We start from the raw sequence: 1,153,433 nt of genomic DNA, 5'->3' as shown, positions 1-1,153,433 counted from the left end.
TGAGTGGCAAATAGGTCTAACCGAGGAAACCCCCGCATCCGAAAAATGTGAAGGACCACCTCTGGATGGAGACACCATTCATGATTAGCCGAGTACTGCTGACTGAGTCTGTCCACACACATTCAGCTATCCGGCCAGATGATTTGCGATTATGCAAATCTGATGGTCCTGAGCCCAGGAACAGAGTAGCAGAGCCTCTCTGCAAAGAAGATACAATCCTAATCCCTGCTTGTTGATGTACCACATCGCAGTAGTGTTATCCATTAGGACCTGAACAACCTGGCCCCAAAGGGAGGGAAGAAAGGCCTTGAGAGCCAAACGTATCACTCGCAATTCTAGGAGATTGATGTGCAACAACCTCTTCTCTGGAGAACCAAACACTTTGGGCCTCCAGATCCCCCAGATAAGCTCCCCACTCTATAGTGGTGGCATCCGTCACCAATGTGGCCACCGGAGAAGGAGGTTGAAACGGCTTCCCTTGAGAGAGGATGCCTGGAACACTCTACCATAACTCCAATGCAGTGTCTCTGGAGATTCTGATCACCTCTTTGAGATCTTCGTTGTGTTGAAACCACTGCCTGCGGGTGCACCACTGGAGGGCCCTCATATGCCAGCCTGCATGATTGACCAACAGTATGCAGGAAGCGAACAGGCCCAGTAGTCACAAAACCTTCAAGACAGGAACAGCAGCTCCATTCTGAAAAAGTGGGATCATAGTCTGGACGTCTTGAATCCTCTGTGAAGGTGGGAAGGCAAGACTTACAGTAGTGTCCAGTACTGCCCCTATGAACAGGTTGCGCTGAGAGGGCACCAGGTAAGATTTGGGTACAGTTATTGAAACCCCCAAATTCAACAACAGCTGTGTTGTTACCTGCAAATGATGCAGCACCATCTCTGGCGACTTCGCTTTGAGCAGCCAGTCGTACAGATAAGGGAAAATATGAACCATCGATCTTCTGAGATGTGCTGCTACCATCGCCATCACCTTTGTGAAGACCAGAGGTGCGGAAGTAAGACCTAACAGTAGGACCGCAAACTGGTAGTGCTGAGACCCAACCATAAAACGAAGATATTTCTGATATGATTTCAGGATGGGAATGTGAAAATACGCATCTTGCAAATCGATCGACACCATCAGTCTTTCTTCTGTAGCGCAAGAAGAACCTGAGCCAGAGTCAACATCTTGAATTTCTCCAATATGAGGTAAAAATTCAAGATCCTATGGTCTAAGATTGGCCTTAAGCAACCGTCCTTTTTGGGAATCGGGAAGTACCAGGAGTAGCATCCCTGACCCCTATCCTGCTCCGGAACCACCTCGATCGCACTGTTTTGCAGTAAAGACAGAACCTCCTGCTGTAAAAGCAGAAGGTACTCTTCCGAGCACAAACCCTGACAGGGAGGATAAGGAGGTGGAAACTTCTGGAAGAGTAGGAAGTACCCATTCTCTACGATGTTCAACACCCAGAGATCTGTACTAACAGACCTCCAACGTTGTAGAAAATGGGACACCCATCCTCCCACGGGACCAGCATGCTCTAGGATGACGGAGCTAAAGCTTCTTCCCTTCTGCACCAGTTGGAGGGGCAGAAGCGGAGGAGGAAACTTGCTGCACCCTGCAAACGACCTCTGCTCTTTTCCTGTAAGATCTGTGCAGGGGATTTGCCAGCTGTTGCGGCTGCTGTCTGGCACGAAAGGATAGGGTCATGTCAAACCCACGAAACTTGCAAAATTCAAAGCCCCTGGACTGAGACTAGAGACCCAAAGACTTTGCTGTGGCTCTACTGTCTTTAAAGCACTGCAGCGCAGAGTCCGCTTTGGCCCCAAATAGATGAGATCCGTCGAAAGGCAGGTCTAACAGAGTAGCTTGGACATCAGGGGAGAACCCCGTAACCAAACGGGTCTCCTGGTTGCCACAGACGAACCCATCTCTCTAGCAACCAAGTCAGCAGTATCTAGCCCAGATTGAATGATCTGGTGGGCCACAGCATGAGCATCTGAAAGAACCACTGAAAAATGGCCCTGAACGTTCTCCGCTAGCTTCGGGAGGACTACCCTTGCTGAGTCCATAAGCGCATGGATATACCACCCGAAGAGAACAGCTTCTTCGCTGATTGCTTCATGCATTTGGACTCTGTCTGCCGGTTGCCGGTGTAGATAAGAACGACCCTTTAGACTGCTTCGAGGAGCATGAAACCTGGACGACCAAACTTTACGGGGAAGAATGAGTGGAGAGGAAAGCGGAATACCCTGGAGCCACCTTATACCTCTTCGCCACAGACCTGGACACCGCAGGAGCAGTCATCTGCTTCTGCCACACATCAAAGATGGCCTCAGTCTAAGCCTCGTTGAAAGAGAGAAAAGGCTCCGATATAGAGGAAGGGAAATGGAGCACCTCAGTCAAAATATTGGACTTTAGTTCTGCTGTGAGCAGAGTCAACTCCAGTAGATCCGCTGCCTTCCTGATGACAGTGATAAGAGGTCACCTCCTGTGTCGGAAGGCCTCTTGGAGACGAGAGTTCCCATTCAGGCGATGTATCCTGGCCACTAGCTGCCTGCAGACCTTCAAAACTCTGATGAGGGTCAATCTGCCCTTCTTCAGCCTCCTCATGTTGTTCCTGGGTCTACTCCTCCTCCATTAACCTCTGTGCTTCTGTCGTAAACCTTATCCTTGGAACTGGCGTCTGAGGCGGCAGACACTGCACCGTTGACTTCGGGATCAGGGTCGAAGGAAGGTCTACCGAGACAGTCGACGCCAGTAGAGACCGCGCCAGTTCGGACCAGAGGGCACCGGGGAAGATCCGTCTAAGGGTAATCGTCCCTCCAGAGATTGTACCGGCATCGAGAATCTTAGCATCGGGAGAGGCCAACTCCCTGGAGCCATTGGCTCCTTAAAAGGAATGAGAGGTGCCTGAGGGAAATCCGGTGGCAAATGGGGCCAACCGGCGCACCAGTAGAGTTTGCCGTTCTGGCGAACATCGCATTCAGGGAATGCGACGGACCTGTACCCGGAGTCGGGAAGGCAGGATACCCTGATTCCGGTGCAGCAAGTCTTGAGATTGCTCGAGGAGGTGGCACATTCGGTTCTGGTTGAGGCACCAGAGACGGTGGAGCCAGAGGTGAAGTGGACGGCAACAGCAGAGGTGTTGCTTCTCTTGGCACCGGTGGAGTCACCATTCTCGGAGTTGGAGCCACCTCAGGAGAAGGAGACAGACTACGTTCTTCTGGTGGTGCCGGGGAGCCGGAGTCAACGGCTTTGGCGTCTCATCTTTCGACGAACACCGCCAGGACCCATGGCGCCTCTTTGTCTTATGTTACCCTGACTACTTCGAGGTATGCAGTCGGTGACTTGGATAGGGACCTCGACATTTTTACACCCCTCTTTTGTTTCTTGGCCTTTCCCATGAACAATTTGGCCTCCCTCTCCATCAATGCCTTGTGGTTCATGTGCCTGCATGACTAGCACTCCGACGTCTTGGTCCGACGAGAGACACCACAAACAATCATGAGGGTCATTAATAGACGTCTAACCCCCATATTCCCGGCCTGGCTTGAATCCGGATTTCCTCTGCGTAGCCATGGTCACTGCTACAAAGATCCGAAGACTTGCAATAAAGAAACTCCTAGAAATGGAGAGCCTTGGAAAAAGCCCCAGTACGCATCGATGGCGCGGAAAAAAGGGACCCGACATCAGTACACCGACGAGGTGGTCTTATGGCTCCGATGAAGTCACACGGAATCCTGTGCGGAGCTGTTCCATTGTGACGTCCTTGTTGACGTGGGAGAGCTGGAGAAAAGTTTCTGTGGAATGCTGCGCATGGGGTAATTCAAAAGGTGACAAATCCATAGGCAGATGTATCCATCAGAAGGAATATGCTACTTACCAGTATGCATCTGTTCTTGGGCATGTAGAGCTGCAGATATACACACTTGTGCATAGATCGTCATCTGGTGTTGGGCCCGGATGTTGGCAGTTTGTTTTTCCTCTTGGAAAGTCTTTGGAAGTCACGAGGTCAGTGACGACTCCTTTGGATCGTATTGCGCATGGGCTTCGGCTCCATCCTCAGTAGTAAGAACAGTGAAGATGCCCATGTGTGTGTTATCTAAATGAGATAAACTGGAACAGATACAGGTAGCCGGGGAGGCGGGTGGGCGTGTGTAGATATGCAGCTCTACATGCCAAGAACAGATGCATACTGGTAAGTAGCATATTCCGTTCGAGGCATATGAGCTGCAGATTACACACTTGTGCATAGATTATATAGCAGTACCCACCGTTAGCGGTGACCACCTGTCTCTGTTGCAGTGGTTTGAAATAATGTTTTGAGTACAGCCTGGCCCACACTAGCTTGTTGTGAAGTTTGCACATCTACACAATAGTGTTTGGTGAAAGTGTGCGGTGTTGACCATGAAGCTGCTTTGCAGATATCATCTAATGGGATGTTTCCTAGAAAAGCCATTGAAGCCCCTATTTTACGTGCAGAATGGGCTTTAGGGGGAACAGATAGCGTTTGTTTTGCTTTGTGGTAGCAAAATGCATTTGACAATCCACCTAGCTATACCCGACTTGGAGATGGGGTTGCCCTTGTGTGGTGGAGAGAAAGAGAAACAGTTGTTTGGTGTTACGGAAAGATTGTGTTCTCTCGATGTAGTAGAGTAAGGCTCGTTTGACATCTAGTGTGTGTAGAGCTCTTTCTGCAACCGTTTGTGGTTGCGAGAAGAATACTGGTAGTTCTACAGATTGGTTTAGGTGAAAAGGAGAAATGACTTTAGGGAGGAATTTTGGGTTGGTACGGAGAACAATTTTGTTATGGTGCATTTGCAGAAACGGTTCTTGAATGGTAAATGCCTGTATCACACTGACCCTTCTGAGGGAAGTGATGGCTACGAGAAAGGCGGTTTTCCAGGTTAAGAATTGGAGTTCACATTTGTGCAATGGTTCGAAGGGAGGCCCCATTAGTCTGGTGAGAACGATATTTAAGTTCCACACAGGTGAGGGTGGCACTCTGGGGGGAATTATTCTTTTAAGGCCTTCCATGAAGACTTTAATGGCAGGTACTCTAAAGAGTGATAGATGTTGCCTGTTTTGTAGATAAGCTGCTATAGCTGCGAGGTGTAGTCGAATGGACGTATAGGCTAGATTACACCTTTGTAGGTGTAGTAAATAGCCTATGATGTGTTGGATGGAGACGTCTAGGGGATTGATGGTGGTGGTGTGACAATAGACAACAAAACGTTTCCACTTGGCGGCGTAGCACGCTTTAGTGGTGGGTCGTCTAGCTTCCTTGATGACGTTCATACAGTCAGGGGGAAGATTCAGATAACCGAATTCTAGGACTTCAGGAGCCAGATCGCAAGGTTGAGCTGAGCTGGGTCCGGGTGTCTGATCTCTCCATGGTTCTGGGTTAAGAGGTGTGGAGAGAGGCGTAATTTTTGGTGCGGTACAACAGATAGTTCCAGCAGTGTGGTGTACCACGGTTGTCTGGCCCAAGTTGGAGCTACTAGGATTAGTGTGAGGGAGTGTTGCTGTAGTTTGCGCACCACTAGTGGAATGAATGGGAGAGGCGGAAAAGCGTATGCAAATCTGCCTGACCAGTTCATCCATATCGCATTCCCTTTGGACAATGGGTGTGGATATCTGGCGGCGAAGCTTGGGCATTTGGTGTTTTCGTGGGTGGCGAAGAGGTCTATCTGTGGATGCCCTCACATCTGAAAGTACGGGTTTAGAACTTGTGGGTGGAGTTCCCACTCGTGGATTTGTTGAGTTGGTCTGCTGAGCAGATCTGCCATAGTGTTTGACTCCTGGGACATGCTGAGCTAGGAGAAAGATTTTCTGGGGTATGGCCGATCTCCATATGCTCAGTGCTAGCTGAGAGAGCTGTGGAGAGTGTGTGCCGCCTTGTTTTTGAATATAGTACATGGTTGTCATGTTGTCTGTGCGGATTTGGACTGCCTTGCCTGAAATCTGTGTTTGAAAAGATTTTAGGGCTAAGAAGATTGCTAGTAACTCCAGATGGTTGATGTGGAGTAACTTTTGTTGAGGTGTCCATGTGCCCTGCACGGTGAGATCAGCTCCCCAGCCGGAGAGCAATGCGTCTGTGGTTAGTACTATCTGGGGAACCGGGTCCAGGAACGGTCGACCTGAGGAAAGGTTTGTGGTGGTCCACCACTGCAGAGAGCGATGGGTGCGACCGTCTACCAACACCAGATCTGTTAATTGACCCTGGGCCTGGTTCCATTGGCGCGCTAAGCACTGTTGGAGAGGACGCATCTGGAGTCTTGCGTGAGGTACTAAGAAGATGCAAGAGGCCATCATCCCTATTAGTTGCATAAACACCCGAGATGTAAGGGAGTGTTGTGCTATGAATTTTGCGCGTAGAGCCTGAATGCTTGCAATCCTGGCAGGATTGGGGTAGGTGAGCGCTTTTGAGGTGTCTATAGTGGCACCTAGATATTGTTTTATGTGGGATGGTTGTAGATGGGACTTTTCGTGGTTTACCGTGAAGCCTAGCTGGTGAAGTAGCTGGATCGTGGTGTGTGTGTGTGTTGTATGAACTGGCTTTTATCAGCCAGTCGTCTAGGTATGGGAAGACATGAATGTGCTGTCTACGCGGATGTGCTGCCACCACTGCGAGGCACTTGGTGAATACTCGTGGTGCGGTTGTGACTCCGAATGGGAGTACTTTGAATTGGTAGTGTTGGCCGTCCACTACAAATCCGAGGTACTTCCTGTGAGCGTTGTGCACTGGGATGTGGAAATAAGTGTCTTTGAGGTCTAAAGTTGTGAGGAAGTAATTTTGGGAAAGTAGCGGAAGTACCTGCTGAAGCGTCACCATATGAAAATGGTCTGAGTATGTATTTGTTTAGGGGCCGAAGGTCTAGGATGGGCCGTAGAGTCTCGTCCCTTTTTGGAATGAGAAAATATAGGGAGTAGACCCCCATATTTTGTTGGTTGGTAGGAACGTATTCTATTGCCTTTTTGTGTAGGAGGGAGATTACCTCCTGCTTGAGTAGCAGTAAATGTTCTGGTGACATTGGGCGTTGTCTGGGTGGAATGTTTGGGGGTGTAGATATTAGTTCTAGGCAGTAGCCTGACCGAATTATTTGTGTTACCCATTTGTCCGAGGTGATGGTAGTCCAGACCGGAAGGAAATGTTGGGAGTCTGCCCCCGACTGGAGTGTGATGGTCTGGGGGAAGTGGAGCGAAGTCATTGGGGAGGCGCGGTGGCAGAGCGGGAGGGGTTTGTTTTGCCTCTGCCTTTGTTATTGTTGCCCCTGTAGCCGCCCCTTTGGTAACCCCTTGTGAAGGTGGACTGAGTAGGGGATTTTTATGAAGTGGAAGCGGTGTCTGAGGAGTAGCCTCTGGATGTGCTCCGAAATGAAGAGCGGCGAAAGGAGCGTCTGGGAGGATGAGATTGTAAGGCTCCCATGGATTTTGCCGTGTCAGTGTCCTTTTTCATTTTCTCTAGGGCGTCATCCACTTTGGGGCCAAACAAATGTTCCTGGTCAAAGGGATAGTTGAGAATGGAGGCTTGTACCTCCGGTTTAAAACCGGATATCCTTAGCCAGGCATGGCGACGGAGGAGGACACTAGTATTGATGGCCCTAGAGGCTGTGTCTGCTGCATCTAAGGCACAACGTATGGAGGTGTTAGTAATTGTTTTGCCCTCCTGAATTAGCTCACTGGCCCTAGCTTTGTATTTATCAGGGAGATGGTGCATTATGGCTTCTAGCTCGTCATAATGGGCCCTGTCATACCTCGCTAGTAGTGCTTGTGTATTGGCCGCTTGAGATGCAGTACGCTTGCCTGATGCGTCCAAGAGTTTAGACTCCTTGTCCGATGGTGGTGCGTCACGCGACGCCTGGGAGTTGGCCCTTTTCTGTGCTGTGGATACTACTAGGGAATCTAGTGGCGCTGGCCCTGTGATGTAGGAGGGATCTGTTGGGGCGGCTATATACTTCTTTTCAATGCGCGGGTTAATGACCCTGGCCCTAACTGGGTCCTTGAAGATCTCCGGCGCATGTTTTAGAACACCTTTTAGCATAGGCAATATGGAGGTGGTCCTATGTGTGGTATCGAATGTATCTAGAAGGAAATCCTCCTCCATAGGGTCGGTATGTAAATCTACCCCGTGGTAGTGTGCCGCCCTTTGCAGTAAATGGTTAAACCCCAAGGAGTCTTCTGGTGGAGAAGGTCGGGAAGGGTAAAGATCGTGTTGTGGGACGTTAGGGATTTCAGGGACATTATAATCGTCCCATGGGTCGGGGGATCGTGTGGGAGTGGGGTCCCCTGTAGGTATATCTTGGGGCACATCCCCTATGTCATCGTATGGATCCCCTTGATGATCATCATCCGGGGATGGGGTCGGGGAATGATGAGGTGGGGGTAGAGGAGGGGAAGGTGGAGGAGGTGGGGGAAGGTATTCTGAAAGGGGAGGTAGCAGAGTCCTTCCTTTTTGGAGGTGGAGGCGGAGCAGGTTTTTCTGTCTCTTTTTGATAGAGAGCATCAAATGTCCAGTTTTGGGATCCTTAGTTAATATTTTTTGTAAAGGATCCGGTGTGAATAGTTCTGGAGAGGTTGGTGGGTCCGTCGGCGCCGAAGGCGTCAGGGCCGTTGGTTTCTTAGGTTTGTCGGTGCTGGTTCATTGTTTGGAACCATGCTTGGAAAGCTCCGATTGTTTAGTAGGTGCCGAGATGGATTTCGGCTTGGAAGTGTCGGTGCCGGTGGCCTTGTGGGCTTTTGTCGGTACCGAAGATGGGGTCGGTGCCAAAGAGCTGGGGCTCGGTGTCGAGATAGAGGCCGGTTTCTTTTTTGGTGCCGAAGAGTGTTTATCGGCTCCGACGGTGGGCTGGCTCGAGCCCGAGCCGCCCGAAGGCTTAATTAGCTTCTTTACCGGCCCCAAAGGTGCGGTGTGGGAAGCCGTGTCTTTGGTCTTGCTTAGGTCCGAAGGCGTGACCGAAGCCTTTTTCGGTGCCGTGGAGGGTGTGTGTGTGTGTGTGGGGGGGGGGGGGGTAGAGTAGTACTCACGACCCTCTGTGCCGGAGTGATGTCCTCCACTTCTGAGTCGTCTGCTTCGGAGGCGCTGACGAGTCCCTCGTCGGTGTGTTGTTCTGGAGCGTCGACGCCTTCCCTGAAGAGGTCATCCGGGATCGCAGAAGAGTGTGCCATGGTTCTTCTGGCTCTTCGGTCCCGAATCGTTTTCTTGGACCGGAGCGCGAAGATTACATCCGAGCCCGATGGCGGAAAAAAACAATCTGAGGATGGAGCCGAAGCCCATGCGCAATACGATCCAAAGGAGGAGTCACCAGCCTCGTGATTTCCAATGACTTTCCAAGAGGAAAAACAAACTGCAAACATCCGGGCCCAACACCAGATGGCGATCTATGCACAAGTGTGTAATCTGCAGCTCATATGCCTCGAACCTACAGTATTCATGAGGGAATACCTATTATGACAAGATTTATACTATTGAACATTCCTTCCTGGCTTGAAGATAAAAACTATCAAGCCATGCCACACCATTACCTCTTTACTTTGATTTGGGCCATAAGAAGATCTTGGAAATCATGCACCTAAGACCAGATTTGTTCTGGGCCAGCAATCATACAAAGGTTGCAGGAAGGAATGCTTGCAAATAGTCCAACCATTGGCCATCCCTTGGGGTAGCATTCAACCCCACATTTTTTCACAAACTATAGACTAGGCTCACTTCATGCAAATTAGCACAGACCCAAACTGCCAGGCGAGGTCCCTTCCAGAACAGAACACAAGTCATCGCTGGATCAGTTTCGGCCTTGTTGGCCTAATCAGAGAGGCACAGCTTGAATCCTATGGCACAGTGAGCAAGGGATCCATATCTGGTATACCCTTGGCCACTTAGGGAGTTACATCAATCACCAAAGGGGGCATGAAGGAATGTGCGCAAAAAGCTCCAAGTGTATGTCCAGATGTGGATCCCTTGCTCACTGTGCCACTGGAACCAAGCTATATACAACTGAAGAGTCTCTAATCACTCCAAAGCCAGTCTTGGGTTGCTTGTATTCTGGTCAGACAGGACAAGAGTTGGCAATTTGGGATGAACTGTTCCTATTGGAGCAAGACGAAGACTGATTTGAACATGGTTGGATCTAATCTAAGGTGGAATGGTCGACAAAAGAAAGATGGTTTGGAACTACCCCGCGCAATTGCCAGCGGTTAGACTTATTGCAAGCACTCATCCCATCACCTTTTGTATGTTTGTTTTGGGCTAGAGTGTCGTTACCAGACCCAGTGGAGCAGAGAGCTGGGCTCTTGAATGTCCTTGTATATTAGAACTATGAGTATGATCACTGGTTCAAACATATTCCCCTAAATACTGAGAAACTAAGATACCCAGAATTTTGATCAGTAACAAAACCCGCCTGTAAAGAGCACATGACAACATTAAAGATGACAAATTATTAATTATATAAAAGGTGAACCATGTAATACTTAATACTGAAAGCAGGTTGAGGGTAGGAAATCTATTGGGAGCGGGTAGACGCAATGAATATCAATGTTCAATTTTCTGGATTTTATTTCTGGATCCTCCACCTAGTTGGTTTTATGAGAATATGGGAAAGGGACAGTGGTACTTAACGTAGCTGCAATTTTTGTGAAACGGTTAAAAAAAAAAAGAAGAAATTTATATCCTACTGCTTACAGCACATTGGGGATTTAGAATTTCTTTTAGGATAGTCTGCTTAGACTGAATCTACAGCTTTATTAACAGTTAAACAGATTACCCCATTCACTACTATTTGCAAGTATCAGGTTATGCTTCCCATTCACAGAAGGTGTATGATAAATATCTGAAATGCCAGATTTCTCTTAGCAGAACTACCTCTTCTTAATTGTAAATTATTGAAGCGCAGGACAATTTTAGGTTTTGCCTGCATGTGCAGTCACTTGCAGGGTCAGTATTTGTACCAACACCCCACCAGACTATCACCACCACGGCCCTTCCACCACCACCACCCCTTAACACCATCCTACGACACTACCCTACCAACACCACTATTCTATTACCATCCTAACCACCACCAACCCAACAACCACCACAACCACCACCATCATAACCCCATCCTAACCAACACCACAACCACACTACCCTAACCACAACACTTCCCTAACCACAACAAACACCCTAACCACAACACCCTAACCACCACTTTGCCAAAACCACCAGCATACTATCACTATCCTAAACACCACCAGCCTACTCTAACCATCACCAACACCATCACTTTCACCCTAATCACCACAAACACCCTTATCCCCACCCAAAAAGCACACTAACCACCATCCTACTACAACCACCCTAAATATTACCAGCGCTCTAACCACCAACACCCTACCACCACCACAAACGCCACCACCAACACATAAACCAATCACCACCATACCACAACCACCACATTACCCTAACCACCACCTCAATACCCTTACCACCACCTTACTTTAACCACCACAACAATCGCCCTATCCTAACCACCACAACCCAAAAGAGCCTACCTCAACAACCACTACCACCCTAGGCAGCCTACCACCACCATAACCACTACAACCCTACCACCACCACTGAACCCTCACCAAGACCCTACTATAACCACTAACCCCACCCTAAACCCGCACCCCCATAACCACCAGCCTCACATCAGCAACACCACCCCCTTCCAGCATCAGCATGTGTAGCACTCTACCACCACTCCCACTCTTTCACCCCCTACCAAAATCACCCTAATACTACCACCCTGGATACCACAACCCCGCCACCATCCCCACCATCAATCTACCACTGCCCCATAACCAACACCACCACACTATACTAACTACCAACCTAACCACTAGCACCGTACCCTAAACACCACCTTCCTAGACAACCACCACCCTAACTACCACCACTATCCTAACCACCACTACTCTACCACCACCTTAATCTTCCTACCCAACTAACACCACCCTTTCTCCAAGCATGGCTCTCAATTCCTGTGGAAGCTCTTCACTGTTTAGCAACTATTCACTACTTGATTGTTGTTTTAAATCAAAAGATGTAGCCTTCATTTGTGTTTGTTTACCCTCAAGTAACTTGTTCTCATCTGAACCTATGCATCTAGGTAGCCAGTAAAGCAAGCCATATCAAACATTATGAAACATTTACATAGTGTCTAGAGCTATCTATCGACATGTCTGCCTTAGCTATAGATATTATGTGAACGGTGAGAAGGAACTCTATGTTAGGATGTTGCTGTGAACCTTAGGGCGAGTGCTAGCTAAGCAGTTTCACGTTTATATAAACTGCATATTGGAATGACCTGTACATTTTAATTGCTGTACAATGGGAATAAAACATGTACTGTTAATCGCATTACGTGGCATGCTTTTAATAAAGCAACCTACCTACACAGTCAATACTTCTTCCAAAAATGGTTGTGTGGGTTTTCCCTCCCCTGGTGCATGGCTTCATTATTTGTCTCTTCTCACTGCTTACTTCTTAGACACTCTTTCTTTTTGGTTAGGTGCTCAACAACAAACTGGACAGGATTGCACAAGTCAATGCCGTAACTGCATCCTGCTTACACAACCTGATGTCGCTGAGGAAGATCTTCAAATAGCTCCCAAGCAACACTAGAAAACGGTCACCCACGCCATACCCACCAGCAAGTTGAACTATAGGACCACCTTCTACATCGGTATCACCAAACAACTCACTCGAAGACTATAAATCATCCAGAACCCGGCAGCCAGACTCATTCTCAAACTCCCACATGGATCTCACATCGCACCACACTTCATGGAACTACACTGGCTCCCGATACACAAATGCACTCAATTCAAACTCCTGACACACACACACACACACATTCAAGGCATTATACAACTCAGACCCCATCTACTTGAACAGTTGCTGCTTCTTCCAGCAACCACCCATAAACATTTGCTCCGCAGGACTCCTACTCGCACACATCACATGAAAACACAGACTGGATCAGGAGGATGGGCATTACCCTTCTTCTCTACTAAAGCATGGAACAACCTCCGGCAGCACATCAGAGTCTCCTCCTCTCTTTTTGAATTCTGCAAGAAGCTGAAGACCTGGCTTTCCAATTATCAACCCACCATAGGCAGGGCTAGGAGTGCACTCACACACTTGCTTAGTGCCAGGATACCTGCGGTTGATAGTGTGCTTCACAAATACATTTGAGTACATGTGTTTTCCAGCTGTCTCCCTCATGTACTTCTTTTCCCCCGCGCCACACTCCATGATGCAGTTGCCAGTGTGCATCTCCCTCACCCCTTCATGTTGTGCTTGCACTTGTGATTCTCCACCAGCATCTCGCCTGTGTGCTTCTTCTCATTCCACATTGCTCACTTTCACCGGAGTACTTCTGCTCCCCCGTGCTGATGCTGATGTTGCTGTCTTGGACATGGTGTGTACTTCTCCCACCGCCCTCTGTTTTACTTACGACCTGTCCTCTGGGATCGTTCCCCAGCGCTCACCATTATTCTTCCACTCCTCCTCTCAAGCCTCTTTTTCTTTTTAAATACATTTTTTTTAAAAAGACCACCACCTTTGACACTAACTTTTTTCTTAATTTCCCAATCCAGTAAGTAATTAAAAAGAAATTGTCCCGATCCAGTGCATTTTGTAGGTGTGTGCATGCGTAGTGCAGACACAAACAAAATGACACAGCCACTGCGGCTCATAGCACCTTTATTTTAATTTCCTCTTTAGCTATGCTGCACGGCGTTGCTAAAAACGATTTGCAAAGCCAATAGTTTCCAAAGCCACAACATATTGCCTTTGCCAATGCTTATTCACAACGAATATGATTAATGAGGAGTTTGTTATCCAGTGACTTTTATTACGTTAACCCCTTGTGTGCCCATGACGAGCTGGACTCGTCATGGAGCACAGTCGCGCTGTGCCCATGACGAGTCCAGCTCGTCATGAGGCATTCCCTGGGGAATACCTCTGGTGCGGGCACCAGAGGGATTCCCATTTAGTGAAAATAGCCTCGGGAGCTGGGGAAGAGCTTCCCCAGCTCCCGAGGCCACCCCCCCTGCTTTCAGTGTAATGACGATCGGCGCGCACGTCGCGCCGACGTCATTACACTGAAAGTGAAACTGAAATGAGCCAAGAGGCTCATTTCTGTTTCTCTTTCTACGTGCTCAGGGAGCTATCTCAGCCCCCTGAGCACGTAGAAAGACGGGAGAGGTATCGTTGGAAAGGGGATAATCTCCCCTTTCCAATGGTACCCCTCCCCAGTGGATCCCTGCTTGGGGATCGCCACAGGAGGGCGATCCCCAAGCAGGGGGCCACCCACTAGACACCAGGGAGGGGGGGAGCGACCCCTTGGGCAAGGGCCTTTGCTCCCCCCAAATAATTTTGGCCACATTTAGTCTTTTTGCCCCCCCTGGGGGTAAGAAGCCCCCAATCTGCCCCCTCGGGGGGGCAAAAAGCCCACTAGACACCAGGTAATTAAAAAAAAATATATATATAGGGGCGGGGGCTGACCAAAACGGGCAGGCCCATGCCCCCACCCCACCCCCCAATTATCACAGTCTTTCTGCCCCTCCGGGGGGCAGATGGGGCATTGGCCCCTAATCTGCCCCTTCGGGGGGGGGGGGGGGGCAGAAGGCCCACTAAACACCAGGGATTTTTTTTGCGCATTTGTTTTTACGGTGGGGGCTGCCCGAAACGGGCACGCCAATGCCCCCACCCTCCCCCCCACAAAACTGACAGTCTTTCTGCCCCCCAGGAGGCAGATGGCAGCTGTAGCCCCCAATCTGGCCCCCCCTGGGGGCGCAGAATGCCCAATAGAAACCATGGATTTTTTTGTTTTATTAGTGTAGGGGCACCCCAAAATGGGCATGACAATACCCCACCCCACCCCCAGAGAAATTCCAGTCTTTCTGCCCCCCCCCCCCCCCCGGAGGGCAGATAGTGGCAGTGGCCCCTGATCTGCCCTCTGGGGGGGCAGAAAGCCCACTAGGCGCCAGCGAGTACGCAGGCTTTTTTTTATGCGTAGGGGTGGGGGCTGCACAAAACGGTCATACCAATGCCCACACACCCACAAAAAATAGCCACAGTCTTTCTGCCCCTTTAGGGGCATATCAGGATGAAACCCCCTTCCCCGATTCCCCTCCAGGGCGGCAGAAAGCCCACTGGGCTCCGAATTTTTTTTAGCAATGTGCATTCCTGTGGATTTTGGGCCCTAGCGCAGTTTGCACGTAGGCAAACCTAGCAAATCTGTACATTTTTTTAAACTAGACACCGAGGGGAATCCTGGATGGGGTGACTTCACTGGCTCTCACCAGGTTCTGTTACCCAGAATCCATTGCAAACCTAAAAATGCATCCAAAATAACACATTTTCCTCACATTTCTGTGGTGGAAAGTTCTGGAATCTGCGTGGGTCCACAAAATTCCACCCACCCTGCGTTCCCCAAAGTCTTCAGAAAAAAATGGTACCTCACTTGCGTGGGTAGGCCTAGTGCCCGCGTGAAGCAAGGGCCCAAAACCTATTGAGGAGACATCAAAATTACCTATCACAAAACAACCTGGTTTTGCAAAGGGGGTCCCATTAGTTTTTGGCCCCGGGCTTGGCGGCCATCTAGGGAAACCTACCAAACCCACACATTTCTGAAAACTAGACACCCGGGGGACTCCAGGGAGGTGTGGCTTGCGTGGATCCCCCAACGTTTCCTTACCCAGAATGCCCTGCAAACCTCAAATTTAGCTGTAAAAAAATCACCTTTTTCACACATTTTTGTGTGGGAAAGTTGTGGCATCACCGGGCTGACACAAATTTCCTACCACCCAGCAGTCCACCGGGTCTCCCGATAAAAACGGTGCCTCACTCGTGTGGGAGGCCCAAGTACACGCGACAGGCAAGGGCCCAAAAGGGGCAGATTAGGGGCCAATGTATAGGTTTGCTAGGTTTCCCTAGGTGCCGGCAGAGCTATGGTTCAAAAACTACAGCTAGGCACTTTGCCAAAAAAGGGTCATTTTTCACAGCGAAATTGAGGTGTCCCCACGTTGCGTTTTGCGCAGTTTCCTGTCGTGGGCACTAGGACGACCCACACAAGTGAGGTCCATTTTTCTCGGAAGACTTTGGGGAACGCGGGTGGGTGGAAATTTGTGGATCCACGCAGATTCCAGAACTTTCCACCAGAGAAATGTGGGGAAAAGGTGTTTTTTTTGGCAATTTTTTAGGTTTGCAAGGGGTTCTGGGTAACAGAATCTGGTGGGAGGCAGTCAAGTCACCCCATCCTGGATTCCCCTGGGTGTCTAGTTTTCAAAAATGTATAGGTTTGCTAGGTTTCCCTAGGTGCCGGCAGAGCTAGGGTTAAAAAACTACAGCTAGGCACTTTGCTAAAAAAGGGTAATTTTGCATTGTGAAAACGTGGTGTGTTCACGTTGGGTTTTGAGCCATTTCCTGTCGTGGGCACTATGCCTACCCCTTACAAGTGAGGTACCATTTTTATCGGGAGACTTAGGGTAATTCAGATTTGTAAAGGAACTGTTATTACCTATTGACTTTCGATGCATTTCTGCCTTCCAAATGAAAGACATTGTGTCAAAAAAGAAGTCATTCTAAAAAATTACTGATAATTCTCATGCTAGTATGAGTATCCCAATTTCGGAAATGTGCAAATATCTTCTGTTTCTAAACTCTATATTTTGTTCCCATTTCAGAAATACATAGGTGTCTTTCATACCGATTTTTCCATGTACAAATTTTAACAGAATAATTACTATATACCCGGTACATAATAAAAAGCCATTGCAAGTTGCTGCTCAGTTTTTGGCTCTGGGTTCGTCGGGTTCTTGGTGAACCTACAAGTCCTATATATCCCCACAACCAGTAATGTCCAGCGGATGTAACGGTATATTGCTTTCAAAGAGCTGTCAAAATTAGAAGTTACAGGTGAAAACGTTGACACAAAAGGCTGTTTTTTTTCAACAAATTTTCAATTTATCCTATATTTAACTGTTAGTTTCTATAAAGAAACCTTGATGGATCTACACAAATGACCCCTTGCTCAATTCAGAATTTTATCTACTTCTCTAAAATGTATAGCTTTCTAGGATCCATTATTGCTTTTGTACCCATTTCTACCATTAATTGGAAGGAGGTTGAAAGCACAAAAAATAGCAAAAATAGGCTATGTCCCAGAAAAATGCCAAAACTGTGCAAAACATTTTGGGTTTCTGACAAAAGTCTGGTATCCCCTAAAAGCTGGGAAAATGGTGATTTCAGCCCCACACATCCTTTTTTGATAACATTTGCAGGGAAAAACCCAGATGCTTTCATTTGCAGCCCGTTTTCCCCATTTCCCCCCAAAAAAACTAAAATTTGCTGTATTTTGGCTCATTTCTGTGACCCCTCCAGGGGAATCCACAAACCCTGAGTACCTTCAGAATCCCCATGATGTTGGAAGAAAAGGACGCAAATTTGACGTGGATACCTTATGTGGTCAAAAAGTTACAGGGGCCTCAGCGCGCACTACCCAAATAGCCAAAAAAGGGCGTGGCACAGGAGGGGGAAAAGGCCTGGCAGCGAAGGGGTTAATCACAAAACATTCTCTGGCTTTACCTGATTTTTTACATAAACAGCTGACAAGGTTGTGGACACACAACATGGAGCAAAAGAAAAAACATTGAAAATAAGTAAAAACCTATGAGTCCAAACAACCCCCAGATGCTGCGATGAGGCATTCACGACCATAACACGTTCCAAGTTTGAACCGCACTATACTCTTCGGACAAGATGTCCCTAGAGCCAGGAGACCGACATTAGGAGTAATGTAGGCTCCCCATTTTCGCGCCTGAAACACCCGCAATGAGCAGGAATGTGGACCAAAATAATTGAACATTCAGAATTGCCACGTACAAAGCTTGTTCAAAGCATTAAAGGCACCCTTCAGATAACAAGGTACTGTTTCAATACCTCTACAAATAAAATGTGTAAATACTGAAGGTAAATAAAAGTAGTATCTAACACCTGAGGCAAAGTCATTTTTTGGGGTTACCTCTGTAAGAAAATTCCGTTTTCTTTCACCTGGGGTAGGCCGGCCACGATCTGCAAGCACGGCAGGTTTTCGTCGCTTGGTTATGAATTTCTGCTGAGGGGTGCCATTGATAAATGATCTGTAAAAGGAGACCGCAGTAAGGTCAAAGCGTGTTTTCATATAGTTCACCAAATAGCACTTATGCTGTTTCTAAGCGCTATAAGTAGCAGATGTCTTTAATACCTATTCACTGTACTCAATTTATCGATCTTCTGGAGGATGACCGGCTGAGTCTGACTCACCAGTATTCAAACGCGTGACCCAAAGAAACTGCTCTGTTGCAATAGAGGACAGTCAGCTCGTGAACTATCTCTCCAGCTGCAACATAAAAACAAGCACTGGCCATCCCAAATGTATTAATGAAAAAACGCCTTGTGTATTGATGGGTTTAGGAACTCAGTCACTCATCTTTGATGAATGGATGCATAAGTGCAATATACTGACTCATTCTTGCATTCACCCTCCGACAACCACAATAACATAAATAAACTCAACTTATGCGAATTTAGTTTAAACAAAGCAGGAAAAAAAAAGAAAACAAAGCTGTTCTAAGCACATTGGGCATAGGCTTGCAATAACAAAACTAAACTAAACAGAGCAACAGGTTTACGCCTTGCAAAGGTATTATAAATTGTCTATGCCGTTTTATGATCAAGCATGGCCGCCACACTTAGAACCAACGTTTTTACTGTCTTGGAATCGTAAAACAATGATACAGTCAAAACAGCCTACCATAATCTCCTTGTTTAGATAAAGTGGCCATGTAAGATGTGGTGCACTGCAGTTGAAATGAGTGGCATGTAAGCAGTTAGGACTGCCTTACATGCCACTCACAAAAGTAGTATTTGCGTAAGAAACTTTAATATAAAAGGAGGACAAGCATGGAAATGAAAGGGGAATTATAATAGGGAGAAAACTAAAAACTAAATGAATGGCCAACCAGCCCTGACACTAAAGCACACTAATTTTCAGGTGGATGTACACAGGTGATCATAAAAGGCATCTATTCACAGGGTAAGAGTCAAACTGATGTGGACTGAACCATTACCACATGCAATTCGCTGTCATAGATGGAAATGCCTATAAATGACACCGACAGACCATGGCAAAACAGAGCCAACCCAAAGGCCCTCTATGTATCTATATGGCTATATATTTATTTATATGGATGGATGCATTACTTGTTATTTTTTTTAGTACAAGATCTTGGCAGACCGCTAAGAAGAGATTTTAGCAATACTAATTACAGGGCAAATCTTAACCTTAGGGCAGAGGTTTTCAAACTTTTTCAAGCTGAGCTCCCTGGGAAAAAGGTCTGGGAATTGGTACTCTGCATCAACAGCCAGCCACACCCCCAGAGTCCAGGTCACATATAGCAAATAATAAGAGCTACAACGTGGGCGTCAGGGGAGACTCCGAGGGGAAGAGGCTATGGAAGACCACAGAATGCAAACTACAGGTCCCACAATGCACTGGGAGATAGAATGCCTCTCTAGATAACCCGACAAAAAGAAGTCTTTGCTCTGGCATGTGCTATAATATTTGTATGAGCCAGTCACTGCCTCCGTGTAGTGTGCGCAGAGGGAGGGTGTGAGGGAGGGCGATGCACCCCTCTGACCCCCTCCCGCCTTTGCACCCCAGCACGACCAGGACTCATGGGCGCACAGAGCCAGGGCAGGTTATCACCGGGCGGGAAAAAGGATGACTTCACTGACATCAGTTTCTTCAGTGACTATTTTCTACACCAAAAACGCAGAGCTACTTATAGAAACTGCTTATGGAAACAGTGTGCCCGAAAAATCATCTTTTTATCAAAACAATTACTCAGACCTGATGAACGTATGAATTATTTTCTTTCATTCTGTTTCTGGCAAAGAATCGCCATTGTGAGGATAAAAAATACTTGCCTTTTCTAATTAGTTGTGAGCAAATTGTCGACCTTTTGAAGAGGCCGCTGTCTTTCTTCGTAGGCAGATTATGATTTTTCTATCTCCATGTTTTCAAGTGACTCGTTTTTCCTTCTAAAGGTCGGTATCTTGCGCAACAACTCAGTGTTGCATTTTTTGCATTCACATTTTGTGGGTTTTTTTCACTAGCGAGACAATCAAGCCATGTAAAAAAAGTAAATACATGTTGTGTACATTTTGGAGTGCTCCATCCTGTTAGTATATTTGTAAATTTACCCTATTGTTTTGACCTAAAAATACCCTCTGTCCACTTGCCCACTACACCCTGATGAAAAGCCTAAATATTAAAGAGTGTTGCAGCCTTTAACTTAAATACCAGCTTAACTTTCTTGTATTGAAACCTCTAGAAAAAAGATTAAAACAGGCTCACCAATTAATCCTTTAGACCGAGTAAAAGCTTTTAAAAATTCACAAATAGGAAGCAATAAAAAGTACTTTTAAATATAGCAAACACTTGCTTCCCTGTAACGATTCACTGTAAATTAAAGCAGGTAAACTGCACTAGAAATAATTTCACATGAGTAATGAAGGCAGAGGGAGGACAGAAGTAATTCTCCACTAATTGCACAACAGACCAGTTGCCTTATTTAAGAGTAGAACAGACAAAATAGCACCAATTACTACACATCAAAGTGACATCCTCTTAACAGCTTAGGACAAACTGGGAATAGATTTAACTGCAACTCAAGAGGTAACGGTGTCAACTCTGACTTTGACAGGACTTCCGGTACAGTGCATTGGCAATACATGCTCCAGTGCAAGCCCAGCATTTCCAGCTTCTACATGCCCAGATCTAGTTTGGCCAAATTGCTCACTGGAGTCCTCCACTGCTAAAAGCTCACAGTATACACTATACACTATCTTCATATTCAACGGTCTCTCCAGTAGAGTCTGAACATTGGTGGAATTCTCCTCCAACAGGGTCCCACTATTTGGAGGAGTCCTTAGAGGGAGCCTACCATTCAGACAGCACATCCTCAGGCACACAAACTAAACCCACATATCACTCCGACAACACAGCAGAACAAACAGACTCCCAGTAGTCCATCTCACCAGGCACAAGGGGTCAGCCACAAGGAGAGGAACACTCATTCATCCCAGAGTTAGACTACACCTACCCAGAAAGCCTAACTATCTCACCTCGCGCCCACTAACATCGCCTGTAGAGCAGAATGCAGTGCACGACATACAAAGGGCTCTACAACATCTGAGAGACTAGAGAATGAACGTGATATCAGCAGAATTTTGTAGTACAACAGATTGTTGTGTACCTCATCAACGACCACGTCATGGGTCTCTCAGAAGGTGACCCTTCCTCATTCATCCCAGCAACACCTTTAACTAGTGCTGTCCTCCTGACAGTGTTCCTGATTCTAGGCATTGATATCAGACAGGAACAGCACATTAGGCTAACAATAGTTCCTGCTTACGTCTCCCAGATACATACAAGAACAGCCCGATAAATAAAGGTCACTATAGGTACTCCACTTCAACATGTGCTCAAGAGCTTCACAGGGCAAGAGCAGCAAATAATGAATCACTGCAGGGAGCTACTCAAGCACACTAAGAATCTTACACACCCTGGCCACTTGAAGGCACCTTTGACTGTGCTACACTAGACCATGATACAATTTCCCTAGAGGCTAAAAATTTAGGCAGCAAGCTTCAAAAGCGCAAAGACACCTTAGCATGTGGCGTATCTTCAAAGAATACACCAAGTCAATACCCATACCTACGGCTCCACCTGCGTATCATGTAAGCAGCATGTACCCTAACCTTATCACTTCCTCTGACTTAGCTCCAACTACAAATGATCTGACAGCCGCTGGTTTCTATGAAATACCAGACGACTTACCCACTCCCTCCACCACCTCCTCTAATGGACAATGACATACAGACAAAACACACTCACTGCAAATTGTTAGCAGCTCCAGGCCAGTGGTAGAAGTTGTAGTTCAAGGAATACCAGGTCAAATAGATGCACAGTTCACATTGAAGCTTACACCAGTACAAAATAATGTTATGCAACAACAACAAGAAGACTGTGACACCGACTCCCATATAACACATACAACACACAGTTCACACTCTGGTTCCGACGCTAACCTTCACTGGCTAACAGCAACACCTCCCAAGCCAGCGCCGCTACTCCCATGAGCAGTTGCCACTAAGCAGTGCCATGTCCCAGCATGAGGACAGGACAGCCATCCTGGACTGCCCGGATAAACCTCAGCGACTTAGGACCAATGAATAATAATTTCTAGGCCTCTTTGCCATCTCAGACCCAGGCAATGCGGAGAGACAGCTAATTTAAGTAAGCGCACAGACAGCATAACACAATAAGACTTTGACCATGACTTGCTACAAAAGGTGCATTCACCCAGCCCCAAGGACATCACCTCTGTCCGACGTCGGTCAATGAAAATAGAAAAGATACAGGATACACTTAGTGAAATGCTCAATAAAGTAGACATCCCATCAAGTAGGAATGATGCAAGCACGGACACCCCTCTACGCGTACCATCACCACGCTCTTCCATTACAAGAGATGATGGGGGAATATCACCAATTTATGAGGCCAATATTTCAGGTATGTCCCTTGCAGCCACCACAACCATTCACAACACCATCTCTGCTCAAGCCCCACCAGCACCTTCCCAAACATCACCCTCAACTATGACACACGTTATGGGCCTACCACGTGGGCCCACATGTGGTTTCATACATGCCACCCCAGAGAGGTTTCACCCAGAGCAGGATAAACAAAGAATTACGAGACAGGGGTGTATGTCATTACATCGCATACTAATACCACACGTGCCATTACAAGGCGGGTATTACTACACGATGTCAATGACAACGAAATGCCATTACATCGCAAACTTTTACCACGAGTATGCTTTTACCACGCATGCCATTACAACGCAAAGGCATGCGTGGTAAAGCTATACTCGTGGTTAAAGTCTGCAAGGTAAGTGACTCTACACTACCCCTGCACAACCCTCCCCAGACCCACAGTCCTCTCCCTACAATTACACTACACTACCCTGCTCAACCCCCAACACTACCCTAAAACACTACACACATACTACAACACTACCCTAACCCTAAAACACTACACTACACAAACACTACAACGCTACCCTAAACCCTAAAACACTACACAATCACTACAACACTACCCTCAACCCTAAAACACTACACAATCACTACAACACTACCCTAAACCCTAACACACTACCCTAAATCCTAAAACACTACACAAACACTACCCTAAACCCTAAAATACTACACTACACAAACACCACAACACTACCCTAAACCCTAAAACACTAAACAAACACTACAACACTACCCTAAACCCTAAAACACTACACAAACACTACAACACTACCCTAAACCCTAAAACACTACAACACTACCCTAAACACTAAAACACTACACACACTACAGCACTACACTAAACCCTAAACCACTACACTACACAAACACTACCCCTAGCACGACCCCCTACACTACCCAAACACCACTACACTACCCTAAACCCTAAAACACTACGACACTACAGCATTACCCTAAACAACTACCCACACTACTCCCACCCCAAGCACAATCACCCTTACCTCTCTTCCATTGTGGTTCCTCTCCAGCGTCGCCGTCTCTGCTCCTGGTTCCTGCTTCATGTCTTAGGGCAGTTCACGTCGTTGTGAGGAAACGGAAGAGCCTCTGTTTCCTCACAACGAGGTGGATCGCCATTACATTGCATGCGTTGTAACAGCGCATGCGATGTAAAAACACGCGTAGTAATGGCTACGTGTTGTTACATCGCATGCGTTGTTACGCTTGCGATGTAATGGCATTGTGGGGAACAGCCGTGTTAGAATGGCTGTTTCCCACAAGACAGAGGAGCACTGATATAGAACGACTAACAGTGTTAGGAACTCACGGGCGACCCGAAGACATGTCCTTATTCGTCTCAGGAACAGCCCTAATGTGTTCCACTAGGCAGAAAAATTACAGAAACATGATGCTCAGTAAACAAACTACATTACAGAGCAACGACCTAACACCCAATGAAATAGTTACCCACAGGGAGGGTTCAGACTTATGTTAACCCTTTCACTGATGATTTGGCGGGTTGGCAGAAACTCTTGCACCACAAATTATTCTGTGGCCATGAGATGGATCCTTTGATCCACAGAATATGGCAACAGCAGAAGACTATCTTACTTGGGATGGGGGATGAAGATTGGGACTATCCTTACATGAGGGCAAGTTTAAAGGTCTGTCAGAAATATGCGCATAAATTTGACCCCACACGACTGACAGCAACAAATACCACAATGACATACAAGATGCCTCTACTGTTCAAAAACACAAATGACCCCCCCTCTATATGTACCATGGCCCCAAATGGCCAATTTGAAAAAACAACAACTCCTGCCACTAACCGAGGGTGCCAGATAAATGCATAGCAGCCTTGGAAAAACATACAGCGGACGTAGGTGACATCAATAGTCTGCTCACCTCCCTGATTGGAGAAGAAGCAGAAGACATACTAAAAGTAGGGATAAAACAAATGACGCTCACTGAACCAAAATATGATGGCATCCAATTTAACGTAATACGTGCCTGCGTATTGTCCCAGTTGTGCCGCAAATTCCCCGACATCCCAGACAGGGTTCCTCATGTCACAGATGATGCAACAAAATGAAGACCCAGCACAATACATGTTGCGACTGAAGGAAAAATGGCATCAGGAATTGGGAGAGAAATGGAATGTAACGGGAGGGAACAGTACGTTTTTCTATCACACTGTAAACAAGCATTAAAAATGCAATAGGCCTCGCCTTTAATTAAGTTAAAGCCATTTGCTTTGCTAAACAATATCATTAGCAAAGCAAATGGCTTTAACTTAACCTAAGGGGAGACCTATTGCATTTTTAATGCTTGTTTTGGGTAGCTGATGTAGCTCAACTTAGTTCCCTGAGTGATGCCAGAGAACATTTTATTACAGCACGAACATCTGTATGGAAGCAGAGTACCGTAACGAGGAGCAGAGGGGATGTATATATAGATAACGGAGAGTGGCGGGAGCGGCAGATTGCCAGGGCGTTTAGAGGGATTTATTTTGAATGAGGTTGAGAATGTAAATTCAATGTAACTAACATGGGAACCAAGTAAATTCACTGTACTTCAGAATTTACATGAATTATATTTACATGATGTACTATGGTTCGATTTCCATAGCTAATAGGTCTTGCCCTTGGGACTTTAAGTGTTCAGCCAAGCAGCACAGTCACCTGACATCAAAGTTTATGGTAAATTATTTATGATATACCGGCCCTATTACTTTCAGCCATTAATTAAAGTCCATTGACAGTGTTGGCATGAGTAGTATATGGCACTGGTCTCCTGCCACTTATTAAAGTCATTAAAGACCCCAAACTGACTAGAATACCCAGTTTAAGGTAAAATATACGTTTTCTATCAGTCATTAACGCCCTTTTACAGTTTTGGCATTTGCAATGAATAGCATGAGTGGCCTTCATATGGCCATGCCCATTACAATGCGAGCCACGTAGCCTCTATGGCACAGATGTGCTAATGCTGCACGTTATTTGATGCCCGCAGACTGCCCAGTATATGGCAGCTAAGGTGCAGAGCGCCCATTAATTACCACGGACGGTGATGCCCTTGACACAGAACTACAGTTGCTAATCCCAGCTCTGTTGACGAAGGTGGGGGAGCTGAAAATGCAGCACCCATCCTCCCACTCGCTGCCTCAGCCGAGCACAGCCCAGTGTTCAAAGACTGTATGTGCACGGCAGGTAGAGAAAGCACGAAGAGCAGGGTGTGTGCAGGCGTATTCAAAGAGAGGGGGGGAGTCCTGCACTACTCAGGGCCAGATTGTGGCAGATCGATAGTTAAAGTGATAGAGGTAAAAAGAGGAAGAGGGCTAGACAGAGACAGGTCAATAGAGGCAGGCACACAGACCGATATGGGTACTACAGAAGTTGAGTAGTAAAGGTGGGGATTCATAAACACACATTTATAAGACTGAAAGGCACCAATAACATCCAGACGTATATACTTATATTATGAATGGGAGGGACACAGAAACAGATGGAATAGAGGTACAGTCACAAACAGAGCTAGGAAGAGAGGGGAGGTTCAGAAATGAGTGTAGCCAGCAAGGGGTGTGAGAGGTGGAGCGTAGGAGGCAGAGAGCTCAATAAACACATGGATAACTAGAGACACAGATAGGCATAAAAATATAGGCAGTCAGATAGCGACAAGGGGATTCTTGCACCACAGGGCGCCCATTCCTCTCCTCAGCCGTGCACCACGCCCAGTGCCCATATAAAACTTAACAGCTTCCTTTACTGCCACCCTAATGCACTTTTACTGTCTTCCCTGTGCCTTTCATCAGGATGCAGTTATTTAGCTCCCAGATCAGTTCCTTCTGGCCTCTTCTCTCGGGCACTTTATTATTGTGGTTTCTGCCTCCCTCTCTTTAATGACATTTTCTGAGAGTGGAAATCGAGAGGTCTCAGTGTCAAGACAAGTTCGTCTCAGAGGGACGGTAAGGCTAGCATGAAGTGTGTCTCGTGTTAACCAGGGCATGCGGTGTACAGAATGAACAGTGTGTCAGAGACAGGCAGTCCCACCCAAACATGAAATGGAATCGGGCATATCTTTTAGTGGCTGAACGTCAGTGTATCAAGGCGCTTTGAACATACGTGAAGCCGAATCACGGGCCCAAAAGGTAAAAGGAACGTGTCCTTAGTTTGGAAATATCACGAATTTAGGTCTGTATTTATTTTATTTTTCCCTTATGCCTTAAGTCACCATAAAGCTGTTTGAAAGCACGGTACATGGTTCCTGCGACAATGTGTTTACAAGTTGGCTGTACATTTAGATGTAGGAAAGTAACGTTTTGACAGTTAAGCACTGTCACCTTTAAAACAGGAGGACACTGGCAGCTGCACATTACCCCCAGGTCCCTCCGTCCTCGACACCGTCATGGACAAGTGAGATCTACTATCTCACTGACAGAAAAAAGAACGAAGGAATGCTGGACCTACCCTCCCCCTCCCACTGGGAGTACTTAAGGAGTACCGTCCCAGCATTCCTCCTGTTCTTTTTTCTGTCATCCTGACAGTGTGAGGACGCGGCAGGAGCGTGGGCGCTCCTGCCTTCTTTCTGGATGTGGCGTTGTGGCTGCTGGGTCTTACCTGGTGCCGGCGGCCCTTCGCTGTTTGCCTCTCCCTCCCTGCTGGGCTTGGGGGGAGTGGCGCGGGCCTCTTCATTTCCGGACCTCGCGGCGGTGTAATACCGCGTTGGTTCTCTCCTGGCCCGATGGCCGCCTCTCCCGGCCTGCTGGGCTTGCTGGGGGGCGCGGCCGCGCTGCTCCTCTGATTGGATGGCGCTGATTCCCCGGCCGGATGTGGTCATGCCTGACTTCCGGTTTTTGAGCGTGGGGACGGAAGTCAGGCGCCTCGTGATTGCCGGCTTTGGGGAAACTCGTTTAAAAACGAGCGTTTGGGGTGAGTACCGCATAGCGGTTATTATCTCTGGTAATATTGCTGTTGTTGGGGTGTTTTTGTGATGGGAAAACATTCCAGGAAACGTCATCACCGGGAGAGGTCGTCCTCTTCCTCTAGTGCTTCCAGGTCTCCCTCTCCTGCCAGGTCCAGGCGCCGTGATACTGGTGCTGATGCGCATATTAAGCGCTTGATCAGGGAGACTTTGTCTGAGATGGGTGATGCTGGATCCCGTCGCAGGTGTCCTGCTCCTGTTTCTTCGGACTCTAGTGGCGATGAGTCTGCGGGTTTGGGAGAGGAGGAGTTGAAAGGCAAATATGTGGACAAGGAGACTATGTCCGCAATTGTGCAGCATGTTAAAGAGAACATGGGGTTCCCTGACGGAGACGCGCCTAGTACCTCTAGGGGCCCTTTGTTGCGACAATTTCAGAGTGCTGCCACTGTCGATGTCCCTGTCCATCCCTTCATCCGAGATGTTTTGAAGCGCGAGTGGGCTGATCCGGATCGCATCCTGATTCCGCGCTTCATGACTAAACTCTATCCTTTGCAGGATATGGCTACTGAACTGCCTGATTCAATTTCTATTGACTCGTTTGTGGCTAGTTTGGTGGGGCGTACTTCCCTTGCTGAGGATGCTGTACTGAAGGATCCGGTTGACAAGAAGGCGGATGTGGCGCTCCGTAAAGTGTATTCTGGTTCCCACCTGGCCTTACGAGCAGGCATCTACGGGACTTATGTGTCGCAGTCACTGTTGTCTGACCTGAAGTCCCTCTATCAGTCTATGGATAATGCCACGGACTGTTCTGGTTTGCTGGAGCAGATTGAGCGTCAGGTGGAACTCCTATCTGATGTCTCCTTTGACGTTGTGCGGGCTTCGGCTCTTTCCGGGGGAGCTTGTGTGGCTGCACGGCGCAGTCTTGTCCTTAAGGACTGGAAGACTGACTCTGCGCAGAAAGCATGCGCTTTGAGGTTGCCCTTTCAGGGTACTATGTTGTTTGGGGGGGAGTTGGAGGCGAAGTTACACAAATTGTTTAAGGAAAAGAAGCATTCCTCTTCCTTTAAAATCTCTACTACTGCTCCTGTCCCTTCTAAACCCAAATCTTTCTTTCGCCCTGCTTCTCGTAGACAGTTTGTGAGAGGCCAGGGTAGGTTTGCTTCTGGCCGTGGTCGGGACCGTAAGGCTAAATCCCCTCCACCTGCCAAGCCACGTTCCTGACTCTTTGGCGGTGGTTCCCGGGTTGTTGGTTGGAGGGCGGCTGCGCTTCTTCCTGGCTGCCTGGGTTCAGTCTTGTTCCGACGTCTAGGTGTTGGACATCATTCGCCAGGGTTATGTTCTGGAGTTTACGACTCAGCCTCCGGACTCGGGTGTTCGGCCGACTCCTTGGCCTTCGAGTCGCGTAAAGCGGTCTCGTCTTTCTCTCGGGCTTCTGGACCTTCTTCGAAAAGGTGCCATTCAGGAGGTTCCCCCGCTGGAGACGGGGTTGGGTTTCTATTCCCTGGTCTTTCTGGTTCCAAAGAACACGGGGGGTTTCCGCTTAATTTTGGATCTGCGGGTTATGAACAAATGGGTGGCCAGAATTCCTTTCCGCATGGAGACTTTACAAAGGATAATTCCGTTGGTACTGCCGGGGCACTTCATGTGTACCCTCGACCTTCAGGATGCGTACTACCATGTACCGGTCCATCCTCGGTCCCGCAGGTTTCTGAGGTTTTGTGTTCAGGGACGTCATTTCCAGTTCATGGTCTTGCCGTTCGGTCTCCGGTCGGCGCCACGGGTGTTTACGAAGGTGGTGGCGCCTTTGGTCGCATGGCTTCATCTCCAAGGGGTGATGGTATACCCCTATTTAGACGACTGGTTGATCCATGCTCCATCTCGGGTCCTGTTGCTGGAGGCCAGGGAGGTGGTGTGCTCGGCGTTGCGGGCCCATGGTTTCCTGATCAACTTGCCCAAGTGTCAACTGACTCCGTCTCAGGACATGGTTTTTATTGGGGCCCGATTCCGTTCGGATCTGAACCGTGTGTTCCTCCCCGAACCTCGGGTGACGACGTTGGTGTCCCTTGCTCATCGTTTCTGGTTGGGGGGTGCCTTTCCAGTGCGCCTTTGGTTGCGTCTTATGGGTCTGATGGCGGCGACTGTTTTTACAGTAGCATGGGCACGGTTTCATCTGCGCCCCCTTTGGGTGTACCTTCTGTCTCTTTGGGATCCCCGGTCCCTCGCTTTGGAGATTCTCATTCCTGTGTCTCCAGTGGTCCTCCCGGTTCTTCTTTGGTGGTCGGTGAGGGATCATCTGTCTTTAGGTCTGCCCCTGCAGTCTTCTCCTTCTCTGGTCTTGACTTCGGATGCCAGCGCCTTGGGTTGGGGGGCGACCTTGGGGTCTCGCTCCCTTCAAGGTCGTTGGTCCCTCCTGGAGAGCCGCCGGTCATCCAACTGGAGAGAGCTCATGGCGGTGTCCCGGGCTGTGATGGGTTTCCGCGCTCTGTTGCTCGATCGGAACGTGTTGGTGCGGTCCGACAATATGGTGACGGTGGCCTATCTGAATCATCAAGGGGGGATTCGTTCGGCGTCTTTGAATGCGGTGGTGGTGCCCCTATTTTGTTGGGCGGAGGGTCATCTGCTGTCTCTGACGGCGGTTCATCTTCAGGGAGTGGACAACTTTGTGGCGGATGCCCTGAGTCGGTGCTTTCCGGATTCTCTGGAGTTGTCTCTCACCCCGGTTGCGTTTCGGCTTGTGTGCGGGAAGTTTGGGCGTCCCTTTCTGGACCTCTTTGCCTCCCGGCACAATGCTCAGCTCCCTCGTTTTTGCTCCCGGTTTCTGCAGGAGGGTTGCTGGGGGGTGGACGCTCTGTCTCTCCCGTGGCCGTCGCGTCTCCTCTATGCCTTCCCCCCCCTGGCGCTGGTTCCCAGGTTTCTGGCCCGGTTGTGTCAGGAGGATCGGGAGGTGGTGGCGGTGCTACCGTTTTGGCCTCGGAGGTCTTGGTTTCCGACGGTGCGGCTTTTGGCGGTGCAGGGTCCTTGGTTTCTTCCCCTGTCTCCGTCTCCTCTGCGGTCTTCCCCGTGCCTGTCTCTTCTCCGGTTGCGGTTGTCGGTGTGGAGGTTGAAAGGCAGGGTTGGCGACGACGCGGTTTTCCGGAACATTTAGCGATGGCTCTTCAGCGTTCCCGACGACCTTCTACCCTTAAGGCTTATGATCGTCATTGGGGTAATTTTAATCACTGGTGTTCTGCGTTGGGTGTCTCCCCTTTGTTCTGTTCCGTGCCGGTTGTCCTTCAATTTTTGTGGGAAGGTTTCGAGAAGGGTTTGGCTGTTTCTACGCTGCGTGCCCAGTGGGCCGCTGTTCGGGCTTTTCGTTCCCCGTGGGGGAATCTTTCGGATGTTGAAGAATTGGTTTCTCGTCTTCTTCGCAGTTTTACTGTTTCCCGGCCTGTGCCTCGCCCTTCCTTTCCCCTGTGGGACTTGCCTTTGGTCCTGCGGGTTTTGGTCGGTCCTCCTTTTGAGCCCTTGGAGACGGTGGAGTTAAAGTTTCTCACCCTCAAGGTGGTTTTCCTGGTGGCTGTCACCTCTGCTCGACGTCTTGGGGAATTGGGGGCCTTGATGGCTCGTGCTCCCTTTCTGTCTTTCACGGAGGGTGGGGTTGTCCTCCGCCTGGATTCTTCCTTTATGCCGAAGGTTTCTTCGCAATTTCACAGGTGCCAGGAGTTGGTGTTGCCCTCCCTGGGCTCTGTCTTGGATTCTCCCGGTGGTCCCCGGTGGTCTTTGTTGGATGTGTGCAGGGCTCTGCGCATTTATCTTGACCGAACTGCGGAATTTCGCAAGTCGGACTCCCCTTTTGTCTCCTTTGGTGCGGCTTCTCTGGGGTGTGAGGCTTCTTCTGTGTCCATCGGCCGTTGGCTGAAGCAAGCCATTTCCTTGGCCTACTCTCTGTCTGGTTCTCCTCCTCCTTTGGGGGTTCAGGGTCGTTCTACGAGAGGGGTGGCTGCTTCTTGGGCGGAGGTTCGGGGTGTTCCTCTCTCTGAGATTTGCAGGGCTGCCACGTGGGCCTCTTCTAATACCTTCATCAGGCATTATCGTCTCCTCAATCTTTTGGGGGATGATGGAGGTTTTGCATTGGGGGTGTTGAGCTCTGTTCGCTCCTAAATGTTTTTTTTCTGCTTATTTCCAATAAATCTCTGGGTTTGTTTGCTATCCTGGTGGTTTGTTGTGTTTTCTGGTATGAATGCCGGTGTTTGCTTTGGTATTTCTCACTTGTCCATGACGGTGTCGAGGACGGAGGGACCTGGGGGTAATGTCCTATTACTTACCGGTAATCTTCATTACTCCGGGTCCCGTAGTCCTCGACACCGTCATGACTTCCCTCCCTCCCTCCCTGTCTGCCGGCCTTCATTGGTGCTTGGTATTTCAGGAGGAATGCTGGGACGGTACTCCTTAAGTACTCCCAGTGGGAGGGGGAGGGTAGGTCCAGCATTCCTTCGTTCTTTTTTCTGTCAGTGAGATAGTAGATCTCACTTGTCCATGACGGTGTCGAGGACTACGGGACCCGGAGTAATGAAGATTACCGGTAAGTAATAGGACATTAATAATCTCACATCAGGATACAAAATGCTCTACTAAGTCCAGTTTGGACTCCACACTGTGTGATCTTGGGCAACCCTTTGCTGCGCTGAACTGAACACTGGTCTCACAGATTAGATGTAGTATGGACGCAGGACGAGGATCTCTTAAAAATACATTATTCACGTTAAAATGTTTCCAAAAACTAAAACCTTACATTTTGATACAGAAAAGGTACGATGTGAAGAGAATGTTGTTTGTCTGTAAGTAACAGGGATGGAGCCCTCATTTCAAACAGGACTGGAGAAATTAAAAAAGCTATCTTTATTTATTGAGTGGTTTTGTCACGAAGATAACAAGCCTTGCTACAGTGTGACCCGATCGTGGACGAAGAGAAGAGGGCGGTCCCAGAATCACCTCGGCCCTGTGTGGCATCTGCAGAGTCTGACCTGTGCACCGACTTGTAGTGTTACCATTGCAGCCAGACACGTGCAACCTCTACGTGTCTTATCACGTGAAATAAGGGTATCTGTATAGCGCACACATGCTAAAAACGTTTCTAGGCGCTAGTCTTGAAATATGCTCTATGAGTGAGAACCTAGAAAAGAAACTTCTTACACGTGATCTTAAATGCACTGAAGTCCCCTCCCCTCCTCGTGAGGCGTAATGAAGGGGGGCTGCACAGCTCGCACCCCTCCCACCCCCAAATGCCGGAAGTGGCGCGAGGGGCTATGCCGGAAGTGTCACGAGGGGTAATGAAGGGGCTGCACAGCATGTTCCCCTCCCTCTACCCAAGAGCCGGAAGTGTCACGAAGGGTAATGAGGGGGCTGCACAAATCGTAACCCCCCTCCCACACACCCCAAGAGCCGGAAGTGTCACGGAGGGTAGTGAGGGGACTGCACAGCTTGCACCACCACCCCCCTCCCCAAGAGCCCTTAAGTGTCACAGGGGTTAATGAGGGGGCTGCACAGATCGTCTACCCACGAGCCGGAAGTGGGACCCCAGAATAACGTTAGCGTAGAGTGGCCTCCAGCACGAGTGATCACCCCGGGGGTCCGGCGTTGACATCTGGTGATAGCAATGGGTGCAGGCAGTATGGGGACTGTTCTTTAAAAGAAAAGAGACACTCGGTATAGCGCCTAGAAGTCACAAGGTGAGGAATCCACTGGCAGATGTATCCATCAGAAGTCTAATACATTTAATGCAAAAATAGCTTGCATGCATCAAAATAGGTAACGGCAAAATGCCAAACCACCAGGCCCGAGCTTACCCCGTCAGCTGGAGTAATGTAGCACTAAAATCTATATATTTCCATGCTACTTGTATGAACTTTCTGTCAGTGTGAGTAAATGGAAGCATCACGCTGAGCAGGCGGGAATCCACAGGTAGGCACTAGTGAGCGGGTGCCGGGCTCCCCTCTGGGAAGAAAGCAAGACGACCTTGGACAGATTTGATGTTTCTCGAGTTACGGGCTGTCTCTACTACTTCCTGTGATCCTCGCCAACTCCAGAACAGGGCTACGCCCCCCAGGTCGGTGAAGTCAAAATGTGCAACGTAAAACACAGCATAAGAGCACAGCAGCGTATTTAAAATGTGTGTAAATGTGCAATATTGCCACGGCTTTAATGTGCTTCAAGCTGGTATAAAAATGAAACCAGTGATTGATAAAGAATGTATGTATTTATCCATTTTTATACAGCGCGAACTTTACCTGAAGGTGTCAGAACGCTTTACATTATAACCAATTCCATTACACAAGTACTTCAGAGGACATGGATTACATAACAGATACGACACAGATAAACTCTAAATTCGCATAAGAATGGCAGCTGCCCGCGATAACAAAAGCATGCGATGGCTTAAAAAAAAAAAAAAAAAAAAAATCAAGTTAATATTAAGCCTACTGTGTCACGCCGCCAGTAAGAGATCCAATCCAGCTGGGCAGGGCTAAAAGGGGACAGGGTGGCAACCAGGAGGGATTGAAATGCCTCCAGTGCAATCATTGCACTGCCTTTTGCATAATTTGTGATGCCAAACGACGCGCACAAATGAAAACTGAAGACGGAGCTGAGATACGGCTTCGGAATCCGTATTGATTCCAAGAAGCCCTCGCATGGCGAGAGCAGCGCATGCGCTGCTTTCGCCAGGCTGAGACCTAAACAGGGGTTGCCCATAGACATGTAGGAACAATTTGATGGAATAGTGGCCATGGAATGCAAACCGTGGCCTGAAATACAAGACCACATCATTCACTTCCGTAAAAAGAAGCAAGAGCAGGACAGGAACAGGAAGTTAACAATTGAAAATGCAGCATCCAAACTAGTTCAGCAGAAACTTAATAAGAAAAAAGACGCACTAGGTAAAGTCATGCATGCAGCACCAGTTAACCAGATGACTGCTGTTGCAGGATTTTCCCTGAAAGCATTAGCAGGCAACACGCAGAGTCGCGTCCAACATGAAGACACAACACCCCTCACCCCACAACTATCAGCCACAACAGCCATACTATGAAGACCAGCAAAACGGGGCTAGAAACACAGGAAGGGAGGGCAGGGGAAGAGGGCTTGGACACCAAAGGACCAGAGAGCAATCGGGGCTCCCAGTAAGCTATTATTGTCGTAAACATGGCCACTTTCAAAGAGACTGTCACACCAAGAGGCAGAATGAGTTAAGGCCTTCAGTTACAGGACCCCCGCAGTAGACTAATGCTCAGCCCCCAGAGCCCTAAACAATTCAGCCCAAAATAATGTACTCCTATTTTCCTCCCAATACAACAACAGCCCATGCAGCAACAAGTGCCACACCTCCAGGCACCAGCAGTAACCCAACTGCAGGCACCCATTCAACAGGTGCAGACACCGGTGCAACAGACACCAGTGTACCAGATGATGCCCCAAGAACCAACATTCCAGGTGACATCACAGCAACTTGCCCCTCAAGGGGGCACAGTGATTCCTTCCAAGAACATGTTTGCACAAGGCATGATCCAGCAATACCAGACAGGAGGGTTGAATTGTTAGGACAGCCCACAGACAACTCTTTTGTGGCCAGTTTTGTCGTGTACGACCAGTGTTGAGGAGGACCCCATTGCCTTTGTCATGATAAACATCAAAACACACAGCTTTCTCATTGACACAGGTGCTACTTACTCCTGTATCAGAGGAGGAACACTGCTCATTTCAGATCAGATAGCGGACACACAGGGATTCTCTGGGGTAATAGATAGGGTCCCTTTCACCGAGCCAGGACCAATAGAGATAGGAGGTCACTATGTAGAGCAAAGTCTGCTCTACTCCTCACGTTCTCCAGTGAATCTCCTGGGACGTGACCTCATGGCAAAACTCAAAATGACAATCCACTTTGATGAAGACAATACCATGACCTGCTCCATTCCAGGGACACCATGGGCCAGAATGATGGCAGCGACTGTGGACTCCTCCTTGAGCGATCAGCTCAGGGCTCGCCCAGTGGATAAACAAGCGTTCTATGCTGCGGTGCACATCATTGTTGCCACAACACCAGAGCTAAAAGGCCGTAATGTGCAACTACTAAAAAAGTTCTTCTTTCAGCAACAGTCAAAGGATTTCTAAATGCCCGACAAACAAATTATCTTAGACATACTAAGTCTCTAAATAACACCCACATACGGAGCCCTCCAAGCATTTGATGACAGCGCCCGCACCTGGGCCTGCATCATTTTCATTGAACAAGGAAGGTCAGTGACGGACATTCTGGATGACCCACTGTTTGGGCCTCTTGAAAATTATTCAAAAAGCGAGATTGTCTATGAAAATGAAACTCCCCTCTCAGTGACAGTAGAAATAAGATGATCAACTACAGGTAAACCATTTGACCTCATACGTGACACCGATATGGCTCAAGTACCTGCCAACATTTAGACCACTGGCCCAAATAATGTAGGCCTCATTCACTCTGCTGTCCCATTCAGAATAAAACTCAGGGTGCCATACTGCCCAGAATGCACCAATACCCCTTGTCTAAGGAAGCAGAGGAGGGTATTGCCCCCATCATAAGATCGTTACTGGATCAGGGAGTTATATACCTCTGCCCATCCCCCTGCAACACCGGTCTGTTTCTTGTGCGCAAGGCAAAGACTAATCAATGGCGTTTGTTTCATGACCTGGGTTCCCTTAATAACAGCGGGATGCCAGAATTCCCAATTGTCCCAGACCCATCAGTGATTCTCACGAATATTCCCTCAGATACAGACTACTTCACATTCTTTTACTTAAAGAATGCCTTCTTCAGTGTCCCACTGCATCCAAACAGCCATTATCTGACAATTTTCAGTTTTATCGGCACCCAAATGTGTTACTCGAAGTTACCACAGGGGTATTGTGAGTCCCCTAGTGTCTTTAACAGAACTGCGAAGGCTGATTTGTCCAATTTTCAATGTGACAGCACCTTGCTGCAATATGTCGATGATATTCTGATTTGCAGCCCCACAGAACAACAATGCAGAAAATACACTATTGTCCTATTGACCACTTTAGCACAGAGAAGATACAAAGTGGACAAAGGGAAGCTTCAGTACTGTCAGAAAGAAGTACACTACCTTGGCCAACTGCTCTCAGAATCAGGTAGACGAGTCACCCCAGATAGAGTTGAGACAATCAAATGCACCTCTGAACCGCAGACATAGAAAGAAATGCAGAAATCTTGGTTTAGTTAACTATGTCCGTCAGTGAGTCTTTGATTTCTCCACCATCACTGCCCCACTGCTGAAAGCTGTGAAAATGGCCAAGGGCAGATATGATAAGCTAGAGTAGACCCCTGAAACGAGGACAACCTTTACGCAGCTAAAAAATGAAATTAAAAACACACTAGTATTCGGGTCCCCTGACTACACTAAATAATTTTACCTGTTCACTCACTGCAACAGCCAAGTCATGACAGTAGTCCTCACCCAAAAATACCCCATGGGCCACAAGCTGATTGCTTACTTCAGTGGAATGCTAGATTCTGTAATGAAAGGACACTACACTTGCAAGCAAGCCCTGGCCACTGCAACATTTGCTGTTGAGTAAAGCACCCCCTTAGTCATGGGTTCTCCTCTAACACTATACACTGAGCATGCTAAGTTTACAATAATACAAAAGGCTAAGACCACTCTTCCCACACAAATTATCAGACTACGAAGTCATACTATCATTGCCATCACTGAAGGTTGTTAAATGCCATACGGTAAACCCAGCAACATTCTTTGGCCACCCCATTGCCACCACAGATGACGATTCTCATGATTCTCCCACATTCACCAGATGAGTCAGTAACAGCTAAAAGAGGACCCATTGCCAGATAGTAGAGTATACTTTGTTGACGGGTTGCCTACCATTGATCAAGAAACAGGGATCAGGTAAACAGGAGCTGCAGTAGAAAGAGCACTACAAAATGACTCCTCTGATTCCCTAGACATTGTACACAGATTACATTAACTTCACACTACTCAGCACAACAGCAGAATTAGTGGCATTGATTGCCGCCTCAAAAAACGGGGCGGATGAACACATCTTTGTTTACTCAGACCCTGTATTTGTACAACCACAACACATTCCATAATCCTACGCTGGAAAAGGCGTGGCTTCCTCAAATTAGATGGCACACATGTCATGCACAGACACTTATTTGTGGAACTAATAGATGCACTGACCCTACCAGTTGAGTTATCTGTAGTCAAATATGCAGCCCATACACATGGCCAAGACTTTGTCTCCAGAGGTTATGCTACGGCAGACTGGGCAGCGAAAGCTCCTGCCAGGGGGCCACTGCCTGCGGTACCACCAGAATGTCAGCACACTCCCATCCTGCTTGCTCAGAACGTACCACAAGAGAGCAACCGAGTGAATAATGTGAAGAAAAAGACATGCCTGATTTCTCCCTTCCACATACAATTGATGACACATAGCCATACGATCACACTGCACGCTTACACCTTAGAGAAATACAGGAACGTGCATCAGATTTTATTTCTAATTTTATTTTAGAAGTTTAATATAGCGCTGGCTGGACCAGGAGGTCACAGTATAGATCAAATCAACAGCATGAACAACTAACATATTCAAAAACTAAAAACAGCTTAAGTTCTCATACATCACAAAATACATATAGAGAGAACGAGGGCAATATACATCATTAAAACCAGGAAGTGAGAGATCAGATTTCGAATGGTGGTATGTAGTTGATCCCAGCTTGTTTAAGAATGAGGGTGAGGGGTTCCATGAAAGGCTTAAAGAGAGAGGGAGAGAGAATAGATCCTTGGGGAACTCCAAGGGAGACCGGAGTGGGGTTTGATGGGCAGTTGTGAATTTTAATTTGCTGTGATCGGTATCGGAGTTAGGAGACAAACCATTTATGTGTCATGCCATTGAGGCCGAAACTATCTCTGAGAACATTAAGCCGAGCCGAATGGTTGACCGTATCGAATGCAGCGGAGAGATCAAGGAGGATTAGTAGGCCGGTCTCACCATTGTCGAGGGAGTGGTGTATGTCGTTGACAATGTTAAGCATAGCAGTTTCGGTGCTGCAGCCTTTCCTAAAGTCAGATTGTAGGGGGTCCAGTAAATTGAATATTTCACTGTGTTTATCTAATTAGAGTAGGACACATTTTTCAAGGGCTTTGGAAAGAAGGGGGAGGTTAGAGATGGGGCGGAGATTGTTAAGGTCATTGGAGTCGGCTGTAGGGTTTTTAAGAATGGGGGTGAATTGTCCAAGTTAGAGGGAGGTGGGGACACATCCCAAGGCAAGGGAGGTATTGATGATCGAGGTCCAAAATAGGGTAATGATATGTTTTAGGTCTTGGACTAGGTTGGAGGGGAGGGGGGTCTTTGGTGTGGGAGGACGGTTTAAGTTTAGAAATGATGTTAAAAACATCACGTTCAGTTACAGGGTGGAAATGATGCCAAGAGTCATTGTTTTGTAGTTGTGAATTAGGGTGATTGGTTTCAAGAGGAGTGATTATGGCTAAGTGCGGGAAGAGATTATGGGGGGGTATTATAGAGAGTGTGTGCAAGGAAAGGTGAAGGTGGGGAAAAGTAGCAAGCTGGGAAGAAGCATGATTAGTGTGATCAGGGGGTGTGGAGAATGTGTAGAGAGTTATAGCGGTGATGTCAGGAGTGATTTGGGGAGTGGTAGGGATCAGAGTTGAGAGGAGGGATTGTTCCAGCTTCGCGATTTTATCCAAGAAGAAGTGAGCAATTTCTTCACATCTGGACGTCGAAGCCAACGGTATAGGCGGTGCGGAAAAAGTTTGGTTACAAACAATGTTGAACAATTCTCTGGGTCTATTTTTTGCCCGATCGAGTTGAGATCGGAAGAAGGATGCCTTTTCGTTAAAAATGGGTTTCTTGTAGGATGATCTAGCTAGTCTGAGGAGAGCCAGAGTGATGCTGTCTCCAAAGTTGTTTCCGTCAGTCTAAGTGTAGGTCTTTCTTTGTTAAGCTCGGAGTTAAACCATGATTTGGACGGGATATTTCTTTGATTTTTTAGTTTCAGCGGGGCCAATTGGTCAAGGGTATCTGTGACTGCTTTATTAAAGTGTTCAGTAAGCTCATTTGCGTTTGTGAGGGAGGGATGAGAAGTTGAGCATGGAGTTTGGACTCTAGTACTGTAGGGCAGATAAGGTTTAGATTTCTGGTCAATTTCATAGGTTTTATGATTTTGGTGGGGGGGGGGGGGGGGGGGGGGGGAGAGGTGTCGTGGCAGTTATGGTAAACAGTAAGAGATGATGGTCAGACCAGTCGATGGGGATGATATTGGACAAGAAAGCCAGGTCCTTATTGGTAATGATAGCATCTAGGAAGGCTCCTTTGGTGTGGGTTGGGAACTGACATAGTTGTATGAGGTCATTGATCTCGAGAAGATTGGTGGGGAGGGTGATAGTGGGATAGTCGGTATCGTTCCAATGGAGGTTAAGATCTCCAAGGAAGAGATTTTTAAAGTTAGATATTGAGGATTGTGTCAGAAGGTTGGATAACTCATCAACGAAGGGTAGAGGATCGCCAGGAGGGTGGCAGATATTATGTAGGCGAATTGGGTGGTAACCTTGAAGTTTAAGTTCAGCTTCGAGGTATTCGAAGGTGGAGTGTTCGGAATTGTTAACAAGTGAGATCTGAATTTAGTCTTTGAAGATGATGGCTAAACCACCACCTATTCTGTCATGTCTGTCTTTTCTAAGAATAGAATATCCTGGAGGGGAGAGTAGGTCAAGAATTCTCGTAGAATGGTCATTAAGCCAAATTTCCGTTAAGAGTGCAATGTCAATGGATTCACTAAGGATAGTATCCGAAATTTCGGTGGCATGTCGGACAGCGGAACGACAATTCACCAGCATGCAGGCGAGAGGTTTGGGATTACATTTGGGGGAGGGCAAGAGTGGATGTTGGTGAGTTGAGGAGGGGGGTCTGGGAGAGATGGGAGAGAGGGGAATTCTGTTTGTCCCCAGTATAACGGGGATGTTGGAGTTGGGGGTGGAGGATTATTGATTGGTGAGTTGGGGCAGTAGGAGTTGAATAGGTCAGTGATGTCAGCCAGGGAGAGATGGCAGGAGGTACGGAGAGGTCTATGCATATGGCAGTGGAGAGGAGGCGTTCTCCAAGGTATGTAGTTGGTGGTGTTATTTTGGCCGGTCCAAGGAGCATTAACTCGATAAGGGAGGGTTCTGGTTCTATGGGCATTGAAATCTATTCCAAGACGAGAGAGAACTCTAGACAATGTGGAGATGTCGAACTCAATGTTGTGTAGAGATTGGGTTAGAAGAGTAAGGGGGGACATTATCGGAAGGGAGGAGGGGGATTGGGGGTGTTCAGTATTGACTGGATCAAGAGAAAGAGCTATGGAAGAAGAGGGGAGTACAACTAGATCCCTCATACCGTATCTATAGACAAATTGGGACAGGAAAACGTTACATGCCACACGCCCTACTGCAAGTGGCATTAGATCAGTTACATCTTCCCACACGTTTCACGAGATGTGTCTACCACCATACAGACTGACTGGTTTGTCCCAAATGCCCACAAATTAATAAAACATTTTGATAACAAATGCCTCATGTTCCACCAATACTGGCCAAACCCAACTATGAAAACAGTTGCCTGACATTTCAGAACCCGAAAGGCACTTTTAAGGAACTCCACATCGACTTTGTCGACATGATTGACAGATGTAAAAATTACTGATACCTCATTGCAGTGGTCTATCCATTCTCACGTTGCATCGAAGCTGGACCATGTGTCCACTGTGATGCGAAGGCAACAGCCAATTCCCTGCTACGAGAGTCATTTCACACTGTGGCTTGCCAGAAGCGATTCGGTCAGACAATGGCAGTCATTTTTCTAACTTAATTTTTTCCTTTCTAACCACCATGTTAGGGATCAAAGGGGGGGCGCTAGAGGGCGCACTGCGGAATGGCTGGCTGAAAAGGCAGCTCCGCCGGGCGGAAGACAATTCGCGGACTTTCGGCCTCATAATCCACCCAAACGACAACGAAAACGGCGAGTATGGCTGTGGGACGCCTTGGGGCATAAGGCAATGAGGTTGCGGGACTGCCTCGGCGGCGCGGCAGGGCTTTTTCAACGAAAAAACGGACGGGGACCGGAGAGCCGATCCAAGATGGCCGCGCCCGCTGCCGGGGACTGCCGCCGCCTCTGAGCGACCGACCACCGGCCCGCAGCTACCAGGATCTGCTGAGGTATACAAAGCGAAATGCCGACATCGAAGCGCTGATGACATTTGTAGTTGAGCCCTAAGAAGCAGAAACGGCGCGGACACACAGGACCAGAGAGCCGATCCAGGAGGGCCGCGCCTGCTCCCGGGGACTGCCGCCGCCTCGGAACGACCGACAACCGGCCCGCAGCTACCAGGGTCTGCCGAGGTATACAAAGCGAAATGCCGACACAGCAGCGCTGGTGAAAATAGTAGGTGAGCCCTAGGAAGCAGAAACGGCGCGAACACACAGGACCAGAGAGCCGATTCAAGATGGCCGCGCCCGCTGCCGGAGACTGCCGCCACCTCTGAACGACCGACAAATGGCCCTCAGCTACAAGGATCTGACGAGGTATGCACAGCGAAATGCCGACATCGAAGCGCTGGTGCCCATGATCGGTGAGCCCTAGGGAGCAGAAACGGTACGGACACACAGCGTATTTGCTGGCGGCCACAAAATGGCGGAGAGGTTTACTTACATGCCCGTGACACAGTGAGTACGGGAGCCGGATGGTCTTCGATCTATCGGGCTTAACAGCTGCACGACGGATGACCAATGGCGGAATAAGATACAGGCAGTACCCGGAGGCACGCACACCAACACGGTGATACGGCGGTTTCGGGAGTGAGGGGGGGACAGGAGTGATAACGACGTGGCAGGAAAGCAGAAGCTGGCTGGAGAGAAGTGTGCGACCTGTCCCTCCTGGTGCGGCATCTCATGGCGCCACATAGCTGGTTGTTGCCGCGCTGACCTAGATCTGGAGTGTTCCACCACTGGCCTACACACCCCCGTGTGTCAGAGAAGTCGGGACAAATTGGTAGCGGTGGCCGAAGTTAACGCGACTGGAGGAGGTGTCGCACCTATCGATAACCGCCGGCGGGCTGTTACATAAACTGGCTGCCCCGTCCGCCCGCCTGCCGTGCCACAATCGTAAAAATAGCCACGTACCACGCTGATCCATAGACCCGCACCACCAGTACACTGGCGACTGCCATGGGTAAACCGGACAGGCACCAATCCAAGCTGCAATTCGAGACTCGCAAACAAGGCAAAAATAACGCTACTGCCCCAGAAGCTGAGGGAGATCGTGACGCGTCTGAAGGCTCAGAAATGGAGGCCGTCCTGAAGGCGATCCAGCAGAGCCTGCAAGAAATGAACAACAAGCTGGACACCGTGATGCTGAGGGTAGACACCATGGCGACGAAGCTTGAGAAGCACGATGGACGGCTGACGGAAGCGGAGCACAGGATCTCAAAGGTGGAGGACGACTCCATGGCTATGTTGAAAATGTGTAGTGGTCACGACAAAGCGATTGAGACCCTGCGAGCGAAGGTGGAGGATCAGGAAGCTAGATCCAGGAGGAACAACATACGCATTTCCGGCCTCCCGGAGTCCACAAACACTGGGAAGATGGAGACCTATGTGGAGACACTACTAAAAGAACTCTTTGGGGCCGATAAATTCTCACCTGTCTTCCTTGTTGAGCGGGCCCATCGGTCGCTGGCACCGATACCTAAACCGGGAGCTGCCCCGCGCATGATAATAGCGAGGATGTTGAATTACAGAGACAGGGACACAGCACTCAGGATGGCCAGGGAAATGGGCAAAATCACGCATCAAGGTAATACCCTGGAATTTTACCCAGACCACACTGTGGCGGTACAGATGGCCCGCAAGGAATTTACCCCCGTAAAGAAAAAATTGCGAGACCTGGGACTAGAGTATGCGATGCTATACCCAGCAAAACTGAAGATCATGTCAGCGGGTAAGCCGATAATACTTCCAACAGTGCAGGCGGCGCAAGAATATATCAAGAAGCTGGGAAAGAGGATGGAATCGCGGGGAGGGACCGATCGCACCAGCGACGTTGAATGAACACTGGACACACTGGACCACGTGCAATGACGAATGAAAGATCTACACTACACTCGGTTGTGGGACTATGCTGACTGTTGAGCGCCACGGGGCAAACTGCGATTGATGTGGTGCTGGGCGCCCAGTATGAGGTCGGGCGGCCCGGCTCACCCACAGAGTGTGGGAGTACGGACTGACGGCGCACTCCCAGCCTGGATCAGTTGGTCGGTAGCACTGGAGATGTCCCCTATCGCAGTGAGTACAGTAAGAGCATTGGGAATGAGGAGATTGGCGGACATAGACTTACGGTTATGATGGGGCACAAGATGCACAGGCACAAGTGGTGTGCTGGCGCAACGATGCTAGCCACTGGGTGGCTCTAGTCTCTTGGGACGTGACGACCCACCGCTAACAGGGTGATACAAACTGGCGGGTAGAGTCGGCGGTAAAGCGAATTCACAGGTGTGCACCGGGAGGATAGACAATTGGGACATAGCGCACTTCTGCATAGACGGCCGGGCCGGAGGTCATGCTTGCGACAGTCTAAGGGGTGGGGAAGGGGACGAAAGGTAACATGCAGATTAATTGCTATTCATACTTCCAACTTCTGCCCACATCCACTATGTGGATGGCGATGTGTGAACCTGGCGACACCCCCCGGAGGGTGCGCCCCACTTCCAAGTTAATTACACTACAGTTACAGTTACAGTTACTCTTGGGATGGCTTTGGCAAAGTTCGGGGGCTAAAGTGGGTGGGGGGAGGGTGGGGAAACTGGACTCTAACCAACTACAACCTCTGTGTCTGAGAGGCATGGCGAACTCCTTGGCAAGGTACTCTCACATGTATAATGATTGCACTCAGAATATGCCGCTGTCACATTCACCTAACATGGGGTATACACTAGTGCACTCACGATATGGAACCCAGACTGAACATCTAGCGTGGATCATCCATCACCCTCTACTAACACATGTCACGTAGAGACTCGCTAAACTTACTCACTTGGAACGTGAGAGGGCTGGGCAACCCCAGGAAAATTAGACAACTGTTTGCTTACTTTGATAGGTTGCGAATTAACATTGTTTTCTTGCAGGAAACACATTTGGATCGAAACGGCACTTCCACACTGGGGGTAAAATGGGCTGAATCAGTCACTCACTCTAACTACTCCTCTTACTCCAGAGGTGTGAGCATACTGATCAGAAAGGGTACGGGCTTTGACATTACTGATGTTCATAGGGACGCGGCAGGGCGGTGCGTGGTGATAGCTGGTAAGATTCGAAGGCAACAGATCTTACTCGTTAACACTTATGGCCCTAATATTGATGATCCGGGGTTTTTTAGACAAGTGTGGGAAACCATCACGAGCATGCAGGCACCTAAAGTCATTTGGGGGGGGGATTTCAATGTCACGTTGCAGGATGCGCTAGATAGAGCGGCACACACTGCGGAACAGCATGGGAATGCCAGAATAATGTTACGGGATGCAATGGAAGACCTACATATGGTAGATCTGTGGAGGGCGCGTAACGCGGGAGTAACGACAGCAACACACATAAACGCGGCAAATGACAGTTGGTCCAGGATAGATTATTGGCTGGGCACGCAAGACATACTCACATGGGTGCTTGATGTTGTTCACTTGCCCCGCACATTATCGGACCACAACCCGGTGCTGTTGGTGGTGGAGGTCCCACACTATGACCCACCGCCTTTCACTTGGCGTTTTAACGCAGCAGCGCTAAGAGACCCTGTCTACGTTCATACAATACAGGAGGCAATAGGTGACTATTTTGACCTTAACGGCCCAACAACGGAAGACCCGGGTTTGTTATGGGAGGCCTTTAAGGCTACAATCAGGGGAGTCTGCCTCAGTACAGCCTCAGGCATCCTCAAAGTCTTACGACGGCAACTGCAGACACGCGAACAAGCCATTCGCACACTGGAACAATCATACACCCAGACGGGAGACACCAAAATCTTGGGGGAAATCCAGGTACTACTGACAGAACATGCTAAACTTGCTACTGAAGAGCTGCATTATGTGTCTAAACGAGCTACAGCGAGAAGATATGGGGAAGGAGGTAGGCCTGGCAGGGAACTGGCCTCAAAGATATGCGCAGGCAAAACACCACAAAATATCACGTCCATAACTACTGACGCCGGGGAGGTGATTTCTGACACCAAGGGTATTATGCAGGAATTTATGAACACATATGGCACACTATACAAGGCGCACCCCTCACCGTCACAAGCTGAATTGTTGAAATACATGGAGGACATAGAAATGGCATGGCTGGCTGATGGACATAGGAAGTACTTGGAACGCCCTGTAACTGTAGAAGAAGTCACAGACACCATTAGACGCTTACCTAATAATAAAGCACCAGGACCAGATGGCTTTGTAGCAGAATTCTATAAGGCATACGCTGACCTACTCGCCCCACATTTAGTGAACCTGTACGGGGCGGCACATGAAGCCCAAACACTGCCAGCATCAATGAGGGAAGCCTTACTCATTGCATTGCTGAAACCGGGCAAAGAAATAGATAAATGTGACTCATACCGTCCTCTATCACTGTTAAATGTAGATACAAAAATCATAGCTAGTCTGCTGGCAGACAGACTTAAACCGCTTATGCCGCTATTGATCAGACCTGACCAGTCGGGTTTTATTCCGGATAGGGCCACCACACACAACACACGCACACTGTTCGCTTTAGCACACTATTTGGATCCGGAAACAAAAGCTGTGGCAGTGCTCCTAGACGCTGCTAAAGCGTTCAACACTATTGGTTGGCCATTTATCCACGCAGTGCTGGTCCGCATGGGCTTCCCGTGGATCTTTCAGAGATGGATAGCTATGCTGTACACAAACTTGACAGCACGCATCAGAGTAAACCGATACGTCTCAGACCCCATACAAATCTGCAGAGGTACTCGGCAAGGGTGTCCGCTCTCACCGATGCTTTTCGCTTTAGTGTTGGAGCCCCTAGCCTGCAAAATCCGGCAACACCACCACCACTCGGCGATTCAAATGCCCTCTCGACCCATCCACATTTCACTTTACGCGGATGACATGGTGTTATATGTCAAGCACCCTGACCAGCACCTGAATCCGCTTCTGAGAGAGTATATAAAGTTTGGTCACCAGGCAGGTTTGCAGATAAACTGGACTAAGTCCCTTGTATTGGCGCTAACCGACAGCACACAACCGACCGCATTAGATTATCCTTTAGAGTGGCATGAGGACCCCACCAAATATCTGGGCATATGGTTCCATAGAGACCCCGAATTGGTAATCAGGACGAACTACGGGCGGGCGATTGCGGCCCTGGAAGACAAAATTAAAAAATGGAACAGGCTTCCGCTGTCCTTGGCGGACAGGGCAGCGATTGTGAAAATGGTACTGCTGCCGAAATTCCTGTATTTGTTTAACAATATCCCTATAAAACCTCCCGCTGCTGTCTTCCGCAACATCAGGGCGCTAGTCCTTAGTTTGTTATGGGCAGGTAAACAGGCGAGGATGGAATTACGCACCATGACACTGCCATACGCGAGGGGGGGGTTCAAGGTTCCGGACTTCTACCTGTATTACCTATGCGCTCAGGCGCAATACGCACACTTCTGGTACCACGAAGTGCCCTTCCTGACACATGTGGCGGTGGAGGCAGGGGACGCCGACCCGGTCCCCTTGCCCAGTATGCTCATGCATAAGCGCACCAGGCTACACGATCGGGATATTAACCCAGTTAACACGACCACAGAAGCATGGAGACTTCTGGGTAGGGAAGCAGGCTGCTTACCGCTATATGCACCCACGCTCCCGCTAGCACATCACCCAGCCCTCTCGGTAACACAAGAAAGGGTCGGCATGGATCTGTTCCGGCGGGCTGGAATAGACACGTTGGGGGACCTGTACACAAATGGCGAATTCCAGACACTTGATAAATTGCAATACATCAGCAATCCAACTCCGCTGTTCAGTTTTAACTTCTATAGACTGCAGAGAGCACTACGGGAACACTATCCGACACATCCGGAGGAACCACCTATCCTGGAACCTCTACAACTACTCCTGACTACACCCAAGGCATCTCACCTGGTCTCCAAATTATATGCGAGCATACAAGGGGCGGTAGGGTCCAACACACACAAGGCCAGGGACAGATGGAGCGCGGGACTAACAGAACCCCTGACGGATGTAGAGTGGGATTCTGCTTGCATGCTCACGGGAATGCTAACTCCCAACGGGAACTTGAAAATTATACATTACAAGTATTTGCATCAAGTGTACCGCACGCCTCAGAAGCTTTACAAGCATGGCTTACGAGAAGATTCAAAATGTTGTAGATGCAGTCAGGAGGATGCGGATTTCATGCATCTAGCATGGCACTGTCGTAGAGTGGCGGGATATTGGGAACGGGTTGTGGAAGTTTTGAGTGAGATGCTGGGGGTTGGCGTGAAGTGCGAGGCGAAGATCTGTCTACTGGGTATTACTCCACAGCTGAAAGCTTTGAGGCGTAGATTCTGTGCTGTGGCGCTACTTCTGGCTAAAAGAAGGGTGTCACTTCACTGGCATAGTAAAAGAGCGCCAGAAGTAAAACGATGGATTGAAGATATGGTGTACTGCCGTGATACGCTCGTCACATACGAAGAGGAGTTGCCGGGCGGCTCTAAACCCAAAGACTACTGGGGGTACTTACGAGCCTATCTGCTTGAACATGACAAGTCAGACACAGACACGGAAATTGCGTAAGCTGGAAAACCTGCAAATGACAACACAGGGTGATCAGTTATGCAGTACCGACGCTTGGGAGGGAGGATGCCGTGATGCAGAGGGGAGGTTGCAGGGGGAGACCTATAAGTTGGGGAATGTAATGTTAAGATAAGTTTAAGTTACAAAACGAAATGTGCATACAATACATCAAAAACTGTTCAAATGTAAGATTACAGATGTACCAGACAGCGAGCAGAGCACTGACACACACCTGCCTGTTGTCGGATAACACGCCGCCGGTCCGCTGGATGTCGGCTGATGGGCTGTGTACAACTCGCATTGTAGCGCAAAAAAACTGTACTTGCATGTAGCCGGCCCGAGGAGGATGTAGGCGAGTGCAGTATAAATGATTCGCGACATGTCGGATGTGTGTTAACAAAGTGCAATAAAATTCTTACAATTAAAAAAAAAAAAAAATGTTAGGGATCAAACATAACTTAACATCAGCGTACCACCCACAAAGCAATGGCCTCTGAACGCCTTAATGGCCTGCTCAAAAATAAAATAAGCAAGATAAGTGCCACAATTGTAAAAAATGGCTTTATTGGCTACCAATTGCTCTGTTTTCAATCCGAAATTCACCAAGTTCCGACCACAACCTAAAGCCCCATCAGCTTGTCACCGGGTGATCAATAAATATATCAATCCCAAGCTGAAATGTATGAGTATCTGTGTGAATTAACACGCACTGCACGGTTTCTTTCTACTCAGATATCCAAGCAGAAGAGGAAAGGCTCCATCTATCCTGAGCGCCAACCTATCCGTCCCGGAACACAAATCTTTGCCCGGAAGGCAGTCCATTGGTGGAAGAACTTAAAGTTTGAAGGACCTTTTAAAGTCACAGACTCCTCACCCACAGCTGTCCACATTGCCGAGAGGAAGGCATGGATACTTCTGTGCAACATCAAGGGTCGACCCTGCACCACCTCAACACTGAATAATGAACAAGAGGAGGGCATCTTGTTCACATTGACTATCGGAGAAGAAGACGGTGATCGTTTTGTAGTCTACGGATACAGTTACAACACCAGAAGCAAATCCATAACAAGATATGTTGCTATGTTTTATGTAATAATCTTATTGTTGGAATCGCACTAGCAATATTTATTTGATTCGCATTTCTTTCTCATTACCTGGATAAAAAGACTTGCATCCCTCAATCTGTTGAAGCTGCCCGCACCACCATGTACTCCATATCTTTTTCCCCTTTCCCTGATGACACCTGCACTGAGGGTAATGGCATCCTTAGTAACACAACATATTCCAATGCCCCTATTTCCTGTAACAGCTCCACTAACGCCACAATATGTCCCCCTAAGTCGTCCACTCATCGAAGGGATGCCACAGTAGACCGGCAACATAGTGCCCATGACTCTCTCCAAGACCACATGTGGTATAGTGAGATGGCCACAGTAGACTAATGAATCCTGTTGTATGCTCAAACATTCCCCATGCAGCAAGCACAGATAGACTGTTTTTTCCCAGGAAAGAACCACCACACACTGCAAAGTGTCTCCTATGACTGTTCCTCTGCCGAATACGTGGGAAAGTTCAGATCATTAAGGCCGTCATCGCTATAGTGTTCGTAAATGCCACAGCATGGAACCACACCCCAATAACATATGAAGTTATCACTAACAGTACAAGGGTAGGGAAGGAGATAACACAAATGCGTAAGGTAGGAGTACTTCGAATAGAGACTAGGGCAGCCTTCGTTGGAAAAAAGTGGGTTTATGGTATTAAGTTAATCCACAGTAGACTGTGATGACTGTACCCCACAGTCTACAGTGCCCATGCCAAAAAAGAACTGCTCTACGTCTAATTGCACATATTTGTGTCCATGACAAATGGAGTGCCCCAGGCTATATGCATTGTAGAGCAGCGTCCCTAGGGCCATCTTGGCTAGACTCAGATTTCGAAGATGGGATTGTTTTGGAAGCTGAGGATGAGTGTCACCAAATATGGTCTCAGGAGGGTGGAAAGTACACTTGGTGTGGGGAGAAAATGTCCAAACCTAAAAGAGCTTTCAAACTAAAGTCACCTCTTATCTGTTTTCTAGGAAATGGCATGGTACTTGTTGGGCAAAAGTCTGGCTGCAACAGCACCATCGTTAATTTGGACATGCAATATGGCACCTCCAGCCTAATGGATTTCTACTGGGCTTGCAAGAACGTTTCTATCTCCAACTGCCTCCTCGATGGAATGGACTGTGTACCCTGGTGACCATGCACAAAGTTACCCTGGTCGGTCCTGCAGCTAATATTTTCCAAATACATGCCCATCTAATGACTGGCTCTGTTACCTTGCTCCACTGACATCGACGGTATGCGGAGTATTTTGGGTGGACAGCCTTCAAAGTCATACCCCCGGCTATTCAATGACGCCCAGCTCTTCTTCGGGAACATCATTCCAATGTTCCAGATCAAGGCTAATGCACCCTGGCTCCAGGTGACCCGCTAGAAGTTCATGTGGGCCATCAACAATACCAAAGGTGGGCTGAACGCTATAAGGAAGGAACTGCATCCTTTGAGACTTATGGTCATGCAGCACCGGTACATCCTGGACATGCGAACAGCCACGAAGGGTGGAGTTAGTCACAAGATTGGGAGCTACTGCTGCACATTCGTGCCTGCAAACGATGACCAGAACGGGTCCATCACAAAGGCCATCGAGGACTTAAGCAATATAGGAGAGAAATGATTGCTAAAGGAGGTACCAGGGCAGACATAGCCACAGCTGCTTGGACTTTAGCTGGATGCCTTCATGGCAGTCTGCCTTTCTAAAAATTCTATTACCAGTTTTCGGTGTGCTGTTGCTCCTCTGTTGTGCCATTAAGGTGTTCTGTCATTGTGCAAAAAAATACTAGAAATAAATTAGAAGGTATGAATTACGTAGGAACAGGAAACTTCAGAAGTCCTATACACAACAAGAAGGGTAGAACAAGGAATGGGAATAATTTAGCACGCTTAGAAGTTGTAGAGTTCCCAATGCCTGGACCTCACTCACTGTGCCTTGACGCCTTTGGGCAATTGTTCGCGCTTTACAAGTTGGTCATTCAATGCAGCCTGCTACCATTACCCAGTGCCAGGTCAATAGCCCCCAACTCACCACTAGTAGATACCAATTGAGAAGTTTTAAATGTAGATACACTATCCTCTACACAGACACCCTATACATCCCTCATTGACATACCTGAAGGAGAGTATATAGAGTTAAGGAAGCCGCAAGAGAACCAATGTTGCTATGTGAATGACACCCCAACTGGGAGGAAGGCCTGCAAGGAAAATGCTACTTACCCAGTATGCATCTGTTCTTGCCATGTAGAGCTGTAGATTCACATGCTTTGCATAGCCTGCCATCCGGATGTTTGCACTTTGTTTTTCTTCAAAGAAGTATTTTCCATTCACAAGGTAGGCCACTCCTCCTTTCGGTGATTTTGCGCATGGGCATCGATTCCATTGTTAGATTGTTTTCCAGCACACAGTGATAATGGAGTTAGTGAGAGTAGTAGAAAGAGATGTCCATGTATACAAGTATCCAATTAAGATGTCACTGCAACAAGTATATGTACCCGGGGAGGTGGGTGGGCGCATGTGAATCTACAGCCTAAATGCCAAGAACAGATATATACTGGGTAAGTAGCATTTTCCATTCGAGGCATGTGAGCTGTAGATCACATGCTTTGCATAGACTATATAGCAGCTATCTCCCAAAGCGGTGGCTAACCTGTAGCTGTTGCAGTCTGATATAGTGTACGGAAAACTGCTTGGGCCACACTATCTTGCTGTCTTGCTAACACATCTACACAATAGTGTTTTGTGAATGTGTGAGGTGTAGACCATGTTGCAGCTTTACAGATGTCATCTATGGATATATCCTGAGAATTCCATAGAAGCCCCTAGTTTGCGTGTGGAGTGCGCTCTAGGGGAAATTGTCAATGTTCGCTTTGCTGTTGCAAAGCATGTTTGAATGCACTTGACTATCCACCGTGCAATACCTGATTTTGCTATGCCATTGCCTTTATGTGGTGGAGCAAAAGCTACAAATAGTTCTTTCTTATGGAAAGGTTTTGTCCTTTCTACGTAGTAGAGTAATGCTCTTTTCACATCTAATGGGTGTAAAGCACGTTCTGCCACAGAATCTGGTTGAGGGAAAACACAGGAAACTCAACAGATTGATTGATATGAAAAGCAGAAATGACCTTGGGCAGGAATTTAGGGTTGTCCAAAGAATCACTTTGTTTTGTTGTACTTGTAAAAATGGTTCTTCTATGGTTAGTGCCTGAAGCTCACCCACTCTCCTCAGTGATGTGATAGCTATGAGGAAAGCTACCTTCCAAGTGAGAAATTGAAGCTCACACCTGTGCAATGGCTCAAAAGGTGGACCCATCAGTCTGGTGAGGACAATGTTGAGATTCCATACTGGAGCAGGTGGAAGTCTTGGGGGAATGATTCAAGTGCCTCCATAAATGTTTTAATGACAGGCACTCTGAAGAAAAAACTCGTTGTCTGTTCTGGAGGTATGCAGCTATTACAGCAAGATGTAAGCATATGGATGTGTACGCTAAATTTGAACGCTGCACGTGGAATAAATAGCATACAATGTTTTGAACTGAAGCATCAAGCGGGTTGATTTGATTGTTATTACAGTATATCACAAACTGCTTCTACTTTGCTGCATAGCAGGCTCTTGAGGTAGGATGTCTAGCCTCTTTAATGATGTTCATGCAGTCTGGCGGGAGATTGAGGAAGCCAAACTAAGATTTCAGGTGCCAAATCGCAAGGTTGAGATGACTGGGATCTGGATGTCTTATCTCTCCACAGCTCTGTGTGAGGAGATTAGGTGTGAGATGTAGTTTTTGGTGAGGAACTACTGAGAGCTTCAACAGGGTTGTGAACCAGGGTTGATGGGTCCATGTGGGAGCAACTAGGATTTGAGTCAGGGACGCCTGTCTGAGTTTCCGAACCACTAATGGAATAAATGGGAGAGGCGGTAAAAGCGTAGGCAAATATCCCTGACCAATTCACCCATAGTGTATTGCCTACGGGCAATGGGTGTGGATAGTTGGATGCCAAGCTTGGGTATTTTGCGGTTAGGTTTGTGGCGAACAGATCTATGTCTGGAAAGCCCCACATCTGAAAGAATGGGAGGGTGGAGTTCCCATTCGCGGAACTGTTGTCTTTGACGACTGAGCAGATCTGCAATCTGATTGTTTACTCCTGGAAGGTGTTCTCCGAGGAGATACATTTTGTGACGTATGGCCAATCTCAAGACATCTCCAGATGGTCTGTGCTAATTGTGACAGCTGGAGAGAATATGCCCCCCCCCCCCCCATATTTTTATATGTAGTAAATTGCTGTCATGTCTGTACGACCCAAGACAGCTTTGCCTACTAGATGAACTTAAAATGCTTTGAGCGCTAGAAAATTTGCTAGCAGCTCTAGATGATTTACGTGAAGCTGTTTTTGCTGCAAGCTCCACATGCCCTGAATTGTGTGCCAGTCAGAGATGCGTCTGCTGTTAGCACTATCTGTGGAACCGGGTCGAGGAAGGCCCGCCCTTTTGAAAGATTTTGTGTATTCCACCACTACAGAGAGCGATGGAAGGCGTCAGTCTACCAACACTAGATCTGATAACAGACCCTGAGCCTGGTTCTACTGGCGTGCTAAGCATTCCCTCAGGGGACACATTTGAAGTCTTGCGTAAGGGACTATTAGGATGCAAGATGCCATCATCCCTAGTAACTGCATGAACACTCGAGCTGGCAATGAGTGTTGAGGCTAAAACATTGAGTAGAGACTGCACATTCCAGACTCTGGCCGGATTGGGGTAGGCCAAAGCCTTTTGTGCATCTATAGTGGCTCCCGAACACATTTGTGTGTTGGATGGTTGGAGATGGGACTCGGACAGATTTACTATGAATCCAAGATCGTGGACCAACTGCACTGTTTTGTGAGTGTGACGTAGACAGCTTTGTTGCGAGCTGGCTTATGTGCCAGTCGTCTAAGTATGGGAAGACGTGAATGTGTTGTCTTCATAGATGAGCTGTGACTACTGCCAGGCATTTGGTGAAAACCCTGGATGCGGTAGTTATTCCGAATGGGAGCACCTTGATTTGATAATGCTGTCCTGCTACCACGAGCCTGAGATATTTGCGGTAAGCATGGTGTATTGCGATATGGAAATAGGCGTCCTTTAAGTCCAGAGTGGACAGAAAATTGCGTTGCTAAAGGAGTGGGAGCACTTGCTGGAGTGTCACCATATGAAAGTAGTCCAAATGAATGTATAGATTTAGTCCTCTGAGATCTAGTATAGGCCTGAGAGACCAGTCCTTTTTGGGAATTAAGAAGTACAGAGAATATACACCAACCCCTTGATATTGTAACAGGACTGGTTCCATAGCTTCTTTCTCTAACGGAGAGAGGACTTCTTGCTTGAGAAGGGTGTGATGTTCTTGTGTCATTGCGTGTGATCTTGGAGGAACATTTGGGGGAGTGTCTGTAAGTTCCAGGCAGTAACCATACTGGATAGTTTGTAGAACCCATTTTGGCTGAGGTGATTGTATTTCAGACAGGTAGAAATTGGAAGAGACGCCCCCTAGCAGGAGTGGAACGATCGGGGGTAGCGGAAGGAAGGCACTGCTTGTTGTTTGCGGGGGAAGTGTGTGTTGAGTTGCCTCTGCCTCTTCCCTTACCATGGTTTCCTTTAAACCCACCTCTAAAATAGCCTCTTGATGAGGGTGATAGGTTGTTGCCCTTGTAAGAGGAGGAGGGATTCTCTGTTGATATATTCTTGAAGCCACCCCTGTAAAAGTGGCGACAAAAGGATCCCCCATTTGAAGGTAACTGCAAAGCCCCAATGGACTTGGCAACCTCAGTGTCTTCTTTCATTCTTTCCAGCGAAGTGTCAACTGCGGAGCCGAAGAGGTGTTCCTTGTCAAATGGTTGGTTGAGGATAGAGGCTTGCACCTCAGGTTTGAATCCTGAAATTCTCAACCAATCATGCCTGCGTAGCAGTACGCTGGTGTTTACTGCATGGGCTGTTCTGTCTGCGCGTCTAAGGCACATCTGCTGGAGGTATTTGTAATTAATTGACCCTCCTGAATAAGGTCATTAGCCTTTGATTTATGCCCATCAGGCAGAAATTGCATCAGCTTCTCTAACAACGTAATGAGCCCTGTCATAGCCTTCTAACAAAGCTTGAGCATTAGCAACGCGCCAATGATTGGCTGCTTGCGACGCTACCCTTTTGCCCGAGGCATCAATTAATTTCGACTCCTTAGCAAGAGGAGGGGCCTCACCTGTGGTCTGTGAGTTAGCTCTCTTGCAAGCGTTGAAAACCACAAGAGAGAGTCTAAAGGCAGCTGACCCTTGATGTAGGCGGGGTCAGTAGGTGCAGGTTTATATTTTTTTACCACCCTGGGTGTATCGATTCTTTCCCTCACAGGATCTTTAAAGATCTCATCTGTATGCTTACGCATCCCTTTAAGCATTGGCAGTGTATGAGTAACTTTCTGAGAGGAACTTAGGGTTTTAAATAAGAAATACTATTCTAGAGCCTCCTTATGCAGCTCCACCCCATGAAACTGAGCAGCTCTGTTAAGCAGCTCAACGTATCCTATGTTTTTGTCTGGTGGTGAGGGTCTGGACGGATACAAGTCAGGGTCATTATCCGTGTTTGGGTCAGTGTCATAATCTTCCCATGGGTCAGCTTCCTGTGGCCTATGCTCAACCCAACCCCCAACCCTTTCATACTGTGGGTCAGGTGATAGTGGCGATGGTGAATTTGTTGGTGTGATGAGTAAATTGTATCAGTGGGTGAAGCAGTGGTAATGTAAGGTGGAGCAGGGTTAGTACCAACATTTTTTCTCTTTAGGGGAATGTGGTAATCCTCCTGCAGGCCTATTTTCCTTTTCTCAGGCAATTTGGGGTGAATATGCCCAGTGTCTGGATTTATTGCCCGTTCTTTCTTTTTTGGATCCGAAGGTGGAACGTCGAATCAAGGCTCTTTTGGTGGAGTCTTTTTGTCTCAGGTCGCCGTTTTCGACGTCTGAATTTTTGGCTCCGAACCCTTCGGCTCTGAATATTTACTCTATGATAACGGTGGAATTGTGACCACAATATGCTTCGGTTTTGACGCCAAAGTATTCGACACGACACCGGCATGGGGCGACTTGTGCCCGAGCCAGAAGGTTTTTACTTGCGTTTCGGCACCTGGCCTGAGACAGGGGCACCTGAAACTTTTTCCTGGTGCAGACTTTGGCCCGAAGGCAGAGGAAGGACCGGAGCCTTTTCGGTCTTGTGTTGCTGGGATAAGGAGGTTTCTGTACTTCTGTGAAAGAGCTCTCCAACCCCAACGCCGGAAACAACGACATCACCCCGTCACAAGACCTCTGCAACTCCCTCGCCTCCTACTTCCACAACAAGATCGCTGACATACACAACAGCTTCAGCCCACAAACAACGCTCCCCACGACCGCACCAACGCCCCCCACCACCACCATCAGCGCCTGGACCCAGATCAACACAGAAGACACCATCTGCACGATGAACTCTATCCACTCCGGATCTCCGACCGACCCCTGCCCCCACCACGTCTTCAACAAGGCAGACGCTGTCATCGCACCCCACCTGCGGGACATCATCAACACCTCCTTCGACACCGCCACCTTCCCTGAGAGCTGGAAGCAAGCCGAACTCAGCGCTCTACTAAAGAAACCAACAGCGGACCCCACCGAACTCAAGAATTACCGCCCCATCTCGCTCCTCCCGTTTCCAGCCAAAGTCATAGAGAAGACCGTCAACAAGCAGCTGGCCGCCTTCGTCGAGACGAATGGATCCCTCGACCCCTCACAGTCCGGCTTCCGAGCCAACCACAGCACCGAGACCGCCCTCATCGCTGCCACCGATGACATCCGAGCCCTGCTGGACAACGGTGAAACAGCGGCCCTCATCCTCCTAGACCTCTCCGCAGTGTTCGACACTGTTTGCCACCGCACCCTAGTGCAGCGCCTCAGCAACATCGGAATCCAGGAGAAGGCACTGGAGTGGATCATCTCCTTCCTCGCTGGAAGGACACAGAGAGTCCGCCTACCACCGTTCAGATCTGCAGCCACGGAAGTCATCTGCGGCGTCCCCCAGGGCTCCTCGCTCAGCCCCACCCTCTTCAACGTCTACATGAGCCCCCTTGCGGCCATCGCACGCCAACACAACCTCAACATCATCTCCTACGCCGACGACACCCAGCTGATCCTCTCCCTGACCAACGACCCCGCCGCCGCCAGAACCAACCTCCACGAAGGGATGAAAGACGTAGCCGAGTGGATGACGACCAGCCGCCTGAAACTGAACTCAGACAAGACGGAAGTCCTCATCCTGGGCTCCTCGCCCTCCGCCTGGGACGACTCCTGGTGGCCCCCCGCCCTGGGCACCGCACCGAAACCGACAGACCACGCACGCAACCTGGGCTTCATCCTGGACTCCTCCCTCTCCATGACCAGACAAGTCAACGCTGTCTCCGCGTCCTGTTTCAACATCCTGCGCATGCTACGGAAGATCTTCCGGTGGATCCCCACCGAGACCAGGAAGACGGTCACCCAGGCACTCGTCACCAGCCGACTGGACTACGGCAACGCCCTCTAGGCTGGAACCACCGCCAAGCTCCAGAAGAGACTCCAGCGGATCCAGAACGCCTCAGCCAGACTCATCCTCGACATCCCCCGACGCATCCACATCTCCGGACATCTGAGAGACCTGCACTGGCTCCCCGTCAACAAGAGAATCACCTTCCGTCTCCTCACCCACGCACACAAAGCCCTACACGACCAAGGCCCGAGCTACCTCAACAACCGCCTCAACTTCTACGCTCCCAAACGCCACCTCCGATCGACCAACCATGCCCTCGCCGCCGTCCCCCGCATCCGAAGAGCAACAACTGGAGGAAGGTCCTTCTCCTACCTGGCCGCCAAGACCTGGAACACCCTCCCTCCCGACCTTCGTCTGACCCAAGACCACCTCTCCTTCAGGAAGAAGCTCAAGACCTGGCTGTTCGAGCAGTAGCGGCACCCCCCCCCCCAAGCGCCTTGAGACCCTCCGGGTGAGTAGTGCGCTGTATAAATGCCTTGATTGATTGATTACTCACAGTACGCTGACCTGGTGTAACTTGCCCCTCTTCTTCCATGTTGGAATCGGCCTCGGACACGGACATATGTCTGCTTCTTCAGCTCCTTGAGCATGTAGTTCTTCTCTGTCGGATTCTTCGGCGAAGAGGTTCGGTGCAGAGCCGCCCTGATGTTGCATTTCGTGATGTTGAGCCCGGCAGTCAAGGAGTGTCTGCTTCGGTCGAAACGATCGGCACACGTCACAGTGTTTTAGTCTTGATCAGGGGATGGACAGAGGTTGCACATTTCATGCAAGTAGGTGCGTGAGAACTTCACAAGACCCTCGAGACAGAGCTCAAATGGAGTCTGTTCCATTGACTGCTAGCGAGCCCGGCGCGGGTAGGCCAAATGGCCCTCCACGAGTTTTCCAATCAGGGGTGTGGAATTTAATAAAATATCTACTCGTCCATGGGGCAGGTTGCTTCATAAATCTACTTGTCCTGTAACAAAATCCAGTTGCTTCATAAATCTACTTGTCCTGTAACAAAATCCACTTGTCCCTTTGGCGCCGAAAAATTGTGGCTGAAATCTCATTATATAAGAGCTCTGATATAGCCTCTGATTATGCCAGGGCTCATACCATACTAGTGTTTGAATACTTGCAATCCCCGTATGTTGCAATGTTTCTGCAGATCTACATACTGGGGCTGAAGGCAGTGGTAAGCAATAGTTCCAGGGTTAGAATGCCCTTTCGAGTCTGTGCAAACCTACTAACATGTATGTTTTAAGGGTTTTCAACAACTCTTCTCTAATCTTTTCCCATACTGAGAAATTTACTCATGATAATAGCAGATGTAAACCTTCTTCCAGAGTTGGGAAAAAGTGGTTGGAGGGAAAGTGAACTTGCAAACACTCAGGTTTTCGCATGAGCAAATCTACACATTCACATTTGCTCATGCTAAAATGTAGTTCACAAATATTTTCTAAGAGTACTATTTCTTGTCCTACTTCTGTAAATTCTTGGAAATTCACAAAAGCCATATAGCTGCACTTAATGCAAGGACATGTACCCTGGGTGCTCTTTTGAGACTTTCTTTAACAATTGGGCCCCTAATTCGGTCTAGTGTTGACGATGACCTTTTGCGTTCATTAAAATTCTGTCTCTTTCTCCGTATCGGCTGACTTCACTATGAGTGACAGCATTCTGCTCTTTCACAAGGAGCATATCAGCACACAAAGTAGTTTTCTTCAGTGCCCGTAACTACTGTGGCAGTGTGTGCTTTTTGAGACCCAAATGTTTTTTCTTTTGCCAATGTTTGTTATATTGGTGAGACCCCGGCAGCTCCCACATCAATAAGGTTTTACAAAAACCATGCCAAAACAAGTCACACATTGACAAAACTAAACAGCCAATTTCAGACATATTGGCTTTGCCAATGCTTGTTTATTTTTGTTTCCCATAATCTTATTGAAAATGGTTACACTGATTTTTCATTATGAATATTTTGGGCAAATACTAGCATGGATCAACACATGTTACTAAATGATGCTGCAAAGAAATGGTACCTGAAATTTACAGTAGTTTAGCGGAAAAAAATAATTCTGCTTGCATTTTTTTAATGAACATTTTATTTTGAAAGCAAAGAATCATCAATCATGCTTTCAAGCTTCTGCAAATATTTGCATCAAATCAGAGAGCATTCTGGGAGCATTATGCATAGCCTCAAATTGCTAAACTTTGAAAACATGTATACACAATTTTATACTGGAACCACTGTCAGTAGTGCAGTCAGAGCTTACAACACTTACTTTGAGCACTCACCCTAATAATAAAGGCTTTCAATTAATGAACCATAAATAAAAGTTTGAACAGTATTAAGATATGGACAAAAATATTATCTCAACTGCAAACAGTGCCCTTCCCCGATACATAATGTGGTACTGCAAACTGGCAGCCAAAGGGTTTGTGCTGCAGGGGGTTCGACCTACTTGTCCCAAGGACAAAATACATATGAAAACTTGTTGCCCTTGACCCCAAACAATATGTCCCGGGCGTCGGGCTATAGGAATTCCACATCCCTGTTTCCAATCAAAGGTTTTTGAGTCGAAACGCGGAGAATGGGAAACGAGATTGCAAAACCATACCGTCGAGGGAAGTGGATTGTGCATCGAAGGGAACCCGATAAACGGTGCTGAACCGGGGCGCAGCAATTCACATCTGAACCCGATGGCGAAAAAAACAATCTAACAATGGGGTTGATGCCCATGCGCACTATCACTGAAAGGAGGAGTCACCTACATCGTGACTAAAAAAGACTTCTTCGAAGAAAAACAAAGTGCAAACATCCAGACCCAACACTAGATGGTAGGCTATGCAAAGCATGTGATCTACAGCTCACAAGCCTCGAACAGTAGGCTGTAAGGGTCCTTTTGGGAATTCCAACAGAGGTAGACATCTCGAGGCGCAAACTTCTTTTAGCCAATCTGGGGCTGGTGGTGGCCATGCGGGATATAGTTAAATACTGGGGGGTTCCACAAATACCTACTGTCGACGAATGGCAGGAAGGCCTGGACTTATACATGGTTGCGGAAGAAGTGACATAAGGCCCTGGGCTGTCCTAAAAAGTTGCGGAAAATTTGGGCCCCGTGGATTAAATACTATGGTTTAGAGGTGGGGGAGGAAGAGGGGGATGGGATTCTGCCATCCGAAGGACCCGGGGTAGAGCAAGGACCGATATACTGCTTGTGTCAATTATGTGTAACTTGTACTACTGCCTCTGGCCTGTCTTTGTGCTCGGTCCGTTCGTAATTATGTGTAGATTTGAACAACATAGATGCTCTGTTCCCCGCTTACCCTGCGCGGCCAATGTGGACTGCTACGCAATGTGGTTTGAGTATTCATGCCTTGTTTTATGTTTTGAAACATTTGAAAAATGCAATAAAAAAAGTTTAAAAGAATGAACAAGAGGAGGGAAATGAAGTAGGTTTTACCATATAATGCCTCAGCTATTGTTTCCACATCCGAAGCATGAGTCCTGAATGTCCCCGTCAGTCAATAGGTAAGGGTGAGCTAAATTGTCCATATTGCCTAAAGCATTCCCAGAGACAGTAGGCCTCATGCCCGTTTACAAATTTAGATTCATCTATCCTGTGGAAGCCACAATCCTCAGTTCACTGCTTTTTTGAAAAACAAGTGTTCCCAGCTAGCTCTTTTATTGATTGAACATTTGACAAGTTTATACTGCCTTACTGTGCTTTGATATTCAATTTCTCTCTAACTATCTCTTTGAATTGCCGTGATTTTAAACGTACTAGACTGCATGTTTTTACTCTTGATTAGCAAATTGCTGAATGGCTTAAAGCTATTGATGCGCTCAACAGGAACCTCACCCTGGCTGACTGTCAAATCACTAGGTATCACGCTAGACCCGAAACTGGACATAACCTTACACATCAAGAACTCAGCTAAGAGGGCCTTCCTGAACTTAAAGCTACTGAACAAAAAAAACCCTTTCATTCCGCCCAATGATCTCAAACAGGCCACCCAAGCATTGATGCTGCCAAGACTAGACTATGGGAATGCAGTCCTCTCAGGAATAGCAAAATCACATCTTGCTCCCCTCAAAACAACGCTCAACACGGCAGCCAGATTTGTCACCGGAATCAAGAAATTTGATCACATTTCTCCTGCACTCAGAGAACTTAAGTGGCTCCCAGTCGAAATGCGGGCTAGTTTCAAACAGCCTACCTCTCACACACAGCCTTGCACACCGGCAAACCCAAATATTTGGCTGCCAGACTCAAAAAAGCCGGTCAGACCAGGACCCTCAGAAGTTTGAACTCTCTTCTACTCATCCCACTGAAAACACAAAAACAAAAAACTGCGGCCCGATCCTTCGTCGGGAACGTGCCCAAAATCTGGAACTCTATTCCCCCTCACATCAGAACTATTCCCTCTTTTGTAAAATTCAGAAGTCAGCTCAAAGTCCTGTTCCTCGACCGTTCCCTAGGGAATCGATAGGTTCATTTGGAGCGCGGAAGCAGACTCCTCACCACTTCAACTATGTCCGCAAGGCTTCGAATCAGAACTCGCGCCAATGACCTCCTACACTATTATTGTATTATGTGACTCTGCACTGTATCTGATGTAAAGCGCTCCGATACCCTCGGGGTAGGCCAGCGCTATATAAAACTCCTTAAATAAAAAAAAATTGTCTTAGACACTTGTTACTTTCTAGATTGTATGGTGTTATTTTTGATTAACAATGTGTCTGACACTTAAAATTTACTTGTTTAAATGAAGCCATTCCTGACTGGATTCCTACATTTTCAGACATGTGTCATGTTATTTCAGATAGCACCTTTCCATGTCAGTTTTGTGGTAAAAACCACCCTCTAACAGTGGTTGAAAGATGTGTAAAGATCACAGCAGGTGAGAAAACCCAGCTAGGAAAAAATAAGACCACCATCTGGATCAGGAAAAAGATTTAGTAGACACAAAAGCCAATACATGGAAGACCTAGACAGATAATCCATCTCAAGTCCAAGAAAAGAGCTATCAGATCGAGCAGGAGCTGTCTGAAGTAACGGATAAAAGAAAGTTCATAGCCGTGTACGGACCAATCCCCTACAAAAGGGGCAGCCCGAAAACAAATTACCAGTATGAAAAGAACTGAAGTCACAAATGTAATTTGTTAGAAGGCGACCTCAGAGGGGCCCGGAAGGGGGCCCTGACTGCCCTGAGACCCACCCTCGAGGTATCGTAGCCGGGCACTGGCGGGAGACTCCTCAGGGGAGGAACCTCGTATCTAGGTTCGCACACTCGGCACCACACGACAGAGAGACACCACACGAGGAGTTCTTAAGAGCAAATCTTTATCAGATCGGAGTGGTAGGATCTTTATGATCAGCAAGGCAAAATATATACAAGTAGAGCGCGGGCTCGCAAAGTCTTGGAGAGGGGTTAGGAGGTAGCGGGACAGTCTTTGGGGATAGGGATCCAAATGCAGGAGCGTACCCGGCACACAGCTCACAATCCTCGAGCTGGGGGGATACGCTTGTCGTCGTGGGGTCCGGCGGGACCAAGAGAGTCTGTGGGAGCCGCGAGTCACTCAGCAGGCTCGAGTAGAAGTTCGGAGGTCTTACGATCTTGAGGGAGCCGCGAGTCACTCAGCAGGGCTCAAGCACAAGTTCGGAGGTCTTACGATCTTCAGGGAGCCGCGAGTCACTCAGCAGGGCTCAAGCACAGGTTCGGAGGTCTTACGATCTTCAGGAGAGCCGCGAGTCACTCAGCAGGGCTCAAGCACAGGTTCGGAGGTCTTACGATCTTCAGGGGAGCCGCGAGTCACTCAGCAGGGCTCAGGTGTTCCAAGGCGAATCTGCCGGACAGTCCCAGAGCACCCCTTGTTATAGGGCGACTCCTCTTTGATGTCCGGAGTCTGTGCAGGCAGGGGTCTTGTCACCTGGGGGTCGCTTGCTGGGGGTTTCCTGCCATTGTCCTTTGATCCTTTCAGGGCCGGGTCGGGAGGAGTCCCAGACACCCAGCAGGCGTGGAGCCAGCCCTCGGGGAGGCCGGCGGGTCGATCGAAACCCACCTTCCCAGGGAAGCGCAGAGGTGTGATGGAAACTGCTCCTCCCTCTCCCATCCCAAGGGGAGCGCGATGTCCTCCAGCCGGAGTGGCGCCTATAGGCTAGGGTCGCGCTGGGGCCGGGCGGCCATCTTGGTGCATGAAGTGGGGAAGTGGGCACGCGGGCCCGGAATGGCCGAAGGGGGAAGGCCATGGACGGGGGAAGTCCGGGTCGGGTGTGTGTGTTCTGGTGGGAAGGATCGGCTAGGCCGTGGGCTCGGGGCTGGTGTGAGGTGCAGGGGTCAGGTCTGACTACGTCACGAGGGCCGGGTCTAACACGTGTCCCCCCCAGCTGAAAGCCGGAGAGAACTACCCATCTTCTTGGGGGTTCTCTTCGCTGAGGCGGAAGAATCGGGAGAGGCCATCGGCGTTGGCGTGGTCCGTACCAGGGCGATGTTCCACGGTGAAATCCATCCCCTGGAGGGAGATTGACCACCGCAGAAGCTTGGGGTTTTCTCCTCGCATCTGCATGAGCCATCGCAAGGGGCGATGGTCGGTTTGGACCCTAAAATGGGTGCCGAACAGGTAAGGGCGTAGTTTCTTGAGGGCCCAGACTACGGCGAACGCCTCGCGCTCGATGGTACTCCATCTCTGTTCCCGGGGCAACAGCCTTCGGCTGAGGAAGGCCAAAGGCTGGTCTAGACCCTGGTCATTTACCTGGGAGAGGACTGCCCCGATGCCATGCTCGGAGGCATCAGTTTGTACCACAAACTCTTTGGAGTAGTCGGGGGCCTGGAGGACGGGGGCCGTACACATGGCCGTTTTCAGGGCATTGAACGCCTCTTGGCAGGCAGGGGACCACTGTACCTTCTTGCACTGCTTCTTGGACGTGAGTCCCGTGAGGGGACCGACCAGGCTGCCGTAATTCCGGATGAATCTCCGGTAGTAGCCCGTGAGGCCCAGAAAGGCTCGGACCTCTGTTTGGGTAGTGGGGGGTTCCCAGGCTAGGATGGCGTCGATTTTGGGCTGCAGAGGGGCGACCTGCCCGCTTCCGACCTGGTGCCCCAGGTAGGTTACCGAACCTTGCCCAATCTGGCATTTGCTGGCTTTCACGGTGAGACCCGCCTGGCGTAGGGCGGTTAGCACCCTCCGGAGGTGCTGGAGGTGCTCACTCCATTCGGAACTAAAAACTGCGATATCGTTGAGATATGCAGCGCTGAATTTTTCCAGCCAGGACTCTATTTACCAGTCGCTGGAAGGTGGCCGGGGCATTTTTCATCCCGAAGGGCATCACGCGAAAGCGATAGTGCCCATCCGGGGTGGAGAAGGCGGACCGCTCCTTGGCTCCCTCTGTGAGCGCAATTTGCCAGTAGCCGCAGGTGAGATCGAAGGTGCTAAGGAACCGAGCAGCCCCGAGCCGGTCAATGAGCTCGTCGGCTCGGGGAATGGGGTGGGCATCGGCTCGGGTGACTTCATTGAGTCCCCGGTAGTCCACGCAGAAGCGGAGTTCCGGGGCGACCCCTGGGGCAGCTGCTTTTGGGATCAGGACCACGGGGCTGGCCCAGGGGCTGTCTGAGGGTTCTATCACGCCTAGGGTCAACATTTTCGAGACTTCGGCTTGGATACAGGACCGGACCCGATCAGGGACTCGGTAGGCTCGGTGTCTCACTGGCGGGCTGTCCCCGGTATCCACATCATGGACACACCAGTCGGTGACTTTGGGGACCAGAGAGAAAAAGTCCGGAAACTGCCCTAGGAGCTGGCGGCAATCCTCACGTTGCTGGGGAGTGAGAGACGGGGAGAGGTTCACTCCCTCTACGGAGCCGTCCTTCTCCTTGGTGCACAGAAGATCAGGGAGCGGATCTGACTCTTCTTCGGACCCGTCGTCAGTGGCCAGTAGGAGGCTCAGCTCCGTCCGCACAAAGTGGGGCTTGAGGCGGTTCACGTGGAGGACCCGGAGGGGGTCCCGGGGTGACTGGACGTCTACCACGTACGTGACCGGGCTCTTCCGCTCAACTACTTTGAAGGGCCCGGTCCATTTATCCTGGAGAGCGCAGGGTTTCACGGGGGCCATGACCCACACCAGCTGGCCCGGCTGAAACTCGACTAGCGCGGCGTTCTGGTCATACCAGCGCTTCATCTCCTCCTGACTCGCCTCCAGGTTGGCCTCTGCCATCTCCCGGAACCTCCTAGTCTGATTTCGGAGGGTCAGGACGTAACGGAACACGTCTCGGGGGGGGCCTCGGGGCACCGCCTCCCACTCTTCCTTGACCAGGCTGAGGGGCCCCCTTACGGGGTGCCCGTAGAGTAACTCAAAGGGGCTGAAACCCAAGGATTTCTGGGGAACTTCTCGGTATGCGAATAGGAGGCAGGGGAGCAGGAGGTCCCACTTACGCCGGAGGGGCTCTTCCAGGCCCGCGATCATCCCTTTCAGAGTCCGGTTAAACCGTTCTACCAGGCCGTTTCCTTGGGGGTGGTACGGGGTGGTGAACTTGTAGGACACCCCGCACTGTTGCCATAAGGACTTCATGTATTGGGAGATAAAGTTGGTACCGCGATCGCTCACGACCTCGCGGGGAAAACCCATGCGGGAGAAGATCCCCATCAGCGCCCGGCCCACCACGGGGGCCATGGCGGTGCGCAGGGGGATGGCCTCAGGGTAACGGGTGGCATGGTCCACCAGGACGAGGATGAACCGGTGCCCCTGGGAAGTTGGGGGGTCCAGAGGTCCTACAATGTCGATTCCGACCCGCTCAAAAGGGGTACTGACGACAGGGAAGGGTTGGAGGGGAGCCTTGCGCTTCCCTCCACTCTTCCCACTGGCCTGGCACGTGGGACAGGACTTGCAGTGGGCTTCCACATCCGCTTTCATTCTGGGCCAGTAGAAGTGAGTCACGAGGCGACTGTAGGTTTTGTCCTGACCCAAGTGACCTGCGAGGGGAACGTCGTGGGCCAAGCCCAGGAGGAGGTTTCGGAAGCGTAGGGGTACCACCAGCACCCGGCCGGACCCTAGCTCCACCGCCTTCTGTTTGCTGTACAAAAGGTCATTCTCCCAATACACCCGGTGCGTCCCCGTCTGGTCGCCAGCGGCCTGTGCCTCTGCCTGTTGCCGGGGCCCGACCAGGGAGGGACAGGTAGCCTGCTCTCGGCAGAACTCCTCTCGGGAGGGGCCCCCCTCGTGGCGCCACTGGGCTAATTCGGGCAGATCGCCTAACTCGGTGTCTGGGGTGGAGTCGGAAGGCGGGGATTCGCCACTGGCGATCGACTCTTCTGGGGGGGGGGGGGGGATTGGGGGGGGGGATTCGGGGGGGGGGATTCGGGGGGGGGGAACGTGGGGGCCCTCGGCCGGGGCTATCCCATCTTCAGGGGTCGGGGCGTCGTCGACGTCCCTCAGGGGGGTCAGTCGAGCCGCCATGGATCGAGTGGTGGCGCACACCCACTCAGGGAGGCCCAGCATCCCTAGGTGGGTCTTGCGCTCAACTTGTCCCCAGGGGGAACTTTCCAGGTCGTTCCCCAGGAGACAGTTGACGGGCTGGGAGGTTCTCACTGCGACCTTCAGTTTACTGACCACCCCTCCCCACTCGAAGGGCACCAGGGCTACCTTACATAGGCTTTCTGTGTTGTCCGCTGAAATGACAGGGCAAAATACGTTGGGGAGGACCTGGTCTTCGTGGACTAAATGACTGAGGACACCGGTGATGCTGGCCCCCGTGTCACGGAGGGCTTCTACCTGGTGGCCATTGATCGTTACGAGTTGCCCATATTTCTTTGTGTTAGAGGGCAGGAGGCTCCCAGAGACCATCTCTCTATCCCCTAAGGACACTAGGGCCATAGCGGCGGGTTCCCACTCCTAGTCTTCCTCAACCTCCTCCCCCAGGGCTACATTGGCTATCTGTCTAGCGGGGGGTGCTGCCTGGGTGGTGCGTGGGGCCATGGGGCATTCAGGGTCGTTGGCGTAATGCCCGGGCTTCTGGCAACGAAAACAAGTGATGGTTACCCGGTGCGCTCGTCTCGGGGGGGGGGGCCGGATACAGCTGGTGGGGGTGCCGGGAAAGGTGGAGGTTGGGACTTTGGGGGACTAGCCTGGGACTCTCTCTGACCTCCCTGGTTCCCCCCCCCTCTCTGGCGGGGTGGTCCCTGACTGGCTCGGGGGTACTCTCCTACAGGGCCCCGGGAGACCCGGGTGTTGGTCCAGCGATCCGCCTCGACAGCCAGCTTCCTCGGGTCCGTGAGCTTGCTGTCGAGCAGATGCTGGCGTAGTTCCACAAAGCAGTTGGCAGCCAGGTGTTCCCACAACATAAGGTCGGTTAGTTCTTCCAGGGTGGTTACCTTGCTGCCCTTGATCCACCCATCGAAGGCGCGGCTGAAGAAATTCACATATTCCACCCAGGTGGTACCCGGGATCTTCCTGCAGTCCCGGAACCGCTGGCGGTACATCTCCGGGGTGAGGCCGTACCTTATGAGGAGGGCCGTTTTCATGTGTTCATAGGAGGTCTGCATGGAGGTGGGTAGGTCGAGCAGGGTGTCTCTCCCTTCGCTCAGGAATCGTCCCCATAACCCCGCCCCCCAATCCTTCTGCGGGACCCGGTGGGAGGTCATGGCGACCTCGTAGGCCCGGAACCACTGCTGAATGTCATCATTTTTGTAATATTCTTTGACCACATCCTTGGGGATGTGGACCTTCTGCTCCGTCGGGGCGGCCGCCTCCCGGTTCCCCGGGGGCCGCGCTTCTTCGCTTCTTGCTTTCAGTTCTATTTCCTTCAAGCTGCGTTCATGTTCCAGTTGAAGTCTCCTTCCCTCGTGTTCTCTTTGGAGTTTTTTCTCTTCTAGTTCTCCTTGTACTCGCAACTGTTCTACTGCTAGCTTTTTCTCGGCTAATTTCAACTCGCCCTCAATTTTGAGTTTGGCTAATTCGAGCTTGTGATGGCGACTTTTTTCTCTGTCTGCGAGTTCCTCCGGGGATAGGCCCCCGTCTGGTACGAAGCCTCGCACCTGGTTGCTGCTGCGTTCTCCTTGGGAGGGTCCAGCTTCGTTGTGGGGCTCCCCCGCTCCTTCTGGGCGGGAGGCTCCAGAATCCACCCAAGCTTTCAGTGCCTTTTGCATATCTTCTTTGGTGTTGAGACCAGTGGTAGCGATTCTGAGTTCCTTACAAAATTGCTTTAGTTCTTTGTGAGTGTACTCTTCCAGTTGTTCCACCTGGAACACGGTACTGGCGTCGTCTTCTACGAGAACCACGGTGTTTCCTTCTGCCATCTTTGTCGGTAGTGCGTCAGCCGTTCACGGTACGATCTCTAGATTATGGGCCCGAATCCCGTCGCTTGCCACCAATGTTAGAAGGCGACCTCAGAGGGGCCCAGAAGGGGGCCCTGACTGCCCTGAGACCCACCCTCGAGGTATCGTAGCCGGGCACTGGCGGGAGACTCCTCAGGGGAGGAACCTCGTATCTAGGTTCGCACACTCGGCACCACACGACAGAGAGACACCACACGAGGAGTTCTTAAGAGCAAATCTTTATCAGATCGGAGTGGTAGGATCTTTATGATCAGCAAGGCAAAATATATACAAGTAGAGCGCGGGCTCGCAAAGTCTTGGAGAGGGGTTAGGAGGTAGCGGGACAGTCTTTGGGGATAGGGATCCAAATGCAGGAGCGTACCCGGCACACAGCTCACAATCCTCGAGCTGGGGGGATACGCTTGTCGTCGTGGGGTCCGGCGGGACCAAGAGAGTCTGTGGGAGCCGCGAGTCACTCAGCAGGCTCGAGTAGAAGTTCGGAGGTCTTACGATCTTCAGGGAGCCGCGAGTCACTCAGCAGGGCTCAAGCACAAGTTCGGAGGTCTTACGATCTTCAGGGAGCCGCGAGTCACTCAGCAGGGCTCAAGCACAAGTTCGGAGGTCTTACGATCTTCAGGGGAGCCGCGAGTCACTCAGCAGGGCTCAAGCACAGGTTTGGAGGTCTTACGATCTTCAGGGGAGCCGCGAGTCACTCAGCAGGGCTCAGGTGTTCCAAGGCGAATCTGCCGGACAGTCCCAGAGCACCCCTTGTTATAGGGCGACTCCTCTTTGATGTCCGGAGTCTGTGCAGGCAGGGGTCTTGTCACCTGGGGGTCGCTTGCTGGGGGTTTCCTGCCATTGTCCTTTGATCCTTTCAGGGCCGGGTCGGGAGGAGTCCCAGACACCCAGCAGGCGTGGAGCCAGCCCTCGGAGAGGCCGGCGGGTCGATCGAAACCCACCTTCCCAGGGAAGCGCAGAGGTGTGATGGAAACTGCTCCTCCCTCTCCCATCCCAAGGGGAGCGCGATGTCCTCCAGCCGGAGTGGCGCCTATAGGCTAGGGTCGCGCTGGGGCCGGGCGGCCATCTTGGTGCATGAAGTGGGCACGCGGGCCCGGAATGGCCGAAGGGGGAAGGCCATGGACGGGGGAAGTCCGGGTCGGGTGTGTGTGTTCTGGTGGGAAGGATCGGCTAGGCCGTGGGCTCGGGGCTGGTGTGAGGTGCAGGGGTCAGGTCTGACTACGTTACGAGGGCCGGGTCTAACATAATTACAGTGCATACAAGCACAACAAAGAATAAGAGCATAGCAAAAACCCTCCATTATACCACAATTATAGAAGAGAGGAGACCCCACATATTCCAAAAAAAAAAGGAGAGAAAGAATCCTTCAGGAAGAAACAATGAGCAAAATAAAGAAGAAGAGAATAACTAACCCCTGAGGGTAAGAAAACTTTCACATCCTGTGAGGGGTGAAACCAACCCTCAGGAACGAATACAAAAGGAGGAACAAGCTCACCTGCGAACCAATTCCAAGAAAGATTGAACCATATTGTTCAAGGGACACATGATCTAGAAGGAAACTTAATATGAGAAACAGCCACAAACAGAAAAAAGGGTGAGATGGCGACACTTGAACAACTAGCACGGAAATCAAATGCAGTGGAAGTAATCTGAACTGTCACAGAAATGCTGCCTGTGGGAACAAAGGTACAAGGCAACTGCCCCCAAGCGAAAAGTAATAGCAGCTTCTCGCAAGGAGGAAGTAGAGTAAGACAGCAAGGGTGGTGGCACAATTCCCACCATAGCCAAAATACGAATTAGAGATCGCAAACAGGAATCCTGAGAGATCCATGACAGCAGTCCTTCATGCCAAAGCATAGTGAGAGCAGTACAAAAAGAAGTGCGGATGCACTGATAAAGGGCCTAAGAGGGGACACTGCCAAGGCCAGGAGCGGACAATATACCGTAGGCCAAGGACTATGCCACCGGTCTCAATGCTTTTAAGGTTAAGCAAAACATGTGTAATGTGAACAGGAGTTTATTGAAAACTGACCTAATCCTCTGTTAATGGTGAGAAGGGTAGGGGGTTTGGTTGGCGCTCAGTTTTCCTAGATGGTCATGTGTCAATGGTGCTAAAGAACTTGTTTTTATCATTTTTGCACTGCTCATGTCTTCCCTTTTGCAACAGTACAGCATGGGAGCTCAGTATTCAATGAGTTTGTCTATTTCCACAGACATTGCTGCAATTTTTTTAGTTACTGCCACCAAACCTCTGGTTAGATTCCAATTTATTTATTTTATTTCGAAAGTTTTATATAGCGCAAACATGACCACCGAGGGTATCAGAGCGCTTTACAGATTATACGTAACGTTGGTTATAAGCAAACAAAACAGAAAAAGCAAGGCAACAAAATCAAAGTCTAAAATTGACACAACAGAATCGACAGCACGACAAGATCACAGTCTAGAATTATCCAAGAAACTTGTGAACCAGGTGGAAGGGCCAGAGTCAACGGGTATAGACCCAGAACCAGATGAAGGAGCCAGGCCAAGGAAGAAATGTCTTCATCAAGAGTCCTTTGACTTCTTTTTTGAAGAAGACAGTGGAGGGGTTCACCCTGACTTCGGGTGGAAGGGAGTTCCAGATCCTTGGAGCCATCCTTGAGAAGGTTCGGTTATAGGTTTTTTTTAATTCTAGAATTTTTGTGGTTTTAGCAAAAGGGTGCTGCCACTTCTGGAGGCTCTAGAACCGCAGGAGAGCTCCAGTTTCCAAGCGGGGTCTTGAAGTGGATGGTCTTGTGAGCCATGCATGCAATTTTTAACTGTATCCGACCTTCATATGGAAGCCAATTCAGGTCCCGCAAGTCCGGAGAGATGTGGTGGTATTTTTTTTGTGCCAGTTAAGAGACTAGCAGCGGAATTGAGGGAAGCCCGAAGAGGAGCCGTCCTCACTCTAGGCAGGCCGCAAAGTGTTGCGCTACCATAGTCCAGCTTTGAGATCACTAATGCGTGTACTTCAACCTTTAGGTCATGAACAGGAGAAAGGGTTTGAGTTTCCTGAGTAGGAAGTTTGCTCCTTTGGTGAGGGAACTGATGTGCTTCAGCATGTTCCGGCTTTTGTCCAGAATGCTACCCAGAGAAGATGCAGAGTCCACGAGGTGCGGTCTACAGTTAAGAGCAGTCAGCTGTTTCAGCCATTTTTACATGATAGGGGATTGGTTGTGGGGTGAGATCAGTAAGATTTCCGTTTTAAGAGCATTTAGCTTCAGGTGATTACTTGTCAACCAGCTTTGTGTTTCCAGCAGGACTGAGTTGAGGGACTGAATGTCTTCGGGGGAGGCGAACTTCAGGTATAGTTGGGTATCATCCGCGTACATATGATAATGAATGCTGGATAATTTTAGAATTTCTGTCAGAGGCTCCATGAACAGGTTAAAGAGCGTGGGGGACAGTGCTGAGCCTTGGGGAACCCCCAAGGTGACCGGTGCAGGATGTGACAAGGAGTGGTTCACCTTGAAGCTTTGGGATCGGTTGTGAAGGAACAAAGAGAACCAGTTTAAAACCAGCCCAGACAGCCCCATCCTATGTTCCAGGAGGTCAATTAGGTGATCGTGTTTGACAGTATCAAATGCTGACGAGAGGTCAGGAAGGATCAATAGGCACGATTCATTGTGATCCAGCATTCTAAGCGCATAATCCACAATGTGGGTTAGAGCCGACTCCGTACTAAGACCTGGGCGAAAACCAGATTGGCATTGGTCCAGGAGCTGGAAGTGGTCGGTGTGATGACAGAGTTGGGCGAGCACACATTTCTCCAGGAGTTTTGCTAAGGTGGGGATGTTGGTGATTGGGCGAAAGTTAAAAAGGTCCTAAAGATCAGCATTTGGTTTCTTTATGATCAGGGTAACTTGACCTGATTTAAGGCAATCCGGAATAGCACCTTGCATAAGAGAAGCATTGAAGATCGTCGCCCAGAGTGTTCGAAAGGAGGATCTCACTTCTGGAAACAGGTTCAATGGCAAAGGGTCATTGTAGTGATTGGAAGGTTTCAACGTCAACAGCATTTTGCGTATAGTGGGTTCATCCAAGGTTTGGAACAGACTCCAAAATGCATTGTTTTTGGGAAGGAAGGGCTGTGAAGGGTCAGTGCTAGTCGACTGTGAAGGGCGTAGAGTGTTCAGCGGACCACTCGGGAGGTGATCATGGGCCAAGCTTAATTCCATCTCAATCTTAGTAGACTTATCAGTGAAGAAAACAGCGAATTTCTTCGCATTTCCAGAGTGTCCCTTGACCCGGAGATGAGAGGTTAGGATGATTGTTACCTTGGAACTTGATGGGTTTGAACTGTTTTTTTGGACAGTTTTTTGTTTGATCTAGTTGAGTTCTGAAGAAGGTGGCCTTCGAGCATCTGACGCGTTTATTGTATGTGCTTAGTAAGGATCTCAAGTGACAAAGATATTCAAGGGAGGGATGCGATCGCCATTTCCTTTCTGCAAGTCTTAAATTTCTTTTTTCGGCATTAGGACTCTCATTGAACCATGGTTTGGAGCATTTAGAGGATTGTTGTTTAAGCTGAAGTGGTGCTACTGAGTCAAGTACATTAAGCATTGCGTGGTTATAGTGGGCCGTCAGGTCATGGACATCCAACATGTTCAAAGGAGGTGGCAAGATGCTATCACAGAGCGCCGTAAGGTCTTGCTAGTTGATGTTCCGTAAATATCTTTTCAAGTGTGTTGGGTTTTTAGGTTGGGATCTGCTTGCTCTTAATGATTCAAGGACGAGGAAGGTGATGCAGTAGTGATCCGTCAAGTCAGATGGAAGGATCGACTCCAGGAGGAAAGAATTGGGCTTACCAATTACCAGATCTAGCGTGGCGTCTTTGTTATGCGTAGGGCTGTCACATAATTGGGTAAGGTTAAGGTCAAGTAGGAAGGATTTGAGGCTGTTGACAATGACATTGTTTATATCATTCCAGTGGAGGCTGAACTCTCCCAGGAAGATCTGAGTGCCCTGGAAAGCCACGTTAGATGAAATAATGTCCATGGTCTGTTCTGTGAAGGGAAGGTTGTCGCGAGGGGGGTGGTAGAACGTATGCAGTTTTCATGTGTGATTGTTGCCCCCAGTCACATGACTTTCACTATTAGATTACTACGATGTAGGCATGCAATGCCTCCCCCTTGACCACTAGTTCTATCCAACCTAATGATATCAAAGTTGTGAGGCATTAAAAGGTCCAATATAGGAGCGGCTGAGTTTCAGTCAGCATTAAAATGTCAAGATCTTGGACAAGGATGAGATCAGCAATATCCGCAGCATGTTTAACAGTCGATCTGCAGTTTAAGAGCGCGCATTTGAGACTAACGGGGGTGTCCGTTGATGGGGATAGCGTGGCGGTGACTATCGTGAGGTTGTTCACATTTAAAGTTCTAGTATTTGGCTTAGGTTCCCTGAAGGGATCAGTGAGGATTGATTCAATTAGATGCGAGTTTGATGGGGTGGAGGGAAGTGCCAGATCATAAGACAGTAGAAGAGATTGAATATCACTCTCAGACAGGTAGGATCTACATCTGGGGTGGGGGGGGGCGAGAGGGGTCAGTAGGGTGCGGAGCGGAGGCCCAACTATGGGGTGTGTGGGTGGAGTGGGATGTGGTTCGCCAAGGATAAGGGGGGGGAAGGGCGCCAGGTACAACCGCAGTCAGGGAGCAAGCGTAGATGGAGATTAGTCATAAGGGAGCGGCTTAATCTGGAACTAACTGATAGATCCTCAGTGATGTGTGATAGGCTACGAATATCAGCCTTAAGTTGTTGTAGGCAGAGTGCAATCTCGTTAAGTCTGTCTTCCAATGAGGTGTGTGAATGGGGATGTGAGGCTAGGTCCCGGGGACCCTGCGGCTGAGGATAGCTAGTGGGGGAAGGGACAAGAAGGACCGGCGGCGAGTGAATGGGCCCCGGGGCAAGGGATTCTGGGAAATGGAACTGCGTGCTTGGAGGGATGTGTGGGATGGGGAGGAGGGGACAGACAGCAGGTGACCCTTGCCAGCATGTGGGGCCAGGTCGGGATTGCGGGTAGAGCTGGGGGAAGGGTTCATGGGGAGAATTCGGTCAGCGTTGTGAGCAGTGGAACTAGGGGAGTTAGAGCCAGCTAACCATTGGGGGGGGGGGGGGGGTGGATGTAGACTCTTGTGATGGCTGTGAATTTGCGGCTCGTTAACAACGGGCAGTGCGGTGGAATTGTTATTCTGAATAGAGGTAGCTAGAGGGGGGCCCTTCGGAACAGATGTCAGGTTGGCAGCTGGTGGTGAAGAGAAGGGAGATAGAATTAGCACGGACTAGGGAACCCTTGCGGGGCGAGCTCCTCTACGGGGAGCGAGACTGAAGTTATCGACTGTCTTCATAATGATGGGAAAAAGTTGTCAAACAACATTAGATTGCGGTCAGAGGCTTGGATAAGGATGGTTCCGTTCTTGTAAAGTGAGATGGTGGCCTCCGTTCTAAAGGCAGAGGAGGGCGCAACTGTCACTCTGAGACTGTGAGGAGTTTAAAGGGAAGAGGAGCTCTTGAGAAGAGAGTAAATGGCCTTCCGCCATTGAGCGTGTCGTTTAGTGTAGAAGATGAGATAATTTCTGGTGATACCCTTGTTAATGGAGAAGAAGGGGTCTAAAATAATAGTTTCCGGATGGGTTTTAAGTAGTCTATGTTTGAAGTTTTTTCCAGCATTTTTTGAAAGGTTCGGGGAATATAGGATTCGGAAAGTGTTCTGGCCAGCCGGCTCTAGGTTGGGAGAGATGAGCTTCGGAGGATTCGGCTCCAAAACCCGACCCCACCATGTTTCCTCACCCAGGAAGACTAGATACGCAAATAAACTGGGCAGAGGTGTGCGCCGACCATAGGAGGCATGGGGAGACCAAGAGTTTGGTCAAGGTCAGGAACGTATCCAGGGGTTAGATGTGTACTCAGAGGGAGAATGTTCAGGATTAGGTAAGCTGGTATTTACTAACCGCGCACCCACGCATTTATTCCCGTGTAATAGCACCAACGAGAGCCAGATTAACCAGGGCTAGAGGAAAGGAGGCAAGTGTGCCATTGAGTCCCACTTTCTCACTACGCAATAGAAACACACTTGGTAGCTACGTACCCTCAGGTACCGTTTTGTACAATGACTATGAGATGTCAGATTGTCCAAGCAAAAAGGTACTAGACTGGACCATACGAACAAGGAGGAAGTCCAGGACTTTACCTCTTCAGAAGGCAGGCAGTTCAGGCAGGCAGTTTCATACATGCCCATAGAGGAGATAACCATCTCCTCCTATACGGTGATAGGGCAAACTAAGCAGTCCCATGTGTGGGATATATGCGGAAGAACATACTCCAAGGAGGCAATCCTGTACTTTACATCTTCAGGTAGGCAGTTCAGGCAGGAAGTTTCATACAAGGCCACAGAGGAAATATCCTTCACCAACTATGCGGAGAAGGGGCTAACTAAGCAGGCCCATGTGTGTGAGATGTGAGGAAGAACACACTCCAAGATGGCCGCCAATGCTGGGAAAGGAACACGCCTATTTCACTTTTCATGTCTGGCCGTACACAACAAGCCCATTTCTCTTTCCATGGAGGGGGCGCCCATCTTCAGCTCCCGTGGGAGGAGGCCAAAATGGACACGAAACCTCAACCAAACACACTATTAGAGGCTAACAAAATGGGTGCCCCTTATCTGAACAACTAATCACATGGGTCACCAAGTGAGTCAGGACAGGACAACAGGAAACATCAGACCAAGTCTGGCTCGCATGTTAAAACAAATCTGCAATAATGGATGGATCTGTAGCCCATATGCCAGTTTTTCCCCTTACTTGTTACTAGCAAGACGAAGGGGCAGCCGGGAGGTGTCAAACGGAACCGCAGGAGATCAGTACCAATGTACGCATCATGCCCAACCTTCACCTGAAATCGACGGGATAGCACCTTTCCATCCAGCGCCACGCTCGGATCCACAAGACTCTCTGGGATCGCAGCGAGCACGGGACAGTTTCACCGCACCTCCAGCGGGACTTCTTCGAATCAACTAGCCGCTCGGGACCATCGAGCACCACTCCAGAGGCGCAGGTGTTAGTGCACAATAGAGTGGCTGTCGATAACACCCAACCAGCGGTTCCATCAACTCAGCCGAACCTGCCAGAACTGCGCTCGGTGCCTCTACCAAGGCTCATCAGCAGTCCCACTGGCGCCTGGCATAAGACACCAGCCGTGAGGCAGAATCGCTGGTCTTAACAGAACAACGAGCATCAAGACACGTGCGGCGCTACGAACTCTACGCCTGTAGTATTCTTTCCGGGAGCACCTCAGGCGTCAGCACAAGAGTCACGGGCCAAAACTACTGGTGCGAAGGACGGCATTAACATCCTCAGCAGCAGGGCGGATCGGAGAGATTGGACCCTCGGGCACAAGGCATCTCCGGGATCTCTGCCGCGGTAAGGGGGTGGTGTGATGGGCCCCTTACTTCGCCCTGATGAAATTCCCTCAGCCCTTTGGAGCTCAGATACTCGGGAGGCAGAATCCGCGTCAACAGCTCTTAACGCATTCCCACAGGGCACGGGGCTTAGCTCCAGTAGAGCTATGGGACGAAGCGAGCCGCAGGGCAGATCGGACCATCGGAGCAACGGCCACTACAGGATCGCGACAGCCGGGATGGGGGAGGGGGATGAGCTCCTTACTTAGTCCAAAAGATCCTCACCACAACACTAGGAGCTTCGGATTCAGTGCGTAACAGGCACGAGACTCCAGCAGGAGAGATACTCCAGCAGGAAAGAGAGCATTAGCTTCCACCAAAACACGGAAGGCTCCGCTCCTCACTCCGGTCAGAGGCAGTCCCAGGCAGCATCATTGTCGCGGCGGACAGTACTTCAGGTAGGACAGATGCCACATTTTCTTCATTACAGGGGTTTAAGGCATATTGTTACTTTACAGGCAGGTTACTCGGTAAGCTGATGTCATATAGCAGGGTGGATGGAGGGCATAACCAGGGATATTCGTAAAAGAGTGATCCCAAGCCCTGGAGCTTCCTTGGGGCGCTCCAGCTCGGCGGCCATCTTGAATGAGATGCCAATGAATTCTGAACGCAGCTGTCTGGATGATTTTGGAAAAAATTGACTAATCTATGATAGACTCAGTTCTACATAATTTGCATGGGGACCTGGCCTTTGCTTATGGGCCTGTGCCACATTATGGAATTCAAGGGCCAAAAACCACTTGGCATGTTCACAGTACCAGCATGGCTACAGTGCATTTTCAGGGCCCATCCATGCTACTTTTTGTTTAACACAAACTTTAATGAGTTTTTCCAGTGTACATTCAGCCAATTTTACCCCCGCCAGTACATGTGTATACCCATATGGTACACAGTCATCCACCCCATAAAACGCATTTTGGTAAATTTATGCCAAATCTACATAACAGTGCACATGGTTATTTAATATCAACATGTTACATAACATGAACTCTCTTTTGGTCTGCAATAGATTCAGGAACTTAAGCTCACCATTATATTTTTAAGCAAACACTTGATAACCACCGTGGATCCCTCCCACCACCCCTCTCCGCAGTTAGCTAACTGGGAAACACCATTGATAGTCACTCAATCATTCAGAGTAGCACATTTACAATCCGCAATTTGGTATGTAAGAAAACCAGAACTGGAGCCCACCACAGTATACCACAGCATAAGCCATTATGTCATATGAACAGTATCCGCCTCCTTCACACAGTTGTCCTCTCCATCAGGGAGGTTCGCCCAGTGGTATACCTCAGAGGAGTTATGGACCTAAGACCGTGTCTAAAGAGATCCCTGCAAGTATCATACCTCCACTACCTATGGTGGCTCTTCCCAGCTTTTGAATGCTGTACATAGCATATCCCACACCATTGCTATGGCTATTTTCCTCTTCCCCCCCTTTGCTCTTCCCTACGTAGCGCAGCGCTTTCAGCGAGGCTCCACTTTAACACTTCCTCCTTCCAAGCCTCTAGATTAGGCGACCTTGCTGCTTTCCATTGACTGGTGATGTGTCTATTCGCTAGTATCAACGCCAGATTAGCAAAGCGTGCCTGCACCTTATATCCCTTGGGTTGGGGGCGGGGGGGGGGGGGGAACAACCCCACTAGACAGCTCTTTACTGTGTTCTAGGTGTTACCGCCCAATACATCTGTCAAACCTTGTACTATCTGCGGCCAATAGCGTGCCAAAGCAGGGCATGCCCACAGCATATGTACTAACCCTGCACCAGCCTCTACACATCTCGGGCAGTTCGGTGGCAATGTAGAGAACATCTTGTGGAGTTTATGTGGCATTAGGTATGCCCTCTGGACTATCAGATATTGTATACATTTAAATCGCGCATTACGGGACACTATCTTTGGGTATGCTAGCATTCATAACCATTCTTTGTCCGACAGTCCTGTTACCACATCTGCCTCCAATTTAGGCAGCAAAGCCCCCAGGGGTGATACCAGTGTCCCTCTTATACCTGTGTATAGCCACTTTGTTAGATGCCCACCGTTACCCATTAAATGTAGCATATGAACTAACTCATTTGTGGACGGCTCTCGCCCATCTAGGGCCCAGATTTGTTTCACGCAGTGAGATAATCCCGCGTGTAAGAGGAATAAAGTGTCCGGCATACAATTGGTATTCGCGAAGTTGGCATGTGACATCAGAATGCCCTCCTGAAACATCCCACTGTTGTATTCCCCCCTTCCTCCCATTCGGTCATCTGTCTTCGCGTGACTACACCGGTTGGTATGGACAGTCCCATTAAACGGTTATTCGGTGCATAGGCTATAAGTGGCCGTGTGTATTTGATAGCATATTTCAAGTACTTCAGAGCTATTTGCAATAGTGGAGAGTCTGTGTTATTGATTGGGTGTTTGTTATATAATTTCGCATGTAATCTGCCCAAATTGTAAGCCTATGATCGGGCTGAAGGTCACAGATTAAACACTTCTCTTCGAGATAGCACATTCGCTGCCTAGCCAAGGCCTATAGGAATCTGATATGACGTTCCCTTGAATTGATAAGGACTCTAGTCTTTACCAATATCTTAACACTATAAACAACCCAGGCCTACTGAAGTGTGGATAAACTGGCAACCCTCAATAATACATTTATAAAATTACAAATATGTACAAAATTACAGATGTCTATACAATATACAACCCCACTCAATAGGTCCTATCATCAAAGTGAAATTCTACAGTTGTTATCTATGAGGTTACATGTAACCAATTGCCTTTCATTGGCCAGTAACAATGTGATAACAATTCATCATCAAAATACTTTATTCGGCATTTTACAATCATAAAAAGTACACAACAAATAAGACACATACATACAACACAGTTTAAGAGAAAATAGCAACCTAAAACCTTATAAAACATCAAAAATATAGGGCAAAGAACGGCTTATAAAAAGAGTAAAAGTCCATTACTTGTGAATACTTAATAAAGGAGACCTATTCAAAAAGGAATAGTCACAAAAAGCAGCTCATTATCATCTGTAAAAGAGAATCCTGTTAAAAGGTAGAATTATGACCAAAGCCAATAAAGAGAAAAGGGTTTTAAAAAGGCAAGCAGGGTTCCTCATATTATCAGATTAAAAACTGGCCACTATACTATCCAAAAGTTCAGACCAACGCTTCCATTCTAAGGCAGCAACGCCAGTGTAGGTATTTAGACACTGCACAGACAATCACCTGACTGGAATCGGTGTGCAGCAGCTGTAGAGCATCCTGGTACTGCCAACAACCAGGATTACAAAAAGGAATAATCCAGGATTTTCTAGGGTGCACATATGATAGGCAGAAGAATACAAAATGTGCTAGAGATTCCTCTGCCTGCTGGCATGATGGACATGTAGATATCACTGTGCAACCTAGGTTCCATTTTGCTCGGAGCAGCTGTAGTGGGAGTGCGTCATATCGGAATTTAAGGTATGTGCTCTTGGCAGCTATCGGGGTTATGTAATCTAAAAAAGGCTCAAAGGCCATATCAATTTTAAAATATAGAAATGTATCCCCAGGATATCCCTCTGAGACAAGCTTAAGTTCTTCAGACCACATGTACTCCCAAAAAGCCTTTTTAAGGGATACCTTTGGTGAAGCTTTGAGGCACGGCAAGAACTCACCAAAGCCTATCTTATCCAGCATATTTTTAACAAGGGAGAGCCATTAATGTTGAAAGCCCGGTTGTGAGAAGCTACATCCTGAAAGGATGATAATAACCCTGCAAAACGTCGCCAAAACAACAATGGCCTGAGTTGAGCTTTATGACAAATCAGCTTTAGGCCCAGGTCACGTCTGAGGGGTATCAATGTGGTAGTTTTTGGCAGATGCTCTTATAAAGGTATTCTCCGCCACCTCCAACGTGGTCAGATCAAGATTGCCCCACACGTCTACCTCATACAATGCACTGCTGCATGCTAGGTGAGGTTCAAACTGCTTCTCTGGACTTGTGACACCCAAGACATTAATTTAGTGTGACTGATCCCCAAGTAAGTAAACTCTATCTAGAGGTCTACCCTCCAAAAAAATAGAACTTCTAACACTCAAATAGGCTGATGGTGTCAAACTTAGTCTTCGTATGATTGATCACCAGTCCGCGTTCACTACAAGAGGCAGCATATTTGTCCACTAGACATTGCAGACCACTCAGAGTTTTCTATATTAATAGTGTGTCATCCGCAAATAACAAAAGAGGAATCTTGTGGCCTGCTAATCTGGGCTCATCATTCATGTCATCTTCAAGATAAGAGAGCGACATCTTTTAAGTAGAGAGAAAATAAGGTCGGGCAAGGACACATCCCTGACAAACTACATTATAGATGGGTATCTGATCTGTAAATTCCCCACCCCTTCCCCATCTAACTTGGGCATATGTATTTTCGTGAAGTCGAACCAGAACCTTTAAAAGATCATGGGAAACCCCATTATTTTTTAGGCTCCCAGAGCTTCCCACGTAGGACAAGGGCAAATGCTGACTTTAGGTCTTCGAAGACCAGGTAAAGATGTGCTTTTCGGAGAAGAACAGTCTTCCAGTATATCAATAGAAATCTAAAAACTGATCAGTTGTACTAACACCTTTGTGAACATCGGCCTGCAGGGGGAGAGAGGGCCTGATGTTCTTCTATCCAATCTTCCAAAGGTCCTAGAATTTGCCTAGTAAACTTTTTGGCCACATCAACAAGGCTGATCTGCCTTTAGTTAGAAGGAGAGTCTTGTGTACCTTTCTAATGAATAGGGACAATTTCAGCTGCCTTCCAACTACAAGGAATCTTAGCCCCTTGAAGAATACCATTGAACCATTTATTAAAATATGCGGCCCAACCATCAACATCTATTAGAGAAGGGTCGCATGGGATACCATTGGGCCCTGGTGTCTTGCCCTCACAATGTTCTTGATTGCAGAGACTGTCTCACTGACCTCGAATTTAAGGAGGCCTGAAGGAACTAAGTCATTTATACTAAAAGTCAGAACGCCTACCATTGATTGGGTCCTTTTTATAAAGATCGTGAAAATGGGAATACCATACGTCAGAGGGAATACAGTTAGCCAAACTATTGAGTGATTGGCAGTTGCCATAGACTGCTAACTTCCAAAACAAACTACTGTCCTTATGGGCAGTAGCCTCATAAATTTGCCCATAATTGTGAGTCCCACTCCCTGTGTGCTTTAATCTGTACTTTGATTCATGTTAAACGTTTAGAATACAAACAAATTCAATCACCCTTGATCAGGGCAAGGCTTAGCTAATTTTTCTTGTTCTGCACGCTTTATTGTACCAGCTACATGCCTTTAGTGAAGGACGACTAGGTCTAGCAGAGCTTATAAAGCAATTACTAAGCAGCTTAAAAAGGCCCTCATTTATCTTTGAGATCTCAAGCTGCCAGAAATCATCACTAAGCTCCGCAAAGACCACTTCTTTTAAGCCTAATACAGCATCTCCTAGGGACATAGCCATAAGGGCTCTAGAATCTGCGTTAGTTGCTACTTTATCCCATTTTAATCTTCACTTATTAATAGATGGAACTGCATCAATGCTTAGCAAGGTCGGGACTTTCACCCTGAAGATTCAGATATCTCTTAAGGTGCAGTGGAGAGCACTTTGGTCACTACCCCCCTGTTTAATACCTTAAAGCAACCAAGTTACCCCAAAGCACCAACGAAATCAGGCAATATTCTATTCTACTTGTACAGCCCTCAAATCATAAGATAAAGTGAATGACATGAGCTGGTAGGCTGCACTTGTCCAACATCTGACTGGTTTAGTATGGAGTATAGTGATTACCCAAACCTCATTCTCTTCACTGCCACATCCTAAATCCATTGGCTCAAAGTTACATTAAAATCGCCTTCAATAATCCAACAGTCCTGTAGGTCGAGGAGGGCTCTAAGAGAAATCAAATCGTGCACTGTGTGCAACTCCCCTCCTCCTGCTGGAACCTGGTTATAAACATTATATACATAATAAGTGCGAAAGTCTGCTCTGGATATGCCCAGTATGTCACGTGAAACGAATGACAACACTGATATCTAGGACCAATTTTACCCAAATGTGAAGGCCCAACGATGGCCGTCCCCTTTGTGCTGGAATCCCAGGTAAATAATGTGAGACATAGCCTATTCTATGCAGTGGCTCGCACAACCAGGTTCCTGGAGGAGGCACAGGTCGAACTCCTCTACAAAGCTTCCCCAGCTTGGTTCAAACAATTTAGACCTGATCCCTGCCAAATTAGAATATTTGTGAGGGGCATGATGGGGTTAGGACATATAGTCAGACCCCCCCCCCCCAGGATATTGCAGCATAGATTTGCAAATTTAGCAGCACAAAAATGGAAATTTTGCGGCATTATTGCAGCACTTTATTTTACTCGTGATCATTCCTTTCCAGCCTTAAATCAAAGGAAACTGTTTTAGCAGAGAATGAAAAATTTCCTAGCTAACGTAACGGAAAGTTTCAATTCTATTAAGGACTCGGAGGCGAGGATTATGCTCTATCTTTCTTTAATTCAATAGCAGCACTTCAAAGTTAAACAAAACCACCGTTCCCATGAACCATAGGGAACATAGTACAAAACAATAGAGTGTGTCCGTGGGTAGATAGTCTATCATCCATGCACCAATCACAGGGCTCCTGGGGGTATGTAGTCCTCTGTCCTTATCTATTCCTCCTCTTTCGATGCTGTAGGCCAGCCAGTCCCAGATCCTCATGAATCTTGTTTGCCAGAATCGCCTGTAGAAGCAAAGGACAGCGTAAGCGAGAACTTTGGCTAAGGTTTAGCCCTGCAAGGAAAGAATGTCGGCACATTTAACAGGTACAAGCAAAATACAAATCCAGAAGAAGACCTGTTACTTACCCCAGTACGAGGGTGGGAAGGTATCTCCAGCACCGATACCCTGGGTGGGATAATCCTCGCCTCCGAGTCCTTAATAGAATTGAAACTTTCCGTTACGTTAGCTAGGAAATTTTTCATTCTATGGCAGGACCGGAGGCGAGGATTATGCTCGTTTAAAGCTTGCTCACCACCAAATGTGCCATATCCAGCACTGGTTTGAAATAAAACCGTTTAAAGGTGGAGTCCGAAGACCAATCTGCCGCATTGAGAATGTCTTCTAGACGAGCTCCCAGGGTAAACGCTTTAGAAGCCATGGCCCCTCTAGTAGAATGGGCCCCAAAAAGACGGAGGTCAATGCCTGCTTCTTGCATTACCCAACGAACCCAACGGGCTATCGTGGGGGAGGAGACTGCCCTGTGCGGTTTCCTCAGTGCGATAAGCAACTGACGCTCTCCGGGAGGACGGTAGTCTTCCGACATTTCTTCGTAAGCCTTGAGGCAGGATACGACGCACAGTTTCGGAGAGTCCGGAAAAGCCGGATAGGAAATGGAGGTGGTACCGCATTTCGTTCGCCTTCGGATAGTGAAAGTAACCCCAAAGGGGGTAAAAATCCTTCCTGAGACATCCAAGGCCCGAACATCCGACACACGTCGACAAGATACGAGGCAAAGAAGCATAGCCAATTTGGCTGAAAGCTCCTTCCGAGATAAGTAACGGTTCGGTTGCCAAGACAAGAAAAGATTCAGGACCTGGTTCACGTCCCACAGCTGGGAATAACGAGGCTCCGGAGGCACTGAAAGACGGATGCCCCGGAGAAGGCGACAAACCCAAGGGTGCTCTCCCACCGGGGAGCCGTCCACTAAGGAGTGTCCGGCCGAAATGGCCGAACGAAAGGTATTGATGGTCCTATAAGCCAGCCCGTCTTCAGCTAAAGCGGCTAAGAAATTTACGATTGAGGTCACATCAGCCGCCACGGGATCGAGATTCCGTCGCACACACCAACGCACCCAACGTCTCCAAGTGGATCGATAGCGTTTGACCGTACCATCGGCCCAAGCCCTGGACATGAGCTTCTCAGCTGTTCCCGAAAGGCCCGGGATCGCCCATCGTCCCCGGTAATCCGCCAGGCCATCAGGGCAAGGGAGCCCTTCGCTATGAGCGGGTGAGGAAGTCCGTCGGGATCGAGGAGAAGAGTCGGGAAGCGGGGTAGTAGGATTGGAAAATCCCAGGAAAGTTCCAGAAGAACTGGAAACCAAACCTGAGATCTCCAAATCGGGGAAATCAGCACAATGTCCGCCCCCTGGCGACGCACCTGCGCTGAAACTCTCGTTAGCATGGCAAACGGGGGGAAGGCATAACCCGTCTCCTGACTCCAATCCTGGAGAAATGCGTCCGTGCTTGTCGCCAGAGGATCCGGGCGCCAACTGAAGAAGCGGGGCAGTTGATGATCCAACCGGGATGCGAAAAGATCCACCGAAAACGGGCCCCAGAAGCTCTGGAGGTCCGCAAACACCCCCGGATGAAGTTTCCACAGACTCACGTCTTGAACATGCCGAGAGTGGAAATCCGCCACTTGGTTGCTGTGGCCCGGAAGGTATTCCGCTGTGACAGAAACGTGATGGTCGAGGCAGTACTGCCAAAAATTCGCCGCCAGGTCGGATAGCGCTCGAGAGCGGGTACCCCCCAGGTGGTTGATGTAACGCACCGCGGATACGTTGTCCATCCTGAGAAGGACGCAAGAACGGACTGAGTCCTTGGTCCAGCATTTGATCGCAAAGGACCCTGCCAACAGTTCTAGGCAATTGATGTGAAGCCGCTGCTCTTGCGGAGACCACACACCTCCGGTAGCATACTCGCCACATCGTGCGCCCCATCCGGACCTGCTGGCGTCGGATTCGATGACGATATCGGGCGCGGAACCAAAGATCGCTCGCCCATTCCAGGCTTCCATATTGGCAAGCCACCATTGCAATTCCTCCCTGGCCTCGTCCGAAAGGAGGACTTTCCGGGAGTACGAGAGGCCCCTGCGAAGGTGCCGTGCTTTCAGGCGCTGTAGAGCCCTGTAGTGCAATGGGCCCGGAAAAATCGCTTGGATGGAAGCTGAGAGAAGACCGACTATGCGGGCCAGTTGGCGGAGAGAGAGGCGCGACTGAGCGAGGGACCTTCTGATTTCGTGACGTATTTTGGTCATTTTGCGAGAGGGCAAGCTGAGGGTGGCTGCCACCGAGTCGATCACGAATCCTAGGAACGTCACTTGTTGGGCCGGAAGTAGGACGGATTTCGCTTCGTTGATAATGAAGCCCAAACTCTGAAGAAGATTCACCGCCAACTGAAGGTGTTCCGATAAAACCCGAGGACATTGAGCCATAATCAAAATGTCGTCCAGATAGACGATCATGCGCAAACCGGACGCCCTCAAACGTTCGATCGCGGGCCGAAGAACCTTGGTGAAACACCAAGGGGCGGAGGACAGACCGAACGGGAGGGTGGTGAACTCGTACACCGTGTCCCGCCACTGGAATTGCAAAAAACCTCCTGTGAGGAGGGTGAATCGGAATCGCTAGGTAAGCGTCCTTGAGGTCCAGACGCGCCATCCAATCGCCGGGCCGGAGGAGATCGCGCAAAAGATGAATGCCCTCCATCTTGAAGTGGCGGTAAACCAGCCACTCGTTGAACTCCCGCAGATTGATAACTGGGCGCTGAGTCCCGTCGGCCTTGTCGACCAGGAAAATATTGCTGAGGAAGCCTCTGGAGTGAGGCTGCGCCTCGACGATAGCGTGTTTGTCCAATAAGGCGGAGACCTCTAGGTCGACCAACGCCATGTCGGCGGCCGAAAAAGAAAGAGGGCGAGGGGGAGCCGACTGGAAAGGTTCCCCATGGAATTCTATGTGGAACCCTCGGACCGTTTGCAGGACCCACGCGTCCCCCGTGACAGAAGTCCAGGCCTGGAAAAAATGCGCCAGACGGCCCCCCACTCTTAGAAGGGAAGAAGGGAGAACACTCACCGGATGAGTTGGAGGCTCCACCGCCTCGACCGCCTCTGCCTTTTCCTCTGCGACCTCTTGTCGGGTAGAAGTTTCCGAATCTGGCTTGATCCTGGTAGTTGCCATTACCGGAGCCTTGCCCTCTGCCTTGATTAGGACGGCCGGACGAGCGGCCCCTGCCTCGTCCGGCCCCCCGGAAAACACGGGGACGGAAAACTTTCCTAATTGTGGAATGGGCTCTGTCTAGTGAGGTGAAGGTATTGACAAATTTCCCCAATTCCTTAATAAAGGGTTCTCCGAAAAGGCCTCCCTGGGCCACGGAGCCCGCCTCAGAGTCAGCGAGGTCGCCAAGCTTGGGGTCCACCTTGATGAGTAAGCTACGGCGTCTCTCCGTAGAGAGCGCGCAGTTAGCGTTCCCTAGGAACACCACAACGCGCTGAGCCCAAGCAGAGAGGGTGTCTGGAGAAATGAGAGAACCTGATACTTTGGCGTCTTCGGCCATATCAAGAATTTTGGTGGCAGGCCCAAGAACATCAAGGAGTTTATCCTGGCAAGCTCGCCAGGACCTGTCAATACCCCTCTTAGGGTCCTTGACAAATTTTTGCAAGAAAGTCGCCATGCGAGGATCAATCTCAGGTGTAGCAGCAACCTTGCCCTCCAGAGAAGGGCGGGGGCATTCCGCCCTAAGACAGCTCCTGGCTGTGGCCTCTAACGGCCGACGGATTCTGCTGGCGACATACTGGGCGACCTTTTCTGAAGGCGCCCAGTCCGAGGAGCGGGGATGCAAAATATCATCCGGGTCTAGCATATCGGCGCAAAGATTTTGCGCCTCGGTAGCCGGTTCTGGACGGGACGGCCGCCAGGGCCGGGATGGGCCAGCCTCGTCGTCAGCAGTGTCTACGACCTCTCTCGAAGGTGCGGGAGTTGCCGGTGTGGGGTTACTCGCTAGGAACGCCTGCTTAAGGCGAGCGAAAGCGTCCACATCCACTCCAGCCTCTTTAGGCCGTTTGGCAGGAGGAGGCTGGGTATCCCCAAGAGTACCATCGGGGACGGAGGAGGGCAGAGGAATATTCTGCGCCCTAGCTAACGCCTGCTCTATCCTACGGGAAAGGCGATCCTCCAATGGCCCCATGGCCTGCTCAACCGCCCTGTGGATAGATTCATCCACCGTGTCATAATAGTCCTCCTCCCATTGCAGGTCAGCTAAGGGATCCTCCTCCCACTGACCGTCCTGCTGAAAAGGCTCCTCGTCGTAAGACTCCATGGCTGAGAGCGTCAAGCAGGTAAGTGGGGCAAAGAGGGTAACCTCAAATGTAGGGACTGGGTGTCAGCCTCAATAAGGTGCGGGCAGCGCTCGCGTTTAAGAAGGGAACAAGCCCTGGGACCCACAGCCCTGGTGCGATATAAACTTAGGGCACCCTGCCAATAATATGGGTCCAAATACAGGCTCTGCAGAGCGTTATTATGAAGAGGAAATAATACAGACCCCCCCCTAAGGCGATTGAAATCGCCAAGAGACTTGCTGCCAAATGGCAGTTTAATAGTTACTGCCTAATGGCAGATACAGACTCGTTAAACGAGCGTTCCACAGGCTCTGGGGGGAGCGTTTGGTTTAACACTGCCTCAAGGCAGGAAACTGACCACACAGGTGTAAGGCAGGGCAGGCTCGTCGGTGGAACGTCTCTGTCAGGAGAAAAACGCGCGAGGAATGCGCAGAAAGCCAGACGTTTCCACCGATGAGGCGCGCGCCAGGCGCCCTCTAGCGGTAGGAGGGCACCGCGAGCCTGAGCACCCAACAATCAGCCGTTAGGGAGGAACAACGCTCCCACGGCCGTGCGAGCGAGGGAAACCGACTAGCGGCTCCCTCGCACAGCTGCTGAAAGGGAAACAAACAATCCAATACTATCGATGAAATCTACACAATAAACGAAGTTGTGTGGAAAACGCGCTACAAATGAACGCGTCAGTCAAATCAGCCGATCTTTTTACAAGTAAACTATTTTACATAAACAAACAACGCGCGTGAAGCGCGAGTGAAGTCAATTGTCACCATTAAACTCGATATTTCCCACACTCAAACAAGGAAAGGGAAACAACACTTATCTCAGGCTGCCAGCATTAAAGAAAGAGGAGGAATAGATAAGGACAGAGGACTACATACCCCCAGGAGCCCTGTGATTGGTGCATGGATGATAGACTATCTACCCACGGACACACTCTATTGTTTTGTACTATGTTCCCTATGGTTCATGGGAACGGTGGTTTTGTTTAACTTTGAAGTGCTGCTATTGAATTAAAGAAAGATAGAGCATAATCCTCGCCTCCGGTCCTGCCATAGAATTTCACTTTGAAATAGGCATGATTAAAGTGTCTGGGAGTGTTTTTTTTGCTATATTCTCCTTTGTAGTAACATTCTGGAGCAAAGGTTAAAACCAGCACAGTAGCACAGGGAGACATTGGAGACACTACTGACAATGGAGAAACCCCAGATCATGCAGATGTGGATCGGTTTCGATGAAGCCAGCAGATGCTGCGTAAACTTTAAGCACCAATGTCACGAACAACAGACATCGGCTTAACTCCGTATGCGTGTGATGTACCAGAGACATTCAACAAGTAGACCTCTATTCCATCAATTAATGAGTGACACAGTGAGACATCAAGATGCAATTTTCACTAACCCGATCTGCAGAGAATGCAAGGTTCTGACATGCATGTGCCTCCACACACAAACCCCTGGAGTGGCCAATAATGCAGCAACCAGACCCTGAAGTATCCCATGTGCCAATGTCAGTACAACACTCTTAACTCACCAGCGCCACTCAAGCTACAGACATTGCTCATTCCACTGACACTATCTGACTCACACACACCTTTCAACCAGCAAACATGGCTGCCACCAACACTACATCAGCGGCGCCTTCTAGGTTATGTGCCTCCCTTTAGGCAAGCATTCGAGGGGTAAGTATAATAAACCACAAATGCAATAACGACGATAAAGGGAGATCCCCACTGCTCGATGCACTTTCTGCCTGTCCAACTACCAGAACATTGTTTCGGTGGTTTCGCTCTTTGGAATCCTCTGTTCTTCATTCTAATATGATGACTCTGTCCAGGCTTGTCCGTAATTGCTTTTTGACATTCTTGGAGCCTGGCTGGAGCTCTCCCATCATCTCCACCCCTCCCACCCTCTCCTCAAGCTTCTGTCGGTCTGCCAATTTTAGGGCATTATTTAATGACCCTTTTGGGAGTCCTAACCTGTTTTTCCAGATGCTCATTTCCACTCTCTCGAACGGATGCATTACCGTCATCATTCTCTCACACCCCAAGACCTGCTGTGTACAAAGCCTGTTAGAGACGGCAGTAGGTGCACAGAGGTTACTGGGCCAAACCTATTGTCCCGAACTTTGGCCGAGATTTTCATGTTGTATTTTGTAGGGAAATGGGACTGTAGCTAGCACAAACCAGGGGATATTTACCCGGTGTTGTAATCAGAGTGAATATTGCATTATTAAATTTCGGGTGCAGTTTTCCTGTCTGCATTGCCTCCGTAAATGAGGTACACAGTAGCTAAGAGATTCTTATCTTAATGACTTTAGTATATTCTATGGCAAGCCCCTATTAACCGTGGGCCTGGACAGTTCACCTCTTTTGAACAGTCCTTATTATTTCTTTCTCCATAGTGCTACCCTCTAGATAGTCGGGAAACACCTGGGAGAATGTTAAGTCATAAAAAGGCATATTACACTTGGGACGTAAAAGGAAAATTAGACTGAAGTTTGCTCTTGTCAGCTGCTGCAACAGCCTGTTTTGTTTGAAAACTCACATTTTTCCCCACATAGTTATCATGAATTTACGGTGTACAGCCACAAGATGTCCCTGTTTCCCAAAAAGATGGGACTTGAGAGTCAACAATATCTGTAACATATGCATTCACGACCCTTTTTCAGCCACGTCAAATAAAAAAATATATCAGATCACATTTTCTCCAAATTACACGGGCGGTTTTGTAAATAGCACGGGTTTGTTTTTTAACAAAACTGCTGATTTCGCAATTTTTTTAACAAATCACGAAATCCTGGAGGGTCAGTTATAGCATGTAAAGGTGGACGTATAGGATCACTAGTCTATCCCAATCTCTCATCTACTAACTGTGGTCCTCTTGTCATGTAGTTCATACAAATCTGAAGGATCTGCGCATTGTTTGGACAACATAAACTAAGGGATTGGTGTATAGTCTGATTCCGGACAACCCAGCAGGATATGTCGGCCTATACACCAGCTAGCTCACAGTGCCACTATAAGCCCACGACCCTTACCAAGGAGCAAATCATTTCTGGCAACCACTGAACAGAAGTCTCGAATCACTCAGGGATAGTGGAAACAGTGCAGAAATTTTCTCTCAGTCATTCGTGCTTACTCAGTCTCAGAGAGATATACAGAATAAACATGGAGATGTTTTCAATAAGCATTTATTGAAACAGCGGTATTCCAGTATAAAACATGTTTGCTGCGACAATCAGTAGACAGAAACAAATGTAAAAGATTACAAGCCCCAACAGAGTAAATAAAAGGTAGAGTTCTACCATGGTGCTAAAACAGTGAATATATGCAGGCATATAAACATGACAGTAACCAAGTGTGCTCCTAAAATGCTAACCCCAGCTAAGTGTACCTTAGTATACCTAGCATGCAAGTGCGTGTAAAGCCAAGAATCCCCTAGGAAAAAGCCAACCCCATTGCCTGATGGGAGAGAATGAAAGAACTTGTCTTGGTCTCGAGTTGGACACCCCACAAGGGATGTCAACCCCTGTGTCTGGAGCTTCTGCGTGCTGGACCTCAGCGTCTTGTGTCAGCGTGGAGGCTTTCTCCTCTGTCTATCTAGTGTTGGTATGGTTCTTTTATACCATAAAGATAGCCTCAGGGTTCCTTACACAATCGATATGTTGGGAGTTTGATTATGTAAATGAACCTTAATTAATACCTGCAATTATGCAAAATAGTTCTTTCGCCCTACGATGAAGATGACCAGGACCTCTATACAGGGTATGTTAATTATGTTATGTACGTCATGTCCAGGGAATTTTCTAAGAATCCTCATACATAATAAATGAGGCTAGTTTCAAAGAAACTGATAGAAATTTATTCAGCACATAACTGGGTAAAAGGTCAGTCCTAGAACAGTTAAGCAGAGAAAGGTAGGACACATTTAGGTAAAAGGTTGTGTAGCTACCTAGGCCTAAATTGGGGTACATTGGGGCACATAACACCCACTCCTCATCCGAAGGTCGAGAAGGTCAACTAATGCTAAAATATGCCTGTTTAAAAACCATTACATTTTCATGAAACCAGTATCTAAAAACATGGTATATAGAAAAACTATGCTATTAAAATTCAAAAAGGCTCTACAGGTCTACTAAAAAGAGTCAATATATGATCAAACTGACTGAGCACGCTGAAAGCCATAGTACTCAGTGAGAGCAGAGACAGAAAAGTAAAAGAAATGATGTTGCCGCATTCCAATTTGGCTTGTTTTGGAAAAAGGACGAATTGTTCCCATCACACGGAGAGCCAAATGTTTGTGTCCTGTGTGGGAGTTGTAACATCACTGTCGCTTGCATGCGCAGACGACGGGCCCTGTAACACCTCTTGTATCAGGTCAATGGCGCAAAGGTGATCATCTTCAGTCCCCACAGCAGCCGCTGAGGAAACACCAGATACCTGTGAGCCTGTTGTAGCGCGGTTGTCCGATCCGAGCTAAAGCATCCCGTTTGGGCTCTGAGAACACGGTCATCAACATGGGAATACGTTGAGGACACTGCTACGTGGGCCTTTAAGGGGTCCAGAAGTAAGTCTATGTCCGGTAGCGTAACCGATGAACAAGGCAGACATTTGTCCAACACGCATTTGTATCCGCAGAAGAGTCAGTGGAGCATAGGCAAGATGCAGTCAACCCAGACTGGTCTGAACGATCAGAGCCAATGCTCTCTTGGCTCCCGAAGCTGTACCCAGATGACGTACCATGCGTTCACGGCAACGTCATATCAGGAGTGCCTTTTCCATCTCTTGAGGAACTGGGCCGTACATTGCTTAGCAGGAAAATTAAAACCAGGATACTCACTGCAACTAGTAGGACCAGTGAAAGCCCTACAAAAACACTTCCCAAAATGGAGTATATAACGGCTGGAATAACTCAGAAGACTGTCTGAAAGGTGCTTAGGGGTCCAGAACCCCTTTTTTTAAATAGGTGCACGGTCCTGTCGCATCAGACATCTTAAAGATACAATGAACCATTTCCCCGAAATGGAGTTGGAAGTTCGTACGCACTAGTGCTTGTATCTGAGACGAAGACTTTCAACCTGGAGATCAAAAGTCTCTCGGGCTGAGGTTAAGGCCACATCCTTCTGAAAAAGCATCGTTTTCAGTCTGCTCAGAGAATCAAACCGCATAAGGAAACATTAAATGAAGGCCATAGCATTGCCTCTCTAACTGTGTGGGTAGGTGTAACGATATTTGCATACAACAAGTAACCCCGGAACGGACTGTGACTAGATATGCGATGCCTGGTACCATCCCACAACAATCTTGATCATTCAGCATTAAATAGCTCCCATTCGAAAGTAATTTGAACACCGGATGAATCACAGCAGCTGGGGATCCCTTCAAATAACATGACAAGTTAGCAAACGAAGCATTACAAGCTCCGTGAAGTGAAATGTCTTTGCAAACTAGAGACCCACTTAAAGCACTTTCAGTGTGAACTGCTGAGAAAAATTTCAGTGTCCCGTTCCTGTATCTATATCTGTATGGTAATTACCAGTACTCCCATATGTATCCATCTCCCAGCGCTTCATATCTGCCTACCTGGTGATACTGTAGACAGTATTAATATTGGAAGGTCGGACTGGCAGTGTAATACAGCCATGGATTACCCATTCTGTGGAAGGTGACTCAGCTACGGTGAAAGGTAATTGGTCCAATTTTTCAATGTACAGCATTGTATATTTTGCATTTCTTCATGTCATTGCCAGCTGTCTTTCCAAAAGATTGTATGTGGAAAAGAGTCGTACTGTTAATGTAACACCGGGGCACCAGCCAGAACGCAATGATTGTAGCGTCCTGCTCAATATTAGAATGGATGGCAATTGCGATTGTCCAGGTTGAAGAACAGACAAATCCTGTTCCATTATTTCTATTGCAGAAGACGCAATGTTGCCCAGATATTAAATACTAGATGTTAGTGTGGTCAAACCATTGTCGACCACTGCCAAAGCCTTTGAGGTTAACCCAATCTATTTAACGTAATCTCTCAGCAGCCTCCTGTTGAGAGTTTCCATATCCATTTGTAAACCTGATATAAAAAGCCAGGGGTGTGGAATTTAATAAAATATCTACTCGTCCATGGGGCAGGTTGCTTCATAAATCTACTTATCCTGTAACAAAATCCACTTGTCCCTTTGTTGCCATGTAGTGCGGCAAAAAATTGTGGCTGAAATCTCATAAGAGCTCTGATATGGCCTCTCTGATTATGCCAGGGCTCATACCATAGTAGTGTTTGAATACTTGCAATCCCCGTATGTTGAAATGTTTCTGCAGATCTACATACTGGGGCTGAAGGCGGTGGTAAGCAATAGTTCCAGGGTTAGAATGCCCTTTCGAGTCTGTGCAAACCTACTAACATGTATGTTTTAAGGGTTTTCAACAACTCTTCTCTAATCTTTTCCCATACTGAGACATGTTGGAAATTTACTCATGACAATGGCAGATGTAAACCTTCTTCCAGAATTGGGAAAAAGTGGTTGGAGGGAAAGTGAACTTGCAAACACTCAGATTTTCGCATGAGCACATCTACACATTCACATTTGCTCATGCTAAAATGCAGTTCACAAATATTTTCTCAGAATACTATTTCTTGTCCTACTTCTGCATCGCCATCTGCAGAGCCTCCCTGGCTGGACAGACATTTTGGAAAGTGTTAGTATGGGAAAGAGATAAGGTTATGCACAATGTGGGGAACTATAATCTTTCAAGCTTGAATAAACCTACAGCCAATAGAGCAAGACCACTGACTCAGTCAGTGAAATTGCTCTCCCACCCTCGCAGCTCGACCATTAAGTGAGGCCCTCCTGAGCGCCTGCGCTCTCGAGTGTTTCTTTTTGAGGCCCTCCTCCACCCGCAGGTTATACCTGCGCCTCATCCCTGGTGGTCCAGTGGACCCCTGACTCCTCTCGCTCCGCATTTCCTCTCCTTTTCTGCACCGTTTTTACTCATTTTTCACCCTCATTTTTATTTCACCCTTTCACTCTCTATCTCTTTCCTTCACTTTTTCCTTTTTCCCACTGGTCGCACCCATTTTCACCGCTGCTGCTGCCCCCTCCCTCTCAGCACGACCGGCCCAAAACAGTTCCCCCTCCCCGCTCTGCCTCCCAGCTGTCCAGCCCTCCCCGACCCCTACTTAATGGTGGCCGCTGTGCCTCTGCGCAGCTAAAGGCAAGCCCATCTGCGCTCCGCACCTCCAACGCTACAACGCAGGGGCACTCCACGCACTTAACTCAGGTCGCAAAAACAACTGCAAGCTAGCATCACCAGCTGACATCCACGGACCCTTCAGCTGTCACCGCTGCAGGCACACCTACAGCACTGCCAGGAACACAGACCCAGCACAACCCGTCCGCAAGAACACAACCGACCCGAAGACACTCCAATGCATCCTCCTCAACGTCCGATCACTCCACAAACACACCACCAAAATCTGGGACCTCCTAGACAGCACCACCCCGGACGTAGCATTCTTCACCGAAACCTGGACCAACACCACCTCGGGACCGGACATCGCCATTCCCCAAGGATACACAATCTCCCGGGAGGACCGCCCGGGAGGAGGAATCGCCATCGTCCACAAATCCACCCTCCGCCTGAGCACACTTCCCGACGAGCCCACAGTCCTGATGGAACACCACACTTCAAGATACTGGCCAGCCAACCACCACCCTCCGGGGAACCCTCATCTACCGACCCCCTGGACCCCGCAGACCATTCACCAACTCCATCACGGACATCATCTCCCCGCAAGCCATCACATCCACCAACTACACCATGCTGGGAGACCTCAACTTCTACCTCGTCAACCAACCAGACCCCAACCTCACATCCCTCCTGGACAACCTCCACAACATTGGACTCCACCAGATCGTGTCCGAACCCACGCACTCAGCAGGACACACTCTCAGCCCCCTCTTCACAACAGGAAACTATCACTTTCGGCCACACCACCGAACTCCCATGGACAGACTATCGATGCATCTACTTCACCTTCAGAACACCCACCATCCACAGACATCATCACCTACTCCCATGGAGAAACTGGACCAAAATCACCCACGACCAGCTCACCTCCTCACTCGGCAACTCTACCCCAACCATTGCGGAAGACGACGACCCTAACACCGCAGCCCAAATTCTGCACAGATGGATCACTGACAACGCCAACACCGTAGCCCACATCAAGAAGAACACACATGCCAAGAAAGCCAGATGGTTTACCACCGAACTTAGAGAGTCCAGGTGCACCTGCCGCCACCTCGAGAAGGCATGGAGGAACTCCAAATCCACAGAAGCCCACAACAACTTCAAAGCCGCCACCAACGCTCACCACCAACTCATGAGAAACACGAGGAAACAGCGATCAAAGACAGAATCTCCAAACACGCACACAACAGCAAAGAACTCTTCATCATCATCAAGGAGTTCGCCCAACTCACCAGCAAGTCTACTGACATCCCCCCCTCACAAGTCCTCTGCGACAAACTCAGCACCTTCTTCCACCACAAAATCAAGAACATCTACGACAACTTCGACAAAGACAACAAACACACTGAACCCTCACCAGCTACCCCCGACACTCTGAAGCCAACGATTGACAGCTGGACAGCCCTCACCACCGAAGACACACTGAAGACGAGACGATGAAGTCAATCCACTCCAGGGCCCCCACGGACCCCTGCCCCCACCACATCTTCAACAGAGCTACGGACACAATCGCACCCATGCTCCGCCACACCATCAACCGCTCCCTGGTGAACGCTTCCTTCCCCAACGACTGGAAACAAGCCGAGATCAACCCCCTCCTGAAGAAACCCTAGGCAGACTCCACCGACCTCAAAAATTACAGACCCATCTCCCTGCTCCCGTTCCCAGTGAAAGTCATCGATTAAGCCATCAACAGCCAACTTGCCACCTTCATCGAAGAGCACAACATCTTCGACTCATCCCAATCCGGCTTCAGTAAAAACCACAGCACAGAAACCGCCCTCCTCGCGGCGACAGACGACATCCGCTCCCTACTGGACAAAGGAGAAACAGTAGCCCTCATCCTCCTCAACCTCTCACCGGCCTCGATAACACGCAGACTCCACGACGCAGGGATCCAGGACAAGGCCATTGACTAGATCCACTCTTTTCTCTCCAGCAGAACGCAACGGGTCAAACTCCTTCCTTTCCTCTCGGACCCTACACCAATCACCTGCGGAGTGCCCCAGGGGTCCTCCCTCAGCCCAACGCTCTTCATCGTCTACATGGCTCCGCTCGCCCCCATTGTCAGAACCTACGGACTCAACATTGTTTCATACGCAGACGACACCCAACTCATTCTCTCCCTATCCAACGAACCTAACGCAGCCAAATACAACTTTCAAGAAGGCATGGAAGCTGTCGCCAAAATGGATGAAAAACAGCTGCCTACAACTCAACACCGACAAAACAGAAGTACTCATCATGGGCCCACACCCCGATGCCTGGAACGACACCTGGTGGCCCCCCGCCCTCGGAAGCCCGCCCACCCCCACGGACCACGCACGCAAACTTGGAATAATCCTGGGCTCCGAGCTCAAAATGGACCGCCAGATCAACTCCGCCGCATCCTCCTGCTTCCACACCCTCCGCCTCCTAAGACTGACCTTCAAATGGATCCCCCTAGAGCACAGGAAAACAGTCACTCACGCCCTCGTCACCAGCAGACTACTACAGCAACACACTCTACGCCGGAATAAACAAAAACCTCACCCACAAGCTACAAAACATTCAGAACGCCGCTGCAAGACTGGTCCTCAACCTGCCAAAACATTGCCACATCTCCCAGCACCTGCGCACACTCCTCTGGCTCCCCATCGAGACTAGAATCACCTTCAAGATCCTCACCCACGCACACAAAGCCCTCCACAACACCGGACCAGCATACCTGAACAGCCGACTAAATTTCCACGCACCCCAAAGAACCCTACGATCAGCTCAGCTCTCCTATTTCGTGGTTCACCACGCCAGAAAGACCAGATCGGGAGGTCGCTCTCTCTCCTTCCTCGTGGCCAGAGCCTGGAACGCCCTACTACTCCAACTCAGACAGACATCACTCCCCATCTTCACGAGAAACCTCAAAACTTGGCTCTTCGACAGACCCCCTCCTTGATGGACTGGAACCTGCACCTCCCCCCTACTCCCCAGCGCCTTGAGACCCTTACCGGTGATTAGCCGCGCTTAACAAATACGTGATTGATTGATACATAGGCTATACCTACTCAGCTGTGACAGACTTCCCTTCCCACTCCAGACGTCTCGGATTAAATATGAGTAGGGGTCTCTGAGAAAGCACGGCTGAACTACTCAGATTTGACCGTTAAATAAGAACCACACCAACGTTGGCGGCACCATCCCGTATAGTTCCTACAAATCTGCATGATCTGTGCATTGTTTGGACAACATAAACTAAGAGATTGGTGTCTAGACTGATTCCGGACACCCTCGCAGGATATGTGGGCCTATAGACCAGCTAGCTCACAGTGCCACTAAAAGCCCACAACACTTACCAAGGAGCGAATAGTTTATGGCAACCACTGAATATGACAACTCTCGAACCCTTCAGGGAGCATAGAAACAGTACAGTACTTTTCGCTCAGTCACTCGTGCTTACTTAGTCTCAGAAAGATAATCAGAATAAATGTTGGGGACATTTTCAATAAGCATCTATTGAACCAGCGTCATTCCAGTATAGAAACATGTTTGCTGCGACAATCCATAGACAGAAACAAATGTAAAAGATTACAAGCACCAACAGAGTAAATAAAAGGTAGAGTTCTACCATGGTGCTAAACAGTGAATATTTGCAGGCATAAATATGACCGTAATGAAGCATACTACCAAGATGCTAACCCTACCCAAGTGTACCTAGCATGTATGTGGGTGTAAAGCCAAGAATCTCCTAGGAAAGAGCCAACCCCATTACCTGATGGGAGAGAATGAAGGGCCCCGTCTTGGTCTCAAGTCGGACACTCCACAAGGGATGTCAGAACACTGCGTGCTGGAGCTTTTGCGTTCAGGACCTCAGGGTCTTGTCAGTGTGGAAGCTTTCTCCTCTGTCTATCTAGTGTTGGTATGGTTCTTTTATACCATAAAGATAGCCTCAGGGTTCCTTGCACAATCGATATGTTGTGAGTACAATTCTGTAAATGAGCCTAAATCAATACCTGTAATTATGCAAAGTAATTCTTTCACCCTAGGATGAAGATGACCATGACTTTTATATAGAGTTTGTTTATCTTGTTATGCACATAACTGGGTAAAAGGTCAACGCTATAACCGTTATGCAGAGCAAGGTAGGACAAATGTAGGTAAATGGTTGTGTAGCTATCTACGCCTAGATTGGGGTACATTGGGGCACAGAACAGTCTGTCATGTTCTTCAGGGGACTATGAAGATAGAGCAAGTCAATCCACCATAGCTGTGCCCAGAGTTTCTAGATGTTGGTTAGAAGTCAGCGCCTCAGCTTCCAAAACACAAATGGGTACGCATAGGACACCCCCCCTCCCCAGCACGCTGCTAAGCTGAGTAAGCCATCTACAAAGAAATTTGTCTTTAGTTTCAAACTAATATAATCAAACCTCTGCAGATTAGGATAGGTCTGGAAACCGTTTAGCCTGTAGAAATCTGAGCGAACAACAGAGCAGCAGTCATAAACGGACTGAATATGATATATACATTTGTTCAAAAGAACCTCTTCATCTTCAAAAGCTCCCCTCAATAGTGGGGAAACTTTTCCCATATACAATAAGGTGAATTATTTGGTGGCGATCAACATGATGGATTGGAAGCACCCTCAACTCGCTCCCCTAGAACATCAGTACCATTTTGAGCCATGCTAATCCGTTTTTGTTGGCTGTACGGCAGCAGGCATACAGGGCCTTTAGAAATCTGGGGCAGATGCCTCCAGAGACTAGATCTTTTGCTGAGGGAGTTAAAAAGAATGTGGAAAGGGGTGGACATCCTTTAATGATGCTCTTATTTTTTTCCCCATTTATTGTGCTCAATTAACGTAGTGTAAACACTGCTATCAACAACTTGAAGTGTTTTAACTGCAGGAGACTGTTTAACTAGAGTTTTGAGCTCTCCAATTTCTGAGAGCAAAGAGCCCAAATTATAGTCTGCCTTGTCAGCAGAAACAGTTGGTTTCAAATGAGATCCATGCGAAGTAGCAAAAAAAGGGACCTTTGGATAATCTTGCTGGTCCTTCTGATGAGATCCAAACCTCCATAGGACTTGTTAAGGGAACAAAAAACTATTTACATAGATTATTGAAGGTGAAAGGGGAACATGTGCATTCATACTATCTCCAGATACAGTTTGATGCATAGTGAGCATTGGAACAGCATCATCCCCAGCAACTTGCACTGCAACAGTTTCCAAAAGAGGATTTGAGACGGAGGGGCCCTGCAGTAGTTGATTTGCATAATAGTTTTCCTTTTCATTTAAAAAAAGGCAAGAAGGCACTTTCTTCAATGGTTTGGTTGATTGAAAGCTAGAATCATTGACACCTCCCAAGAGACGTTCTACTTCTCAATGAATATACGAGGTAGTGGTGGACAAAACAGTAGCACATCAGTCCTATAGCAATTCTCTTTTATGAAAATGTTGACAATATTAAATCCACAGTCAAGGTGCCCCTCAAGGTAACAAATAAAACACCCCACTACCCAGGATGTCACCTGACAGAAGTTCAGCCGAACTCCCATATTAGGCTGATTATTACAAATGATTGTACCTCGGCACTCTTCAAGTTCAAATTAACATTAATTCACAGCTGTAAGCCTAAAGGATACATAGGAAACTCAATGTGATAACTCACAGGAAACACTAGTCAGGAAGCATGAATTAAAAAAAGGATCAGGTTTAATATTAAGTAACCTTAGATAAGCCGTGTTCCACTAGAAATCTACAGTCATACCTAGGACACCAACCTCTAAAACAGTGATACAAAAACGGCTAATACAGTCCTGCTGATTCTTGCGACACAGCAGAAAAATAGTTGATGTTTGGAGGTCCCGTTCTTAAAGCCTCCTAGTTGGTGGCAGATGATGGCAGCCGACATGTGTTTCGTTACTTTCAGTAACTTTCTCAAGGCTGCAATTGAAGTAAAGTAAAATCGGCGGCGGATGTGAGTGGAGGTGACTATGGTCTCCCACATCCGAGGTCGTGAACATGTTTCAGCTAGGCCTCATATTGATCTGGCTTTCATCAGGACCTCTATATGAAAAGATGATTAAAAGTGGTCTATAAAGTTTATGCGACCAGATATGTGACGCACTCACTAAGGTGCGATATGGTTAAGAGGAGAATTCCTCTGGCAGTTTGTACTCCTAAACATTAAGACAAAAACCTCATGAGTTCCGGGAGAGGAGTTCCTATGCAGACCAAGTAGGTTACCATACGGATCCTGAGCTTTGATGAATGTGTGACTACAAGCCGGACCACCTTGGATGTGGGAGACCATAGTCACCTCCACTCACATCCACCGCCTTGCTTTTAATACTGCCAAAGGCCCACCTAATAAATAACCCCTGTTGGTAGTGGGACCCAAGGACAGTTTTTAAATTAAACGCACACCCCACCACTGCACACTCACTCACCAATACCCGCTCCGCTGTAACCAGGCGTTGAAGCACACACGGGGTACGCTCTGTGCCATCGGGTGGGGCCCGATGATGAATCATGCCACCAACTAGGTTGGTGGGTGAGGGCCTGTTTTCTTTTTCTCAGACACACATACTTTTGAGCAACCTAGAAGGGCTAGTTTTTCTTGATTATTAATAAGAACATCACAGATTACCATAACTGGGCCTTGATGAAGAGGCAAACTAAGAGATCGCAAAACACATCTTGGCTTAAGTGGTCTTCTGTTATACTTCTTTTCAGTGCAAACTTTCGAAACCTATCCATATTTGTATTATGCCCTGCATGTACCCAGGGCCCTGTCATCCGCAGTGGGTCCCTGGGCCCAATCATCTCCAGCCGGTCCTCTAAGCAAAACTCTGGGTCCAGTCATTCAATCATAAGTTTACCTTTGCTCAGAGTGCTGGAGCTAAATCATACAGCCATGACTAATGGAAGTTGTAAGAATGGTTACATGGGGTTATGAAAAAGGTTGAATACAGTTGGAAGCGGACTCATCTGCCTGTGTGAGCTGTGCTGGTCAGCTCTTCTCATCTAATCTCATCTGTGTCAGGGTGTTCACTACAATCGCTTTAGGACTTATTAAACCTCTCTGTTGTCCAAACGCTATCAGTCGCTTCTATTGGTCTCCCGAGGTATGTCATACTACTGATAGACTTCAGGGGCAAATCTTCTACTTCCCTTCTGGGCATGGTGCAGAGCCCAGTGGTCGCTTAGAACTTGTGTGTCAGTCACCCCCTTCTAGTTTCATCAGAGTGCCCATCACTCAGTGGTTTTGCAGATATGGTAATCGTGTTTGCCTTTGTTCAGTCAGCTCTCACTAGTGTTCTGTGGTTTCATTTAACCTCATTGGTATTACAACGGTTCAGACACATCCCTCCCTGGTCTCAAAGTCCCAATAAACCTGCGAAGATGACCGGTTAGAACTTACCTGGTCTTACAGAACAGGCCTACACACTGCCATTCCAGAGCTCTGTAACCTGAGAACCCCCAGAGCCCCATTATCCTGGGTTTGTCTTCTATTAGCTAGGGTACCACTTAAGGATAACCAGGCAACAAACTTTCAAATGAAGATTGTCCATCACTTATTTTTTAGGTCTCACTTTCAGACACCGACCTGCCTAATGCTGAAGGATGTCTTGTAGATCATTACACAACTAACATTGGCCTTTGAGCCAGCCTATTACTTACCACTGGTTTGTTTTTTTATCATTCATATGCCTGCTTCTCATTCAATGGCTCTCCTCCCTCTTACAGTGTTTTCCCTACCCTAGAGCACAGCTTCTTTACCATCCTTTTGACTAGATGACTTGTATTCGTCCACTGCTCAACTTGAGGAAACTTTCCTTTTTCTTTCAGTATTCTATGACCAAGCCTGGTTTCTTGCTCTCTCCATCGTGTGTTGATTCCCCATCAAATACACCCCCTCATTAAGCTCCATGTGGTTCCCCCACCTACCTAGTTCGCCCACAGATTTTTACTTCCTCATGCCCACCATCAAGCTTCTCCATTGCTCCCTCACCCCCTTTTCATTGCTCCTCACTATGCTGACTTCTCTCTCCCAACTCAACCAATACTACGCCAATGAAAAATTGTTTTTCAAAGTATTTATTTATAGAGTGCCCAGTAGCTGCCATTTGATGGTGACCCCCTCAATTTTCCAAAAGGGCTTTCATGCACTAATTAAGTCAGTTTTTAGGTCGAGCTTAGCGGCAGCGCACATGCACTGCTCGCTCTGCGAAGCCTGCTGTACGGGAATATGCACTGGAAGCCCCGCCCACTATGCGCCCATATTTGTTATTGGCTTGTGTCATTGCCATTCGTAAAATCTAGCGTCAGATTCGTACATAGGCTTGTAAGTCCCTCCATTGTACCGCCAGGTCTGCATTTGTTACTGCCCATAACTACTGGACCTTTTATTTGGCTTGTTACACGGTCTGCGTTATTTAGTGGGTGAGCACTATTTTCTTTAATGGTCTTTCCCAATTCCACCCACACAACATTGCAGCCCGCTTTTACATTGTTGTTTCGTTTTTTTGTAATTTGCAGCGTGGTCCGCTTTAGCGGACGTGCTGCTTTATGTATTTAATTGGCAGCGCAGCAGCCCGATTTTACATTTTTACGTATTTTTTTTGTAATTTGCAGCACGGTCCACTTTCACTCAAGTGGCCGTGCGGCTTTATTTAACTTACACCGCGATCCGCTTTCACTTAGGCGGCTAAGCTTCTTTATTTAATTAATTTGCAGCTGGTCTGCTTTTACTTTAGGGACCGCTCTACAGAAACTTGCTGTTTTGTGTATAATCCGGACCAGTGCAGGATCTGCCACTGACTAGAAAGTAGGGACAGAGGATTCCCTTCCTGTCTGTTATGTTTTTATTACTGTTTACTTTCAGCCTCAAGCCTGGATACCGTCATTTTCTGGTCCAGTCTTGTAATTGAAAACATACATGGGAACTTAAAGCTTGCTGGCTTTCAGCACACAGATCCTCAGCTCATGTATTTTAAAACCCTCCCATATGTGCAAAGGAAGTCATTCGCACATATGAGGGAGTCTTGAAAGATGTTAGCTCAGAACGGGCATTATATAACTACTGTAAGCTGTGCTGCATGTCTGCTGTTTCGCAAAGGGGTATCCACTGATTAAATACCAAAAATAAACTGTATTTTTAACATATATTGCTTTTAATACAAAATGCGTGAAAAATATACTGTGGAGAATTTCTCACATTGTTCGTGCCAGTCACTAGTCAAACACACAGAACTCCAGTCTCCATGTTTATTTATGTCCTACCAATATCAGAGGCATGGTTGCATTCCTTGAATGGTGTAGGCACACCTGGTTTGGGCTTTTCAATTTTCAAAAAGGGCTTTCATGCACTAATTAAGTAATTTGTAGGTCAAGCTTAGCGGCAGCGCTCATGGGCAGCTTGCTCTGTGAGGCATGCTGTATTAGAATATGCACTGGAAGCCCCACCCACTCTCCGCCCTGATTTGTACGTAGGCTTGTTAGTCCCTTTTGGTATCGCCTTGTCTGCATGTTACTGCCCATAACGACTGGACCTTTTACTTGGCTCGTTACACGGTCTGCGTTATCTAGTGGATGACCACTATTTTCTTCAATGGTCTTTCCCGATTCCATGCACATAACGCCACAGCCCGCGTTTACATTGTGGTTACGTTTTTGTTTGTAATTTACAGCACGGTCCTCTTTAGCGGGCGCACTGTTTTATTTATTTATTATTGTAATACAGGGTAACGTCCAATATTGATGGCCAGATAGAACGTGGGAAACGTTTTTACAAGAAAGAAGATCTGACCACCTTATTTTTATTCCTGCTATTTATTTCAGCAGATTATGGAACAAAGGAAACAATTTTTCTTGGTCCTGGCTATTTCTTTGCCATTACTTAAACACCTTTTACATGTATTTCATTACTTTTGAATGCTTGCCTGAACATAAAGCGATACACTTAATGGTCATAACAGGAGAAGAGTATGCCAGGAACCAACAGTCCCCTATCACATCTGCAGGATAACGCTTCGGTCACAAACCGAAGCAACTCAGCTCCTCACAACTCGGTAACAACAAGCACTTGCAATGCAATAGGTCTCGCATTTGTGAAATCTTTAGCTATTGGCATTGTAAATGACAATGCCTTTTAATTATGTGTTTTGCAAACCTGCAAGCAGCATATAGAAGTACAAAATGCACATCAATAAAAGGCATTGTCATTTACAATGCCAATAGGTCAAAGTTTCAAAAATGGAGACCTATTGCATTGCAAATGCTTGTTTATTTACTGCTTAAAGTGCAAACATCTTGAAAAAGTAAATAAAAAAATAGAATGACAACCACACCATGTTGTATATTCATGCATGGTGATACGTAAATTTGCATAATCCATCATGCTTGACCACGACAGACGTAATATTTAGGCACCAGGATCTTAATATGGCAATTTTTCTTTTGTGTCAATGCTGTATAGCCTTGTCAAAAAGTATTTCTCTTTGCCAATGCTGCACAGCCCTGGGCAGGAAAACAGTGGCAAATCAATAGGTAGTAGGGTGAAAACTATTGGCTTGGTCACCTTTTTTTACCTTCATTTCACAATCAACCCTTCCTCTCATGGTGATGCAGTCAACCGTTGTGGGTAATCTGGACACAGTTCATATATTGCTGTCCTTCTAATTTCCAGTGATTCCTTTCTGGTTCAGTTTGGGGCAATGGCTTGCGGCTGCTCTTTCTAAATTCAACAAACATTTTTGGTTGTCTTTGGTCCAATCATCCTATTGCCGGACTTTTTAAACCAAGTTGTCCTCCTGCGGTGTACTGGAACCAAGGCATCACTTGTTTCACCATCTTGAACAACATCAGATGCACAAGTTACTTACCTTCGGTAATGATATATCTGTAAGAAACATTAGGAGTGATATATCCCTTACCTTAGAATAGATACCCAAGTTTTTCCCCTGCGCGTCGGTAGGTGTCGTCGTGCAGTTCTGCGTGCATCGTTGGCGCCGGGATGACGTCTCTGAAGCTACTTAGACGCACCCACGCGCGCTGACGTAGTTCTGTACACGACTTTCCGCACCAGGAACGCAGAGCCATGCAAGAAACTGTCCACTGGTGCCATGAAACTAGGGCTCTGAAAGAGATGACCTTAACCCTAGAAATCAGTTTGCAGAACGAGGAGGGTAGGTGGGGCAGTAAGGAATCTATCACCACTAATGTTTCTTACAGATATATCGTTACCAAAGGTAAGTAACTTGTGCATCTGAAAGAAACATGTAGTGATAGATTCCTTACTTTAGAATAGATACCCCAGCAATACCAACCCCAGTGGTGGGTCTGCGAACCAAGATAACACCAGATAGTCCTGAAGAACAGAACGGCCAAAGAAACAGTCTCTCTGGACTTGGCTGTCCAGGCAGTAATGCTTGGTAAACGTGTGCGGCGAGTCTCACATAGCTGCCTGACCTATGCGATGTAAGGGAACTCCCGCTCCAAAGCAGTAGTGGCTGCCGTCGCCCTGGTAGAATGGGTATGCAGCCACACCGGAGACTCCTTTTTAGCCAAAGAGTAACCAGCCTTTATGCACAGAGCGACCCACCGAGAGATGGTCCGCTTGTGCACGGCCCGACCTTTCCTGGCGCCCACATAGCCAACAAAGAGCTGGTCATTCACCCGGAACTGTTGTGTGCTGTTCAGGTAGAATGAGAGCGCACGTTTTGGGTCCAGACGGTGGAGCCTCTCTTCCTCTTTAGAGGGATGCGGAGGCGGAAAGAAGGTGGGCAAAGTGATGGTCTGCCCGATATGAAAGGCGGTGACAACCTTTGGCAGGAAAGTTGGACGAGTCCTTAGAACCACTTTGTCCGGATGGACAGAGCGAAAAGGAGGTTTAGAAAAAGAGCCTGGAGCTCACTCACTCTTCTGGCAGAAATGATGGCCACCAGGAAAGCTGTCTTTAAAGTGAGAAGACGAAAAGGACAGTTGTGAAGCGGCTCAAAGGGAGCACACATCAGATATGTTGGAACCAGATTTAAGTCCCACTGAGGCATTATGAACGGAACAGGAGGGAAACGATGAGTAATGCCTTTCAAGAATCTATTTAAAACCGGGGACTTGAAAAGGGAAGGTTGATCTGGAAGCCGTAAAAAGGCTGAAATGGCCAAATAGCCCTTGATAGTGCCCAGAGCAGAGTCCTTCTGGGCCAAAGAAAGTAGGAATAGAGAACCTCTGAAAGAGGAGCAGAAAGGGGATCCACAGCCTTTGCTGTGCACAATGCCACAAACTTATTCCACCTGCAGGGGTAAACCGTCTTAGTGGAGGGACGCCTGGCTGCCAAGATTACATCACAAACTTCGGAAGGCAGGTCAATAGACTTCAACTGCCGCCACTTAATCTCCCCGCAAGGAGGTGGAGGCTGGACAGGTTCGGGTGGAGGACCGTCCCCTGGTGCTGCGACAGACGATCCTCCCAAAGAGGCAGTCGGATCGGGGGAACGCTAGCCATGCTAAATAGCTCGGGATACCATACTCTTCAAGCCCAGTCCGGAGCCACAAGAATAACTTAGGCCTGGTCGCGCTTCATCTTCTTCAGCACTCTGGGTAGAAGTGGTATAGGCCGAAAGGCGTATAGTAGACCACATCTCCACTCACGACGAAAAGCATCGCGTAGCGAGTGCCGCCCTGGAAATTTCAACGCGCAGAACTGATGACATTGCGCGTTCTCTTCGGTGGCGAATAGATCTAACCAAGGCTCTCCCCCACTGCTGAAAGAGACCTTGCGCCACGTCAGAGTTCAGAGGCCATTCCTGATCCATCATGCACCAACGGCTGAGTTTGTCTGCCCTGGCATTCAGAGAACCTGCCAGGTGTTGAACCACCAGGGAAATACCCTGGTGTTCCAGCCATGTCCAGAGACGCAGAGCCTCCTGACATAGGGTCCACGACCCCACCTGCCATGTTTGTTGCAGTACCACATGGCGGTGGTGTTGTCTGTGAACACCTGCACTACTCTCCCCTTGACAGAGGGAAGGAATGCCTTCAGTGCAGTCAGATCGCCCGAAGCTCCAGAAGGTTGATATGGAGCCGGGACTCCGCCGGAGTCCAGAGTCCTCTGATCTGCGCCTCTCCCAGGTGGCCGCCCCATCCCAGAAGGGACGCGTCCGTCACAACTGTGTGTTCCGGTTGGGAAAGGGAGAGGGAGCTGCCATTGTCCCAATTGCGATTCGTGAGCCACCACTGCAATTGTCGTGCAGTGCCCTCCGAGATCTGGACGTAATCGGACAGGTTGCCCTGATGATGTGCCCACTGGAACTTCAGGTCCTACTGCAGAGCAAGCATATGCCATCTGGCATGATCCACTAACCGGATGCCATGAGGCCCAGTAACCAGACTGAAACCCGGAATAAGGGCTGAAAGATCGGAATCACCACCTGAATATCCCGGACTCGCTGCTTGGGAGGATAAACCCGAAACTGCGCTGAGTTAGAACAGCTCTGATGAAGAGGAGCTTCTGAGAGGGAATCGGGTGCGACTTCGGCACGTTGATGGAGAACCCCAGCAAAAGCAGAAGGTCGGCCGTAGTCTGGAGGTGGGAGACGACTGCCTGGGGCGAGCCCGCTTTCAACAACCAGTCGTCGAGATAGGGAAAGACTGACACCCCTGATCTGCGCAGATGAGCTGCGACCACCACCATCACTTTTGAGAACACCCGAAGGGCGCTGGTAAGGCCAAAGGGGAGCACGTTGAACTGAAAGTGCATCGTGGCCTACCGTGAACCGCAGGTAACGCCGGTGGGCCGGCAGGACGGGGATATGTAAGTAAGCGTCCTTCAAGTCCAACGTTACCATCCAGTCTTGCGGGTCTAGGGCCGACAAGACCTGAGCAAGAGTGAGCATCTTGAACTTCTCCTTCCGGAGGAAGCAATTGACATTGCGAAGGTCTAAGATAGGACGCAGGCCCTTGTCCTTCTTTGGGACCAGAAAGTAGTGGGAATAGCAACCACTACCTACTTCTGGCATCAGAATACACTTGATGGCTCCTTGGCCAAGAGGGCCGTGACTTCCTGTTGAAGCGCAAGATGGTCCCCCGACATGTGGTGGTACTGAGGTGGCATGGCTGGAGGGGAAGTCTCGAAGGGGAGGGAATAGCCCCTTCGGACAATTTAGAGAATCCACTTGTCCGAAATGATGTTGCGCCAGTGGGGGAGATGATGGCGAATTCTGCCGCCCACTGGCGTTTGATGGGCCTGAAAGGTCGGACTAGGAAGGCTTTGCAGTGGATGCTGCGGGGGTGGAAGTGGACTGACCCACCCGCTGGCCCCCAGAACCGCCTCGACAGTTCCCGCGGCCGTGCTGAGGATGTTGCTGTGCGGGCCTGTGGCTCTGGAACGAATATGTTGGGGCACCCCTTCCGTGGCCACAAAAGGAGCGGAAGGCGGAGGACAAGTGGCCGACAGGCCCATGGACTTGGCCGTAGCCCTTGAGTCCTTAAAACGCTCCAACGCTTTATCCGCCTTATTGCCAAAAAGGTGAATGCCACCAAAGGGCATGTCCATCAAGGTGTTCTGGACAACCCCAGGAAAGCCAGTTGTCCTCAGCCAGGTGTGGTGCCGAAGTGCCACCGTCGTGGAAATCGCCCTGCCCAGCGAGTCGGCGGTATCCAGCCCACAAAGAATAGTGAACTTTGGTGCGTCTCTGCCAGCTGCTATAGCTTGGAAGAGTACAGTCTGTGCCTCCTCTGGACAGTTGGGCAGCACCTGCGCAGAGAGTGGGAATAACGGCCCAAGAGGCATGCGGTGTTCACCGACCGCAGCCCTAAGATGGCAGATGAAAACAACTTCTTGCCAAGCTGCTCCAGCTTCTTGGATACCCTATCCGGAGGTGCAGAAGGGAACGCGCTCTGGGTAGCAGAGGCTTGGACAACCAAGCTCTCTGGAATGGGGTGTTGGGAGAGAAAGAGGGAGTCGCTCGGAGCCGGGCGATGGCGGCGGGCCACGTTCCTGTCCACAGGAGCCCCTGTGTTTGGACTGGACCAAGTGCCAAAAGGATGTCAGAAAGTGCATCATTAAAAAGCAGCAAGGTCTCCGAAGAGGTTGCTGCTGGCTGAAGCACTTCTGTCAGGAGGTTAGTCCTGATGGCCACCATAGGGAGTTCGAGGCAGAGGGCCTCGGCTGCCCTACGTACTACAACTGCGTAACTGGCTCCCTCCTCCGTAGCCAAGGTAGGAGGAGACAGCATGCCAAGGTCAGGTGAGGTGTCCAGACCACTGGCATCCCCCAAATCATCTGCCCAGTTCGAGTCATAATCACACTATTGTGTGAGAGAGTCCTCAGACCCCTCCCAGTCCTCCCCTTCCGCCGAAGTCTGTGAAACGGGCTGAAAATAAGGAGGACGGACATAGGGAAAAAAGTGCCCCATCGGCGTCGGAATCGAGTGACGCCGATCCGGCACAATGTCTGGTTCAGGGCTGAAAATGGGGACGACGACATCCCGAGGAGCGGGCGACATCGGAGGTGGTGCCGGTAGAGGTGTTAAAAGGTCAACCGGTGTCCGATCCCGAAAGGTCCTGTGGCACCGGGACCGCAGCCGCCGGCGATGGAAGGGCAGGACCTCCAGTCGGGCCTGCAGGCGCACCGGCGGTGCCAGACGGCCCAAAGAGTCGGGCCATGGCAGCAAGAAACTCTTGCACCTGAGCAGGCGTCGCGGACGGACCTGGAAATGGTGGGTAGGCCGGCGGCGACCTCGCAGGCTCCGCCGGAGCCGCAGGGGTGGCACCACCTGCACCCTCAGCCGCGACAGGAGGTCGAGGAGTGACGACGCTTCTTCGACTTCTTTTTGGAATGCTTCGACTTACCTGACCCCGAGTGCGAAGACTTGGATCCAGATGAAAGATGTTGACAGCTCCTCGACCTCCCACGGGACCGGGACCTTGAGTGGCGCGGAGCCGACTGCCGGACTTCCAGCAACTTTTGAGAACGCTCCTGCAAAGTCTTCGGCACCATGGCCCGACAGTCGGGGCACGACTTGGAGTCGTGGTCGCGCCCCAGGCAGTAGAGACACACGTGGTGTGGGTCCATCACCGACATCATGCGGTGACAGTCCCAACAGTTCTTAAAGCTGGGCATACCTACGAAACCAGGAGTCGGTCGACTCGAAGAAATTGAGACAAAAGGTCTCGAAAAAACTCAGTCAAAAAGTGACTGGGGGTACTTGCTCTTCCCGGATCTGCACTTGCTGGCGTGGGCGCATCTAAGTAGCTCCAGCGACGTCATCCCGGCGCCAAAGACGCACGCGGAGCAACACGACGACACCTACTGACGCGCAGGGGTACTGCTGACGAAAACTTTCCAGATCCAGTCTGACGCCTGGGGGTAATTCTAAGGGGTATCTATTCTAAGGTATTGAATCTATCACTATGTGTTTCTTTCAGATCATCTTCCTGGTGACTGTAATATAGGGCTGGGATTCAAGACTGTGAACCATCATTTATCTCACAGGCACACTTACTTTTCCTTAGCTCCCAGGCACAGACTACACTTGTTGGGACCCCAAAGTCAATCAACAGCCGCTGGTCAATAAGACAAGTGACCATTTGCAGGCTTTGCTTGCTTGCCCAAAAAGTCTAATCAACTAACTTCTGAACCCAGTCATCATTTACCAGCAGACTGTCCCACACTGGATTTATAGGGTTCAATCATCTTGTGCTGATAATACAAGCAGAGTCCGTCAGGATTCAGGGGGGCTAGCCATCCTTCTTCTGCCGGTCTCATTCAAATCCTATTTGTCTTGCTGTTAATCAGTGCTGTTCTACAAGTCCAGACATTTGTCACCAGCCACCCTAATCTATGGCGATGATGCCAAGTCTGAACTCAGCCTTCTCTTCAGTACAAACTCAAGATCTAGGTAATCTGTGTTGGAGTGCTGACTGTCCCCTCATGAAATAGCAATATGTGGTTAAAGCCAGACAACAGCCTTACCATTCTTTGTGGTTCCTGATAGTGCCATATTTCAGACTGTGTGATTTTACCTTTTAAACCCAGAGATGCTATTTTCTTTTCCTTCTTCAAATATATCCTCCATGTTTTCGTTATTCATCATCTCCTGCTCTGAAATGGTAGATTCTTTTCTTACTGCTCTGGTCAGAGGTCGAAACCCATACTTAATCTTTTTCTTAAACTTCAAGGCTTTTCTGCCCACTTTTGATTTCGCCACACTTCGATTTGCAGATATTGGATCAGCGACACTCCGCTTTCTGAGCCTCCTACAATGAATACAGAAAAAGTGAAATAGACATTTTTAGAGGTGCAGCCATTGATCACGAATGTAACACACTTATTAGCATTAACAAAGCTACCATTGTTAAATGTGCTTTTACTCATAAGCCAATCCTAGTATTCAATTTGATAACATCCCATGACTTTAGTGGTGAAACTGACAAATGCTTTAGTGGATAACATACAATTCTTTCCATAGATAAGTTTGAGGATATCTTCCACAAGCCAAGGCAGCACAACTATACATTAGAATTCATACATAACTGGCTACTGGCATGATGGATGGGAAAGTTGTGGTTAGAGAAGAAAGTTTGGTAGTACTCTAGTAAAAAAAATTAAACATTTTTTTAAAAAAGTAAACACTTGTATCATGACTATTGTTCCAAATTACCATGTCAAAAACAACATGTACTGAAAAAGCCAAAAGGTATTGCCTATGCAGCTCTATTGGCTTTGCGTATTTCTTTTTTTAGACTTGTTGCACAGCAGCAAGGGCTGCAGTAAAACAGGGCTTAAAGTAAAGAAAACAATCATTATGACTTGGCCAGCGTTGGCCACGTCATGACATTTTTTCTTTATTTTAATCCACGTTGAATAGCACTGGATAACATTCATGTAGATCCTCTTTTACTCTGTGTGGAAGGTCACTGTGATGATTCTGATAGAGTGGACTTCACAGCCAATCGAGGCTCCGTTGGCATCACTGCTACTCCTTGAGTATGTTTGGCAATCTCTTCTTCGTGTCCAGAATACAGCACCATTCTTCCTGGAGCAGGTCTTTTCTGTCTGGTCTCTCTGATGCCAAGTGGGGCAAGCTTGTATTTTTTCATCTTCATTGCCACTTGGGCTGTCTTGCGCGCCTCGTACATGGTTCTCATGTTCCATGCCCCTTTGGTGCTGGTCGTGGTTGAAAGAAGATGGATAGGCTTTGTAGCTTCCAGGGAAATCTGGCTTTCACCACAAGGCCTCATAGCACTCCGTGAAGGAAATTCCTCTCTCCCCAAGGCCAGGATGCCTTTTGGTAGACATTTCTGTAGTTACCTTGTTTTTTTTTTTACATGGTGGGGTAGCTAGCCCCACGCATAACCCTCCTCCTTTCTCAGCTGGGCTAGGACCGGTAATGTTATCCAGTGCTATGAACCTACAAATGACAGTAGAGGAAAAACTGTTTTGCAACAGACTCCAGTCCATCCTGGAGAAATGCCTTGAGAAAGACATCATCATACTGATGGCAAGATCGGAAGCAACAAAATTATGTACGAAGAACCATGGCCTCTGTAATAAGAAAGGTGAAAGGATTGCAGAAATGTTCCCTGAACAGTCTGGTAATAGGTTGTAGTGTGTTCCCACACAAAAGAATACACAAAGTGATGTGGGTCGCACCAGACCATTCAACAGAGAATCAGATTGGCCATGTCTGCATTGCCAAGAAGTTCTGGAGGTCCTTAAAGGATGTGAGAGAATTGAGTACAGCGGACACAGGATTAGACCATCACCTTGTTGTGGCCAGGTTAGAGCTAAAGCTGAAGAAAGCATCAATGGAACAGATAAACCAACGCCAGTGATGTAACACCACCCCCTCCTCAAAGATGCACAGAAACTGAATGAATACTCAGTCATCCTCGATAATAAGGTCCAAGTCCTGCAAGAACTACAGGACAACAGACTCAGTAGAAAGTCAGTGGAAGAACATCAAAGAAATAGTGACCCCAACCTGCCAAGAGGTACTGGGTCGCATGAAACATCAGCACAAAGAATGGATCTTCACTGAGACTCTGCAAAATAAAAGCGAGAAAGCTGCAGTTACACCAGCCGAACGAGAGCAGAAAAAGCAAAAGCTCAAGGAAGTACGCCAAAACCAACAAGGTAGCAAATAGAAGCTTAAGAGTAGACAAGCGAACATTCATTGATGGTCATGCCTCAGGAACCTAGGAAGCAGTAAGCCATGGAAATTTGAAAGAACTCCACGACCACTCTGAGGGATCGCCCAAAAGTAGATGGTCCACTGCATTGTGGGGAAAGTAGCACTGACCTCCTGCAAGTTTCAGGGAGCTACCGTTTTACCCAAGACCTCCAGATGTTAAAATATCTTCAAGCTGACCTTACACCTTACCGCTGCCAAGGCTTCTTGGTGACCAGTCAGATTATCAACATTTTTGTTTGCCGCTGTAACTTAAGGGAACTTCACAGCACCTTTAACTGACCACTGCAGTGGCCCAGTTGTTGATCTTTTGCACCGGTTTCCTCACCAGCACCATCTAAGCGGTAACGCCTGCTTTCCCGCAGGTCCTGTTTCAGAACCCAGACAGCCAGGACAACTCTGCGTCAGGACTTATCAGACCTAGTAAAATTGAACTGACTGTTATGGCTTGGTCCTGAGACCCGTATCACCTGAACCTCCTGCAGGTTCCATGCAACTCGACCTGCAAGTTGCCAATCGTCACTAGTGCTTTTTACCATTAAACACAATGTTAAAGTTCTGCAGTATTAAATTCCAGCGATTTATTTTTTTCTTCTAAAATCGATAACTCCGGTTATACTCATCTGATTGTGTTTGTTTTGGAGTCTAAATTATTGTAAAAATCTGCTTTATTTTTTATAAATTGGTGTCGTATTCTTTCAAGTTATGTCAATTACTTATCATCCATGTCAGTACTCTGAAATGCTTAACACATGTTACTCTAGTAAAGCCTGACTGCTCTTTGCCACACTACCTGAACGGAGCTGAGGATTTATTATTGTAACTAGTCTCACTACATAATACTCCACTTTCCTACAAGACAATCATGGGTAACGAATGCAAACAATGAAGATGGGTGGAGACCTTTGGAGAACTGCTGAACTAGCTTGTGCCACAGTCTCCACCAGCCATACAGCCAGCTGACAAGGACTTGCCAATCTACTGCAGAAGACCAACCAAAGAAGAAATACAGCAAGCCAGCAAACATCAGAGAAATGGAAAAGCAGCAGGACCTGACAACATTCCTGCAGAGGCACTGAAGGCAGACATTGAAACATCAGTAGACATGCTCTACCCCATTTTCGGAAGGATCTGGGAAGAGGTAAATGTGCCATTAAACTGGAAGGAGGGATAGCTAGTCAAGATCCCCAAGAAAGGTGACCTGAGTAACTGTGCAAACTACAGCGGGATAACTATCAACCCCAGGTAAAGCGTTCAACGTAGTCATCCTGAATAGAATGAAGGAGTAAGTCGACTCTCCGTTGAGAGACCACTAAGCTGGCTTCCGCAAAGATAGATTCTGCACAGACCAGACTGCAACACTGCGCATCATCATTGAGCAGTCAATGGAATGGAACTGCCCCTCTGTGACGACTTCATCGACTTTGAGAAAGCATTTGACTGAGTAGACAGAGACCCTTTGGAAACTCCTCCACTGCTACTGTGTCAAGAATCATCAGGAACTCTTATGAGGGAATGACCCGCAAGCTAGTCCATAGAAGACAACTCACGGAAGCATTCGAAGTGAGGACTGGAGTCTGCTATGGTTGTTTGCTCTGAATCTTTTCTCTTACTGCTGGCCATAGACTAGATAATGATGACATCCACAGCAAGGAGAAGAAATGGGATCCAGTGGACACAGCTCAACTACCTGGCCCTATTCTCACATACCCATCTGTAGATGCAAGAGAAGACCGACAAAGTTGCAGCCTGATCACCACAATGTGGCATCAACATCCACAGGGAAAAAAGCAAGATTCTGCAGTTACTCTTGCAGGCAATGCACTGAAAGAGGTTGAGGCCTTCACCTACCTGGGCAGTGTCAGACAAGCAGGGCGGAACAGAAGCGGACAAAGGCAAATAGGCTAGAAAATCAAGGGATGCCTTCATTCAGCTAAAACAATTTGGGGTGCAAAGACAATGATGCAAACCAAGATCAGGCTTTCGAACACCAACGTAAAATTGGTCCTTCTGTATGGAGGAGCAGAAACTTGGACGACAACAGTGACCACCACCAACCAAGTCCAGACCTTTATCAACACAGGACTGAGGAAAATCTTCCAAATCTGCTAGCCAAACTCCATTAGCACCAACTACCTATGGCAACACTTTCCAACTCCCTGCTCATGAAGAAATCATGAAAAGACGCTAGGGCTGGATAGGTCACACCCTCCGCAAGCCTGCATCAAACTCCACGAGGCAAGCCTTCACCTGAAATCCTCCAGGGAAAATGAAAATAGGATGACCAAGAAACATACGGTGTCGAGCCAGACTCCAAGGAGATGGGTTACACCTAGAGTCAGACTGAAAGAAAAGTTCAGGACAGAGATGGCTTGAGAGTCCTGGTTGATGGCCTATATTCAGGGCCACTGGAATTAAGCCATTTGGCATAATTATGGATTTGCCATATTATCCAGCATAAGCTGCAAATACAAAAAAAAAATGTTTCTAGCTCAAATGGTTTAAAAGTTATTAAAAATGCAGCAACACGTGCTACCTACAGTGGAAGACCCTTTGTAAACATTTACTGGTCATCTTTCTGTTGCTTATTGCTGTATTTGGATTTTAAACAAGTACTAATGAGGTGCAACCAATGCCCAGACAGGGTTAACAAGTGTAACAAGCATTGGCAAAGCCAATAGGTCTCAGCAATCCGAGAGCTACAGGCGTTGGAAATGTTAATGCATTTGTGTACAGCGCTGGGGATGGTCTCAGCAGAAGAACGGTTCCATAGCTGGTGTTGCCAGTTATATCATCACCGAGCGTCACATAGTGTTTGTCAGTGTTATTGGTATAAAGTCAGCACTCTAGTTTTCACAACCCTGCCTTAAAATCTTTCTTCCATGTGCACGACCCAGCTAATTTTACAATCAACATGAAGCTGTTCACTTTTGCGTTGCAGGAATTGTTCTACTGCATCCACTGCAGGAACATCTCCACCACTGCAAGAGTTTGTTGTGAAGTAGGCATAGCAAATGTCACACGAGTCGCACCCTAGTGACCACACGCTAATCCAGCGTTCATCCCGCCATTTCAAATCAATTTGCATTCTCTTGGTTTACTGTTTTGTGTAGTTGAAAGGCTTAGAAAAGAGATCAGTTTAAATGTTCCTAAAGGTTAGTCATTTTGGTGTACAGCTTTCCGTATGTGGCGCGCTTCCTTCACAAAACCATTTCTGTGAAGTAAATCAGAGATGGGGGAGAGGGGGGTCAAACTGTGAATCGGGGTGATGAGCAAACAACACCATAATGCACAGCAATGTGAGGAGACCAGAACAAGAAATACAGGCCTGTTTAGAAAATCGTTCAGAGCAAATGTTAACACAGTGTTTGTGAAATGCGCTGTTAACCAATGATAAAAGCAGTCCCGAACCCATTTCCTAAAATGGCCACAGTGTATGGATAATAGTAGTTGGTCCCTGCTCTTGGGGAGGGATAAACACAGGAAGAGGCTTGACATATGCATGTCATGGAAAAATGGTGACAAAGAATAGAAGAGTGATGATGGAGACAGCAAATGGGAAGCCTATGGACGCGCTGAGTCCACAAATTGGATACAACAAGTTTCTTTTGAGACAGCGCATGGGCTGTCTAGTGCCGAGAACTAATGACAAAATAATGAAGTAATACAGTTATAAAATGTGCCGCATTATGCTACATAATTTGTTTTTTCTTGCCGCATAATTTAGCCCTCCCCTGCCACATAATTCCAGTGGACCTGCCTATACCTCAGGAGGAGTAGTAGGCACAAGTAATCCATGTTGCACAGCAGCCAGCACTACCATACATTAGGTCTAAGTAAGCATTGACACAGCCAAGTAACTCTCGTATATATGTGAGTGCTATTGGACTTTGTTTTTTGTGGCGGATGGGTGGGGTGGGTAAGAGGAACCGGGGTCGGAGGAGCAGCATCACAACGGTCAGCGGAAGGAGGGCAGGGTAAGTGCAAGCAACATGGGGGAGGTTAGGGCGTGAAGAGGGATGGTGGGAGGAAGGAGGGAGCAGCAATAACAGACGGCGGGGGCAAGGAACACGAGGCAGGGGTGGGAGGGGAGGTAGGGCAAGAGCACAGACAGCAGGAGGAGAGTAAGAGCTGAAAAATCAAGAAAAGCGGCCAGAGGAAGGATGAACTGCAGATACATGCATTCTTATAGCGTGCATGAAGTAATAAATAAATAAAAGTACCTGCAGAAGCGTGCAGGCAGTTGAAGGACACTGCAGGTGGCATCGACCAATAAGAAGCAAGGAAACGAGTGAAGCCAACCAACGGTAAGTAATGGGCAGGCTCTAAGCAATTTTACATTAAAAAAAAAAGTTATTGAAAATAATTAGCTGAAAACGTATGCACGGTCTCAGATGAAACTTCAAAAAGTCTAAACCCGGGAGGAGATGATTACCTACCATTTCAATGATAAGAAAATAAAAACAGTTCACAAATATAAAAAAAGACAAAAGATTTCATTTAAGGTACAGAGGTTCTAAGAGGACAGTTTATGTTCATGAGGAAAGAAACTTAATTGCACAAGGACAAGTATGGCGTTTATGAGTGGAAAAGAAATTATATGCAAGCACTCTTGCAAGAGACCAAAGGTCCACTGAGAAAAATCGTGAGGAGCCTGGTTACAATGTAAACTTCGGTACTATGAACATAAAATTGACTCTGCTTAATAGAACCAACAAAATGCTGATCGATAAACTAGTTCCAGATGATATATTAATAACCACACTAAATCACTTCACAGTGAGGAAGAACATGATTTCACCTTCAGGCCTGATGCAACCTGGCAAGGCCGGCATAGAAGAGGGAAAGGGGGAGGGAAAGGCATGCTGTCTAACGAGAATTGCGATTCTCCTATTAATATGACTAGAGAATCTGGATTTCATTAACGACTCGGACGCTAACATTATGCATATAACTTTTAATGCGTCTCCAAGCAGCCGCATACATCATAAAGATAAGTATTCCAGAATAGAATATTCAAAACAAATAAAAAGGCATGAGCTCATAAGAAACAGCCTCTTTTGAATGTGGCTTAAAACAGGAAAGGTCTTGTAAAGATGAAGTAGTCTTATAAAGATGAACAGAGTCCAAACAGTCAAATCATCAGCAAACAAAGAATATGAAGATCGGAGAGAACGATCAAGGACGGCAGCAGATCATTAGAGATTATTTGAAAAAAAGGAAAAAAGTAAGTAAATACATTCTCTCAAAGAGGAAGGCGGGAAGTAAAAGGTAATTTGAGATAAACAGTGTAATTTAGGGAAGATGTTCCTGTAAGGAGAGAACAAATAGGTGAGTTAGGTACAATGATAAAAGCAACACAGTCAAAAAGCAAGAATGAATAACCTTAAAATATGATGAGAAACAAATTCAATAATGGAAATAAGGATAACATTTGAGTGAACTGTAAGTATTTAATAAACCCTGAGGGGAAAGGGTGGGAGGGATAATGTTAGCCTTCGAGTCTTTAATGAAATCCAGATTCTCTAGTCATGTTAATAGGAGAATCGCAATTTCATTACAAGATCGGAGGCTCCCATTATGCATGTGGTAGCCATGTAACACAACATCGGACATATGACCAATTGGTTTACAGTAATGCTGAGTAAAATTACTAACATTAGACCAGTTGGCGGCCTTTAGAATATCATCCAACTTACCGCCAGACCAAAAGGATTTGCTGGCCATAGCGCCTCTGATTGAATGAGCTTAGAACACCTTCAAGCCAATGCCAGCTTGGTTCATTACTATTTTGACCCATCTAGAGATAGAAGTAGAGGTAATGGCTTTGTGTGGTTTAACAAAGGAGATAAGTAATTGGTTAACACCTGGAGGTCGAAGAGGATTCATTCTTCAGTCATATTCTTTCATACAGTCAACTACGCAAAGTTTTTTGCATAAATCGAAGCGTGGATAGAAAATGGAATCGGACATAGTCTTAGTTCTTTTAAAAAGCTCGAATTTGACTCCAAACATGTTATAGGACCTAAATGAAATTTCGAGGGCTTTAACGTCAGAAAATCTGCGACAGGAAATTAGGCAAAGCAGTGTGGCCAGCTTGATAGAGAGGTTTTTCCTATTAAGGTGAATGTTATCGGGCCACCTAGAAAAGAGATCAAGAATTAGATTAACGTTCCAGAGAGACTGGTATCTGGGTTTACGAGGTCTCCTGAGTCTGATACTTTTGAGGACTCTACAGATGATAGCGTTCTTACCAACCGTCTTACCATTGACGAGAGCATGACCTGCAGAGATAGCAGACCTGTAACAGTTAATAGATCTATAGCTGAGGCCTCGATCGAATTGTTCGACAAGAAAGATAACTATGTCAATGATAGGTGCTTCCACAGGATCCAGGTTCCATTCCATTCCATGCACCGACGTGACCATGATTTCCAAATGCTGTTATATCTGTAATGTGTACCGGGGCCCAAGATTCTCCGAGGAGAGTTGCAGCAGATGACGAAAGTTTTGAGAGTAGGTTGGATCTCCTGACACTCTCCAGGCAAGAAGGCTCAAAGTCCCGGTCTAAACTACGGTGTGAATTAGACAGTGTGCAAGAAGGTCCGGTAGGGAAGGAATTAGGAAGGGAAGGTCGTAAGTCAGTTCCATGGCAGTGGTAACCATGCTTGAGACGGCCAGAAGGTTGTAATTATGACTATGGAGCATTGTTGAGGTCTCACCTTCTGAAGAACTCTCTGGATCATTGAGAAGGGGGGAAAAGCGTCTGCGTTGCTCTCCTTCCAACACTGAAGGAAGGCGTTCACCTCTAGAGCACCGGGGTCGGGCATCCAGCTGAAGTAGTTCTTCAATTGGAAAGTTAGCCTGCTTGCAAAGAGATCTATATGAAAAGGGCCCCAAATATTGTTGAGGGAATTGAATACGGAGACATTTAGTTTCCAGTCGCTGCGGTCTAAGAGGAACCTCGAATTCCAATCTGCACAAATATTGGTTTTCCCTGGAAGATATTCGGTTTTGAGGGTGATCTTGTGTTCTAGGCAGAACATCCAAATCTTTTTGGCTAAATTTGAAAGATCCGCAGATTTCGTGCCTCCCAGACGAATTATATAAGCAACCGCGGACATATTGTCCATCTTTAGAATGACTGATCTGCCCTGAAGAGAATGTTTGAAGCTCATCAGAGCATAGAGACCGGCAGTGAGTTCTAGGTAATTTATATGGAGAAAGGATTCTTCTTGAGACCAAACTCCGCCAGTGTTCTGGTCTAGGAGACATGCTCCCCAACCATGAAGGCTCGTGTCTGATTCCAGAATAAATTCTGGTGCAGAACCAAAGATTGCCCTGCCATTCCAGGCGTCCAGGTTTTCTACCCACTAGGTGAGTTCCAATCTGGCTTCCCAGTCGAGAGAAATGAGATCTCCGTCCCAAAGCCCTGATCTTAAAGCTTTCGCTTTAACTCTTTGTAGGCCTTGGTAATTCAGAGAGCACGGAAAGATAGCTTGAATAGAAGAGGAAAGGAGACCGAGAAGTCTGGCGAGCTCTCTTAGGGATAAGCTGTCTTGTTTCAGGACGTGTCTTATGTCTTTCCTGATCTTGGAAATTTTCTTCGGTGGGAGGAGGAGAAGACCGTTTGTGGTATCTATGGTGAAGCCTAGGAACTCCAGGGATCTTGAGGGAGATAAAATCGATTTCTCTCCGTTTATAATGAAGCCTAAGTTCTCAAGAAGGTCTATTACAAATTTCAAGTCCCGAATGAGCTGAGAGTGGTCCTGGGAAAGGATGAGGATGTCGTCCAGGTATATAATTAAACAAATGCCCCTTTCCCTTAGGGAGGAAGCGATTGATCGCATCACCTTGGTGAAACACCATGGGGCTGAGGAGGGACCGAAAGGGAGTGCTTGGAACTGGAAAAGATGGTTCTTCCACATAAATTGGATAAAGGGTTGGTGATCTTTGGCCATAGGGATGGTGAAGTAAGAGTCTTTTAGGTCTAACTTGAAGGTCTCTCAGAAGATGGATGCCTTCCATCTCGAAATATCTGTAGACAAGGAACTTGTTGAGTTCCCTTAAATTTATAACAGGTCTCCAACCCTTGTCCTTTTTCTTGACGAGGAAAGAGTGCTTAAAAAGGTTAGCATTTCCATAGGAACTTCTAAAATTGCGCCCTTCTTAAGCATCGAGTGCATCTCTTCTACTATTATTTTCTCCTGGTCTAGGGAGAGGGGAATGTCTCTGCGGAAAGACGATTGAATCGATGTCTGAATAAAACCTATTGTAAACCCTTTCACAGTATTTAGGACCCAAGGGTCTCGAGTAATCAGTTCTCAGTTCTGATAGAGAAATTTTAGTCTGCTCCCGACCTTCGGGTAAAGGGAAAGTGGGGGAAAAAGTAAAGTTGTACTCACTCTGGGAGTTGTTGTCGTTGGAGACAACTCTTGCTCTAAATCCTCTGGAGCGTGCGCTTCTTCCTCTTTGAGGGTAGAATTGAGGGGTATTGGAGGGTTGGTAGCCTCTGCCAAATCCTCTAGATCTTGGATAGGGCCTATGGTTGAAGCGGCCGGAAGAGAGGCCCCTTCTTACGGCCCTGCCAAAAAGGTTATTGTTGAAGACCCTTCTCATGTTTTGGTGTGCCTTGTCCAAGGCTGTAAAGGTCATGACGTACTTGCCAAGCCTCTCCGAAAAGCAACCCTTTGGGATTGACAGAGGGTTCTTTGTCAGCGGGGTCTCCCAATTTTGGACTGATCTTAGTAAGGACGACTCTTCTTCTCTAAGAGTTCAGGCTTGCGCTTGCGTTTCTCAAGAGGATGAAGGCCCTCTGTGACCAACCTCTAATTGCTTCGGTGTCTAGGGGTGTGCCGTTGATATGGCTGTCTTCTGCTGAGTCAATGATCCTTGCCAGGGGACCCAGAATATCGAGCACGAGGTCCTGACAACCTTTAAGGGACCTTTCCATTCCTTTTCTCGGATCCCTCCAGAGTTTGAAAATGTATTTAATAAGCTCTGGATCGAGATTGGGAGTCTGACATACTTTATCGTCTATACAGAGTCTAGAGCATTCTGCTCTGAGTAGGTTACGGGTATCTCTCTCCAATTTGTTTCTAATCCATTTCTTAATGAATTGGCTGACATGCTCTTGTGGGTACCATTCAGAGCTACGAGGGTGTTTTATATTGAGGGGAGAGAACATCTCTTCCCCTGAGGGATCTAGAATAACGTCTTTGGATGTAGATGGAAGATCTTCATCTAAGGAATGATCGTAAAAGTCTTCGTCATCATTGTCTAAGTCCAAGACGTATTCGTCAAAAGGCTCAGAGCCATCATTGTGTAGTGAGTCATCATCATCTTGTAAAAATTTATGTTGAGCACTAGGATAGTTTGTGCCTCTATGGACACCCATAAATTGTGTGCTGCTGAGGACACCTTTATAAGTTGTGCCGCTAAGGACACCCGATGTAACTGAGGTGCGGTGACCTCCCGTTAAATTAGAGGAGTTTTGAACTCCTGAAGTGCTCTTGGGGGTAGTATAATCAGTATTCTTATTCTTTTTGTGTCTTTTCCCCCTTATTTCAATGAGATCGTCAGAAAGGTTAGTTGGGATCTCGATGGACTCATCCACCAAGATAGGGAGTGGTCTTTTGGGTGGCATAACCTTAGATAAGTTTTCCAGCATGCAAGATCTCATCTCATTATGGATGATGCTCTTAGAGGCCTGGTTATCCATACTGGGGATAGGTGCAGTGGCGTCATCAGAGTCTATGTCAGACATATCTGTGCTTTAAGTAAAGGAATAAGAAGCAACGTTACTTTTTTTTTTTTAAGGTAAGTAAAAGAATGGCACCCCAATCTTCTCTTTTTTTATTTTTGTTTATTTTTGGAGTGATGGCCCAAGATTTCCCTTTTTTTTGGTGGAGAGAGAGAATTCAGTATGAAATGTTTTTTTTTTTTATATATAATTTTTGTCTAGAGAGATATAATACAAATCGCCAGAAATATGTAGCTAGAAGTTAGAGAGGCGGTAATTGGGGTGTTCCTGATGGCTTTCTAAAGAATTACCTGCTGATCGAAGGATGCGAGCAACCGACACAGGGCTCGAGCGTCGGATCAGCTGGTAGTAGGGGAAGCAGAACAGAGTTTGAGGAAAGGTCCCTGGCAACGCTTTTGCACGCGTTGCCAGGGTATCTTCCTATAATGCCGGTGAGCTGTCTCCGAGGACGGAGACACGCACGCGAGAGATGAAGCGGTTCGGGGGGGGGGGGGGGGGGGGGGGGAGAGGAGTCCAGCGCCGGTCTCCGTAAATTGGAGAGTGGGGAGACAGAGGCGAAGGGGAAAGCGGAACGCGAGCGCCGCAAGCAATAGATGGCCATGGTCAGGCATCGAAGAAGGTAGGAATCTTAATAAGAAGGCATGACAAACAATATCAGCAATTCGGCAAATAAACAACCACATCAGTGAGTCGGCAAATAAACAGTGAATAATCAAATGGGCAGAAATAACCATTCTCAGTAGTAAACATTAACAAATGAGATATAGCATCAAAAGGAGAAGTAAGGCAATGAAATTATCTGCTTGGAGCCGCATTCAAAAGAGGCTGTTTCTTATGAGCTCACGCCTTTTATTTGTTTTGAATATTCTATTCTGGAATACTTATCTTTATGATGTATGCGGCTGCTTGGAGACGCATTAAAAGTTATATGCAAAATGGTAGCTTCCGATCTTGTAATGAAATCAAAGGCAGCACTACACAAAGCCAATCAAACCACATACTGATCAATAAGTAGTGCACCTGAGGGGGAGTAGTAGTAAATAACGTGTCTACCGTTTTCTCTCAATCTTTTAACAAGGAAGGAGCAACACTTTCTGCATCATTACCACTAAGCCAGCCTGGATTGCCACCAGAGTGGGAACTTTACAAAACCTGCCAAATAACTAATTGGAAACCCAACTGTCATTAGTTCATTGTTCATTGAAAAAAGGATTAAAAAAACTAACAAAGTAACTTGACTTTGTTTTTAAAAAGCCACGCTGACTTGCTTATTTAATCACAGTTCTGGCTAGGCAACCACCCAAAACCACAGCTTCTCAAATTCTTAAAAGTAAAATACATAATAAATAAAACTGGTAAAAACATGAAATTGGAGAGTGCTTTAGAAATCAGACTGTCATTAGGTTGAGCATAGGCAGCGCGCATGCGATGTCTTTGAGACATGTGGTATTCACTCTATGTACTTACAAGACACCCAGCGCTTTCCATTGGTTCTTTCGTCTGCATTTACAAATTCCATTGTTTTTATTGATAAATAACATACAGGTGTCCCACCTTCGGGCTGTTTTGTTCTACCTTGGAGACTGCCCTGCTACATGGATCCTTTCACTATCGGCTATACGTTTTGCTTCACTGCACTACTTTGTCTTTCCACTTTCTCCTCACCACTCGCAGGTGCATGGCACTGCTTCCAGTTCACTTAATCTCCCAATGCCTTTCCCACAACAACATCTCCCGCCCCTTGCAGCTTGTTATTTACAGTGTGTGTCACTGTTCTGTGATCGCCTCACATCCTGACCGTCTCTGCTTGTACGGGGCTGCCCATAACAGATCCATGGAGGCTAGGTCGGTACTCCCGACCTGCCGTTCCCTGGCATGCTCCCGAGCTTCACAGTGACTTCACTTCTACTCTGTTCATGCATCCACCCCATGTGAAGTCTAAGGGCGGCGTGAGTCCAAACTGCCTCCTTTACAACACGTACAATTGTAGCACCTGCCTCCCCGGTAGTCATGGTCATGTGCACAGTGCAGCTAGGTGGCCGTCGTCGCCTCTGGATCCTGCTTGAAAGCTTTCCTGCACCGCAGTGCTTGTGAACCTAGATTTGACACTCACAACAGTGCATTAAACACCCCCACAGAGCGAGCCCAAGAGTGACCCGGTCTCGGCGCTCTACCATCATTCTCCACAAGGCCAGTGGAAGCAGTAAGCTGCTGATGTCAGTTAGCTCCAAGAAGTCGTCCTCGTCTGAAAGGTAGGGCAATCCCTGGCATGGCTGCCCACTGTCCCTGGACAGTGGCTGCCGCCAATGCTTGTCGCATTCATCATGTGCCACTGCATGCACACTTAGCAGGAAACCGCACAGCACAAGCATCCCACAGAATGCTTGCTGCATGCCAAGCACAGCGTCTCATCGTTTTTGCCACATAAGTAAATGTTCTATTTAATTTACCCACATGCAAGATCCTGGTGCTGTAAAAGAATTCAGCAGTACAGTTGCCCTCTCACTAATATTCATGACATTGGCCTGTATGGACAAAGCTCAGTTAATAGATGCATTACAACACAGATTTGTTTACGGGGTATATTGCTGCAAAGCCAGTTTGCTTTGGGAGCCTAGCTTCTGCCAGTAAGGAATAACTTTATGTCTAAGTGTCCCCACTGACGCCACATTTTACTGTCCTGAAACCACTAATCAACACGTTAAGTTCACTCACTGTCATTGTAATGAGGAAGTTGTCCAACAATGCTTGCTTCAAAGTTGTCATTGACTGCTCCGAGTACTTAGCAGCTGGACAGATCTTAGCAACTCTGACTTGTGTCTAATTCGTCTGTATGAAAATTGCAGAACTGTTATAGTGAGAGGGTAACACTTTTTTTGTTATTTCAACCTATAAATTACATAAATAAAAGCCATTTTCTGTGGAAGAGTCTATTATCATATTTTCAGGCAAATGGATGCAGTGGTACCCTCCTTCCGGAAGTAGTTTCAAACCCATTGATATGTTTTTGAAGACTTGCTTCTCTCAACTCTATCTGTTGGTGACCATGTTAGCCAACCAAGAAGTTTTAGTTTCCTTCTGACAAGAGGCCTTCTTGTTCTTTTTATTTTTGAGACCGAGGGGTACTTAAAAATGATAAATACGTGCTTCATAATTGACTGGGTGCTAACATGCTCCTCAAGCAATATTTCTATGATGACAAGGCATAGAGCGATGATGATCATCATCAGTCAGCCTTTCTCATGAAATGTAATGTCAGGGGCTGTCAAATATATGCATCACTGTTCTGCTTCCTGATCATAAGCGGGCCCATCCGTTATAATGCAACAGTGCTCATGCACGATGAGCCTTTTTTATTTATTTAATCTACCTCGGATTCGATCTAAAACCATGGCGAATAGAAAAGCAGCAGGGGTTTTGGAATAAATGTGAAAAAAAAAATTTTTGATTAAAGTTATTTTTAACAATGTTCAGGAATGTCTATGCGAGCAGAGGTTTTTAGGTCTCGGCTAGCGCAGGCTGCGCTTGCGCAGTCTCGCTCGCGAGATTTAACGACTTGGAGAAGAGGGGCTTGAACCCGCCTCTCTTCTCTCCTCTTCTCCATTGGCTGGCCTCTTAAATGCTGGTCAGCCATTGGAGAAGATGTTCGTCTCTCCAAACAAGCCCTGTCTTTTTGCAATTCGGGGGCGTGTTTTTTGTCGATTTTTCTCTGGGCGTGTTTTTTTGAATACACACCCACAAGACAGCATGTCTTGCTCACGCTGCCTACACGCGCCAGTCGGCTCTCTGATTGGTTGGCAACTACCAAATAAGCGCTGTGATTGGTGGACCTTGTCAATGCGCTGAGGAAGGAAAGCGCCGTGCCCCAGAAATCACCACCGCCGCCCGGGACATGAGCGGGAATTGAGAGGTGAGATTATGGCCGCGAACAGCAAAGATACAATTTCGACAGATACAAAAGTTCTCCCCGAACTTTTCATGTGTTGCATAAAATGAACTGAAAAAAGGTAGTAGCGATCATGGAGAGAGGTGGTTCTTTCTTTTCTATTCTTGCCCCAGTTGTAAATTATCAAGCGCCTTTTCCTATAAGTACTGGCTTTAACATGGGATCATTAGGTACGCTCGAACAATACGATAATACTACGTAGCCCTTGGCTATATTCTTGTGCAATGCTTCGGATGTAATTTGTAAACCCAAAGCGCACTGGATCAAAGGCGCGGTGTGTTATCTATACCATGTGGGTATGTTGTCACATCATTGCTACTGTCGCGACATGTCACTATGTCATGCATGCGATGCATTTGCAGGGAACTTACTGCATGCCCAGGGGAGATTCATTCGTGTCTCGAGAGAACGTGCTTTTTACTACCCATTGACATTTCGTTATTTACATTAAATTAATTTAAATTGATGTAAATGTGGTGGCTTAATTGTTCAGAAATACTATAAAGGTATGGATTGAATATATGTAGTGACCCTCCTTATATTTGATGCAATTATATATCATAATTTAATGTTCTATATGTCTACGGTGTTCTGAAATTCTATTTCGTAAATTAAATGAAAGACGGATGTGCACTAAGGTGCTGTGAGACTAGTGGAGGTCTGCGGTTTCCTCAACTTTCTTTTTTATAGAACGTTCGACCTCTTTTAGTGTCAGTTTTTGGAACTTTGAGATTCTGGCCGCATTTAAACATCACATTTATAGAGCTCCGGTTATTTAAAGTGCATTCCATTCTTTGTCCCCTCTTCGGTTCAAACCTGCATTTGCCCCTCACCTCGAGGTAACATCCGAGTTCAACACTTTTAGTCCAGAACAAATGTTTTCTGACCTGTCACGGTTGAGGTGAGAAATGTTGCCATGACATTATAATGGAGTGTGGACCCTCACGTGAAATACCCGAGCCCTGGATAGTCGAGGCCTGTCACAGCTGCGACCTCTTGACTGCACAGTTTGTCACGACCCTGGCCGAGTATGTCGCCGACATGTTTCTAAATTAGGCCAGCACAGAATGTTTTTCCTTCCTCTAGTCTAAGACATAGACAAATACGTCTCCAGCCACCCGAGAGGTGTGGGTGACGGCCTCTGTGATTTGTCACATTTGTTTTGCACGTGGGGCCGGCTGCTGGCCACAAACCTGTTTATTTAGGCCCAGGATATCAGCAGAAAAATAGCACTGATGGCTCAGATAATTTTATAAGCAAAATGTGGTAGGAAGGGGACTTGTTGCTTGGGTAGCCGCCGGCTGCTTGTCCTTTTACCATATAAACTGTCTGGTGCATATTGTGCTTGTATATGTGTGAGGAAAGCTTCATGTACTAGGAATGTCTGGATGTTTTACTAACTCCAAAAGATGCACTTTGACCCGAAAGCATATGAACGTTCCTAAAAGCTGAATGCAGGCCTTCGACATACTAGGATCGCTGCGCACTGCTAGCCTTTAATGTGCACAAACATTTGCAAGGCCCAAAGATGTACTTGTAAGCGCAGTCTGTCCTCACACAGTGCACACACTGCCTCCCTCCGTCCTCACCCAGTGCACACGCTGCTGCTGCAGTCCGTCCTTACACAGTGCACACACTGCCTCTCTCCGTCCTCACACAGTGCACACACTGCTGCAGTCCATCCTCACACAGTGCACACACTGCTGCAGTCCGTCGTCACACAGTGCACACACTGCCTCACTCTGTCCTCACACAGTGCACACGCTGCTGCAGTCCGTCCTCACACAGTGCACACACTGCTGCAGTCAGTCCTCAAGCTATTGACATTGTAAATAACAATGCAGTTTCTTAAAATATTTTAAAAACAAAAAACAATGTCAGGAGCAATGCCAATAGCTCTAACTTTAACAATGCCGAGACCATTGCATTGTAAATGCTTGTTGAATTCTTTATTGTGACTTCCGTAAAAAAGGAGCGAGATAGCAAAGATTTGGCTAGGAGTAACAGGAAGGAAGAAGTTGCCAGCACGGCAAGGTCAAAAAAAAACTAGAGGACCTTTTTATGTTCATTTTTTTTTTTTTAAATATGGTCGTTCAGTTGTACATAATGTATTTTTGGTTATATATAAAGGTAAAAAAATGCTTATAACACTTTTTTATTATAACTTTCAACATGCTGCACAGCAGCCACACTGATCTATAACATTGCTTAAAAACATTGGCAAAGCCAATAGCTCTAGCTAAAAACGTGTAAGATCCCAGAGGCAAGACCTATTGGCTATACCAATACTTGTTTTAGAGGACTGTCTAGGACGGACATCCTATCAACAGAAAACAAGTTGAAGACACACTGTTTCACGCACCAGTGGCTCCAACATTTTCAATTTATATGCAAAAGTGACACATAGGCGGCGTCCAATTATTGGGGTTTTCACAAGAGATGTTCAAGAAGGAAAATAATCTTAATTCATACACCACTGAACCGTCACACCATGCACCATTTGCTAACATTTTGCGAAATTACTGCGTCGAGCATAACTCTGTGTTGCAGCTTTGTGCAAAATTCACGGATGGGAATGATGACGAATGGTGGATCAAGTTATTCCAAGTCATCACAACAACGAGAGCTCTCAAGCAATTCAAAGACAGGCTAAAATGAAGCAGCAATCAGGGCACAGACTTTAGTTGAACAGTGGCTAATGTAAGGCAAATAAAACATTCAAAAATATTTCTCATAAAATAAAACACAGGGGGATATTCACAAGGATCTATCGTCGAGTTAACGGCTCTTTATCGCAGCCAAAGTAGCGATAAACTTATCGCCCCAATGACAAGCTGGTGTAAACAGCCCACAGCACCAGTTTACCCGCGATAGCAGCCGCTAAAAACATTGCCACAGATGACCCCCGCCACTATTGCTAATGAGATGCAGATTAGGCGTTCCCATGCCAAATGCCGCCACAACACCACTCCAAAAGATTCACAACAACCAGCCAGAACTGCGATAAGAACACAAAACGTTAGCAGCAGGAAAATGACACCTGCTCTGACCTGGTGCAAAGTCGGACCACAGCCTGCACCACAAAAGGGTGCACAGCCCACAGCCACATCAGAAGGGCAACAGATGCACCCGGGCAACTAAACATGCAGCCCAGAGGGCCGAAAGGGCAACAACACCCGCTGCCACCACCGCCAGGACCCCACCCCCCGGCACCCCCCCCCCCGACCAAAGACATGCCACATCAGCTACACCTCAACACGTACAAAATAATCCGCTTGATGTCGCACAATCACAACTGGTGACATGCATGTGTCATCACAAAAATGAGCATCACACATTCACTTTCGAAGCAACAAATAAAACTTTATTAACATGAACACTGACATGAAATGAAGACATGGCGGCTCCCCTCGGGACAATCCGTAGATCACAACCTGCAAGACAGAAATCATGATGAGAAGGTGTCTCCTGCGCACATCAAAGGACAGAGAGAGATAGAGATAAGAAGAGAGGGAGAGAGAGATAAGAAGAGAGGGAGAGAGGGGAGGGAGGGAGAGAGAGGAGAGGGGGGAGAGGGCGAGAGAGGGGGAGAGAGAGAGAGAGGGGGAGAGAGAGAGGGGGAGAGAGAGAGGGTGAGAGAGAGGGTAAGAGAGAGGGGGAGAGAGTGTGGGAGAGAGAGGGAGAGGGAGAGGGAGGGAGAGAGAGAGAGGGAGAGAGAGAGAGGGAGAGGGAGAGAAAGAGAGAGGAGCCACCCCTGCGCACCCAGGCCACACTGCTCACCTGCTGCCACCGGTGTGTCTCCAACCACTTGCCGGTATGTATAGCTGTACACCAGGTCACACATCTGAGACAGACCCGTCATCTGAAACAGAGTCCAGATACATGATCGACACAGTACACACAATTGCACAAGACAACATTGCCAGCCGCCCATGCACACCCAGGCAGAGGCACCCCAGCCCCTCCCGCCGCCCATCAGAGCATGCCCGCCCATGCACACCCAGGCCTCACTGTTCACCTTCCGCCACCGGCATGTAGACAGGAGGTCCCACCATGTGCCGCTGCAAGCCACAAGCCCGGTCCTGCAGTCATGGCACCCTTCACACTATAGCCCCACTCCGCAGGCCACCAGGTCGCACGTTTGGTCCTGGGTCTTGATTACTCCATGGCATCGGACATACCAGTGCACCTAGCATCATCGCAGGCTGCACACCCGCTCAGCCCAATGGGTGCTACTAACTCTGGGATCCCGGAAGTGATGCCACGTGGCGGTAGGCCTGCGCTGCCCGCTGGCTCTGGCCTACACTGCGGTTCAGCAGGGCACACAAAACTTGAGCTGTCCGGACCGCCGGGACGGGGCTTCATCGCAGGCTGCACACCCGCTCAGCAGCTTAAGGTGCCACTGACTCAGTGCACCCAAAGTCACCGTCCCGTGGCGGGGTGCCTGTGCCGGCTGCAATGAGCCGGGTGCCACTAACAGTGTGCAAAGCCAGTCAGCACCATGTGGTGGTAGGCCGGTGACGGCCGCAAGGCCTCGGGTGCCACCAACCCTGTGCGCAACAACTCATGTGCCCTTTATGATTGAGAACCATGGAGCATCCGTCATCCAGTCACCATCGGCAGAGGGGAATGTGACGTCGTCGGCCCCTTATGTTGGCGGAGTCACATGGCCTGTGACGCCTGTGCCGGATGGGTGTGGTGTGCAAATCTGCCCTCAGGGAGTGGCTGTGACATGCAGACAACTAGACCAGTGACCTGCACACCACCAGCGAGTACGCCTGCGACGGGTAGCAATGAGGCCCCCCTCCTCGGGAGTGTAAGCAGAGTGGTCTGGCCTGCCATTTGTCGGACCAGCGCAGGGCCTGCAAAAATGACTTGTGGGTTCTGGGCGTGGTTCAGTCCATGTCCGGACATGGAAGTGACTGATGCGTGTGTCCCTGTTGTAGTGTTCACAGGACCCGGTACACAATATGCAATGTAGCACCCTCTGACTGGCATCCCACAGGATGAGCAACATTGACGCAAGGGAAATCACTGTCCCTACATTCATCCACACATTCATACATGAATGATGAGACATGACAGCAGTGCGTCACTGGATGTTTATTTCACATCCAGTGCAGTTCTGCAGCTGGAGCGGTACAGGGCAATGCCGCGCACACTACACAATATGGGCCCATGGAGGGCTAGCCAGAGTCCATCCTGGGATGACAAGTACTGCGGAAGAGGAAGGGTACAGTCCGCAGTCTGGTCGCCGTGTCATTGGTCATAAAACAGGATATGGCAGTTCATGTCGCTGTCCAAGGTGAGTGCATCAGGGGTCAGTGGACGGTCATGAGGCCATGTGCGGCACTAAGTAGAAACAGGCCAGGTGGCGAAAATGAATGCTAATGCCTCCTGATCACAAACCCATCCACGTCCCCGGATTTGTGCTCTGCCCCGCATGTGGGTGTTGAAGTACCGGCTGAGGCACTGTGTGCCACTTACACATCAGGTGCCGGAGTGGATACGTCTGCTGCACTGTGAGGCAATGGCACGCCAGGGGGCGGAGATGTGGATGGTGTGGGGGCAGCAGCATTCATCTGCGCCACGCCTTGTGGCAGCAATGCCATGATGATCTGCAGGGCATGGTAGATCCCAGCTACATTTCGCTGATGTACAGCGTGGCCGCCATCCTTTCCGCTTCCATCCGCACCATGTCCGCCATGAGCCTCCGCATGTGTGCCAACTCACAGCTGGTATCGCTGGCGCCCCTCTGAGCGGACAGGCGTTGTTCTCTGCGCGTCAGGACTCCACCGATGTCAGGGCTCGTTGGAGACCATGGAGCGGGCCTAGACACCCATGGATGGCGTTCAGTTTGATGGCCATGAGGTTGAACCCCACCCGCACCTGCTCAGCAGTCTCCCTCTGGGCGTCCAGCACACGGCATTGGAAGGCTGTGTGTTGTTCCTGGGGGTCTTGGGAGACTGCTGGGGCCGTGGGTGCCTCCTGCTGGGTGGTTTGGGTGGTGTCTCTTCGATGCAGCTGGTCAGCCCTGATCCTGGAGGTGAGTCGCGGATGAGGTCAATGATGTCTAGGAGGGCTTGTGCGTCGATGCTGGGGTTGTCCTCCTCATCATCAGTGAAGAGTGGCTGGGACTGCTCTGCAGGGGAGTTGACGGTGGCCCTGCAATGTGAAGGGGAGATGGTGTATTGCAATGTGTCCACATGTATGTAGCTGCATGGTACATGTTGACATTCAGACAGCATGGCATTGTACATTGTGACAGTCTATAGATCTGGGCGATGACCCAGAGTCATTGAGGGTGTGCACTGTGCTCTGCATGTGTGCCATTGTGGCCATCTCCACCCGTCCCCCCAGTACCTGGTGGTCACTCACCCTGTTGCGGTTGTGTTGTGTCCTGTCGAGCAGTGTCAAGTCAAGAATGTATTTATTGCAGTTACTTAAAACCATTTGCAATATAGCAAAGTAAGAAAAAGGGCGAATTAAATTATGGCATTTTTCTTTCCGTAAAAACATAATACAATATGAGCATTATATAAAAGGTAAAAATTAGTTGCATTTAAAATGACATTAATCGGGGGTCGTGGCCAGCAGCCGATCTAAATGGCCACCGCTTAGAGGAGCTCCGACGGCGGAGTAGTTTTCCCCCAAATATCCGGTGAATAATCCGCTCAATTATCCTGGCCTGGAGGCGGTCGTGCCTTTTGAGTTGCTGGGGCTCTGTTCGCACGTTCTTCCGCGACCGCACTTTCAGCAGCGCGCTCGGCAGAGCGCACGAAGCATAGCGGCCTACGCAAGCGTTGAAGACCGGGGACTGCCCTAGATTTGGGACCCGTGGGAGAGGCTCGCGGCAGGAGTGCTGAGGACGATCGGGTGGTCCTCGGCGCGACTTCAATACCGGAGGGGGGAGAGGCGCCTCCGGACCTGTGGCTGCTCAGCGCTCGATGGACCCCCACCCCTCCTGATGCACGGTGACTCGGTCGTGCTGAGAGGGAGCGAGTGGAGGAGACACCAGCCCAGATCGGAGTGCCTTGCGGGAGAAGCCAAGCAGAGAAGCTGAACATGGGATCACATACTGCCAGGTGTGTCGCAGCAACCCTGTAAAACGGCAAACAGGCATGGAATGGAGTGCACAGGAGTAGCGGGCAACCTGCCCAGTCGGCGGGAACCAGGGTCCCACAGGGAGAAGTGACCCACTTGGGGGTGTGCAAAATCTTAGCAGTGGTGGACCATATCTCGTGTATACCAGTGCTGCAGCGGGAGGCTGAGCTCAAACGTCGGCCACTGGTGAACTGGCAGCAGGGGACAGATTCGGAGCCCCGGGGGAATAACTTAGGGCGATGGCTCCCTACACAGCAGTGATTTGGATACCAACCCCCACTGAAAGAAGCCCAGGTGGGGATTGTGGGCATAAGGACGGCTGTCGACCGGCTGCTTATAAAACTGTGGAGGCTGGGGCACGTCTGGTGGCTTGTCAAGTCTCGGTAAATACCCCCTACCTGCCCAAATACTCGGACAAGACGGGAAAGCCGACTGGCCGCGCAGATCGGGAGGTCTTGTGGCAGGCGACGGTGACTACCGCTCAACACAGCCTAGGCAGATTCGAAATGGGGGGTAAAGGACAGCGCACGAACTCGCAGCATAAGTTTGCCAATGCCTATGCCTATGCCAAAGAATCTTCTGTGCAGCCAAATCGTACAGCGGACACAGAAACAGCCTCGGTGAGGGACGGAGCAAGCAAAGTGTTATTGGAGGATAATATGGATGCGCTCACTAAAGTACAATCAACGGTGGGTTCTATCTCTACTGATGTCTCGCTCCTAAGAGCTGACTTCCAAAAATGACTGCTAGGGTCACCGAGGTGGAACAGGTGACAAAATCTTTATCTACAGACTCGGCCATGCTAATCCGTAAGGTCAAACAACTGGAAGCGGAAAATAAAATGGTGACGAAGCTGGACGACCAAGAAGGGCACTCGCGCCGCAATAATGTTAGAATCACGGGTATTCCTGAAAGTGAAGGGAGTCCAGCCATGGACCTATACATTGAAGATCTTATTAAAACCAAACTTCAGCCCAGGGGTCTCTCGACCTTCTTTTCTGTTGAAAGGGCGCATAGGGTGCCGGGAGGAAGACCCAAACCTGGTGCGCCCCCTAGACCAGTACTGGCCCGTATTTTTAATTACCGGGACAGGGACGCCATCCTGCAAACAGCGCAAGTGGCCCCGCCACTTCGCATTAACAATTCCACGATACCCTTCTTTCCAGACTTTACGGCGGCGGTCAAAAAACGTCGCAGAAGCTTTCTTGAAATAAAGCAGGAACTTAGACGGCGGGAGCTGTCTTACCCCATGCTGTTTCCTGCGAGGCTACGGGTGGTGGCAGATGGCAAGACCTGGTTTTTCGATACGCCAGAGGAGGCCCACGAATGGCTCGAGGGATGGCGGTGAGTGGATGGATCCAGGCGATCGGAGAAACAACAACAGTGAAGGGAAGAGGCGGACATAGGAGAACGCAGTTCTACGCAGGAGAAAGATGCTTCATGGAGACCGGAGGCCGAGGAATAAGGTCAAGTGGACTTCTGTACTTGGATGTCACCGAACGCGGATGCAGAGTAGTTCACTTGGGCGAGGTAATACAAAGAGCCTTAAACGCGGAAAGGTCAACGGTGCCCAGATGGCCCCCCCTTCTGCCTGGGGGAGGGCGGCAGCATGCGGCAGGTGATAACGTCAAGCAGCTCTGGTGACTCTTTGGGGTGCGATCGCCTCAGGGGCGGGGAAGGACTGTGGACAGCCTAGGCATCCCACCCTCACACGCAAGTAATGTTCAGGGGTTTGGGGAATAAGCACTCTGCATGGTTGGGGTGGCGGGTAGTTTAGAATCCGTCGAGCAGGGAGGCAGGGGGGGGGACGGGGTATGGTTAGATGGTTCACTTTATGTTTTCTTGTTGAGTTTGCAGGGACACACAGTCGAGACATCCCTGAACTTTGGTCAATGGAGGCATCAAGCCATTGAAACAACATTATCTCCTATACAATCCCACGTGTATGGCAGACCTAGACTCTTTAGGTAATGATCAGGGGTCCAGTCGTGTGACTCAGGTGGCTCCCTTGACCCTTATAGCATGGAATGTGCGTTGCGTGGGGGACAAAATAAAGAGAGGCTTAGTTTTACAATGCCTACAACGTAGCTCCCCGATGGTGGCCTTGTTGCAGGAGACGCACATTACAGGTGCCTCTTGTAGGGCGCTGGACAGGTGGGGGTTTAAGATGGTAGCGCACTCGGAATTTTCTTCAGGCTCTAGAGGGGTGGGTATCCTGGTCAGACAACAGTCCCCACTAATAATACATAAAATAAAGACAGATGGATACGGATGGTTTGCGGCCATTGCTGGACAATGGGAAGGGCGAGCTATTAACAGTGTCGGTGTATGCTCCCCCGGCCCTACATGCTGTCACACTTCCGGCTCCGAGTGTTTTTTTGCTTGACCTTCCAGAGGGAGAGTTGATTATCGGAGGGGACTTTAATGCAATTATAGATGGGGGCATGGACCGATACCCTGTGACAACGCACCACACGAGTAGATCGCACTTGGGGGGCTTTCTGGAGGCACTGGGACTCACTGATGTATGGAGAAGTCACCACCCGACAACACGGCAGTTCACCTTTCACTCTGGGGTCCATGGCAGTCTATCTAGAATAGATTATTTCTTAGCCACCATGGGCAGTTTGAAAAATGTTGAAAAAGTGGAGATTAGACCCAGGGGTATCTCTGATCATTCCCCAATGTTATTAACATATAAATATCGTCACAGGGTGCGGCAGCGTGTCTACCCCATCTTTCCGGGTTAGTTACAGGTCCCAAAGATCCGAAAAGCTAGCATTGCGGTGACGCAACACTACTTCCAAGACAACATGCACTCGGTCCGCTCTCCGACCACCCTGTGGGAGGCTTATAAGGCAGTTTTCAGGGGACATGCCATGGCATCCATCGTAGGGCATAAACGGGAAAAACAACAGGAACTGAATGACAGAGCTAGAATTACATAATGCTGAGGCCCGACACACTGCCAACCCAAAACCGGCTACTTCCCAACGCTTGCGTTTAATGCAAAAACAATATAGGGAGTATCTTAGGGAAACAACTAAGCTAAGAATGATGGCCACACAACACAGGGTTTACGAATCAGGTGATAAAGCCGGTAAGCTTTTGGCTTGGCTTGACAAAAGGGAGCAGGGGAGAAAATGGATAGGGAAACTCCAAACGTTTGACGGGACAGAAACGGCTGACCCAGAAAAGATAGCACACACAACCTGGCGCGACACTTTCAACAGGTGTATGAGTCTTCATCAGCGATGTCCGCGGATGAAGCCTTATCCTATATTAAAGATATTGGTATGCCCAAGCTCACACCGGAGGCAGCCTCGGCTCTGGAGCCTGATCTCACAGTGGAAGAATTGTTAGTGGCAATTAGCTCGCTTCAGTCCGGGGAAGCGATGGGACCAAATGGCATACCAATAGAGCTGTATAAGATGGTGGCTGGGACCGTTGCCCCGCACCTGTAACATATGTATAATGACAGTTTGCAGGTGGGCGAACTCCCGCTGGGCCAGCGAACGGCCACTATAATAGTAATCCCGAAACCTGGAAAGCCCCCTGAGGAGTGTGCCTCATATCGCCCGATATCCTTAATCAATGCAGAGGCCAAAATTCTTGCGAAACTTCTTGTGCTCAGACTGACGCTACACCTGACGACACTAATACATCCAGATCAATCCGGTTTCATGCCAGGCAGAAACACGTCTCTAAACCTAAGACACCTGCACGGGGTGATGGCCCATATCCCATACATTCAAGAGCCTGCGGTCATACTATCGCTAGATGCACGAATGGCTTTTGATATGGTTGAGTGGACTTATCTATTCACAGTGCTTCAACATTTGGGCTTTGGCCCTAAATTCTGCGCTTGGGTCCGTCTGCTATACACCAAACCGGTGGCACATGTTACGGCCAATGGCCATATTTCTGGGAGCTTTCCGTTGGCACAGGGCACACGTCAGGGATGCCCTCTGTCACCACTACTATTTGCCCTAGTATTGGAGCCATTGGCAGCATGGATTAGGTGGGAGCCGATGATCCGGGGAATCAGGTGGGCGGATGGATGGGAGGATCGTAGCTCCCTATATGCAGACGATGTGTTACTGTATATGACCTCACCCAGGCGCGCAATACTGGTACTCCTAAATATTTGTGACCTATTTGGGAAGGCTTCAGGGTACACTATAAATTGGTCTAAATCGGTCCTGTTCGTTCTACATGGTCCACCACCGCGTCTCCCAGATGGGTGCCCATTACAGATCGCAGAGGACACGTTTAAATATTTAGGTATATATATAACACCTAGCCCGGATAACTTCTTTAAACGGAATCTCATGCCGCCCCTGGTTCGTTTGAAAAGGGATGCGGTGCATTGGGGAACACTACCACTGACACTACTAGGCAGGACTGCCCTTTTTAAAATAATGGCGCTCCCTCGCTTCCTATACGCACTGGAGAATACGCCGTTTCCAGTGCCACACAGCTACTTTAAAACGATTGGAGCGCAAGTCGCCACTCTAATGTGGGTAACCAATCCTGCACGCATTGCTTAGGACAAGTTGGTTAAGGGCTGGTATGACGGAGGGATAGCACTCCCAAACATACAGTTATATTACTGGCCGGCCCAATTGAAAGTCATTAATCAGTGGATTCACGCCCCTCAGTCGGATCCGGCCTTTCAGGCGGAAAGGTCGGGACTGGGAACAGACGGTATGCTGTCAGCCCTTTATAACAAAAAGCAGTCCCCCTCATTGATAGGGCCCACAAAGCATACAGTTACAAAATCGCATAAAGCACACGCCAAACTGGGATGGCAGGGGATCATAACACAACTTACCCTGCTATGGGATACGCAACGGTTGGGAAACCTCCGAAATTGCAAGGGATTAGCGAGGTGGGACGCAATTGGAATATCCACAGTGGGGGACATGTGGCACAAAGGGAAAGTACAATGTAGAAAACCACGCACACCTTAAGTTGAACCAATGATTTAAAAAGTTTATGTAGATCTGGGCGTGCTAAGAGGAGTCGTCCTCTAAACCAAGACGTGGAAATACGAGCATCAGTTGCACCAATCCCAAATGGGTGGTGTCCCTCTTATAGCACAGCCCCTGTGTGCAACGAAGTTGCAATAATGTAAATCATGAAGTTAAAACTGTAGTTTGAAAGTAATGATTTATTGATGATAATCCATCAAAATGATAATCTTCATTATAATCATGAGATTTTCAGTTTCCAAAATTCAAATTGTTTAAAGCAACCGGAAAATAATCCTCAATGCATTTCGGGTATACAATTACCCTTCATCAAGAGGAATCCTGAAAGAATGTGAAAAAATGGGAGTAAATTGAAACGACCTGTTCAATAGTGTTAATGTTAGTTGTGAGGTATCAAAGTAACCAAAAAGGCTGTGATCGTGTTAGCGTCGAAGGAAAAATCCGATGCGTGTTAAAAGTGGTTCAAAAGATTGAAAGGAATGGAAAAGAAAACCGGTGAACGGCTAAATAATATAGTGTATCAACATTACGAAGAAAAAAAATAATAACTTGAAAAGTTATAGAGGTAACACCGGTGAATAGCGGAATAACGTGGTGTATCCACGTTGAAACGCTAATACCGTGTGCCGAAAAAATAACACTCATACCCCCGTGATTGGGTGTCACTATAAACAGAAGGAATTCAGTGCTAGATAATCTGTGAAGAAAGAAGACATACCTCGGTGAAGTTGACAAAAAGAATTCAACATGCTCCGTGAAAAATACACATGGCAGCCGTGGACCGCTATGGTAATGAGCAGTGAGAAGAGACAGGTTAAATGTAGACGGTTGGCGTGGCGGCCATATTGGATAGGGAAGACCACGTCCTTTGGTAAACTGTTAGACGGAGAGGGATAATGATTTTTAATATTTTTTTTATCAATGTTATGTGTGTTTTTTATTAATATTTTTTCATTAGTGGAGAGGTGTGGCTCACTGGTTAGAGGCGGCAGACCCGTAAGCAGAGGACGGCCCGGGACCAGGGTTCGATTCCCGACGCGGCAGGGTCGTGGACCAGGGTCAGCGGGCTCGATAATTCTCGCCTCGGTGCCTACTCCAGTCAGGGACCACACTCGGCAACTCTGGGCATTAGCTTGCCTCATCTTCACAACGGCCCCCCCCAGACCGCCGGGGATGCTTGGTCGCACCTTAGAGATACCCATTAGGGACCATCTCTCAGGGTGAGCCAGGACGGGTTCCCCAGCGGTCGAAGCGCGGAGATACTCCTCCGGGAGTCGATTCTAGCGCTATATAAACCCACAATTAAATTATTCTTCATCTTCTGTCATCACTCACCCTCTAGCACTTGCTTCATTCTATTTTCTTCCTTATTTTAGTATTGATTCTTGTCTCTCTCACACCTTCACATCTTTACTTTCCATTCTCAACCTTACATTCGCCCTTTTTAACGTCTCCTAGTCATCAGTCTCAAACATGTTTCTCATCCCTTGTGAACATTCATTCTTCATTACAATCATGTATCTCTGTAACTTGATTCATTTCACTTTCCTTCATTTTGATCACTTTTTTAGCATTATATTGTTTTACAATCATTATCCCTCTCCGTCTAACAGTTTACCAAAGGACGTTTTTTATTTCCATGTTCTTGTTCGTTTATGATTACCTTAGTCTCACAAACTTGTTTCCTTTATGGTTTTTTACATTTTATTAACGACTGAATTAAGCATTCATTTGTTATTTCTAATTCAGCTCACAGCGCATTTTACTTTGCCCTCTTGCTTTAACTCTTACTCTTCATTCTTTCTCTTGTAACTTTATTAACATGGTCTTCCCTATCCAATATGGCCGCCACGCCAACCGTCTACATTTAACCTGTCTCTTCTCACTGCTCATTACCATAGCGGTCCACGGCTGCCATGTGTATTTTTCACGGAGCATGTTGAATTATTTTCGGCAACTTCACCGAGGTATGTCTTCTTTCTTCACAGATTATCTAGCACTGAATTCCTTCTGTTTATAGTGATACCCAATCACGGGGGTATGAGTGTTATTTTTTCGGCACACTGTATTAGCGTTTCAACGTGGATACACCACGTTATTCCGCTATTCACTGGTGTTACCTCTATAACTTTAAGTTATTATTTTTTTTCTTCTTAATGTTGATACACTATATTATTTAGCCGTTCACCGGTTTTCTTTTCCATTCCTTTCAATCTTTTGAACCACTTTTAACACGCATCGGATTTTTCCTTCGACGCTAACACGATCACAGCCTTTTTGGTTACTTTGATACCTCACAACTAACATTAACACTATTGAACAGGTCGTTTCAATTTACTCCCATTTTTTCACATTCTTTCAGGATTCCTCTTGATGAAGGGTAATTGTATACCCGAAATGCATTGAGGATTATTTTCCGGTTGCTTTAAACAATTTGAATTTTGGAAACTGAAAATCTCATGATTATAATGAAGATTATCATTTTGATGGATTATCATCAATAAATCATTTACTTTCAAACTACAGTTTTAACTTCATGATTTACATTATTGCAACTTCGTTGCACACAGGGGCTGTGCTATAAGATGGACACCACCTATTTGGGATTGGTGCAACTGACAAAGGGAAAGTAATCACATTCGAGCGTCTTCAACAGCAATATGAGTTGGCACCCTCCGAAGCGTTCCGGTATATGCAGGTGAAACACGCACTTCGGCCAGCCTTGTAGCCGGGCGATGAGGTCCCGGAAGCATCTCCGCTGGAGGACCGACTGTTGACAGATGCCATGCACAAACGGGCAACCTCTGTCACATATCGGAAATTGGTTAATAACCTGCCTGATCCCACCAAGAAACTTCGGGAAAAGTGGGCCCGGGAGGTGGGAGAATTCGACAACAATGAATGGCAGGAGGCACTGGCTTCACGAAGGGAGGTGGGAACTTCTTCAAAACTAAGGTTGGTGCAGCTTAAAATAATGCACCGCACCTACTACACGAGGCTCACTTTATACAAAATTGGTACAGCACTGAACCCGTATTGTCTTCGGAGATGTGGGGAGGAGGGCACATTTTATCATACCATGTGGCAATGTCCGAAGGTCTCAGAGTACTGGGTTAAGGTGATGAGAACAATATCGCAGGCGGAGGAGGTATCACTAATACCGGAGCCCAGGAGATGCTTATTAAATATTTGGGAACCGAATGATCTTACTCGTACAGCGCAGACCTGGGCCACATTGGGGATAATGTTTGCTAAACGCAATATAGCGCAAAAGTGGGGAGCAGCAGACGTACCAACACTCAGAGACTGGTGCAGAGATATGGACTTCGCTATGGTGGGCGAGAAAACTGTATATGTCAGTCGTGGCTGTCCGCAAAAGTGGAACAAGGTATGGGGAAACTGGAATAAATTCAGGGGTTACGTATGTGAGCCGCCGAAAGTAAGGGAGGAGGAGGACATTGATGATGGCGGAACAGAAATTGGAATGGTGGTCTGAATGTGAGGGTGCCGATAATAACTATGATAAGAGGAATGGTAGGGTATCAATGTTTCAGGAATGTCACGTATTGAGATGTAACACTTGTGTAAGTTGGGTTCAAAACGTGTGTCTTGGTGTTAAGCATTATAATAAAAAGATATTTAAAAAAAAGAAAAATGACATTATCACCATAGTATCAAATTCCTTTGTGCCCCTCGAGACTATTTTTCTAGGATTATCCGAGTCGATTGTCTTGGTCAAGTCTGGCACGAACGTCCTGCATGTATCTCCCGATTCTGGCCAGATCCATTGTTACTGTACAAGAAAATATGGCTATGACTGCTTCTTTTGTTGTTCGAACACATTTTCGCAGCCATATTGGCTTCAGTAACTTCCGGCGGGATTCTGAAAACCCCGAACAGCAGCGTATCAGATGTAACAATGATTCTGTTTTGAAGTTACATATCCTGCTGCCAATTTTATTTTCCAAGGTTTTCCAGTCGGGATTTAATTATTTTATTGGGAGAGGTACAAGTCTTGCCCATTGGATGTTTTTTAGGGCCTTTCTCCCCAGTGCTTGATCAAGATAAGGCTGGGATTTGTGGTCCTTGTAAGTTGTTATCACCCCAGATTTACCTCTTCCTTTTTCAAGATTTATTAAATCAATTTCTCTTGACAGTCGATAACATGGTTTGTTTATTGCTATTTTAATAATCGAGTAGGTTATACTTTCCTGGCTCCAGTTTTGTGTTGCCAAGGCCAAAACTTCTACTGCTTCCTGCAGATATGCCTGCCATGGGTTGGATAAGCCATCATAGATGGATTTCAGCATGGACTTCAAACTCCTGTTCGGCGCCTTAAGTACTGAATGGTAGTATTTTGCATGCGTACCTAAGCACTCTTTGCTCTGGTGCACCAGGCCGAATTCCAGGCGAATCCCGGTGTTACTGGTATATTTCGGTAGTTTGAATATGCGTTTGTATGCCCGACACTGCGCTTTATCCTTCATTGTGCTCATTTTTCCGGGGAAAGCCTGCTAGGCGTATCCCACGACTGCCCTTATTTTTTATTGTAGCACCTTTCTAATTGGGATGGTGGTGGGGCTCTGCATTTTCTCTTGTAGCTTGCACGGAGCGTATATTGTGGACTCTACCTTGGATTTCATTTTATGTAAGTGCATAGTAGCTTTTCCTGTGTCACTCAGCCAGCACCCAAGGTAATTATAAAACTTTGAGACGGTTATTGTCTCTTTTCCCACGTGCCATTTTAGGAGTGGTGTTTTATACATTTCCCAAGGATCAAAACTTTGGTCTTTTCCGGATTTATCCTTAATTCATTATTCAGGTTATAATCATTTAGAGCATTAAGGGCCCTTTGTAAGCCTGTTTTTGTGTGGTCCATCACCACTAAGTCATCCGCATATTGTAAAATTTGAATTTTGTTCGCACCTATTTTTGGAACTGCTAGGTTAGCATTTTGGATCGACTTGCCCAAGTCAGCTGTATAAAGATTAAAAAGTATTGGGGCAAGTACGCATCCCTGTTTTAACCTCTTCAGTGCCCCGCCCTTTCCACGCCCTGTGCCGGGCGTTTCATTAGCGGGCGGGGTTCATGACGAGATAGTCTCGTCATGGGCACAGCGCAACCGCGCTCCATGACGAGACTATCTCGTCATGGGCACTGAAGGGGTTAAGCCCCGGTTTGTAAAACACTTTTTTGTTGTAATATTTTTTACCAGTTTGACTCTGATCCTGGTATTGCTATATAGCGAAATAATGGCATTAAGGAGGCCAGATGGAATTTGCCACTTACACAGTTTGGGCCAAAGCTTGCAACGTGGCACTCCATCAAACGCTGCTGAATAGTCTATAAAACAGGCATAAACTGGTTTATTTTCCCTGCTATTGGCTTGGTGACCTAGATAAGATATTGCCGTGATGTTGTCAATTGTCGAGCAGCCTTTGCGGAAACCTGTTTGATAGAAGGGGAGAATTTCGTTTTCTTCAACCCATCTGGTTAATTCTGTTAGCAGGGTGTTTGCATATGCTTTCCCCTCAATATCCAGATTGGTAAAATTGACCCGCGCCACGAATCAGGCACCTTGCCCTGTAATCGGCATTCAGTGAATAAGGAGGATAATACTCTCCCCCCAATAAGTTGGGTCTTCCCTGAACATCGCAGCTGGCAGGCCGTTAGGTCCTGGAGCCCCATCTTTCCTTATCTTTTTGATCACTTTTTCAACGGCTCTTACGTCCTGGTCTTTGAGGATGGGTTCCACGTCGTTATTCATGCTCTCTATATATACACCATAGAGCTTCCGGATTTAGTGACATCTTCCTTATCCATGTATATTGCGTCCACATGTCTCACCCATGCATCGGCGTGTACGGCATTAGTCCGGACTACTTTGTTGCTATCCAATTCTGCTATGTGGTTCCAGAGTTGTCGCTGTTTGTGAGGTTTTGTTAATTCGTGGATTTTAATCCACTCTTCAAGCGTGTTTTGCTTGATTGTCCAGAGCAGTTGTTTCTGTTCTTTATGCAATACATTGTACTTTTCCCGTGTATTTTTTCGAGCCTACGTTCTTGTATGCTCTTTTTGCCCTTTTTAAGTTACGAGTTATATCAATCAATTTTTTATTATTATCCGTAAATTGTGTAATGATCATCTCCTTAGAGTTGGGCTCAGCTGACTTCAAGCATGTTTTCAGGTCATTTGTCCACTCTGTCCAATTTTCCCTATTAGGCGCTACACCAGAATTAGCCTGTGTGTGTTCTTTCCAATGTTTTAGAGCCGTCACCTGATTAATATTCCATTTTCTTCTTCTTACCAGGGCATGTTCTTCAGAGCCTGTTATGATTTTTTCTTGTTTTTTGGTAGTGACATTGAGTTCTACCTGGAGTAGTGCGTGATCACTTGTGTCGTCTGTTTTAATTTCAAACTTTTCAATTTTGCTAGCAAGCTGATTGCATAGGAAAATATAATCAATTGTGGAGCAGTTCTTAAATGTGGGTCTCTCTTGATTGTTTGGATCTGAGTTTTTCTGTAGATGCTCAGCTGAATTAGGTTCATAGTCTAGTAAGAAATTATTGAAAAGTCTTTCGGCGCAAGTTAGGTAAGTTCTTTCTTGCTGTTTTGTTCCTAAGTGATGTAAATTAAAATCACCCACGAGCATTTTCGCCGATGACCGGTATTTGCATAGAATTTCCTGTAATGTTGTAATCATAGATCTTATGACTTTTAATTTCCATTGAGCCGATTTATTTAAATATACATTAATTACAAGCAACGAGGCGATGTTTTCCATGTCGCTTTTTCCTTCTATTAGCAATACTTGTAGCATGTTTGAGTTGATGTTTATGTTCCTAACAGTTAGTTGTTTTGCGTGTTTGACATAAGTCGTGATCCCGCCTTATGGTCTTCCATAATAGTTATGTAATCTGCTACCAAACATAACTATTATGGAAGAACATCAGGCGGGATCAATGTATTTAATTCCTCTTTGTTATCGATAAACTGGGGGCTTACCATCATGTTAGGCTTATTGTCGTTGATTACCCTGGTCTTTAAATCCTCAATGAGGGTAGTTAGAACTTCCGGAATTGTTGCCAGTTTATCTATTGTTGGGCAACAAGCACATTCCGTATTTATTGTGGTCGCGTATGCCTGTGCTCGCCTGATTAGAGAATTGAGATCAGCCAATTTTTGATCAATCCCTGTGATTGCATTTGCCATGATGTTTAGCAAGTCTACTTGTACGTCCATCTTGTTTGAATGGTAATTTAATGCCTCCAGGGTGAGTTGTGATGTTTTGAGGAAGATGTCCCATATTGTCCCTGAATCAGCTGCTGACGCTGTTTTAGTCGTTGATGGTGGAGCTTGGATCGCAAGGCTTTGACTCAAATTTGCTCCTTTAGGCGTTTTCTTTAATGGTGATGGTAATGTTACAGGTTGTTTCTAGTACTTTAATGTACTGATCTGCTTCCTCGTGATATGCTTGCATTGATGTTTGATTGAGAATTTTTACCTGGACCTCTATAGGTTGTTGGGCCTCCGCGCTAATAAATGATTCCTGAGTTTTGTTCCAGAATGGGCTATCCGATTCCTCTAGTAGACATTCTGTGGCCAGCAGAGATTGTTCTCTAGGTCTAATTAACTCCAAATCTGTTATGGGTCCCCATGGATTTTCTTGTTGTTCCATTGGATCTTGTTGTAGCATACCCTCAGTTGGACCCATGGCTATACTTGGGTCATTTACATTGTCGAGGGCATTTATGTCGAGTATTGCATTTATGTCCTTTACTTGTATTTCCCGAGTTTTCTTATTTATTGGTGTTATTGGTGAGGGTAATTGATTTCCTCCCTCTTGTTTAGTGAGCACTGTCCCTGCTGGATCTTTTAAAAAATCAGTCTTGCATTGAACTTTGTTTGTTTTTGTAAATATATGAAAGATTGGTGATATTAATGTTTGCGCCTCCCCCTCCGTTTTTACTTTATTATTGTTGTTGGCCGGCATTCCTTGCGCTTTTCTTTTCCTTTTTGTTGCAGGGCAAGGAGCTCTGTCTCTTCCTGACCTTATATTTTGTTATGTTTAATTTTCTTTGTTTAATTATTGTGTTTATTATGTTTGTCGTTCGATTACTGTGTTTGTTCAACTCCCCCAAGGCTACAGACTCCAAGCAAATCTCTGGGCACTGGGGCAGCAAGGAGGCACTAAGGGGTACAAAGGGTGAGGGACGATTGTTTAACTGCAGTCCGGGAATGGCTCAGGCTGTTACTGACCAAAAGCTCTCTACATCACCTTACCGCCTCGCTCAACGCTCCACCTTGGATTGCTACTCCAGACAAACCAATTCTGCGTAAGCACAGCGCCTCCCACCGAGACAACAGAGTTGCAGTCTGCACCCTTGCTTCGATTGGTCTGCTTGGTCTACTCGGCTACTGCAACACCCTCTCCGGGCTAGACCAATGCCTTAAAGCCTGATCTAATCCAAGCTATGCGGGAGGGCACCGGAAACCAAGAATCGGAACACGTACAGCAATTTCAGTAATTCAGTCAAGTGTAATTACAAATATGGTGCCCTTCCTCACGCCGCTTCAGCTGACTGTGGAAAATAGGGGGCAAGTTTTTTAACTGCTGTGGCCATCTCACTACGGCCTCTATCCCCCCCACCCCCCCCGCTTTCCACGTCTGCAGCACCGCACTGTCCTGTGGCCACGCTACCCCTCAAAGCAGGCGATGGCAGATGCTGGGCTCAGCGGCTGCCCGCAGAACGGGGGGGGGGGGGGTTGGGTCAAAGATGGTTCACCATGCAAACAGCGCTGGCATCTTTCCGTAGGGGTCCTAGTGGCACTAGTAGGCAATGGAGGCAGTAAAGGCTGACTCCCAGCTCACCACGTTGAAAGCAAAGACAAACTTCCTACCGTAACATCCCAGCACTGCACAGCACGGCAAAGCAAAGCGAAGGAGAGAAGGAGCAGCTCTCTGCGTTGGCGTGGCTCTCTGCCGCTTCTCGTTCTTCCGGCGGGGGCCCTTCTTGTTCCACCGGCGGAGGCCCTTCAACAACTGCGTCTGCCCAGCCGCCCGTAACGCAGCACGGCGAATTCTGAGGGGGTGGCTGCGTAGGCTGCCTAGCTCCTACGTCGTTGCAAAAGCGGAGGCAGCAGGTGTAGGGCTATTGGATGCAAGCCGGATCTCTGACCTTAATTAAGACCTTGATTTCACTGTCTTCAGACTGCGGTTGGTCCGGAGCCCCCTGGGCGTCCTCAGGCAGCGACAATGTCAACTGCTGCTCGCTCGCTCCTCCCAATCCTGCACCGCCACCTCGCGTTCGACGAGACTCTGCAGCCTTCTCAGATTCCAGACTGTCGAGCAGTGTCCGGTCCCCCGACTCCGGCCACAGTATCCACACTGATGACTATCGACACCAGCTCCTCCATGTCATCCAGCACGAGCTATGGCTCTGGGCCCCCACCTCCTGTCTGCATTGCTGCCTTCTGGTTGGCTGTGAGTTTCTCCTTGGTCTTTCTCTTGATGTCATTCCATCGCCTCTTGACCTTGCCCATTGTCATCTTGTGCTCTCCGACGGCATTCACCTTGTCCATGATGTCCCGCCATATTCCAGTTTTGGTGCCCAATGACACGTTGGAGGTGACGAACAGTTGTTGGTGTTCCATCGCCTGCGGACTGAACTTAGTCTTCCTCTTCTTCTTGTCCTTGCCTTCCCTGTCCCTGTGGTCCCGGGCTGGTCGTCCGGGGTGCTTGTGGGGCTGCGCTCGTCCTCTGCACCTGCTCCCTCCATGGTGTTAGGGTGTTAGTCAGTTTGTGTTTGGGTGTTTTTTCTACTTTTATGGTGATTTTTCCTGCCTGCCAGGTGTGTGTGTGTGTGTTGCAGCCCTGGCGCTGCTTATTGCTGATTTCCTCATCGCGCTTTGGCCCATCTCAGGTTTTTTTGTGTTGTGGCTTGTGTTTTTATCTCCATCGAGGTGGTTGTTTCGCGGACATTTTGCGCGGTCTGGGCAGACTATCGCATGGTACCAATTTGTTGTGAATTCCACGTTGTCACGGTGTTATTTTCCCGCGATGGGCTGCGATGTTGAGAGTTGCGTTAAGCTACTCTTGCGGTAGTTATCACACTTTCTTGTGAATTAACCCCTCAGTGTTAAAAGCAGGGCATAAGTCGAGGGTACACGTGGGTAGATTGCCTGCGTGTTATCGCTTCACAGGTGCTTAAGAGGGGCATGCTTTTGACTTTATATGTAAGAGATGCATGCACTGTATGAATGTCTGATGTGTTGGTCTGTCCCAGTATTTACACAAATAATTAAAAAAGCACTATTTTGTTTTATTTCTTGTATAATGCATTAGCACTCACCCCCAATTCAGGGTGTCAAGCGCTTTACATCACACGTAAACATTTTACATTGACAATAAATTGTGTGCGTGTAAATCAATGTACAAGATGTGTTACATAAGACAGTGAGGGTTACAAGGTGTAGGAGCCACATGTCCTTCATAGCTCACTGAGCTATATCAGAAGGATTACAATCCATGAACTGCAAGTAACAAAAGGATCTCTGTTAAAAGCAGTAACCCACTTACCTATTTACATTAAATAGAAATGTGTGTTACATAATGTGCTTTACAGACGACACATTAACCCTCTATGCTGCTTTCATTCAAAACTAGGACTAGACCAACCACAGATCTTACCAGCAAATACGTCATCCTCCAGAGTTATCTTACCATAATTATTATTCCTTGAGATTTTGCTGGAAAACACAAATCTCTGCAGAAGGTGCCTTAACCCCATAAGATATTTTGAAATACAAACTGCAAGCAATTGAGAAGAGATTTAGTTTCATGTTTATCTTTGTTGGCAATTTCTTTGTGGCAGTGTTTTACAAAATAAATGTATACGTTGCGGCCCAGATTTTGCGTTGGGGTTCCGTCAATTTGCTGGGCACAACCCCAATGCAAAATTTCATTTGTTAAATATTGTAATGTGCTCAAATATACTCGTAATAGACCTGCTAAACATATGTGAAGTCTTAAGATCTGACGTCACTTCCTGTGAGGTCATGGGTTGTGATGCCACGTGCGATGTCATGCGCCATGATGGCACGTACTGTGATGTCACGCGCCGTGATGCCGCTTGCATACTGCCAAACGTTGTTAGACCCCCTTCAATTTATTATTTTTTTTTTTTTAAAAGACTTGTGCCATTCAGTTTTACAAAGCGCGAGCTTGACAGATAGTGGAGCACTTTACTTGAGCACCAGATACATTACACAAAGTCGCATTCATATTCAGGGATGAGTCTGCAAGCCCATGCACTCGCTAGCTACATTATTGTGGTCAGTAAAGGACTTGCAGCCCACCCACTGCTTACTATTTGTTGGCTACGGTTTCAGTCTTTTTTGCTGTCTCCTAACTGGTCAGCGCAGCCCAAACGTCAGTACCGTTTGACTCAGGAGCAGGGACCAAGCACAGATTAATCAAACTTAATCAGTGCTTGTTCGCTGCTCCCAGCGTGACTGAGGTACCATTTCTCCACCTGACACTGGAGAGGACAACCCGCTTCTCTACTGAGAGCTGAGTACCGTCGCAGCTATCATGATTCCATAGGAACTTTTTTTTCGTCAGCCGTGTGGCCTCAGGGACGTCGTGTTGGTGACTCCTTATACAGCACGCTCGTTGATGTCCCAGTCTCCTCGGAGAGGGAGTACTTTCACGCAGATAGACTTTCTCTTTGGTGCAGGTGCACGTTTCCCACGGGGGTTCCTCACTTTTTTTTGTCTGGGACCTCTGCCAGCACATTTTCAGACCCCAGGGTGCTGATTCTTTAGGAAACTCCTCCGCCCTTCTTAGTTCCCTTGCATGCACAGGTGCGCTTCGAAATATGTCTGCAGCTAATAACAGGATGCCTGTCTCAGATGACCACTTTTGAAAATTGGGTTTGTTTCAGTTTAAAAAGGGCCGTGCCTTCACCCTTTTGATACGTGCATTTTAGCCGTGCCCTTTAAGAGTAATTTACATTTTCTTCTTGTTTTAAGAAAACTGTTGACAGATTGCTGGCCCTCCAGGATCTGTTTGTTTGCTCGATACCGTTATGTCGTTAAAAAGGTGAGAACCTATGAGCAAGGCATGTTTTCAGCAATATTCTGGATGTTTTGTAGTCTCCAGGTGCACAGCAAACCAATAATCGGCTGTCACGAACGAAACGTGATATTTAATGTTGATTTTTTTAAAATTAACTATGTGGATCGAATAAATACTATCCCATTGTTTTTTGGAGGTTGCGACACAATCCAGATCTTTTAATATATTTTTTTTGTCCAACTGTGCGCTTAAGTCAGCGAGACGGAGCAGGCCCAAGAAAGACTCTTCCCTCAGTAGGACAGAAGGCTCCTTTGTACCACATATGCTTTATTGTTGTGACCACGATGTAAATGACACTGCACCAGAGCAATTAAAGTAAGCTCTTATCAACTCACATTGTTTTGTTTGTTTACACTGTCCCTAGCCTGTGTGCTGGCCTCCCTGGCTGAGGTGCTTTGGGCTCAGTTGTAAATCGTGGTTTTTGAAGGATGCACCATACTACCGAGTGACAGGCTATACCATACAACACTATAAAATGAAAGACCATTGCATACCACAACACAATACACAGCTAAAAAAAAGCATTGACAAAATCAATAGATCCCACACAGGAGAGACCTATTGGCTTTGCCAATGCTTGTGATTGTTAGGCACGGGATATTAAGTGTTTGGCCCGGAATCACAGGATGTTGAGCAGACGCAGAGACTCAGCCTTGGTTTCCAAGTTTCAAAGTCGACAGCCCTAGCTGTAGTAACTCCCCACCCTTCTACAAGCGCCTTGAGACCCTCTGGGTATGTAGCGCGCTATACAAATCTTTTGACTTGACTTGACTACCCTACATCTTTCTCTAGAAGCAATTTGCCTTTCTGAATTCGAGAGAAGCTGTGGTATCTGGAGTGCGTGAATGGAACGAGAGCAATTGCGTCTAAATACACAAGTGAGCATACACATAAGATTCAGACTGAGTGCGAGAGGAAGGAGGGTGGGAAGCTGCAGACTACGAGTCTTGTTTAGTTTTCGCCTTTAATCTGCCAAATTCATGAGGAGATGTGAATTCTGTGTGCCAACCCGATCAGTTAATTCTAAAATGCAGGAGAGGACATACTAACCTGTGTTGGACTCCTTGTGGCGCAATTGGCTTTTACTGTACTAACCACTGGCAAGAGTGAGCGATAACTCTGTACCGCGTGCAAAAGAAAATCCGACATTCTCGCATCAAGCCAATACCCGAGCGTCTCATATGGTTATCTCATCAGTGACAGACTTTGGTCAGACTCTTACTTGTGTTTCTGCGGCAACAGTATGCAAAATGAGAGGTCGCAACTTCTCCTTCCCACCCACTGTGCCCAACAAGGTCAAAGCAACAACGGTGAGTAAGGGGAAGAGGGGAAAACAAGGACAAGAAAGACAAATATCCCACGACGTCTCCCACTCAAAGGTAAGGCACTTCGGAGTATTTCCTATATGAGACAGAAAAAACATAATGTATGAATATATACGAAGGAGGAAGAATTACTTGTAATGATGGTGCTGGCATGTATGTAGTGTATAAATCTCAACTACCTGCATAATACCCCTCTTCCACTATGAAGCCTTTTTACTGTTTAAGTGGGAAATGTGGTTTTATCTATAAACAAGAAACAGGAAAACATAAATGCCTTTTTTAGTGATACAGGATGTAGTACATAAAAGTATTAAAGGAATATTTAGAATAGCCCCCACCTACATGAGGAAAAAAAGGAATAGCTCACAATAACAGGAGGATGAAGCTCAATCAAGGATTTAGCTACTTGCTAGAAAAATCATAAATGAAATCACTGTACTTGAGCTTCTGTATAATGCCTCCTCACGAAGCGTTTATAAAGTTGTTCTTGTTTTGCAGGCAGCAGATTGACTTTGCAATACAAAAAGGGGATCTCAAAGGATGAGAGACCTATAATCAGATACGTATTTCTTCTATACTAGAGTTAGATGGAAACTATCAGCGCAAAAGGCGCTGTTACCGCAATTCCAGATTCACTGGCTGTGTCCTCTTTCTTTATTCCAGGAAAAAGTGTCTTACGCCAGAAACGGAGCCACGAGAGACTGCAGCAGAGAATTTGAAGCCACAAAGAAACCCGACAAGGAACACAGAGATACCGCCGTGAGATGAACCGGAAGGACTCAGTTAAGTGACCCGGCAGGCCAGGGCTAAGTGGGATGAAAAAACTAGGGGGTCCCTCGAAGGGGCGTGGCCAATGTGAATTAAGGGCGTGGCTTAACATGTAAACTAAAAATCTGTACTTAGCATAGTGTGCCGCCTGACTTGTATTTTGCAGTTTCTGTCATTGCATCCAGATATATAATACAAGTAACATCATACCTCCAACAATTCAGGACTATTGGCTTTGTCAAGTTGCATAAGGTAAATAAGCAGCAACTATGGCTTGTATATAATATTGAAAAAGCTTCCACTTAAAGCCCTGGTGACACCACGACAAAATTGCTGCTCCTGAGTTTCAAAAAGAGAAGGGAAATCCATAGAGAAAATTACTCTCTTTAAAGGATTTCACTTCCCCTACAACGCTCACCTGGCATGACGTCATGCCATAACGTATCCACGCTGCTGTCACTCCAGTCTGGGAGGAGGGGGGCGGACCGCCTGTGCCAGGGCACAAAACAGAGCCCGATAGAGACCCTTTTGGAGGCCCCCTTTAAAAAACTGCCGGTGCTCTGCACCGGTGAGACCCACTTAAAGCCCTGCCGGCAGCAAAAACATCCCAAACGCTAGAAAGTGAAGCGTTCTGCTACGGGCTCACGGATGTTTCTAAAGCTCCTGCTGTGACCCGCACTGAAGATGGCGCAGGCACGTCAATCAGTGGTCGTGTACTTCCCTTGCTCGTCTTGCAGCCAGAATATGGCTCTGAAAAGCCGTAACCAGGCTCAAAGTACTTGGGAAGTGGCACAGTTGGGGGCTAATGCTTTCCCAGACAGTAGCCGACTTATCCATAAGGACCCTGCACCCACCCTCTTTCCATACTCTTATTGGGTTTGCCTCCTTTTTCTCATTTAGCACAAGCTGTCTGAGTTTGGCTGTTATTCATAAGCCCATATTTTATATTCAGAAGTAACAGAACAGGAACATCGGTCTTAAAAAAAAGGCCAGGGACTGCGGATACAGAAGGTAATTAGAAGGTCAAAGTAAATACTGTATTAAATGTAGTTCAGAACTGGCATTATTAGTGATTGAGGTGAAAAAAATCCATGAATGCATTCTGTTATGCCCACTAACACAATGAGTAAATCAGCAACTTATGAAAATAAATCGCTATGACGTGATGTGTAATTTGAGTCAAAAGGCTTTTTTATTCTTAAAGTCGTGTTGCACAGCAGGCTGCGCAGCTCTAAAAATGTAAAAACAAAATAGAATCTGCACAAGACTGCGGCTAGTGGAAGGACACTGCCACAGACAGGAACCTCTACTTTGTCCATGCTCAACAGAAGGCCCACACTGAAAGCCATGGAAGGAAGTAAGAGGCGCTAACCAATAACAAGCATTGGCATAGCCAATAGGTCTCGCCGTTGGGACCTTATAAAAGTGTTTAGCCATGCAACACTTGATGTTGTTGCACCAAGGATATTGTGCTGGGTAACTAAACACTTCTAAGGTCCCAAAGGCGAGACCTATTGGCTATGCCAATGCTTGTTCTTTATTGCTGGTGAATGGGAGGGCGGGGCAGAGTCAACATGGATAGTGTGGCAAAAAAGCGCCATAATGCGACCAGCACTGGCGTTTCACACTGTACTTAATGCTGCTTAATATGTTCAAATAAAGTGAAAGAGAAAATGCTGACGGCTGCAGATCAGCCTCAGCTGCATTTTTTTTCTCCACTTCACATAGGGACGACCGATGATTAAGAAGTTTTGTAATTAGCTGTTTCAGATAGTGAACGAGATTACAAAGCTATCATTGAAGACAGAGCTACTAATAGCACTCCGTGGATACGTGAAATTAGTTCCGAAAAGTAGTAGAACATTTGCACGTTAATGGGAAAGTGTAGGGTGGACATGTCATGGGGCAGAGGAGTAGCCCCCCAAAACGAATACGTGGCAGAAATCGACAGCCTCATGCAAAACGCGCTCTGCATCTATAGTACATTGTTGAAGGAGACATCCCGCCCATAAGGCATTTGGAAATCCCTGGAGGCGATAGCTTGAAGAGAAGGAACCTGACTGATGGATCACCGAAAAGAGTTGAAGATACCAAGACTGCTTATTATTAAGAAAATTAGCTAAAAGTTGTTTTAACATGTCACAATAGAGATGGATCTATTTGGGCTTTGAAAGGTCGAATGATTGTTTATCTATGGCTATTGTACTGGTTCAGAAGAATAATACCTACATATAGATGCTATGGCTACGATGTTCTGGCAAAACGTTTAATACAATGTGAAACAAAAAAGGATCTCTGAAAAAACAAGCAATGACCACTAAGCTAGCAAAATAAATAACTTACTCACCAAAGGAAACCGCTACTGGCGCCCGCAGCCTCCCCGTATCCCAGGAGGGACTGACCGCCTGAGTTCCGCGTCAACAGCTTGCAGCACCCGCTTCGCGGGTGCTGCTGCGCGGCGCTCAGGTGTGGGGTTGAGGCAGCAGGTGTAAACTTAGCATCCAGCACCCGGGAGGAAGAAACCATCGTGCAAGGCAATTGGGGCGAGTGAAGCAGGGACCACAGAGACCAGGAGCCCCTGCGCCGCACAGGTGTGTACGGCCGCACCCCCAGCAAGCCACGCCCCCGGCCGTCCAAGCGCTGTAGAAAAGCGAACCCTCCCAGAGCTCAGTGGGACTTACTCACCAAAGGAAACCGCTACTGGCGCCCGCAGCCTCCCCGTATCCCAGGAGGGACTGACCGCCTGAGTTCCGCGTCAACAGCTTGCAGCACCCGCTTCGCGGGTGCTGCTGCGCGGCGCTCAGGTGTGGGGTTGAGGCAGCAGGTGTAAACTTAGCATCCAGCACCCGGGAGGAAGAAACCATCATGCAAGGCAATTGGGGCGAGTGAAGCAGGGACCACAGAGACCAGGAGCCCCTGCGCCGCACAGGTGTGTACGGCCGCACCCCCAGCAAGCCACGCCCCCGGCCGCAACACCCCCTACAAACAAAGCGCGGTAACGCTTAGCGGGACGCCGAGCGAAGCCCGGGCAAAGGGCGGGCCCTCTGTGGCCCTCAGGGGCCAGAAGAGGCTGGGCTGGGCCAGCCCCCTAAAACTGCCCCCCCATTAATAATATACTGCTATTAGTTCCTCGACAGCCAGTTGGATCACTGGCCATTCCCTTGACACAATTTATATCTGCCCGTTACCATCTAATATAGCACTCGTCGTAATGAGGAAACCTACCAAGAAAACAAGGATGCCTACCCTAAGGTCGAGCTCAAAAACCAAATCGGTTCATTCATCTCCACTACCGACTTTTACTGCTATTGATAAGATGCTCAAACGGACTATAGGGGCGGTTTCCGATGCCATAGCCAACACCGAGAGAAGAATGTCCTTACCCCCGGTAACTATCATTCAAGACACCCAGGATTCATTGATTAACCTGTCAGAAGCTTCCAAAGACTTGGTAGAGGAGATGGATACTAGCCGGCCCATTACCCCACCATCTTTTGTTGACCTTCCTTGCGCCCAGCCACCCGCCGAAATCAGTAGGGCTAGACATGGTGCACAAACAAGCACTCAAATAAATACTCATGATAACGACATATCCCTCGCGGAAACAATGTTGAATAAGGAAGTCCACAAACAAGTGAGGAAAAAAGGTCACGTCAAACCCAGTAACCACAACTTGATCACGCCCATAAACCCATCCACACCGGGAATACCATGCTGGATAACCAACATGGTGGCGGATCTTAAATTAGACCTGGAGCACTCTATCTCGGTGCTGTTAAAACCCCTCATATCAAAAATTGATAGACTGACCTCATTGGTCAATAATAAGGGGATCAGCCCGAAAACCTATCCTGTGCAGGAACGGGATTTGACAAATCGAAAGGACCCTACATTAAGTAGCCCACTAAGAGATAAGGCCTCTCTAGTAATCAATGGGGGGGACAAACTAAATAACACCAGTGTCCCGCAGAAAGGAGCCCAGGAAAAACAAAAGGTTGTCTCTACCCCGCAAGCAGGCAAAAATAAAAATCAAATACCCATGGGCAATAACAAACCTCCATCCGCATCTTTACAAACGATGGAAAAGAACAAGGCCCTAATCCATAAGGCGGTTCCTAAGTCTCCACGGCGTGCTATAGCGTCAACCTCTGACGATAAGAACACTGCAACATGCTTCAAGACTATCAATCTTCCGCCTGAGGCTCTGCCCCTTGTAGTCGTCCTAACAGGAATTCCCCCTTTAAAGGAGGGCCAACGGGAATCACAGACTGAATTAAAAAATAAATGCATACAGTGGCTGCAAACACATCGACCCTTGCCCCCTAACATCCACGGGGAAATCCTTGCAGTGAGAAGGGGTGAGTGGATTGGCAAAGGTATTAAGACCATCGCAGGGGATATCATTACAGTCAACTTTAGAGACAGGGCGGCCGTGAACTTCATCTGTAACGCCCCCCCGAGTCACATAAGTTCACAAATCCACCCGGTTCGCCTATCCTACTTTTACCCCTTCACACCCCAAAGGCCCAGGCCGAATATTGGCCCTGACAGAATATCGCACTTGGGTTCTCAACCCGGCCTACTGCAATGGCAAAGGCCAAATTCTGTATTCTCAATTTATGATTCCCCCATTACACAGTACGCTCACTGGAATAGGTTCAGTACACTTGAAGGGGTGGACTGACTGAGACTGGACCGCTCATTTTCAAAAATTAAACATAGGAAGGAGCCCACCCTACCATCTACAGGGATAAAAGATGGAGGCGACCAGGGCCAAATTGACGTTCCGGATCCTGTGCAATCCATAGGAGGCAGCAACACACCATTGATCACTAACCGGGGTAGAGGGGAGTGGATAAATCCCTCATTAGACAATTCCCATCTCACCCACAGAAGAATCGCTACCCCCTACAGGCCGCAACTAAGCCGGGTTGTTGCACCCGCAACGGATAGCCTATCAAAGCTTCTGCCAGGCAAGGGAAAAAGAACACCCAAGGTCACGATTCATGATAACCTATTAATAGCTACCTGGAATATTGCAGGGCTAGCGGCCAAGTTCGCATCTCAGGACTGGCGCAGCTATATAAGTAAATTTCACATCTTGTGCCTGCAAGAGACCTGGGCCACTGAATCGCATGCTTACAGCCTGGAAGGCTACAAAGGCTTTTTTGTCCCTGCAAAAAAAGCCATCTCGGGGAGAGCAAGTGGGGGGCTCGCGATCTATGTCAATTTAGACATCAAGGGCACCTGGTCCAACACCAAATGGGTCACAGCCAACCTCCAAGTATTAAGTTTCACTTCACCAAGTCTAACATTTCTGCTTATGAACTGGTACAATGCACCGGCTATAACGGAGAAGGGAATAGCCATAAATGAATTAGAAAACTGTTTGAGCTTTTTAACCATGACACCAAACATCACGGATATAATACTAATGGGAGATTTTAATTGTCACCTCTGTGAGAAACTAATGCCATTTAATAACGACTGGTCTAGATGTACGATCTTGAAAGGCCCTCACTTCACCCATTCAACTGAGGGCTGGGGTTTGGAAAGACTTATGAAAAGGTACAACCTAATACAAATCCTAGATCTCGCCACATTCAACGACAAAGGAGAGTTAACTCCAACATTTAAAGGAAGAGGTTGTCACTCTTACATTGATTTCGCACTAGTCTCTCCCAATCTAAAAAGAAGTATTAGTACAATCATTATAGAGGCCAGTAGTTTCAGTGATCACAACCCGGTAATCATCAAAATGGAGGGTTTCGTTTTTCCATCTCAAAAGAAACCTGCCATTACAGAAAGAGTAGTCGACCAGGGCAGAAGAATTAAATGGGCCAAAATTGATGCGGACAGTTTTTATAAAAAACTATTTTCCGAAGCCCCAGCAGCAATTGATAAATGTCTCGACCTCTGCGTAACTGGAGCTGAGGTGGTGAAGGCATTTGAATAAATCGCACAGGCTGTAAGTAACTCCTTACATACCCCAGGAACTAAAAACAAAATGCCCCTAAACCCCCGTTGGTTTGATTAAAATTGTACAAAGGCGCTGAAAAACCTGAAGGATAGTCTTCATGCCCAACCAAGGGATAAAATGAAGGTGGCACGGAACAGAGCTGAATATAAAAAAGCTCTGAAGGCTCGCAAGCAAAGCATACAAAATCAAGCCTGGGAAGACTTAAGGGACGCCGCAGAAAGAAAAGATTCTATCGCCTTTTGGAAAGTGATTAATGCCCCCCTCTTTCAGGATCAAGGGGCTCCCAAAATCATGAATACCATTCTGCCGGAACAATGGCAGAAACACTTCCAGGGCTTATACAACCATTCAAACAAGGAACCCCAGGAGGAGTCAGCGGAGGCCCACCGGCCTGTAAAGCTAAAGTTCACCTTGAAGGAGGTCGAATTAGGAATCACCGGGCTCAGCAAAAACAAAGCCGCGGGCCCGGACGGAATTCCACCAGATCTATTCCTAAGTAGACCTGAACTATGGGCTCCGTTACTGATGAGGGTGTTAAATGAGGCAGGGGAGGTAGGCCTCCCCCAGTCCTGGTCAACGGCGACCATAGTCCCTATTTACAAAAAAGGCAACCGTGATGACCCCCAATGCTATCGACCCATTTCCCTCATTGATGTGTCAGCTAAGGTCTTGGGGCGAGTCATCCTATCGAGATTGCAAGATTGGGCAGAGGAGCAACAAATCCTCTCAGAAATTCAATACGGCTTCAGGAAAGGCAGATCTACCACCGATCAATGCCTAAATCTATACCTCCTGATTGCAAAATATACCATTGCCGGGAGGGGGTCAATACAAATGGGGTTTATGGACCTTTCTGCGGCCTTTGACCGCGTAAACAGGAGAAAGCTCTGGGCCATGCTAAAGGAGCTAGGTGTGGACCAATCCCTAGTCGACACTCTACAAAACCTACATCGGAACACCTCTGCAAGTGTAAGGTACAGTCAGGAAGGCAATAAGACCGATCCCTTTACCTGTAATAGTGGAGTCAGACAGGGATGCATCCTTGCGCCCTTACTTTTCTCTATTTATATCAACGCTTTGGAAAAGGATCTCCTCAAGCTCAAAGTTGACTCACCCCAAATTGGTCATCGAGCAGTGCCCGTACTACTCTACGCCGATGACGCGGTCCTGCTCTCTAGAACACCATTGGGACTGCAAAAATTAATTGACGGGTTTGTCAATTTTATGGAGAAACTGGACCTGGCCACAAATCTAGAAAAGTCCTACATTATGTCATCGGGGAAATCCATAAAAGGAACATTTACCTACAACATTGGGTCACACAAAATAGATCAGGTCAAGTCTTTTACATACTTGGGGGTGCTATTTGATTACGCCTTATCGTTCAAACCCCTGATTGAGAAGCACTCTACCAAACTGGCAAGTGCAGTTGGGGCAATCATGGGGTATGGGCAAAGATTAGGGAAATGGTCCCCCGAACAAATTATGACCTTATACAGATCCATCTGTTGTGCGAAAGTAAGCTACGGGGCAGAAGTGTGGGGCTTTCTGGACAAAAAAGTACAGCCGCTCCAGACTGAAGAAAATAAATTCTTACGAAGAATATTAAAAGTCCCACAGAGCGTTTCGGCCCACATCATACATGAAGAGGTAGGAGAACCATTTTTAGAGGATAAAATTAAATCCAAACCCCTCCTGGCATGGGTGAAAGCATGGACCAACCCTGAGGCGGCCCTTACGAGACAGATTATCGAGGACTGCCTCAAAAGAGATAAAGGACACGAAATCCCTTGGCTGAAATTTGTTAAGAAGTCGTTAACAGAGATTGGCTGCCCACAATACTTTTTAGCCCCACACTCTCTGTCCCGGGAGAGTAAGACCCTGGTGAAAAAACTTTTTCTTACACATCTGAAAACGTCAAGGGCCGAAAAGGAGAAGCACAAAGCCACTAATCACTTGTACAACGACCTCACTGCGAAGCAAGGGATGGAACCCTATCTGAGGGTCATGTACAACGCGCAGGATCGCTACCTCATGACCCGCTTCAGATTTAACATGTTACACCATATCCTTGCAGTGCCATCTGGGTTCACTCATACAATAGAGGAGAAGGGTACCTGCGGCTGCGATCTTAGATCTCCGCAGGATACCCTTCATTTTGTTTTACTGTGTCCTTTTTATACAATGCCAAGACGCAAGTTCCTGGTGGGAATCCTGAAAGAGCTAAAATTCAAACATGCAAAATTGGCTCTGAGATTCTTACAGGAAGCGGAGGACGCTTACACCCTGTTTTGCACGATAAACTTTATTCGAATTGCAACCAGATTGAGGAATACCAGAGATATTGGTCCCCAAACGTGATCTGAACATTCAAAATTTTATAAATCCCCTGGCCCTCTACTTGAGTACAGAAATTTTAAATATTTATATTTTTGTTTTTTTTTAACTTGATTATCATTTGCTGTGTTTTTTAACTTGCGTATATTTATATTGTATTTGTGCTTTTATGGTGTCTTTTTAAGAACCGAATAAAGATTATAAATTGAAAATTGAATTGAAATAAAAAATCTGTAACCTGCATGTTACACACTATGCTGGGCAGCAGGTACATTAACACGGGGTGCTATGTTACAAGGAGTCAGAGTTCGATAACTATACTGCACAGAGATCGCTCCAGCAATGCATAGCCACCAGAGTTACCTTACAGTTATTATAGCATGGAACTTGCTGGGTACACAAAGATCTCTGCTGGAGGTGCCTTAACCCCGAAAAGTATTTTAAAATGCAACCTGTTATCAAGTAAGCTAGAAAAGTCTAAGCGTCACATTTGTCCTCGTTGACAATTTCTCATGCCCAAGGTATTTACAAAATACAGTAACAGATGGAGAGAAAAACTAAATGACAGATCAAGGGGGTATAGGGTGAAATGAAGCAGTGAGTGACAGCTCCAGAAGGTTATGATGGCAGTTCTGCGGAACCAACTTAACACCCAAAACTAATAAGAATGACTGATGGCTCCAAAGCAGGACACACTTGTCAGTTTGTGGGGTTGCACACTGACAGGTCCGATAGTGGACCTTATTTGAGGGTTTGAACACGTGACCTGTAGGTCACCACGTTCCCAGCGGCGAGTATTTTACTCGCTGAGCCAAACAGCTGGTACCCTTATTCAGAAACCAAGTAAGCAAACGAGTTACAATATATCTTGGAAATTTCTTAGAAAAGAAGGACCTCTCCTATTTCCTGAATTAAATGTTTATAGTGTGTAGGTTGGCAAACATCTGGTTTAGAGACCCTTGGTGACAGAACCATGGCAAAAGGGAGGGCCGAGGCAAACTATTCCAAGGCCCCTTTTACACTCTCCCCTATCCTGTCAAGCGCTTAGATGCAGATGGAACAAAGCATTACAAATACCCAGAACAAAAAATAAAAAAATCCCACACAAATTTTACACTGTCCATTATGGAAAGGAAAGACCACCATCAGGTAAATACGTGGATAATTGCACACTCATCGCACGGCGCCTGGCAGCATTGTGAAAGCTGAACACAGCTGTCCCTTTTTCGCCCACAAGCACTGAATACACACAATTTTTAAAAGTAACCATTTCATTAAGAGACGTCCCTCAAGCTTTCCCCCTCCCCCACCCGGACGCATGGAGGGTCCGGGGGAGGGGGCGTGGGCCTGGCATCAAAGAAGATATTTTATCTTTGTGAGTGTATATATATTGTTGGGGGAATTGGAGGCTGCTTTTTCTTTTCCCGTGTACGCTAGCGCCAAGATACTCCTCACGGAGTGATAGCTGCGCTTTATAAATAAATCTTCAAATTCAAATTAAGAACCTGAAGCTCATTACACCCTGGAGACAATAAGGACAGGAAGTGAGTACAGGCTGACTCACGTGTGAGTACTCAGAAACTTGAATGCATGAGCACAAGTCACCGACATACGAGCTACGAGTCTGTGAGTAACCGGCCCTGAAAACCAAGATGCTTCCTAATTCCCGTGCGATCAGGAGTGAACTCTGTGTGAAGCAGCGCTGCGATACAAAAGGCTTACTGAAAACGGAGTGCCCAGGCTTTAGGAGGGCAAATGCGAATGGAATTTTATTCATGGTCCAATTTATAATTTAAGTTACATCTTTGTGGTTGCAGTATTTATGCACTCAACCACTTTGCATATCACTACAAGAAAGGTAGAGAAAACAAATACAGTGTAGACACAGAGCCCCCCCCCGCCCCAGTTCCGGAATGAACTAAAAGTTGAACGTCCGTTTTAGGTCGGGTTTTGACAGTACCATCAACAGACCTACTGTTAACAATAGTCATAGAATGCCATTAAGTGTACAATAGGTGCAATATTGTTTGCCCTGGAAACAGACAAAACACACACAAGTGTGTCTACAAACCTTAAAGCAATATTACTTAAAACAATTATACACGGTAGACTATATGGTGAGGGCACACTTACGAAGTTAACAAACGCAAGGTAGGGGGCACATCGGTTAGAACTGGGGGGAGGGGCGAAGGGTTTGTACAGGAGACCAAAAGATAGATATCACGCACACCAATTGTTTATCAAAGTCTCGTTGAATCTTTTACAGGTAATTGCGTGCTGCTAGAGGAGCGACCCCTGAACCTAGGTCGGTAGATAATGTTAGTTGCACTGCCCCATCCGGGGTGGTGTCCCTCTATGCGCACAGCGCTGTGGGGTAACGAAGTTACCAGTCTTCACAAGCGTAAATTGAGTCAAAAGTTCATTTATTCATGATGAAAAATATGTTTGCCATATTGTAAACTTCATATGTTGAATCACAACGATATCAATGGATATCCTCTATGCATTTCGGGTAAAAACCCTTCGTCAGGAGGAATCCTATAACAGAAATAGGAGATCATGTTGCTCAGGGCACAAGTCCTAAAAAAAGAAGTGGGGGGACGCTGTCACCGGAAGTGACGTCACAACAGGAATCTCATGAAAAGAAGTGGGGGGACGCTGTCACCGGAAGTGACGTCACAACAGGAATCTCATGAGTATTCATATGCCTTTAGATGACGGGGCATTTCACAGCACTGCTACCCCTGGTCTGTTCCTCGATGTCCTTTGCAACCCCCCCTCCCCCCCCACTCCCCCGAGGGGGTGCCCCAGTTGCACAACGAAGTGCTCAAAAGTGCACAAGATACAGAAGGACACACATTCCAAGCGTTAACCGCCAACGCCTGCTCGCTCCGCCTCCCAATCACTCCAGCCTGCACACACCACCGGTGCCTCTTAAAGTCTCCAATTACAAATATTAGCATATCTTTGGTAATTTACGGGAAACTTCCCTCCCACCCGGGCTCTCTGCTCACACAATGCTGTCCAGCTTTTGGGCAGGGGGGACGGCGTCCACCCGGAAAAACCTGGTAAAATAAGTGGGGGGACGCCGTCCACCCGCGTGGTACCCCGACTCGAGCCCTGATGTTGCTAGCCCCCTTGAAGATTAAATGATTAAACAAACCATGCAAATGAGTGTGTGACATATCCCTTCCAAGAGATCAAAATTGAAATGTGGAAACACACAATTATATGGAGTCACTCAAAAGAGTATCCTAAAAGGTAACAGTGCTAAGATAGATAATAAGGCGAGGTGAAGCATAGTGATGGTGAACTTGAAAAATAGTGCGCGAGTGAAATTTGATGGTAAAAAACACCGCGTGTGAAATTATATAATGCTACAATGGGTTCAACATATAAAAGAAGTGCTCAGGCGTTGTGCAGGTAATACGGAATGAACCGGGATCAAAATACTAGTGCACGAGTGAAGTGATGATAGTAAAAAATACGCGTGTGAAGTTGTGCGTATATAAGGCTAAGATGGGTTCAGCACGTAAAGAAAGTGCTCGAGCGCTGTAATCAAGCTAGTAAACAAAACAAGATCAAAAGAACCAAAGTTAGAGAGGAAAGTTACCTCGATTCGCTGGTTAAACGCGCATGGTGAAAGTGTGCCGATCCGGAAGACCGTGGGTTACAAAGGTCGCCATGTTAAATAGGAAAGTGAGTGATTGACAGAAAAAGAGGACTCAAATTGCAGCGGCCATCTTAGAGACGCGAAATGTGTTAGTTGTTGTGATAGTGTTTAATAACGAATGTGAACGAATATGTAGCCGGTAAAAAAACGAATCAAAGTAAAAAACGAGTGATTAATTGATAACGGAGGATTAGTAAGGGTGTTTCGAAGCAGCTTGAGGATGTCAAATGTCAGATGTTGAATGGAAGGCATGTCAAAGACAATAAGGTTGGAAAAATAAGGTTGGAAAAATAAAGTTGGAAAAAATAATAATAAAGTTGGAAAAAATAATAAAGTTGGAAAAAAGTTAAAAAAGAGTTGGAAAAAAGGTTGGAAAAGAAGGTTGGAAAATGAAGATTAAGGAGGGTTAAAAGCAACTATGCACTAAGAATCTTGAGTAGGAGATAAAATAACAAGAACAAATGAGTTAAAAAAACAATTGAGTTAAAGAGACAATAATATTGAAAAGATCAAAGTATTATGGAATTAAACGTTAATGAATGAATTTTCACATAGGCATCAATACAAAGTCAAATGAAGCAACTGAGTTCGAGGCGGTCATTCAGACCATGAAGTGTTTCTTTGGACAGAAGATTTTGGGACGGTGGAGTCTGGGGGGAGGGGGTGCGGAGGACACAGAATTGGGGTATTCTTCTCCATACATGAGACCAGCAGAGGCAGGAGCCTTCAGAGAAGTTGACAATGCTCCAGGTGGAACCACAATTCTTCCTAAATAAGAGTGGGGGGAGGTTGGCAGGCTTCTATCACAGGTGGTGGGGGGGGGGCAGACAAGGACGTCTGCGTATTGCAGACTGTAAAAGGTTTTCGGGTAGAGTTCTATTGGACTCAGATTTAGAGGAGGAGACCCATTAGTTTGATGTTTTTGCAGCCGGAACGGACACCGATAAATCAGAAAATACAAGAGCTCTTATACAAAGGGGATATTAGAGAGTGAGATTACATGAGAAGTTTTGTGAGCAGCCTATTCCTTAGCCATAGAAAAAGGACAAAGGTTACAGACCAGTATTCAATTTCAAGGAATTCAGCCCCTGATTGTTATACAGCCATTTCCAAATGGAAGGGATGCATGTTCTAAGAGATATGTTGTTACCAAACGATTGGAAGTTAAGGTTTGACTTCGAGGATGAATATTTTACAATCCTAATCTTCGTCCCTCAGAGAAGATTCTTTAAAATTCTGTGGAAAGGACAGGCCTTCAAGTTCATCGCATTACCCTTCAGGCTATTGTCGGCCAAGGTGCTCCGACCAGTTATGAAACTTCTTAGATCCAAAGGCATGTGGTTCATCATCTATTTAGAGGATATCTTATTCATGAACCACAATCCAGTCAGATTAAAGGTAAAGCTAGACTTAATGGTGACCTTAGTACATGGTCTAGGGTTCATCATCAATGACCGAAAGTCATCGCTCGAATCTAATCATGTGATAATGCAAACAGGTTACTTGTCTTTCGTAACACCTTATCTGCTCTAGACTATCTCGCAGCAGATTAATTACCTTAGAATTATTCCCAGGCATTAAGACTGGATCCGAAAGTTTTTCCATGAGCAGTACCCATGTGCGCCGGTATGTGGAATTGATCAGCTCCATGTGGCGTCGTCTGCGTCGTCCACGCCGGTAGTGATGTGCCAGGTGCCCTTAAAGGCGCCACCCCGGCAACTTTCAACCCCAGGAGCGCAGAGCCATGAAGAACTGGCGTGGAAAACTAGTTCCTGAAAGGAGAACAACCCGATCCCTAGAAATTCATTCTCAGAGCGGGGAGGACAGTGGGTCGGTAGGGAATGCGTGGCTAGATAGTCTTTTTCGGATAAGGCGTTACCCAAGGTAAGTAACTTGTTTATCTGATAGAGATTTTTAGCTGCAGATTCCTTAATTTAGAATACCTTCCAGAGGTGGGCCTGTGGACACATTTCAAAAGAGGAAGTACTGGAGGACAAAACGGGCAAAGTGCCCATCCCGATAAACCTGACTGCACAGGCAGAATTTTTTTCGTGAACGTGTTCAAGGAACCCCATGTTGTTGCCTGTCGGATATCCAGGACTGGAACTCGCATACTAACGCAGTGGTGGCCGCTTTAGCTCTGGTAGAATGAGCAGGCAAACCCTCAGGAGGGTGCGTTTTGGCCAATACTTAGCAGATTTTGATACAGAGCAAGATCTATCGGGACATGGTCTGTTTCTGCACGGCTCGCCCTTTCTTTGCTCCGAAATACTACACAAAGAGTTGGCCATCCACCCAGAACTCTCGTGTGCAGTCAAGATAGAACGACATAGCTTGTTTTGAGTCCAAACGGTGAAGTCGCTCTACATCTTTGGAAGCATGTGGCAGAGAGTAAAACGAGGTAAAGTGATGAATTAGCCTACATGAAAAAGGGACTGACCACTTTCGGTAGAATGTGGGCTCTCGTACAAAGCACCAGTTTGTCTGGGTAGATGTTTAAATATGGAGGGTTGGATGACAAGGCCTGAAGCTCACTGGCCCTCAGGGCAGATGTTATAGCCACGAGAAAGGCAGTCTTGATGGGAAGAAGCCTGAGAGGACAATTTTGCAAAGGCTCAAAAGAAGCATATATGAAAATAGGGAGGACAAGGTTTGGGTCCCACTGAGGCATAATGAAATGAGAAAGTGGAAACAAATATTGCAAACCTTTCAAAAAACTCTTTACAATAGATGATTTGAAGAGGGATGGAAGGTCAGACAACCACAGAAAAGCTAAAATAACAGAAAGATAGTCTTTGAGAGTGCCCAGAGCAGTGCCCTGCTGAGGAAGAGAAAGAATAAAGAGAAGAACCTGAGAAAGGGGGGGCAGAAATGGCATTTATCTGTTTCTGTACACCATGCCACAACCTTTCTCCAATAGCAAGTGTGTACCATCTTAGTGGAGGGACACCTGGTTACCAAGATAATGTTGCAGACTTCGGGAGAAAGGTCGGGAGCTGTCAACAACTGTCACCGCTCAATCTCTACGCAAGAAGACAGCCTGATCAGAGGATTGATGGCCATGCTCAACAGCTCGTGATACCACACCAGACGCCTCCGTGCCCGGTCCAGAGCCACGAGGATGACTTCCACCCAGTCGTTCCTGAACTCTGGGCAGAAGTGGTATTGGCATGCAGGAGGCCTGAGCTCCACTAGACACAAAAAGCATCTCCGAGGCTCGCTTTGGAAACACCAGCATGCAGACCTGCCGACACTCCACATCCTCAGCGGTGGTAAACAGATTAAACCAAGGCTCTCCCCACTGCTGAAAGACACTGCACCACCTCCGGAAGAAGACACCATTTGTGATCCGCTAGGCAACATCGGCTGAGTTTGCATGCCCTGGTGTTCCCAAAGCCCAGAAAATTTTGAGTCGCCAGGGATATGCCCTGCTTTTCCAGCTATATCCAGAGGAACAAGGCCTCCAGACCAAGGGTCCACGACACCACCCCACCCTGTTTGTTGCAGTACCGCATGGCGGTGTTGTTTTCAGTAAACACTAGCCTTCCCTTGATGGAGTGAAGAAAGGCTTTTAATGCCAGCCGGATCGCACAGAGCTCCAACAGGTTGATGCAGAGTCCCAATTCCGCCGGAGACCACTGTCATGTAGTTCCTAGTAATCCCCAGGACCTACGCGTTTTTGATGACCTAAACTGATGGCTTGGTGTCCCAACCGCTTCGGGACACCCCCACAGGATATGTCAGCCGTTAGACCCGCTAGCTAGCTTTACAATGCCACTACCACCCCGCTGTATCTTACAATGGTGTAGGTAGTCTCTGGCAACCACTTTACAGGACAACCCTGATTCCTCAGGGATCGCGGAAAACAGTACAGTATTTTTCGATCAGACACTCGTGCTCACTTATTCTCAGAAAATACACAGGATGGCGATTAGGACGTTTCAAGAAGTATTTATTGGTCCAGCGTCAGTCTTGCGTAAAACATATTTGCTGAAACAATCAGGAGACAGAAGCATATGAAAGAGATTGCAAGTACCAATATAGTAAATAGTAGATACATTTCTACCATAGTGCTAAGAAGATGAACATAAGCAGTTCAGATATCAACAGTAGCACTTGAATAGTCCGAAAATGTGCACCCTAAGTAATTTGCCAAAATCTACCTATCCTAGATCTGTATGTGTAGTATGTATATGCATACAAGTAGCCAAGAAACCCCAGGTTGATATCATATCATATCAACCTGGTGGAGGAACAGATCTTTAGTAGCTACACAAAGTTGAACAACATTAGCAAACATCACATTTTAACAGCACATTATGTCATGTTTCAAAACAAAGAAATACAAAGTAGATTCGTCGAAGGGCTGTAAAATTAACATCCAAAAGCAACCAATCATGCGCCCTGCTGCAAATATTTTCCAAGGTAAGCAAAGAAAAAACAAAAAGAGGATGCTACTACCTATGTGTATCAACCTCACAGCTACATCAACGATGTCCGGATCATAGATGGTGCATCGACGGCCAGGAACGGGACAAGGCACAGAAAACCCGATCCCAAACTACATTTCCCGCTGGGCATTGCGAGAGGCGCGCTGCGTGACTCACGCCGCGCCCCTCGTTGAGCGTCAAAAGTTCGACTCACGCGGAGCCGATAATTCTGGGTCCAGGAGACGAGCTGTGGTAACGCTGTGTTGCCGAGGATAGTTCGAAGACAGTGACGCCCAGGTAGCGGCCCGTATTTCCCGAAGACTTCAAGGCTGAGGTAGGAGTGTTGTGGCAAGATTCCTACGCGGCGCCCCGCCCGGTAGACCATATTCTGAGGCAAGGTCTCCGGGGACTCAATTCATCAGAGTAAATCCGTGACCCATTGTACGCCCCTCTGTTGGAGAGACCGGTCGGTCTCATGCAGGGGAGCGAACGTGTTTGTAGTTGCATGATTAGCCCAACAGGGCAGAGGTCACTGTCGATCTTAGGTATTGAGACAGCCCCTGCAACTCAGAAAACACTGCACAGGGCAGAACTCGTGCGGGAGTGGCTATACTTGTTAAGGTAGAAGTGCATGACGCAAAACCACAGGAATGCACCAGGCTTCAAGGAAGTTCTGCAATAAGTGCTTCAGATTTACTGGCAGAAGCTAGCAGGGTGAAAAAGCATCACGCTGTAGCCAGTCTTCATCTTTGTTTTCTTATGTTCCTTTCCGTAGACATATGAGAGAGTCATAACAAGAAGGGGTGGTCCCAACGCTGTTGGCTTGGACCTTGAGGGGCATTGACAAGTGGGTATGGAGCAACAACTGTGCGACATGGTGTGTGTTCGTGTGCACGTTGATAACTGTTAGTCTCATACTTGTGATTTGTCTTGTCATTTGTATTAGAAGTGCCTGCGACCACTGACCACTGCCTATAAGCTCTCCCCCATATGTCTTGGCGTACCTTATTTCCTTTACAAATGAGGGGGCAAGCTAGTTTAGAACGCTCTGCAGTTAAAGGTACAACCTGTGGTTCACGCTGTAAGCGGGGAACAAAACGTCTCATACTGTGTCTTGTTGTCTTCACAGATCTCCCTCCCTGCAGTCCCCACCCTTTCCTTCCCCCGCTCGATCACCCCAAAAGTCCGTGGTTTCACAAGCCGGACTTGGGGTCATCCAGAGGTGGGCCCCCTTAGAGCATCAACACAGCCCCGGGGACATCGGAACGAGGAACCTGACAGAATTATCGGCCCAAGAATTCTCTTATCCCCCTGGTTGTGTTGAAAGCTTACCATGGCTACCTTAGACGACTTGATGGCAACGTTAGCACAGATGCAGATAGAATTAGCTGCCTCACGACAGGAAACCGCGTCATTACATTCTCGTGTCGACTTTCTGCAAAGAAACCCGTTTAGTGTGGGTAGCCCGCCTTCCCCTACGTCTTTAGTGGTAGAAGTCCCGGCCGCCATTCCCTTGGCCCCCCCAGAGAGGTTACACGGTGATCGGAAAAAAGTCCAAGTTTTTATGACTCAGGTATTACTCCATTTTACTTGCAAGCCCAAGATGTTTGTAACAAACCAAGCAAGGGTCGCATTTTTTATATCTTACTTGGGGGGCCAAGCAGCCCAGTGGGCCGTCCCTATCGTGAGGAACGACGACCCTCTGCTCTACGACTGGGACACATTCCGAACAGCCTTTGAGAAGACCTTTGATCGCCGAGGCGAGACGTTCTCGGCGGATAAAGACCTATTGGAGTTGAAGCAAGGCTCACTGGATCTGGTAAGCTACCTGAACAACTTTCGACGATTGGTAGCCGAAACCGATTGGCCGGAAGCCAAACAGTCCGTCCTGTTTTACCATGGCCTCACCGTAGAGTTGAAGGACGTCCTGGCGCAAATCGAGCCTCAACCCAGTACCTGTACTGCCCTTATCGATTTGACGCTGCGGTTAGACCATCGCTTGAGAGAGCGGAAAGGAGAGCATACCCGCAAAGAGAGGGTCAATCCGTGGAGTGACCGAGCCGGACCCCCTGAGAAACCCCCTGCCAAACCCGAACCCATGGAAATCGGAGCGGTGAGGGCTTCGCTAACCTTGAGTGAAAGAGACCATCGTCGCAAACAAGGGTTGTGCCTATATTGTGGCAAGAAAGGCCACTTCATCAGGGAATGCCCTGTGAAACCTGCATATGGAAGGTCACGTCTCGGCTAGATGGCGACAGTGACAACGGATAAAGGGGAGGAAAACTGCCGCACCTGAGACCGGATGAAGGGAAGGTTTCAGGGACACGTACTATCCCTTCAGTGGATTATACTTCCTTTCGGGAAAAAGAACATTTTTTTATAACCATGCAGATAGACATCAACCACGTACTCCTCCCGGTCCGAGCCATGGTTGATTCTGGGGCTACGGGCTGTTTTATGGATAAACAGGAGGCCGCCAAACTTGGAGTACAACTCCTTCTCAAAGACACCCCCGAGTTGGTCTACGCCGTGGATGAAAAAGAATTGGAGTCAGGCCCCATACGATATCACACGGCGGAGTACGAACTCACGTATGAAGGGTATCATCGAGAATGGGCAACGTTCAATGTTATCCACGCCCCTCAATACGGAATCATTCTTGGACTCCCGTGGCTACAGAAACATGAACCCCGGATTCACTGGGCCACGAAAACTCTACAGTTGAGGTCCTCGTATTGTCAAACGCATTGCAACCGGGAATCGGTTCGTCCGTCGGAAGTGTTAGCCACCTGGCATGGGATAGCAACCGCTGCTGAGAAAGAGACGACGTTACCAGACTGATACCGCTCCTTCAAGGAGGTCTTCTGCGACAGTAAAGCCGAAGAGCTCCCTCCACATTGGGAATTCGACTGCTGGATTGATTTGGTTCCGGGAGCGGTGATACCCGGTGGGCGAATATACGCCCTAACCATACCAGAAAACCTGCATCTACGTACCTACCTAGACAAATACCTGGAACTTGGATTCATTCGTCCCTCGCGATCACCGGCAGCTTCACCGCTTTTTTTTATTCCGAAAGCCAATGGGGAATTAAGGTGCTGTATCGACTTTAGAGCATTAAACGCTATCACGGTAAAAAAACGGTATCCTCTCCCGTTGATTCCAGTTCTCTTGGAGCAGGTGAGAGCTGCGAACATCTACACCAAACTGGATTTAAGAGGGGCATACCACCTTGTGCGTATGCGAGAAGGTGACGAATGGAAGACGGCATTCAAGACGCGGTATGGGCTGTTTGAGTACCTTGTTATGCCCTTTGGGCTCTGTAATGCCCCCGCCGCCTTTCAATTCTTCCTCAATGAGGTGTTGCGTGAATTCCTGGACATCTTCGTAGTCGTATACATCGACGACATTCTCATCTATTCCATCACTGAAGAAGAACACATAAACCATGTGCAACAAGTATTACAGGCCTTGTACAATAACCATTTGTTCTGTAAACTCACAAAATGTGAGTTTCATGTTACCACCGTTGAATTCCTCGGGGTCATGCTTACCCCTTCCGGACAAGTGATGGCAGAGAGGAAGGTGAAGGCGGTGGTGGACTGGCCCCGTCCACACAACGTGAAAGATATACAAAGCCTACTGGGATTTGCGAATTTCTACAGGAGATTTATACAGCACTTCTCCAACACTGTCGCACCCCTGACCAAATTGACCCGAGTGAAGGTTCCCTTCATATGGACATCAGAAGCCCAGGAGGCGTTCGAGCGTTTGAAACAAGCGTTTACCTCCGCCCCTGTTCTGGTGCATGCCAAACCGGAGTTGCCCTTTTTCGTTGAAGCAGACGCCTCGGAAATCGCAGTGGGAGCGGTACTGTCACAGAGACATGAGACCACAGGGTACCTTCACCCCATTGCCTTTATGTCACGGAAGCTGAACTCAGCGGAGCAAAACTATACAATAGCGGAAAAGGAGCTCCTAGCGATCAAAGATGCCTTTTTGGAATGGAGGCATTGGTTGATGGGGGCAGCACATCAAATCACGGTCTATACCGACCACCGAAATCTACCATTTTTAAGAGCAGCACGACACCTTACACCGTGGCAGCTTCGATGGACGTTGTTTTTCGCTGAGTTCAACTTCATAGTGACCTTTCGCCCTGGAGTGAATAATCGGAAGGCCGACGCACTCACACGACAGGAAAACACCCCGCAGAAGGAACTAGGGAAGGAAACGGCTATCATAGAACCGAGTCGAGTGGTGGGTGCCGTGGCCACAGACGACTTCTTGAACAGTATCCGGAGAGGGATACGTACCGCTGCATGGAGAACATGGATTCGGTTCCGCCCAGAATGGAGAATCCATCAGGGTCTCCCCCTGAAAGGGAGGCAGTTGCTTGTTCCCACCAAGACCCAGAGGAAGACGGTTTTCGGGTGGTGCCACGCTCTTCCGTGTGCCGGTCATACCGGGTGCACCAAGACTCTAGAAAAAGTGCTCAGACCATTCTGGTGGCCCTCGGTTCGGCTTGACGTTCAGCAATGGGTACAAGACTGTTCCATCTGCGCCCAGATGAAATCTGATCACCGAACCGCACCTGGCTTGTTGCAACCCCATGCCCACGCCGGAGCGACCATGGGAAAGGATCTCAGTGGACTTTATCGTCGGTCTTCCTCGGGATCAAGGAATGACAGCCATCATGGTGGTGGTCGACTATTACACCAAGATGGGTCACTTTGTAGCCTGCAAACAGGCACCCACGGCGGGACAATTGGCCATACTCCTGCTTACACACATCGTTCGCCTTCATGGACTTCCGCAGGTCACTGTATCTGATAGAGGGGCCCAATTTACATCGGGTTTTTGGAAGACTTGGTGTTCCAAACTCCAGGTCACCTCTTCCCTATCAACGAGCTTCCACCCTCAGACGGATGGCCAAACGGAGAGACTAAATCAGACTCTAAAGCAGTACCTTAGATGTTATGTGAGCTCAGCTACAGATGCGTGGGTGGAGTGGTTATGGGCAGATGGAAATAGCGTACAACAGCGCCACACACTCATCCACGAAATTCACTCCGTTCTTTAGCACTTACGGGTTCCATCCCAGATTCACTCCCTTGCTTATGCCCAACACCGACACGCGACGCCCAGAACTGCGCGAAAGGTTAGGGTTTATGCGAAAGGTACTTGCGCTAGCTAGAGGAAATCTGCTGAAGGCAAAGGAGCAGTACAAAAGGCAGGCGGACAAGCATCGGAGACCAGGGCCCGTGTACAATCGAGGGGATTGGGTGTGGTTGTCAACACGGAATATCCGATTCAGGAGATATAGTGTATTCAACCCGCGATACATAGGCCCATATCGGGTCCTGGGACATGTTAACCCGGTGGCGGTGAAGGTGAGCTTACCTTCACACTTTCGCATCCATCCGGTGTTTCATGTCTCCCTTCTGAAACCTGCCAGGCAGCCCCGGTCCTGTCATCCAGCCCCGGTCCTCGTGCATCAGGAGCAGGAGTACGAGGTGAAAGCAATACTGGACGCAAAGACAGTGAGGGGCAAGTTGTGGTATTTGATCTCATGGAAGGGGTATGGGCCGGAAGACGACTCCTGGGAACCCGCATCAGCGGTCCATGCGCCCAAGCTGATTGCACGGTTCCATAGGTGGTACCCGTACCAACCTTGCGGCCGTCGGTGATCCTCGGAAGGGGGATGTGCTGTCAGGATCATAGACGGTACATCAACGGCCAGGAACGGGACAAGGCACAGAAAACCCGATCCCGAACTACATTTCCCGCTGGGCATTGCGAGAGGCGCGCTGCGTGACTCACGCCGCGCCCCTCGTTGAGCGTCAAAAGGCGAAAGGTCGACTCACGAGGAGCCGATAATTCTGGGTCCAGGAGACGAGCCGTGGTAACGCTGTGTTGCCGAGGATAGTTCGAAGACAGTGACGCCCAGGTAACGGCCCGTATTTCCCGAAGACTTCAAGGCTGAGGTAGGAGTGTTGTGGCAAGATTCCTACGCGGCGCCCCGCCCGGTAGACCATATTCGGAGGCAAGGTCTCCGGGGACTCAATTCATCAGAGTAAATCCGTGACCCATTGTACGCCCCTCTGTTGGAGAGACCGGTCAGTCTCATGCAGGGGAGCGAACGTGTTTGTAGTTGCATGATTAGCCCAACAGGGCAGAGGTCACTGTCGATCTTAGGTATTGAGACAGCCCCTGCAACTCAGAAAACACTGCACAGGGCAGAACTCGTGCGGGAGTGGCTGTACTTGTTATGGTAGAAGTGCATGACGCAAAACCACAGGAATGCACCAGGCTTCAAGGAAGTTCTGCAATAAGTGCTTCAGATTTACTGGCAGAAGCTAGCAGGGTGAAAAAGCATCACGCTGTAGCCAGTCTTCATCTTTGTTTTCTTATGTTCCTTTCCGTAGACATATGAGAGAGTCATAACAAGAAGGGGTGGTCCCAACGCTGGTGGCTTGGACCTTGAGGGGCATTGACAAGTGGGTATGGAGCAACAACTGTGCGACATGGTGTGTGTTCGTGTGCACGTTGATCACTGTTAGTCTCATACTTGTGATTTGTCTTGTCATTTGTATTAGAAGTGCCTGCGACCACTGACCACTGCCTATAAGCTCTCCCCCATATGTCCTGGCGTACCTTATTTCCTTTACAGGTGAGGGGGCAAGCTAGTTTAGAACGCTCTGCAGTTAAAGGTACAACCTGTGGTTCACGCTGTAAGCGGGGAACAAAACGTCTCATACTGTGTCTTGTTGTCTTTTGCCTTCACAGATCTCCCTCCCTGCAGTCCCCACCCTTTCCTTCCCCCGCTCAATCACCCCAAAAGTCTGTGGTTTCACAAGCCGGACTTGGGGTCATCCAGAGGTGGGCCCCCTTAGAGCATCAATACAGCCCCGGGGACATCGGAACGAGGAACCTGACAAACGAAATGACAACATACATGTGCAAAAGCAAAACTTTTGATCACAGCCTTAGTTTATGGGTATTGGCAAAAAAGGCTATGGAAGTGCGCAGCAGCTTGTTTTGCTGTTTTGTTGATTTCCGAGCCGCATTTGATTTGGTAGATCGTAGTACAGTATGGAGTATGCTGGCAAAGCTCAGAATCAACAAGGCAGTTCTTTCACAAATTCAGGAAATGCATTCAAGGTATTGGGCTAGGGTAATCTCGGACAATCTTGGAACATTATCTAAGAAAATTAAGATAATGAATGGCCTGAGGCAGGGCTGTGTTTTAGCCCCTTTGTTATTTTCTCTTTTTAGCCGACCTGCCAATTACACTGAGCAAAGCAGGAGGTCTAAGCCCTAAGATGAGGGGAACCCATATATCATGTTTGCTATCTGCGGATGATTTAGTGATAACAGACATGACAGTTAGGCTTACAAAAAAAACTGGATACCTTTTATGAATACTGTAAAAAGAAAAGCCTCACGGTTAATTTGGAAAAGACCAAAATAATGGTACTGGGGAAAAGAAAGAGCTCCTTCTACTGGAAACGGGGGGATGTTAGAATTGAAGAAGTGGATAAATGTAAATATTTGGGCATGTGGTTCGATAGTAAGTTAAATTGGAAGGACCACATACAGTCATTAAAAGCGAAGGCCCTTACTGCAGTATGGGGCCTTGAACAATTTAAACAGAAGTATGGAGGCCCCTCGCTGCGACCAATACTATCAGCTTTTAATGCATTGTTTCGGCCACAATTTCAGTATGGTGTTGAGGTTTTATTCATGGGGGGCAAATTGGATAGGAACTTAGAGGCGGGGAAACGCGTGAAGCAGCTTCTTGCTCTCCCATCGACAACTATGTTACAGGCTGTGCGAGCAGAATGTCACCTTACAGCCTGAAACTATCTGGGAATGCAAGCGACATTTAACTTCTGGAAAAGAATTAATGGAGAAGGCCCTCTAAAATTGGCATACCTTTGAAAGAAAGAAATAGAGACCAGTGATCTTAACTGGGCAGTCCAAGCAAGGAATAAACTAGACAAGTTATGTGCTAAACTTACTCTAGAGCGAAATCAATGGAAATCAGGGCAGCAGATCCCTAAGCGGGAGTTATGGGCCATTAATATGAAGGCCCGAGAAGAAGATTTATATTACTTGGAGAGCAAATCGTCTGCCCGGTTTCTGATAAATGGGTGGGCCAATGATCATATCTTCCCCTATATAGAAGCTATGCCAAACCCAAAGCTAAGAAATGTAATATTGAAATTTAGAGTTGGCCTGAACCCATGTAACATCAATTGTTAGATAAAATCCTTCATGTCGAATGACCAAGGTCTGTGCTCCTGTGGCCTACAAGTAAAATGTAGTCTTGATGGATTGTTTGTGGTTTTTAGAAGAACGGAAAAAAAATTAAAACCTATTTTTATTATCTATAAAACTTTCAGGAGGGACCAAGCACTTAGCTTACTGATAGATACGAGATTTTTAAAGGTGGCATGTGCAATAGGAAGATTTTTAATTGTAATACAGGAATCATTGAAGGAAACGGTAATATAGTTTGAAATGAACACATGGGAGAAATTCGATCTTACCCATGATCTGTGGATTATCCTTGATTCTGTATAAATGTATAGCTAATGTATAAGCGACGCCTTGCTTCTTTGGTGATGAATTAAGAGTTTTATATAGGTGGGTTTCAAAGGTAACCTTTAGTAGGTTTTTACTGTTTATTAGATTGTTTTATGGTCAAATTCTTGGGACCAATCATATTTTAATTGTTTGTAATGTGCTACTTTTTATGGCTAGTTTAGCCCCAAAAAAATATAACCAACAAGAAAAGCAAAACTTCATACATCAAGAAATATACGTACAATCAACCAGTCGCTGATCAATGAAATCCAACAAATGACTGGTGGGCCTATAACCACCTCCATTCGAGTGCATGAGCATCAACTTAGCACTGAATTTAGTTTGGGACAACACCGAAAGCAGGCTTTAAGAAGCGTGTTAAATAAAATAAAAAAAAATTTAAAAAGTAAGCGAAAGAGAGACGTTATGAAGTAACAATTTAAAAGTGCCTTAACTTTTAATGATCTAATCACACTACCTTGGAGCATGTCTTATAAAGTGTAAAGTTGTATTTCATAGCACAAATATTATACCACCGATGTGCTGTGAAATGTCAACTATGAAATGTATTTTCTTCTTGGTAGTTAATTCTAAAGATCTTTCATGAATCCGTGTTAGATACTTAGATACCCCTTTTAGATGTCTTTTTGCATGTAATAAACTCACTTGGTTGCAGGTTGAAAGTCAGGATCAGTGGAATCCTGTTGTTCAAAGCAAGATGATGAGGAAGAGCTGCTGGAGAAGATATGCTGCTGGCGAATGGGTGGAGAGAGCCAGGTCTGAAGCTGGATTTTACTCTGAGGTTGACGGCGAGCGTAAGTCCGCATGGTGTGCCCTGGGGGTCTCCGAGCCTGGCGGCTGTCCATGGGCCAAGGACGAATACACTGGTCAGACAAAGATAACAGGAACAATGCTTATTTAAAATACAAACTTTAATGATGGCATTTTAGTACATAGTAGTCAAGCAACACTTGCAGTGAAAATCATTGAAATGAAGACAAAATCATACTCCTCTAACTTCTATTGCTTGTCTGTAATGTATATTCAAGTGAGTTTGAAGAGAGCAAATGGGGCAACAAAGTGCAGACTAATATTTTGCACTTTTAGTACTTGCAGCGTATGTGTGCTATTTTAGTAACCACTGCAAAACACATTCATTTCTACACGCCAATATCAGCAAACACCAAACGTATAACTAACCATACAAACAAAAGAACCCAGCATTGGAATTGCAATAGGACTCGCATTTGTTGGAGTTATTGGCATTGTAAATGGCAAACCTTTTTACTTATGTAATAGGTCTTGTATTTGCTGGAGCTATTTGCTTTGTAAATGGCAATGTTTTCTACTTGTGTTATGGAGTGTATGTATGTTGTGGAATTATTTGGGTTGGATTGGATTAGTTAGTTGTGTAATTGTGTGGCGTTTAATTGTGTGGTGTGGATTTGTGTACTGAAATTATGTGGCATGGTGTGCTGCGGAATTATGTGAATGGTAGTTATGTGGTATTGAGTATACTGGAATTATGTGGAGTGGGATTGTGTGTTTAGGAGTGTAATTATGTGGAATGGCATGTTGTGGTGTGGAGATTAATGATGTGATGTGCTGCTGAGGGCTGCCTTCCATGGCACAAAAAGCCTAGAAATAATACTTATAAAATTACATAATACATGATGTAAACGGCCAAACATTAATGCACTTGGTAAGGATATGCCTTCCCCACCTTAAAAAAAGACTAAGAACTCTGTAGTATGTTTTTTCTGTAGAAATTTGTACAGGATGCTCATTACTTAGCGAGTCAAGGTGTACAGCTGCAATGGTCATATACCAATTAGATGGACTATGTTAATGTTAACGGTAACAATGCACTTTATGTTTTTTACTTCCCTTCTCCCCGTCTTGTTTTCTTCACAAGAAATACATTTTTTAGGGCTCTGCCAGCGTACTTCAACCATGACCTGTAACACACACTATTCCTGTGCTGGGAATTTTACACAGCTCTGCCAATGCACCTCATAATTCTGGAGAACTGGCACCTCAAACACCCTCAGCTATTCAGGACATGAACATCACAGAACTGCCAGTGAGGTACGGGCGTGGTCATCAGCATTCCTTGCCATTTCAACCCTGGGGCAAGACGTCACGCAACTCCGTCCTGAAAAACCGAGGGTGTTTGAGGTGCTCGTTTAGATTGTGATTAGTGGTCTGAACTTGTCATTTCTTACCACGGGAAAGGAGGCACCCAAAAGGCAAAATAGAATTTTGTCCACTCTGAATACGCTTAAACTATGACTTCTGTAATATTATTTTAGGGGAGAGTCATTTGGGTGTCAAGGTGGAGGCGCTTGGGAGATATCCAATGAATTTGTGAAAAAGCTTAGGGAAAGAGGTAGAGGTAAACGTAAGAGAAAGAAAGAGACGGGGAGAAAGAGTACTCAATGTAAGGTAATGTAAAGGGATGTAAGTTGTAAGGGGAGCTCACAGGTGCACCTGATCTGGAGCGCCGTAGCAGGCACCCGCCGGGACCCTGAGTGGTGTAGGAGGCTCCCGGAGGTCATGAAACTACGTAGACAGCGCGAAGCCTGAGCCTCGTGAACGGAGGCCAAGGTTGCCAGATTGGGCTATTTCCCGCACAATTGGGCTACTTTTTCCCCAGTTGTGCGGGAAAAACCCATGCCTGGCGGGGGGCTACTTTTAGGGCTGGTTTTGGAACGTTGTGCGGAAAATACTGGCCTTGGGCGGGCGCCCACACCCCACTACCACTATCACATGCCTCTCTGTCTCTGCCCTTGCCTAAACTGCGCGCCGCGCGGCGCGGTCAATCAAAGTTTCAAAGTTGTTTCCAGGCCAGCAGTCAGCAAGCATTAGCCCATCCCCCTAGGCCCCTACCCTGAGAGAGGCAACGTCACGTCAGTCTTCTGGGCAGCAAGCCAGGCAGGTTCCAGGTCGCATAGCAACTCAGAACTTGCCAACAACGAACCAAGCCAGGCAACGCAACAGTCATTGGTCAATGTTGCAGTTGCCATTGCCATTGGCTAAGTAGTTGACTTGACTACTACACTACTAGTTGATACATTGTTGCTGGTGCTACCTGCGACTGCCGGGCCTGCCTCACGTCACGTGTGCCACTGCCACCCACACCAAGTCTGAGTCTTCTTGTGTTAGCAGCAGCACAGTGCATACACACTCTACGGGCGTGACGTTACACACGGAGAGAAGAGCCCCTGACAACGCACCACCTAACTTTTACCATACCCCACGTGTGGCCGTGGCAATTATTAGCCAATGTGGGGGGTCTCCAGGGCCGTCATGGTGTAACGCGCGAAAACGCTACCAATGACGGCCCTGGGAATGAATTTTAGGTCAGCCCCCACGGTTCCCATAAATGTGGGGGTGACGTGAGCATGCCGCTTTTCGGCGGCGGCGATGGCGATCTACTACTTGACTGAGACTCTCTGTGACAGTCTTGAGTCAGAGTCTGTCGTCTCTCCTCTGCTGAGTGAGTGCTGAGTTGCTGACGGTCGACGACGAGAGTGACTGTCTGTGCGGGACTGCGGACTCGGAGTCAGTGAGTCACAGTGTCAGTGCGGGTGCAGCGTGCAGCATGCAGCATGCATGCACAGGCAGGCAGCAGTCACGAGTCACCTCACAGTACTGTGCAGTGCAGTAGCGGCGTTCGCGCCGCGCAGGCAGGCACCAGGCAGTGAAGACGTGTCAGACTCACTGAGGAGAGAGAGACAGAGTCACGAGTAACGACGAGTCGACGACACGAGTCCGCAGGCCCAGGCCCACCTCGCTCCAGCCCCAGACAGACGAGCGGCTCCAGCCCCAGCCCCCAGTCACTCCAGCCCCCACCAGATCAGCCCCAGTCACTCGGAGTCCAGCCCCCAGGCCCGCCAGCGGCCAGGCCCAGCCACTGCCACCATGCCTGCTGCCAGCCTGCAGTGCCAGGCAGCGTTAGTGTCCAGTCTGCCAGCCACCCACCACCGGTGAACGTGTGACTCGCCAGCTACCAGGTAAGTGACAGTGAGACATGATACAATCGTGTTTTAGCGGCGCGCTAGTGCGAAAGTCTTTTCTGGCGCCTCACCAATGACCTCTTTTTCAGCAGATACCATTACTACCAACCTCCAACAGTGCCTTCATGTCTGTGTTTTGCCCCCTATCACATGCATTTCATTTGTTGTATAGCGCTATTCATATCAGTGTAGGGTGTCACACACACAATATACAGAGACAATGAATCATACAAGTATGTCATTCAGTCTATAGGGAATGTCACATAAGTCAATGAGGATTACAAGGTGTAGGAATTAAATGTCATCCATACTGTTGGGCAGTATATTTTAAGAGGGTTTGGGCTGGGAAAGCACAAACTCGGGATTTAAAGCATACCCAGTGGTTGGGGGTTGGCTTTACTAATAAAAATGTATATCGGCCCAAACTCATTTGAGCAACATTAAAATAATGAAAGACTGGGGAATTTCTAACTATATAGTAACACAAAAAAATGTCTAACTGTACCATTCCATGTTTGTATGCAGCTCTTTGATGACAGTTCATAGGTCACTGTCCTATGTTAGGATTGTAATTTCTGAACTGCAAGTAACACCAGAATCTCTGTGACAAAGGCAGTAACCCACTGAGCTATCCAAATAAAATACAGCCTATCTGCATCTCAAAACTACAAACGGGCAAAGGGCTGCTCTCCAGCAGGATCATTACTCACCAGTTCGCTGGACATTTTTTATTGTTGCCTTGCATCCATGTTAATGATAAAAACAATTTAAATGAAGCATATGCAAAGTATGTGCCTTGCTGCTAACACCCTCTCACCATCTGTATATTGAATAGAATGTATATTTGTCATTAGAATTGGTTCTGATGTCGATTTGCGCTTAATTGGACACTTGCTAATTTGGGCTGGTTTTTGGGCTGGAACTGGTCTGATTGGGCTTGTTTTGGGCTTGTATTTCATCTGCATTGGGCTTGGGACGGGTCTAAAAATCTGGCAACACTGACGGAGGCTTGGGCAAGAAGTAATGTCCCCCGGACGGGCAGGATAGCTGGCAGAGGAGCGCAGAAAGATTCCGGACGGAGGAGCATCTGGAGTTCCCTTCGCACGTGAGTCGGAGGTCTACCTGCCGTGGCTCAACCCCAAAGTGGTGATCTGAGGTCCTGGCCCATGCGGAGCTGCGGCAGGGAACGGCTGCACCTCGGCGTTACCCGAGCCGAGTGAAGTCTGCATAATCAGCGGCGAGACCCGGGAAAGGAGCGAGGACAGCCACCGGGATATCTGCCCTAGGACTCGAGGTGGGTGCGGTGGCCTGTGCTCCCCCTCCCCCTGCGTAATAACCCCGTTGCCAGGAGGAACCAGTGACTGCACAGGTACGCCCCCCCAGTGGTATGAGCCTGGTACCACTGCCAGATTGGGGAAGAACTGTGGCTGTCTGTGTGAGGGCCTGGGAGCAGTTGGGGGAGAAGAGCCCTGCTCCTGACACAACAGGCCTGGAGTGAGAGACATAGACATTGCATTGTTAGGGCAATACCCCATACAAGGACGCGGAAAAGGCAGGCTCTGAGTCGGGGCTGCAGCAAGGGGGCATCTCCTCTCCAGGCATTGTTCACCGCCGTGAGGGCAACGGCAGCGGCGGGAGCCACAGTAAACTACAGCTACCGGCCGTGAGGGGAACGGACCACCGGGCGCACTGGAAACTACACGCCCCAGCATTCCCTGCACTTCCTGATGTTGCGCAGCGCGCCTGGAGGCGCGATATCTTCACCGCTAGTCTCCCGCAGCACGGGACGCGCGCGCGGGTCCGTCCTTGCCCGTCATTGCCAGGAAGAGGCAGGGCAGGGCCACACCTCTTACTTCTTCAGGCGTCCAATTTCTCGTGCTCCATCAGTGTCGGCTGAGAGGTACTGTGTGTTTCTTTTTATTCTCCCTCTTTTGCTACTATTGACTGGAAAAAAACTCTTACGAACTCGTTGTTAACATTACGTGCCCTGAGCAAGCACCCTGGGACTTGTCTTACATCTGAACAGTGACGCTGTAACACGTATTTAAATGACTGTAAATCCACATATGTTTTTATTTTGTTGTTAAATCTACCCCAAGCAATTGATATTTTTCCTTTTTGGCACAATGTCTTTCTTGTTTTAGTAGCATCTGCACTTTGGTTCACGTTTACAAGCTTTCCTTGCTGCCAATTGTACTGCGCACGCTGCACTTTTGTCCTTTGGGCTAGTGTATTTTTAGCCTGAATAACTTGTACACCCTGGCTTGTGTTTACATACCCTCTTTGCTGCTAATTGTATTACGCACGTTGCACTTTTTGATCCACCTGGGCTAAGGCTTTTGCTTGTATTCCCATCTGCTGCTCTATTCCTAAACTTGTATTACATCTTCTACTGGGATTAGGCTTTGTATTGGATTGAGTCCATTCTTTTTTATTTCCAGCAGATATGGGGAAGCGTGGCTGTGTACCTAAAAAAAAGCCTTTCTGAATTTATTCCGACCGCACTCCCCCAAACGTCTATTGATAGGATGCTCCAGAGAACCACCGGGGTAGTATCAACAGAAATTGCGTTAACTGAAAGGCGGCTTTCCTTGACTCCCGATCTTTTCCCCAAACCCACAGAAATATCTTCCTCAGCACAAACTAGCATAGAACTGACTCCTAGTGCCCCAACAGCTTTATCTGGCCATAGCAGGTCTATGCTATCACCCCCACAAATTTCCCCAGTGAAATCAAAAACTCGTAAAGGAAGAACAAATATTAGCATACCCAAAGTTGTGAGACAAAAAACGGGAAAAGGGAAAGGCCCAATTAAGAAACCCAGCCCAGAAATAAGCACTGATGAGGGCGATCCAGTTAGTCCGGGATGTATAGTCGAATTCCGCTCCAACCCCTATAAAACCTCCGATTGCCCCTTGTGGGTGAGGAGTCTGATGGTGGAATTAGGGGCACAGATGAAAGCCATTATGAAAGAAGAACTAGCACTCCATCTAGGGAATCGAACTAGTGGTCAGATATCTGCCCTGTGTGCACCAAACAATCCTTTGGCTAATACATTGTTGGCCCCAGCTGAGAAAAAAGATAGTAGTACACAGACGGATAGTATAGAGCAAATTTTATTACCTAAAGGTGTATTCCCTCCTAGCTCATCACATCCATCTTCTATCAGTGCTGATAACACCGGGGCCTGTAACACCAACATTAGCACCAATTATTATACTGTGAGCTCCCACTCTGACCTGAACCAGGGAGGTCTATCCAGAGATGTACCTGCACACACTGTCCAGACGGCAGACAGGGCAGTGCCCACATTAGCACCGGGTGAGGGCCCTGGCCGGGACTCTTCGGGCTTGCCAATAATTAATTTACCACCTGCCTCACACCCTTATGTTATAGTTTTGACTGGTGTACACGAATTAAAATCAGGGCGGGAAGAGACACAGTTGGAACTAAAGACCAAGTGCCTTTTTTGGCTCACCAAACATGGCCAATTCCCCTATGATAGGGCGGGCGATATATTACTGGTCTGAAGAGTGAGTTGGGTTGGTAAGAACTCTAAGACAATCAATGGCTATTGCATAGTCATCAACTTTAGTAATCCTCGGACAGTTCAATATTCGGCTCACCAGATTCCCAGTTTCCCTGCACCACCTACAATGATACAATTACACACACTGGACTATTTTTATCCTTGCAAATATCCACCATCATGGACCCCAGGCACAAGAGTTTCATCCCACTGGCTTCATCCCCAACTTACATCTTTTCAATTTCCTCGCACCCAGTATAATGTTGCAGTAGCTAATAGGTATGGGGCTCTTGAAGAAGTGGAATGACTTTCGATCTCATTTGACAACTCTTCTAAACTGGGACTAGGGGACCCCCATAGAGAGGCCAATCCGAATATTAGTAGGCTACTGCCCACAGATATTTCTGGTGTGACCCATGATACAACTAAGGCATCTCACTATGAACCTCAACTGGGAGCACAAGGTCCCGTTGATACACTTTCAACTACATTAAATAAACAAATCCCCTATATTATTGACTTTAAAACTGCACCCAGGGTCATGAATAGTTCCTTACTACAAGTGGAAATCTCCAACGCTCGGAACGAGCAAGAGCCCATGTTAGTCCCAAATACTGCAGGTTCCATCGTGCAAGACGCCACCACTAGTTTGGACCTCCAGCTGAGGGTGATGTCATGGAATATTGCCGGAATTAAAAACAAACTTCATAATCCTGACTGGATACAATTCGTACAAAATTATGATTTGTGCATGTTTCAGGAGACCTGGGCCAGAGATGTCATCGACATGAGGGGCTTTACAACATTTGATGTGTTAGCTACTTTGGGGGGGCAGAGGTAGACCATCGGGAGGGTTAGGCACGTGGGTTGCTACTCACCTGGATTGTACTGTTGAAATGCTGACCACCTCCTCGGAGGATATCCAGTGTACTCTCCTTACCTTTAGCGCCTTAATATGTTGTTCGGGAATGTTGTTCCACAGCCTTTATGGGGATCCATCCGTAATACGGATCATGCTGCAGAGCTAGGGGGTACATGGGCTAGTATCGTTGCTGCAGACGCTAGACAAGTTGGTGGTGCAAAACCTGAGCCTTTGGTAGCAGAGCTCCCTGGTCGAATTATTACCTACATGAAAACTATAATGCCTGCGATGCGCGTAAATTGGGATAAACTATCCGCATGTAAGCAGAAGAAAGATGAGACAGTGTCTGATTTCTTTACTAGGTTTGAAGAAACGTTTATCGACCACAGTGGTCAAGACATGAGCACTGAACGTGGCCAACGCTTACTTGTTGATAAATTTGTGCAGAATCTACTTCCCGAGTTGTGTAAAAAATTAAAAGACTCAGAAAGTTCTTGGGCTGTTTCCTCTTCAGCGCAAATACTGGCTACTGCACAGTATTATGAGAATAGAGACAAAGATGAGAAGGATAGAACAGATAAGAAAACGAAAGAACTTAAAACAAAGGTCCTTTTACAGCAGGCCTATCCGCCACTTGGAGGACAGAATAATTATAGGCAAACACAAGGTATCTATCAGCAACCCCAACAGTTTCAGAGTAATCAGCAAATGAACGGGTATTATCAACCACGAATCCCTGTAGGTCCCAACCAATGTTCATATTGCAAAGAGGAAGGTCATTTTAAATATAGTTGCCCTAAATTAATGCAGCGTAACAGTAATGCGTATGGCCCAAGAGGTAGAGGTGGTCAGCAAGCTCCTAGGGGTAGAGGGCGTGGATATATTCCCCAGAATGCGCGTCCTCTTCCGCCTCAAAATACCATAAATAGCTTTGATCAGCAAGCCAACGCGACTGGTAATACAGCTCAGTACTACAATACTGATTATTATGCAGAAGATGACAATGTAGAAGATGATGATTACTAGGACAGCCGTAGACAGAGAGAGGGAGTTGTTTCAGTGCCAGTGGATCAGAGTGGACCCTATGTTAAAGTAACTACAGCAAATGTAACGGAGCCCTTTCTGCTGGACACTGGTGCTGCAAAGAGTTCAATCATGCATTCAAAACTCCCTGGCGCGCCTTTGTCTGGCGAAATGAATGTTTCAGTAGGTTTTTCTGGCGCCCCAGTTAGGAACCCGATTTCTAGTCCTATGTCTCTTTCTGTTGGATCTTGCGAGCTAAAAGCACCTCTCATCCTAACAACAGGTTGTGGTGAGAATTTGTTAGGATTAGATTTGCTAAAAAGATTGCATGCCACGCTGTATTGTTCTCCCTCAGGAGTACAACTTACATTAGGTAAGAAAGTGATTTCCCCAATGTATTTGTCTAAAAATGCAATGCCACCTGAATTGTCATCCCTTCCGGATGTCCTTTGGGCTACTGGTCCCAATGATGTGGGTCTCTTGGAAATACCGCCATATGTGGTCACTTTAAAAGCCAATGTCAGATTGCCACGCATTCCCCAGTACAAGATCTCCAATGAAGGTCAGAAAGCATTATTAGCAATTGTCAGTGATTTGATTAAAAGGGGTGTAATTGAAGAGACAAGAGGCAACGTTTGCAATAGTCCTGTTTTACCGGTCTTAAAACGAACGGACCCTTCACAGCCACCTGTTTACAGATTTGTGATTGACCTTAGAGAGGTTAATAAGATTGTTGTACCACAGTTTCCAGTTGTCCCTGATATAACTGCCTTGTTAACCATGATTCCAGCCTCCGCTGCATGGTTCTCAGTGATCGATTTAAAGAATGCTTTCTTTAGCATCCCAATTGCAGAGGAGAGCAGAGACATTTTTGGCTTTAGTTTAGGAGGTCGCAGCTTCCGCTTTAAACGCGCTCCCCAGGGCTACTGTGAGAGTCCATCAATATACAGCCAAGCTTTAAAAGCGCAGCTTGATGCACTTGTTTTACCCAGTGGCGCTATCCTCATTCAGTATGTTGACGATTTACTAATCGCCGCGGATACTGAAAAGATTTGCAAAAACGCTACCTTGTCATTGTTGCGTCATTTGTCTGCCTTCCATCACAAAGTGTCTCTCTCAAAATTGCAATATTGTCGACAAGAAGTGACCTACTTAGGTCATCTCTTATCGAAGGAGGGAAGGAAACTGACCCCAGAAAGAATTCAAGCCATTGCACAGTTGAGTGTGCCAAGAACACAGAGAGAAGTGCGTGCTTTCTTGGGCATTACTTCATACTGTAGGCATTGGATTCCTAATTTTTCCTTGTTGGCAAAACCTTTGTTAGCATTAACATGCAAAGACACGCCGAATCCTTTCCCATGGTCTGAAGAGTGTCAGAAAAGTTTTTGGGAATTGCGCAACGCATTGTGTTCAGCTCCTGTGTTGGGTACCCCTGACTACAGCAAGCCTTTTACATTGTATGTTCATGAGAAAGATGGTTGCGCATTATCAGTGTTAACACAGCCTTTTGGCGACAGACCGCGTCCATGCGCATACTTTTCATCAACCTTGGACCCTGTAGCGAGGGCATTGCCAAGTTGTCTGAGAGCCACAGCCGCCGCAGCTATGTCTATTCGACAGTCTGCTGGACTAGTAATGGATAATACATTGATTGTTATGGTTCCACATGCTGTGGACACATTGTTAAACAGGACCAAGACGCAGCACTTAACTAGTGCGCGATTATCTGGATATGAGCTGACACTGTTAGCAAATCACATACACATAAAGAGATGCAACACGTTGAATCCAGCTACATTATTGCCAATTCCAGCAGATCTAGATGAGATTGAGCAACAGGATTGTCTGTTCAGAACAGAAGAAGAAACGAAAGGGAGAGTAGATCTTAAAGATACTCCCCTGACTGAGTGTGATGGTACCTTATGGGTGAATGGTTCGTGTTTTAAGCTTCCAAATGGTGATACGACTGCTGCATATGCTAATCACGACTTTGCACACGATTGTAGAAACTGCGCGTGTGCCACAGAATTCGGCTCAAGCAGCAGAATTGATTGCCCTTACGAGAGCATGCGTGTTGTCTGAAGGAATGAAAGTGAACATATATACGGATAGCCAATACGCCTTTGGCGTGGCTCATAGTTTTGGGCGATTGTGGAAAGAACGTGGGTTCCTGACTTCGCATGGAGCTAAGATTCAGAATGGCAAGTTGGTGAATGATCTCCTTGAGTCGCTGACCCTACCATCACAAGTTGCGATTATGAAATGCAGTGCGCACAAGCAAATCACTGATGATGTTGGTCGTGGTAATGCGTTTGCTGATGAAGTCGCGAAAGAAACAGCAAAAGATGTGAAGACTCGAATGTATGTTGCAGGCCCTGCCAGATGGGTTGGTGATGTTGGAATGTGTGAAAACACAATAGAGAGTGTAAAGTCCCTTCAAGCTGAAGCCACAGAGAAAGAGTTAAGCAAGTGGAGAGAAAGTATGGGTAAGTTGGATGAGAATGGTTGTTGGATTGATTTGTCAGAACATAGGCGATGGTTGTTACCTGATGCATATGTGCTTCCAGTGGTTACTATGGCACATGGAATGGCACATATCAGTACGAAAGGAATCTGTAAGTTGTTGGCTCCAGTATGGCAGAATGCTGGAATTCCTAAGTGTGCAGAGAATGTGGTCAAGAATTGTATGGTATGCTTGAAGTACAACCCTGGTAGGGGAACCCCAACTCCAGCTGGTCATTTTGCGCCTCCATCATATCCATTTGAAGTTTTGCAGCTAGATTTTATCCACATGGAAAGGTGCAACAACCTGAAATATGTATTGGTGGTTGTTTGCACTTTCTCAAAATGGATAGAGGCCTATCCTCTAAAAGAGAACACTGCTCTGTCCACAGCCAAAGCCCTTGTGAAGGAATTTTTCCCTAGGTTTGGAATGCCAAGAATGGTGTGGAGTGATAATGGGAGTGAGTTTGTGGGCCAAGTGATGAAGAATGTGTGTGAGGGACTAGGTATAAGGCAGAAATTTCACGCTGCAAATCACCCCCAATCAGCTGGATTAGTGGAGCGCTACAATGGCGCTCTAAAACTCAAACTGGCCAAAATCCAAGCGAGCTCAGGTCTTAAATGGCCTGACGCTCTGCCTCTAGCACTCCTGTCCACTAGAATGACCGTGCATTCACGGGTGGGACTTAGCCCCTACGAGGTCGTTTTTGGCCGCCCGGCCAATGTATGGGGTGTGCCAAGACCGACGAAATTCAGTGAAATCGAACATCCAGTACTGCTTGATTACTTGTATGATTTGACGGTTAAACTGCGTGTTTTACACCAACAGGTGCACGATACTCTCCCCCCGGCCTCTGAGGCTCCAGGACACCCCATTGACCATGGCACGTGGGTGCTCATCAAAAACTTCCAGCGGAAAACCAACGATGAGCCCCGCTGGATTGGCCGTCACCTCGTGCTACTGTCTACAAGATCAGCTGTTCGAGAAAAGGGGAAAAGGAACTGGATCCACGGCACCCACGTGAAGAGGATCCCTTTGCCTCTGCCGTATGACCAGTGGGTCCAGGAGGGTATCGCTGACTCTGAAACAGACACTGTACCTCATTTTGTGCCGTTCAGTGATGCACGCATAAAAGGCACAACTTCAGCGCAGGAAAGTGACGATATTTTGCAAGAAGCTGTGCCACCGTCAATTCGATTGGACACTACAGAGCCTGAACTTTTGTTCCAAGATCAAACAGTACCTGCCCGTCTCCATTACAATCTAAGACCAAGGCCCATGGACAAATAAATATTCTTTTTCTTTTACCTTTTTATTTTTTTAATAACCAGAGCTCTCCCACCTGAAGGACTTTCTTGATTTTTGTTTTTCGAACCACCATCTGGGTTCAGTCGCAGGGTCGCGGTGCCAAGACTTTGGGGTACAGGCCGAAGACGTTAGGTCGACGGTTCTGGTTGGTCTAGGGCGTTCCCTGGACTGACAGGCGTACTCCTTAGCAGAAGATACTCACCCGCCGCGAGCGGCACGATTAGAGGATGGAGTTTTGTAAGATGGAGAGACTCACTGAGGAAATGAACTTTAAAGCAAGAATATGTAAAATAATGAGGTGCACACGTTTTGTATTTTTATGCCTATTCGTATTATGTAGTATGGTAGTGTTTACTGTAGGATTTGTATTCTTCTCCTCTCAAGAGCCCATTGCCCCCACTGTACAGCCTATACCTCCTCCTACTATCTCCTCACACTCTTTTCACCCTCTGCCTGAACATGAACAAGTTAGACGATCAGAGTCTGTGAATAACTTGTTTATTCAGCTCCTGCACCAGCTAGTCATGAATACAACAAATTGTTGGGTGTGCGGTTTAATGCCACATACCATTAATATGGGTATTCCCTATCTGGTGCTGCCGTATAGTTACAATGGATCGTCATGGGCATTCCAGACCATGTTTCTCTATGCACTAGATGCGTACTCCCCGCGACAACCGCGTTCCATCAGACCTAGCACCAATAATAAAGCTTTAATGAAAGGAGTTGCCGATATGAGTAGAGATATCGATGCATACTCATCCATTCCCAAAGAAGAATTGAGAGCTTATGTAGGGTGGAACGCGACTGGGTATAGTATTAGTCTAGGTGAAAGACAACGGAAAATCTCGACCCCAATCTGGGTCGTACCCCACATAGGTCGGTTCTGTTTGCAAGGTAATGATCAGAATCCTAGAGCTCAACTGGGAAGAAGTGACTGTACTGAAACGTACACTTTTCCGTCACAGTTTTCCCCTGCGTTTTTGGCTGCCAAGGGTACATATTTTATCTGCAATGACCGAGCATATACATGGTTGCCCCCTGATTTCTCGGGCCCATGTTATATTGCAAATCTGCTACCGCCAACATTTACTACCGCCTCTGACTATCACAAGACCAGAGTTGTGAGAGGCGTGATTAGTAAGGAGGATACTGCCGGTCAGGAAGCGGGAGATTTCTTTTTGGGTTTCCTGCCGTTTTGGGGACCTATGGTTAATAGTAGGAACCTGAGACAGCTGACTCGTGTGGTTGAATCCACTGTTAATGTTACAGCTGGTGCCCTTGGTAATTTGACAGCTGAGCTCCAAGCGGATCACCTCATGACTTTGCAGAACCGCATGGTTCTAGACGTCATACTTGCAGACCGTGGTGGGGTATGTAAGGTTATCCAATCCAGTTGTTGCATTTTCATACCGGACAACGCTCCAACAGTTTATCAAGCCATCTCCAAACTGCATAAAATATCTGAGTCCATACACGTGGATAAAGGAGATTGGTCACTGGTGGGGTGGTTCTGGGAACTGATATCTGCCTGGGGTTGGAAAGTTCTGATGGTCATTGGAATGATCTTAGCCATCCTTTTCCTGTTCTGTCTGTGCATACAGTGTGCTCCTGCGATATGTGGCCTCTGTGCTACATTATGTGTAAGGAAACCTGTATCGAGGGACGAGCTAAGTAATAGGATGATGCTACAGCAACATCTCCATGACTTCGTGAATATTAACCTAGACTCGGATTGAAATGAGCATAGTTATTGCCTATGTAAGGGCAAAAGGAGTGTCTGTCGTACTTTGCAATTTGGGACCACGTAGGAGGCAGGGCCCTACCCCTGTCTATCCCGGTATTAGTGAACCGCGAATGGTTAATGCGGTATGTACAAGTGCTTTGTGTAACGTTTTAGCTATGAATGCACTGTGTATACGCTATTATACATCACTACGTGTGTTCCATTTTGTATTGGTGGCCATCTTATGGTTGCCCTCACATAGGCTATGTAGCATGAAGCGAATACGGGCCTTTTAAAGCACATGTGGCTTTCTTTGACTTTTCTGTGACCTGGGCAGCTTGGCTCCGCTGCCCCAGGTCAAACTGGTCCCACGAGTTCCCCGTCCTCTGGCCACCTGTGATTAGCATCAGGGTTTGACACACCATAAAGTTTTTTCATCCTACACAAGCCTCCAGCTAATCTCTTTCTCACCTGACTGTTCCTGCTTTATGGCTTGTTTCCCAAAACAGGAGATGCTCATGTTTATTGGGGCCTATCGATATCTGATGTGGGATCTGAGCCTTGCTGTGTAAATAATTGCGGGCTGGCTTAACTGGAATGTGGGATGGTCATCATGACTCTGCCTTTTCGTTTGTAATGTATACTTTAAATGACCATGCCATAAACCTAGGAATGTATGCCTGAAGCAGGAAACTCTGTATTTAAGGAGAAGCCCGTTTCTGTGATTTTCAGCAGTCTCCTGAGAACATACACGCTGTTGTACTTCTAGGATACCTGTAATTGGTCTGCAGCCAATAAACTGATCTTTGACTTCACCCAGAAGACTCTGTTTCTGTAGGTCTGAAACAGGAAGAACCCCGAAGTCATAGGGTGTGTTCCCCTGCACCGCTGGGCTTAAAATACCGAGTACTTCAAGATTGTATTTATCAATATCTATTCCCGTCCTGTCACTATTGCCCAGGAATCTAAGAACATAAGTATGCTTTCCACGTTTATTGACTTGGTTCCCCCAAACACCAGGATGGTAATAGGCGGCAATTTCAACTGCCAATTTGATACACTAACTGTTCCTACTGATTCTCTGGTAACCGCAGAGGATTCTCTTTGGCTAATACCTCCTCCAATTATTCCTTCAGTAAGAGCATGGACTCCTCTGGTCCTACAGATAAATGCAGTAACATTATCTCATGCACTGAGGGCTTGTAATGATCGTACTAAGTCAGACCAACCAGGAAGGCATACCTTTAACAGACCAGGTCAAACATCTTTACTTGATTATATTCTAGTGGAGGCAAGCATCTGGCATTGGGTGATTGAATTCGCTGTCCTACAAAGGCACGTCAGCGACCACAATGCCTTGGTGCTTGAACTTCATCACCCAGATCTTCATGGTCTTCCCATTCCAGGCCCCTTTTCTGATTCCAGTCTGTCTCTAGACAATAATAGAAGGAGAATCAGATGGGATAATCTGAGGAAGTCACCAGATAAGGTAGCTACACTTTATTCCTTAATTATCCCCCCTTTGCTGATGATGGAAACGGCAGTGCAAACTCTTAGTGCTCCTGACACCACCACCCGAATTATGGCTGTACACTCGGATCTCACCATCAGTCTAACTAATATCTTTAATCCTCTGATGCATACTAAGGGCACAGGGTCTTCGAAATCCACCTGGCATAAAACGTCTGCCGAATGGCAAAGAGTGCCCTTATTGACGCCATAAAAACCAAAGATAGATTCTTGATAAAAACTAGGAGGGCTCTCTATAGGAATAGTATAAAGTCCGCTAAAGATGAGTGGGAGTCCGAAAGATGGGACGCGATTAAACAGGCACTTACTAATAGAGATATGAGGGAGTTTTGGTCCCTGGTTAGAACTGCGAGCTCCTCCGGGAGTTCGCCTATTGAGCCGAATATATCTGCGGAAGCATGGAAACTTCATTTCCAATCATTGTACTCCATCCAGGATGTTAAGGACCCCACAGAGGGCTCCCAGCTAATTGGCGCAGAGATACCCCCTGAAGATGAGACTTGGTTCTCTCTGATTGAAGTGTTGAGTGCTATTGGGAACCTGCCTCTTGGAAAGGCCCCTGGACTGGATAAGATCCCCCCGGAATTTATATCGGGAATAACCCAATGTCTGGGGCACATATTTATGTGTAATATTTAATGCCATATTAAGCGGTATGGAAATCCCGGATACCTGGCTAGGGGCCGAAATTTTTCCAGTATATAAAGGGATCTCCTCTTATGCCCATAAATTATAGGCCAATAAACCAGATTGATGTAACGCAAAAGTTGTTCGCCAGGATCATTTTAGATCGTCTCCAGACCTGGATGGAAGAGCATTAAACACTGAGTGCATACCAGGCAGGCTTCCGAAAAAACATTTCCACCATTGACCAAATCTTAAGGCTGCAATTACTATACTGGAAGACGGTGACGATAGAGGGTGGGAGCCTCTATCTGATCTTTGTTGACCTCAGATCAGCGTTCGATTTGATACCTCGCCATAAACTTTGGGTAGTTTTGGAGGAACTGGGCATTCCATCTTATTTGCTCACCCTGATCAAGTGATTACATACTGGAAATTTCGCACAGGTTAGATATGGGAAACACAGGGAATGGACTTCACGCTTCCCAGTGAATAGGGGTGTAAGGCAGGGGTGTGTTTTGGCCCCCACACTGTTTTGTCTTTATATAAACGCTTTGGTGGATCAACTGAACCAAATAGCCAATATTGATGCCCCAAAGCTTGCCCGTAACAAGGTACCAGCAATGATGTTTGCTGACTATACCTTGTTACTTTCTAAATCACCTATGGGCCTCCAAAGGATTCTTGACACCTTTTTTATATTTTGCAAAGACAGGGGGCTAGAGATTAACTCAGCAAAAACCAAGTATATGGTATTTAATCCTAGCAGAACTTCTCGTCCCAACCCCACCCTAAATGGCACCCAGCTGGAGAGAGTGGCAGTCTTTGACTACCTGGGTATCACGTTAACGGAAAACTTTGGGTGGGGCCCTCACCAAGAAAAGGCAGGCCTGAGGCTAGCTCAGATGACTGGGGGCCTAGCAAAATTATATAGGAACATAACATCAAGACAACTGGGCCCGTTAACAGAGATATACAAAGTTCAAATTAGGAGCGCAATCATGTATGGGGCTGAACTTTGGGGACATCGCCCTGTTGGTGCACTGCTCAGAACTGAGAATAAGTTTATGAGACAACTCTTGGGCCTACCGCCAAGTACTCCTCTCATCCCCTTACGCATGGACCTTGGCCTTAGACCCATAAATGAGGAAATTGAGTTGCGACCCTTGACCTTTTGGCGCCGACTATAGGCGACACCCGAATTACTAGTTTACCAGTCGGAACTCAAGGCAATCCTGGGGCTTCCAGGGGTGGGAAAAATATCTTGGCTGGCACATATCAAAGACCTGTGCTTTGGACTGGGCTGGCCAAACTTATGGACCCACCCGGAGGAAGCGTCTATTTCACGCCTCAAGCTAGTTAAAGCTTACAGACTTTTTAGGTTGGGTGAACTCTATAGGAATGCTAAAAATGGTTGTTTAACTGCAGATTTTTTTGATTTTAAAGACCAATATTTATTTGAGACTTTTCTCGAGGACGTCTATCCACTTGTGGCAATGAAACTTTATGTCCAGTTTAGATGGGGCTGTCTGCCAGTTCATGCATTTACAAACAAATGGACCAAAGCCTCCCCATCTGCCTGTCCGGCCTGAGAGAATCAGGAAGAGTCCCTTACACATGTTTTCTTTTTTTGCCCAGGTTATAAGGCAACTAGAAGGTACTGGCTCCTACCAATATGCAGGAACTTGGGGTTCAGACAGACACGAGAGGCTCTTAGAGTCCTGCGAACTGGAACGCACCCCCGATTGTTTTGGAGTGTCCTGCTTCCTCAACTCCATGTGGCTTAGGCGCCGCAAGTTTTTAAATTCCACTAGTGCAGTCTTAACGTACCTTTTCCGTCTTCCACAGCTTTGAACTTATTAAATATGAACTCATTGTTTTAAAATCTTTTTAAAATTTTAATAACTTTTTAACTTGTCATTAAGGTTGTATAATGAACTGTTAGCGGTTATATCCTGTGATGCTTAACATTTTTATTTTTTTATGTATTATATGTTTTTTTAGCTTCTGCTTTTATGGTCTGTTATGATCGAAATAAAGCTTGGAAATTGGAATTGGTAATGTAAAATAAATGGCAAGTTCAGACCACTTGTCACAATCTGTCAACCTCTTGCCATGTGCTGTGCACCATAAGGCTGCTGCCTGCAATGGACTTACTGCATCATCGACACTGCCCCAGTGGCACGTAGCTGACAAACGGGCCCACGCATCCACTGCACCTCAATTCCTAAAAACTACTCAATTTATGCCCATCAAATATCAACTACATAATTCCGGTCATTATCTTTCTGTACTTTCACCAGAAAATGCAGCAAATCCGGACCTGGAATAATCTATATATTTTAGTACTTGGACCCACACACACTGCGTTCTCTCTCGACAAGCAATACATTTTTTAGGGCTCTGCCAGTGCACCGGTCTAACACATACAACGCTTACAACCAAACATAAAATACACGAAATAGTAACTGTGCCCATACTCCTGAAAACTCTACTCGAAAGAAACAGAAAACAGACTCCAGTCTTTTACAGAATGCTTGAGACCAGGGAGCTGCAAAGCCTTACTAATAGCAATACAGCGCCATAGAAAACAATGATAACATAACATGGGTAATGCAGAAAAGGTTGGACAAGTTCTGCCGTGTTGGGGCAATTGTTACTACAAACAAGGATAAAGGTGGCGCTGCTACAGCTGTGTGTGGGGGGAGGGGAGGACAAGAGGAGGAGGGCACTACAGAACTGATGCACCCCAGAGAACGCCAACTGTGATTGACTGCCCCAGCCCCCCTTCTCCCAGCTCCTCCTTCTCAAGCCCTTGTGATCGGTCACACTCCCCATTTGAGCAGCGTCCGCAGAGCACAGAGGGAAAGCAAAGCGCCTCTGTGGCAGGCTGACACGTTGGTGTTAGGTGGAAAGAAAATGTCGGACTTGAGGTGGCAGAAGCCGCAGCAGCAGCACGTTCAACAAGCACACAGTGGCGCAAAGAATAGGCATAAGCAACAGGTTGCCAGTGAGCAGTCTTGGGCACCCACCAGCAGCATCGGCATAATGAGATACAATCCTTATGCTCAGATGTCCCACCCACAAGTTACCTTGACATGGGATCCGTGCAGTGAAGAGGGGTCATCACACGCTCTAAAAGAAAGAAGCCTTTGAACGGGGTGGATGGCCGATCACAGGCAGACAGTGAGGAAGTGGCTGAGCCCAGGAAGTTTGAGGGTCGGCCGCAATGTGGGAATAATGAAAACAAGATAAAGGTACGCAAGCAGCGTGCGCGCTGCTGCCCGCTCCCGAAAAACAAATACAATTTCTGTAGAGGAAAAAATCATTATTAATTTAATTTTCCCTCGTATTCGTCTGTCGAAATCCCACCTCCACCAGGCCCCACCGCTCTTACCTGCACCGGCCGCAGCTGCTAATACTATCACAAATGTGCTGCATTATGCCACATAATTTACATTTCTGGCCGCACATTTTAGTAGACTATGCTGCATAATTTGTTCCTCTCTTGCCACATAATTCCAAGTGATCTGCTTAGAAGAGAACCAACCTGGCTGCTGTTTAAACGCCTCAAAACAGATCAGTGTAAACAGTCAAACTTGAAGTTTTGAGCCAGGCTAGACTTTAAGAATGTCAGGCAGGGTGACTGGCTCACCCAAGAACTCTGCCTGTAAATCTTGCCTGCAAACCTATGAATTTGATGTCCTTCTGGTGAACACTATGCAAGTCGTCTTACAGCAAAATGGGATACTGTACAAAAAATCTAAATAAATAGATGAGGGTAGAGCAACTTGTGGGAACAGCATTATGTCGAAATTAAGTTTTCAACTTGAGGCCACTGGTGACCAGTGTATGGCGTTCCCATCTGGTTTAAAATAAATGATCATGTTTCTTGCCAGTAACCTCCAAAGTCAAAATCTGTATTGAAAGTTACAGCAAACTTTGGGAATCTACATTTTCCTCGAGAAACCTATAGTCCGGGCAACTGGAATTATGCAGCAAGAGATGGCCAATTATGTGGGAGGGTTCAGTAAATTATACGCCTAGAAAAGCCAAATTAAGTTGCATAATGTCGCACATTTTGTATTCGTATCACTGCAATATTTCATCATTAGGTCAAGCCTAGCATTGCAGCGCATGCGCTGCTCGCTATGCTGTAGTAGGGTGTGTTTTAGAAGTGGTGTGGAAGCCCCGCCCATATTTTTCACCGGGATTTGATCTTTTACTTGCGGCAGGAGACAATGTCTCCTAATTGGCTACTAGCCACTTTTTACCCTGTCCGCTTTTCTGACAGCCCCTACGGACACAATGGCCTTAACTAACTTTCTTATAGGTGGAGTAGTGTTTTATTACTTTGTTTACTACTCTGGCCAGGCACGGAGTTCACAAGCGCAGGGGGATCCTGGCAGACTCTAGTCTTAAGAGAAGCGGAATTCTCTCCCTCCCCTCGCTGCTCTACCTCCACCCCACTAGCGCTGCAGTGCAACAGAGGCAGCATTTTGAAGGCATTCCTAAAGCTTGCCCCAGTCGGACCCTAAATACAGTTTTATTGGTAACAGTCCGTGTTCGAGATGTCCATGCTACAATAAACATTTTCTATGTCGAGGAAGCAAAGAGGCATAGTACATAGCTCTCGTGAGGGTCTTGTCCTTCCAAGATAAACAGTGCAATTAAGTAGCAAGTTCAACTCAGGTTTAGTAGTTCAATGGCAGAACCATCGGCGGCGTTGACTAGACATCAACAGGCAAAGGCACACATCCCTTTTATGACTAATTAGTTTAGTTACGCTTATTACTTTAGTTACGGATATGCAGGAAAACAACGTCCACCGGGAGCAGTGATGTTAATACAACCCCATCAAAAAAGTTTAAAACCCACTCGGACGTTAAGTGGCAGGGAAAACTGATAGCAGACAAAACACTCCACAGCAGCAGGTCCAACAGAAATCGAGCCAGAACACAGGGCGGTGTGTGTGTGTGGGGGGGTGTATAGAAGAAACTGCACGGACAGCTGGCCTGCATTTCTTTTTAAACAATTGCAAATGAAACCTCTAGTTCACAACGTGAGCTTTCAGTAACATGCATTCAGATGAGATAGCTGTAGGTACAGCACTTCGCGTGGCTAAGATAAAAATAACACTTGATAGAGCACCCACACAACCTATTCATAGAATAAGGGAGTTCTGTCTTTGACTTATTACATTTCAAATAATGAGTTATATAAATAATAAAAGGAGAATCATATTCCTTATACGACATTATATTGTCCCTTAGAAGCACGCCAAGGTAGACACGCAAAGCAAACCAGCCACCCGATTTCCCAGCAGCTTCACAGTGACAAAGGAGGCTGGTTGGTACCTTTCCAGCCCAGTAAATAAAATAACATTTACTAGAGTTTGCGCTATTGGCAGCAAGGTTTTATTAATGTGTTGGTTTTTTAAACAAATAAATAAAATGCATTGTCATTTACATAAACTCTCGCAAATGCGAAACCTATTGCATTGTAAATGATTGTTTTTTTGTATTACCGCGTTTGCCTTCAACAATAGCGGACGTGCTTTACATTTCTCTGTTCTCGGCGCTTTTGCAGTTTTAAGTAAAATGTGTCTCAAGATTTCTTCATTTGTTAATTTTTTTTTTTTTTTTTTTTTTTTTTTAAAGACGTTTACTAACAATAAGGGTCAGTGTCCTTTTATGTGCAACTTGAAGGCGCTATGTTGTGCAGTTTCAAGTTGTGCAGTTTCAGGTTATTTGCAGCCCTGGTTCGGCTACACCCCCAAGAAGCAGCAGCTGGCCCCTTTCTCTACTGTTTGCAGTCTTTCAGCCCTACCTCCCTCCCGGGAAGGAGGGTTTGTTTGTTGTTTTTATTTCCTGGGGGGCGAGCACAGTTTTAGAGCTCGCTCCGTCCCCCTTTCCTCTTTTTGACAGGATTTAAAGCTTACCAGACACAGAACACTACCCACCAGACACAGGTCACTGCTCACCAGGTACGGGACTTGACTCACCTGACACAGGTCACTGCTCACCAGACAAAGGAGCCCACTCACTAGACAAAGAACATCCCTCAACAGACTGGAGACTCTTCTCACCAGGCACAGGACACCACTCTCTACTACTCGCTCTATACTACTCTACTACACTCTCTACTACTCTACTCCTCACTCTCTACTCCTCACTCTCTACTCCTCACTCTCTACTCCTCACTCTCTATAAATACACATATGCATTTATATATATGTATGTGTATATACATACATAAACATATATACATCTGCATATCTATATAAATACAAATATAAATAAATGCATAAATATACATATATGCAAGGACTGTTACAGACGGAGTGACATGATAACTGTTAAAACATCTTGGAATTCTTTTTATTCAAATTTACTGGCATGGAAAAGTACGGGTCTCTTGACAAGTGATGAATTTCGCTATCTCAAGAATGACCACCCAGTCATGCCGGTAGTGTATTTCATACCCAAAATACACAAGGACGAACATGTACCACCCGGTAGGCCAATAATATCGGCTCGTAACAGCATTATGGAGAATGCCAGCAAATATCTTGATTTCTTCCTACAGGAGTTTGTGGGGACATTGCCCTCTTTTGTACTTGACACAGGGGATCTATTATGTAAATTGGATGATGATGTTTGGTAAGATGATTATTTGCTCATATCTTTGGATGTCTCGTCTTTCTACACAAGCATCCATCATAGAGATGGACTCAAGGCAGTTGAGTACTTTTTAAATACACGACCCATTTGTTTCTATGAGAACAACAAAATGCTAATGGCCATCATATCTATGTGTCTGGAAAACAATTTTTTCCTGTTTCAAAGACAAGTCTACCAGCAGGTCAGGGGCGTGGCTATGGGGGCCTGTTTCTCCCCAAGTTATGCCTGTTTGCATATGGGGCTTTGGGAGGAACAGATCCTCAAGCCAGCCTTTGAGGAAATCATGACCAATCATATAATACGGTGGTACAGGTACAAAGACGACCTGCTCATAATTTGGAAGGGCTCGGAGATTGGGGCCCTACAATTTATTGAGCATATCAATTAGAACAATCTGAATTTTAAGTTTACAGGCCAGATCAGTCGAGAGGCAATCTGCTTTCTAGATGTTGAAATCCTGATAAACAACACACAATTGCACACGAGACTGCACAGGAACGCGACCGCTGGCAACTTGCTGCTACATGCAGCGTGTCATCACCCAGTGCATCTGATCCACAGCAACCCCTTGGGGAGATGTTGCGGATCAGAAGAATTTATACTACTGATACCGAGTGTATTAGAGCTCAGACGGAATGCCGAGCCAGATTTCTCACACGAGGTTACACCTCTAGTGTAGTGGATAAAGCCATGTTTATAGCTAATGAGCGGGGCAGATCACAGGCATTGGCCATTAAATCACCCAAAGAGAACAAAAATATATTGGAGACATTACAGCCCTCTAGATTAATTCTGACTTATAGTAATCAACACCAAACTATAAGAAGAATTATCAACAAGAACTTGGCGTTGGTAAGAAATGATCCTGTGTTGGGTGGTACCCTAACTCGGTCCCCCAACTTAACATTTAGGAAAGCCTGCTCAATGAGCAATTCCTTAGTCACAAGTAGTCCTGAAGTGATTCAAAATACAATGTGGCTCACGGCTAGCAAAGGCTTCATCAAATGTGCAATTTGTAAAGCATGTAAACATGGAGTGAGCAAAACTGAATATACAACACCACTTAGAAGCAGGGCAACTAAAATTGACAAAAATCTTATCTGCAGGACAGAATTTGCCCTTTATGTGCTGGAGTGTCCGTGTGGCCTGTGCTACGTGGGCAGTACGAGGCTTCAGGTTCACAATCGGATACTCCAGCACATAAGAGCGATCAACAATGGTGATACAGCGTATCCTGTTGCTCCCCACTTTGAAGAATTACATGCAAAAAATGTGTGTGAGTTGCGATACTTTGTGGTGGACTCGGTTCTACCATTAAGGAGAGGTGGAAATCGAGATGCTTTGTTGAGAAAACTGGAAACAAAATATATACTAGAAATGGTCACCAAAACACCGAATGGGTTAAACTCCAGTGAGGACTTTTTTACCCATCTTTAATATGTTAGTTCCTCACTGGTCTATTTCAATTTACCCATTTATGCAAGCTGCTGTCTCTTTAATTACTGTTTTTATATTAACTTTTTCATACAGTGGCACATTTTGCACATTAGGTAATAAGGGATTTATATGTGACACTGTATATGCACTGACACTTTGAACCAAGACTTGGAATGTTTGGATTTTAGCCCACTCGGGCTTCATTGTCTTTACTCCCAGTAGGGCAATAAGGGTTACATTCTCAAACTGTGCTAAAGGATATCCAGTACTGAGAGAACAAATGCTGCTACGTCTATTATGATGAAATAAGTTTACATTTGTACCCTTTTTTTTTTTTTAGGTTTTTTGCATTTTTAACAACTGTAAACATATTTAAATGTATTTATATATATTATAGTGGTTGCAAAACTCTTAACCGGCATCCTTTTTATGACGGTTTTTAAAGGTCTGGTTTTTACCAAGTATTTATTTACAGGTTAAACAGGGAACCTTTATGATATGTATATCATTATTTTGCGTCATTTTGCACAATTGCAGTATGAATATCTGTAATGGAGAAAACTATATTGAGAAAATTTGGCTTTCTTCCATGTCTATGATGACGAGTAGTTTATTTTGAGCACTGTCACTTTAAATTCTGGAGATCGAACCATGTAACGTATCATATGATCAAGGCCCCATGAGGGCTGAAACGCGTAATGGCGGCGGTGCTGGGCACAGAATAAAGTAAAAGGAGCACTGAAACTTGGGTGCGCTTCGTCTTTTCTGCCACAAGAAGTTTGAGACGATATATATGCATGTTATGTACATGAAAGTTTGAAAAACACTAATAAAAGCAAAGCTAAAAAGCCACCTAATTACAAACAGAATTGCTTTAACATAAACGTGGGCGAGACCTATTGCATTTTCAATGCTTGTTTTCATTCGGCTTTGGCGACAGCTTGCTTATTTTTGCATCGCGCTTTTACTTTAACAATAGCTGCCGCCCCACCCTGAGAGTACTGTGTGGGGCGGCAGCTATTGTAAAGTGAAAGCGCAATGCAAATATAAACAAGCGGCTGACTTTGCGCAATGGTGGCAGCTTGTTATGAATTGCTTCTGGACCCGCACGCCTTGCTGCAGCTACAATGGAGTCCCATTCCATTGCTTAAGCTAATTAACTTTGCTTCAATTTTCGCACGGAAACACTCTCTGTGATAATTGCTTTAACATTTATTCCAGGTCAAGTGGTTAGCTATAAATAATGATGTGTCAAAAATGTACAGTAATGCTGTCAATAGAGCAATTAGCATTTGTCTGGGAGATTATTGTGACACAAGACCATACTTACTGGGCAGTACAGCACAACAACAAAGAAACAGGAGCAAAGGGGCTGATTGGTTGCAACCTGGGAGCGCCGCGCGCGGGTCTGACAGATATTAATTGCGCTGGAAGCCGGGATAACAGCTTCACGCCGCGGCTTCCACCAGCTGATATTATAGTTGAGTTTTCCATCACGAAGGGGAGGAAATAATATTTACATACCCGCCACCTTAAGCAGGCAGAATGTTAGTTTTCATCTCTTCTGTCTGCCTTTGCAACAATGCTAACAACCACGAGGAAGTTTATTCAGATTTTAGAGAAGCGCTGCATAAATCATGGCTTATACTAATCTGTGATGATAACTCTTTCGTTTATTGTCAATATTGTGGCAGAGGAGCTGGTAAAAGTCGAGGCTTCTATAATGACTTTTCATAGAAGGGAATATGTTGGAAATGTTTTTCCCTGCATACGCTGAATAGAAAGAAGCGGATGAAGGCCGGTGATTTGCAAGAAGCGCTTTCTTTGGTGTTCCAGGAACAATGCGTCTGGCGCGTGTACAACAGCTTAGCATTCTAAAACACATACCTGATGAGTTGTCTGAATAATTTGTAATTAGATGCATTTTATTAATGATCTCTTTACTAAAGGCACCAAGGCAAAGAGAGGCCACAGGTAAATTAGGCTCATCAATAGCGATCAAAGGCCCAGGCTCATACATCTTAGACGCACATGTACACATATTCGGAACACGGAGTACAAGAATGCCTATGAAGTTTATTATACACAGCCGTTCTACATATATACATATTTGTGAATGCTTACACTCCACTAGGCTCCTCAATTGTATTGCCATAATTAATATGCTTTTGTTTATTTAATTAAGGGGTTCACTAGCAGTGGAGGGAGGCTTAAAGTACTGTAGACCTGTACTTCTTTAAATCTGTATCGAGTTCTGCACTAAACTAACCATGAAAATAGCACCAAACGTTGGGTGGTACACATTTAAACACAGAGGCCCTTTGAGATTCAGGAATATTCATTAGTATAACAGTCATAACAATATAGTAATTTAGTATTTTGCTATAACTAAACACAGTCTAAATGACAAATTTAGGCTTAAACCGACGTAGCTGTGGAACAAACAAGCAGGCTATTCTGCAGAGAAATTAGTGTAAAGTATATAAGCAACACTAAACAACATTAAAGTGTAGAAACAAAACTATACAATGGCATAATCGGTTAACTCCTTTGCTTCTAGGCCTTTTACCCCCGTGTGCTAAGCCTTTTTTTGGCTATTTGAGGTACTGCGCGCTTAGGCCCCTGTAACTTTTTGACCACATAAGGAAGGCACGCCAAATGTGCGTCCTTTTCTTCCAACATCATGGGGATTCTAAAGATACCCAGGGTTTGTGGATTCCTCTGGAGGGGTCCAAGAAATTAGCCAAAATACAGCTAAATTTTGGATTTTTTGGGAAAAATGAGAAAAAAGGGCTGCAAATGAAAGCGTCTGGGTTTTTCCCTGCAAATGGTATCAAAAAAGGGTTTAATCACCATTTTCCCAGTTTTTAGGGAATGACAGACTTTTGTCAGAAAACCAACATTTTTTTACACAGTTTTGGCATTTTTCTGGGACATAGCCTATTTCTGCTATGTTTTGTGCTTTCAACCTCCTTCCAGTTAATGGTAGAAATGGGTATGAAAGCTATAATGGATCCTGGACAGCTATACATTTTAGAAAAGCAGACAACATTTTGAATTCAGCAAGGGGTCATTTGTGTAGATCCTTCAAGGTTTCTTTATAGAAACTAACAGTTAAATATAGGAAAAATTGAAAATTAGTTGAAAAAAATAGCCTTCTGTGTCAACGTTTTCACCTGTAACTCCTTCTAATTATGACAGCTCTTTGAAAGCAATATACGGTTACATCCACTGGGCCTTTCTGGTTGTGGGGATATAGAGGACTTGTAGGCTCACCAAGAACCCGACAAACCCAGAATCAAAAACTGAGCAGCAATTTGCAATGGCTTTTTATTATGTACCGGGTATATAGCAATTATTGTGGGAAAATGTATACATGGAAAAATCAGTATGAAAGACACCTATGTATTTCTAAAATGGGAACAAATTCTAGAGTTTAAAAACAGATATTTGCACATTTTCGAAATTGGGAATACTCCTACTAGCTTGAGAATTATCGGTCATTTTTCAAAATGACTTCTTTTTTTTTACACAATGTCTTTCATTTGGAAGGCAAAAATGCATCGAAAGTCAATAGGTAATAACAGTTGCTTTACAAATCTGAATTACCATAAGTCTCCCGATAAAAATGGTACCTCACTTGTGTGGGTAGGCATAGTGCCCACGACAGGAAATGGCTCAAAACCCAACGTGAGCACACATTTTAACAATTAAAAATTACCTTTTTTTTTTCAAAGTGCCTAGCTGTATTTTTTTTAACCCTAGCTCTGCCGGCACCTAGGGAAACCTAGCACACCTATACATTTTTGAAAGCTAGACACCCAGGGGAATTCAGGATGGGGTGCCTTGACTGCCTCCCACCAGGGTCTGTTACCCAGAATCCCTTGCAAACCTACAAAATTGTCCAAAAAAACACATTTGCCCCACATTTCTGTGGTGGAACGTTCTGGAATCTGCGTGGATCCACAAATTTCCACCCACCCCGCGTTCCCTAAAGTCTTCCGAGAAAAATGGAACCTCACTTGTGTGGGTTGGCCTAGTGCCCGGGACAGGATACAGAGCAAAAGGCAACTTGGACACACCTCAGTTTCGCAGTGAAAAATGACCCTTTTTGGGCGAAGTGCCTAGCTATAGTTTTTGAACCATAGCTCTGCCGGCACCTAGGAAAGCCTAGCAAACCTATACATTTTTGAAAACTAGACACCCAGGGGATTCCAGGGAGGTATGGCTTGCGTGGTTTCCCCAACGTTTCCTTACCCAGAATCCCCTGCAAACCTTAATTTTAGCTGAAAAATCCACTTTTTTCACACATGTGTGTGGGAAAGTTGTGGCATCACTGGGCTGACACAAATTTCCTACCACCTAGCGTTCCCCCGGGTCTCCTGATAAAAACGGTGCCTCACTCATGTGGGAGGCCCAAGTACCCGCGACAGGCAAGGGCACAAAACGTAGTGAGGCAACATCAAAATTGCCAATCACAAAATGTTTTGGGCTGTTGCCTGTCGCGGGCACTTTGGCCTCCCACACGAATGAGGCACCATTTTTGGGCTAATGCCCCCATCTGCCACCCAGGGGGGGGGGCTGAAAGTCCACTAGGGTTTTTCTGGGGGGCAAATTGGAATGACCCCACCCTAATTAAAATTTGCCCAAAAAATCCCTGGCGTCTACTGGGAAACGTAATAAAAACAAGATTTTGCAATGCAATAGTTCTCGCATTTACGCAAGTTTGAGCTATTGGCATTGTAAATGACAATGCCTTTTATTTATGTTTTGTTTTTTAAAACAAATAAAAGGTATTGTCATATACAATGGCAATAGCTTAAACTTGCGTAAATGCAAAACCTATTGCATTGCAAATGCTTGTTTGGTCTCGCCTAGGCAGCGCATGCGCTGTCTCGTCAAGAGATGCTGTATACAGTATAGCGGGGGAAGCTCCGCCCACTTTCAGGCCATATTTTTTGATTGGCTTCAATCTTAAATCCTGTAATGTGATTGGTGTTTAGCTTGTTACTCCCCCTCCTCACGGCTAGGTCGTGATTTATTTCCATCCAAGGCTATCGGCGCCTTTACTTAAAAAACTGTTTTGTTCCCCTGCCTCTCCCCGTTCCCTCCCGTAGTCCGTGACTTCTTGGACCGTCCACCACCCCCCCAACCCCCTACCGTTCGTGCCATATTTCACGTCCACACTTACGTTGAAAATGCAATAGGTCTCGCATAAAAATGAGTCCTATTGCATTTTCAATGCTTGTTTGCGGTTTCATGGTGGGTGATTTTGCACTCTGTCTCGCATGCGCGCGATACCTTACATCGTACGCATGCGCAACAAAACAGTAGTTGTGCATTCTTTTCTGTCGTCCTAGGAAACAGGAAGTGGACCAGTTTCTGCGGCCGAACCTCGGTTGCAAGGCTAGCAGTTTCAACAGCAGCCTGTGTCTTGTGAGAAAAGGTGACAAAGTGGGTGACGCTGGGTTGTATATATCGGCCGAATGTCATTATTTTTTGATTCAGCATCGTAATGAATCACGTATTGCCTAGTGGTTAAGGAATTTTAAGCAGAGCTGCTTTGTTAGTGTTAAATATACACATTGTTGCTAAAGTCACTATTCTAACCTGGTTATGGTAAAGGGAAAAATGCAACTTGCCATACTCCTTTTAAGCGTCCAGCTGGGGTCCAAAGCAGTGACTGCGGCATGCGACTATCGTCCCAGCCCTACGTAAACCTTACCAAATCGGGTCACAGTTCCAGCTCAACAGATCTTTCAAAGACAGCAACCTGACGTGAAAGGCCATCCCGTCACCTTTGGTCAGTCAGAGATCCTTACATATACACGGCAGACGCTGCCCTGGCCTCAACGGTTTTAAGTAACACTTCTCTCATTTGATAGAATATGCTGCTGCACTGCTGGGCCCTTAAAGACACAAGTCTAACGTGGGGCTGACTCTGCCCAAGCCGTTTTAGTCTTGCAGGTGCAGAGACCTATAAGATGATTGACTGTAGTCCGGCCCCGCATGACTTTCAGGAGATACTGCCTGCCATGGGATTGACGTTGAATGCAAGCAGCCGTGTTCTGTAACAAGCTGCGGAGTCTGCAGAAACGCACCCGTCCATATGCTCAATTCCTGGGCCAGGAGATCTTGGGGAGGGGATTAGAGGGATATAACCGACTGCTGAGAATGCAAACCAGTTACCCTTGAGTGAGTTTGGGAGCTGCAGTATTAGGGTGGCCTTTACAGATGACATTAGAATTAGTGCTTACATTTGAAATGGTTCTCTCCATACAGAAGTGATGTACGCGATATCAGCGCGATGGTTTGAGTGAGGCTACCTGAACTCGGACGTTACTTTATTTCATATATCACATGTTTACATGTTGGAATATAGTATGTGGGCACATGTAAAACTCCAGTTGTCTACATACAAGCCTTTTGAATAGGTTATTTCCCTGCTGCAACGTTAAGGAGAATATATCGGGCAGCCGAAGATGTTGCGCTCTAGTGATAAAGCGGAGCGCTGTTATAATGCTCTGGTTGTCATGTGGCAAATATGTTGTTTATTGTAGCCTAGCTCAGTGCCCACCAGTCCTGCGCGGTAGATGGAAGAGCGATAACAAGTCTGTGTTTTTATAAAGATGCTCGAGCCTCTCTTTACTGTGTGGAGCACTGAGCCTGTGACAGTCATTGCTTCGTTGAAGTTGCTTATGTCACGCCTGAACGTTGCGAAGGCAGCCTTTCTTTTGCTGTAGATGCCTGTGCTGCGGTGTTTTGCTGGGGATAAAACATTGTGATGTTTAATACACGGAGTGTGCTTTGCTAGAGAGTGCTGACTGTCTCACAGCCTAGGTTTTGATGCAACAGAAGACACTGTCTGATGGGCAGCTTGGGTTTCACTATAGAACCGCTCTACCTAGTTTAAAGACCTCTTCTGTACAGTCAGTTGTTCCTACCACCCAGTGTTCCCCCAGGTCTCCAGATAAAAATGGTACCTCACTTGTGTGGGTACGCAAAGTGGATGTAACAGGAAATGACCCAAATCGTACTGTTCAGACTTCAAAATGGGGGGGGGGGGGTCAAGGGCACCTGGGGTTTTGGCCCTGGGCTCGCCGCCATCCAAGGAAACCTACCAAACCCACACATTTCTGGAAACTAGACACCCTGGGGAGTCCAAAGAGGTATGGCTTACGTGGATCCCTCAACGTTTCCCTACCCAGAATTCCCTGCAAACCTCAAATTTAGCTAAAAAAACCAAACTTTCCACATATTTGTGTGGAATCACCATGGCGGCACAAATGTCCTACACCACAGCATTCTCCTTAGTGTCCCGAGTAAAATGATACCTCACTCGCGTGGGTGTCAAATGCAGAATTGGCTAAAAACGTATTTTTTTAAAAAAGGTAAATCCCTCTGCTGTCTGCAGCAGAGGGATTTCCTGAGCATCTGCTCATGACGGAGTGGAACTTGTGCTTATGACGGAACTATTCCGTCATGAGCACTGAAGGGGTTAAAACACGTTATATGTTTACACCCTATTGTTTTCAGAGGCACAGACCGGTAACGGCATTTGCCCAAGATCACACACAACATAGAGAGGCTGCGATTACACTCCTGAATTTGTAGATTAAGGATTCCCTCGATTTTAGGTTAATCCTAAGAACGCTTGCTGCTGTTATAAAATGAACAAAAGGAGTGCAGGAAGAGAACACAAACTATTTGGTGTAAGGTAAACTAAACAAGCAATAAAAACAACAAGCGGTCGAGAGTATCCCGGCAGCTTTGAAAGTGAAAGCGCCCACAGCGCACTGAATGTAAACAAAGCACGTGGTCCTGCCCGAAGTAGGACAAACTCAATAAAGAAAACAGTGCTTACAACAAACACTAAAAATAACACGTAGGGTGTAAGAACCGAAGTGAAGGGGCCAGTAGCCACGGAAATGACGACATGGCCCTACTAAGGCGGGACTAACAAGCCTCATAATGAATAAGAAGACAGCATTTACAAAGGAAAAACACACAAGCCAATGAAAAATAAGGGGGAGTGGGCGAAGCTTCTTTCTGTACTGAACTACAACAGATCTTCGCAGAGCAGTGCTTGCTCACGCTCAATCTAGAAAAGGAATGCAGTGCTGTACCATTATAAATGTCACAAAACAAAAATGCATAGTAAATGTCTCCTAATACCTAAATGTAAAGAAGTAAAGTAGACAGTGTGACACCAACGCAGGGATATGTGTCAACATTACTCTCAGAGCAGGGACCAAACTGGCCACAGAGAATCACCCTGGTGGCCCTTTTATCATGAACTAATTTTACTAAAGATGGTGCTTGTAGTAAATCACTTAACTCATAATCACCCTTCATTAATGCTTTATTATCCTCCAGCCACAAGTGTGAGGCTCCCTTGCCTGCTCATGCCCAACTGTCGCTCCAAGCCCTCCGGAATCTCCACTAACCAAGATTACATGAAACACCATGGCTACCTCTTGCGCATGCGACCCACAGACAAGTAATTACAACATATCTCCTTTCTTTACAGACACAAATAACTAACATTATATGACAATGTGGGATCTGTCTATGTGCATGGTGATACAAACCATACAAAACGATATGTTTACACTACAACTAAAACTACGGGATTTTAAAATCCACCTATAACTGAATGTTCTGCCACTATCACAACTATAATTAACATTTTCTTGCATCTCCTTAAAACGAACACATTTATTTCATTACATAATCATAGAATTTAACCAGCATGGGATGTGGTCTGCTCAGTTGCTTGATTGCGCTATAAACACCTTCAACGCCTTCATCCTCTCGTCTCTACCTTGATGGCTCTCTATTATGTTTGCTTTCACAACACCCAAGAGTGGAGCTCAAATCAGTTCTTCTTTTGTTTGTGTACGGTTACTGTACGGCTATAATTCTATGTCAGGACCGGAGGCGTCAGATTATGCTGATCTCTTCCATTTTATTGCTCAGCAGTCTTAGTAACAACAAACAGTAAAGACTACATATCCCATGAGTCTTTAAATAAACAAACAAACGATCATAGAGGCAGTCCCATATAAACAGAGTCCAGGAAAAGCACTTACTCTTTCTTCGCTGCTCAGCAGCCAGATAAGTGCTTTTCCTTTGTCTCTGTTTATGCGCTAAGAGTTTTAAGAATGTGTGACTGTTTTAATTGTATCGGGACTTACTTGCTTTTGAGTGCTTGCCAAAGTTAATTTAGTCCCAATTCGAGCGTTCCGGCCCTCCGCAGGCCCCTCAACGAACACGCGACTCCCTGGCATTGTGGGAGGTAGTTTTTCGAGGCCGTTCTCCCCCGCGAGACATAGCGGATGGGCTGCGTTCCGTACCCACCCCAGGGGGGCTTCTCTCCTCGTGTCTTCCCTTCTCCGGCGCGGTGCATCGCTCTACACCGTTAGGGGGCGTGACGTGTGCGCGCTTAACGTCAAGGAGAATGCGACCCTTCTCATCTTGACAGACTGTCCTCGGTGCGCGATGGAGGCTTCCTGCTGTGTAGCGGAGACCGCTCATCGTGCCAGTGTCTGCTTCAACGTCTCCTTGCCTCCCGCAGTGCTTGGTTATACTGGCTTGCCTCTATTTATCGTCCGCAGTTTTTCAATACCACTAATATGCCCCTGCTGTGTGCTTTACCCTGCGGTGCCCGAGGCTTCATTTCTACTCCGTTTTTCTCACTTGCCCTTCTCGCATCAGCTTTACTCCAACAGTGCGGTTTCTCCCGCGGAGCTTGGTAACCTTTCAGCGTGCTCAACAAGCAGTGGCACAACCAATCGTTGATTCAACTCTTTCTTCCCCATTGGCCAGTTTAAATTCAATTTTGTCATGGCAGGTGCATTTAATGCGTAGGACCAAGAGGAGGACGACCAGTCATTATTCCCAGTTCATCTGGGGTTAGTGGATGCGATAGATGCATCACTTGAACGGGCAGTCTCCTCGGCCCTTGAACCCTTAAGCCACCGTATCATTTAACTCACAGTCCGGCGCAGGGTGGTCTCCTCTACTGAGGGTGACTGGTCAGAGGCCGTTCCTCCCCCTTTGGGGGTGCCATCTAAGGTTAAGGGCAAGGCTAAAGCCCGGTGTCAGCCTACCAAGGGCCTCACCTCCCCCAACGCCTTTGAGAGGCTGCAGCAGGCCTTCCTAAAGAGACGCCTGGATACCGCGGAACGGGCCGCGGATTCCCAACCGGAGAATACCCCTGATGATGATGATGATGATGATTTCTGCCACCCTGAGGGGGCAGATGGAGATACCGGGGACGATTCAGAGGCTCCAAACGAGGAGTCAGATGAGGAACCGGGTTCAAGCAGACCCAGGCACCCGGAAGGGGAGCTAAGGAAGCCCGGTTGGAGGTACCTCAGGACTCGGTTGACATTTCGGGGTTACTAAACCCGGAGTATATCTATCACCCCCGCTCTGCGGAATGGATTCCTGCACCCTTGGTGGCGTCTTAGGTGGCCAGCCGGATTCAGAAGCCCATGGATCAGGAGATCCGAGGCCGTTTAAGGGGCAAATGCCCTCGGCCGTCCCTCCCATGTAAGGTGGCGTGCACCCCCAAAATAGATGCCAAGATGGCCACCTTTCTTGGCAAGTTTGTTACAGACCCCAAAAAGAGTCTGGACCACTCCTGGCGCTCATGCCAGCATAAGGTCCTAGACATCCTGGACCCACGTACTAAAATCATGGATATGGCGGAGGATGCCAAGGAAACGGACCACATGATAGATCCCGAGATCCTATCGGGCTGGGCACAGAGAGCCCTTTGTTTTCTTGGCAACGCCAACTGCGTTATTCACCAAGCGGAGGCGCTCCTTGCTCATTACAATCGAACCACGATTGTGTGAGCTGGCTTCTACTGAAGCTGGAGCAGTGGCCAATGGGGGTCTCTATGGGGATCCCTTTATCAAAGAACTGTCCCGTTTTGTGAACACCTTTTATTCGCTGGACAAAGCCCAGCAATCTATTAAAAAGGTCTTCAGCCAGCAGATTTTTGGTGAGGCCGGAAGAGGTAGGGGGCGCTCCTCCGGCCCTCAGTTCTCCTACAACCCCCACAAGTTCCAGACCAAATGTTCCATGCAGTGGCAGGACCAGAAGAAGTTTGGAGGCTTCTACCCCTCAACAGGACATGGCTAGGGCCGTGGTAGCAAAAGACAACCCAGTGGAGCAAATAACGCACCTGGTGGACCCACCGGTAAGACCGATCCCTTTTTTCCAACCAGAGGTAGGGGGAAGGTTGCAATGGTTTCGTCACAACTTGGCGGCGATTACAGGGGATGCTTGGGTGTTGCATACGGTTGGGGTTTCCATATCAAGTGTCATGGGGTTCCCTGACAACTCTCCCGCCCCAAGCCTCTGTACTTCTCGCGCGAACATACCCTACTAATAGACGCAGAGGTGCACGAGCTCCTAGGCGAAAAGGCCATCATTCAAACATCGCTCCAACCCCCACGTGTTACTGAGCAATATCTTCCTAGTCGAAAAGAAGATCAAAGCTTTTCATCCGGTGATCAACCTGCGGGATTTCAATCAATGGGTGGTGTACCGCCACTTTAAGATGGAGGGCATCCATCTGCTCAGAGACGGTCTGCTACCCAATGACTGGCTCGTTTGGCTCGATCTAAAGGACACTTATCTCACCGTCCCCATCTTTCCCCCCCACAGGCGGTTTCTACAATCCCAGTGGGGCGGTCGCATATACGAGTTCACTTGTCTACCTTTCGGACTTTCCTCAGCTCCTTGGTGTTTCACCAAGGTATTACGTCCGGCCATGGAGTGGCTCCGCACACAGAGTTCGCCTCATCATGTACCTGGAGTTCGCCTCATCATGTACCTGGACGACATCCTTCTGATGCACAAGGACAAGCACACCCTGATCTCACACCTTACCATGGCTCAGAAGCTTCTGCGGAACTTGGGTTTCTTCTTGAACGATTTAAAGTCGGTCTTTGTCCCGGCCCAGCAGTTGATCTTTTTGGGCTTCGAGGTAGATACGGTCCGGCAATGCCTCAGTTTGCCCCAGCAGAAAATGCGTTTGATTCGCAGAGAGCTGCGGCTGACGTTGGAGAAAGAGATTCTCCTTGCGTCATCTCACCCGCATTGTGGGGCTATTTTCCTCTTCGATCCAGGCAATCTTTCCTGGCCCATTGCATTACCAGGCCTTGCAGTGTCTGAAGATGCAACACCTACATCGCGGTCTCTCTTATTCGCAGGAGATCTCCCTCTCTCAAGAGGCCCACACGGAGCTCCATTGGTGGCTCGAACACATGCAAGCGTGGAATGGGAGAGCCATCTTTGGATCGTCCCCGGACCTGGTGATCGAATCAGACACCAGTCGCCTGGGTTGGGGCGCCCGCTGTGGAGACATTATTAACGGCGGGCATTAGTTCAGAGCACGAGCAATCGTTTCACATAAATTGTTTAGAGCTCCTGGCCGGATCCTTTGCGATTCGCAGCCTGGCGGCGGACAAGGTCTTGTGCACCATTCTTCTGAAGATGGACAATATCTCAGGGGTGAGATGTATCAATCGCCTGGGAGGCACTCGGTCCAAGCTCTTGCCGGATTTAGCAAAGGAATTCTGGGAGCATTGTCTAACCCGCATCTGTCGGTCACCGCGGAGTATCTTCTGGGTTCCCTGAATCAGACGGCGGACTGGTTCTCCAGGCACCTGCAAGACTACAGTGCTTGGAAACTGGACCTGGCGGTCTTCCGCAGTTTGATGTCTCGGTGGGGACCTTGTCACGTGGATCTCTTTGCGTCCCGGCTGAATTTTCAGATCCCTCGCTTCTCCAGCTGGTGCACAGACCCTCTGGCGGAAGCGACGGATGCCTTCTTACAACACTGGACTCTGTTCCGCAGGTAGGCCTTCCCACAGTTCTCAATGATTCCTAGACTTAGGGCTCTGATAAGGAGGCAGAAGTAGTTCTAGTGACGCCGCATTGGAGATCTCAAGTCTGGTATCCAGTTCTTCTGGAACTTTCAATAGATTCTCCAATCCTACTTCCCCAGACCCCTCGTCTCCTGACGGATGCTCAGGGCAACTTGCACCCTCTAGTTCAAGAGGGCAACCTCCACCTCATGGGCTGGAGGATTACAGGGGACGTTGGGAGGTCCTGGGCCTTTCGGCAAGAGCTTCCTCCCTGATCAGAAAGGCATTGGCAGAATCTACGGTCAAGCGCTACCGTTCCTCCTGGCGGAAGTGGCTCCGCTGGAATGTGCGACGGGGTTTGGATCCCGTGAGGGCAGATGTGATTCATGTGGTGAACTCTCTATTGGAATTGGTGGATCAGGGTTTAGCCTACCGATCGATCAATGCGAGTAGATCAGCCATTTCGGCGGGACATCGGCCCATTCACAATGTTCCAGTAGGGGAACACCCTCTAGTTTGCAGACCGCTGAGAGGTATACGTCTTTCCTTTCCCCCTCACCCCAAGTACTCTTCTTTGTGGGACGTTAACACGGTCCTCCATTTCTTCTAATCCTGGCAGGACAATCAGTATCTTTCCTGGAAGGAACTCTCAGGCAAGCTGGCTATGTTGCTCTGTCTGATTTCCTGCAAGCGGGTCTGAGATGTATGCGCGTTGGAGTTGTCAGCGCGGCTTTTCACACCGGATGGTGTGTCGTTCACCTATGCGCAGCGTACTAAATCCAACACCAGAGTGGTGCACTAGCCGGCTTTCCCAGGCCACCCCAAGTTATGTGTTGTCCGATGTCTAAGGGCATACGAGATGACGACTGAGGAATACTGACCTCCTGGAATATCTCAACTTTTTATTTCCCTTAAGAAACCTTTCAAAGTTGTGACAGCCGCCACAATTGCCCGTTGGGTACGATGGGTTCTCTAAGAAGCGGGGGTTGATACCTCGGCCTTTGGGGCCCACTCGACAAGAGGAGCCATGGCATCTAAAGCCTTTGCCCTTGGAGGGCACCTGGATGACACCCTTAGAGCGGCGGATTGGTCCTCGGACTCCACCTTCCAAACTTTCTATTTTAAACCAATCTTGGGCATGGCTTCTATAGTTGTCGATCAGCTTTGAACCAGCATAACCCGAAGCCTCCGGTCCCGACACAGAATGCAAAATTTCCTAGCTATCGTGAAGGAAAGTTCTATTCTATTAAATTCTATTAAGGACGCGGAGGAGAGGATTATCCAACCCAGTGTATGGTCTTACTCTTACCCTCCCACGACTGAACTTGAAGTTGGATAAGTATCTTCCTTCCGGGGTATGGTGGTTTTGCTGGTGGAAATTTTGTTTTGTGACTTGGTTATTCAGCTTGTTTGGCTTGTCTAACGTTTTTGATGGTAGGGATGCCGTCGGTTTTTCCATGACCTGACCTGTTCTTTCATTCCAGGATCCGATCAGAAACAAGAGTACCAAGGCACGTGGAATCATGTGGTTCGCCCAAAGTAAGAGGAAGTGCTTTTCCTGAACTCTGTTTATAAGGGACTGCTTCTATGATCGTTTGTTTAAAGACTCATGGGATATGTAGTCTTTACTGTTTGTTGTTACGAAGGCTGCTGAGCAATAAAATGGAAGACATAAGCATAATCCTCGCCTCCGCATCCTTAATAGAATTGAAACTTTCCTTCACGATAGCTAGGAAATTTTGCATTCCTCCTCTGTCTACAGCTAAAGCTCCTCCTTGTCGAGCTCATGTTCACTTCTGTTTGCTTCCCAATCTCCACAGGAAGATTGCTTCACAGACGTCAAAGTTCACCAATCTCCGTAAGTGATTGATACAATGCCGGCTCCACGCTGCAAATTTTAATAATACCCCATCACTGTTTCTTTGCCAGATCGCGCAGGTTTACAAGAAGGTTCACGCGCTGGATGATCCGAAGCTTACTTCGATGCTGGCTTGGCTTGCACGTGCACACAATTTGGCTTGCGCTGATGCGATCACTACCTGAGCGCCAATACCTCACTGCTTCTGTTGATGTCATCTAACAGTGCTGAGCAAACGGCGTTCCCAACGGGTAAAACTGTTCTGGTCTCCTCAAATACAGTTACACAAAGGCTTTCAGGGGGCCTCGAAACGGGTCCCTATCGGGCTCTGTTTTGTGCTCTGGCACAGGAGGTCCGTTGTTTCCAGACTGCAGTGACAGCAGACACATCCACGTGCGCGTGTTCACTTCTCATTTGTGGAGAAGTTACGGCATGACGTCAGGCCAGGTGAACATTGTAGAACTTTTTTGAAATGCAAATACCTCTGACACCATAAATCACAATTTCTACTTTTCTCAGCAAGCCTGTTTATTGACTGCGAGTTGTATTTCATTTATGACAATCTAAATTACTTTGAAACAGGGAGAACACTTCTTCATTGTGACAAATACATGTCCTTTACATTTAACATTAAACAGACTTTACTTTTTTTCACAGTAACTTAATGACAACTCGACGAACATAAACAAAATACTTCAAACAGACAGTACTTTAAACAAACAGTAAAATTGTTACACTTCAGTACTCAGATATCCTATTTTATAGAGTGTGGGGATTCAAACTCATTGTTGCCTCCACGTTAAATGATTGTTATGATCCTATGCAGAGTAAGAGAAAAATATTTCATAGTAGTCGTGGAGAGCGTTGACTAAGTATGTTGTTTTCGCTCTTCTGGGGACGCTATTGTGTAATTTTTATCCCAAACGTATCTCGTTCTCTGCTAGCCTACGCGTTTCGACCTGTGATATTGTGGACCTATATTTTATTCATAAGGTCTTCGTCAGGGCTCATGTATGGTTCCAAATGGACATCTTTTTCCTGAAAAGATAATATATCTACTCTTAATATACGTTTTAAAACTAGGTTCTTTTTTTGTTTGTGTAAAAACCTTGTTAATAGAGAAACTTACGTACTAGCGGGTGTGGGGTGCGGTCATCTTCTTTTACCTGTGGCATACAAAGGAGAACAGATCTATAAGATAGATGGTTCTCTCGTGGTTTTTGTCTTTTGTTGGCATGTTTCAAAAAAGGGTTGTATATGATTGGTCTTTACATACCCGTTTTGTTCGCCCGTGGGGAAGGGGACTGACATATATTTCTGGTCCAATCACGCTTTGGGCAGCTGGAAACTCTGTAAATGCAAAAGGAGCGTAACGCTGTAGTGAGGGAAGAACGGCGACCGCTAGTTGTCTACATGTGCGGCTGGTTTTACCTTGTGAATTTAATAAACTTAGTACGGCTCCTGTATCACGTAAAATGGCGGTGTACAAAAAAATAAACGTGAGGGGAGCTTTGTGTGTTTGTTATGCAGGGGTGCTCGTTATCATTACTGATAGTTGTAATTGTGGAACAGCCCTTTGGAACACCTCGGTTTCGTGCGTTAGTCACACTTGTTAAGTGGTGATCTTTCGTTCCTCATTGCCCGTAATGTCTGGGGGAATAGACTAGAGCTACCTCTTATGTTCCGTGAATCCATACGGAAGAAAGGGCAAGCGTTATGCATATTGATTTGGGAAATCATGGCATTACTGGAGTGCTCATTGTCCGTGGCGGCTATTGTTAGTATCGAGTGCTCATGCATGCAGTCTCGTTGTCGCGTGAGGATGATTTTCATACCTTGTTATTCGGTAGAATGTAGGTGCCGCCTTGTATCTTGTGCGGTGTTGCCTTCGTCTCCGTCCTCAGCTGTTTGAAAACGCCCCGTTTCAGAGGAGTGTGTTGGTTGGCCAGTTTATATTTCCGGCGTGGCTACGTTCGATGTTGTTCCCGTTGCGTTGTTATGGCAACGTTCGGTATGTTTGCGGCTGATAGCTTCCTTCATCACCTTGAATTCAATTATCGTATCACGGGTGTATACCTTCATCTTGGGGACTCGTGAGTTCGTGTTCTGTGTAGCGTGCTCCTTTCAGTATTTTGCTGCCGTGATATTATGATACCCCAGTATTCTTGGGAGGAATCCTTTCGCTTGTTTTACTGGTCTATGGTGTGTTGTTGAGCGGGCAGCTTATGGCTGTCAATAAAGTTTCTTGATGTTCAAGTGTTTTTTTCATTGTGTTGTTTTCACAAACGACTTGGTCCTTATGGTGGGAAAGATATATATGACCTCATGTAGACCTCCAAATCTATGTCTCAAGGGAAGAGGACAAATAGAACCCTTCTTTTATACAATGTGTGTTAGTTCTGTCATTTCGTTCAGCCCATTTTCAATGGTTCCAAGGAACATTATAGTTTTTGCTTCACATTTTGATAGTAAGGCATCGATATTTTTACCTTGGATGTGGCGTAGAACAGTCCATTTTAAATCGTTTGGGCCATGGTTTTTTTCAACACAGTGAGAAACCATGGGAGCATTCAGTGTTTTGCATTTAATCCTAGAACGATGTTGGGAAATGTGTTTTTTTATGGGCTGGGTGGTTTTCCCAATGTAAGCCAATGGACAAGGGCAGACAACGCAATATATTACGTTGTGGGTATTGCAGTTTGTGAAGTCTTCATGGTTTATGTATTTGGGGCCGTACGTGAATCTGGTTCCTTCTATAGTGCTGGCACACGATACACAAGTGCCACATTTTCTATGTCCTTTGATAGGTGGTAGTGACAACATGGACCTCAAAGTTGTTTCTGGTTGTCTGATAGTTGTGTTGGCTCGTACAAGTTTCTCTCTGATGCTTGTGTTTTTTTTCAGTGCGAAAATTGGAATTTGTGTGAAAACTGGTATGCTTCTTATTGTATTCCAATTTTTTCGGATGATTTTTTGCATCTCTGTTGTGCGTCCTGAAAAAGTAGTGACGCATACCAATGGTGTGCTTTTTTTCTCTGTCCTTGGGGTAAGGAGAGAGTCACGTGGGGTATACCATGCTCGTTTCAGAGCCTTAAGTAGTTTTTTGGGATAGTTTCTCATAACCAATTTCTCTAGTAGTACAGTCGCGTTATTGAAATAGTCTTCTTTCTTTGAGCAGTTCCGCCTTATCCTCAGGAACTGGCTGAATGGTAGATTCTCGCGCAGATTTCTTTGGTGGAAACTTAAAAAGAGCAGGAATGTATTTCTGTCCGTTTTTTTGGTATAGAGTGTAATATTTATGTGACCCTCTTCATGTTTAATTAAGAGGTCTAAGAAGTTCATTTCTGAATTGCTGTAGTTGACCGTAAATTGAATATTCGGATTCCTGTTATTGAGCCAGACCACGAAAGTTTCAAGTTGTTGTACATCGCCTCTCCACAGAAGGAACACATCGTCGATATATCGACGCCAGATTTTGATGTGTCCATCGTAGGGGTTGTTGTTGTATATCCATTTTTCCTCGTAAAGGGCTATAAACATTAGGTTTGACATTTAAATATGTATTATATATATACCAATCTGTATTGAAGATTGAGTGGATATATAACTGTCTGGATGGAGGATTTAGTAGCTGTCTGACTGTCTTTTTAAGTGAGTAATTAAAAGTGTATCACTTAATACATGGATTAGTAACTAAACTATGTGAATGTGTGCAGCACTGTCTCTGTTGTTGTATAACATGCTGCATCAGTTGGTCACTAACTACATGAGTGTGTATATTAGTTAGTGATTAGTTGGGTGAGTATTTGTATGGGACACTGAGTTTGTGTGTGGTTGGATGGGGTGTGTGTAACTATGCATAGATGTGTGAATGGTTGATTGACTACTAGGTGTATGGGTTTAAGAGTGCATGTGGAAACAGTTGTTTGGGTGACTGAGTGTATTTATTTGTGTGTTGGTGAGCGAATATATGTTTTAGTTGTACATCTTCAACAAAGTAAAAAAATAAAAAGGCATTGTATGTGAGAGTTGGTGTATATAAATAAGTATGTGTAAGAGTCAGTGATTGTGAGAGTAACTATATGAATGAGTGCATAATTGTAAAGGTGCTTTTTTAACATATTAACGAAGTTACTATGTGTTTGAATAAATGAGGTGTTGTTGGATAATTGTACAAGTGAGTAAATTGAAGTGCGATACATTTTTTTCAAGAGTGAGTAGGATGACTGCATAACCGACTAAGATGACTGCTGATGTGTCAATGTCTATATATGTGTATAATTGCATTTGATAGTGTTCTATTAATTAATGACTGCATGTATAGATGATTCTGTTGTTGAATGGGTAGTTGTGTGTGTAGACCTAGGAATTAGTGAGTGGGTATGTAGTAACTGGTATTGGTGTGTCAATGGTTTCAAATATGGCACTCTGTATTTTACAGTGAGTGACGAAAGGTTATACTAGTGTATGATGAGGTGTATCAGATCGTCAAGTGGATGATGTCATCAGTGATGTCACTTGAGATGTCATCAGTGATGTCACTGACCATGTCATGAATGATGCAATATGTGACATCATCAGCAGTGCATTGCGGGCGCGTGAGTTATAGTTAGCAGAACTAACTATAACGGAGGAATTTCTATGGTTTTGTATGAGTGAAATGGGCAGCTAACTATAACACCCCTGAAACCTATGGTTTTTTTCTGTGTATTTCTAAGGTTTTTTAAATGCTAATTTCTAACTATAACGTCTCTGAAACCTATGTTTGTTTTCAGTGAATTTCAAAGGTTTTTTAAATGCTAACTTTTAAGTGTGATAGTAGTTATATCTATTTTTTGCACTGATTTTCTACAGTTTTTTTAACTTTATTTATAAATATTTTATTCATTAAATAACATTTTTCTGAAAATTGCAAAAAAAATATTTTTTTTAATTAAAACTGAAATATTGATTAATTTTCTTGTTTTCATTTTTAATTTTAATATATTTATATTATTTTCTTTTAAAAAAAATTCCATCACGGTGGGTGCGCGCATTCTAGCCGCAATTTTAGAAAAGTCATGAAGGATCCGCGTATGGTGTGCGTCGGGTGCGTGTTTTTCAGTTACATCATATACATTTAATATCACGTGATATGCGTGATTGGTATGCGACCAGTCTGCGACTCCTGCTCCCGCGCATTCGCGACACATGCGCATTACGGTACAAAATGTTTGCGCGGTTGCGGGTCCCGCGTGACATCATATACGTGCTGGGGCGCGCTACTCCCGCAAAAAAAATTTGTTCCAAAATGATATGTAGGTGTCTTTAATATACATATTAAGGCAAGAGATTATGTAAGATATTCATCAAAATTATATATTTGTACTTATAATAAACGTATATTATTTTTAAATATATTTTCGCGAAGTCGGGTGCGTGCATCGTGAGTGCAGAAAACCAGGTCAGCAGAGGTGTGTAGAGCTAGAGAACCAGGTCAACAGAGATGCTCTAGAGCCTAAGAACTAGGTCAGCAGAGGTGCTCTAGAGCCACAGAATCAGGTCAGCAGAGCTGCTGTAGAGCCAGAGAAACCAGGTCAGAAAGCTGCTTTAGAGGGAGAGAACCAGGTCAGCAGAGCTGCTTTAGAGCCAGAGAACCAGGTCAGCAGAGCTACTCTAGAGCCAGAGAACCAGGTCAGCAGAGCTGCTTTAGAGCCATAGAACCAGGTCAGCAGAGCTGCTTTGGAGCCTGAGAAGCAGGTCTACAGAGCTGCTCTAGAACCTGAGAACCATGTCAACAGAGCTGCTCTAGAACCTGAGAACCATGTCAACAGCGCTGCTCTAGAGCCAGAGAACCAGGTCTGCAGAGCCAGAGAACCCAGGTCAGTAGAGCTGCTTTAGAGGGAGAGAACCAGGTCAGCAGAGCTGCTCTAGAGCCAGAGAATCATGTCAGCAGAACTGCTTCAGAGCCATAGAACTGGGTCAGCAGAACTGCTTCAGAGCCATAGAACTGGGTCAGCAGAACTGCTTCAGAGCCATAGAACTGGGTCAGCAGAACTGCTTCAGAGCCAGAGAACTAGATCAGCAGAGCTGCTCTGTAGCATAAGAACCAGGTCAGCAAAGCTGCTCTAGAGCCAGAGAACCAGGTCAGCAGACCTGCTGTAGAGCCAGAGAAACCAGGTCAGCAGAGCTGCTTTAGAGAGAGAGAACCAGGTCAGCAGAGATGCTTTAGAGCCAGAGAACCAGGTCAGCAGAGATGCTTTAGAGCCAGAGAACCAGGTCAGCAGAGATGCTTTAGAGCCAGAGAACCAGGTCAGCAGAGATGCTTTAGAGCCAGAGAACCAGGTCAGCAGAGATGCTTTAGAGACAGAGAACCAGGTCAGCAGAGATGCTTTAGAGACAGAGAACCAGGTCAGCAGAGCTGCTCTAGCGGACACTGACTGACTGACACTGACTGACTGACACTGACTGACTGACACTGACTGACTGACACTGACTGACTGACACTGACTGACTGACACTGACTGACTGACTGACACTGACTGACACTGACTGACACTGACAGACACTGACTGACTGACACTGACAGACACTGACTGACTGACACTGACAGACACTGACTGACTGACACTGACAGACTGACACTGACAGACTGACTGACACTGACAGACTGACTGACACTGACTCTGACTGACTGACACTGACTCTGACTGACTGACACTGACTCTGACTGACTGACACTGACTCTGACTGACTGACACTGACTGACTGACTGACTGACACTGACTGACTGACTGACTGACACTGACTCACTGACTGACACTGACTGACACTGACTGACACTGACTGACACTGACTGACACTGACTGACACTGACTGACTGACACTGACTGACTCACTCACTGACACTGACTCACACTGACTCACTGACTGACACTGACTCACTGACTGACTGACACTGACTGACACTGACTCACTGACTGACACTGACTGACACTGACTCACTGACTGACTGACACTGACAGACTGACTGACACTGAGACTGACTGACACTGACTGACTGACACTGACTCTGACTGACTGACACTGACACTGACACTGACACTGACTGACTGACTCACTGACACTGACTGACTGACACTGACTCACTGACTGACACGGACTCACTGACTGACACGGACTCACTGACTGACACTGACTCACTAACTGACTGACTAACTAACTGACTGACACTGTCTGACTGACACTGTCTGACTGACACGTCTCTACTACTGTACTACTCACTCTACTACTCACTCTCAACTACTCTACTACTCACTCTACTACTCACTCTCAACTACTCTACTACTCACTCTACTACTCACTCTCAACTACTCTACTACTCACTCTACTACTCACTCTCAACTACTCTACTACTCACTCTACTACTCACTCTCAACTACTCTACTACTCACTCTACTACTCACTCTCAACTACTCTACTACTCACTCTCAACTACTCTACTACTCACTCTCAACTACTCTACTACTCATTCTCAACTACTCTACTATTCTCTCTACTACTCACTCTCAACTTCTCTACTACTCACTCTCTACTATTCTCTCTACTACTCACTCTCAACTTCTCTACTACTCACTCTCTACTACTCACTCTACTACTCACTCTCTACTACTCACTCTACTACTCACTCTCTACTACTTTCTACCACTCACTCTCTAATACTCCTCACTCTCTACTACTCCTTTCTCGCTACTACTCTCTCGCTACTACTCTCTCGCTACTACTCTCTCGCTACTACTCTCTCGCTACTACTCTCTCGCTACTGCTCTCTCGCTACTGCTCTCTCGCTACTACTCTCTCGCTACTGCTCTCTCTCTACTACTCTCTCTACTACTCTCTCTACTACTCTCTCTCTGCTACTCTCTCTCCGCTACTCACCCTCCGCTACTCACCCTCCGCTACTCACCCTCCGCTACTCACCCTCCGCTACTCACCCTCCGCTACTCACCCTCCGCTACTCACCCTCCGCTACTCACCCTCCGCTACTCACCCTCCGCTACTCACCCTCCGCTACTCACCCTCCGCTACTCACCCTCCGCTACTCACCCTCCGCTACTCACCCTCCGCTACTCACCCTCCGCTACTCACTCTCCGCTACTCACTCTCCGCTACTCACTCTCCGCTACTCACTCTCCGCTACTCACTCTCTGCTACTCACTCTCCGCTACTCACTCTCCGCTGCTCTCTACTACTCACTCTCTATTACTCGCTCGCTACTCTCTACCTCTCTCTCTACTACTCTCTACCTCTACACCTCTCTGTGTATATATATATATATATATATATATATATATATATATATATGAACATATAAATATAATCTGCATATCTATATAAATATAAATGCATGCAAACATATACATATATGCATACATATGCATGGTATGTACATGAAAGTTTGAAAAACTAATACAAGCAAATTACAAACAGAATTGCTTTAACTTAAACGAGGGCGAGACCTATTGCATTTTCAATTCTTGTTTACTTTGATTCCATCAAGAAGGCATTCAGATGTGTCACACATTTTCCATAAATTCTGAATGGTAGCACTCTAGTTGCTCATTAGATCACTGTAGTAAAGCTACTGCTCACCAGGTTAGTCTGCTGCTGGTATTGAAAGTGCATGTTTCAGTCTGCATGTCAGAATTTTTTAATGAAATGGAAGAGGATTTGAGAAGTCAAAATGTGCCCAATCTTTCTTTCTGCAGCACTAATCATAATTTCTATGGCAAAATGAACCCCCTCATGTTGTTCCTTTGCAAATTAAAATGTTTTAAGTCTTACCACTTTATTCCAATCAAGATGGCATCAGGTGTGCCGTACTTTTGTCATAAGTAAGACTGTTAGCGCTCTAGTTGTTCTTTAAAACACTCTGGGATTTCTGTCATTGGGCTATACTTGGGCTACATCTCGGTGATATTTTTGCTACATTTGGGCTCTTGTCTCTGGAGGCCATCTTGGGAGACTTATTTGTTTTGAAGTTTCCTAATTTCCTCATTTACAACAGTCTCCTCAGTAGGAAATACTTTCAGTTTTTGTACTTAAATTCCATCAAGAAGGCATTCAGATGTGTCACACATTTGCCATGAAAATTCGGAATGTTAGCACTCTAGTTGCTTATTAGATCACTGTAGTAAAGCTACTGCTCACCAGGGAAGTCTGCTGCTGGTATTGAAAGTGCATGTTTCAGTCTGCATGTCAGAATTTTTTAATGAAATAGAAGAGGATTTGAGAAGTCACTCAAAATGTGCCCTAATTTTCTTTTTTCCACACTAATCATAATTTCTATGGCAAAATGAACCTCCTCATTGTGTTCCTTTTAAATAAACTACTCACTCTCTACCACCTACTCGCACTCTGCTCCTCGCGCACTCTGCTCCTCGCGCACTCTGCTCCTCGCGCACTCTGCTCCTCGCGCACTCTGCTCCTCGCGCACTCTGCTCCTCGCGCACTCTGCTCCTCGCGCACTCTGCTCCTCGCGCACTCTGCTCCTCGCGCACTCTGCTCCTCGCGCACTCTGCTCCTCGCGCACTCTGCTCCTCGCGCACTCTGCTCCTCGCGCACTCTGCTCCTCGCGCACTCTGCTCCTCGCGCACTCTGCTCCTCGCGCACTCTGCTCCTCGCGCACTCTGCTCCTCGCGCACTCTGCTCCTCGCGCACTCTGCTCCTCGCGCACTCTGCTCCTCGCGCACTCTGCTCCTCGCGCACTCTGCTCCTCGCGCACTCTGCTCCTCGCGCACTCTGCTCCTCGCGCACTCTGCTCCTCGCGCACTCTGCTCCTCGCGCACTCTGCTCCTCGCGCACTCTGCTCCTCGCGCACTCTGCTCCTCGCGCACTCTGCTCCTCGCGCACTCTGCTCCTCGCGCACTCTGCTCCTCGCGCACTCTGCTCCTCGCGCACTCTGCTCCTCGCGCACTCTGCTCCTCGCGCACTCTGCTCCTCGCGCACTCTGCTCCTCGCGCACTCTGCTCCTCGCGCACTCTGCTCCTCGCGCACTCTGCTCCTCGCGCACTCTGCTCCTCGCGCACTCTGCTCCTCGCGCACTCTGCTCCTCGCGCACTCTGCTCCTCGCGCACTCTGCTCCTCGCGCACTCTGCTCCTCGCGCACTCTGCTCCTCGCGCACTCTGCTCCTCGCGCACTGCTCCTCGCGCACTCTGCTCCTCGCGCTCTCTGCTCCTCGCGCTCTCTGCTCCTCGCGCTCTCTGCTCCTCGCGCTCTCTGCTCCTCGCGCTCTCTGCTCCTCGCGCTCTCTGCTCCTCGCACTCTCTGCTCCTCGCACTCTCTGCTCCTCGCACTCTCTGCTCCTCGCACTCTCTGCTCCTCGCACTCTCTGCTCCTCGCACTCTCTGCTCCTCGCACTCTCTGCTCCTCGCACTCTCTGCTCCTCACACTCTCTGCTCCTCACACTCTCTGCTCCTCACACTCTCTGCTCCTCACACTCTCTGCTCCTCACACTCTCTGCTCCTCACACTCTCTGCTCCTCACACTCTCTGCTCCTCACACTCTCTGCTCCTCACACTCTCTACTCCTCACACTCTCTACTCCTCACACTCTCTGCTCCTCCTCACACTCTCTGCTGCTCCTCTCACTCTCTGCTGCTCCTCTCACTCTCTGCTGCTCCTCTCACTCTCTGCTGCTCCTCTCACTCTCTGCTGCTCCTCTCACTCTCTGCTGCTCCTCTCACTCTCTGCTGCTCCTCTCACTCTCTGCTGCTCCTCTCACTCTCTGCTGCTCCTCTCACTCTCTGCTGCTCCTCTCACTCTCTGCTCCTCTCACTCTCTGCTCCTCTCACTCTCTGCTCCTCTCACTCTCTGCTCCTCTCACTCTCTGCTCCTCTCACTCTCTGCTCCTCTCACTCTCTGCTCCTCTCACTCTCTGCTCCTCTCACTCTCTGCTCCTCTCACTCTCTGCTCCTCTCACTCTCTGCTCCTCTCACTCTCTGCTCCTCTCACTCTCTACTACACTCTCTACTACACTCTCTACTACTCACTCTCTACTACTCACTCTCTACTACACTCTCTACTACACTCTCTACTACACTCTCTACTACTCACTCTCTACTACTCACTCTCTACTACTCACTCTCTACTACACTACTACTACACTACTACTCACTTTCTACTACACTACTACTACACTACTACTCACTCTCTACTACTCACTCTACTACTCACTCTCTGCTACTCTCTATTACTCATCCTCTACTCTCTACCTCTCTCTACTACTGTCTACCTCTACCTCTCTATACACACACATATGCACATATATGCATATGCATTTATATATATGTATATATATACATACATAAACATATATATAATCTTCATATCTATATAAATACAAATATAAATGCATGCATACATATACATATATGCATGTTATGTACATGAAATTTTGAAAAACACTAATAAAAGCAAAGCTAAAAAGCCACCTAATTACAAATAGAATTGCTTTAACTTAAACGAGGGCGAGACCTATTGCATTTTCAATGCTTGTTTCTTTGGTTCCATCAAGAAGGCATTCAGATGTGACACATTTGCCATAAGTTCTGAATGGTAGCACTCTAGTTCCTCATTAGATCACTGTAGTAAAGCTACTACTCACCAGGGAAGTCTGCTGCTGGTATTCAAAGTGCATGTTTCAGTCTGCATGTCAGAACTTTTTAATGAAATAGAAGAGGATTTTAGAAGTCAAAATGTGCCCTAATTTTTCTTTCTGCAGCACTAATCATAATTTCTATGGCAAAATGAACCCCCTCATGTTGTTCCTTTGCAAATTAAATGTTTTAAGTGTTACCACTTTATTCCAATCAAGATGGCTTCAGGTGTGCCATACTTTTGTCATAAGTAAGGCTGTTAGCGCTCTAGTTGTTCTTTAAAACACTCTGGGATTTCTGTCATTGGGCTATACTTGGGCTACATCTCGGTGATATTTGTGCTACATTTGGGCTCTTTTGTCTCTGGTGGCCATCTTGGGAGACTTGTCATGAAGTTTCCTAATTTCCTCATTTACTACAGTCTCCTCAATAGGCATACTGTCAGTTTTTTACTTTGATTCAATGAAGAAGGCATTCAGATGTGTTACACATTTGCCATAAATTCAGAATGTTAGCACTCTAGTTGCTAATTAGATCACTGTAGTAAAGCTACTGCTCACCAGGGAAGTCTGCTGCTGGTATTGAAAGTGCATGTTTCAGTCTGCATGTCAGAATTCTTTAATGAAATAGAAGAGGATTTGAGAAGTCACTCAAAATGTGCCCAATTTTTCTTTCTGCAGCACTAATCATACATTCTATGGCAAAATGAACCCCCTCATTTTGTTCCTTTTTAAATTAAATGTTTTAAGAGTTACCACTTTATTCCAATCAAGATGGCTTCAGGTGTGCCATACGTTTATCATAAGCAGGAGTGTTAGCGCTCTAGTTGCTCTTTGGAACACTCTGGGAAGCTGCAGTAAAGGAATCAACTGACAGGCTCTGCCCTGGTTTGATGTACATGTTTTACTGAGAATGTCAGACTTCATTCTCACATGACTGAGAAAGATAATGTGAATTTACAGAAAATATGCTCTCAGTTTAGCTTATAGATCACCTTCCAAACCTCTGTGGGAAAAGCATGTGAAAATAGTTTTCTCTCAAACATGATTCATGATATCCCAGCAGAAGGCTTTTTCACATGGTAAAATCACCTTAGAACACACCACAATTCCTAAAATGAGTATGGTACCATCAACAAATGATTTATAATGTAACTAACCTTCTATTAACTGCAATGCTTTTTAATGAGGTGCTATCATGTATATTGGTCCCAAGATGGCTGCCAACACTTCTTGGATGAAGTGCTGACAGCCAATCAGATCTCACGATGAGATGTGTGGTTAGGCTCAGGAACTACTGAACGGATTTACACCATTTAAGCAAAAGGCACGACTCTGAACCAAGGTCTACCTTTCTGCCAAATTTGGTGTAATTCCGTTCAGCAATTCGCGCTGTAGCTGCGTCAACAGGTCTTATGGGAAATTGCATGGGGAAAACGCGTTTTGGGATCCCCCTTTTTTCTCAGCGCCCGCTTGACGAATCACCACGAAACTTTCAGGATAGGAGCGGACCGGATCTGGCCAAAAGTTTGGAAAAGTTTGCGAAGATTCGTCAACCGGCGCCAGACTTATTGGGAATAGAATGTTGCGGATTTCCTATGGAAAATAGGTCACAACTATAACTACCTACTGGCGACCGCCAGTAGGTAATATATATATTCCTACCAAGTTGTCCTATGCTTGAAAGCGCGACACCACAGAGGATTGTTTCAACAGAAACTTTACTGTGAAACCGGCAAGGCTGCCCCAAATTTACAACCCTGGCGCGTTTCGGAGCTACCTGCTCCTTCTTCATAGGGTAATGTTCTGTTAGTCCACGGCAAGCACTACGATGCATTTCTATTCAGCAGGTTTATTTATTGGTTCTCTGGTGAGCTTTCACAGGTGAGTAATTAACAGCTGCCTTCTGGGAATCGTAGTGCACACGCTTTTTCCCCTCCGGTGGGGGCCGCTTCATTTCAGTCCATTATTCGTTCAAATGCCCTCCAGTGGGCTTTAGGGCAGACAAGCTGATTTGATTACCAAGGTATGCATATTACACGCCAAGTTGTATGGAATACAAATATTGCTCCTATCCTATGCTGTACTCATTATGACTTGAAAACATGGGCCTCTCTACCCCTTGGGCATCATGAAGCTAACCACACTTTATAAAAATGCTGATCCTCCCCGCTTTTTACATGTACTTCAAAACGATACTTACATACTCCCTACCTATTTCCAAGAAATACAGATGCAAGTCTCCAAATTTCTTTGGTTATGTAAGCCCCCCACGGGCTCATATACCAAGTGTACCCTACTCGCATATGATAGCGGTTTAGTCACCCCAGACTTCCAACCTTACTACTGGGCATCACAGCTGGTCTCAATAAAGAGTGGCCCTTAGGAGACCACAGTGACTTTTTTCTGACGATGGAACTGAAAACGCACGAGAAATCAGGGAACAATTGGCCTACTCTATGGAGGATGCCCCATCCTCCCTCTCACAGGTCCCACGGTAGCCATTTTCGTGCTAACAGGCAGCACCATCCCATATACAGTGGATTAACAAGCTTACAGCTTTCACTCTACTCTTGACAAGCACAAAGATGAAACAAGTAGCACAGCTAAAAGGCTTCTGTGCCTTGGATTTGTTATGCGTGGCTAGTTTGGGTGATATTTGGAATCCGGACCACATTGTAACATCTTAACACTTGGCCGAAAAATTTCAACTACATAAATTGCAGTTCTTTAAATACCTTCAACTCCTGCATGCACTGAATTCATTTACAGAGGCCCAGGCCAGAAAACAACCCACTTGAGTCTAATTGAAAACTGGGCCCACTGGCACAGAAAGTCACATCTAGGCTGTAGCAATCCTTTTTCAGGTCTCGCCTGACCCAGCGCATGCGCTGGTCTGTCGAGACTTATTGAGAGGGCTCCAAAAAGTGCTACCAGGCCTGCCTAGAGCTACAGTTACCGCGATTACTTTCACTTGCACGGCCGCTTTGATGTTTGATCGCGATCGCGATTAGTTTCACTTTTGCGGCCGCAGGCCCGCTTTGCATAGCCAACAGGTCTCGCTTTTGGGACCTTATAAGTATTTAGTTACGCAACTGTTGCATGGCTAAACACTTATAAGGTCCCAAATGCGAGACCTGTTGGCTATGCCAATGCTTGTCTTTAATGGCCATAACTCATTACAGTGCTCAAGATAGGCTCGTCAACAAGACATGGGTGAGCTGGATGATGACAACTGGCATGAGGCAACAAGCATTGGCATAGCCAATTCTCGCCTTTGGGACCTTATAAGTGTCACAGAGAACATCAAAGCGGCCGCGAAAGTGAAAGTAATCACGGTAAAGTGCGACGCGCGCGCCCGCGCACATGCACTGTAGGTTGGCCTGGTAGCACTTTTTGGAGCCCTCACAAAATGTCTCGCCAGACCAGCGCATGCGCTGGGTCAGGCGAGACCTAAAAATGGCTTCATGAACACTTTCTATCCCAGCTAATTCAGTTGAATCATTTTCATAGTACATACTATAGCTCAGATAGACTCTTCAAACTGGGGAGGGCCAGGTCACCTGAATTCTCTCACTGTGGCAACAATGGAGGGCCATTTTCTCATGTGGTGTGGTCATGCCCCAGGACTGTTGGATATTGCCAAGAGATGCACAATATTTTTTAGCAGCCATCCCACAGACCCACTGCGACTTTTAGATCTTAAGGAGGCACTTCTAGGCATTAATGGAATGATGAACAGACTCCTGGACTGAGAGAATGCTGGCCGGACTAGGCTTCCGGGTGTGTATAAAACTGATAGAATGTATCTTCAAACTTCATAGAGGGTACTCAAATGGAACAATTACAGTCAAACTGGAAGGAGACATTCAATTATTTGTGCCTTCACTGTAATGATTATATACACTTTTTTTCACAATTACAGTTGATAATCTTTCAAGGAAAAAAAGTGTGCAAGTCGACGTTTCGGTCTTTATAGACTTTCGCTGCTAAGACCATCTTCAGGACTAGAATATTAAAAAGTTGACCCCTGAGTTCTGTTGTTTAGCAAGTTCCAACAGATTTGTGGACAACTGCCGTCTTTACTTAAGCGGTTGTTTAGGACCTTCAATAGTCAATCTTGGTATTAGAAACATAGACGTATGGAAACTCGTTTGGTGAACTCCGGTTATTTAATAAAAAATCCGGGCGATTTAGCGTCTTAATTTATGGGCAAGGAAGCATATGGACGTATAGTTTTCAATCTGTAATCTCTTTCATCAATGCTCGGTCACGCTCGTCGGCATACCTCACTCACACTTTTTGCTCTTCATATGTGGGTTTAGAACACCCTTTTACACTCCGAAAACATCCCAGAGCTCCTCCCTCTCAGAGAAGGGGTTGTAGCCTCAAAGGAACTAGGGGTTTCCTTTGGGAGGAGAATCCCTATGATGAAACATGTCACCTCTGGTGAGTGAGGGATATCGTCCTGTTAAGGGATCTGCCCACGGTTAGCTCTGTGAGCATTAGTCAAGGGATCTATGGCTGCTCAGTATATCCTTCAATCAATATGTTGGCGTGCTATTCACGTTCTAATTCATAAACATTTTGTTAGTTTAGACCCTAGGATTTCACACTGTTTTGTATTAAGTCAATTGGGGATACAATCCTATGTGGTCTCTAAATTTTTCCGTAAGACCCTCCATTTCGAACTGTGTTGTTTATTACGGGTATTTAAATGAACCAAGCTGAGTCAGAGCTGTCTGCTGAACGGGGGAAGGTGATCCATGATTAAGAGGCAGGAAGCCTCGAAACGCGTCGAATAAAAAGAAGAAAGAACTTACGTGAATGCTGCAGTTTGTTTTTCCAATGAATAAATCGGAAGATTTCTTCTGAAGTGAGTGCGTTCTCAATTGTTTTGGGCACTTTTGTATTATATACATCATTATTTTTTGGTTCTTTGGCAATATTGCCACTATAATTTCTTGCAGTATCGTCCTACTTACGCAGACAGTGAAGTCCCCTTCTGAACAGACCTAGATTTGGAGACTTCGGTTTTCTCTTGAATTCATACTATGATCGGGACTTGGGTCCTTTTTCTCACATAGGGAGAGACTGCTGGAACAGCGTAAGTGAACTTCTCCTGTAGTTGCTATACCATGGGGTTAGAGGTTTGTGACTCCTGTTCTTTTCTATTTATTTTGTTTAAAAACGTGTCGAGAGGAGAACCCGACAGAGATGTCCGCTTTTCCCTCTCTTTTCCCTTGCAATCGAACCTTTGACGTGTCGCATCCGGATGGATGGCCATATACAGGGGTGGCGCTGGCAGGGTTCCCACGAGGAATGAATCATTTTATATGCAGACGACGTCCTACTCTATTTGGCTGACCCGGCCCGTTCCATACCAAGATCTCTTCAGATCCTCCATTCGCTCGCAAGGAGGCATCGGGCTTACGTCTCAACCTGGCCAAATTAACTGTCGTGTCCCCGCATACCTCTAAAAAATGTGTGGATTGGCAAGCAACCATCCCTTTGCGACGGCTCTCATTCAAATATCTTGGGATCTGGGTGGCGCTCCTTCTCGAGCTGACCTGGTCGCTTAATCTCACCCCACTCCTCAAAACGTACAAAAGACGACCTCCGTCGCTGGCAAACTCTTCCACTCAACCCCCTTGGTAGAGTTGCACTCTTCAAGATGATGGTTCTCCCAAGTCTCTTGTACACCATTCAAATTCTTCTGCTCCACCTCCTTTGCAGCTGGTTTCGCGACCTGGACGGGGTAATCACAACCTTCATCTGGGGTGGCTCGAGGTCACGTCTGGCCCTCACAACTTGTTAGCGAGCCACATATGGGGTATGGGGATGACAAACCCCTTTCTGTACTTCAGATCCACACGCCGTTTAGTGATCCACGATTGATTTAAAGGCAGATGGTCGAATCCAACTTATCGGCTGGAAATGGAGAGCCCAGGATTCTCTCAAGTCCAGGCCATGCTCTATGGGGGCCCAATTCCTCACACTCTAACAATAGTTACCCGCACAGTTCTACTGGCATGGCACGCCACGCCACGCTGCGGCACATCAAACGGGACACTAAACTCTCACTGCAAACACCACTGTGGCACGGCACTTGGTTGCGAGAGATTGCAACACTAACAGGTTTCCAGAAATGGGATTGGATTGCCATAACTTGCCTGGGGGACATATGGAAGGGGGCGCACCTGTCCTTTCGGGACACAGAACAGGCATACTCCTTACACTCCACCCAATTCTTCCAATATCTTCAGCTGCGCCACGCCCTGGCCCTCCACATCCCTGATCACACAGCAATCCCCAAATTTAGCCCACTAGAGGCCATGCTTCTCATGGGGAATTTAGGAAAGGGGGGGGGACATCCCAAATTTATCGATGCCTGATTAACAATACCCCATCCACACTAGAACCTCTAGGAGCCCACTGGGATGGCTGGCTTGGTCCTCTAGAGGAGAAAAACTGGAGGGATGCACTGATGGCCCCTAGGACACACACTATATCAGCCATGCTCCGCCCCATTCAGATCTACTACCCTCATCGCGCACATCTTACCCTGGTGCGGTTCCACAAAGCAGGTTTCCTCCCAACCCCACAATGTCCACGCTGTAAAGCAGAACCAGCCGACTTCTACCACATGGTTTGGTCCTGTGCCATCCCTGTCCTGCGGAGCCTCCTCCCGGGGGGGCCCTGCTCCTGGGCGACAGACATTGGAACCCTAACTTCTGCTATTAATGTGGTGCTGTGGAGTTTTTCTTTGTTGGGTTGGTGAATACGCTGATGAATACTCGTTGGGGGCGGTGGGGGGGGCGGTGGGGGGGATGGGGGAGTCTCAACGTGGGCTGGTTCCCCGCCATCTTGTGCTGGTAGGGGACGTGCCCGGAAGAAATAGGCTGTAAGATGGGGATCCATTGGCTGGGGTGGCCCTCGTCCCCCTGTTGGGATTAAGAGCTAACCCTGCCGCGACAGATACTTCAGTGTTCTTGAGGTATGGGGTGGGGGGTTTGTTGAGGGGGGGTTGTTTAAGGCTACGAGTCGCACTTCCGCTATGGGTCCGCTATTTTACACAAACACACCTCCACGGCCTTCCGTCTGTTATATGGCAATGTTCGCTCCCCTATGGCTAGCCTGCCCGATAGAGGTCAGGTAGCCCCGGGTACTCTCCGCATTATCAGCTGGAATGTGCGCCGGGCCCTGGACAAAATTAAACTCGGGGCTATACTTCATCAGGCAAAAATGGGCTAGAGCCGATATCCTCCTGCTGCAGGAAACTCACCTTATGGGTACGAAGGCCCTGTGCTTGTAGCGCTATGGGTTTCAACAGGTCTTCCATGCCGGGTTTACGAGGGGCTCGAGGGTGAGTGGCGATCCTGGTGCACCGCAAGGTCCCATACGTACATGCACAACAGTGGACCGACACGCAGGGGCGTTATTTATTTATCCGGGGCACGATTGGGAGGACCCCCTGGTACTGGTTTGTGTGTATGCCCCCCCCCTTACAGTAAACACTGGTGGAGAGGTTACTTACCATATGGGCAGACATCCCGATGTGTTATCCGTGGTGGGCGGGGACTGGAACGATGTTATGGATGTGGTTAAGGACAGGAGTAGGGCTGGGGGTGGCCCAGGATATGGCCATCCCACGAAATTACACTCATTGGTGACAGGCCTTGACTGGGTTGATGTGTGGTGGTGCGTTCATGGTGATAGACGGGAGTTCACATACCTCTCGGCGGTCCACAAGTCCTTCTCCAGGCTCCACTACATTTTCGTTCCCCGGGTGGTGGCTGGTAGGGTGGCGTCGGCTGAGATTCGCCACCACGGTCTTTCGGATCATTCCCCGCTGTCTCTTGAACTCCATATAGGCAGGGGGCGACAACCATTCAGTTGGCGACTCTGTGTGGCATCTACAGAACGATGCGTACGGGACGCATATGAGCGAGGCTATCGCGCAATATCTAACCTCCAATGAGGGGTCTGTCTCTAGTGCCGGGATTTTATGGGAGGCACTGAAGCCTACCCTGCGGGGAGTAGACATATCCTGGTGCGCGGTGGCCTGTAGGAAGCGCAGGGAGGAGTTGACACGAGCAGAGGCAGACATAGAGGCACTTGAGCGCCAGAGTCGGCAGGCAGGGGGGGCAGTTTGTGAGACAGCTGCTCCTAGCTCAACAGTCCTGCGCTGCTCTCCTGATGGACGAGGTCCGACAAGTTTGGCTGGCGACACGTAGCAGGATATGCCGATGGGGGGGGGGACAAGTCCGGCAAGATGCTGCATCGGCTTTTGCCAGGGCACTTTCCACTCCCAGGCCCTTCCGGGTATTCTGGACAAGGCTGGGTCACTGATTACAGACCCTGTTGCTATAGCTTCGCTACATACTATGCGGATCTATATGCCCCCCAAGAGTGTTTGCCGGAGTCCACCGTAGACAAATTCATAGCTGATCTGCCGCCCAAAGCGGTATCGGATGAGGTGCGTGATCAGTTGGAGCTACCCCTGACGGACGAGGAGCTGGGCACGGCACTAGGTGAGCTCAACCCCGGGAAGGCGCCTGGACCCAATGGGTTCCCAAGCAAATTTTTTAGACGCTACAATTTACAGCTGGCCCCTTATTATCGGGCAGTGGTGGAGGAGGCCAGGGAAGACGGCCTGCTCCCCCCGGACTGGAGACATGCGGAGGTGGTGGTGTTCCATAAGCCCGGCCGGCCCCCGGAGCAACATGCCTCATATCGCCCCATTTCTCTCTTGAACGTGGAGGCCAAAATCTGCCTCCTACCTCACATCTCGACGCTTATACACCCTGATCAGGCTGGGTTCATGCCCCGGAGGGCGACCAGGCATAACATAAGGCGGGCACATGTGGCGGTGGCGGCCATTCGACAGACGGGGGAATCAGCGACACTCCTTTTTGCTGATATGGACAGGGCGTTTGATTCACTAAGTTGGGTGTATCTATTTGCATTACTGCGCAGACTTAATCTTTGCCCACGCTTCCTTTCGTACTTAATGCTCCTGTACACGGATCTGACGGCGTTGGTACGGGTGGCGGGAGCGGTCTCTTCCACCTCCTCTATTGGACGGGGCACACGTCAGGGATGCCCCCTGTCACCGTATTTATTCGCCTTGGCTATGGAGCCGTTGGCGGCGTGGGTGCGCATCGATGCGACAGGATCGCACTGTACGCAGACGATGTCCTCTTCTTCCTCAAAGCTTTGGACAGGACCGGGCCACGGCTCCTGCGGATCATGCAGATATTTGGGGCGACGTCGGGGTTATACCTGAACCCCCGCAAATCTACGCTGTGGGTTCTGGGGGAAATCAGGCGAGAGTGGGCACATAGGCGTACACGCTTCAGGTGGCAGTGGGTGGTCTGAAATACTTAGGGGTGTTCCTTTCGGACATGCCGGCCATCTGCTGGGAGCGCAACCTGGCTCCAGTATGGGAGCGAGTCCGTGCGGATCTTAAATCCTGGTCGCGCATGCCTTTGACATTGTACGGCAGATCAGCAATATTCAAGATGGTGGCGGTTCCTCGGCTGCTATACCAGCTACAGAATCACCCGTATCCGATCTCACCCAGATGGTTCCGGCTGGTGAATTCTGTGCTTGGGCAGTTCCTGTGGGAGGGGGAGGGGAGGGGGGGGGGGGAAACAGTGCGTGTAGCTCTGCGTACGTGCTTTATATCCACCTACTGTGGAGGACTCGCGACCTCGGACATTCTCTCGTACTACCGGGCCTCGCATCTATTGGTCCTTAATGAGTGGTGGTATGGCGAAAGGGAAGACCCGGCATATGCGCTGGAACGTCGACTCATGGGGCCCCTCACGCTACATACAAATCTCTACTCTACGCCGTTGTGGGGCGCGATGCAGTCGGCCACGCGGGTAGTATTCCAGATTTGGAGGCAGGCGTTGCAGCGCATGGGTTGGTGGAACACCCTGACTCGAGAGACCCCTCTTTGGAATAATGGGCGCCTGCACCGTTTGGCAGCCCTGCAGGGCTTCCGGGGATGGGATGATATAGGTATTTCAACCCTGGGTGATGTTATGAGGAGCACGACACTAAAGTCCTTTCAGGACTTGCAGAAGGAATTCTTTATGCCCCAGTCCCAGTTCCATCGGTACCTTCAATTTCGCCATGCTCTGTCCCCTAGCCTGGAAGGCCTGGAATCTCTCCCTGAATTCAGCCCGTTGGAGATGAAGGTCTTCATGGGGGATCTGAAGACAAAGAAGATCTCTCGGATATATCAATCCCTGGTTACTCATTGCTCCCCCACACTTCAGAGGCTTCGGGGGGACTGGGAGGAGGACGTGGGCACGCTGGAGGAGGATGATTGGAGGGAGGCCTTGGCGGCCCCACGGGGAGCGGCCATAGCGATGCGCCTTCACCTCATCCAGTTTAAATACTTGCACAGGGTCTATTTTACCTGGGTTCGACTGTGGCGGGCGGGATTGATTGCCTCCCCGGAGTGTCTTCGATGTGGTCAGGAGGAGGGCACATTTATACATACGGTCTGGCAGGGTCTATCCCTGGACCGATTTTGGAGAGGGGTTTTTTCCTGCCTCTCGGAGGTCTTGGGGTGGAAACTCCCGCGTACGCCACGGCTAGCCCTGCTCCACGCCATGGAGGGAATAGGGGGTAATGTCTACAAACTACATCTCATGTAACTGGGACATCACATTGGCGAAACGCAATATCACCAAGGAGTGGAAGGCTCCGCGGGCCCCCTCGACCGCTTGGAAGAATGGTTTGGACTTTTGTATGGGGCTAGAACAGCCCATTCTTGTAGCTAGGGGATGCCCACGCAAGCCTTACAAAATATGGAAACGATGGGTGGATTACCGGTGTCTGTGGCTGGAGCCACCAGTTGTTGTGGAGGTTCATCCATTGGGGTAATTTCTGGGGCATATGGGGGTGTGTGTGTAATCATGCTACGACTCTTCTGTTCTATATAAAGGTTGTGGACAGGACTCTGCAGACGCTGTGCAACTTCAGGGGGGGCGAGGGAGGGGGTTGTTGGGGGGGGTTTAGTATCATTTTGTATACTCTTGTTATGCATTTTGTTCTCACTTATAAAAGTCGATTGCTCCTGTGGTAATGTATGGTTTGATTCTGCAGTTGTCTCTGGGGTGCAGAGCCCTGCAATGTATGCGCAATTTGACAAAATAGGTTTAAAAAAAAAAAAGAAAAAATGTGGTCTCTCTTTCTCTGTGTCAGCTGGGTTCACTGCGAGTGACCGCATTCTGCTCTTTCGCAAGGAGCATATTGGCACACAAGGTAGTTTTGTTCAGTGCCAGGAACTACTGTGGCAAAGAGTGCTTTTTGAGACCAAAAACAATGTTCTGCTTTTGCCAAGGTTTGTAATAATGGTGAGGGCCTGGCAGCTTCCACACCAATAGGGTTTTACAAAAACCATGCCAAAACAATTCACCCATGGACAAAACTAAAAGCTGACCACCAATTTCAGACCTACTGGCTTTGCCAAAGCTTGTTTATTTTTGTTTCCCATACTCTTATTGAAACTAGTTACACTTATTTTCAATCATGAATATTTTTGGGGAACTACTAACATACATCAACACATTTTACTAAATGGTACCTAACATTTTACAGTAGTTTAGCAAAATGTTTCTCTACTTTCATTTTTTTGAGAACATTTTATTTTGAAAGCAAATAATCATCAATCTTGCTTTCAAGTTTCTGCAAATATTTGCATCTAACCAGAGAGCATTATACATAGCCTCACATTGCTAAGCTTTGAAAGCGGGGGTTTGGGTCTACTTGTCCTCCAGGACAAAATGGACATGAAAACTTGTTGCCCTTGACCCTAAACAATATGTCCTGAGCGTCGGGCTATAGGAACTCCACATCCCTGCAAAAAATAACTATTCTTACTGTGCTACTAATGAGTGATACTATTTCTAACATGTTAAAAATATACAAGTGGCTGTGTAACTGTTTTATCAGTGTGTGAGTGGCTCTTCCACTGGCTGTGCGAGTGGCTTTCTGGGTGTGGGAGTGTTTTTTTGGGCTTGGGAGTAGCTATGGGAGTGGCTGTGGGAGTGGTTTGTAGCTGTCCGAGTGGTTTCTGGGTGTGCGAGTGGTTTTGTAGTTGTGCGAGTCATCAAAGCAGCGTAACATGGTATTTAGAATAATGAGTATATGTATCAAACTGGTGGCTTGGACAGGGGAAACTGCAGGTTTTTGCCAGCACAGGATGATACGAACTGTGGACTTTTGGGAAGTGTGCCCATGCAGGGGCATAATATTTATGTGTGTCATGCAGACGAGAATACAAAGATTCTGTGCTCCCAAAAAGTTACCATTGGACTTTATAATCCCTGTATGAGCTGGATGTGAAAGGACATTTGTCCGAGATTTAACAGTCCACTTTCTCCCTTTACAGGCTGCATCCAATGAAATCACTTTACCTGTTTTAAAGACTGCCACAATAGTGTTGTTATATTCATATGCTAAACGCCGAAACGTGTTCTTCCTAATAATTATTTTGGAAGAAGCCCCGTGAGTGCAGCTAAATCCGCAACATTTTATTTGGAATAACTTTGGCACCCGTTGACAAATCTTTGCGAAATATTCAAAACTTTTGGCCAGGTCCGGTCCGCTCCCATCCTGAAAGTCTCGGGATGATTCGTGTAGCGGGGGCTGAAAAAAAAAGGGGGTCCCAAAACATGTTTTCCCCATGCAATTTCCCCTAGGATCTTTAGCCGCAGCTACAGACCGAACTGCTGAACGGAATTACACCAAATTTGGCAGCAAGGTAGACCTTAGTTCAGAGTCGTGCCTTTTGCTTAAATGGTGTAAATCCGTTCAGTAGTTCCTGAGAAAATCAAAAGTAAAATCACATATCTGGGCGGAGCCTAACCACACATCTCATCGTGAGATCTGATTGGCTGTCAGCACTTCTTCCGAGAAGTGTTGACAGCCATCTTTGGACCAATATACATGATAGCACCTCATTAAAAAGCATTGCAGTTAATAGAAGGCTTTAAGACTTTAGTAAATCAGTTGATGATGGTACCATACTCATTTTAGGAATTGTGGTATGTTCTAAGGTGATTTTACCATGTGAAAAAGCCTTCTGCTGGGATATCATGAATCATGTTTGAGAGAAAACTATTTTCTCAAGCTTTTCCCACAAAGGTTTGGAAGGTGATCTATAAGCTAAACCGACCGCATATTTTCTGTAAATTCACATTATCTTTCTCAGTCATGTGAGAATGAAGTCTGACATTCTCAGTAAACCATGTACATCCAACAAGGGCAGAGACTGACAGTTGATTCCTTTGTGTTCTACTGCAGCTTCCCAGAGTATTCCAAAGAACAACCAGAGCGTTAACAGTCCTACTTATGATAAACGTATGGCAAACCTGAAGCCATCTTGATTGGAATAAAGTGGCAACTCTTAAAACATTTAATTTAAAAAGGAACAAAATGAGGGGGTTCATTTTGCCATAGAAAGTATGACTAGTGCTGCAGAAAGAAAAATTAGGGCACATTTTGACTTCTCTAATCCTCTTCTATTTCATAAAAAAATTCTGACATGCAAACTGAAACATGCACTTTGAATACCAGCAGCAGACTTCCCTGGTGAGCAGTAGCTTTACTACAGTGACCTAATGAGCAACTAGAGTGCTAACATTCAGAATTTATGGCAAATGTGAGACACATCTGAATGCCTTCTTGATGGAACCAAAGTAAAAAACTGAAAGTATTTCCTACTCAGGAGACTGCAGAAAATGAGGAAATTAGGAAACTTCATAACAAATAAATCTCCCAAGATAGCCACCAGAGACAAAAGAGCCCAAATGTAGCCCAAATATCACCCAGATGTAGCCCAAGTATAGCCCAATGACAGAATGTCCCAGAGTGTTCTAATGAACAACTAGAGCGCTAACATATTAGGGCACATTTTGACTTCTCAAATCCTCTTCTATTTCATATAAAAATTCTGACATGCAGACTGAAACATGCACTTTGAATACCAGCAGCAGACTTCCCTGGTGAGCAGTAGCTTTACTACAGTGATCTAATGAGCAACTAGAGTGCTAACATTCAGAATTTATGGCAAATGTGTGACATATCTGAATACCTTCTTGATAGAATCAAAGTAAAAAACTGAAAGCATTTCCTACTGAGGAGACTGCAGTAAATGAGGAAATTAGTAAAACTTCATAACAAATAAATCTCCCAAGATGGCCACCAGAGACAAAAGAGCCCAAATGCAGCACAAATATCACCCACATGTAGCCCAATGACAGAAGTGTGCAAAACACTTATTTTTTGTGTATTTGCAGTTTTATATAGTGCAGACTTGTCAGGTATTGGAGTGCTTTACATGAGCATTGGTTACATTACACAAGATCAAATTCATTATGGTTGTAGACAGGGGAGATTAAGGGATTTGACCAGAATCACAGAAGGTTGACCTGAAGCAGAAACTCCAACCTGGTTCCCCAGTTGCAAAGTCTGCAGCTCTGGAAGTAACACCACATCCTCTCCCCTAGGTGCAACATTTAATCAAGTGGTCAACTGGATAAAAAAACATAACGATTACAAATAATTTAAAAGTTCTTTGTCGCTATTTGAAAACTGAGAAAATATGTCCTCATTTTAGTTTTTTAGAGCACTAACCATAATTTTGATGCTAATAAGACCCTCTCATATATGTAATTTCTAAAGGAAATACTCTAGGTATTACAGTTTTGGTTACATCAAGATGACGTCAGGCGTTCCACACTTTTGTAATAAATATAGAATGTTAGCAATCTAGTTGTTCATTGGGATACTGTTGAGAGGCAGAGGCCAGGGGCACGGACTCTGAAAATTGAAGACAGGTAGGAGAGTGCAGATGCAACAATTTGACCACACTGGGCAGGCAGGAAGGGCAGTGGCAGCACAACAGACTATGGAGGGCAGTGGAAAGGGGGGCAGGGGCAACAAACCAACAATACAGGACTGGCAATAGAGGCTGTGGCGATATAATAGGCCATTGTGGGCAGAAGGAAGAGGCAGTGGTAGTACAACCATACATGCCAACAGACCCGTTTCAGCCAGGAAATGTCCAATGTTTTTAAGCTCAAATGGGCTTTATTCGATCTGTCTCCTATCTACACTCTCCTCTTTTTCAATGTAACTCAAAGGGGAAAATCAATACCCCAGTCTTTTTCAAAATCTCCCTCTTACCAAGTTCAAAATTTCAAAATGTTCGCAAGTATGGTACATTGGATCATGGTAGGCAGGAGGAATTGGGGTAGGGACATGGACTCGGATAACAGAGGACAGGAGGGACATGGAGAGGTGCACCAAACTGACCCTACACGGCAGGCATCAGGGTTTGCAGCAGCACAATACACCACACAGCGCATGCGGGACGGGAGTACAGCACAACAATCCATAGAAAGCAATAGGGAGCGGACAGGACCATGCACATGCACAACAGAGAACAGAGGGGAAGAGGCAATGGTAGCTAGCTGACCATAATGGACAGACAGGAGAGAAAGCTGCAGCATAACAGACCATAAAGGGCAGGAGGGACGGATCAGGGGCATTACAATGGAACAGACAAGCCAGGAGGGAGGGAATAGGGGTCTGCACATGGAAACAGAGGGCTGGGGGCAAGGGGGCAGGGCAGGAGCAGCAAGATGACCATGGAGGTCAGACAGGATGGGTACTAGAAACAAGACACACCATGGAGAGCAACAATTAGACTATGATGGCATACACACAGACCATGGAGGTAAGGTGGGAGGGGGTCAGGGGCAGCTAGCTGACCACACAGGGAAGGTGGGAGGGGCCATGGCAGCACAGAAGACCATGCATGGCAAGCGGGAGGGTTAGTGGCAGCACAATGGCTATGATAGGCAAGAAGGAGGGTGCAGGGGCATGCACAAGGGACCATGGAGGATAGAAGGGAGGGTCAGGACCTGGGCACAGACAAGAGAGTTCAGGGGAAGGGGCCTCACAACAGACCGCGCGGGGAAGGCAGGAGGAGCAATTGCAGCACAACAGACCAGGGACGGCAGAAGGGTGTGGCAGTAAAATGGACCGTGGAGGACAGGAGGAAGGGGATAGGGGCATGGCATGTGGACAGGCAGGGTGGCAGGGACAGGTTACAGTCATCTGACAATGCTAGGCAGGTGGGAGGGGAGTGGCAGCTCAACAGAACACTCAGAGTAGATAGGAGTGGCAGGTCCATGGAACATGGTGGGCAAAAAGGATGGAGCAGGGGCATGCACAAAGACATCGGAGGGCAGGGGGAAGGAGAATAGGGGCAGCAAGCTAAGCACAGAGGCTAAGCAGGAGGTCAATGATGGGCCATAGAATTGGGCAATGGAGGGCAGGAGGAGTGGACTGGTACATCATGCTAAATGGAGGGCAGTGGCAGCACATCAGACCATGCATGGCAGGAGGGAGGAGGCTAGTCCATGGATTCAGACAACAGAGGATAAGGAGGAGGTGGATGGGGCAGCAAGCTAACTGTTCAGAGAAGGTGGGTATTAGGAACTTTATTTTTTTTTAAATGTGTGTGTGCGAACTACTTAAAATATGAACAAGTATGCAGCATAATCTCATTTTTATTCAGGAAGAAGAGGACGTTTGTGACACTGACTCCGGGCTCACTTGGCAGAAACATTCCCTGACCCTCTACCCACCCCATCGCAAAATGTAATGCCCGTGAAAAGGGTAGGTGGACGCAGTGTTATATAGAACATAGTCCTGAGAGCACGATTGAAAATGAAAACTAGATATAGTATATGGTATAAACTATGCACCAAAAAGTGTGATATAAGATGAACCGGGGCGTGAAATATAATATGCAATACATTGTGCGCAATGACAGATTCATTGGAGAGCGCGAGATAGCACAGGCACTAGCGCATGTTATGCAATATGCGCCTTGGGGTGTAATATGCACAGGGCAGTGTTGTGTAACCTAACTAGTCTCTAAAGTTGTAATATAAAATATGTGCTGGGGAGTGTAATGGTGCATACGCACTGTGACAAAGATATGGATCCCAGATTGTAATATGTATGGCATAGCGCTGTGCGTTATAACATAGGCATCGAGGAAGGCACGTTAGATGGGGCAATATAACCCGTGCGAAGGCAAGTGTGGCATGATATATTCACGGGGTGGTGTTACAGTGCACATGGGCTAGAGAGTGTCATAGCATACGTGCTAGCTGGTGGAATAAAACACAGAGGTGTGAGGCACTCGGCGGGCACTGGTGGGCGTAACACAGCATTGGGCTCAGCCAGGAGCACGCTGTGACTCAAGTGAGGTTCGTCTCCTTTCCAGCGAGTAAAATAAAAAAAGTATTACACATCCGGCGGTGGACGTGTGTTTTATTAACCGTGAGGGGGGTTTCTTGCATAGTTTTGTCGAATCCCCTTTGAATGGCTTGGTGTGCGTGTCTATTAAATGTGCCCGTCAATAGCTACCCATGTTTGTATAAATAAACGACAAGGGTGTCTACTTGGAGAGTACCCACCGGCGGGGGCGCCGGGATTAGGCACGGTAGGGCGTCAGACACGTCAGAGCTTCACTAGCGGTGTAAATACATTCCATGTGGATTCATTCTATGCATAGTCGTCTTTTAATGAATATCACGCAAATCGTCATGGTGATAGGTACATACAGTTTGTCCAGCATGTCCTAGGTTTTTCTATAAATATATTTAAAAAATAAAAAACAAAGGCCGGCCCCAGGGGATGGGGACCCCGGGGCCATAAGTGGCCTGAGGAGGGGGGCAACGCAGCCCCCTCCTAAAGAATAAAAAAAAGAAAAAAAAAAAAAAGGCCATGACCCGGGGGTTGGGGTCCCTGGGGCCGATTAAGGCCTTGGGAGGGCCAAATTAATTTTTTTCAACAAAAAAAATTAGGGTGCAGGCCCTGGGGGATGGGGTCCCCAGGGCCAGTAAATTAGTAAAAGAAGGGGGGCCACACAGCCCTCCTCCTTAAAAAAATAAAATAAATAAAAGACCGGCATCGCGCCGGAGGCCACGCCCCCTGGCCAGTTGTAAGTTGGGGAATTAATTCCCCTTCAATACTGAGGGTCCCTGAGGGCCAACTAGCCCAACAGGTATCTCCAGTATGCACCAGGGAGCTGCATTGCAGACAGGTGTTCTGAGGCCACGCCCCTTTTTACACCTCTATGCAACGCAGCTCTGTGGCGCTTACTGGAGGTACCTAGTGGGCTAGTTTGACCCTAGGGACCCTTAGGATTCAAGGGGACTTAATATCTCAACTTAGAACGGCCACAGGGCGCGTTTACACAGTGGTGAAGGGAGGGGACGGGGCCTGAGGTGACGTGTGCAAACACGCCCTGTGGCGCGTTTTAAGTTGGTGAAATAATTCCCTTTCAATCCTGAGGGACCCTGGGGGCCAACTAGCCCACCAGGTGCTTCCAGTAAGCGCCACTGCTCTGCAGAGAGGTGGTGCAGGCCGTGCCCCTTTTTACACCTCTCTGCAATGGCGCTTACTGGACATACCTAGTGGGCTATTTTGCCTCTAGGGATCCTCAGGATTCAAGGGGACTTAATCTCCTAACTCAAAACGGCCACAGGGCGTGTTTACACAGTGGGGAAGTGAGGGGACAGGGCCTGAGGTGACGTGTGCAAACACACCCTGTGGCACCTTTTTAAGAGGTAGTTTTAATCCCCTGCCCTATTATATACTAGGGGCTTACAGAAGAGGTCAAGCTGATCACAGGGGGACCCCAACGCATAGTGTTCCCTAGTGTATGTAGGTGTTTTCACTGTATTCAGAGTGTCTTTTAACATAGCACTGGCTCTATGACTGGTTAGTCAGACTCAGTTACCACCAGTATCCGTCTGAAAAAGATGAGGGTACAGGATGATTTTGCAACAAGGCTTCTTTCTGCTCTTCTGTTTGTTCTTTCTGCACGTTATCCTTCTTCCGGGACTTTTCTTCGTCTTTTAGGACTTCTGTTGCTTTTTTCTGCATTTCTTTTTTTCTTTCTGTGCGTTTTTTCTTCTTTCTTCACATGTCCTATCTCTGTAGGCATAGTTAGAAATTAGCATTTAAAAAACCTTTGAAATTCACTGAAAAAAACCATAGGTTTCAGGCACGTTATAGTTAGTGTAGGAAGGTGGAATCTGACTAATGGTTGCCCCCAACTTTTTGCCTGGTATTTGAGTGGTTTTTGACTAGTCTGGCTGGGATCCTGCTATCCAGGACCCCAGCCTATCTGCTTTCTCCCTAAAACTAATGTGAAGTACCTTAGGTACAAACTAATTGGATGCTGAGGATGCCCTGACAGTCCCTTGTAGATGGTACCCTAGGTACCCAGGGCATGGGTCCCTCAGTAGGCCTACCAGGGCTGCAGCACTTATTGTGCCACCCTGGGACAGCCATACAAACTGACACCACCAGACCACTACTGTAGTCTGGGTAAGGTGGTGCTAGCACCCCTTACAGGGATATAGGTATCCTATATCCCACCCCATTACAACACATATACTCTCATAGGTCACCCCTGTAGCAGGCCTTGGTAATCCTACAAGGCAGGGTGCTGAGGTATGTGTGAGGGGGGACCCCTACATGAGTAGGGCATCTCTGCAACCTTCGTAAAATCATTACTGGGTTGTTTGTAGTGTAGCCATACCATATACTATTAACCGCATTATAAGTCTATCGCGATAGCGTGATAACTTGAGAATGGCTACACAGAACCATATCGCGTTTGATGTCAAACATGTAGGAATCATACCCCCAGTCCAGCCATGGGCATGAGGGTACGATTCCCCCCTGCTAGAGGGGCGATATGGGAAAAGCGGCAGAATTTAGACACCAATTTAAAAGTGCACAAGCAGTACAAAATGGCTACTACCCGCCACCTACACGACCCTGGCTGGCTGTTGCTGGGGAAAACCCCAGCCTCGCCAGCTGGACAATAGGGCTCCTGTGGCAGGGAGGTGCTAGCATCTCCCCAGACAGGATAATGTGGATTGGAACAGGGTGGGTGCACCAAAAGTCCTTTCAGAGTTGCACCTAGGCAGCTGCAGAAGCCTCATTCTGCATACACCGCTTGGAACCGGTTCAGGGGCATCCTGCCCCTCGCCCAGGCAGGAAACACACAAAGGGGAGAGGGTGTAGCCACCCTTTCCCGCCTCACCAGCCATTGGTGGACACTACTCTGGACACTCCCCTAATCTTGGGGATAAAGGTGAATAACGTGGCCCCAGAGCCTCAGATTAATCTTGAACTTTACAGTCTTGACCTTCGACTTGCTGCTGCCCAGCTGACGGAAGAAATCTCCCTTGGGATAAAGGAGTTATCCCCCTGCTTGGCAGGCACCTGAAACACTGCAAGTGACCCGGTTGGAACTTCACTGCTCTCACGAACTTCGACGACTTCCAGAAACCTTGAGGTGGGTTTCCAGCGCATCCCAGAGGCCAGTGAGTGTGCTCAACGAGTTTGGGCACCGTGGACCGCGTAGGTGCCGAGATCCCCAATACCCCGAGACACCGGCCACCTCTTGCATAGCACACAACTCTGACCAGTGGGGAAGTTGTGCTTTGGCCCGTTTGAGCCAACCACTTTACAGCAATTGTGCCAAAGACCAGCGCCCTAGCCCCCTCCGGTGGCCCGTGGGTGCCCTTTAACGCACGCCAAATTGCCGCCTCCCGCGGTCCCTTGTCTCTCGACTTGTGGGCCCTAGCGGAGGTCTACCTTTACAATCAAGAGTTCCCCTGGTTGCTCCAGGCCTGCTCTACAGTCTCCTCGAAGGAGACCTCTCCCAGACCTCGTGGGTCTGCACTGTAGCAGATTTTTATTCTTCGTGGGTTGCGGTTGCCAGGGCTTAGTGGATCCAATCCGGACACTAACACCGCAGCGACCCTCATCCGACGTGGGACAGTCGCCCTCCTGAAGCTGGCCTTCCTTGAAGCCTCCCGGAGCCCGTGGCTGCAGATCCAAGCTACACCACTTTCCACCTGAAGCACCCGACATCGAAGGGCTCTTTGCTTTGAGCCTCCTGGTCACTTTGCCGTGACCCAGACTCTGTCCCCTCTGCTTTCAGGTTCTTCTCTACAATCTTCACATCTTTGATCTTCACGGCATCATCGACGCTTTTGGCTAGCAGAACTTTTGACTATTTTCCCATTGGAAATCAGCCCGCGACCCGACAGCAGAAACGACCTATGCACCCGGCTTCCCTGGGGTAGGTAACAGTGGTACCTCGGTACTCTCGTGGTAGTGGGCTCTTCAGAAAGCTTAAGTCTGAAGTTTTAACTTTGTACTCCTGCTAGAAGTATTTTTAAACTTTTTGTTTCCAACCGCGACATTCTCTAGAGGCTGTAATAGAGATCCTGATAGCAGCTACTTGCACTGCACGCGCCTCCCGTGGGTCCCCTTCCTCATAACCTGGGGTGGATTCTTAAGGGGCCAGCGATCCTGAATGCCCTAGGCATTGCCTGTAGAATTGTCGTGGTTCTTATACCACTTTTTTAGTATATGGTTTGGTCCCCCCCTGGGGCCCAATGTTAATAGTGCTATTTATTGTGTCTATCCATGCTTGTTTGATATTGTAACTTTGCCACCGCTTCATAAAGAGACTGTGGGATTCTATCTAGAATAAATACATATATTTTATTTATATACCTGTGTGGGTTACTCTTTCATTTGGTTATTCAAGAGGTTATTATGGTAAAACAATAAGCTTAACACTCCTTCAAGACTTAGCCTGAAGGCTGCTCTCCACAGCTACCACTAGGATAGCTTTCTTTAAAGGTTGTCTTAAACCTATCATCAATAAGAGTCGAATTGGACTGGTGCAAGGTGTCCCTATAACTAGGAGACAGCATATGCCAGGCCAACATCTCACAGTTAGGAATTAGCATTTAAAAAACCTTAGAAATCCACTGAAAAAACCATAAGTTTCAGGGGCGTTATAGTTAGCTGGACCTTTCACTCGTACAAAACCATTGAAATTCCCTTGTTATAGTTAGTTCAGCTAACTATAACTCGCGCGCCCGCAATGCCCTGCTGATGACGTCACATATTACATCACTCATGACATGGTCAGTGACATCACTCATGACATCACTGATGATATCTCAAATGACATCACTGATGACATCATCCTTGTGATAGAGTGGCAGACCTCCTCTCCCCCTAATATAACCTTTGATACACACATTCAAAAATAGAAACTAAAATTTTCAAAACAATGGACATACCAATATCAGTTACAACAACCTATTCAGTAATTCTAAGATCCACATACACATCTACTCATTCACCAACAGTCCTATACAGTCACTCATACATGTACTCTATCATATGTACTCATACACCTATACATCCTGTTACACAACGCCACTAATCCATAGAGTTATTCACACACATAGTCACTCATGCTAATAAAGAATCAAACATCCATTTACTTGCATATACAGTTATACACACACCACCACACTTACTTCTACAGAAACTTACACATACTGAGTCTTTTAAACAATCACTTATAGAAACACATACTTATTCATACAGGAACTCTTTCAATATCTCACTCTCAGATATACTCACTTATATACACCAATAGTCACATATACTAGTTTAAAACATATGTAGTTACTCATAAAGACACTATTGAGACAGTCATTCACCCACTAACACACCCATGCACACACTCATCCACCCATACAGTCCTGCACACATGCTGTCTTCAACACATAAAAACAGTGAGTCACTCGTTCATGCACCTATGCACTACATAATACCCCCCACAGAACCATACAGACACTCAGGCACTCATACTGATACTCAAAAAATCAACTAATAACCTATATAGACACTCATGTAGCTACTCACCAACCCATGCAGCCACTTATACACAAAGTGAGACTGATACAGATATTTACATATTTAAACATTACTCACTTAGCCATGTATTCACTAAGATACACTTAATCAGTCCGTTATACAATCAATTTTTCAAAAACAAATCATCCATTTAGACACTTATAAACCCATGTATTCTTCCATTGACCTTGAGATATACATATATAAAACATATGTATTTTTCAGAAAAACACACATTCACTGGATGATGTCATGAGTGATGTCATGAGTGATGTCACTGACCATGTCATGAGTGATGTAATATGTGACGTCATCAGCCGTGCATTGCGGGCACGCAAGTTATAGTTAGCTGAACTAACTATAACGGCGGAAGTTCAATGGTTTTGTACAAGTGAAAAGTCCAGCTAACTATAACGCCCCTGAAACCTATGGTTTTTTCAGTGAATTTCTGAGGTTTTTTAAATGCTAATTCCTAACTATAACGTGCCTGAAACCTATGTTTTTCCAGTGAATATATATATATATATATATATGTGCATATGTGTGCGTGTAGAGGTGAGGAGGTGTGTGGAGGTGTGTGGAGGTGTGTGGAGGTGTGTAGAGGTGTGTGGAGGTGTGTAGAGGTGTGTAGAGGTGTGTAGAGGTGTGTAGAGGTGTGTAGAGGTGTGTAGAGGTGTGTAGAGGTGTGTAGAGGTGTGTAGAGGTGTGTAGAGGTGTGTAGAGGTGTGTAGAGGTGTGTAGAGGTGTGTAGAGGAAGAGGTGTGTAGAGGAAGAGGTGTGTAGAGGAAGAGGTGTGTAGAGGAAGAGGTGTGTAGAGGAAGAGGTGTGTAGAGGAAGAGGTGTGTAGAGGAAGAGGTGTGTAGAGGAAGAGGTGTGTAGAGGAAGAGGTGTGTAGAGGAAGAGGTGTGTAGAGGAAGAGGTGTGTAGAGGAAGAGGTGTGTAGAGGAAGAGGTGTGTAGAGGAAGAGGTGTGTAGAGGAAGAGGTGTGTAGAGGAAGAGGTGTGTAGAGGAAGAGGTGTGTAGAGGAAGAGGTGTGTAGAGGAAGAGGTGTGTAGAGGAAGAGGTGTGTAGAGGAAGAGGTGTGTAGAGGAAGAGGTGTGTAGAGGAAGAGGTGTGTAGAGGAAGAGGTGTGTAGAGGAAGAGGTGTGTAGAGGAAGAGGTGTGTAGAGGAAGAGGTGTGTAGAGGAAGAGGTGTGTAGAGGAAGAGGTGTGTAGAGGAAGAGGTGTGTAGAGGAAGAGGTGTGTAGAGGAAGAGGTGTGTAGAGGAAGAGGTGTGTAGAGGAAGAGGTGTGTGTAGTAGAGAGTGAGTAGTAGAGAGTGAGTAGTAGAGAGTGAGTAGTAGAGAGTGAATTGTAGAGAGTGAATTGTAGAGAGTGAATTGTAGAGAGTGAATTGTAGAGAGTGAATTGTAGAGAGTGAATTGTAGAGAGTGAATTGTAGAGAGTGAATTGTAGAGAGTGAATTGTAGAGAGTGAATTGTAGAGAGTGAATTGTGTAGTAGAGTGTGTAGTAGAGTGTGTAGTAGAGTGTGTAGTAGAGTGTGTAGTAGAGTGTGTAGTAGAGTGTGTAGTAGAGTGTGTAGTAGAGTGTGTAGTAGAGTGTGTAGTAGAGTGTGCAGTAGAGAGTGAGCAGTAGAGAGTGAGCAGTAGAGAGTGAGCAGTAGAGAGTGAGCAGTAGAGAGTGAGTAGTAGAGATTAGTAGCGAGTGAGTAGTAGAGATTAGTAGGGAGTGAGTAGTAGAGATTAGTAGGGAGTGAGTAGTAGAGTAGTAGAGAGTGAGTAGAGAGTAGTAGAGAGAGTAGTAGTAGCGAGTGAGTAGTAGAGAGTGAGTAGTAGAGAGTGAGTAGTAGAGAGTAGTCAGTCAGTGTCAGCTAGAGCAGCTCTGCTGACCTGGTTTTTTGGCTCTACAGCAGCTCTGCTGACCTGGTTTCTCCGGCTCTAAAGCAGCTCTGCTGACCTGGTTCTCTGGCTCTAGAGCAGCTCTGCTGGCCTAGTTCTTAGGCTACAGAGCAGCTCTGCTGATCTGTTTCTCTGGCTCTACAACAGCTCTGCTGACCTGGTTCTCTGGCTCTAAAGCAGCTCTGCTGACCCTGTTCTATGGCTCTAAAGCAGTTCTGCTGACATGGTTCTCTGGCTCTAGAGCAGCTCTGCTGACATGGTTCTCTGGCTCTAGAGCAGCTCTGCTGACATGGTTCTCTCCCTCTAAAGCAGCTCTGCTGACCTGGTTCTCTGGCTCTACAGCAGCTCTGCTGACCTGGTTCTCTGGCTCTAGAGCAGCTCTGCTGACCTGGTTCTTAGGCTCTAAAGCAGCTCTGCTGACCTGGTTCTCTGGCTCCAAAGCAGCTCTGCTAACTTCGTTCTCTGGCTCTAAAGCAGCTCTACTCACCTGGTTCTCTGGCTCTAAAGCAGCTCTGCTGACAAGGTTCTCTGGCTCTAAAGCAGCTCTGCTGACCTGATTCTCTCCCTCTAAAGCAGCTCTGCTAACTTCGTTCTCTGGCTCTAAAGCAGCTCTACTCACCTGGTTCTCTGGCTCTAAAGCAGCTCTGCTAACCTGGTTCTCTGGCTCTAAAGCAGCTCTGCTGACCTGATTCTCTCCCTCTAAAGCAGCTCTGCTGACCTGGTTTCTCTACATAGAGGTAGAAAGGTAGAGAGCAGTAGAGAGAGAGGTAGAGAGTAGTAGAGAGAGAGGTAGAGAGTAGAGAGCGAGTAATCGAGATTAGAGAGTGAGTAGTAGAGAGAGTAGCAGAGAATGAGTAGTAGAGAGTAGTGGAGTGAGTAGTAGAGAGTGAGTAGAGTAGTAGAGAGTGAGTAGAGTAGTAGAGAGTGAGTAGTGTAGTAGAGAGTGAGTAGTGTAGTAGAGAGTGAGTAGTAGAGTGAGTGGTAGAGAGAGACTAGTAGAGAGACTAGTAGAGAGACTAGTAGAGAGACTAGTAGAGAGACTAGTAGAGAGAGTACTAGTAGAGAGAGTAGTAGAGTGAGTAGTAGAGAGAGTACTAGTAGAGAGAGTAGTAGAGAGAGTAGTAGAGAGAGTAGTAGAGAGAGTAGTAGAGAGAGTAGTAGAGAGAGTAGTAGAGAGTAGTAGAGAGTAGTATCAAGTGAGTAGTAGAGAGTAGTATCGAGTGAGTAGTAGAGCCAGTAGTTAAGATTAGTAGCTAGTGAGTAGTAGAGACTAGTAGCGAGTGAGCAGTAGCGAGCGAGCAGTAGAGAGCGAGCAGTAGAGAGCGAGCAGTAGAGAGCGAGCAGTAGAGAGCGAGCAGTAGAGAGCGAGCAGTAGAGAGCGAGCAGTAGAGAGTAGTATAGAGAGTAGTAGAGTGAGTAGTAGAGTGAGTAGTAGAGTGTGAGTAGTAGAGTGTGAGTAGTAGAGAGTGAGTAGGAGTGTGAGTAGTAGAGAGTGAGTAGTAGAGAGAGAAGTAGAGTGAGTAGTGTAGTAGAGAGTGAGTAGTGTAGTAGAGAGTGAGTAGTGTAGTAGAGAGTGAGTAGTGTAGTAGAGAGTGAGTAGTGTAGTAGAGAGTGAGTAGTGTAGTAGAGAGTGAGTAGTAGAGTGAGTGGTAGAGAGAGACTAGTAGAGAGACTAGTAGAGAGACTAGTAGAGAGAGTACTAGAGAGACTAGTAGAGAGAGTACTAGAGAGACTAGTAGAGAGAGTACTAGTAGAGAGAGTAGTAGAGTGAGTAGTAGAGAGTGAGTAGTAGAGAGAGAGTAGCGGTGAGTGAGTAGTAGAGAGTAGTAGAGAGTGAGTAGTAGAGAGGGAGTAGGAGAGAGAGAGAGTAGTAGAGTAGTAGTAGAGAGTACTAGTAGAGTAGTAGAGTTAGTAGAGAGTAGTAGCGAGTGAGTAGTAGAGTGAGTAGTAGAGAGTAGTAGAGAGTAGTAGAGAGTAGTAGAGAGTAGTAGAGAGTAGTAGAGAGTAGTAGAGAGTAGTAGAGAGTAGTAGAGAGTAGTAGAGAGTAGTAGAGAGTAGTAGAGAGTAGTAGAGAGTAGTAGAGAGTAGTAGAGAGTGAGTAGTAGAGTCAGTAGTTGAGATTAGTAGCTAGTGAGTAGTAGAGACTAGTAGCGAGTGAGCAGTAGCGAGTGAGCAGTAGAGAGCGAGCAGTAGAGAGCGAGCAGTAGAGAGCGAGCAGTAGAGAGCGAGCAGTAGAGAGCGAGCAGTAGAGAGCGAGCAGTAGAGAGCGAGCAGTAGAGAGTGAGCAGTAGAGAGTAGTATAGAGAGTAGCAGAGAGTGAGTAGTAGAGTGAGTAGTAGAGTGTGTAGGAGTGTGAGTAGTAGAGAGTGAGTAGTAGAGAGAGAAGTAGAGAGTGAGTAGAGTAGTAGAGAGTGAGTAGTGTAGTAGAGAGTGAGTAGTGTAGTAGAGAGTGAGTAGTAGAGTGAGTGGTAGAGAGAGACTAGTAGAGAGACTAGTAGAGAGACTAGTAGAGAGACTAGTAGAGAGAGTACTAGTAGAGAGAGTACTAGTAGAGAGAGTACTAGTAGAGAGAGTACTAGTAGAGAGAGTAGTAGAGTGAGTAGTAGAGTGAGTAGTAGAGAGAGTAGTAGAGAGAGTAGTAGAGAGAGTAGCGGTGAGTGAGTAGTAGAGAGTAGTAGAGAGTGAGTAGTAGAGAGGGAGTAGGAGAGAGAGAGAGTAGTAGAGTAGTAGTAGAGAGTACTAGTAGAGTAGTAGAGTTAGTAGAGAGTAGTAGCGAGTGAGTAGTAGAGTGAGTAGTTTAATTTAAAAGGAACACAATGAGGGGGTTCATTCTGCCATAGAAATTATGATTAGTGCGGTAAAAAGAAAAATGAGGGCACATTTTCAGTGACTTCTCAAATCCTCTTCTATTTCATTAAAAGATTCTGACATGTAGACTGAAACATGCACTTTCAATACCAGCAGCAGACTTCCCTGGTGAACAGCAGCTTTACTACAGTGATCTAATAAGCAACTAGAGTGCTAACATTCCGAATTTATGGCAAATGTTTGACACATCTGAATGCCTTCTTGATGGAACCAAAGTAAACAAGCATTGAAAATGCAATAGGTCTCGCCCTCGTTTAAGTTAAAGCAATTCTGTTTATAATTAGGTGGCTTTTTAGCTTTGCTTGTATTAGTGTTCTTCAAACTTTCATGTACATAACATGCATATATATTTATATAGATATGCATGCATTTATATTTATATAGATATGCATATATATATATATACACACACACACACACACACACACACACACACACACACACACACAAATGCATATAACATATATACATGTGCATATGTGTGCATGTAGAGAGAGGTGGGTAGAGGGGTAGAGGGGTAGAGGTAGAGAGGTAGAGCGAGAGGTAGAGAGAGAGGTAGAGAGGTAGAGAGCGAGTAATAGAGAGTAGAGAGTGAGTCGTAGAGAGTAGCAGAGAGTGAGTAGTAGAGAGAGTAGTAGAGAGAGAGTAGTAGAGAGAGAGTAGTAGAGAGAGAGTAGTAGAGAGAGAGTAGTAGAGAGAGAGTAGGAGAGAGAGAGTAGGAGAGAGAGAGTAGGAGAGAGAGAGTAGGAGAGAGAGAGTAGGAGAGAGTGAGTAGGAGAGAGTGAGTAGGAGAGAGTGAGTAGGAGAGAGTGAGTAGGAGAGAGTGAGTAGGAGAGAGTGAGTAGGAGAGAGTGAGTAGGAGAGAGTGAGTAGGAGAGAGTGAGTAGGAGAGAGTGAGTAGGAGAGAGTGAGTAGGAGAGAGTGAGTAGGAGAGAGTGAGTAGGAGAGAGTGAGTAGGAGAGAGTGAGTAGGAGAGAGTGAGTAGGAGAGAGTGAGTAGGAGAGAGTGAGTAGGAGAGTGAGTAGGAGAGTGAGTAGGAGAGTGAGTAGGAGAGTGAGTAGGAGAGTGAGTAGGAGAGTGAGTAGGAGAGTGAGTAGGAGAGTGAGTAGGAGAGTGAGTAGGAGAGTGAGTAGGAGAGTGAGTAGGAGAGTGAGTAGGAGAGTGAGTAGGAGAGTGAGTAGGAGAGTGAGTAGGAGAGTGAGTAGGAGAGTGAGTAGGAGAGTGAGTAGGAGAGTGAGTAGGAGAGTGAGTAGGAGAGTGAGTAGGAGAGTAGCAGAGAGTGATAGAGGGTAGTAGAGAGTGAGTAGTAGAGTAATAGAGATAGTAGAGCGTGAGTAATAGAGATAGTAGAGCGTGAGTAGTAGAGATAGTAGCAGAGTCAGTAGTTGAGATTAGTAGCGAGTCAGTAGTTGAGATTAGTAGCGAGTCAGTAGTTGAGATTAGTAGCGAGTCAGTAGTTGAGATTAGTAGCGAGTCAGTAGTTGAGATTAGTAGCGAGTCAGTAGTTGAGATTAGTAGCGAGTCAGTAGTTGAGATTAGTAGCGAGTCAGTAGTTGAGATTAGTAGCGAGTCAGTAGTTGAGATTAGTAGCGAGTCAGTAGTTGAGATTAGTAGCGAGTCAGTAGTTGAGATTAGTAGCGAGTCAGTAGTTGAGATTAGTAGCGAGTCAGTAGTTGAGATTAGTAGCGAGTCAGTAGTAGAGACTAGTAGCGAGTGAGCAGTAGCGAGTGAGCAGTAGCGAGTGAGCAGTAGCGAGTGAGCAGTAGAGAGTGAGCAGTAGAGAGTGAGCAGTAGAGAGTGAGCAGTAGAGAGTGAGCAGTAGAGAGTGAGCAGTAGAGAGTGAGCAGTAGAGAGTGAGCAGTAGAGAGTGAGCAGTAGAGAGTGAGCAGTAGAGAGTGAGCAGTAGAGAGTGAGCAGTAGAGAGTGAGCAGTAGAGAGTGAGCAGTAGAGAGTGAGCAGTAGCGCGTGAGCAGTAGAGAGTGAGCAGTAGAGAGTGAGCAGTAGAGAGTGAGCAGTAGAGAGTGAGCAGTAGAGAGTGAGCAGTAGAGAGTGAGCAGTAGAGAGTAGTAGAGAGAGTAGTAGAGAGAGTAGTAGAGAGAGTAGTAGAGAGAGTAGTAGAGAGAGTAGTAGAGAGAGTAGTAGAGAGTAGTATTAGAGAGTGAGTATTAGAGAGTAGCAGAGAGAGAGAAGTAGAGAGTGAGTAGTAGGGAGTTAGTAGAGAGTAGTAGTAGAGAGTAGTAGAAAGAAGTAGAGAGTGAGCAGTAGAGAGTAGTAGAGAGAGTAGTAGAGAGTGAGTAGTAGAGAGTGAGTAGTAGAGAGAGAAGTAGAGAGTGAGTAGTGGAGAGTGAGTAGTGGAGAGTAATAGAGAGAGTAGTAGAGAGTTAGTAGAGAGAGTAGTAGAGAGAGAGTAGTAGAGAGAGTAGTAGTAGAGAGTAGAGATTAGTAGAGATTAGTAGAGAGTGAGTAGTAGAGTAGTAGAGAGTGAGTGGTAGAGAGTGAGTGGTAGAGAGAAGTAGAGAGTGATTAGTAGAGAGTGAGTAGTGCGTAGTAGAGAGAGAGTAGTAGTAGTAGAGAGTAGTAGTAGCGAGTGAGTAGTAGCAAGTGAGTAGTAGCGAGTGAGTAGTAGAGAGTGAGTAGTAGAGAGTGAGTAGTAGAGAGTGAGTAGTAGAGAGTGAGTAGTAGAGAGTGAGTAGTAGAGAGTAGTAGAGAGAGAAGTAGAGAGTGAGTAGTGGAGAGCGAGTAGTGGAGAGCGAGTAGTAGAGAGTAAGAGAGAGAGTAGTAGAGAGTTAGTAGAGAGAGTGGTAGAGAGTAGTATCGAGTAGTAGAGATTAGTAGCGAGTGAGTAGTAGAGAGAGTAGTAGAGAGAGTAGTAGAGAGAGTAGTAGAGAGTAGTAGATAGTGAGTAGTAGATTAGTAGAGAGTGAGTGGTAGAGAGTGAGTAGTAGAGAGAAGTAGAGAGTGAGTAGTAGAGAGTGAATAGAGCATAGTAGAGAGTAGTAGCGAGTGAGTAGTAGCGAGTGAGTAGTAGCGAGTGAGTAGTAGCGAGTGAGTAGTAGCGAGTGAGTAGTAGCGAGTGAGTAGTAGCGAGTGAGTAGTAGCGAGTGAGTAGTAGCGAGTGAGTAGTAGCGAGTGAGTAGTAGCGAGTGAGTAGTAGCGAGTGAGTAGTAGCGAGTGAGTAGTAGCGAGTGAGTGAGTAGTAGAGAGAGTAGTAGAAAGTGAGCAGTAGAGAGTAGTAGAGAGTGAGTAGTAGAGAGTGAGTAGTAGAGAGAGTGGTAGAGAGTAGTAGAGAGTGAGTAGTAGAGAGTAGTCAGTCAGTGTCTGTCAGTCAGTGTCAGTCAGTCAGTGTCAGTCAATCAGTGTCAGTCAGTCAGTGTCAGTCAGTCAGTGTCAGTCAATCAGTGTCAGTCAATCAGTGTCAGTCAATCAGTGTCAGTCAATCAGTGTCAGTCAATCAGTGTCAGTCAATCAGTCAGTGTCAGCTAGAGCAGATCTGCTGACCTGGTTCTCTCTCTCTAAAGCAGCTCTGCTGACCTGGTTTCTCTGGCTCTAAAGCAGCTCTGCTGACCTGGTTCTGTGGCTCTAAAGCAGCTCTGCTGACTTGGTTCTCTGGCTCTAGAGCAGCTCTGCTGACTTGGTTCTCTGGCTCTAGAGCAGCTCTGCTGACTTGGTTCTCTGGCTCTAGAGCAGCTCTGCTGTCCTGGTTCTCTAGCTCTAAAGCAGCTCTGCTGACCTGGTTCTCTCTCTCTAAAGCAGCTGGCTGACCTGGTTTCTCTGGCTCTAAAGCAGGTCTGCTGACCTGGTTTCTCTGGCTCTACAGCAGGTCTGCTGACCTGGTTTCTCTGGCTCTACAGCAGGTCTGCTGACCTGGTTTCTCTGGCTCTACAGCAGGTCTGCTGACCTGGTTTCTCTGGCTCTACAGCAGGTCTGCTGATCTGGTTCTCTGGCTCTACAGCAGCTCTGCTGACATGGTTCTATGGCTCTAAAGCAATTCTGCTGACATGGTTCTCTGGCTCTAGAGCAGCTATGCTGACCTAGTTCTTAGGCTACAGAGCAGCTCTGCTGACCTGGTTCTATGGCTCTAAAGCAGCTCTGCTGACTTGGCTCTCTGGTTCTAGAGCAGCTCTGCTGACCTGGTTCTCTGGCTCTAAAGCAGTTCTGCTGACCTGGTTCTCTGGCTCTAAAGCAGCTCTGCTGGCCTGGTTCTCTCCCTCTAAAGCAGCTCTGCTGGCTTGGTTCTCTGGCTCTAAAGCAGCTCTGCTGGCCTGGTTTCTCTACCTAGAGAGAGAGGTAGAGAGAGAGTAGTAGATAGGAGAGATTAGTAGAGAGTGAGTAGTAGAGTAGTAGATAGGAGAGATTAGTAGAGAGTGAGTAGTAGAGTAGTAGAGAGTGAGTGGTAGAGAGTGAGTAGTAGAGAGAAGTAGAGTGAGTGGTAGAGAGTGAGTAGTAGAGAGAAGTAGAGTGATTAGTAGAGAGTGAGTAGTAGAGAGAAGTAGAGTGATTAGTAGAGAGTGAGTAGTAGAGAGAAGTAGAGTGATTAGTAGAGAGTGAGTAGTAGAGAGTGAGTAGAGCGTAGTAGAGAGAGTAGTAGTAGTAGAGAGTAGTAGTAGCGAGTGAGTAGTAGCGAGTGGGTTGTAGAGAGTGGGTTGTAGAGAGTGGGTCGTAGAGAGTGGGTCTTAGAGAGTGGGTCTTAGAGAGTGGGTCGTAGAGAGTGGGTCGTAGAGAGTGGGTCGTAGAGAGTGGGTCGTAGAGAGTGGGTCGTAGAGAGTGGGTCGTAGAGAGTGGGTCGTAGAGAGTGGGTCGTAGAGAGTGGGTCGTAGAGAGTGGGTCGTAGAGAGTGGGTCGTAGAGAGTGGGTCGTAGAGAGTGGGTCGTAGAGAGTGGGTCGTAGAGAGTGGGTCGTAGAGAGTGGGTCGTAGAGAGTAGTAGTAGAGTAGTAGAGAGAGAAGTAGAGAGTGAGTAGTAGAGAGTTAGAGAGAGTGGTAGAGAGTAGTATCGAGTGAGTAGTAGAGATTAGTAGCGAGTGAGTAGTAGAGTGAGTAGTAGAGAGAGTAGTAGAGCAGTAGAGAGAGTAGTAGAGAGTAGTAGATAGTCGAGATTAGTAGAGAGTGAGTAGTAGATTAGTACAGAGTGAGTGGTAGAGAGTGAGTAGTAGAGAGAAGTAGAGAGTGAGTAGTAGAGAGTGAGTAGTAGAGAGTGAATAGAGCGTAGTAGAGAGAGAGTAGTAGTAGTAGAGAGTAGTAGTAGAGAGTGAGTAGTAGCGAGTGAGTAGTAGCGAGTGAGTAGTAGCGAGTGAGTAGTAGCGAGTGAGTAGTAGCGAGTGAGTAGTAGCGAGTGAGTAGTAGCGAGTGAGTAGTAGCGAGTGAGTAGTAGCGAGTGAGTAGTAGCGAGTGAGTAGTAGCGAGTGAGTAGTAGAGAGAGTAGTAGAAAGTGAGCAGTAGAGAGTAGTAGAGTAGTAGAGAGTGAGTAGTAGAGAGAGTGGTAGAGAGTAGTAGAGAGTAGTCAGTCAGTGTCTGTCAGTCCGTGTCAGTCAATCAGTGTCAGTGAGTCAGTGTCAGCTAGAGCAGCTCTGCTGACCTGGTTCTCTGGCTCTAAAGCTGCTCTGCTGACCTGGTTCTCTCTCTTTAAAGCAGCTCTGCTGACCTGGTTTCTCTGGCTCTAAAGCTGCTCTGCTGACCTGGTTCTCTCTCTTTAAAGCAGCTCTGCTGACCTGGTTTCTCTGGCTCTAAAGCAGCTCTGCTGACCTGGTTTCTTTGGCTCTACAGCAGGTCTGCTGACCTGGTTTCTCTGGCTCTACAGCAGGTCTGCTGACCTGGTTCTATGGCTCTACAGCAGGTCTGCTGACCTGGTTCTATGGCTCTACAGCAGGTCTGCTGACCTGGTTCTCTGGCTCTAGAGCAGCTATGCTGACCTAGTTCTTAGGCTACAGAGCAGCTCTGCTGACCTGGTTCTATGGCTCTAAAGCAGCTCTGCTGACTTGGTTCTCTGGTTCTAGAGCAGCTCTGCTGACCTGGTTCTCTGGCTCTAAAGCAGTTCTGCTGACCTGGTTCTCTGGCTCTAAAGCAGCTCTGCTGGCCTGGTTCTCTGGCTCTAAAGCAGCTCTGCTGGCCTGGTTCTCTCCCTCTAAAGCAGCTCTGCTGGCCTGGTTCTCTCCCTCTAAAGCAGCTCTGCTGGCCTGGTTCTCTCCCTCTAAAGCAGCTCTGCTGGCCTGGTTCTCTCACTCTAAAGCAGCTCTGCTGACCTGGTTTCTCTACCTAGAGGTAGAGAGTAGTAGAGAGAGAGGTAGAGAGTGAGTAATAGATAGTAGAGAGTGAGTAGTAGAGAGTGAGTAGTAGAGAGCGAGTAGTAGAGAGCGAGTAGTAGAGAGCGAGTAGTAGAGAGCGAGTAGTAGAGAGCGAGTAGTAGAGAGCGAGTAGTAGAGAGCGAGTAGTAGAGAGCGAGTAGTAGAGAGCGAGTAGTAGAGAGCGAGTAGTAGAGAGCGAGTAGTAGGGTAGTAGAGAGTAGTCAGTCAGTCGGTGTCAGTCAGTCACAGTCAATCAGTGTCAGTCAATCAGTCACAGTCAATCAGTGTCAGTCAATCAGTGTCAGTCAATCAGTGTCAGTCAATCAGTGTCAGTCAATCAGTGTCAGTCAATCAGTGTCAGTCAATCAGTGTCAGTCAATCAGTGTCAGTCAATCAGTGTCAGTCAATCAGTGTCAGTCAATCAGTGTCAGTCAATCAGTGTCAGTCAATCAGTGTCAGTCAATCAGTGTCAGTCAGTGTCAGCTAGAGCAGCTCTGCTGGCCTGGTTCTCTCTCTCTAAAGCAGCTCTGCTGACCTGGTTTCTCTGGCTCTACAGCAGGTCTGCTGACCTGGTTCTCTGGCTCTGGAGCAGCTCTGCTGACCTAGTTCTTAGGCTACAGAGCAGCTCTGCTGACCTGGTTCTCTCCTTCTAGAGCATCTCTGCTGACCTGGTTCTCTCCCTCTAAAGCAGCTCTGCTGACCCGGTTTCTCTGGCTCTACAGCAGCTCTGCTGACCTGGTTCTTAGGCTCTAGAACAGCTCTGCTGACCTGGTTCTTAGGCTCTAGAACAGCTCTGCTGACCTGGATCTTAGGCTCTAGAGCAGCTCTGCTGACCTGGTTCTTAGGCTCTAGAGCAGCTCTGCTGACCTGGTTCTTAGGCTCTAGAGCAGCTCTGCTGACCTGGTTCTTAGGCTCTAGAGCAGCTCTGCTGACCTGGTTCTTAGGCTCTAGAGCAGCTCTGCTGACCTGGTTCTCTGGCTCTAAAGCAGCTCTGCTGACCTGGTTCTTAGGCTACAGAGCAGCTCTGCTGACCTGGTTCTCTCCTTGTAGAGCATCTCTGCTGACCTGGTTCTCTCCTTGTAGAGCATCTCTGCTGACTTGGTTCTCTCCCTCTAAAGCAGCTCTACTGACCCGGTTTCTCTGGCTCTACAGCAGCTCTGCTGACCTGGTTCTTAGGCTCTAGAGCAACTCTGCTGACCTGGTTCTTAGGCTCTAGAACAGCTCTGCTGACCTGGACCTTAGGCTCTAGAACAGCTCTGCTGACCTGGTTCTTAGGCTCTAGAGCAGCTCTGCTGACCTGGTTCTTAGGCTCTAGAGCAGCTCTGCTGACCTGGTTCTTAGGCTCTAGAGCAGCTCTGCTGACCTGGTTCTTAGGCTCTAGAGCAGCTCTGCTGACCTGGTTCTTGGGCTCTAGAGCAGCTCTGCTGACCTGGTTCTTAGGCTCTAGAGCAGCTCTGCTGACCTGGTTCTTAGGCTCTAGAGCAGCTCTGCTGACCTGGTTCTTAGGCTCTAGAGCAGCTCTGCTGACCTGGTTCTTAGGCTCTAGAGCAGCTCTGCTGACCTGGTTCTTAGGCTCTAGAGCAGCTCTGCTGACCTGGTTCTCTGGCTCTAAAGCAGCTCTGCTGACCTGGTTCTCTGGCTCTAAAGCAGCTCTGCTGACCTGGTTCTCTGGCTCTAAAGCAGCTCTGCTGACCTGGTTCTATGGCTCTAAAGCAGCTCTGCTGACCTGGTTCTGTGGCCCTAAAGCAGCTCTGCTGACTTGGTTCTCTGGCTCTAGAGCAGCTCTGCTGTCCTGGTTCTCTAGCTCTAAAGCAGCTCTGCTGACCTGGTTTCTCTGGCTCTACAGCAGGTCTGCTGACCTGGTTCTCTGGCTCTAGAGCAGCTCTGCTGTCCTGGTTCTCTAGCTCTAAAGCGGCTCTGCTGACCTGGTTTCTCTGGCTCTACAGCAGGTCTGCTGACCTGGTTTCTCTGGCTCTACAGCAGGTCTGCTGACCTGGTTCTCTGGCTCTAGAGCAGCTCTGCTGTCCTGGTTCTCTAGCTCTAAAGCGGCTCTGCTGACCTGGTTTCTCTGGCTCTACAGCAGGTCTGCTGACCTGGTTTCTCTGGCTCTACAGCAGGTCTGCTGACCTGGTTTCTCTGGCTCTACAGCAGGTCTGCTGACCTGGTTTCTCTGGCTCTACAGCAGGTCTGCTGACCTGGTTTCTCTGGCTCTACAGCAGGTCTGCTGACCTGGTTTCTCTGGCTCTACAGCAGGTCTGCTGACCTGGTTTCTCTGGCTCTACAGCAGGTCTGCTGACCTGGTTTCTCTGGCTCTACAGCAGGTCTGCTGACCTGGTTCTCTGGCTCTACAGCAGGTCTGCTGACCTGGTTCTCTGGCTCTACAGCAGGTCTGCTGACCTGGTTTTTAGGCTCTAAAGCAGCTCTGCTGACCTGGTTCTCTGGCTCCAAAGCAGCTCTGCTAACTTCGTTCTCTGGCTCTAAAGCAGCTCTACTCACCTGGTTCTCTGGCTCTAAAGCAGCTCTGCTGACCTGGTTCTCTGGCTCTAAAGCAGCTCTGCTGACCTGATTCTCTCCCTCTAAAGCAGCTCTGCTGACCTGGTTTCTCTACATAGAGGTAGAGAGGTAGAGAGTAGTAGAGAGAGAGAGGTAGAGAGTAGTAGAGAGAGAGGTAGAGAGTAGTAGAGAGAGAGGTAGAGAGTAGAGAGCGAGTAATCGAGATTAGAGAGTGAGTAGTAGAGAGAGTAGCAGAGAATGAGTAGTAGAGAGTAGTAGAGAGTGAGTAGTAGAGAGTAGTAGAGAGTGAGTAGTAGAGAGTAGTAGAGAGTGAGTAGAGAGTAGTAGAGAGTGAGTAGAGAGTGAGTAGAGAGTGAGTAGAGAGTGAGTAGAGAGTGAGTAGAGAGTGAGTAGAGAGTGAGTAGAGAGTGAGTAGTAGAGAGTAGTAGAGAGTAGTAGTAGAGAGAGTAGTAGAGAGAGTAGTAGAGAGAGTAGTAGAGAGAGTAGTAGAGAGTAGTAGAGAGTAGTAGAGAGTAGTATCAAGTGAGTAGTAGAGAGTAGTATCGAGTGAGTAGTAGAGTCAGTAGTTGAGATTAGTAGCTAGTGAGTAGTAGAGACTAGTAGCGAGTGAGCAGTAGCGAGCAGTAGAGAGCGAGCAGTAGAGAGCGAGCAGTAGAGAGCGAGCAGTAGAGAGTCGTATAGAGAGTAGCAGAGAGTGAGTAGTAGAGTGAGTAGTAGAGTGAGTAGTAGAGAGTGAGTAGGAGTGTGAGTAGTAGAGAGAGAAGTAGAGAGTGAGTAGAGTAGTAGAGAGTGAGTAGTGTAGTAGAGAGTGAGTAGTGTAGTAGAGAGTGAGTAGTAGAGTGAGTGGTAGAGAGAGACTAGTAGAGAGACTAGTAGAGAGACTAGTAGAGAGACTAGTAGAGAGACTAGTAGAGAGAGTACTAGTAGAGAGAGTAGTAGAGTGAGTAGTAGAGAGAGAGTAGCGGTGAGTGAGTAGTAGAGAGTAGTAGAGAGTGAGTAGTAGAGAGGGAGTAGGAGAGAGAGAGAGAGTAGTAGAGTAGTAGTAGAGAGTACTAGTAGAGTAGTAGAGTTAGTAGAGTAGTAGCGAGTGAGTAGTAGAGTGAGTAGTAGAGAGTAATAGAGAGTAGTAGAGAGTAGTAGAGAGTAGTAGAGAGTAGTAGAGAGTAGTATCAAGTGAGTAGTAGAGAGTAGTATCGAGTGAGTAGTAGAGTCAGTAGTTGAGATTAGTAGCAAGTGAGTAGTAGAGACTAGTAGCGAGTGAGTAGTAGCGAGTGAGCAGTAGAGAGCGAGCAGTAGAGAGCGAGCAGAAGAGAGCGAGCAGTAGAGAGCGAGCAGTAGAGAGTGAGTAGTAGAGTAGTATAGAGAGTAGCAGAGAGTGAGTAGTAGAGTGAGTAGTAGAGAGTGTGTAGGAGTGTGAGTAGTAGAGAGTGAGTAGTAGAGAGAGAAGTAGAGAGTGAGTAGAGTAGTAGAGAGTGAGTAGTGTAGTAAAGAGTGAGTAGTGTAGTAGAGAGTGAGTAGTAGAGTGAGTGGTAGAGAGAGACTAGTAGAGAGACTAGTAGAGAGACTAGTAGAGAGAGTACTAGAGAGACTAGTAGAGAGAGTACTAGTAGAGTGAGTAGTAGAGTGAGTAGTAGAGTGAGTAGTAGAGTGAGTAGCGGTGAGTGAGTAGTAGATAGTAGTAGAGAGTGAGTAGTAGAGAGGGAGTAGGAGAGAGAGTAGTAGTAGAGAGTACTAGTAGAGTAGTAGAGAGTAGTAGCGAGTGAGTAGTAGAGTGAGTAGTTTAATTTTAAAGGAACACAATGAGGGGGTTCATTCTGCCATAGAAATTATGATTAGTGCGGTAAAAAGAAAAATGAGGGCACATTTTCAGTGACTTCTCAAATCCTCTTCTATTTCATTAAAAGATTCTGACATGTAGACTGAAACATGCACTTTCAATACCAGCAGCAGACTTCCCTGGTGAACAGCAGCTTTACTACAGTGATCTAATAAGCAACTAGAGTGCTAACATTCCGAATTTATGGCAAATGTTTGACACATCTGAATGCCTTCTTGATGGAACCAAAGTAAACAAGCATTGAAAATGCAATAGGTCTCGCCCTCGTTTAAGTTAAAGCAATTCTGTTTATAATTAGGTGGCTTTTTAGCTTTGCTTGTATTAGTGTTCTTCAAACTTTCATGTACATAACATGCATATATATTTATATAGATATGCATGCATTTATATAGATATGCATATATATATATATATATATATATATATATATATATATATATATATATATATATATATATATACACACACACACACACAAATGCATATAACATATATACATGTGCATATGTGTGCATGTAGAGAGAGGTAGAGAGGGGTAGAGGGGTAGAGGTCGAGAGGTAGAGAGAGAGGTAGAGAGAGAGTAGTATAGCGAGTAGTAGAGAGAGTGAGTAGGAGAGTGAGTAGGAGAGTGAGTAGGAGAGTGAGTAGGAGAGTGAGTAGGAGAGTGAGTAGGAGAGTGAGTAGGAGAGTGAGTAGGAGAGTGAGTAGGAGAGTGAGTAGGAGAGTGAGTAGGAGAGTGAGTAGGAGAGTGAGTAGGAGAGTGAGTAGGAGAGTGAGTAGGAGAGTGAGTAGGAGAGTGAGTAGGAGAGTGAGTAGGAGAGTGAGTAGGAGAGTAGCAGAGAGTGATAGAGGGTAGTAGAGAGTAATAGAGATAGTAGAGCGTGAGTAATAGAGATAGTAGTAGAGTAGTATCGAGTGAGTAGTAGAGTCAGTAGTTGAGATTAGTAGCGAGTCAGTAGTTGAGATTAGTAGCGAGTCAGTAGTTGAGATTAGTAGCGAGTCAGTAGTTGAGATTAGTAGCGAGTCAGTAGTTGAGATTAGTAGCGAGTCAGTAGTTGAGATTAGTAGCGAGTCAGTAGTTGAGATTAGTAGCGAGTCAGTAGTTGAGATTAGTAGCGAGTCAGTAGTTGAGATTAGTAGCGAGTCAGTAGTTGAGATTAGTAGCGAGTCAGTAGTTGAGATTAGTAGCGAGTCAGTAGTTGAGATTAGTAGCGAGTCAGTAGTTGAGATTAGTAGCGAGTGAGCAGTAGCGAGTGAGCAGTAGCGAGTGAGCAGTAGAGAGTGAGCAGTAGAGAGTGAGCAGTAGAGAGTGAGCAGTAGAGAGTGAGCAGTAGAGAGTGAGCAGTAGAGAGTGAGCAGTAGAGAGTGAGCAGTAGAGAGTGAGCAGTAGAGAGTGAGCAGTAGAGAGTGAGCAGTAGAGAGTGAGCAGTAGAGAGTGAGCAGTAGAGAGTGAGCAGTAGAGAGTGAGCAGTAGAGAGTGAGCAGTAGAGAGTGAGCAGTAGAGAGAGAGCAGTAGAGAGAGCAGTAGAGAGAGCAGTAGAGAGAGTAGTAGAGAGAGTAGTAGAGAGTAGTATTAGAGAGTAGTATTAGAGAGTGAGTATTAGAGAGTAGCAGAGAGAGAGAAGTAGAGAGTGAGTAGAGAGTTGTAGTAGAGAGTAGTAGAAAGAAGTAGAGTGAGCAGTAGAGAGTAGTAGAGAGAGTAGTAGAGAGTGAGTAGTAGAGAGTGAGTAGTAGAGAGTAGTAGAGAGAGAAGTAGAGAGTGAGTAGCGGAGAGTGAGTAGTGGAGAGTAATAGAGAGAGTAGTAGAGAGTTAGTAGAGAGAGTAGTAGAGAGTAGTATCGAGTGAGTAGCAGAGATTAGTAGCGAGTGAGTAGTAGAGAGAGTAGTAGAGAGAGTAGTAGAGAGAGTAGTAGAGAGAGTAGTAGAGAGAGTAGTAGAGAGAGTAGTAGAGAGAGTAGTAGAGAGAGAGTAGTAGAGAGAGAGTAGTAGTAGAGAGTAGAGATTAGTAGAGAGTGAGTAGTAGAGTAGTAGAGAGTGAGTGGTAGAGAGTGAGTGGTAGAGAGTGAGTAGTAGAGAGAAGTAGAGAGTGATTAGTAGAGAGTGAGTAGTGCGTAGTAGAGAGAGAGTAGTAGTAGTAGCGAGTGAGTAGTAGAGAGTGAGTAGTAGAGAGTGAGTAGTAGAGAGTGAGTAGTAGAGAGTGAGTAGTAGAGAGTGAGTAGTAGAGAGTAGTAGTAGAGAGAGAAGTAGAGAGAGAAGTAGAGAGAGAAGTAGAGAGTGAGTAGTGGAGAGCGAGTAGTGGAGAGCGAGTAGTAGAGAGTAATAGAGAGAGTAGTAGAGAGTTAGTAGAGAGAGTGGTAGAGAGTAGTATTGAGTGAGTAGTAGAGATTAGTAGCGAGTGAGTAGTAGAGAGAGTAGTAGAGAGTAGTAGAGAGTAGAGATTAGTAGAGAGTGAGTAGTAGATTAGTAGAGAGTGAGTGGTAGAGAGTGAGTAGTAGAGAGAAGTAGAGAGTGAGTAGTAGAGAGTGAATAGAGCATAGTAGAGAGAGTAGTAGCGAGTGAGTAGTAGCGAGTGAGTAGTAGCGAGTGAGTAGTAGCGAGTGAGTAGTAGCGAGTGAGTAGTAGCGAGAGTGGTAGAGAGTAGTAGAGAGTAGTAGAGAGTGAGTAGTAGAGAGTAGTCAGTCAGTGTCTGTCAGTCAGTGTCAGTCAGTCAGTGTCAGTCAGTCAGTGTCAGTCAGTCAGTGTCAGTCAGTCAGTGTCAGTCAATCAGTGTCAGTCAATCAGTGTCAGTCAATCAGTGTCAGTCAATCAGTGTCAGTCAATCAGTGTCAGTCAATCAGTGTCAGTCAATCAGTCAGTGTCAGCTAGAGCAGCTCTGCTGACCTGGTTCTCTCTCTCTAAAGCAGCTCTGCTGACCTGGTTTCTCTGGCTCTAAAGCAGCTCTGCTGACCTGGTTCTGTGGCTCTAAAGCAGCTCTGCTGACTTGGTTCTCTGGCTCTAGAGCAGCTCTGCTGACTTGGTTCTCTGGCTCTAGAGCAGCTCTGCTGACTTGGTTCTCTGGCTCTAGAGCAGCTCTGCTGTCCTGGTTCTCTAGCTCTAAAGCAGCTCTGCTGACCTGGTTCTCTCTCTCTAAAGCAGCTGGCTGACCTGGTTTCTCTGGCTCTAAAGCAGGTCTGCTGACCTGGTTTCTCTGGCTCTACAGCAGGTCTGCTGACCTGGTTTCTCTGGCTCTACAGCAGGTCTGCTGATCTGGTTCTCTGGCTCTACAGCAGCTCTGCTGACATGGTTCTATGGCTCTAAAGCAATTCTGCTGACATGGTTCTCTGGCTCTAGAGCAGCTATGCTGACCAAGTTCTTAGGCTACAGAGCAGCTCTGCTGACCTGGTTCTCTGGCTCCAAAGCAGTTCTGCTGACCTGGTTCTCTGGCTCTAAAGCAGCTCTGCTGGACTGGTTCTCTCCCTCTAAAGCAGCTCTGCTGGCTTGGTTCTCTGGCTCTAAAGCAGCTCTGATGGCCTGGTTTCTCTACCTAGAGAGAGAGGTAGAGAGTAGTAGAGAGAGTAGTAGATAGGAGAGATTAGTAGAGAGTGAGTAGTAGAGTAGTAGATAGGAGAGATTAGTAGAGAGTGAGTAGTAGAGTAGTAGATAGTAGAGAGTGAGTAGTAGAGTAGTAGATAGGAGAGATTAGTAGAGAGTGAGTAGTAGAGTAGTAGAGAGTGAGTGGTAGAGAGTGAGTAGTAGAGAGAAGTAGAGTGATTAGTAGAGAGTGAGTAGTAGAGAGAAGTAGAGTGATTAGTAGAGAGTGAGTAGTAGAGAGAAGTAGAGTGATTAGTAGAGAGTGAGTAGTAGAGAGAAGTAGAGTGATTAGTAGAGAGTGAGTAGTAGAGAGTGAGTAGAGCGTAGTAGAGAGAGTAGTAGTAGAGAGTGGGTCGTAGAGAGTGGGTCGTAGAGAGTGGGTCGTAGAGAGTGGGTCGTAGAGAGTGGGTCGTAGAGAGTGGGTCGTAGAGAGTGGGTCGTAGAGAGTGGGTCGTAGAGAGTGGGTCGTAGAGAGTGGGTCGTAGAGAGTGGGTCGTAGAGAGTGGGTCGTAGAGAGTGGGTCGTAGAGAGTGGGTCGTAGAGAGTGGGTCGTAGAGAGTAGTAGTAGAGTAGTAGAGTGGGTCGTAGAGAGTAGTAGTAGAGTAGTAGAGAGAGAAGTAGAGAGTGAGTAGTAGAGAGTAATAGAGAGAGTAGTAGAGAGTTAGAGAGAGTGGTAGAGAGTAGTATCGAGTGAGTAGTAGAGATTAGTAGCGAGTGAGTAGTAGAGAGAGTAGTAGAGCAGTAGAGAGAGTAGTAGAGAGTAGTAGATAGTCGAGATTAGTAGAGAGTGAGTAGTAGATTAGTACAGAGTGAGTGGTAGAGAGTGAGTAGTAGAGAGAAGTAGAGAGTGAGTAGTAGAGAGTGAGTAGTAGAGAGTGAATAGAGCGTAGTAGAGAGAGAGTAGTAGTAGTAGTAGAGAGTAGTAGTAGAGAGTGAGTAGTAGCGAGTGAGTAGTAGCGAGTGAGTAGTAGAGAGAGTAGTAGAAAGTGAGCAGTAGAGAGTAGTAGAGTAGTAGAGAGTGAGTAGTAGAGAGAGTGGTAGAGAGTAGTAGAGAGTAGTCAGTCAGTGTCTGTCAGTCCGTGTCAGTCAATCAGTGTCAGTCAGTCAGTGTCAGCTAGAGCAGCTCTGCTGACCTGGTTCTCTGGCTCTAAAGCTGCTCTGCTGACCTGGTTCTCTCTCTTTAAAGCAGCTCTGCTGACCTGGTTTCTCTGGCTCTAAAGCTGCTCTGCTGACCTGGTTCTCTCTCTTTAAAGCAGCTCTGCTGACCTGGTTTCTCTGGCTCTAAAGCAGCTCTGCTGACCTGGTTTCTCTGGCTCTACAGCAGGTCTGCTGACCTGGTTCTCTGGCTCTACAGCAGGTCTGCTGACCTGGTTCTATGGCTCTAAAGCAGTTCTGCTGACATGGTTCTCTGGCTCTAGAGCAGCTATGCTGACCTAGTTCTTAGGCTACAGAGCAGCTCTGCTGACCAGGTTCTATGGCTCTAAAGCAGCTCTGCTGACTTGGTTCTCTGGTTCTAGAGCAACTCTGCTGACCTGGTTCTCTGGCTCTAAAGCAGTTCTGCTTACCTGGTTCTCTGGCTCTAAAGCAGCTCTGCTGGCCTGGTTCTCTGGCTCTAAAGCAGCTCTGCTGGCCTGGTTCTCTGGCTCTAAAGCAGCTCTGCTGGCCTGGTTCTCTGGCTCTAAAGCAGCTCTGCTGGCCTGGTTCTCTCCCTCTAAAGCAGCTCTGCTGGCCTGGTTCTCTCCCTCTAAAGCAGCTCTGCTGACCTGGTTTCTCTACCTAGAGGTAGAGAGTAGTAGAGAGAGAGGTAGAGAGTGAGTAATAGATAGTAGAGAGCGAGTAGTAGAGAGCGAGTAGTAGAGAGCGAGTAGTAGAGAGCGAGTAGTAGAGAGCGAGTAGTAGGGTAGTAGAGAGTAGTCAGTCAGTCGGGGCCAGTCAGTCACAGTCAATCAGTGTCAATCAGTGTCAGTCAGTGTCAGCTAGAGCAGCTCTGCTGACCTGGTTCTCTCTAAAGCAGCTCTGCTGACCTGGTTTCTCTGGCTCTACAGCAGGTCTGCTGACCTGGTTCTCTGGCTCTGGAGCAGCTCTGCTGACCTAGTTCTTAGGCTACAGAGCAGCTCTGCTGACCTGGTTCTCTCCTTCTAGAGCATCTCTGCTGACCTGGTTCTCTCCCTCTAAAGCAGCTCTACTGACCCGGTTTCTCTGGCTCTACAGCAGCTCTGCTGACCTGGTTCTTAGGCTCTAGAACAGCTCTGCTGACCTGGTTCTTAGGCTCTAGAACAGCTCTGCTGACCTGGTTCTCTGGCTCTAAAGCAGCTCTGCTGACCTGGTTCTTAGGCTACAGAGCAGCTCTGCTGACCTGGTTCTCTCCTTGTAGAGCATCTCTGCTGACTTGGTTCTCTCCCTCTAAAGCAGCTCTACTGACCCGGTTTCTCTGGCTCTACAGCAGCTCTGCTGACCTGGTTCTTAGGCTCTAGAGCAGCTCTGCTGACCTGGTTCTTAGGCTCTAGAACAGCTCTGCTGACCTGGATCTTAGGCTCTAGAGCAGCTCTGCTGACCTGGTTCTTAGGCTCTAGAGCAGCTCTGCTGACCTGGTTCTTAGGCTCTAGAGCAGCTCTGCTGACCTGGTTCTCTGGCTCTAAAGCAGCTCTGCTGACCTGGTTCTCTGGCTCTAAAGCAGCTCTGCTGACCTGGTTCTATGGCTCTAAAGCAGCTCTGCTGACCTGGTTCTATGGCTCTAAAGCAGCTCTGCTGACCTGGTTCTATGGCTCTAAAGCAGCTCTGCTGACCTGGTTCTGTGGCTCTAAAGCAGCTCTGCTGACTTGGTTCTCTGGCTCTAGAGCAGCTCTGCTGACCTGGTTCTCTCTCTCTAAAGCAGCTCTGCTGACCTGGTTCTCTCTCTCTAAAGCAGCTGGCTGACCTGGTTTCTATGGCTCTACAGCAGGTCTGCTGACCTGGTTCTCTGGCTCTAGAGCAGCTCTGCTGTCCTGGTTCTCTAGCTCTAAAGCGGCTCTGCTGACCTGGTTTCTCTGGCTCTACAGCAGGTCTGCTGACCTGGTTTCTCTGGCTCTACAGCAGGTCTGCTGACCTGGTTTCTCTGGCTCTACAGCAGGTCTGCTGACCTGGTTTCTCTGGCTCTACAGCAGGTCTGCTGACCTGGTTTCTCTGGCTCTACAGCAGGTCTGCTGACCTGGTTTCTCTGGCTCTACAGCAGGTCTGCTGACCTGGTTTCTCTGGCTCTACAGCAGGTCTGCTGACCTGGTTTCTCTGGCTCTACAGCAGGTCTGCTGATCTGGTTCTCTGGCTCTACAGCAGCTCTGCTGACCCGGTTCTATGGCTCTAAAGCAGTTCTGCTGACATGGTTCTCTGGCTATAGAGCAGCTATGCTGACCTAGTTCTTAGGCTACAGAGCAGCTCTGCTGACCTGGTTCTATGGCTCTAAAGCAGCTCTGCTGACTTGGCTCTCTGGTTCTAGAGCAGCTCTGCTAACCTGGTTCTCTGGCTCTAAAGCAGTTCTGCTGACCTGGTTCTCTGGCTCTAAAGCAGTTCTGCTGGCCTGGTTCTCTGGCGCTAAAGCAGCTCTGCTGGCCTGGTTCTCTGGCGCTAAAGCAGCTCTGCTGGCTTGGTTCTCTGGCGCTAAAGCAGCTCTGCTGGCTTGGTTCTCTGGCTCTAAAGCAGCTCTGCTGGCCTGGTTCTCTCACTGTAAAGCAGCTCTGCTGACCTGGTTTCTCTACCTAGAGAGAGGTAGAGAGTAGTAGAGAGAGTAGTAGAGAGTAGTAGATAGGAGAGATTAGTAGAGAGTGAGTAGTAGAGAGTGAGTGGTAGAGAGTGAGTGGTACAGAGTGAGTAGTAGAGAGTGAGTGGTAGAGAGTGAGTGGTACAGAGTGAGTGGTACAGAGTGAGTGGTACAGAGTGAGTGGTACAGAGTGAGTGGTACAGAGTGAGTGGTACAGAGTGAGTGGTACAGAGTGAGTGGTACAGAGTGAGTGGTACAGAGTGAGTGGTACAGAGTGAGTGGTACAGAGTGAGTGGTACAGAGTGAGTGGTACAGAGTGAGTGGTACAGAGTGAGTGGTACAGAGTGAGTAGTAGAGAGTGAGTAGTAGAGAGTGAGTAGTAGAGAGTGAGTAGTAGAGAGTGAGTAGTAGAGAGTGAGTAGTAGAGAGTGAGTAGTAGAGAGTGAGTAGTAGAGAGTGAGTAGTAGAGAGTGAGTAGTAGAGAGAAGTAGAGTGATTAGTAGCGAGTGAGTAGTAGCGAGTGAGTAGTAGCGAGTGAGTAGTAGCGAGTGAGTAGTAGCAAGTGAGTAGTAGCGAGTGAGTAGTAGCGAGTGAGTAGTAGAGTAGTAGAGAGAGAAGTAGAGAGTGAGTAGTGGAGAGTGAGTAGTAGAGAGTAAGAGTAGTAGAGAGTTAGTAGAGAGAGTGGTAGAGAGTAGTATCGAGTGAGTAGTAGAGAGAGTAGTAGAGAGAGTAGTAGAGAGAGTAGTAGAGAGAGTAGTAGAGAGAGTAGTAGAGAGAGTAGTAGAGAGTCGAGATTAGTAGAGAGTGAGTAGTAGAGTGAGTAGTAGAGAGTGAATAGAGCGTAGTAGAGAGAGAGTAGTAGTAGTAGTAGTAGTAGAGAGTAGTAGTAGAGAGTGAGTAGTAGAGAGTGAGTAGTAGCGAGTGAGTAGTAGCGAGTGAGTAGTAGCGAGAGTAGTAGAAAGTGAGCAGTAGAGTAGTAGAGTAGTAGAGAGTGAGTAGTAGAGAGAGTGGTAGAGAGTAGTAGAGAGTAGTCAGTCAGTGTCTGTCAGTCCGTGTCAGTCAATCAGTGTCAGTGAGTCAGTGTCAGCTAGAGCAGCTCTGCTGACCTGGTTCTCTGGCTCTAAAGCTGCTCTGCTGACCTGGTTCTCTCTCTTTAAAGCAGCTCTGCTGACCTGGTTTCTCTGGCTCTAAAGCTGCTCTGCTGACCTGGTTCTCTCTCTTTAAAGCAGCTCTGCTGACCTGGTTTCTCTGGCTCTAAAGCAGCTCTGTTGACCTGGTTTCTCTGGCTCAACAGCAGGTCTGCTGACCTGGTTCTCTGGCTCTACAGCAGGTCTGCTGACCTGGTTCTATGGCTCTAAAGCAGTTCTGCTGACATGGTTCTCTGGCTCTAGAGCAGCTATGATGACCTAGTTCTTAGGCTACAGAGCAGCTCTGCTGACCTGGTTCTTAGGCTCTAGAGCAGCTCTGCTGACCTGGTTCTCTGGCTCTAAAGCAGCTCTGCTGACCTGGTTCTCTGGCTCTAAAGCAGCTCTGCTGATTTGGTTCTCTGGCTCTAAAGCAGCTCTGCTGACCTGGTTCTTAGGCTACAGAGCAGCTCTGCTGACCTGGTTCTCTCCTTGTAGAGCATCTCTGCTGACTTGGTTCTCTCCCTCTAAAGCAGCTCTACTGACCCGGTTTCTCTGGCTCTACAGCAGCTCTGCTGACCTGGTTCTTAGGCTCTAGAGCAGCTCTGCTGACCTGGTTCTTAGGCTCTAGAACAGCTCTGCTGACCTGGTTCTTAGGCTCTAGAACAGCTCTGCTGACCTGGTTCTTAGGCTCTAGAACAGCTCTGCTGACCTGGTTCTTAGGCTCTAGAACAGCTCTGCTGACCTGGATCTTAGGCTCTAGAACAGCTCTGCTGACCTGGATCTTAGGCTCTAGAACAGCTCTGCTGACCTGGATCTTAGGTTCTAGAGCAGCTCTGCTGACCTGGATCTTAGGTTCTAGAGCAGCTCTACTGACCTGGTTCTCAGGCTCTAAAGCAGCTCTGCTGATTTGGTTCTCTGGCTCTAAAGCAGCTCTGCTGATTTGGTTCTTAGGCTACAGAGCAGCTCTGCTGACCTAGTTCTCTCCTTGTAGAGCAGCTCTGCTGACCTGGTTCTTAGGCTCTAGAGCAGCTCTACTGACCTGGTTCTTAGGCTCTAGAGCAGCTCTGCTGACCTGGTTCTTAGGCTCTAGAGCAGCTCTGCTGACCTGGTTCTTAGGCTCTAGAGCAGCTCTGCTGACCTGGTTCTCAGGCTCTAGAGCAGCTCTGCTGACCTGGTTCTCTGGCTCTAAAGCAGCTCTGCTGACCTGGTTCTATGGCTCTAAAGCAGCTCTGCTGACCTGGTTCTATGGCTCTAAAGCAGCTCTGCTGACCTGGTTCTGTGGCTCTAGAGCAGCTCTGCTGACCTGGTTCTCTCTCTCTAAAGCAGCTCTGCTGACCTGGTTCTCTCTCTCTAAAGCAGCTGGCTGACCTGGTTTCTCTGGCTCTACAGCAGGTCTGCTGACCTGGTTCTCTGGCTCTAGAGCAGCTCTGCTGTCCTGGTTCTCTAGCTATAAAGCGGCTCTGCTGACCTGGTTTCTCTGGCTCTACAGCAGGTCTGCTGACCTGGTTTCTCTGGCTCTACAGCAGGTCTGCTGACCTGGTTTCTCTGGCTCTACAGCAGGTCTGCTGACCTGGTTTCTCTGGCTCTACAGCAGGTCTGCTGACCTGGTTTCTCTGGCTCTACAGCAGGTCTGCTGACCTGGTTTCTCTGGCTCTACAGCAGGTCTGCTGACCTGGTTTCTCTGGCTCTACAGCAGGTCTGCTGACCTGGTTCTCTGGCTCTACAGCAGGTCTGCTGACCTGGTTCTCTGGCTCTACAGCAGGTCTGCTGACCCGGTTCTATGGCTCTAGAGCAGCTATGCTGACCTAGTTCTTAGGCTACAGAGCAGCTCTGCTGACCTGGTTCTATGGCTCTAAAGCAGCTCTGCTGACTTGGCTCTCTGGTTCTAGAGCAGCTCTGCTAACCTGGTTCTCTGGCTCTAAAGCAGTTCTGCTGACCTGGTTCTCTGGCTCTAAAGCAGCTCTGCTGGCCTGGTTCTCTGGCGCTAAAGCAGCTCTGCTGGCCTGGTTCTCTTCCTCTAAAGCAGCTCTGCTGGCTTGGTTCTCTGGCTCTAAAGCATCTCTGCTGGCCTGATTCTCTCACTCTAAAGCAGCTCTGCTGGCCTGATTCTCTCACTCTAAAGCAGCTCTGCTGGCCTGATTCTCACTCTAAAGCAGCTCTGCTGACCTGGTTTCTCTACCTAGAGAGAGAGGTAGAGAGTAGTAGAGAGAGTAGTAGAGAGTAGTAGATAGGAGAGATTAGTAGAGAGTGAGTAGTAGAGAGTGAGTAGTAGAGAGTGAGTGGTACAGAGTGAGTAGTAGAGAGAAGTAGAGTGATTAGTAGAGAGTGAGTAGTAGAGAGAAGTAGAGTGATTAGTAGAGAGTGAGTAGTAGAGAGTGAGTAGAGCATAGTAGAGAGAGTAGTAGTAGTAGTAGCGAGTGAGTAGTAGCGAGTGAGTAGTAGCGAGTGAGTAGTAGCGAGTGAGTAGTAGCGAGTGAGTAGTAGCGAGTGAGTAGTAGCGAGTGAGTAGTAGCGAGTGAGTAGTAGCGAGTGAGTAGTAGCGAGTGAGTAGTAGCGAGTGAGTAGTAGTGAGTAGTAGCGAGTGAGTAGTAGCGAGTGAGTAGTAGAGTAGTAGAGAGAGAAGTAGAGAGTGAGTAGTAGAGAGTGAGTAGTAGATTAGTACAGAGTGAGTGGTAGAGAGTGAGTAGTAGAGAGTTAGTACAGAGAGTGGTAGAGAGTAGTATCGAGTGAGTAGTAGAGATTAGTAGCGAGTGAGTAGTAGAGAGAGTAGTAGAGAGAGTAGTAGAGAGAGTAGTAGAGAGAGTAGTAGAGAGAGTAGTAGAGAGAGTAGTAGAGAGTAGTAGAGAGTAGTAGAGAGTCGAGATTAGTAGAGAGTGAGTAGTAGATTAGTACAGAGTGAGTGGTAGAGAGTGAGTAGTAGAGAGTGAGTAGTAGAGAGTGAGTAGTAGAGAGTGAATAGAGCGTAGTAGAGAGAGAGTAGTAGTAGTAGTAGAGAGTGAGTAGTAGAGAGTGAGTAGTAGAGAGTGAATAGAGCGTAGTAGAGAGAGAGTAGTAGTAGTAGTAGAGAGTGAGTAGTAGCGAGTGAGTAGTAGCGAGTGAGTAGTAGCGAGTGAGTAGTAGCGAGTGAGTAGTAGCGAGTGAGTAGTAGCGAGTGAGTAGTAGCGAGAGTGGTAGAGAGTAGTCAATCAGAGTCAGTCAGTCAGTCAGTCAGTGTCAGCTAGAGCAGCTCTGCTGACCTGGTTCTCTGGCTCTAAAGCTGCTCTGCTGACCTGGTTCTCTCTCTCTAAAGCAGCTCTGCTGACCTGGTTTCTCTGGCTCTAGAGCAGCTCTGCTGTCCTGGTTCTCTAGCTCTAAAGCGGCTCTGCTGACCTGGTTTCTCTGGCTCTACAGCAGGTCTGCTGACCTGGTTTCTCTGGCTCTACAGCAGGTCTGCTGACCTGGTTTCTCTGGCTCTACAGCTGGTCTGCTGTCCTGGTTTCTCTGGCTCTACAGCAGGTCTGCTGACCTGGTTCTCTGGCTCTACAGCAGGTCTGCTGACCCGGTTCTATGGCTCTAAAGCAGTTCTGCTGACATGGTTCTCTGGCTCTAGAGCAGCTATGCTGACCTAGTTCTTAGGCTACAGAGCAGCTCTGCTGACCTGGTTCTATGGCTCTAAAGCAGCTCTGCTGACTTGGCTCTCTGGTTCTAGAGCAGCTCTGCTAACCTGGTTCTCTGGCTCTAAAGCAGTTCTGCTGACCTGGTTCTCTGGCTCTAAAGCAGCTCTGCTGGCCTGGTTCTCTGGCGCTAAAGCAGCTCTGCTGGCCTGGTTCTCTTCCGCTAAAGCAGCTCTGCTGGCTTGGTTCTCTGGCTCTAAAGCAGCTCTGCTGGCCTGATTCTCTCACTCTAAAGCAGCTCTGCTGGCCTGATTCTCTCACTCTAAAGCAGCTCTGCTGGCCTGATTCTCTCACTCTAAAGCAGCTCTGCTGACCTGGTTTCTCTACCTAGAGAGAGAGGTAGAGAGTAGTAGAGAGAGTAGTAGAGAGTAGTAGCTAGGAGAGATTAGTAGAGAGTGAGTAGTAGAGAGTGAGTGGTACAGAGTGAGTAGTAGAGAGAAGTAGAGTGATTAGTAGAGAGTGAGTAGTAGAGAGAAGTAGAGTGATTAGTAGAGAGTGAGTAGTAGAGTGAGTAGAGCGTAGTAGAGAGAGTAGTAGTAGTAGAGAGTGAGTAGTAGCGAGTGAGTAGTAGCGAGTGAGTAGTAGCGAGTGAGTAGTAGCGAGTGAGTAGTAGCGAGTGAGTAGTAGCGAGTGAGTAGTAGCGAGTGAGTAGTAGCGAGTGAGTAGTAGCGAGTGAGTAGTAGCGAGTGAGTAGTAGCGAGTGAGTAGTAGCGAGTGAGTAGTAGAGTAGTAGAGAGAGAAGTAGAGAGTGAGTAGTGGAGAGTGAGTAGTAGAGAGTAATAGAGAGAGTAGTAGAGAGTTAGTAGAGAGTAGTAGATAGTCGAGATTAGTAGAGAGTGAGTAGTAGATTAGTACAGAGTGAGTGGTAGAGAGTGAGTAGTAGAGAGAAGTAGAGAGTGAGTAGTAGAGAGTGAATAGAGCGTAGTAGAGAGAGAGAGTAGTAGTAGTAGTAGAGAGTAGTAGTAGCGAGTGAGTAGTAGAGAGTGAGTAGTAGAGAGTGAATAGAGCGTAGTAGAGAGAGAGTAGTAGTAGTAGCGAGTGAGTAGTAGCGAGTGAGTAGTAGCGAGTGAGTAGTAGCGAGTGAGTAGTAGCGAGTGAGTAGCAGCGAGTGAGTAGCAGCGAGTGAGTAGCAGCGAGTGAGTAGTAGAGAGTAGTCAATCAGTGTCAGTCAGTCAGTGTCAGCTAGAGCAGCTCTGCTGACCTGGTTCTCTGGCTCTAAAGCTGCTCTGCTGACCTGGTTCTCTCTCTCTAAAGCAGCTCTGCTGACCTGGTTTCTCTGGCTCTAAAGCAGCTCTACTGACCTGGGTTCTCTGGCTCTACAGCAGGTCTGCTGACCTGGTTCTCTGGCTCTACAGCAGGTCTGCTGACCTGGTTCTCTGGCTCTACAGCAGGTCTGCTGACCTGGTTCTCTGGCTCTACAGCAGGTCTGCTGACCCGGTTCTATGGCTCTAAAGCAGTTCTGCTGACATGGTTCTCTGGCTCTAGAGCAGCTATGCTGACCTAGTTCTTAGGCTACAGAGCAGCTCTGCTGACCCGGTTCTATGGCTCTAAAGCAGCTCTGCTGACTTGGTTCTCTGGTTCTAGAGCAGCTCTGCTGACCTGGTTCTCTGGCTCTAAAGCAGTTCTGCTGACCTGGTTCTCTGGCTCTAAAGCAGCTATGCTGGCCTGGTTCTCTGGCTCTAAAGCAGCTCTGCTGGCCTGGTTCTCTCCCTCTAAAGCAGCTCTGCTGGCCTGGTTCTCTGGCTCTAAAGCAGCTCTGCTGGCCTGGTTCTCTCACTCTAAAGCAGCTCTACTGACCTGGTTTCTCTACCTAGAGGTAGAGAGTAGTAAAGAGAGAGGTAGAGAGTGAGTAATAGAGAGTAGAGAGTGAGTAGTAGAGAGTAGTAGAGAGCGAGTAGTAGAGAACGAGTAGTAGAGAACGAGTAGTAGAGAACGAGTAGTAGAGAACGAGTAGTAGAGAACGAGTAGTAGAGAACGAGTAGTAGAGAGCGAGTAGTGAGTAGTAGAGAGTGAGTAGTAGGGTAGTAGAGAGTAGTCAGTCAGTCGGTGTCAGTCAGTCACAGTCAATCAGTGTCAATCAGTGTCAGTCAGTCACAGTCAATCAGTGTCAGTCAGTCAGTGTCAGTCAATCAGTGTCAGTCAATCAGTGTCAGTCAATCAGTGTCAGTCAATCAGTGTCAGTCAATCAGTGTCAGTCAGTGTCAGCTAGAGCAGCTCTGCTGACCTGGTTCTCTCTCTCTAAAGCAGCTCTGCTGACCTGGTTTCTCTGGCTCTACAGCAGGTCTGCTGACCTGGTTCTCTGGCTCTGGAGCAGCTCTGCTGACCTAGTTCTTAGGCTACAGAGCAGCTCTGCTGACCTGGTTCTCTGGCTCTAAAGCAGTTCTGCTGACCTGGTTCTCTGGCTCTAAAGCAGCTATGCTGGCCTGGTTCTCTGGCTCTAAAGCAGCTCTGCTGGCCTGGTTCTCTGGCTCTAAAGCAGCTCTGCTGGCCTGGTTCTCTCCCTCTAAAGCAGCTCTGCTGGCCTGGTTCTCTGGCTCTAAAGCAGCTCTGCTGGCCTGGTTCTCTCACTCTAAAGCAGCTCGGCTGACCTGGTTTCTCTACCTAGAGGTAGAGAGTAGTAAAGAGAGAGGTAGAGAGTGAGTAATAGAGAGTAGAGAGTGAGTAGTAGAGAGTAGTAGAGAGTAGTAGAGAGCGAGTAGTAGAGAACGAGTAGTAGAGAACGAGTAGTAGAGAACGAGTAGTAGAGAACGAGTAGTGAGTAGTAGAGAGTGAGTAGTAGGGTAGTAGAGAGTAGTCAGTCAGTCGGTGTCAGTCAGTCACAGTCAATCAGTGTCAGTCAGTCACAGTCAATCAGTGTCAGTCAGTCACAGTCAATCAGTGTCAATCAGTGTCAATCAGTGTCAGTCAATCAGTCAATCAGTGTCAGTCAATCAGTGTCAGTCAATCAGTGTCAGTCAATCAGTGTCAGTCAATCAGTGTCAGTCAATCAGTGTCAGTCAATCAGTGTCAGTCAATCAGTGTCAGTCAGTGTCAGCTAGAGCAGCTCTGCTGACCTGGTTCTCTCTCTCTAAAGCAGCTCTGCTGACCTGGTTTCTCTGGCTCTACAGCAGGTCTGCTGACCTGGTTCTCTGGCTCTGGAGCAGCTCTGCTGACCTAGTTCTTAGGCTCTAGAGCAGCTCTGCTGACCTGGATCTTAGGCTCTAGAGCAGCTCTGCTGACCTGGATCTTAGGCTCTAGAGCAGCTCTGCTGACCTGGTTCTTAGGCTCTAGAGCAGCTCTGCTGACCTGGTTCTTAGGCTCTAGAGCAGCTCTGCTGACCTGGTTCTTAGGCTCTAGAGCAGCTCTGCTGACCTGGTTCTTAGGCTCTAGAGCAGCTCTGCTGACCTGGTTCTCTGGCTCTAAAGCAGCTCTGCTGATTTGGTTCTCTGGCTCTAAAGCAGCTCTGCTGACCTGGTTCTTAGGCTACAGAGCAGCTCTGCTGACCTGGTTCTCTCCTTGTAGAGCATCTCTGCTGACTTGGTTCTCTCCCTCTAAAGCAGCTCTACTGACCCGGTTTCTCTGGCTCTACAGCAGCTCTGCTGACCTGGTTCTTAGGCTCTTGAGCAGCTCTGCTGACCTGGTTCTTAGGCTCTAGAACAGCTCTGCTGACCTGGTTCTTAGGCTCTAGAACAGCTCTGCTGACCTGGTTCTTAGGCTCTAGAACAGCTCTGCTGACCTGGATCTTAGGCTCTAGAGCAGCTCTGCTGACCTGGATCTTAGGTTCTAGAGCAGCTCTGCTGACCTGGATCTTAGGTTCTAGAGCAGCTCTGCTGACCTGGTTCTCAGGCTCTAAGGCAGCTCTGCTGATTTGGTTCTCTGGCTCTAAAGCAGCTCTGCTGACCTGGTTCTTAGGCTACAGAGCAGCTCTGCTGACCTAGTTCTCTCCTTGTAGAGCAGCTCTGCTGACCTGGTTCTTAGGCTCTAGAGCAGCTCTGCTGACCTGGTTCTTAGGCTCTAGAGCAGCTCTGCTGACCTGGTTCTTAGGCTCTAGAGCAGCTCTGCTGACCTGGTTCTTAGGCTCTAGAGCAGCTCTGCTGACCTGGTTCTCTGGCTATAAAGCAGCTCTGCTGACCTGGTTCTATGGCTCTAAAGCAGCTCTGCTGACCTGGTTCTATGGCTCTAAAGCAGCTCTGCTGACCTGGTTCTATGGCTCTAAAGCAGCTCTGCTGACCTGGTTCTGTGGCTCTAAAGCAGCTCTGCTGACCTGGTTCTGTGGCTCTAGAGCAGCTCTGCTGACCTGGTTCTCTCTCTCTAAAGCAGCTCTGCTGACCTGGTTCTCTCTCTCTAAAGCAGCTGGCTGACCTGGTTTCTCTGGCTCTACAGCAGGTCTGCTGACCTGGTTCTCTGGCTCTAGAGCAGCTCTGCTGTCCTGGTTCTCTAGCTCTAAAGCGGCTCTGCTGACCTGGTTTCTCTGGCTCTACAGCAGGTCTGCTGACCTGGTTTCTCTGGCTCTACAGCAGGTCTGCTGACCTGGTTTCTCTGGCTCTACAGCAGGTCTGCTGACCTGGTTTCTCTGGCTCTACAGCAGGTCTGCTGACCTGGTTTCTCTGGCTCTACAGCAGGTCTGCTGACCTGGTTTCTCTGGCTCTACAGCAGGTCTGCTGACCTGGTTTCTCTGGCTCTACAGCAGGTCTGCTGACCTGGTTCTCTGGCTCTACAGCAGGTCTGCTGACCTGGTTCTCTGGCTCTACAGCAGGTCTGCTGACCCGGTTCTATGGCTCTAAAGCAGCTCTGCTGACATGGTTCTCTGGCTCTAGAGCAGCTATGCTGACCTAGTTCTTAGGCTACAGAGCAGCTCTGCTGACCTGGTTCTATGGCTCTAAAGCAGCTCTGCTGGCCTGATTCTCACTCTAAAGCAGCTCTGCTGACCTGGTTTCTCTACCTAGAGAGAGAGGTAGAGAGTAGTAGAGAGAGTAGTAGAGAGTAGTAGATAGGAGAGATTAGTAGAGAGTGAGTGGTACAGAGTGAGTGGTACAGAGTGAGTAGTAGAGAGTGAGTGGTACAGAGTGAGTAGTAGAGAGTGAGTAGTAGAGAGAAGTAGAGTGATTAGTAGAGAGTGAGTAGTAGAGAGAAGTAGAGTGATTAGTAGAGTGAGTAGTAGAGAGTGAGTAGAGCATAGTAGAGAGAGTAGTAGTAGTAGTAGAGAGTGAGTAGTAGCGAGTGAGTAGTAGCGAGTGAGTAGTAGCGAGTGAGTAGTAGCGAGTGAGTAGTAGCGAGTGAGTAGTAGCGAGTGAGTAGTAGCGAGTGAGTAGTAGCGAGTGAGTAGTAGCGAGTGAGTAGTAGCGAGTGAGTAGTAGCGAGTGAGTAGTAGCGAGTGAGTAGTAGCGAGTGAGTAGTAGAGTAGTAGAGAGAGAAGTAGAGAGTGAGTAGTGGAGAGTGAGTAGTAGAGAGTGAATAGAGCGTAGTAGAGAGAGAGTAGTAGTAGTAGAGAGTGAGTAGTAGAGAGTGAGTAGTAGATTAGTACAGAGTGAGTGGTAGAGAGTGAGTAGTAGAGAGTGAGTGGTAGAGAGTGAGTGGTAGAGAGTGAGTGGTAGAGAGTGAGTAGTAGAGAGTGAGTGGTACAGAGTGAGTAGTAGAGAGAAGTAGAGTGATTAGTAGAGAGTGAGTAGTAGAGAGAAGTAGAGTGATTAGTAGAGTGAGTAGTAGAGAGTGAGTAGAGCATAGTAGAGAGAGTAGTAGTAGTAGTAGAGAGTGAGTAGTAGCGAGTGAGTAGTAGCGAGTGAGTAGTAGCGAGTGAGTAGTAGCGAGTGAGTAGTAGCGAGAGTAGTAGAGAGAGTAGTAGAGAGATTAGTAGAGAGAGTAGTAGAGAGAGTAGTAGAGAGTAGTAGAGAGAGTAGTAGAGAGTAGTAGAGAGTAGTAGAGAGTAGTAGAGAGTAGTAGAGAGTCGAGATTAGTAGAGAGTGAGTAGTAGATTAGTACAGAGTGAGTGGTAGAGAGTGAGTAGTAGAGAGAAGTAGAGAGTGAGTAGTAGAGTGAGTAGTAGAGAGTGAATAGAGCGTAGTAGAGAGAGAGTAGTAGTAGTAGAGAGTGAGTAGTAGAGAGTGAGTAGTAGAGAGTGAATAGAGCGTAGTAGAGAGAGTAGTAGTAGTAGAGAGTAGTAGTAGCGAGTGAGTAGTAGCGAGTGAGTAGTAGCGAGTGAGTAGTAGCGAGTGAGTAGTAGCGAGTGAGTAGTAGCGAGTGAGTAGTAGCGAGTGAGTAGTAGCGAGTGAGTAGTAGCGAGTGAGTAGTAGCGAGAGTGGTAGAGAGTAGTCAATCAGTGTCAGTCAGTCAGTCAGTCAGTGTCAGCTAGAGCAGCTCTGCTGACCTGGTTCTCAGGCTCTAAGGCAGCTCTGCTGATTTGGTTCTCTGGCTCTAAAGCAGCTCTGCTGACCTGGTTCTTAGGCTACAGAGCAGCTCTGCTGACCTAGTTCTCTCCTTGTAGAGCAGCTCTGCTGACCTGGTTCTTAGGCTCTAGAGCAGCTCTGCTGACCTGGTTCTTAGGCTCTAGAGCAGCTCTGCTGACCTGGTTCTTAGGCTCTAGAGCAGCTCTGCTGACCTGGTTCTTAGGCTCTAGAGCAGCTCTGCTGACCTGGTTCTATGGCTCTAAAGCAGCTCTGCTGACCTGGTTCTATGGCTCTAAAGCAGCTCTGCTGACCTGGTTCTATGGCTCTAAAGCAGCTCTGCTGACCTGGTTCTATGGCTCTAAAGCAGCTCAGCTGACCTGGTTCTGTGGCTCTAGAGCAGCTCTGCTGACCTGGTTCTCTCTCTCTAAAGCAGCTCTGCTGACCTGGTTCTCTCTCTCTAAAGCAGCTGGCTGACCTGGTTTTTCTGGCTCTACAGCAGGTCTGCTGACCTGGTTCTCTGGCTCTAGAGCAGCTCTGCTGTCCTGGTTCTCTAGCTCTAAAGCGGCTCTGCTGACCTGGTTTCTCTGGCTCTACAGCAGGTCTGCTGACCTGGTTTCTCTGGCTCTACAGCAGGTCTGCTGACCTGGTTTCTCTGGCTCTACAGCAGGTCTGCTGACCTGGTTTCTCTGGCTCTACAGCAGGTCTGCTGACCTGGTTTCTCTGGCTCTACAGCAGGTCTGCTGACCTGGTTTCTCTGGCTCTACAGCAGGTCTGCTGACCTGGTTCTCTGGCTCTACAGCAGGTCTGCTGACCTGGTTCTCTGGCTCTACAGCAGGTCTGCTGACCCGGTTCTATGGCTCTAAAGCAGTTCTGCTGACATGGTTCTCTGGCTCTAGAGCAGCTATGCTGACCTAGTTCTTAGGCTACAGAGCAGCTCTGCTGACCTGGTTCTATGGCTCTAAAGCAGCTCTGCTGGCCTGATTCTCACTCTAAAGCAGCTCTGCTGACCTGGTTTCTCTACCTAGAGAGAGAGGTAGAGAGTAGTAGAGAGAGTAGTAGAGAGTAGTAGATAGGAGAGATTAGTAGAGAGTGAGTAGTAGAGAGTGAGTGGTACAGAGTGAGTAGTAGAGAGTGAGTGGTACAGAGTGAGTAGTAGAGAGTGAGTGGTACAGAGTGAGTAGTAGAGAGTGAGTAGTAGAGAGAAGTAGAGTGATTAGTAGAGAGTGAGTAGTAGAGAGAAGTAGAGTGATTAGTAGAGTGAGTAGTAGAGAGTGAGTAGAGCATAGTAGAGAGAGTAGTAGTAGTAGAGAGTGAGTAGTAGCGAGTGAGTAGTAGCGAGTGAGTAGTAGCGAGTGAGTAGTAGCGAGTGAGTAGTAGCGAGTGAGTAGTAGCGAGTGAGTAGTAGCGAGTGAGTAGTAGAGTAGTAGAGAGAGAAGTAGAGAGTGAGTAGTGGAGAGTGAGTAGTAGAGAGTGAATAGAGCGTAGTAGAGAGAGAGTAGTAGTAGTAGAGAGTGAGTAGTAGAGAGTGAGTAGTAGATTAGTACAGAGTGAGTGGTAGAGAGTGAGTAGTAGAGAGTGAGTGGTAGAGAGTGAGTGGTAGAGAGTGAGTGGTAGAGAGTGAGTGGTACAGAGTGAGTAGTAGAGAGTGAGTAGTAGAGAGTGAGTGGTACAGAGTGAGTAGTAGAGAGAAGTAGAGTGATTAGTAGAGAGTGAGTAGTAGAGAGAAGTAGAGTGATTAGTAGAGTGAGTAGTAGAGAGTGAGTAGAGCATAGTAGAGAGAGTAGTAGTAGTAGTAGAGAGTGAGTAGTAGCGAGTGAGTAGTAGCGAGTGAGTAGTAGCGAGTGAGTAGTAGCGAGTGAGTAGTAGAGAGAGTAGTAGAGAGAGTAGTAGAGAGAGTAGTAGAGAGATTAGTAGAGAGATTAGTAGAGAGATTAGTAGAGAGAGTAGTAGAGAGAGTAGTAGAGAGTAGTAGAGAGAGTAGTAGAGAGTAGTAGAGAGTAGTAGAGAGTCGAGATTAGTAGAGAGTGAGTAGTAGATTAGTACAGAGTGAGTGGTAGAGAGTGAGTAGTAGAGAGAAGTAGAGAGTGAGTAGTAGAGTGAGTAGTAGAGAGTGAATAGAGCGTAGTAGAGAGAGAGTAGTAGTAGTAGAGAGTGAGTAGTAGAGAGTGAGTAGTAGAGAGTGAATAGAGCGTAGTAGAGAGAGTAGTAGTAGTAGAGTGTAGTAGTAGCGAGTGAGTAGTAGCGAGTGAGTAGTAGCGAGTGAGTAGTAGCGAGTGAGTAGTAGCGAGTGAGTAGTAGCGAGTGAGTAGTAGCGAGTGAGTAGTAGCGAGAGTGGTAGAGAGTAGTCAATCAGTGTCAGTCAGTCAGTCAGTCAGTGTCAGCTAGAGCAGCTCTGCTGACCTGGTTCTCTGGCTCTAAAGCTGCTCTGCTGACCTGGTTCTCTCTCTCTAAAGCAGCTCTGCTGACCTGGTTTCTCTGGCTCTAGAGCAGCTCTGCTGTCCTGGTTCTCTAGCTCTAAAGCGGCTCTGCTGACCTGGTTTCTCTGGCTCTACAGCAGGTCTGCTGACCTGGTTTCTCTGGCTCTACAGCAGGTCTGCTGACCTGGTTCTCTGGCTCTACAGCAGGTCTGCTGACCTGGTTCTCTGGCTCTACAGCAGGTCTGCTGACCCGGTTCTATGGCTCTAAAGCAGTTCTGCTGACATGGTTCTCTGGCTCTAGAGCAGCTATGCTGACCTAGTTCTTAGGCTACAGAGCAGCTCTGCTGACCTGGTTCTATGGCTCTAAAGCAGCTCTGCTGACTTGGCTCTCTGGTTCTAGAGCAGCTCTGCTAACCTGGTTCTCTGGCTCTAAAGCAGTTCTGCTGACCTGGTTCTCTGGCTCTAAAGCAGCTCTGCTGGCCTGGTTCTCTGGCGCTAAAGCAGCTCTGCTGGCCTGGCTCTCTTCCGCTAAAGCAGCTCTGCTGGCTTGGTTCTCTGGCTCTAAAGCAGCTCTGCTGGCCTGATTCTCTCACTCTAAAGCAGCTCTGCTGGCCTGATTCTCTCACTCTAAAGCAGCTCTGCTGGCCTGATTCTCTCGCTCTAAAGCAGCTCTGCTGACCTGGTTTCTCTACCTAGAGAGAGAGGTAGAGAGTAGTAGAGAGAGTAGTAGAGAGTAGTAGATAGGAGAGATTAGTAGAGAGTGAGTAGTAGAGAGTGAGTGGTACAGAGTGAGTAGTAGAGAGAAGTAGAGTGATTAGTAGAGAGTGAGTAGTAGAGAGAAGTAGAGTGATTAGTAGAGAGTGAGTAGTAGAGAGTGAGTAGAGCGTAGTAGAGAGAGTAGTAGTAGTAGCGAGTGAGTAGTAGCGAGTGAGTAGTAGCGAGTGAGTAGTAGCGAGTGAGTAGTAGCGAGTGAGTAGTAGCGAGTGAGTAGTAGCGAGTGAGTAGTAGCGAGTGAGTAGTAGCGAGTGAGTAGTAGAGAGAGAAGTAGAGAGTGAGTAGTGGAGAGTGAGTAGTAGAGAGTAATAGAGAGAGTAGTAGAGAGTTAGTAGAGAGAGTGGTAGAGAGTAGTATCGAGTGAGTAGTAGAGAGTAGTAGAGAGTAGTAGATAGTCGAGATTAGTAGAGAGTGAGTAGTAGATTAGTACAGAGTGAGTGGTAGAGAGTGAGTAGTAGAGAGAAGTAGAGAGTGAGTAGTAGAGAGTGAGTAGTAGAGAGTGAATAGAGCGTAGTAGAGAGAGAGTAGTAGTAGTAGTAGAGAGTAGTAGTAGCGAGTGAGTAGTAGAGAGTGAGTAGTAGAGAGTGAATAGAGCGTAGTAGAGAGAGAGTAGTAGTAGTGAGTGAGTAGTAGCGAGTGAGTAGTAGCGAGTGAGTAGTAGCGAGTGAGTAGTAGCGAGTGAGTAGTAGCGAGTGAGTAGTAGAGAGAGTGGTAGAGAGAGTGGTAGAGAGTAGTAGAGAGTAGTCAATCAGTGTCAGTCAGTCAGTGTCAGCTAGAGCAGCTCTGCTGACCTGGTTCTCTGGCTCTAAAGCTGCTCTGCTGACCTGGTTCTCTCTCTCTAAAGCAGCTCTGCTGACCTGGTTTCTCTGGCTCTAAAGCAGCTCTACTGACCTGGTTTCTCTGGCTCTACAGCAGGTCTGCTGACCTGGTTCTCTGGCTCTACAGCAGGTCTGCTGACCTGGTTCTCTGGCTCTACAGCAGGTCTGCTGACCTGGTTCTCTGGCTCTACAGCAGGTCTGCTGACCTGGTTCTCTGGCTCTACAGCAGGTCTGCTGACCCGGTTCTATGGCTCTAAAGCAGTTCTGCTGATATGGTTCTCTGGCTCTAGAGCAGCTATGCTAACCTAGTTCTTAGGCTACAGAGCAGCTCTGCTGACCTGGTTCTCAGGCTCTAAAGCAGCTCTGCTGACTTGGTTCTCTGGTTCTAGAGCAGCTCTGCTGACCTGGTTCTCTGGCTCTAAAGCAGTTCTGCTGACCTGGTTCTCTGGCTCTAAAGCAGCTATGCTGGCCTGGTTCTCTGGCTCTAAAGCAGCTATGCTGGCCTGGTTCTCTGGCTCTAAAGCAGCTCTGCTGGCCTGGTTCTCTGGCTCTAAAGCAGCTCTGCTGGCCTGGTTCTCTCACTCTAAAGCAGCTCTGCTGACCTGGTTTCTCTACCTAGAGGTAGAGAGTAGTAAAGAGAGAGGTAGAGAGTGAGTAATAGAGAGTAGAGAGTGAGTAGTAGAGAGTAGTAGAGAGTAGTAGAGAGCGAGTAGTAGAGAACGAGTAGTAGAGAACGAGTAGTAGAGAACGAGTAGTAGAGAGCGAGTAGTGAGTAGTAGAGAGTGCGTAGTAGGGTAGTAGAGAGTAGTCAGTCAGTCGGTGTCAGTCAGTCACAGTCAATCAGTGTCAATCAGTGTCAGTCAGTCACAGTCAATCAGTGTCAGTCAATCAGTGTCAGTCAATCAGTGTCAGTCAATCAGTGTCAGTCAATCAGTGTCAGTCAATCAGTGTCAGTCAATCAGTGTCAGTCAATCAGTGTCAGTCAATCAGTGTCAGTCAATCAGTGTCAGTCAATCAGTGTCAGTCAATCAGTGTCAGTCAGTGTCAGCTAGAGCAGCTCTGCTGACCTGGTTCTCTCTCTCTAAAGCAGCTCTGCTGACCTGGTTTCTCTGGCTCTACAGCAGGTCTGCTGACCTGGTTCTCTGGCTCTGGAGCAGCTCTGCTGACCTAGTTCTTAGGCTACAGAGCAGCTCTGCTGACCTGGTTCTCTCCTTCTAGAACATCTCTGCTGACCTGGTTCTCTCCCTCTAAAGCAGCTCTACTGACCCAGTTTCTCTGGCTCTACAGCAGCTCTGCTGACCTGGTTCTTAGGCTCTAGAACAGCTCTGCTGACCTGGTTCTTAGGCTCTAGAACAGCTCTGCTGACCTGGTTCTTAGGCTCTAGAACAGCTCTGCTGACCTGGTTCTTAGGCTCTAGAACAGCTCTGCTGACCTGGTTCTTAGGCTCTAGAACAGCTCTGCTGACCTGGTTCTTAGGCTCTAGAACAGCTCTGCTGACCTGGTTCTTAGGCTCTAGAGCAGCTCTGCTGACCTGGTTCTTAGGCTCTAGAGCAGCTCTGCTGACCTGGTTCTTAGGCTCTAGAGCAGCTCTGCTGACCTGGTTCTATGGCTCTAAAGCAGCTCTGCTGACCTGGTTCTATGGCTCTAAAGCAGGTCTGCTGACCTGGTTCTGTGGCTCTAAAGCAGCTCTGCTGACTTGGTTCTCTGGCTCTAGAGCAGCTCTGCTGTCCTGGTTCGCTAGCTCTAAAGCAGCTCTGCTGGCCTGGTTCTCTGGCTCTAAAGCAGCTCTGCTGGCCTGGTTCTCTGGCTCTAAAGCAGCTCTGCTGACCTGGTTTCTCTGGCTCTACAGCAGCTCTGCTGACCTGGTTTCTCTGGCTCTAGAGAAGCTTTGCTGACCTGGTTTTCTGCACTCACGATGCACCCGACTTCGCGAAAATATATTTAAAAATAATATAAGTTTATAATAAGTACAAATATATTATTTTTATGAATATCTTACATAATCTTTTGCCCTAATATGTATATCATTTTGGAACATAAATGTTTTTTGCGGGAGTCGCGCACCCAGTGCGCCCCAGCACGTATATGACGTCACGCAGGACCTGCAACCGCGCAAACATCTCATACTGTAATGCGCATGTGTCACGAATGCGCAGGAGCAGGAGTCGCAGACTGGTCACATACCAATCGCGCACATCACGTGATATTAAATGTATATGATGTAACTGAAAAATACGCAGCCGTCGCACACCATACGCGGATCCTTCATGACTTTTCTAAAATGGCGGGTAGAATCGGCGCACCCACCGTGATGTGTATGCTTTGAGTGCGCGGCTCCAAAAAAAAAAAAGTGATTTTTTTTTTTTAAAGAAAATAATATAAATATATTAAAATAAAAAATGAAAACAAGAAAATTAATCAATATTTCAGTTTAAAAGTAGTAATTTTTTTGTGCAATTTTTTGAAAAATATATAATGTTATTTAATGAATAAAATATTTATAAATAGTTAAAAAAATTGTAGAAAATCAGTACAAAAAAATAGGTATAACTACTATCACACTTAAAAATTTGCGTTTAAAAAACCTTTGAAATTCTCTGAAAAACAACATAGGTTTCAGAGAAGTTATAGTTAGAAATTAGCATTGAAAAAACCATAGGTTTCAGGGGTGTTATAGTTAGCTGGCCATTTCACTCGTATAAAACCATAGAAATTCCTCCGTTATAGTTGGTTCTGCTAACTATAACTCGCGCGCCCGCAATGCACTGCTGAGGATGTCACATATTGCATCATTCACGACATGGTCAGTGACATCACGGATGACATCATCCACGGGACAATCCGTTACACCTCATCATACACTAGTATAACCTTTCATCACTCACTGTAAAATACAGAGTACCATATTTGAAACCATTGACACCAATACCAGTTCCTACATACCCACTCACTGATTCCTAAGTCTACACACACAACTACCCATTCAACAACAGAATCATTTATACATGCAGTCACTAATTAATAGAACACTATCAAATGCACTTATACACATATATAGCCATTGACACATCAGCAGTCATCTTAGTCGGTTATGCAGTCATCCTACTCAGTCATGAAAAAAATTAATCGCACTTACTTTTTCTCACTTACACAATTATCCAACACCACCTCATTTATTCAAACACATAGTAACTCATAGTTAATATGTTAAAAATGCACCATTACAATTATACACTCATTCATATAGTTACTCTCACAATCACTGACTCTTACACATATTTATGTATATACACCAACTCATATACAATGCCTTTTATTTTTTTACTTTGTAGATGTACAACTAAAACATATATTCGCTCACCAACACACAAATAAATACACTCAGTCACCTAACCAACTGTTTCCACATGCACTCTTAAACCTATACACCTAGTCAATCAACCATTCACACATCTATGCATAGAGTTACACAAACCCCATCCAACCACACACAAACTCAGTGTCCCATACAAATACTCACCCAACTAATCAATAACTAATATACACACTCATGTAGTTAGTGACCAACTGATGCAGCATGTTATACAACAGAGACAGTGCTGCACACATTTTCATAGTTTAGTTACTAATCCATGTATTAAGTGATTGATTGATTGATTGATTGATTGATTGATAGGGAATTTGTAATGCGCTACTTTGCCCGAAGGCGTCAAGGCGCAAGTGATGGGAAACAATCAGCCAAAACCAAAAGAAGAAGGACTTTAGGGGTAAGCTTCAGAGAAAAGGAAGGTTTTGAGGGCTCGGCGGAACAGGAAAAAAGATTCCGGATTCCTGAGATCAGGGGGAAGCTCATTCCAGAGTCTAGGGGCAAGGGCAAAGAAGGCCCTACCTCCCCACCTTGCTTTCGCAAAGCGGGGGACAGTTGGCAACTTCAGACTGGCGGATCGCAGGGCCCTACCTGGGGTGTAGTACGACACCAGAAACCTAATGCCCTCCGCCCCTGCGTCATGAAGAGCCCGGTAGATGATTATCAAGGTTTTGAATTTTATCCTGGCATGGACCGGGAGCCAGTGAAGATGTTTCCTAATGGCAGTTCCAGAGGAGCGTCTAGGGCCGTTAAGGACAAACCTTGCTGCCGCGTTCTGAACAACTTGCAGCCGATGGACCAGATTGTTGCTCATCCCAAGATAGAGGGCATTACAATAGTCCAAGCGCGAGGATAGAAGGGCAACCGAGACTTGTTTCCGAGCATCAGGGGTAAGGTAGTCGGTGAGCTTTCTCAACACCCTTAGAACCCCACAGCAGGTGGAGACGGTCCTATTCACTTGCTTGTCAAAGGCAAGTGAAGTATCAAATAGGACTCCCAAGTTACGGGCAACAGAGGAAGGCTGTGGGCATACTCCCAGAGCCGATGGCCACCAGTCGGCTGACCAGACCTCTTTGTTTCCCCCAAACACAAGGATCTCAGTCTTCTCCCCGTTCAACTTTAAGAAGTTTGACGTCATCCAACCTGCCACGGCCCCCATGCAGTTCCTAAAATTAAGGGCCGTAGACCCAACAGATTGTGACAGGGAGACCATGATTTGGGTGTCGTCGGCATACGAGAGCACTTCCAATCCAAAAGATCTGACAAGCCTGGCAAGTGGAGCCACATAAACATTGAAAAGAGTGGGGCTCAAAGAAGAGCCCTGAGGGACCCCACACTGCAAAGGCTTGGCGGTGGAGAGGAAGTCACCCAATTTAACCCTTTGCTCCCTATTATTGAGAAAGGAGGTGAGGAGCCTGAGAGCCGGCCCCATCTCGCTAAGTCGGGAGGCCAAGATGGTAGGGGACAGGGTGTCGAATGCGGCTGTAAGGTCGAGCAGGATCAGAAGCGTAGTCTGCTCCCTGTCGACCTTAGCGCGGATGTTATTGACCACCACTGTAAGGGCTGACTCAGTGCTATGCTCCTTTCTGAATCCGTGCTGAGATGGATCAAGCAGGCAGGTTTTGTCAAGAAAGGAGCTGAGATGGAAATTCAAATGAGCCTCCAACATCTTGGCCGGGGCAGGAAGGATCGAGATGGGACGAAAGTTCTTTAGAGTCCCAGGGTCCAAAGTGACCTTTTTTAGAAGGGGCTTCACAATAGCAGTTTTCCAAGAGGCTGGGAAAATCCCATTGGATATAGCCCTATTCATAACCACCAACATGGGGGGAATTAGAGTAGCCCTGCAGTTTTTTAAGATTTTGAGCGGACAGGGGTCAAGAGGAGAGCCGGACCTAAGGGAGTCCAACAGTCTCTCAAGGTCAAAGGCCGTGAGAAGAGGAAAGCTGGGGAAAGTTTCGATAGGGGGAGTCATATTCACCAAGTCAGAAGAGAAAGGACGAGTGAGATTATCCGCTTGGAGGGCTGTGTAAATATTTAATATTTTAGTGTGGAAAAAGGAAGAGATCTGATCACAAAGATCTTGTGAGGGGACTATGGGATCAGGGTGATGGATGAGGGATAGGGTATCCACAATTTTGAAAAAGTCACCGGAGGAAGTAAGGGAAGAAGTAAGATTGGAGAAGTATGTTTGTTTTTCAGCCAGCACCGCCGCTTTGTAGTTCTTAAGGAGGGTTTTGTGCTTCGTCCGGCCTTCGACATCGGGCTGAGTTCTCCAAAGCCTTTCTTGCCTCCTACATACCTGCCTCTGAGTTCTCAGGGAGTCAGAGTACCAAGGTGCTGAGGGACGTTTCCTGGCACTGTATACAGATTTAAGGGGAGCCAGGGTGTCCACTGCCTTTGCGATAGTGCTCGCAAGCTCCCGTGCTGAGAAGTCAATATCCTGTGAGGGGAGAGGCTTGAAATTAGCGATAAAGGGGCCCAAAGATTGGTCAGTCAGGCCCCGGAAATTCCTCTTCTGCACCCAACAGTTTATATCTTCTCTGGGGACTGGAGAGGCACAGGGAGTAAATTCCATGGAAACCGCATGGTGATCAGACCAGGAAAGGGGAAAAAGTGGACCCAACTCTAACCTGAGATCATTCGTAGACTCCATCTAGCGTGTGACCAGCAATATGGGTGGAAGATGAGACCTTTTGAAATAGATTGAGGGAGGCCAGTGAATCCACAAGGGATAGCGTATCGCTGGAGTTGCTATTTTCCAAGTGGAAATTAAAGTCCCCAAGAATAGTAAGGGAAGGCCTGTTTAAGAAAGGCTCTAGAACGTCCAAAAGGTCAGGGCCAAACGAAGATCTGGGGCCTGGGGGTCTGTAAACAAGAACACCGGAAAAGTTTTCTGAGGGAGAGGAACTAAGAGAGAAAAACATGGCCTGAAAAGAGTTATTGGGAGAGGGAAGAGACTCCATACGGCAGGTAAAGGCGATCTTAAATATTATACCAATTCCGCCCCCTTTACGGCCCTCTCTATCCTGTCTTACCATAGTATAGCCATCAGGGAGAGCGTTGAGCAAGTCAGGACCTGTGGAGTCAGAGCCCCATGTTTCTGTTACAAAGACCCAAGAGGGTTGGTTTCCTTTGGGACACAAAGTCTCTGAAGGCTAAATTGTTTTTAACCAGGGAGCGGGCGTTGAGGAAGCCTAAATCTTTCAAGGGGGGTGGGGGCTCTTGAGTCCCTTTTTTCATACGGAAGTTAGTGACAGGTCCCGGAAGGGCTGTCCTCGACCCCTTCAGACATCTACAGTTCAGACTACGGCGCAGCTGCCCGTGAGAGAATGTGTGTTGACAATCTAACTGGGGGGGTCTGAGAGATTTAAGGGTACTCCGAGGATACAGCCGGGTGCAAGCTGAAGAACATAAGAACCGGGCAGCATCCCTGGTACCTTGCGCCTCCTTAGCGCTGACGGGCGCAGACGGGCAGGACTCTGGCAGGACTCCGGCCTGAGTCCGGCCTGAGTCCGGCCTGAGTCCGGCCCGTCCGCAAAGCGCGTCCGCTGCGCGGAGGAGACGTCATCCCCTTATATAGGAAACTAGAGCGCGTCCTCGCGCTACAATCCCCCCAATATGGCCGCCAAAGCCAGGTTCGCCTCTCCGTGAGCAAGCTCTCAGCGTCGATGCTCAGCTGAGAGCTGCCCGAGAGCGACTGGTCGAGGAAGCACCTAGGAAAGTAAGGCACACAAGTTGCGGTCTCTGGGGGAGATTTTACACACCAGGCACCAAAGCTACCACAAACGTGCAAATCAAACAGTGAAATAAAAAGCTTGTTCGATCAGGCAAGTCAAAAAGTATAAGTTAAAATACACGAGGCAAGGGTGCAAGGAAGAACCTCACGGCTTATCGCCTCAGGAGGGGAAAGTGCGGCTGGCTAACGCGATCCCCGGATCAGGGACCCCTTATGTAGGAAACTAGAGCACGTCCTCGCGCTACAATCCCCCCAATATGGCAGCCAAAGCCAGGTTCGCCTCTCCGTGAGCAAGCTCTCAGCGTCGATGCTCAGCTGAGAGCTGCCCGAGAGCGACTAGTCGAGGAAGCACCTAGGAAAGTAAGGCACACAAGTTGCGGTCTCTGGGGGAGATTTTACACACCAGGCACCAAAGCTACCACAAACGTCCAAATCAAACAGTGAAATAAAAAGCTTGTTCGATCAGGCAAGTCAAAAAGTACAAGTTAAAATACACGAGGCAAGGGTGCAAGGAAGAACCTCCCGGCTTATCGCCTCAGGAGGGGAAAGTGAGACACTTTTAATTACTCACTTAAACAGACAGTCAGACAGCTACTAAATCCTCCATCCAGACAGTTATATATCCACTCAATCTTCAATACAGATTGGCATATATATATATATAATACATATTTCAATTTCAAACTAAACCACATTCACTGGATGATGTCAGTGATATCATCAGTGATGTCATTTGAGAGGTCATCAGTGATGTCACTGACCATGTCATGAATAATGCAATATGTGACATCATCAGCAGTGCATTGCGGGTGCCCGAGTTATAGTTAGCAGAACTAACTATAACGGAGGAATTTCTATGGTTTTGTACGAGTGAAATGGCCATCTAACTATAACACCCCTGAAACCTATGGTTTCTTTCTGTGAATATATATATAAATATAAATAATCTACTGGCGGTCGCCAGTTGATAGTTATAGTTAGGACCGAATTTCTATAGGAAATCTGAAAATTCTATTTTGAATAACTTTGGCGCCGGTTGACGAATCCTCGCGAAATTTTTAAAACTAATGGGGCGCTCCGCTCAGCTCCTACCCTGAAAGTCTCGGGGTTATTCGTCAAGCGGGGGCTGAGAAAAAAGGGGGGTCCCAAAACGCGTTTTCCCCATGCATTTTCCCATAGGACCTTTAGTCAAAGGTACAGCCCGAACGGCTGAACAGAATTACTTGAAATTTGGCAAAGAGGTAGTCCTCAGGTCAGGGATGTGCCTTTTGCATATATGGAGTCAATCTGTTCAGTAGTTCTTGAGAAAATTGCAGTTAAAAGTACATAAATATCTATAGGCGCGCACCGTGCGCGCACCTTAGCGTAATTCTGATTGGTGGTTACATGTCAGTCAACGTTCGAATCGGTCGAAATCAGGAAGTGTCGGCCGCCATTTTGTGTGTGACAGTGAAAAAGAAAGGTGGAGAACGTGAAAAGGGGGCAGGGTAGAGAGTTCCTGACCCCCTAGTCTTTGTCAGGGGGTCAAAAAATCGCGGGGTGCGCGCACGGTGCGAGACCTTTAAAAAATATATATATATAAATAAAACAAATATAAGAAAACATACATAACTTGGCATTTAAAAAACCTTACAAATTCACTTAAAAAACCATAGGTTTCACACACGTTATAGTTAGGAATTAGCATTTAAAAAACCATAGGTTTCACACATGTTATAGTTAGCTGGACATTTCACTCGTAAAAAACCATTGAAATTCCCCCGTTATAGTTAGTTCAGATAACTATAACTCCCGCGACCGCCACTCTATCACAAGGATGATGTCATGAGTGATGCCACTAACCATGTCATGAGTGATGTAATATGTGACGTCATGAGCAGTGGATTGCGGGCGCGCGAGTTATAGTTATCTGAACTAACTATAACGGGGGAATTTCAATGGTTTTTTACGAGTGAAATGTCCAGCTAACTATAACATGGGTGAAACCTATGGTTTTTTGAATCAATTTGCAAGGTTTTTTAGGATTAAATCTGTTTTTTATTAAAGGAAACAAAGTATCGAATCTACATCAACAGCTGGCGCCTACAACCCTGCGGGCCGGCGGATCACAGCCCCTGTAAGTCAACCCCCCCAGGATCCCCGTTCGAACCCCCCAGGCCGATCCCCTTTATACACAGCATGTCGCCTACAACCCCTTGGGGCCGGCCGCGTCTAAAATGCAACAGTCAAGCGGGTCTCCAAATTCTCCTCAGGGTGTGGCAATTGCCCCCTTCGGGGCTGACCAATGGGGCCCACCCCTGGGGAACCCCCCCCATGGGCGTGGCTGGAACAGATATTCCCCTGTGAAGGCTAAGAGTCCATACTGGTTATGAGGCTACCCGCCCCAGTCCTGCCTTAAGGGGCAACTCCGGCTTCGATACATCCGGAACCAAAACAACAAACCAAAACCGTAGAACATCCCCCCAGAGTCCCCCCCACTCCCACTCCCCTGCCCCTCCCCGCCCCTTCCCTCCACCCTCCCTCGTCGTCCAGTGCGTGTCGTCAAGCCTACTAGGAGGTCGCCCTCCGTTCCTCGCAAGTGGCCCCTGTCGGTAGTCCTCAGGAGGCGTCCTCCGCCTGCACGGTGAGCCCTAGAAGCCGAAGATAGCGTGGGCAGGTCAGCTCTCTAAATTCCGTGACCAGTAACGACTGGAACGGCTGCCATAGGTCCGTGAACCGATCTGCCTCGCCCGCTGCCGCCAGCGACATCTTTTCCATACCCAATACGTGCCACAGTCTGTGGAGCCAGCCCGTGACCGAGGGGGGCGTGGGCGTGCGCCAGTGTGACAGAATATTCTGAACCGCCGACCCCAGTGCGATGGCGATTTGCCTCCCTCTACGGGATTTCAGTGGGTACATCAGTGGGTTCGGGAGGCCTAGCAGAACATAGACCGGCAGGCGTGGCAGCTCAACATCAAGTGGGAGTCTACGTCATCCAGCACTTCTTGCCAATAGGTGCCCAAGAGAGGGCTATCCCATAGGAGATATGCAAGTGTCCCCACCTGCCCACATCCCCGCCAGCACTTATCCTCTTTACTGTGGTCCATAGCGTGGATGCGTTCAGGGGTGTAATACCAATAGATTGAAATTTTGGTGAAGGTTTCTGTGAGGCCCGTATGGTACGCCGAGTGCCGGGCCCTGTAGGCTATCCCTCCCCATTCTTCGTGACTCATGGTTCTGCCTAATTCTTTTTCCCACCTTTCCCTCCCTGGGTTGTAAAAATGTGACGGGGGCATTTGGAGAAACTGGTAGAGGTCGCTTATAAGTTTAGTATCTGAGGTCCGCGACAGGAGCCAGCGTTCATAGGGAAGGAGTCGTCTGTCCGCCGACTCTCGGACCTGGGGCTGCAGCGCCCAGTGTCGCGCCTGCAAGTAGCGCATCCTCTCCGGCTCTGGGAATGCATATGTCTGTCGGAAATCCTGAAAGGGAAGCACCCCTTCCATGTCATACAGATGACATAAAGCCCTGCAGCCCGCCGCGCGCCAGTGAGCGAACGCGCCTCTCTCCATCCCTGGGGTAAAGTCAGGGTTATCTACCAGGAGCGTCAGCGGCGAGGGGAAGGTCGTGAGGGCGTGTGTGACGTTGGTGGCGTCCCACACCCGCAGTGGTACTCGAGTAATGAAGGAGGCGTACAGGTTAGCGGGGCGGTGCTCTCTACGCAGAAACGGCACCTCCTGCAGGGGCCTGCCCGCGACCGCCTAATCCTGGAAGAGCCAGTGTTTGTCAGACTCCCACTTGCTCCATTCTACTAAATAGCGCAGTTGCGTCGCCTGAAAATATTTGCGGAGGTCCGGAATCCCCAGTCCGCCCGCCTCCGGCGCCAGCATCGAGAGCACTCTCCTCATCCGGGGTTTCTTGCCTTGCCAGATAAAGCGACCGAGGTCGGCTTGCGTCTTCCGGAGCCATCTGGCCGGGGGCTGAAGCGGCAGCGCTCGGAATAGATACAAAACCTGGGGTAAGATCATCATCTTGACCGCCGCCACCCTGCCCAGCAATGAGAGGGTATTGCGGTCCCAGCGGGTTAGTTCCCCCTGTATTTTCTTGCCGAGCGCGGTGTAGTTCACCGCCACCATAGCGGGCAACGTGGGAGTCAGCTTAATTCCCAGATAGGGGACGGTATCCGACGACCAGATGATCGGCACCTGACGCTGCAGAAGAGTTTTGGTTGCCCGTGAGAGGGAGAGGTCTAGGGCTACCGATTTCCCCATGTTCATTTTGAACCCCGCGACCGTCGCAAAGGCATTGAGCTCCGTTATGCACGCCGGTAAGGCCTGTAGTGGGTCGTCGAGGGACAGTATGACATCGTCGGCGTATAGGCTGACTGTGTGGCAAAAACCGCCAAACTGCATTCCCCTCACTGCCGCGTTATCCCGAATTCGTTGAGCAAAGGGCTCCATGTAGAGAGCGAAAAGCAAGGGTGACAGCGGGCATCCCTGCCTCGTGCCTCTCTCAATGGCAAAGCACTTGGAACTCTGCCCATTCACTCGTACCACGGCCGATGGGGATTGGTAGCAATTGAGTACCATGCGGCGAAACTTCTCCCCCATCCCTATTTTCACCAGTACCTGTTCTAGATACGGCCAGTGGACGCGGTCGAACGCCTTCTCCGCGTCCACCGCTAGCAGCATTCTCTCCCCTGGGATCCGCGACGCTTTTTCAATGAGGTGGGTAATCCTCTTGGTATTGTCCACCGTCTGCCTTCCGGGAACGAAACCCGCCTGATCCGGATCGAGGATGCCCGGTAGATGCGGGGCCAGTCTCGCCGCTAATATACCAGTGTACAGCTTGAGGTCAATATTTAAAAGAGAAATCGGCCTATATGACCCGCACTGCATTCTGTCCTTCCCTGGTTTGGGGAGGACCACCAGGGCCGCCGGCAGCAAATCCGACGGGATGGCCGCCGGGTCCGCGAAGGTGTTAAAAAGACGTGTAAGGACCGGTGCCAGTGTTGTACAAAACGTTTTGTAAAACAGGGACGAGTAGCCGTCCGGGCCCGGCGACTTACCGTGCTTAAGCCGGGCGATGGCCGAAACCACCTCCTCTATCCTAATGTCCTTATCTAGGGCCTCCGCCTGGGAGGCCGTCAGGGACGACAAGGAAACCGAGTCGAGGTATTCGTGCGTCGCGTGAGCGTTTGGGGACTCCCCGGCGTAGAGGTCGGCGTAGTACCGGCGAAAGAGATCTGCCATGGCAGCATCCTCCGTGACTGGCATGCCCGTCGGGCTAATGAGCTCCTTCACCCTCTGCCGCTGTCGCACCTCCCGGAGCTTACTCGCCAGTAGTTTGCCGCATTTGTCTCCCCCCACGTAGTAGGCATGCCGTAAGCGCAGCGCCGCATACTCCGCGCGGTCCATGTCTAGCGCCGTCAGCGTTTCTCGCCTCCTTGAGCTGCCGCCAAACCCGGGGGGCCCCCGTCCGGCAGTGCATCTGCTCCAGCTCATGGACCCTCTGGGTGAGTTCCTCCCGCTTCTGCTGCCTGGCCTTGTTATCTGCCGCGGAGATCGCAATAAATTCCCCTCTCAGGACTGCTTTTAAAGCCGCCCATTGGGTTGCTCTGGAGGTGCCGGAGTCCTCGTTATGTGCGAGGTAATCCCGGATCGCCGCCGTGACCTGTGTGACTACCTCCTTCCTGTACAGCAGAGCGTCTCGGAGCCGCCAGGTCCGTGGGGTGTTGACCACCGGTGGCACAGTAAACGTCGCCATAACCGGGGCATGGTCTGACATGGAGATCACCCCTATTTCCGCCGAGGTGGCCAAAGAGTACATTGGTCCCGTTACCAGAAAATGATCTAGCCGAGCGTACGTTTTGTGCGCATGCGAGTAATAGGAGTAATCCCTAGCGGTGGGATGCAGGCGGCGCCATAGGTCATGTAGGTCCAGTTCTGCCAGCTGGGCCTTGCAGCCAGCGGAGAACTCCCCTACCTGCGGGGAGCGGTGAGCCGATCTGTCTAGGGCCGTGTCAAAGACCATGTTGTAGTCTCCCCCGACAATAATATGCCTGTCCGGCGTTGCCATAATCTCCCCTATGGCAGATCTAAGGAAGGGTTCCTGCCGGTCATTTGGGCTGTAAAGGGACCCTATCGTAACTGAGAGGCCTGCTATTCTGAACCTGTATGCCAATAGCCTGCCTTTTTGTTCCGCCTGTTTATTGAGGACCTCCCCTCTAAAGCGGCGGGCCACCAGAATCGCTACCCCCGCCGTTTTCGTGCTGTTAGATGAGAAGAATTGCGAAGGGAACGCGCGGGAGCGGAGCCGGAGGCAGTCTCGGGGTACTAAGTGTGTCTCCTGGAGCAGACAGATATCAGCCTGAGTGTTCTCCAATAGAGACAGAACTGCCCGCCGTTTGACTGGGTTATTGAGACCCCTGACGTTAAGCGACACAATGTTAAGAGTCGTGGCCATCCTTGGAGGAGATAGCTGCCGCCCTGTAGCCATGCCTCCCTTCTGCCGCCCGCTGACTCGGGCCCCAGGCTCCGCCACCATAATCGGGACTTTGGACACGCACTGGACCCCCCCCCCCTCCCACCCTGTCCCCCCTCTCTCCCGCCCCTGGAGCCCCTCATCCCCCCTCCCTCCCCCCCTCCACTCCCCCCCCACCCCAACTACCACCCCGCCTGTCCCCCAACCCCTCCCCCTGGCAACGTGCCATTAACTTAGGGCTGCGACTCCCCTTTCCCTTCCCCCATCCCCAGAACTTCATAGTCCAAGTCCAGTCCCCCTGGCAACCAGACTGTGGTAGGATAATCAAGTGGACGTCTAGCCACCCGCCCTCCCCTGCCCGCCTCCCCCCCCCCAGGCCCCAAACCTGCAAGTTGAAGATGGCAAAATCGTTCTCCCCCCGGAGTGATTCATGCAGTGAGCGCCACAACGTGGGCGCCGGTGTTTTCCGCCACTTCCATCACCGCACTGTCCATGCCAGCTCTGATGGTGGGCGAGTCCGGTCTCTCTGAGCGCCCCCGGGACCGTCTCCTGGAGACTCGCTGCCAGCCATTCCCCCCGGAGCGCCCTCTTCGCTGTAGTGTCGCTTCGTCCTCTTCTGATGCGGTGATGCCCAGGACTCCGCACGTTTCCTGCAGGGACCTGAGGTGATGCACAGTTCCGTTCCACCTAAAAATGAGCCGGAAGGGGTGTCCCCATGCATACGGCGTTCCATGCTCTCTGAGAAAGTCCGTGGCGATTTTAAATGATTTCCGCTTTTGCAATGTGATAACTGATAAGTCCTGGTAGAGGGCCACCGGGTGTCCCCTGAAGGTCAGTGATGGCCGCTTCCGTGCCTCTGCTAGGATGCGTTCCTTAAGCGTGAAGTCCGGCAGAAAGGCGAGGATGGCCGGGGGCGGCGCCGATGTTCTCCGAGGGGGGCCCACCCTATGCACCCTGTCTATGCGGATGGGAAAGTCCTCTCCTTCGCCCAGAACCTCTCGAAACAGATCGCGTATATATCCCGCCACATCCGCTCCTTCCTCCTTGGACGGCACACCTCGGACCCGGACGTTATTCCTCCGTGACCTGTTTTCGAGATCCTCCGCGTGCGCTTGGAGGTCAATTTGCTGGTCCCGGAGGCGCAGCACCTCCTGCTGTAGGGATTCAAATTCTTCGTCTCGTCTCTGGCCGGTATCTTCCACCGTGGCCACTCTTTCTCCTAGGCCATCCATCTCCCGGCGTAGCTCTCGTACTTCCCCCGCCACTTCCGTTTTCAGGGTTTGAAAGTCCTCCCGGAGAGAGCTAAATAGGGACTCCATAAAGGACCTGGTGACCGGGGGCTCTCCGTCAGCCGCCCCCCCCGAGCCTCCGGCGGACCCAGGCGAGGGCAGCCCCCTGTCGGTTCTGTGTTGAGTCCTGCCGAGGAGCTCGGGGAGTGTGCGCTCCCCCTTACGGCCACCTTTGCTGCCCGCCATGTCGAGGAGGAGACCAGGCTAGGCCCCCCGTTGGCCGGACCCCTTTCCTGTCCGCGGGGCCCGCGGTCTTCTGCGGCTCTGCAAGGAACCCTCCGTCCAAACCACTCCTGACCTCTCAACGGCTACCGCGCCTCCCTCCGAAGGCCGGGAATGCTGAGTCCCTCAAGTCCACCGTGCCAGGCCCCTGCCCTGTCCGCCGTCCAGGGCTCTGCGTGCCGCTTCAATCTTGCCCGGGAGCGTGTGGGTTCCTTCCGCTGTCTGCTGCTGCGTAGCGGCTGGTTCAGACCTCCCCGAAGGGCAGAGATACGACCCCGGTGCCCCCGGAGCCGCGCGTGCGCCACGGCCTGATCCCGTTGAGGGCTGTGGGGCTGGGTGGAGGCCTCTGTCCCTCGGTCACCCTCCTCCGCTCCTAGGCGGCCGCTCTTTCCGCTCCGTCGCGTCTCATTCAGGCCCCCAAGTTATGGCCGGGCCCCCTTCTGCGAAGCCACACCTCACCTCCTGGCCCAGCTGGGCTCTTGGCCGCCGCGCTCTTCTCCCCCCGATGGCTACCGCTCCCCGATCAGTGGGCCCAGGCTGGCTGCCTCCTCCAGCCCCGGGATACTCTGGTCTCTTCCATGTACGTTCTCCCTCTGATCGCCGCCTGCAGGGTGCTATGCGCTGTGCCCACGTGTCGGAGCTTGTCTGCGGCGCCCCTGGATTCACGCGTCGACTCGCTTGGTGCTCTATGGAGCCAGCCACCCCGCTGTGGGGCTGACCCCCTGCCTCCACTGCTGCTCCGGTCCCCCGCACCTGAGCCGCCGCTCTCTGTCTCTCCGCCACTCTGGGCCAGTCCGAAGCGGGGCGCGTACCTTCGGGGCCTCAGGCACCCCCTCGTCTGCTGCTGGCGCCGTGCCTCACTCGGGTCCCTCGATCGTGCGTCCGACCGCCTCCGCTCCGGGCAGCAGGGGTCGAGGTCGAGCAGCCGGGCCCGCTTCCTCCGCGCCTCACGGGGCCTCCTCCCACGCAGTCCGGTGAGTGCCGACAGTGCACGTTAGGTCCTGGCACCCCTCCCTGGCGCACAGTTGTCGCTACGTCTCCGTCTCTCCCTCGGTCGCGGGAGCCCCGCTCCGCTAACCGCCGCCGGGTCTCAGCGTGGGCCTCCCCGTAGGCCCTCCCGTTCCACCGCCGCTCCTAGTGTCTTCTGATGCGGGGGGGGCTCTCCGGCCCTCGGCGATCGGTGGCCCTTCTTCCGGTTTGTCCCGTACACGGGGCTGCTCCTTCTCCGAGCTCCACTGCGTTCTGCGAGACCCCGCTCGCAAGACCGGGCTCTCGCGTTGAGTCTCGGCCGGGGCCGCTCTTGCCCGGCTGGCTCTATGCTCCGCCCCGTCCCTGCGTCTCCTCTCCGACGGCGAGTCACCTCCTGTCCAGGCTTCCCAAAGGCTCCCGGCGGGATCACCGCCTCCGCCTGTGCTCCGGTATCGCTGCCGCCACTGCTCAACGCTGTTTGGGGGGAGAAACAGCAATTATACCGGGATCTGGGGCCCAGTAGAGCGGGAGCCGGCAGGGAAAGCGTCCGTTCACGCCGCCATCTTGGCCACGCCCCCCTTGCAAGGTTTTTTAAATGCTAATTCGTAACTATAACGTGTGTGAAACCTATGGTTTTTTTAAGTGAATATATATATATATATATATTCACTGAAAAAACCATGGGTTTCACACACGTTATAGTTAGGAATTAGCATTTAAAAAACCTTAGAAATTCAATGAAAAAACCAAAGGTTTCACACATGTTATAGTTAGCTGGACATTTCACTCGTAAAAAACCATTGAAATTCCCCCGTTATAGTTAGTTCAGCTAACTATAACTCGCGCGCCCGCAATGCACTACTGATGACGTCACATATTACATCACTCATGACATGGTCACTGACATCACTCATGACATCACTGATGACATCTCAAATGACATCACTGATGACATCACTGATGACATCATCCTTGTGATAGAGTGGCAGACCTCCTCTCCCCCTAATATAACCATTGAAACACACATTCAAAAATAGAAACTAAAATGTTCAAAATAATGAACATATCAATATCAGTTACAACAACCTATTCAGTAATTCTAAGAACCACATACACATACAGTAATTCACCAACAGTCCTCTACAGTCACTCATACATGTACTCACTCATCATATGTACTCATACACCTGTACATCCCGTTACACAATGCCACTCATCCATAGAGTAACTCACACACATTGTCACTCATGCTAATAAAGAATCAATCATCCATTTACTTGCATATACAGTTATACACACACCACCACACTTACTTCTACAGAAACTTACATATACTTACTCTTTTAAACAATCACTTATAGAAACACATACTTATTCATACAGGAACTCTTCCAATCTCTCACTATCACATATACTCACTTATATACACCAATAGTCACATATACTAGTTTAAAACATATGTAGTTACTCATAAAGACACTATTGAGACAGTCATTCACTCACTAACACACCCATGCACACACTCATCCACCCATACAGTCCTGCACACATGCTGTATTCAACACATACAAACAGTGAGTCACTCATTCATGCACCTATGCACTAAGTAATACCCCCCACCGAACCATACAGAAACTCAGACACTCATAGTGATAAAAAACCAACTAATAACCTATATAGACACTCATGTAGCTACTCACCAACCCATGCAGCCACTTATACACAAAGTAAGAAACTGATACAGATATTTAAATATTTAAAGATTACTCAGTAAGCCATGTATTCACTATGATACACTTAAACAGTCAGTTACACAAAACAAATTCCAAAAAAAAGTATCCATTTAGACACTTATATACCCATTTATTCTTCCTTTGACCTTGAGATATACATAAATATAAAAAATATATAATTTTCATAAAAACACACAATCACTGGATGATGTCATCAGTGATGTCATCAGTGATGTCATTTGAGATGTCATCAGTGATGTCATGAGTGATGTCAGTGACCATGTCATGAGTGATGTAATATGTGACGTCATCAGTAGTGCATTGCGGGCGCGCGAGTTATAGTTAGCTGAACTAACTATAACGGGGGAATTTCAATGGTTTTTTACGAGTGAAATGTCCAGCTAACTATAACATGTGTGAAACCTTTGGTTTTTTCATTGAATTTCTAAGGTTTTTTAAATGCTAATTCCTAACTATAACGTGTGTGAAACCCATGGTTTTTTCAGTGAATTTCAAAGGTTTTTTAAATGCTAATTTCTAACTATGCCTACAGAGATAGGACATGTGAAGAAAGAAGAAAAAATGCACAGAAAGAAACAAAAGAAGTGCAGAAAGAAGCAACAGAAGTCCTCAAATACGAAGATAAGTGCAGGAAGAAGGATAACGTGCAGAAAGAACAAAAAGAAGAGCAGAAAGAAGCCTTGTTGCAAAATCATCCTGTACCCTCAACTTTTTCAGACGGATACTGGTGGTAACTGAGTCTGACTAACCAGTCCTAGAGCCAGTGCTATGTTAAAAGACACTTAGAATACAGTGAAAACACCTACATACACTAGGGAACATTATGCGTTGGGGTCCCCCTGTGATTAGCATGACCTCCTCTGTAAGCCCCTAGTGTATAATAGGGCATGGGGATTAAAACTACCTCTTAAAACAGGCCACAGGGCGTTTTTGCACACATTAACTCAGGCCCCGTCCCCTCCCTTCACCACTGTGTAAACACGCCCTGTGTCCATTTTTAGTTGGGAGATTAAGTTCATTTGAATCCTGAGGGTCCCTAGGGTCCAACTAGCCCACTAGGTACCTCCAGTAAGTGCCACAGAGCTGCGTTGCAGAGAGGTGTAAAAAGTGGCACGGCCTGGACCACCTCTCTGCAATGCAGCTCAGTGGCGCTTACTGGAAGCACTTGGTGGGCTAGTTAGCCCCCAGGGGCCCTCAGTATTGAAGGGAAATTATATCCCCAATTTAAAACATGCCATAGTGCGTGTTTGCACACGTCACCTCAGGCCCCGTCCCCTCCCTTCACCACTGTGTAAACGCGCCCTGTGGCTGTTCTAAGTTGAGAGTCCCCCTGAATCCTAAGGGTCCCTAGGGTCAAACTAGACCACTAGGTACCTCCAGTAAGCGCCACAGAGCTGCGTTGCAGAGAGGTGTAAAAAGGGGCTTGGCCTCAGAACACCTGGCTGCAGCGCAGCTCCCTGGCGCATACTGGAGATGCCTGTTGGGGGCGCGTTTGCAGAGTGCTCCACGGAGGGGGCATGGCCTCCGGCACGATGCCAGTCTTTTATTTATTTTAGTTTTTTAAGAAGGGGGGCTGTTTGGTTCCCCTTCTTATTCTAATTTATTGGCCCTGATGACCCCATCCCCCAGGGCCAGTCTCCTAATTATATTTTTTTGACCCCAATCCCCAGGGCCGGCCACTGTTTTTTATTATTTTTAAAAAATATATATTTATAGACACACCTAGGACATGCTGGACAAACCGTACGTACCTATCACCATGACGATTTGCGTGATATTCATTAAAAGGCGACTATGCATGCAATGAATCCACGTGGAATGTATTTACACCACTAGTGAAGCTCTGACATGTCTGATGCCCTACCGTGCCTAATCCTGGTAGACACCCTTGTCGTTTATTTATACAAACATGGGTAGCTATTGACGGGCACATTTAATACACATGCACACCAAGCCATTCAAAGGGGATTCGACAAAAATTCGACCAAAACTATGCAAGAAACCCCCCTCACGGTTAATAAAACACACATCCACTGCCGGATGTGTAATACTTTTTATTTTACTCTCTGGAAAGGGGACGAACATCACTTGGAAGTCACAGCGTGCTCCTGACAGAGCCCAATGCTGTGTTACACCCACCATTGCCTGCCGAGTGCCACACACCTCTGTGTTGTATTCCACTAGCTAGTGCATATGCTATGACACTCTCTAGCCCATGTGCACTGTAACACCACCCCGTGAATATGTCATGCCACACTTGTCTTCGCACGGGTTATATTGCCCCATCTAACGTGCCTTTCTCGATGCCTATGTTATAACGCACAGTGCTATGCCATACATATTACAATCTGGGATCCATATATTTGTCACAGTGCATATGCAACGTTACACTCCCCAGCACATATTTTATATTACAACTTTAGAGACTAGTTAGGTTACACAACACTGCCCTGTGCATATTACACTCCAAGGCGCATATCGCATAGCACGCGCTAGTGCCTGTGCTATTTCGCGCTCTCCAATGAATCTGTCATTGCGCACAATGTATTGCAAATTATATTTCACGCCCGGTTCATCTTATATCACACTTTTTGGTGCATAGTTTATACCATACACTATATCTAGTTTTCATTTTCAATCGTGCTCTCAGGACTATGTTCTATATAACACTGTGTTCACCTACCCTTTTCACGGGCATTACATTTTGCGATAGGGGGTGGAGGGTCAGGGGGTGTTTCTGCCAAGTGAGCCCGGAGTCACAGTCACAAACGTCCTCTTCTTCCTGAATAAAAGTGAGATTATGCTGCATACTTGTTCATATTTTAAGTAGTTCGCACAGACACAATGTTTTAAAAACAATAAAGTTCCTAATACTCGCCTTCTCTGAACAGTTAGCTTGCTGCCCCATCCCCTTCCTCCCTATCCTCTGTTGTGTGAATCCATGGACTAGCCTCCTCCCTCCTGCCATGCATGGTCTGATGTGCTGCCACTGCCCTCAATTTAGTATGATGTACCAGTCCAGTCCTCCTGCCCTCCATTGCCCAATTCTATGCCCCATCATTGACCTCCTGCTTAAACTCTGTGCTTAGCTTGCTGCCCCTATTCTCCTTCCCCCTGCCCTCCGATGTCTTTGTGCATGCCCCTGCTCCATCCTTTTTGCCCACCATGTCCCATGGACCTGCCACTCCTATCTACTCTGAGTGTTCTGTTGAGCTGCCACTCCCCTCCCACCTGCCTAGCATTGTCAGATGACTGTAACCTGTCCCTGCCACCTCCACCCTGCCTGTCCACATGCCATGCCCCTATCCTCTTCCTCCTGTCCTACATGGTCCATTGTACTGCCACACCCTTCTGCCCTCCCTGGTCTGTTGTGCTGCAACTGCTCCTCCTGCCTGCCCCGTGTGGTCTGTTGTGAGGTCCCTTCCCCTGAACGTTCTTGTCTGTGCACAGGTCCTGACCCTCCCTTCTATCCTCCATTGTCCTTTGTGCATGCCCCTCCACCCTCCTTCTTGCCCATCATAGCCATTGTGCTGCCACTAACCCTCCCACTTGCCATGCATGGTCTTCTGTGCTGCCATGGCCCCTCCCACCTTCCCTGTGTGGTCAGTTAGCTGCCCCTGACCCCCTCCCACCTTCCCTCCATGGTCTGTGTGTATGCCATCACAGTCTCACTGTTGCTCTTCATGGTGTGTCTTGCTTCTAGTGCCCATCCTGCCTGACCTCCATGGCTATCTTGCTGCTCCTGCCCTGCCCCCTTGCCCCCAGCCCTACTCCCTCCCTCCTGGCTTGTCTGTTCCATTGTAATGCCCCTGATCCGTCCCTCCTGCCCTTTATGGTCTGTTATGCTGCAGCTTTCTCTCCTGTCTGTCCATTATGGTCAGCTAGCTACCATTGCCTCTTGCCCCTCTGTTCTCTGTTGTCCATGTGCATGGTCCTGTCCCCTCCCTCTTGCTTTCTATGGATTGTTGTGCTGCACTCCCGTCCTGCATGCCCTGTGTGGTGTATTGTGCTGCTGCAAACCCTGATGCCTGCCCTGCAGGGTCAGTTTGGTGCACCTCTCCATGTCCCTCCTGTCCTCTGTTATCCAAGTCCATGTCCCTATCCCATTTCCTTCCATGATCCAATGTACCATACTTGCGAACATTTTGAACTTGGTAAGAGGGAGATTTTGAAAAAAAACTGGGGTATTGATTTTCCCCTTTGAGTTACATTGAAAAAGAGGATATTGTAGACAGGAGACAGATCAAATAAAGCCCATTTGAGCTTAAAAACATTGGACGTTTCCTGGCTGAATCGGGTCTGTTGGCATGTATGGTTGTACTACCATTGCCTCTTCCTTCTGCCCACAATGGTCTATTACATTGCCACAGCCTTGAAGGAGGGTAGATTTTGTATCACAGGGGGCCCCTGGCCCGTTCTGTCCACACCTGAAGTATGAGACCCTTGTCCTTGCCCTGCCAGCTGCATTTGTAGGCCGTATTAAATTGACCAGCGGGTCCTGTATTGCTATATAATTATCCTGAGACATCCTTACCACTCAGCCAGCATAAAACCCCTGTGTAGGCCCTTCTGTTCAATATGTAGGCCTCTTTGTTAAATTGACCATAGCTCTGCAATTTTAGTGTATAGCAGTCTGAAGGCAGGTCTGCGAGGCCTTCTGATCCAAACTAGTAGCCCCCACCCTACCCGAGTGCTCCGTGCTCGGTATCAAAGTTCAACATCCCCCTGAAGCTGTCGACATACAGTAGGCTGCATCCTGGACTGGTACTTGCTTCCTGGGCAGGTTTCCCGCTTTTAAGGAAGTGGCAACCGCAGAGCGTCAAGTTAGGAGAACTGAGGAGATTTTATACATGAATATATTGAATTCCCGTACAATACCCATTATTTTCTGCTTGCTCTATGGAACTTACAATAAGCGATTGGCCTGAGAGACTGACCTTTTCACCCAGTCCATTGTCAGCATTAAGTGGGTAAATGACGAAATGTCTGGTAAAATCTGCAGTCGAAGCTTTTGGGTAGCATACGTAGGTAGATGTAGCGTGCAAAGGAGCCCACAAAATGATATAAAAAGGGAGCACCCACAGATATCGACGGACTACCTCGCCGTCTGTATGTAGGTTAACAGGCAGTGCAGGTTTTCCCCAAGAGCTGGGAGCTCTTGTCTTCCTTTGCTTAAAATGTCTTGCTCTGCTTTGCTTGAAGTATCTTATTCTATTTTACCTATATGAAATGTCATGTTATGTTTAACCATTGTTCTCTTTACTTTTGCATTTAAAAGATTTTGTATTGTAATTGCAGGAATGCTTGCTCTAAGAGTAAACGTGAGTGTTCCTAGGTAACATTTTCCTTGGTGTAACTTGTTTCTCATGATGCATTTATAGATGTGTTTTCTCTCTCTCTCTGTCAGTACATTAATTGAGATACAGAGAATATTATGACAGCTGTATGATTATCTGGATTCTGTTTTTTGTACTTTATGTCTCTATTCTGCGGTTTCTTTGAAGTTGCATCTTCTCATTAAACTGCCATTGTATTCTGCCTCCAATTCCATGTCTCATATGTCTGTTTTCTTCATTTTTGGAGCAAGCGTTCCTAGGCACCCCGGCTCAAATTAAGGTGCCCCTTTTGTCCCTGACTCACTCTCCTGCTCAGTTCTGTGGTGGCTCCCGGGGATCTGGGGACCGCCCCTAGCTTCCTTGACCCGTAATTGATCTTCCCTCCAACAGCCTCTCTTGCAAGTCCTGTATTGTTGGTTTGTTGCCCCCTGCCCCCCTTTCCACTGCCCTCCATAGTCTGTTGTGCTTCCACGGCCCTTCCTGCCTGCTCAGTGTGGTTAAATTGTTGCCTTTGCACCCTCCTACCTGCCTTCAATTTTCAGAGTCCGTGCCCCTGGCCTCTGCCTCTCAACAGTATCCTAATGAACAACTAGATTGCTAACATTCTATATTTATTACAAAAGTGTGGAACGCCTGACATCATCTTGATGTAATCAAAACTGTAATACCTAGAGCATTTCCTTTAGAAATTACATATATGAGAGGGTCTTATTGGCATCAAAATTATGGTTAGTGCTCTAAAAGACTAAAATAAGGACATATTTTCTGAGTTTTCAAATAGCGACAAAGCACTTTTAAATTATTTGTTATCTTTAAGTTTTTTTATCCAGTTGACCACTTGATTAAATGTTGCACTTAGGGGAGAGGATGTGGTGTTACTTCCAGAACTGCAGACTTTGCAACTGGGGAACCAGGTTGAAGTTTCTGCTTCAGCTCGACATTCTGTGATTCTGGTCAAATCACTTAGTCTCCCCATGTCTACAACCAAAATGAATTTGTTTTTGTGTGATGTAACCAATGCTCATGTAAAGCACTCCAATACCTGACAAGTCTGCACTATATAACACTGCAAAAACACAAAATAATAAGTGTTTTGCACACTTCTGTCATTGGGCTATATTTGGGCTACATCTGGTTGATTTTGGGCTACATTTGGGGTCTTTTGTCTCCGGTGGCCATCTTGGGAGATTTATTTGTTATGAAGTTTCCTAATTTCCTCATGTACTGCAGTCTCCTCAGTAGGAAATGCTTTCAGTTTTTTACTTTGATTCCATCATGAAGGTATTCAGATATGTCACACATTTGCCATAAATTCTGAATGTTAGCACTCTAGTTGCTCATTAGATCACTGTAGTAAAACTACTCCACCATGGAAGTCTGCTCCTGGTATTAAAAGTGCATGTTTCAGTCTGCATGTCAGAATTTTTTAATGAAATAGAAGAGGATTTGTGAAGTCACTCAAAATGTGCCCTCATTTTCTTTCTTCAGTATTAATCATAATTTCTATGGCAAAATGAACCTCCTCATTGTGTTCCTTTTTAAATTAAATGTTTTAAGTGTTACCAGTTTATTCCAATCAAGATGGCTTCAGGTGTGCCATACTTTTGTCATAATGAAGACAGTAAGCGCTCTAGTTGTTTTTAAGAACATTCTGGGACATTCTGTCATTGGGCTATACTTGGGCTACATCTGGGTGATATTTGGGCTACATTTGGGCTCTTTTGTCTCTGGTGGCCATCTTGGGAGACTTATTTGTTATGAAGTTTCCTAATTTCCTCATTTACTGCAGTCTCCTCAGTAGGAAATACTTTCAGTTTTTTACTTTGATTCCATCAAGAAGGCATTCAGATGTGTCACACATTTGCCATAAATTCAGAATGTTAGCACTCTTTTTGCTCATTAGATCACTGTAGTAAAGCTACTGCTCACCAGGGAAAACTGCTGCTGGTATTGAAAGGGCATGTTTCAGTCTGCATGTCAGAATTTTTTAATGAAATAGAAGAGGATTTGAGAAGTCACTCAAAATGTGCCCTAATTTTTCTTTCTGCAGCACTAATCATACTTTTTATGGAAAAATGAACCCCCTCATTTTGTTCCTTTTTAAATTAAATGTTTTAAGAGTTACCACTTTAATCCAAGCAAGATGGCTTCAGGTGTGCCATACGTTTATCATAAGTAGGACTGTTAGCGCTCTAGTAGTTCTTTGGAACACTCTGGGAAGCTGCAGTAGAACACAAAGGAATCAACTGACAGTCTCTGCCCTTGTTGGATGTACATGTTTTACTGAGAATATCAGACTTCATTCTCACATGACTGAGAAAGATAATGTGAATTTACAGAAAATAAGCTCTCAGTTTAGCCTATAGATCACCTTCCAAACCTCTGTGGTAAAAGCATGAGAAAATATTTTTCTCTCAATCATGATATCCCAGCAGAAGGCTTTTTTACATGGTGAAATCACCTTAGAACATACCACAATTCCTAAAATGAGTATGGTACCATCAACAAATGATTTATAATGTAACTAAAGTCTTAAAACCTTCTATTAACTGCAATGCTTTTTAATGAGGTGCTATCATGTATATTTGTCCCAAGATGGCTGCCAACACTTCTTGGATGAAGTGCTGACAGCCAATCAGATCTCAGGATGAGATGTGTGGTTAGGCTCCGCCCACATATATATATGCTTTTAAATGCTATTTACTCAGGAAATACTGAACAGATTTACACCAGACCTGCAAAAGGCACTTCCTTGACCTTATGGCTACCTCTCTGCCAAATTTCTAGTAATTCTGTTCAGCCGTTCGGGCTGTAGCTCGTTCTAAAGGTCCTATGGAAAAATGCATGGGAAAAACGCGTTTTGGGACCCCCCTTTTATCTCAGCCCCCGCTTGACGAATCCCCCCGAGACTTTCAGGGTAGGAGCGGAGCGTAGCGCCCCACCTATTTTGAGAAATTCGCGAGGATTCATCGACCGGCGCCAAAGTTATTCAAAATAGAATGTTGAGGATTTCCTATGGAAAAGGGGTCCTAACTATAACTACCTACTGGCGACCGCCAGTAGGTAATATATATATATATATATATATATATATATATACACACACACACACACACATAATATGTGTATGTGTATATAAATTACCTACTGACAGTCGCCTGTAGTTAGTTCTATTTAGGATCCAATTCCCACAGACAAAGCATTTTTTGTTTTTTCAATAAATAGCTGTAAAATCTTATTGCAAATTGATTGGAGTGGTCAGGGTAGAGGTACCTTGACCCTATGGATGTGTTAGAGGGGTTGTAGACTGTCCCATGAAGGTCAAGACATGATCTTAAAACTGATTCTTTTTTCTACATGCGGGGATTCGCGGCACTGTTGCGGTGCTCAGCGCGGGCCCCCAATTTTATGTTGCGACGGATCCGCGAATCCTGCCATAGTTTGTGTTTTAAACAAATAAAACCTTTACTCACAGACCACCAGTATACTCGCACACCCACTCACAGACCTACACAGGCACACACCCCACTCATACACCTACTAAGACACTCACAGACCCAATTTCAGACCCATACAATTCACAGAGTTTAGGTGTGTAGTGTTATATAGCATTGCTTATCACCCATGGGCATAGGGAAATAAAGTGATTTGCTCTGAATCACAGGATGTTGTGCTGGCGCAGAGTCTCAGAACCCGGATCCTCAGCTCCAGTCAGCAGCGTAGGTTGCTGCACCACATCCTCTCCCCTCAGACTCACACCCACTCACAGACCCTCACACCCACTCAGAGACACATCCACTCACAGACCCAGACACACCCACTCAGACCCACAAAGACACATCCACTCACAGACCCACTCAGACTTACACCCACTCAGACCCACAAAGACACATCCACTCACAGACCCACTCAGACTTACACCCACTCAGACCCACAAAGACACATCCACTCACAGACCCACTCAGACTTACACCCCCTCAGACCTACAAAAACACATCCACTCACAGACCTATTCATAGACACATCCATTCACAGACCCATAAAGGTATTCAGTGACACACTTGAACTCAGACCCCCCACAGACACTCGCACACACACTCACTGACTCAGACAGTCAGACACACACACACACACACACCCCCCTCCAGGCCAAGACAATCACATACTCAATGACAAACCCAAACAGATACTCCCACACCCACCGACGGGCCCATAGAGACACTCATACAGTCACACACCCATACAAGCAATGACACCTAGTGACACATACACAGACCCAGAAAATCTGTAATTCATCCACTTACTGACTCAGAGCCATGCACATGCCCACTGTATTTTATGTGTTGTTTTTGGATGGGAAAGGAGCCACGGATCCATCTCGATTACTAAATGTGCTGGTTTGTATTCAATGTGAGCTTTTGGTTTGTGGATTTGCAACAGATTCGCGGAGCAGAGAACAATCTTTTTTTTTTTTTAAAGTATTTAAAAAAAATGAAGCAGTGTTTGGGTAAAGGGTTGGTTCTGAAGAGCTTTTGTGTTAATTGTATATAGAGCATAACTATAGATAAAACAGGATGCAGACTTTCAAGTGTTGAGGAACACCCGGTCGCCTTTCTCTGTGAAATGAACACCATTTCGATACATAACGTCAATATCAAAGCATATATTGGTGTTGTATATAGAGCCCATGTTGTGGCTTCTGAGGAATGCAGTAACAGTTTTATTGACATGTTTTCTGGAATTGTCCATCTGTGGGCAGAATTTGCTTGAACACTTACACCTCTGCCTTTGGCAAATGTTTGAGAACACCAAGGCAGTATGAGGGAAAAGTGCCATTAATTTTCCAAAGGTATCCTTCATTAGGATTTCCAGTCCTGCCCTAGTAAGTGTGCCTAGGTCATAGTCACGACAGCACACAATCTTGAGGTCTGGATGTTGGCAATCTACAATGCTTTTAACCAATGGCAGCAATAGATGCCACTTTAATCCTTTCTGGCTAAATAATGTATACATTAGGTAAACCCAAATCACTGCCAATGCCACTCTTTCTAACACTCTCGCTAGCCCAAAACACAAAACTATGGCCCACAATACACACACTAACCATTTTGGAGGCAAACTGGAATAGCACACAGGAGAAGACTAGACTGCAGCTGAATAAGAGTTTTTAAAAACGAAGGCAGCTGAAATGAAGGACAGCACCTAAATTTTTTTAAAAAACAGTTGATTGGATGGTGTTAATATGCAAGTAGCTAAAAGTAGGTAGCGATTGAGAAAAAAGTAACTACTTTTGCAATTGGCTTTGGAAAAATAAAAAAAAGTTATGCGGTTAGGGATATGCTTATACATCCAAACAGTCAAACACACATGCTATAGTTCAAAGTCAAAATATTCTTTATTCGGTTAGTCATAACCATCAAACATACAATTAAATTGCAGTTAGGAACAATAGTTGTCACATGGTATGATTGAAACAGACAAAGACTTATTTTTGCTACAGTTCAATATGAAGGTAGTATGCTGCTCACAGAAAGGGTTGTGAACTTTTTACCTAGTACTAGCAGGGAGTGTTCCTAAAAAGGTTACTATAGAAATGAGCTCAAATTGAAAAACAGAGTGGACCCGCCGAGCGCCTTGCAGATTCGCAAATCCGTCCAAAACCACTACCAAATTTAGTTTCTTAATAGGAGTCTTAAAAAGGGTTGAAAACGGGGACCATTCAGAAGTGGTGTAACAAAAGTAAAATAGGAAAAGGAAGGTTGCAATTTGCTTACTATATCAATATCGCAGAAAGCACAGTGGGAAGGGTTGCCATTAATGGTTCCTTTGTACTGAGAGTGGTATACCATTCCTGTACTTTCCACTTTAGATGGTCACCGACAAGAGATTCTAACTGATCGAGATAAAAATTGTAGCATAGCAAAGAAATTTCAAAAGGTATGTCAATTGGGGTGTACTTTTAAAAAGGCATATGTATATAAAAAGTTATTATATAAGGTGAAAATAAATACGTAGATTATACACTATGGTAAAAGGGAAAATAAAAGTGAGGTTGATTATTATATTAAGGAAAAACAGTGAGCAGCAAATGAGGAATAAAGATTTCTGAAAAAAATAGTTATTTTATTAGCTGCAATGACTGAATGTGTGTTGGAGGTAGATGTGGGTGATTGATTACACTATATAAAATCACTCAGTGAAACAGGCAATTATATACTCAGTTAGTGCTAACACAGCAATTATGTACACACCACCGATATTGCTTGATAGAAAATGACACAGAGCGACAGTAATAAAACCATTTACACACCCATTTATTTACCTATGCATCCACTTACATAATCATTCTCACAGGTTTGCCGGCACTTTCATGTCCTCTCAGACACATGCATTGCTTTTCACGTACTCAGTACTCACTCAGTTAGATGTACACAGCCATACATCCAGTTATATATGCAATCACCCCCCCCACAGCCACTCATACACCTGTTTACAATACAATAGTCATTCACACACTCCAAGAGTGACCGGGGGACTAAGACATCCACTAACACACCAAGACAGGAATTCTGTACTGAAAACCTTTTTTTTCTCTCTTTTTTTTTTAGGTCAAGCCAGAGTCCGTGCGCATGCGCTGCGAGACTTGTTGTGGTGGAGTATGTTAGAGAAGCCCAGCCCACTCTCCGCCCATATTTTTCATTGAAGTGTGTCATTGTCCTTCGTAAACGCTGGCTTGCGAGTGGTTGTTAGTCCCTCCTTGATACCACCTTGTCTGCATTTGTAAACACCCATGGCGACTGGACCCTTTACTTCGGAAGCGACACGGCATGTCTTATTAAGTTTGTAAGCACTCTTTTCTTTAATGTTTTTCTCCTACTGCTGGCACGACATGCATCCCTCGCCATGCCCGCTTTCACTTTCGAGCAGCCCCGGACAATGGCAGCCGCTTCTCTGTAGTGAAATAGGTCTCGCATTTACAAGAGTTTTAGCTATTACCACTGTAAATGACAATAGCTTAAACTCTCGTAAATGCGAGATCTATTGTATTGCAAATGCTTGTTTTAACATACAAGTAGGCCGTAGGTAGCTCATAGGGCAGGGTCCTACGCGCTTAAAAAATTAGACGTACTTTGAAGATTCAGTGAGTTACACGCGCACTTACAGACCAATATGCCCAGTCATTCATCCAGTCTCCCACCTATACTGCGACTTACATACCTATTTATAAAAGCATACAACCACTCTCACACCCAGTCAGACAGCGACAGACACTTACACATTCACACACATTCTCTCACACACACTCAGCACTTACGTATCCAGCAGTAACAGAGCCAGATGCGCACACATATACATTATTATATATTAGAATACCCGTTCGTTGGTTAAACACCAGATGGATATCTTTTTGTTGCTGAAATTCGAGCAGCCTGACCTTCTCCTGCTTACTGAAACCTGGTTATCCCAGGAATCATCCCCTGACATCCTTGCGTCATTACCCTCCGATTATCACATTATCCAGGCCAACCGTCCCCAGGGGAAAGCGGGCGGAGGAGTAGCTGTCATAACGCGCCATGATTGTAACTTCACGGCCTTAACCCTGCTAGACTTACCCTCAGTGGATAACCTGGTGATCAAATTTGAATTCAAATCTGACACTGCCCCCTTGGTTTGCATCCTGCTTTACAGACCTCCTCAAAGGATGCCTCTCTTCCCTCACTCCCTGGGCGAACAGATAGCTAATTTGGTAACCAATTACGGGAAGGTTCTGCTGATTGGTGACTTCAACTATCGGGACGATGACATTCTTGGCAGCCCCCAATCGGCTGAACTGACTGAGCTTCTCTCAGGACTAAACCTAAGTCAATAGGTATCCACGGCCACACATATTAAGGGACACATTCTTGATCAGGTCTGGACTGTTCATCTCACTATGTCTCCCGTCTCAGTCTTACCATGCACATGGTCCGATCACCATATTATTAAATTCACTGTTCAAGATAATTTCGTGAACAATAACCCCAGTCTCGCTGGGTGCACTTGCAGAAACTGGAATAATATTGAGAAACCTTTATTCCTTGATTCTCACGTCAGTTCGACTCCTCCGGGCAACTCCTCAATTAACCTAGCTGATGCACAGCTAACCAGCTGGTTACTGGCTGCCAGTGACAAGTTTGCTCCTCTCAGAAAGATCCATGCCCCCCACCGCCATGATGCCCAGAAATGGTTTTCCAGTTGAAACACCAAAAACTAGCCTTAAGGCAAATGGAAAGAAAGTGGCAAGGTAACTACAAACCAGAAGACAAACAGTTGTATTTAAACTCTTTGAAAACTTATAAAAAAATCTATTTAAACTGCCAAAGCGACGCATTTTTCATCTAAAATTTTGTCGGCAACTAACCGCTCAAAGGAGATCTTTCATATTGTGAATGAGTTATCTAACCCCGACAGAATTTCGTGTAAGCACCCCCCCCCCCCCCCATCACAAACCTTTTGCAATGCACTGAATCTTTTTTTTTTATTGACAAAATCAAGAAAATCAAGTCTAGTATCCTGGTGTGTTAAAATCTGGACTTTAGCCCTCAACCTATTCTAAACCATAGCACTTTCACGCATTTCCCTGCAATATGTGAGCACACTTTCATAAGTCTTCTTTCAAAAGTCAAATCGGGTTCTCCCTCGGACCGTTGCCCTCCCAGTATTTTAAAGGAAATCTTTACTACCCTTCCTAGTCCTGCTCTTAATCTCTTACATGAGTGTCTGTCCCAAGGCACTGTTCCTGCAACCTTTAAAGAGGCAATTGGTGTCCCCCTTTTAAAGAAGGTGGGATCGGATCCGCTATCATTGACAAACTACCACCCAATTTCCTTTTTCCCTTATTTAGCTAAGATCTTGGAAGCCTATGTCACAGGTTGTCTCACAGACTTCTTGGAGGAATCTGAATACCTTGATTCCCATCAAGCGGGCTTCCGCCCAGCGCACTCTACCAAGGCGGTAATCCTCACAGTATTGGATACTCTTTGCAGTGAGATGGATAGTGGCTCCCCACAGGCCCTTGTTCTGCTTGACCTTTCCGAGGCCTTTGACATGATCGACCATTCCCTCCTGGTCAACCGTGTAAGGGACACAAGAATCTGGGGCCCTGCCTTAAGCTGGATCAGCTCCTTTCTGGAAAACCGCTCCCAGGCAGTTTGTACTGCCCAGTTTACTGCCCCTAGAGTTAAAATTTCTTGTTGAGTCCCTCAGGGCTCATCCCTCTCTCCCCTGTTGTTTAATCTCTACCTCCTCCCTCTTGTCCGAGCCTTGAAGGAGCGCAAAGTCTGCACCTTCAATAATGCAGACAATTTCCAACTCATCTTCTCCGTCAGTAACTACCCGGAGTCGGTTCATGCCTTTCAATCCACCATGCTGTTCATCAGTCAATGGATGAACAAGAATCATTTAAAACTTAATCCGGACAAGACGGAGCTAGTCTTAACAGGTAGCACCGCTAAGAGCCCATGGGGACCCCACTTTTGGCCTAGGGAGCTGGTCAGCCCCCCCCATCCCTTCTAGCTCGGCTAAAAGCCTTGGAGTGGTTATCAGTCAGGTCCTTACTCTGAAGCCTCAGATCAACTCGGATATCTCCACTTGCTTTTTTCAACTCCGCAAAATAAAAAAGATCTGTAGATTCCTCGCTCATGACGCTCTGATTCAGGTGATCATCGCCATGGTCATGTCCCATGTCGATTATGCCAACTAATTATACTTTGGCGTCCCTCTCTATCTTTCCAGACGTCTACAGATAATACAAAACCAGGCTACGTGTCTGATTGTTCACCATCCTAGGCATCAGCACATCACTCCTCTCTTGGAGGAATTACACTGACTTCCGGTTGTTCAGCGGTGTGCTTTCAAGATTAGATGTCTTATTTTTAAGTCACTTAACGAAAGGAGCCCGAAATTTGTCAACAATATGATTAACAAATATGCTCCTACACAAAATCTTCGTTCAGTTCACAAAAATCTATTACTTACCCCTCATTTTAGACTAAGGCGCACCGGGGGTGCCAGGTTTTCTACCCTGGCCCCCACACTCTGGAATTCTGTTCCCTCCGAAATCCGCTTCTGCACCAATCTTCTTGGCTTCAGAAGTCTTTTAAAAACTTGGCTCTTCCGACAGGCCTTCTGAATCATTCTCTAGGACTTGGATCTCAACCGAATTAGCGCCATGAAACCTCCCCGGTGTACATGCCCTCTATAAATTCAGTTTTAACATAACATAACTTAACACAGGTACACACCCAAATACTAACTAATCCAGCCAGTAAGTAAGTAATCCATACAGCCACTTCCATACACACATACAGACCCAGAGATACTAACAGAGCCAGTCATATGCTGAAATAGTTTCATACATATCCAATGACACGCCCATAGAGGGACTTGTACACTCATTCAGATGTGTACTCAAGAACTGACAATAGTCACCCATCCAGACAAATAGTCCTTAAACATGTCTTGGGTCTACTACTGCAGAGACTGTGTGCAGTTTTACTGAGAGGTCGACTTGACTTTTACAACCCCTTGCCAAGTCCTAAACTCCCCTTTATCTACATACAAGTCATACCTAAGGTAGGCTGTAGATGGCCCATAGCTACTGGTGCGATGTGCTTAAAAGGTAAAACATGCGCTTTTAAGTTTCACTGAGTTACAAGCACACTTACAGACCCATAAGCCCAGTTACACATCCAGTTTCCCACTCACACCGCAACTAACATGCCTATTGACATAAGAATAGAGCCACTCATAAACCCAGTCAGACAGCAACACCGGAACTTACACATTCACTCACACGCCTACACAGCACCTATGCATCCAGCGGTAACTGGGCCAGTTGCACACAATTACATACCCCAACAGTCACTAACGGAAAGTAAGTGATCCATACAGCCACTTACATACACATTTACAGACCTATAGAGTTAAGGAAGCCAGTCACAGCGACATAGTTACAAATTCAGTGACACTCCCACAGAGGGACAGATCCACTCACTCAGTGTGCTCAAGTACTGACACAACCAAGTCACCTATCCAGACACATAAATATATAGTTCAAGGTGAAGGACAAAGTATAAAAACACAAATAGGAATAAAACCAGTGACAGATAATCGAATCTTTATAATCAATACACAAAAGAGGGCAACATTACAGGCATAGCCATTCATACAGTTTGCTGATAATAAAAGCCACTCTTATAAAATGTTAAACAGCATAACAAATCTCTATCGAACCAAAGCACTGCAAGAACACAAGCCCCCTCACCATGCGGTCTCAAAATTGTATTTAGCAAGATAGGGACCAAAAAGGAGGACTGAGGAGCTGAGTAAAAGGTGCAAAACGGGACAAAGTGACTTGTGCTTTGATTTGAGACATTGTCACATCAACAAGGGAGTAAATCATGGGGGGCGCTAGAGGGCGCCAGACCGACATGGCCGCACTCATGTGAGGCTCTCGCCAGCCGGGCAATTCAAGCATCCGCCATACCCATCCTGTACCCTGGACACTGGCAGAAACGACGCTCGAGGAATCCTAAGAGGTAGCTGCACATCTGAGGCGAGTTTGGCGAAAACCGATGCGGTGACGGCGACGTAATCCGCCCTAACAGGTCCCGCGGGAGGCACCGCTGTCCGCCGGCGCAGGAGAGACGGCGAGCACGTAACGCGACTCCGGTGCTCACACGTGGTCACTAGGCCCGGACCTGCCGGGGGAACCAAGCATCGCTGGACTGCCGGAGTTAGAGCTGGGGAGCCTGAAGCCGCGAAGAGGCAAAGGAGATAGAGAGGCACGAAGGCGAAGTGAGTTGCGGATGACAGCCGCCTGACGATCCTGCCGCCCGAGAGCTCCGGAGGGGAACTTTGCCACAGCGCGCAACCCCGGCGAGCCCCGCACATCTAGGGGACGGCATCTCATGCGCCCTATCTGCGGAACGAACGAGGCGCACTCAGACGCCAGGGAGTCCGCCCAGAAGAGAGGCGCCTACTGTAGGAGCGCCTCGCATGCTTATACTGCCCTGCCAAACCCCGCCACAAGCCTGAGGTGAGGAACGCTGCTGCTTGGCTGGAGAGGGTACATCGGGAGGTGGCGGAGGGCTCCCCATTGACATTTCGCCTCACGCACATCGCACAGGAAGTCCATGAATCCGCCAAACTAGCGGGAAGAGACTTGTACGCAAGGCGGTGAGGGGTGCCCATCGTTACCCAACCACTGACCGGGCGGCATATGCACGGATTGACTAGATGCCGCGATTCCGCTCCTGACCTTGGGGACCGTCTCTAACGCCAGAGTGCTACACCGCGAGGGAAATAGAGAGACTGTGGCGGAAAACGGACCGGCGGTATTGCGGCACAACATATCCTATACCTGCCAAGGACTGAGCTGTTCAGAGGGCCCCGCTCTGGTGCTTTGGAGTGGGGGAAGACGCTGCCTGTCCCGCCAGCGTCATGGGGAAGACAGATCATAAACAATCTAAGCTCCCCTTCGAGACCCAAAAGAAGAAAACCCGCACCCCACTGGCGGGAGACGGGGACTCGGAGAGGACAGAGGCGGAGGAAGTGGACTGGAAGGCGCTCCTTCTCAACATGCAGATGAGTCTCTCTTCCATTGACTCAAAGATCGATAACATGTCCAGAAGATTGGACTCTGTGGTGCACCGACTGGACCAACAGGAGGAACGGGTCAAGGAGACGGAGCAGCGCATTTCGGGGCTTTAGGATGGCGCTGTAGCGAATGCCAACACAGTCTCGCAGATGGAACGGTTACTGAAAGTGATAGCCGATAAGAATGAGGACTTGGAAGCGCGCTCGCGCCGAAACAACGTGCGCCTTGTGGGACTGGCAGAATCAACAGCAGTGGGGAAAATGGAAATATTCATAGAGAAGTTACTATCCGAACTATTTGGCACGGAGGCCTTTTCCCCATGTTTGGTGGTGGAGCGGGCCCATCGCTCCCTGGGCCCTCGTCCCATTCCCGGAGCGCCCCCGAGACCAATCCTTATCCGATTCCTAAATTACAGAGACCGCGATACGTTACTACGCCTGGCACGAGAGAAACAGCCGGTTCAGTATGGAAACACTACGCTCTCATTTTTCCCTGACTTCACGCAGGCTGTACAGGAGGCACGCCGGAAATTTGGAGCAGTCAAGAAGCGTCTACTTCAAAGTGATATTCGATACTCCATGCTCTACCCGGCGCGCCTGCGAGTGGTCGTCCATGGCAAGACGCACATATTTCAGAACCCGTCCCAGGTGGAACTGTTCCTAAAAGATCATAAGCGTGCTCACGATCCTGCCCGAACATCTCCTGGGAGAGAGGGTTCCCGCTCTCCCACATCAGCGCTGGACTGACTAGAAGGGTATGTTGGATATGCTTACTCCCCATTACACTGACACTGCATAGAACTATTTAGCCTATACCGCCCAGGTAACCTCACTACTGGTTGTTTCCCTTGCTGGACACTATGGGCTCGGATTGATGATAAGTATAATGATGCCCCGATTGCTTCCAGGGTACGACTGTAGCTATATAACTTGTTCTTGCCATGGCACACCCTTCCCCCTCCCGCATAGCTTGCCGCTGCTAACCCCAGCGGACGGCGGGTGCAAAATCGGGGGAGTTGGGGTGGCGGATCTGGAACCCTGGCGTTTCCCACTTGGGTATTCCCCAACGGACTATGGTTTGGGTTGTTGCATTGTTGTGGGTGGGGGTAGATGCTCGGCATGATTGGGATGTCGCTGTGGGTGGGGGAGGGAATGTTTACGGGATAGTTGTTATTTTGTTTGAACACAGCATGCATACCGTCACATTGCACATGTCATACTCACCTTTTGAATCATCCGTGGGGACAGGGCTCAGGAGTAAGAGGGAGCTCGTCCACACCGGTAACTCCTGATTACCTAGACGTAGATATGAGCCGGGGGGCGCAGATGGATAGCGGGGAGGGGGGACTGCTGTCAGTCATCTCCTGGAATGTTAGAGGACTAGGCGACCCGAGAAAGAGGCGACAGATATTAGGTGCGATAGACAGACTCAACGTTAATGTAGCACTCCTGCAGGAAACCCATATGGACCCACTCCGTAGAGGCGGCTTTGCTGCCCGTTGGGCGGCACACTCGGTCTTCGCAGCATACTCATCTTATGCTCGAGGTACCGCAATACTGATAAAAAGGAGTGTCCCCTATGCTCCACTGGGGGATGCATCGGACAAAGAGGGACGTTACTGCATCACCTGGGGAAGGATGGGTGCAGATACCATCACCATTGCATGCTCCTATGGCCCGAACTGCGATGACCCGAGTAGTTTCATTGCCCTCTGGAACAAGATCAGGGAGGTAGGCTCGACACATCTCATATGGGGAGGAGACTTCAATGCGGTCCTTGATCCCACTCTTGACAGGTCTAACCCTTCCACGCACCACTACACCAACACACATAGATACCTACGTGACATCTGTGATAATCAGGAGATGGTAGATACATGGCGACACTTACACCCGATCGATAGGGAAGGTACACATTGGAACATGGCTCATGCCACCTGGGCCCGCCTGGACTACATATTGGTGTCTCGGGGGCTGGCCCCTTCCATGGCTGCCGCACAACATGTAAGCCGCACGTTTTCCGACCACTCACCGGTGCTGTCTAGATTCCGACTGCCGGACATACTGGGAGGGCCCCCTTCCTGGCGTCTTCCCCCCAACGTACTGCTGGATGACCTATTCCGCCTTGAAATACGTCAAGATATCGAAGAGTTTATATCCCATAACAAGGGATCTGTAGAGCGGGTAGCCACACTGTGGGAGGCGTTGAAAGTTACGATCCGCGGCAGTTGCATATCCAAGGGCTCGAGCGTCTTGCGGGTTCTACGCAACACGTTACACACATTGGAAAACACACTCCGCACACTAGAAACCCAGCCGGACTTTCCCACGGACTCCGTTGCTCAGGCGCGATATCGAGAAGCGTTGTCAGAATATACTACCACCGGAGACAGGGAGGTAAATTTTCGGGGAAAACATTCCAGGGCTAGAGCTTATGGAGAAGGGGGAACGCCCCGGGAGTTTCCTGGCGGGAGTCATTCGTCCCCGACGTGGCTCCAATTTCGTCCTGGAGTTGGAGGGAGACGGACAGCAGCCATTAAGAGATACACACTCAATTTTAGGCGCCTTTGTCAACCACTACTCCGCACTATATGCTACTACCAGAACGGGGATCCTAGAAATGGATGACAATCTGAGGGAGCTCACTCTAGGGTGGCTTCCGGACAGGCATAGAGAATTCCTGGCAGAACCCATAAGTCAAGACGAAATAAGGGATGCTATTAACCAGATGGCACCTGGGAAGGCCCCTGGACTAGACGGGTTGCCTATGGACTTCTATAAGGCTTACGCAGATATCCTGATACCGGTGCTCCGTGAGGTGTACCTGGAGGCCCACGAGTCGGGAATCCTTCCCCCATCCATGCAGGAAGCCCTAATCATTTCCCTGCTGAAGCCCGGTAAACCGCCCGGGAGTTGTGACTCATACCGGCCTCTGTCCCTAATCAACTGCGATGCTAAAATCCTATCCAAGGTCCTGGCCAATCGCCTGCAGCTGCTGATGGGGGGGTTGGTGCTGTCGGACCAGGCTGGTTTCATCCCGGGCAGAGCCACCTCATACAATCTGCGCACGCTCTTCTCCATATTACAAAATGTAGACCCCGGTTTGCCAATGGTGGCGGTGTTTTTAGACGCCACTAAAGCCTTCGATTCATTAGAATGGGACTACCTCCTATGCATACTACGGAACATGGGAATGCCGATAGGCTTCACACAGTGGATAAGCACACTTTACCATCAACCAGTTGCCCGGGTTGGAGTAAATGGTCGGATATCGGACGCATTTGCAATATCCAGGGGCACACGTCAGGGGTGCCCCTTATCTCCATTACTGTTCGCCTTAGCGATAGAACCGCTGGCGGCCAGACTCCGACAGCACCACAGGGAGAAGGCCCTGCGCTGCCTACAGCGAGAGGTTCTCGTTTCCCTATACGCAGACGACATCACGCTATATGTACGTGATCCCAGCGCTAATCTAAACCCCCTGCTGCGAGAGTTCATCCGGTTCGCCGGAATGTCGGGTATTCATATCAATTGGGGAAAATCCACTATCTTCCCGCTTACGACAGCGGCCCAGCCATTCACCCTCGATTATCCTCTGAAATGGTGCGCAGAAGAGGTCCGATATTTGGGCATAGATCTCACTAGAGACCGGGACGAACTAATGCGGATGAACTATGGCCGTGCACTTGACCATATCCAAAGCTGCGTGACCAGATGGATCACATTGCCACTCTCGTTCGCCGGACGCGCGTCCCTCATCAAGATGGTGATCCTGCCTAAACTCCTATATCTCTTTCTCAACATTCCATACCACCCAGGTAGGCCCTTTTTCAAAATGCTGCGTTCTGAACTCATCCGATTGGTCTGGGGGGGAAAACAATCAAGATTGCGCTGGGAGGTCTTGACTCGCCCATTCGCGCAAGGCGGCTTTGACCTACCGGAGTTCGAACTGTACTACTACAGTGCCCAAGCACACTATATACACTATTGGATCCGCCCCACGCCCTTTCTGCCTCAGGTAGCAGTGGAGCATTGGTTGGCAGACCCTATTCCGCTGGAAGGTGCCTTATTTAGTGCACCCGTGACCCAGATTGCGGACGCTACAACGGTCTCTAGCACAGTCATGGCATGGCGTCGCATCGCGGAAAAAACTAATACAGCCTTACCATACTCTCCGCTACTTCCATTGACGTACCATCCCGCTATACCACTTCTGCAGGAACGAATATTAAAAATCTTCCTGAACAAACTCAACATCAAAACGTGGGGAGACCTATACCATGATGGTCGGTTTAGATCGCAGGCACACATGTTCGCTGACCTTACACCCACACCTATGGATACATTTATATATATACGACTTCGGAGCGGGATTAGAGCGCTAACGGAGGAGTATCCGGCCGAGCCGCCCACACTGGCTCCTCTGCAGCAGCTGCTCAAAGCTACTACCCCTGCGCATGCGGTTTCGCACCTCTATCATTTAACACACGCTAGGCCGGAATCGGAACATTGCAGAGCGCGCAGTGGCTGGGAGGGAGAACTGGGAGACCCCATTGCAGACGACATCTGGGAGTTCTGCTGCACACAAACCGAACAAATATCTTCTAGCTGCAGGTTTAGGGTCATTCACTACAAGTTTCTGCATAGACTCTATCAGACACCAGCCCGCATGCATAGGTTCGGCCTTCGGGAGGATGACCGTTGCTGGCGCTGTCATGCACCCGCAGCAGATTCCTTACATGTGGCGTGGGGGTGCCGGGAGGTGGCCGAATACTGGGGCCTGGTATATTCGGGCATCTCGGAGATGATAAATACACCATTGTCACCATCTCCGATGCAGGCGTTACTGGGCTACACAAAAACTATTAGAAAGTCTGAGCGCAGCTTCGCCACAATCGCATTTCTTATGGCAAAGAGACTGGTAGCTTGCAGATGGGGCAAGGGAAGGGCCCCGAAATTCAAAGACTGGATCAGGAACATGGTGAAATGTCAGGAGACGTTGCTCCTATACGCGGAGCTGCTGCCCGCGGCCTCTCGCCCGTTGGACATATGGAGCCCTCTCACGACATACCTGCTATCACACCCCATAACATAACACATCATTCAAGGTTCTACTGAACAGATCATGAGACACCGAACCCAATGGGTCCACCCTGTATAAACGATAGCCTTAGAAGACGGGATCGGGCAGATACAGCGGCACCAATACTTACATTTAAGGAAGCCTCCAGCTGTGACGGCTGAGAGATGCAGCTTCCGCACTTCGGGGACTCGGGCAGGGGGAATGCCAGAAGGAAGAGACGGGAGGGGTTTCCTCATTGAGTCCATTAGCCACTGGTGAATACGCACCGAAAGGGGAGATAATACGATACTGGGACAAGTGACGGGATGGGGATGCCACCAATATTTGTTGCCCGGTATGGTCTGACCAAGACAGAGATTAAGAAGCCGGACGGCCTTCATTCGATTAATCACTCTACGTTTTGTTAAACACATTGACGCGGCCGGCCCCTTGCGGGTTGTGGATAAACCGCTGTGTACACCATTACATTTCATTCTCCTGCCACGCTGCCGGCCCCCGAGGTTGTAGGCATAAGCTGTGTACTGTGACTAAATGTTGAATAAAGATTGTTTAAAACCAAAAAAAAAAAAAAAAAACACAAGGGAGTAAATCATGTTTCCAATGCCCTGGGAGGAAGAAGGCAAACTTAAAGTGCAGTATACATAATTTAACAGAGTAAGATAAAAACGATGGGTAGGGTTCGCGATCCAGTCTAGGTAAGGTTCCAAACTCCTTGTTGTTAATACTAGTGAGTATTTTACAATTGTCTCCATACACTGGACCCTCTCCAGATGCTGTTTGACTACATTTGTATGTTTGAGCATGATCATATGTGGATGTCTATATAATTCTGGCAGGCCTATAATCTCAAAAGCTTTCCTCACATAGGACATCTAAGGATTCTGGTCTACCCTATCAAGAGACAGTCAATCAGAAATACAGGTTCTAACAAGGGCCGCCTCCGGGATTCCTCACATCTTTAGCCACAGTAATAAGGGGACGAGCCCAATCAAATCCTCTTCATGACATATAAAAGTGGAGGTGCCACAAGCACCTGACAATAGTCTACAGATAAAGTGATTTTCAACATGCTGAAGGATCCCGCGCTACAATGACCCCATATCCCTGTGTCATATACTCCTACTAAGAAACATTTGCTTTTATAGACTTAACATCTCTTTGATTGGCTTATGTCCTAATCTATATGAAAATGGCCTCAGTATTCCTGCTAAAATGTTGGGATCTTACAGTTATAAAGGTGTCCACCTACAAGATGAGCTAAAAAGAACTCCCAAATAATTGAAAGATTTAGGGCCAGATGTACAACCCTTACAATTTGCAACTCGCAAATTGCATTGCTTTGCGACTCGCAAAATGCAATTTACAACAGTGTCTCAGACACTGTTAGCGATTCCTAATGGGGTCGCAAATTGCCTGCCTCATTCATATTCATGAGGTAGGTGCTATTTGTGACCCCATTAGTAACGGCCAGCACTCACAGGGATGGTGGCTTGCAGGGGTCAGCAGACCACCATGTCTGTGACTGCTTTTTTAATAAAGATATTTTTTTAATGCAGCCGGTTTTCCTTACAGGAAAACAGGAGGCATTTAAAAAAGAAAAATTTCTGTTTCATTATTTAAGAGCTTGGGACCACTGCCTGCTCTTAAAAAATAAATTCGCACATACTGACAAAGAGGAAGGGGTCCCCTGGAGACCCCTTCCCGTTTGCGAGTGGCTTACCACCTACTTGAAGTAAGTGGTAAACTGCAAGTCTTTTGCTACCGCAGATGTGGTCGTAAAACAATTGTACAGTGAAGTGTGAGTCACTATCAGGAAGGGACGCCCCTTCCTAATAGCGAGTCGCAAACCCTATTTTGCAAGTCGGTAATGGCTTACCAACTCGCAAAATAGGGTTTGTACATGGGGCTGACCAAATTTGCGATCGCAAACGGGCCGATTTCCCATTTGTGACAGCAAAAAACGATTGTACATCTGGCCCCATATCTTTCCTAAATTGTTCCCCCCCCCATAACATAGTGCTTGGGCGGACCTAGGTCATAATACAAGACTCAGAATGGTTTACCTGTAAATCCAGGTCTTCCATATACAAAAAAATAATAACCTAGTAAGACCTGTAGGCTATTTGCTGTACGGACAAGAAGCACTGCATCATCCACATATAATAAGCTGGGTAATGGTTGGGAGGCGTGCCTTTGCCTTTATCCACTAGGTATTTATTGATCCGATTTATAGAATGAAGAGAAAGTGTGCCAAGATGCATCCCTGTCTAATGCCCCTCGTGGAAGTAATATGAGTTGAACATTTCCCAGAGGAGCCAAATAGGACCCTAACCATAAGGTCCCGATTTAAGCGCCTTATAAGGACAAGGAGTTCTTTTTCGATGCCCCATCGTTTCCATTTGATCCCCTAACTTTGATAAGTTCACTAAATCAAATGCACTTGAAAGGTCAATAAAGGCGAGAAGTAGTGAACCACCCCTTTGACCCTAACATATTTACTTGCTATGATGTGAAGGATACCTGGTCTAAACCAATATATTTGATTTCTGTTAAGATATTTTTTTTTCAACAGCCCAGCTCTTCATATGGGACAAAAGGATGCAGTCCAGAATCGTAATGCTGGAGTCCAATAAGGAAATTGGCCTATAGCAGGATAGCATTGATCTGTCTCCTTTTTATTAAAATAGGATGAACTACAGCTATCATCCAGGAGTCTGGAGTAGTACCTGTGACGGCAGATCTAAAAACATTAGTTTGCAGGGGTTCCACAGGTCTATATTTGATTTTAAAACATCCACTGGGATGCCGTCTTGGCCAGTTCCTTCCCGGGGGCACATTCCCAATGGCTAGAATCACATCCTGGGTGTCAATGGGAATCGGGAGGCTTTGTGGGTTTTGGGGAATCAAGAGATGGTTCCTTCCTATATTGCTGGACTTATTTCCTGATTGAAAACGTGTGGAAAAATAGGAGACCCAAACATCAACTGGAATTAGAGATTCCACTTTTGAGGCCTCCAGCTCTGAAAAGTTGGATTACCACATGCGAAAAATGTGTATTATCCCTGGTGCTCTCCGCCACTGCTACATCTTCCCATGCTTTATTTCTTATTTCAATTTTCCTTCCCTCTAAAGTGGATTTATATAACCTTCTAATTTCCTTAACTTCCTATATTGAACAGGGACTAGAATGAAGAGCTGCTATCAACTGTTTATGTATATATATTTTCAAACAACAAGGGAATCCAAATAGACAAGAAGGGACCTCGGGTACACATTGTTATATAGGAACAGTGGTCCCTTACAACATAAATTAGAAGCAGTAATAAATACAAAAATATAATGCTTTTATGTTTTAAGCATCCCAATCAGGAATTGGGATTTATTTACATAAAAAAGATAAGTAAACCATAAAAAGTGAGACAGCATTCTGGGAAAAAGGGGGGTTATTTAGAACTCAGGTAAAATAAGATATGGCTGGGAAACAAATCAACGTTTATGCCATAAACATATGAGTGGCACCATTGCACATATTCCCAATAACGGCATAGGCAATTTAGTGTCAAGGTGCAATATTACTCCCTGAATGGTTACCAAAGAAATTTAGAATGCAAGAATTATTTTCATGGAATATGTCACCAGCAAAGACTAAACTATACTTCAAAATAAGAGTATTTAATGCCTCGCCATTGATGCAGCACAAGCGTGGTAAACATTTATTTTACGCTTACTCTTTCCACTACTCTAACCATACTGGACCCTTTCTTATTAGAAAATCTGCAGAGGCATTGATACTCTGATGAATCTTTCTCTGCCTATAGGAGGGATGGAAATTAGGGTAACCAAACACCACGTTAGCTGTCCAATGAGGACCATTAATTGACAGTCAACTCACAAATTTGAGATCGGATTTAGGAACATCACTTTCAATACCATGCTGTAGAAATGTTCTGTCAAAGCTTGCTGATTCTCTCTAATACACATTTAAATCATTGGTAAAATAGCATAGCATCAATGGAAGAATCAACAAGGCACAATACTAGACTCAGATGAATTGTAAATTAATTTGGTTATTGTATTAAAGATTCAAAATTCATTCCAACAAGTAATCTTTTAAGTAAAGCAGTTAAGAATATCACAGCTTGCATCAGAATGCTAACCAATTAGGCTAAGCATAAAGGATGGGTTTTCCCAGCATATAAACAGTTGCAGAGTTACAGAGTCTCACTACCAGTAAAGGAAGAAGGATACTTTGGTCATCTAACAGCTCAAAATCCTAAAGTAAAATGGAAAAGGATAAAGGTTTAGAGTCCATTAGGGACTGGTCCATTAGCATAGGGCAAAGAAATATAAAAAATGAATTGGGTCGGCAAAGAAGGTTAGTCCATCTTCTACAGACTGTAGCGTTCAGCAAGGCAGTCCAATTAAAAGGATCAAAAATCGATCAGCATAGCGTCCTCTCACCAGGGGAAAAGAAAAAAGAACGGTGTTCAGTGGATTGGCAAAAATCAAAGGTGTTGCCCCTCCTTTAGGATTTCTTCTTTTAGAAAGTCTCTAGCAATTTCTCAGTGATGTGGCATCACACCACCATCAAAAGACAGTCATGTGTTTCGATTCACATATTGTCATTTAAGACACTTGAAACAGTGAGATGTTTTCTCATGCTAGCCATAAGAAACAAAAGATTTGAATGCCCACATGGGAGCTAACATCGTCCAAAGGAAATACAAAGTAACAATCTATAGCGACAGCTGAACTGTTCCCACACAGGGCTCGACAAATCCACTCGCCCGCTGGCATTTGCGAAGGAGAATTGATGAGGACGAGCTATTTTTAGGTCCTACTCGCCCTTTCTGGCGAGTAGGAAGACAAACTAACTTTTGTTCTCTGTCTTTAAAAACGGAGCAAAAGTGACAAGTTAACAAGATTTAAAGGCATTTTTATTGCTCACAAAGGTAATGAGCAATAAAGATGCCTTTAAATCTTATTATCTTGTCACTTTTGCTCCGTTTTCAGAGACGGAGGTCAAGTAGGTTGCAGTGAGGTCGAGGGGATTTTCCAAGGGGCTAGACCTGCAGGACTAGTACCATTTTTCGGATTTTTCGAGCCCTGCCACAGGAATAATTGACTGTGAACATCGAAGAAACATTCAGGAATGCCAAGATTGGGACATGTACAGGACAATTAAGCAACATTTCACTATTTGTAAATGGGGTATTGTATTAAGTCAGAGGAAAGGTCAGAATTGAAAGAAAGCATTTTCATTAATGAGCCTTTAAGTTGGCATTACACATTTTTAATGAAATAACAATGAATTCAATTAAATCGCAAAAATATATTGAACTTTCAGCAAACATTATTACATGGAAATAGCTAACGTTAGAAATACCCTACTTAATTTTTTCTCTATATTCATATAAGAGCGTAATTTTCATTCTACAAAATTTGTTTCACACTTTTCATAAACTATAGAATCTCTAGTATCATTATGCAACGTTTCAAGCTTGTACTTCAGTTCAACACGTTTTTGCACCAACTTTTCCACATGGTGCACTCTATCAAAAAAGCCATTAGAAAAACGAAGCCAATTTATCAATAATATGGATTCATTTACTATTGTTGAGACTCTATGCCTGTAGTTGTTATGATCCTGATTCAGATTTTAAGGGTGCCCATCTTTTCTACAAAACAGGTTGTGCAAACCCTTTTGACCCCCTGGTCTCTGTTGAAAATCTGCACCACCTAATGGGCAATCATTCGTGGTGGCAGTAGCCCGATCATCAAGACACTTTTTATTATTCTCATCTGTGTTCCGGGTAGCCTTTTTAGTTGCCATCTGTGCTGGCGGAGAACAGACACTCACTCCTTCGTGCCTACCAGTGGCTTGTTCTCTTTGAGCCAGGGGCCTAAGTGCTAGCTCTAGCTGAGGTTTCACCAACTATTCAAGCTTAATATTAAAACCTTTCATTAGTGCTTCCATTTTGAATTGAAATGGATTTAAAATGTCTGTCCAAGCCGGGATGGCTTTCTTCACAACTGTACTCCATGCAGTATGTACTAAGGTTTGGGCCCCCATAACTTACATGGTCCGCATTGCCACTGCTGGGGAAGTTCAAGAAGTGGGCGGATCTTTAGTCACCGCACCAGTGACCAGTGTTTGGCTTGCCTAGGTTACTTTAATAGAGTTTGTGTTATGCGTAGTTCACAGTCCCCACTTAAACCTCCTGATATTTGCAGGGTTGGGACTACATGTGTCATGTACCTTAGTTGGAGGGTTAATAGCCTCAGTGAGGATAGAAATGCAAGTGTTAAGATTACATGGCATATCCAACAAAGGTCTTGAAACAATATCCATGGTGTACTCAGAGAGAAACATTGGAGCTCTGCACATTTTTTATGAGAGCCTTTTCTCAGTCAGCGCTGTCTCTGTACTAGTAACCCCATGGCTCTCTCCAACTTTCAGGGAATGAAATTGCATTTTGCTGGGGTAGAGGAGGCAAAATTACTCCCAATGTGTTTTCTATTACCCATCTGGAGACGGATGAATAAACAAACTCGTCCAATAAAGAAACAGCACCAGCTGGAAAAATCAATCAAATGCTCATGAATGTTTTAGTATTAATGAAGAAAGAGCTAGACAGTACCTTCGCTGTGTGGGTCCTCCGACTTCCCACGGTGATCAACAGTAGGGGACCGTAGCATACCATGGACCCCCCCCCCCACGGTACAAATTGATTCCCTCCAGAAAGCACTCCGCAGGTCACCTTACCAAGCTGATAGGGGCATTGCCGGCTGAGGTGTCCCCTCTCTGCCCCAGCCCATGAGGCCCAGCAGCCGGGTACTGACTTTGTCTCAAAGGAGGTCTCGGAAACAGGTGGTGTGTCCCCTAGCCCCTCCAGCACTGAGCCACAGACCCGAGGTGAAACTTCTATTAGATGGATGGACAATAGCCTGATTAAAAGAGCTTAAAGCCAGGAGACTTGCTTTAGGTGTGCGTCATGTTTGCTGCGTAGGCCACACTCCACGACATGAACATCGCTGTAATCACATGCAATCTTTATGAGGACTTTAACTTCACTATACCAATACACTAATCTGTGTGGGTACTTGATCATGATTTGCTTCACACACTGTATCAGAGGGAACTTGAGCATTCCTATCATTACACACAAATCTGTTTGGACTTGAGCATCATTATCTTCACAATCTCTGTGTGGGGATTTAAGCAATGTTTTTACACACTATTTCAGTGGGGACATGAACACAATCATCTTCACACACTATCCGTGTGGATCTTGCTCATCATTATAATAACACTATCTTGTGGGAACTTGCACATCTCTATAAAAACATACCACCTCTGTGGGCGCTCAAGCCTGCCCATAACTACATACAACCTCTGCTTGGACTTCAGTAGTTTAACACTCCCTGGGAACTTTAAGCTTTATCTTTACACACTATTTAAGTGAAGACTTAAATACAATCATCTTCCCCCACTATCTCTGTGGGGACTTGAACATCAAAATGATAGCACACTCTCTTTGGAGACTTGAACATCATTATAATAACAGTATTGTTGTGGGGACTTGAACATCTTTATAATAATACACTATCTCTGTGGGGACATAAACATCACTATAATACCATACTATCTCTGTATGAACTTTTTTATTGGAATAGTTCATTTTCATAATCCATAAATACACAGTTACATAGCAGCATAAAAACATCACAAAAAAGGCAGGATCAGGTTTTAATACTATACTACCTACTTTTCTAATTTTACATAATAATTCTAACACATGATTCTTATACACAATCCACCAAACACATAAAAAAATATATATATAATACGTAGGATCAGGGCCAGCTTTAACACTGGTGGTGCCCTGTGCGACACTGTTTGTTGGTGCCCCCCCCCCCCCCCCCAATGGCCACCTCTGCCACGGATTCCCTCACTTGCACTGTTTAACAGTGCCCCTCAAGTCTCCATAACCACTGCCTATCAGATTGATTTAGTTTTATAGCACCACTCATATCAGAGTAAGGTGTCAGAGCGCTTTAGACCACACACACATTGCACAGAGACAATCATATGTGTGAAAATCAGTGTATAGGAAATATTAAATCAGACAGGACTACAAGGTGTAGTGTAGGAGTGACATGTCATCGATACTGGTAGGCAATATAGTGTGAGTCCTTATTCTAGAAAAGAACAAATTCAGAATTTCAAACCTAACTCCATTGTTAGGGGCTCTCTTAAATAATAAGAATTGTTTTCTACTCAAATTAATCCTTTAGGGAAGATTAGGATAATGAAAGACTGTGCAAAAAAACATAAATCTTACATATACCTTGCAGTTTGCATGTAGCTCTTTGATGACAGTTAATGTTCCATATTAGAATTTTGACTTATAAACTGCAAGTGACAAAAAGAGCTCTTTTACAGAAGCAGTAACCCACTGACCTATTTAGATTATATGCACATTGTGATCTGCATGGGACACGTTCTTAGCAGCAGGCATGTTAACCCTATGCCCTACCTTAGGATGAGTCAAAACTTCGGCTAGACAAACCTCCGTCTCTTTTCAGAAAGATGAATAATCACCAGAGTTATCTTGACATTTTAATTGATGCCTGAAAATTGCTGGAGGCCAGGAAAGGAGCAGCCAGTGCTTTTCAAATTTTAATATATGTGCAAAAATGACGCCCCCACCTCAAGTCAGTGCCCGGTGCCTTGGCACCGATCGCACCACCCTGTATATGATTCCATATCAAGAGAAAGCTCTTAATCCAAAATTTCCCATCATTTCACAAATCTCCTTAATCCTATCAAGTTTACACTGTAGATGTTGAAAGGTCGGAATTTCATCAGACCGCCACCTTTGCAGTATTAAGGATCAAGCTGTTAAAACCACAATGTATATTAATTTTTTTTGCAAAAGGTCAGCTCTTAAGTCAGGTGAGTATCCTAAAACTGTAGTCTGAGCATCCACCATCTGCTGAGCATTCAGTTTATCAGTGCAATACTGATTAATTTAATCCCAAAACCTGTACAGCCTTAGAAAGCCACTCCTTCCTGCTGATTTATTTTCTGAAGAAAATCAGGGGATATTACCTACTGGCGGTCGCCAGTAGGTAGTTATAGTTAGGACCACGTTTCCATAGGAAATCCGCAACATTCTATTTTGAATAACTTTGGCGCCGGTTGACGAATCCTCGCGAATGTTTCAAAATAGGTGGGGTGCTACGCTACGCTCCTACCCTGAAAGTCTCGGGGGGATTCGTCAAGCGGGGGCTGAGATAAAAGGGGGGTCCCAAAACGCGTTTTTCCCATGCATTTTTCCATAGGACCTTTAGACACAGCTACAGCCCGAACGGCTGAACAGAATTACTTGAAATGTGGCAGAGAGGTAGTCCTCAGGTCAAGGAAGTGCCTTTTGTAGGTTTGGTGTAAATCTGTTCAGTAGATTCTGAGAAAATAGCCTTTAAATCAATATATATATCTGAGCCAGCGTACGGTGCGCTTACGGTGCGCTTACCGTACGCGTACGGTGGCGTGCGCGATTCTGATTGGCCCTTAGATCTTAGTAAACATTCGAATCGGTCGAAACCAGGAAGCGGCGGCCGCCATTTTCTCTCTCGCACTCTGACAGGGGGTTGAAAAACAAAGTGCAAATCATGTAAAGGGGCTGTTTACACAGCTCCCAAGCACCTAGCCATGTCGAGGGAGTCCCCAACGATCCCCCAAGTGAAAAAAGGCAATTTTAATTTTTTCGAAAATTTCGCCGATTACGCTTACCGTACGCGTACGGTAAGAAATAATAAATAAAAAATAAAAATATCCACATTCTCCCCACCCCGTGTCAAAAGGTGCCCGAAGGGCACCTTTTGTGCATGGCTCATCAAAGATAAACAAAACCTATATTTTACCTGTCACAACGATGCTCATCATATGACCTCCATGTGCGCACGGTGCGCGAAGCGCATCGTGCGTTCATGGCCCATCTAGCGTAACGTGGGCACGCGGTGCGCAAAGCGCACCGCGTGCTCACTGTGCGCGCACGGTGCGCGAAGCGCACCGTGCGCGCACGGAACGAACTGCATTAAGTGGGCGCGCACGCCACAAATGGCGTAAAGTAACTTAGCATTTAAAAAAACTTACAAATTCACTGAAAAAACCATAGGTTTCACACACGTTATAGTTAGGAATTAGCATTTAAAAAACCTTGCAAATTCACTGAAAAAACCATAGGTTTCACACATGTTATAGTTAGCTGGACATTTTACTGATAAAAAACCAGTGAGATTCCCCCGTTATAGTTACTGTAGGCAACTATAACTCACGCAACCGTAATCCTCTGCTGATGACATATGTGTCTTTAGGAAAAAAAAATATTTGTAATATATGTATAGCTAAAATTTAATGGAAGAAGACATGGGCAAATAAGTGTCTAAATACAGTATTAGCATCAGCAGAGGATTACGGTCGCGTGAGTTATAGTTGCCTACAGTAACTATAACGGGGGAATTTCATTGGTTTTTTATCAGTAAAATGTCCAGCTAACTATAACATGTGTGAAACCTATGGTTTTTTTCAGTGAATATATATATATATATATATATATATATATATATATATATATATATATATATATATATATATATATATTACCTACTAGCGGTCGCCAGTAGGTAGTTATAGTTAGGACCCTGTTTCCATAGGAAAACCGCAACATTCTATTTTGAATAACTTTGGCGCCGGTCGACGAATCCTCGCGAAATTTTCAAAACTAATGGGGCGCTACGCTCCGCTCCTACCCTGAAAGTCTCGGGGGGGATTCGTCAAGCGGGGGCTGAGATAAAAGGGGGGTGCCAAAACACGTTTTTCCCATGCATTTTTCCATAGGACCTTTAGACACAGCTACAGCCCGAACGGCTGAACAGAGTTCCTTGAAATTTGGCAGAGAGGTAGTCTACAGGTCAAGGAAGTGCCTTTTGTAGGTTTGGTGTAAATCTGTTCAGTAGATTCTGAAAAAATAGCCTTTAAATCAATATATATATCTGAGCCAGCTTACGGTGCGCTTACGGTAAGCTTACCGTACGCGTACGGTGACGTGCGCGATTCTGATTGGCTGTTAGATCTTAGTAAACATTCGAATCCTTCGAAACCAGGAAGCGGCCGCCGCCATTTTCTCTCTTGCACTCTTAAGGGATGAAGAAAAACAAAGGCAAAAAACATGTAACGGGACTGTTTAGACAGCTCCTTACCACCTAGCCTTGATTAATGGGTCCCCACAGTTCCCCCATGGGCAAAAATCCATTTTTTTTTGTAAAATCCCCGATTACGCTTACCGTACGCTTACGGTAAAAAATATAAAAAATAAAAAAAATATTATCCCCACTCTTCCCTCCCCGTGTGCAAATGTTGCCCGCAGGGCACCAATTGTGCATGGCATATAACATTCGTTGGAAATGTAAAAGCTTACCTTTCACAGCGAAGCGCATAATATGTCCTCCATGTGCGCACGGTGCGAGAAGCGCATCGTGCGTACATGGCCCATCCACGGCACTAACTGCGTAAAGTGGGCGCGCGGTGCGCAAAGCGCACCGCGTGCTCACTGTGCGCGCACGGTGCGCGCACGGAACGAACTGCGTTAAGTGGGCGCGCACACCACGAATGGCGTAAAGTAACTTAGCATTTAAAAAACCGTACAAATTCACTGAAAAAACCATAGGTTTCACACACGTTATAGTTAGGAATTAGCATTTAAAAAACCTTGCAAATTCAGTGAAAAAACCATAGGTTTCACACATGTTATAGTTAGCTGGACATTTCACTCGTAAAAAACCAATGAAATTCCCCCGTTATAGTTAGTGCAGGCAACTATAACTCACGTGACCGCTATCCTCTGCTGATGCTAATACTGTATTTAGACAATTATTTGCCCATGTCTTCATTAAATTTTAGCTATACATATATTGCAAATATATTTTTTTCATAAAGACACACATGTCATCAGCAGAGGATTGCGGTCACGTGAGTTATAGTTGCCTGCACTAACTATAACGGGGGAATTTCATTGGTTTCTTACGAGTGAAATGTCCAGCTAACTATAACATGTGTGAAACCTATGGTTTTTTCAGTGAATATATATATATATATATATATATATATATATTCACTGAAAAAACCATAGGTTTCACACGTTATAGTTAGCTGGACATTTCACTCGTAAAAAACCAATGAAATTCCCACGTTATAGTTAGTGCAGGCAACTATAACTCACGCGACTGCAATCCTCTGCTGATGACGTCAGATATTACATCACTGTATTTAGACACTTATTTACCCATGTCTTCTTCCATTAATCTTTAGCTTTACATATATTACAAATATTTATTTTTCATAAAGACACATATGTCATCAGTGATGTAATATCTGATGTCATCAGCAGAGGATTGCGGTCGCGTGAGTTATAGTTGCCTGCACTAACTATAACAGGGGAATTTCATTGGTTTTTTACGAGTGAAATGTCCAGCTAACTATAACATGTGTGAAACCTATGGTTTTTTAACTGAATTTGCAAGGTTTTTTAAATGCTAATTCGTAACTATAACGTGTGTGAAACCTATGGTTTTTTCAGTGAATTTGTACGTTTTTTTAAATGCTAAGTTATGTATTTATTATTTTTTTTTTTCAGGTTTTTCCAGCGTGCGCGCACCGTGAACATTTTTTTTTTAAATCGCGAGGTGCGCGCACCGTGCGCGCTGTGGGCGCACGGTGCACTTAGCGCACAGTGCGCGCGCTGTGGGCGCACGGTGCACTAAGTGCACCGAGCGCCCACCGTTCGCAGTGCAAGCCGTGCGCGCGTGGTGCGCGCACCTCGCGATTTAAAAAAAAAATTTTTTGTCTCCCTTGGGGGTCCTTCTGTGACCCCCTGACCAAGGCTAGGGGGTCAGGAACTGTCCACTCTGCCCCCTTTTCACGTTCTCCACCTTTTTTTTTCACCCCCTCAGACTGCGAGAGACAAAATGGCAGCCGACAATTCCTGGTTTCGACCGATTCGAATGTTTAACGACATCTAACAAGCAATCAGAATTGCGCTCGCGCACGGTGCGCGCGTAGATATTGATATGCTTTTAAATGCTATTTTCTCAGGAAATACTGAACAGATTTACACCAGACCTGCAAAAGGCACTTTCTTGACCTTATGGCTACCTCTCTGCCAAATTTCACGTACTTCTGTTCAGCCGTTCGGGCTGTAGCTGCGACTAAAGGTCCTATGGAAAAATGCATGGGGAAAACGCGTTTTGGGACCCCCCTTTTTCTCGGTCCCCGCTTGACGAATCACCCCGAGAATTTCAGGGTAGGAGCTCAGCGGAGCGCCCCATTAGTTTTGAAAATTTCGGGAGGATTCATCAACCGGCGCCAACGTTATTCAAAATAGAATTTTGAGATTTCCTATGGAAACTAGGTTGTAACCATAACTATCTACTGGCAACTGCCAGTAGAAAATATATATATGCTGTTTCGTATAAAATGTAAAATGGCATGTCTTAAATTGGCCCCTTTCAATAATGAGAAACTAAAGTCATCGATCTGATCCCAAGACGCAATGGATATCTGGAGGCCTTCTCCTGACAGCCAATTTTTTGGGGCTTTCCCATAAAGTTTATCCTCCCCCTGACTGTGTAGTAGAGAAGCCAAGTTACAGATTGTTTGGCAGGTTTTAGATTATCTCAACTGCTCAGCGAGCTCCCTAGTTTCCGTTATGTGTAAGGGATTCAATTCCCGTAGGAAATGCTTAATCCTAATATAATACCATTGCAACATGGTTTTACAATATTTAATTCACGGCTCTATTTCATTCCAGTTTTTCCAGATCCCCTCCAAAAAGTCCCATATTTTTCTATAACCGCTGCTCATCCATTTAGACATTACATTCTTATCAAAAGATCCTCCCCTATGTACACATCTGAGAGCACTGTTGCTCCATTAATAATGGGAATCTCATAGTGCCGATACAGTTGTTGCTTATGTTTGATGTTTCACTGCAGCGTCTAATATCTAACTATTTTGGGGGTTTTCATTAAACGCATCAAGTCAATAATGTCATATTCTTGATAGATTAAATCTAAGAAGAAATTATCGAATCTATTGATGTTTAAACACATGGTTGATCTATAGGTAATGTGTGCCAAATTCACAAAATAATATTCTTTCAAATCAGGTAGGCCTAGACCTCCTTCATTTACTGGTCTATAGAGCTAATCTTGATGTTTTATTTACCCATGAAAAAAGTGGAAAACATGCCTTGCACCTCTTTAAAAAATTTCATTTGGGGGAGGTGGGGTTATTTTATTTTTGTTTGGTATTTTGTATAAAAGTGGTATCTTCGCTAGGTGCCTTGCGATTTCACTGAGGTTTTAACTCACCGCGAGCTCGTCCCCTGTGATGTAGACCTGAACGCTGTGTAATGCCCCTTACTCTTCGCTCTGCCGGCGCCTTGATGTAGGCAGCTAAGCTGTGCAATTGTGATCTTGCTACCACACAATAAAAATGATTGATTCTAAAAAATGTCATTTGTATTGCATTAGGAATGGCTAAAAATGAAAAATTGCATAAAGGTAAAATCGACATACGAATCAGTGCAGCCCGTCCCAGTATTGATGGGGGCAAATTATTCAATTTTGCAAGCAGCCCCTTTAGCTTATTAATTAAAGCGACATAATTTAAACATACATGTCATTTACATTTCCGGAGACATATATACCAAGATACCTCTTAGGTCTAGTGATGACCAGTAGGCCCAATTCTGTTAATAAAGTGTCAGATACAGTATTACAAAGCAAAATCTCTGTCTTGGACTTTTTTTATTTTATACCCTCCAATTAGATGCTATTCTTGGAAGATACTAAATATTTTTTGGGGCACTTCTAAGTTGGGTCTAAGAAACAAAGCTATATCAACAGCATAAAGCGTTACGTTTGTCATTCCTGGAATCAGAGATGTCAAGCTGCTATTTGAGCGAACAGCTATAGCCAGAGGCTCTATAAAAAAAAGCAAAAAGTAATGGCGACAGAGGACAAACTTGTTGTGTTCCTCTGTTAACTTTACAAATGCCAATCTTATTTGAATTGATAATTATTTGTACAGAAGCCCCATTATAAAACTTAAAGGTCATGCTGATAAATTCAACAGGGAATCCAAACTCAGTTAGAATACAGACACGGCTCTCCCAACAAACCAAGTCGAAAGCCTTCTCGGCATCTAGTAGCATAATCTGGGACGGGATTTTATTTTAACTAAAAAAAATCTATAGCTTCGACCAAAAAACTGGCGTTAAAATATAATTGTCTCCCTGCAACAAATCCACACTGATCTAAATGTATAATTGACCCCACACCCTTATTCATTCTGTTTGCCAGTAATTTGGCTATAATTTTATAATCAGTGTTTAAAAGGCATGTAAGAATTAACTTCCTCCTTGTCTTTGTTTTTTTTCAAAAAGCGAACTACTGCTGCTGCACGGAATGAGGAAGGTATTGCACCTCCCTTCAGAATATAGTTGGCCAGCGTTACTAATTCAGGATTTATTATTGAACTAAATTTCTTATATAAAATTCAGCAGGCAATCCATCTTCTCCACATGCTTTGAAGCTAGCCAGAGATTGCACAACATCTTCAATTTCTTTTAATGTGACATCTGCCACCATGTTCTTAATTTGACTTGCCTGTAGTTTTGGAATGTGGAGTTTATTAAGAAAATCCTTTAGTTTTAACATATCTACCTCTTGTCTAACTAAGTAGATTGTTTCATAATGTTTTAAAAACTTCCCCTGTATTTGTACTTTATTAGTGATGCAAATGTTCATATCTTTATCGACCAAGGCAGTAATTCCATTATGTGCCTATCTCTCTCTTATTTACCAATCTAAAAATTTGCCCGAAAACTCACTTTCCTCATACACCTTTTGGAGAAATGCGAAATTGGCTAAATACCCTTTGAGTAGTAATAATCTTGCTTAGTCTTTCATGCTTGCACTATTATTGATTTGTTTTTAATAGTTTTATCCCTTATATATTATTCATTTGCACATCTGACTTCTTGTTCTAATTTTGCTCTATGTGCATTTCGAGGGAGTCTAGCTGCTATATCGTTGGTAGTTATATAATCACAAATAGTAGCTTTAAAAGCCTCCCAAACACTTTCTACACTAGCTGTATTCCTATTCAGTTGAAAGAAGCTTTCCATTTCATTCTGGGTTTCCATACATCAGTCTTCGTCCTCGAGATGGATTTTATCAAACTACCATTTAGATGATTGCTTACGTACCCCAAAATCCTGATACTGCCAACTTTACGAAAGCATGATCGGAACAAACATTTTGAATATAGGTGCAGTTGATTAAACTTAAATTACGTGAAGTAAGAAAAGAATCCCGTCTTGCTGCTGTTTTATATTTGGCTGAGAAACATGAATATTATGAAATTTTGTCTGCCATATATCTATCAGATCTAATCTTTGCATACATTTCGCTACCACCTTTTTCAGACATGGTTTATTTTGTTTCTGTGCACCTGAGGATGAATCCAGTACCGGATCCTGCAAAAGGTTAAAATCACCCCCCAATATCACTGTTCCATGGATATACAGTAATGCTTGATAAAGATCCGATAAAGGTGTAGGATTGTCTTCAATTGGTGCGTACATTGTGGCTATGGTTAAACTACTTTTGTTAATCAAACCAGTGACCAAACCCCACATTTCATCTTCTAACGAAAATTGCTGTCCCTATAATAGCAGCACTTGAAAAATACCTGCTATCTGCCCACTGCCTGAACATACTATATGTAGATTTTTTTTTAATCCACATAATGTGTCTACTGAATCAATACAATGTCAGGGGCATTTCCTCTTAACCATTCTTCAACAGCCCGAGCTTTTATTTTATTATTGAGGCCATTGGCGTTCAAGGAGAGAATACATACAGAATCTTTATATACCTGTTTATGAGTAGCTGTCATCAAAAGACATATCAACCAAAGTACAGTGTGCATACATTCTAAAGTGCCTGCTTCTGCATATTGTACAGTACATAGGCTAGATTTGAAGTGCCTGTGCATATGATGATCAAATAATTAGCATATATAGAAAGAGATGAACCAAGATCTTGCTAGCAGCATGACTAAAAGTAGATTTCAACACATTTCTCAACATTAATCTTTTAACTACAGTACATACCAACTTTTTTAAAGTGACAGTTCAAACTAGAATACCATGTAAAGTGCATATTGATATTGATAATAGCCTTACTTCATACATTTGAGAGAGAAAATAATTTTTGGGGCAAGTTGACATCTCCTGCATTATGTTGCCTTACACATTTACCAAAGATAATTTGCTTGTACTGACGTATAGATGAAGTATCCCATTTTCTCCACTGCATGCACCCCATTCCCTTCCCTACCCCTCCACCCTTATCTTCTCTGTGCCTGCGCTGTGCTCCTTGTGAGAGGATAGACCACACCTCCTCCCTACTCCCACTTAGTACACTGAGTGCAATGACCCTGCACCCAGTATTGTGCACTTACTACTCCGGGAGTGACCCTAGTCCTCCGGCCCTCAGTCTCCCGCCCCAGATAGCATTTACACTCATACTGAGCTGTGAGACCCTTAGCTTAAGTATCTCTAAGAAATATCAACATAATTATTGCCTAACTTTTATCATTCATCATTTATATATTTTTATAGTGAGCTAGATAACTTCTGTAATAATTCTTTAGCTTTTACTACATCTTCCATTAGGTAGAATTTGCCAATTACAAGAACCTTTAATTTCGATTGTTGAACAATGGCTGCCTGTGCCCCTTTGGCTTTAAAAGAATCAATCATTCCAACAAATTCTCTCCGCCTCTTTGCTACAAATGCAGTCATATCGGAAAAGATTTTAAATTGAGGGACTTTGTGTGTTGTCAAATTTTTCTTTTCCTTGGCCTTAGACAAGATTTTTTCTCTTAATTGAAAGTCAGCATAATTTACTAGAAGAGTGCCAGAATATTTCACATTAATGGGACATTGTTCACGTCCCCACAAAGATAGTGTGTTATTATAGGGATGTTCAAGTCCCCACAGAGATAGTGTGTTACTATAGTGGTGTTCAAGCCCCCACAAAGATAGTGTGCTACTATAGTGATGTTCAGGTCACTACTGAGATACTGTGGTATGATAATGCTCTTCAAGTCCTCACAGAGACAGTCTGGGAAGATGATTGTATTCAAGTCTCCTCTGAAAGATTGTGTAAATACAAACCTTAAGGAATTACAGGAATGCTCAAGTCCTCCAGAGATGGTATGTTATTGTAGTGATTTTCAATTTTCAAGTCCCCATAAGTGCTCACTTATTACTTTATTCTACTGAACACATTTGCCCACACACAGGTGCAGCGAAGTATGTAGAGCTGATACATACTTAATTTTTCTCTCTCTCTCTTATATCTCCACAGAAACAAGGAACACCAAATAGGTGGTGTATGTATGTATTTTCACTAAGTGGCATAGCATGCAAATAGTGTTTTATGTGAATAAGCCTACAGTAGTGGTACCAAGGAACTAGGTTCCCATGGTCCTGAAGAAAAGCCAGCTCGAAACATGTTGACCCATAGGACCGCAGGTGCATTACCAACCTTGCTTTCCTAATCACCCCTAATTTTTAATCATACCGACTAGAGGCAGGAATTAAATAGATATACCTACTAGTCAGGTATTTTTAACTGTCTCCACTCCCTCCCCTTCTAGATATATACACATCTCCTTAATCTTTATATAAAGGTCAACCAGTGCTCCCATGTAGTTAGTCAGTCGCAGCACGCCCGATCCGCAGTGGATCGGGATAGACCCGATGATAAAGCATGCCGCCAAGGTACAACCCTGGTGTGTGAGGGTTTTACAAGAAAAAATGAGTTTTTTCCTGACACGAGAGACATTAATGTATATGTACATACTGGGTTCTCTGTTTAGATTTAATATGTTTAACTAAGGAGTAATAACCCGGCGAAAACCTCTTTCTCCTCCCCCCCTTTTTCTGAGATACATTCCTATAATTACACACAACCTGTGTGTGGACTGGAACATCATTAGTTTCACACTCTCTCTGTAATGAGATTTGAGCTTCTAATTTGCATACTTTTTCAGTGGGGTCTTAAACACAATTGTCGTCACAAACTGTTTCTGTAGGGACTTGAGTATCACTAAAAAACACACTATCTTTGTGGGGACTTGAACAACACTATAATAACACACTATTTCCTTGAACAACACTATAATAACACTATTTCTTTGGGGACATAAACATTTAAAATCACAACAATAACATACCATCTCTGGGGGACATGAGCATTCCTGTAATTCCACACAACCTCTGCTTGGACTTAAAACATCATTAGCTTCACATTATCTTAGTGAAAATACATACATACACCACCTATTTGGTGTTCTTTGTTTCTGTGGAGATATAAGAGAGAGAGAGAAAAATTAAGTATGTATCAGCTCTACATACTTCGCTGCACCTGTGTGTGGGCAAATGTGTTCAGTGGAATAAAGTAATAAGTGAGCACTTATGGGGACTTGAAAATTGAAAATCACTACAATAACATACCATCTCTGGAGGACTTGAGCATTCCTGTAATTCCTTAAGGTTTGTATTTACACAATATTTCAGAGGAGACTTGAATACAATCATCTTCCCAGACTGTCTCTGTGGGGACTTGAAGATCACTATGATACCACAGTATCTCAGTAGTGACATTAACATCACTGTAATAACACTATCTTTGTGGGGACTTGAACACCACTATAATAACACACTATGTGGGGACTTGGACATGACTATAATAATGTACCATCTATGTGGTGACGTGAGCATTCCTATAATTACACACAACCTCTGTGTGGACTTGATTATTAGCTTCACACTCTTTATAATGGATTTAAGCTTTGACGTTACACAATATTTCAGTGGGGACTTAAACACAATTGTCGTCACACACTATCTCTGTGGGGTCTTGAAAATCACTATAACAACACATTATCTTTGCGGGGACTTGAACAACACTATAATTACACACTATCTTTGTGGGTACTTGAACATCACTAGAATAACACACTCTCTCTGTGGGGACTTGAATATTCCTTTAATAGCACACAATCTCTGTTTATACTTGAACATCATTAGCTTCACATTCTCTGTATGGGGATTTAAGTTTGTCTTTACACACTATTTCAGCGGGTACTAGAACCCAAACATTTTTAATGCCCTAACTCCGGGGACTTGAACATCCCAATAATCTAACATTATCTCTGTGTGGACTTGGACATGATTACATTCACACACTATCTCTGCAAGGACTCCTACAAACATATACTATAATTATGCTGACTTAAACAAAATAATCTTTACATTCTAACTTTGTGGGAACTTTCTTCACGGCCGAAGACACCATCTCTTTACAGACCCTGGACCTACAGTGTTCACATACCACCTCTGCTGGCATTATCACACACCATCCCAATTCAGTGATGACATTCCACCTCTTTGGGCTTCATCCGATTCTACTGCTATGCAGACCTTAACATTATATGCATTCCTATGGAGGTGTGATCCAACAGCTATTTTGATAAAAATGTAAGTGGCTAATCAAGCTCTGGGTTCCACTTGAGCATATTCCTTGATTCCATGTGTTAATTTCTTTATGTGATAGTTCCCTTATTTACCAAGATTTTGAGCACTGATAAATATGTTTAATACAGTTGTAAGTGACTTTCTGTAATCATGATATGATATTTTCTGGCACATTAACAATCTTTCTTTTATGTACACCCTTAGTATATATGCAGCAATTCACAAATGAATACATTAAAATGTTGTTTGTTTATATTGTTGATAAAATAAACATTTAGCCATGTGCCTTTGACTGTATTCAATCACAAATAGTGTTATGGACTAGGTCCCCACAAGGATGGTTCTGTGCGCTTGATTAAATAACAATATATTTGCAAATTTGAAGCCGGATCCTGTATCATGAATTTTTTCTTAACATGTTTCTGTTATTAGTGTGAGTTAAAAACATTGGTAACGATTAGTCCCCACAAGGCAGGTATCCACATATAGTCCCCACAAGGGTGTGAGAGTGAGTGAGTGAGTGTACGTGTGTTAAATGCACTTTTACTTTGCTAAACAACAAGCACAGACTGGACAATATTGGTTGAATGTTATTTCATGTCCGCAAATGGCAAATACGCCCACATCACCTCCCTTGAGTAGGCCTTATACTGCTCTACTCCCCAATACTGAGATAGTCAATGTGAACCCATTAATTGTGCATCCCACACAGTAATGGCCCATTTCCTCACAACCACTTTTTTAAAAACTAAAATTTGCACAGTACAGAGTAGGTCTACATTTTTTTTCAATCATGAAATTAAGAATGTTTTAGGATAGGGTCCCTTCTCAAATCTGCCCACCATTGTCAAAACTCAATATTTTATAATTATTGCTGTTTTGTTTGATTATTTATCTACGCATAAATCATGTGCATCAACTGGTGCAAAATGCATGAAATTAAGTCAAATTACACAAAAACAAGAAAATGTCAATAAAAATATATATTCTTTAAAAATCATGTGCATCAACATGTCTGTTTTATTTTTGCTTGCATTTTTTTTTATGAATGTTGAAAATCAAAGTTGGATTCAGAATCAGAATTCTCATTATTCGGCTGTGAACAGCCATAAAAGTGCATGATGTGCAAAAATAGAAGTAAAATACATACAAGTTATTAAAACATACAAGTAAAATACATAAAATCATCAGGTTTGTGATACTAATGACCAACAATCAGGATATAAACAGGCTGAGAAGAATAAAACCGAAATTAAAACAGACAAGTACTGATTCATCGATGTCCTGAAATTAATCTAAAATTGACCTCTTGGAGCGGACTGCTGCTTTAAGAAACAGAATCACGTGACCATGTTATGTCATCTGGTAATGCAAATAAAAAATGATATGCTTGCATACAAAGTCGTAGATTCTTAAACTTCAAAATTGGTATGAGGAATTTTTTGGTATACATTTTATAATATTCACAGAAGAAGAGGAAATGCACCATAGTTTGTTTATGCAAGTTAACACATTGACATTCTATAGAGTCAAGCTGCGGTTGGTGTCCGGCCGGAAAACAAAGTAAATATTTCATAATACCAGCCTGGAATCTGGACAATAGAAGACTATCCCACCTCTTATTAGTGTTCTGCAGGTAGTTGGTAGAGTTAGCCCCGGGATTAAGATAGAAATAATGCTTAAAACTTGATTTTTGTCTTTCAGACTTAATCCTCTGTTCTTTGGTTCGTTCTAGCAGCAAGACTTGCACTTGCTAACAGAGGCTGCCCGTGGCGTTCTATCTAAAAACATATCAGCCAATCCAAAGTCTTCCAGAGATTTTTTGACGTACACTAGCCAGGGGATCAAAAGACCCTTACTGCAAGCCAAGCAGTCTAAAACTCTCTAGTTAATTTTGCTTCTTCTGAGCACCAGATAAAAAGCAACAAGAGGATTGACCGGCTACAAATAAAGTCGCTTAGAAAGGCTAAGCCTTGCTCATTGTGGCAAATGAAGCTGGGAGGTCCACACAGTGACTGACAGTACTCTCCGACAACATCAATTTTCTTCCCTTTGGAGGGTAGCCGAGTCACCCAGGCCCCATAAGTTGCTATTAGGACGCATTGTGCCGAATATATTTGCAAAAAGGGTGTGACAATTATTTCTCCCTTGGGTGATGGGCGACTTAGTGAGCCAACAGCCATGGAAAACTTGGTCCGACTTTGTGCAATATGCGCAGGCCATGTCCCAGGCGAGCTAAAAGTGACCCTCAAGTAAGAGAAGAAGCTGGTGCTCAATAGCACTTCGTTATCCACCGTAATTGTTAAGGGTCGCATGCACTTTGGGCCACAAGTCATTATGAAAGCCTTAGTAAAATTAGTTGATGAATCCAGATTGGCCATAAAATTGACAAAGGGGTGCACTAGATGACACAAGGCTTTGGGGGTGCAAGCAATTAACACCATCATCCCCATATAATAATGCTGGTGGGGGGCACCATTTACCATGGGTATGTCTGGGGTGCACTTACTAAGATCATTTATGACAAAATAAAGAGAAGTGGGGCTAAAACGCACACTGGCGAATTCCCCCCCGACCGAATTCATCAGGGACTTCTCCTTTGTTCCCAAACCTGACTCAGGCCTTATTGTCCATATCCAAGGAGACCAAAAAGTGGAATAGGGATGGATCCATTTGCAGATTAATGAGAGATTGCCACTGCTTAGCCCAATTAACACAATCAAAGGCCATTGTCAGATCCATAAAGGCTAAATATAGTGAAGACTGCTTGGCCAATGTATATTCCCCAATGATTAGGTTTAAGTTGAGGCATTGATAGATCATCCCTATACCACTGCGGAATCCATATTGACATTTAACATGCTATTTTCAGTGACCCAATCTACTACTCTATTATACAGGACTCTGCCTAAAAGTTTGGCTGGTATATTTAACAAGGGAATCGGGCGGTAACATTTAGGCTCCACCCTGTTGCCCTTTTTAAAGATCAAAACTATAACTGAGGATGCCCAGGAACAGGTGATCAATGACCTTTTCAGGGTATTATAAATGTTTGTCAACAGTGGGGCCCAAAGATCCATGTTACACTTCATGTCAATTCGGGGCACAATGCGGCCCGGTTGCTTTTCCCTCCCACACTCTCCTGGATGGCAGCCTTCACTTCTGGTAAAGAAATGGATGGAGCTTCCCAAGGCCATAGCTGCAAACCCAACCAAACTGGCGTCAGAATAAATGTTTCTAACGTGTGCCACCCAGTCCTCCCACTTTATGTGACAACTAACTGCTGATACACCTTGATCTAGGGAGCGCATACAAGAGGCAGCCTTCCAGAAAGACTTGCTATCCTTTGTGTGGGCAGTGTCACTGAGAGGGGACCACTGCTGGGAGATTACTTCTTTCCTCATCCTATTTATAGTTAATTTAGAGGCTTTGCGCTGAGTGGCCACTAAGCTACGATCACAGGCCATGTGTTGGATCCATATGGAAATATGTGCAAGGCAGAGATGCTATCAAATGGGCAAGAATAGGAGCTGATGACATAGGCAGTAGCCATGCATTTTTAAAGGGAGAAATTCTGCATACTGCTGAGCAAATACACCTCAAGAACGAGGCATCACAATTGACAACCCGAACAGAAACAGTCTTTAATGAATATTGATCTATTCTTCTACACTAACTTCATCTTAATTATGCAGCATGTTTTGGTAATGAGAAAATATTTTTCCTTTGACTGTGGTCACCATTTTCTGAGAGTTTGCCAAACAACGCTGCTGTCTTACCCCCGGTCTGTCTACCTTTCGGTTTCAAAGGAGTACACTTCAGTAAAACAAAAAGTACGTTATATCACATTTCTGTTTCACTCATACCTCACACCATCTATCAGTTCCAGTTTTCCTAAGGAGCCACCATTTACTCAGCAGCAAATCTACTGAGGAAGTGAGCTTGATTCTCTGAATACCATCTATGGTCTCCGGGACCTGTGACCACACTGGATAAGCCCAAGAGACTCGGGGGCATATTCACAAGGACTTATCTCCGATTGATCTCCACCTTAACGCATCAAAAGTGGAGATCAATCTAACATCCCATTCACAAGCTGGTGCAAACTGCAGACATCGCCGGTATTCCTGCGATAACTGCCCCAAAATGTATCTCCATGGTGGACACCACAAACTAACCATAATGAGATGCAGAGTAGGCGGTCCCGTGCAAAAAAACACCACTTTCATAACGAACTGCCAGATCTGCGATGCGAGTCAAAAACATGCTATAAGCCGCGGTAGCCGCAGGTATTTAACACCTGCCTCAAGCAGGTGTAAAGATGGACGACTAACCGCAGTAAGCAACGGAGCCCCGCACACAGCCACACCCAAAGAACAAACGACGCCATGGAGCTACTCATCATGCAGCTCGGAGCCCCTATAGGGCCACAACACCCACCACCCCCAGGACCCGGACCCCCCCCCCCGGACCACAACAGAGACAGCGCAGAGTAAGACAGCGGACCTACCGAAAACACACCATTCTCACAGACCTAACGCCCGAGGAAGTCATTGCCCACTACAGGCTCAAAAGGACAACCATCCTCCGCATCATGACCCACATCGCCCACAGGCCGACGGTCCCAACACAGCGAGAATCAACATCCCTCCGCAGACGAAGCTCCAACCAACAGCTGCCAGAGTCAGAGGTGTCTCACAGCCAGCCCTATCAAAGCTCATCACACCTGTCCTGGATGCCATCCTCAGCTTCATACCCCAGTTCCTTCACTTCCCCAACACTGCGCAGGAACAGCTGGAGACAAAGCAAGGCTTCTACGCCATAGCCGGATTCCCGGCCGGGTTAGGGGCAATTGACTGCACACATGTCCCACTTGTGCCCCCTGCAGATACTGCACACCACTACCGCAACAGAAATCACACACATTCCATCAATGTGCAGGCAATAGTGGACCACCAGGGACTCTTCACCAATGTCCTCGCCAACTACCCAGGCAGTGTGCATGATTCCTTCATTTTCCGACAGTCCATTATCAACCAGCGCTTCCAGGATGGCACATATGGAACTGGACTGCTCGTTGGTAAGTGACAAATCAACACATCACACACCCCAAAGCCACCAACACAGCGCACAATTGTGAGAATGCACGCATGACCAAACCACATACAACATTTCAAACAACACGACCACCTACCAGACACGACAACACCACTCGATGGTAATCCTGGGCTACCCCTGCACATAATACAGACATATCGTGGCACCACAGCCACACAACAGCTGAACGTGTGGATGCGGAGTGCAGCCATGTGCGTGGGATGCAAGTGACCCGTGAATGGGAATGTACATAACGACAAGTGAAGCATGGATGTGCAGGACAGACATGGGTATGCAAACCACAGACATGTCCATTCAGACCACAACTGCTGGTGACTGGAGAGTAGTGAGCAGTGGACGCAACTATGACACCCCAGGCCGTGGGTCAGATAGTGAAGTGTTGCACGGTGCGTCCCCCCCTGTGTGCGTGAGCGTAGTGGGTTGGCCCTGAGTACGCCAGGGCTGCGCAGGGGTGTGGTCAAAAGCCCCGTTGCGCAGAGCGTGGTTCACTCCCGGGAGGGCCAACGTCACTGACAGTGCGGCGCCTCGTGGCCTGCCATGAGGCCCACCGCCGTGAGCAGCGGGGACTGCGACCCTATGCGCCTGCTGCACCCCAGGACGCTGATGCACTGACCAGGCCTGCCCGCCCCAGCGCACCAGGGCCGCCCTGCTCACCTGTCAACACCGTCGTGTGTCAAAGAGTGCCCACCACGTACCAGTGCAAGCTCCAAGCCCCAGGCCCGCGCCCTCTGCAGCCTCCGCAGACCATCACTGCCCCCTCCCCCCTGACACTGGCCCACATCACTCCTTTATTATTAACATACTCCACCGGCGTCCTTTTCGGCCCAGTAGGTCCCACATGTGGAACTGTGTCCGGAGTCCTGAATGGCAGCGGCCAAAGCACCAGACTCCCTTCGATCAGTGAGGCATAATTCCATATCGCAGGCCTGCGATACGTGGTGCAACTAACCCTGTTCAACGCAAGCCGGCGACACGTGGTGCCACTAACCCGTGCACCATGAGTGACCCTCACCCTCTGGCAGAACATCGTTGGTGTCTGAGCCTGGGGGTTGTCATCAGCAACGGGCAGGTACGGACTTGGTGTCTGGCATGGGTCTGTGGCATTCATGTCAGCCATGTTGCCGGACACAGCTGGCATGTGCCCTCTGCATCATGCCCTGGGGGTAGACCTCCCATTCTACCCCGTGACACTCCGTAGAAGGCACCTATGACACATGCGAGGCCCTGCTCTGCCCTCATGACCCAACCCCAGTCTCCCGCAGGTCAGCTTCCCGTGGTGGTGGGCCCGTGTCGGCTGCTGTGCATCCGGGCCACTAGCCCTGTGCAACTTGAGTAATTCCCCCTTGTTGTTCTGACATTGCTTTTCTGAGTGCCTGATGACTGTTGGAGTTGTTGCCAGCACCAGCTACTCCCGGAGGGCTGGCTTACACTCACCCCACTCACAGCCAGCACAGGCGTCACTGGATTAGTGGGCCTGCCATCACATCCTGCCGAACCAAGTATTGACTCTTTTCTCCCTGCACTGTCACAGGTGATCAAGGATATGCACTCTGCCCTTGGATGATGACACCCCTCCGAGACACGGACGCACCCGCCCAGAGGCAGTACAATGCGGCCCACATACGCACCAGGAGCATCGTTGAATGCACATTTGGCATGTTGAAGTTACGTTTCAGGTGCCTGGACGGCACAGGTGGAAAGCTCCTGTACAGCCCGGACATCGTGTGCAAGAGGATTGTTGCATGTTGTGTGTTGCACAACATCTGTGTTCGCACCAAAGCCCCATGGATCCCAGTTCCAGAGGTACCGGACAATGATGGTGACGATGGGGCAGGTGGCCCACATCCCACTGCAGCTGCGGCAGGAATGGCCCATAGGAACACTATCATTGACACTTACTTCTCATGAGCACGTCACATTGTGGCCGTCCATGGCAATCATGGGACAATACAAGCTGTCCAATTGCACAGCATGTGTGATTAAAACATATTTGCAGGTTGAACTTGTACATTGTCATGTTACATTTTCCTGCGGTTTCAGGTGTGATTTGCCATGTTGGGCACATTTGCGGAACCAATTGTGCCCTGTGTTCTGTTGTGGAGGTGTTGCTGTTTGTACCGGGATGTTGTCAATGTCGAGGTGCACTTATGCTTATGTGCGTATGCTGCACGGTGGGTGAGTCGCTCCGGCGGCACCGATTTGTCTGCCACTGGTCTCTTTCATGCGGTGTGCCTGTCGGTTCTGTTCTTCCACGGTGCTTGGATGTTGTGGGGTACATGTTATCCTCTGCAGTTGGTCAGGGTGCATTCGTGGTACTCCGCAGTTGATGTAATTTTTTCTGTGGCATTTTTCATATGCTGTTCTTGTGCTTTTTCCCAGCGAGTATTGCTGCCCTCGTGCTGGTTGTCACTGTTTTCTTATCGCGCTTTGGCCCATCGCAGGTTTTTTTGTGTTGTGGTTTGTGCTATCTCCATCAAGGTAGTTGTACCGCGGACATGTCCGAGGTGTCGGGAGACTATCACATGGTACCGCCTTGTTGTGAATTCCACATTCACACGGGGTTATTTTCCTGCGATAGGCTGCAATGTGTAAAGTTGCGTTAACATTTTTCGGGGATGTTTATCACACGTTCTTGTGAATATACCCCTCAGTGTAACTCTCAAAATAGTCGAACCATGGACAAATTGCACAAAGGTTCCCATCGAGGTTACCATCATCAAACTGCAGCTATGCATCTCCATCCCTTTCTGAATCAATACTCAACTCCTCTCTCATGCATATATCCAATTCTCAACTGCTTCCGATTCTCCTTGAATTCAGCACGAGCTTCAACAACCAATAACTCATCGTTTCAACAAACAAATCCTCTCTTGGCGACTTTATTCTCTGTCTTGTCCGCTATTACTCAGTACGACTAAAATTACCTCTGAACCTTTATTCACAGATACCACTGTTCTATTTTGCCATATTTGATAACCTTCGATCTTAACTTTCCTGTCCAACTGATGTAACCCACTTAAGCTATATGTCTCTAGTTTTGTATAAAACACTCATACTTTGAAGTTCTCGGTGGCTTTATACGAGTTTAAATAAATAATATTCCAATATCGACCTCGCAGTCATGTTGGGACTAGAACATTTTGCGCAACAAAAAATCTGTAATGCTGCTAAAAAGTGGAACTCCTAATCAGGGAGGGAAAAAATGAAGAGCACTGTGAATGCAGCCTTCATTAAGTTAGGCTGAGGAACTTGAAAGGAATATAACAGGAGGGGAAGAGAATGTGTTCTGACTTAATCACCCCGTGCCTGAATGTGTTCTTGTGTAACGTAACCGGTGCTCATGTAAAGCGCTCCAATACCTTCGGGTCAAGTTCGCGCTATATAAATCTGCATTAGAAAAAAGAAAAGAAAAAAAACACATCGCTCCTGCGTAAACAGTCTTCCCGTGTAAGCAATAGATTTGTTTTTGTTTTTTTAGCTCTGTAGGGGCTACAAAAATGTATAAGTGAAGTAATCGGCATTACTCAGATAGGTTAAAAAAAAAAACGGCAACGTCCAAGCCACAGATCGGAATATTTGCACCCTTTTCGCGCCCTACCTGAGGTCGCTCTCTTTCTGTCTGCATCCAGGTTGAGGTCCACAGACTTGAGTGCCACACACTGCAGCCTAACTGAGTCAACAGACGCGCTGTGCAAGCAGCGGATGCGGCCGAGTGTGCTCGCCTGACTATCTTCAAGTCTGCCGCGCATCCCCCTCTCGCCGAGGACCGACCTTCCAATGCGTGAGTCAGTAACGCAGAGAGTGAGAAGTCCTCTCCTGGTTGTTTCTCTCGGCAGTAGCCATTGGTCATTTTCAAGAGTAACTCCCTTCGTCCCGAGACGCACGTCACAGTGTTATGAATGCATTGCCCCGGCGGTGAATCATGTTACAGTGTAGCCTTTATGAGCCATCCATCCCTGTGCCTGCCACAGACAGTGCTTCTGCACCCTGAACTTCACACTGAATACCTAATTGCTCCGGGTGTGAATAAAAAAATTTGCTAGCATTCCTGCCAAGAATTTTCAATTCTATTAAGGACAGGGAGGCGAGGATTATGCTTCTCTTTCTTTTATTTGCTACTCAAAGCAGCCAATGAAAATCGTTTTGTATGCAAATAAAACTACATTTCCCATGATGCTCGTCCATACATCACATCCTGTATAGCCCCATAGGAGCCACAGTATCCTGTTTCCAGGGTTGCCAGATTGAGCTAATCTATGTCAGTCCACGGAGGCTCCGATTATGCTTCTCTTTGCTTTACTGCAAAACCACAGCAGCCAATTAAAACAACTTTAAACTTCAGCATACCCCCGGAAGTACAACCCCCTCCATAGTATGCACCAATCACTATTAGTACTTAGCATATATAGTCCGAAAACCACAACATCACTTCCTCTTTCTTTGCTGCTGCAGCAGCAGATAAGTGTTTTTTCCTTACCTTTTATCGTTCTGGTAAATTGTGGGGAAGTATTTGTTTTAAGGATATTAATGCTAGTTGCTTATATATTCAGGATTGTTTTTCTGGTGTGATAGATTGTAGCGCGACCGGCGGAACGTTTCCGAAGTGTTTGTTATCGGCTCCGGTCCCTCTGGGGACGTCGTGTTTTGCAACACGCGCGCGTCGTTGACTCGTTGCGAGCGTTAGGGGGCGGTGGAGAAGGAGGAGGCAGACACGACACGCTCGTGCTCAGAGAGCGGTCGCGTCGTTGCCCCGGACGCTGTGACTGTGCACGAGAACTCGTTTTCGTCTCTTTTGACTTAACGGCTCCTCGCGCACAGAGTACAAAGACTTCACCCATCTCTGGCCTCATTATATGAACGCTTACCGGAGCGTGTTACCGGCATAGAGCCTTGCTCTAGGGGAGTTTATTGGGGTTTCTCCTTCCACCTTGACTTTGGCTCAGAACCTTTAGTGTAGGTTTCATTTCGTTTGTGCACTTGTCAGTGACAGGTTCTGACAGACCCCTGGGCTGCTCCCCCCGTGAATCTCCTCCAACCCTCTCTGCTTCAAGCAATGGCGTACTACGCCGAAGAGGAGGATCAGTGGGTAGAGTGTGATAACTATGAGGACTATGAGGAACCTGAAAACTTGGAGGAGAATTTGGTTGAAGCCCTGGATACCCACGTCCAGGGTTCAGTTAATAAGGCTTTGATAAAAGCCCTCAAACCGTTTACTAAACCCCTACTCAAGTATGGCAAGAGGAAGATGAAGACTCAGCATAGTGACGCTGGCACTTCGCAGTCTTCGGCCAAAGTATTGGCGCGTATGGCCAAAAACGTTATGAAAGACCATGGATCCATGGCTGCTTATACCACGGATGAATCATTTCCATCTACTACAAACACCTCTGACTCGGAGGTGGAGTCGGTGAGGCCCAAAAAGAAAACGAAAAAAGTGAAACATACTGCTTATAAGGCGGATGACAGCCAGGCCCCTAAAAATCTGTTATTTGACCCTCAGAGTCTTATACATCCTCGATCCTCGGAGTGGGTCCCTTGTCCAGAAGTGGCCCATTATGTGGGGGTAAACTTACAACAGGGTTTCGAGAAGGAGGTGCGCGCCACCTTAAGATCGGAATGTCCAAGACCATCGCTGACTGGCAAAGTGGCGGACACGCCAGAGTTAGACCCCAATATGGCTACGTTTATGCGAAAATTCGCAAAGGACCAGAAAAAGGGTTTGGATAGAGCCTGGCAGGGGTGCCAGGATAAACTGCTGGATGTTTCGGGCCCCCTTACTAAAATATTGGATGCGGCGGTCAACGGTAAAAACCAAAACGTTCCATTGGACACTTCTGATATTATGGAGTGGGCTCAGCGGGCCCTGTGTTTTTTGGGTAATGCCAATGTGGCGCTGTCAACAGAGAGGAGGCGCTCCTTTTTAATGCGAATAGACTCTCAATTAGCGGAGATGGCCAAGACCGAACCGGGTTCCTTGGCCAATGGCATGCTGTTTGGCGACAAATTTGTCAAAGAGATGGGCAAATACGTGGCCATGTTTTCGGCTCTAGACAAGGCGCAGGCTAATATCAAGAAGGTGTTCCACACTGGTGTTTTTGATAGGGCCGGACGCTCCAGGGGTCGAGGGTCCGGCCGAGGTTATAACCAGACCTCCCGGGGTGCTGAACACAGAGGCAGAGGTGGCCAGAAGCCGCAGTTTTATCCCTCCCGCAATCGAGGTGGACGAGGTCGAGGCCAGAGAGGAATGTACAGAAGTCAACAAAATTCCGGAGATAACTCCTATGCAGGTACCGATTTTGAATACCACAGAGTACATGGTGGGAGGTCGCATTACTTTATTCCTTCACAGGTGGCAAGAGATTACGGTCGATCCCTGGGTTTTACAAACAGTGCAGGGCTTCCACATAGAGTTCTACACCACTCCACATCAGACTCGGAGGCCCGAATCCCTACATTTTTCCCTACAAGATCAGAATTTCATCGACAGGGAAGTGGACGCGTTACTCCAGAAGGGCGCGATAGTGAGGACCACTCCCCATGCTCGGGGTTTTGTAAGCACAATTTTCTTGGTTCCGAAGAAGGACAAGGGTTTTTCGCTTGGTGTAGAACCTCAGGGAATTCAACGCGTGGGTGGTGTATCGCCACTTCAAAATGGAGGGAATCCATTTATTGCGGGACATTCTTTTAGAACAGGATTGGCTTGTCCGCTTAGATCTAAAGGACGCCTATCTGGCGGTTCCTATTTTCCCGGCACACAGACGGTGTCTCCAGTTTCAATGGCGCGAACAGTGGTTCGAGTTTTCCGCGATGCCCTTTGGTCTGTCCTCCGCCCCTTGGTGTTTCACCAAACTCATGAGACCGGTGGTGCAATGGTTGAGAGAGCGGGGGGTGCGTCTGATAATTTATCTCGACGACATTCTAATTATGGCACAGTCGCAAGACCTCTTAACGAGGCACCTGTCTTGGACGCTCCGATTGTTGCAGGAACTAGGTTTTCTGTTGAATCTAGAAAAGTCGGTTCTAACCCCATCGCAATCGATGGACTTTTTGGGATTTCAGATCAACTCTCTCACGTGTCAGTTACTGCTCCCTTTGAGGAAGAGAGTAACAATCAGGAAGGAATTGAGGAGAGCCCTTGCCTCTCCGACAATATCATTACGGACGCTAGCTCGCCTAGTAGGCCTTCTGGCTGCATCCATTCAGGCGATCTTCCCGGGGCCGTTGCACTACAGGGCCCTTCAGAGATTGAAGATTTTGCATTTACGCAAGGGTCTCTCGTATACGCAACAGATAACCCTTTCGGCGGAGGCTCGTACGGAGATCAATTGGTGGTTAGACCATATGGAGGCCTGGAATGGCAGGGCCATTTTCTCCACCAGCCCGGACGTCGTGATAGAATCGGACGCCAGTCGATGGGGCTGGGGGGCTCGTTGCGGAACCTTGGAGACAGGGGGTCGGTGGTCCCAGGAGGAACTGAAGTTGCACATAAATTGCTTGGAGCTCCTTGCGGGAGCATTTGCGATTCGCACTCTGGCCCCTCAGAAGGTTTCTTGTTGTATTCTCCTCCGCATGGACAATGTGTCAGCGGTGAGATACATAAATCGGCTCGGGGGGACCAGATCTCGTCTCTTGGCGGAGATCGCCAAGGACTTCTGGCACTATTGCCTGGATCGTCGTCTGGTGGTGATGGCGGAATATATTCCCGGGTCGTCCAACGTGATTGCCGATTGGAATTCACGGCATTTACGGGACAGCAGCGATTGGAAGCTGCATCCCAGCACATTCAAAGCATTGAACCTCAAGTGGGGCCCGTGTGTATTGGACCTGTTTGCATCCAGACTCAACAATCAGCTTCCACGGTTCTACAGTTGGCGGCCGGACCCTCTAGCGGTCGGCTCGGACGCCTTTCTTCACTCATGGACGATGGGCACTCTTTATGCTTTTCCACCGTTTCCAATGATCCCGAGGGTGTTGGCGCAACTTCGCAGACAGAAGGCAGAACTTGTGCTAGTTACACCTTGTTGGAAAGCACAGGCATGGTTTCCAACAGCCATGACATTGGCTTGTGCGCCACCGGTTCGACTACAGTCGTTTCCGGACATTCTCACGGACCCGCAGGGTCTTCGACATCCGTTGGTGTTGCAAGACCAGTTGGTTCTCATGGAGACTTTCAGGCGTCGCTGGCAGGTGCCGGGAGTTTCGCAAGACACTCTCTTTTTCTTATCCCAGGCTTGGGCACCTTCCACACACAAACGATACGAATCTGCTTGGAAGCGATGGGTCAGTTGGTGTGGTGAGCGACAGAGTGATCCCGTGGGATCCGACATCCATCTAATTGTGAATTTTTTGGCTGAATTAGCCAAATCGGGTTTGGCATACCGGACGGTGAATAATTTTCGATCGGCGATTTCGGCGGGACATCCGCATGTGGAAGGCAGACCGGTAGGGGAACACCCTTTGGTTTGCAAGGTGGTGCGCGGTATTCGCTTAGTGAATCCGCCCCAATCTAAGTACACCGTACTTTGGGACGTTTCGGTGGTACTACAGTTTTTGAGGAACTGGCCGAATAATGAAGCTTTGTCTAGGAAACAATTATCGGCGAAATTGACTGTCTTGCTGTGTCTAATTTCCTGTAGACGAGTGTCGGATGTGCGAGCTTTGGATTTGGCAGGTAGAGTATTTACTCCTTCGAGAGTCTCTTTTACGATCTCAAGACGTACTAAAACGCATTCTCTGTGTATTACATACCCTGCTTTTCCCCATCACAGTAAATTGTGTGTTGTCAGGTGTTTAAAAGTTTACGAAGATTGTACTAGGGAATTTAGATCGGATGTGTCAGGACAATTATTGATTGCTCTTCAGAGACATTTTCGCCCGGTCACATCTGCAACCCTGGCCAGGTGGGTCACTTGGTTACTGGGTCTCGCAGGGGTGGATATTTCCATGTTTGGAGCACATTCTGTTAGAGGAGCTATGGCCTCAAAGTCCTTTGGGGCGGGTTCCCGGTTGCAAGATATCATGGCTGTGGCGGACTGGTCGACTGATTCCACATTCAAAACGTTTTACCATAAACCTATTGTGGATGTAGCTTCGGTGGTGGTGGATCAACTTTAAACTAGCATAATCGGAGCCTCCGTGGACTGACATAGAATGAAAAATTGTCTAGCAGACGCGACAAAGAATTTTCAATTCTATTAAGGACACGGAGGCGAGGATTATCCCACCCAAGCTACGGGATTGATAACATTATGGTGTAATGGTTATAATGTTGTACCCACCCTGTATTCCTGTACATTGACTTCAATGCCAGTTTTCTATGGACGTTACGATATCAGTTTCCATTCCAGGTGAACAGACCAAGCAACCTTGAGGTTCAGAAGTTTGGTATCGGCATGGATGATACAGCTCGTCGGAGAGTTTTTCCAGGCTGACATGTGACAGTGAATGAGGCTTTCCGGAAAGGAGATTCGGGGCTCAAGTTGGACGCACGTCGATGAGGAAATCGGTGGTCCAGTGTTCAACAGTCAAGTTTGTGGACTGAGTTTAAGACTTTCACGCAAAGAAAGAGGAAGTGATGTTGTGGTTTTCGGACTATATATGCTAAGTACTAATAGTGATTGGTGCATACTATGGAGGGGGTTGTACTTCCGGGGGTATGCTGAAGTTTAAAGTTGTTTTAATTGGCTGCTGTGTTTTTGCAGTAAAGCAAAGAGAAGCATAATCCTCGCCTCCGTGTCCTTAATAGAATTGAAAATTCTTTGTCGCGTCTGCTAGACAATTTTTCACTCCTCGCACAATTGGGCGATATTTTGTCCGATTGTGCGAGGAAAAATAGTGTTGTGCGGGCTACCGAAACTTGGGCTAGATTCCGCCCAGTGTGCGGCGGATTCAAGGCTTTGAGCGGTGCCACCGCGCTGCAGCCCATGGTTGCCTTGCATGTCACACCTCTTTCCTAATTTTAGGTGTGTCCGTGGCTCTGTGCCCTGCGGCCCCTGCTCACAAGTAACACCAGCAGGGCCATAAATCTTTGCGGGTGGGAAGCTTCTTTCCAAATAGGGTCCTGCAAGACCTGCAGTGACCTCTGACCTGCCTTCGAGTTCGTTTGACCCAGTCCTGGGTCAGGTCAGTTCAATGATGGGCTTGTCAGGCACATTAATGCCCGCCCCCATGCCTGTGCAGCAGCAGGTATGGTGACATCGGAGGTTCCAGCTGTAGGGCTTAGTGTAGTTGGGAAAGAGCCGGGGCAGAGGGGTGATGAACACACTGGGCAATAAGAGGGATGAGTGGGGCGTCAGATGAGCACAGGGAGCGAAACACGGGGGCAGGAAGGGGTGATGAAAATACATGGCAAGGAGAGGGGTGCAGGGGGCCACGAGGAGCCAGTGTGGAAAACAGGGGTCAGGAAGGGTTGATGAAAATACTGTACAAGGAGAGGGGTGAGAAGAGAGGGGTGCAGGGGGTAGCGAGGAGTGGCAGATGAGCGCAGAGTGGAAAACGGGACAGGAAGGAGAGATGAAAACACAAAACCAAGGAGAGGGCGAGAACAGAGGGTGGCAGATGTGTGCACTGAGAAGTGGAGCACAGGGGGCAAAAAGGGCGAGATAACACCAGGCAAGGAAAAGGATGAGAACAGAGGGTAATGGGGGAGGCAATGCGTGGCAGATGAGCACACAGAGTGCAACACTGGGGGCAGGGGAAAAAGAGGGATGACTAGAGGGGTGAGGGGGCAGATGAGCACACAGAGTGGGACACAGGACGTTATCATTAAAATACAGGGCAAGGAGGGGATAAGAACAGAAGGATGCTGGGGTGACAGATGTGTGCACATAGGAGTGGAACACGGGGGCTGGAAGGGGTGATGAAGTCAAGGAGAGGGCGGAGAATAGAGAAATGCTGGGGCGGTGATGAGTGGCATATGAGTACACAGGAACAGTAGGGAGTGATAACAAAACACAGGGCAATGAGAGGGATGCCAGGGCGGCAGATGAGCACACAGAGTGGTGGGATACAGGGGTCAGGAAGGGGTGAGGGAAACACACACAGGGACGGTGACGCAGCAGCACTGGGAGGGGAACAGAAGGCACAGAGAGTAAGTAGGGGCAGAAGAGAAAAGAGTAGGTGGAGTGAGGTGTTTTCTATTTGCATTATACCAGCGCGCCTATCCCCCTGACGCAATTCCTCAATCACACTCAACAATAACATTGATTTTAAAAAATAGGCTTAGGTACCGCCCACGGTATGAAATACTTGTTTATTGGCAGGGCAGACTCCTTTTAATGCACTCATGCCTCAGAAGCCTGCCTGGTTCTGTCACTGGTTACCAGTGGATCAGGTTTTTTTTGTTTAACAAATCCTGCTGGGCCCCCACAAACACATTGCTGCTACGCTGGCAGGGCCAAGGTAAAATCATATGAAATACTCGACTAGCTTCCTGTCACGGTGTTCGTGCAATTTGTCTGTGGTTTCGCAAGCAGTAGTAGTGATCACAAGAGTAAAATCATGTAGAACGTGAGTAGATTGTGGGAATACGTTCATTTTACAGTAGGATCATAGTTTGTCCTTACTAAAGTCAGTGTAATTTCTTTTGTTTTATCTGTTTTCATGAACTTAATTTTTTGATTTTATTCTGTCACTCTTAGTGTAATACCATTAGTAGTTGAATGTCATTCATAAGTACTCTGAAACCTTGAAAATGGCTCACCTAAGCACTCTTAAAACGTGGCAACTATGTAGTCTATTTTCCATAACGCATAGTGTCCTTCCATTTCTGGTGCTTTGAAATAGTTTTAAGATCTTCATAGAGTTTCTTGTTGCTGGAATGGCTGTAATTTCTGATGTTTATATGTTTCCCTCATCTTCTTCACTTGATTTTTGTTTGTGAGAAAGTGTCACTCGTAGTCGTTGAATGTCACTCATAATTACACCAAAAATTTGAAAATGTCACACTTAAGCAATCTGAAACCTTGGCAGCTATGAATCGCTTGCAGGCACCTTCGTACCCTTTTTCTTTGCCTTCATACCATTTTTCTTTGATCAGGCCACAAGACTTCAAGTTACCTCGCTGCACACACAGAACCGTATTAGCTGTGTGAAACAAGCATTGGAATTCAATTGTTCTCACATTTGTTGGAGGTGGGGCTATTGGCAATGTGAATATCCAAATGTAATTCGTCCATACTTTGTTGTTAGTGTCTGTAGTTCCTAGCTTATTTGGCAGGTTTGTAATGCATGCAGACCTCCATTTGAGGTTTATGTGTTGTATTAAGCTTGGCACACTTTAAAAATCGTGTTCCTTTCACATTGTGATGAGTTTGTGGGTTAAAATACCCTTTCCTGTAAGCAGAAGGGTCATAAGGTAGGTAGGTTCTTCCAACCACTGTGGCCCATGAGATGGGTGCACTCATGGAGGAAAGGCTTCTCACCCCTAATTGGAGTGAATTAGGCCTCTCAGACCCACAGGCCCCGGTGGCACTGCACTAATGATAGTATACGTCTTTAAGGCAGTAAACATTTAAGGTGCTGTCACCAGGCTTCAGGAGAGAAGAAAGGCATGGTCTTTTCAGGTGACGGCACTGCTGAGAGTGCAGCCATCGTACTGTTACTCTTGGGATTTGCCTGTATGTACACTTCATTGTCCAGAGGCCTCAATTCTATGTGATGCAAAGCTTTTCATTACCCACCCAACAGTCTTTTTGTCAGCAACTAAGCAGAAGCTGTAGCTGTGCTATATTTTCTCATGTAGTGCAGCGTTGACCTTTGTCTTGGCAACAACGCCTAGCAACCGGAGTGCCACAGTCTGACATTAGGTTACCTATTCCACATTATGGAAGTCCCAAACTGTGCCACACAAATTACCGCCAGACCTTGGTCCACGGTTTTCTATTTCAAAATTAATTTTTTCATCTTGCTGTCTCATTTGCAGCTGCAATTGAAGCAAGGATTGTTAATGCCAACTTTCTTGGCACGAGCAAGCTTGCAATTTTTTTTAATGCATTCATTTTTTGCAAACATATGCAATCTGCAAGAAAACATATGTTATCGGGTATTAGCTCATGGGAACATCAAGCAGCAAGCTCTGCACCCCATGCCATGGACTGCTCTCTTCTGATGAGTACCAAAAAGTATGAAACCTACGTAATATGCGCAGGGACATCTTAAGAATTTTGGGGGCCCTGGGCCAAACATATTTTTGGGGCCCCTGTTCAGAACAGCTTTGAATTTATGATCCAATTTGAGCCCCTGTTTCCCACACAGTTTCCGCTTCCTAGCCTATATATTCCCGATCTAAATGGACGCGCACAGCTGACAGCGGTAGGATTTAGTGTTTCCTGCCCTACTCGTAGGTTTTTTTAATACTTTTTAAAATGTATATGTGTGGCTGAATTACTCTGTGCTTTTCTCCTACCTACGAGCACTTGCACTTTACTTGATTCTGCTTGCCTACACCTCCTCAGCTGCTTCGATTCGCATCTCGCTTTTCCTCCAGCCCTGGTCCGCCGCGGCTGATACGCCGATTGTGCGGAGGGCTGTGGCTACTATAAGGCTCCTCACTTCCACCCACGTAGTTTGCACTTCCTCAGCTGCATTAGCGATCCAGTTTGCATCATAGGCATTAGTCGATATATTCCTGATGCAAAAGGATGCGCACAGTGGGCGCGCCGCTGGCACGTCAAAGGCGCACCAAAGGCAAGCCCGTCTGCGCCTGGTGGCGTCCGACGCCGGCCATGCTGCCCAGTTCTCCTCCGGTGAGTTTCTTCCACTATATTACAATAGGGAAACACTGCTTAGTCTTAGGCGGCTACCATTATGTCAGTGTACAGCGGCTGATCCGAGCTTGGAGGTAGACTTTCGATGTAATAAGTGCAACTGGTCTCTCCTACAGCCCAGGAAACCCACACCCAAGATACTCCCATGCAACAATAAGTGTAAAAACAATAAGAAAACAAAGGACTTAAAGGCCACCCTTTTAAATTGTCGCTCTATGCAAAAGCATGAACCACAGATTTATGGTCTACTTTTAGACGAACAGCCTGATCTTTTATTTCTCACTGAGACCTGGCTGTCTGAAGTCTCCAACCCTACTATCACCTCGGTCATCCCTACGGGTTATAAAATCCTTAGGAGGGACCGACCGAGTGGGAAGGGGGGCGGTGTCGCCATAATTTATAATCAAATACTATACTGCTCTCCCATCCCAATGGAAAACATCGAGGGTGCAGAGTCCTTAGACTTCCACTGTACCTTCTTCCCCATCATAGAATAGCTGGTTTTCTAATTTACAGACCTCCCAGTGCAATTGGAAATTGTATTACTACGCTTAATACAGCCACCACCTCCCTGGCCTTAAAATACAACTGCCTTATTCTGGGAGATTTCAATATACGTATGGACAATGGAAAAGACCCTCAAACAATTTCCTTGTTGGAGACGCTGCAGGCCTGCAACACGTTTCCATCAATTTCTTCGGCCACCCATGAGAAGGGCCATACCCTAGCCAAATCTTTCACAACTTTGACATATCAGTAAGCCTACCTCTTCCCATTATCTGGTCTGACCACCTCCTATTAAAATTTGTCATTCCCAACTCTGCCACAGCCCCTCGGGCTAACGCAGGGAAGAGGGTCCCTAATTACAGGACATTCCATAAAATATCCATCCCGATGTTAGCAGACGCCCTCGGTTGTTCCTCACTGGAGCGGTCTGTCTGCCCCGACTCGGACGCCCTCTCAATAGATTCATGGCTCCGAACTAACATTGATGCACCTGTACCAGTTTTTTCCTGCTCCTTGAAGATTTCGCCCCCACCAGCTCCATGCTTTAACGATTCCCTCAGATCTAGCAAAAGAAATTGTAGAAAAATGGAACGTAAATGGCATAAATCCTATCTACCTTGGACAGGAAGGTGTATAAAGACAACTTAAAAGCTCATTACAATCTCGTGAAGGCACCCAAGAAAAACTTCTTTAAAACCAAGATAGAAAATGCCCAAAATAAGAGTAAGGTAATCTTTAGCATAGTTAAATCCTTTAACGCCCCGAAAGCTGGCACAAAGGAAGGGCCATGCACGCAAGAATGGTCTAAGCAAATAGCTCAATTCTTCCACAAAAAGATCCCTGTGATCGAACAAGCCTTCACTCACATCTCAGAGGAATAACTGACCTTCTACCTTAGTTCTAATAGCAAATTTCACCTCTTGGATCCTCCATCTTTACTAGCTTTCCCTGAGTTTCAGCTTGAAGAGTCACTGACCCTTCTCCAAAGCATTAAGTCTGGTTCTCCTACCGACCCATGTCCAGCGAATATCCTGAACCTATTAGCTTCCACCATAAACCTCACTGTAAACCAGCTCTTTAATGCTTCCGTATCCTCAGGCAACATGCCGAAATTATGGAAGAATGCTAAGATTCTTCCACTGATAAAAAAGGCTAACGCCAAACCGACGGACCCTGCCAACTACAGGCCAATCTTTTTTCTTCTGGCCCTCTCCAAAGTATTAGAGAAGCATGTAAACAAGGCCCTCCAAAAACACATTGAAGATGGGAAGCTCCTTCATGTTCCCCATTCTGGTTTTAGGGCTAACTACAGTACGGAGTCCGCTCTGCTGGAATTGGCTGAACATCTCACGGGTAAGCTGGACCAGGGAGGCAAGGCTGTTCAGATACTGTTCGATCTGTCGGCGGCCTTCAATACGGTCCCATTTGAGAGGCTCCTGGAGAGACTTGCTAACATCCAGGAGCCTTAACATGGATGTCATCCTTCTTGGCAAATGGATCTCAGGACATCTGGCTCCCCCTTTCTCATCCCCGGTTCCAGCCATGATGTCCCTCAGTCCTACCCTTTTTAATATATATCTATCCCCCCTTGCATTTCTGGTAGAGGAAGAGGGCGCCAAAATTGTTTCCAATGCTGATGACACTCAGCTGATTTTTACGTGTGAAAACTTTGACGGGGCATTGATTAGGTCTTGCCTCACAAAGGTTTTTAACTGGCTTAAGATCAGTCAGCTGAAGTGCAATCCTGACAAAAGTGAAGTTGTTTTCTTTGGTAATCCAGAAACGCCTGACTGGAGCTCTTGGTGGCCAAAAGATCTGCCACCCCACCCGCGGAAAAGGAAAAAGTCAAAAACTTAGGAATTGTCATAGAAAAGACAATCTCCATGCGCTTTCAAATCCAAATCTAACTGGCGCTTGCTTTGGCATACTAAAAAGTGCTAAAAATATTCCTGCCACTGTTACCGCTTGAGAGCAGGAAGATCGTGATGCAGGCTCTGGTGACATCAAAGCTTGACTATGTCAACAGCTTGTACCTTGGTCTTCCCAAATCCCTTATCCAGCACCTACAAGTGGTACAAAATGCAGCGGCCAGAGCCATCCCGAGACCTAAACCCAGATCTAGTATGGCCCCTATTCTCAAGTCTCTACACTGGCTCCACATAAAAGAACGGATCGACTTCAAAGCGAGGACCATCTTCTTTAAAGCTTTCCACGGCTTATGAGCTGGCTACCTAAATAAGCGCGTTAATCGCTATACAACAGCTAGACCCCTAAGATCTTCAAATGCCAACCTAGCCCTCGTGACTAAAAAATGCTGTGGCCGCACTGGAGGCAGATCCCTCAGCTTTCTAGGCACAAAATTGTGGAAGAGCCTCCCTGAGTCACTGAGACTAACCACAGACCTACTCTCTTTCAGGAAAAACTTAAAAACCTGGATTTTACTAACTGATGGGTCTTTTACGCACGTTTTCCTCCCGCTGTCATGCGCCAGGACACTCTAGTCTGAGTAGTTGCGCACTTTATTAAATACACTATTTCATTTCATTAGGTCCCTGACAGTGCAAAGGAACACTCGTTCAAATTCTAAGGGCCTTATTTATGAGGCCTTGCTTCACTTTTATGCCGCAAGTGCATCACTTTTTGTGATGCACCGGCAGCGTAAAAAATGTGCCATGTTGCTCCATATTTGCAAAGTGACGCATCTAGGCAGATGCATCACTTTGAAACTCCTGCACCACATTATACCTGCACCAGGTATAATGTATGCAGGGTGGGTGTTGCCCCGCAAAAAGCCTTGTAGAAGTGGCGCATTGAAATCGATGGGAACTCAGTGCGCCACTTCTAGGATGCCATTGCCTCAATATCTTACACCTGCCTCACAGCAGGTATAAGACTGATTCAGGCCCTTTCGGACACATTGCTGGAGTTGGGTCTATTTTCAGACACACCCCAGCAATGCATCACTTTTGCGCCTACAGATACGTCAGAAATACTGACGTATCTGTAACTCCTTGCGACATGATGCGTCATACAGTAAATATGACGCATCCATCATGTAGCAAGGAGGGCGCACTGAGAATTGACGCATCCCTGTTTTCACACAGCGATGCATCACTTCTCATAAATAAGGCCCTAAATGTGTTTACATCCAATATTCAGGGATAGTTATGTGTGTTTTCAATATTGTAACACAGCAGCAGCTCAGCAATATTACTGCAAATAATCTCTGTAACGCCCTCCCATTTCTTATATGTAGGCCTTGTTTTGATCTAAAAGAAACTTTTTTATGTATATTGCATGAAACATAAACATAACATTTCTCTGCAAAATGGCTATACTAGACTCACAAATAAGGTACATAAAAAAATTAATTAAAGGAAAACAGTATTTAAAACAATCTGTTTAAGAATATTCAAGGTCATTAGAGCAAAACTCTGGAGAATGGAGCTGACTCTGTCAGGGGGCCCCCTGAAAGGCTGGGGCCCTGGGCCAGAGCCCACTTTGCCCATGCATTAAAACGTCTCTGAATATGCGTATGTAAAGAGATGTTCAGCTTTGCTCTTGGTGCATTAAAACAAGTGTGAAAAAACATGGAGCATTGGCCTATATTGCCGGTACTCTGGGGGCCTGACATGAGTATGCAAAAGGAACTTCATGCTGAAGTGCAGTTTTCACAAGAAGAATGTTTCCGCAGTTGCAGTCCTCAAAATTGGACCCAGAACATTTTTGGGCAGCTTGCTCCACACCATGCGATATCAAGTGAGTGACAGTTTTCTTGACTGACCAACTTTGATTTTAGTGTACAAAGTATAGGTAATCTGATTAATGTGGTTACTAAACATATAATCCTTGAAATAGAAGTATATTTTTGAATGTTGTAGTCAGGCTACACGTAAGTTAATGGAGTGGCAACATTGGGCTATTTTGGGCTACTTTTCCCCTGCTTTTGGGCGTGAAAGTTGTGAAAACAATCTGGCAACACTGCCTGTTTCTCCTCCTCTTTCTTTGCTCGAACCTTAACAATCAATAACATTAATACTTTCAGTCCAAAATAAGGAATATGAGTCCAACAATCATCCTCCAACGTGGAAGAACCATATCCAAACTGGAATTTTACGTCTTCTAAACCTAAAGTACACCTGCTCCGTCTGTCTTCTTTCCCAAAACCTGAAAGGAATGAGACAGGGAAAACCCGTAACTTCTGCTTATACAGAAAATCAAGTACATGCGGGTGGGTAATTATTACCAATATTGTAATAAAACCGGGTGGGATAATCCTCGCCTCTGTGTCCTTAATAGAATTGAAAGTTCTTGGCGCGAATGCTAGCAAATTTTTTATTCTATTACCGGAGGCTTCAGATTATGCTAGTTTAACGCTTATCCATCACAACTACAGTCATATCACCCACGGTTTATAATAAACTGTTTAAATATAGAGTGGGAAAATCAATCAGTAGATCTTGAAATATCCTGCACTATGGAAATCAGCAAACAATATTGAGAGATATGGTCCCACGATCAGACTGTCTCAAACATTTGGTTATGGATACCGTATTCTGGCATAACTGCCATCCACCACCGGCTAGAATAGCCACAGACACATATGTAAAGGTTCTGTAATGTAATCAACAGTTATATTACAACAATTATATCACAACCTCAGGTAGTAAACACAGAGTAACCTCCCTTGTAAGCCTTAAGGCATGGAAACCACACATAATTTGCATTATTTGGAAAACGTAATGTGAACAGACCTTGACCAGATGTAATTCTGACATTAATTATAATGAAACTTCCTGGAGTAGATACTGTAAATCGTGGGCCTGTCCCGTCGTCGGAACACCGAACGGTAGAAGGCCTCGCAACACAGTCTGACGATAGTCTATTCCTTGTCGACATATTATTAGTTGGTCACTTTTCAAAGAAGAAAAAAAAACGAGAGAACCTCCCACAGAGAGGATTCTTCTGGTCTGGGTTCTTATGCTACTCTTTACCTTTCAATAACTCCCAGAAAAACCGGCGCAAGCCCACCAACTTACCTGTATCTAAAAATGACCTGCATAAATGGCCGCTGCAAAGTGAACGCCACGCAAATCCAAATTACATTACCTGATAAAACATACACAAAGTAGGAAAAATCAGCCCTCACGGAGATGACACGACGTGTACGTACCAACAAATGCGATCTTCCGACGTCGAATAAAAATTTGTGTTTGCGTGGAAGGACCCAGGGTTGTTAAATGAACGCCGACAGCGTGTCCGAAAAACATATATCATAACAAAAATATTGCTTGAAAAATATATACAACCTGGAGAAACTGAATGTACAGCATTATCATGTTTCGAACCCTGACCCTGTGCAACCAAAAGGCGCAAGACTAACCTTTGAGCTATAGTTCCTTGGTATATCATAAAGGACCACTGCCCCAATTCACCATGAGCGTCTCTGCATGAGATGGAATGTTGTAAAGGGTCACGGAGGACTCTGAGCAGGACGCCGCCGACTCAAGGAGTACTGAAAAACAAAATGGAGACTTCCATGCGAGAGTTGCAAAGATCGCTTCCGCTAATCAATGCAAATTTGCGTCCCCTTCTCCGAAAAGTGGATGGAGCAGAGCTAAACATAGTTCAGTCCCACCGACAGTTGTGAGACAAGGCATACATCCTTTACCCAATGGATTTTATCTCCAGCCGAACGTCAGCGACGAATCAGTCCTGCCACTAAAAGGGTCTGCGGAACAAGAACCCAAAAAAGGCTTACAACCACTGAATGTCCTTCGGTGAAGCTGCCACCTACTGCCATCTGTAGATACCAGAAGTACCAATCCGCCACTGTGCCCTGTTGCTATGGATTTTATTTAGTAATGACTTATATCTGATAATTCCGGCAGAATGCCAAAAGTCCTTGCCCAAATCCGCTAGGAACATGACCTAGTATCCTTTGGCTTGTCGATAGCTCTCACAACCGAGATATTGCACATGGTGAGTAGTACGTGTCAAGAGACCTATGTGGAAAAAGACCCGAAATAACTGGAGGGCAGGAAAAAACAGTTTGACAGACGATGCTAAGTGCACCACTACTCCGGCAACCGCCCGAAATGGAACCCTCTGCATGGATAACATAAGAATGGGCCCCTTTGGAGCTCCCTAATTTGGAGCGTGTAAGACCTAGCTGATCTGTGAGGAATGAGATAACTCTGGAAAAAAATCTAAGCCAATCGACACAAGTGTATCGAAGTGAATAGCCGAAACAGGTCTTACAAATTGTAACCCCGAGGGAAAATTGGAATCCGAAGAGGAAATCTGACGTCTGGAAAGATGAGAGGGTAAGGCCTATGTCTGTGTTAAGATAAACATATATATATATATATATATATATATATATATATATATACATATCCTGTTAAACCCAATTGGGAGGATGCCCTGTTCCCTTGAGGGAGCAATCACCTAGTTAGAAAGTTGGAGGAAAATATATAATTAACCCTCTGATCCGTCATCGGAACAGCCGAATGACGGTCAAAATTCGTGGAATATGGTGGGAAAGGAATTGCTAAAACAAACAGAGATCCCTAAACGGTCCACAAAGGACTGACCTCGTGAAAGACCCTCCTAATTCCAGAGGGTGTAACCAAAGGTTAAATATGTCTACATATCATAGATGCGACCAGTAACGAAGCTGTCCCAGAGGGGATCCGTCGCCAAGGGCCAGCGCAGTCAGGACGTCAAAGTTGTCCATCGCTGCTTGTGTCCGGCCATGACCAGGAGTTTGTCCTGGCAACCTGTCAGTTCCGGGAAACCCTTTCTGTGATTTCTTTTACAACTAGCACGTAAAGAAGGAGACCGGCGTTGACGCGGGATGACTCTTCCACCGTAACCAGTGTATCCGGCCGCAGTTCCCGAACTATAAACTATTGTGCCCTTATCTAAGTCCCGTCGAGCGCGCGTGGATGCCCCAATATTCATCATGTTGAGTGAGGTAGGGAAAAAAACATGCCCAAGGAAATGTGACTCAAGAGTGATGGGCGTCAATCAAGCCTTGCTTCCCCGAGCTAGGGACTGGTACATCTGTGGCCCGGTTGACCTACTCAAGGATGTGTAGAACCTGAGCGTCAACAGAATTATTTCAGGAGACTTGTGCGCTCCGTTCCAATAGATCACATCCTCCTTATATAGCTCACCCATGCGTTGCCATGGGGTGTCCGTATTCAATATAGTAGTGCCAAGCACAGCGTAACAGAGGAGTAGAGGGGGAGCCAACCCTGTGCACATGAGAATTGAAAAATAATAATGTATCGGCTCCTCAGCTAAGCTGTAGTCAAATTATTCCAGCCCCACGGGCGTCCGAGTCATAGTGAAATATCAGGAGCGTGTGCGCACTCCAAGGGCCAGCCTATTGTTACAGCCTGGAAGGCGTACAAAGAAATCTGCTCATGTAAGGCACGAGGCATTGTGAACCTTGAAGCAAACAGGGGACGCGTGCGACGTGCGTAGACCAAAATCGCCCAAATGTAGCCCAATTGGGTTACGCACACCGGAGCGTTATGACTCCATAACCGCACTTGGCTACTAGGGAAAGCCTTTGGCGGAGAAGGCGCGAGACCACGCAATGATCAGAACAACCCTATGGAAGTGACAGGAGTAATGTTAATTCAGAAAACCATAATCATTGAAACACCTAACCTTTGAGTAATAATCTAGACATAAACCACTGTCCCACAGTGACTCATTCTGAATGCTGCAAACAAAAGCGCAGTATCTCAGCTCTTGAGGGAGCGTTATGATTCTGTGTTTGGTCGTACCAAGTCCTTCCCATGAAGCTCAAGCGCAGGCCCAATCAGTTATGCCACAGGCATCATCAGCGCGACATCTCCACTCCTGTGGGAGCGGCTTTAATCTGAACCCGGGCGGGCCAAACCAAGAGCGCTACCACGCGCACACAAGCCAGTGCAGTATTAAGACTGAGAACATTCATCAGAGAAAATATCAAGCCTAAATTGTAATAAGAATTCGAATTTTAATATAAAATAAAATGTAAATATAATTTCGTCATGCGAAAAAACACAACCCGGAGAACCTATGCAAACCCCGAACCTCTGGGACTGGAGGCAAAGGCCTTGCTTGCCCCTAGGCCACATTGACTCGATGCAAACATTAAACGTCTAAACCTGAGGGGGACCTGTGGCGTATAACCCTGTCAATGGAAGCTGCCGAGGGCAGCGCAGCACTTTGAGGTCAGAGGGAGTACAATTAAGCCTAATCAGGCCACTGCGTTAAAGATTCACCGCTCCGGACGGGGAACGCCCCGCAGTACTCGCATTCAAATAATAAATGGCGGCGCACGCCTGCTTAAGATTTAATTGAGCCATGCGCGTGATAAACAAAAAAACAGCGCGGTACTCAGCAGCCAGCAGGGAGTGAAGCGAAGCCCGAACGGGCCGCCAGTGCAAATACCAAACCTCTGCTCCGGGCGGGAGCGTATCACCAATTACGCCGCTCCCAGCGGGAACCTCTAAAGGGGCATGCAGGCCATTGGGGGAGGAACAAACATGTCCGAAGGGCCGCCCAGGTGATTAGGTACAATGCTTCAGCGGGAGCGCCCCACAGATCACGCTGCTCCCAGCGAGAGCCTATCAAGACGCCGGTAAGCTGATAACAATAGCGCCAGCGAGCGCTAAATCGAGAAATATATGGCAACTTAAACAGAAGACAAATTGCCCCCAGCACAAAAAAGCACATACTCAAACACAATTATTCAACCTAGTGCGATATAAGCGCAAACATAACTGCAACATCGTCAAAGATAATTCAACAGTCAAATAAGACATAAATCACAACATAACATTCTGAGCACTTAACTTTCTGCATGAGCAGCAAAGAAAGAGGAGGAGAAACAGGATACTGTGGCTCTTATGGGGCTATACAGGATGTGATGTATAGATGAGCATCATGGGAAATGTAGTTTTATTTGCATACAAAACGAGAAGCATAATCCGAAGCCTCCGGTCCTGTAATAGAATCATTATTTTTGTATGCGTTTTTAAATCGCGAACTGTACCCAAAGGTGTCAGAGCGCTTTACAATAGAACCAGTTACATTATATAAATACTTCATAGTACACAAATTAAAGAAAAGTACACACGTCTTATACAGATACTAGTGGTTAGATTTCCATATATACAAGTTGCAAATTCACTCAAGATTACATTTTAGGGAAAGTTAAAGAGATTGGGGTTGTTCAAATCAGAGGCGCAACTAAAGCCAAATTTCGGGGGGGCGCTAAGAAAAAATTTCGGGCGGGGGCTGAATCTTTAAGCAATAGGCAGAGTGGAGCTGATTTGGGGGGGGCTGAATCTTTAAGCAATAGGCAGAGTGGAGCTGCAGGGGCTCTTAGAAGGGGTGAAACAACAGCAAGGCCTCATTAACATGCAAATGGTCTTTTGAAGACCTGTGAAGTGCTTGGGTGCGGCTGTGTGTGTGCCCGGGAAGCTGTCTCATCCCGGGCTGCCACACACGACGGGGGGGCTGAAGCCCTTTGAGTCCAATGGTTGTTGCGCGCCTGGTTCAAATATATAATGCATACTTACACAGCATGATCCTCTTGCCATTGCTGGGTTTCTTGCTTGCAGCCCGGCCTTCAGGATGTTGTTGCACTCACAGGCCGTGCTCTTGGGACTGGAGAGATCTCCGAGCTGGTGATGGCCACAGGGGTAGAAAGCCGGGTGGTGATAGGCAAAGGTGGCTGCGGTAGTCTGCTAGTAGATCTCACGCTAAACTGGGGGAAGTCAAGCCAGGTTGTAGAAATCTTGCCTCGAGATAGGCCCAGTGGCCTCCGAAAGGGCCCCAGTCCTCCGCCGGTCTCACCTGCCTCCAGGGCTTGGGGTCAGCATCCTCTTTCAAATGTTATATGGGCGTATGTGCACCCACTGCACTGTAGCAAGCCCTCTGGGGATAGCTCCAGCGCCCCACCCTGCCCACAGCCGATGTCGTTGCCTCTCTCTGCCGCCAGGTACCTCCGCGCCGCAGCTTAAAGACTCACTTAAGGTCTCGGGCCGTGCTGCAGGAGCCCCCTGGGCCTCCGACGGTGGGAGACAATTCCCTGTGGAGCTCCGTGCAACTCACAGGTCTGCCACATGTAGAGCGGTGCAGGCCTGTGCCGCCATCTTGCTTTCATGCTGGTCCGAAAAAAAATTGTAGCCTATCAGCTTTCATTTGATTTAGCCAGTCACCCCTGAGCCTGCCGCAAGCAGCGCGTACCGCACGCTGCAGCCTGACTTTCCGACAGTGCACCTTACAGCTCCGGCTTGACAGCTCAGGCGGTATAAATGCGTTCCTTTGCATTTCAGTGCAGTGACACGAACCACCACATGAAAATGCATTTAACGCCTAATGTGTGGTACTTGGCAGGGCTGCATTATGCCTGCAGCTCCACACAGATGGAGGATGTGTCACGATTCACTCCCTGCACTCTCGTGCCCACCACCTGATGGGTGCATAGTGTCACTTTCCTGTGTTCTAATACGTTTCCATGCATGCATATCTTGACTTTAATCCATTTGGTCAATATTTGGGAATTGACATCCATTCCCAATCCATGCCGGGTTTTGTAAAAGCCAGCCTACTCATGCTTGAAGCAAGCCTGCTAATGTTTGACACTGTTACCTAGAATTCCCTGCTCACTGCTTCGTCTCCACCCCTGCAGGCCAAGGATGGGTGGAGGATTCCAGTTCACCCGTGGCTGGCTGCTGCTACTCTACACAAGAAAAGGGGGAGAAGGACAAAACCTTACCTCTTCCTGCTCCAAACCAATATATATACACAAAAGGAAGTAAGGTGAATACCAGTCGCAATTATTTTTTTTTAGAATGTATGACGTTTTGTAAGGAGCACAATCATTTTATAAAAACTGCCCTTACCCACAACAAGTTGTGGCATGCTTCATCATAGGGCTGCTACTAAACGCCTCTGCGCAGACCAGCGCTAGAGGTGGAGCAATAGGGAGGGGTAGACAATAATAGCCATTAGAAACAGGAAAAGAAAAGGATCCTATACAGGTGCAGACAAATAGTGTTAAAACTGACTAAGAGATATCGTCATAACAATTTTATTACTTGATTCCCATGTCAGGTATAAACAAGCATTGACATAGCCAATAGGTCTCAACTTTGGGACCTTCTAAGTGTTTAGCCATGCAACAGTTGCATAACTAAATACTTATAAGGTCCCAAAAGCGAGACCTATTGGCTATGCCAATGCTTGTTTACTTTGAATCATCCTATTTTACGATTTCATAAGCTTGCACAGAAAATGTAAAAATAACTTGAACGCTTGAAAGGCTAGGTTTTGACCATGCTTTTTTATCCGGATTGTGATGATGCAGCTGTTAAACAGTAGTGTTGCTAAAAATATACTCAGAATGGGCTGCTGATCTGCTTCTTTTAATCATTGGTTGTTTTTTCATCCATCCTCTTTCATCCATTGACCTGAGACATTATCAATCATGTCTTCACCTTGTCCATTGGAATATCTTTCTCTTATCTAATGCTATTGGCTATTTGGGTATGTCCTTCAGTCTCCACTTGAGAAATTGCATGGAACTGCATGAGGGACTACGTTTCAACAAAAGCACTGTCTATATCAGCTTCTGTGTACGCCTTCCCATGTATCTAGATCTCATATACGGCTGATGCATGGATTAGCATATTAAACTGAGGCCTTTTGGCTTTGCCAATAGTTTCTTAAATTAGACACTGAAATAAAGTCTGCACTAGATGCGGGGGCCTAGAAAAACATTGTGGATTAATGGACTTCTGAAGCAAAGAGTGGCAAAGAATGCAGCATGTAGGGTTTCCTAGGTTAGAAATGTTTGCATGGTATATGAAATGTGGGCCGGTGTATTACCCTTACCTGACATGTGCTTTTACTATCTCAGACACCATCTCTCACAACTGGTTTATCTATAGGTATCTGAAGATAACCAACTGCTATGGGCCCTTGGAACATAATACTGTATGTTCCTTAACTGGACTGGGGTTACTTTACAACTCTAGTGCCTCTAAGACTGACCAATGCCCCCCTATCATGAAGGTGATATGTTCAATCTGAAAAGACTCCCATAGACTCTTCAATCACTCCATTCATAAAGACGCACCGCTCTGGTCGAATGGAAGAGTTACTATAGGTTATTCGATGATCAGAAGGCCACAGTGAGAAGAGAGAGGGATTTAGATGATTGATGACTATGGTGGAGACACAGTAAACGGAGACTGTCTCTACCATAGATCTGATTGGATGGAACTCTGCCTTTCAGTATGAAAGTATAAAAGATTGGTGAACATTCAGGAAGATACTATCTTTGGTCTCCGTTATAATTTAGTGATAGGTTAGTTTTCTCCTTTCTTCCTTTTTTTCTTCTATTTTCTCTTTTGTTTTCTGTTATAACTTTCTCGAGTTGTTATCCCTCTTTTTAGTAGTTAATATAAGTCATTTTCTCCTCTTTTGGCCCCTGAAATATTTGTTTGATTTTTATCAAACATAATGTACTTGTTGTAATGCTTTGCTTCAATTTTCAAAATAGGAAGACTTATGTTATCATTTGTAATCACATTCTGGAATTGGGAATTATCCCTTTCCCTAGTACACAATGCCGCTCTGTCTTGTTGTTGTGCTCATATATGTATGTGTTTATTTATATGTATGTTATTTATATGTATCTTTTTGTTTATGATTAACAGCCCTGAAGAAGTCCTGGTTCAGGACGAAACGAGTCGGCTGGTCTATCTGTAGAGTCATAGAAACTAAATGTTATGTCTCTTGAAAATATCAAAAAAATGAAAATAAAATGAATATAAGGAATGATCTCTGAAGAAATTTCATAATTGGAAATGAACTCTGTGTCCCTAAGTGTTTCGTGTGGTGCACATCTCGTTTGTTGGTATACACTTTGATTCCTTAGGGAATAGGCATTGTAACAGTGGGTGCCACTGAGTGTGCACACAAATTTCCCTTAAATAAAGGGTTTGTACTGTGAGAGTAATAATAGGTTAGGTGCTGGTCAATTGAAGGCTCCACTGTTTTTGTTGCTCTAAATACAGGCAAATACTTCATTAGGTCTCAAACTGTGAGTGTTTACTATGATTCTACTAGTTTAATGACTTAATCTATGGCACACTTGTGCAACTCCAGCTGTCATTCAGGAATGCTGATTTTCACTGGAGACTGTTTCCCAACTTGATTTTACGGAGGTATTGTGCACAAATCCCACTTCCATTGCACGTTTTCAAGTGTTAGTAGCTTAGGCTATGGGCGACAGTACTCCGGAAATGACTTTGAGTCCTCTATAAGAATGCCATATTCGGTAGGCATCTTTAACTTTATAGAAATTGTCTACTGTAATTTGGTTGTCGAGCTTTGTTCGGTCATGCTAGTATGAGGCTAGTTAATACCACATATGGACATTTTACTAGTCGTGTGAAAAGATGACATGGAGAGAATAACAGAAGATACTTAATCATTCTTAACAGGGTTTAAAATATTGGAATCTTACCAATTCTGCCTTTATAGGATAAGGTAATTTTCTGTTGATAACAGGGGATGGAGTTGAAGCACGGCCGGGCTGAAAGTGAAAAGACGCGCTCTGCGATGAGGGAGGGGGAGGGAGTTTGCGCAAGCAAAACAGAGAGGCAGACAGATGGCAGCTGCGCGTGTGCACGCATGCCTTAGGCCACTGTGGCAGCACTTTGCAAATCCACACGCTAAATGTTTCACAGAGCAGCGCATTCGCTGACTCAGCGAGACCTAAAAAGGGTATAAGAATACCCCCAGATTGAAAAGTTGGGGAGAACATGGCGGCTGCGAGTTAGCTGCCACTTGCTCTCGGAGTACCGACTCTCATCAACGGACCTAATGCGGCGTACTAGCGTATAGCTCACCTTCCGGCTCTGTGCTCTTGGCCTCTTTTGTGCCTCTGGGAGACTTCCACCAGCTTTTTGCCTTCTCTGCGGCTCTCGGGGGTCGCGGGGGCCGTGGCGGTTTCTTCAGAGAACGTGCTGGCTTGGTCGCAGACTTCCTGGGGATGTGCTGCGGAGAGGCGGGGCAGCTCTCTTTTCTCCCTCGCTGGTCGCAGACCGCCCTGGAGCTCCGTAAAGGACGTAGAGCGGCTGCTCGGGGTCATCTCCGGGGGAGCAGCGGTAGAGACAGTATTGGCAGTCTCTTTCAGACCTGTGTGGCTGGGCACCAGCGGGAGAGTTGCGGTGAGCCCTTGGAGTTCTTGGAGTCATCAGGTACAGGGGGTGCAGGAGGGGAGACTGATAGCCCGAAATTAAGGCCTGTGCAGAAGCCATCTGTTTTGGAATCTCAAGCTCCCCACGGGGTTTCTGTTTCTGTTTGGAGTGTCCCGCAGCTTGCCTTTGTTTTTAAAAGGGGTTCCAAGAGGAGTAGGAAGGGCGTCGGGGGCACTCTAAGTTCGGTCAAAATTCGGCAAACACAACTAAAAAGCAGTTCCAAAACAGTAATTGAGAGCATTCAAAATTCCCCTGAATTCCATCTAGATTCTGTTTTGAACGCGGATAACACTAATGCTGTAAGTAAGCCATTAGGTTTTGCCTACGGTGCCTCTTCACCAACACAAGCTCTAACTAGCGCTTCTGCTTTTGAGTCCCACCAAGGTAAAGCTAGATCTGTCAAACCCAGGAGGTCTAAGCGTATCCCTGTAAGTACCACAGGCAAGATCACCCCCTCATTGCGCTCATATTTTAAAGTCCTACCCGAGGTTCTGCATATCACCACACAAGGGGGGTTCTGCGGGGAGAGCCTCGACGCGTCAATTATCACAACAACTTTGCTCTCACCGGAGAAAGCCAGAGAGCCAGAACTAGAGACAGAAACAGATTCGGGCTCTCCGCAAGTGAATTCCAGCACAGTCTCAGACCCCCCCCCGCAACTACAATTAGTCCTTCTAGTCCTCCTAGCCCACGTGGTAGCACTTCAATACAGTCTCAGTTGGTGCTACCGGCTAGTCTCGTTTGCGGATCGGGGGGGGGGCCTAGAGGAAGCTGTCTCTTCATCTTCAGCCTTAGAAGTCCTCTTTGCCACACTATCGAAAGACATAAAGAAGGGCTTTGGAGTCTCTGCGGCTACCCAGGGGGAAATCAGAAGCTTTTGTGAATCACTCGAGAAAAAAGTAGATCTTCTGCATTCTAGAACAGTAACCCTTGTGAACAATGTGAGTGAATTAAAAGAAGACCTCGGGATGGTAAAATCAGACATTACAGTGCTAAAAAGAAGAGGTGGATCTGCGGGATAGATTGGAGGGCTTGGAGAATAATGCGCGCAGGAATAACCTACGCATTTTGAATGTTCCAGAAGGGAGCGAAAGATCTGATCTTAGATCTTATATTATCTCACTGCTCAAGTCCTCCATACAGCTTGAAGACTCTGAAGAAGCAATAAACCTTGATGTACAGAGGGTACATAGGGACCCCTTTCGCAAGAATCTAAATAGAGCATAACCCAGGAAAATGTTAATAAACTTCCTCATCTATGCCTTAAAAGAGAAGATCCTCAATCTGGCATTGAAAATGAAGTCAATGAAGACTAAAGATTTTTCCTTTGAAGTTCGCCCTGACCTCTCAAGGCACACACTGGATAGGCAGTGGGAACTGGGAAAAAAGCTCGAAGATTTAAAAAAATTAGGTGCAGTCGCTCAGTTGAAATTCCCTGCTTTCCTGAGGGTAATGTACAACAATAAAATGTACAATTTAAGATCAATCCAGGAGGCGGATGAGCTGCTGGATTCTATCAGTAAGAGGGCTCTATAAGGCTTTATAAGGCAGGATCCGGACTGGGGTCTTAGTTTAATTCAGGCTATTGAAATTACCCTCACCCGCAGCAGGATAGCGACCAAGGGCTTAGAGTAGCAGGTGCAGAAAAAAAATAGATACTATTTCATAGACATAGGTTTGCGGTTAGACACCTTAAGTTTAAATATGAAAGGAAATTGGGGAAATGAGGGGAGGGAAGAGAAAAGAAAAAGTATATATATATAACCCTGAAACGGGGGGCCATAAATAATATAGATTAGTATAGAACTTAGAGTTTCCGGCCACCATCTAGGGCCAGAAGGTTTTTTTTTTTTTTTTTTCCTCTCTGTTTTTCCTTTTTTTTCTCTTCTCTCTTACACCAGGTGGTGGGGGTGGGAACCTCCGAGATGCAGTCTCTTGACTTTTTGTCCAGATTTCTAGGGTAGGGGTTCTCCACGGGTGGTGGGTGGGGGCTTGGGGGGGATCGGGAGGTGTTGCAAGGTAAAAAATGTAATAAAAAATGTCCTCATTCTCCTTTTCTTAACAGTACCAATCTTACTTTTTAGAATAATAATTATGGAACTTTCATGGAGCTTTGCTGGGGATAGGGTTGGCTTTCGGTGCTGGTGCTGGCCCTTGTGGTTTTCCCAGTTTGATCCACCATGGGCGCTTTCCAAATTTTGTCCTGGAATGTCAATGGTATGCGTACTAGACCAAGGGGAGACAAGATTTTGCAATATCTTGGAGATTCCCCTGCGCAGGTCGTTGTCCTCCAGGAAACACATCTCCGTAATGAGGAGGTAGCTGCCCTTTTAAAAAATAAAAAGACAATTTTTCTTCACTTGGTAGATCTACCTGACCCAGTAGTACTAGCTGGCGATTTTAATATTGTTTTGAATCCCCTACTAGACAAGTCACCAAATAATAGAGCTATGGTCCCGTCCAAATCACGGGAATTTTTATTAGCCATGAAGCAATTCGCCCTTTCAGATATATGGAGGGAAAGATCCGGACAGCAGATAGGAGTTTCGTTTAGGAACTTTAAGTATTGGCATACTTCGAGAATAGACTATGTATTGGTTAGTCAAATGTTAAGAGGACGAGTAAAGGAGATCTCTTACCTGGCTTCACATCTTTCGGATCACTCTGGTATTTTGCTAGGGTTAGAGTCTCCAAAACTCAGCCTCTCCAGGTCATGGTCCTTTGACCGTACCCTTTTACTGGAGGAAGAGGAGACTTCCTTCTTATCTCAGGAAACAGAATTTTTTTTAGGGGTAAATTTGGATTTGGCTCCTATAGCAGTAGTCTGGGATTCTCTAAAAGCTTACCTGCAGGGTCAAATCTCAAGCAGGTCAAGCTTCAGGAATAAAAAATATAAAGATGAGGTTTAATCATTAGAAGCCAAGCTTAAGGTCGTGGAGGCCGATTTAATCGGTCAAATCCCCCCTGACATCCAACAGGAGCGTCAGGTCAAGTTTGATAACTTGAAGTGTCAGTTGGAGAGTGTCCTACATACCAGGCTTGCTCAAAGATGGGAAACTAGTAAGATTGCCCACTTCGAGTATGGAAAAGGGGCAGGGAAACTCCTTGCATGGAAATCCAATTCAGATCGGGTAAGGAACCACATTAAAGAAATCATCAGTGGAGATGCCACTCTTTCCTCGGATGAGGAAATCTGTAATGCTTTTCAGACCCTCTTTCAAAACATCTATTGTGAGGACAAAAGGGTGGTGGACTCTAGTGTCCAGAGTTGGCTCGAGGATATCTCTCTTCCCTCCTTGAACCCTGAACAGCAGCAACAGCTAGACCGGGAAGGCACCCAAGCGGAGGTCAGGGAAGCCATAGTGTCCAGTACGAATGGGAAAGCTGCGGGTCGCGATGGGCTCCCAGCAGAGATTTATCGATCAGTGAGTGATAAAATTGTCCCCACCCTGACAACGCTTTTCAATCAGATTCTACAAGAGGGGTTAGTGCTCCCTGCTTCGTGGAATGATGCCACAACTATTCTGATTTTGAAACCTGGGAAAGACCCTTCATGCTGTGGGTCATATAGGCCAATTTCACTTTTGAATGCAGACTATAAGATCTTCACTTCTATTCTGGCAGCCAGGTTGGGACGTGTGGCGGGTGATATTCTCCATCTTGACCAGAAGGGTTTTATCAGGGGACGGCAGTTATCAGAGCTTACTTATGATCTCATAGGGGCCATCGATGTGGCATCCGCGTATTCTCTTCCTTTAACAGCAATGACTCTCAACGCTACTAAAGGGTTTTATAGGATGAATTGGATATACCTGGCCAAAGTTTTGGGGAAATTCAACTTAGGGCCAAAATTCATTCGATCGGTGCAGCTGATCTACCAGAATCCAACGGCCAGACTCTTTGTGAACGAACACCACAGTGCCCTTTAAAGTTTTGAGGTGGACAAGGCACGGCTGCCCACTCTCCCCTCTCCTTTTTGACTTATATATTAAGCCCTTTGGTCAACGGCTCAGGGACGACCCTAATATTCAGCCATTTAAATTTGGAGAGTGGGAGAGGAAGGTCGCCCTGTATGCTGACGATATTTTTATAATGTCAGTGTGGGAGGGCAGGTCGGATAAACAGACGCGGAGGCTGTATATAGGATGACAATCGCCGATTTTATTCAAGGCTGCGCTTAATGGGGTTGGGGATACGGTGAAGTTCTCTGTGTCCTCTGTGTTCTCTTCTTTCTCTGCCCGGGCGTCTCGGTCAGTAGGTCCCTCTCTTGATGGTTCCTCTTCTTGGAGTGTGGTGTTCCCCCGGAGGCTCATGAGCATGAAAAGAAAAAGGAGCCGTCAGTTTTCTAATATATGCCGATTTTGATAGGATAGTTCCTTCACCAAACCCAGGAGTAACTATGTGCATCTTTCGGGCGGGGAAGTGCAACTCATGAGGGTAAGAAACCTCGAAATCTACGTAAATAGAAGGAAGGGGATTTTTCAGTACACACAGGGGTTATCGATTTCTCTTTCTGATTGTCTTGCTAGCGCTGTTGGTCTATGTCACAGGGAGAGGTCAGTGCAAGAGGAGTAGGTGGTTCAAGCATGCCCTTGTTCTCCCTTTCCAACACTATTCCCCCACCTCCCCTTTCTTTATCCACCCCACCCTCGTCTTCCTTCCCCAGTCCCGCACCACTCACCGGCTCCGCCGCAACTCTCCTCCCGAGTTGCGGCCGCTCTCCAGCCTCCTCCTGAGGTGTCCACCAATCCTCACACCACCTCTCGTCTTCTTCGTCCTCTTCACCTTGGGTTTCTTCGGTTTCCCCGTCTTCTTCGTACTCCGCGTTTTCCTCTCTCGTCGCCTCGTCCTCCGTGTACTTCCTCCTTTCTCCGGCTACTTCGCGCGATCTGTCACTTGATTGGTTCCTTTTCTTCTCGTTCCCGAAATCACTTCCGGGTTCATTCCCACCTCCTCTCGGGAACTGTGTGAGCATTTCCTGTAGGGGCGGCATACGGAAGGGATTGTTTATTTTTCCGAGGATGGCTTGCCGGGTCTCCGGACTCTGGGTCCTAGTGCCGGTAGGCGGGTGTTCGGGGTTGCGGAATACGGGCCAGGGAGGAGAGTCGCTCGGTCCTTCCTGACATCCCCTTTCCCTTGCTGTCTTTCTAGTGGGGGGGTTCCCATGAGGATAACTGGAGAGGAAGTCCGCGTTTATCTGTTCTGTACCTTTCCGATGTTTGGTTTGGAATTTGTAGGGCTGTAACGCTAAAAACCACCGTAAAACCCTTTTGTTATTCCCTTTGTTGCGGGCCAACCATTCCAAGGGCGCGTGATCTGTATATAGGGTAAATTCACGTCCCTCTAAATAGTATTTCAAAGAGTCAATGGCCCATTTGATTGCAAGGGCTTCTTTTTCAATGACTGCGTAATTACGTTCTCGGGGAAACAGCTTCCTGCTAATGTACAAGAGAGGTCTTTCATCACCTCTGTGATAGGACGGCTCCCAACCCTTGATCGAAGGCATCCGTTTGTAGAACAAAGGGTAATGTGTAGTCAGGACTAGCTAGTACCGTATCAGAGGTGAGGGATGCTTTTAATCTCTCAAATGCTTGGACTGTCTCTGGGGAGGGGTTTCTGAGTCTGCTTTCTGTGTTTATTGTCTTCTGCAATAGGTCTGTGAGAGGGGCTGCTATTTGTGAGATTCTAGGGCTAGGAGTTTTTTAAACGTGAGTTTAAGGGTGGCGTTATAACGCTCATCCAAACCGTCCGTCTGGGGGTGATATGCCGCCGTTCGTATCTGTTTGATACCCGATTGGGCACACACCTGCTTCATCAATTTAGACACGAATGGGGTCCCTTGATCGGTTAAGATCTCTCTTGGGAAACCGACTCGAGAAAAGACGGTGATCATGGCTTTGGCTATAGTAGACGCATTTGGGTGTCGTAAGGCGATTGCCTCCGGGAATCGCGTAGCATAGTCTACCAAGACTAGAACGTAGCGACAGCCGCTACGAGAGGGCAAAAGAGGACCTATAATGTCCATCCCTATTCTATGGAAGGGTTCGTCTATAATAGGCAGAGGATGGAGCGGGGCTTTAGGGGGCCTATAACGGCTATTCTTTTGGCAAATGGGACATTCCCTGCAATACTGTTTCACCTGTCTGTATATCCCTGGCCAATAGAATCGCTCTGTGATTGAGCGCTCGGTTTTCTCATTGCTAAAGTGACCCTCTAATAGATGACTGTGGGCCATATATAGGACTTTTCCCCGAAAAGGGCCGGGAACCAATAACTGGGGTATCAAGCCTTTCTATACAACAATCCCTTGTTAATAAAAAAATAAGGACATACATGTGAGGGGTCCTCATTTGGTAGGGCCTGATTCCAAGCTTCTTGTAGAACGGGGTCTTTTTTTTGTGCCGCATGGAAGTTTCTATCATCTTCCCATGGGCTGTTCTCTGCTTGAACTGGTAGGACTATGGCGGGTTTCTTCCTTTCTGTACGCCTTTGGGTTTTAGATTTCCTAGTCTTCGAAGGAGGCCACTCAGAGGTGTCGTCTTGGGAGAAAGGTGCATCGGCCCACCAGTCCTTATCATCCGGTTTTGCCTTTTCAAGTAATTGAGACAATTGCGGATAGTCATTTCCTAATATGACCTGTTCGGGAAGTTTTGGAATAAGACCAACTTTTAGTTGTGACCCGGGATCTGTGGTGTGTTGTATATGCACATATGTAGTAGGATACTGCTTAGTGTCCCCGTGTACACATCTGATGTTTACGATCTCTTCGGAAGTCTCGAGCTCAGGTCCCAATTCCTGAGGGCGTATCACTCTCTGTCGACATCCAGTGTCGGCCAACGCTGTCATGGGTCGCCTATTCACAAGTACGTCACAACGATAGGGTGGTGAAGGGACAGTTTGTGACAGACAACAATAATTTCTTGCCATCCCTATTTCCATGGGTTCCTCTTTTTGTGGACAAAATCGAGCTATGTGTCCCAGTCCTCCGCAATGAAAACATTGAGGGCCAGGCAGAGATGTTCTTACTACAGGGGGACCGGGAACCCTGAATACCGGGGTTCCAGGAACAAGAACTGCCGGTTCCGGTTTTCGACTCAAGGGTGGTCGAGGTGTACGATGGGGCCCGCCGACCCCAGTTCTCCATGGGATTTCCTCCCGCCCTTTTTGTACATCTTGGGTTCTACTATAGGCACTTGCGATCTCCACAGCTGTTTCCAAAGTAGGATGGGCATGTTGTCTTACCCATTTCTGAATGGGTGGATGTAGCGAGGACAGATACTGTTCCAAATATACTTTCGCCATGATCTCTTCCTTGGTGGTGGTGGACGGCTTCAGCCATCTATCGGCCATATCTTTTACTTGGAAATACAATGCTCTGGGAGTTTCTTGGGGACCCTCCTTTATTTGTCTGAATCGTATCCTATAGGTATCGTCGTCTACCCCCAACCTTTCCAGGATGCAACGTTTAATATCGGCGTAGGGAGTAGTTCCTTGAATGTTGGCTGCTTGGTAGGACGCCTGTAGTTCTCCCAATAGCAAAGGCCCTAGATATTGCCCCCATTTCTCTACTGGCCCAGCCGCCGCCATTGCCATTCTCTCGAAATTGTTGAAAAAATAATCCAGATCTTCTCCTGTCACGTATTTTTGTAGAATGACCGAAGGTAGGGTGCTTGGGGCCCTCTGTTGTCCAATAGCATCCGCGAGTTTTCCCATGGCTGTATCGTGTGATTGACCTTGTTCGGACAGCACCTGTTGTAACTTTCCTCTGTCCTGTTCTACTACTGACAAGAACTTTTCCAAACCCTTACCCAGGCTCTCTTGGTTTTCGGTCATCTTGGCGAGTACAGCTTCCATGTCTCCGGATGATCCCACTTCTGACACCACCTGTGGGAGGGCAGGTCGGATAAACAGACGCGGAGGCTGTATATAGGATGACAATCGCCGATTTTTATTCAAGGCTGTGCTTAATGGGGTTGGGGATACGGTGAAGTTCTCTGTGTCCTCTGTGTTCTCTTCTTTCTCTGCCCGGGCGTCTCGGTCAGTAGGTCCCTCTCTTGATGGTTCCTCTTCTTGGAGTGTGGTGTTCCCCCGGAGGCTCATGAGCATGAAAAGAAAAAGGAGCCGTCAGTTTTCTAATATATGCCGATTTTGATAGGATAGTTCCTTCACCAAACCCAGGAGTGACTATGTGCGTCTTTCGGGCGGGGAAGTGCAACTCGTGAGGGTAAGAAACCTCGAAATCTACGTAAATAGAAGGAAGGGGATTTTTCAGTACACACAGGGGTTATCGATTTCTCTTTCTGATTGTCTTGCTAGCGCTGTTGGTCTATGTCACAGGGAGGGGTCAGTGCACGAGGAGTAGGTGGTTCAAGCATGCCCTCGTTCTCCCTTTCCAACACTATTCCCCACCTCCCCTTTCTTTATCCACCCCACCCTCGTTTCCCTTCCCCAGTCCCGCACCACTCACCGGCTCCGCCGCAACTCTCCTCCCGAGTTGCGGCCGCTCTCCAGCCTCCTCCTGAGGTGTTACACGATCCTCCACCTGTACAGTAATAAAGCCCTTCTCACACACACTACCACTCCCATAATGCAACATCAGGGTAGTTAGCGTTGTGTACCGCCCCAAACCTCTCTTGAGAGATCTCATTGGTCGAAGAGATCTCATTGGTCGAAGAGCCCGTTTAAATAGAAGCCCCACCTTGCAATCGGCGCTTGGCTTACGAAGCTCTTGTGAACCTCGCTGGATCCCTGCCTTGTCCTGAAAACCTGTACTGCATTTACGAGTACAACTTACCCTGCATTCCTGGATATCGTCGAGTTTCCTACAGAAGACATTCCTACATTCCTAGGAGGACTCATTCCTTATCATGGGACGTACCTTGTTATTTACTGACTCCAAGCACTGAGCGAGAACAGTGGTTTTGTCTGGAACCCCTCCTCTCGTGAACCCAGGAGAAGCGCGCTTGTAGCGGAATTGTGCGACTTCCATTTCCCCTTCTATGCAGTATTCGATCTTCACTCCGAGCTCGTCGAGTATTGCCAATTCACGTACCTGGGTCTCCTACGCTGCACGGATCCCTCTGCTACAGCTGCCACGGGTACGTTCCACGCGCTGCTCGCGTGTTCCATTTTTTTAATTTTTTTGAGTTAACAGATCGGGACCTTTCTAACCTCGCTACCGCATTCATGCTAATAGCGGATGACTGATGACTCCGAGGCTTCACTGAAGTAAGCGCGCCTCATATGAACTGTTCAGAGTCGGCATTTAACTTGCCCTTTACTCTCTAAAGAAAGCTCCAAGGATTATTGGAGGAATATTTGTTTTTGCATCTTCAGCCTTCCAAGACAACACAGGAACCGTGTTACTTTCTGTATTGAATATCAGAACTTTATTGCTTCAAACCTACCAGTCTCTGCCTAACGTACCCTGGGGAGAAAGTACTTATTTTTGAAAACGTAGGCCTCTTCCTTATCTGCTCTCGAGGAGGCTGTGGAGGTACACAACTATTCTTGATTTAGTACAGGAATACATTGTCTTTTGTTTGCCCCTCTTGGTGTAATAGTGTCTTCTTTCTTCTCTCCCTGTTTATTGTTTTGTCTCTCCTGCAGCACTGCCTTTTATTTCCCTACACCTTCGTTGTGAGAGACTTCTGCCTTCCTGGTGGGTTTCCCCAGAAGTCCTTTTCCTGGTCCCGGATCTTCCTTGGAGTATTATTCATCTTTCAGTTAGTTTATCTTCCTGTAGATGTTTATACTCTAGGAGAGATTGGAGATCCTGTTCTTCGCTCCCGTGGATGTTGGCAGTCGCCCTGGGCTATTACAAGTAAGATAGGCGCAAGAGTGACATGAGGTGTCCACCAATCCTCACACCACCTCTCGTCTTCTTCGTTCTCTTCACCTTGGGTTTCTTCGGTTTCCCCGTCTTCTTCGTACTCCGCGTTTTCCTCTCTCGTCGCCTCGTCCTCTGTGTACTTCCTCCTTTCTCCGGCTTCTTCGCGCCGTCTGTCACTTGATTGGTCCCTTTTCTTCTCGTTCCCGAAATCACTTCCGGGTTCATTCCCACCTCCTCTCGGGAACTGTGTGAGCGTTTCCTGTAAGGGCGGCATACGGAAGGGATTGTTTATTTTTCCGAGGATGGCTTGCCGGGTGTCCGGACTCTGGGTCCTAGTGCCGGTAGGCGGGTGTTCGGGGTTGCGGAATACGGGCCAGGGCGGAGAGTCGCTCGGTCCTTCCTGACACTCAGCCAATTTGTTAACAGCTTTCCCCGCAGTGATCAGTCAGGCACAGGAGTTCGGTCTGGTCTCAGGATATGAGATCAATGCGGCAAAGACAGAAATCATGACGTGGAATCTTGAAGGGACACAGTACCTCCACCAGCATCAGATTAGCCCTAAAATTAGATACCTGGGGATTAATGTGGTTCAGGACATCACCAAGATTGTCGAGACCAATTCAGCCGTGGTGGCCAAGGAGTGTCGGATGTTGCTGGAATCTTGGGCCCTACTTCCACTTTCCATCTGAGGCAGGGTCAACCTAGTTAAAATATGTCAATACTCCCCAAGGTTACCTTTCTTTTTAACTGTATCCCCCTACACTTTGAAAAATCTGCCATTGATAAGCTACAGCGAAATATAAATTCATTTGTTTGGGCACACAAATCACCAAGAATAGCTTGGAAAAAGTTGAGGCGGAGGAGAGAGAAGGGTGGCCTTGCCAGACTTCCGGTTTTATGCTTGAGTCTTTCAACTCACCCATTCGCGTATGCTGTTGAAAATGCCGGTTAACACCGGGGCAGGGGTTATGTTTCTAGCTATGCTTAGAAGTGCCAATCTAGCTGAGGAGGGCTTTTTGTTTAAATTCGGGGACCTGATATTTTAAAAAAAGATTAAGCTGAAGGCCCTACAAGGATTTGCTAAAACCTAGGCAAAACTCAGGGGAGCAACTACACTAAGTTATTTTTCCAGCTTGTCTCCCCTCTGCGATTCTCCTGGCACCCCGGAGTGTTTAAGGGATAGGTTGGAAATGCCTTTGAGAGAAGCTGGTCTAGCGGTTTGGGGGGATTTGGTCCCCGATGGCACTCTTATTTCATTGGATCAACTTAAAGATAAAGTCGGAGAAGACCTCTCCAGGTTTAAACATTTCCAGTTGAAAAGCTGGGTCCAATCAAAACTAGATCAAAGGAACCCTGTAGGGAAAGGCACTTTTTTAGAACATCAGCTGGTGTCCAAGCCCCGTGGGAGAAGGGAGGTCTCACTTCGGTATCAAGCCATTGCAGACTCCGTGGATGGCAAATTTAAGCTCGCTGAGGAACTGTGGGGGGGTTCCTTACCTGCACAAAACTGTGATAATCTTTGGCAGAGTTTGTGTAAGATCTTATATGAGACGGTAAAGCCTGCATGGTTGAAGAGAAACCATCTGTTTACTATTCATAGGGCCTACTTCTCTCCACTAAAGCTCTCTAAAATCTCCACCGGTCTTCTGGTCTGTTGTAATAAATGTGGGTTGGCCTCAGCTTCCGACACTCACATGTTTAAAGAATGCCCCGCTCTGGAGATTTTTTGGGACAAGCTGGCTGTTTCTTGACAAGGGTCTTAAGCTTTTCAATCCATATTGACCTACCCCTGATTATCTTCGGACTCACAGATGAAGTAACGGACCCTTCTAGATCATTGCTTTTCTATCTCATCTTGCTGGCCAGGAGAGAAATCTGTAAAAGATGGACAGAAGCTTCCCCTCCTACCTTCTCAGACTGACTGTCCTCAGCTGTGGCGGTCTCTAAGCTCGACCTCGCTAGATCTTGTAGTAAGGAGAAGTTGGCATTTTGGGATCAGTTACAACTTAGATTAGGCTCAGGAAGTTTGTAAAATTTTTTTTCCTGAGTCCTATTATTATGCTGCCTTAATACTCTTCGGGCTATGCAGTTTATTTCCAACTTTACGGCGAGGGTCCCCCAGCTCTTGGAGCTTGGTAGAAGAGCTATCTCAGCTGGTCCTTCATTAGCATCCAAGTAGGTCTCTGGTACCTGTAGGCGGGCTTACACTCCTAATCGCCCACCTTCTTCCAGCTTGCTGAGTATGGTATAGAGATCTTGAGTGCAGAGTGAAGTGAGATTGGTGGCGAATGAGGATAAAACATTTTTTTTTTTTTAAAGAATACCCCGGATGGTGGTGGCATGAGTAAATTATGCACTCACCACCCCTCCGTTCTGCATAGAGGTCAACATGTTTCTGCCGGATTCCGTCTCAATACCGGCATTCATCAGGACAAACAGGGTCCCTATGCTACTTTCCCAGTTATTATAGATCCCCTTTGGTACATACACTGTACTCCACCTGTAAGTCTGTAGCAGTCCAGTACACTTACTCATCAAATTATATCTGTAAGTGGAGAAAATAAAAACAGTGACAGCAATCTGTACAGTGATACACCAAAACATACACAAATTAAATAATGTAAGTGAAAAGATGGTGCTCTCAGTGTTAACTTCATAAAACCAACCAATATGGTGCGACTAGAGTGTTTTATAAGTCTTAAATAACGCACCCTTAAAATAGGGTAAACAATGGCCCTCTCTCTTTAATCAAGAACACATTTTGTGAGTTCCTAATATCCAAAACATACTGTGGTTAAATATCGATGCTATGGTAAACATATCCGAAAAGACACGGTGTGGTGGCAGGACGTGCCCCCCACCTTAATCATAGTTTTAGACTTATCATTACATGTGTTCTCTTCAGGTCAAACATGTATCATCACTCGGCACACCTTACCGAGTTCATTATGATGAGCGCAAGAAAAGGTATGGGAGTAGAGGGCGACCCCCTGTAGCCACACTCTGTGAGGAGAAATGGTTAACAGGTAAGTGTTATTACCTCCAGAGTATACACACTTTAGGGACACCCTTGTCCATTCCAGAAATGGCAGTGTTAAATCGTTACCAATGCCAAATGGTACAAAGGTACAGTCACTACCATCTGCCGATTACAAGGCCAATGTCGAGAGAGACTGCTCGTGTCCCAAGGCATGGTGCGAGTGCACGCAACTGCCTGCAGACAAAGAAAGTAAGTAAACCCCTGTGAGAAGTTGGCCTTGCATATGCTGGTCACTAGTTATAGTGGCCACCTTGCACCAGTCCACTTCGACTCTTATGGTAGATAGGTTTAAGACAACCTTTTAAAGAAAGCTATCCTAGTGGTAGCTGTGGAGAGCAGCCTTCAGGCTAAGTCTCTGAGGAATGTAAAGCAGCTTGTTTTACCTTGTAATCTCTTGAATTACCAAATGAAAAGGACACCACACAGGTATATATATCAAATATATATGTATTTATTCTTAGATACACTCTACTAATCTCTTTATGAGATTAGAACCCAGATACACATTCAAATGTCAACACTTCTCAATAAATTAAGCACAAATATGGCTGTAGCCCGAGGGGCGTACCAGACCATATACTAAGAAAATGGTTTAACAAACTCGACTTGCAAGATGAAAAGGCCTAGGGCCTTGGGAATCGCTGGGGCTTCACTTCTGCAGTGTTAGCAGGTAAGTAATCAGCCCACGGGAGACGCGTGCAGTGTCTAAACACAGCCGCGGGTTTCCCATTGGTTTCAATGGCACAAGTCACGGTTTGTAATTTTAAGTTTTAGGGCACTTCGAAGAAGTCAACAAGCAAGCCACTTACAGGGTAAGTATTTCAAGGGCCAACACACACTTGGGCACTGGAGTGCACGAATTACCTCACCCTCGGAAGCCGGTGCATAGGTGTCTTTTGGTGTCGGGTCGCAATGCTGTTTTCAATGGAGATCACTGAAGACTTGCTGCTTGTGATGACTGGAGAGGTGTCCGCTGGAATCCGAAGATGGATTGAAGTTGAAGAGGACCTGAAAATTGAGGGGACAGAGTTCAAAGTCACTTGCCAGTGACCGGTGGCCAGCAGAATGGATGACCACTGATGTCGCGTCATTTCAGGTCGTCGATGGTGATTTGTCTCTTCACTCACGAGGTCCAGGAGAGATCGACGATGACCAGCAGCTGGATTCGGACGGTCCCACAATGTCTGCAACTGATGCCGGTGTCGGCAATCAGATTGGAGCCAACAAATCTTGGCAACTGCAAGTCTTGTGTGGAGTGAAGATTGAAGATGATGCAGACCAGCAAGGTCTGATGGACTTACCCAACAATGGTAAATGAGGGCAGGCCCGGAGCAACCAGGAGAGCCCTTGAAGTTGATGAGAAAGTCTTTGGGTGAGTCACTAGCCAACGGGCAAGCAACCGCAAAGACGCCTTTGCAGGAAAAGTTCCACAGGAGCCCCCGGTCACTCGGGACGGGGTAGGCCACTGATTGTCGGTACCAGACCTGCTAGGGACTTGGACTACAGATGGTCCAAAGCCCAAGTTCGTAGAACGTTGTTTAGGGTTTGCACTCGAAATCAGTGCTTGGTTCCCTGGTATTGCTGTTCCTCGTCACTCGTGGGGTCCAGATGCCACAGCTTTGCTGGGGACTCAAAATGGCTGTCGAGAGGTCAGGAAATCCACTTCAGGGGACGCAGGGACTTTGGACTCCGGCGGGAGCGGTGAAGTTTGCAACCGTTGATCAAGTTACTGGTGCCTGCCAAGCAGGGGAGTCACTCCTTGACTCCAAGGGAGATTCTTCAGTCTTCCAGAGATAGTGGAACGTCGAAGGGCCAGGATTCTTCTTTGTAGAGCGTCGTCCAGGTGTAATCTGAATTGCATTGGCAATGCTTGGTATCTTATAGTGAAGATAGGGGAGGGGCTATCTCTATGACCACTCCTCTAGGAGGGTCAGGGTAGTGGGTGGTTACACCCACTTCCCTTTGTCCAGTTTCACGCCAGAGCAGGGGCAGGTAGCCCCTGAACCGGTTTGAGCTGGCATATGCAGAGAGGAGCCTAATGCTCCCCCAGTGCAGGACTTCAAAGGCACTCTAAGAGTGCACCTACCCAGCTCCAATACACTAAATCCTGTCTGGGAGGTGGTGACACCTCCCTGTGACAGGATACCCTTTGTAGGGCTTCCTCCACTGCGAGTTTCGGTCAGCAGCAGGAGGGCAGCCCAGTGTCTGTGCTGGTGGCATCCATTTTGTGATGCCAGGGCTCTAGAAGATTTCTACCGTTTAGTACAGTGGGTACATGTCGTCCCCTCTAGAAGGGTGGGATCATACTCCCACACCAGTTACTGGTGTGGGGGTATGATTCCAAGTTGTTTGACACCAAACACAACATGTTTTGATGCAGTCATTCCAAAGTTAGCATTTACCGCCAGGTTATAATGCACTTAAGAGTATATGGTTTAACTGCATCCACATACAGCAGCAGAGAATAGACTCTGCCAGCTGCAGAGGGGTTCTGCTCATGCAGAAGCACCCCCTCACATAGTAAACCAAGCACCCTGCCCTCAGGATTGACGTGAGTCCCGTGCTCTCCATGCCACTGGAATCAAGCTATCCTGGCTGAAGAGGGGTGAAACCCCGAAACCGGTCCTAGGATGCTTGTTTTCAGTCCAGGGAGGACCTGGCTTGGCAGTTCGGGCTGGACTGTTCCCATGAGGCACAGGGTCAAGACTGATTTGCATATGGCTGGGTTCAAACTGGAATGGCATGGTGAGCAAAGAAACGATGGATTTAGGCCCAGATCTCTGTACTGGGGTGAATGTATGACATTGTTCTGCATTCTGTCCATCAATTGTTGTTTTTGCATTTGTCACCCCGAGTGGGACGGGTATGCTCAGACGTGAGTCCCGTGCTCTCCATGCCACTGGAATCAAGCTATCCTGGCTGAAGAGGGGTGAAACCCCGAAACCGGTCCTAGGATGCTTGTTTTCAGTCCAGGGAGGACCTGGCTTGGCAGTTCGGGCTGGACTGTTCCCATGAGGCACAGGGTCAAGACTGATTTGCATATGGCTGGGTTCAAACTGGAATGGCATGGTGAGCAAAAAAACGATGGATTTAGGCCCAGATCTCTGTACTGGGGTGAATGTATGATATTGTTCTGCATTCTGTCCATCAATTGTTGTTTTTGCACTCAGGATTGTTATGGCCTGCAAGAGGGGTGACTGATAGGTTTATATGTGTGTGTATGGTGAGATATAGGAACCTATACCTCAGTGAGGAGGCTAACACTATCTCACACAGGCTGCAGTAGCAGGCCTGTGGTGTCAGATTGTAAATGCTTCCCAGGGTGGCATAATACATGCTGCAGCCCCTGGTAGGCCTGGGAAGTACCAATGCCCTAGGTACCTAAGGTACCATATACTAGGGGCTCATAAGGTACCACAGTATCCAATCACTAGTGCATCTAATATGCACACCAAGTTGTTTTAGAGAGATCAGTGAGACTGGGGCCCTGATTAGCAGGGACCCAGCCAGACTATAATCAACAAAACTTTATTGTTTTATAACATCGGTCCCCCTAGTGGAACAAACATAGAAAATAAGAGTGTGCCTAATCTTAGAGTTTATCTAGAAATAGACTGTTGTTGTTACTACATCTTGAATGGGGCAGTGGCTGAAAGGCATTCTCTGACTAGATGTACACTAGGAGACAGTCAGGAAAAATCCTAAGTCAAAAATATTTAAAATATTTCCGAAAAAACATAGTGATACTGGGAGGCCACAGTGTCAGTGTGGGGTATTTGCGTAGTTCAGAGAAACCAATAATATATAACCAGTAATATTTACGACAAAGGAAGCATACAGAGGTGCCGATTCGGATCCTGGAAAAATTTCCCCCGTCCGAATTGAATCTGGACTTTTTTCCGTCCGAATCGTACAAGTAGCGTACAAACTGCCTAGTACGATTCGCATAGGAAAAACTCCATACGAATCACATCGGGAAAATTTCCCCACACGTCCTCGGGTCGGAAATTGTGTCCGACACATCCCCGGAGGATTCACCGTACGAATCGGAAAAATGAAGTCCGACCGCGCAAGTACGATCACTCCCGTCCTTTCGATTTCACAACTGTATGGAAAAAACACCGTACGGACCAAACTCCCATAGCAACCATGGAGACACGTGCCCGCATACGCGCCGAACACCCCACCACAGACCCCGCATGTACGCGCAAAACGCCCCCCGGCCGCGGATGTACGCGCCGAACCCCCACCAGTGTATGCATGGAGCGTACCCCCACCCATGTATGCATGGAGCGTACCAACTCCCCACCCGTGTATGTACGGACCGTACCCCCACCCGTGTATGTACGGACCGTACCCCCACCCCACCAGTGTATGTACGGACCGAACCCCCACCCGTGTATGCATGGAGCGTACCAACTCCCCACCCGTGTATGTACGGACCCTACACCCAGCCCCCCCTGTATGTATGGACCATACCCCCACCCGTGTATGCATGGAGCGTACCAACTCCTCACCAGTGTATGTACGGACCCTACACCCAGCCCCCCATGTATGTACGGTGTGAAACACCACCACCGATGGACGGTGCGGACCAACACCCTGCCCGTGTTCGTACGTACCCTACCCCAGGCCCACACACCAGCACCCTCACCCAACATCGGGCATGTGCGAGTCGTACCAAGCCATAGCAAAGGACAGCACTGTACAACAACATGGCTCATGTACGCACCGTACAGACGCAAACAACTCTCCTACTGAACCAGGACAAACCAAAAAAACACAAGGAGAGTCAATTCGAGGCACACAAGACCACAAAACATATCCAACAAGGCCAAATACATCCTATACACTGACCTGCAACTGACAAACAGATAAACAGAGGCCCAAACCACTACCACTCCTTATAACACACCCACCCAAAGTTCAAACACAGCCACACCCACAAATGGACCAATAAAAAGGCCCAACACACACAAACCATGATCCTTTGCAACAGATCCACTGCTGCCAGACCCCAGAGACAACGCACTGCACCATACTTCAACCATCAATACACCTTACACTTGCACTCCTTCACACCACCATCACAAACACACCCTCATCACATTCACACACACACACCCACACACCCACAACCATCCACACCCACACCCCCACAACCATCCACACCCACACCCCACACCATGCCCATCAACAAGAATCCAAAGTTCACAAAGGACGAGCTGGAGGTCCTTGTCGACGAAATCATCAGAGTCGAGCCACAGCTCTTTGGAACATTGGTCAGATGGACCAGCATATCCGAAAAATCTGCCATGTGGGAGAGGATAGTCAATTCCGTGAATGCTGTTGGGGCCACCAGAAGGACCAGGCATGAGTGCCAAGCCAGGTGGTACGATCTGCGGAGGACGGTCCGCCGCAAAATGACGGACGACCACAACCAGGGTAACATCACTGGAGGAGGTCCGTCCCGCAGACCGGTACACTACCATCCCTGGGAGGAGAAGGTGATGGCCACGCTGCCGCCGTTGGGAGTAGACGGACTAGGAGGAGTCCGAGAGCCTGGTGAGTACACAAACAACTCACCCCACATGGGGGGAACGCCATATACAACCCAAATACCAATCATGCACGCAACCCCCCCAAAGCCAGCACCGGACACAACCACACTCCAAAAACACACACATGCCACTAGCGCCTCCATGCCCCATGCCCCAAGCAAGGCCATGCCAAGTCACAGGCCACACAAAACACCAACACAAGACAGGATGTCCCCGATGCCGGGAGGGTGGGCCTCAAAACTAACATAGAGCAACTCTGAAGCACACAACAATGCCCTCAGCCCATATGGCTTAGGGCACAGCCATACAAACATTGTGTCCCCACACAGTACTGTTTTGCCTGCTAATGGTGGCCGCGTTGCAGGACGACATGGGTATGAAGGCACAATTTGCACATAACAGTAGCTAATGAAGACGCAGCACACTGAAAGAGTGTCAGCACACACCGCCACAGCAGCAGCGCAGACTCAGACACTCCGGCCAATGGGTGCCGGCAGAGAAGAAACAAACCCACATGAACAAGCCAATGGCCTTTGAAAGACCTGCAAACTGTGTGTGCCCAGGAAGCTGGGCTGAGGTGACAGAGGGTGACACACAGAGGGAGGGAGAGGGGCAGAGAGAGGGACAGAGACAGAGGTGGACACAGGGAGACAGACAGAGGGAGGGAGGAGGCTGACAGAGGGAGGGAGAAGGGGAGACGGACAGAGGGAGGAGGCTGATAGAGGGAGGGAGAAAGGGAGATAGAGGGAGACGGACAGAGGGAGGAGGCTGATAGAGGGAGGGAGAAAGGGAGATAGAGGGAGACGGACAGAGGGAGGAGGCTGACAGAGGGAGGGAGAAAGGGAGACTGACAGAGGGAGGAGGCTGACAGAGGGAGGGAGAAAGGGAGACGGACAGAGGGAGGAGGCTGACAGAGGGAGGGAGAAAGGGAGACGGACAGAGGGAGGAGGCTGACAGAGGGAGGGAGAAAGGGAGACGGACAGAGGGAGGAGGCTGACAGAGGGAGGGAGAAGGGGAGATAGAGGGAGACGGACATAGGGAGGAGGCTGATAGAGGGAGGGAGAAAGGGAGACAGACAGAGGGAGGAGGCTGACAGAGGGAGGGAGAAAGGGAGACAGAGGGAGACCAAATCACCCTTGGGTGGTGTGGCCATGTCCGCTCGTCAGCAGGTGGACTGTGTGCATGTAGACAAGGTTTTGCAGTGCGTGAACCCCCCTTCAACCTTTGATGAACACTAGGCCATGTGTCAATCTGTGCACGAGTACATCCGTGCTGCAGGCCCAAACAGAACCTTACACCCAGTATACCCACCCACTGTGTTTGTCAGAACCCTGTCACAAATTGTTAAGTTACCTACCTGCATTCTCAAATAGCATGGAAAACCAACATTTGGCCACGTACAGTGCAACACGTAAGGCGGCTCTGCATGGCTTGCTACGTTGATGACTTTCAATGGCAAGGACACCAACTCCCCCTGTGAACTTTGGATTCTACACTCCCGCCAAGCACCTCTTGTCACCCCCCCAAACACGTACCCCAGCACTAATAAAATTCATCACAATCACAAGATGATGCCGTCATTTTGCATTATTCCACTACATGTGTGTGTTGTAATGTCAAACCATGCCTGATTTCTGAATTAACTCCAAACATCCATACCCTGGGGTCTGAGTCTGGCACAGGACACACATGGGTCACAATGTACCATCCAAGACAGACATGGAGCACCATACTCACCCGTGATCGGCCCAACCAGCTGAGGGGGTGCCCGCACAACTGTGCCTACCGACCTATTTAGAAGAGCAACAGTCATGCGCAGAGGTCAGGGATCATGTGGAGTGTCCTGGGGTGGGAGTCCCAGGTATGTGTAGACACGTGGCAGAACCATGTCCTGCATGCTTGAGTCAGGTGGATGTGGAGAATGGTGGGCCAGCCAAGGTTGGATGCATGGAGATGGCACAATTGGGTGTTGGATCACAGTGCCACAAGGTTGTGTTGTGGTTGTGGGCTGCATCCTGAGTGTGTGCGTGGATTGAGAAGGTCATCCTGCAGCTGGCAGTGATCCACTCCCCCATCTCTGTTTAACGTTGATGTGGCCTGGTCGCCGGATGTAGTAGCAGAGCTGTGCAGATGCACCCTAGATGTGGACAAGTATCATGGGATTTCTAACGCACATGTCCGTAGAGTGCAGGGTAGGATTAGACACGGATGTCGTAGTTGACCTGGGGGATGGTCTCCCTCTTGCCTTGAGGTGGATGGAACTGGGGATCTTGTGCATAATGCAGAGTGTGCTGCCGCATGAGGCACAGATGCTGCTGATCAGCATAGCACATGTCAGCAAGCAATCCATGATGAACACCAGCTCGTTTGCGTGGACACTGGGTGCCCTTGCTGCAGGGCCTGCAGCAGCATGCGCCATGTCAAGGAAACAATGCCACAAGTAGCACACAAAGACAAGGATGTCAGGAAGGAACTATGCAAAAGGTGTATGTCAAGGAAGGAATGTCTGGTTCAACATGGCACACACACACACAATGGATTCACATGCAGCACAGTGGCCGTCGTGGAGACTGACATGCCACAATACCTACACAGCCATGGACATCATGCACAATACAGAATCTAATCCCTGACAAACAGCTTGCATCTTGCTACTCTACACATAGACTCATATGCACCATCTCTGAGAACAATGCCAGACATGCCGCATGCACAGTGGCAACAGACCACCATTGACAGAGATGAGGCACCTTGGAGGCAGAGGGACACCTTTATTACTCATGTGTGTCGGAATGCTAATGCAACTCTGTCAACACATACACAGGTCATGTGGATGAACACGTGGGACCAACACTGGCACCCCCCTTACCACCACAGATGCTGGAAATCCATGGCACTGGAACACAAGTGACGGGTTACAGCTAAACACCCCCTGCTGCTCACGGAGAGGCTGCTATACACCATTGAGCCCCTAATGGGGAATTCACACACCATGTCAACCCGGTGCAACCCGTATGTTTCCGAGGGCAGTGTTACACACATTGATGGCTCCATCACAATCCACAATCCCATTACAGATGACTGTCACCAAGTCTGACCATCAATTCAGGTGAATTCTGCTCCGTGTCATGTGCCCCATGGCGATTCTACATGTATGTAAAGTATCCAAACATGAACAGGAGCAGTGCACACACATTCAAAACAAATAGCACTCCCAAAAAGCCGTGCTGCATCCCTTACCCGAAGGAGATTTTCGAACTTGTCCGTGCATGTAACGCTGATTCAGCACATGTTGCTGTGTTCATGAGGAATAGCAGGAGCACAACAATGCCACCAGCAGACAGCATGCGCAAGTACCTGTGGATGGGAGACACACCAGAAGTCAGCCAAAAGAAGCACATCCGCATGCATGTTAAATGGTAGCGGCAGTTTCAGTCGATAACCTTTCAAGTATTGCCCGGCGGTAATCGCCTCTTATACCATTCGATGATTAACCAACAAAAGAGGCAGGCGCCGGAGACTGGAAGGCAGGAAACAAAGTTTTATTCCGTCGGAGCGGAGCACATCAGATCGGACAGCAAGGTATCGTCTCGAGGTGCTCTAACCACATCTCTGAGGCCTGGCCTCTTATACACAGGTTTATTGCTTTATTACACGTTACACATTCTTGTTGAGACTTTGATGTACGGAAAGACATCCTTGGAATCCCCACTTCAAGCTCGTTCCCACACATATCTACAGTGGAAGTCCCCACCCCACCCACAGTAGGAGATGGCTATCACACAGCTGGACATTCCGCCAATTCCCGGGGGTGTGTGCGACTGGTCGGGTCTCAGGGGGTGGGGGCCTTGATCTACTGTAATCCCTTTGATGTGAGGTGTTTCCCTTACAGTAGGGGCAATAAACTGCATCCGCAGGGCTAGGTGATGGCCTGGGATCGATTCGGACAATCGGGCGCAGAGGAAGGGAGTTATCAAAAGGATGTATGACCATGTATGGAATGAAAGGAGGTGTTGGTCAGGCGCGGGATGTGGTTCCATGGCAGGGTCGCGCAGAAGGAGAGGGTTTATGGCCCATGTATGAGAAAGCGGGGGTGGCCGGCGCGCGGGGGATTTTTGCAGCGCCTGAGGGACGCGCTGGCGATCGGCAATGAGACCATGGTGCCTAAAATGGCCGTCGCGCGTTTTCTACGTGTGGCGCTTGGGGAGAGACAAGATGGCGCAGATAATGTTCAGATATGAACTAAATTTCCACATGCATGTGCATGTACTCGACACGTATTAGGTTGTCAACATGCTAGGTGACAATGATGATTGCACCATCACTCGAGTGACACATCCAAACACACCTCTGACTCACTTGGAAGACATGCAGATGGACACACACATTGCAACACTTACCACACACAGCCCAATGCGTGCACACTCAGACACTGGAACTCACCACTAAGCAAAGAAGTCGCATATGAGCCGACTCCGCATGTCCTCTACCGCCTCCTCCTCCTCCACATCACTTGCCTCGTGACCAAGCCCTTCATCATCCACGGGTGGATGGTCCTGCTCATCTGGATCCAGGATGAGTGGCACAGCTTTCTCCACTGCCATGTTGTGCAGCATGGAGCACACGAGGAATATCTTGCAGACCTTCACCGGTGCATATGGGAGTGCGCCACCGGTCTTGTGGAGGCAACGGAATCGGCACTTCAGGAGGCCAAACGTCCTCTCTATCACTCGCCTGGTCCGCCCATGGGCGTTGTTGTAGCGGTGATCGGCAGCCGTGCTGGGGTTGCGGAGAGGCGTGATCAGCCATGGCATGTTGGGATAGCCAGCGTCCCCTACATGGAAACATCATGGACAAGAGTGGGTCAGGAGAAGCAGTAAGACAGGAAGATGACGTTAAATACAGGACTGCCAGAGTATACCCACAAACAATACATGCTCGTTCGTTGCGCAGCTGCAGCATCATTTCAGGCACCCTGCTACGCCTCATGATGTACGCATCGTGTGCTGATCCTGGAAAACGAGCACAGACATGTGAAATCACCATGTTGGCAAGACACACCGCAAGGGCATTAATGGAGTGGTAATGCTTGCGGTTACGGAAGGCTACCTCCTGTGCCTGTGGTGGTACCAAAGACACATGTGTTCCATCTATGGACCCAATGACATGGAGCATCCCTCCCAGGGCATAGAACTCACGCTTGACAGCTGTCAACTGCTCAGGAGTTGGGAATTTAATGAACTCATCCAGGTGCTCCAACATGGCCTCTAAAAAATCATGCAGAACACGGCTGAACATGGTTTGGGACATGCCACCGACATGGGCAATGGTATGTTGAAAGGTACCCGTGGCCAAGAAATGTAGGGCTGCCATCACCTTCATCTTGGATGTCAGTGCAGTAGGATACCTGTGTAGCGGTTGGAGGTGTGGTGCCAGCCGGGTCGTCAGGTCCTCAATCAAGCGTTGGGGGAAGCGGTAGCGGCGTATACAGTCATTTTCCCGCATGTCAGCCAAGCCTGGTATTGGTCGCAGGAGAGGCGGAGCCCTGCAGTGAATTAGAAGGGACAACGAAGAGTGAGTACAATACACCACCAATGTCAATGTACAGAGCACATGCTCAACAGGCAATACACATATGCTACATACAGAGTCAGGTCTGTGCAATATGCCCTGGACACGTATGCCAGGCATTTGACACTCCTACCAAGAGCCAGCTACAAACGTTGATTCTCAACCTCAATATGCCATGCCATGAAACTAGCTGTGGGCCAGTGTAAGTGAGCAGGCAGACGCATTACAGGAGTTACAGACATCCAAATATGTGCAGAAGAAGGATGTGTATTGTACAGACAGGTTGCGGAACACTAGGGGCACAGGTCACATGTCATAGAATAAGGACAGACCACACACCTTGCCATGAAGGATTACATGTCAAGACTGATCACACATACATTGAGAGTATGCAGATATGTCCTTGTTTTGGAACTCCGTGTCGATGCATACATACACACCTAATGTCGGATTACACATGTGTGCTGGTGTGCGTAACAGTGTGCCATGCCCATCTACACACAGACACATGTTGGTTGCAGCAACTGCAGATGCATTTGACCAAACACCTACAGCAAACCTATGGGAAGACATGACACACACATGACATAGCTACAGCGTGCAACGCGGGCATTCACTTGTCAGGGGTAACATTCCGTGTACCTGGCATCAGGGGACATTTGCAGGTGTCGGTGACTGTGCCATGCCAGTGACGCATGGCCCACCAAGTCAGTACTACATGCACACATGTCAAAGGAGTGAAGGGGATGTGTGGCACATAGGGCACCATCACACGTGACATGTGTACACAGCTCATCATACTGTAATTCACTTCACACCTCAGGAGTATGGTACCACATCACAGCCTGACCCACCTGTGCCCGACACATGTAGTACTGCACCGATAATGCCTTGATGTCCAGCCTTGGCCATGTATGACAGCTCAATTCATTCCTGTGTGCCGCCTGTCACCACTGTCAGGTGTGAATCCCACCGTACATACGCTCCGAGGGCGTGTGTGGGGTCCCTATCACTATGGTGGTGCTGGCGTATGCGTACGCCATAGTGATACGGACCGTACACGCGTGTGTAGGGTCCCTATCACTATGGTGGTTCTGGCGTATGCGTACGCCATAGTGATAGGGACCGACCGTACACACGCGTGTGTACGGTCCGGACTACTATGGCGTACACGTACGCGAGCACCCCCATAGTGATAGGGACCGTACACACGCGTGTGTATGGTCCGGACTACTATGGCGTACACGTATGTGAGCACCCCCATAGTGATAGGGACCGTACACACGCGTGTGTACGGTCCGGACTACTATGGCGTACACATACGCGAGCACCCCCATAGTGATAGAGTCCGTACACACGCGTGTGTACGGTCGGTCCCTATCACTATGGGGGTGCTCGCGTACTTGTACGCCATAGTAGTCTGGACCGTACACACGCGTGTGTAGGGTCGGTCCCTATCACTATGGCGTACGCATACGCCAGCACCCCCATAGTGATAGGGACCCTACACACGCGTGTACGGTCCGTATCACTATGGCGTACGCATTCACCAGCACTCCCATAGTGATGGGGACCGTACACACGCGTGTACGGTCCGTTGCAATGCATTTGGGGTGCCCTAGGGCTGTGGAACGCACCGTACCTGTGTTGTGACATAGGATTGACATAGGGGACACATGAGGGACAAGTATAGGGGCCTAAATGCATGCTGGTTGTTATGGAGACCGAGTTTCAGGTTTGAATTTTGCATCATGTGGCCAGCAGAAGTCGGTTGGAGACAATATACTTTGTTGCAATGTGGTTGTTGACATTACATCATGCTCAATTTTAAAACCATGCAAAGCCTGTCACTGGGGTAGTTTTAAAATGATTGGAGGACACGTAGGAAGCAAATGTGACTGAGCCAATCACTCTGTACTCCTGTAAATGAAACAGGCCAGCAAGGAAGATATAAGGCAGCCAGGTCCCTTCAGAGAGCACTTGCCTGCACATCCTTTCGTTCCACAACACTGCTGCTGCTTGTCATTCCTCTGGCACCATGTCCAGGTCTGTGGAGAGGGCCCAGCCATTCACCATGGAGGAGAATATGGCGTTGGTGGATGTGATCCTCCCACAGTACACCATGCTGTATGGTCGACCAGGGGAGCAGGTGAGTGCAGACTCCACTAGCTTAAACTGTGCCCCTTTTTGTGACTGTGACTTCTGGCATTGTGTCCAGGTGTGACAGACATGCAGGGTTCTTCATAGTGGTTCCCAGGGGGGGGGAAGGGCTCATGTCTCCCATGCAGAGCATGCTGTAGTTCCTGTGTGCACAACGCACTAGCATGGTGCTTACTGTGACGATCACTGCATGGTGCATGCCGCTTTCGGACAGCCTAATCCTCCTGGAAATGTTGTTTCTACAGTCCTGATGTGAGTCTGTGCTCCCCCCAGGGTGACAGGTGCCAGGACCCACAGATGTGTGTCTGTTCAGTGTACCTGTGGTGAGAGTGTCCAAATGATGTGGTCGTCCCCTGGACATTGGTGTGTGTGTGTGTGAGTCCCCTGTCATGTGGGTGTGTGCATATGTGGAGTGTTGCACCCCAGCTGCATGTGGGATGGATACACCCTGCCCATCTGATGTGAGCAGGGAGCTGTGCTGGATGTCTGCCGTGCTGAGACAGCCCCACATCTGTGACACCCCCAGTCTAGTGGCACATGTGCAGAGTGCGGTTTGTAGCGGCAGTTGCCAATGCCAGGTGATTGTTCAGTGCCTGTGTGTGTCTGTGTACTCTGCTGAGGTAGCGTAAGTGGGCTGGGGCATGTGACTGCTTAGGGGTACTGTTCAGATTCCTGTTGTAGCTTGGGATGCACAGTGTGAGCCTGCATCATTGATTGTGTTGCACCCCTCATGCCACCTGTGTACTTTCAATGGCACCTACTGCATTTGCCCATTCCCAGGAGGATGATGTCACTATGACAAAGGTGCAATGAGGTGGCTGCATACTATGGCCAGTTCAAACATGCATGATTTGTAATATGTGTGTCTCTGTATCATTGATAAGGTGGATTGATGTATTGTCACTTTTGCATCCTCACAGGTAGGCGTCTGTGCCAAGGGGGAGATCTGGAAGCAAGCCGTCAGTGCCGTGAGGAGGACGGATGGTCGGAAGCGGCGCCTAGCCCAGGTGAGGAAACGCTGGCAGGACATCCGGTGCTGGACGCGGAGGATCGCACGGGTCCTGCTGGGGGACTCACCTGTGAGCCACAAAAACCGTGGGCGCCGGCGTCTGACTCACATCCAGAAGCGTGTGCTGGTGGTGGTCTTCCCTGACTTGGATAGGCGCCTAGCGGAGAAGCAGCAGCAGGAAGGGGGTAGGTACATGTGTGTTTGTTGTGTGTGACCAGCTTTTGGAAGTGCGCAGTTGCATGGATACACTGCCAGGGTTTAAATGTGCAGTGCATATCCTGTTCCCCAAAGTAAAGCGGTGCTGTTCTTCCTCCCTTCCCCTCCTTGCCATGTGTTCCCTGGTCTGTGTGTAGTCACTCTTGCACAAGGTCATCTAGGCTGGCAGTTACTCCAAGTGCCCAATGCTTGCAGCATCATGTGTGGGGGTGGTGTGTAACAGGTTTTTGCACGTTGCCTGTGCCCTGGCCAGTTCTGTCATTGTGGGGTCCATGTTAGTTAGCACTGATGCTGAGTCCCGACATGGGAGTGTGTGTTTCATGTGTACTGCCTTACTGCCTGCATGTCGAATGTTGTGCCCTCTGACATGATGTGCTTGAGTGTGAGATATGCATAGTGCAGGGATGGTGGCTTGTGTTCCAGTCATATCCATCCAGGGCCATGGAGTAGTGTGGCCACTACAGTCCCCTGGGGCACCTTTTCCTAGGTATCATGTGTGTCATCAGACAATGTGGACATTCTCTATGTCTTCAGCATAGTTTGGGCCCTGTGGCATAGTACCCTGGCCTCATTTGTATTCACGTATACTGTGCTACATGTGTCCACTGTACAGGGTGACCTAATTTAGCTGGTGCATACTCACAGGGGCCAGTGCCTGTGTGTCTTGGTACAACTATCTGATGATGGTTGTTTGTCAGTGATATATGTGGACAGGCGCACCAGGGGTAGTTTGTGTGCGATCAGGATTAATTGCAGGCCATGTGTTTTCATCCCAGACTAAGAGGTGTAAGCACTTCCTCTGTCTCAATCACATTGTCTCAGGTAGGGGGGGGGGTTGGTGCGGGCAAGGCCTACATGTCCAAACCTGAAGTCTCCTTGCTCGCTCTGGCCAGTGTGTGATGTTTGTGTGGCCAAACACTCAAGGTGCAGTGCCCCAGTCATGTTGGCCATGGTTTTCAGTATTACCTTTGCACCATGTCCCAAGAGTTGATAGACATGGTTCCTGCTCATCCCTTTCTTGGCTACGCTGTGTGTCGCTGATGCTGTGCTAGATTGTCCCCAGAGCCTGGCTCCTTTGTACAATTTGATATCAAGTTATTTGCTATTGTGTCATGCTCTCCATATTTTAACAGTGGCATGGTGGGTCAACAACCTGTGTGTTGCAGGGACTACATATGTACCTTGTATTGTAGATGTTACTCTTGTTGCTTTTCAGGCTATGCACTGTGACCTATGTAGAGTTGACTCATGTGACATATGTATACAGGTGTCTGATTTCTCCTGTCTCTTCACCTTGCCCACAGCATCGTCGGGGGACTACGAGGGAGACACTGGCACGGACCGTGAGGAGGGAGCGAGCACCAGTGCCAGCAGTGCTGAGTTGGCTGGCACATCGAGTGACGCGGAGGCCGACGGGAGTGCAGCGGAGGACCTGTCCAGTCAAACCACCACCGAATATGACGCAGACGGGTCCGAGGCTGAGCACTCCGAGGGGGTGAAGGCTGCTCCCACAGCTGACACCAGCACTCCATCACTACCCGCCCCCTCCAGTCCGATCACCGGCCTCCCACTTGCTCGTGTCCCTTCCCGCCGTGCTAGGTCACCACGTGTCTCCTTCTTGCCAGGCACCGCACCCCCTGCCCCTGTCTCCACTGCTGCCACCAATGCCGAGTCTGTGGACATCCTGCGGCAGTTGCAGGTTGGTCAGACTGCAATGCTTAATGTCCTCCATGGCCACAGCCGAGTGCTCAACCAGATGGAGGCATACATAGAGGGCATTTCAGCTGTGCAGTCTGACCAACGCAACTTGCTGAGGTCCATAGACTCGACACTGACTGCAGCAGTGGGTCTCCTGCAGCGCTGCGTCCTCCCCTACCCCTGAACCATCCACACTTCCCACTCCCATGCCTGTCCAAAGCACACCCAGACGTCCCCATGCACGCACCCCACCAGACACAGGCACCACACCACCAGGGAAGGCAAAGCGCACACCTCCTGGCACGCACACACAGGGTGAAGTAGGCACACCCACTGGGTCGGGGGGGGAAACGGAAGACAGGCAGCCAGAGTGGGAGTCCACATTCCTCACGACCACCACCCTCCAAATCCACTCCCCTCAGCTCTCCAGGATTCCACCAAAGACTCCTTCATGGCCGCTCTGTCCCTGAGCCCCAAAGTAACACCACCCCGCAAGCGGTCAAAGGAGTCCCCGGTCAGGGTGGTTGAGTCGCCCCCCCTGTCCACACCCTCCCCCGGTAGCGCTGCGACCCATCCCTGCGACCCCCCCTCTCCTTGGGGCCTGTGGTTCCTTCGGGTGCAGGGGAGACGCTGGGCGACCTGGCAGTAGTGTGCAGCGCCGTGCTCGAATCCACCTTTGGCGCTGCCCCACCCCCTGTGTTGGAGTCGTCCGTCCCTGCACCCACAACACCTACCCTTGCCCCTCCTGTCCTTGCGGTGCCTGGTCCTTCCCCCCCACATGATGCCCCCCCCCCCCCTGTGGATGACAAGGTAGTCTGAACTGTGCAGGCAAGCTAGGGGACACGCATCCCAATGTGTCCCCCACCTGGATTGGAACTATGGACTGCCCTATGGGCCTTGTGCATATGGAACTCTTCATACAATTCATTTTAGAACATTGCTGAATAAAGCTATTTTATTTTCCTTGGCACACTACTGCTTTTCTGGCATTGCTGTTGGTGGTGCTGCTCCATGATTTGGGGTGGCGATAATGTGTTAGGTGTCTGGGATATGTTGTAGTGTGCTGTTCGTGGGGTGGACCCTGTTATCTGTGTGCCATCACACGGTATTTGCTATCAAACTTTGCTCATGTAAGCTGTTACTGCATGGTGACATTGTCCCAAGGTGTGTACCTTCCTCTGTGGACCCTGACATCTTCCCTGCAGGGTGTTGTGAAGACATTTGTGCAGTGCTGTGTCAACATTTGCTGGGTGTGTGACGGACCCCTTCAACTTTGGCCATGCATGCTGGCCAAGGTCTCTACCTGCATCATTTGTGTCTTCCTTGGGGGTCACTGTACTTGTGACTGGAGTATATTGACAGGACTTCATGTGTACATGTTCCCTTTTCCGCACTATGCATGTGTGTACTCCCAGCCTCGCACACATGTGTTTCATGTTCTGCTGGGTCTTTGAGCACCTGACTGACAATTGTGGCCATTGTATCTGTGTGTACTCAACCCCTTTCTTTCCATGGGCACTGCTGGGAGGACTCTGCACCCACCCCTCCTGCGTCTGGCCACTGCTGGGAGGACTCTGCACACACCCCTCCTGTGTCTGGGCACTGCTTGGAGGACTCTGCACACACCCCTCCTGTGTCTGGGCACTGCTGGGAGGACTCTGCACCCACCCCTCCTGCGTCTGGGCACTGCTGGGAGTGATAGGCACCCACCCCTCCTGTGTCTGGGCACTGCTGGGAGGACTCTGCACACACCCCTCCTGTGTCTGGGCACTGCTGGGAGGACTCTGCACACACCCCTCCTGTGTCTGGGCACTGCTGGGAGGACTCTGCACACACCCCTCCTATGTCTGGGCACTGCTGGGAGTGATAGGCACACACCCCTCCTATGTCTGGGCACTGCTGGGAGGACTCTGCACACACCCCTCCTGTGTCTGGGCACTGCTGGGAGGACTCTGCAAACACCCCTCCTGTGTCTGGGCACTGCTGGGAGGACTCTGCACACACCCCTCCTGTGTCTGGGCACTGCTGGGAGGACTCTGCACACACCCCTCCTATGTCTGGGCACTGCTGGGAGTGATAGGCATACACCCCTCCTATGTCTGGGCACTGCTGGGAGTGATAGGCACCCACCCCTCCTGCGTCTGGGCACTGCTGGGAGGACTCTGCACACACCCCTCCTGTGTCTGGGCACTGCTGGGAGGACTCTGCACCCACCCCTCCTGCGTCTGGGCACTGCTGGGAGGACTCTGCACACATGCCTCCTGTGTCTGGGCACTGCTGGGAGGACTCTGCACCCACCCCTCCTGCGTCTGGGCACTGCTGGGAGGACTCTGCACACACCCCTCCTATGTCTGGGCATGTATGGTCGGGACATACACGGGTGTGGGTACGCTCCATTCATACACGGGTGTGGGTGCGCTCCATTCATACACGGGTGTGGGTACGCTCCGTACATACACTGGTGGGGTGTGGGTACGCTCCATTCATACACGGGTGTGGGTACGCTCCGTACATACACTGGTGGGGTGTGGGTACGCTCCATTCATACATGGGTGTGGGTACGCTCCGTACATACACTGGTGGGGTGTGGGTACGCTCCATTCATACATGGGTGTGGGTGCGCTCCATTCATACACGGGTGTGGGTACGCTCTGTACATACACTGGTGGGGTGTGGGTATGCTCCATTCATACACGGGTGGGGGTACGCTCCATTCATACACGGGTGTGGGTGCGCTCCATTCATACACGGGTGTGGGTACGCTCCGTACATACACTGGTGGGATGTGGGTACGCTCCATTCATACACGGGTGGGGGTACGCTCCGTACATTCCCGTACCCACAATTTGCAGGCCTGGGTACGTACCGTACCCAGGCCTTAAGAGCGTGGGTACGAGTCGTACCACGCCCACCACTACGTCACCCCAACAATGGCGGTACGGCCCGTACCCACGTTCTAATGGCCTGGGTACGGGCCGTACCAGCATTGTTGGGGTGATATGGGGGTACGCGTGGTACGACCAAGGGCTGGGTGCGGTGCGTACCCCTACGGCACCCCATTGGGGGTCTGCACCGTACCCAGGCCATCAGAGCGTTGGTACGGGTCGTACCACGCGTACCCCCACATCACCCCAACAATGCTGGTACGGCCCGTCCCCAGGCCTTTAGTACGTGGGTACGGGCCGTTCCGCCATTGTTGGGGTGACATAGTGGTGGGCGTGGTACGGCCCGTACCCACGCTCTTAAGGCCTGGTTACGGTACGTACCGGTATTGTTGTGTTGCCGGTTCGCGTCAACATCCACTTCCGTTGTGGCGGACGCTTGCGTTGCTGGACACGCCCCCACCCCCTCGAGGTGACCAGGCCCTGCAGGTCAGGTATGTCCAGGGCATGTGTAATTTGTGACTTGTGTGGGGGTTATGTGTCCTGCCCCTGCCCCCCCCTTTGCCCCAGGGTGTTATTCTGACCTTCTGCGGCGTCTGCGTCGGTGCCTGTAGAGCAGGTGGACTGCTATGAGGGCTGGGATGACACGTAGGTTCGGGTCCATGGCTGTCCGTCGCGTACAGGTGCTCCTTGTGCGCGTCGTCCTGATTTCCCGGCAGTTTTTGGCACCCGGAAAATATAATCCGTGCGGGGTGCCGTTGGTGCGGATCGTACTTCCTGGTTCGTGAACCGCAGCCTGAATGCGTCCCGACGTCACGTCGGAGCATTCCCGGATCACATTCGTATGTATATTTTCGTCGGTCGATGTTTTTTACGATTCGTACGGAAATGGTGTTTCCGTGGGAATCGTACTTCCATGTTTGTAATGTTTATTTCCCGGGTGCGAGTCGGACAGAGAAAACGCTCCGACCGACGGTTCGTACCCGGTTTCTCCAGGATCCGAATCGGCACCAGAGTGTCTACTAATAAGTAGGGAGACAGATATAGCCCCAGGGTTACAGAGAAAGAGGGCTATCGTCATGAATAGGTTGCATGGTGGCTATTGAGTCCTATAACCTACCCAGGGCCGTCCATGGGATGTCGCCATTTAGCTCTGACTCATGACTACGAATCCTGTAGACCCACTTCTGTTCACGTATGAATAAGGCACATGAGTGGTCCCTGGTATTGGATGAGATGAAAGGTTTATCCAACACGGTCCAATATATATCCTCAACAGTGTGGCCCTTCACAACATAATGCAATGTGAGACGTGTTGTGGTCCTAGCACAGCGGATGTTGCTCCTGTGCTCCATCATTCTAACTTTGACCTTCCTGCAAGTCATACCCACGTAGATCAGGCCACAAGGGCACCTGATCATATAGATGACATTTGTGGAGTTCCAGTTGGTGTGCACTCGCTGTTCCCACGGGTAACTGAGGCCCACGTCAACGTTCTTGCAGTTAGTAGGCAACCTGAAAACATCACAAGAGCCACATCTTGTGTGGCATGTGACCGGTGGAAGATCCCAAGCTCCCTGAGGAGCCCCTTGAGGGCATGTTTGCAATCTCAAATGGACCAGATGATCCATGAGCTGACTGCTGCTAGCCTGCTCACTCCTGATGCATGTGATTACTGTGAGCTCTTTTAAGCCCCAGCTCACTTCAGTTCAAGTTTGGTCATTGTAGCTGTGTACCGGTGAGACTGACCCTTGTTTCCAGTGTTTCCTGAGCTTTTGATTTCCTCTTTTCCAATGTTTCCTGAGCTTTAGTTATTCCTTGTTTTCTGAGCTGCTGCTGTTTTCCATGTTTCAGAATTAGCACTGCCTGCTGTGCTTCTTTGACTCCTGAGCCTTAGCATTCCTTGTTCCTGAGCTGCAGAAGTATCCCTTGGTCCTGAACTAGCACTGCCTGCAGTGCTAGCTTGACTTTTGAACTTTTGCTCAATTCTTGTTCCTGCTCCAGCACAGACTTCTGTGCTATCTTGTTTTCTTGTCTCCTGGTTCAATACTATTCTAGTATACCCTTGTAGCCTCCCCTTCTGTATATCCATTTCCAGTCCCTGCCTTTCTTCCCATTTCCTTGGTTCCAGTTCCTAGTCTGCTGTCTCTCTATTGTTCTGTCTTGCTTCTATTACCTTGTATGTTTGTTACTTGCTTTCTGCCAAGTGTGCCCTGTGATTTCCTTCCTTTCCAGTTAAGCACTCCTCCTTACTAGCTCCTTGTCTATTGTGCTTGTGTTTAGTTCTAAACCCTTGCTGTTACTGCCTTGTGTGTTCCTGTTTGATCGCCAGGCTCCATGGGCACAGCTGACTACCTAGGTGGTGTTTCTTGTTCACTGTGAGTATTGTCTTTCAGTTACATTTATAACATCACCATAGGTATCAGCTTCATAGACCCTGCCTTTGCATGCATATCCTATATGTGGGTATTTCCAGTCAGTATCTGTAACAGCAATTGTGGGTGAGGAATTTACTGAGCTTCAGTCTTACCGTGTGGAGCTCCAGAGTGATTCCCCACATTCCCTCTATTGTTAATGTTGTTATGTATATATGTCTGCATGTCCATCCTGGGTGTCGTTATTTGAATGCCAAATTGCATCTTGAGTGCCCATCCTTTGAGTCTTAGCCATCTTGTTCACTTGTACAGTCTTCCTGTTAGAAGGCGACCTCAGAGGAGCCTGGAGGGGGCCCTGACTATCCTGAGACCAACCCTCGAGGTATCGTAGCCGGCCACTGGCGGGAGACTCCTCAGGGGAGGAATCTCGTATCTAGGATCGTACACTCGGCACCACACGACAAAGAGACACCACACCGGGAGTTCTTAAGAATAAATCTTTATCAGATCGGAGTTGTAGGATCTTTATGATCAGCAAGGCAAATATATACAAGTGGAGCGCGGGCTCACAGAGTCTTGGAGGGGGGTAGGAGGTAGCGGGACAGTCTTGTGGGGATATGGATCAAATGCAGGAGCGTACCCGGCGCACAGCTCACAATCCTCGAGCTGGGGGATACGCTTGTCGTCGTGGGGTCCGGCGGGACCAAGAGAGTCTGTGGGAGCCGCGAGTCACTCAGCAGGGCTCAAGTACAAGTTCGGAGGTCTTACGATCTTCAGGGAGCCGCGAGTCACTCAGCAGGGCTCAAGCACGAGTTCGGAGGTCTTACGATCTTCAGGGAGCCGCGAGTCACTCAGCAGGGCTCAAGCACAAGTTCAGAGGTCTTACGATCTTCAGGGAGCCGCGAGTCACTCAGCAGGGCTCAGGTGTTTCCAAAGGCGAATCTACCGGACAGTCCCAGAGCACCCCTTGTTATAGGGCGACTCCTCTTTGATGTCCGGAGTCTGTGCAGGCAGGGGTCTTGTCACCTGGGGGTCGCTTGTCGGGGTTTCCTGCCATTGTCTTTTGATCTTTTCAGGGCCGGGTTGGGAGGAGTCCCAGACACCCAGCAGGCGTGGAGCCAGCCCTCAGGGAGGCCGGCGGGCCGATCGAAACCCACCTTCCCAGGGAAGCTCAGAGGTGCGATGGAAATTGCTCCTCCCTCTCTCATCCCAATGGTAGCGCGATGTCCTCCAGCCGGAGTGGCGCCTCTAGGCCAGGGTCGCGCTGGGGCCGGACGGCCATCTTGGTGCATAAAGTGGGCACGCGGGCCCGGTGTGGCCGAAAGGAGGAAGGCCACGGACGGGGAAGTCCAGGTCGTGTGTGTGTGTGTGTTCTGGTGGGAAGGATCGGCTAGGCCGTGGGCTCGGGGGCTGTGTGAGGTACAGGGGTCAGGTATGGCTATGTTACGAGGGCCGGGTCTAACACACATCCCCCCCAGCTGAAAGCCGGAGAGAACTACCCATCCTCTTGGGGGTTCTCTTCGCTGAGGCGGAAGAACCGGGAGAGGCTATCGGCGTTGGCGTGGTCAGTACCAGGGCGATGTTCCACGGTGAAATACATCCCCTGGAGGGAGATTGACCACCGCAGTAGCTTGGGGTTTTCTCCTCGCATCTGCATGAGCCATCTCAAGGGGCGATGGTCGGTTTGGACCTTGAAATGGGTGCCGAACAGGTAAGGGCGTAACTTCTTGAGGGCCCAGACTACGGCGAACGCCTCGCGCTCGATGGTGCTCCATCTCTGTTCTCTGGGCAACAGCCTTCGGCTGAGGAAGGCTACGGGCTGGTCTAGGCCTTGGTCATTCACCTGGGACAGGACGGCCCAATTCCATGCTCGGAGGCGTCCGTTTGGACCACAAATTCCTTGGAGTAGTCGGGGGCCTGGAGGACGGGGGCAGTGCACATGGCCGCTTTCAGGGCATCGAACGCCTCTTGGCACGCAGGGGTCCACTGCACTCTCTTGGGCTGTTTCTTGGACGTGAGTCCCGTGAGGGGACCGACGAGGCTGCCGTAATTCCGGATGAATCTCCGGTAGTAGCCTGTGAGGCCCAGAAAGGCTCGGACCTCCGTTTGGGTAGTGGGGGGTTCCCAGGCTAGGATGGCGTCGATTTTGGGCTGTAGAGGGACGACCTGGCCGCTTCCGACCTGGTGCCCCAGGTAGGTTACCGAACCTTGCCCAATCTGGCACTTGCTGGCTTTCACGGTGAGGCCTGCCTGGCGCAGGGCGGTTAGCACCCTCCGGAGGTGCTGGAGGTGCTCACTCCATTCAGAACTAAAAACTGCGATATCGTCTAGATAGGCAGCGCTGAATTTTTCCAGCCCGGCCAGGACTCTATTTACCAGTCGCTGGAAGGTGGCCGGGGCATTTTTCATCCCGAAGGGCATCACGCGAAAGCGATAGTGCCCATCCGGGGTGGAGAAGGCGGACCGCTCCTTGGCTCCTTCTGTGAGCGCAATTTGCCAGTAGCCGCAGGTGAGATCGAAGGTGCTGAGGAACCGAGCAGCCCGAGTTGGTCAATGAGCTCGTCGGCTCGGGGAATGGGGTGGGCATCGGCTCGGGTGACTTCATTGAGTCCCCGGTAGTCCACGCAGAAGCGGAGTTCTGGGGCGACACCGGGGGCCGCTGCTTTTGGGACCAGGACCACGGGGCTGGCCCAGGGGCTGTCTGAGGGTTCGATCACTCCTAAGGTCAACATCTTCGAGACCTCGGCTTGAATACAGGACCGGACCCGATCAGGGACTCGGTAGGCTCGGTGTCTCACCGGCGGGCTGTCTCCGGTATCCACGTCATGGACACACCAGTCGGTGACTCTGGGGACCAGGGAGAAGAGGTCGGAAAACTGCCCTAGGAGCTGGCGGCAATCCTCACGTTGCTGGGAAGTGAGGGATGGGGAGAGGTTCACTCCCTCTATGGAGCCGTCCTTCTCTTTGGTGCACAGGAGATCAGGGAGAGGATCCGACTCCTCCTCGGACCCGTCATCAGTGGCCAGCAGGAGGCTCAGCTCCGTCCGCACAAAGTGGGGCTTGAGGCGGTTCACGTGGAGGACCCGGAGGGGGTCCCGTGGTGACTGGACGTCCACCAAGTACGTGACCTGGTTTTTCCGCTCAACCACTTTGAAGGGCCCGGTCCATTTATCCTGGAGGGCGCAGGGTTTCACGGGGGCTGCGACATGTGTTCCCTGGTCTGTGTGTAGTCACTCTTGCACAAGGTCATCTAGGCTGGCAGTTACTCCAAGTGCCCAATGCTTGCAGCATCATGTGTGGGGGTGGTGTGTAACAGGTTTTTGCACGTTGCCTGTGCCCTGGCCAGTTCTGTCATTGTGGGGTCCATGTTAGTTAGCACTGATGCTGAGTCCCGACATGGGAGTGTGTGTTTCATGTGTACTGCCTTACTGCCTGCATGTCGAATGTTGTGCCCTCTGACATGATGTGCTTGAGTGTGAGATATGCATAGTGCAGGGATGGTGGCTTGTGTTCCAGTCATATCCATCCAGGGCCATGGAGTAGTGTGGCCACTACAGTCCCCTGGGGCACCTTTTCCTAGGTATCATGTGTGTCATCAGACAATGTGGACATTCTCTATACTGCCGAGCCCTCGAGAAAGTCTGGAAAAGGGAACCGACACCGGACAACAGAACCTCCTACAAACTTGCTACCCGGAAACACCACCAGCTGATCCGCGCCGCCAAGAAAACAGCATTCAAGGACCGGTTGGACAACAACGCACACAACGGCAAGGAACTCTTCAACATCGTGAAAGAGCTTTCCAACCCCAGCGCAGGAAACAACGACATCACCCCATCGCAAGACCTCTGCAACTCCCTCGCCTCATACTTCCACAACAAGATCACGGACATACACAGTAGCTTCAACAACCAACCAACGCACACCATGACCGACCAACCACCCCCACCCACCACCACCCTCCACGCCTGGACCCCGATCAGCACCGAAGACACCATCCGCACGATGAACTCCATCCACTCCGGATCACCGACCGACCCCTGCCCTCACCACGTCTTCAACAAGGCCGACGCTGTCATCGCACCCCACCTGCGAGACATCATCAACACATCCTTCGACACCGCCACCTTCCCCGAGAGCTGGAAACACGCCGAACTCAGCGCTCTACTCAAGAAACCAACAGCGGACCCCACCGACCTCAAGAATTACCGCCCCATCTCGCTTCTCCCGTTTCCAGCCAAAGTCATCGAGAAGACCGTCAACAAGCAGATGGCGGCCTTCCTCGAGACGAACGGATCCCTCGACCCCTCACAGTCCGGCTTCCGAGCCAAACACAGCACCGAGACCGCCCTCATCGCCGCCACCGATGACATCCGAGCCCTGATGGACAATGGAGAAACAGCGGCCCTCATCCTCCTAGACCTCTCCGCGGCTTTCGACACGGTCTGCCACCGCACCCTAGTACGGCGCCTCAGCAACATCGGAATCAAGGACAAGGCGCTGGAATGGATCATCTCCTTCCTCGACGGAAGAACACAGAGAGTCCGCCTACCACCGTACAAGTCAGAGGCCTCCGAAGTCATCTGCGGCGTCCCCCAAGGATCATCTCTGAGCCCCACCCTCTTCAACGTCTACATGAGCCCCCTCGCGGCCATCGTACGCAAACACAACCTCAGCATAAACTCCTACGCCGACGACACCCAGCTGATCCTCTCCCTGACCAACGACCCCGCCGCCGCCAGAGCCAACCTGCACGAAGGGATGAAAGAGGTAGCCGAGTGGATGACGACCAGCCGCCTGAAACTGAACTCGGACAAGACGGAGGTCCTCATCCTGGGCTCTTCACCCTCCGCCTGGGACGACTCCTGGTGGCCTCCCGCCCTGGGCACCGCACCCAAACCGACAGACCATGCACGTAACCTGGGCTTCATCCTGGACTCCTCCCTCTCCATGACCAGGCAGGTCAACAACGTCTCCTCGGCGTGCTTCAACATCCTACGCATACTACGGAAGATCTTCTGGTGGATCCCCACAGAGACCAGGAAGACCGTCACCCAGGCCCTCGTCACCAGCCGACTGGACTACGGTAACGCCCTCTACGCCGGTACCACCGCCAAGCTCCAGAAGAGACTCCAGCGGATCCAGAACGCCTCAGCCAGACTCATCCTCGACATCCCACGATCCAGCCACATCTCCGGACATCTGAGAGACCTTCACTGGCTCCCCGTCAACAAGAGAATCACCTTCCGCCTCCTCACCCACGCACACAAAGCCCTACACGACCAAGGCCCGAGCTACCTCAACAGCCGAGTCAACTTCTACGCTCCCACACGCCACCTCCGATCAGCCAACCACGCCCTCGCCGCCGTCCCCCGCATCCGAAGAGCGACTACAGGAGGAAGGTCCTTCTCCTACCTGGCCGCCAAGACCTGGAACTCCCTCCCGACCGACCTGCGCCTGACCCAAGACCACCTCTCCTTCAGGAAGAAGCTGAAGACCTGGCTATTCGAGCAGTAGCGGCACCCCCCCCCCCAGCGCCTTGAGACCCTACGGGTATGTAGCGCGCTTTATAAGTGTCACTGATTGACTGATTGATTCAGCATAGTTTGGGCCCTGTGGCATAGTACCCTGGCCTCATTTGTATTCACGTATACTGTGCTACATGTGTCCACTGTACAGGGTGACCTAATTTAGCTGGTGCATACTCACAGGGGCCAGTGCCTGTGTGTCTTGGTACAACTATCTGATGATGGTTGTTTGTCAGTGATATATGTGGACAGGCGCACCAGGGGTAGTTTGTGTGCGATCAGGATTAATTGCAGGCCATGTGTTTTCATCCCAGACTAAGAGGTGTAAGCACTTCCTCTGTCTCAATCACATTGTCTCAGGTAGGGGGGGGGGTTGGTGCGGGCAAGGCCTACATGTCCAAACCTGAAGTCTCCTTGCTCGCTCTGGCCAGTGTGTGATGTTTGTGTGGCCAAACACTCAAGATGCAGTGCCCCAGTCATGTTGGCCATGGTTTTCAGTATTACCTTTGCACCATGTCCCAAGAGTTGATAGACATGGTTCCTGCTCATCCCTTTCTTGGCTACGCTGTGTGTCGCTGATGCTGTGCTAGATTGTCCCCAGAGCCTGGCTCCTTTGTACAATTTGATATCAAGTTATTTGCTATTGTGTCATGCTCTCCATATTTTAACAGTGGCATGGTGGGTCAACAACCTGTGTGTTGCAGGGACTACATATGTACCTTGTATTGTAGATGTTACTCTTGTTGCTTTTCAGGCTATGCACTGTGACCTATGTAGAGTTGACTCATGTGACATATGTATACAGGTGTCTGATTTCTCCTGTCTCTTCACCTTGCCCACAGCATCGTCGGGGGACTACGAGGGAGACACTGGCACGGACCGTGAGGAGGGAGCGAGCACCAGTGCCAGCAGTGCTGAGTTGGCTGGCACATCGAGTGACGCGGAGGCCGACGGGAGTGCAGCGGAGGACCTGTCCAGTCAAACCACCACCGAATATGACGCAGACGGGTCCGAGGCTGAGCACTCCGAGGGGGTGGAGGCTGCTCCCACAGCTGACACCAGCACTCCATCACTACCCGCCCCCTCCAGTCCGATCACCGGCCTCCCACTTGCTCGTGTCCCTTCCCGCCGTGCTAGGTCACCACGTGTCTCCTTCTTGCCAGGCACCGCACCCCCTGCCCCTGTCTCCACTGCTGCCACCAATGCCGAGTCTGTGGACATCCTGCGGCAGTTGCAGGTTGGTCAGACTGCAATGCTTAATGTCCTCCATGGCCACAGCCGAGTGCTCAACCAGATGGAGGCATACATGGAGGGCATTTCAGCTGCGCAGTCTGACCAACGCAACTTGCTGAGGTCCATAGACTCGACACTGACTGCAGCAGTGGGTCTCCTGCAGCGCTGCCTCCCCCCCTACCCCTGAACCATCCACACTTCCCACTCCCATGCCTGTCCAAAGCACACCCAGACGTCCCCATGCACGCACCCCACCAGACACAGGCACCACACCACCAGGGAAGGCAAAGCGCACACCTCCTGGCACGCACACACAGGGTGAAGTAGGCACACCCACTGGGTCGGAGGGGGGGGAAACGGAAGACAGGCAGCCAGAGTGGGAGTCCACATTCCTCACGACCACCACCCTCCAAATCCACTCCCCTCAGCTCTCCAGGATTCCACCAAAGACTCCTTCATGGCCGCTCTGTCCCTGAGCCCCAAAGTAACACCACCCCGCAAGCGGTCAAAGGAGTCCCCGGTCAGGGTGGTTGAGTCGCCCCCCCTGTCCACACCCTCCCCCGGTAGCGCTGCGACCCATCCCTGCGACCCCCCCTCTCCTTGGGGCCTGTGGTTCCTTCGGGTGCAGGGGAGACGCTGGGCGACCTGGCAGTAGTGTGCAGCGCCGTGCTCGAATCCACCTTTGGCGCTGCCCCACCCCCTGTGTTGGAGTCGTCCGTCCCTGCACCCACAACACCTACCCTTGCCCCTCCTGTCCTTGCGGTGCCTGGTCCTTCCCCCCCACATGATGCCCCTCCCCCCCCCCCCTGTGGATGACAAGGTAGTCTGAACTGTGCAGGCAAGCTAGGGGACACGCATCCCAATGTGTCCCCCACCTGGATTGGAACTATGGACTGCCCTATGGGCCTTGTGCATATGGAACTCTTCATACAATTCATTTTAGAACATTGCTGAATAAAGCTATTTTATTTTCCTTGGCACACTACTGCTTTTCTGGCATTGCTGTTGGTGGTGCTGCTCCATGATTTGGGGTGGCGATAATGTGTTAGGTGTCTGGGATATGTTGTAGTGTGCTGTTCGTGGGGTGGACCCTGTTATCTGTGTGCCATCACACGGTATTTGCTATCAAACTTTGCTCATGTAAGCTGTTACTGCATGGTGACATTGTCCCAAGGTGTGTACCTTCCTCTGTGGACCCTGACATCTTCCCTGCAGGGTGTTGTGAAGACATTTGTGCAGTGCTGTGTCAACATTTGCTGGGTGTGTGACGGACCCCTTCAACTTTGGCCATGCATGCTGGCCAAGGTCTCTACCTGCATCATTTGTGTCATCCTTGGGGGTCACTGTACTTGTGACTGGAGTATATTGACAGGACTTCATGTGTACATGTTCCCTTTTCCGCACTATGCATGTGTGTACTCCCAGCCTCGCACACATGTGTTTCATGTTCTGCTGGGTCTTTGAGCACCTGACTGACAATTGTGGCCATTGTATCTGTGTGTACTCAACCCCTTTCTTTCCATGGGCACTGCTGGGAGGACTCTGCACCCACCCCTCCTGCGTCTGGCCACTGCTGGGAGGACTCTGCACACACCCCTCCTGTGTCTGGGCACTGCTTGGAGGACTCTGCACACACCCCTCCTGTGTCTGGGCACTGCTGGGAGGACTCTGCACCCACCCCTCCTGCGTCTGGGCACTGCTGGGAGTGATAGGCACCCACCCCTCCTGTGTCTGGGCACTGCTGGGAGGACTCTGCACACGCCCCTCCTGTGTCTGGGCACTGCTGGGAGGACTCTGCACACACCCCTCCTGTGTCTGGGCACTGCTGGGAGGACTCTGCACACACCCCTCCTATGTCTGGGCACTGCTGGGAGTGATAGGCACACACCCCTCCTATGTCTGGGCACTGCTGGGAGGACTCTGCACACACCCCTCCTGTGTCTGGGCACTGCTGGGAGGACTCTGCACACACCCCTCCTGTGTCTGGGCACTGCTGGGAGGACTCTGCACACGTCCCTCCTGTGTCTGGGCACTGCTGGGAGGACTCTGCACACACCCCTCCTATGTCTGGGCACTGCTGGGAGTGATAGGCACACACCCCTCCTATGTCTGGGCACTGCTGGGAGTGATAGGCACCCACCCCTCCTGCGTCTGGGCACTGCTGGGAGGACTCTGCACACACCCCTCCTGTGTCTGGGCACTGCTGGGAGGACTCTGCACCCACCCCTCCTGCATCTGGGCACTGCTGGGAGGACTCTGCACACATGCCTCCTGTGTCTGGGCACTGCTGGGAGAACTCTGCACCCACCCCTCCTGCGTCTGGGCACTGCTGGGAGGACTCTGCACACACCCCTCCTATGTCTGGGCATGTATGGTCGGGACATACACGGGTGTGGGTACGCTCCATTCATACACGGGTGTGGGTGCGCTCCATTCATACACGGGTGTGGGTACGCTCCGTACATACACTGGTGGGGTGTGGGTACGCTCCATTCATACACGGGTGTGGGTACGCTCCGTACATACACTGGTGGGGTGTGGGTACGCTCCATTCATACACGGGTGTGGGTACGCTCCGTACATACACTGGTGGGGTGTGGGTACGCTCCATTCATACATGGGTGTGGGTGCGCTCCATTCATACACGGGTGTGGGTACGCTCTGTACATACACTGGTGGGGTGTGGGTATGCTCCATTCATACACGGGTGGGGGTACGCTCCATTCATACACGGGTGTGGGTGCGCTCCATTCATACACGGGTGTGGGTACGCTCCGTACATACACTGGTGGGATGTGGGTACGCTCCATTCATACACGGGTGGGGGTACGCTCCGTACATTCCCGTACCCACAATTTGCAGGCCTGGGTACGTACCGTACCCAGGCCTTAAGAGCGTGGGTACGAGTCGTACCACGCCCACCACTACGTCACCCCAACAATGGCGGTACGGCCCGTACCCACGTTCTAATGGCCTGGGTACGGGCCGTACCAGCATTGTTGGGGTGATATGGGGGTACGGGCCGTTCCGCCATTGTTGGGGTGACATAGTGGTGGGCGTGGTACGGCCCGTACCCACGCTCTTAAGGCCTGGTTACGGTACGTACCGGTATTGTTGTGTTGCCGGTTCGCGTCAACATCCACTTCCGTTGTGGCGGACGCTTGCGTTGCTGGACACGCCCCCACCCCCTCGAGGTGACCAGGCCCTGCAGGTCAGGTATGTCCAGGGCATGTGTAATGTGTGACTTGTGTGGGGGTTATGTGTCCTGCCCCTGCCCCCCCCCTTTGCCCCAGGGTGTTATTCTGACCTTCTGAGGCGTCTGCGTCGGTGCCTGTAGAGCAGGTGGACTGCTATGAGGGCTGGGATGACACGAGGTTCGGGTCCATGGCTGTCCGTCGCGTACAGGTGCTCCTTGTGCGCGTCGTCCTGATTTCCCGGCAGTTTTTGGCAGCCGGAAAATATAATCCGTGCGGGGTGCCGTTGGTGCGGATCGTACTTCCTGGTTCGTGAACCGCAGCCTGAATGCGTCCCGACGTCACGTCGAAGCATTCCCGGGATCACATTCGTATGTATATTTTCGTCGGTCGATGTTTTTTACGATTCGTACGGAAATGGTGTTTCCGTGGGAATCGTACTTCCATGTTTGTAATGTTTATTTCCCGGGTGCGAGTCGGACGGAGAAAACGCTCCGACCGACGGTTCGTACCCGGTTTCTCCAGGATCCGAATCGGCACCAGAGTGTCTACTAATAAGTAGGGAGACAGATATAGCCCCAGGGTTACAGAGAAAGAGGGCTATCGTCATGAATAGGTTGCATGGTGGCTATTGAGTCCTATAACCTACCCAGGGCCGTCCATGGGATGTCGCCATTTAGCTCTGACTCATGACTACGAATCCTGTAGACCCACTTCTGTTCACGTATGAATAAGGCACATGAGTGGTCCCTGGTATTGGATGAGATGAAAGGTTTATCCAACACGGTCCAATATATATCCTCAACAGTGTGGCCCTTCACAACATAATGCAATGTGAGACGTGTTGTGGTCCTAGCACAGCGGATGTTGCTCCTGTGCTCCATCATTCTAACTTTGACCTTCCTGCAAGTCATACCCACGTAGATCAGGCCACAAGGGCACCTGATCATATAGATGACATTTGTGGAGTTGCAGTTGGTGTGCACTCGCTGTTCCCACGGGTAACTGAGGCCCACGTCAACGTTCTTGCAGTTAGTAGTCAACCTGAAAACATCACAAGAGCCACATCTTGTGTGGCATGTGACCGGTGGAAGATCCCAAGCTCCCTGAGGAGCCCCTTGAGGGCATGTTTGCAATCTCAAATGGACCAGATGATCCATGAGCTGACTGCTGCTAGCCTGCTCACTCCTGATGCATGTGATTACTGTGAGCTCTTTTAAGCCCCAGCTCACTTCAGTTCAAGTTTGGTCATTGTAGCTGTGTACCGGTGAGACTGACCCTTGTTTCCAGTGTTTCCTGAGCTTTTGATTTCCTCTTTTCCAATGTTTCCTGAGCTTTAGTTATTCCTTGTTTTCTGAGCTGCTGCTGTTTTCCATGTTTCAGAATTAGCACTGCCTGCTGTGCTTCTTTGACTCCTGAGCCTTAGCATTCCTTGTTCCTGAGCTGCAGAAGTATCCCTTGGTCCTGAACTAGCACTGCCTGCAGTGCTAGCTTGACTTTTGAACTTTTGCTCAATTCTTGTTCCTGCTCCAGCACAGACTTCTGTGCTATCTTGTTTTCTTGTCTCCTGGTTCAATACTATTCTAGTATACCCTTGTAGCCTCCCCTTCTGTATATCCATTTCCAGTCCCTGCCTTTCTTCCCATTTCCTTGGTTCCAGTTCCTAGTCTGCTGTCTCTCTATTGTTCTGTCTTGCTTCTATTACCTTGTATGTTTGTTACTTGCTTTCTGCCAAGTGTGCCCTGTGATTTCCTTCCTTTCCAGTTAAGCACTCCTCCTTGCTAGCTCCAGGTCTATTGTGCTTGTGCTTAGTTCTACCTTCTTGCTGTTACTGCCTTGTGTGTTCCTGTTTGATCGCCAGGATCCATGGGCACAGCTGACTACCTAGGTGGTGTTTCTTGTTCACTGTGAGTATTGTCTTTCAGTTACATTTATAACATCACCATAGGTATCAGCTTCATAGACCCTGCCTTTGCATGCATATCCTATATGTGGGTATTTCCAGTCAGTATCTGTAACAGCAATTGTGGGTGAGGAATTTACTGAGCTTCAGTCTTACCGTGTGGAGCTCCAGAGTGATTCCCCACATTCCCTCTATTGTTAATGTTGTTATGTATATATGTCTGCATGTCCATCCTGGGTGTCGTTATTTGAATGCCAAATTGCATCTTGAGTGCCCATCCTTTGAGTCTTAGCCATCTTGTTCACTTGTACAGTCTTCCTGTTAGAAGGCGACCTCAGAGGAGCCCGGAGGGGGCCCTGACTATCCTGAGACCAACCCTCGAGGTATCGTAGCCGGCCACTGGCGGGAGACTCCTCAGGGGAGGAATCTCGTATCTAGGATCGTACACTCGGCACCACACGACAAAGAGACACCACACCGGGAGTTCTTAAGAATAAATCTTTATCAGATCGGAGTTGTAGGATCTTTATGATCAGCAAGGCAAATATATACAAGTGGAGCGCGGGCTCACAGAGTCTTGGAGGGGGGTAGGAGGTAGCGGGACAGTCTTGTGGGGATATGGATCAAATGCAGGAGCGTACCCGGCGCACAGCTCACAATCCTCGAGCTGGGGGATACGCTTGTCGTCGTGGGGTCCGGCGGGACCAAGAGAGTCTGTGGGAGCCGCGAGTCACTCAGCAGGGCTCAAGTACAAGTTCGGAGGTCTTACGATCTTCAGGGAGCCGCGAGTCACTCAGCAGGGCCAAGCACGAGTTCGGAGGTCTTACGATCTTCAGGGAGCCGCGAGTCACTCAGCAGGGCTCAAGCACAAGTTCAGAGGTCTTACGATCTTCAGGGAGCCGCGAGTCACTCAGCAGGGCTCAGGTGTTTCCAAAGGCGAATCTGCCGGACAGTCCCAGAGCACCCCTTGTTATAGGGCGACTCCTCTTTGATGTCCGGAGTCTGTGCAGGCAGGGGTCTTGTCACCTGGGGGTCGCTTGTCGGGGTTTCCTGCCATTGTCTTTTGATCCTTTCAGGGCCGGGTTGGGAGGAGTCCCAGACACCCAGCAGGCGTGGAGCCAGCCCTCGGGGAGGCCGGCGGGCCGATCGAAACCCACCTTCCCAGGGAAGCTCAGAGGTGCGATGGAAATTGCTCCTCCCTCTCTCATCCCAATGGTAGCGCGATGTCCTCCAGCCGGAGTGGCGCCTCTAGGCCAGGGTCGCGCTGGGGCCGGACGGCCATCTTGGTGCATGAAGTGGGCACGCGGGCCCGGTGTGGCCGAAAGGAGGAAGGCCACGGACGGGGAAGTCCAGGTCGTGTGTGTGTGTGTGTTCTGGTGGGAAGGATCGGCCAGGCCGTGGGCTCGGGGGCTGTGTGAGGTGCAGGGGTCAGGTATGGCTATGTTACGAGGGCCGGGTCTAACACGCATCCCCCCCATCTGAAAGCCGGAGAGAACTACCCATCCTCTTGGGGGTTCTCTTCGCTGAGGCGGAAGAACCGGGAGAGGCTATCGGCGTTGGCGTGGTCAGTACCAGGGCGATGTTCCACGGTGAAATACATCCCCTGGAGGGAGATTGACCACCGCAGTAGCTTGGGGTTTTCTCCTCGCATCTGCATGAGCCATCGCAAGGGGCGATGGTCGGTTTGGACCTTGAAATGGGTGCCGAACAGGTAAGGGCGTAACTTCTTGAGGGCCCAGACTACGGCGAACGCCTCGCGCTCGATGGTGCTCAATCTCTGTTCTCTGGGCAACAGCCTTCGGCTGAGGAAGGCTACGGGCTGGTCTAGGCCTTGGTCATTCACCTGGGACAGGACGGCCCCAATTCCATGCTCGGAGGCGTCCGTTTGGACCACAAATTCCTTGGAGTAGTCGGGGGCCTGGAGGACGGGGGCAGTGCACATGGCCGCTTTCAGGGCATCGAACGCCTCTTGGCACGCAGGGGTCCACTGCACTCTCTTGGGCTGTTTCTTGGACGTGAGTCCCGTGAGGGGACCGACGAGGCTGCCGTAATTCCGGATGAATCTCCGGTAGTAGCCTGTGAGGCCCAGAAAGGCTCGGACCTCCGTTTGGGTAGTGGGGGGTTCCCAGGCTAGGATGGCGTCGATTTTGGGCTGTAGAGGGGCGACCTGGCCGCTTCCGACCTGGTGCCCCAGGTAGGTTACCGAACCTTGCCCAATCTGGCACTTGCTGGCTTTCACGGTGAGGCCTGCCTGGCGCAGGGCGGTTAGCACCCTCCGGAGGTGCTGGAGGTGCTCACTCCATTCAGAACTAAAAACTGCGATATCGTCTAGATAGGCAGCGCTGAATTTTTCCAGCCCGGCCAGGACTCTATTTACCAGTCGCTGGAAGGTGGCCGGGGCATTTTTCATCCCGAAGGGCATCACGCAAAAGCGATAGTGCCCATCCGGGGTGGAGAAGGCGGACCGCTCCTTGGCTCCTTCTGTGAGCGCAATTTGCCAGTAGCCGCAGGTGAGATCGAAGGTGCTGAGGAACCGAGCAGCCCGAGTCGGTCAATGAGCTCGTCGGCTCGGGGAATGGGGTGGGCATCGGCTCGGGTGACTTCATTGAGTCCCCGGTAGTCCACGCAGATGCGGAGTTCTGGGGCGACACCGGGGGCCGCTGCTTTTGGGACCAGGACCACGGGGCTGGCCCAGGGGCTGTCTGAGGGTTCGATCACTCCTAAGGTCAACATCTTCGAGACCTCGGCTTGAATACAGGACCGGACCCGATCAGGGACTCGGTAGGCTCGGTGTCTCACCGGCGGGCTGTCTCCGGTATCCACGTCATGGACACACCAGTCGGTGACTCTGGGGACCAGGGAGAAGAGGTCGGAAAACTGCCCTAGGAGCTGGCGGCAATCCTCACGTTGCTGGGAAGTGAGGGATGGGGAGAGGTTCACTCCCTCTACGGAGCCGTCCTTCTCTTTGGTGCACAGGAGATCAGGGAGAGGATCCGACTCCTCCTCGGACCCGTCATCAGTGGCCAGCAGGAGGCTCAGCTCCGTCCGCACAAAGTGGGGCTTGAGGCGGTTCACGTGGAGGACCCGGAGGGGGTCCCGTGGTGACTGGACGTCCACCAAGTACGTGACCAGGTTTTTCCGCTCAACCACTTTGAAGGGCCCGGTCCATTTATCCTGGAGGGCGCAGGGTTTCACGGGGGCTGCGACAGTGCGCAGGGGGATGGCTTCAGGGTATCGGGTGGCATGATCAACCAGGACGAGGATAAAGCGGTGCCCTTGGGAGGTTGGGGGGTCCAGAGGCCCCACGATGTCGATCCCGACCCGCTCAAAAGGGGTACTGACGACAGGGAAGGGTTGGAGGGGAGCCTTGCGCTTTCCTCCGCTCTTCCCACTGGCCTGGCACGTGGTACAGGACTTGCAGTGGGCTTCTACATCTGCTTTCATCCTGGGCCAGTAGAAGTGAGTCACGAGGCGACTGTAGGTTTTGTCCTGGCCCAAGTGGCCTGCGAGGGGAACGTCGTGGGCCAAGCCCAGGAGGAGGTCTCGGAAGCGTAGGGGTACCACCAGCACCCGGGCGGATCCTAGCTCCACCGACTTCTGCTCGCTGTACAAAAGGTCATTCTCCCAATACACCCGGTGCGTTCCAGTTTGGTCGCCTGCGGCCTGGGCCTCTGCCTGTTGCCGGGGCCCGACCAGGGAAGGACAGGTAGCCTGCTCTCGGCAGAACTCCTCTCGGGAGGGGCCCCCCTCGTGGTGCCACTGGGCCAATTCGGGCAGTTCGCCTAACTCGGTGACCTGGGCGGAGTCAGAAGGTGGGGGTTCGTCACTGGCGACCGACCCTTCTTGTGGGGGGATGTGGGGACCCTCGGCGGGGACCATCCTATCTTCAGTGGTCGGGGCGTCGTCGACTTCCCCCAGGGGGGTTAGTCGGGCCGCCATGGATCGGGTGGTGGCGCACACCCACTCAGGGAGACCCATCATCCCTAGGTGGGTCTTGCGCTCGACTTGTTTCCAGGGGGAACTTTCCAGGTCGTTCCCCAGGAGACAGTCGACTGGCTGGGAGGTTCTCACTGCGACTTTCAGTTTACCGACCACCCCTCCCCATTCAAAAGGCACCAGGGCTACTTTACACAGACTTTCCGTGTTGTCAGCGGAAATGACCGGGCAAAAGACGTTGGGGAGGACCTGGTCTTCGTTGACCAAATGACTGAGGATACCGGTGATGCTGGCCCCGGTGTCAACGGAGGGCTTCTACTTGGTGGCCATTGATCGTTACGAGCTGCCCATTTTCTTCGTGTTGGAGGGCAGGAGACTTCCAGGGACCATTTCCCTATCTCCTAAGGATACTAGGGCCATGGCTGCGGGTTCCCACTCTACGGTCTCCTCAACCTCCTCCCCCAGTGCTACATTGGCTATCTGTCTAGCGGGGGGTGCTGCCTGGGTGGTGTGTGTGGCCATGGGACATTCAGGGTCGTTGGCGTAATGCCCGGGCTTCTGACAACGGAAACAAGTGATGGTCACCCGGTGCCCCCGTCTCAGGGGGGGGCCGGATACAGCTGGTGGGGGTGCCGGGAAAGGCGGAGGTTGGGTCTTCGGGGGACTAGACTGGACTCTCTCTGCCCTCCCTGGTTTCCCCCCCCTCTCTGGCGGGGTGGTCCCTGACTGGCTCGGGGGTACTCTCCTACAGGGCCCCGGGAGACCCGGGTGTTGGTCCAGCGATCCGCCTCGACAGCCAGCTTCCTCGGATCCGTGAGCTTGCTGTCGAGCAGATGCTGGCGCAGTTCCACAAAGCAGTTCGCAGCCAGGTGTTCCCACAACATAAGGTCTGTTAGTTCTTCCAGGGTGGTTACCTTGCTGCCCTTGATCCACCCATCGAATGCGCGGCTGAAAAAGTTCACATACTCCACCCAGGTGGTGCCCGGGATCTTCCTGCAGTCCCGGAACCGCTGGCGGTACATCTCCGGGGTGAGGCCGTACCTTGTGAGGAGGGCCTCTTTCATGTGGTCGTAGGAGGTCTGCATGGAGGTTGGTAGGTCTAGCAGGGTGTCTCTCCCTTCGCTCAGGAATAGTCCCCACAACCCGGCCCCCCAATCCTTCTGCGGGACCCGATGGGAGGTCATGGCGACCTCGTAGGCCCTGAACCACTGTTGAATGTCATCGTTTTTGTAATATTCTTTGACCACATCCTTGGGGATGTGGACCTTCTGCTCCGCCGGGGAGGCCGCCTCTCGGTTCCCCGGGGGCCGCGCTTCTTCGCTTTTTGCTTTTAGCTCCATTTCCTTCAAGCTGCGTTCATGCTCCAGTTGAAGTCTCCTTCCTTCGTGTTCCCGTTGGAGTTTCTTCTCTTCTAGTTCTCCTTGCACCCGCATCTGTTCCACTGCTAGCTTTTTCTCGGCTAATTTCAACTCGCCCTCAATTTTGAGTTTGGCTAATTCGAGTTCGTGATGGCGACTTCTTTCTCTGTCTGCGAGTTCCTCCGGGGATAGGCCCCGGTCTGGTACGAAGCTTCGCACCTGGTTGCTGCTGCGTTCTCCTTGAAAGGGTCCAGCTTCGTCGTGGGGCTCCACCGCTCCTTCTGGGCGGGGGGCTCCAGAATCCACCCAAGCTTTCAGTGCCTTCTGCATATCTTCTTTGGTGTTGAGACCAGTGGTAGCGATTTTGAGTTCTTTGCAGAATTGCTTCAATTCTCTGTGTGTGTACTCCTCCAGTTGTTCCGCCTGGAACACGGTACCGGTGTCGTTTTCTGTGAGAACCACGGCGTTTCCTTCTGCCATCTTTGTCGGTAGTGCGTCAGCCGTTCACGGTACGATCTCTAGATTATGGGCCCGAATCCCACCGCTGCCACCAATGTTAGAAGGCGACCTCAGAGGAGCCCGGAGGGGGCCCTGACTATCCTGAGACCAACCCTCGAGGTATCGTAGCCGGCCACTGGCGGGAGACTCCTCAGGGGAGGAATCTCGTATCTAGGATCGTACACTCGCACCACACGACAAAGAGACACCACACCGGGAGTTCTTAAGAATAAATCTTTATCAGATCGGAGTTGTAGGATCTTTATGATCAGCAAGGCAAATATATACAAGTGGAGTGCAGGCTCACAGAGTCTTGGAGGGGGGTAGGAGGTAGGAGGTAGCGGGACAGTCTTGTGGGGATATGGATCAAATGCAGGAGCGTACCCGGCGCACAGCTCACAATCCTCGAGCTGGGGGATACGCTTGTCGTCGTGGGGTCCGGCGGGACCAAGAGAGTCTGTGGGAGCCGCGAGTCACTCAGCAGGGCTCAAGTACAAGTTCGGAGGTCTTACGATCTTCAGGGAGCCGCGAGTCACTCAGCAGGGCTCAAGCACGAGTTCGGAGGTCTTACGATCTTCAGGGAGCCGCAGTCACTCAGCAGGGCTCTGGTGTTTCCAAAGGCGAATCTGCCGGACAGTCCCAGAGCACCCCTTGTTATAGGGCGACTCCTCTTTGATGTCCGGAGTCTGTGCAGGCAGGGGTCTTGTCACCTGGGGGTCGCTTGTCGGGGTTTCCTGCCATTGTCTTTTGATCCTTTCAGGGCCGGGTCGGGAGGAGTCCCAGACACCCAGCAGGCGTGGAGCCAGCCCTCGGGGAGGCCGGCGGGCCGATCGAAACCCACCTTCCCAGGGAAGCTCAGAGGTGCGATGGAAATTGCTCCTCCCTCTCTCATCCCAATGGGAGCGCGATGTCCTCCAGCCGGAGTGGCGCCTCTAGGCCAGGGTCGCGCTGGGGCCGGACGGCCATCTTGGTGCATGAAGTGGGCACGCGGGCCCGGTGTGGCCGAAAGGAGGAAGGCCACGGACGGGGAAGTCCGGGTCGTGTGTGTGTGTGTTCTGGTGGGAAGGATCGGCTAGGCCGTGGGCTCGGGGGCTGTGTGAGGTGCAGGGGTCAGGTATGGCTATGTTACGAGGGCCGGGTCTAACACTTCCCCTTTGGATCACTTTTCTCCTCTGACTTCCTGTGTGTTCCTGGGCAACACTGTACTCCTCTTTCTGTTTACGTTTTCTACTCAATTCCTAGTCCTTGCCCAAGTCCCTGACTGTGTCCCGGACAGTCCCTGACATGATTCTGCAACACGGAAATTCTAGAAATTCAGCCACCACATATGCAGTAGCGCAACTGTTTTGTCGAGGTTTGTCTGAAAAGGCACTCATAACTACATATCTTGCGTAGGCATTTCCAGCCTTGATTTGTGTTCTCCATCCAGTCCAGTGCTGTCAGTTTCTACCAGCAGCTTAGCGTGACTCAGGCCCTCAGGGGAGCCTGGGTCAAGCCTTGCTGGTGGTGGTATCGAGGAGAAAGTGTGTTAGAGTGGATTTGTGCCCTTCCCGTAGACAATTTGAATGGGCACTAAGGAAGCTATTCCGGTTGAAAAAGACCCCAAAACAACAACACAAAGTACCTGGGAAGATCAGTGTTCCAGTTCCCATTAAGAGTAAGCACATTTAAGATAACACTAAAGAGTGGGGCAGTGTGAGCATGGTGTTTTCAGGGGATGATGCAGCGCTAATACTAGTTTTCAGTTATTCGAATGTAACTGCCACGGTCATCTCTTTTGGGGGCTTTTACTCCAGTTGAAATCCCCTTACTGTTTAAGGCAGTGAAGACTCTGGTGCCGATTACTATCCTGTAAAAAAAATTCCCCGTACGACTCGTATCCGGTCTTTTTACCGTACGAATCGTACAAGTGCCGTACAAACTGGCAATCACGATTCGCATGGTAAAAAGTCCATACGAATCGCATTGGGAATTATTCCCCACACGTCCACGGGTCGGACACGTCCCCGGACGATTTACCGTACAAATGTGAAAAGTGAAGTCCGACCGCGGAATCACGATCCATCCCGTGCGTCCGATGTTACAACCGTATGGAAAAAACACCGTCCGCACCGAACTCCCATAGCAACCATGGAGACATGTGCCCGCATACGCGCCCAACACCCCCCCAGCCCTCCTATGTACGAGTCGAATCCCCACCCGTGTATGTACACCCGTGTATGTATGAGACGTACCCCCACCCGTGAATGTATGGAGCGTACCCCCACCCCAACCGTGTATGTACAACCCGTACCCTCACCCGCGTATGCATGGAGCGTACCCCCACCCCAACCGTGTATGTACGTACCGTACCCCCACCCCAACCGTGTATGTACGACCCGAACCCCCACCCGCGTATGCATGGAGCGTACCCCCACCAACCTTGTATGTACGACCCGTACCCCCACCCGCATATGCATGGAGCGTACCCCCACCACAACCGTGTATGTACGACCCCTACCCCCACCCCAACCGTGTATGTACGACGCGTACCCCCACCCGCGTATGCATGGAGCGTACCCCCACCCCAACCGTGTATGTACGACCCGTACCCTCACCCGCGTACGTATGGAGCGTACCCCCACCCCAACAGTGTAAGTATGACCCGTACCCTCACCCGCGTACGTATGGAGCGTACCCCCACCCCAACCGTGTATGTACGACCCGTACCCCCACCCGCGTATGCATGGAGCGTACCCCCACCCCAACAGTGTAAGTACGACCCGTACCCTCACCCGCGTACGTATGGAGCGTACCCCCCACCCCAACAGTGTAAGTACGACCCGTACTCCCACCCCAACCGTGTATGTACGACCCGTACCCCCACCCCAACCGTGGATGTACGACGCGTACCCCCACCCGCGTATGCATGGAGCGTACCCCCACCCCAACCGTGTATGTACGACCCCTACCCTCACCCGCGTACGTATGGAGCGTACCCCCACCCCAACATTTTATGCACGACCCGTACTCCCACCCCAACCGTGTATGTACGACGCGTACCCCCACCCGCGTATGCATGGAGCGTACCCCCACCCCAACCGTGTATGTACGACCCGTACCCTCACTGGCGTACGTATGGAGCGTACCCCCACCCCAACAGTGTAAGTACGACCCGTACCCTCACCCACGTACGTATGGAGCATACCCCCACCCCAACAGTGTATGTACGACCCGTACCCCCACCCCAACCGTGTATGTATGACGCGTACCCCCACCCGCGTATGCATGGAGCGTACCCCCACCCCAACATTCTAAGTACGGAGCGCACCCCAGGCCCCAACACCAGCACCTTCACACAACATCGGGCATGTACGAGTCGTACCAAGCCAGACACAAGGACAGCACTGTACAACTAAATTCCCAAAGTACACACCGTACACACGCTAAAAACGCACGTACACAACCAGGACAAAGCAAAACAACACAAGAATACACCATTCGAATGGCACAAAGCCACAAAACATGTCCAACAAGCACAAAAACAACACATTCACTGACCTGCAACTGCCAAAATCCCAAACAGAGGCCCAAAACACAACCACTCCTTATAACACACCCACCCAAACTTCAAACACAGCCACACCCACCAATGGACCAATAAAAAGGGCCCACACACACAAACCATGAGCCTTTGCAACAGACTCACTGCTGCCAGACCCCACAGACAACCTACAGCACCATACTAGAACCTTTACTACACCTTACACTTGCACACCTTCACACACCCACCTTCACAAACACCCCCTCATCACATTCACACACACACCTGCACAACCACACCCACACACCCACAACCATCCACACCCCCCCCCCCACCATCCACACCCATACCCCTCACCATGCCCACTAACAAGAATCCAAAGTTCACTAGCCGAGAGTTGGAGGTCCTTGTCGATGAAATCCTCAGAGTCGAGCCACACCTCTTTGGAACATTGGTCAGACAGACCAGCATTTCAGAAAAAACAGCCATGTGGCAGACGATTGTCGATGCTGTGAATGCTGTTGCGGACACCAGAAGGACCAGGCATGAATGCCAAGCCAGGTGGTACGATCTGCGGAGGAGGGTCCGAGCCAAAATGACCGACGAACACAACCAGGCCAACGTCACTGGAGGAGGGCCGCCCCGCAGACCCGTACAATACCATCCCTGGGAGGAGAGGGTGATGGCCATACTGCCGGTGGTGGCAGTGGACGGATTAGAAGGACTCCGAGACCCGGGTGAGTACACAAACAACTCACCTCACATGGGGGGAACGTCATCCACAACCAAATTCACAAACAGGCACGCAACCACCCCAAGCTATCGCATGACTCAACCACACTCCATGAACACGCACATGCCACTGGCGCCACTATGCCCCATGCACCCAGCTGGACAATGCCAAGTCACAGACCACAGAAAACACCAACACAAGACATGGTAAGCCGGATGGCGGGAGTGTGGGCCCCAAAAATCACTTAGTGCAACTCAGAAGCAGACAACAATGCCCCCTGCCCATATGGCCTAGGTCACAGCCAGACAAACAGTGTGTCCCCACACAGGAAAGACTCGCCAGCAAATGGCGGACGCCTGGCATCAACACATGGGGGTGACGGCACGTTCTTGCACATGACAGCAGCTAATGAACAGCTAACACTGTGAAAGAGTGGCAGCACACACCACCACAGCAGCAGTGCAGACACAGACACTACACCCAATGGGTGCCTGGAGATCAGAAACAAACTCACATCAACAATCCAAGGGCCATTCAAAGATCTGCTAACAGTGTGTGCCCAGGAAGATGGGCTGAGGTGACAGAGGGTGACACACAGAGGGAGGGAGGGAGACACAGGGAGACGGACAGAGGGAGGAGGCTGACACACAGAGGGAGGGAGAGGGGGACAGAGAGGGAGGGAGACACAGGGAGACGGACAGAGGGAGGAGGCTGACACACAGAGGGAGGGAGAGGGGGACAGAGAGGGAGGGAGACACAGGGAGACGGACAGAGGGAGGAGGCTGACACACAGAGGGAGGGAGAGGGGGACAGAGAGGGAGGGAGACACAGGGAGACGGACAGAGGGAGGAGGCTGACACACAGAGGGAGTTAGAGGGGGACAGAGAGGGAGGGAGACACAGGGAGACGGACAGAGGGAGGAGGCTGACACACAGAGGGAGGGAGAGGGGGACAGAGAGGGAGGGAGACAAAGGGAGACGGACAGAGGGAGGAGGCTGACACACAGAGGGAGGGAGAGGGGGACAGAGAGGGAGGGAGACACAGGGAGACGGACAGAGGGAGGAGGCTGACACACAGAGGGAGGGAGAGGGGGACAGAGAGGGAGGGAGACACAGGGAGACGGACAGAGGGAGGAGGCTGACACACAGAGGGAGGGAGAGGGGGACAGAGAGGGAGCGAGAAAGGGACACACAGGGAGAGCAAATCAGCCTTGTGGTGTGTGGGAATGTCTGCTCGTCAGCAGGTGGACTGCATGCATGTAGACAAGGGTGGCCAGTGCCAGAACCCCCCCTCTTCTCCATGCCAAAACACAGGGCCATGTCACAACCTGTGCACGAGCACAACGACAGCTACCTGCATCATATAAGTGTGTGGAACAACTCCATGTGCCCACGTACAGTGCTACACGGAAGGCGCCAATGCATGGCTCGCCACACCTGCCCACTCCACTGCTGACTGCAGTCACACTTGACGCAGCAAGTAAGACTGTGCCACACATAGGTAAAGTCGCAAAAGCTGTGCCCAAGGGACATACCCATGCACAAGTGCACTGTGAGTGGAATGCAAGACATATCCAAATTCCCAGAGGAAATGTGCCAACTTTGAAACCAATGAAACATGGATGTTGCATGGAACAAAATTAACATTGTCTCTCTCACACACAGGTCAACGTCGTGGATCACCCCCCCAACACTGGGGGGGAAGACTCACAGGACCCGGCTCGGTGGGATGACGGAGCCACCGGCAGCGACGACTCTCACCACTCTGTGGACGAACCCGACCCCGACCAACCTGGCCCCTCTGGTGTCCAACGACCTGCAGCACCTGCGTCAGGTACAACTGGGCCAACCACCACCCCCACTCCTGCCACATCCCAGGAGACACCCAGGATCCCTGCCCCACCACCACAATGCAGCCAGGCTGGCCAGGAGGGACACGGTGTCCCGGGCACCCAGGAGGAGGCAGGCGACAACGCCAATGCCACCCCTCAGGGGTCCCGGAGACTCGATGTGCCCACAAGGGCAGGCCAGGTGCAAGTGGGCAGGGGTGGTGGGAGTGGAGGACGGCGGAGGCTCGAGCCTGACCAGTTGGCTGGGGAACCGTTATATTCCCATGTCCGAAACATCCTGGCCACATACCGGCAGGACACCACGGGCATGGCCCAGGTTGTGTCCATCCTCGAGGAGATCAAGACCCAGCAGGCCCAGCAACATGCGGAGGAACATGCCTGTCTACTGCAACACCAACGGCGGATGGAGGACAGACAGGCTGAGCTCGTGACAGTGTTCACGGGAATTCACAGTACACTCCGTCGGATGGCCGACAACATGGGCAACCCTCCCTGTGCCAGCAGGCGTAGAACATCACCACCCACAGGGAGGGATCAGGAGGAGGAGGAGGAAACATCCGATGGAGCATCCCAAACATCGTCACGGCCTGCTTCTGAGGGTCCCCGCAGGAGGGCGGGTCGTCCACAGAAAAGACCGTGAGGGTCGGCGCAACAGCACCATCTCCCAGGACACCTGGCCTGGCACCTGGCCCACTGGAGCAACAGCAGCACAGCATCAAAATACATTCTCTGCCACATGGACTTGCTGGTCACTGTCTGACCAATGTTGACAAAGACTGTGGCATGGACTCTGAGGATTTCAAATGGCAAGGACACCAACTCCCCTAGTGAACTTTGGATTCCACACACCCGGAAAGCCCCTCATGTCAACCCCCCCCCCCACCCCAACCAAAATAAAAAGTCACACCATGAAGAGAAGATGCCTACTGGTTGCATTATTACCTTACATGTGTCTTGTAAAGTCTAACCATGCCTGAGTTCTCATTTGACTTCAACCATCCACACCCTGGGGCCTGAGTCTGGCACCGGACACACATGGGTCACATTGTATTAGGCAAGACAGACATGGAGCACCATACACACCCGTGATGGGCCCAACCAGCTGAGGGGGGGCCGCACAACCGTGCCGACAGACATATTGAGTACAGCGACAGCCATGCGCAGAGGTCAGGGATCATGTGGAGTGTCCTGGGGGGCACCCAGGTATGTGTCGACAGGTGGCAGAACTATGTCCTGCAAGCTTGAGTCAGGTGGATGCAGAGAATGGTGGCCTGGCCAACGTTGGATGCATGGGGATGGCACATGTCACAATACCCACACAGTCATGGACATCATGCACAATACACAGTCTAATCCCACACAAACAGCTTGCATCTTGCTACTCTACACATAGACACAGCCACTATCACGGAAAACCATGCCAGACATGCCGTATGCCCCATGGCAACACACCAGCATTGACTGAGAAGAGGCACATTGGAGGCATAGGGACACCTTTATTAGTCATGTATTTGGGATTGCAGAGGCAACTCGGAGTACACATGAACAGGTCATGTGGAATAACATGTGGGTCCAACACTGGCACCCCCCTTCTGCAGCACAAATGCGTGATAGCCATGGAACTGGCACACAAGTGTCGGCTAACAGCTAAACACCCCCTGCTGCTCACGGAGAGCCTGCCATACACCATTGATCCGCTGAAGTGGAAGTCCCACACCATGTCAAGCCAATGCAAACCGTATGTTCCATCACTGATGACTGTCAACAAGTCTGACCATCTATTCAGGTGTACCCAGCTGCATGTCATGTGTACCATGGTGATGTGACATGTCTGCAGAGGAACCAAACATCGACAGGGGCAGTGTGCATACATCGTAAACAACTGCCACACCCAATACACCCCTGATGCATCCCTTACCCTAAGGAGACTTCCAAACTTGTCCGTGCGTGTAACGCTGAGTCAGCACACGATGACGTGTCCATGAGGAATAGCAGTGCCACAACAATGCAAGCAGCAGACGGCATGCGCAAGTACCTGGGGAAGAGAGACACACAAGAAGTCAGCCACAAAAAGCACAGCCACTTGCATGTGCATGTACTCGACACATGTAAGGATGACAACATGCTAGGTCACAATTATGACTGGGGAAATACACATCACTGGCACCATCACTCCAGTGACACATCCACACACACCTCTGACTCACGTGGCATACATGCAGATGGACACACACATCGCAACACATGCCACACGGGGACCAATGCATGCACACACAGACACTGGTACTCACCACTAAGCAAAGAAGTCGCGTATGAGCCGAGTCCGGATGTCCTCTTGCGGCTCCACATCCTCCACATCACTAGCCCCATTGCCAAGCCCTTCGTCCTCCATGGGTGGATGGTCCTGATCATCTTGATCCAGGATGAGTGGCACAGCTTTCTCAACTGCCATGTTGTGCAGCATGCAGCAGACCATGAAGATTTTGCAGACCTTTGCCGGGGCATATGGGAGGGCGCCGCCGGTCTTGTGGAGGCATCGGAATCGGCTCTTCAGGAGGCCAAAAGTCCTCCCTATCACTCGCCTTGTCCAGCCATGGGCGGTGTTGTAGCGGAGCTGGGCCGGCGTGATGGGGTTGCGGAGAGGTGTGATCAGCCATGGCATGTTGGGATAGCCAGCGTCCCCTACATGGAAAGCACATGGACATAAGTAGGACAGGAGAAGCGGTCGTGCTGGAAGTCTACGCAAAATACAGGACAGACAGAGTGTACCCACCAACAACACATGCTCGTTCGTTGCGCAGCTGCGTCATCATTTCAAGCACCCTGCTACGCCTCATGATGTAGGCATCGTGTGCTGATCCTGGAAAACGAGCACAGACATGTGAAATCACCATGTTGGACAGACACACCACAAGGGCATTGATGGAGTGGTAGTGCTTGCGATTCCTGTACGCTACCTCCTGTGCCTGTGGTGGTACCAAAGCCACATGTGTCCCATCTATGGACCCAATGACATGGGGCATCCGTCCCAGGGCATAGAATCCACGCTTGACCCCAGTCAACATTTCAGGGGTTGGGAAATGGATGAACTCATCCAGGTGAAGCAACATGGCCTCTAAGAAATCATGCAGCACACGGCAGAACATGCTCTGGGACATGCCACCAACATGAGCTATGGTATTTTGAAAGGTACCCGTGGCAAGAAAATGTAGGGCTGCCATTACCTTCAGCTTGGGTGTCAGTGCCGTAGGATACCTGTGCAGCAGTTGCAGGTGTGGTGCCAGTCTCGCCGTCAACTCCAGAATCAACAGTTGAGGGAAGCGGTAGCACCGGATACAGTCATTCTCCCGCATGGCAGCCAAGTCCGGAATTGGTCGGGGAAGAGGCGGCGCTCTGCAGTAATTTGGAAGTGACAATGAAGAGTGAGTGCACTACAACAACAATTTATATGTACTGAGCACATGTTAATCTGTCAATACACATATGCGACATACGGAGTCAGGTATGTGCCACATGCCCTGGACACGTATGGCTGGCAGGTGACACTCCTACCAAGACCCAGCTACACACGGAGATTGTGAACCTCCACATGCCATGGCATGGGATTAGCTGTGTCCCAGTGTAAGTGAACAGCCAGACGCAACACAGGAGTGACATACATCCACACATCAGCAGAAGTAGGATGTCGATTGCAGAGACTGGTAGCGGGACACTAGAGCCACAGGTCACATGACATTACACTAGGACAGCCCACACACCTTGCCATGAAGGTGTACATGTGATGACTCACCACACATTCATAGAGAGGATGCAGACATGTCCTTGTTACGCTACTCTGTGTCCCATGCATACATACGCACCTCACATCCGATACCACATGTGGCCTGGTGTGCGGAACAGTGTGCCATGTCAATCTACACACAGACACATGTTGGTTGCTGCAACAGCTGATGCTTGGGAGGGAGCTCCAACATCAACCTAATGGGAACCCCCTACACATACATGACATAGTCACATCGTGCACCGTGGGTAGTGACCTGTCTGGTGTGGTAACCCCTGTAGCGGGCATCAGGGGACAGTTGCGTGTGTTGTTGACCGTGCCATGCCAGTGACGCTCATCCCAAGTGTGCAGTACGACATGCACACATGTCAAAGGAGTCAAGGGCATGCCTGGCACACATTGCACCGTCACACATAACATCTGTACACATCTCATCCTACATCTGGTGCCTTCTCCACTCAGGAGTAATGTGCCACATCACAGCCTTTCACACCTGTGCCCCACACATGTAGTACTGGCCAGACAATGCCTTGATGTCCATCCATGGACAAGTATGTCAGCCCTATTCCTTCCTGTGTGCTGCCTGTCACCACTGTGATGTGTGAAAGGCACCGTACTTTCGCTAAGAGGGCCTGTGTACGCTCACTATCACTATGGGTGTTCTCGCGTATGCGTACTCATAGTGGTACGGACTGTGCACACGCCTGTACGCTCACTATCACTATGGGTGTTCTCGCGTATGCGTACTCATAGTGATAGTGAGCGTACAGGCGTGTGTACGGTCCGTACCACTATGAGTACGCATACGCGAGAACACCCATAGTGATAGTGAGCGTACAGGCGTGTGTACGGTCCGTACCACTATGAGTACGCATACGCGAGAACACCCATAGTGAGACGGACCGTACACACGCCTGTACGGGCCGTTGCTATGCATTTGGGGTGCCCTAGGGCCCCGGAACGCACCGTACCTGTGTGTGAAGCTCCAAATTACATAGGGGACACATGAGGGACAAGTATAAAGGCCTACATGCATGCTGGTTGTCATGAAGACCAAGTTTAAAGTTTGAATTTTTTGAAGCAGGTGCACAGCAGTAGTCAGTTTGAATGAATCTACTTTGTTGCAATGTGCTTCTGGAGTTGACATCATGCTCAAGAAAAAAAACAATTTAAACCCACTGACTGTGCTAGGTTTGAAGGGATTGGAGGAAACATAGGATGCAAATGTAAGTGACCAATCACTCTGTACTCCTCGGCATGAAACAGGCCAGCAAGGCAGATATAAGGCAGCCAGGTCCCATGAGGGAGCACTTGCCTGCACATCTTTGTATTCGAGGACCCAGCTGCTGCTACTGATTCCCTGGAACCATGTCAAGGTCTGTGGAGAGGTCACAGCCTTTCACCCTGGAGGAGAACCTGGCTTTGCTGGATGTGATCCTCCCACAGTACCCCATGCTGTATGGGCGACCAGGGTATCAGGTGAGTGCAGAGTCCACCAGCACAGACTGTGTCCCTTTTTTGTGAGTGTGACTTCTGGCATTGTGTCCAGGTGTGGCACACATGCTATGTACTGTAGGGGGGGTCCCGGGGGGGGGAATGCCTGATGTCTCCCAGCCAGTGCATGCTGTGGTGCATGTCTGCCGTCCTCACTTGCATTGTGTTTACTGTGACAATCACTGCATGGTGCATGCCACATTCTGCCTGTCTTGTCCTCCTGGGAATGTAGCCTCTACAGTCCTCATGTGATCATGTGGTCAGCCCAGTGTGACAGGTGACTGTACCCACAGATGTGTGTTAGTTCTGTGTACCTGTGCTGGGAGTGTCCACATGATGTGTTCGTACCCTGGACATCGGTGTGTGTGTAAGTCCCCTGTCATGTGGGTGGGTGCATATGTGGAGTGTAGAAGCCGGGCTGCATGAGGGATGGATATACCTTGCCCATGTGATGTGAGCAGGGAGCAGTGCTGTGTGTCTGACGTGCAGAGCCAGCCCCACACCTGTGAGCCCCCCCCGTCTAGTGGCACATGTGCAGAGTGAGTTTTGTCGCAGCACTTGGCTATGGCAGGTGAATGTCCTGTGCCTGTGTGTGTCTGTGTACTCTGCTGCGGTAGCGTCAGTGGCCTGTGGCATGTGACTGCTTAGAGGTGCTGCACATTATCCTGGTGTAGCATGTGATGCACAGTGTGAGCCTGGATCATTGGTTGTGTCGTTGCCCTCATTCCACCTGTGTACTTTCAATGGCACGTACTGCTTTTGCCCTTCCCCAGAGGATCATGTCCCTATGACAAAGGTGCAATGCGTTGGATGCATACTATGCCTTGTTGTAAACAGCACATTTGTTCTGATATGTCTCTCTGTGACATGTGCCTGGTGTATTGATGTAGTGTCACTTGTTCATCCTCACAGGTAGGCGCCTCTGCCAAGAAGCAGATATGGCTGACCGCCGTCAGTGCCGTGAGGAGTGCGGATGGTCGCAAGCGGCGCCTGGCCCAGGTGAGGAAACGCTGGCAGGATATCCGGTGCTGGACGCGGAGGATCGCACGGGTCCTGCTGGGGGACTCACCTGAGACCCATAAGAACCGGGGGCGCCGCCGTCTGACCCACATCCACAAGCGTGTGCTGGCGGTGGTATTTCCAGACTTGGAGAGGCGCTTACAGGATAAGCAGCAGCAGGAAGGGGGTAGGTACATGTGTGTTTGTTGTGTGTCACCAGCATTTGTAAGTGCACAGTTGCATGGATACACTGCCAGGGTTTAAAGGTGCTGTGCAGATCCAGTTACCCACAGTATAGCTGTGCTCTCCTGCCTCCCTTCCCCTCCTTGCAATGTGTTCCCTGGTCTGTGTGTAGTCACTCCTTCACAAGGTAATGTAGGCTGGCGCTTTCTGCACGTGAACTATGCCTGTAGATCATGTGTGGGGGTGGTGTGTAACAGGTTTGGGGACCTTGCCTGTGCCCTGTCCAGTTCAGTACATGTGGGTACCATGTCAGTTGGCACTGATGCTGAGTCCAGACATGTGAGTTAGTCTCTCAAGTGTCATGCCTTACAGCGCGCATGTCCTATGTTGTGGCCTGTGACATGATGTGCATGAGTGTGCGATACGCATAGTGCAGGGATGGTGGCGTGTGTTGCAGTCATTCCCATTCAGGACCATGGAGCTGTGTGGCCACTGCTGTCCCCTGGGGCATATGTTCATAGGTGTCATGTGTGTCATCACAAAACGTGGACACTCTCAGTGTCTACAGCATAGGTTGTGCTCTGTGCCATTGTCCCCTGGCACCATGTATATTGACGTGAAATGTAGTACAAGTGTCCACTGTACAGCCTGACCTGATTTTCATTGTTCATAGTCACAGTGGCCAGTGCCTGTGTGTCTTGTTACAATCATCTGATGATGACCATTTGTACATGATTATTTGGACAGGCGCACCTTGGGAATTTGGCGTCCAATCTTGCATTTATGCAGCCCCTGTGTATTTCACCCAGACTAAGAGATGTAAGTGCCACCTGTGTCTCAACTAATTGTCTCATGTAGGGGGTGGTTGGTGCGGGCCAAGCCTACATGTCAAAACCAGAATTCACCTTGCTAGGTCTGGCCAGTGTGTGATGTTTGTCTGGACATACACTCAAGGTGCAGTGAGCCATTCATGGTGGGCATGTTTTCAGTATTACCTATGCAGCATCTGCCTCAAGTTCATGGATATGGTCCCTCCTCATCCCTATTTTCGGCAACGCTGTGTGGTGCAGATTCAGTGCTGGATTGTCCCCAGGGCCTGGCTCCTATGTCAAACTCCATTTCATGTCATTTGCTATTGTGTCATGCTCTCCATGGATTTTCTTTGGCATGGTGGGTCAACCAACTGTGTGTTGCATGCCCTACATCTGTACCTTGTTTTGTAGATGTTACTGACCTTTCTTTGCAGGCTATGCACTGTAACCTATGTAGATTGGACTCATGTGACATATGTATACAGATGTGTGATTAATTGCTGTCTCTTCACCTTGCCCACAGCATCGTCGGGGGACACGGAGGGAGACATGAGCACAGACGGAGCGGAGGGACCGAGCACCAGTGCCAGCGTTGACATCGTGGCTGGCACATTGAGTGGTACTGAGGCGGAGGAGAGTGAGGCCGAGGACCTGTCCACTGGCACGACAGAATATGAAGCTGACGGGTCCGAAGATGATCTCTCCGAGTGGGCGGAGGCTGCACCCGCAGCTGACAGCGGCACAACATCGCACCCCGCCCCCTCCATTGCCATCAGCCGCCTCCCACTTGCTTGTGTCCCTTCCCAGCGTGCCCGGTCACCACATGTCTCCTTCCTGCCAGGCACCGCACCCCCTGCCCCTGTCTCCACTGCTGCCGCCAATGCCGAGTCTGTGGACATCCAGCGGCAGTTGCAGGTTGGTCAGGCTGCGATCCTTAATGTCCTCCATGGCCACAGCCAAGTGCTGCACAACATGGAGGCATACTTGGAGGGCATTTTTTCATCGCAGGCTGACCAACGCCAGTTGCTGAGGTCCATCGACTCGACACTGACTGCAGCAGTGGGCCTCCTGCAGCGCTACGTCCCACCCCCTACCCCTGCCCCATCCACACTTCCCACTCCCATGCCTGTCCCACGTACACCCAGACGTCAGCATGCACCCACCACAACAGACACAGGCACCACACCAGCAGGGAAGGTCATACGCACACCTCCTGGCACGCACACACAGGGTGAAGTAGGCACACCCACTGGGTCGGGGGGCAAACATAAGTCATGCAGCCAGAGTGGGAGTCCGCATACCACCCAATCCACTCCCTCCAAATCCCCTCCCCTCAGCTCTCCTGGCCACATATACGGCAAGGACTCCTTCATGGCCGCTCTGTCCCTGAGCCCCACTGTGACACCACCCCGCAAGCGGTCAAGGGAGTCCCCGGTCAGGGTGGTTGAGTCCCCCCCCCTGTCCGCACCCTCCCCCAGTGGCGCTGCGACCCATCCCTCCGCCCCCCCCCTCCTTGGGGCCTGTGGTTCCTTCGGGTGCAGGGGAGACGCTGGAGGACCTTGCTAAGGTGTGCAGCGACATCCTGGCCTCCGCCTTTGGCCCTGCCCCACCCCCTGTGGTGGAGCCCTCCATCCCTGCACCCACGACGCCTACCCTTTGCCCTCATGTCCCTGCGGTGCCTGGTCCTTCCCCCCACATGATGCCCTCCCCGCTGTGGAAGACAAAGGGGTCTGACTGTGCAGGCAAGCTAGGGGACACGCGTCCCACTGTGTCCCCCATCCAGCTGTGACTCATGGACTGCCCTATGGGCTTTGTAAATATTGAACTTGATCCACACACACATTATTTGGAAATGCTGAATAAAGCCTTTTTTTTTTCCTTAGAACACTACTGCTTTTGTGGTGTTGCTGTTGGTGGGGCTGCTACGTAATTTTGGGTGGTGATCATGTGTTGGGTGTGTGGGAAATGTAGTAGTGTGCTGGTCATAGGGGGGACCCTGGTATCTGTGTGCCATCACAAGGTGTTAGCTAGGTTTCTCTGTTCATGTAAGCAGTTACTGCATGGTGAAATTGTCCCAAGGTGTATTCCTTCCTCTGTGTACCCTGACATCTTCCCTGCAGGGTGTTCCCAATATTTAGCGCTGAGCTGTGTCTACATTAGCTGGGTGTGTGACGGACCCCTTCAACTTTGGCCATGCATGCAGACCGATGTCTCCACCTGCATCATTTGTGGCATCCTTGGTGATCACTGTACTTGTGTATGTAGTCTGTTGACATGACTTCATGTGGACATGTTCCCTTTTAGGCTGTATGCAGGTGTGTACTCCCAGCCTCGCACACATGTGTTACATGTACTGCAGGGTCTTTGTGCACCTGACTGACAATTGTGGCAATTGGATCTGTGGGTACTCCACCCTTATTTTTTTCCATGGGCAATGCTGGGAGGACTCTGCACTCAATCAATCAATCAATGACACTTGTAGAGCGCGCTACATACCCGTAGGGTCTCAAGGCGCTGGGGGGGGGGGGGGGGGGTGCCGCTACTGCTCGAACAGCCAGGTCTTCAGCTTCTTCCTGAAGGAGAGGTGGTCTTGGGTCAGGCGCAGGTCGGGGGGGAGGGAGTTCCAGGTCTTGGCGGCCAGGTAGGAGAAGGACCTTCCTCCTGTAGTTGCTCTTCGGATGCGGGGGACGGCGGCGAGGGCGTGGTTGGCTGAGCGGAGGTGGCGTTTGGGAGCGTAGAAGTTGACTCGGCTGTTGAGGTAACTCGGGCCTCGGTCGTGTAGAGCTTTGTGTGCGTGGGTGAGGAGGCGGAAGGTGATTCTTTTGTTGACGGGGAGCCAGTGAAGGTCTCTCAGAGGTCCGGAGATGTGGCTGGTTCGTGGGATGTCGAGGATGAGTCTGGCTGAGGCGTTCTGGATCCGCTGGAGTCTCTTCTGGAGCTTGGCGGTGGTACCGGCGTAGAGGGCGTTGCCGTAGTCCAGACGGCTGGTGACGAGGGCCTGGGTGACGGTCTTCCTGGTCTCGGTGGGGATCCACCAGAAGATCTTCCGTAGCATGCGTAGGATGTTGAAGCACGTCGAGGAGACTTTGTTAACTTGCCTGGTCATGGAGAGGGAGGAGTCCAGGACGAAGCCCAGGTTGCGTGCGTGGTCTGTCGGTTTGGGTGCGGTGCCCAGGGCGGGAGGCCACCAGGTGTCGTCCCAGGCGGAGGGTGAGGAGCCCAGGATGAGGATCTCCGTCTTGTCCGAGTTCAGTTTCAGGCGGCTGATCGTCATCCACTCGGCTACCTCTTTCATCCCGTCGTGCAGGTTGGCTCTGGCGGCGGCGGGGTTGTTGGTCAGGGAGAGGATCAGCTGGGTGTCGTCGGCGTAGGAGATTATGCTGAGGTTGTGTTTGCGTACGATGGCCGCGAGGGGGCTCATGTAGACGTTGAAGAGGGTGTCTGGGCACTGCTGGGAGGACTCTACACCCACCCCTCCTGTCTCTGGGCACTGCTGGGAGGACTCTGCACACACCCCTCCTGTCTCTGGGCACTGCTGGGAGGAATCTGCACCCACCCCTCCTATTTCACGATATGTACGCTTAGAAAATACACGTGTGTGGGTTCGCTCCATGCATACGAGGTGGGGGTACGGTCCTTACATATGCGTCCCCACGCTATGTGATGCTTGTGCGAGCCATACCCAGGCCTTTGCCACGTGGGTACAGCCGTCCCGCCATTGTTGGGATGAGGTAGGTGTGGGCGGGGTACGACTCGTACCCACGCTCTTAAGGCGTGGGTACGGGACGTACCTGTGTTGTTGTGTTGCCGGTTCGCGTCGTCAAGCACTTCCGTTGTGGCGGTCGCTGGCTTTGCTGGACATGCCCCCACCCCCTCGTAGTGACCAGGGCCTGGGGGTCAGGTATGTCCAGGGCATGTGTGCTGTGTGACTTTGGTGGGGGTTTTGTGGCCTGCCCCTGGTCCTGCCCCCCCTTTTCCCCCCTCCCTTTGTTGTTCTGACCTTCTGCGGCGTCTGCGTCCGAACCTGTAGAGGAGATCGACTGCTATGAGGTCCGGGATGACACGTAGGTTCGGGTCCATGTCTGTCCGTCGCGTACAGGTACGTACGTCGTCCTGATTTCCCGGCAGTTTTTGGCAGCCGGAAAATATTCACCGTGCGGGATGACGTCGGTGCGAATCGTGATTCCTGGTTCGTGAATGGCAGGCTGCGTGCGTCCCGACGCCACGTCGGCGCTTTCCCGGATCGCATTTGTATGTTTATTTTCGTCGGTCGGGGTTTTGTACGATTCGTACGGAAATGGTGTTTCCGTGCGAATCGTAATTCCATGTTTGTATATTTTGACGACCGGGTACGCGTCGGACGGAGAATATGCTCCGTCCGACGGTTCGTACACGGTTTTTACAGGATCGTGATCGGCACCTAAGTCTTTTTCGCTCTATGTTCATGAGAGAGAAGGTTGTGCATTATCAGTTTTAACACAGTAATTTGGAGACAAACAACGGCCATGTGCCTATTTTTCGGCTACGTTAGATCCTGTAGCTAAAGCATTGCCCAGTTGTCTCAAAGCGACAGCAGCAGCAGCAATTTCTATTCGACAGTCTGCTGGAGTGGTGTTGGATAACACTCTCATTGTCATGGTGCCACATGCAGTGGATACTTTACTAAACAGAACGAAAACGCAGCATCTTACGAGTGCTCGTCTAACTGGATACGAGCTAACGCTTTTGTCTAGTCACGTACACATCAAACGATGTAATACCCTGAATCCAGCTACTCTGTTGCCCCTTCCAGAAGAGGAAAGTATTGAGGAACAGCATGATTGTTTCTTCCGTACTGAGGAAGAGACAAAAGGAAGAATTGACCTGAAAGACACACCACTAGAGAATCCGGATGCAACTCTATGGGTAGACGGTTCTTGTTTTAAAATGCCTAATGGAGATACAGTCTCAGCCTATGCTGTAACTACTTTACATACAGTTGTGGAAACTGCACGCATTAGACAGAATTCAGCGCAAGCAGCGGAATTGATAGCATTAACAAGAGCTTGTGTATTGTCAAAAGGGAAGAGAGTGAACGTGTACACCGACAGCCAATATGCTTTTGGTGTAGCGTTCAACTTTGGGCGTCTCTGGAAGGAAAGGGGTTTTCTCACTTCACATGGCACCAAAATACAACATGGTCAATTAGTGACTGACCTCCTCGAATCACTTGCCTTACCCACCCAAATAGCAATCGTGAAGTGTAGTGCACACAAAAAGATTACAGATGATGTTGGTCGAGGAAATGCATTTGCGGATGAAATAGCGAAAAAGACAGCGAAAGATTCAACAAGTCGAATGTATGTGGCAGGTCCTGCGAATTGGGTCAGAGAGAGAGGAATATATGAGAATACAGTGGAAAGTGTAAAAGCGATTCAGAAAGAGGTTTCAGAGAGGGAGTTGAGCAAGTGGAAAGAAAGTACAGGAATGTTAGATGAGATGGGTTGTTGGGTAGAATTATCTGAACATCAACGTTGGCTGTTACCAGATGCCTATGTACTCCCAGTGGTTACTATGGCACATGGTCCAGCCCACTTAAGTGCAAAAGGTATTTGTAAACTTCTGGCCCCAGTTTGGAAAAATGAACAGATCCCAAAATGCGCAGACAATGTAGTGAAACATTGTATTGTTTGTTTAATGTACAATCCAGGAAAGGGAACCCCAACTCCAGCAGGTCATTTTGCTCCTCTGACATATCCATTTGAGGTGTTGCAAATCGATTATATTCATATGGAGCGATGCAACAACCTCAAATATGTTCTGGTGGTAGTATGTGCCTTTTCAAGATGGATAGAAGCATACCCTCTAAAAGATAACACAGCCTTATCCACAGCTAAAATCCTTCTAAAAGAATTCTTCCCCAGGTTTGGTTTGCCGCGCATTGTCTGGAGTGACAATGGGAGCGAATTTGTTGGCCAAGTCATGCAAAAAGTTTGTGCAGGTCTTGGTATCAAGCAAAAGTTCCATGCGGCAAATCATCCACAGTCAGCGGGTTTAGTAGAATGTTACAACGGAACCTTGAAGTTAAAACTAGCAAAGGTTCAAGCGAGTACAGGACTCAATTGACCCGATGCTTTGCCGTTAGCTCTGCTGTCCCCCAGAACAGCAGTACACTCACGTTTGGGACTTAGCCCTTACGAAGTGGTTTTTGGACGCCCGGCTAATGTATGGGGAGTCCCTCGCCCTAAGAAATACTCAGACTTGCCATATCCAATGCTAATTGACTACCTGCATGATCTTACGACTAAATTGCGTGTTCTCCATCAACAGGTTCAGAGTGCTCTGCCAAAGGCTTCCACAGACCCAGGTCATTCCATCCGACCAGAGAACTGGGTCTGCCTTGAAAACTTCCAGAGGACTAGGAATTTGGAACCTAGATGGCAAGAGCCCCGGATGGTTTTGTTAACTACGAGAACAGCAGTTAAAGTCGAAGGAAAGAAAAATTGGATCCACGGTGTGCATTGTAAGAAAGTGCCTTTGCCTTTGCCCTACGATCAATGGTTACGCAGGGGTATTGGTGACTGTGAAAGTGAAAAGGTTCCACGGTTCGTACCCTTCAGTGATGCACACCTGAATGGGACACTGTCTGAGAAAGAGGACGACGAGGTTTTGCAGGAAGCAATACCACTACATCGTCGCTTGGATACGACTAATCCACAAACATTGTTCCAAAACCAGAACATTCCTGGGAAGGAAAGATACGATTTGAGACCTAGACCAAAGAACACTTAAGATTTCTCTCTTGTGTAGTATTCTGTCCTGGTTGCAGGGTCACGGTAGGAGTCTGAATCACGGCCTGAGTAGTGGCAATAGGCCTGCAGGACTTGCAGTGTCATAGGACGGCAGACAATCGTGATTGAGCGATCGAGGAAGATTGCCGTGAGCATCCATTAGAAAGATGGAAACTACACTAGGCAAAAGAGAGAGAAAAGATGAAATGAAGAAAAGATTCTGTAAAACAATGTACAGTCATTTCAGTATAACTTTATGTGTTATTATATCATTGTGTATTGTTTTGGCATTTATCGGTTGGATTATTTATGCTCTGCAGCAAAAAGTTGTCTCTTCTTCTTCCTCCCCATCTTCTTCAACTGTCTCTCCACATTTCTTTCATACTCTTCCTCCACATGAACTCATTAGAAGAACTGAATATTATAACAATTCCTTTGTCCAGCTATTACATCAGCACCAGTTAGTGGTCAATACAACTGACTGTTGGGTGTGTGGACCTATGCCACATACCACAGAGAAAGGAATGCCATATTTAGTTCTCCCTTTTTCTTATGAGGGTTCTGCTTGGGCTTATTTTGTCATTTTCTCCAATGCTTATCAAAGCAAATTCAGACGATCCGTTAGTTCACATGTTAGCGATCTGGATTTTAGTCATAGCTCTTTGATTAAGGGAATGGTAGCTATGGCTAAAATCATGGAAAATAGTAAAATCTCCATTGATGAAAGAAAAGCGTACACTAACTGGAACGTCACCCAAGATATGTCTAGTCTTTTTTTTTTTTTTTTTTAAAAACCTTTATTTGTGCATATTAAAAGAACAAATACGGGCCTACAACCACCAGGCCGGCCACAATACGGTTAAGCACTGAGACAAACATTACATCCCTGTGCATCAATGGTCAAGATTAGCAACGATTCAGGAGTTATACACTGGAGAGATCCTTGACACCAGGGGAAGGAGAAGTGAAGGTTAATTTTAAGGTTTTCAAAATAATTTTATCGAGGAAAAAGTCAGTAGAGGATAGAACCAAGGAGATTCGAGTCCGCAAGATGGCTTCACCACACGGGAGAGCAGCAGCATCATTAAAACGGCCATAGAAAATCGCAGACAGTGAGGCGATGCAGTTATATAACAGGATAGTCACATGAGTAAATACGCACCCCTCCAAAGCCGCCCCCACTCAATCCACCCCACACCCGGACCCCGAATCGAAACAAGTATAGCGCAGAGACATAAAGTAAAAGGCCCATAGAACTAAAAGAAACAGTAAATTACCCCCCCACCCTACACCAATGCGGAGGCTACGGCCTGCCCCCCCCCCCAGCATAGTGCCTGTCGCCCAATGAACCCGAAATATAGACAAGAGAGAAAGTAGGAATAGAGGAAAGAAAATAAGAAAACAAAGAAGAAGGCGGGGAGGAGCCCACGTAACCTCGGAGCGCCCGAAACCACCGGCCAGCTACGCCTCCACACACTGAGAACCCACTACACCCAAAAACGGTCGTGTGGAGATAAAGTGTCATAACAATTTAAATGAAGGCAGACAAATCGCGACGAGTGCGCACAACATATGCAATCAGTTCCAGTCCCAGTCCAGCCCATCCGTGAAACCATGGTGATAGAAATCAATCTAGCCCTGGCCCGATCGCGGGCTTAAGATTAGACCAGCCCCCACATGTAGGCCCCGCATCCCGTGCAGACAAAGACAATATGGCCGCTTGGGAGAAGATGGAGAAGTAGAGTCACAAAATGGCCGCCGATCATCTATTGAGGTCCCCTTGTGCACCATATAAAATCCAGACCTGGCCTGTAAAGTACAGGAGTTCCACATAAAAGAGGCCGTAGGCCACCGTGAACGGTTCCTCGAGGACGTCAGATGTCGCTCAGCTGGATACTCTTGCGGACGCGATGAGGCAGGCAACAACAAAGCAGGCAGCAGTGAACAGGGAAACAAAGTATCCGCAATTGAGCAGGAGATCGATTGATCCTGGGTGCCGGGAAAGCCAGATGCAGACACCAGTGTAGCACGGTTATACACAGTCGTTGCGTCCCCGCAAGAGGACAGAAGCACTGGCAGACCCACGTCTTGTTGATAACAAACGGGGCGCTCACGACCCGCAGCCGACAGTATGGGGTCGAACCGCTCACTCAGCGTTTGCAAGCCAGCACACAATTGCAGACGAAGGTCCCGCAGGGCAGCCAGAACGGAGCCGCATGTCAGCGGAAGCTGCGCCCCCACATCGGCAGCAATCCGGGACGGCACTGTGGAGCTGGAGTCTGGTAGAGGGAGGGCGAAGCGGGCAGCGGGCGAGACCGGAGCATCACCCCCCAGCAGCGAGCAGGCAATCAACGCCATGTTTTACCGCTGAACGGTACAGTGGCCAGGGGGGGGTCGTAACAAGGAGGCAATTCCCCTCAGGTCTGCGCCGCAACAGGTGAAAGCCAACAGTCGCTTCCCCTCCCTCGGACTCTCTTTGCAGCCGACTAGGCAATAGAAGAAGGGGGTCTGCAGCCTTCCACAGCGCGGTCCACAGAGCGGGGCGGAGACCCGCCACACCGGGGCTTACCCTATAGCTCCAGCCCGTCAGGTGCAAGGTGCAGGAGGTGTCCGGACGTCTCTCCCCCGGCTCATCCGGCGACAGTCCGTGGTGTGAGGCGGGATCGAGGCCGCGGGGCTCAGGTTTGCGCCGGCGGGTCCAGTGACTGCGGAGCTTCCAGGGGGGCCGGCCAAGGCCACAATAGAGCAGGGGTCCAGTGCGGAGAACAAAGGCACCAAGAACTCCGGCATCCGGGCGGGCTCAGACTCCGGGAAAGCGGCGGCGCGGTCAGCGCGTCGTCGCACACGTTGCACCTCGAAAATCAGCGAGGATAGGAATCAGGATGATAGTCCGAGGCCAAGGGCCGACGGAGCCGGGCGCTCAGGCGTCTGCTCCGGTCGCCATCTTGGCTCCTCCATATGTCTAGTCTTAGTGGTAAAGTTAGGAAAGGAAAGTCCTCACCGATTTGGACTATACCACATCAGGGCAACTTCTGCTTACAGATAAACGATCGCTCTTCTGACACTATACAAAGGAATGACTGCTCCTACACGTACGTTTATTCCTCTCAGAACTCGCCTCCTCTAGTGCCGTCTCAAGGCACCTATTTCATTTGTTATAATAGAGCTTATACATGGTTACCAACAGGTTTCTCTGGTACTTGTTATATAGCCTTTCTTCTTCCCCCTACTTACACCGCTTCCGCAAATCATCATCGAACCAGATACGGCAGAGGGATTATTGATTCAAAGGACACAGCAGGACAAGAGGGAGGAGATTTCCTTAAAGGATTTCTTCCCTTCTGGGGTCCAACAGCAGAAATATAAGGCAACTAGTCCGTGTCGTAGAGACTACAATAGACATCACTGTAGGTGCCTTAAGTAACGTCACGGCAGAACTACAGGCAGACCGTCTTATGACATTACAAAATCGAGTTGCCTTAGATTTTGTTCTTGCCGATCGTGGTGGAGTGTGCAAACTGATCGGGTCAAGTTGCTGTATTTTCATACCTAATGACGCTCCGACAGTATACCAAGCTATCTCCAAGTTGCACATAATCTCTGAGTCTATTCATCAGGACGAAGGAGATTGGTCTTTTACGAAGTGGTTTTGGGGACTACTGTCCAAATGGGGTTGGAAAGCATTGACATTTCTTGGTATAATTCTGACCATTATTTTCTCCAGTTGCCTTTGTATGCACTGTGGTCCCGCTATCTGTGACCTTTGTGCTACTATGTGCATCCCAAAACCCAAACCACAAGTAACAGAAAACATAGGAATGATGTTGCAGCAACAGCTCGATGACCTCATGGCTATCGACGTTGACTCAGATTAGCATGAGTCTATCTTGCCTGAGTTCTGGCAAAAGGAGGGTCTGAGGAACTTCGATTTCTGATCGCGATCGAATCGACCCGCCATTTTGTGCTCCACCGCCATTTTATGTTGCCATCACTCAGGCAGCACGGCGAACAAAGTCTATTCTGCTGTTTCTGCAGCCTGGTGTCGAAATACGCTTTCTGCCTCTATTTACAAAGCTGGTGTTAGAACTAGCCGAGTACACTAATCCCTGTCTGGCTTTCCTAATCCCCGTCTCAACTATCTGTTGATTCACACTATTCTTTCCTAACCTTATCTTATCGTCTGGCCTTCACTGTCTTCTGCTAGCATTCTCTCGTTTCACAACTGTCCTCCAACACACACAAACGTATCTCGCCACCTGCAAGTTAGTTAAAAACCTGTTAATAAATTAGCTTGAGGGAGGGGTGACAAACATAGTTGGAGGAGAGGTTTCTTCGAGTCATCTGACACTTTTGTTTTCCAATTCCTCCTATCGGTTCTATCCTGTTTTCCAACTTTCCTTATTGGCTCTTTCTTGTGTGTTCTGGGAGTGCTTTTGGTTAATGTATACGAACATTATATAGTATATAACCCTGTGCACCACAGAGTGAAGTGGCAGTCTCCTGAGAACCTACTTTGTGTACTTCTAGGATAACTGTACTAGCTGCAGCTAAATAAATCTGATCTTCTAACGCCGACATAGTGTCCCGTGTCTCTGTGTAGCTAAGCAGTAGAACTCCGGAGACTTGGGCGTACCCTGTGCCGCCAGGCCCAAAAGGTTCTGGTTCTTCAGGGTGAGTGCTTGCAATGTTCAACACTCCGTCCATCATTTCCTTTGATTTTTGCTTTGTTTGCCATAAGTTGGCAGGGTATGCTCAGACGTGAGTCCCTTGCTCACTTTGCGACTGGATTCAAGCAAGCCTGGCTGAAGACGGCTGAAATGCCAGAAACCGGTCCTAGGAAGCGTGTTTCCGGTCCAGGGAAGACATGGCTTGGCAGTTCTGGCTGGACTGTTCCCATGAGGCACAGGGTCAGACTGATTTGCATATGGCCATGTCTGAACTGGGGTGGCAAAGTGGGCTAAAGAACGGTGATGGATTAAACCCAGATTAGTTGACTGGGGGTGAGTGCTTGCAATGTTCAACACTCCGTCCATCATTTCCTTTGGTTTTTGCTTTGTTCGCCATAAGTTGGCAGGGTATGCTCAGACATGAGTCCCTTGCTCACTTTGCCACTGGATTCAAGCAAGCCTGGCTGAAGACGGCTGAAATGCCAGAAACCGGTCCTAGGAAGCTTGTTTCCGGTCCAGGGAAGACATGGCTTGGTAGTTTGGGCTGGACTCTTCCCATGAGGCACAGGGTCAGACTGATTTGCATATGGCCATGTCTGAACTGGGGTGGCAGAGTGGGCTAAAGAACAGTGATGGATTAAACCCAGATCAGTTGACTGGGGGTGAGTGCTTACAATGTTCAACACTCCGTCCATCATTTCCTTTGGTTTTTGCTTTGTTCGCCATAAGTTGGCAGGGTATGCTCAGACGTGAGTCCCTTGCTCACTTTGCCACTGGATTCAAGCAAGCCTGGCTGAAGACGGCTGAAATGCCAGAAACCGGTCCTAGGAAGCTTGTTTCCGGCCCAGGGAAGACATGGCTTGGCAGTTCGGGCTGGACTGTTCCCATGAGGCACAGGGTCAGACTGATTTGCATATGGCCATGTCTGAACTGGGGTGGCAGAGTGGGCTAAAGAACGGTGATGGATTAAACCCAGATCAGTTGACTGGGGGTGAGTGCTTGCAATGTTTAACACTCCGTCCATCATTTCCTTTGGATTTTGGAGTTGCACACTCAGCATGCGAAGGTGTCGTGTGTGTGCTTAGTGGTTGCCTGATGGCAGGAGGATGATTGGCACGAGGACATTGCGTGGAGAGTGGCTGCAGCATGAGCCTGTTGTGTGATGTGGGTAATGCAAAGACTAGAGGGTCGTGCACTGTGCATGTTGTAGGCACAGACGGTCCATCCTTTTGCACGGCGCTGGGGCTACAGTGGCACTTGAAAGCTGCTGGCTGCATTACAAATGGGTGGAGGGGGAAGGGCTGAGCATTTCAGAGGTGTGGGGGTTGCAGAATCAGGGCACTCGGAGTGGCGGGGCCGCAGGTGAGGCAGCAGCAGGTGGAAGGGGTTAGAAATCATACAAAAATCAACACACAAAGACAAGGAGGTCTGCAAGGCACAGTGCAACAGGTGTATGTCAAGGAAGGAGTGTCAGCTCACTCATGGGTCACTCCCAGAATGTGTATGAGCAATCACCATAAATGACAGCCACTGTGTCAGGCAACAAAATGCGGAGCTGCGCAAAGGAGACGCACCATCAGCAGGCATTCACGTCCCATTGTGGCCAGCAACCTGCACAAATACATACACAACCAGGCATGTCATGCACAATAGAGATCATTAGCCATGAAGCACTGCATGCATGTTGCCAAAGTACACATACACTCATATGCCCAATCTTTGTCAAGTCTGCCATAGATGACACATGCAAACTGGTAAGAGATCTGCAGTGACCGAGATGAGGCACTTTGGATTGTGCTGAACACCTTTATTCCACATACACACACAAAGGGATATGCCTCCATATTAACAGACTCACAGGTCAGTTGACAGAATATGTGGGACATACGCTGGACACCCCCTCACAACACGGATGATGTCAATCCCAATGAACAGGCACACAAGGTAAGGGGATGAGCAGAACACATCCTGCTGCACACTGAGAGGCTGCAATTCCCCATAGAGCATGTTGTTGTGATGTCCCCCACTATGTCCACCCGTAGCCTCTGCAATGTTTCAGAGCCAAGGTACACACACATTGAAGCCTTCATCAGACGCCATATTCCACTTCAGATGACTGTCAAGAAGGCTGAATATCATGTCATGGGAGTGATGCTACATGTCATATGCTCCATGGTGAGAAGACATGTATGCATGGTACCACAACATGCACAGAAGCAGTCACCACACATTCACAACCTATATCACCACAAAAAAGCCTTGCTGCAATACCCACCCAAACTGACATTTCCACATGTCCGTGCATGGAACGCTGATTCAGCACACGTTGCAATCCACACAAGGAATAGCAGGAGGACAACGATGACACGACAAGACAACAGGTGCCAAATACCTGAGAATGACAGACACACGAGAAGTCACCAAAAAAAGATTCTCAACACACACATGGAAGTGTACAAAACAGCAACAATGTTGGACACATGTAAATTACCAATCAAGTCTCTCTGCAAAACTGTGGTCCATGACATCATCACTCGAGTGACACATCAGAACACACATCCAAGTCACTGTGCATTCAGTCAGCTGGACACACACATTGCAACACATGCCACTCAACGCTACAAGCTTGCACACTCATAGCCAGTGACTCACCATTATGAGAAGAAGTTGCGTATGAGCTGACTCCGGATATCATCCCCCTCCTCCTCATTATCACTAGCCTCGTGAACAAGCCTTTGATCCTCCACGGGTGGATGCTCCTGCTCATCTGGATCAAGGATGAGTGGCACTGCCTTCTCAACTGCCATGTTGTGCAGCATGCAGCACACAATGAAGATTTTGCAGACCTTCTCCGGGGCATAAGGGAGGGACCCGCCTGTCTTGTCCAGGTACCGGAATCGGCTCTTCAGGAGTCCAAACGTCCTCTCAATCACTCGCCTGGTCTGGCCGTGTGCATCGTTGTACCGGTGATCTGCAGCTGTTCTTGGGTTGCGGAGAGGTGTCAGCAGCCATGGCATGTTGGGATAGCCAGAGTCCCCTACATGGAAACATCATGTAAATAAGTGGGTCACAAGATGCCATAAGAGACAAAGATACAGCAACACATAGGACAAAAAGACTATACCCACCAACAAGACATGCTCGTTCGTTGTGCAGCCGCAGCATCATTTGTGGCACCCTGCTATGCCTCATGATGTTGGCATCGTGTGCTGATCCTGGAAAACGTGCACAGACATGGGAAATCAGCATGTTAGCAAGACACACCACAAGGGCATTTATCGAGTGGTAATGTTTGCGGTTGCGATAGGCTTGTTCCTGTGCCTGTGGTGGTACAAAAGCCACATGTGTACCATCAATGGACCCAATTGCATGGGGCATCCCACCCAGGGTATAGAAATCCCCCTTGACATCCCTCAACCCCTCTGGACTTGGAAATGTTATGAATTCATCAAGGTGCTCCAACATGGCTGCTAAAACATCACGCAGGACACGGCTGAACATAGTCTGGGACATCCCACCCACATCAGCTATGGTGAATTGAAACGTACCTGTTGCAAAAAAATGTAAGGCTGCCATCACCTTCACCTTGGGGGTCAGCGCAGTAGGATACCTGTGTTGCAGTTGGAGGTGTGGTGCCAGCCTGTTTGTCAGGTCCTCAATCAACTGTTGAGTGAATCTGTAACGGCGGATGCAGGAACGTTCCATCATGGCACCCAAGTCTGGCATTAGTCTTGGGACAGGTGGTGCCCTGCAAAACATAGTTTAGAGGAATGAAGATTGAGAGTCGGCAAACATCAATGTCAATGAACATAGCACATGCTACACTGCTAATACACATCAGGTAACTATGGAGTCTGGTGTGTGCAATAAATCCAGGACACAGATGGCAGCTTGCTGGCAATCCTACAAAATGCATGATACACCTGTTGATTGTCAAGTCAACATGACATGTCCTGAAAAGATTTGGGGGCCAGTCTGAGTGAAGAGCCACAGATATCACTGGAGTGACACACAACCACATAGCTGCATTTGAAGGATGTCATCTCATCCAGACAGCTGACTGCAAGGCACACGCACAGGTCACATGGAATGTCAAATGTACATGTCAAACACAGTACGATGAAGGGGTACACGTGACAACACAAAGACAAAGCCATTGAGACGACAAACACATGTATGACTGGAAATATATGATGTCCCATGCACACAGACCCTACAGCCTTGGGAATCCACATGTGGCATGGTGTGCGTAGATGTGTTACATGCCCATCTCCACACAGACCCCTGTTGGATGCACCAACAGAAGATGCCGTTGACGGGACACTGACATGAAGCTCATGGGAACACATGACACACAGCCAACATAGTCCCAAAGGGGCACGCTGATCGTGACAGGTCAGTTCATAAGTGTCCCTGTCCCTGGCATCAGGAGACAGGTGCGGGTGTTGATGACTGTGCCACCCACTGCTGCTATGCATGACACAGTTGGACTACAGACACACATGTGGCACGTGTCAAGGTGATGTGTGCCACATCGTGCCCCATCACACATGACATGTGTCCACAGGTCAGAACACATCAATTGTGCAACGAGATGGAAGGACCTGTGCAAGATCACAGTCTAACACACTTAGGGCCTGCACCTGAAAGTATGCAATGATAAGTACTTGATGGGCATCTTTGTGCGACTCGTACCCCTCCATTCCTGGAATGTGTACGGCTGTATCACCTTTGTAATCGTGTGAAATGCTTACACGTACGTGTACGCACCAGTGGTACACGTACATGTACAACTGGTGCGTACATGGACGTGTACAACTGGTGCGTACACGGACGTGTACTACCAGTGCCTATACATACGTGTACTAACAGTGCCTACACATACGTGTACAGGTACATGTAGGCACTGTTAGTACACGTCTGTGTAGGCACTGGTAGTACACGTACGTGTACAACTGGTGCGTACACATATGTGTACTACTGGTGCCTACACGTACAGGTATGTGTAGGCACTGTTAGTACAAGTCCGTGTAGGCACTGGTAGTACACGTCCGTGTAGGCACTGGTAGTACACGTACGTGTACAACTGGTGCATACATGTATGTGTACTAGCAGTGCCTACACGTACCTGTACACGTATGTGTAGGCACCAGTAGTACACATACGTGTACGCACCAGTTGTACACGTACGTGTATGACTGGTGCGTACACGGACGTGTACAACTGGTGCATACACGTACGTGTCCAAGTACATGTAGGCACTGGTAGTACACGTACATGTATGCACCAGTTGTACACGTACATGTACGACTGGTGCGTACACGGACGTGTACAACTGGTGCGTACACGTACGTGTACTACCAGTGCCTACACGTACGTGTACTAACAGTGCCTACACGTACTTGTACAAGTACGTGTAGGCACTGTTAGTACACGTACGTGTACGGCTGGTGCGCACACGGACATGTACAACTGGTGCGTACACGTACGTGTCCAAGTACGTGTAGCCACTGGTAGTACACAGTCGTGTATGCACCAGTTGTACACGTACGTGTACGACTGGTGCGTACACGGATGTGTACAACTGGTGCGTACATGTACGTGTACTACCAGTGCCTACACGTACTTGGACACGGACGTGCACGCACCAGTTGTACACGTACGTGTACTACCAGTGCCTACACGGACGTGTACTACCAGTGCCTACACGTACGTGTACTAACAGTGCCTACACGTACCTGTACACGTACGTGTAGGCACTGTTAGTACACGTACGTGTAGGCACTGGTAGTACACGTCCGTGTACGCACCAGTTGTACACGTCCGTGTACGCACCAGTCATACATGTACGTGTACAACTGGTACGTACACGGACGTGTACTAACAGTGCCTACAGGTACGTGTCACACGCACAGTGCAACTGGTGCCATAGGGGTACGTGTGAAATGCACCGTACCTGTGTGTGGCTTTCAAATTTACATAGGGGACACATAAGGGACAGGTATTAGGCCCTAAATGCATGCAGGTTGCCATGGATACCGAGTTTTGTCTTAAAATTTTTCCATCAGGTGTCCTGGAAAAGTCAGTTGGCCACAATATACAATGTTGCAAAGTGGTTGTTGACTTGACATGATGCTCTAAATTTTAACGATGCAAATGCTGTCACTGCTGTATGTTTAAAGGGATTGGAGTAAACGTAAGATGCGAATGATTCTGACCAATCACTATGTACTCCTCAAAATGAATGCCCCTCAGCAAGACAGATATAAGGCAGCCAGAAGCAATGAGAGGGCACTTGCCTGCACAACTTTCCTGTTGACAACATTGCTGCTGTCTCTGCTTCCCTGGACCATGTCTCGTGCTGTGGAGAGGGCCCAGCCATTCACCCTGGAGGAGAATCAGGCCCTGCTGGACGTCCTCCTCCCACAGTACACCAGCCTGTATGGGAGACCAGGGGAGCAGGTGAGTTCTGAGTCCACTACCTTTGCCCATGCACCTGTTGTCTGACAGTCAATATTGTGTCCAGGTGGTACTGAAATGCAATGTTGTTCAGAGTGTATCCCGGGGGGGGGCATGCTTATGTCACTCATGCAGTGCATCATGTAGTTCCTGTGTGCACTCCTCACTTGCATGGTGCTTACAGTGACTTTCACTGCATAGTGCATGAGACATTCAGCCTGGCTAATCCTTGGGGGCTTTTCTTCATGTTGTCCTGAGGTGAATCAGTGTTTCCCCCGGTGTGACAGGTGACTGTACCCACAGATGTGTATGAGTTGGGTGGACCTGTGGTGAGAGTGTCCAAATGACGTGTACGACCTCATGGACATTGACGTGTGTGAATGTTCCTTGTCATGTGGGTGAGTGTCTATGTGAAGTGTTGCACCACACCTGCATGTTGAAGGCTACTGATCTAACCATCTGAAGTGACAAGTGAGCCGTGCTTTGTGGCTGACTTGCAGAGCTGCCACGACCCCTGTGACTCCCCCCTGGCAAATGGCACATGTGCAGAGTGAGGGTTGTATCCGCTGTAGTCAATGACAGGCCAGTGCTCAGTGGCTGGGTGTGTCTGTCTCGTCTGCTGAGGGTGCGTCAGTGTAGTGGGACATGTGACTGCATGGCACGTGCTGCCCATCAGCCTGCTGTTGCATGTGCTGCACAGTGTGTGGCATGTGCCTTGAGTGTTTTGCACCCCTCATGCCACCTTTAGACTTTCAATGCCATGTACTGCATTGGCGCTTGCACACAGGCCACTTGCATGTTGTGAATGAGGCTATTCCTGTCAGCATCCTATGCCCTGTTCAACATTTCAAAGATGTTCTGATGTGTGTTTCTGGGACATGGAGCAGGTGTATTGATGTTGGGTCACTTTGTCATCCTTACAGGTAACTGCCTACGAGAGGGGGGTCATCTGGACCAACGTCGTCAGGGCCGTGAGGACTGCGGGGGCGTGATCGGCAGCTGGCCCAGGTCCGCAAGAGGTGGCAGGACATCCGGTGCTGGACCCGGTGGATCGTCCGGGTCCAGCTGAAGCTCTCTCCACCTCCCCGCGACCTGACCCTCCACATGAAACGTGTCCTGGCGGTGGTCTTCCCTGACCTCGATAGGCAGTTAGAGGAGGGACTGCAGCAAGGAGGGGGTAGGTATGGCTGTTATGTCTCGCCAGCTTTAGGAAGAGCTATTTTGCATGAATACACTCCCAGAGTTCATATGTGCAGTGCATTTTCTCTTTCTAAATGTCACCTGGCCATCTTTTTCATCCCTTCCTCTCCTTGACATGTGTCCCCTGGTGGGTGTGTAATCACATTTGCACATGGTCATCTATGGTGCCAGTACATCTAAGTGCACATTGCTTTCTGTATCATGTGGGTGGGTGGTCTGTGACTTGTGTCGGTACCTTGCCTGTGCCATGACCTGTTCACTATGTAGGGGGTCCATAGTTGTTGTCACTGATGCTGATTCTCAACATAGGAGTGTGAGCCTTCAACTGGATACCCTTGCAGCATGCATGTGCAATGTTGTGGCCTCAGACATGATGTGCACGAGTGTGAGATATGCATAGTGCCATGACGGTTGTACATGGTAGAGTTAGCTCAGTCCAGGACCATGGAGCAGTGTGCCCACTACAGTCCCCTGAGACATCCTGGCCTCCTAATCATGTGTTTCAGCCAACACTGTGCACATTCTCTGTGTGTGCTGCATAGGTCTGCCTCTGTGGCATTGTTCCCTGCCCTACTTTGATTTGTTTAATGTGTGCTACATGTGTCCACTGGACAGGGATACAACATTGTGCTTGTGCATACTCACACTGGGCATTGCCTGGGTGGCTATTCACAACAATCTGTTGATGGTTGTTTGTCACAAATATGTGTTGTCAGACCCACGAGGTGATGTGGTGTCAATGAAGCCAGGTGGCAGATTCTTCAATGACAGTGTCAATGTACTTTTGTATGCACTGCCTTGAGCAACATCTTGCATGCAGGCACATCAGTGTTCTTTTAGCAAAATGGCCAATTGGCACATCCCAAACATGTAGATTGGTTAAAGTTGTGGGAGTCCCAAGGTACCAACATTTGTTCGTGTTGTGTTCCAAGGGACTTACAGGTCTCTCAGTGTGGTGACACCTTGAGTATTGAGGTGTGTTAGTTTACCTTGAGTGCACCACTCCTGTTTATTTCAGGGTAAACAAGAGGTGTCATGACTTCATTGTATTGCTGTGCTCACCGGTTCACAGACACTAGCTTCTCAGTGTATTGCTCATTCAAGTAGTGGCCTTTTGTGTATTGAGTTTCCTGGTGTCAAAGTGGCATGGTGGGTCTACCAACTGGGCAGTACAGGGCTTACATATGTGCGGAGTTATCCAGCTGCTACTCATGATGCATTGCCTGATATGCACTGTGACCTATTGTTCTTGTGCTCATGTGTCAGATGTATCCAGGTGACTGATGCTTTCTGGTTTCTTCTCCTTGCCCACAGCATCATCATCCACACACGAGGGAGACACCGGCATGGACCTTGAGAAGGGACCCAGCGACAGTGCCACCAGTGCTGTGGAGTCAGCAGGAGACAGTGGCACGGAGGGCGAGGGGAGTCAGTCGGAGGACCTGTCCGGAGGCGAGAGCATGTACGACACCGACGGGTCCCAGCCTGACACCCGTGAGGAGGTGGAGAATGCAACAACATCTGGCAGCATCCCGCCATCTGTACCCGCCTCCTCCATTGCCATCTCCGCCCTCCCAGTTGCTCCCGTCCCTTCTGTCTGTGCAGGGTCCCACCGTGTCTCCTTCGGACCAGGCACCGCACCCCCTGCCCCTGTCACCCCTGCTGCCCCCAGTGAAGAGTCTGTGGACACACTGCACCAGTTGCAGGTTGGTCAGGCATCGATGCTGCATGTCCTCCATGAATACACTAGACTGCTCACACAGTTGTTGTCGTTCGTGGAGGGCATGTCATCAACGATGACTGAGCAATGCAGGTTTCTGCGGCCCATGGACTCTTCACTGAAGGAAGCAGTGTCTCTCCTGCGGCGCTCCGTCCCCCCTCCACCCTGGAACCATCCACACTGCCCTCTCCCATGCCTGTCTAAAGCACACACAGACAGTCACAGGCACACACCACAACAGACACATCCAGCACACCCCCAAATAAGGCACAGCGCACACCTCCTGGCACGCACACTCAGGGGGATGTAGTCACACCCACAGGGTATGGGGGCAAACGGCAGACACGCAGCCACAGTCAGAGTCCGCAGTCCTCACGACCCACTTCCTCCAAATCCACTCCCCTTAGCTCCCCTGGCAAAATGTCACCCGAAGAGACCTACATGGCTAGTCTGTCCCTCAGCCCCACTGTGACACCACCCCACAAACGGTTGAGGAAGTCTCCGGCCAGGGGAGTTGAGTCCCCCCCCATGTCCACCACCTCCCCCGAGAGCGCTGCACCCCATCCCTCGGACACCCCCCCTCCGTTGGCCCTGGTGTTCGTTCCGGTGCAGGGGTTCCTCTGGACACCCTGGCTGCAGTGTGCAGCGAGCTGCTCACCACCACCTTTGGCGCTGCACCACCCCCTGTTGTGGATACGTCCAGCCCTGCACCCACCACACCTACCCAACCAACTCCTGTCCCTGCGGTGCCTGGTACCGGTGCCCTGCGGTTCCTGATGATGCCCCAACCCCGGTCGACAACCCTTGAGGTGACTTTGTGCAGGCAAGGTAGGGGTGGACACACTCGCATCCGTCCACCCTTGGACTCAAACTATGGACTGGCCATTGGCCTCTGTAAATAGTGTTTTATTACAAGTTATTTTTATGTGTGCTGAATAAAGCCTTTTCTTTTACTTTCCACACTATTGCATTTCAGGTACTTGATGTTGGTCATGAGGCCCATGAAGTTGGTGTTCTGGTAATGTATTAGGGTTCTGAGAAATGTTTTAGTATGATGGTCATGAGGTGGACCATGGTGTCTGTGTGCCATCTCAATGTCTGTGAAAATCTTAATTTGTAGTGTGTGTTCCTTTGGATTGTGAGACATTGTCCCAGGAAGTGTTCCTTCCTCTGTGGCACCTGACATGTTCCCTGCAAACAGTTGCACAATTGTTGTGCTGACCTATGTCAACATATCCTTTGTTGGTGACGGATCCCTTCACCAATGGCCATGCATGTTCACCAATGTCGCCTGCTAACTCGTCTGTGCCATCCTTACCAGTCACTGTACATGTGTTTTGTGGATGTAGGAATGGCATCAGGGACCAATTGCCCCTTTTCAGCACTATGCATGTGTGTAATCACGGCCTAACACACAAATGGCACGTGTAATGCCGGTTATTTGGGAACCTGACTCACAATTGTGGGCATTGTATCTAGTGGCAGTGAACCCTATTCCTACGTGAGAGGCATCATCTGGGTGGCTGGACCAGCACCTGGACATTCCTATCACTCCTGTGATGTGCGTGACAGTGTGTGGTGCCCTTGGCTAACTTATTTTAGTATGCATTTCCATGACTATACAGTCTGTTGGCATTAAATCCGGGTGTGTATTGTGGGGCATCCGCCATGGGTGGGTATACATGTGTTGTATGTCCTCACACTCACATGTGGTGTGTCATGCAGTGTGTGAATGACATCCATCCTCCTGGGAGTAGGGCAGTGCTGGAAGTGATATGCACCCACCCCTCATATGTCTGGGCACTGCTGGGAGTGATATGCACCCACCCTTCATATGTCTGGGCACTGCTGGTAGTCCTCTACACCCACCCCTCATATGTCTGGGCATTGAGGGAGTGGTATGCACCCATCCCTCATATGTCTGGGCACTGCTGGGAGTGATATGCACCCACCCCTCACATGTCTGGGCACTGCTGGGAGGCCTCTGCACCCACCCCTCATATGTCTGGGCACTGCTGGTAGTCCTTTGCACCCACCCCTCATATGTCTGGGCACTGCTGGTGGTCCTCTACACCCACCCCTCATATGTCTGGGCACTGCTGTTAGTCCTCTGCACCCACCCCTCATATGTCTGGGCAGTGCTGGGAGGGCTCTGCAACCACCCCTCATATGTCTGGGCACTGCTGGGAGTCCTCTACACCCACCCAATATATGTCTGGGCACTGCTGGTAGTCCTCTGCACCCACCCCTCATATGTCTGGACACTGCTGGGAGGGCTCTGCAAGCACCCCTCATAAGTCTGGGCACTGCTGGGAGTCCTCTACACCCACCCCTCATATGTCTGGGCACTGCTGGGAGTGATATGCACCCCCCCTCATATGTCTGGGCACTGCTGGTAGTCCTCTACACCCACCCCTCAAATGTCTGGGCACTGCTGGGAGGCCTCTGCACCCACCCCTCATATGTCTGGGCACTGCTGGTAGTCCTCTGCACCCACCCCTCATATGTCTGGGCACTGCTGGGAGGCCTCTGCACCCACCCCTCATATGTCTGGGCACTGCTGGGAGTGATATGCACCCACCCCTCATATGTCTGGGCACTGCTGGGAGTGATATGCACCCACCCCTCATATGTCTGGGCACTGCTGGTAGTCCTCTGCACCCACCCCTCATATGTCTGGGCACTGCTGGGAGGGCTCTGCACCCACCCCTCATATGTCTGGGCACTGCTGGGAGGGCTCTGCAACCACCCCTCATATGTCTGGGCACTGCTGGTAGTCCTCTACACCCACCCTCATATGTCTGGGCACTGCTGGGAGTGATATGCACCCACCCCTCATATGTCTGGGCACTGCTGGTAGTCCTCTGCACCCACCCCTCATATGTCTGGGCACTGCTGGGAGGGCTCTGCAACCACCCCTCATATGTGTGGGCACTGCTGGTAGTCCACTACACCCACCCCTCATATGTCTGGGCACTGCTGGGAGTGATATGCACCCACCCCTCATATGTCTGGGCACTGCTGGTAGTCCTCTGCACCCACCCCTCATATGTCTGGGCACTGCTGGAAGGCCTCTGCACCCACCCCTCATATGTCTGGGCACTGCTGGGAGTCCTCTGCACCCACCCCTCATATGTCTGGGCACTGCTGGGAGTGATATGCACCCACCCCTCATATGTCTGGGCACTGCTGGTAGTCCTCTGCACCCACCCCTCATATGTCTGGGGACTGCTGGGAGTGATATGCACCCACCCCTCATATGTCTGGGCACTGCTGGGAGTGATATGCACCCACCCCTCATATGTCTGGGCACTGCTGGTAGTCCTCTGCACCCACCCCTCATATGTCAGGGCACTGCTGGGAGGGCTCTGCAACCACCCCTTATATGTCTGGGCACTGCTGGTAGTCCTCTACACCCACCCCTCATATGTCTGGGCACTGCTGGGAGGCCTCTGCACCCACCCCTCATATGTCTGGGCACTGCTGGGAGTCCTCTGCACCCACCCCTCATATGTCTGGGCACTGCTGGGAGTGATATGCACCCACCCCTCATATGTCTGGGCACTGCTGGGAGTGATATGCACCCACCCCTCATATGTCTGGGCACTGCTGGTAGTCCTCTGCACCCACCCCTCTTATGTCTGGGCACTGCTGGGAGGCCTATGCACCCACCCATGCACCCCTTTGGAGCTGTATACTGCTGGCCAGGACCTACACACACATCAATTTGTAGGTAACATGCTGGGCCAGTCCTCTATGCCCACATTCCTGGTGTGTGTACGCCTCGTATCCAAATTTTCCTGCTGCCGTAACAGGGTACGTGTGAAACGGACCGTACCCACGCATGTATGCGTGGGTACGGTCTGTACCTGAGGACTCATGGGGCCGTAGGGGTACGCACCGTACCCACGCATTCATGCGTGGGTACGGTCCGTACCTGAGTACTCATGGGGCCGTAGGGGTACGCACCGTACTCACACATTCATGCGTGGGTACGGTCCGTACCACATTTGGCATGGTGCCGTAGGGGTACGTGTGGTACGCACCATACCCACGCATTCATGCGTGGGTACGGTCCGTACCACTGTTGTCAAGGCGCCATAGGGGTACGTGTGGTACGCACCATACCCACGCATGTTGTTCTCACCTTCTGCAGCGTGTGCGTCGGGTGCGGTGCACCAGGTCATAGGCCACGAGGACCGGGATGACACGTACGATGGGGTTCATGGCTGTACGTCGCGTACCGGGGCTCCGTGGCATTGCCGTTCGCGTCGGACTCTGCTTGTCCAGCTGTGTTTGGCTCCCGTAAACAAAGAGCCGTACGGAGTGACGTAGGTACAAATCGTACTTGCTGGGGCGGAAAACGCTGGTGAAATATGTACGGACGTCGCGTACAAGCATTTCCGGATCGGAATCGTGGGTATTTTTTTGCTGTACGGTCTTTTGTACGATTCGTACAGAAAAAGGCTTTCTGCACGAATCGTACTTCCTAGGTTGTGAAATGAGTTTACCTGGTACGAGTCGTATGGAGAAAACGCTCCGTACGACTATTCGTGGGGCCTTTTTACAGGATCGGAATCGGCCCCTTAGTTTGTCGGCTGGTCCCTGTGATTTATACTCCGAGTGAAACATAATTGTTGTTGATCCCTATTGAGTTGTTTGTTCGTCGGCTGTGTCCTGTTGAGCTGTTTGTTCGCCAGGTGATCATACAGTTTGCTTTTTGGTGGCGGGCCTTGTGAGCTTGTTTCACGTGCCCGGATTGTCGCTAGGACACTGTCAGTACATCCTCTTCCTTTTCGGGGTTTATCCTTTGTGTTTGTGTTGTTGTCTATTATTTTGTTTGGGGTAATACTACCTTTTTTCTCTTGCCTCCCTTCCAAGGTGGTATTCTCTTCTGTCTCGTAATTAAGAGCGGTCGGTTCTCTTACAGAAATTATGATGTCTCGTGAGTCTTCCTTTGGTTGATTGCGGGGGCTCTGGGCCCTTACATGAGCTATTGGTTGGAGCAATTTCCGATTTTGCCCCTTCCTCTTCTATTTCCTCCGTTGTTTAGAGGGTTGTGCGGTTGCTGATGTATCGGCTTCCTTTGGGGGTTTACTTATGAGGGTGGTGTTTCCCTTTGGCGGAGTTGAGGCTCTTTGAGACAGTGGCGTATTAGAATCTTTTCTTTTTGGCGCCTCGATTTTGTGGGGCAGCCTTGCTTCTGATGTTAATCTATAGGTGAGCTGGCCCTGGGCCTGAGTTATTGGGTTCGTCCCTGATGGATCACAGTGTCAGGGTGGGGCTGTGCTAAATTATGATTCTGCTGAGTTTTAATTGACTGATGATTGCTAATCCTGAGCAGCATTTGATTTCAGTTTCTCAGCATTATTTTTTTTGCATGTTGATTTTGTTCATGCTAGTCTGTCTGAACTTATTCTGTCATTTTGAATAACCCCTGGTGATGATGTATTTTTATAAATTGGCATTGTGACTTTAAGCTTGAGTATGTGATAAAACTCCCTAACTTAATTCCTGACTGGAGATTTCTTGTATTGCCTAATGTCTCATGCTGTTTACATTTATTGTTGTCGGTGGGTTTTGGTGAATGGTTCTACCACACTTTATTTCTGGGTCAAATGATTCATGCAGCCTCAAAGAGCGTTTGATGCCCGCGAAGGGTGAAAAACGCTACAACAAATCTGGTAGCAGAGTCCGGTTAGTCCGATAATGGGGAGAACCATTTTGTTTAGTTTTAGGGTAGTAGGATGACCTTACGCAATTGTCCAGTCCAAAAATTGTTCCCCTGAATACTGTCCCTTGTTTCATTCCAAAGTTTGATGAAGTTCCAGCATTATGCCTACAAGTTACAGATATGTGAGTATTAATAGGGTTTTGCGCCTGCAATGCTTTTGGCTTGAACATTGCGGTGAAGTGTGATGTTGTGAAGTGTTTTGTGGAGTCGTCGTACTCAAAGTGAATGTGACACTTTGAGCTAAAAAAGGGCTGCGGTTGTTGTTCATGTTGTTATCTGGTCTGTCGTGGCCTAATATCCTGGGATAACGCACAAGTATAGAAGACACTTGGTTTATTATGGTCTATTGTGAAGTACTTGCATTAGACGTCGTTGACAGTGCCAATGGTTTTCCTTCAGTTAGTGTGAGTTATTGGTTGGCATTTAGTGAATCCAGAATGCACATGGAGGAGCAGTATCAACCGGAGTGAGAATTGCTGGTCAAGTTTACTCATGTGTAATTCTGAAAGCCACAGTACAGCTTTGAAGTGTTTGAGTCCTTACCCGTTGTGTGCAGACAGGTTGTTGGTTTTTGCTAGCAATATTTTGCATTTAGGTGTGTATGAGTGGTTGTGTGAAAGGCAACCGCGAAGCGGCTGCAGTTGCTGAGAGAGAGTGTGACATCAGTATGTGCCGCACTGGCATAGGCCGGTTAGTGTGAAGCAGCACAGATATTTGGGAACAGTATCACGTTGCTACTGGTTGAAAATAGTTTGCGGAATCGATTGTGTGATTCAATTAACTTCCTCTTTCCATTGAAATTCAGTGTATTTAATGGAATTTGAGAAAAAATGAAGTTTATTAAGGCATTGTGATGTGCGTGTGCGCTGAGGGGAGATGTGTTTATTCCAATCAGAGCAGTTGCAGAAGCCTCACCTGAAGGAACCCCAGCTTCGCATGTGGCGTCATTAAAGGGAATTTTCACATGTCTGTGGTTAGAACAGTGGTGTCAATTAACTGAGAAAGAGGGTGCTGTTGTGTTGTGCCTGTGACGCAACAGGCACGCTATGTGAGGGTCAGGTGACCCAGGATTAAATAAATAGGGTACGCACGCCAGTTGGGCTACGGACGGCGATCCCACTAAACCTCACTCCTGTCTCCCGTGTTTATTTTAGGCCTCTGTCCACACCCCGGTCCCTCCACTCGTGTCGGAGCTGCCTTGCAACGTGAGCACTCACCCGACACAACAGCTGGCAACGAGGGTGGGCGTGCCCTCTGCTTGCACTGTGCGGCGGCCGCGAGTGTCTGTTCTCGACCTCGTGGTGCTCGTGCCGCGGTGCGCTGTGCCCTGGTGTCCCTGGACGTTGGGAGGCCTGAACGGAGCGTCTCCTGTCTGCTGGAGGCGTCTGTTCACTGCTGAGGTGAGCTGCTGCGGCCCGCCGCATGGGAGGGAGGCGCGCGTGCCCGTGAGAGCGCAGGAACACACGCAGTGTTGAATGCCCCCAGAGGAACAGCTGAAGTCAGCGGTTCGTGAGGCAATCACCGCTTCTCCCATAGCAACGTGTGACTGTGAGAAGCCTGGGGTTGGAGTGAAGGGCTGCCAGAGGCTGCTCTGTGTAAAGGGGGAGTGGCAGCCTCAAGGATACAACAAGCACTGGCAGCTGTAACCTAAACAAGCACAACAAAAGAAAAGAAACAGCGCGCAGGGCAGTGCGCACCACAGGATCAGTTATCAGGATCAGGGTGGAGACAAACACCTTAAGGGAAATACAACATAAGGCACAGGTTGGACAACCATGTCGACAATTTCCCCGATAGTGGAAGGGTCCCCATCATCACTTGCACCAAAGTGGAAAGACTGGGTAGACCGACTGAAAATATTCTTCGAGGCCACCAAAGTCCATAAGGACCAGAAAAGAGCCATGCTAGTACATCTCGAGGGCAAAGACATTCACAATATCACCAAAACACTCGCCGAGGCCACGCCCAAAACCCACCACACCTTGATAAATGCCCTCAATGGCTATTTCGAACCGATGGCTAATCAGGATTATGAGCGGTTTATATTCAGGCAAGCGTGCCAACTGCCAGAAGAGTCGCTGGACATCTTCCATGCATGGCTCAAGAACCTAGCGTCCACATGCGGATTCCGTGACGAAACGGAAGAGATTAGGGGACAGATAATCCAGGGCTGTGCGTCGGCCAAGCTCCGCGAACGAATCCTGGAGGAGGCTGGAAAGTCGTTGACTGACATATTGACCCTAGGCCGAACCAAAGAACTGTCCAAGGCCTGGGCAGCCCACATGTTGGCGGCCCTCCAATCACCAGTCAAGATAGAACCGGTGAATGCGGTAACAACCAGGCCACCGACCAAGTGGAACAAGAAAGAAGCAAGGGCTACGCCCTCAGGGCAAGGAAGAAGCTGTGGATACTGTGGAGGATCACCCCACAAAGCGGCGGAATGTCCAGCTAAGGGCATGAGATGCTCGGGGTGTGGGCGATTCAATCACTTTGAAAAAGTTTGCAGATCCAAGCGATATCGGAAGCACCGGCAAGAGGTCACACAATACCAGAGGGAGAGAGAGAGCCCAGCGACATGGATGATGACGAGGAAGAAGAGAGGGTAGTCCACAAAGTGCATATGATTGGGACGACAACCCGGAAAGCGCGACGACCGCCCCAGTGCAACATTCGAGTGGGGCACCAAGATGTAATGGCTGTGGTTGACACAGGTGCCACGATCAACATCATGGCTTCTGCCTTGTACGAGAGCATGTCTTCAGCGCCTACCCTACACCCGTCAGCGATCACAGTCTTCACCTATGGACAAGACACACCCTTGAAGATACGGGGCCGGTTCAGAACGGCCATCTCTCATGGCACGAACTCCCTTGACACCAATGTGTACGTTACAGAAGATGGGCAAGGCATGCTACTAGCATGCCGGGCCGCGGAAGACTTGGGAGTGGTGACTTCTGCATTCGGGGTGCACCAGGAGTCGATTCAGCACATTCTGACAGAATTCTCGGAGTTCTTCAAAGGCATCGGGAAATTTAAAGGCAAAAAGATTCATCTTCACATCGACCCAACAGTACAACCTGTGGCTTTACGCCACCGCCGAATAGCGTTTCACTTGCGTCCCCTGGTGGAAGACGAGCTAAAGAAGGTAGAAGCCACCGGCATTATTGAAAGGGTGACAGGGCCCACCCCGTGGGTTTCTCCGATAGTCGTCACCCGGAAGCCCAAGCAACCAGGTGCCATGAGAATTTGCGTGCACATGAGGCTACCCAATGCAGCCATTAAAAGGGAACGCCATATCACCCTGACTATAGACGATTTGACAGGGGAAATGGCCGGGGCATGTTGGTTCTCCAAGTTAGATCTAAGATCTGGTTATCACCAGCTGGTGCTGGACGAAGCGTCCCGCAACATCACAATCTTCTCAACCCACGGTTGACTCAACCCAGGTATACTCGCCTGAGTTTCGGGGTGACCAGTGCGGCGGAGGTATTTCAGAACATAATACACAAACTGATAATGGATATACCCGGAGTAATCAATGTCAGTGATGACATCATGGTGCACGCCAAGACCATCCCGGAGCACAATTCACGTCTGACTCAGGTCTTTCGCCGACTGCAGGATGACGGACTCACTCTCCATAGGGAGAAGTGCGAGTTTCTGAAAACGAAGCTACAGTTCTTTGGGTACACATTCTCCACTGAAGGAGTCAACCCTGACCCCGAAAAGGTCAAGGACATAAAAGCTGCTGTCGCCCCCCACCAACGTTACCGAGGTCCGCAGCTTCCTTGGTATGGTAAACTATTGTGGGAGATTCATACGAGACCTCACCACACTCAATCAACCACTACGGGACCTTACGAAGGATTCCACTCCCTGGAAGTGGGGACCAGACCAAGCCAAGGCATTTGCAGACATCAAGGATGCACTTTCAGAGGCGACTACACTGGCTTTCTTTGACCCGGGGAAGATGACCTCGATAGCTGTAGACGCCGGTCCAATGGGATTAGGTGCCGTTTTATTGCAAAGACAACACCAGGAGGAGGACTGGACTCCTGTAGTGTTTGCCAGCCATTCCCTCACCGAGACGGAACAGCGTTACTCCCAAATCGAAAAAGAGGCCATCGCTATCCACTGGGGGTGCCATCGCTTCCACCTCTATGTCTATGGCAAGCCGTTTGTAGTAATGACAGACCACAAACCCCTCGTAGCTCTCTTCTCAGGCACTTCCACCAAACCGCCACCTCGGATCGAAAAGTGGATGTTACAGCTACAGAATTATAACTGCTGAGTTGAATATCAACCGGGGTCTCGAAACCCTGCAGACTATTTGTCACATCACCCAAGGGCAGCCACGGCTCAGGAGATGGAAGACGCTGCTGATACCGAGGAATATGTGAAGTGTATCACAGCCCGGTCCTGCCCCCTTCACCCTCTCCATGGAGGATCTTCGAGAGGAAACCAATAAAGATGACTGTTTGCAATGGGCCCGAGCGGCTCTCAGGAGTGGTAACTGGCGCAAGGCCAAAGATGAATGGAAGATACTGACAGCAAATGCCCAGCGCATAATGGACGGTTTGTACCACGTCCGAGATGAGCTTACTGAAGATGCCACGGGATGCCTACTGAGAGGACATCGCCTGGTAATCCCGACGGCTCTGACTGCCAGAGTTGTTCAGTTAGCCCACATTGGGCATCAAGGCATGGTCCAGACAAAGTCCAGGCTCCGAACCAAGGTGTGGTTCCCTCTCATGGACGAACTGGTGGAAGCTACGGTTCACTCCTGCTCATCGTGTCAAGTGACGGGAGACGTCCCTCGTCCAGCCCCGCTACTTACGGAACCAAGGCCGCGAGCACCCTGGTCATGTGTTAGCCTCGATTTTGGCAGTCTCCCCGATGGTCGCCACACGTTTGTGGCCATCGACGATCACTCTAAATACCCTGAGGTCGAGATCATAGCAGCGCCCAGTGCCACGGAAGTAATCCCGAAACTCGAAAAGATCATAGCAACTCACAGCCTCATACAGGAACTGAGGCCTGAAAATGGGCCCCCTTTCAAAGGACAAGAGCTAGCCACCTATCTAAGCACACTTGGCATCCGCCACCGGAGAATTACCCCAAGATGGCCGCAAGCGAATGGGAAGGTGGAACGTTTTATGCGGACCTTAAATAAAGTGATACACATTGCTCATTACAAAGGTCAGTCGGTGGAGTTAGCCATTTTCACCTTTCTACGAAGCTACCGCCAGACGCCCCATACCACCACGTGGGTAGCACCAGCACATCTCCTCATGGGGAGAGTGATCACGGATTCCATTCCACATAACCCTCAGTGGCGTCCTGAGGTGCCTGATGATGCCCAAGTTGATTCGAGACGTCTAAAAGCTCACGCTCAAGTCAGTCAAAGGAGGCGGGCGCAACCACTGATAATTGAAAAGGGAGATTTGGTGCTACTCCGAAATCGAATAACCAGTGGCAAATTCCGATTGCCATATGAGAAGGACCCGTGGACCGTTGTTAATGGTAAAGGTACTTGGATCATCGCGGCTCGAGGGAGAGAAACCGTGACACGAAATATATCACATTTCAAGAAATATCAGCAGGCGGTGTCATCGTCTGTGCTGGTCGAGGTGAGACCTCCCTCGGGCACTCTGGCACCAACGGGCGACAGACAGGACCAAACGTGGGAAATCTCCCTGGCAGAAAGTGGCGGGGAGGTCAGTGACCCGACTCAAGGCGATGAAGTGGCGAGCGCAGGGCCAGAGGCTGATCATGGTCACACTGAAAATTACTGCAATGAGGTAACGTCTGGTGCTGGAGCTGGAGAGACCCTGGGGCGTGGCAGATCCCAGAATCGCCTGCGGGAGAATCCAGAGCCCACTCGCCGCCTGCGGGACTATTTCACGTAAGACTATTCTTAGTTGTTTGAGCAAGAAATTGTTTATGATATACTTGAAGCTGGTGGGACCGTCTTATGCTTAGTTGGGCGCCTGGGTGGTCTTTATTGTTGGTTTAATGTTTGTTGGGGAGGAATGTTGTGTTGTGCCTGTGACGCAACAGGCACGCTACGTGAGGGTCAGGTGACCCAGGACTAAATAAATAGGGTACGCACGAACGTACACCAGTTGGGCTACGGACGGCGATCCCACTAAACCTCACTCCTGTCTCCCGTGTTTATTTTAGGCCTCTGTCCACACCCCGGTCACTCCACTCGTGTCGGAGCTGCCTTGCACCGTGAGCACTCACCCGACACAACAGCTGGCAACGAGGGTGGGCGTGCCCTCTGCTTGCACTGTGCGGCGGCCGCGAGTGTCTGTCCTCGACTTCGTGGTGCTCGTGCCGCGGTGCGCTGTGCCCTGGTGTCCCTGGACATTGGGAGGCCTGCACGGAGCGTCTCCTGTCTGCTGGAGGCGTCTGTTCACTGCTGAGGTGAGCCGCTGCGACCCGCCGCATGGGAGGCGGTGCACGGCTGGAAGCAGAAGTAGGGAGGTGCGCGTGCCCGTGAGAGCGCAGGAACACACGCTCGTCGGTGCCTCCACGCCGTGTTGAATGCCCCCAGAGGAACGGCAATCACCGCTTCTCCCATAGCAACGTGTGACGGTGAGAAGCCTGGGGTTGGAGTGAAGGGCTGCCAGAGGCTGCTCTGTGTAAAGGGGGAGTGGCAGCCTCAAGGATACAACAAGCACTGGCAGCTGTAAGAGCTGCAAGAGGTGATATAAAACAAGTGGCAGCCTCAAGATTAAAACAAGCACTGGCAGCTGTAAGAGCTGCAAGAGGAGACATAGAACACCCACCAATAAACAACCATTGGTGGCAGCAACACCAGACAAAGCTCAAGTAAAGGGGCCATACAGGAGAGCCAAGTGAGGGGAAGAACGTCACTGCACCCTCAACAAGCACAACAAAAGAAAAGAAACAGCGCGCAGGGCAGTGCGCACCACAGGATCAGTTATCAGGATCTGGGTGGAGACAAACACCTTAAGGGAAATACAACATAAGGCACAGGTTGGACAATCATGTCGACAATTCCCCCGATAGTGGAAAGACTGGGTAGACCGACTGAAAATATTCTTCGAGGCCACCAAAGTCCATAAGGACCAGAAAAGAGCCATGCTATTACATCTCGGGGGCAAAGACATTCATAATATCACCAAAACACTCGCCGAGGCCACGCCCAAAACCCACCACACCTTGATAAATGCCCTCAATGGGTATTTCGAACCGATGGCTAATCAGGATTATGAGCGGTTTATATTCAGGCAAGTGTGCCAACTGCCAGAAGAGTCGCTGGACATCTTCCATGCACGGCTCAAGAACCTAGCATCCACGTGCGGATTCTGCGACAAAACTGAAGAGATTAGGCGACAGATAATCCAGGGCTGTGCGTCGGCCAAGCTCCGCTTACGAATCCTGGAGGAGGCTGGAAAGTTGTTGACTGACATATTGACCCTAGGCCGAACCAAAGAACTGTCCAAGGACGGCGCAGCCCACATGTAGGCGGCCCTCCAATCACCAGTCAAGACAGAACCGGTGAATGCGGCAACAACCAGGCCACCGACAAAGTGGAACAAGTAAGAAGCAAGGGCTACGCCCTCAGGGCAAGGAAGAAGCTGTGGATACTGTGGAGGACCACCCTACAAAGCGGCGGAATGTCCAGCTAAGGGCAAGAGATGCTCGGGGTGTGGGCGATTCAATCACTTTGAAAAAGTTTGCAGATCCAAGCGATATCGGAAGCACCGGCAAGAGGTCAACACAATACCAGAGGGAGAGAGAGAGCCCAGCGACATGGATGATGACGAGGAAGAAGAGAGGGTAGTCCACAAAGTGCATATGATTGGGACGACAACCCGGAAAGCGCGATGACTGCCCCAGTGCAACATTCGAGTGGGGCACCAAGATGTAATGGCTGTGGTTGACACAGGTGCCACGATCAACATCATAGCTTCTGCCTTGTACGAGAGCACGTCTCCGGCGCCTACCCTAAACCCGTCAGCGATCACAGTCTTCGCCTATGGACAAGACACACCCTTGAAGATGCGGGGCCGGTTCAGAACGGCCATCTCTCATGGCACGAACTCCCTTGACACCAATGTGTACGTTACGGAAGATGGGCAAGGCATGCTACTAGGATGCTGGGCCGCGGAAGACTTGGGAGTGGTGTCTTTTGCATTCAGGGTGCACCATGAGTCGATTCAGCACATTCTGACAGAATTATCAGAGGTCTTCAAAGGCATCGGGAAATTTAAAGGCAAAAAGATTCATCTTCACATTGACCCAACAGTACAACCTGTGGCTTTACGCCACTGCCGAATAGCGTTTCACTTGCGTCCCCTGGTGGAAGACGAGCTAAAGAAGCTAGAAGCCGCCGGCATTATTGAAAGGGTGACAGGGCCCACCCCGTGGGTTTCTCCGATAGTCGTCATCCGGAAGCCCAAGCAACCAGGTGCCATGAGAATTTGCGTGGACATGAGGCTACCCAATGCAGCCATTAAAAGGGAATGCCATATCACCCCGACTATAGACGATTTGATAGGGGAAATGGCCGGAGCATGTTGGTTCTCCAAGTTAGATCTAAGATCCGGTTATCACCAGCTGGTGCTGGACGAAGCGTCCCACAACATCACAATCTTCTCCAGTGCGGCGGAGGTAATTCAAAACATAATACACAAACTGATAATGGATATACCCGGAGTAATCAATGTCAGTGATGACATCATGGTGCACGTCAAGACCATCCCGGAGCACAATTCACGTCTGACTCAGGTCTTTCGCCGACTGCAGGATGCCGGACTCACTCTCCATAGGGAGAAGTGCGAGTTTCTGAAAACGAAGCTACAGTTCTTTGGGTACACATTCTCCACTGAAGGAGTCAACCCTGACCCCGAAAAGGTCAAGGACATAAAAAATTCTGTCGCCCCCACCAACGTTACCGAGGTCCGCAGCTTCCTTGGTATGGTAAACCATTGTGGGAGATTCATACGAGACCTCACCACACTCAATCAACCACTACGGGACCTTACGAAGGATTCCACTCCCTGGAAGTGGGGACCAGAACAAGCCAAGGCATTTGCAGACATCAAGGATGCACTTTCAGAGGCGACTACACTGGCTTTCTTTGAACCGGGGAAGATGACCTCGATAGCTGTAGATGCCGGTCCAATGGGATTAGGTGCCGTTTTATTGCAAAGACAACACCAGGAGGAGGACTGGACTCCTGTAGTGTTTGCCAGCCTTTCCCTTACCGAGACGGAACAGCGGTACTCCCAAATCGAAAAAGAGGCCATCGCTATCCACTGGGGGTGCCGGGGAGGTCAGTGTCCCGACTGAATGCGATGAAGTGGCGAGCGCAGGGCCAGAGGCTGATCATGGTCACACTGGAAATGACTGCAATGAGGTAACGTCTGGTGCTGGAGCTGGAGAGAACCTGGGGCTTTACAAAAGGGGGTGGTGATGGACGGAACATCAGAACCAATCAAACACTCACACCCAGTCAACAGATCTGGGTTTGATCCATCACCATTCTTTAGCCCACTCTGCCACCCCAGTTCAGACATGGCCATATGCAAATCAGTCTGACCCTGTGCGTCATGGGAACAGTCCAGCCCGAACTGCCAAGCCATGCCTTCCCTGGACCGGAAACAAGCTTCCTAGGACCGGTTTCTGGCATTTCAGCCATCTTCAGCCAGGCTTGCTTGAATCCAGTGGCAAAGTGAGCAAGGGACTCAACGTCTGAGCATACCCTGCCAACTTATGGCAAACAACCTGGGGCGTGGCAGATCCCAGCATCGCCTGCGGGAGAATCCAGAGCTCACTCGCCGCCTGCGGGACTATTTCACGTAAGACTATTCTTAGTTGTTTGAGCAAGAAATTGTTTATGATACACTTGAAGCTGGTGGGACCTTCTTATGCTTAGTTGGGCGCATGGGTGGTCTTTATTGTTGGCTTAATGTTTGTTGGGGAGGAATGTTGTGTTGTGCCTGTGACGCAACAGGCACGCTACGTGAGGGCCAGGTGACCCAGGACTAAATAAATAGGGTACGCACGAACGTACGCCAGTTGGGCTACGGACGGCGATCCCACTAAACCTCACTCCTGTCTCCCGTGTTTATTTTAGGCCTCTGGCCACACCCCGGTCCCTCCACTCTTGTCGGACCTGCCTTGCAACGCGAGCACTCACCCGACACAACAGGTGTGTTAGATTTCCCCGTTATGGAAAATTCAACCTGGGAATTGTAGACAATTTGAGGCGAGTGCTGTGCGATTCTAAACCGCCTCCAAGAGACCCACACTATTTGAAGCCCTTAGTATTTAGGAGGTTGTTGCCAGGCAAAGACAGACAATCACATTTGAGACCACAATGCAAAAAGCAGTTAAGACATTAGGAGATGCTGGAGGGGGTAAAGAACAGAATATGTGAAGAGCAGCTATATTTGATGCAGTGAGAATGTTTCCAGCTATTTCAAATGAAGAAGATGAAAGCAGCAAGCCTAAAACGAGAAAGGAACATACTGCGAAGCCAGAACAGACAGCAGAAGATGAGAGCCAAAAGACAGTTACTTATGAAAGCGAATCAGATGATGAGTTCACAAATCAGCTTCTGATGAATTGTCCCCACCTTATCATGCAGTTGAGACTGGGAAGGGTAGCGAAACAGTACAAAGGTTGGGTACTAAATGTACTTATCATGCAGTTGAGACTGGGAAGGGTAGCAAAACAGTACAAAGTGTGGTACTAAATGTGCTGACTGCTTCAGTCAAACAGACCTTGTACGAGGCTGGCTTAATATTTGGTGCACACTTATTCAAGTGATGCACCTTGCACTAATCCAGATAACCCTTATGGTGATTTTAGTGGTCTTTGATAACCTTTGAAAGCTCTCAAACAGTAGCTGTGGAAATCAGCCTTCAGGCTTGGTCTTAAGGAGTGTACAGCAGCTTGTTTTACCAACTTTAATCAACAGTGTAAGTTAAGTGAAAGAGAACCACACAGTGTTTATGTCAGAATAAGCCAATTTATTCACAAGACAATCAATAACACATTGGTGTACCTCCTACCTGGAGATATCAATAGCACACACAAGAATACTTGGAAAACAATCAGGTAAGTAGCATACAATACAGTGTTCTCCAGGGGCAGATCAAATCATATACTAATAAAGTGGAATGCGAACTGCAAAGGAGAACAGGACTTGGAGCCAGGGATACAGGGAACCACCCATGGTAAGTACCCAGGAACCACACGGAGACAGTGTGCAGAGTGGAAACACAGTCGCATGTCCAATGGCAGTCAATGGAGAAGTCACGGTTGCAGTTTTAAAGAAGAAGGACCCTTCCCGGAGGACCCAGAAGAAACCCTTTGGAAGACAGAAGGTTGGAGAGCCACCCACCCCTGGATGAATCAGAAACCAAGTTACCTGCACCAGGGAAGCCTGGTGCTTAAGGAAGTGACATCGGAACCTGCTATAGAGAATATGAGAGATTTTGAAGATGTCTCTGAAGGTGACTGTGAAGGAGTCTGGCAGAATCCAAGGGTGTATTCTGGAAGTGAAGAACCTACAGGCGGAGGGGACAGAGTCTATGCCACTCGGATGTGACCAGGAGGCACAAAAGCACAATGCCCACAGATGTCGAAAGGTCCTGAAGAGACGACGGTGAATTTGACGCTGAAGCTGTGAGGAAGACCAGGAGGCATTCACGAGCTGTCCCACGTCGGGGTCTAGGTCGTCAGTGTCCGGCGGGAGCACCAACAAGCCTTGATAGCCAAAACTGGTATGGAAAACGAAAGGGAGCAAACGTTGCAACCAGCAAGGTCCAAGGGACTCACCAAAGGCAGGAGAGTCAAAACAGAACTGAGCAAGCAGGGAAGCCTACTGTAGCAAGAGAAGACCCTCAGGGAGACCCACAGACTGGCGGCACAGGTGTTGCAAGAGGACCTCAAGCAGCTCACCAAAGTCAGAGGCCCACAATGCAGAAGAGGAAGGGAGGACTCTGTTTTACAGGAAGTGAGGTGCTGGAGGCTGGAGCTTCTTGTAACCCAAAGATCTCTGGAGTGCAGAGCCAACAAGCCTTGGCAACGGCAAATCAATGCAGTGCGCAGGGATTTGTTCCCTGCACCCTGATGAGGTATACAGTCCATAAAATTGCTGAGAAGACAGGTCAGGCCTCTCGGGAGCTGCAGAAGCACCACCTGTGTTGCTGGGCCTCGGGAAGTCCATAGGGCGACAGGAGCAGCAGACCGGTCAGCTTTGTTACTGTGCCTGCAGATGCAGGGAAGTGACTCCTTCACTCCAAGGGAGATTTCTTTAGGTGTCCTTGATGCCCACAGGTCTGTTGAAGAACCTGGATGAAGCACAGACACAGATGACGCAGAAAACTTGAAGAACAGCTAGACCAGGAACAGCAGGAGTCTTCCTTGGTGCAGTCTCTGTTCCAGTCGAAGTCCAATGAAATCAAAGTGTCCAGTTGATTGAAGAGCAACGTAGTTGTAGGGTTGAGTCTGGTCCCATGATGATTCTGAGGAGCCACCCACAGGGGAGCCCTTAAGTACCCTAAGGACAGGGTTGGGGCAACTTGGGGGTCCCTCGCAGAGGAGGGACTGGACAGAGTGGAGGATACTCCCTTGTCCTTTGTCCAGTTTTGTGCCAGAGCGGGAACCAAGGGTTCCTGATCTGGCTCAAACCGGAGTATGCAAGGAGGGAACCCAATGTGCGCTTCAAAGCAGTCTGGAGGAGCTGGCAAGTGCTCCCATCCCAGGCCAATACACTAAGTCCTGTCAGGTAGGTGGTCACACCTCCCTGCAACAGAAAACCTATTGTTCTACCTTCCTCTGCTCGAGCTTGGCTCAGCAGCAGGACGGCAGAATCGTGACTGTGGTTGGCAGCAGCACTCGCTTGCTTGCAGACCTTGAAAGGCTGTTACCGGAAGTACAGGGGGCCCCCATAAGGAACCCCGCAGTACCTGGGATCAAACTTCAAGCACCGGAATCGGTGTTGGGGTATGATTTCAACATGTTTGATGCCAAACATGACCAGGTTCGGTGCAGCCACTATATAGTTAGACATCTTGTAATGACTGATGTCCACCCTGTCTTAAAATGGCTGACCGCACTTACAAAGCCTGGAGAATCGGCTCCGGGGTTTGTAGGGGTGTTCTGCTCATGCAGGGGCACCCTCACACTTGTAACCAAGCACCCTGCCCTCAGGACTGAAGACCCTGCCATAGGGGTGACATAGGTTTTGAGTGCAGTGACCTCAGTTATAATGAAACGTTTATCCGTCGTGAGAGGTGCAAGCACCAGCTCCCATAGGCTGCAATGGCAGACCTATAGTCACAGTTAAAGTGGACTCCCATGGGTGGCACAATACATGCTGCAGCCCGTGGGAGACCCCTGGTGTACCTTTGTCCTGGGTACCTCAGTACCATATACTAGGTACTTATAAGAGTACACAACAAGGGGAATGTAGGCTCTGATGAGATTTTAAAGACCCCCAAGGGTTAGCTCACCAGCCTCAATACATCTCACAAAAGGGAACCCTCAGGTCTGAAGTGAAAAAGAAGTGTTGCGAGGAGTGACCTAGCTAAAGTGGGGTGTCCCTTTACTAGGACAAAATCCCTCACCCACCGAAGGTGGCTTGCTTCATCATTGGAATTCTCCTTGTGCTGTGATGCCTGGTCACGGCACGGGCTACAACCCCCTCACTGAGAGGGAAGTGTTCAGGGATGTTTTGATATTGAGATGGAAGTGTATTAATTACCACAATAATGAGCTCAATGAGCTCAAGGTCAGTGGGGAGAGCAGCGCAAAGAAAAAATACATATATATGAAAATAAAACTAGCTCCAGGACACGTAATGTATCTTTATTAGAACGTCCCTGGGCCAGGATTAAAAACAGGGCACTAGGGGGGAAAGCATGTACCCACAGTTAGTGGCAAAGTGGTCGCCATGTTTCATTCTGATGACCCTCCCTGGGAGGTGTCTCGGCTTTCTTCAGGCCTGCTGCTCAACACCTATGTGCTTGTGATTGTGTCTAAGACTATGTGACAAAACGAAAATTATTATTATTCATAATACAAAACCAGTGATCTTTAGTCGGTCTTTTGGAAGGGATTCACTGCTTGTACCTCTATGTTTTGGGGAACAAAACTCACCTCAACCTGGAATACGGTTCAGGGGGAATCACTGGTCTATTAGCCGATGATCCGGGCGCTTTAACCACAGCTGGCTAAGGATCATTGGTTTTACATTATGAATAATAGTAATTTTTGTTTTGTCACATAGAATTAGGCACACTCACAAGCACATAGGTTGTTGCGAAGCAGCACTAGTTGGTCCTGAAGAAAGCCGCAACACCTCCCAGGGAGGATCACCATGCTGAAACATGTCGACCACCTTCTTTCACTAACTGCGGGTACATGCTCCTGCCGCTAGTGCCCTGTTTTTAATCCTGGTCCAGGGACGTTCTAATAAAGATAAATTACGTATCCTGGAGCTAGTTTTATTTTCACATATATGTATTGTTTCTTTGCGTTGCTCTTCCCTTCGACCTTGAGCTCATTATTGTAGTATTTAGTATACCTCCATCTCAATATCAAAACATCTCTGAGCTCCTCCTCCTCAGTCAGGGGGTCGTAGCCCGTGCCGTGACCAGGCATCACAGCACAAGTAGAATCCCAATGATGAAGCATGCCACCATCGATGGGTGAGGGATTTCATTCTAATAAAGGAACACCCCACTTTTGCTAGATCACTCCCCACGACACTTCTTTTTAACATCAGACTCAAGGGATCCTTTTTGTGACACTTATAACGGTACACCAGCAGCCAATTGTGGAGGTACCAAAGTACTTACAAGAACCATTTTAGGAGAGAGAGCACAGTTCCTGGGGTCCTGATTAGCAGGATCCCAGCAGGCTAGGTCCAAAGACACGGACACCAGGCAAAAAGTGGGGGTAACCATGAAAGCAGATCCTACTTTCATACAGACCCCTAACCAGATTTTTCCAGGTACACCTGTAAATTCAGTGAAACAAGTGCCTGTGGTTTGTTCACCAGTTCCAACCTTTAATACAGTTTAGCCTATTCCAAGAACAGTTGTAAATCAAATCATTCCAGATCCCAATATGAGTCTAATGTTGCAGACACCTTATGTATTGTAATTGTATTGTAATTGTATTGTAATTGCATTTATATAGCGCTTATTACCCATGACGAGGCGTCAAAGCGCTTTTCGGCGAGTAGCACGCTACTCCGGGACCCATAGAGGATTAGTGTTGAATTAGTATAGTGAAACATGCAAGTAAATTTTAAGTGGTGGATATGTTAGTCAGTTATTTGGATTCGGAAGGAAAGCAGAAGGATAGAAGAGGAAAAAAAGGTTTGTATTTATATAGCGCTTATTACCCATGATGGGGTGTTGGAGTGCTTTCTTTGGTGAGTAGCACGCTACTCCGGAAACCCATAAAGGATTAGTGGTGTATTAGTATGGTGAAATATGAAAGTAATTTGAGTGGTGGATATTAGTCATTTGGAGTGAGAAGGATAGCGGCGGGATAGAAGGGAAAGGTTTGCATTCATATAGCGCCTGTTACCCCTGATGGGGTGTTGAAGCGCTTTTCTGGCAATTAGCAGGCTACTCCTGAACCCATAAAGGATTAGTGTTGGAAATTAGTATAGTGAAATATGAAGTAGTTTAAGTGGTGGATATGTTAGTGAGTTATTTGGATTGAGAAGGGTTGGGGAGGGGTAAAAAAGGGAAAAAGGTTTGCATTTAAATAGCGTTTGTAACCCTGATGAGATGTTGAAACGCTTTGTTGGCGAGTAGCACGCTACTCTGGAACCCATAAAGGATTAGTTGTGAATTAGTATAGTGAAATTTGGAATTAGAGAAGTGAACATGTTAGTCGGTTATTTTGATTGAAAATGATGGTTGAGGGATAGAAGAGTGAAGGATTTCTTTTTTGCAGGTCATAGCAGCAGGAGGAGGCTTTTGGATGAGCAAAAAGTGTTTTGGAGGGGAAGAGTCAGAGGGAAGAGTTTAGAAAGGTTTGTTTTGGGGGATCAGTATAGTAAAAGAGGTGTCAGATGATGCAAGTAGGAGAGAGTCAAGAAAGGGTTATTTTGGGAACATAGTAGTGTTATGGGGTTTGGGATAAATGAGAGAGGGAGTGTAGAGGATATAATGATAGATGTATAGGGTGAGAGATAGGGTAGTGCATTGGAAAGAGTAGTAGAAAGAAGTTTGAGATGACTCAGAAAGTTGGGCTAGAAGATATATTGATAGAAGTATAGCCTGAGAAATAGGTAAGTGCATTGGAAATGCTAAAATAGAAGAACGTGATAAATATATAGATCCATAAGTACATTGAAAGTATATAGATGCATAAAGGAGGTAAGTATATGCAGAATAAAGATATTGATAGAGGTACAGGATGAGAAATAGGGTAGTGCATTGGATATGCTTTTTCAGGAGAAAAGTAACAGACACACAGATCCAAGTACATGGAAGTACATAGATGCATAATGGAAGCAAGTACATGTAGACCAAAGATGATTTTTTGTTGTATGTTTTTTTTTGTTTTGTTTTTATGACAACATAATTATTCTACATGTTTATACAAAGCAATACACAAAGATAGGTACATATCTGTAGTGAAAATAAATGCTTATATACAGAGGGACGCATACATAGGGTGGGTATTAATGAATGGGCAGCATTTCTGGCCCAGGTCCTGACCAATCTCGAACATGCACTTACCCTTGTCCTCTCCACCCTTAGACTCGACGCCCGGGCTGAGACGCCCTAAGCCTTGGAGGTTTATTGCTCTAGTAGGCAGGTGACCCCTTCAGCCAATGGGGACCCTAGCCCAAACACTATCCAATCACAATACTAGCCCTAAAATCTAGAACCAATAGGAGACCAGGACCTTACAGCCAATCTTAGCCCTAGTCCAAGCACCCAATCAGTTTCAAAAACCCTGATCTCTACGTCCAATAGAGGCCCTAGCCATACCAGTAGTCCCAACCCTAGTCCAAGCAACCAATGGCACAGGAAGCCCTAGTCCCTACTTCCAATAGAAAGCCTAACTCTTCTCTCAGTCCCACACCTAGTCCAATAACCAATAACACCAGAAGCCCTAATCGCAACTTCCAATTATCAGCCTAACCCTAGCCCTAGCCCTAGTCTCAACCTAGTCCCAACAACCAATAACAGAGGAATCCCTAGTCCCTACTTCCAATAGAATTCTTGACCCTAGCCCTAGTCCCAACCCTACATTGATTGAATCACAGACCCAGAAACCAATCAGAACCATCAAATACCCAACCAATGAGGACACTAACCCTAAACCAATAGAAACATCAGATACAACCACCAATCAGTGTGCACATGTACCAGACAATATCAGACTATATAAGGTCCCAGCTACCTCAGACAAGGTTTGCTGGCCAGGGAGTTGGAAGCTGTTCCTCTATTCAGAAATCTCCTAAGAGACAGGCAGGCTCAATCCACACTTTGGTAAGGCCCTAACAAACATGTCCTCTAACAACACTTGTATAAAGCTTTACTCCCTCTCCTGGCCAAAAATCCCAAGTGCACAGTCCCTATTAAACACAGTTTAAACAGTTTACAGCAGATTACTGCTGTCTCGGGGGCAAGGGGGGGGGGTGGGGCATTTCAATGACTTGTTAACACAAAATGGTCACTGGGGCTGCACTGCTTAACATAAAGGTGCAAAGGAGACCTTTGGAGGGAAAAACTGGTAGTCACGGGAAATGAGAGGGAAAAACTACAGAGTTGGGACTGCAAATCCCACAATTCAACAAATTAAATGGAAGCAGTCAAGGGCAGGAAAAACCACAAGTTTAAACACAAAAACGTGGACTGGCAGGTTAAAACTACAATTTTAAACTGTAACAACCACAAGGAAAGATAGGTAAAGAAATGTAAAAAGAAAAAAATAAGATGATGCAATCACAGGTAGGGAAAATCATTTTTTAAACTTTTTTAGGAAAGAGACAGCACTAGTCTGCCTCCTTACCACTTCCTGGACTCTGCTCACTGCAATCTGGGCACAGGTAGGCTGCAACTATATAAATCTGCATGCGCCCATTCAAAATTGTGCCTTGTATAAGTCAGTACCAATGTTTAGTCCAATGCAGACAATGCCAAATGTTACCTCATGTCAAACAGGATAGACTTTCAGTGCTGTCTTAGCAGGACAGGTCGCTGGAATGATGGTCGTTGGAATGACAGTCCCTAAAATCAGCTGAATGGTAAGGGTCCCGATGTACTGACAGTTCCTGTGACTATAGTTCCAGTGTCCCCTTGTACACTTCAGGTAATGTTCTTTGGATTGATGGCCCGATAGTTCCTGAAATACCAGCTACATTTGCTAAGACATCACCAATCACCATGCAGGGATCGGTCTGTTCAGATTATTCAGAGATGGAGAGATCAGCTTCTCTTGCATACCATTAGCGCCTACGCAAATTGCAATTCCAAACCAAATGTTAAATCATGCAGGAAATATTCCTGTCGTGGGGTGTCCAAAGGGAACCCCACTTCCTTACATGCCCTCACCTGATACAAGTATACATTGCTGTGCTCCGCAAGCAGAAGCACCACAGAGAAATAATATTAGTTCATAAGGTCTTCCGGCACAACAGTTAACGGAATGGTTAAATAATCTGAGCCCACAAGGTGCAGCAGGTGTAGCCAATGGTAGTGGTGGAACAGAAGAGACACCAGAGAGACACAGGACAGTGAACGAGTTCAGATTGAACTTAGAGTTAAATGAATTGATTTTGAAAACACTGGACATGGGTCAATTAGAAACATACACAAAGGGTGAATTGTGATTGGTTTGCAAAGATATAATACAAAGAACAGGTTAGGCTTTTGAGGAATTAGCTGAATTGGCAAAGGAATATGATGTGGACTTACAAAAATCAAAACCCCTACAGAGAAGTTATAGATCAGAGTTCAGCACTGAAGACCATAGGAAGTGCTTAATTAGAGCCGGTGGTTTCCGGTGCTCAGCACCGGCACTTAATCATCAACACCGGTGCTTTTCCCGAGGACCAGCTAAGGACACATTCATTTACGAGGAGATTAAGTCATTTACCCAGAATCACAGGATGTTGCGCCAGTGCTCAGACTTGAATTTGGTTCCTCAGCTTCAAAGTTGGCAGTACAGGCCATTACACCACATTCTCTCCCTACTTTCATGGTTAATAGTTGGTTCTGTTTTAGGCAGCGCTAACAGGAGAAATGGGCTGGTGCAAGCTGCCTCCTGACGAGAGCCCCGGTATTTTTTTTTTTTTTTTTTTTTTACAAATTAACCACTGTGAATATGAGATCACCTGGAATGAGAAAGCACATTAAGGAACTTATTATATGCATGCATACATGGGAAGCATTAGATAAATTGGACGGCAGAGGAACAAAGAAAAGAGATTTGACGAAAACAAAGCACAACCTGTCTCTGGTAGGAGCCAATCAAGCTGAAAACAATGAAAAAATACTGCCTATGAGAGAGATATCAGGTGCATGTTACACGCACGTCCCTTGGAGTAGGACTGACTTATTGTCATTCACAAATAAATGCACAATATTGATAGAGAAGCCATGGAAATGGTACCAGCAGACAGAGATGTTTGTGAAGCTTTCAGGATGCTTGTGGGAAGATTCTAACACTTAGGTGTTTGTGAGGTCTAAGGCTCTCATATAACTATGCAAACAAAAGGAGATGATGGACGAAGCGCTGAAACTTTTCAGACACTCACCCCCAGTCACAGATCTGGGTTGAATGCTTCATCGTTCTTTAACTCACTTCGTCACCTAGGTTCACACCCAGCTATATGCAAATCAGTCTTGACCCTGTGCCTCATGGGAACAGTCCAGCCCGAACTGCCAAGCCAGGTATTCCCTGGACCAGAAACAAGCATCCTGGGACTGGTTTCGGGGTAACACCCCTCATCAGCCTGGCTAACTTGAATTCAGTGGCAAAGTGAGCAAGGGACCCACGTCTGAGCATACCCTGCCAACTTAGGGCAAACAAAGCAAACATTAGGAGATGATGGACGGAGCACTGAAACTTTTCAGACACTCACCCCCAGTTGGGCTGGACTGTTCCCATGAGGCACAGGATCAAGACTGATTTGCATATAGCTGGATCTGAACTGAGGTGGCGAGGTGAGATGAAGAACGATGATGGACGCAACCCAGATCTGTGAATAGGGGTGAGTGTCTGAAAAGTTTCAGCACTCCGTCCATCATCTCCTTGTGTTTGCTCAAATGCCTATCCCATACAGTTTTGAATGAACATGGTTTTAGGCCTGCAGTGCTCTCAAAGGAAGGGAAGATACACCGTACTCCCCTATTATCAATCCTAGGACTGAATGCCAGTGGTTAACCTCATAAGGCACATGCAATTCATATAATCAGATTCATTCTGTTCATACAGTACAATGAACACAGAAATATTCTTATCTTGACTTTTGGATTTATTTTCTGACTTTTTCTTTTTCCAGTTAGACCTCCTTTAGATGTTTTTCAGTCAGACCTTCATTAGCCAACACGTGTTTCATCGTCTTGGGGAAGTATCCCTATGACTTCATCAAGGCAAATATGTCCAAAAATACTCTGGGGTCTGCCCTTCTTCGCGGTGTGACAGTCCAAGCCGGAACTTGTCAATCAATGTGCCTGTAGATGGCACTGTTGCCAAATGATGGTATATTTCACCATGAAGCCCATATAGTTGCAGTGTGTAAATAGGCTATCCCTATTATGGATTGCCGAAAGATCTGCAGTGGCGTGTATCTTACTACTAGATTAAGGAAAATATCAGCATCTCTCTATTTTACTTGGTTTAGGAACCCGTGGGAGTGTAGTTCGTCGACGGGGACGTGTGCAGTGGGGGCCGGCATGGCTCACGGGTGAGGAGGCGGGTGCAGAGGGTCGCGATTGCGGGAGGGAGTGAAAAAAAATCACTTACCTTGCCACCGCCGGGTTCCTGGTCTATGCTCCTGCTCTCCTGCCTCTGACTTCAGGAATAGAAAGCAGGTAGCCAGGCTCCCTCCCCTGAGCCAATCACAACACTGCAATGCAGCGCTGTGATTGGTCTGAGCGCCATGACAGGAAGAAGTTGAGCACCAATTTCTGTTCTATGATTCAAGTTCTGTGAGTTTGATAGAACATGATCTGTTGTGCAAGCTAAATTATTCCATTGGCTACACACCCCGAGGAATAGAAAATTCAAACAAATAAGGAAGAAGATGTGCCCAGCCAAGTTACAGAACAGTTCTCACTTATCTCACTGTACTCAGTGATGAAATGCAATGATTTGTCCGAAGAATTTCAAGGGACAGTTATTCCTGAAGTTTGGGATTTTTTAGGAAAAGGTATAGGATTTGTAAAAGGAGTGAACGTGTCATAAAAACAGTGAAGCCAAATACAGTGTATCCCAGGATACCGCCTTACAATATGACCCCAGATACAGTTACAGGAATAACACCCTTGATTGAAAACTTCATTGAACAAGGCGTTCTGAAAGATTCTAGGAAGCCCTTGTAATTCTCCTATATTGAGATTGTGGAAGCCCAGTGGAAATAACCACATGGTCCAGAACCTGAGAAAGGTAAGCGAGGTTGTTATTCCATGTTATCCAGTGGTACCGAATCCAACAGTGATTTTGTTTCATATCTCTTGTGAAACTGAGTGGTTTACAGTCACTTCAAGGGGAGTGGCCCAAGAAAGAATCTTAGTAATTATGCAGCTGAGTACTCCAGTTACTCAGAGGGAACTCAGGATGTTTCTGGGAATGGTTGTCTACTGTTGTCAGTAGATTCCAAATTTTTCTCTTCTGTCTAGGTCTTTAGAGAGGCTGACACACGAAGATGTGTCTGATCCGGTACTATTTTATGAAGAATGCATGCATGCCTTCCATGAGCTGAGATGAAGCTTGTGCAGAGCCTCAGCTCTCTCTAGGGTTCTGAGCCTAGAGTCTTGTGTGCTTGACGTCGCTCTATGTGAACGTGTGTGCACAAGAAAAACTAGACCGCTAAAGGTATTTTTGTACTCTTTGTTTTCCATAGCGGGCACTTACCTTAGAACACTCGCTCTCACAAGCTTGTTTTCCAGCAACGGCGATTCTTCAATCAGCTGTTTTTTCTCTTTCAGGGTGTGAATTTGATTTCTTATTTCTGGGACAACGTTTGGAGGTTTTTCATTCAGGTTTTCAGAGATCGGTTCTTGGATGTATTTTATTAGAACTTAGTGATAATTATTTAAACTTCAAGGCTTAGATTTTCCCTGATAATTTTGGCGATGTTAGTAACCTTGGGATTTATATCCTTGTTATTACATCTTGGTTGTTTTTCTACCTTGAGGGTAAATGTTTTTGGGTGCATAACCTTTGAGATCAGTGTAGAACTGTTTCTTGGTAGTATTTTGGGTAAATACCTTTTGAGATTAGTGTATAATGGAGCAAGGTAAAGGGTAGATGGAAGACAAACTTAATAAGGCCATTGAGAAAATCACCACAGAGGTGTCCCTTAGGATGGAAAAGAAATTGGAACTATTGGCTTCAAAATCACCCAAGATGGATGAGGAACGTTTCTGGTCAGCTAAGAAAGCTTCTCTGAAAAGGAAGCATGTGGTTAGTAGTATCCCACTGAGTGAGAAAAATAAGTCTACTTTGGTAGAACATGTATGTTGTATTGACAGGCAAGAGGAAGATGGCTTGGGCATCAAGGAGGGGCAAACAAAAGGCCTGCATGATGATGTTTCAAAGAAGGGTCGCAGACATAAGACTGTGATTTGTGATGAATCCTCCGTAAGTGCGGATTTAGAACTTAGTTGTTCATTCGACTTTAATTCGGAGGATGATATGTCGTACAATAAGAAGCTGCCAATGGAAGGCACGTTGAGCAAGGAGAGTGGTTCTCTGTTAGACCCCCTGGGTCAAAACATGTTCAACCCTTTACTGATTAAGCACCCCCTGTCACCAGAATTGTCTCCTTCGGATCACGTGACTGATTATATTCAGCATTGGATCCGAAGGAAGATACCTAAAGAGGTGTGTGTAAGACTGAGGTCCGAATGCCTATGGCCCACTATTGATAATAAAGTGTTGGTGACTTCAGAACTTGATTCCAAGATCATTGCCTTTATTGCAAAAGGGGGACGCGACCCTAGAAAGGGTATTGATAGGGGTATTAAATCCTGTTAGGACAGGTTGTTGGCTATAGTTGGCCCACTGACTAAGATTTTCAACATGACTGAGGAGGCCTATGTGTTCAAGAACAATGTTGACATGGAAGAATTGTGTCAGTGGGTCTAGAGAGCCTGTTAGGTAACGCTAAGGTGTCGATCGCGGCCCGTCATGACTCGCATATTCGCTGGTCTAAGGCCCAGAATGACTACAAGCGGGTCTTCTGGCAGGGGGTACCCTAGCACTTTTTTAATATGGCTAAGGACCTCTTTCCAATAGGTAGCCAGGAGAGGGCACGTCCACCAAATGTGTATGAAATCTCCCAGCGCTTGCGTACAACGCCAGCAGAGGGGGGATGCCTTGATAAAATTTTTGGGAAGTCTAGCAGGGGTGTAGTACCATTGGGTCATTACTTTGTAAGCCGACTCCTGTTGAGGAATGCTACGTAAGGTTTTGGGGATATCTCCGCAGAGTCTTGCCCATTGAGAAGGGGTAACACCGGAGCCGGAGATGGTTTGCCATCGCAGTTGGTATGGGTGAGGGTCTAGACGCCGTGCATGCTGGAGTACCTTATATATGCGGGAGATCAGTCCCTTATAAGTGCCAAAGGTGCGTGCCAACCGCTCGAACGGGGTGTAGGGCCGCGTGGCCGCCTGCGCCAAGGAGAAGCCCTGTATCCAGTGGCGGAGCTGTATATACTGGAATTTGTCCTTCTCCGTTAGCCCAAATTCTTGTTTGCACTGAGCAAAGGTTTTAAGATGTTCTCCTAGGAATAGGTCCCGTATCGTCCTGCAGCCTGTTTCCGTCCAATTTGCAAAGTAGGGTGGGCGACACGCCGGAGGGAACTGCGGATTGCGAGCAATTGGAGTGTGAGGGGACGGGAAGGTGGTAAGGCCCCTGCGGACTGCCACCTTGTCCCAAATCTCGAGGACCGTTTTGGTAGGGACAGCCATATAGGCGCTGCGGTGGCGCGCCTCCCGAGGCAACCAGACATGGTCCCATAGCGGGCGACAGGTGACTGCCCTATCCATGTGAAACCACACTTTTTCACTCTCCCATGCTCCCCATTCCAGTACAAAGCGGAGGTGCGACGCCCAGTAGTAATCAAGTAAGTTAGGGCAGGCGAGCCCGCCCCTATCACGGGGGAGCATCAAGATTTAACTAGAGAAGCGTGGTTTCTTCCCACCCCAAATAAATGCGACAAGTTCGCGTTGAAGCCCCTGAATTTGGTGCTACGGAATAGGGGTCGGCAGGGTTTGAAAGCGATAGAGAATTTTCGGTAGTATAGACATTTTCAGCGTGTTAAGACGGCCGAGCCAAGAGAGTGGCAGAGCTTTCCATGTGCGTAGATCGGCCAGGACTGAGAGTTTATATTCCTGCCAATTGGCCTGTGTCCAGGTGGCTAGGTCTGGAGTCAAATTAAGGCCCAGGTAGCGTACCGACTCGCTCGCCCATTGATAAGGAACGCAAGCCTGAAGTGTTGTAAGTTCTTCGTCTGGGATCATAACATTAAGGGCCCAGGACTTCACGTGATTGATTTTTAGCCCGGAGGCGCGTTCATAGGTCTGAAAAAACGAGTGTACCGCAGGCAGCGAGCGTAAAGGGTCGGATAGAGTGAGAAGGAGATCATCCGCGAAGAGAGCGATCTTATGCTCTACACCCCGGAGAGAGATGCCACAGATATCAGGGGACCGACGGATCAGAATGGCAAGAGGTTCCACCACAAGGGCAAACAGCAAAGGCGACAGGGGGCAACCCTGCCGAGTGCCCCTGCAGATGGAAAGAGGCTGTGTGAGCTGACCATTTACTCGCACCCTGGCCACCGGTGAGATATATGGAGCCATAATACGCGCCACCATCTTAGGACTCAGACCCACCCTCCGTAGGACTGCACGGAGGAATGTCCAGTCCACCCGATCGAACGCTTTTTCGGCGTCGAGCGATAGCAGGCAGGCTGGTATTCCCCAATGCTTAGCCTTCCCAACGATGTGCGCTATTCGGCGCACGTTATCGGCACCCTGGCGTTGGTGAATAAACCCCACCTGGTCCGGTTCAATGAGGTTGGGCAAGTGGACACTAAGCCGTTTAGCAAGAATTTTGGTGTACAGCTTAAGATCTGTATTTAACAGGGCGATGGGCCGATAAGAGGAGCAAAGGGTAGGGTCCTTCCCGGGTTTCGGGATGAGGGCTATTTCGGCCACTGCCATATCCGAGGAGGGCCCAACCGACTCCGCGAACGAGTTGAAGAGACGTAGGAGATAGGGCTGTAATTGCGGCAGGAAGGTGCGATAGAACGATACCGGGAGCCCGTCCGGGCCAGGCGTTTTACAGAGTGGAAGATCTTGCAGGGCGCCGGAGATTTCTGCCGGGGTGATAGATTCTTCCAGAAGCCCAGATTGGTGCTCGCTCAGCGGTTCCCAGTCGCATGCGTCCATGGCAGCTGAGATCAGATCTGCCCGGGGTGGATCACCAGCGTATAGAGCTGCATAGTAATCCCGAAACGTTTGGAGCTTCGCCGATTCCGTAGTAGCCCATGACCCGTCTGTCTTCTCCAGCTTTGCGATGTGGGCCTTAGCTGCCCGTGTTCGCAAGCGCCGCGCTAGGACAGTGCCTACCTTATCGCCACCTTCGTAATAACGCTGCTTGAGCGCTAGCAGAGCATGTTCAGCCTTGTTTGTTTTATGCGCCCGGAGCTGGCCTCTAAGGACGGCTAAGCGCCGTTTGTGTGCCGCCAATGGGCGCTCCTGATCCATCTTCTCGAGCGTCTTAATTTCACGCGTAAGCTTGTTCTCGTAGAGGTGGGCCTCGCGTGCCCTAGCGACAGCGATAGCTGTGAGGGTACCTCGTATCGTGGCTTTGAAAGCGTCCCACAGTATAGGGAGGGGCTTCCCCGGCAAATCATTAGCTTCAAAATACGCCAAGATAGCCGCCTGAAGCTCCTCCCTATCCACCGGGTCTCGAAGGACGTGGGCCGGAAATCGCCATCGGTTCGACTGCGTCGAGCGGTTGAGACACTCGCGCAGGTGCAACTCCACATGTGGGTGGTCGGAGATCGAAATGCTAGAATGGGATGCCGATATGGTGTCTTTGAGCAAAGAGTGCGACACAAGAAGAAGGTCTATGCGAGAGTATGAGCGGTGCGCATGAGAATAATAGGTATAATCTCGCAACCCCGGGGAGTGGAAGCGCCAGATATCGACCAGGTTTAAAGCAGCGAGGGATTTCTTCACCGCTGTGGACATAGCCCCTACCCCATGAAAGGCACCCCCACAGCGGTCCAGCTCCGCATCCCATACCAAGTTGAAGTCTCCTCCAACTATGAGGTCCGAATTCACCGGCTCAAGGTATTCCCTTATTATCCTACGCAAAAAGGCATCCTGACCCTGGTTGGGGGCATATATATTACACAGAGTGAGTGTGCGATGTCCTCTCCTGACCTCCACTCGCAAAACCCGACCCTCGGCATCTCTAAGTATTTTAGTATCCCCTTGAGTCAAACCCGCCCTGCAGAGAATAGCCACCCCTGCTGTCTTAGTGGCTGCTGAGGACCAGAACTGGTGAGGGAAGCGTGGGTGGGCCATTCGAGCCACATCAGACTTAAGAAGATGGGTCTCCTGGAGGAAGATTATATCGGGGCTCTGTAGTAACAGATACCGCCATACTTGGCGCCGCTTGTTGGGTGAGTTGAGCCCTTTCACATTAAGGGAGACGACCTTCCAAAAAGGTGTGGTAGTCATGTTCACGGACCGACTAGTGGGGCTGTCCCCTTGCGGTTCTTCCACATGCTAACATGCTCCCCCCGCCAAGAGGGTACAGAAGGATAAATAAGAGGGGAGGGTGGGTAGGAGCGGGAAAAACAACTAAAGCACTGAAACAGCCAACGTGGCCAACAAAGCCTATTCCAGTCTAGGGAGTAGCCAGGCACAACGGCACAGACTGTCCCGGAGATATCACTCTCCCAGAAATTGGAGTGGGGGTCAGTCATTGACTATCTGTGAATCCAAATCGCCGAGGGTCTGCTCCGGACCACCGCCCCAGCAGTGCAGGTGTTGCGGTGAAGAGTGGGCAAAAGTGCGCCCCTAAGTAAGGCGTCAGGGGCGTTGAAGGAGGGGCCCAGGCGGCCGAAGGCTAACCAAGCAAACAATCACCTTGTGCCCGAAGCTGTCATCAGGTAAGACGTTCCGCAGTAAAAGGATTAATTTGGGGACAGTCGCCTGCGATCCAGACGGCGACGGGCCACCCTCCAAGGATTTGATGTGTTGTATAATATCCTGCTTGTCCCGAGATTATCTGCTTCCATCAGGGGATGGGGGGTACCTGGGACCGCGCACCGTGGACCACTGTGGCTTCAGCGGGACCCTGAGGCTGGCAGGATGCCACGAGGGGCTGGCTGGTGGGGTATCCGGGATTTGAAGCAATTAGGCCGCCGCTCGGTAGGATCTCAGCACACGGCGCTTGGATTCCCACTGGAACATGAGGGCGAAGGGGTGGCCCCATTGGTAGCGGATATTGAACTCCCGCAGTTTGTCAGTGATGGGTCGAAAGTCCCTCTGGCGTCGGAGAGTCGTGGGGGCCAGGTCCTGAAACAGCTGGACAGGCTTGCCTCTGCAGAGAATTTCAGGTTTATCTCTAGCCGCTTTGAGGATGGCTTCTTTTTCGACAAAGAAATGGATCTGTGTGAGGATATCAGGAATGAGTCCAGGGCTCCCAGTCGGTCCAGAGACCCTGTGCGCCCGGTCCAGGGTTGGCGGGGAGGCGTCGTCGTCCCCTCGGATATCATGAAGCAGATCCGCCACAAACGACATTATGTCCGTGCCTTCCGCCCCAGTTGGAACACCCCATATGCGTGTGTTGTTCCGTCGCCCCCTATTTTCCAAATCCTCCTGTTTAATCTGAAGCTCAACATGTTGTTCTTCCAAAGTTGCAAGCCGCTGCCATAAGTGTTCCTGGTCCTCCGTGCGAGCATCCAGGGTCTTTTCCAGGTCGTCCACTCTGCCTCCCAGTTCCCCCACATCTCTCCGGAGCTCTTTAACACACGCTTGGACTTCTGTGCGAAGTGATCCGATTTCTGTCTTGAGTTCCTGCATGAACAGCGCCATGAAGGATTGCGTGACCGTTGGTGCCGCACCCGGCTTGTTCCATAGCTCCATAACTGTAGTGTCCTTGGAGGCCGCAGACGGCTCCTTCCCCGTCTTGGTGCGAGTCATAGTGCAACAGAGCCGTTGGCGAGGTTTACAATGTAGAGAGAGGGTGGCCAATCCACCACCACACCCCGGTCAGGAGCAACACCGCCTCCGCAGCGCAGGAGGACAGGGAAGGAGGGCGCCGCAGCAGCGCGAGGCAGGTGCTCAGAGATCTTCCACTAGTGATGCCAAAAGCAAGAGTAACAGTGGGCAGTGGCAACTGTCAGAAGCCCAGGCCCCCCAGGTCCCCCGGCGCCACCAACGTCCGCTCTCTTCAGTTACCGCATCCAGATATATGCAGGCACGTGGGGACCTCTGGCCCGTCAAGTGCAGCAGCGCCCATCCCAGGGTCCACACGCTGTCTCAGGTCAGAAGGGCATAAGCTAGATCCCTCAGTTTTACAGGGCGCGGACAGCAGGGCAAGCAGGCAGCAGGCAACAGTCCGCCGGGGCAAGCAGGGGGCCACTGTTGACGAGCGCGTCTCTCCAGTCACTGCATCCACGAGGCCTCCCCCGGGACGACCTCCGCCGCAGGGCCCCACTCACTCGGCCACAGCGAGCACTCTAGGATCTCAAAATGGCAGCTAGAGCCCCACTGTCCGCACCCCCCCGCTCCAATCAGGCGGCGTCGCTGCAGAAGGGTCCCGGCCCCACTTCGCCGCGTGGCCTCCGCTCAGCGCCACTCCTCTGGCCCGCAGTCCTGACCCTGCGTCCCCAGGAGCCCTCAGCTCACCGGCCCCGGGCGAGCGAACCGGCAGCCGTCTCTCCGCACTCGATGCTCAGGAGTCCCACAGTCCAGGCAGCATGAGGCCGAAGGCAGAAGGGGCCCCCCAGGGCGAAGCCCCACCAGTCGCACTCCGCGTGGGCTCTCTCCCACTCCGGACTCCGCCTAACACCAGGAGTCCAAGATCATGGCAAGCGAAATGCCGGGCAGCGCGGCAGGCTTCAGGCCCTCCCAGGCCCGCGACCCAGTCCTCCGCCTCAGGCCACACTCAGTTCAGAGGCCGGAGAGCAGCGAGGAGTCCACAGCGGCAGGCGAGCAAGCGCCTGTCCATGGGAGCCATCCACAAGCCCCCCCAAGGCAGTAAAGTACCGGTGGCAAGCTAACAGATAACAGGGCGCCGCCGCCCGGGGACTCACCAGGCCCCCGCAGGGTCAAGGTCCACAGCGACAGCAGCAAAGCGTAGGCGGCAAGGTGCAGTGTTCTCAGCAAAGCAAGGCAAAGCGCTACCCAACTGTCAATGGTGATATGCCCCAAGCCAGGTACCTCTGCAGCACTGAACACCACCGTGGCGTTGCTGGTCTCGAAGCCGGTATCGCGGGCCAGGGCCAGGGCTCACTCCGGGTGCCTCCAGGCGAAAACCACAAAATGGCGGTCGCGGTCGTCCCCGCCTCCTCAGCCCGGACTCCCCCGCTGTCCAGCCAGGAGGGTCAAGGGGCTGATACCATCCGTCCGTCCCACTGCTCCGCCGCCCCCTGTCTCGGGGGCACGGAGCTCATCACCTCCGCAGCGCGTTGGATTAGAACGCGCAAAATGGCGGGCGCGCTCTCTCCCGCCGAAGCCTCTCCTCAGACACGGCTTCTCCCCGCAACCGCTCAGCTCCAGGGCCCCCCGAGCTGCCAGGTAGCCGCCCGCTTCCTTCTGCCAGCTGATCTCCCCCAGCTGGGGTGCCCAGTTTTATCATGCATGGTGTTCGATCACAAGGGACCCTTGGGTTTTTGAAATGGTACAGGGGTTTTGGATAGATTTTATAGCTCATCCAGTTCAGAATGTTTTACCAAGACATTAAGTTTTCCCAAAGGATCAGATGAATCTAGAGGTTCAAGAATGAATAAAGAAAGGGGCGATAGCAAGAGAGTGAGGTCAAGTCAATGGTTTTGTGAGCAACTTCTTTCTGGTAGAAAAGAAAGACAAAGATATAAGCCCAGTTATTAACCTGCGAGAGCTGAACCATTAGGTGGTTTACCACCACTTCAAAATGGAGGGGATACACTTGCTGAAGGATGTGTTGCTGAATGGGGATTGGATGACCCAACTTGATTTAAAGGATGCTACCTTACAATTCCGATTTGCATGAATCATCAAAGGTTTATGAGTTTTGTGTGGAAACAACAAATGTGGAAGTTTGTTTGTTTGCCTTTCGGCCCGTCGTCGACACCCTGGTGCTTTACGAAGGCTCTAAGACCTGTGGCAGCGTATCTGAGAGAGAGGGGTACACCTGATAATTTATTTGGACGACATACTGTTGATGGACCAGGACAGGAGGACTCTACTATGGCATATGAGACTAGCTGTAGGCTTACTGGAATCCCTGGGTTTCGTGGTAAACAGAACAAAATCACAGTTTGTACCAAGTCAGCAAATCCAATTTTAGGGTTTTGTGGTATACATGGTGGAGGGGGTATTGAAATTGCCCAAATAGAAGTTAAAAAGGATTTAAAAGGAAGTAAGGAATACTCTCAGGTTAAACTGTGTCTCTTTCAGAATGTTAGCACGCATTGTTGGCCTTCTGTCATCTACAATTCAAGCTATTTTCCTGGGTCCTTTACATTACAGGGCCTTACAGAGACTAAAGGCTTTTCATTTGAGGAATGGATTAAAATATTCAGAAAATGTATGGCTATCCTTAGAAGCAAAACAAGAATTGATTTAGTGGGTGGTAAATATGGAAGCCTGGAATGGGCGAGCAATTTTTGGAGACAATTCGGATCTTATTGTAGAAGTGGATGCAAGTTTGGAAGGTTGGGGTGCAAGCTGTGAATTGCAGAGAAATGACTGGCGATGGGCAGATCAGTAAAAAAACTTCATATAAATTGTTTAGAGTTGTTAGAAGGCTACCTAGTGATAAAATGCTTTGGGGATAAGACTGCCAAATGCTCTGTAGTTTTGAGGATGGACAATGGTTCTGCTGTAAGGTATGTAAACAGGTTGGGAGGCCCTCGCTCACAGGGCCTAGCAGACTTAGCAAAAGTGTTTGGGGAGTACTGCATGAAGAGAAACATTAATTTTCAGACAGAACACATCCAAAGCAAGACCAATTCAGTGGCAGATTGGTACTCACAGAATTTTTATGATTTCAGCGACTGGACCTTAGACAAGACAGTATTCTCGAAATTGAACCCACTATGGGGCCGCTTTCAAGTAGACCTCTTTGCAAACAGAATCAATGCTCAACTGCAAAAGTTCTTCAGTTGGCACCCAGATCCGGAGGCTGCTGGGATAGATGCATTTATGCAGGATTGTAGGGGTCCCCACCCTTATGCTTTCCCTCCCTTTGCAATGATCAGCAGAGTAACAAGGATGATTCTCAAAGGAGAGAGATGGTGCTGGTGATCACCCCTTTTTGGAGTTCTCAAGCATGGTATCCTATGTTGTTAGAGATGAGTGTGGACTTCCCAGTACTTCTTCCCATGTTTCAGGGGATCTTACGGGGTCCACAAGGAGAAATACATGGTCTTGTAGAAACAGGTCAACTCCATCTTGTGGCTTGGGGACTTTCAGGAGAGTCTAGAGAAAGCCTGGACTTTCATCAGAAGCTTCAAAACTCATTGAGGAATCCTGGGCACCAGGAACTAGGAAGGCCTACAGATCGGCATGGAATAAATGGAATGGTTGGTGTGTGGAAAGGGACCTGGAACCCGTATCAGCAGATGTAGCTCAGGATTTGAATTTCTTAACTAATTTGTTTTCAAAGGGTTTAGCTTGAAGGTCGGTAAATTTATACACATCAGCTATTTCAGTGGGTCACGTTCTGGTGAATGGGCATACAGTCGGTCAAGATATAATGGTGAGAAGATTGCTAAGAAGCATAAGGTTGGCTAAACCCCCAGGTGCTAGATATACTGCCCTCTGGGATGTTTCACACGTTCTTCTCTTTCTAGAATCTTGGAATGATAATGTGGGGTTACGTTTAAAGCACGGTTACTCACAGTACGGCCCACGGGCCGCCAGCGGCCCGGCAAGCCTTCCTTGGCGGCCCGCGGACCTTGCAGACATCCTATCTGTGTTTTAAAAAAAAAATAGCAAACACTGCCGGGTGCAGCAGCCCGGACTCTAAGACTCTGCTCTGTGGGGGCAGGGGGATTCCAGTGATTGTCGAAGTGGATATGCAGGGACCCAAGAGGTGAAATACAACAAAGCTTTATTAACATGTAAATGGTCTTTTAAAGACCTGTGAAGTACTCGGGTGCGGCTGTGTGTGCGCGCTGGGAAGCTGTCTCAGTGCAGCTGTGTGTGTGTGTGCACGCTGGGAAGCTGTCTCAGTGCAGCTGTGTGTGCGCGCTGGGAAGCTGTCTCAGCCCGGGCTGAGGGCTGACACACACAGGGGGTGAGATGACAGAGAGTGACGGAGGGAGACAGAGAGAGAGGGATGGAGACAGAGGTTGACAGAAGGTGACAGAGAGAGGGAGACAGAGAGGCACAGTCTGGGGGAGACAGAGGGAGGGAGACAGAGGGGGAGACAGAGAGGGATACAGAGAGGGAGGAGGGCGACAGAGGGAGTGCGACAGAGGGGAAGACAGAGAGGGAGACAGAGAGGGAGGAGGGAGCCAGAGGGAGGAGGGAGGAGGGAGACAACGGGAGGAGGGCGACGGAGGGAGGGCGACGGAGGGAGGGCGACGGAGGGAGGGCGACGGGGAGAGAGACGGAGGGAGGGAGACGGAGGGAGGGCGACAGAGGGAGGGCGACAGAGGGAGGGCGACAAAGGGAGGGAGACAGGGAGAGAGACGGAGGGAGGGAGACGGAGGGAGGGAGAGGGAGGGAGGGAGGGAGACGGAGGGAGAGAGACAGAGGGAGAGGGAGGGAGACGGAGGGAGAGAGACAGAGGGAGAGGGAGGGAGACGGGGAGGGAGACAGAGGGTGACAGAGGGAGGGAGACAGAGGGAGGAAGAGGGAGACAGGGAGGGAGACAGAGGGAGAGAGACAGAGGGAGGGAGACAGGGAGAGATAGAGGGAGATAAAGAGAGAGACGGAGGGAGGGAGACAGAGGGAGGGAGACGGAGGGAGGGAGACGGAGGGAGGGAGATGGAGGGAGACAGAGGGAGGGAGGGAGATGGAGGGAGATGGAGGGAGACGGAGGGAGGGAGATGGAGGGAGACGGAGGGAGACAGAGGGAGAGGGAGGGAGGCAGAGGGAGGGAGAGACAGGGAGACAGAGAGAGACAGAGAGAGGGAGGCAGAAAGGGAGGCAGAGAGGGAGACAGAGGGAGGGAGTCAGAGGGAGAGGGAGGGAGACAGAGGGAGAGAGACAGAGGGAGAGGGAGGGAGACAGAGGGAGGGAGAGAGACAGGGAGGGAGATAGAGGGAGGAAGACTGAGGGAGGGAGGGAAACGGAGGGAGGGAGACGGAGGGAGGGAGGGAGATGGAGGGAGGGAGATGGAGTGAGAGGGAGGGAGACGAAGGTAGAGAGACGGAGGGGGAGACAGAGAGTAGGGAGGGAGCCAGAGGGAGGAGGGAGCCAGAGGGAGGAGGGAGACAGAGGGAGGAGGGAGACAGAGGGAGGGCGACAGAGGGAGGGCGACAGAGGGAGGGCGACAGAGGGGGAGAAAGAGAGGGAGATAAAGAGGGAGACAGAGAGGGAGGAGGGCGACAGAGGGCGACAGAGGGAGGTCGACAGAGGGAGAGCGACAGAGGGGGAGACAGAGAGGGAGGAGGGAGCCAGAGGGAGGAGGAAGACAGAGGGGGAGACAGAGAGGGAGGAGGGCGACAGAGGGCGACAGAGGGAGGGCGACAGAGGGGGAGACAGAGAGGGAGAGGGAGACAGAGAGGGAGCCAGAGGGAGGAGGGAGACAGAGGGAGGAGGGAGACGGAGGGAGGGAGACGGAGGGAGGGAGACGGAGGGAGGTAGATGGAGGGAGGTAGAGGGAGGGAGACAGAGGGAGAGGGAGGGAGACGGAGGGAGAGAGACAGAGGGAGAGGGAGGGAGAGGGAGGGAGACGGAGGGAGGGAGACGGAGGGAGAGAGACAGAGGGAGAGGGAGGGAGACAGGGAGGGAGACGGAGGGTGACAGAGGGAGGGAGACGGAGGGAGGGAGAGGAAGACAGGGAGGGAGACAGAGGGAGGGAGGGAGAGGAAGACAGGGAGGGAGACAGAGGGAGGGAGAGAGACAGGGAGAGATAGAGGGAGACAGAGAGAGAGACAGGGAGAGATAGAGGGAGACAGAGAGAGAGACGGAGGGAGGGAGACAGAGGGAGGGAGACAGAGGGAGGGAGATGGAGGGAGACAGAGGGAGACAGAGGGAGGGAGGGAGACGGAGGGAGGGAGATGGAGGGAGGGAGGGAGACAGAGGGAGACAGAGGGAGGGAGGGTAACAGAGGGAGGAGGGAGACAGAGGGAGGAGGGCAACGGACGAAGGGCGACGGAGGGAGGGAGACAGGGAAAGAGACAGGGAGAGAGAGACAGGGAGAGAGAGACAGGGGGAGAGAGAGAGGGAGGGGGAGGGAGGGAGAGGGAGGGGGAGAGAGGGAGAGGGAGGGAGAGGGAGGGGAGGGAGAGGGGGAGGGAGAGGGGAGGGAGGGGGAGAGGGAGAGAGAGAGAGAGAGAGATGTGTGTATGCCAGGTTTGGTGGCTCAGTGGACGAAAGCGTCTGCTGCAGGGACCTGTGTTCAACCTCATGGTTACATTTTTTTTTGCTTTAGCCCCGCCCCTCTCCCTCTGACCCCGCCCCCACCGGTGCCGCCCTCGGCCACAAACCACACTGTAAATTTGGCCCCCGAGAGAAAGTTTGTGAGTACCCATGGTTTAAAGGAATTAACGATGTTGATGTGCCTTCTTTCTTTCCGTAGAATCTCAGATGTTCGTGCTTCAGAGATCACTAGTAGGTGTTTTACTCGAAGGTATCTGTTTCTATATTAAACAAAGAACAAATGCAAATTCTTCAACTATTGTTTACCCCTATTTGGATGAAGAGGGAAAACTTTGTGTGGTACGTTGTGAAAAGGAATATGAACGTAGAACGATGTCGTTAAGACCTCCTGGGGTGGAACAATTACTCATTTCTTTTAGATATCCCAATAAGGCCATTTACTCCCCCACTCTGGCAAGGTGGGTGAAAGAATTGATGAAGAAATCAGGTATTGATATAAGTATGTTGGAGCGCATTCAGTTCGAGGTGCGGCTGCTTCTAAAGCATGTGTTATGGGTGGAAGCCTGCAAGACATACTATGTTGTGCTGATTCGTCTACAGATTCTCTGTTTAGATACTTTTACTTCAAACCTATTGATAGTGCAGCAAGATGGTTTAAAAGAAACTTTATTTACCATTTTGCAAATTTAGTTAAGAAACGTATGTAGCAATTTGCTCAATGCAGCTGCACATCAATTACAATAAGGATTAGCAGCGTCACATATATACATATTCCTGTGACAGCGTCATACATCAAATATTAACAACAGTAAATAAGTAGAAATAAGGTACCCTGGTACATAATTACTGTGACTAATACCACCTTCTTGCAGCCTTGCATATATATTACAGGTAGCATAGTAAATCAGCCCACACCAACAGGTACAATTCCATCAAGGGGTTGCGATGGCAAGACCGAGCTCTCCCCAAGCAGATAGTTCTTTAAAGGACCCCATATGACCTTGGGTCTAGACGACGGTGGCATCATGGTAGCAAATAAATCACAGTTGGTATTGCAATATATAAGACTATTTCGCCTAGCTTTAGTTGTTGGATTAAATCTACTTCCCCACCGTAATGCTAGTTCTCGCTTAGCTAACAGCAGGGCAATGGCTGCAAATCTTCGAACTGGTTTCAGGAAATTACGGACGTATCCCAATAGAACCACTTCAGGCCGAGGGTCAATCTCGAGGTTTACCATATGTGACAATATTGTGTACACTAATCAAAAGTTGTTGCCAACGTGCACACTATTGTATGAGTCAAACTAATGTTCTGAAACAAAAAGTGCTAACCACCTGCGCCGTGTCCACTAGCGCTCAAAACCAATGCTGAATAAGAGAGCAGGAAGGGAAGCACGTTTGTGCCGGTGGGAGCACTGTTGACTATACCGCTGGGTATTAATCCTCTAGTAGAAAGAGCAGTCTTATCACAATTTTTCTTCTTCAATATGACATTGTTTTATTCCTGAGATGCATTTAACCATCATTCACATCACAACGTAATCCTTTCACAAACTCAAAATACATAATTAAGCAGTAAACCCAATGCATTTCGGGTCGTAGGAGGACCCTTCTTCGGGGGTTGTGTCCTGCGTTTCTAGAAGAAATGGAACAGGGGGCCATTCAGTGGAATATATTGCTGTATGTGTACGAAGTGAACCATGCCAAACGATGTCGAGTGAAAAAAGAAGAAATGGTGCCCGGTGAACGTATCGAAAATAAAGCTGGACAGTAGCCCATCGTGTTAACATATACGTGGTGAAAATCAATAATAACCCAAGAACGAGAAAATAAAGTGACTACAAACGAAACAAATGTAGCTCGTAGTGACAGTAACCAAGCTAATAGTGAGGAAACTCGATTTTCGATCTCATCGAGCCGCCATTTTGTGTTCCGCCGCCATTTTGTGTTGCCCTCACTCAGGCAGCACGGCGAACGGGTCTTTTCTGCTTTTCCTGCAGCATCGTGTCGAAATAGCCTTCTACCTCTGTTTACGAACTGGTGTAAAGGCCTGGCCGAGTCCACCAATCCCTGTCTGGTCTGACTAATCCCTGTCTCAACTATCTGTTGGCTCGCACCATTCTTTCCTGACTTTATCTTATCCTTTGGCCTTCGCTGTCCTCTGCTTGAATTCTCTCGTTTCACAACTGTCCTCCAAAGCACACAAATGTATCTCGCCACCTGCAAGTCAGTTACAGACACGTTAATGAATTAACCTGTGTGGAGGGACGACAAACACAGTTGGAGGAGAGGCTTCTTCGGGTTACTCGATACTTTATTTCTCAAGTTCTTTTCATTGGTAAAGCCTTGTTTTTGTACTTTTCTTATTGATTCTTTTTATATACACTGGGAGTGTTCTTGGTTAATCTGTATGACATCCATGTACTATAAGAGAATGTGTGCCACGGAGTAAAGTGGCAGTCTCCTGAGAACATACAGAGTGTCCTTCTGGGACAACTGTACTTAGCTGCAGCTAATAAATCTGATCTTCTACGCCCAACAGAGTGTCCTGTGTCTCTGTTAGATAAAGCAAGTGAACCCAGGAGATTAAGGCGTTCCCTGCGCCGCCAGACCCATAAGGTTTCTGGTTCTTCAAATGGTGCCCAACGTTGGGCGGCTTCAGAGGTAGTTGTCCTGCCTGAAGGTCGTGAGGAGCCCCGCAAGAAAATTCCGGAGGAATCGCGAGCCACGTCAAGCGACCCCTGTATGTCAAAGTGGTCCGAAGGTCTTTTTCAGTGCGGTTTCTCCTTCCTGACGGCTGCTGACGACTGCTGCCCTGACTGCCGCCTTGCTTTGGCCCTTCTTTGGTGATGTATGGCAAGGCGAGACGTTAGACGGGTCTTTGTTGGCGTAAGAAGACAGTTAGTTAAGTATTGGTGGGTGGGTAGCTCCCACTATGTTTGTTTGGTCCTTTGGGTCTTTGATTCGGCTATTGCAAAAGCCGAAGCCGAGGGGTGAGTACATTTGTGCTGTGTTAATTGATTTAACCCCCTTGATGTTTGTGAAAAGTCCAGTGAAATAACGATGCCTGGTCTGAGTAAGTTTAGGAAGTTTTGTTGCTTTGGTTGTGATAGGGAATCCTGGCTGGAGGACTCTTGTCCAATTCCTTCGGTTGGAACTCCCACTTATGAGCTCTATTCTAAACATGGTGTTGGCCCCATTGCCTTTAATGAGGCATGGATCCGATACACAAAGAACGATGGTGTTTTACAGTGGCCACAGAACGGTAGCTTCGAGCCTGACATATTAGATAATTTGGAAGCAATTTTGTTTAAAAGAAAAGCCCGGCCGGCAATGTTTGACTCTTTCCGCCTTTGGCGTAAGGAAGCCAAACAGAGAGAAATTAAACAGGCAAAGTATGACGATTATACAGGCTGCCCAGCAGTTTAAAGATAATGAGATCGATCGTGAAATAGTAATTTCAGAGAGACAGCATTGTATGGCGATAGATAAATGCTATCCGGTGTTGCCTACTTCCCCTCCTGATAAAAGTAGGGAACTGGAGGAAGACCCTTTGATGTCTCACCTATTGAGATTGCCTCCTCCCTATGTACAAGGTGCTAATGCACCCCCATTGTTACAACCGGTTCAGCCATTAGTTGCGCCTCCGCCTGCTCCGGTTCTTCCGCATTTGCCCCTTCAAGCATTGCCGCCCCCACTTCCTTTGCCACCGGTTGCTTTACCTCCATCTCTTGAGCCACAATCTCCTTTGCCTTCGGCTCCTCTTATAACTGTTAGTTCTTCTCCTATTAGTTCGCCCAATACTTTGTCCCTGTCCTTATGTCCAATTCTCCTACTGTCCGTAAACGGATCACAGATACTGTCTCTGGGTTTCTGTCTCCTTTCTTTGAGACTCTTAATATGTCTCCGGCTTTTTCTCGAAGACAGTCTCGTAGTCAGCTTCCAACCATCGATGAAAGAGTGGTATTGGACTCTCTCGCTCGTAAATGGATCGAGAAAGGTCCCTTATATAGTGCAAACGACATCAACAGAATACTCAGTCTACCCAGTATTACAATGATGATCATTATGATGAAGGTGAAAATGAAAGCCTTCACGCTAACTAGGACAGCCATAGACAAAGTGAGGGAGTTATATCGATTCCAGTAGACCAGAGTGGACCTTATGTTAATGTCACTACAATGGGTGTTTCAGAGCCATTCCTTTTAGATACTGGTGCGATGAGAAGTTCTATCATTCGCTCTAAACTCCCTGGGGCACCTTTGTCTGGCTCAACGAATGTATCAGTAGGATTTTCTGGCGCCCCGGTTTGTAACCCAGTCTCTAGCCCTCTGCCTATTTCAATTGGCCCCTATGATTTGGAAGCTCCTCTTCTTTTAACAACGGGTTGCGGCGAGAATCTGTTGGGTTTGGATCTATTGAAAAGCTTGCATGCAACGATATATTGTTCTCCTTCTGGTGTACATCTTACTTTGGGGCAGAAACTGACTTCTCCAATGTATTTGTCTAAAGATCAATTCCCACCTGAATTGCTCTCTCTTCCCGCAACACTTTGGGCTACGAGTCCAAATGATGTTGGTTGTCTTGAGATCCCGCCTTATGTTGTTACTCTCAAGCCCAATGTTAAATTGCCTCGCATTCCTCAATATAGAATTTCCAATGAAGGTGAAAGAGCGCTTTTGGATATCATTTATGATTTGGTTCAGAAGGGTGTGATTGAGGAAACGAGAGGTAATTTATGTAATAGTCCTATTCTTCCTGTTCTTAAACGCACCAATCCTTCTCAGCCTCCTGTTTATCGTTTTGTGATTGATCTTCAGGAGGTTAACAAAATTGTTGTACCGCAGTATCCTGTTGTCCCAGATATTACTGCCTTGTTAACTATGATACCTGCCTCAGCGACTTGGTTTTCTGTCATTGATTTGAAGAATGCCTTCTTCAGCATTCCTATTGCCGAAGAGAGTAGGGATATTTTTGGTTTCTCTCTAGGAGGCCAAAGTTTCCGGTTCAAGTGCGCACCCCAAGGCTATTGTGAAAGCCCCTCCATTTATAGTCAAGCTCTGAAATGTCAGCTTGATGCTTTCCCTTTGCCCTCAGGTGCTACTCTTATTCAATATATGGATGATTTGTTAATTGCTGCTGAATCAGAGGATGTCTGCAGGAATGTGACTGTTGCATTGTTACGTCACTTGTCTGATCTTATTCATAAGGTTTCGCCTTCTAAACTACAGTATGTCCGTCGAGAGGTTACCTATTTGGGTCATCTCTTATCAAAGGAGGGAAGGCAAATAACCCCAGAACGAATTCAAGCAATAGCGCAAATGTCTGTGCCATCCACACAAAGAGAGGTGCGTGCCTTTCTGGGTATTACCTCTTATTGTAGGCAATGGATCCCGAACTTTTCCTTGCTGGCCAAACCTCTGTTAGCACTCACTTTGAAAGACACGCCCCGACCCCTTCCTTGGACTGACGAATGTCAGAAGAGTTTTACTGATTTACGTACTGCTCTGTGTTCTGCTCCTGTGTTGGTTACTCCGGATTACAGTAAGCCCTTCACGCTCTATGTCCATGAAAGAGAAGGTTGTGCGTTGTCAGTCCTGACACAACGATTTGGAGATAAACAGCGGCCATGTGCCTATTTTTCAGCTACGTTAGATCCAGTAGCCAAAGCATTGCCTAGTTGTCTTAAAGCTACAGCAGCAGTAGCGGTTTCTATTTGTCAGTTTGCTGGAGTGGTGCTAGATAATACTCTCATTGTTATGGTACCACATGCAGTGGATACCTTGCTAAATAGGACGAAAACGCAGCATCTTACGAGTGCTCGCTTGTCTGGATATGAGCTGACGCTCTTGGCTAGTCACGTGCACATCAAACGATGTAACACTTTGAATCTAGCCACTTTGTTACCTCTTCCGAAAGAGGAAGGTATTCAAGAACGACATGATTGTTTTCTCCGTACTGAGGAGGAGACAAAAGGTAGAATTGATTTGAAAGATACGCCGCTAACGGATCCAGATGGGATCCTATGGGTGGATGGGTCTGGTTTCAAACTGCCGAATGGTGAGACAACTTCAGCTTATGCTGTTACTACCTTGCATACAATTGTGGAGACAGCACACATCAGACATAATTCAGCTCAGGCGGCCGAACTGATAGCTTTGACCAGAGCGTGTGTGTTGTCTAAGGGAAAGAGAGTGAGTGTGTATACCGACAGCCAGTACGCGTTCGGTGTGGCACATAGTTTCGGACGTTTGTGGAAGGAAAGAGGATTCCTTACCTCCCATGGTACTAAATTACAGCATGGTCAATTGGTGACTGATCTTCTTGAGTCACTTGCCTTGCCTACCCAGATAGCAATTGTAAAATGTAGTGCACATAAGAAGATCTCTGACGATGTTGGTCGTGGAAATGCTTTTGCGGATGAGGTAGCGAAAAGGACAGCCAGGGATGCTACGAGTCACATGTATGTGGCGGGCCCTGCAAATTGGGTCAGGGAAAGAGGGATGTGTGAGGACACAATAGAAAGTGTGAGATCAATTCAGGAAGATGCTACAGAGAAAGAGTTAAGAAAGTGGAAAGAAAGTAGAGGAATGTTGGATGAGATGGGATGTTGGATAGAATTGTCAGAGCACCAACGTTGGCTGTTACCAGATGCCTATGTACTGCCTGTAGTTACTATGGCGCATGGTCCAGCCCACATCAGTGCGAAAGGAATATGTAAACTTCTGGCTCCAGTATGGCAGAATGAAGAGATTCCAAAATGTGCAGATAATGTAGTGAAACATTGTATCATTTGCTTGATGTACAATCCGGGAAAGGGAACCCCAACTCCGGTAGGTCATTTTGCTCCCCCGACATATCCTTTTGAGGTGTTGCAAATCGACTATATTCATATGGAGCGATGCAACAATCTCAAATATGTTCTAGTGGTGGTATGTGCCTTTTCCAGATGGATAGAGGCCTACCCTCTGAAAGACAACACTGCTTTGTCTACTGCCAAAGTCCTTTTGAAAGAGTTATTTCCTAGGTTTGGTTTGCCGCGCATTGTCTGGAGTGACAATGGGAGTGAATTTGTGGGCCAAGTTATGCAAAAAGTTTGTGCAGGTCTTGGTATAAAGCAAAAGTTCCATGCGGCAAACCATCCACAGTCAGCGGGTTTAGTAGAATGTTATAATGGCACACTTATACTTAAACTCGCAAAGATACAAGCCAGCACAGGTCTTGCCTGGCCCGATGCTTTACCTTTGGCTCTTCTGTCCACCAGAACAGCTGTGCATTCTCGTGTGGGACTTAACCCATACGAGGTGGTTTTCGGACGCCCAGCTAATGTATGGGGAGTCCCTCGCCCTAGAAAATATTCTGATATACCATACCCAATGCTGATTGATTATTTGCACGACCTTACAACTAAATTGCGTGTTCTCCATCAACAGGTTCAAAACGCTTTGCCAGAGGCCTCCACAGACCCAGGCCATTCCATCCAACCAGGTGACTGGGTTTGCGTGAAGAATTTCCAAAGGACAAAGAATTTGGAACCTCGTTGGAGGGAACCTTGACAGGTCCTCCTGGCGACGCGAACAGCAATAAAGGTCAAAGGAAAGAAAAACTGGATACACGGCGTGCATTGCAAGAAGGTGCCTTTGCCTTTGCCCTTTGATCAGTAGGTCCGTAAGGGTATAAGTGACTCTGAAAACGAAAAGGTTCCTAGGTTCCTACCTTTTAGCGATGCATGCCTGAGTGGAACTCGGTCGGAGAAAGAAGACGACGATATTCTTCAGGAAGCTGTACCACCACATCTCCGCTTGAACACTACAAACCCACAAACATTGTTTCGAGACCAGACTGTACCTAACAAAGTCCGTTATAATCTCAGGCAAAGACTAATTAAGAAAACTTGAGATTCTCTCTTCTATGTAGTTTCTATCCCGGTTGCAGGGTCACGGTAGGAGTCTTGATTGTGACCTGAGTAGTGGCAATAGGCCTGCAGGACGTGCAGTGTCATAGGACGGCAGATAATCATAACCAAGTGATTGAGGAAGATTGCCGTGAGCATCCACTTAGAAGATGGAGACTACATTTGGAGAAAGAGAGAAGAAGAAGAAAATGAGAGAAAAATATTTTAAACTAATGTACAGTCGTTGTGGTATAACGTTATGTGTTTTTATATTATTGTGTATTTTATTGGCGTGTATAGGATGGATTGTTTATGCTATGCAGCAAAAAGTTGTCCCTACTTCTATCTCTTTGCCTTCTTATTATACTGTCTCTCCACATCTATTTCATACACTTCCTCAGCATGAATTCATAAGAAGAATCGAATACTACAATAATTCATTTGTCCAGTTATTACACCAGCACCAATTAGTAATTAATACAACCGACTGTTGGGTGTGTGGACTTATGCCTCATACCACCGAAAAAGGGATGCCGTACTTAGTCCTTCCGTTCTCCTATGAAGGTTCCGCTTGGGCTTATTTTATAATATTCTCTAATGCATATCAGAGCCGATTTAAACGACCTGTCAGTTCATATATTGGTGGTCCAGATTTTAGTCATAGTTCATTGATAAAGGGAATGGTAGCTATGGCTAAAATCATGGAAAATAGTAAAATTTCTGTTGACGAGAGAAAAGCATATACTAATTGGAACGTCACTCATTACATCACTAGCCTTAGTGATAAGGATAAACAAAGAGAATCTCCACCAATTTGGACTGTACCTCATCACGGTAATTTCTGCTTACAAATAAATGGTCAGACTGCTAACGCTAGACAAGAGAAGAGCTTCTGTTCCCACACATACATCTACACTTCTCAGAATTCGCCGCCGCTAGTACCATCTCAGGGCACGTATTTTATCTGCCACGATAGAGCTTATACGTGGTTGCCGACTGGTTTCTCCGGAACATGCTATATAGCTTTCCTTCTTCCCTCTACATATACTGCCTCTTCAACTCACCATAGAAACAGATATGGCAGAGGAATTATTGATTCCAAGGACACAGCAGGACAAGAGGGAGGAGATTTCCTCAAAGGAATTCTTCCTTTTTGGGGTCCAATGGCCAATAGCAGAAACATGAGACAACTGGTTCGTGTTGTAGAGACTACTATAGACATCACTGTAGGAGCCTTAAGTAATATTACAGCTGAACTACAGGCGGATCGTCTTATGACATTACAGAACCGAGTTGCCTTAGATGTTATTCTTGCGGACCGTGGTGGAGTCTGTACATTGATCGGATCTAGTTGCTGTATTTATATACCTGACGATGCTCCGACGGTATACCAAGCCATCTCTAAATTACATGTAATCTCTGAGTCAATTCACCAGGACGAAGGAGATTGGTCGTTATTGGGATGGTTTTGGGGACTACTGTCAAAATGGGGATGGAAGGTATTAACATTCCTTGGAATGGTTCTGGCCATCATTTTCTCTTGTTGTCTCTGTCAGCACTGTGGCCCCGCCATCTGCGGCCTTTGTGCTTCTGTATGCATCCCACAACCTAAGTCACAGAGAACGGAGAACATTAAAATGATGTTACAGCAACAGCTTGATGACCTCATGGCCATCGACATCAACTCAGATTAACGTGAGTCTGTGTATTTTGCCTGAGTTCTGGCAAAAGGAGGGTCTGAGGAAACTCGATTTTCGATCTCGATCGTATTGAGCCACCATTTTGTGTTCCGCCGCCATTTTGTGTTGCCCTCACTCAGGCAGCACGGCGAACAGGTCTTTTCTGCTTTTCCTGCAGCATCGTGTCGAAATAGCCTTCTGCCTCTGTTTACGAACTGGTGTCAGGGACTGGTCGAGTCCACTAATCCCTGTCTGGTCTGACTAATCCCTGTCTCAACTATCTGTTGGTTTGCACCATTCTTTCCTGACTTTATCTTATCCTTTGGCCTTCACTGTCCTCTGCTCGTATTCTCTCGTTTCACAACTGTCCTCCAAAGCACACAAATGTATCTCGCCACCTGCAAGTCAGTTACGGACACGTTAATGAATTAACCTTTGGGGAGGGACGACAAACACAGTTGGAGGAGATTCTTCTTCGGGTTACTCGATACTTTATTTCTCAAGTTTTTTTCATTGGTAAAGCCTTATTTTTGTACTTTTCTTATTGGTTCTTTTTATATACACTGGGAGTGTTCTTGGTTAATCTGTATGACATCCATGTACTATAAGAGATTGTGCGCCACGGAGTAAAGTGGCAGTCTCCTGAGAACATACCGAGTGTACTTCTGGGACAACTGTACTTAGCTGCAGCTAATAAATCTGATCTTCTACGCCCAACAGAGTGTCCTGTGTCTCTGTTAGATAAAGCAAGTGACCCAGAATTTTTGGGTAATACACGATGCATTACTATGGAAAAAGTTTAGTTGTTTCATTATTGATATATGCTCTTTGTGCCCGTATGTGAACATTTTCCATAGTAATGCATCGTGTATTACCCAAAAATTATTTTGTTTTGATTCTTAGTCATTAGCACTTATACGTCAGCAACATCTTTGGCCTTAGGTTTCTGATCATGTAATCACGTTTGTTTAAACTTTATTCACAACGGTTGTTCACCGTTTACTAACACATCCACATCGTCATGTTTTATTACGGACGTAGTCAAGAAGCTGAACGTTAAAAATCCATTCACGTAATGACGACATAACACCATTTGTCCACGGCATCCCGCGGGAGCGGTTGAAGGTCCAGGTAAAAGCATTGATCCTAGATATCACTGACCTTGAACTTGTTAGCGCATTATTGCATGACAGCACCTCATTTTAATGCCGGTACTTTTTTTCACGACCACTGTGCATGCAATCGCTGAATCTATTAGCTTGGTTACCGTCACTACGACCTACATTTGTTTCGTTTGTAGTCACTTTATTTCCTCATTCTTGGGTTATTATTGATTTTCACCACGTATATGTTAACACGATGGGCTACTGTCCAGCTTTATTTTCGATACGTTCACCGAGCACCATTTCTTCTTTTTTCACTCGACGTCGTTTGGCATGGTCCACTTCGTGCACATACAGCAATATATGCCACTGAATGCCCCCCTGTTCCATTTCTTCTAGAAACGCAGGACACAACCCCTGAAGAAGGGTCCTCCTATGACCCGAAATGCAATGGGTTTACTGCTAAATTATGGATTTTGAGTTTGTGAAAGGAGTACGTTGTGATGTGAATGATGGTTAAATGCACCTCAGGAATAAAACAACGTCATATTGAAGAAGAAAAATTGTGATAAGACTGCTCTTTCTACTAGAGGATTAATACCCAGCGCTATAGTCAACAGTGCTCCCACCGCCACGAAGGTGCTTCCCTTCCTGCACTCTTATTCAATATTGTGTACACTGCCTTCCAGTATCCACCCACCTTTACGCAGGTCCTGATCATATGAGCGAAGTCGGCGTGAGGAGCTCCACATTTAGGGCATGTATGAGACCGCGAGGGGTCAATGGAGTGAATTTAGGCAGGTGACATGTATGCCCTCCATAAAAATTTAAAATGTATGAGTTTATGTTTACTATTCATGGAGACTTCTTTAGTCTGGATGCAACAGAAGACCCAGTGTTCGTCTTCTATTGGGTGGCCTAGGTCGCGTTCCCAGGACTCACGAATCTTGAGGTCTCTACTCGGGATCAATGCCATAGCGGCTCAATATAGTTTAGATATGAGGTGGGCACCATCTTGAGTAGCAATCAACAAGGTCAGCGGTGGGAAAAAGGCAGGCTCTAGTGGAAATTCAGATACTCGCGCCCTCAGTGCACTACGAATCCTCCTGAATATGAAGTGATCCATAAAGGAGGCTTCACTAAATCTATCCTCCTCTCTGCTTGAGAAGACATGGCCTCCCGTAAATAAATCCCCAGTCGTTTATAATGAGTATGCCCTGAGTGTGCACTGTACCAGCTTTTCTGCTGTAATGGGCAGCCATAAGTTGTTAATTGCTGGGAGGTCAGAAGAGTAGAGTGTGTGATGTCCAGTGATCCTGGCCAGTCTCAACCATGCCCAGCTAGTGGTGGATACCATCTGTATTTCATGGGGGTCCCTGGGGAACCCTTTCGGTAGTATCATCTTGAGTAGAGTAGGAAGTACTAAATCAGCTTCCAGTCTGGAATAAGGTATTCTGGCATCAGGGTGGTACCAGGAGTGAGCAAAGCTCCAATGGGCCACTAAATAGTAAATGTGAAAGTTAGGGATCCCCAGACCACCCCATTCACATGGTAGAGTCAGTGTGTCCCAACTGATCCTAGCTCTGCCTACACCCCATACCCATCTTATCAGATGGGACCGTAGTGTACGGAAAAAAACTGTTAGGGAGTGGAATGGGAATGGGAATGTTGTGAAACAAGTATAAACATTCTGAAAGTACCACCATCTTAATGAGGGCTGCTCTCCCAGCCAGTGACAGGGGCAATTTTAACCATCGCTCGACCTGTTGTTCCAGCGTGTTAAGTGCAGGGCCAAAATGTAATAGTATAATCTGGTCAATCTCCTTATGAAGCTGCATTCCCAAATATTTGGTAGAGTCATCACACCACGTCAAAGGGAATGTGCAGTCCCACCTAGTAGTAGATGATGTCAGTGGGAATATTTCGGATTTGCCCCTCCGGGTCTTGACATAAAATGTAGATTTTCCACAGCCTTGGTGGGCTGAAAATCTGGATTTTATTAACCCCTTCGCTGCTAGGCCTTTTCCCCTCCTGTGCTAAGCCTTTTTTGGGCTATTTGGGGTAGTGCGCGCTTAGGCCCCTGTAACTTTTTGACCACATTAGGCATCCACGCCAAATTTGCGTCCTTTTCTTTCAATATCATGGGGATTCTAAAGGTACCCAGGGTTTGTGGATTCTCCTAGAGGGTTCCCAGAAATTAGTCAAAATACAGCAAAATTTAGTTTTTTTTGTGAAAAATTGGGAAAAGTGGCTGCAAATGAAAGCGTCTTAGTTTTTCTCTGCAAATGATATCAAAAAAGGGTTTGTGGGGCTGAAATCACAATTTCTCCAGCTTTTAGGGAATGACAGATTTTTGTCAGAAATCCAACATTTTTTACACAGTTTTGACATTTTTCTGGGACATACCCTATTTTTGCTATTTTTTGTGCTTTCAACCTCCTTCCAGATAACGGTAAAAATGGGTAGAAAAGCAATAATGGATCCTGGAAAGCTATACATTTTTGAAAAGTAGACAAAATTCTGAATTCAGCAAGGGGTCATTTGTGTAGATCCATCAAGGTTTCTTTATAGAAACTAACAGGTAAATATAGGAAAAATTAAAAATTTGTTGAAAAAAGCAGCCTTTTGAGTCAACGTTTTCACCTGTAACTTCTTCGAATTATGACATCTCTTTGAAAACAATGTACCGTTACATTCGGTGGACCTTCTTGGTTGTGGGGATATATAGGACTTGTAGGTTCACCAAGAGCCCAACGAACCCAGAGTAAAAAACTGAGCACCATTTTGTATTGTTTTTTTTTTTTGTTCCGGGTATATAGCAATTATTGTGGGAAAATGTATACATGGAAAAATCGGTCTGAAAGACACCTATGTATTTCTGAAATGGGAACAAATTACAGAGTTTAGAAACAGTGCATATTTGGACATTTTCGAAATTGGTAATACTCATACTTGCATGACAATTATTGGTAATTTTTCAAAATGACTTTTTTTTTACACAATGTCTTTCATTTGGAAGGGAGAAATGCATCAAAAATCAATAGGTAATAACAGTTGCTTTAAAAATCTGAACTACCCTAAGTCTCCCGATAAAAATGGTACCTCACTTGTGTGGGTAGGCATAGTGCCCACGACAGGAAGTGGCTCAAAACCTAAGGTGAACACACCACATTTTCACACTGAAAATTTACACTTTTTTTGCGAAGAGTCTAGCTGTAGTTTTTTAACCCTAGCCCTGCCGGCACCTAGGGAAACCTAGCAAACCTATACATTTTTGAAAACTAGACACCCAGGGGAATCCAGGATGGGGTGACTTGAGTGCCTCCCACCATGGTCTGTTACCCAGAATCCCTTGCAAACGTAAAAAATGGACACAAAAAACACATTTTCTCCACATTTCTGTGATGGAAAGTTCTGGAATCTGCGTGGATCCACAAATTTCCACCCACCCCGCGTTCCCCAAAGTCCTACGAGAAAAATGGTACCTCACTTGTGCGGGTCGGCATAGTGCCCGCGACAGGAAACGGCGCAAAACGCAACGTGGTCACACCTCAAGTTTGCAGTGAAAAATGACCCCTTTTTGGCAAAGTGACTAGCTGTAGTTTTTGAACCCTAGCCCTGCCGGCACCTAGGGAAACCTAGCAAACCTATACATTTTTGAAAACTAAACACCCAGGGGAATCCAGGATGGGGTGACTTGACTGCCTCCCACCATGGTCTGCTACCCAGAATCCCTTGCAAACGTAAAAAATTGACAAAAAAAACACATTTTCCCCATATTTCTGTGATGGAAAGTTCTGGAATCTGCGTGGATCCACAAATTTCCACCCACCCCACGTTCCCCAAAGTCCTACGAGAAAAATGGTACCTCACTTGTGCGGGTCGGCATAGTGCCCGCGACAGGAAACGGCACTGTTGGACCCGGCATTGTAGCATGGCTCTACTTGTCCTCGCACCACCTAACCTGGTACCTGCATCCCCAAGCACACGGCCTAGCCGATCCTTCCCACCAGAACACACGCACCCGACCCGGACATCCTCGTCCATGGCCTCTCTCCTTTCGGCCACACCGGGCCCGCGTGCCCACTTCATGCACCAAGATGGCCGCCCGGCCCCAGCGCGACCCGGGCCTAGAGGCGCCACTCCGGCTGGAGGACATCACGCTTCCAGGGGATGAGAGAGGGAGGAGCAGTTTCTATCGCACCTCTGAACTCCCCTGCGACGATGGGTTTCGATCGGCCCTCCGGCCTCCCTGAGGGCTGGCTCCACGCCTGCTGGGTGTCTGGGACTCCTCCCGACCCGGCCCTGAAAGGATCAAAAGACAATGGCAGGAAACCCCGACAAGCGACCCCCAGGTGACAAGACCCCTGCCTGCACAGACTCCGGACATCAAAGAGGGGTCGACCTATAACAAGGGGTGCTCTGGGACTGTCCGGCAGATTCGACGCTGGAACAACGAGAGCCCTGCTGAGTGACTCGCGGCTCCCTGAAGATCGTAAGACATCCGAACTTGTACCTGAGCCCTGCTGAGTGACTCGCTGCTCCCTGAAGATCGTAAGACCTCCGAACTTGTACCTGAGCCCTGCTGAGTGACTCGCGGCTCCCTGAAGATCGTAAGACCTCCGAACTTGTACCTGAGCCCTGCTGAGTGACTCGCGGCTCCCTGAAGATCGTAAGACCTCCGAACTTGTCCCCGAGCCCTGCTGAGTGACTCGCGGCTCCCACAGACTCTCACGGTCCCGCCGGACCCCAACTACAGCAAGTGTATCCCCCAGCTCGAGGATTGTGAGCTGTGCGCCGGGTACGTCCCTGCCTTGAACCTTTGCCAGAGACTGTCCCGCTACCCCTATCCCTTCCGAGACTCATTGAGCCCGCGCTCTCCTTGTACATATTTGCAGTGCTAATCTGATTGATAAAGATTGATTCCTAAGAACGCACGGTGTGGTGTCTCTGTGTCGTGTGGTGCCAGGGGTACGATCCTAGATACTAGATTCTTCCCCCTGAGGAGTCTCCCGCCAGTGCCCGGCTACGATACTTCGAGGGTGGGTCTCAGGGTAGTCAGGACCCCCTTTCCGGGCTCCTCTGAGGTCGCCGTCTAACAGGCGCAAAACGCAACGTGGTCACACCTCAATTTTGCAGTGAAAAATGACCCTTTTTTGGCAAAGTGACTAGCTGTAGTTTTTGAACCCTAGCCCTGCCGGCACCTAGAGAAACCTAGCAAACCTATACATTTTTGAAAACTAGACACCCAGGGGAATCCAGGATGGGGTGACCTGACTGCCTCCCACCATGGTCTGTTACACAGAATCCCTTGCAAACGTAAAAAATTGACAAAAAAAACACATTTTCCCCACATTTCTGTGTTGGAAAGTTCTGGAATCTGCGTGGATCCACAAATTTCCACCCACCCCACGTTCCCCAAAGTCCTACAAGAAAAATGGTACCTCACTTGTACGGGTCGGCATAGTGCCCGCGACAGGAAACGGCGCAAAACGCAACGTGGTCACACCTCAATTTTGCAGTGAAAAATGACCCTTTTTTGGCAAAGTGACGAGCTGTAGTTTTTGAACCCTAGCCCTGCCGGCACCTAGGGAAACCTAGCAAACCTATACATTTTTGAAAACTAGACACCCAGGGGAATCCAGGATGGGGTGACTTGACTGCCTCCCACTATGGTCTGTTACCCAGAATCCCTTGCAAACATAAACAATTGACAAAAAAACACATTTTCACCACATTTCTGTGACGGAAAGTTCTGGAATCTGCGTGGATCCACACATTTCCACCCACCCAAAGTTCCACAAAGTCTTACGAGAAAAATGGTACCTCGCTTGTGCGGGTCGGCATAGTGGCTGCGACAGGAAACGGCGCAAAACGCAACGTGGTCACACCTCAATTTTGCAGTGAAAATTGACCCTTTTTTGGCAAAGTGACAAGCTGTAGTTTTTTAACCCTAGCCCTGCCGGCACCTAGGGAAACCTAGCAAACCTATACATTTTTTAAAACTAGACACCCAGGGGAATCCAGGATGGGGTGACCTGACTGCCTCCCACCATGGTCTGTTACCCCGAATCCCTTGCAAACGTAAAAAATTGACAAAAAAAACACATTTTCCCCACATTTCTGTGTTGGAAACTTCTGGAATCTGCGTGGATCCACAAATTTCCACCCACCCCACGTTCCCCAAAGTCCTACGAGAAAAATGGTACCTCACTTGTGCGGGTCGGCATAGTGCCCGCGACAGGAAACGGCGCAAAACGCAACGTGGTCACACCTCAATTTTGCAGTGAAAAATGACCCTTTTTTGGCAAAGTGACTAGCTGTCGTTTTTGAACCCTAGCCCTGCCGGCACCTAGGGAAACCTAGCAAACCTATACATTTTTGAAAACTAGACACCCAGGGGAATCCAGGATGGGGTGACTTGACTGCCTCCCACTATGGTCTGTTACCCAGAATCCCTTGCAAACATAAACAATTGACAAAAAAACACATTTTCACCACATTTCTGTGACGGAAAGTTCTGGAATCTGCGTGGATCCACACATTTCCACCCACCCAACGTTCCCCAAAGTCTTACGAGAAAAATGGTACCTCACTTGTGCGGGTCGGCATAGAGGCTGCGACAGGAAACGGCGCAAAACGCAACGTGGTCACACCTCAATTTTGCAGTGAAAGTTGACCCTTTTTTGGCAAAGTGACTCGCTGTAGTTTTTTAACCCTAGCCCTGCCGGCACCTAGGGAAACCTAGCAAGCCTATACATTTTTGAAAACTAGACACCCAGGGGAATCCAGGATGAGGTGACTTGACTGCCTCCCACCATGGTCTGTTACCCAGAATCCCTTGCAAACGTAAAAAATTGACCAAAAAAACACATTTTCACCACATTTCTGTGATGGAAAGTTCTGGAATCTGCGTGGATCCACAAATTTCCACCCACCCAACGTTCCCCAAAGTCTTACGAGAAAAATGGTACCTCACTTGTGCGGGTCGGCATAGTGGCCGCGACAGGAAACGGCGCAAAACGCAACGTGGTCACACCTCAATTTTGCAGTGAAAAATGACCCTTTTTTGGCAAAGTGACGAGCTGTAGTTTTTGAACCCTAGCCCTGCCGGCACCTAGGGAAACCTAGCAAACCTATACATTTTTGAAAACTAGACACCCAGGGGAATCCAGGATGGGGTGACTTGAGTGCCTCCCACCATGGTCTGCTACCCAGAATCCCTTGCACACATAAAAAACTGACAAAAAAAACACATTTTCCCCATATTTCTGTGATGGAAAGTTCTGGAATCTGCGAGGATCCACAAATTTCCACCCACCCCGCGTTCCCCAAAGACCTACGAGAAAAATGGTACCTCACTTGTGCGGGTCTGCATAGTGCCCGCGACAGGAAACGGCGAAAAATGCAACGTGGTCACACTTCAATTTTGCTGTGAAAAATGACCCTTTTTTGGCAAAGTGACTAGCTGTAGTTTTTGAACCCTAGCCCTGCCGGCACCTAGGGAAACCTAGCAAACCTATACATTTTTGAAAACTAGACACCCAGGGGAATCCAGGATGGGGTGACTTGACTGCCTCCCACCATGGTCTGCTACCCAGAATCCCTTGCGAACGTAAAAAATTGACAAAAAAAACACATTTTCTCCACATTTCTGTGATGGAAAGTTCTGGAATCTGCGTGGATCCACAAATTTCCACCCACCCCGCGTTCCCCAAAGTCCTACGAGAAAAATGGTACCTCACTTGTGCGGGTCGGCATAGTGCCCGCGACAGGAAACGGCGCAAAAACGCAACGTGGTTACACCTCAATTTTGCAATGAAAAATGACCCTTTTTTGGCAAAGTGACGAGCTGTAGTTTTTTAACCCTAGCTCTGCCGGCACCTAGGGAAACCTACCAAACCCACGCATTTCTGAAAACTAGACACCCGGCGGCTTCCAGGGAGGTATGGCTTGCGTGGATCCCCCAACGTTTCCTTACCCAGAATCCCCTGCAAACCTCAATTTTAGCTGAAAAAATCACTTTTTTCACACATTTTGGGGTGGGAAAGTTGTGGCATCACCGGGCTCACACAAATTTACCACCACCCAGCATTTCCCCAGGTCTCCCGGTAAAAATGGGGCCTCACTTGTGTGGGAGGCCCAAGTACCCGCGGCAGGCAAGGGCCCAAAACGTAGTGAGGTGACATCAAAATGGCCTATCGCAAAACCACCTGGTTTTGCAAGGGGGGTCACTTTGGTTTTTGACCCGGTGCTCGGCGGCCATCTAGGGAAACCTACCAAACCCATGCATTTCTGAAAACTAGACACCCGGCGGCTTCTAGGGAGGTATGGCTTGCGTGGATCCCCCAACGTTTCCTTACCCAGAATCCCCTGCAAACCTCAATTTTAGCTGAAAAAATCACTTTTTTTCACACATTTTGGGGTGGGAAAGTTGTGCCATCACCGGGCTCACACAAATTTACCACCACCCAGCGTTCCCCCAGGTCTCCCAGTAAAAATGGTGCCTCACTTGTGTGGGAGGCCCAAGTACCTGCGGCAGGCAAGGGCCCAAAACGTAGTGAGGTGACATCAAAATGGCCTATCGCAAAACCACCTGGTTTTGCAAGGGGGTCACTTTGGTTTTTGACCCGGTGCTCGGCGGACATCTAGGGAAACCTACCAAACCCATGCATTTCTGAAAACTAGACACCCGGCGGCTTCCAGGGAGGTATGGCTTGCGTGGATCCCCCAACGTTTCCTTACCCAGAATCCCCTGCAAACCTCAATTTTAGCTGAAAAAATCACTTTTTTCACACATTTTGGGGTGGGAAAGTTGTGGCATCACCGGGCTCACACAAATTTACCACCACCCAGTGTTCCGCCAGGTTTCCCAGTAAAAATGGTGCCTCACTTGTGTGGGAGGCCCAAGTACCCGCGGCAGGCAAGGGCCCAAAACGTAGTGAGGTGACATCAAAATGGCCTATCGCAAAACCACCTGGTTTTGCAAGGGGGGTCACTTTGGTTTTTGACCCGGTGCTCGGCGGCCATCTAGGGAAACCTACCAAACCCACGCATTTCTGAAAACTAGACACCCGGCACAAAGATCCCTGGTGTCTAGTGGGCTTTTCTGCCCCCCCTGGGAGCGGAAACGGCAACAAAATTAAACCGATCTGCCCCCAGAGGGGGCAGAAAAGTCTTCAATTAAAATTGGGGGCCCAGGAAAGCGACCCTTGCCCAAGGGGTCGCTTCCTAAAATATCTAACAGATCCCTGGTGTCTAGTGGGCTCTTCTGCCCCCCCCTGGGAGCAGAAACGGTAAAAAAATTAAACCGATCTACCCCCAGAGGGGGCAGAAAAGTCTTCAATTAAAATTGGGGGCCCAGGAAAGCGACCCTTGCCCAAGGGGTCGCTTCCTAAAATATCTAACAGATCCCTGGTGTCTAGTGGGCTCTTCTGCCCCCCCTGGGAGCAGAAATGGCAAAAAAATTAAACCGATCTGCCCCCAGAGGGGGCAGAAAAGTCTTGCAGACATAATGGGGCCTTTGAAAGCGACCCTTGCCCAAGGGGTCGCTTCCTTTATTGCTAAAACGCATCCCTGGTGCCTAGTGGTGGCATTCCTGCAGCACGATCGCGACGCTGTGCGCGATCGTGCTGCAGGAATGCCCTGTATTGAGACATCAGGGCAGAAAAGTCTTCCAAAAATATTGGGGGCCCAGGAAGCGACCCTTGCCCAAGGGGTCGCTTCCTACAATATCACAATGATCCCCGGTGTCTAGTGGGCTCTTCTGCCCCCCCCGGGAGCGGAAACGGCAAGAAAATTCAACTGATCTGCCCCCAGAGGGGGCAGAAAAGTCTTGCAGACATAATGGGGCCTTTGAAAGCGACCCTTGCCCAAGGGGTCGCTTCCTTTATTGCTAAAACGCATCCCTGGTGCCTAGTGGTGGCATTCCTGCAGCACGATCGCGACGCTGTGCGCGATCGTGCTGCAGGAATGCCCTATATTGAGACATCAGGGGAGAGGAAATACTCTTTCCTCTCCCCCGATGCCTCAATACTTTCAAAATCACCGCCGCGGCCCCCGCGTCCCCACCGGAGAGCTCCACTTACCAGATGCTGCAGCTGGGACGCCCGGAAGCAAATGGCTTCCAGGCGTCCCAGCGCTTCCTGATGACGTCGGCGCGCGCTGACGTCACCAGGAAGCGTGGGGGGGCTCGGGGTGGCAGCGGAAACTCTTCCGGTGCCATCCCCGTCTGTGGGGGCACGATCAATGCCCCAGGGGGGAGCGCCAGCGCTTCCCCCAGGGGCTTTCCTCATGACGGAGCGGTTCCGTCATGAGCACAGCCCAACCGATGCTCATGACGGAACCGCTCCGTCATGAGCATCGAAGGGGTTAAAGACACGGAGGCTTATATTATCCCTACCATTTTATTCCCAACCCTGATGTTAACTGTTTCTTGTCAATACAGGTCAAGCCTAAACTGAATGGAGCTTCTTGGATTTTTTCCCACTTCTCTTCAACAAGGTTAATGAAGCCAGAAGTCCTTTTTCATGAACATTTGTTTGAACAAGAGACTTAAAGTTTTTCTAAAGTTCATAAGTTCTACTTCATTTCACAGCCCATAAAAGAAGGAAGAGGACTGGTTGCTGGAGTTTTTTATTGTATTGGAATGTTGTTCAAAAGTTCGATATTATCTATTCTAGAAGCTTTTAACATTCTGCTGAGCGGTGGCAATAAAGGATTTATTTCATAATGTTAGCCTCCGTGTGTTTAATAAAATCCAGATTTTCAGCCTACCAAGGCTGTGGAAAAACTACATTATGCAGATGAGTCCCCCAGTTACTCAGAGGGAAGTCAGGATGTTTCTGAGAATAGTTGGCTACTGTTGCCAGTGGATTCAAATTTTGTTTCTTCTGTCTAGACCTTTACAGAGGCTGACACACGAAGATGTGTCTGATCCGGTACCATTTTATGATGAATGCATGCGTGCCTTCCACGAGCTGAGATGAAGCTTGTGCGGAGCCCCAGCTCTGGGAATGCCTAAATATAGCAAATGTTTTTCATTGTTTTGCTGCAAGAGGGAGGCCTGTGATCTATCTGTTTTGAGACAGCTATATGGAAATGCAAACACGCCTGTAGAATGATTTCTGGCCACACTTGTTCCTGTGCCTTCTACATTGCTCAGCTGTTCAAATGTTGTGGCAGCCTTGAGTGTCAGTATTGAACAATGCAAAAGTATTGTTATTGGACATCCACTGAATGTTTTTGTACCCTCGTTCAGTGACAATTTTGTTAACCCACACCAGGATGAGGTATCTCACTAATGCACGTGTGACTCGCTATGAGTAAGTGACAGCTGGATCCCCAAATGTCAAAATAAAAAGGTGTAATGTATTAACTGCGGCTACACTCTTGCCACATCCAGTTGAAGATTATCAAAATCACGAAGATGGGGTTGAGCATGACTGTCTTGATGTGAATGAACTGTACACCAGACCTAGACCTGAGTTTCAAAATGTCACCTTGGATGAAAATTATTATGTCATATTCATTGATGGCTCCAGTTTAAGAGACCCAGATGGAAATCTGAGAGCTGATTATGCAGTTTGCACAGTCTCAGGTGTGATAGAGGATTATGGGCTTCAAGGAGTCTTTTATGCTCAAGTAGCCAAATTGATTACTCTTACTAGGGCATGCTGTGTTTCAGAACAGCTTCAAGTGACAATTTTACTGACAGCCAATATGGGTTTGGTGTTGTTCATGTTTTTGGATAGTTGTCATCTCAGAGTGGTTTTATGACCTCTTCTGGAGTCCCTATCCACACAATGACAAAGTTTATCAGCATTACAGTTATCTGTTGTTCAATGTGCAGCACACCAGAAGTCAACGGAATATATATCTTTGGGCGATACCTATGCTGACGAAGTTGCTAGGTACTATACCCTGCATTGCACTTCCTTTAATTAGGAGTGGAGGTATAAAAGCAACGATGAGACAAGTCAACATTTGTGCATGACAGCCATTGATACTTGGGAATGAGTTAAAAAAATTCAGGAAGAGGTGACAGAAGAAGAATAGCAGGGTTGGATTAGAGCAAGACGTGCCAAAAGAGAAGAAGAGCAGGGTTGCCAAATAGCTTGTTGTCCCTGATGGCAAGGTATTGTTATTTATAGGCACCTATGGGCAGCAACGCAATAATCAGAACATTCAGGCAATGTGGTATAATCTAAGATTCAGGTTGGTTGCAGAAGATGTATGTTTCAGATGTGTAACGTGTCAGCAGATGGATGGAAACCCACAGTTGTTACACTGAGTTATGTAGGCAGATCAGGAGGGCCCTTCAACAGAATGTAGAGAATGTAGCTTGATTTAATTGAACTGCCAGTGAGAAATGGGTTGAGAGCTATATTGGTGGTCGGTGTATTCTCCCATTGGGTAGAGGCTTCTGCAACTCAAAGGAAGGATAGCCTCACTGTTGTAAGACTATTATTGAGGGAGCTGATATCTCAATTCAGGTTTTTGGCTTTTCTGGTGTCAGACTGAAGAACTCATTTGAACACCGAAATTCTTAAATATTTGTGTGTGGCATTACGAGTTAAGCAAAGACTGGCGAAAATATGTGCATCAACAACTTTCAAATGGCCAGACACTTTCCCTCTTATCCTAATAAGTATGTGCAGCATACTTACAGTAAGACAGACTTGTCACCTCATGAGATCATCATGGGGTGCACTATGAGATTGTCAGTAGTGCCTGCAAATGGTCTTGTGAACATTACAGATAACTTGGTACTGAATTATTGCAAAGGATTGTCTTGTTCCGTTCGTTCTTTGTCTCACCAGGATGAAAGAAGCAACTGCACAACCGCAACAGAATCTGGCCATGTCAAGTGGTTTTGGTAACCACTACAGCTATGAAATGTGCTGATCTCCCGAACTGGGTTCACGCTAGCCACACGTGCAAAGTTCCACGTCCCTTTGATGAAACAGTGCCTGTTCCGGAAGGGTTGGTTACAGAGCAAGAGGGGGTCCAGGTTAGCCAAGTTGTGGGAACTGGACAACTGGTTAATACAGAGCACTCACAGTGTGGTAAAATTCTGAGCGATTTAACCTCAGTGGAAGATGCAAGAGTGTCGATACAGAGTCAGGTGACTCCTGCTAGTCAGATCACGTTAGAAGTCCAGTCGTGAATGAGAAAAAAGTTGTGCTTGGAGATCAGTTTCACAAGAAAACCCCAGAACCAATGATAAAGATGCCCCCTACAATAGCTGAAGTAACTGAAGAATCATGTCAAGAAACAGAAGGTCGTTGTTAGACTCAGCATCTTTTGGCGTGTTTCCCCTGAGTTTTTGCTTTCTGACCTCCTGGTTTTGACACTGTTTTTGCTGGCTTAGTGTCTCTGCACACTTTTCTCATTGCTGATCAGTGGTAAAGTGCAAGGGCTCCTGTTGTAAAATGTGATATGGATTGGTGTTTCCATGATTGGCATATTTGATTTACCTGTCAGTCCCTAGTAAAGTGCACTGAGAGTAAAGTGCACTGAGAGTGCCGGGGCCTGTAAATCAAATGCTGTTAGTGGGTTGCAGCACTGGATTGTGCCACCCACGCAAACGACCTGTAAATGTAATTCTGGCCAGCCATTGCAGAACCTGTGTGCAGTCTGGGACTGACATGTTGATTTGGAAAGTGTACCAACTTGCTAGGCTCTAACCTTCCCTTTTCTCATTTGTCAGTCATCCCTAAGGTAGGCCCAAGGTACCCCTGTGGGCAGGGTTCAGTGTATGTGAAAGGTAGGACATGCCCTGGTGTGTGTGGCATGTCCTGATAGTGAATTACTGCCAATTTCTTTTTTCACTATGGCAAGGCTTCCTGTTCCCTTAGGAGAGAATGGGGAGTTTGTTTATAACATCTTATAAACATATCTGGCCCTGGGAACTAGGTAGAAAAATAAAGTTTAGTATGCCTGAACACAGAATCTAAAGATGCATCTTTTAGTGAAGGTGATTTTTGCGTTCTGTGTTTGAAAATACCACTTTTAGAAAGTAGATATTTTCTTGCTCAGCCATCAGGTAGGCCTCTGCTGGAGTTGTAAATTGACTGTCTGGGTTTTGGATGACAGGGGCTGGGGAGGAGCCATTGCTCCAGATAGTCTAGGTGGGTCAGGAAAGGGCTGAATAGACCTGGGGTGCATTTAGAGTAGGGGGAGGAGATTTCCTTTCACCTGAATGGGCCTGGTCTGCCTCTGACAATGCTGTCTCCACCTCCTGCCTTCAGAACAAATACCATTTCATTCAGATTTTTTGAATAGAATAAAATGGTACCCTTTGTCTTGAATATTTACAGTTGCTGCCCAGATTTGCTTCCTTTCCAGGTAGTAACCCTAGTGTGTCCCCATCTAGTATCCTGGAGCCGCATAACATGTTGGACAATTTTTTGGCTTCTGGACTTTTCCCAATCCTTGTCATCTCAGTGGAGTTTTGCAAATCGCTAGGATGCCCAGTGAAGCTGTGCTGTCAGGTAATAAAACTTAAAGCCTGCAGCTTCGAGTCCACCAGTTGGTGGCGGAGTTTACTTAATGCAACCCTGCCTCTTTAAGGGCTCCACCATATACAGAGTAAGATGTAGTCATGCCAGCTTGAAGGGAGTACTTGTTCTCCACTTGACAGTAGAGAAAGAGAGCTCCTCTCACAGTGCAACTGTATTATGGACTGTGCCATCACATTCTGCAAAGCAGTCAAAAGTGGCATGCTCCCACAACGCACCATGTAATTAGCTTGGACAGCACTTTACTCTGGACTCACAGTTGTAAAATCACTGACTGCATTGACCAGAGAGGGGTTACTGGCAGGAGGGTCAAGATCTGTATTAACACACATTGCCAAGAAGAGTAAAGGAACACCAACAACGTACCAAGGCACAATGCTATGTTGTCAGTCACTTCAAACAATCCTCCTTATTGGTGAGTTTAGATAGTCACACCTCATGGATACACTCTGTCACTCATCCTTGCTTTCACACACTCCTCCTCCCTTTGACTCATTTTTGCATTCACCCCTCACTGATCAACAATACTGCATGACCACAAACCCATCAATGAACAATGAAGGTACACCTTCAATTTTAAGTCAAAGCTTTTATGTGTGATTGTTGTTTAACGTGCAAGTGTGTTTAAATGTCTGCTTTTGCCTGCTCTATGAAAAACCTCATAACGGAAATGAAGCGGGAAAAGTATGTCTGCTAAAGAGATTATTCAGTCCTGCCATGAGATGTTCTAGGAAATGCAAAATGCCATGTGGTGCAGACTAAAAGATGAGTCAATATGGATGGGAAGGGCGCTTCTATTATCCGCTACTTCCATACAATAAGTTTAAAGCTACCGTTGCGTTTTCAAATGCCGCTATTACTTACACTCCAAGAACATTCTTGTAGCAGTACATCACTGACAGGAAATACAGGATTCTCTCCATTTTCAGCTTGCTTGTAAATGTTAGAGGGTGTGCTCGATCGGCAGGTCTGCACCGAGAGAAGCCCTTCGTGGTAATGCATCCAGCGTCTGTCTAATGTCCAACAATGGCTGATTCAAGTGGTGCAAGAAATAATCTCACATTCATGTTGTCTTCATGATCACCCTCTCAAACAATGTAATGCTATTATCAATTTAAATAAAGCATATCATGTTTATGATATAGACCATTTTAAATTGCACATCACAAAATGGCAAACAATGGTGGAGTATGAAAGGCGTTTATCTAGGGAGAATGATGAGGTAATGCTAGGCTACAACGGGAAGAAAGCGTGCATTGTCATTGCTTTTGGGTGCGTTGGGACACTTCATATTTTAAAAGTTAAAGTAAATAAAAACAATAACTTAAAACATAGCTTACATGTAATCAAACTCTCCTAGAATTAGAAGCACTTCACTTTCTGTCTTCTTCCGCCCTCTGTCCGACCGGAAGTCAATTTCTCACACCGTGACCCCAGGAAGGGTCCTTTTTAGGTCGAGGGACCGTCCGGTCTGCCGAAGGCAGAACCGGAAGTCCGGAGATCTTATGATCCTTAGAGTGGCTTTTTAGCCCACCTCTCTTTTTGCCTCTCCTCCATTGGCTGGCTTCCTAAACGGAGGCCAGCCATTGGAGGAGAGAGCCGTCCCTCCAAATAGGCTCCGTCTTTTTCAGATTTGGGGGCGTGTTCCGTGCTGTTCTTTCCACTTTTTAGCCACGCCCTTTTTAGAACAGCAGGAACACGCCCCCGAATCCGAAAAACTCCGCTACCTTTCTCCGAGGCATTTCTGCTTCACCTCGGAGAAAGGCGGCAGCGTTTTCTCCCCACAGAATGCCGACCCCAGCACTCCCGGTTCTTCCAAGCTCTGATAAGCCCCGGGCTTCAGAATGCCGACCCCAGCACTCCCGGTTCTTCCAAGCTCAAGCAGGAACACGCCCCCGAAGCCGAAAAACGCCGCTGCCTTTCTCCGAGGCATTTCTGCTTCACCTCGGAGAAAGGCAGTGGTGTGCTTGTTATTTAATGCACACCCAATGACGCGCATCTACCCCGACCGAGGATCGAACCTTGGACCCCTCGATTCGTACTACAACAGAACCAACCACTCGACCGATCCAGCGCCTCTCCTCACCTGCCCCTTGATGTCTCTCCCTCCGGGCGCCCGCTACCTCGTCATTCCCGTCAACAGGCGCCTCATCCAAGTTACCGTAACTCCTTTTGCAAAAGAGGTGATGTAATCTGCAGTTCACTAGTTATAATCGTTCTAATATACCTCGGTGCGTTATGAACTGGCATCTAGTAGATGCAGGCAAACGAGAAGGCATAAGTGCAAAACTTTTTTTCTCTGTCTACTTTCACGGCTGACAGGTAGTCGTTTATTAGCCAATTTGTTAGAACCTTGATGTTTCACTTCAGCAACTCCGTCATTTACTTGTCTCGATGAAACTCCAGACGCGTACTTCCGGTCTGTCTTTCATTTTTTGTTTGCAAAGCACCGTAGTCTGTCTTCTGTGTCTGGGTGTAATGTAATTAGTCCCTCTTTCGTTTCTCTTTGGCGCTGCATTCTTACCAAGATGGCGACCCCCTTGGCGGTAAATTCAGGTAAGTGCTGATTGAGGGGGTTACCCCCGGCAAGTGTGAAAGGGGCGTGTGACCCAAGGGGCATGAATTAATTAAGCCACTCGATGGACCCGTGTCTCTCCCCATACACACGACTCAGGCGCCCAACCCAGTTCCCTACATCCATACCTTCACTGCACGCACTGCTAAACGCCCCTTCCTGACATCGCTAGAGCAGTACGGGCATATTGTTTCGAATGTCAATGGACGATCATAGCTGCTCTGTGTCTATACGTTCTTAGTGTCAATGGATTATCAAATTAAACAACGCATATTAAAAGGCAGTTCTGGCTTTTATACATCTGTATTAATGATCTTGCTTGATTACACTAGGACACTGGCCGTGATTTTATTATTTATTTTTTCTGGGGTCTATAATACACTGTGCTGCGAGTATCGATCTGATGGGGGTGAGCGGTACGTTATTGTTGACCATAATGAGTGTGTGTTGCACGTTGGTTTTTCGCATTATTTAAACAGATGGTGTTTTTAATCTTTGCCATTGGTTGTATATAGGAATGTGTGTGTTTGTGTGCCTCTTGCTGACCTGCCTGTACCTGAATTTGAATTGCGCAGTAGTTCTCTGCTGCCCTTTATGTCACTACTCGAAGCAGCCGACAGTGCTCATGAACTCTCTGCGGCATGATTTTTACGCAAAGGCCCGTTCAGTCTGTATAGTTGCTTCTCATTCCGACAGACAAGGCTATGCTCACTTCCCATGCATGGTCGCGACTGGTTAAGAGTTTAGCCTTTTCAACGAACATCCCGCAGTTGGTTCTTAAGTGCACAACTCTGCCATACAGGTTTTTCCCTGTACGGAACTGTGAACATCTGCGTACACACACCTCCCTCCATGCGATCCGAACTATCGAGGCCCTTTGACTTTAATTTTACGACCCAGAGAGTGTAACAATGTGACATAATTAAGGAAGGATTCTTCTCCTTCTGACATTATAATGTAATACTTTGAACCACTCCTCACCCTTTCTTACCCTGCTAGGGCATAGTTTCGTAGAAGAGGAGACAATTTTAACTTCGTAAGGGGTGTAGGCAAGTTACCAGGCCCCTGTGTCAACTGTCGTCAGGTCCCGATCTACCATCCTCTGTCCTAATCTTCTAGCGCATGTCGGGCACATCATAATGTTGGCTCCCCAGTGGACACCTTTTATGGTTCTCTTTAATCAGTAAGCATGGTTGCCCACGTTCCCAAGTCCTCTTCTTGCTTTTCATCCCTGCGGACATGTTTCATTTGTGTTTCTTAAGCTATTGCCCATTTGGAAACCTCTGAGCCAGTCAACATTTCTTGGGGTTCCACCCCCAACCATTTTATAGTTTGTAGGTGGCTCTATGCGTGGGTGGCTCTGTCTGTGTGTGGGTAACTCTGTGTGTGTGTGTAGGTGGCTCTATTTGTGTGTGGGTTGCTCTATGTGAATAGCTCTGTGTAGGTGGCTCTGTGTGGGTGGTTCTGTGAGTGTGGGTGGCTTATTACGTGCAAAAAGGAGACCTTAAAAATAAACTAACAAATATTACACACTCTACTGCTAACTATCTACTTCTTACTGCTTAGCTGTGGGTGTATGAATTCTGTAGGTGTGGCTCTGTATGTATGTCTGGGGGATACACTTTGTATGTGTGTGGTTCTGTGTGGGTGGTTCTGTATGTGTGTGGGGTTGGCTCTCTAACTACGTCACTCTCTCTCCCTAACTCTCTCTCTCCCTAACTCTCTCTCTCACTACCTCACTATCTCTCACTACCTCACTATCTCTCACTATACTACACTCTCTCTCACTAACTCTCTACCTCACTCTCTAACTCACTACTCAACTCTCTCTTTCTCACAGCAACACAATATCACTACCACAGTAACTATCTCTCACTCTAACACACTACTTAGAAACTTCACTCTCTCTCTATCTCACTACCTCACTTTCTATAACTACATCACTATCTATTTCTATCTCACTCTCACTACCTCACTATATCACAACACACTCTCTCAAAACTTCACTACATCACTCTCTCACCACCTCGCAAATTCACTCTCTCTAACTCACTAATTCACTCTCTCTATCTCACTACCTCACTCTCTCTCTCTAATACACTAAGTCACTTACACTCACTCTTTCACTACCTCACTCTATCTCACTACTTCACTACATCACTCTGTTTCTATCTTAATACCTCACAACATCCCTCACTACCTCACTCTCTTTCACTACCTCAATCTTTCTCTATCTCACAACATCACTCACTGTTTCTATCTCACTACGTCAGAAAATACCTCACTCACTAACTCACTCTTTCACTACCTTACTCTCTATCTACCTCACTCTCTCTCACTACCTCACTCTCTATTTCAATACCTCACTCTCTCTATCTCACTACCTCACTCTCTCTCTGCTAATGCAATAGGTATCACATATGCAAAAAAAAAACTAATGCCAATAGAAATGACAATGCCATTTATTTAAGGATACAAAAATCATAAAAAAATAATGAGCTATACCAATAGCTCTACCTAGAATATTGCTGAGACCATTGCATTGTAAATGCTTGTTACTTTTATCACTCCGGAAGTGTTTCCAAATAGTAAAATATACCTTCTGCAAATATAGTTTCACAAGTAAAAGTGATCTCACACATGTCCTTGTATTAAAGTACATCCCAGGATGCTTGTGCCTCCCGCCAAACTCAAACCTGTCTCCCCAGCGTCAGAGTCGGACGCCCTAGCTGTTAAGCCACACCCTCCATGTATACATGGCTGGTACAATAAGAGAAGTCAGCCAGTATTCCAGTGCTCCTGTTTCCAACAGAATATTGGGAGGAAGGGGGCAACCCAAACCAAGACCAATTTGTGTGTGAAAAAGGCCGCTTTATTGAAACAGGTGCATATCACATTTAAAAACCTGGCCACTGCCTCACAAAACTAACACCTCACTATACATCAAATAAGCTGACCCCTAATCCCTCCCCCGCCCCTACGATCCCCTCAGACGTGACCCCACCCTGCCGTTAACATAACAACATTACACAGTATTGCAATTAACATTCTTGCCCTCCAATAAAACCCAAATCCCCTACCTGCCTTTCTGCCACTGTAACTAACAAACGCCTGCTCTGAAACTTAGCCTACCTGCCTACCCTTTCCCTGCCCCTGCTCACAAACTTCCGACACTTAACCAAAAACATCTGCCAACCCTGGCCAACTTTTAAAATCCCCGCCAGCACCTGTTCCAAGCAACAGTTTGCACAACAAACAACCCTATGCACCTGTCTTCAACAAACCGAGCCATCTGGAAATTAAAAAACCCCAAAAACCACCCAAAACCAAGAGCTTAAAAAGAGGGATGGGAGGGTGGGAAAAAAGCTAAGCTGCCTACACTAACTTACCCCCAGCCACCAGGTCACCAGAAACTAAAATGGTGGCTGGGGACGTCCTGTGTAAGCCCTTATAACCTTGGGCTATAATTGGGCTATAATTTACCAGCCCAAATTCCAAAATGGCCGTTAATGGCCAGCCCACCCCCTCCCAATCTGCCCGGGGGGCAGATCTCACGTTGTTGGCTGCCCCCAAACTCCCCTTCACGTAAACGATGTGCCTGATCACGCCATGGCACATCGTTTTTAATAAATTGCCTCAGCTATAAAATTCAGCAGTGAGTGCAGCGTGTAGCTGCAACAATGTCGATAGGAGCATTAATTAAAAAAAAAATGCGACATAAGGTAATGGAGGGGGAGAGCACTACACGGACTGCAGCACGTAGCTGCAGCTATGCTGATTGAAGCATTTTTAGGTCTTGCCTACGCAGCGCGCATGCGTTGCACAGGAAAAAGACCTTTAGTAATCGACACAGCTTTGCGGGCAAAAACGTGCGAGCGTTGCATAGCTTTGAATGGCAACGCGTGCACATTGGCGATTCCCTTGTGGGAGTGAGCTTTAAAACCATGGTTCCTGCTTGCTCCCGCAAAGGAAACAGCTGCAGGCCCCCTCCTCTCTTCCCTCCCCCTACTGCCTCCTCCTCTCTTCAAACTCGCGCCTGTTCTATTTGTCTTAACAACTCTCTTCCAGAGAGTCCTATCTCTTCAAGTACCTAAACCAGACTCTCCCCCTCTCTTGAAATCTCTTTTAACATATCTTGTCTCCGCTACTTTTAATTATTTCCACATTTCGAATTTCCCTCCATCTCTCTCTGACTTTTTAAATATATCTGCCCATGTAACCAATACTCGCTCGAATCTCCTTCCTCTCTTTTAATCTCCTTTTCTCGGCTACATTCTCATTTAATAAATCTTTTCTTTCTGGTTTCATCAATATCCATTTAAACCGCATCGGAAAGCATAACCTCTGTCTCTTTAAGTATATATTCTCCCCCTCCCCGCCTAAATGTCCCTCCCTCCCGAAACCCGAAGCTGCCACCCTTGCTCCACCGTCCCCTGCCTCGTCACCAGCCCCCACACCTTCCACGTCACTGTCCTCGCGCCTTCTGTCCTCCTTACCTCATCGACTCACTCCTTGTCACCCTCACCCCCCACACGCACAGCCCCCGTCCAACTGGGCGCGTTGCTGCGCCCATTCCCCGCTCTTCCTTACCTGCTTCCACATCCCGGAGGATGCTCGCAGCAACCCCGCTGCAGAGAGCCAGGGACAGCTGGAGCGGAGGATGGAGGAAAACGTCCCCCCGCACCATCCTGCACTGCCCGGCAAGTAGACTTGGATCAAAGGCAAAACATTCTTTAATCTATAGTGGATAGTATAATAGTTATTATGTGACACGCATTGCGTCTGACGCTATATCAGGGTCGTCACTTCCAGCACCGCAGAGCGGTCTGAGAAGTGTAAGAGATGGCGGCGGAGGGAGCTCTTGAGCCGGGCTGGGAGGTAGCGGTGCGCCCGCTACTTTCTGCCTCGTACGCCGCGTTTGATTTGAAGGAACTTACTACGCTGCTTAGCTCAGTCATTGGGAGGTGAGAGACATTTCAATGCGCGTCTTAAGCTAGCTAGTGACTCCCATGACACAGTGGACCGCCTCTCCCATAGTGCTTCAGACCGGAATGTTTGCCTCAGCTGTCAGTGAGAGGCATCAGATATCGTGACGTCAGAAGGGATTCCAATAGCTTCAAATTCATTACTACAGATTACAACAATGTCAACTCTAATCACTTCCTACTAGGTTATACAAACTTTCACGATCCTGATTCAGCCATTGGCTAAATTAAGTAGAGAGAGCCCGCGTACCAGTCACATAATATGTCAAAACAGCACTTAAAAGAAGAGAGAACGGGACAAACACCACGGGACAAACACAAAGTTTTCTAATTGTCTTTTATATATTTTGGTCACTGTATGTGTAGTTCTTTTTACCACTAGTGTTGAAACGACTTGCTTTCGTAATCTGGACACCGTCTTCCCATAGTTCTGGAATTTCCATTGCTTGTGTCTTTTTTTCATTCTCTACAGTTTTTTTTTAACACATTTTTATTAGATTGTAATACAGTACATCGTTGGGTTAAGTATTCTGCACGGTCATGACATAATGGTGCAAGTCATACTATGGTGAAACATTATCATACAACCTTTGTCACAACTTGTCTCTTGTTTACCTGGAAGCATACCCATTATCATTCCTGCTTTCATTTTGTTACGTTATGAAGAGAAAACATCCCTCGTTATCCATAACTAATTTTCATTCATTCTCTACAGTTAATAGAGATTTTAAAGTGCATAGTAATGGTGTGTGTACTTTTTTTTAATAAAGAGCACTGTGGAGGTGGTATTCGTTGTATAGATGTGTGCCGCAGAACTTTACTTTTTATCGTACATCGTGGTTATTGGTTGTTGGGATCTGGCATGCCTACATTCTTTTATAGAGAGCATTGCCGAAACGGATAACTAGCTGTGGTGCCTGTGATGATGCGCTATGTTTAAGCCAACTTAGTCTAAAGGGAGTGATGGAGAGTTGCTTGTTCTGTGGCTGCCAGCTGGCATTGGTGTTAATTCTCTTTAAGCAAAAACATTGGCAAAGCAAATAGCTCTGACTAAACACTTATAAGGTCCCAAAGGCGAGACCTATTGGCTATGCCAATGCTTGTTTTAAAAGGAGGGGGAGAGCACCGCGCGGACTGCAGCATGTAGCTGCATCTATGCTAATTGAAGCATTTTTTTTAAAGGAGGGGTGAGCACCGCACGGACTGCAGCAGGTAGCTGCATCTATTCCGATTGAAGAGTTTTCTTTTTAAAACAGCGGCACAAGTTAATGGTGGGGGAGGGCACCGCACGGACTGCAGCACGTAGGGGCACCGCAAGACAGGAGCTGGACTTCTAGCACAGTGAAGGCCAGCAGTAGGAAAAGAGTTCGTCCAACCAACAGAGATGCCTTCACAGCGTAACGTAACTGTACTTGGCCGGTGCTCTGCAGTTTTCAAGGGAAGTGAGATATCGGCTGCAGGAACCAGTCAGGAGGCAGTGAGGAAGATTGACGGTGGAGTCAGCGTATGGTAAATTGCAGGCGGGGAAAACGGGGTTCTATAGATAACTCCAGGTCTTGCAGACAGCGCATGCGCGCTGATGCTCAACCTAAAAATGGGCATAATGAATTGCAACAATGGCATAAACGAACAAGTTACTTACCTTTGGTAACACTTTTTCTGGTGGATACAGTATCTGCCTGTGGATTCCTCACCTTTTGAATATCCCCTGCGCCAGCAACATTCGGAAACTTTTGTAGCATTCCACACCGATGAGGTCGAAGACGATGTCACAAAGACACGGCTCCGCTCGCGACTCCGCTGACGTCACCGGCTCCATAAGAAGACCTCGTCGGCGTGATGATGCCAGTTCCGCCCTTTTTTCCGTGCCTTCGAGGCACACGGATGGACTGACAGCAATATATACACAGTATACACAGTACATAATATACAAAGCAACACACACAGTGTGGAGATCATATATGAAGGCAAAAGAAATAACACACTGCCTTTGACAGTAACAAATACCTTTTGAAACACCATCATTAGAATTGTAGGTATACAAGGGGCGACAACGGGGAGGCGGGTGGGTCAGTGAGGAATCCACAGGCAGATACTGTAACCACCAGAAAAAGCGTTACCGAAGGTAAGTAACTTGTTCTTCTGATGGATACATCTGCCAGTGGATTCCTCACCTTGTGAAAAGATTCCCACAGCAGCCCCACTCTCGGAGGAGGGTGTCCACCCTTCTATACCAGAAAGTCCTGAAGGACGGAACGAGCAAAGTGTCCGTCCCTCCTCACCTCAGAATCCAAGCAATAATGCTTCGCGAAAGTGTGGAGGGAGGCCCAAGTTGCCACCCTACAAATGTCCTCCACAGGAACACCTCTAGACAAGGCAGACGTAGAAGACTTAGCTCTAGTAGAATGAGCCCTTAAACCCTCTGGAGCTTCCTTACCGGCCAGAGTTGGATATCTTGATGCACAAGACAATCCATCTGGAAAGGGTGCGCTTGTGCACCGCTCTGCCTTTCCTGCAGCCAACAAAGCCCACGAAGAGCTTGTCGTCCACTCGAAAGTCTTTAGTCCTATCAAGGTAGAAACTCACTGCCCTCTAAGGGTCCAAGCGATGAAGTCTCTCCTCCTCCTTGGAAGGGTGAGGGGGAGGATAGAAGGTAGGGAGGGTAATGGACTGCCCCAGATGGAAAGGAGTTACCACCTAAGGCAGAAAAGCAGCCCTGGTCCTGAGTACCATTCTATCAGCATGAATGGTCAAGAACGGGGGTTTTGAACTCAGAGCTTGAAGCTCACTTACCCTCTTTGCCGAGGTGATCGCAATGAGAAAAACCACTTTGAAAGACAACAGTCTCAAGGGACACTTGTGTAAGGGCTCGAAAGGAGAACCCATCAGGTAAGTTAAAACAAGATTTAAGTCCCATTGAGGCACAATAAAAGGAGTCTGAGGAAACTTGTTTGTAAGGCCTTTCAGAAATCGTAAAACAATAGGAGATTTGAACAAAGACGGCTGATCCGGCAAGCAAAGGAAAGTCGACAAGGCCGAAAGATATCCCTTTACAGTGGCTATAGCAAAGCCTTGCTGAGCAAGAGACAAGGCAAACTGAAGAATGTCAGATAAACGAGCCCTCAAAGGGACAATAGATTTCTCTCAGCACCAAAGAACAAACTTAGACCACCTATAGGAATAGATAGATTTAGTGGAATGACGTCTGGCAGACAAAATTACATCTACCACATCCGCCGGTGGAGAGAAAAAGAAATCAGGTTGCCCGTTCAATCTCCAGGCATGAAGGTGTAAGCTCTGGACGTGGTGGTGTAGAACCTGCCCCTGCGACTGCGAGAGGAGGTCTGCCCTCAGAGGGAGACGGAGCGGAGGGCACGAGGAGAGGTGGAGAAGATCTGTATACCACACCCTTCTTTTTTTTTTTTTTTTTTTTGAAACCGTTTATTGCAGTTTGTAAAAGTTACAGGTATGGGCCTACAACCACCCGGCCGGCCGCTAGAATGACAAAAGCATATTGCATACATACAGTAAAAATCTCTCGGCAGTGCAGAGCAGTGAAACAGGAGTAATCAATGGTGCAGGCCACACAGCTCCAAGCCCACAGTACGGTTCCCTTTTCTTGAAACAAAACAACACCAAAAAACCACACCCGCAAGGCAACCCGCGATCCAAAGTGACAGCACGTGCTCCATAAGTGGGGGATCCAAACCAGCAGCAGAACTCTGAGGGGGGGAATGGGAGTAGATCAGGGACTGGGGGACCGCGCGCCCGCGGCCGAGGGAGAGGGGCCGTCTAGGGAGACGGAGCAGGCGAGGCAGCCGGTAGCAGTGGTGGCTCACAAATACCCCCGCGGTAGGCGTTCCAGGGGCCCCAGAGTTTCACCCACGCCCCAGGCTTACCCCTCGCCACATACACCACCTTTTCACGAAACATACACCAATCCATATGCTCTTTCCAGGCCGACACCGCAGGGGGCCTCTGGGATCCCCACAATTGAGCAATGTCACGCTTAGCTATCATGTATCCCAGAGTCACCCACCGCGTCTGCGGGACCGAATAGTCATTCGGTTCCCATACATTCAGCAAGCATCTCCTCGCTTCAGGCAGCAGCGCGACACGCGTAACCACACGCAGGACCTCATGCACACCACGCCAGAATCGCTCCACCTTCGGGCACTCCCACAGTATATGCATGAAAGTCGCCAACGCACCACAGCCACGCTTACACATTCCGTCACCAGCAAAACCCATACGCAGAAGCCTTGGCCCCGTCACGTAAACCCGGTGAAGGATCTTGAGCTGGACGAAACGAAGGCGAGCCGGGATGGCCACCTCTTTCGGAGAGGCCACCGCGGAAATCCAATCCTCGTCGTCCAGCTCCAGCCCGTCGGCAACCCAGGCCTCGCGGAGACTAGTCAGCAGGCACGATCTATCGTTGATCAGTTTTTTGTATATGAGGGAGATCGTGCTGTCCGGTACATGGCCATCCAGCACTCTGTCCTCCAGGGGGGAAGACTCCGGAATGGATGCGACGTCCGGGAAGACGGAGCCCAGCGCATGCCGGACTTGTAGGTACCGAAAGTACTCACTGCCCTGCAGCTGAAACTCCGCCTGCAGCGTCTCAAAAGTTTTGAATCCCCCCCTCGTCCAGAGATCTCCCACCGTGCTGATTCCGATCGTGTCCCACTTCTCGAAGCCCTTCGACGTCCACAGGGAGCCCAACCTCTCAGACGCATACAGCGGTGACGCCCGGGTCAAACGGTCCTTCCACCCCATAGCTGCATTAGCCGCGTGCCAGACACGCACCATGACACGCGTCGGTCCCGTCAAACGGGAGTCGGGCGCGCCAGAGTAGAGCGCGCGATTGTAATCGCCACCGGGTAGGAGCATCTTATCCATCTCAAATGCCGGGTTCAAGGCGGGCCCATAAAGGCCATGATTAATTGCAGCTAGTTGGGAGGCCCAGTAATACCGTTTAATGTCCGGGAGGGCGACCCCCCCATCGTACCACGGGAGCGTCAATTTAGCCAGAGCAATGCGCGGCCTCCCGTCCCAGAACAGGCGCCGCTGGAGGCCCTCCACCTCACGGAAATAGCGTGCCGGGACCAAGTCCATAGTATTCTGGAGGGCGTAGAGGAAGCGCGGCAGGGACATCATTTTAAACAAGGCCGCCCGGCCGAGCGGCGAGAGCGGCAGACGCCGCCAGCGCACCACGTCCTCCTTCAAGCGCTGGAGGGGGGGTAGCAAATTCCGCTCATAGCGGGCCTCCGGGTCAAGTGTGATATAGATACCCAGGTACCGAAAACCTTGGGAGGCAATCTGGATCGGACAGTCCCGTGGTAGGGCCGGAGCCTCCCCGGAAAGCACATAGACACAGGATTTCGCCCAGTTGATGACCAGGCCTGAGTTGCGACCGAATGAGCGCAAAACATCAACCAGGACGATCAGTGATTTACGCGGGGAGGCGAGATACAGAAGGATATCGTCAGCATAGAGGGACACACGGTCCTCATGCTCGGGGGTCCAGCGGAGACCACGGATAGAAGGGTGCCACCGCAGCCACTCCGCCAGGGGCTCCAGGGCCAGGGCAAACAGGAGAGGCGACAGGGGGCAACCCTGTCGCGTACCCCTCCCCAGCGCGAACGGGGCCGAGACTCGCCCATTCACTACCACCTGCGCCAATGGGCCCGAATATAGCAATTTGACCCAGCTAATGAAACCCGGGCCAAACCCGAATTTCGCCAGCATCGCCCAGATGTATGGCCATTCAAGTGTATCAAACGCCATGGTGGCGTCCAAGGACGCCAAGATGGCCGGCTCCCGCACAAATGGGACACGCGCGAGCACCCCGTGCAAGCGCCGCAGATTGAGCGCCGTGTTGCGGTGCGGTATAAAGCCTGATTGGTCTTGGTGGACCAAATCGCCCACCACGCCAGCCAACCGGTTGGCCAACACCTTGGCGAGTACCACACCCTTCTTGGCCAATCCGGGGCGATCAATATGACTTGGACCCGGTCTTGGCGAATCTTCCTCAGAACCCGAGGAATCAAGGGTATGGGAGGAAACGCGTAAAGGAAATGTGAGTCCCATCTCAACTGAAACGCGTCCCCCAACGCTCCCTGCATCGTATACTGGAGACTGCAGAATGACGGGCAGTGAGCATTCTCGTGAGTGGCAAACAGGTCCACCCGAGGAGTTCCCCACGTCCGGAAGACGTGACGAACCACCTCCGGATGTAGCCTCCACTCGTGGTCTGCAGAGAACTGCTGACTGAGACTGTCTGCACGCACGTTCAGAACCCCGGCCAAATGATTTGCCATCAGACAAATCTGCTGATCCTGAGCCCAGGACCAGAGACGCAGAGCCTCTCTGCAGAGACAATGCGACCCCACTCCTCCCTGCTTGTTGACATACCACATCGCTGTAGTGTTGTCCGTCAAGACTTGAACCGACTGACCGCAAACGGAAGGGAGGAAGGCCTTGAGTGCCAAACTTATCGACCGCAATTCCAAAAGGTTGATGTGAAGCAACCTTACCTCTGGAGACCAAAGACCCTTGATCTCCAGATCCCCCAGATGCGCACCCCACCCTAAAGTGGATGCATCCGTTATCACTGTGGCCACCGATGGAGGTAGATGCAACAGATTGCCCTCCACACTCCACCAAGACAGATCCGCTGCAGCTTCTCTGGATATCCTCACAGACTCCCTGAGATCTCCCTTGTGCTGATACCACTGCCCGCGGAGGCACCACTGGAGTGCCTTCATGTACCAGCATGCATGGTCGACCAACAGAATGCAGGAGGCGAGCAGATCAAGCAGATGAAGGACCTTCAGGACTGGAACGACCGCTCCATTGTAAAACAAGGGAATCATTTCCTGTATGTCGAGAATCCTTTGTGGAGGAGGGAATGCTCGACACACAGTAGTGTCCAGTACCGCCCAATGATTAGATTGCGCTGAGAGGGCACCAGGTGGGATTTGGGTACGTTTATCGAAAAACCCAATCCGTACAACAGCTGAGTTGTATCCTGCAGATGATTAAGCACCCTCTCTGGCGACTGTGCTTTGTTCTGCCAGTCGTAAAATTGGGGAAAACTGGAATCCCCGATCTTCTGAGATGGGCTGCCACCACTGCCATCACCTTGGTGAAAACTTGAGGTGCAGTAGTAAGACCAAACGGGAGGACCGCAAAAACTGATAATGTTGCGACCCTACCGTAAACCAGAGATACTTCCTGTGTGACTTCAGGATGGGGATGGGGAAATACGCATCCTGCAAGTCGATCGACACCATCCAGTCCTCCTGATGCAGCGCTTGAAGAACCTGCGCAAGGGTGAGCATCTTGAACTTCTCTTGCTTCAGAAAAAGATTCAAGATCCTGAGGTCCAGGATTGGACGCAGCCTGCTGTCCTTCTTCGGAATCAGGAAATACCCGGAGTAGCATCCCTGACCCGTTTCCTGCTCTGGAACCACCTCTATCGCACCTTTTTTTAGCAATGTCAAGACTTCCTCCTGCAGGAGAAGAAGGTGGTCCTTCGAGCAAACACCTGGGCAAGGAGGGGAATTTGGAGGGAATTCCTGAAAGGGAAGGGCGTACCCATTTTCTACAAGATCTAGAACCCAAAGGTCTGTAATAACCGGTTCCCAATCTTGTAGAAAATGGGTAAGCAGGCCCCGCACAGGACCAGCATGATCCAGAATGGTGGATCTAGGGCTGCTTTGCAGTGGTGGGAGGGGCTGAGGAAGTGAAAGAGGAGGAGGAGGAGAGCTGACGACCTCAAGTGCGACCTATGACTCTGCCTCTGTAGCTCTTATACAGAGTGTTCTGCTGCTGTTGCTGCTGCTGGGGCTGTCTGTATGAACAAAAGGATGACCTTCCAAAGCCCCTGTACCTCCTGAACGAGCCCCTAGGCTGAGATTGAAGGCCCAAAAATGTAGCCGTGGCCTTACTCTCCTTAAATCTTTCGAGCGCAGCATCCGCTTTTTTGACAAAAAGACCTGAGCCATCAAAAAGGCAAATCCAGGAGCGTTGCCTGCACATCAGGGGAGAACTCGGATGATTTGAGCCACACACTCCTCCTCGTGGGAACAGAATAACCCATAATCCTTGCGACAGAATCAGCTGTATCCAAGCCACTTTGGATTACCGGACGTGCAGCCGCTTGGGTATCCGCCAGAACCTCATTAAAGTTCAGTCTATCGTCTTCCGACAGTTTTGGGGCCAATTGTTTAGCTGAATCCATAAGGGCATGAATATATCGGCCCAAAAGACAGGTGGCATGCGTCGATTTTAAAGCCATACTGGCAGAAGAGAAGACTTTCTTAGCCGACTGGTCTAACTTCTTCGCATCCCTGTCACTCGAGACTTGGGGAAAAGCACCTGTAGATCTCTTGGAACAGGCAGCCTGAACCACCAGACTCTCCGGAGAAGGCTGAGATGTTAAAAAGTCTGGGTCCCCTGGAGCCGCCCTATACCTCCTAGCAATTACCTTAGAAACTGCAGGAGCAGAGAAGGGCTTACGCCATACCTCCATTTCCGGCTCAATAATGGCGTCATTAAAAGGGAGCAAGGCTCAGAGGCGGAAGAAGGAGAGTGTTGAACCTCTGTCAGGATGTTTGGTTTAAACTCTGCAGATGGCAACTGCAGATCCAGAAGCTCAGCCGCCTTCTTAATAACAGAGTGGTAGGGAGCCACATCCTTTGAAGTGTTACAACAAACAAATGATGGACGGAATGCTGACAATGCAGACATTCTCCCCCAGTCAAGAGATCTGGCTTAAATCCATCGTTCTTTTGCCCACTACACCACCCCAGTTTAGACATGGCCATATGCAAATCAGTCTTGACCCTGTGCCTCATGGGAACAGTCCAGCCCGAACTGCCAAGCCATGTCTTCCCTGGACCGGAATCAAGCATCCTAGGACCGGTTTCTGGCTATCAGCCGTCATCAGCCAGTATAGCTTGACTCCAGTGGTGTAGTGAGCACGGGTCCCACGTCTGGGAATACCCATCCCCCTTAGGGCGAAAAGCGTTACAACAAACAAATGATGGACGGAATGCTGACAATGCAGACATTCTCCCCCAGTCAAGAGATCTGGGTTAAATCCATCGTTCTTTTGCCCACTACACCACCCCAGTTTAGACATGGCCATATGCAAATCAGTCTTGACCCTGTGCCTCATGGGAACAGTCCAGCCCGAACTGCCAAGCCATGTCTTCCCTGGACCGGAATCAAGCATCCTAGGACCGGTTTCTGGCTATCAGCCGTCATCAGCCAGGATAGCTTGACTCCAGTGGCGTAGTGAGCACGGGTCCCACGTCTGGGAATACCCATCCCCCTTAGGGCGAAAAGCGTTACAACAAACAAATGATGGACGGAATGCTGACAATGCAGACATTCTCCCCCAGTCAAGAGATCTGGGTTAAATCCATCGTTCTTTTGCCCACTACACCACCCCAGTTTAGACATGGCCATATGCAAATCAGTCTTGACCCTGTGCCTCATGGGAACAGTGCAGCCTGAACTGCAAAGCCATGTCTTCCCTGGACCGGAATCAAGCATCCTAGGACTGGTTTCTGGCTATCAGCCGTCATCAGCCAGGATAGCTTGACTCCAGTGGCGTAGTGAGCACGGGTCCCACGTCTGGGAATACCCATCCCCCTTAGGGCGAAAAGCGTTACAACAAACAAATGATGGACGGAATGCTGACAATGCAGACATTCTCCCCCAGTCAAGAGATCTGGGTTAAATCCATCGTTCTGATAGCCAGAAACCGGTCCTAGGATGCTAGATTCCAGTCCAGGGAAGACATGGCTTGGTAGTTCGGGCTGGACTGTTCCCATGAGGCACAGGGTCAAGACTGATTTGCATATGGCCATGTCTAAACTGGGGTGGCGTAGTGGGCAAAAGAACGATGGATTTAACCCAGATCTCTTGACTGGGGGAGAATGTCTGCATTGTCAGCATTCCGTCCATCATTTGTTTGTTGTAACGCTTTTCGCCCTAAGTGGGATGGGTATTCCCAGACGTGGGACCCGTGCTCACTACGCCACTGGAGTCAAGCTATCCTGGCTGATGACGGCTGATAGCCAGAAACCGGTCCTAGGATGCTTGATTCCGGTCCAGTGAAGACATGGCTTGGCAGTTCGGGCTGGACTGTTCCCATGAGGCAAAGGGTCAAGACTGATTTGCATATGGCCATGTCTAAACTGGGGTGGCGTAGTGCGCAAAAGAACGATGGATTTAACCCAGATCTCTTGACTGGGGGAGAATGTCTGCATTGTCAGCATTCCGTCCATCATTTGTTTGTTGTAACATCCTTTGAAGGAGCATCAGCAGGAGGGGTAATCTCCCATTCAGGCGACAAATCCAGGCCACTAGCCTCCTTCAAACAGATCATCCGACTCCATCAACTCACCTTCTTCCACTTCCTCCATCTGGTACCTCTGTTCCTCTAGTATCCTTTGGGCCTTTCCCCTAGATCTGATCCTCACAGCTGGAGTCGGCGGCGCCGTGACCGAATCCGACGGCGCCGGAGCCGGCGTCGAGCGCGGATCCAAAGGGACAGCCGGTGTCGAATGAGGTCGAGTCGGCGCCGGTGAAGAAGGAAGCGGCGTCGATGTCCTCGGTGCCGGTAGATGCCAAGACGGCGTCAGTGGAAAAAATGGCAAGAAGGGAGCCTGAGGATAAGCTTGGGGAACTCCCAAACTGAAGGCCATAGGACCCATAGGACTCGAAGATGCGCCAGAGGGGTACAAGGCTCTGGAGAAGACCCTATACATAGCATTAAGATAATGCATCGGATCTTGACCTGGGCCTGGAAACGATGGATATGGCTCAGGCTGAGGCATCACCGGACTCGGGCACATCGGCGCCGACGGTGGAATCTGCGGAGCCGAAGGCTCGCCCGGAGCTGGAGATGGAGCCGGCGTTGGAGATGGAGCCAGTGCCGGAGCCGGAGAATGCTCCGGTGAAGCCACAGGCAATGACAGGCCAACAGGAGAATCAGGAACAGGCGAAGGAGATACAGTGTCGTTACGACATCGAGAGGGCGAGGTCGATCTCGGAGCCGCATCCCTGTCCGAGCGATGTTGAGATCCATGCCTCTTCTTTTTCTTATGCTTCTTGGACTCAGAAGCATGTCCAGAAGTTGACTTCGACGCTGATCTTCTCCGACCTCTTTTCTCCTTTTTCATCCTGGCGATGAATAACTTGGCTTCCCTGTCCTTCAAAGCCTTTGAGCTCAACTTGCGACAGCCAGAACAGCCTTCAACATCGTGGTCCGATGAAAGACACCATACGCAGTCTTCATGCGGATCCGTTATTGACATGTGCTTACCGCACTCCCGGCAAGGCTTAAACCCGGACTTCTTCATCGACATCTTCAGCTGCAGACAAGAGAGAGATACCAGCAGAAAACAAAGTATCAAACACAGCTACAGAGAGAGTCCCGAAAACTGTTAGCGTCGACGGCACGGAAAAAAGGGAACTGACGTCATCAAGCCGACGAGGTCTTCTTATGGAGCTGGTGATGTCAGCGGAGTCGTGAGCGGAGCTGTGTCTCTGTGACGTCGTCTTCGACCTCATCGGCGTGGACTGCTACAAAAGTTTCCGAATGTTGCTGGTGCAGGGGATATTCACAAGGTGATGAATCCACTGGCAGATGTATCCATCAGAAAATAACATTGTGAGTCATACATTTTAGTTACCACAAGGATGGGTACGGCATGTTTACAGGGCTAGACATTGGAGAAAGAGTTAGAATGGTGCGATGTATTCTAGACAATACACCTACTTGAGTAAATTAGTTTTGGTGAAGCTTTTGCGATAAACGTGTTTCCTTAACTTTTTCCACATGAATAGCACTCACTATATTCTCAATTTCAACTGAATGGCCATAGTATAAATAATAAAAATTATTCACAAGCCTCTTATACATCTGGGTGACATGAATCTCTATGTATTTATTATTTATTTGGTGTTTATCTAAAGCAGTGCTCGGTTATAAGGTGTGGACAACAAGTAGAGATGCAAGCAGCACTTACAACTGTAATAACAAAGCAACAACATAAAAAAGGACAGTTCTCCAACTATTCAAACAAGGAGCTTAGCACAAGACTACAGACCGTGTCCGGTAGGAGAGAAAGGAAGCCTCAAGATGAGGAAGAGGCAGATTTGAGAATAAAGGAGGAAGGAGCATGCAGAAAGTAAAGCAACAAAAAGGGCAGGAGAGAGAGTGAAGAAACCAGGAAGGATAGAAAAGCACTTAGGCTAAAGCAGCATACATGGCTGGCCATGAGGACTGCAATGGAAAGAATGCAGAAGTAGTGGTGAGGTAGTCTGAGGTGTAAGAGATCATAGAAGAGGAGAGGATTGGCAAGTGGAAGTATTGATTAGTTCAGGAAGAGTTTAAACAAATGGGTTTTCAGCTTTATTTGTCGAATAGCATGAATCTTTATTTGTCGAATTGCATGGGGGTTTCTGAGTGTCTCAGGTTGACTGGTGAGGAAGTTTAGAGATAGTCCAGAAAGAAATTGTGTCAAATTTTTATAAGTTCAGTATTTTGTTGTTTCCAGTCTTAGGTTGTATAGGCTCCTTAGCTTTGTCTTTTTTGCTCCAGAGAGCACAATTATACTCCTGTTTCTATGCAAATAGTGTTTTAAAAGTAATGCATGCAATAATGAAATTTAATCTGGCTTCTAAAGGGAGGAGCCTTTGGAGATAGTTTAGAACAAGGGAAATGTGATAACATGTAAACTCCTTGACGACAGCCAGAGTCAAATATTGCTTTGATTGGGGTAAAACTGGATGTTGTAGTGATAGAAAGATGGCATTTCCATAATCAATTTTAGCTGATACAAGGGCCTGTATTACTTCACCGTCTTGGGCAAAACATGGGATGAATCCTTCACTGTCTCGAATGAATTAAATTGTGAGTCTTGTGGTATGCAGATGTTTAAATAGATCTATAACAGACATATGCATAGTAAATATACGGAGCTTCAAAAGCCTACTGTTAGATAACATATTATGTTAAGAAATTGTCTATCCATGGAAGGAAATTTGATCTTAGTAACAGATTCCTGAGAGACAAATGAATTTTGTCGATTTAGGATGGGGGCTATCCCCTAACTACTGGCATACTATTGATTTGGTCAGCTATTATCTCTGTGATGAGTTTTCCTCCCAATGAATTGTATCTTTTTTATATAAATTTTTAAATCAATTTGTCAACAATATCCCGTTCCTCTGTTAAAGCCTTCTGGCTTTTCAAACTGCACAGCGGCATTGTTGTTTTTACAAATGTTATTACCTCACCATATTTGTTTTACTGTTGTAAGTTTTTGCAAAGGTCTGCTTAATTTTGGCTTCTTTTCTGTTGTTTTATTTTTACGTTTTACAAGTTTTACCGTGTATCTTTTAAGATTTCATTTTCTAAACTATATAGAGATTACTTTGATTGATTGATTGATATATCTTCTACTTATTGATTACTATACACCCATACCTCTTTCATCAAGACAATTAGAGGTTCTATATACAAAGGGACTAGTATGATGGGAAAGAACTAGCAGCCAGGTTGTAGACAGCTGCACCGCCTAGACATGTCACACAAGTGTATTGAGATATTGCCCACCTCAAATGGCCAGCTGCTATATGACCATGAATTATAGAAATTGACACAGGGTATGATAGGCAATATACAGTGAAGCGTAAAAATGAAGTAAAGTAAAACAATGAAGATTATAGCGTAAAGACTGAGTCCACGAGGTTGCTTGTGCTTCTAGAGTGATGTTTAATTCAAGGTGTTGGTGAGGTTCAGTACAGCCAACACGTTTCGCCCAAACATGGGCTTCTTCAGGGCTGTAATGTTGTACAATAGAAACCCTTTTAGTTTCTAACAGTTGTTTGAAGGATAAAGTAGATAGATAAAAGAGTGGGTCAACAATAAAGTAAGAAGGCGAATACCAACCAAGAAACAGAAAAGTGGTAATATCGAGTTTAAGAGTAGCACAGTACTGAGAAAATCCTCAAGTGGAGAATTAAAAAAGAAAGACAGGCGTGCTAGGAGATAATAGAGGGTGAAAGAATCTGAGATAGAAAGTGTTTACTAAAATTAGTAATAGGAATAGTGTTCAAGCAAAGGAGAGAATACTGTTACAAAAAGGAGATCACGAAATGAGTATCAAAGTAGGTAAAACAAACGGTGGTGGAATCTGAGATAGAAAGTGTTCACTAAGATTAGTGATAGAAATAGTATTCAAGAAAAAGAGAGAATACTGAAACAGAAAGGGAAAGGCGTCCAAGAAGGAGATCCACGAAATGAGTGTCAAAGTTGGTGAACCAAACGGTAGTGGCCAAGACGATCCCACTACGATGAGAGAAGCTAGTGGAATAGGTCGTGCTTACCAATGTAAAAAGAGAGAAGGTAAGTCTATGATGAGTCGCGGAAAATCCGATCAGTAATGCAGCTTTAATGAAAGCGGGTTCTGGGAAAACCTAAGGGAATTGAAATGTCAAGAATTAATGGAAAGGTGTAAAAAGAGCTGTGCGGCTTGCCAGCGCTAATGAAAAAATATACTGACCGCCCAATTACGATATCTGAATCATATCCAAATAAACGGAGGGTCGATAACCTCTTAAGATTCTGTCCTGAGTTGTGAAAGGTGCCTGTTAAAAAAGTAAAGAGGTGTAGTCCAGGTAAGGTCAAAGAACAGTGAGGGGCTGGAGGCATAAGAAATAAAATGTCAAAGCGGGTACGTAAACTAAAGGTGTGGAAAAATGTATAATAGGTAAGTAAATACGCGTATCCAAAATTAAGCTGGGTTCATGTAAAGGTCCCAGCCAAGAAGCGTGAAAACATCGCGGTATGCGCTTTTAAAATATGCCTGAATGGCGGCAGGACCCCAGAAAACATAAAGTAAGCAAATATCACAGAATGATGGGGTGTGTGGATAAATTAAAAGGAGCCCAGAAAAAGTCATGTCTATGCCCGGGTATTAGTGAGCGATTTAAGATAAGGCGGAGCGTGAATTGTATCTTCAAAGTCAAAGTAAGGCCAGCCCGAGAGTCTGTGAAAAGGAAGGTAGTAAGCCGTAAAAGCAAGTGAGGTGCGAGTACTACGGTACCTATTAAGTCAAAGAGCTATTAATAATAAAATGTGGAGATGTAAAAAATAAGCCGGAAAACGAAAAGGCGAAAGGCCCAAAGCAACCATCTTTAAGTCTGATGACAGGCGTGTAGCGCTACAAATGGCCTTACTTGTAAGTAGTAATCCTTGTACTGAAAGCGGTACCGGTTCATAAATTTTGTTACAGCCACAAATCAGTATGTATACAACAAAACTAGTTAGACAATGGGGCTCAACAGTGATAATGAAATGCACTATTTTTTGTAATACTCTTCATTTGACATATATTTTCAATTTTACTTTGGTATTATTATGAAATTGAAACCTACCTTTCTGTCTTACTACTATGCTACATAATATTACAGCATTTAACGTATTTGCCTAACTGTAAAGAAATGCATTATTGCATTATTACTTTTTGTTTTACCTTTATACCATACACTTATACCCGTCTGCTCTACCTTAATGCTGTTTAAATCCACAGTAGCATAGAATCTAGTATTACTAATACTGTCTTGTTTATCCCTACACCGTATACACTCTCTGCGTAGATTGCCTTTGTTACACAATTGATTTCATCTATTTTGCTTTGCTAACTGTTGATATATTTTAACTGCGGTCACTTTCATTAATATTTTATGGACTAACTTTGTCATAGTCTTTTTCTTGCCCCAATGGCTTATCTTGCAAATTCATTGTCGAGAATATCTTATTACTGAACACACCAGAATATGATCACTGGCCATGTCCTTGCATATTCTCAGTTTCTCTTTTTCAATTTGTATTCTCAATTAATGACATTCTGTTCAGATGTTGCGTTCTTTATTGAACTTTGTATAGTCCCTTGGACATTTTTTATTGTACATGTGCTTACTTTCTGAATTGTTACGTACTGTTTTAACCATTGTTTTGGTTTGAGTACTCAATTGTTGTTCCCTTCGGTCTTTTCTCTACTGCTGTCCTATGTTTCTATACTTATAACTTTACTCTCTTTTTTAACTTATTCCTACAAGGCAACTCGGGCGCACTGTTCTTTACTTGCTTCTGTCTCCTGTATTACTTGTAAATCTAGTTATCAGACTCGCAATTTTCAACACACACTTATGTTGCTCCTTTTTACCACCTTTTTTCGTACCTTTCTTTCCCCTTTTCTTTTGCTTGCTTATTTTTTAACTTCTGTCTCCTGTATTACTCGTAATTCCAGTAATCAGACTCGTGAGTTTCAACACACACTTACATTTCTCCTTTTCACCTTTTTTCGTTTCGATATTGTTTACATGCACGTCACTTACGCTTTCCTAACTACCTACAGATCCACGTGACGATTTCTACGGCCCTATCATTTTACAGGCCTGACACACAGGGTGACGTTCTAGACTTTTTTAGAGTGCTCACTGGCCTGTCACCCGGAAATAGTTTTCCTAGTTTCCTCATTGGATCACAACCCGGATGTTCCTACATTTACCTAACATAAACAGCGTGTGTGCGTCCTACTGCCCACACACTGACCGCGAAGGAGGGAGAACCGGTACCGCTTTCCGTACACAGATTACTACTTACAAGTAAGGCCATTTGTAGCGCTACACGCCTGTCATTCGACTTAGAGATGGTTGCTTTGGGCCTTTGCCCTTTTCGTTTTCCGGCTTATTTTTTACATCTCCACATTTTATTATTAATAGCACTTTGACTTAATAGGTACCGTAGTACTCGCACCTCACTTGCTTTTACGGCTTACTACCTTCCTTTTCACAGACTCTGGGGCTGGCCTTACTTTGACTTAGAAGATACAATGCATGCTCCGCCTTATCTTAAATCGCTCACTAATACCCGGGCATAGACATGACTTTTTCTGGGCTCCTTTTAATTTATCCACACACCCCATCATTCTGTGATATTTGCTTACTTTATGTTTTCTGGGGTCCTGCCGTCATCCAGGCATATTTTAAAAGTGCATACCACGATGTTTTCACGCTTCTTGGCTGGGACCTTTACATGAACCCAGCTTAATTTTGGATACGCGTATTTATTGACCTATTATACATTTTTCCACACCTCTAGTTTACGTACCCGCTTTGACATTTTATTGCTTATGCCTCCAGCCCCTCACTGTTCTTTGACCTTACCTGGACTACACCTCTTTACTTTTTCAACAGGCACCTTTCACAACTCAGGACAGAATCTTAAGAGGTTATCGACCCTCCGTTTATTTGGATATGATTCAGATATCTTAATTGGGCGGTCAGTATATTTTTTCATTAGCGCTGGCAAGCCGCGCAGCTCTTTTTACACCTTTCCATTAATTCTTGAGATTTAAATACCCTTAGGTTTTCCCAGAACCCGCTTTCATTAAAGCTACATTACTGATCAGATTTTCCGCGACTCATCATAGACTTAACTTCTCTCTTTTTACATTGGTAAGCACGACCTATTCCACTAGCTTCTCTCATCTTAGTGGGATCATCTTGGCCACTACCGTTTGGTTCACCAACTTTGACACTCATTTCGTGGATCTCCTTCTGGGACGCCTTTCCCTTTCTGTTTCAGTATTCTCTCTTTTTCTTGAATACTATTTCTATCACTAATCTTAGTGAACACTTTCTATCTCAGATTCCACCACCGTTTGTTTTACCTACTTTGATACTCATTTCGTGATCTCCTTCTTGGTCGCCTTTTTGTAACAGTATTCTCTCCTTTGCTTGAACACTATTCCTATTACTAATTTTAGTAAACACTTTCTATCTCAGATTCTTTCACACTCTATTATCTCCTAGCCCGCCTTTCTTTCTTTTTTAATTCTCCACTTGAGGATTTTCTCAGTACTGTGCTACTCTTAAACTCCATATTACCACTTTTCTGTTTCTTGGTTGGTATTCGCCTTCTTACTTTATGGTTGACCCACTCTTGTATCTATCTACTTTATCCTTCAAACAACTGTTATAAACTAAAAGGGCTTCTATTGTACAACATTACAGCCCTGAAGAAGCCCATGTTTGGGCGAAACGCGTTGGCTGTACTGAACGTCACCAACACCTTGAATTAAACATCACTCTAGAAGCACAAGCAACGTCGTGGACTCACTCTTTACGCTATAATCTTCATTGTTTTACTTTACTTCATTTTTACGCTTCACTGTATATTGCATCTCATACCCTGTGTCTATTTATACAAAGGGACTGACAAAGACAGACAGAATTAGCACCGAGACGTCCTCGGGCTTTCATGCGCTTTACAAATTTTCAAATCAAATCAAATCACAGACGGATGTAGGACGACACACATGACAGGGGCATCAGCTGAGGTTCCCCAGTTTGCTTAAGTGCTTGTGGTTTGTCAAGGAGGAAGAAATCCATTTCACAACTGTACCTCTTACAAAGCTCCATGTCTGAAAGACATGTATGAATAATAGTGATAGCACCTCCTGCCCTTTAAACGACCTCTAGGCGCTAGCGGTTGTGTCAGAGCACCAGGTGTCTCTAGGCTGTGTTTATCTGTGATGAAAAATCTCTAATGGGGTAACCTTGGATCTGACGCCCTTACCGAACACGTGCGTGGGTGCTCAATGGGTCACGTGCTCAGCCGCTACGGATTTCCCTATGGCAAAGGCCTATAGTCGGCCAGGTCTCGACACCCACCCAGTCACTAGTGGGAGTGTGTGTGGTGCTCTGTGGGTTACACCAAGGTTGGTGGGTTTCACTGCGCAGAGACCCGTAAGTGAGTGGCTCTTGTGAACCTCGCCAGCACCTCCGAGAGCGTGCACTGAGGCGTCTGGAGCTCTGCTGAATTTTCTGCATAGGGCCCCATAGGTGACAGGCTCTTGTGAACTGCCGCCACCCCAGTCGAAGAGTGTGCCTAGTGCATCGCGGGGTTTCTTGTGGGTAAATAGTTCGCCAGAGCTCCATAGGTGACAGGATCGTGTAAGCTTACACTTCTGCGAGTGGGCACTGGGCCATGGGCCGCTGGCTCTGTTGGGCTGGATTTCGCTGCACCGGGCCCCTGAGGTGACTGGCTCTCGTGAACTACTTCAGCACCAGTAGGAGTGCGTACTAGGAATCGTGGGCTCCGTTGTGGTGGATTTCACTGCATAGATCCCCATAGGTCACTGACTTGTGAAATGAATGTGGTGTCATGGCAGAACTTCCGACTTTGTCGCTGGGTAACCAGGTTTGAGCTTCGGCCTCGGCTCAGCTTACTGTGATTCTGGACACATAACTTAATCTCCCCATTCCTGCCATAAAATGTATGTGTCCTTGTGTAATGTAACTGGTGCTCATGTAAAGCAACTCCAATACCTCCGGGTCGAGTTTGTGCTACATAAAACTGGAAACCAAAAAATGCATTGACCTCACCTCGTGGGTGACTGAATATTGTGAACTACACCGGCACCGTCTTCCCCCTCTGGGATTGTGCATGGACAGTGCCTCATAGATGACTAGTTCTTGATAACTTTATTGGCACCTCTGGCAGTGTGCATGGGAAGTCCTGGGCTCTACCGTGGTGGACTTCGTTGCACAGGGCCCTGTAGGTGACTGACTTTTGTGAACTACCCCTGCACCAAAGTGCATCATGAGAGATATAACAATCAGGGTTGTGATGGGTTCTGAGAGATTGGAATCTAGTCCCATGCGGGGAAGATTGAACGAGAATTCAGGTGTGAGGTTTTCCCCTCTTCCGCTCTCTCTTATTTTCTATGTTCCTCTCTCCTCTCACTCTACTCTCTCCTTTATGCTTTCCTTACCACGTTTTCATTTAAATACATTCTTTACAGTCGAGGTCTAACTTAAATAGTTGTATCTACATTCTCGATGTAAGTACTCACACACACCTCTCTCTCTCTATCTATCTATCTATCTATCTATATATATATTCATCCAGACTCCTGCTCCACACTGGAAGAAGGCACACACTCAGGACTGCAGGTGTAAAGCTTCTTTATTACCCTCGTTCACCCTCGACCCCACGACTGGAGCGATGCGTTTCGGCTGTCAAGCAGCCTTTCTCAATCTGTTTAGCGCCATGGTAATACATGTTTTTCTAGCCCTTCCCACACATAGGCAAACATAGACATAGAAGAACGTTGTTCCATCAGGCCTAATCACATTGTAAATACACCACAGCCCTCCAACAGCACCAGAACTTAAATGGCAATAGATATGGCAAATGAAGTATGTCATCACTAAAAGAACATATAAACAGCCGAATGCAACTAAATAGTAAACATATAAATACATAGGGCCTTATTTATGAGGCCTTGTGTCAGTTTTGCGTTGCCGTTGCGTCACTTTTTGTGATGCATCGGCAGCGTAAAACATGCCCCCTGTTGCGCCCTATTTACAAAGTGACGCATCTAAGCAGATGCTTCACTTTGTAAACCCCTGCGCTACATTATACCTGCGTCGGGTATAATGTATGGGGGGTGTTCCCACACAAGTAAGCCTCGTAGAAGTGACGCAGTCAATCTATGAGATTTCACTGCATAACTCCTAGGACGCAAATGCGTCAAAACCTTTCGCCTACCTCATGGCAGGCGTAAGGTTGACGCAGTGCTATATCCATCGGCCTTCTCCTGCATTGCTGGAGTTGAGTCACGCTTTAGACACAACTCCAGCAATGCGTTATTTTTGCGCCGACAGATCCGTCAGTAAAACTGATGTATCTGTCATTCCTTGCGACATGATGCGTCATACAGTAAATATGACGCAGCCATCATGTCGCAAGGACAGCGCAATGAAAAGTGACGCATCGCTGTTTTCACGCAGCGATGCGTCACTTTTCATAAATGAGGCCCATTATGCATATGTTACCACACAATGCCATTAATGATGCTTGCGAGTTGCAAGTGAAGCTCATGAAAAAAAATTTTTTGTAGTCTGCCGGAGTTGGGGGCGAAAAAATGTTGAAAAAAACCAAAGTATGTTCATATATATATTATTGGAATATGGCGCCAGCCCCCTCAGGGAAAAATGACCCCGATATGATAAAACACAATATACATGCCATATTTAAAACAAGCATTAAAAATGCAATAGGCCTCGCCTTTCATTAAGTTAAAGCCATTTGATTTGCTAGACAAATACCATTAGCAAAGCAAATGGCTTTAACTTAATCAAAGGCGAGACCTTTTGCATTTTCAATGCTTGTTCTTTTATTGTATTCCGCCATGGCTTTTAATTCATAAGCAAGACAGCAGAAACGAAAAAATAGAACGCCACTTTGTCTTTTTTTTGGAGTTCAATTACCTCTCATGCTCTTCTTGTTAATGTGGGTGTTAACATAAATTGAATTTTGGTATCATTCAGATTTAGAAATTATGAAGACTTTTTGCACAGGTTTTTTCATCGAAAATGGGCCTTTGTTGATGAAAACCGTTTTTTGAACTTATTTTGGGAATTCGCTGTAACAGAGACTCGTGCTGTCAGGCGACTGTTGGGCATTTGTTCTTACACACAATGAGTTATATCTGGTTAGCAGGGTTTTGCTGTCAGGCGACTGTTGGGCATTTGTTCTTACACACAATGAGTTATATCTGGTTAGCAGGGTTTTGCTGTCAGGCGACTGTTGGGCATTTGTTCTTACACACAATGAGTTATATCTGGTTAGCAGGGTTTTGCTGTCAGGCGACTGTTGGGCATTTGTTCTTACACACAATGAGTTATATCTGGTTAGCAGGGTTGGACTGCTCTATACCGAGTTCAGGCAGTGCTGGTCTGTCAGCTCAGTGACTGGCTAGTTCTTTGGCTGTCTGTAGCCTGTTTTATAGACTGCTGGCCGGTTTTTATTCTTGATCTGCCTGATATTATAACAAACATTGCCTGCAGCAAGATCAAATCCACGCAGTCTTCCAGACCTTGCTAAACATTTACAGTGTGTCTTAATAAATTCAAAACGGCCCTAATTGACAAACACGGGTCAGTCACGTTTTTAGCTGTCTGATTTGCTAATAAGGGTCATTTTTATTTTGGTGACCGAGCCTACTTTCTGTGTCAGTCCTTTCCTGCTAGTTAGGGCTAGAATACGTTTGAGAATTAGGATTAAAGTTATGACTTTGGGCTAATGATAAAGTCAGGATTAGAATGAGATTTATGTTTAGGATGCTGTTAGGGTACTTAATCATTTTGATGTTTATTATAAATGCATCTTCAATACATTATTGCAAAGATGAATAGATTTTTTTTTTAATGTTTGACATAATTTGTCTTTATTGCACTACCTAAACCCATGAGTGGGTATACAGCTGCACATATAGCAGACTACTGATTCTATTTCTTATTTCTTCTGTAATTGACAATTTATATGTGAAAGCTAAACTTCTTCATGGTTTTCTGCAGTTCACATTTCTGGGCAATGTTGGGGTGTCCGATCCAAATGTTAGTGTTCACGTGCACGTGGCAGTCCTAGGCAGGGAAAACATGGCAGCCAGGATGTAGAAACGCCCACATAATTAGGCCACACCTTCTGGTGCCATGTGAGCGCTGGTTAGGTTCCAGGTGCACTCCCAGGCGGCACACATGACTTTTTCCTCATCACTACATTATACTGGGGAACTTGGAGGTTAATAGTAACAGGACGTCAGCCGAAAATTGGGGGATGCCTGTTCCCAAACCTCTATATGAACCCTATTCCTTTCCTATTACAATCACCATCTCTTTTGTTCATTTGAATTGAAATGCTGATCCCCTTTCCAATGTGTTATGAGGTATTTTAAATGTGGAAATGCTTTATGTGCAGATTATAATTTGATTCGTTTGGTGATCCCTTTTCCCTTAAACTAAACTGTCATTTTTCTTAACTTTAAAATGGACTTTTAAATCTGTAGATTATAAAATTGGAAATTGTGCAAGACCTTATCCCAGTTGTTCAGATTAAACATGTTAAAATGTACTAGAATGTGTGTTTGATCGGCACTTGGGTGTAGATAGGTAGAGAAAGCCTACCCACATGTTGCATTTTTTCACTTAAATTTCAATCCACGAACTTCATATCTTAAAGAATGCGTTCTTATTCAAAATAGGCACGGAATGGTTGGAAAGAAAAAACCAAAGCACAAGAAACATATTAATAATATAGAAATCTATTGCGGTTTTCTACCACGCTTCTCAGAAATGACACAGTGAGCTTTCAGTCTCGACTTTGTGCTACAGTTTCATTCGCAGTCCGATTGCATTAAAAGGGAGCAGAGTGCAACTTTTATGAGTGGATGGTCTCCCCATTCTTCTCCATATCAAGCGTTCAGTGCACTACTGCGGCAGGAAGCTCTGCTTTCCGTGCAACCATAGCACAGTATTTCTCAGGGAGGCCGGCGAGTCTAGAAAAAAAGGAAGACATATATAAAATAGGCAATCGTTTATGTTTAAAGTAACAAAAATTGTCAAACTGCCAAAAATTGGATTCAACAGGCCCATAACATAAACCAGACAGTTTAATAAGATGTGTCTTGGGATTCTCAGTTGCACCTGGATCTACATGATGTGATGACTGACTCTTTTCTCCTGAAAATATTTAAGTGGTTAAACCTGAGACAGAAAAGGTTTGCCATTCAGCGGTTCAGTATAAGTCATAAAGGACTTATGTAATGCGGATGAGGGGAAATAGTTTATGAAATAATCTTTACACCAATCATCGCCTGGATTTATGAGACGAGTTTTCACATCACAGAAATCGTAGCCTCATTCCTACACCTCCTCTCCTTCTCTTCTCAACACTCTTGCTTAATTATTCACCTCTTGCCTTCGCTACGTCTCGTCTCTCTCATGCCGTCTCCTCTACCTCGACCCTCTCCTTCTCCCAACCATCTCCCTTCTATTCACTACTCCTTCCCACCCCTTTCTCTTCTAACCTTCCGCTACTACTCTCTACCACACTCTTTTCACCCAACATTTCTCTCCCAACTTCCACTACTATACCAAATTTTGTTGGGTCTCTACTAATCTTTGTTGTTGGTTCTTGCTGCCATGAATTGTTCCAGTGTTAAATTTGAAACTTCGTCCCATTAGTTTTATTGCACTGTAAAGTGAAACGACACCCCCGAGTAAAGCGGTGCTATAGATAAATGATTTTGAACCAAGTCTTGCTGTGATAGAAAAAATACTTGGAAATCGGAGATGCCTTAAAACTCTGCAGAATGGTTTGCCTTCATGCTGCTACGTCTTACAGACCTACCAATCATATTATGCTCTGTTGATGCTCTATAAATAGCAACACTCAGAGACCCTCCCCATTTGACATCTAGTGGCAACACTAGAAACAAAAATACTGAATTACCAATATGCTGATTTGATAAATCTTATAAATCTAAATTATTTGATTCAATAGGAAGACCATAAAATCAAATAAAAACATACGCTCTAAACATTGAAATAAAAAGAGAATCTCTCACAATTAGTAAATTTTGCAAAAACATTTTCACAATCTGACTTTACACAATTCGGCAGGGCTGTAAGTAGATGACAATTCGACATAGAATACACCCCTTACAAACTGTTCCCAAAACTTCTGTTTGCCCTTGGGAAACCTGCATACGACTTCCTTCTGACATAGGGGAAAATTGTCGGAGCCGTTCCAACCGCATCATAATGTCCCATTCTGATTAATTTTCGACCCACCCATTATGATGTGATGGCCTTGGTATGTGACTACACAAACTAATTTCATTTATATTATAAGGCAAAACAGTCTTTCTGTGCCAACCGAAAGGCTGTCGGAAGTCGACTTTGGGGGCCCCCAGTAGGGCCCCCTTGGTTGCAAGGTTACCCTGGGCGTAGTTCGCGTAGGAGCGCTAGGCGTAGCTACTTCGCACTACGCAAGATACGCGTAGCACTACGCGAACTGCGTAGTGCGCTGTTCGCGATGATTGCACTGTGCCGGATGCTTGCCCGCACTGTGCAATCATTGAAAATGGCATCTAGCACAGTGCGAGCTGTCGTTTTCTGCAGCTTGAGTAGATTTTTACTAGAGCGGCAGCTTTCTCAACGGGGACTGGTAGTTTCTCATCGCGAGCATACGCGACCACTCGCAATGAGAAACCTGACTTCCCCGCGGTGAGAATCTCACTGGGAGGTTTATTTTCCACGCTCGCGATCGGCAACTTGATTTTGCTGATTGCGAACGAGGAAAAAGTCTTGCCGGTATGTCATTTTGCTCGCTCGTGGTCGCCAACTTGACGTTGAGGACCGCGAGCAAAAAATGGCAACTACGCTACGCTACACGATTTTGCACTGTGCTACGTGCAATTCGTGTAGCGCGAAGTAGCACAAACTATGCAAACTTCACGAGCGTAGCGTAGTTGTCCGCCCAGGATGGCGGCCGAGGAGGTACCTATGGTGCCCCCCTGTTAATCCCTGCACCCGGGGACAGGCACCTTGAGGTGCCTGCCACGAGGCGCAAGGATGAACTGCACCTCTGCTCTTTAAAATGAGAGCATGCATCCCGGTCGGAATGCATGCTCGCATTGTAAAGAATTGGAGTGAGACTGAACAGTGTTCGGTCGCATCCTAATCACTGGGTTGGGATCGCCGAAAGGCGGTCGGTCGGGCCCAGTTCAAAATTGATGTCAAACTGACTCAGGTCCATCTGACTTTGAAATCAGTCTTTATTGTACAACATTGCTTTACCCTCATCCTTTGTTTTTCTAGCTTGTTTCTTTTTTGTTCTCTAAATAAGATCAGGCTTCAACAGCATGTGCTTTCTTAAGCATCATCCCACATGCTCCAGTTCTCTGTGATGGCCTTGGAATGTGACTACACAAACTAATTTCAATGAGACTATTAGGCAAGTCTGGCCTTCTCTGAAACCATTGTAGGGCCTAGTAGAACAGAAAACTACTTCACCTCGAATACCAAGCAATGGTGTTTTCTATTTGATTTATATACAATGGGATGACCAGATATTAATGTTGTGCTTTTGTGAACCTAGAAATAACAGCTATTATCTAAGTAGCTATTTACTTTGGACAATAAACTCTTGTGAGAAAATTTTGACTGATGAGAAAGTTCTCTCTACAGCTATACTGCATGGCTGACATCAAGAATATCATCAACATCTAGAGTCACCAACAGAAATAAACAGCAGCAAAAACATACGAAGATATGGAAAAGGTTCTGAGGTACACCTAGAGGATCTCTATTTTTCTCAGCACTCTACCCATCAAAGCAAAAGGACCTACAGGGACAGACAACTTCTCTTTAAGGGTGCAGAGAAAGAATACTGAGGTAAAAAATATAGAATTGCACAAATATTGTGGTAAAAATACTGTGGGTCAAGAATATCGATAGCAAAATCCTAGTGGTCAAGAATGTCGATTTTAGGTAAGTAATATCGATTTTAAAAATATTGAAGTGTTTAATATCGTTTATAAAAATATAGTTGTTAAAAATATCGATTTTTTATTAATGTTATGTATTTTAGTATATATTTTATATGTGTGTGATGTTTGTTTTTTGTATAAGAATTGTTTGTATTTTTATTATATGTGTTAAAATTGTAGTAGTTAATACATTTTTCTTTAAATAATTTTGTGTTTTTAGATCTGTTGCAGGTTGTGGCTTAGTAGGGGAATAGGGTGGGAAGTAATTTATTTTTTAATGATGAATTAATGTTTTTAATTAGTTGTTAGTTAATGTAAGTTAATTAATTAGTAACTAATTATGGTAATTATGTGATTGATTTTAGGTGTGTGTTGTGGTGTTTAACAGTGCAAATGGTGGAAAGGGTGGGAAGTAATTTATTTTTTATTGAGGAATTATTAATTAGTTAATTAATTTAAATTAGTTAATTAGTGTAATTGTGTAAATAATTTTAGGTGTGTTTTTTGGTGTTTATAGGTATAAATGGTGTGAAGGGTGGCAAGTAATTTATATTTATTGATAAATTATAATTAGTAGTCAATTAATTTAAATTAGTTAAATAGTAATTAATTATGGTAATTGTGTAATTAATTTTAAGTGTGTGTTGTGGTGTGTATTAGTATAAAGGGTGGGAAGTAATTTTTATTGATGAATTATTAATTAGTTGTTAATTTAAATGAGTTAATTAGTAATAATGATATTAATTGTGTAATTAATTTTAGGTGTGTTGTGGTGTTTATAGGTATACATAGTGTGAAGGGTGGGAAGTAATTTTCATGTATTGATGAATTATTAATTATTTGTTAATTACTTAAATTAAATAATTAGTCATTAATCTCATAATTGTGTAATTTCAGGTGTGCATTGTGGATATTATAATGTTAAAGGATGTGTACTCAATGAATGTTTCTTATCTTTTTTATTAATGATATATATTAAATTCATTATTAATTATGTTAATTATGTTAATACATTTTAATAAAAATGTTGATGTCTTTTTTTATTGGTGTGGTGTTATAGGGTAGGAAATAAAATAAATATATTTCTGTTTTAAATAATTTGTTTGTTAATATTTATTCCTTTAAAAAATATTGTTTGGCCGGCGCTAGAGGGCGCACGGCAAGATGGCCGCACCCTAGTGCTGCTCTGCCCGGCCGGGCTACAATCTGCCAAATATCTGCCTTAAAGCTATGCATCAGCTTCCTAAACTGGACTGTGAAGTGTGGTGCTGCGGCCCTGTGATGAGTGGAAGCGAGTTCTGCGACTTTTGCCTGCTTTAACGCCGAGAACGCAGACAGTTACACTGTTCGGCGAGTGCTCGCAAAATGGTGCCCGCCGTGTTCCCCTGAGCTGAGACACTCCTGCAACGACTGTCGACTCACGGAATATCTTACCCATAAAGTGCAACATACAGTGAAGCTCCTGACCTAGGGTATCGGCTCGACTGCATTGATTGGCCCCAGCAGTGAGAAATCGGACATGGAGTGCGGCGGCAGCGGATTGCGGAGGCCGCCCGACAGTGCCTCCTGCGTACCTGTAATCCAGACGTCGCCTGGCTGTGGATCACGAGCCCCATACGACTGGTGGTGGTGAGTGGGTTTCAGCGCCTTTTTGGGCCCGCAACTGCGGAGGCGCGTGGGGGCCCAGGATTGGCGCGGAGTGGTCTGCGGGACCGCGTTCTGCACGAGCTCCACGGGATTGTCCCGCCGCGCCGCCCGCTGCTACTGGGCTTATAGCTGGTCGCTGGGAAGTCGAGCCTGCATCGTCCCTGATTACATAGAACCTGCTGCTGTCTCTGCTTCAGGGAGCATAGGTGTGTTGTGTGAGCGGCGCCATTGCAATGCTGGCATTATAGGACAGTGTTCTTTTTTCTTCTGCTGAACCTTGGCCTAATTCACCATTCTCTCATACATAAGTGAAGCACTGCTGTCTACGTTGTGGTTTAAGTCTGGGGACCACTGTGAGTTCTGCCTTTACGGCCAGTGGTAGGCCCAACATCCCCGGCGCTTGGGCTTTTGCTAGTGGGCCCTTTTCCATTCTGCACACAGTACGGGGCTCCTTCCCTATAAGACATATTATTATTGCTGAGTGTCTGGGACACTTCATCCTTCTTTTGTGATCCACCCAAGAGTGCGGGTGCGCCCTGCTTATATTCACTATGGGGCGGACAGACAAGTCACAGCCTTGCCTCACGTTTGAGGCGCGTAAGCCCTCCAAGTCCTCACAGAAGGGCGCTTCAGACTTGGAGGCGGACGCCCATGGAGACAACCCCCCTACACTGGAAACTACTTTACTAGCGATGCAGCGTAGCCTCCAATCCATAGAGGGTACAATGGCGGCTGTGAACCACCGGCTGGATCATTTATTTTCACAACTTGAAAAACAAAATGCCTGTATGGGGGAAGTAGAACAGCGTGTATCAGCTACTGAGGATGGGCTAAGTGAGGTGTCAGGTAAAATGCTTAACATGGAGAAGGTGCTGTCTCTCATCCAAGCCAAGAATGAAGATTTAGAACTGCGGTCCAGGCGCAATAACATTAAACTGACTGGGCTGCCGGAGTCCGCAAATGTGGGGAAAAGGGAACACTATATTGAGGCCTTCATTAAAGATATTTTTGGCACTGAGTGTAGGAAGGTGGAATCTGACTATATGGTTGCCCCCACTTTTTTCCTGGTGTTTGAATGTTTTTTGACTAGTCTGGCTGGGATCCTGCTATCCAGGACCCCAGCCTATCTGCTTACTCCCTTAAATGATTGGTGTGCATATTAGATGCACTAGTGATTGGATACTGTGGTGCCTTATGAGCCCCTAGTATATGGTACCTTAGGTACCTAGGGCATTGGTACTTCACAGGCCTACCAGGGGCTGCAGCATGTATTATGCCACCCCTGGGAAGCACTCATAATCTGACACCACTGGCCTGCTACTGCAGCCTGTGTGAGGTAGTGTTAGCACTCCTCACTGAGGTATAGGTTCCTATATCTCACCATACACACACATATAAACCTATCAGTCACCCCTATGGTAGGCCCTATCAATCGCAAGGGCAGGGTGCTTGGTTTACTATGTGAGGGGGTGCTTCTGTCTGAGCAGGACCCCTCTGCAGCTGGCAGAGTCTATTCTCTGCTGCTGTTTGTGGATGCGGTTAAACCATATACTCTTAAGTGCATTATAACCTCGCTGTAAATGCTAACTTTGGAATGACTGCATCAAAACATGTCGTGTTTGGTGTCAAACAACTTGGAATCCTACCCCCACACCAGTAACTGGTGTGGGAGTAGGATCCCACCCTTCTAGAGGGGACGACATGTACACACTGTACTACACGGTAGAAATCATCTAGAGCCCTGGCATCACAAAATGGATGCCACCAGCACAGACACCGGGCTGCCCTCCTGCTGCTGACCGAAACTCGCAGTGGAGGGAGCCCAACAAAGTGTTTCCTGTCACAGGGAGGTGTCACCACCTCCCAGACAGGATTTAGTGTATTGGAGCTGGGTGGGTGCACTCTTAGAGTGCTTTGAAGTCCTGCACTGGGGGAGCAGTAGGCTCCTCTGTGCATATGCCAGCTCAAACCGGTTCAGGGGCTACCTGCCCCTGCTCTGGTGCGAAACTGGACAAAGGGAAGTGGGTGTAACCACCCACTACCCTGACCCTCCTAGAGGAGTGGTCATAGAGCTAGTCCCTCCCATCTTTTCACTATAAGATACCAAAGCTTGCCAATGCAACTTAGATTACACCTGGACGACGCTCTACGAAGAAGAATCCTGGCCCTTCAACTTTCTATTATCTCTAGAAGACCGAAGGATCTCCCTTGGAGTCAAGGAGTGACTCCCCTGCTTGGCCAAAACTACTGAACTACGGTTGCAAACTTTACCGCTTTCGCCGGAGCCCGAAGTCCCTGCGTCCCCTGAAGCGGATTTCCTGACCTCTCGATGGCCATTTTGAGACCCCAGCGAAGCTGTGGCATCTGGACCCCACGAGTGACGAGGAACAGCAATACCAGGGAACTGTGCACTGATTTCGAGTGCAAGCCCTAAACTACATCCAACGAAGTTGTGCTTTGAACCACTTGTTGTCCAAATCCCGAGCAGGTCTAGTACCGAAGATCAGCGGCCTACCTCGTTCCGAGTGACCGTGGGCTGTTGGTGAACTTTTCCTGCAAAGGCGTCTTCGCGGTTGCTTGGCCGTTGGCTAGTGATTTTCCAGAGAACTTCCACATCACCTTCAAGGGCTCGACTGGTTGCTCTGGGCCTGACCTCACTTACCCTCGCTGGGTAAGTCCATCAGACCTTGCTGGTCTGCTCCATCGACAATCTCCCATCCACACGAGACTTGCAGTTGCCAAGGCTTGTTGGCTCCAAACCGAGTGCCGACACCGTCAACAGCTGCAGACGTCGTGGGACCCTCCGAATCCAGCTGCTGGTTTTCATCGATCCCTCCTGGTCCTCGTGAGCAAAGAGACAAAACGACATCAGCGACCTGAAGAGACGCGACAGCTGTGGTCATCCATCTTGCTGGCCACCGGTCACTGGCAAGTGACTTTGAACTCTGTCCCCTCAATTTCTAGGTCTTCTGCAACTCCAATCCATCTTCGGATTCCAGCGGACACTTCTCTCGACGACAGAAGCAGCAAGTCTCCAGCGATCTCCATTGAAAACAGCATCGCGACCCGACACCAAAGGACACGTATGCACCCGGCTTCCCTGGGTGAGGTAACTCTTGCATTACGGTGCCCAAGTGTGCATTGGCTCTCGAAGTACTTACGCTGTAAGTTGTTTGCTTGTTGTCCACTCCGAAGTGCCCTAGAACTGTAAAATACAAACAGCGACATTTGCCATTGAAACGCATTGAAACCCCGCGTGTGTGTTTAGACACTGTACGCGTCTCCTGTGGGCTGATTACTTACCTGCTAACACTGCAGAAGTGAAGCCCCAGCGATTCCCAAGGCCCTAGGCCTCTTCATATTGCAAGTCAAGTTTCTTTTTTTTTTTTTTTGAAAACCTTTATTGACAGTTCAATAAGAACAAGTATGGGCCTACTACCCCCCAGGGCCGGCCGCTAAGCAATCAGAGCAATAACGACAAGTATAAACACAGGCAGCACTACGGGGAGCAAAATCGTACTGCTAATACTGTGAACAGCGTAAGTAGGGCACCAGGAGAAAGAGGTTTTCATTTTATGATGAAACAAGGCAGAAGGATCAGGTGACAAGCAATTTTAAAACAACGATCACGGATATGCGGAGTAATGAACGTTAGCGATTTACAGCAATCTATTCGATCAATGGCGCAAACACGAACATCAGGATGGGGAAAAACATAGTATACAGTTGCGCCCGCAGTCCCCCGCCAGAACTCCCCAAGAACACCCCGGAAGTTGTGAACACATGGAACGGCAACGAGGCATAGCAAAAGGAGGTGTATCACGCTGATCCCAGAAAAAGAAAAACAAAAAGAATCAGAGAAGAAAAAGGAGGCCATGGAAAAAAAAGATGAAAGAATACAGAATCCCCTCCCCCAACCCCCCACCCTGCACCTCTGCAGATGAGTACGGCCCCCCCCCCCCCAGCAGTGTGCCTGTCGCCCTGGAACCAGACCCGAAATGTAGGAGAATAGGGAAAAAGAAGTAGGAAAGGACCCCCACCAGACGGGGGGGTAGAGAAAGTATTTATAAACTGGAGGAGGGCCTTCATAACAGACCCCCGGCTTCTCCCTCCCGCACGGTAAGGTTCCCCTAAAGTGAACAAGGAACAGCACAAAAACAATCTTCTCAAACCACGATGGGGAGCATTATGCACCTATTGTGCCAGTAGCCATGTCAGGAGAGCACACCACCCCAAGCCCGCCCGTCCACTAGGCGACCACCCCCGAGGGGCCAGCCTCATCCCTGACCACTCTGTGGAATTCTGCCCATGCCAACCCCTCGACCCAGCACCATACCCAATGTTCCTAGGCAGAGGAATGTCCAACAACGACAGAGAAGCGACGCACACAGGTGGGGTGGAAGTCTCTGAGCATCAACACAGTCCGCCGCGTGTGGAAACAGGCTTCCCAGTGCTGCCCTAGGATCTGCACTGCACGCAAGGTTCAGGAAGGCAGAAGCAGCCAAAGCAGACATTAGTTGCTGGAGTTGTCTCTGGGTCGCAGGAGGGCATGCACGGGATGAGGCCACCACATCCCACTCAGGTCCAACGCCTCCGGGACAGATCAGGCCCTCAGAAGGTCGAACACACTGTAGCATACTGGCCGGGGCGTACAGTCGTGTACTAACCTCAGGGGTGGCCGCCACAGCGTCCTCCTGCGCGCAGTGTGGGTAGACTCTGTGTTCGTGCGGACAGGCGGGCCGCCACTGCCCCAACTCCGACGCCACACCATCGAGCTTACTCCCCAAGATCACGAAACCATGAACCAAGGAGGAGTGAAGAGTACCAAGAGCCTCGAGGAGGTCGCCGTACCCCAGCTCAGCTCTCTGTGATCTCGCCGCCACACTCCCAAAAATCGTACGCTCACAGGCCCGCTGCGGCCCAGCGGACAGGATGGTAGGCTTCATCGACCCAAGATGGCCGCCAAGTATGCCCGACCCTCACCGGGGCCGGGACCCCGGGACAAGCGTCGCGATGTCCACGTCGCGGGTGACCGGGTTCCGGGGGCAGGCAAAAAACTATCCGTGGTCACGGGCAACAGTCGTCCCCACCACGGACCAGCTCCCGTAGAAATCCGGGGGCGGCCCGCAATGATCGGGGCAGGATACGGACGGCGGCCGGGCAGCTCACCAGCAAGGCAGGGGCAGTCACCGGAGGATCTAAGATTTGCACCCCCGGTCATGCACTCGGTCAGCTACACTGGGCAGTAGAAATGACCACGCCGAAATGTAGGCCGAGTTTGGCACCGCTCCGGTGGGCCGACTCCACCCAGTCACCACCGGCCGCTGTTGTCGCACTGCCACCCGGCCACGACGTCCACTCGATGTCCCGGCTCCAGGGCCGCACAGGCCGCAAAGTTCAGATGCAGTTTTCTCCGGCGATAGCACGGCTAGAAACCTCGGAGTCACACAGTCGGGAGCCCCTCTCCTTCAGAAACACGACCACGTAGCACAGGTTGAGGATCTCAGGCAGGATATCCGTGCGGGATGCGGAGGTTCACGGAGCCGGGAGTCTACGCTGCCGTCCCGGTCGCCATCTTGGCTCCTCCCCCCGCAAGTCAAGTTTCTTAAACCACTATTTTAGTATATGGTCTGGTACGCCCCTTGGGATACAGCCATATTTGTGCCTAATTTATTGAGAACTGTTGATCTTTTGAATGTTTACGTGGCTCTAATCTCATAAAGAGATTAGTAGAGTATATTTAGAAATAAATACTTATATATTTGATATATATACCTGTGTGGTGTCTTTTCATTTGGTAATTCAAGAGATTATAAGGTAAAACAAGCTGCTTTACATTCCTCAGAGACTTAGCCTGAAGGCTGCTCTCCACAGCTACCACTAGGATAGCTTTCTTTAAAAGGTTGTCTTTAAACCTATCTACCAAGAGTCGAATTGGACTGGTGCAAGGTGGCCACTATTACTAGTGACCAGCATATGCCAGGCCAACTTCTCACATTGGTGGGCAGCGTGTGGGATTCCAGCTTGCCATTGTTTTACCAGAAAATCTCTATTTGAATTACTAACTGAAAACCACTTAAGGTACTCAAGGTACATATAAAGTCAAGCTAGTATCAATAAGTTCTACTGAACTTAGAGCTGTTTGTGAAGGGACAAGCACACCCTTGCTACAGCTCAAGCTAGGTCCAGTAGGCCTCAACTAGTGTAGGTAGTACAAGACTGCACAACACTAGTATGTCTCACCAGGGTGGAGCCAGTGGGTCCACCCTATCTCAGTACAAAGATATAGCCTACACTGAACTGAAGGCTTTATGCTTTGAAAGAAATCTGAGGGTGGGCAGGAGTCCCTCATCACAACACCTGATAGATCTGTTAGTAGCAGATGACCTGAGACAAGCTCTAGGAGCTAGTGGGTCTGCATCAGGGGGTGGGTCACACATAGTCTCTGGGTCTGATGATGACAATCAAGATGACCTGGACTCTGTGGGTGAAGGGCCAGACCCAGAAGGGTCTGAAGAGAATAGAGGAAATCTCCCTAAGAGAGCTGAAAGAGTGGGAGACAGGCCTAGGTCCCTCTCAAGGGACTCCGACAGGTCATATCACTCTGGAAGAGAATCTATTCCACAGAGGAACTCCACCTTTCCCAGGGAGACCTCCTCTGACAGAAGGTTCAAGATGCTCCAGTATGAGGAAGCTAGGCTTGCCCTCAGAACCAAGCAATTGGCCTTAAATAGGGAAGCCTTCGAGCTCCAAAGAGCTTCAAAGAAGGAGGGGTTAGATGCCCCTGGTGGCAGCAACAGTGTCCCTAGAAGCAGAGATTACATGCCAGATCATAGGAACCTGTCCAAGGTTGTTCCTCCCTACCAGAGTGGGGATGATATCCACAAATGGATAACTGCTATGGAGAGGGCCTGTAAAGTTCAAACAGGTCCCCCAGAAACAGTGGGCAGCAATCTTGTGGCTCTCCTTTTCAGACAAAGGGAGAGACAGGCTCCTCACTGTTAGAGAAGAGGATGCTAATGATTATGAATCCCTGAAGAGTGCATTAATAGATGGGTTTGGCTTAACCACTGAACAGTACAGGTTCAAGTTCAGAGACACCCAGAAAGCACAGACTCAGGATTGGGTGGACTTTGTAGATTGTGCTACCAAGGCTCTGGAGGGTTGGATAGTTGGCAGTAGAGTCACTGACTTTAAAGGATTGTATAATTTGATTATGAGGGAGCAGATCCTTAATAATTGTCAAAACCAACTCTTACACCAGTACCTGGTGGTCTCTGATATGACCTCTCCCCAAGAATTGGGAAAGAAGGCAGACAAATGGGTCAGAACCAGGGTTAGGCCCAAGAACCAAGGTGGTGACCAGAAGAAGGATTCCACTAAGCCCAAAGAGAAAGGTGGGGATGATAAAACAGAAAAGTCCTCTGAAGGGCCCCAAAAACCCAATTCTGGGGGTGGGTCCCAAAATCCTTCCTCTACCAATAAGAAACCATTTTGCCATGTGTGCAAACAACCTGGACACTGGAAAACTGACTCCAGCTGTCCAAAGAAGGGCAATAAAGAAAATGTTCCTCCCTCTGCAGCTCCAACACCTCCTGTTACTACCAGTAGTAATCCCCCAGGTGGTGGGAGTGCACCCAAAAAATTAGTTGGGCTTTCTTGGGGAACTCAGGTGGACTCTGGCCTAACCAGGTCCCCTACACAAGCAGCTCTAGTCTGTGATGGTGGCATGGGGTTTGCCAACTTTACCATGAGTCCCAATATCTTGGGCAGGTACAGACAAGAGCCCATGATCAATGGTCAGAAGGCTGTGGCCTACAGGGACACAGGGGCTAGTGTCACCATGGTGACAAAGAGACTAGTGCCCCTAGAACAGCGTTTACCTGAGTTTAGCTACCAGGTGACCAATATTGATGGAATTAGGACAGACCATCCCATGGCAGTAGTAAATCTCAGCTGGGGAGGGGTCACTGGCCCAAAGAGAGTGGCAGTGTCCCCAACCTTGCCTGTGGATTGTCTACTGGGGAATGATCTGGAAATCTCAGCCTGGGCTGAGGTAGACCACAATGCACATTTAAGAATGTTAGGCATCCCTGAGAGAGTGGATGAGACCCTGAGGGCTTCACCTCCACCCCAGGAGAAATTAAGGGGAGTGAAGCCTAAAACTATGGATCACTCCACACAAACAGAGAGCATAGGGGGTGAGGAACAGTCCTCTCCCCACCAGACTAAAGGTGAGGGTCAGCTTTCTAAGGGAACTGACCCTGCCCCTTGTGAAGTAACTGCCCCAGAAGTGGTCAGGCCTGTCCTGGCCACAACTCTGATGGCAGGGGATCCTTCCAAGGTGGCACCCAGTCTGGAGCAGGTATCCTGCCCCTCTCTACCCTGCCTCAGTCAGCCCAGGGCTGCAGAGGTCAGGGAGGTCAGTGGACCCTTAATGGGCCCCTGTCCAGAGGAACCACCTCATCAGCAGATTAGGGACACACAGCAGAGTAGTTCTAGCCAGGTAAATATTCCTCTATAAACTGAGGGATCCCCTTTACCCCTAGGTACAGGTACCCCCAGATGGACTTTGTTGGGCACAGGGAAACCTGGGGCATAGTTGCCCCAAACATTCCAATGCCCTCCACTACTCCAACGAGAGGGACCCAACCCCCAGCTGTAGGCAGCCAGAGGTTGACCCTTAGGGCCAGATATGACACAGTCATGGACAGAAAGGCTTCCATGGTGACCAGTGGGCTGAGGAAGTTGAGACCACCCCAAATAGGGCCTCACTTCCACACTCAGACACCCCACCAGCCTACTTCTGTACCAGAAAACAATACAGGTAATTTCTCTAGACTTTGGAGAAACTCCAAAACCCCTTGGGGTAGGATTTCCCAAGTGGACCATGAGACAGGGAGCAACCATGCTAGTGCAGGTTCTTCCTAATATGGCCACTCAGGAAATAAAGGCTTAACTGGGCAAGGTTAGCCTTATCTCCTTTCTTTTGGGGGGGGGGGGGGGTTATGTAGGAAGGTGGAATCTGACTATATGGTTGCCCCCACTTTTTTCCTGGTGTTTGAATGGTTTTTGACTATTCTGGCTGGGATCCTGCTATCCAGGACCCCAGCCTATCTGCTTACTCCCTTAAATGATTGGTGTGCATATTAGATGCACTAGTGATTGGATACTGTGGTGCCTTATGAGCCCCTAGTATATGGTACCTTAGGTACCTAGGGCATTGGTACTTCACAGGCCTACCAGGGGCTGCAGCATGTATTATGCCACCCCTGGGAAGCACTCATAATCTGACACCACAGGCCTGCTACTGCAGCCTGTGTGAGGTAGTGTTAGCACTCCTCACTGAGGTATTGGTTCCTATATCTCACCATACACACACATATAAACCTATCAGTCACCCCTATGGTAGGCCCTATCAATCCCAAGGGCAGGGTGCTTGGTTTACTATGTGAGGGGGTGCTTCTGCCTGAGCAGGACCCCTCTGCAGCTGGCAGAGTCTATTCTCTGCTGCTGTTTGTGGATGCGGTTAAACCATATACTCTTAAGTGCATTATCACCTCGCGGTAAATGTTAACTTTGGAATGACTGCATCAAAACATGTCGTGTTTGGTGTCAAACAACTTGGAATCCTATCTCCACACCAGTAACTGGTGTGGGAGTAGGATCCCACCCTTCTAGAGGGGACGACACGTACACACTGTACTACACGGTAGAAATAATCTAGAGACCTGGCATCACAAAATGGATGCCACCAGCACAGACACCGGGCTGCCCTCCTGCTGCTGACCGAAACTCGCAGTGGAGGGAGCCCAACAAAGGGTTTCCTGTCACAGGGAGGTGTCACCACCTCCCAGACAGGATTTAGTGTATTGGAGCTGGGTGGGTGCACTCTTAGAGTGCTTTGAAGTCCTGCACTGGGGGAGTAGTAGGCTCCTCTGTGCATATGCCTGCTCAAACCGGTTCAGGGGCTACCTGACCCTGCTCTGGCACGAAACAGGACAAAGGGAAGTGGGTGTAACCACCCACTACCCTTACCCTCCTAGAGGAGTGGTCATAGAGCTAGTCCCTCCCATCTTTTCACTATAAGATACCAAAGCTTGCCAATGCAAATTAGATTACACCTGGACGACGCTCTACGAAGAAGAATCCTGGCCCTTCAACTTTCTACTATCTCTAGAAGACCGAAGGATCTCCCTTGGAGTCAAGGAGTTACTCCCCTGCTTGGCAGGCACCAAAACTACTGAACTACGGTTGCAAACTTTACCGCTCCCGCCGGAGCCCGAAGTCCCTGCGTCCCCTGAAGCAGATTTCTCGACCTCTCAACGGCCATTTTGAGTCCCCAGCGAAGCTGTGGCATCTGGACCCCACGAGTGACGAGGAACAGCAATACCAGGGAACCGTGCACTGATTTCGAGTGCAAGCCCTAAACTACGTCCAACGAAGTTGTGCTTTGGACCACTTGTTGACCAAGTCCGGAGCAGGTCTAGTGCCGAAGATCAGCGGCCTACCTCGTCCCGAGTGACCGTGGGCTGTTGGTGAACTTTTCCTGCAAAGGCGTCTTCGCGGTTGCTTGGCCGTTGGCTAGTGACTCTCCAGAAGACTTCCACATCACCTTCAAGGGCTTGCCTGGTTGCTCTCGGCCTGCCCTCACTTACCCTTGCTGGGTAAGTCCATCAGAACTTGCTGGTCTGCTCCATCGACAATCTCCCATGCACACAAGACTTGCAGTTGCCAAGGCTTGTTGGCTCCAAACCGAGTGCCGACACCGTCAACAGCTGCAGACGTCGTGGGACCCTCCGAATCCAGCTGCTGGTCTTCATCGATCCTTCCTGGTCCTCGTGAGCGAAGAGACAAAACGACATCAGCGACCTGAAGAGACGCGACATCTGTGGTCATCCATCTTGCTGGCCACCGGTCACTGGCAAGTGACTTTGAACTCTGTCCCCTCAATTTCTAGGTCTTCTGCAACTCCAATCCATCTTCGGATTCCAGCGGACACTTCTCTCGACGACACAAGCAGCAAGTCTTCAGCGATCTCCATTGAAAACAGCATCGCGACCCGACACCAAAGGACACGTATACACCCGGCTTCCCTGGGTGAGGTAACTCTTGCATTACGGTGCCCAAGTGTGCATTGGCTCTCGAAGTACTTACCCTGTAAGTTGTTTGCTTGTTGTCCACTCCGAAGTGCCCTAGAACTGTAAAATACAAACAGCGACATTTGCCATTGAAACGCATTGAAACCCCACGTGTGTGTTTAGACACTGCACGCGTCTCCTGTGGGCTGATTACTTACCTGCTAACACTGCAGAAGTGAAGCCCCAGCGATTCCCAAGGCCCTAGGCCTCTTCATATTGCAAGTCGAGTTTGTTAAACCACTATTTTAGTATATGGGCTGGTACGCCCCTAGGGCTACAGCCATATTTGTGCTTAATTTATTGAGAACTGTTGATCTTTTGAATGTTTACCTGGCTCAAATCTCAAAGAGATTAGTAGAGTATATTTAGAAATAAATACATATATATTTGATATATATACCTGTGTGGTGTCTTTTCATTTGGTAATTCAAGAGATTATAAGGTAAAACAAGCTGCTTTACATTCCTCAGAGACTTAGCCTGAAGGCTGCTCTCCACAGCTACCACTAGGATAGCTTTCTTTAAAAGGTTGTCTTTAAACCTATCTACCAAGAGTCGAATTGGACTGGTGCAAGGTGGCCACTATAACTAGTGACCAGCATATGCCAGGCCAACTTCTCACATTGAGCACCTGTCCCACATGTTTGTTGTTGAGCGTGCGCATCGCTCACTTGCAGCAAGACCACCTCCTGGTGCCGCTCCCTGTCCTATCATAACAAGACTATTAAACTATAGAGACCAGGATACTGTTTTTTGTCTAGCCAGGGACAAAGGGACTATCGAGTACCAGGGCAATACTTTGGCTTTCTTCTCAGACTTCACAGTTTCTGTGCAATCCGCTAGAAGGGAGTTCAGTGCAGTGAAGAAATTCTTACAATCTGAGGGAGTGTCCTATGCCATGCTGTATCCCGCACGTCTGCGCGTAGGGCCAGATGGCGATTACACAAGATTTTTCCCAATCCTAAAGTTGCCATGGAACATGTGAAACAGCTGAAACGCAGGCGACGTGAAACTAACACGCCTCATGATGAGGAAGATTGGCTTGCAATGATGCTAATTGCTGTTTTCCTTTTTTTTTGTAATTGATGCTACTCACTCAGGGATGTAATCTGTAGATGCCTCTATATCTGTGAATGTTTATTGGTGGGCTTCTCCCACTTCTGGACGTCATTATGTCCTTGTTATAATGCAGGCTGTTATGACACAGATCTAACTTTTAGGCACAAGACTTAGACCTGCTCGGCCACCTCTCACTAGATGGGAGGCTAGTTGTACTCTGCGTCCCCCAAATGGGTGTCCCCCAAATGCAAAGTTGTTTTGCTTGTTTTTGTTGGGGAGGTGCTTCACAGAATTGGGATGGCTTTGGCATTTTTGGGGATGCTGAAGTGGGTGGGGGGTTGGGTTTGGGGGGGTTGAATGGTTAGCTATTGACGTATTCTTTTATGCATTGGTCGTAATGACCTGTGGTAGTATTTTTACATATCATACAGGATGCATAGCATTGGTATCTATCTAATGTTGAGTGTGCGGTATGATTGGTGTGGTTAAGTTCGTTACTTCGAATGTGCGTGGACTTAACTCTCCGAAAAAGATTAGGTCTGTCTTTGCACACCTGGATAGACTGGGGATGCAGGTAGCCTTACTTCAGGAGACACACCTTACTAAGAACTCCCCACAAAAAAATAGGTACGCGGTGGGCAGCTATGAAAATTGAGTCCTTGCACTCTACCTATTTGAGGGGGTTGATGATACTTATTAAGAAAAGGGGTTCCCTTCACTTAGCTTAAGACAGATACAGATGAGCATGGACGTGTAGCGATTGTGTATGGACAATTGGGGGGCAGGACTGTTTTATTGGTTAATGTGTAAGGGCCAAATATTGATGACCGTCCTTTTTTTCAGATGTGTGGTGCCGAATCTTCAATATATGCTTAGATGTAACCTTGGATAGAGTTGGCAGTGGCACAGGGAGGCTTAAGCAGGCAGCGGAGTCTCTTCTGGGGATATTGGATGCGGGTCAGTTGTTTGATATCTGATGGCTTCAACATCCAGGGGGTTGTGAAAGTACGATCATCTCTTTGGTTCATGGGACCTGGTTCTGTACTGATTACTGGCTTGTCTCTGAGTCAGTCTGCACCTGGGCGGTGCGAGTTGGACATATGCCTCGCACAATTTCAGACCACTCTCCAGTGGTTCTTGACCTACAGATACCCTTGTGTGAGAGGCCACCTTTTGCATGGAGACTTCAGCCCACTGAACTCGCGGGCCCGGTTTTCAAACACACTATTGGCGAAGCAATGCGCAATTTTTTTCGTGAAAATGAGGGGTCAGTTGATAGCGCTGGCATGTTGTGGGAGGTGTTTAGCGTGACGATTCGAGGTGCTTGTATTGGAGCGCAGTCTGGAGTGTTACGAGATCTCCGGCGCAGAATACATAAATTTGCATTCGAGATCTCTAAACTTGAGCGGGACTATGAGGAAAATCCCTCCCCACAAACGTTAGCCTAGATCAGAGATCTGGTCACTGACCATAATGAAACGGTTTATCAGGAGTTGCAACACCGTTCTTGTCGCACAACTACTCGCTATTATGGGGAGGGGGGCTATCCTAATCGTTCCCTGGCACAGAAATTGTCGGTGCCGTGCAGTCAAGAGTGTATTAAGGAACTTGTAGACGAGGAGGGGGAGACGCATTACTTGACTTCCGAACTTAGTGATATAGTTTTAAGATTCTACACCACGCTTTACGCAGCCAAAGATGCCCCTCTGGCGGTGGAAATAGACTCCTACCTTGAAGATGTTGGGTTGGGGTGGCTCTCAAACGCACACAGGGAATATTTAATGCAGCGTTTTGATGTGGAAGATGTCAAATTAGCTAATATGGCGTTGCCCACCTGTAAAGCAGCAAGTATAAATGGGTTCCCTAGCGAATTCCATAAAACATATGTGGATGATGTCGCACCTAGGTTACTGGCTGTGTTTGCGGAGGCTTATGACAAAGGGGAACTCCCACCTACTCTTAGAGAGGCTCTGCTGGTAACCTTGTTGAAACCAGATAAACCCCCAGATCGGTGTGAATCCTATAGGCCCCTCTCGATCATCAACATTGACTCCAAAGTCCTGGCAAAGATGATTGCCACCAGGCTACAACCACTGATTCCTCTGATAGTTTTGCCTGACCAGTCAGGTTTTGTATCTGCGCACTTCACTACGCACAACTTGCGTAATGTGTTCTCCACGCCACACTATCTCGATCCCGATTTTCAGGCGGTGGCTGTGCTGCTTGATGCAGCAAAAGCCTTCAATTCCCTCCACTGGGATTGCATGTTTACAGTTCTAGCACGAATGGGTTTACCTCCGTTCTTTCTTCAATGGCTTAGGGTATTATATACTGCGCCGGTCGCGCGTGTGCGGGTTAATGGCTGGGTTTTCTCGGCGTTTCCCATTGGAAGGGGCATGCGGCAGGGATGCCCCGTCACCAATGCTTTTTTCACTGGCACTGGAGCCTCTGGCCGGTAAACTTAGACAGTTGCATGCAGCTGCGGCATTAAGATTTCAGCAGCGACCACTAGTGGTCTCCTTATATGCCGATGATATGTTTTTATACGTCAGAGACCCTGCTACCTTTTTACCCGCACTGCTACGGGAATACGTGAAATTTGAGCGATATTCCGGCCTGGGTATCAATTAGTCAAAGTCAGTGGTGTTTCCACTGACAGCTGGTACCAAGGAGATAGACCTGGATTTCCCGCTGACGTGGACTCAAGATCCGGTGCGGTATCTTGGGGTTTGGTTGCACAGAGACCCTGAAAGGGTGATATCCGAGAACTATGGTCGGGCTATCACACGCATCACTGAACAAGCGGAGCGGTGGGTGCACTTGCCTCTCTCCCTTAAAGATCGACTTGCAGTTGTAAAAATGACCTTCTTACCTAAGCTACTATATTTTTTCGTTAATATTCCAATTAAGCTGAATATGGCACTATTCCAGACGCTACAATCTACAATTCTTCAATTCGTATGGGGGTGGGAAAAAACCTAGATGTAGTTGGGATGTATTAGTGCAACCGTTTGACCGGGTGGGTTTGAAGCTCCTGACTGCCGACTATTTTATTTATTCGCACAGGTGAAGTTTGCGCACTACTGGCATTATCCGCCACAATTTCAACCTCATCTTGCTATTGAATCTGATGCTGTCCGTCCATTACCTCTGCAGGCAGCGACCCTTTCCGGGGGTTCGGGAGGTCCTAGGACTGAGATTAATCCAGTGTTATGCACTGCATGGGCTTAGAAGATGCTTGCACAAAGGGTGCGGCTCCCATATAGATATGCCCCGCGGTCACCACTGGCTTCACACCCTGATATTTTGGCTGCAAAGGAAAAACCAGCCCTGCGGTAACTAGCAACAGTAGGTATATCCCAGATGGGAGATCTTTACAAATAAGGTTGATTCAGGTCACTCCAAGATGTACAGGGATCTACAGCTCGTGGATTCATGTTAAGTGTCACTTACGTTAGAGTCTGGCAAGCTATCAAAACTATTTACCCGGATTACCCAGAGGAACCTGTTACTCTGCAAGTGTTGCAAGCTATTCTGGGGGGGAGGAGCGAAAAGGTCTTATCACCAAACTCTAGTGCCTTTCTGGTGCAAGGTGACAAATATTCTCACTGATGTTGTGCTGGAACCGGTGCATTGCACACCAGAATTCTGCCTGCTTGGTTATGTAAAATATTTAAAGCCCTGCAATTCGGCGGAAAACCGCATTTTCCACTCTGTTTGCTAAGAGGGCTCTAGCACTCTCCTGGAGAGCGAAAACCATTCAAACTGTAAAAAATTGGGTTCGAGACTTGCTTTATTGCAGGGACAAATTAGGGATTTACGCTGAGGAATTACCTGAAGCCTCTCGCCCTAGGGATTTCTGGGCACCTCTTACTGCATACTTGCTCACTCAGCCGGACTTGAAATGAACTGTTTGCTATGTACCCTTACTGTTTGGTGGAAAGTAATTTTTCAAGACGCAAGGTCACGCCTCGAATGACCGCTGTTCCGCTACTCATACCTGTTTCTGATGTCTTTTATACTTCCAATGTATGATACACTGTCGTCTGCCCTGTTGGGGGGGGGGGGTGTTGGGGCCTGTTCATTTTTTTGGTATGACTATTCAAATTGCATATATATGTATGTCACTATGCTCATTGAATCAATAAACAAATAAAAAAATATATATAGTGTTTATAAATGTATTTTTGTAATGTTTTTTTATATCATATTTGTAGGTTTTTGTTATATGTAATTAACATTATATTAGGTGTTCGTTTTATATGTTTAATATATTTAATTGTACATTTTAAAATATTGTTTATTTATTTTTAAGATTATTTAATTTTTTCAAATTGTTTAAATGGTTTTTTATATAATCATTTTTATTGGCATTTGTAGAATAACAGTACAGTAGTAGCTATTACGAATGTAGCGTAATATCCATTCATTATACATCTTGTCATGGAGTAGAATAACATCTGAGTACATGCTACACCAAACATAATTAAACAGGATCTCATTATTACAGATTGGTAGGTAGGGCTAGGTCTGAGTCCATGCAAGGTAGTCGATGGGTCGTACCGACAGTTGGGCGATCGCTCTCAGTTTTAGCCCTATGCTGTAAATGGTTCTATATGCCAGCCAATGATTTAAACTGGAGAACTGGGGAAATATAACTGGGGTACACCGTGTCTTATGTCTAGTTGTATGAAGAGAGCCATCTAGTTACCACTTTCTGGTTAAGCCGCAGGTCGTGTCTGCACAGGGGGGAACCCTGGAACATCGCATAAAAGATGCTGCGCTCGCCGTCTAGCTCCGGCTTCCAGTCCGGACTCACTCGGCACCTATTCTGCAGGGGGACTATCCAGAGGTACCGGGGGGCGTATTTGTGTAGCAGGGAGTGGATTGCGTGGGACCCCGGCTCATCTGATATTTCTTGTGTAAAGGAGTGAAGTAAAATAGCCCACGGCATGGATATAGGGTGTTTGCGAGTTCCCTTAACTTCTTTGGTTCGGAGTACCTCTTCCTCTGCTGCGCCCCATTTTTTGACTGCTACCACCCATGCCGTTAGAGGTGGTCCTACCGGTGCCTTCCAGTGCATTGCTATGCACCTTTTAGCTAGGAGGAGCGCCAGGGCTGCGAAGCGCGTTTCAACTTTCCTGTTCTTGCGCCGTTTGCCTAGCCCACAGGCCTCCCGTGTGGATATCTGGGATCCCCATGACTGTGAGAAGGGTGGTATGAATCTTGGCCCAGTAAGTGTGGAGCGCCGGACAGTCCTAAAAAATGTGTTTAAAGGAGGCACTAGGTTCTGGGCATCTGGGGCATGTGAAAGACCCATCTGGGTAGTATCCCTGAAGTTTCTCGGGGGTGAGGTATGCGCGCAGTATGTGCAGTTGTGTGTTTTTGAAACGGTAGTTGCGGGACACTTTTTTAGGGAACTCTAGGGCGCGGGCCCACTCTTTGTCATGGAGCGGTCTTTGGAATTCAGTTTCTCATATTTCCAAAAGGGGCGCCGGGGTGAGTGGGTTGAGAGCTCGTAATGCCTTGTATATCCAGGTAACCAGATGTCGTCCCGGGACCATCTGTAGTAGTGTGTGAATCATCGGGTGTGTGGGGGGGTCAGTATCTATTGTGTGCCATACCTTGCAGCAGTCTTCAAGTAGCTGCCGATGTAGCAGGAATTGCCCTCTGGGGAGTTCCATATCGGTCGCCAATGCCGCGAATGTCTGCAGTTGCCTGTTGAGATAGAGCGAGCCTAGCTCTGTCAGTGCGTGGTCAGTCCATGTTTGGAACATCCGTTCTGTATAGTGTACATGGGCACCTTGCGGTTTAACGAGTCAGGCAAGCGCGCGCCACTGTCAACAGGAGAGGCTTATTCAGAAGTGGCGTCGCTCCTGGCGGCAGCATGCGTCTGCTGGTCGGTGTCTGGAGCTGTCCGGTGACTGTAGTCAGTTCACCTATGGCCCGGCCCGCTGTCCAACAAATTGTTTAAATGATATTAGCAACTTTTGTTTTTCTGCTATCCAATGCTCTCCCTACTGTTGCACTCACTGGATTTGGAATAGTAATTTTTACCTCCGCTATCCAAAATATTCCCTACTGTAGCACTCATTGGAGTGGGAATAGTAATTTTTACCTCTCCACTATCCAATAATTTCCCTACTGTTGCACTCACTGGAGTGGGAATAGTAATTTTTACCCCTGCGCTATCCAACATTTTCCTTACTGTTGCAATCACTGGAGTTGTAATAGTAAATTTAATTCTTCTACTATCCAACATTTGCCCTCCTTTTGCACTCAATGGAGTGCGAATAGTAAATTTTACCCCTCTGCTATCCAACACTTTCCCTACTATTGCACTCTTTGGAGTGGGAATAGTAATTTTTACCCCTCCGCTATCCAACACTTTCCCTACAGTTACACTTAGTGCAGTTGGAATGGTAAATTTAATTGTTTCGCTATCTATAATTTTCCCTACTGTTGTATTTATTGTGTACATTTTAATTTTGTTTTAGTAGTTGAAAGTTTTAATTAGTCATAGAATATTTTTTTAATTTTAAATTATTGATATATGTAAATATTTTATTTTGATATATTTAAAACTTTAGAAATTAAATAAAGATAATAGTTAATAAATTATTTTAAAGTAAATATATGTATATGTATAAATTATTATGTTTGTCTTTAAAAAAATTTAAATTAAGTTTCATTTTTATATTTAGTTAAAATGTATATAATCTTTTTTTGTTGAAGATAATATTAATATTTTATATTTTTAATATATGTTATTTTAATTATATTTTTAAATCGATATTTTTTACATCTATATTTTTAACTTTGATTTTTTTGATTCAATATTTTTGTACTTACCTGGTATAGGAAGTCCATATTTTTACTATCTATATTTCTTTGTCTATATTTTTACCATTGATGTTTTTACCAACGATATGCTATCAGTGAACCCTCTTTAAGATCAATCCTTTCAGTTAGAGCTGAAAGTTTCCAAGTGACATCTGTAGCTTTTGAATTCTCGCTAGGCGCCAGTCTGGACCCGGACATTTTTCAGCAGCACCTCTGCGCGCCGGGGGATGTATGTATTGTGAGTCTGTTGCCTAGCGAGAACTCAAAAGTGAAGGAATCTGCGACTAGACTGTGTCTCTACCAGATATTATGTTACTGACGAAAAGTAACTTTTACATTAAATCCTGTTCCCTGGATTCTTTATCAAGAGGGCAATGAGGGAGGTTCCACATGTCAGGGGACACCAAAACAGGCTTGAATACGAAGCTGTGGTGGGTCGGCTACCGAACAAGGCAAGGGGGTCACCCGGGACACTGGCACACCTGGTTTTCCCCATGCCCCCAACAAAATGTCAGTAAGGGCCTCACAAAAAGGGAGCACCGGCTCAACCCCCGATTGACCAGGATGAAGAACCTCAATAAGAGGGTCTATAATCTTTTCCATAGTATGCAGAGTAAGATGCAAGACATCAGCCACTCTCTTCAAGACCTCTGCCAAAGTGGAGCTGGCTTCTGAGGCAAGGGCTGGAGGTGACAAAAAGGAGGAAGCAGGGGGACATATTTAACCCACTCGCTTCACCCAGCTCCCCAATACAGCTGTCCAACCTAGAAGGGGCCAGTGGCTGCTCCAAGGGAGTCATCTCCTCACAACCTTCCCCCAATAGGTCTTGTGGATCCTCCACAGAAATGACCTGCGCCGTATACGGCTTAATAAATGATGGCTAACGGCTTTGAGGCGATGTCGAATGCTGTTGAGGCGACATCGAACGGCTTTGCGGCGATGCCGTGCCGACATCCACCTGCAAAGGAGGACAGATGTCAGCCGGTGACTGCGTTGATATCCGGAGTCGCATCGTAGCTGGCTCCACAGTGCACACCAACTCCAGATCAGAGTCTATCGGCACCATTATGACAGGCACCGAAATGGCGACCAATGTCGAGCCGAAGTCAACCGCCATTGGTGGCTCCGTAGGACCGTGCACTGGCACCTCAGATTCCGAGGCTGGAACTGCCGCCAAGGGCGAACCCGCTGGGGATGATGCAGTTACGGTACCTACGACCTCCTTGGGGCCCGCAGGCACTCCAGAGGGAGACAAGGGCCCAAAGACCAGATGGAGAGCTTCATAGTACTCTTGCATATGCATCCAGGTCGCTCTGGCTCCAGGGAAAACCGAGAGGCTCAGGAGTGGAGCCGGAGTGGGAGTCTCAGCACTAGGCCTAGAAACACCAACATCACGAGACAAAGACGCAATAGAGGATGGGCCTTCGACTTCTTGTGAAGCCGCTTACTGTGAAGCCGCTATGTTCGGGATGTGAGCCCACCACTGGAATGCTTTTTTCATTTGGGGTGTTATCCTGATAATGTCATCGAAGGACCCTGAAATTTGCAGCCATTAACTGTCTAATTCCTCTTGCAGGGGTCTCATCCGCAAACAACAGTTGGGAACGAGGGGAATGCAGGAGGACAACATTCCCAGAAGCGATTTGTACTTGCGGACTGAAGTGAACTTTCTTGTGAGAAGTAAAGCTGCCAACTTGCAGATATTTTGTTGTCTTTCCTGTGAGGCAAAAGACTTTGCCTGATGAGTGTCCAATGTTGCTCCTAAGAATGTTTTCACCTTTGAGGAATTAACTGAGACTTTGAAAAATGTATTGAAAGACCCAAGGATTGGAAGAGAAAGAGAGACATTCTTGAATATAAGTGCTTGCCACTGCAAAAGATTTTGCCTTTATGAGGCAATCATCCACATAAGGGAAGATATGAATTCCTGTTTGACGTAGATGAGCCGCCACCAGTGCTAGGACCTTGGAGAACACTAGGGGCGCAGAACGAAGGCCAAATGATAGAACTCTGAATTGGAAATCCTTGCTGGCCACTCTAAAGCGCAAGAATTTTCTGTGCCTGTGGAGGAAAGGGATATGAAAATAGGTGTCCTGAAGTTCCAAGGTTGCCATGAAATCTTGATTTATCAATTGAAGCACCTCCTGCAGTGATAACATCCCGAAGGATTGCTTTTTTAGATATTTGTTAAGCCAACAAAGGTCCAAGATGGGGCGCCACTCTCCCGATGTCTTTCTTATGAGGAAAAACCTTGAATAGAACCCTGTTCGTCCCTGTACATCTGGTACCACTTCGATCACTCCCTTTTTTAACATTATCTTTATTTACGATGAAAGCTCCTTTAGATGAGCAGGAGGGGGACCTCTGGGAGGGCAGTTTGAAGGAATATTTAGAAATTCGAAAAAGTGAACGTTGGAAACTATATCTAAAACCCATCTGTCCGTTGTTATTATTGTAGACCATCTGGGAAGGAAAATGGAAATTCTTCCACCAACCTTGAGAGGATTGATGGGAACTGTGGCCGGCAGAAGGCGTTTGTCACTGCTTCTTGGAGTTATCTCTACCTCTGAAGGCAGTCTTTCCTCTGTAGTGTTTGTAGGAAGCGGCAGGATGCTGTTTAAACAATTCTGTTGATTCTGTGATGATGGGTACCTTGATTGACCCTGATATAGCTGGTACTGCTTGTACTGGCTGTAACTTCCCTGAAAGGAAGATGAACCACGTCCTCTTGCTCTACGAAAGGACTGCTTCTTGAATTGTAGAGTGTCCAGAGCCTTAGCAGTATCTGTGTACTTTTTGATGGTCTGAAGGGCTTCATCAATGTGTCCAAATAAAGATTCACCATCATAAGGCATGTCAATAATCTTCGTTTGCACTTCCTGTCTGGATGAAGTAGCCTTTAACCAGCTCTTACGCCTCAGAACCGCACCCCCAGCCAGCTGGCGGAATCCTGTGGAAGAAACGTCTACTGCACAATCGATGATCTCAGCCAAAATCCTTTCTCCCTCTTTTAGAATCTTAAGTGCCTCAGCCTTGGATTCCTCTGGTAACATTTCAATAAAAGGCGAAATGTCTGATCATATTTGACAGTCGTATCTGCCTAGAATGGGAAGATAGTTGGCCGCTCTCACAGTAGTTGCCGTCATGGTAGAGAATTTTTTACCGATGTAGTCGAGACACCTTCCTTCTCCATCCGATAGTGGAGAAGCAGAATTTCTGGCACAACGTTGGGATGCCTGCAAGATCACAGAGTCCGGCTTAGGTTGCACGGTAAGACAGGCAGGCGAATTATCAGGAGCCTTATATCTTTTTCTCCAATTTAGGTAAGACCACCGGGATTAAGGCTGATGTTCTCATTACTTTTAAGCCTTCTTGCCATATGAAATCTACTATGGGAATAGAGCGAACTTGTCTCTTTGTCTGTTCCTTGAAATCATACAGGAAACAATCTGTCTACTTAGTAATCATTGGAAGCTGAAACCTCCTAGCTGCTCTCTCCATAAGGGTATGAAAACCTCCTATATCCTCAGGTAATGAATCTATTGGAGGTGGTGTGGAAGGCGATGGTGTTTGGATTTGATAGTCCCATTCATTGGGAAGGAATATCTCATCTAACTCTCCCTCTTCTCTCTCGTCATCAGTGGTATGAACCTCCTGGTATGGCTGATGTGTTGCTGTAGGCACTGGAGAAACCGGAGGAGAAGATCAAATTAGCAAAGAAAGCTGCGTAATAGGCGTCTGAGGAACTGAAGAGGCTGGCTCTGAAGGAGGAAACCTGCGATAATAATCTTCTACCATATGTTGTAAGTTTGATACCAGAGAAACAGGCATTTGGATTGTTTGTTCTCTTTGCCTCTCCTGGTTGTTGACCTCAGGGTAAAAAACATAGTCCTCATCTTCATCCTCCTGGCATTTGATGAGAAGTTCAGATGGACTGCGAGCTGCCCCTAACATACCATCATCCTCTGATTTCTCTTCATCTGCTCCATAATCAGAAATATCCAATGGAGGACAGAGAGACACCTTGCTTGGAGAAGAGTTGATAGGCAAAATTATTTCCAGAGAAGGTCTTTTCTTAGATAGTAGTCCTTATCTTTAGAAGCAGTTAAATTCCTCGACGGAGTTAAGCAAACCACCGACGAGGAAGTCGTAGGTAAAGTTATCATCAACGTATCTTTCGTCGATGGTCTTGATGTTGACAAGGTTCGTCAACGAAGATCTGAATCCGAAGTCTTGGGCTCAGTTGACGAGGCAACCGTCGACGAGGCAACCGGCGACGAGGACAGCGCAGACGAGGGAGACTTGTTCTTGAGAGCCGCAGACAGCAGCAGTGGCGACGGAGCTTCCCCCCACGAAGGTTTTCCTGACAGGAGTCCTTTCTTTTTCACTGAGGAGGAAGACGAAGTTGTTGCCAATGACGGCCTAACCTTCACAGAGACTAACGTAGACGGAGAAGATGCTGATGACATAATCATCTTAGTCTGAGGAGAAGAGAACGTGGACGTCGTAGTCATGGCGACGGAAGTCCTCATCGACAAAGTTGTCGTCGACGGCTCTGTCAGTGGAACATCTTTTTTGTGAGGTAAAGTTGTCTCAGGAAGAGACCTTGATGCCTGCTTTATTTTTTAAGAAGATTTTGAGGGCATAGAGGGCACAGACTGACCCTTAAGAGAGGCAAGATCTTCTTTAGAAGATGAAGGCTGATCTTCATGTTTTGAGGTGTGGTGATGCTTTTTCAACACCTTAAAAGCTTTAGGAGATACAAGCTTCGCCTCACTAACCCTTTTCTTAGATGCTGTAGTTTTTAAAGAGTAATCGCTCTCCTTATCAGATAAAGGATTGTCCATATTTTTAAGCTTGTGTAGCCACAAAAGCAGATGCCTTTCTCTATCTCTCAGGGTTTTTTGAGAGCAAGTCCTGCAGATTTTACAGTCTCTCACCTGGTGCTCAGGGTGAATGCAGTAGATACACTTCTTGTGGGGGTCATCAGAATGAAGTCTTAGTTTCCTACAAGAATCACAATGCATGAAGAGAGATCTTTTAGAAGAAGACATGTTGAATTGAAGTTCTTAAGAAATCCAGAAGCCCAAGAGAAAGTATTGAGCAGAGCTCAGGTAAGACTCTCTTCACACATCGTGCGGTAGAAAATCTGAGATCCTGGAGCCTCTGTGGAGAGGGTTCTAGAGGGTGCTGTCGCCTGGTTGGCTGAAGTTTGGACCTTACCTAATGAGTAGGATAAGATATTAAAGTGAATGGTTTTTCTCTATTAACTTTAATGGTAGAGTAATAACTTACTGCTTTTTATGCACCGTGGGACTCCAACTTCGACGACGGGGAATGAATCAAGCATGTTAATCTATGAAAGATACCCCAATACTGGAGAATTAACAGTTCCCACTGAGAAAGTGGAAACCATAAGACAGTAGGTTTGGTGACTGTGAGGTTTTGATACAGATAAAAGCTGTCCATAGTAGGGTATTCATTTTGGAACAGACATTGAGTATCTTGAGGAACTTGGCTCTCTCTGAACAATTGGATACATATTGGACACTGTGCAATGAGAGTTTCCCATATATCTGTGGTTGATTGTTAATGTGAGCTAGGCTACCCGTGAAGTGTATGATATTGGGTCAATGTTACACATAACATATTCTTGCTACAGCTAAGGGAGTAGTATCTGTGATGGTATTAATGATGCTTCATATTATTCTGAGCTGTTTGGTACTTACTTTCAGGCCTCTAATGCCATACTAGTTTATAGGGTAATGCGTACAAAAAAAGCTTGGATGATTTCCTTATCAGGCTCTGGGGATCCCATCCCCGGGGGCAAAGCAATAAAAAAGGCAAGGGAGGCAGTGTGGCCCTAGGCCTGATATCTCATGGGCCCCAGGAACCCCACCCACCAGGGCCCCTCCTCCCCGAGCTTATTAGACCCCGGGGACCCCATACCCCTGGGCCATGTGTTTCTTAAAGGGGAGGGGACCCCAACCCCTATCCCCGAGCTTTCTCAGGCTATGGGAACCCCTTCTTCCAAGGACGTGTGTCCCCCCTCCCCAAATCTATTTTGGCCACGGGAACCCCATCCTGCGGGGCCTCCATTTTAAACAGGTGGGTGCCACGGTGCAGACCCGGGGCACCGACAAATAACACGTTGCGGGGAGTGCACCCTTCGCGGCCCAAGCCAGCTTCCTGCATGGTGCTGGAGCTGGCATTGCTCCAGTGCGGAGGGAGCAGCTATTTTCTGATGCTCCTTCCAGGCAGGAGCAATATGTTTTTCTGTCTTATGCAGGCAGAGCAACAGAACACAAGTCCACTCCCAGATAGTGGGAGCATTTTAAAAACTCCCGCCCGCTGAAAGCAGACTTTGTGTTTGCTCCCATTTGGCAGTAGATTTGAATATGCTTCACCAAACATGAGCAAACACATGCAGGGGTGGCTCCTCCACTAGGATGGAGGAGTGTTGCCCCACTACTTTCTTGCAGTGTGAGAAGCAGAAACATAAAATGGTAATAACTTTCAGTTATTACCATTTTATGTTTGGTTGCGGGCGGGCGGGAGGGAGGGTGGGGCTGCTCTGCGAGCAGGGGAGCAGTGGTGTGCCCAGAGCGCGCATAGACCGTTTGGTCAGCCCTCTGGGGCCACCCAAATCAGTCATGCGCACTCTGCCCTTCTACATGCAGGCTGCAATGCAGCCTACATGGAGAACATGGCCTCCCCATCGGCGCCTGGCTGGGCGCTGTCCCGACTAATCACAACACTGCCTGCAGCGTTGTGTTTGGCTTAGGGAAGGGAGCCTGGCTGCCTGCCTTCTGCTTCCGGCAGGAACAGGAGAACAGGAGCTGAGAAGGCGCGGGACCCGGCAGGCGGAAAGGTAAGTGTAAATAATTTTATTTTTTTAGAATACTAAATTAACCCCCCTCACGTGCGACCTACCCCATGACTCCCCCTCCCCGCACTACCCCCGCACTCGTCCTTCCACCTACGAGCCATGCCGGCCACAACTGAACACATGTTTCCCTGCCCGCATTGGTGCCGGTAGGGAAACTACTGTCTCCCAGGAGAGGGATCCCTGGGACACAGCAAGTGAGGAAGCTCCGAGGGGTGGGGGCCCCTAGGCCCTTAAAAATACTTTGGACACCGGGCCATAGGGTCCTCAGCGTCAACAATGGATCAGAGAGGGGCCACGCGCCCCCCGCTCTTACATATATATGGCCCGGGGCCCCTAAATAAACAGGGGAGTGGGTTTCACTGACACCCCCTTCCCTTCCTATATCTACATAGCAAAAAGGCGGTGGTCATTTTGTTTTTCTTTTTGCCGCAGTCCCATGAGAGTCTCACAGGATTGTGGCAACCACCTATTTTTGTTCATTTTTACCTTAATGGGTCTCCATGGGGCCTAGGGGAGTCTAGTATCCCTACCCTACCCCCACATAATATTTAGTTTTTTTTTAAATTCAGGTCAGGGGACTAAGTCCTCGAGTCCTGTAATGTCTGCAAGCACCCTTTTTCTAATATTTCCTGCCAGCCAATCAGAGGGCTCACTCCCACAGGAGTCTGACTCCCATAGCAGCAAGATGGCCCATGGGTAAAAAAGCTCCCTGGGCCATTTGGGAACCCTGTATTTTTACATTGGCACTGCTGCGAGACTCTCATGGACCCAACTGTCCGGATATACAAATATTTTTAAACTTTATTTTTAAAAAGTTTATTAAAAAGTACTGAATGGATTTACAACAAATCATAAAAAGCACAATATGCAGATCAAACTATAGCTTCCTGCAAAATCTGGAGAAGTCCGTTCCGCAGGTTTTGTGGTAGAACTGACTAAAGAAGCCTATGGAAAATACATTGGGAAATTTGCTTTTTTGACACCCCCCCCCTTTTTTCAGACCCGAGCTTAATGGATCAGCCTGAAACTTTGCAGGAAGGAGCTGAAGAGAACTTGCTTTATTTTGGAAAGTTTTGTGACGATTCATCAAACGGCATCGAAGTTATTAGCAAACCCCAAAAATTCCTTTTTTTATGGAAAACCAAACCTAACTAGAACTACCCAGTGGCGACTGTCACTGGGAAATATATATATATATATATATATATATATATATATATATATATTCCAACCAAATCCGACTTCTTTATCAAAATCAGACACCGACACTGGAGATGCTTTTCAGCCATCCGGCTTGGGTATTTATTCTTCGCGTTACGTGTTTCGGGACAACTCCCTTGATCACACAATCACATGCGAACAAATCAGTTTCTTTTAAAACCAAGACACAAAGTCACATGATTAGTTCCTCACTAAACATGGTAAACAGACTAATACTGTATATATATATATATATATATATATATATATATATATATGCAAAAGTCCAGATGCTGTCTTACCGCGCTACTCCAGACCGAAAGGGCGCGTCGAAAGCCAGCAGCAGCTTGCTGGCAGCACATAAGACCCAATGCTTTCTCTTGCACGAAGGAAAGCTCGACACCGCTCCAGAGTGACAAAGGCAACTTTAATGATATTCATGTACGCGGTGACAGGCAGTCCATGAACGCTAACGGCAGACGCGTTTCAGCTTTGATTTGCTTTCTTCAGTGCCGGTTTCATGGGCTCCTCACTCTCACAGGGGGTCTGTCCAGGTGGAGTTTATGAAGTAAATACTTCCAGTCAGGTGGTTGCTTGCCCCTCCCTCTTCTCAAGGGTATGTCACAAAAGTATCGCGTTTGCCTCACCAGGCAAACAGGATGCTGGTCCTTGAAGTCCTCCAGGGCTCCCCATTTAGTAATAAGGAAAACCCGACACCATGTGATGTCCCAATCATGGATTGGATGTCGGGCCCCACGCCAGCTCGAGTGCCCAGTGTGGAATAAAGCTGCTTTGGAACTCTTTATCCGGTAATGGCATTTACCTCCTCTCTCCCCTTTGAATGCAGAATTAGACCTCGTGTCGTTCTTCAGACTGCAGGGGGGGTAGCGCGGTGTGCAAAATGCAAAAGTCCAGATGCTGTCTTACAGCGCTACTCCAGACCGAAAGGGCGCGTCGAAAGCCAGCAGCAGCTTGCTGGCAACACATAAGACCCAATGCTTTCTCTTGCACGAAGGAAAGCTCGACACAGCTCCAGAGTGACAAAGGCAACTTTAATGATATTCATGTACGCGGTGACAGGCAGTCCATGAACGCTAATGGCAGACGCGTTTCAGCTTTGGTTTGCTTTCTTCAGTGCCGGTTTCACTGGCTCCTCAGTCTCACAGGGGGTCTGTCCAGGTAGAGTTTATGAAGTAAATACTTCCAGTCAGGTGGTTGCTTGCCCCACCCTCTTCTCAAGGGTATGTCACAAAAGTATTGCGTTGGCCTCACCAGGCAAACAGGATGCTGGTCCTTGAAGTCTTCCAGGGCTCCCCATTTAGTAATAAGGAAAACCCGACACCATGTGATGTCCCAATCATGGATTGGATGTCGGGCCCCACGCCAGCTCGAGTGCCCAGTGTGGAATAAAGCTGCTTTGGAACTCTTTATCCGGTAATGGCATTTACCTCCTCTCTCCCCTTTGAATGCAGAATTAGACCTCGTGTCGTTCTTCAGACTGCAGGGGGGGTAGCGCGGTGTGCAAAATGCAAAAGTCCAGATGCTGTCTTACAGCGCTACTCCAGACCGAAAGGGCGCGTCGAAAGCCAGCAGCAGCTTGCTGGCAACACATAAGACCCAATGCTTTCTCTTGCACGAAGGAAAGCTCGACACAGCTCCAGAGTGACAAAGGCAACTTTAATGATATTCATGTACGCGGTGACAGGCAGTCCATGAACGCTAATGGCAGACGCGTTTCAGCTTTGGTTTGCTTTCTTCAGTGCCGGTTTCACTGGCTCCTCAGTCTCACAGGGGGTCTGTCCAGGTAGAGTTTATGAAGTAAATACTTCCAGTCAGGTGGTTGCTTGCCCCACCCTCTTCTCAAGGGTATGTCACAAAAGTATTGCGTTGGCCTCACCAGGCAAACAGGATGCTGGTCCTTGAAGTCTTCCAGGGCTCCCCATTTAGTAATAAGGAAAACCCGACACCATGTGATGTCCCAATCATGGATTGGATGTCGGGCCCCACGCCAGCTCGAGTGCCCAGTGTGAAATAAAGCTGCTTTGGAACTCTTTATCAGGTAATGGCATTTACCTCCTCTCTCCCCTTTGAATGCAGAATTAGACCTCATGTAGTTCTTCAAACTGCAGGGGGGGTAGCGCGGTGTGCAAAATGCAAAAGTCCAGATGCTGTCTTACCGCGCTACTCCAGACCGAAAGGGCGCGTCGAAAGCCAGGAGCAGCTTGCTGGCAACACAAGACCCAATGCTTTCTCTTGCACGAAGGAAAGCTCGACACAGCTCCAGAGTGACAAAGGCAACTTTAATGATATTCATGTACGCGGTGACAGGCAGTCCATGAACGCTAACGGCAGATGCGTTTCAGCTTTGGTTTGCTTTCTTCAGTGCCGGTTTCACGGGCTCCTCACTCTCACAGGGGGTCTGTCCAGGTGGAGTTTATGAAGTAAATACTTCCAGTCAGGTGGTTGCTTGTCCCTCCCTCTTCTCAAGGGTATGTCACAAAAGTATCACGTTGGCCTCACCAGGCAAACAGGATGCTGGTCCTTGAAGTCCTCCAGGGCTCCCCATTTAGTAATAAGGAAAATTAATTTAGAAAAATTAAACTAGCAAAAGTTTTCAAAGAAGCTAAATACAGTCAACAAAAGAAAACAACACGAAGAAACAACTCGAGGCCTTCAGGCAAAAGATTTAGAGAGTTTCCTAACATTAATCAATCTGGATGTGATGGATAGTGATGATATCTCCCTTCAAGAGGCCTGCAGTCAAACGGGAGGTGGCCTTAGTGGAAAGAAGCCTAAATCAAAATGTTATACTCAATTGGGCCCGGGAAATAAAATTGACTTATTTCAAGATGCAGTAATTCAAGACCTGTACAAAATGAAACATTCCAAATATGATGACAATCTAACGAGAGAAGAAAGGGAGGCCCTCAAGAAACTATCAACGGATGACCAAATTGAAATCAAAATGGCCGACAAAGGCGGAAACATAGTGATATGGGAACGGACAGCATACATAGCAGAGGCACATCGCCAGTTGAGGGAAACCCAATACTATGAGAAACTAACAACTAATCCAACCGTAACAATCAAAAAAATGGTGGATGATAAACTTTCAGAATGGTCATCAAGTGGTCTAACTGATGAGGATGAACGCAAATTCCTGACGGTGACGCATCCAGTAACATCGACAATTTACTTCTTACCAAAACTACACAAAGATCAGAAAAAGCCTCCAGGAAGACCGATACTGTCAGCACAGGGATCTTTGTTGGAACCAATGGCTAATTTTATAGATTACTTTTTAAGACCTTATGTTGCCCAATTGAGCTCATATATACAGGATACAAGTGATCTTCTAAGACTGTTACAAAATACACCATGGCAGACATCATACCAGCTAATAACAATGGACGTCATAGCCCTATATACAAATATTGGGAATGACATGGGTATAAAAGCATGCAATCACTTCCTACAGGAAAGAAGTATGAAATACAGTAATCACAACAAAATGCTGTTGGAGATGATATCCATTTGTCTGAATCAAAATATCTTCGTTTTTGGGGAAGAAACATTCCGTCAAAACAGCGGGACCGCAATGGGATTTTCTTTTAGTCCCAGTTACGCCTGCTTAGCCATGGGATGGTGGGAGCAGGAGCACGCATGGAGTACAATGAATGATCAAGCTGTGAACAAAATCGTCAGTTGGAAAAGATACATTGATGATTTGTTAATAATCTGGGATGGTACAGCAAGGGAATTCCAGGAATATTTCAATGTGATGAACAACTGCACAAAAGATTTGAAATTCACTTACACGATAAGTAAGGAAAGAGTAATTTTCCTGGATACGGAAATCTATATTAAGAACAATGAGTTTCAAACGACGTTACATAGAAAAGCAACAGCGACAAATGCCACCCTAGGAGCAACCAGCTTCCACCAGGGCTCCCTAATTTCCAGCATCCCATATGGAGAGTTTTTAAGGATCCGCAGGATTTGCAGTGAGGAAACCGAATGGAAAATCGAAAGTGAAAAAACAGCAAACCGATTTATAAAGAGGAAATACAAACCAGGGTTGGTAACAAAATGTTGGGAAAGAACCAATGAGAGAACACGAGAGGACTGCCTGGCGGTGAAACAAGTTGAGAATAAGGGAAAAACGGATCAAATACGAATGATAATGGATTACGCACAAGAAAGTAATCAAATTGAAAAAATCTTAAGAAAAAATTGGAAGATTCTGCAATTGGATAATACTGTGAAAGATATAGTGGGTACCCATCCCACAGTGACTTACAGAAGAGCAAGAAATCTTAAAGATCATCTGATTCACAGCCACTTCAGAGGGAAGAAAAAAGAAGACACATGGCTGAAAACAACAGGTTTCGTAAAATGCCATTCATGCAAAATGTGCCAAATAGCCAAACCCATTAAAGAAGTAAAACTGGCTGACAACAAAGTTTGGGAAATTCGGCAATTAATCACTTGCAAGACACAATACACAGTATATGTGATAGAATGCCCGTGCCCACAAAGGTACGTGGGAAGTACCATTTGCGAACTAAAGAAAAGAATAATGGAGCATGTGAGGGCAACAATACACAAAGATCGAACAAATGCTGTATCGAAACATATGGAGCAATTCCATCAAGGAGATTGGAAGAAGTTGAGATTTTTTGGAATAGAGACAATCCCCAAAAAAGAATGGGGCGGAGATCGTGAAAAGATGTTGCGCCAGAAGGAATCGCGCTACATCTTAAATCTGAGAACTCTCTGTCCGCATGGCCTAAATCAATCAGAAGAGATGTACATTCATTTATAATTCCAGGACATAGTAATTCAGAAAAATTGGAGTCGAGTAACTATAACTCGCGCGACCGCAATCCACTGCTGATGACGTCACATATTACATCACTCATGACATGGTCAGTGGCATCACTCATGACATCACTGATGACATCATCCTTGTGATAGAGTGGCGGCCGCGCGAGTTATAGTTATCTGATCTAACTATAACGGGGGAATTTCATTGGTTTTTTACGAGGGAAATGTCCACCTAACTATAACCTGTGTGAAACCTATAGTTTTTTAAGTGAATTTGCAAGGTTTTTTAAATGCTAATTCCTAACTATAACGTGTGTGAAACCTATGGTTTTTTAAGTGAATTTGTACGTTTTTTTAAATGCTAAGTTATGTATTTATTAATATATTTATTTTTAAGGCTTTTCCGCCGTACGCGCACGGTACGCATACCCCGCGATTTTTTTTTGAAAAAATAAAAATGTATTTTTCACACTTCTGAGTCCTTTTTGGACCCCCTGACAAACGCTAGGGGGTCTGCAACTCTCTTCGTTGCCCCCTTTTCACGTTCTCCACCTTTGTTTATCAGTGTGAGACACACAAAATGGCGGCCGACACTTCCTGATTTCGACCGATTCGAATGTTTACAGTCATGTAACCACCAATCAGAATTAAGCTCGCGCACGGCAGCGTGCGCGTACGGTAAGCTTACCGTACGCGCTCGGAGCGCGCTTATAGATATATATATTGATTTTAATGCTATTTTCTCAGGTAATACTGAACAGATTTACACCAGACCTGCAAAAGGCACATCCCTGACCTGAGGACTACCTCTCTGCCAAATTTCAAGTAATTCTGTTCAGCCGTTCGGGCTGTAGCTTGGACTAAAGGTCCTATGGAAGAATGCATGGGGAAAACTCGTTTTGGGACCCCCCCATTTTCTAAGCCCCCGCTTGACAAATCCCCCCGAGACTTTCAGGGAAGGAGCGGAGCGGAGCGCCCCACCTATTTTGAAAATTTCGCGAGGATTCGTCAATCGGCGCCAAAGTTATTCAAAATAGAATGTTGCAGATTTCCTATGGAAACACGGTCCTAACTATAACTATCTACTGGCGACTGCCAGTAGATAATATATATATATATATATATATATGTTCCCAAACTCCAGCAGATAACTGGAACAGGTACAGACCAACACACGCTGAGAATATGGTTAAAGCAGGTTTATTCTTTCGAGTCAATCGGCATGACGCGTTTCGGCCGCGTTACCACGGCCTTGATCACAACATATGTATATATATATATGTATATGTATATGTATATATATATTTTTCAGCACTCAAGCTGGGATGCTCCCGCCTCTATATACTGCTACCAACTCCACCGGCTAATCGTACCCTCAATAGACGACAGCACTCATGGGGGCGAGTTCCACAGTTTTTATTCATCAAATGGACTCGGGCACACAGACGAGTTTCGGCAACTGCCTTCTTTGGTGTTTGCACGAAACGCCGAAGCTGCCATTTGTTTTATATATGCAATCCATATACATAAACATTGTCAGTTTCTGGGTAATGAAAATAGTAAAAGGACCAATTGTTCATGAAAATGCTTAGTAAAGCACAGAAGATTACGCCATCCTATAATGTCTAAAACGGAACCCGGACCTGGTGAATATACATTATATACACCGTCCCAATGACTTTATCCTCATCAACTATGCCTTTGTAAATTCATCAATGTAATGAAAGAGTCTTCAATAATGCCCTGTATGGGCCACATTCGTTCTGAAAACAAATGTTTTTGCCACAACTCTATCCATAATCTCGACCTGAATGGGCTTTGGTCCTAAACAAGATAATACCCGGGTACAGTTAATGTGTAAAATTGTTTGTAGCCAATAAATAAAACAGTCGGCTAAAAGGCAGTACCAAGCATACAGGGATGCCCCCTGTCCACAGTCCTTTTCGCTCTGGCGATGGAACCCTTGGCCATGAGACTGCGTCGGGAGGGGGCGGCATGGGGGATCCCCATTGCGGACACGACCCATTGCGTGTCACTATACGCAGACGACCTTTTAATATATGTTAGAGACATCTTGTATGATCTCACACCAATATGGACCGTGTTGCGGGAATTCGGTGAGACCTCGGGACTCAGAGTAAACTGGGGGAAATCGTCGATCTTCCCTCTGGGTGTTCAAACGGAGCGTGTGGAGATAACGCTGGGTCCGCATAGGCTGTCGTGGGACGAATCGGCCCCCAGATACTTGGGAGTGCGACTATACCACTCCCCCAAAGATCTCTTTGAGGGTAACCACCGGAGGGCGCTGGCAAGCTTGAGATCGGCGGTGGGATTCTGGAAGACGCTACCGTTGGCACCCATTGGTCGTGTCGCCATAGCAAAAATGATCATGGTACCGAGGATGCTCTATTACTTTGCGAACCTTCCTATAGTCCCGCCACGCTCCTTCTTCCGGGAGTTAGATACGTTATTAACAACCCTGGTCTGGGGAGGGGGCCGTCATAGAGTGGCGTTGCGCACACTATACCTACCCACGACGGGTGGAGGCCTGGGAGCTCCGTCCTTCGAATCATACTTCCTCGCGGCGCAGCTCCAATGGCTGTCCCACTGGACAGCGGAGAGGCAAACAGGAGAGACAATCACGGAGAGAGGCAGAATACCCCTCCCGACGATCCGGCGACTGCTACTGCCTGGTACTGCACCAGTGTGCACGCACCCGCTACAGGTGGCCATAGCTCGCAGATGCATGATGCGAATACACCGCATGTCCAGGGGCCAACCACTATACTCCCCCTTGCGGGACTCCCCCGGAACGGCGGATACTACACTGCGGGGCCCTCCGAGTGTGGGCCGACCACGACATCACAGAGGTGGGGGCATTGTTCCAGGAGGGGCAACTGAAGACATTTGCTCAAATGATCGAATGGTATGATCTCCCTCCTGGACAATTCCTACGTCACAGACAAGTGTTAGAAAGTAGTGGTCAACTCTGGAACCTACGGGAGGGTGAGCCCCCGACACATCCGGTGCGGCACACACTGTTGCGCATGGGGTCCGGTAGCCATCTAATCACGTGGCACTACAAAGCGATCCGGGAATTGACGGATGTTTCCTTGGACGGGCTCCGGGGCGCATGTGAGGAGGATGCGGGCCGAGCGTTTCATGACTCAAGAGTGGCGCAAAGCACTGGAATTCCCAAAAAAGGTGTCCAGGAACGCTCGGTTCAAAAATATACAGTTCAAAATCCTGCACCGTGCGTACCTGACACCGGACAAGCTCCACCGATTCTACCCCGATACGCAATTTCGCTGTCCCCGCTGCCAATTGTTGAACACAGACTTCAAACACATATTTTGGGCCTGCCCATCCATACAACGATACTGGGACACGGTGCACCACATGCTCCAAGCGACGACTGATCTCCCGGTCGCCTCTACGTGGGAGGCATGTGCCCTGGGGATATCCCCGAAAAAGAAAAACGCAAAAGTGCAATGGAGATTTGCTTCTCTGGCTCTCCTCTTAGCGAAAAGGAACATAGCTATGCACTGGAGGGCCCCAGCGGGACCCTCGGAAGCAGCCTGGACGGGAGCGTTACTAAAATGGGGCGCGGCGGAGGAGGAGACAATCAGAGAGGAAGAGGCGAGGGGCATCCGCAAACACCCAAAATCCATGGAGTGGGCCCAACTCCTCATACAGTTCAAACAACAATGTACAGAAGGAGAAGCATAGAACACGACACAGCCTAATCCCGGGAAGGAAAGAAGGATGAGTTCTTATTACAAGCCTGTTTTTATGAAAGACTGTATAAGCTGGAATTTCGCTGACTCTGTGTACGGATGTAATGGCTAAAAGGAAGGCTGCTTTCTATTATATATTTTGTAGAGTAGCTTTGTGAATGAGTTCAAATGGAGTCCCATTCATTTTGAAAGCACTTTAATTAACTCCCATTGAGGAAAGGAGTATGAATAGGAGGGAAATCCTCTCTACGAAATCCTTTACTAATGGTATTTTGAAGAAAGATGCTTGTGATGGAGAGTTCCTATATGCAGTAATTGCTACAAGATGAAATTTTACAAAATAAAAAAAAGAGGCCAGTTGGAGTCAAGTGCAAAAGATAAAGAATAACCACCTCCTCTTGGCACGCAACAGGGTTATGGTTATTCTGAACACACAAGATGCAGAATCTCTTCCACTTGAAAGAATGTGATTTTCTAGTAGATGGTTTCTTCACTTCTTTCAAGATGTCCGTGAAACCCTGTGGAAGATCTAAATGCCCATATTGCAGGAATTCAGGAGAGTAGTCACTAAGTTCATCAATGGTAGGCTGTGGTGTAGGATCTGACCTCCGAATCTGAAGAAAATCCGGTCTGCACAGCAACTCTTGTGTGGTCTCCCTGATAGGTGAAGATCTGTGAACAACCACTTTTCAGGCCATTCTGGGGTTATCTTCCTGCTTTGGGATGTTGAAGTTTGATCAACACTGTTGAAATCAGTGGAATGGTAGGAAAAGGATAGAGAACTCCCTGACTAGGTGATCAAAAGGCATTCCCATGGTTCCTTGTTTGTACCGTCTTGAGGCAAGGTTTGGGTATTTTTTGAGTCTGCAGTGGCAAAATGGTCTATCTGAGGATAACTCCAATCATCAAAGAAGTCTTGTAGCACTTCATCATTTAGGATCACATCATGATTCTTTTGTTTCACACAATTTAGGGCATCTGCGTGCTCATTGTGAATTCCTGGCAAATGGATTGTTGTAATCGTTCTTTTCTAGCAGCCATTTGTAAATGATCTGAGCTTCTAGAGGCAACTGCCTCAAATGTGTTCCCCCTTGCTTTTTCAGGTACTACACTGTAATTGTACTGCATGTATGAAAAAGATCCAAATGTGCTTTGAATGAATAAACAATTTGAGAGCTACATAAAGAGCTCTTAATTCCAAAAGATTAATCTAATACGATCTCTCATTATCTCCGACCCCAGTTCCCTGTACTTATAGGCGTTCCATATGACCACTCCATCCTAGCAGGTATGCATCTGGTTGTGAAGGCATGCTTTTGTTAAAAGAAACCCCATTCTGAAGGTTGGTTCCTTCGCACCACCAAGGAAATTGGTGAGCAGCGTGCTGGGTTAGTGTTTATTTGTTTTCCCAGCTTCCTGATTTCTAGATCCACTGATCTTTCAGAGATTGCTATAACAGCCTCATGTGGAGACTGGCAAGCGGTGTCAGTAAAATGCCTAATGCTATTGATCCCAGTAAAGAGGAGATTTGTCTCACTGTCGGATGAAGTGTTTTATTCACACTGAAACATTTCTGTTGGATAGATACGAGTCTCTCCTTTGAAGGAAATACTTTTAAGATAGTGGTGTCTAATGTCACTCCCAAATAGTGAAACCTTTGTACAGAAATGATTGTTGATTCCTGAGAGTTGATTTTCAAACCCATTTTAAGTAAGATGTTTTCTGCAGTTTGAAAATGTTTCTTCTTCACTACATCTAGAGATGATGCCTTGAACAACCAATCGTACCAATATGGATAGATGTTTTTTGTTTTGTTTTCCTAAGTGGGCAGCTACAACTGCCATGCACTTTGAAAAAGAGCGAGGAGCTGACTTGAGGCCAAAGAGAAGAACTTTGAACTGATAGAATGTATTCCTACAATGAATAAACATCCTGTAGATCTATCACACACCAGCAATGTCCTTGATGTAATTGCAGATAGAGTTGGTGTAAAGCCAATATCCTGATCCTCTCTTTCTTTATTTGTTTGTTAACCTCAAATCAAGAATGGGTATGTATCCCTGTTTTGGACCTGGCGCTCACTTCCTTGAGAAGCATGTGTTGATGTAAATGAAATGATTTCTTTGGTGGCATAGTAGGTGGAGGAGATTTGAACGTGAGAGAATATGAATTCTGACAATATTCAAGACTCATTTGGCTTTTTTTATGTTGTGCTACTCTTGGATATGGTTTGAAATACTTCACCCTACCGGAATGCCTAATGGAGTGGAGAGAAGGTAAACTGAACTGCTTTTATTGAGGATTTCCAGCAGCATCCTATGTTTATTATCCTCCTCGGCATCTAGAGGACCTTTTGGTCTGATAGGGCTACCTCTGATGCAGGAGTTGCTGCTGTTGTTGAGAAAGCAAATGAGGGCCTTGATCCCTCTATGGGAAGTATTTTCCGTTGTGAGACTTGTAGCCCCTTCTGTATTCTTTCTTTCTCTCTTGACCTGCAGCCTTCAGTGTTTCTAGGTTTGATTTCAATTGGGCCATCTCATCATCTGCATGAGATCCAAAAAGAATTTCAAGATAAGGAAGATTTAAAATATTCTCGTTGTGCTTCTGATTTCAATCCCGTAAACCTTAATGAGGAATTGCCCCTGAGGCATACTTCACAGCAATATGCATGAGCAGACAGGTCAGAGCATCTGCTACTGCACTTATTGCTTGGTTTAAAACCACCAGGCCCTTCTGCAAGAATTTTGAAAAATATTTCCTGTCCTCTCTTGGCAGCTTTTTTATGAATCTTTGAGGGGAGTCCCATAGAGATTTGTTGTAATGGGGCAGTAAATTAGCTGCTTTCAGTTTTCATACTGGTTGCCACAGTGCCAAAAACTTCCCTCCTGCTATATCCATTTGTTTACTCTCCTTTTCAGGAGGAACAGTGGATAATGACGCAGCTGTATGTGATTTCTTTACAGCTGAGATAATCACTGAATCTTGAGGAGTATCTGATCTTAACAAGACTGGATCTTCATCGGGAGCCCTATATTTCATTAGCAATCTGGAAGGTGCAAAAGCTGGTGTGAAATAGTGTCATGGCAGCTTCCAAGAGGCCTGGTACCAAAGGTAATAAAGGCTGTGCAGAATTTCTGTGATGGAATGTCTTGAAGATCACTGATGTAGAGGTAGTAGATACTGGATAGAAAAATTTCGTTTGGCAGCTGCTCTTACCAAAACATAATTAAAAGTATAATTGTCATCTATTGAAGACACTCTGACTCGTAGAGAATTCTATAGCGTTGGAAAATAATCTCTTAGCGAAGAACATGTGGAGTGTGTCAATGGAGAGTAATGTTGACTTCTGGAGGTCCCCTGCGAAGATTATCTTTCACTATGATGCCTGTGGCGTCTTGAAGGAGATCTCTACCTTCTTGGTGTTCCAGATCTTTTTGGAGATCTAGATTTGCTAAACCCCCCCTTTTGTTTGAGTTTCCCTGCTTGGAGGTTTATGTTCATCACCAATAAACTTCGGCCAAAAGGCAATGAAATTAAACACATAAAAATACATTATCCAGCAGCTCATTGAAAGGACAGCAGGTTACGTAAAAATTGTAATATATTAAAACAAAAGCAAAATAAGCTAAAATGAACATCTGCAACATAACCCCATAGACAATAAAGTGCAAGTGGCATAAGCGCATAGTTCATAAAATACATATTAAGAACACATTATAACTAAGATCCTTAAAACATGTAAAAGAAACACAGAAATTCTGCTCCTATCAGTCCATTAATTTTGTCTAAATGTCTCAGCTTCACCTAAATGAACCCTGCTCTAGTGGTCAAGATTAGTCATGCAGTTACAATTTTGTTTCTCTATTACGTTCTGTTCTTGGGGCATAGATATCTGCAGTCAGTAAAACTGTGTAGAAGATGTAACAACAAAATGGAACTACAACATCAATATCCATACATAAAACAATAAAAGCAAAATAATATGAATTTCAGCAATCACTAAAACAATATGACCGAGTATAGTATCAATGATAATGCAAGTGATAACCTAGTAATACTACCATTAAAAGCATACAGGGGGCGCTCCTAAGAAATTCAGGCAGAGGGATCAAAAGAGAATCAATTCTAAAGGCTGGAGGGATTACACCCTATGTCAAGGCTTACCAAGCACTGAATATGTTTGCCCCAGTGCTTTGTTTCTTATACAACATCTCCAGCGTAATTACTTAGAGACTGACCAGATAACAGTCTGCTGATTCTCTTTACGGAAGAGCCTAAGGACTACATGGAGCTGTTTGGCATCTCCCCATCTCAACGATCCTGCCAGTGTACCTGGCCTGCTAGTCATAGAGAAAAAGCAAGGCATGGGGAATCCACCTAATAATCTTCAAGTGTCCCAGAGATGGATAATCAAGCTTAAAGGAAAAGGAAAGGGAGAGAAAGTGGAGAGGTGTGGTGTAGCGGCCAGGGCAGCTCACTTCGGAGCACAGGGCTCACGGTTCGATCCCCGACTCCAGCTGCAGCTCGGCACCATGTGACTCTGGGCAATAGCTCACTTAATTTCCACGACGGCTCCCAGCGCCTTGAGACCCGTAGGGGTGAGTAGTTTGCTCTTTACAAATACCGTATTTACCCACATAAGAGCTAATGCCTTTGGCCACCTCTGGTGCCGCCAAACAGTGGAGTACCTCGTTGGACCAAACCATGTATGGCACACTAAATACCAGTAGAACATATCAAGGCAAAATGGGGGCCAAGATCTTACCTAAGTTTAAATTATCAACGCGGCAGATGGCCAAGGGGGGTGGCCCTGTCCTGCCTCTTCCTGGTGCAGGATGGGCCGGCTCTTGGCCCAAGATTTGCCCGGGAGTAGCCCGTACTCATCCCACCTATCACCTCCCGCAGGATGACAACCAATGATGGCCCCTCCTCTCACCGGGGCAAAGCAGGTTGGGACAGCGAATCCCGCAGCGTAAGTATAATGGGGCATCCGCAATTATTAATTCAGGGGTCCAGCGGATCCAGTCTCACCCCGCCAACCAGTGCAGACAGGGGGCCCGAACTGACCCAGCACATCCAGGCTCAGCATACATTCAAATATGAGGCCCGACTCCAAAGTTAAGAATGTGTCGGCTCTGGGGCCAGAGGGGCATCTGTCAAAGTGCAGGCCAAATCTTACCTGGCAGGAATCAGGAGGGTTGCCTCATCAGGGATGAGGGAGGTGCCTCCTGGCTGTTTCAGGCCCGCAACACCCTGTTGACTGTCCTCTGGGGGGGCACGAGCAGGCCAGTGCAAGTTCAGGTGGTGCGTGGACCCAGTCATGGCCAGCCACATCCAGTCAAGTACTGGTGGCAGCAGTTGAAGCCTGAGGTCAAGGGAAATCCCTCTACAGTCAACACCTGGCCCACCAGGTGCATAACATAATTGAAACGAGCCTGCAGGAGTAATCAGGAGCTCAACGCCACTCCTCACAGCACACACACCTGTACAGGTCTTCAACAAGAACCAGGATAGAACCCTGTAGCCCAACAACCCTTCTACCCTACATCAGAAACATGCTCTGATAGTAGCCACATGTGGTCTGATAGTAGCCTAGAGGTACATGTAGGACTTGAGGACCCACAAGTTATCTGGCATCAGAAACATGCTCTGATAGTAGCCACATGTAGTCTGATAGTAGCCTAGAGGTATATGTAGGACTTGAGGACCCACTAGTTATCTGGGTCCTTGTCGTGAAGTGGGTGTGGGTGCAGTAGGTGGCACCAGAGAGATATATAGAGACTCAGATGTTCTTGGCGAAGGAGTAGCAGATAAACTGACTATGAACTTCACATCCTTTGTGGGTGAACAAGCCCTGGAGTACTCCGAGTGTGAAGAATGTGGTACTGGTCTTCTTTTAAGACAACAGATCCAATTTTCATATGCTTTTGTGATGAAGAAGCAGAGGTTGGAGGTCTTAAGAGTCAAATGGATGTTTTTTTCGGTGTTAACATCAATAGTGGTTGTCTCAATGTCTGTTGGACCTAAGATCCGGGGGTAGCTTGGCATAAGGGGGAAGGCCTATACTCGTTCGCGTTTCGTGCTTGCACCACACTCATCTCGCACTCCAGCGCACCACCACCAAAAATGACGCTACACCAGGAAACTGAGAAAGATGGAAAACCTTTATCTTCCCTTATTTCTTGTCTCTTCTTTTCTTTTCTCTTCAGGACAAATCAATTATTACACCACCCACAGTAGTGGGTTAGTACTTTGAATAGAGACAGTCGCTTTAGTGCCGCACATAACCATGACCTGGCATATTGAATTGAGTGAAAAACTACACAGTTGCATATGATACCGACATTACCTGGTAAAGGTCAATAAATAATAGGCCGCACTTAGCATTGCACTACTTTAAATAGGGTCAATAAATAATATGCAACACATAGCATGAACATTGCACTGTCAAGATAAGCATTAATTACAAGGCCGCACTTAGCATTGCACTACTTTAAATAGGGTCAATAAATAATATGCAACACATAGCATGAACATTGCACTGTCAAGATAAGCATTAATTACAAGGCCGCACTTAGCATTGCACTACTTTAAATAGGGTCAATAAATAATATGCAACACATAGCATGAACATTGCTTGCGCTGAAAAACAGGCCCTATCAACCAAGCGCCGCCCACAGCACTAAATACTGCTTCAAAATATGACAGGTGGACACAGCGCCATCCTTAGCAGATCACTAGCGCCTCTGGATTCTAATTCCTACCCTCACGCTACACCTGGTAACTCAATAGCGCTTCCTACTCTGGTCGCTTGACATAGCGCATTACATGAGGCCCCTCAACCAGGGCGGCGGAATACAACAAATTGAAACGGGTGCTTTGAAGGGGTTGGGGCCAAAGGTCCCTGACCAGCAGTCCGAGACTTATCCTGACGCTATATGAGTCCTGCAGGGGCAGAGGGCGTGGACCAGTCTACTCCTTCGTCGGGTGTCGTGTAGGCACACCCGGCTTACGAAGCACTACCCCGGGGGAGGGGCGAGTCCTGGGCCTCTCTCCGGCCTTCCGCCCGCCTCCCCCAGGGGTTACCTGATACTTGGACCCTCGCGGATTTGAAAGCGCTCACTTTGGCTCCCTCCCGGCGATGTCCGGGTCGAAGGGGAAAGGCGCGGGGCTCCCGGACGGGCCAGACGTGGCCGGGGAGCTCCGCTGGATTTCAGGCTTTCCTCACAGGTGCCGAGGCCCGCGCCCGCAGCCGCTCACGACACTCCGGCGGGGGCGCGGCCCAACCAACCAATGGAACTACGGCGGGGGCGGCGTTTGGCAGCCCGCCCCCGTCAGGTGATGCGAGTAATCGGCTTCTCCCTAGCGCGGCCCACAGGAAGCCTCGGTGACGCCTCTCTCTCTCAGAGGGCCGCGCCTCCAGACACTGGGTCAGCGATTCTCTTCAGGGAAGCCTCGATCTACAGCGCAGGAACAAACCATCTACGCAGCCAGCACTCCTGGGACTGCGGCGTTGATCACTTTCCCACCTCAGAACAGCAGACAGTCTCAAGGTTTGGGCATTCAAGGGTTTCGGGGAATCACCGTGGCAGGGGGCAATGGATCGATGAAGGGAGCTCCTTATCTTTGTGTCCCTCAGGGGTCCTGACTAGGCGATTTGCCCTACTTGTCTACTTGTTCCCTGAGGACAGAGGCTACCAGCCGGGTCAGGTCACCAGATAGAGGGTGGTGTCAACCAGGGGGAAAATAGCCGACCCAAAGGACAGTCAATCTCTCCTTTTAGTGCGCCCACCTCCCCACGCAAGTGCCTGCCTCCTGGCTCCTCACCTCACACCATCTCTCTAAAATGGCCGCCGCCCCTCACCCCTATATATAGCCTGGGCCCTGACTAGCCAGAGGGACCCAGAAGGTTCTGGAATCCCCCATGACAGCCTATGGCCCAGGCTCAGAGGTGACAGTTAGGGCCACCATTTTGTAGGGGAGATGTCATTCACCCTCCATTTTAGAGGAGCACCTTACGCCTCATCCCCAATTAGTGAAGATGGGCACCCAGGGACTCTACGTTACCACCAGAAAAAAAATATAGTGGACAGGAAAAAGAAATGAGGAGAGGAAGGGAAAAAAAAAATAGAGGAGGGAACCACCGAAGGGCTGACAGGTCCAATTTTCATATGCTTTTGTGATGAAGAAGCAGAGGTTGGAGGTCTTAAGAGTCAAATGGATGTTTTTTTCGGTGTTAACATCAATAGTGGTTGTCTCAATGTCCATAGGGATGGCCTTGACGCCGATGATCTCGATGCTAATTGAAGTCTTTGCCTCAACGTTGTGTTTGGTACGGCACTACTCAGTCTGTCAGCTCGCCTTGAAGGCGTGAAAACATTGATGGAAACTGTTGTTCTTGGGTCAGGATAGGTGCTATATAGCTTCAGACAGTGCTTCTATTGGTGACATGAGAGCTTTAAAGTGTTTGGATCCTGTCTGACGTCTGAGGTTGTTCTACAGATGAGGAATCTGAAGGTAGATAGAGTATCCACCACAAAGATCGTTACCGCAGGTAAGTAACTTTTTTAATGTGCAATTTGAGAAGCACAAACTTAGACAAGAGACAGCGGAGGGCTGTGCAAGGTCAAAGGCAAGCATACAGCATCATGGACCTTGGTTCTCGGACCTTCCAACAATACGACGCCAGCACCCTCCTTGCCCTCAACATCGGACGCCATGCAGCCTGCCACCTTGCATCACCCAAAGTCATCCAAGGACCTTTCTCTTGCTGAAACTGCTTCTGCACCCTCACCCACCTCCTCACTCCAGCTCATCCTGCTGCCTGGCTACCCACAGCGCATCCGACCAGCTCAGCTGCATCCTCCTCAACACAATCTCCCTCCACTAACATGCCACAGAAATCTGGGACCTCCTCGACTCCGTCTCACCTTCCTCACAGAAACCTGGACAAACCCCAGCTTGGGCCCAGATATCGCCACAGCCATCCCCGACAGCTACAAGATCACCTGCAAGGACCGCACAGACCAACCAGGAGGAGGCATTACCATCGCCCACAAGAACTCCCAATGACAACTATGGAACATCTTCACTTCCAGGTCCAGACCAACCCCAACACCACCCTCCACAGCACCCTTGTCTACAGACTACCTGGCCCCCACCCGCCCTTCACCGCCACCATCATCAATTTCATCGCACCCCAGGTTTTCGCATCTACCGATTACATCCTATTCAGCGACCTCAACTTTCACCTCGACAACCCAGAACACCACATCCCTTTTGAAGAACCTCGTCAATATCAGACTCAAGCAGCTAGTCATCTCTCTGACCCACGAAGCAGAACACATGCTCGACCCTGTCTTCTCTGCCAGCGAAAACATCACCTACTGCCACACCTCCGAACTCCTCTGGACCGACCGCTACTGCGTTAATTTTGCCTTCACCAAACCCACCATACACCACCGCACCCACTCAGGGCCAGACTGACGGTAGCGGGTACCGGGCGTTTCCCAGGTGGGCCGCTAGGGTGGGTGACGATTTTGTGCCCTTTTTATACCGGGGGCCTGCAATATTGGCGCCAGTAACAAAATCGGCCACAACCGGCCCTTGCAAACAGCTTGGCTGCACCCCCTCAGCCCCCAGGGGGGCCGGCCGAGCAGCTTGCCAGGGACGGTTTCGGTTCCCAGTCTGGCCCGGCACCCACTGCCGTAACTGGAACAAAGTCACTGAAGAACATCTCAGAGCCGCTCAGAGCCACTCTCAGCACAACCACACTGCCGACATCAACAGACGCCAATACCGCAGCACGCACCCTCCACCGATGGAGCTCAAACTGCTGCGACGCAGTGGCGCACCTCAAGAAAGCACCTGGCAAGCAACACTTCAGGAAAGCCAGTTGGTTCACTGCTGTCCTCCATGAGTCCAGACGCCCCTGTAGACTTCTCGAGAAGGGATGGAGGCACAACAAAACCCCGGGAGCCCATGCAGACTTCAAAGCCACGGTCACCGCACACCAGCTTCTCAAACCTACAAAGAAAATGGCCCTCCAAGACAGAATCAACACCAGCGCACACAACACCAAAGAACTCTTTGCCATCATCAAGGAGCTCGCCAAATCTAACAGCGAGACTACAAAAGTCCCACACTCCCAAGACCTCTGCAACAGACTCGGTACCTACTTCCACCACAAGATCAAGCAGATCTACAACAGCTTCGACACCCAAGACCTGCCCATCACTCCTGCCACCAGCACACGTGACGACTCCGCCCCCCAACAGATCCTGCTCAATTAGACCCCGCTCACAACGGACGACACTCTCGAGACCATGAAGAGCATTCACTCTGGAGCACCCTCAGACCGTGCCTGTACCACATCTTACACAGAGCCGCCACCTCAATTGCACCCGAATTACACCATACCATCAACTGCTCCAACGAGGCCGCCACCTTTCCCAATGACTGGAAAAACGCCAAGATCAACCCACTGCTGAAGAAACTGTCCGCCGACCCGACAGACCTCAAGAATTTCATACCCATCTCCCTGCTCACCTTCACAGCCCAGGTCATTGAGAATGCTATCAATGCCCAACTCTCCGAGTTCATCAAAACCAACCATGACCTGGACTCCTCTCAATCTGTCTTCCGAAGCAACCACATCCGCCCTCCTCGCCATCACCGATGATATCCGCTCCTTCTTCAACTGGGGAGAAACTGCAGCCCTCATCCTTCTGGACCTCTCGTCCACCTTCAACATGGTCTCTCACCTCACCCTAAGCATGAGACTCCACAATGCTGGCATTTACGACAAAGCACTGGACTTTATCTGTTCCTTCCTTACCAGTAGCACACAGCGTGTCAGACTACCACTGTTCCTCTCAGAACCTATGGAGATCAGCTGCAGAGTCCCCCAGGGCTCCTCCCAGAGCCCCACACTCTTCAATGTCTACATTTCCCCGCTCGCAGCCATAGTCAAGAACCACGGACTCCTACACTGACGACACCCAGCAGACCCTCTCGCTCACCAACGATCCCACAATCACCAAAATCAACTTCCACAATGGTATGAAGGTAATCGCAGCATGGATGAGAGACAGCTGCCTCAATCTCAACTTGACAAGACCGAAGTCCTCATCCTGTAGCCCAACACATCCACTTGGGAAGACTTCTGGTGGCCCACCGCACTAGGAATCCCCCCACATCCATGGACCATGCACGAAACCTTGACATCATACTGGACTCCTCGCTCATGATCAATGCTGTCTCCTCATCATGGTTCCAAACTCTTCGCCTGCTTCGAAAGACCTTCAGATGGATCCCCACTGAGGCCAGAAAGATGGTCACCCACGCACTCATCACCAGCAGACTTGACTATAACACGCACTCTACGCAGGTGTTACCCAGAAACTCCTCAGGAAACTACTGATCATGCAGAACGCTGCAGCCATACTGGTACTCAACATCCCCCACCGCAGCCACATCTCCGAACACCTGCAAGAACTCCACTGGCTCTCAGTCAACAAAAGAGTCACATTCAAGCTTCTCACACAGGCCTACAAAGCCCTTTATTATGCCGGACCACATACATGAACCATCACCTCTCATTCCACGTATCCACCAGACACCTCTGCTCCGCCAAACTGGCCCTTGCCACTGTCCCTTGGATATGTAAGACCAGGACCGGAGGAAGATCCTTCTCCTACCTCGCCGCTAAAACCTGGAACACCTTGCCTCTCCACCGCAGGCTATCCCCATCGCTGACCCAATTCAAGATGGATCTCAAGACCTGGCTCTTCGACTGAACCTCAGTGCTCATCAGGACCTGCAGCCATCCCCCCTCTTTCCTCCCCCACCCCCTTAAGACCATCACAGGTGAGTAATCACACTTAACAAACACTGATTGATTGATTGATTGATTGATTGTTAACGAGTGATAGGAGAGGTGGCTGGGTTCTGGGAACAAAAGTATATCTCATCCTATAAAATTAATGTAATTTATGTGCTTTTATATGAAGTACACAGTGTGCAAAATATTCATAGTAAAAAAGGCCCCCATCTAGAATAATATTGAGCAATCTTACATTAAAAACATTTCAGATAACAATAGAGGTATATGATTCAATTTATCACTATTAGAATCAATTTAAATCAATTATTGTACTTAATCCATATCAATTATACAGAATATTTAATTCATACTCTTAAAACTGGGAATTGAATCAGCCCATTGTGAGCAATCAAAATACAAAAAAACAAGCAGAACGAAGTCACCTCATATAAAAATATAGAGTTAGGGCCTGATTCACAAAGGTAACTTGCACTTTTGAGTAAGTTTACACTTTTGAGTAAGTTTACAAATTTTCGGTATTCACAGGCTACACTTTTGTAGAAACTTAAATTTTTGTCCTTAGAACTGCACATGGCCAAACACTGGAACAGCAATACACTTTCATAGAAAATAATGGAGGTAGGGACTTACTACAAAAGTGTAAGTTACAACATACAAGCAGCTAATGAAAAGAGGTTTGTAGTAAGTTTTGTAGAACTACTTTAGTAAAAAAAACAATCACAGACAATTGTCTGATGAGTCCAGCCGGCCAAAACCCTTGTGATCGACACCAGTTGGGGTGAGTAACAATTTGTGATCAATCTCAGGAATAGTAATGAGGCTGGTCAGACTATGTCCCACTCTATGTGGAAATTTTGTGAACTTACCTACTTTTCTTTTGCCAAAATGTTGGTGCGTAATTTACAACTACTTTTTGCAAATTTAGTTTTCCTCTATATGGGGCACTTAGTTCTGTTTTATGATTTTGGCAACGTAAGTGATCTTCTTGACAACTTTATGGGTGATGTTAACTCTAGTTGTGCAATTACTGCTCTCTGATGTATACAAATTTTCAATGATGATATGCAACAAAAATTGATGTCACATACCTAAGCTCGTTCAGCTTTTTCATCTTAAGTTCATCCAGACGTGCACGGCGCTGCCGGGCTTCTTCATCCAGTCGCTTGCCTTCCTCAAAAAAGGCAATGCGATCCATGGCTTGTTTCTGCTCACTCTCTCGCACCTGTTGCCGTAGTTCCTTGGCATGCTTCATCAATGCCGAGGACTTCTCTTCTATCTCTTTTCGTTCCTTTTCAATCAACTCCTGCTGAATCCTGAAAATCAATAAGCAAAAGGAAATTCTGGTTGTTAAATTATGAACAACACAAACCGGCAAGTGTTCTAGGAACTGGCAAGGGAAAACTGCCTTAACCATCCATAATGAGAAAAGATAGACCTCCTCCCAGATTAATTGCAGCAAATATGTGATAATTGGAAATAGTCAATAGAAGGAACCTTTTCATATACAGGGTAAATCTACTGTCCTTTAAACATAGTCTTCTTAGGTCGTAAAGAGGTAACTGATTCTTTGCTATTTGTCTCCTTCACTTTCAAACACCCAGTATGACAAGGCACAATAATAACCACAGACATGTAGATTTGGATGTTAACACCACTGATTATCAAATACTAGCGCTTTGCTCCCCCCTCGCGGTTAATAAATTTCTTTGGTGCAGAAAAGGTTGCCAAAGTATAGTACTCTTTAGGAAAGATAGGTCCCCATTTTGGCATATACTATTTGCCCAATGCAGTCTGAAAGCTTGTACTCCCACTACATACCACATCCAAAAGAAGGTATGGGGTTCAGCACTTTAATGATGATCTCAATTCTACACCTTTACCAACCAGATGCTATGTAGCATAGATCAGATTACTCCAGCCAGTAGTAGTTCTGAAGCACCATGCCAGGAGTTCTTTTCCTTAAATGACACCAGAGAGGCGAATGTGTCCCTGAAGCCTGGGAAAGCATCAGGTCTGAATCTTTTTCTGGGAGATTTATACCAATTGGAGATTGAGATCTGGCGATCTGGTATCTTGTCTAATGCCATTATGTCCAGTGCCCCCTTTTCTGATTCATGGAGAGGGGCTGGAATAATCAGAATTCATAAAAAGGGTGTTAGATCCAACCCTAGCAATTAAAGGCAGTTTAGCCTAATTGATATTCTCCAAAAGGTGTTCTGTCGCCAGATCCTAGCCAAATTGCAGCAGTGAGTCATAGATAAAACCAATCTATCCCCATTCCAAGCTGGGTTTAGATCCCAAGTACAAACAATAGACCAAGTATTTCGGATCATGTTAAACCATTGGAAATACATTAAAATCCAGTGTCAATTCAGTTTAGCTTATTATTTGTTAATAAAAAACATAAACATACACAATTATGACAGTTATAAGATCATTCTTTCATCTTCAAATAAATTAACAAAAGGAAAACGTTAAAATTAATAAATCTTTATATCCACCTGGCAAACAAAGGAAAATCATGCAGTAGATGCATTGTGCAAACAGCACAAAATTGCTGTCCAAAAAGCATTCACAGTGTAAGCACATGGACCATCCTATTTCAACCTGACTAAACACATAAAAATAAAAATTGTACTGAGGTGCATTGTACGAACATAACGTAATACTGTGCAAAAAGATCACTGAACATTTAAAGTCACAAACCATTCTATATCAAACTTGCTAAGCTCAGGAAAATTGTGAAAAAGCTCATCACACATCGCACATCAGGCAAACATGCTGTTCAAGATAGCAAGCAATAAATCATTACCAAAAGACCTGAGTATAAGGTAACTTAGATCTCAGGTCCTCCTGGGATGACAAAGGCACGAGGAGAATAAGAATAGGGGGGCAATGTACCTAGTGCCCATCCCATAGCAACCCCTCCATTTAACTTAATTTACTATAACACTGGGATAGGGGTCAACAGCTCCTTTTTTCCTTTTCTTTTTCAACTCCTAGCAGGCTTACATAAAATAGGCACCTATCTACACCATAAAACATATCTCTATTTACAGTGTTTTTATCTGCTTATTAAACATTTCTAAATATTGCACCAATTGAATGCCAAGCATAAAGTTCTATGGGTTTAAAGCCTCTATGACCCCGACCTACAAGTTCTTACTCCCAGGGCTAAAAAACTCTTTACGCAGCAAGGTCCTCCAATATGCTAATAAGACGGGACATACAAAAGGTATATGCATGAACGTTCCATTTGCCTGATGGCACTGGTGACACGATGTGACCTCCAGTTGAGCATTCTTCTGCCACTTAGATAGGAAGTCCAGAGATGGAAGGAGACCAAATCGTATTTTTAAAAATTCCCTCTTGATGGACAATGACAATGCTACCTCAATAGGTTGTTTCTTGCTGATATTGTAGAATTTTATGATCAGCCACCCATGCACTAGTTTTGCTAATTTCATTGTATCCTCCAGGCGGCTTTTCTGCTGGATGCACTTATTCAAAGTTTTCTTGAAGGTATACCCACTCGTGTTCAGTTGCCACAAATCTGAAATTCCAAGATTCTCTATACTGCTTTGTAGATACTTGGCAAATTGACTTTTCCCCATTTGCAAGTTGATTTCTGCTGAAGCAAGATGTGCCACTGAATCTTCATTCATTATATTGCTTTTATGGACCTTGGACTGAAATAAAGTATATATGAATGATAGAGTGGAGGCGCTTTGGTACCTTTTACCATTAGTATTAGAAAGGTTCCTCCACATAGCAATTTCTGCCTAAGATGCAATGAATCACAATCTAATGTAGTATATGGGAGCGGTTAGTAAGCTGTTAGTAAGCTATCGTACATACTCCTCTTTAACACTGTTATTATATTGCAACATGCTAAGTTACTTCTATTGGTTAAGTACTGAAAATATGAAGCTCAAAGGACTAATCAATCTTAAATTCTAGACAGTCTTTATTTGATTTCACTGAAAATACCAGACTGGATAGTTCTTGGAATTGAAGAGTGAGCAAGCCTTTTTCAGCCGGTCATAGTACCTCTGAATGTGTTCCATGCAGGCACAAACAGTTCATTTCACCCAGGTTTGAATGATCTGTTAAGCTTTTGCCCTGCTTATCTTGAATAGAGATCATGCGGAACAATTGTTTTTGAGGAATTTGTTTAAGTTTCGTAAGTCCAAGATCGGCTTCCACTTCTTTAGCTTCTTTCGGATCAAGAAGAAACGGGAGTAGAAACCACTTCCTCTTTAGTTGAGGGGAACTCTTTCTATTGCTCCTTTCTGCAACATGTTGGTAACTTCCATCTTCAAGAGATGTAAGTGCTTTTGTAAGCGATGCAGAGGAGGAGTTGGTGGCGGGATCTCTGTAAATTCCAAGGAGTGGCCGAATTGGATTATGTTTAGGACCCATTGGTCTGATGTTACGTCCTGCCGTTGCTGAAGATAACAGGATATTTTTCCGCCCACCGGGGATGGAAGAAGTAGGAACGAGACCGACAGCGGGGAAAGGTCATTGGTGATGACCAGTCTCTTTACCCTGGCGTCCTGATTTCCTCTAAAAGAAGTCTTGTAGTAGGCCGCATCAGGCAGCTGGCGGTTAGTAAACTGGGGCCTGTATTGTTGATCGGTGGAAGAATATGCTGAATAGCCAAATTGTTGGTATCCTGATCTGTATGGTTGGTAACCTTATGCTCGGGAGCCACAAAAAAGCATCTTTCGGTACTGTAGAGTACCTAAAGACTTGGACGTATCTGTGTCTTTTTTGATGGCTTGTAAAGTTTTGTCAACTTGGCTGCCGAATAATTCTTCTCCATTATAAGGTAGGTCATGAATCTTCAATCTGTACCTCCCGCCTGAATCAAGTGGCTTTAAGCCAGCATCCGCTCCCGCTAGCTGCCGGAAACCAGTTGACGCCACATCCATAGAACAGTCTATTATTTCAGAGGTGGTCTGCTTAGGTTTCTCCTTGTCCTCCGGTGGAAGTTTGTCCAAGAATGGTGCCAAATCCGACCACATCTGCCTATTATAACGGCCCAATAAAGCCAGTGAATTTGCAGTTCGTACTGTCAAAGCTGACATAGCCGAAAAAGGCTTCCTGATGTTGTCAAGCCTTCTGCCTTCTTTATCAGGAGGAGCTGAAGGGTTCTTAGAACGTCGCTGTGCTGCTTGCGAGACAACGGAATCTGGTTTTGGATGACCTACTAAGCAAGCGGGAGCGTCATCTGGCGCCTTATATTTTTTGTTCAACCTTGGCAACACGGGTGGAACAGTTGCTGGATTCTGCATTATTCTTAGTCCTTTCCATATATAATCAATAATAGGCATAGACCTTACTGATTTTCTATAAGGTTCTTTAAAATTGTACAGAAAATAGTCCTGCTGATGCACAGGCATTGGTAAATCAAAACCTTTTGCTGCTCTCTCCAGAAGGTTGTGGAAACCTCCAATATCTTCCAGAGGTAAATTCGCTTGTGGGAGGGGTGGGGATGCCGGAGTGGGAATGATATAAGAATCCCATTCATCTTACTGAATCTCTCCTTCTCTCTCTACTTCCTCATCAGAGGATGACAACTGATGACAACTGTTGTACAGGGGCCACCTGAGGAAGGGGCTGCACCCTAGGAGACTGTTGGAGACGAGGGGAGCGAACCTGCGCCTGTGGAAAAGAAGGCATAGCAGGAGGAGGAGCCTGTTGGATACTCTGCTCTGGCAGAAATCTCCTCTTATTGTCTGCCAGCATAAATTGTAAGTCTGTCATAAGACTCAAAGGGAGATATATCATCTCCGGTTGTTTTTTCTTTTTTTTTTTTTTAAACCTTTGTTTAAAGTTTTTTTTTCTTCAAAGACAGTCATTACATCATAGATCCAGTTATACATGTCAATTATAACTAAGGCTCCCGGTTTTCCATTTAAGCGGATTTTAACTTATAAATGCAGACGGAAAACTTTTTGTCCTTCGACTGTATTTATAAATATAAACGGAAAAATACTGACAAAGTGCTTCAGCTCAGGGCTGCCTGATCTGATGCATAGAATGCAGGCTGCTCTCCGGGCGTCCTACTGAGAGGGCGGACTCTTAGCGCCGCATTTGGCACTCTCCCTTCACAGGTCATTCATCAGGACCCCTGGGGGGGGGGGGGGAAGCCTGGGGTAGTCATCCCCATCCAGCATGCTCTCCCCCGTATCACTTCTGGGCAGAGGCGCAATAAACATTTCGGGGGGGGGGGCCTAATTCTTCCAGCCGAAGGGGTGAAATAAATAAAAAAGCCTCGCTAACAAGTGAATGGTCTTTTAAAGACCTGTGAAGTACCCAGTTGCGGCTTTGTGTGTGCCCGGGAAGCGTCTCAGGCTGGGCAGACACACACGACAGGGGGGTGGGGGGCTATGCACGCCTGCATAGGACAGATAAGATCAGAGAGTAAGGAAAGATGATATGGACCAGAGACCTGATAATGGCAGTGAAAGAGACCAAGGGTACGGAATGAGAAGTGAGGGTGGGTAACGGCCGAGGGTAAAGACACAGGATGAGAGTACCGGGAAGAGATGAGAGACAGTGTAATGAGAAGGGTGGAGAGTATTTGGAAGGTGCTGGTTCCAGCAGAGGCAGTGAAGAGGGCACAGCCAGCAGAATCCAGAGCCCCCCCTCGCCCGTACCCTGCTCAGTACTGTATGTTACCTTTGCTAGGCCAGTACATGCTGTGGACTCGGAGCCGTGGGGAGGGGTGAGGGGCTGAGAACCCGTGTCAATTGCACATTAGGTACTCGGTGATGCGGTGCCCCCTCGGCTCCTTTCAGGCCACTTTAGGCGTCGATGAGCCTCTCTGGAGAGGGGCCTTTTTAACATCCTGGCGCACAGATGGGGAGATGCTTGTCTCTTGGGCATTTGGAGCATGTTTGGGCCCCTGGAGGCCCCCCGACTTCCAGAGGCTTTCATCTTGTCGGCCATGCCGGGTGCAGCCGCCTTGTACCTGATGCTGCACGGTTTGGAGAGGGGCTAAGCCTGGAAGGCCTGCCAGGGCAACCTGGAGAAGGCTGGGGCAATGAGGTCCCTCTGTACTACCGCGTACTCTCCACTGTGTACTCTCCATTCCCCTACGTGCTCCACTCTCTCATGTACTCCAATCTGCACCCCCACACACTCTCACCTTTTCACACAATCTCTTTTCTCAACTTTACAATTCAACCTCACGTGTACTCCCTGCCTCCACCCTTGCACGTACTCTACACTCACCCACCGAATCCACTCTCACCTTACCCCAACTTCTCCTTCCATTCCCCCACTTCACTCATGCACAGCTGGCACAAACATGGTCTTACATTTTCTAGTCACAGCAAAGAGTCCTAGGACTAAATGGGCATTTAGTCTGATGGGCAGTGTCAGCTACTGGCATATGTAAACAATGTGACGAACCGAACCTGTCGGGCAGTGTGAGATGCTGCCACTGATAGACAGCATGAGGGACTGGCAATTGGGGGCATGTGAGGATCTCCCCAAGTGGGCAGCCTGAAGAACGGGCAGTGGGGCCAAAATGTGTAGTTTCATTGTGGCAGCTTCTTTAACTGCCCATCACGGCAGTTAAAGAAGCTGCCACAATGAAAATTGTGAGAAAGAGGCTGTGGGATTCAGAATAGTAAAGTTACACTGGTGAACAGTGATAGAATGTGGCATTGTTGGGTAATGTGAAGAACTGGGGTGGGCAGTGTGAACATCTGGCACTGGTGGCCAGGGTGAGGAAAAGACAGTGATGTTGGGGTTGGGGGGGCTGAAGCCCGTTGATCCCAATCGGTGTTGGGCGCCTGCTTCTGGCTGTGTGAAGCTTCTCATTGTCTGAGAGTGCTTTGTTTTATTAAGGTGAGCTCGGGAAGTGTTGAAGACTGTTGCTCCGGCCTCCAGGTGCCTTTCCCTATGGAATGTGCATTGCTTTACTTGGGTCCGCGCTTTCAGCGGCGCCTTGACTTCAGGTTCACTCCAGAGGAGAAGTGGGAGGAGTGCATTGCGTTATTGTGTACACATTTTCGCAGCCCTATTGTTGCAGGGGGAAACACTTTGGGCCAGTTAATACATTTAAATGCTTTCAGTGGGTAATCATGGACGCTGCATTGGAAAACAATCGTGATTCTGAGCATATCACTTCATTTTCACATGCCTGTAAACAATGCATATGAACAGGTAAAATTGAACTGATGCTCGGGTAAAGCTCTCTAATACCTCCGTGCCCAGTTCCATTATACTTTGTGGAGAAGTGTGGCTCACTGGTTAGAGTAGGCAGACCTGGAAGCAGAGGTCAGCCTGGGACCAGGGTTCAATTCCCGGCTCGGCTGGGTCTTGAGTCCATTAATTGTCCATGGACTCGATAATTCTCGCTCCAGTGCATACTCGATTCATGGGTTCACACTCTGCGACTCTGGGCAATAGCTTGCTTAATCTCCACAATGGCCCCTCGCGGCGGGATGCCTGGCTTTCACCTTGTGGATGCCCTGCTGGGTTATCTCACAGGGGAATACCAGGACGGGTTCCCTAAGCAAGCGCTTAGAGACCGGTTGGTGATTTGCGCTATATAAATATATTTACATTTACATTTGTGTCGGCTACGGGGGAAGAATGTTTCCGATGCTGACACAAAGCATTTTGCACCCTCCTCCCCTCAAAAATATGAACACTTACCTTGCGTTTTAGCAAGTTATTAATAGATATTTATCATAGTGTACGCTGGAAAATTATCTCCTCTGTTTACAAAAAAATTGAATAAAAATCTGTCAAAATAATTCCTATGTAGGCCTACATAATCCTAGGGAAATTGTTCTGCAATGAGAAAAAAAGAATGGGTTGCTCCCTCAAAGACACAGCTTGACATTTGATCTCTGTCTTTGAAGACACATCAAATGGGACAAGAGAAGAACAGGATTCAAAGGTCCCTAGGTTGTACAGTAAAGGTTTCCTCATGTAAGTTACTCAAGGTCTGTTTAGGCCTATGTTCTCTTTATTATTTTAGCAAAGTTTTCAGATGAATATATTGTGTTTACTTAATTTCATGTATATATAAATATATCTAAACCTATTACAACTGAATGCAAGTGTGCAATAAATGTGGAAAAATACTAGCTGCAGCGTCTTCTTTTGCTTGCGACAAAAATAAATGTGGATAAATACAGATAAAAAATAAATAAATATGGATAAATACAGATGTAAATGTCAAAAAAATAAATACTATAAAACCGGGAGCCCTAATTATAACGTAACCATTTGCATCATCTTGTTCCCTGAGTACCTACAATATGGGACAGAAATAACACAACAAATTCGATACTACGGCTCTGGGGTGGACTCCGGGTCGTTTTGTGAGCACACCGATGCTTGAGCCAACAAATAAGATTTAAGGGGCTGCCAAATATCAAGGGGACGGGACATTGGAGGCTGCAGCGGGGCGTACAGTTTGGAATTAGTATTGCAATAGGTCATGCTGTACATCCATCCCTTCAGTGTGGGGGGGCGTTTATTTCCCCAATAGATAGCGACCTCCCTTTTAGCCAAAAGCAGTGCAAGGGAGAAAAAATGCCTGGATGATTTGGGGAGACCTCTGACATAACCTAATAAGGCCAGGAGGGGGGACTGGAGGGAGGGGTTGATCCAGCATTAACTATAGCTCCTCGAACACTTTCCCCCAAAAGAAAGCAACTTTGGTGCAAGTCCATGCCATGTGTGGGAAATCAGCCATGGGAGTCCTACATCGGGGACATGTGTGAGGTCTAAAGGAGATCATCTCCTGATGTTGATATTGTTGTTGCGGATGGTGATATTGGTGACCATAACCATCATCCTCATCAAAGTCCTCTTGGTACTTGACATCAAGGCCCGATGGGGTTAAGGGTGCTCCAAAGAGACTGTCATCTTCGGACCCCTCATCCTCATCATCTTCGTCTAAGAACTGGGATGGCAAAAGAGACTGCACCTGACTAGGTGAGGTTAAAGCTGGTGTCAACTGAATTTTTGGAATTTTATGATTTTCCTTCCTTGTCGATAGTGTCGTCAACGACTGCTTCATGGCCAAATCTTGGATCACCGACAGAATCACCTTCATCGATGAAAGCTGCTTTTCTTGGTCCCTTGACAGCAAACTGTCAGAGACGGGGTCGTCGACGAGAGCTGTATCGTTGACAGATGAATCGTTGTCAGGAATTGGCCTCTCGACGACGATGAAGACTTCGAAGACACAATTTGCTTCATCGACAATATTACCCATCGAAGATGTCGTCATCTACGAAGAAATCGACGCCGGAGATACAGTGACCGTGGTAACTGTAGACATCATTGTGTCAGCGTTCACCCCTTCCCGGCCTCGCGGAACACTCTGGGGACTTACCTCTTGTAAACCTTGTTTTCAGCTCCCGGACATGGAGATCGCTGTTAGCGATCTGGGAACACCTGACATCACAGGCCTCTGGCCCTTTAACACTGAAGCCAGCCTGCCGCAAAACCCCGCCCCCGGATGCTATGTGAGAAAGGATTCGTCCGCTTCAAAAGGGTGGAGTTCCAATCAGGAAATGGAAGCGAACCGCAAGACAGACGCCGGGAAGACGATCCTAGGAGAGGCAGAACTGGAAGAAAGATGGACGGCTGCGGCGGACTCGAATCCTGACGTCGGACCAAGTGTCAAGGAGCCAGGAGGCTTTCCCTGCTCAGCGCCCAGCCACGGACCAGGAGGTTCGTGGCTCCAACAGGTGCGTGATTGGCTCCGGGGGTCAGGGCGACGGGCGGCTGACTCCTCCCTGGGTGGCCACTAAGATGGGCGGGGTCTGTAACGTTGCATAGCGGGTCAATCCCGATCCTGCTGCTGGTTCTCTCTTGCCCTCACGGTTCAGCCACACTGGTGCTCCCTCACTTCCCGAAGGAACTACGGAAGAGGGACCCTGATAAAGTTCATGAGCGTGGAAGATTACAGGGATAAATATACTACACAAAACACAAAACTTCCTACGCTTATCTTTCAAAAGGGCAATATGTCCACATAAATTCAAAAACAATCAAAAACATTTTTTGTTTTTGATTGTTTTTGAATTTATGTTATATATATGTCTTTTAGATGAATTGTCCGTACACTGTTAAGGTTAGTCACAATTGTGTTTCTATATTATGACATTTGTTTATGTTGCCAAAAAGAATAATGAAAAAATGAAAAAATTTAACAAAATGAACAAATAAATGAAATAATCTTGTTTTGTACACCGTGGTCTGTGGTTGTTGTTAAAAATTGTGGACATATTGCCCTTTTGAAAGATAAGCGTAGGAAGTTTTGTGTTTTGTGTAGCTCCCTCACTTCCCCCCTCCCTCAAAACCAAGAAGTAGCCTGATAGTAAGGCAGTGTTTTCTTTTTCTTTTCTTCCCTCCCTCATACCGCTGATTGGAGAGTCCGTGAGAGGCAACGCGACCCCTGAAGAAGCGAAGAGTTAATTCCCCAAAATCGTGCAAGAGCGCCAACCCGTGGATATTCTTCCTTGTTGCTGTATACACTTCGGGACTTGCATGAAACCTTAAATAAAACGTCCTTGCATTATAACTCTTGGCGCAGAGCATTCACTTACCCCGCAACACATCGATGTTACCAGAATCACCCTAGGAGAGGATTTTCTTGTCGCCGGAGGTGTTGTTGACGAGCTGCTCATCGGCTGAGCTGAAGTAGGCTTATTGAAGGTATTCTTCAGTTTCAAGGGTGGAGTAGAAGGTTCTGATAATGACTTCTTTTCCTCCTGGGAAGCTTTTCTGACAGATCCAGTCATCTTCTGAAGGGAATCAGATGACTTTTTTGAAGCTTTTTAGGAGGCCGCGACGATAAACCAGCAGGGTCATCTAAAGGTCCTTTTTGAGGCATTTTTGAGGAAGATTTAGAAGCATCACTCTCCTCATCAGAGACCATCGTGTCCCTGTTTTTGAGCCGCTGAAGCCACAGGAGAAGCCTACCTTCACGATCTTTAAGAGTCTTTGTTGAAAAAGTCCAACATACCTTGTACTCCTTAGGTTTGTGGTCAGGGTCCAAGCAGTATAGGCAATCCTTGTGCTTATCAATATGAAGTATTTTCTTCCTGCAAGTACCATAGGCTCTGAAAAGACCTTTTTTAGGTGTCTGACATGGTGGACATCAGTTTGAATCACCTGAAACAAATCCACTGAATTGTAGTAAGGTTGAAAGGATGACAACACTCCAATATTAGAGAAATAGAAGAAAACTGAGCAGAGCTCAGAGGAGACTCCCTTAGCACGACGTGCGGTAGAAAATCTGAGGGACTGGAGCTTCTCTCAGTAAGATTCTACAGGGTGATCTCTTCTGATTGACTAGTTCTAAGTTTAGTCCTTTTTTTTTATTAAAGAACAGCGATATGTTACAAAAGATTTTTAGGCCTATGGCCTTATGTTATATGTCTAATAGGAAATTTTCTTTAATAATACCAGGGACTCTCATCTTGATGACGGGGAATGATTCAAACATGTGAATCTATGAAAGTTCCAATACTGGAGTAACTTTAGGTTTACTTCATTCTGCAAAATCGTTACTGACAGTTACCTTGCCTCATGTTTTTCCACTCTGAAAATTAAATATGTAGCTTTGTCCTTAACTTGCCATTTAAGGCTCACCTTCCATCTCAAACCGCTGAATTACATTTAATTGTTTGATACTGTTGAGACAAAGAGATATGCTTGTGGTAAGCCCAACCTGAAGCAAGTAGGGTAAGCAAAGTAGTAGGCACACATTAACAACATAACCCAGTTTCTTGCAATAAACAATTAACCGTGTCACAGGGCTGAAAACTAAGTGCACCACATATTAATTTGTTACCTCAGAACCCTCTCAAATTCTACTCGGTCTCGATGAGCCTGCATGGCTGCATAGTGCTCTCTCTGTGCCACTTGCTCCTGTCGGGTGAGCTTCATCATAGCTTCATTTTGAGCCTTCTTTAGGGCATCCTCTTTTTCTTTCTGTCGCCAGGCCCTCTCTGCGGCTTCCTGGTTCCGTTTAGCTCTCAGGGCATCCTAGGAGGAGGAGGCAGCCTCATCAGTCTGATCAAACTGCTTCAATTGAATTTGTACGAAACCTTATATACAGATGAGGAGCTTGGTCAATAACAGTAACAATGTCAATAATCTGAATGACCAGCCCCTCTAATTATAATCCAAAGTAGATATATTACATCAATCACTGAGCACTGTTGAAGTACAAGTTACTTACTTTCGGTAACAATGTATCTGTAAGAAACATTAGTTAGTTAGATTCCTCACCTTAGAATATCCCCAGGCGTCAAGCTGGATCCGGAAAGATTTTTGTAGCAATATCCCTTGCGCGTCGCTATGCGTCGTCTGCGGCTCCGCGTCCTTCGTTGGCGTCGTGCGCCGGAATGACGTTGTCGGAGTACTTAGACGCCGCCCTCGCGCGCTGACGTCAGTTCTTGTACATAGCTTTCCGCGCCAGGAACGCAGAGCCATGCAAGAGACCGACACTGGTGCCAAAAAGTCTAGTGCCCTGAACAGGATGACCTTAACCCTAGATGTCGGTTCGCAGAACGGGGAGGATGGGTGGGTCGGTGAGGAATCTAACTAACTAATGTTTCTTACAGATACATCGTTACCGAAGGTAAGTAACTTGTTCATCTGAAAGAAACACGTTAGTTAGATTCCTCACCTTAGAATAGATACCCCAGCAATACCAACCCCGGTGGTGGGTCTGCGAACCAAGATCACACCAGAAAGTCCTGGAGAACAGAATGGCCAAAGAAGCCATCTCTCCGGACTTGGCTGTCCAGGCAATAGTGCTTGGCGAACGTGTGCAGTGAGGCCCACGTCGCCGCCTGACAGATGTCCTGCAAGGGAACTCCCCGTCCCAGGGCAGTATTCGCCGCTGTGGCCCGGGTGGAATGGGCTCTCAGCCCAACAGGAGGGTCCTTTCTCGCCAAGGAGTAACAAACCTTTATACACAATACGACCCACCGTGAGATGGTCTGCTTGTGTACAGCCCTCCTCTTCTTAGCACCTACGTATCCAACAAAAAGTTGGTCGTCCACCCGGAACCGTCTGTTGCGGTCCAAATAAAAGGACAGCGCACGTTTGGGGTCCAGACGGTGGAGCCTCTCTTCCTCTTTCGAAGGATGCGGAGGCGGAAAGAAGGTGGGCAATGTGACAGATTGCCCGATGTGAAAGGGGGTCACCACTTTTGGAAGAAAAGAAGGACGAGTCCGGAGGACAACCTTGTCGGATGAACAGATGAACAGAAAGAAAAGGAGGCTTAGATGACAGAGCCTGGAGCTCCCTCACCCGTCTAGCCGAGGTGATAGCTACCAGGAAAGCAGTCTTAAGAGTCAGAAGACGAAGGGGACAATTGTGAAGAGGCTCAAAGGGAGCGCACATCAGAAAGGTCAAGACAAGATTCAAATCCCACTGAGGCATTACGAAGGGGACAGGAGGAAACATGTGAGTAATGCCTTTAAGAAAACGCGAAACAACAGGGGATTTGAAAAGAGAAGGCTGATCAGGAAGCCGTAAGAAAGCAGAGATTGCAGAAAGATAACCCTTCAAGGTGCCCAGAGCAGAGCCCTGCTGGGCCAAAGAAAGAAGAAAGAGTAGAACCTCAGAAAGAGGGGCAGAAAGGGGATACACAGCCTTTGCTGTGCACCATGCCACAAATTTGTTCCATCTGCAGGCGTATACCGATTTTGTGGAGGGACGCCTGGCTGCCAGAATGACGTCACAGACTTCAGGAGGCAAGTCAAATGGCATCAACTGTCCCGCTCAATCTCCACGCATGGAGGTGGAGACTGGACAGGTTTGGGTGGAGGACCGTCCCCTGCTGCTGCGACAGAAGGTCCTCCTGAAGAGGCAGTCATACCGGAGGATCGATTGACATACTGAGTAGCTCGGGATACCAGTACCTTCATGCCCAATCTGGAGCCACTAAGATGACTTGGGCCCGGTCGCGCCTGATCTTCTTCAGCACTCTGGGCAGAAGTGGTATAGGCGGAAAGGCGTAAAACAAACCGCAACTCCACTCGCGACAAAAAGCGTCTCCGGGCGAGTGCCGCCTTGGAAATTCCAACGCGCAGAACTGCTGACATTGCGCGCTCTCTTCGGTGGCGAATAGATCTAACTAAGGCTCTCCCCACTGCAGAAAGAGACCTTGCGCCACGTCCGAGTTGAGACGCCATTCGTGATCCATCATGCACCGGCGGCTGAGTTCGTCTGCTCTGGCGTTCAGAGAGCCCGCCCGATGTTGAACCACCAGGATGATGCCCTGGTGTTCCAGCCATGTCCAGAGGCGCAGAGCCTCCTGACAAAGGGTCCACGACCCCACCCGCCCTGTTTGTAGCAATACCACATGTTGGTGGTGGTGTCCGTGAACACCTGCACGACACTTCCCCGGATTGCTCTCAGCTCCAACAAGTTGATATGGAGTTGAGACTCCGCCGGAGACCAGAGGCCTCTGATCTCCGCCTCTCCCATATGGCCCCCCCATCCCAGGAGGGACGCATCCATCACTACTACGTGCTCCGGTTGGGGTAGGGAGAGGCATCTGCCCCTGACCCAATCGCGGTCCGTGAGCTACCACTACAACTGTTTCGCAGTGCCCTCCAAGATCAAGACATGGTCGGACAGGTTGCCTCGATGCTGGGCCCACTGAAACTTCAGGTCCCACTGCAGAGCCCGCATTCGCCACCTGGCGTAATGCACCAACAGGATGCAGGAGGCCATCAGCCCCAGAAGCCGCAGCACCAACCTGACCGAAAACCAGGATAGAGGCCGAAAGATGGGAATCAGAGCCTGAATATCCCGGACCCGCTGTTCCGGAGGATAGGCCCGGAACTGCGCCGAATCTAGAACCGCTCCGATGAAGAGGAGCTTCTGGGAGGGACTCAGATGTGACTTCGGCACATTGATGGAGAACCCCAGCAAATGCAGGAGGTCGGCTGTAGTCTGGAGGTGGGAGACGACTTGCTGGGGCGAGCCCGCCTTCAACAGCCAGTCGTCGAGATAGTGGAAGACTGGAACCCCCGATCTGCGCAGATGAGCTGCGACCACCGCCATCACTTTCGTGAACACCCAAGGGGCACTGGTGAGGCCGAAGGGGAGCACGGTGAACTGAAAATGCTCCTGACCCACCGTGAACCGCAGGTAACGCCGGTGGGCCGGCAGGACAGGGATGTGAAAATAGGCGTCCTGCAAGTCCAACGCTACCATCCAGTCTCCAGGGTCGAGGGCAGCCAGAACCTGAGCTAAAGTGAGCATCTTGAACCGTTCCTTCCGGAGGAAGGCGTTGACACTCCTGAGGTCCAAGATAGGGCGTAGGTCCCCTTTGCCCTTCTTGGGAACCAGAAAGTAGTGGGAATAGCAACTACAACCTACTTCTGGACCAGGAACGCGCTTGACGGCCTCTTTGGCCAAGAGGGCCGTAACTTCCTCCCGCAGAAGATTCAAGTGATCCTCCGACATACGGTGGCACTGCGGTGGCATGGCTGGAGGGGTCGTCTCGAAGGGGAGGGAGTAGCCCCTTCGGACGATTTGCAGCACCCACCTGTCCGATGTGATGGATCGCCAGTGGAGCAGGTGATGACGAACTCTGCCGCCCACTGGCGTGGAATGGGCCTGAAAGCTCGGACTAGGAGGGCTTTGAGGCGGATGCTGCCGGGGTGGATGTGGACTGACCGGCACGTTGTCCTCCAGTACCGCCACGGCGGAATCCACGTCCGCGACAGCGTGCAGGTTGGTTCAGCGGCCGGTGGCTAGGCAGATGTGAGGAGGCGCCCCTTCCTTGGCCACGAAAGGGGCGAAAGGCGGAAGTTTGCGGCCGCGGGCCGAGAGACCCAAGGACTTGGCCGTAGCCCGGGAGTCCTTAAAACGAGCCAGCGCACTATCCGCCTTCTCACCAAAAAGGGGAGTGCCATCAAAGAGCATATCCATGAGGGTACTCTGGACATCCCCCGAGAAAGATGTGGGCTGCAGCCAGGCATGGCGCCGGAGCGCCACAGTGGTGGAAATCGCCCTACCCAGCGAGTCCGTGGTGTCTAGTCCACACCGTATGGCATGTCGTGCTGCATCTCGCCCGTCAGCAAGCGCCTGGGAGAGACGTGTCCGGGCCTCCTCTGGACACAGGGGCAGCACGTCCTCCACCGTATCCCACAGAGAGTGGGAGAAACGGTCCAAGAGGCAAGCGGTGTTCAAAGACCGCAGGCCCAAACTCAGGGAAGAGAACAGCTTCTTTCCGAACTGTTCCAGCCTCTTGGATTCCCGACCTGGAGGAGCGGATGGGAAGGAGGATTGGGAAGTTGAGGCCTGGATAACCAGACTCTCGGGGGTGGGGTGTTGGGACAGGAAACTGGGGTCGCCCGGAGCAGGGCGGTGGCGCCGGGCCACGTTCCGATCCACATGAGGAACTGTAGAGGGCTTGGACCAAGTGCCCTGCAGAACGTCGACGAGGGCCTCATTGAACTGCAGCAGAGGCTCTGTGGAGCTTGCTGACGGTTGAAGCACCTCTGTGAGGATGTTAGTCCTCTCAGCCACAGCAGGCAACTCGAGCCCCAGGGCTTCGGCCGCCTTGCGCAGCACCACTGAGAAAGCTGCACCTTCCTCCGAGGCCACAGTCGAGAGAGATGAAACCAGCGTCCGGGGAGGTGTCCAGACCACTGGCATCCCCCAGTTCATCTGCCCAGTCCTGTGAAAGCTGGCCTTGTCTGGCCATAGGGTCCTCAGACCCCTCCCAGTCGCCCCCATCATCCGATTCCTGATAAACAGGGGGAATGATCGGAGCCGGGCGGTAGATGAAACGCTCATCCATCGGCGTCGGAAGCGGCGTCGAGCGGCGCCGCGCTGGCGTCGGGCCCGGACCGGGGCTAAACCGGGGAACGGCGTCGTCTGGAGACGGCGCCGGAGGCGGAACCGGTGTCGGCGCCAGCGGAGGAGGCGTCGTGAGGTCGACCGGCGCCGGCAGAGATCCAGGCCTGGATCCCTCGGGGACCTGCGGCGTCGGGACCGAAGTCGTCGACAGCGCCGGGGCCGAGGCCGCCGGCACGCGAGGTCGCTCAGTCAAGCCCGCGGGGCCCGAAGGCGCGCCGGCAGGCGTTGGCGGCGGAGCCAGGCCCCTCATGGCCGAGAGGAAAGCACTGACCTCTGCCGGAGTCGTGTCAATCCCAGGGACCGGCGGGTATGGAGACAGACGCGGCTCCTGCGGCTCCGACGGAGCCGCGGGGGTGGGACCACCCTGACCCTCGGCCGAGTCGCGCGACCAGCGAGGGGAGTCCGAAGAGCGGTGTCGCCTCTTGGACTTCTTTGATCGCTTCGACTTACCCGAAAACTTCGAGCCCGAGGAGCGATGATGGTGGCTGCGGCTCCGCGACCGGTCCTTGGACCTCCTCCTGGAGCGGGACCGTGAGCGGCGCGGAGCCGAGTGCCGAAGCTCGAGAAGCTTACGGGACCGCTCCCGCCTAGCCTTCGAGGTCAAGGCCTGACAATCGGGGTACGACTCCGCGTCGTGGTCGGCCCCCAGGCAGTAAAGGCACCAGCGATGGTGGTCCGTCACCGACATCAGTCGATGACAGGAGTCACAGGCTTAAACCCAGGCATCCTACCGGCACCAGAGTCGAGTCGACAGAAGACCAAAAAGAGTCAAAAAGTTTAGTCAAAAAGTGACTAAGGGGTAAGCTCTTCCCGGATCGGCGCTGTCTGGCACGGAAAAAAGAAGAACTGACGTCAGTGCGCGAGGGCGGCGTCTAAGTACTCCGACGACGTCATTCCGGCGCACGACGCCAACGACGAACGCGGAGCCGCAGACGACGCCTAGCGACGCACAAGGGGTATAGCTACAAAAATGTTTCCGGATCCAGCCTGACGCCTGGGATATTCTAAGGTGAGGAATCTAACTAACTTGTTTCTTTCAGATTTTTCATTTAATGTATTAGAAGAAATGAACATTTATACATGCACAAATACGATTCGGATATTTGTTAGCCTTTTCCCACCTGCAACTTTGTAGGGGTACTGTTTAACAGCTGACGTGTTGGCTAGTCTAATAATTCATGCCTGCATGCTGCATTTAAAAGGCTGGACAATGCTATTGTAGAACAACTCTGTCAGTCTGGATATTCCTTGCTTCTATCAGCTATCTTCTATTCATTCAATTCCTCAATAAACCATCACTGAACCATTTACATCTGGCAAAGTACTTATCCATCTTTCAGTTACCTTATATCTTAACACTGAAGCCTTGTTGTAATTTTACCAACTGCACCACACTCAACGAGTTGGCTGCATTGAGGGTAAAAATATCCATCATGATTTTCTTGGTATATGACCTGAAGCAGCTGGCTAAAGGTGGAGGTATTGGAGCTGTCATCCAACTTTATTTGTGTGAGAAGTTGGCCTGATATATGATGTCACTAGTTCTAGTGTACACCTTGTATCAGTCCAAACAACCCTTATGGTGATTGGTTGTAAAGTCAACCTTATAGACCAGCTATCCTAGTGGTAGCATGGACAAGAGAAGTCTTAGGCTAAACTCTGTATGGCATGTGAAGCCAGCTGTTATACCATTTGCAACCCCTTGAATACCAAATGAAAGGACACCACAACAGATATATTATAAAAATAGAATGTATTTATTCTAGTCAAAATACCCTCAGCACTCTGTAAGAGATTCGAGGCAAGTACAACACAGTCTTATTTAAGCATACATAAGTCACACAGGTAAGTAATACAGTTAGGCCCTAGGGGCCACACAAACCATATACTAAGTAAGTGGTATAAGAACCACTGTCACGAACACAGGTTAGGCCTAGGCCTAGGGAATCGCTGGGGCTACACTATCCTATCAGTTGCTAGGCAGTGGGAGGCCCACGGGATTCAGGTGCAGAGTGGAAACACTCACGCGTAATGCGTTAAAGTCGATAGAAATAGTAATATTTAGAAATTAAGAGTTTTAGGACACTTCGGAAGGAACTAGGAGTTAGAGACTTGGAAACTAGACACTAGGATAGTCAATACCCTTGTGAGCACCGGAGTACTCAAGTTACCTAGCCCACGGGCTGCGGGTGCATAGGTGTGAACTTGCGTCGGGTTTCGTCGTCGACTCCTATGGATGCCTGAAGAAAGATGCTGACAGGCAGTCAGTGAAGAGTGTCCGGTGGATACCAAGGATGGAATCAAGAAGGAGGATACCTGCAAGCAGAGGGGACAGAGTCTAGGTCACCAGCCAGGAGCCGGGAAGGAACCAGGAAGGAACCAGCCGATGTCGTGAAGATGCAGGTGAAGAGGTGAAGCTTGTCGCAGCAGCCACGGGTACCAGGAGGCGTCGAGGACGACCAGAACCAGGAGGCGAGCTGTCCCACGAGGGCTCTTGCTGTCGGCGGCGTCGATGTCGAGTTGGGACACAACAAGCCTTGGCAAGCACAACCCACGCAGAATGAAGGATTCGCTTCTGTTGCAGACCAGGAAGGCCTGAGGTGCTTCTCTTTCACAGGGAAGCAAGGGCCAGTCTGGAGGAGCCAAACCAGTGGTGGAAAGTTAAAGGTTCGTCGTCACAAAGGCTACTAGCCAACAGGCAAGCAACCGGGCAGACGCGTCGAGCAGGGAAATGCAGAAGGGCCCCACGCAGAACTCGTGGAGTGTGGAGGGCTGATCTTCAGTGCAGATGGTGCTCGGGGTTGGGGCTTCTCAATCCCCAGAGCACAACTTCGAGGATGCCTCAGAAGCTGCGCTGGAAGCAAGTAGCCAATTTTCCCAGGTAGCCGGTCCCACGTCTCTCGTCGCCTCCACGGATCTCAGCTTTGCTGTGGATGTGGATCAGGGTCGGAAAAGTCTGGAAATCAAGGCGCTGGTCGGGCTCTGCAGTCGGTTCCTCGTAGAACGCTGAGCAAAGCAAACGGCAGGTCGCTTGATGGTGCCTGTTTGCACAGGGTGGCCACTCCTTGGCCACAAGGGAGATTCTTCACTCTTCTTCCGTAGTCGAATGTCGAAGGTCCAGAGTTTCTGTTCAAGTTTCAGTTATCAGGATAATGCAAAGTCCTAGGGACTCAGCTCCCACTCTTATACTAATCTGGGGGGCTGGGTTACCTGCTAGGTCACTCCTATGGGTGGGACCAGGGAGGGGGGTGGTTACACCCCCTTCCCTTTGTCCAGTTTCGCGCCAGGACTGGGGCTGGAGTGCCCCAGCACCGGTTTGAACTGGACTATGGTTCCGCTTAGTTGTTGGGGCTGCTTGACTCTTGTGCTGCCGCTGCCCCAGGAGGGGCTGAGCCCGTTGTTGTGCCCTGAGTTGCTGCTGTGGTGAGGAAAGTCGCTACACGGGACTCCAGTTACCAGGAGTCCGTGCGTGCCATCAGCTGTGCTGCGTCCCGCCCACCCGCCAACAAACACTACATAACAGCTCGGACAACCCGCTAGCGCGGGTCCCGCTTCGTTGTTGGGGCTGCTTGACTCTTGTGCTGCCGCTGCCCCAGGAGGGGCTGAGCCCGTTGTTGTGCCCTGAGTTGCTGCTGTGATGAGGAAAGTCGCTACACGGGACTCCAGTTACCAGGAGCCCGTGCGTGCCATCAGCTGTGCTGCATCCCGCCCACCCGCCAACAAACACTACATAACAGCTCGCGGAACCCGCTGGCGCGGGTCCCGCTTCGTTGTTGGGGCTGCTTGACTCTTGTGCTGCCGCTGCCCCAGGAGGGGCTGAGCCCGTTGTTATGCCCTGAGTTGCTGCTGTGGTGAGGAAAGTCGCTACACGGGACTCCAGTGACCAGAAGTCCGTGCGTGCCATCAGCTGTGCTGCGTCCCGCCCACCCGCCAACAAACACTACATAACAGCTCGCGGAACCCGCTGGCGCGGGTCCCGCTTCGTTGTTGGGGCTGCTTGATTCTTGTGCTGCCGCTGCCCCAGGAGGGGCTCAGCCCGTTGTTGTGCCCTGAGTTGCTGCTGTGGTGAGGAAAGTCGCTACACGGGACTCCAGTTACCAGGAGTCCGTGCGTGCCATCAGCTGTGCTGCGTCCCGCCCACCCGCCAACAAACACTACATAACAGCTCGCGGAACCTGCTGGCGCGGGTCCCGCTTCGTTGTTGGGGCTGCTTGACTCTTGTGCTGCCGCTGCCCCAGGAAGGGCTGAGCCCGTTGTTGTGCCCTGAGTTGCTGCTGTGGTGAGGAAAGTCGCTACACGGGACTCCAGTTACCAGGAGTCCGTGCGTGCCATCAGCTGTGCCTCGTCCCGCCCACCCGCCAACAAACACTACATAACAGCTCGCGGAACCCGCTGGCGCGGGTCCCGCTTCGTTGTTGGGGCTGCTTGACTCTTGTGCTGCCGCTGCCCCAGGAGGGGCTGAGCCCGTTGTTGTGCCCTGAGTTGCTGCTGTGGTGAGGAAAGTCGCTACACGGGACTCCAGTTACCAGGAGTCCGTGCGTGCCATCAGCTGTGCTGCGTCCCACCCACCCGCCAACAAACACTACATAACAGCTCACGGAACCCTCTGGCGCGGGTCCCGCTTCATTGTTGGGGCTGCTTGACTCTTGTGCTGACGCTGCCCCAGGAGGGGCTGAGCCCGTTGTTGTGCCCTGAGTTGCTGCTGTGGTGAGGAAAGTCGCTACACGGGACTCCAGTTACCAGGAATCCGTGCATGCCATCAGCTGTGCTGCGTCCCGCCCACCCGCCAACAAACACTACATAACAGCTCGCGGAACCCGCTGGCGTGGGTCCCGCTTCGTTGTTGGGGCTGCTTGACTCTTGTGCTGCCGCTGCCCCAGGAAGGGCTGAGCCCGTTGTTGTGCCCTGAGTTGCTGCTGTGGTGAGGAAAGTCGCTACACGGGACTCCAGTTACCAGGAGTCCGTGCGTGCCATCAGCTGTGCTGCGTCCCACCCACCCGTCAACAAACACTACATAACAGCTCGCGGAACCCGCTGGCGCGGGTCCCGCTTCGTTGTTGGGGCTGCTTGACTCTTGTGCTGCCGCTGCCCCAGAAGGGGCTGAGCCCGTTGTTGTGCCCTGAGTTGCTGCTGTGATGAGGAAAGTCGCTACACGGGACTCCAGTTACCAGGAGTCCGTGCGTGCCATCAGCTGTGCTGCGTTCCGCCCACCCGCCAACAAACGCTACATAACAGCTTGCGGAACCAGCTGGCGCGGGTCCCGCTTCGTTGTTGGGGCTGCTTGACTCTTGTGCTGCCGCTGCCCCAGGAGGGGCTGAGCCCGTTGTTGTGCCCTAAGTTGCTGCTGTGGTGAGGAAAGTCGCTACACGGGACTCCAGTTACCAGGAGTCCGTGCGTGCCATCAGCTGTGCTGCGTCCCGCCCACCCGCCAACAAACACTACATAACAGCTCGCGGAACCCGCTGGCGCGGGTCCCGCTTCGTTGTTGGGGCTGCTTGACTCTTGTGCTGCCGCTGCCCCAGGAGGGGCTGAGCCCGTTGTTGTGCCCTGAGTTGCTGCTGTGGTGAGGAAAGTCGCTACACGGGACTCCAGTTACCAGGAGTCCGTGCGTGCCTTCAGCTGTGCTGCGTCCCGCCCACCTGCCAACAAACACTACATAACAGCTCGCGGAACCCGCTGGCGCGGGTCCCGCTTCGTTGTTGGGGCTGCTTGACTCTTGTGCTGCCGCTGCCCCAGGAGGGGCTGAGCCCGTTGTTGTGCCCTGAGTTGCTGCTGTGGTGAGGAAAGTCGCTACACGGGACTCCAGTTACCAGGAATCCGTGCATGCCATCAGCTGTGCTGCGTCCCGCCCACCCGCCAACAAACACTACATAACAGCTCGCGGAACCCGCTGGCGTGGGTCCCGCTTCGTTGTTGGGGCTGCTTGACTCTTGTGCTGCCGCTGCCCCAGGAAGGGCTGAGCCCGTTGTTGTGCCCTGAGTTGCTGCTGTGGTGAGGAAAGTCGCTACACGGGACTCCAGTTACCAGGAGTCCGTGCGTGCCATCAGCTGTGCTGCGTCCCACCCACCCGTCAACAAACACTACATAACAGCTCGCGGAACCCGCTGGCGCGGGTCCCGCTTCGTTGTTGGGGCTGCTTGACTCTTGTGCTGCCGCTGCCCCAGAAGGGGCTGAGCCCGTTGTTGTGCCCTGAGTTGCTGCTGTGATGAGGAAAGTCGCTACACGGGACTCCAGTTACCAGGAGTCCGTGCGTGCCATCAGCTGTGCTGCGTTCCGCCCACCCGCCAACAAACACTACATAACAGCTTGCGGAACCAGCTGGCGCGGGTCCCGCTTCGTTGTTGGGGCTGCTTGACTCTTGTGCTGCCGCTGCCCCAGGAGGGGCTGAGCCCGTTGTTGTGCCCTGAGTTGCTGCTGTGGTGAGGAAAGTCGCTACACGGGACTCCAGTTACCAGGAGTCCGTGCGTGCCATCAGCTGTGCTGCGTCCCACCCACCCGCCAACAAACACTACATAACAGCTCGCGGAACCCGCTGGCGCGGGTCCCGCTTCGTTGTTGGGGCTGCTTGACTCTTGTGCTGCCGCTGCCCCAGGAGGGGCTGAGCCCGTTGTTGTGCCCTGAGTTGCTGCTGTGGTGAGGAAAGTCGCTACACGGGACTCCAGTTACCAGGAGTCCGTGCGTGCCATCAGCTGTGCTGCGTCCCGCCCACCTGCCAACAAACACTACATAACAGCTCGCGGAACCCGCTGGCGCGGGTCCCGCTTCGTTGTTGGGGCTGCTTGACTCTTGTGCTGCCGCTGCCCCAGGAGGGGCTGAGCCCGTTGTTGTGCCCTGAGTTGCTGCTGTGGTGAGGAAAGTCGCTACACGGGACTCCAGTTACCAGGAGTCCGTGCGTGCCATCAGCTGTGCTGCATCCCGCCCACCCGCCAACAAACACTACATAACAGCTCGCGGAACCCGCTGGCGCGGGTCCCGCTTCGTTGTTGGGGCTGCTTGACTCTTGTGCTGCCGCTGCCCCAGGAGGGGCTGAGCCCGTTGTTGTGCCCTGAGTTGCTGCTGTGGTGAGGAAAGTCGCTACACGGGACTCCAGTTACCAGGAGTCCGTGCGTGCCATCAGCTGTGCTGCGTCCCACCCACCCGCCAACAAACACTACATAACAGCTCGCGGAACCCGCTGGCGCGGGTCCCGTTTCGTTGTTGGGGCTGCTTGACTCTTGTGCTGCCGCTGCCCCAGGAGGGGCTGAGCCCGTTGTTGTGCCCTGAGTTGCTGCTGTGGTGAGGAAAGTCGCTACACGGGACTCCAGTTACCAGGCGTCCGTGCGTGCCATCAGCTGTGCTGCGTCCCGCCCACCCGCCTATTGGTTAACGCCCCTTTATAACATCATCGTTAACCGCTGCGCGGGACGCGCGCGGGACGCACCGGACGAAGCCCGGACAAAGGGCGGGCCGTCTGTGGCCGTCCGGGGCTGGACAAGGCTGGGCTGGGCCACCCCCTTAACAAACAGTGATACAGTAAGACTTTGTGGCACTTCTTGTTCATTGCTCTTGGTTCAGTCCAACATTCCAGTCTGTTATTTATTGAGTAAACCTGTGTATCGTGGCAAATGGCAGGGAAAGGGAAGCGAATAGTGGGGTCTGCAACAGTGTCTGGCACTTTGGACCAATTTATTACCAGAGCCGTTTCGGTACTAGAACATGAGATCGCTATTACCGAGCGGCGTCTCTCAACAGAACCAATGTATGCCAGACGTTCATCTATTGGCACACTGGCTCTGGTTAAATCTCCAAACAGGATAGGGGGGCACGGCAGCGGTGATCCGCCCCAGCTTGGAGACATTGAGATAAACCCCAATATGTCACCAGCTAGTACGAGGTCTAAGGAGGACAATGGTGTTACTAATGGTTCCCCTGCCGTGGTAGTCACAGGTTCATTAAATTCTAAAGCTACCTTCCCCCAGACAAGGGCTGGTAATAAAATACCCAGACCTGTTAACCCTAAGAGGAAACGCGGGGGGATGCTCAAGGCGCTAGGCAGGCGAAAATGTCCAAAATAACAAAAAGCGCGGCTAAGCCCGACGCCCCATCCCCAGATGACTGCCTGATCATGGACGAAGCTAGCAAAGGTATCCCTGCTCTGTCTCACAGTGGTGACATGATTCCTCAGATCGAGCAGGTGGTCCGATCATTAATACTCCCTCTCTTAGAAAGGGTAAAATTAGTTAGTGAAAAAATTGAACGTTTGGAACAAACGATTCTTGACAATTTTTGTTCATTAAAAAACGTTGCTAAATTGTCTACAAAAGATATCGTTAAACCCAATTGTTTAACCCCTGAAAAGCCTTTGACCTCTGTACCGGTCCTTATCGACAAACCTCCTGCGACAACAAACACAGGCCCAGGTTCTGGTTCTTTAAAGACCCAGGCGAATACTCATCAAACTTCCAGGAGGGTGGGAGGGACAAGCAATGTATCCAGGGGTAATGCCACTAAGGAAGGTATGGGAGAGAGAGGAGTCATAAATCCAGATACTCACGAAAATCCCCCTAAATTCCCCCTGGCCCACATCCATCTTCCACCTGAATCCCTTCCTTATGTAGTAGTATTAACTGGTGTTCCTGAATTATTAGGTAGTAAACCTGAATCCTTCCAAGAACTTAAAAACAAAGTGAGCCATTGGTTAAATAAGAACAGACCAATCCCCAACAATATGAACGGGAGGATCTTATTTGTTAGAAGGGTCAGCTGGGTGGGTTCTAGACCTAAAGATGCTTTGGGTGATTCCATTATTGTAAATTTTGTGGACAGGCGTATACCGAGGTTCATTCGTGACCACGCATTCCATGGGTCTCGATCGGGGATCGAGGTGCATGATTTACACTATTTTTACAACCTGTCCCCTAATTATGAGGGTACAACTAGACAGGACTGGGTGACGAGTGGGTTGAACCCTGGGCCTATCATTTTACCCCCCGATTATGTCGATCACTGCAATGGCCTGAGTAACCTAGACGCCCAGTATTGACCGGCGAAGAGAGAGTTGAAACCACTAATTCTCAAGGACGTCACAGTAGCTGAAAGTGAGCTCTTTGGTGGTCCTGATGTTGTTTCCCTGGTTCCATCCGGGACGCCCACCCCGTATAGGGACTCAACACCGGGTTCGCATTGGGCGAACGAGAGGCCATGCGAGGAAAGTTCTATTGTTGCTCATCAAGGCACCCCGACAGGTCAAGGGCCAGGTACATTGATTTTCTTGGAATCTAGCTGGTCTGAAGGCAAACATGGACTCCCCTGAATGGGTTGAATTCACCAGTAATTATGATGTTTGCCTTTTCCAGGAAACTTGGTCTAGTGAGCCCCAGTTCCTGCTGGGATATTTGAATTTTTACGTCCCAGCTATTAAGGGTCCTAAAGGCCGCCCCATGGGTGGCCTAACCATCTGGGCCCGGCAGGATCTATTTCACAGGATTAGCGAGATACCCACGGGGTCTCCTGACATCCAATTAGTTAGGCTAACCCTGGGCCTTACGGGCGAACTAAACATTTATAATTTATACCTTAGAGGGACTAAGGGGAAAAGGTCGCGGGTTTTGGACATTTTGGTCAGCCTTATAGAAGCAAACTTGAGTGAGAGGGATGTGATCATTGCGGGTGACCTCAACGTTACGTTTGAACCCCTCTTAGATTCAGACTCCGAATGGGGCCTTGACCCTGAGGAGGACCGGCTGTGGGGAATACCTGGCCTGGCGCTTGCCCCAATTAAAAGATGGTCTGAGGTGGTAGTGCAGGTAAATGCCCTCTGTTATGAGAAAGGACTAAGGGCCTTGAACGGTAGGACTCCAGGGGATAGGAAGGGTGCCTGCACTTTTGATAATGGCCGCTCTAAAAGCAGGATTGATGGAGGGAGGAGCCTAGCGCGCAACCAAGATGGCCGCGTAGGTGCGAGGCTCCCGAGGACCTCCGCGACCTCCTGAATTAATCCTGGCGAAATCCTGTCCTTGTTGAGGGGACTGTGTTGGGGAGCCGGAGCTGAGGCGCCACCTGCTTTTCGGGCTCGAATCGGACCCCGGACGCCGGTGGGAGCATCGATCGAAGGTTGCGGCCTTCTCCTCGCCGGCCCCCCGGATTGGAGTAGTGGGGCGATCCGGGGACAAAGCGAATAACAGCGGCGAGCGGGGCTGGGCCACTCGCGTACCCCGCACTTTCACTTTCGCTTTTGCGCCCTCCTGGCTCTCAGGCGGGGTCGGGCTGCGGAGCGGGGTGCGGCGGTGTGGCCTTGTCCAGGAGCCCGGTTGACCCGCCGGCGGTGGGTTGACCCGCGGTTCGGTGGTCGCCCCCACCCCCCCCCTGGCACCCGTGATTTGGTATAGCGGCCCGCTTGGGGAGCTTGGCACGACGGTGGAGAAGCCAGCATGTCCACCAAACAAGATGGCGACCGGGCGAAGGTGAAGACGACCCGCCGTGGCACGGCGCACCAGGCTAATAGTATGGACCGCTACACGCTCCAGAAGGGTTCTCCGGAGACATCGCGTGCATCCCCGGTGGGCCCGGCGGAGGCATCTGCTCATCCGGTGGATCTGACCCTCCGGGACGTCATGGGCGCCATCGCAGAGATGAAGGCCTCGGTGGACCAGCGTTTCGACACCTTAGCGCAAAAAATAGACTCGGTCCTGGTGGATGTGAGCCTTGTGAGGGCAGACTTGTCCAAAACAAACGACCGAGTCGACTCTCTGGCCCACACCACAACGAGCCTCACGACAGACGTGGTGGCCCTCCAGAAGGAGGTGCGCCGGCTTGGCCAGGCGAGCGCCCTGATGGACCGGCGACTGGAGGACTCTGAGGGTCGGGCCCGGAGGAATAATGTTCGTATTGTGGGGGTGCCGGAGGGACGAGAGGCGGAGGCGGCGGATCTTTTCGTGGAAGAGTTGATCCAGACCCATCTCCAGCCCCGGGGGCTGAGTAAGTTTTTTGCGGTGGAGCGTGCTCACCGGGTCCCCGGGGGCAGACCTAAGACTGGTGCCCCGCCGCGGCCTCTCATTGCCCGGATTTTTAATTTTCGGGACAGAGATGCTATTCTCCAGACCTCCAGACAACAGGGACCGGTCAAGCTTGACAACATGGAGATACATTTCTACCCAGACTTTACTCCGGCGGTCCAGAAGCAGCGCCAGAGCTTTCTTGGTGTGAAACGTCGCCTAAGGGACCTTAACCTCAAGTACTCAATGCTCTTTCCAGCTAAGCTGAGGGTAGAGGTGGATGGTCGCACGCACTTCTTCGACCGGCCCGAGGCGGCTGGGGACTGGCTGGACACGCTGCCTGGGGATCGGGGCCGGGGGGGTGGGGGGGGCGCGGCTGGCGGGGAGGGCCTGCCGGATCAGAATTGAGGGGTGACTTAATATGCCTTGCTCTGGACGTTGTTCCTTCACCATTTATTGATTGCGTATGTTCCCCTCCTATGGAGGTCGTGTGGGGTCTGTTGGGGGCTTCCCTCCTCCTCTGGGGGACTAGTTAGTATTTAGCTATGGGGCGACAGGCACACTGCACTTTGGGGGGGCTGTCTGGGCTCATGCAGGGGTGCAGGGAGGGGGGAGTTCTGTTGGGACCGGGGGGTGGGGGGGGTGTGTTGTTTGTTAGCACCGCAGGGCAAACCCGCTACTATGTTATTGTTTTTAGGATGCTCGATGGGGGACGACCGATTGTTTCGACGTATGATGGGGGGTAGGGATTTGACTGTGTTGTCATGGAACGTCAACGGCCTGGGGGATAGGATCAAGCGTGGTGTGGTCCTGCAGTACTTGAAACGTATTTCACCAGATGTTGTCTTCCTGCAGGAGACGCACCTTATAGGTAACTCCTTTCATGCAATGAACCGGCGGGGATATCGTTTGGCGGCCCATTCCGGCTTCACCTCGGGCTCGCGGGGGGTGGGTATTATGATCAAGAACTCGCTCCCGTTGGAGATTGATGAGGTGCGCCATGATGAGAGGGGACGCTACACGGTTCTAGTGGGAAGAATGGAGGGCAGAGTGTTTATCTTTGTATCAGTGTACGTCCCGCCTGGGTTACAAGCCACCACATTCGCGGACCTGGGGCGCCTCCTTCTGGACCTTCCGAGTGGCCTGCTGGTGGTTGGAGGGGACTTTAATGCGGTAGCCTCTGGGTCTATGGATCGCCATCCCCCTAGGGACCTCCCCCGGGCACAGGCGTGGCTGCCCGGCCTTCTGGACACGCTGGGCCTGGTGGATTGCTGGCGATTAAAGCACCCCGCATTGCGACAGTACGCTTTCCACTCGGGTGCCCATGGTAGCCTCTCACGGCTTGATTACATCCTTGTCCCGGCGGCCCATGCAGGGAGGGTGGGGGAGGTGCGCCATCTGGCGCGGGGTATCTCAGACCACTCCCCATTGTTGTTGCATTTTGATGTCTTCCCGAGGGGGGATGGCAGGGTGGCCCCAATCAATGCATGGTATTTGCGCGACCCCACCATTCGTGCCGATTTGATCAAATCCTTACAGCGATACTTCGACGAGAATGTGGGGTCGGTCTCTTCGGCCATCTCCCTGTGGGAGGCTTTCAAGGTAGTCCTTAGAGGGGAGGCCCTCTCCTTTATCTCCCATGCCCGGCGGCGCGAGCGGGAGGAGGTGACCCGGGTAGAGGCCGAGATTGCGGAGCTGGAGGGTGACCTGGGGAGTGGGGTAACAGACGCCAAGTTGCATGTTCTACACCTAAAACAGGCGGCCTATCGGGCCCTCGTTACGGAGGCGGCCAGGGGTCTCAGTAGAGAGCAGCAGGGGCGATTGTATGATGTGGGTGATAAGGCTGGCAAATTGATTGCGTGGTTGGATAAGAGGGAGAGAGCAAGCCGCGTGGTGCCTTTGATTGAGAGTGTTGATGGTGCGCGTGTCACTGAGCCGGAAGCCATTGTCTCCTGCTTTGCGGATTATTTCCGCGAAGTCTACTCCCCGGTTTCCTCCTGCTCGGAGGAAGATTCCCATGCCCTGCTTCGGGACATCGCACTGCCCTCCCTTACGGTGGAGGACAGGGATTCGCTGGACGCCCCTCCCACCTCGGACGAAATTGCCTTGGCTATTCGCTCGGTTGCATCCGGCAAGGCCATGGGCCCCAATGGTATTCCCATCGAGCTATACAAACTACGCCCGGATGTGTTGGCACCCCACCTGCGCGCGATGTTCCTAGCGGCCCACTCGCGGGGTTCCCTCCCGCCGGACCAGCGTCTGGCCACAATTGTGGTGATCCACAAGGAGGGGAAGCCCCGTGAACGGGTCACATCCTATAGGCCGATTTCGCTCTTGAATGCGGAGCCCAAAATCCTCGCTAAGGTGTTGGCCAACCGGTTGGTTGGTGTAGTGGGCGATTTGGTCCACCAAGACCAATCTGGCTTTATACCGCACCGCAATACGGCGCTCAATCTGCGGCGCTTGCACGGGGTGCTCGCGCGTGTCCCATTTGTGCGGGAGCCGGCCATCTTGGCGTCCTTGGACGCCACCATGGCGTTTGATACGCTTGAATGGTCATACATCTGGGCGATGCTGGCGACATTCGGGTTTGGCCCGGGTTTCATTAGCTGGGTCAAATTGCTATACTCGGGCCCATTGGCGCAGGTGGTAGTGAATGGGCGAGTCTCGGCCCCATTCGCACTGGGGCGGGGTACGCGACAGGGTTGCCCCCTGTCGCCTCTCCTGTTTGCCCTGGCCCTGGAGCCCCTGGCGGAGTGGCTGCGGTGGCACCCTTCTATCCGTGGTCTCCGCTGGACCCCTGAGCATGAGGACCGTGTGTCCCTCTACGCGGACGACATCCTTCTGTATCTCGCCTCCCCGCGTAAATCACTGATCGTCCTGGTTGATGTTTTGCGCTCATTCGGTCGCAACTCAGGTCTGGTCATCAACTGGGCGAAATCCTGTGTCTACGTGCTTTCCGGGGAGGCTCCGGTCCTACCACGGGACTGTCCGATCCAGATTGCCTCTCAAGGTTTTCGGTACCTGGGTATCTATATCACTCTTGACCCGGAGGCCCGCTATGAACGGAATTTGCTGCCCCCCCTCCAGCGCTTGAGGGAGGACGTGGTGCGCTGGCGGCGTCTGCCGCTCTCGCCGCTCGGCCGAGCGGCCTTGTTTAAAATGATGTCTCTGCCGCGCTTCCTCTACGCCCTCCAGAATACTATGGACTTGGTCCCGGCGCGCTATTTCCGTGAGGTGGAGGGCCTCCAGCGGCGCCTGTTCTGGGACGGGAGGCCGCGCATTGCTCTGGCTAAATTGACGCTCCCGTGGTACGATGGGGGGGTCGCCCTCCCGGACATTAAACGGTATTACTGGGCCTCCCAACTGGCTGCAATTAATCATGGCCTTTACGGGCCTGCCTTGAACCCGGCATTTGAGATGGATAAGATGCTCCTACCCGGTGGCGATTACAATCGCGCGCTCTACTCCGGCACGCCCGACTCCCGTTTGACGGGACCGACGCGTGTCATGGTGCGTGTCTGGCACGCGGCTAATGCAGCTATGGGGTGGAAGGACCGTTTGACCCGGGCGTCACCGCTGTATGCGTCTGAGAGGTTGGGCTCCCTGTGGACGTCGAAGGGCTTCGCGAAGTGGGACACGATCGGAATTAGCACGGTGGGAGATCTCTGGACGAGGGGGGGATTCAAAACTTTTGAGACGTTGCAGGCGGAGTTTCAGCTGCAGGGCAGTGAGTACTTTCGGTACCTACAAGTCCGCCATGCGCTGGGCTCCGTCTTCCCGGATGTTGCATCCATTCCGGAGTCTTCCCCCCTGGAGGACAGAGTGCTGGATGGCCATGTACCGGACAGCACGATCTCCCTCATATATAAAAAACTGATCAACGATAGATCGTGCCTGCTGACTAGTCTTCGCGAGGCCTGGGTTGCCGACGGGCTGGAGCTGGACGACGAGGATTGGATTTCCGCGGTGGCCTCTCCGAAGGAGGTGGCCATCCCGGCTCGCCTTCGTTTCGTCCAGCTCAAGATCCTTCACCGGGTGTACGTGACGGGGCCAAGGCTTCTGCGTATGGGTTTTGTTGGTGACGGAATGTGTAAGCGTGGCTGTGGTGAGTTGGCGACTTTCATGCATATACTGTGGGAGTGCCCGGAGGTGGAGCGATTCTGGCGTGGTGTGCATGAGGTCCTGTGTGTGGTGACGCGTGTCACGCTGCTGCCTGAAGCGAGGAGATGCTTGCTGAATGTATGGGAACCGAATGACTATTCGGTCCCGCAGACGCGGTGGGTGACTCTGGGATACATGATAGCTAAGCGCGACATTGCTCAATTGTGGGGATCCCAGAGGCCCCCTGCGGTGTCGGCCTGGAAGGAGCATATGGATTGGTGTATGTTTCATGAAAAGGTGGTGTATGTGGCGAGGGGTAAGCCTGGGGCGTGGGTGAAACTCTGGGGCCCCTGGAACGCCTACCGCGGGGGTATTTGTGAGCCACCACTGCTACCGGCTGCCTCGCCTGCTCCGTCTCCCTAGACTGCCCCCCTCCCTCTGCCGCGGGTGCGCGGTCCCCCAGTCCCTGATCTACTCCCATTCCCCTCCTCAGAGTTCTGCTGCTGGTTTGGATCCCCCACTTCTGGAGCACGTGCTGTCACTTTGGATTGCGGGTTGCCTTGCGGGTGTGGTTTTTTGTGTTGTTTTGTTTTGATAAAAGGGAACCGTACTGTGGGCATGGAGCTATGCGGCCTGCAACATTGATTTCTCCTGTTTTGCTAATCTGCACTGCCAAGAGACTCTTACTGTATGTATGTAATATGCTTTTGTCACTCTAGCGGCCGGCCAAGTGGTTGTAGGCCCATACCTGTAACTTTTCCAAACTGCAATAAACGGTTTCAAAAAAAAAAAAAAAAAAAAAAAAAGCAGGATTGATTATGTACTCTGCTGTATGAGGCTATGGCTAGACATCAAAGACATGGTGGTTGAACTGTCGGGTTCGCGGCGTTTGCCATTCCCCGACATTCCGCTAGGACACACACAAAGCTCCGGGAGCCCCGGTCTAGTTCTCCCAGCAACTGCAGGTCAGTGAAGCACTTCCGGGGGAAACGCTTATAACTCGCGTTCCCCGCCGGATCGGTGCTTCAAATTCCGTCTATCGAGGCTTGCAGCGAAGGAAGTTCCGGAGTGCCGCCGTTACTCAGGTGGCTGTTGGTTTTCGAACTTGGGTCCTGTCCGCTGTGGCGTCCGCGCTGGAGCGCCATCCCCCGTGGGTTCCTTACGCCTTTGCTTACATCAGCGCAGGAGCGCGCTACTGTGTTCTGTGGCGTTCGCGCTGGAGCGCCATCCCCTGGGGGTTCCTTTAACCCTTTGACATCAGCGCAGGAGAGCGCTGCCTTCTTCTGTGGCGTCCGCGCTGGAGCGCCATCCCTTGTGGGTTCCTACACCCTTTTTGACATCTGCGCAGGAGCGCGCTACCTTCTTCTGTGGCGTCCGCGCTGGAGCGCCATCCCCTTTGGTCTCACTGTTCTTTGGCTTCCACGCTAAAGCACCTTTGCCCTTGGTTCCTTTCTTTTGTGATATCCGCGCAGAAGCGCTACCTTCTTTGTTACTGGGGAGAGCAATGCAGCCAGCACACTGGGTGCTTATCCAGAGGCGCTGTATCTAACCACAAACCTTTATTTTCAACGCCCTTGCAGAGCAGAAGATTCCTGATCGAACCGGAATCCCTGATTGAACCTGAGACCACAGAAACACTGGTGAGTCCTGGCAATTGTGTGTGTTTTAGGGAATAGAGGTAGGGCATTCGTGGGGGTTGTTCCCAATCGGAATCTCCTTTGTTTCCCCAGTGGCCCTCGAGATCTCCTGTTCGCTTCAGACCACAACACTACGCCCTCTTCTGGCTGCTACCCCGGCGTCCATCTCATCCCTGTTGGGTTTATGTCCTAGGGGGTCAGGTGGGTACTAGGGTGGGTGCTCCTGTCGTCTCTGCGGAATCGTTTCACAAGCAAAAGTAAGTCTTGTGGGGCACCTGACATGAACCAAGAGCTGAGAGCGACCATAACCCTATTTGTGTAACACATCGGTGGTGGGGGGATACCCACACAGTAGGTGATGCATTGCAACTAGTACCTCCTGAAAGCGTCCCCACTAATGATATGCGCAGACTTAAATGGTCCCAGGTCAAGACCAATGCCAAGGTCATTGCTAATGTTGACATTGAGCTTGCCCAAGCTACGCTGAAAATAGAGGGTGCACCGGTTACCAAAGAAGGTAGAGTTCAAGTTACTAGACTACATGAGTCCTTTTTTGAGGGATTACGTGTTTTTTTTTTAAGCCAACGAGTAAGGGTAATAAGCCCCCACCCAAGCGACTACGTTGGTATGACGGTGACTGCAGATGAGCCAGAGGTAATCTGGCTCAAGCCCTTTCTAGTGGACATAAGATTTGTATCCAAAAAGCCAGACAGCTCTACAAGAAATGTCTCGACCAGGCAAAAAAGAAATGGGATGATCTGTACTGGCAAGATTTGAAGGAAGCATGCTACGCCAGGGATTCTAGATTGTTCTGGAATGTTATCAAGTGGAACAGAGGTGGCTTGCCGGATAGACCGTCAAACCATGTTACACAAGAGGAGTGGCTAAGGGATTTTAAACCTCAATATGCATGTAATTTCTCATATAATCCCCTGGGGGTGATATCCCATGTTTTTTACTCACAAGGTCCTTTTAGTCCCAAGGATGCCTTAACAGCCCTGGGATCTGTAGCTACAGGGCGTGCCCCAGGATTAGATGGGGTTCCATCCGATCTTTTTCTCCACAATAAAACCTGTTGGAGTAAGTACATTGCATTGGTGGCTAACGCCGTGGCTGAAGGCGCCCCAGTGCCTAAATCATGGGGGGGTGCCGTTATAATCCCAATTTTCAAAAAGGGAGATAAGACACTCCCAGGTAACTACAGACCTATCAGCTTAATCGATACAATCCAGAAGATCATCGGGAGGATGGTCTTGAACTTGATATTGGACTGGATCGAAGACAATAGGATTTTGTCTCTTTTTCAAGCTGGTTTCCGTAAATTTATCAGTACAGTGGACCAGGTTTTTCGTTTCGTCCAACTATACTGGAAGGTAGTAACCCTGGGAAAAGGCAGTCTCTACGTCGCTTCCGTGGACTTAAGAGCTGCCTTTGATCTTGTGCCCCGTTCACGGTTGTGGTTAGTCCTCGAAAAGCTGGGGCTTCCTTTAGAAATTTTGACTTTGGTTATGCGGCTCCACGAGTCTAATTTTGCTAAAATACAGTGGGGAGGACCTGGCGAAGTTACCCCCGAGTTTCCGGTAGAGCGCGGTGTGTGCCAAGGCTGCACTATGGCCCCCACGCTCTTTTCTCTGTATATTAACGGAGTAGTAGACCGTATGCTTAGTGTTAATACTGACGCCCCAAAGCTGGCCGGGGTTATTACCCCGATACTGATGTTTGCGGACGACACTCTTATTGTATCTAAAACTCCGAGTGGTCTGCAAAGGGCTTTGTCAGTGTTCGAAGACTTTTGCCATGAATACGGTCTGGAGGTAAACGTGACCAAGACCAAACTTATGGTTTTTAACCCACACTCAAGCTATAAAGCGAGAAAGTTCCTTATGAATGGGCAGCCGCTTGAAGAGGTTAATAACTTCGTCTATCTAGGTATGCATGTGACAAATGACAACAAGTGGAGCAGGCACATCGAGATGTCCACCATGAAATTTAGACAGATATCGGGAGCCTTGATCAGTGAGCACAAAAAATCTTTTACCAAGCCAATTAAACCTGTGCTCCAAGTTTATGAGGCCAAGGCCCTAAGCTCTGTGTTGTATGGGGCTGAGCTATGGGGTTTCGACGTGTTAATTTCTTTAACAGTAGTCGAAAATAAATTATTCTGTAGCATAACTGGCCTCCCACAGAGCACTCCCCTGGTACCATTGCGATATGATCTAGGCAAGAAGGCTATCAAGGACTTAGCCAAACTTCGCCCGGTCTTATACTGGCGGAGGCTTTGGACCACCCCGGAGCTTTCTCCATATGCAGCGGGTCTTATGGACGTATTAAAATCTGATATGTTCCACAAGATTGGGTGGCTGCGGAGCCTCCGCGAGTCTCTGATAGATCTGGGATTGGAGGGGCTGTGGAGTGACCCCGTGACTGCTTTGTTTCCTCCTAAGAGATTCCTGAAAATGATCTACTGGGAACAGGTTGACTATCGAGCCTGGAGCGATACCAACTGCTCTAGGATGACCAGTCGGTATCTGGAGGCTAAGGTTACACCTGCTCTAGAACCCTACTGGGACTTGATTACCAAACCTAGTGATAGGAAACTTTACTTTCAGTTTAGAGCAGGTTCTCTTCCACTTAGGTCCCTCACAAGTGGGTGGTTTGGTGCAAGCGTAGAAATATGTCCTGCTTGCGGCTTCCAAGATGAATCAATTGCCCACTTTTTGTTTGTTTGTCCTGTATATGCTATCCCTAGACGAGTGTGGTTGTCTCCTATGTGCAAAACTCTGGGCACAAGGAGTTGTGCCGTTGCTTTAAGAATTTTATGCACAAGCACTTTATTGATTGTTTCAATCGCTTTAGCTAAATACTTGGGTTGGGCTTGGTCTCTAAGGAACAAGGCTTCTAAGAAAACTCCGGGAGTACCTCCGTGAGGTCGAAGGGATGTCGGCTGATTTAATCTCTGTCCTAATGGACATATTATTCTTTTCTTTTGTATTGAATTTTATATATACCAATTCATCGCCAGTCTATTGACATGTTTAATGCTTTTCTTAAACTTAATTTTTTAAGTATTTATTGAACGATTTTATGTATTGTATAGGGAATGTTAATAGTTGTTTTATTTTGTATTTGTTTGTGTCTTGTATGAATTTTAAATTCGAATAAAGACTATGATGAACTGGACTATGCATGGGACACCTTGTGTGCCCCAGGCAGTGTCTCGTTTCATTCATCCCTCCCTGCCCCAATACACTAAGTCCTGTCTAGGGTGGTGCTAGCACCTCCCACGGCAGGAAACCTATTGTCCAAGCCTCCCTTGCTGGAAGGACTTCCAGCAGCAGGAGGTCAGACTTGTGTCTGTGGCAGCAGCATCCATTTTGTGATGCTGGGGCTCTGGTTAACTTTAACCGGGTAGTAGGTCTTCAACAGGTCTTCTCCCTCTAGAAGGGAGGAATACTATCCACACCGCCAGAAATGGTGTGAGGGTAGTATTCCAAAGTGCTAGACACCTTACACAACATGTTTTGATAAAGCCAAACCATAGTTACCATAACCGCGAGGATTATAAGGCACTTTAAGAGTATATGGTAGGCGATATCATAGAACAGCTATAAGGACATGGTTCCGAAAGCTGCAGACAGGCTCAGCTCATGCTAGAGCACCATCTCACATGTTACCAAGCACTCTGCCTTCAGGATTGTTAAGGCCTGCCATAGGAGTGACTGATAGGTTACCCATGTGTCTATATATAAGGTAGGTATAGGAATGCTACACCTAAGCAAGGGGTGATTACACGACCTTGCCCCAGCTGAGTGATCAGCCAGTTGTGTCATAATGGAAGGCCAGCCAGGGGTGGCATAATACATGCTGCAGCCCCTGGTAGGCCTAGGGTACACCTATGCCCTGGGTACCTAAGGTACACTGTACAGGGCCCTAGAAGGTGATCCTTACCAATTGGGTTATGTACCTAAAGTACATAGTATGAATTTAGAGAGAGAACAGCTGGGCTCTGGGTCTGATTAGCAGGCCCACAGCCACATCTTAGTTGAAAACCAGTAAAGCAAAAGCAAAAAAGTGGGGGTGAACATAGAAAGCAGACCCTACTCTCCTACAATTTGCACATACCATTTGAGACGGTTTTGCTCCTTTTATTTAAATTAGCAACTGCCCAACTCAGGTGCAGAAGATAATGCCGGTTTTAACTGATAAGCAAAGCGTTTATTCTTTGCTACCTCAAGGGAGGACTTCATCCAGTGGCATTAAGGGTCGACAGACACTCTGCAAGTTAAAGTGACAGTCATTTGGAGGCATGCCATGCAGGACACTGGGGAGGGGGAGTTGGGCTAGTGGGGGGTAGTTTTGCGTGTTGAGTAAAAAGCAATTGAGGGAAATGGATAGGGTAGTACTGCAACTAGACATGACAGGTATAGATTATTCTGACAGCAAGAGGCATTGGTTGGATTGAGAGAATCCCGCCCTGACCACAATTGATTATACATAGCACTCATTAGAGGATGCTCTCCTTGGGAGAAAAATCAAGAGATATAGTTGCCCAGTACCTTGAAAGACATGGACCAGATACGGTCATAATACAAGAGTCACATCTAAAGAATAAGGCCTGCAGACTATTAGAGAGACAGAGTTACATAGTACTGATAGCTCTGGATTCAACACAGACTCAAGAGGATTTGGAATCCTGGTCCAAAGAGCAACGCCCTTCACTCCGACAAAGACGTGGATCAACGTCAAGGGTTGATTTGCAGCGTGCTCAGGTAAATGGGATGCTGCGGCAACAAATGATGGACGGATTGCTGAATAAATCAAATATTCTACCCCAGTCAAGAGATCTGGGTTAAATCCATTGTTTCTTTTCTCACTACACCACCCCAGTTCGGACCCAGCCATATGCAAATCAGTCTTGATCCTGCTCCTCATGGGAACAGTCCAGTCCAAACTGCCCAGGTGGTTCTTCCCTGGACCGGAAACAAGCATCCTGGGACCGATTTCAGGGTATGTTACCCCTCACCAGCTAGTGAAAACGTTTTTGGTGTGTTTTTTCAGCATTAAATTGGTAGGGAATTAACAAATAGAAGCTGGCGGCACAAACTGGCGTGGGTATGCAGTAAAAGAGGTGTGAATATGCAAATCAGGAGGCATGCCCGATCAGTGAATGCATCCAGAGGCCATACCCAAACAGAGCCCTTATGAATGGGGCTGAGAGGGATTGATGGCTGGGGCGTGGCTTCTGGCAACAACGGGGAGTTATCTGCCGTGCGGACAGCGCTGCCTGGGAGGCCTCGCTCATTGCCAAGTTCACTCCTTGCCTTATGCATTGGCAGGCTGGCAGAGGGACACAGAGGGGACGAGCGCATGCACTGCTCTCGCTATTGCGAGTACCTTTTGGAATCGATTTGCCGAGGGCTTGAATGCACGCGTTTGCATGGACAAACATGGCTGCTCTTGCCATTTGTCCATAGCAAACAGCATGCGCATGTCCGAGGGACTGTGGACAGTCCGACGCCATCTTGAGGCATTTTCGTTCTTCTGACAACGAAAGCTTCTTTCGTTGTCATAGCAATGAAAATGCCGCAAGATGGCAGCACAGTGATGCTGTAGCCAGTGTGCATTTTTTGTTCCAAAGCAGCTGCAATCACCAAACGGGACGCCCGCAAATTTCCTAGTGAAAACGTTTTTGGTGTGTTTTTTCAGCATTAAATTGGTAGGGAATTAACAAATAGAAGCTGGCTGCACAAACTGGTGTGGGTATGCAGTAATAGAGGTGCAAATCAGGAGGCATGCCCAATCAGTAAATCTATCCAGAGACCATACCCAAACAGAGCCCTAATGAATGGGGCTGAGAGGGATTGATGTCGGGGACGTGGCTTCTGGCAACATCAGGGAGTTATCTGACATGCGGACAGCGCTGCCTGGGAGGCCTCGCTCATTGCCAAGTTCACTCCTTGCCTTATGCATTGGCAGGCTGGCAGAGGGACACAGAGGGTACGTCCAGTGGAGCGGAGAAATGGCTGGAGAAAATTGGCTTAAAAAGCTGAGTGCGAACAGCACGCACCACCAGACCCGCCAACGCCCAGCCCGCTGTCGGCGACAGACAATGCCACCCACGACAACAGCTGAGAAAGGGTGACTCTGAAGAAGGAGATAGGGCTTGTACGCGCGTGTGCCATCATTATTGGTAAGGTGCTGGCGGGTGTGAAACACGATGGCTTGCAGCAGAGCAAAACTTTTGATGAGGTCTGCCTTACTTGAGAAGTTCACGCCGTGCGCCATTTTAGCATACGTTTTGTTAGTCTAATAAAAGTTTCACAACTTGAGAGTTTTTGTAAACTTTAAAATAATCGACCTGACAGCGTTAAATAAATTAATTAAGGACTTTTAAAAGGCTGTCACATTTGGGCCAAAGCAACTAAGAAACATTTAGGGTAACTTTTTAACTTCTCACTGTGAAAAGACTTGGAGGGAAGGTGGTCTAGAGCTCATACTGCTGATCTCGGAGCCTGAAAGCTTGATTAATAATCCCAGCTTCGTGACTTATCTGAAGCTGTTTGATTCTGGGCAAATTACTCTATTTTTCTGTGCCACAAGCTGAAAACTGAGTGCAGTCGATTACTAGTACTGTATATCCGTGTATACTGAGTTAGGTACTGTATACCAATCTCAATCATTAACCCCCACGCCCCCCACACACACACACAAACATACCATAGTGTTTTATGTGCAGCACCACCGGTTTTAGATGCCCTGCTGCTATAAAGCTTTGGTTGTAAAATGATCATAAGGTCTGAGTCATATAGCACCTATTATTACAAAACGATTTATTTCTAGAGTTGTTCTCTCTGCTGAGCATAATTCTAGGTGGCGATTAGGGGGCAATTTTGTGCTACGCATGTCAAATTAGGCACTTGCTTAGTTGCACATGTGAGATATGCATGTTTGCTGCAGCTGTTTCACCCACAGTGTCCGGCAGGCATCATGTGCTTTCATGTTCCAGTTATTCCATAATGTACAATGCTGGGAATGGAAAAAGTTTATTTTGGGATCCCATACATTGGGTGCAGCTAAAAGTGGCAAAGTCCTTAGGGGCAAATACCTGCAGGCCATTGTCATGTGGAGCGAATTGACGCTCAACCAATACGTTATTTCTGGCAAACTCTGCACCAAAGACATAAGGACATTGTCACCAAGAAAATAAAGTAGCATTAAATCAGCAATAAGCTGATTCATTGCACTTAAATCCATATATATTTATATAACCTACTGGCGGTCGCCAGTAGGTAGTTACAGTTAGGACCTATTTTCCATAGGAAATCCGCAACATTCTATTCCCAATAACTTTGGCGCCGATTGACGAATCTTTGCGAAATTTTCAAAACTTTTTATTTATATATATATATATGTGTGTATATATACATCACGGTACATAGATGTGGAGTTAAAAATAGTAAATTGTATACTTACCTCTAAATACTTATCTTCACAATATTTAGGTAGTCAATTTTTAGGCTTCGATTTTTTGGTAGCCTGATATTTTTGTGCATGATACTTTTACATACGAGTCTAGAATCACATTGGCTCCCAGCTCCTCCCAGTCTTGCTCCTTCTCCTCTATTCAGATCCTGCTCCTGGTCCTTCTTCTCCGCTTCACCGTCATTCTTCTGGTCTCCTCTCCCTCCTGGTTGTTCCCCTAATTACCATTCTACTCCTACGCAACTTCATGCTCATGGTCCTTCGCTTACTCCTGTACTTCTCCTCTTCCTCTCACTTCTGATCCTCTTGCTCTTGGCTTTCCTCCGCATGCTAGCCCTGGTCCTTCTCTGAGCCATGGTCTTGCGTTTCACCTCCTTGTGCTCCTGACACTCCTAATGATCCTCACTTGACATCTGGCCTCATCTCTTCTAGTCCTGATCCTCGTCCTCTTTCTAGGGCATACGATCCTTCCATTTCTGGTTCCCCCTAAGCCTGGCTATCCCCATCCTCCTTGTGGTCCAGGTCTTCCTCCTCATCCTCCTGGACAGGCTCCTGGTCTAACTCTTACTTGTGGAACACCTCCTAGTCCTTCTCCTCGTCATAGATCTATGGGCATCCAGCAAGTTTCAGGGTATAATAGTGGTAAACTTACTGGTGCCAAATCCATTTGCTAGAGCGAGAATTATCCTGTCACAGCTTTGAAGCTCCATAGAATAACGCAGAGGGTTAGTATACCTGCTTCCAGTGCTTAATTTCTAAAAAACAAAAAGTGCCAGAGCTCTTTTCATATGGCCACTGCAGCTTGCACCACACATTGCCCCAGCTATACTGCTGAGGATAGAAACAACACAACTACTAACCATCACACTCCGACAGGTGTGACTATTCAGACTATTTCAGACCCCAAAGATATAAGAATAGATTGGGCGGCAGGTAATATGAATTTTTAATGTGTGTTGAATGAATAATTAACTGTTGTTGTGGTCATCTCTAAAATAGCCAGACAGCACCACTTTGTGGCAGACTGCCACAAGGGCCGATGTTGACAATGATTTTCCTGTGGATAGCACTGGAAACCACTGGCTCAAATTAAGCACTGCCTACTTCAGAACATACCAAATAACGTGAAGATTACAGTTCTGTATTTTACGTAAAATAGCTCAATGGATTAATGCATCTCTGTGCTTTGATCCTTGGGTTACCTGCAGACCAAGAGGTACAATCCAGGTAATTACACGTATAGGCAGGTACATCCACAAAGACCTACACATTTTACGAGTGACGAATATGTTTTCCAAATGTCATTGTGTGTCTTAGAAACTTGTGAAGGGACACACTTTTTTGCATTGATGTCTCTGCGTTTGGCATCAAGGTGTTAGGTTGCAGCGGTGATCTCTCGACATATAACTTTTCCCACCATTGGCTGACAAAGAGAGAGTTGGTGATTGCACTTTAAGTGCAATGGGAAAGAGCTGCAAAAAAAAGCTGGAGGTCAGCAGCGCCTCCTGCTGGCGGCGCAGCATATGACCCAGTGCCTTACAGTATGCAGCCAACAGCCAATAAGATTTCCTGTCTGATTAATGGCTGTACCCCACTTTTCAAGCACTTATGACAATGTTGGACGGGTGGCAGTTGAATGTATGTTACAACAAGCATTGGCATAACCAATAGGTCTCGCTTTTGGGACCTTATAAGTATTGAGTTATGCAGCACAATAGCCTTGGTGTAACAACATCACCTGTTGCATGGCTAAACACTTATAAGGTCCCAAAGTCAACACCTATTGGCTATGCCAATGCTTGTTTTTAGCGTGATCTCCAGCGAGCAGGCCATATTGAATAACAGGGCCCTCTTCTGTCTTGGTCTCGGAGACAAACGAGCAGCCCTAAGCAGACACAAATGTACGGCTGCACAACGCACCTTTATTCACTGTGAGGCAGTGCAGATGTCTGAGGGAGTGGACCATAAGCCCCAACCGTTTTCACGGCAGGAGCTGCTTGAAACACCAACCACACCTACCGCAGCGTGGGAGCCGACATTTTGACTTGCAGCGCAGGGCAGAGGGCTGAGGGAGCAAACCACCAGCCCTGACCGTCTTTGTGGCAGGAGTCACTTGAGACGCTGTCCACGCCTACTGCGCCAGGAGGTGCAGATTAAAAAGCCTTGCTTGGCTCCCGCAGCGTGGGAGCTGATATTTCGACTTGCAGCACAGTGCAGAGGGCTGAGGGAGTGGACCACAAGCCCGACCGTCTTCGCAGCACAAGCCACTTGAGATGCCATCCATGCCCATGCCTACAGCGCCAGGAGGCAGAGGTTGAAAAGCCTTGTTTGGCTCCTGTAGCATGGGACGTGCCTGGGAGGTGCCTGGGGGCGTGCCCGGGCCAAGAGCAGGCCAGTCATCGCCTGGAGGAGGCTGGGCTGGGCCCTCCCTCTTGTAGTTGAGAGAGCCTGAGGTTCGGGGTTTGGTTTGTGAGGTTATTTTTTTTTTACTGTTCTTACCAATGCCTTCAAGCTGCTCCCTTGGCAATTTGACCTGATTTTCTACTCTCCAGGCTAATGCTAATTTTGGCAAAATGGTGAAATGCGGGCTGACCGACGACGTCCCCGCAGGGGACCCTCATAAGAGGGCTGCCCCTTTAGTGCCACAGGATGGCACACTGGACAGCCTAGTGTCCGGAGACCCCTTTGGGGTCCTGCTTCTCACTTCCGGCCGAAGTGGGGGAAGGGGAGAGGTATAAGTTCCTCCCCCGGCCACCTGGCGGCCTCTTTGTCCCTCACCCTGATGCCGTTTAGACGTGTCCCGTGGGAGCTGCTGAGATCTGTGGCACGGTGAGTGCACATCATATGGGCCCTAGCTCCCCCCCCGCCCGGCTTCCCCATGAGGGTTGCCCGCAGGGCAGGGTGGCGCGGGCATCCACGCGAGCCGCCTCTGGGGGGTGGGGGGTTTCGGCAGCTCCCTTGGGTTTTCAGCACAGCATCTCTTACGGGTGGTCCTAGGGGGCTGGGGCTGGGCCTGTGGGTCCTTTGCCTCGCGGTGTCCCTCCTTTTGTTAGGGGGGGCATCCATGGGCCTCTGCCACGTGTAGTAGGGCAAAGGTCCGTGATGGCCCTGTCTCCCGGACGACTCGGTGCGGCCAAGGACTGCCGTCCTTTTCCAACAGCATGGCTGGGGAGGGTAGTCTCTGACCCCGCAATTCACCCTTCCCACTGCGAGGGAGATGGACCCAGCTGCACACCTCTAGCGTGTGAGCACACTGCGGGCCCCCGTTGGTGAGCCCCCACCTTAGCATCACACGGTGGGGGTGGCTTTGCGTGGGCGGGAGGGTGCGATATTGCGGCCCCGTTCAGCGAGCCAGCAGCTGCGACGGGGGTGCCACGAGGGTTGGGTGGCAGAGCATGTCCTCCTGTGCCTGCCGGCGGTACTGGGCACTGAAGCACACGGCATGAGCGGCTCGGCCGTCTCAGCTGTGGGGCCCGGCCCGCGATGGCAAGAGGTGCGGGGGTCCTTTGACTGGGTCGGCTAGCCTCCGTACCGTTGGCGGTCGAAGCGGCCAGGGTCCAGTTTCTTCGAGTACCGCCCCTACAGTGCGCCCCGCTAGCAAGATGCCCTTGGCCTGCGGTGTAGAACGGTTGGGCAGGTTTGCACGATCCGGCTTGAGTTGTGGGTGCCGGCACTGCACTGTATTTACAGATATTACCATAGTGCCTAATGCCAAGCAGCGCTATATGAACCAAAAATAATACAGCATCCATGCCAAACAGGGCTGCATGAACATATATTATGCCAGCGCCTAATGCCAAGCAGCGCTGTCTGAACAGATATCGGCGCTCTATGAACTGATATTACTGAACTGATATTACTACAGCACTGAATGCCAGGCATCGCTGTCTGAACAGAAATCGGAGCTCGATGAACTGATGATACTACAGCACTGAAGGCCAAGCTGCTCTGTAGGAGCAGATATCGGCACTCTATGAACTGATATTACAGCACTGAAGGCCAAGCAGTGCAGCATGAGCAGATATCGGCACTCTATGAACGGATGTTACTCCAGCACTGAATGCCAAGTGGCGCTGTATGTGCAGATAATGCAGTTTGAATTGCTTTCGTTTTTACTTGAATGGCGGGGGGCCTGACTGTTGGGAGGGAGCGGGGCACCGAGCTGGGTGGTCGCATGGGTGCCTCGCTTCCATCCCCCTCCCCCGGTCTGCCTGCGGGGTCCGGAAAGGCCAAGGCGGTGTGCGCTCACAGACGGGTGCATACTCAGGCCCCACTCCTGCGGGTTTGTTTATTATAGCTTGAGTGGCAGTAGGCACGAACCCTGCACCACCGCACGTTCCATGCCCAGTTATGGCGATGCCATAGGGCAATCGATGGAGACTTTGCCCACTAGTGCGCTGCACTCAGTAACGTTGAAGACATGTTGGGTCACCTACGCTGGGTCCGATTCCGGTGGCGTCTGTGCAGCCTGTACTATCTGTAATCAGTAAGCTCAGGGCAGGGTTTCACTTCTGGAGGCCGGGTACCATCACCCTAGGCTGGGGTGTTTGGGAATACCGGCACGGTGACAGTTCATGGCCGGCCAAGGGTTTATCGGGGACAGGCAATGGGTCCCCCGAGGGCAAAGGAGTACAGCACAGAGCCGGGTCATTTACATTGTAACACAGTAACGCTGAACCACCCCCCCCACCTTTGCCCACAGGGGGTACGGGTGGGAGGCCTGTAGCTCGCAACACACTTTGCCCCTGCCACTGATAACTAAAAACAAAACTTTGAACACTCATGCTCCCGCATGGGGACAAGGGCAGGATCAGTGTGGAATATGCACTGTTGGGACTGTGTTGTTTGTCCTCTCTAATTTATGAACGAATGAGGCCCCATCCACTGAGGAAAGGGTAGCTGTACAGATAAGTGTAGCGTTCTTGAAAATCCCTTGAAGGTACTACTTCCTTGGCTCAGTCTGATCATTTTATAATGGTGGAATTTTGATATTCTTACTCGATAGCTACAGTTGTTGCTTAATTACCTTATGCAAATACCAAACAGCGACAAAGCCAATAGTCCTGGCTGGCCACAGCTCCTGGGTGACAGGATAAGTAACCACATGTAACAAGAGAGGGAGCTCCCAACGACAGCCCGAGATCTCGCACAGCACAACAGCAATTTATGGGCAATATTCACTGGTTTTGTACGGGCAGGGGACTGTGTTTGATCTCCCAGTCACAGGTTCAGAGCTCGGCAAGCACATGCAGTCATTATCCTCCTGTGGTCCATAAATGAGTACCAGTAAGTTGGGTTTCGATACACACCTGTAAGCTGGTTTTGACTGAAAGTTTACGGCAAATGCTTTGTGGGTATGGGTCCATATTGTGTGTAAAAACAAGGGTACCCCTGACACAAATTCCTAAATCAGGGAAAATAACTAAATGTAAATATCACAATTTAGAAAAGTTGAAAATAATCGTGGACCTAAATACTACATGTCATGCAACCTCTATTCAGTAGTATCAAAAATATTCTTTATTAATTTTTTGTTACAGATAATTTATACTGAATGTACACATTAAAAAAAAGAGAGAGAACATATAATCTATATACAGTTTTGCACTGTGATCTGGCAATAAAGATTCAAAAATCAATTCTTATATTGATCCACTATCAAATACATTTTGCACAGTGTCAATAATAAATATCTTTGAGATGAAGTTGTTTACAATGGTTCAATTTGTATCAAGACATATACATAGTTAGGGAATAATCATTTCAATATATACAGAGGACATTCATTTCTGGCATGGCTCTTGGAAATCTGTGTCCAAATTCCTGAATTGTTATGGGTCCATATTGGCCAGGCAAGATGCCAGTTAAAGGTTCCAATCCAAGGCAATGGAAGCCCCACCCTTCAGGGTGAGGGTTTCCTTATTCCGTTTAGATGACGGTAGATTGTTGGAGGGGTCCCCAGGCCTGGGGGTATCATACCACACCCCTATCACACACTGATGGAAGGCAACCATTCCTTTATGATCCCTCGCTTAATTTGTACTCTGTCAAAATAGTGGACAAAGTTACACCTGAGATGCCAGGCTACAAAGCCATATGGGGGCCTTTGTGGTCTTAGGCAAGTAACCAGAGGCATCGAAGCCAGTAGTACTAGCTTACAGGTATATGTATTTTGTGGATACATCTGGACAATGGCCACCAGCTCAACTGTACATCATTCTCCCTCAAGAAAGCAGGCATTCTTTGAAGCTCTCACCCATCGAAGGCATATATTTAATTTTATGACACTTCTTGAACTGATAAAGTGGCACGGATAGGGGGCAGAGTAGTCGGACAGCGGTTGTGGCTTGACATACAAATCATAGCAGGGCACACATGGGAAGATGCACGATAGACATACAGTCACACAAACCAGAGGGACACCATTCAATTGTTCGACACAATTCAACAACAGAATTGCCTGCGCAAATGTCTGGTCGATGCAGCAGAGTAGGTGCACTCTGTATACAAGGGCATGCTACCAGTTGCTCATGTGAGACAAAAACACCCGCCCTATAGCCAGTGAGCCAGGCATTTACTGAAGTTGCCATCTAACTAGTGGGTTGCGGTGCAATAAGCTGGGGGGAACATGGGGTCTTAGCATAATTTGGCTACATTGATTGATGAATGATTGTTTTGGCGTTCCCACTGCTCAAGAAAGGGCAGATTGCGAAGTAGTGACATTTGAACTCATATCAATGGTAATTCCAGGACACATCTCCTTCAGTACACACACCGCCAGACAGGGCTGCTCTCCCCTGGAGCAAAGGGAAGCTAAACACCATATACGGCATACCGCCAATGTTGGGAAGCAAGAAAGATGGTGATGGAGGAGGGAGCGATGAATCTTGGTCTGCTCGCACAGGCAGGCGATTTCCGCAGGGGCTTAGCTAAGCTTGCTGCCAGGCAGTGGTCTTTTCCAACTAATGTGATAATGTTGAAGGGGTTTCAAGCATGCGTCAAGAGATGGGTCCTCGAGACCATCCAGGACTTCAACATGGCATGCTTTTACAGAAGTTTGTAGTAGGCTCGCACATGTTGTTCTGCTGAGTTTAGGGGCTGGTTGGCATGCTTCATCTTGTCTCTGCCAGAGCCAGAAGACCCTCAGGGTGACAGCGTGCTCAAATTCACGTCATGTTGGCACGTATACAAGACTCATAGGCATAGCCGCAGGTTCAGGCTTCAAGGATAGAGTTAGAGATCTGAAGGACCAATCTCCTACTCCATGGCCTCAGATCCAAAAGATGCATGATACAGGTTGCTTCAGTTAAGCAAGATATCCTTGGGAGCGGTCAACATCATGCAGGAGGATTGATACAAATCCCAAAGTGTAAAATGTACATTCATCCGCAGCCACCCAAGGGAGTGGCCGGAAGTCAGGTTAAGTGTTTTATGGACAGATGAATGGTGAGTATGCCATAGGCACTCATGTGAAGCATGCGCTGGAACAGCTTCTGTAGAAGCAGCGGCATGGGCCGTGGGGGGTGTCTCCCCTCCCATCACTGTGGTCTCACACCTGGGAGGCAATGATTTGACTTTTCAGGGAGGAGAAGGATAAATAGCTCCATGCGGTTTCCCAGACGCAGTTTGCTGGGATGGGGTTCCCTGGAATATGATAGAGCCGCCCGAACAGATCAGGTCAGAGACTGGCGGGAGTGGAAGGTTTCCCCAACGGCGTGGTGAACCACCTAGGGGGCCCGGCCTCACTGCCATGGGTAAGGGGGCATGGTTGCTAGCAATGTAGGCTGACCTAGGTCCTGGGATTACAAGGTATTAAAGCGAGAGCTGTACTGAGCATCAAGGGTCACAGCTGGTTAGCAGGTATGTGTGTATCTGTGATCAAGCTTTAAGTAAGCAAGCCTGGTAGGTGGCATAAGTTGTCACTCCAAATGGTTGCTGTGACTGCAATAGTGTGCGCAATGCGAACAGCCCAGTTCGCCATGGTTTAGAACAGGGGTCTACAAACTGTGGGGCGCGACCCCCAGGGGTCCGTGGAGTGATGCAAAGGGGGTCCCGCCTTCCCAGTCACACTTCTGCCCAGGCCCAAGGGCTTCAGCCCCCCTCCGTCTTCCCACGTCCTGTGTCTCAGTCTGGGCTGCTGCAGTGAAACTTGAGCTGCTGGGGGCTCAGCTGGGCAGTGTCTGGAGTCTTATCTCCGGCACCCCCGTGTTTTTCACAGGTCTTTAAAGACCATTTGCATTTTTACAAGCCTTTGCAAACTGGTTACAGAGGCTTAGGTTTTATTCCTGGTTCCAGTACCCCTGGGTCCCCACTCAGCCTATTCCTTACATTTGTATTTTACATTTACTGCTGTAGTGTGAGAATGCATTTCAAGGAAAGGAATACAAAGTAGGCTTGCCAAAAGAAAAATGCCTGCCGTGTTTTGTTTAAAGAGCCTGTAAAGATCTCCTCTTGGTACTAAATAGACTTAGAAATAAAAAAGTATGTATGCATTCGTTATTTGACTTTTCTGTCTTTTTTCTCTTTATTTATCAGTCATGGATCATTGAGGCAGCCCTAGAACACAATTAAAAGTGCTTTCTATTTATATTTGCTGTTGGCAGTATGAACAGATAAGTGCTAAAAATACTGCTTTAGGTTACTGCTTTTTTTTGTACCGACTGGGCCATCAAAATAATCTGCTGGCAACCCTAACCATAGGACTGAAAGTTTGTTGCAGGATCAGCACATTATTTATTTCCTTCACCATCGATCCCCGATTAATGCGGCAATAGTTTAACTTAGATCTTAAACTCTACGCCGCCATCAATAACATGCTGAGTTACTTCATGGGTCTGGGGTTGCACCTTGCATTTAGACAACTCATTCCTCATTCTCGCCCTTCATTTTCACGCTCACCCTGCACTCACAGCGATCATAATGCACTCACACTGATCACCATGCACTCGCACCATTCACCCACTCACCCTGCACTCACAGTGATCCCTCTGCACTCACAATGCACTTGTGCTGCTCACCCTATACCTCAACCTGCAGTCACACGTGTACACTACTCATCCTGCACTCATGTGACACTTCACTCACCTGTCCCCCTCACTACTCAATATGCAACTCACTCAAACAAGCCCATCAGTAATCATACATTCATTCATCCCATTCTGAACTTGCATCCGCACCCAAATTCATACGCCACCTCACTCACCCTGCAGTCACTCCTCTTGTCCTACTCTCACACTGTTGCATCGCTCACTGTGCACTCACATGGGCACTCTTGTCACCCACACAGTGCAGAGGGTTAATGTGCCTGCTACAAAGAATATGTACCATGCAGATCCCAGAAATGAGTGTGAGTAAACTATGAGAAGTGCTATAAAAAATGAAATGTTTGTCAGAAAGGTGCTATAAAGAGATGCGTTGCATTTTTTATGAGTGGCAGTGAAGGAATTCATGGAGAAGGAGGAAACGGGGGTGGGGCATCAAAAAAGACTGATGCACCGGGTGAGACCAGCGTTAGGACCAGCCCTGACTGGGAGTGTTAGCCCCCCCTCTGAAGTTCTGGTCTAGTGGCTCCCCTGCTTCTGCCTATTATTATTTACATGTGTAGTGCACTACTGTTACAAAAAGATGTCCTGGGGCTAATAACCATCTACTGCCTGAAGGCAAATGAGAAACACACAGAAGAGTTATATGTGAGAGACTGTTAGAGATGAGGGCAGTGAAAAGACAGAATGGCAAGAGGTGATTAAAGGTGAAGTGAGAGGTTGAATGGGGAGAATTCAGAAGTTGTAAAAAAGGGGTGAAAGAAAATGGCCTGCAAAGTGAGAGAGGGATACCTGGGTTAGGAGAGGGGAGAGGGATGGATGGGAGGGGTGAGAGGAAAGCTGCATGGGTAAACTGCTTAACTGCACAAAACCACCAGGGTTTTAAGGGACTCCTGCTTCTCCCGGTCAGGGCCAGGTGAGCTTCTAATGTGGCAGCACATATTGCTGCAGAGTGGAAGGCCCTTAACAAAGGTTGACTTGAAATCTTTCTGATGGTAATTGCTGTATTTTGGTTATAAATGGGTACTGATTGGGTGAAATCTTTCCTCAGTGTTACTGTAACAAATATCAAAATAATGAAGCAATGCTATCCCAAAATACTCTGCATCACATAACCTCATTTACATTTCATCCCACGCAATTTAGTCAACAGGTTTAGATATTTTTGTCAGGAGGGGGTCCTTACACCTAAAATGTTGACAGGACGGTCTCGGCATCCAAAAGTTTGAAGACCTCTGGTTTAGAATCACAAAGGTCTGGCACATGTCGGTTCAACGTCAACAGAGTGGAGACACTCGGCTCCCAGGACGGGTAACGGGTTGCTTCAAGTTATGCATATAATGCCCCGCCCACATAGCCATAGTATTAGGCTGGGTGGAAGCGGTCCGCTAAGCAAGTGTGCTGCTGTTCCATAAATGCTGGAACTAGTGTTGAGGGAACACAAAAGGCACATGTAAGTAGGAATGCCAGCCTTGGTGGGGGGCCCTGGCTGCGACGGTCGCCACACCCAGGGCTGTGGCGGAGTTACAGGGCGATCCAGAGGCGGAAAGGTACTCAGGGGTGCACTCTTCAGGAGCACAAAGGGTGCTGAGGCCTAATATCCCCAGGAAGTTTGTGCGGTAGACCCTGAGGTGCGACGGTGCCCCGCTGTCCTACGGGCGGTTGGAAACCTGTACAACCGGGGGTCGCTTGAACGCTCTGCCACTCGTAGGGGGGGGGGCATGAGTAAAGGGTGGACCGACCATTCACCGGGAGTGGGAGGGGCTATCCCCTCACCACAACCGCTAAGCACCGATTGGCTAAAGCCACGATGCAAGTTGGCCCATCAGGTGGTAGGCCGCGAGGGGCGGCTTGCCTTTGGATCGCCTGTAAGATAATCCACCATGTTGGCATATTTGGTATGCTAATAAAACTGCAGCAATTTTCTCCACCAAAAAGTTGTCTTGTCTGCTTATTTATGTTACTTGGATGTTGCTGCTTGAGGGCTGGTGAGTGTGGCCGATATTGGCACTATGCAAAGTTCCGGGCCCCCATGAGCCGAGCATTAAAGTTACAAATAGTACCACCCTGGATTCCTTCCTAGCATGAGCAGTGGGGGCTATTACCACCAAAATTGACCTGGCGGAGTGCAGGTTATTGATGGAAGTGGGGGGGGTGCCTAGATCTTCACTAGGGGGGGCTGCCACGCAAGTTCCACAGTCTGGCCCCCAAGGACTCTCAGTGCCCCAGAATAAGCAAAGTCTTTCCTGTGCCTCTTCTGAGGTTCATTCCCTTGACAACCCTGCCACAGAAACCCCTAACAACAGCATCTGCTCACCCCTGCCTAAAAGGAAGAGGCAAATCAAACAACCACCTAAGGGGAAGGGCATGAACGGACCCTCGATTTCATCTACAAACTGCCCTAGCGCTAAATGTCCAGGCTCAGTGAATCCTGCTGCTATGGACTGGTCTGATGTGATTGGCAAACTTAAGGACGCGATCCAGCTAAGTATCGCCCCTTGGTGGGAAGATTATTTGCCCTGGAGTCAGCCATAACCAAACTGGCTGTAGGGTATGATCCACTAAAGAAGCCATGAACTCGATTTGTCACTTAGGTGGAAGGATTATGGGGCATGATCCGTACAATACCCATGGGCGCTGCACTTTGTCTAAAGGTCAAACCACGGAAGGAGCAGATATCTGCGTCCCTAACCCACTCCAGCTGCTCTCCTAGCCCTTGGTTCCCCAGCTACATCTGCCGTAAGGATTCTCCCAGAAGAGGACAGGTCCTTCAGGCCTTGTTTGGAGCAACCAGTGCCGAGGGAACAGGTGGGCAGGAAGGCCAAGCAAGACGCACGGCTCCCCTGCCTAAATCTACCTCCGGATTGTTGTCCTCGTGTAGCTATATTTTCAGGGGTTCCAAGTATTAGTGCTAACACAATTGAAACCACCGGCCAACTCATAAACAAAGTATATAATTGGTTGGCAAATAACGCACATTTTGACTGTAAGGACTACAACGATATTTTGTTTGTCAGAAGGGCTGGGTGGGTTGGTCCTATGCCTAACTCCCTGGGGTGGGGATCGTATTGTTATCAACTGTAGGTCACCTGCTCTGGCCAAGCGTTTACTTTCTAGCTCAGCCCCACTGTCCGTCAAGGAAGCGAGTATTAACATCCTTCTGCTTGGCTTTTTCTACCATTGCTTACAGCTCCATCCCCCTATAGTGGTTAGCATGACCCATCACACTTTTAGGCAATCAGCTATCTCCTCTGAGCGAATAGCTATCCCTGTGAGTAATAGATGTGGTCTCCTATGTGCCTTGGACTAAAATTATTAACATCAGGAGTTAGTCCCCCAGCCCAGACATTGGTTATCCAAGTAATCTTTCTTTTGAGTCTACATCTGTAAGTGATCCCGGGTGCTCCCTAAAAATTCTAAGCTGGAACATAGCGGGTATTAGGGATAAGCTGGTGGACCCTGAATGGCAGACTTTTATTTCTAATTTTGATGTAAATTTGCTTCAGAAGACCTGGGCACTTGATCCAGTTGGCCGGAATGGATATGAATGTTTTGTGTGGCAGCAACTCACTTCCCTGGTCATAGGCCACGAGGGGGACTAATTATCTTAGTGCGATTCTCGGTTAACCTGAGAGTATTTCCAATTTCCCTAAACCACAGGGAAATTCAAATCCTTTGGGTGCTTATCTCTAAAGATTTTAATATTTTCTAAGTGAATCTTTATAACTCTATCAGCGACCATGGTTGCCAGATCGAGGCGCTCTTTGAAGTAGTATCACTCCTAGAGATCAGATCACATGCCTATTTAAAAATGTTTAACATTATAATAGGTAGGGATTTTAATGATAAGCTAGGACAAAATCCCAATAATGGTACCCTTTTGTGGTAGAGGATCTAGTGTCTAGTGACTCTGGGTCGGATCAGAGGGGACATTAACAATCGGAGGAGTTTGGTCAAGCTAGTTTAAGGAATGTAGTGCCTGTGGGCCCTAGCCCGTCTAGGGAATTGCCCTCTTTTGTGGGTTTGGGTAAAGGGACCATTATTGATTATATTTTTATCTTGAGTGTCTCTTGATCGTTATGTCAGTCCAGGGGTGGTACATGAAACTAATTTTAGTGACCACAACCCAATAGAAACAGTACTAGGAGTTAATATTGGTCCTGGTGTAAACTCTGATCCAGGCCTGTCTGGCTTAGCTATGAAAGATGGGGGTTTGAGGGTAAAGTGGCGCAATCTCCCAAAGCCTAAAGTGATCAAATCTGCAGCCAGCCTTTATATCGCTTTTATCATGAAGCCCCTGCTAGCTGTGGAAACATCACCTGCTTTAATTGTGGAAGCTTTTGACCAATCTAACGAGTCCACCACTAATATATTATGGGATATGGTGAGTAAATCCAGGGGTGCAAAGCCGGGCTGGCTCGACAAAGCTTGCAGGTCGATAGGGTAAATATTTACATGAGACCCTCAAACACTAAACCCAGAAACCAGGATATTATCAAGGACGCTAGAAGGGAGTACAAAATAGCCTTAGGGAAGTGAAAGGCTGAACTTAAAGAAGCATCTTGGTAATGGTTGGTGTCCACTTGCTCTTATAGAGATTCCAGGGGCTTTTGGGTGGTGGTTAATGGAAGGCAGCCCAACATGACTGCGCAAGATGATATAGGCTCCTCTATCCCCCAAGCCCTTTGGTTTGCCCACTACTATAAGGTGTATGCACTGGACAAAGATCTCCCCACTCACCACGGTGACGCTGATAACCTGTACACACTTGAGATAAGGTTTGAGTATGAGCAGGTCTATAATTCCTTCATGGGAAGCCTGCCCAATAAAGCACCCGGGCCAGATGGGATACCCACACCTCTGGGCTCCAGTTCTGACTAATGTCCTTAATCCAGTGACCCAGTTAGGCCTACCATTGACCTGGAAAACTGCTATCATAGTACCAGTGTTTAAGAAGGGAAATTGGCTGTACCCTACCTGCTATAGACCAATCTTCCTGTTAAGCTCAGTGGTTAAATGTCCTTCAGCGAGTGGAAGCTTGGGCCCAGGCAAATGATATTATCTGTCCTGTCCAATATGGATTCAGGGAACGGATGGATACATTGGAATAATGGCTGAACCTTAACCTCATTATAGGGAAATATGTTGTTGCGAAGCAAGGGTCCATCTTCATCGCATTTATAGACCTCAGTAACGCCTTTGACAGGGTGAACAGGTCTAAGCTTTGGGACATTCTTGGGGTAATGGGATTGCCAGCTCAGTTGAATGATTTACTTAGATCTCTTTATGTGGACGTAAATGCCCGCGCCAGATACGGTACAGAGGGGGAGACAACTGAATCATTTAGCATCCCCCGGGAGGTCAGGCAGGGATGTGTGATGGCACCAATATATTATATATTAATACCCTGAACACCTGCTTGAGCAAAAATGGGTCTCATCTGCCTATGGTAAAGTCTACCTACCCTGTTATATGCTGACGACGCCATATTGATGGCCTGAACGGCCAATGGATTTAAAGAATAGGACACGTTACAATGCAAACATTTACAACACATTCCTTTACGACATGGTTTTTACATTGCAACATCCATTACAACACATTATTTTACTACGCATGTCAATCACAACGCATTTTTAGAAATTACATTTACAACGCATTCCTTTACAACGCATACCATTACAATGCATACCATTACAACGCATAATACTTTTAGGGCAACAGTAGGGTAAGTGTTGGATAGTGTAGTGTAGGGGTAAAAATTACTATTCCCACTCCAGTGAGTGCAGGCACATAACCTCATATTAACAACTTTTAAATTGCAGCCGTACCTAGGTCTGATAACATGTGATTATGACAGATTCTTATTGATGCGTTTCCGCTTGGGCACTCTGCACAGATCAATAAGCTTTCCCGATGTAAACGATTGGTCGAAAGAACTGTGTAAATGCCCATGCGATGATACCTCTGGACAATCAGTTATACAAGTGGTATTCTTTTGTAAATTTTATTCAGTACAGAGGAAACTATGGATTAGCCCGGTTTTAAAAACATTTGGTATGAGGCAATGCCGCCCAGCATTCACGGCCCTACAACAGCTAGAGACAGAATTTGTGATAGCTTCTGTAACCACTTTAAAAAAAAATATTTTTAAGTGTAGGAATTCGATCATGATGTAACATACTGAGAATGAAATAATGTTTTCGAATCCGGTCCATTATTTTATTGATAATATAATTATATGTTTTTAATAATTTTATCATGTTTTTATGTACCTTTATGGTTATGTATGGAACCGAATAAAGTGTTATTGAATTGAATTGAGTGCAACAGTAGGGTGAGTGTTGGATAGTGTAGGGGTAAAAATTACTATTCCCCATTACTTACCTTATAATGCGTTGTAATGGCATGCGTTGTAGTGACATGCGTTGTATTGGCATGCGTTGTAGGGACATGCGTTGTAATCGCTGCGTTGTAATGGCATGCGATATAAAGGCAGTTGCTTTGTAATGACTGTGTTGTAAATGTAGTGCGTTGTAATGACTGCTTTGTAATGGTTGTTTCCCGGGTTAAAACTCCTGGTTGACAAGTTTGTTAAGTTCATGGATGATCTGGACCTAAATACAAACATCTCAAAGACCCTTTATATGGTCTGACGGAGGAAGAAAGCTAGAACAAGACCTATTGACATCAAAGGGCAAAAAATCTCTAGGGTTTGCCCGTTCCCTAAATTGTATGGACATTTTGTACTGGCCACAATGCCTTAAAAAGGGTGATCGTGGTCTTTTCAAGGAGAGTATTCTAAATAAGTTTAAAGACTATAGGGAAGCCTAGGCATTGGAGAAAAACTCCATCAGATCCTATCTACTGTTGAAATCCGTTGATGGCGTTGAACCTTATCTCATATTAGTTAAACACCCCAGGGACAGATCACTGCCTACTAAATTTCATCTGGGTACGATTGGTACTATGATTTGTTTCCCTCTGGGTCAGTTCGATCCCCATGCTCTTCTAACTTGACCTTGTGATGATAGTTCACCCCAAACCTTAATACATCTGGTTTTATTTTGTAAAAACGATGAATTCTTCCGCAAAAGGAATTTACTATCACTTTTAAAAACGAGGGGTTTTACTCAATTTCGCCCTGCCTTTTTACATTTACAGTTATTACCTGATCAGGTGGTGATTCTGGTAGTTACTGGTTATTTAAAAGGTGCCTTACACTGGAAGAACATAATGTGTGCCTAGTAAATAATGGTGTATATATGTTAAGTTGGGCAGCGGATTTTATAAGGTTCTTAAACGCTCACTCATCGTCTTTTCAGAATGAATTGAACACTATTGTGCTTAATACGGTTTTTAATGTTTTACTGTGGTTTTAAGCTTATGTTCCTATTTTTTATAATTATGATGCATAATCGAATAAAGATTAATAATAACAAAAAAAAGTAAGAATTGTTTCTACATTAAGGATATAGTCGAACGACTGACTCCAGCGTATGACAACACGTCACAAAGTATTTCTGTACAAAATTACATCACTCGACACCCATTATTTGTAACCTGAGAGCACCTTGCTCCCTTGGTGATATTTAGATTTGGTGCGGTTAATGTGTAAGAAGCATTTTGGGAGGACCTTGGGTTAGACAGGATGGCAAGTGATTGATCTTAGTTTGAAGACTAAAGAAAAAAAATCATGAAAAGAAATTTCAATGGCAAGACAACATGTATACTTTTTATATGCCAAATCTGCAAAAGAGAAAGTTGCTTAGCAAAGCTAATAATCACTTTGTTGAGACTTGCTTAATGAAATCGAGGATAATGCAATATACTGCAATGCTTCATAAAAAACAATCTCTGTAACCCTTTTGAACTCATACAGAATAAGATTTATTTTCATTCTAAGCAGGAAAGAGTTGTTTTACGTTTTTTAAATTCATTCCTGACTAATGGATCACAACACGCACACTCAGGACATAATTTATAGCATTTTGGCGTAGGGCACCGCAGCAGGGCACCTTGCTGAGCTGCCCTATGCTAAAGTGAAAGGGCAGGAATACACTGGGCTTATTTACAAGCCCCTTGCTCCGCTGCTGCGTCACTTTTTCCCATGTTAAAAGTGATGCACTTACAGGAGATTGGATTTGGAACCCACCCCCCAGAATAGAATCCATGTGTCTTGCTGTATCTTCCCCGTTTGTCTGGGGGTGGCATGTAACACACGAGTGTTGGTGACAGGGTGTAGGTGGGGCATGTCTCATGGCGAGAGTATAGCTGCGGTTTGGATCATACCTGCGGATGGTGTTGGACTGGATGTGCGATGGGGTCGGGGGTGGTGGAGGGGCTTGTTCAATGGGGTTGTATTTTATATGCATGGCCCTTATGTATTCCACTTTTGTTATTCTACGGTAAAATGGTCAAAATCAAGATGTGGTACATTGATGCTACGGATGTCTCTGGGGTACAGAGCTCCGCTGATTGTACAACTGACTAATAAAATTTGTTCCCAAAAAAAAAAAAAGTGATGCACCAGCGGTGCAGGGGGCTTGTAAATAAGCCCCACTGTATTCAAGCAATATGGTGCATTCCTTTCCTTTCCCCTTGCGCTGGTGCAGTTTCGGGAGATCAGCGCCAATGTAGGCCGGATTGTTTTTGTGCAGGAAGGGTCACTTTCCTACACAAAAACAATGCAAAGAGGCGTACTCCTCTTTCTATGTGTGCGACAGAATGCAGCACACATAGAAAGAGGAAAAAACTAGAAGAAATAAAGTTATTTCTACTCATTAGGCCTCACCTCGGGAGGTGCCCGGGTTTGGCACTTCCCCAGGTTTACACCACTTTGTAAATCTGGGGTAGCATTAAATTCCAAAGGTGTTGCGTGGGAAAACCCTCCACAACGCTCATGGTACGCCTTCAAGGCGCAGAGTGAGGCGACACAGCGATTTGCGCTGCGTCACCTTACTCATGATTTAGGGGGCCACTCAAAGCCATGCACGGTTGCTTTACGTGGCTTCATAAATCTTTATGAGAGCCCTGAATCACGCATGTAACACTTTACATGGTGCAAAATTGACGCAGGACTGTCTTAAATAAGCCCCTCCATGCTTTCATAACCCACTCATGACTTCGCTTCAAGCCCATGCATGAATTCTGATTACAAATTTGAATGATCATTCAATATTAATGAGTGATGCTGCCCTGATGATTTTTGAATGACGGAGTACGTTTAAAAATGCACTATGGGGTACTGAGTAATTTGGAATATAGAAATATGCAGTTATGGCCAATGAGAGATGGTGTCAATTAGAACACGCACTAAAAGTTAATGGCCAAAAATCTGGGATTACAAAATAGTGATAATTGTTGACATATTGTTAGGATACTTGCCAGGAGTGCGCCCACTCTTGATTAATACATGCACTGGCAAAATTATAGCAATTCTTGACACCATCTATCAATGCACTCACTAATTCGATCATTCATCCTTGTACTTACCACCTTTCAGTTATCCACGCAGTGAGACACTGACTCGTTGATCCATCTGTGCACAAACTCATTCATACAACTATTGACTCATTCTCACATTCACTTACTCACTTATCCATTAAAACATACAAACTGTGAAACCACTAAGAATAATTTTCAAAGCAAATGCCTATTACCTCTGGTATTTAAAATTCTGTATTTTTTTGCCTTCTAAGTGCCTCAGTGGGTAAAGCCACCTAAATCACATACCAGCTTAAAATGTAAACGATGGCAAAGATTTTCCATCAGGTGAACACCTACATAATGCATCATGTAAGTACCACTTAAATTAACTGGGGGTGTCACTACCAACCCAACGTCCAAGACCCATATTACAAAGTTTCACAAGCTGTGGATCCACCCCCACAAAGGGAATGTTTGACTTTGATTAATGGGGCCTCAGGTAGAAAGTGGAGGTCTAACATACAAAAGTATTAACTAAACATCAATTAAGACCCTCTTTAAAGTGGTCCGTTAATTTCTTTAGACATGTTAACATGAGTTACAGGGCCATCGGAAATAACATTTGTGGTGTTTCAAACCAACATTTCAGCTGTTGAACATTGCTGAAATCTTAGTGTAAAACATTGAGGGCAAACATGTGGAAATGAGCATGGAAACACAGAATTCTGTAAGCTATCCCCCCTCCCCCAAATCTTAAAATACCTGTTATTTCTCCATCCGCAGAATTACTAGGTCTCCCAATAACTTTGGTTTCGAGAAGCGGAGAATTCTGGGGATTCTAACAGACCATTCATAATAAGTATAGTAAGAAATCTATCACGGCATAATAAAACCAAAAATTAATGGCAAATAATGGGAGAGCGGTATGCACTTGTATATCCATAGGTTTGGATGCACAGTAGTTCCCGAAAAAAGCTACTTCTTTTGAATGGTGTGGGAAATCAGTGCTCAGCTCCTTTTTTTGTCCACAGAATGTTATTGCATTTTCACAACAAACCATGTAATACAACACTTGGTACATCTTAGTGCTTGGGATGCTCAAGCAGTCTTGTTACTGGTCATATTAATCACATATGCAAAGTAGTGACCTGTATCGTACTTGCATACTGATAAATAGTCTAGTATTTCATAATTTTGATCATCATTTGTCAGTGTTTTCAACATGTTGTAATGGCTAACATCCCCCAACTCACAAAAACAGTCTCCTGTAAAGGCAGGTGACTGCCTTGTAGGTCCCCACTGCAGTGACCGCTTGAGGCGGCTCATATTGGCCTTTTTGTCAAAGCCTGCAGCTCGCCGCTGTGATCGCCTTATGTAGGAAGAAGTGTTCCCGGGGGAGGTCATACCGCTCCCTAAACTCCTCCAATGGAAGCTGCAGCTTCGACTCAAATTGGGCCCCAATCATTGTACCCAAAACTCCATGGAGTCTCCAGCACCAGGCTCACCTAGGCACAACAGAAGCAGAGTTAACTTGCGAATGTCCGGGACATAAGAGCCCTACACTCTCCCTGGGGCTAGCCTCCACACCACCCACTGTGTCAACCACTGGAGCAGTGCTGTCAAATAATAGATCTCAAAGTCTGGAATTGTCAGTCCACCCTCCTCCGTTGGCCTCTGAAGTGTGGCCAACGTAGCCCTTCCTCCAGTCCCTGGGGATCCACACTGGCAGGACCACAAAGTAGTACAGAAGACAGGGGAGGGCCACCATTTCCAATATCGCTACCCTTCCCTCCACCGAAAGGGCGAGCGTGGTCCAAATGTCAGCAGTACTAGACTGAATTGTGTGGAGCGGCTTGCCCACATTGCCCTCCAGAAGGTCTGCGGGCTCATGATATATTTACACTCACAGGTGCTGGAGACATCGAGGCTCCCAATTCACCCCCTCCAATCCCCTGGTAAGGGTCTATTCGCCCTTGTGGGGGAAGAGGCAGGACTTCTGACAATGGACCCTCAACCCCAACACCATCCTGAATCGCTCAAGTAGGTCTTGAGCATCCCTCCAGGCCATCCCGGAATCCCCAAAGAACAACAGTAGATCCTCGGCATAGAGCACAATGTGGTGGGTGTGCTTGCCCAACGCAATACTGGGAAGGCCTCGATATTGACAGCTGAGTGGTCAGCCGCGCTACTATAAAGAGAAGCGTAATAGTCTTGGATATCACTGATGATTTTTACCCGATGATTCTGTGTGTGTCCTGGTCCGCCATAAGCCCCACCACCACTGATCCCCATTTGGCTAGATTTGCGAGCCATTCGAGCAATGATCCCTTCCAGTCCCTGTCGGCATGGGCACGAAGCATGTAATTCCTATAATCAAAAGAGAGTAGTCGTTCTACCAGCTCTGCTACCTTTTGTTTAGACTCCAGAAGTTCCGCTTGTACCTTCGAGTAGCACAGCCTACTTTTTTTGTGTCCCTCTGCTCTTTCCCAGCCTTATCTACATCTGCCAGCATGGCCCTTTGGACACCCACCTGCCCCTAATCACAGCTTTGAATACGTCCCACTCCACCTGGCCAAGGCGTTATCAGCAAAATATTGCCTGACCGCCTCCCAAATCGTATCCCGGAGGACCGGGTTTTCCAGTGCCTCTGGTTTGAGCCTTTAAGTCTGAATGCAGGGCCTTTCTCCCTCCCAGCCCTACCCAAGCAGCAAGTGATTATGATCAGAGAGGGTCCTGGAAAGGTACTCAGTGTTCTTAACCATCCGATGCACAGCGAGTGTGCACAGTATTGCATCCAACCATACTTGAGGATCATGTAGATGGGAGAAAAAGGAATAATCACGATCCCCTGGGTGATGTAACCTCAAGGAAACTACCAGCCCACTGCTCCTGCCAGTTCGTTAACACTTTAGCCACTCCTACTATCGGGGAGTCTCGTAATGGGGAATGGAACTGTCCATGGAAGTGTCCGCAACACAGTTATAATCTCCTCCCAGGAGTACCTGACCCATGAGGTGAGCGGCTAATACTCTCGAAAGCTCGGCTAGAAAGGACCCCTGATCCATATTTGGCCCATAGATGCTGCCTATAGAGATATCTAGGTCATTTTCCCGCCCAGTGACCATCACGTAGCGACCAGTCGGGTAAAATCAAATGCCTGTATGGTGGAAGGGGACCCCAGGCCTCACCCACACCAGGACTCCCTGTGCAAAGGCAGAGTAATCTGTAAAAAAAGCCTGCCCTCTTCACCTCTGCTGCTCTGCTGTAGTGCTGCTCCTTCTTTAGCCAGGAGGTTGGTTTCTTGAAGCAGCGCTATCTGCACCCTTCTCCTATAAGATATGCAAAGACCTTATGCCATTTTGCCATGGTATGCATCCCCCTGACATTCCACGATAACACTTTATATATCACAGAGGATACCATTGAGCATAGGAAAAATATCTCGGCTCACTCCACTGGACAAATACATCCCAACTGTTAGAGCACTGCACCAGTACCCTCAAACAAAGGTTCTGACCCGAGGCATCCATCATATCCGATACCCCAACTGAGAAACACTGAACACCCCAACTCCCATATCCTAGGACAAGCAGGGCAACCCCCCTATCCAAACAATCAGCCAACAGGCATGAATATGTGGGTTTACCCACAGTAACCTCAATGGGAGACTAACAGTGACCAGTGAGTAGGCTCCCATCTGGCCCCCCCACACTTCTAAATGAGCAAAGCAAAGGGAGAGTCCTGGGCATCTGCTCCCGTAAACACTCCTTAGGAGAAAAAGTATCGACCCTCCCCTACTTTCAATGAGTCTCCAGCCCACTCAACTTGACCACAACCGCATATAATTTCATCTGCAGTGCCAGGCGTGACCCGCGGCGGGTCAACCTCCGAGTTCTCCGCCAAGCTTGTGGTCTCTGTGTGATAGAGATTTGGGCTCCCACATCGCTCAGTGATGGCTCAGCTCTCTCCTACTCAGCACAGCCATCATCTCCACTGCCCTCCGCTGTTCTCTATAGACTTCTGTCCCCGAAGGAGCCCTTTCGTCACATTTCTTTAGTGTCCTCCATCGAGGAGCGCACCCCGGCAACGCCTGAGTAGGGGGCGGCCTGTGGATGCACCTCAATTCAGTCCCACACTTCCTGCGGGGTTCCAAAGAATTGCCACCCAGGTGTTACCACTCTGAGCAGTGCCAGAAACAACATGGCGTACTGCAGGCCCATCTGGTAAAGCTGTATTCTTGGCTTCCATAAACGTGGAACGTTGTTCCTGAACTTCCTTAGTAAAGTCCGGGAAAATCGTAACCCTTCTGTTGGTTACACAAATGTCTCCCCGGTGCCTGGCTTGTGCGAACAGATGATCAGGGTCCCTCTAGTAGAGAAGCTTAGCCATCACCAAATGCGGCGGAGCCCCCGGCCGCGGTGGCCTATCTGGAACCCTATGCAGCCTCTCTAGCACATAAAAAGAAGACAGTACCTCCGGCTCCACCTCCTCATGTAACCTTCGTTCCAAGTAGGCCACCATATTGTTCCCTTCTGTGTGCTCTGGGAGGTCTATGACACAGATATCGTTCCTCTGTGACCTGTAAGGGCGACTCACTCCATTGCTGGCTTGCCACGCCCCACTATCAGTGCTCAACTCCTTAAACATTATTACTAAAGTTCAGGGGATGTGTATTCTTTGCCATTTCATTTTTTATCTGGTTAATTTCTGAACTGATTGCAACAGCTGCGCATTACTAATCCTTTACATTGGAAGTGATACAGTTTTTATTTGGGTTAGCAGAGGTGTTTTGTGTGTTACCTGTTCTGCCCGGTGGTCCTGAGACTTCTCCTGAAGTGCCCTCAGACGTGCCACTTCTCTCTCCTTTTCCTTTCTTATCTTTGTTTGCTCAGCTTCATACTCTGCTTCTCGTGCCTATGAAAAACAGGGGAAAAAAGAGTTAATCTCTTGTGTAAAGACTCTGTCCTCTTTCCTGTAAGTCACAACTTCTCAGTTTAGCCACCAATCACATGCTGATACAATTATTAAGGATAGGAAGAAGATTTGTGGTAAAGAAAATATGTTCTCAAGCATGAACGGAGGAATCTAGAGCACTACAGATGCTTTTGAAATATAGATGTGAAGAGAACACTCATGACACCAAGGCCCTGATTACAAGTTTTTGGCGGAGCAGTGGCATGGCAGTGCAAACCACCGCTCCACCAAAGCTCACGCTGCCCGCCCGCCAGATTCCGAATTTCTAGTAGTCTGGCAGGCGGGAGGCGTGGCAATCCCATGGTGGTGCCTCTTTTAAAAGTGGCGATGCCATTAAAAAAAGGCTCAACAATGGGACCGCACTCCAAAGTTCCTGCACAGCATGGACTCGAAAGTCTATGACATGCAGGAACCGATGTGCATGCACACAGAGGGGACACATGTTATGCCCCCTGGTTTTCATGGTGATGGAACCGCCATGAAAAGACTGGCTGAGAGGAAATTCGTACTATGCTTGTCGGGACCATGGCAGTCCCGCCAAGCATATTGCGACCTCTGACTGCCGCTTCTATGCTAGGAACAGTGGTTTCCTGGCAGAGCTGGCAGTCCCAGGGCAGTCCGACTGCCGCTACGAGTCCGCCAGACTCGTAATAGGGGTCCTAAGTGGAGGAGTTATAAGCCATTAAATATGAAGCGCAGATGAAAGCAAGTGGAGACAGCTTGCTAGCTCCCATCCAACAGCCTGTCTTCTCCCTCAGTCACTTAGATTGCAATGTGACACCATCTATGACATACTCTATGACAACACCTCTCACACCTTTGCAAAGCAAGTTGTAGTAACAATAAACGAAAACAAAATATGGTACAACATCGCTATAGAAAAGAATTGGCTGTCCAGGTACCTAGAAAATGTCCTGATTATATGGGTATTGCATTTCAAAACCAGGAGCCCATACAGCATGTAAAGGTACTTGAGAGGAAACATTAGCTCCCATATTTAAGTTAAGTGATACAATTGAGAATTACCTTCTTGAAAATTCTCATCAGATTTGGTGTTTTGCACATTGAGCAGCGTACTTTCACCATAATAGCATTACAATGAACACCTACAACATGGACAGGGTCACAGGACACTGACAAACTCCTGTTTTGTAAAATGTGTTTCTTCACTTAGACAAGATCACCTGCTGAAAATTAAAGGGTTCGGACCAAACGTGCTTTGGATGATAACTCTTTCATCATCTTGTTACTGTTAACTAGTTTTACTTTTTGCCAAGCTTGGGGCATAGGAAAACCCATACAGTTTATAGTTAACAATCCACGTAGAACGCAAACCAGAACTAGTTTTTTCAACCCTGCACCAACTCAAACTAAGATTTACCAGTGGAAACATGAGGGTGGTCCTGTCGGCACAAAAGTGTTCACACACAGACTCAGTCGCATTTGTTTAATCCTCACAGCACTTTGCACACATTCGTCAAGCACTCAGTTAAAAAGTTTGACTATGCAGTTACTTTGAGGAAGATACCCAAGGGTCCTTAAGTGTTTAATCCCCATCTTGGTCATAAAGCGACACCTAAGACAAAAGATAAACTGCACCTCATTATCCTGGAGTACAATCTCAGGAATACCTTTGTTAATGAACATCTCACGGAGGAACGCAACAACATTGCTTGTAGTGGGCTCGGGCAAGAACCTCATCTACACCCCCCTTGATAAGAGATCCACCACAACTACCATGTAGCATAAATGTATGCCTAGAATTTGAAAAGGACCAAGAAAATTAAGGCACTTCTTTTGCCAAGTTCTAACAGGTGCTGACACTAGAGTCTGCGTAGGTGAACACGTCACTGACCCCTTTTCACTAGCAGAACATAAGGGCATTCGCTCACACCACTTCAGTAAAACAGTTTTAGCAACATATTGGGGCGATGGTTCTGGCTACTTGTGATTGTCTTTATTAGCTTAAAGCTGCCCTCCTTTTTGTCAATACTGAAGAGTCTTAGGTGATTGCTTGGATTAGGCCATTATGCTTTTGAGAAAGTTATATCATATCAGCTGGCTCAGCTCCCAGAAGTGATACATGCTGTTGTAAGTTTGACCCTCAAAGTTGACATATTTGGTAGCACTAATAGTGCCAAAAGACCCCATTGGGTTGTGGTGACCATAAATGCTCTGATTGGTATCACCCAAAAGATCCACCAACTGAGCCAGCTGCCAATGAAAAAGTGTGTTATTTTTAAGTTACTCTGTCTTATTTGTAAAAGCCTACATAGATAAGCCATTGTTTATTTTAGGGGCAAGCATCAACTTTTTGACGGAGAATGAGTACCATTTCCCTTTTTGAGGTTTAACAATTTCATTTTTATTGGTTTGAATATCAGAGATATTTAGTGTTGGCTACAAAGTTGTGCGATGTATTACGAGATTATGCTAGACTGATTCCAATCTATTCAGAAGAAACCTTTATACTGGGGACAATACCTGAAGGACGCCAAGATAGTCACTTTCTATTGGGGTCCTCTGCCAAGTTCCTGTTTTCTGGCATGTTCGGCTGCACTGGAGTGTCAATAGACTAGCACAACTTGGAATAAATTGAGACGATGTCTGGTGCTTACTTTGGGCACATGGCCAGAGATCAAAGATGGCAGACTAGGCCATTTTGAGGCCAACTCCACTCTATCTGAAAAGGAATACTATGCGGCACAGGTACATTCAACTGGAGAGCCATAGGCGGCTCTTCTAGATGAACTGGGCCCCCTCAGTGAGAGGAGGTAGACTATTCGGTGACCCCAGTACACTGCTCCAGAGGACTATCAGCCAGGCAAAGTCACAGCATGACTTTCCGACGGCTGAGAGGGCAAATTACACTGGAAGTAAAGGCTGGCCTGTACTCATGTATCCAGTATTCATACCTGCCAACTTAAAGAACAATCTCACTGTGTGAGGAGGGGGGCAGGGTCCTTGAAGGGAGCGGGGCCTTGTACCGAGAAGTAGCTATGAAGCACTTCTGAACCCAACTCGCCCACAAGCCCCCACCACACCCTCAGAAAAAAGCTTGTTGAGGCCGGTGCTGATGTCCTGTGGTGTTGTCACATCCCTTAATGGACGTTGGCAGTTCAAAGCCTCGGAAAATGAGCTGGAAAACCACTATTTAGAGTGGTTTTCAGCTCGTTTTCCCTGCCATCGTGTGATATTGGCTCCTCACCGGTAGACCTTGTTATGGGAGTCGATATCATGTGTCACACAAACTAGTACCATGTGAGTTGGCAAGTATGAGTATTTCTCCCTGCAAGTGGTCCCATGTGAAGCATCAGTTTTGAGGCCTCTTGCTGATCTAGTGGCTCACACTGACGCTTGGCTGAGCGTATTTGTGGATTTCGGTCCTGGCTGTTGAGACTCTCGCTTGTAGGAAGACATAGCTTGTACCGTGTGAGTTGGCAAGTATGAGTATTTCTCTCTGCAAGTGGTCCCATGTGAAGCATCAATTTTGAGGCCTTTTACTGATCTAGTGGCTCACACTGACGCTTGGCTGAGCGTATTTGTGGATTTCGGTCCTGGCTGTTGAGGCTCTCGCTTGTAGGAAGACAGCTAGCAGAAGGAGAGGAAAGGCACAGGTTTTTGAGCCATGAGAGGTAACATCAAAAAGCAACAGAAAGGAGGTGGTCTCCTTGACTGACAATAATATGGCTATAATCACAGGAAGCGAGAACACCAGCTCAAATTGATAAATTCTCTACACAGTGTTTTGAAGGAGGCAACAAGCAGCAATAAGTCTGCTTTGAAGAAGATAGAAAAGAAACTGGAGGATCTGTTAGGGAGTGTACTGGCTGAAGAGCAAAGAGGAGAGAGCACTCAAAGTATGACGAAATCCCTGGAGGTTCACAAGAAGGTACTAGATGCATGCCTGACTGAGGCAACCTTCCTTGAAGATAAAGCTATAGATGCTCTAGTCACAACAAATTATTAAATGCTGGACAACTTGGTGAAGGGCTCCCACAACAGAGTTTTGGGGGTACCACCTGAGATTCATACCGAGACTCTCAGGAACAAACTACAGGGAAAGGTTACAGAACTATATACTGCACAACAGATTGGAAAGTGCAACCTTGTTAAAGAGTTTTTAGGCTCCCCTCTTATACTGTAAACAAATCTGAAAGGAGGCCTAGTGGCACTGTAATGGTTGTGGTAAAATTGATTGAGCTAGGACATCAACGTTTGAGGATAGCAGTGCAATAAAGTGACTACAATGAGGAGGCTAGCGACTGCTGCTTTGCAGATTTGAGCCCACACTAAATTCAGTCTATCAAGTATGAATTGCACCATTTGTTTATGTCATTGTGATATTGCTGAAGGCCTGGATCACAATGAGTCATGATGTATAAAAAGGCTGAATGCTCTCAATTGCAAGGGGCTAACAATTAATATCCCTTTTTGATCCAACCCCAAGTCACTGGTTAAAAGGTCTTTTATATGGCTGTGCTACTGGACATAGCCATAATAGTCTTGTAGTAAGAATCGTTTTGTGGAGTGGGCTGACGTTATCAACGTAGCCATTGGATCAAGTGTATGTGCAGAACTGCATAAGGGGCCAATAACAGGCAAAATGTAAAGCGTGCCAGCAGACTCATGAATTGCTTATCAAATACTGACTGTGTCATTATGAATATATATAATGCCTTGTAGATGACGGATCTCCTGAAATGAATGATGTGTCCTTTAAAGACCTTGGGGAAGCTCAATATTTTAGTTGGATGTAATTCTGACTTTGTCGTAATCCCCTAGGCCCAATACAAAGTCTGATTAGCAAGCAAAATATCCGATGGTGGGACTACCTGTATGTTTAGCTTTTCTAGAAGAGCAATGACCACTGAAATGCTGAACGTAACAGACTCCAAGAAGAACTCCAAATCAGCATTCGGTATAGCACACACTCCTTATTTTCTCTTTGCATTAAAGGGGTAGAGAGTTGATCCTGCCAGAATTCTATTACTGACAGGGGCGCATCTAGCATGAGCTTGCAGACAAGACACAAATATTGGCCAATGGCGATAAGAAATCCCTCAAACAAAACCTAAAACTAAATAAACTATCTTTTCTCCTTAAAAACAGTGGGAAACTAATCTAAATCACTAAGAACATGGAGGAGGAAACAAGCATGTGCCGTTGCTTTCAAAACAAAACTGCGCTCGTGACAGCGTCAGCCACATGGTATGAGCTGATGTTCAACTGCCAGAACCTTGCAGCAGAAGCATCGAGGCATCAGCCTGCTAGCCTCACTGCTTCTAGCAGATGAGAGTAAAAGTACCAAATGGAAGGACCAGCTATACTTATTGCCCAGTAGCGGCTCGTAGTGGGAGAGCTGCGGGGTGGTGAGGCGGGGGGGGGGAGGGGAAGGGGCAGGGTGGGGGGTGTAATGTCGGGGCCTGGGACCTAGAAATCAATAACCACACCACACGTGTTCTCGGGTGGTGGCTAGAACACTGCTTGCCACGCCCAGCACTCCGGGCCATTTATTTACTAAAGTCATGTGCCTCCCGTGTGAACGTCAGGCACGTCCACGGTGGGCACGCCCAGGGGGGAAACTACTTTCGCTATTGCCAGGGCCCCCGTGACAGTGGTAGGGTCCACTGGCAAACACTACATTTCTCCTTTACCCACAAATGCAAAAACAGAACAAACATTATGCATAGCGACAAACTTTTCTAGAGTCTCTAGCTCAGTCTCTGTAGATTTCCTGAACAAACAAAAGAACAGTCTTACTTGGTCTTGGTGCAGCTCACTTCCGTTTCGGGAGTTGACATCGGCCACAAAGTCTCGGTACCTCTGGGATGGCTGCGGGCATGGGCGTAGGTGGTACCTGCTCTGGCTGTGTCCTTCTGGAGGAGTCGGAAACATGTCCTCCGAACAGTCTGTACCCACCACGCTGGGGCTGCTCTGTGTCCCTTGCGATTCCCGATCTCCTTGGGCCGGTGCGGTCGAGGCGCTCTCCGCGTCTTCGACTCTGCGTGGAGTCTCTCCTGCCGCAGCTGTCTCTTCCGTGGCCTCTCTGGGACTCGGGGGTGCCGCTGGCCAGTAGTCTTCTTGCTCGGGTAACTCTTCCTCTCTTTCGCCTGGGACCCTCTTGAACGACACATTTCTTGTGACCTCTTCTCCATTCCTGACCGCCGTGATCAGTGTTCCGCTGATCCTCGTGACTGTCCAGGGGTCTAGCTCGAAGGGCAGGCAGAACTTTCCCCCTGGGTGGCGGTCTTTCACCAGCACTCGGTCACCCACTTGGATGGGGCTGTCGGCAGCTCTCCTTTTCCGGGATGCTTCGCGATTGATTTTTGTCCTTTGTTCCATGGACCGGTTAGGCGGGGTCGGTGCTGACGCCCACCTGGGATGGTGTGGAATAGTGTCGGTGACCGTTCTGCCGAAACAGAGGCGGCTTGGAGAAACCCCCGTGGTGCAGTGGGGCGTCACCCTGTACTCCCGTAGAAATTGATAGAGGGCTAACTCTATGCCCTGGCCGTCCGCAAGTGCGATCTGAATTGTCTTGTTTAGAGTTCTCATTAGTCTCTTGACTTCTTGTCTCTTGAGTTAGCTTGAGGCCACCTTGGGGTTATGCGTCGGTGCTTAATGCTGTGGGACTGCAAATACTCTGCCAGCTCGGTGCCATTGAACGGGGGACCATTGTCCATGCGCAGCTCCCCAATGAGGCCGTGTGTGGCAAGTCTCTTTTCCATCTTGGGAACTACCTCATACGCGGCTGTCGAGGACAGGAGCTCCACTTCTGGGTATCGCGAGAAATCGTCCACCACCACCAGCATGTACTTTCCCCCGGGGAGGCTGCCGAAGTCTGCGCTGGCTCGCACCCATGGAGCCATTGGTCCTTCCTCGGTGATTATTGGCGCTGGAGGGTTGGGCAGGCTGGTCGCTAGACACACAGGACATCGCTGGACGATTGTTTCCACCATCTTGTCGAGGCCGGGGAACCAGAGCTTGCTCCGAAGGCGGTTCTTCGACTTCACAATGCCTTGGTGCACGCCATGCGCCAGGAGGGCTGCCTGTTGGGTGAGGCAGTGAGGTAGCTCCAGACGGGGCCCTCTCAGGAGGCATCCTTCCGGAGATACGGACAGTTCGTTCCGGACTTGATGGAGGGCCTTAAGTGTCGCTTGGGCATCCGGTGTGCGAAACGACGATGGGCTTTGGAGTGATTTCCAGTTGCCTGACGTGACGGCTTGGATGGCGATCTGTAGGCAGTCATCATCTTTGGTGGCTCGCGCCACTTCCTCCAAAGAGATCGGTAGCGGCTGTGACCTTTCCACGATCATCCTGACGTATTCCTCCGTGGCCGCGGCTTCTGCAGCTTCCGAGTACGTGGCAGGGCGTGCGTGCCTCGACAGAAAATCGGTAGGGTTCCGGGTGCCCGGCCGATACTCCACCGTGAGTTGGAATTCCTGGAGTTGGAGCACCCATTTTTCGATGCGAGGAGGGGGGCGTGTGGAGGAACCTTGGAACAGCGGGACTAGAGGTTTGTGGTCTGTGATGACCACAAAGGGGTGCCCATACAGGTAAATGTGGAAATGCCGGCACCCCCACAGGATGACGATGGCCTCTCGTTCGATCTGCGAGTACCGCTGCTCCGTCGGTGTGAGGGTTCTGCTCGCATATGCAATGGGGGCCCATTCTCCGCATGCCTGTTGTTTGGTTAACACAGCCCCCAGGCCTGTTGGGCTGGCGTCCACCACGAGTTGCGATTCGTTGCGGGGATCGAAATAGGCCAGGGTGATGTCGGCCGATAGTGCCGCTTTGGTCCGCTGGAATGCCTCTTGCTGTGCCGGGCCCCACTCCCAGGTGGCAGCCGCCTTCGTGAGGTCCCGAAGGGCACCGGTGAGGTCAGATAGGTCCTTGATGAACCTCCCACAGTAGGTGACCATCCCGAGGAAGCTGCGGACTTCTGTCACCGACGTGGGGGCTGGAGCCGCGTGGATATTCTTGACCTTTTCTGGGTCCGGCCCAATTCCTTGGTCTGAGAACCAGTAGCCGAAAAAACTTGCGTAGGAAGTCGCATTTTTCTCGGTGGAGGGTCAGCCCCTGCTCTTGAAGCCGGGTGAATAGTGCCTGGAGGCGTTGGATGTGCTCATCCAAGGTCGGTGCGTGGACCAAAATGTCATCACTGACATTCAGAACTCCCTCAAGCCCTTGTAGTACATTCTGGATGATATTTTGAAACACCTCCGCTGCACTCGATATTCCAAAATTGAGCCGGGTGTAGCGCCAGAGACTCGCGTGCGTGGAGAAGGTGGTAATCGGGCGCGAATCAGGGTGCAGGGGAATTTGGTGGTATCCAGACCTCAGGTCCATCGTGGAGAACCACTTTGAGCCAGACAGCTCTCCGACTATTTCGTCTATGGTTGGCGGCAGGTGGCGTTCGCGCTTGATAGCGAGGTTGGGGATGCGCATGTCCAAGCAGATTCGCACTGCGTCCGGCTGTTTCAGCTTCTTGGCCACCACGATGGGTGACACCCACGGGGTGGGCCCGCTTACCCTCTCAATGATTCCAGCTCGCTCGAGTACCCTCAGCTCTGCTTCAACCTTGGGTCGTAGGTGGAACGCAATGCGTCGGTGACGGAGGGCTACCGGGGCGACCGACTTGTCTATGTAGAGGTGGATGGCGGGTCCCTTCAAACAGCCTATCCCTTCGAATAGAGATGTGTGTTTTTGAACCAGATGGTTGAGGCTGCAGGCTTGGACTGTGAGCGCGAAATGGATCAGCCCCAGGTCTTGGGCTGTTCGGCAACCAAGCAAGAATCCCGATCCCTCTTGCGACACATAGATCTTGGTTTGCAAGCGAGTGGTGTCGTGGGACAGGTCCGTTCGGAACATCCCGCACAGGCGGAGTGGACGACTGGTGCCGTAGGCGTATACTTGTACCCTCGTGGGATGGAGTGCCGGGGCATTTTTTAGCGCCTGGTATACGCTGGCAGCCATCAGGTTGATTGATGCGCCTGTGTCGATCAGGGCCGCCACTGCTTGGTCCCGTACGTTAACCGTGCACATGGGTTCTGTGGATGGCGTAGCCACCAGTGTGTGGAGAACTCTCACGACATGGACGGAGGCCACGTCCGCTTCATCGTCATCCATGTCACTGCTGGTGGATGTGCTAGGTAGCGGCTCTACCTGTCTTACCCTCCTGAGTGGGCCACTCTGTTTCTTCCTGGGTGCCGACAGACATACGCTCGCGAAATGGTTAGCCTTTCCACACGCGCTGCATACTTTGCCTTGTGCCGGGTACGCTCCTCTGTGGGGCGTCGCGCCTCCACACCACGCGCAGGCGCGGCCGGGGGGGGCTTGCGCCAGTCTTGGGTTTCTCCGCCAAGGCTGTTTCGTGTGGTTCTCGCCGGCGTCGGTCTTGAGGGCGCACACTGGCTCTGTCTTGATTGCGACCACCGGCTTTGGCTCCATGTGCGCGGCTCGTGCTTTAGACAACTCCTTTGACCGCCCGAGTACGAGGATGTCGCGCATGGGCATGTTGTCCGCCTCCAACACCCTCTCGCGCAACTTTGACGACGCACAGTCTTGGATGAATTGGGCACGGATTTCGTCGTCCACGTCGGGGAGGGTGCACGTGCTGGCTAGCTTCTTTAGTCTTGCGTAAAAGACGTCCACTGACTTTTACGGGAGTTGGCGGGCTTGGCGCAGTAGGAATCTCTCATAGTCGGCGCTAGCGAAAGGTTCAAAGTACGCCGTGATGGCGTCGCGCAGCGTGGCATATGTCCTGGGCGGGCCAGCCTCGGTTACGTCCTTCGATATGTCTTGAATGGCTTCTCCTCCTAAGTGTAGAAGCATGGCACACCGCCGCTCGGCCGCGATCTCTGCCGCCACAAAGTAGTTCTCGAGCCGTTCCACCCACTTCTTCCACCGTGCCGCCTGTGACGGGGGGTGCCGGTGACCGCAAACGGCTCTAAAGGGGGTACGTTGGCCATGGCCGCCGGGGATGGGCGCAGCAGCGGGGGCGGGCTCACCTTCACCCTTCCGGGGCGGTGCACTAGTCCTCCAGGCGTTGTGCGCTGGTCCTGAGGGGCCCCACGGTTTCCAGGGGCATCCAGGGGAGCAGGAAGGGCGACCCAGGGCCTCAGAATGGCTAAATTCGCATCTCACGCGAGATGCGTGAGAAACGGCAAGTCCGGACCACGCGGTGGGTCGCGTTGTTCCGTGGTTGCAGGCTCCGCAGGCTCTGAAACTTCCAAGGGAAGGCAGGAGGCAGGAGGCGGTCGCTGGGGGCAGAGGGTGCAGCGGTGGGCCTGTCCAGGCAAGGGATGCACACAGCACGGCTGGGCACAAGGTAGGCAGCCTGGAGACGGCTGGGGCCACACCTGGGCAGTGCGACGGCCACACGAGAAGGGGAAGCAGATCCGCTCCTTGGGCAAGAGCGAGGGGCGGTAAAGCACGTGATGGGGTGGCTAGACCACCTCGTCGCCAGTGTAATGTCGGGGCCTGGGGCCTAGAAATCAATAACCACGCCACACGTGTTCTCGAGTGGTGGCTAGAACACTGCTTGCCACGCCCAGCACTTCGGGCCATTTATTTACTAAAGTCACGTGCCTCCCGTGTGGACGTCAGGCGGTGGGCACGCTCAGGGGGGAAACTACTTTCGCTATTGCCAGGGACCCCCGTGACAGTGGTAGGGTCCACTGGCAAACACTACATTGGGTAGTAAACTATGGAATACGGCCGAAGGGAGGTAAGTACAGAAATAACTAAATAAAACGAATTACATTGCGCGCGCTGCAACCCAATCGGCGATGCAGCGAGCGTAATGTAATTAGTTTTATTTATTTATTTCTGTACTTACCTCTGTTCGGCCGTATTCCGTAGTTTATTACCACCCCACCCTGCGCCTCCCCTGCCCCGCCGCCAACGCCCCGCAGCACTCCCACTTTGAGCCGCTACTGATATTGCCTACGCTACATTTTTAAAATTCCCTACTGTTTCCTTGCCAAGTTCATTTAGAACTCATCATTCCTCTTTCATCCCTCCTCACCCATTCAACCTCTCATGATACATTTATCAGCTTCAGTTTCATGTCTCATTTGATTCCTCCTGGACACAGCACATTTTGCAGTCAACGTACCATCTTTTGTTTGTTGTACTCCAGCACCCTCAGGTCAGCCAGCTTCTCCTGCTCCAATTTTTCTTCCTTCCTCTTTATGTTTTCAGCATTGATGCGCTTAATTTCAACTTGAATTTCCAATTGATCCAAGCGTTTTTGCTCCATATCCTGAGAAGAAAAGGAAATACATCAGAGCAAACCAAAGCATGATTCACCTCAAAACATGGGTTTTGCAGAAAATAGTGGCGACCTACAAGGCTTTTCAATTTTGTGAACCATAATGTGTAGTCATTAAGAGATTCGAGCTGGATTGTCTCGCTTCCAGAAAGGGACTGGTCTATCACTATTGTCCATCCCATACCGCAAGCAGAGGACCAAGGGTGGAGAGAACAACATAAGAAATGGCTGCAAGAGAAACATGCTTGAAGATGCATTGGCATTCTGCTCTTCTCAGCATTCACGACAGCACTCCATACATAACGAAAGCTTGTTTGCACTGTTCAAGAACAATATGAGGAATGAATAGAGTAATCGCCCAGATTTTACAAATGCCTGCACACTCATTATCATGATAATAATTTTGTCATCGGTGGTTTCCTCTAGTATGGGGAAACGGACAACCACTAGATTTTTATCACGAAACAGCAGCAGTGCTAAGAGTCTGTGTAAATGGGTTTGAAGTAAATATTGGACGGAAAAACAGACTGAAAAATAATTCTGTCAAAAATTTGGTCTACCGAAAAAATAGAATAAAAAAAGTCAAGGAAAAAAATCGAAAAATGTCATGCCCTGTTAGCAAATTTAAGTGTCCTGGAAGCAGAGTCAAAAGGGCCTCCTGCTGCTAAATTAGAGAAACACATTTACACTGAGGTGTGGAAGGTAGGAGGTGACAAGTGAGGGAATCTTAGAATTCAGGGAAGGGTAGTGGTTAAGTGGTAGTAAAGGGTTGACGGGTTTCAGAGAACGGTAGCATTAAGGGGCAGTAAGGAGTTTTTAGGTTTCAGAGAAGGGAAGCATCAAGGGGTAGTAACGTCTTTTTAGTGGTCAGAGAAGGGTACCATTAGGTAGTAAGGGGTTTTGAGGTTCAGTGAAAGGTGCATAAAGGGATGCTAAAGTGTTTTTGGGGTACAGGGAAGGGTAGCGGTTAAGTGGTAGTAAAGGGTTGACAGGTTTCAGAGGAGGGTAGCATTAAGGGGATGTTAGGTTTCAGAGAAGGGAAGCATGAAGGGTTAGTAATGGATCTTGGGGTTCAAGGAAAGGTGCATAGAGAGGGGATAAAGGTTTTTGGGGTTCAGGGAAAGGTGGCATTAAGGCACAATAACAGATTTTTAGGTTTCAGGGAAGGGAAGCATTAAGGGTTAGAAAGGACTTTTTAGTAGTCAGAGAAGTTTAGCATTAAAGGGTGGTAAGGGGTTAAGTGGTTCAGAGAAAGGTGCAATAAGGGGTTGTTAAGGGATTAAGGCTTCAGGAATTGGAAGCGTCAATGGGATCTAAGGCTTTATTAGAGTACAGTTAGACAAATTAAATAATACATGTAGCAACAAGCATTTTCAATGCAATAGGTCTCGCATTTGCAAGAGTTCGAGCTATTGGCATTGTTAATGACAATGCCTTTTCTTTTGTGTTTTAAAAACTTGCAAGCGGTGCGGTAAACACGCACTTTGTACTAATTGTCCTTGCTTACAGGAAGCAAAGCTGGCAGTAACTGTGCCTCTTTTACTGCCAGCCTTGCTTCTTGTAAGCAAGGACTAGAAATACAAGGTGCATGTTTACTCACCACTTGCAGGTTTTCAAAACACATAAATAAAAGACTAAGGGCCACATGCATCAACGAGAAAACTGCTCGCAAACGGGCAGATTAGCAGAATCTGCCCCTTTGCGACCGGTATTTTTGCATTTGGGATGCTTGTTTCCAGTCCAGGGAGGACCTGGCTTGGCAGTTTGGGCTGGACTGTTCCCTTGAGGCACAGGGTCAAGAGTGATCTGCATATGGCTGGGTTCAAACTGGAATGGCATGGTGAGCAAAAAAACGATGGATTTAGGCCTAGATCTCTGTACTGGGGTGAATGTATGACATTGTTCTGCATTCTGTCCATGAACTGTTGTTTTTGCATTTGTCACCCCGAGTGGGACAGGTATGCCCAGATGTGGGTCTCGTGCTCTCCATGCCACTGGAATCAAGCTATCCTGGCTGAAGAGGGGTGAAACTCCAAAACCGGTCCTAGGATGCTTGTTTCCAGTCCAGGGAGGACCTGGCTTGGCAGTTCGGTCTGGACTGGTCCCATGAGGCACAGGGTCAAGACTGATCTGCATATGGCTGGGTTCAAACTGGAATGGCATGGTGAGCAAAAAAACGATGGATTTAGGCCCAGATCTCTGTTCTGGGGTGAATGTATGACATTGTTCTGCATTCTGGCCATCAACTGTTGTTTTTGCATTTGTCACCCCGAGTGGGACGGGTATGCCCAGACGTGGGTCCCGTGCTCTCCATGCCACTGGAATCAAGCTATCCTGGCTGCAGAGGTGTGAAACCCTGAAACCGGTCCTAGGATGCTTGTTTCCAGTCCAGGGAGGACCTGGCTTGGCAGTTCGGGCTGGACTGTTCCCATGAGGCACAGGGTCAAGATTGATTTGCATATGGCTGGGTTCAAACTGGAATGGCATGGTGAGCAAAAAAACGATGGATTTAGGCCCAGATCTCTGTACTGGGGTGAATGTATGACATTGTTCTGCATTCTGTCCATGAACTGTTGTTTTTGCATTTGTCACCCCGAGTGGGACAGGTATGCCCAGATGTGGGTCTCGTGCTCTCCATGCCACTGGAATCAAGCTATCCTGGCTGAAGAGGGGTGAAACTCCAAAACCGGTCCTAGGATGCTTGTTTCCAGTCCAGGGAGGACCTGGCTTGGCAGTTCGGTCTGGACTGGTCCCATGAGGCACAGGGTCAAGACTGATCTGCATATGGCTGGGTTCAAACTGGAATGGCATGGTGAGCAAAAAACGATGGATGTAGGCCCAGATCTCTGTTCTGGTGTGAATGTATGACATTGTTCTGCATTCTGGCCATCAACTGTTGTTTTTGCATTTGTCACCCCGAGTGGGACGGGTATGCCCAGACGTGGGTCCCGTGCTCTCCATGCCACTGGAATCAAGCTATCCTGGCTGCAGAGGTGTGAAACCCTGAAACCGGTCCTAGGATGCTTGTTTCCAGTCCAGGGAGGACCTGGCTTGGCAATTCGGGCTGGACTGTTCCCATGAGGCACAGGGTCAAGATTGATTTGCATATGGCTGGGTTCAAACTGGAATGGCATGGTGAGCAAAAAAACGATGGATTTAGGGCCAGATCTCTGTACTGGGGTGAATGTATGACATTGTTCTGCATTCTGTCCATCAACTGTTGTTTTTGCAACTTAATTATAGTGTCATGTTTAAAAAAGTAACAAGCATTTCCAATACAATAGGTCTCGCATTTACGCGAGTTTGAGCTAGTGGTATTGTAAATCACAATGCCTTTTATTTCTGTTTTGGTTTATAAAACATAAATAAAAGGCATTGTCATGTGAATGCGAGACCTAATGTATTACAAATTGCTTGCTAATTGCTGTGCATGATCAACTTCTGTCTGTTATTTGGGCTCACAGAAAACACAAAGAATAAGCTCACAATTAGCACCAAATCAGACGAGTAATACATTTTGTTCTGGGCAGTCTAGCACCGGACATTTAAATGCTAAATAACTTAAACAAGTATATTTTTTTATTAGGTTAATTGGAAAGTGAAGGTTATTACCCCCATCAAATGTTGGTATCGGATACCGTCTGTCTCCTGTTCAAACAACTTTCGGCAGCAATGCAAAAAACACAAGCGCTTTTCCTATTTAACTCTCTCTTCAAGGAAGTGGAGGAATTTTCTTTCGTGGGTAAATTATCAATCGCTAAAACATTCATTTCATTAATAATCACATTGCATTATTACGCTTTGTGAGTATACTTCTGTAGATCATTTCTTTCACGTTGTCAGTGCAAAGACTTTGATACTGTAATTGTGGAATGAAAATTACGAGGACAGATGGATCCAGCATCACGAGAGTAGATTGGAAACTTATGCTGAAATGCAGCTGAAATAAGAAATGTGGGCTGCATCCTTGCTGGCAGAAAACTTTGAACGCTCTTAAAGGGAACATACTGCTGCACCCAGAAAAACAAGCATTGGCATAGCCAATAGGTCTCGCCTTTGGGACTTTATAAGTATTAGTTATGTAGCATAATATCCTTGGTGCAACAACAGCAACTGTTGCATGGCTAAACACTTATATGGCCCCAAAGGCGAGACCTATTGGCTATGCCAATGCTTGTTTTTCAAGGGAAGCTAAACCCCCACTGTACACTCATCACACATATGGCTATTCATTCTATGCCCAAAAGGAACATAGACTTCTGTAACGCAAGGAGAGTCTGGCTCGTATGGGGGTAACCGGGACAATTCAAGTTAGACAGCATAGAGTATGTGCACCAAATTTCACGACCGATTTCGGTCCTAGAGTTTGTGTGGAAAGTATCCCAATAAATATTGAAATGAGAGAGACAGAAAGACAGAAATTGGGAGTAAGATAATTAGTGAGCTGGAGAGAAAGACAGAGGGAGCGATAGAGAATGAATGACAAAGAAACAAACAAAAATATAGAGATGGAATTTCGGAATTAGGAGAGAATATAAGAGGAGGAGGGAGAGAAAGGAAAACGGTGGGGTAAAGTGAGAAAGATGGAGGGGAGGAACAGCGATATGAAATAATGTAAGAGACAGAGATGGGTAAATATAAGACCAAGAGAATGCAAGAAAGTGAACAAACCGATAGTGGAAAGGACAGAGATAAACTGGGGAGTTGGATAGAGACGAAGGGATGGTGAGGTGGGAGTTTAGTTACTTCAACACTCAGACTGAGGCCCTTTGTAAGCTGCAACGCACTTCACGAACACACAACATGCCTGTAACTTCCTTCAAAACAGCAAAGTGCGAGTGTATGCACTTCTGTCAAAGAGCAGTGATGCCCCTGCTTGTTCACAAAATTCGAGTTACTGTTTAAATAGTTTGCCTAGAGCTAGTGCAGATGGTGCTCAAGCTACCAGCTTCCTCACTGCCTCCGGTTCTTGTCCAAAAATGTGATCTTATCTCCTTCACCTGCAATTATTTGCCTCGTCTGAAGCTGCTCCTGACTTAGCTGCACCTCTTTCTGCTTCCCCCATACCTTTCTGCTTAACTCAGGCTACCTCAAATGCAAGTCTGCTTGCCTCATACGTCTCTGCCTGTGCCAGCTGAAACTGCCTGCATCGGCCATGAAAAAAACTGCTTAAACCTCAGTTTTGTCTGCCCAGGACTGTGCCATCCTCTCAGAGCCCATACCCTAAGGCTTGTCTGCCCAGGACTGTGCCATCCTCTCAGAGCCCATACCCTAAGGCTAAATCAAACTCCTTCCCCTATACGACCAGTTCTCTTAAGTGTCCCTTCGCCTCTATCCAGATTGTGCTAGGGCCTATTTAACACCATTCAGATGCTGACACGCCTTCCCTCCCAGAAGCTCCATTTCCCAATTCCAAAGCATGAACCCCAGAGCAGATAATAACAAGGGGGGCATCCTAAAGACTCTCGCCGGTGAAGGGCGCCAACAAAGAGTATCGCACCACCAACACAAAAGCTGAACCTGGCCAGATTTGAATCCCGGCGTCAACTCAACACGTTGTCATGCTGAGCAAATCATTTAATATCTCCGTGCCTAGAGAAAAGATCTGATCTTGAGTAATTAATTCTGGTGCTCAACTAAAGCACATTTTCGCTACATACAACGTGCAGAAAACAAAACTTGCACATACTTAAAAAGCTATCAACATCATGTTTTGGCATAAGATGAAAAAATATTTATCAAGTCAGCAGTTATGTTATTTCCATCGGAGCTTTTCCAACGCCATTTTTCATGGTTTTATATTGGTTACGTCATGCTACACTTGCAACTACATGTCCCATAATGCAATCCGGAGAAGAAGAAAGGGTGTAGTGTAGTTTCTATTTCCATTATAGGTTCTGCACATTGGAATAATATACACTATTGTTGTGGCATAGGACTGAGGACAGTATGCCTCTATCGAGTACATTGAACTTAATTGCTTTGTGTGCCAGCTAACTCAGAGGCCATTAGAAACTCCTTGAATAAACAAGAAGGGAGTAGTTTCTGGCAACCGCATAAACATGACAACTTTGTTTCCCTTATAATCGGAACATGTCTCAGAATCGTGGAAACAACAGATAACAGTTTCACTCAGTCAATCGTGCATGCTTAGTTTCTTCAGAGTTACACAGAAATAGTAGACGGGCGTTTCAATAAAAGAATTTATTGAACAGTCTTGTTTCTCGTGTAAGAGATATGAGCTGTTACAATCGCAAGACAGTATGCAAGATATAATACATACAGCGTAAGCAGTAAGAAGAAATAATACTGCAATAGCATTGTCTTCTAGGTATGACATATATTCATATATACATACATAAATAACACAGGCTTAAAAGTGGATACTCGTCTGATGTTTCTAAATAGTTCTACCCCAGTGTACCTAACCTAAGTGTGGTACAAGGTAAGAAGTAGGTGCTGTATTTTATAGTATGGTAAGCTATAGTTTTGAATATGCCAAGAGTCCCTCTAGGTTCTAGTCAGCTCCATACCATAGAATGAGACACGTGGGAATCTCTTTCCGGGTCTCAAACTCCAACGCCCCGCGAAGGGAGTCAGAACACTGGAAGCTGGATTCTCTGCAAGCAGGGATGACAGTGTCTGGTCAGTGCGTCAGGTGGGAACTCGAATTCCTTCCGAACTTTCCACGGCGAGCCGTATCTAGATGTGCAGCCGAGCCGTCGTTTGCCATGGTAAGGGAAGGTATATTTATACCTGGAAGGTGCTTAGAAATGTTAGCATTGACGTATAGTCGGGCAGAGGAAGACGTCATGAATGAACCCCTAAGGAATAGTAGTCCATGCATAATAGATGAGTTCTTGGAGAAATCAATAATCCTAGCTAGGGAAAGTCCCAATGGCTTAAGGGTCTGGTTTCTAAGAACTCATTGTGACGTTGGGATGGACGAATGTAGGCGACCATGCCTGTATTTGGATAGCATGCGTAATGCCTAAATAAGGACAGGGATTGTAGGAGAGTAGGATCTGCTTCACATGGGTACCCCCACTTTTTGCTGGTGTTTCACTGTTTTTCGACCTTAGTCTGGCTGTGGCCCTGCTAATCAGGACCCCAGCCTAACTGCTTCCTCTCTAAAATGGTTTCCATGTACATTAGGTACATTTCTAATTGGATTCTGGAGTGCCTTATAAGCCCCTAGTATATGGTATACTGTGTACCTAGGGCATAGGTACCTCAGATGCCTACCAGGGGCTGAAGCATGTATTATGCCACCCCTGTGAAGCACTCCAGAATGGCACCACAGTTCTGCTACTGCAGCCTGGGTAAGGGTGCGCTCGCACCCCTTACAGTGGTATAGGCTACCTATATCACTACCATTACACACACATATAAAACCTATAAGTCACTCCTATGGCAAGCCTTAACAATCCTGAAGGCAGAGTGCTTGGTTTTTATGTGAGAGGGTGCCCCTGCATGAGCAGAGCCCCTCTGCAGCGTTCTGAGTACCTCCTCTGATGCTGTTTGTGGTGCAGCCTGACCATATACTCTTAAGTGCATTATAACCTCGCAGTAAATGCTAACTTTGGGATGGCTGCACGGAAACATGTCGTGTTTGGTTTCAAATGCTTTGGAATAGTACCCCCCCCCCGTCGGTTCTGGCGGCGGAGGTAGCATTCCACCCTTCTAGAGGGAGAGACATGTTCACACTGGTCTAACCCGGTAGGACTTTCTACAGCCCTGGCATCACAAAATGGATGCCTCTGCCACAGACACTGGTCTGGCCTCCTGCTGCTGACCGAAACTCCGGCAGGGGAGGCCTGGACAATAGGTTTCCTGTCCCAGGAAGGTGTAACAACCTCCCCAGACAGGCAGATGTGTATTGGGGCTGGGCGGGAGCACTCTCTGGTGCTTTGAAGTCCTGCCCTGGGGGCACACTTGGTGTCCCTGTGCATAGTCCAGTTCAAACCGGTTGCAGGGACTAACTGCCCCTGCTCTGGTGCGAAACTGGACAAAGGAAATGGGTGTAACCACCCCTCATTCCAAACCCTCCCATAGGTGGGTCCCTAGAGTATGTCCAACCCCCAAACTTAGTATAAGTATGGGAACCCAGTCCTTGCGACTTTAGATTACCCTGGACGAAACTCTGCAATATATATCCTGGACCTTCAACGTTCTACTTTCCTTAGAAGACTGAAAAAATCTCCCTTGGGGTCAAGGAGTGACTCCCCTGCTTGGCAGGCACCAAAGAAGCAACTGACCGGTCTGCATCGCTGAAGCTCCCGCTGCACGCCGAAGTCTTTGCATCACCAGCAGTGGGTTTCCAGACTTCCCCGAGGCTACCCTGAGTCCACAGCAAAGCTGAGGCCCGTGGCTATCGTGGGTGATGTGGAACTGTGACTCCTGGACACCGTTAACTTTTGCAGCAACAGCATCTTCCTGGTCTTCCTCGAAATTGTGCTTTGGGCTCCGAGTAGCCCCAGCCTTGAGCACCTCCTGCACCGAAGATTGCTGGCCTCCACCCCACGAGTGACCCGTGGGCCAGTTTCAAGTGCAACTGCTCGAGGCTCTTTTGCGGTTGCTAGCACGTTGGTTAGTAGGTCCACACGAAAGCAACTCCTCTTCTGATTGGGCTTTTTTTTTGCTCCAGACGTGCTCCGACTTACCTTTACTGGGTGAGTCCCCCAGACCTTGCTGGTCTGAACCGACGTCCTTTCTCTGATTCCAAGTGACTTGCCGTTGCCAAAGCTTGTTGGGTCCAATCTGGACGCCGACACTGCAGCACTCGACAGACTTCATGGGACAGCTCAACTCCAGCTCCTGGTTGTCATCGGTGCCTCCTGGACCTCGTGGCTGAAGAGTCAAGACACCCGTCAACTCACCTGAAGCACCCAACATCTGTGGGCATTGGTCCATCGTGCCCCTGGTCACTGGTAAGTGACCCAGACTCTGTCCCCTCCGCTTTCAGGTTCCTTCCATCCTAGATCCAGGCTTGGATCACTTCGGACACTTCTCTTCACTGCAGCAGCACTTCTTTGACAGCTTCCATTGAAATCGACGATGCAACCCGACACCAAAAGACACCTATGCACCCAGCTTTCCTGGGTGAGGTAACACGAGTACTCCGGTGCTCCCGTGGGTGCTAGCCCTAGAACTTCCTAAGTCCAAAAGGGTTTGGTCCTGACTCGATTCTAAGTGCCCCTAGTCTTTAAATTTCCAACCGCGACATTGCCCATAGAAGCTAACGGGAACCCGCGGTTGTGTTTACACACTGCACACGGCCCCGTGGGTCCCCTGTGTCACTACCTTGGGTGGTTCCTTGGGGTCCCAGCGATTCTACAGGTTCTAGGCCTTGTGTCTAGTTCAGTAGTGGTTCTTATACCACTTTATTGGTATATGGTTTGGTACACCCCTAGGGCCCAAACGTGTATTTGTGCTATTACTGTTGATTGCTAACTTGTAAATTAAGAACTTTGAACTCCAGTCTCATAAAGAGACTAGAGGGGTGTGTTTTATATTAAGTACATATATTTTAAATATATACCTGGTGTGGTTGTCCTTTCATTTGGTCATTTAGGAGATTATAGACTGGTAAAACAAGCTGCTTTACATTCCTTCAAGACTTAGCCTGAAGGCTACTCTTCATAGCTACCACTAGGATAGCTTTCAATAAAGGTTGTCTTTAAACCTATCACCATAAGGGGTTGTTTGGACTGACACAGGGTGCCCACTATGGACAGCATATATCAGGCCAACTTCTCACAGGGATTCTATGCCTAAATAAGGGCAATGCAAATTGTGCCTATATAAGGACATGATTTAGGAAAACCTATGTAGGACATTTAAATCGAAACACAACAAGGGGACTGTGAAGCTTGTTTGGTGCCCGAATTGCAGCTCAAACAAGCACCTCAAACACAGCCAAATCCATATTTTGCACCGTTTCAGCTACGGATTTCCGCATCCTTTCACATGCACTCGTCCCAGGAGCAATTGGACTGGCAGATTTCTTACTCATGCACTTCCGGTCATGCCGGAAGTTCTGCAGTAGGAAAGCCGTGTTTGGCGAGCATTGTGATGGCGAGGGCAAGTGAGAGCCGTCGAGATCTTTGGGGGTTGAGAGATGGCGATTGCTTTGTGGTTTCGGCGACCTGGTTAGCCGGACTGCTGCAGGAAGATTTTGCAAACAAAATAATTGGAGATTCTTTATACTAGCAGGAGGTATCGGGTATGATTGTGGAGCACGGTTCTGGGATTGTCTGTTTTTGGGAGGGGGAGGAGCGGTTTTATATAGCGCGAACACGACCCAAAGGTATCAGATCGCTTTACAGGAGCACCAGTTGCGTTACAGGTGTATATATTCATTTTGATGGTGATGTGGTATGAGAAGCTGTGTGTTTAGAATGTCTAGTTGGCCACCACAATTGTACTCTCAGTCTTTCCTTAGGAACAAGTATATTGGTGGTAGAATGTCAAAGAGAGGTTGAGAGCTCTGATTCAGCCAAGCCTCAGTGATACAAGGGAAGTCTATTATAGGGCCTATGGCGATGCCTGTGATATTGGTACAATTGCAGCTGCAGCGCTACACTTTGGGAGTTTACAGTTAATACTTAGTGATGGAGATTGGGTTGTGTTCTGCAGGTGGAGTTTTGGTTGATATACCTAATATAACAAGCGCGCGAGCCTCGCGCTGAAAGTAAAAAAAACAAGTTTGACAAGAAGAGGAGGAGGCAGCAGGGGAGAGAGGAGGGGGCCTGCACCTGTTTCCCTTGCAGGAGCGAGCAGAAACCATCTGTTAATTACAAACAGATGGTTTCAAAGCTCGCTCCTGCAAGGGAATCGCCAAATGTGCACGTGTTGCCATTCAAAGCAATGCAATGCGTGCACGTGTTTGCCTGAAAAACTGAATCGATTTCTAAAGGTGTCCTCCTATGCAGTGCATGCGCGCTGCGTAGGCGAGACCTAACAAGGGCTTCTCAGAGTGCTTCTCTTTGGATAGGTAGTGGAGCACTTCGGTAGCTTCACTTTTTAGCTGGGATGCTTTGCAGCACCAGGGTCTGTATCATGATGGCGCTGCACAAAGCAGAACAACTGTTTTTTGTACGTTTGGAGTGTCTTTAGACCAAATATATAACTCAAACTTTTTTCTTGTTAGTGCACAAATTTTAGACAAAACAAGAGGGGGGAATTTTTGCTCACTGTTGTGGGTTGTTCAGTCTAAAGTTCATGCATAACCCCCAAAGAAACCCAGAGATGTACTTTTTATCTTTACACACCTAAAGTGCAAACAAGCAGGCGCTGGGCTATTTGAAGCACCTCTTGGCATTGCTGGTATAGTTCTAATAGTACAGTACCAGAACATCTCTGCAATGCTCGTTGGGTTTAACGCTTATCAGCTTGGCTCTCAACAACATTTATCAGCATCGCTGCTCTAAATGTAATGGGATAGATGTACTTTTCTTGGCTGATGTACTCTTCATGGGCACTGCCAGCCCTTCTGAAGCAGCCTGGTATATTCACATTAGCCACAAGCAGCAATTGGACTTTTTTTATTGGCTTGTACTGACCTTTCTCAAAAATGGTGCCATACATTTACCGGAGCAGCACAAGTACTCCTGAGCTGGGCTGTTATATGTTTACTGGGTGGTAGTATTATGTGGAATTGGCATTCTTTCAATTAAAAAGTTCTCGGCGTCTTAACATCCAAGATGGCTTTAGCAGTCACTGTTACTTGAGCAAAATAGTGATGCGAGAAGTGTGGACAGCACCACTTAAGGTGCAACGGCCGTGGTGGGGAACACAAAATGTGTACATTTACTGCAGCGAGGCAGACTGGACATGCACTGTAAAGGTACAGGAGTCCTGCAATACTCCAATGCATTTAAATTTGCTACCCCCTCGCTTGTTAGAAGGACTGCTGCACTTTGAAAGGGACAGCACTGCAGCTCTGATCATAGTCAGACTTCTACACTGTTTGGTGGTGAAACTAGCACATACTGGTTACTTGGGAGCACCGATCCTGTCTGGACACAGATCATGCACACCCAATGAACCAGTATGTTCCAGACGCCCAAAGCCACAGCAGTAGAATCAGCTGCAACATCAAGTAGACACAGAAGACTGATGTTCTTCCAAGCCGCGTATGGCAGATAGCGTGAGCCATCTTAGAAGAGTACCGCACCTTCATTTACCACATGAAAGTGACAGTGCGTGTTGCAGATTTCACAGCAGTTTTAACTGTTGCCTGTTATTACCCACTGTCAGTTCCATTTAATTCAGTCAGGGTGAGAGCGGAGACCAGTGCTTCATGTTGTGCCAGACAGGAAGCGTCAGTCCCGGGTAGAGAGCGGTGGAGCAAGGCATCGGGTGAGGGTAGGAAGCTAGCAGATGTGCCAGCGGCGGCAGTGTGCAAACTTCCTCTGGGAATGCGAGCAGCAAAGAAAACAAGGAAGTAGTCCCTAAATGAAAAGATAACAGCCCAGCAGCGTAACTAAACTGTAGTTGGTCGGTGCTGCTTCCCACAAAAATGGAAGTGACGTATCGGATAGCCAGCCAACAATAAGCCAGATAAGAAGAGCAATGCCAGAGTTAACCAATGGCAAGAGGCAGGAGAAATTACCCTCCATATTCTGTTTACCACAGGTCTTGCGACAGCGCATGCGCTGTCTAGGCTCGACCTAAAAATGTTATTGAATAGATGGACTTTACTTCCATTATCGCTGATTGGCCGGGTGGCTTTAATCAAAATATCCATTTTATGGATGTTTTTATTCCATTTAATGAATGTTCCAATAAAAATTAAGAATTCATTCATATTTTAAAGAAGTAGATTCACTTTTAAAGAAATGTATATGGAATAATAAAGAGTCCCAGAGTGCAGTTCCCAGTCTTACAACTAGATAAAGCACAGGGAGTACTTGTGCTACCCCACATACACTCTTCTTATCAGGCATTATTATTGGACAATATTGTTCGACTCTCTCTAAAAATATAAGTTTTTGACAACTTGCAATCCACTGCTCCACTGTGAAAGCTTTGAAACAAAACCCTGAAACATTTCCTTTGCATTTCCATGTGTAAATATACTTTTTGGGCCAATGAAAGTTTACTAAGCTTTAGAGTAAGCCTTGGAGCAATTGAAAATGTTGTCAGTATTTTGCCAGTGATTTTGATGTATTTATACATCACTCATCACTTTGCCCGAATACACACAAGTGCATTTGATAGGCTGCCCCCACTAGTGGGTCTTGAATGCTTTATACCAAAATGGCCGATGGCAATTGAAGATGCTGCCTCTAAGGCCATGAAGGTGTGGGCTAGCAGCAAGCAACAGCCAGCAAGAGCGAGCAGCAAGCACTCTTTTCTCTCTGTCCTCTGCAAGCATACTTCTCTCTAGGTATCTTCTTCCCAGGCAGGAGAGCCAACAGCAAGCAACACTAAACTAAGCAACAAACTCAGTAAGGAGGTTTCCATGAACAGCCTTCTGCCAACAAGTGTGCCTGGTACCTCTGCATGCTTGCCTATGGCTGAGGCTGAGAATATGCGCACAGCAGCTGCTTACACAAGTGGAGCCAACCTTGCAGGTGATCTTCCTGTCTGCTGACATCCTTTTAAGATCAGTCTTGCAATACTGTTTCCCAATGCTGATGCAAAAGGTCAGCATGCACATCTTCATCTTGACGGAAAGCCAGAGGTATGAATGGAAAACTTGATGCAAACATTCCAGGCCATGATATTGAAATTACAGCTCTTCAATTCTTAACTTTCACTCCCAACCTACATTAGCATTTGGCATTCGACGGATTTGTAAGTAAGTCTGTTACAGTGTTGGAGCAAGGACTCGTAGAAAAGAGACTTGCTCGGATGCAATCTGCTCCTTTAACTTACTAACCAGTTATTACGTTTGTTTTGTCTAATACTAATGCGCACCACATAAAACGAAGGTTAGCGAAGCTTGCATATGTGTTTACTAACGATAACAAAATAAACGAAGGACAAGCACTTTAAATGGGGATTCTTTACTGCACATGCGTCAACTGCATCTACGTAGTATCACGTTGTAATGCTTGGAGGGAAATTCTTGCTCATAAGCAGAAGGCACTAATATGGCGGCTTGAAAGCTCGTGTGCATGGCATCTGCTTCGCTAGAAAGAAAGCAGGCTCTTATACTAATGCTAATGCAGGGAAAGTATTAATAAGTAAAAGGGAATAGAGTAGAGGTGGGTGGTATACAGTGAAACCATTTATTCTTGAAAGTAACATCTGTCTTTCTGACTTTATTATTAGTGCATATGTGGGCCTCTCGTGAATGTCTGAAGTGAACCGAGTCACATGGGTTCCACCCATGCCTATTGAGAATGAATCCGGAAGAATGACAGATGAGTCAAGAAGAGGAAATAGTCGCAGCGTACTGGAGCCTGAGAATTGGCAGAAGAAGACCTAAGATGAATGAGCTCACATGTATAATATTAACATTTGTTGCAGAGTACATGTGAATTTGGGTGGGAAAATACAAATTGAATAAAGAATTAAGGGGATGGGTTTGTAAACAATGGACTAACTGAAAAATAGATATGTAAGCATGGTGTGATGATCATCCTCCCCTTGCCTGACCAATTAGGTTTAAAATCTTTACGATATTGAAACATTAATGGGTGGAACAATCTGACAGAAAGATATATCTGAGGTAGCTTTAGTTAGTTATTTAGCACAAGAGCACAAGCGCGGAAGCAAGCACAAGAGTTAAAGATTCGCTGAATGCTGCTGAGGGGAGATGCTGTCGGTGCAGTGGATGATGCTGATATTGTGAGATGCTGATGAAGAATTGAATGCAGAATACGAAGCAGAACTACATTTCCTAATTTAATTGGGTTAGAAGAAGGCTCGCGGAAGAATTTCGAGGAGGAAGAGAGTGTCAGAGAGGGGTGCGGCGCAAGCGTCGGTATTAGAGAGGTAACTATCCTGTCCTGATTCCTGTCCTTAAAAGACTTTGTTTCCTGAATCTATCTCAGCGGACCCTCAGCTGCACTTTGGCCAGGGCATTGGTTTTCACACCATTCTTGGTAGAATACTTTTCTCGTTATTTGAATGATCTTCTCTCTCTGTCCTCTCCCTTTCTATGCATTGATCATTGCTTGAATTTGTGATGAATATATGATATTTATTGATTGAATTTTCTTTCAAATGAGTGAAAAGGTGAATGTACTGTACCTTTGAAGTGGTTCACATGCTCAAAATTTAGATAAAGATTTAAAACGCCAAAAGAGTCTGTGGTTATTTCAATTTAAAGTATAAGTAAGTTAGCTTTATGCCATGTTCACCATCAACTAGTTCAACTAATGGTCCATCGACCAGAGGAAAGAGCTTTTTGATCTGTGAAGGGTTAGATGAGGAAAATAAAAGTATATGAACTAATCCTAAACAGTTGTGAAATTCATAAACTCGACACCCAGCGGTTTTACTCAATTTTGTGTCTGATGGGCCCAGGTGAGTATATGGTAGTAGAGCATCTGTTGTTGGTAAACCACTGGATCAGTTTTCTGGTAGCAGAGCTATGGTTATTATTGAATAGTTTGGTGTTATATATTGATTTATGATTTCTGTTTAACAAAAGAGTTAGCGTCTTGTTTTATGTTGTCCAGAATTCCCAGGAAATTGAATAGCGAGTGGCGATAGAAACCACACTAAAGTGAGGTTACTCGTCTGTTGGAATAACACTGAGAAGCGAGGTAGGGCTGGCAGGGTTAAATTAGGGACTATTTTCGTATAAAAGTGAAGAGTGAGTGATAGCAAAAGGTTCGCTGGTGAAACTCTGGTCTTATATCACCTAGAAAGGGTAACACTGAAGGAGTAGCAGGTTCTTTTGAGCTTGAATGAAGGGTAAGAAAAAGGTTTTACCCACAGTGAAAAGGAGTATTTCTGAAACTCAAGAATAAGTTGAAATCTATCCGCTGTTTAGTGGAACAGACAGAGTAGCGAATGGTTTTCATGTTATTTCTAAATACTTTTCATCAAATTCTTCGTTAATAAGTTTTCATATTACCTTGTGAAGGGAGGGTCAGTTGTCGGAGTTGCACTGACGTCACAGAGAGCCGCGCTGGGTTTGGTTAAAACAGCGGGCGTGTGACAGAAGGAATTTTGTAAAGGAGGGGTCAGTAGAAAGGAGTTATACTGACATCACAGAGAACTGCGCTGGGATAGGTCGAAACAGCGGGTGTGAGACAGAAGCAGCATTGTAAAGGAGGGGTCAGTAGTGACGAGTAATACTGACATCACAGAAGGCCGCACTAGTATTGGGTAAACGAACAGCGTGAGCCTGAGTCTGATTGGTTGAAAGAATAGAGCCGCACTAGTATTATATGAAATAAAATTGTATGTGGGATTCTGATTTGACTACTGGTGTGAGTTGCGCAGATAGAAAGTTTTCAGGGTTTGCGGAATACGACTTTATATATCGTTCATCCAGAATGTATGGGGAGAAGAGAAAATGTCATTGATGAAGAAAATAAAGAATTTCTTTAAGAAAGACAAGCCAGTGTTAACTAGAGAGGGAATTCTTATTCCTCCACCGAAAACCCCTGCTTCCTTTATGATGATGGAGAGAGGATATCATGCTTGTGTGTGGTTAGAGAATTGGATAGAGTACACAAAAGATGATGGAGTGTTAGCTTTTCCTGAACATGGTACATTTAATGGGAGAATTCTTTAGAATTTGAGGATGAAAATGAATGATTTGGAACCAAGACCTAGGTTAACTCAGTATGAGGCTTTGGAAGAATGGGAGACTGTATTATATGAGCGAGAGAAGTGCAGAGGTGTTTCGCAAGATATTTGCATGAGTCACGTGAAGGTCAGATGAAGCAATGGAGAAGAGCTATGGTATCGGAAGGGTTAAATCCAGTGTTAATGGCTGAGGAACCGTCTGGGAGTAAGTGTAGAGAAAAAAACGAAACACCTGAATGTAACGGGATATGGTGAATCAGAAGATGAATTGATAGAGGATATGTTAACTAAAAATCCTCCCCAGTACCAAGAAGGACCCAGTAGAGTCACCCCAAGTGCACCAGTATTGGGAACACCCTTAGTTCCTCACATTGTACATGATACCTCAGTGAATAGGGTGCTTCAAGAAAAATAAAGAGACGCATTGAATAAAAAATAGGGATGAATTAATACAGAAAATAAATCAGTTAAACATAAGTCCTGAAGCTTTGACAGTACCAGTAACCATAGGTCCGGTCATTCCATTATATGGAGATAAAATGAATTGCCCAAAACCTCAAACTGTAACTATTCCTTTGAGTAATTCTAGAAAAGAGACAATAGTATCGGAGGACCAAGCTAGCGAGTGCGAATCAGTCATTTCATTAAAGGACCTCCCCATAAGGGAGCCTGTAATAGAAACTCCAAGAAGAGTCACACTTGAAGTTTTGAGAGAAAAAGAGTCAGTGGTAACTATGAGAACTAGAAGTGCGACTACGGTTACTCCAGAAGATTTGGAAAGGTGGGCACAGGGAATAGAGACAAAGTTCAGTGCCAACGATTTTGGATATTTACAAATTAAATGTGGAATTGGAAGAAATGATTGCTGGAAATGTGGGCATGGATCGATTGAATCATTACAATGAGGAAGAATTGTTGTTTATATGTAGAAGTATAACCAGAAATGCAAGGGTGTTTCATGAGAAATTGACAAAGATGGCTTCAGAGATTGGAGTGGAAATAGGGAGATCAAAAGTACTGCAGAAAATATATAGAGCAGAATTTACTGATGAAGATCTGGAGAATATGAATGTGTCTGGAAGAAAATTACAGATAAGAGAGTTAATAACTAATTTACAAAAGTGGGGAGACCTAGACAGGTGGAGAACTAGGTGGAAAAGGAAAAAGGAGGCAGCACAAGCAAGTTGAGCATCATTCAAGTACTTACTAAAAGAATCAGGAAAGGCAGAGAGATTGTATCCAATGAGAGAAGTTCCAGGAGGTGGATATGTTCATGTTCCATGGAGTAGACAGGATATTTTGTCATTTACTAATGATTTCCCCAGGTTTAGAGAAAAGCATGTTGAGTGGTACAAACAGTTGAAAAGATTTGTGAAAGTTTCGAAGGTTTTGTTGAAGGATTTGGATGGTTTCTTTGATGTTGTGGTACCTGCTGACTTATGGACAGAATGTAAGGTTACAGTTGATTGGCCAAGTGAGGAGTACACAAGAGATACTAAAACAGGAGCACCTTCAGATGACGTGCTGAAGAAATATCACCAAGTAATTACTTTCCTGAAAGGAAAAATCCCTCCTAAAGAGACAGATTGGGTAAAGATAGATAGAACAACTCAAGAGCCAAATTAGTCTGTGCATGCCTAATATGAGAAGTTACTGCAGGTGTTTAAGCAGTATAGTGGTTTTGAGAACATTGGTGACAAAGATATGGGACATTTTGTGTATCGGTTTGTGTATGGTCTGAAACCGGAGATGAGCCACATGATTCAACAGCATATGCTGTGTTGGCAGGGGAAGCCGATAGATGATATTTTGAAGTACGCGAAATACTGCGGAGATGATATTGAGGCACGACATAGAAAGTTAAAAGAGAAAATGATGTGGGCACAAGTGAAATTGGCAGAGCAGCAAGAAAATAAATTGAATACCCAGACCGATAGTCAGGTGAAAGAGCAGAATCAGAATGGCCAAGGAGTGAGTGGTGATAAATGGAGAGGACGAATGAATAGAGAGGATGCAAAGAAGAAGTTTCCTTCTCATGCGTGCAGAAAACTTGGACATTGGAAGAAAGAGTGTAAGAGTACTCAGAATACTAATGGCCAAATCAAAATTTAAATCCACAGACGCAGAATGAGGTGAATTTGAATCAGCCACAGCAGGTAGTTACTCCACAGTATCAGGTGCCACCAGCTCCTATGCCAGATTTTGTAACACTCAAAGGTATAATATAGACGCAGGATCGCACAGAGGAAGTGGTAAGAAAAATTCTGTGGTTTCACAATATCTTTTACATAATAATTAAATTATGCATATAAACATAATAATTATGCAAATAAACATAATAATAATTATGTTCGTGGTCTTCTGTCTAGCGCTTAGAGACCGGTGGTGATAGGCGCTATATAAGAACCCTATAACATAACATAACATAACATAATAACGATGAATCTGAGTGTGAGCAATGACGGTGCCTGAAGGGGGAGGAAGAGGAGTGCGTACTTGGCGCATCCTTGCCGGTAGATCAGTCAGGTCCATTTATTGATAGGAAAGTGGAAGGTAATGATTTCACTTTTCTATTGGACACTGGTGCTACCAGGTCTACTGTGAAACAGCAGACATCCCAAACCTACCCCTCTCGGGAGAAAGCATCCAAGTAGTCGGAGTGTCAAATCAACAGATTAGAACCCCACTCACAAAGCCATTAGAAGTACATATTGGGAATTTTAAAGACATGCATAAATTCGTAGTGTGTGATTCTAGTCCAGTAAATTTGTTAGGACGAGACCTGCTGTGCAAGATAAATTGCACAATCTACTGTACACCGGATGGTGTCGCCTTCCAAACCCCTGATGAGGATGTTGTATACAAAAGTAGATGGAATGTTTTCATTAATGACTGAAAGTGAATTGCCAGAAGAATTGAGAGACACAGTGAATCCTGATGTGCGGGATTTTACAGGAAAAGATATTGGATCATGGCCAATATAGACCCAGTAAAAGGGACTGTAAAGGAAGGAGCAGTTTACCCAAACACACAACGATACAAAATGAGTCCAGAAGTAAAAGCAGGAGTTGCTCCAGAAATTGATTGAATGATTAAACAAGGCATATTGAAAGAAATAATGAGTAGTCCTTGTAATTCGCCAATCCTACGATTTAAGAAGCCTAGTGGGAAGTACAAAATAGTACAAGATCTGCGAAAAATAAACACAATTGTAGTGCCCTGTTGTCCAGTAGTGCCAAATCCAGCAGTGATCCTTTATCAGATACCCTGGAATGCAGGCTGGTTTACAGTAATTGTTTTGTGCCAAGCCGTTTTCTCTATTCCTTTACATCCAGATTCACAGTATTTTTTTGCATTTAAGATTGAAGACCGTGTCTTGGCATGGTGCCGAGTTCCTCAAGGGTATACAGAGAGTCCCTCTATCTTCAATCAGATCTTGAAAAAGTGTCTAGAAACATTGGTGATGCCCAAGAATTCGGTTATGGTTCAGTACATTAATGATCTGCTAGTAGCATCCAGATCACGAGAAGATTGTGTCACTGACACAATTTCATTACTGAACCATTTGGCTGAAGGAGGACACAAAGTGTCCCCAGAAAAATTACAATTCTGTCAGCGAGGAGTAAAATATTTGGGCCATAAAATAGAGAGAGGAGTAAGGAAAGTCATCCCCGAAAGAATAAAAATAATAAAGCAAATGCAAATGCTAAAGACTCAAAGGGAGACGAGAATGTTTCTTGGAGTGGTTGGATACTGTAGGCAGTGGATTTTGGGATTTTACCTGCAGGCAAAACCATTAATTCAGCTGACTTTGAAAAAGGCAAACGATCCAATTGTTTGGAATGATGAGTGTGTGGAAGCATTTGTGAAGTTGCGAAACAGTCTGTGAGAGGCCCCTGCCTTGGGCATGCCGGACTATGCAGAGGAATTTGCACTGTTCTGTTGTGAGAGAGAAAGTTGTGCACTTTTAGTTTTGACTCAAAGATATGGACTGAGCCGACATCCAGTAGCCTATTTTTCAGCTACTTTTGATCCTGTGGCCTCAGCTTTACCCGGCAGCTTAAAAGCAGTAGCTGCTACCTGTATGAGTCTGGAGAAAAGTGAGTCAATTGTGATGGGACATCAAGTGAAGGTATATGTTCCACATTCAGTCGAGATTCTTTTAACCAGAACTCGAACACAGCACCTTACACCTAGTCGGATGACTAAGTATGAAAGAGTGATTCTGGGAGCAGAAAATGTGACAATAATCAGATTTACAATCATGAACCCCGCTAAGCTTTTACCAGATCCATGTTGTGAAAAAGTGAAAGATGAGGTGGATCATGATTATCTGGATGTGACTGAAATGTGTACCAAGCCCCGCTCTGATATAAAGGAAGAGCCCCTGAAAGAGCCAGACCACAAGCTATTTGTAGATGGCTCTTGCCTGAGAACTGAGGAAGGAGGACTTAGTGCAGCTTATGCTGTATGCAAAGTTACAGGAGTCATTAAAGCATCCTGTTTAACGGGAGTCAAGTCTGCACAAGCAGCCGAATTGGTGGCCTTAACAAAGGCATGCAAAATGTGAAAAAATTGGAAGATAACCATATTTACGGATAGTCAATATGGTTTCGGGGTTGTGCACGACTATGGCCAGCTATGGATGCAGAGAGGATTTCTGACTTCTTCAGGATCTCCCATACATAATGGTAAAAAAGGAATTATTGGAAGCCATACAATTGCCAAAGGAAATTGCAGTGGTTAAGTGTGTTGCTCACCAGTCAGCAAATGACTATGTGGTAGCAGGTAATAGATATGCTGACCAAATTGCTCAATATTGTGCCAAGAACAAATTAGCACTTAACCGAAAGATTGAAACAAGTGAAATCACCTACCAACTTATGCTTTTCTCACCTTTAGCAATATGGGATGAGGTTAGGCAGTTACAAGATGAAGTTGAGGCAAAGGAAAGGGACACTTGGATAAAATCAGGTTGTGAAAGAAAGGCAGAAGACATTGATGGTCAAGCAGTCATGCTAGATTGTTTACTTTCACAAATGGCAAGAATGTATCATGGAGACACACATGTAGGTATGGAGGCAATGATTAGACTGTTCAGACAAAATTGGTACAATCCAAAGTTTAGGGTAGTCGCAGAGAGCGTATGCCAGAGATGTTTAGTCTGTCAACAGATAAACCCAGGCAGGAAAACAGTGGTCAGTTGGGGAAAAATTGGTAAAGCTGAAGGACCATTCGCAAGGTTGCAAATAGACTTCATTGCGTAGCCTCCGAGTGACAGAATTAAGTATGTCCTTGTCATAGTATGCCTGTTCTCGAGATGGGCAGCGGCATATCCCACCAGAAGGAATGACAGCCTCACAGTTGCTTAGTTACTGTTGAGGGAGATTATACCTCGATTCGGTTTTTCAGTGAGTTTCGAATCAGATAGAGGACTTAATTTTAATAATGAAATAATTTGATGAATCTGTGAAGCATTCAAAATTGAACAGAAACTGCACTGTACATACCGCCCAGAGGCTTCTGGAGTGGTTGAGCAAATAAACGGCACAATAATGTCTCTTGTGTTAATGGGACTCCGAAGTATTCCTGACAGAAATACAGGATTGAGTCCCCATGAAATACTCATGGGAAGGGCAATGAGACAAGCATTCGTACCTGGACACAAGTTGATGAATATAACTGATGATTTGAAATTTGACTATTGCAAAGGATTGGCTGACCTAGTGCGTTCTGTCTCTCACTAGGTTGGAGAAGACGCAGTTGCCAGGCAGCCAATGCAGGCGCATGATTTGAATCCTGGAGACTGGGTGGTATTGAAGAAACACACCAGAAAGTCGTGCTTGGCACCCAGGTGGGATGAACCACGTCAAGTCATACTAGTCACTACAACAGCAGTGAAGTGTGCAGGTTTACCAAATTGGATTAATGCAGCTATTTCAAACGAGTTCCAGACCCCAATGAAGAAGAGAAACAACTTATTGAACCAGTTGTGACTGCTGAAGGTTGTGAAGTCGGAGAATCGAGAGTGGTAGATTCTGAAGTGATAGACGAAGAACAACCGAGCACAAGTCAGGGGGAATGGATACCAGTGATTGACACAGCTGAGGCTGTCATTCAAACATGAAGAGAACAAGATTAGAGAGACAGGAAAGTAGTCAGGATCAGATAGGTGTAGAAGGACACGCTCATGAACAAGAGAACAAAACTAATGAAAACCTTCAGCAGGACCAGATGAGGAAAGAAGAACGTACTCAGGCAGAGGAGAACAGACACATTCACAGACCTGAGGAGGGACAGACAGGTGAAGAAGAACACGTTCAGGCAGAAGAACAAATTATACTACAACATGGACAGGACCATTTAGGAGAAGAAGAACACATTTGGGCAGAAGAAGAAAAAGACCAAATTGAAATAAGGCCCGAACAGGATCAGATAGAGGAAGTAGAACAGGTTCAGGCGCACAAAAAACAATAACAAGATCTGAACAGGAACAGTCAGAAAGTGATTCTGAACAAAAACAGATTGTGCCTAAACATACTGAATATAAAAGAACGCTTGAAAAAGACGGAGAGGGTGAAAGTGCAGTTCAAATTAAAAGGATCATGAAAGGTGACAACTGGCCAGGTGGAGTGAAAAGATTGAAATATTATCTGAGGAAAACAAGAGAAAGACCAGAGCAAGTGAATGAAGTCACAAGTCAAGCTCGATCTAAAAATACAATTGAGCGAAAAACACGTTAGAGCTTAAGATTGAGAAATCTGAACAATAAGTACAAAGGTCCTGAGCGGACCTATGTTGTCTTAGAAGAGTTTAAAAATTTGGATTTAGGAGAAGAATCAGACAAAGAAAATACTGCACAGATTGATGAAGAAATAGTGATACCTCCTTGAAAGATTTAAGCCTGAGATTCAGAGTAAAGAAAATAAGAAGAGAAATCTTCTTAAGTCAAAATGGCAAGAAATTAAGTCACTGAGCGACCAAAATGAAGTTTAAAACAAAGATGCTGTAGAGCTTGTATATGTAGTATGCTATTAGTAATTTCAATATGGTTATTTTTAACGGTAGCAGTACCTTATTTTATGATAACAAATAAAAAGAATGAAACAATTACTAATGGAAAGGCAGATACAATAAAAGGAGACAGAATAGAACTAGAAGCATCAGATGAGGTAGATTTACATCACACAGTATTAGATAATGATACATCTTGAAATGCATTCACAAAGTTGTTATTGCAGTATGTAGATACAATGGAGATTAGTGATTGTTATGTTTCTTTTTTAACATGGGCGGAGCCCAACAAGCAAAATGCATTTGAAATACATACTGCAAAGTCTCTAGGTACTGTAAATTACCCACCCCTAAGGTCTGCGGAACATCAGACCAAAGAAAACACCCCGCCCGCCAGGCGCACACCTCGCCTATGGATAGGGAAGGGAGGTGAGTAGCAACCGGCTGCAGGAACTGAGGCAGTGAGATCCGTATATAAGAGTTTCACATAAGTCCAGAACCTTGGTCCAAAGTTAACAGGTTTAAGAAGTTTAAAAAGGTAGGTCCATCTCAGCGAGTCAAACGCCTTGTCAATGTCTGCCAACATGACTGCCGCAGGGTGACCCAGGCGAGGGGCCTCCGAAACAGCGTTGTGGACCCGCCTGATATTGTGTCTGGTGGAGCGCTGTGGCATGAAGCCCGACTAATCTGGATGTACCACATCTTGAATGCAGGCACGGAGGCAGTCGGCCAGGATCTTTCCCAAGAGTTTAGGCTCAAAATTCAACAAAGAGATGGGGCGATACGTGGCTGGATCTTCTGGAGGGCGACCGGGTTTGAGGAAAACCACGATTTCGGCGTGCCGCCAACTGGGGGCAAAATTTGCTGCTCCAAGGCTTCATGAAGCGCCCCAAGCAGATGAGACCCCAAGGTCCCCATATGGGGGCACAGAAAGTCACAGGGGAACCTGTTCGGGCCCGGTGTACGGCCCGGGTGAGTATTGGACAGCGCCGCCCGCAGTTCGTCCAGGGAGATGGGTTTATCAGTGATTGTTATGTGTGTATGAAATTATCAGCGTCGGTGTCAGAGGGAGTCACATATCACCATTTACCCTTGACATATGGTATATCAGGTAGTGCTCTAACAAGTCTGTTTTATAAAACAGGAAAACTTCAGCATTATTATTCAAACTTAGATGTAGTATTTTTAGAACTTCCTATTCTGAAGAATATGAATCCAGTACTTAGTGCTCCAGATGCACAGTTTATGGGTGAATTTTTCTTAACAATGAAATCAATAGATATAGTAAAGGCACACAAAGATAATCTAACATACACATTACGTGAAGAAGAGAAGGTGTTTTTTCAAATTTAGTCAAGGAAAGGAGACCGGATTTCCAAAAGAAAACTGCAGAACATAAAACAAATGTACCGCCTAGGGCTGAGAAAGAGGGAACTTATACAGCTGGCAAAGCTCATGCTGCGATGTCCCTAGAGTTTGTGAAGAAAGGGAAAACCTGCCTCCATAGGTAAAGACAGATTATAACAACGTATTTATTGGTTCTAGTGAATGTGAACATAACTTCTTGATTTTTGGAGGTTGGGGACTAAAAGGGGGAACTGATCCAGTAAGTTTACTATGTGTGTGGGAATAATGCTTACTATAAGTTGCCTAAACTGTGGTATGGGAGTTGCTATTTTGGGATTGTATTACCACGTAAAAGGAATGACTGGAAGCAATGAAAACACTAAAGGACTAACACGAAGAAAGAGAGCTAGTTTTTCAGAAATAGTAGGTGACATATTTGGTGCATTGATACCTTCAGTGGGAGGCATCCTGAATTCACACACAATTTGTAAATTGTCGACAGTAGTTGAACGTCTTTCGACGGATACTGCTGGGGGTTTCTTGATGATTAATACAGAGATGGTTGCGATTAGATCTATGGTTTTGCAAAATCGACTTGCGCTTGATATCTTATTAGCAAAAGAGGGCGGAGTCTGTTGAATGTTAAAAGTGCAACATTGTTGTACTTACATTCCGGATAAAAGTACGGAAATTAGAGGGTATATTAAGAATATTACAAAACTATAAGAAGACTTGACACCACGGGAGGCTGACAGTGTATGGGAAAGACTAACAAAAGGTATCTCTTCTATAGGTACTTGATTTTATGATTTAGGGAAAAGTATTCTAGGTCAAATAGTTCTCCCAATAGTAAGATTCATAATAATAGTCGTAACAATAATAATTTGGTGCAAATGTTGCAGAAACAAGGGTAAAGGAAGGAAATATGAAATTAATGGAAAGGGAAGGAAAAGGAAGAGAGAATTTGATGAAATACAGATGGAAGAATTGAAAGGAAGAATCTATAAGAAAATGAGAGATTTCAAAAATAAAAATGAAAACGAGAAAGCAAAAGAGGAAAATGAAAACGAGAGTTGCTAAACCTGGCATCTGGTTTGGGATGGGTAATTTTGTGATGGCTTAAAATGCCATCAGAGAGGGGATTGATGGAGTAAGGACTCATAGAAAAGAGACTTGATTGGATGCAATCTGCTCCTTTAACTTACTAACCAGTTATTAGGTTTGTTTTGTCTAATACTATTGCTCACCACATAAAACGAGGGTTAGCGAAGCTTGCATATGTGTTTACCAATGATAGCAAAAGGAACGAAGGACTAAAACGCTCTAAACAGGGATTCTTTACTGCACATGCGTCAACTGCATTTACGTAGTATGATGTAATTCTTGGAGGGAAATTCTTGCGCATGAGCAGAAGGCACTGTCATGGCGGTTTGAATGCTCGCGTGCATGGCATATGCTTCGCTGGAAAGAAAGCAGGCTCTTATACTAATGCTAATGCGGGGAATGTATTAATAAGTAAAAGGGAATAGAGTAGAGGTGGGTGGTATACAGTGAAACCATTTATTCTTGAAAGTGACATCTGTCTTTCTGACTTTATTATTAGTGCATATTTGGGCCTCTCGTGAATGTCTGAAGTGAGCCGATTCACATGGGTTCCGCGCATGCCTATTGAGAATGAATCCGGAAGAATGACAGATGAGTCAAGAAGAGGACAGGGCCGCAGCATACTGGAGCCTGAGAATTGGCAGAAGAAGACCTAAGATGAATGAGCTCACATGTACAATATTAAAGTTTGTTGTAGAGTAAATGTGAATGGAGGTGGGAAAATAAAAATTTAATAAAGAATTAAGGGGATGGGTTTGTAAACAATGAGCAAACTGAAAAAGTGATACGTAAGCATGGTGTGATGATCATCCTCCCCTTGCCTGACCAATTAGATTTCACATTTTTACGATATTGAAACATTAATGGGTGGAACAAGGTGACCAAAAGGTATATCTGAGGTAGCTTTAGTTAGTTATTTAGCACAAGAGCACACGCACGGAAGCAAGCACAAGAGATGAAGATTCACTGAATGCTGCTGAGGGGAGATGCTGTTGGTACAGTGGGTGATGCTGATGCTGTGAGGTGCTGATGAAGAATCGAATGCAGAATCCGAAGCAGAACTAAACTTCCTAATTTAGTTGGGTTAGAAGAAGACTAGCTGAAGAATCTGGAGGAGGAAAAGAGTGTCAGAGAGGGGTGCGGCGCAAGCATCGGTATTAGAGAGGTAACTATCCTGTCCTGATTTCTGTCCTTAAAATACTTTGTTTCCTGAATCTATCTCAGCGAACCCTCACCTGCCCTTTGGCCAGGGGGTTGGTTTTCACACCATTCTTGGTAGAATACTTTTCTCGTTATTTTAATGATCTTCTCTCTCTGTCCTCTCCCTTTCTATGCATTGATCATTGCTTGAATTTGTGATGAATTTATGATGTTTATTGATTGCATTTTCTTTCAAATGAGTGAAAAGATGAATGTATTGTACCTTTGAAGTGGTTCACATGCTCAAAATTTAGATAAAGATTTACAACGCTAAAAGAGTCTGTGGTTATTTCAATTTAAAGTATAAGTAGTTAGCTTTATGTCATTTTCACCATCAACTAGTTCAACTAATGGTCTATCGACCAGAGGAAAGAACTTTTTGATATGTGAAGGGTTAGTTGAGGAAAATAAAAATATACAAACTAATCCTAAACAGTTGTGAAATTCATAATCCCGACACCCAGCGGTTTTACTCAATTTTGTGTTTGATGGGCCCAGGTGAGTATATCGTAGTAGAGTATCAGTTGTTGTTAAACCGCTGGATCACAGGGCTACCCCTGTTGTTCAATGATCAGGTTGAGTTTCCTGTCATTCTGGTCCTCTTTAAGACCCTATACAATTTGTCTACAAAGAAAACAGACATGATCATTGTCAAGGCACAGTGGCTGACTGACAGATGTTGATACATTACGTCACAGAAACCAACAGCAAATGTCTTTAGTCTCCTTGGATAGAATAGGTAATCTTGTTCGTCTGTTTTTCCTGAAAGTCTGCATATGTGTGTACCACACTGATCTTTAACACACTGAAATATAAACTAAATTCTACTAGCATCCAGTGGCTGGGTTGGATACACCAACCCAGTTCATCCTGGTCAAAGATTTCAGCTTCTGACTTATTCCTTTAAGTCACAATCCTCACGCAGAGTAAACACCTCAAGTCCTCCAGGACCTCAGGGGAGGCACTAGAGACTCACAGGATGTCAGGCAGAGGTCGACAACTAGTCCAGTTGCCAGTGGTTAGCTGGTTACTGCCAAGAAACTGCCTCTTGTAGCTTGTAGTATACTACGTGTAGCTTCAACAGGAGGTCAGTCTTATGATGTTTGGAATCCACTTCTTTGTCCTGGGTAAAAGAGGGAACAGGACCAGTCCTTCAGAGCTCCTTTAAGGTCACATACAGCAGGTCCAGTCCTCGTCTTCTTAGCTTTCCCAGGTCCAGGATGCATTCTGAAATGGGTGCCTGAAATGTGACTCATTTAATGGCTGGCACTAGCTTTTGGGTGGGAATGACTTCCGGGCATGCCCTAATGTGCGAATCTGGGTGTATTATATGATATGGCCATAGGGCCTCATTGTGGAATACACTTGTAAATCCTGTCATGGGTCCAGTCAGGCTAGTTTGTAAACCTTAAGTTCAACCCTGGGAAGCTGTGACTTCGAATAGCAAGGGTAAAACGAAGGAACTCAGTGTAGAGCATTTAACATCACCAAACAACGGAATGAGAAAGTCACACAACAAGAAAGACACAACAATTAATAAAAATAGAGCATATTTTTATGAATGTTTAGAGTCCTTCAACATCAAAATCCAACAGAGGGTTCCAGAGATTCTGATTTTTGAAGAAATAAATACTTTTAAATGCAAACACAAACAAGCATTGATCAACAAAAACTTTGCAAACTTCTGAATAGTTTAAAACAGTTAGTTTGGTGACTCGGCCTGACTTGGATGACCAAATCTGACAGGACGGAAGTCTAGGAGTCCGGTAAGGTTCCTTTGAACAGTTACTTGGCCACCAGTCCCTTTTCCAGTCCAGTTCCAACCTTTAGGAAACGACCAAAGACGACAATGGAGTGGTCCTGATGCTGGGGATGCAGGCAGAAAAGATGCTCCTTGTTGCTTCTTGAGCTGTGTGGGTGACAGGGGTGAAGTGTGGATGATCCCTCAGTCCATGGGTAAGGTAAGGTGACTTTGAATACAGCACTTGGGGTCCCATGGGATCGCCCATCTCGTGACACAACTGTCATAGCCAATATCTTTCGTGGGGGCTGTTGTCCCTCTTGGGTGACAAAACCAGTCTCTTATAGCTCTCCCAGGCATGCGGACACGGGTGCAATTTTGGGCTAACTCAGATTTGTTTCTTGGAGTGCCTGGTGGCAGGCCAGCGGCAATACCTCAGGAGTGGCTACTGATTTGTGGGGTTGGGCTTCCTCAACCTTGATGTTCCTTGTGCTGTTTCAGAGGGCCAGCTGACTGATTCTTGGAGTCACTGCTTCAATCTGGGGCTGGGGATCAATTTTACCTCCAGCCAGTTGCCACAGGCACAGCCCAAACTCACTAGCTCAAAGTGCAGGAAGTGCAGTCCTTCCGACGGTACAGCCTCTCTTCATACAGCTTTAAAGGCAACAGGACACTCCTCTGTTGGTCCTCTCTTCAAATCCAGCATGTACTGAATTTCAGGGTGCCAGAGGTGCTAATTATATCCCGGGAAAGTGCCCCGAGATGACAACATGGTCACTAGCCAATGGGCTAGTAGGCCCCCTCCTCTTTAGTCACAAAATTCCAATGCTGTGTTGCATTTGGCAATTCCAGAGTGCAATATTCTTGCCACTCTCAAGATGTCTGAACCTGCCCTTGACTGTGAGGAGCTTGGTAGCTCACACCAGAGGTGTGGCTACCTAAGAGCTACAAGCCCACAAGAAAACCGGTTTGGGGATAGGTTTTACCCCTCTGCCCCTGTCTCCAACTTGTCTACAGAAACAAAAATCATTCTGCTCGGGTGTATTGTCACAGACAGCCTTTCAAAGGCGGTTTCGCCTTTGAAGCTTGCCTTTAGGGCTAACACCCGACCAGTCTTCCTGGCAGAGGAAGATACACCTCACTCTGTGGCAACTGCCTTTGTTTCTGAGCCCAGGAGCTGTTCACACGTCTCTCCAGGTGGGCAGAGAGCTGCCTCTCAGGGTCTTTTGAGGCCACTGGACTAGCTGGGGCACAGAGGCAAAGTGTTTCTTAACTTTAAACGTGACATAAATCTCGACTTGGGCATCAGGTCGGATTTAATATTACAATTATCACAATTAGTTTGATACTTTACAGGACCCCAATAGGTAGTTCCATTCAGAACTCAGCCAGGCTGGAGTTCCAGCCTGCAACCCTATGTTAGCCAATGAGGCTCCTAAGTTTCCTCAGCAAAACTGCAACTTTAGGGGTTTTGCTGCTAAGACATATATAAACCTATATGTCTATCTTAACAATATACAGCTCCCTGCCAGAGGGCTCTATAGGCCTTCCTTAGGGGACACCTTAAATGCTGTTAAGGGATGGGGTGGCTTTGCATTTAATGGCAATGGCAAAGTTAAACTTGCAGGGTAAACACTGTCTTTCCAGTAAGCAGTGGCAGGCTGGGAGCCATTTTGTACTTTGTCACACATAGGGTAGCACAAACAGTGCTGCATTCCTAGGCTCTTCCTTATATGCCCTGGGTAACCTTGGTGCTATATTCTAGGGACTTATAAGTAGATCAGCACTTGCCAATTGAAGACATCCAATTCAACATACCTTTAGTAATGGGTCAGAACATTGGTAGTGAGGTCTGGACAGCAGGCCTAGGTGCACTCTCAAAGTTAAAAAACCAGCAGCTAGAAGTCAAAATTTGGACAAAAAGTGGGGTGAAACCTGCAAAAACCTGCTCATTATCAAGGATCAGTGGCTGACTGTCTGAAATTGATGCATCATCGATTTAACAAATAAGAATAAACAATCTGAATAAACACTCCTGGGTCAACTGTACCCACTTTGGGCATTTTAAAGTTGTCAAAAGGCTTCAGCCACCCTTATAATCCCAGTGTTTTTCTACAGCTATTACTAAAATCCAGTTTGAGGCAGCCATTGTACCCACAACAAACCCAGAGACAAACCTTTGGTAGGGCAAAAGCAGAGTCCTTCAGCAACCAATAGAGAATCCATAAGAATTATCTTGGCATTGTGTTCTCTACCCTTTCAAGAGTAGCCTAAGTGTTACATGTGAACCCAGATGACCCGTGAAGCAGGATTAGACACTTAGGAAGATGTGACACCGTAGTGTCAGAAAGGATACCAACAGCACCCATCCTGCATATTCTGTGGAGGACTCATCTCTGCATTCAGGTCAGGCTATTATGTGTTCCTGAGAGGCATTTCACACCTATTCAAGGCTCATTGCTAGGGCTGAGAGAAGTGATTTAATGCATATTAGCCTTCAGGAACTTCAAGCAGGGAAAAAGTTATCTTTCCTTCATGTTGAATTGAAATTGAATTTTATTAACTATAAAAAACAATTGTTATATTTTCTGTTTAGCTAGGCCCACTCCTGAGATGGAATATTATGTTTTAATCTGTTCTCTGTATTTCTACATATGACAGCTCAGTCAGCCACAGTGAAAATAGCTGTTGGGTGCTATTCACTGTAAGGAGATATTAACATTAAATTGTTTACATGTCCTACTTTTAAATACCATGCACCCTGTCTTGTGAGCTGCAAGGCAGATATAGGGGTGATGTATTATTATTTAAAAGGGATGTTTTTACCTATCGAAAGGGTTTATTTTGACAGGTCAAATTCCAACCATGTTTGCTCTGCCACTATAGTGAATGGCACAATAGGTGCTGCAGTTCACTAGTGACAATTATTTTCCAGGTCCTGGGTAAACTTTGTACCATATACTTGGGACTTTATAGGAAAGTCAAATATATAAAGATTAGGAATAAGGTAATTTGACCTTGTTTAAAGGGGGAACACCAGTGCTTTACTACTGGTTAGCAGCTGTGAAGCGCATGGAGTTCTACAGCCAGCAAAAACATAAACCATGCAAAAGAAAGTTATTTCCTACATAGGTCCCCCAACAGAAGATGGGGAAAACTACCCACCCCCATAGGAGTTCTCATCACTATAGCAGAAAAACCTGGAAAGTCTATCAACATTGGTGAGGTCAGTCCAAGGGTGGTGTTTCACCATAGAGACCATACCCTGTAGGGAGATAGACCACCTCAACAGTTGAAGACTTTCACCTCACATTTGCATTATCTGAGAGGCCTGTGGTTAGTCTGAGGACAGAAATGAGTCCCAAACAGGTATGGTATCAGTTTCTTCAGTGACCAGACAACTGCAAATGCTTTCCTCTCAATTGCACCCCACCTTTGCTTCCTGGGTAGTAGCAGTCTGTTGATAGAGGCTACAAGTTAGAATAGGCCCTTCTCATTAACCTTTGACAGAACTGCCCCAATGGCATGGTCTGAAGGATCTCTCTGCATTACTGATTCTTTGCTGAAGACAGGATTGTTGAGGATGGAGCTGTACACATGTCCTTCTTTAGGGTGTCAAACGTCTTTGACACAACTCTGTCCAGATCACATTCCTAGGCTGCTTTCTGAAAGTCAGTTGGGCAACAATGGCTCCAACCTGCTTTACTAGCCTCTTGCAACACCCAGTGATGCCCAGAGTCTGTGTCTTGGGAGGCTACCAGATCAGGATGATTTGAATCTTAGGTTTCTTAATTGTAGATGTCCTCCACCAATGTGGTGGCCCAAGTACACAACAGAACCTTGGCCTATCAGGCACCTACTAGCCTTGATATTCAGGCCTGCGTACTACAGGGTGTTAGACCTGGCACCTTGGCGTGAGTCTCCCTTCCACTTTTTTGTCGCTGTGCCTCATGTGTTTTGCTGGTGTTAGCTGCTCAGAGCACTGTGCCACTGCCAACCAGTGCCACAGTGCAAGTGCTCCCTATTTAAAATGTATATGTTGGTTGGATTCCATGATTGGCCTATTTGGTTTACTGTCAGACCCCAGTAAAGTGCACCAGGAGTGCCCAGGGCTTGTAAATACAAATGCTGCTGGTGGGCTTGCAGCACTGGTTGTGCCACCCACAGAAGCGGCCTGGTAAAATGTATCTAAGGTCTGCCATTGCAGAACCTGCGTGCAGTCGGGTACTGTCATGCTGACTGGGTAAGTGCACACACTTGCCAGTCCCTAAACCTTCCCTTAACTTCATATCAGTCACCCCTATGGTAGGCCCAAGGGCAGGGTGCATTGTAAGCATAAGGTAGGACAAGCCCTGATGTGTGTGGCATGTCCTAATAGTAAATTACAGCCATTTTCGTTTTTCACTATTGTAAGGCTACCTGTTCTCCATAGGCCAGAATGGGCTGTTAGAATTGTTACATCCTATGATCCTAACAGACCCAGGGAACATGGTAGAAATTCGAGTTTAGTATGCCTGAACTCAGAATAATAAAATACATCTTTTAGTAAAGTTTATTTTAATATTCTGTGTTTGCAAATACCACTTTTAGAAAGTTGGTATTTGCTTGCTTGACCATTTCAGCCCACCTCTGCTGTGATGTGTATCTGCCTGTCTGGTTGTGTGAGTGACAGGGCTGGGGAAACCCAGAGGGGCAGGGCTAGGTAGCCTGGTGGTGAATAGGGAGATTGGCAGTCAGATGGGTGGGAGGAGTGCACCTGGGCTCTGAATAGGGTTGTGCTCTGATACCACAATGCTGGCTCCACATCCTGCGGAGCGGCTGATGTCTCTGCCCTGCACCCTGAATAGAAAGGCATAGTCATGTCAACAGAGTGCTCAAGAACTGGTTTGGACTGGGTAAAGGCCCCTCTACCCCAGAGGAACAAAGGAATTAGGGGTATAAGTATTGGGACCCTGCTCCCACGAAATTAGATCCTGCTGAAACAAAAAGAACCTCTGCCAGAGGAGAAGGAACTGGGAAAGCTGTAGGAGGAGTACTGTCCCTGACCTGGGGGATTGGCCTGCAGTGGTTGCCTTGCTGCTGAAGGAGAGGAGAAAGACTACTAAAGACTTTGCTTCAACTTGTGCTTTGAAAAGATCTCCAAGGGCTTGAACTGAGCTTGCCCCCTGAACGAAGTCCCAGGACCTTCACCCCCAGCTCCCCAGAGTCTTTTGGAAGTGCCTGCTGTTGTTGTTGGGCCTTCTGAGGGACTGCGTGTCGCAAGGAGCTGGAAGCGCGACGCAAGGAAGAGAAGCGTGCCGCCGTCGTCGCATCTCGCAAAGGGTGTCGCCGCTGCAGCATCGCATCGAGCGGAGGCGTCTCGCATCATTCCGGAAGTATCTCGCAACGCAGAAGAAGCGTGTCACCATCGCAGCCATCATAGCTGTCGCATTGCACCGCATCGAGAGAAGAGTCTCGCATCGAGGAGGAAGCGTGTCGCCATCGCAGCCATCGTAGTTGTCGCATTGCACCGCATCCAGAAAAGCGCCTCGCATCCACGGAGAAGCGTGCCGCCGTCGGAGCCGCTGTCGTCGCATCTCGCAGAAGGGGTGTCGCCGCTGCAGCATCGCATCGAGCGGAAGCGTCTCGCAACGTCGGAGAAGAGTGCCGCTGCCAAGGCCGCTGTCGTCGCATCTCGTCAAGGGTGACGCCGCTGTAGCTGACGCATCGAGTCGAGTCTTGTCGCAACATCGGAGAAGCATAACGCATCTGGAAGATCCCGTCTTTATTTCTTTTGCACCAAGAACTTCAACGCATCTGCATCGCTGCAACACTTTCGTTGCCCTGCGTGTCGCATCTAAGGTACATTGACTTAAAGTGTCGCATTTAAGAACTTAAGAGAAACTAAGCAATCTTCTACCAACTAAGCAACCGTATTGTGTATTTTTAATCGTTTAATGGTCTTGTGATAATCTTATATAAAGAATCCTTATTTTTAATATAAATACCTGTGTGGTGTCCATTTGTAGTGTTGTCACTTGGTTACTGTATGTGTTCACAAATGCTTAACCTATAACGCTCTGAGATAAGCCTTGTCTGCACGCGCCAAGCTACCTAGAGGGTCAGCAGGGGTTGTTTTAGTAGTGTAACCCCTTACCCTGACTAGAGGAAAGGTTCCCTGCTTGTCACAAGTACCTACCTGTGCCAACCAGAGAACCCAGATTCTAACACAGGGCCTGAAGCTCTTCCTCCAGGTGGGTCAAGTGGTCTTCCCTGTTGGTGATGAAGACTGCAATGCTGTCAAGGTAGACAGTGCTGAATTACTTCACTCAGGACCTGGTTGACCAACCTTGTGGAAATTGAAGGGACATTCTTTAACCCAAAGGGCATGACCGAGAGCTGGAAATGCCCTTCTGGTGGGGAGAACTCTCATTGGCTCCCTCAGTTAGGGCCCTCTGACCATACCATGATGTTAAGCCAAAGATGTTGGGGAGATTGGCAGCCCTAACCTACCAATAAGCTCATCAATTCAGGGTACGGGGTGTACATTAGTATTGGTGACTGAATTAAGCCCCCTCCCCTGTAGTCCAAATGGAACCACAGTTTGGGGATGCTTCCAGGTGGGGCAGATTTTGGTACTAACACTACTAGGCTGGACCTGGGACTACTGGAAGGCTTAATCACCCCCTACTCCAACATCTTGGACATTTCCTTCTTGATGCTGGTTCTCACTTTACCAGTCAACGTGTCATTTTTGTTTTTGACAGGCATGTTCCACTGTGTAAATATCATGGGCACACCAATTGGTGTGCCCTGGGGTAAGTGAGAATAAAGAGGCAAACTGCCCAGCAACTGGAGACCATTCCTCTGTTGACCTTCTGTCAATGAGGTTCAGGACTACTCCCTCTACTGACCCATCTTGTCAAGAAAAAACTCACTCTCCTCCTCACCACCACCGCCAACTATCACCATTAGCACAATGATTTCGGACCTCTCATTAAGTGGCTTACATCTGTTTACATGAAAGGCCATTAAGGGATTCCTGGATGTCAGTAGGTGAACCAGGTAGGTAACCTCACTTTTCATCTCTTTGACCTCACAGGGCAAGGTCCACCGGCCTGTAGTACATGGGGTTCCATGGGCTCAATGACCCACACTTTTTAGACAGGTTGGTATTCAACCAGAGTGACCCTGGTTTCTAAATTCTCAGTGGTCTCCTTCACATAGCGACCCATCTTGGCTCCGAGTCAGCAATATCTTGTTAGGGTTTCCTGAGGTCTTTCTCCCACTCTTCTTTTACAAGACTGAGAGGTCCTCTTACAGGTTGTCCAAACAGAAGCACACAGGGCTAGAAGCCCGCTCCTTTTTGGGATACTTTCCTATAAGTAAGCAACAGGCATGGTTGCAACACATCTCATTTAGGTCTTAATGGCTCAGACATGCCAATTATCATGCCCTTCAAGGTCTTGATGATCTCTCAACAAGTCCATTGGTCTGGGGATGGTATGATGTGGAGAACTTATAGGCAAACCCATACTCATCCCACATGTCCTTCTTGCATGCTGACATGAAGTTGGTCCTTCTGTCAGATACCAACTGCTTAGAAAACCCACGCAGGTAAAGATGCCCTTTACCCTTTAGATGTTCTTGCCACCACAGACACAGTAACTGTTCTCAGGGTACAGGGTGGCATGGTCCACCAACACCAATATAAACTCCTTCCCTATGTCTGTCTTGGGGTTCAGTGGACCACCAATGTCCACTCCCACCCTGTCAAAGGAGGTCCCATCCTGGGGAAATTCTGGAGGGGAGTCTTGCACTTCCCACCTGACTTGGAACTGGCTTGGCAACTCATACAGATTCTGCAGAACACTTATGACTCCATCCTAATTTGGTACCAGGTAAAGTGGTTGACCAGATTGTCAAAGGTTTTCACATGTCCCTAATGTCCTGCCAAGGGAATATTGTGAACATGCTCCAGTAGGAATGTCTTATAGCACTGGGGGACCTTCAACACTCTGATTGCCCCCAGCTTAGGGACCCTAGGCTCACTGTACAGGAAGCAATTCTCCCAATAGATAAGGTGATCACCAGAGGGGTGCCCTTTTTCTAGGCCTCAGCCTGTTGCCAAAGACTCTTGAGAATGGGGTACTTCCTTGGCGCCTTCCAGAACTCTGCCTGGGATAGAGCTCATGAGCTTGCCACCCAGCCACCTCAGGCAGGTCTATCATTCCCAATAGATGCCGGTTCCTTCCCCTCGGAGTTGGACTCCTTTCAAAACTGTGGGAATCTCTGAGGCTGGTGTCCAGTGCTCCCTTCCCTCTCTCCTTTTGGCAGGAACCTGAGCCACTGTTTCACACTCCAGGTCCTTCTCGCTCCCCTGATGGGCTACCATGGACTGTATGGCTGTTGGGACAGAAAAGTCCTCTGCAAGGTAAAGGACTTGTTTCCCTACCCTGATTGCCCAACTGTACCATTGTATGGCTCCCTAATGCTGATTTTTGCTGTTATATACAAACACGGATCGTGCATATGTGGCATGACATAGGCCTGTTTCGCAGATTGCGGTCTCGTTAGACTGGGAGGGGCTCCCAAAGCGCTACTCTTGTGGTGGTGGATAGCTACTGCCTTCACCAGGAGTTAAGCAGCACGATCGCAGTGGTGACAGCATATCCTGTAGTGACCAATAGGATTGAACAGGTCCTTTTTAACCTGTGTCACTGGACTATGGCCAAAAGGCATACTCACCATTTTAAAGTTCTGCTGCTGTGTGCTTAACTCACCCTTGGCCTACATCAGGTAAATGAAAAGGCTGCTCAGCACAGCAGGAGTGGTGATTCTGAACTGGTTCTATGTGTGCCTGGGAAGGGTACAGTACAGGAATAGAGCCATGCTGTGCAGTACATGGCGAGTGAATGTACTGAGCGTATGTATACCTGCGAGGACTACATTGCATGAGAGGTGCAGGGCCTAGCAGTGTGTGCGCAGGGGAAGCGTGCGCTGGTTGTATGTATGCTTGTGAAAAGTACAATACATGAAAGGTTAAATGTTATGCAATTAATGCATGATGAATTTGTGTACTGGCAGTGTGTGTGTTTGCAAGTAGCACATCATGGCACAACACAGAATGGCTACAGTACTGAACAGTGCACATAGTGAATGTGTGTACTGAATATATGTGTGTCTGTGAGGGAAAATGAATGAAGGTAACAGTACTGAATAGAATGTGTGCTGTGTCTATACACTGAGTGCAAGTGTATCTGCAATGGTACACCAGACGGAGGGCCATGGGTTCAATGTTGGTTTTCATTTTGGGAAGCCAGGCCTGCCTGGTGAAGACATGAGGTGTAGGGAGAACCCCCAGACATTTTTGTGTATTGCTGCATTCCTGAGAGCTGGCTGGGACACACTGGAGAAGGGGGGGAGAGAGAGAGCAAGACTCCCCCTGTACACTTCAAAAGGTGCTCTTTAATTTAGTGACGGATCACAAGGAAAGGGCCTGAACACATCACAGAAAGGAGATAATGCTGATAAGGGAATTACACATAGTAGGACTGGAAGCCCAGGATTAACCTTTTAATGCACATATCACTGTGGCTGACATCCAAGTGTGCACTCTAGTCACTCCCATGGCTTGTTTTGTGGGACTATCAGCACTGTAGTCTCTCCTGCTGTAACAGACACCATTTCAAGCAGAAGAAGTGATACAAATGTACACACGACAAAAGATGCAGAACCCCAACATTAAACTTCAAAGACCCAGACCCTAAATCCATTTGGTGTCTGGAAATGGACTATAAGAATGGGAGGTTGAGACCCCAAAATTTGTCATCAGCTAAGCAGCCAGATGTGCTGTGTGAAGAGTGGACGCTCTGCAAGATGTCTGCCTGTGACCAGGACTGCGGGACAAGGCCTGATAGTATCCCTGCTTGGTGAGAGGACATCACCCAGGAAAACCAAGACCACCTGGTATGCAGCCTTGAGCAATAGAGCCTGCCTGCTTGCCTAGAACACTGTGACCTGTGTGGAAGAGGAGAGCATTGGCGGGAATGTGGTCCAGTGGAGAGCCGTGCTGAGAGGACTCCTGATGTGCGGCGTGAAGAGACAGCCATGCAATGATTGCCCTGTGAAGTATTGAATCAGCGACCCCAGTATGTCAGGAGAAGGCTGTTATGAACTTAGCTGTGAATCAAGTGCCGTGCGGGGAGCGGCGATAATGGGCTTGATAATATGCCGCTGAGAATTCCAATAGAAGTCCATGTTGACACCAGAACATGGACTTCTATGGGAATTCTTAAGGGCATATTATCAAGCCCATTATCGCCGCTTTAGCTGCAGTTTTCTGCCGCTAAAGCGGCGATAATTTTAACGCAGTTTCTTGATAATATGCCCATTATTTTCTACTATCTCTAGATCCATAGATTATTTATAACCCCAGATATCACTCCCATAGCTGGTGACTGAAATACATTTTAGTTGATAAACTTTCACAATCGCCAGTACAGGTTTAGCCCCCAATCTGCTGGCAAAATCTAATACCGCCACTATAGCTCTGGACATTATGTTCCTTTTAGCTCTCCTTAGCAGAACCCAGGAATCCCTTTTAATGAAGAGGAGTTCCAAATAGGAGAAGGTGGATACCCTGGTGACTTCTGTTATTTTCCCAAAACATTTCCTCTGACCATGACCACGGTATGAGATTTTATGTAGTTGGGGCTGAGGTCTAAAGTGTTCATAAAGCCTATAAAATAGTTGAGGAGTTGCTGTCATTCTTGCTAACAGTTCGACGTTGTCCGCATTCAAAAATGTGGAGATTAACTGGGTCCCAACCTGGGGGATGTCTTTACATGTTGGACATACAGTTGGGCCCAGATTATTAATAAATAATAATATAAATAGGAGTTGGGTTAAAATACAGCCTTGTCTTACCCCCCTGTGTACTCTTATAGGTAACAACAGAGTTCCGGTCTGGTTATACCTCATGACTGTCAAGAGGTCTAATGCAGGTAATTTATGATGTTACAACCACTTCCATGTTGAAGAGCAGAAGCCAAAGTTTAGATCTATTAACTCAATCAAAGACAGATGTTAAATCCATAAAGACAAGATGTAACATGCCCCACTTGGCTACTGTATGTTTTCTGATGACCAGTTGTAAATTCAGGCAATGATTTAACATACCTTTCCCTGGGCCGAACCCCTATTGTAGGTTGGATGTTACATTATTTTGATCCAACCAAGAGGATAATCTGGAGAGGATCACTCTGCCCATAAACTTGACTGAATATATGAAGGATATGGGTCTACAACATCGGGGATCAGATCTTGCACTTTTTTTTAAAGATAAGGATAATTATAGACCTAGACCAGAAGGCTGGTAAACCTTTACTGCAGGCACCGTTTAGAACATGAATCAAAATTTTAGCCCAACTTATAGGGTTTGTCTTGTATGGATCAGCTGGGGCCCCGCCAGGGCCAGGCGCCTTATCCTTCGACATAATTAGGATGACCTCAAATACTTCCTTCTCAATGAAGGTCAGAGCAAAATCACCTCTAGATAATAGCTGGGGGTTGTTTGGGGATTCCACTGATGGACTTTCATGGACTCCACTGATGGACTTTCATATATCCCCTGGAAATGCACCACCCATAAATCTGGTGTTTTAGTACAATCTACAACGCTGTTAGCTATCCCAGTAGAAAACGGACGATTGACTATTTCCCAGAATCTGGCAATATTTTTTAAAACTTTAGTCTGGAGTAGTTGATCCCAAGGTTCCTCTTTAATGTTTGTTTACGGGCTTCTAAGCCTACTTGTATTTCTTCCTCCACAATTATCACACCCTTATCCCTAGGGATTTGTTTCAGAGTTCTTAGTAGGTTTTGGTGAGCTTTAGATCAATTATGGTTAAACCACCTCTCTCCCCCAAGTTTGGATCTGCCCACCACTCTCATAAGGTTGGTAGGGACCTGCATACAGAGTTTCTTAAATGCACTCAACAAGATTTATTTATTCGTACAGTTTTCTACGTATGGCCCAATTTAGCATAGAGGTTATCTAAAAAAAGAATCCAAGGGGACCCTGCTCCATTTCAGTCTATAGGCCTGGTCCTCAGGTAAAATGTGAGTGTTCCTAGGTCCTACTATGAAACTAGCCACTTAACCTAAACTCTATTCCTAGGTCAATAATAAGGGGTTGTGATAACTAAACTAGTTCCATTTGTCCTCAAAATGTTGAACCAATTGCACTAGTAAAGCCGACATAATTATATATTCAATGGTAGAGTTAGAACATCTATCAGTAAATGTAGGAATATCCTCTCTGGATTGCACACTAAGCATCAAGTAAAAATCTGTAATGATGTCATAAAGCAGGTCCCCTTGGCTAGGGTGCTCAAAATGGTCTATAACAGGGTCCCCTGAGCAAAAATCTTAAAGTATATGACACACTGGTTGGCATGAATGAATGTTAGAATCTCCCATTAGAATGACAGGATAAGGTGAGTCATGTCTTTCCCCATATGACTCTAGGAAGGACTTTAAAACCAACAAATGATCAGTGGATTTAGCCTGCATGTTTAAATTCTAACTGGATGACCGATAAATAACTAGAGCCTTTTTCCATCTGCATAGAATTACCAGAATATTTAGGGAAACCAGGGTGAGTAAACCACTCTACGCTCTGCCCAAGTATGAAGGTAGGGCAGCAGAAAAGTAAGAAATGAATCCGTCCATATCAAAGGCATTTTCTCTATCCCATGTTTGTTGTAGACCCACAATGTGCAGTTCTGGTAAAATATTGAGCCGTCTCTCACTATCCCTTTTATAGCCCTGCAATATTCCAGCTCACCAGCTTCAAATGAGGACCTTGGATAAATACTGGTTTAACAGAATGATAAACCCTTTTGGGCGCAATCCTGTCCCTCGGCTGCATGGGGCTCGTGCGTACAGGAATTAGTAGTCACTATTATCTAAGGAGCTCCAGAGCTTAAATCTATTAGACAGCTGAATAGGGGCTACCTGTTCCCCTCTTACTGGATTTATTTTCCACCTTGATAGTTATCTGGTGTTCTTTGCGCGGTATGAGCCCTTTGCAGCAACTTACGCGTCCAACTCCCGAGATTTGAGGTGAGTATCAGGCAAGGTCCAATGCAGCACCAGCAGATCACCTCCAGCAGCATGAGGGCAGCCGTGTGCAGTTGTGCAGAAAAGCATTGGGTGCTCAATACAAGTTGAGTGGAATTGGTCTGCGTGAATAGAGGCTTCAGTGTCGGACTGGGTGACCAGTCGGACTGAACCAAGGGGGGGGGGGGGGGGGGGGGCTCAGGTCTCATGATGCTTGAGGACGGGGAGAGACCTTTGGTCCTCTTCTCAGCGGCTTATGGGTGACGAGTGCAGAGTAATCCTTAGGCGCTGGGTTTTCGTCACCGGGAGTGGTTGTGGTAGATGGGGCTGCAAACATATGTTGCAGGCGGCGTTGGAGAGTCCACAGCGGGTAGACCCAAGGTAGGCTTCGAGTCTTGGGGGTCAGGAACTCATCTCTGGTGACAGGCTGGCAAAAACCAGTCACAGCTCACCAGTGGCTGGCAGTTTTTAAGGGGGCACCTCTAAGGTGCCCTCTGGGTGCATGTATCACTAAATCCGACATTGGCATCAGTGTGGGTTTCGTAATGCAAGATGCCATCGTGTAGCTGGGAAACTTGCTTTCACCAGTGTCTAGCACATGCTTTTAAAATGACGTCCCTGATCACTTGTACTGGCAGTAAAAGAACTGACTAGCACAAGGGCATACCAGCTCATGCAGGTATGCCTGTGGCAGTAATGGAAATGACCAGCACAGGGGTATACAAGCTTGTGCAGTTATGACCTCAAATGTAGTATGGTGCACCCTGCCCTCGGGAGGTAAGGCCTGAGATAGAGGTGACTTACTTTTACTGCATGCAGTATCTGCAGGCATGGCACAGAGGCTGGGTGCCATGTCGTGTTTTCACTTTTGCCTGCACCAATACGCACAGCCTGCAGTGGTAGTGTGCATGAGCTTGGTGAGGGGGCCCTTAGGGTGCAGCAATTCATGCTGCTACCCTGAGGGGCCCTCTTTAGAACATCAGACCCTAGGTACCAGGGGTACCATTTACTAGGGACTTTCAGAAGGTACTAAAGGTATAGCCAATTGGAAGAAACAATTGTACAGATTTGGGAAACAGATCTGGCACTGGGCGCCTGGTTAGCAGGAACCCAGTTCACATCCAGTCGAAATCCCATCAAATACCAGGCAAAAGGTGTGGGGGGGGGGGGGGGGGGGGTGACCAACTCGAAAAGGGCATTTTCCTACAGAGGGGCTTAAAGATGTGGTGTCCATTAATGCAGCATTATGCAGGGAAACCCCCAAAACAAGAACCAAATTATTCTCCTAGTTGGTGACCAAGTAATTCAAATGAGTTCTAGGCCTTGACCTAGGGCATTTCTTCTTCTTTTTCTTGGCTGGAGAGACCCATTCAGGTGTCACATCAGACTCAACTAAAGTGGGCCCCCTTATGTCAGTCTCAATTATAGATGATGCTCTCTGCTCAAAAGCAGAAATTACTTCTGCCGTGTCCGCAGAATGTCTCCTTTTTCTGTAGTGCATGTCTCTTTGGATTGGTCTGCCCCTAATCCTAGTTTTTCCTCTATACTTTGTATCTCTTCATTCTGCACCCCTACTGCCAATGTAAAATAAAAAATAATGATTGACACTTATGTGGGAGCTTAGGATCAGCTGGGCAATTATTGCAAGTAGATTTCCGCTTGCCCATATTTGATGCTGAATTGAATGGAAAGAAGGGGGGGCCCAGCCCAGGCGCTCACGGCTCAGGACGGGCCCGGGCTTTGCCTGGGTGCTGCCCACACGAACTGCATTGCAGGGGTGAGTACTACACTATATAGCGCTACCAGATGAGAGTGCTCCCCCCCCCAATGTGGTTGGCGCCTCCTGGCGCAAGTTCTCCTGCGATCTAGAGTCTGCAACGATAGTGTGGCAAAAGACATAGTCCCATGTTGCAGCAGTGAGTGCGGCGCTATATAGCACTCCCAAGTGACATCGCTCTTCCCCCCCGATGTGGTTGGCGCCTACTGGCATAAGTTCTCCTGGAACCTGGTGTCCCCAACAATAGTGCGGCAAAACACACAATGCATCTTCGACGCAGATCCACAAAATCCTCCACAACCAGGATTTGAGGTACTTTGTTCAGCGGGCATAACTGGGTCCCTGTGGATTGCCCAAGCTCCATCGCGGTAGGTCTGAACTTGTGACTGTCCTGGTCCTTCACTTCATGCTTTTTGGTGCTGTTTTTCACTATAAACTTTAAAAATCAATATCTTTGGTTCTACTAATTCGATTTTTGTGTTTTGGCCTTGTTTTATGTATTAACTTCAGATCTATTTTTCTACCCTGGTGTGGGATCTTTTTGAGTGGTGTTTCACTATTTATTGTTCGAAGTGTTGCACAAATACTTTACACATTGCCTCTAAGTTAAGCCTGACTGCTCTGTGCCAAGCTACCAGGGGGTTGAAAATAGGTTCATTTAGGATTTATCTGCCTCTTACCGTGACTAGGATTGTGGTTGCTGCTTGACCAGGGCTCATACTCCAGTCAACTAACAACCTAATTTCTAACATTAGTGTCAGCAGTGGGAAAGGACTTGTGTTTTTTGCAGAGCCCTACAGTGATTTGGTGTACAATACCATTCCATACATAATAGCAATTTGAATGTTAAATTCTCATAGATACGCATTTTTGATTTTTCAAAATCATGTCTCTGTTTGTAAGATCTGAAACTACACCTGCAAGGATGAAATCTGAGATGACTAACATGGAGCCCAGCTCAAGGACTTGTGATAGGAGTTTGAACTTCCTGCCAAGGAAGGTGGAGTTGCGCTGAGGGCCTGAGCAGAACTCATAGCTGGTGAGACCACAGGAGAGGATCAATCAATCAGGGGAATTGTAAGCACACTACTCCCCCTTGAGTGTTTCAAGGCGCTGGGGGGGGTGGAGCAGCTCTGTTCAGTCGAAGAGCCAGGTCTTGAGTCTCTTCTTGAAGATGTTCAGGGAGGGGGCGCATCTGATGTCGATCAGGAGCTCGTTCCAGGTCTTGGCCGTGATGTAGGAGAAGGCTCTTCCGCCTGTTCTGGCTTTGCAGATGCAAGGTGTTTCGGCGATATATATATAATATTGCCCCACAGTAGGCACCTGTTGCCAAAGACCTCCCCCCCCAGTGCTGTTCTGGGACCTTGTGGGCCCTCCTGGCAACCTCAAGGGGCACCTGTTGCCAAAGACCTCCCCCCAGTGCTGTTCTGGGACCTTGTGGACCCTCCTGGCAACCTTATAGGCAGAAACCATTTGTATATGTCATCTCCCACCAAATGACTCAATACCAAATTCTTGGGAATGCAAACTCTATTCTATATATATATGGATCTCAATTTGGCTTCCTAAATGGGTTTTTATTTGTCTTCTATGGCCGGTTGTTTAATCTGGTTTTATCTGGATTTTAACTGGTTGTGGTGGAGGATATTGCCGATTTTAGTTTTGAGATTTTATCCTTATCAAATATTTGTATTGGCAGTGCAAATATTTTTTAAAAGATCAATAGCTGCTATATTTATTCTGTATGTTGATATTTATATTCTTTATAGAAAGATTGATGATTTTTTTCGGTAATGTTCTCATTTTACTTAATTTTATCTGGTTTTAGATTTTATCGAGTTTTATGAGAATTTTTGCCGGCTAATTTTTATCTATATTCTAGGTTAACGTCAGACAAAATTAGATATGTAACTTAATTATTGTGCTGCTATAGGTATTAGATAGGGGTTACCCTACCTTATCTTATATGAAATGTAGTCTCTCTTCTTCCATCAGATACATCTAATTACAAAGTCTTGAAAATGGAACGTGATACTATGTGAATGCCAAACACACTAAGAGACTCAAAACAAGGAAAGAATTTGAGGGGCGTCTTTATATATGCTGCTATATATAATTTATTATGTTGTGTGTGAATATTTTTTTTTTTGCACTTGACCTTTCACAATTGCACTTTGCTTGTATTTTTGGCACATAATGATGTATTTATTAAACCGTAAAAATATTTAGAGTACCAGTATTAAGATATTATAGAGGCCAAACATCGACATTTGCAGTATTATTTTTTACGAATGGGAGATTCTAGTCATTAGAGACTATATTAGAACACTATGTTGTATATTTAATAATCTCTCATTACAAGATTAATCAGTAAACATGAGCTGACTATTCTTTGAACGTTGCATTGACAAGGAGCACTATGCTATTAGTTTCTTTTCTACACATTGGAGTAAGAAAAGCTTGTATTAAATCTATGTGTCATTCGTTTCATTATGTTATATTGGAATCGGTGGCCCTTTAATTAGATTTGCACTGTGTCTTTAAAACCATTCGGATTATAAGTATCATGTGATTATGTGCTATTGTGAGTTTCACTATATATTTGCACTGATAGGTCCAGCGCGTCATGTGATCAAGACTGCCGTTGGGCAGTCGAAACGCGTCAGGCTGGGCACTTGCTTGTAAAGATTTTTTGCACAGGCACCCTTGTAATCTGCAAAAATAAAAATAAAAACCTTTTTTTTTCACTTGGTGGTCCGTACCTGTTTTTTGCGACCGTGATTGGGATTGTCAATTTCCTCCATTATAGTCATAAGCGCTGAATAGTCCTGCCCCCGGAAGAGTTGTTATGCATACATATATCTACTTAAGGGGAGATTTTTGCCTTTCTTCAGGCAGGTCTGCAAAGACTCTTAAGAGAGAGAGAAAGACAGATTATGCAGCCTATTTACCTAGGCTACAATGGCCAGATTCTTCAATTTGAAGAGAAAAAAGGGGCCAGACATAGCAATTTTAAATCATTTTAGTGCAAAACAGTATAAATATCTCTCACAAACCATTTTTTATGATAGAGATGAAGGGAGCAGGACAGAGTAGCCTCATAGGCTGTCAATATATGTCTAAAAAAGTCACTGTGCCTTTAAGAATCGAGACACCACCAGTATCCCACCATGCACAGCAGGTGGCAGTTACTTCAGTTCATTTTGAAGGATTATGTTAAAAGATATGGAATAAGGGAATACCTCTGTTCAGTCCACCAGGGAGGAGGGAGAGACGCTTTTCACTATAATGGAAATTCCCTTACGAGAGAAAAGGAGTTATAGGTAAATAACACTTCCTTCTCTTGCAAGGGATTTCCATTTATAGTCATAAGCCCATCCCCAAATAACGCAGTGGAGTATACAGAGGATAATGCAGATAAGTCAAGCAAAGAGATTTCTGAGGGAAGCCTGCCCTACTTGAGTATCTTCTAGCATTATAATCTAGACAGGAGTGTTTGGTATATGTATATACTGATTTCCAGTGAGCTGCTTTACATATCTCTGGAATGGGAATATTGAGCAATAAAGCAGCAGTTAGTGCTTTCCCCCTAGTGGAGTGTACCTAGGTTTAGCTGAAAGACTCTTGTTAGCTTTTTGGTAGCATAATACAATGAAAGATACTATCCATCGCAAAATGGATTGTTTGGAAGTAGCTAGCCCTGTATGGACTGGATCATAGTTGATAAATAATTGGTCTGATTGGCGGATGGCCTTTGTTTTATCTAAATAAAATTTCAGAACTCTTCTTACATCCAGGCAATGAAGGGTTCTTTCTGCTGGAGCAGAGAGATTCTGAAACAAAGTAGGCAGAGAGATTGTCTGGTTGACATGGAAGTTCCATACCACTTTAGGAAGGAACTTTGAGTGAGTTCTCATAATCACTTTGCTCGAATCGAATACAGTATATGGTTCATGAGAACAGAGAGCTTGGATCTAACTAACCCTGCAGGCCGATGTTATCGCCACAAAGAAAGTGGTTTTTAAAGACAAGTGTTGGAGAGATGACTTGTGTATGGGTTTGAACGGATTCTGCATAAGGCGTGAAAGGACTACATTAAGCTCCCATGGTGGGGAAGGACGTCTGATGGGAGAAAAAACCTTCTTTAAGCCCTCTAGGAAATCCTTGATGACAGGGATTCTGAAAAAAGGAGGTGTATGAAGGACATTTCCTGTTGGCAACAAGAGCTGCCAGGTGAACTTTTATCGAAGAGAATTGTGAACCAGATTTTGCCAAATGGAGTAAGTATGGAAGAATAACATCTTCCTGGCAAGTGGTAGGGTCCTTGTTTTTGGATAAATACCATATGCAGAATCTCTTCCATTTGAAGGAGTATGCGGAACGTGTAGAAGGCTGCTTAGCTTCTTTGAGAATATCCATGCAGTCCTGAGGCAGATTTAAATGTCCATATTGCACTAGCTGGAGCCATGCTGCTAAATTCAAAGAGGAGGGTTTGGGATGAACTTAGATGTGGATGGATAGACCAGTGAAGGAGGTTCGTGAATCACCATTGACATGGCCACTCCGGAGCTATGAGGATCATCTTTGTTGAGGACTGAGGTAACTCGATAAGAACTACTGGGATCAGGGGAATCGGCAGAAAAGCGTAGCGAAATCTGCCGGACCAGTCGATCCATAAGGCATTTCCCAGAGTTCCCATCTGGATGAACTGCAGTGCGCAGCTTTGGCATTTGCTGTTTTTTGCGGTGGCAAACAATTCGATGACCGGAGTTCCCTATCGTTGAAAAATGTCTTCTATGATGTCGTCGTTTAAGACACACTCTTGGTTTTCTTGCAGAAGTCTGCTGAGTGAGCCTGCTTGTGCATTTTGGACACCTGGCAGGTGTGTTGCTGTGATCGTAAGGCCCCTGATAGAAGCCATTATCAGATAGTCTGGGACTCGTGGCACAAGGGCCTGGACCCTGTCCCTCCATGCATGTTGAGGTTCTACATGGTTGTGGTGTTGTCCATCTGAACTAGCAGGGAGCGGGAGGTGAACGATGGATAAAAAGCTTTCAACGGCAGTTGGACTGCATGGAGCTTGAGGAGATTGATATGGTACGTTGATTCCTTCTCCGACCCCTTTCCTTGGATCTCGAGGTGATCCATGTGGGCTCCTCAACCCAGCAGTGAAGTATCCGTGGCAATGGTCTGAGGCGTAATCTCCTGGTGAAATGGCGTGCCTTTGAGGAGATTGGTTGGAGAACACCATCTGAGGGACAGATACGCATGAAGGCACAGCTGTATCCTGTCTTCCCAGTTGCCTGTCAGTTCGTCCTACTGATCTTCGAGGCATTCTTGTAGAGGCCTCATGTGGAGATGGGCATTCAGTGTGAGATTGATGCAGGAAGCCATTGATCCGGGAAGGGAGGATACTGTTCTTACTGTTGGATGGGAAACATTCACAAGAGCCTGACATTTCTGAAGGATCGAAAAGCGTTTCTCCTCCAAAGGACACACTTTTGCCCTTACAGTGTCAATGGAGGCTCGCAGATAATGTAAGGTTGGCACAGGGATAGAGATGGACTGTGATTGATCTGAAGGCACAGCCTCCGTAGGAGATTGCAAGTCCAGTTATAATGAAGCTGAGCTTCCAGAGGCGTGGACACCTTCATTAGCCAATTGTCTAGGTATGGGTAGACAAATATCTTGCATCTCCGGAGATGGGCAGCCACCACTGCCATGCACTTGGAGAATGTTATGGGTGCTAGTTTCAGACCAAATGGGAGGATGGTATTGGTAATGGTCTTGTCCCACTACGAACCTCAAGCACCTGTGATGTTTTCTGGCGATTGCGATGTAAAGGTGCGCATCTTGTATGTCAACAGAACACAGCCAATCCAACTGGTGCATTGGGGGTAAATTTGGTGTAACTCCAGGATCCTGAACTTTTCTTGCCAAATCCACTTGTTGACTGTTTTGAGGTCAAGAATGGGTCTGAATTTGTTTCTTTCTTTCTTCTTGACAAGAAAGTACCTGGAATAAATGCCTTTTGCTCATTGTTGGGGAGGAACCGATTCTGTAAAAGAATGTTGAGCTCCGCTCGTTACAATGGGAGTTGGTAGTTGGTTGGGTTCGGAGGTATGGTCGGTTAAGGACTGATGAACCGCAGACAAAATCCATTGCGAACAATATTCAGCACCCAGGCAACTTGCGTTATGTTTTTCCACTCCGCCAGGTAATGACGTATGCTTCCCCCACTGGAGTGGGGAACAGAACAGGTGGAAGTAATAATTCAGGGCTTCGATCCGGAAGGCTGTTTGCCCCCTATAGCAGATTTTAGGGTAGACCTCCCTCTAGGCTGCCGTTGTTGGTAAGACTGATAGGGATGCTGATGCTGTTGATGTGCACTACTTTGCTGGCGGCCCTGATACCACTGAGAGGACTGGCCTCTCTAGGAAAAGAAGCGGGGTTGGTATGACCAGAAAATCTTCTCTGCTCCCTGGGTCTCTCTAGCCCAACTGCCTTGACAGTTTCCATTTCTGCCTTCATCCTTGCCATTTCTTCATCGGCATGAGCCCCAAAAAGAGTTGTTCCAGAAAAAGACAGATTTAAAATTCTCTGTGTGACTCTGGCTAGAGGGGTGTTAGGCACAGCTATGAGTGTCGTCGTAGAGCTACTCCGTGGCAGTATTCTTGAGCAGCTAATAATGAGGAGTCTGCTGCAGCACTGATAACTTGATTTGAGACCATTAAACCCTTGTTTAGGATCTCCATGAAGTCTTCCCTTTTGACACTAGGGAGATGTTCAACAAGCTGGTTCATAGATTCCAACAGTGCCCTGTCGCATCTGCCTACTAAGGCAGTGGCGCTGGCTGCTTTAATGAAAGTTGCTGCCATGCCACACATTTCCGACCTACAGAGTCCAACTTCAGACTCTCCTCATCAGTAGGAACCATAGAAGAGGGGGGAGTGGCATACTGTTTCTTTGCCGCCAAGACGATCACAGAGTTTGGTGTAGGATCTTTTCGGAGGAAAGCTGGATCTTGCTCCGGAGGGCGATATTTTTTGTGGAGCCTGGAAAGTGCTGTCTAAACAGAAGCTGGTGTTCGAAAAAGCTTAATAGCCGGTTCAAGGAGACCTAGCACTAATGGTAACAATGATCCTAGTTACCGATCTCTGTTGCAGGGTCTCGAAAATGACTGATATCGTTGGCGTTGGAGTTAACAAAGGAATATTAAGTTTTGTCACTCATCTCACAAGGACTTCTTGGAATGTAGTAACATCATCCACCGGTGAAATACATGGAGGTGAAGAGTCCGACAATGCTGGTGAATATTATCCAGTGGAAGTGGAGGATCTTGTCCGAGAGCATTAGTGATGATAACAGTGATGGTAGCGCCTAAAAAAAGCTGAAGTGTACCGTGAGCTATGATGAAGGCGGCTAGAATGGTGCTGTGATCTAAACCGTGATCTCCATGGTGTAACTGGTGCCTGTGATGGAGGGGGTGGCGGAGGTGGTGGCAGAGGTAGAGGCGGAGGAGGCGAAGGTGGTGGAGAAGCTGGATGAAGACCTGAAGATGGAGAATACGTTCTCGAGTACTCAGAGCTGGTGAGGAATAAACGTGTCTTCTCTTTTTTCTAGCTTCCTGTAGCCTGGATGACGTCGAAAGAGTTTGCGACATCGATGAACCTCAATGCCGACCTACTTGTCGGCGGTGAACACCGACGGCGCCTCGACGTTGGAGTATGCCTTGATGTCCATCTTTGGCGGCGCCTCGGCGTAGATCTTTGCAAGTGTCTTGACGCCGTTCTCGATCGTGACCTCAACGTGGAGCGAGGCCTGCGGGTCGAAAAAGTAATGGATGACCTCGATAGACCTGGCCTCGACGCTGATCTTGCTCGATATCGTACCTTGAATAGCCGGTGAACAGGTCAGTGCCGTACCTCTCTTCGACGTCGATGTCTTCAACGGCGACTGGACCAATGACGTTTTGTGCCATTTTCTTCTTGGCGTGTCCACCAGAGGCTAATAACAGAGGACTGGTAGAGGTCTGACCCTCACCATGCCCTGAGGTCCCGCCTTCAGATTGAGACCGTAGTCTTCTTCACTCCTCTGTACCATTAATGCAAATCTTATCACAGTCTCTCAGGGTGCATTTAGAAAAGTTTGTGCAGTGCTGGCAAGACTCAGGAACATGGTATTTTGGAAGGCAGATTATACACAGTTCGTGTGGATCGGTTTTGGCTTTTTTCTACCACAGGCTAGGCACTTGTCAAAAAGAGATGGCATTTTCCTAACAAATTGCCTGTAATTCCTGTCAGAAAAACACAAAAGCGGCAGGGAGAGACAAAAGGCATCGAGTGAAACTGTTTGCAGTCAAATTCAGGCAAGAATTTTGAAGAAAAAATCAATTTTGGTTGAGCTCAATGCTCCAGGGTTGTGTCAGAAGGAGGTTTTGTAATTGTGTGTCTGGGCTAGAGTTTGAATTTCCGTTGTTGGGGATAAAATCCAATTGATACAAGTAGATCCGGTTGAAATATGTATTTTTTATTCTTTTTTGGGTAGCTGCAAACGAAAAAAGGATGGCACAGCCAACACGTGTTTCGCCCCCTAGTCGGCCATCAGGCCTGGGGCTTCCTCAGGGCGGGTGGTCAGGTAATTTGGTATTTAATAACGAGGGTTTAAATACCCGAAGATTTCTCTGGTCTCGGCTAATGCCAGGTGTTGCAGTTGTCCAAGTCGCGGTAGTGTCAGAAGGAGCCTTCAAAAAGAACTGAAGTAACTGCTACCTACAATGCATGATGGGATACTGGTTGAGTCTGGATTCTTGAAGGCACAGTGACGTTTCTAGACATATAATGGCAGCATATGAGGCTACTCTGTCCTGCTCCCTTCATCTCTACCATAAAAAAAGGTTTGTGAGGGATATTTATACTGTTTTGTACTAAAATTATCTTTAAATTGCTATGTTCTGGCCCCTTTTTTGTCTTTAGGATTGAGAATCTGGCCATTGTAGACTAGGTAAATAGGCTGCATACTCTGTCTCTCTCTCTAAAGAGTCTTTGCAGGCCTTTCTGAAGAAAGGCGAAAATCTGCTCTTAAGAAGATATATGTATATATAACAACTGCTCTGAGGCGGGACTATTCAGCGCTCATGACAATAAATAGAATTCCCCTACGAGAGAAGCCTATTTGCTTTTGTGGAATTTCTATGGAATACATGGACATTCTTTAACATTGTGCATGTGGATATGCCCTTCATAAGATGCTACAATTATTGTTATTACTTTGGGGAAAATTGTGTTATGCATATTTTACTGAACAATATTGCTATGCAATATATTATGATCTTTTAGAATCTATTTTAGCAATTATTCTTTCTTATACTGTACGTTGTATTTTATGCAGTGTCTTGAATTAGCTGCACAAAAAATTGGATGGTGTTGAATATTTCACTTAACCTCAGAAACCTTTAACGTTTTAATGGCAAGGACCCACTACAAGAGACAGAATTCACTAAGATGGACTGTGCAAAATCAATTTCCAGGAAGACAAGTGCACATCATCTACTAGGTCTTAGCAATAGAAAAATCAAGATACCTCAATTTAAACTATAAAAACTGTGCAACCTGCCTTGAAGTCATTCATTTGCAGCTCTTCAAGGTACTGCAGCATCTGCTGGGCTTCCTGTTCTCTCTGCTCTTCCAGGAGGATCCGAAGTTCTTCGTTTTCTCCCATTTGATTGATTATATGCATTTTTCCTCTTAAAAATAAAAGAGCATACAAATAACTTTCAGCGATTGCAGAACACTGGGGGCACCCTAAAGGTCTGTCTGAAAGGTATAAGATTATTACATTAAATGTAATTAGTTATAATTTATTTATTTTTTATATAAAACTAAATGGTTAACTATGACAGTAGTCAAGTAGTAACAGATACTTACGCTTACGCTTACACTTACGCTTATAATAGTATACAGGCTATGACACACATGGATTTAAGATACATAATTTCTAGTCTAAAACCCAAACACATGGTAATAGAACTGGATCCATTTATAAGCGGTGAAACACATTTTAGGCCTAGCTTGAATAGTACAGCTTTCTACCAGAGCTTTTGGCACTGCACTTTCAAGAATATACATACATCGGGTTGCATAGCTGTATTTCTCTCGCGGTGAGAGTTTGGTTTATAAAAGCAAAGACACAGATGTGCAGAGAATTTTCTCCCTGCCTTCCCGATTCATTCTTTTGTTTACCATACTTGGGACTGCCATGCCTCACATGGTAGTTCTCTGCAGGGAAATGCAGTAATGGATTTATATATTTATTTTATTTATAAAGTTTTGTATAGCGGGAACAAGACCCAGGCGGGTATCAGAGCGCTTCAAAATATGGATGGGTAGGAAATAATAGTGGGAAAGAACCAACGTTACTTATAAATGCAACCACGAGTAGGTTCCAAGAGGGTATCAGAGTACATCACATTAAGAGTAAGACATTTACCGTACTGGGAGAAAAACATACATTTCTTAAAAGTACATAACCGGCAAGGCTGGTATTAAAAGGTGAACATCAAACTAATAAACAACCCGGGGACAGTGAGTACGGAGTGGAACCATGGCCAATTAAGGCAAGAACTTGTTCATTAGGATTATTTTTACTTCCTTTTTGAAAGAAGCCGTGGAAGAGATCTGGCGGACTTCTGGTGGAAGAGAGTTCCAGATCTTCGTGGCAGAGCCTGAGAAGGCTCTCTGGCTTGTTCTCTCTTTGTGGAAAATCTGTGGTTTCAGAAGCAGTGAACTAGCAATTTGTGACGATCTATCCCTTCCAGATAATTCAAGCTTTTGAGCCAAATAAAATGGGGTCTTAAAATGGAGGGCTTTGTGAGTCAAGCAGGCAATCTTTAGCTGAATTCTTGCTTTGTAAGGCAACCAGTTTAGAGATTTTAGGACTGGGGATATGTGAGCGTTTCTTTTTGTACCAGTAATCAATCTGGCTGCGACATTCAAGGAAGCTCTTAGTGGGGCCAAGGTATATTTGGGAAGGCCTCAGAGAGTCACACTCCCATAGCTTAGCCTAGGCAGTGCGAGAGCTTGAACCGCTTGCTTGAAGTCATCTTGTTGAAGGAATGGTTTGAGATTTCTGAGTTTACTTAACTGGTGTTTAGCACGCTTGCTTATATTGCTAATATGATTCTGCATATTCAAGTGCATGTCCAGTGTGATTCTGAGGGATTTAGCAGCTTCAATAATGTGGGGGGAGAGGTTGAAGGCTGTGAGGTGTTTCAAACAGAGGTCGATCTTGGGGGTGTGATTAGAAGGCGAGATGAGAAGGAATTCTAAGGTCAGGACCGGAGGCTTCGGATTATGCTTATTACACTCTTCGCTTTATTCTGAACAAAACACAGCAGCCAGAGAGATTTTATCGTAATCATGATAATAACAACATACAAAAAACTACAACTCCCTACAACCAGGGAGGCATACTATAACGTAGTCCATCATTTGTGTCCATAACCATATACAAAGTCCTCTGTCAACTTCCTCCCATCCTCTTTCTTCGCTGCTTCAGCCAGATGAGTACGCGTTTATTTTTTCTCTCATGACTTGGGATTTTTCGTTGGGGTAACGATTGCGCGCTTAGCTTATTTGTTAGCGCTGTGGGGTTCTATTGCTGTTTGCTTTTCAGCTCCCTGTGCCGGCCGCGGGAACGCGTCTCGCTCCTTACGCAGCCGGCTTCCCTGCTGATGCGGCGTCACTCTCAGCCGCTAGGGGGGCTCGTACGTCTCGTTGCTCTCGCGGCGCGGCTCTTCAGATCAGGAGCGCGCCGCGAGAGTAACGGTCATTGAGCCTTGCCCCTGCTACCTCACCCTGACGTCCGCGTTGCGGATTGTATGCCCCAGACCTTTGAACGCCCCGGTGGGGGTCCGTAGTGCGGTATTGTAACCGCGGATGACGCGCTGACAACAGTGCTGTATGCACCTTGCCGATTCCCACGCATTGCGCGGGCGTTTCTTGTATTTCTGGGCACATAATTGTTTATCCAACGCGCTGGGGAGGTAGATACCCGGTCAGGTTTTCCCTGAGGGTGTGTGCGGGTTGTGGTGCACACCTATTTTGTATCCCTCTGGGCTACCCTAATCCTTGCAGCCTCCGGCCTGCGCTAAAACTTGACCTGCGTGTTTGAGGTGTATTCCTCTATTCTTGTCAGGGACCTTGGGTGGTAGTTGTGTATCCCTGTGAATACTTACCTTTACTGTAATGGCTAATCAGTCTTGGTATTATTAGGAGGAGGTGCAGGAGTACCTACCGTTTAATGATGACTTCTTTGATGCAGTGGATGACTCCATTTACCGGGTGGTTAATGAGGTAGTGGGGCCTATGGAACACCGCCTCTCCGACAGAATAGTACAGGAGTGTAATAGATTGGCGGCGGCGCGTGAGGGCATTGTGCCGACCACTGGAGAAGGTCAGGAGGGTACCCCCCCGCCACCCAAAAAACAGCGTTCGGAGGGTGTAGATGTAGATGCCTTTGCGCGCCTTAAGTCGGCGTTTTTGGCGAAGGCAACCCCTTCTGTTCCCGTCGCTCCATCAGAGGCTCCGGCCCAAGACATCCCAGATCCCCCATCCCCAGCGACGGACAACGATACCCAGGGGGATACCGATGAGGAAGGGGGGTCATCCCGTCCTTGGCGTCCAACTCCGACAGCCTCTTCGGCGGCGTTGGAGGAGGATGCGGACATGCTGAATCCCGATTACATTATGCACCCAAGGTCCTCAGCTTGGGTCCCAGGGGATAAGGTTGTTCGTTTCCTGGCAAACCGTCTCCACAAACCTCTAGAGAAGGAGGCGCGGAGTTGCTTGAGGGCAGAGTGTCTGAGACCCTCTTTGCTGGATAAGATCGCGGTTACGCCAGAGTTAGATTCCAAAATGGCCACTTTTCTAGCGAAATATGTCAAAGATCCCCGGAAGGGCATTGATAGATCCTGGAGGTCCTGTCAGGACAAACTCCTTGATGCCGTCGGTCCATTGGCTAAAATCTTGGACATGGCGGAGGAGGCTAAGGTGACAGGTTCCGCAATTTCCCCTGAGGTTTTGTCTAATTGGGCCCAGCGAGCCATCATTTTTATGGGAAACGCGAATTGCGCTCTATCAACTGCTCATTGTTGATCAAATTAGATCCCAAGCTTGGGGATCTGGCTTCTTCAGAGGCTGGGGCCGTAGCCCAAGGAGGTCTTTTCGGCGAACCCTTTGTTAAGGAACTGAGGAAGTTTGTATTGACCTTTACATCATTGGACAAGGCCCAGTCTAGCATTAAAAGAGTGTTTACCCAGCAAGTTTTCCGCGGGGCCGGTCGAGGTAGGGGCAGCTCGGCCGGCGGAGGGTTCCAGCAAAACCCTTCAAGGGGGCAAGGCTCTGGCCGTGGCCAATATAATTCGACCGCAAACTACACCAACTTTTATCCAACGCGAGGACAACGTTTTAAAGGCCGAGGAGGTTTCAAGTCCAACTCTGGAGGCGGAAACTCCAACGGTAAGTGTCCTTCCCTCAGGTCAGATTCTTATAGGGGGGCGGCTAGCGTGCTTCCAAGGGGCTTGGGCGGCGTTGACGTCCGATGCATGGGTCCTTCAGACTGTTTGGGGGTTTCATATAGAATTCCTAGACAACCCTCGTCAGGAGACGCGGACTCCGCCCACTTCATTTCAGCCCGCGGGACGCACAGTCGATCGACGAAGAGGTCTCCGAGTTGCTGCGCAAAGGAGCCATTTGCCGCTCAACTCTGCATCCGCACGGGTTTCTCAGCAATATATTCCTAGTAGACAAAGCCGATGGGGGTCGACGGCCCGTCATCAATCTCAAAGAATTACAACCTTTGGTTAGTGTATCGCCATTTCAAGATGGAGGGGATACATCTACTGCGCGATTTGCTGCGGCCATCAGATTGGGGAGGTCTGGTGTACGAGTTCACATCCCTTCCATTTGGACTTTCATCGGCGCCGTGGTGCTTCACCAAGGTGCTGCATCCTGCAGTGGAGTTTCTCCAAGCAAGGGGTATTCGCATGATCGTCTACTTAGACGATATCTCCTAATGGCCCAGTCTCCTCAAACCCTATTGCTTCAGCTCCAACAAACCGTATCTCTTTTACAGGATCTGGGGTTTGTTATCAACACGGCGAAGTCGGTCCTTCAGCCTTCGCAGTCAATCACCTTTCTAGGTTTTGTAGTGGATTCCGTTCGAGCGACTCTGAGTCTTCCGTCTCGGAAGATGGCGAAGATTCGCCACGAGCTCCGCCGAACAGTGTCCAATCCAACTATCTCCCTACGTCATTTGGCCAGAATTGTGGGCCTTCTGTCTTCCTCGAACCAGGCGATTTTTCCAGGTCCCTTGCATTATCGGGCCCTGCAGCGTCTCAAGGCCTACCACCTCCGGAGGGGTCGGTCGTACGATCATGTGGTCCCGCTCTCCGCAGAGGCCAAAGAGGAAATCGCGTGGTGGCTCACCCATATGGAGGCTTGGAACGGCCGCGCGATCTTCGGCTCCGTTCCGGATTTGATTATCGAGTCCGACGCCAGCAGACTGGGTTGGGGCGCCCGGTGCGGAGATTTTTCCACCGGGGGTGTTTGGTCAGCAGACGAGCAGGTTTTTCATATCAACTGCTTAGGGTTGCTAGCGGGTTCTTTCGTGGTACGCTGTTGGACCAAGGACAGAGTGCAATCTTGCGTCCTTTTGAAAATGGACAACATCTCTGCAGTCCGCTATGTCAATCGTTTGGGGGGGCCCCCTTTCTCAGATGTTGGCGAACCTGGCGAAAGACTTTTGGGAGTTCTGTTTGGATCACCACATATCGGTGACAACGGAGTATCTTCCGAGTCAACACAATCAAATAGCGGACTGGCACTCCATACATCTTTACGATTCCAGCCTATGGAAGCTGGACCCTCTGGCCTTCCAATGGTTGAACACTCTGTGTGGTCCGTTTTCGGTGCCTCCCGTTTGGACAATCAGATTCCACGGTTTTTCAGTTGGAGGCCGGATCCGATGGCTGTGGCCACGGATGCCTTCCTGCAGGATTGGGGGGTGGAACACGGTTATGCGTTTCCCCCGTTTTCAATGATAACAAGAACGACTGCCCAGATCCGTCAGCAGTGTGCGGAGGTGATCCTGGTAGCTCCCCTATGGAGATCTCAAGTGTGTCATCCAGTTCTTCTGGAACTTTCCTAGGATTCTCCAATCCTACTCCCCCTGTATCCTCAACTTCTTCGGAACCCGGACGGGGAGCCTCATCATCTGGTCACACAGAGGACACTCCGTCTCATGGTATGGCGACTTTCAGGCGACGGTGGTCGTTGCCGGGACTTTCGGGACAGGCTGAGGCCCTCCTGTCAAAGGCTTGGGCGGACAGTACCACAAAGCGTTACCGATCCGCGTGGTCACGATGGGTTCGTTGGTGTCTTTGACGGGATCTGGATCCCATGGTCGCAGGAATCGTTCCCCTCTTAAATTTCTTCGCCGGCCTGGCGGCGGAAGGTCTAGCATACCGCTCCATTAATGCTATCAGGTCCGCGGTTTCAGCCGGTCCCGTTCCTTTGGACGGCGCACCAGTTGGGGAACATCCTATGGTCTGCAGACTTCTACGGGGCATACGATTATCGTTACCCCCGGAACCTCGTTATTCCGTCCTTTGGGATGTCAACAGGGTTTTGAATTTGTTTCTGTCTTGGCAACCTAATATATACCTATCTTTGAAACAATTATCTTCCAAGCTGGCAATGCTTTTATGCTTGATCTCCTGCAGGAGAGTTTCAGATGTTCGTGCCTTGGACATTTCGGCACGGACCTTTTCCCCGGACGGGGTTGTGTTTACGATAGGTCGCAGGACTAAATCTCATACAAGAGCAATTTCGTACCCGGCTTTCCGGGACGCGCCAAAGTTATGTGTGGTGGACTGCCTGAAGGCTTACGAGGATTTAACGCAGGCACTCCGCCCTCCGGGTGAGAGACAACTCTTGATTGCCCTCAAGAAACCACACAAAGCGGTCTCTTCTCCCACCATAGCAAGGTGGGTGCGATGGGTTATGCAAGAGGCTGGTATTGACACGAAACAGTTTGGTGCCCATTCTACCAGAGGAGCTATGGCCTCGAAGGCATGGAGCGCGTCTGGAAGATTTAATGCGTGCGGCGGACTGGTCTTTGGACTCTACCTTCAAAAGGCTTTACTTTAAACCGGTTGTTAATATGGCACAGTTAGTGGTAAGTAAGCTTTGAACTAGCATAATCCGAAGCCTCCGGTCCTGACATAGAATCGGAATTTGCCTAGTTATTATGACGCTAAGTTCCAATTCTATTAAGGACACGGAGGCGAGGATTATCCCGCCCTGGGCACCGTTGGTGCGAACCCGCCCGTATGATTGTAAGTAATCTTTTTTCTCTGTATTATTCTTTGTTAAGGCTTTCAGCTTCTTGATCTGACATTTTTTTGACTCTCTGCTGAGTGTTGCATACCTCCTTGTTTGGTTCTTTTAGGGAATGACGGATCTAAACAGGACCAATGATGGAAAGGCGTGACATGCGCAAAGAAAGAGGATGGGAGGAAGTTGACAGAGGACTTTGTATATGGTTATGGACACAAATGATGGACTACGTTATAGTATGCCTCCCTGGTTGTAGGGAGTTGTAGTTTTTGTATGTTGTTATTATCATGATAACGATAAAATCTCTCTGGCTGCTGTGTTTTGTTCAGAATAAAGCGAAGAGAGTAATAAGCATAATCCTCGCCTCCGTGTCCTTAATGGAATTGGAACTTACCGTCATAATAACTAGGCAAATTCCGATTCTCAGTTAGCCAGCTTGAGTATTTGTCAGGGTAGCGTTGAGTGAAGTGAGGTTTTTAGGGGAGGTGATTTTCAGATAGAGTTGAGTGTGATTCGCATACATATGAAAAAGAATGTTCGCGGAATTTAGTGCATTTGCTGACGGCTCCAAGAATAAATTGAAAAGTATGGGTGATAAGGCAGACCCTTGTGGAACCCCCATGGATACTGCAGCTGGCTGGGATAGGGAATGAGTCACCTTGACTTTTTGAGATCTGTTGTGGAGGAAGTAAGTAAACCATTGCAATACCGGTCCTGAAAGGCCCATTCTGTACTCTAGAATGGATAAGAGGTTGTTGTGGTTGACAGTGTCAAACGCGGAAGAAAGGTCGAGGAGAATCAGGAGGCAGGATTCTTTTTGATTTAGCATTTTTAAAATGTCATCCAAAATGTGAGTGAGAGCAGATTCCGTGCTGTGACCTCTCGGAAATTCAGACTGATGTTAATCCAGAAGTTGGAAATTCTCTATGTGTACGCAAAGTTGCGATAATACACATTTTTCTAGTAGTTTAGCTGGAGTGGGGATATTGGAAATAGGGCAGAAGTTAATAAGATCAGATATGTCAGCATTAGGTTTTATTAGGCTGGGGGATACCTGACCAGCTTTTAAGCAGTTGGGGATCCTACCTTGTGGCAGTGAATCGTTGACAATCTTTGTCCAAAGGGGGATGATGGCGTCTCTAATTTCTTTGAAGATGGGCGGAGGTAGTGGGTCGCTGAGGTGGTTAGATGGGTTGCTCATAAGGAGAATGTTGTAAATGTCCCTTTCGCTGAAAGGAGTAAGGGTATTCCAAGTGGCATTGTTCTTGGTGGTAAGTCTAAAGGGATCAAGCCTATCATGGTTGGCAAATGGAGAAGCAATCCTGTAGGATGGAAGGAGAGCACTTTTAGAATCCGGGTCACTACTGATGATTTATGTTTACTCAATGTAGAAGGCAGCCAAATCGTTGCATGATGGAAGGCCGTCACCAGGGTCATTGCGGTAGGGTGCTTTGACCGATTGTTGTTTAACAATTTCAAAAAGTTTCTTGGGTTGATTTTTAGCTTGATTAAGTTGGGTTCTGAAGAAATCAGCCTTTGCATTCTTGATTTTTTTATTGTAGGAGCTCCTAACCAATCTAAGGTTGATTAAATGATCTGTGGAGGGTTTGGATCTCCAAGATCTTTCAGCTGCCCTTAAGTTGCGGCGTTCCGAGTTTAGGTTGTCGGTGAACCAAGGTTTGGCGATTTTGACCAAAGTATTTTTTTGTTGTAGCAGAGCTAGGGAGTACAGTATACTAGAGATAGTGGAATTGTAGAAATTGGTGAGTACCTGAACGTCTGTCGTATTAGTTTGGGAAGACAAGGCATGCTTACTTGGGTTACTAGATCTTGGGTGTTGATATTACGGAGGTCCCTTTTCCATTGCTTCATTTTCTTAGGTTGAACTCTACTCAAGGACATCTCCCTCTTGATGAAGAAGAAGATGCTGTAACGGTCAGACCAATCACATGGAATCCAATGTGATTGTGTTTCCTTTTGATATGATAAGGTTCAGAATTTCTCCCTTGTTATGAGTTGGCCTGTTACAGATTTGGGCCAGCGCGTGATCAAATAGGAAAGGATTTTAAGCAGTTTACCGCTTGATCATTAGTGTTGGACCAGTGAAGGTTGAAATCTCCCAGGAAGATTTGGGAGACTGAGGTGTCGTTATTGGATGAGATGATTTCCATTAAATGTTCAATGAAAGAAAGATTGCCTCCAGGGGGTGATAGAAGGTGTGTAGTTTGCATACAGTATGGATGTTTCCACTGTGGAGCCATCAGTAGCTCTGCCAGTGGAAACCCCACAGGCACCCTACAGCAGGGAAACAACCTTTACAATGCAGTCATTACATCGCACTACCTTTACAATGCAGTCATTACAACGCAACATCCTTTGCATCGCATGCCATTACAACGCAGCCATTACATCGCATGTCACTACAACGCATGTAATTACAACACATGTCACTACAACGCATACCATTACAACGCATAGTTTTTACCCTTACACTGTCCAACACTTACCCTACTGTTGCATTCACTGGAGTGGGAACAGTAATTTTTACCCCTACACTATCCAACACTTACCCTACTGTTCCACTCACTGGAGCGGGAATAATAATTTTTACCCCTACACTATCCAACACTTACCCTACTGTTGCACTCAGTGGAGTGGGAATAGAAATATTTACCCCTACACTATTCAACACTTACCCTACTGTTGCACTCACTGGAGTGGGAATAGTACTTTTTACCCCTACACTATCCAACACTTACCTTAAATGCAATGTAATGGTATGTGTTGTAATGGTATGCGTTGCAATGGTATAATGCGATGTAATGGAATGCGTTGTACATGTAGTTTCTAAAAATGCGTTGTAATGGCATGCAATGTAAAATCATGCGTTGTAATGGATGCTGCGATGTAAAAACTACGTTGTAAAGGCATGCGTTGTCAATGTTTGCGTTGTAACGTCATCCACTCCCTACAGCTAAATGGGGTGGGAGAGGGACAACAATGCTGTACAATACGGCATCCGCTCATTTTAGTAGACGCCCCACAACAGTCAACCTCTAAAGGAGGTCTTTAATAAAAAATAAACCTATTCAAATACATGAGTCAAGCGAGATTAAACAAAAAAAAATTAAGAATAAAGAAGCTTCATATTTGTGGGGCAAACTTGCTATTATAGCGACTGAATTAATAAGATGTTTTCAGTTTGAATCCTTTTGAGCACAGTTGCTTTCACACCAATTCTTTTGAAGCACCACAATTAGTAATTTCATGATGTATAATTTTGAGGTTAATTAGATTTGACATTTCCAAAGACTTCACTTCAACTAGCTGAGCCCACAAATTGCTTCATCTAAGTTTCAGAATTATTTAGCCAAATTAATATTGTAGGTTTATACAAGAGGCTTGAAAACAGCTGCTTGAAGACCAATGTTCAGCTTACCGAATCAGCTCATCTCTCCTCTTTTCTTCAATTTCCTCCTGCAATTTGATTGATTTCTGTCTTTCCACTTCCATCATCTGATCCAAGCGTCTCTCTTCTGCATCCATCTCCTTCTCAATCAGGCTCTTCTCCAGTACCTGGGCATCACGGATGGCATGACACTTGGCATTCAGTGTCATCTGTGAGAACACAAATATGGCAGTCACATAGAAGAGCAGCAGCAAGCAGAAACAAAAGATAAGGTCAAGGAGAGAATGAGGGACGCTGTATTGTGAAATCCCCAAATGCTATGCTTTTTTACTGTTTTAAGTAGACAAATAAACATCAGATATCAGACAAAGATTGCTGAAAAATATCAAATAGCCACTATGGGTCTCACAACGAGTGCACAATATGCATTTAACTGCTGTTACCACCCATATTGCAATTATGACTTTTATTTAAATTCTTTTTATTGAAGAAAAGACAAATATCACAGATCAAACAAAGTGAGGACTTATGTCCCTGCAGAGAGTATATCAAAAGGAGCCCACATTCTGTGATACATGACGTAACAGCTGAGGAAAAACATACATATCAAGATCTAGTTCAAGCAAAACACTATCAGGCTGTACACAATAACTTTATACCGTAACAGAAAGGGACGGGGCTCTCTGAAACCTCCTCCCAAATTATCCGAACAATAGTCTTAGTATGAAAAGGAAAGAGCAGAAAAGGGCAAATCTAGAAACAAGCACGCAAGGCTCCCAAGATCCTTAGTAATAAACCTGGGCTTAGCAATAATGATATAATGGGGCCTTGGAGACGCCCTGCGCCTAACAGTGCAATATCTAAACTTGACCTTTCAACTGTGAGGGTCTCGAGGTTGAAGGAGCAGCAGGGCACTGCCCAGAAGTGTACATACAAAAAGAGAAATAGGAAAATTAGGCCAAGTGTACAATTCACACAGAGAAGAGAAAAGAGAAAAACAGATGTGCTGAACAGAGCCAGGTTCTGGGTCGGAGGCAGGGGAACGTCAGAGTGTAAAGAGCTAGGTCGCCTGACTTAGGTAAGTCATTCCTGGGAGTCGGGTTTCTGGCCCCTAGAATATGGTATAAGGGAATCTTCGAACAGCTGCAAAGCCCGAAGTCTAGGGGGCATCAACCGGGAATGCCGGGGCATGGTAAAGTGGCTCATGAGGGGCTGCCAGATGCGGTTAAAACGGGTGTCCATGTGGTTAAGGCGGGTAATAAACAGCTCGAGAGCTAAGCCATTCCACACTCGAAGGAACCAGGTGGCATTGGGGGGGGGGGGGGTGGCTTCACTCCTCAGGAGGTATCTCCTCTTCTAAATCTGAGGCCCACCGCGTCTAATAGCCATGGGACGTGGGCCGCTGTGAGCGCTGTAAGACAGTATAGGTTTTAGAAATTAGCCCCTTCGAGCCCTCGAAGTTATGAACTAAGGTTTCAAAGGCAGTGAGTTGTCTAGTGGCTCCTTGTGTGTAGGTTAGAGAGCTGAGCCAGTGACGTAGCTGACAGTATTGCATGCGTGTTCCTCCTGTGAAATTAAACTTTTGCCTACATTGGTCAAACGTGAGAAAGTCCCCGTCCTGGAAGAGGACCTGGATAACCCTGCATTCACCCTCCGTCCATGCACTAAATGCCTGAGGCTGCAATGCCGGGGGGAAGATGGGATTGGGGTCTATAGGTGTATTAGGGGATGGAAATGTCTTCAGACCTCAGGAGACCGCTAGCTTGTCCCAGATCTCAAGAACTGTCTTGGTGGGGGTAGTTATATAGGCACTGCGGGTGCACGCCCCTCGCGGGAGCCAGGCCAGGTCCCACAAAGGCCTACAGGATACCACTGGTTCTAGGTGGAACCAATGCTTTTCGCTTTCGCGAACCGCCCACTCCAATATATATCGGAGGTGGCAGGCCCAGTAGTATTCCAAAAGGCTAGGGCAAGCCAGACCACCCCGATCACGAGGCAGCATTAAGATCTTGTTAGGAAAGCGTGGTCGGGATTTCCTCCATATAAATTTAGTAAAGTTGCGTTGTAAAGCGAGAATGTCCGCCTGTGGGATAGGGGTGGCCAGGGTCTGGAAGAGATAAAGAACCTTAGGGAGGAGAGACATTTCAATAGTATTAATACGTCCCAACCAGGCAAGGGGAAGGCCCTTCCATCTATGCAGTTCCTCCCGGATATCTCTCCTATATCTAGGTCAGTTGGACGCAGTCCACATCAAGAGTTTGGGAGTCAGATCAAGGCCCAAGTACCAAATTGAGATCTCCGTCCACTATACTGGGATCAGCTCTCGTAATTCCTGGACCTCCGAGGCCGGGAGAGTAAGATTAAGGGCATGAAACGTATCCAGGTTGATCTGGTACCCCGAGGCGGCCTCAAAGGTCCTTAAGAGAGAAGACACCGCTGGGAAGGACGTAGACGGGGACGATAATGAAAGGAGGAGGTCGTCAGCAAAAAGAGAGGCGTTATGCTCTTGTCCCCCCATGGGTATACCCCGTATATTCCAATCATGACGAATGGCAATAGCTAGGGGCTCCACAACCAAAGCAAAGAGCTGGCACCCCTGTCTGGTGCCCCGTGTATGGGAATAGGGGCTGTGAGGCGACCATTAAAGCGTATGTGTGTAGAGAGTTTCGCGTAGGGTGCCATCAATTTGGAGATCATTCCCGGTCCCAGCCCCACCCTCCGCAGTACCGCTGTAAGCAATCCCCAGTCCACGCGGTCGAAGGCTTTCTCCGCATCAAGGGAGACCAGACGAGCAGGGATGTCCCTAAAGCGTGCCTTTTCAACGAGATGGGCTATCCGACGGACATTGTCCACCCCTTGGCAATGACGTATAAAGCCTACTTGATCGGGATCAATGAGACCCGGAAGATTAGGTTTCAGTCAGTTGGCTAGGATTTTCATATAGATCTTAGCATCCGTATTTAACAGAGCAATAGGGCGGTATGACACGGGTAGGGAGGGGTCTTTACCTGGTTTGGGAATAAGTACCACCTCCGCTTCATTCATGGTAGTGGTGAGACCCGAGACGTCTGTGAAGCCATTAAAAAGATGAAGCAAGTGGTTGCAAAGTTGTGGATAAAAAACCCGGTAGAAGGTGACTGGCACTCCATCGGGTCCCGGGGTCTTACCAAGTGGGAGTTGCTTCAAAGCTTTAGCAATTTTGTCGTGAGTAATGGGGTTTTCCAACTGTTTCATAAAATGAGGATCAATCGGGTCCTAGGGGCAAGAGTTAAGAAAGGCATTAACTGCTTCAGGAGAGTAGGGGGAATCAATGTAGAGATCTCCATAAAACCTCTCCAGTTCTGGGCCTCTGTCCGCCTCCGAAATGGCCCATGAGCCGTCCGGGCCTCTGAGCTTGGCGATATGAGCCCTCACAGTCTGCGCTCAAAGGCGCCGCGTCAAGGAGGCCCCGAACTTGTCCCTCTGGTGTTGAACTTCTGTTTGAGTAAAAGTCGCTCAGCCTTATTGGTACGGTGCAAACGCAGTTGGCCTCGCAGTTCAGCTAGGCGCCGCTTTTTGCAGAGGGACGGGTTAAGATGGTGCCTGAGTTCCAGATTTTTGATGTCGCCAGAAAGAGTGGTCTCAACCAGCCTAGCCTCTCGGGTCCTGGCAATTGAAATGGACCTGATGACCCCCCGAACAGTTGCCTTAAAAGCAACTCATCGGGAGCCCTCCGGGGTGTCAGTGAGGGAGTTGGCAACAAAGAAGGCCTCAATCTCTTTTCGGGATGTCTGCCACGTCCACAGGATCCCACAGGACCTGAGGCGGCAGCCTCCAGCGGGGTAGAGACTCGTTCCAGGGGCTAGGGGGTTGAAGGGAAACCAGAACATGGGCATGATCAGATATATCTCTGCTCCAGTCAAAGTGTGAATCAAAGGAAGTGAGAGAAAGTAATAGTATATGCGGGAATAGGACCGGTGTGTATGGGAGAAAAAGGAGCAATCCTTAGTATCCGGATGGCGACGTGTCCAGGCATCAACTAAGCCTAAATCTGTGATGGCAGTGTACAGTGTCGCCGACATAGCCCTAGAACTTTGGTGTGCAATGCGCAGTACAGTCCCACTCTGGGTCCGAGACCAAATTAAAGTCCCACAAGAATAATCGGGGTTGTGACCAGCTGTAGAAGCTCTCCAAGGTGGAGGCGCAGAAAAGCATCCTGGTTTTGGTTAGGGGCATATATATTGACAAAAGTTAAAGACCAACCACCCCTCGCCATGTGTACTTTAATGAATCTCCCGCCCACATCTGTCGTGGCCTTGGGCTAAATCGCATGCCAGCCTGGTTTAAAGAGAATTGCTACTCCCCCCCGTTTTAGAGGAGGAACAGGCCCAATATTGAAGGGGATATTTGGGATGGAACATAAGGCGAGTGTCACCAGAGAGCAAGTAGGACTCCTGAAGAACGATGACATCAGGATCCTGGTGGAGGAGATATCGCCAAACCTGACGACGCGTATTAGGGGAGTTCAGCCCCTTTACATTCAGATAGAGGAATTTAATAGGGTTAGACATGGTAAAACATAAAGAGAAATACAACCCCTGTAGCCCTCATAGCAGTTCCATAAGCCCAACATCATTCCCTTCCAACCGCAAGGCCCACCCAACAAAATTATAGAGCCGGTGCAGAGCATCACCATACCAGCCCCTTCCCAGGCAGTACCCAGCAAAACACCCACAGCAACACCCATCCCTCCAGCCCCAAAAAGCAGCACATCCCTAAGCAATAGGCCAACCGTTGAAAGCAAGGAAAGAAAAGAGAGAACAAAAGAAACAACATCTAATGGTCAACCGGGCCGAACCTTTACAAAGTCTATAGAGAACAGCCCAATGTCATACAACTGGGCCATTCTGGGAAAGTCACTCTCCTACCGGACTCTAAAGAAGGGGGGTGGCAGTCGTACAAGTATTTGTGGGTCTCCGCTACCACTGTCCCGTGGTAACGGTCGAAAGAAGCGGTAGCTGCTCCAGCCATCGGGCCTTTCTCAAATTGATCAGCCGCACTTGTGGCGCCGATGTTCTCCGAGGGTCCAGTCCCTCCAGGACAGAAAGGCCAAGCAACAGTTCAAACCCCATGTAGGGCTTTCAATATCAACCAGCCGCCAGCACGATCAGGGGCTGCCCTCCCAAATCCATAAGCAAATGAAAACAGCATCAAAACACAGGTGACCCAATCGCGAGGCCAGGTTGCAACACAGCGTGGGGAGGCTTAGCACTTGTCGTCCGGTGATCCGGGTGGGGAAGAGGAGCCACTCAAGGATCGGATATGACTGATGATATCTTGTTTAGCCTGAGAAGAATCAAGTTCCTGCATGCATCGCTTGGACCTAGGAGGCATTACCGTGGACCAAATCGGGCGGAGAGGCCCCTCCCGACGCTCTTGCGATGCAATCAGGGTCTCCCCATCACTCTACAGAGGGAGTTGTAGCATCTGCTTCACCTCGCTTAAGGAACGGAGGACTCACCTCTTACCCTCCCAAGAAAACATCAGGGCAAAGGGGTGACCCCATTGGTGTTTGATGTTAAGCTCCCTCAGTTTGTCCGTGACGGGCTTGAAGTTTTTTCTCCGTCTGAGTGTAGCTGCGCCAGGTCCTGGAAGAGTTGGATCGACAGTCTGTTGTAGGACACCACTTTGATCCCTTGTATCTTTTTTAGGATAGCTTCCTTGTCGGCGTAGTAGTGAACTCTGGTAAGAATGTCCGGGATGAAATCAGGATGATTGCGTGGGACAGAGACCTGATGGGCCCTGTCAAGCATGGGTGGTGAGGTTTCCTCATTCTCCCTGATGGCCTGGAGAAGCTCCGCTGTGTAACCCAGAATGTCCTTGCTTTCCGCCCCCAATGGAACGCCCCAGATTCGCAGGTTGTTCTGCAGACTGCGATTTTCAAGGTCTTCTTGTTTTAGCTGGAGGGTGATATTTTGCTCCTCGAGATCCGCCATCCTCTTCCACAGATTTTCATGATCCATCGCTCAAGTGTCCATAGTGCGTTCAAGGTCATCAACTTTTCCGCCAATCTCGGTGACGTCTCGCCGGATGTCTTGGAGGTCTGTCTTAAGATCTTGCCAAAGGCAGCTGATCTCATCTTTAATTTCCTGCAGGAAGGACGCCATGAAAGCCTGAGTGACCGGCATCTCCGAGCTGGGTTTCCCTGCTGCCAGCGTTGAGGGGTTGGAATCCTCCGGGGCTGAGCGGAGGGATTAGACCAGAGGGAAGTAACAGGGTTATCACGCACCGCGTTAGACTCCGCGTCCTTCTGTGCTTTGTTTTTGGAGGCATGTGGATTGTGGATCCGAAGATTGAGAGGGGCCGAGCTGCAGAGTCAAGGCGGAAGAGCGGTGGAGGATGGCGATATGACGAACGCCACAGTACGTATGAAAGTTCGTCCACACACCAGGCCAAAGGGAACCCAGGTGTCCCACGCAGGCAGCCTCAGGATACCCCTAGTGTAGCAAAGTTAGGTCCGGAGCACAAAACTCAAGATCCCCGCTCAAGGCCATGAGAGGGAATCACCCCAAGCGACGTGGGACACTCTTCCCCGACAGCAAACAACACAGGAGCAGAGGCTGGAAGAAGGGCACACAGCTAGCAGGAATGATCCTACATCGTCGTCCACAGGCCAGCAGGAACAGAGTGGCACCAAGGTCCCTGTACCACGCGGTGGTGGGGGAGGGTACAAGTCCCCTCCCGATCGCACTCCATGACCAGAGAAAATAAACACTGCTCAACTCCTCTACGTCTGACAAGGGATAGGACGCAAGTTAGTTGGTGCAAGATGGACTCCCCCGTGCACCGGTCAGGGGCGATCCGCCATCCCCAGTGGCAATCAGTGAGCTGCAGCCCTCACTTAAGCTGGGATAGGTGAGTCGGCATAAATCCAGGGGTGCCCCCAATGTCCAACAGGGTCAGAGTCCTTCCGCTGCCCTAGTAGGGGTCCCCACACAGCAGGCCCTGTGACTACCTCCAGGCTCCACCAGTTCAGCTCCGCAGTCCAGCGCGCCCTAGCCAGGTCTCAAGGTGCTGTCCAACCCGCACCAGGGAGAGCCGCGGCAGCAAGGAGATTCCTCCGGCAGGCACACACCGCGCAGACGGCGCTCCAGGCTCCAATTGGTGTGCACCTAGCTTCCAAGATGGTGGCTATAAAGTCTGTAGAGGGGCTCACCAGCCCCGCTTGGCACCAGTCTCTGTGGGCTTAGCATCCAGCGCCCAAGGGGACCATGCCGCCACGGAGCTCCCCAGCCTCCGGGCATCTTGCTGATGCGTCTGGTCGACCGCCCAGGACCCAGCCGGCGGTCAGAGCACTATTCCAGGGCCCCGGTGTAAGCGCAGTGTGGGCCCCGGCACTCCAGCAGCCAAGGCACCCCCACTGGCAAGCGCTGTCTCGGGGGTCCCAGAGGCACACCCGTCGCAAGCGTGGTGGATCAAAGGCAGAGCCCAGCTGCAGGTCTAAGGCCCGATCCTCCTCCGCAAGATGACGGCCGGGCGCCGCGTCGGCCACACGCGATCCCTCGCTTTCAGGCATTGCCGGGCCCCCCCTTTACAGCACAGGGGGGCTCCACAGCAGCACAGTACCGGGAGAACCCCTCCTCACTGGACAGCAAGCCCAGCGGCGCAGAACAGTGGCGGCAGCGGGACTCTATGGAGCGGAGACCCAAGCCTGCACGTCTTAGTCCATGCGCGTCCTGGCCATGCCCCCCCAATTATGACTTTTGAGATTAATATCTGCTGGTCAAATCTGCCAATATTTATCAAAGAAAATGTGCTCAGTGTCTACTGGAACATGCAGATGTTTTGTTTGGTAAACCCCAACCTTAGCATATTATTCCCCAAACTTATAACATCTGAAAGGGCATCATTGATGACAACACTATACATGGTTGGGGCGCGGGTTAAGGTACTTTAGAGTACAAGTTTCAGTTACTTGAGATAACTATAGCTGGTGAATTTCAGTAGTTTGCTTGTTTAAAACAACATGTTTTAAGTGACATGTTCACCTACCTCTAACGTCCGTTTAACCTTTGGGTTTTATTTCTTTATATCTCTATATATCTTCTATGTACCTAGATGTGATTAAGAATAGCAAAAATATACTTACCTTCACATATTTACATTCCCAATATAGTAATCCTAAGTAAATACATGTTTTCAGTTATTATAAAAATTCCAGAAAGAGGACCTTTTCCGACACTGTTTTATTTCCATTTTTGTGGATGATTCAGAGCATAATGGAAGTCTGTGCAAAAATGGCAGGCCATCAGAGCTCACGTCTTTAGATCATGGATAACCTAGGGATTGAGAAAGGGAAGCCATCTATTCAAAATTGTATTTGAAAGGATACTTTGCTGTACTGGCCTTTCATTAGTTCAACTCTGTTGCAAAATGATCAGGGGTTTGAGAGCATGGGTCGCTTGCCAAAGGGGATCACCTCTTGTGTTCCAGGGAGTATGCTTTTCCAAATATCAGAAGATTCAAATTATAGTCTCACATCAACACTATAAAGACGATACAGTAATTGTATGGCAAAATAATAAGTTGTAAGCTTTTTAGAAACATCAGAAGGTTTGGTGAAAGCCTAATTTGTACTAAGAAATAGGTACACATAATAGGAGTGGCTTTCAGAATAGCCTAAATTCTAACCTCATCTCTGATCTGCTCTGTAAGGAGATATTAGTCACATCCTAAAACTGAGAGTTTGTGTTAGGTGTTGTAAAGAAAATGTCCAACCAGGATTTTATGTCAGGACCGGAGACGAGGATTATGCTGTACTTTCTCCACTTTTTATTACAGCAGCCATTTTAACAAATAACAAAATACTTAATTTTCCATAAACCCTGGGAAAAAGTCAACAGTTAAACAATGTCCAAAGTAGGGGCCCCTTTGTAGTCCTTCATCCCTGTTGCTACCTCCTCTTTCTTCGCTGCTCCAGCAGCCGAGATAAGTGCCTCTGGGCCACTCCTCTATTGTTTATTGTATTGGTAATCCATTGACTGGGGGGGCAGGCTCCTTTTTTCTTGAACACGAGGCTGCAGGAACGCTTGTCGCTCTTCTGTGGCAAGTTGTTTACTTGACAGTGTGATTCAGCGCTTGGGGCCAGCAACGGTGTGGTCCTCCGACCACTAGCGGGCGGCGTGTGGTGAACACACCCAGGGCGCTTCGTCTCCCGAGCCGGCGCTCTAATTCCCCTGAGGCGATCTGCTAATTTCAATGCGGACTCCCTGGAGCTCTATGTAATCAGAGCTTTGCCGCACACACCTGGAACACTAGGCTCCTCTTCAGGGTCTGCATTAATAAATAGCGCATAGCGCAGGTGGAAGGCTGGTGTAAAAACACTGGGCCACTGGCCCATGCATCAGTGAAACCCCTGAAAACACATGGGTGAGACGGGTGTACTGCAGGTTCTTGCCCTATTATTGGTCCCTTGAGCAATATAGATTTTGCTGGGAGAGCCTCCTTGTTATAATACCCTCTAACTTGCCTGGTGAGCCCAGAGACCGACAAAGTACATTGGGTGATCCCTAACAGTCACTGCCCAGTATGAGTGATGTTAAAGAGACCTATATGGAGGAGGACAGTATGACCTACCTCCTAGTTGATTATCATTTTTGTCAGTCAGTCAGTCAAAGAGGCTTTATTTCGATATAAATATATCTTAAAAAGCAGAGCAACAGCAATGTACAAAAAAAAGATAAAAGGGAAGCAGTGCAAGGAAAAATATTCATACAGTTCATGCTACTACTAAAGCCAATAAATTAGCTAAAAACAGAAATTAAAAAGCAGATTAAACAACAAACAAAAGCCTAGATGACCTAATACGCCAAGCCCAACCTAAGAACTTGGCTAAACCACAAGCAAAGAGGGGCCTTGAATCGTTTTTTAATATTCGTAAGGCTTCTATGCAATGTCTGGTACCAAGTTCTCTACAAAGCGGTTTTAACCACCTACTCCGGGGGGCTGCATAAGCGGGGCATTCAAACAAAAAGTGAGGGACAGACTCAGACCGCTTATCACAAAATGGACAGAGGGAAGTTGTTTGAAGTGGGACTTTCCACCTGTAAGTTAATTCTCCTACAGGGAGTAAACCTATTCTAAATTGAAAATATAGGGCCCTGTCTTTACGATTAGAGATAACATCCAGGTAAGGTTCACAAAAGTAAATTTCTTTGACCAAAAGAAAATCCAAAGTGGACCTGCACAGATTGGCATTACTGCTTCTGGTACCCGCCACCCAACTCCAATAAATCTTTTTTAGCTCAGACTTAGGGGGTGCAGTTCTGTTGGACCAGGCCTCGCCAAGACCAAGGCAAACAAGGAGACGCTTAACCTCCCTCAGCCAAAAGATCTTGGACCAGCCTGTTAACCCCAGCACCTCATTAAGGCCCTCCGCATAGCTAGATAGTTCAGGTGTTCTCCATATGCGCGCCCATAAAAGGAGAGGGCGGAGCCTAGCCTGATCGCTGATTGGCCGGGTGCCCAGGTCCAAGAGCAATGGAAGAGTTGGGGTACTATAAGGGAGCCCCATAAGATCTTTATGGAATTTATTTTCTGAGCGGGACAAGTGGTCAACCTTATGGACGCCCCAGAGTTCCGCCCCATAAAGAGCTGCGCTAACCCCCCTTGCCCTATATATATCAAGGACAGGAGCAATGGGTTTCAATGATGAAGCACGGTGTTCCTTAAGCAACGCACCCACCACCCTCTTGTGGGTCAGCAACATTTTTTGGTGGTGGCACTTCCATCTCATGGAGTCGCAGAGGCGGATACCAAGATAGTCAAATTCTGACACTCTTTCGAGGGTAACAGAGTCCAAAGATGGAGGTTTAGCCAACCTTTTCGGGGGGTTAAGGACCAAATACTTGGTCTTAGCTGTATTAATAACTAACCCTCTCACATCACAAAAAGACTTGAAGTTGGTTAATAGACTCTGCAAACCCACCGGGGTTTTAGAAATCAGGAGGGTGTCATCCGCAAATAGAAGGGTAGGTATTCTTCTACCAGCCAGGGTTGGTGCATCTGCAGGATGTTGTAACAGGTGCTCCACCACTCCGTTGACATACAATGAAAACAGAGTGGGGGCAAGAACACAACCCTGGCGTACCCCTCTATTTACTGGAATACGGGGTGTTTTTTGTCCCTGATTTCCCCACCTGATCTGGGCAAAATTTTCCGAATGGAGGTTTATCAACAAGCTCAGCAAATAAGGTAGGATACCCTGTTCGCTGAGCACACTCCATAATTGGCTACGGGGAACTAGGTCAAAGGCAGTCCGTAGGTCAATAAAAGCAAGATACAGACTGCCTTTGCCCAGTAGAACCACCTTCCAGTATAACATTAAGAGGCGAAAAGATTGCTCTATTGTCCCCGTGCCTGATCTAAAACCAGCCTGAAAGTCCGAGAGAATGCCCTTTTCCTCTACCCATTGTAATATCCTTGCCAAAACCACTTTTCCTGCCACTTTTTGTGAGGTATCTAGCAGGCTTATTGGGCGATAATTAGCTGGGTCGTTACGACATCCTTTTTTGAAAATAGGAACGACCTCAGCGCCCTTCCAAGAGGTCGGCAGGGAAGCCCCACTGAGGCTGACATTCAATAGGGCGGAGATGAGTTTTCCCCATTCCTCAGGATTGATGCGTAGCAAGTCTCCTGGGATCCCATCCGGACCAGCAGCTTTGTTGGGCTTAAGGGAAGTAATCGCCTCCACCACTTCCTTGGGTGTAAACATAATCTCAACCATAGATTGAGAATGAGCGTAAGGGTGGCATATTCTCAGGCTCTCAACCTGGTCCGGGGTCATTGAATAGAGTTGGGAAAAATGGGAGACCCACGCACTCTCGGGTACATTGCAAGTGATCAGAGTATCCACAGGTCTTTCTCTATTTCTAAGTAGATCCCAGAAACCCTTGGCGTCCTTCCTAAGACTTGCAGCCTTCAGGTCACACCAAAACTGATCTTCCCAATCTGACTTTGCCTTTAATAGTACCCTCCTATAGTTACCCCTCGCAGCACAAATTCGCGCTCTAGTCTTGGATTTAACTGCCATTAAGAGATCCCGTTTGGCCATGCGGCATGCAACTGAAAACCACCCAGCAGGACCCTTCCTGTCGCCACTCTTGTTGGCCCTCTTCCCAACATTTGGGGCTATAAATAGTTCGCCTATAGCCTTTGTGGTTTGTTCAAAGATTGTAGGTACCTCTTGCACACTGAATGAGGGGGAATCTAGATAGAGTATGATATTAGCCATCACAGATTGCACCTCCGACATCTTGTCCTCATTGTCAACAATATTATTCCATTTCAGGCGCCTCCCGCAATTGGAGGGGCGCACTTCATGGGTTGTTTTCCATACATGAGGGGTTTGGGGAGGAGACCAGCCCTTCCAAGGTTGGGACAGAGACAGGATTAGGGGATTATGGTCACTATCAATAGAAGGCCAAACCTCCATGTCCACCAGAAAAGACCACAACCGAAAATTCAACATAATGTAGTCAATCCTAGAGGAATGCCCTATTCTATTAAACGTATGTGCCCCCATTTGGTCCGATTTGGATCTGCCATTTGTTGCTCTAAGACCATGCTCCAGGCAAAGAGCATTAAGGTCTATTGCATTTTGGGTCCATTTTCTAATAGGCGAGATAGACAATGGAGGAATGCCTCTCCTTGCATCATCCTCACCAATGCCCAGCACATCTTCCAGAGCGAGAGGTTCGAATGTGCAATTAAAATCCCCAGCTAATAGGACAGGGGAATCTGGACCACAGCGCTTGAGTTCCTCGTCGATACCAGATGGGGCTAGAATAGATAGACCACCTCTAGTACTCCTAACATAGATATTGAATATTTCAAGCACTCCTCCACCAAACGGGCATTTTACAGTTAGTCTCAAGAGGTCTGGGGAATTGGTGACTATACTTTTAATAGAGTACCGCAGGGAAGTGCTTACCCAAATTAACAGTCCTCCGGAGGGGCGCCCTTTGCCTCCATTCGGTCGGACAGCTGGTGTAAAATAAGTAGTGTATCCTAGCTTATATTGTGGGTCCATGCACCAGGTTTCCTGGAACAAACAGATCGAAAAAGATTCGATAAATGTGTTCCAGTCTGGGATACTTATATTTCGGGTTAAGCCGGCAATATTCCAGCTTACGACCTTCAGGGGGTTGTTGGGAATCTCTCCGTGCTCCGAAACCAAGTCTCCTGTAGAGGGAGTACAATCCGTGAAAATATCCTTATGGTCAACAGGTGGTACCACAGTAGAGAAAGTTGGGAGATTTTCGACAGGCGTCTCCCCACTAAGTTGGGACAACGCCTGTGGGTATCCCCTAAGCATAGGGGTGGGAGGAGGAAGGATAGTGATTGGAGAGTTCACCTGCAGCTCTCCAAGGGGTAAACTTTCCAATAAAGGTTCCCCAGATGGTTCAGCGTGTAGCTCACATATGGGGGAAATTACCTGTCAATTACCCTTCCACAATCGACCCTGCAAGTGACCAGGGCCATTGTTAAATATACTGGATTGAGAACTACAGCCACCAATATGTCTTCGGACCCAACCATCCCTCATATCAGAACCGGACTGCCTTGGCAAAATTAGGGGATAAAGATAGCTGAGGTCACAAGTGCCAATTGAACCCAGGCTTCCTACTAGACTATGTTCCTTTGTAGCGCCACTACATATAAAACTGGCAATCCTTGGATCTTCGAAATTCACTATAATACAATCGCCAGAAATAACTTTTTCCCTAGAGCCAATCCAGCCAACTCTACGTACGTGTAGTATCCTGCCCCCCCAAAACTCGGGCAGAGGTCTGTTCTCTTTGAGCCAAAATAGGGTCTTATTAAACAGTTCAGCATAGGACTCTTTCTTGCCTGGACTAAGGGCGGGAACCCCAGTCAAGACGACTACATAGGGCTTACACTCAGGGGGAAGATTAATAATAGAGTTTCTCCCGCCAGGAGGGGCCTCGCCTGGATACAACACATGGGCTTTTGCATTTTCTGATGGTTCCATGGTCGAAGATATAGCAGTGCTAGTAGAATTACTCTCGCCTACGCTAGCCAATGCCGGGGGACAAGCAGTTTTTTTGCCCAAAGTGTTGGATGTAGCTTTGGGGGATTTAAACTTCTCAGCCGGCTTAACGGAAGACAGGCCGATGGCACTAGAAGTGCCGTCGACAAACGCCGTAGAGAACGAATTATGGTCAGTCACCTCCAAGACTACTGGTTTATCAACTGTAGGAGCTAAATTGTGTCGGACAGTAGACGTCGCCTTTTTGTCAGAGCCCCTACCCAAGCTGTCATCCCTAGATTTTAACTGCATTTTTATAAAAGATTTTAATGAGAAAAAATTATTTAGGGTTGTCTGCTCCATTTTATCCATTCGCTCGGATAGCCCTCTGATTTTATCTAATACTGGCAAAAGTAAGGATTTCATTATTTCCTCCATTTTTTTTGCCAGGGGTGAATCTGAGGGAGGGGGCTCTAAGCTACCGACATTTTGGGTATTAACGGCAAAAGTTGCATTCCCCTCAACGGTGCCCTCTTCTCTATCTACCTGGAATAAACTGGATTCCCCTCCTGTAACCTTAGTGAGGCAGCCCCTCCTAACAGCCACCCGCCTCTTGTTTTTACCAGTTCTAGAGAATCTATTTTTCTGTATGGTGGTAAGTTTTCTAGATTTAAGGGGGGCAGGGTGGATATCCGCCTGTACCATGATAGATTTCGGGTTAGGTATAGTTGAGGGATTGATGGGGACAGTCAAATGGGAAATAGCAGTAGCAGGCTTGCTTAATGCTACAACTGGTGTCACTAGGCTTTGGGCATTAAGTGCCGTATCTGACAAGTTTTCAAGCCCTTCTATATTGGCTCTCAAGGCCGCCACACGAGGATGGTCCGAAGGAGAGGAGCCAAGAGGGTGCGAAAGTGGGACCAGAGCATGTTCCGGTGAAGATATCTGGGCTATCGGGCCAATCGAAGATCGTCTGTCGCCAAATGGGCTTCCAGATAGCCGCCGCTCAGCCATAGATATTTCTTTGTCGATGACATTGGCCACACGGGTAATAAACTGGTCCATGGTTCCAGCCATGCCCCCCACGTTCCCCCTCAGACTTTTACCTGAACGTGTTGGCATTAGTAATAATACAGGGCCGGGCCGTGAGGCAGGACAACACAAACCCCGGTCGGGTATACAATAAGCAGCAAATGTATAAATCAGGAACCAACAAGTAAGTAGAAGGGGGGTTCTAGACACAAAAACGCCTTACATAAGTAGGGCGGCTAATGCAGGAAATAATCAGTCAATAGGCACTACCCAGTCCAAAACCACCACAGGTGGTGGGTGAAGGTGCTGCTCGATCACAGTACCTGTTTAGTGTTCAGCACATCAGTACCAGCGATTTAGAGGGGGGGCCCAGCCCGGCCTCTTCCGTCCCCTGACGGCCACAGACGGCCCGCCCTCTGCCCGGGCTCAGCCCGGCGCCGCCCGCGCACGTCCCGCGTCGCGAGGGAAGCAGTCGTCTTTATAGCGCCTCCGGGCGCGCTGGAGTCCGGAAGTTGTCTGCCCCAAAAGATCCACGGGAGCTGTAGTCTCCCCCAACAGCGGCCACCGGTGAGAACAAGGCAGCGGGGGAGACACACAGCGCAGGCAGCCCGTCAGCGATGCACAGCCCTGGTCCCAGGAGCGAGGAGCCAAGGTAAGGTGTAGCAAGCACTCGTGGCAGGGAAAGAATGCTGCCCCCACTCTGTCGAGGAAGCAGTCGTCTTTAAAGCGCCTCCGGGCGCGCTGGAGTCCGGAAGTTGTCTGCCCCAAAGGACCACGGGAGCTGTAGTCTCCCCCAACAGCGGCCACCGGTGAGAACAAGGCAGCGGGGGAGACACACAGCGCAGGCAGCCCGTCAGCGATGCACAGCCCTGGTCCCAGGAGCGAGGAGCCAAGGTAAGGTGTAGCAAGCACTCGTGGCAGGGAAAGAATGCTGCCCCCCATTTTTGCAAACGTTATGGATGCCTCTATCTCAAAAGCAGTTCAACAGGCGGTAGCTCCCTTGGAGCAGAAATTGTTACAGTATGCCGAGCACTGCTTTAGACCCCTCCTTGAGAGGGAAGATACCCTTGGGCTCATGCTCCCGCCACCTCCTGGGATGCCTGACCTGTCTGCGTCGCTCCCCAAATACAAAAGGGATTCCAACGCTGGAGTCGATCTGGACGCTTTCAATAGATTGAAGCAGCCTTCCGGGACCAGCCTCAGATCCCTGGCTCCATACTTCCCTGTGCCCAGGCCATTTAGACTGCAAAATACCAGTGTAGCTCCCTTTTCTCTCCTGCCCAGCCCCCCTCCAGGGACTAACTCTCACTCTGGCTCCGATGCAGAGAAGGACACGGGGTCCCGTCCATGGTACTCCTCGCCCAGCCAACCTAGTGATGACACGCCCACAGGTGATGCCCCTCAGGAGACCTCTGACATGCTGGATCCTGAACAACTTCTTCACTCCCGCTCAGCGGAATGAGTCCCAGTGGATAAAGTCACGAGCTACGTCGCGGGGAGGCTGCACAAGCCACTTGATAAATAGTTCTGCAGCCACCTTTGGGCAAAGTGCCCTCGCGCGGTCCTAGATGATAAAGTAGCACTGGCCCCAGAAAAAGATGAGCGCATGGTCACTTTTCTGGGAAAATACATCAACAATCAATAAAAAGGTAATGATAGATCCTGGCTGGCTTGTCAGGGCAAGCTTATAGATATCTTCAACCTATTTACCCATATTCTAGACATGGCGGAAGACGAAAAAGAGTTTGGGACCCTGAACTCTCCAGAAGTGCTGTCCGGGTGAACCAAGAGGGCCATTATCTTTTTGGGGAATGCAAACAGCGCTATCTCAACTGAGAGTCACCGTTCGATCCTCATTGAGTTAGACCCCAAACTGAGGGACCTCGCCACCTAGGAAGCTGGCCCCATTAACCAGGGTGGATTGTTTGGTGACCGTTCATTGTTGAACTGGGTAAATCTGTGGTAACTTTCAATTCACTTGAAAAGGCCCAGGCATCCATCAAATCCATCTTTACACCCCAGGTTTTCACCAGGGCTGGCCAATGAAGGGGACGCTCGGCCTGGCGCTCACATCCTCCAGCCCCCGGCAGAGGCTACGACAATAGAAGTGAACAGTGCTAGGATGCCTCACAGTTCAGAAACCTCTACCCCATCTCAGGTCATCCAAGTCATTGGGGTTCAAGAGGCGGCCACAGAGGCAATGGCAACCAAGCCTCTGCTCAAGGTGAGTATTCATCTTTTCCCATACAACGTCTGGGTGCAGGCTACAAGAGTTTGTTCACAATTGAGTGATTGGGAGGCCATACCTCAGATTCTTGGGTACTCCAGACTTAGCAAGGTTTCTGTATAGAGTTCTACGGCTCTCCTACTCAAAAGGAACCTACTATCCAGCTGGTCCTCTCTGTGGTAGGCGTTCGATTTGATAGATGCAGCCGTGCAGACCTGCTGAGGGATCTCCTTCAACCGAAAACGTAATGGTGCGTCTCGACCTCAAGGATGCTTACTTAACCATCCCGATCTTTTCCCCCATCGCCGATTTCTCCAATTGCAATGGCAGGGGCAGACCTTCAAATTCACAACTCTTCCCATCGGTCTATCATCAGCCCTGTGGTGATTTATCAAAGTAACGCACCTGGTGGTGGAATTTCTCAGAGCTCTCGGCGTTCGCCTCATCGTCTATTTAGACGACATTCTCTTGATGGATCAGTGCCCCCATAATCTTTCTGTGCAACTTCAGATGGCAGTCACCCTATTGGAGTCTCTAGGTTTCATCATCAATCAACAGAAGCCGGTCCTTACTCCCACTCAGACTTTGGTGTTCCTGGGGTTCGTGGTGGACTCGATACAAGTCACACTCTGCCTCACTTCAAGGAAGGTGAACAAAATCAGGCACGAACTGTACTGGATAGTGGCCAAATCATCCACCTCCCTATGGTAGATCTCAAGGGCGGTGGGACTACGGTCATGTCATCGTCAATCAAGGTCTTTTTTCCTGGGCCCCTTCATTATTGAGCTCTGCAGAGCCTCAAGGCTTTTCATCTCTGGAGAGGGCTAACACACTCTCAGGTGGCCTCATTATCAGAGGAAGCCAAGGAGGAGATACAGTGCTGCTTTGCCCACATGGAGGCGTGGAATGGATAGGTGATATTTGTCTCTTTCCCGGATGTAGTCATAGAGTCAGACACCAGCAGCAGGGGCTGGGAAGCGCAAAGTGGGGAATTCTCTACCAGAGGAAGATGGTCCTCTAACGAAAACTCCCTACACATCAATTGCCTCAAACTGTTAGCAGGCTCTTTCGTTGTCAGGTGTTGGGCCAAAGACCAAGTGTAATGCTGTGTCCTTCTCAAAATGGAGAGTGTAGCGGCGGTGCGCTACATCAACCATCCTGGGGGTACACTATTCAAGACCCTCTCAGACATGTCCAGAAACTTCTGGGACTACTGCCTGGTGAACCAGACCTCTGTGACGGTGGAACACCTCTCGGGAAAATCCAACCAAGTGGCCAATTGGCACTCCCGTCACCTGAAGGGGATGAGCCTCTGGCAGTTGCGCCCATCATTTTTTTCGGTCCTTCAGGCCAAATGGGGCCTGTTCTCGGTGTACCTATTCACATCTCGCCTGGATCACCATCTCCCTAGGCACATCAGCTGGTGACCGGACTCCGAGGTACTGGCCACGGATGCTTAACCCCAAGACTGGCACCTGGAACAGGGATATGCTTTTCTCTCATTCGCTATGCGCCTCTCGCCCGAGGAACGGAGACAAAAGGAGGAAATGGTGCTACTGACCACGATGCAAGATCACAAGTCTGGTATCCAGTTCTTCTGGAACTTTCTTGGGGTTTTCCAACCCCTTTTTCTGGATCTCCTCCGAGACCCAGAGAGGAATCGCCATCAACTAGTACTGAAATGGTCTCTCCTTCTCATGGCATGGGAGATTACAAGGAACGCTGGAAAGTCCCAGGGCTTTTAAACCAATCTGTGTCCCTCCTCTATAAGGAATGGACAGACAGCACCATCAAACGACATAGACCGGCATGGGCTCGATAGTTGGGCTGGTGTCACAAATGTCACCTGGATCTAGTAGGGGCCAACATTGTCCATATATTGGAATTTTCTCACTTCTTTATCCTTGGAGGGTCTGGCCTATAGATCGATCAACACCTTCAGGTCAGCAATATTGGCGGGTCATATTACAGTGGGGGATCAATTGGTAGGGGAGCACCCCTTAGTGAGGAAGCTTCTGCGGACCATCCGAGTCTCCCTTCTCCCTTCTCCCAGAGCTGAGGTATTAGATGCTATGGGGCATCAGTTAGGTCTTCAAGCTTTTCTTGTTTTGGCAGTCCAACATATATCTTTCAAGGAAGGAGATTTCAGCCATCCTATTTGATTTCATGTTAAAGGGTTTCGGTTGTCAGAGCATTGGACATTACGGGTAGAGTATTAACCCCAGGTGGGAATACATTCCTTATTTACGTCATAAATGTATTTATTCATGTGTGTTTTTTACCCTTCCTTTTCAGATTCCCCAAAGTTGTGTGTAGTGCAGTGTATAAAGCGCTATGAGACAACGACAGCAGTAGATATTCCCCATGGTGAGAGGAAACTGTTAGTGCACTCAGGACAGAAAGTTGTATAAAGCGGTCTACTAGCCTACCATCACAACATGGGTTTGATGAGCTATGCAAGAGGCTGGCATTGATACTAAGGTATTTGGCGCTCATTCTGTAAGGGGAGAAACGGCTCCACAGGGGCATTCTCTCTCAGAGCTCGCCTGGAAGACATACTTAATGCTGCTGACTGGTCTTCAAGTTATACTTTTAAGAGGTTTTACTTTAAACCCGTACCCAGTATTGCATCGCTGGTTATGGAGAAGCTTTAAACCAGCATAATCGTTGACATAAATTGAAAAATTTCCTAGCTAAGTTTCAATTCTATTAAAGACATGGAGGCAAGGATTAGACAATCCATTACCACATAACATTAAATCCCCCTGGGAATGGGACAATTTCGTAAAAGTGAGTATAGTCTGGTAGTTCATTTGGTAGCATATGTTCCTATATGATGCATACGCAATGTGGTGATGTCATTTCAGGATATTGTATAAACCACTTCTGGAGTCACAGGTGTGGGATTTTCAGTTACATATGTTTATTCACTTTTTTCAGGTTCCGAGGGGTCTAAACAGTATACTGAAGATTATGTTACTTGATTTCTGTCGCAGGAAGAAAGAGGAGGCAGCAACAGCGATGAAGGACTATCAAGGGGTCCCTAACTGTGTTGACTGGACATTGTTTTACTGTTGACTTTTTCCCAGGGTTTATGGGAAATGAAGCCTTTTGTTATTTGTTAACATGGCTACAGTAACAAAAAGTGGAGGGGGGGCGTAACATAGCTGGCAATGGCGTAGGATACAAGCTCCTGGCTCACAGGTCCAATCTCAATGCCATCCACTTCACAGGGGCCGGGTTACCTGCAGGGAAAACAAGGCGAGGCATTCCTCCAACCCCCCACGTGTTCAAGAGGGATTAAGTGCGGCTCTCTATGCTGGCCACGGCCGGAATGAGGGGGTCCTGATCAGTGGCCTCACTATCTTGGCGCCGCCATCTTGAGGGGGCTGGGTTACACTACGGCAATGGCAGTGGGGCAGCCTGGCGCTCTCCAGGGAACGCCGCCAGAATTCATGACTCAACAGCAGGCCCTGCCAGCCTGACGACACAGCCTGGTAATGTCAAGGTGCCCATATCACAGCCCTCTGACACCCGCAACCCCTGCAGTCTTGAAAAGTTCAGAGAGACTGGCAACATGGGGTATCCGCATGGCCCAGCAGTGGACTGTCATGAGCTGGGCCACTTCATGTGGAGATGGCCTTTGAAGATGCAGCAGCTCCCTGCTTGCAGAGGCCCCCGGTCCAGCCTGAGATGTCTGTGCATTACCGTAAGAGCATAGAGGTACAGTCCAGCAGTTACTAAGTGGACCTGTCCTCCCTGCGACTCTGAGGCCCCTGGAGGACACTGCAGAGGCCTCTGGGGCCAAACCAGAGGTGAGACATCTTGCGATAGCGCACCCCCAAGTCTCCTAATACTCTGTCTCCATAGGCAGGTGTGGTTAGCGCATTGGGCCCTTGACTCATCATGGGCCCCAGTGAGGCGGTAATATCTAACAGCCTGGGGCGCTCCTAACGCAGATGAATGCGCAGACCTGCATGGTGACAGCGAGCGCCCCTGCACCCACTAAGCGCTGTACTTCTCAGCTGGCACACATGCCCACGGAGCCTCCTAGGGGCAGAGGCAGGAGCAAGCATTCTTCCCCTTCATAATGGCCAGCCCCGAACTGCACCTCTATATACCCAGTGCTGCGTGGGGGCCCAGTTAACATCCACCACTTGGAGTGTGCTGCTGGAGGGGGGTGCGTGGGTACTCCAGCGAGAAGTTAGGGAGACTAGGACCTGGCGCTTCATGGCTTTCTTATGGGCCCTTAGGAAATGACACTTAACCAGGACTCTAGTCCTACAATATCTCCTGGCAATCCTCCATGTCCGGTGCAACCAGGTGAAGACACATACAAGTTGTTGCATTGGAGGTGTATTTCCAGGCACCCCGAGCTGACTCCTGCCTATCAACTGCCCGCAGCCATTGCGGACTTCCTCCCTCTCCTGTACCCAAGTCCCGGCACCCATTAATCACTGCTTCTGGCTTGGAGCCTGCGTAGACCCGGTGGAGGTCACGATCACGGGAGGGGACAGGGATGAGAAGTGGCAAATGTACCCAGTTCCCCTCAGCCCCACGTCAGCACCTTGAACATCATGCCACGCCCCAAATCCCTTGAGGACTCACCTTCAGACTCCTGCCTGCAGAACCACACAAGAAGGATACCACACAGGCAGTGTCACTAGGGAACCAGCCTCCAGTACCTATCTTCCAAGATAACATGGACCATTTTCTCCAAGTATTTCACTTGGAGATAGGGTCAATCAAAACGGACATCAAGACCTGCATCAAAGACCTCAGGAGGGAGGTCTCCAAGATAGGAGGATGAGGGGACTATATAGAGTGCACTGTGGATGCCAGGTCGAAGGACCAGGAAATGTTATGGAGGAGAGTGCTGACTCTTGAAGAACAGCACATCGAACTACAAACTAAACAAGAGGACTTAGAATACAGAAGTTGACAAAGCAATATACGTATCTGAGGAGTCTTTTGTAGGGGAGAGGGCAGCAGCATTATGATGTTTATGGCAGAGCTCTTACAAGCCATTCAGGGGGTTGACGACTCCCTCTAGTCTGTAGGTTACATCAGGTGGCCTCATCCCCTGGGCGCTCAGACGCCATCCCTGACATCTTGACACGCGTCCCCTTTTTCACCGCAAAAGAGGCTATCCTCAATGCTACCAGGAGCAAAGCTGACTTCGTGTTTTGGGGAGATAAAATCTACTTGCACCATGACCTATCTCCTGTAATACAACGCCGCTGGTGGGATTTCAAACCGGTAACAGACAAACTACGAGAAATGGAAATCTGCTATCAATGGGAACACTCCTTCGTGCTCCTCTTCACTTCGGAGGGCAAAAGGCGCTCCCTCCACTCTCTGCCAGAAGCAAAGCAGCGGTTGGGCCTGGACATTGACTTTCAATAAAGGTATCATTCAATGACCTGAGGGGTCCTAGGGAGTGGCTGAAGCAGGTATGGGCAACGGGACGCTCCCACAGCATGGACAAGAAACATGCTGAAACTTCATCTCAGGAGACGAAACGTGATTGTATCCAAAACATTCACAACATGGGCAAAGACACATCGCCAGCACCCTCTACAGCAGGTTACCTGTAGCGGAGGGGAATCTTAGATGCCTGCCCTCTCGCATGCTCAGCCACAGGTATTGAGGGCTTGCCTGACCCATGCCTTTGGATGGATAGGGCTGTGAGGGACTGGAGAAGCGAACTCCTCTAACATCTCACAACGGAACTGGAACATTGCCTAATGGTCAACCCCACACGCTGCACAACCCAGGAGGATAACTCCTTCAGCGAGATGCAGAAAGTGGGTGAAACTGTTGGGTTCTGTTGGTCTGTGTTATTGAAATGGTTTTATCTCCATTTTTACAACACAGGTCAATCACTGTCACCAAGTGACGCATCACTGAAACACAAGTAGTTTTACACAATTCCTCAACAATGGGAAGTAACTGCATACCACCCAAGCTTTGCTACTGATCTCCAGGGGTTCCACCAAATTGGGAATGGCCACTTACCCACACGCTTAGGACCCATTTGGAATAGAGGGGTGATTTCCCGGTCCCGCACTCCTGGTAACACTGACCTCCCATTGCTGAGAGAGCCAAGCTGCCCCACAGCCCCACAGTCCTACATCTCCCTAATCCCTGACCAAGATGGTTGACATCAAATTACTCTCTCTTAATGTTTGTGGCTTAAACTCTCTGAACAAACGTAAACAAGTCTGGAGGTACATCCTACAGCATGATCCTGACATCATATTCCTACAGAAAAATCACCTTATGGGGGCACACAGGCATAGAATGGCACACCCGGAATACACCACCCTCTACGGGGCATATACAGACACAAAAACACTGCGGGTAGGCATTTATCTGTAAAGTAGGCTTCAGCACTGACATAACGAAAGTGGTGAGGGACAAAGAACGCTGCTCACTCACAGCGTTGGTAGATTGTCTATCCACCTTTGAAACTGTATCTGACTTCAAGATCAATATGTTAAAGTCGAGCAAGCTCAACTTGACGATTCCCAACCAGGAACTCCCTGCTTCACAAGAGCTTGTGCCCCTCCATTGGTCCTTGGACCCCATTAGATACCTGGGGTTCAATCCTGCACCTGCGCTCTCGACCGGTACATGGCAGACTGGCCCCCACTCCGCCGCTCCATCTTGGAGGACCTTCGACGGGAGAAACCCCTGCACATCTCATGGCTGGGGAGGGTTGCAGTCATCAAAATGAACGTGCTCCCACACACTGGATGTATATCTATATATGATGAGGTGATAGAATTAGAGCATTATGCCAACTCGAATCTCGATACATCACTGAATTACAAACTAAAGCCCCTCGGGGTTTGAACAATGATGAAGAGCTCTGGGTCCATACAGAATAGAGAGACATCTATATATGGAGGATACATGATAAAATAGACCCCTAGGTGAAAGTGTGTCAGTAAAGCCCATTCAGGGCTCAATTATGAGAAAACGGTCGAAATAGGACTAAGATTATGCAGCCATTGATATATGTCGATTACATTACTAATGAATTTATAATGTTAGGTAGTATATATATACATATACGTATAGAACAGATATATTTATATTTGCATCGCTCAATCTAATTATAATGATAAATAAGTTAAAGACCTTCTAAAATGGCCGCTAAATTGATTCAAAACAACATTGATTTTCTTGTCCCTCATTTCTGTTGCCATCGCATGAAATGTGAGTCCTCTCTTGATTTTTTATGGTTTTGTTTACATTTTTTTCTGTATAAAGTTGCATCACTTTTCAAATATTTTGTGACATTGAGGAAGGCGTAGCCGAAACGCGTCTGTCCAGATTTCGAGTTACTCAATAAAAATATTTTGATAAATCATTTGTGTCAGCGTGCGCCTCAAACAGTGGCCAATGGGTTTGGTCACGCGCTGGGAATATATATATATATATATATATATATATATATATATATTTATATATATAGTCCTTACTTCGCCAGCGTTTCAGGATACTTGCAGAAAGACGAATGCAGACCTGAGATTAGGTGCTATTTTTATATTTTAGAACGCCCTGCACCTCCGCCATTACGCGTTTCGGCCTCAAAAAGGCCTTGATCACATGACGCGCTAGTGGAGTGCTTTCACCCATTTAAAGTGTGAATGCTTAATCACATGACTGAGTTGTGAGGTCATCATAGATATAGACAAATCACATGAATACATGGTATGCATAAAGTCACTGCGTAATACACAATAATTTAGAATAATACATCTAATGTGCAAAAGATTCCGTGAGTATTCATAAATATATAAATATATGAATAAATACTTAAACTAGGCATAATATAACTAAAACTTTTCATAAAAGCAATAAAAACGATTAAAATATAATCACTGAAATGACCTCATATTAATAATGTTTCTACATAAAACATGGTCAAAGAGACTCAGTTGGTTCATTCGTTCAAGCCTATATATCACAGCTAGTTCATCTCAATAATGTCAGTCATTTATGGATTGGATTAATACTGCCCAAGTGGGCCCTAATAACCTCTAACAACTACTACTAGTGCTAAATGTGCAAATAGTGATGATCCAAATAAATCAAGGCCCTAATTTATAAAGTTCATGTGTGAAAAAGTGTTAATCTATAATATGTGAAAGCTTAAAAAAATAATGACGACAGCAGCAATTTACCAGAAAAGGTATATGTTAAAAGGATGATGCAGATCAGAACTAATTAGAGGCATGTAAAAAGATCCGCACTAGAATTGAGGCCATTAGGCATTTTACTGTCTACTTCTAGAATGTACCTAGTTTCCAAACTTCTTAACAGAGCTTCACGGTTGCCACCCCTTCTGAAAGGGAGGACTGTATCCACAACAAAATATTTATTATTTTCTAAATCATTGTCGTGAAAATCTTTAAAGTGTCTGGCAACCGGGTAAGTCACATCGTTGTTGGTGATAGCTCGTATGTGCTGGAGGATTCGTTTGTGGACCTGCAACTTAGTACTTCCCTTGTACTGCAGGCTACAAGAACACTCCAGCACATACACAGCAAACTCTGTTTTACAAGTAAGTACCTTGGTGATTGGCACTGGAATGGACTTGAAGGGTGTTGTATATGAGGACTTGTTAATCCCATACTTACAAGCCTTGCATGAGGTACATTTAAAAAATCCAGTTCTGGCACCAAGCCAAGTTTCACTTCTGGACTGCTGTTCACTAATGAGTTGTTCATGGAGCGCGCTTCCCTAAAAATGATGTTCGGAGAATTAGTCGGTTTACCTCCCAGGACTGGATCATTTTGGATCAATGGCCAATTTTTGTTTATGATTTTACGCAGGGTTTTATGTTGCTTACTAAATGTTAAAATGAGGAGAGTTGGTTGTATATGTGACTGATTTTTAGATGTTGCTAATGCTGATTTATTTAATAATGCAACTGATCTATCAATTTTACAGGTCTTGTCAATGGCACTGTGAAGTGTCACTTCTGAGTACCTCTTGCTCTTAGCCTATCCCTGCTTTCACATTGGGCCTTGAAACAGTCCGAATTCGTACTACAGATCCTGCGTATCCGCAGCATTTCTCCATAGGGGATGCTGTGGATAAGGTGCTTGGGGTGATGACTAGATGCATGCAGCACCGAATTCCCTGCAGTTTGTTTTCTGTGTAATTTTGTTTCCAATTTGTTATGCATTACATATACTTCCACATTTAAAAAGCAGATTGATTCCTTACTAATTTGTGCCGTGAATTCAAGATTAAGACTGTTGATGTTGATCTGTTCAATAAAGTGTCTGGCTCTGCTCTCTTCGCCTTTCCAAATTAAGAACCGATCGTCGATATATCTGTACCAACACACAACATGGTTCTGAACTGTTTCACCATAGGTTGCCATGAGGACCTGCTCCTCCCAGTACCCCATATGCAAACAGGCGTAACTTGGTGAGAAGCATGCCCCCACGGCAACTCCTCTTGTCTGGTGGAACACTTGGTTTTGAAATAGGAAAAAATTGTTTTCAAGACATGTAGTTATAATGGTACTCAACATTTTGTTATGTATGTATAAATACATGGGCCTGGTGTTCAAATAATGTTCAACAGCTTTAACTCCATCATGATGATGTATACTGGTGTATAAGGCTGAAACGTCAAGGGAGATAAGTATGTAATCTTCTTCCCACTTCACCTCACGAATCTTTCTTAAAAAATCACCAGTATCCTTGATATATGAAGGTAGTTTTCTCATGTGCTCCTGCAGGAAGAAATCAACATAGCGGGAAGTATTTTCCATCAAGCTACCTCTAGCTGAAATTATTGGCCTGCCAGGTGGTTTAGACAGCCGTTTGTGAATTTTCGGTATAAAGTAAATCACGGGGATCACTGGGTGTTCAATTTTCAAAAACTTGAATTCATCAGTGCTCAATAAACCTGCAGTTTTCCATGCTAACAATTTACTGTAAAATTCATTCCATGAACCCTTTATAGCCTGCATGGTGCTCCTTTTGTAACAATCCCTATTGTTAAGATGTATGAGGGCTTCCTCCATATAAAGATCCCATGGCCACAACACCACGTTGCCCCCTTTATCAGATTGACGTATTATGATGGTGTCATCATCTTGCAATTTCTTCATTAACTGATAATAGAGATTGTCCTGTTTGTTGTATTTTCTGGGAGCTCTTGCTGTTGCAGTGTATAGTTTTTTTTATTTCATATGTAACTTTGTCATTAAATAAATCCAGATTGTCTCTCAACATGATTGGACAGGAGGTTGATTTGGCTCTAAATGGAGTTTTTATTGTGCCTTCCAGTAGTAGATTTACACCACTGGAAATATATATTTATGTTTATTTCAGACTCTACCCACCCCATCCCACAGGATGTCATTATAGAATTGCAATGCGATATACACGCTTTTATTTGGAATGGGAAACAACACCAAATCTCCAATGCTCTTATGATGCAACCCAGGGACAAAGAGGGTCTTACGTTCTCCTAGAATATTGCTGGGCTGCCTATCTACATGTGATATCCAAGTGGTTGGTGAGGGAAAGCCAGAAGCACTCGTTCCATATAAGCAGGGTAGTTGTAGACCCAAATATACTAGGCCAAGCTGCTCATACCTCACCATCTTTACCAAAACACTGCTGGACATATGGAACAAATTGGCAAAAGGACTGACCACCTTCCTCTCCCCTAACACACCAATCTCACACAATCCAGACTTTAGCCTGGCGTTGCCTGCTTGCTCCCTTCAGGTATGGACTGCAAGTGACTGTAGAATGCTATGTGACCTCTTCATATGGACCATCATAAAAACCTTCGAGCAGTGCAAAAAACAATATAACATTCCTAATATAGCCAGACTACAATACTTCCAGCTATGACAATGGGCACTACACCCCTCAGTGTACCCTGAAGTAGTGTGACCCTTCAATCCCTTTGAGAAGCTTGTTAGAGCATACGATGACTCGTAAAGGGTCATCTCCAACGCTTACCATACGCTCCAACACTCCGCACCCACACCTACCAGACCACATGGCAGTCAACCACCACAGAGGGCATATCAACTAAGCAATGGAACACACTGTGTCGTGACATACCTTAAACATATTGCAGAGTCACCCTCAGGAAAATGATATATAAGTAAATGTTCCAATGGTATTACACACCTACATGTCTCTCCGTTATCTGTCCTGGCACATCCTCTCTGCTGGGAATGTAAAATAGATGAAGGAGACTTCTGTCACATATGGTGGTCCTGCACCCTCATCGCTACCTCCTGGAGGAGGTGTTAAGTCATATTAAAGTCACTGCGGGGTACTCCCTCCATCCCTCCTATATTAAGGTCGCCCTGTGGATTGAACCTCTAGACTTGAAAGCGATGATCCATGCTGATTGGACACTTATTAGCTTCATGTTCAAGGCAGACAGACAACTTGTAGCCCTAGTATGGAAGAAGACCACTCTCCCCTCTGCAGCACAATGGTTCTCTCGCCTATGGATCTTCTGGTGATAGAACAGCTTTACCACAACCTTAATGAAACCAGAATCCAAATTCCAATCTGTGTGGCACCCCTGATATAGTACCTAAACCAAATAGAATGAACCTGCTTTAATCTACCAAAACTGAGAGCGCTTCAGCTATTTTGCTGACCCCCCCTCCCCTCCCCCCTCGATGGCGCCCTGATTAACGGATTGGCACAACATTGCTGTGTAGTAGGGAGAGGTCATGTTGTAGCCTGCTGTCTCACTGACGATGCAACACCTAGGCACACTACTGGACCCCATTACCCGTGTTCTTGTTGCACCTTTGTTTTTGTGTGTTTTCTTACAATAACAATCCGAATGGTGGCCTGATATGTCATTAATGATCTGATGTTATGCTTTGTTAAGAATGAGTAACAATGCATCTCAAACGCTTTGTTACCTATCAATCTGCAAACTAATCTGCACTCTGTAAACTTCATCTCTGTTGTTATCCTGTAACGAAACAGTCACCTACTGAAGTTGTGTTTTGAAAAACAAAAAACATTAATAAAGAGATTTTGCTTAAAAAAGTAGAGAAAATGCAGCATAATCCTCCCCTCTATGTCCTTAATAGAACTGAAACTTTCTGTTACGATAGGGAAAATACAATTGTGCAGATCTTCAACAAGCAACCCTCTAATGGGAGCCAAGTTTCAATAACAAGACGACGTGGAAAAACAACCAACTTAATGGCAGATGAGTTGAGAGAGCAAGAATAAAGTCAGAGACTAGGAACCATTGGCAGTCAAGGGTGTAAGAGAATGAACTCATATTCAGAAGTCATTAAGATAAACTAAGATTTCGGATATTGTGCAATAACTGAGTCTCAAAGTAGACAGCATGGTATGCTAAGTGTAAACACACAGATAAGTGCTGAAAGTTAATCCTAAGGCTTCAACACTAGTAATCAAGTTGTCGCCAATTCCCAGCCCAGCAAGCCAGGGTTCTTCAGGTTAAGAAACAATAGTAACAACGTTTTAATTAATTCCTCCATTGACAGATTAAGCTCATGAAAAAAAACTCACACACGTCTGATAAGTAACCATTTGGTTGACAATATCTCACACAAAACAAAACGTTAGCTAAGTGTTGGGCAGGTAAGAGCAAGGGAGAAGAGCTGGGAGAAATACCACTGGAAGAGGGGCAAAAATAACTGGGCTGATATAGTAATAACTGGAGTTTTGATAAAGTATTAATCAGAGAGAGGATGTGATTCTAAGGGAGGCCCACCTCATTAAGTTTCTTGATTTCATCCTCTTGCTCCATCCGCATGTTGTTGGCCCGCTCCAAAAGGTACTGTGCTCTCCGCTGGGCCTCCTCCTCCAATTCATTCAATTTTTCATTTTTTTTCCGTAGCATCTCCTTTTCCTTCATAGCATTTTTGCGCTCGTTTACGCCATCCTAAAAACAGAATTTTACAAAGAAAGAGTCTCAGAATAGGAATGGATACCCATCTTGATTTCCAGCATTGGTTGAGGTCTGTGGTCCCTTCATATTTTCTCGCGATTCATTTTCATATAAACAAACAGTCAATGTAATACTCTCTTGTTTTCTTGGGACAATGTGGCCAATGCTGCTATGGTAACAGGGCAATACTGCCTTTTTATGATCAGATCTTCCTTCTCCAAGAGATATAAGTATTGGAAATTAATGGGACTACTATAACCGAGCATTCAATTATTAAACTGCCAAAATATGGCAAAATGGATTAAAATCCATGATTTGTGGGTTGCACACGTAAATCTGAAGCGGGATTATAAACATACATTGACGGATCGGAACAGAAATATGCCTGGGAACAACAATAAAAGTGGCTCCATTAGTGAATTAGACAGCCCAAAAAATGGCTCTGTCGGCAAACTGGGCTGTTTTGAACTTGTAAAGACATGCTGTATAGGTGTTTTGTTCTGTTGGGAGACTGCATGGATCTGAGTTTTCTGCAGGCAATGTTTGTCGTAATATCACGGAAGGAAATGTTACTTGTAATCCTAGTTCTGCATCGTACGTATTCTCAATTAAGTATAGTCCTGCCTACGTGTGGGGCCCTCAGAACACTTCTTTATATATATTCTACTAACATTGGCGGCAGCCACATTACTAATAACCAGTCTGTTGAGATCTCTATAAATCAGTGACAGTCGAGTTTAAAATAAATGTTATCTCCAGAAAAGAACAGTAATATAATTATGATTCTAAAGGGAATATACTTGTGGCATCCAGCACCTGGGGGCAAACCCAGGACTACAGAGACCAGCATATCCGTGTTGGGAGAGGCCCCGCAGGATTATTTGCCCTGTCCCCGCTTGCTGCTTCAGCGCATAAAAGCGTATTTCACCACCCGCGGCTCGGGATGCACGAGGAAGGAGCCCGGGCCAAGACCGGACCTGGCTGAGCACGGCTGAGTCAGTTCTTTTTGGCCTTCCATTCTGCAGGTACGTTTCTGTTGTACTCAGTGCTTTAAATGGGCCGGTACTCACGGTACTAAGTACCGGCACTTCTAAATTTTCTGCTCATGAGTACCGGAACTTCTCTTTGTCTAAAAAGAGTACCCATACTCATGGGGCAGCAAGCCAAGCTCAGGGAAATTGGCATGCACAAAAAGAAGCGTTTTCCTGAAGCACTCTGATCGAGTGCTAATCTACCCCCCACAATGTGTTAATTGAGCGGCAGCCCATAGGCATTCATTCAGAGCTGGCAGGAACTTAGGGAGGGGCCCGACTTACACTGTGATTACTGACACAGTGTCCACTCAGGTTCTGTGGAGCCACTAGCACTCTAGCAGAGACATCTTAAGGATTTTGGAGGGGTTTCTGACAGGGACGATCCACCTCTACACGGCTATGTCAGGTGCCATCGACCCCGCTCTCTGCCATATTGGAGCCTACGGGCCCATCCCATAGTCACCATCCAGTCAAGGGTGGCTTATGGTGCCCTCCATCTAGTCCTACGGAAGACCCCGCTGTAAGGATCTGAACAGCCTACCCTCCCTTTGGGGTCAAAACGTCGACTGTGTCACGACCCTGTGCCAGTTTGGTCAACACTGTGCTTTTTCACTGTGACAATATATGTCAAACAATGGCTATGTATCTGTTTGTATTCAATTATTAGGCTGAGCCAAGCTGGCTCTATTTGTAAATAGTGGTGTGATGTATTGATTGTCACTACCTTTTCTTTCTCACCATCCCAATCCTCACTTGATGCACAATACCCTCTTTTTCCTTCTTCTCCCCAACCACATGGGGCACTTGTTTTGATACGCTGTTCCAGATTTGATGCTGGTTTGTGAACATCTTCTGGGTGTTCAATATGATTAAATAATATTGGACAAAATAGTTGGGTGTACAAGTGTATCAATGCCCACTGGCACTTTATTACGTGTGTTTTTTTTATTGTACTACTGGGACCCACCTTACTCAGTAGTGTCCTTTACCCAGATCCCAGGGGTTTGTTTTTGTAACCAAAGCCTCGAGTAAACATCCCTCACTGTCAGCTGGGGGGGCTACATCTTCTGCTACACCTTTAACGCAAGGGCCAGGTTATTGACGGCTGTCCCTTTGGCAAGGGTACCTGAGGTCAAGGAAACTATTTTGATCTAGAATCAGACTATTTTAAATCTCCCTCCAGCCATTTGCTCGCATGTCATTGTCTTAATTAGTGTCCACCATTACGGAAGAACCATGAGGAGTCCTTTAAGGAGCTGCGAAATAAAGTATTGGACTGGTTAGCGATAAATAGGGCTTTTCCTTTTGTTCTCTCTGAGGAGATTTTGTTTGTTCAAAGGATCGGCTGGATCGGCCCTGGTCCTATCATTGTTAAAGGAGACTGTGTCATTATTAATTTTAAGTCACCGCCAGTTTCTCATGCTATACTGGGTAGGAATAAGAGTGTGTGCGGTCCTGTTTTTTATAGGCTCAGTCGATTGGTTTACAAGCCTCCCCTTTTGGGTCTCACATTGGCAGCGCTTGTGCTGTCTCTTTGAGACATGCTGTATTCAGGTATGGACTTGAAGCTCTGTCTATTTTCCATCCATTTTTTTAATTGGCTCCTGTTACTATCCTTTCTAAATCGTTGCTTTTAATTCGTTAATAGGCTTAGTAGTCCCTCCTTAGTACCGTCTTTTCTACTTATGTAACCTCCCATGAGGACTGGCCCTTTTTAAGGTCTTGCAAAGGCAGCACTTGCGCTGTCTCTTTGAGACATGCTGTATTTAGGTATGGACTTAAAGCTCCGTCTATTTTCCACCCATTTTTTTAAAATTGGTTCCTGTTACTAGCCTTTCTAAATGGTTGCTTTTAATTTGTCAATAGGCTTAGCAGTCCGTCCTTAGTACCGCCTTTTCTACTTTTGTGACCTAATATGAGGACTGGCCCATTTACTTGTGTTATTACTCTGCAGTTTTTTTATTAACAGTTGGTGAGGACTATTTACTTAATTAACACTATTGCTGCTAGGCCTTTAACGCCCCCCGCCACCGGGCTAAGCCTTTTTTGGGCTATTTGGGGTAGTTTGCACTTAGGCCCCTGTAACCTTTTGACCATATAAGGTATCCACGCCAAATTTGCATCCTTTTCTTCCATCATGGGGATTTTAAAGGTACCCAGGGTTTGTTGATTACCCTGGAGTAGACCCAGAAATTAGCCAAAATACAGCAACATTTTGTATTTTTGGGAAAAATGGTAAAAAAGTGCTGCAGATGAAAGCGTCTGTTTTCCCTGCAAAAGGTATCAACAAAGGGTTTGTTGTGCTGAAACCACTATCTTCGCAGCTATCAGGGACTGATAGACTTTTGTCAGAGAACAAACATTTTTTACACAGTTTTGGCATTTTACTGGGACACAGCCTATTTTTGCTATTTTCTGTGCTTTCAACCTCCTTCCAGTTAGTGGTAGAAATGGGTATGAAAGCAACAATGGATCACTGAAAGTTATACACTTCAGAAAAGTAGATACAATTTTGAATTCAGCAAGGGGTCATTAGTGTAGATCCTTCAAGGTTTTTTTATAGGAACTAACAGTTGAAAATAAGAAAAATTGAAAATGAGTTGAAAAAAACAGCTATCTGTGCCAACATTTTCACCTGTAACTTCTTCTAAGTATGGCAGATTTTTTAAAACAATATACCGTTACATTTAATGGACCCTTCTGGTTGTGGGGATATGTACGACTTGTAGGTTTACCAAGAACCCGACGAACCCAGAGCCAATAACTGAGCAGCATCTTGCAATGGTTTTTTATTGTGTACCGAGTACATAGCAATTCATTTGCGAAAATATAAACAGCAAAAAATCGGTATGAAAGACACCAATGTATTTCTGAAATGTGAACAAAATATGGAGTTTAGAAACAGTAGCTATTTGCACATCTCCGAAATTGTGGGTACCCATACTAGCATGTGAATTCTAGGAAATTTTTCAAAGTAACTTCTTTTTTCCACGTTGTCTTACATTTGGAAGCCAAAAGTGCATCAAAAGTCAATAGATAATACTAGTTTCTCTAAACTTCTGTGTACCCCTAATTCTCCAGATAAAAACAGTACTTCACTTGTGTGGGTAGGCCTAGTGCCCGCTGCAGGCAACGGCCCAAAATGCAACGTGGACACTTCACATTTTTACAGTGAAAACAGACAATTTTTCTGCAAAGTGCCTAGCTGTGGCTTTTGAACCATCGCTCAGCCGGCACCTAGGGAAACTTAGCAAACCTATACATTTTTTAAAACTAGACAGCCAGAGTAATCTAGGATGGGGTGACTTGAGTGGCTCTCACCAGGTTCTGTTACTCAGAATCCTTTGCAAACCTCAAACTTTGTAAAAAAAAAAACATTTTCCTCCCATTTCTGTATTAGAAAGTTCTGGAATCTGTGTGGATTCACAAAATTCCATCCACCCCGCATTCCCCAAAGTCTTAAGAGAAAAATGGTACCTCACTTGTGTGGGTAGGCCTAGTGCCCGCGACAGGAAACGGCCCAAAACGCAACGTGGACACACCACATTTTTACAGTGAAAAACTGACCCTTTTTTGCAAAGTGCCTAGCTGTAGATTTTGAACCCTAGCTCTGCCAACACCTTAGGAAACCTAGCAAACCTATACATTTTTGAAAACTAGATACCCAGGGAAATCCAGGATGGGGTGAACTTGTCCGGCTCTCATTGGGTTCTGTTACCCAGAATCCCTTGCAAACCTCAAACTTTGTAAAAAAAAAAAGTACACATTTTCATCACATTTCTATGATGGAAAGTTCTGAAATCTGCGTTGATCCACAAAATTCCACCCAACCTGCATTCCCCAAAGTCTTCCGAGAAAAATGGTACCTCACTTGTGTGGGTAGGCCTTGTGCCTGCAACGGGAAATGGCCCAAAACGCAACATGGACACACCACATTTTTACAGTTATAAATTACCCCTTTTTTGCAAAGTGCCTAGCTGTAGATTTTGAACCCTAGCTCTGCCGGCACCTAGGGAAACCTAGCTAATGTATACATTTTTTAAAACTAGACACGCAGGGTAATCCAGGATGGGGTGACTTGTCTGGCTCTCACCAGGTTCTGTTACCCAGAATCCCTTGCAAACCTCAAACTTTGTAAAAAAAAAAAACATTTCCCTCACATTTCTGTGATGAAATCTGCGTTGATCCACAAAATTCCACCCACCCCGAATTCCCCAAGGTCTTCCGAGAAAAATGGTACATCACTTGTGTGGGTAGGGATAGTGCCAGCGACCGGCAAAGGCCCTAAATGTATTGTGGAGACTTCCAAATCACCTATCATAAGGCAACCTGGTTTTGCAGGGGGGCACCTGGGCTTTGGTCCCGGGCTCAGCTGCCATCTGGGGAAACCTACCAAACCCACACATTTCTGAAAACTAGACACCCTGTGGAGTCCAGTGAGGTATGGCTTGTGTGGTTCCCCCAACGTTTCCCTACCCAGAATCCCCTGCAAACCTCAAATTATGCTGAAAAAATGAAATTGTTCTCAAATTGTTGTGTGGGAAAGTTATAGGATCACTGGGCTGACTCAAATCTCCTACCACTAAATGTATTGTGGAGACTTCAAAATTACCTATCATAAAACAATCTGGTTGTGCAGGGTGGGCACCTGGGTTTTTGGCCCCGTGCTCAGCGGCCATCTAGGGAAACCTACCAAACCCACACATTTCTAAAAACTAGACACCCTGGGGAGTCCAGTGAGGTATGGCTTGCGTGAATTCCCCAACGTTTCCCTACCCAGAATTCCCTGCATACAAAAAAACTTAGTGGATATGCTGGAGTGATCTGCACATCATTATGTGTACATAAGTAATGTCATCAAACAGTAAAGATGCAAACAGTAGTATTGGGTGCTGACACGAACCCAAATACTCATCCACTAAGTGGATTTTCTCTTCCAATTTTGTGATTTCTATCAAAATTTTACTACGCTTGAGTTCAGCATCCTTGATAAGAATTTCCATCATTCCTACTGATGAGTTAAATAGTAATTTCTCCCATTCTTTGAGATGACCTAAGTCTAGATCCTCAAATGAGGGGAAAATGAGGATTCGAAGACCCCTGGGTACCTGTCCTTTTTCTATGTATTTGCACAAAACAAGCGTAGTAAAATTTTGATAGAAATCACAAAATTGGAAGAGGAAATCCATGAGCTCAAATCACCGGAAATAATGGAAAAAAACCTAGTGATCCTTAAAGAGGAATTACGGAAACACCAACTATACTTAAAAGATAAGAAATTACAGAAAATCAGGAGGGATGAAAGGGACTACTAAAATGGCAGAATCTATACCTTTGCCAAAAAATTTGACAATATTGGCATTGACAAAAATACAATTACTTTGGAACATCTTCCTCAGTCAACCGATACAGTCAGCACTCCGGATACATCTAGTATCAGCAGTGCAACCAGTAGTGAATCACTTAACATGCAAGCACGAATGGAGGGTACAACATCTGATCCCTTTTTTTAGAATTACAACGCTTCAGAAAAGGGAACAAACAGGCATACAAGAGAGATATGGGCCAAAAAAGACAAGAAGGGGAAAATCCAGGTTAGGTGTACAACAAAAACTGGGTGTTACAACGAGGTCAGGTACACGCAATCAAAAGAACTAAGCTGTATAAAAGATACTATATATATATATAGATATCGTGAATGTTGTCAATCTATCGAACCATGTTTTGAACAATCATGAAATAAATGTATTGAGCAAGGGATTGAACTTCTGTCCTAGTGCTTTGCCTAACTTTACATCTTTACATATCAGCTGCTTTAAATTTGTAAGAAAAATCAAACTATTTAAGTTTTTTCAAGATAAACAAAAATTGCCCAGTACAGCAAATGTTGACATCAATAGAGACGATATGCCTTCAATTAGGGACATTAAAGACGTACAATTACTGTTATCAATAGGTGAATGTGATGTTATTCCTACATTACAAGATGTAGCATTAGATCTTGATTTGAATACATTTGCTAGCATTGATAGCGGTCTAAGACACAAATCTAGATTTACTCCACAAATGTCAGGCTACAACCTGATTGACAAATTCCAACACAATGTTTTTGATGATTTGTACAAATTGGAAGACAAGACTCTTATCAAATGAACACATCGGTCACAAAATCTCTCGATGGAAGAAAAACAGGCATTACTAAATCTCAAAAATGATCACTCCCTTGTCATTCGAGAGGCTGACAAGGGAGGCAACGTAGTACTCATGAACAAATCTGACTACATGGCAGAAATAGATAGACAACTGAGCGATGTCACGACATATATTCATTTAGACCATAACCCACTTCCTACCACCAAAGAAACAATACATAACAAACTATTGTACTGGAAAGATAGATGCCTGATTTCAGATATTGAATTCAGATATCTATATAATGACACACCAACCATATCATGTATATACTGTCTACCCAAGATTCACAAAGGAGGACATTTCCCCCCGGGTAGGCCCATTATTTCGGGGATTCGATCCCCGACGGAGAGAATTTCGGAATACATTGTTCTTACCTACAGCCATTAGTGGTTAATTTACCTTCATTCATCAAAGACACAACAGATGTATTAAGTAAGATTGCGGATGTCGACTGGGTGGAGGGACATTATCTGGTCACACTTGATGTTTGTTCCCTCTACACGAGTATGCCTGGTGATTTGGGAATTCAGGCAGCACAATACTTTCTGGAGTCGAGACCAATACAGTTTTTTGAACATACAGTGATGCTACTGGAATTAATTGAATTGGTTCTCAACAACAATATCTTCATACATAATGACAACTGGTATCGTCAAATTAGAGGCGTGGCGATGGGGGCGAAATTTTCACCCTCTTTTGCTAATCTTTATATGGGATACTTTGAGCTTACTCACCTTTGGAAGAAGGGTCCTAGCACACTAATGGAAAATGTACTATTTTTAGGAAGATACATTGATGACATTCTAATGTTCTGGGCTGGAACTAAGGAGATGTTAGAGGAATTTTTTCTCTTACTAAATAATAATCCCTTTAATCTAACCTTTACCAAAACACAAAGTACTTCTCATATTAATTTTCTAGACATTACTATTGTAGTCGAAAAGGACAAACTACAATCCAGACCTTTTAGAAAAGAAACGGCATGTAATGCAGTGCTTCATGCCAAAAGTGCCCATCCTCCCTCACAAATCAATTCTATTCCTTTGGGGGAGAGGAGAAGAATAAAAAGAAATTGCAGTGACATGAAAATACTAGATGAGGAACTTAACGCAGTTGAAAGGAGATTTATGGCCAGAGGCTATAACAACGTAGTGATTAAAAAGGCACGCAATACTGTCAACAAAATTAATAGAACACACTTACTCACAGGCCATGCTAAAACAAAGAAACAGGCACGTAAGAAAAGATTAATTAGATTTATCACACCATACTCAACTGCCAGTACTGACTTATTCAAAATTCTTAATAAACACTGGCATCTACTAACGGATGATAACAACATATTGGAGGTAGTGGGACACAAACCAAACATCACATTTGCAAGGGGCAACAAGCTTAGACAATCATTGTGTCCTAGCTTTATTCCAACAACTATTAACAGGACTTGGTTATCAGAAAAGCCTAAAGGTTTTTTCAAATGCGGGACTTGTAACGTCTGTCCTTTCACATTAAACAAAACCAGAACTTTCAAATATAACTCGGAAAGAATTCATACAGTTAATGACTTTATAAACTGCAATACGAAGTTTGTAATTTATTGTATCATATGTATATGTGGGAAAATCTACATAGGAAGTACCATCAGACCTCTTAAGGAGCGGATACAGGAGCATATTAGGGCAATAAGAAACAATAATGCTCAATATCCTCTAGCCTCCCACTTTAACACCATGCACAATCATACAGAGTTGATCAAAATAGGTTTCCATGGCCTGGAAGTAGTACTTCCGAACTAGAGAGGCGGTAACAGAGTCACCAAATTACAACAGAATGAATGTAAATGGATCGTTTCTCTTAGAGCAGTGGAACATGGAATTAACATTGACAAAGAGATGTTTGAATTCTTGTAATGTAACAATGTATATATTGCTATTGACATCTGCCTTAGACATAATGAAATGCAACCTTTATACGTACAGTTCTTTTAAAACTATGTTAAATGCTATAACTGCTAAGCACTTGCTCTTTCTAATCTTCACTGTTTCACTACATTAAGTCCACAACTACAGGGGCTCCATGATCTCCTTTCTCATCTACTATTCTCTGGCACCTGTCCTTCTCTATCTATATATGTTTAATACCTATTACAGAAGAGGGTAGCCCGCTAATGGATTACTACGTTGTGGACATAACAACGAACGAGGGACACTTCCACTAAAAACTCGGGATTACATTCTCTTGACAGTTGATATACTATATATCGAATTATATAACTTATAATTTATTGCCACAAACTCAGTGACACACGTACACGTACTTAGATGCGCATATATATTTAATATTATTTTATCTACCATCTTAATAATAGTTATATACGTTAGGAAAGAACCCAATAGACTCTCCCTTATGTGGACAAAGACCTACATATTGTTCACTATTAAACTTCAACATAATAGTAACAGTTCGTTTGTTTGATCAAAATACGCACACCATGGTACCTTTGGCACATAATGGTCCCATGTGGAATGTAGTGGCACCATTTGACGTAAGCAGGGTACATATTCACCACTATAAGATGGCCGCCATCCTTTGAAAACTAGTACTGATTATGGGTCTCCCAGTCCACTTTCTATTGTCACTACTCTTCTTATCTCGCGATTCACACACACCGGCGGGAACCTTTTAGCGTGAAGACGCCAAACGACAGGACAAGGTGATCACACACATGGAAACGAGGTGAGCTTTTAGTTCCAGGAATACTGTTAATAGAGATGTGGTTTGTTTTTAGACGCTTGATGTTGAAATAGTGAGAACGTCACGTTCCATTATTCGAAAACAACTACATTTATGTTTTCGTTTTCTTTAGCCCATACATATTTGGTTTGTTGTTTGTGCTACTCAGACGTATGGGTTAAGGCTAGAGACTCGCTAGCAATTTCATTTGACTTATGTATTTGACTGGTCTATTCATATTTTGGGGTCGCTTTCATACCTTTTTGCATATCAGGGAGTTATACATATCCGGATTAGGATTGTGAATGATCCGTTTAACATTATGGTTTAGATCGTTTACTAATTAGAGTCTTATTTAAAACGATTGAGGTACGTTAATGCAGACCGTGTGTCTTTACATACCTATGTACAAACACGTTCGCTTTACATATTGGGCAACCTCCAATAGGATGTTTTTCTTACTTTATTTTAACAGAGAGGACGGATACTGGTCCCAATACGAATTATCTTTTGGACATTAATGAACTAGGAGCTGTATAACTTGGGTTTTTGGCGTATTGGCATATGATCACCCGATGGAAATTTTCACATTAGGTAAGATTGTAACACACAATAAACAAGGACGATATTGATAAAACGTAGTCACCTACAAAATATTATATTAGTTCAGGTGCCTTCATTATACGGTTACCCTGACAGCCATAACATGTATACATATATATACATATTGTCTACTTGCAGAATCCACGAAACGAGATCTAACACTATCAGGAATTACCTACGGTGCAATTTACAATTTGAACTATCTAAGGTGAGACAGCGGTCCTCCCATTAGAGAAACTGTTTATCATACCGTGGGGCTCTACTCATCGGCTAATTCATTTTTCAATACTATTCACAGATCGTGCTTTTATGATGACCATTTAACCTCAATTTATGCTTCAATCTGGTGCTATACTCGGTCACCTTTTACATTATCATTTTGATCTTTTATTCCCCCTGGTACGGTAATGTCTTTGGTGGTGGTATTCTCTGGATCTATATCTTTCAGTCTTGCCCTTAACACGGGTTTCAGTACAATCTGATTTCTCTTCCTTCATTACATATGGTTTGGTGCAGATTGCAATGTTTTTTAGCATACTTACGTATGGAGTCAAGTAGACTATATGTTTTCTTTTCTTCTTTATATGTATGCAGCCTTGAGAAAGCCCTGTGGGCGAAACGCGCGTCGGCTGCGGTTTGAACATTGGATACATACTTGGCTAATAAAAAATTAAACACAACAACCCAAACAAGATTGGACAATGATGTACATCTTTTTATGAACTTTACAATTCATGGATAATACTCAAGGAAATGGATAATTCAGGGTATTATTAGACTATGGTGGTATGCTGCATTGCCTTTCTAGTGTACCCAGAATTCCCTGTAAACCTAACATTTTCCTGAAAAAATCAAGTTTTTCAAAAATGTTTGTGTGGGAAAGTTGTAGGATCACCGGGCTGACTCAAATTTCCTATCACCCAGTACTTCCCCAGGTCCCCCGATAAAAATGGTACCTCACTTGTGCGGGTGGGTGAAGCACCCGCAACAGGCAAGGGCCCTAAACGTAATGTGGAGACTTTAAAATTACCTATCATAAATAGACCTGGTTTTGCAGGGGGGCGGGCACCTGGGTGTTTGGCCCCTGGCTCGTGGCCATCTAAGGAAACCTACCGAACCCACACATTTTGAAAATTAGACACCCTGGGGAGTCCAGTGAGGTAAGGCTTGCGGGGATCCCCCAACGTTTTCCTTCCCAGAATCCCCTGTAAACCTCAAATTTAGCTGAAAAAACACTTTTCCCACACATTTTTGTGTGGGAGCACCATGCCGGCACAAATGTCTTACCAACTAGCGTCCCCGGTCAGCCAGGTGAACCCTACAACTTTCCCACACAGAAAAGTGAGGAAAATGTGATTTTTTTCCAGCTAAATTTGAGGTTTACAGGTGATTCTCGGTAGGGAAACATTGGAGGATCCATGCAAGTCATACCTCACTGGACTCCCCAGGGTGTCTAGTATTCAGAAATCTGTGGGTTTGGTAGGTTTCTTTAGATAGCTGCTAAGCCCTAGGACAAAAACACAGGTGCCCCCCCTTGCAAAACCAGGTCGTTTTGTGATAGGTAATTTTGATGTCTTCACAATACGTTTTGGGGTCTTGCCTGCTGTGGGTACTGAACCCACCCACAAGAGTGCGGTACCATTAATATCGGGAGACTTTGGATAATGCGGGGTGGGTGGAAGTTTATTGACCCACACAGATTCCAGAACTTTCCATCACAGATATGTGGAACAAATGTGTTTTTTTACAAGGTTTGAGGTTTGCAAGGGATTCTGGGTAACAGCACCTGATGAGAGCCACACAAGTCACCCCATCCTGGATTCCCCTGAGTGTCTAGTTTTCAAAAATATATAGGTTTGCTAGGTTTTCCTAGGTGCCAGCCGAGCTAGAGTTCAAGATCTACAGCTAAGCAGTTTGCAAAAAAAGAGTCTGTCTTCACTGTAAAAATGTGGGGTGTTCACGTTGCGTTTTGGGCCATTTTCCGTCGCAGGTAGTAGGCCTATCCAAACAAGTGAGGTACCATTTTTATCGGGAGACATTCAGGAATGCTGGGTGGATGGATGTTTGTGGATCTGCGCAGATTCCAGAACTTTCCATCACAGAAATGCGAGGAAAGTGTGTTTTTGTTTTACAAAGTTTGAGGTTTGCAAGCGATTCTGGGTAACAGAACCTAGTGAGAGCAACACATGTCACCACATCCTGGATTCCCGTGGGTGTCTAGTTTAAAAAAATGTATAGGTTTGCTAGGTTTCCTTCGGTGCCGGCTGCACTGAGATACAAAATCCACAGGTAGGCACATTCCGAAAAAAGTCAGTGTGTAGTGGGCTTTCTGACTGTGGCTACTTTTTGGGGTGGGGGGAACTAGGATGCCCATTCTGAGTATGCCCCTACCTCTATGTATAAAAAAAAACAGCATAATCGATGGCGCCTAGTGGGCTCTGGGGGGCATATCAGAGGCCACTGCCCCAATCTGCTTCCTGAGGGGCAGAAAGGCTGTGGCATTTTTTTTGGGGGGGGGGCATTGGAATACCCATTCTGGACAGCCCCCACCCCTGAATTTTGAAAAATAATTCTCCCTGGTGTCTAGTGGGCTATCTGCCCGGGGGGCAGGTAAGGTGATATTGCCCCCATATGCCTCGGGGGGGGGGGGGGAAAGACTGTGGCAATTGTTTTTTGGGATGGGGTATTTGCATGTCCATTGTGGGCAGCTCCCACCCCTACATATAAAATAATAATAATAATCACTGGTGCCTAGTGGGCTTTCTGCCCCATCTGCCTCCCAGGGGGGGTAGAAAGACTGTGGCAATTGTTTTTTGTGGTGGTGGCATTTGCATGTCCATTCTGGGCAGCCCACAACCCTACATTTAAAAAGAAATCCCTCCTGCGGAAGGGGCTGAAAGACTGTGGCATTTTTTTTGTGGGGTGTGGGCATTGGCATGCCCATTCAGGGCAGTCCCCACCCCAAACTTTGAACCAAAAATCCCTGGTGCCTAGTGAGATTTCCGCCCCCCAGGGGGTAGATTAGGGATATTGCTGCCATCTGTCTCCTAGAGTGGGCATAAAGACTGTGACAATTGTGTTTGGGGAGGGTATTTGCATGCCCATCCTGGGCAGCCCCCACCCCTACCTATAAAAAACATAATAATAATCCCTGATGCCTAGTAGGCCTTCTGCTTCCCCCCCCCCCCCGGAGAGCAGATCAGGGACCTCCTGCCAGGGTGGGCAGAAAAAGAGTGGCATTTTTTTGGGGGTGACATTGACATGCCCATTCGGGGCAGCCCCCACCCCCATCTTTGAAGAAAAATCCCTGGTGCCTAGTGGGCTTTCTGCCCCCCCCGGGGGGCTTTTAAGGGGCTATTACCCCATCTGCCTCCGGGGGGGGCAGAAAGACTGTAGTATTTTTTAGGGGGAGGTGGGGGCATTTGCATGCCCATTCTGGGCAGCCCCCACCCCTAAGTATTAAAAAAATAAAATCCCTGGTGCCTTGTGGGCTCTCTGCCTCCCCTCTGGGTGGGCAGATCAGGGGCTATTGCCCCCATATGTCTCTTAGGGGGGCAGAAAGACAGTGGCAATTGTTTTTTGTGGTGGGGTATTTGCACACACATTCTGGGCAGCCCCCAACCCTACATATAAAATAAATAATCCCTGGAGCCTGGTGGGCTTTCTGCCTCCCCGGGGGGGGGGCAGATCAGGGGCTACGGCCCCCTTCTGCCTCCCTCGGGGTGCAGAAAGACTGTGGCATGTATTTTGGGGGGCTAGGGGCATTGGCATGCCCATTCGGGGCTGCCACACCCCGAACTTTGAAAAAGAAAATAGGTGGTGGCAAGTGAGCTTTCTGCCCCCCCCGGGGGACAGATTGGGGGATACTGCCCCATCTGCCTCCCGGTGGGGCAGAAAGACTGTGACAATTGTTTTTTGGGGTGGGGGCATTTGCATGCCCATTTTGGGTAGCCCCCACCCCTACATATAAAAAATAATAATAATCCCTGGTGCCTAGTGGGCTTGCTGCTCCCCCTCGGGGCAAATCAGGGGCTACTGCCCATCTGCCTCCTGCGGGGGGCAGAAAGACGGTGGTATTTTTCTGGAGGGGGTGGGGGCATTGACATGCCAATTCGGGGCAGCCCCCACTCCGGGGTTTTTGCCTCCCCCGGGGGGCAGATCAGGGGCAATTGCCCCCATCTGCCTCCTGGGGGGGCAGAACATTTTTGCCTTTTTTGGGGGGCAGGGTCGGAGCATTGGCATGCCCATTCTGGGTAGCCCCCACACCTGGCCTATAAAAAAAATCCCTGGCGTCTAGGGTGCTACTGCCCCCATCTGCCCCCCAGGCAGAAAGACTGCCTGGGGCAAAACTAAATGGGGGGAGCAAAGGCCCTTCCTTGCCCAAGGGGCCGCTCCCCCCTCCCTGGTGGTTAGTGGATGGATACCTCCTGGGGTGATCCCCAAGCAGGGATCCGCTAGGGAGTGGTACCATTGTAAAGGGGAGATTCTCCCCTTTCCAACGATACCTCTCCCATGTGTTTCGGTGCTCGGGGGCTGAGATAGCCCCACAAGCATCAAAACTGTGAAACTGAAACTAAGTTTCAAATTCAGTTTTGTTGTAAAGACGATGTGCGCTATCGTCGTTAGAAGGAAATCCAAAAACAGGCCTCGGAGGTTAGGGAAGCTATTCCCCACCTCCCAAGGCAAAAAAGGAAAAGGGAAATACCTCTTACAGCAGAGGGACTTTTTGCAAGTGTGCTCATGACGGAATGGGTTAATGTATTTGTTTGTTTAGTTTCAGAAGCGCACATGATATAATGTTTGTGTTTTACAAACCGCCCTTGTTTATTTTTAGTTGTTGTAGCCTGAAAAATGTGTTTTGCTTTTGTAATCTGTGATGCTGCAGAGGAGGTAATATTTTTATTTAAAAGTTCTTTATTTGTAAAATTGTTGGAATTTTTCCAAGTGAAATGCATTTGTGTTATATTTTTTTTAATTTGTTATTCTATATGATGTTTTTATTGTCCTAGCTGTGTAACATGCTGTTTGCTAAATTAAAACGTAATTCTGTTGTAGTTTATATACATATATTTTCTTTATTTCATGTGATGTGGTTTTAGGGCATGCTGTGTACCGGAAGAATTATGTAATATGATGTTTGTGTTTATAACAAGCATAATTGAAAGTCATCTGTGTTATACTTAATATTTATGTTCCCCAATATTGCTTTTGTTTGCGATTCACAGGATCACAGGTCATGTGAGGTCATAAGCAGTGCTTTGCGGGGTCACAAGTTATAGGTAGCTCAGCTAACTATAACTGCTGAATTTCACTGGTTTTGTACAAGTGAAACCTGAGCCTAACTATAACGTCCCAGTAACCTTTGGTTTTTCAATGAATATATATATATATATATATATATATATATATATATATATATTTTATATGTCTCTTTAGGCGTCGAGTCTCATGAGCACCTCATGCAGTGGCACCACCCAATAACGACAGCTCCACATTCAAATTTTCTTATTTATTTTTATTTTTCCAAAAATTCTGTGTGCAAGGCTCTCACGCAAAATTCTGCTCCATGTTTAAATTGGACCAACGCGTTTTGGTGATTTGCCTTCTACTGGGTCTCAGCGGGTTGTGCAATGTGGGTCATTTAATTATGTGTCCCTTCTCTGTTTCGTTGACCCTCAAAATAACTAGAGCAATACTCCTAAAGAAATTAGCAGGGACATCCCTCCACCATCTTCGAATTCCAAACCACATCTTGCTAATGCATTCATATGCGTTTTTCAATTTATAAACTCTTTTACATTTTTAATTCATTTTGGTATTAACTAAACTATTTTAAGCGCATCATGACACATATTGTAATTCAAATCTTTACGTTAGTCTCATTTCAGCAATACATTCCACTGTGTTTTTAGAGATTTCATACTAAGTATTCGTCTAAGTGCATCACATGTGCCTACATGATTTTCATTATGACTCTGTCATTTTCCAATACATCAAAAGGAATTTGTTTCCGCACAGCAATTTCATATAAACACCATTTTAGAAATTCATGGGCAAGCAAAAGTAGCATAGTGGTTGAAGTGCAAGGTGATTAAAGTGCAAGGTAATTACAGTACAAAATACAGCATAGGTTGCATAATTTCCACTGATTGATTATAATGTTACGCTTATTATCCAGATGTTTCAAACCATTTCCTTCAAAATTATTCTTCCTAAAACCGATTAATTCTCTTTCGAAGGACTTAATAAAATTAATTTTTCTATTTTAAAAGTTCATGGTCAAGCGATAGCAGCAAAGTGCAAGTTAAGTAAAGTGCAAAGTGCAACATGAATTTCATCATCTTCACTCTGTCAATCCAAATGACCTTATATTCATGATTTGATACCAAATTACTTAAGGTTCTTCAACAAAGTTACTATTCTGGAACGTTCTTTGCTCATATTAAAGTGCATAATGGTACACCAATATTGCATAAAACTACGGATTCCAGTGCCAATAATTCTGTTTTTATCACCTTCCTATTAAAATAATAATAATGAAGTGCTGTAAATTCTATTCAAAGTGCACAGTGCAATAAAGTTGTTTTTAAAAGATCGACTCCTAGATGGAGAGTTACGAGAAGGTAAGTAAATAGGAAGGAGGAAGAGAAGAAGGGAGAGAAAGAGGGGGGAGAAAGTGGAAGAAAAAAGAGATAAAGTGCAAGTTCAGGGTGTGAGCCATACGGATTCAGAATCATGCAATTGCTCCCTAATCCAACATTATAGATGGAAGAACAGTTCTGCAGCCTTGTTATGGCCCCAAGGTGTTTCTGTCCCAACCGAGAGTATTGAACGTGATTCTTGCTTCCTTCATTCCTTCTCACAGTCACCTCCTCTCGAGTATGCCCTCACGTATTTAATACCCCAATAGTTGAATGTTGATAGGGACCGATGATTAATTTGATCGAAGTGGCAGGCCACTGGGTAGTTCTTGTCCCCTGACTAGCCAATTCTCTTGTCATAGCTGTCCTTGTTTACTTCAGGATAAAATGGCTCCCAAGGAGCTCACTTTTTTAGATGTTATTTGTGGTCCTCTTCTGAAGATTTCTCCAAGATGTTCATAATTTTTTAGGATATGACAGTTCTTTGTGAGTATTTTCTTGATGCGAGGCTGGGCCATGTTGTATTCCAGGAATAGTCTCTTTATTGTTTTACTGTTTCCTGAGTATTTTGCGGGTACAGAGACTGTCCTCTAGTTTTTTCTTTTGACCTTCCCTTGGCATCCTCCAATACTGTCATTGAATATCCACGTTCTCTGAAGGTTTTTACCAACCTACACACTTCCTCATCATATAACTCTTCTGTTTAACAAACCCTCCTTGCTCTTAACCTCTGGCTTTATGGAATACTCCATTTGAGGGCATCTGGGTGGCCACTATTCGCATGTAGAATGCAGTTAGTTGCTGTCAGTTTCTGGTGCATTCTAGTTGTCAGTATATTATCCAACTCTACATCCAGGAAATTGCACAGTGGTCGACTTTGCATATATGTAAATTGTAAATTACAATCATTATGATTCAGTCTGGTTAAAAAGAGTTCTAATTCAGTTTCACTACCTTCCCACAAAATGAATAAGTCATCGATTAATCTAGTCCATAGTGTCGCTTTCTCTGCATATTGATTGTTCTCCTTAGCCCACGCTACCTCCTTCTCCCACCACTCCATAAATAAATTCGAGTAGGTGGGGGCGTAGGAGGTGCCCATCGCTGTTCCTTGTACTTGCTGATATTTGCCATCAAATGTGAAGACATTATGCATAACCATGCGCTGTAGAAGGGTTGTTTCATTCATTCATTCATTTAACATGTCCATCAGCATTCCTGTGTCCACCACTCCACTGGTCGATTCCTTAGAAAGCTCTCAAAGGCATGTATTCCTTTACCATATTCAATGGAGGTGTACAATGATACCACATCCATCGTTATCATTATGTAATCTGCCATCCAGGGAATGTTGTCTAATTGTTTTCAAAATTCCGTACTGTCTTTCAAGTATGATGGAAGGGCGTGACATATTCTTGCAAAAATAGCTCGCGGAATCTTGAACTATTCTCTAATAGTGACACTATTGAGGTCTTCCGGGTGGGTTGACCACACTTGTATGAATCTTTGGCAGAAGATAAAATGTGGCCATTGTGGTTTTCTCAGTGTGGAGGTACTGTAATTCTCCCAATACAATAGGCCTAATTCAAACCATTCCTTCAATTTAGAGTGATAGTCCTTTTCCAGATGACTCAAAAAAATATATATATACGATTGAAACAATGGAAAAGAAAATTAATAAACATGAAGCGGATGTTGAGAAACGTAAAGCCAGCAAATTTAACAGAGACAGATTGGACTATGCTAATGGTCGTATATACACTTTCGCCAGGAAGTATGACATGTACAGGAACCGGGTGGTGATGGACAAATGCGCTGGGTATGAAACCGCTGGAACAAAAGATAGCTCGGATTTAAGCTCTGCAGATGAAGAGCCAAGTACATCGAACCTGGATTTTTCCGGGAAAATGCAACTGATGCAAATGCTAACGTGACAAAGAGGGAGAGGAAGAGGAACGACATGGGGAAGAGGCCAATCAAGAACACAACCAGAAGAAAAACAAGAGGGGGCAAAAATCAAAAAGAGAAGAGGAAGGACAAAGCCAAACTAAAGAAGAACCTCTTCAAAAACAACCTAGTAATCAATATCTCAAACATAATCTTGAGTGAGGCACAAAAATCATAGCTCAACAAGGGACTTACATTCTGTCCCAACAAAGATATCAACACACCCAACCTCCGTATTGACCTTTACAAATTTTGTCGAAAAATCAAACTTAAAAAATATTTTGAAGAAAAAACATTTACATCCAGACACTTAACAATTACAACCGTAAAGTTATGAGTCAAAAGCTCCTCCTTGATTAGTTTAGAATAAGAAAAGTCAGAGTACTTTGATAAGTACAGGTTATTGTTTTATTTTGTTCAAACATAAAGAGTTCTGTTTCATCCTGTATTTTTTATTATTTTATTGTTTCCTTCTTCACATTTGGAGCACAGTGAACAGCTGACACGTGTTTCACCCAGTGGCTCAAAGTTGGGCCAGGGCTTTTTCAAGGCTTATTATTCAAGATTGCGGCCCAGCATATTAGCTTAACGTTTCGTTTTTCCAAAATGCTTCACAAAAGGGCAGAGCGAATATTCTCACGCGCGGCGCTCCTCACCCTCCTCTTTGCTACTCCCTGGGCTGGGCATGATGAGGCGGGTGGTTGACCTTGAGGAATTTCTGTACTTAAAAACTGATCATCAGATCATTGCAACAATCTACTTTCTTCCGAAAGTGCATAAATCAACTGAAAGTCCACCAGGAAGACCAACAGTTAGCTCCATCGGTTCCTTGCTGGAGTCGACATCTCGCTTCATTGATATCTTCCTCATGAATGATGTGACAGCACTTCCATCTTATCGGAGGGATACAATGGATTTTTTAAACAAAATCAAGGAAATTTCATGGGAAGAAGGCTACATGATGGCCACAATTGACGTTTCATCACTTTATACTTCGATCCTCCACTCTGATGGGATAGCAGCAGTGAGATAGTTCCTACAGACAAGGTCGATAAGCTATCTTGAGCATTCGGAAATGCGAATAGAAATGCTCACATATTGTCTAACACACAACATCTTTCTATTCAAAGGCAAACTCTTCCTGCACAAACAGGGAACTGCCATGGGGACATCTTTAGCACCAACATACACGAACCTATTGATGGCAGTATGGGAAATGGAAGTACTGGAAAATGAAAAATCTCAAAACATTGAATCTTGACCAAAATTTATCGATGACCTCTTCATTATATGGGAGGATCAGCACACTGACCTTCAGTACTTCCTAAGTTTACTCAATGTAAACAAATACAATCTATCCTTCACATCTACGACAAGTGCATCAAATATCATCTTCCTAGATGTGGAAGACTTCATTCAAGGTCATAGGATATGCATCAAAATGCTTAGGAAACCCACCTCATGCAACAGCATCTTGCATGCCAATAGTGGCCACCAGCAAAATTTAAAATGGAGCATACCCTACGGGGAGATGTTGCGAGCAAAGAGAAACTGCTCTGATACATCGGACCTAAACTTCCAAATTAATGAAATGAGTGACCGTTTCCTAGAACTAGGATATCCCCATGGTGTAATTGAAACTACAAAAACTAGAGTCATCTTGAAAGCAAGAGCAGATCTTCCACGATCCAACAAAGATAATCCTGAAAGATGTACAAAAAATGATACTACAACCCGATTAATCATTGATTTTAATAGTCATAGTAAAGAACTAAAAAACATAATTTGCAAGAACTGGGGCATACTAATGCTAGATGGAACACTTCAAAGGATACTGTCCCCCCAACCCAACATCACGTATAGGGAAACTGCATCCCTGCATCCCTGGGGGGTATTTTAATACAGAGTCATCTAGAACTGAATAGACCAACTATATAATCTTGGCTAAATACTCCAGGGTTCTGGAAATGCTTTAAGTGCAGAGCGTGCGAACATGGTCAAAATGTGACATCATATCGACTTCAGAATGCCCAAACTGAAAAAACTGAGGATCATATAACACGCAAATCAAAATTTGTGGTATACCTGTTAGAATGTCCATGCAGACAACAATATGTAGAAAGTACCATCAACAAATTAAAACGGAGAGTCCTACAACATTTACAAGCCATCAAAAACAAAGACTTCACTTACCCCATGGCTAAACACTTTCACAACTTCCATTCAAGTGATTGTCAGCATTTAAAGTACTCTGGGATTAAGATTGTGAAACAAAAAGAAAGAGATGGAGATAGAACCCTCAATCTACGCAGAGCAGAATCAAGATTAATTCTAACAATTGGCACCGAAACTCCGTTTGGCCACAATTTAGATGCAGAATTACACATCCATCTGTAATGGAAGAAACAGTAGAAAGAAGGCTTATCTCCACCACTACCAGTGAAGAATATTAGAACTTAATGGCTGGAGCCCGCATGAGAAACCGTCAAAAAAACATGCCTACATGAGACACAACATAGGAAAATCAATTGTGGTACATCCCAAAAGATAGTGATCCATTTGCTGCTCAACTACTTAACAACTAGGAAAACGAATGAAGGCTGAACATATGGGACACTGTCTCTGCTTGTATGAACTGACTATTTTTATTGCTGATTTTAGACACTTAATAAACCATCTTTATGCTACATCTTACGACCCACAAAGGGACTCTTGGAACATTAATTGAAAACCAATATCTTGCAGGGGTCAAGAGAGTGATATGTACTTTACAATTGATTGTTCTTAAGAATGAACAGAGTAATGTATGCACTAGTCACTTTATTAATAGATGGCTAAACCTGTCCTTGACCGGTTTTTAGATACAAGTACATTGGTTCTCTAAACAAAGCTATAAATGTACTTTACATTTAATGGCTCATGTAACAACCACTTTCTGCTAATGATGTACCCGACTGGTAATGATTACGTATGTGTGAAGAATAACATCACTTCATGTATAGAATCAGGGAGTTCAAAGTGGACAATAATGATCTATGGCAGGATACAAATGATAACCCATAATGTTCACAAACATACATATTTATTTTCCTTTAAAACTCGCACTTTGTATATCGACTAATGCATTTAAAAATGAATGTCTTAATTAGTCAGTCAGTTAGTCATTAGGATCAAAAAGCAAGCCCCCCTCAATGAAATGTTTTAAGTTTTTAAGTGGATTTTAATAACAATTAATTTGTTTTGTATTGTTTAGGTTTCGTACTGATTTCTGTAAATCTGAAATTGAGTGTTTTTATGGTGTATGTTGTGATTATGTATTTTTTGTGTCTTTTATGATTTTAACGAATCGAATAAAGAGTATTTGACTGACTGAATGTCTTAATTTAGAAAGGTGGATTTTCACATTTATAAATTTTTAATCAGGATTGACATTAAGTCTAGTCTGTTTTCCAGAAAGGAACGTGGGTAATTTGCACTGAGCACTTAAAAAGAGACACTCTAGGCTCCAGGACTCTATTGTCCAGTAGAAGGCTGAGAGCCGAAATGCGTAGACCGTCCTCTACCATTTGTAATTGCACTATGGTTTGAATAAAGCACTCTGGTCGTGGTGCTGTGAATCCTTCGCGGAAATTCAGGAGAGGAACGGAAGTTCTGAGGAAAATTAAGCAAATATATATTGACTATTGAGGCTCATTTGGGGGCTTGATATTTGTTATTCCGGCAGAACATTGAACGCACTTTTGTGGGGATATTCACATCCCTCTGGGACTACAGGTACCATAAGGCGAATGCGCAGACTCATAGAGCAGCCTATAGGGGGCGCGCAATTAAAGAAGTTCCTTACCTGTAGTTCCGGACTGTGCGTGTTCCTTCCCACGAACAGCCTCTGATGAAGATTTGTGAAACGCGTCAGGCAGTGGGGGTTGGGCTGCTAATGGTATCAGCAGTCCGGGGTTCCTGACGGATGATTGGGCTGCCGCTTGAGGCCCTTGTACGTGCTCGAGTGCCTCTCAAACTGTTGGTGCAATCCTGAGCTGGATATATACATATATATACACAAACTGGATTCCGTAGCCAGGGAAAAAGTACAGAACTGCACTCCGGGCGATGTTATTATTCTTTAATTAGCATGGCAGAGAAGATACAGTGTGCGTCAAACGTGTCCCGGCTTTCCAAATATATGTATATATATATATATATATATATATATATATATATATATATATATATATATATATATATATATATTCACTGAAAAAACCATAGGTTTCAGGGGTGTTATAGTTAGCTGGACTTTTCACTTGTACAAAACCATTGAAATTCCCCCGTTATAGTTAGTTCAGCTAACTATAACTCGCGCGCCCGCAATGCACTGCTGATGACGTCACATATTACATCACTCATGACATGGTCAGTGACATCACTCATGACATCACTGATGACATCTCAAATGACATCACTGATGACATCACTGATGACATCATCCAGTGAATGTGTGTTTTTCTGAAAATTAAATATGTTTTATATATGTATATCTCAAGGTCGATGGAAGAATAAATGGGTATATAAGTGTCTAAATGGATGATTTGTTTTTGAAAAATTGATTGTGTAACTGACTGATTAAGTGTATCATAGTGAATACATGGCTTAGTGAGTAATGTTTAAATATGTAAATATCTGTATCAGTCTCTCACTTTGTGTATAAGTGGCTGCATGGGTTGGTGAGGAGCTACATGGGTGTCTATATAGGTTATTAGTTGGTTTTTTGAGTATCAGTCTGAGTGTCTGCATGGTTCGGTGGGGGGTATTACGTAGTGCATAGGTGCATGAATGAGTGACTCACTGTTTGTATGGGTTGAACACAGCATGTGTGCAGGACTGTATGGGTGGATGAGTGTGTGTATGGGTGTGTTAGTGAGTGAATGACTGTCTCAATAGTGTCTTTATGAGTAACTACATATGTTTTAAACTAGTATATGTGACTATTGGTGTATATCTGTGAGTATATGTGAGAGTGAGAGATTGAAAGAGTTCCTGTATGAATAAGTATGTGTTTCTTTAAGTGATTGTTTAAAAGACTAAGTATGTGTAAGTTTCCGTAGAAGTAAGTATGGTGGTGTGTGTATAACTGTATATGCAAGTAAATGTATGTTTGATTCTTTATTAGCATGAGTGACTATGTGTGTGAGTAACTCTATGGATGAGTGGCATTGTGTAACAGGATGTATAGGTGTATGAGTACATATGATGAGTGAGTACATGTATGAGTGACTGTATAGGACTGTTGGTGAATGAGTGGATGTGTATGTGGATCTTAGAATTACTGAAGAGGTTGTTGTAACTGGTATTGGTATGTCCATTGTTTTGAAAATTTTAGTCTCTATTTTTGAATGTGTGTATCAAAGGTTATATTAGGGTGAGAGGAGGTCTGCCACTCTATCACAAGGATGATGTCATCAGTGATGTCATCAGTGATGTCATTTGAGATGTCATCAGTGATGTCATGAGTGATGTCACTGACCATGTCATGAGTGATGTAATATGTGACGTCATCAGCAGTGCATTGCGGGCGCGCGAGTTATAGTTAGCTGAACTAACTATAACGGGGGAATTTCAATGGTTTTGTACAAGTGAAAAGTCCAGCTAACTATAACACCCCTGAAACCTATGGTTTTTTCAGTGAATTTCTGAGGTTTTTTAAATGCTAATTCCTAACTATAACGTGCCTGAAACCTATGGTTTTTTCTGTGAATTTCAAAGGTTTTTTAAATGCTAATTTCTAACTATGCCTACAGAGATAGGACATGTGAAGAAAGAAGAAAAAATGCACAGAAAGAAACAAAAGAAGTGCAGAAAGAAGCAACAGAAGTCCTCAAATACGAAGATAAGTGCAGGAAGAAGGATAACGTGCAGAAAGAACAAAAAGAAGAGCAGAAAGAAGCCTTGTTGCAAAATCATCCTGTACCCTCAACTTTTTCAGACGGATACTGGTGGTAACTGAGTCTGACTAACCAGTCCTAGAGCCAGTGCTATGTTAAAAGACACTTAGAATACAGTGAAAACACCTACATACACTAGGGAACATTATGCGTTGGGGTCCCCCTGTGATTAGCATGACCTCCTCTGTAAGCCCCTAGTATATAATAGGGCATGGGGATTAAAACTACCTCTTAAAACAGGCCACAGGGCGTTTTTGCACACGTTAACTCAGGCCCCGTCCCCTCCATTCACCACTGTGTAAACACGCCCTGTGTCCATTTTTAGTTGGGAGATTAAGTTCATTTGAATCCTGAGGGTCCCTAGGGTCCAACTAGCCCACTAGGTACCTCCAGTAAGTGCCACAGAGCTGCGTTGCAGAGAGGTGTAAAAAGTGGCACGGCCTGGACCACCTCTCTGCAATGCAGCTCAGTGGCGCTTACTGGAAGCACTTGGTGGGCTAGTTAGCCCCCAGGGGCCCTCAGTATTGAAGGGAAATTATATCCCCAATTTAAAACGTGCCATAGTGCGTGTTTGCACACGTCACCTCAGGCCCCGTCCCCTCCCTTCACCACTGTGCAAACGCGCCCTGTGGCTGTTCTAAGTTGAGAGATTAAGTCCCCTTGAATCCTAAGGGTCCCTAGGGTCAAACTAGACCACTAGGTACCTCCAGTAAGCGCCACAGAGCTGCGTTGCAGAGAGGTGTAAAAAGGGGCTTGGCCTCAGAACACCTGGCTGCAGCGCAGCTCCCTGGCGCATACTGGAGGTGCCTGTTGGGGGCGCGTTTGCAGAGTGCTGCACGGAGGGGGCATGGCCTCCGGCACGATGCCAGTCTTTTATTTATTTTAGTTTTTTAAGAAGGGGGGCTGTTTGGTTCCCCTTCTTATTCTAATTTATTGGCCCTGATGACCCCATCCCCCAGGGCCAGTCTCCTAATTATATTTTTTTGACCCCAATCCCCAGGGCCGGCCACTGTTTTTTATTATTTTTAAAAAATATATATTTATAGACACACCTAGGACATGCTGGACAAACCGTACGTACCTATCACCATGACGATTTGCGTGATATTCATTAAAAGGCGACTATGCATGCAATGAATCCACGTGGAATGTATTTACACCACTAGTGAAGCTCTGACATGTCTGATGCCCTACCGTGCCTAATCCTGGTAGACACCCTTGTCGTTTATTTATACAAACATGGGTAGCTATTGACGGGCACATTTAATACACATGCACACCAAGCCATTCAAAGGGGATTCGACCAAAACTATGCAAGAAACCCCCCTCACGGTTAATAAAACACACATCCACTGCCGGATGTGTAATACTTTTTATTTTACTCTCTGGAAAGGGGACGAACATCACTTGAGAGTCACAGCGTGCTCCTGACAGAGCCCAATGCTGTGTTACACCCACCATTGCCTGCCGAGTGCCACACACCTCTGTGTTGTATTCCACTAGCTAGTGCATATGCTATGACACTCTCTAGCCCATGTGCACTGTAACACCACCCCGTGAATATGTCATGCCACACTTGTCTTTGCACGGGTTATATTGCCCCATCTAACGTGCCTTTCTCGATGCCTATGTTATAACGCACAGTGCTATGCCATACATATTACAATCTGGGATCCATATCTTTGTCACAGTGCATATGCAACGTTACACTCCCCAGCACATATTTTATATTACAACTTTAGAGACTAGTTAGGTTACACAACACTGCCCTGTGCATATTACACTCCAAGGCGCATATCGCATAGCACACGCTAGTGCCTGTGCTATCTCGCGCTCTCCAATGAATCTGTCATTGCGTACAATGTATTGCATATTATATTTCACGCCCGGTTCATCTTATATCACACTTTTTGGTGCATAGTTTATACCATACACTATATCTAGTTTTCATTTTCAATCGTGCTCTCAGGACTATGTTCTATATAACACTGTGTTCACCTACCCTTTTCACGGGCATTACATTTTGCGATAGGGGGTGGAGGGTCAGGGGGTGTTTCTGCCAAGTGAGCCCGGAGTCACAGTCACAAACGTCCTCTTCTTCCTGAATAAAAGTGAGATTATGCTGCATACTTGTTCATATTTTAAGTAGTTCGCACAGACACAATGTTTTAAAAACAATAAAGTTCCTAATACCCGCCTTCTCTGAACAGTTAGCTTGCTGCCCCATCCCCTTCCTCCCTATCCTCTGTTGTGTGAATCCATGGACTAGCCTCCTCCCTCCTGCCATGCATGGTCTGATGTGCTGCCACTGCCCTCAATTTAGTATGATGTACCAGTCCACTCCTCCTGCCCTCCATTGCCCAATTCTATGCCCCATCATTGACCTCCTGCTTAAACTCTGTGCTTAGCTTGCTGCCCCTATTCTCCTTCCCCCTGCCCTCCGATGTCTTTGTGCATGCCCCTGCTCCATCCTTTTTGCCCACCATGTTCCATGGGCCTGCCACTCCTATCTACTCTGAGTGTTCTGTTGAGCTGCCACTCCCCTCCCACCTGCCTAGCATTGTCAGATGACTGTAACCTGTCCCTGCCACCTCCACCCTGCCTGTCCACATGCCATGCCCCTATCCTCTTCCTCCTGTCCTACATGGTCCATTGTACTGCCACACCCTTCTGCCCTCCCTGGTCTGTTGTGCTGCAACTGCTCCTCCTGCCTGCCCCGTGTGGTCTGTTGTGAGGTCCCTTCCCCTGAACTTTCTTGTCTGTGCACAGGTCCTGACCCTCCCTTCTATCCTCCATCGTCCTTTGTGCATGCCCCTCCACCCTCCTTCTTGCCCATCATAGCCATTGTGCTGCCACTAACCCTCCCACTTGCCATGCATGGTCTTCTGTGCTGCCATGGACCCTCCCACCTTCCCTGTGTGGTCAGTTAGCTGCCCCTGACCCCCTCCCACCTTCCCTCCATGGTCTGTGTGTATGCCATCACAGTCTCACTGTTGCTCTTCATGGTGTGTCTTGCTTCTAGTGCCCATCCTGCCTGACCTCCATGGCTATCTTGCTGCTCCTGCCCTGCCCCCTTGCCCCCAGCCCTACTCCCTCCCTCCTGGCTTGTCTGTTCCATTGTAATGCCCCTGATCCGTCCCTCCTGCCCTTTATGGTCTGTTATGCTGCAGCTTTCTCTCCTGTCTGTCCATTATGGTCAGCTAGCTACCATTGCCTCTTGCCCCTGTTGTCCATGTGCATGGTCCTGTCCCCTCCCTCTTGCTTTCTATGGATTGTTGTGCTGCACTCCCGTCCTGCATGCCCTGTGTGGTGTATTGTGCTGCTGCAAACCCTGATGCCTGCCCTGCAGGGTCAGTTTGGTGCACCTCTCCATGTCCCTCCTGTCCTCTGTTATCCAAGTCCATGTCCCTATCCCATTTCCTTCCATGATCCAATGTACCATACTTGCGAACATTTTGAACTTGGTAAGAGGGAGATTTTGAAAAAAAACTGGGGTATTGATTTTCCCCTTTGAGTTACATTGAAAAAGAGGATATTGTAGACAGGAGACAGATCAAATAAAGCCCATTTGAGCTTAAAAACATTGGACGTTTCCTGGCTGAATCGGGTCTGTTGGCATGTATGGTTGTACTACCATTGCCTCTTCCTTCTGCCCACAATGGTCTATTACATTGCCAAAGCCTTGAAGGAGGGTAGATTTTGTATCACAGGGGGCCCCTGGCCCGTTCTGTCCACACCTGAAGTATGAGACCCTTGTCCTTGCCCTGCCAGCTGCATTTGTAGGCCGTATTAAATTGACCAGCGGGTCCTGTGTTGCTATATAATTATCCTGAGACATCCTTACCACTCAGCCAGCATAAAACCCCTGTGTAGGCCCTTCTGTTCAATATGTAGGCCTCTTTGTTAAATTGACCATAGCTCTGCAATTTTAGTGTATAGCAGTCTGAAGGCAGGTCTGCGAGGCCTTCTGATCCAAACTAGTAGCCCCCACCCTACCCGAGTGCTCCGTGCTCGGTATCAAAGTTCAACATCCCCCTGAAGCTGTCGACATACAGTAGGCTGCATCCTGGACTGGTACTTGCTTCCTGGGCAGGTTTCCCGCTTTTAAGGAAGTGGCAACCGCAGAGCGTCAAGTTAGGAGAACTGAGGAGATTTTATACATGAATATATTGAATTCCCGTACAATACCCATTATTTTCTGCTTGCTCTATGGAACTTATGATAAGCGATTGGCCTGAGAGACTGACCTTTTCACCCAGTCCATTGTCAGCATTAAGTGGGTAAATGACGAAATGTCTGGTAAAATCTGCAGACGAAGCTTTTGGGTAGCATACGTAGGTAGATGTAGCGTGCAAAGGAGCCCACAAAATGATATAAAAAGGGAGCACCCACAGATATCGACGGACTACCTCGCCGTCTGTATGTAGGTTAACAGGCAGTGCAGGTTTTCCCCAAGAGCTGGGAGCTCTTGTCTTCCTTTGCTTAAAATGTCTTGCTCTGCTTTGCTTGAAGTATTTTATTCTATTTTACCTATATGAAATGTCATGTTATGTTTAACCATTGTTCTCTTTACTTTTGCATTTAAAAGATTTTGTATTGTAATTGCAGGAATGCTTGCTCTAAGAGTAAACGTGAGTGTTCCTAGGTAACATTTTCCTTGGTGTAACTTGTTTCTCATGATGCATTTATAGATGTGTTTTCTCTCTCTCTCTGTCAGTACATTAATTGAGATACAGAGAATATTATGACAGCTGTATGATTATCTGGATTCTGTATTTTGTACTTTATGTCTCTATTCTGCGGTTTCTTTGAAGTTGCATCTTCTCATTAAACTGCCATTGTATTCTGCCTCCAATTCCATGTCTCATATGTCTGTTTTCTTCATTTTTGGAGCAAGCGTTCCTAGGCACCCCGGCTCAAATTAAGGTGCCCCTTTTGTCCCTGACTCACTCTCCTGCTCAGTTCTGTGGTGGCTCCCGGGGATCTGGCGACCGCCCCTAGCTTCCTTGACCCGTAATAGATCTTCCCTCCAACAGCCTCTCTTGCAAGTCCTGTATTGTTGGTTTGTTGCCCCTGCCCCCCTTTCCACTGCCCTCCATAGTCTGTTGTGCTTCCACGGCCCTTCCTGCCTGCTCAGTGTGGTTAAATTGTTGCCTTTGCACCCTCCTACCTGCCTTCAATTTTCAGAGTCCGTGCCCCTGGCCTCTGCCTCTCAACAGTATCCTAATGAACAACTAGATTGCTAACATTCTATATTTATTACAAAAGTGTGGAACGCCTGACATCATCTTGATGTAATCAAAACTGTAATACCTAGAGCATTTCCTTTAGAAATTACATATATGAGAGGGTCTTATTGGCATCAAAATTATGGTTAGTGCTCTAAAAGACTAAAATAAGGACATATTTTCTGAGTTTTCAAATAGCGACAAAGCACTTTTAAATTATTTGTTATCTTTATGTTTTTTTATCCAGTTGACCACTTGATTAAATGTTGCACTTAGGGGAGAGGATGTGGTGTTACTTCCAGAACTGCAGACTTTGCAACTGGGGAACCAGGTTGAAGTTTCTGCTTCAGCTCGACATTCTGTGATTCTGGTCAAATCACTTAGTCTCCCCATGTCTACAACCAAAATGAATTTGTTCTTGTGTGATGTAACCAATGCTCATGTAAAGCACTCCAATACCTGACAAGTCTGCACTATATAACACTGCAAAAACACAAAATAATAAGTGTTTTGCACACTTCTGTCATTGGGCTATATTTGGGCTACATCTGGGTGATTTTGGGCTACATTTGGGCTCTTTTGTCTCCGGTGGCCATCTTGGGAGATTTATTTGTTATGAAGTTTCCTAATTTCCTCATGTACTGCAGTCTCCTCAGTAGGAAATGCTTTCAGTTTTTTACTTTGATTCCATCATGAAGGTATCCAGATATGTCACACATTTGCCATAAATTCTGAATGTTAGCACTCTAGTTGCTCATTAGATCACTGTAGTAAAACTACTGCACCATGGAAGTCTGCTCCTGGTATTAAAAGTGCATGTTTCAGTCTGCATGTCAGAATGTTTTAATGAAATAGAAGAGGATTTGAGAAGTCACTCAAAATGTGCCCTCATTTTCTTTCTTCAGCATTAATCATAATTTCTATGGCAAAATGAACCTCCTCATTGTGTTCCTTTTTAAATTAAATGTTTTAAGTGTTACCAGTTTATTCCAATCAAGATGGCTTCAGGTGTGCCATACTTTTGTCATAAAGAAGACAGTAAGCGCTCTAGTTGTTTTTAAGAACATTCTGGGACATTCTGTCATTGGGCTATACTTGGGCTACATCTGGGTGATATTTGGGCTACATTTGGGCTCTTTTGTCTCTGGTGGCCATCTTGGGAGACTTATTTGTTATGAAGTTTCCTAATTTCCTTATTTACTGCAGTCTCCTCAGTAGGAAATACTTTCAGTTTTTTACTTTGATTCCATCAAGAAGGCATTCAGATGTGTCACACATTTGCCATAAATTCAGAATGTTAGCACTCTTTTTGCTCATTAGATCACTGTAGTAAAGCTACTGCTCACCAGGGAAAACTGCTGCTGGTATTGAAAGTGCATGTTTCAGTCTGCATGTCAGAATGTTTTAATGAAATAGAAGAGGATTTGAGAAGTCACTCAAAATGTGCCCTAATTTTTCTTTCTGCAGCACTAATCATACTTTTTATGGAAAAATGAACCCCCTCATTTTGTTCCTTTTTAAATTAAATGTTTTAAGAGTTACCACTTTAATCCAAGCAAGATGGCTTCAGGTGTGCCATACGTTTATCATAAGTAGGACTGTTAGCGCTCTAGTAGTTCTTTGGAACACTCTGGGAAGCTGCAGTAGAACACAAAGGAATCAACTGACAGTCTCTGCCCTTGTTGGATGTACATGTTTTACTGAGAATGTCAGACTTCATTCTCACATGACTGAGAAAGATAATGTGAATTTACAGAAAATAAGCTCTCAGTTTAGCCTATAGATCACCTTCCAAACCTCTGTGGTAAAAGCATGAGAAAATATTTTTCTCTCAATCATGATATCCCAGCAGAAGGCTTTTTCACATGGTGAAATCACCTTAGAACATACCACAATTCCTAAAATGAGTATGGTACCATCAACAAATGATTTATAATGTAACTAAAGTCTTAAAACCTTCTATTAACTGCAATGCTTTTTAATGAGGTGCTATCATGTATATTGGTCCCAAGATGGCTGCCAACACTTCTTGGATGAAGTGCTGACAGCCAATCAGATCTCAGGATGAGATGTGTGGTTAGGCTCCGCCCACATATATATATGCTTTTAAATGCTATTTTCTCAGGAAATACTGAACAGATTTACACCAGACCTGCAAAAGGCACTTCCTTGACCTTATGGCTACCTCTCTGCCAAATTTCAAGTAATTCTGTTCAGCCGTTCGGGCTGTAGCTGTGTCTAAAGGTCCTATGGAAAAATGCATGGGGAAAACGCGTTTTGGGACCCCCCTTTTTTCTCAGCCCCTGCTTGACGAATCCCCCCGAGACTTTCAGGGTAGGAGCGGAGCGTAGCGCCCCACCTATTTTGAAAATTTCGCGAGGATTCGTCGACCGGCGCCAAAGTTATTCCAAATAGAATGTTGCGGATTTCCTATGGAAACAGGGTCCTAACTATAACTACCTACTGGCGACCGCCAGTAGGTAATATATATATATATATATATATATATATATATATATATATATATATATATATATATATATATATATATATATATATATATATATATATATATATATATCCATATCCATATCCATATCCATATCCATATCCATATCCATATCCACCGGACATTTCACTCGTACAAAACCATTGAAATTCATCCGTTATAGTTAGTTCAGCCAACTATAACTCGCGACCCGCAATCCACTGCTGATGACGTCACATATTACATCTGCTAGATGATGTCATCAGTGGTGTCATTTGAGATGTCATCAGTGATGTTATCAGTGATGTCACTGACCATGTCATGAATGATGTAATATGTGACATCATCAGCAGTGGATTGTGGGCGCGCGAGTTACAGTTAGCTGAACTAACTATAACGGAGGAATTTCAATGGTTTTGTACGAGTGAAATGTCCAGCTAACTATAACACCCCTAAAACCTATGGTTTTTTCAGTGAATTTCTAAGGTTTTTTAAATGCTAATTCCTAACTATAACATGTCTGAAACATATGGTTTTTTCAGTGAATTTCAAAGGTTTTAAAAATGCTAATTCCTAACTATAACATGTCTGAAACCTATAGTTTTTTCAGTGAATTTCAAAGGTTTTTTAAATGCTAATTCTTAAGTATAACATGTCTGAAGCTTATGGTTTTTTCAGTGAATTTCAAAGGTTTTTTAAATGATATTTGTAAAATGTATTTCTTGTTCTCATTTTTTTTATATTCTTTAACTACATTTTTTAATCTACTTGTTTTTATATATATTTTTTTTAAATTACACCACATATTTTTAAAAAATATATATTTTTAAATAAATATATATTTTTTTTATTAGTTTATATTCTTTTAAATATACTTATATTATTTTTTGTTTTGCTTGGAGTTGCGCGCCCAACGCGTTAGAATTGTGAATCCGACGCGTAGAATTCGTGCACCAAATGCGCTGGAGTCGCGCACCCTACAGGTTAGTAGTCGTGCATCCAATGTGTGCACACCAGGGGGCCGCACTGAGAGCCGCACTGGATGTGTGACTCCTAATTTTACCGTAAAAAAAAATAGCCCTTATCACTAATTTTTATTATCCCCGGGGACCCCATCCTCCGGGGCGTATAAAAAACGTTGGGGACTGTGGGGGGAGCCTCAACGCCCCCACAGTCCCAGCTGGCTCCCCGCGTCCTTTGGGAGCCGGCATTGCTTTTCCACATGGGGAGCTGCTGACATGCAGCTCCCCGTGTGGAAAAGCAATATGGTTTGGATTTTGAAAGAGAGAGCAGGTTTCCCTGCTCTCTCTTTCAAAATCCAAACCAAGTTTGCTATGGGAGGGCGGGAGACTCCCGCCCTCTCATAGCAAACAACAGTGTCCTGGGGGTGGGCACCCCAGGACACTGCAGGAGCCGGCCCTGGGGGGTGGCGGTCCCCAGGGCCCTCGAGGGCTCCAGGAGGGTACATAAATACATAAATACATCCGGGGTGGTGGTCCCCGGGGCTTGGTGGGGCCGTTGAGCCCCCCACAAATTATACTGGGAGGGGCTTTCGAGCCCCTCCCAATTTATTTTGTAGCCCCAGGGGGGTGGCGGTCCCCGGGGCTGGGGTGCCCCTCTGGGCCCCCTTTAAATTTAATAATTTTGCCCTGGGATTTGGCCCCCCCGGGGGCTAATTATAAAAAAAGCTCCTTTTTTTGTTTTGTTTTTCGGCAGGATCCACGCAATATATATATATATTACCTACTGGCAGTCGCCAGTAGGTAGTTATAGTTAGGACCTATTTTCCATATGAATACCGCAACATTCTATTCCCAATAACTTTGGCGCCGGTTGACGAATCTTCGTGAAATGTTCAAAACTTTTGGCCAGCTCCGGTCCGCTCCTATCCTGAAAGTCTCGGGGTGATTCGTCAAGCGGGGGCCGAGAAAAAAGAGGGGGTCCCAAAACGTGTATTCCCCATGCAATTTTCCATAGGAACCTTTAGTCGCAGCTGCAGCCCGAACTGCTGAATGGAATTACACCAAATTTGGAAAAAAGGTAGCCCTTGGTTCAGAGTTGTGCCTTTTGGTTAAATGGTGTAAATCCGTTCAGTGGTTCCTGAGAAAATCAAAAGTAAAATCACATATATATCTGGGAGGAGCCTAACCACACATCTCATCGTGAGATCTGATTGACTGTCAGCACTTCATCCAAAAAGTGTTGGCATCCATCTTGGGACCAATATACATGATAGCACCTCATTAAAAAGCATTGCAGTTAATAGAAGGTTTTAAGACTTTAGTTACATTATAAATCATTTGTTGATGGTACCATACTCATTTTAGGAATTGTGGTGTGTTCTAAGGTGATTTTATCATTTGAAAAAGCCTTCTGCTGGGATATCATGAATCATGTTTGAGAGAAAACTATTTTCTCATGCTTTACCCACAGAGGTTTGGAAGGTGATCTATATGCTAAACTGAGAGCATATTTTCTGTAAATTCACATTATCTTTCTCAGTCATGTGAGAATAAAGTCTGACATTCTCAGTAAAACATGTATATCCAACAAGGGCAGAGACTGTCAGTTGATTCCTTTGTGTTCTACTGCAGCATCCCAGAGTGTTCTAAAGAACAACTAGAGCGCTAACAGTCCTACTTATGACAAACGTATTGCACACCTGAAGCCATCTTGATTGGAATAAAGTGGTAACTTTTAAAACATTTAATTTGCAAAGGAACAAAATGAGGGGGTTCATTTTGCCATAGAAATTATGATTAGTGCTGCAGAAAGAAAAATTAGGGCACATTTTGACTTCTCAAATCCTCTTCTATTTCATTAAAACATTCTGACATGCAGACTGAAACATGCACATTGAATACCAGCAGCAGACTTCCCTGGTGAGCAATAGCTTTTCTACAGTGATCTAATGAGCAACTAGAGTGCTAACATTCCGAATTTATGGCAACTGTGTGACACATCTGAATGCCTTCTTGATGGAACCAAAGTAAAAAACTGAAAGTATTTCCTACTGAGGAGACTGCAGTAAAGGAGGAAATTAGGAAACTTGATAACAAATAAGTCTCCCAAGATGGCCACCAGAGATAAAAGAGCCCAAATGTAGCACAAATATCACCCAGATGTAGCCCAAGTATAGCCCAATGGCAGAATGTCCCAGAGTGTTCTTAAGAACAACTAGAGCGCTTACTGTCTTACTTATGACAAAAGTATGGCACACCTGAAACCATCTTGATTGGAATAAACTGGTAACACTTAAAACATTTAATTTAAAAAGGAACACAATGAGGGGGTTCATTTTGCCATATAAATTATGATTAGTGCTGAAGAAAGAAAAATTAGGGCACATTTTGAGTGACTTCTCAAATCCTCATCTATTTCATTAAAAAATTCTGACATGCAGACTGAAACATGCACTTTTACTACCAGCAGAAGTCTTCCGTGGTGAGCAGTAGCTTTACTACAGTGATCTAATGAGCAACTAGAGTGCTAACATTCAGAATTTATGGCAAATGTGTGACATATCTGAATATCTTCTTGATGGAATCAAAGTAAAAAACTGAAAGCATTTCCTACTGAGGAGACTGCAGTAAATGAGGAAATTAGGAAACGTCATAACAGATAAATCTCCCAAGATGGCCACCAGAGACAAAAGAGCCCAAATGCAGCACAAATATCACCCAGATGTAGCCCACATGTATCCCAATGACAGAAGTGGGCAAAACACTTTTTATTTTTTGTGTTTTTGAAGTTTTATATAGTGCAGACTTGTCAGGTATTGGAGTGCTTTACATGAGCAGTGGTTACATCATACAAGAACAAATTCATTTTGGTTGTAGACATGGGAAGATTAAGTGATTTGACCAGAATCACAGAATGTCGAGCTGAAGCAGAAACTCCAACCTGGTTCCCCAGCCAGGGAGGTGGTGGCTGTATTAAGCATACTAATAAAATTTCCAATGGCGGGGCGGAGTCAAGATGGCGAAGGAATAGGACGATCTCTTCGGTCCCTCCGGCGTCAGTCCTGCATAGCGTTGTTAAAGCGGCCTCCCGAGGACCCCTGAGACCTGCCTGGTGTGTCGCTTGATCCCCTGAGGCAGCGGAAGGAGTTTAGAGTCTCCAGCGGCCCCTCCCGTGCTGCTAGCTTACCGTCCTGCCTGCGGCCTGCAGCGTGGCCGGCGGAGAAGCCGGGGCCTATCTTAGGAGACGGGGCTGGAGCCGTGGAGCCCGGCCTCCCATCGGGGGCGGAGCAGTGCATCGGAGGAGGCGGCCTAGCGGGGAAGTCCGGTATATGTGGTCCGCGCGCCCCTGACCTGCGGGGGGACTCGGCAGTGGTCGCCTGGGAGCTTTAGCCCACGCTCAGACAGAGGGGCAGGTCCTGCGGGAGTACCCGGACCGGAGCGCTGAGAAGCCGGAGGCCGAGTTCGCCGGGCCGCCCAGGTGACGCGGCGTGCAGAGTGGCGTTCGGACCCTTCCGGGCACCTGAGAGGCGGTGAGCAACTGCACTTTTGGAGGCGCTACGGCCTCTGGCGGACACGGCTGGGGAACACTTGTGGAGGCCTGGGCGTGGGAGCTGGGAGCGTGCTCCGCCCGTGGTGGTGCCGGGGGGCCCGCAGTCTTACGTGGCTGGATTGAAGGGGTGGATGCGGAGTAGTGACCGGCTGCCGCGCCGTGAGGGCGCACGGGGGGCCATACTTCCTTTGCCCCCAAGCTGGGTGAGGCCTGCTTCGGCCTGCGTGGACTGCCGGGGGAGCCGTGGAGTGGAGGGCTCCCCCCCCTGAGCAAGACGATTCCGGTGTGGGTCCGGTGAGATCAGGTTGGGGCCCATCTTGTGGGCGATTCCCCTTGGGGGCTCCTGCTGGCAACCGTCTGGGAGGTGTAGCCCCACTGCCTAGCCTGCTGGCTGTGTGGCCCCAGATGAGGAAAGTGCGGCAGAGGCCTGGGAGAGTAGAGACGTGTGTGGAGTCGTCCTGCAGCTGGGTGTGCTGCTCCATGGCTGGTCCCTCCGACCTGATGAGCGCTTGCCTGTCTCTGCCCATTCCCCACGCTTGACACGGTCTGGGAAGAGGGGCCTGCACGGTGACCGGCTTTTCCGATTGTTGGGACGCGCAGTGGGGGCCACACCGGTGGTGGAGACGTGTGGCCTGGTGGCGCGTTCCATCGAGCTATCTTCGAACGGTGCAAGATGTCCAACAAGGCCCGGGGGGGCAAGTCCGGTAAGGACGGTTCACAGCGGGGTGCCACCCCTTCGACGCCGCCTGGCGCTAGTGCCCCTCCCAAGCAGACTGATGCTGAAGCGCCTGTCACCAAGGCCTTTATGCTGGAGCTGTTCAACGCCATCAAGGAGGATATCATCAGCCTCCGCTCCCAGCTGGCTTCTGACCTCCGGGAGGTGCGCCGAGATGTGGATGGTATTGGGGAGAGAGTGGCTACCATGGAAGAGCATGATTTAGGGCTCGCCGGCGACGTCCATCTACTCCAACAGGATGTTCTTCGGCTCACGGAGCCGAACCTGGACCTCCAGGTCCACGCGGAGGACTTAGAAAACAGGTCCCGACGGAACAATATTCGCATTCGAGCGGTGCCGTGGGATGGAGAGGCTGGGGACCTGCGGGGCTACGTGGAGGGCCTGTTCTTACAGATCTTGAGTGAGGATGATATCCGCGAATTCCGGATGGACAGAGTACATCGCGTGGGGTTACCGAGAAGGACGGGGGCTCCTCCCCCCGACATCCTGGTCTGCGTCCATGATTTCCAGCCGAAAGAACGCATTCTTCAGAAGGCGCGTGGGATTCCATCGCTGCTGTACCGGGACCACCGTCCCCAGCTGTTTCAAGACCTGGCGGCGTCGATGCTCCAGAAGCGAGGTGACTTCCGTCCCGTGACATCCTTCTTGCGGGACCAGAATGTCTCCTATTCGTGGGGCCACCCGTTCCGGCTTATTTTCCGGTGGCAGAACCGGCTGGTTCAGGTCCGCTCTCTACAGGCTGCCAAGGATCTCCTGGGATTGGATGACGGGTCCCCCCAGCTGGGGACTCATCGGTGAGGCGACGTCGACGCTCCTCCTCTTGGCAGAGAGTGGGGCGCCCTTCCGCTTCGGGTCGGCCGAACCCTGAGGCCAGCGTACAGGAGCGAGGTGCCGCGGTTGCTTCGGTGGCGACTGTGACGGAGGCTGCCTTGCAGGACTCTTCTTCGGCTGCCTAACCCCTTGGGAGGCCTCTGCTTGCTTGACGCCGGAGGGCCACCCTCCTTTCAGGTACCACTGGGAACTGATGTACTCTGTGGGGAGACAACCTGGGCCTGTTTTCTGGAGGGGTGAGATCGGGGACCCCGCTCCATGGACATGGGGGATAACCACAGTGGTCCGGGCTTTGGGGTTGCTGGCTTTCTTTCTCTTGTTTTTTTGTTTTCGGTGGGGTCCTAGTTGGGGTGGTTCCGGGAGAGGGGGGGGGGGAAGGTTGGGGAGGGGAGGGACCGGTGGTGGTGGCTGGGGGTGGCGTGTGCGGGCTGTGTGTGGGTTGTTTGTTTCACGGGGGATGGAGGGTAGATCTGGGGTGAGTGACTGTCCGATGCCTGAGGCCGGGCCGGGGGGGGGGGGCTGCATTGGCTAGGGTCCTTGTTCTATTTGCTATGGCGGGGCGTGAGGCAATGTCTGGTTGCTGGGTCGGTGGAGACGCGAGACGACTTGGGATACGCCCTGGAGTTTCCATGCGCTGTGAAACGGGGGCTGCTGTCCTGGGGTGCGTTGCTGACCCTCGCTGGGGGGGGGGGGGTTTGATTGCGCTGGGGGACGGATGAGGGAGCTGCGGGGTGAGTGGGGGGATCTGAAGGAGAAGGGAGAAGGGAGTTATGTAGGATGCCTGTTACCCTAGGTACCTGGAATGTGAAGGGGCTGAACTCTCCCCAGAAACGCCAGAAGGTCTGGAAATACATCCTGGATCACCACCTGGATGTGGTGGGGCTTCAGGAGACACACCTGGCCCGGGGGGACGAGTCCCGCCTCAAACATAGGCAATTCCCCCTTATTTATAGGTCTTCGGCGGCGTCGAAGCACAGGGGGTTGGCCCTGATGTTCAGTTCGACCCTTCAGTTTCAGCCTTTGGGGGTGCGTGGCGATAGGGAGGGCAGATGGCTCATTGTTAAAGGAGTACTCCTCGGCAGGACTTGCACGTTCCTGGTGTTGTATGCCCCTAATGCTGGGCAAAATAGCTTTCTCCTGGAATTGTTGCGCTCGGTGGAGGACTTTGTGGAGGGAGGCCTCTTCATAATGGGCGATTTCAATTTGGTCTGGGATAGGGACTTGGATTGCTCTCACCAGAGGAGAGCCGAGACTGGCCTCTTTTCCGAGGAGACGCGTCAGCGGCTTGAGAAGCTGGGTCTGTTGGATGGGTGGCGTTCTCTGCACCCCCTCTCTCGCGATTATACCTTCTTTTCTCATGTGCACCACTCTTACTCCCGACTCGACCATGTTTTTTATAGCCAGTCCCTCCAGGGGTCTCTGAGGGAAGCTAAGATTTTCCCCTCTCCGTCTCTGATCATAGCCTGCTAGCGCTGGGCCTCCAGTGGGCTCCGGAGGGGACTGCGCCGCGAAGATGGTACTTTCCGGCGTCCCTGGTGCGGGACGAGTCTTCTTGCAAAGACCTTCGTAAAGCGATTCGGGAATTCTTTGAGTGCAACCCGGTGCAGGACACCTCGATCTTCACTACCTGGGACGCCTTTAAGGCGTCGGTTCGGGGTAGCTGCTTGGCCCATAACGCAGCGCTCAATAGGCTGCGGAGGGCGGAACGGGAGGCGCTGGAGCAGGAACTCTCCACGCTGGAGCAGGCGCATAAGGCCAATCCTTCCAGGCAAACGTTGCGCTCCCTTACTGCTCTCAGGGGCAAGCTCCGGGCCCACTATAATACCAGGGCAGAGTTCACTCTCCTGAAGCTCCGCCATCTCTCTTACTCCCAGGGGAATAAGGTGGGGAGGCACTTAGCCCGCCAACTACGCCATAAACGGGAGAGGGAGTACATAGGGGGCGTGAGGGACGTCGCCGGCTTGCTGCAGCACGACGACACGACCAAGGCAGAACTCTTTGGGAACTTCTATGCGATGCTGTACTCGGGGGACGCCCTGGACCCCGCTGCCCAGGAGGCCTATCATGGCGCTCTCCCGCTCCCTCGCGTATCTCCCGAATGGAATGACCTGCTCTCTGCCCCCATCACTAGGGTGGAAGTGTTGGGCGCCATTAAATCTCTGAAGCCCCACAAGGCGCCTGGTGCGGACGGGTTCACGGCCCTTTTCTATCAGACCTTCGCTGTAGACATCTGTGAGTTCCTGGTTCGCCTGTATAATGAAATGGCCGACTCGGGGGTGTCCTCGGTCTCCATGGCGGAAGCGGTCGTCTCGGTGATCCCCAAACCTGGCAAAGATCCCTCTGTTTGTTCGTCATTCAGGCCGATAGCCCTTCTCAACCTCGATGCTAAACTTTACTCTTCCATTCTGGCGTCGCGCTTACAAGACCTGATGACGGCGTTAATTCACCCTGACCAATCGGGTTTCATCAAGGGTCGGCAAACTCATAACACTAGAAGGGTGGTCCACCTTATCGAGAAGGCCAACCGGTTTCACATTCCGGCGGTGTTGATTGGCCTGGATGCCGAGAAGGCATTTGACCGGGTGGACTGGCAGTTCCTGTTCCGGACTCTCCGAGCCTTTGGATTCTCGGACAGGTTCGTGACCATGCTTAAGGCCAACTATAGCGGCCCCCGGTCTAGAGTCGCGGTGAATGGGCACTTGTCCCCCTTCTTCTCGCATTCGCGGGGCACGCGGCAGGGTTACCCTCTCTCCCCCTTGTTGTTCGCCCTGAGTATCGAACCCCTGGCAATGGCGATCCGGGAACACCCGGATATCAGGAGACTGCCCTTCACGGGGGAGCAGCACAAGATTTCTTTGTTTGCGGATGATGTCCTCCTTTCCCTTGCGGATCCGGCGCACTCCATCCGCCATGTGCAGAGGGCATTGGCGCACTTTGAGGAGGTGGCGGGGTTTCGGGTCAATTACGGCAAATCTTATATCCTCAATCTCACGCTCTCGTCGGCGGAGGTGGACCGTCTCCGACCGCTCTCGCCCCTACCGTGGTCCCACTCTTCCCTATTGTATCTAGGGGTTCGCTTGACTCCCACGGTGAGTAAGCTGTACTCAGCCAATTTCCCCCCGCTCTTGGCGAATATCCAAACTGATTTGCAGCGATGGAAGCCGTTGTTTATCTCTTGGCTGGGCAGGATTCATGCGATTAAGATGACGCTCCTACCAAAGCTCTTATATTTATTCCAGGCTCTCCCTATTGTCTTAGACGGGGATTTCTTTCGCCGCATGAAGACTCTCATGCTTCGCTTCGTGTGGCAGGGGGGCCGAGCTCGTTTTTCCTTTGCCACTCTTCAGCGACCGCGGACGGAGGGGGGGGTGGGCCTCCCTGACGTGCATCTCTACTATAAGGCAGCGCAGCTGAGGGTCTTGGTGGAGTGGACCCAACCCCTTTCGGAGAAGCATTGGCTCCACATGGATAGGAGTGTGGCGGGTCGCACGATCTGGGACCTGGTGTGGAAGCCTAAGGGGGATAGGCCCAAGAATGCTTACATTAGCACCCGTACCGGCACCGCCCTTAAGGTCTGGGATTCGGTTTCAGGAGACGAGCGATGGACTACCTTCCCATCGCCCTTCACTCCCATACATTTCAACCCGGCCTTCCCGCCTGCACTTCGGGAGGGCCCTTTTGATGCATGGAGGGAGGGAGGCTGCCTAGCCCTCACGCATTTGTTCCACAGCTCTGCCACGCTGACTTTCCCGAATTGTGGGCGGAACTATGGGATTGCCGAGATGGAGCGGTTCCACCACGCCCAATTGCTACACTGGGCCCTGTCTCCGTCAGTTCGGGAAGTGGCAACTCGGCCGCTCACCCCCTTTGAGACTTTTCTTTCCCGAACCTCGACCATGCGCGGGGCCATCTCTTTCCTCTATAGCCACCTCCTGACCACCGCTGTCTCGCCTAGGCCACGATATATGGGTCATTGGGAGGACCTCCTTGGGCGTGCCATCACGGATGAGGAGTGGTCCCATCTGTGGTGGGACCTGGCCCGACATAACCACTCGATGGAACTTCGGGAGGCGCATATTAAAACTATGATGGATTGGTACCTCCCCCCTGCCAAGCTGCATCACATCTTCCCCAACTCCTCAGACAGGTGCTGGAGGGGCTGTGGCTTGTTGGGGGACTTCCGCCATATTTGGTGGGATTGCCCGGTCATCCGCCCCTATCGAGAAGAGATCTTGTCCCATATTAACGACATCTTGGTGTACCCGATCGTGGATTCCCTGGAGCATGTGCTGTTGGGCCTTCGGGACCTGCTTTTCGAACATCAGACACGAGCGGACAAGAAGATCTCTTGGCTCTGCATAGGGGCGGCTAAAATCACTTTGGCGGCGGCCTGGAAAAAGAGTGAAGCCCCCGCGATTTCTCTGTGGCATGCGAGGTTGTGGAAGTTGTTGAGCATGGAGCGAATGACGGACATATTTCTGGGGGACTTCAAAAATTTCGTTTTCCGTTGGGGGCCCTTGGTGCGCTTTCTGTCTAGAGGGCTACCAGCTGCTGTGTGCCCGCCATCGGTCCGAGCCCTCCAACTGTTTCAAGTTTGAATATCATTGGATGATTGCTGGAGTGTGATCGTGTGCTACCACCACTGGAGGGTGAGGGGGGGGTTGTTGGGGGCTTGGGGGGGCTTTTTTCCAGTTTCCAGTTTAGTTCTTCTGGGTTATTGTGACAGTCCTAAACAGCTAGAGGGGAGAGCCTGCAGTACAGGGAGTGGCTGGTCCGGCCCCGGTAACGTGAATGCTGTTGTACATTGCTAGTGGGCGGACTTCAGACGCCCATATTGCCTCTGTACTGAAGACCTGGACTTGGACCCTCTTCTTTTCCTTTCGACCTGTAGCTTAGCTGGGCCGGACAACAGGACATTTGCTAGTCATAGCGGCCCCCTCACTATGTGCATCTCCCCTGCGTGGGAATTGTTGCGGGATTGCCGCGTATGTTTCTTTTTTCTTTTTTGTTCCTGTTTTATGTCTCAATAAAAAAACATCTTTGAGAAAAAATTTCCAATGGCACTGGGAGGTCTGTAAATCAGAAAACCAGCTAAGCTATGATGGGGGGATAAGGGACAGCGGAAGCCTAAGGACTCTGCGCCCTCGATGTTTTCCATCAGGAAGGGGGGGCAGTCTAGTTTTTGATTGTAAATTTTGGTGACACCTCCCCCTTCCCACTCGGGCGGTCCCTCCTAAAGATTTTATAACCCGTAGGGATTGCTGAGGTGATAGTAGGGTTGGAGGCTTCAGACAGCCAGGTCTCAGTGAGAAATACAAGATCAGGCTGTTCGTCTAAAAGTAGGCCATAAATGTGTGGTTCATGCTCTTGCATAGAGTGACAATTTAAAAGGATGGCCTTTAAGTCCTCCGTTTTCTTATTGTTTTTACACTTATTGTTGCGAGGGAGGATCTTGGGTGTGAGTTTCCTGGGCTGGAGGAGAGACAAGTTGCACTTATTGCATCAAAAGTCTACCTCCAAGCTCGGATCAGCCGCTGTACACTGATATAATGGTAGCCGCCTAAGGCTAAGCAGTTTTTCCCTATTGTAATATAGTGGAAGAAACTCACCGGAGGGGAACTGGGCAGCATGGCCGGCGCTGGACGCCTCCGGAACGCCTCCAGGCGCAGACGGGCTTGCCTTTGGTGCGCCTTCGGTACACCTGCTGCGCGCGTCCGTTTGCATCGGGAATATATAGGCTAATACCAATGATGCAACCTGGATCGCTAACGCAGCTGAGGAAGTGGAAACTGAGTGGGCAGTAGTGTGAAGCCCGATAGTAGCCCCAGCCCTCCGCACAATCGGCGTATCAGCCGCAGCGGACCAGGACTGGAGGAAAAGCGAGATGCGAATCGATGCAGCTAAGGAGGTGTAGGCAAGCAGAATCAAGTAAAGTGCAAGTGCGCGTAGGTAGGAGAAATTGTTAAAAAGCACAGAGTAATTAAGCCACACATATACAATGTAAAAAGTATTAAAATCATAGTAGCATGGCAGGAAACACTAAATCCTACCACTGTCAGCTGCGCGCGTCTGTTTGCATCGGGAATATATAGGCTAATGCCTATGATGAAAACTGGATCACTAACACAGCTGAGGAAGCGGAAACTGTGTGGGAAACAGCGGCTCAAATTGGAACATAAATTCAAAGTTGTTCTGAACAGGGGCCCCCAAAATATGTTTGGCCCAGGGCCCCCGAAATCCTTAAGATGTCCCTTCTTACACTTCATGCAGTGTTGATCGAGAAAGGCGAATTCTGGCCTAATGTCCATTGCAGGTGTTCCTGAGGACGCTCCAGATGTACTTGCCACAGCAGGTGAGGGGTTCAAAGCAGCTCGCCTCATTTCCTCCCGAGCAAGATTGAGAGGATGTGTGGTCCGTAGATGCTTGTACATAGAAGCAGTGCCACAAGAGTATTTTTTCACTGCCTCTTGACAGGACTCGGTCACAAATTTTGCACGTCACCTTTCTCGCATTTACTTTCTTCTCTCCAGGTGGAAAAGTGAAGAATTTCCACACAACAGATTCCGGCCTCTGTGGACATGGTGCCTCCTGCAAGAATTCTTCTTCAGAAGATACTTCCTCCTGCTGCTGTCCAGATGCCATTTTGTTTGATATTTTTTGAAAAACGGTAAAAAAAAAACAAGCACAAAGGGTTCTTGTAAGAAAAGAGATGTCTCTCTAAAGATGCTCCAACAAAAATGATTAAAATGGGTGGGGTCCTTCAATAGATACAGTGGGAAATGTTATGAACCAATTAAATCTTTTTTTTTTTTAGGACACATGGGATCCACACACTCTGCACTCACGGAGCACGCACCCGACGCGACTTCGCGAAAATAAATTAAAAAATAATATAAGTTTATTCTAGGTGCAGATTCCTTACCTTTGATTTAGATACCTGAGCCATACCATCCTGGCGGTGGGTTGCAGACTCATATCCTAAACTAAGAAGTTTTGCAAGACTGAATGGACAAAATTCCTGTCCATGCGTACCTAACCATCAAGGCAGTAATGTTTTGCAAACGTGTGCAAAGAAGCCTACGTCGCTGACTGACAGATGTCTTGGACTGGGACCCCTCAAGCCAAGGCCGTAGTTGCAGCCTTTCCCCTGGTGGAATGGGCCCTTAATCCATCAGGGGGCTGTTTCTTTGCCAAGGTATAACAGATTTTGATGCAGAGAGCGACCCAGCGAGAGATAGTCCTTTTGTGCACTGCCCTTCCCTTCTTTGCTCCCACGTACCTCACAAAGAGTTGGTCATCCACCTGGAACTCTTTTGTGCGGTCAAGGTAGAACGAAAACACTCTTTTTGGGTCCAGTGGTGGAGACGTTCCTCTTCCTTAGAGGGATGCGGTGGAGCAAGGAAGGTGGTCAAAGTGATGGACACCCAGATGGAACGGGGTCACAACCTTTGGCAAAAAGGATGCTCTGGTGAGAAGCACCGTCATGTCCGTAAAGGACATAAGATAAGGAGGCGAGCAAGATAACGCCTGCAATTCATTCACCCTCCGGACAGATTAATCACCGCTAGGAAGGCTGTTTTGATGGTCAACAGCCAGAGGGAAATATTGTGCAAAGGCTCAAAGGGAGCTCATATCAGATAGGTAAGAACCAAATTAAGGTCCCACTGTGGCATAACAAAGGGCGTGGGTGGAAATAAGTGAGCCAGCCCTTTTAGAAATCTTTTTACAATTGGAGACTTGATGAGAGTTAGCTGGCTTGGCAGCCGCAAAATATCAGGCAGAGCAGAAAGATAGCCCTTGAGCGTTCCCAAAGCAGAGCCCTGCTGGGTAAGGGTTAGAATGAATAAAAAGACAGTAGAAAAAGAAGCAGAAAGAGGGTCAATAGACCTTTCTGTACAGTATACTACAACTTTCTGCCAACAGCAGGCTTATACCGTCTTCTAGGAGGGCGCCTGGCCGCCAGAAAAACAATACAGACTTCGGGAGGAAGGTCAAACAATATCAACTGCTGTAGCTCACTCTCCATGCATGGAGGCTCAGAGTTGACAGGTTCCATCAAATTGGCTTGGACATCACCCGAGAGGCCAGTTGTATGAAGCCAGGCGTAGTGCCTCAAGGCCACAGTAGTTGAAACCGATCTACCCAGCGAATCGGTCGTATCTAGGCCACACCGTATAGTGAATTTTGCTGCATCTCTCACATCCTTGACAGCTTGGGAAAGCACAGCCTGGGCCTCCTCCAGGACATGTTGTAGCACTTGTGCAACCATCTCCCAAAAGTAATGGGAGAAATGGTCAAATAAGCAAGCGGTATTCACCAACCGCAATGCCAGACTGGAAGAAGAAAACAACTTCTTTCCAAATGAATCCAGCCTCTTGGATTCCCTATCCGGAGGGAGGAAGGGAATGCACCTTGGGAAGGAGAGGCCTGCACAACCAAACACTCTGGGGTGGGGTGTTAAGAGGAAGTTTTGGTCGCCCGGTGCTTGACAATGGCAGCGTGCAATCATCCTATTCACAGGAGCCCCTGTGCTAGTTTTGGACAATGCTCCTAGAAGGACGTCCGTAAGTGCCTCATTAAAGGGCAACAGGTGTTCGGAAGTGGAAGCCCCAGGTCGAAGCACCTCAGTCAGGAGATTAGTCCTGACTTGCACCCAGGGCTGCTCCAGTCTAAGGACATCAGCTGCCCTCTTAACCACCATGCCATAGGAAGCCCCTGTAGGAAAGTGGGTTTTTGTTGCAGTAACCCCCCCACTTTTTGCCAGACTACTGATGCACTTTGACTTGATGTGCCCTGGGTCCCTGCCAATCAGGTTCCCAGGGCCTGTGTTCTTTCCCCAAACATAACCCAATTGGCATCTCTGGCCACAGGTCAGCCCCTGGTAAATGGTACAACAGGTACCCAGGACACTGTGAGCAGGGAAGACCTCTAAGGGCTGCAGCACTTATTGTACCACCCTTGGAGGCCCTGCACCTTTACACACACACACTGCCTTTGCAGGCTGCGTGTTTTGGTGCAGAACAAAGTGAAGAGTCGACATGGCACACTTCCCTGTGTGCCATGCCTACAACCCACTGCCCCGGCATAGATCAGTCACCCCTCTAGCTGGGTGCCCTATACCAGTGGTGAGGGTACAGGTGCATGAGCCCTGTACCCCTACATTGTCTAAGTCCATTCCTAGACATTGTAAGTGCAGTGCTGCCATTAAGACTATATGGTGCTGGGAGCTTGTCATTACGAACTCCACAGCACCACAATGGCTACACTGAAAACTGAGAAGTTTGGTATAAAACTTTTCAGCACATTAAACCTACACTGATGTCAGTGTGGGATTTAATGAAAAATACACACAGAGGGCATCTTAGAGATGCCCCCTGAAAAACGACCAGCCTCTGGTGGGTTCCCTGACTGGTAGACACCAGCCTGCCACCCCGAGACATGTTTCTGGACCCCTAGGGAGGGAGTCTTCGCTCCCTGAACCCAGAAAAAAAGCCTTTCCTGAGCGGAGGTGTTCACACCTTCCCCAGGCCAGGAAGAGCCATCTGTGGCAGGGGAGCTTCAAAGGCCTGGCAGCCTTTGTAATGCGACCTCCAGCCTCTCCTGCTATCAGGAGCAGGCCCCCTTCCTGTCTCCCCTTCTTTTCGGTGGGAAGACAGGCGGGAAAAACTAGCCAGCCCAGAAGGTGTGCCCACCCCTGCCAACTCCACCCCTCAGGTGGGGGAGGCGAGGTGAAGCCCTCTCTTCAGTGCTCGCCATCTTGCAGATGGCAGGCACTCCCCAATCAGGACTAGGGATTGTGCTCACTCCCCCACGTGGGGTATGCACACCAAGGGTGTAGCCACCCTAAGGTCAGTAGCCCATTGGCTACTGACCTCAAGAGCCCTAAAACGACCCCTAAATACAGCATTTAGGGGGCAGTCCTGAACCAAAAAAGCAGATTCCCGCAACCTAAGAAATAAAAGGACGAAAGAAGACGCCTAGCACAGGAGACTGCAGAGAACAACTGACTTGGCCCCAGCCCTACCGGCCCGTCTGCAGTTTCCAGAGATCCTGCGTCAAAAATCGTCTTGTCCTGCAGCCAGTGACCTCCAGAACCCCGGGGAGGACTGACTGCCTTCAACAAAGACCGGATCTCCAGTGAACAGCAGCTCTGTTCAAAAGAAACACCAAACAAAGACTCTGAGCCTGCTGAGTAAAAAGAAACCAGACGCCTGGAACCACCACTGCACCCGTCGCCTACAGCCTGAGTTCAAGTGGCCCACCGGTCCCAGCGAGGTCCCCCAGCGCTCCAGAGTCTGAGTCCACCGTGGGTTGACCCCTCCAGGACTCCCGGACGTCGCCTACAGCCTCTGCACGGAGACCCTCCCAACCGCGAGTGGCCCGGTATGGTGAATTCCGACCTCAAAAGACACCCCTGCATCCAGCCGCCCTGTGCCCTGGAGAAAGGAACTCGAGGTGCACCTACGTACCCGAGCCCTTCAACTTACCTGCCCAGTTTCCTGGACCGAGCCTGCAGCTAAAAACCAAAATCGAAAATCCCCATTGAAAACAACAGGTCACCCGTCATCAAAACAGCACACTGCACCCAGCCACCCCTGCGCTGCCGCGGGTGCACTTTGTGTGCTAAACTGGATCCCCCTTCTCCCTGAGCCTAACACCAGGAGCTTGGCTCCCACAACCTTGTGGCCTGCTCGCCAGCAGCCACCAACCGGAGGCCCCCTATCCCTCGTTGGATAACATTGGGCCTCAGCACTCTGCACCCTGCCGCCCTAGTGCCACTGAGGGTGTAACCAGAGTGCATCCTTGACCCTGAGGGAACCCTTATTCCAAACCCAGCAGCTCAACTGCAAAGACCGATTACTTACCTGGTAACCGTTAACTTAATTTCTCTCTATAGGAACCTTTTGACTGTTTTTCTCTGAAAAATGTTCTAAGTGTGGAGTTGATTTGTATGGTAACCTGAAAAATAACAATTATGCAAAACTGTTTTTACTTACCTTTTCTCTAGGAAATGTCCCAGTGGGATATCTAGGCATATCACACTGAGTAGAAAAAGTAATCTAAAAAGTAATCTCAAAAGTAATGTAAAAGTAATTTTCATTACAAAGTATATGTACAGCATTTCACAGTATTGCATTACCAGTAACCATTTCAAAGTACATTTACAATTGCATTTCAAACTGTACATTTACTGCAAATTATTTATCAATTTAACTGTGCCAGGCTTGCTTGGTTCTAGAAAATTATATTTTTTATACAAAACCAATTGGTCTGAAGATCAGTCTTTGAGTGTGTGAAATCATTTTCTGATTGAGTGGGTACAACAAATGCTTAGCACTGTCCTCTGATACTGCCTTCATGCTCGCCCACACTGCCGCAAATAGAGAGTGAGGTGCTATCTAACTTTACTTCTGCCTACCTTTGGTGATCCACTGAACTCTGTGCACACTATACCTCACTTTGGTATAGTATATACAGAGCCAGCTTCCTACAGCCCCTTCCTCTGTAGCCACTGTTGGCGGAGAGAGGATGCCAGTACCTAGAGAAGTATCCAGTCCACTGGCCTTTACAGGTTCCCCATACAGAAAACATTTTCCTTTTGAGACTTCTTGGGTTTCACGAGGGTCCCCAGACCACTACCAATCCTTTCCTGAGCAAAGCACATCCTCAAAGTGCTCAGGCGACAACATAGAACCTGTGGGTTCAGTTGACATCAGAATTGGCAGCGATCAATGTTGTTCCGGCTCCGTGTAATTGGTGATGAGGATGGGGTTTGCACCACCGACAGGCATCGGTGACATTGTAGGAGCCGGCTTCGGGTCCCACACCGGGGAAGGTCACGGTGGCAGTGCCAGCGTCGAACCGGATTTGGGATCAGATCCCTGAGGCTCCACCGGCGTCGTGGCCGGAACCAACGTTGTCGAACCCGACGGGGCCCTATCTGACACCACGGGGCCCGAAGGCGCACCAGCGGGGTAGTTTCGCTCAAATACGTGGCACATAGCCTCCTAAAATTCTTTTATCTGAGTGGGAGTCGTTCCGGCTCCGGGAAAGGAGGGGAGGCGCAAAGACGACTCCGGCTTCGGTTCCACGGAACCGTGCCTAGAGCGTCGGTGCGCCTTACCTCTCTCGATGGCAGACACCAGTTGAGGTGAAGACAAAGTCCCCATGGACTTCTTCTTCTTCTTATGCCTCTTCCCTGAGTGTCCCGAGGACCTCAAATGAGTAGAAGAAGCGGACTTAGGGCTCCGGGAGTGGCCCTGCGACCTCCTCTTTTTCGATTGGGAACGTGACCTCTAGAGAGTCTCGCTGGACGGTGTCGCCTGCCGGGCTGCAAGTAAATTCATCGCCCCCTCCCTCAAGGTCTTCGGAGCCATCACCCGACATTCCGAACACGACTTTGTATCGTGGTCGCGCTCAAGACACCAATGACATACGCGGTGGGGATCAGTGACCGACATCATGCGAGAACAAGTCCCGCATGGTTTGAAACCTGGCTTCCTCAAAGACATTCCTCGCACACAAAGTCAGAAAAAAATCCATAATTTCGACAAAAGTCAAGAAAAAGCCTGCCAAAAAGTGGCAGAGGGGTAGCTCTTCCCAGATCAGCGCTTAACTGGCATGGAAAGAAAAGAACTGATGTCCGCGTGCCTGGGTGGCGCCTATGTAGGCACTGCGAAGTCATAACCGATGCTAACAACGCTGACAACATCACGCGGAGCTGAATGGAGCCACCCGACATTGCGCGCAAGGGGCATTACTCAGCAAAAGTTTCGGGATCCAGCCTGATCCCTGGGAAGTTCAAAGTTAAGGAATCTGCGGCTAGAGGTCTCTATCAGATATAAAAGAACAAACCAGCTTCACGGCTGCAAGGACAATCCGGAGCTTAAAATAGTCAAATCCGGAGTCAAACACTCTTGCAGTAAGAAAGAAGTAGTGCTTAATACTTCAACACAACAAAGTTCAACAACAGCAGAGGCAGGATTGAAATCCTTGAACTTAAAGATGCACGACTGTGGCCATATAGAAGAGAAGCAAAAGACCTGATAAGGCCATACTACAAGTGACCAGCTATGAGGTGTTGTATTGCTGAATCTACATGGCTACCAAGTAAACATATACCGTCAAAGGTCATATCTTTCAAACTCTCCCGAACATTATCGGGGAATTTCGACTCACGCAACCAAGTATGTCTGCGAAGAGCAACAGACCGAGCCATGGCTCTGCCAATCGAATCAGTGGTGTCTATTGCCGACTTAATATTAAACTTTGCCATCTCACAGCCAACTTGCGCAAGCTGAAAGTGTTCAGCCCTTAACCCTTCAGGAAGGGAAGGAAGCAGATGGGTGATAGTGTCCCATAAAACATATGAAGCCCTGCCGAAGACAAAAGACGTGTTTGATGACCTCAAGGCCAAACTAGCCGAAGCAAAGATATTCCAGCCACACAGATCCAACAACATTGATTCTCTACATGGTGAAAGTAAAGGAGAAACATCTAGATTCAGGAAAGTTGTAGCAGCTTGCACAACAAATCCCTTTGGAGCAGGACGATGGCGATGGGAATTGGCACAATCAACAGAGACTCCTGTCACTGGCCTCACCCAAGTTCCCAGAAGAATATCATACAAAGACTCTCCATTGGGCAGTAAAGGTTCAACACCTGTCACACCCTGGTGAAGCAGCTCCGAAAAGGGATCAGATGACAAAGTCACAGAAGGAAGCTGAAATTTCAAGACATCAGCAGCTCTCCTTATAACCTCAGCAAAAGCTGCACTAGCCTCCGTTGTCATTTGTGGTGACGAAAGCAGATCAGAATTAGGAGAGGGTTGTATACTACTATCTCTACCCAATACAGCTCAAACAATTCCCACAAGAGGCTGAACAAGACCAACCAAGCGGTCGAAGTCACCGGCGTCACCAGAGCCACCTTGCAATGCTGGAGAAACAGCAACAAAGCCAGCCATGTCCTCAGAATGGAAAGCAGAAGACACGGGAACCGCAGTGGCTATGAGCGGCATCTCCGGCACCGATCCACATCAGCTTAGTGTCGTATCGTCATGCCCCAAGAGCGGTGCCTCTGGCGCAGACCCACGTTGGGGCAGCGTCGTATCCGCCTCCAGTACAACCTCATCCGATGCTGCCGGTGTCACAACTGGAAGCCGCACCCGGCTGTGAACTGATGTCAGGATGATTCCAGGCACGGAGCCGTGGGCAAACCCACCGGCGTGTTTCCAGTCGGAGTACCCCCTACCTCCTTGGGGCACGAAAGTGCTCTAGGGGGAGGCATGGACATAATAAAAAGCATGCAGAGCATGACAGGGTGCCTGCATCTGGGTCATAGTCGCCCCGGCAACAGGATAAGGAGAGAGGCATGCAGTCGACTCTTGTGCGATGTCCTCCGTTAAACAACGAGAGGAACCAGCATAGACCACATCGTAACATAGTGAGGCTGAAGGCCACGAGACTTCGATCCTTATGACAGGAATTTCGCGACTTAGGCGAACGACGCTCACGGGAATGGATCCTTGAAGGGCCCCGGCCAGGAACCTCAGAGCGGCAAAAAGACCGGTGCCACCTGAACTCTGACTGGGAGAGCCGTACCGTCAACAGCTTCATCTGCCTTTACCAGAAGGCCTTAAGTTTCAGCCGTTTACAGGCATCGCACTCCTCAGAGTCATGGTGTTCTCCTTGGCACCACATGTAGAAAGAATGGGGCTCCATAGCCAACAAATGTTGAGCAGAGGTCTTGCACGACTTAAAAGCCGAAGGCATAGGCACATTATTCCCTGACGCAAAAAGTCATTGAAGTAGGCCAAAAATACAAAAAGCCAGAGGAACCACTTCTCTGGATAAGCGTTCTGGCACAGAAAAGAAGAAACTGACATCCACACGCTGGAGGGAACTTATATGGCCCCACTGATGTCATGAATAGAGAAGACGTCATTGAGGAGCCGTATGACTTCTTTATATGCTCAGGCAGTACCCCATCGCCCACCTTTGGGATGGCCTCCTTGCCACCTTTCAGACGGCCTGCCGAACCCGTGGGATAACCTAAACACTAGGTGGGCACCGATACACTATTAGCTCGATGGCGACATATCTGAGACCCTGGCGGGGATAGCTCCCGGCCCTCTCGGTCTGTTTATTCCCCTGGCACATCTCATATACTGCGCGACAGGCTACTAATGTCGGATATTTCCTGCGCTGTGTCATGGCGCGCGCGCGGGACTTACCGCCGCTGCTGCTCGAGAGGGCGCGCACACTAGTGACCCCCCCCCCCTCTTCTCCCCTCCCCCCCCCCCCCCCGCGACCAGCCACTCGACGCGCTCCCCGGGCGGCCCGGTCTCGCCCCGCTGGACAGCCCCTATCTCCTCACACACTGCTGCAAGCGGATCTCCACTTTCCCCCCCCCCCCCCCCTCACCCCTCTTATTCTAGCCCCCACCCGAGTTCTCGACCCTGGCCTTGATCCCTAAGTTTATGTTGCACACCCGGGGAACAGCTCGGCGACTGGCTACGCTCCCTAGCAGAGCACGTGTTCCATCACAACAACGGTCGCCACGCGCATCCTTGCGAGCTATGCTGCAACCTCCTTGTCGCGCTCCAACCCACGCTACACGCGGGCCACCGGGACTCCGATGCCCACAAATCAGGGCACTTGACAGACAACCCAGCACCCAGCACACATCCTCCTGTGACCCTAGGGGCTAGCTGACAATGCTGCGCAGCGGGCTGCTACACAGCGCCCCCCTCACACGCAGACAATGCGCTTTAGCTGAGAAACGACGCGACACATACCAGAAAAGCACCATCGCTTCGCTTATACGCAATGCACACACCTGAATCCTCTATCTATGTTCAACTGAACTCCGCCGCCGGACCTCCGGGTTGTCGGCTAAACGGCTGTGTTTAATCATTTGACTGTATGTGTTCGAACATTGCCGACCTGATGCTCTGGCGCAGAACTGTACATTGCCAATTGATGCAACTATGGTTAATAAAGGTTTTCAAAAAAAAAAATGACTTCTTTATATGCACTGTGGTGCATATGCTTCATAGATATGCACCTCAACACGTCACCTAAATAGTAAGTATAATGTTATAGAAGTGTACTTCCACTTGATATTGGGTGCTTCCTTGGTGCCAAATACTCATCCACCTTGCGTATCAAACTCCCGGACTTACCAGGATAGACCAGGTACCATTTTACGTCAAAGACACCAGAGCACACCTTATGATAGTTACTTTTTTCCTACGTGCATTAGGCACTGTTACCATAAGCGTACAATATTCTTTGTTCAAAGTTCTGACAGTGATGTCACAACAAAAAGCCCCAATTTTGTAATCGCAGCTGGGAATCTAATGGTCTAGTAGGGGACATAAGGATAACATTATACTAGTAGCGGGCCTTGAGGAAGCCCAGGAGGGCGAAACGCACGTCGGCTGCTGTTTTGTATAAGGAATACAGACTGATTTTGGATTAACTCTACAGCTGCGATTACTAAATTGGGACTTTTTGTTGTGACATCACTTTCAGAAGTTTTAACAAAGAGTACTGTACGCTTATGGTAACAGTGTCTAATGCACGCAGGGCCTCTGCATTACTTTTCATCAAACGTGAAGCCCATGGGGCTATAGGTGGGTCCATGTAACCCCGCATTATTTTAAGATTAATCCCTGGGGAGGTGGCGGTCCTTGGGGCTAGGGGGTCCGAGAGGCCCCCTATCCAAAATGAAAATATGCTCCGGGGAGGTGGCGGTCCCCGAGCCAGAGGGGTAGGTCATAGGGACGTCTCCCACATTTATTTACAAAAAAGAAGCCCTGGTGAGGTGGGGGGCTCCCGGTCATCAATGAGCCCCCCCCCCTCCTTTTTTACACTGTCCCAGGCACCTGACCCACCCGGGGCGAATTAGATTTTTATTTTTTGCAGGAACCGTGGATCCCACCGAAAAGTGTTTTTTTTAAATTCTTTTTTTGGCCCTCAGGTGTTTCTATGGGACCTCCTCAAGAGGCCTAGGGGGCCATGTTGTTTCTACCCTGCCCCCTTTTCTTTCTTTAAATGTTTTTTCCGTGATATGTTCACTGGAGTCACAAGATGTCTGTCAACACTTCCTGGTTTGAAGTGTTGGCAGCCAATCAGATCTCAGCAAAAGATCTGGAAGGGTTGCAGGTCCTTTGAGTCTCGAGTTCTTTCTGAACCAACAGCTACCTTTCTGCCAAATTTAGTGTAATTCTGTTCATCAGTTTGGGCTGCAGCCTTGTTTAAAATTTCCTATGGAAATTAACACCGGGAAAACGCATTTTGGGACCCCTCTTTTTCTCGGCCTCCGCTTGACAGATCTCCACAACATTTTCCAAGACAGCAGCTGAAGTGAGCATCGAACTAGTTTTTAAAAGTTCAGGAGGATTCGGCAAACTACGCCAACTTTTTGGCAAATCAAAAAAACGCTCTTTCTATGGAAACTGCACCCTAACTATAAATACTTGTAAGTAATATAAATATATATATCTTCTGACCCACTAAAGTATCTGTTTTCGAATTTTCATGTAGACAGTAAACTTTAGTGAATGTATGAAAGGGTTTTCAAGTTGCTACCTACATATTCCTGAAAGAGGCACATTCTTGACTCAATTGACAGATGCCACTTCACCTTTAGTGAAATGAACTTTTGGTCTACCAGGTAAAGGTTTACTTTCTAACTGGCAGCAGCAAGTGATACAGCATACAATTCAACGGTCTATGTTTTTTTTAGATGAAGGTAACCCTGCTTGGAGAGGACCATAATTCACAAATAAATGCTTGGTATTTCGAATAGTTTTGGCTTTGTCTAAGTAAATCTTTAGAACTCTTTTCTAATCTAAAGAGTGAAGTGATCTCTTTGCTGGTGAAAAAGGATTTGGTAAAAATGCAGGGAGAGAAATAGATTGATTTATATGCAAATTTGAAACAAAAGAGTTGTGTTGAGAAATTAAATGAGGTTAATTGGATGAAAGGCCCTGTTACTCATTGACTTTTCTTGCAGAAGGTATGCGGCTAAGAAAGTCACTTTTAATTATATGCTACAATGCGTCTCTGTGGATAGGCTTAAAAGGAGATCCCAGGCGTTTAGAGAGCCAAATTTAGATCCCATCAGGGAGCAGGCCTTCTGATTGAAGGATAGACTTTCTTTTATCCCTCTAAAAAGTCTTTGATTACAGGTATCTTTAAGAAAGATTGTTGATTTGGTCCTTTATGGTAAGCTGTTATAGCTGCCAGATATATTTTGATGGAAGACAATCGCAACCTTGATTTTGTTAAATGGAGTATATAAGGAAGGATGATGTCTTCTTGGCAGGATAAAGGATGTTTGTCCATACACTAAAATATAAATATTAAGAATTAAAAGCTTCTAGTAGATGGCCTTTCATCTTCTTTGACTATTTACAAACGGTATAGTCGTAAATGTAAGTGACCTCAGGATCCATTTAGCCAAATTCAAGGAGTGGACGTTGGGATGGAAGATTTGGCCTCCTTTTTCATATAGAAGTTTTTGTTTACAGGGTAGATTATGAGTGATAAGAGAAGGAGCTCTGAAAGGCACCATTGTCTCAGCCACTCCAGAGCTCTCAGAATCATGCTCAAGGGGGGTTGTTTGAACTTGATAATCCGTGTTGGTATGAGTGGTATCGGTGGAAAGGCAGAAAGAAAACTGTAAGCCAGTTTATCAAAAGAGCATTTTACATTTAATGTGGATCACACTCTCCAGACTCATGGTTTTGACATTTTGTGTTTTGTTTGTTTGCAAATAGATCTATTTCTGGTAAAACCCAATCCAAAAATAGATTGCAGAACATAGTCATCAAATTCCCACTCATGGTTTTTGTGAAACTGTCTGCTGAGGAGCTCTGTTTGGTGATTTCAAAGACCTGATAAATGTGCTGCTTGAAATGTTAAATTTCTCACCAGAAGCCAATGCCAAAATGCTTGTGCCTTGGGTGACAGAATACTTGACCTCCTTTCCCCTTGTTTTTGTGATTAATATATTGTAGTAATATTGTCAGTTTGAGATTAGAGCTGGGGGTAAAGCTCTGAGAGTGAGGTGGACTGCTTTCAGTTCAAGAACAATGATGTGGTATAGCTGTTTGCTGTAGACATCATTAACCTTAGATTGTAAGTCTCCCATGTGACCTCCCACGTCAGAGAGAAACGCATTGGTCACTATGGTCTTAGTTGGATGATCATGATGAAAAGGAATTGCTTTGAGTAGGTTTGACTTGTTTAGCCACCACTGATCTGATTGTTGAGCCTGTTGAGTCCATAAGATTCTATCTTCCCAAAATCTATGCTCTTGTGAGAGGTCTTATGTAGAGACCAGAAAGATGCAAGAGGCCAGGAAGCCTAGGAGAGAAGACACTCTTCTCACAGTTGGATTTATGGCATGTAATAATTGGAGAAATGTCTGAAAAATAGAAGACGCTCTTCCCTCCGAAGAAAACACTTCGCCTGTTATGAAGTTGAAAGATGCACCCAAATACGTTAGGAATTGACCTGGAGACGTTGTTGACTTTTCTGAGTCCAGCTGCAGTTCTAAGTGCTCTAATAAGTCAACAGTGTAGTCTAAATCCTGTTTGGCTTGTAGTGCTTTACAAGTCTTTATTACCCAGTCTTCTAAGATTGGGTAGGCAAATACATTTTTCCTGTATAGAAAAGCAGCCACCACTTCCATGCAGTTTGGAAAAGGTATTGGGGCTTATTTGGGGCCAAAAGAAAAACCTTGTACAGGTATTGGGTTTTCTCGATCACAAATCTGACAAATTGTCTGTGTTTCACTGCAATTGGAATGCGAAAATAAGCATTCTTAAGATATAGAGAGCACATCCAATCTCCTTTCCTAAGACCTTTATTGAGAGATACACAATACACAGCTGACAACCTACAACCCAGTGGGCCGGCAGCGGAAGTAATCTTATATGTGTAGCCATATAACACAGCCCTGTGCCGTCAACCCGGGGGTACGGCGGCGTTAATAAACAAGTGTATAGTTGGGGCTAGTTTTGATGTAATGTCAATATCCCAAATGTTTGATGTTTGGTGTATTTGTTGACTTATATCACAAAAAGTGTGAATGTCCAGAAGTTAGCCAGTCCTCTATTTAAGTCTTACTGTCATGTCCCACATGGGTATCTTTAAGCTATTAGAGGAGACACCTCGCCGGTCATATGGTGGCATGCTTCATCATTGGTGCCTCTACCTATCAGGGGAGGTGAATACCACCTGAATGGGTTCAACCAAATTAAAAAAGTTTGGAGCTTATAATAAAAAAAATTGTCAGGAAATTAGTGCAGGATTTCAGTTAAAAATAACTATGGATGAACCCAAGTTTGCTCTTTATTAAATGGGTGTCCATGTTATTGTTAAGAAACAACTGTACATTTTTAGAAACATACAGCCTCATGCATCAACCCAAAATCCAGTCGGTAAAATACCGATTCGGTAATAGCTCCCGGTATTAAGTAAAAAATACCCAATCCCAATGCATCAACCCAAAAGCAGAAATCGCTATTTAAGGAATCCTTAAATAGCGATTCTTTAAATAGGGATTCCTTAAATACCGATTCCTTAAATAGCGATTGCATTTAAGGAATTCCAAAGTGAGATTCCTTAAATGCAATGCATCAAAGTTAAAAAATTAGCGATTTCACTAATAGGGGGAGCAAATTACCATGAAGATGAACTGCATGGTAATTTGCAAAAACTTTGAAAAATGCACTTTTGTGCATTTTTCAAAGTTTCATGTTGCGCACACACATGCCCTTAGAGCATGTGTGTGTGCAACATATGTGCACATATCATTTTCAGGGGTGCAACAGGGTGTCCTTTGGACACCCTGGCACCCTTGAAAGTGCTCCCGCTATTAGCGATTCGGTAATACCGAATCGCTAATACAGACTGGCTTTACATTCATTCCTATGGGCCTCCAAGCCCATAGGAATGAATGGGTAGGTATTCCTTATTACCGATTCGGTATTACCGATTCGGTAATAAGGAATATTAAGGAATCGTTATTTGAATAGCGATTCCTACATGCATAGCCTTTTGCTATTCCTTATTAGCGATTCCTTATTTTTCGCTAATAAGGAATCGCAAATGGCATTGTTGATGCATAGGCCCCATAATGTTTTCTACATCCATGGTTAGTGTTGCCTACATGTTTCGGCCAAAGTCAAACTGTTCATGTAGGTTACTTAGATTTCTTCAGGGCTGTAACCTCCCTGCCTATTAACCCTTCACCCTAAAGGACTAAACGAGTCTAAAGAAATAAGGAGGCATGAGGCTCTCCTACTGTTCTTCGTGTTTAGTTTAGGACCAGTAGAAACATGTGATTCGAATTTAGTACTCTGTTGTTATAGTAGAAGGAACTAAAATTAATATTTCACCCCTTTCTGTGTTCACTGCAATAAGGCAAACTCTAATGCTTACCAATTGTATGTGCACATTCTTAATTCTTATACTTTGAGTACACACAACACTCTGCACATACACACAGGCTATACATGGCCTGTATGTATGGCGTTATTAGGATAGTGCAATTTGTCATTACACATTTCCATCACTTATCCTCTATGTTTCGTATTCCAATCTCATCGGTTCAAAGGAAACAAGCAGTTCCCTGTAGTCACACTCTTAAAGATGGTAATAATATTTGAAGGATCCTTAATCATCTCATATGTACCATTTGTTGGTATTTTGATTTCGTACTCAAGCCTTGAAGTTCTTGTTCATACTCAGTGAGTGCCAATACATGTGCATTTAAAGACCATTATACAAAATATAAAAATGTAACACATGGCCTCACTCATTCCCAGTTGTTTGTGCACCACTGTTTCATGCATAGTTATGATCAGGTGTGGGGTGCTTATCCCACACTTCAATCGGGGGGGTAGGGATTTCTGCCCATATTTAATAATAACAAGATTATTGACATACACCATATATTTAATTCCTTTGTTGTGCAATGTATAGTTACTCTAATATATCATAGTGCTCACACTTTTAACTTAATGCTACTCCAATTTCTAACCGTTACCTGCCTCATGTCGCCAGCCCCCTTTACTTACTTTGTCAAGGATACAATACATCCCCAGCACCTACATTTGTTTCCCTCTGCCACGCTGAATGGAGACGCGTGCACCACGTTTCCCATTTAATCTAAGGACTGGGTGCAAGATTGTGCGTCACTTCATGGGCGCCGCTCCACCTCCGCGCTAAGAATCACGGGTAATGTAGTTTACCTTAGTCTGCCCACCTACTTTCTTAGGAACTACTCATATGTGGCAGTCCCATCTGGCATAAATGAATATTAGTAAGCAACATTAACCACAGATGTAGAAACCATTATGCTTCTAAAACCATCCAGTAACGTTTTAACAATAACATGGATACTCATTAAATAAAGAGAAACCTTGGTTTATCCATGGTTACTTTTAACTGAAACCCTGCACTAATTTCCAGAAAAATTGGTTTATTATAAGCCCCCAACTTTTTACATTTACTTGAGCCCATTTGGGTGGTATTCACCTATCAAGAAGAGAGGAGGCACCCATGATGGAGCATGTTGCCATATAACGAGTGAGGTGTTTCCTCAAAGATACCCCTGTAGGACATGACAGTAAGCCTTCAGTAGAGGAATGACTTACTTCTAGACAGTCACACTTTTTGTGGTTTATTTTAATTGTGATTGGCAGAATGTGCTAAGTCGAGTTAAAATTTCTCTTATTCTCCTCGTGTGTGTAAATTTATGTATTTGTTGGACTGCCTGAGATCCAATATTAGTTGGAATTCTTGTCGGGCCTTTCAAAAATCCTAGTGGACTGCTCCCTTCACAGCACAATTCCACCTTGCTGCCCCCATTGCTGCTGCTGACTCTATGGTCAGGAATTCAAAGCCCTCCTCCACCTTCATGCTCCCGCTGCGCCTCATCTCTCGTGGTCGAGTGGTAGAGCGTCACTGCTCTGCCGCTGGACTGCCCTTCTATCTTTCTATTTTTGTCTGCATTTTTCTGCTTTCTCTGCCCTTTTGCCTTTCTTCTGCTGCTGCTTTATTTCATCTTTTTCCTTTTCCCTTTTGCACTTTTCCTCGTGCTTTGCCACCCTTGCCGCTGCAATCCCACGTGGCCCTGCTCCTCTCCAGTGACCCTTCCAGCTCCCTGCACTTCCCGTCTCCCAGCTGTCCAGCCCCCTCAAACACTTTTCAATTGCAGCCGCTACGTGGAGAATTTGCAGTCCACTGACCTTCCTATTGGACAGCTCCCTTCACGGCACAACTTCGCATGGAAGCTGCTGTCCCCGTTGCTGCTGTAGCCCCTCTGGTCAGGAGTTTGAGGCCCTCCTCCACCTGCAGGGTCCTACCTGCACCTCATCCCTGGTGGTCTAGTGGTAGATCATCACTGCTCTGCTGCTGGACTACCTTTCTGTCTCTCTTTTTGTCTGTTTTTTCAGCTTTTTCTGCCTTTCTCTGCTGCTGTCTTTTTTCTGTTTTTGCCTTTTTCCTTGTCCTTTTTGCACTTTTCCTCGTGCTTCGCCACCCTTTTGATCCCAGTGACCATCTCTGCTCACCACGTTTCCCACCTCACAGCTGTCCAGTCCCCCGCACACTACTTAATGGCGGCTGCTGACACACCAAAGGCAAGCCCGTCTATGCCAGTCTGTGCCTGGATAGCGCCCAGCAACACGGACCCCGATTCTCGGACCTCCCACTGATACGAAGTTAGCACACTCCTCACCCTTAACACAGGACACCACGTCGCCTGCCACCTTGCATCACCGAAGGACACCCAAAAACCCTTCTCCTGCTGAAACTGCAGCTACACCCCCACCCACCTCCACACACCAGCTCCTCCTGACGCCCAGCCGACAAACAGCGCACCCGACCGGCTCCGCTGCATTCTCCTCATCATGCGCTCACTCCATTAACATGCCACAGAAATCTTGGAGGTGCCTGACCACCCACTCGGACGACCCAACAACAACCATGGAACACCTCCACTTCCAGATCCAGACCAACCCCAACACCACCCTCCACGGCACCCTCGTGTAGAGGTCTCCCGGACCCCGCCCCCCCTTCACAGATGCCATTGTTGACCTTATCTCACCCCAGGCTCTCTCAGCCACAGATTACATCCTACTCGGTGACCTCAATTTTAAACTGGACAACCCCAGTGATCAGAACATTGCATCCCTTCTGGAGGACCGCGCCAACATCGGACTCAAGCAACTCGTGACCGCTCCAACCCACACAGTGGGATACACGCTCGACTCCGGTTCTCCACCAGTGGAAACATCTCCTACAGCCACACCACCAAACTTCTCTGGACCAACCACCACTGCTTGCCCTACGCCTTCACCATGCCCACTGTACACCATCACCCTCATTGCCCCCCGTCGTAGCTGAAAAAAGGTAACCGAAGAATATCTCGCCACCTTCCTCAGCACTACCACACCGCTGACATCAGCAGACGCCAACACCTCAGCACGCAACCTCCACTGATTGATCTCCAATTACGCCAACACTCTGGCACCTGTCAGGAAGGCCTCTGGCAAACAACACTCCAAGAAAGCGAGCTGGTTCACTCCCACCCTCCAAGAGTCCATACGCACCTGCAGGCGACTCGAGAAGAGATGGAGGAACAACAAAACCCAGGAAACCCATGCAACCTTCAAACCCGCCGTCAATGCACACCACCTCTTCTCAAAACCACAAAGAAAACATCCCTCCAAGACAGAATCAACGCCATCGCACACAACAGCAACAAACTCTTCGCCATCGTCAAGGAGTTCGCCAGGCCCAACAGCACGACCGCAGACGTCCCTCCCTCTCACGACCCCTGCAAAAAACACAGCTCCTTCTTCACAATCAATCAGATCAATGACAGCATCAAAACCCAAGGCCCTCTCACCCACTCCTGACACCACAGCATGCAACCACGCTGCACCCCAACAGATCCTGCTCAACTGGACTCTGCTCACTACAGCAGCCACCTCCATCTCTGAGCTATGCCGTACCATCAACGGCTCCATCTAGACCTCCACCTTCCCGATGAGTGGAAACACTCCAAGATCAACACCCTGCTGAAGAAACCATCCACCGACCCGACAGACCTCAAGAACTTCAGACCCATCTTCCCTGTCCCCTTCCCAGCCAAGGTCATGGAGAAGGCCATCAATGCCCAACTCTCCGAATACATCAAAGGGAACCACGTCCTGGACATCACCCACTCCAGATCAGAAGCAACCACAGCACTGTGACAGCACTACTCTCCGCCACCGATAAACATCCGCTCTCTCCTCAACCAAGGCGAAACCGCAGCCCTCATCCTACTGGACCTCTCGGCCACCTTCGATACCGTCTCCAACTGCACCCTAATCACGAAACTCCATGAGCCGGCATCCGCGACAAGGCCTCAACATCATCTCCTACACCGACGACACCCCGCTAATCCTCTCCCTCACCAACAAAATCACCTTCCACAGCAGGATGAAGGCTGTTGCCACCTGGATGAAAGATAGGTACCTCAAGTTCAACTCGGACAAGACCAAAGTACTCATCCTGGGACCCAACCTCTCAGCCTGGGACAACTCCTGGTGGCCACTACACTGGGAATTCCCTCCACCCCCACGGCCCACGCATGTAACCTCGGCATCATACTTGAGTCCTCGCTCACAATGAACCACCAGATCAACGGCGTATCCTCATCTTGCTTCAACAGGTTTTGCCTGCTTCAAAACACATTCAGATGGATCGCCACAAAATCCAGAAAGGCAGTCACCTACGCACTCATCACCAGCAGACTTGACGATGGCAACACACTCTATGGCGCCATCACCCATTGGGTGCAGGGTCAAGACTGATTTGCATATGGCTGGGTCCAAACTGGAATGGCATGGTGGGCAAAAGAACGATGGAGTTAGGCCCAGATCTCTGTACTGGGGTGAATGTATGACATTGTTCTACATTCTGTCCATCAATTGTTCTTTTTGCATTTGTCACCCCGGGTGGGACGGGTATGCCCAGACGTGGGTCCCGTGCTCTCCATGTCACTGGAGTCAAGCTATCTGGGCTGATGAGGGCTGAAAGCCTGAAACTGGTCCTAGGATGCTTGTTTCCAGTCCAGGGAGGACCTGGCCTGGCAGTTCGGGCTGAACTGTTCCCATTGGGTGCAGGGTCAAGACCGATTTGCATATGGCTGGGTCCAAACTTGAATGACATGGTGGGCAAAAAAACAATGGAGTTAGGCCCAGGTCTCTGTACTGGGTTGAATGTATGACATTGTTCTGCATTCTGTCCATCGATTGTTCTTTTTGCATTTGTCACCCCGGGAGGGACGGGTATGCCCAGACGTGGGTTCCGTGCTCTCCATGCCACTGGATTCAAGCTATCCTGGCTGATGAGGGTTGATATGAGGGTTGAAAGCCCGAAACCGGTCCTAGGATGCTTGTTTTCAGTACAGGGAGGATCTGGCCTGGCAGTTCGGGCTGGACTGTTCCCATTGGGTGCAGGGTCAAGACTGATTTGCATATGGCTGGGTCCAAACTGGAATGGCATGGTGAGCAAGAAAACGATGGATTTAGGACCAGATCTCTGTACTGGGGTGAATGTATGACATTGTTCTGCATTCTGTCCATCAATTGTTCTTTTTGCATTTGTCACCCAGAAACTCATCAGGAAACTACAGAACACTCAAAACTCCACAGCCAGACTGGTCCTCAAAAGTCCAAACCACAACCACTTCACCGAACACCTTTGAGAACTCCACTGGCTTCCAGTCAAAAAAGAATCACTTTTAAGCTCCTCACACATGCCTTCAAAGTTCTCCACGACGCAGGACCTGCATATTTGAACCACCACCTCTTATTCCACGTACCCACCAGACACCTTCGTTCCGCCCAACTGGCGCTGGCCACTATCCCATGGATCCACATGACCAAAACGGGAGCAAGATCCTTCTCCCACCTCGCCGCCAAGATCTGGAACACCCTGCCTCTCCACTATTGGCAATTTGCGTCGCTGACTCAATTCAGAAAAAATCTCAAGAACTGGCTCTTTGACTGAACCTTTGGGCCCAGATGGATCAGCAGCCCTCCCCCAGTGCCTTGAGACCCTTGTGGGTGAGTAGTCGCACTATATAAACCCCTGATTGATTGATTGATTTATTGATTGATACCTTTTCCTCGTTGTGGAGGAGGAGCTGGTTCTAGTGCTTGTTTTTGAGTAGTGATAAAACCTCTGATTTGATCTGCGGAACTGATGTTGATGATCCCTTTTTGGAGGAATAGAAGGTACTGGAGGTTTGAACTGAATGATGCTGCCACTATGTACATTTTGTTAAACCCACTTGTCTATTATTTTTTTTCACTCTTCCAGATGTTTTGTTACATTCCCTCCAACTAAAGTAGAGAGCAGACCGAGTATTGGACTCCTTGTTCATTATTTTGACACCAATATTTGCACAGTGGAGTCTCTGTAGGATTGTTGAGACTGTTGTTGTCTGCCTCGATATGATCTTCGTGGAAAATTGAGCTTGTTGCTGTTGTCGAGTATGATACCTTACTGATGTGCATAATACTACCTTTGAGGAGGTAGAACCCTCTGCCTCCGGTACTGTCTGGAATCCCTGCAATGATATTGCAAACAAGCTGCTTTTTCTCCTTTAATCTTACAGTCCCATTTCCTCATCTGCACAAAGACCAAAGAGGGCAAAATCTGAACATGGAAGATTTAATGTTTTCTGTTGACCAACTGGTTAGAAGGTGGTAAGACAAAGCCAGGAAGAGCACCTGATAGAGAAGCCATGGCAGTAATTTCCAGCTGCCAAATCCGCAACATCAACAGCAGCACCGATAACTTGATTGGAAACTGGTTGTCCTTCATTTAGGCTCTCTAGGAAATCTTGTTTCCTTTATTCAGGTAGACTATTTGCAAAGATTCCCATAACGTTCTGTCATATCCCACTAATAGTGCAGAATCACTAGCTGTTTTATGGGCTTTAGCAGAGGAAGAAAGGGTTTCCTACCTGTTCTCTTAGATCTATTCCAGGGGAATCTTCATCAAAGTCGTAAGCACTGAAATGTCTTGTCCACACACAGGACCTCACGGCACTTTGTAAAATAAATATATCTGCATATGTGCAAGCTCTTGTAAGAGACAGAAGAGCGCATATATACAGAAACATAAGCTTTGCAGCCTATAAAAGGAATAGAAATGGCCACATCATTAATTTAATGTTTTATTTTAAAAACATTCCCAAATGAAGTACTAGAAATAGTGGTAAGTGACTAAAAATATCGGTCACAAACCTTTTTTTTATATAATGTAAAAATATAAAGGAAATGCAGGGCACTGTTTGCACAGCTAGATTAGAAAACTGAACTGTGCCTTTAAGGCTTCACCCTTGCTCCAGTTCCCCATCATGCGCCAGGGTTGAAAGTTAGGTCAGTTCATTTCTCCCACCTTTTTGGCTCTCTTTTTTTTTCAAACATCTTTTTTGCAAGCTGTTCTAAACAACGTCACTTGATGTCCTATAGTACTAGAAAGTGTTTAAATATTTTTCTGGCAGGAATTTGCCATTTCTTTCCAGTCTGAATCTTGCCACGGGCAAGACAAAAGTTCACACAGATCCTCATAACTCCAACATAGTATGTCTTCCAGACGACCATCATCTAGAAGACTGTGAACACTGCCAAAAAATGTCCAGATGAACCCAGAAGTATAGGCAAGGGATCAGACTGCTTGGGCTACAAGAGAGGCTTCAGAAGACAGCCTCAGGATGTCAGGATAGGTGAGAGGGACATTTGCCACCAACCTCGGTGCACTCTTCACGCTCTAGAGACAACCCAAGGGGTAGATTTAAACAGCACAGGAAATCCGTCAACAAACATCGAGACATATGATGTCAAAAAACGGTACAGTAGCCACCCACATGCTCACCTTTGAGACGGGGTACTTCTCCATCAACAAAACACAGTAAGTTGACATCGAGACCTAGATTAAAGTCGAGAGCTTGATCGATGTTGAGACACCCAACGACGATACCGAGACACCCACCATAGGCATGGATGTAGAGACACTCACCACCAGTGCTGAGACAACCACCATTGACGTCCAGACCACAACCATTGACATCAACTATGAAAAAGCCATCCCATTCGACGCCAAGACCTCCATCCTATGCTTCTCCATTGCAGAGACATACAGGGCATTAGCTCTGTCGTCTCAAAAAAAGACCAGTGCCACACACACCAGACTCAGAGTATTCCAGTGTGTATTCAGCCACAGTAGATGTAATGCCGGTGGTCAATTTATTTGCTACTCCTTGCCCACGAGGTGTATCTGCGTTTTTCTTACACTGCCACCAAATACGCCTATTTCACCACAGGGATCAAGATCATACGTGGTTCATCAGGCCTCACATAGGTATAGGACCGAGGACATTCCACAAAAAAGGGGATGTACCAAATCTAGGACTCCAAGAAGATATAAAACCCGAGGAAGATCTAGAACACTAAGAAGATCTAAATCCCCTTCTAGATGTCACAAATGTCATAGTGGAAGATTGTCATAACACAGGACCCTCAAACAATACCATTAGTCACAATCGTCACACTCCACACATTCTTCTATTAGAGATTATTCTTCAACACTACTGGATTCACCACCCACCAAAGTATCTCAAAAAGATGACATCAATACTTTCAATTAAGGTTTAGTAAGAGAAGCTGTCAAATTAAACATTTCTATCCTCACACCTACAACCTCTACTTTGGTCATTTTTAACACTCTATATCACAGATCTTCAAGGCCTTTATTACCCTTGGTTACAGGTCTCTTGTAACCTGTCATGCACCTATTAATCAATATGTAAAACAGGAGTAACACATAGACCCAATAAAACAAAGGTATCCATTTTATCTGCAACAGTGTCATAAAAGGTATTATTTTAGAACAAAGTTCATCATTATATAATTCTTTAGCAAAAGTATTGACATCTATTGAGAACCCCTAAATAAAAATTTGGCCAGTATGAAACAAAGACAGATGGTATTATTTTCAAGTTATTTCAATACAAGTATTGGCAGCATCAATGTATACTTAAAAATAAGTGCTCAATGTGCAAGATGAACAGACAGTGCTTGTGAAACTCGTGTGGACAGCGCAAAGAAGCATTTGCTAAAGTATTGGATAATACATATTATATAAATTCTGAAACTTTTTTCTTAAATGATACCTGTTATGATACTGTTGCAGATATAAATGTAACTATTCCTGGAACCACCTTCTGTGAAGTCCGCACCTTCTAGATTGCTGAAGAAATATAAAGCTCCAGCTTCTCTTTTTTTTAAATGAGATCCTGCAGTAGGTTCACTGATCATCACACCTGCAAAGCAATCAAACACATTTGCGCCTTCATCCACTGCTCCTCATGAAAAGGAGAGTTAATGTGTGGATTCAGCAGGAAGGAAGATATGTAGTAGAAGGGCACCATGAAAACTGCTAGTTTAACTGCTTTAGTGAGAAAAATGGCCTTTCTGGGACCCTCTTGAGAGAATCGTAGAAGAAATGCCAAGAGAAAGAAAGAAGGATTTTCAGGACATTTTGCAGGAGGGTGAAGTAGCTGATGCTTCTGACCTGTCTGCCCATGCATATTGCCATGGGATATGGCTCAGGTGCAAGTTCGAATCTCATCCACCTACGCCACCAAATAAATACTTTCAATTACATAAAAACTTTATTCATGAGGAAGTGAACACTCTATTACAAAAACATGAGGAGGAGGAAGTACCTTCTTAGCAAAATGGAACAGGTATTTATTCCTGTTACTTTCCAGTGCAAAAGAAAAGCCCAAAACAAGACTTCAGACCTGTTCTTGATCTGTGAGTAACAAACAAATGGATAAAGAAATGGAGGTTTGGGGTAAAATCTACCCACATTTACATCAAGGAGACTGGATGTGCACAATAGACTTACAAGATGTTTATTTCCACATTGCTATTATAAAGAAACAGAGGACATTCCTAAGATTCATGGTAGGAAAACATCACTACCAGTTTAAAGTTCTGCCTTTTGGCCTCATGTCAGCTCCTCACACTTTTTCAAAGTGCATGGCAGTTGTACGGACACACCTACAAAACCCCCAAAAAATGTTTCAACTTACCTGGATGGTTGGTTGATAAAGGCATTGCCTCCATATATAGTAAACAATAGAAATAAAACAGAAGCACACATCTTGCAGAAACTGGGTTTGAAAATCAACTTTCCGTAATCAAAGATCATTCCAGTACAAAAGCTTAATTACTGGTATGATATGGTATGACACCGCAATGTACAGTATGGTATGATATGGCTTGTCATTGTACAGTATGGTATGGTATTTTAAGGCCTGTCATTATATAGTACTGAATGGTATGGCCTGTTGGTGTATACTATAGTATGGCATGGTATGATAAGGCCTCTCATTGTACAGTATGGTATAGCATGGTATGGTATGATAGGGATAGACGGATTTAAAGAAGGTCAAAGGGAGACTCACTGGCATCATTCACTCGCTCACTGCCGTTTAAATGGTTCGACTACTCCCTTCTTGTGCACTGCCAAGTTAAGAGAGACATGACCCAGCCCATGCTGGCTGTGCATTAGGAAGACGCGGAGCAGGCACTATACAAGCGCCGCATGCACAGCATCAGGCGCACAGGAACTATACAAAGTGCCGCATGCACAGCCTCAGGCGCACAGGCGCTATACAAAGCACCGCATTCACAGCCTCCGGCACACAGGCACTCACCACTCACTGTGTTCACAACCTTCTTGTGTACTGCCGGGTTAGTAGAGAACTGATCCGGCCCAGGAAGTCTGTGCAGTAAGAAGGCCCCAGAGCAGACACTATAAAAAACGGCACACAGGCACTCACCACTCACTGAAGTCATCACCTTCTTGTGACAGGGCGATAATTTACACGCTACCTTCACTGAACAGAGCACCAACAAGAGCAGCGGCTCCCCAAAACAAAGAAGGGATAAGGGTGGGGGGGATCCAGGAGACGGAGTCTGGGCTTTTAAGGTTAAACAAAGCACTCTTGTAAACCTGCTGGCTCTGCTGTGCAATCGAACATCAAGTTCAGGGAGGCCAGACTGGCTAATTCGGCCCTAGGGACTCCCAGGGCAAACAGAATGATTGAGTATTTTTATTTAACTTACAGCACTTAGTAGCGACGATTATTATTTTTATCTCACGCCTCCTAACACTGATGTTCAACTTGCTTCCAAATACTCCCACTTTTGGCAGATAAGAAACGTGAGGCATGAAGATTTAATGACTTGCACAGTATTACTCTATTTTATTTGTAGTCCACGGGAATATAACTCCACTGGCCTGAGAGCTGACTGCCAACCCAACCGAAAAGCATGAGAATTCCTCAAGCAAGTATTTGGGAAACACAAACCTGTTCTGACAGTAAAACAAATCTAAGCTTTACTGAAACAGTGAGTGTCTTCTAGTGCCTTCATGAAAGGACAGAGCTGGTGTGCCTGTCACAAGTCGCCCGGAAGAGTATTTGATAGTAAGCCCGCGATAACTAGAAAAGGCCTAACCTCAGCCTTTTTCCGATGGTTTGGGGCCCCCATAGTGGTTAATGCAAATAGTGTTTTTTTGGTGTGTTAAAAAACTAGCCTCGTAGTAGGGACACATTTAAGGCTTGGTGGTATATTTCATTTAGTCTTTCTTTTTGCACGCCTAGGATGTCAGCAGAACAAGCGATAGACAGTTTTGCCAGTCACTGTCTTTGTTAGAACAGATTCACAATTGCTTTATTAACCTTCCTGCTTTCTCAAATTTGCTTGAAAATGCACCATTTGCCTACTTTTTTTTCAAAATTTTCTCGGGTGGAAAAGCCCCCGAAACCCCCGTAGGTGGTTAGGCTTCGCTTGCTACGCTCGCTCGCCTTACCGTGTCGCGAAATGATGCATATCTAAAAAGTGTGTCACCAACATGAAAAGTTTAGAAAGCTGTGGTGTACGGTATGGTATGCCCTGTCATTGTATAGTATGGTATGTCCTGTCAATATATAGTTTGGCATGGCAGGGTATGGCCTGCTATTATATAGTAAAGTATGGCCCATCATTGTATAGTATAGTATGGTATGGTAAGGCCTGGTGGTGAAATGGAAAAATGTAGTATAGTCTGTTATAGTATGGAATAGTATGGTATGGTATGGCATGGTATGGTATGGCATGGTATGGCCTGTCATGGTATGGCCTGTCATTGTGTTAGATGGTATGGAATGGTCTCTTGTTCTATAGTAATGTAGGATATGGCATGCTATGTTCACTCATTGTATGGTATGATATGGCCTGTAATTGTATAGTATGGTTCTGTATGGCCTGTCTTTGTATTTAAGTTTTGGTATGGCTTGTCATTGTATACTATAGTATAGTACATGTAGTATGTATGTCCTGTAATTGCATAGTAAAGTATAATATGCCTTGTCATTGCATGGTATGGTTTGGTATGGTATGGAATGACCTGGCATTAAATAGTATGGTATGGTGCCGCTCGTAGGCTCAGGACTCTGTACCACGCATCGCATGGGCAAGGACTTCTTCTCCTAAAGGATCCCGGCGAGGACAGCACGCTGATATTTTTAAAGGCACGGGGCTTTTAACTCACAACCTTTTCTCATACGGGACTGCGAGGACCAGGGTGCTTTTCTCAATTGCTGATTTCTTGCACCTGGTTCCTCTTCCCGACTCCTCCCCCGGCCACTACAACACGCCTCGCGGCCCCCGCTTCGCGGGAGCCGCTCGTAGGCTAAGGACTCTGTACCACGCATCGGATGGGCAAGGACTTCTTCTCCTAAAGGATCCCGGCGAGGACAGCACACTGATATTTTTAAAGGCACGGGGCTTTTAACTCCTAACCTTTTCTCATACAGGACTGCGAGGACCAGGGTGCTTTTCTCAATTGCTGATTTCTTGCACCTGGTTCCTCTTCCCGACTCCTCCCCCGGCCACTACAACACGCCTCGCGGCCCCCGCTTCGCGGGCGCCGCTCGTAGGCTCAGGACTCTGTACCACGCATCAGATGGGCAAGGACTTCTTCTCCTAAAGGATCCCGGCGAGGACAGCACGCTGATATTTTTAAAGGCACGGGGCTTTTAACTCACAACCTTTTCTCATACGGGACTGCGAGGACCAGGGTGCTTTTCTCAATTGCTGATTTCTTGCACCTGGTTCCTCTTCCCGACTCCTCCCCCGGCCACTACAACACGCCTCGCGGCCCCCGCTTCGCGGGAGCCGCTCGTAGGCTCAGGACTCTGTACCACGCATCGGATGGGCAAGGACTTCTTCTCCTAAAGGATCCCGGCGAGGACAGCACGCTGATATTTTTAAAGGCACGGGGCTTTTAACTCACAACCTTTTCTCATACGGGACTGCGAGGACCAGGGTGCTTTTCTCAATTGCTGATTTCTTGCACCTGGTTCCTCTTCCCGACTCCTCCCCCGGCCACTACAACACGCCTCGCGGCCCCCGCTTCGCGGGAGCCGCTCGTAGGCTCAGGACTCTGTACCACGCATCGGATGGGCAAGGACTTCTTCTCCTAAAGGATCCCGGCGAGGACAGCACGCGGATATTTTTAAAGGCACGGGGCTTTTAACTCACAACCTTTTCTCATACGGGACTGCGAGGACCAGGGTGCTTTTCTCAATTGCTGATTTCTTGCACCTGGTTCCTCTTCCCGACTCCTCCCCCGGCCACTACAACACGCCTCGCGGCGCCCGCTTCGCGGGAGCCGCTCGTAGGCTCAGGACTCTGTACCACGCATCGGATGGGCAAGGACTTCTTCTCCTAAAGGATCCCGGCGAGGACAGCACGCTGATATTTTTAAAGGCACGGGGCTTTTAACTCACAACCTTTTCTCATACGGGACTGCGAGGACCAGGGTGCTTTTCTCAATTGCTGATTTCTTGCACCTGGTTCCTCTTCCCGACTCCTCCCCCGGCCACTACAACACGCCTCGCGGCCCCCGCTTCGCGGGAGCCGCTCGTAGGCTCAGGACTCTGTACCACGCATCGGATGGGCAAGGACTTCTTCTCCTAAAGGATCCCGGCGAGGACAGCACGCTGATATTTTTAAAGGCACGGGGCTTTTAACTCACAACCTTTTCTCATACGGGACTGCGAGGACCAGGGTGCTTTTCTCAATTGCTGATTTCTTGCACCTGGTTCCTCTTCCCGACTCCTCCCCCGGCCACTACAACACGCCTCGCGGCCCCCGCTTCGCGGGAGCCGCTCGTAGGCTCAGGACTCTGTACCACGCATCGGATGGGCAAGGACTTCTTCTCCTAAAGGATCCCGGCGAGGACAGCACGCTGATATTTTTAAAGGCACGGGGCTTTTAACTCACAACCTTTTCTCATACGGGACTGCGAGGACCAGGGTGCTTTTCTCAATTGCTGATTTCTTGCACCTGGTTCCTCTTCCCGACTCCTCCCCCGGCCACTACAACACGCCTCGCGGCCCCCGCTTCGCGGGAGCCGCTTGTAGGCTCAGGACTCTGTACCACGCATCGGATGGGCAAGGACTTCTTCTCCTAAAGGATCCCGGTGAGGACAGCACGCTGATATTTTTAAAGGCACGGGGCTTTTAACTCACAACCTTTTCTCATACGGGACTGCGAGGACCAGGGTGCTTTTCTCAATTGCTGATTTCTTGCACCTGGTTCCTCTTCCCGACTCCTCCCCTTGCCTATTTAACTCTTACCTGCTCTCGCGTGAGCGGGACGCGTGCGGGGCGCAGTCCGGGCGAAGCCCGGGCCAAGGGCGGGCCCGTTTAAGCCCGTTCAAGCACGGTCAAGACCGGACCGGGCCCTGTCTCTTGGATCTGTATTTTGGTGATTAATCTTGGAAGAAGCCCATTACTATTATGGATACTCGAGGTAAATGTATAAGAGCACAACCGTTTGTAGCCGGCACTTTGGACAGTTTTATTATAAGGGCGAACTCTGTTGTAGAAGGTGAATTGAATATGTTAGAAAGGCGCCTATCTGATGGGATTAACAGTACTAGGAGGTCTTCGTTGGGCTTACTTGCTTCTGTTAGATCCCCATCGAACTTGGATGATTCACATACAGCACTCTTGGATTCCATCGACCAAACTATTGAATCCGTCATACATGACCTTAGGTCCAGTACTTCCTCAGGCAGAGACAAACTCCAATCTATTCCTGAGTGCATACCCCTCCTTAGGCTTGAAATACCATCTGATTTAAATTCGAGCAATACCCATGTGACACATCAGGGAGCAGTTCCTAAAAGGAAACGTGAGGGGAATTTGAAACAAGGGAAAAAACCAAGATTGGACCGCTTCCATAACAACGCCGCTAACACGACGATGAAAACCCCTATTAGGCTAGCTACAAATAATAGGGTGACATCCACCATACCCCCGGTGAGAACCCTCCCCCATTCCGAACCCCTCCTTCCTCCTTTAGACAGGGACGACGGTCCCGATCAGGGGAATGCCTGCTTTAGTGATACCTTAAACAACATTCTTAAGGGTTTTTTCACCCCAATGATGGCTAGGTTCGACGCTATTGAGGCAAGGCTTAAAGAAATAGAAAGGGCAATTCTAGACACAGCTAACCTACGAGGGAGTGGAGGTACAACCTTTAGTGCATCTGTGAATAACTTGAGAGATTCCCAACCCTCTTCCCTTTCTACACTTGCAGCCTCGACAACTCCTCCTTCCAGGACGGAACCTATTTCATCTGGTGCATCACCTCCTACACTTAATTCTCTTCCTTCTTCCATTGCCATTCCTTTACCCGTCCAAACTCAATCATCTATTATAACTAGAACTCCCTCTGGAGTTTCTAAACTAAACCATATAGATGAACCTGGAACCTCTAGAGATCTTGATAACAGCACCTGTGAAGAGGTGCCTAGTCTGAGCTGAAAAAATGTGATAAATCTTCCCCCTGAAGCATCGCCCTATGTTATTGTTTTAACTGGCGTCCCAGAGCTCACTAAGCCTGAACTAGAGACTTATGCTTCTCTTAAAAATAAAGTGATTAGCTGGCTCAACACACACAGACCTCTCCCTCCTAATGTAAGTTCTGAGGTTTTAATGGTTAGGAGGGCTTCTTGGTTGGGAACTACTACAAAGAAAATCAAGGGCGATTGCATTTTGGTGAGTTTCAGAAATCCCCAGACTGTTTCTTATATTTCCAATTGGTCTGGTAATACTGGAGCTACCACTAATAAATCCTTACCATTGTCCTTCTTTTATCCGCCAATTACTACTTTCTCCCACTCTGAGATCGACGGAAATTGGACTAGGGTTGGTCCCTCCCCTCTTAGAGGAAGACAGAGGCACATTCGTTTTGATGCGCCTATACGAGGTAATTACTTATGTAACAACAGATACGCGTGTCTTGAAGAGGTTGACTGACTGAGCCCAGAGGTTGTTATTCCCAATTCCCCTACTGCTCTGTTGATACCTCCTAAGCAACATTACATCTCCACTCCCTTCTTTGTTACCTCCCCAATTGTTTCCCTGACTCCGAATGAACCCTCCACGTGCAAAAAACCAGATCCTATTCCAATTTCATTTGCCACACATAAAATCCTCTCGTGGAATATAGCTGGTCTAGCTAGTAAACTTGATTGTCCTATCTGGGGCTCCTTTATAGATTCTCATCATATATGTTGTTTCCAAGAGACTTGGGCAAGGCAAGAATGTTTTCGAGTGGGCTTTGCTTCTTTTTCTATCCCGGCTGTGTGGGGGGGCAGAGGCCGCCCTTCTGGCGGCCTATCTATCTGGGTTGCCACCCACCTGGGCTGTAGTGCTACGACTCTGGAAACTGGGTCTGAGGATGTCCTTTGCTTGTTACTAGATTGGTCGCAAGGCACAAAGCTAGCAGTGATTAATGTATATTCCAGGCCCACGAATGTGTGTGCGGAATCTGGGGTGATTGATGTTGTATCTAATGTTTTAGCCAAGATCCCTGAGGGTATAATGTTTATTTTAGCCGGTGATTTAAATTGCCATTTTGAACCACTTCAGGGGCTGGTGGATCAAGCAAATCATGATGAGGATGAAATATGGCACATTCCACAGGTTGTGGGCCCAATGGCTCGGTCTTGGGCCCCTCTGGCCCTCCAAATTACCTCTTTGGTGATGACCCATTCAATTAGGGCTTGTAACGGCCGAACAAATTCAGATAATCCCTCTAGGCCTACGTTCAATAAACCTGAGCGGGAGGCCAGACTTGATTATATTTTTGTCCAATGCAAGGAGTGGCATAGAGTTGTTGATTTTAAGGTCCTCTCTAGGGGTGAGAGCGACCACAATCCATTGGTCCTGGAAGCATCTCTAGCGGGTGTGTGCCCCGGTGACTTACACTCAGTACCTAAATCTCCAACACTGAGCAAAGCTACCTTGACAAATAACAAACGTAGACTTAAATGGGCGAAATTGGCTGTTAATCAAGGCGAACTCTCCCAAGTCTATGCGAGGGTTGGTTGTGCACTGGATGATGTAATAAATATTATGGATCAGTCCTATTCCCCCGATTTTTATTGTCGAAAATTGGTTGATGTCAACAAAGAACTATTTTCCACTTTAGCTGATACTTTTAATCCACCTGCCCGCTGTACTAAAAGGTTCTGTAGAGGGTCCAAATGGTATAATAGGGCTTGTAGATCGGCTAAAACGGATTTGCTGGACGCAATAAAAAAGAAAGCCCACAGGGAGGACATACAACAAAAGAGACGTATCTATAAGAATCTAATTCATCACGCCAAACTTGAGTGGGCATCAGAAAATTGGGACAAATTAACATCTGCCCTCCAATGTAGAGACTCACGGAGATTTTGGCTGATTGTCTCTACCGGTGCAACCGAATCCATCTCAGCTGTGAACCCAAATATTGCCCTTGAAGTTTGGGAAGAACATTTTAGTGCCCTATATAGGGGGGGTCTACTCCCCACCCCTCCCTATTCAGCTCACTGATGTCCATGTCTATTTTACCCTGAGTGAGGTCCAACTTGCTATATCGATGCTTCCTCCGGGAAAAGCTCCCGGTTTGGACGGGGTTCCGGGCGACCTGTACAAACACGAACCAAGAGTTTGGGCACCATACCTTACTGCATTATTTAATGCTATTCTTGGGGGTATGCCAGTTCCCCACACTTGGCTCGGCGCAGAAGTCGTCCCTATTTTCAAAAAAGGGTCCCCTCTACTCCCTGGTAATTACAGGCCTATCAGTCTGATAGATGTTGCCCAAAAACTCTTTTCAAGGCTGATCCTAAATCATCTTTTGGATTGGATGGAGGAGTTTGAGATCCTGAGCCCCTATCAGGCAGGATTTAGAAAGAGCGTTTCAACAACTGATCAGATCTTTAGATTGTGTATGCTCTTTTGGAAGACAGTCAGGGTGGAGGGGGGCTCCCTCTATAAAGTCTTTGTTGATTTACGTGCGGCTTTTGATTTGGTTCCACGCGCGAAACTTTGGGCAGTGTTGCGGGATTTGGGCCTCCCAGCACCCCTTTTGCAGATTATAGTGCGTCTCCACACTAATAATTTTGCAAAGGTCAGATGTGGGAGTGACGGAGGTTTATCAGCTAGCTTCCCCGTTGAAAGGGGGGTAAGGCAGGGTTGTGTCCTGGCACCAACCCTGTTTTGCCTCTATGTAAATGGACTCATCTCCCACCTGAACAAAGTACCAAATCGAGATGCTCCACGACTCGCTGGCACAGGTATCTCAGCTATTATGTTTGCTGATGATACCTTGCTACTCGCTAAGACTCCTATGGGTGTCCAGCGTGTCTTGGATGGTTTCGTCTCTTTCTGTGCTGATCGGGGGCTTGAGATTAACACGGCCAAAACCAAATTCATGATCTTTAATCCTCCTAGGTCATCCCGTCCTAATCCTGTTATCCAGGGTATCAGCTTAGAAAGAGTCCATACGTTTGAGTATCTGGGATTGACCCTGAATGAAAAGATGTCATGGTCCCACCATCAGATAAAATCAAATATAAAGTTAACCCAAAAGGTGGGGGGTATTTTGAATTTATGGAAAGAATCCATGACACATCCTATTGGTTCGCCATTAGAAATTTATAAATTTCAGGCACGTGGGGCAGTAATATACGGTGGTGAATTGTGGGGCAACAATTGTGCCCCTGATCTTGTCGTAACGGAAAACAAGTTCCTTCGGAACTTGGCCGCTCTCCCACCGAGCACTCCACTTCTACCACTTAGTCTTGATATGGGTCTAAGATCAATAAAGGAAGAACTAGGTGTGAAGCCCCTAACTTTCTGGAGGCGACTCTGGACAACACCCGAACTCCTGAGCTATCGTTGTGAATTCATGGAGCTATACCAACACGCAGCCCTACGCAAAATCCCTTGGCTCAAGTACATAAAGGATGAGTTATCGGTGCTGGGTCTACTGCCTCTATGGACAAATCCTCAAGAGGCATGTAGTACTATAATCCGTAAAAACTTGGTCGCCTTGTACTACGAGCATAATCTAACCATGTCCCTAACATCTACTATACAGGGGCCTATGTCTTCCACCTTCTTAATAGTGAAGGATTATTACAAGCTGGAGACAGTCTTGGATGACATAAACCCCATCGGTCTTAGGAAATTATTCCTTCAATGGAGACACAACGCATTACCTATTAGAGCCCTTACCAGCAGCTGGCACCCACCCACTCTTAAAAATTGTCCAGCTTGTACAAACGAGCTGGAAAATGATATTCATTTAATGTTTTTCTGTTCATCTTATTTGAAACCCAGGAAAAAGTGGATCCTTCCCATCTGCAGAAATTGGGGTTTTAGGAATCACTTGGATGCTTATTGTTTGCTGAAATCTGACCTATCCCCTCCTACTGTATTTGCTGTTAGCAAGTATTTAGCAGCTGTATGGAACATTAGAATAGCCTCTTTGACGATTTGAAATCATAATTGTATTATAAGAAGTTCTTGTTATATATCTGTGCAGATGATGTAACCCCTTTTTATTCTGGGTGTTCGCTTATTGTGTAATATTTTGTTTGTATATGTTTTGTTTCTCTTTTATGACTCTACAAAGTCGAAATAAAGATTAAAGAAGAATAAATGATTCATCCACAGACATCAAGCGTACCTAGGCTAAACAGAGGGAGACAAGTGCAATGCTAATTACCATAACTGGAATACCCAGGTTTTCAGTTTTTTTTAAGTTTCCTTCATTGGGAGATGCTCAAACTTTACAATGGAAGAGCATTCCAGAGTACAGGGGCCCAGAAGGAAAAAAAACAGGCTACCTAAACAAGATCGCCATAATGCTGAATAAGAGGATCTGAGAGATCTTTTAGGATGGAATGGTCTAATTTTGTCCCTCAAGTACAGCGGACTTCTGTTATGAAACAACCTTAAGGTAATAATAATTCATTTGCAGTAGATACCTAGTCGCACCGAAAGCCAATGTAGGTTTCTCAGGTGTTCCGAAATGGATTCCTATCTGGGACACTCAGTAGAAGCCTGGTGGCTGCATGCTGTATCAGATACACACAGCTAAGGAGATAGTCTGGAAGACCCAAATACTAAATGTTGGAATAGTCCAAAGGAGAGGTGATCGGGGAAAGCTTTTGTGTAGGCCCTCACCTGCGGAGCAAAAGATAACTCCTTGTAAAATTTGACTTTAAAATTCCTAACCTCCTCCAGTGGAGTGGAGGAAGGCCAAATTCTGAAGGCCACTATGCACTAGATCAGTCTGAGGGGGTGCAGTGAAAGAGTAGTAATTCCGATTTAGCCAAGTTTAGTTTTAAACAACTGCTCCTCATCCAGTTATCCACTCCCACGAGGCAAGATTGAAAAGTGTGTTGTAGTTCACTATTAACCTCTGTGAAAGGGAACCGTAGTTGAATGTCATCTGCATATGACAGCACCTTAAATCCAAAAGGCTGAATGATCTCCGATGAAGGTGCCATGTAAAAGGTAAACAACGTAGGGCTAAGGGCAAAGCTCTGTGGGACACCTTGTTTTAGTGGCTTATGGGGTCATATAAAAGGAGGCAGATGGGGTTGCTTGGTATTGGTCTGATAAAAATGGTGCTGCATGACCTCTCATTGTATTGTGTCATATGGTATGGAATGATATGGCCTGTCATGGTATATTCTGTCACTGTATATTATGGCATGGTATGATATGGTATTGTATAGCAAGTTATTGTATATTATGGTACAGTATGGTCTGTTATTGTATGCTATGGTATGGTATTGCAATGCCTGTCATTGCATGGCATCGTATAGTATGCTATGGTATGGTATAGTCTCTTATTGTATAGTGTGGTACGGTATGGCCTGTCATTGCATAGTATGGTATGAAATGGCCTTTCATTATATAGTTTGGTATGTATGATATGGTATAGTAAGATATGGCCTGTCATTGTACAGAATAGTACGGTATGGTATGGCATGGTATGGTATAGTATAGTAGACACTGCATTGTATGCTATGGAAACGGATGGCCTGTCATTATACAGTATAGTATGGTATGGTATGGTAGGGCGTGATATGGTATGGTATGGAAAAGGATTGCCTGTCACTATACAGTATAGTATCATAAGGGCAGTCATTGTATGGTATGGGATGGTATGGGATGGAATGGCCTGTCATGGTATGTTATGCTATGGCCTGTCATTGTATAGTATGCTATTGTATGGTATGGGCTGTTATTGTATGGTGTGGCCTGTCATTTTTTTGGTATGGGATAGTATGGCCTGTCATTGTATGGTATGGCATTGCCTGTCACTGTATAGTATAGTATGATATGGCCTTTCATCGTATGGTATGGTGTGATATGGTATGGCCTGTCATTGCATAGTATGCTATGTTATGGCATTGTGTGGTTTGTCATGGTATAGTATGGTATGGTGTGGCATTTCATTGTATTGTTTGTTATAGTGTGGCCTGTCATTATATGGCAGAGGTCTTCAAACTGTAGGGCACGTCCCGCTGGGGGGGCGTGGATGGGTTCCCATGGGGGCGCAAAGAACTTGGCAAGTACATGTAAATGAAGATGGCCTGGAAGTGCTGCAATGTTTATTTGCTGCATTTCCAGGCTGTCTTCATTTACATGGGCCCGGAGGTCAGTGAGTGAGGGGCTGGGCTGGGCATTGTCTGGAGTCTCATCTCTGGCACAGCCGTTTTTCACAAGTCTTTAAAGACCATTTGCATACCTTTTGTAAACTGGTTATTATTGAGGCTTAGTTATTTCTGTTTCCAGTATCCTCTGGGCCCACACTCTGCCTATTCCTTACATTTGTATTTTACATTCACTGCTGTCATGTAAAAACGCATTTCATTAAAAGGAATATAAAGTAGATTTGCCAATAGAATAAATGCCAGCCATGTCTGTTTAGAGAGCTTGCAAAGACCTTGTATTGACACTAAATAGGGTTATAAATAAAAAAGTATTTATTCATTTGTAATGTGACTTTTCTGTCTGTTCCCTTTAATTATCAGTCATAAATCATTCAGGCCACCCTAGAACACAATTAAAAGTGCTTTCTATTTGTATTTGCTGCTCGAAGTACACACAGATAAGTGCTGAAAATAGGGCTTTAGGTGACTGTTTATTTTTGTACCATCTGAGACATCAAAATAATGAGCTGGCAATCCTAATCATAAGACTGGAAGTTTGTTGCAGGATCAGCACATTATTTATTTCCTTCACCCTCGATCCCTGATTAATGCCATAATAGTAATAGTTTAACTTATATCTGAAACACTTCGCCGCCGTCAATAACATGCTGATTTACTTCAAGTGTCTGGGAATGCACCCTGCATTCAGACAACTCACTCCTCATTCTCACCCTTCACTTTCACACTCACCGTGCACTCACAGCGCATAATTATGGATTTCCTGCATTTGTCACATAATCCATCATCTGCTGCATAATTTGCAGATTTAAAAAAAACTTGTTTCTGGCTCAAACGGTTCAAAAGTTACTGAAAATGCAGCAACTCATGTTACCTCGCAGTGGCAGGCCCTTGCTAAATCTTTCTGTTGCTTATTGCTATATGTGGGTGTTAATGTGATACTTATGAGGGGCAATAAATGCCAGGACAGTGTTACCAAGTGTAAAAAAAGCAAAATAATGCAGTAATGATATCACAAAATATACAGCATTATGCAGCATAATTCACCTTTGCTTGCTGCAGAATTTAGTCACCCATGCTACATAATTTGGCCTTCTGCTGCCGCATAATTCCAATGACCCTGTTTATAGTGCTATGAGGTCCCAGCCTGTGGCAGAAAGCACTGTGAATATGTAAGTCATTATTTTAAAACAGTATCTAAGCTAGGCTGCTGAAAATGATGCAGTGATTGAGATAAAACAAGTTCTTACAAAATATACTTTTTAATAATAAGTAATCAAACTGTATCTAATGCAGACATTTTTGTAAGTGTCTCCACTATTCCAGATCTCAGCAGATAACACCCTTACATTACATCTCAAAAAGAATAGATCTTTGCCACCATGAAGCTTTCAGCAGAGCCACTGGAATTTTTCAGCAGAAGAGGACAACATTATGCAGCAGGTTTGACTAAATTATGCAGCAAGAAAAGGTAAATTATGCGGCACAATGCGCCACATTTTGTGGTTAGCATTACTTCATTATTTTGTCATTTTAGCTCAAGGTAAGGCTGTCAGGGGAAATATTTCACCTCATTAGTACCAGTTTAACACCCAAATACAGCAGTAAGCAACTACAAGATTACCAGGCAATCTTTGCAATGGACCTTCCACAGCTCCGGAACACTTTGTCATGCTTTATGTAATTTTTGTTCCGTTTGAGCTAGAATCAAGTTTTTTTTTTTGAACTCTGCAGATTATGTAGCAAATGCAGTAAACTGATAATTATGTGGCAAACGCTGCTGCTGCAGAAACTCATAATTCCAGTAGCTTTGGCTTTCAGTGACTCAATCAATTATTGGCTGGTAAGAAGGCTAGTTTCTTTTTTATCTTTCTGCACTACCACCACACCCTTCGATTTCAGGCAGAGGCATCTCAAAGTCAGTATTAACTATTCAAGGGCATTGGGAAAGCTGAGTCCATGGGGTGGCAGGTAGAAGGTCAGCAGGGTTGAATTCAGATGCAGAGCCCTAATCCTCTCGATCCCTGGGGCCTCACAGTAATGGACTAGGAAACAGAGGAAAGGAGCGATATTTATAGATATTGTCAAAGAGAAGGCCCAGAATAGGGAGCACTGTATGGGGACTCATTTTTGTGTTTACAAATGGCCAGAGACAGCTTCTTCAGAGAGATTCCCCAAAGAAGGGGACAATATAAGTGTTTTCTTTTTTTTAAAGGGCCATTCATTAGTAAAGCTGGTACTGCTGCCAAGTGTGTAAGTGGCCACTGCTGGTTATCGTTAAGGAAGCAGATGCAGCAGGACTGGGTCCCAGGGATTTAAGGGGCCAACTGCATCACATTTATGACTGTCTACCTTTAAAAAAGGGGCATTGGACCTTATTTTCCTTTCAAGCATTAGGACCGAGGTGATGATACGTCATGGTGGGAACAGGCAAAAGATGCAGAGGAGATAGCCTGCTACTCAAGACTGCAGTTATCATTAGTGCAGCAGGTATAGTTGCATTGGGGTCAAAGAGTGTGAGGGGCTCACAACACCCCAATTATGGGTAGAAGTTTGTTTGGGATATCTGTTTTTGTTTGATGCATTTGCTGTTTTATAAGTCTCATATTTAATGCAGTTCATAAGCTATGGAATAGTATTCCTGAAATCATCCCATAAGCCCCGCTCCCTGCAAGCAGCCATGTCCCTCAGGCTCCCCCAATCCTTGCCATTAAGTTTTGGAGGGGGGCCAAACCTCAAAACATTTTGCTAAGGGGGGGCTCAGAGTAAAAAAGTTTGGAGACCTCTGTTATAGGTACAGTATAGTATGGTAAGGTCAGTTGTGGCTTAATATGTTGCAATATAATATGTTATAGTGCGAACTGCCATTGTATGGTATGGAAAAGAATTTCTATTTGAGATGGCCGGGGAGCGGACATGAGCAGCAGGTGCACCACTGGTGCAGCAGGTGTGAATTTAAGGGAAGCCCGTCTGCGACTGGCGGGGGCCAGGGGCTAGTAACTCTGGTCCTCCTCAACCGGAAAGGCAACATTACACTGCTAACCAGATGATGGAGCAAGGTTTCGTATCAAAAGAAACTTGCTCGTATGCATTCTTCTCGAATAACTTATAACATTGTAACCAACCTGTTTGTGAATACTAAATTTGCACCACATTTTACATATTGTATCTAGAGGAAGCTTTTCTATGTGCTTCACTAATGAATAACTCGAGTGCCCTAAAATGGCCGCCAAAAACGCGGGAACTTTTCTGCGCATCAGTCTACTACATATACGTAGTAAGACGTCTTCTGTCGCTTGGGGGGGGGAAATCTTTGCAGCTGCACAATAGCTTTTAACATGGCTGCTTGAAACTATCGCACTAACGCACGTTGTGCTGAAACTAACCTATGCAAGTTTTACTAAGCTATTAATGCAAAAGAAATATTAAGTAAATGGGGTTAGAGTAGAAGTAAGTGGTATACAGCGAAATCATTTAATTTGTATTCTAACATGTTCTTTTCTGACTTTATTAATAGCTCGCATTTGGGCCTTGGAGGGTGATCTATGTCCCTATCCTTTGCGACAACTACGCATGTGCGCAACCTCCTTGTTCTGAAACTAATTAAGTCATTGGGTGACTGCCAATCCATGTGCCCATCAACTCCTGACACTACCAGAGGAAGAACTTGAAACATTGTATTACATATTTATCGATCCACATATGAGATGCTTGCGGGAATAAAGCTTGTGGGTATTAAAATTAAGGGGCGGGGAGCTAGACAATAGAACTAAAATAAAATTATTGCATTTAGTATGGTGTGATGTCCTCATCCCACTGCTTGGCCCAATCAAATGGCGGGTGTACATGGAATTGAAACATTTTGGGGTGGATCATACATAACAGAGGTAAGTTCTACATAGTTAGACACACTTGATGCTGAGATGCCGATGCTATGCTGAGATGCTGCCCGATTTTTCTATAATCTGACTGAAGAATCCAACACTAGGGAAATTCGCGGAACAACTGAGGAGGCACATATAGGAAGGGGTGCGGACGAGCCCGAGCCGGAGAGAGTAGCACCAGAGAGGGGTGTAAAGCTGGCGTTACACTAGAAGAGGTCACCTTCCCTGTCCTAAACTGGTTCTGGATCCTTTACACTCTGATGTCGGGGTCCTCACACCATTCTAGGTAAATATAACTGTAGGGTTAATGCTCTGTGCCTGCCCTCTATTCTTTCTCTTCTCAGGTACTGTCATTGCAAGATTTAATTAATGCAAACTGATTATAAGCTAACTGGACTATTTTTCCTGATGGAGAATTCTGGTACATCTAGGTGTATTCTGATTTGACTCACAAAATTATTAATTCAGATAAACTTCTAAAACTCCTTCTGAGTCTGTGGTTCTTTGCATAAAAGATAAATGCATTATATCATTTCCTCCATATTATAATCTACTACTAGATCTTTTCGAACGTGCATCTACTCAGGAGACAAGAATGGTAAGAATACTGGTGTAAAGGTTTGCTAGGGTAAAACAAAATTGATGACCAGTGGCTATTTGCTAGCTCATTGAGTGTATGAATGTATATGGGACCAAATGAGTGATGTGTGTATTAATGTGTAGAGATGGTAAACTCCGCTGCATCAGTTTTACTTGGTAGCAGAGGCATGGTTAGTATAGTTAGATAGGTGAGGATTGTATTTGAAATTTTGAATTATTGACTTATGTTTTAACCAAAACCCGTTATATATTGTTTTATGTTGTCTGGAAATTCCCCGGAATATTGAATAGCGGGGGGTAAGTGGAAGCCACACTGCAGTGAGGTTATTGGTCTGGATCGAGAAAGTGCTGAAAGTTACGCAGGACTGGAAGCACTAAGTTAGGGAAAAAAAAATCATGTATGTTAGTGAGAACAATTGGTAGCAAGGAGTTCGCTGGTGAACTTTTGGTATTATATCACCTAGAAAGGGTAATACTGAAGGAGTAGCAGGTTCTCTGATGCTTGTGTGAAGAGTAAGCGGGAAGGTTTTACTCGTAGTGTGTGAAGAGTAAACGGAAGGGTTTTACTCGCAGTGAAAGAAATTCTACTAGTCTTTGAATTAGTGGGTCAGACACAAAAGCGAATGTTTATACGTTGTTAATTAATGAAATTGTGTGATATTTGTGAGAAAATAAGTTTTCGCATTAAGTTGTAAAGGAGGGGTCAGTTAAAGGTGCTGCACTGACGTCACTGAGAGCCGCGCTGGGATTGGTTGAAACCGCGGGCGTGTAGTTGATGCAAAATTGTAAAGGAGGGGTCAGTAGTGAGGAGTGATACTGATGTCACAGAAAAAGCTGCGCAAGCATTGGCTGAGCGAGCGAGCAGAGTAGAAATTGATTGTTCTTCAGAATAGAAAACGCGCTGGTATTGAAGAAATATTAAGATTAAAGCAAGCGTCTGATTGGTTGACAAAATAGAAATCTCAAGAATAATAATAGATAGTGGAGATTGCATGTATGATCCAACATTAACAGGGACTCGACCAGATAGAAGGTTTATAAGGTTTGCTTATGAGCATTACCTTAACAAGCACAAGCACGCCATGTACGGAGAAAAGAGAAAAATGACAATTATGCAAAGGGTCAAGAATTATTTCAAAAAGGACAAACCCATTAAGAGTAGAGAGTGGATTCTCATTCCTCCTCCAAATACGCCTGTATCATACATGATGGTGGAGAGAGGCTATCATACTTGTGTATGGTTAGAAAATTGGGTAGAATACACAAAAGATGATGGAATATTAGCATTTCCTGAATACAGAAGCTTTAATGGAAGAATATTGTACAATTTAAGAACACGAATGAATGAATTAGAACCCAGACCTAGATTGACTCAATATGTGGCTTTAGAAGAATGGGAAATGGAAGCCTGTGAACGTGATAGACCACGAAGTAGCAGGTCTTTAAGCAAATATTACCAAAAATTTCCCCGAGAGACTAGAGATAGTTAAATGAAACAATGGAGACAGGCCATGGTGGCAGAAGGTTTATATTCTGTGTTAACATCAGAAGAGCAGAGGGGAGGTAAATGTACAGAGAAAACCAAGCATTTAACCATGATGGATAGCGGAGAAGCAGAAGAAGGGTATTTGGAAGATGTATTAATGAAAAGTCCTCCACCTTATAATGAAGGATTTGATAGAATGACCCCTAGTGCCCCAATGGTAAGAACACCTTTAGTTCCACAAATAATACATGATACCGCCAACAGGGTACCTCAATAAAAGGAAAGGGAAGCAATAAACAAGAATAAAGATGAACTAATCCAGAAAATAACTCCGATGAATATACATCCTGATGCATTGACCATACCAGTAACCATAGGTCCAGTAGTCTCATTGTATGGTGAAAAGTCAAATTGTTCAAGAGTTCCTGTAATGCCTACCCCAAGCATAGAACCTAGAAAAGAAAAGATAATAATAGATGATCAAGCAAGTGAATGTGAATCAGTAATATCATTAATGGATTTGCCCATAAGAGGGACAATAATGGAAACCCCGAAAATAAATTTACCCAGTTGTTCAAAGGAGGTTAGACTAGAAACCTCAACAGGAACTAGAAGTGCCACAAAAGTAACCCCAGAAGATACAGAGAGATGGTCTCAAGAAATAGAGAAGCCAAAGTCATAGCCAAAAATATTGGACATTTTCAAATTGAGAGTAGATTTGGAAGAAATGGTTGCTGGAAATGTGGGTCTAGACAGATTAAACACATACAGTGAGGAAGAATGACTGTTTATTTGTAGGAGCATTACACGAAACACAAAGGCATTCCATGAAAAACTGACTAATTTGGCATCGGAAATGGGAATTGACATAGGGAAATCAAAGGTGTTGCAGAAACCATATAGAGCAGAATTTTCTGATAAGGATTTGGAAAACACGAATGTGTCTGGAAGAAAATTACAGATTAGGGAGTTGTTATTTCTGTTGCAAAAGTGGGGAGATCTTGAAAGATGTAAAGTTAGATGGGCAAAGAAAAAGGAAGAAGCACAGGTAAATCGAACGACATCTGAATATGCCATGAGAGAAACAGAAAAGGCTCAGAGGTTATATCCAATGAGAGAAGTACCCGGAGGGGGATACGTACATGTGCCATGGAATATACAGGATATTTTGTCATTTACAAATGATTTCCCAAAATTGAGAGGAAATGAGTGGAGTGGTACAGACAAGTTGAGAGGTTTGTGAAAGTTTCAAAGGTTTTATTAAAGAATCTGGTTAGTCTGTTTGACATAGTTGTACCTGCAGATTTGTGGACAGAGTGTATGATTACTATAGATTGGCCTAGCGAGGAATATCCCAGAGATTCAAAAACAGGAGCCCCGTCAGAAGACGTAATGAAAAAATATCACCAGGTGATCACTTTTCTGAAGAGTAAAATTCCCCCGAAAGAAACTGATTGGGTAAAAATAGACAGGACAACTCAAGAGAAAAATTAGTCTGTGCATGCCTACTACGAACATCTTTTACAGGTGTTCAAACAGTATAGTGGGTTTGAAAGCTTAGAAAACAAAGACATGACTCAATTTGTGTATCGATTTGTGTCTGGGCTGAGATTGGATATATCTCAAATGATTAAGCAGCACATGCTGTGCTGGCAATCAAAGCCCATTGACGAGATTTTAAAATATGCTAAATATTTTGGGGATGAAATTGATAACAAATGAAAAGCTCTAGAAGAAAAAGTAATGTGGGCTCAAGTAAAATTAGCTGAACAGCAAGAGCTCCAATTAAATAAACAGTCAGAAAATTAAGGAAGAGCACAAGGTCAAGGCGACAATAATGGAGGAAAACCTCGGGGAAGGTTGAATCGGGAAGAGGCAAAGAAAAAGTGTCCCTGTCATGGGTGCAGGAAGTTGGGGCATTGGAAGAACGTGTGTAAAGCTGATAATGCCCCGAATCAAAATTTAAATCCACAGACGCAGAATGAGGTGTTAATGAGTCATCAGCAACAGGGTATAGATCTACAGAGTCAATTGCCACCTGCCCCTAAATCAAATTTTGTGAGTCAATCCAAGAACAGTGTGGACGCCGGATTTCCAGAAGGAAGTAGTAAGAAAATGTTTGTAACATCACAGTTTCTTTTGCAGGACCCACTAATTGATTATGATCAGGAATGACAGTGCCTGAGGGGGGAGGAAGGGGAGTGTGTGCTTGGCGCATCCCTACCGGTAGATCAGTCAGGTCCATACGTAGAAGGTAAAGTGGAAGGAAATGATATCACTTTCTTGTTGGATACTGGTGCTAACAGGTCTACTGTAAGAACAGCAGACATTCCTAACCTGCCCCTCTCGGGTGAAAACATCCAAGTTGTAGGTGTTTCAAACAAATAGATTAGAACCCCGATCACAGAGCCAATGGAGGTGCGAATTGGAAATTTTAAAGAAATGCATACATTTGTAGTCTGTGACTCAAGCCCTGTAAATCTGCTTGGAAGGGACTTACTGTGCAAAATGAATTGCACCAAATTTTGCACACCGGAGGGTGTTGCAATTCAAACCCCCAGATGAAGATGGAGTTTACAAGTTCATGTTAGCTAAACAGGGAACAGAAGTAAATGAATTATATTCGATGATGACACAAACTGAATTACCTGCGAAGTCAAACTGACTGTAAATGCAGAAATATGGGATTTTACTGGAAAAGAAATAGGATTAATGGCAATTGTAGATCCCGTAAAGGTGACAGTGAAAGAAGGTGCTGTTTATCCAAATACACGACAATACAAAATGAGTTCAGAAGTAAAAGCAGGTGTTGCAGCAGAGATAGAGCGATTGGTTGAACAAGGTATCCTGAAAGAAATAATGAGTAGCCCTTGTAACTCACCTATAATTGGCATTAAGAAACCTAACGGAAAATATAGGGTGGTTCAAGATCATAGGAAGATTGATAAGGGAGACGCTTCATTTGAACTAAGGGTCCAGCGCAGGTGATAGCGCCAGCAACCAATCGCCCAAGGAGCCAGAGGGGCAGTACGAACACCGCAGGCCCCGCCCCCTGCTACCGGGGACACTTTATCAGCGGTTAGCGCCTCCTGCAACGCAGGACGCGCGCGGGAGTGCGCCGGGCTAAGCCCGGGCAAAGGGCGGGCCGTCCGAGGCCGTCCGGGGAAGACAGAGGCAGGGCTGGGCCCTCTCTCTGCGCAGTTTGAAGCGAGATTACCCGTTTCTGCTACACACGGTTTGCTGGCCTAGTAAAAGGTACTGTTCAATTGATTGAGAGGATTTAAATCCCCGTGTTGCATTGACTTTTTATTATCTCTTGAGACTGAGTTTATATGCATGTCCTGTAACTAGCATTGTTTTTATTTACGAGTACTGACAAGCTATCCTTCACTCATTTGTAAAAATGGGTAAAAGGAAACTGATTGATACCACTGGAGGGACTGCGACCACTGCCGGTGGGGCAGCTAAAAGGAAAAAGGCCAAAAGAATTGTTAAAAAATCACTACCCACCTCTACAATGGACCGTATCGAAACATTGGTCGATGAATGTGAACTGATTCTTGATATTTCCAAACCTTCCACCCCTGACTTTACGAACACACTTTTGCCTGCGAATAAGTGCAAGCCTTGTTCTTTGACTGTCCCATCTATGTTTACCAAAAAGCTAGCTCGCAACTTACCACCTAGAGAGGACGTCACTATCACATGCGAGTCACGTCCGGCGTCCCCTTCCCCCGGTACTAAAAGTAGCAACCCTGTGCCCCTTGAACCGCATGTCTTGGTTTGCACTAACAGATTTGCTCCCTTGTCTGAAATCCCGGCCACTATTGAAGAGACTGATGTAGCTAGTAACTTGGAATTACACATCCTTGTCCCCAGGGGGGAGGTGGGGACGCCTCCCACCACTGATGGAAGGGTAACATCTAATGTGATGCAAACCATTATCTCCCTTAGGGAGGAAATAGGTGAACTTAAGCTAATGATTCATGAACTATTGCTTATTGGTAAAAAACCTTATTCAAATTCTGCTTGCCATGAAATGGGTGACCTGTCTACCTTGCCATCATCAGTACATTCTCATCACCTACCTATAAACTTCACTGACAACCAGTCTCTGCCCCTTGTTCCATTGAATCATAACCCCGTCATAAAAGACATAAGGCCTATCAATAAAGCCACATCTCATTCTACGATCATGGCTAAGAAGGCAAGCCTCAACACTAGTTTAGTGAACATCTCTAGGCCACCAAAAAATCATCTTGATCGACACCCTCTTTTGCCCCTCCCTAAAGATTTTTCTTCGTGTGTCGTTAAGCAGCCTACTGTCTTTATGGTTCATGTCCCTGTTCAGGAGGGGAGAGAAGATGAGGGCTCTGATAAATAAAGTCACACACTGGGTTCGAAATGTTAGGGGGTGTCGATCCTTAATTAGGAGTGATATTGTCAGGGCTCAAAGGTATAGATATGAAGACAATCTATCTGACTGTATCGAACGTACCTTAGCCAGCCACCTAGTAGCTGAGGGACTCTTGGCTTTAGAGTTTAGAACCTCTTCTCCAGGTACCTCTTCCATCCAATTTCGGCGTTACCCATGTGTAGAACCCACAGCCACAAGAGCACAAACATCAGATTTGTCTAGAGAGGGCCAGTCCAACCTGGATTATAATGATTGACAACCTTCCGGGTTGTCTATTTCTAGTGAACCTCAGTTATTTTTTGCCAATCCCATTCTTGACAGTGCTGACCTACTTATCCATCCTATAAACAAAACTTTAATCCCCCCCCAGTCCTAATGGTGACAATTTTGGTGGTTCAAGTGACTCCAAATTGCGTGAAATGTCTATTCCCGACGATGTTGTCTCCATAGCTTCTACCATCAGCCTCAACATAATTTCATGGAACATAGCGGGTTTACGCAATAAGCTTTTATTACCAGATTGGAACACCTTTATTGCTAACCAAGACATATGTATTTTCCAAGAAAGTTGGAGCACGGAGCCATTGTATAAATCAGGCTTTATTTGCTTTTTTTTACCAGCCATTTCCAATGGGCGTGGGAGGCCGTCTGGGGGCCTTATAATTTGGATAAGCATCGGACTTAATTGCAGGGTTAAACACCATTCGTGTATATCATTAGACCTAATGCGACTAACAATCAAAGGGGTTAAAGGTGGCCCTGTTGTCGAGCTTTTTAATGTCTATGTAAGAGGCATGAAGGGAGGCGCCAAGTCGACAATTGTTACAGCCCTGAGCGAGGAAATTACATCCTGCTCTCCGGATTCTTTAATCCTGGTTGCAGGAGATATGAATTGTACATTCGAACCTCTAGCCACAGAGGACCTGCTCAATATAGAGGCCGATGATGCCAGATGGGGTATCCCGTCTTTATCCCTGCCGCCAATTAGGAAATGGTCTCAGCTGGCCATCCAGTTGAACGCTCTCTCATTCGAATTTGGACTCAGAGCTGTAAATGGCAGAATGCCATCTGATCTTCTTGGTGCAAATACTTTTAATAGAGCAACTTGCCCTTCTCGTATCGATTATATTTTAGTCGACCGTAGATTGTGGCAATACACCGTGGACATGGCCATAGTTCCATCTATTGATAGTGACCACAACCCTTTGTGCCTATCCATGACGAACCCCTGGCCTCTTGTCTCTCATAATCACGCCACAGGTCGAATTATGCTTTCTAAGGAGCTCGTCCCTTCGAATTGTAAGAGGCACTTGAAATGGCCGAAAATCGTTTCAAATGATCAAAATCTGAAAGCCATTAAAGTATCTTTGCTGGCCAAAATAGTAGAACTTTGGTGGATACGCCTGAGGTTGCCTTGTCCCCCTGATCCTTGAGGGTTCCTTGCTTGTTTCGTCCCTCTGAGTAAAGATTTGGTTCTCCCGTGGCCCCCCCCTCCCTCTCAGGCCTCCTTTTTCTTGACCACCCTCGGGTGGTCGGGTGTGGAGTTCCCCTACTGTGGTTAGACGCCCTTTCAATGTTTTTCACCTTGCTTTTTTTTTTTTTTTGTTGATATTTATGTTAAAAGGGTGTATCCTGACTTCTCTTATGTGCAGTCTGATCTCCTGTGCTTTAGCGGAGCCCCTGCGGGCTAGCCCTTGTTTTTTGAACTGCTTGATCATTTTGAATACTAGCGGCCGGCCCAGGTGGTTGTAGGCCCGTGCTTGTACCTTTTTCTCTGCGCAATAAATCTTTTGTTTAAAAAAAAAAAAAAAAAAAATAGTAGAACTTCAGGCAGCATGTAGTGTCTCGGAAGGGCCTCCTATCATTGACAGCATCTATGTTGAAACAGTAGAGACGATGGGTTCTTTTTTTTTGTTACCATCTCGCCCACTTAAGCATATCCCTCCCAAGGCGCCTGGGACGTGGTATAACTTGGAGTGTAGGAAAAAAAGGAGCACTTTGATAGCTGCCGTTAAGAAACAGGATCGTTCCTTAGTGAATAATGCTAGGAAGGAGTACAAAAGGGTACTCCTAGAAGCCAAACGTAATTGGGATGAAGCCTTCTGGTTAGACCTTAAGGTTGCTAGTTTGGCTAAAGACGGGAATACCTTTTGGAAGTTATTCAGAAAATCCAAAGATCATGATCCTGATGATATTCCTAACAATATCACGGACCATGCGTGGTTTGAACATTTTAATAGACTTTACTCTGGGCCAGCTTCTTTTAACACAAGCGTTCACGTTGGCCCCTCACTATCATCCTTTGCCTCCCAATATTTTTCCCCTTTTGAGGAATCTGAAACTTTGCTTGCTATTAAGAAAATAGTCCCAGGAAAGGCACCTGGGCCGGATGGCCTGCCAGGTGTTTTGTTCCAGGCAGACCCCTCAAACTGGGCCAGGTTTTTTACCCTTTTACTTAACTCTTTTCTCAGAGGATCCCCTATCCCCGAATCGTGGAAAGGGGCAGAGGTGATCCCAATTTTTAAAAAGGGCTCTAGGGAGGACCCTGCCAACTACCGGCCAATCAGCCTTATTGATGCTGGCCAGAAGGTGATTGGCAGGGTCTTGTTAGAAAGAATTTTGTCATGGACAATTGAAAATGACGTCCTGTGAGACTACCAGGCAGGTTTTAGGGCAAATGTGGGAACAATTGATCAGGTATTCCGGCTTCTTCTCCTGTACTGGAAGGTGGTCTCGATTGGCAAGGGCAGTCTTCATTTGGCCTTTATAGTCCTGAAGACTGACTTTGATCTAGTTCCTCGTGACCGCCTCTGGTCGGTGTTGAGGGAACTGGGAATTCCGATACCCATTCTAGATCTTTTGATCCGACTTCATGAGGGCAATTTTGCCCAGGTGAGATGGGTTCGTCAGGATCAAAAAACGGCCAAAATCTGGGTCACCAGAGGGGTGCGCCAGGGTTGCGTTTTGGCTCCCACTCTCTTTTCCCTATTCGAGAATGGAGTGGTAAGCTTCTTACGGGAGTTTCCTGCTGATGCCCCGGCCCTGGCGGGAGACAAGATCCCAGCCCTACTCTTTGCTGACGACACCCTGCTTATCTCCAAAACACCTGTGGGTCTGCAGAAGCTTCTCGATAGGTTCAATCTTTTTTGCTACATGAGAGGCTTATCCATAAACACATTAAAAACTAAGCTCCTCTCGTTTAACCCCTCCAGGTCTTCCAAAACTAATTTTACATTGGAGGGAGCTCCTCTTGAGTTTGTAAAGATTTTTGATTACCTTGGAATTAGGATTTCCGACAAACTTAGTTGGAGACCCCACATCGCTAAAATGCTTCTCAACCACAAGAGAGTTGCGGGGGCAATTGGGAAGGAACATCGCTCATCCCAGAGCAGGCCCGTTGCTCCCGCACTGGTGGTTTACGCTGCGCAAGCTGTGAGTTCGGCACTGTATGGGGCCGAACTGTGGGGTTTCGACAATATTAATGAAATCTCTATGTCGGAAAACAAATTCCTCAGGGACCTGGTTTCGCTCCCAAAGGATACTCCACTCAAGCCACTTATGAGAGATATGGGCAGGCGCCCAATCAGGGACCTTGCTAGATTACGCGCCCTGCTTTACTGGACTCGCCTATGGCGAACCCCCGAACTCTCTAAATATGTCGAGGGTCTCAGAGAAGTGATGAGCTCGCCCGGGTCTCATAGGATTACCTGGTTGTGCAATATAAAGAAGTCCTTTTTTGCACTGGGTTTAAGAGATGTCTGGGAGTCCAAAATGCATTTAAGCAAGGCTGACCTAAAGAAGGCTTACTGGACGTGGATTGATACCCAAGAGAACACAGCCGTGTCTGCTGGTAGTTTAACTGAGGCTTTTTATTTGCACAAACCTGTGACAAGGCTAGAGCCCTACCTTGATGTAATACAGAAGCCCAGAGACAGGAGACTGTATATTCAGTTTAGATTCGGTACTCTGCCCACTCGGGAGCGCACAAGCAAATGGAAACCCCCTCACCAAACGGTTGCAAGCTGTCCGTGCTGTAAAACGAAGGTGGAAACTGTGGCGCACCTACTGTTTGAGTGCCCTTTCTATAAAATTCCCAGGGCAAGATGGTTGAGTCCTGTTTGTAGACAATTGGGCACCGTGAACCACTGTGTTGCGCTGAGAATTCTCCAATCGGACACTAGTGTCTTGCTTGTATGTGGGGTGGCCAAATTTCGTGCCTGGTCCTGGCTGATTAGATTGAAACTCTTGGGTCCCGTGTTGTGATATATCCTTCCTTGCCTTGTTTAATTATCTTTTAGTCTTGTTTTTACTTGTGCGTCAAAATGCTTTGGGGAAATTATTCCTTCTTTGTGTCAAATGCAATTTAATACGTTTTTAATCTTGTGACTATAGTTAACATGACCTTAGACATTATGCACCAGGTCGAGAGGGGCTGGAAAAGAGATGTAATCATGTATTTCCATCTAGTCTGCCGAATGTTTTTTTTTGTACTATTCTCTTGCACCTATGGGATCTTGTTGTAATTCCTATTGTGTTTTTACATTTGTTTACATGCTTTTATGATAACATTTTATCGAAATAAAGCTTTTGATGATGATGATAAGATTGTTCTACCATGCTGCCCAGTAGTGCCTAATCCAGCTGTGATTCTTTATCAGATACCATGGAAGGCAGGATGGTTCACAGTAATCGATTTATGTCATGCATTCTTTTCTATTCCATTGCATCCAGGTAGCAAATTTTTATTTTCGTTCAAATTCGAAGAGCATGTTTATGTATGGAATCGTGTGCCTCAAGGGTACACTGAAAGTCCTTCAATCTTGAATCAGATTCTCAAAAGAAGCCTTGAATCTCTTGTGTTACCTAGAGAGTCAGTCTTGGTGCAATATATTGCCGACCTATTGGTGGCGTCAAATACACAAGATAACTGTGTTACTGATTCAATTGCACTGCTAAATCATTTGGCAAAGGGTGGACATAAAGTGTCCCCTGAGAAACTTCAGTTTTGTAAAAATTCAGTTAAATACTTGGGACATCAAATAGAAAGAGGGGTTAGAAGGGTGACTTCCGAAAGAATCCGAATAATAAGACAAATGCAGTTGCCAAGAACCCAGAAGGAATTAAGAATGTACCTTGGAGTTGTAGGGTACTGTAGGCAGTGGATCGTAGGGTTTGCCTTACTAGCTAAACCCTTGATACAAATGACCAGAAAGAGAGCAAAGGATCCTATAGAATGGGATGATGAAAGTGTAGGATATTTTAGAAAATTGCGGGAGTGTTTGTGTGAAGCACCTGCTTTGGGAATGCCAGACTATTCAAAAGAATTTGCATTATTCTGCTATGAGCAGAGTAATTGTGCACTTTCTGTTCTGACACAGAGACATGGATTGATGAGAAGGCCAGTAGCATATTTGTCTGCTACCCTAGATCCTGTGGCCTGTGCATTACCAGGTTGCCTGAAAGCAGTTGCTGCAACTTGTGTAAGCATAGAACAAAGTGAGTCAATTGTGATGGGACATCCTGTCAAGGTGTATGTTCCACATATAGTTGTAATTTTGCTGACTAGAACCTGAACGCAGTACTTTACCCCCAGTAGACTGATAAAATATGAAAGAATAATACTGGGGGCTGAAAATGTGACTATAGTGAGGTGTACTGTTCTAAATCCAGCCACCTTACTACCTGATCCTTACGAAGAAGAAGTGAAAGATGAGGTTGAACATGAATGTCTTGAAGTGACTGAACTTAACACCAAACCACGTCCTGACATACAAGAGGAACCCTTGAAAAATGCAGAGCATGAGCTGTATGTAGACGGCTCATGCATGCGACACGAGGAGGGAGGATTGAGTGCTGCTTACGCTGTATGTACATTAACTGGAATAGTCGAAGCATCCTATTTACCAGAGGTCAGATCTGCATAAGTAGCTGAATTAATTGCTTTAATTAAAGCATGCAAAATTGGGAAAAATTGGAGAGTAACCATATTCACTGACAGTCAATATGGTTATGGGGTTGTGCATGATTTTGGCCAACTCTGGATGCAGAGGGATTTCCTGACTTCCTCAGGGACCCCCATTAAAAATGGAAATTTTGTGAAAGAATTACTTGAGGCAATTCAATTACCAAAAGAGGTGGCCGTGGTTAAGTGTGCTGCTCACCAATCAGGAGATGCCTATGTGACAGCCGGTAACCGATATGCTGAACGGGTTGCCCAACACTGCGCGAGGCATAAAATTGCCCTAAACAAGCAAATCGAAACATGTGGAATCTGCTGCAAACTTATGCTACTTGCAGGAGTGGGAACCTGGGAGGAGGTAAAAGATTTACAGGATGCAGTAGACATGAGAGAAAAGGAAGAGTGGGTAAAAATAGGAGGTCAGAGAAGGGCAGAAGATGGTGTGTGGGGTTGTTATGATGGCAGACCAGTCATGCCAGACAGTATGCTTGCACCGATGGCCAGAATGTACCATGGAGACACACATGTGGGCAGAAATGCAATGATTTGACTTTTCAGACAAGATTGGTTTAACGCAAGGTTCAGGAATGTAGCAGAGAGCCTTTGCCAAAGATGTTTAATATGTCAACAAATGAACCCTGGCAGGAAAACGGTGGTCTGTATGGGAAAGATTGGAAAGGCAGAGGGTCCTTTTGCAAGACTTCAATTAGATTTCATTCAACTGCCTGCTTGTCGAGGGCTGAAATATGTACTTGTCATAGTTTGTTTATTTTCAAAATGGATGGAAGCATACCCGACCCGAAGAAATGACAGCTTGACAGTGGCCAAACCTTTATTGAGAGAACTCATCCCTAGATTTGGTTTTCCAGTAACAATTGAATCAGATAGAGGGTCTCATTTTTTTAATAATAAAATAATGCAACTAATTTGTGAAGCATTCAAAGTCGAACAAAAATTGCACTGCGCCTACCGTCCATAGGCTTCTGGGGTGGTAGAACAATTGAATGGCACAATCAAGTCAAGACTCTGAAAGGTGTGTGCATCCACCTCTCTGGAATGGCCTGATGCTTTACCTCTTGTTCTGATGGGACTCAGAAGTATTCCAGACAAAAATGTTGGATTGAGTCCCCATGAAATATTCATGGGAAGAGCAATGAGACAAGCATGTGTACCAGGACACAAGCTGTTGAATATATCTGATGATTTGGTTTTGGAGTATTGCAAAGAGTTGGCTGACAGAGTGCGTCCTATCTCTCATCAGGTTGGGGAAGACACTTTCAACAGACAGCTGAGCCAATCGCATGATCTGAATCCCGGTGACTGGGTAGTTGTGAAGAATCACACTCGAGAATCGTGCCTAGCACCAAGGTGGGACAAACCGCATCAAGTTATACTGACTACTTCAACAGCTTTAAAGTGTGCATGATTGCCTAATTGGATCCATGCAAGTCATACAAAAAGGGTACCAGCTCCTGAAGAAGAAGAGTTTCAATTGAAACAAGAAGTTGATGGTGCTGAAGCTTGTGCAGCTGAAGAACTTCCTATAGAAGATCCTAAGGTAGCTGCCCAAGGACAACTGAGCACTTATCAGGAAGACTGGATCCCAGTGGTGGACATACCTGAAGTACTTATAAGAACTAGGAGTCAAACACAGTTAGAAAGACAGGAAAAGAGTGAGGACCAGACAGGTATAGAAGAACTCGCTCAGGAAAGTAGGGAAAAGACTGTTAGGGAGCCTGAGCAGGAACAGTTAAGGAAAGAACAATATGCTCAGACAGAAGAAAACCAAAGCCCCATTCCTGAGTCTGAGGAGGGACAGATAGGGTTTAGAGAAAACGTTCAGGCAGAAGAAGGTAAAGCGGTAAAAAGACCTGAACAGGACCAGAAAGGCATAGAAACGGAAGTTCAGGATACAGAAGAAAAACCAGACATCACCAATCCTGAACAGGGTCAGATTGAGGTAGAAGAACCCATCCAGGCAGAACAGGCAAAACCAATAAGCCCTGGACAAGGTCATATAGAGAGGAAATCTGAAGACGAAGCAGATCAATTTGTGCCAAAATCTAAAGGAAAGAAAAGGAGTCTTGAAGAACCTGGCAGTGCAGTGAAATTTAAGAAAAGTCGAAAAGGTGATAATTGGCCAAGAATTATCAAGAGACTGAGATATCGTCTTAAGAAAATCAGTGTAGACCCTGATCAAGTAAATGAAGTAACTAGTCAATCTGGAACTTCCAAAGTAACACCAAAGCGAAGGAGTCAAAGGTTGAAGACATTGAATAATAAGTTCAAGGATCCTGAGTGGACATATGTTATACTTGAAGACTTTGAAAATCTCGATTTAAATGAAGAAAGTGATGAAGAGCTGAATGTTGAACAAATTGAGGAAGAAGTGAGACCGACCTGAAAGAGAGAAGACGCTTAAGGTGTTATCTCATATCAGATTCTGAATTAAAGAAGAGATAATCTTCTTGTCCCAAAATGTCTGAAGATAAAGTTACTGGAAACCCAAAACAAAGCTGTATAAAGAAGTGTTGTAGGATCTGTATATGTAGTGTAATATTAGTCCTTATACTATGGGTAATATTAGCAATAGCTATTCCTTATTTGATGATTACTGACAAACAGAATAGTACTAACACCCATACAGAAGTTGCAAACATTAAAGGAGATAGAGTAGACGTAGAAACACCAGATGAGCTAGATTTACACCACACTGTAGATAAGAATGAAACTGATTTAAATGTATTTGCAAATCTCTTAGTACATTATGTGGGTAACTTATCACCACTTACCTTTGACATATTGTATTTCATGTAGTATATTAGCTAGTTTATTCTATAGAACTGGAAAACTGCAGTATTATTATTCACATGTAGATGTAATATTTTCAGAAGTTCCTATGCGAAAGAGCATCAACCCTGTCCTTAGTACTAGAGACTCACAATTCATGGGTGAATATTTCCTAACAATGAAGACAATAGATATAGCTGATGCACATAAACGCAACTTAACCTGTAAATCGCATGTGGAAGAAAATATATTTTTGAATTTAGTAGAACACAGGAGACAGGATTTCCAAAGAAGGGCCTCTGAACCGAAACCTCAGATACCTAAGTGGGCTGAAAGGGAAGACCTTTTAGTAACTGGCAAGACTCATGCTGCTATGTCTCTGGATTTTGAAAAGAAAGGGAAAATATGTCTCCATAGGCTTAAAACAGAATATAACAATGTATTTATTGGTTCCAGTGAATGTGAGCATAACTTCTTAGTAACTGGGGGTTGGGGCCTAAAAGGAGGAACTGATCCAGTATTTCCTGGAATTTATTATATTTGTGGAAACAAAGCCTATTTTAGGTTGCCTGATCACTGGTATGGGAGTTGCTATTTCGGAATAGTATTCCCTAAAGTCTATCATGTTAAAAGAATCACTGGAAGCAATAATGACAGTAGTAGACTAACAAGATATAAAAGAGCTAGTTTTTATGAAATAGTAGGTGATATATTTGGTGCATAGATCCCTTCAGTGGGAGTTCTGCTGAATTCTCAAAAAATCTGTAAATTGTCAACAGTAGTTGATCGGTTATGTACTGACACTGCTGGAGGATTTTTACTGATCAATACAGAGTTAGTTGCTGTTAGATCTATGGTTTTGCGAAACCGACTTGCCCTTGATATTAGGCCTGGGCGGTAAATTCCGTTCCGCTCGCGGAATTTGCGGAATTGGCGCAATTTGGGTAATTTCGCGTTCCGCGGAGAACGCGAAATTGCCCAAAAATCTGCGTTCCGCGACTTCGCGAAATTTTTTGCTTGTTGGCGTTCTCAAAATGCGTGTTCGCGAGATATTTCCCCCCGAGCACGCAAACAGCGATTGCGAACAGGAAAAAAGCATCGCGAACAAGCAATTCCGCGTGTTCGCGGTTTTCTGTGTGTTCGCGGAGATTTTTTACCGTTTCACGGAGATTTGCGTAACGCGATTACGCAAATTCTGCCCACCCCTACTTGATATCTTATTGGCAAAAGAGGGTGGAGACTGTAAAATGCTGAAAGCGCAACATTGTTTCACGTATATACCTGACAAAAGTGTAGAGATTGAAAAGTATATTACAAATATTACACATTTGGAAGAAGAACTGAAACCACTGGAGGTTGACAGTGTATGGAAGAAAATAACCAATAGTTTTTCCACTATCAGGAATTGGTTTTCTAACATAGGTAAGAGTATCTTAGATCAAATATTATTACCAATCATGGGCATAACTTTATCAGTTTTGATGATAATATGTTGCCGCAAATGCTGTGGAAAAAGAAAGAGGTACGAAGTGAATGAGAAGGGTAGGAAAAGAAAATTAGAAGAAATACGACTTGAAGAATTGAAAGGGAATATCTACAAAAGAATGAAGGGATCACAATTTAAGAAAGATAAAGGAAGGGATAAAAGATTTGAAGACATCGAAATGGTAGAATGCTAAAGTTGGCATCTGATTTTATAGAAGTTAGTGATGGCATAAAATGCCATCAGAGGGAGGATTGATGGAGCATGGTTTCGTATAAAAAGAAACTTGCTCGTATGCATTCCTATCGAATAACTTATAACATTGTAACCAACCTGTTCGTGAATACTAAATTTGCACTACATTTTACATATTGTATCTAGGGGAAGCTTTTCTATGTGCTTCACTAACGAATAACTCAAGTGTCCTAAAATGGCCGCCAAAAACGCAGGAACTTTTCTGCGCATGCGTCTACTACATCTATGTAGTATGACGTCTTCTGTCGCTTGGGGGGGAAATCTTTGCAGCTGCGCAATAGGTTTTAATATGGTGATAGAGCTAGCTTTCATCAAGATTAGGCATTGCTTTATTTTTGTGCTTCAGACAGACTGCATTTAAAATGACGCAGATTTTGGCGCAATTAAAATGAAAACATGACATAAGGCCTGGTCAAATGTATTATTTTTAAGTGGCAGATTTTGGTGCATGAAAAGTGAAAACATGAATCAGATGCTTTTAAAGGGTAACACTTTTGGTACTTACAAGTGAACATATGAAATAAGGCCTGGACAGAATGCTTTCAAGTTTAAGAGTGCTTTCATGAAATGAAAAAAAAACATGCTAAACAGCCATGTTTAAATGTGATTAATCAATATGTAATCTCACTATAGAATGAACTTTAATTTAGAAAATATATTTGTACCTTCAAAATAGCATATCATTGTACTGAATTAACATGTATTTTTGAAAGAGTAGAAATGTGCTGAAATGTGTTTTTGCACTGTAGAAAACCACGTGATTTCAGTTTGCTTTAGTGGACTCAGGTTACTGCAGTTTTTGCCCTTGAAGATTAGAATGGAATGTACTCCTCTTCCCTACCAACTTTCAATGAAAGGGTTTTGTTAATTAATCACGCCCTCCTGTTTCCGTCTCTTCGACCTTCACTATGTTGCATATTTATTTTTATTTTTTGAAGTCTGTTTAAACAGTGGAGTGAAGAGAAACTGCAGAGCACACATTTTTCTTATACAATGTATTTTTCTGTTTCCTCATAAATAATACTTTTTGTTATAGAAAATGTAATTGTTTTAAAATGTAAAAGGATGTGAAGTCATGCAATAAGGAACACGCCTGATTAATGAAGTATCCAGTGAGCCCATGGGGAGACGATGTGTCTTGAAGTTCTGATTGGACCAGCAATAAGGATCAAGCACGTGGACTTTTGCTTGAAATATGGCTTACAAGTGGGAGGGGTGGCTTTTTGCAATTTTTTTCCTGAACGCCAAGCAGGGCAGTAGTCAGATAACTGGAAGCCTTAGAGAGAGAAGGAGGGGTTGCGTCTGTAGGGGCTATTTTGCAGCTCCTGAGACAGAGAGACAGACCAGCACAGCGAGAGAGAGTTTAGAGGATCAGAACAGGTTTAGATTTTAGGTGCTAAACTTTAAATTTCATGGTTTGACTAATTGCTTTTGAAAAGATGTATTTGTCCTATGCATTTATTTCTCTTTATGGGAGATTTTTGCCATTTATTAATTATTGATTAGCCTTTCAAGACTCACTCTTTTCTTAGAAACTCTTTAAGAGTTTTGACTGACATTTTGCGCCACTTTTTCTTTTCTACATGTGATGCCTATATGCAGACTGTAATATGTTCTGCATTAATGCTATTTTTCCTAATTTCCAAATTCTGTAACCTGATTGATATTGGACTAATGAATAAAGGGTCAGAAAAACTTCACTTTTAACTAAGAAAATAAAACCCTTTAAAATACCCACCAACTCTCTTTATTGGCTTAAATATTAAATGCATTTTTGATTTTTCATGTTTATGTAAAGTCTCCTGAAGGTAATATACAGTGGCAAGGGTCCAGTACCTTTACAGCGGTGAATTGGAGGTAATGAGGATTTGCATTCAGAAATTACCGTGAAATTACCGCTGCATCAGTTTCTGGTGGCTAGAGGATGGTCATTATTGATTAGTTTGGTGATTAAGGATTATTAATACTGCCATCAACTATTCAACTAATGGATCATTGACCTTAGGAGGGAAGTAAAATAATTGCCCAAGTCCTAATTCCTAATTCCAATGCTCAGAACCTGAAGACTGGCAAAGCAGTACTGGAAGGTGATGCAAGAAGGCGATTGCTGGAGTGGTGTGAATATCAATAGGGTTGTGAAATGTGCTAGGATGTATTTTTGAAGTGTTGAAAATAGTACGGTTGTTGACTGTTGATGAAAATTGTGCTCATTTTGAATTGGTGGTTTATTTGATTATATTGGTAATTTCATAGAACAGGATTTATTGGTTATTGATTACATGTTTTAACTCTACATGTTAAGTAAATTAGTGTCTTGTTCTATGTTGTCTGGAAAAACAGGTATGTACACCTGCGGAATCCCGGGAATGTATAGCGGGTGGTAACTGGAAGCCACACTTCTCTGAGGTTAATCGCCTGTTGGAATAACACTGAGAAGCTATGCAGGGCTGGCAGTGTTAAATTAGGGACTATTTTCTGTGTAAAAGTGAGAGTGATTGATAGCAAAGAGTTCGCTGGTGAAAGGATTAGTTACTTACCTGTAATCCTAGTTCTCTTCCAGGGGTATCCTCATCAAAGTCATAAGCACTAGAATATTTCCGCCCATGCGCGGGACCCCGGAAACACAATCATATATGTGACAAACATATATGTATCTCCATATATATATATATACATATGTATATATATAATAAAAAAGCAAATGCAGCCTTTCATAACCAGAGCTGAATAATGCTGTAAGGACTCCCCTGTATATCATGAACAACACCTTAACCACTTCAGCGCGGCGCGGATTACCGCGCTGTGCTGAAGGTTCTATTGCGCGGACGGGGCCATGACGGAGCGGTTCCGTCATTCGCACAGCGTAACCGATGCGCATGACGGAACCGCTCCGTCATGCGCATCGAAGGGGATAAAAACCAGGGAAAAACAACAGCAAAGCATGTTTGAAAACTGCTTTAATGCTTAGCACTTAGCACAATCTCTCAGCAAGGACTGAAAGCATTGACAGCTCACAGGCTGCATTGCAGAAAACATAGCCCAGAAAAGCTGAAAAGCTAACTCATAGCAACATAGAAATAAACTGGCACCGTGCCTTTAAGGCAGCCATGACCTCCAGCTTCCCATCATGCCTCAGGGGTGACAGTTAGGTCAATTGTTCTTTGCGGTGACTCAAAAGCCATGACACAAAGAGTTGACAATTCCTTAAAAACAAGGTTCCTTTGCCCGGGGAGGCGGGAGGGTTGCTTATGACTTTGATGAGGATACCCCTGGAAGAGAACTAGGATTACAGGTAAGTAACTAATCCTTCTCTTCCGCGAGGCGATCCGGTCCCGGCCTCGCTGCGGCCCGGCGGCCTTGCTGGATCTGGACCGCAGCAGCGATCTCCGGCCCTGTGGTGTATCTGCGGCGGCTGGGGCGCCCATTGGCAGTGCAGAGGGGGTGCCTGGGCGGACTCGGGGTCCGCATCCTATTCAGCCTGGTGACGGCGCGACGTCAGCGGTGGGGCCCACTCCGCGGCCGCCATTTGTCTGCCTGGAAGGTCTGACCTTGCGCCACCCGGCCTTGGCGTCCCTTGGTGCGGGGCAGCGGCGCTTGATTCCCCAGCGTGCAGAGGAGACACAGACTCAGATCAAGGAAGATGCTTGGAACGATTTACAGTCAGTTGAAGTCTTGCGGGATAGTTCCAAATTTTGGGGGGTTATAAATCATCCATACTTTTCCGGAAGCGAGAACCAGGCCATGGAATGTAGTATTCCAGACGAGCGGTGGCTAGCTCATTTTGAAAGTATTTATAGCCAGCAATCCCATGGGTGCATAGATGAGACGCCAACTTTTAACCAGTGTGGTTTAGTCTTGGCCTTCAGGGAGGAGGATGTGGAAAAAGCAATTTATGAGACAATTAAAAATAAGGCTCCGGGCCCAGATGGGGTCCCTGCAGACTTGTATAAGTCCGCCCCTAAATTTTGGGCCAACATATTGACTAATGTTTTTAATGCCTCTAGAGATAATAATATCCCCGAGTCCTGGGCCAGGTCTACTATTATTCCAATTTTTAAAAAAGGTCAGAGGGGCGACCCGGCTTGTTATAGGCCTATTTCCTTAATAGACTCGGCCGTTAAAATCTTAGGCAGAGTCATTTTGGGCAGGTTGACTGTGTGGCTTGAGGGCAGAGGCATACTGTCTAATGCCCAGTATGGATTTAGGGCCAACAGGAGTACGCTGGACCAATGCCTAAACCTCCATCTACTTATTAGTAAATATACGATCGCGAAGGAGGGGTCCCTGTATATGGCATTTATGGATCTCTCCTCAGCTTTTGACCTTGTCAATAGGTCAAAGCTGTGGAGGATCCTTCTGGATATGGGGGTTGATCCCCTCTGGTTGGTTTTTTGGCGGACCTACACTGCGGCTTATTAGCCTCGGTGAGAGTCACCCAGGGAGGAAGGTGTACCAGTTGCTTTAAGTCGGAGAGGGGTGTTAGGCAGGGGTGCATCCTGGCCCCCCTCCTCTTCACACTATATATAAATGCACTGGAGCCAGCTTTGGCCAACTTAGCGGTGGACGTTCCGTGTGTAGGAGAGACCAAGATTCCGGTTCTCCTATACGCTGACGACGCCGTTCTTCTGGCCCGTTCAGGTGTGGCCCTTAATAGACTACTGGCCACATTTGGCGAATTCATGACCTCACTGGATTTGAAAATTAACACCCAAAAGTCCCAGGTCATATTTACTGGTCTTGCCAGTAGGAAAAAGAAATCCAAAACATTTTTTTGCCTAGGTAATGAGGTAAAAAGGGTCCCCATCTTTACCTACCTGGGGGTCATCTTTGATGAGAAAGGAACGTGGGGTCCCCAACAAAAACTAAAAGGCAATTCTGTGGCAAGATCTGCGGCAGCTATATTAGGTTTTGCCAAAAGGTTGGGAGCACGCCCAATGGAGGCTATTCTAAGGGTTTATAAAGCCAAATCTTTGGCTATAGCCACCTATGGTTCTGCCATCTGGGGATACACAAATACTGATACCATCCAGAGGGCGGAGAACATGTTTTTAAGATCCCTGTTGTCCGTCCCTCAGTCCACACCCACCTTTATGACACACTTAGAGTTGGGTGTGGGGTATGTAACAGATTTAATAAAAGCGGCCCCTGTAATTTGTTGGCTAAAAACCTGGCTTAACCAGGAAATCTCTTTAACCCACCTGATTCTCAAAGACTGTCTTGCCTTGGACAGAGTCCATAGAATCCCATGGCTGGTTTACGTCAAACGGACGCTTGCAATAGTGGGTCGATCAGAGTTATTTCACTCCCCCGATTGCATTATTAAAAAGGATGTCACGGTGATTAAATCTGCATTAGTTACCCTACTCACGGCAGAGAGGGAGGACTCAGAAATAAAAAAGCCACTGGTTAGAAGGAACTACGCACTAACAACTGTTCCCGGTCTTGAACCCTATTTGGCTTTTGTAACCAGACCATTTCATCGGTTTCTTTTAATTAAATTTCGTTTTAATTTGATAAATATTTTGCTTGCCTCCTACCCCACATGGGCTACCCCAGAAAATGCAATCCCATGTGATTGTGATAATTTTTCCACCCAAGACACGCTACATTTTATTATGTTCTGCGAACACTACGCACAGATTAGGAAAAAATACTTGTTACCTATCCTGAAGGAGGCCGGTTTTTTACAAGTCAGGCCAGCACTCCTGTTCTTGCAACTCTTATCCAGCATTAGTATTGCATTTCATGTAGCAAGTTTTTTAGTTGCGGGCATTCGTATAAACAAGAAGCGTGTCAATGTACGGCTAAGCACCATTATGATTTGATTTGGTGAGATGGGCGGGGGTTTTTTATTTTTGGAGCTAATTTTTTTTTTTATCAGACTTTTCTATATTGTAAATATACCAATGTATTATATTTATTTTTTAACCTTGAACTGAACTTATGAAATATGTTTATTTTAATTTTTAACTTTGACAATGCTATTTATAACCATTAGTGTAATTGATGAACTTTTGCCCTGTATTTCATGTGACTATCTGTTTGTTGTGTCTTTTTTTGATTTTTATTAATCGAATAAAAGTAATTGACTGACTGACTGACACAGCGGCGAGAAGGGGGTGAGTGCGGCCCAGCGCTACCGCGTTGAAGAGAGTGGGGGCAGCAGCTGCAACGTGGCGATTTTTGGTGAGCGAGCCGGCGGACGGAGTGCTGCGCGACTAGTGGAGTGCGCGTGGGGTCTTTCTGAGGGCCCTGCCTTGGAACTGCTGCTTGGGGCGGCCCGTGCCTCTCCCCTGTTTGGCCATATAGGGGCGACGGCTGCAGTTGTGGGCTCCCCCTGCACGGTCATTCCCTGGGCCTGGCGGTGGTTTCGGGCCTGGGAGGCCTACGCTGTTGGCATTCAAGAACATGCATTCGGCCCGTGATTCGGCGGGCGGCGATTGCCTGCCGTGAGTGAGGGCTGGGGGACCGCCGGAGAGGTTTCCTGGGGCCTGCTGCTCTGAGGGGTCCCATTCTCAGCGCATGGGCAGTGAGGTTTGACCGGCGGGTGAGGAGAGGCATCCGTTCTCACGGAGGTGGTGCTCGGGCCGTATATCAGAGGTCGGTGTGGTGGTGGGAGTTCCAGCAGGCGAACGGAGGGAGCCCCGCTGCGAGCTGTGGGGCGTTCCTTGGAGGTGGAATCGCACTGCCCCCCTCCCTCCCCTCTCTCTGGCTTTGAAGGCCCTGCTGGACTGGTAGCTCCCTTAGCGTTTCAGCTGGTCGTGGGGGCCGGCGGTCGGTGTGGTGGTGGGAGTCCCAGCAGGCGAATGGAGGGGGCCCCGCTGCGAGCTGTGGGGCGTTCCTTGGAGGTGGAATCGCGCTGCCCCCCTCCCTCCCCTCCCGCCTGCTTTGAAGGCCCTGCTGCACTGATAGCTCCCTTGGCGTTTCAGCTGGTCGTGGGGGCCTGGCGCATCAGACGCAGTAGAGGCTTTTGGCGCCTTGGTGGGGGCCTGCCTTGGTTGGTCCTTGTGCCCATTGCGGGGCTGTGGCTGGGAGAGCCCCGAGATCTGTGGCGGGAGTGTAGGCCTCCTCCTCACCCTGAGTCCATATTCCTGCGGCGCTCAGGACCTTGACTTGTCTCCCTGGGGATTGACTCGTGGGCCAATTGGGCAAGCGCATTGGGGGCTTGTTGGTTTCCCTTTCTACTGGGTCTGGATTTCGTTGGGGGTGGACTCTGGCCTTGCTTTTTGGAGGACTGTTCTCGCCTCTTTGCTGCGCCACCAGTTTCTCTGCATGGGCTTTTGCCTTAAACACCATGTCTTCCGCCAGGAATAGGCGTGATAGGCCCTTGAAAGATATCCTGCAGAAATCGGCGGGTCCGTCCGCCTCCCAGTCGGGCCCACACTCGCCGCAGCCTGAGGATAGTGAACAGCCGCCAACTAAAGCTTTTATGCTTGACTTATTCTCGGCCATTAAGGAGGATATTCTGGAGCTTCACTCCCAGCTCTCCTCTGATCTGTGGGAGGGGCGGCGCAACGTGGACGCCATTGGGGAACGAGTCGCTACCCTGGAGGAGCACGATTTGGGGCGGGAGGATTATTTGCACCAACTCCAGCAGGATGTAATTCGCCTCACGGAGCAAAACCTTGATCTCCAAGCCCACGTCGAGGACTTGGAAAACCGTTCCTGACGGAATAATATAAGAATCCGGGCTGTGCCATGGAAATGGGAAGGGGATGACCTTCGTGAATATGTCAGCCAGCTCTTTCGACAGATCTTGGGGGATGGCGAGGAACAGGAAATGAAGCTGGATCACGTTCACCGTGTTGGTTTGCCGAGAGGTGCTAAAGCTCCCCCGCCGGACATACTGGTGTGTGTCCACGATTTCCAACTTAAGGAGCAAATCCTTCGGAAGGCCTGCGATCTTAACCCTGTGCAATTTCGGGGCCACCAACCAGCACTCTTTCAGGACTTAGCAGATTCCACCCTGGTCAAACGCAGGGAGTTTAAGCCCATCACTAATCATCTCTGTGAGCAAGGCATGCCCTATTCGTGGGGTCACCGGTTTCGACTTATCTTCAAATATCAGGGCAATCGCCTGCAGATCCGTTCTTTGGACGTCGCTTACGATGTCCTGGGGTTGGAACGGTCCTCTCCTCAGTCTGGGAACGCTGGTGCCCCCCGCGTCGACGCAGGCGCTCCGACGGCTGGCAGCGGGTCGGGAAGTCCCCTCAATCATCGAAGCCCGACGTGTCCACTAGTATCATGGAGAGAGAGGCGGCTGTCACATCGGTGGCACAGGTGACAGACAATACCGGCGTCCCCTGAGCTGCGCATGGCTGGCATCAGGTGGGTTCTTTCTCGGCGCCGGAGGAGCGAGGTCCTCTGTTGAGTGTCAATACCACCATCTGCCCCTTGGGTGTTGGATGTATATTGTCTCCAGTGAGCGGCGCATTTCAGAATGGTGCCATGTTCCCTTCATCGTTTGATCTACGTGACAGTCTGTTGTCCTTATATGGGGCTCCTGCGTTCCGTTTTTTTTTTCCCTCTTATGTGTTTGTTGTGTCTTATGGGTTGGAGAAGGGGGGTTTGTTGGGCTTATAGGGTTGCTTTGGGGCTCTGCATCAGTTCTCCATTGAGCTTGGGGGATGTATGGTCCGTGGTCACGGCCTTCTTGCCCACCTTATATCTCTGGCACTATGCAACTAGGTCTCGGCTCTTTCTTGGGTAGGGTCCTAAAAGTTGTGAGCCTGAATGTCAGGGGACTGAATAGTCCTGTTAAGCGCTCTGCCGTCCTGTCCCTCCTGGAAAATGCGGAGGGTGATGTGTGTCAGCCACAGGAGACTCATCTCCTTACTAAGGACACTAAACGGATGAGAGACAAGCGCTTCCCAGTACAATTGTGGTCTTCAGGCCCGGCTAAAAAGCATGGGGTGACAATCCTCTTTAGCGCGCACTCTCATTGCAAAGTTCTCTCCCAGGTCGTCGATATTAGGGTAGGTTCCTTGCTGTCCGCGTGCAATGGGGGGACACGCACCTAACAATAGGGTCATTGTATGCCCGGATTGAGAACCAGGAATCATTCCTGCAGGCAGCCCTCTCTGAGGTTCTGGCTTCTTCGGATGCCTCGATCCTGGTGGGTGGAGATTTGAATGTGGTTATGGATCCGTGTATGGATAGGTCTGAGCAGCGGACCCATCGTACGGGCGCGCTCTCGCGGGGGGGGGGGGGGAGGCAATGGATGAGAGATGGCAGTTTGCATGATGTCTGGCGTGTACAGCACCCCACAGAGCGAGATTACACCTACTACTCCGCAGCACATAAAACCTATGCCCGCCTCGACCACTTCTTAGCCTCAACCTCTCTCCTGCCCTACTTATCTGCAGCTACTATCACCCCCCGTTCACTCTCGGACCATGCCCTCATTTCGGTGCAACTCACCTCTCACGGCAATCGCCCACCACCTCCTGGTTGGCACCTTCGCGATTCTTCGCTCCATTTGAAATCGGTTGTTACTCACATACGAGACACTATCACCGCTTACCAGGCAGATAATGACCAAGGGAGTACGTCTTTAGCAGCTGTATGGGAGGCCCTAAAGTTAGTGGTGCAGGGGGAATTCATCGCGCTGACTGCAACGTTCACGCGTTTACGTAAGGCTAAACAAGCGGAGCTGGAGAAGGACGTGGGAGATCTAGAGTCTGTGCACAAAAGAACAGGGGCCCTAGGGTTTGGAGGGAGCTGGAAACGAAGCGGCGCATGCTGAAGCACCTAGACCTAGATAGGGCCGAGCATGCCCTCCTGCGCCTTCGCCATAAATTTTATCTGTGTGGGGATAAGGGGGGGAAACTGTTAGCCCATAGGTTACGAGCGCGCGCACAGCCGACAGCGATTCAGTCCATTAGGGACTCCCAGGCAATTGAGCATACCACTGACACCCTTATTGTGAATTCTTTCCGACACTTTTATCAGTGCTTATATAGTAGGGAGGCGCCGAGCTCGGAAGGGATGGCGGGCTATCTCACGTCCTGCCGCATTACGCCGTTGTTTAAATCCTCGGCCGACGCTTTGGATACTGCTATTCGCATTGAGGAAGTCATATCCGCGATAGCCCGTCTAAAGATTGCCAAATCTCCAGGGCCGGGTGGCTTTTCAGCACTATCTTTTAAAACTTTTTGCGTAGAGCTGGCTCCGCTTTTAACACGTCTTTTCAACTCTTTCCTTGATACTGGAGAAGTAACACCCTCCATGTCGGAGGCAGCGATTACGGTCATCCTTAAGCCTGGGAAGAACTCGAGGGATTGTGGCTCGTATCGGCCGATTTCCCTTTTAAATATAGATGCAAAGCTCTTTGTGAGTATCCTGGCGGCGCGTCTTAGCCCCCTGATGGATGGTATCATTGATCCGGACCAATCAGGCTTTATTCCTACGCGACAGGGCGGGGATAATACCAAGCAAATTCTTTATCTTATAGACCTGGTTCATCCATCTCGAGCTCAGGCCTTTCTCCTTTCAATCGACGCAGAGAAGGCCTTTGATCGGGTGGACTGGAACTATCTGTTTGCAGTTTTGCGGGCCTTTGGGCTTGGTGAGAATTTTGTACGCTGGGTGCAATGTCTACGCAGCCCCTAAGGCGTCGGTGAGAGTGAATGGGTGTAAGTCACCCCTTTTCCCCATCTCCAAGGGGACGCAGCAGGGGTGCCCCTTGTCCCCGCTACTTTGTGTGCCCTATTTGGAGCCTTTTGCCCAACGCATACGCTCAAACCCGGATATAGTGGGAATCAAGTTTGGCGCGGACATCCACAAAATTAGTCTGTATGCAGATGTTATTCTTTCGCTTACCCAACCTCACTCCACCCTGCGGTATTTGGCGACAGAGCTCATGAATTTGGAAAAGTGGCAGGGTTTAAAGTGAATTTCTCGAAATCACAAATTCTTAATCTCTGTTCCTGAAGATGAGGTCCGCGACCTGCAGCGCGACCTTGACTTTCAGTGGGTGCAATCCGACATTCCATACCTGGGTATTCGGCTGACTTCCTCTATTGCTAAAACGGTCTCCCTCAACTATAACCTGTTGGTGGATCACACTTCCAAATCGCTATCTGACTGGTCTCGCCTTAATCTGGCCTGGTACGGGAGACTCGCAGCAATAAAAATGACTGTGCTCCCGTGTGTCCTTTATCTGTTTCAGATGCTCCCTGTGCAGCCTCTGCCGGGCACCCTCCGGAAATTGCAGGGGCTCCTTAATAAATTTCTGTGGAACAATAAGAGACCGCGGCTCGCATTATCCCTTGTTACCTCGCCGAAGGTCGTGGGGGGGCTGGGCTTCCCGCTCATGGGTGCCTATTACCAAGCATCTTGTCTGCGCTACGTCACGGAGTGGAATAGACCGCTGTACAGCAAGCACTGGAACTTTATAGACCAGACAGTAGCTGGTTGTGATGTATGGCGTGAACTCTGGCTTCCACGGAAGCCTAGGGCATGGGGTTTCTATTCGTCGCCGGTGACTTCACCGACTCTCAAAGCGTGGGATCGGTTAGCGGGGCACAATGGTTGGACTACGTTTCCCTCCCCTATGACACCTATAGTGGATAACCCTGACTTTCCGCCGGGATGCGCGTCTCCAGTCTTTCAGCGATGGAGGGAGGAGGGGTGTAAGAGGGTGGGCTCCCTCTTTGACTTGGATGGCTTGATCCCCTTCGCTCAACTGCGCAAAGACTATTTTAACTTGACGAAGACTGACGCTTTTCATTACTCGCAATTGGCGCACTGGGTGACCCAACCTTCTAATTTCGCTTTGATGTCAATTCCCTTGACCACTTTCGAGCGCTGGTTGGTTTGCAAAAAGGATGACCGGAAACTCATATCGGAATTGTATGCAATGATAATGGCGCGTCCTAAGAAGCAGCGGTCGAAGGCGCAGGTTAGATGGGAGACTGAGTTGGGGCGCCCTCTGACGCACAAGGAATGGGAGCATATTTTCTACCGCGCCCATCATACTGCCTCTGACACGGCGGGTGCGGAATCTGCTTATAAGGTGGTAGCATATTGGTACTATACTCCGGCGCGTATTAAGTCCTGGGATAAAACTAAATCAGGCCTCTGCTGGCGGGGGTGTGGTCATCCTGGCACCCTGATTCATCTGCTGTGGCACTGCCCGAAGCTGGTGCGGTACTGGGCAGCGGTTCTTGATGATCTCAACGGGGCGTTCCAGATCACGTTCCCCCGGGAACCCGCGTACACGTTGTTGGGTCTTCCTCATCCCAAGTCCTTTCCTTTGCGCTCGCTGCGGGGCAGACAAATTGTATTAGCATTGCTTGAGGCGCGGCAGGTTCTCCTGGCACAATGGGGTTCTCCGATCGCACCTGACCCGCGGGATTGGATCCGGAGACTCTGGCACCTTTTAGCAATGGAGCGCCTGTCGCTCAGCGTTGATGGGAAGGGGTCAGAATATGCAAAGCTCTGGGATCCATTCCTGCAGCTCCTATCAAAGGAATTGAGGGAAGTCAAGTTCCCAAAATACTTACAAATTCTTCAGATCATCCCTTTGGAACCGGCGGGGGCCACTAGGGTAGTCTGACTTATCCTGAGCTGTGACTGATGACCTTGGGTGACTAGGCTGGGAAGTCCGAGACTGATGCGGAGGGGGTGGGGGGTTTTGGGGGGGTGGAGGGCTAGGGGCTTGTCTATTTTCTTGTTTTGTTTTTCTATTTCTTATAAAAGTGGTATATGAGCAGTTGCCCTGCAGGTATGTTCTGCACTGAAACGTCTCTTTGCGGGGTCGCCCTCTGGGCTGTAGACCTGTACGCTGTGTACTGATCATCCCGTTACTCTCTCCCGGCCGATGGTTGTAGGCAGTTGAGCTGTGTAATTTTGAACGAGTACCACGCAATAAAAATGATTGATTCTAAATGGATGGGCTCAAAAGGAGGACCCATCAATCTAGAGAGGACTAGATTCAACTCCCAAGGAGGAGAAGGAGGAGAAGGAGGCCGAACAGGGGGATACACTTTCTTCAACCCCTGTAGGAAATCCTTGACCACCGGTAGTTGAAAAAAGGAAGGCTGGTTTGGAGACTTTCTGTAGGCCCTAATGGCCGCTAAGTGTACCCTGATCGAGGAATACTTAAAACCAGATTTGGCTAAGTACAGGAGGTAAGGAAGAATTACCTCCTCCTGCCCTGTAGTAGGATTAAAATGTTTACAAGTGCACCACAAGTAGAATCTTTTCCACTTAAAGGAGTATGACGCCCTCGTGAAAGGTCTCTTTGCCTCTTTTAGGATGTGCATAGAGTCCTGCGGTAAATTCAAGTGTCCATATTGCAGGACCTCAGGAGCCATGCTGCCAAGTTCAGTGAGGGAAGGTTGGGATGTAGAATCTTCCCATCCATCTTGGTCAGCAGGTCCGATCTGTAAAGTAGTCTCTTGTGGGGGAGCACCGACAACTGTAACAGGTCTGGGTACCACCACTGACGAGGCCAGTCTGGAGCTATCAAAATCATCGTCATGTTGGATCGGATGAGTTTGGACACCACCATCGGGATTAGAGACAGGGGAGGAAAGGCGTATGCAAATATTCCGGACCAATCCATCAAAAGAGCATTCCCCCTCGTCCGTGGACGGTGGAACCTGGATGCGAAGGCGTGGCATTTTTTGTTTTGGTCGTCTGCAAACAAATCTATGGAAGGTTGCCCCCACTGATGGAAAATATCTGCCACTACCTCGTCGTTTAGCACCTAGTCTGGCTGATCTTCGAAGTGCCGACTGAGTGCATCCGCTCGCACGTTTTGCTCCCCTGGAAGATGCACCACTGTGATGGAGAGGCCTCGGGCTAGAAGCCAGTGCCATATCGTTTGAGCTTCCAGGGAGAGCAAGCGAGAGCACGTACCACCCTGTTTGTTGAAGTAATACATGGTGGTCGTGTTGTCTGTTTGGATCAGGATCGAGTTGGACGTGATTGAGGGCTGAAAAGCTTTCAGAGCTAGATGGACTGCTCGCAGCTCCAACATGTTTATATGGTAGGATTGTTCCTTGATAGACCACCGTCCCTGCATCTGCAGGCAATCCATGTGTGCTCCCCACCCTTGTAGAGATGCATCCGTTACCAAGGACTGTGTCGGAACTGGTTGATGGAAGGGGACTCCCACTAAGAGGTTCTTTGGTCGAGTCCACCATAGAATGGACGACTTTGCTGCTTGCGAAAGCACAATTCGGTCTTCCCAGTGACCCGATGCTTGGTCCCACTTGTGCTCTAGGTCCTGTTGCAAAGGTCTCATTCTCAGCCTGGCGTTGGGAGTGAGAAATATGCAAGAAGCCATCGAGAAGAGTTTCGCACTTCTGTCTCTCCTCCGAAGTAAACGCTCTTCCTAAGTTTGTATCCAGAGTAGAGCCCAAATAATGGATCGCCTGGGTAGGCCGGTGAACCGATTTTTCCATCTTCACATGCAGACCCAGCCTGCGGAGTAGATTTAGACAGACTTGAAAATCGCTCCTTACTTGCTGAGGGGATGGCCCTTTCAGGAGCCAATCGTCCAAGTGCGGGTAAACGAACAGACCCCTTCTGTGTAGAGCCGTCTCCACCACGGCCATGCACTTGGTAAAGATTCGTGGGGCAGATTTCAGCCCGAAGGGCAACACCTTGAACTGGTAGTGTTTGCTGCCGACCAAGAATCGTAGGTATTTGCGATGACGAGGAATGATAGGTATGTGGAAGTATGCATCTTGGAGGTCCATCGAACACATCCAATCTCCTGTTTGCAGATGTGGACATATTTGATGAAGCGCCAACATGCGAAACTTCTCCTTCAAGATGACTTTGTTCACCGATCGAAGGTCCAGGATAGGTCTGAATTTGTGCTCTTGATCTCTTTTTGGCACAAGAAAGTACCTAGAATAAACTCCCTTCCCCCGCTGAGAAGGAGAAACCTCTTCTATGGCCTTTTTTCGCAGAAGGGTTACCACTTCCTGACACAGTAACTCTAGCTGGTGAGGACGAGATATTTTCGGAGGGATGTCCTTTGGAGACACACGAAAACGTAGTGCATATCCATTGCGTAGTATACTGAGCACCCAACGATCTTTTGTTATGTTGCACCACTCTCTCAGATGATGTGAAACACTTCCTCCCACTGGAGTGGGCAACAGCGCCAGAGGAAGCTCTTGCTCATTGCTTCCCTGCTGATCTAGCCGTGGTAGAGGACTGCTGCTGATGACCTCCTCTACCCCTGTTTGAATTACGGCTTTGGAACTGCTTTCCTTGACTTTTGTTTTGACACTACTGAGGGGTTTGAACCCTCTGTTGGTAGCCCTTGCGCTGGTTGGGTCTGTATCTCCGCTTGAACTCTTTTTTTCTTTTCTAATCCCACCGCCTTCAGAGTGTCTAACTCGGCTTTCATCCTAGCCATCTCCTCATCGGTATAGGTGCCAAACAGTGAGGAGCCAGAAAAAGGCAGATTAAGCATCCTCTGTTGTGTATCTGGCTTGAGAGCTGTTCGCCTTAACCAGGCAGACCTCCTAGCGCACATCCCATGCGCATAAGAATGCGCCGAAAGCGTGGCACCATCCGCTGCCGTGCTAATCACTTGGTTGGATACAAGGGATCCTTCCTTGATAACCTCTTCAAAGTCCCTTTGATCTTCCTTTGGCAGCTTTTCCTTGAAACGGTCCAAGGAGTCCCATAAGGCTCTGTAGTAGCGGCCTAATAAGGCTGCTCCGCTAGATACTTTTAGCGATGATGCTGCAGACCCGCAAACCTTCTGCCCCCAAGAATCCTGCGACCTACTTTCTTTGTCAGGGGGGACCAACGAAGTTGCAGTCACTGTGAGCGTTTTCCTTGCCGCTGTGATGATAACAGAATCCGCAGGCGGATCTGATTTCAAGAATACCGGGTCTGCTTCAGCTGGCTTGTATTTCTTCTGAATCCTAGCCGGTGCGGCTTTAATTGTAGAGGGAGCTAGGAAAATGTCCATCACCGGTTCCAGAAGCCCAGTAACCAGAGACAGCAACGGACGAGACGCAGATCTCTGATGTAGTGTCTCAAAAATCACTGTTGTTGCAACTTGAGGAGTCGACATCTCGATGTTCAGCTTCTGAGCCCCTCTCTGAAGCACCTCATGATACGTATTTATATCATCTATCGGAGACACTCTCGATTGAGGACTATTCGATAGGGTGGGCGAATAGTCCCTGTTAGAGGAGCAGTTGGAGGAGGAAGACCATGTAGGAGACCTTCTCCTTTTCTGATGGGAAGTAGAAGGTCTGCACTCCCGTGATCTGCCAGTACGGACCTGACATGTAGCTGAAGGTGATCTATCCACCTCTTGCACCAACCTTTGCAGAGGAGATCTTTGGATCGGACTGGCATATTCCTCCTCTCGTCGTGATGCTCCTGTCGGATTCTTACTCCAGTGATGGATGGGAAGAAGCCAACTTGGAGATAAGTGAACAGAAGGGAAAGCCATCCTGTGATGTGAAAGAGATCTTTGACGCGACCTCCCCGAATGTCGCTCTAGGGACGCAGATGGTGAATGTGTTGAAGGGCGTCTCGAGGAATGAGAGGATGAGTGCCGTGACGCTAATTCTGTCACTAAAACTACTGAACCTTCTCCAAACCTCACTGATGTGGGTCTCGACGTCGAGCGTATGACCTGCTCTGACGTAGCCCTTCTCGACCTTAACCTCCTTCTCGACGTCGAATTTCGGCCAGGTGTTGGAACCGATTTTGACGTCGACTCTCTGTTCTTTGATGTCGAATGCCTCGCCAACGACGTCGGAGTACTTCTGCGCCTCGACGCCGATCGTTGTCGGGTTGGCGAAGGACTTCTGCGACTCGACACCGATCGTCGCCGGGTTGACGACGGCGGAGGGCTTCCGATCCTCGACGCTGGTCGTCGCTGGGTTGACGATCGCGGAGGGCTTCCGATCCTCGACGCCAATCATCGGCGTGTTGACGACGGCGAAGGGGTTCTGATCCTCAACACAGATCGTCGCCGGGTTGACAATGGCGGAGGACTCTTGCCCCTCGACGCCGATCGTCGTTGGATTGACGACGGTGGAGGACTTCTGCTCCTCGACACCGGTCGTCGCCGGGTTGACGACGGCGGAGGGTCACGACTCTTCGACGGCGAATGAAGCGACGTACCTGTATGTTGGCGTTCTCTCGACGGCTTTGCCCGCCGTCGAAGGTCTTTTCTTGGACGTATGTCCCACCGGTGGTAGTTTTCTCAGTGCCGAGCCCGACACTGATGGAATCTTGCTTCTAGAAGAAGATCTGGCCCTCTTAGAGCCCTTTCTCACCGGTGACCTGCCATTGGAAGATGATTTATCCTTTTCTGCCAGCCCATAAAGACGGATACGCTCTCTGTCTTTTAGAGTTCTATTAGATAAAGACTGGCAATGAGGACAAGTCTTGGGGACATGGTCCTTAGGTAGACAGAGAATACAGACTGCATGAGAGTGTGACCTGGCCTTCTAGTGAAGGGAAGGGGTCAAAAAGAGATGGCATTTTGAGTGGAAAAAATGCCAAAATCAGCCAGAAAAAGTTAGCACCTTACTTGACGAGTTGAAAAACGTCGAAGTAAGATAAATGTTTCCAGAAAACTGAAGATTATTTCTGACTAAAATCAGAAAGAAGTGGAGCTGTGTAACCAGGGTCCTGCCTGACGGAGCCGGAAAGAACAACTGACCTAACTGTCACCCCTGAGGCGTGATGGGAAGCTGGACGTCATGGCTGCCTTAAAGGCACAGAGCCAGTTTATTTCTATGTTGCTATGAGTTAGCTTTTCAGCTTTTCTGGGCTATGTTTTCTGCAATGCAGTCTGTGAGCTGTCAAAATGCTTTCAGTCCTTGCTGAGAGATTGTGCTAAGTGCTAAGCATTAAAGCAGTTTTCAAACATGCTTTGCTGTTGTTTTCCCCTGGTTTTTAAGGTATTGTTCATGATATACAGGGGAGTCCTTACAGCATTATTCAACTCTGGTTATGAAAGGCTGCATTTGCTTTTTTATTATATATATATATATATATATATATATATATATATATATATATATATATATATATTCACTGAAAAAACCATAGGTTTCACACATGTTATAGTTAGCGGAAATTTTACTGATAAAAAACCAATGAAATTGCCCCGTTATAGTTAGTGCTGGCAACTATAACTCACGCGACCGCAATCCTCTGCTGATGCTAATACTGTATTTAGACACTTATTTGCCCATGTCTTCTTCCATACATTTTTAGCTATACATATATTACAAATATTTTTTTTTATAAAGGCACATATGTCATCAGCAGAAGATTGCGGTCGCGTGAGTTATAGTTGCCAGCACTAACTATAACGGGGCAATTTCATTGGTTTTTTATCAGTAAAATTTCCGCTAACTATAACATGTGTGAAACCTATGGTTTTTTCAGTGAATTTGCAAGGTTTTTTAAATGCTAATTCCTAACTATAACGTGTGTGAAACCTATGGTTTTTTCAGTGAATTTGTACGGTTTTTTAATTGCTAAGTTACTTTACGCCATTCGAGGCGTGCGCGCCCACTTAACGCAGTGCGTTCCGTGCACGGTTTTTATCAACTTTAATAAGCCCTGTACATTTGGTGGCCTTGGGCCGCCAAAAGCACAGGGGGTGGGGTCAATGTGGATAGTGTTTTTTTTATTTCGATTTTATAATTTCATGTTGCCAAAATATAGTTTTTTTACTGATGTAATAAGCCCTGTACATTTGGTGGCCTACGGCCACCAAAAGCACAGGGGGTGGGGTAAGTGTGGATAGTGTTTTTTTTTATTTCTATTTTTTACCGTACGCTTACGGTAAGCGTACTCGGCGAAATTGCCGAAAAAAAAATAAAACCGTTTTTGCTCTTGGGGGATGTTTGGGGACTCCCTCAACATGACTATGTGGGAGGGAGTTGTCAAAACAACCCCGTAACATGTTTTTGGGCATCATGTTTGATAAATAACACTCAGTGCGAGAGACAAAATGGCGGACGCCGCTTCCTGGTTTCGGCCGATTGGAATGTTTACTAAGATCTAAGAGCCAATCAGAATCGCGCTCGCGCATGCCACCGTACGCGTACGGTAAGCGTACGGTAAGCGTCCCGTAAGCGGGCTCAGATATATATATTGATTTAAAGGCTATTTTCTCAGAATCTACTGAACAGATTTACACCAAACCTACAAAAGGCACTTCCTTGACATAGGGACTACCTCTCTGCCAAATTTCTAGTAATTCTGTTCAGCCGTTCGGGCTGTAGCTCGTTCTAAAGGTCCTATGGAAAAATGCATGGGAAAAACGTGTTTTGGGACCCCCCTTTTATCTCAGCCCCCGCTTGACGAATCCCCCCGAGACTTTCAGGGTAGGAGCGGAGCGTAGCGCCCCACCTATTTTGAGAAATTCGCGAGGATTCATCGACCGGCGCCAAAGTTATTCAAAATAGAATGTTGCGGATTTCCTATGGAAAAGGGGTCCTAACTATAACTACCTACTGGCGACCGCCAGTAGGTAATATATGTATATATATATGGAGATACATATATGTTTGTCACATATACGATTGTGTTTCAGGGGTCCCGCGCATGGGCGGGAATATTCTAGTGCTTATGACTATTGATGAGGATCCCCTGGAAGAGAACTTTGGTGTTATATCACCTAGAAAGGGTAACACCAACGGAGTAGCAGGTTCTTCTGAGCTTGAGTGAAGGGTAAGCGGAAGGGATTTACTCGCAGTGTTTGAAGAGTAAACGGAAGTTCTTACTTTGTGAAGGGTAAGCGGAATGTGTTACTCGCAGTGAAAAGAAATCTATCCTTTGTTTAGTGGAACAGACAGAGTAGCGAATGTTTTTATGTTGTTATTAACAGAATTTTGATTAAGAAAACTAGGAAAATATTTCAGTAAGATTTTGTGGAGGGTGAGTAGTAGGAGTAAAACTGACTGAAATTGCCGTAGTTTCCTTTTCCTGTCTCCTGCTCTTTCATTTAGTGGTATTGTGTCCAATCCAAAGTATTCCATCTTCCTCCAATCATTATCTTGGCATTTGGTGAGATGTTTTGCTATCGCATAGTTCATATCTTTGTTTTTCACGGCTCTGATATGTTCAAGTATACGCTTTTTGAGCATGCATGTCGTGCTTCCAATATATTTTTTGCCACATATACATTGTATTGCATATACAACAAAGGTTGTTGTGCATGTAATTCTGTGATTTATCTTTATTGTTTTGCCTTCTGGATCTGTTATTTCCTTCTTATTGATGGCAATTTTGCACGCTTTGCAGTTGGAACATTTTTTGAATCCCATTTGTTGTTGTGTCAGCCATGTTTGTTTTGTCGATGTGACAAAGTGACTTTGTACCACCTTGTCCTTTATCGAACTAGCCTTTCTGTATGTGACTTTTGGTCTTACTCCAATTATTTTGCCAATATCATTGTCTTGTGTTAATAAGTGCCAATATTTTTGGACGATTCTGGTAACTTTTGTGCTCTCCTTACTGTATGTCAGAATTAATCTCGGTGCATCCTCGTTTTTCAATATGTTATCATCTCTCTGATTTTTTTCTTGTTCTTTTTTCAGTGATTGTTCTTTTTCCATTTTGGACATTAAAATCTCATCATGTGTTTTCTCTAACACCTTTTTCTTGCTTTTGTTCAGGATTCTTTGTCTGTATCCTCGATTTTTCAATCTCTGGGCACTGGCTTCTATTTGGGCAGTTGCATAATTTTCCTTTGAGCAATTTCTTTTGATCCTTAGGAATTCTCCGTAAGGAATGCTGTTTATAAGTGGTTGCGGATGGAAGCTTTTAGCATGTAAAATGCTATTTGTAGCCGTTTTCTTTCTGTGCAGCGTGGTTTGTATTTTGTCATCATCTATATATACTGTGGTATCCAGAAAATTGATCCTTGTTTTGCTCACTGTGCAGGTGAATGATAGGCCAATTTGGTTTTCATTTAGTCTTTCAAAGTATTGCATGAGTTCTTCCTTTTTTCCATCCCAAATGATGAATAAATCGTCTATATACCGTACCCACAGAACTATTCTTTCCAAAGATAGATGATTCTCAGGGCCCCAGGCTATTTCCTTTTCCCACCATCCCATTGTGAGATTAGCAAAATTTGGGGAAAAGGAAATGCCCATGGCAGTGCCACAGAGTTGTTGGTATAGTTGACTGTCAAAAAGAAAAATGTTATTGCTCAGACACATTTTGATCATTGTTAACAGCATTGCAGAATGTTGGAGTTCCGTGATTTTTCTTTGCTTTAAAAAGTAGGCACATGCTTGTAAACCTATTTCATGCTGAATAGAAGTATATAATGACACAACATCAATTGTGGCCATAATAAAATTCGGGTTCCATGTGATGTTTGCCAGTGTTCTTAAGAATTCTCCGGTATCCTGTATATACGAGCTGAGGTTTTTCACAATAGGTGCCAAAAAGTGGTCGACATATGTTGACATATTCTCGTATAAAGAGTCGCAGGATGAAACAATCGGTCTTCCAGGGGGATTGATAAGCGTTTTAAGAATTTTGGGTAAAAAATAAATTGTTGGTATCGTAGGATATTCTTTGAACAGATATTGTCGTTCTTCCTCATTAAGCAAGTTGTGTGACTGCCATTCATCCAGATTTTTTCTGAGATCCATGATCATTTTGTTAATCGGATTAGAGGTCAATTTTTTATATTTTGTGTTGTCATCTAATTGTTTCCGTGCTTCTTTGATGTAATCTGATGTGTTCTGAATGACTATGTTGCCCCCCTTGTCCGCTGGTCTTATAATTATTAGGGGATTGTTTCTTAGGCTGGTTATTGCTTGATTTTCTTTTTTTGTGAGGTTTTCCTTTTTGTCATTATTGCGTGTTTTTTGTATTCCTTCTAGTTCTTTCATCACCGCCTCAGAAAATAAATCAATTTTATTGCCCGGGGTGAGTTGGGGACAATATTTCGATTTGTTTTTTAATCCACTTTTAACATACTGTGATGTGTCTATTTTCAATTCATCCAGAACTTGATTTTCAGTATACTCCTCTTCATCCAGATTATGTACAAGATCAAAAAGATTTTTTATATCTTGTATTTGTCCAATTGTTAGTTCGGGACTTGATGTCATTTGTCCTTCATTCTCCTTTTCTGTTTCCTCATTGTCTATTTTCTTGGTCTTTCCAATATGTATTTTTGTTAGTTTTAATTTGCGTACATATTTATATATGTCAATTTTTGTATCTGTGTAATTCAAATGTCTTTCAGGGCAAAATGACAATCCTTTATTTAAGGCTGAGCATTCATCTTTAGATAAGGTATAATTTGAAAGGTTTGTAATTAAATTCTTCTCCTCCTTTTCTTTGTTTGTATCATTTATTTCTTGAAGGTTCTGCTCCTTAGGGGATATTGCCTTTTTGCGTTTGGATCTTCTTGTTTTTCTTGTGCTGGGATAGATTTTGTATTGCCTCTGCCACGCCCTCTGCCTCTTCCTTGGCCCCGATTTCTGGACAGGCTTTGGTCCAAGTTCACCAAACGCATTTCCTCTAAAAAATTGGTTCTTTTTATGACATCTGTGTTCAAGGCTGCTTCGTTTTCACTTATGTCTGATTCGCTAGATACATCTTCTGGTCTTTTTTGTGGATTCCTTTGATAGTTTAGTTTCAAGTTGTCAAAGCGTTTGGCAAACGTTAGAATTTTGCCTTGTTTGTAATCATTTTCGTCTCTTATGAATTTCCTATGTTTTCGCTCTTGTGCTTCGTCCTCATATTTTTCTAATCTTGTGTCCATTTCTTTTCTTAATTTCACTGCTTCATCTTTATTAAGTATTCCAATCTTGTTTTCCAGTTCTTTAATTTGGACATGTGCTGCTTCCAAGTCAATTTCTGCATATTTTATAAGGATTCGTAACATATTTTTAGAACACTCCATGTTGTTCTGGCCCCATTCTTCCAGCATCTCGGTTCGTGTGTCTGGATGTGTTGGCAGTGTGAAAATACGTAAGCCTCTGGGAATTCTATCTATTTCCAGATATTTGTTCAGGGCCATGATTTCCCAGCTCTTGCTGATTTCTTTTTTGTATTGTTTTTCAAGTTGCAGGAAAAGGTATTTCAGCGAGGGATTCCCTTCACTATGTTTGTCTGCTGATTCCGTGACTTCCGTACATTCACTCGCAGCAGGTTGAAACATTGTTGCAAGTTTTTGAGCCCGCTTTGCTTTGCGTGCTTCCATTTGCAGTATAATCGTATCGTTCTCAAAATGCAGGTTTTATTTCGATTTTTCAAGGTTGTTTGGGCTCTGACTAACTGAATTCAATTTTGAATAGAAGGATTGGTACTAAAGGACGGAGACCGTATGTCAAGCTTGTCGCTATGGTATCGGTTTCCTTTTTACTTCCTATGCAAGTCGCTTCGTTCGAGAGATAGATTTTCTTAACGCTTGGTAGTTTTGCTCACCTCACAGGGATGCACCTATCCAGGTGGGGCTGTTCCGCTCCAACCGTCAGCGCTCTGCCTGGGTGAGTCTTTCGTTTCCTCCGCGTTAGTTTCACGTTCTCTCGGTCGGGCGCTTCTGGCGATATTTCAATTTCAACAGCAATGAGGTCAGTGGCGCCAGATCGCTCAACAGCGGGTGCAGACTGCGGGCCGGACCCAAGGCCAAAGTTAATTTTCCCACAAAGTTCAGTCGCACACATCAATCCTTATTTCTCCAGTTTATTTCACGAACAGAGCCAGTCTGTCAACCGACGCGTTTCGGCTTTGCAGCCTTTCTCACGGTAGGGAGACACTACTATCGTCCTCTGTTTATAACACTCTATGGTTAAAAACAACCCCATTGCCTTCTGGGAGTTGTAGTGTTTTTACATCTGATATCCCAATGACAGAAATAACATTGTATTTAATACATTCGAATTCATCATTGCATTTCTAGTATATTATTGGTATGTTACAACTCCCAGAAGGCAATGGGGTTGTTTTTAACCATAGAGTGTTATAAACAGAGGACGACAGTAGTGTCTCCCTACCGTGAGAAAGGCTGCAAAGCCGAAACGCGTCGGTTGACAGACTGGCTCTGTTCATGAAATAAACTGGAGAAATAAGGATTGATGTGTGCGACTGAACTTTGTGGGAAAATTAACTTTGGCCTTGGGTCCGGCCCGCAGTCTGCACCCGCTGTTGAGCGATCTGGCGCCACTGACCTCATTGCTGTTGAAATATATATATATATATATATATATATATATATATATATATATATATATATATATATATATATATATATATATATATATATATATATATATATATATATATATGTATATGGAGATACATATATGTTTGTCACATATATGATTGTGCTTCCGGGGTCCCGCGCATGGGCGGGAATATTCTAGTGCTTATGACTATTGATGAGGATCCCCTGGAAGAGAACTTTGGTGTTATATCACCTAGAAAGGGTAACACCAATGGAGTAGCAGGTTCTTCTGAGCTTGAGTGAAGGGTATGCGGAAGGGATTTACTCGCAGTGTTTGAAGAGTAAACGGAAGTTCTTACTTTGTGAAGGGTAAGCGGAATGTGTTACTCGCAGTGAAAAGAAATCTATCCTTTGTTTAGTGGAACAGACAGAGTAGCGAATGTTTTTATGTTGTTATTAACAGAATTTTGATTAAGAAAACTAGGAAAATATTTCAGTAAGATTTTGTGGAGGGTCAGTAGTAGGAGTAAAACTGACTGAAATTGAAACTGACAGCATTGGAGAAAAGAAATTGCATTGAACTATTGCAGAAATGAAAATGTTTGAAGGTTTAAAGAAACTGTTGGTAGGTAAGTGAAAAATATGTTTTTAATTGGTGATGCTCCTGAAGGAACACCTGTGCATTTTATGTCTACCAATTTGGGACAAAATGCATGTATGTGGGTTCACCAATGGTGCAAGATTACTGAAAAAGAGGGTCCTTTGAATTTTCCAAAAGATGGTACTTTTGAATTGCAAGTTATTGACAAATTAAGGGAAGTGTTATGTGAAATAAAGACACCATCTAGAGCTGCACAATTTGAGGCCTTAAGCATGTGGGAAAAGACAGCAAGAGACAAAGCAAGTAAGGATAAAAAGGTGAAGCACCAGATGCAGGAGAAGTGAATTAATGATGATAAGAAGCTTCAAATAAATAATGATTCAGGGGATGAAATAATGGATGCATTGTTAACTGAGTGTCTGCCACTTTATGTGGTTCCCATTAAAAATACTGAAAATAGTGTACCAGAAAGTGCTACAGTGGCTACTGCTTCTGTTGAACAGAGAGAAACACAGATTGAGAGAACTGTGCAGACATTTCAGATTGACCCACTACCTGTTGATTCACCACTGACAGTGACATCTCCAGGTGTTACTGCTTCAAATATGACTGATTCAGTCCAGATATCACAAACTGCAGATGCACAGGCCGTGCCTAGAACAATTGTGACTGTCCCAATTAATAAGGTCCCTACTCAAAAGGTTCAAACAGCTGCAGAAGGAGTGATTATGGCAGGATTTATTTCAGAAACTCAGAATTCACTGATTATTGAACAAAAATTATCCCAGACAGTACAAGCACTGGGAGGTGGGGGGGAAATGGTATTTACAACATCTGCAGCCCAGGGTAAAATGAATATATTTGATAATTGGACTTTTCAAACCTGCTATGAGGAAGCAGCATTGATTAAAAAGATAGAGATCATGGCGGAACACATTAACCCAGACCCTGAAATAGAGAGACAGCTTAGTGTTTTAAATTCAACATTTGAACATGAACAAATTAACAGTCCCTGCTGTTTAAATCTTGAAAATGTGAACCAGTGTCAGGAGAAAGAATTAATTTCCCTGAGTAAGGAAACAGCTACATGTGCAGTAACTACACATGATATACTGACTGATTTGGCTCAAAAATATGAAATTGATGTTTCAGGAAGCTTTCCATTTCAGAAAAGTTTTAGGTTACATATGAATGATGAGGCAAATGAGACAATGTGTTCTTCAGGAATGCAATTGCACATTGCAGAAATAAAATATATTTTTAAATGCAATGGGTTTGAGAAATTAGGAGACAAGTGGGCAAGAAAACATGAGAAGAAAAAGAAACCACCAGACCTAGCAAGGAAACTGGATAAGAAAAAGAAACCTCCAGATCTAGTTGAGGAAAATAATAAGCAGAATGAGGGAGAAGCTTTCGCTTACTCATTGAGAGAAAAGGTGGGAGAAGTGCATGTGCCACAGAACAAAGGTGAACTTGCAGAATTTCTGAACACATTCCCACATTGAGAGACAAACCTATGCTGTGGTACCCACACGTTGATGAATTTGTTGAAAATGTATAGGAGTTGTGCATTAATGTGGAAATGTTTGAATCTAAAGTTGTTGTGCAAAGGCCAGGTGAGGAGCCAATGAAAAGGGTTTGCATGAATGCACCATCATTTTCTGTTGTTATGGAGAAAAAAGTAGTAGTGATTACTTTCCTGAAGGGCATAGTGCCAGCATAGGATGTTGATTGGGTACAGATTAAAAGAACACAGGATGGAAGTAAAGGTGTTTTGCTTTTTGCAAATTCGGGTATGGATGTTGCACTGCTGGAAACAGTATTATTTTGCCATCTTTATAACAGATTTGAGCATTGGAAGAAGAAATTTAAATTTAAACATGATGCAGCAGTTGGAAATGTGCAAATACAGAGAGAAATGCAGGTGGAAGATATGTCAGCCAAGCAAATGCAAATGTCAGTTCAGAAACAGGTACCAATGGCAGGAGTTTTTCAAGCCCAAATGGTCCCACAAAATATGGAAAATGCTAAAATTAATTTAAATAGGTTGTCCAGAGCAAATGTGAATTATTTCCAGAAAGAAAATCAGAACCCAGTTCAACAGGTTGCTGTATTTGAAAATGAGAGTTTTAACCCTAATTATTCTGAATTTACCAAGTCCATTGTGAAAGCAGTGGAAGGTCGAGACTTATTTGTAGGAATTTTAAACAAAGAAATTACAAACCCAGTTTTAGAAGAATTTGCACCAAAAAAGGCCCATTTCAGGAAAGTCACCAATTTGTTGTTTGTGACTCAGGCCTGGCAGGAAAACAATTGTTTTGCAAATTAAACAGCACAGATTACTGCACACCAGATAATGTTAATTTTCAGATTCCCGATGAGGATGCACATTTTAAAATGGCCCAACAAGAGACAGCTGTAGCATTGTTTTCAGAAAAGACAGTTGAAAAATTACCTTCTGATTTGAAAGAAATAATAAACACATAAGTAAGGGAGTTCAAAGAGAAAGATGACAGATTAATAAAATGTGCAGAGCATGTCTTATTCAAATTAGAATCGGATGACATGTATTCAAGAACAGCATCAGTTGCAGAAATTTCACTCATAATTGGAGATTAACTGAGTAAAGTATTTATGATGGAATTGATTGCGAGTTTATGTAACGTTCTGATCACAGGTTCACAGAAACTAAATAAAAAACAGATTAGTGCAGGAGATTAATAGCATAACTTTTCCATGTTGTCCTGTGGTACAGAATCCAGCCATAATAATGTTTTCACATTCCATGTGCTGAAGAATGGCATACTGTTATTGATTTTTGTCAAGTTCATGTCACAGTGCCATTGCATGAGAATAGTCAGGAGTACTGTCAAAAAGAAAATGAATGTCTGGGACACGTAATTGGAAAGGGAGCTAGAAAGGTGTCACCAGAGAGAGTGGAAATAATTCACCAGATGAATCCACCTCAAATTCAGAAAGAAGTCAGGATGTTTTTGAGAATGGTCGGTTGCTATAGTGAGTGGTTACCAAACCTTTCATTGTGGCTAAGCCTTAACTGAGGCTGACACACAAGGATGTGTCTGATCCGCTTCCATTGGACAACAATTGCACAAAAGCATTCCTAGAGTTGAAAGAGAAAAGGTGTCGCGCCCCAGCACTAGGAATGAAAGTTTATTTAAAAGAAAATACACCAAATTGCAGTGAGGGAGGGCTGCGCTCTCTCAATGCCTGTTCAAAAACATGAATGTGTTCAAAGGTCTGTGACGTATTTCCCAATGACCCTTGACCCCAACGTCACAGAAATGCCCAGCTGCCTTAATTTAGTAGCTGTGGTAGATGTCAGTCATAAAAAGAGTGAGTTTATAATAATGGAAATTTCAATTATTGTAATGGTTGCTTCCTTTGTGGAGTTGTTTTGGGAAAATACTGTGACCAAGAAATGTCTAAATTCAAATGTATTCAGCTTACTGCCAGCAAATGAAATTGTTTGTGATCAAACTGAACCTGAATGTTTAAATGTCATGAATTTCTGCCTGAAACCAAAGTTAGACTTTAATGATGAACGACTGATTCAGCCCAACCATTTTGTAGATGGCCCATATTTGAAAGGTAACAATGACACATTAAGAGCAGCATATGCTGTGCTTCCTATACATTATGTTGTCAAGGCTTCATGGCTTTCAGTAGTTACCTCAGCCCAAAATTCGAAATTGATTGCCCTTACCATAACATGCAGTATATCTGCTCAAATGGGAGTCACTGTTGTCATGGGAGAGAGAAATGCTAATTCAGTTGCACAAAATTGTGTTCTGTTAGCACATACATTCAATGAACTCTTCACAGGTGAATTAAAGGAGGCTCAAGAAAATGTTTTAGAAGCAGAACAACAGGGTTGTATCAGAATTGTTTTAGAGAAAAATGACAACTGCATAGTGGCAAATGTGTTATTGCAAAAACTGATGCCCAGGTATAGATTGCCAGTTTCTCTGAAATCAGATCATAATGAGGTCTCAAACATGATGTGTGCAGAACCAGAGATTGAACAAGGATTGGATTGTAGCTATCTCCCTGAAGTTTCAAGCATAATAAACCAACACAAAGACAGTACAGAGTTACACTTTGCAAAAGACTGTGTTTCAGCATCACCAAAGTGGCTTAAAATTGGACATGCAAATGCACTTGTGAAAAACACAGATGAAAAGACAAGCCATTGCTGTGAAGGTCTGACTGATATGGAGCGTACAGTTTCTCACCAGATTGCAGCTGCTACAAGATCTACATAAAGAATGGTGCCAAAACTTTGATCTGAGAGATGCTGTGAAATGGAAACGCCAGTTCCAAAGGATCCTGGCAAAGACTGTTGTGAAATGTGGTGGCCTTCCAAATTGAGTGCATGCCTCTAACACACGTATGGTTCTGTGTCCCCCTGATAAAACAGCTCCTCTTCAAGAAGATATGCCAGCAGTGGTCAAAAGTCCACAGAAGAGGGTCAGTCAAGCTGTAAGGGAACACACAGAGTCTGAAGCAGCACTAGAGAAATCTGAGGTGGCACTGGAAAAGCAAAAAGTGGAAACTGACTTAGATGAAAGCGGTGTCCAAAGGGTGAAAGAGTCAGATGCAGCCTCTGAAGAAGAAATTAGTGCTGTGGGCCTACGAGTGGAGGTAGGAAAAAGCTGACTGAAAGGGAATCCAAAAGGTTTGCAGTGGTCCCTCGAAAAATCATTTGCACCCATAGCTGAAACATCTGAATCTGATCAAAGTGGAAATAAAAGTGAAAGGCTTGGATTGGAAAAGTGCAAGGAATTGATGGTGCTCTGTCAGAGTTTCTCAGCACCTGAGTGGTCAAATTGCATGGAAAAAGTACTGAATGCCACACTCTTTGAGCTACCCTGAAGGCAAGCTGGTGACAAAGAGAAAAGGAAAGGCTGAAACAATAACTGAGATTTGTCAAGTGCTGAAGAGAAAAATAATCTTTGAATGATGAAAGAAAAAGAAGAAAAGAAAATAGAAAAGAGAATTGTTCTGTGGAATTTTCCTTTTAGTATTTTAGTTACTTATTTTAGAAAAAACTAACAGTTCCAAGAAGCTACTTACAGAACCCTGCACTAAACTTGAGCTTGGCTATATATGATCTGATTACAGACAAGATTTGTGTTTGCCTTAGAAATAGAAGTAAAATTGTTATATGCTCAGCTTTTGCAATAAAAATGTAACCTGTGAAATTAAATAAGTGATTTACAGATCATTTGAGGTATGATTGGATATCATCAAAAGGGAGGATTGATAAGAGCTAGATTTCATCAAGATTAGGCATTGCTTTATTTTTGTGCTTCAGACAGACTGCATTTAAAATGACGCAGGTTTTGGCGCAAGCAAAATGAAAACATGACATAAGGCCTGGTCAAATGTATTCTTTTTAAGTGGCAGATTTGGGTGCATGAAAAATGAAAACATTAATCAGATGCTTTTAAAGGGTAACACTTTTGGTACCTACAAGTGAAAATATGAAATAAGGCCTAGTCAGAATGCTCTCAGTTTAAGAGTGCATTCATGAAAAAATAAAAAACATGCTAAACAGCCATGTTTAAACGTGATTAATCAATATGTAATCTCACTATAGAATGCACATCAATTTAGAAAATATATTTTTACTTTCAAAATAGCATATAATTGTACTGAATTAACATGTATTTTTGAAAGAGTAGAAATGTGCTGAAATGTATTTTTGCACTGTAGAAAACCACGTGATTTCAGTTTGCTTTAGTGCAGCTTACTGCAGTTTTTGCCCTTCAAGATTAGCATGCAATGTGCTCCTCTCCCCTACCAACTTTCAATGAAAGGGCTTTATAAATAAATCACACCCTCCTGTTTCCGTCTCTTCGACCTTCACTATGTTGCATATGTTTGTTATTTTTTATAGCCTGTTTAAACAGTGGAGTGAAGAGAAACTGCAGTGCACACCTTTTTCTTATAAAACGTATTTTCTGTTTCCTCATAAATAAAACTTTTTGTTACAGAAAATGTAATTGTTTTAAAATGTAAAAGGATGTGAAGTTATGTAATAAGGAACACGCCTGATTAATGACGTATCCAGTCAGCCCATGGGGAGACGATGTGTCTTGAAGTTTTGATTGGACCAGCTATGAGGACCAAACACGTGGACTTTTGCTTGAAATACGGCTTACAAGTGGGAGGAGTGGCTTTTTGCTCATTTTTCCTGAACGCCAGGCAGGACAGTATTCAGATAAATGGAAGCCTTAGAGAGAGAAGGAGGGGTTGCGTCTGTGGGGGCTATTTTGCAGCTCCTGAGACAGAGAGACAGACCAGCACAGAGAGGCAGAGAGCGAGAGCTGAGAGGATCAGAACAGGTTTAGATTTTAGGTGCTAAACTTTAAATTTCATGCTTTGACTAATTACTTTTGAAAAGATTTATTTCTCTTTATGGGACATTTTTGCCATTTATTAATTATTGATAAGCCTTTCAAAACTCACTCTTTTCTTAGAAACTCTTCAAGAGTTTTGACTGACATTTTGCGCCACATTTTCTTTTCTACATGTGATGTCTATATGCAGACTGTAATATGTTCTGTATTAATGCTATTTTTCCTAATTTCCAAATTCTGTAACCGGATTGATATTTGACTAATGAATAAAGGGTCAGAAAAACTTCACTTTTAACTACGAAAATAAAACCCTTTAAAATACCCACCAACTCTCTTTATTGGCTTAAATATTAAATGCATTTTTGATTTTTCATGTTAATGTAAAGTCTCCTGAAGGTAATATACAGTGGCAAGGGTCCAGTACCTTTACAGCTGTGAATTGGAGTTAATGAGATTTTGCATTCAGAAATTACCGTGAAATATACCGCTGCATCAGTGGCTGCTTGAAACTATCGCACTAACACACATGCTGTGCTGAAACTAACCTATGCAAGTTTTACTAAGCTATTAATGCAAAAGAAATATTTAGTAAATGGGGTTAGAGTAGAAGTAAGTGGTATATAGTGAAATCATTTAATTTTGTATTCTAACATGTTCTTTTCTGTCTTTATTAATAGCTTCCATTTGGGCCTTGGAGGGTGACCGATTTCCCTATCCTTTGCGACAACTACGCATGCGCGCAACCTCCTTGTTCAGAAACTAATGAAGTCATTGGGTGACCGCCAATCCATGTGCCCAGCAAGGACATGGGAAGATCAACTCCTGACCCTACCAGAGGAAGAACTTGAAACATTGTATTACAGATTTATCGATCCACATATAAAATGCTTGTGGGAATAAAGCTTGTGGGTATTAAAATTAAGGGGCGGGGAGCTAGACAATAGAACTAAAAGAAAATGATTGCACTTAGTATGGTGTGATGACCTCACCCCACTGCTTGGCCCAATCAAATTGCGGATGTACATGGAACTGACACATTTGGGGGTGGATCATACATTTGAATTGGTATAACAGTGGTAAGTTCTAGATAGCTAGACACACTTGATGCTGAGTTGCCGATGCTATGCTGAGATGCTGCCCAATTTTGCTGCAATCTGACTGAAGAATCCAACACTAGGGAAATTCGCGGAACAACCGAGGAGGCACATCTAGGAAGGGGTCCGGACGAGCCCGAGCCAGAGAGAGTAGCACCAGAGAGGGGTGTAACGCTGGTGTTACACTAGAAGAGGTCACCTTCCTGGTCCTGAACCAGTTCTGAATCCTTGACACTCTAATGTCGGGGTCCTCACACCCTTCTAGGTAAATATAACTGTAGGGTTATAGCTCTGTGCCTGCTCTCTATTCTTTCTCTTCTCAGGCACTGTCATTGCAAGATTTAATTAATGCAAATTGATTACAAGCTAACTGTACTATTTTTCCTGATGGAGAATTCTGGTACATCTATGTGTGTTCTGGTTTGACTCACATAATTATTCAGATAAACTTCTAAAACTCCTTCTGAGTCTGTGGTTCTGTGAATAAAAGATAAATGCATTATATCATTTCCTCCCTATTCTAATCTATTACTAGATCTTTTCGAACGTGCATTTACTCAGGAGACAAGAAGAAAACAAGTTACTTACATGTAACTGTAGTTCTCCAGTATTGGAGCTTTCATAGATTCACATGCCTGAATCATTCCCCGTCGTCGAGACGGGAGTCTGCGGTACATAAAAAAGCATTGCTTAGTAGTATAGAAAACTAAAAAGAGACCTAGGCCCATTTCCCTTTTGCAACCTATAACCTTTGTTATGTAAAAAGGGACCAAACTTGTCTCTGAACCAATCAGAGCCTCTCACCCTCTAGAACACTCCTGAGAGAACCTCTTGCCCCTCAGATTTTCGTGCACTTGTGTCATAACACCTTTTGTGCTAAATCTGAGGTGAGCCTCTCAGGGGAGGAGGGTGGGTTGCATGTGAATCTATGAAAGCTCCAATACTGGACAACTACAGTTACAGGTAAGTAACTTGTTTTCTTACTCCAGTATTGGAGCTTTCATAGATTCACATGCCTGAATAAGAATAGCGAGCAGTAAATTAAAGCACATTTTTTGTTACCCGAGACCTGGAACAAGGGAACATATGTAGTGTGATAAAAACGGTCTTCCCATACCAATACACACAGAAAAAACACTCTGCAAATTGCATATAATACAATAAATAACAATAAAATGTGCAAATGTGACCAATAAAGGAAGGAGGGATGGTAAAGAGGGCTCACCGTTACTGGATAAGGTTCCTCAGCACCGCTTCTCCCACCGCCACATCTCTTCCTGTGGCTGCATCCAAGCAGTAATGCCTGGTGAAGGTGTGCATACTTGTCCAGGTCGCTGACCTGCAGGTATCCTGGATTGGCACTCCCGCAAACAAAGCAGTGGAGGTGGACACTGCTCTTGTCGAATGGGCACGGACTCGTGCATTCAGAGGTCGTCCTGCTGCCTGATGACAATACTCTATCGCACTGGAAATCCATCTGGCAATTCCCCTTTTTGACAAAGAGAAACCCTTCCTGGGTGCGCTAAAGGCGACAAAAAGTTGGGAAGACTTGCGGAAAGGTCTAGTCTTTTGCAAGTAGAACTTTAGACAGCGTTGGACATCCAGCGAGTGGAGAGCTTTTTCCGCCGCTGTTGTTGGTTGACGAAAGAACCGTTCGAGAATTAGTGGCTCATTTAAATGAAAATCAGTTAGTACTTTTGGAATGAATTTTGAATTAGTCCTGAGTATCATTCTGTCCTCTTTGAATTGTAAGAAAGGGTCTTGGATCGTGAGAGCCTGTATTTCCCCCACTCTCCTGGCTGAAGTGAGCGCGATGAGAAGCGCAACATTCCACGACAGGAATTTAAGATCTGCCCTGTGTATTGGCTCAAAGGGCTGTTTAATTAATTGGGAAAGAACAATGTTCAATTGCCAGAGAGGTGGTGGAGGCTTTACTGGAGGAAAAACCCGGAACAATCCCTTCACGAATTGTTTGATGACTCTTGCGGACCACAGAGATGGTCCCGAGGAAGTCCTTCTGTAGCGTGATATTGTGGCTAGATGTACCTTTATAGATGCATGAGCCAAATCAGACTTTGCCAAAAGCAAAATGTATAGAATAATCTCGTGCGCTGCTGAGTTCAGAGGATGAATGTTACATCTTTTGCACCATAAGCAGAATCTCTTCCACTTCATCCTGTACGTTTTGTTCGTATTATCCGCTCTGGCTCTCGATAGTATCTCTCTGCACTCCGCTGAGATATTTAGATGCTGCAATTGCAGTATTCAGGAGCCAGGCCGCTAAGTGCAATGATTTCATGTCCGGATGAAGCACTTCTCCCCGGAACATCGTCAGGAGTGACGGTATTGGCTGGAGGCGAATCGGGCGTTGCTCCGACAGTAGTAGAAGCTCCGTGAACCAGTGTTGTCTGGGCCACCATGGTGCTATCAGGATTATCTTGCACAGTTCCTTTTTGATCTTCATAAGAACACGTGGCAGGAGGGGAATTGGAGGAAAGGCGTAGGCAAAGACGCCTGACCATGCCATCATAAATGCATTCCCCCAAGATCCCCGTTGGGGAAGCCAGCTTGCAAAGAACTGGCATTTTTTGTTCTCCACTGTTGCGAAGAGGTTTACTGTCGGTTTTCCCCATCTTTGGAAGATGCTGTCTAGACTCCCTTGGTCGATCTCCCACTCGTGGCAGGTGGATTTGAGCCTGCTGACAGTATCCGCCTTGACGTTCTGGCCCCCTGGGAGATGTTTCGCTGTTATGGATATCTTGTGTTGCAGCGCCCATTCCCATACCTTCTGGGCTTCTTGAGACAGGGAGAGTGATCTCGTACCTCCCTGTTTGTTTAAGTAGTGCATTGCTGTTGTGTTGTCCGTTCTTATTAACACAGCTGATCCCTGTATCCTTGGTAGAAACGCTAGCAATGCTTAGCGGTCGGCTCTGAGTTCCAAGAGGTTGATGTGCATTTGCTGTTCGTGCAACTTCCAGCGACCGCTGGCTTGGAGGTCCTGAAGGAACGCTCCCCAGCCTTCTAAGGACGCATCTGTCATAATCACCAGTGGGGCTGGATGTGTAAGGAATGAAAGACCCTGAGAAATGTTACGCTTTTGGGTCCACCATGTTGCCGTGTGAATCATGGTCGGCGTTATCCTGGCTATATCTTCGAAGGATCCCTCCGCCTGATGCCATTGTAGATCCAGTTGCTCTTGTAACGGACGCATCCTTAGCCTGCAGAAAGGTACGAGGGGAATGCAAGATGATATCGTTCCCACCAATGATTTGTACTTGCGTACTGAAAGACACTTTCTTCTTATAACACTCTGGGATAGAGATATTATTCCCAGCTGTCTTTCCTTGGAGGGGAACGCTTTGTTTACCTCTGTGTCTAGTATCGCTCCCAAGAAGGTGATGTTTCGTGTCGGCTGAATAGATGATTTTTTCTTTATTTAAAGTCAGAAATATCCTGGCAAACAGTTCCACGCAAGCCGTTATTGACAACCGGACCGATGCTGCTTATGGCGTGTTGACCAACCAGTCATCGAGGTAAGGAAATACTTGGTGTTTCTGTTTCCTTAGAACAGCTGCCACTGGGGCCAGGCATTTTGTAAAAAATTATCGGGGCTGACTTCAGGCCGAAAGGAAGTTTCTTGAATTGGTAATGCTCTCCGGCCACCATGAACCGAAAGTACTGCCTGTGGGAAGGATGGATGGGGATGTGAAAATACACATCCTGTAGGTCCAATTTGGTCATATGATCTCCTGGGTCTAAGAGCAGCAGAGTATCTTGGGGGGAAACCATTCTGAAAGATTGTTTCTTGAGATAGGTGTTTAGAGACCTGAGGTCCAAAATAGGATGCCATTGGAGAACGTTTTTCTTGACTAGTAAAAACTGGGAATAAAATCCCCTTCCTCTCTGGGAGTTCGGTACCGGTTCTATTGCTCTCTTTCGGAACATTGTCCGAATCTCCCGACACATCTGATGTAAGTGTTTGACCTCTTGATGTTTCAGTGGTGTACAAGGGGGCGGTTGCAGAAGTTCTAGAGTGTGTCCGAATTGTATTATGTTGAGGACCCATTGGTCCGTAGTTATTTGCTGCCAATTTTGAAGATGATAAGCACATTTTCCACCCAGGGGAACATATGACGTAAGAGGAATAGGTGTAGCCGGAGTCAGAAAGTTGTCATTGTCGTCGGGTGTTGTCCTTCCTCTGACGACCTCCTCGACCTCTAGGAGTAGATTTTGTGTAACCTCCTGTTTGTCGTTGTGTATACTGCTGACGGTAGGGCTGAGATGAGATGGAGTAAGAAGTGTATCTGCCTTGCTGGTAACCTCCTCTATAGGAGGATTGGCCCCTACCTCTAGAGCCTCGAAAAGGAACCTTCCTATATTGCAGCATTCCCAGTGATTTTGCGGTGTCGGTATCTTTTCTGATACTCTGCAGAGCCTCGTCGATGTGTTTTCCGAACAAATCCTCTCCATTGAAGGGAAGGTCCAAGATTATATTCTGGACTTCAGGCCTAAACGCTGTTGCTCTCAGCCATCCTTGCCGGCGTGAGACTGCAGCTCATCCGAAAGATCTGAAGGCCGTGGTCGCAAAGTCCTTTGCGCAATCTATGACTTCAGCCGAAGTCCTTTCTCCTTCTTGGAGGATCTTTCTAGCCTCCTGTCTATCAGCTTCTGGAATGCTGTCTATGTAAGGAGAGAGGTCGCACCATATTTGTCTATCATACTTGCCCAGAATGGCCAGGGCATTCGCCGCCTTAACTAGAAGGGCAGACATGGAAGAAAATCTCTTCGCCGCATTGTCCAAGTGCCTACCCTCTCTGTCGGGAGGTGTCATAATCGGAGCTGATGGATTCCTTGATTTTGCTGAACGCCTGGGTTATAACCGAGTCTGGCTAGGGGTGGCCTAGTAGACAAGCTGGAGCATCCGAGGGCGCTTTATATGTCTTGTCCAGTCTGGCGAGTACTGGAGTAACTGTTGCTGGTGTCTCCATGACTTTGAGACCCTCTTCCCATATATGACTGACAATTGGGAGAGATCGAACTGCCTTGCAATATGGCTCCTTGAAATCGTATAAGAAACATTCCGTTTTGTCAGATGACATGGTGAGCGCAAATCTCTTTGTAGCTCTCTCCATTAAATTATGGAACCCCCCAATGTCCTCCGGAAGAGAATCAACAGGTTTCGGTGAAGGAGACGAAGGCGACGGAATGAGATAATCGTCCCACTCTTTACTAGGGTCCGTTATCCCTCCCTCTTCCTGTTCATCATCAGAGGTCACTGGATCTTGTTGAGACCTTGGTAGTGGTGATATAGGCAAGGACTCTGGTAAAACCTCTTGCCGTCGCACTGGCGTACTTGGAATAGAGCGCGGCTGAAATGGAGTCACCGGTATCTTTTGAGAAGTATGAGGTATAAGATGCCTCCTTTTATAATCATCTAACATAAACTGCAGATCCGTTAGCAATGAAGACGGAACGCTCACCATCTCTTCCTGGTACTCCTTGTGATAGTGTTGCTGGGGACGATCCTGAAACCCCTCATATTCATCTTCCCAGTCATCCTCTTGGCATTTTGCATGCAATTGCGACGGGCTACTGGCGTAGCCAAAAGGGCCATCATCATCCTCCTCCTCCTGTGACTCTTCCTCCTCTAACAGGTGGGATGGTACTAAGAGGTGTCATCTTACTTGGAGAGGTAAGTTCTGGGGTAATTCTCCTCTTCCTGGCAAATTCCCGTTTTTCTGGGGTTTTTTCTCTTGTCGACGAGCCCGTCAACGAGATCGCCGTCAAAACCGCCGGCGAAACTATCGTCATCGATGCTGCCGTCATCGCTGCTGTTACTGTCATCATCATTGCCGTCGACCATCCTGTTGTTGCTGCCGTCGACGATCCCGTCGACGACGAGATCGTGGAGATCGTGGTCGTCGTTGTCATCGATGCCGTCGTCGTCGAAGGTCTCGGCGTCTACACTGGCGTCGACGATGCCACCGTCGACGGAGATATAGCTTTAGAAGTAAGTTTTACCTCAGTTTTCTTCGACGACGACGCTATTTTCTTCGTCGACGCTCCCGTCGACGACGTAGATTTCTCCAATTTTTCCTCAGGAGGTGTGGAGGCTGGCTTCTTGAATGAATATTTGACTTTAGGGGGTGATTTTGAGGGCTCTGAGCTTGTCCTCTTTGTATGTTTTATCCCTGAAGCATGGCCCTTGCTCTCCTTTTCCTTACATGGAGGAGATTTTGAGGGACTGCACCCAGAAGACCCAATAGTGTTCTTTTTAAGGGCCTTCTCAGGTCTTTCCCCTGAGGTATGAGCCTGAGGAGATCTGCTTCCTTTCTGAGATCTCCTAGAAGTTGTAGACGCCTCATAACTGTCACTAGACATGACGTCTTTCCTGGTTTTAAGTTTTTGAAACCATAGTAAAAGCCTTCCGTCACGATCCCTCAGTGTTTTATTAGAAAAGGTATGACATACCTTACAGTCCTTTGCCTGATGGTCTGGATAAAGACAGTATATGCAATCTTTATGAGGGTTGTCTGTATATGGCCTTTTCTTTGAACAGGTAGCACAGGCTCTAAATAAACATTTCTTCTCCTTGTCAGCCATTCTCAGGAGTTGGTGAAGAAAAAAGCAGTTGAAGAACTCTCAAATCCAGAGTGAAGTAGAAATAAACTGTAGAATTTGAGCAGAGCTCAAAGGAGACTCCCTAGCACAACGTGAGGTAGAAAATCTAAGGGGCAAGAGGTTCTCTCAGGAGTGTTCTAGAGGGTGAGAGGCTCTGATTGGTTCAGAGACAAGTTTGGTCCTTTTTTACATAACGACGGTTATGGGTTGCAAAAGAGAAATGGGCCTAGGCCTATTTTTAGTTTGCTATACTACTAAGCAATGCTTTTTTATGTACCGGAGACTCCCGTCTCGACGACTGGGAATGATTCAGGCATGTGAATCTATGAAAGCTCCAATACTGGAGTAATGGTAAAAATAATGGTGTAAAGGTTTCCTAGGGTAAAACAAAATTGATGACCAGTGGATATTTGCTAGCTCATTGAGTGTATGAATCTATATGGGCCCAAATGAGTCTTGTGTGCATGAATGTGTAGAGCTGGTAAACTCCGCTGCATCACAGGTAAAAGCACTACGACCGGACTACACTTCTAATTGCCAGGCTTTCGATCCATGAGTGAGTCCATTTTTCTGTAGTGGCTGTAATTTCTCTTCCCTAACTTTGGCAAATTACAATGACCGTAATGCTCTGTTTCTACCCTCTGTTTACAGCCCTGATGTTATGCTATGTTATGTTAATTGCACTTATAGAGCGCACGGTTACCCTGGGGTGTCCTGGCACTAAGCACTGCCTGCTGGGGAACATAAAGATGTGTACTACTGGGAAAAAAGCCATGTCTTCAACCCTTTTCTAAAGGAAAGGAGATCCGGGGCATTCCTGAGATGAAAAGGAAGATCATTCCATGCCCTAGAAGCACAAGTGATAAAGCTCCTGCCTCCCCAATTGACTTTTTTGAATGAGGGGACTAGAACTTGTTTAGCTCCTGTAGAGCGTAGCATTCTTCCAGGGACGTACCATTGAAATTTACGCCTAAGGAAATCAGGTCCTGGTCCGTTGATGGCCTTGAAGACGGTACAAAGTGCCTTAAAGTGTACTCTTTGTTTAACCGGGAGCCAATGAAGTTGCCTAAGTTCCTCCTTTACGGAGACAAATTTCGGAGTCCCTGACAACAATCTGGCCGCTGCATTTTGGGCAAGTTGAAGCCGATTGATATGTTGTTTTTGGGCATTAAGATATAAGCCATTGCAGTAGTCAAGGCATGACATTATAAAGGCCGTTATCACTGTCTTAAAGCTGTTTTCAGTGAGAAAAAACTTAATTTTTCTTATAATAGTGCCAGAAAGCAGGCCGAGATCACCATACTTATTTGGTCACCCATGGTGAGTTTGTTGTCCATCAATACCCCAAGGTTTTTTGCTTTCCTAGTGGATAAGGGGCAGGATCCAAGGTCTTCCGGCCACCATTCGGGTGTCCACACAATTGGATTGTTTCCAAACTTTATGACCTCGGTCTTGCTAGAGTTTAGTTTTAGACAGTTGGAGGACATCTAGCCCGAGATGGCACCCATACAGTCGTGGAAACGCGCCCCTGTTTCATGTTCTACCCCCTCAGTCAATGACAACACTATTTGAGTATCATCGGTATAGGAGGTGAGTTGGAAGCCAAAGGATCTAATGGCTCCTGACAGGGGTGCCACAAAGATATAAAAAAGCGTCAGGCTGAGTGACGAGCCCTGTGGCACCCCACACGGAAGGGAGAATGGTTTTGATATATTACCGTCCAAGTCCACTGTTTGCAAACTGTCGGATAGAAATTATTGCAGGAGTTTCCATGCTTGACCTTCTATTCCTATGTCAGACAGCCGGTCCATCAACACTTCATGATGGACCGTGTCGAAGGCTGCGGACAGATCCAACAGGATTAGTATGGCATTTCCTCCCTTGTCCAAGGCCTCTCTAATTTCTTCCGTGGATTTAATTAGAGCCAACTCAGTGCTGTGGCCTGCTCTAAACCCATAGTGGGATGGGTCAAGGGAGTTATTAGACTGAAGAAACGTGCTGAGTTGGGTATTCATGGCTTTTTCCATAATTTTGGCAGGGAATGGAAGCAGTGAAATTGGCTTACAGTTGTTGGGATCCTTTGGGTCCAGGGTCTGTTTCTTCAACAAAGGAAGAACAGAGGCCTTCTTCCACTTTTTAGGAAATATGCCCGAACTGAATATAGCATTCAGCAGGGGTGTAAGTGCTGTTCCAATAACTTCTGGGATTTGTTTGATAACCCGCGCTGGGCAGGGATCAGTGGGGGCTCCAGAGCGAATTGAATTCAGAAGTTTAATAGTTTCTGGTATCTCCAGGGGTGTAAATTGTTCTAAAACCGGTAGAGGGCAGGGTCTGTCCAGTCCCTCCATATACGGCCGCACTTGTGCCCTTTTGTCAGCTTGGGTAAACGAGGAGAAGATAATTTCTACTTTTTGTTTAACAAAGTCGGCCAGTTTATCACAGAGTTCAGGATTGCTCTGGCTCTTGGGGACGTTAGGGGTGGCAAGTTTTTTAATAGTTAAAAAAGTTCTTTCGGGTTGGATTTGGCTAATGCAATTTGCATTGTGAAAATTTTTCTTTTGGCTTCTAGTAGTAACTGTTTATAGATGGTAATGCTGTATTTATACATTTCCTTGTCAGCACATGCATACCTTTCCGCCAAGCCCATTCTAATTGCTTAAGGGGCCAATTTTTTAGCTCTAAGTTCCTCAGAGTACCAGGGTGCTGAGGGTTGAGCCCGTTTGGGGGTCCACTTTTTTCGGGGGCTAAATAGTTGCAGGTTACATTTAGCCATTGTGTATAGGCTGATGTGGCGTCTTCCCCTCCCAGAGGGAGAGGGTGCATTGAGCGCCTCAGGGTATCTCCTAATTTCTTAATGCCCACTCTTCCCCAAGCCCTTGTTGCAATCTCCTGGGTTGGCTTTACACTGGCTAAATGGCCCCCATGACTCTTCAATTCAAATTGAATAGCACAGTGATCAGACCACAGAAGAGGGAGAACTGAAGTGTAAACTAGGTCTTGGTTATTTGAAATTATCCCATCCAGGGTGTGCCCTCTTTCATGAGTCGGGACCTTCACCAACTGCTTGAGATCTCCAGCCCCCATAATTTGCTCCAGTCGAGAAGTATCTGGATCCAAGGGGACCTCCAGATGGAAATTAAAATCTCCCAGCACCGTGTAAGAGTCTAGGCATAGCCCTTCCTCAAGCAAGGTGCCTAATATGGCTAGAAATCCGCTTTTAGGGCCAGGTAGACGGTACATCAGTATACCTTTGAAGGTACTATAATGTGCCATGTGAATACTAACTACTGATGCTATGATGAGAACGGATGGCAACATCTCTAAGTCACTGGGAGAACCAGATCATGTTAGGGAATTTCGTTTTTTAGCTCCCTGGTCTTTTTCTAAACACCAAGAACATTTATTTAACTTTCTATGTGACTATAAACCAGAAGCACTCTTTCTTACTGAGACTTGGCTGCATCAGGGATCTTCACCAAATGTCATTGTTGCTCTCCCACTCAACTACTCTATAGTTAGGAAAGACAGACAGGACAGGCAGGGGCTTCATTTTTAAAAACAGTCCAGTATAAAATTCAAGAATTACCCGTTCCTGCCTGTGAAGCTCTGTTTTTTGTGCTCGCTTACACACAAAACTTTACGCCATCAGGGGCTTTGGTGTATTGTCCCCCAGGATATGCAGGGAATTGGTGTACCTCCTTTCTGGATCTAGTAGCTCCACATATATTAAAATAAGCCAATCTCATTTTTCTGGGTGATCTTATTCTTCACCTAGAAGATCTTAAGTGTACTCAGAGTTCCACCTTCATAGAGGATCTTGGTACCCTTAATCTGAATCTGTGCAACTCTGCTCCCACTCATGTGGGTGGTCATCGCTTGAATCCGCTCTTTTCAAATTTGGGGGACCTGGTCACTGCTCCCTCTCTCCAGCTGCTGTGGTACGACCATTTCGCTGTGCCTTTCAATGATAGAATTCCGACTTGCCCCGCATCAATAAATCCTACCAACACGTCTAAATCGAGTAATGGGTCTAAGTTGAAAGTTCCAGCCTTTAATAAGCTACTCCATCGTACCAGGCCTGACTAAAAACAAGTGTATGTTATATATCAGGTTTGGGCTCACAATTGGCTTATGGAGGCCATGGAGGAAATGTTACCGGCCACTATAAAACACCCAGCCCAGGCTGGTCTTTGCAGCCAGCTCCCTGGTTTAATGAAATACTGAGACTAGAGAAAAAACAATGCAAGGTTTTGAGAAGACTTTGAAGAAAGGCTTATACGGCGGATGCTAAAATCAATTACAGAGCAACACTAAAGAAATATCACAGGCTCTGTAAATCTGTTCGAGCAGAATTTTATTCAGATAAAATTTTAAGCACTCAAAACTGCTCTAAAACCCTATTTAAGGTGATTAATTAATTAGCTGACCCATGTATCCTGCCTCGCACTCCTTTGCTTTCTCAAACCCAATGTGAGGAGCTAACTCTCTTCTTTACCCAAAAAGTGGAAAATATCCACTCTTAATTGGCGATGAACTGCATGCATGTAGCACAATTAAGTGACACTGCTGTTTATGCCGACACTCAGAATTCTACTCAAGCAGATTGCCGGGGCACTTCGACCAATTCTGGTCTGTTATCTAACTTAAGGACATTTTCCCTTTTGGACACTGCAACTTTTAAAACTATTCTTCAATCAATTGAATCATGTTCCCCGGTGGATCCCATACCACCTAGCATGTTCAGGCAATTGAATTATAGCGTGTTACTCATTATAATGGATCTTCTCAACCCCTCTCTAAGCAAGGGGTTTGTCCACCAGAAGTGGAAACATGCTGTGGTTCTTCTACTCAGCCAATTTGAAACCTGCTAATTTGACAAACGTTCGCCCAATCTCTCTGCTACCCATTTTCTCCAACATTTTGGAGAAACATCTTTATGTTTACCTCACTTTGTTTGGGGAGGCTCAAAACTTTCTCCATTCATTCCAGGCTGGTTTTAGGGCTTAACACAGTACTGAATGCGCTGTCTTAGGTGTAACCGAGTTCTTGAGGCAGTGCCTTGATTAGGTTGGAACAGCTGCACTCATTTTGTTAGACCACAGCGTAGCATTTGATACTTTGTCTCACTCCATCTTGGTGGAAATATTGATGACACTTGCCTTGAAGGCCCTGCTCTGGATTGGCTTAAATAGTTTCTAAAAGATTGTTCTTTTCAAATCTTTTCTTTCAGTGCCAGGTCCGAGACACAAGCTTTAACCTCTGGAGTCCCTCAGGGTTCTGTGCGGAGTCTGATGCTGTTTAACATCAACATCCGCCCTTTGTTGGGTGAAGTGGAAAGTAGTGCCTGACCCTTTTTTCTTATGCAGATGACATACAGTTCATCTTTACCTTGTCATCTGCACAAAATCATGGACCTTCTGATCTAGCCTTCTAGCCTGGGCCTGAGTCACATCTCCTCATGGATGAATAAAAACTTGCTCAAGGTCAATGGTGATAAAACTGAGGTCATGATTCTGGGCAAGAACTCTGTGACATTGGCCTAATTCCCTAGGGGCTCTGCCATTCCCTCCCTAAAGTTTAAAAGCCTTGGCTTCCTTCTGGATGATAAGTTATCTAAGAAGCCTCAAATGGCCAAGGTGACTGCCACTTGTTTTGCAGTGCTCAAGTGGCTGAAAAATATTATTGGGACGATTCCCGCTTCAATGCAAAGAACTGTGATTCAGGCCCTAATCCTATTTAGATTAGACTATAGCAATGTGTTGTACCTAGGCGCTGACAAAGCTACAATCGTCGGCTGCAGATAGTGCAGAATGTAGCCGCTAGGCTACTCTATCAGCTTCCTAAATCTGCCTCAGTCTCTAATCTTATCCATGAGTAGCATTGGCTCGCAATCTCTGACCGCATCAAATGTAAAGCTTTATGCTACATAATCAAGGTGAAAGCAGGACTCAGACCGCGATACATCCAGGATTGCTGTATCATCCCTCTTGCTCCCTAAGATCTCTGAACCCCGCCTTGTTCACTGTGCCTAACTTCCGCTTGACTCGCATGAAAGGGCATTCCTTTGTATATCTAGGCCTGAAATTCTGGAATTCCCTTCCGGAGTTCCTGAGAAACTGTGTATCACTTCTTGCTTTTCGTAAAGGCCTGAAGACTAGGTTTTTCTAATCTGCCGCTCCTATGCACCCCTCCTATCTGCCTTGCACCAGGGAACTCTCAGGGGTAGCTTGCACACATTACAAATTTCAAGAATAATAATAATAATAATGGCCTGTCATTCTAGAGCATGCTATTGTATGGTAATGTCTGTCATTGTATAGTATGGAATGGTATAGCAAGGCCTTTCATGGTATGATATAGTATGGTACGATCTGTCATTGTATAGGATGGTATGGTATCGTACAGTACGGTATGATACGGCCAGTCATTGTATAGTATGGCATGGTATGTATAGCCTTTCATTGTATAGGATGGTATGTATTGCGTGTCATGGTATAGTATGGCATGGCACGTCATTGTCTAATATGGTATGGCCTGAAATTGTATAGAATGGTATGGTATTGTAGGGAATGTCATAGTATGGTCTGTCATAGTATAGTATGGTACAGTAAAGCCAGTAATTGTATAGTATACTATGTCATAATATGGCCTGTTATTGTATGGTATGGCATGGACGGACATGTTTTTGTGTGGTATGGTATGGACTGTCATTGTATAGTATTGCATCATATTGTATTGCTTGCATTGTGTGGTATGGTATAGTAAGTTATGGCCTGTCATTGTATAGTATGGTATGGCATGGTAAGGCCTGTCATTGAAAACTATGGCATTGTATAAGGTATGGTTTGGCGTGGTCTGCCACTGTATAGTATGGTATATTATTGTATGGTATGTTATGGCCATTGTTGCATAATTTGGTATGTTATGGTGTGGCCTGTCATTGTATGTATGGTAGCATATGGTAAAGTATGATTTGCACTGTATTATATAGTATGGTATAGTATGTTTTGCAATTCTATAATATGGTGTGTCACGGTATGGAAACGCCTTTATCTGTAAAGTATGCTATGGTATGTCTTTGTATAGTATGGCCTGTTATGTATGGTATGTATGTCCTTTCATTGTACAGTATGGTATGGTATGGCCTGTCATTGTATAGTATGGTTTGGTCTGTCATTGTATAGAATGGTATAGTATGGCACGGCTTGGACTGCCATTGTCTGGTATTGTATGGTATGATATGGTATTGGATGCCCATCATTGTATAGTATGGTATGACTTGTCAAGTATGGTATGGTATGGCCATTCATTGTATAGGATGGTATGGTATGGCTTGTCATTGTAAAGTATTGTTTGGCCTGTTATTGCTTAGCATGGTGTGTAACATAACATAGAACATAGATATATTGACCAGCTGAAGGAGTCAAAAGTATCCGACCGACGAGAGGACTTCCCTGGGTGCAAAATCTGAAATGTTCCTGCTCTGAGCTTTTTATGCCAAAACGAATGGCTTTGGTTGGACCATGTCCAATTACTAGCTTGCCTTGTGGAACTCGTCGAAGGACATGGCCTGCAATCTTTCCCAGCTGGAGATGTCAGATAACATTACCATAGACGCATCAATGTAGGTAGATGGCTGCAAACCCCGACCCCCGACTGCAAATCACCCAGCAAAGAAACCCATGACATCTTGTTAGGATTGATTGGGATGGGTAAGAAGAACCCACGTCTATGAAGCACCACAGTGGGGTTAACCCTAAACCTCAACATCACATTGCCCACACTCACTTCAGTAAAGTGTCTGTCAAACCACCACTCAGTCACAGAGTTCCTTCAGTGGGAAATCGACAACAGTGGGCTTACATCAACAGTACGTAGCACTAGGACAGCAAGCAATCGGTAAAAGCTATGCTCTAAAAAACACTGCACCAGAACAATTCCTCCTGCCTCTTTAAAGCAGAGCTTTTAAAAGAAGATTTTTCTGGTAATAACAGATAGCAAAAGCATTTGTCACTACGTTTATCGACAGGCTTGTAGCTTCCATTAACGTTTTAGGTGCATAATATGTGGTAAACAATTCCTAACCACGTGAACGTATTCGGGGCTTTAATGAGTTTAGGATGACTTTATAATCTGATTTGTGGGTCACCAAACTAATATCTTACCATCTCTTTACTGGCAAGCTATAAAGAGTGCAACGCTTTTTCATTCTTCATATCTGGTACGATGTCCTGATAGCCAAACCTCACAGCACCTCTTTTAAAAAATGACTTAATATGAAATCAAACAGTATCAGTACAGACTCCTCACTTGTAATGGACAGATGCTGTTCCTGCAATCTTGAAGGAGACAGAAGAGCTGCTCTCCAAATTACCTACTATGAAATTATTTTCACTTTAATATTTATGATAAAGAAAGGCAATTTGCCTATCCTATCAAAATGCAATTATTTAATGAAATTAATTTACAGGTTGTAGTAGATAAGGCATCAAATTGTGGATGAATGCCTAATATAAAAACTTCAAATTAGATGAAAATTGTGACATATGAAGGATTTTGTCTCAGATAACACAGTGTTTTTAATGTGGTCCAAACTTTGATATAGAAAAGGATGTCCATAAGAGGCCATTGAGCAGGGTGTTAATCTCCTGCTTTATGGCCTCCCAGACTCCACACTGGCGCCCCTAAAAGCCACCCTTCATGCTGTAGCATGTGTCACCAAGGGCTTGAAAAAACTGAAATCATATCACTCCCATCTCGATGGAAATCCATTGTCTCCCCTTGCCAACCTGCTCTAAGGGGTCCAGAACCAACTGCATCATTTACGAAGCCATCATGACCGGCACCTCTGCTCATCTTACAGACAAGATTATCTCAGCACATCTACTGACTAAGAAGTGTAAACATATGACTGCAGTCCTCCTCTATGCATGCTCCCAGGATCTGGAACAACATCTCATTATCCACTAGGCCCGTCCAATGCTGCTCCAGTGTAGGAAAGAGTTAAAGACTCGCCCCTTGAAAGAACTCTAAATAATAATGAATGACCCCTCCACAACCTAGCTATCTCTCCTATCACTCATTGACTTTATGCTTGCCTTTGGTCCCCTGCTGCCTTTTGATTAGGTTTGTGATATAGACATACTGCATACAACCAGAATAAAAGGAAGGTGCTGCTCTACCATGATGCACTCCTTCTTTGCTCTCTTAGCCTGCTGCACTGCTTCTCGCTCCTCCTTTGTAAGAACCAGAGACGCTGCCTTAATGCGATCGAATTCCTGGGGAGTCATGATGAGAGACGTTCCAGAAGGATCTTCTGATGGTACACTGCAAGGAGAAAGGAAATCAACACATCATGAAATACAATACGTTTCTTGTGGCTGAATTTCAATGATTCTGCACTATTTACAAACTCCAGTTTAGAAAGATACATTTACAATGCAGAAAGGTTTGCCACTCGTAAATACTATTTGGTATGTGGCAGAAATTACTTCTACTGGATTGGCATCTACAACTGAGACCATATTACCCTACATTTTTATGACACATCACATTTTAGTGTACTCAGTTACTTGTGTCAAATTAAGAAGCTCATATCATGCCTTACTGTGTTGCTCTACTTCTCGAAAGGTAAATGTTGCCTTGGTTCTAAAATCCAAATAGTCTCTTCTGCCACAACCAATTCCTCCTCTAATTATCAATGCAAAGATGGGACACAAGAAGAAGTACCGGAATGTGGATCTGAGCCATGGTTAGTGAATTAGCGATAGAAGAGGAAATTTAGATGGAAAAAAATGTAATTGCCGTTTCTCATCAACTGGTCCAAATTGTATTATTAATAAAACAATGATTTATTAAAACAATTGCTGTTGTGCCAAACAATATACAAATGATGGATGAAAAAAAATAATCTAAAACTATAGCAAAAATGAATGCATACATTAATATAATTAACATCTCCACATTGTGTAATTGATAAAACCCAAACGTATTGTTCATATTTTTAATAAAATAGTGCATAGTGAAAATTCTACATGATGCCTCACATCCACTGTTGAGACTTGTACGAATATAACCCAATGAAGGATGATATTAACTTATAAATATGAAAGGTAATAGCCAACTAAGTCCATCGTAGGACCATATGCTTGTGAGTTTTAGCATACATAAAGCAGAATAAAACCCGCAACTCCCTTCTATGATACGTAAATTGAGAGGTACCAACTTATATGTTAACCCTAGTAGTCTAAATGCTACTCAAATACTTTATGATTGACTCTGCGCTTCAAGAGTTGCTTACTCGGTGAGGGAGACATGTATTTTGATAAAATACTATATTTTGATCAAGGTTGAATACCGCCAATATCTTGTCAGTGCAGAGGTGTTGATTTATAATAATCAGATTACGGGTAAATGAATTGGTACAGTGGAGCAAAGAAGATTTTGGGGATCCCTGTATCTCAATGTAAATGCTTTCTTTCCCTGTTTCTTCTTTACTGCCTGCTCCTGTCATTTCCCCAAATGTACCAGCAACAGTCCGTTTTTAGATCTTGCCTGGCGTAGACTGCGCAGACATGCGCAGTCTCGCTGGCGAGATTTAATGATTTAAAGGAGCTTTCACTAGCGGGGTTTAAGCCCCGCCCCTCTTTTCCATTGGCTGGTGTCACCGTTTATGCTAAACGGTGGCCAGCCATTGGAAAAGAGCATCCAGTGACGTACACTTTTCTCTTTTAGAGCCGTCCCAGTTGGACTGGCTCGGTTGCCTTACGTGTGTGGTAAAAGCTTTCTTATCTTTATGGGGCCATGTGTTTCAAACACATGGCCCCATAAAGACAAGAAACCTTTCATGGCAGAAGGAAAGCAAGCCGCATGTTTATTTTTGCATCGCGCTTAAAGTGACAGCGCGATGCAAAAATAAACAGTGGCTGACTGGCGTGCGTTTTTTCCTTGCTAAAAGACTCATAATTACGCAATTTACTGCGCTATTTGTCTCTCTTCTTTCAATAGTGTCAAGAAGAGGTGATTATTATTTATTATTATTTTGGAAAGACTAAAATAAAACAATTACACAAAAAGGGACTGCCGCATACCGAAAGTGCAATTTCTATGTTTCAGAGCGGCGTGTGCGAGGACAACAAGAAAGAATAACATCCCTAGCTCTTTATCCAGGTCTTTAGTGCTTCAGCCATGTTGAAATAGATATGTATCTAACAGTCCGAAAATCTTTACCGGATTCCAGTACACTTTTCTTAAAACAATTCTAAAATACTTGAATACATAGAATTTCCTCAAATAAGTGTATGTTCATGCCTTTTTAAGTAGTTCACAAAGATATTTGAAAAAAATGTGGTCACATAAGTAAGACTGATGCTATTTTGTATCCGTCACCGAAAAGCACATAAAAATTAACAAGTGTCTGTCAAAGATGACTGCCCCCTCCTCAGCACCTCTCATGTAGCCGTCACCTTTCCTTTTCATTGCATGGCAGGCGCTGCTCGACAAGGGTCTGACAGCTCGGTGTTGCAGCCGGATTCCCCGAAGTTGCACCGCTCCCCACTGGCCCAGGAATAGCGTAAATCCCTTCCCATCTACTCCGGGCTGTAGGATGGGACACGCCGTTCTGCGCCGTTGTGAAGGTTATTAATGGGGATGGTGGGGGCATAAAATGTGAGTGCCGAGACTCCAGTGCCATCATATGAACAGTTGTCATTAAATCGTTAGATGTGCTAGAACTTCATACAGCACCTGTATGGCGTAGTGGTCAGTCCCAGATTATTATTATTTTTTATCAGATATTCATTGTATTTCATAAGGCGCCAGTATTTCTAGCATTTAACAGCATGTCGAAGCAAGTGGGCCACGTTTTTGTGAGCTCCAGGTGTTTGATCGACAGCAGTTCTTACTATCCGCATCTATCTCGTATGTTGGGCTAGCCATTTTCTTTTCCCTTTTTTTCAGTTGCATAGTTTTACGTAAATCGCGAACCAGATGACCATTTGAAATATATTCGTGTGAGCAGTTACTGCACAGGTGTCCAGGGTGTCGGAACTCTTTAAAGCTGTATCAACAAAAACACAAATGGAGGGTATTGCTTATTAGCAGTTTTTTAGCGCAGGCAAGTAAGTCCCAAAGGGTGGTAGAGTGCATCTCGAAAGAGCAGCGTCATACAAGAAAGTTTTGATGGAGTGGTTCTCCAAGTGATTTTCTCAGCAAGCATGCTGGTGATAGGTCCGATTGGTTTGCAAACCCGCAATAAGAGAAAGAGCAGGTCTCCAATTTTAAAGAAACCAGTCTAGCAAAGCAAGCTATTTTCTTATTTCATGCTGGATAGATAAAGCTGCTCCTGCAAGTCTAGTTGTCCCAATGTTCATCAAATGGGACCTAAACATGGTAACGCAGTAATGTTCTTTAGATATGTAATGTAGGCCCATATGCTCCTTATTTCCTATCTATGTATGATGTTTGCAGGTAAATTTGGAATATGCGACCTGCGTTTTATTTCTATGCATACCCTTCTCAAGTATACTTGGTCTTGTTGACTGTCTGCAGGTAGCACAGGCGTAAGTATTGCAGTACTAAAATATTTGCACATGTAACTTGCATCTGTGAAGAAATCCTTTCACAGAAAACTGAAATATGTATCATGTTTACACACTTACTCCAACTTTATGTCAAAGTACATTCATGTGTGCAAATAGGATGGGGAAATTATTATGAATGAGCTGTAACTCTGTGGATGTTAATCCGATTCCCAATGGGGATTCCTGTGCCCTTAAATCAGAAACTACTATTGGAGAATCCACCCCATCTGGAGATAGTTGATTTATAGAAAGAAAATTAAAAACTTCTTTTTGCAAATCTACTAACCCTAACCATGGATTTTATTCAATATCTGAAATGTACTTGCAAAAAAGGTTTTTGAAAGCAGGTGTAAATAATTTTCTTCATGCATGTTGGTAACTCGCACTAGTTCATTCCTACATGTGTAAGTTACAACTGCAGCAGCTGGGTAGTTCTGGAACATGGCCATGGCTAATGCGCATGTGAAGGTAGGTGTAACTTCTTTGTGGTGTAATTTACACCTTTTTTGTAACAATGGCAATCAATGATCAGTTGATTCAGTTACAAGCTAGAGGCACGAGTGGCTTTTGTTTTGAATGCTTAATATTGGGGACAGAAGAGAGAAGAAAACAAGTTACTTACCTGTAACTGTAGTTCTCCAGTATTGGACCTTTCATAGATTCACATGCCTGAATCATTCCCCGTCGTCGAGACGGGAGTCTCCGGTACATAAAAAAGCATTGCTTAGTATCATAGCAAACTGAAAAAAGGCCTAGGCCCATTTTCCTTTGCAACCCATAACCTTCGTTATGTAAAAAAGGACTAAACTTGTCCCTGAACCAATCAGAGCCTCTCACCCTCTAGAACACTCCTGAGAGAACCTTCTGCCCTCAGATTTTCATGCACTTGTGCAATAACACTCTTTGTGCTAAATCCGAGGTGAGCTTCTCAGGGGAGGAGGGTGGGTTGCATGTGAATCTATGACAGGTCCAATACTGGAGAACTACAGTTACAGGTAAGTAACTTGTTTTCTTACTCCAGTATTGGAGCCTTTCATAGATTCACATGCCTGAATCAGAATAGCGAACAGTAAATAAATGCACATTTTTTGTTACCTAGAAAGTGAATCCAGGAAACATATATAGTGTGATAAAAATGGTATCTGTAAACCAAATTCCACATATCAAAATACTTTGCAAATGGTAATACAATAAACAACAATAAAATGTGCCAAAGTACATAATAAAGGAAGGAGGGATGGTAAAGAAGGCTCACCGTTACTGGATAAAGTTCCTCAGCACCGCTTCTCCCACCGCCACATCTCTCCCTGTGGCTGCATCCAAGCAGTAATGCCTGGTGAAGGTGTGTGTACTCGTCCAGGTCGCCGCCCTGCAGATATCCTGGATAGGTACTCCTGCGAATAGAGCAGTAGAGGTGGAGACTGCTCTTGTAGAATGTGCACGGACTCGTGCATTCAAAGGTCGGCCAGCTGCCTGATGACAATACTCTATGGCACTTGATATCCATCTGGCAATTCCCCTCTTTGACAAAGGGAAACCCTTCCAGGGTGCGCTGTAGGCAACAAAAAGCTGTGAAGACTTGCGGAAAGGCTTAGTTTTCTGCAAATAGAACTTCAAACAACGCTGGACATCCAGCGAGTGGAGAGCTCTTTCCGCCGCTGTTGATGGTTGTAGAAAAAATCTTTTGAGAATTAAAGGTTCGTTTAAATGAAAGTCAGTTGGAACCTTAGGGATGAATCTTGAATTAGTCCTGAGTATTATCCTGTCCTCTTTGAACTGCAAGAAAGGCTCTTGGACCGTGAGAGCCTGAATCTCCCCCACTCTCCTGGCTGAAGTGAGCGCAATGAGAAGCGCAACTTTCCAGGAAAGAAATTTCAGCTCCGCCCTGTGAATTGGCTCAAAGGGCTGTTTCATCAACTGGGAAAGAACGACGTTCAATTGCCAGAGAGGTGGTGGAGGTTTTATTGGAGGGAAAACTCGGAACAGACCTTTCATAAATTGTTTGATGACTCTAGCAGACCACAGAGATGGACCAGAGGCCGTTCTTCTAAAGCGTGAAATTGCAGCAAGGTGTACCTTTATAGATGCATGAGCCAAACCTGACTTAGCCAAAAGCAAGAGGTATGGAATAATCTCGTGAGCTTCTGAAAGCAGCGGATGAATGTTAGACCTTTTGCACCATAAACAGAACCTTTTCCACTTCATCCGATATGTCTTGTTTGTACTATCCGCTCTGGCTCTAGATAGAATCTCCCTGCACTCCGTAGGGATATTCAGATGCTGAAATTCACAGTATTCAGGAGCCAGGCTGCTAAATGCAGAGATTTCGGATCCGGATGCAGAACTTCCCCCTGGAACATTGTCAGCAGAGACGGTATCGGCTGCAGGCAAATCGGGCGCTCCTCTGACAGTAGAAGAAGCTCCGCAAACCAATGCTGTCTGGGCCACCACGGAGCTATCAGGATTAACCTGCATGGTTCTTTCTTGATCTTCATAAGAACCCGCGGCAGGAGGGGAATTGGAGGAAAGGCGTAGGCAAAGATGCCTGACCATGCCATCAAAAACGCATTTCCCCAAGATCCCCGTTGGGGAAGCCAGCTTGCGAAGAGCCGGCATTTTCTGTTCTCCCTTGTCGCAAAAAGATCTACGGTAGGAGTTCCCCATTTCTGGAAGATGTTGTTCAAAATCCCGTTGTCGATTTCCCAATCATGACGGACAGACTTTAGTCTGCTTAGAGTATCCGCTTTGGTGTTCTGGTCCCCTGGAAGATGTTCCGCTGTAATGGATACTTCGTGTCGTAGAGCCCATTCCCATATCCACTGGGCTTCCCGAGACAGGGAGAGTGATCTTGTTCCTCCCTGTTTGTTCAAATAGTGCATTGCTGTTGTGTTGTCTGTTCTTACCAACACGGCTGCACCTTGAATCCTTGGCAGGAACGCCAACAATGCTAAGCGGACGGCTCTGAGCTCCAAAAGGTTGATATGCAATTGCTGTTCGTCCGCTTTCCAACGACCGCTGACCTGCAGATCCTGAAGGAATGCTCCCCATCCTTCCAAGGACGCATCTGTCGTAATCACCAATGGAGCTGGCTGAGTCAGGAAAGAAAGACCTTGCGAGATGTTTCGTTTTCGGGTCCACCATGTCGCCGCGTGGATCATGATCGGCGTCACTTTGATTATATCCTCGAAGGATCCTGTCGCTTGATGCCACTGAAGATCCAACTGCTCTTGTAACGGACGCATCCGTAGCCTGCAGCAAGGTACGAGGGGAATGCAAGATGACATCGTCCCCAGCAATTGCGTACTGAAAGAGACCTTCTTTTTATAAACGCCTGGGATAGAGATATTATTCCCCGCTGTCTCTCCTAGGAGGGGAACGCTCTGTTTACCTCCGTATCCAGAATTGCTCCCAAGAAAGTTATATTTCTTGACGGTTGCAGAGTTGACTTCTCCTCGTTTAGAGTGAGGCCTAATCTGGCAAATAGTTCTATGCAAGCCTCTGTTGACAACTGGGCTGACGCTTTCGATGGAGCTTTGACTAGCCAGTCGTCGAGGTAAGGAAACACTTGGTGTTTCTGTCTCCTTAGAACCGCTGCCACTGGAGCCAGGCATTTTGTAAAAATCCTGGGGGCCGATTTCAGACCAAAAGGAAGCACCTTGAATTGGTAATGATCTTCGGCCACCACGAACCGAAGGTACTGCCTGTGTGAAGGATGGATTGGGATATGGAAATACGCATCCCGTAGGTCCAGTTTGGTCATATAATCCCCTGGGTTTAACAGCAGCAGAATATCCTGGAGGGAGATCATTCTGAAGGTCTGATCCTTGAGGTAAGTATTTAGGGATCTGAGATCCAAAACGGGGCGCCATTGAAGAATGTTTTTCTTGATCAGAAAAAAACGGGAATAAAATCCCCTTCCTTTCTGGGAATTCGGCACCGGTTCTATTGCTCCCTTTCGGAGCATTGTCCGAATTTCTTGACGCATCTGGTGTAAATACTTGACCTCTTGAAATCTTGGAGGTGAACAAGGTGGGATTTCCAGAAACTCTAGAGTATGACCGAATTGTATTATGTGGAGGACCCATTGGTCCGTCGTTATCTGCTGCCAATCTTGATGATGATAGGAAATCCTTCCACCCAGGGGAATATGCGACATATGAGGAGTAAGTGTCACCAGAATGTCATTGTCTTCGGGTGGTGTCTTTCCCTAGGCGACCTCCTCGACCTCTAGGAGTAGATTTTGTGAAACCTCCTGTCAGTCTCTGTGAATATTGTTGATGATATGGTTGAGATGATGTGGAGTAGGAAGAATAGCGGCCTTGTTGATAACCTCCTCTATAAGAAGGTTGGCCCCTACCTCGTGAGCCACGAAAAGGAACTTTTCTATACTGTAATGTTCCCAGAGATTTCGCTGTTTCCGTATCCTTCTTGAAACTCTGTAAGGTCTCATGCACATGCTTTCCGAACAGATCTTCCCCATTGAACGGAAGATCCAAGATCTTATTCTGGACTTCAGGCCTAAAAGATGTTGCTCTCAACCATCCTTGTCTGCGTAAAACAGCCGCTCCTCCCAGAGATCTGAAGGCCGTGGTCGCAATGTCCATTGCACAATCTATGACTTCAGCCGAAGTCCTTTCACCTTCCTGGAGGATTTTCCTGGCCTCTTGTCTGTCCGCTTCAGGTATGCTATCAATGTATGGTGATAGGTCGCACCACATCTGCCTATCATACCTGCCCAGGATGGCTAGGGCATTTGCTGCCTTGACCAGAAGAGCAGACATGGACGAAAACCTTTTCCATTATCCAAGCGCCTACCCTCTCTGTCCGGTGGCGTCGAAATTGGAGCAGACGGATTCCTCGATTTTTGCTGCGCCGCTTGAGTTATAACCGAGTCCGGTTTGGGGTGACCTAATAAACAAGCCGGAGCATCAGAAGGCGCTTTGTATTTTTTGTCCAGCCTAGCAAGCACTGGAGTAACCGTTGCCGGCGTCTCCATCACTTTGAGACCTTCCTCCCATAGATGACTCACAATTGGAAGAGATCTAACCGTATTGCGAAACGGTTCTTTGAAATCATACAAAAAGCATTCTGCTTTATCTGATGACATATTGAGCGCAAATCTCTGCGCGGCTCTTTCCATCAGATTATGGAACCCTCCAATGTCCTCCGGAGGGGAGTCCACAGGTCTTGGTGACGGAGATGAAGGGGACGGAATCAAATACTCATCCCATTCCTTACTAGGATCTGTTATCTCCCCTTCCTCCTGCTCTTCATCCTCAGATGTGTCCAGAACCGGCTGTGGCAAAGGTGATATTGGCCCCGGAAACCGGTACCTCCTGTCTTCGCACTGGTGTACATGGGACAGAGTGCGCCGGAGCCACTGGCATCCTTTGGGTAGACTGAGGCAAAGTATGCCTTCTCTTGTAATCATCCAACATGAACTGCAAATCCGTCAGAAGAGAAGCTGGAACACTCACCATCTCTTCCTGATCATGTTGTCGGGGGCGGTCCTGATAACCCCTCCCAGTCATCCTCCTGACATTTAACATGTAACTAAGAGGGGCTACTTGCATAGCCAAACGGACCCTCATTATCATCCTCCTGCGAATCCTCCTCCTCCAATAAATGGGATGGAACCAGAGGCGTTACCTTACTAGGAGACGTAATATCCGGGGTAATCCTTCTTTTCCTGGCAAAATCCCGCTTTTCTGAGGTTTTTTCCCGACATCGACGAGATTGCCATAGTAACCGCTGACGACACTGTCGTCGTCGATGCCGTCGTCGACGCTGTAGACATCGTCGTCGTTGTCGCCGTCGACGGTGCCGTCGACGATGTAGTTGTGGTCGTCGTCATTGTCGTCGACGCTCTCGTCGTCGACATTGCCGTCGACGATGCCATCGTCGACGAGAGTATAGGTTTAATAATGACTTTTACTTCACTCTTCTTCGTCGACGACGCTACTTTCTTTGTCGACGATCCCGTCGACGATGTAGATTTTTCTAATTTCTCCTCAGGTGAAGTAGACGCTGGCTTTTTAAGCGTATGCTTAATTTTAAGGGATGATTTTGAAGGCTCAGAACTTGTTTTCTTTGACTGTTTCACCCCTGAAGCATGACCCTTGCTCTCCTTTTCTTTAGTTTTAGGAGATTTTGAGTGACTGCGCTCTGAAGACCCAGAAGTGGTCTTTTTAAGAGCCTTCTCAGGTTTCTCCCCTGAGGTATGAGCCTGAGGAGATCTGCCTCTCTTCTGAGATCTCCTTGAAACAGTTGACGCCTCATCACTGTCACTAGACCCGACGTCCTTCCTGGTTTTAAGTTTTTGGAGCCAAATTAACAGTCTGCCTTCACGATCCCTCAGAGTCTTATTAGAAAAGGTGCGACATACCTTACACTCCTTCGCCTGGTGGTGTGGGTAAAGGCAGTATATACAGTCTTTATGAGGATCGTCAGTATATAATCTCTTCTTTGAACAGGTGCCACAGGCCCTAAACAAGCCTTTCTTTTCCTTATCAGCCATTCTCCAAGATGATGTAGAAATTTCAGTTGAAAAAATCTCCTCAATCTAGAACCAACTGTAGAATTTGAGCAGAGCTCAAAGGAGACTCCCTAGCACAACATGCGGTAGAAAATCTGAGGGCAGAATGTTCTCTCAGGAGTGTTCTAGAGGGTGAGAGGCTCTGATTGGTTCAGGGACAAGTTTAGTGCTTTTATACATAACGAAGGTTATGGGTTGCAAAGGAAAATGGGCCTAGGCCTTTTTTCAGTTTGCTATGATACTAAGCAATGCTTTTTTATGTACCGGAGACTCCTGTCTCGACGACGGGGAATGATTCAGGCATGTGAATCTATGAAAGGCTCCAATACTGGAGTAAGCAGAGGTTAAGGCTGTACATAAATCAAAATGAAAGTCTCATAGAAGACCTTACTTTTCTCTGATTCTCTTCTTGTCGACACCAAGCTAAATACGAGGAGAAACGAGAGAAAGGGAATGAAGGGTGTGGCGTTGAGGAGAGGAAGTAGCAGGACAACTAGGCAGTGGAGAAATACATACCAAGGATGTTTTGAAAACTGGCATTGCAATCAGGAAACAGCTATTACAACGCGTCTCTTACCACGCATTGCCTCTACCACGCATGGATTTACTACGCATATGCCTTTACCATGCATGCCTTTACTACGAATTAACGGTGTAAAGGTATGAATGGTAAGGGATATGCGTGGTACTGGTGGTAAAGGCATGTGGATGATAAAGGTAGTAAAAGCACAGGCGTGGTAAAGGCTATTGATGTCTTTAGAGTGTTAGAGGACTGAAGAGACCCTTCCGCTTCCTCTTGAGGAGAAACACGAACCGTCCGCACTTCAGCCTACAGGAACTTCCTCCCTCATCGTAACGTAAGGGGAATTGTACGGGAGGGCGTCGGCCAGGCCAATTGTTGCTGTATGCAGCTTCAGGCAATAATGTTTTATTAGGGCTTAGACTTTAGAGCACAACTCTGGGAGCTCTGCGGGCTTAGCCACCGTTGCGGGCCGGCTCAGGGAGCTTTCTGTGGCTGCCACATCCGTTCTTCTCCCGTGTGCCTTGACCGGGCGGCTACAACTCGACCTCCGTCCTCTGAGACCGTTGTATCGGAAGCTCGCGCGCTTCCGCTCTGTGCCGGCCGCTCCACTTCCTTGTACAAGTGGAAATGTATGCCCCGACAGCCCCAGGATCGTAGACAAAATAAACAAGCGGACATGTTTATTTATATGTTTCTACAGTTCCGCGGCATTAGTGCTTACATTTCCACCTCGAGAGAGAAAGGAGGGTGGCACTGAGTGACCGTAAGAGCAGCTTCCGGTGCAACGCTGCACTCAGAGTGGCACCGGTCCTTGATTGTTCATAACTAGCTGTCAGTAATGGTGACCTTTATATCTACGTCACAGATATTATAAGCTTCAATCTTGTTACCGATGACGTTGCACGAAACCTGTGTGTCAAATATCATCATTATCGCAGGTACTAATTTGCTTTTCTATTGGTCAGTTGCACAGCCATTTACAAGGGGGGACCCAGGGGGTGCAGGGCGCGAGCCAGGTCTCCCCCTGGGTGGCTTCGCACAATGGAGATGTAGGAGAGTAGGGTCTGCAAACCTATGATCACCCCAGATTTTTGCTTTTTGCTTCATTGGTTTACGACTTCCCCTGGCTGTGGGCCTGCTAATCAGACCCACAGCCTAGCTGTTCTCTCTCTAAATTGACACACATGTACCTTAGGTGCATTTACTAATTGGAACTGGGCCACCTTATCAGTCCCTGTATCAGCATACCTTAGGAATCCAGGGCATAGGTGTACCCAGGGCCTACCAGGGGCTGCAGCATGTATTATGCCACCCCTGGCTGGCCACCCAAATCTGACACAACTGGCTGTACTACGGCTGGGGCAAGGTGGTGTAATCACCCTTTACTTTAGATATAGTATTCCTATATCTAACCCTAAAATGGACACATGTATTCCTATCAGTCACTCCTATGGTAGGCCTTATCAATCCTGAAGGCAGAGTGCTTGGAATAATGTGAGATGGTGCTCTGGCATGAGCTGAGCCCGTCTGCAGCTTGCGGAACCAAGTCCTAATAGCTGTTCCAGGATAACGCGTACCATATACTCTTAAGTGCATTATAATCCTCGCGGTTATTTGCTAACTTTGGTATCGCATTATCCAAACATGTCGAGTAAGGTGTCATACGAATTGGAATACTAACCCCTCGCCAATTCTGGCGACGGGGTTAGCATTCCACCCTTCTAGAGGGACACGACATGTATGTAACTGTGAACCCCGGTTGAAGTTAACTCGAGCCTCAGCATCACAAAATGGAAGCTGCCACCACAGACACAAGTCTGACCTCCTGCTGCTGGGAGTCCTTCCAGCGAGGAGAGCTTGGACAAATGGTTTCCTGTCAGGGGCGGTGCTAGCACCATCCCAGACAGGGTTTTGTGTATCCCAGGTAGGCAGGGCTGAGAGGAAGGTGACTGCAAGTGGCACCCCGGTGCTCACTGTGCATAGGCCGGCTCAAACCAGTTCCAAGGGCACCCCAGCCCCTGAGCTGGGGAGAGACCGGACAAAGGAGAGGGGTGTAACCACCCCCCTCCTGGTCCCACCAATAGGCAGGACCTAGTCACGGGCCAGCCCCTTTTCTTCGAATAAAGGTAGGAGCGGGCCCCCTTCCCAAATTGGATCATTCTGAATCTTGAACTACTTTCCACGAAAGGAACTCTTGACTATTTCTGAAGACTCTCCCTTGTGGCTAAGGAGTAGCCACCCTGCACCAGCAGGCACCACCTAAGCGCTTGCGGTTTGCTGCACGTCCATCCTCCGGATCAAGACTGACCAGCTCGATGAGACGGATTCCCTGCCATCTCTGACCTCTACATGCATCATCAGCCCAGCTGAGATTCGTGGGTGTGACGAGACCGGAGGGACCGGCCATCTTCTGAAACTGCACGACGCTTATCCAGCACGACCGCCGAGGGATCCTCGAGTGAGTGCTTTTGGGGTTTGAGAAGCCCTAACCCTGAGCAGCTCCAGCACCGAAGTCCAGCCCCCCCAGCACCCACGAGATCTGCGTGGGGGCCCTTCTGCTCTTTGCTGCTCACCGCGTTGTCCGGTCACTTGCCCGTTGGCTAGTGGCCCTCCTGACGACGCACCATGACGGTTTCACCGCTGGTCTGGTTGCTCCAGACTGGCCCTTGCTCCCCTCCAACAGAGGAGCACCCCGGACCCTCCTGGTCCACTCCAGACGCCATCTTGACTCCACCGCCTGGGCTTGCCTTTGCCAAGGCTTGTTGCCCCAATCCTGGTTCCAGCATCGCCGACAGCAGACACCTTCGTGGGACAGCTCGCCCCTCCAGCCTGGTCGCCGACAACGCCTCCTGGTCCGAGGGACAGCAGAGTCCAGCGTCGCCCACTCACCTGGTCGAGGTGACTTCCTCCGGTGCCATCCTGGTGCCCACACAATCACTGGCTAGTGATTAAGAACTGAGTCCCCTCTGCTTTCAGGTCATCTCCATCATCGATCCAGGCTTGGATCCCTCCGAATATCTACACTGGTCGCCTGCCAGCAACTTCTTCTTTCAGGCTCCATAGACTTCAACGAGGATTCCCGACGTCTTTTGAACCCTATGCAGCCGCAGCCCCTGGGCTAGGTAACTCGAGCATTCCGGTGCTCCAACGTAGGTTCACTATCTAAGTGTCCAGATCCTTTTTCGTTTTCAGTCTAGCTGGTCGGATTCGTCCGGAAACAGTAACTTTAGAAACGCTAGCATCCATAGACTTCTTCCCGCATCCCGCGTGAGAGTGCACACTCTGCACCCGATCTCCCTAGGCCTCCTGCTCCTAACCTTAGAGTTCAGTAGTGTAGTCCAAGCGATCCTGAAGCCTCTGGATCTGGTTACTTACCTGCTAGCATTTCGCATTCCACTTTTAGTGTATATGGTTTTTCGTGCCCCTCGGGCATTTGTGTAATTTGTGCAACTTGAAGTATTTTCTTAAGAGTTTTGTATTGTGCTTAGCTCCCTGACTCATAAAGAGCCAGGGTAGTCTTGTTATAAATAAATATCCTTTATTTTCATAACAACTTGTGGGGTGTCCTTTCACTTGGTGTTCAAGGGGTAGATGTGATGGTAAAACAGCTGGCTTAACACGCCCTCTAGAGTTTAGCCTAAAGACTGCTCTTGTCCATGCTACTAGGATAGCTGGTCTATAAGGTTGACTTACAACCAATCATCAATAAGGGTCGTTTGGTATGATACACAGTGATCACTAGAATAGTGAGCACTATATATCAGGCCAACTTCTCACATTGGTGGCAGCGGTGGGATTTGAGCTTGCTGTTGTTTTACCACCCACGTATCCTAAGAATATCAGTTGAAAGATCACATAAGTACCCAGGTATATATAACTTAACTTAGAATACTCTGAGTTCTACTGAACCAGCTGTTGTAGTGTAACAGGGCTTAGCACACCCTGACTACAACTCTTAGCAAAGGATCAGTAGGTAAACTCATAGTGTAGGTAGGTGCATCACTTACACCTCACTAGAAAGCAAGTCTGACCGCGGAGAGTCTTCAGAGACTCCCCTAGTGGTCATTGACCCTCCACAGGTCGTGTCAAGATATGCAGCTCTTAGCTTCCAGGAGATGAGACAACTGTGTACCTCCAGGAAACTAAAACAGGGTTCTAACCCTACCATCTCATTTCTGATAGGTCTCTTAGAGACTTATGATGCTAGAAGGGCTTCTAACACAGGCCCCTCTAATCCAGATGGGAACATGCCCCCCTTAGAGGGAACCCTTGGTGACCCTAACCTTGGCCTCCGTGGCGAGGAGGAAGAGGAAGAGGAGTTATCAGGGGACGAGGCAGACAAAGGTCCAGTAGTAGTCAGTAGGCTCACAAGGACCAACTTAAGCAGGCATGAGAATGGAACTGGGGGAGCCCCAGGCCCACTCTCAGGCAGGCTTAACCTTGGGAATGGACGAGTTAGGTCTCTCTCCAGAGGCTCTAACAGATCTGTTCGAACCCATGTCTCTCAGGCATCTTCTCAGGGAGGAATGACATCCCCTCAGAGAAGAGAGCATGAAGCTAAGATGAGGGAAGTCAATCTGAGGATTGAAAGGGAAGAACTTTCCCTTGCCAAAGAAAGACTTGCCTTTGCCAGAGAGCAGAAATTGAGTGGGGCAGACCCCACTGGTGGCAGCATTATCATTAGAGAGAAAGACAGGAGTTTAGACACTAGACACCTGAGTAAAATAGTGCCCCCCTTTAAACAAGGGGATGACATCCACAAATGGATGACTGCTTTGGAGAGGGCCTGCACTGTCCAGTGCGTCCCCCCAAGTCAGTGGGCAGCTATACTGTGGCTCTCCTTTGAAGGTAGAGGTACAGATAAGCTCCTCACTACTAGAGCTGAGGATGTTAACAACTACCAAGTCCTGAAGAATACACTGATTGATGGGTTTGGCTTAACAACTGAGCAGTACAGGTTGCTGTTCAGAGACACCCAGAAAATTCAGTCTCAGGATTGGGCTGACTTTGTCGATTGTGCCACTAAGGCTTTGGAAGGCTGGTTGCTGGGTAGCAAGGTTACTGATTACACAGGATTGTATAATCTTATCATGAGAGAACAGATTTTAAACAACTGTCAGAACCAATTGTTGCATCAGCACCTTGTTGACTCAGATCTGACCTCTCCCCAAGAATTGGGAAAGAAGGCAGACAGATGGGTTAGAACAAGGGTCAAGCAGAACCAGACTCAGAACCAGGGTGGTCAGAAGAAAGCAGACCAAAAGGGTAGTAACAAGAGTGAACAAAATGACCAGAAGTCTTCGACAGGTCCCCAACAAACCAAAGAGGGTGGGGGTAAGGCTTCACAGCAGAAAAAGAAGACTCAAGAAGGCCAGTCAAAAAGGTGGTGCCAATACTGTAAAAGTAAGACTCACTGGTTTAGTGAGTGCACCAAGAAAGGAGGGCAAACTTCTGCCACTGCAGCCCCTAAGGCACCTGCACCCCCTAGTACAGTCAGCAGTGGTAGTGCACCTCCCAAGGGAATAGTTGGGTTAACCTTGGGAACTGAGGGGTATGACAACTTAGTTGGCACACTCACTCAGGCTGTCCTTGTCTGTACAGGGGATGTGGATATATCCCCTGATGCCAGTCCCAATACTTTGGGCAAATACAGGCAGACACCTTTAATTAATGGAAAAGTGGCTCAGGCCTATAGGGACACTTGTGCCAGTGTCACAATGGGGACACCTAACTTTGTGGACCCTGGACAGATCATGCTAGGTACAGATTACCTGGTGACCAATGCCAGCAATGTCACTACCCATCATAGTATGGCAATTGTTGATTTCTCCTGGGGAGGGGTAAGTGGCCAAAAGAAAGTTGTGGTTAGTTCAGACCTCCCAGTAGAATGTTTGTTGGGCAATGATTTGGAAACATCACTATGGTCAGAAGTGGAGCAGAGGACTCACATGGAAATGTTAGGCTTGCCAGCACATGTCCTTGCTGTGACTAGGTCACAGGCCAAAAGATGCCCCACTGAACAGGTGCTGGATCCTGGAATAATGGACCAGACACCTTCCATGAGAAGGAGCAGTAAGGGTAAGGCATTGCCTTCCCCCTTGCCCCAGGTTGTGGATCAAGTCTCTGAGGAGGCTGACCTTAAGGAACTGAGGGAAACTGAGCCTAAAGAGCTTGAACCTGAACAGGTTGAGTTTCTGGGCTCAGGGGGACCCTCCAGGGAAGACCTGGGGAAGGCACAGTTAGACTGCCCCTCACTTAATAATAATAATAATAATCTTTATTTAGATATAACACATATCTTTAAAAGAGTTTACAAGATTCACAGTTAAAAAGAAACCAACTGTTTTAAAATACAATACACTGTTATATGTTACACTGGCTATAAAAATACAACATAAGTATTAAAACAAGGCAGTGTTCTGTGGAATAGGATTAGATGTATTGATCTATCACTTTGCAGAGCATGATAAACGTTTCATTTCTTCTTCTCTAAAATTTTTGTTAACAAATCCTGTTTTGCGTAAAGTTACGATATACTTGTTGAATAAAAGTTATTAAACCCAGGTTTAAGTCTTTGTTTTCAGGGTTCAGAGCCACAATAATGGCTTGCCTGCATGTCCGAACACCCATCCTATTCCACTCTACTTTAAGTTTACACCTGCGTTGCGAGTTAAAAGCTGGGCAGAGACAAACTACATGTAGCAGGGTTTCGGCTGTCTTGCCGCACCCTCTGCAGATAACGTTTTCCGCCATACGTCGCCGGGGGGGCTGATCTTGCAAAAAGCGCCAGTCACCCATCCTGATTGCCATAAAGCTGCGTTTTAAGTACAGTGAATATGTGCAAGACAGATAAGATGCAGGGGCTAGCCGTCTGTAAGAATTTACAAGAGCCCAAGCATGACTACGTTTGGTGAAGAGGGCCTTATCCATTATGAGAGAACTCATTCTCACACATTTTTTGATGGCAGTTTTGAATGCTGCCCGGCTGGGGTTGAGGACCCATAGCTCGCTCGCCGACATTTGACAAATGTAATCCTTGAAAAGACAACCAAACGTACCGCCAGGGTTTTTCTGGGTAATTTCCAACCAGACCAAAGATTCTAGTGTGCCTAAGTCTGCTTGTCGCAGTTTGTGGCAGAGATTCAGATTTGTACCAATGTTAGAAGCATCATAATTCAATATCCCCAGCTCAAGTCTTACCTGAGCTGGAGATGCGGAGTTTGGCAAGTGGAGTACCTTTTTATAGATTTTGCTTGTATGTTGGTTTAAGGCAGTATTCAGCTTGCCCCTGAATATCTCTATACCATATGATAGAGAAGGGCCGATTTTTGCTCTCAGAACTTCTAAGAGTGGTAAAAGAGTTGGGCCAGAGATATTTTTCGAGACTTTAGCTAGTGATACAGCAAGGGTTATGGCTTTGACTGTGAGCTCGTTACGATGTTTAGTAAGGTTACCTCTAGAGTCCAAATGGACACCTAGGTACTTGTACGAGTGACCTACAACGAGGCTTGTGTTATTATATGACCAACCTCCAACAATGCGCCGTTTCCGACCAAATGGGACTACTTGTGTTTTCTTTAAATTAACCTCTAGTTGGTTCATGGACGTGTAGGTGTACAGTTTATCAAGAAGCCTTTGCAGCCCGACCCTAGTGAGGCTAAAAAGAACCAGGTCGTCGGCATATAAGAGGTTGCTTAAAGCCATTCCTCCTACCTTTGGGGCGTGACTATTAGTATCGTCCAATGAGGTTGACAAATCCGCTATAAACAGATTGAAAAGCATGGGGGCCAGCACGCATCCCTGCTTCACACCTCTTGATGTCGAAATTTTCCGGGAGAGATGCGTGCCGGACCCCAACTTCACCCTAACCCAAGTTCTGGAGTAGAGTTGTACAATTGCCTCCAAAAGTTTGTCAGGGATCCCCCATTTCATCAGCTTTTCCCATAGAGCGGCCCTCGGAACCCTATCAAACGCTGCTTTGAAGTCAACAAAGCAACAAAACACCGATCTGGATGTAGAGAGTGCTTTATCGACGATAGTTGACAATGCTAATAGATTGGTCATTGTCCCGGAATTTGCAATGAAACCTGTTTGGTTAATTGGTATCAATTTGTGTGCCTTTGCCCATGCCCTCAACTCCTCCAGCAGGAGACCCGCATAATGTTTCGCCTCAATGTCCAGGAGTGCAATAAGTCTATAATTTTTGGGGGAGGCACGGGAACCAGATTTATAGATAGGTTGAATTATTGCACCCCGCCATGAGTCTGGGATTGTTGCAGTTCTCAGAGCAAAGTTAAAGAGATTTGACAATGGGCCTGACCAGAGGGCCACGTCAGATTCAAACAAGTTCTGTGGGAGGCCATTTGGACCCGGAGCTCCATCTGATCTAGCTTTTGACACAGCCGTGGCGACCCTTTCTTGTGACATCTGGAGATCGTCGTTATCGGTGTATGAGCACTCTATAAGATTGTTCTGCTTGTTGTTATGATCTGATACTTTCTCACTTACGGGATTCTCTCCTGTTGCTCCCAAGCATTCCGAGTGACTAAAATGGTCAGTAAGGAAGGTGACCCAGTCTGTTTCTTGGATGTTAGCAGATCCAAGGCTCAGTGTGCTTGAATTTGACTGATTGATTAGGGCCCAGAATTTTCGTGAGTTTCGGCTCTTACTCTCACACACTAACTTACACCAAAATTGGTTATCATGTGTCCGTTTATCTTTAGTGGTTGCCAACCTGAATGACTTTTGGGCTACTTGGTACCGTTTTAAGCATTCGCTGTTCCCTGGAGTTTTTACCAGCAGTCGTAAGGCATTGTTTCTAGCTTTCTTAAGTTGCTTCGACTGGTGTGAAAGCGTGAACTGGCGCGGGAGAGATCTACTTGAGGGTTGGTATTTTTTTGGAAAAAGGTTAATCAGGTGAGCGCAGAGCATCGTCCATGTCACTATCGGGGAAGCTTCCTGGTCAAATCCACCTCTTATCAGCTCCATGCTTACTTGAAGGATCTGCGGACTAATGTCATCGCTCCATCTGAGGCGTTTGAGGTTTTCGGAGTATATTCCCCTACTGGTTGAAGGTGCAGGTTTATGCTTCACCGGGTTTGTTTTGAAAGCTATGACCTGAGGCCGATGATCACTTTCTGTTCGTGGGTGAATGCAAAAGCTGACCAAGCATTGAAGCAGAGCTGAATTACAGATGGAATAGTCCAGATAGGAACGTTTGTTTCCATTTGTCCAAGTCCAATTGGGGGGCGTATCGCTCTCCGATCTTCCATTTATGACCAAGTAGCCTGCGCTATAAAAACGCATCGCACAGAGGTGTCCCAGAGCACTGTAGGCTTGATTCGCCGGTTTAGTTTGTGCCTCTGCCTCATTCAAGGAGAATAGAAAGGGCCCCTCAATTTCTGTTAGTTGCCCCTGAAATAGATTGGTATTGAAATCCCCAGTAACAATACAGTCCGAGTGTGGGTGCTCCACGGCTAAGTCGCTCATAATTTCCGTTAGTCGTACCAGATGTGATTTTTTTGTGCGTGTATTTGGGTTGATATACACGTTTAGAAGAATGAGTGAGCGTTGTTCCCGCCAAGAATTGATTTTAACCCCAAGCAGCCAGTCTTCATCCAATTTTAATTGTGTTATTGGGCCTTTTAGGTTAATTGATATATATATTGACATGCCACCTTTTGAGTGACCATACCTGCTGTCCCTCAGTGCTGGTTTCCATAGATCGATATAACCAGTGACGGGGTGGCCTTGTGAAGCCCAAGTTTCCTGCAGAGCTATTACAGCATGCTTACAAATAAAAGAATAAGTTTCTGAGTTCCTAACTTTCTGTTGAAGACCGCTGATGTTCCAGGAGCAAATTAAGAAGATGGAATCTACTTGTGGGATGTGCCCCTTTGCCGATGGGAATGCTTGAGTGCTTGTGTTTTCCGAAGGTGTAAGAGTTTGACCAATAGGCTCTGTACCTTGAGGTCATTCTGTTCTTTTTGATGATAAGATAGCTGGGAGCCAACTCCAGCCTTGATGAGAGTCATCGTTAGAGACCACATTTGAAGTCGGGTTGTCACATGCTTCAGATCCTGACGCATTTTTTAGAATCGAGAAAGGTCTGGGGCGGGGCTCGAATTGTAGGGTTCCGGCTCTTTTGGGTGGCGTTTGCTGGTTTAATAAAGCTGGGGGGTACCCTGGGGTGGAATATGGATAAACTCGAATGCCCCAATCCCGCAGGATAGCCTTGTGGTCCAGAAATACCCTTGCCCAATAGGCCGACTTGAATGCTACCAGTGTTACCTCAGATGGTTGTGTGCCTCTTGGGGGAAGGAATACGATGGAATCTATGTCGTCCGTAACCAAGCCTGCAAACCCCGGAGTACCATCCACTAATTTAATTATATTAGATCTGTTGAGAATGTCTTGCCTACCTTTTGATTTATAGTCTGGGGCTAGTATAATATGAGAAAGATTAGAGTCGCATTTGTCCTTTTTACTGCATAAGCTTTGAGTTAACTTGTTGATGTTATTAAGGGTCAGGCCTGCGTCGAGATCCTGCTCCTGTAGAGGCTGGTGTTGATGGTCCTTCCTCAAGGACTATCTATTAGTAGGAAAAAGTGGATTGTGATTGAAAATTGTTTTTGTTAGGTTTGAACTAGTCATGGCATGGTCTGACCGGGGTAAAATTGAAGCAGGTACTGGTTTAGGGTTAGTTGCGGTCGCTGTAAGTTCTGACAGGCTTAGATCATTACTGTTCGCCCTTGGCTTTTCTTTAGCTATACTAAAATCTTCTGTTGTTATTCCCACAGATGTGGGCTCTGATGCGCTTAGATCGTTAAATTTCACTCTTGGCTTTTCTTTAGCAGTACTGAAGTCGTCAATCGCTATTCCCATGGCTGACTTAGTTGAATCATGGTTACTGCTCAAAGTCCGTTGAATGACGGTTTCAAATAGGTCCCCTTTTTGATCAATTATGTTTGGGTTTGCTAAGGGTGATGGTATGTCACATTCACTAAGAACTTTTTTGTTAGAAGCTATTGCGAAAAGAGGAAAAAAGTTTGTCATGGCTGCTGTTGTTTTAGACCTTGTTTTATTTCTGTTTTTACGCTGGCGTTTGCGCTCTCTCTTACTACAGGGTGGTAAAGGAACTGGCTGAACTTCCGAAATCAAGGCTATCTGGGCTGCTGAGCTAGCCCCTGACTCAAGCTCAATGTGGGCTGCGCAGTTTGTGCACCCACTTGGAGACCAAGCTTTTTTGGTCGTTGCTTCTGTCAGGTCGAGACCTGTTGTTCCGTTTTGGAGTCGGTCAAGTATTGGCTGCTCGGTTAGTTGTTTTGAGAGGGGAACTATTTCCTCCTTCAGCTGGGTGCCTTGTTTTGTTATAATCCGAGGGTTAGCTTGTTTTTGAGACGTGTTTGGCGGTGTTTGCGATTGTGGGCAAAGAGTTGTTGGTGTGTTGCCTCCCTTCAGCAACTTAACTTCGTCTATGACCTTTGATAAAAAGGCTGGAAGCGACGAAAGTGAGTCTATGATTGGGGAACAGCAACAGACCGCCTGGACAAGCTTTGCAGAAGATTGCGCTCCTATTATTAAGTTGTTCAGTTTGTCCAATTTGTTGTCAATACCTGCTGTGAACAGTGCTAGGGTGTTCAAAAGGTCTATCTGCACGTCCAATTTATCAGAATGATAATTTAATGCATTAACTGTTTGTTGGGAAGTTTGGAGAAGTTGGGGCCAGATACCAACTGCTGTAGGGTCCTCTGGCTTGGATTTTACATTTGAAGAATGTTTAGGAGAATTCTGAGTATTTTTAAAGAAAAATGACAAGTCCGCTAAAAACTGGTCATCTGGAGCTGTTTTTTTAGGCGATTGTGGTGAAGGTGTCATTGATACTGTTTTTGGTGTAAATGCGATATGCTGAAGACTTGACGCATCGAGATGGTCCTTAGGTGTGCTTATGGATTGATGCAATTCAGCTGGTCGTGGATTTTTGTTGCTGTGGAGGATGTTTTGCATGTGAATTTGAGGAAAAACTAGGTGGCTATGAAAAGCCATTGTGGATTCCTTTAATATGACTAGGTCTTGACATGACTGTGGTGCTGATGATTCTATATTCTGAGCTTGGTCTGAAAAGGTGCTTGAGTTTTGTGTTTGGCTCAGCGGAAGAATATGCAACAAAGGTGCTTCCTGCTTGCTCGTATCCATTAGTGAGGCAGAATAACCTGATTGCGATTGTAGAAAGTCATCGTGTTGAAGATTTTGTTTTAAGGTTATCCCCTCTGGCTGGGTTGGGGTTGCATCTTTTTGTGTGGATCCAAAAATAAAGACTTCCGAAAGTTGAGCCGAGATTTTACTGGACGTATTCTTCTGCAGCTGTTGTGAAGATGGATGTTGTAAAGAGAGCGTAATTATTTCGGCCATTTGGTCCGATGCTCCAAATTTGGTTTCCTCCAGCGGTTGCGAATTTGAGGGAGCTTTCGCCGTAGATGGAATTTTTTTAAAATAGTCAAGCAGCTTCAAGGTTTTCGAAGTGTTTGGTGTGTCCTTACCCTTGCCGTTGATGCCAAGACTGTTATTGACGTTACCATTTGGCTTCTGTTTTGCCACCTTTATTGTGTCATTACAAGCCATTGGGGGCCCATAGCTACCTTGGTCGGGCTCCTCGTCTGACGACATCTGTTTTGGTTTCCTCCTTTTGGGAGCCACTGCAGGTTTCCTAATTTTCCCAGATCTCATGGCTTGTAAAGTTAAATACTTATTAAAGGTCGGCTGGAACAAGTGCTCTTGCCAGGGATCCACCGGGGATCCACCGGAGCCGCTCCTCCAGGACGTTGGAGCGTCGGAGACTGATAGTCCGGTGATTCCAGCAGTGCAGTTTCCGACAGCCAGGTAATATGGATACTGTAAATATTGTCCTGTATTTATGTTATGAGCTGTGCTATCTTGCGAATTTGATCTGCCAAAACTATTGACAGATGTCGTTTTTTCGTTTTTTTCGGTAAAATCTATGCCAGCTTTTATTGGCACCTTTGTCACCTTTGGTACCTTTGTCGTGGCACCCCCCCGCTCATTTATGTAGCCCTGCCCCAGCCCCTAACCAGCCTGCGGCCACCCGCCTGCCTGCCGTACCACACAGGCAAGAGACCGGGAGTCCAAGCCAGACCTCACCTCACCTCTGTGTTATCCCCCTTAAGGGGGGGCGCACTGGTAATGAGACTGGGAAGAGGGCTCTCCGGTCAATGGCCGCAATGAGACAGTGAGACAGTGAAGCGTCGGGTGTCAGGCGGCTTCGCAGGGGAAGGGGAGAGCAGGGGGAGCAGCCCCAGAGCTGGACACAGCTGCCCCGTGCCCCGTGCCCCTACACGCCCACAGCCAGGCCGGTAAGGAGGGACAGGAGGAGAGAATGGACGGGCCGGAGGCACTGAGGAGAGCGAAGAGCAGAGAGCAGGGAGCTATAGAGCAAAGGGCAGAGGGGGAGTGGAGGAGAACAGGACCAGGGGAGCAGGGAACGCCACAGGTGCCCACAGGGTATACTGGGATGATGGACTCCTGTACTCTGAATCAAGAGACCCCAAGCCTGGTGCAACCAGGAGGCTGGTCATTCCCTTGTCTCAGAGGGGTTTCCTTCTTACCTTGGCCCATGAGATTCTCCTTGCAGGACACTTAGGCCAGAATAAAACGTAGGACAGACTTGTCACACACTTTCACTGGCCTCACATGAATGAAGATACCAAGGAGTTTTGTCGCTCCTGTGTCACTTGCCAAGCCAGTGGTAAGTCAGGTGGCACAACAAAGGCCCCCCTTATACCACTACCTGTGGTGGGGGTGCCCTTTGAAAAAGTGGGGATTGACATTGTAGGTCCAATGGAACCCCAGACAGCATCAGGGCACAAGTTAATACTGGTGGTGGTGGACCATGCCACCAGGTATCCTGAAGCTATTCCCCTTAGGACCACTACAGCACCTGTTGTGGCAAGAGCCCTAGTGGGAGTGTTCTCCAGAGTGGGCTTCCCTAAGGAGGTTGTCTCTGACAGAGGTGCCAACTTCATGTCAGGATATCTGACTGCACTGTGGAAGGAATGTGGTGTCAACTACAAGTTCACCACACCCTATCACCCACAGTGCAATGGGCTTGTTGAGAGATTCAACAGGACCCTCAAAGGGATGATTCATGGACTACCTGAAAAGCTCAGGCGTAGATGGGATGTCCTGATACCCTGCCTCTTGTTTGCTTACAGAGAGGTCCCACAGAAGGGGGTTGGCTACAGCCCTTTTGAGCTTCTGTTTGGGCATCCTGTAAGAGGACCCCTTTGTTTGGTAAAGGAAGGATGGGAGAGACCTCTCAAAAAGCCTGCATCAAACATTGTGGACTATGTACTTGGTCTCCGCTCCAGGATGGCTGAGTACATGGAAAAGGCATCTAAAAACCTTGAGGCCAGCCAAGAATTACAAAAAGCTTGGCATGACCAAAAGGCTGTCCTGACTGTGTACAAGCCTGGACAGAAGGTGTGGGTGCTGGAGGCAGTGGCCCCAGCAGCACTCAAAGACAAATGGTCTGGGCCCCACACAATCATTGAGCAAAAGGGAGAGGTCACCTACCTGGTGGACCTTGGAACTCCCAGGAGCCCCCTCAGGGTGCTCCATGTGAACAGGCTCAAGGCATATGTCGACAGGAAGGACATGGGCTTACTCATGGCCACAGATGAGGGACAGGAGGAGGAGAGTGACCCTCTCCCAGACCTGCTCACTCAGAACCCTGATGATGGGTCAGTAGATGGTGTTGTCTTTTGTGGCAGCCACTCTGAACATCAGCAAAAGGATTGCAAACAAGTTCTTCAATCCTTTAGACATATGTTCTCTCTGACACCCAGCCAACCCAATTGGTGTACCCATGAGGTTTACAGTGGAGACAGTCTGCCAGTCAAGAGTAAAATCTACAGACAGGCTGATCATGTCAGAGACTGCATCAAGACAGAAGTGCAGAAAATGTTGGAGCTGGGAGTCATTGAGCCCTCAGATAGCCCTTGGGCTAGTCCGGTAGTTCTAGTGCCAAAGCCTCACACCCAGGGTGGTAAGAAAGAGATGAGGTTTTGCATAGACTACAGAGGCCTCAATGCAGTCACTAAGACTGATGCCCACCCAATACCAAGGGCAGATGAACTTATAGATAGATTGGCTTCTGCCGACTACTTAAGTACATTTGACCTGACAGCTGGGTATTGGCAAATCAGGTTAGCTGAGGAGGCCAAGCCCAAAACAGCATTTTCTACCCCTGGTGGGCATTATCAGTGTGTGGTAATGCCCTTTGGTTTGAAAAATGCACCTGCCACCTTCCAAAGGCTGGTGAATCAAGTTCTCACTGGGTTGGATGACTTCTGTGCAGCATATCTTGATGATATAGCTGTCTTTAGCTCCACCTGGGAGGATCACCTGGTCCACCTGAGGAAAGTGTTAGAGGCACTGCAGAAGGCAGGTCTCACTATCAAGGCCACTAAGTGCCAGATAGGGCAGACACAGGTTGTATACCTGGGCCACCTTGTAGGTGGAGGCCAGGTTCAGCCATTGGAGAGCAAGATACAGGCCATCAAGGACTGGGCTCCTCCAACCACCCAGACTCAGGTTCGAGCTTTCTTGGGCCTGACGGGATATTACAGGAAATTTGTCAGAAATTATGGATCAATTGTGACTCCACTTAACGACCTGACAAGTAAAACGATGCCAAAGAAAGTTCAGAGGACAGCAAGCTGTCAAAAGGCATTCGATGACCTAAAGCAGGCCATGTGCACAGTACCTATCCTAAAGAGTCCAGACTACTCCAAAACATTCATTGTCCAAACAGATGCTTTTGAGTTGGGTGTGGGAGCTGTTCTATCTCAGCTGAATTTTGATGGTCATGACCAGCCCATTGCTTTTGTTAGCAGGAGGCTGACCCCCAGAGAGAAGAATTGGTCAGCTATTGAGAGGGAGGCCTTTGCTGTGGTTTGGGCCCTGAAGAAGTTGAGGCCATACTTGTTTGGCACTCACTTCAAGATTCAGACCGACCATAAGCCCCTCTTGTGGCTAAATCAGATGACGGGTGAAAACCCCAAACTACTTAGGTGGTCCATTTCCCTACAGGGGATGGATTTTACAGTGGAGCATAGACCTGGCACTGATCATGGCAATGCAGATGGGATCTCCAGGTATTTCAACTTAGAGCAAGAAGACTCACCTGGTCAAGGTTAGCTTATTGTCCCAAAGTTTGGGGGGGGGGGGTCATGTAGGAGAGTAGGGTCTGCAAACCTATGATCACCCCAGATTTTTGCTTTTTGCTTCATTGGTTTACGACTTCCCCTGGCTGTGGGCCTGCTAATCAGACCCACAGCCTAGCTGTTCTCTCTCTAAATTGACACACATGTACCTTAGGTGCATTTACTAATTGGAACTGGGCCACCTTATCAGTCCCTGTATCAGCATACCTTAGGTATCCAGGGCATAGGTGTACCCAGGGCCTACCAGGGGCTGCAGCATGTATTATGCCACCCCTGGCTGGCCACCCAAATCTGACACAACTGGTTGCACGACGGCTGGGGCAAGGTGGTGTAATCACCCTTTGCTTTAGATATAGTATTCCTATATCTAACCCTAAAATGGACACATGTATTCCTATCAGTCACTCCTATGGCAGGCCTTATCAATCCTGAAGGCAGAGTGCTTGGAATTATGTGAGATGGTGCTCTGGCATGAGCTGAGCCCATCTGCAGCTTGCGGAACCAAGTCCTAATAGCTGTTCCAGGATAACGCGTACCATATACTCTTAAGTGCATTATAATCCTCGCGGTTATTTGCTAACTTTGGTATCGCATTATCCAAACATGTCGAGTAAGGTGTCATACGAATTGGAATACTAACCCCTCGCCAATTCTGGCGACGGGGTTAGCATTCCACCCTTCTAGAGGGACACGACATGTATGTAACTGTGAACCCCGGTTGAAGTTAACTCGAGCCTCAGCATCACAAAATGGATGCTGCCACCACAGACACAAGTCTGACCTCCTGCTGCTGGGAGTCCTTCCAGCGAGGAGAGCTTGGACAAAGGGTTTCCTGTCAGGGGCGGTGCTAGCACCATCCCAGACAGGGTTTTGTGTATCCCAGGTAGGCAGGGCTGAGAGGAAGGTGACTGCAAGTGGCACCCCGGTGCTCACTGTGCATAGGCTGGCTCAAACCAGTTCCAGGGGCACCCCAGCCCCTGAGCTGGGGAGAGACCAGACAAAGGAGAGGGGTGTAACCACCCCCCTCCTGGTCCCACCCATAGGCAGGACCTAGTCACGGGCCAGCCCCTTTTCTTCAAATAAAGGTAGGAGCGGGCCCCCTTCCCAAATTGGATCATTCTGAATCTTGAACTACTTTCCACGAAAGGAACTCTTGACAATTTCTGAAGACTCTCCCTTGTGGCTAAGGAGTAGCCACCCTGCACCAGCAGGCACCACCTAAGCGCTTGCGGTTTGCTGCACGTCCATCCTCCGGATCAAGACTGACCAGCTCGACGAGACCCAGATTCCCTGCCATCTCTGACCTCTACCTGCATCATCAGCCCAGCTGAGATTCGTGGGTGTGACGAGACCGGAGGGACCGGCCATCTTCTGAAACTGCACGACGCTTATCCAGCACGACCGCCGAGGGATCCTCGAGTGAGTGCTTTTGGGGTTTGAGAAGCCCTAACCCTGAGCAGCTCCAGCACCGAAGTCCAGCCCCCCCAGCACCCACGAGATCTGCGTGGGGGCCCTTCTGCTCTTTGCTGCTCACCGCGTTGTCCGGTCACTTGCCCGTTGGCTAGTGGCCCTCCTGACGACGCACCATGACGTTTTCACCGCTGGTCTGGTTGCTCCAGACTGGCCCTTGCTCCCCTCCAACAGAGGAGCACCCCGGACCCTCCTGGTCCACTCCAGACGCCATCTTGACTCCACCGCCTGGGCTTGCCTTTGCCAAGGCTTGTTGCCCCAATCCTGGTTCCAGCATCGCCGACAGCAGACACCTTCGTGGGACAGCTCGCCCCTCCAGCCTGGTCGCCGACAACGCCTCCTGGTCCGAGGGACAGCAGAGTCCAGCGTCGCCCACTCACCTGGTCGAGGTGACTTCCTCCGGTGCCATCCTGGTGCCCACACAATCACTGGCTAGTGATTAAGAACTGAGTCCCCTCTGCTTTCAGGTCATCTCCATCATCGATCCAGGCTTGGATCCCTCCGAATATCTACACTGGTCGCCTGCCAGCAACTTCTTCTTTCAGGCTCCATAGACTTCAACGAGGATTCCCGACGTCTTTTGAACCCTATGCAGCCGCAGCCCCTGGGCTAGGTAACTCGAGCATTCCGGTGCTCCAACATAGGTTCACTATCTAAGTGTCCAGATCCTTTTTCGTTTTCAGTCTAGCTGGTCGGATTCGTCCGGAAACAGTAACTTTCGAAACGCTAGCATCCATAGACTTCTTCCCGCATCCCGCGTGAGAGTGCACACTCTGCACCCGATCTCCCTAGGCCTCCTGCTCCTAACCTTAGAGTTCAGTAGTGTAGTCCAAGCGATCCTGAAGCCTCTGGATCTGGTTACTTACCTGCTAGCATTTCGCATTCCACTTTTAGTGTATATGGTTTTTCGTGCCCCTCGGGCATTTGTGTAATTTGTGCAACTTGAAGTATTTTCTTAAGAGTTTTGTATTGTGCTTAGCTCCCTGACTCATAAAGAGCCAGGGTAGTCTTGTTATAAATAAATATCCTTTATTTTCATAACAACTTGTGGGGTGTCCTTTCACTTGGTGTTCAAGGGGTAGATGTGATGGTAAAACAGCTGGCTTAACACGCCCTCTAGAGTTTAGCCTAAAGACTGCTCTTGTCCATGCTACTAGGATAGCTGGTATATAAGGTTGACATACAACCAATCATCAATAAGGGTCGTTTGGTATGATACACAGTGATCACTAGAATAGTGAGCACTATATATCAGGCCAACTTCTCACAGGAGCGGCCACCCAGGTGTAGGTCAGGGGAGCAATCAGGGAGGCGGGAGGCGCGCGAGGGAAGGGCATAAGTAGGGGGAGTGAAGGGCGGGAAAATCATTGTGCCCTCGGGAGCGGGGAGGAGGGGCTGGTAGAATTTTGTGCCATTTCGTTTACCGTAGGTCTGCGTAGGCGCACGACGTCGCAGGAGGCGGTGCGGGAGGCGGTCCGGGTGCTCTGCGAGGCCGGCAGAAGCGATTTACTCATGCTCGGTGTTGCTGGTCAGGCCTGGGTGGGCCTCGAACGCGCTCCCAGGAAGGCGAGGAGTGGCGTCACTCGAGCGGTGGCGGCCTGCATATCACCGGGGCCACAGGCAGAAGAGGAGGTCGCGCTGACAACGGAGTAGGGGCTGACCAGGCCCGGTTTGTGGGAGAGGAGGCGCAGGCTGGCCCTTCAGACGAGGTGCGCGAAGAAGTGCAGGTCCGTGCGCCCGCCCGTCTCGCTGTGGGCGGGAGGCGCGCTAAAGCAGGAGGGCAGAGGGGGCGGTCCTTAGTCTCCACTGGCTTTCGTGGGAGAAGCGCTGTGGGCAGAGCCGGTGTATCGGCTGTGTGTGCCAGGAGACGAGGGCGTGCCAAGAGTGTGGGGGCATTGGAGACCCCTTTTCAGAGTCAAGCTCCCTCTCCAGCTTTAGGGCCTGCTGGTGTGGTGTGGCAGGGCAGCCCCCAGTTGGTGCACGTTAGCGGGCAACAGTTTTTTCTGAGCCCAGCGCCACCTTTGCTAGGTATTTCCACCCCGGATTCACGGAAGGAGTCCCACTCGGGGGTGAGTTGGGGGTTTTGCCAAGCAGGAGTGTCGGCGGGGCCCCGGGTACAGACGGGACAGGTATAACCCACGTAGGAGACATTTTGGGGCAGAGTAGTGCGCTGGGAGGTGCGGGCTACATGCCGCTGGTGGCTGGTTCTCCCCCAATAGTTGGTACATGCCCCCTTTTGTCTCAAGGCGAGTTCGGTGGCCAGGCAGTGCATAGGTTCTCAGGCACAGCGTTGGTGCATGGGCCACAGGGATCCAGTTTAGAAGGGTTTTCACAGAAGGGGGTACAGGAGTCACAGGCAGGTCGGTGGGTATGGGTGGGTAGTGAGGGTGCGACGGTCACGGCAAGGGGTGGCAGACTTGAGGACCGGGGTTTGCAGCGGTTAGAGAAGGAGCAGTATGGTTTGAGCGGCTTGCAGGAAGATATGCCGGTTTTACCCACAAGGTCTGCGGCCGGCAAGCGCACAAAGCGGATGGAGCACGCTACGGCTCTGTCTGGGGGGCCTACTGAGGGAGGGCGATCTGGAGCGGATTTCCTTTCACAGATAGGTTACCCCTCCGCTATGAGGACTGATCAGTGGCATTTGGGTTTTGGAAGAGGGGGTTCATTGGATGTGATGGGGGACAGTGGGGCACCTTCCGGTGATTTTGGTGTTTTGGGGCGTCCGGATATGGACAGTGATGAGTTGGAGGAAGGCGAATTGAGGGACGGGGATGGTAACACTGGGGGAAAATTGGGGAAATCTGAGAGGGGTAAGAGGGGTTTTTTGGGGCAACAAAATGTGCTTAGTTTTTTGCAGACGTCAAGTGCGGTCAATGCAAAGGCGCGGGATCCTGCAGTTGTCAGGCAAACACAAGAAGAACGGCCAGTCATCAACCCACGAACAGCTCCTTTGCCTAAAGGTACGGCTGGGTGGTGGTCGATTTGGCAGCAAGGGGGTCACCCGCCAAAAGCAACCAGGTCTATTGGCATTGGGGGGATCCATTGGAGGATAAGGTATCTTCCGAGGTGGGGCAACAAGGTTCATCACTGGGAGAGGGGAGGGGGGGGTTGCCCCCGTCCCTGGGACACAGTCCATTACGGCTCCGGGTAAGGGGGCCAAGGATGCAGTGGAGGAAGATAAAAATATACACAAAAAATTGCCTTATATGGGGATTGCTATGCAGTTGGGCTCGTATTTATCAGAAAAGACAAAAAGCAGAATTTGGCGCCATGAGTTTGTGGATGTTTTTAAATTGCTGCACCGTGACATTCAGGAAAAAGAGGGATCTAAGGAGGAAGAATGGGAGCTGGCTAGGCGCCCTAGGGTCCACAAAACTATTGAGAATTGGACTTCCGCTTTTCTGATATACACCAGCATATATTGCGAAAAATATACAGATAGCGCGGTAGCAATTTTCAAATACATGGATATTATTCGGAAGGCTCAGAGTTACTTTGGGGGTTTTGCATGGCTGTCATATGACGAGGAGTTTAGAGCTCGTCTGAGTGTGTCTCAGGACAGACCCTGGGGCGATGTGGATTCCGAGCTGTGGCTACAATGGATGGCGTCTTCTTAGCCGCCTGCTACTACTCACATGGCTAGTGGGTTACCAGTATCTTATCGGCCCTTTCAATCTCGTCCCGCCCTGCCTGGGGCGGGGTTTGGAGGCAGAGGTCAGACAACCAATTTTGGGGCCTGTTGGAATTTCAACAGGGGTTTCTGCAGCAGGCAGTTTTGCAGATATAAGCATGAGTGCTCACAATGTGGTGGCAAACATCCCCTCACGCAATGTTTCGCTGGCCAGAGGTTTGGCGAGCAGGGCAGGGGGCAGCGGGGAAGAGGCAATGTTTTACAGTTTGCAGCAAAAGGGTCCTACCCCAGTTAAGTTTGAGATTTTGGTGCAATGGCTGGAGGAGTATCCGGATGCTGAGGCTGCCAGCAGACTCTTTTGGGGCTTCAGGGATGGTTTCAGAATAGGTTACCAGGGTACGAGACAGAGTGGGTGGTCTGATAATTTGAAGTCAGCTAAAGAGTTCCCACAGGTGGTTCAGTAGAAGATGCGGTCTGAAGTGGAGGCAGGTAGAGTTGCTGGTCCTTTTGTACGCTGTCCAATGCCCAATTTGATTGTCTCTCCACTGGGGGTGGTACCCAAAAAGAAAGCAGGGGAGTTCCGTCTGATACATCACCTGTCATGGCCAGAAGGTTCCTCCATTAACGATTTTATATCGCCCGTAGATTCATGCATGTCATACACTTCAGTGGATGATGCTCTGCATTTGGTTAGATCGGCAGGGAGAGCGGCGCAATTGGCCAAGAGTGATATCCAATCTGCTTTTAGGCTGCTACCCATTCATCCTTCCGACTTTGAACTGTTGGGAATGCAGGTGCAGGGGGCACGACCGCCGAGGGATCCTCGAGTGAGTGCTTTTGGGGTTTGAGAAGCCCTAACCCTGAGCAGCTCCAGCACCGAAGTCCAGCACCCACGAGATCTGCGTGGGGGCCCTTCTGCTCTTTGCTGCTCACCGCGTTGTCCGGTCACTTGCCCGTTGGCTAGTGGCCCTCCTGACGACGCACCACGACGGTTTCACCACTGGTCTGGTTGCTCCAGACTGGCCCTTGCTCCCCTCCAACAGAGGAGCACCCCGGACCCTCCTGGTCCACTCCAGACGCCATCTTGACTCCACCGCGTGGGCTTGCTTTTGCCAAGGCTTGTTGCCCCAATCCTGGTTCCAGCATCGCCGACAGCAGACACCTTCGTGGGACAGCTCGCCCCTCCAGCCTGGTCGCCGACAACGCCTCCTGGTCCGAGGGACAGCAGAGTCCAGCGTCGCCCACTCACCTGGTCGAGGTGACTTCCTCCGGTGCCATCCTGGTGCCCACACAATCACTGGCTAGTGATTAAGAACTGAGTCCCCTCTGCTTTCAGGTCATCTCCATCATCGATCCAGGCTTGGATCCCTCCGAATATCTACACTGGTCGCCTACCAGCAACTTCTTCTTTCAGGCTCCATAGACTTCAACGAGGATTCCCGACGTCTTTTGAACCCTATGCAGCCGCAGCCCCTGGGCTAGGTAACTCGAGCATTCCGGTGCTCCAACGTAGGTTCACTATCTAAGTGTCCAGATCCTTTTTCGTTTTCAGTCTAGCTGGTCGGATTCGTCCGGAAACAGTAACTTTAGAAACGCTAGCATCCATAGACTTCTTCCCGCATCCCGCGTGAGAGTGCACACTCTGCATCCGATCTCCCTAGGCCTCCTGCTCCTAACCTTAGAGTTCAGTAGTGTAGTCCAAGCGATCCTGAAGCCTCTGGATCTGGTTACTTACCTGCTAGCATTTCGCATTCCACTTTTTGTGTATATGGTTTTTCGTGCCCCTCGGGCATTTGTGTAATTTGTGCAACTTGAAGTATTTTCTTAAGAGTTTTGTATTGTGCTTAGCTCCCTGACTCATAAAGAGCCAGGGTAGTCTTGTTATAAATAAATATCCTTTATTTTCATAACAACTTGTGGGGTGTCCTTTCACTTGGTGTTCAAGGGGTAGATGTGATGGTAAAACAGCTGGCTTAACACGCTCTCTAGAGTTTAGCCTAAAGACTGCTCTTGTCCATGCTACTAGGATAGCTGGTATATAAGGTTGACTTACAACCAATCATCAATAAGGGTCGTTTGGTATGATACACAGTGATCACTAGAATAGTGAGCACTATATATCAGGCCAACTTCTAACAGGAGCGGCCACCCAGGTGTAGGTCAGGGGAGCAATCAGGGAGGCGGGAGGCGCGCGAGGGAAGGGCATAAGTAGGGGGAGTGAAGGGCGGGAAAATCATTGTGCCCTCGGGAGCGGGGAGGAGGGGCTGGTAGAATGTTGTGCCATTTCGTTTACCGTAGGTCTGCGTAGGCGCACGACGTCGCAGGAGGCGGTGCGGGAGGCGGTCCGGGTGCTCTGCGAGGCCGGCAGAAGCGATTTACTCATGCTCGGTGTTGCTGGTCAGGCCTGGGTGGGCCTCGAACGCGCTCCCAGGAAGGCGAGGAGTGGCGTCACTCGAGCGGTGGCGGCCTGCATATCACCGGGGCCACAGGCAGAAGAGGAGGTCGCGCTGACAACGGAGTAGGGGCTGACCAGGCCCGGTTTGTGGGAAAGGAGGCGCAGGCTGGCCCTTCAGACGAGGTGCACGAAGAAGTGCAGGTCCGTGCGCCCGCCCGTCTCACTGTGGGCGGGAGGCGCGCTAAAGCAGGAGGGCAGAGGGGGCGGTCCTTAGTCTCCACTGGCTTTCGTGGGAGAAGCGCTGTGGGCAGAGCCGGTGTATCGGCTGTGTGTGCCAGGAGACGAGGGCGTGCCAAGAGTGTGGGGGCATTGGAGACCCCTTTTCAGAGTCAAGCTCCCTCTCCAGCTTTAGGGCCTGCTGGTGTGGTGTGGCAGGGCAGCCCCCAGTTGGTGCACGTTAGCGGGCAACCGTTTTTTCTGAGCCCAGCGCCACCTTTGCTAGGTATTTCCACCCCGGATTCACGGAAGGAGTCCCACTCGGGGGGGCAGTTGGGGGTTTTGCCAAGCAGGAGTGTCGGCGGGGCCCCGGGTACAGACGGGACAGGTATAACCCACGTAGGAGACATTTTGGGGCAGAGTAGTGCGCTGGGAGGTGCGGGCTACATGCCGCTGGTGGCTGGTTCTCCCCCAATAGTTGGTACATGCCCCCTTTTGTCTCAAGGCGAGTTCGGTGGCCAGGCAGTGCATAGGTTCTCAGGCACAGCGTTGGTGCATGGGCCACAGGGATCCAGTTTAGAAGGGTTTTCACAGAAGGGGGTACAGGAGTCACAGGCAGGTCGGTGGGTATGGGTGGGTAGTGAGGGTGCGACGGTCACGGCAAGGGGTGGCAGACTTGAGGACCGGGGTTTGCAGCGGTTAGAGAAGGAGCAGTATGGTTTGAGCGGCTTGCAGGAAGATATGCCGGTTTTACCCACAAGGTCTGCGGCCGGCAAGCGCACAAAGCGGATGGAGCACGCTACGGCTCTGTCTGGGGGGCCTACTGAGGGAGGGCGATCTGGAGCGGATTTCCTTTCACAGATAGGTTACCCCTCCGCTATGAGGACTGATCAGTGGCATTTGGGTTTTGGAAGAGGGGGTTCATTGGATGTGATGGGGGACAGTGGGGCACCTTCCGGTGATTTTGGTGTTTTGGGGCGTCCGGATATGGACAGTGATGAGTTGGAGGAAGGCGAATTGAGGGACGGGGATGGTAACACTGGGGGAAAATTGGGGAAATCTGAGAGGGGTAAGAGGGGTTTTTTGGGGCAACAAAATGTGCTTAGTTTTTTGCAGACGTCAAGTGCGGTCAATGCAAAGGCGCGGGATCCTGCAGTTGTCAGGCAAACACAAGAAGAACGGCCAGTCATCAACCCACGAACAGCTCCTTTGCCTAAAGGTACGGCTGGGTGGTGGTCGATTTGGCAGCAAGGGGGTCACCCGCCAAAAGCAACCAGGTCTATTGGCATTGGGGGGATCCATTGGAGGATAAGGTATCTTCCGAGGTGGGGCAACAAGGTTCATCACTGGGAGAGGGGAGGGGAGGGGGGGGTTGCCCCCGTCCCTGGGACACAGTCCATTACGGCTCCGGGTAAGGGGGCCAAGGATGCAGTGGAGGAAGATAAAAATATACACAAAAAATTGCCTTATATGGGGATTGCTATGCAGTTGGGCTCGTATTTATCAGAAAAGACAAAAAGCTGAATTTGGCGCCATGAGTTTGTGGATGTTTTTAAATTGCTGCACCGTGACATTCAGGAAAAAGAGGGATCTAAGGAGGAAGAATGGGAGCTGGCTAGGCGCCCTAGGGTCCCCAAAACTATTGAGAATTGGACTTCCGCTTTTCTGATATACACCAGCATATATTGCGAAAAATATACAGATAGCGCGGTAGCAATTTTCAAATACATGGATATTATTCGGAAGGCTCAGAGTTACTTTGGGGGTTTTGCATGGCTGTCATATGACGAGGAGTTTAGAGCTCGTCTGAGTGTGTCTCAGGACAGACCCTGGGGCGATGTGGATTCCGAGCTGTGGCTACAATGGATGGCGTCTTCTTAGCCGCCTGCTACTACTCACACGGCTAGTGGGTTACCAGTATCTTATCGGCCCTTTCAATCTCGTCCCGCCCTGCCTGGGGCGGGGTTTGGAGGCAGAGGTCAGACAACCAATTTTGGGGCCTGTTGGAATTTCAACAGGGGTTTCTGCAGCAGGCAGTTTTGCAGATATAAGCATGAGTGCTCACAATGTGGTGGCAAACATCCCCTCACGCAATGTTTCGCTGGCCAGAGGTTTGGCGAGCAGGGCAGGGGGCAGCGGGGAAGAGGCAATGTTTTACAGTTTGCAGCAAAAGGGTCCTACCCCAGTTAAGTTTGAGATTTTGGTGCAATGGCTGGAGGAGTATCCGGATGCTGAGGCTGCCAGCAGACTCTTTTGGGGCTTCAGGGATGGTTTCAGAATAGGTTACCAGGGTACGAGACAGAGTGGGTGGTCTGATAATTTGAAGTCAGCTAAAGAGTTCCCACAGGTGGTTCAGTAGAAGATGCGGTCTGAAGTGGAGGCAGGTAGAGTTGCTGGTCCTTTCGTACGCTGTCCAATGCCCAATTTGATTGTCTCTCCACTGGGGGTGGTACCCAAAAAGAAAGCAGGGGAGTTCCGTCTGATACATCACCTGTCATGGCCAGAAGGTTCCTCCATTAACGATTTTATATCGCCCGTAGATTCATGCATGTCATACACTTCAGTGGATGATGCTCTGCATTTGGTTAGATCGGCAGGGAGAGCGGCGCAATTGGCCAAGAGTGATATCCAATCTGCTTTTAGGCTGCTACCCATTCATCCTTCCGACTTTGAACTGTTGGGAATGCAGGTGCAGGGGGCACGACCGCCGAGGGATCCTCGAGTGAGTGCTTTTGGGGTTTGAGAAGCCCTAACCCTGAGCAGCTCCAGCACCGAAGTCCAGCCCCCCCAGCACCCACGAGATCTGCGTGGGGGCCCTTCTGCTCTTTGCTGCTCACCGCGTTGTCCGGTCACTTGCCCGTTGGCTAGTGGCCCTCCTGACGACGCACCACGACGGTTTCACCACTGGTCTGGTTGCTCCAGACTGGCCCTTGCTCCCCTCCAACAGAGGAGCACCCCGGACCCTCCTGGTCCACTCCAGACGCCATCTTGACTCCACCGCGTGGGCTTGCTTTTGCCAAGGCTTGTTGCCCCAATCCTGGTTCCAGCATCGCCGACAGCAGACACCTTCGTGGGACAGCTCGCCCCTCCAGCCTGGTCGCCGACAACGCCTCCTGGTCCGAGGGACAGCAGAGTCCAGCGTCGCCCACTCACCTGGTCGAGGTGACTTCCTCCAGTGCCATCCTGGTGCCCACACAATCACTGGCTAGTGATTAAGAACTGAGTCCCCTCTGCTTTCAGGTCATCTCCATCATCGATCCAGGCTTGGATCCCTCCGAATATCTACACTGGTCGCCTACCAGCAACTTCTTCTTTCAGGCTCCATAGACTTCAACGAGGATTCCCGACGTCTTTTGAACCCTATGCAGCCGAAGCCCCTGGGCTAGGTAACTCGAGCATTCCGGTGCTCCAACGTAGGTTCACTATCTAAGTGTCCAGATCCTTTTTCGTTTTCAGTCTAGCTGGTCGGATTCGTCCGGAAACAGTAACTTTAGAAACGCTAGCATCCATAGACTTCTTCCCGCATCCCGCGTGAGAGTGCACACTCTGCACCCGATCTCCCTAGGCCTCCTGCTCCTAACCTTAGAGTTCAGTAGTGTAGTCCAAGCGATCCTGAAGCCTCTGGATCTGGTTACTTACCTGCTAGCATTTCGCATTCCACTTTTAGTGTATATGGTTTTTCGTGCCCCTCGGGCATTTGTGTAATTTGTGCAACTTGAAGTATTTTCTTAAGAGTTTTGTATTGTGCTTAGCTCCCTGACTCATAAAGAGCCAGGGTAGTCTTGTTATAAATAAATATCCTTTATTTTCATAACAACTTGTGGGGTGTCCTTTCACTTGGTGTTCAAGGGGTAGATGTGATGGTAAAACAGCTGGCTTAACACGCCCTCTAGAGTTTAGCCTAAAGACTGCTCTTGTCCATGCTACTAGGATAGCTGGTCTATAAGGTTGACTTACAACCAATCATCAATAAGGGTCGTTTGGTATGATACACAGTGATCACTAGAATAGTGAGCACTATATATCAGGCCAACTTCTCACATTGGTGGCAGCGGTGGGATTTGAGCTTGCTGTTGTTTTACCACCCACGTATCCTAAGAATATCAGTTGAAAGATCACATAAGAACCCAGGTACATATAACTTAACTTAGAATACTCTGAGTTCTACTGAACCAGCTGTTGTAGTGTAACAGGGCTTAGCACACCCTGACTACAACTCTTAGCAAAGGATCAGTAGGTAAACCCATAGTGTAGGTAGGTGCATCACTTACACCTCACTAGAAAGCAAGTCTGACCGCGGAGAGTCTTCAGAGACTCCCCTAGTGGTCATTGACCCTCCACAGGTCGTGTCAAGATATGCAGCTCTTAGCTTCCAGGAGATGAGACAACTGTGTACCTCCAGGAAACTAAAACAGGGTTCTAACCCTACCATCTCATTTCTGATAGGTCTCTTAGAGACTTATGATGCTAGAAGGGCTTCTAACACAGGCCCCTCTAATCCAGATGGGAACATGCCCCCCTTAGAGGGAACCCTTGGTGACCCTAACCTTGGCCTCCGTGGCGAGGAGGAAGAGGAAGAGGAGTTATCAGGGGACGAGGCAGACAAAGGTCCAGTAGTAGTCAGTAGGCTCACAAGGACCAACTTAAGCAGGCATGAGAATGGAACTGGGGGAGCCCCAGGCCCACTCTCAGGCAGGCTTAACCTTGGGAATGGACGAGTTAGGTCTCTCTCCAGAGGCTCTAACAGATCTGTTCGAACCCATGTCTCTCAGGCATCTTCTCAGGGAGGAATGACATCCCCTCAGAGAAGAGAGCATGAAGCTAAGATGAGGGAAGTCAATCTGAGGATTGAAAGGGAAGAACTTTCCCTTGCCAAAGAAAGACTTGCCTTTGCCAGAGAGCAGAAATTGAGTGGGGCAGACCCCACTGGTGGCAGCATTATCATTAGAGAGAAAGACAGGAGTTTAGACACTAGACACCTGAGTAAAATAGTGCCCCCCTTTAAACAAGGGGATGACATCCACAAATGGATGACTGCTTTGGAGAGGGCCTGCACTGTCCAGTGCGTCCCCCCAAGTCAGTGGGCAGCTATACTGTGGCTCTCCTTTGAAGGTAGAGGTACAGATAAGCTCCTCACTACTAGAGCTGAGGATGTTAACAACTACCAAGTCCTGAAGAATACACTGATTGATGGGTTTGGCTTAACAACTGAGCAGTACAGTTTGCTGTTCAGAGACACCCAGAAAATTCAGTCTCAGGATTGGGCTGACTTTGTCGATTGTGCCACTAAGGCTTTGGAAGGCTGGTTGCTGGGTAGCAAGGTTACTGATTACACAGGATTGTATAATCTTATCATGAGAGAACAGATTTTAAACAACTGTCAGAACCAATTGTTGCATCAGCACCTTGTTGACTCAGATCTGACCTCTCCCCAAGAATTGGGAAAGAAGGCAGACAGATGGGTTAGAACAAGGGTCAAGCAGAACCAGACTCAGAACCAGGGTGGTCAGAAGAAAGCAGACCAAAAGGGTAGTAACAAGAGTGAACAAAATGACCAGAAGTCTTCGACAGGTCCCCAACAAACCAAAGAGGGTGGGGGTAAGGCTTCACAGCAGAAAAAGAAGACTCAAGAAGGCCAGTCAAAAAGGTGGTGCCAATACTGTAAAAGTAAGACTCACTGGTTTAGTGAGTGCACCAAGAAAGGAGGGCAAACTTCTGCCACTGCAGCCCCTAAGGCACCTGCACCCCCTAGTACAGTCAGCAGTGGTAGTGCACCTCCCAAGGGAATAGTTGGGTTAACCTTGGGAACTGAGGGGTATGACAACTTAGTTGGCACACTCACTCAGGCTGTCCTTGTCTGTACAGGGGATGTGGATATATCCCCTGATGCCAGTCCCAATACTTTGGGCAAATACAGGCAGACACCTTTAATTAATGGAAAAGTGGCTCAGGCCTATAGGGACACTTGTGCCAGTGTCACAATGGTGACACCTAACTTTGTGGACCCTGGACAGATCATGCTAGGTACAGATTACCTGGTGACCAATGCCAGCAATGTCACTACCCATCATAGTATGGCAATTGTTGATTTCTCCTGGGGAGGGGTAAGTGGCCAAAAGAAAGTTGTGGTTAGTTCAGACCTCCCAGTAGAATGTTTGTTGGGCAATGATTTGGAAACATCACTATGGTCAGAAGTGGAGCAGAGGACTCACATGGAAATGTTAGGCTTGCCAGCACATGTCCTTGCTGTGACTAGGTCACAGGCCAAAAGATGCCCCACTGAACAGGTGCTGGATCCTGGAATAATGGACCAGACACCTTCCATGAGAAGGAGCAGTAAGGGTAAGGCATTGCCTTCCCCCTTGCCCCAGGTTGTGGATCAAGTCTCTGAGGAGGCTGACCTTAAGGAACTGAGGGAAACTGAGCCTAAAGAGCTTGAACCTGAACAGGTTGAGTTTCTGGGCTCAGGGGGACCCTCCAGGGAAGACCTGGGGAAGGCACAGTTAGACTGCCCCTCACTTGAACCCCTCAGACAGCAGGCTGCTGCTGAGGCTGCAGGGAACGCCACAGGTGCCCACAGGGTATACTGGGATGATGGACTCCTGTACTCTGAATCAAGAGACCCCAAGCCTGGTGCAACCAGGAGGCTGGTCATTCCCTTGTCTCAGAGGGGTTTCCTTCTTACCTTGGCCCATGAGATTCCCCTTGCAGGACACTTAGGCCAGAATACTACGTGGGACAGACTTGTCACACACTTTCACTGGCCTCACATGAATGAAGATACCAAGGAGTTTTGTCGCTCCTGTGTCACTTGCCAAGCCAGTGGTAAGTCAGGTGGCACAACAAAGGCCCCCCTTATACCACTACCTGTGGTGGGGGTGCCCTTTGAAAGAGTGGGGATTGACATTGTAGGTCCAATGGAACCCCAGACAGCATCAGGGCACAAGTTTATACTGGTGGTGGTGGACCATGCCACCAGGTATCCTGAAGCTATTCCCCTTAGGACCACTACAGCACCTGTTGTGGCAAGAGCCCTAGTGGGAGTGTTCTCCAGAGTGGGCTTCCCTAAGGAGGTTGTCTCTGACAGAGGTGCCAACTTCATGTCAGGATATCTGACTGCACTGTGGAAGGAATGTGGTGTCAACTACAAGTTCACCACACCCTATCACCCACAGTGCAATGGGCTTGTTGAGAGATTCAACAGGACCCTCAAAGGGATGATTCATGGACTACCTGAAAAGCTCAGGCGTAGATGGGATGTCCTGATACCCTGCCTCTTGTTTGCTTACAGAGAGGTCCCACAGAAGGGGGTTGGCTACAGCCCTTTTGAGCTTCTGTTTGGGCATCCTGTAAGAGGACCCCTTTGTTTGGTAAAGGAAGGATGGGAGAGACCTCTCAAAAAGCCTGCATCAAACATTGTGGACTATGTACTTGGTCTCCGCTCCAGGATGGCTGAGTACATGGAAAAGGCATCTAAAAACCTTGAGGCCAGCCAAGAATTACAAAAAGCTTGGCATGACCAAAAGGCTGTCCTGACTGTGTACAAGCCTGGACAGAAGGTGTGGGTGCTGGAGGCAGTGGCCCCAGCAGCACTCAAAGACAAATGGTCTGGGCCCCACACAATCATTGAGCAAAAGGGAGAGGTCACCTACCTGGTGGACCTTGGAACTCCCAGGAGCCCCCTCAGGGTGCTCCATGTGAACAGGCTCAAGGCATATGTCGACAGGAAGGACATGGGCTTACTCATGGCCACAGATGAGGGACAGGAGGAGGAGAGTGACCCTCTCCCAGACCTGCTCACTCAGAACCCTGATGATGGGTCAGTAGATGGTGTTGTCTTTTGTGGCAGCCTCTCTGAACATCAGCAAAAGGATTGCAAACAAGTTCTTCAATCCTTTAGACATATGTTCTCTCTGACACCCAGCCAACCCAATTGGTGTACCCATGAGGTTGACACTGGAGACAGTCTGCCAGTCAAGAGTAAAATCTACAGACAGCCTGATCATGTCAGAGACTGCATCAAGACAGAAGTGCAGAAAATGTTGGAGCTGGGAGTCATTGAGCCCTCAGATAGCCCTTGGGCTAGTCCGGTAGTTCTAGTGCCAAAGCCTCACACCCAGGGTGGTAAGAAAGAGATGAGGTTTTGCATAGACTACAGAGGCCTCAATGCAGTCACTAAGACTGATGCCCACCCAATACCAAGGGCAGATGAACTTATAGATAGATTGGCTTCTGCCGACTACTTAAGTACATTTGACCTGACAGCTGGGTATTGGCAAATCAGGTTAGCTGAGGAGGCCAAGCCCAAAACAGCATTTTCTACCCCTGGTGGGCATTATCAGTTTGTGGTAATGCCCTTTGGTTTGAAAAATGCACCTGCCACCTTCCAAAGGCTGGTGAATCAAGTTCTCACTGGGTTGGATGACTTCTGTGCACCATATCTTGATGATATAGCTGTCTTTAGCTCCACCTGGGAGGATCACCTGGTCCACCTGAGGAAAGTGTTAGAGGCACTGCAGAAGGCAGGTCTCACTATCAAGGCCACTAAGTGCCAGATAGGGCAGACGCAGGTTGTATACCTGGGCCACCTTGTAGGTGGAGGCCAGGTTCAGCCATTGGAGAGCAAGATACAGGCCATCAAGGACTGGGCTCCTCCAACCACCCAGACTCAGGTTCGAGCTTTCTTGGGCCTGACGGGATATTACAGGAAATTTGTCAGAAATTATGGATCAATTGTGACTCCACTTAACGACCTGACAAGTAAAAAGATGCCAAAGAAAGTTCAGAGGACAGCAAGCTGTCAAAAGGCATTCGATGACCTAAAGCAGGCCATGTGCACAGTACCTATCCTAAAGAGTCCAGACTACTCCAAAACATTCATTGTCCAAACAGATGCTTTTGAGTTGGGTGTGGGAGCTGTTCTATCTCAGCTGAATTTTGATGGTCATGACCAGCCCATTGCTTTTGTTAGCAGGAGGCTGACCCCCAGAGAGAAGAATTGGTCAGCTATTGAGAGGGAGGCCTTTGCTGTGGTTTGGGCCCTGAAGAAGTTGAGGCCATACTTGTTTGGCACTCACTTCAAGATTCAGACCGACCATAAGCCCCTCTTGTGGCTAAATCAGATGACGGGTGAAAACACCAAACTACTTAGGTGGTCCATTTCCCTACAGGGGATGGATTTTACAGTGGAGCATAGACCTGGCACTGATCATGGCAATGCAGATGGGATCTCCAGGTATTTCAACTTAGAGCAAGAAGACTCACCTGGTCAAGGTTAGCTTATTGTCCCAAAGTTTGGGGGGGGGGGGGTCATGTAGGAGAGTAGGGTCTGCAAACCTATGATCACCCCAGATTTTTGCTTTTTGCTTCATTGGTTTACGACTTCCCCTGCCTGTGGGCCTGCTAATCAGACCCACAGCCTAGCTGTTCTCTCTCTAAATTGACACACATGTACCTTAGGTGCATTTACTAATTGGAACTGGGCCACCTTATCAGTCCCTGTATCAGCATACCTTAGGTATCCAGGGCATAGGTGTACCCAGGGCCTACCAGGGGCTGCAGCATGTATTATGCCACCCCTGGCTGGCCCCCCAAATCTGACACAACTGGTTGCACGACGGCTGGGGCAAGGTGGTGTAATCACCCTTTGCTTTAGATATAGTATTCCTATATCTAACCCTAAAATGGACACATGTATTCCTATCAGTCACTCCTATGGCAGGCCTTATCAATCCTGAAGGCAGAGTGCTAGGAATTATGTGAGATGGTGCTCTGGCATGAGCTGAGCCCATCTGCAGCTTGCGGAACCAAGTCCTAATAGCTGTTCCAGGATAACGCGTACCATATACTCTTAAGTGCATTATAATCCTCGCGGTTATTTGCTAACTTTGGTATCGCATTATCCAAACATGTCGAGTAAGGTGTCATACGAATTGGAATACTAACCCCTCGCCAATTCTGGCGACGGGGTTAGCATTCCACCCTTCTAGAGGGACACGACATGTATGTAACTGTGAACCCCGGTTGAAGTTAACTCGAGCCTCAGCATCACAAAATGGATGCTGCCACCACAGACACAAGTCTGACCTCCTGCTGCTGGGAGTCCTTCCAGCGAGGAGAGCTTGGACAAAGGGTTTCCTGTCAGGGGCGGTGCTAGCACCATCCCAGACAGTGTTTTGTGTATCCCAGGTAGGCAGGGCTGAGAGGAAGGTGACTGCAAGTGGCACCCCGGTGCTCACTGTGCATAGGCTGGCTCAAACCAGTTCCAGGGGCACCCCAGCCCCTGAGCTGGGGAGAGACCGGACAAAGGAGAGGGGTGTAACCACCCCCCTCCTGGTCCCACCCATAGGCAGGACCTAGTCACGGGCCAGCCCCTTTTCTTCAAATAAAGGTAGGAGCGGGCCCCCTTCCCAAATTGGATCATTCTGAATCTTGAACTACTTTCCACGAAAGGAACTCTTGACAATTTCTGAAGACTCTCCCTTGTGGCTAAGGAGTAGCCACCCTGCACCAGCAGGCACCACCTAAGCGCTTGCGGTTTGCTGCACGTCCATCCTCCGGATCAAGACTGACCAGCTCGACGAGACCCGGATTCCCTGCCATCTCTGACCTCTACCTGCATCATCAGCCCAGCTGAGATTCGTGGGTGTGACGAGACCGGAGGGACCGGCCATCTTCTGAAACTGCACGACGCTTATCCAGCACGACCGCCGAGGGATCCTCGAGTGAGTGCTTTTGGGGTTTGAGAAGCCCTAACCCTGAGCAGCTCCAGCACCGAAGTCCAGCCCCCCCAGCACCCACGAGATCTGCGTGGGGGCCCTTCTGCTCTTTGCTGCTCACCGCGTTGTCCGGTCACTTGCCCGTTGGCTAGTGGCCCTCCTGACGACGCACCATGACGTTTTCACCGCTGGTCTGGTTGCTCCAGACTGGCCCTTGCTCCCCTCCAACAGAGGAGCACCCCGGACCCTCCTGGTCCACTCCAGACGCCATCTTGACTCCACCGCGTGGGCTTGCCTTTGCCAAGGCTTGTTGCCCCAATCCTGGTTCCAGCATCGCCGACAGCAGACACCTTCGTGGGACAGCTCGCCCCTCCAGCCTGGTCGCCGACAACGCCTCCTGGTCCGAGGGACAGCAGAGTCCAGCGTCGCCCACTCACCTGGTCGAGGTGACTTCCTCCAGTGCCATCCTGGTGCCCACACAATCACTGGCTAGTGATTAAGAACTGAGTCCCCTCTGCTTTCAGGTCATCTCCATCATCGATCCAGGCTTGGATCCCTCCGAATATCTACACTGGTCGCCTGCCAGCAACTTCTTCTTTCAGGCTCCATAGACTTCAACGAGGATTCCCGACGTCTTTTGAACCCTATGCAGCCGCAGCCCCTGGGCTAGGTAACTCGAGCATTCCGGTGCTCCAACGTAGGTTCACTATTTAAGTGTCCAGATCCTTTTTCGTTTTCAGTCTAGCTGGTCGGATTCGTCCGGAAACAGTAACTTTAGAAACGCTAGCATCCATAGACTTCTTCCCGCATCCCGCGTGAGAGTGCACACTCTGCACCCGATCTCCCTAGGCCTCCTGCTCCTAACCTTAGAGTTCAGTAGTGTAGTCAAAGCGATCCTGAAGCCTCTGGATCTGGTTACTTACCTGCTAGCATTTCGCATTCCACTTTTAGTGTATATGGTTTTTCGTGCCCCTCGGGCATTTGTGTAATTTGTGCAACTAGAAGTATTTTCTTAAGAGTTTTGTATTGTGCTTAGCTCCCTGACTCATAAAGAGCCAGGGTAGTCTTGTTATAAATAAATATCCTTTATTTTCATAACAACTTGTGGGGTGTCCTTTCACTTGGTGTTCAAGGGGTAGATGTGATGGTAAAACAGCTGGCTTAACACGCCCTCTAGAGTTTAGCCTAAAGACTGCTCTTGTCCATGCTACTAGGATAGCTAGTCTATAAGGTTGACTTACAACCAATCATCAATAAGGGTCGTTTGGTATGATACACAGTGATCACTAGAATAGTGAGCACTATATATCAGGCCAACTTCTCACAGGAGCAGCCACCCAGGTGTAGGTCAGGGGAGCAATCAGGGAGGCGGGAGGCGCGCGAGGGAAGGGCATAAGTAGGGGGAGTGAAGGGCGGGAAAATCATTGTGCCCTCGGGAGCGGGGAGGAGGGGCTGGTAGAATTTTGTGCCATTTCGTTTACCGTAGGTCTGCGTAGGCGCAAGACGTCGCAGGAGGCGGTGCAGGAGGCGGTCCGGGTGCTCTGCGAGGCCGGCAGAAGCGATTTACTCATGCCCGGTGTTGCTGGTCAGGCCTGGGTGGGCCTCGAACGCGCTCCCAGGAAGGCGAGGAGTGGCGTCACTCGAGCAGTGGCGGCCTGCATATCACCGGGGCCACAGGCAAAAGAGGAGGTCGCGCTGACAACGGAGTAGGGGCCTGACCAGGCCCGGTTTGTGGGAGAGGAGGCGCAGGCTGGCCCTTCAGACGAGGTGCACGAAGAAGTGCAGGTCCGTGCGCCCGCCCGTCTCGCTGTGGGCGGGAGGCGCGCTAAAGCGGGAGGGCAGAGGGGGCGGTCCTTAGTCTCCACTGGCTTTCGTGGGAGAAGTGCTGTGGGCAGAGCCGGTGTATCGGCTGTGTGTGCCAGGAGACGAGGGCGTGCCAAGAGTGTGGGGGCATTGGAGACCCCTTTTCAGAGTCAAGCTCCCTCTCCAGCTTTAGGGCCTGCTGGTGTGGTGTGGCAGGGCAGCCCCCAGTTGGTGCACGTTAGCGGGCAACAGTTTTTTCTGAGCCCAGCGCCACCTTTGCTAGGTATTTCCACCCCGGATTCACGGAAGGAGTCCCACTCGGGGGGGCAGTTGGGGGTTTTGCCAAGCAGGAGTGTCGGGGGGGCCCCGGGTACAGACGGGACAGGTATAACACACGTAGGAGACATTTTGGGGCAGAGTAGTGCGCTGGGAGGTGCGGGCTACATGCCGCTGGTGGCTGGTTCTCCCCCAATAGTTGGTACATGCCCCCTTTTGTCTCAAGGCGAGTTCGGTGGCCAGGCAGTGCATAGGTTCTCAGGCACAGCGTTGGTGCATGGGCCACAGGGATCCAGTTTAGAAGGGTTTTCACAGAAGGGGGTACAGGAGTCACAGGCAGGTCGGTGGGTATGGGTGGGTAGTGAGGGTGCGACGGTCACGGCAAGGGGTGGCAGACTTGAGGACCGGGGTTTGCAGCGGTTAGAGAAGGAGCAGTATGGTTTGAGCGGCTTGCAGGAAGATATGCCGGTTTTACCCACAAGGTCTGCGGCCGGCAAGCGCACAAAGCGGATGGAGCACGCTACGGCTCTGTCTGGGGGGCCTACTGAGGGAGGGCGATCTGGAGCGGATTTCCTTTCACAGATAGGTTACCCCTCCGCTATGAGGACTGATCAGTGGCATTTGGGTTTTGGAAGAGGGGGTTCATTGGATGTGATGGGGGACAGTGGGGCACCTTCCGGTGATTTTGGTGTTTTGGGGCGTCTGGATATGGACAGTGATGAGTTGGAGGAAGGCGAATTGAGGGACGGGGATGGTAACACTGGGGGAAAATTGGGGAAATCTGAGAGGGGTAAGAGGGGTTTTTTGGGGCAACAAAATGTGCTTAGTTTTTTGCAGACGTCAAGTGCGGTCAATGCAAAGGCGCGGGATCCTGCAGTTGTCAGGCAAACACAAGAAGAACGGCCAGTCATCAACCCACGAACAGCTCCTTTGCCTAAAGGTACGGCTGGGTGGTGGTCGATTTGGCAGCAAGGGGGTAACCCGCCAAAAGCAACCAGGTCTATTGGCATTGGGGGGATCCATTGGAGGATAAGGTATCTTCCGAGGTGGGGCAACAAGGTTCATCACTGGGAGAGGGGAGGGGGGGTTGCCCCCGTCCCTGGGACACAGTCCATTACGGCTCCGGGTAAGGGGGCCAAGGATGCAGTGGAGGAAGATAAAAATATACACAAAAAATTGCCTTATATGGGGATTGCTATGCAGTTGGGCTCGCATTTATCAGAAAAGACAAAAAGCAGAATTTGGCGCCATGAGTTTGTGGATGTTTTTAAATTGCTGCACCGTGACATTCAGGAAAAAGAGGGATCTAAGGAGGAAGAATGGGAGCTGGCTAGGGGCCCTAGGGTCCCCAAAACTATTGAGAATTGGACTTCCGCTTTTCTGATATACACCAGCATATATTGCGAAAAATATACAGATAGCGCGGTAGCAATTTTCAAATACATGGATATTATTCGGAAGGCTCAGAGTTACTTTGGGGGTTTTGCATGGCTGTCATATGACGAGGAGTTTAGAGCTCGTCTGAGTGTGTCTCAGGACAGACCCTGGGGCGATGTGGATTCCGAGCTGTGGCTACAATGGATGGCGTCTTCTTAGCCGCCTGCTACTACTCACACGGCTAGTGGGTTACCAGTATCTTATCGGCCCTTTCAATCTCGTCCCGCCCTGCCTGGGGCGGGGTTTGGAGGCAGAGGTCAGACAACCAATTTTGGGGCCTGTTGGAATTTCAACAGGGTTTCTGCAGCAGGCAGTTTTGCAGATATAAGCATGAGTGCTCACAATGTGGTGGCAAACATCCCCTCACGCAATGTTTCGCTGGCCAGAGGTTTGGCGAGCAGGGCAGGGGGCAGCGGGGAAGAGGCAATGTTTTACAGTTTGCAGCAAAAGGGTCCTACCCCAGTTAAGTATGAGATTTTGGTGCAATGGCTGGAGGAGTATCCGGATGCTGAGGCTGCCAGCAGACTCTTTTGGGGCTTCAGGGATGGTTTCAGAATAGGTTACCAGGGTACGAGACAGAGTGGGTGGTCTGATAATTTGAAGTCAGTTAAAGAGTTCCCACAGGTGGTTCAGTAGAAGATGCGGTCTGAAGTGGAGGCAGGTAGAGTTGCTGGTCCTTTTGTACGCTGTCCAATGCCCAATTTGATTGTCTCTCCACTGGGGGTGGTACCCAAAAAGAAAGCAGGGGAGTTCCGTCTGATACATCACCTGTCATGGCCAGAAGGTTCCTCCATTAACGATTTTATATCGCCCGTAGATTCATGCATGTCATACACTTCAGTGGATGATGCTCTGCATTTGGTTAGATCGGCAGGGAGAGCGGCGCAATTGGCCAAGAGTGATATCCAATCTGCTTTTAGGCTGCTACCCATTCATCCTTCCGACTTTGAACTGTTGGGAATGCAGGTGCAGGGGGCACGACCGCCGAGGGATCCTCGAGTGAGTGCTTTTGGGGTTTGAGAAGCCCTAACCCTGAGCAGCTCCAGCACCGAAGTCCAGCCCCCCCAGCACCCACGAGATCTGCGTGGGGGCCCTTCTGCTCTTTGCTGCTCACCGCGTTGTCCGGTCACTTGCCCGTTGGCTAGTTCCCTCCTGACGACGCACCATGACGGTTTCACCACTGGTCTGGTTGCTCCAGACTGGCCCTTGCTCCCCTCCAACAGAGGAGCACCCCGGACCCTCCTGGTCCACTCCAGACACCATCTTGACTCCACTGCGTGGGCTTGCCTTTGCCAAGGCTTGTTGCCCCAATCCTGGTTCCAGCATCGCCGACAGCAGACACCTTCGTGGGACAGCTCGCCCCTCCAGCCTGGTCGCCGACAACGCCTCCTGGTCCGAGGGACAGCAGAGTCCAGCGTCGCCCACTCACCTGGTCGAGGTGACTTCCTCCGGTGCCATCCTGGTGCCCACACAATCACTGGCTAGTGATTAAGAACTGAGTCCCCTCTGCTTTCAGGTCATCTCCATCATCGATCCAGGCTTGGATCCCTCCGAATATCTACACTGGTCGCCTGCCAGCAACTTCTTCTTTCAGGCTCCATAGACTTCAACGAGGATTCCCGACGTCTTTTGAACCCTATGCAGCCGCAGCCCCTGGGCTAGGTAACTCGAGCATTCCGGTGCTCCAACGTAGGTTCACTATCTAAGTGTCCAGATCCTTTTTCGTTTTCAGTCTAGCTGGTCGGATTCGTCCGGAAACAGTAACTTTAGAAACGCTAGCATCCATAGACTTCTTCCCGCATCCCGCGTGAGAGTGCACACTCTGCACCCGATCTCCCTAGGCCTCCTGCTCCTAACCTTAGAGTTCAGTAGTGTAGTCCAAGCGATCCTGAAGCCTCTGGATCTGGTTACTTACCTGCTAGCATTTCGCATTCCACTTTTAGTGTATATGGTTTTTCGTGCCCCTCGGGCATTTGTGTAATTTGTGCAACTTGAAGTATTTTCTTAAGAGTTTTGTATTGTGCTTAGCTCCCTGACTCATAAAGAGCCAGGGTAGTCTTGTAATAAATAAATATCCTTTATTTTCATAACAACTTGTGGGGTGTCCTTTCACTTGGTGTTCAAGGGGTAGATGTGATGGTAAAACAGCTGGCTTAACACGCCCTCTAGAGTTTAGCCTAAAGACTGCTCTTGTCCATGCTACTAGGATAGCTGGTATATAAGGTTGACATACAACCAATCATCAATAAGGGTCGTTTGGTATGATACACAGTGATCACTAGAATAGTGAGCACTATATATCAGGCCAACTTCTCACAGGAGCGGCCACCCAGGTGTAGGTCAGGGGAGCAATCAGGGAGGCGGGAGGCGCGCGAGGGAAGGGCATAATTAGGGGGAGTGAAGGGCGGGAAAATCATTGTGCCCTCGGGAGCGGGGAGGAGGGGCTGGTAGAATTTTGTGCCGTTTTGTTTACCGTAGGTCTGCGTAGGCGCAAGACGTCGCAGGAGGCGGTGCGGGAGGCGGCCCGGGTGCTCTGCGAGGCCGGCAGAAGCGATTTACTCAAGCCCGGTGTTGCTGGTCAGGCCTGGGTGGGCCTCGAACGCGCTCCCAGCAAGGCGAGGAGTGGCGTCGCTCGAGCGGTGGCGGCCTGCATATCGCCGGGGCCACAGGCAGAAGAGGAGGTCGCGCTGACAACGGAGTAGGGGCCTGACCAGGCCCGGTTTGTGGGAGAGGAGGCGCAGGCTGGCCCTTCAGACGAGGTGCACGAAGAAGTGCAGGTCCGTGCGCCCGCCCGTCTCGCTGTGGGCGGGAGGCGCGCTAAAGCGGGAGGGCGGAGGGGGCGGTCCTTAGTCTCCACTGGCTTTCGTGGGAGAAGCGCTGTGGGCAGGGCCAGTGTATCGGCTGTGTGTGCCAGGAGACGAGGGCGTGCCAAGAGTGTCGGGGCATTGGAGACCCCTTTTCAGAGTCAAGCTCCCTCTCCAGCTTTAGGGCCTGCTGGTGTGGTGTGGCAGGGCAGCCCCCAGTTGGTGCACGTTAACGGGCAACAGTTTTTTCTGAGCCCAGCGCCATCTTTGCTAGGTATTTCCACCCCGGATTCACGGAAGGAGTCCCACTCGGGGGGACAGTTGGGGGTTTTGCCAAGCAGGAGTGTCGGGGGGGCCCCGGGCACAGACGGGACAGGTATAACCCACGTAGGAGACATTTTGGGGCAGAGTAGTGCGCTGGGAGGTGCGGGCTACATGCCGCTGGTGGCTGGTTCTCCCCCAATAGTTGGTACATGCCCCCTTTTGTCTCAAGGCGAGTTCGGTGGCCAGGCAGTGCATCGGTTCTCAGGCACAGCGTTGGTGCATGGGCCACAGGGTTTTCACAGAAGGGGGTACAGGAGTCACAGGCAGGTCGGTGGGTATGGGTGGGTAGTGAGGGTGCGACGGTCACAGCAAGAGGTGGCAGACTTGAGGACCGGGGTTTGCAGCGGTTAGAGAAGGAGCAGTATGGTTTGAGCGGCTTGCAGGAAGATATGCCGGTTTTACCCACAAGGTCTGCGGCCGGCAAGCGCACAAAGCGGATGGAGCACGCTACGGCTCTGTCTGGGGGGCCTACTGAGGGAGGGCGATCTGGAGCGGATTTCCTTTCACAGATAGGTTACCCCTCCGCTATGAGGACTGATCAGTGGCATTTGGGTTTTGGAAGAGGGGGTTCATTGGATGTGATGGGGACAGTGGGGCACCTTCCGGTGATTTTGGTGTTTTGGGGCGTCCGGATATGGACAGTGATGAGTTGGAGGAAGGCGAATTGAGGGACGGGAATGGTAACACTGGGGGAAAATTGGGGAAATCTGAGAGGGGTAAGAGGGGTTTTTTGGGGCAACAAAATGTGCTAAGTTTTTTGCAGACGTCAAGTGCGGTCAATGCAAAGGCGCGGGATCCTGCAGTTGTCAGGCAAACACAAGAAGAACGGCCAGTCATCAACCCACGAACAGCTCCTTTGCCTAAAGGTACGGCTGGGTGGTGGTCGATTTGGCAGCAAGGGGGTCACCCGCCAAAAGCAACCAGGTCTATTGGCATTGGGGGGGATCCATTGGAGGATAAGGTATCTTCCGAGGTGGGGCAACAAGGTTCATCACTGGGAGAGGGGAGGGGGGGGGGGGGTTGCCCCCGTCCCTGGGACACAGTCCATTACGGCTCCGGGTAAGGGGGCCAAGGATGCAGTGGAGGAAGATAAAAATATACACGAAAAATTGCCTTATATGGGGATTGCTATGCAGTTGGGCTCGCATTTATCAGAAAAGACAAAAAGCAGAATTTGGCGCCATGAGTTTGTGGATGTTTTTAAATTGCTGCACCGTGACATTCAGGCAAAAGAGGGATCTAAGAAGGAAGAATGGGAGCTGGCTAGGCGCCCTAGGGTCCCCAAAACTATTGAGAATTGGACTTCCGCTTTTCTGATATACACCAGCATATATTGCGAAAAATATACAGATAGCGCGGTAGCAATTTTTAAAAACATGGATATTATTCGGAAGGCTCAGAGTTACTTTGGGGGTTTTGCATGGCTGTCATATGACGAGGAGTTTAGAGCTCGTCTGAGTGTGTCTCAGGACAGACCCTGGGGCGATGTGGATTCCGAGCTGTGGCTACAATGGATGGCGTCTTCTCAGCCGCCTGCTACTACTCACACGGCTAGTGGGTTACCATTATCTTATCGGCCCTTTCAATCTCGTCCCGCCCTGCCTGGGGCGGGGTTTGGAGGCAGAGGTCAGACAACCAATTTTGGGGCCTGCTGGAATTTCAACAGGGGTTTCTGCAGCAGGCAGTTTTGCAGATATAAGCATGAGTGCTCACAATGTGGTGGCAAACATCCCCTCACGCAATTTTTCGCTGACTAGAGGTTTGGCGAGCAGGGCAGGGGGCAGCGGGGAAGAGGCAATGTTTTACAGTTTGCAGCAAAAGGGTCCTACCCCAGTTAAGTTTGAGATTTTGGTGCAATGGCTGGAGGAGTATCCGGATGCTGAGGCTGCCAGCAGACTCTTTTGGGGCTTCAAGGATGGTTTCAGAATAGGTTACCAGGGTACGAGACAGAGTAGGTGGTCTGATAATTTGAAGTCAGCTAAAGAGTTCCCACAGGTGGTTCAGCAGAAGATGCGGTCTGAAGTGGAGGCAGGTAGAGTTGCTGGTCCTTTTGTACGCTGTCCAATGCCCAATTTGACTGTCTCTCCACTGGGGGTGGTACCCAAAAAGAAAGCAGGGGAGTTCCGTCTGATACATCACCTGTCATGGCCAGAAGGTTCCTCCATTAACGATTTTATATCGCCCGTAGATTCATGCATGTCATACACTTCAGTGGATGATGCTCTGCGTTTGGTTAGATCGGCAGGGAGAGCGGCGCAATTGGCCAAGAGTGATATCCAATCTGCTTTTAGGCTGCTACCCATTCATCCTTCCGACTTTGAACTATTGGGAATGCAGGTGCAGGGGGCTTTTTATGTAGATAAAATGCTTCCTATGGGATGTACTGTATCTTGTGCCCTTTTCGAAACGTTCAGCACGTTTTTGCAGTGGCGCTTCACTCATGTTACTGGTCATGCCCTCATTTGTCATTATTTGGATGATTTTCTGTTCATTGGCGTTCAGAACACAGGGCAGTGTCAGAGGGCTTTGCATTCTTTTCAGATACTGGCACAAGAGCTGGGAGTGCCATTGGCCCAGGATAAGACAGAGGGGCCGAGTACAACTATGGTGTTCTTGGGTATTGAAATCGACACAGTGGCTATGGTAGCAAGGTTGCCAGCGGTGAAAGTTCAGGAGATTTCAGCATTCTTGACATCTGTGATACAAGAGCGCAAGTTGGAGCTCAGGAAAGTGCAGAAACTGTTGGGCTACCTTAATTTTGCCTGCAGGGTGGTCCGGGCTGGGAGAACGTTTTGCAGGAGGTTGGGAATGTCTATGTCTGGGGCTTTTCTTCCTCACCACAGAGTGCATATCTCAGCAGCTACTAGGGCTGATTTGGCCATATGGTTGACTTTTTTGGCAGATTTTAATGGTGTGTCTTTGTTTTTTGTGGATGAAGACATGATTTGGCAAGTGTAGATTTACTCGGATGCGTCTGGGGCAAAAGGTTTTGGTGTCTTTTGGGAGGGGCGTTGGTGCGCTGAGAGTTGGCCACAACATTGGATATTGCAAGGTCGCAGTATCGCTTTCCTAGAGTTTTTTCCCCTTCTTGTTGCCTTGTATGTTTGGGGTGACGAGTTTCAGAATCGTTCAGTACTGTTCCACGTTGATAATTTAACGGTGGTTGAATTGATTAATAAACAGAAAGCCAGGGACGGAGCTATCAGCAAGCGTGGAGCGAGTTCTTACGCTATGGTAAACTGTTTGCTGAGAATAGGTGGAGGATGGACGATGATCAGTTGGTACTAGGTTTTGTGTTACACATGATAGACAAAGGTCTTTCACATACTACCATTTCTGGCAAGTTGGCTGGGATTTCTTTTTACGGGCAGTTGTGGTGGGGGAGGGATCTGGTAAAGGGGGTTTTGGTGAAGAGGGTCCTCAGAGGTTTAAGTAGGGTGCAGGCGGGGACGAAACAGTTACGCAGGGCAGTGACTTATGATTTGCTACAAAGAATGCTGTTGCATCTACCAATGTTATGTTACGATGAGTCTGAGTGTAGGCTGTTTAGGTTATGTTTTCTATGGTTGTTGTTTGGGGCTTTCAGAGCGTCGGAACTTCTTGGGCTGCGCCATAGGTCAGGTATTCACACTGATTGCGCCTTTGGTTGAGATTTTCAAAGACTGATCAGCTGGGCAGGGGTAAATGTGTTTTCTTAAACAGAAGTGAGGAGGGTTTCTGCTGTCCTGTAGGGGAATGGGAGATTTTCAAGGCGTCTAGTAGTTTTGCTACGGGACACATATTTTGCCATGCCTCGGGACAACCGATTTCTGTGGCTCAGTTGCTGGCAGTGATGAGGAAGGTACTCCTTAGCTTGGGAGAAAATCCCTTCTGTTTTGGAACGCACTCTTTCCATATTGGGGCAGCCACAGAGGCGGCCAGGTTGGGGTGGTCCTGGGCAGACATACGTCGTATTGGGAGATGGAAGTCCAAATGTTGTGAAAAATATGTTAGGAAATACTCTGCATAGATCCTCGCTCTTTGGTTAATCATTGTTTTTCTATTTAGCTAAGGCGATGGGGCCTGTAAGTTCGAAAAAGACAACATGGATAATAGGACGCTCCTTCGTAAAATGGGCTGCAGTTTATGCTGAGCAACAGATTTGCGGGCGTTCACTTTGGACTGCAAAGTGCTAGCCACGAGGTGGTATGGAAAGGAAAAGGGGGAATGCGTTGGGAGGGTTTGTTTCCGGTGTTGGCCACAATGTGTTCTGGAGGGGGACCACCGCATTTGCTCATTATTCATTTGGGAGAGAATGACCTGGTCGAATTATCTGGGCTGACTCTAATAAAGTTGATGAAACAGGATCTGGAGGTCCTCCAGTCTACTTGGGAGGGCACTCAGTTGATTTGGACAGAGTTCATTACGAGGTTGCACTGGAGAGGAGCACGTCATCACGCAGCTATGGAGAAAGAGAGAAGAAAGGTCAACCGAGCTATGAGACTGTTCTGTGAGGGTCGTGGGGAAGGGTATCTGTTTCGGGAAGATGGGGTTCAGCTGTCTAAAATGGGGCAGGCGTACTACCTATTGGAGTTGAGAGACTTGATTGCGCAAATCTGGAATGAACATATATGGTGCTCTTGAGAGGGGTTTTCAAAAACAAAAGAAATTTTCTTTTCGGTGGAGCAGGAAAACTCTGTTGGTTTTCCTGGGCGGCGGGGTTTTGCTGGGGGGGTGGGCAGCTTTGAGCGGGATTGTCCATCCTCCAACGGGGGAGGGGGGGGGGGAGCAGTCATGTGAACAGGAAATGAGAATCAGGGGAAGATACACACAGGGGTCAGTATTCTGGTTAGGAGTGGGGTTTTTACATTGAGGGTAGGTTTTGGGGAGAGGTGAAGACAAACTTGGGGAAGTTTATTTCATTGCAGAAAATTATAATTGGCACCTGTCTTAATAAAGTTGCCTGTTTTGCTAAACAAGTAAGTGGTGGTTCGTGAGTTATTGTGCGATGAACTTCAGTTATTCATTGCTCTGAGGCCACGCCAGTATATCTACTGTGTTTCTTGGCTCTAGTGTCACATACACCCAAATACGTTTTCCAACATGAGCGTGTTTCCCAGAAATATAAGAGTCATCAGAAAGCCAATTTAAATATATGTATTTAATTGCAGTTTTATACAGCATGGCAGAGCCTAGTGAGTGGCAGAGCTGTTTGCATTGAATCAGGTCCGAAAATAGGAGCAGTTTTGCTTTGGTACAGTTAAAGAGCTATGATAAGAACATTTTCTTCTTGAAGGGTGAGGGCATTTAGACACGAGTCAGAACTGCAGCTCAAAGCGCAGTAGGGCTGCAAGATTCGGGGGCCTTGGATGCAGTAAGCCATGTTGAGGGCCCTTGCGGGTCATTACATCTCATTGCTGGCATCCAGAACATTTGAGCGCTTTGGGAGAGCCATGAATTAAGTGGCCCTGATCACCAGAGGCCACTACCAGTCTCAACTAGAACACCTACCTACGGTGGTGCCCAGACTGTGGTAACCCGGGTGGAGGTCCAGTGGTGACCCGGGTGGAGGTCCAGTGGTGACCCGGGTGGATGTCCAGTGGTGACCCAGGTACAGGTCCAGTGGTGCCTCATCCTCGTTACAGTTCAGCACACAAGGCTCATCAACAGAGACAAAGAAAACGCATCTTTTGTTTTTTCCTCTAGATTAATAACTAGCATTTTCCTCTTGATCACTTGCAGTTAATTTTTACTTCTCTTTGTTGTACAAATTTAGAAATATAATTGTATTGTAATCGCATTTATATAGCGCTTACTACCCCTGATGAGGCGCTGAAGCGCTTTTTCGGCAGTAAAACGCTACTCCGGGACCCATAAAGGATTAGTGTTGAATTAGTATAGTGCACTATGAAAGTAATTAGAGTGGTGGATAGGTTAATCAGTTATTTGGATTCGGAAGGATAGTGGCAGGATAGAAAAGGAACAAGCATTGGCATAGCCAATAGGTCTCGCTTTTGGGACCTTATAAGTATTTAGTTATGCAACTGTTGCATGGCTAAACACTTATAAGGTCCCAAAGGCGAGACCTATTGGCTATGCCAATGCTTGTTCTGCTATGGGTCCAAGGAAGAACTGCAGAGTGGAGAGCAGCGTAGAGATAGCAGTATATCTTCACCCCTCCTTGGTTCCTGAAAGAGAATGACAGAGCCTTAGCATGCCAGTAGAAGGCATGTTTAAGAAACAAAAATCGGAGTACAATCATGCCTGGTGCTATTCACGAAAACTCTGGGTTGCCTGTTGACTTGCCCGAGATAGTAGGGACAGGACATACTTTAACACTCCCTTAAATGTAAGTACTTCCTCCACTGAACTACATAGAGGTGCCAATTTTTGTAAACAGATGTTGAACTTTGTAGTGAAGAGAGTTTGTGGGTTTCATGGTGACAGAGGCTGCACCAGAAAGTTGTAAGGTGCCATCATCCTTCTCATACATCCCTTCCCCTAACTCATACAATCCTCCGCTCGTGAATCACAATAAGAGGCTATGTTTGGCATGTAAGTGTGCATTATAATCCCTTTTAAGATTCCCACTGAAGTGTTCCGTGCTAAAAAAGGCAAATTTTGCAAATTCTGTCGGAATAGGCAATATTGCTTTCAAAGCATTTTGGAGAATTGTACATAATATGAATCTGGAACTAACAATGTGAACTAAATTATTCTTTTCTATTTGCATGCTTTATTCAAAAAACAAAAAGAAAGTTTTACAATGTTGTCTGTTTTTAATTTTCAAGTATGGTGATCTATAGGGAAGACGCACTGTGACAAGCTGACTGAAAGGAAGATCTCGCTGGAATGCCCCTTTTACCACACAAATATTTAACAATAAGAGCAAACAATAAGGAGAAAATGTAAATATTGTGCAAAAAATACCGAAATAAACTCATAATAAGCCTCAAAAAATGTGGTTCCAAGATGCCACGAAGATGGCCCTCAATCGGGGATCGGAGATGATCGTCGACTGAAGCGCCATTGCTCCTTCTCCCCGCCACATCAGGTCACACCATCGCAGAGTTACGGCACTCGAGGGAGGCTGTTGGCTGGCAGCTGCAGGCTTTTTGGCCGCGACCAAGCTGGGCAAAAAGCCCGGAAAAGTGAAGGATACGAGGGATGTCCTCAACAATTAGCTCAGCGGCAGATGACTGTGAGAGACATAAGGTGCCCCTCTTTTTCTTCTTTATTTTGCTGCGCTTCCATTGGGAAAGCATGATGGCGTTGTGGTGCCCCCTCCTCCTTCGCTGACTCAACAGTTTGAAGACGTTTCCAGTGTGTATGGATATAACCTATGTTTTCTGCGTCCCTGACGACTAGTGGTGCCTAGATCTCTGAGAGACCGACTTCCTCTTTGCTGTGGCCTCCAGGTTTCTCACCAGAGGGTAAGTGCACGCGCTCTGTTTTCTATCTCTGCTGGGCTTGGTAGTGCTACCCAGTAGAGGGTCACAGGGTAGGGCCACAGAAGTAGGAGCTCTTATAGGAAGCTGTCATTACACTGTAATACAGTGGATAAGCAGGGGGTGACAAGCAAGATTGCAGACTAGGTGTGTGAGTGCAACACTGCAAATCCATTCTATGGTCTTTGGCACTACAACCACGACCCACTTTGATACATCTGAACTGGCCCAACGGGTCAAAAAGCAAGTTGGGTAAGCTACAGCTCGGGCAAACCGCACTGCCATGGCCCGTAAAAATTACGCACTCCCTATTAATACTGTGAGGCACGAAGAAGTTGTAAGCATTATTGAGGGCCAGCAGCACCAGGAGGGGACCTTGGAGGAAGCTTCTAAGAGCCAGATCCAGAGGCCTAATAGTCTAGAAATTTGTATAACTTCACTCAGTCAGATCTTGGAACAAAGCTCAGTGGAGGTCAGCCGGGAATCGGAGGCTATTCTACCCAAAGCCAGAGAAGTCATGAAATACCCTCTCTTCATAAAGGCCAAATCGGGTTCAGGTCCAGTCGCATGCTCCGAGGCTGACCTGTTTGAGAAGCCACAACCCCTTCAATCATCCTTGGCTGTCTCTCCAAGGGGCATTTTGGAGATATCTCAACCATTGGTGCCTCTAATCAAGCCAGCAACAGCCCTGCATTCCTTAGATATCGAGCAGGAGGACTCGGAAAGACGCAAGAGGAGCCAGGCTTAAATCTCCTATGTGATGAGGCATTTCAAAGGAATCATCCATCAATCATGCAATTGGATACTAAGACTATGCTAAATCTCATTCTGGAGGAGATAAGGGATCTGAAAGCCTCACAAACTACAGAAATACAGCTTTAGATATACATCTAGCTAAGATCGAGGAGACCGTTGCCCAGATCCCGGAGAGGATAACAGAAGCGGAAGTAAGGATTTCTCAGCTAGGGGATCAGGTATCTATTCTGCAGAAAAAAGCGGCAGCCTTTCAAAAACAGAGATCTTCAATCGAGTATATCCTGGAGTACCTAGAAAATCATTCCCAGTGCACTAATTTATGCATTGTTGTAATTCCAGAAGGACTTAAGTCCACTCCAGTGGGCGAATACTTTTATCAAAGCACACGTTCTCCCTGAATATTCTGGTGACCTTACACTTACAAGAGCTTGAGTACCAGCACACCAGCCCCCAAATCAGAAATTTCCTCGCACAATTCTCGTGAATTTCGGAGATTATCGGGTGAAAGAGCAAGTACTATTGAATGCAATCAAGCAGAGACAGTTCAGTACACCAGAAATTCCTCTTTGTCACATATTTTCAGATATGTCAACCTCTGCAGCCAAACAGAGGAAAGAATTTGTAAACGTGCTTCACCTTTTTAAGGCACAGGGAGCCCAGGCAATAATTGTGCAGCAATCTTAACTGAAAGTGCTAGTAAAGGGGCAATTTCATGTATTTTGTGATGTCTCGTGGCTCAGAAACTACTACAGCAAATCTCAAATAAGCCTTATCTAAATTCTGAGTGACCAAAATTTTGATTCTAGCTGTCTTGAGCTAACTGGGGCCTACGATTGTGATCATAAAATGTTTTCCTGTTACATGAGGCATCAAGCGTTGTTGCTGTCTTTCTGGGTTGGGGGCCTGGTTTAGTATTTCCTCCTATGCACTTTTAGGTGAAAAAGCCCTAGCTTACCATTGAGCAACCAGAAATGAGATTCTTGCTAACTGGGGCCAGTGATTTCAATCATAAAATGTTTTCCTGTTCCATGAGGCACCAAGCGCTGCTGTGGGCTCTCTGGGCTGGGGGCGCTTGCTTAGTATTTCTAGCTATGCACTTATGGTTGGCTTGTTGGGCTAGGTTCTCATTTATCCTGTTTTTAGTGTCCTGACTGGGTTGGGGGTTATGGGTAGGCCACTCGATCTTGGCACAAGGTCAGGGTGCCAGAGTCTTGGGGGTGGGGAAGCATGTCAGGTGTGAGTGGAATTGCGCATCACTTACCCCGGCTTAGGGGAGGGGGGTGAGGTAGCTAGATTTGGGGGGGCATGGGGTAGGTGGAGGTCTAAGGTGAAACATTTAATAAAATTGGATCCAAGTATGCAGTAGTTGTTTAGTTCATGCATTAAGGGAGGCAGAGTATAATGTTAGTTCTACATCTTCTGTACCTCGCTTATATAAACAGGTATGGTCTCATATGATTTCCTTAAAACAAGCAATTAACCATCTTGTCCGAAAACAGCATATACATTTTTTCACTGGCCGGCAGCGGGAAAACGATCGCCCTAAGCAAGCAGAAAGACATATTATGCTCTGTGAGAAAAGAAGGGAGCTGGATAACAAGTGGATTGGGCTGAGGGAAGCCGCAAGGGCCAAAGACTTAAGGAAGTATTGGCGCTTGATCGCGGAATACTGTGATTCAAGGCAGAGGACACAACCCATACCAATTCCAGAAAAGGACTGGGTGAATTACATCTCCTATTATATGGAAACAATAGCCCAGTTTCTTCCCTGATGACATATGGGGTTAAACCCGCATCCATTGAATTGACTGAATTCGGCCCCCGTCAGCAAAGGAAGTGGTAAGTTATATAAGGAATGCAAGAACCTCTGGCGCACAAGGGCCGGATGGAATCCCGATTGCACTAATTAAAAAGGAACCAGAAGCGTGGGGTGATTTTTTAGAGCCTCTTTTTAAATATTGCTTTCTTATGAATAAAATACCCCCCTCTTCGAAGGGGGGCATTATAGTCCCCCTGTATAAAAAAGGACCGAAAAAGGTGCAGACTAGTTTTAGACAGATTGCCCTCATGGATGCCTCAGGCAAATTATTTACAAAAAGCATATTAAGCCATCTTCAACAACGGGTCTATGATCAGAATACCCTTCCCCCGGGACAAGCTGGTTTTAGAACGAACCATGGCACCTTGGATAATCTAGCGGTTGTTCAGACAATTGTAGAGAAATATGTTTTTGTCCAAGGAATGTTAATATATACAGCTTTTATTGATTTCTCCACGGCGTTTGCAAAGTGGACCGCCAAACGCTGTGTAGAAAACTTGTCCTCCTTGGCATACCATATCATCTCTTGGGTCTGAATATGGAATTGCATACAGACACCTGGTGAGGGGCTCTGATGGGAGGTTTGCATGGGCTATCATGTAAAATTAGAATGCATAATGGGCTCAAACAGGGTTGCCTATTGGCATCACTTTTATTTTCTCTGTATATTGCTGATCTCCCCGGCACTCTGAACTCGGTAAAGGGGGATGCCCCAAAAATTGGTACAATGTCCGTTGGCTCTCTATTATACACAGACGATGTTGCAATATTCGATCTAATACCTATTGGCCTGCAACGTCGACTAGATGCCTTAAGTAAATATGCTGAGGCTAACTTCTTGAAAATCAATATTGCTAAAAGTAAGATATTGGTATTTCATAAGAAGGGGCTTAAAATAAGGAGATGTTTAAGATGGATGCTTGGTTACGAAGAACTGGAACTGGTTGGCTCGTACCTATATTTGGGGAAGGTTTTTTCTAAAACTGTCCGAGATTTAGAGCAAATTAAACATTGTGTCAGTAAAGCTGTCTCCCAGGCAAGTGCACTAAACAGATTCTATAAAACTTGCGGGAGACGCCACTTTGGCCATGTTTTATCTGGTTTTAAGGTCAAAATCCCTCCCTCGTTAACATATGCTGCCGGGGTGCTGGACATGAATTATTGGCTTTCTTTTGAAAAGGCGGAAGGACGAATCTTGCGTCAAATTAGCAATTTAAACTCCTTGGCAGCCCCACATGCACTATGCCTCGAATTTGGATTAGTCTCGTCCTTTATCCTATCCCTGGCTGCAGTTCTTAGGTGGGGTAATTCCCTTTTTTGGGGGGAGGAGGGCACACTTAGGGCCGCCTTGAGAATAGAAATTTTTGACATGCAAAAGGAACAATCTATGTTTTTTAGGTCCTTTGTTTGTGCAAAGGATAAATTCGGCCTTAGTTTGAATTCCGCTTCTCCTATGTCCAAACCTGTATTGAAACAACTTCTAAAGAAGTTTAGATTCCCTATTAGTTTGGCGAGAGATGCGGCCACCAGCCAGTCCAGGTCCAGTAATCCCTCACGGGATTAGAAGGCTAATACTCCTAATGAGACTTAATTTGCTGCCTCTAAGAGATATCACTGGTATCTGGGATAAAACACCTAGAGAGAAGAGAATTTGTGAATTGTGCCAGTTGCAAATTCAAGATTTTAATCATGTGCCTTTTGTATGTCCAAAGCTGCAAAGTGCTAGGCGATTGTTTTTAAATTCAGTTTTTATTAAATATAATATCCACTCTGCCCAGGTGGCACAAACTTTGGTTCTGTCCCCTCCAGATGAAATGGTTTGTTTTAAGATATATCAATTTTTTAAAATATTCCTGCCTTTTTATTAGGAATTTCTATTATTGTCTTATGTATTTATAGCACTACTTGCACATTTCTCATTATGTCGATAAAAGAAATTTACTGGTCAGTGATTTGACTGTATTTTGTATTTTAGCACTATTTGCACACTTCTCAGTATGTTTGATATAAGAATTTTCATAGCAATGTATAATGAAGAATTTTGTATTGTATGTATAGTTTGTTTCTTTTTTTTACCTGATGGTGTGTTTTTGTGGACCTCCATAGGAGTTCCATAACAAAATAAATAAATATATTGACAAATAAATTGACAAATTGAGTAGAATGGTAACCTTGTTTGAAGGGAGGACCAACCACCAAATGGACTTCCTCATTAGTTTATACAAAGATGGAGCTAAAGAGTGGGTTTGTGTTTTTCCGTGTGTGAAAGACAGCTATATGGTCGGTGTAACTCTGATTTGCAGGTGCAGGAGGGGGGGTCGGTAAAACAACATTTTTCCTTAAAGGCTATTTAAGAATAGGTTATCAGTATGAATAACTCCGTCAAGGTAGTTTCCTTTAATGCAAATGGCCTTAATAAAGAAACTACGAGCAATAGAAAGTTGGATTTCAGCCGAAAACCCAGTAGCGAATTTGGCTCAGGAGACCCATATCCTGGCTTGAAAGCTGTCAGGATTTTTGATGTGTAAAGATTGGGCAGGATATAGGGGGTTTTCATCTTCCCAAGCCACCCACTGGGGTGCAGCTGCTTTCTTGGCAAAAGGGCTGGGTGCTGAAGTTGTAAACAGTGCCAGCCATAAAGAGGGCCACTGGTGCTGGGTGAGCTGCTCGGTGTGGTCAAGGCTTATAACATTCGTTAGAGTTTATGCCCCAGTTGAAGATAATATTACACCATACGAGAACCTGTTCCAGTTGCCATTACAAAATCCTGGTGAGTTGATAAACAGGGGGATTTTAATGTGCTGCAGAGCCCCAAAGTGGACTCCTCGGTCAGGTAAAAAAACCAGAAAAAAACAAAATCCTTTAAAGACATTAGGAACTTCCAGGAAATACTTGCATTAATCGACCCCTGGAGGGCAGCTTGTCCTACAATAATTACATATACTTGCTTTTCTGGGAGATTTCGTAGCTCTTCACGCATAGATTTCCTTTTAATCTCTAAAGCCTTGAATTATGAAACTCAAACTACCATACCGAATGGGTTTTCAGATCACGCCATGATCAGTCTTGAAATAGCACCGGGTAAGCCCCCATTGCGCCCCAGACGCTGGGTGCATAATAAACAATATCTGCAGGATGAAGGATGGGTGCAAATTTCCAGAGAGGAGATAAGGGAATATTTGATGATTAATGACAAGACCGCCCCACCAGGCATTGTATTGGACGTTCTTGAATGCATTTATCAGAGGGAGAGTGATAAGCAAGAATGCAGAAAATAGCTTAAAAGCTAAAATGAAATACGATATTATATTTATTACTTGTATGCGTAGTTCATGATGAAAATTACCTGGAAATATACTTATGTTAATACAATATTTTGAACCTAATAATAATATATATATATATTTTTTTAAATCAGACGGCCTTCAATCCACCTCGAATGAAAAGAAAAAGTTTTAGCAAACATAATAATATAATAAGTCACATTGCAGGCATCACAATCAAAGTGCAGCACTGAGCAATGCATTGCTGAAAGACCTGGCACCAACACTGAACTTAGAGGGCCATGATGAGTCTTTTCATTCACAATTTTGCATGGCAGTGTGAAAAAGACAATTTCAGATTTTTTCAAGCTGCCTTCTCAGTACACCTACAAACTTCAAAACCGAGAGCAAGTATGCAACCAAGAATATTTTCTACAAATGTTTATGAAAACACTCATAATGTCAAAGGCAGGTAAAAGACTTTTGGGATGAAAGAAAGGACGGCTGTTGTCCTCCAACACTCCAAACTCTACAATGAAAACAAGACATGAAGTAAAATTGAGGAAGTGTTTTTAAAAGAGAAAGAGCGGCGACCCGCACTTAGACTGTGCCAGCGATTAACAGTTAAGGCGTGCGGTTGATTAAAGATAAAGCAACTAATTTCAAAGTTTAGCCAAGCTTGAAGTGCGTCGGCCAGCCGAAAACAAGGGAGGGAGTATCTTTAAAAGAGAAAGCATCCGTCTATTATTGTTCGCCGCACTTGAGTCTGGAAAATAGGGCATGTTGATAAGCGGGAGAGCTTGTAGTAGCTGCAAATAAAACAAATGAAAACCGCACGGTTTCCATGTTTTGCTGATAAAGCATGACTTGCTGCGTTCACCAAAGCATAGCGCTGGCATGAGTGCTGCGCTGTGCAAACAAAGGTGAGCTGTTGTTTAAAGCAACTAATGTTACCAAGTATGATGCAGGGTGTGAAGTAGCATAGCATGCAAGAGTGCCGCACTGTGCAAAACAAAGGTGCGCTGTTGTTTCAGGCAACTAATCTAAAAGTGTTACCAAGTATAATACCAGCTGTGAAGTAGCATAGCATGCAGGAGTGCCGCACCATGTAACACAAAGGCGCACAGTTACTTAAAGCAACTAATTTAAAAGTGTTAGCAAGTATGAAGCGCAGCAGCCGACCTGGATGCAACGTAGGGCGTGCAGGAGTGCCACACTGTGTAAAACTAAAGAAAGGCGCATGGTCATTTAAAGAGAAACCAACAAATTTAAAGGTCTTACGAAGCATAAAGTGCAGTGGCCGGCCATGAAGTGGGAAGGGGAGGGAGCATCTTTGAAAGATAAAGCTCAGAGCCCATGATCGGGCGCCGCGCAGAGTCAGGAAAACTGGGCCGGTTGAGAAGCGGGAGAACCTGTCATGCCTACAACAGTAGCTAGGACTAAGTCATTTAAGAAAATAGTGCTCACAAACTGTAAATAAATCATACTGAGTAACAAGACATGTAACAAGGGCAGTACTTATGGGAGGTTACAACAAGGAGGGACTACTGAACAAATTAACCAATGAAAAGAGAGGGGAGAGGATGTGGCCTACCAGTTAGAGCGATTGACCTCGAAGCTGGAGAACCGTGTTAGAATCTCGGCAGGGATGCTCAACATCCTGTGATTCTGGGCAAATCACTTAAAATCGCCGTGCCTAACAAAAATGAATGTGTCCGTCTGTAAAGCAACTGGTTCTCATGTAAAGTGCTCCGATACCTTTGGGGCAAGTTTGCACTATATAAAACTCATTAAAAAACATTTCGAAAAGGCAGTCAAAGAAGCCAATAAAATACATGGGCGGGCACTGGCCGGAGCTTAAAGCCCATATCCTGAACACAGCATGTCTCAAAGAGACAGCGCAAGCACTGCCTAGGCGAGACATAAAGAGACAGAGCAAGTGCTGCCTAGGCGAGGCCTAATGAGCTAACCCACCATGGCGGGGGGGCACCCATGAGGACAGCAGGTAGCCGGAGCCAAAACACCAGCCTGCCCTGAAAAACATGATGATTCAACAGACACGGCAATAGCAAATAAGCATATAAAATAAAAGGCTTGTGCAAGTCTCTGATACAGCAGAGCAAGGGGGTACACCGCGAACTCAGGAGGACTAGACAATTCTTCACAGCAAGGCCCCCAAGGTGCGTGACACACATTACTAAAATTGAAGTGTCTCTTTAGCTGAACAGGTATAATCTATAGAGAGCTCATAAGTGTCAGTTTGAAATGAAATACATTAGCTGTATTAAAAAACAGTAAGACAAAATGTTTCGGAATATTCTGCTGCAACAATTTTCAGCAGTCCAAAGACCTTCACAAGTCAGTTTTGAAAAAAGGTGATGACTTAACAGACACAGCGATACGATATTACTAATATGAAGGAAGAAGGTAAGCCCACCATAAGCAATAGCAAATGAGTGCATAAGATCAGCGTTGAAGAAGAAGTAGGAGCAAAGCAGCAATAACTGAAAAAACAAGGGAGCAAGCACACACAGTTTAAAAAAGACTACAAGCCCCTGTCTTTCGATTCTGATATCAGTAGAGATCTAGTCAATGATCCTTATCAACGTAAAATGATTGTACTATTCAATATGGACCCCCATAATATTGTGATACAAGGATATTGATGACAGAATGCCAAGGGACAACATATTGAAAGGTAACTGTATATAGGTAAGTACAGTTTTGCCATTCCTAACTCCACATCTACGTACCATGAACTGTACATACCGTGTGGGTACACGTACGTATAGCTAGACATAGAAAATCTGGACTTACTTACCTGTCAATATTCTTTTTGATATTTTGTCCTCGATATTGTGTACCATCAATAATCCAGGATCGATATTCAGGGTACACACCCATGAATATATACAGAAGGGAATACTGGAGAAACACCATTGGATTATCAACATCACTTAATAAAGATCAAAGACTTAAATATTAAAGTGACAGAATGCCTGGAGTCAGGCAAGCCTGAAGGTGGACCTTTCTGTCTTTGGCATTGGTCCATCCTGTGGCTGTCTGTGAAGGCCATGAGCTGAAGTAAGCAGTAGAGTGCATGAAATAAAACATTTTAGATATGTGATTATCCGTAGTTGATAGCCTGAGTATCATAGGCCCTACATGCCTCTCATCTCTTGCCTCATGCCCTGGCTCTGTGACATCAAGATGGCTGAATCCAGATGGGGCATCCTTCCCCCACAGAGTTTGGGCTAAGTGTGGGGCGTTAAAATGAATACAATAGGATTGCTGAGAGGTGAACAAGCAGGCAAACATCAGTACCTCATACCTTGCCGCCAAAGGGGCAGTGTGGCAGAGCTTTGCTTCAGCTGAAAAAAGGCCTGTTGCACCTGCAGATTATTATCATTATTATTATTAGATCTATCATTTGAAACACTCGCAAATACACATGAAGTCTGAATACCCATGTACACATGTTACTCCAACAATAATAATAACATTAAAATAATTTTTGTTTCTCCCATCTACAGAGAAGTATGGCTTATATGTGTTTTCACATGTGACATTTTGACTGCATGTTTAATCTGTCTAAATGACAAAATGGTTGGTTCATAATGCTCCACATTCACCAGTCAGCATTCATGGCAAGATAGAAGGGTTTATTCATTCAGTTTGTGGTGGAAATACCAGTACCTGTGGAAACTGTTAGCCCCATCTGCTTGGGAGCGTGGTGAACGAATGGCAACACTTCCCACACATTAGAGCAAATCCATCCAACATTGAGAGATTCCAAGAGGCCCTTTATGCTAGCCCTGGTATTTTAGCCACCAGTAGTTTCCATGCTTTGATTTTTAAAGTTGTATGCACAGTGTTAAAAGCAAAACCACAAGCCTAAGAAAAGATTGAAATGTTGGTTTAAAAGTGCGGAGCCCTTTTACAGGTCTAGCATTTGGCAGTGGGCTCACTTCATGAGCTAGGAAAGTCTGCACAAAAGCAGCGTTACTTCCATGTCAGGGGGTGAAGTGCTCAGAAAAGCAGCATAGAAGATGCTGACAGAATGAGATTTCAAAAACGTAAGAAACTAAAGATGTAAAGTATCTTGTGCAAAACAGTAGAATGATTAATCCCCAATGTACCACAGGGGTTGTAAGCACTGGACAAACACGGTTTTATGTTTTTTGTAGAGGAGACTGGAAACCTCCAGAAACACTACCAGAATTGATAGAATAAAAATACTGAAAACAAGAAACCTTAGGTAAAAGAAATCTTCAAAGAGAATTATTGAAACTGATGTGGTGGATGCATAGCATCCGGGGGGAGGGAGGAATGAGCTACATTAGGCTAAACATTTTTTTTGCCTGAAGTGCAGTGAATAAGACAGAGTAACCTCATTTGATTTCTTGCATTATGTGATAATTTGAGGATTTGCAGCTATATACCTTTAAATACTAGGTCAAATGCAGAAGAAAATTTACTAAACTGAAACTCTCCAACTGGTCTCCCATGGACACATACATTTATAATACTCATATACAGCAGGTCTACCTCATAAGGATTTAGACATGATACAAGTTTGTTGGTTTAACAAGTTCTGTGAGAAGTTGGCCTGGCATATGCTGTTCCTAGTTATAGGGACACCTTGCACCAGTCCAATTCGACTCTTATTGATGATAGGTTTAAGACAACCTTTAAAGAAAGCTATCCTAGTGGTATCTGTGGAGAGCAGCCTTCAGGCTAAGTCTTGAAGGAGTGTTAAGCTTATTGTTTTACCATAATAACCTCTTGAATAACCAAATGAAAGAGTAGCCCACACAGGTATATATATAAAATATATGTATTTATTCTAGACAGAATCCCACAGTCGCTTTATGTGACTAGTGGCAAAGTTACACTTCAAACAAGCATTTATAAACACAATAAATAGCACAGAAATCAATGGGCCCAAGGGGGGGCCAAACCATATACTAAAATAGTGGTATAAGAACCACGACAATTCTACAGGCAATGCCTAGGGCATTCAGGATCGCTTGCCCCCTCAGAATCCACCCACAGTTATGAGGAAGGGGACCCACGGGAGACGCGTGCAGTGCAAAGAGCTGCTATCGGGATCTCAATGTTAGCCTATGGAGAATGTCGCGGTTTGAAATAAACAGATTAAAAATACTTCTAGCAGTAGTACAAAGTTAAAACTTTAGACTTAAGCTTTTGAGATGCCCACAACCACGAGAGTACCGAGGTACCACTGTTACCTGCCCCAGGGAAGCCGGGTGCATAGGTCGTTTCTGCTGTCGGGTCGCGGGCTGATTTTCAATGGGAAAATAGTCAAAAGTTCTGCTAGCCAAAAGCGTTGATGATGCCGTGAAGATCAAAGATGTGAAGATTGTAGAGAAGAACCTGAAAGCAGAGGGGACAGAGTCTGGGTCACGGCACAGTGACCAGGAGGCTCAAAGCAAGGAGCCCTTCGATGTCGGGTGCTTCAGGTGAGAGGTGCTGTTGCTTGGATCTGCAGCCACGGGCTCCGGGAGGCTTCAAGGAAGGCCAGCTTCCGGAGGGCGACTGTCCCATGTTGGATGAGGGTCGCTGCGGTGTTAGTGTCCGGATTGGATCCACTAAGCCTTGGCAACCGCAACCCACGAAGAATAAACAAATCAGCTACAGTGCAGACCCACGAGGTCTGGGAGAGGTCTCCTTTGGTCTCTCCGCTAGGGCCCACAAGTCGAGAGACAAGGGACCGCGGGAGGCGGCAATTTGGCGTGCGTAAAAGGGCACCCACGGGCCACCGGAGGGGGCTAGGGCGCTGGTCTTTGGCGCAAATGCTGTAGAGTGGTTGGCTCGAAAACGGGCCAAAGCACAACTTCACCACTGGTCAGGGTCGTGTGCTATGCAAGAGGTGGCCAGTGTCCTGGGGTATTGGGGATCTCGGCACCCACGCGGTCCACGGTGCCCAAACTCGTTGAGCACACTCACTGGCCTCTGGGATGCGCTGGAAACCCACCTCAAGGGTGCTGGAAGTCGTTGAAGTCCGTCGGAGCAGCGAGGTTCCAACCGGGTCACTTGCAGTGTTTCAGGTGCCTGCCAAGCAGGGGGATAACACCTTTATCCCAAGGGAGATTTCTTCAGTCAGCTGGGCAGCAGCTCGTCGAAGGTCGGTTCTGTGAAGTTCCAAAATAATCTGAGGCTCTGGGGCCACGTTATTCACCTTTATGCCCAAGATTAGGGGAGTGTCCAGAGTAGTGTCCACCAATGGCTGGTGAGGTGGGAAAGGGTGGCTACACCCTCTCCCCTTTGTGTGTTTTCCGCCTGGGCGAGGGGCAGGATGCCCCTGAACCGGTTCCAAGCGGTGTATGCAGAATTAGGTCTCTGCAGCTGCCTACGTGCAACTCTGAAAGGACATTTGGTGCACCCACCCTGTTCCAATCCACATTATCCTGTCTGGGGAGATGCTAGCACCTCCCTGCCACAGGAGCCCTATTGTCCAGCTGGCGAGGCTGGGGTTTTCCCCAGCAACAGCCAGCCAGGGTCGTGTAGGTGGCGGGCAGTAGCCATTTTGTGAAACTTGTGCACTTTTAAATTGGTGTCTAAATTCTACCGCTTTTCCCATATCGCCCTTCTAGCAAGGGGGAATCGTACCCTCATGCCCATGGCTGGACTGGGGGTATGATTCCTACATGTTTGACACCAAACACGTAATGGTTCTGTGTAGCCATTCTCAAGTTATCGCGATATCACAATAGACTTATAATGCGGTTAAGAGTATATGGTATGGCTACACTACAAACAACCCAGTAACGATTTTACGAAGGTTGCAGAGAGGCCCTACTCACGTAGGGGTCCCCCCTCACACATACCTCAGCACCCTGCCCAGTAGGATTAGCAAGGCCTGCTATAGGGGTGACCTATGAGAGTACATGTGTTGTAATGGGGTGGGATATAGGGTACCTATATCCCTGTAAGGGGTGCTAGCACCACCTTACCCAGACTACAGTAGTGGTCTGGTGGTGTCAGTTTGTATGGCTGTCCCAGGGTGGCACAATAAGTGCTGCAGCCCTGGTAGGCCTACTGGGGGACCCATGCCCTGAGTACCTAGGGTACCATCTACAAGGGACTGGTAGGGCATGCCCAGCATCCAATTAGGTTTGTACCTAGAGTACTCACATCAGTTTTAGGGAGAAAGCAGATAGGCTGGGGTCCTGGATAGCAGGATCCCAGCCAGACTAGTCAAAAACCACTCAAATACCAGGCAAAAAGTTGGGGGCAACCATTAGTCAGATTCCACCTTCCTACATAACCCCCCCCCCCAACGAAAGGAGATAAGGCTAACCTTGTCCAGATAAGCCTTTATTTCCTGAATGGTCATATAAGGAAGAACCTGCACTAGCATGGTTGCTCCCTGTCTCATGGTCCACTTGGGAAGTTCTAGAGTTTCTCCAAAGTCTAGGGAAATTACCTGTATTGGTTTTTGGGTCAGAGGTGGGCTGGTGGGGTGTCTGAGTCTGGAAGTGAGGCCCTATTTGGGTTGGTCTCAACCTCCTCAGATCACTGGTCACTATGGAAGCCTTTCTGCCCATGACTGTGTCACATCTGGCCCTAAGGGTCAACCTCTGGCTGCCTACAGCTGGGGGTTGGATCCCTTTGGTTGGAATAGTGGAGGGCACTGGAAGGTTTGGGGCAACTATGCCCCAGGTTTCCCTGTGCTCAACATCATCCATTTGAGGGGTGCCTATACCTAAGGGTAAGGGGGATCCCTCAGTTTGTAGAGGAATATTCACCTGGCTGAAACTACTCTGCTGGGTGTCCCTAATCTGCTGATGAGGGGGTTCCTCTGGACAGGGGCCCATTAAGGGTCCACTGACCTCCCTGACCTCTGCAGCCCTGGGCTGACTGAGGCAGGGTAGAGAGGGGCAGGATACCTGCTTCAGACTGGGTACCACCTTGGAAGGATCCCCTGCCATCAGAGATGTGGGCAGGCCAGGCCTGTCCACTTCTGGGGCAGTTACTTCCCAAGGGGCAGGATCAGTTCCCTGAGAAACTTGACCCTTACCTTTAGTCTGGTGGGGGAGGACTGTTCCTCTTCCCCTATGCTCTCTGTTTGGGTAGAGTGATCCATAGTTTCAGGCTTCACTCTTTTTACTTTCTCCTGGGGTGGAGGTGAGGCCCTCAGGGTCTCATCCACTCTCTCAGGTATTCCTACCATTTTCAAATGGGCCTTGTGGTCAACCTCAGCCCAGGCTGAGATTTCCAGATCATTTCCCAGTAGACAATCTACAGGCAAGTTTGGGGACACTGCCACTCTCTTTGGGCCAGTGACCCCTCCCAAGCTGAGATTTACCACTGCCATGGGATGGTCTGTCCTGATTCCATCTATATTGGTCACCTGGTAGCTAAACCCAGGTAAAAGCTGTTCTAGGGGCACTAGTCTCTTGGTCACCATGGTGACACTTGCCCCTGTATCCTTGTAGGCCACAGCCTTCTGACCATTGATCATGGGCTCTTGCTTGTCTGTACCTGCCCAGAATACTGGGGCTCATGGTAAAGTTGGCAAACCCCATGCCACCATCACAGACTAGAGTTGCTTGTGCAGGGGAACCTAACTAAGTTTTTGGGTGCACTCCCACCACCTGGGGGATTACTACTAGTAGCAACAGGAGGTTTTGGAGCTGTACTTGGAGGAACATTTTCTTTATTGCCATTCTTTGGACAACTGGAGTCAGTTTTCCAGTGGCCAGGCTTCTGACACACATGGCAATATGGTTTCTTTTTTGAAGAGGAAGGATTTTGGGACCCACCCCCAGCACTGGGTTTTTGTGGCTCTTCAGGGGACTTTTCTGTTTTATTATCCCCACCTTTCTCTTTGGGTTTGGTAGAATCTTTCTTCTGGTCACCACCTTGGTTCTTGGGCCTGATCCTGGTTCTGACCCATTTGTCTGCCTTCTTTCCCAATTCTTGGGGAGAGGTCAGATCAGAGTCCACCAGGTGCTGGTGTAAGAGTTGGTTATGACAATTATTAAGAATCTGCTCCCTCATTATGAGATTATACAATCCTTTATAATCCTTGTACCCTTACTAAAAAAAACTGGCGCCGACATGACGGAGCCATCGAACTACCGCCCCATCTCTCTTCTCCCCTATTTTTCTAAACTCATGGAGGCCCATGTCACTCGCTGCCTGTCCGGGTTTATTGAATCCTCCGGCTATCTTGTACCTACCCAGGCCGGCTTCAGACCCGCCCATTCTACAGAAGCTGTTATTTTGGCAGTCCTTGACACACTCAGAGGCAACGCGGACGCGGGAAACCCCCAAGCCCTCGTCTTACTGGATTTATCGGCCGCGTTCGACACGGTGGACCATGACATCCTTCTCCACCGTGTCGGACAGGCGGGCATCCAGGGCGTTGCTCTCGAGTGGGTCAGGTCTTTCCTCACAGGGATAACACAGGCGGTCCGCCTTGGTCCTTACACTGCAAAAAAATCTCTCACATCATGTGGTGTCCCCCAAGGCTCTTCCCTCTCCCCGCTCCTCTTTAATCTTTACCTCCGGCCACTCATTCAATCGCTTCTGAAATGGGACATCGTCACCTATAACTATGCTGACGATCTCCAAATCATTTTCCCCCTTAATTCACCTAATGCCATCACAACTTTTCATGGAGCCATGACCCATATCCAACTCTGGATGAACCAGAACCAATTAAAGTTGAACCCCGGTAAAACTGAGCTCCTACTTCCCGGACTCAGTGCCACCTACTGGGGTCCACAGTTCTGGCCTCCGGAGTTTGGCTCCCCCCCCCCCGTCCCAGCAAAATCAGTAAAAAGTCTGGGTGTCATTATCGACACCGAGCTTTCTCTTAGTGCTCAGGTGGGAGCGGCGGTTTCCTCCTGTATGTTCCAACTTCGGAGGATCCGCAAAATCCGCCACCTTCTCCCCCCGGCAGCACTCACCCAAACTGTCATTTCGCTGGCACTCTCCCGTTTGGATTTTTCCAATGCCATCTACCACGGTTTGCCACAATACCTGACTCAACGCCTTCAAATCGTTCAGAACCAGGCTGCCCGCCTGATCCATGGAACACCCAGATGGCAATCAGCTAAACCTTTGCTTACGAACCTGCATTGGCTCCCGGTTGAGCGAAGGGCTGCCTTTAAGGTGGCTTGTCTCACCTTTAAGGCACTTCATTGCCCTTCCCCTGCTTTCCTAAAATCTACCATCCGCCCTTACTGCCCCACACGTAATCTTCGATCTGCCCACCGCGACTTGCTGATCACCCCCAGTAGCAAAACTAAGAGATTCGGCGGACGCCAGTTCTCTCACCTAGCCCCCGGGCTCTGGAACTTCCTCCCTTCCTCTATTAAATCTTGCTCCTCTTTTCTCAAATTTAGGAAAATGCTAAAAACGTACTTCTTTCCCACCCCCACGTAGACTCTGTTCCTCTACCTCCCCCTCACTCTGTTCTGTCTACCAGCGCCAGGAAGCTTCGGTGTCAGTGCGCTTTATAAGCAACACTTAACATAACATAACATAATATAATCATTAACTTAACTGCCATTTAACCAACCTTCCAATGCCTTGGTAGCACAATCAACAAAGTCTACCCAATCCTGATCCTGTGCTTTTTGGGTGTCTCTGAACTTAAGTCTGTATTGATCAGTGGTTAAGCCAAACCCATCTATTAAAGCTTCTCTCAGGATATAGTAATCATCAGCATCCTCTTCTCTTACAGTGAGGAGCTTGTCTCTTCCTTTGTCTGCAAAGGAGAGCAGCAGGATTGCTGCCCACTGCTCTACTGGGACCCTTTGTACTTTACAGGCCCTCTCAAGAGCAGAGATCCATTTGTGGATATCATCCCCTGTCTTATAGGGGGGCACAATCTTGTGGAGGTTCCTATTGTCAGGGACTTTCTCTCTAACTCTAGGGGTTTCATTACTGCCACCAGGGGTCTCTAGACCCCACTTTCTTGAAGCTTTCTGAAGCTCCGGGGCTTCCCTGTCCAATGCTAACTGTTCTCTTTTAAGCTGTAGCTTAGCCTGCTCAAATTTGATCAGTCTGTATTTCCTCTCATGAGAGGATTCTCTTCTCTGAGAAGAGGCAGAGGACCCTTTGGATCTCCCAGAATGGTTGGATCCCACTGAGGGGGATCTGTTCCTTCTTGGATCCACCACTCTCCCTTTAGGGATGGAGGGAGTGCCTCCTGGGCCATCACCTCCATGTTGTGAGTGGTTTGTTTCTTCCAGGTCAGGATCTTCATCCTCTTCCTGGTCCTCATCAGAGTCCACTCTGGGAGTGTCCTCTTCTGATGGATGCCCACCCAACCTGTCTACCCCACCAGACCCTAAAGTCTGCATAAAGTCTGCTATGAGCAGGATTTCCCTGAGACGTTGGGTATTGGCACCTTTGTTTGTCTTCAGTTTCCTAAGGATGCACATCTCCCTGAGATCAGCAAAGGAGAGATGATCATACTTGTCGACTGGGACCCTTTGGGGTCCTTCCAGAGCCTTATGGGCACCTGAACCTAAAGACATTTCTAGTGTAGTGATAGTGGTGTATCTACCTACACTAAGTGTGGCCTACTGAACCCTCTCTTGAGTTGTAGTCAAGGTGTGCTAAACCCTCTACACACAACTCTAAGTTCAGTAGAACTTATTGTATTCTAGCTTGAATTTATATGTACCTTTGGTACCTAGTGGCTTTCACTTTAGAAATTCAATTTGTTATCTGGTAAAACAATGGCAAGCTTGAATCCAACCGCTGCACACCAATGTGAGAAGTTGGCCTGGCATATGCTGTTCCTAGTTATAGAGACACCTTGCACCAGTCCAATTCGACTCTTATTGATGATAGGTTTAAGACAACCTTTAAAGAAACCTATCCTAGTGGTAGCTGTGGAGAGCAGCCTTCAGGCTAAGTCTTGAAGGAGTGTTAAGCTTATTGTTTTACCATAATAACCTCTTGAATAACCAAATGAAAGAGTAGCCCACACAGGTATATATATAAAATATATGTATTTATTCTAGACAGAATCCCACAGTCGCTTTATGTGACTAGTGGCAAAGTTACACTTCAAACAAGCATTTATAAACACAATAAATAGCACAGAAATCAATGGGCCCCAGGGGGGGACCAAACCATATACTAAAATAGTGGTATAAGAACCACGACAATTCTACAGGCAATGGCTATGGCATTCAGGATCGCTTGCCCCTTCAGAATCCACCCACAGTTATGAGGAAGGGGACCCACGGGAGACGCGTGCAGTGCAAAGAGCTGCTATCGGGATCTCAATGTTAGCCTATGGAGAATGTCGCGGTTTGAAATAAACAGATTAAAAATACTTCTAGCAGTAGTACAAAGTTAAAACTTTAGACTTAAGCTTTTGAGATGCCCACAACCACGAGAGTACCGAGGTACCACTGTTACCTGCCCCAGGGAAGCCGGGTGCATAGGTCGTTTCTGCTGTCGGGTCGCGGGCTGATTTTCAATGGGAAAATAGTCAAAAGTTCTGCTAGCCAAAAGCGTTGATGATGCCGTGAAGATCAAAGATGTGAAGATTGTAGAGAAGAACCTGAAAGCAGAGGGGACAGAGTCTGGGTCACGGCACAGTGACCAGGAGGCTCAAAGCAAGGAGCCCTTCGATGTCGGGTGCTTCAGGTGAGAGGTGCTGTTGCTTGGATCTGCAGCCACGGGCTCCGGGAGGCTTCAAGGAAGGCCAGCTTCCGGAGGGCGACTGTCCCACGTCGGGTGAGGGTCGCTGCAGTGTTGGTGTCCGGATTGGATCCACTAAGCCTTGGCAACCGCAACCCACGAAGAATAAACAAATCAGCTACAGTGCAGACCCACGAGGTCTGGGAGAGGTCTCCTTTGGAGAGACTGTAGAGCAGGCCTGGAGCAACCAGGGGAACTCTTGATTGTTGAGATAGACCTCCGCTAGGGCCCACAAGTTGAGAGACAAGGGACCGCGGGAGGCGGCAATTTGGCGTGCGTAAAAGGGCACCCACGGGCCACCGGAGAGGGCTAGGGCGCTGGTCTTTGGCACAAATGCTGTAGAGTGGTTGGCTCAAAAACGGGCCAAAGCACAACTTCCCCACTGGTCAGGGTCGTGTGCTATGCAAGAGGTGGCCGGTGTCCTGGGGTATTGGGGATCTCGGCACCCACGCGGTCCACGGTGCCCAAACTCGTTGGGCACACTCACTGGCCTCTGGGATGCGCTGGAAACCCACCTCAAGGGTGCTGGAAATCGTCGAAGTCCGTCGGAGCAGCGAGGTTCCAACCGGGTCACTTGCAGTGTTTCAGGTGCCTGCCAAGCAGGGGGATAACTCCTTTATCCCAAGGGAGATTTCTTCAGTCAGCTGGGCAGCAGCTCGTCGAAGGTCGGTTCTGTGAAGTTCCAAAATAATCTGAGGCTCTGGGGCCACGTTATTCACCTTTATCCCCAAGATTAGGGGAGTGTCCAGAGTAGTGTCCACCAATGGCTGGTGAGGCGGGAAAGGGTGGCTACACCCTCTCCCCTTTGTGTGTTTCCCGCCTGGGCGAGGGGCAGGATGCCCCTGAACCGGTTCCAAGCGGTGTATGCAGAATTAGGTCTCTGCAGCTGCCTACGTGCAACTCTGAAAGGACATTTGGTGCACCCACCCTGTTCCAATCCACATTATCCTGTCTGGGGAGATGCTAGCACCTCCCTGCCACAGGAGCCCTATTGTCCAGCTGGCGAGGCTGGGGTTTTCCCCAGCAACAGCCAGCCAGGGTCGTGTAGGTGGCGGGCAGTAGCCATTTTGTGAAACTTGTGCACTTTTAAATTGGTGTCTAAATTCTACCGCTTTTCCCATATCGCCCTTCTAGCAAGGGGGAATCGTACCCTCATGCCCATGGCTGGACTGGGGGTATGATTCCTACATGTTTGACACCAAACACAATATGGTTCTGTGTAGCCATTCTCAAGTTATCGCGATGACGCAATAACTTATAATGCGGTTAAGAGTATATGGTATGGCTACACTACAAACAACCCAGTAACGATTTTACGAAGGTTGCAGAGAGGCCCTACTCACGTAGGGGTCCCCCCTCACACATACCTCAGCACCCTGCCCTGTAGGATTAGCAAGGCCTGCTATAGGGGTGACCTATGAGAGTACATGTGTTGTAATGGGGTGGGATATAGGGTACCTATATCCCTGTAAGGGGTGCTAGCACCACCTTACCCAGACTACAGTAGTGGTCTGGTGGTGTCAGTTTGTATGGCTGTCCCAGGGTGGCACAATAAGTGCTGCAGCCCTGGTAGGCCTACTGGGGGACCCATGCCCTGGGTACCTAGGGTACCATCTACAAGGAACTGGTAGGGCATGCCCAGCATCCAATTAGGTTTGTACCTAGAGTACTCACATCAGTTTTAGGGAGAAAGCAGATAGGCTGGGGTCCTGGATAGCAGGATCCCAGCCAGACTAGTCAAAAACCACTCAAATACCAGGCAAAAAGTTGGGGGCAACCATTAGTCAGATTCCACCTTCCTACAAGTTCTGACTTCCAAAATGTATATATGTATTAACAGAGATGCATAGATGGCCAGAGAAATGATCACTGACATGACTTTGGCATTATATCTTAAGGATTAATAAATTTGCAAGGACTGAAAGATGACAAATTCAATCTTTGTCAAGAAAATAGGAAATCATGGCATATGCTGATATTGAGCCCAATATTTTAGTTTACAGAAAACTACTAATGGTGAAATAGTGGTTTCAAATGTATAATTGATAATATTTTGTTTGCGTGCCAATGGCATTGAATAATTTACTTTATCTATGCTGTGACAATGGTTATAAAATGTACTGTTCTCACAATGGCACAAACCAAGTGTTAAAGATTCAAATGAGTGAAGACGAAAATTAGCTGTCTAACATCAGATTATAAATTCTGTCTGAGTGTGCTACGGTATGGTTATTTTTCTAAAATGTAATTTTAAAGCTAGGTCAGCCTATTCATTCACCTCGCTCATATTTAAAATGTATTACATTTATTTGAGTGAATGACACATGTGCTTCAATTCTTGCTTTTGCTTCTTTCTTACACTCGAAAACATTCTGTACTTATTAGTTTTGTGCAAAATAGACCTTTTTAATAGTAATACAAATTACATTAAAAAACAAAAAACATTCTTTGATCAATATAACAACCAGCCCTATTCGACCCTTCTGTTCCCCCAAAAAGGTTCAGGGAGAGGTAAACTTTTGTTCAAGAAAAATGGGCAGTTTGTCCAGATGGCTATACTCACATGAGATCTCGGATCAAGTCACTTGTGATTAGACGAATCTTCTCCGGTTTATAGATTCGGGTTGGGGCAGATACTACTTTTCTGGATGAACGATCGTGATTATTAATTGTAACAGGGCATTCATCCTTGGATTGCTGTCAAAGATAGTAAAAGAGAATAGTTTAATTTTCTAGCCTAGATGAATGGATAGCATAATAATGCATCTAAGGCAGAGCCACGGCAACTGTTATGCTTTAAAAGGCAACAAATGCTGTCAGAAGCAACAGGGTGATATTAAAATTAAGTAGGTGAAGGACTGTATCATTTAGAAGACATTATAGTACAGTTTGTGGACAGCCTTTCAAATCACACAAAAACTTCTGTTAGCAGAATTAATTTTCAACAATTCTTTCTATGATTGCTCACTTTCTAGAAGACTTGTTAATTCCTTATTTTGGGCCAATAAAATACTATGAAACAATATTGTACATTAGGTTTAATATCCACATAGAACCCCTCTATAAATGTTTAGCCAAAGGCAGGTGGATGATGGGTGGTAGAGCGAGAAAACTGCCTTAAATTGAAATAGAATTAAAAATTCAAGCCAGCAACACCAAAATGAATACTTATGAGGTATCTAAAGTACAGTACCACCATGCATGATTTTTTTCTTTAATAGAAGTGCTAATCTGGTTTTCGGCATACCAGGGGCCATATTACGGACATGCCCTGGGGGCACAACGGGCATTAGCGTCCGCTTTGCGTATCCCCGGGACATTTTGGTATTTCAGAAAGGGCAGCAGATACTTGTTCGACCCCTGCTGTAATACAGATAGCGCTGGCGCACATATAGCACTACCGCTATCACCAGAGGGCGTTCCCTAATTTTCAGGGGGGCGTGCCTTAGATTTAGGCGCAGAGGCAAAGACGCTATCAAGAGATGCAATGACAGTGCACCACTTAAAAAGTGGCGCACTGTCAGTGTGTCCCCTGATAGCAGCCGTCTGGAGGGGGGAAAGGGAGCCCTTTGGACTCCTCAGACATCCCCTTGCAGGCAGGTGCAGTCACTCCCTGCAACTGCATGCAAGGGGATCTCTAATCCACCTTAAAAGTGCAGGCTGGTTGCCGCCTGCACAGTAAAACACAGTGTGGCTGCTTCAAAGCCGCTCTGTTTTCACTTGAATACATTGCCCCCAGGGCAGCACGCGTTTGCGGCTGCCCTGGAGGCAGCACATTCAATGTAATAGGGTTTAATTTCCCTGTGTGCGTCCAGTGCACCTTTTCTTTTTTTTTTAAGTAATGCAATAGTTTATAAGTCAATTAAAACCATAAACAAGATCATACAGTACATAAAGTTTAAAAATACATACAATAAAGATTAAAAAAAGAGATTTGTCATACATTTATTATGGCCACTGAGCATCGTGTCACTAGTCCTTCACTTACTTCGACTTTCCTTCCTAAGTATTTAAGCCAAGGTGCCAAATACAGATATTAAGTGGATAAAAGTGGCTGATCAGGGACTGGTTTTTCCCTAGTGTATAAAGTACAAGATTGCCATACGGAGTTCACATAAATAGATCGCTATAGATAATTAAAGTACTTATGTGCAGGACTGAAGCAGGTATATATACGATGCCAGATGGGCTATGGTTCCCCCTGTAAAGGTGCAGGTGTGCAAAACTACGCATCATTAAAATGCCAGGCTAACCAAAGGAGTTACCTGGGCGTAGCGGGATAGGGAACAGCTGATTATGGCGATCCCTAGCAGCCCGTCCTTGGAGATGATGTACTCATGTCAGGTTTGCCATAAAAACTACTGGTTTATCACTTCCTAAAGTTAGAATTGGGAACCTCCTCCAGATTACTCATGGCCCCACCTATAAGCTGATCATCTTTTTGAAAATATTCAACAACTGGGTTAGTCTAATGTTCAGCATTGAATTGCATGGGTCCATAGACTCCATCAGTGCAGGTCTACATGACCTAATTCCCTGGTCGAGGAATTCCCGTCTTAATAGAGATCTTCGTTGGGCCATCAATACAGGACAAATGCATCCAGTGCACCTGTTTTAAGATGCACCATGGTGCAAACAGGGAACATGCACCCTATCCATAATACAGTCCCAGGGGCCATGTTACGGACGTGCCACGGGTGCGCAATGGCATCAGTGACCGCTTTGAGCGCCCCCAGGGCACTTTAGTATTAAAGAAGGGACTGCATAAGAGCCCACGGCCCCTTATGTAATACAAATAGCGCTGGCGCTATACCAGAGGGGGTTCCCTCATGTGCATGGGGGCATGGCCCCATGCAAATGAAGGAATGTCCCCATGTCTAGGCAAAGAAGCTGTCAGGAGGCACACTGACAGTGCCACTGTCAGTGCGCCCCCTGATGGAAGTGCGCCCCCTGATGGAAGCCCTCTGGAGAGGACAAAGTGGGTCATATAGACCTCCCAGACATCACCTTGCAGGCAGGTGCAGTCACTCACGGCACCCGTCTGCACAGGGATCTCATTCCCCTCGTAAAAGTGTGCAGGGGTTGCCACCTGCACAATGAAACAAGGCGCGTCTGCATCAAAGCCGATCCGTTTTTCACTTGAATACACTGTCCCCAGGGTAGCATGAGTTTGCAGCTGCCCCCAGGGCAGTGCATTTAATGTAACATTTCTGTGATTGCACCCAGCGCACCTGTTTAAAGGTGCGCCATATCCAAAACAGGAAAGTGTGCCCTATCCATCATACGGCAGTAAAACCATTTCCTTTATAAATATTTGTTTCCTAGTCATAGTCGTTACTCAGTGAGGGAAAGACTACACCCAGGGGGCAGGGACATATTTGCCTTATATGATTCAATTTTTTCCTTCAGCCTTTTCTTAAATTTATAACCGTATACTGCATCTTATTTCTTTTTCATCCTGCTTTTTTCATATACCCACACTCCTGATCAAAAGCCCTGTTTCTCCTTGACAGGTAAGTAAGTTGTTTTGTAAGGTGTACATGTTTAAAAATGTTTCTTCCTCTTGTGGTGACCCAGGTGCAGTCCAGGTAGTCTCTCTTTGCACGGCACCTCATACTATACTACATGGTTTGTGCATCAGTTTGCCCAGGGCTAAGAGGGTAGAAAGCTTTTCTATTACACCGTTTAGGTAATTCAGAATCACGCTGCAGAGTTTTAGAATAGTACAATAGCACAAAGTAGCATAACAGAGACTAGTTGGTTATGATATTACTAAAGGTTTACTGCTTATGTCATTATGCCCTGATGAGACAGGCTACTCCGGTCCCCTACCAAAGGAATGTTACTGCCGTCAGAGAGACAGAAAGACAGAACACAGCATCATAATTACTGATAACCTGTAATGTTATGTGTTTATTTGTAGAGTGCAATGGCCGCCAGAGGTTACGGGCGCCATTTAAATAATATGATGGCTAAACCAAGTCTACTTAGCTTAGAGGAGGAAGACAGAGGCCATAGGAATGAAATATTCTTTAAAAATAAGTGGTTTTATTGAAAAAGCCAGGTCTTAAGTTTCTTTTGGTTTTGCACCAGAGAATGTTCTTGGTGCAAAACGTAGGTGGAGAGTGTTACAGGTCTTTGTCACAGCTATCAAGAGTGCTCTGCTACCAAAAGTGACTGTCTTTATTTTGAGGATCTTCATTAAAACTTTGGAGAAAAAAAGTTCAGGCTTGCTTGATAACTGACCTTATGTGCAACTAACATGGGCTTGAATAGTACTCTAGAGTGAATGGGGAGCTAAAATGGGGCTAATGTCACTGTGACAGGCGAGACCAGAAATAATTCTGGCTGCTTTCATAATAAGTGAAGTCTCTTCAGCAGCTTACAAAGGGAGTCACGGTAGACTGAAATATTGTAGTCTGGTCTAGACTGCATTAGTGCATTGACCAGAGGGCTATGGTAATCGGCATGAATGTATGATAGTGTTTCCTTGAGAATGTTGTGCCTTAGGGGTCACTTGATCCTCCAGTCATTGCTTGACTGCCTCATGTATATTATCAATTCTCCAAAAGGAGATATAGCTGAAATATTGTTTCTCAATTAACAAATTTAGATGTAAATTCATGCATCCATACAGACGTCATATCTTAAGCTTCAGGAAATTGTGTGATTTTGTGAAAAAAAATAGATTAGAACTATAAACTAGCCAAGTGTTTGACAGTCTCCAGGTTCTAGATGATAGGTCTTTTGGTCTAGGGGTGTATGTAATAGCTTTAATTGGGCAGCAAGACAATGTGATCTATCCCATTCCAACCTTAACTTTCCGCTTGAACAATGAGTCTTTTATTTTGGGAGATAGAATTTTGGGTTTACAGGAGTTCTAAGTCCCCTCATCTCAAGCACACTTGGTTGCTCAGTCTTGCAGACCGGACCATTAGGAATCCAGGAAGGAAAGCAGACATATCATGCCCAACTTGATTCACCTCCGCCCCATTAACTGACTGAAGTAAGCCTAAAAGTGCACAAAGTTTGCTGAGAACACACAAAAGTTTCACTGGTGACAACATTTGCATTAGTTTCACATTTCCTATCTTACAAGCAAACATCATTGTATTTGGGGATCATATCTGAGCCCCATGAGGGGCTAAAATCTTATGATCCCATGTGAGCCACCTAATTTTAACTGCCCTACTTTCTTATATGTAAATACAATATCTATTGCTTTTAGTAGATTTTATTACAACTGGATATTGAATTTGTTGAGGGTAAATACTTGCATCATAGCCTCAGCTGTGGATACCTCCCAGTACCCAGAGAAAAGGGTTCAGGAGTAATTTCCATAAGAATGTTCATAAGAATGGTAGGACTTTAGCTTTTAATAAGGTTTGTTCCACTAACATGCTGAGTGTGCTACAGTAGTACTGTGTATGGTTTTTGACAAAAGAGAGATACACTGTGAAACAATGATCTATGTACTGAACCCAGCTTGTTTTATTTGAATACTATGTGGAGACAAAAAGACAAGAAGTAATATTTTAGACTACAGAAACTATCAATGGCTCTTGAGATAAGGGCATGATCTAAACATTTAGTATACCTCACAGTGATCTTACCTTGACTCCAAACAAGCTCTCATCTACCTCAGAGTTCAAAGCTTTTGTTCTGTATTTCCAGGCTTTTGACCGGTTGGAGCTGGAGGTTGCTGAACTTGATGAGCATATCAGACTTTCAGGCTGTAAGATTTAAAGAAAAGAATACAATTAAACAAACGCTTGATGGCTATGTCTAATTAATCAGACACTTATAATCACTTCATTGTAACTCCTATAGTCTGAAATGTGCAGAAGTTTAACTATATGTCTCTGGTTATCTCAAGAATATAGCATGGAGGTATAAAAGTAAAAGTCCATAACATCCCCCCACCCTCCCTCTCCATTAGGCTCTGCTAAGGCACATCTGTGTGTCACATATACAGCTCTTTGGTGGTAAAGCTCTATAGACCCAGAAACAGAGTTGACTCTCTCCATTCACCGTCCCACAGTCAAATTACTCATCCTCTCCCCCCATAACTAACTCATAGCTCATGGGGGCAGGGCATCACAGGGTTCAAATAGCTCTGCAAGCACTGTAGTCCAGGCTTTCATGTCTTCTGTAAGTTTATTATCCCTAAGTGTTTTTTGTATATGGCTTTCTTCGTCCACAACCCATTCAACCATATATCTTAGCCAATCAGGCAGTTCTCGTGCGACATGAAATATCCATCTAATGGCTATGCTTTGCTTGGCAAGCATCAGGCCCAGGAGGAGAAACTTCCTACTTAGCTTCTTTTTTTAGACGGGATCAGTCCCAGCAGGCACTGCCCAATATCCCTGGGAAGTGACCAACCAATGACCACATTCAAGGACCCCAAAATCATCCTCTAGAATGTATCTAATGCGGGACATCCCCAAAACATATGCAGAAAGTCCGCTCCTTGCCCGGCACAGCAGAGACAGGAGGACCATCGAGCTGGGTAAACTGCATGTAGAGTACTCAGGGTGAGGTACATCTGATGAATTACATTATACTGGAGCAGCTTAAACCTCTCATTGAGGACGTCTCCTTGAGCCCGTCATGAACTCCTTCCCATTACTTAGCGGAAAGAGGAGCCCACCTGGTGAGTATCCGCAATTTGCCCAGAGGGATATCCTCTCTTAGCGCCTATAGACATGCAAGATCAGTCTCCGGCCCACAGCCATATTCAATAGTGTTCCCAATGCCTGAGATTCCTAAGAGACCTCAGGGAAGGAAGGCCATATCTTGTAGGCCATCGCCCCAATCTTAGCACACTGCAAAAAATGACCAGTCCCCAATGCAAACGCAGCATTCATCATAATGATAAACCTATCATTTGACTATAAGTCACACAAAGTTTCACATCCGCCGGCACGCCACCCATCAGTTGACTTTGTCCGTGCAATTAGCTCAAACGGGCATAACACTCGAATACTCATATCAGGTTCATAGGGGGCCATCTGCAATGCGAGTTTGACTACCTTTTCCCATGCCCTACAAACTTGTTGGACCACATAAGGCATTGAGGCCTGAACCCTCCCCCCATCATTAATAGCTCCTAATTCTCACCTTCGTCCAACCAATGCAATGCATTTTGCAACTGAGCCGCAAGATAGCAAAGATCCAGGCAAGGTAATTCAAGACCTCCTATCCGCTAATGGCGCTTGCGAGTGGCAAAGCTAACCCTTTTTCTCCCCAAGCCCCACATGAGAGCTACAATCAATTTGTCTAGTTCAACAAAATATTTTCTAGGGATCTCAAATAGGGTCCCCCAAAAGACATATAGGCAGCGTGGGAGTACTATCATTTTTACCAAAGCCAATATGCTACGTATCACATCTAGAATGCCAGTGCGAGTATTTTGTCATTGGTGGTCTTCATGCTAAAAACTGCCTTCAACATACTGTGCCAGTATTCTGCTATAGTTGCCTCTAAGAGTCAAGAATTACCTTAGAATACTAACTCAGTCTTGCTAGCACAACTCTAAATTCTCCCTAATTCTCACTTATATACACTTACATACACTCATTCACATTTCCCTTAATCGCCTTCAATTCTCCACTCTTTTCCTCTTACACATTCTCACTTTTTAGGACTCACTATAACTTTGATTCACTCATATTCTTCCACTCTCACTCACTCATACATCCAGTCACTCATTTCCACTTATTTTTACTTATTACTCATTGCCACTCAGACTCATTCCAATTTACTATCTAACAATAGAGTTGCGTACCTTCAGTAATGCTCTTTCTGGTGGATACTCTATCTACCTCATCTTCTGAAAATCCCTAGCGTCAGTCTGTATCGGGACACTCTTCAATAGCTCTCTACCTCGGTATGAGGAGCTGGCATCCCTTCGGCACTGTACGCAGCATCCTGTGATGACACTAGAGCCATAAAGTGCCCTGTCTGCATTCTGACATGTTTTCATTCATTTTTAATGTGACTTTGAGGCACAGGAATGACTTACACCAGGAAAAAAGGTGCAGACCTTGATATTGTCATGGAACCTCATTAAGAGGACATGAGGAATAACCAGCCATGCAAGGGGAAGATAGATGATACGTCTACCTGCAGATTCCTCACCTTTAGAATTGATTCCCCGAACAGGGCCTAACCATGAAGTGTGCGCATGGCTAGATATACAAAAAAATTGTGAAAGACTAAACGGGCAAAGTGACTTTTCACCCTCACTTCAGAGTCCAAAGAATAAAGCTTAGCAAAAGTGTTGAGGGAAGCGAGGACACCGCCTGGCTGATGTCTGCTACTAGCACCTCTCTCATCAGTGCAGAGGTAGAGGATTTCACTCCACTGGAGTGAGCTTCTATACCTTCTAGTGGGTCTTTGTGAGTTCAGAAATGGCACATCTTGAAGCACAGGAGTATCCACCCTGACAATGTCTTCTTGTGCACCGCCGTGCCTTTCATCTTCCCACGTAGCCTATGAAAAGATGGTTGCTCAGTGTGAATTTACATGTCTGACAACTGTCTTAAAAGTAAGCAGTCGCAAAGGGCAACTGTGCAACAGTTGAAAGCGAGAACTCATGAGACCAAGGTTGAGGTCCGCTTGTGGCACGATAAAGGGAGTTGGGGGAAACTTGTTCATAAGCCCCTTAAAAACCTCATAGTAATAGATGATATAAAGAGAGACAGCTGGTCAGGCAGGCATAAGAAAACTAACAAGGCCGATAAGTAGCCCTTTACAGTTGCCACTGTGCACCATTGCCGGGCTAACTAAAGAACGAAACATAGGATGTCAGACAAAATGGCCTGAAAATGGTCTACTGATTTCTCCGCACATCATTTGACAAAGTTATTCCATTTGCCTAAGTACACCACCTTGGGGGAGAGTCTACAGGAACATAAAATAACATCTACCGCTTTGGAAGGCAAGCAAACCAAACTCAGGTTAACCCATTCAATCTCCCTGCATGAAGGTGGAGGCTCCAGATGTTGGGGTGAGAGTAGGTCTACCCTGTGATGGAGACAGAGCGAAGGGCACAAGGAGAGGTGAATGAGGTCTGTATAACACACACTTTATGGCCAATTCGGTGCAATCAGAATTACATGGGCCTGGTTGAGACAAATATCCTCAAAACAAAAGAAATCAAGGGTATGAAAAGAAACACATACAAAAGCGGAAAGGTTTCACCTCGAGTGAAACACGTCCCTCATCGCGGATACTGTAGGATGTAGAATTTTGGGCAGTGAGCATTCTTGTGAGTGACAAACAGGTCCACCTGAGGACTCCCCCAGAGCTGGAAGATGTACTGGACTATTTCTGGGTGTGGACACCACTCATGGTCAGCCAGATGACTTGATTGAGACAGTCAGCTCCTACATTGAGCAATCCAGCCAAAATATTTGCTACCAGGCAGATTGGATGGTCCTGAGTACAGGACTAGAACTACAGAGCTTCTCGACAGGGAAGGTGCAACCCTACTACACTTTGCTTGATGATGTACCATTTTGCGGTTACATTGTCTGTCCAGACTGGACAGACAGGCCGCAAAGGGAAGGGAGATGGGCTTTGAAACAGATTGATGTGCGATATCTGTTCTTCTAGAGATAAAAGGCCTTGATCTTCAATTCCTCCTAAGAGGCACCAGGTGAGATTTGGGTGTGTTGATCAAAAAGCCTAGATTGAACTGCAGTGCAGTTGTCATCTGCAGGTGGCAAGAAGCTATCTCTGGAGACCTCATCATGATGACCCAGTCATCTAGATAGGGGAATACAGAGATTACTGTCCTTCTGAGATGATACGTCATCACTTTTGTGAAGGCTTGAGATGTGGAAGTCGGACTAAACAGAAGGACCACAAATTGGGTGGTTTCGAAGCCTCCTGTAAAGGGAAGATACTTCTTGTGTGACTGTAAGATAGGGATGAGGAAGTAGGCATTCTGCAGGCCAACAGACACCATCCATTCTCCCACTTCCAGCCTAAGCAGAATCTGAGCTAGGAACAGCATTTTGAACTTTTTCTTTTTGAGGAACCAGTTCAGCATCCTGAGTTCTAGAATCGAATGAAGACTGCCACGGTTTTTGGAGACCAGGAGTAGCGGCCCTGTCAGTTCCTGCCTTTGAAACCAACTCCCCTGCACCCTTTTTTAGTAAGGCTTGCACTTCCTGCAGCATGAGATGCAGGTGTTCTGGTGGGAATGTGTTGGATCAGGGAGGACTGGACAGGGGGTTTTGTTGAAAGTGTAGGGCATACCCCATTTCCACAATCTATAATACCCACAGGTCTGAAGTACTGGCCCTCCATGCTCATGGAAAGGAAAATACCTGTCCTCCAAAAGGTTGCCTCTGCTCTGAGAAGGGGGTAATAGGACTGCTTTCCTGCTGTAGCTGTGAAGGAAGAAGAGGAAGAAGTGGGGAAGTGGTATGGCACATGTGTTTCCTTTGCCTCAAACACTGTACTGCTTATAGAGAAGGTTCACCTGTTGTCGTCACTGCTAGGTGTATTGTTGTCGATTCAAATCTGCAGATAGTTGCCTGTTTGAGTCTGGAGGACCAGTTATCTGCCAGTAACTTTACTGTTTAAACTCTCCAAGGCAGATCAGCTTTTGCCCCAATGAGATGGGAGCCATCGAAAGAAAGGACCATCAGAGCTATTTTGACATCTTGACAGAATCCAGTGTTACACAGGCACGCATGGTGGCACAGCAAAATAGATGTCCATTGCCATCGCAAAAAATTCTGCTGTGTCTAGGCCTTACTGTGTAACTTGTTTGGCCACGGTTTAACCACCCCCCACTAGCTCCAAACAGTGACACACAGGGGATCCAATAGATCAGCCATTACTGCTTGTCCTGTGTTCCAAAGAGCAATCACATAACTGCTGAGGAGACAGGTGGCATAGAGTGATTTTAGGGCCATTCTACCTCCAGAGAACACTTTTTTCAAATTTCTCCATCTTTTTGATTCTGTGTCAGAGGGCATAGAAGGATAGGCACAGGGGCTGGTCTGCAATGCCTTGCTATCAACTTTTGTACTACAGTGTAAGTTGTTGGCTTGTCACAAAGTTCATTAAAACTCTCTTAGATTTAGTCTCAGTGGAAGGAAGCTGAAAGACCAACATGTCTGGTGTCTTTATTTCACCAAGTTGTAGGATGCAACCTTAGTTAGCGCACCCAGATCAGGAAAGTATCCAGACCACTGGCATCCTTGAGACCTGCAAAATCCAGGCCCAGAGTTGTGCTGTAGGCTTTGTTTGCGGCACCAGTGGCATCACCGGTCGCGTCATCTGTAGTGCCAATGGAGTCAACTTCACCACCAGGGAGGTGATGGACTCCTGTACCTAATGGGAAGATGATGGAATGGTTATGGGAGGCACATTGATTTCGGTGCTGGTCCTGAAGATTGAGGTGACACTGTATCTGGAGTCCTAGTCCTCTTGAATGGCGGCAACGGCAGGAGCAGTGAAAAGGGCACTGGGTGATAAGGCGTCTCAAACCTCCAAATGCAAAAGCCAACAGACAGATGTGGCCAGTCCATGAATCAGAGGGGCCCATGGATCTGTAGAATCACATTTATGAATATGGCTGAATCTGTCCCCAGAGTGAAAAACTCTGGTTAAGGACAATAGGACTGTCTCCGCGTTGGGACAGTTCGAGCTGCAGGCTCTGGATCCTCCATGGCATCTTGCATCGGTTGTTGGTCTAATGTAGATAGTCGAGGCAAGGGGGCAGGTCTTTGCGACTTATTTTTTGAAGAACGGCATTAGCCTGATTCGTGACACCTTTTCTTCTTGTGCTTTTTTTCTTCAAAGACTTTGATGATGGCGGTGATTCCAATGGCTTTGACCGTGGTCTTGACTTCCAAAATCCTCAATGTTCATCCTGTGTCCTGGCCATGAACACCTTAGTATCCCTTTCCTTCATGGCTTTTGGGTGCATCCTCGAACAGGACTTGCAGGCATTCATGTTGAGCTTGGATTTCAAACACTAAAGAGAGATCTCATGAGGGTCTGTCCTGAACATTTGTCCATCACAATCCCTGAACGGTTTGAAACCTGGCTGTTTGGGTGATGACATTACGATTAAAGAACTGAACCTGTAGAACATTGTCATAGACAAGTTTTTCAACAATGTCAACAAACTCTTGAGGAGATTAAGAGCTCCTGACCATGTTGATGGTGCAGAAAAAAAGGGAACTGACTTCAGCATGCCAACACACGTGCTTTATGGCTCCAGTGACACCACAGGGATGCCACCTGTGGAGACAAAATGAAGTCAGAGCCCCCACCGGCCTAGAGAACTATTGAAGAGTTTCTGGATCCAGACTGGCCCAGTAATATTAAAAAGATGAGGAATCTGAGGGTAGATGTATCTATAAGAGCAAAACAACAACTTTTAGGAGGGTCACAAAAAAGGGACTTGGTTTAAGGACTGAAACAACTCCGATCCCTAAAGGGATCGGAGTTGTTTCAGTCCTTAAACCAAGTCCCTTTTTTGTGACCCTCCTAAAAGTTGTTGTTTTGTTTGTAGAGCAGCCACGGCTGCGGGTCTAATTCTGGCTTCTAGGAATCTCTAGTAGTCGTAAACCGCTCCCTATTGTCCTTAACCACAAGACCCTGCTCTATAATGGCCGACTTTGCAGGCCTTGCTTTCGATGATGAAACCCTGAGTAGCATTTTATCTGACAATCCCAGCATCCTAGACTCTTTACCAGAGATTACAGGAAATCCTAAGGATGACTGGGCCACCTTACTCAATCTTCGAAAAAACCAATCACGGACTGCGGTCCATGGCTTAGTCATGACAGAGTACCTACGTGGGAAATGTGCCCCTACAGGGCTTATTGTGACTAATACCCCGAGACTATTCCTTACAGACAAACAGTTCACACGAGACTGGTCACTTATAGCCTGGCGCTGTACCCGTGACTGGCTCATTCTCATCATCAGCACGGCGAAACGTCAGGCAGATGCAATCCTAGTTGAGATCCAAACGCTGGAGGGGCAAATTAAAACTACCATCACAGCAGCCCTTTTCAAAAAACAAATGGATGAGACAAACAAAACTAATAAAGAATATAGGGACAACATCCTGATTAACAAAATTGACAAATTTAAGAAGGATCTCGCCCGATTTTCATGGGAAAAGATATACCCCTACACAAGCGACACATATGTAGCACCAACATTTAACAACAAGGGGAGACGCTATGGTTCCAATTACTCTTCATCTGGGTCCGAAGGAGGATCTGATGATTCTGATTCAGGTATGTCAGGGACACCGCAAGGAAGAGGGAGAGGTCAATCCCGTAGGTACAACCGAAGGAGGGGTAATCAGACCTTTTACCCCAATCAGAGCCAATGGTGGCCACCGGCACCTTGGGGCTACCAACCATCCCCCTTTCCGCCACACATGCACACTTATCCACCTCAGCAGCAATTCTTCCCTAACCAGCCTTTTTTAGATCAAGGCCAGGGACGCAACAGAGGCAAACGGAGAGGAACCCCAACGGTACACTGGCAATCAGACCAGACATTCCCCAACACTCGGAGCAGGAGGGGCAACCAACAACCACCCACGAACTCGACCAGCGAGTAAATGACCTGGTAGTCAATCTGAGTTCAAAAGTGCTGACGACTGATGAGGAAAATGTCCTCAACAAGGGTTTGGGTTTTGTTCCCACACATTCAGGGGATCCATTCACCCTGAGATGTGAAATTGAGAAATTCTTCAGAAAGATCAGGCTGCATTTCTTCTTTAAAGAGAAAGGTCCAACAGTCACAACCGTTGGCAACGAGACCAATGAGGTCAATACTGGATTACGTCCTAATAGTACGTTTTGTCCTCTTCCTCACCAGGTCCCCCCACAAGTGTCTACTTTTGAAAAGGCGGTGGTTCATGATTTAATGACACTATATGACACTCGCCCCCATTCTTACTGTAACTTTTCTAAGAAGGATCAGACTGCCCTGAAAAACATCATCAAGGACACGTCGATCATCATCAAACCAGCAGACAAGGGTGGGGCTACGGTCCTACAAGATACCGTCGCCTACCGGGCTGAATGTTTGAGGCAGTTGTCAGATGTTAATTCTTATCGGGCCTTAGAGTCAGACCCTACATCTAGACTGTCCCTAGAGATTAAACAGCTGGTGGAGGAAGGGGAGGCAGAGGGATGGATAACATCACATGAGGCGAAATTTCTGGTGACCAACAACCCGGTTATACCCTATTTCTACTGCCTCCCTAAAATTCACAAACAGCAACGACCACCTCCGGGACGTCCCATTATCTCTGGGATTGGTTCATTATTGGAACCTCTATCTAAATTTGTAGACGTGTTTTTAAGACCCATGGTCACCGAGATGCCTACATATTTGAAAGATACGGCTGATGTCCTCCGTATTTTACCCGAGGTTGAATTCAATCCTGATACCGATCTATTAGTCAGCCTTGATGTAGAGTCATTGTACACTTGCATTCCGCAGCTTGAGACCCTAGATGCAATCAGAGGACTCTTAGAAGCACGGTCTCTGGACAGCATCACCCCAGTGCCTTTTATCATGGAATGCGCCAGATTGGCCATGATGGAGAATTATTTCAAATTTGAAGATCAGATCTTCCTCCAGACATCTGGTACTTCAATGGGCAGCGTTTTTGCGCCCAGCCTCGCGAACCTATATGTCCACTTATTCGAACAGGACTATGTACTCAACCACAGCAACCCTTATCATCATCATGTGGTGCTGTGGAAGAGATACATAGACGACATCCTGGTGGTGTGGCGAGGCACAGATGACGAAATTCTAGCCTTTCATTCGTGGCTAAACCAACAGAATGCATTTTTACGCTTCACCATTGAATACAGTAAACATCGTTTGGCCTTCCTTGACATCTCCATTTTTGTTCATGAAAACTCATTGAGTTCGGAACTATACAGAAAACCCATGTCTAAAAACTCTTTGTTGTCATTCAACAGCTATCATCCAAGGGCACTCCGTGAGAACCTCCCAGTCGGCCAGTTCCTGCGGATTCGCAGAAACTGTTCCACCAGACAGTTGTTTGATAAACATGCTGGAGCACTAGCAAAACAACTACAATCGCGACAGTATCCTAAACATCTAGTACGGAAAGCCTGGAAACGGGCATCTAATAATCATCGAGATGCTTTACTAGATACCGCTGTGCCAAGGACCACCAGCGAGAGACTCACTTTTGTTACTACATTCTGCACTGTGTCCAACCAAATACAGAAGACAGTACGCAAGCATTGGCCGATATTGAACATAGCATCGGGCAGTATCTCGCCTCCTTTATTTGCTTTCAAAAAGGGCCCAAGTTTGCGAGACAGTTTGGTCCACACAAGACCACTATCACATTCAGTCTGTGAGACAAATACTTTGTGGTCCTTACCACCTGTTCGGGGCCATTTCCCCTGTGGCATGTGCAGTGTCTGTCCGCAGACTACTAAAACTACATCTGTGGACATAGGCACAGAACGCCCCTGGATATTACGCAACCACACGAATTGTAATTCGGATTGCGTAATCTACAGAATCACTTGCCCTTGTTTGCTACATTACATAGGGTACACCACACGGAAAGTCAAGCTCCGCATCAGCGAGCACAAAAGTACCATCCGCTGCATGAGACAATCCACGTGTTTGACCGAGCATTTCCTAGCTAAGAAACACAAAGCTGAGGACCTCAGGTGGATTGTCTTAGAACGTCCATTTATTCCCCAACATTTAACGGACGTTTCTCAATTTCTATTTGCCAAAGAACAGAAATGGGTTTATAAGCTCAAGACTGACACCCAGGGACTGAATGATAACATTCCATGGGCTTCCGTCTACACCTAAGACAGTTATACTGCCATACTGTATGAAGGTGTACATCCGGTTAAATTACTGGGACGCATTTTACTAATCATAACACCCATTTATATCCATTGATTATCTATTTGGATGGGCCGAACTTCTCCATGTCCATCTCCCTTTGGGTCTTCTGCTTTGATGAGTGAGTCATCCCTTACCATCAAAAGCTAAACATGATTTATTAGAATACTACTAGGGCACTAGATGACCCCTTTGGGCACCACTACCAACTAGACCCCCTGAATGAAGAACTGGTTGCCATCCCTGTATCTATCTGGCACGAGAGGGGCTGTAACTTTAGCTCTCCTAGTAGTAGTGACCAGCGGGCATCATGTTTCTCATGGTGACTCTACTTCACGAGATCTATACATACCCTGTGTAACAGTGTCTCAAGGATTCTGAACCACTGCCTTATAACCCTTGACTTCGCTGTGAACCAATTGTTCGACTTATGATCTTGATTGCCTAAACATTCGGGGTTAACACCTACACTCTACTCTGGGTCCATGCTGCTCTCGAAAGCGGTTTTAGTGTTACACTGATTCAGGTGCACGCATCCGCCAGTAATTGCCATCTACTGTTCACGCATGCGCGACAGACGTAGCAATAATTCCACAATAAACTCGCTATTTAGCAAGCTCTCCGCACACTCGATGTGTACGATTTCTCTTCCTTTTGGGTGACCGGCTCTGTTTCGATCACGGCTACAACGGCCGATCTGCCAACAAACAAGGTTTTTCTGATACAACGTGATAGCACTGATCTATGCGCTGTGGGGAATTACGTCTCGGGTAAAACTTCGTGAGGCGCATGCGCTCTATTACGAACACGCTCACTTGTCCCGATCGAGACACACAGCTGATCTCGATCGCGGACTTCTATTTCACCTGCGAGCACTATGAAAAGCCCCCTCGGGTAAAACGTCGTGAGGCGCATGCGCCCTATTACCAACACGCTCATTAGTCCCGGTCGAGACACACAGCTGATCTCGATCGTGGACTTTTACTTCACATGTGAGCGCTATAAAAAGCCCCCTCCTGTTCCGGTCGATACCTCCCAGACGGCTCGTGAGTCAGTCAGAGGTATCGACGGACAGGTAAGGGAGGAGGCTGATAGCTCTTGCTGTTTTTGCTCTGCAATTGAACTATTTCCCCAGATGGAACCAGTAGAGCCCAGTGGACACTCATAGCCACTTTTAATATCTTTTACCAATTCCTAGTATTCCATCAGATTATATGGGCAATAACCATTCACCAACTACTGGTTTCTGCCTATCACTGGGGTCCATTATGCTACCAGTTTACTAAGATACATGATCCCATATCAACAAGGGTCAGCAGAGATTTAGACCATAAATACATTCTAAGAGTTAGGAGTTCTTTAAGGTTTCGGACATTCTAGCTATTACAGGTTCTTTTTAATATGTTTAAAATACGTGTGTTTGAGATTGAAGCAGACAGGTATCAATCAGCAATCTGTCTGGGCTTTTCTCCACATTTAAACAGAGCGGTGCCTCCTTCTCCGAGTAGTCAGCCGGGTGAGGTGAGGCTTTACTCCCACACAAAGCTGGGTGAGTTTTTTTGCTATTTTTCTACCACTATTTTGATATACAAATTGTATCTCCAAACATCGTTTTGAGTTTGTCTGAATATCAAGGCACGGCTAACTTTAGACCGGCCATTTTGCAACTGATGGTTTTGTTTTGATGTGCATGAGGTTTGATATATGTATTTTATTTCCAGGAATGAAGACATTGTCCTCACGCTCAATGCTAGAGCTGTTCTGGTAGGGTGGCACACGCCACACACATATCCCACATTCAATTGATTTGCATGGGTTTAGTTATTATTGTTTTTTCACTTTATGAGATTACTTTAAGCAGTAGCTTTTTTTCAATTTCAAGGTCCTGAAGAAAGCCGGGTCAAATTGACCGCTCCGGCTGAAACATGTCGACCATACTTCTCACACACGAACCAAAAATTAGCCTGTAAAATTCATACCAGACTATAGGTTCTTTTAGATATGAAATTTGATCAATCTACATTAAATTCATTTTTGATCAAATATTCATTTTTAACCTCACATCACTCTCTTAGCACTGCACTTTACAGGAGCCCTCGACTATTTGGGTCCATACCCCTGCAGGAGTTTATTTTCCTTCCGGGTTTCACTAGCCTGTATACCTGAGCGATCTGCCATCTCGGGCTCAGACAGTGATTCCTTGGAGTTCCAGATGACGATGCTCCGCCAGTAAGGGTGGGCTGATGGACTCCTTTCTCCCGCAGGGGTGCCTCAACTATTCGCAGGTTCTCGTACACACCTTCACATTAACCGTCAGTTGGCTATTTCTGTTTTGAATGGACTGTACTTCTTCTTTTTGTTCTATAGTATCTATAAGAGCTCCATTAAAGTAATTCTTACTCATTCTCACTCACTCACAATCACTTAAAATCACTTTTACTGTCACTCATTGAGGCTTTCTTGATGACATTTTCATCACTACCTGTCCCTCCCTCAGACAACCCCGCTTGCAGATACAGACACACATACACAAGCTGTTTTTCACACAAGCACACTCTTACCTGAATGCAAGCACACAACATGCATTTAAAAGCATTTCCGTTATCGCACTTCCAACTTAAACTATCATGGTTCCTTAGGAAAGGCAGGAGCTTTAGGCTGACCATTGAAACCCTTTGAATCTCCCATGCAAGATTTAACACAGGCACGCAAAGGGTTTCTCCCTGCATTCAGGAAGGTGGAAAAGGATAGATGAAATTGCAATAACTGCGGGTTGGTCAAATGACCTATGGGCAACCAAAATCTCCCATCTTTGGAAAGTAACCCTTGGGGTCTTCGTTATGATGCTATAAAGGTACACATTCTACATTGGGTATAAGTTCACACACACTAATTATCACTTTTTAACTTTAGGTAGGACAATCTCGTTTGTAGCCCATTCTGATGCCTACAGTGGTGGATTAGGTTAAGCATGTCCTGATGAAACGCCATTGATGCATTTAGGGACAGAGTAGGTGTGAAACATGTTGATCATTAGATTTTAGCAATCTAGGAACCCTGCTTTTTCCTGCGATTCACACCCTGTGTTTTTAACCGTTGACAGGGACCCAGGAAATAAACTACAAATATTGTGGAAACTCGTCAATTTTAATAGTAATAAGTTATCAATCTAAACCTCTCAGAAATGCACAAGTCAGCAGAAAAGGAAAAATACCAAAAAATCTCTGACAAAGTGGCTCCTCAAGGTGCCCATTAGGCATTGCAGTGCCGGCCCAATGAGGAGCACAGCCCGATGAAGAAGCATGGCACCTTTGGTAGGTGAGGGCTGATGCTCCTAAATGGTGCTACCCATGAGGACAAGGTAGGGTTCAGTACCTTAATATAGGCTGGTGTCCTGAGATTATCCTGGAACAGCATACTATTTTGGTTTTCGATTTGTATCACTAATGTCCCTCCTTCTGTCTCTTGAGTTTCGTAGAAGAATTTGGTACACCTTCCGAAACAGAAATGTCTTTCAAAAAGTCCAATAACATACCAGTAGTTGCTTGGGGAATAAACCTTTAGTATATCCACTTCAAAAAGTAATCACATATAACAATCAAAAACTTCGTATTACTAGAGAAAGAAAATGATGGTCCCATGAAGTAAATTACTAGTTTTTCCCACGAACAATCAGGAAAATCTTCACAATGTAAAGATTTCTGTTTAATCTTCTAGTGTTAATCAGAAGATAAACTAACTTTATGCATGTTTCAAATCTCTCAACTTGACCATCAAAACCAGGCCACCAACATGTTTGGGGAAGCACTAACACCAGGATATCCGCTTTGTGGCAAAAAAAATATTCTTTCATGTAAGATAACAGAGGAACAAAAACAATCTTGTCTTAACAAAAAATCACCTTGAAAAGACAGTTCCGAATCAAACTGGGCCATAGTCCTCATTTGACTATCCAAAATTGCTCATGTGGTCAACCATTAATTAAAAACAAATATTTCTAAAAATATACTGTCATTCTTGCAGGCAACCATCCGTTCATCTTCAGATAAAGTACCTACAAATATGGCCATAACAGTAGTGGTGGCAACAACACACTCATTTCCATCATATCAGTCTGAATCCTGAATACAAAGTATTGCTAAACAGTCCACCCTAAAATTGTTATTGCTCACAATATGTTTGATAGTAAAATTATACTCCTGAAGCTTTGCAAGTCAACTGGATCCATCTAGCTGAAGCTTTTCCAATACCATTACCAGATATTAAATACACTGAGGGTTTATGATCCCCACCAATGCAAACCATGTACCCCAAAGGAATGTATTAGATTTTTAAATTCCCAATGTACAGGGAAGGTCCTTCTTTTATATAGTACTGTAATGTGATTCGGCACCTCGCAATGATCTTGACATAAAATACAATAGCATGCTCTTTACCTTGAAACCTTTGAGAAAGATTAGCTTCAGAGCACACAGCACTAGCATCTACTGTTGTGTAGTTCCTATAAATCTGTATAGGATCTACACGTTTAAACCACATAAACTGTGGGATTGGTGTCCCGACTGATTCCAGACACCCCCACCCTATATGTTTGCCTGTGAACCACCTAGCTCACAGTGTCACTATGAACCCCTCTTCCCAAAGAACAAATAGTTTCTGGCAACTATCGAACATGACAACGCCATCTCCTCAGAGATCGTGGAAACAGTACAGTACTTTTCACTCAATCACTCGTACTCGCTTTGTCTCAGGGAGATACACAGAATAAGCTAGGGGGATGTAGTCCTACAATGCGACCCTAACTAGATGTACCTAAATGTACCTACCATGTATGTGGATTTATAGTCAAGAATCCCCCTAGAATAGAGCCAACCCCATTATCTGATGTGAGAGAATTAAGGACCCCGTCTTAGTCTTGAGTTGGACACCTCGCGAGGGATGTCAGACCACTGCGTTCTGGAGTACCTGCGTGCAAGGACCTCCGAGTCTCATGTCAGCATGAAAGTCTTTTTCTCCTCTCCTGGCTCAGTGAAGATGTGGTGCTTATATACCTAAAAGGTACCTTCAGGGGTTCTACCTTGCTGTGTCATATCGGCAGAGAACCTTATGCACAGTTATTATGCATAAGATGGTAAACCTGCTGTGATTCTGAGACTACTCTTGCATAGTAAATTAGGCTAGTTTTGGATAAAACCCCACAAAATGTATGCAGCACCTAACCAGGTAAAAGGTCAGCACCAAAACCATTATGTAGAACAATGGCAGGTTAAATGTAGGTGAAAGGTTAGGAGACTACCCAGGCCTATATTGGGGTACACTGGGACTCATAACACCCACTCCTCATCCGACTGGACGGTATATCATGATATATAAAAAAAATAGTGTCCTTATATAAATACATCGCAGTGTAAACATATCACAAAGCACGGACATTTAAAAAAAAATCATATAACTTGCTAATAAAAGCTTTATAAGTCCTTAAAACATGTAAAAAGCTCTCTAAGTCCTTAAAAATAATTGTGAAGTTTGAGTAACTGAGTACGCCTCGAAACCATGGTGCTCAGTAAGAGGGAGAAACGAAGAGATAAAATAATTTTTTTGAAATTCCAATTTCGTTTTTTTTGGAAAAGAGGCTGAATTGTTCCCAGAACATGGAGAGCCACATTTTTATGTGTCCTGTGTGGGAGACGCAATATCACTGCTGCTTGCCTTCGCAGAGGACAGTCCCGGTAACACCTCACAGATCAGGTCAATTGAGCAAAGGTGATCTTCAGTTCCCACAGCTGAAGCCTGTGTGCCTGCAGTAGAGCTAGGGTCCAATCCAACAGGAGCTGTAGCATCCCGTGGTCACTCTTAGAATGCCAACATCAACATGGGAATACGCTGAGGACACTGTACTAAGTGGGCCTTTAACGGGTCCAGCAATACATACACGTCCGGAGCCACAACCGATGGTAGTGTTAGACAGAGGTCCAACACACATTCTTGTCCGCAGAATAAGCAATACCAAAACACAGTCTATCCAGACTGGTCGGAATGATAGGAACCAGAACTCGCTTATCTCCCGAAGTCGAGGTATGTTCAGATGGAGTACCATGCGGTCACGGCAACATCGCTCCAAGAGAGCTTTTCCCATCTCTTTTGTGATTGGGACATCAATTGCGTAGCAGAAAATTGTAAATCAGGATACCCACTACCAGTAGCAGAATTAGCAGAAGCCCTCCAAAAATGCTTCCTATTACGGAGTGTATGAAAGCTGGAATCACTCCGAAGGCTGTCTGAAAGATGCTTAACAGTCCGGAACCTATGGTCTTAAATTGGTGTACTATTCCCTTTGTATCAGACATGTTAAAGTTATGCTGTACCATTTCTACGAAATGGAAAGAGCAATTTGTTCGTACTAGTGCCTGTACCTCAACTGACGACCTTGCAACCTGAAGATCAAAAGTCTCTCTGGCTGAGGTTAAGGGCACATCCTTCTGTAAAAGCATGGCTTTCAGTCGGCTCAGAGAATAAAACGGTATAAAGGAATAAAGGGTTCTGGCCCTTAGTCAGTAAGGCTAGACCAACATATAATCAAAACACCAAAAATAATGCCAATACTGACACTTAATCATCACTTCACGTATACCAATCACACGTGACACTCATAGTGATTGTAAATCTTAATAAATATGTTTTTAATTCTTATTCTCTTGTATTACTATTTCAATATTTTTAAGAAAGACAGCAAATCAATCATGTTATTATTTACATGAACATCATAGAACTTTTTGACCACAATTACATTACAAACATATAATATCAAGTATGGCTATGGCTATGCCAAGTCATCCCCTACATCACATCTCATACTCAAAAATATTTACACAATATGAGCACGCTCAAAATCCATGAAACATTAAAGAAAAAGAAGAAGGGAAAGTCAGAAAACCCAAGGGAAAGGTCAGAAAATAAGAGAAATCATAAATTAAAGCGACACAGACCCAAGAGGGGATTAGACCAAACAGTTGTTTATCCAGGTCATATGAAACTTAAATTAATAGTTAACACACTGTTGTCTAGACCTGATACTTTCAATTTCATACAAAATACTTGTTTGGACGTAATAAACGGTCTACGCGTTTCAAACCCACTGATACTTTGGGGTTATCCTCAGGACCTGGTGATTGAGCTTAAGCTCTTTCTTTTGGTATCCAATGTAACTCTTTACGCATTCGCCATATCGCGTTTCAAACCGGATATTTCTAATTTGTCTGGAGAAGCTTAAAGTAATTGTTTTTGGGCACGAATCAACACCTTCGGCATCCCGACGGAATTAGCTCGAACTATCGACAATCACATGGTCGTGCCATAGGGGTACACAGTGTCCGGACTCCACTTTATTATTTGAATGCTTCGTCTTGTGCTTAATCTATAATCGCCGCGTCCGGTCGTCCGTCTGTCAGTAAAGGCTCTGATTAAGGCATAATGGTCTAATCCATTTCCTGCACAATTGCCGATACTTTGTGCAAAAAAACAAGATGTGTTCTTCAGTTTCGTGAATTTCATGGCAAGCAGGGCATAGCTCTAAGACCAGGCCTGTAGCCTCTTTCCCTGAAAATTTCAGTAACAGATTGCTATATCTAAACCTGGTATACAAGCTTTTAGCAAGAGGGGGTGAAATCAGGTCAAGAAAAGGTTCAAACAAGAAGCTAGATTTAACATTTAAAAAGTTAGATATTAGCTGTCCACTTTTTTGATTGCTGATGTAATGTTCCCCTACTGCACTCCAGTATGTAGCTTTGAGGGTCAGGATATCTCGTTTAGTGGCCCTTTCTGGGTGCTCCCACAAGCCCAACAAGTTCAATAATTTAGACCATTTAGCAATATGTCTGAACCAGGGTAGTTGTTTTGCCCCATTAAGTGCTAGGACCTCCCGTAAAGAATTACGATAATCAATTAATTGTGGGGTGGTCTCAGGGCAGCTAAGACGCCTATTCTTTTTATCCCAAGATCACAAAACAGTGGGGTGAGTGGCGTTGTAACAGGTAGCGAGATAAGAGCCCTTGCAAAAATGTTCTCCCAAATCGTTAGTTTATTTACAGAGATAAATCCCCATATCTCTGCTCCGTAGAGGGCACCACTTTGGGCTTTTGCACGAAAGATTCAAAGGGCCGGTGAGAAGGGTTGGGTGTAAGATTGTTTTAAAAATCTTAGTATTGCTTTAGATCTTTGGCATAGTATTAGAGAACTCTTCCTCAGCTGGTATTTCCAACCGAGCGTCTCATTTAAACCTATGCCTAAATAATCAAACCTTTTTACCCGCTCCAGTGGTTCATGTAAGATCTTAACCTCTCGTATACCGTCCGTACTTTTCCGAACACCATAAATTTAGTTTTAGCGGTGTTCAGTTCTAGTTTTCTTTCTTTGCAGAAGCTCAGGAATGTATCCAATAGTGCCTGTAGACCCATAGGGGATGTAGATATTAGTAAAGAGTCATCTGCAAAGAGCAGGATGGGGACTTTTGCATCATTCATCATAGGGGCATCGTTCTTACAACCCATTAAGCAACTAACCACCTCATTGATAAACAGGGAAAACAGTGTGGGGGCGAGAACACACCCTTGACGCACCCCTCGTTGAATCGAAATCCTCTGTGTCAATTCCCCGTTTTTCCCCCACCTGACCTGGGCATAGTTATCTGTGTGCAATCTGGCAATGATAGACACCAGGTTTTCCGGGGCCCCTTGATCAAGCATGGTCTTCCACAGCAAGTTGCGCGGAACCAAGTCAAATGCGGCTCGCAGGTCCACAAATGCTACATATTGCCGATGTTTCCTAAGTAGCACGTACTTTCATACCAGCAGGGAAAGCTTGAAGGCTTGGTTGCACGTGCTAATTTTGGCATGGAAACCCACTTGAGCAGGGGACAATACCATATTAGCAACCACCCATTCTTGAAGTTTATCTAAAACCTGCCTGGCAAAGATTTTCTAAAGATTGTCAATTAGACTAATAGGTCTAGAATTGGAGGGGATAGCAGGATCACCCTTCTTGAAGATAGTTATTACCTCTGCTCCCCTCAAAGTTTCAGGAATATCCCCACCAGCCAGTATACAATTAGACAGAAGATTAATGTGTGGTCCCCATATCATTGGTTCCGATTTATATAAATCCCCAGGTATCAACTCGGGTCCCGGCGCTTTGCCTGCTTTTAGTTTACCAATTGCAGACATAGTATCCTCCAGGCTAAAAACTAGCGGAGGGTTATTTGCGGTCTTATCAAGGACAGTGTTAGCCACGATTGGGGCAGCCTGGTCTGTCTGTAATCCCATAGTGGCCACGTCATTGGAGTATAAACGCGAAAAATGTTCCAGCCAAACTTCCTGTCGGATATGATAGTTATTGGAAATAGGGTCTTCCGCATTGCCCTTAGATACAATAAGCCAAAACATACGGCTGTCTCTGGCTTGGGCTGCTAAAGCCAGATTGTTCTAGTTTGTATCAGCGTATTCGCGCTTTGCCTTGCTAAGTGCTACTCTATAAATGTTACGAGCTGAGGTTATACTCAATCTAGAACGCTCTCTAACTGATTTTTGTAGTGCCTTTTTGGCTTCCTTGCAGTCATTATTGAACCAATTACACTCCCTTACCCTGGCAGGTCTACCAATACGAGACTGTTTTAAGAAAACTGATTCAAGGACCTTAAAAAGTTCTTTGTGTACTGAAATAACATACAGGGCATCGATTGAATCAAATCTATCCTTTTGGCCACACAAGTTAACTAAAGAGGCCACTAGGAACTCGTATATTCTAGCATGGAGGTCCTGGTCGGCTTGAATTTTCGGCCAGGTGACTCTTCTACGATTATTTGTTAGGCTTGGCTCTATTAATTTAGAAATTTGGCAAAGAACATCCCTATCCAAAACCTTGCCCTGTAGTTTTCAAAACAAAGAGTTATGGTCACTGTCTGACCTTGGTTCAATAATCATATCCTCTATTAGTAGCCAAATTCTAACATCCACAAAAATATAATCAATTAAGCTTGTATAGGCACCTGTCTTAAAAGTAGCCTTCCGTCCTATGTCTAATTGAGTTCTTCTGTTACATGCCCTCAAATTCCTACCAGTAGTTAGGGAGGCGATCCTTAGCGGGACATTTGAGTAGCGTTGACCATGTTTACCAGCTACCACATTAGGGATACCCCACAGCTCGTCCTCCTCTTCGAGAGAAGCACTTAATAGGGCAGAAGGCTCGAACGCGGCGTTAAAATCCCCAGCAACTATAATTTTAGAATTCACTTGAAAACCCTCCACTAGATCGTCTAACAGGGAGACTACTGTAGATTCGCTGTTAAAAGATTCTGACCTAGCATAAACATTTAGCACAGTCAGGACTAAACCAGATGGAAATGTGAGCTGAATGCCCATGAGGTCAAGTGAATTTATTAAAAGTTGCTTGTATCTACAAGCTAAAGTGTTTCTGACCAAAATTAACAGACCGCCGCTGGCCCTACCAGACATTTTTGGAGGGACGGCATCCACACAGGATGAGGTGTAGCCGTTAATATGCACCTTGTGTACGGCCCACGTTTCTTGGAAAACACAAATATCAATATTTCTTAGACCAATAAACCATTCAGGGTCTTGTAGTTTTGAGTGTATCCCTGCTAAATTCCAGGATAATAAGGTTAGACTATTGTTTATCCTGTTTCCACCAGCAGGAACACCCTCAGGAACATGTACTACGCCATCGGTTGTATGCACAATTCTAGCATCAGCGACCATATTTAAAGAATTTCCCACTACTTGTCCAATATAAGAATTACCATCCTGTGACTCATGAGTTGTAGCACTCTCGGTGCTTAGAAGATCTACCAGTAACACGACAGTATGTATGTCAAAAATGTCTACAGGCTCCAGAAATGGGCTATCAGTTATAGATTTCGCATTTAGAGCCCCTGTTGACTCCCCGGAATTAGTAAACCTTAAGTCTTCCATATTAGTATTAGAAAGGACTTTGAACAAGTTACCCCTTGCCGTGACTACATTCTACAAACCTCCACTGTCCAATGGGATCAGAGGGGTCAGTCAATCATTTTCGTCTAAAGGGTTGAAAATATTAAACTGGTTATTGACTGGAATTGCATATCTAGCTTGTCTCCGCCCCCCCCATTAAAAGCTCCCCAAATGGTACCTGTGTCATGCAATGATGTCTATAAAAATATCCGAGGTGTAAAACACTGATACCAGATTGTGAAAAATGACCAGTTACCCGCCCTTTCTAAAATCGCATGGACTAAGTCCGGTGAACCTTCTCTAGACTTATTTGAATTCCCCACCCAGCCAACCCGTCTCACCATTTTAAAATTGGAATAGAGTGGATTTCCTAGCCTTGTCCTCCTATTTAACTCGAATAAGGATTTATTTTTCAGGCTAGACCAATGTTCTGGTGCTCCCGGGGGCAGTTTGGGAACGTTGGCTAATACTATCGTGTAGGGAGTAGCTTCCGGGGGCAGATCAAGCATATCATTTCCTATGTATTCTCTTTCTGTTTTTTTTATGGGCACCTAAATTCCTTTGAGGCTGTGTTTCCTCGGTTCGAGCATGTTGGTGCGTCTTCGGGAGAGATGTTTTAGGGGTATTTTGGCACTGATCTTGTGTGCTTGGAATCTTGGTTAGCTCTGTCACCCTCACTTGTGTAACCCCTGCACTAATGATGTCTTTACTCTTAGGAGAGATTACAGGGGGAGCAGTACCTAGACTTGACCCGACATTGATAGAGTCACTTTTTGAACTACAGATAAACCCAGTAAGCTGAACAGGCCTAGGGCCAATAAATCTAGCCTGGGTTATCTGTGCAGGGTGGATGTTCTTGGCATTTGATTGTTTCTGCATGTCTAAAGAAACAGCACTTGTTAATTTGTCGATTTCCATTTCCAATTCAGATAATTTTTGTATCAAAGGATTCAATAAGACAGATATAACCTCGCCCAATTTGGTCCAAAACCCTTCGCTATCAACAAGAGACAACAAAGATAAAAGTGATGGAGAAGAGGTGGTATTAACAGCAGTCGATCCAACCATATCCACTATTTCCTCAGCGGCCTCCCTAGCTGCACCTCTGCGCCCTCTTTTAGATAGTGGATATGGTGGTTTACTAGTACCTGGCCCTTTCTGTTTCTTAGACTGAGGTAAACTACTGCCCCCTTGTGTGGTCTTATTGATTTTGCTTCTGGTGTGGACTTTTGATCTAACAACCGTTTTGCCTATGGGCGAGGCGGTACTTAGCACAGGAACCTGGGGCGGAATAGTGGTTGTAGGAAGTGAGGGGGACTTGGCAGGAGGGCCAGACTTAGGATGACCACCCGTAGTTATGCTGATGGAAGTATCAAGATGTAGAGAAGGGGGTTGGGATTTAGGTTCGAGAGAGAGTCTACGCTCTTTTAGGGCTATTTCGTGGTCAAGGACTGATTCGGCCCTCTGCCAGAAGGCATCAAGGGTCCCCACCATCCCTTGACCTGCTAGCAGTTTCTTCTTAGTTAATTCCTTCTGCGCCATGATAACATGGGAGAAATTCCCTTTTGGTTTTACACACAGTACAATTCTATGAATGTCCTGTACCTTATATGTCAGTCTTTTTGCGTGCAAGTCTCTATCAGGATGCTAGCTTCCACAGCAAAGGCCTGTGTTGCGTTATGGATGGATCATGCCCAGAACGCGAGCCAAATGGTATGGCCCAGCCTAGCCTCCTCCAGGCTCTGACGGGCGCGCAGCCTCCTTTATGCACCGCCTGGCGCAGACAACATGCGCGGACACTCTTGCAGCGAAAGGGACGATGGGGATTAAAGTTACTCGCACCGCCAGTAAAGTGAACGGCGTGCCAAGGTGCCAAAGTGCAGGTGCCTCCAACCGGTGCCTCTGAGATGAGCTGCCAAAGTTTGAGGGCCAATGGTTCAATAACGGGCTCCACTATATCAATTTGCAGAGTTTCCGATGCTCCTCAATAGTACCTTCAGAGGCATACGTCTGTCTTCTGGTAAGCAAGAGATTTTGAGTCCTTAAGAGTCAACAAATATGTAGCACAAATCACGAGGAGAGCCTTTGTGATAACAGTCCTGTTACTGGGATGTAGCCAATAAAGTTTTTCAACAACAACAAAAATAAAAAATAAAAATAAATAGGAAACAATAGAAACAGAGAGTCCAGCATGTAATACCACTATGGTGATTTCTCTTTTGCCGCCGGTCTCTGATCCGGGCTCGCTAAGCTTTAAATAACAACAAGGGCAGGCAGTCTCTAGTGTCAGCGCGACTACCGCTAACACGAGGAATCCAGTCGAGGAAGAGGGAGGCAGCCGAGTAACCTCGGATGGCAGCGCGTTCCAAAGCGGAGACAGGAGTCAGGTTTGCGGCTTGGGGAACAGCAGTGGCAATCCTGCGAGTCAGCGCGTCCTCATGCTGATATGGAATCCCGAAACCAGATCATTTTCAAATGCTCAGTGTCAATATTTCGACTTCATCATCGGTTTACCAGGCAGTGGGAAGAACAGTCTGGATTGCGCTATATGTTGTGAAAAAGTCACATTTAAATATTATCTTAAGGTGTATATTAGAATACACGTTAGATAAAATATTATTAAATATAAGTATTTATGATGGGTTGCAATATTAGCTTCAGTAACCCATGACAAAACTTGCTAAATGCTTTTCTTTTTTTTCCCAACTTTATTTATCATGTTTTGTCAAACATCAGAATAACCATAATATCAGCATTAATCAGACTTTGCACGGTACATAAGAATATCAAAAAGAACTTACATGCGTAGAAAACCCATATTAGAATCAGCTTGGTACACCTACATCTATGTGGCTCCATGGAGTAACACGCACCTACACCGTAGCTCTCAGCCTGCCCTAGGATCTCGGATGTCTCTCTGACAGAAATGTCCAGTGTCCCACGCCACCTACATGTAATCCAGCTATATACAATGCTCACAGTATATAAATTCCATACATCAATTTGCTGCGTTATACTTTGGAGGTGTCCCCTGGGCAACCAACGGAGGAGGCACCTAGTTTCACTCGCTGTGCTCCCGGAGGTATGATACCAGCGGTTCGCAAATATCTCTGGGGCGGGATGCAGCCGGCTTGCTAAATGCTTGATTACTGACACTCCTTTTATCCTTGTCGCCCCTATATTGAAGATATATTGAGGTTAGCATCATACAGCAGTGAAAGTGACTCCACACGGCGACAAAACTGATCTGAACTAAAAGGAATCCAAAAGCCAAATGTTGTTCTAATATCACTGATAATTTGCACATGTGACATTCCAGATGATATAATGACTTTCCAACAAGAAGCAAAGCAATGTGAAGAAGCAAAAATAAACTTACATAGGAGAAAACCTTAAAATAAAGTGCAAATTAAAAAATAAGAAATAAACGTACATAACAGGTGGGCTGGAAACAATTAGATATTGGACCAACTCTACTGCATCCCACACAACTTGCAAAGTCTTACCTCTCTCTAGATGTCTGACCAGGATCCCATAATCCCAAAAACAAGCAGAATACCTTCTCATAATTGCATTTAGGTGTTAATAACACTTCAATCCAAACCCATTGCAAATTAGGGTTGAATCCAGCTGTGAAAAACTTGCAAGCATAGATTGCGAGTCCTGAACGCATTGTAAGTATATGTCACCAGGATATGCTTAGCTCGCCAAAGAATGATGCCAGCATATAATGGGATGGATTCCCTATGGTTCTGATGGAGAAGGATTTCGCGAAAGAAACCTGCTCAATTGAACACCCCTATAATACGTACTAACAGTAAGTAGTGTTGGAATGATTAATGTGCACAATTACACTACACATGGGAGGTTTGGTTAGCAAAATGCATGAACTAACCAAAAGTTAATGCGTAAATAACCGGAAATGTAATAATCTTGTGTATAGAATGAATTAAGAAGGTTTGCATGGCAAGGCCGGATGTGTATGTAGTAAAAAGCATGAGGTGTATTGCTTTATCCTAATAAATAATGCCGCTTTTCTGCTTATGCTATGCTAGGCTAACCATTAACATGAAGTAGAGTTAATATGGGGGTAAACAGTGAAAATACATTATCACATAATTAATAAATGTTTGTTTTCTGTTCTTTTAGTAATGGACGAATCCTCCATTTTGTTAAATTAGCATCACAAAGAGTGGGTGAAGTTGGGAGCGAGCGGGAGCCATGTGACTACATAACTGAACTGCTGTGCAAAGCTGAAAAAAAACGTGACCTGGTGAAGGACAGAACATTGACAAGCAGCCAACGCCAGTGTCATCGTGGGAACGGAACCCGAAGTTGTTGAATTTATTAAAATGTACAATAAATTGTTACATGTGTACTCATGAGAGAGAAGAGGTATTGATGACTATGTAAAAAATGTTTAGAACAATGGTGAAGTCAAGAGTAAAAAGATTTCATAGTCTGGTGACATCCCACCCCCAGAACTCAACCAATCCCTAAGCTAGAAATTGTGAATATAGCAACTATTGTGGGACGGACATGTATTTTTAAGGTATAAGAATAGGTGCTTTAGGGGTGTGGTTTAGGTCGCTTATGCTGAAGGTGTTCGAGTGAGGGGTGCGCCGATGTTCGTCGGGTTGCAGAGAGGCCTAGATTTTCCTGTCCTGTCCCTATCCTGATTCCTGAGTCTTTGATCCCTGACTCTTGGTCCAGCGGTCCCCTACTACTAACTAGGCCTGGGTGGTAGTTTTCCCCTTACAGATCCATTGGGTTTGTATTTGATCTAATTGGTTTTGAAGAATTATTTTTGAAGTCATATTTCTTGTCTCTGTACCTTCTGTCTCTTCCTCTATCCATCCAATTTGTTAGTTTAAATCAATATATTTTTACTTGCATTTAATGTCTTTTCATCTGTCCACTCTTTGCAACGTATATTTGAAATGATAGTTCCGTTATTGCTATGACTGGATTTTTGCTTTCTTTCTCTCTCTCTCTCTCTCATGAGGTTTCCAGCAATTGAATTTATGAAGTGACCGATATGAGCATTTATTATTACCAGATAAAATTTGATTCAATCTCATCGAGAGTCTGTGGTTATTTAGTCAGTTTTATTGATTACATGTTTCCTTTAGAATTTCCATTGCCATCAACTCTTCAACTAATTGGTCCATCGACCAAGTAGATGAAAAGTCGATTATTATTTGTTCAGATACGCAAATATACAGTATGATTAAAGTTTGTACCTGAATAATCAAGAGTAAAATTAAGGAAAAGTTATCAAACTTAACCCCAGTGCATCAGGGATCTGGGTGAATGAGTATGGGCCAAAGCACGTGATTTATTGAACATTTATCCCTGATCAATTTATTGGGTTCATGCTGGATCAGTTTCTTGGCAGCAGAGGACGGTTTAATTATTAATTAGTTTGGTAATGGTTATTGAATACTGATTATATGTCTTAACATAAAGAGTTAGTGTCTTGTTGTCTAGAAGTACAGGTACGGAGTTGCCTGAGGAATCCCGGGAAGGAATTAGCCTGAAGTAGGCAGAAGAAGAGTGCGGTAAAGAAATTACACTGCAGAAGTACTTTGTCTGTTGAAATAATACTGAAAAGCTATATAGGACTGTCAGCGATCTAATTAGGGAAAATTTGTATGTAAGTAGAGTGTCTGAAATAGCGAATGGTCCACTTTTGAAACTCTAGCAGTATTACTGGGGGAGTAACAGGACACATTTTTAATGCCAAAAAAAGTCCTCTTGTGAAACTTCGGCTTCATCCCTATTGGAGTAACAGGTCTCCCGGAGCTTGTTAGAGAGGTGAGATAGCGCTGGTCGTTATTATTACTTGCGGTGTAAAGATCTCTTAGAAAGGTGAAGACTATCTCTTTATTTAGCGGTGCAGACAAAGTAGCATTGTCTTTTATGTTGTCACTAAAAGATTTTTGAATTAAGAAAAAAACTCAGAAAAATATGGCCTGAAGCGCCGAGATGGCAGTCGCACTCTAAGAGTACTCGGGACCCCTCCGTCATCCGCTTCAAATCCTACAACCCTGGGCTGCCATTGTGGTGCAAATTGCTGCCCCGCAGAGCCTGGTGCCCGCTCTGAATCCGGACTCTGCAAGACTCCAGGACTGCAACATGGCGGCTTCCTCAATTGGCCACTCGTGGCCCTGAGGCATCCTGCTGCGGGGCGCCTGCCGGTAGTGTGGCCCCTGCTCTCCTCAGAGCCCCACGTAGTGGGTGAGTTATTCCGGAGGAGTGCCGGCGTGCCGGGCCCGTGACCCGTCCTGACTCCGGAGCTCCATAGGACCCGAGGGGACAAGATGGCGGCTCATGGGATCCGCAGTTGGTGATCTTGACCGGACCTGGGGCTCGCTGCAAACTGACCGCACGCGAGGGTCGTCTGTTCGGGAGGTGGACGGGGGGCCCTGAGTGGTTTCACTCCCCGGGGAGCCTGGGGCCAGTACCATCCTGGCTGGAGCCCGAGGCCTAGACCGATTCCTGTGCCACGGAGGCGCCGACGTATGGTGAGTGAAGTTGGTGGCGGGGACACAGCTGTTGTACCGAGCAGCGGGGGAGAAGTCATTGTGCTCCTGGGATCTCTGTGCAATCCCCTGCCTGTCCCTGCTTAACTGCTGCGGTTTCTCCTGACGGGGGAGCGTTGGCCTGATCGGCTGCTGATATTGAGCAGCAGAGGTCTTGTGAGAGACTCTCCACCCCCTCCTCATCCTACCATCCACCTATTCTTTTCCACCCCTGATTGTTATCCCCCCCGGTCTGGCCCCGGGGTGGTGGCTGGGTTGTTCGGCTGCGGAGGTCGCGCAGCGGGGGCCCTGGATGAGGCTCCCGGCCCCCCTGTTGTGTCCACTGCACAGATCTGTTGACCTCCCTATTGGGGCAGCCTCGTGGCCCATTGGGCCCTTCGGCCAGGCTGGACCACGCGCCGGAGTGATCTCCCCACATGCCTGTCCGTGTGGCTGGGCCTTGGCCTCTGTCCCTGGGGTCCCACCCGGATGAGCCTCTGAGAGCGGAAGGAGCCCCCTTTGCCCCTGTGGGGCCCTATCACACTGACCCCCCCCCGACTGACTGGCTTGTGTCATGGTGGCTTGGGTCCGGCGCGACCCGCTCCCCGTACTGTGTTGCACCATCCACTCTGGTGTCGGGTAGAGACTCGGCCTTGGTGTTGCATGACGGTGATCCTCGGTGGGCTCCCTGGGACTTGGTCTGGCTGGCAGGGTGGACTGGGGGGGCATCGGCTGACATACCGGTCAGTGGGGGCCTGCCTTCTCTTCTCTACCCCCTCATCTCTCCACGGTGTCGTCGACACAGGGGTGCTCCTGAGCCTTCGGGGTCTCTCCACCATCTTTACTCCACATTGTGGCAGCCAGACACTCGGCTGTGGACGGGGATGGAGGGAGCTGATTCCTGCATGGGGCAGCGAGAGGACGCCTTACGCGACCCGAGGTCCCTGAGCCATCTGTCTTGCCGTGTCCCTGGACTTTAGCAGACGCACGGACCCCGGAGTGGCACTCCTCATCACCTTTGGTGGTGTCCGTGCTCTGGCATGGGGGCCTCTGGGGGCACCTGGATGTGTTGGAGTGGTTTGGCTGTCTTTCGGGCAGTAGGAGGTCCCCATTCCCTGGGAGCACCCCCCTCCCCCTACCCTGTCCGGGGCTGCGCGCCTCCCGTGGGGGCCCGCTGTTGGCTGAGGTTGGCAGGGGCCACGGCAAGGGACTTCTGACCGATGGTGGCCATCCCTCTCGTTTACTACTGAGGGCGGACACCTGCGGGGTGAGCTCGGGTTCTGGCCGTGGCCCGGACGCATCCCTGGTCCTGAATCGGTGGTATGAAGCCACGCTCGCTCTGTAACCGGTCCGACTGCTCCCTGTCCCTAATCTGTACCTCTCGCTGAGACCGGCTGCAGGCATCTGGGAGACTGACTGCAGAGCTGGGTGGTGCCCGGGTTGGTGGGACCAACTGGAGCTGTCCCTGAGCTGAGCTCAGGAGTGCCTGCTGTTGTGGAACCCTTCCGTCACCACGGACAAAGATACCCCCACCATACGGATCTCGCCACTATCCTCCAGGCCATTCACACTCCCAATCCTTGGTGGAGAGCAAAATCGAAGAAGTCTGGGTCGACATGACCCTAATCCGCCAGGACCTTCGTAACGCCACAGCCCGGATCAAGGATGCGGAGTATCGCATCTCCACAGTGGAGGATGATGTCCAACACCTTAAAACCCAGGTCAGCTGCCTTCAGACTCAAACCCAAGAACTACACAGGTGGGCTGAAGATGCCAAGAATAGATGGAGGCGGAACAACCTCCGCCTGGTGGGGTTGCCAGAGGGCTCAGAACAGGGTCGAACATCCGACTTCATTGAACACTGGCTGCGCTTGTGGATGCCCGATGGCTCCCTTTCTCAGTGGTTCGCAATTGAACGGGCCCACCAATCACTTGCCTCCAGGCCACCGCCGGGTGCACCCCACCGGCCTATAATCACGCGAATTCTTAACTTCAGAGACCGAGACTCCATCCTGGCTGAAGCTCGCAAGCAGCAACATCTCTGATATCAAGGTCAGGTGATTATGATCTTCCCGACTACACCCGGGAGGGCCAGAGCCAAAGATGCTCCTTCAGAGAAGTCAAGCAGAAGCTTCGTGCCTTGAACATTCAATACAGGCTTCTCTTCCTGGCCCGCCTCCGTGTGGTGTTCCACAACAAGACCCTCTTCTTCGACTCCCCTGAGGAAGCCTGGACGTGGCTGACGGAGGAACGCCCTTTGCGAGTCAACGGCCCGGCCCGGACACTCACATAGAGGATACCCGAAGAGTCCTTCCTGAGACGCGATCTAAACGCAGTCGTTCACGCAGGAAGCGAGGCCCATAACATGTCAGATCAGATTCACCACTGGGCACCAGTCGGCGCTCGGCGCCCGGAGCACCCCCAAGTGACCAATTAACCGTACACCGCATTGGGTCCCCACACCTCTCAGACCCGGGCGTCACTCCGCCTCGCCTATCCGAACCTGACCAAACTGACACCGATCTCTCCCGGAGTCCGGCCCTTTTCAAGGCCCGACCCTGCAATGGACAGCGTGCCGGGATCAGTCTTGCGGCCCGAGAAACAGTACTCAAGCTTGTTGCCGCTTTCTCTTCGTGGGACATTGTCACATAACATCCTGTTGTGCGGAGGGGTCCTCCACGAATCCCCATTCCCAAGTGTTTTAGTTTGGTTACTTCTCCAGTTCTTTTTGTTCGGGTCGACAGATGCTTCCGGTCCCAGTTTTTCCTTTTCACACTTCGTTCACACCAGCAGCTTTGATCACCAGTACGAGGACCGCACGAACAATAGAGTCCATTGTCCCGGCTCTTTGCTGATACATGTTGTACACCACATTTGCATTCTTGACCCACAGCACAGCGAATGCGCGCACTATCAGCCCTACAGAGATACTCCTACTGCCTCACACAGGCCGAACACTTTACCCGAGCCTGGCATCCACACTAGATGTCTCCCCCTGCACTTATATCCCCCATGACTGATATCCACAGTGGGAAGAGCTCGCTCCACGTAATGTCCTGAACTGTCAACGGGCTGCTAGATAGGGTCAAGCAAACAGCGACCCTGCGATATGCACAGCGCCACAATGTCGACGTACTGCTCCTACAAGAAACCCACATGGTAGGCAATAACTGACCCTTCCTGGTGAGATACGGCTACGGTGGGGTCTAGCACTCCGGATTTGCTCGGGGGTCGAGAGGCGTAGCCATCCTTGTGCGCTGCGCCCTCCCATTCGCTCAACACAAGGTCACGATAGACCCTCAGGGTACCTACGCTGCCCTGGGGGGAGCCATAGGGGACCGAGCTCTAAATCTGCTGTCCGTCTATTCCCCTCCATCGCTGATGGCCCCCACACTTAAGTGAATTGCGGCGTTGATAGCCGCCCTGCCCCCAGGTATGACCATTATAGGGGGAGACTTCAATGCAGTCATGGACCCTGCTCTCGATGTGGCGGAAGCACCCTCGACCTCCAGAATTTCCCAGGCCAAGCTTTTATCGAACTGGGCGACTGCCCTGGGGGTCTGCGATGCCTGAAGACTTTGGCACCCCATGGCCCGACACTACACCCACACCTCGGCATCCCACCACACTGATGCATGACTCCACTACATTTTCAAGCCAGCCTTGGACTGTTGAACAATCAAAGAGATAACCATACTCCCTAGAGGTATCTCCGACCACTCCCCGGTGACGCTGCGAGTGGGTGACCTGCTGGAGGCTTTGCGCCAGATTTGGAGGCTGAATGCCTGGTTCCTCCAGGACAAAGACTTTCGGGATTCGGTGGGCAGTGAACTCCGTCACTACTTTGCTACCAATCAAGGCTCTGTTCCCTCACCTGGTACCCTATGGGAAGCTGGTAAGGCCACTATTCGTGGCTTCACCAAAGGCCAACTCAAACTTAAATAAGCGGTGCAGGATTCCCAACTTACCCTTCTAGAGGCTCAAGCCACCCTCATCGAAGGCCAGCCCCCGAGGAGAGGACTGAGGCCCTGGACAGGCGACTGTCATTTCTGCGAGACGAGCTCAGGCAGACCTCTCTGGAGGTTGCCAGACTGCTATGGAGGTCATTGGTGGCACAAGTTTACGGGTTAGGAGACAAAAATGGGAAGCTCCTCCATCGGCTGGCCACATACCCGATGGCCAACTGCATCATTCCCGAAGTGATAGCCCCGAACAGCAAGGTCCAACGATCTCCGGCAGCGGTGGCTCAGTGTTTCGCTACATATTACACCACTCTTTATGCCGCACGGCCCCCCACTCTCTCACTCTTGGAACTGCTTCACTGAGAACGGATCCCCTTACGCGACTTTGTGACCCTGAGGCAGAGGTCCTAGGTCTCCCGATCAAGCCGGAGGAGGTCCATGCGGCAATTTCTCGCATGGCTTCCGGTAAGACCCCGGGGCCAGATGGACTCCCACTGGAGTTTTACGCAACCTACCGGGACACGCTGGTTTCCCACCTGTTGGAGTTGTATACGGAGGCGACTGATAAAGGCTCGTTCCGCGCCGAAACCGACATGGCCACCATCGTGGTGATACCCAAGTCTCAGCCCCCCTCGAAGCACTGCTCCGACTACCGTCCTATTTCACACATAAACTCGAAGGTCAAGGTGTTCACCGCCATTTTGGCTAACCGTGTGCGGCGTACCTGGCCAAACCAGTCCATCCAGGAAAAGTGTGGTTTCATGCCATCGCAGGGCACCAGGGACTGCCTCAGGCGTCTCCACCTCGCCCTAGCGAACCACCAGCGCTCGACACCATACTTGTCTCTTCTTCTTGTTGACTTTGAGAAAGCTTTTGATTCTGTGGACTGGCAGTACCTAGAAGCGGTCTTGGTAGAAATGGGATTTGGGGAATACTTTTGCAAACTAGTGAAGGCATTCTATAGCCAACCGAGGGCCAGAGTACTTGTCAATGGAGCCCTGTCGCAGCCCTTTCCTATCTGAAGGGGTATGAGGCAGGGATGCCCCCTATCACCCCTCCTCTTTGCCCTAGCAATGGAGCCCTTTGCGTGTCTCATACGATCTGATGAGTGCATCATGAGGTGGAGATGGCCCAGATTAGAAGAGGATAAAATTGCTCTCTACGTGGACGATGTCCTCCTATACCTGGCGGAACACGTGCAGTCGGGACAACGGTGCCCTTCGGGCGCTGAGTCTCTTTGAGCAGACCACTGGCCTTCGACTGAACTTCACTAAGTCCATCCTTGTCCCCCTGCATCTCTTGAGAGAATGTTTCGAATGACAGTCCACGATACCCCTTCGACAGCAGTCTTTCAAGTATCTCGGGATCTGGGTGGCCCTCCTCCCGGACCTCGCCTGGGCACTCAAAGTAACTCCCTTAGTGAAGAAACTCCGGGCTGACCTGCTTAGATGGCAAACATTGCCGCTGAACCTAATGAGCAGAATAGCCCTATTCAAAATGATGATTTTACCCAGGTTTCTTTACATGCTTTAGAATACGCCCCTTCCTTTCTCGCGTTCATTGTTTTGGGAGATGGACAATCTGGCCATCAAGTTCCTCTGTGGGGGTCGGAGGCCCCGTCTGGCCCTCACTCAGTGCCGGATCCCGCTCTTGATGGTGGTCTGGGGATGACAAATCTGTACCTCTATTATTTAGCTACCCGGCTCCTTACCTTGCACGATTGGTTCAACAGCAGCTGGTCGGACCCGGCCTACAGGCTGGAACTACACACCCTAGGTTTACCCAACATTCAGGGGATGCTGTACGGGAATACTGTCCCCAGAGCCCTACCGGAGGTCACGCGCAGGGTACTTCTGGCCTGGCTGGCTTCTCTACGCCACACCCACTGGGCGGGCAAATTGACTCAATACACTCCACTTTGGCAGGGCGTCCAGCTCCAGGAGGTCGCCGGTTTATCTGGCTTTAGAGCATGGGACCTCATTGGGATCTCGCAGTTGGAAGACGTCTGGAAAGGGGACAACAAGCGGACCTTCGCAACCTGTACTCCCTGCATACCTCGCAGTTTTACGGCTACCTGCAGCTGTGCCATGCTCTCCACTCGCACATCCCAGAGGGTACCTCTATGCCGAATACAGCCTACCTGAAGCCCAGATTATGACTGGTAATCTGGGGAAAGGAGGGATCTCTCGTATCTACTGCTCCCTCACAAATAACACCCCCAACACACTGTCAAGGCTCAGAGACAGATGGGAGGGATGGCTTGGGTCCGATGACGACTGGCGGGATGCACTAATAGCCCCCAAAACAATCACAGCCTCAGCGTGGCTTCATATGGTCCAAATATACTACTTACAGGCCACTTATCTCACACCTCTACGCCTCCACCGCGCTGGGCTTCGTCCCGAAGCATCCTGCCCACACTGCAAACACCCACAGGCTGATTTCTTCCATATGGTGTGGCTTTGCTCTGTAATCACACGCTTTTGGGAGGCAGTGGTAGGGGAACTTACTGAGGTCCTTGGCTGGGAAGTACCGCTCAACCAAATGGGAATTGCCGAGTGGCTGGACAGCTCTCGAGCCGACAAACTTGTTCTGACCACAGCCCTGATGGTGGCTAAAAGAGATATCGCGTCAAACTGGCTGAACTCGACTGCCCCAGCCAGGTCACGGTGGTGCAGGGGGGTGGATTGGTGCACAGCACAGGAGCGGCACATGTACGAGGCCAGGGGACGCCTGAAGAAATACGGCAGGGTGTGGGGTAAATGGGTGGGGGCGATAGAAGTCTAATGCTCTCGTTGGGCAATCGCGAGATGTGGTGTATTATTGTTTATTAAGTACATGTACAATGCCTTAAGGACACTATGCTCCTCATGTGAGCTGAGATCTGAGCTGGCCGTTGATCTTTTTTCTCATCACGAATGTCTCTTACAAAAATCAATTAAGATGGTTATCAAAAAAAAGATTTCGTAAAGGTGGGGTCAGTAGAAGGAGTGATACTGACGTCACAAAGTGCGGCGCTGGTATTGGACAAAGCAGCGGGCGTGTATCGAGAGCAGATTGTAAAGGGAGGGTCAGTAGAAGGAGTAACAAGCATTGGCATAGCCAATAGGTCTCGCCTTTGGGACCTTATAAGTGTTTAGCCATGCAACAGTTGCATAACTAAATACTTATAAGGTCCCAAAAACGAGACCTATTTGCTATGCCAAGCAGCCGTGCGGCCGTGAAAGTGAAAGTGATCCCGATCAAACAACAAAGCGGCCCTGCGGCCGTGAAAGTGAAAGTAATTGCGGTAAACCGCGGTGCGCGCGCCCGCGCACATGCACTGTAGCTCTAGGCTGGCCTGGTAGCACTTTTTGGAGCCCTCTCAATAAGTCTCGCCAGACCAGCGCATGCGCTGGGTCACGCGAGACCTAAAAAACTGATGTCACAAAAGGCCGCGCTGGCATTGGTCAGACAGCAGGTGTGTACAGAGCTCTGATTGGTAAGCTAGTGTGAGTCGCGTTGACATTAGATAAGATTGTAGTTACGTAGTGAGCTGTGATTGGTCAGTTGGTGTGAGTGACGCTGGTATAGGACAGAATTTAGCAAATAGGGAATGGAGAATTACGGAGAAGTTTTGTTATTTTGTCTGTTGAGACATACTAATAGAAGAGTCTGAAGATGGGTTTGATAAAAACAATTTAAAAATTCTTTAAGAAAGACAAACAAATTGTGACTAGAGAGGGGATTCTGATTCCACCCCCAAAAGCGCCTGCCTCTTACATGATGATGGAGCGAGGTTATCATATGTGTGTTTGGTTAGAGAACTGGATGAAATATACGAAGGATGATGGGATGTTAGCTTTCCCTGACTATGGTACATTTAATGTGAGAATTTTACAGAATTTGAGAGCTAGAATGAACTCACTAGAGCCAAATTCAAGACTTACTCAGTATGAAGCGTTGGAAGAATGGGAAGTAGAAGCTTATGGGCGAGAAAAATATCCAAGTGGTAGAAGATTCAAAGGCTTTATGCCTAGGTATCTATTTGAGAGGCGAGAAGATCAAATGAAAAGATGGAGAAGAGCTGTAGTGACCGAGGGTCTATATCCAGTTTTGACAGTAGGGAATCAGACAGGTACTAAGTGTAAGGAAAAGAAGAAAAATATAGAAATGTCTGTAGAAGGCTTGGATGAATCTGACGATGAATTATTAGAAGATATGATGACTAAAAGACCTCTGCTATGTGAAGAAAATTCAGGGGAGGTGATTCCAAGGACCCCACAAATGGTAACTCCATTGACTCCTCAATTTACCGAAAGAGCTAGAATAATGTGAGAAAATGAAGTGAGTTTGATAAATAAAGCCAGAACGGAACAGGTACAGAAAATAAATCAGTTAAATCTGAATGCAGAAGCTTTGACAGTGCCAGTGACAATTGGTCCAGTGGTTCCATTATTTGGAGAAAAATCGACTTTGCCAAAAGTGCACACATTGTCAGTTCCAGGAAGTAATGAAGGAGTGAAGTAGTGTCAGTAACAAATGAAAATAGACAAGGTGATCAAAAAAACACACTGTTAGACCTACCGGTTGGTGACTTATTAATAGAAACCAGAGGAGAAGCATTCAAATAGACCCAAGAAAAATAGGGCCACATTTTACTACAATAGCAGGGAGTTCAGCAGGTCCCGCTCCAGAAGAATTAACTAATTGGATAAAAGAAATGACCAAGGCAAAAGCTCAACCACATGTGAGCCAATTGAAAGTAGATTTAGAGGAGATGATTATTGGAATGGTAAGTCCAGATAGACTATGGACATACAGTGATGAAGAGTTACTGTTTTTGTGTAAAAGTATTACTTGGAGAGGGAAGAATTTTCATGAAAAACTATCGGAAGTTGCTAGTGAGTTTTATGTAGATATAGGAAAGTCAAAAGTGTTGCAGAAATCGTACAGAATGGCATTTTCTGACAAGGATTTAGAGAGTTTAAATACATCAGGGAGACGATTGCAGATAAAAGAATTAATGAATATTTTGAAGAAATGGGGAACTGTAGAATGATGGAGGAGTAAATGAATGGAAAATAAAGAAGGGACTACTGGTAAAGGAAATTCCATGTTTCCGTTAAAGGAAACCGAGCAAGTTGAAAGGGCATGTCCCATGAGAGAGGTTCCAGGTGGTGGTGGATATGTTCATTTACCATGGACAAGACAAGATATATTGTAATTCACAAATGATTTCCCCAGATTGCGAGAAAAGCCTGTTGAATGGTATAAACAGGTGGACAGATTTGTAAAAGTTTCAATAGTGTTGTTGAAGGATTTAGAATGTCTTTTTGAAATAGTGGCTCCGGCTGATTTGTGGACAGAATGTAAAATTACTGTTGACTGGCTGCAGATGAATATCCCAGGGATGCAAAAACAGGTGCACCATATGAAGAGGTGATGAAGAAGTACCATCAGGTCATTACTTTCTTGAAAGGGAAGAGTTCCCCTAAAGAAACGGATTGGGTTAAGATTGACAGGACGACCCAAGAGCCTAAAGAATCAGTTCACGCATATTATGAGAGATTGCTACAGGTGTTTAAGCAGTACAGTGGGTTTGAAAATATTGGAGATAAAGATATGGGACATTTTGTGTATCGATTTGTATATGGATTGAAACCAGAGATTAGTGCAATGATAAAGCAGCATATGCTCTGCTGGCAAAGTAAGTCAATAGATGAAATGTTGAGGTATGCAAAATACTGTAGTGATGATATTGATGCAAGGCTTAATACGTTAAAGGAGAACATGGTGTGGGCACAAGTTAAGATGGCAGAACAGCAACAGGAAAATAGTAACGTGCAACAAAGTCAGAATCAGGTTGGTCAGGTAAACAGTGGAGGTAGGGGAAAATTTAAAATGAGTAAGGAAGAAACTAAAAGGAAATTTCCTTGTCATGCGTGCGGAAAGTTTGGACATTGGAAGAAAAAGTGTAGATCTGGACAAAAGGGTAATGAAATAAATCAAAATTTAAATCCACAGATGCAGAATGAGGTGGTTGGGAATCAACAGCAGCAGCAGCTGCATGTAGTTACTCCACTGTTAAAGGTGCCACAACTTCCCATACCCTGTAATGTGAATGCTCACATGAAGATGTACAGTGCAAGTTCAGGATTCCGAGGAGAAGAGCAGTTTGGTAAGAATCCACTAGTTTAGCAGTATTCGGTGCGTTGCAATGAGAGTGATTCGGATTCATCTCAATGACGGTGCCTGAGAGGGGAGGAAAAGTGTGTACTTGGCGCATCTTTAGCGGTAGATCAGTCAGGTCCATTTGTTGATGGAAAGGTGGAAGGTAAAGATATCACCTTCTTGTTGGACACTGGTGCTACCCGTTCTACTGTGAGAGCAGCAGAAATTCCAAACCAACCCATCTCGGGAGAAACTATCCAAGTTGTAGGCGTTGCAAAAAAAACATATCAGAACTCCTGTCACAGCCAGATAGAAGTTCATATTGGAAACTTCAAAGACATGCATCGGTTTGTGGTATGTGATACCAGTCCTGTTAATCTCCTGGGTAGAGATTTGTTGTGCAAAATGAATTGCACTATTTATTTTACACCGCATGGTGTTGCATTTATGACACCTGATCAGGATGTTGAATACAAAGTCATGATGGCCCAACGAGGGTCAGAAGTGAGTGAGCTATACTCACTGCTCACTGAGGAAGATTTTTTCCTGAAGAGGTAAAAGGTACAGTGAGATCAGATGTGTGGGATTTTTCAGGAAAAGAGATTGGGTTCAGGGGTGTGGAATTTTTTTTAAACTGTACTTGTCCAAGGGACAAAGAGATACAATAATCTGCTAGCCCTGTAAAGAAATCCACTAGTCCCACGTTCTCTATAAAACTAAAAGCTATACAGACTAGCAAGGACTCATTACTAGTCAACTATAAAACCCAAAGTAAACTTTACCCTCTCTGCCTCTTTGCTCTTGCAAACTCTTATTATAAAGTATTACCTTCCACACTGTTTTCTTGCTATCAGCAATAAAACATTTGTCTGTCCACTAACTTGCCATAGGGCCCATACCAATTCCACATCTTCATCATAGGGTTCATCACCCGTCTGTTCTCTTTGCTCACAACAAGGGCTTAACACACTTACTGTTAAAGTACACTACTCCCTTACTACAAATATACCCTCACACTATATTCATTGGAATGGATATCCATATCACTACCCATCTCATGAACTTCTCCCCACTCCCTCATCACAGGCTCTGTACCCCTTGCACATTTCACTACAGGTTCTCCTCCCCTCTTAGAAGAGGTTTTATTCCCTCTCCAGTTTCACCATAGGCTTCATCCCTTCCAAACCCCTCTCTTGTCTACTGTTGCTACCTTGCCTCAGCTTATCACAGGCTGCTCAGTCTTCTTTACCCCCCTCTGCAATCTCATCTAAGCGCTCTGAGCAATCCCGTTACCTTAACCATCTCACTTTGCTTCCTGCCTTCCAGCAGCCCTGCTAACTGCCTCCACAGTAACCCTAGTAGTAAAGACATGTAAAGAGCAGCACAGGTCGAGGCATTTACATGTAGACACTTATTGTGACCAGTGTATTGATGATAACGCAGTGATGGCAAAGAAATGTGTCTGTTTCAGATTTGTGCAGTAAGGGCAATAGAAGGGAGTGGCAAGGAGCACGATGACTGGCCATGGAGGAAGGAGTCAAATTTGAGAAGCCTGGACAATACAGCTCCGAGTGGATATTTCAATAGCATAATACCCGACTCAATGAAGGGAATGTTAGGAGACTCACAGATTGCACTGAGGCAGACCTCAAGGGGCCAGGCTGGATTGAGCTGGATAGAACAGACACCCGCGCTGTGAATTGTTGAAAGAATCACCAGGCAATATTCAAGAGAGGAGGGCTGGCTAGGTATTAGGGTAGGGATACCTGGAGATGCCTGCAGCAAGATCCAAGGACTAAATTGAAGAAGAACTAAGACAGAAGGGATCTAGTACTAGGAAAAGACACACAGGTTCTGGAGAAAACCTTGGGGAATTCAAGGGTAGAAACACCAGAGGATGTTGTAGGGAAACAAGGCTGGCAACAGAAATATAAAGGCAGCAAAACCATGGAGTCCAGTAAATAGAAGGTCAGGACAGAGGGAGAGAAGGTGACGAGATGACAGCACAAAGAAAGAAAACAGAGTTGTTTAGGCAGAATCAGCAAATTGGCTAGATGGCTCAGTGGGTTAAGATTTACTTCATACAACTGCTGTGGTCTGCACACTGTGAGTTCAGGTTTTGGCAATACATTTTTTGCTTTCCCTCCATTTAAGGATATCAAATTGAGTACTATTACATAAACAATAATTAGCTCTATCATTTTTAGTGCTAAAAACAGAAGGAGATTATTAAGCACTATAAATAAAACCAAATTATAGGAAGGGATGGACTGCAGAAGCAGAAGAATAGGTATGGTAAAAGTCATCAGTGGTACAAAATAAAGTGGAAACTTTGTTGGAAGAGCCGTGTCCAGATCAGAGGGAGAAGTGCCAGAGGACATAGGTCAGATAAGCACTCGGAAATCACCTCTGGTGATTAACAGCGCTGTACAAACAAACCCTAAATATAATAATCTTAGTCAGATGAAGATCAGCCATATAGCCTGGAGGGCAAAGGGAGCGATGAGAGCTTTTGCTTGTGATCCAGTGAGGAGAGGTAGTCTATAGAAGAGGCAAATACACGAAAGCAAGATGTCTTTGTGAGCCCTAACTCCCTGCTCTTAACTTGTAAGGTCATGAGCAGTACTGGAATTGGCAAAACTTTACTTTGAGATCCCATACACTGGGGGATCAAAGTGGCCAACAAAAAGATGATGAAGTCACACGGGGCGGAGTCCTGAAAAGCAGTCAACTTGTACATTTTTTTTTTAAACTTAAAAAAATTGGCACCAAGAGGAAACATGACAAAGTCTGTTCTGGCTTAATTGGTTGCAACGTCTGCATTTTAAAATATTTTATGGGGTTAAAGCATGTGCTGCTGCAAGCTCTGTGTGCCTAGTAAATCTCAGGGAATAATAATAATAACTGTAAGGAAACTGGTGGTTAAAGCACTTGCTGGAGAGATCTGTCTTTTGTTAAAGTAGCATAGAGTGTTAATGTGTGTCCTCACTCCTGCAAGGCACATCAGGTCACATGCAGATGACAGATTATTATGGTATGTAGACAGGGAAGTGGGACACTGTTTTATTACTTGCATCTCATAATTTGTATTCTTTCTAATATAGCACAGTGAGCTATAAACGGGTATCAAGCACCTGCATGTAAACTGCAAGACATGGGTTTAGAACCTTGTTTGTTCTCAATCTGTTATTATAAGGCTGCTAAAAAGTTTTTTTGAGCATTAATAATGGACCATCCCAGGCACTGTTATATTTTAAACCCCAACTTTCAATTTCTACCAGCTATACAATCGTAGCATATAATCCCTACCAGTAAAGACTGTTTGTGACACTACACACTTGTATGATTAATAGTCAGTGTATAATGTGTGTGTGATCTAAAGCGCTCTGACACCATACAGTGGGATGAGTAGCGCTATGAAAGTATTACATTTTTTTAAAAATTAGGAAGTGCTATTTAATTTGTTATACCTGTAAACACCCATACGTACTGATACAGCTGAATTTTTTTACAGTGCATGCATATGTGTTACATATAGGAGCTGTAGAAAATCAAAAACCAGCCTCCGAATCGTAGCTTTTTTTTACGTAAATGATAACAAGATGTGTGCCTTTGTTTCCCCATTACTTTGGCATTTAGGTGTTAGGATCTAGATAGCGTCCACCCAGGATTATACTCGAACATAAGGAGGGATGATGGCACTTTAAATGTTCTCTTAGTTTTGTGCTCACGTTGGAAGAGAATATTACAAAACCCTGGCAGGGCAATCTCCGTCATTTATCCTTCTGAGGTCGCTGAATCGCATCCTATAAAGTAGTGATAAAGTCTGCTTTTATAGTGCTTGAAAAGAACACAAGTGAAGTGCGAAGCACTATAATAACAACAAGTACTGGCTAATAGGGGAGAACTTGTGAACGACTGGGATACAACAACACTGTAGAATGTGGTGCTAAAAGTTCAGTGAGTGGTGGGCAGTGGCGTAGCAAGGTCAGGTGGTACCCGGTGCAGAAAATTTCTTGTCACCCCCCACACACATTGAAGTTAATGAAAGAAGGAAAAATAAGATACTTACAGTTGCAAGTGTTATTTTTGCCATTTTGTCATCTACCTCAGTGATGACATCCGGAGAGGCCCGAACCCACCGCAGCCCCCTTCCTACGCCGCTGGTGTGGGAGGAAGAGAGAGGCTGGGCACTAGCAACTGAAGGATTCAAAGCCGATATGGGGGCACTAGAGATCAGCTTTAGGCGGGCATTGAGGATTATGGTGCGGCATTAAGCAGAGGATGTATTTAGAGAAAATGATCCAAATACCTGAGGAAAGTGGGGGAGAGAGCGCTGGTCAGACTTCTAGTGTTTGGCCCGGGGAGCCTGATAATCCCCATTATAGTCTAGGCTGGTGCTCAGGGTAAGTGAGCCACTATGGTGAGACACAAATTGTAGCAGCTGATAAGTTAGGTTACTTGAACGGGAACAGAATACAGTGAAGTTAGGAAACTGGAGAAGACCGGGAGAAGAAGGAGGAATAGGCAGCTTAGGAGACACAGTGGGTGCACTAATCACCAACAGCGAGCTCTCAGTGAAGAAAAGTCAGTACCACCTCCATTGGGAAACATATGCCTTTAAGACAATGTAGTAAAAGAAGCATTGAGCATTTTGTCTGCCGCCTGAATATGCCTCTGCTTCCGTAAAGGTCTATGAGTAAAATACAGTCACACGATCTTTTTTTATTTATTTTAAATCACCCTCTTTATAATTTCAGATTGTTAGCATGTATGGTCGAAGCCACAGTGAGGATGTCAAATAATTAGATCCTGTGCGGTGCTTACTATCGGCTCATCGTTGTGCCAGCAGGGGTAGGTGAAGAATGAGGGGCCTCTTCTGCTCCTTATTCTGTTCTCCTGTTGTTTTTTGCCTAGGCTTCGTACGCCAGCAGTTCTCCCATCTCTCTTATCTCCACCATATATTTCCAACAAGCCCGTTATTTTCGGTCGGTCTTCAGAGCCTACTACGCAAATTAATAGATCTCATCCCCTGGACAGAAAGGGCTTTCCTGTGGAAAATGGCATCACGCATGCCTTCAGATGGCAGCATGCAATTTTCTGCACAATAAATAGAGGAATATCCCAGCAGTTCCTTGAATCGGGGACTTCGGAACGCTATACAAGTGCATCAAATACTTCCTGCATTATTGGTTTTAAGGCTCTCTGGTGCTATTTCACACACAGCTGACTTCAGGGGCTTTTAAGCAGTGAGAGTGTATGTTTTATCAGAGAAGTACATCTGATATCTGTAACCCATTATGTAATTGAGGGCGTCCAGTGTCACCAGAACCTCCTTGTTCAGCTTCCCTTCAACTTCAGCTCGCAGGGCTCCTCTGACTTCGAACTATTTCCGAGAATTTGTATACACAGCATTCCTGTCCACTCTCAAGGACTCATAACGTACGACATGCACCTTCCCTGACCCCGCTCACGTAGGCCTCTACCCAGAGGCGCAACTAGAGCCACATTTCGGGGGGGGCTGAGAAAAAATTTCGGGGGGGGGGGCTGAACTTTAAGCAATAGGCAGAGTGGAGCTGCAGGGGCTCTTCGGAGGGGTGAAACAACAGCGAGGCCTCATTAACATGCAAATGGTCTTTTAAAGACCTGTGAAGTGCTCGGGTGCGGCTGCTTTTTTGCCCGGGAAGGTGTCTCATCCCGGGCTGCCACACACGACGGGGGGGGGGGGCTGAAGCCCTGTCAATCCAATGGGTGTTGCGCGCCTGCCTCTACCACTGCAGGGGAATCTGCCCAGCACCACTAGTGGCTTATCTTTATTGTTTAACAATGAGCGCATGTTCTGCAACTTTTAGCACCCGAAAGCATAACTAATATGGGAGTCGGCATCGCTAATTGGCATCCTTGAAGTGTGACCTCTCGGATTGACAGTGAGCACAAAGTTTCTCACAGCTGCAGCCCCGCTTAGCTTGGTTACCGTAATTACCTAAAAAAAGGCGCATTTACAAAGATTTCCGATTCCGATCTGAAATAACTGGTTTGCGATTATATTAGATGCACAAGGGTTAAAGAGAATGTCTACTTGTCCGGAGGACTAAGTAGACAATAAAACTTCTTGTCCGCAACAAGAATCCTCATGTCCAGGGCGTCGGGCGATACAAATTCCCCACCCCTGTGGGTTAATGAAACATGTAGATCAAATTCAGATTACAGTAAAGGATGGTGCTGTATATCTCAATACCCCACAGTACAAAATGAGTCCAGAAGTAATTGCTGGAGTCACACCTGTAATTGACCAAATGATTGAACAGGGGATTCTAAAAGAAATAAAAAGCAGTCCCTGTAACTCACCCATTATTGGAATTAAAAAAGCCTTATGGAAAATAAAGAATAGTTCAAGACCTGAGAAAGGTGAATAAAATTGTAGTGCCATGCTGTCCAGTAGTGCCAAATCCAGAAGTAATTATTTACCAAATTCCCTGTGATACTGAGTGGTACACTGTCATTGATTTATGTCAGGCATTTTTCTCCATTCCTTTGCACTCGGAAAGTCAATATTTATTTGCCTTCCGGTTAGGAAACCATGTCTTAGCATAGTGCCGAGTTCCTCAAGGGTACACTGAGAGTCGTTTGATCTTTAATTAGATCTTGAAAAAATGTTTGGAGACTATGGTTATGCCTGAAAATTCTGTTTTGGTTCGTTATATTGATGACCTACTGGTGGCATCAAAAACACGAGAAGCATGTGCATCAGACACAATTGCTTTACTGAACCATTTGGCAGAAGGAGGACATAAAGTGTCACCCTCCAAATTGCAATACTATAGACAGGAAGTTCAGTATTTAGGTCACAAGATTGAAAAAGGGGTCAGAAAGGTGACGCCAGAGAAAATCAGTGTGATTAAGAAAATGAATCCACCCAGAAATCAAAAAGAAGTGTGAATGTTCTTGGGAATGGTTGGATACTGCAGACAGTGGATCTGTGGTTTCTCATTGATTGCAAAACCTCTACAGAGGTTGACACGAAAGGATGTGAAAGATCCAATTGTGTTAGATGAGGAGAGTATCGAATCTTTCTCCAGATTCCGAAACAGTCTTAGTCAAGTGCCTGCTTTGGGAATGCCAGATTACCCTAAAGAATTTGCATTGTACTGTTGTGAGAGAGATGGATGTGCACTTGCAATTTTAACTCAGAAACACGGAATGGCACGACGTTCAGTGGCATATTTTTCTGCTACCCTGGATTCAGTGGCTGCAGCATTACCAGGCTGTTTAAATGCAGTAGCCGCCACTTGTGTAAGTCTGGAACAAAGTGAAGCTATTGTGATGGGTTACCCAGTAAAAGTGTATGTACCACATTCTGTTGAGATCCTTTTAACTCACACTCGGGCTCAACACATGACCTCTAGTCGGTTGACTAAATATGAGAGAGTGATTCTAGGTGCTAAAAATGTAACAGTGGTGAGGTGCACCACTGTGAACCCTGCTACTTTGCTACCAAATTCAAGATGTGAGGAGGTGAGAGAGGAAGCCGAATATGATTGTCTGGAAGTGACAGAACTCTGTACTAAGCCCCGTCATGATATAGAGGATGAAACTTTAGAAGAATCAGATTGTGAACTGTTTGTGGAGGGATCTTGCTTGAGAAATGAAAAGGGTGAATTGTGTGCTGGTTATGCTGCCTACACCTTAGCAGGAGCACTAGAAGCATCCTGTTTGAAGAGGGTCAACTCCGCTCAGGTCACAGAGTTGATTGCTCTGACCAGAGCATGTAAATTGGCAAAAGGTTTAAAAGTAACCTTAGTCAGGCATCGTACATGACTTTGGTCAGCTATGGATGCAAAGAGGACTTTTGACTTCCTCAGGTTCCCCAATTCGGAATGGGAAAACTGTAAAGGAATTATTGGATGCTTTGCAGTTACCAAAAAGAACTGCAGTTGTAGTTTCAAGTTTCAAAACTTTATTCGGATAATAATAATCCATAAAAGCACAAGATACAGTAAACATTGCAAATATACAATATGCAGATATTTACAGAATAAAAACAATAATTCCTGCATAATTTAAGACATAGTTAAACGAGCACGAATCGCAGTTTTTAAAAGGAGCCCACACGGAAAACAAGTTCATGAGCATCCAGGGTCAATATCATCGAAAGTGCGAGGTCCAGGCTAATTGGTAGGCAAAAGGTTTAAAAGTAACCTTAGTCAGGCATCGTACATGACTTTGGTCAGCTATGGATGCAAAGAGGACTTTTGACTTCCTCAGGTTCCCCAATTCGGAATGGGAAAACTGTAAAGGAATTATTGGATGCTTTGCAGTTACCAAAAAGAACTGCAGTTGTAAAATGTGCTGCACATCAATCAGGAGATGAAAATGTGACAAAAGGCAACAGATACGCAGATCAATTAGCGCGTTTCTGTACACAAAATACGATGGCCATAAACAGATCAATTGAAAGAGGAAATACCGAATGCCACCTTATGCTCACAGCCACATTTGAGACTTGGGATGAAATAAGGCAAATGCAGGAAGAGGCCAGTGATAAGGAGAAAGAAGAGTGGAGTAGAACAGGTTGTAGGAAAAATGTACAAGATGAAGTATGGGTCTATTATGATGGAAGAGCAGTATTACCAGACTCTTTACTTTCTCACGTGGCCAGGATGTACCATGGGATGACACATGTTGGAAGAGATGCAATGGTTAGACTGTTCAATCAGACATGGTATAATCCAAAGTTCAGGGTCATCACAGAAAGTTTATGTCAAAGGTGTGCGATATGCCAAAAATAAAACCCAGGAAGAAAGACAGTGGTAAGTTGGGATGTAATTGGGAAAGCAGAAGGCCCTTTCACTAGACTTCAGATTGACTTTATTGAGTTAACACCATGTAACGGACTGAAATACGTCCTTGTCATTGTCTGTTTGTTTTCTCGCTGGGTAGAGGCCTATCCAATGAGAAGGAATGATAGCCTTACTGTGGCTAAGCTGTTGTTGAGGGAACTGATCCCTAGATTTGGTTTTCCAGTCACTTTGGAATCAGATAGAGGATTGCACTTCAATAACGAAATAATTTGGATTATTTGTGCAGCATTAAAAATTGAGCCTATCGACCAGAAGCATCTGGTATTGTTGAAAAGATAAATGGCACAATAAAATCAAGATTAGGGAAGGTATGTGCATCCACAACACCGAAATGACCTGACACCCCATGTATTGATGAGTCTTAGAAGTAATTCTGACAAAAAGACTGGATCAAGCCCCCATGAAGTGTTAATGGGAAGAGCCGTGAGACAAGCATACAGTCCTGCGAACAAACTGATGAATATGTCTGATGATCGTGTGCTAGATTATTGCAAAGGACTGGTTGATCTGGTGTGTTCTGTGTCTCGTCAGGTTGGAGGAGATGCCACAACGACACAGCGGAACCAAGCACATGATTTAAATATTGGTGGGTGGTCCTAGTCAAGAAGCATACGAGTAAAACGTGCCCAGAACCCCGATGGAGCGGCCCTTACCAGATCATATTGGTGACGACCACAGCAGTGAAGTGTTTTGCCTTACCAAACTGGATAAATGCAAGCCATACCTGCCTAGTCCCAAGTCCAATTGAAAGACCTGAAGAACAGCAACTTGAAAATCAAAATCTAGAACCAGCAGCTGAAGTGTGGGAAGCTGAAGAGTCTGGGGTGACGGATTCTGATGAAAATTTTGATGATGAACAGCCAAGCACAAGTCAAGTAAAATGGACACCAGATACTGGGACAGAAAAGACTGCTGTTGAGTCAGAAGAAGGTGAGGTTGCCGTTGAGCCACAGGAAAGTGAAGCAGGTGTTGAGACAGAAGAGAGAGAAATAGCTGATGAAACAGAAGCCGGACCAGAGGAAGGTGAAGTCACAAAGGAGCTAGAAGAAGGTGAACTTACTGATGAATCAGAAAAGAGTGTAGAGCCTACAGAAACAGAAATACAAGAAAAACAGATAGAAAGGAGATTAAATAAAAGAAATTGTGAACAAAACACAGAAGGTGAAAGTGTAATACAGAAAAATAGACCTAGAAAAGTAGACAATTAGCCAAGTGGAGCAAGAAGACTAAAGTATAAAATAGTAAGGAGAAGATTGAGGAAAAGACCAGAGCAAAGTAACAAAGTCTCAAGTCAAACAGAACAAGAAAACACAAGAAGAAAAACCCAAAAATCAAAAAGAGCAAGAATTCCATGTAGAAAGTACAAAGCTCGAGAATGGACCTACATCATACCATAAGAATTGGAAAGTTTAGGTTTAAGCGGAGAACACAACAGTAGTGATATTGAAACGAAAGATGAGAACAAACTGAGACCACCTTAAAAGTAACTGTAAAGAGATTAAGGAGAAATTCTGTCAGATTTATTTGAATCAAAGACTCAAGAGAGACCAAAAGGACTAAAAATAAAAAGGGGTGAAGAAGAAAGTCAATAAGCGTAGGATTACACAAAATCTATTTTTAGAATTTTTATTTAGAATAGAATTCATATAGATTTTCCCAGATTTTTAGATTGTAGACTAAGAGATTGTTAGATTTTTGTATTTTTGTAGTATATCAAAATGGCAGGAACAGAAGTGACTGAACAACCTAAATCTAGTCTAAAACGTAGATGTATTAAAACCTTCTTATGTAGTGTTTTTCTATTAACAATCATATGGGCCCTGTTAATTGTTGTCATACCCACTTTTAACCCCTTCGCCGCGGGGCAAATTCCACCGCGGTGCGAGAGGGGGCGGCGTTGGGCGTGGCACTCCCGTACTCAGGACGGCTCCTGGCCGTCATAAATCACGGTGGGCTTGTGCTCATGACGCCGGGAGCCATCTGAACTCCGCGGCAGGTGGGGAATTAATACCGCAACGTTCGGACGGCTCCCGGTCGTCATGAGCACACGCCTACTGTGACTCATGATGGCCGGGAGCCGTCATGAGCACTCAAGGAGTTAATGTAAATAACGTTGGAAATAATACTAATGATGTGTCCATTGAGGAAATGAAAGATGTTTCTAAACAACCTGTGAATACTAATAAGGAACAATTGGATGGAAGCATTCTCCATCAGGACAAATCAATTAGCGCTTTTTAAAAAAAAATTTAAATAAGTTTTTGTATGAATATACTAATACTATGAATGTGAGTGATTGTTATGTCTGCATGAAATTACCTTTGTCTGTTTCTGAAGGTATAACATACCATCACCTTTCACTAACATATGGTGTGTCATGTAGTGTCCTTAGTAGCCTATTTTACATGACAGGTAAGCTGAAGTATCAATATACTGATATAGATTTAGTATTCTCAGAAGTACCAATTGTACGGGAACTAAATAAAGTAGTAAGTGGTAAGAATGCACGCTATATGGGAGAATTGTTCCATATCACTAAACCATTAGATGTAGAACATGCCAACAAAAATAATCCAACAATTGCATATTGAAGAAAAGCTATTCCTGGACATGGTAGAAAATAGAAGGGTAAGTTTCCAGAAGAAAGCCGATGAACAGATACCACAGGCACCAACTTGGGCATTTAGAGAGGTAAATTATGAGAAGGGTGAGACATACGCTGCGATGTCCCTGGAATAGTCACAGAAAGGGAAAACAATGTTTATTTAGATCAAAGACTAACTATAATAATTATTTCATTGGCACTAGTGAATGTGAGCATACTTTTCAAATTACTGGAGGAGGGGGATTAAAGGGTGGAACGGATCCTGTTTTCCCTGGGATATATTATGTGTGTGGCAAGAAAGCCTATTATAGGTTACTTGCACATTGGTATGGGAGCTGTTATTTTGGGATTGTTTTTCCAAACATTTACCATGTAGACCGTGAGGACAATAGTGTCAATGAAATAAAACAAGGACTAATACGTACAAAGACAGCACGTTTTTCGGAAATAGTAGGTGATAGCTTTGGTGCACTGATACCCTCAGTTGGAGTTGTTTTAAATTCACAAAAAATTCGAAAATTGTCCACAGTGGTTGACCGTTTATCAACAGATACTGCTGGTGGTTTCTTGATGATTGATACCGAAATGGTGGCAATCAGATCAATGGTTTTGCAAAAATCGACTTGCCCTTGATATTCTTTTGGCAAAAGAGGGTGGAGTCTGGGCATGTCGAAAATTCAACACTGCTGTACTTAAGTCCCGGATAAAAGTAAAGGGATAGAAGGATATATTAGAAATATTACCAAATTACATAATGATTTAACCCAACTGGAGGTTGTCAATGTTGGGAGAACCTTGGTAAGAGTTTCTCTGTGGTTAGTAAGTGGTTTTCTACTTTTGGAAGTAGTTTATTAGGGAAAATAATAAAGCCAATACTTTCAATTGTAATAGTAGCTCTAGTAATATTAACAGCATATAGGTGTTGTAAATGCATAAGAGAAAGAAAAGATACAACAAACAAAAAGAATAAAAGAAAAGGAATAAAGAGAAAGAGAGAAGAGATAGAGTTAGAGGAGATAAATGAAGAATACTATGAGAGGATGAAAAAGCTAGATGAGAGTGCCATAAAAGAAGAAAAAGAAAGTTAAATATAGATAAATTGAAAGGTGGCACTCGGTATTGGGAGTATTTATGATGGCTCCTAAAGCCATCAGAGGGGAGATTGATGGAGCGGTATTCCGCAAAAGAAACCTGCTCAATTGAAATTTTAAGAACAGACCTATTAGTACAGAGGTGAGTTCTTAAAATTCTTTACTACGTGCAAAGATATTGGTCACAAATTGCAACCAGTATTTTGTGGCAAGTAAATAGTACATGTGGCCCTAGACATCTGCCTCCTATATGACAACTGACACAATCTTTGCTACAATAGTGGCCAAGGTTAAAGTGTGCCATGATCATGATTGAACCAGGCCATTCCTCATTACCTCTAACACACTGCCTCTCACTAGGCAATTACCTCCTGGTAGAGACTGATAGAAAGTGCCATTGCAAACACAGAGTTCAGCCCTATTTGTACTCATCTCCTAATGGGTGAAACTCTCAAAAGGATGCAAATACCATGTATGCCCGTCAATGAAGGTGGGTGTCAGTCCTGGAGAATGTCAGTTTTTGGGACTGGAGTTTGAATTGTCACCTGAACCCTCTAATATGGAAGTCGCATTCAGCCGGTCGTTGGTTCTTAAACAGCAGCACCTCGAAGTTTCTCAGAATTGCAGTTTTAATTTTCCAGTATGAGTGCGAGCCTATAAGAGACCCAGTGTGACGATTTCTGTTGGATATAAAATAACATAGGACTGTCTGAAGGTGATTCACCTGGCATAGGAATATGGAGGCACGTAAAGAACCCATGAAGATATGGGGAGTTTGGAGGGATCAGGTACTAATACTGGAGTGTGATCTCTGGAAGGCATTTGTATAGTATCCTTCTTTAGTGTCCAAGTCAGAAAAGGAAGTTATTCAGTCACTGAAATGACCAGTCATTTTTTTTTTCTGGAGCGCGAACTTGACCCGAAGGTATCGGGTATCAGAGCGCTTTACATAGCACCAGTTGCGTTACATGAGTAATTTGCAGAGGTCTATTGCTTGGAGGTGATCATTCACTGCTGTGTCGATTGTTTGGATAGACTTCAATTAAGTTAAATTGATTAGGTCGGTTGCTATGTACGATTAGTTACTGAGATGTAACGTTTTTTTGATAGGGGTGACTTGCCAGGGCGCAAGCAATCTCGGTATATTTTCGCATACGTTACTGGAAGGGGGGCTTGGGGGGGGCAGACGACCGCAGGGAGGTCCCCCTCCCTGGGCAGTTTGGGAGGGGGCGGGGGGGGGTGTGCCTTGGCTTGCGCGGGCCATTTGAACTTGGGCTACATTTTTTGTAGCCCAAAAGTAGCCCAATTATAAAGGTCTTGGGCGCCTGCTCCCAGCCACCATTTTAGGTTTGCTGACCTGGTGGCTGGGAGCCTGGCTATTGGTGTTTTTTGTCCCCCCCCCTTTCCCACCCACAAAAAACACGTTTTTCCATTTGGTTTCCCCCTTTTTTGTAGTTTTTCCTATTTTTCTGTTTTGCTTTACCTTCTTTGGGAATTTTACGGGTGGTTTTTCTGGGACAGGTGCGCAGGGGTTTTTTACTATGTATTTGTCGCTTGGAGCAGGTGCAGTGCGGGGGTTATGTGAATTTTGACAGTTTTGCCAGAGGTTGGTTGATTTATTTGTTGAGTTGGGTTATCGACAGGGAAAGGATAGGTTGGTTAAGTTTAGTTCGGTTCCACAGTTTGGGTGATCGATAGCTGTAAAGGGGCAGGCAGGGGAGTTTGGTTAACGGAAGGTTTGTATTTAGAGATTTTTGATGGGGTTATACAGGAATGTAAAGTTTGATATTGTTGTAATGTTGTAATGTACGAGCGGGGGCTGGTTCGAAGAAAATTAGGGGAGGGGGCGGGTTGTGGGGTTAGGTATATGTTTTATCTAGTGAGGTTTAGTTTTGGAAGGCTGTTTGCCAAGGTTTTTAAAATTGTAATGTGCACCTGTTCCAATAGAGCGGACTTTTTCACACAAAGTCTTTGTCAGTGGCCTGCCTCCCAACCCCCCCCCACACCCCCCCCCAACCCATCCCTCCCAAGTGCCATTGCAGACAAAGTAAGTGGGGATCAAGGCAGAAGTGAGTTTAGCCAGTAGAGGACGTCATCCGTTACTACAATTCCAGTCACTGGTGGCCCAGTGATGGATTGGGGTACTTCGCAGGGGTCGTGTCAAGGGGGTCCAGGTACTTTGATGACCAATTAACTGTACACATCAGCTGCAAACACATAGCACATGTTGCTTACGCAGATTACCTCGCAGATATAAAAGCCCCTCTGTTTCGTCGGGGCACCGTGAATGGTAGGACTGATGGGGGTCACAGCACAGCTGCACAGCTGCACCGCTGCCTTGTAGATAGATTCCCATACATGATTTAACGAAGTGCGACGTTATTTTTCGCGACACCACAACAAATTTTGAAACACTGTAACATTTCACGTTTCTCATTCGAAGTACATTGCCCTTTACATTGCGTTCTTATCTTATTTGGAAATTGTATGTAAACAAATGACATGCTTGCGGAATACCCCCACCTCTAAGGAGAATCGATCTTTCTTGGTTAATGTGACTGTGGTAAGCGGCTTTGTTCGAAGGCTGTTTGCCGCCTCGAATACAGCCGAGCTTGAAACTACGAACTTCCTCGATGCCTGTCTCGTCCATACCGGTATACCTTACATCCACAAACACATCTTACCATAGCTTAGGCTGGTTTGCTTTCCTCTGTCACTTTCCCGACTTCCCCTCTCTCAGTGCACACCGATACTCTCGTGCCGCAGACAGTTTGTTGATAGGTCTCCATGGTAACCATGCAGCAAGCGCCATAGAAACAGCGGAACTAGAATGAAAGAGCACAAGCAGGCGAGGCGATGTAGTGTTGTATTGAGAGAAATGACTGCCATATTGAAACGTAGCGTGTTCATTCTCCAATTAACAGCGCGGGTGGATAGACTGCCTATTTTCAAAAAGATCGACAAATGTGCTATCTATGTACGAAGTTCAAGAGAGATCAATATCAATATGCAGTTTGAGAAAATACACCTGTATGTATATCACTGTGTGTAGGTGTATACGTATGAAAATGTGTATTCTTTGTGAGAGAAAGATAAACACATAGATTAGTATACTTTTATTGGTATAAGAGAGGAAAGAAAATTAATTGGCATAGTAACGCTTGCTTTGAATATATAGTGATGTCATTGCTTAGTCCCTTCAAAAATGGCCACCTCGCTGAGATACATTTCTGAATGGTTGGAATTCTTTCAATTCCAGGCCTGCTTGTTTTTAGAGTGAATCAACAGCAATTAAAAGAAATGAAAAGTACTAATCACAGAACTAGAGTATGCGTAATGCATTGGTTTCGCCTATGATGAATTAATAAGCTGTTTTATCAATCACCTACCAGGACGAAGGAAAGAGCTCCTGGCAAGTATCTCAGGAGTGTAAAGAATGTGGCATAGGGGACAGAGCTGTTGATTTAAGAGCTGGAGATACTGGTTTGAGTCTAAGCAGCTTAACATCCTGTGAGTCTAGGCAAATCGCTCAGTTTCTCCAGGTGATAAGTTGCTCTATACAAATCTGCTGCAAGATGAAAAATCAGAAAGGTGCAAAACTTTATGAACAAATAGTTCCACTAAACTAGATGTTAACAGTATTTTGCCAATGGGAAACTGATAAGAATAGAACTGGAGGAAAAGTACGTGGCAAGCATAGGAACCAATGAAAAGCCAGGAAAGAGAGGGAGCAGGATGTAAGTTCCTTTTAAGTTTATATTAAAAACAATAGATTTCACAAGGCAAGCTCTGTGCAGGTGATGGAGCGGGTAATACAAAATTTTGTATACCCCCTATTCTGCATGATTATACTAATTAGAATAATCAATTAATTATAATACTATTAATGTGTTTGTGTGAAGTATAATCAACATTACTAATGTACGAAATATACGTGGGATTTGCATTTTGCATGGCTAAAATAATTTGTAATTAACATATGTACGCATATTAATACTAAGAAAAATAGAATATCGCATGATATATGTTGCTTTTGTGACGTTATCGTAATGTTGCACCAGATGACATCAATGGGTGAATATGAACGCTTTAAATGTCGCCATACTCTAGATAATTACAAGCACATAGGGGAATTAGTGAGGGTTTAACATTTTATTCATTATTTCTATGTATTAATTACTTTCTGTGTTTGTTTCGCTTAAGTTGTCCTTTGGGCCTAAAACCAAGATGGCCGATAAAATGACAGGACGAGATGGCCACCATTCCACGAGGTTTCGGGCGAAGTGCGCCTGCGCCAATCAAATGTACCATTGGCCTCGACATGACCTAGACTCATTGTGCCCAGGCAAGGTCACGACGGGAAGCCTGCCAAGTATCTCGACAAAAGACTTTTATAAAAACCGGATGGAACATGTAAAATGACCTAACCTCATGAACTGTGTGAAACCTCACCGGACGATCCCAACCAACCAATGGGATAAGCCCAAATTCTCTAAAATGTATCTTTTAGACTTTATTTCCATTATAAAAGTGACGTTAGAATAGAGAGGTCATCTGTCTCTATCCCTCTGCTGCTTGCTCGTACTTTCACTTTTGCTGACGGAGATGACGGTGACACTACATGACGACTGTGTTCCTGAATCTTTGACAGACTGAATTGCTGCCTAATTTCTTGATGAACTAAGGACTTCCTAAAATCTATGGGCACTGATCGATATATATTTGCACGTCTCTGGTCCTTGACCCGATCTTTGGGACTGTAGCGTGCTGACGACTAAAGTTGATGAGTTAGAGGACGACTGACAGCCAGAATAGGTAAATATGGTGTTCTGTGATTTGCGTAATGATTAATAAATGTATTAAATGGAACTAAAATTCTTGCATTAATTAGATAAACAAAAATATTGATTAACAAGAAAATGTGTTTATTCGTTTATTGAAAGAGGATAGATCAGGATCTTTGAGTATGTTTTAGCGGGACTAAATCATCAATATGATCCATTGATTACGTGGGAGGAGTATCTTAATGTTTAGGTTTATGATGTGTAGTTATAAGGATATTAGTGCATAGAAGTGTAAATAATTTTCTCTCTATAGGTTATAAGGTATTCCTATCATGTCAGCGCTTGTAACATTCATCTCTCCTGTAAGTGCAGACCAGTGAGAAGCGAAGTGTGAATGTTGGTGATATGGGCCCATCAATGATTGTAGGAGTGAATGTGTTAATGTGATATTCGGTCTGTGACGAAGGGAGGATATTAGGTACGGGGTTTTATCCTGATTCCCGTTACCCAGGTTTCTGCGCTGCATCGTTTTTCTGGTAGCAGGATGATGGTTATTATTGGTTTGGTTTGGTTATTTCTTCTTGTACATTGCTTATTGATAATTGAATTTGATTGATATTGGTTTATGTATTAACACTCTATGTGGAGTCACGTCAGGTTCAATGTTGTTTGCACCACTTCTGGGAGGTAGGAAGTCGGAAGTTTGTAACGGTTCCGTAGTAGAGCAGAGGTAAGCGCTGCTCTCGGGAAAGACGGAATTGTTGTTGCCCTGTAGGTACACAGGGGAAACGTGTAATGATTGAAGTTGCACTACGCATTGTCTGGGTTCGATTCGGTGACATCATCCTGGGTTGCCATTAGAAATATCTCCTGTATGAAAGCACTGTATGGTAGCGAAGGTCACCTGTGAAATTTTGGTCTTAGGTACCAGGAGTCCAGAAGGAGCTCTGATAACGCTTATCACTGGAAAGGTAATAGGTGTTCCCTAAGCTTGCTAGAAGGATAAAGTAGAGGGAAGTGCTAATTTATTAACGTATGTCATAATTCTGTAGTAGGACAGACTGTTCGCTGTTCTCGGCAAAGACAGAATTCTGTGTGAATGAACTACATTTTCCGTATGAAAGTGCGTGAATGAAATAGCATTCAGGTTAATTGTGAAACTCTGGTTTTATTTCTCATGAGCATTGGGTCTCCAACTAGGTGTCTTAATTCTGGAGAAACAGTTAGCTCATGCTTGCTAGAAGGGTAAGGTAGAGGGATGTGCTACTTTATCAACGGAAGTAACGATTCCGTAGTAGGGCAGAGGTAAGCGCTGCTCTCGGGAAAGACGGAATTCTTGTGAGAAAGGTCATTAACTACTCTTTGGTTAGCGAAGCGGGTAATGGTGGCGTTGTTATGTTGTTACTAACAGATTTGTGAATTGGAAGAACGTAAAAAGCGTACCAAGAGAATTTGTGTAAAGGAGGGGTCAGCTGGAGCAGGAGCTGTGACAGCGAGAAAAGCTGACGTCAGAAAAGCCGTGCTGGGATTGGCTAGTCAGTGAGAAATGTAGACGCCCCTGATTGATGTATTAGTGCATGCCGCGCTCGGAGTGGAGAATTGAAGGGTGACGTAGACGCCGCTGATTGGTGCGTTGGTGTGAGACGCTCTGGGATTGGAGAATTGAAGAAGTGACGTAGACGCTCCGGATTGGTGCGTTAGTGTGAGTCGCGCTACAATTGGTTAGAGCAACAGAACAGTCGAAAGGAAAAGACTAGCGATTCACGGAAGACAAAATGATGTATTACGATCCACCAGAAAAAGAGAAAAAGTCCTGGTTTGGGAAAATCAAGAAATGTTTTAAAAAGGACAAACTGATTGTGACTAGTGAAGGACAGTTGCTTCCCCCGCCGAAATCGCCTGCATCCTTTATGATTGCGAAATACGGATATCATACTTGTATTTGGTTAGACAATTGAGCAAAATACACTAAGAATTACGGAGTTTTGGCATTTCCAGAGCATGGTTCGTTTAATTTAGTGGCTTTGAGAAATTTGAGAGAAAGAATGATGAGTCTAGAACCGAGACCTAGACCGAAACAGTTTGAAGCATTGACCGAATGGGAAGATGAAATGCATGACAGAGACAGACAGAGGAGTGGCGGAAGGTATAAGTACATGTTTGGTAGATATGGGCATGACACTCATGATGAGAGAATGAGAAGGTGGCGGAATGCAAATATGACTGATGGACTGTTTCCTGTGAGAACTGCTGAAGAAGTTGGAGGTAGAAAATGTACGGAAAAGAGACATAATATAGAATCAAGAGGGTATGGAGTGCATGAATCAGAGGATGATGTTCTTGATGACATGTTTTATAAAAATCCACCTCCGTATCAACCAGAATCTGAAATGTTGACACCAAGTGCCCCAATGAGAGGAACATTGCGAGTCATTAAGGCTGAACCAGTTCCCCAACAAATTGTGGAAAATAATGCCATTAGAGAGATAGAAAGAAAATCAGATGATAAAATGAGTGGTGAAAATTCGGCCGAATTAGCCAAAACAACTTTAGAATTAACTGAAAAGATAAGGGAATTGACCAAAAATTTGGAAGCAGTAACTGTTCCAGTGACTATAGGCCCTGTGATGCCAATTTTTGATAAACAGAAAGATAGTGAACATTGTTTAACCGTTCCTTATAATAGTAATAAACAGACTGAGAAGCCAAAGCAGAGTCTAAATGAAAATCCATGGAGACAGACAATGAGTATGATCGAACCAAATGTTTCGAGTAACCCATTTATAGGTCCAAATATAGCAGAAAGACATACAACGACAATGGAATCAGTATTAGAGACACAAAAGGACTTGGAACGAAGTAATATAGAGAAACCAGTAGGTCCATCTTCAGAAGAATTGAGCGAATGGTTGAGAAGCTTGCAGAGAAAAGACAAAGAATCCCAATCAATAGATGTGGCCAAATTACGAATGGTACTAGAAGAGTTAATAGTAGGAACTATCCCCACTGAGAAACTAAAAACTTATCAGGATGAAGAGTTACTGTTTCTGTGCAAAAGTGTAACATGGAGAGCAAAAAATCTGCATGAAAGACTAGAAGAAGTAGCAAATGAAATGGGTATAGATATTGAAAAGGGGAAGGCTTTACAAAAAACATATCGAATAGATTTTACTGAAAAAGATATTGAAAATTTGAATACCACAGGACGAATAAGTCAGATTAAGGAGATAATTATTTTGTTGAGAAAATGGTGAGATGTGGATAAATGGAGAAGCAGGTGGTACCGAAAACGAGATGATGCCTCAGATAAAACATTTGCAGCGTTCCCTGTGAGAGACAAGGAAAAGATAGTAACAGAATGCCCCATGAGAGAAATTCCAGGAGGAGGATATGTACATGTTCCATGGACTAGACAAGATATTTTGTCATTTACAAATGATTTCCCTCGACTACGCGAAAAGCCTGTCGAGTGGTATAGGCAAGTGGACAGATTTGTGAAGTTATCTAAAGTATTATGGATTGATCTGAATAGTCTATTTGACATAATAGTACCAGCAGATTTATGGACAGAGTGCAAACTTATGATAAATTGGCCAACACGGGAATACCCTAGGGATCAAAGACAGGAGCCCCTGACCCAGAAGTTATGAAGAAATATGAACAGGTTATTGCCTTTCTGAAAAATAAAGTACCTCCCAAAGAAACAGATTGGGTGAAAATTGACAGAACTCATCAGGAAAGTAAGGAATCAGTACATGCCTATTACGAAAGGTTTGATTTTGGCCTTTAAACAGTTCAGTGGTGATGAAAATTTGAGTGAAAAGGATTTAAGTCATTTTGTATACATATTTGTATATGGTCTACGTCCAAAAATTAGTGAAATGATCAAACAACATACTGTAGACTGGCAAAATAGAAAATAGATGAAGTATTGAGACATGCAAATTATTTCAGTGATGAAATTGAAGCAAAGCAGCGTAAATTAAAAGAGAAAGCTATGTGGGAAAAAGTAAAAGAGGCAGAGAGGCAGGAAGCTCAGTTAGCGGAACAAGCGAATAATACAGGCCCCAGACCAAAATTAATTCCTGGGAAAGGTAAGGGAAATTTTAATATAGAAGAAGCTAAAAAGAAATTCCCATGTCATAATTGCGGTAGAGTAGGGCATTGGAAATCCGAGTGTAAATTTCCCCCAAGTAATAACAATGAAAATGCATCATTGAATCCACAGGTGCAGAATGAGGTGAGTGGTCAACCGCAGCGACAGCAGCAGGCTGTTACCCAACAGAATCAGGTGCCAAAACCACCTTTTCCACAAAGCAAAAACTCACAGAAATACAGTAATGAGACAAGATTCTACAACGAAGAACAGGTAACTAAGCTGCCGCGCACCAGCGCTGTTTCGCAGTATTGGCTACAACGCGATGAGAGCGATTCAGAAGAAGGTTATTGACAGTGCCGAGGGGAGGAAGAAGAGTGCGTACTTGGCGCAACTCTAGAAGTAGACCAGACAGGCCCATTTGTGGATGGGAAGATAAATAATGAAAATATTACTTTCCTAGTCGATACTGGTGCTACTCGATCAACTGTTAGGTCAGCTGATGTTAAGAATCTTCCTCTCGCAGATGAAACGATCCAAGTAGTTGGTGTATCCAACAGACAGATTAAAACTTATCTTACAGAACCAGTGAAAGTTAGCATAGGGAAATTCTCTGAAATGCACCGCTTTGTTGTGTGCGACACAAGTCCTGTGAATTTGTTAGGTAGGGATTTGCTGTGCAAAATGAATTGCACTATATTCTGTACCCCTGATGGGATAGCATTTGGAACTCCTGATGAAGATGTGCTGTATAAAATGACTATTGCTGAAGCCTATGCTGTGTTTAACCCTGATGAATTACCTAAAGAATTGAAACAGTCTGGGATTTCACAGGAGAAGATGTGGGACTAATGAGAAATGTAGACCCAGTAAAAATAACAGTGAAGGAAGGAATAAGCTATCCAAATGTCCTTCAATATAAATTGACACCTGAGATAATTGAAGGAGTTACTCCTGTGATTGAAAAGGTCATAACACAAGGCATTTTGAGGGAAATAATGAGTAGCCCATGCAATTCCCCGATTATGGGACTGAAAAAGCCTAATGGAAAGTTCAGGATAGTGCAAGACTTGAGAAAGATAAACAAAATTGTTGTATCATGTTGTCCCATTGTACCAAATCCATCTGTGATTTTGTATCAGATTCCCCATGATGCAGAATGGTATACAGTGATTGATCTATGCCATGCTTTCTTTTCCATTCCATTACACCATGACAGCCAGCAGATTTTTGCGTTTCGTTTTGGCGAACGTATTTTGGCTTGGTGCCGAATTCCACAGGGGTATACAGAAAGCCCCTCAATATTTAATCAGATATTGAAGAAATCCTTAGAGAGTCTAGAAATGCCCGAAAATTCAGTGTTAGTCCAATATATCGACGACCTTCTTGTGGCGTTGAAAACCTGAGAAGCGTGTGAAACAGACACTATAGCCTTGCTGAATCATCTGGCTGATGGAGGACTTAAAGTGTCACCATCAAAATTGCAATTTTGCAAGAAAGAAGTACATTATTTGGGCCATAGTATTGAAAAAGGACTGAGAAAGATAACAAAAGACAGAATCAGGATCATAAAAGGAATGAGAGCTCCCATGACTCAAAGAGAGGTGAGAGGGGAGGAGCCTAGCGCTTGACCAAGATGGCCGCGTGAGCTTAGAGCTCCCGAGACCCCCGCGCCCTCCGTCGACTATCCTGTCTCTAATCCTGATGGTATGCATGGCATCGTGTTGGTGAGTTGTCAGGGAGGCGATTGATGCTACCCGCGGTCGGATCGCCCATCGGGAACCGGACTTACGCCTGGCGGAAGATTGCGGCCTATCTCCCGGGGATGCCAGGGACTAGAGATGGCAGGATGCCCGGCTCCTAGTTGATCAACAACGGCCAGGCGAGGTGTGAACTGTCGGACGGAGGTCCCCGCTCTTTCACTTTCGATTTCGTTCCCTTTGTCTGCCCGGACACTGGAGAGCTCTGGGTGGCTTTATTACCCCAAGGACGCTCGGCGGGCTACTCTGGCAGCATAAGGCAGAACTGCTCACTCCTTATTCCTCTCCCTGAGAGGGAACAGTCTTAACTGCACTGGACTGCCTGGAGTCCATTATGTCGGGCAAAGCAGAAGGGGATCGGCTGAAGACTAAGTCTACCAGGCGGGGAACATATACCCAAGTCAACAGCAAGGAGCGCTACGCTCTCCAGAAAGCATCACCGAGTGGATCGAGCCAGGCACCGGATGCCCAGAAGGAGGACTCGCCTGTGACACCGGAGCTCTCCCTACAGGATGTCATGGGCGCGCTCGACGGGATGCAGACCTCGATGGGGAGACAGTTCGAGGCCCTGGCGCATAAGGTGGATGCCGTCCTGGTGGATGTCAATCTGATCCGCTCGGACCTGGGCAAGACGAACGAACGTGTTAAGAACCTGGACCTCAAGACAACGGGCCTCACTGATGATGTTGCGGAACTGCAGACCGAGGTCCGTAAGCTGAGGGCCGAGAGTGACCTCGTCGCCCGCCGGCTGGAGGACTTCGAGAGCCGGGCCAGGCGCAACAACGTGCGCGTCATCGGGGTCCCGGAGTCCTCGGATGAGGCTTCGGCGGACCTGCTTGTTGAGGATTTGGTCCTTAATCATCTGAAGCCTAGGGGCCTTGGAAAGTTTTTTGCGGTGGAAAGGGCCCATAGGGTGCCGGGCGGGCGGCCCAAGGCGGGTGCCCCGCCGCGGCCGATTGTCGCCCGGCTCTTTCATTTTCGAGATCGGGACGCTATCCTGCAAGCATCGAGGGTGGCGGGCCCAGTTCCTTTCCAGAATGCGTCGGTGAATTTTTATCCGGACTTCACCCAGCAGGTGCTGAGACAGAGACAGAGCTTCCTGGGGGTGAAGCGGAGGCTTCGGGAACTGGATCTGAAGTATGCCATGCTTTTCCCTGCCAGACTACGGGTGGTGCACGAAGATCGGACATTCTTTTTTGACTCTCCTGTTATGGCCGACGAATGGCTGGACGCTTTGCCCCGGCGACGGACGGGGGACGACACAGCCGAGCATGGAGACAGTGGCCGGGATGGACAGGGCTGATATCTCAGAGCCGGCCTGACGTGATTTGACTATACTTGAGAAATTGAACAGAGTGCAGTAACGGTGGAGGGTTGCGGGAGGACGAGGGGTGCTCTTTTCCTCCCTTAGGGTACTTTTTGTAGACTTTTGGTTTTGTAGGGCGACAGGCACACTGCAAGTTGGGGGGGCTTTGTAAGCTGCAGCAGGGGTGCAGGGTGGGGGGAGTTTCGGGGATTTGGAGTTTGTTGTTGGGGGGTTTATTTCTGCAAGGCATGATGATTATCCTCAGGGCTGTTCCATGGTGGCTCCTCGGGTGTGGGGTGGGCCTCTTTCCGTTTGAGGATGGGGGGTAGAGGCTTAAGTGTTATAAGCTGGAATGTTAATGGTTTGGGGGATCGCATCAAGAGGGGGATTGTTTTGCAATTTTTGAAACGCTCAATGCCAGATGTTGCCCTGCTGCAGGAGACGCATCTCATAGGTAATACGTGCTATGCCCTGAATAGGAAGGGGTATAAATTCATTGCACACTCGGGATTCTCTTCTGGGTCCAGGGGTGTGGGCATCCTAGTTAGAGCATCGTTGCCTTTTGAGGTGGACTCCACCATTGTTGACGATAGGGGGAGGTTTGTGGCGGTGGCGGAGCGGTGGGAAGGAAGGACTTTGGTTTTGGTTTCGGTTTATGTCCCGCCGGCCCTGCAGGCCTCCACATTTGCTGATCTGGGCAGGGCTTTGCTGACTCTCCCGGGGGGTATGCTGGTAGTGGGAGGGGATTTCAACGCTGTGGGCTCCGGACTGTTGGATAGATACCCGCCCAGGGACACAGGGGGGGCTCAGAAATGGCTTCCAGATTTCCTAGACACGCTTGGTCTGATAGACTGCTGGAGGCTCCGGCACCCCACACAGAGTCAATACACGTTCCACTCCGGGGCGCATGGTAGCCTCTCCAGGATTGACTACCTGCTCACTCTTGCCGCACATGCCTCGTTGGTATCCGAGGCGAGGCACATGGCACGCGGTATCTCTGACCACTCGCCAGTGTGGATCCGGCTGGATCTAGGTCGGGCGGGAGGAGGGAGGGTGGCCCCCATCAACCCATGGTATTTCCGAGACCCCAAGATGCGCAGCGCCCTGGTAAAGAAGGTAGATAATTACTTCAAGGACAATCTGGGAACCATGGACTCGGCGGTGTCGCTGTGGGAAGCTTTTAAGACCGTGCTTCGGGGGGAAGCCCTCTCCCTGGTGGTGGCTGCCAAGAGTCGGAGGGATGGCGAGGTACGGCAGGTAGAGGAGGAGATCGCGGCCCTTGAGGGAGCTATGGAGGAGGGGGTTACAGAGTCCTCATTGCATGAGCTTTGCTTGAAGCAGACGGAGTATAGGGACCTGGTGACGAACGCCGCTAAGACCCTCAGTAGGGAACAACAGGGCCGCCTGTATGATGTTGGTGATAAGGCAGGGAAACTCCTGGCGTGGTTGGACAGGAAAGAACGGGTCAATAGAGTGGTGCCAGAGTTGACGGGAGAGAGGGGAGAGGCGATTGTGGAACCTGAGGGGATTGTGAAGGGTTTCGCGGAGTATTTTCGTAGGGTTTATTCCTCTGTGTCGGACAGGCCGCCCGAGGACTCATCGGATCTCCTCCGTGATATCGAGTTGCCCTGCCTCTCTGACATAGATAGGGACGATTTGGATGGTGATATAACGGTTGACGAGGTGGCGGGGGCTATTCGCGCGTTAAACCCGGGTAAGGCCTCTGGACCGAACGGATTGCCGATCGATCTGTACAAGCTGTTCCCGGATAGGGTCGCCCCTCACCTGCGCGCCATGTTTTTGGAGGCGCGGGGGGATGGGATCCTTCCGTTGGATCAGCGGCTAACGTCGATCGTGGTCATACATAAAGAGGGTAAACCCCGAGATAGGTGCGCCTCCTATCGGCCCATTTCACTCCTCAACGCTGAGCCGAAAATTCTGGCTAAACTCCTGGCGACCCGTTTGATTAGGGTACTTGGCGACTTGGTCCACCCGGATCAATCCGGCTTTATCCCGCACCGAAACACAGCATTAAACCTTAGGCGTCTTCATGGCGTCATCGCCAGGGCGGGCACGCTGCGTGAACCGGCTATTGTGGCGTCTCTTGATGCCACAATGGCCTTTGACACGGTGGAGTGGGCATACTTATGGGCCGTGCTGGCCAAGTTTGGTTTTGGTCGCGGATTCGTGAGTTGGGTTAGGTTGCTGTACGAGGGGCCGCTAGCGAATGTTGTGGTGAATGGTCGGGCATCTACTCCGTTTCGGCTTGGTAGGGGTACTCGGCAGGGTTGCCCCCTGTCGCCTCTGTTGTTCGCCCTCGCCCTTGAGCCGTTGGCTGCGTGGATACGTTGGCACCCGGATATACGGGGCCTTCGGTGGTCGCCTGATCACGAGGACCGTATCTCGCTTTATGCCGATGATATCCTGTTGTATCTTGCCTCACCTAAGAAGTCACTTATTGTGGTCTGTGACGTACTCGCATCGTTCGGTAGGAACTCGGGGCTCGTTATTAATTGGGGCAAATCGTACTTGTACGTTCTTAGTGGCGAGGTCCCAGCGATCCCTAGAACATGTTCGATACAGGTCGCCCAGCAGGGTTTCGTGTATTTGGGGATCTTTATATCCATGGACCCTGCTGTGCGCTACGAGAAGAATCTGCTCCCCCCCCTGGCACGCTTGAGGCGAGATGTTGAAGGTTGGCGGAGGCTGCCGCTCTCCCTTGTTGGGCGTGCGGCCCTGTTCAAAATGATGTCTCTTCCCCGCTTCCTCTACGCCCTCCAGAACACTTTGGACTGGGTACCGGCCAAATACTTTCGGGAGGTCGAAGGCCTCCAACGGACGTTGCTGTGGGATGGGAGGCCGCGAATAGCTATTGCAAAGTTGACGCTCCCGTGGTACGATGGGGGCATTGCGCTCCCAGACATCCGACGGTACTATTGGGCCACGCAGCTGAGTGCGATCAACCATGGGTTTTATGGCCCCGCCCTCAGCCCTGGGTATGCCATGGACAGGTGGTTGCTACGTGGTGGCAACTACTACAGGGCGTTGTATTCGCGGTCCCTAGACTCGTCCCTCACGGGGCCCACAGGTGTGGCGGTGCGTGTGTGGAAGATGGCGACTGACTCGCTGGGCTGGAAGGATAGGCTCACCCTCGCTACCCCATTGTTTGAATCGGAGAGATTGGGAAGGCTCTGGCATACGAACGGCTTTGATAAGTGGGACCTGATAGGTATATCCAAGGTGGGAGATGTGCTGCATAAGGGGAGGGTGAAGTCCTTCGAGGAGTTGCAGACTGAGTATGAGCTGGGGCCCTCCGAGTATTTCAGGTATATCCAGCTGCGCCACGCCCTCCGATCAGTCCTCATGGAGGGTGAGAAGGTGCCGGAGTCCTCTCCCCTTGAGGACCGGGTCCTTGATGGTCATATGCCCGAGAACACGATCTCGCTCATATACAAGAAATTGATTAACGTCCGGGCAGACATGCTTTTGGGGCTGAGAGAACAGTGGACTAGGGATGGCCTTGAGTTGGATAATGAGGACTGGCAGTCAGCGGTTTCTTCTCCTAAGGAGGTTGCGATCCCGTCGCGTCTGAGGCTGGTGCAGCTTAAAATACTGCACCGGGTGTATGTGACGGGGCCAAGGCTGGTCCACATGGGATTCTCGGAGGACGGCCTGTGCAGGAGGGGTTGTGGTATGGTGGGTACTTTCCTGCACATCATTTGGGAATGTGGTGTCATTGTGGAGTTCTGGAGGAGAGTCCATGTAGTTATGGGGGAGGTGACGGGCATTGCTGTGCAGCCGAAGGCGCGGTGCTGCCTCCTGAACGTCTGGGGGCCCACTGACCTCGATGAGGCGCAGACCCAATGGGTGACTCTGGGTAACATGGTCGCTAAAAGGGATATCGCGCGATTGTGGGGCTCCTCGGGACCCCCTACACTGACCGCGTGGAAAGAGAACATGGACTGGAGCATGTTTAGGGAGAAGACGGTCTATTGCTCCAGAGGTCGCCCCCGGAAGTGGCATGCCATCTGGGGGCGGTGGAACCAATACAGGGGGGGAATATGTCTTGCCCCGGATTTGGAACCTCCCGAGGAACAGCTTTCCCCCTGACCTTCTTTCCAGCACAGTTTGGCTTTAGGAACCGTTTTGGGCCTCTGCTGTCCCCCTTCTTCCTCCGTACACTGTCTTGTAACTAGTAGATGAGTGGGGTCCGGCCTCCCCTGGGGGCTTTCACCATGGGCTTTCAATGTTCTTGCCTTGCTGGGGTTTGTTGTGGGTTTTTTTGTGTTTACCTAAAATTGGACCTTTGCACTACTCTTTGTACTGTACTGGGGACACATCACTGTATCTAACTCTCAATGCTGCCGAACCTTCGGGCTGTCGGCTGAATAGCTGTGTCCTGATTTTTGAAATAAAGGTTTTTCAAAAAAAAAAAAAGAGAGGTGAGAATGTTTCTTGGAATGGTTGGATACTGTCGCCAACGGATAAGCAATTTCTCCATGATTGCAAAGCCTTTGGTACGTTTGACAAGAAGTGATGTGAGAGATCCAATTGATTTGAACAAAGAGGAATTGGCAGCTTTTAAAAGATTGAGAGATGGTTTGTGTGAAGCGCCAGCATTAGGAATGCCTGATTATGAGAAGGAGTTCGAGTTGTATTGCAGTGAGAGGAATGGATGTGCACTTTCGGTGTTAATACAGAAGCATGGAAAGCTGAGGACACCCAGTAGAAATAGCCTTGCCTGGGTGCTTGAAAGCAGTGGCTGCCACCTGTCGGAGTTTGGAACAGAGTGAAGGAATTGTGATGGGATATCCTGTGAAAGTATTTGTACCTCATGATGTGGCAATCCTTTTAACAAGGAGTCGCACTCAGTACTTGACACATAGTCGGCTGACTAAGTATGAGAAAGTCATATTAGGTGCAACGAATGTGAGTCGTGTGAGATGCTTGAATATGAATCCTTCAACGTGGTTACCTGATGCTGAGAATGTGGAAGTCAGAGACGAAGCAGACCATGATTGTTTGGATGTACTCGATTTCTGTACCAAACCACGTCCTGACATAAACGATATACCATTACCAGAAAGTGATTTTGTGATGTTTGTAGATGGGTCTTGCTTGAGAACAGATGATGGAATGTTGAGTGCAGCATATGCAGTATGCACAGTTGCAGCAGTAATGGAAGCATCCTACCTGAAAGGAGTAAAATCGGCCCAAGTAGCTGAACTTGTTGCTTTGACTAGAGCATGTAAGATTGGGAAAAGTGTGAGGGTGACCGTGATAACTGACAGCCGGTACGGATTTGGTGTGGTGCATGATTTCAGCCAAATATGGCTACAAAGAGGATTTTTGACATCAAGTGGAACTCCCATTAAGAATGCTGAGGTGGTTGGAAAATTGCTTGAGGCATTACAGCTGCCTAGGCAATTGGCTGTTATGAAGTGTGCTGCACACAGTCAGTATGGCGATTACATCGCCATCAGCAACAAGTACGCCAATGATATGGCCCAATACTGTGCACGTAACCAGAATTCGATAAACAGGGCGAAGGAGAAAGAAGTGACTTCTTGCACCTTAATGTTTACTAACACTGTAGGTACCTGGGAAGAAGTAAGGCAATTGCAGGAAGAAGCAGGAGATGAGGAAATGAAACAGTGGGTAAAAGCAGGATGTGCACCAAGGGAAAAGGACCATGTGTGGGTCTATCGGGATGGAAGACCAGTTATGCCTGATAGCATGATGTCTGCCATGGCATGGATGTATCATGGCCAGGGACACATAGGGAGAGATGCTATGATCAGGTCGTTCAAGCAGACCTGGTACAATGCAAAATTTAGACTTGTAGCAGAGAGTCTTTGTGAAAGATGCCTTATATGTCAGCAATACAACCCTGGAAGAAAGACAGTAGTGAGCCTGGGGGCAATAGGTCGAGAAGGAGGGCCTTTTACCAGAATGCAAGTGGATTTCATTGAGAGGCCTCCCTGTAACAGGTTGAGGTATGTTCTAGTTATGGTCTGTTTGTTTTCTAGATGGGTAGAAGCATTCCCAACAAGAAGAAATGATGGAATCACAGTGGCAAAATTGCTTTTGAGGGAATTTATTCCCAGATTCGGTTTCCCAGTAACAATTGAATCTGATCGAGAAAGACATTTCCATAATGAGATCATAAAATTGATTTGTGAAGCCTTGAATGTACGACAAAAACGACATTGTGCCTATCGCCCAGAGGCTTCTGGTGTGGTGGAACAAATGAATGGTACTATCAAAAACAGGATAGGGAAAATGTGTTTAGCCACAGGTATGAAATGGCCTGATGTCTTGCCTCTAGTACTCATGACTATTAGATCAATTCCAGACAGAACTACAGGGTGGAGCCCCCATGAAATCATCATGGGTAGAGCAATGCGTCATGTGTTCATACCAGTCAACAAGCTGATGCCTATAACTGATGACATGGTGTTGGATTACTGTAAAAGCCTGGCTGACGCAGTTCATTCTGTGTTTCATCAGGTTGAAGCGGAAGCCAACACCCTTGAAAAGAAGCAAGCCCATGATCTGAGCCCAGGGGACTGGGTAAGAATCAAAGTACACAGAAGAAGAAACTGTTTGGTTCCAAGGTGGGGAAAACCACGACAAATAATTTTGACTACAACAACAGCTGTAAAGTGTGCTGGGATCAAGAACTGGATTCATGCAAGTCACACATTGAGAATTCCGAATCCAGTGGATAGCACAGAAAATGAATATTTTGATGAAACAGAATCTAGCACTGAATCAGATGATGAAGAGACAAGAACAAAAGAAAACCCTGAAAGGGGGGAATCAGAATCAGATCTAACTTTTGTCCCAAGAAGTATTTCCCTGAGGAGAAGGTTACAGATTTCTGATACCAGCTCAGACTCAGACTGAACAAGGAACTCTAGGTTTGTGGAAAGAAAAAGACAGTGAAAAGGCAATTAAAGAAATTACTGAGAGAAAAGTTCCAGATGAAAGATTGAGAGAAATTCCACCTGAAATAACAAATTTAGATGGACAGGTGCCAGATACAGAGAGAGAGAGGGAAAGATTTCTGCGGAAGACCCCCGAGGTGGTGTAGGGAACTCCAACATCCAGTTAGAGTTAGGGACAAGTAGTCAGCAGGAAGATTGCGTGCTGGAGATTTGAGGAGGGACAGAAGTAGGGAAAACGAAAGAAGTGGTGGAAAAAGAAGCTGTTGAAAGTAAAAAGCAAGTTGAAACAGAGTCAGAGGAAAGCGAAGACGAAGTACCTGAAGGTCGAGTTCTAAGAAAGAGAGCTTGGAGAACTGAAAAGAACGATAAAGGAAGTAAACTGAAAAGAGCAGCAAAAGACGAAGTTTGGCCGAATAAAATAAAAAGACTGAGATATCGACTGACACGAGTAAATTCACCAAGAGCTGAACAAGTGAATGAAGTAACAAGTCAAGAGAAATCAAAAGACAAAGAAATAGTTGTAATTAAAGAAAGCAAAAGAACGAGGAAACCTAACCAGAAGTATAAGTCGCTAGAATGGACATATGTGGCCCTGTCTGAAGTAAAAGAAGAGGCGGAGAGCCAAGGAAATCCAGAGGTGACTGTACGGAAGTGGTTGAGGAAGACGAGGAATCGGAAATCCTGAGAGTTATCTTATCCGATACTGGACAAGAAACGGATGTTCAGGACATTCTGTACTCGGATCACGAAGGAAAGGTAAAAGATGATGAGATGCCAAACTGAATGAGACAAGAAAGCTGCTAATGGAAAGACAATAAAATACGGGAAAAAAGACAAAAACTGGTAGAACCAAGTAGGTGCTTAGAGCCTTGGGTTAGACAAACTAGTTGTGAAGTAGAAGAGGCTAAGTCAAAAGACACTGTTCATTTTAACAAAAATGGCAAACACAGACAGTAGAAAAGGTAGATGTATATTTTTGAAAAGATGGTGTAAAATATGTTGTTGTTGTATAGGATTACTAATGCTTCTGTGGAGTATACTTGCGCTAATGATCTCATTTAAGGTTACTATCGATACCATAGAAGGACATAGTGCAAACAAAACTAATATAGAAAAGATTCAAAAGGTAGTTCCAATTAGAATAGATAGAAACTATTTGCATAAAGACAGGTCTATATCTGATTTTTCTAATACTGTATTTTCGAAATTATTGTATGAATATGTAAAGACAATGGACGTAAGGGACTACTACGTTTGTATGCAGTTACCTGCATCTGTATCGGAGGGAGTGACTTATCACCACCTTCCAGTAACTTATGGAATAACATGTAGTGTAATAGCTAGTTTATTTTACCAAACAGGGAAGTTAGAATATTATTTTTCAGATGTAGATAACATATTTTCACAAGTACCATCAATTAACAACCTAAACAAGGTAAAACCTGCAAAGGTATTAGGTGAATTTTTCTTAGAGACTAAAGAACTAACATTAGAATATATATAGTCAGAAACAATTTGACTTGCAGTTTAAAGAAAGAAGAAAATACATTTTTGGATATGGTTGAAGAAGGGAGATTGAAAATGCAAAGGAAGGCATCTGAAGGAAAGGTGGAAAAGACAGTCTGGGATGTAGAAATGGAAAATCACTTGAAAGGAGAAGCTAGTCCAACTATGGCTTTAGATTGGCCTCAGAGAGGAAAATGGTGTATTAGAAGGAATCAAACTGCATATGGATAATTACTTTGTAGGTAATAGTGAGTGCCATGATACATACCGAATCATGGGTGGATGGGGATTTAAAGGAGGAAATGATCCAGTTTTTCCTGGGTTATACTTTATTTGCGGGAACAAGGCGTATTATCGTTTGCCAGACCATTGGTATGGTACATGTTATGTAGGCCTGATTTTCCCGAAGATTTTTCATATGGGAAGAGGAGAGGATGGTGTACATAACTTAGGTAGTTATTTAGCGCATAGGAAGAGAGAATCTTGGCCAGAGATTGTGGGTGATATCTTTGGAGCATTGATATCAGCAGTGGGAATATCTCTGAATGCAAACAAAATTAGAAAACTATCAACAGTAGTGGATCGCTTGTCAACAAGTACCGCTGCAGGATGTTTATTGGTAAATACTGAAATGGTTGCCATGCGTGCCATGGTATTGCAAAATCGACTTGCTCTTGATATACTATTGACAAAGGAGGATGGAGTCTGTGGAATGCTGAAAGTTCAACATTGTTGTACTTACATTCCAGACGAAAGTAAAGATTTGAAAATTTATATTAAAAATATAACTGAACTGCATGACAAAATTGCACCACTGGAGGTTGAAGGTGTTTGGGAAAAGATTGTAAAGAAAATATCTGCTATCAAAATTTTCTTAGTAAACCTAAGTAGTACCTTTTTAGGTAAAATTTTACTTCCATTAACATGTGTGATTTTCCTAGTGTTAATATTAAGATTAGGATGCCTTTGTCATAAAAAAAAGAAAATTCAGAAAAAGTTAAAAAGAGAAAATCTAAGGAGAAAAGATAAGAAACAAGAGAGAGAATTTGAAGAAATAGAACTAGAAGAAGTCAAGGAAAGTATGTATAAGACAGCAAAAACAGAAGAGATTGGGGAGACTGAGTTGTGAATAAAAGCAAGAACTCACTTCGACTCCATGAAAAGTTATACAAAATGTAATGGTGTGGTGATAAAATCACCAAAGGGGGGATTTATGGAGCGGGTAATACAAAATTTTGTATACCCCCTATTCTGCATGATTATACTAATTAGAATAATAAATTAATTATAATACTATTAATGTGTTTGTGTGAAGTATAATCAACATTACTAATGTACGAAATATACGTGGGATTTGCATTTTGCATGGCTAAAATAATTTGTAATTAACATATGTACGCATATTAATACTAAGAAAAATAGAATATCGCATGATATATGTTGCTTTTGTGACGTTATCGTAATGTTGCACCAGATGACATCAATGGGTGAATATGAACGCTTTAAATGTCGCCATACTCTAGATAATTACAAGCACATAGGGGAATTAGTGAGGGTTTAACATTTTATTCATTATTTCTATGTATTAATTACTTTTTGTGTTTGTTTCGCTTAAGTTGTCCTTTGGGCCTAAAACCAAGATGCCCGATAAAATGACACGACGAGATGGCCACCATTCCACGAGGTTTCGGGCGAAGTGCGCCTGCGCCAATCACATGTACCATTGGCCTCGACATGACCTAGACTCATTGTGCCCAGGCAAGGTCACAACGGGAAGCCTGCCAAGTATCTCGACAAAAGACTTTTATAAAAACCGGATGGAACATGTAAAATGACCTAACCTCATGAACTGTGTGAAACCTCACCGGACGATCCCAACCAACCAATGGAATAAACCCAAATTCTCTAAAATGTATCTTTTAGACTTTATTTCTATTATAAAAGTGACGTTAGAACAGAGAGGTCATCTGTCTCTATCCCTCTGCTGCTTGCTCGTACTTTCACTTTTGCTGACGGAGACGACGGTGATGCGACATGACGGCTGCGTTTCTGAATTGCAGACTGACAGACTGAATTGCTGCCTAATTTCTTGTTGAACTAAGGACTTCCTAACATCTATGGGCACTGATCGATATATATTTTGCACGTCTCTGGTCCTTGACCCGATCTTTGGGACTGTAGTGTGCTGATGACTACATTTGATGACTTAGAGGATGAATGATAGCCAGAATAGGTAAATATGGTGTTCTGTGATTTGCGTAATGATTAATACATTTATTAAATGGAACTAAAATTCTTGCATTAATTAGATAAACAAAAATATTGATTAACAAGAAAATGTGTTTGGTCGTTTATTGAAAGAGGATAGATCAGGATCTTTGAGTATGTTTTAGCGGGACTAAATCATCAATATCAATCCAACTAATTGATCCATTGATCATGTGGGAGGAGTATCTTAATGTTTAGGTTTATGATGTGCAGTTATAAGGATATTAGTGCATAGAAGTGTAAATATTTTTCTCTCTATAGGTTATAAGGTATTCCTTTCATGTCAGCGCTTGGAACATTCATCTCTCCTGTAAGTGCAGACCAGTGATAAGCGAAGTGTGAATGTTGGTGATATGGGCCCCACCAATGATTGTAGGAGTGAATGTGTTAATGTGATATTTGGTCTATGACGAAGGGAGGATATTAGGTAGGGGGTTTTATCCTGATTCCCGTTACCCAGGTTTCCACGCTGCATCACAGGCAAAACCTAAAAAGAGCAGCCCAGCAGCAAATAAAAAATTACAGCTGCTGGGTCCCCTGAAAAAAGTAAAAAAGTGAAAAAGGTAATTAAAAAAAGAGAATGAGACAAGACAGAGAGGGTGGAAGCAACCGTGGCGTGGTTGTGGATGGAGGGCTTAAACGCAAGCGAGCGGCAGGAGCAGGAGGTTGGGGAACAAAGGAGAAGCTGGGTGGAAAGGAGTGTAAAAAAATAAAACAAAAAAATAAAAAAATTAAATAAACAGAATGGGGAAAGGCGGAGGAGGCAACGGGTAGCTAAGGAAAGGAAGGAACAACACAAGAACACGGGGGTACCGTGATTTGAGTGTGTCATAGCAGCACATGAGAGAGCCCAAGAAGACACGTGCACTCATATGCAGTGTTGCTAAAGAAAGAAAAAAGTGTTCCCTGAATGTACGCAGTAGAAGGATACACGTCATCAATCAAATGGATGATAAAGCAACTATGCTCCATCACCATAGACAAACTCAAGAAGCAGAAAGAAAGTTGTTGAGTAAGAAGCAGGCGAATTAAATTGACAATAAAGCCGATCAATGGTAAGCAATGGGCTAGCTCAAATCCCACTCTAAATATTGGTAGAGGGGGAAGCGAAGCAGGAAGTGACCGGGCTCCTGGTGGGTCATATAGATGTATACTTCTCATCATCATGTGGATTTACTATTTAATAAAGGAACTACCTCTATGAACATAGGAATCCTGCATCTGTGTACATATTTACACTGGTGCAGAGAAAAGAGACAACATAAAAAGAATATTAAATGCTCCACTGGTGTTTGGAACAACACAACAGCATTTCTGGGTAAATCAAATGGTCTCATGAAGACATTTGAGATTGAGCAGCAAGGCCTATGCTGCTAAGAAGCTTCGAGATGAAACAGAAACAGTTCTGGCCTTATTGAGAAGAGACCATCTGTGTTTGCAGTCACCAGATGGCCTGCCTAAAGAGTTTCTACAATTTCCAGGGAAATGCAATGAAAGCCTGTCTCAAAAGAAACAGCACAAAAGAGGGGAGCGGTAGGGGTGCTTAATGAAGACAGCTGGAGGGTAAGAGAAAAACTTCCTGTGAAATTATCAGACATCCTGTTTCAATAGAAATATGGGGGGTTACTGTTGTGCTTTATTTGAAGGATAGTGTGTGTGCATGAGGCCTGTAGTTCTACTTTAATAAGAGAGCAAAAGGGAAGTTAAACCAGGTATCCGCATTTTTCCAACGTGCTGGGAAAGAAATATTTTCAACTAAAAGAAAATGAAACAAACAAGATCGGATGAGAAAGAGCGCCACTGCCAGTATTTCCTATTTTCACAGAAGTGGCAGGGGCAGGAAGGACCTTTTCATTGAAATGCATTTTCAATACAAAGAAACAAAAATGTCCTTATTTTCTCTACGATAATTATATAAGTGTGAACAAAGTTGGGCTGAGAAAACACAGCAATAGTCCTATTTTTCAATGGAGTAGTAGGAAAAGGAAAGGCTTCTCCTAGGATAGTATTTTCTATCCCAAGTAATAAGGGATGATAATGATTTTTAAAAGATCACTTAACATTAGTATAAGGTGCTGAGTATGGGAAAGAGAAAGAATGTCCATACAGTGTGGGGCGACATCTCGCCCCATTCCCAGTTGCACAGCGAAGTATACTCTGATATACCACTATTATTCTTTTGCCCATTTTTATACATTTAATCCATACTTTTTCAAATGTTTTAACTACTTTTCCATCTTAGTTCACATGCGAGGTCATGCCTTTTCAGAAAGCTTAAACTATTCAAGATGTGCCCATCCGGACCTCCTTCAAGGAGAACATCGAGAATTTAAGAATGTGTGTTACCTTGTCAATGTTAATACCATGACGTTTACCATAAAGAGCTGTTAAAATTCGTTTTTTTTACGTGATAAAATAATTTGTAATGTTAGAAGTTAAGGCATTTTGTGTCACACGTGTTTATGGAATGAGAGAGGATTATGGGAGTTGTAGTTTGTGAGGTGATGGAAGTTATGTGAGAGGTGGGAGCATCAGGTGAACTGATTAGCTTATAGGCAGGAGGGAGGGGAGTGGTTGAGAACGAGTGATTTAAGTAGGAGGTCACGTGAGGAAGGAAGGAATCTTTTGAAAGAGTATGTCGAGTTAAGAGAAGGACGCAGTGTTGTGATGCGAGTATTTCGGGTTAGCAGGTGTTTGAAAGCGGATGGTGGGTGAGAAAGGAAAAAAGTATGAATGAGAGAATGAATGAGAAGTGTGTTATAAAGTGCGAATGTTAGAGAGAGATGAAGAAGAGGGTTGAATGTTAGTTGCAGTCAATAGAGAATAGGAAAACGAGAGAGGGCTGTATTGGGGTGTGTGTGATGGGAGAAAGATTAGTGAAGTACTGGGAATTTTAAGCCCAGCGGTGCAGGGGAACACACCCTATGACTTCGGGTTCTTCCTGTTTCAGACCTACAGAAACACAGAGTCTTCTGGGTGAAGTCAAAGATCAGTTTATTGGCTGCAGACCAATTACAGGTATCCTAGAAGTACAACAGCGTGTATGTTCTCAGGAGACTGCTTAAAGTTACAGAAACGGGCTTCTCCTTAAATACAAAATATCATGCTTCAGGCACACATTCCTTGGTTTACGATATGGCCATATAAAGGTATACATTACAAACGAAAAGGCAGAGTCATGATGACCATCCCACATTCGAGTTAGGCCAGCCCACAATTATTTACCCAGCGAGGCTCAGATCCCACATCAGATATCAACAGGCCCCAATAAACACGAGCATCTCCTGTTTGGAAAACAAGCCATAAAGCAGGAACAGTCAGGTGTGAAAGAGATTAGCTGGAGGCTCGTGTAGGATGAAAAGGCTTTATGGTGTGTCAAGCCCTGATGCTAATCACAGGTGGCCGTAGGACGGGGAGCTCGTGGGACCGGACTGACCTGGGGCAGCGGAGCCAAGCTGCCCAGGTCACATGTCGTACTTTGCAATTTGGGACCGCGTAGGAGGCAGGGCCCTACCCCTGTCTATCCCGGTATTAGTGAACCGCGAATGGTTAATGTGGTATGTACAAGTGCTTTGTGTAACGTTTTAGCTATGAATGCACTGTGTATACGCTATTATACATCACTACGTGGGTTCCATTTTAGAGCGGTGGCCATCTTATGGTTGCCCTCACATAGGCTACATAGCATGAAGCCAATACGGGCCTTTTAGAGCACATGTGCCTTTCTTTGACTTTTCTGTGACCTGGGCAGCTTGGCTCCGCTGCCCCAGGTCAGTCCGGTCTCACGAGTTCCCCGTCCCCTGGCCACCTGTGATTAGCATCAGGGCTTGACACACCATAAAGTCTTTTCATCCTACACAAGCCTCCAGCTAATCTCTTTCGCACCTGACTGTTCCTGCTTTATGGCTTGTTTTCCAAACAGGAGATGCTCATGTTTATTGGGGCCTATCGATATCTGATGTGGGATCTGAGCCTTGCTGGGTAAATAATTGCGGGATGGCTTAACTGGAATGTGGGATGGTCATCATGACTCTGCCTTTTCGTTTGTAATGTATACATGTAATGGCCATATCGTAAACTAAGGAATGTATGCCTGAAGCAGGATATTCTGTATTTAAGAAGAAGCCCGTTTTTGTGATTTTTAGCAGTCTCCTGAGAACATACACGCTGTTGTACTTCTAGGATACCTGTAATTGGTCTGCAGCCAATAAACTGATCTTTGACTTCACCCAGAAGACTCTGTGTTTCTGTAGGTCTGAAACAGGAAGAACCCCGAAGTCATAGGGTGTGTTCCCCTGCACCGCTAGGCTTAAAATACCCAGTACTTCAGTTGGCGCCCAACTCGGCGCGATTTCAGCGGTACCGGTCCAAGCAAGAGTTTCGTGAGGAGCTTCATGTGGAAATTCTGGAGGAAGGCCGCCACTTCATCGACCCCTGCATGTCGACGTGGTCCAAAAGTCTTTTCTGCGAGGTTCTCCGCGTCCCGACGGCTACAAAGGACTGCTGCCCTGATTAATCGCCCTGTTTTGGACCCTTGACGATTTTGGTAGAGCGAAACAATCGAGAGAGTCTTCTGGTGACGCCATTGATCATCGATATTCAGTTAAGTATAAGTGGAGCGTCTCCCAATTTGTTTGGTATCCTTCGGGATAATTTTGGTTTATTTGGAGTTTGCAAACCCCAAAGCCAGAGGACTCGTGTATTCACGAGACTATCGTAATCGATAATCCTTTGAAGTTGGGAACTAGACTAGTGAGCGAAGATGCCTGGTGCTAGTGTATTTGGTAATTGGTTTTGTTTGAGTTGTAGAAGGGATTTCCAGTTAGAGAATTAATGTCCGATTCCTCCAATTGGAACTCCAACTTATGAGCTTTATGTAAAACATGGCGTGGGCCCCATTGCATATAATGAAATATGGATCCGATATACTAGAAAGGATGGTGTTTTAAAATGGCCCCAAAATGGTAGTTTTGATACAGATATCTTAGATAATTTGGAGGTTAAATTGTTTAAAAAGAAAGCCCGGCCGGCGATGTTTGATTCTTTCCGCCTATGGCGAAAGGAAGCCAAACAGAAGGAAATTAAGCTACCGAAGAGAAATAAGAAAGAAAGAGGTATGTCAGTGATGCAAGCAGCTGTGCAATTTAAAGATAATGAGGAGGAACAAATGAAGGAACAGTTACACAGACAGCGCAAACTAGGGATTGATAAATGTTACCCTGTTTTGTCACCCCTTGTGCAAGATGAGACAAAAGAGAAAGAGAAAGATTCCCTAATGTCCCATTTGTTAAGTTCGCCACCCCCATATGCGCAAAATGCCACAGCACCTCCACAGCTTGTAAATGTGCAGCCTCCAGTAAATATGCCGCAAGCCTTCCCACAGCCGCCAGCTCCTCCTCAGCTGGCTCCTATCCCTGCAGTGCAGCCCTCTCAAGGGCCGCCAGTTTTGCTACCTGTTACCCCCGCGCTTCCTGCGACTTTGCCTAGCACGCCAGCGGCTTCCCCTGGCGCTCCTTCTTACACTACCCAGGTACCTGTATCTGAATCTGTTTTTCTTCCCTCTGTCTATCCCCCGTTGTCGCTTCAACTTCTCCTTCAGCACGACAACGACTAGCTAATGTAGTGACTAGTCTAATGTCGCCTCTCTTTGGGTCATCTAGTGTGACCCCTGGTTTACAACGTAAGCAATTGCGCAGTCAGCTGCCTGATCCCGAAGAGAAAAAGATATTAGATCATATGGCGCGTAGGTGGATTATTTTTTCTTCACTCTATGAGGTGGAATCAGTTGTTGACGTTTTTCATCAATGGGATGCCCCGAAACAGAGGTATGTGTTCGAGAAAATGTGTGAAATCCTCTGTGAGGAATTGGATGATCATGGTAGAGATCCAAATCCGCAGGAGTTATGTCGAGTGAGATTCGATTTTGGAAAAGGCACGATTGTGGGCCCCGATGTGAATAAAGCAGTTGCGACCTTATTATCTTTGAGGAATGATGATTGCCAGCAGTCGTTGTTTGAGCAGGATTTCTCTGTGGGGAAGAAGGTAAAAGCGCGCCAATATTCGATGCGTGAGGTTCCCCCAGTTTGGAGACTTGCTGAGCCAAATGCTGTTCCACCTGTCTTAGCACATTTTCAGCGTGTTTGGGTACATGTTCCATGGAAGCGATCTGAGGTGTTAGCGCTTAAACAGACATTGCCTGACCCCCGTAAAAACCCTACCGGTTATTATAAGGAGTTGTCACAAACTGCAGAATCATGTGTCATGAATCTAGCCGATATAGATATGCTGTTTGGGAATGTGGTTCCACAGCCTTTATGGGGATCCATTCGTAATGTAGATCACGCTGCAGAATTGGGTGACACATGGGCTAATATCGTTGCTGCAGACGCTAGACAAGTTGGTGGCGCAAAACCTGACCCTTTGGTAGCAGAACTCCCTGGTCGTATTATTACCTACATGAAAACTATAATGCCTGCGATGCGCGTAAATTGGGATAAACTATCCTCATGTAAGCAGAAGAAAGATGAGACAGTGTCTGATTTCTTCACCAGGTTTGAAGAAACGTTTATCGACCACAGTGGTCAAGACATGAGCACTGAAGGTGGCCAACGGTTATTTGTTGATAAATTTGTGCAGAATCTACTTCCCGAGTTGTGTAAAAAATTAAAAGACTCAGAAAGTTCTTGGGCTGTTTCCTCTTCAGCGCAAATATTGGCTACTGCACAGTATTATGAGAATAGAGACAAAGATGAGAAGGATAGAACGGATAAGAAAACGAAAGAACTAAAAACAAAGGTCCTCTTGCAGCAGGCTTATCCAACACGTGGAGGACAGAATAATTATAGGCAAACACAAGGTGTCTATCACCAGCCCCAACAGTTTCAGAATAGTCAGCAAATGAATGGGTATTATCAACCACGAATCCCTGTAGGTCCCAACCAATGTTCATATTGCAAAGAGGAAGGTCATTTTAAATATAGTTGCCCTATATTAATGCAGCGTAACAGTAATGCGTATGGCGCAAGAGGTAGAGGTGGTCAGCAAGCTCCTAGAGGCAGAGGACGTGGAAATGTTCCCCAGAACGCGCGTCCTCTTCCGCCTCAAAATACCATAAATAGCTTTGATCAGCAAGCCAACGCGACTGGTAATAAAGCTCAGTACTACAATAATGATTATTATGCAGAAGACGGCAATGTAGAAGATAATGATTACTAGGACAGCCGTAGACAGAGAGAGGGAGTTGTTTCAGTGCCAGTGGATCAGAGCGGACCTTATGTTAAAGTAACTACAGCAAATGTAACAGAGCCCTTTCTGCTGGACACTGGTGCTGCAAAGAGTTCAATAATGCATTCAAAACTCCCTGGCGCGCCTTTGTCTGGCGAAATGAATGTTTCAGTAGGTTTTTCTGGCGCCCCAGTTAGGAACCCGATTTCTAGTCCTATGTCTCTTTCTGTTGGACCTTGCGAGCAAAAAGCACCTCTCATCCTAACAACAGGTTGTGGTGAGAATTTGTTAGAATTAGATTTGCTAAAAAGATTGCATGCCACGCTGTATTGTTCTCCCTCAGGAGTACAACTTACATTAGGTAAGAAAGTGATTTCCCCAATGTATTTGTCTAAAAATGCAATGCCGCCTGAATTGTCATCCCTTCCGGATGTCCTGTGGGCTACTGGGCCCAATGATGTGGGTCTCTTGGAAATACCGCCATATGTGGTAACTTTAAAGGCCAATGTCAGATTGCCACGTATTCCCCAGTATAAGATCTCCAATGAAGGTCAGAAAGCGTTGTTAGAAATTGTCAGCGATTTGATTAAAATGGGTGTGATTGAAGAGACAAGAGGCAACGTTTGCAATAATCCTGTTTTACCTGTCTTAAAACGAACGGACCCTTCACAGCCACCTGTTTACAGATTTGTGATTGATCTTAGAGAGGTTAATAAGATTGTTGTGCCACAGTTTCCAGTTGTCCCTGATATAACTGCCTTGTTCACCATGATTCCAGCCTCCGCTGCATGGTTCTCAGTGATCGATTTAAAGAATGCTTTCTTTAGCATCCCAATTGCAGAGGAGAGCAGAGACATTTTTGGCTTTAGTTTAGGAGGTCGCAGCTTCCGCTTTAAACGCGCTCCTCAGGGCTACTGTGAAAGCCCATCAATATACAGCCAAGCTTTGAAAGCGCAGCTTGATGCACTTGTTTTACCTAGTGACGCTATCCTCATTCAGTACGTTGACGATTTACTGATCGCCGCGGATACTGAAAAGATTTGCAAAGAAGCTACATTGTCATTGTTGCGTCATTTGTCTGCCTTTCATCACAAAGTGTCTCTCTCAAAACTGCAATATTGTCGACAAGAAGTGACCTACTTAGGTCATCTCTTATCGAAGGAGGGAAGGAAACTGACCCCAGAAAGAATTCAAGCCATTGCTCAGTTGAGTGTGCCAAGAACACAGAGAGAAGTGCGTGCTTTCTTGGGCATTACTTCATACTGTAGGCATTGGATTCCTAATTTTTCCTTGTTGGCAAAACCTTTGTTAGCATTAACATGCAAAGACACACCGAATCCTATCCCATGGTCTGAAGAGTGTCAGAAAAGTTTTTGGGAATTGCGTAATGCGTTATGCTCAGCTCCTGTGTTGGGTACCCCTGACTACAGCAAGCCTTTTACATTGTATGTTCACGAGAAAGATGGTTGCGCATTATTTCTGTTAACACAGCCTTTTGGCGACAGACCGCGTCCATGCGCATACTTTTCATCAACCTTGGACCCTGTAGCGAGGGCATTGCCAAGTTGTCTGAGAGCCACAGCTGCCGCAGCTATGTCTATTCGACAGTCTGCTGGCCTAGTAATGGATAACACATTGATTGTTATGGTTCCGCATGCTGTGGACACATTGTTAAACAGGACCAAGACGCAGCACTTAACTAGTGCGCGATTATCTGGATATGAGCTGACACTGTTAGCAAATCACATACACATAAAGAGATGCAACACGTTGAATCCAGCTACATTATTGCCAATTCCAGCAGATCTAGATGAGATTGAGCAACATGATTGTCTGTTCAGAACAGAAGAAGAGACGAAAGGGAGAGTAGATCTCAAAGATACTCCCCTGACTGAGTGTGATGGTACCTTATGGGTGGATGGTTCGTGTTTTAAGCTTCCAAATGGTGATACGACTGCTGCATATGCTATCACGACTTTGCACACGATTGTGGAAACTACGCGTGTGCCACAGAATTCGGCTCAAGCAGCAGAATTGATTGCCCTTACGAGAGCATGCGTGTTGTCTGAAGGAATGAAAGTGAACATATATACGGATAGCCAGTACGCCTTTGGCGTGGCTCATAGTTTTGGGCGATTGTGGAAAGAACGTGGGTTCCTGACTTCGCATGGAGCTAAGATTCAGAATGGCAAGTTGGTGAATGATCTCCTTGAGTCACTGACCCTACCGTTACAAGTTGCAATTATGAAATGCAGTGCGCACAAGAAAATCACTGATGATGTTGGTCGTGGTAATGCGTTTGCTGATGAAGTCGCGAAAGAAACAGCAAAAGATGTAAAGACTCGAATGTATGTTGCAGGCCCTGCCAGATGGGTTGGTGATGTTGGAATGTGTGAAAACACAATAGAAAGTGTAAAGTCCCTTCAAGCTGAAGCCACAGAGAAAGAGTTGAGCAAGTGGAGAGAAAGTATGGGTAAGTTGGATGAGAATGGTTGTTGGATTGATTTGTCAGAACATAGGCGATGGTTGTTACCTGATGCATATGTGCTTCCAGTGGTTACTATGGCACATGGGATGGCACATATCAGTACGAAAGGAATCTGTAAGTTGTTGGCTCCAGTATGGCAGAATGCTGGAATTCCTAAGTGTGCAGAGAATGTGGTCAAGAATTGTATGGTATGCTTGAAGTACAACCCTGGTAGGGGAACCCCAACTCCAGCTGGTCAGTTTGCGCCTCCATCATATCCATTTGAAGTTTTGCAGCTAGATTTTATCCACATGGAAAGATGCAACAACCTGAAATATGTATTGGTGGTTGTTTGCGCTTTCTCAAAATGGATGGAGGTCTACCCTCTAAAAGATAACACTGCTCTGTCCACAGCCAAAGCCCTTGTGAAGGAATTTCTCCCCAGGTTTGGAATGCCAAGAATGGTGTGGAGTGATAATGGAAGTGAGTTTGTGGGTAAAGTGATGAAGAATGTGTGTGAGGGACTAGGTATAAAGCAAAAGTTCCACGCTGCAAATCACCCCCAATCAGCTGGATTAGTAGAGCGCTACAACGGCGCTCTAAAACTTAAATTGGCCAAAATCCAGGCGAGCACCGGTCTTAAATGGCCTGACGCTCTGCCTTTAGCACTCCTATCCACAAGAATGACCGTGCACTCACGAGTGGGACTTAGTCCTTATGAGGTTGTTTTTGGCCGCCCGGCCAATGTATGGGGTGTGCCAAGACCTACGAAATTCAGTGAAATCGAGCATCCAGTACTGCTTGATTTCTTGTATGATTTGACGGTTAAACTGCGTGTTTTACACCAACAGGTGCATGATACTCTCCCCCCGGCCTCTGAAGCTCCTGGACACCCTATCGAACCTGGCACGTGGGTCCTCGGGAAAAACTTCCAGCGGAAAAGCAACGATGAGCCCCGCTGGATTGGCCCTCATCTCGTACTACTGTCTACAAGATCAGCTGTTCGAGTAAAGGGGAAGAAGAACTGGATCCACGGCGCCCACGTGAAGAGGATCCCTTTGCCTCTGCCGTATGACCAGTGGGTCCAGGAGGGTATCGCAGACTCTGAAACAGACACTGTACCTCGTTTTGTGCCGTTCAGTGATGCACGCATAAAAGGCACAGCTTCAGCACAGGAAAGTGACGATATTTTGCAAGAAGCTGTGCCACCGTCAATTCGATTGGACACCACAGAGCCTGAACTCTTGTTTCAAGATCAAACAGTACCTGGCCGTTTCCATTATAATCTAAGACCAAGGCCCATGGACAAATAAATATTCTTTTTCTTTTACCTTTTTATTTTTTGATAACCAGAGCTCTCCCATCTGAAGGACTTTCTTGATTTTTGTTTTTCGAACCACCATCCGGGTTCAACCGCAGGGTCGCGGTGCCAAGACTTTGGGGTACAGGCCGAAGACGTTAGGTCGACGGTTCTGGTTGGTCTAGGGCGTTCCCTGGACTGACAGGCGTACTCCTTAGCAGAAGATACTCACCCACCGCGAGCGGCACGATTAGAGGATGGAGTTTTGTAAGATGGAGAGACCCACTGAGGAAATGAACTTTAAAGCAAGAATGTGTAAAATAATGAAGAGCAAACGTTTTGTATTTTTATGCCTGTTTGTATTATGCAGTATGGTAGTGTTTACTGTAGGATTTGTATTCTTCTCCTCTCAAGAGCCCATTGCACCCACTATACAGCCTATACCTCCTCCTACTGTCTCCTCACACTCTTTTCACCCTCTGCCTGAACACGAACAAGCTAGACGATCAGAGTTCGTGAATAACTCGTTTATTCAGCTCCTGCACCAGCACCAACTAGTCATGAATACAACCAATTGCTGGGTGTGTGGTTTAATGCCACATACCATTAATAAGGGTATTCCTTATCTAGTGCTGCTGTATAGTTACAATGGATCGTCATGGGCATTCCAGACCATGTTTCTCTATGCACTAGATGCGTACTCCCCGCGACAACCGCGTTCCATCAGACCTAGCACTAATAACAAAGCTTTAATGAAAGGAGTTGCCGATATGAGCAGAGATATCGATGCATACTCATCTATTCCCAAAGAAGAGTTGAGAGCTTATGTAGGGTGGAACGCGACGGGGTATAGTATTAGTCTGGGTGAAAGACAGCGAAAAATCTCATCCCCAATCTGGGTCGTACCCCACATAGGTCGGTTCTGTTTACAAGGTAATGGTCAGAATCCTAGAGCTCAACTGGGAAGAAGTGACTGTACTGAAACGTACACTTTCCCTTCACAGTTTTCCCCTGCGTTTTTGGCTGCCAAGGGTACATATTTTATCTGCAATGACCGAGCATATACATGGTTGCCCCCTGATTTCTCGGGCACATGTTATATTGCAAATCTGCTACCGCCAACATTCACTGCCGCCTCTGACTATCACAAGACCAGAGTTGTGAGAGGCGTGATTAGTAAGGAGGATACTGCCGGTCAGGAAGCGGGAGATTTCTTTTTGGGTTTCCTGCCGTTTTGGGGACCTATGGTTAATAGTAGGAACCTGAGACAACTGACTCGTGTGGTTGAATCCACTGTTAATGTTACAGCTGGTGCCCTTGGTAATTTGACAGCTGAGCTCCAGGCGGATCGCCTCATGACTTTGCAGAACCGCATGGTTCTAGACGTCATACTTGCTAAATAACATAACATGAGAGGACAAAAAAACTTTAATAGGTGTCCTCAAAGTATAGACATAAAAACAGTGTTAGGATAGGGGTATGGATACCTATAATAGATTAGGTCAACATGTTTCTGCCTGGATGACCACAAAGGTTCGTGGCATTCTTCAGGACCATATCACGTCACTTTGCTACTGTTTGTGAAAAATTATGAATATTAAAAATTTACCATACTTAATTGGATGGAAATAACCATAAACCAGCTGCAGTCTGGTCCGCATCCAATACTAGACACCTCGTCTGCCTCCGCCTTCAAAAGGTCCTTTACACATGGATTTCGAGAATCTAGAGGTGTAGTATGTGCACAAATCATAAATTTCACATAAAAATATCCTACCTACATATCTACCAGAACTACAAAACGATTACCAGAACTACAAAAGGATGGGATTTGTAGTTCCTCATCACGCTGTGCACACACCATGAGCTACGTTATCAATAAAGATCGGTGCTGCGGCCAATTACAGAAAACAACAAAAACTACAATATGATGGGAAATGTAGTCTCTCATCACGATGTACCGTGGTACATTCACCATGAGCTACATAGTCAATAAAGTTAGATGGTGCAGCCAATAATCCTCACATAGAATCTAATATTTTAGACCCACAATATGTAAATTAGTGACTCAGTCATGGAATAATCCAAATCTAATCTTGCATTGAATAGATCTTTATTAATAACGTAGCTCATGGAGTGTAGTCAACGTGATGAGGAACTTCAATTCCAATCCCTTTGTCGTTCTGGTAATCGTTTTATAATTCCGGTAGTTTTGGTATAGGTGTGTCCTAGTTTTCCCCTCCTCTCCTTCCCCCTGCCTCCATTCCCCATCCAGGGTGTAAAGGAGCTATACCCTTGTGTAAACATCATCCATTAAGGGCACGCTTTATTATCTGAAATAGTAGTTAGTATGGAAACAATGAAGTATGACCAGCAGTAGAACTACTTGAGTAGTCTGGCGGCAAAACCAGAAGTTGCTTTGCACTTCCGTGGCACTACGCACGACATACAGGTTGTTTTAAATGGAGGAAGAAGGAATCATCCCGTCCCCTTCGGCCGATACACAGACAGCGGAGGACTCGGGAAAGTCAGTAAGTGCACAAGGAAATATTTCTGGTACTGAGCGAAATCTTTTTTGGTACTGAGTAGATGTCGATATATATGCTCAGCAAATGAGAGTATGCAGCACTCGTGGTCCGTTGTTGATGTAGTATGGTTGACATATTCGGGTGCCTCACAAGTATGAGAGAAAGATGATATGCTTGTAGGGTATTTTTTATAACATATGGATCGTAATGCGGCCACTTGAGGAAAGTATGGTCCGTTATAAATGCTAAATGTGTATACTGTATGGGTGGCACACTTCTATGATCTGATTTACGTGCGCCTGAAATATGAACTATATAAGTCAGAAGCACTATCCTTTAGTCGATAGTGGGTGCCATCATGTTGCCAAGTGATGGCACGTACACTGGTGAAATGACACATCTATGACGTACATGTTTATAACAATGGAGTGCATATCATGTTTGGACCACTCCTTTGTTAATTTTTCAACCGTGTGACAAGAAGAAAATATGGAGAAATAGATATGTAGATAGGATAATTTTATGTGTAATAATGTATGACTTGTGCACATACTACACCTCTAGATTCTCGAGATCCATGTATAAAGGACCTTTTGAAGGCGGAGGCAGACGAGGTGTCTAGTATTCGATATGGACCAGACTGCAGCTGGTTTATGGTTATTTCCATCCAATTAAGTATGGTATTTTTTTATATACATTATTTTTCACAAACAATTGCAGAGTGACGTGATATGGTCCTGAAGAATGCCACGATCCTTTGTGGTCATCAAGGCAGAAACATGTTGACCTAATCTAATATAGGGAAAATCCATACCCCTATCCTCACACTGTTTTTATGTCTATCCTTTGAGGACACCTATTAAAGTTTTTTGTCCTCTCATGAGATAGTTTTAATTCACTTGTTTTTAACTTTTTTCCGCAGTCTGTCCCTCACTCTCATCACCATTGGATGATTAAAACACCTCTCGCTCCTCTCCTGTGGGATAGTTGTAGCCCACATTGTGTACCTTGCAGTTGCAGTGTGTCAGAGGGAACCCAATGATGAAGCATGTCACCTCTGGGTGAGTGAGGGTTCTCACCTTTACAATAATAATTGCCCCCACGTTTACAATCAAATATTTTCAGGGCATCCGGTTACTTGTTGTGAGTAGTATAGTATGGAGTGGTACCGAGGATGGTAATTGTCTCCATTTTTGTGAGCCTCTTAGTGAGATTATAAAAGGAGAAAGAATGGGCAGTTAGATATAAAAATATTTTGTTAGCTCACCACACAATTAGGGTACAATACAAAATAAGGCATAAAGACGAAAACCATATCTATCTACACAAACATTAATTTGAGATAGAGAGGGAGTCTTCTTGTAGGAAAGTAGGATTTGCTTCTTATGGTTACCCCCACTTTTTGCTTCATGTGATACTGTTTTTGACTAGTCTGACTGGGATCCTGCTAATCAGGACCCCAGTCTATCTGCTTTCTCCTTAAACTGTTATGTCATGTACTTTGGTACACTCCAGATTGGATATTGGGGTACCCTTGTCAGTCCCTAGTATATAGTACCCATGTACCCAGGGCATAGGTAACCTAGAGGCCTCCCATGGGCTGAAGCATGTATTATGCCACCCATGAGAGGTCATGCAAAATGGAACTAGAGGCCTGCCATTGCAGCCTGTGTAAGATGGTGAATGCACCACTTACTTTAGATATAGGTTTACTATATCTAAGGGTCACTATACTTGAAACCTATATCACCCCTATAGCACACCTTGACAATCCTGAAGGCAGGGTGCTTGGCTCTAAGTGTGAGGGTGCCACTGCATGAGCAGGACACCCCTGCAGCCTACAGAGTCTATTCTCCCGGGTTGTTAGTGCTGCAGCCATTTTGGACATATAGTGCCATTATGCGACTGTGTGATGACCAACTCTAAAACGGCAGAAATTAACCCTATCATCTTTGGTGTTAAACATTGAGGAATCATACCCCCATTCCACCCCTAAGAAACGAGCTTTGTAAGGTCCCTGGTGTTCCCGGTACCAGCCTTCTAGTCCCGGGCAGCCCAAAAGGGTTGCTGCCGACCAGAGACACATTTCTGACCTCCTGCTGCTGAGCCAAGCTCGAGCAGGGGAAGGCAGAACAATAGGCATCCTGTCACAGGAAGGTGTGACCACCTCCCAGACAGGATTTAGTGTATTAGGCCTGGGTGGGTGCGCTTGCTAGTGACCGAAAGTTTGCATAAGGGGTAAATTTGGTGTTCCTGCGAATGTTCCAGTTCAAACCAGTCCTGGGAGCCGTTGGCTCCTGCTCTGGCGTAAAACTTGACAAAGGACATGGGAGTAACCTCCCCATTGTCCAGACCCTCCCCTGGGAGGGTCACATGGATCTGTCCAACCCTCTCCCGTGGGTACAAAAGGGCTTACCTGGCTGTAGGACCCTAGATTCGACTGTCTGGACACTCTGGACTTCGCTTGGGCCCGACTTCATCTCCCTCTCCATTCAAAGCATCGTCTGTTCCCGTGCACCATACAGACTCCATGTAGGACCTGTGGAGCATCAAGAAAACTGAAGATATCTCCTTTGGAGTAAAGGAGTCACTCCCTTGCAACCGCAGGCAATACATCTCAACTGACCGCTCTGCTGCTCCTGAGCTTCTACAGACTTCGAAGGCTCCAGCAACACAGGAGGTGGGTTATCAAGTCCCTCGAGGTCTGAGCTGCCCTCTTACCAAGTTTGAGGTAAGAATCCATCATGGGGGCTGCAATACCGGTACCCCTGTGCACCACGTACTTTTGCAAGTGCATATGCTTGTTGGTATTTCCCGAACAAGTGCACTGTCCTCCAAGTACCCATAATCTCTTTCCTACAAAGATCTCTGGCCTCCTCCCACCGAGTGCTCCGTGGGCTGCTACTTTGTGAAACTGCTTGAGGTCCCCTCGCGACTCCTGTGCCTCCAGCCTGTGGGTCATCTTGAGGGTCAAGGCTACTTTTTTTGGGCTCCCCTGGTTGCTCCAGGCTTGCCCTGACTCCCCTGTGTTTAGTGAGTCTCCTGGATCTTGCAAGTCCGAACCATAACCTTCCTTGACCTTCTGCGTGGGTTGCCGCTGCCAAAGCTTGTTGGTGCTCCAGCCGGACACTGACCCCTCAACACTCGACATCCTTTATGGGCCAGCTCGCATCTGGCTTCTGGTCATCCTCAACATCTCCTGGTCCCTGTGGCTGCATTGTCAAGAACCCCCTCAACGCACCTGAAGCACCCGACATCGGTGGGCATTCATCTACTGAGCCCCTGGTCACTCCTGAGTGACCCAGACTCTGTCCCCTCTGCTTTCAGGTATTCTTCATCAAGAATCCACCGACAGACACTTTTCTTCTTCTCAGCAGTGGCTCTTCTTCAAAGTCCTCCATAGAGATAGACGGCGGTTTCCGACCCCACTTCAGACCTATGCACCCGGCTTCCCTGGGATAGGTAACTCTGGTACTATGGTATCCACGGGTGGGGTGGCTCTCCACCTCCTAAGTTCCACGGGGTTTCTTTCAAAGTCCACGTAGAAGGGTCCTTAAACTTTAAAGCTGCAACCGCGACTCTCCCATAGAATTGCATGGCGCACGCGGTCGTGTTCCCACACTGCATCCATCCTCCGTGGGGTCCCTACTTACTCACCTTGGGTGGTTCCTTGGAGTCCCAGCGATTCTACATACCACTATTTTAGTATATGATTTGGTCTCCCCCTGGAGCCCACTGTGTATTTGTGCTATTCACGATTGTTTCTGTGCTACAGTATTGTGTGCTTTGTGAGTATCTTCGTGCAGAAGATACTGTGTCATGCTTAAAGAGTGTTATATCATACATATTTTTATAAGTACTGTGTGGTTCTCCTTTCCTTTAACTAATACTATTAGGTTGCATTCTGGTAAAACAAGCTGCTTAACATTCCTTCAAGACTAAGCCTGAAGGCTGCTCTCCACAGCTACCACTTGGATAGCTTTCTAAGGTTATCTTAAATCAAGGGTTGTTTGGTTCCCACTTTAATTAGTGGACAGCATATACCAGGCCACTTTAATTAGTGGACAGCACATTCCAGGCCAACTTCTCATACTTCTGTATTTCATTTATTTATCTTATTTTAAATATGTGTAATTTGTGAGATGTAGCTTTCATTTGCCAGTGGCCTGTCTCAAGGAGGCAATTACTGCCTATGTGTCGGGACTCTGCTATCTGCAGTCCATGCACTAACTTTGGAGGTTGTTCTAGTTAATGTATGCTCTGCAGTCAGGAAAAAGAAATGCAGTCCTCATCTGCTCCCGCACTGCGGGAAAAAGGGGAGTATGATACGATCCCTGTACAACTCACTGATGAACTTGCCTCTAACCATGCAGTCTGGTTCTACAAATATAAACTAGGTCCGGAATAGCTTGATGGCACCCTCCAGACAAATGGCATACAGGCTTTCTCAATCCACAAGTTGGTGCTCAAGAGCACACAATTAACTCACAGGGGGGCTTATTTACAAGTGCCACTATAAAATCCTGAAACTACAATGGCAGTCATAGTGTTGATGTCTAGACACGTCTTTCTGGTTCTTTAACCGTCATCAGTAGAGATTACAGTCTTTCAAAATTGGGGTTTGCTGAGAATGCTGTCAACATCTTCATCAGGTCAGGTACCTCTGACAGGCATGTGGGTGCTTCATCTACTAGCTCGTCAGCTCAATGACTCACAAGAGTACTATTAAACAGGAACAGGGGTGGGAGCAGGCCCGGACTGGCACCGGGCAATCCTCCGGTGCGCCGCACGGGTGGGGGCCGGTTTTGGGCCCCTGGGGGCCGTTTTTGTTACAGGGCCGTGTTTGCAGCATAGCTGCAAAAGCGGCCCTGTAACAAAATCGGCCGATAACCGGCCCTGGCAAAGAGCTCGGCGGCACCCCCAAGCCCCGGGGGGCCGACCGAGCACTTTGCCAGGGCCGGTTTTGGTTCCCGGTCTAGCCCTGGGTGGGAGCACACCGCTTCACCTCCCAGCAAGGTTCGCACCCTGGCATTGTGGTAATTGCAGTTTTAGTTACTTGCTTGCTTCAAGAGTGTTCGAGTGTTTCGCCACAGTTGGCGCAGATAGTACTGATCTCTAGACACGCGTTTCTGGTTCTTTAACTGTCATCAGTAGAGATTACATTCTTTGACATTTGGGGTTTGCTGAGTAGGCTGCCAACATTTTTCTCAGGTCAGGTACCTCTCACAGGCATGCGGGTGCTTCATCCACGAGCTCATCAGCTCAATGACTCATGGGAATACTATTAAACAGGAACAAGGGTGCGAGCACACCGCGTCACCTCCCAGCAAGGTTCGCCCCTGGCATTGTGGTAAATGCAGTTTCGGTTACTTGCTTGCTTGAAGAGTGTTCGAGTGTTTCGCCACAGTTGGCGCAGATAGTGCTGATCTCTAGACACGTGTTCCTGGATCTTTAACCGTCATCAGTAGAGATTACAGTCTTTCAAATGTGGGGTTTGCTGAGTAGGCTGCCAACATCCTTCTCAGGTCAGGTACCTCTCACAGGCATGTGGGTGCTTCATCCACGAGCTCGTCAGCTCAATAACTCACGGGAGAACTATTAAACAGGAACAGGGGTGGGAGCACACTGCTTCACCTCGTAGCAAGTTTCGCCCCTGACATTTTGGTAATTGCACTTTCAGTTACTTGCTTGCTTCAAGAGTGTTTGAGTGTTTCGCCACAATTGGCGCAGATAGTACTGATCTCTAGACACGTGTTTCAGGTTCTTTAACCGTCATCAGTAGAGATTACAGTCTTTGAAATGTGGCGTTTGCTGAGTAGGCTGCCAACATCTTTCTCAGGTCAGGTACCTCTCACAGGCATGCGGGTGCTTCATCCACGAGCTCATCAGCTCAATGACTCATTGGAGTACTATTAAACAGGAACAGGGGTGGGAGCACACAGCTTCACCTCCCAGCAAGGTTCGCACCCTGGCATTGTGGTAAATGCAGTTTCAGTTACTTGCTTGCTTCAAGAGTGTTCGAGGGTTTCGCCACAGTTGGCGCAGATAGTGCTGATCTCTAGACACGTGTTTCTGGTTCTTTAACCATCATCAGTAGAGATTACAGTCTTTCAAATTTGGGGTTTGCTGAAAATGCTGTCAACATCTTTCTCAGGTCAGGTACCTCTGACAGGCATGCGGGTGCTTCATCCACTAGCTCGTCAGCTCAATGACTCACAAGAGTACTATTAAACAGGAACAGGGGTGGGAGCAGGCCCGGACTGGCCGTAGCGGGCACCGTGCAATACCCCGATGTGCCGCATGGGTGGGGGCCGGTTTTGGGCCCCTGGGGGCCGTTTTTGTTACATAGCTGCAAAAGCGGCCCTGTAACAAAAGCGGCCGAAAACGAGCCCTGGCAAAGAGTTCGGCGGCACCCCCAAGCCCCGGGGGGCCGGCCGAGCACTTTGCCAGGGCCGGTTTTGGTTCCCAGTCCGGCCCTGGGTGGGAGCACACCGCTTCACCTCCCAGCAAGGTTCGCACCCTGGCATTGTGGTAAATGCAGTTTCAGTTACTTGCTTGCTTCAAGAGTGTTCGAGTGTTTCGCCACAGTTGGCGCAGATAGTGCTGATCTCTAGACACATGTGTCTGGTTCTTTAACCGTCATCAGTAGAGATTACATTCTTTGAAATTTGGGGTTTGCTGAGTAGGCTGCCAAAATTTTTCTCAGGTCAGGTACCTCTCACAGGCATGCGGGTGCTTCATCCACGAGCTCATCAGCTCAATGACTCATGGGAATACTATTAAACAGGAACAGGGGTGCGAGCACACCGCTTCACCTCCCAGCAAGGTTCGCCCCTGGCATTGTGGTAAATGCAGTTTCGGTTACTTGCTTGCTTGAAGAGTGTTCGAGTGTTTCGCCACAGTTGGCGCAGATAGTGCTGATCTCTAGACACGTGTTTCTGGATCTTTAACCGTCATCAGTAGAGATTACAGTCTTTCAAATGTGGGGTTTGCTGAGTAGGCTGCCAACATCCTTCTCAGGTCAGGTACCGCTCACAGGCATGTGGGTGCTTCATCCACGAGCTCGTCAGCTCAATGACTCACGGGAGTACTATTAAACAGGAACAGGGGTGGGAGCACACTGCTCCACCTCCTAGCAAGTTTCGCCCCTGACATTTTGGTAATTGCACTTTCAGTTACTTGCTTGCTTCAAGAGTGTTTGAGTGTTTCGCCACAATTGGCGCAGATAGTACTGATCTCTAGACACGTGTTTCAGGTTCTTTAACCGTCATCAGTAGAGATTACAGTCTTTCAAATGTGGGGTTTGCTGAATAGGCTGCCAACATCTTTCTCAGGTCAGGTATCTCTCACAGGCATGCGGGTGCTTCATCCACGAGTTCGTCAGCTCAATGACTCATGGGAGAACTATTAAACAGGAACAGGGGTGGGAGCACACCGCTTCACCTCCCAGCAAGGTTCGCCCCTGACATTGTGGTAATTGCAGTTTCAGTTACTTGCTTGCTTCAAGAGTGTTTGAGTGTTTCGCCACAGTTGGCACAGATAGTGCTGATCTCTAGACACGTGTTTCTGGTTCTTTAACCGTCATCAGTAGAGATTACAGTCTTTGAAATGTGGCGTTTGCTGAGTAGGCTGCCAACATCTTTCTCAGGTCAGGTACCTCTCACAGGCATGCGGGTGCTTCATCCACGAGCTCATCAGCTCAATGACTCATTGGAGTACTATTAAACAGGAACAGGGGTGGGAGCACACAGCTTCACCTCCCAGCAAGGTTCGCACCCTGGCATTGTGGTAAATGCAGTTTCAGTTACTTGCTTGCTTCAAGAGTGTTCGAGGGTTTCGCCACAGTTGGCGCAGATAGTGCTGATCTCTAGACACGTGTTTCTGGTTCTTTAACCATCATCAGTAGAGATTACAGTCTTTCAAATTTGGGGTTTGCTGAGAATGCTGTCAACATCTTTCTCAGGTCAGGTACCTCTGACAGGCATGCGGGTGCTTCATCCACTAGCTCGTCAGCTCAATGACTCCCAAGAGTACTATTAAACAGGAACAAGGGTGGGAGCAGGCCCGGACTGGCCGTAGCGGGCACCGTGCAATACCCCGATGTGCCGCATGGGTGGGGGCCGGTTTTGGGCCCCTGGGGGCCGTTTTTGTTACATAGCTGCAAAAGCGGCCCTGTAACAAAATCGGCCGAAAACGAGCCCTGGCAAAGAGTTCGGCGGCACCCCCAAGCCCCGGGGGGCCGGCCGAGCACTTTGCCAGGGCCGGTTTTGGTTCCCAGTCCGGCCCTGGGTGGGAGCACACCGCTTCACCTCCCAGCAAGGTTCGCACCCTGGCATTGTGGTAAATGCAGTTTCAGTTACTTGCTTGCTTCAAGAGTGTTTCGCCACAGTTGGCGCAGATAGTGCTGATCTCTAGACACATGTTTCTGGTTCTTTAACCGTCATCAGTAGAGATTACATTCTTTGAAATTTGGGGTTTGCTGAGTAGGCTGCCAAAATTTTTCTCAGGTCAGGTACCTCTCACAGGCATGCGGGTGCTTCATCCACGAGCTCATCAGCTCAATGACTCATGGGAATACTATTAAACAGGAACAGGGGTGCGAGCACACCGCTTCACCTCCCAGCAAGGTTCGCCCCTGGCATTGTGGTAAATGCAGTTTCGGTTACTTGCTTGCTTGAAGAGTGTTCGAGTGTTTCGCCACAGTTGGCGCAGATAGTGCTGATCTCTAGACACGTGTTTCTGGATCTTTAACCGTCATCAGTAGAGATTACAGTCTTTCAAATGTGGGGTTTGCTGAGTAGGCTGCCAACATCCTTCTCAGGTCAGGTACCGCTCACAGGCATGTGGGTGCTTCATCCACAAGCTCGTCAGCTCAATGACTCACGGGAGTACTATTAAACAGGAACAGGGGTGGGAGCACACTGCTCCACCTCCTAGCAAGTTTCGCCCCTGACATTTTGGTAATTTCACTTTCAGTTACTTGCTTGCTTCAAGAGTGTTCGAGTGTTTCGCCACAGTTGGCGCAGATAGTGCTGATCTCTAGACACGTGTTTCTGGTTCTTTAACCGTCATCAGTAGAGATTACAGTCTTTCAAATGTGGGGTTTGCTGAGTAGGCTGCCAACATCTTTCTCAGACCAGGTACCTCTCACAGACAAGCGGGTGCTTCATCCACCAGCTCGTCAGCTCAATGACTCACGGGAGAACTATTAAACAGGAACAGGGGTGGGAGCACACCGCTTCACCTCCCAGCAAGGTTCGCCCCTGGCATTGTGGTAAATGCAGTTTCAGTTACTTGCTCGCTTCAAGAGTGTTCGAGTGTTTCGCCACAGTTGGCGCAGATAGTGCTGATCTCTAGACACGTGGTTCTGGTTCTTTAACTGTCATGGGTAGAGATTCCAGTCTTTCAAATGTGGGGTTTGCTGATTAGGCTGCCAACATCTTTCTCAGGTCAGGTACCTCTCACAGGCATGCGGGTGCTTCATCCACGAGCTCATCAGCTCAATGACTCATTGAAGTACTATTAAACAGGAACAGGGGTGGGAGCACACCGCTTCACCTCCCAGCAAGGTTCGCACCCTGGCATTGTGGTAAATGCAGTTTCAGTTACTTGCTTGCTTCAAGAGTGTTCGAGTGTTTCGCCACAGTTGGCGCAGATAGTGCTGATCTCTGGACAGGTGTTTCTGGTTCTTTAACCGTCATCAGTAGAGATTACAGTCTTTCAAATTTGGGGTTTGCTGAGAATGCTGTCAACATCTTTCTCAGGTCAGGTACCTCTGACAGGCATGGGGGTGCTTCATCCACTAGCTCGTCAGCTCAATGACTCACGAGAGTACTATTAAACAGGAACAGGGGTGGGAGCAGGCCCGGACTGGCCGTAGCGGGCACCGGGCAATACCCCGGTGTGCCGCACGTGTGGGGGCCGGTTTTGGGCCCCTGGGGGCGGTTTTTGTTACAGGGACGTTTTTGCAGCATAGCTGCAAAAGAGGCCCTGTAACAAAATCGGCCGAAAACCATCCCTGGTAAAGAGCTCAGCGGCACCCCCAAGCCCCGGGGGGCCGGCCGAGCACGTTGCCAGGGCCGGTTTTGGTTCCCAGTCCGGCCCTGGGTGGGAGCACACCGCTTCACCTCCCAGCAAGGTTCGCACCCTGGCATTGTGGTAAATGCAGTTTCAGTTACTTGCTTGCTTCAAGAGTGTTCGAGTCTTTCACCACAGTTGATGCAGATAGTGCTGATCACTAGACACATGTTTCTGGTTCTTTAACCGTCATCAGTAGAGATTACATTCTTTGAAATTTGGGGTTTGCTGAGTAGGCTGCCAACATTTTTCTCAGGTCAGGTACCTCTCACAGGCATGCGGGTGCTTCATCCACGAGCTCATCAGCTCAATGACTCATGGGAATACTATTAAACAGGAACAGGGGTGCGAGCACACCGCTTCACCTCCCAGCAAGGTTCGCCCCTGGCATTGTGATAAATGCATTTTCGGTTTCTTGCTTGCTTGAAGAGTGTTCGAGTGTTTCGCCACAGTTGGCGCAGATAGTGCTGATCTCTAGACACGTGTTTCTGGATCTTTAACCGTCATCAGTAGAGATGACAGTCTTTCAAATGTGGGGTTTGCTGAGTAGGCTGCCAACATCCTTCTCAGGTCAGGTACCTCTCACAGGCATGCAGGTGCTTCATCCACGAGTTCGTCAGCTACATTACTCACGGGAGTACTATTAAACAGGAACAGGGATGGGAGCACACCGCTTCACCTCCCAACAAGGTTCGCCCCTGGCATTGTGGTAAATGCAGTTTCAGTTACTTGCTTGCTTCAAGATTGTTCGAGTGTTTCGCCACAGTTGGCGCAGATAGTGATGATCTCTAGACACGTGTTTCTGGTTCTTTAACCGTCATCAGTAGAGATTACAATCTTTCAAATGTGGGGTTTGCCCGAGTAGGCTGCCAACATCTTTCTCAGGTAAGGTACCTCTCACAGGCATGCGGGGGCTTCATCCATGAGCTCAACAGCTCAATGACTCGTGGGAGTACTATTAAACAGAAACAGGGGTGGGAGCACACCGCTTCACCTCCCAGCAAGGTTCGCCCCTGGCATTGTGGTAATTGCACTTTCAGTTACTTGCTTGCTTCAAGAGTGTTCGAGTGTTTCGCCACAGTTGGCACAGATAGTGCTGATCTCTAGACACGTGTTTCTGGTTCTTTAGCCGTCATCAGTAGAGATTACAGTCTTTCAAATGTGGGGTTTGCTGAGTAGGCTGCCAACATCTTTCTCAGGTCAGGTACCTCACACAGGCATGCGGGTGCTTCATCCACGAGCTTGTAAGCTCAATGATTCATGGGAGTACTATTAAACAGGAACAGGGGTGGGAGCACACCGCTTCACCTCCCAGCAAGGTTCGCCCCTGGCATTGTGGTAAATGCAGTTTCGGTTACTTGCTTGCTTCAAGAGTGTTCGAGTGTTTCGCCACAGTTGGCGCAGATAGTGCTGATCTCTAGGCACGTGTTTCTGGTTCTTTAACCGTCATCAGTAGAGATAACATTCTTTGAAATTTGGGGTTTGCTGAGTAGGCTGCCAACATCTTTCTCAGGTCAGGTACCTCTCACAGGCATGTGGGTGCTTCATCCACGAGCTTGTCAGCTCAATGACTCACAGGAGTACTATTAAACAGGAACAGGGGTGGGAGCTCACCGCTTCACCTCTCAGCAAGGTTCGCCCCTGGCATTGTGGAAAATGCAGTTTCAGTTACTTGCTTGCTTTAAGAGTGTTCGAGTGCTTCACCACAGTTGGCGTAGATAGTGCTGATCTCTAGACACGTGGTTCTGGTCCTTTAACTGTCATAGATAGAGATTACAGTCTTTCAAATGTGGGGTTAGCTGATTAGGCTGCCAACATCTTTCTCAGATCAGGTACCTCTCACAGGCAAGCGGGTGCTTCATCCACGAGCTCGTCAGCGAAATGACTCACATGAGTACTATTAAACAGGAATAGGGGTGGGAGCACACCGCTTCACCTCCCAGCAAGGTTCGCCCCTGACATTGTGGTAATTGCAGTTTCAGTTACTTGCTTGCTTCAAGAGTGTTCGAGTGTTTCTCCACAGTTGGCGCAGATAGTGCTGATCTCTAGACACGTGTTTCTGGTTCTTTAACCGTCATCAGTAGAGATTACAGTCTTTGAAATGTGGGGTTTGCTGAGTAGGCTGCCAACATCTTTCTCAGGTCAGGTACCTCTCACAGGCATGCGGGTGCTTCATCCAAGAGCTCATCAGCTCAATGACTCATTGGAGTACTATTAAACAGGAACAGGGGTGGGAGCACACCGCTTCACCTCCCAGCAAGGTTCGCCCCTGGCATTGTGGTAAATGCAGTTTCAGTTACTTGCTTGCTTCAAGTGTGTTCGAGTGTTTCGCTACAGCTGGCGCAGATAGTGCTGATCTCTAGACACGTGTTTCTGGTTCTTTAACCGTCATCAGTAGAGATTACAGTCTTTCAAATGTGGGGTGTGCTGAGTAGGCTGCCAACATATTTCTCGGGTCAGGTACCTCTCACAGGCATGCGGGTGCTTCATCCATGAGCTCATCAGCTCAATGACTCGTGGGAGTACTATTAAACAGAAACAGGGGTGGGAGCACACCGCTTCACCTCCCAGCAAGGTTCGCCCCTGGCATTGTGGTAATTGCACTTTCAGTTACTTGCTTGCTTCAAGAGTGTTCGAGTGTTTCGCCACAGTTGGCACAGATAGTGCTGATCTCTAGACACGTGTTTCTGGTTATTTAGCCGTCATCAGTAGAGATTACAGTCTTTCAAATGTGGGGTTTGCTGAGTAGGCTGCCAACATCTTTCTCAGGTCAGGTACCTCACACAGGCATGCGGGTGCTTCATCCACGAGCTTGGAAGCTCATTGATTCATGGGAGTACTATTAAACAGGAACAGGGGTTGGAGCACACCGCTTCACCTCCCAGCAAGGTTCGCCCCTAGCATTGTGGTAAATGCAGTTTCAGTTACTTGCTTGCTTCAAGAGTGTTCGAGTGTTTCGCCACAGTTGGCGCTGATAGTGCTGATCTCTAGATACGTGTTTTTGGTTCTTTAACCATCATCAGTAGAGATTACAGTCTTTCCAAATGTGGGGTTTGCTGAATAGGCTGCCAACATCTTTCTCAGGTCAGGTACCTCTCACAGGCATGCGGGTGCTTCATCCACGAGCTCATCAGCTCAATGACTCACGGGAGTACTATTAAACAGGAACAGGGGTGGGAGCACACCGCTTCACCTCCCAGCAAGGTTCGCCCCTGGCATTGTGGTAAATGCAGTTTCGGTTACTTGCTTGCTTCAAGAGTGTTCGAGTGTTTCGTCACAGTTGGCGCAGATAGTGCTGATCTCTAGACACATGTTTCTGGTTCTTTAACCGTCACCAGTAGAGATTTCAGTCTTTCAAATGTGGGGTTTGCCCGAGTAGGCTGCCAACATCTTTCTCAGGTAAGGTACCTCTCACAGGCATGCGGGTGCTTCATCCATGAGCTCATCAGCTCAATGACTCGTGGGAGTACTATTAAACAGAAACAGGGGTGGGAGCACACCGCTTCACCTCCCAGCAAGGTTCGCCCCTGGCATTGTGGTAATTGCACTTTCAGTTACTTGCTTGCTTCAAGAGTGTTCGAGTGTTTCGCCACAGTTGGCACAGATAGTGCTGATCTCTAGACACGTGTTTCTGGTTCTTTAGCCGTCATCAGTAGAGATTACAGTCTTTCAAATGTGGGGTTTGCTGAGTAGGCTGCCAACATCTTTCTCAGGTCAGGTACCTCACACAGGCATGCGGGTGCTTCATCCACGAGCTTGTAAGCTCAATGATTCATGGGAGTACTATTAAACAGGAACAGGGGTGGGAGCACACCGCTTCACCTCCCAGCAAGGTTCGCCCCAGGCATTGTGGTAAATGCAGCTTCAGTTACTTGCTTGCTTCAAGAGTGTTCGAGTGTTTCGCCACAGTTGGCTCTGATAGTGCTGATCTCTAGATACGTGTTTTTGGTTCTTTAACCATCATCAGTAGAGATTACAGTCTTTCCAAATGTGGGGTTTGCTGAATAGGCTGCCAACATCTTTCTCAGGTCAGGTACCTCTCACAGGCATGCGGGTGCTTCATCCACGAGCTCATCAGCTCAATGACTCACGGGAGTACTATTAAACAGGAACAGGGGTGGGAGCACACCGCTTCACCTCCCAGCAAGGATCGCCCCTGGCATTGTGGTAAATGCAGTTTCGGTTACTTGCTTGCTTCAAGAGTGTTCGAGTGTTTCGCCACAGTTGGCGCAAATAGTGCTGATCTCTAGGCACGTGTTTCTGGTTCGTTAACCGTCATCAGTAGAGATAACATTCTTTGAAATTTGGGGTTTGCTGATTAGGCTGCCAACATCTTTCTCAGGTCAGGTACCTCTCACAGGCATGTGGGTGCTTCATTCACGAGCTTGTCAGCTCAATGACTCACGGGAGTACTATTAAACAGGAACAGGGGTGGGAGCTCACCGCTTCACCTCTCAGCAAGGTTCGCCCCTGGCATTGTGGAAAATGCAGTTTCAGTTACTTGCTTGCTTTAGGAGTGTTCGAGTGCTTCGCCACAGTGGGCTAGATAGTGCTGATCTCTAGACACGTGGTTCTGGTCCTTTAACTGTCATAGGTAGAGATTACAGTCTTTCAAATGTGGGGTTAGCTGATTAGGCTGCCAACATCTTTCTCAGATCAGGTACCTCTCACAGGCAAGCGGGTGCTTCATCCACGAGCTCGTCAGCGAAATGACTCACATGAGTACTATTAAACAGGAATAGGGGTGGGAGCACACCGCTTCACCTCCCAGCAAGGTTCGCCCCTGACATTGTGGTAATTGCAGTTTCAGTTACTTGCTTGCTTCAAGAGTGTTCGAGTGTTTCTCCACAGTTGGCGCAGATAGTGCTGATCTCTAGACACGTGTTTCTGGTTCTTTAACCGTCATCAGTAGAGATTACAGTCTTTGAAATGTGGGGTTTGCTGAGTAGGCTGCCAACATCTTTCTCAGGTCAGGTACCTCTCACAGGCATGCGGGTGCTTCATCCAAGAGCTCATCAGCTCAATGACTCATTGGAGTACTATTAAACAGGAACAGGGGTGGGAGCACACCGCTTCACCTCCCAGCAAGGTTTGCACCCTGGCATTGTGGTAAATGCAGTTTCAGTTACTTTCTTGCTTCAAGAGTGTTCGAGTGTTTAGCCACAGTTGGCGCAGATAGTGCTGATCTCTAGACACGTGTTTCTGGTTCTTTAACCGTCATCAGTAGAGATTACAGTCTTTCAAATTTGGGGTTTGCTGAGAATGCTGTCAACATCTTTCTCAGGTCAGGTACCTCTGACAGGCATGCGGTGGTGCTTCATCCACTAGCTCGTCAGCTCAATGACTCACGAGAGTACTATTAAACAGAAACAGGGGTGGGAGCAGGCCCGGACTGGCCGTAGCGGGAACGGGGCAATACCCCGGTGCGCCGCACGGGTGGCAGCCGGTTTTGGGCCCCTGGGGGCCGTTTTTGTTACAGGGCCGTTTTTGCAGCAAAGCTGCAAAAGCGGCCCTGTAACAATATCGGCCGAAAACCGGCCCTGGCAAAGAGCTCGGCGGCACCCCCAAGCCCCGGGGGGCCGGCCGAGCACTTTGCCAGGCCCGGTTTTGGTTCCCAGTCCGGCCCTGGGTGGGAGCACACCGCTTCACCTCCCAGCAAGGTTCGCACCCTGGCATTGTGGTAAATGCAGTTTCAGCTACTTGCTTGCTTCAAGAGTGTTCGAGTGTTTCGCCACAGTTGGCGCAGATAGTGCTGATCTCTAGACACGTGTTTCTGGTTCTTTAACCGTCATCAGTAGAGATTACATTCTTTGAAATTTGGGGTTTGCTGAGTAGGCTGCCAACATTTTTCTCAGGTCAGGTACCTCTCACAGGCATGCGGGTGCTACATCCACGAGCTTATCAGCTCAATGACTCATGGGAATACTATTAAACAGGAACAGGGGTGTGAGCACACCGCTTCACCTCCCAGCAAGGTTCGCCCCTGGCATTGTGGTAAATGCAGTTTCGGTTACTTGCTTGCTTGAAGAGTGTTCGAGTGTTTCGCCACAGTTGGCGCAGATAGTGCTGATCTCTAGACACGTGTTTCTGGATCTTTAACCGTCATCAGTAGAGATTACAGTCTTTCAAATGTGGGGTTTACTGAGTAGGCTGCCAACATCTTTCTCAGATCAGGTACCTCTCACAGACATGCGGGTGCTTCATCCACCAGCTCGTCAGCTCAATGACTCACGGGAGAACTATTAAACAGGAACAGGGGTGGAAGCACACCGCTTCACCTCCCAGCAAGGTTCGCCCCTGGCATTGTGGTAAATGCAGTTTCAGTTACTTGCTTGCTTCAAGAGTGTTCGAGTGTTTCGCTACAGCTGGCGCAGATAGTGCTGATCTCTAGACACGTGTTTCTGGTTCTTTAACCGTCATCAGTAGAGATTACAGTCTTTCAAATGTGGGGTTTGCTGAGTAGGCTGCCAACATATTTCTCGGGTCAGGTACCTCTCACAGGCATGCAGGTGCTTCATCCGTGAGCTCGTCAGCTCAATGAGTCGTGGGAGTACTATTAAACAGGAATAGAGGTGGGAGTACACCGCTTCACCTCCCAGCAAGGTTCGCCCCTGGCATTGTGGTAAATGCAGTTTCAGTTACTTGCTTGCTTCAATAGTGTTCGAGTGTTTCGCTACAGCTGGCGCAGATAGTGCTGATCTCTAGACACGTGTTTCTGGTTCTTTAACCGTCATCAGTAGAGATTACAGTCTTTCAAATGTGGGGTTTGCCCGAGTAGGCTGCCAACATCTTTCTCAGGTAAGGTACCTCTCACAGGCATGCGGGTGCTTCCTCCATGAGCTCATCAGCTCAATGACTCGTGGGAGTACTATTAAACAGAAACAGGGGTGGGAGCACACCGCTTCACCTCCCAGCAAGGTTCGCCCCTGGCATTGTGGTAATTGCACTTTCAGTTACTTGCTTGCTTCAAGAGTGTTCGAGTGTTTCGCCACAGTTGGCACAGATAGTGCTGATCTCTAGACACGTGTTTCTGGTTCTTTAGCCGTCATCAGTAGAGATTACAGTCTTTCAAATGTGGGGTTTGCTGAGTAGGCTGCCAACATCTTTCTCAGGTCAGGTACCTCACACAGGCATGCGGGTGCTTCATCCACGAGCTTGTAAGCTCAATGATTCATGGGAGTACTATTAAACAGGAACAGGGGTGGGAGCACACCGCTTCACCTCCCAGCAAGGTTCGCCCCTGGCATTGTGGTAAATGCAGTTTCAGTTACTTGCTTGCTTCAAGAGTGTTCGAGTGTTTCGCCACAGTTGGCGCTGATAGTGCTGATCTCTAGATACGTGTTTTTGGTTCTTTAACCATCATCAGTAGAGATTACAGTCTTTCCAAATGTGGGGTTTGCAGAATAGGCTGCCAACATCTTTCTCAGGTCAGGTACCTCTCACAGGCATGCGGGTGGTGGTATAAGCTTTATTCGATATAAAAAATATCATAAAAGCAATACATTTCCAAGTATACACATTATTTACATAAATAAAATAGGTTAAAAAGTCATTAAATCATCATCTAGAAAGCTTATATAATTCAAATTCCACAATTAGTTAAAAATTCATGGTTCGATTGTTAAAAGAAAAAAGACTGAATCTAAAATATGTAGACTAAAATCCAGTATATGAGAGGGACAGGTGTTCGCCATCAGCGTCTACAGGCTTCCTGGCTAATAACTTGCTTCTAATTAGCCAGGCGGATCCCAAGAATTTGGCTACCCCACAAATCAGAGTGAGGGAGGAGGTATCAGTGCAGAGGATGCGGAGAGCGTTACGATGGCACATTGGGCCCAATAGTTTGCAAACCGGTTTTAGCCACCTCATCCTGGGAAGCCTATACGCCGGACAGGCAAACAAGAGGTGAGCCGGCGTCTCGTTATGGTAGGCACAACCCGGACAGGGTAAAGATGGCATAGTTGGCCCTTTCCAACGCGAAACAAAGCTGTTGGCCGGCAAGGTCCCGAACCTCAGCTTCATATATAGTACCCTGTGGCTGGGGGCCTGAATAAAATCCAGATAAGGTTCTAGTGAGCGAGTATGTTTGTGTTGGAAGAATCCCTCCGCCAGTTTCCCCAATCTGGGATTTTGAATGACCAGCTTCTGGACCCATTCCCAGTACAATTTTTTATAACCTGTTTTGTAGGTGGTGATTGGGTGCGCCAGGCCTCCTTTAGACCAATAGAAATTAGAAGTTTTCGGAGGTCTGTTAGCCATATTATCTTGCTCCCAGAGTCCGCTGCAACTAGTTCGTCAAAAGCTGCAGCGTAATGGGAGAGTTCTGGAGTCCTTTTTATGCGGGCCCATAACAAAAGGGGGCGCAAGCGTACTATATCCTGGAATGAGTGTCTCCCTAGATCAAAAAATAGGGGCTTCAAGGGCGTCGAGGAAGGTAGGGAAAGCATGTCTCTCATAAACTTATTTTCCGTCAAAACAAGATCACTCACATTCTGAAAGCCCCAGAGGCTCGGAGCCATACAAGGCTGAGGACAATGCTTTGCCGGCGTAGACCGCAAGGACAGGGGCCACAGGCCTACACCCAGTAAGACGCTGCTCTCTCAAAATAACACCAGACGTCCTCTTGTGATTTAAGAGCATCTTAGCAAGGTGTGGGCCCCATTTCATGTCTTTTGCAAGAGAGATTACCAAGTATTCTAAACCCTCCACGTTGTCCAACGGGACCCCATCTAGGGTAAAGTGGTTTTTAAAGCGATTGGACGGGTTGATGCACATGGTCTTAGTTTTGGTGGTATTAACTATCAGACCATGTGAATCACAAAAAGAGGCAAAGTTGTTCAAAAGTTTCTGGAGCCCCCCCGGGGATTTTGAAATCAAGAGAGTATCGTCTGCGAACAGGAGAGTCGGGATCTTCTCCCCGGCCAGTGATGGAGCATCGGCCGGGTCCTGGCTTAAAAAGTCAACCACCCCGTTGATGTAAAGAGAGAACAGGGTGGGTGCCAGCACACATCCCTGTCGAACTCCACTGTTCACGGCGATTCTCTCAGTCAATTGCCCCTGGGACCCCCATCTAACCTTGGCGTAATTGCCTTGGTGTAGACGCTGGATCATGTCTAGGACCAAAGGGGGAGCACCAAGTTGTTGTAAGGTAAGCCAAAGTTTCCCCCGGGGAACTAAATCGAAAGCGGTCTTCAGATCTATGAAGGCAAGGTACAAACTGCCCCTGCCCAGAAGTACTATCTTCCAATAAATCATAAAAAATCTGAAGACCTGGTCGATTGTTCCCATCTTGGTCCTAAAACCTGCTTGAAAGTGGGAAAGAATGTTGTTGTCTTCCATCCAATTGCCTAACCTAGCTAGTAAGACCCTGCCAACAACTTTCTGAATAACGTCAATTAGACTGATTGGCCGGTAGTTGGCAGGGTCTTCCCTATTCCCCTTTTTAAAAATGGGGACCACCTCGGTGCCCTTCCAAGAATCAGGTACTGGTGCACCTCTGGCTATCAAATTCAGAATCAGAAGGATAAGAGCTGCCCAAGGCTCAGCGAAGTGTAAAATCAAATCTCCAGGGAGGCCATCTGGACCTGCCGCCTTGCCAGGGGCTATGCTTTTGATTGCTGTCGTCACCTCGCTTAAGGCAAAGAGATCCCGGTGGTGACTGGGGGCTCTGGTAGGGGATGAATGAGCCATATCAAGGGAAGAGGGAGCATTAACGTCCTCTGTGTATAGTTTAGAAAAATGGAGCAGCCATTGGTTGGCGGTGATATGATTGGCCAGTGGGGGATTAATGGTGCTAGCCCTCTTGTTGATTAAGTCCCAGAAGCCTTTCGAGTCTTTCTCGGATGAAGCATGTTTTAATTTAGCCCAGTGATCCTCCTCCCAGCTTTTCTTTGCCTCCCTCTGTGCCTTGGCATACTCCTTCCTAGCTCTAATAACTGCGGCGGAGTCTTTTTTCTTAACTTCCAGAATGACTGCCGCCCTTTTTTCCTTACAAGTAACAGAATACCAGGGGTTCGAAGCCTTGGCCTGTAGGCCTCCAGTGATGACCTTGCCTCTAGTTGTAAAGAAGGCGCTCAGATTCAAAATAAAATCTTGATAGATTTTATGGAAATTAGATAGGGACAAAGCGGAATTGGCATAAAATGTGAAATTGCTAATCTCAACTTCTAGATTGCCCTTTATGCTTGCCAATTTGTGTTCCTTAATCACAACTTTCTGCCATTTAAGGCGTCTACAACAATTACTAGGGACCACTTCTCTAGTAGACAGGAACGCTCGGCTAGTTGCATCGGCACCAGGTACTTGCCAGACATTATTTAATTTTAAGCATAAGGGGTTGTGATCACTATCTGTGGAGGGTTTAACTTCCATGTCTAGCAGATCACACCATAGCCTGACATCTAAGAGAATATAATCTATCCTAGATGGAGAACAAATCCTATTAAAAGTGAATGCCCCATGGAGGTCTGAAATGGATCTTCCATTTACGGCTCTAAGGTTAAACTCTTGGACGAGGGCATTTAATTGGATAACCCTCTGGGACCACTTTCTGATCGGAGGGAGATTGAGGGTCGGGATACTCCATTTAGCATCTAGTTCAGCGGTACCCAAAAAATCCTCCGCACCAAGCGGTTCGAAAGTGCAATTTAGATCACCCCCTATAAGAATGTACGAAGACGGGGAGATGCCGGAAAGAATGCTTTCCAGCGTTGATATAGTAGCGGATCCCAGGGTGCCCTTGGTTCCCCTAGCATAGATGTTAAAAAGATCCAATGAGGGTTTATTGTGTGCTCCACCTACTGTTAAGTGCAAGATGTCATGAGAGATGCAATTGTGAGAGAAAATTGACCAATTCAATGAAGCACTAACCCATATATGCAGGCCTCCAGAGGGACGTCCCTTTCTTGATCTGACTGCCGGGCAGAAATGGGTGGTATAACCTGACTTGTGTAGGGGTTTCAAGCTCCAAGTTTCCTGGAATAGGCAAATTTCGTATTTTTCAACCTGGGCGTTCCATTCGGGGATGGCTAGTTTCTTTTCCAGGCCCGCTATATTCCAAGACATAATGTGGAGTGTGGAAGTATTTGGAGCATGGGGTGTCGAATTAGAAAGAGTGTCCACAGTCTCAAATTCATCTTGGGGAATGAGGATATTTGAGATTCTAGGACCGGGGCTGGGTAATGTTGGCAGTCAGTCCACCTTGTTCAAGCCAGATTCCCCCCCTATTTCCCCCGATGGCATGTGGGGTATAACTCCTATTGGGGGCCATAATGGTGATCGTCTAATTTGAATGGATGAGAAATCGGGAGAAGAAGAGCGAAATTCAAGAGCCACTAAATTCTCCGGCAGATTTTCGTCCACAAGTTCCAACTCTAAGCAGTCAAACGGGGAATTATGGGTCGATAGCCTTTTTACCCTGATGATATCCTCCCTAATGATAGATCTACAGCCCCGGACCTGGCGCAACCAGTGTATAGCCTTATTACAAAGTGATACACTCCCTTCCAGACCCCGATTGGGGGGAAGTTTGGGAACTTTGACCAAGAAAAGTGACTTCTTATGATTTGGGGCCAAATGATATGCGCCAGGTGCCTTATGAGTAAATACCGGGGCGTCCTGCTTAGCGGCGGGGTGGGTTTCAAAGTCCCTGGGAGTGCCCCCTCTACAGGTTCCAATAGGACGAGTGGAACTAATTACACTAGCTTTCTTCGCATAGCTAGACGTAGAGATAGAGCTGGATGGCAAGGGGGAAGACGTGCTTGGAGGGTGGGGCAAAACACCAGGTCGTCTAGGCGGGACCAATTGGGAAGAAACGGTCCGCAAGCTAGCAGTGTGTGCAACTACAGGGGGAATAGTTGGAGAGGGTTGGGCGGTATCAAGAGGCAGGGAAAGATTTAGCTTTACATTGAGAGCCTCAATGATCTTGCTGAGAGTGATCACTGTACCCTGGAGTGAGTCAACTTTCTCCATAAGGCTCTCAAGAAGTTCTTTGCAGCTACATGGGGGCGACAGAGGAGCCTTTTGCTCGGTGTGACCACATCTACTGGGAAGGAGGCAAGCTACAGTCTCAGCTATATCTGATGCAGGTTCTAGCACTGAGAAGCGGTTGGAGCAGGGGATAGATTGAAAGGAATCATCTAAAGCTTTCTTGGATTCGTGATCTCCTTTAACTGGAGACTTAGGGTGGGAAACCGAGGTATCCAAAACTAAGGTAAGTCTAGTGTCCTCCATTAGTGAGCTGTGGGGAATTGGATTCGGGTGTGAAGCAGTTGTGTTAGGAGTTTTTTTCTTTTTTAAGAACATAGAAGGTATACCCTTTTGGGGAGTTTTATCCAACCCCTCCACATTATCCCTAACAGGCCCAGTAGAGTTCCCACTCAGAATGTCCTCACAATCCAAAACTATGTTCTCGATTCTGGCCATAACACAGTTGCTAGCGGCATGCTTTAAATTTAAAACCTTAGATTTTTTCCCCTTCTTGCTTCCTGTGGGGCCCCCGCTCTCCATTGCCTTTCTCTTGCCCATTTCCCAGCAACTGCAGGAATCGCTGTGTTTTCTCTAGACACTGCAACAGTGATACAAGACTGTGACCAATCGGCTATAGCAACAGGGGAAGGTGTATTAAAGGTGTATTAAAGCAATGAAACAGTTACATAACCAAACCCTCAAAATAATCTAGTCTCAGGAATTGGCTGATGCGCAAGACACAGTACCTTATGGCTCGTGGCCTCGGAAGTCAGAGGGGATGCCCTGTCCTGTCTCTTCCTGGCTCCGACGGGCAAGGACGGGCCCGCGCGCGTCCCGCGCTGCGGGAGGCGTCCCGGCCAGCTGAGGCCCACCAGCTATGTCACGTGATGCGTGACGGCGACGGATGCGCTAAGGCTGCTGGGGAGTGTAGTTAGAGCCTCACACTGCCGTTCCCCTCACGGCGTTTCTGTGCAGAGTCTCAGGCAGGTAGAGTGATCAGGGCGCGTTCAACGTGGCAGCCGTTTCCCTCACGGCGGATGTGAATTTCGGAAGATGTGTCCCGCGCTGCGGGAGGCGTCCCGGCCAGATGAGGCCCACCAGCTATGTCACGTGATGCGTGACGGCGACGGATGCGCTAAGGCTGCTGGGGAGTGTAGTTAGAGCCTCACACTGCCGTTCCCCTCACAGCGTTTCTGTGCAGAGTCTCAGGCAGGTAGAGTGATCAGGGCGCGTTCAACGTGGCAGCCGTTTCCCTCACGGCGGATGTGAATTTCGGAAGATGTGTCCCGCGCTGCGGGAGGCATCCCGGCCAGCTGAGGCCCACCAGCTATGTCACGTGATGCGTGACGGCGACGGATGCGCTAAGGCTGCTGGGGAGTGTAGTTAGAGCCTCACACTGCCGTTCCCCTCACGGCGTTTCTGTGCAGAGTCTCAGGCAGGCAGAGTGATCAGGGCGCGTTCAACGTGGCAGCCGTTTCCCTCACGGCGGATGTGAATTTCGGAAGATGTGTCCCGCGCTGCGGGAGGCGTCCCGGCCAGATGAGGCCCACCAGCTATGTCACGTGATGCGTGACGGCGACGGATGCGCTAAGGCTGCTGGGGAGTGTAGTTAGAGCCTCACACTGCCGTTCCCCTCACGGCGTTTCTGTGCAGAGTCTCAGGCAGGTAGAGTGATCAGGGCGCGTTCAACGTGGCAGCCGTTTCCCTCACGGCGGATGTGAATTTTGGAAGATGTGTCCCGCGCTGCGGGAGGTGTCCCGGCCAGATGAGGCCCACCAGCTATGTCACGTGATGCGTGACGGCGACGGATGCGCTAAGGCTGCTGGGGAGTGTAGTTAGAGCCTCACACTGCCGTTCCCCTCACGGCGTTTCTGTGCAGAGTCTCAGGCAGGTAGAGTGATCAGGGCGCGTTCAACGTGGCAGCCGTTTCCCTCACGGCGGATGTGAATTTCGGAAGATGTGTCCCGCGCTGCGGGAGGCGTCCCGGCCAGATGAGGCCCACCAGCTATGTCACGTGATGCGTGACGGCGACGGATGCGCTAAGGCTGCTGGGGAGTGTAGTTAGAGCCTCACACTGCCGTTCCCCTCACGGCATTTCTGTGCAGAGTCTCAGGCAGGCAGAGTGATCAGGGCGCGTTCAACGTGGCAGCCGTTTCCCTCACGGCGGATGTGAATTTCGGAAGATGTGCCCCTGGCATTGTGGTAAATGCAGTTTTGGTTACTTGCTTGCTTCAAGAGTGTTCGAGTGTTTCGCCACAGTTGGCGCAGATAGTGCTGATCTCTAGGCACGTGTTTCTGGTTCTTTAACCGTCATCAGTAGAGATAACATTCTTTGAAATTTGGGGTTTGCTGAGTAGGCTGCCAACATCTTTCTCAGGTCAGGTACCTCTCACAGGCATGTGGGTGCTTCATCCACGAGCTTGTCAGCTCAATGACTCACGGGAGTACTATTAAACAGGAACAGGGGTGGGAGCTCACCGCTTCACCTCTCAGCAAGGTTCGCCCCTGGCATTGTGGAAAATACAGTTTCAGTTACTTGCTTGCTTTAAGAGTGTTCGAGTGCTTCGCCACAGTTGGCGCAGATAGTGCTGATCTCTAGGCATGTGTTTCTGGTTCTTTAACCGTCATCAGTAGAGATAACATTCTTTGAAATTTGGGGTTTGCTGAGTAGGCTGCCAACATCTTTCTCAGGTCAGGTACCTCACACAGGCATGCGGGTGCTTCATCCACGAGCTTGTAAGCTCAATGATTCATGGGAGTACTATTAAACAGGAACAGGGGTGGGAGCACACCGCTTCACCTCCCAGCAAGGTTCGCCCCTGGCATTGTGGTAAATGCAGTTTCAGTTACTTGCTTGCTTCAAGAGTGTTCGTGTGTTTCGCCACAGTTGGCGCTGATAGTGCTGATCTCTAGACACGTGGTTCTGGTCCTTTAACTGTCATAGGTAGAGATTACAGTCTTTCAAATGTGGGGTTAGCTGATTAGGCTGCCAACATCTTTCTCAGATCAGGTACCTCTCACAGGCAAGCGGGTGCTTCATCCACGAGCTCGTCAGCGAAATGACTCACATGAGTACTATTAAACAGGAATAGGGGTGGGAGCACACCGCTTCACCTCCCAGCAAGGTTCGCCCCTGGCATTGTGGTAATTGCAGTTTCAGTTACTTGCTTGCTTCAAGAGTGTTCGAGTGTTTCTCCACAGTTGGCGCAGATAGTGCTGATCTCTAGACACGTGTTTCTGGTTCTTTAACCGTCATCAGTAGAGATTACAGTCTTTGAAATGTGGGGTTTGCTGAGTAGGCTGCCAACATCTTTCTCAAGTCAGGTACCTCTCACAGGCATGCGGGTGCTTCATCCAAGAGCTCATCAGCTCAATGACTCATTGGAGTACTATTAAACAGGAAAAGGGGTGGGCGCACACCGCTTCACCTCCCAGCAAGGTTTGCACCCTGGCATTGTGGTAAATGCAGTTTCAGTTACTTGTTTGCTTCAAGAGTGTTCGAGTGTTTAGCCACAGTTGGCGCAGATAGTGCTGATCTCTAGACACGTGTTTCTGGTTCTTTAACCGTCATCAGTAGAGATTACAGTCTTTCAAATTTGGGGTTTGCTGAGAATGCTGTCAACATCTTTCTCAGGTCAGGTACCTCTCACAGGCAAGCGGGTGCTTCATCCACGAGCTAGTCAGCGAAATGACTCACATGAGTACTATTAAACAGAAACAGGGGTGGGAGCAGGCCCGGACTGGCCGTAGCGGGAACGGGGCAATACCCCGGTGCGCCGCACGGGTGGCAGCCGGTTTTGGGCCCCTGGGGGCCGTTTTTGTTACAGGGCCGTTTTTGCAGCAAAGCTGCAAAAGCGGCCCTGTAACAAAATCGGCCGAAAACCGTCCCTGGCAAAGAGCTCGGCGGCACCCCCAAGCCCCGGGGGGCCGGCCGAGCACTTTGCCAGGCCCGGTTTTGGTTCCCAGTCCGGCCCTGGGTGGGAGCACACCGCTTCACTTCCCAGCAAAGTTCGCACCCTGGCATTGTGGTAAATGCAGTTTCAGTTACTTGCTTGCTTCAAGAGTGTTCGAGTGTTTCGCCACAGTTGGCGCAGATAGTGCTGATCTCTAGACACGTGTTTCTGGTTCTTTAACCGTCACCAGTAGAGATTACAGTCTTTCAAATTTGGGGTTTGCTGAGTAGGCTGCCAACATCTTTCTCAGGTCAGGTACCTCTCACAGGCAAGCGGGTGCTTCATCCACGAGCTAGTCAGCGAAATGACTCACATGAGTACTATTAAACAGGAATAGGGGTGGGAGCACACCGCTTCACCTCCCAGCAAGGTTCGCCCCTGACATTGTGGTAATTGCAGTTTCAGTTACTTGCTTGCTTCAAGAGTGTTCGAGTGTTTCTCCACAGTTGGCGCAGATAGTGCTGATCTCTAGACACGTGTTTCTGGTTCTTTAACCGTCATCAGTAGAGATTACAGTCTTTGAAATGTGGGGTTTGCTGAGTAGGCTGCCAACATCTTTCTCAGGTCAGGTACCTCTCACAGGCATGCGGGTGCTTCATCCAAGAGCTCATAAGCTCAATGACTCATTGGAGTACTATTAAACAGGAACAGGGGTGGGAGCACACCGCTTCACCTCCCAGCAAGGTTTGCACCCTGGCATTGTGGTAAATGCAGTTTCAGTTACTTGTTTGCTTCAAGAGTGTTCGAGTGTTTAGCCACAGTTGGCGCAGATAGTGCTGATCTCTAGACACGTGTTTCTGGTTCTTTAACCGTCATCAGTAGAGATTACAGTCTTTCAAATGTGGGGTTTGCTGAGTAGGCTGCCAACATCTTTCTCAGATCAGGTACCTCTCGCAGACATGCGGGTGCTTCATCCACCAGCTCGTCAGCTCAATGACTCACGGGAGAACTATTAAACAGGAACAGGGGTGGGAGCACACCGCTTCACCTCCCAGCAAGGTTCGCCCCTGGCATTGTGGTAAATGCAGTTTCGGTTACTTGCTTGCTAGAAGAGTGTTCGAGTGTTTCGCCTCAGTTGGCGCAGATAGTGCTGATCTCTAGACACGTGTTTCTGGTTCTTTAACCGTCATCAGTAGAGATTACAGTCTTTCAAATTTGGGGTTTGCTGAGAATGCTGTCAACATCTTTCTCAGGTCAGGTACCTCTGACAGGCATGCGGTGGTGCTTCATCCACTAGCTCGTCAGCTCAATGACTCACGAGAGTACTATTAAACAGAAACAGGGGTGCGAGCACACCGCTTCACCTCCCAGCAAGGTTCGCCCCAGGCATTGCGGTAAATGCAGTTTCGGTTACTTGCTTGCTTGAAGAGTGTTCGAGTGTTTCGCCACAGTTGGCGCAGATAGTGCTGATCTCTAGACACGTGTTTCTGGATCTTTAACCGTCATCAGTAGAGGTTACAGTCTTTCAAATGTGGGGTTTGCTGAGTAGGCTGCCAACATCCTTCTCAGGTCAGGTACCTCTCACAGGCATATGGGTGCTTCATCCACGAGCTTGTCAGCTCAATGACTCACGGGAGTACTATTAAACAGGAACAGGGGTGGGAGCACACTGCTTCACCTCCTAGCAAGTTTCGCCCCTGACATTTTGGTAATTGCACTTTCAGTTACTTGCTTGCTTCAAGAGTGTTCGAGTGTTTCGCCACAGTTGGCGCAGATAGTGCTGATCTCTAGACACGTGTTTCTGGTTCTTTAACCGTCATCAGTAGTGATTACAGTCTTTCAAATGTGGGGTTTGCTGAGTAGGCTGCCAACATCTTTCTCAGATCAGGTACCTCTCACAGACATGCGGGTGCTTCATCCACCAGCTCGTCAGCTCAATGACTCACGGGAGAACTATTAAACAGGAACAGGGGTGGGAGCACACCGCTTCACCTCCCAGCAAGGTTCGCCCCTGGCATTGTGGTAAATGCAGTTTCGGTTACTTGCTTGCTAGAAGAGTGTTCGAGTGTTTCGCCTCAGTTGGCGCAGATAGTGCTGATCTCTAGACACGTGTTTCTGGTTCTTTAACTGTCACCAGTAGAGATTACAGTCTTTCAAATTTGGGGTTTGCTGAGTAGGCTGCCAACATCTTTCTCAGGTCAGGTACCTCTCACAGGCATGCGGGTGCTTCATCCACGAGCTCGTCAGCTCAATGACTCACGGAAGTACTATTAAACAGGAACAGGGGTGGGAGGCAATGATATCCTATGGAATTAAATTCAAGTTACTGGTAAGTACGCTTAGAATTACTTTTCAGGGTCAGTGCTGGGCTAAAAGATGCAGCACTGGGTTCTCACTTGATAACAGGTGAGTAAATCGGAATTCGTAGTTCGGCTGATATAGAGGAATATTTGTAAGTTCCAAAACTCCACACTTAGAAACTTTTCTGCTGAAAACCACACAATGGATTCCTATGGAAGGAAATACAAGTCACTGGTAAGTACGCTTAGAATTACTGTTCAGGGTCAGTGCTGGGCTAAAAGATGCAGCACTGGGTTTCTCTCCTGACAACAGGTGAGTAAATCGGAATTCGTAGTTCGGCTGATTTTAGAGGAATATTTGTACATTTCAAAAATGGACACTTAGAAACTTTTCTGATGAAAACCACACAATGGATTCCTATGGAGGGAAATACAAGTTACTGGTAAGTACGCTTAAAATTACTTTTCAGGGTCAGTGCTGGGCTAAAAGATGCAGCACTGGGTTCTCTCCTGATAACAGGTGAGTAAATCGGAATTCGTAGTTCGGCTGATTTTAGAGGAATATTTGTAAATTCCAAAACTCCACACTTAGAAGAATTTCCAAGTGAAACCAGTCAATGTTAGCCTATGAAATGAAATTAAAGTTACTGGTAAGTACGGTTAGAATTACTTTTCAGGATCAGTACTGGGCTTAAAGATGCAGCACTGGGTTCTCTCCTGATAACAGGTGAGTAAATCGGAATTCGTAGTTCGGCTGATTTTAGAGGAATATTTGTAAGTTCCAAAACTCCACACTTAGAAACTTTTCTGCTGAAAACCACACAATGGATTCCTATGGAAGGAAATACAAGTTACTGGTAAGTACGCTTAGAATTACTTTTCAGGGTCAGTGCTGGGCTAAAAGATGCAGCAGTGGGTTCTCTCTTGATAACAGGTGAGTAAATCGGAATTCGTAGTTCGGCTGATTTTACTTCAGTCGTAAATATAGAGCCACTTTCCTACACCATCCCCTCCCTTCACCACTGTGCAATCACGCCCTGTGGCACATTTTAAGTTGGGGGAAAAAATTCCCCTTCATTCTTGAGGGTCCGTAGAGTCCAACTAGCCCACTAGGTACATCCAGTAAGCGTCACAGAGCTGCGTAGCAGAGAGATGTAAAAAGGCGCACGGCCTGCACCACCTCTCTGCAACGCAGCGCAGTGGCACTTCCTGGAAGCACCTGGTGGGCTACTTGGCCCCCAGGGTCCCTCAGGATTGAAGAGGAATATTTTCCCCAACTTGAAAAGGACCACAGGGCGCGTTTGCACAATGGTGAAGGAAGGGGGCGGGGCTTGAGGTGACATGTCTGCAAACACGCCCTGTGGTGCGTTTTAAGTTGGGGAATTAATTCCTCTTCAATCCTGAGGTCCCCTGGGGGCCAACTAGCCCACCAGGTACCCCCAGTATGTGCCAGGGAGTGGCATTGCAGAGAGGTGTTCAGAGGCCACGCCCCTTTTTACAACACTCTGCAACGCAGCTCCGTGGTGCTTACTGGAGGTACCTGGTGGGCTAGTTGGCCCCCAGGGGACCTCAGGACTGAAGAGGAATTAATTCCCCAACTTAAAATGCACCACAGGGCGTGTTTGCACACATATCACCTCAGGCCCCGCCCCCTACCTTCACCACTGTGCAAACGTGCCCCGTGGCGCGTTTTAAGTTGAGGGATTAAGTCCCTTTGAATCCTGAGGGTCCCTGGGGTCCAACTAGCCCACCAGGTACCTCCATTAAGCGCCACAGAGCTGTGTTGCAGAGAGGTGTAAAAAGGGGCGTGGCCTCAGAACACCTCTCTGCAATGCAGCCCCCTGGCGCATACTGGAGGTTCCTGGTGGGCTAGTTGGCCCCCAGGGACCCCCAGTATTGAAGGGGAATTCGTTCCCCCTCTGCAAACGCGCCAGGGGGCGTGTTTGCAGAGTGATGAAAGGAGGGGGCGTGGTCTCCGGCACGATGCCGGTCTTTTTTTTTTTTTTTTAAGAAGGGGGGCTGTGTAGCCCCCCTTCTCTTTCAATTTTTTTGGCCCTGGGGACCCCATCCCCCAGGGCCTGCCCACAATAATTATTTTTTTTTACTGGTGGAGGGGGGCCGCGTGACCCCCCTCCCGGGCTACTTATGGCCCCGGGGACCCCATCCCCCGGGGCCTGGCCTCCATTGGGGGCTGTGGGGGGGTCCCCAATCCCCCCACGGCCTCGTCGGCTCCCCGCGTCCTGCGGGAGCCGGCATTGCTTTTCCACATGGGGAGCAGCTAACATGCTGCTCCCCATGTGGAAAAGCAATCTGCTTTGCTTCATTGAAGCGAGAGCAGGTTTCCCTGCTCTCGCTTCAATAAAAAAAAACATAACATAACACGTGTATTTGTAAAGCGCACGTTCACCACTACGGGTATCTTGGCGCTGAATAACAGATGTTTATTATTACCCAACTGAATGGTACTCATTTTATTGACCTCAGATGGATGAAAGGCTGAGTGGACCCGCCGGGATTTGAACCTGTGACCATGAGGTCGAACACAGGCCCCTGCAGCAGACGCATTAGTCCACTGAGCCACCAGACCCGGCAATGAAGCAAAGCAGTTTGCAATGACAGAGTGGGAGCCGCGAGGCTCCCACCCTGCCATTGCAAACAGCCATTGCAAACAGCAGTGTACCGGGGGTGGGCACCCCGGGACACTGCAGGAGCCGGCCCTGGGGGGTGGCGGTCCCCAGGGCCATCATTGGCTCCGGGGGGGGGCGCACGGCCCCCCTCTCACTTAATTTAAAGCCCCGGGGGGTGGTGGTCCCCGGGGCTTGGGGGTCCGTAACGGACCCCCTATTTTAAATATTTAGTGCCCTGGGGAGGTGGCGGTCCCCGGGGCGTGTGGGGGGGCTCGTGCACCCCCACACAGGTATTTTATTTATGAAGCAAGCCCCGGGGGTGGCGGTCCCCGGGGCGCACATTTTTTGCAAAGCCCCGGTGGGTGGCAGTCCCCGGGGCTGGGGGGGCTGAGAGCCCCCCCACATATTTCACAAAAGCCCTGGGGGGTGGCGGTCCCTGGGGCTGGGGGGCCCTCTGGACCCCCATTACTATAAAATATTGCCCCCGGGACTTGGCCCTCCCGGGGGCTAATTGTAAGCGAAGCGCGGGAGTCCGCGCTTCATTTTTTTTCGTGAGCGGGATGCGTGGATCCTAAGCGCATCCCGCGATTTAAAAAAAAAATAATAATAATCTTTTGGCCTTGGGGGTCCTTGTGGGACCCCCTGAGCAGGCCTAGGGGGTCAGGGTGTTTATACCCTGCCCCCTTTTTGCTTTTTCTGCAGTTTTTTTGTGCTTTCTTGTGCCTCAGTTCTACCGAGGCACAAGATGGCTGCCAAAACACTTCCTGATTCAGAGTGTTGGCAGCCAATTAGCATAAAGCTGGTGCTCGGGAGGATCCGCGGCTCTAGATATATCTATCTTTTTACTTTTGAATATCTCAGGCAATACTGAATGGATTTAAAACCATTTAAGGAAAAGGCACGAGTCTGAACTGAGGACTACCTCTTTGCCAAATTTGGTGTAATTCCGTTCAGCAGTTCGGGCTGTAGCTGCGTCAACAGGTCCTATGGGAGAATGCATAGGGAAAACGCGTTTTAGGACGTCATCAGTGATGTCACTGACCATGTCATGAGTGATGTAATATGTGACGTCATCAGCAGTGCATTGCGGGGGCGCGAGTTATAGTTAGCTGAACTAACTATAACAGGGGAATTTCTAGGGTTTTGTATGAGGGAAATGTCCAGCTAACTATAACACCCCTGAAACCTTTGTTTTTTTCAGTGAATTTCAAAGGTTTTTTAAATGCCAATTCCTAACTATAACGTGCATGAAACCTGTGGTTTTTTCAGTGAATTTCAAAGATTTTTAAATGCTTATTCCTATCTATAACTTATCTCTAAAGATATCATGAAAAGCATTCTTTTTTAAAAGTAGGGTGCAGATTAGTTTTGTGGAAAAGCATCTTTGTGATTGGTTAAGAAAAAGCAGTTTCAACGTGGAGTACATATCATAGGATAAAGTTTGCTCAGCTCAACCACACCTGCTACTTCCATTTGGAAGGCACTGTTCGAACTTAAAACAATCGTCAACTTTTAACCTGCACGTGTCGTTAAATGTCCAAGAAAATGTTACAAAAAATATCATAAAGTTTAAAAAAATTGATGAACTTTTAACCTGCACGTATTGTAGAATGTTCTAGAAAGTGTGTTGATAGAATACGTTGCACTTCTGACTTCGATGTGTTGTTGAATATTTTAAAAAACGGTTCATATGGAAAACTAAAAAGAAACCAATAGAGAAGTTTTGAAACCTAAAAGAATCAAGGAACTATTCTAATTTATTCGTTACATGTATTTATGTGTGCAGCAACAAAATTATAGACACAACAGCACTAGGAAGAGGAAGAAGCAGGGAGTGGGGGGACGGGGGGAGATGGGCAGAATGGCACACATGCAAAATTAAGTACAGCACAAGTATAGACAAACAATGGCCAAAATGAAACACACTAACAAGGAGCACAAGTCACACAACCCACCAACATCACACCACTGAACGAGCATAGAAGTGAAAACCACGCTGTATTCATACAGGATGTGTACAAAGGCCAGTCGTTGGTGTTGTGGGATGTCTGCGACCGTGGTCATCATGGATGAGATGCCCAGCATGTGGCACATGGTCGAGTTCACTGTATGTTATGGTGCCAAACGGCTGCTCCTCCCTCCCACGAGCCCCCACACTTTTGTACAGTGCGCTGTTGTATCTCGTGCACTCGTACGGCACACCATTGTAATGCCTATTTGCGCATGTCCTGCTACATTCCAACTACAACATCACAGTGCCGTTTGGAGGTGGTGCATGCCACTTTACAACATCGACTGCTGCGGCTCTTGTAACAGGCCACACCAGAACACAGAGACACACTTACCGCACTTCCTGTACACGGACATGTCCGAGACACCCCGTTCCCCTTGCCGGATAGGCACACACCTCCGATGACCCCCAGACCAGCACACGCCAGTTGTGCATGCAGGAGGATGCGTGCGTAGCTACACATCCAGGCTCACTGTCAACGCTGAGGTGACAGCACACTGTGATGTTGCAGGGCTCGTGCCTATCATGCTAAGACAATGACCACAGGGACACACCTACTAAGATGTGGGTTTGGGGGGCATTGACAGTCCTGGAGTTGTTGAGATGAGTCTTCTGGCCCTCATGGGTATCCCTGTATCATGCTCATTGACTCTATGGCACCTGTGGGTGTTCTGGTGTGGCTCTTGGCTGTGTTCCCTTTCATGGTGCAGGTAGTTGTCCTGCTTAACACCAGCAGAAAGCAGGTGTAAAATCCCTGGTGCTAACGTGTCTTATCGCCGAAATTTGTTTCGCATTGCAATTGGTGTGAAAGCTGTGATGTGATTTTTTTCGTGTGCACAACAATATACGAACTGAGCAGCTTATCTCGTCAAGATCCAGCACCTGACGCACTATTCCCAATCAATATAAATACAATGAGATTTCTTAATAGATTTTGTGTGTACACTGAAAGTGCAGCCAATACCTCAGTGCAATTCAATACAGGATTTTAGTATTTAGAATAAATCGAAAAGGTGCACCTCGTGTCTTTTTGCACGGGAACGGCTACTCTCCATTTCATTATCAGCACTTTAACGGAAGTAAAGTTGAGATAAATCTAACACACTATTCAGAAGTTGGTGCAAACTGCAGATATCACCAGTATTCCAGCGATCAGTGCCCCAAAATTTAACACCATGGTGGACTCCATCAAATAACAGTAATAAGAACAAGAAAGAGTCACACAGCAGTTACGAGAACAACCAAAAACATTATTAATTTTTTTTTCAAACTTTATTTTTTATAATAATAAATATATAAACGATAAACTATTTTCAAACTTTATTTTTTTATTAACATAAATATAAACAATAAACTAATAAACAAAATGTAACAACAATAATATAAAACAACAAGGCGGAACACTCCTGTGGGAACCACGGATGTCGACGACAGACCTGGAAAATCAGAAAGATTGTTAAAAAAAACCAACATGGTATTCTCAACAAAATGCCACAAGAAACAAATCACAGATATATAAAATGCATACAGCTAACAAAATTTTATAACTTTAACTTACAAAAACTGTAAATGTTGCCGCTTTAAAATATTTACTGAATCTGAGGAAATTTTTTTGCCGAAGGCACCACGCCCACAATGTTTTTCTTCAGTGGTGAGGAAATGTTTTACTTTTTCCAAGGGGCAAACAAAGACCAATGCCACCTTCATCACTCGCAAGATTTGCCAAAGAGTTCTGTTACGAGGGGATCCTAACAAAAAATACTCGTGCGGCACAGCAAGTATGATGAAACACCTAAGGACCCTTCATCCAAACAATCTTGCACGAGAAGAGTGCAAACAGATGAGAAACACTCCTGTTCTGTATCTGTAAAAAAGAATCACAAATAAATGTATATTAATAACTTTCAAATTTATACTATTCCATTACTGTACAAACACATTTTATATAAAAACTGACTAAAAAACTATAGCCCTGAACCACAAGTGTGACGATCGTTAAAACACTACATGCATAGTGCATACTACTTTAAAGCAGTTCATGCCCTAAAGCCTATCTCACTAAAATACTACATGCTAACTGACTAAATGATTACAGTACTATAAGGAGACACACTGGGTGAGTGACAGGGTGTTTGCTAGAAGAGTATGAATACTAACTAGGGAATTGAAGGTGTGAAATACAACTGTGTAGGTGATTAGAGGAGTGCATCCATACTGCATAGGCATTTAAAGCAGTCCATGTGCTAAGGACTGGCTCACTGCATGACTACTTGGGTACTGACTGAATGATTAGAGTACAGCAAGGAGAGTGCCTAGGTGAATTTATAAGTGCTAGGCTTTTCGCACAGGGAATGGATTAGTACTTGGTACTGAATGGGTCACTAGAGGAGTGCAAAGGCAGTGACAAGTGCTGGACTGTATGGATACTGACTAGGAAATTGAAAGTGTGAAGACAAGTGTCTAGGTGGTTAGAAGACTGCATGCATAGTGCATAGGGGTTTGAAGCAGTCCATGTGCTAAGGCCTGGCTCAGTGTATGAATACTTAGACACTGACTGAATGATTAGAGTACTGCAAAGATAGTATCTTGGTGAATTTATAAGTGTTTGGGTTTTAGCACTGTGAATGGATTAATACATGGTGCTGAATGGGTCACTAGAGGACTGCAAAGGGAGTGACAGGGTATTTCCTGGAAGTGTATGAATACTGACTAGGGAATTGAAGGTGAGAAAGACAATTGTGTAGGTGGTTAGAGGACTGCATGCATAGTGGATAAGGGTTTGAAGCAGTCCATATACTAAGGCCTAGGTCACTGGATGAGTACTTGGGTACTGACTGAATGATTAGAGTACTGCAAGGAGAGTGCCTGGGTGAATTTATTAGGGTTTGGCGCAGTGAATGGATTAGTACATGATGCTGAATGGGTCACTAGAGGAGTGCAAGGGGAGTGACAGGGTGTTTGCTGGAAGAGATCGGATACTGACTGGGGAATTGAAGGTGTGAAAGACAAGTGTGTAGATGGTTAGAGGACTGCATGCATAGTGGATAGGGGTTTGAAGAAGTCCATGTTCTAAGACCTGGCTCAGTGCATGAATACTTAGTCAGTGACTGAATCATTAGAGTACTGAAAAGAAAGTGTCTTGGTAAGTTTATAAGTGTTTGGCTTTTAGCACAGTGAATGGATTAGTACATGCTGTTGAATGGGTCTCTAGAGAACTGCAAAGGAAGTGACAGGATGTTTCCTGGAAGTGTATGGATACTGACTAGGGAATTGAAGGTGTAAAAGACAAGTGTATAGTATGTTAGAACACTACATGCATACTGCATAGACATTTGAAGC

At 47.3% G+C, this 1,153,433-nt stretch overlaps 4 protein-coding genes and 1 long non-coding RNA gene across 6 annotated transcripts in view; 3 read left to right on the top strand and 2 right to left on the bottom strand.

Annotated features, from left to right (window-relative positions):
* Window positions 1-363,438, bottom strand: part of HASPIN (histone H3 associated protein kinase) — a 1,547,868-nt gene extending 1,184,430 nt beyond the window's left edge. The window contains exons 1-4 of one of the 2 annotated variants that reach the window (XM_085639404.1): window positions 363,139-363,438; window positions 181,226-181,443; window positions 113,341-113,574; window positions 18,055-18,172 (exon numbers count right to left, since the gene is read on the bottom strand). In XM_085639404.1, the coding sequence (XP_085495530.1) occupies window positions 18,055-18,172; window positions 113,341-113,574; window positions 181,226-181,443; window positions 363,139-363,390 (822 nt within the window). In that variant the 5' untranslated portion in view covers window positions 363,391-363,438. Of the gene's footprint in view, window positions 1-18,054; window positions 18,173-113,340; window positions 113,575-181,225; window positions 181,444-215,000; window positions 215,201-363,138 lie in introns of those variants that run through there. The other variant, XM_085639405.1, reaches the window with a different exon arrangement.
* A 159,764-nt stretch (window positions 363,439-523,202) lies between these two features.
* LOC146775798 (endogenous retrovirus group PABLB member 1 Env polyprotein-like) lies at window positions 523,203-524,579 on the top strand. Its single transcript, XM_085637051.1, has one exon. The coding sequence runs from the start codon at window positions 523,203-523,205 to the stop codon at window positions 524,577-524,579; it is 1,377 nt and encodes a 458-aa protein (XP_085493177.1).
* A 45,467-nt stretch (window positions 524,580-570,046) lies between these two features.
* On the bottom strand, window positions 570,047-1,083,832 carry CFAP45 (cilia and flagella associated protein 45). Its single transcript, XM_085639403.1, has 12 exons — window positions 1,083,715-1,083,832; window positions 1,030,535-1,030,654; window positions 1,025,485-1,025,618; window positions 945,186-945,330; window positions 794,032-794,202; window positions 764,006-764,184; window positions 753,785-753,914; window positions 700,008-700,154; window positions 688,715-688,828; window positions 636,210-636,403; window positions 624,457-624,681; window positions 570,047-571,184 (listed from the first exon to the last, which is right to left on the bottom strand). Exons 1-12 carry the CDS (start codon window positions 1,083,715-1,083,717, stop codon window positions 571,109-571,111), a joined length of 1,638 nt encoding a protein of 545 aa, XP_085495529.1. The 5' UTR covers window positions 1,083,718-1,083,832; the 3' UTR covers window positions 570,047-571,108.
* On the top strand, window positions 603,467-607,784 carry LOC146775797 (uncharacterized). The gene is made up of 2 exons (XM_085638977.1): window positions 603,467-604,795; window positions 605,419-607,784. The coding sequence occupies exon 2, from the start codon at window positions 605,682-605,684 to the stop codon at window positions 607,782-607,784; it is 2,103 nt and encodes a 700-aa protein (XP_085495103.1). The 5' UTR covers window positions 603,467-604,795; window positions 605,419-605,681.
* Window positions 668,051-727,813, top strand: LOC146775796 (uncharacterized). Its single transcript, XR_014972337.1, has 3 exons — window positions 668,051-668,273; window positions 722,630-724,868; window positions 726,847-727,813. It is a non-coding gene; the product is annotated as an uncharacterized LOC146775796 (long non-coding RNA).
* Window positions 1,083,833-1,153,433: the final 69,601 nt, after the last annotated feature.

The sequence above is a fragment of the Triturus cristatus genome, chromosome 12 (assembly GCF_964204655.1).
Source record: "Triturus cristatus chromosome 12, aTriCri1.1, whole genome shotgun sequence".
Lineage (NCBI taxonomy): Eukaryota > Metazoa > Chordata > Amphibia > Caudata > Salamandridae > Triturus > Triturus cristatus.
The sequence above is the reverse complement of the archived record's forward strand: the minus strand, read 5'-3'. Positions and strand labels throughout refer to the sequence as shown.

What these genes read in the sequence shown, in the direction of transcription:
- LOC146775798 (XM_085637051.1), top strand. Translation starts at nt 523,203, where the DNA reads ATGCAGCAAAAAGTTGTCCCTACTTCTATCTCTTTGCCTTCTTATTAT.
- LOC146775797 (XM_085638977.1), top strand. Translation starts at nt 605,682, where the DNA reads ATGGATAGTGATGATATCTCCCTTCAAGAGGCCTGCAGTCAAACGGGA.
- CFAP45 (XM_085639403.1), bottom strand. An exon ending in GAATTTGAGAGGGTTCTGAG is followed by an intron (nt 624,682 to 636,209) that starts GTAACAAATTAA and finishes ATTGATTTTCAG; the next exon opens with GATTCAGCAGGAGTTGATTG. An exon ending in AAAAAGCTGAACGAGCTTAG is followed by an intron (nt 571,185 to 624,456) that starts GTATGTGACATC and finishes CTTTTTTTCTAG; the next exon opens with ACTCGCCGGCCTCCCTGAGA.